Consider the following 1,026,301-nt stretch of genomic DNA (forward strand, 5'->3'; position numbering starts at 1 on the left):
TTAACTTTGTCCATCCCAGTCTAACACCAGCACCTCCACATCATTAATAATTGACCAATTGGTTTCATGATCCTTAGTCTTGCAGATTGATTGAGATTCAGTTTTAATCCCTATTTATCATGATTGAATTCCAGCATGTTTTTATATTAATTTATGGGATGTGTACATCGCCAATGAGACCAGCAATTATTGTCCATTCCTAATTGCCCAGAGGGCAGTTAAGAGTCAACTACATTACTATGGGTCTGGAGTCACATGTAGCCCAGACCAGGTAAGAATGGCAGTTTCCTTCCCTGAAGGACATGAGTGAACCAGAAAGGTTTTTCCAGACAATCAATTCTTCCAGACTCATGGTCATCATTAGACTCACTATTCCAGATTTTTATTGAATTCAAATTCCACCATGTGCCATGGCAGGATTCAAACCCTAAGTCACCAGAACATTACCTGGTCTCTGGATTAAGTCTGCTGACAATACCACCACACTGTTGCCTGCCCTTGGAAGAGAGAGTCCTCGCGGAGTCATAGTGTCACACAGCACAGAAACAGATTTCGGTCCAACCAGTCCATGCTGACTATGTTCCCAAACTCTGCTAGTCTCATTTTCCTGCATTTGGCCCATATCCCTCCAAACCTTTCCTATTCATGAACTTATCCAAATGTCTTTTAAACATCGTAACTGTACCCGCAACTAACACTTTCTCTGGCAGTTCATTCCAAACATGAACTATTCTCACTGTAAAGAAGTTGCCCCTCATGTCCTTTTAAAATCTTCCTCCTTTCACCTTAAAAATATGTAGCTTAGTGTGGAACTCTCCCACCCTAGGGAAAAAAAAACCCTTTTACTCTTTTCTATGCTTCCCATGATTTTACATACCTCAACAAAGTCAACCTCCTATGTTCCTAAGTCCCAGTCTATCCAGCCGAGGAAGCTGACTAATTTTCTGTAGAGATTGTAATCTTTAAGTGTTTGTATCAAATGCAGCTCTGTCCATACATCTCTGCTGCTCAATAATGCATATTGCATTTAGCTATCTGAAACAGCCAGCCAGTGGGTTCCAAGGAAGGTCATGAATCATTCAGATACCTCGGGAACATAGAGTCATAGAGATGTACAGCATGGAAACAGACCCTTCAGTCCAACCCGTCCATGCCGACCAGACATCCCAACTCAATCTAGTCTCACTTGCCAGCATCTGGCCCATATCCCTCCAAGCCCTTCCTATTCATACACCCATCCAAATGCCTCTTAAATGTTGCAATTGTACCAGCCTCCACCACATCCTCTGCAGTTCATTCCATACATGCACCACCCTCTGTGTGAAAAAGTTGCCCCTTAGGTCTCTTTTATATCTTTCCCCTCTCACCCTAAACCTATGCCCTTAGTTCTGGACTCCCCGACCCCAGGGATAAGACTTTGTCTATTTATCCTATCCATGCCCCTCATAATTTTGTAAACCTCTGTAAGGTCACCCCTCAGCCTCCGACACTCCAGGGAAAACAGCCCCAGCCTGTTCAGCCTCTTCCTGTAGCTCATATCCTCCAACCCTGGCAACATCCTTGTAAATCTTTTCTGAACCCTTTCAAGTTTCACAACATCTTTCCGATAGGAAGGTGACCAGAATTGCACGCAATATTCCAACAGTGGCCTAACCAATGTCCTGTACAGCTGCGACATGACCTCCCAACTCCTGTACTCAATACTCTGACCAATAAAGGAAAGCATACCAAACGCCTTCTTAACTGTCCTATCTATCTGCGATTCCACTTTCAAAATTAATCTCTCATTATTTCAAACAACATTAGTACAGTGCGATGGAAAGTTAACAGTGATTGTTAGTTACATGTCTATATGCTAGAATATATCCAATACTCATTTAAGATGTCAATATGTCTCCTATTGTGATGTGGAGGAGCCGGTGTTGGACTGGGGTGGCCAAAGTTAAAAATCACACAACGCCAACTGAAATGATATATTGAACAAACTTAACAACAATCTAGGTTTGTTCAATATATCATTTCAGTTGCATGACACTGTAATCCTTTGCTATAAATTCTGTGTCTTACGGTCCTGCTCCACAACTACCTGATGAAGGAGCAGCGCTCCGAAAGCTATGCTTTAAATAAACCTGTTGGACTATAACTTGATCTTGTGTGATTTTTAACTTTTTCCTATTGTAAACAGTTCTAAAGTAGCCTTTTCTAATGCATTATGCTTTTTGTGTGTGCCCTAAAAACATATTCCAGATAAGTTGCAAAAATCTGACAGAATAATTGTAGACTGTGGGGTAATGGAAGAAGTGGGAAATTGATGTCAGAAATTCTTCGTACGAGGATCTAAAAAATTTCCAAAGCAGTACAACAAAACAAACTGAGTAATTCCAGTGAAGAATGATCAAATCCTTGGTGGGCGGCGCGGTAGCACAGTGGTTAGCACTGCTGCCTCACAGCGCCTGAGACCCGGGTTCAATTCTCGCCTCAGGCGACTAACTGTGTGGAGTTTGCACATTCTCCCTGTGTCTGCGTGGGTTTCGTCCGGGTGTTCCGGTTTCCTCCCACAATCCAAAGATGTGCAGGTCAGGTGAATTGGCCATGCTAAATTGCCCGTAGTGTTAGGTAAGGGGTTAATGTAGGGGGATGGGTGGGTTACGCTTCGGCGGGTCGGTGTGGACTTGTTGGGCCGAAGGGCCTGTTTCCACATTGTAATGTAATCTAATCAAATATAATTTCAGAATAATTACTAAATATGCATAAGTCTTAGTCACCCCTCCTCTAGGACATGTCCTGAAGGAACTAGACCCACAACCATGTGTACATGCCTCAGGACCTTACATGCTGCATGTCCCTCAACATGACTTTTGCGCACAGTCTACAGAGCTAGTCCTTGGTAGCTTGATTGAGACAGTATTATAAGTGGAGCATCTCCTTCCTAACCTGTCGATCCTGGGTTTCTGCCTCTTTATGAATACCTTTCAGTTACACTTGACAGAAGACATGGATGTGAACCTTGCCCACATCACATGGTAGCCTCAAGGAGGGGAAGCCTTTGTGCTTCCTTCTCCAGCTAGCCCAGAAATGACTGAATGAATCCCGTGACCCGCTCATCCTCCATTGGCAGGTTGTTAAAGTGCAGACCTCAACTGATTATGGAACAGGATAAATTTCACCCACATCAGACCATGGGCCAAGCATGGCATCTGCCACGCTGAGATTGTTGAAATTCTGGGAAAGTATCCCTTTGAAATGATCCTGAATACTCCAACTGGAAGCCTCACAAAAGGTGAAGTTAATGGAGTCAGGATGGAAGGGTTGCCAAGCGTCCACCAAGTCAAAGGAATTGATCAAGTCCCACAACTTCCCCACCAAAGTGAAGCAAGGTATGATTCCTCTGTGGTCCCTCACCTTGGGATTGCAATTAAAATCCATCTGACACCTCCTCAAAAAAAAAAGGAAGTTGCAATCACCTTTGCTGATGGAGCCAAAGAGAATGGACACTTCTCCAAAAAAGTGTTTTTGGTGAGGCCCAGCCTGGGCAGCCCTCCCATCCATAAAATGAAGCACACCCCACCCCCTCCCCCACTGAAGTCTACTAGTCTAGCACTAACTCCTTGACCTCCAAGCTCCAGTTAAAAATATAGGGACTGATGGGGGCAAAAGCCAAACACATGCTTTATAAGGTCAACTATCTCAATTGGACAAAAGTTAATTAGGAAGGCAAAGCTAATTCCTGTGTGTTGTGTGATTAATGAGGTGCAGATGCATGCAGGTTGGGATCTGATGGTGACATGGCCAATTCGTCTTCTGAGGATGATGGACTTGATTGCTAAAGTTTAACTCAAAGGCATGAATCTGAATTTTGGACTCTCGCCCAATGAAGTCATCACATTGCCGTTATTCTTGCCACCCCTGGGAACAGATAATCATACCAATGGCTAGAATATGTGTAATTAACTTGAACTAAGTGGCAAAATAGGTTAGTGCTATAAGTTTTGTTTTACTGGATTCTGCTAAGGACTTCATTTCTCTAGACACTAAGCTGTTGGAGTCTTAGGTAATAATTGTTAGCCTAGACATAACTCAATAAATACAGAAATAGAAAAGGCAGACTATAGAGCTGTGATCAGGCTTTTCATTTAACTTTTATCAATTAGGATACCCACTGAAATCTAAAATTGGAATGGAGGAACTGAATAGGAGTTATTTTTGTTGACTAACATGGTTCTGTATTTTGAGAAGAAACAAGGAACTCCATTGAATGGTCATTTATTCTTAACAACATTTATGAACAGCTTCATATAAATAAAAGGTGATAGGACAGATATGGACAATGAAACCTTTAGAGGTATTTTATGGCCAGAAATAGAAAGTTAAATTGATCAAGAGAAGCATGAGATGACAGAAAGAAAGAGGGATGGAAGGGCTCAATTATTAATGGTTAGAAAGTGTGTGTGAACTTTCAAGGAGTTAATGATTGGTGTATAATATTAAATGTGGTCTTTCACTGTCTGGGTTAACCAAAGAACTAGACATGTATTAGGTAATTCATTTAAATTAAATTTTTGTAGAATAATATTCATTGGTAATAAAACATCTGGGACAATTCTTGAGAAGTAAGAGGTCATATAGTGGTAGTGACCTTACCTCTGCACCAGAAGGTCTGTATTCAAGTCCCATCTGCCCAAGATATGTTATAATGTGTCTAAGAAGGTTGAGTAAAAACTATATACAAAGTAAAAATGCAATAGATAGTGGATAAAGAAGACTTGGGCCATTGAGAAGAAAGAGAGAGAGGTTTGAACATCACACTTTCTGCCCAATTGGGACCGTCATTAGCTATCTGTCACTGATATGTCTTGTTTGCTGTATAAGTAATCCAACTGGAACTCAGCACTCACTATATTGGCTCCAGCCAATCCTGATTGATTAGATAGAGCTCACATATGCAAATTCTCAAAAGTTAAAATTATTACATCAAACAACTTTGCATAATTGTAGAATCTTATTTGTGGGTAGAGTATCTTATTCAAATTCAAATTCAAGATTCATTCAAGATAGCGGCACAGTGGGCGGCTGAGCCCAGGGCCTGTCCATTCCAATCAGCTTTCTTTCCTTTTTTTATATTTGCTTTTGCTCTTTTCCTTTGGTTTTCTTTTGGGCCTCTGGATACGCCTTAGCACAGTATTTCCCGGTGAGTGAGGATCAGATCCTGGGCTGACTCTCCTAGCTTGGACTCGCAGGCTAGGCTCAGAGTCCAAGGCCACAGCTAGGCCTGGGTGCCTGAAGGAGGAGAAGGGTGATCTCGGTCTGGTGTTACAGTGTGGTGGTCTTGTCCCCTTGTCCTGGTGTGGCAGTTTTGGCCCAGCACAGTGGTCTTCTTTGGCAGAAGCCTCCGGCCTAGTATCGAGCATCACCACATGGCAGTTTTGTCCCTGCTGCATCTTCAGGGTATTCTATCATTCCTAAATTGTCTTTCCCAGAGCCCATGAACTGTTAACTGAACTGTGATGAACTTTGTCGTAATTTTTTTTTTATTATGTATGATTTCTGTAAATGCTCTGATGGGGCAATCTATAAAAATTTTCACTGTATTTTTCTTGTAAAAGTACACAACAATAAATTTCTATTCTATTCTATTCGTAAATAAAAGAGAAAATGCTGAAACTCAAGCCATCTGGTAGCATCTATGAAGAGAGAATCAGAGTTAACTTTAAAATCATTTGCTGCCAGATTTGCTGAGTATTTCCAGCACTTTCTGATTTTATTTCAGGTTTCCAGCATTTGCAGAATGTTACTTTGCAGTAAAAGAATTCAACACTGACAATGTATCTTTTCATAGAGACTGATGTTATTACCCAGGATGAATTTAGGGTTTAGAGTAAGGGCCACGTTGAACTCCCTACTAACTTGCTACCTAATACCACAATAAGAGCAAACTAAACAGCTTATTCATCATCCTAGGCGAAGAAAGTGAGCAAACCTGTAAAGGTGTCTGATGAGAGAAACCAGTCTGCACTGTCCTAACTCTACATGATGTGGATGTGGGAGAGGGCCCTCTGATAAAACAACAACCCTACTGGATAGACCCAGAAAAGATGTCTTGGGTTCTGGAGGAGATTAACGCTGAGGGCATCTTCATCCCACAGAGCCAGAGGATTGCTGTCTCATTAGAGAGAGAGAGAACTGGCAGTGATTTAACCTGAGGGTCTCCACTTCTTAGGCAAGGGCAGAGGTTGAGACAATTACCTCCATGGTAACCTCAGCTAGTATGACCCTACACTGTCATAGTCACTTTGGATCACAAAGCATCTGTCCATCCAACTGAGCCAACTGACCCAAAGGAGGAAATTAACAACATGTGGCAGCACCAACTAATACAGCCTAGTAGCTGGAAATACCCAGTTATGCCAAGCTGGATGACTCAGCAAGGTTCTGCAGTGGCCACTGAAAAGTTGATACAACATCCAAAGCCAACTTATATCTGATACCCTGGCTAAAGATTGCATGGTTAGTGTGAGTAAAAATCAACGACACTACCAAGATAGATTTACTCAAGGGGAACAGGTAGATTCTCTTTACTGAACAAATGAAAGAAGTGTCTATTTTTGTAACTTCAGATGGTTGTATCACTGTTGAGTCATGGCATTCAAACTCTGAAATGCACCAGCCACTTTCCCAAACAGATGAACTGAATAGTGGAGGCTCATCTAATTGCGTAGTGTACCAAGATAACCCCCTAGTATACACTAACACCTGGGAAATGCACTCAGAGCAAGTGCGAGTGATCATCTGGGAAATATGGTCAGCAAATTCAAATGGTTAGTCTCACAAAGAGCAAGATTGTTAAAGCAATGTGATCTACTTAAGATCAAGGATGAGAACAGGCGGCATAGTCGCACAGTGGTTAGCACTGCTGCCTCACAGTGCCAGAGACCCAGGTTCAATTCCCGCCTCGGGCAACTGTCTGTGTGGAGTTTGCACATTTCTCCCCGTGTCTGCGTGGGTTTCCTCCAGGTGCTCCGGTTTCCTCCCAAAGTCCAAAAATGTGCAGGTTAGGTGAATTGGCCATGCTAAATTGCCTGTAGTGTTAGGTGAAGGGGTAAATGTAGGGGAATGGGTCTGGGTGGGTTGCTCTTCGGAGGGTCGGTGTGACTTTTTTTTTAGATTAGATTACTTACAGTGTGGAAACAGGCCCTTTGGCCCAACAAGTCCACACCGCCCCGCCGAAGCGTAACCCACCCATACCCCTACATCTACATTTACCCCTTACCTAACACTATGGGCAATTTAGCATGGCCAATTCACCTGGCCTGCACATCTTTGGACTGTGGGAGGAAACCGGAGCACCCGGAGGACTTGTTGGGCCGAAGGGCCTGTTTCCATGCTGGAAGTAATCTAATCTAAACTGCCCAAGGCAACAAAGGTACAGGCAGTAGCACAGTTTCCCATTCCTACAACAACATGGAAAATCATGACATTCATGGGAATGCATGGATTCTACCTAAAATATGTCCCGGTAGCCCCTGAAATACTTACTATAGAAAAGAAACGTAATATGGACTTAAAATTGCAAGGTGTTTTTGAAAAACTGAAGGCCATTTTAACAAGTGATCCTGTGCTTGCAGCTTCAAATTTTAAAAAAGAATGTGAGAGACAATGTTTTGTTTAAGTACATGAATAGGAAAGATTTGGAAGGACATGGGCCAAATGCAGGCAGGACTACTTTAGTTTGGGAACATGGTCGACATAGACTAGTGACTCAGTGACTCTATGAGAGATTGATAACTATTGTGAAGCATTTTGTATCTGTTATACGAATCACTTTCCATTCAGTTTTAAGATGAAATGTTATATTAAAATAAACCAACATTTCTTCAACTGCTGCAAACACATTTCTATATTTTTAACAAATTTTGGTTTGTAAAATCTGTCGTAGAACAGAAATCACCCAATGGACCACACGTGAGACAATTATGAACAGGAGCCAACATGCAGATAAACTCAGTTTTGACTTAATAATCTGCATTGACTGAGTTTAAAATACATTCACATCTTTTACTCACTTTGACAAGACTGTGAACTAAATAGTATTGTTTCTGTGATTTTAATAGTTAAAAAGAACACTAATAATGAAAGTACAGTTCAATTTCTTGTAAGCAAGCAGAAAGCAACTCTCACACCCAGATGTCAGAACACTCAGTGTATACAACTGAGTAATTGTGGAACACCCTGCCTATTTCACAATAATCTACAATTCCGAGTAGTTCCATAATGCCCTTTTACAATTGCACTTAGCAAGCTGAATTCTGTTACACTGTGTTCTCTATTACTAACAAATTGAATAGTATTCATAAATTGTGTATTTTTTTCTTCAATCTATTTATTCATACATGTTTTCAGAAGTCATTTAAGGTCTTGAGACTGAGCTTGACATTTCCTGCATGACCTCTATCCTGCATGGTCAGCACTTTGGGTGATTGAGGCAATGTGCACCTTTAAGTAGATTAAAGTTGCTCTGCATTATTGTTTGCACATATTTGTCAGTTAGGCTTTGCCTATGGAAGAAGATTTAGCAATATTGTTGATTATAATAATATTTTGCCTAAATAGTACAGTAATGAATTCTGGTTTGTTACAATTACATACAGGATTAAATCCAATTAATTATAAATGTGTTCTTCATTAAGCACATTTCCAAGAATACTGCAAACTTTTGTGAAACTTGAAAGTGTTCAGAAAAGATTTAGAAGGATGTTGCCAGGGTTGGAGGATTTGAACTATAGGGAGAAGGTGAACAGGTTGGGGCTGTTTCCCCTGGAGCATCGGAGGCTGAGGAGTGACTTATAGAGGTTTACAAAATTATGAGGGGCATGGATAGGGTAAATAGGCAAAGTCTTTTCCCTGGGGTCAGGGAGTCCAGAACTAGAAGGCATAGGTTTAGGGGGAGAAGGGAAAGATATAAAAGAGACCTACAGGGCAACTTTGTCACACAGAGGGTGCTACGTGTATGGAATGAGCTGCCAGAGGAAGTGGTGGAGGCTGATATAATTGCAACATTTAAGAGGCATTTGGAGGGGTATATGAATAGGAAGGGTTTGGAGGAACATAGGCTGGATGCTGGCAGGTGGGGCTAGATTGGTTGGGATATCTGGTCAGCATGGATGGGTTGGACCAAAGGGTCTGTTTCCATGCTGTACATCTCTATAAGCTGAAAATGTGTTGCTGGAAAAGCGCAGCAGGTCAGGCAGCATCCAAGGAGCAGGAGAATCGACGTTTCGGGCAGAAACGTCAATTCTCCTGCTCGTTGGATGCTGCCTGACCTGCTGCACTTTTCCAGCAACACATTTTCAGCTCTGATCTCCAGCATCTGCAGTCCTCACTTTCTCCTTGTACATCTCTATGACTCTAGGACTCCACACATTTAGATTCCTTCTTATCTATTTGGAACTTTCAAAATATTTGTGGTTCAGAAATGAATGATTGGATCTGGAGGTCAGGTAGAAAACACAAATATTATACTCCACCCCACTGAAGGATGATCACAACATCAGTGGAGTTTGCCTTCATCAGTCTGAATTGGATGTTGAGTTTCCTACCTCTAAAAAACATGGCATGACTGTACTGCATCACCGGTCTATCAGACCAATATTAGACAAGACCAGGATTAGGCTATTCAGTTCTAAGCTACACATAGGAGTAGCTTAGAACTGAGTAGCTCTTGTAGTACATCATTCAACTGAGGTATATATATGAGACTCCTTTGGTGCTTTGTGTTCAAATCCATTATCAAATTTACTGGTGTAAAATCAAGCTTTCATGTTTTTGCTGGAGTTGATTACCAATCAAAGAAAGAATGAAAGAAAACAGGAAATTTTTTTAGGTTTAGATATATAGAAGACAATGGTTTACCTCTCAAACTATTATTTTTTAAAAGCTTGCATTTGCGCAATGCCTTTAAAGACATCCCAAAGCAATTACAAGCGATTCTTTTTCAGATAGTGCACTGAGATCCTTTATGTTCATTTGGTTTACCATCTCCTTGGAAAAGCAGCATTTTAGATAGTACAACATTCCCTCAATACTGAACTCAAGTGCCAGCTTGAATTTGTACTGACATTTTTGGGGTAGGCCTAGAACCCACAATCTTCTGCTTTAGAAGTAGGAGTGCAACCCTGGGGTTACCAACCCACAATCGTAACTATGGAGCCTTCAGGAATTAACAACTAATCAACTCAGCATTCAGTAATATTATAGGAACATGAAAGCACACTTATCTTAGTGTTTTCACACAATATATTAGTTGTCAAATTATAGGAGGTAGGAGAAGAAAGCTGTTGGATTTACATTTGGGTAGCAAAGAGCTTGTCTGTGTTTCAGTTGACAAGTTATGGTGTGAGGCCACCACGGACATGGTGGGTAACTGATGGTGGAAGAATAGGATTGAAGATGTCAGCTTTATGATATAGCCTCCGGTGGCATAAATCTAATTGGAGCTGACAACCTGAACTCTCACTGACCCATACTGACAGTATCTACAAGCTATAGGTCAGGCTCACTTCCTAGGAAAGTCTCTCTTGAAAATGATTCTTTGGTCATTGTTCATTGTATTGAAAAAGTTTGTTTTACTTCAATTTGTCTTTTATCTCCTTAATGACCATGCCACTATGATTGTCCCAGTTTATATCTGTAAACCAAAAAAAATCTAATTTTGGATTAACATTAACTTTACATGTTTCCTATACTGAAAAGGCACTACACACCCACACACATCCTTGTTACCTCCTCACTTCACTACTCCCATATGCAACTGGTCAGCCTCCCAGATTCTACTTTCCTTCAACTTCAGATTTTCTAAACCTCTGCCCCTCATATCATAAGTCAGACCAAACCCCTCTCACCTCATCCGCCATACACCCCCATCCTCATGCTCACTGGATCCCCCTTAAGCATCAATGTTAAATGATAAATGTTAAATCATTCCTGTTTTCAAACCCCTCGAGAGGCCTTTCCCTTCCTATTCTGTAATCACCTCCAGCTCCATAATTCTCAGAGGCATCTGTGCTGTTTTAATTCTGGCCTCTTCAATGCGCACTGATTTTAACCAGAAGTGGCCAGACCTTCACCTGCTTAGCTCTAAATCTCTGGCATTGTCTCTTTAAACCTCTCTTTCTTTCAATCTCTCTTTTCTTTTTGCAGGCATTCTTTGACAAAGATTTTAGATACCTGCCTCATTATCCCCTCATATGGCTTTTATCAAAACTTGCTTTATAATATTCCTGTAAATATATGCTAAATAGACCCTAACTGAACATGGGAACATAGAAAATGGAAGCAAGAGTTGGCCATTCAGCCCATCAAGCTGACTCCATCATTCAATCCATGCATGATTGGATCTCAAAGCCATAATTCTGCTCCCTTTCCATCCCCTTAACACCTTTAGTGTCCAGAAATATATCTATTTATTTCCTAGATATCTCAGTGATTTGACTTCCACCATAGTATGTGTGGTAGAACATTCAATGGGGTCACTACCCTCTGAGTGAATACCGGTACATCTTTCCTCATCTTAGTCCTAAATAGGACTATTTCTCATTTTGCCCTATAACTAGCAGTGATATAAACACAAAACTTATTTGTCAAGGGTCTAAATATGGATGACATTACTGAATGCTTTGAGAATTCCCAGCTCGGTTTCATGCATTCCATTGCCTTCTGGACTTTAAGATAAAAACAAAATTGTTGATGACAAGCAATAAGTGACATCAATTTATTTTCTATAAACAGATTATTCAGAAAACAGGCCTAGTTTATGGTATTAGAAAAATTGCATCTGCACATTATTGAGAAACTGTGGCTGTAATTGAGCAATACAAGAAAAAAATTTGGTTTGTGTCATGTGGAAATGGACAGATTTGAAGCACTTGATACAAAGAGTTTCAGACTGTGACAGGGGCAGTAAGCTGGAAGTTGCTCAAGGTGAGTGGCAATTCTCACAGGGATTCTCGGGCAGAAAATCAGCAGAACCTCCAAACAAATGGGGCAATTGTTCAAACAAAAGGTCTCTCCTCCACAATTTATCATGGACTTCACACATTATGGCAGCTGATCAAGAGAATGCTAATGAAATTCAGGTTGCTACCTTATACTGTAAAGAGAATCCTACTTTGCACCAATCCTAAATATAAAGTGTGAATAACTTCAAATTATAATGAAGCAATCTCCAAGCCAGTCAGTTCACCTCAGCAGCTGATGGTTTGAAATCCCATCTGTAAAATGTAAGGTAAAATTCAGTCTTCTGTAGATCAGCTCCCAAGGGCAAGGTTTAATGGTACCTTGGTGAAAGACTTCTTCAAATGCCGAAAATCATTCCTCCAACTTGTTATCCTATATACTCCTCAACTGGATCAAGGTAAAAATAAATATATAGTTAAAAAAGATGAATAAAGTTGTATTCTATTGCATTGTGTCATCACGACATCACCCAATTGGGTTTTGCAAGTGCTTATGTGAATGCAATCTCTTAACAAGAGGAAAATTCAAAATCAATTATCCTCCAGCTACCATTGATGGAGAATGAATGCATTCCTAACACTATCATGTACCTCTGCTTTTCCTGAGATAATTTCTTGTCAAATTAATGCAATTTAATTCAATATGCCACATTATAATGGAAATAAGAGAGAAATGACCTGATATTGGGACTACTCTACCAGAAATTCATCAGATATCAAGCTCTATGGCAAGTTTTTCAGTGAGCTAGTCTATTCTCCCACAGCCTCTAGACTGTTCTGTTTCAAACATGATGTCTTCAATCTTCATGGAGGAGAAAGTGAGGACTGCAGATCTTGGAGATCAGAGTCAAAAAGTGTAGCACTGGAAAAGCACAGCAAATCAGACGGCATCTGAGGAGCAGGAGAGTCGACATTTTGGGCATAAGCCGTTCATCAGGAATATGGGGGGTCCCAAGGGGGCTGTCCACTTCAACTCCCCCTCCCACTCTGCCAAGGACATGCAAGTCCTGGTTCTCCTCCACCACTAATGCTTAGCCACCCAACGCCTGGAGGAAGAACATCTCATCTTGTGCATTGGGACCCTCCAACCACAGGAATCAGTCGATTTCACCAGTTTCCTCATCTCCCCTCCCCCATCTGATCCCAGAACCAACCCTCCAAATCGGCATTGCCCTCTTGACCTGTCCTACCTGTACAACTTCATTCCCACCTATCTGCTCCCCCCTGCGCTCCAACCTATCACCATCACCTTCATCTACCTATCGCCATCCTAGCTACCTTCCACCCAGTCCTACCCCCTCCCATTGGGAACCCCCCCCCATATTCCTAATGAAGGGATTATGCCCAAAACGTCGACTGTTCTACTCCTCGGATGCTGCCTGACCTGCTGTGCTTTTCCAGCGCCACACATTTTGACTCCATCTTCAATCTTCACATCAACTCAACTTGCCTTAACAATCCAATTCTCCATTAAGCTCCCCCTCATTTAGCCTCTCCTACTTGCAATTTGAGTCATCCCCTCAATATGACCATTTCACTTGGCCTTCTTAATCTCATCATTTCAATCTATGCCAAGACCACCTCTGATTTTCTCTCATATTTTTCACCACTTACATTCCCCCATCAAACCTTATCTTCTGCTGTCCCAGTCCCTGGAAGAAAACTTGTTGTCCAAGTCACTTACAATGACACTTTTAAACTTATGGTTTGTCATCCCAATCAACAAAATACTCCTGAAGCTATTTGATTTCTCAATCACACACTTGCCCTTATCTTTGATTTCCTTGTCCAAAGTAAAAGTTCTACTCTATATAACCCTAGTTGTATCCTCCAGTAATGTCTTGATCCTTGTTCCATTAAAGTACAATAGACACAGCCTGGAACATGTAAGATGCCCAGCTGGCTTAGTCATTCATTGTCAGAGCTGGATAGATGCAATCTGTAGTATCAGGCCTTCTTCTCAGTGTCCAAATCTCCCCCTTCTCAACAATCACGATGAAATAGAAGGATAAATCCCAACATTTTTTTTCCCAACAGCTAAATGTATCCTTAAATCCCTCTCACAGAGAAGAGGGGGAATTTCTTCTTTCAGAGGGTAGTGAATTTGTGGAATTCTTTATCTCAGAAGGCTATACTTCATTAAGTAGAGTGGACCCCCCCATACCCACTGGGGATACGCGGAAGCCCAAAACCACGGATAGGAGCGTACCCATTAATTTAAATGAGAAATTTACCTTCCCAGCAGCCCCCTCCTCCCTTCTTCTAGAAGGTTCCCTACAATATGTTCGGGCCACAGTAAAGCGCAGCTAACTGAAACCATAGAAAATGATTCCGCGGATACAGGAGTCACCCCGTATATCAAGGCTAAGATAGACAGGTTTTAAGTCAGTAAGGCAATCAAGGGCTATGCAGTAAAGGCAGGGATTGATGATAGTCGGTGTCTGCTGGAGCAGACTTGATGGGCCTTCTTTGCTTCTGTTTGTTATAGCGTTATGGTCCCCAGTCTTTTCTACCCCAACGTTCAACAATATTTGCAAAGAATACATTATTTGTCACTAAGATTGAGACCATTTAACAACTCTACTCCATCCTCCTCTTCCTCAAGCTGACCAAACAAAGGGCCAGCGCTGTCCTAGCTTAAACTTTCTCTAGTTTCTGTCCTATCTCCCCTCAGGAACTCTCTGAGTACATTTTGTTCCTGAGAACTCCCTTGGGAATTATGGTGTTCTCCCAATTATGTTACAGATTTGTAAAATGACAATGCATTCAAGAACTTTCAAAAGGAAAATGGGGCAGTGATTTTACAAGATACTGTGGTCAAGGGTGAGAGGAGATGGTGCCAGTGTTGAAAGATTTACTTTCAGCCACCTAGATTCTAATTAATTTTAAAAACCTGTTTGTCACCCCAACTCTCTTTCATCTTCATTACCCTCCTTAAAAATTAGCACTTTGACAATTTTTGGTCACTTGTTCAATTGTCACCTTTAACTTGATGTTTGTTTTAACTAATTCTGAACTGGTGATATGTCTTGGGATATTTTCCTACATTTAAGGATGTAATTGCATGTAAATTCTCACTGTAAAATGTTTCCAAGAAGCCATGTCCTTAGCACCATATCATTCTATGGGGTTTACAATGTCATTTTACTGGAAAACATTAAGATGGACGGCTTCTGAAAGGACGCAGCCAGTTTGTTTGCTTTCTTCTATTTGGTGCAATAAAACAATTTTTATGCAATAAAGTACTTGAATTTATTCCAGATGTTACTGTCATAATAGCCATAGCTATATACTGGAAATATTTTCAGGAATAGGCTGTCACATAACTAGTTATTGCTGGACAAAAAAAAAGGGAATATGTTCATATTCATTTCCAGTGAACAACGAGTGAAGTCTGAATTTGTTGAATTCTCTATATTTGTTAAAATACTCTTGCAATGAAGGGAGACTTGCATTTTCACTTCCAGGTGTACCTCTTCAAAACTGTGGCCTAATTTTCAAAACAGAAAGATTGTCCACAGTGCCTAAATGAACAACGCACCTGTGCAGGTGCTGCCCATGACATCAGCTGGACCCAACAGGATACACAGGTTTTCTGCACTTGGGCCAATGATCTCCCTGTGTCCAACACATTGACATCACCCTGTAAGCACAACTGATGAGGGGGCTTGGGAGAGGAGGTGACGTGGATGGTGGGGCCTCAGCAGGCACCGGGTCAAAGGCCAGAGGTGGAAAGGAGAGTCAGTGCTAAGAGAAGGAGCAGGGAGTGGCCTGCACTGAGAGCAGGAACAGTGAGAGGCTTGCACCAGAGTGGGGGAGGACAGCCTGCTAAAAGGAGAGGAGGCAAGGGGAGGCCTGCATTAGGACTAGGGTAAGGCCTACACTGGGAGTGGGAGCAGAGGAGCCAGCCTCTGATTGTGCATTCTGTGTATTGTTTTTTACTTCTTAAAAAATGAGAAATCTGAAGAACTTTTCCAAATGCATACTTCCTTCATCTTTGAGAGTTGCTGCTACTTTCTGCCACTTACCAATGACATTGGCTTTTTCTTTACACCTACAGGTGACATTTATATAAATTACAACATTTTCAAAAAGGATTGGGGATGAGTCAGGGCATTTCTATACTACTATTTTAATCAAAGCACACTGTTTTAATTAAAAGAAACAGAGCAAACAGGCACAAAATTGACACTTAGTAGCAGAGAACTTTTTATTTCATTTAAGAAAGCTGTAGTAAGTGATTATGAGGATCTATTAACAAGCCAGTCTCTTAACTTGCAATTTAAGAAAGTGATAGTGACTAAACCATTTTTAACGAAACTGTGATAAATAATTATTCATTCACGGGACATAGGCTTTACTAGCTAGGCTAGTATTTAATGCCCATCTCTAATTGCCCTGAGGGCAGTTACCAATCAACCATATCATTGTGAGTCTGGAGTCACATATCAGCCAGACTGGGTAAGAATGGCAGATTTCCTCCCCTGAAGGACATTAGTGAACCACATGGGTTTTCCTGACAATCTACATCAATTTCATAGACATTATTGGACTCTTAATTTCAGATTTTTAACTGCGTCCAAAAATCTACCACAATGGGATTTGAATTTGAACCTCCAGATTGTTACTAGGGTATCTGGAAAAGTAGAAGTAAATGTTCAGAGAACATTTCTGGGATACCCACACCAACAAACCCTGCCGCCCCGTGGCCGAACACTTCAACTCCCCCTCCCACGCCACCGAGAACATGCAGTCCTGGGCCTGCTCCATCTCCACTCCCTTACCACCCAACACCTGGAGGAAGAACACCTCATCTTCCACCTTGGGATCCTCCAACCCCATGGCATCAGTGTGAATTTCACCAGTTTCCTTATTTCCCCTCCCCCCACCTTATCCCAGTTCCAACCTTCCAGCTCAGCACCACCCTCATGGCCCGTCCCTCCTGTCCATCCTCCTCCTTCCCACCTATCCGCTCCACCCTCCCCTTCGACCTACCACCATTAACCCCATCTCCTTCCACCTATTGCAGTCTGACCTGCTGTGCTTTTCCAGCACCACACTCTCATCTCTGGAAAAGTAGCTTAACAACAATACCATTAGGTCATTGCCTCCCTCTCAAATTTGCCTTTTCAGAGAGCAGTAATGTATTTTCTCTTGGGTAGCATATAAAAGAGAATCCAAACACCTCCAAAGTTGTTTTTGCACTAACCCACGATTTAGAAAATAGCATCTACTAGAGGAAAAAACATAATTAAGAAGAAAAAAAATGTTTTGTGGCAGGAATTCCAATGTCATTGTTCATTCCAGATTTATGTAATGACAGGAAGTCATTAAGAAACATGGTCAAGTTTAAATTGTAGAGATAGGAAGAAGCATTTTTGGTGGCTTTAAGATAGCTGAGAAAGCCTAAACAGATATAAAGTGCCCAAATTGGGTAGAATGAAAACAGACCAAACGTCTTTTTAAATTTAGTGGTCATGCCAAATTGAAACATATGATTACTTTTCAGCAAATGATTTTTTTTTTGTTCGAGTTGCATGCTCAAAATTGTGATTATGGAAATCAGCATAATGTTATTAAACTGAGAAAATACCCTGAGTTTTGTTAGGTAATGATTTCATTCCAAGATCAAAATGAGATAGCAAATGGTTGCATATGTGAGCTCTGTAATGATAGGTATTATGAACAGTGAGAACGTTAGTGACAGATTTCAAAATGCAAACAAGCTGTTGGAATGGAGGAAACAGTGGCAGATGAAATTTAACAGAGCAATGTAAAATGATACATTTTGGTTAAGAAGAATGAGGAGAGGAATATAAACTGAAAAGTCTGATTCTAAAAAGGTGCAGGAACAGAGGAACCACAAATATATATGTCCACAAATCTTTGAAGATGGCAGGGCCGTTTGAGAAACCAGCTAAAAAGGCAAACAGGACCCCATTTATAATTGATGCATTTGGCACAAGATCAAGGAAGTTATGATGAAAATTAATAACAGGCTCAGTCTGAGATGGAGTAACGTGTCCAATTCTGGGCACCTTAATTTGGGAGAATGTGAGAGCTTTGGAAAGGGTGCAGTATAGGGCCCAAGGATGAGGGACTTCAGTCACCTGGATAGATTAGATAAGCTGAGGTTTTCTCTTTAAAGAAGAGGGGCAACAAACCATGAGGGATCTGGACAGAATAACTTAAGAGAAACTGTCCATCTTGAGAGCTAAGGGTATTGATTTTAAGGTGAATGGCAAAAGAACCAATGGAAATGTCAGGAAAACCCTTATTTGCAATGAGTGATTAGAGCTGCAAGGACTTGCCTGAGAGTAAGGTGAAGACAGGTTTCACTATAGCTTTCAAAATATCATTGCCAATTGGCATGTCCTCAATGCAGTCAATGAACTGGGCAGGGTGGAGAGGAGGTGCAAAGAGATAGTGAGAAAAGAGGATAGACCTGATTTAGAAGTGCAAGTTCTAAATTGGAATAAAGGCAATTTTGGTGGCAATGGGCAAGCACTTTCAAAAGTTGATTGGGAGAGGCTATTCGCAGCTGATGGGACAGTTAGAAAGTGGGAGGCCTTCAAAAATGAGTTATTAAAGGCAGTATGTTCCTTTTAGTTTGAAGGGCAAGGCTGTAAGGCTGGTAGCTGTGTGGAATGCTGGATGAGCAGAGAAATTGTGGGTCTGGTCAAGAAAAAAAAGGAAGCATATGGCAGGTATAAATAGCAGGGGGTCGAGTGAATCCCTTGAGAAGTATAAAGGCATTAGGTGTATACTCAAGAAGGAAATCAGGAGAGCAAAAAGGTGATACGAGATACCTTTGGCAAATAGGGTTAAGGAGAATCCAAAGAGATTCTCCAAAAACATTAAGGGTAAAAAAGTAACTAAAGAGGAAATGGGGCATGTTAAAGATCAGCAAGACTGCCTATGTGTGGAACCACAGGAAATGGGTGAGATTCTAAACAAGTATTTCACATCAGTGTGGAGAAGGATATGGAAGCTACAGGATTTGGAGAAATAAATAGTGATAACTTGAAAAGTGTCCATATTACAGAAGAGAAGGTGCTGGATGTGTTAAAATGCATAAAGATAGATAATCCATGATATCTGATCAGGTGTATCCCAGACCTCTGTGGGAAGCTAGGGAAATGATTGCTGGGCCATTTGCTGAGATGTTTGTATCATCGCTAGCCATAGGTGAGCTGTCAGAAGACTGGAGATTGGCTAATGTAGTGCCATTATGTAAGAAAGGTGGTAAGGAAAAAGCACTGGTGAGCCAGTGGTGGGTTAATTGTTGGAAGGGATTCTGATAGAAAGGAATTATTTGTATGTATTTGGAAAGGCAAAGACTGATTATGAATAGTCAATATAGCTTTGTGTGTGGGAAATCATGTTCCACTAACTTAATAGATTTTTTTTTAAGTAGAATCCCTACAGTATGGAACAGGTCCTTTGGCCCAACAAGTCCACACCGACCCTCTGAAGAGTAACCCACCCAGACCCATTCCCCTACTATCCTATATTTACCCTGACTAATGTAGCTAACCTACACATCCCTGAACATTATGGTCAATTTAGCACAGTCAATTCACCTAGACGTCACATCTTTGGATTGTGCAAACCCACGCAGACACAGGGAGAATGTGCAAAGTCCACACAGACAGTTGCCTGAGGCTGGAATTGAACCTGGATCCCAGGTGCTGTAAGGCAGCAGTGCTAACCACTGAGCCACCACTTTTGAAGAAGTGACTAAGATGGATGAAGGCAGGGCGATGGATGTTGTCTATATGGACTTCAGCAAGGCCTTCAACAAGGTTTCACATGGTAGACTGGTTAGCATGGTTAGATGGCATGGTATCCAGGGAGAGCTATCCATTTGGATACAAAATTGGCTTGAAGGTAGAAGTCAAAGGGTGCTGATAGAGAGTTGTTTTTGGATTGGAAGCCTGTGACCAGCAGTGTGCCACAAGATTCAGAGCTGCATCCACTGCTTTTTGTCATTTATGTAAATGATTTGAATGTCAATATAGGATAAATGGTTAGCAAGATGGGTTGATGGGCCATTGTGTGGCAGATGGAGATTAATTTAGATAAATGTGAGATGCTACATTTTGGAAAGGCAAATCAAGGCAGGATTTATACATTTAATGGTAGGGTCCTGGGGAGCATTGCTGAACAAACATACCTTGGGGTGCAGGTTCATAGTTCCTTGAAGGTGGAGACACAGGTAGGCAGGATAGTGAAGAAGGTGTTTGGTATACTTGCCTTCATTGGTCAGTGCATTGAGTACTGGAATTGGGATATCATGTTACAGCTGTATAGGACATTGGTTAGGCCCCTTTTGGAATGTTGTATTCAGTTCTGGTCTTTCTGCTATGGGGAAGATGTTGTGAAATTTTAAAGGTTTATAAGGATGTTGCTGGGGTTGGAGGGTTTGAGCTAGAGGGAGAGGCTGAATAGGTGGATGTCATTTTCCCTGGAGTATCGGACACTCCATGAGGGATGACCTTATAGAGGTTTATACAAACATGAAGGGAATGGATAGGGTGAAGAGCCAAAATCTTTTTCCCAGGTTTGGGGAATCCAAAACTAGAGGGCATAGGTTTAAGGTGAGAGGGGATTGATATAGAAAGTACCTAAGTGGCAACTTTTTCACACAGAGAGTGGTGGATGTACAGAGTGAGCTGCCAGAGGAAGTGGTGAAGGCTGGTACAATTCCAGCATGTAAAAGACGTTTGGATGGGTACATGAATAGGAATGGATTAGAGGGATATGGGCCAAATGTTGGCAAATGGGACTAGATTAATTTAAGAAATCTAGTCAGCATGGACAAGTTGGACCGAAGAGTATGTTTCCATCCTCTAACTCTATGACTATGATTCATAACTATGAATTCATGCATTTAACCCTCATTTAACTTATATGATTCAAGTTAAAGTAGACTATCAGTTCCACTTAAGTAGATTAATGGTTCCTTAAGAATAAAGAGTCATAGTCATAGAGTCTGAGAGTAAAACTCTTATCAATACCATGGTTAAAACAGATACAGATAAGACAGAAAATACTAGTATGTTACAAAGGGGAAAGCCATATTAAATCTCTACGGTATTCCATTTTGAGTCCATTGCTTGAGTTCCTTCTTGCTGAAACAGAAAGATTAACCCTTGAAGACAGGCTCAGCAGCTGTGGTGACTAGTTCAGTTCTTGAACAGTTGGACTCTGGAGGTTAGCAGACTTGAGAGGGAGAGACAGTTCTATGTTCCTCACTAGTTCTATGTTTACAACACTTTTATACTGTTTGACTTTCCTTCAATAGAAGATTATTTTGATCTGTACACCGTTCTCTTTGTTTTCACCAGTCAACCTTCTATTCCCCCATTCCTGGTACACACCCTCTTTCCAACTTCCACCGACACTATTTTCCTTGTGTCTTATTCCTGGGAATCTGCACCCAGGACAGCTGTACAATCAGTTTTCATATATTTTCACTTTGCAAAGGTCATCTTTCCAACTGTGAGGGCTGATTATCACTGGTCTGGAGTAGAGTCATCTATTATCTATTAGTTGAGAACTGTTCTGAAGAAGGGTCACTGGACTCGAAGCATTAACTCTACTTTCTGTCTGCAGACCTCCTGGCCCAGCATATACCCCACTTCACCATCACCATCAAGCCAGGGATCAACCCTGGTTCAATGGAGAGTGCAGGAGGGCATACCAGAAGCAGCACCAGGCATACCTAAAATTGAGGTGTCACCGTAGTGAAGCTAGGAGAAAGTAAGGACTGCAGATGCTGGAGATCAGAGTCGAGAGTGGAGTGCTGGAAAAGCACAGCAGGTTAGACAGCATCCAAGGAGCAAGAGAATCGAAATTTCATGCAAGAGCCCTTCATCAGGAATAAGGCCTCATTCCTGATGAAGGGCTCTTGCCCAGAATTTCAATTCTCCTGCTCCTCAGATGCTGCCTAACCTGCTGTGCTTTTCCAGTAGCCCACTCCCGAACCTGATGAAGCTACCAATCAAGACTGCTTGCAGGCCAAACAGCATAAGCAGTAAGTAATAGATAGAGCTAAACAATTCTACAACAAACAAATCAGATCTAAGCCCTGCATTAGTGAATGGTGGTGAACAATTAAACAACTCACCGGAGGAGGAGGTTCACAAATACCACCATCCTCAGTGAAGGAAGATCAGGGCAAAAGATAAAGCTGAAACATTCGCAATAACCTTCAGCCAGGAATGCCAAGTGGATGATCCATCTCGGCCTCTTGCAGTGGTCCCCAGCATCAAAGATCCCAGTCTTCAGCCAATTCAATTCTCTGTACATAAACAGTTGGAGGCATTGGATACTGCAAAGGCTATGGGCCCTGATGACATTTCAGCAATAGTATTGAAGACTTGTGTTCCAGTCCTTGCTGCTCTCCTAGCCAATCTATTCCAATGCAGTTACAACACTGGCATCTACCTGACAATGTGGAAAATTGCTCAGCTATGCCCTGTGCATAAGAAACAGGACCATTTACAACCCAGCAGTCTACCTAATTATCAGTAAAATGATGGAAGGTTTCATCAACAGTGCTATCAAGCAGCACTTGCTCAGCAATAACTTGCTCATTGATACCCAGTTTGGGTTGCACCATGGCTACTCAGCTCCTGAGCTCATTACAGCCTTGGTTCAAACGTGTACAAAGGAACTGAATTCCAGAGGTGAGGAGAGAGTGACAGCCCTTGGCATCAAGGCTGCATTTAACCGATTGTGGCATCACGGAGCCCTAACAAAACTGCAATTAATGGCTCTCAGGAAGCAAACTCTCCACTGGTTGGAATCTCACCTGGCACATAAGAAGATGGTTGTGATATTTGAGGTCAGTCATCTCAGCTCCATGACTCCTCTATTGGAGTTCCTCAATGTAGTGTCCTAGGCCCAATCATCTTTAACTGCTTCAACATTGATTTCCCTCCACCATAAGATCAGGAGTGGGATGTTCACCAATCATTACACAGCATTCAAGCGTCATTCATGATTCCTCAAATACTGAAGCAGTCATGTTCAAATGCAACAATATCAGGACAACATCCAGGCTTGGGCTGACAAGTAGAAAGTAATATTCAATACACACAAATGCCAGGGAATGACCTTCTCCAAAATGAGACAATCTAATCACTGTTCCTTGATGTTCAATGATATTACTATCACTGAAGCTCTCATTATTAACATTCTTAGCATTAGAATTGACCAGAAACTGAACTGGATTCACCACTTAAATACAGCAACTACAAGTGTTGGTCAGAGGCTAGGAATACTGTGGTGAGTAACTCACTTCCTCAGTCTCCAAAGCCTGTCCACCATCAAAAAGGCTCAAGTGAAGTGTATGATGGATTACTCCTCACTTACCTGGATTGGTGAAGCTCCAGCAACACTCAAGAAGCAGAATAAAGCAGCCCACTTGATTGGCACCACATCCAATCCTTCCACCACCGTCACTCAGTAGCAGCTGTGTGTACCATTCACAAGATGCACTGCAGAAATTCACCAAAAATCTTTAGACCGCAACTTCTAAACTTCTGACCACTTTCAACTAGAAGGTCAAGGGCAGCAGCTACATGGGGACAACAGCACTTGCAAGTTTACCTCCAAGCCATTTGCCGTCCTGACTTGGAAATATTTCACCATTCCTTCACAGTTGCAGGGTCAAAATCCCTCCCTAAGGGCTTTGTTGGTCTACCTGCAACATATGGAATGCAATGGTTCAAGAAAGCAGCTGACTACCACCTTCTCAAGAGGAACAAGAGATGGGCAATAAATGCTGGCCCAGCCAACGATGCACCATGGGTGAATTAGTTTTAAAAAGCTGCTCATCATGCTGAGTTTCTTCAGTAATTTCTGTTTTCATTTCAGATTTCCAGCATCCACAGTTATTTGTTTTATTTTAATCTGGGTAAATTCCAAATGTCTCCCTTTTGTGATTTGAAGCTGGGAAAAGAGACTTTAGTCGGCTTTGAAATAGTCTAATGTAACAGACATGGCCTACCAGTCTGTCTTGAAGAGATTTTTAATGAGTTTGTTTTTAATGTAAAGCAGAAATGTTCTGTAGTGATTGTAACTAGGTCAACCAAGTGGCCCTCATAGAATATGAGTTCCCTGATTGAGGCTAATAGTCTGTCCAATTAGGGAGCCCTGGCTGACAGATATAGACAGAGGTTCCACTCACTCTGAAAGCTGGCTCTGAGGAAGCCAGACTATGCATGTGCAAATATGGGGTGATTTAGTGACAGGATACCAGACCCTGTGGAGATATTTCAGTGGTGACAAGAATGGATTAATGATGTAACCATGCAAAAGAACCTACAAGCTGAAGCACAAGAGGACTCCAAACAGGCACTACAACTGGCCTTGTCATTAGAAAATGCGACAAGTGGAGCCTATGAGTTACAGGGTATGCCGATGGGAGTGGACAACCTGGCCAGGCTAACTGAACTGAGGGGACATCACTTGAGTAAAGGCAATTGCATAGCTTCATTCAGGACATATCCTGAACATAGGGACTTTAGGTCAGCCCACAGCAAAACCCCAAAACAAAGCCAAATCTTGGCTAAACTGCTAACATTTTCTTCAGCATCAGGCCAGCAAGCTATTGTAGCTGCTGACAGTATGCAGACTTGAGACAGCAAAAATGTCCCATTACGTCTGACTTGAGAAATAGAACTCACAGGCCAGTATCCAGGAGAATGCACAGCCTGGAAAGTCCACCTAAATCTAGCATGGGACAGTTAACTTGCCTTGAAACATCCAAGTCAGAATCAATCCAAATAAATATCTGGTTAAATAGTCACCTGGATCTAATGGAGATTGATACCAACGTGGATGGATCAGTGATTTCAAAACAAGTCTGTAACAAAATTTCACTCTAGACTCCAATCTTTAAGTTCACTTTAAGACCTCAGCTAGACTGAGAACCTATACTGGGCAACCTTTATAGTTGAAGAGTACAACTTTGGTTCCTGTCTCATGAGAAGCAGCTGGTTCAGGAACCATTGTTTGCAGTAAAAGGCTTGGGCCCAAGCTTGATGGGGTGAAGTTGGTTGAGAAATATTCTCCTGGATTGGCTCAGCACCTCCTGATTAGAAAATGGCTGCCTGAGTGAAGTGCTAATTAAATACTTGGAAGTTTTTCAGGAACGTCTGGGATCTATCAAAGGAGCTAAAGCCACTTTGCATGTTGGCCCACCAGGAAGCAATTCTATGATTCTGCCCAGTGCCATTTGCCTTACTTGCAAAAGAAGAGACAGAAATCAGGAGGCTGGAAAGCAAAGGAATAATCACAACCAGAATTGAAACATTTCTGGTGAGACCAGTATTTTATTAGGGGGACTAAGGTCAGTATTTTATTATGGGGACTAAGAGTGATTGTCCAAAGCAATGGTTGCCAGCAGATACTCTCTGCACTCCACCAGAGTCATCCAAAATGAGGAAGTTATGTCTGGTGGTCAGGATTGAATGCAAACATAGCTGCATTGGAGGGACAATGCCCAGAGTGCCAACAAGAACAAAACAAGCCAATAGCTCCTCCACATTTGTGGGAATGGCCGTGCAAACCCTGGACTCAGTTACATGTCGACTATGCTGGCCTTTTCATGGGCTCGATGTTCTTAGTCATTGTGGATGCCCACTCAAATAGCTGGACCTGCGTAGAGTTCGATCGTCAAACATGGGGATGATAACAAAAAAGCAGCGAGCGTCTTTAGCAATATACAAACTCCCAAAAGTGTTGGCCATCACTTACCAGTAGGGAATTCAAACGTTTCCTAAAGTTGAATGGCATTTGACACATAAGGACCACTGTGTACTATCCATCATCTAATGGTCTGGTGGAAAGAGCAGACCAAACTTTGAAGACAGGCTTAAAGAAACAGCCTACAGCTTCATTCGATACCAAACTATCCCAGTTCCTTTTTGATTATTGAACCACCCCTCATGCAACCAAGCTCCAGCAGAGTTGCTAGAGGGGAGAAGACACTGCACCAGGTTAAATCTGATCTTCCTGGACCTGGAGGGAGGATGAAACAGCATCAGGAACACCAATGCTGGATACAAGACTTCTGCAAGTGAGAGAAGCAGTTTACTAGGGGACAAAGTCTAGTGCCAAAACCATGGAAATGGCCTGCATGGGTAAGAGGCATGGTCGGCACAAGGTCCGTGACATACAATGTTTGGGTAGGTGAGATAGTCCTTCACAAGCACGTGGACCACATGAAAGCTGAAAACTCGCAAACAGGACAGGAGCAAAACATACCCGGCCCCTTAGAATATCCAGAAGGGCTGTCAAATCCCTAAGGGTTCTCCCCTCCATCTAGCATCGAAGAAACCTTGGAGTCTGAGATGGACGTGGTAGATATCAGTGCCTCAATACTTTTACCACCTGAAGAACAGGATGGATTTCTTTCAAGATGCTCCAGGCATAAGAGCTGGGCTACAGTCAGGCACTCACTGCCCTTATCCAAGGCTGAGTTGGAGGAAACAGGCCTGGTCCAAAAATGCCTCAGGACAGGCTACAAGAAAAAGAACAGGCCTACGACCCTGGACTTAGCAGGGAAGTGAGGTAAAGATTGTAACAAAGTCAGCCAGGAAGGCCTCATAGAATATGAGTTCCCTGATTGGGGATGTGAACCTCATACAATCAGGGACCCTGATTAACACACATTAACATGGAATATGATTCACTCTGAGAGCTGGCTCTGAGGAAGCCAGACCAGAGTCAAGTACAATGTGCGTGTAAATAAAGGGTCACTTGGTGATGGGATACTGGGAGTTATTTCATGTCCTTTTAATCCTATTTTTGTAAAACCATATAATATCCAAATAGCAAACCATAACAAAAGGGTTTGCATAAGTACCTGAGGGGAAAGAAATTTCAGGGCAGTGGGCTGCAAGAAATTAAATTGTCCTTGGGAGGGAAGTTCAGAAAGTCTTAACATACAAAATGGCTTCCTTTTGTGCTGTACTCATTTTTTGATGAAATGATGCTGTGGAAGTTTTGATTGTAAACAGTAATACAGGTTAGTTAGAGACAGATCTTCACCTCCAGCATAGAGTCAGCTCATTAAACGCTTGATCCTGTCTCTCATACATAAATATTCCCGAAATGTAGTTAAAATCCATGGCTAGGAAACAAAAACAATAAGCTGAAATTCATTTGTATGGAATGGACTCTCAGCAGATGGTGCTATTGCGCTGTATAAAGAATTCTCACAATTACTTAGTGTACATAGCTATCAACGTCTAGTATATAAATCGTACACCATGACTAAAATGCTTGTGCTTTCTTAAATTTGGCTTAATGTTGCCTTTCTCAATGACCAGATCATCAAGCCAAAGTTGGAACATTGAAGAAGGAATACAACACTGCTACAAAATTCTTTGTCAAAATGAGAGAACTGAATAAGTTTCAAATTTGCTAGACAATACCGAGAACACTGAGGGAATGGAATGTTATATTCTACAGCAGGAAGAACTGAGCCATTCTGATACAAAGCAGGATTTTCTGAAAATTCTTCTAAAGCTTCAAAATTAATATTTCTGAAAAATTTGATAGTGTTCTCCTGTTATGAGGACAGTTGGTGAGTATTTGTAAATGAATCTGTATGCCCTTCATATTTTCCAAACTTGACAAACCATGAAAAAATAATTGGTATCACATAATACTCGTGTTTCAATATGACATCAAGAGAATAAAGAATTTGCATTCATATAGCCCCTTTTGCAATCCGAACATGCTTTACATTAATGAAGGAATTTTGAAGTGTAGCAATTGTTGTAATATAGAAGATACCATGGAAGGGGAAGATGCTGCCTTACAATTCCTCACAAATAGATTTCCCAGGATCACCTAGACAATAAGGAACTGTTGGAAATTTCAGAGATTAGGAAAACAGGTCCTCTTGGTTCCATGCCTAAAGTTAGATTTTACGGAGAAACATAAAGGAGGAAAGAGAGGTAGAGTTAGTGGGACTTAGGAATTCCAGAGCTTTGAGGCTTGGCAGCTGAAGGTACAGTCACCATTTAGTGTCATGGACACACGAGGGACCAGAATTGGAAAAGTGCAGATATATCAAAGTCAACAGATGAACAAGACCATGAAAGGATTTGCAAGCAAAGATAGAATTTGAACAGCAACACATTGCTTAACAGGAAACTAATATAAATCAGCAAGCAGAGAAATGCACAAGATTTGATGTGGGTTAGGATATAGAAGTAGAATTCCAACAGCGTGGAAGTAGGTCCTTTGGCCCAACAAGTCCACACTGACCTTCTGAAGAGTATGCCACCTAAACCCATTCCCCATTGCTCTACATTTAGCCCTGACTAATGCACCTAACCTACACATCCCTGAACAGTATGGGCAATTTTTTTTTAGATTAGATTAGATTACTTACAGTGTGGAAACAGGCCCTTCGGCCCAACAAGTCCACACCGCCCCGCTGAAGCGCAACCCACCCATACCCCTAATTTACCCCTTACCTAACACTACGGGCAATTTAGCATGGCCAATTCACCTGACCTGCACATCTTTGGACTGTGGGAGGAAACCGGAGCACCTGGAGGAAACCCACGCAGACACGGGGAGAACGTACAAACTCCACACAGTTAGTCGCCTGAGGCGGGAATTGAACCCGGATCTCTGGCGCTGTGAGGCAGCAGTGCTAACCACTATCCCACCGTGCCGCCCACCAATTCACCTAACTGGCATATCTTTGGACTGTGGGAGGAAACCGGAGCAAAACCGCACAGACACATGGAGAACATGCAAATTCCACACAAACAGTCACCCAAGGCTGAGATTGAACCTAGGTCTCTGGTGTCATGAGGCAGCAGTGCTAACCACTGTGCCACTGTACATCCCAAATGAGGATGAATTTTAGATGACTGCAAAGTCACAAAACATGAAGGATAGAAAGTTGACCAGGGGAAAGAAAATGCACAAAATAGAAAAAAAAAGTTTCAACATTTATTTAATCCCACCAATAAAACATGTTATCAGCAACTCCTCAATAAGTGCATGCTTTCTTTAACTGAATTTGTTTATTGTCAATTTTTTGTGCAGTGGAAATCTAGACAATATGAATTAAAAATAAAGAAATTGGCTAAATCAGCTGTTTAAAATGTTTTTTTTAATTTTTAATTGACTTTAAATGAAGATACTACTTTGAATAATTTCTCTATATCAAAAATTTCTAAATTCTCTGTTAACAGAAAAATTACACTTGTCTTGAAGTGTGAACATCTGGTTTTGTGCTAGAACAGTTGTCACATGCACAGAAACAAAGGAACAGAAAGAAGCTATTTAAATCCTCAAACCTGTTTCACCAGTCAATTAGGACATGTCTGCTCGTCAAACTCCTTAAAAACCCAGAACTGCTCACAATACCCTGGGTGTGGTCTGAGCAGACCTTTTCATATTGAAACTGTAATGATGGATTAATTCCTCATTAAAAGACTGAATTTGAGTTTGCATATTTCCATTTAACAGCCAAATTGCTTTGAACCCCAAAATCACAGCTGAAAGTTATTCTGTTTCACTAAGCTCCTTTCAAAATGTCTCATAGAGCCTGCAATTCCACAGTTCTCATTTCTGTTTGCTAATTTACAGATTTCATGGAGGGCTGTTACCTGCCCATCAGAGGTTATATGGCCATAGTCAAGCAGTGGCTATGATATGTTAATAACCAACTACATCTTAAGTTAAGACCTATGACAAGTTGAGAGATGGAATTCAGTCAGAATTCTGATGGGCTTCCATGAGAAAGAAAAATCACCATAAAATTGTTGCATCAATGCAAAACTCAACTGGTAGATTAATGTCATTGAATTACACCCAACCAAAGGCTCTTCAAATAGCTTTAATTAGTAATGTCTTCTGAGGTAGCCATATAAGACATTTACATGTACAGAAAGCACTACATCTCCTGCCAATGCACTGGAACCGGAAGCTAGTGTCATTGACAATATATAGTTCCCTCCCCAGCCCTTTCCACTTTCCGTAAAGACTGTTCCCTCCGTGACTACCTGGTCAGGTCCACGCCCCCCAACACACCACCCTCCTGTCCTGGCACCTTCCCCTGCCACCACAGGAATTACAAAACCTGCGCCCACACCTCCTCCCTCACCTCCATCCAAGGCCCCAAAGGAGCCTTCCACATCCATCAAAATTTCACCTGCACATCCACCAATGTCATTTTTTGTATCCGTTGCCCTGATGCGGTCTCGTCTACATTGGGGAGACTGGACGCCTCCTCACAGAGCGCTTCAGGGAACATCGCCGGGACACCCACAACACTCAACCCCACTGCCCTGTGACCCAACATTTCAACTCCCCCTCCCACTCTGCTGAGAACATGCAGGTCCTGGGCCTCCTCCACCGCCGCTCCCTCACGACCCTACGCCTGGAGGAAGAACGCCTCATCTTCTGTCTCGGAACACTTCAACCCCAAGGCATCAATGTGGACTTCACCAGTTTCCTCATTTCCCCTCCCCCCACCACTTATCCCAATTCCAACCTTCCAACTCAGCACTGTCCTCATGAGTTGTCCTACCTGCCGATCTCCCTTCCCAACTATCCACTCCACCCTCCCTCTGACCTATCACCTCCATCCCCAACCCCATTCACCTACTGTACTCTTTGCTACCTTCCCCCACCCTTCTCTCTGACCTATCACCTCCATCCCCACCCCCATTCACCTACTGTACTCTTTGCTACCTTCTCCCCAGCCCCACTTCCTCCATTTATCTCTCCACCCTAGAGGCTTCCTGCCTCTATTCCTGATGAAGGTCTTTTGCCCAAAACGTTGATTTTCCTGTTCCTCGGATGCTGCCTGGCCTGCTGTGCTTTTCCAGCACCACTCTGATCTAAACATTGACAATATCATTGCCTATCCACACCACACTGAAATAAAGAACTAGTGGCACTGATGGCATTGTAGTGTATACATTATTGATGCCATCACCCACACTCCTTGAACAGTCTGCTCACTGATATTCAGTTTGTGTTCTACTCGGGTCACTCAGCTCCTGACGTTATCGTTGCCTTGATCTAAACATGGACAGGAGAGCTGAATTCCAGAGATAATGTGAGAGTGACTCCCCTTGACAGCAACACAACATTTGACAGAGTGTGAGATTAAAGAACTCTAGTAAAGCTAGAATAAATAGAAATTGGAGGTGAAACTCTCCACTGGTTGGAGTCATAACTTGCACAAAGGAAGGCAGTTGCCATTGTTGGAGGTCAATAATCTTCCTCCTCAACAGGAGCTCCTCAGAATAATGTCCTAAACCCACCTATCTTTGACTGCCTCATCAATACCTTCCCACCTTCACAAGGTCAAAAGAAGGGATGTTCACCAATGATTGCATAATTTCAGCACTGTTTGTAGTTCCTCAAACACTGAAGCAAACCATGTTCATTGACAACCAGGCTTGAATGATATTGAATAATACTTGGGCTGGCATCTGGCATTATTTGCACCATACAAGTGCCAGAGAATTCAACTATCACCCCTTGATGGTTGGGCATTACCATCTCCACAATCAACATCCTGGGCTTGTCATTGACCAGAAACTGAAGTGGAAATATAATCTTCCACAAGTGAAAGGTGCTTTTGGTTTGTTTGTTGGATAAAGTCAAACTCTGATGTTTGTTTATTTCATTCATATACTACTGTACAGACCGAACTGCTTTAGTGACGTTGTATGTACATTTTTTTAATGAATAAAGTATATTTTAAAATTAAAAAAAAAGAAACTAAACTGGACCAGCTATATAAAAGCTATAGCTGCAAGAGCAGGTTAGAGGCTGGGAATTCTGCACGAAGTAACACATCTCTTATTTCCCCACTCACAGTCCACCATCAACAAGACAGACAGGAATGTGATGAAATGTCCTCCACTTGCCTGGATGGGTGCAGCTCCAACAACACTAATGAAACTCGATATCATCCAAAACAAAGCAACCTGCTTGATTGGCACTATATCCAGCAGCTTTCGCATTCACTCCCTTCAACATCACCGCACACTGGCAGTGTACCATCTATAAGATGCACCACAGTAACTCACCCAGCCTCCTTGGAAGGCACCTTCTAAACCTTGGACATCTACCACCTAAAAGGACAAGGGAAGCAAATGCAGGGGACAACACCACCTGCAATTTTCCCTCCAGTTCACACACCATCCTGACTTGGAACTATATTATCGTTCCATTACTGTCACTGGGTCAAAATCCTAGAACTCCTGATAGCATTATGGGTGTTCCTACAATTGAAGGATTGCAGCAGTTCAACAAGGCAGCTCACCCCACTATCTCATGGTAAATTAGAGATGGGCAATGAATGCTGGCCCAGCCAGAAACACCCACAATCCTTAAATAATAATAATAATTTCAATATTAAATAACTGTACATTTGGTGGTTATTGCTGGCAGTGACCTCACAGGCATTGCAAATCCATGAACAATAAATGTGCTCTCTGCAGTTGCAGGGACAGCAACACAGCCTACAAGAAAAGCTACAAGTAAAAAAATCCGACAGTTCTTTCCTCATCTGTAAATTGCCTTAATTATCAAATAGGCAGGATTATGGCCTTTTCTCCACCAGAGGGGAAGTGAACTTTCCAGTCAGTACTCAATCTTAGTAATCAGTTTAGTATTTTAATAAGATTTTAATTTTAATGTTAGTGAGACCTTACCTGTGATCTATTTTCAAGCCAATCTTAAACTTAATGTTTACATGCAGTGAACTGCAGTGATACACAAACCGAAGGTGCTGTACCTTTACTGGCTCCCATGCAGAAACATAACTTAGAGAAGTAACATTCATTTATGTTTATTGACAATAGCTAGATGCAAGATCATTTTGAATCTGCATATATTACATCAACTGACAGAAAGAACAGATCAGCCAAACGTCAAATAAAAGTCATATGAAACAGCTAACATTAAAACTATTCAAACTAGATGTCTGCATTTAGATAGCACTGAGATAGCCACACAAAATTACTTAGCATTTTTGGAACTGGATTAATTTTAGACTGTAAAATTTCATTTAAAACCACAGTGTTGAGAAATTTCTAGAATACTATGTAGTTCATTTTTCGTCAAATAGAAGTTGATTGACAACAGCTGTTATGCGTTATGATATGAAATGGTTAGTCATAAGATTTTCAATAAGTTTTCATTACCAAGCATGAAAATATAAGTGTGTTCTTCTCTGAACAATGTCCTACATCTGGAGCAATACATAAAGGCAAAAAGCTTAAATCAGACCACATCCAGTTTCAGAGCTGAAAATGTGTTGCTGGAAAAGTGCAGCAGATCAGGCAGCATCCAAGGAGCAGGAGAATCGAAGTTTCAGGCATGACCCCTTCTTCAGGAAATTTTCAGGCACATGCCCGAAACGTCGATTCTCCTGCTCCTTGGATGCTGCCTGACCTGCTGCGCTTTTCCAGCAACACATTTTCAGCTCTGATCTCCAGCATCTGCAGTCCTCACTTTCTCCACATCCAGTTTCAGCCCAGTGCACTTGACCTGTATTTTTGGTTGGAGGTGGAGACATTATGTATGGAACAGAATACCAACATTAAAGAATTGGACCAGGCAGCATGTCGATTGCCATAGTAATTTCCTCCAGCACTGCTAGTCAACAGTGAGGTGTCTTGTGTGTCACTGTAAAGGTGAACTGTGAAGCTGTGTCTTAAATCCACGCAGAGGCAATCACCAACTTGGAGCATTAGTGACTGCGGGGCAAATAGCTTCACTGAATCCAGGAACTTGATTCATATTTTTCAGATGACCAGCTGGGAGGTGGCTTGAGAGTGTGTGGATTTCTTCAGTGAATGTTCTATGGGTGAGTGATAAGCAGAGTATGGGGTTAACACAATAAAGCATGCAGAGCAGTACCAGCATGTGTCAGGTTGGCGACTGCAATGTTTTACTGGAAATATAGTGAGAGCCAAACAAAACGAACGGAAAGATTGTTTTTTAAGGCGAAGCGGGGGAAGGGAGCGGAAACTGTCTTCCTGCTTTTCTGCTGTGAAAGGAATTTGGAAATTGGCAAGAAAAATCAATGTTTTTCAGAATAGCGTAAATTCGAAGCAAACTGTTCTAACTTTGAAACCTTACTTCTGGAGATTGACCTTTTCTTTTAAACTGCCCCATGTTGAAGTCCTGTAAAGTTATTCTTTACCAATTATTTGTAGCCCTTGTCACTACTAGTGCAAAGGAAACCCAGTGCCTCCTATTTAACTTTTTGATGGCATCAAAGTGGAACAGGCCCCAGGGTGCAGAAGATATGGCTAAGATCCAGATGACTAGAGCTGTGTCCCTTTGGAATTGAGTGAGATTTTGCAACCAGTTTTTTTTTAATGACAGGCCTAAGATGACCTTGTTGTAAAGGAGCCAACACTTCAATTAAAGAATACAAAGACTGAAAACTATTTCCCATCTGCTTAAACTAAAATTGAGAAAGATGCCCTCTTCATCCATCTGTGAAGGGCTTGCAAAAAGCAACATCAGCAGCCATGGATTCTCAAAGACACCAACAAATTTTAGGCTTTATTTGTTCCAGCTTGCCAGTACATCTTGGTGCTGTATTCTGTTACACGGTTCGATGAAAGATGTTTTATCTTGGATTTTGTCTGAATCACAAAGATTTATTTGTCTCTTTACAATATATTGTTGTTTACACAAAAGCTAAATTAGGTCACTGGTTTACCAGAAACTTAGCTGTTACGAGGCACTTCCTCAGAAACAGAACAACAGAAAAAACTACAGACAATGAAAAACAAACTTTAACCATGCAACAAAAGAAAAGTCCCTTCATGGTGGTTCTAAGAGAAATAAAAGGATTGATTTAACTGCCTGAAAATGGATTTGGCAGACTTACCACCACAATGGTTCCAATGGTCAACCTACTCTCATTTCTAGAAAGGTCTATCAACAGCCAGTTGAAGAGCCTGCCTATTTCAGACAGTAGATCCCTTATAAAATGCAAACTGAGGTCAGTTATTGAACAGGTTTTGAATCCCACTTTAGGTTAGATTTGATCAAAGCATCAACAGCGTGCTTCCTGACAATGTTCACATCACTTCACAAATAAATCTTGAATGAATAAGTGTTAAATTATTTCTGTGGCACCAGCATGAGCAGGGCTTCTCCTCCCAGGCCTCTAAAAATAAAAAGGATACTGCAATCCCTCCCCCTTCCCAGAGGAGTTTTCCCCTTCCAGATTTAGATTGGGTCACTTAACAGCAGTAGGCCAACAATAATGCTGGACTGGTTGTAATCCAGCTGTCCACTGCTTGTTCCATTTAAATGAAATTTCACTAGCAAAATAGATCCAGCCTCTTCAGATCCAGAAGGGACAAGCTACTGGTGTTTTCTACCTCTGGGCTGTCCTGTCAGTAAAAATGGACCCCAAGCTTTGTGAGTGAAGAGACCAGTGACAAATGAAGTTAAAATGAGTGGGATTTGTTTTAAAATGCCACAATTGCTACAGTTTATCTCCAAAATGATACAAAATTGGCTCAGTAGTATCACTCCTAACCTAGTTGGCCTTATCTGTCAGACAAGGCCAAGGCAGATGGTGAGCAGATCAACTAGAGAGGCAAACCTGTTTGATATTGTCCTCACCAGTTTGTCAATGACAGTATTGGTATGGGTAAACCTCATACAGTCCTTCTGGAGAGGAAATACCATCCTCACACCGAAGACATTAATAAGTACAGTAAAAATAACAATTATTCATAATAAAACCTAGTCCTTAATCTAACAGTAAATAACTAGTAAAGCTTCAAAACATTTTGATACAAATAGCTTTCTCTATTATAATAGAATTATATTCAATGTCCTATTTGCTTTGATTAAATTTAAAGTCAAAGCCTTCAGTGGACTTTAATGTAGATAATGAAGCTCTTGTTTGTTGGTTGGAGAACCACCGAAAGCCCTCACATTGCCTAGATTTGGGAATTAAGTGCCAATCAGGCACATAACTGGGCAGAAATAGGCCTTTCCCTGGGATCAAGGTCCCCTGCAGCAGAAATCCCTAACACTGATCCAAAAGCAGACTAATTTGAGGCTGGCAGCTATATATTATTTGGCAGTGTAGGAGGGTGGCAATCATGGGTATTGCACCCATCTGAGATCTAGATTCACCAAAGAATCCACTCCAGAGGTAAGTGATAGTGGAATGTAGGGGCCATGGGAAAGTGAGATTTGCAGCATTACCAGGCTACTCCCTAGTCACATCCTTCAATCAGGTATTGAGTGCATTTGAATGAAAGACATTCCCTGGAAGCCTGCAAGCAAATCCAACAGGTAGCATTTAAATACCCACTTTATGGCCTCAGTTTACAGTGGGGCAGGAAGGATGTTCAGGAACGTCCCTGCCCAGACTTCATTGGGACAGAGGTATGTAGGTGCTGCTTTTTCCACCACTAACCCTCTGTTAATTAAATACCCTTTCTACCTCCCAACCCCATCTTACAACAAATGATGTTGTGCATGGTGGGAGTCAAATCTCTGTCAACATCACCTGGTGTGGCTCTGGAATTTCAATCTCTGCTGCATTTGCTGCAGACGAGGAAGTAGACTGACAAGGTACGTGATTCTCTGGCCTCTGTTTTCTTTGATCATCTTCTCAGCCAGATGAGCTTTTTGTTTCCACTTGCCTCTTCAAACTGTCAAGCTGCAGAGGTCACAGCCATCAGTGACTGTCTTCCAGTTGTCAATGTCAGTAATTACCATCTCCACAGCTTACTTGTAGATGTCCTTGTAGTGAAGGATGCAAAAGGTTTGAAACCTACTGGTAATTCACAGTGCAGAAGGTCTTTGGGTAAATGGCCAATTCCCATCTGATGAGCATGGCCAAGTCAACACAGAGACCATTGGTTTAGTAATGAGTGTATGCTGCTAGAATTTGAACATTCCAGGGCCTCTGAATTGGCAACCTTGTCCTGTCAAGTGATGCCAAAGATATGTCTGAGACAATAAAGGTGCAAATTGTTCAGCATTTCCTCCTGACTAGTAACTGTTGTCCTGATTCCACTACTGTACAGATGTATGTAAAAGACACAGGTTGGTTTAGTGGTCTTTGTGGGGTTACTGTTATCCCATATTTTCTCAGTCAGATTTGAAGTAACAGCTGCAGCTTTTGTAACGCATGTGTTGATATCTAAATCAAGTGGCAGCCTGTAGGTGATTGTGGAGCCTAGATATATGAAACAATCAACAACCTCCAGCATTATATTGTCAAAGTTGACTGATGGCAACATGGTAACACCCTGGACCAGAACATTTTCTTCCCGATGCAGATGGCTAATAACCCAATCTTTTTACATGCATGTCTAGAATTTATACACCATTTCTGAACAACCGCTCCAGTCACAAGATTTTTTTTCATTCAATGTCATAAATGACTTGACTCAAAGAACTCTTTGTTCAGTCTGTTACTGCTTGTTCTCACATATAATGGCTAGTTGTAAACTCTGTTCCTTAACTCCATCACTTTCCCTGACAACTGAAGCAGACTGTAACCTCGAATCCGAAATGAGCTTCTAACTTGATATTTGCGTCATTATTAAGATCACAAATTTCCAACTCCATAAAGTTGTCTGCCTCTGTCCCCACCTCAGTTCATCCTATGCTGAAATCCCTAACTAAATGTTTTTTTATTAGCTCTAAACAAGGCTCTTCCAACATACTCTTGGCCAGCTTTCCACATTCTACCCTTCAAAAACTTGAGCACATCCAAATTTCAGCTGCTTGTGACCCTAACTCACTTCATTCACCCTTCATCCCTGCAATTATGGATGTGCACTGGCTTTCTAATAAACCAAACCTCAGTTGTAAATTCTTATCCATATTCTCAAATCCTCCATAGCTTCATCTCTCTCTATCTCTGTAATCTACTTCAGCATTACAACTCTGAGAGATAATTGCACTTATCTCCACTGGCTTGAATATCCCCAGTGTTACCTGCTCTACCATTGGTGGCCTCATCTTCAATTGCTTCAACTGTAAGCTTTGCAATACCTTTTCTACAACTGCCCAGTGCTCTCTCTTGCTCTCCTCCTTTAAGGTACTCCTTCAAACTGACCTCTTTGACCAAGCTATTGAACAACTGCTCTAATATCTCCTACATATATTAATCATCTAATTATATGAACCACTTGGATTGTTTTGTCTATAGATACAAGTTCAATTACCAATCCTAATGGCTATAAGTTGGGAAGGGCTATTGCCCTTTTAATGATGATTCCTTGAATAGCCATGATGAAGACTGCAACATCTCACTGTGGATCCAGCTAGCTGTGACACTAGGAAGGGTGGTTGAAAGACAGAGTTGTGGAAAACAGGTATATTGTTGTCCTGAGAAGGATGTGCAATACAGAATGAAAGCCATTTGTCTGGAAGTAAGATTCACACCTTCTCCAGTTCTGCGCAAGAGTGTTGTGCAAAGATGATCTGACAATCTGGAAACTCCGGTCAACACAGGACCTCAAATTCAATAAGACAGGCAACTGAGCAGTGCTAGCTGTCATGCAAGCTGGCAGAGCTGAAGCCAAGGTTCCATCATGATGACCATGTTGAACAGAATGGTATTCATTATCTACAAAAAGCTTTGCTATAAATTAAAGCTGAACACCTCCATGGCCTATATGCAAACTCATGGCAGGCTAATCATTGCATCAGGTATCATGTGATGTTTGACCACAAGCCTTCTTCAGTAACCTGGACCCTTGATGCCTGCAGCTCAGTCCTCTGCTGAAGAGCTGGTATTGTGATCATGACCTACATTTTCTCCCCATGCCCAAGCTCCTGCAAACTTACAATGTGTTCAATATGAGGTATGGCTAAGTAAAAGCTGTAACAGTGTTGGAAGTGTGAATATGAGCAGTGATGTTTAATGGGCTGAGTATAAAAGCAAGCAGGTGAGAGAAGTATTGTGGGAGTGAGATTTGAGGTAATAGAGGTGTGAGCAGGGAGTGAAATAGTAGCGTCCTTATCTTGACAATGTCGTGATGCTACCAAATTAAAGGCAATTGTGTCTATGTTGTTGGGGAAAAGCTCCTGACACTGACTTCGTCAGTGGCCTATTCCCAGTAGTAATGTTACCTGGAAGTTATTCTTCTCCTAAGGAGGGTGCAGGGGCAACAAGGTCTCTCTTCTCCTGTGTGCACTAACCTGGATCAGGGTTTTAAAAGCAGCACTGGAAAGCCTGCACGCCCATTGTACAGGCTTTGCAGCCATTGGTTTTTGTATCCAGGGTGTGCCTCTTATTTCAGAAGAGCTGACTATCTTTCAATTGAATCAGACATGCCCAATTTCACCCTACTCCCCTCAGCCCACCCAAAGGTGTGCCTCAATGAATAGAATGGATAGCACTAGGCACATGACCTTATCATTTAAAATTGTGTTAGAACTGGTCGAAGAGCACATCAATTTACTAAGATTTTCATAGGAACAGGAGTGGGCTTATCCAGCCTTTGGTGCCTGTTCTGCCATTCAATGAAATCATCGTTGAACTGTGGCCTAACTCCATCTACCTACCTTTGACCCATACCCCTTGATACCTTTTCTTAAAAATATATCTATCTCAAATGTAAAATTAACAACCGATCGAGCATCAACCATCGTGGGTGGACATGAGGTCTAAACATCTACTGTCCTTTGTGTGTAGAAGTGATTCCTAACATCTTTCCTGAACAGGCTGGTCCTAATTCTCAGACTATGATCCCTAATTCTAAAATCCCTAACCAGCTGAAACAGTTTAGCTCTACCTGAAGAAGTGTCACTGGACCAAAATGTTAACTCTGCTTTTTCTCCACAGAGCTGCTGAGTTTTTCCAGCGATTTCTGTTTTTGTTTCTGACAAGTAGCATCTGCTGTCTGTGGGTTTTTTAATCCTTTATTAATGAATTAATGTCTATTAATGAATTCCTATGCCAAACTTTTTTATTCCTTCAGCAATAAAATCGATAAATCTATTCCAACTTGATGCTGTGCAAATCACACCAATTCAGTCTCAAAACTCAAATTTAATCGCATTGAAATGTAGAAGGTACGTTGACCCAGAATGTGACTAAGAGCAAACAAAATCTTCAAACTCAAGAGTCATTCATCATTCACTAAATGAGGCTCCAAAAATTATTGGATTCAGTATTTCAAATGGACACTAAACATTAAAGCTTTCATCCAGTGGCTTTTGTAAGGTTATGTTTAACTTGCTATGTTATCAGATCAGTTGGGAAAGAACACTAGACATTTTCTAGCTGTAGACATTGCAATTATGAGTGTAATGGGATGTAATAATAAGGCTGATGATCTTTCACAACAAAATTTACAAGATGCTGCAAAACAAAAATCATAGTCATACTTCCACCATATGTAACAAATCTGGCAGTGTACTTCAGTCTGTTTTGAAGTCTTTGTTTCCTCAGGGTACAATGTTCATGTGCGTGTGAAGTTGAAATTTTTCAAATGTTTCCAGAAAATGCACATAAACCAACAAGAAAAGTAAACATGTCACTCATTCTCCATGAAAACATTTCACCATGTTCAGAATCAACTGCTGACAAAGCTGGTAATGATTAACAGTTAAAGCAGTTACAAAACCAGCTTTGGATCACTAATGGTCTTTCTTTGGAAAGGTTCATCTGATCTCCTGATTTATCCTGCAAAATAAGAGTAAAGAGGTCATCCAACACAAACTCTTCTGTTTGTGAAGCTGCTCTGACTCTCACTGTGAACTTCTGTATAATTGCATTTCAGTTCACTAAAGTAAACTAAATGAATTGTCAGATCCCATCCCATGTTCAGTTCTGAGTGCTGCTCCTCATTAAACATGTACAGATTTTGCAGATTCACCCGACTGACAGCAGGACATAAATTGTGAGGACAGAAAGCTTAAATGTAGCATTATTTCCTTGAGTATCAGAAGTTATAGGTGATCTATAAATGTATCTTGAAATGTGAAAATGGTTCAATAGATTTGCTACAAAAAATGATTTCCATTGTGAGGGGAATCCACAACAGGGCAACATACTCTTAAAGTTGAGAGTGTGGTGCTGGAAAAGCACAGCAGGTCAGGCAGCATCCAAGGAGCAGGAGAATCGACATTTCGGGCATAAGCCCTTCAACAGAAAAGGGCTAATGAAGGGTTTATGCCCAAAACGTCGATTCTCCTGCTCTTCAGATGCTGACTGACCTGCTGTGCTTTTCCAGCACCATACTCTCGACCCTGATCTCCAGCATTTGCAGTCCTCACTTTCTCCTTAAAACTAGATTTAGGCTGTTTGAATTGAATTCAGGAAGAATGTTATCACAGAAGTTATTGCTGAAGTCTGGAACCATCTCCCCAGAAAGAGTGCTGATTCTGGGTCAATTAAAATTTTCCAAAGTGGCATTGAGAGATTTTTGATTCGTAGGGAAGTGTCAGTTGAGCGAGGGTGGGTGGAGTGAGTGGTTGGCACAGTTTGTTAGAGTGTGGTCGGGAATATTGTATCAGCAAAGGCAGTAATTAATGACTTGGTTGAGGAAAGTGAACGTATTATAGCCAATTTTCCGGATGACACAAACGTAGTTGAGAAGGCAATTGGTGAGGCTGGCACGAAGTGTTTGCAGAGAGATTTACGCAAGTTAAGTGAGTGGACAAAAGTTTGGCAGAATGGAATATTATGGGGGGACATGTGAGGTTATACACTTTGGCAGGAAGAATAGGGAGCAAAGTATTATTTAAGTGGAGAAAGACTGCAGAAAGCTACAGAGCAGAAGGATTTGGGAGTCCTCATTCATGAATCACAGAAAAGTAGCATCCAAGTTCAGCAGGCAATAGGGAAGACAAATGGACTGCTAGTTTTTATTCAAAGGCAATGGAGTATAAAGGTAGGGAAGTTTTGCTAAAACTATACAGGGTTCTAGTCAGACCACAGCTGGAATCCTGTGACCAGTTTTGGACCCCGTATCTGAGGAAAGATATAGTGGCATTGGAGGCGGTCAAGAGAAGGTGTGATAGGCTGATATCTAGTATGGGGGGACTGGCTCATGAGGAGAGTTTGAGTAGATTGGAACTGTATACATTGGAATGTAGAAGAATGAGAAGGGACCTTATAGAATCATATGAGATTCTTAGAGGATTTTACACAGTAGCTAACGATAGGTTGTTTTCCTGTTTAAATGGGCTTAGGACCAGAGGGCACAATCTCAGAATAAGAAGTCACACATTTTTAAGACAGAGATGAGGATGTGGAATTCTGTACCTAAGAGGGCTGTTGAAGCTGTGTCATTAAGTTTATTCAAGTCTGAAAGAAGCAGTTTTTAATCAGTAACAGAATCAAGGGTTATTGGGAAAAGACAGGAAAATAGAGTTGAGGATTATCAGATCAGCTCATTGAATGGTGGGGCATACTTTATAGGCTGAATGGTCTACTTCTGTTGCTATGATTATGGTCTTAATTGGGTATGGGCCACGATTAGCAACTCTTGGACAATAACAAGACAAGTTACAGAGAGAGAGAGAGAAGGGTATCAAAGAATATAGAGCAAAATACAGATAAACCATGATCTAATTGAATGGCAGAACCAACACAGAAATAGGTCTCATGACCCTCTGTGAGAAACAAAACTCTCCTTATCTTGGTTTCAAATAGGTCACCCCTTACTTTTAAACACTAATGCTCTAGTTCTGAATTCTCCCACAAGAGGAAACATCCTTTCCACATCCTTTCCTGTTGAGACTTCTCAAAATCTTCTAAGTTTCAATCAAGTTGCCGCTTGCCCCCTTAAACTCTATGTCCAATCTTTCCTCATAAGACAATCTGCTCATTCCAGTTATTAGTCTGATAAACCTTCTCTGAAGGTTTCAACACATGTACCTTCTTCCTTAAATAAGTAAACCACAAATGTGCTCAGCTTTTGAGATGTGATTTCACCAATACCCTATTAAAAACTGAAGCATAACCTCTGTACTTTCGTATTCAGTTCTCCTTACAATAAACGATCATTACCTGCTGTGCCAGCATAATAATTTTTTGAATTCATGCTTGACATCCAGATATCTCCACATCTCAAAGCTCTGCAATCTTTCACCGATTGGATAATTGTTTTTATTCTTCTTGTCAAAATGGACAATTTCACATTTTTGCATGTCGTACTCCATTTGCCATATCAAGCCTATTGACTGAACCTGTTTATATTCTTTTCTAGCCTCCTTATGCCCTCTTCACAGCATATTTTCCTACCTATCTTTGTGCCATCAGAATATTTAGCAACCATGTTTGGCCCCTTCATCCATGTCAATGATATAAATTTTAAAACGTTGCGGTCCCAGCCATGATCTCCATGGCACACCACTTGTCACATCTTGCCAACTAGAAAAACATGTATTTACGCCTATTGTCTGTTTTCTGTTGGCTAGCTAATCTTCAATTCATGCTAACATGTGACACTCTACACCATGAGCTTTTATTTTCTGCAATAACCTTTGATGTGCCATTTTAACAAATGCCTTCTGGAAATTCAAGTACAATGTATCCACTGGTTCACCTTTATCCAGACCAGACATTACTTCCTCATAGAACTCCAATAAGTTGGATAAACATGACTTGCCCTTCACAAATCATGCGGCACTGCTTCATTACCTGTTCAGCTAATCTTCCTTCTCTTTATTTTCTATTAGTAATTCCTCAGTCTCACTTTCCAAAGGACCAATTCTTGTTTTCTTAACTATTTTGTTTTTTAAGTATCTATAGAAAGTCTTATTATCTGTTTTTAGTTTTCCTGGCTAGTTTTCTCTTGTGCCCTAGAGGTAAAACAATGACTGCAGATGCTGGAAACTAGATTCCGGAATAGAGACAATAGACAATAGATGCAGGAGTAGGCCATTCAGCCCTTCGAGCCTGCACCGCCATTCAATATGATCATGGCTGATCTTTCCCAATTAGTATCCTGTTCCAGCCTTATCTCCATAACCCTTGACTCCACTATCTTTAAGAGCTCTATCCAACTCTTTCTTAAATGAATCCAGAGACTGGGCCTCCACTGCCCTCTGGGGCAGAGCATTCCACACAGCCACCACTCTCTGGGTGAAGTAGTTTCTCCTCATCTCTGTCCTAAATGGTCTACCCCGTATTTTTAAGTTGTGTCCTCTGGTTCGGCACTCCCCCATCAACGGAAATATGTTTCCTCCTGCCAGAGTGTCCAATCCTTTCATAATACTATACGTTTCAATCAGATCCCCTCTCAGTCTTCTAAACTCAAGGGGATACAAGCCCAGTCGCTTCAGTCTTTCCGTGTAAGGCAATCCTGCCATTCCAGGAATTGACCTCGTGAACCTACGCTGCACTCCCTCAATAGCCAGAATGGCTTTCCTCAAATTTGGAGACCAGAACTGTACACAGTACTCCAGGTGTGGTCTCACCAGGGTCCTGTACAGCTGCAGAAGCACCTCTTTGCTTCTATACTCAATTCCTCTTGTTATGAAGGCCAGCATGCTATTAGCCTTCTTCACGACCTGCTGTACCTGCATGCTTGCCTTCATTGACTGGTGGACAAGAACACCCAGATCTCTCTGAACAGCCCCTTTACCTAATTTGATACCATTGAGGTAGTAATCTGCCTTCCTGTTCTTGCCACCAAAGTGGATAACCAGACATTTATCCACATTAAACTGCATCTGCCATGCATCTGCCCACTCACCTAACCTGTCCAGGTCACCCTGTAATCTCCTAACATCCTCATCACATTTCACCCTACCACCCAGCTTTGTATCATCAGCAAATTTGCTAATGTTATTGCTGATACCATCTTCTATATCATTTACATATATTGTAAAAAGCTGCAGTCCCAGCACAGATCCCTGCGGTACCCCACTGGTCACTGCCTGCCATTCCGAAATGGAGCCTTTTTTCACTACCCTTTGTTTCCTATCAACCAATTTTCAATCCAATCTAGTACTTTTCCCCCAATACCATGCGCCCTAATTTTACTCACTAACCTCCTGTGTGGGACTTTATCAAAAGCTTTCTGAAAGTCCAGGTACACTACATCCACTGGATCTCCCTCGTCCATCTTCCGAGTTACATCCTCAAAAAATTCAAGAAGATTAGTCAAGCATGATTTCCCCTTCATAAATCCATGCTGACTCTGTCCTATCCTGTTACTATTATCCAGATGTGCCAGATGTGCCGTAGAGTGGTGCTGGAAAAGCACAGCAGTTCTGGCAGCATCCGAGGAGCAGGGAAATCGATATTTCGGGCAAAAGCCCTTCATCAGGAATAAAGGCAGAGAGCCTGAAGAGTGGAGAGATAAATGAGAGGATGGTGGGGGTGGGGAGAAAGTAGCATAGAGTACAATAGGTGAGTGGGGGAGGGGATGAAGGTGATAGGTCACGGAGGAGGGTGGGGGAAGGTAGCAAAGAGTACAATGGGTGAATGGGGGTGGAATGAAGGTGATAAGTCAGAGAGGAGGGTGTAATGGATAGGTGGAAAGGAAGATAGGCAGGTAGGACAAGTCATGGGGACAGTGCTGAGCTGGAAGTTTGGAACTAGGGTAAGGTGGGGGAAGGGGAAATGAGGAAACTGGTGAAGTCCACATTGATGCCCTGGGGTTGAAGTGTTCCGAGGCGGAAGATGAGGCGTTCTTCCTCCAGGCATCGGGTGGTGAGGAAGCGGTGGTGAAGGAGGCCCAGGACCTCCATGTCCTCGGCTGAATGGGAGGGGGAGTTGAAATGTTCGGCCACAGGGCGGTGGGGTTGATTGGTGCGGGTGTCCCAGAGATGTTCCCTAAAGCGCTGTGCTAGGAGGCATCCAGTCTCCCCATTGTAGAGGAGACCACATCGGGAGCAACGGATACAATAAATGATATTGGTGGGAGTGCAGGTAAAACTTTGAATGATGTGGAAGGCTCCTTTGGGGCCTTGGATGGAGGTGAGGGAGGAGGTGTGGGCGCAGGTTTTGCAATTCCTGCGGTGGCAGGGGAAGGTGCCAGGATGGGAGGGTGGGTTGTTGGGGGGCGTGGACCTGACCAGGTAGTCACAGAGGGAACGGTCTTTGCAGAAGGCGGAAAGGGGTGGGGAGGGAAATATATCCCTGGTAGTGGGGTCTGTTTGGAGCTGATGGAAATGTCGGCGGATGATTTGGTTTATGCGAAGGTTGGTAGGGTGGAAGGTGAGCACCAGGGGGGTTCTGTCCTTGTTATGGTTGGAGTGGTGGGGTCTGAGGGCGGAGGTGCGGCATGTGGACGAGATGCGTTGGAGGGCATCTTTAATAATGTGGGAAGGGAAATTGCAGTCTTTAAAAAAAGGCCATCTGGTGTGTTCTGTGGTTGAACTGGTCATTCTGGGAGCAGATATGGTGGAGGCAGAGGAATTGGGAATATGGGATGGCACTTTTGCAGGAGGTAGGGTGGGAAGAGGTGTATTTCCAGGTAGCTATGGGAGTTGGTGGGTTTGTAAAAAATTTCGGTGTCAAGTCAGTTGTCATTAATGGAGATGGAGAGGTCCAGGAAGGGGAGGGAGATGTCAGAGATGGTCCAGGTAAATTTAAGGTCAGGGTGGAATGTGTTGATGAAGTTGATGAATTGCTCAACCTCCTCGCGGGAGCACGAGGTGGCACCAATGCAGTCATCAATGTAGCGGAGGAAGAGGTGGGGAGTGGTGCCGGTGTAATTACGGAAGATCAACTGCTCTACGTAGCCAACAAAGAGACAGGCATAGCTGGGGCCCGAATGGGTGCCTCTGGCTACCCCTTTGGTCTGGAGGAAGTGGGAGGATTTGAAGGAAAGATTGTTAAGGGTGAGGACCAGTTCGGCCAAACGAACGAGAGTGTTGGTGGAAGGGTACTGTTGGGGACATCTGGATAGGAATAAATGGAGGGCTTGGAGGCCCTAGTCATGGTGAATGGAGGTGTAGAGGGATTGGATATCCATGGTGAAGATGAGGCGTTGGGGGCCGGGGAAACGGAAGTCTTGGAGGAGGTGGAGGGCATGGGTGGTGTCTCAAATGTAGGTGGGGAGTTCCTGGACTAGGGGGGATAGGACAGTGTCGAGGTAGGTAGAGATGAGTTCAGTGGGGCAGGAGCATGCTGAGACAATGGGTCGGCCAGGGTGGTCAGGCTTGTGGATCTTGGGAAGGAGGTAGAACCGGGCAGTGCGGGGTTCCCGGACTATAAGGTTAGAAGCTGTGGGTGGGAGATCTCCTGAGGTGATGAGGTTCTGTATGGTCTGGGAGATGATGATTTGGTGATGGGGGGTGGGGTCATGGTTTAGGAGACAGTAGGAGAAGGTGTCCTCGAATTGGCATCTGGCTTCAGCGGTGTAGAGGTCAGTGTGCCAGACTACCACTACACCCCCTTTAGCCACTGGCTTGATGGTGAGGTCGGGATTGGAGCAGATGGAGTGGAGGGCAGCACGTTGTGAGGGTGAGAGGTTGGAGTGGGGGAGGGGAGTAGACAGGTTGAGGTGGTTAATGTCCCGGTGGCAGTTGGAAATGAAGAGGTTGAGGGCAGGTAATGGGCCTGCGCGGGGTGTCCAGGTGGATGGAGTGTGTTGGAGGTGTGCGAAGGGGTCCTCGGAAGGTGGTACCCTAACATTTTCCTTTCTTATTTGCTTTATTCATACAAACACAAGGCGCTGAATAGTTCACTGTTGTTCATTGTTTCCTGGGCTCCAAATCTCTTGTTATATAGTAAACAAAGAATTAAAAGACTGTTAATTTGTTGACATCCAAATCAAATAGAAAAATCTATGTCGTGTTTCATTGTCTTTTTCTTGTTAAAAGGTCAGATAAAAGTTGACAGACTTACAACTGCCTTCATTTATAATACTAGACAAAAGGGTTTTACCTCCACAGTGTTATGTTAATTATTTTTATGCATTAATATGGAGTAATGTAATCAACGTCTTTGTTATTTTCTAAGTGCAGTGGTTCTCATTTGTCAGGCTCCAGCTATAGTTAATACATTGCATTTTAATTTATGTTTTCTTCAATATTGGCAAAGTTGACAGCTGTGTTTGTTGTCCCACCCTGTTAGCCTGAGGTAGTATGATTCTCTAGATAATGTGGAGCTGCAATCATGTATAGAGCAGAGCAGGGAGGAATATCAGTTCCTTTCCTAAATGCACTTCATGATCTATTTTAATGGAAATCCAGCAGCTTTGAAGTAGCAGATAATAGTTTTCCAATTACCCCCAGTGGTTGAGTTTAAACTCATGCCATGAAATTGAGCTCCAATTGATGCCAGCACAGTGAAAGTGTCCCTGGCAGATTTTGGTGCAGGTCCCAAAGCTGAGAAGGTGACTATTGCGAATGTGTTGTACATGTGCCAGAAACATAAGGAGTGATCAGATCATGAGTTCAAAGAGCTGTGCTGGCTGGTTTGACACCATTTCTGAAACATGGACCATGCAGACCCAAACCTGCTAATCGCCTTTGGTTGAAAACCTCCTATTAGCTGCTTTTGGCTTCCTGCTACTGTGAGGAAATGTGTGAAAATGTTGTAGATTGTGTTTGAAGCTCTGTTGGCGAGCTGGTGCATCCGATCAGGGAGGGCGGATCCCACAACCTGGAGGGTAGCATTCTGAGCATGTCAGGAGCCTGAATCACATTTCCTCTGTCTGAGCCACCACTGCAACACTGAAACATTGGATGGCTTTTACTTGTGATGCAGTGGAAGTTGAGGCGGCAATCACTGGATGCCGTCATGAAACTGGAAATTCACATTGGAAAGAATGGACTCCGAGCTGTATTGAAGACAGATTCATCCATGTTCTTTTAAAGTGGAAGAAGGTTCTGCAGTAAGTCTGTCAACTGACCACACATCAGGGAACGTGCTAACCACCTTGCTATTCACCTATAGTGTGACACCTAACTGCAAACACTTATTTGAAGATAAATACACTTTGTTCCAGCTTTGGTGATCATTACATTAGCCATTGTCATGTTTGCAATTCTCCTGATTGGTACCTCATCAAAGTCCTCATCTCAGTCCCCTTTGGCAGAAGGCATCCACGATCTCGGCATCCGGAAAGCTGGCACAGACACTGTAGTTCTCTCCAGGGCTTGTTGCAGCCCACATGTGTCCAATGACTCACTGCATGCAGATTCCAATTGTGTTCTCACTTTTAATTTCATTCAGCGCCAGTATATTAGCTGCCTCTCTAATTGGAAACAGAGAGTCAGGATAAGTGGATCATTTTCAGACTGGCTAACTGTAACTAGTGGAGTGCCACAGGGATCAGTGCTGTGGCCTCAACTCATTACAGTCTAAATTAATGATATTTTAACAATAATAATTGATGACGGGACTGACTCTATTGAAGCCAAATTTGCTGATGATGCAAAAATATGTGAGAAAGTAAGTGGTGAAGGGGTTTTAAAGTATCCAAAAAAGGGGATTGATAGGTTAAGTGAGTGGGCTAAAATTTGGCTGCTGGAATATAATGTAGGAAAATGTGAGATTTCTGCTTTGGCAAGAAGAAAATAAAAGCAGCATGTTATTTAAATGGAGGGAGGGGAAGCAGAAAATGACATTGCAGAGGGGTCCTCATGCCCATGGTCAAGAATCACAAAATGCTAACATGCAGGTAAAATGAGTAATTAGCAAGGCAAACAGAATGGTGATTGGGTGTGGCATATAAACGTTGGGAACAATAAGTCTTTTTCATTTCTACTCCTTTCAGTTCTGAAGAAAATTTTTGATTTGAAATATTAACTCTGTTTCTCTCTTCACATTGCCAGATTTTCCAATGTTTTTTATTTCAGATTTTCAGTGGATGTATCATTTTTATATTATCAATTTAAAAGTACGGAGGTATTGTTGCAACTGTGCAGGGATCTAGTGAGATTGCACATGGATTGGTATGCAGAGTTTTGGTCTCCTTAATTAAGGAGGACCATACTTGCCTTGAAAACAGTTCAGAAAAATCATGAGGCAGATTCCCAGGATCAAGGGTTGTCTAATGAGGAAATGTTGAGCAGGTTGAGCCTAAGCTCAGTAGAGCTTAGAAGAATGAGAAGTGATGTTATTAAGAAACACATGATTATGAGGGGGACAGGAAAAGCTAGATGCTGACCTGCTGTGATCTCCACTACAGATTCCAGCATCTGCAGTAATTTTCTCCTACATTGTGTTCAATCAACTGGCACATGCTCTGATGAAGAGCCATCTTGACTCAAAACATTAGCTTGCTCTCTCTCCGTGGATGCTGCTTGACCCGTACTTTTTTTTTGTTTTCAGTAGATGCTGAGAGGATTCTTCTCCTCATGATGGAATCTAGAACTGAGGGCATAATTTAAAAATCAGAGCAGATGAGCAGCAATTTTATTTCTCAGAGGGACATTAATCTTTGATCTATAATGAAGTCAAGCGTTATGGGGGCACAGGCAGGAAAGTGGAGACACAATTAGATTAGCCATGACTTTATTGAATGTCAGAGAAAGGTCAGTGGGCCAAATTGTTGCCTCCTGCTCTCATTTCTTACGACTTTATCTTATTGTATACTTGAATGTCAGATAAATGCTGCTATGTCTCTTACTCCAGAGTTTGCTGTAGCTGGCAGGCAGGCAGCGGTTTACTGAATCATAGAATTGTTACAGTGCAGAGGGAGGCCATTCAGCTACTCTGGCTTGTTAATTGAGCATCATTACCTACAGCCAATCTCCTGCTTCATCTCTTGCACATTATCTTTATCCAAATAATTATCCAATACTCTCGTGAATGCCTCAACTGAACCTGCCTCCATCAAATTTCCAGGCCGTGCATTCCATGTCCGATGTATTGAGTGAAAAAGTTGAAATGAGGTCAGGATGGGTTAGAAAACAATAGATTCATGTTGCACATATGCATGATAAAAACAGCAATGCACCAATTAGCCTCTTCAGCTATACAATAAATTCACGGATGATCAGCACCTCAAATCTTTCTGTAACCCTTCATACCTTCACTGAACAAAATAAAACAAAATAAAACACAAGTATTTGGAAAGGCAAGGACTGATTCGGGATAGTCAACATGGCTTTGTGCGTGGGGAATCATGTCTCACAAACTTGATTGAGTTTTTTGATGAAGTAACAAAGAAGATTGATGAGGGCAGAGCAGTAGATGTGATCTATATGGACTTTAGTGCGGCGTTCGACAAGGTTCCCCATGGTAGACTGATAAGCAAGGTTAGATCTCACGGAATACAGGGAGAACTAGCCATTTGGATACAGAACTGGCTCAAAGGTAGAAGACAGAGGGTGGTAGTGGAGGGTTGTTTTTCAGACTGGAGGCCTGTGACCAGTAGAGTGCCACAAGGATCGGTGCTGGGCCCACAACTTTTTGTCATTTACATAAACGATTTGGATGCAAGCATAAGAGGTACAGTTAGTAAGTTTGCAGATGACACCAAATTCGGAGGTGTAGTAGACAGCGAAGAAGGTTACCTCAGATTACAACAGGATCTAGACCAGATGGGCCAATGGGATGAGAAGTGGCAGATGGAGTTTAATTCAGTTAAATGCGAGGTGCTGCATTTTGGGAAAGCAAATCTTAGCAGGACTTATACACTTAATGGTAAGGTCCTAGGGAGCATTGCTGAACAGACACCTTGGAGTGCAGGTTCACAGCTCCTTGAAAGTGGAGTCACAGGTAGATAGGATAGTGAAGAAGGCGTTTGGTATGCTTTCCTTTATTGGTCAGAGTACTGGGTACAGGAGTTGGGAGGTCATGTTGCAGCAGTACAAGACATTGGTTAGGCCACTGTTGGAATATTGCATGCAATTCTGGTCTCCTTCCTATCGGAAGGATGTTGTGAAACTTGAAAGGGTTCAGAAAAGATTTACAAGGATGTTGCCAGGGTTGGAGAATCTGAGCTACAGGGAGAGGCTGAACAGGCTGGGGCTGTTTTCCCTGGAGCGTCGGAGGCTGAGGGGGTGACCTTATAGAAGTTTACAAAATTATGAGGCATGGATAGGATAAATAGATAAAGTCTTTTCCCTGGGGTCGGGGAGTCCAGAACTAGAGGGCATAGGTTTAGGGTGAGAGGGGAAAGATATAATAGAGATCTAAGGGGCAACTTTTTCACGCAGAGGGTGGTACGTGTATGGACTGTGCTACCAGAGGATGTGGTGGAGGCTGGTACAATTGCAACATTTAAGAGGCATTTGGATGGGTATATGAATAGGAGGGGTTTGGAGGGATATGGGCCGGGTGCTGGCAGGTGGGACTAGATTGGGTTGGGATATCTGGCCTGCATGGACGGGTTGGACCGAAGGGTCTGTTTCCATACTGTACATCTCCATGATTCCATGACTCTAAGTAGTCTTGGTTTCAAAACTGTCAACCTAGCCGCAACAGCTTTGCTGGGGAAGAGTTCCAGATTTCTGTAAGTTGTTTTGATAACTCACGTATTTGAAAATAACTAAAATAGTTACCAGAAAGGTACAGTGTTCAGCCTCAAACCTTTGTTCAGATTGTGGATGTCCAATCAATTTTATGTGGATTACATCTTCATTTACAGAAGGATAGATGTCACACCAAAAACTAATGTCCTAATATTGTAAAAAGGAAAGCAGCAGAATCAGCTGTACGTACAAAAACAGAAATTGCTGGAAAAACTCAGCAGGACTGGCAGCATCTGTTGACAGAAAGCAGAGCTAACGCTTTGGGTCCAGTGACCCTTTTTCACAATGGTACATCGTTGTTCCTATTAGAAACATGTGAATGTATTAATGACACAGTTAGCTCTATTAGGTATGCAACTGTAAAAATTTACTGTGAGGGTGATGAAAGATTTAAACAGCAGGTACTGCAGAATTCAGATGGTGCTTTCGATTTATTGTATTATTTGCTCAGGCAGCCACTTTTCAGACTACAATTGATGCCAAAATTATATTCAATTTTGTTCCAAACAAAAGTTAACATGTTTGTTGTTTCCTACCCGCAAAATGAATTACTATGTTTTATATACGAGCAAATTCAGAATAATGAAAATACTTCAACATTTACTTGTTCAGTAATATTTAAAAAGAAACACACATTTCGGAATGTGACATAACAATAATGTTTCCCAAATAACTAGACATGTGGTAGAGCTTTCTCAAATATGTTTTTCCTGTATAATTTGCTCCAAATTTGTATAACCATGTCAATATGTATGTCGATCATCTTCCCTGCTGTAATGTATACTAAATACTAGCAATAATTCCAAAACTCAGATTTTTGAGGGAATATTCAATAGAGATCATCCATGACAATAAGTTAATTGAACATTGTGTACAGAATATCCAAAGATTAACTTAGCTGCTTTCAGGTTGAAGATTCAGGTCCAAATCCAATCTGAACAATTGCTGCTCCATCTGTAGACTGTCCACCATCAGTAAAGTGACAGAAGGTGTCATTAACTGTGCTAACAAAGGGCATTTATTCACCTATATCCAGAGTAATGATGCTCAGTTTGGGTTCTGTCAGGGCCACTTAGGTCAGACTTCATTATAGCCCTAATCCAATGAAAGGTCATTTATAAAGCAGCTGAATGTAGTGGGATCTAGGAACTAGGTTTTCTGAGGAATCAATGGAAATTTTTCCTGACTCCCAAAGATGTCCAGCTGTTTCACTGATGACCTTCCCTCCATAAAAAGATGAGAAATGAGCATGTCTGCTCCTCAGCAGTACATAAAGCAATTTATGCCTGCACATAGCAAGACCTAGACCATATTCAGATTTGGGTAGACAAATAGCAATGCATGTCACACAAGTGCAATACAGTGACCACGTCCAGCTAGAAAGCATTTAACTATCTCCTCTTGTCTTTCAACAATGATACCATCTCTGAATTGCCACAAAATCAAAGGATGGCAGCAGCGGTGGTCAGCAGTGAAGCAACAGTCGGGACTGAAGCCTTGCGAGTCATGGCGAAGCCTAGTGCCCAATGGACATCATCAGCAGCAGTTGGTGGAAAAGGCAGCTGGCAAGCAAGAGCGGGTCTTAACCCAGTGCAGGTGAAAGCATGCCCCTCTTGGGGAAAGCCCAGCTTGAAGCATCTGCAGGCCGATGGTTTCAGAAAAGACTGTATTGTTTGACTTTTAACTTTATTCTTTATTTTTTGACTTGTATACTAGAATCATAGGGATGTACGACTCAGAAACAGATTCTTTGGTCCAACCCGTCCATGCCGACTAGATATCCTAAATTAATCCAGTCCCATTTACAAGCACTTGGCTCATATCCCTCTAAACCCTTCCTATTCATATACACATCCAGATGCCTTGTAAATGCTGTAATTGTACCAGCCTCCACCACTTCCTCTAGCAGCTCATTCCATACGTGCACCACCCTCTGTGTGAAAAAAACTGTTCCTTAGGTCCCTTACTCAGAGGGCCATAGTGTTGAACTTTGCACTGCTTGACTCTTTAATTTTTTTTAACTTTTAAACTAAGAAGACTGTTATGCTGAACTGTTTAACTTATTTCTTTATTTTTCTACTTCTGTAACTAAGATTTCTAACCGAAGTACTTTGTACCTAAAATGGCACTGCGTGTGGCGAATTGTACACTCTTTGCTATACTCTTGTACCCCGTACTTGAATACATGTGACAATAAAACCTAAATAAATAAACAAAATCATCACTAACCAAAGGATCTTCCACAGAAATACTGGGGCTACAAGAGTAGACCAAGGGCTGAGAATTCTACAGTGAACTCATTCTGACTCATTAATGCCATTCTACCATTTACAAGACACAAATCAGCAGTGCAATGGAACTCTATCCACAAGCCTGGATGAGTGTGGCTCCAACAACACTGAGAAAGCTCAACTCTATCCAGGGAAAAAAAAATCAATCTGCTTTCAGCACCTTAAACGCTCACAACCCCACTCCCTGGCTCCTCCACTTGTACACACCGGTCACCCTGCTTGCCCTCACCATGAGCATCACATCACCCCATTGCCTTTTCTTGCCTACCAGATTAGCCTGTTGATTTCATGCTATTATCTGCAATTTTATTCCTCACTATCAAAAATATGGCTGATGTTTGTTATATCTGCAAACTTCTTAAACACACCCCAACCCTTAAGTCTAAGTCATTGACATAGCCCACAAAGACATCAATACAGAGTTTTGTCTACCATTACTCTTTAGTTTCCTGTCACAAGCCAAACTTGGATCCAACATGCCCTTTTCCTTGCATCCTGGAGGTTATTCCTTCTTTTGCCATTCTGCATCTGGGACCTTGTGAAAACCACAAGAAATGCAGTATCCTCATCAACCTTTCTTGTTCCCTCTGCAAAATATTCAATTCATTAATCAGACATTGTCTTTTTTTACAAATCCATGGTATGTATTTTTAATGGATTCATATCTTTTTTAATGATGATTTTTTACTGTCCCTCAGGGTTGTTTCCAATGTACCCACTACCAAGATTAGAATGACTGGTCTGTAGTCACTTAGTCCATCTCTTCCACCCACTTAAACAATTTTACATGATTAACAATTTTCCAGAACCTCCAACACAAATCCAAAGCCAGGGAGGAACAAGAAACCTCCATGATTTCTATGTAGCTTCTCTTTGGAGCCTGGAATACACTACACATAAGCCTGTTGATTTAGCCAATTTCGAGGATGATGAACCCTTGATTGATACTTCCACTCATGAGTTTCTACATTCAATATTTTACACTGCTCCATAACTAAAATATATATTGATCCCTGACTTGGCAAAAAAACAAACACAAAGTCATTAATTAAAAAGAGTCTGCATCTTACTCCTTTACACGCAAGTTGTTGTTTTATCTCTACTCAACTCTATGTTTTCTTTAGCTACCCTCCTACTGTTTGTATACTTATGAAGCATCTTTGCATTTTCCTTGATTTTACCTCATAAACTTTTTCCAATCCTGATTTTCCTTTTCTTATTTCCTTTCAAATTTCACTTCTGCACTTAGATACTCCATTACGTTTTCTGCTGTACTGAGTTCCTGGTATAAGCTTCCCTTACAAGCTTTCCCTTATGCTGCCTCACAGCACCAGAGACCCGGGTTCAATTCCCGCCTTGGGCAACTGTCTGTGTGGAGTTTGCACATTCTCCCCATGTCTGCGTGGGTTTCCTCCGTGTGCTCCGGTTTCCTCCCACAGTCCAAAAGGGTGCAGGTTAGGTGAATTGGCCATGCTAAATTTCCTGTAGTATTAGGTGCAGGGGCAAATATAGGGGAATGGGTCTGGATGGGTTGCTGTTTGGAGGGTTGGTGTGGAATAGTTAGGCCGAAGGGCCTGTTTCCACACTGTAGTGAATCTAATCTAATCTAAAGAGTCTTTAAATGTTCACCAGGTCCCACTCAACTTCTTCCCCACTGCCATTGTGAAATAAGTGCAAAAAGGATTTTCTGTGCTCTTATAAAATGAATTTGGACTGTATTTATAACAAATTGTGGTTTGTGAATGTATTCACGAGAGGAAGAATTTACATGTTAAGTAACAGTATAATTTATGAATATATGTATAGATTTGCAAAGTGAATTTTTAGTTCATTTGAACACTTATTCATAGGAGTTTACAGAATTATCATATTAATTATTATTTTGGTACAGTACTCTATATAAGTTGATATTTTTGGATTTTGCTGCCTTGTCCTATCCAAACAGTTGTGCCCTTTCCTCTAAAAAATGTTGCTCCTTAAGGTTAGTGTTAGAATTTCACACTATGAGTTTTCTAATGCTTATTGTGCTTTGCTGCAGGGCTAAATTACTTTTATTTGGAAAATCAAATGAGCAAAAATGTTTAAAGAATTTCTTGAATGCAATTACTGTGTTTTTATACATAATTACTTGATATCCTGTGGTGTTCTTGATTGTTCAAAATAAAATTGTTCTTTGACATATTTATATCTCTCCTTCTCTTTTATGAATTCTTTCTGTTCTTTGCTCTTAATTTTCTGATCAACCACATTTCTTCTTTCTCCCTTTACTTGTCCCTCCTTGTCCCACCTTGCCCCCATACTCCCAAAAGCCCAATTCCATACCCAAATACACCAACCATCTCTGTCAACCTTCCTCCCACATTTCCCCAAATCCCACTTCCATGGTTTGACATGATTGTCTTGAGCTTAGCATAGGCTGCAGAAGATGGTTTCCACTTATCATTACAAACAGAAAATGTTGGAAATACTCAGCAGCTCAATCAAGATCTGTGGATAGTGAAATAGATATAAGGTTATATAAATATAAATAAATATATAAATATAAATAACAATGCCTATTATCAGCATTGAGTGCTGATTAAAAATAATCAACCTGAAATGTTAATGCTGTTCCTCTCTCCACAGATACCACCTGACCTGCCAGTGTTTCCAAAATTTTCAGTTTTAATTTTAAATTTCAAGCATCTGCAGTATTTTCCTTTAGTAAGAAAGAACTGACCTTGTAGTTGCTGTGGTGAAACATTTGATATCATGAAGCTGCAATATACAGTAATGAGAGAGAGAGAGAGAGACTGAGAATTTCTTCTTCAGTTCCAGATAGCATAACTTAATATTGTGGCAAGTGACCAGTATGTAAGTGGGAGAGAAAATCAAAGCTGTGACTATAGGGTAAGACTCCAGGAGCACACTTTGAGATGACATATAATGAAAAAAAACTAAAGATTGGAATTGTCCACCAAAACAGGGAAAAAAGGAATTTAAAAAATGAATAAGAGAAAATCCAAGCTATTGATTCTTCTGCTCTTGCCTTGTCTTCTCCCATTCACTTTATGTCTTTCTAATTACTAAATGTATCTATCATCCTGACTTTGTTTTACCTGCTGGTTGAAAGTCCTGAAGTTCTCTCCCAAACAGCATTGGGACAGTAACTACATCACATGGACTACTGAGAGTGATGCAAAAAATGGAAATCCAATAATGTTACAATCTTAAATCGTAAAATAGATTAATATTGCAGAGGGTATCTGATATTCTGTAAAGGAGAAGCAGTCTCAAGCCCTGTTACATAGATTTTGACTGTAAATATTTAACACAGCCTAAAATGAATACTTATTTTCAAGTATCCTATTGTTATATTTGGATTATTGTCAGTTGCACAACATTGATCTAAAAACATCATTAATACAATGTCAATGATGGAACACCATCATTTTCCAGCACTGTCAGGGTCCTAAGCAGGATATTTGCTCAACTTTACCTCAAGCATGTTTAACTTTGGACAGCAAGTTTACAAGGTCTATCAAGAATTTTCTGGCTGCTATGGACAATATATTACACAATAAGCTGCCAGAGGAAGGAGTGGAGGCTGGTATAATTGCAACATTTAAAAGGGATCTGGATAGGAAGGATTTAGAGGGATATGGGCCAAGTGTTGGCAAATGGGACTAGATTACTTTAGGATATCTGGTCAGCATGGATGAGTTGACCGAAGAGTCTGTACATCTCTATGATTCAATGGTTTATCAGCAGTTTGACTCTTATATAATAAAAGACTAAAACAATAACTTTGAACCATGTTGACATGTACATCAATTAGATCCCAGCATTTTCGAAATAAGGAACTCCATGTTGAACCTTCACATTTATATGCACGTAAACGAGCTACACACATCCAATATATTACAATTTTTTAAATTAGGTAATTTTGCAGGTATACACATACTGAGTCAATATTATATAAATGTTCCTAACAGAAAAAAGCTGCACAAAATTCAAGAGATGTTTTCTCATCTATCAATAACTGACTTTCTTTCTATCTGCTAGTCTACATATAGTTACAAATATCTATTGGTTGTTATGTAATTAAGATATTGTTAACACATCGCAGTTTCGCTGGACACTCCTTTGGCTGGATAATGGTACAAATCTCTCCCGTGGTAGAAGAGATTTACACATCTTAGTTAAGAGCAATGCAGGAGCCCATAGTTTAATAAAAGCAAAATAATGTCCCTTCATGAACATCAAATAAATTCCGTTGTTGCGTGACTTCGAAATTTAACAAAAAATGGTAAAATTGTGTGGGAAGTCTCAATCCTGTCCCCCCTAATTTGTCAGTTTACCTCCAGACGCCTCCTGCTTTGGTTCACCATACATTCCGATGATGTAACAGCCCTAACCTGAGAGCCCTCTTAAAATATTTAAAAGCTCTTTATATGCAGCAGAGAATCAGCCTCATTACAACAAATTACAGCTCTTGAAATCCTTTCTCCAGCCTCAGTCATTTCCCAATCGATTTTCGCTCAAGATGCGCATGATTTGGATGCTCCTTTATGGTGTTTTGACACGAACCGCTCACGGGCTGCTGCTGGGGGCGGATTTAAGTAAGTTTGGAAATTTAGCATCAACTGCAAAATGGATCTTTGGAAAGGCAACTTTAATCGCTAAATGCAATAGCTTAATTTTTTAAAGTAAATTGAAGCATGAACTTTTATTTGACCAAAATCTTAACATCTGCAATGTGTTATTATCGAGGACTGGTTGGGAGAAAGGGTTGCAGGTATCTGAATTCTGCAAAGGTTTGTCGCTAGCCCTTTTTTCAAGAAATGACGAGTCTTTGGAGGAGTGGACGGAAGATGGGAAAAGTATTGGTAAATCTTCCTTTCAACAACCAAGTATCAATAGGGCTCCATTTATACAGCACATAGCGCTGAAGGATAGTGCCACCTTTTTAGAATTCAATATTTTAAAACCTGCAAGTTGAAAGAATACGAAAATTTGGGGAGTTGGGCAAAAGCCACTCTATGCCTTGTGTTACCATCTCGGTGTACATGCATCTCCTTCACCCTGACCAGGTGAGTCAGAGCCATTCAAGAGGACAGTACATGGTTGTATTTAACCAAAGGTGTGAGGGAGGGAAAGCAGGCGACTGACGTCAAATCACTTGAAGGTGCAGTCACGATGGGCCGAATGATCTCTTTCTGCACCGTAATTCTTCTGTGATTCTGTCAATAATTCTTCCCAAGCGGCTTTACTTTTGTATTATTTACACTTCCAGTCCAGGTTGTCCATCCCAGGTGTAACGTCTCCAGTGAGATATTCCTTCACTGCTACCTTGTCTGCAGCAAACCTGACACACAGATGTTGGCCTGGGAACAGGGTAGTGTGCTAAAGTGGCAGGCAACTTAGGTCTGCTTAGTCTCAGGCTTGCTGCAGTGTTCCAGTGAAGCTCAGTGCAAACTGGAAGAACACCTCATTTTCCACTTGGGCACTCTGCAGCCCCTCCCTACTCAATAACAAGTTCAATACCTTTAGGGTCTGAACTCCCTTGTGTCCTAGCCCTCTACGACACAAATCCAGGCTTTGTTATCACATAGTCTGCTATTACAGACTACCTATTGTTAGCGACTAACAATCCCCAAAAGCAGAGAGTATAGTGCTGGAAAAGCATCCGATGCTGCCTGACCTGCTGTGCCTTTACAGCATCACACTCTTGACTCTGAGCTCCAGCATCTGCAGTCCTCACTTTTTCCTAGTCTCCATTAGCAGCCATTCATCCTCCCAGCCAGATTGTTGTCCATTCCTTTGGCTATCCAACTGTTCTTCTCTCTCTAACCTTACCTACTGTTTTACTCCTTACCACACCCCAACCCTATCTTCTCAATATAAAACCAACATCTTCCTAACTACCACCAGTTCTGAGGAAGGGTCACCAGATCTGAAATGTTAATCTTGATTTCTTTCCACAGATGCTGTGAGATCTGCTGAGCTTTTCCAGAAACTTTTGGTTTTGTTCAGTGAGAAAAACTAGCTTTGCAAATAGGAGGTGAGGAGAAGAGTGGACAGGTTGGGGAAGGGGTGCTATTTCTGGAAAGCTTTTCCACCTGCTGTTAAAGAATTTTAAAGAAATTTGGAAATATAATACTAGCCACTTATTTGTGACTAAAGTGACAATATTAGGATTTTTAAAAAGTAGAAAACAAATAATTCAAGGTGGAATGGTCACCGTTTGTGTCCCTTTTTTAATGATGTATTTGTGTACTTGGTTCAGATGATCACAACCAGACCATTTAAGCCAGTATTTGTTGTTTCTTAAACCCTATTTAAGTCTATGAAAGTTTGGGATATTACAGTTATACAGTGGCAGTTGAATATTGAAAGACCACTTTTAAGAACATTTTGAATTTTTGACGCATCTATCTTCTTTAATACATTCCTGTGTTCTGACACTTTGTAAACTTAGTCTTTACCGTATGGGAAACTTTACAGTTTGCCTAATTTTATCTTCAACATCAACAGCCCCAGATTCTCTGGTTCTGCCACCAAATGGAGTGCATAACTTGCTTAATCTTGTTTATATAATGAATTTTATGAAAAAGATTTCAAATTCTGTCTCGTCAGTATTCATAACAGCTCACTGGTTTACTGATGATCTTGTTCCATTGCAGTGTTCTTTAGTCCAATATGTAGAAGATTAGTGAAGCACTTGTGTGATGAAGCACTTGTTTGGGCGGCATGGTGGCACAGTGGTTAGCATTGCTGCCTCACAGCACCAGAGACCCGGGTTCAATTCCCGCCTCAGGCAACTGACTGTGTGGAGTTTGCACATTCTCCCCGTGTCTGCGTGGGTTTCCTCCCACAGTCCAATGATGTGCAGATCAGGTGAATGGGCTATGCTAAATTGCCCGTAGTGTTAGGTAAGGGGTAGATGTAGGGGTATGGGTGGGTTGCGCTTCGGTGGGGCGGTGTGGACTTGTTGGGCTGAAGGGCCTGTTTCCACACTGTAAGTAATCTAATCTAATGACTTGAGTTAAAAAAAACTATTCTCCTAACTCCTGATCCACAAACATATTTATTGAAGATATGATGTACATTATGAAGCAAGTTTCAATTCTTTTAAAAATTGCTTCCTGGCTCTGAACAGGCTCTTTAAGGCTATTACCTAAAGTTTCCACAAGAAGGAAAAGGAAATTGGTTTAATTTTTAAAAGTTACTTTATTCCAATGTCCATTCCTTTCATGTAGGATTTATAATGTAAAATTACTCCAGAATTGTGCATTTTATATGTTGTCTTTAATGAAAATGTCTACAGGGTTGCAAGGAGAAAGACATCTAACTAAAAAAAGTTGGAGAGTTTGACTATCAGAAGTAACAATGTAGAGTTTATCATATAGCAGGAAAAGCAAGGGTCCCAACACTGACCCCTGCGAAACGCCACTGCAAACTTTATCCTAGCTGGAAAAACACCCATTAACCATTCCTCATTTGTCAGTATCTTATCACTCAGACAGTTTCATACTGCCCCTTTAATTCCATGAGATTTAACTTTATTCACAGGTCTGTTGTGCAATATTGTATCAAAATGCCTTTAGACATCTGTGCCCATTACATCATTACCATTGTCCTGATCAAAGCTCATCATATTACCTCATCAAAAACTTCAGTAAGTTAGTCAAACATAGCTTCCCTTAGAGATTCACACTGGCTCTCCTACACTTGCATTTTCTCCATATGACCATTCATTTTGTCCCAAGTTATTAAGATTGATGAAGGTCATAGATATCTCAGTGAGGAATAAAGGACCACTATGTGAGCCATGAAGAATATTGTTTGACACAAAAATATTAGTTCTTCTTTAAATGTTGATGCACTTATGCTAAGATTCTAATAGTGGCTATCTTTATTTGCCAGTTAATACTTTTAACTTTTTTTGATTGCTTGGCTCCAGTAGCATTGCATCTTAAATGTGATCATAACACATTAAATTACATTGTATCCTCTCCAGTCTGGAAACCTATTGTTTCCGAACATTAGATGTTTGGAATGGTTTGAACACCCCCAAGTAACTAGGGATCATGTAAGATGTAGTATTTATATAAATTAAATATTATTACTGTTTTGATAAAACATTGTATTCTTTTATGCTTCAGATAAATATTGATATCTTTGTTTTCTCGATCAAATACTAATGGGCACTCCAATATCATTCTATTATCCAGAGAATTCTGGGATCTGGAAATGACTTGGTCCCAAGCATACAGTTTGGAGAGGTGCAACAAACCTTGCCCTGAATGCAACTCCATTACAGAAAGATTCAAAATTCAGTTAAACCATGTACTATAATCCTGAATAAAATGCAAAACTGAGACAATGTTATAACTTGGCTTGATCTTGAATTTAAATGCACCCTTGTGTCCTTTCTAGACCGGTGTTCACCAAGCCTAATTGGAAATCAATGGCAGGAGCCACCATCGCTGGGTTGCAAATTTTGCCGCTGTTTACAGTTGGGGAAAGATCTCTTCCAAGAATGTGAAACGTGAGTAAATCATCATTCAGACCCTAATCAATCTTTGTCCATGAACAAATCAATTCAGATTTTTACTATGACTAAATGTTGACTTGTGCCCAACTCCTAATATCATTTAAAGGTCCCCTAAAAGCCACCACTTAACTCTCTTCTCCCCTAAACCATGCCACTTCACATTACCCAGACCACCTGTATGCACTCAAATATCCTCCATTGCCACCACTCCGTACCAGCTATGTTCAGTTCTTAGGAATCTACAAAAGCAATGGGAATTATTGTAAAATCACTAGAAAAACCATTGAACCTCTTAACAACCCAAGAAAACCTTGAATTCAAACTCCTCATCATTGACATAGATCCAAAGTCGCTCAACTAATCATTTAAATTCCTTAGGCTTGTAAACAAAAACTACATCAAAGACATAATCGGTTGTTATAGGTTCATAAGTTTCAATAGTTCTTGAAGAATATCTTCTGAGAAAATGCTTTTGAAGCCCAGCCAAACATTCATATGGGACAATTGCCACAGATGTCTCAGGCTTCACTGATAGAACAGATTTTTATTTTGATTCAAAAAAAAGCATCTGTCAATCAATTAAGTAGCACTAGGTCCATGACATAGAGTCATAGTCATAAACGTGGAAACAGATCCTTTAGTCCAACCAGTCCACAGTGATCATAATTTCAAACTAAACCAGTCTCACCTGCCTCATGTACTTACCTAAATCTCTCCAAACATTTCTTATTTGTGTACTCATCTAAATGTCCCTTAAATGTTGTAACTACTTCCTCTAAAAGTTCACAAACCACCATGTAAAAAAAAATCACCTCCATGTCTTTTTAAACTCTTTCTCCTCTCACCTTAAAAATATGCCCCCTAGTCTTGATCTATCACCTAGGTAAGACACCTGACATTCACCTGATCATTTCCTCTCATGATTTTATAAACCTCTATAATGTCACCTCCCAACCTTCTATGCTCCAGTGAAATAAGTCCCAGCCTCTCCTTATAACTCAAACCCTCTATTTGCAGCACCATCCTGGTAAATCTCTTTTGACCCTCTCCAGCTTAATAATATCCTTCCTATAACATGTACACAGTATTCCAGAAGAGACCTCACTGGCATCCTGTACAACCTCAACATAACATCTCAACTCCTATACTCAAAGGTCTGAGCAATGAAGGCAAGCATGCTAAACAACATCTTTTCTACTTAAGATACAAGAAAATTATGGCCTATATATTCACAATTCCATAATCCATAAACTTTGCCATCCAAAATAAAATGCTTTTATGTCTTCATGTGCATCAAATCATTCTCACTTATTTACCTTGATTGCTGGTCTATATTACCTTGCAGTTGCAGGCAGGCAACATACTGATCTAAAAAATTCTCATCCTGGTTTTCAAATCCCTCCTTGTCCTCACCTGTTCCTCAAACACACTTTCCCAACTCTAATCTCATCAAGCACTACATCCCTCTGGCATAACTGCATACTGACCTCTTATGCACTCCCAATCTTAATTCATTATTTCTGGCCATTTTCATGTCAATTCTGGAATATACAAATTTCTCCATCTCGCTACCTCACCTTCTTCCTTTAACATGCTCCTTTATACTTACCTTGTCACCAAACCTGAAAATTTCTTATGTAGTTGTAAAATTCTGTGGTATAACAAACTTGAAGCTCCTTGGAACATTTTATTACATCAAGCAAACATGATGAATTTTACATTGCAGTTTGACAATTGGTCTATGTGTATACTTTACACTAATTATATATTAAAATGATTAATACTATTTAAGTGGTTCAAAACTGGCACATGTAATTAAGAAATGATGTTGAGGCAGATTTTGGAATAAGCCTAGCATACTTATACAATTAAATTTAAAAAGCTATAGATATTGGAGATATAAAGTTCAGAAAATGCACAACTGACCAAAAAGTATAGATAACCAGATGAGGAACAGGAACTCAGTTAACAGCCAGCTCAAGATCTTCATCCATATCATGGATGTCAACTAGCCTGCTGTGCATTTTCTCTTTTACACCTGCAACTTACAGTAAGAATACAGTACACTATAAAGGAATAGTGCCAGAAGACTGGATGATAGCAAATGTTGTCTCCTTGTTCAAGAAGGGGAGTAGAGACAACCCTGATAATTATAAACCAGCGAGTCTTACTTCAGTTGTGGGTAAAGTGTTAGAAAAGGTTATGAGACAGGATTCATAATCATCTAGAGAGGAATAAGCTGATTATAGTCAACATTGTTTTGTGAAGGGTACGGTTGTACTTTACAAACCTTATTGAGTTCTTTGAGATGGTGACCAATCAGGAAAATGAGGGTAAAGCATTTGATGTGTTGTATGTGGATTTCAGTAAGGCGTTTGATAAGGTTCTCAACAGTAGGCCATCGCGCAAAATGTAGAGGCATGGGATTGAGGGTGATTTCACGGTGTGAAATTGGCTAGCTGGAAGAAGACAGAGGATGGCGGTTGATGGGAAATGTTCCTCCTGGAGTCTTGTTACTAGTTGTGTACCACAAAGATCTGTTTTGGGCCGCTGAAGTTTGTTATTTTTATAAATACCTAGATAAGGGCGTAGAAAGGTGGGTTAAGTAAATTTGTGGATAACACTAAGGTTGGTGGAGTTGTGGATAGTGAAGGATGTTGCAGGTTACAGAGGGACATAGATAAGCTGCAAAGCTGGGCTGAGAAGTGGCAAATGGGGATTAATGCGAAAAAGTGTGAGGGCTAATGGTAAGATTCTTGGTAGTGTAGATGAGTAGAGAGATCTTGGTGTCCATGTACATAGATTCCTGAAAGTTGCCACCCAGGTCGATAGGGTTGTAAGAAAACATATGGTGTGTTAGCTTTTACTGGAGAAATTGAGTTTCAGAGCCACAAGGGGATCTTGCAGCTGTACAGAACTCTGGTGCGGCCATACTTGGGAGTACTGCATACAGTTCTGGTCACTGCATTATAGGAAGAATGTGGAAGCTTTGGAGAAGGTTCAGAGGAGATTTACTAGGATGTTGCCTGGGATGGAGGGAAGATCTTATGAGGAAAGGCTGAGGGACTTGAGGCCGTTTTCGTTAGAGAGAAGGTTGAGAGGTGACTTAATTGAGACATACAAGATAATCAGGGGGTTAGATCGGTTGGAAAGTGAGAGCCTTTTTCCTCGGATGGCGATGACTAGCACAAGAGGATATGGCTTTAACTTGAGGGGTGATAGATAGAAGACAGATGTCAGAGCTGGTTTCTTTACTCAGAGTAGTAGGGGTTTGGAACCCACTGCCTGCAAAAGTAGTAGACTCACCAAATTCAATGGTATTCAAATGGTCTTTGGATAGACATATGGATGAAAATGGAATAGTATAGGTTAGATGGACTTCAGACATGTCTGACGCAACATCGAGGGCTGAAGGGCCTGTTCTGTGCTGTAATGTTTTATGTTCGTTATGGTCACCACCAGATCCTGCAACCAATGAATCCAATTAACATTACCACATCTGCACTGTCAAAAATGCTATATTTCTCTTACAGAATGTTCCAACCCCTCCAAAGGCTTTCCATTTTCTTAATAGACTTACAAATATTGTGTGTTTTTAATGGCCTTCCAGAGCACCAAATTAAAATGGTGTGCAGGAGGAAGTCTGATTTTCATTCCCTATTTAAAATAGGAAACCTGATCTTCCTAGAAGTGTTTTGTACATCCGCCATTCTTGAATTGCAAAAGGGCCAGAGAGTTCTGGGTTCAATACCCTCCTGTGCTACATAAAATCATTTCTGCATCATATGGTTTAAGTGTAAGTTCATGTATGTTCCCTTCTCTTCTCATTGCAAATGTTTGCACTAATGGACAATGGGATGAGATGACCTAATAGGCAGATAACAATATAATTCCAAAATTAAGCTATCTGCCTTTGATGTTTTCCAAAAAACAGTACCCTAAAGCTCACTTTGAAAATTGTCATAATCGAACCACATTAAGTTTGAAACTACTCAGCTTGCATAATTGTTTGATCAAGATAATGATAAATCAGTACTCTCTGAACAAATAAGTTTATGTAACTCTGTTTAAAAAGTCTGGTTTTACACTTTTGAGAGCTTTAGATGCCATTTTAAACAAAATTTTAAAAACATTATTCTCTTGAACATTTAATTTGCAATTTCCTCCTGAACTAATATACTAATCTGTTATTCACAACAGACCAATGAGGCCTTCAGCTTGGCCGATTGGATGTGAAAGGGTTCGTGTTGACTGTAACTACACAATAGTAAGAACAAATAGACCTGACATTCATTGTCCAGGATGGTCATACACCAGCTACAAATACCTCATCCGAGTGACTGGATTCGTTTGGGATGCAGAAACTGGAGTGATTGGCACACCGGAATTTAAACAAAGTGATTTCGCACAGCACTCGGCTCCCTCAAACATCAAACAACAGGAAGAGATCCTAAACACAGGAAGCCCAGCTCAGCTGAGCAGCATTAAGAAACAAAAAAGACGACTGAAAGCCAAATTAAATACGAAAATAAAGAGGAAGCAATCGTAGATGCTTTATTAAGCAAGCATGTGAATTGTACATAGCTTGACAATTGGTCGAGGTATATACTTTACACCACTTAATATATTAACATGGTTAATGCTATTTAACTGATTTAAAGCTGGCACATGTAATTAAGAAATGTTATTAAGACAGATTTTGGAATAAGTCAGCATACTTTTACAGATAAATTTGAAAAACTATAAACATTGGAGATGCAAGGTTCAGAAAGTGCACAGCTGACCAGAAAGTATAGATAAGTTATTGGATAAGGAGATCCAATAGAATCGGAACTCAGTTACAGCCAATTCAAGATATTTCCCCATCTCATGGATGTTGAGTGGCCTACTGTGTGTGCATTTTCACACAAGCAATTTACAATAGGAATAGAATGCTTCTAGACCACATTGGATGTACAATTTCACTTGCAGTCCCACCAAAGAACATTTCTGTAGGTTGCTTTGATTCACAATACTACCACCACTTTTTTTAGATAGCTTGAATGGTGTCCATTTATGACTAGAAGAATTACTATTGGCAAAGCTATATTCTGCTTTATTTTCTTTAATTCCGAATGAAACCAATTAAGAATATTGACTGTCCTGTGCAAATTGTTAACAATGTCTGACTGCATGAGGACCTAGACTCGACCAAACTAGTAAGTTTGTTTGGTAAAGGTAACATACAAACAGAAAAATATTTTCTAATTTCAAAAACAAAACTTCAATAAATCTCTGTTGAATCTTTTGACATAAAATATATTTTAAAAATATATATGTTTATATACAAGCACAATTAAGTTTAGAAACACTAATTTTGTTCCAGTTTGAGAGGCTCGGGTACTGCATTAACTATTATCTCGCAGTAGGGATATTTGGAGAGGACTGTTGACTGTACAGTCAACGTAATTTGTAATCTTTCTGCTGAAAATTACTGTGATCACTATACAGGTGTTACTAACATAATGACATGTAGTCATATGGTCTGTAACTGTTAATGTATGAAATTAATGACATATGTTCATCATTAAAAGTGTTCGAAATTGTGATGGACCAAAAGTTGTCTTACAAGCATTTTTAAAAAGCATTCTTATAAAATATTTTTTGCAATGTGAGAGCAGATTTTGTTCCTAATTACTCAAAGCTACTTTTGTTCCAGTGGGTTTACTTCCAGGTTCTATCATCAGAAACTTGTAAATGGCTAATGGCCCAATCATTATACTCTCATGAATATTTGCCCAATGCATTTAATTTGGAATTTCATCATTGCATATCTTTAAAAGGACTATCAGTTACATCCCTTCACACAGGAGTTGTATGAAAGAAAAATGAAAACAAAAGACATACATAACCTGAGATATCAGCAAAGTGTGAATGCAGACAATGCCAAAGACAGTCACAATATAATATACATAGCTTAAATGTACAGTTAGCGTTTACAAGTACAGTGTTTATGTAACAGCAAAGTTTGAGATTTTTCTCTGTAAATGCCCCTTTTTTTATTTTGAATGGATTTGTCCATGGGATGTTTCTGTTGGCCACTCCTAATTGCCTTCAAGGTGGAGGTGAGCTGCACTCACAAACCACTGCAGTCCATATGTTGTAGATACACCCACAGTTTGCTATTAGGGAATTCCAGAATTTTGATGCAGTGTTAATAATGAAAGACAATATCACAATGGTGTGCAACTTGGAGAGAGACTTGAAGGTGGTGAAAAAGTACATAAGAATGTGCACTCCAGTGTTGTGCTCTGGTCACAAATGGAGGTTATTAGTACGATGATGAAGAAAATATAAATAATAGATTTGCATGTGTATAAACAGAACTGTTTTCTTATGAAAGCTTACCCAGGTGCATGCTCAAAATATGGTAGGGACACTGATGGCTGGTGGAGAAAAAAAAAAATAGGGACAGGCAGGTTCCCAAATAAAGTAATTTTATCAAAAAAAGGGTACTAAAGTAACAGCACCTTATTCTGGACAAGTGCATGTGTATAAGGTCAGATATTTGGAAAGAAGTTGTAAGGGCAAATACTAGTCACATCATTATTATAAAATTCAAATTAAAGCGATCAGTTAGTTAATATGATTGATCTACATTTTTAACCATCATTATGTCACTTAACTGTATTTCAGTACTTAAACATAAATACTGAAAAAAGAAAATTGAAAAATAATTGCTGGTTTGCGATCTTGTGCCATAGCTTTTTTGGTACATTGCATACAAGAATTAATTCACTTACTAGCTTGCGCAGGTTTTGAGGGGTTGGAAATGTAAATAATACAACTCAAAATCTGTATGACAGCTCTGAGCAACTCAAAGTTTAACATCAACTCTGAGAAATCAACTAGCGGTATATCAACATAGTTCCCTAATAAGGAGTTACAAGGGATGATGTGAAGACTTCACCTAAGCCAATCTAACACCAACCATAAAAATGCAAAGAACAGTATATATGCCACAGAATGGGACAAATACAAAGACCGTCAATAGGCCACAAAGTAGTTTATAAGAGTGCCTAAAAAGCATTAGGAAAAGAAGCTTGCAAGGGACATAAAAGACAAGGAGAAATGTTACAGTTATAGAAAAGGGAAAGCAGCTATTTAAGAGCACTATTGGCTCTCTGAAGGCTGAGTGGGGATATTGTCAATGCCCACAGGGGAAATGGCTGACATGCCAAACCATTATTTTGCTTCAATATTCAGAGCAGAAAAGGAGGATGGCTCACTTAAGTCCCAAAAAATTAAGTGGATAAGGGTCAGGGTCTAAGTAAAGTCCCCAAGAGACCATTAGCCAAGGTGGATGTCCACAGAACAGAGGGCATATTACTGACATGGATAGGAAATTAGTTGAGTTAAATACAATGGATGTCCAATGAGATTGGTAGCTTCGTAAGCATAGCTCTTTAAACAGTCATTAATGGGTGCAGAAATTAGTCGAGGTGGCTAATGGAATGCCAGTCTTCATATCTAAAGGGCTAGATTACAGAGATGCAGACATTATGTTGCAGTTATATAGTTAAACCCCACTTTAGAGTACTGCAAGCAAATCTAGGCACCATGCCTTAAGGAGGATATTTTGGTCCAGAAAAAAAAAAGAGTTCAACGTAGATTTACAAGGATGACATTTTGAAGGATGAATTCAAGGGTTATTAGGAGAGACCGGACAAATTAGACCTTTATTCACTAGAATTTAGACAGTTAAGGGGCGATCTAATTGATGCTTTCAGGACATTAACAGAAAAAAAAGCGTAGATAAACCATTTCTACTGATTGAGAATTCTAGAATCAGAAGGCAATATCTAAGAATTAGGGCCAGGCCAATCAGGAGAGATGTTAGAAAGCATTTCTACTTACAAAGAGTACTGAAGGTTTGAAACACTATTTCAAATAGCGGTCATAAAGAACTGATCATTGACTTCAGAAAGGAAGGGAACATGCCCCCATTCACATAAATGGAGGGGAGATTGAGAAGGTTGAGCGCGTCAAGTTCCTGGGAATGTCGATAAGAGACAACCTATCCTGGACTTCCCACATAGATGCGATGGTCAAGGCACAATAATGCCTCTTGTTCTTCAGGTGATTCAGAAAATTTGGCATGTCCATAAAGGACACTTACCAACTTCTACAGATGCACCACTGAAAGCATACTGTCCTTGTGCATAACAGCTGGTATGACAACTGCTTTGCTCAGGACCATAAGAAACTACAGAATGTTGCGTGCACAGCCTAGACCATCACAGAAGGCAATCTCCCATCCATGGACTCTGGACACACCTCCCATCCAAGGACACACCTCATTGTTCTGGAAAAGGTGCCAACATCAAACACCCCGGTAATGCTCTCCCATCAGAAGATACAGAAGCTTGAACCCATGCACCAGCAGGTTCAAGAACAGCTTCTCCCTGGCCATTACTAGACCGATGAACAGACTCTCTAACTTCAAAATAACATTGATCTTGTTTAGTACACATGCTATATGGTGTAACCTGTATGCCTTACTCTGTTCAAGTTTTTTTGTTCACCCTATGATCCTTGCTTACTATGATCTGCCTGTACTGCTCGCAAACAAAGCTTTCCACTGTACTTAGGTACAATGTTCACCCCCACGTGACAATAAATCAAATTGTTCGATTCAAATCTGAGATAGACAGTTTTTTTATTTAGCAAGAGTATCAAGGGATATGGATCCAAAGCAGGTATATGCAGTTATGCCACGGATCAGCTATGATCTCACTGAATAGCAGAACAGGCTCAAGGGACTGAATGGCCTACTCTTCTTCCTACATCCCACTTGAAGTGTTACAATAATAGTTGTATAATTTACATTGAAATAAAAGGAAAAACATTTTAACATTTTTCTAGAACTACTGCAAACCTTCTCCACCGGGTTCAAATGAAGGCACCATTCAAATTTAAAGGACATCACAAACTTATTCTTTTCACAAAATAACATGGTTGGGATAATTTTAAAAAGTGCTGGACATAATGGCAGATAGACAATTGCTTATACAATGTGCAATATGTGGCTATATGATATGACGACATGACAATCAAAACACAAGTTTTAAAATCGTTCCACAGTTAGGAGACTCCATACTACATCAAAGGTGGTATTAATTAGCTTTTAACAACACCATCGGACTAATTTTCACGTTCTACTCTTGCTGCAGGGAAGCATATGTATGATACTGGCTCTAATTTTTGACTAATGCCACTTTGGAATAGATGGTATAAAGAGGAGGATTTTGGAATAACTTGACATTATATTTTCCAGTTAAGGATACCAGCAAGAATCTTGCATGTGTCAAATTACTAGCAGAACTCAAATCATTTTACACTGTCAAAGCTTCAGCACGCTGTGTTCATCAAGGAAGGTCCCATTTCAAAATGTGAAAAGTGACAATATTTAACTTTTTAAAAAATTTACTGGATATTCATTTACACAAATGTGCTAAGAAATGTTTGGATTGTTGGAAGGAAATGATTTCCTACTGATGCAAATGTCAAGTGGTTTCTCAATTCTCTGCAGATTAGCAGTTCCCTTTTTTACCTCAACCAGTGCTGGCCACAACCAGACCATTTTCTCTTTATTGTTTCATAGGATGTGAGCAACAGAGGCTAGGTCGACATTTGTTCCCCATCTCTAATTGCCCTGGGATTCAGTGGCTTGCTAGATCATTTCAGAGGCATGGTAAGAATCGACTATGTTCAAATAGGAACGGCAGATTTCTATTCCATAAAGGACATTTGTGAACCAGCTGGGTTCTTAAAATCACAGTTAATCATAGTTTCATTGTCACTATTACTGAGACTAGCTTTATATTACAAATTCATTAATTTCTAACAGCTGTCATGGAGGGATACAAATCCATGACCCCAAAGCATTAGCATGAGCCCCCAGATTACTAGTTCACCACCACTACATCATCTCCCCCATAGAAGTAAATTAATAACTGCTGCCTAACTTTCTCATTCCAGATAAGGAACAGAACAAATTAATTTGAATCTATATCTCATTAATGTTATAGTACTATGTAATAATATTCAAAATGCAGCTTAATCTAGTAGAAAACTATTCATTAAGTATCATAAAAATTTGATTAAAGCAAAGTACCTTTCTTAAAAAAATCCAGGACCAATAACTTTATTTCAAATTCATTATAGCAGCATGCTACACAATTGTCCATTAGATAAACATTGCACTTAATATTTCAAAAACGTACAAGCATAACATATAAGTGACCTTTATGTTCAGTTTATATTGCACAAAAGCAGGATGACTAAGTGTGTACAACTTGTTTACACTGAATTTGTAAAAAATAAACTTTAAAAGCCCTAAACATCAAAAAAAACTAGTCTGACTCCCATGATATTTACAATCCCCAAGAGTGCTGTACAAATAATTGTTAATCATCAGTACAATTTAGTTTATAGCTTATTGGTCATACTTGGCATCAACAAAATGTTAACCAGTAAGTTCAACTGGCAGTTCTCTACTGCAAAGCAGTTCCCACTGTCTAGCAAGCAATGCAATCAGCTTCTCACGACTTTCAGGACTGGCTACAAAGAGACACCACTGAACTTCACTGCTGGCATTGCACTGGTATTTTCTATTTGCAGAAGAGGCATTAAGTGGATGTTCAAAATGGTCAAGCATCATGTCACTTAAGAGGTCACGGTTCTGCACATCATCAAACACAAATGTGATGGCCTGTGGATAAGTCTGATAACCCATGAGTACGCGATCAAGATCGCGGATCCTCCTGGCATCAGTTAATTTGTACTTATCCCTTTGTGGAGGCTCCTTTGCAAATTCTGGCAATGGGTAACTGACATAATCTTCTTCAAATAGAAGCATATCGTAGCTAGTCAAAATTAAGGTTTTAGGATGTAGAGAGCTTTTGCTAGTATGAGAAGGGGTCTCCAGAAACTTTACTTGAAATGCTAAAACATACAAAAGTATGTTAGATGTCTGGAGGCTATTTGGTTCCTGTATGTTTTCTGCTACTATAAAAGTCAAGTCACCAACTTCTTCTTCACTTGGGTAAATGAATTTCACCCTGGAGTGGACAATTTCATAATTTTCCATTTGACCTGTTCAGAAAAGACACATACAGGTTACAAACAGCCCTTGCAAATTAACATATTTTACATAAACTGAATTGCAAACCAATATATTTAATTTTATTTGGTGTTGCCTCTAAAGAGAATCACCCTTTAGGAAGGGTTAAATTGGAGCTATAACAATATTCACTCAAATTAAGATCCTTTTTGTGCACAAGTAGTAGAATGGACAGTCTATTCAATAAATTGCAATCAGAATCTAATAAAACATTTAACTCCAAAATATACTGGGAATTATGTATCAATGGTGAGAACTTATTGGATGATTATCTTCAGAATTATGCACTAAATTCAATTCACACTGCTAGTCTTTATCAGCACCAATTATATGCATGGAATCTGATAGGATAATAACAATCATAAAATTTACATCAAGAATATCCAGACAGTTTGAAGGTCTTGATTACGATCCTAAACGGGCAGTATTATAAACTGCGGCAGTCATTTAATGTTCAGGTAAGAAGAATCAGTTACAGATCATGGGTTTTTTTTCTATATACCACATTCTTAAAATATTCTAGAAACTAATACATAAATAAACAAGTAGCTTCCATTGTGCAAATCACTAAAAGGGTGAGTGTAACCAAAGGACCAATTACAGATTTTAGGTAAGATTTGGTTGCACAATTTCCTTTAAATAGCTTTTCAGGGTAGACCGCCCAAAATTTTACAATCCAGTTTACATTACCTGTGCTTTTCTTTCCAAATTCTGTATAGAAATCAAGCTCTACCGGTTCTGGTGAAGGTGTCCGTTCCAACAAAGATAAAACAGCCATTAACTGCTGCACAAAGTTGTGTGTGGTATAGCTGTCCCTGGTCAGGCAAGCAACAATGTGTTCAGCAGATGGGCCTAGATCAAAAGTTATAAAAATACAGTGAACCAACAATATGTTTTAAAATGTTGAATTTGTCAGACCTAGAAATAGGAGCTATAACCACACCGACGCTCCAAAGAGTAACCCACCAAAAGCCATTCCCTGACATTTACCCCTGACTAATAGACCTAACACGATGGGCAATTTAGCATGGCCACTTCACTAGACCTGCATATCTTTGGACTGTGGGAGGAAACTGGAGCACCTGGAGGAAACCCCACAGACATGGGGAGAACATGCAAACTCAACACAGACAGTGGCCTGAGACTGGAATTGAACCTGGGACTCTGGTGCTGAGAGTCTGCAGTTCTAACCACTGAGTCATCATGCCACGCCAGAACCTGCATTGTTTGCCTAAGCTTTCTCTCATTTTGAAGAACACTTTTTCCAAAAATAAAGTCTTTAAACAGTGGAAATTTTAACTTGTTAGCTGACTGTGCTTTGTAACAAAGCACACTTATTAGAAAATAGAACAGTACAGCACAGAACAGGCCCTTCAGCCCACGATGTTGTGCCGACCACTGATCCTCACGTATGAACCCTCAAACTTCTGTGACCATATGCATGTCCAGTAGTCTCTTAAATGTCCCCAATAACCTTGCTTCCACAACTGCTGCTGGCAACGCATTCCATGCTCTCACAACTCTGTGTAAAGAACCCGCCTCTGACATCCCCTCTATACTTTCCTCCAACCAGCTTAAAACTATGATCCCCCGTGTTAGTCATTTCTGCCCTGGGAAATAGTCTCTGGCTATCGACTCTATCTATGCCTCTCATTATCTTGTATACGTCAATTAGGTCCCCTCTCCTCCTCCTTTTCTCCAATGAAAAAAGTCTGAGCTCAGTCAACCTCTCTTCATAAGATAAGCCCTCCAGTCCAGGCAGCAACCTGGTAAACCTCCTCTGAACCCTCTCCAAAGCATCCACATCTTTCCTATAATAGGGCGACCAGAACTGGACGCAGTATTCCAAGTGCGGTCTAACCAAAGTCTTATAGGCTGCATCAAGATTTCACGACTCTTGAACTCAATCCCCATTAATGAAAGCCAAAACACCATATGCTTTCTTAACAACCCTGTCCACTTGGGTGGCCATTTTAAGGGATCTATGTACCTGCACCCCAGGATCCCTCTGTTCCTCCACACTGCCAAGAATCCTATCCTTAATCCTGTACTCAGCTTTCAAATTTGACCTTCCAAGATGCATCACCTCGCATTTATCCAGGTTGAACTCCATCTGCCACCTCTCAGCCCATCTCTGCATCCTGTCAATGTCCTGCTGCAGCCTACAACAGCCCTCTATACTGTCAACGACATCATCAACCTTTGTGTCGTCTGCAAACTTGCTGACCCATCCTTCAATTCCCTCATCCAAGTCATTAATAAAAATTACAAACAGTAGAGGCCCAAGGACAGAGCCCTGTGGAACACCACTCACCACAGACTTCCAGGCACAATATTTTCCTTCTACTACCATTCGCTGTCTTCTGTTGGCCAGCCAATTCTGTATCCAGACAGCTAGGTTCCCCTGTATCCCATTCCTGCTGATGTTCTGAATGAACCTACTATGGGGAACATTATCAAATGCCTTGCTGAAGTCCATATACACCACATCCACAGCTCGACCCTCATCAACTTTTCTAGTCACATCCTCAAAGAACTCAATAAAGGTTTGTGAGGCATGACCTGCTCCTCTCAAAGCCATGTTGACTGCATTTAATCAAGCCATGTTCTTCCAGATGGTCATAAATCCTATCCCTCAGAATCCTTTCTAACTCCTTGCAGACGACAGATCTTATTAAAGATTAACTTTACACATTGCTGCAATAGTGATTTTTGAAAATTCACAAAATTCTCCACTTAAAATGAGCTTGATAATTTTATTACATTGGCCAATCTTCAAAAAGAATTTGACAAAAATATGCATTAATTAGGAATTTGAACTGTTCTACAAAAATTATAAACTAAGAATGGATATAAATATCATGAGCAGTCAACTTTGGTACCATCATATTCTGTAGTACTCAAAGGCTGCAGTAACAAATTGTAGAGGAGAGTGACCAGGGATGAGGGAGCAATTATGTGACAAGAGTAAAGTCATTTAAAGCAGAAATTTTAGTCGGAGAATTACTAGTGATGTTAAAAATTATGAAGGATTCAGATATAGAAGGAAAAAGGATAAACACTTTCCACTGGAGGAAAGATAAGTAATTAGAAGACAAATGTAAGATAATTAGCAAAATAACTAGAAGGAAGATGAAGAGAACAGGGAGACGTTTTTTGATCTGGAAGGAACTACCTGACAAAGTGATGGATTGATAGATGGGGAAGGAGCAGATGTATGGAATGACTCTGATCGCTCTCTCAAAGAGCTGGCTAAGACATGGGCTGAATTGCCTCCTGTGCTGTAAGATTAACAAGATGAAGGAAATAAATTTGAACTGCAAAGATTTCATTGTTTAAAAAAAGGACTGAACTTTATTAGACAAGGAGAAACTCCACACTTCATATCAGCATTAAAACTCCAAGAGTACTAGCTGACATCTATCAGCAATGCGTCATTTTGCCAAAATGTGTATAGATTTTTAAGCAATACATTTGAAGTTTACCACTGTCCCTTTTTATAACAATGAAACAATGTAAGATTAGATATTTTCTAGATACTAGCAAGACTGAACCACTGACTGCAAATGTGGATTGACTTACCAGTGATGCGAAAATACTGATCAAAAAGGCCTACATGCACAGACTGCAGATCATTTAGTTTTAGGACGAAGCAGAAGGAAAGCAGTAGGCAGGTATTTTCAGAGTCAAAAGATTGTTGCTCATCCCAACATCCTAATAAAAATTTATGAAAACAGGTCATTACATTTGATTGCAATCTTAATGTATTCAAATATATTTATTCACTTTATATCCCCAACTTAATCTGTATTGCCAAGACAGAGGTCCAAAAAGCAACAGTTTTACTCTCTTTAAAGGTAAAGCTGGCAAAAGATTCAGAAGGCACTAATTTATTATTTATCAATGGAGCTCTCCAATCTACTTATAATAATTACAAAACAACATTAAATGCACAACTCCTCTACTTGATATGAATACTCAAGGTATTCGTCCACACCAAGTAAGCCAAACTCAACTTCAGTATCATCAATGGTGCTAAAAATTGGTTTTAGGTTTAAAAGGAAGAAAATACCAATGTTTTTGTAACTTGCATTATTTGATCACTTCCAACCTACACAGTGCACAGATGTCAGGTGAATGGTTTAATCTCACCCTACTCTTCCCAGGTCCACTCTTGGGCACTCTCCCAAACCTTCCTGTAGTTCAGGCAGCATCCAAGTAGCTTCGAAATCGACATTTCGGGCAAAAGCCCTTCATCAGGAATAAAGCTGATGAAGGGCTTTTGCCCGAAACGTCGATTTCGAAGCTACTTGGATGCTGCCTGAACTGCTGTGCTCTTCCAGCACCACTAATCCAGAATCTGGTTTCCAGCATCTGCAGTCATTGTTTTTACCTCAAACCTTCCTGTAGTCTAGCTTTCATGCTAAAAGCTGAGAAAAGATATATTTTTACGTCAAATACTTCCATAGCTTCTCAATTCCAATTGCAATACAAATATCACAGTAGCATACATGATGGCAAAAGGTACTTTGTCCCACAATGCCCATGCCAGATCTTTGGAAGAGCTATTCAACACCTCACAGAAAATGAACTGTACTAGCCATGAAAGAATATTATGGCTACAACAGCAAGTTAGATACTTGGAATTCTGCAGCAAGTAACTCAACTCCTGACTCTTCAAAGCCTGTGCACCATCCGCAAAGCACAACTCAGGAGCGTGATGAAATATGCTCCACTTATTGGATGAGTGCGATGCAGCAACATAGGTAGATTGATAACATTCAGGACAAAGTTGCCCATTTGACCAGCATCCTATCTCACACTAAAGCACAGTGGCAGCAGTGTGCAACATCCATAAGATGCACACAATAACTCACCTAGGCTCCTCCAAAAATGCTTTCCAAATCTGCAATCTCTACCATCTAGAAGGACAAGGGCAGCAGGTACATAGGAACACCACTACCTACTAGTTCCCCTGAAAGCCAGCAACTATCCTGACTTGGAACTATCACCATTCCTTTATAATTGCTGGGTCAAAATCCTAGAGCTCCCTCTCAGCAGCACTATAGGTATACTAGACCAAATAGACTGCAGAAAATCAAGACAGCAACTTACTATCACTTTCAAGGGTTATCAGGGATGGGTAATAAATGCTGACTGAGCTAGCAATGCTCAAATCCTATGAATGAATGACAAACAACTCCTACTCTTTCTCCTAGCCTTACAAATTTTTCCTTTCCAAATTTATGCCCAATTTCCTTTTAAAATTTATTATTGGCATTACTCTCAGCATTATTTCAAGGTATCCAGATTAAATGAGCCAAGGTGATTCCATCCCATTTGTGATCAACAATATACTTAGGTGCGCATTACTTATTAAGACCCAAATGACATTTTCATGTTCTAAAATCAAACAACAAAACTCATACTTGCAATAAACAGGAATTGAAGATAATTGCTACCACATAAGGTGAGTGGTATTTCAATAAACACAATCAATTAATCCTACCAGATTGATCAGCAAGCTGAACGATGGCATCATCCAACACAAAATATAGTGCTTTGGTTGAGAGCATTATGCAGGCAGTCACTTCAAGCTCAGAACATTTATAAAATACGACCGAAGACCAAGTTAAATGCTTCAGCTCCTCATTCTCAACCTGCAACAGCATAGTAAAGAAAAATTTGTGAAATAGAGGATAAAGAAAAAAAAAGCATCTAAAAAGGTATGATAAAAAAAAACTGTTCAACCAATTCTGCTTTTAGCCATCAGTTCAGTTTGAAAATACTTTATCCTTTCATATAATAGACCTACTGTATTTTTTAATTTATTCACAAGATGGGAGTGTCACTGGCTAGGCAGCATTTATAGCCCATCTATAATTTCCCAGAGGGGAGTTAAGAGTCAACCACATTGCTGTGGCCAGATCAGGCAAGGAAGGCAATGTCCTTCCCTAAAAGACATTAGCTAACCAGATGGGTTTTTCCGAAAATCGACATGGTTTCATGGTCATCTTTCGACTCTTGATTTCTGTTTTTTTTATTGAATTCAAGTTCACCATCTACTGTGATAGGGATTCAAACCTGGGTCCCTACATCAATTGTTGGTCCAAATGACCAATCAATTCCAGACAAACAAATTTATAGTTAACTAGGATCAAATGCTTGGACATCAATGAGAGCAAAAAAAAAAACAAGACAAATTGCTGAGAGAAGGAACATTTGAGTCCTGAGCAAACAATACAAGTACATCAGCAACAAATGTACATTCACTGAAGATCATTCTAAAAATGTGACCACAAATTTGACAAAATTAACTCAGACATCAAAATGAGTCAAATAAACAAACTGGAAGCTTACTATGCAGACAGTCAAACGACAAGAAAAGCAATTCCTAGCACATCCAATTGGCACATAGAAATTAAAGTGCTTGTGAAAACGAGATGGTTGAAGTTAAGAAAGGCAACATAAACAAACCAGAGCGCCCAGAATGACCAAACAAAAAGTAAAATGAAGCAGAAAAGGGTTGCTTATGACAAACTTCAGGTTGATAAATACAATTAAGCATGAAGTTGAACATAGAACATTAGCAAAGGAAGTGAAAAAGGAAATAAGATAGACATCCATAGCTATATAAATGGTAATGGGTAGTAAGGGGTGGAATTGATTAGGGGCCAAAAAAGTACATGCCTGAGGTACTAAATTGGTACCTTGCATCTGTCTTTATGAAAGAAAGAGGATGCTGCTGAAGTCATTATGAGACAGGACATTGTTAATGTACTAAACATCGACTGAACAGAAGATATTAGAAAGGCTGGCTGTTCTCAAAATTACCAAGTCATCAGGACTAGAGAAGTTGCACCGGCAGATACTAGCTTAAGCAAGGATGGAAATTGCTGAGGCACTGGCCAACAGCATTGTAGAAACATAGAATTCCTAATGTGGAAGCACGCCATTCAGCCTATCAATTCCACACTGAACCTCTAAAGAGCAGCCCACCCAGACCCACTCCCCAATCCTATCCCTGTAACCCTACATTTCCCATGGCCAATCCACCAAACCTGCACAGCTTTAGACTATGGGAGGGAAGTGGAGCGCCCAGAAAAACCTAATGCAGACATGGGGAGAATGTGCAAATTCCATACAGTTGCCCAAGGGTGGAATCAAATCCAGGTCCCTGGCACCGTGAAGCAGCAGTGCTAACCACTGAGCCACTATGCTGCCATCAAATCATTTTCCAATAGAGAGGTGGTGCCAGAGCACTGAAGAATCTTAAATTTCGCACACTTGGTCAAAGAAGAATAAACCCATTAACAACAGATCAGTCAGGTTATCCTTGATTCAGAAAATGTAGTAATGATTATACTTTAACTGAAACCAGTCAGTTGGACAATTGTGGGTCAATTAAGGAAAGCCAGCATAGATTTATTAAAGGCAAATCATGTTTAACTAACCATTACGGTTTTCTGATGAGATAACAGTACAAGTTGTGGATAATATGGTTCAATTTGGTGATGGTAATGATTTGGATTTCCAAAATGCATTTTCTAATGCTTACCAACCAAAATAAAGCCTATGGAATAAAAGTCATAATGATAGCATGATTATAAATTTGTCAAGTGTCTGGAAATAAAGTGGTTGTGAACATGCGTTTTTCAGATTGGAGGAAGATATGCAGTGGGGATTCAATTGTTTGGTTCCATAACACTTTTACTGACCTATATTAATGATATAGACTTGGATGTACAATGCAGATGGCATATCACATAGTATTACTATAAATAATGAAGATATCAAAAGAACACAGATTCTTGGTAAAAATGGGTGTATATCTAAAAGGTGAACTTTAATATTCAGAAATATAATTTGATGGGATTAATGAGAAGCAGCAAAATAAAACAGAGTACAATTCTAAAGGGGTTACAAAAACAGAGACACCTGGGAGTACTAATCATTAAAGCAACAGGGCAGGTTGAGAAAGCAGTTAAATAGGCATAAAGGGTCTTGGAATTTCTACACAGAGATACAGAATACAAAAGCAAAACAATTGAGGAGAACCATTATAAAATGCTGGTTCATATTTAACTAGTGTTGCTAATTGAGGGCAGCAAACATATGAGATATTAGATAGAATACTGAAAAGATTTACATGGATAGTTCCAGGGATGTGGAACTTCAGCCACAAATGTATAACTTGGAGAAGCAGGGATTATTCTTTTTACAGGAGAGGAGAGAAGGTTGACAGGAGAACTGATACAGCTGTACAAAATCACAATGGACCTGTACAGAGTAGAGGAAAACTATTCCCATTGGTGGAATGGTCAAGAGCCAGAAGGCATGAAAATGAATTTCAAGAGATAGAATCAATTGTGGCTTTCATAAAGGAATTCAACAAACACCTAAACAGAAGAAGTGTTCAGGGGTATGGGGAAAGGATAGGTGAGTGAGACCCCCCACCCCGAGTTGCCTGTGTGAGCTAGTAAAAACACAAAAGGCTGAAGGATTACAGTACAGGAGAAGGACAGTCTATGATTTTATGGTATCTAACAAGTATCTACAACTCCCCTACAAGACAGTGAAGACAAATAAGATATGGGTAAGGCAATTCTGAAAATACTCATACACAGTGCTTTTTTTAAGTGGTCAAAGCCTCCCTCAAGTAAGGGATAACAAGCCATTGAAGATTAGCATTGCAGTTAAAAGGCTTGCCACCACAGTTATATCCAAATGAGCTCATCTATGATGGCTGAAGCAATGAGGATATCGACATGTATGCATCCCAACCATGTTATATGGATTACCTCAGCTACACTATTGTGAAAATATTCCACAATGGCTCTTCCTTTCAATCCTGCCAGATGCGAGAGAGACTGGGAAGCAGAAAGATAAAAGGGACACTGGTTTTCTTCACTTAGTTTTTGCAGCAGTGCCTCTGAAGGATACAGCAGAGAAAGGTTCAGCTCTGACCTGATGTTTGTTTGGTTGCTGTATAAAAACAGAAAATATGCAGACTTAAAAAGGAATACATGTTACAGGAAATGTAATTAACTGGATGATGTTATTGAGACAGGAAAAAATAATGGAAACTAAATGTCTGCATGCAACAGAATAGTAGGATCCAAACACTTGTTTTCTCAACCTACTTCCTAGCCTAAATTATTTAAACTTTTATTACCACAAAATATACCCAGTGCTCAGTGTGCTGGGTGTATTTTAAATGCTTGTGATTTGGTATGACAACACAGTTGCTTAATCCTGTGCACCCCAAATCTGTAAAATAATCTGATGAAAATGTCATTTTAAAGACTTGAGGGAATCATCAACTTATAAACCAAGTACAGAGGTATACATCAAAAATTGGGTAACCTTATGTATGATGATCTTCATAAGTCCATTTTAATGCAGAGGCAGAAATAATGTTATCATTCCTTCAAAATTGCATTTTGCATAAATACAAAAGGTAATTCAAACAGACAAGATCTTGATTAGACTATAACTGGAATATATTGAAGAGTCAATGGCCATTCTACTGTAGGGTGAACATAGAATCAATGAACAAGGTTCAGGAATAATCTCCCATGTCTTAGCAGGACTGATGAGTTTATAGTTTGACACCGAGGCGTTTCGCCACTCCTTCAACCCCAAGGCACTCACTATGAGAGTCACTGCGAGACTCTCACTGTTGAGGCAGAGAAAGCTTTAGGAAAATCTAGTCTAAAAAAAAATGATAATTATGAATTAAGCTATTTCCTATAGTCAGCAAGGTGTTAACAAATAGGCATAAGTTCAAGATAAAATTAAAATATTTCTGTGGAGATTAGGAAAAGTTTCTTCACACTAAAAAGCTGACAAATTCTGTCACAAACTGTTAATGCAGTGACTTCCTTTTTTTGTTCACAGGATGTGGGCGTCACTAGCTAAGTCAAAATTTATTGCCCAAGAGTAGGTGATTGTGAGACACCTTCTTGAACAATTGCAGTTCACTGCAGGTAGGTGCACCGAGTGCTGTTAGGAAACAATTCCAAGGATTTTGACCCGGTGAAGTAAAGAAATGAGGTAAATTCCAAATTAGGATACTGGGGAGCTTGGAAAGAGACTGAAAGGTGGCAGTGCTCTCATGCTCATGCTGCCCTTGTCCTTTGAGGTGGTACAGGTCATCAGTTTAAAACATGCAACTGAAGGATAAATTAGTTACCACCTTGTGTCAACGAAAGAGGGAGTAAGGTTTTAAAAGGCGCAAATGGGAAGGCAATCATGCAGGTTGTTTTGCCCTGCAGGGTATTGAGCTTCCAGAGAATGCTATTGGAGTTGCACTCACCAAGCAAGTGGAGGATATTCCATTTCCACTGCTTGGTGCTTTACAGATGGTGAACACGCTTTGGGAATACAGTAAGTGGATGAAGTGAATATCATTGCAGAATTCCTAAGCTCAGATCTGGTCTTGTAGCTGTGACATTTATATGTTCAATCCAGTTCAGCATCTGGTTAATGGTAACTCAATGTTGATAGTGGGAGGTTCAGCAATGACAATGTCACGGATTGTAAAAAGCGATAATTAGACGTGGTCCTGGCCTTGCATTTGATTGGCACAAATGCTATTTGCCTCTCATCACCCCAACCCCGGATGCTGTCCAGGTCTTTATTTAAAAGTGATTTACAGAGGAACCTCGATTATCCGAATATCAGATTATCTGGCAAGATCACAAGGTCCCGATGCTTGGCTAAACTATGTTATCTGGCATTCGATTAACCAAACAAAATACTCCCCATCCATGTCCTTCGGATAATCGAGGTTCCTCTGTATTTATGGGTGTGCACATCACTGACTGGGCTAGCATTTTCTGCCTTTCCCTAAGTGCCCTCAAGAAGGTGGTGGTAAGCTGCCTTGTTGAACCACTGCAGTCCATCTGCTGTAGAATCACAATGCAGCTTGGGAGGGAATTCCAGTATTTGACCCAACAACATTAAAAGGAACCTGGCAATAAATTTCCAAGTCAGAATGGTAAGCAGCTTGGTTAAAGTCTTGTTTCACATTGCAATGGACTGCTTCAGAATCAGTTATCATGAATTGTGCTGAACACTGTGCAAACATTCCTAATTCCCAAAAAAGGTCATGGACGAAGCACCTGACGATGGCTGATTCTAGAACACTATCCTGAGAATCTCCTCTAATGATGCTCCGGGAAGGAGCTGACTGACCAACAACCATATCCTTCTTTATGTCACGTGTTACTACAATCAGTGGAGAGGTTGCCCCAGTTCTGCTGCAGCTCCTGGATGCAACATTCAATCAATTGTTGTTTTACTGTCAAGGGCAGTCACTCTCATCTCATTTGAGTTTAGCTCTTTTGCCTATGTTTCAATCAGAACAAGAGGTTAGCAGTATATGATTGGCAAATTGGCCAATTTCTATGTTGCAATACTTAATCATTCTAAATTTCAATGCAAATTTTCCAGTCTGTTAAGCTTACTAGAAACCATTTTCACGAAGTGCGTGCATGCGTTGTTTATATAGTTTGCTGTGGTTATTAATCTAGAGGACCCAATTAAATTATTAATGTAAAAAAGGTACATGATGGAAGTTTTAGTGTTTTAAATACAGAGTTAAACAAGCATGAAACTAAGACAGCCTTCAGCCATCAAAAAAGATTATCTAAATTGAAGTGGTGTTATCAATCATGTTACCTCACTCAACACCAGAACAAACAAAGTCTTCAGTTACAAAAACAGAAATGGCTGGAAAATCTTAGCAAATCTGTTCTGAAGTAGTATCACTGGACCCAAAATGTTAACAATGACTTCTCTCCACAGATGCTACAAGACTGCTGAGATTTTTCAGCCATATTTGTTTTTGTTTCGTATTTTCAGCATCCACAGTTCTTTTAGTTTAAAGCTTTGGGCTAATTATGTGTACATCTGTAAACCAAATTTTCAAATCATGGAACAGCAAAAGCTTCTATAAAAGGATTCTACTCATCAATTACTTGATCAACAGCCACATAGAGATCATTCTTGGACAGCTACTTTAACACTTGCTGGCTATAAGTCAAATTTCATTTCCAACTCAGAAGTTAAAACCTTGTATAAAAGTATAATGTATGTATTAAATTTGATAGATTTTATACAAGCACCTAACATTGCTATCAAAACTCAAGTTCACCAGGCAGCGAGGGAGACATTCCACTTCCAAAGCAGAATGAGCATATTCACAATTTATCATTAACAAATCATACAAATTAATCAATATCAATCAAAAGATCCCCAGGACAACTACTCCTACCTTCCTATATGCAAAAACATGTTGGTTACAGAATGGGAAGAGGCGGAGGCAACTCTTTCAGATATTTTACTTTAGATTATCTCCCTTATGAAACTCATTTTAGATTGAACAACCAACCATATGTTGTCTTGTTATTACCTTTTGGTTTCTGGAGATTGACTCATAGTATCTGCAGAACGTTTTTCCAAACAGCTGTGATCTGGAGCTCTATATATCACAATCGACTTGACACCCTGAAGGCTTGCTCTCAGTTGACTGAACAGTCGTAAGAAGTGGAATTTCTCATGAGGCAGCACGAAAACTGCAGTTGCAAGTTGGTATCCAATCAAGAATTCAAGCACATGGCCATCCGAAAATGCAACCGTTTCAACAGCATGGGATCTCTGTTTTTGATTTAAAAGCAATGTAGCCAGTGGAACTCTGTTCAATTTAAATGGCCATCTTACAACCTCCTTTTCAGAATCAGGATTCCTTTCAGCCGCTACACAAAAATCTATCCTTACAAAATAAAGATTCTGAGCTGTCAAAAACAGCAGACACGGTATGTACAGAGGCTTGAGACTCTCTTCTTTCCCTGGAAGAATTAGTGAACAGATTTCAGAATACAGAGAGTTCTTAGACTTCGGCTTAGTGCAACTGACCACATCCATACGTGGAAGAGAAGGATTCAACACTTCAAACTGATCCTGCAGTATGAGGTGATCGCTGACCAAAACATATGCAGCAAAACTACCTTTAATTTCAGTATCATTCAATGAAAACTGCTGACGTTGCAGAAGCTGAAGAATGAAGTCTTTTAGAAGCGGTCCCTCATAATCACGCATAGGCAACTTTGAAATAGATTCGGATTGTTGATACAGAACAGTTTTTAAATACATGTAGAAATCTTTGAGATTCTGGGAATCAGAGATGAAAAAGAAACAACCATGGGACTTCATCTTCAGTAAAAGACACATTTCTGGCACTTCAAAGTCTATTTCCAAAATTTCTGAACAGGGAAAACAGGATACCATTTGCATTTGAGATAAAGCACTTTGCATATTCCCCAAGAATTCATGTTGGGGAATCTGAAGTACAGCTACAATATTGTCAGTTAACACAATGCAAGATGCATACAATCTTAATCCCTTATCTACCTGAATACAAAGTGCCCATAGTACTTTTAACACCTTACTGATCTCAGCTTCGCTATCAGCAGAAACATTAGCCAGATCATTGCCCGAGTTACATTCAAAATTAGTGTCACCTTGATCTAGTCCCATTTCAAAATATCCAGCTTCAGAACGGAAGATTGCAGAATGGTCAGCAGGGTTTCCTTGGCAATTAATTAGCGCTCTATTGCTATGTAGCTTCAATGCAGCTTGGTTAATCATTCCAGATAGATGTGTAGAAAAGTCATAATTACTGGTAGTATACGAAACGCAGGAGAAAGGGAGCACAAGTGTCATTGTAGAATCATTTAGTGACTTCAGCAGATCAGCTTGGGCAATTTCACTTGCAGGATCAAACCTTTTTGGAGGAGACAAAAGGTTGAAATCTGAGTTAGTGAAAATTAATATCACAATTATCTCAGACTATTGTAACAGTGATTAGTTGCAAAAACAAAATGTACCTGCAAAATAAAAGGAACACCGCAGTGTTGCAAAGATTCCTCCAGACTGCATATACAGATAGCTGTGAATACAAGTTTCAGTTCTGTGTCTTGAAAAGACCTTGTGTTGACAAATATACAGAAAACAGAAGATGCCACACTTTGCAAAGTTGGTGGCACTCTTCCTTCATTTGAGATGAAGGACTTGAGCACCACAGCACAAGCTGTGTTAAGCACTGCCAGTTGTGGCAATCATCCACATTAGCTGCAGAGGAAGACAATGGGCTGAGGTATACAAATTGTCAGCCTCAATTTACACAGGGCCCTCTTCTCTGCCAGCTCAGCATTCAATTTCATTTCGCCTCTTCCAATGTCCTTTCAGTCATTCTCCAGAAGTCACAACAGTAATCCAAAATAAATAAATTATATTACTCAGAAAAATATATGGTACACACTTAGCATGGTACATCAGTTATCTGTAGATCATCTACATATCTGAAATCAGGCATTGCATCCTAATTACCAATGCAGGCAAAGAACAGAAACAGGGGCTAGAAAGGCAACTACATCAGCTAAGTGCAAAGTGGACCTGTTCTTAGATGTTGAAACCAACAGGTGGCCAAATCAAATGTGTAAGAAATTTGAGAAGTTCCAAAATTATAGTCCCAGAAAAATAAACTCGCCACTTTAAACAAATGTAGGAAATGGACCTCTCAAAACCAACACAACTTGTTGGTACTACAGCAGTACCTGAATGACATACCTCATATGTGGACACATAGGACACTCTTCAAATGATTCCTTCTCATACTTCATCTCCTGATTTACAACCTTAAATAAAAATGAAACAAAGGAAAATAATCAGATTTCAAACTTTGGATTCAAATTATTTTCAACTGAAGAAACAAGAAGTTGCACACTGTTTTCTTTAGTCTGTTCTTCCTGTTTCTTTTTCACCTCTTATACAGTCAGAGTCATACAGTACGGAAACAGACACTTCTAAAGTATTTTGCGCTACTGATTAGATGAAAGGAAATGTGCAGGAGGTTCTTTCATCAATTAGCTCTCAGATTCACTTCCCCTATGGGGAAGTAGAAAGTGCAGACCCAGGCAGATATACTTCAGTGACTTACTGAGAATTGTGTCCTACATAGCAATCAATCCTACAGTCAGGTAACTGCGAAGCACATCACTGCATATATTGACAAAGGTGCTGCAAACATGGCATAACACATGGTATGAATAAGGATTACAGCAACCAGAGTAGAATTTGTAATAAAAATAATATAAATCAGAATACAGAACAAAACCAAAGGGCTAATTACTAAATTAAAACAGATCGTTGATTAGATTCCTATTAGAATGGTGCTTCAAGTTTGCATATCCTACTTGAGGGACGATGCCAAGATGATAGGGCAAATACAAAGATTCATAGTACCAGCTTGGCAAGGAGACGTTTTAGGAGAAAGTGAGGACTGCAGATGCTGGAGTACCAGAGTTGAAAAATGTGGTGCTAGAAAAACACAGCCGGCCAGGCAGCATCCGAGGAACAGGGAAAAATCGACATTTCGGGCATAAGCCCTTCTTCGGGGAAACTTGACTCTTTCTTAAAACGGACAAGTGTAAGAGGACATCTGATAAGTATTCAAAATTATGTAGCACTTTAATAAAGTAAATACAGGAAAATCAATTGCTCTATTTAGCAGCCCATAACTAAAAGGCAGCAATCAGCAGCAAATGAATGAAGGGAAAGAAAAAGAATTTACTTTTTTATACAATGACTGTTTGGTAATTAAATGCCTAATCAAATAAAATAGAAGAACAGATTTTAAAAGATAAATATTTGGAAGGGTACAAAAGTGGTTAGTTCCTCCAGGAGTCGACACAGTTACAACGGGTCAAAATTTCCTCCCTTGGACTATGAAATTTTCTGATTCTAGCCAATCAAGGAATTGCAATGATTTAAAATTAATTAAGTCCAATAGTCTTGACCTAATACCAAACTTGTATGCAATTCCTAGCCTTAACAGCCTTTTTGGTGGTGGGGGTTAGATCTGGAACTTTGTTCCAGATTTTCACCAACATTTTGTGAAGTGGTGCCTATTGTACCCAAACAGTTCAATTCTAATTTTATGGTTTCAGCTCATGATCTGAAGTGTGACATCAGAATGGATTGTTTGCTTTTATCTACCAGATTTCAAGTATTAACCACTATGGAAGGAAATATCTCTTTCCACCCTAGTGTCAATCTGGGGGATCTGCATTGTACACCAAAGGGGAATATATTCTGAGTTGTGGGATTCCATGAACAACAAACAGATGGAAGGCATTCACATAATCTGCACTATCACTAAACAAAGATATTAAAAGAGGTGCAAAATAGTTGACGCACTACTCAATTTCTACCAATCAACTTTGAAATGGACACAAGAACATTACCTTACTCATGGTATCATTCACACTTGCTATGTCACAGCATCCCTGGGTAATTGTAGAAGTCATAGGAGTCAAACTGTCATTTTGATGTAGATTGCTGATTAGGGCCGATTTAGTATCTATTTCTGCAACAGAAAAGTGAAAATATGAAATTACTCACCAACAGCAAAGTTGGAATCAAAAACTGGATTCATAACGAACAAGTGCAAAATGCTTTAATAATTTTACTGATTTTGATTGCATTATATTTTAAAAGTATATTTGCAGAATGTAATTCACGAGCTCAAGCACATTACTTTCAAGATTTACCAATACAAAGTTTATTAGTTTATGCAAAAATAGCAGTAATACTCTATAACCTTTATGTGAATGCAGGATTGTTAAGAAGCAATCAAATTACTTGAAAAAATGAATTCAAGACTGGTGATATAACCCAAAACTGGAATGGCTCCACGGGTAGTTTTACAATTGCCATTGAGTCAACAAGAATATTAAAACACTTGGAGATCCAAGTGTTCTTAATGAGCAATGTTATAAAGCAATGAATGTAGCTATCAGATATCTACAAAATGGATCTTTTGGATTCTTATAGCAGCTTTCAATGACCTCCAGACAACTCAAGTGCCTTATGATTGTAGGCATTGCTGAAACATAGGTAACACAGCAGCATATTTATGCACAGAAACCTTCCATAATCAATGGAGTACTGACTGAATAACCTGATATTTTGTGATGAATATTTGTTACGACACCAATGATAACGCCCCAGTACTTCTTCAAAATTGCATTGTGGAATCCATTGCTTCAACCTGATCTGGGGGCTGGGAAGGTGGTACATTTTACATTTAAATCTAGTCTGAATGCCAACATATTCAATAATGCAAAACTACTGCAGAGGAGTAAAAGCAAATTACTGCGGATGCTGGAATCTGAATCCAAAAGAGAAAATGCTGGAAAATCTCAGCAGGTCTGGCAGCATCTGTAAGGAGAGAAAAGAGTTGACGTTTTGAGTCTAACTGATTCTTTGTCAAAGCTTTCACAAAGGGTCACTTAGACTCTAAACGTCAGCTCTTTTCTCTCCTTATAGATGCTGCCAGACCTGCTGAGATTTTCCAGCATTTTCTCTTTTGGTTACTGCAGAGGAGTGTCAGTTTTAATTTTTGTGTACATCTTACAGTATGATTGCAACCCACAGCTACATTATTCAAGAGAGTACTAGCTACTGCCAACACCCAAACAGAAATCAGTCTCAACTGCAACACCCCTACAAATAAACAGCTCACCAATATTCACCACGCACTCAAAGGTGGTGGTCAGTCTGTCAGAGGTAGCTAATACCTGTAAAATTCCAAAATCAGTGCACAGCAAAAATAAAAATTTAAATAGGTGCTGGGACAACAAGAAACAAGAAAGAAAAATGACAAATTAGAATGCCACCCAATTCACAACACACAAAAATGAAGAAACTCATTTCTACCATTTCTCGCCTCTCTCCCTCATCAGTAGGGAACGCTTTACCCCAGTCCAAAATATAATATTTAAATGTTAAAATTCAAACTTATGCATGCTGATTCTCCAGTGGGAGAAAACAGTACAATGTGTAGAGAAGACACAAGAGAAAGTGAGGACTGCAGATACTGGAGATCAGACTTGAGAGCGGTGCTGGAAAAGCACAGGTCAGGCAGCATCAGAGGAGCAGGAGAATCGACATTTTGGGCATACATTGCTTGATGAAGGGCTTATGCTCAAAACGTTGATTCTTCTGCTCCTCAGATGCTGCCTGACCTGCTGTGCTTTTCCAGCATCACACTCTCAACGAGGAGAAGGTTCAGGAAGACATTGGTAGGTCGGAATTATACTAATAAGCCAACAGTAGTTAGATAGGAAGTACAGGAGCTCGAGACACGTACAGCATAGATTACATGCCCAAGATCAATCTTTGAAACTTCAGTTTATATTTTCCAAAATAAAATTACTAATTCGGCTTATCCTGTGAAAACATTCTTTAAAAAATGCAAACAGAATCAGGATGTTCTCATAAATAATTAGCAGTTATTTTTTCAAGCAAACTATTTTGCTATAATCTCCACTTTCCCCAAATAACAAAGTTTCAGTTGAAAGAAGTAGTATTAGAACTCAGTAGTAACACTCAAGGGAAAACTGCCCTAAACAAATCAGTACATGTGTAATATTATTTAGAAAACAAGATAAATAACTGGAACATAAGGTACAGGGAAAAAAAGATTGGTCAGAAAGTCATCGAAATTCAATTCTGTTCAAGGCTGATCTTCATATTAAGAGGGATCAATAACTCAATGTTGCAAAAATGTCACAATATATTCAAAAGTCAGTACTTTAGCGTGCTCAGAAAGTTAGAAGGCAGGAGCAATAAATGTACAGTATAATTCTGATTGTGCTGAACATGATTTATCCAAATTGCCAATTATCCAACAAAATCTCAAGGTCCCATAAATGGGCATTAGGCAACTCAGCATTGTTATCAGTTAAAGGGCATAATGGAGTGCATTGCTGGATAACAGAAATGTTCGATAATTGACACTCATAAATTACCATTTGTTTATGATCAGATCAATTATCTGGACAAAATACTCCCCCGCCAGATTATCCATTCAGATAATCGAGGTTTACTTTACATTTAATGAAAAGAAGAGGGGAAATGTTGAAAGATAAAGAATGAGAAATGTCTCTTAGGCATTAGTGTAAAGTGGTAAAAACAATGACTGCAGATGCTGAAAACCAAATACTGGATTAGTGGTGCTGGAAGAGCACAGCAGTTCAGGCAGCATCCAACGAGCAGCGAAATCGACGTTTCGGGCAAAAGCCCTTCATCACGATGTGAAGGGCTTTTGCCCGAAACGTCGATTTCGCTGCTCGTTGGATGCATTAGTGTAAAGTGGGCAGTATTGAACTGACAGCACGTAAACGTTCAGCTAATGGAATTAAATACTACACTGAGCACAGAACAAACAGTATTGAACTGACAAATATGAACTAAAATCAATTTCCAGCTTAATGTGAGGTCTACCATGCTTGTTATTTGACAACAACAACTTCTAGAAAACTTCTGGGGGAGGAGGTGCATCGAGTGGTGGGATGACGGGGAGGCAAGGGAGGGGAAATGATGGGGGAGGCAAAGGGCGGAGGGGATGATGGGAGTGCCTCCAGTCATTTTCCCTCGCCTCCCCCCACCCTCACACCCCCTCAAGGGGCAAGGGGCATGATAGAGGAGGATGGAGTGGGGTGGAAAAGGAAGGACGGAGTGTGAGGGGAGGGGAGTGGACGGGAGGAAGGGAGAGCGAGGGTGTGGAAGTGAGGGAGCGAGGGGTAGAGGAAGGGGATGTGAATGGAAGGGAGGGGTGGGGAATAGAAGAGGAGTGAAAGGGACAGAGGGGAGGGGAGGGCAGTGGAAGGGAGGGTGGAGGAGAGGAAGGGAGTGGAAGTGAGGGCAGGAGGGAGGGTGGAAGGAGAGAGGGTGAGGGGAGGGGAGTGGAAGTGAGAGAGGGAAGGAGTGGAGGGGGGCAAGAGGGGAAGGAGTGAGGAGTGGAAGGAGTGGAGGAGGAGGGAAGGAGGGAGGGAACCAAGGGGGGGGGGGGGGGGGTAGAAGGGAGGGGCAGGGGTGAGGTCGAGGGAAGGGGAGGAGGGTAGGGGTGTGGAGGAGGAGGAGGAGGAGGAGGAGGAGGAGGAGGAGGAGGAGAGGAGGAGGAGGAGGAGGAGGAGGAGGAGGAGGAGGAGAGAGGAGGAAGAAGGAGGGGGGGGAAGGAGGGGGGGGGAAGGAGGGGGGGGAAGGAGGGGGGGGGAAGAAGGAGGGGGGGAAGAGGGGGGGGAAGGAGGGGGGGGAAGAAGGAGGGGGGGGAAGGAGGGGGGGGAAGGAGGGGGGGGAAGGAGGGGGGGAGAGGAGAGGGGGGGAAGGAGGGGGGGAAGGAGGGGGGGGAAGGAGGGGGGGGAAGGAGGGGGGGGGAAGGAGGGGGGGGAAGGAGGGGGGGGAAGGAGGGGGGGGAAGGAGGGGGGGGAAGGAGGGGGGGGAAGGAGGGGGGGGAAGGAGGGGGGGGAAGGAGGGGGGGGAAGGAGGGGGGGGAAGGAGGGGGGGGAAGGAGGGGGGGGAAGGAGGGGGGGGAAGGAAGAAGGGGGGGGGAAGGAAGAAGGGGGGGGAAGGAAGAAGGGGGGGGAAGGAAGAAGGCGGGGGGAGGAAGAAGGCGGCGGGGAGGAAGAAGGCGGGGGGAGGAAGAAGGCGGGGGGAGGAAGAAGGCGGGGGGAGGAAGAAGGCGGGGGGAGGAAGAAGGCGGGGGGAGGAAGAAGGCGGGGGGGAGGAAGAAGGCGGGGGAAGGAAGAAGGCGGGGGGAAGGAAGAAGGGGGGGGGAGGAGAAGGGGGGGGGAGGAGGGGGAAGAAAGGGGGGGGAAGGAGAAGGGGGGGGAAGGAGGGGGAAGAAAGGGAGGGGGAAAGAAAGGGGGGGGGGAAGAAAGGGGGGTGGAGGGGGACGAGGAGGGAGACTGGAGGAGAGTGGAGGGGGGGGGGGAAGGGCAGGGAAGGGGCAGGAATGGAAGGGAGGGAGAGAGCAGGAGGGGTGGGAGTGCATGGCAGGACAGAGAGGGGAGGGATGGAGAAAAAATTAGGATGGGTAAGGAGGAACAGAGAGGAGAGGGGAAGGTCGTGATGGAGGGGTGGGGGAGCAGAGTCATAGATTCAGAGGTATAGAGCACAGAAATAGGCTTCCTAAACTAAACGTGTCCGTTTGCCTGTATTTAGGCCTATATCCCTCTAAACCTTTCCTATCCATGTATCTGTCAAAATGTCTTTTAAAATGTTGTAAAATGTACCTGCCTCTACCAGTTCCTCTGGCAGCTCATTCCATACATACACACTACACTTTGCATGAAAAAGTTGTTGCTCAGATGTCTTTAATCTTTCTCCTTTCATCTTAAACCTATGCCTTCTGGGGAGAAGGGGGCAGAAAGTGAAAAAGCAAGCACTCATGTGACATGCAGGCACAAAGCAAGCGCATGTACGTGTGGTAAGCACAGAGCAGAAAAGGGTGTGCGTTAGGCAAAAAATGGGAGATCATACAAGACAGGCAGAGAGCAGAGCACACACAAAACAGGCAGAGACACAAGAGCATACACACACATGCAAGACAGGCAAAGACCAGAACAGCAGGTTCTCGATCCAGGCAGACAGCAAGAGAGTACACATGCACAAGCATGACAGGCAGACAGCAAGAGAGGGAGAAAGTGCAAGTGCAAGGGACTAAGACAAGTGGAGCAGGGGACTGGGGAGGGAGAATGGAACAAAAATGGATTCCACCAGATGTGACCAGTTTCTCAGTTATTCAATTTAATATTGGGACTTCAAGATCGAAGTGCTTTTGGGAGAAAATATAGCATTATTGCTCAATACTGCAGCAGGGCCAGGACAGAAATGTTGGGAGAAGAGCAGCACAGTTTATGAAAATGGCAAGCAAGTAGGTAGTCTGGGTCACTCCTAAGAATAGAGAGAATATGATGGCTGAATGGCTTCCTTCTGTGCTGCACATTGTCTACACTTCTAGAAAAGAAAGGAGGCGACAGAACACAGCTGGTTAAATTGACAGAGGGAGAGAGAATTGATTATAGATGGAGACAATATCAGTGGCAGAATGGTCAGTAACCACAGGATACAGATACAAGATAACTGATAAGAGAACCAGAGAGGAGATGACATTCTGCTTAAATCAGCAGTGGAGAATATTTCCTGAAAGAATAACAGAAATGTATTTAAAATGTAACTTGAAAAAGGAAAATTGGACAGAACTTTGAAAAAGAAAAGCGTTGCAGGACACGGAGAAGGAAAAGTAGACCCTAAATCAACTGGATAGCTGTCAGAAGTACAGATAGACAAATGGCCTCATTCTGAACTAAGATGTTTCCATATTCATTTTTGACTAGAAATCTTGAACAGTCAACATTTAAGCAAATAGTTCACTACCACTGTATTTATCTGCCTTCAATTTTCTAGGATTTCCATTCGCTTGTTGTAGTTAGACACAAAGTTAAAGGCTGACCTTGGAAATGGAGAGCTGGTATATTGTCTAATGACTGACAAATCAAAGCACTAATTAATCTAATGAAGCTCCTCCTCTCAGCTACTCCATGCTGATCTCATGAAAGAAGCTATTCAAGATATATTAACCATTGGACTAACCTAATGACATTCAATTTCTTCAAATAATGTGATATGTGGGAAAATCATTCTGATAAACTTCAGCTGAAATCTTAACTTCTTGCTCAAACGCTGATTTAATGTCATGCATTAGTAGGATGATATTACATTCAGCTGTTCAAATATTCCCAAACTCCTGCCAAGCCAAACAATTATGATCCAAAGTACATTTAGTTTTAAAAGACAAGTAGGAACATGGAAAATGCAGCAAAATGATGATGATGCTGGAAATCTGAAACACAGTTCTTGCAAAACCCAGCAGTAACCATGAGACAAAAACAGAATTAATGATTCAAGTGTGGTATGACCCATCTTCAGAACTTAAGAGTCATAGCGGACTCAAAATGTTAATTCTTTTTGCCTCTCCACAGAAAACTACCAGACAGCTGAGTTTCTCCAGCATTCTCAGTATCTACTGCATTGAAACTTAGCTTCCTCCATTTGCAGATTTAGAGCAAAGTTGCAAGGATTGACTTATTTACCTGCTTGCCATGTAAGTTTTAAAATGAACTATGAGTTCAACTGCAGGAAAGATAGGAAATCTTCTTAAAGAAAACTATGCAGTCCATTTTAGACATTAGATATTAACAGGTGCAAGGTACTTGCCTCTCTGTTATTAAGCTTTCAAGGGCTGAATGAGAAGTAAATAAGTTGCCTGTTTCTAGATAAAATACATAAATTATGCCCACCACAAATCAAACTCAAAATTTCAAGTATCAATTAACACGCTTGGCTTTTAAAAGGAGACTGAAAGAACACCTGAAGTATTTTTGTGTAAAAGTTAAGTGGAAGTGATCTATCCCCTTTTATGCATGCACATCAATGCAGAAAACAAACAGTAGAAGAGAAATAAAACAGTCTCAAGCTCAGCCACCAGCCATTGAAAAACAACTTGGAACATCAATTAAGGGAGAACTCTGGGTCATCTGGAGTTGCATCTATGCAGAAGCAAGATAGCAGTTGGACTCAATTGCAGTCTCGCAACTTACAAACATTCAAAAATCTGTAAACTGCAACTACCTTTAACTTCCTGTCTGCATCGGATAGCACTACCCCCTTTCTTTGTAACCGCTGTTTTCTGCGCATTTGTTGCCACATTTATTATGTTTGGAGAGTAACTAACTTCCACTTTCATTCAAAGAAAGTTTGGTGAATTGCCTTCGCTTTGATTTTTGATCAGGTTAACTCTTTTTTGAAGTGTGATGACTACATGCTAAGGAAGAAGACAAAAATTGTTCTGATTGAAAGGGGTCAAAAAGGAGGCTGTGGCGCTGCTCATCTAGTCATAATAAAGAAAACACATAGGATTCCTAATAATAGAACCGTCTGGGCATTACAGAGCATATGCAAGTAAAATTAGACAAAAAAAATGCAAAACTAAATCAGATGCCAAAAAGTTCAATATTGCTGAAATAATACAGACGTATAGAAGGCCTAAGGGTGAAAGCCAAAGAGCAAGTCCAGAAACCAACGAGAGGGCATAAAAAAGTATTATGGTAAGTAAAATCAAGGAAAGCCCAACAATGTTTTATAAATACATAAACAGTAAAAGTATGACTAAGGGAAAAGAGCAGGGATAAGTAGAGACCACAGAAGGTAATCAGTATGTAGAGGGAGAAGACATTCTGACTGAATATTCTGCTGTTTTCACGAAAGGAGGAAATGAAGCAGATAATGTATTTAAGCAGAAGTGTGAAATAAACAATGTGACGTTAGTGTTTAGCAATAACTGGTACAGCATGGAAACAGACCTTTCAGTCCAATTGGTCCATGCTGACCAAGTTTTCCAAACTAAACTAGCCAGAGTTGTCTACATTGGCTTTTGAAAAGGAGCCTGGAAGAATACCTGAAGCATTTTGTGTAAAAAGTTAGAAGTGGAAGTGGTCTATCCCTCTTATGCACGCACATCAACGCAGAAAGCAAGCACTAGAACGAGAAATGGCCCACACCAGCAGCCCGATACATACATGATTACCTTGGCTGGAGCTGGCAGCATGGTGTAGCAGAGGAGAGGAAGGACAAGCAGCATTAGAAAAGCAGCTGGGATTGGACCCTGGAGCAGCGAGTCTCGATTCCTCACTGATCTAACAAAGAAATGGCACTTATTTAAGATAACACAATACCAAGTTTATTGCAGCAGAGCCAGAGTACTAACTTTAGGAATAACACACATTAGGAATAGTTAGTGAACTCTGAACAAAGATATATCCCCCATCCACCAAACATATTTCAGACAAAATCATTACTGACAGAATTACAGCTTAGATTGTAAATATGCAAATCTAATGCTGTAGACCCAATAACAAGTAGATTGTTTCCTTTATATCTCAAAGCTTAATTACAAATCCACCTAAAATATTCCATGCTGATTATTCACCAATGACGGAGAGCATCAAGGAAGGAAAGTCAAACCGTGTTGCAATTCAGAATTCTTCTGTAACAGGGATCCTAACCTTCACAGTGGATGGTATCTCAGTAGCAACCATTCAAAACACAAAACACCATCAAAAAAATGAAGTAAACATAGAAGCAAGTTTTATTACAGCATACCTACCTTTTTATCTGTGTTATTCATTCGATCTTTTGCTTCTTTTGCCTTCTGAATTGCCTTTAGCACCTCAACTGTATCGAGTTCCTTTTCCGTTGTAACAGTATTATCCAAACAAACCTAGAAGATGCACAAAAGCAAATAAGCTTTTAGGAGAACTTCACAGAGAATTTTGCAGTATCACACGTTTTGACAAATTACTGAATTTCAACAAATTTCAACTGAATTTTCGATTCAAGGAAACAAATGTACTTTCTGAAGAAAGATTAAAGACAGGAATACAAAAAATCCTGAGCCAGCTTTACTGTTTCATAAACAAGAAATATTTTGTTTAATGCATAACATTTCAAACAAATTAGCTTCTAGGACTTCAAATGTCATTAGCACAATTTTTGATCATAGATTATATTAGTTGTTATTTCATTCTATAGCTCTTAGCTTCAGAGTCTCTGAAAATTGATCAGCTCTACATCATTAAACTCCAGCATATGCAAAACACAAAGATGATTTATGGAAATTTAATTCCAAAACACAGTTACATTAGATGTCTAAAAACATTTTCTGATGTCATTATCTATAGGCACTAATGTATCTTCGATTTCGAGTAGTAGTGAAATGTCAAAATTGCAATTATTCCATGTCTTACTGTCATTTTAATAGTATAGCCCAACAATAACAAAGTCTTGTATTTTTACAAGACTCAAACTTTCTACATTCCACTCATAAAACAAAGTACTCAAACCTTACCTCTGAGGCTCGATCTCCAAACTGTGCAAGCACCTTTGTTCTATAATCAGGAATAATGCTCAAGGGGTTGTTTTCCAGACAGACCTTCTCAAGGCATGGCAAATTCCCAATGTTTCTGATTTCTTCTATCTAAAAAAGTTTAGTTACATCAGGATATTTAGCAATTTCGATAGAAATGCATACTTTTCTGAGTATACCAAGCTTATGGTAGTTAAGCATAGTACTTACAAACACCTAGCCCCATGAAGTATCTCTCAGAATATAAAGTACAAGGTATCCATGCGATGTAAACAAACATAACCTAAATATATCATTGTAAGAAATGTACAGACATCAAGAAATAAATCCTTAGGTTGGTGGATGGGTTGCAAGTGGCTGTTTAGTCTTGGTTCGTGTCAAGGTTTTAAGGCTATTAGAGCTGCACTCATCCAGACAGCGTTCAATCACATTCTTAACTCCTGCCTTGTAGATGACAGACAAGGGTTGAGGAATTAGGTGGTGAGCTACTTGTTACGGAATTCCTAGCCTCGGACCTGCTCTTGAAGGCACAGTACTTACAGTACAGGAGGTGGTCATTCAGTCCATTGTGCCTGCACAGACTGCTCAAACGAGCATCATTACCTAGTCCCAATGTTCTGCTTTTGCTCATACCCTTGAAAATTATTTTCATTTCAAATAAATCATTGCCTCTAGAATGACTCATTTGAACCTGCCTTTACACTTTTCCTTATAACTAACTATTCACTGTAAAAATGTATTTTTTTCTTGTTTCACCCTTACTTCTTGAAGTACTTTTAACCTTGTTCCTCTTTGAAGCAGAACCACTCAGCCACTCATGATTTTGAAAACCTCCATTGGATCTCCTTAGCCTTCTTCTCCAAAAGGGGTTACAAACCCAACTTCTTCAATCTATCCTCACTACTGAAGTTTCATTATGGAACCGTTTTTGTAAATCACTTCTGCACACTCTCCAACGCATTCACATCTCACCTATAAAAGGTGGCACCCAGAACTGCACACAATATTCCATGTGCGATCCAACAAATGCGTTACAGAAGTTCATCAAAATCAAATCACCTTCTTATTCTTGTGCTCTACGCCTCCTATAAATAAAACTGAAGATGCTGCATGCTTTACTTATTGCTCTCTCCACCTGTCCTGCCACCTTCAATGTTGTGTGTATATCTACACCCAGGATATTTGTACAGTTCTTCACGTACAAGACTCAATCTTTCTACATTCCACTCATTTATGACTGGATGTGCCAAGACTACAAAGTTTAGATCTGATCCACTTAGATTAGATTAGATTCCCTACAGTGTGGAAACAGGTCCTTTGACCCAACAAGTCCACACCAACCCTCCGAAGAGTAACCCACCCAAACGCATTCCCTTACATTCACCCCTGACTAATGCACCTATCACTATGGACAATTTAACATGGCCAATTCACCTAACCCGCACATCTTCAGACTGTGGGAGGAAACCGAAGCAACCGGAGGAAACCCATGCAGACACGAGGAGAATGTGCAAACTCCACACAGACAGTTGCCCGAGGCGGGAATTGAACCCGGGTTCCTGGCGCGGTGAGGCAGCAGTGCTAACCACTGAGCTACCGTGCTGCCCACTTGTTCTGAGATTACTTAGATTTGTCTCCTGCCTATTGCATCCACTGTTAAGTATGCAAGTAGTTCTGCAGCATAGCTTCAGAAGGTTGATACCTCCATTCTGGGTATGGCTGGCAATGCTCGGGCATGCCTTCGCACTCTTCCTTGATCCCTCAGTTTATTATCAGAGATATGGCACATGCCAGATTGAGATCACAGATGGTGGTTAATATCAATTCTGCTGCTGGGGGCTCAAAGAGCTTCATATTGCTAGTTGGTTCTGTTCTAAATCTATCACATGTAACAGTGGCAGTGCTTCACAACATGGGGAATACCTTCAATTGGAAGTAACTTTGCTCCCCAGAACAAGATTGGGTTCTGGATTGCTAATCCAATGACATGGTTGCTAGGTCACTACCTCCCCTATCACTATGCCTCTATACTTCTCCTCCAAAATGTCATTTCATTTGTGAATAAGATTAACTTACACTGGATGATTGCTTTAACATCAAGGCATCAGCAGAAACCAGTCTCCTCTTAATCAAGCCTTCCCATCTGGCTATAATCTTCCACCCGTTATCCCATCAAGGCTGTCACAGGGGCAGTTCCGACCACATACTTATGTCATCATTACAACCACATTTTTCCACCACTGTAACACCAGCTGACCTCTTCATTTTGTCAGTTTACAGGTTGTTCTGTTATAATGCATGCTTCATCAACACAAATTTGCTGTAACATGAATTGGTGACGCTGTTTCTACAGTGCAAACTTGTAAACCATGTGCGGATTGTAACATGATTACAGTGCCAACATAGTAAGTGCTGTTTCTAAAGCACAAATTTTCTATAACATGGGGTCGCACAAGAACACAACTATTATGTTATCAAAGAGCTTACTCTATTAGCTGCAAAAACCCTCACTTATTCCTTCTTAGTTCTAGAGTGCTCCAATACCACTACTGGCTGACCTTCCACATTCTATTTTATGTAGAAAATGTCATTCAAACACTACTTAACACATTCCATCCAGCTATCAACTCCATGCTCATTGACATACACTGGTTCCCAGTCATACAGAATCTGGATTTTGAAAATCTCACCCTTGATTTCAAATTCCTTAAAAGGGTTCACCTCCCTATGTCATTAATCTACTCCAAATCCTCCAAGACATTTTCATCCATCGAATGCTGGTCTTTTGAGCACTGATAACTCCACCACTGGTGGGGCATGCCTTAGTTGTCTAAGCCCTGTGATGATTTCCTACAACTCTTTTTATTCCTTTATCTCAATATTTCCTTATTTGGCAGCGTCACATATTTTGTTTTATAATGCTGGAGTTTGCTTTGACATATTTTCTTGCCAAAAGCACAATAAAAGCTGCTGGTGCAAGAACAATCCAGGTACTATTCCATAAATCTCTTCTGTATCTTTGCTAGTATGGTGCTCAGACTGAACAATATTCCACTGGAAATCAAATCACATTTTTAAGAACATTTAGCAAAAGAATCCAATGTTTTAAATTTACATAATGACCAAACATGCAAATTACCTGCAATACTTTATTATTGCTGAGATCTAAGTTAACTAGTGAGTACAGTTTGTTAAGACCCAACAGGCTTTCCAATTGGTTTCCAGACAAATTTAAAGTTTTGATGTTTCCAAGTTTTGTGTGAACACCTTGCAATAGTGTGATCTTGTTGAATGACAAATCCAAATGAATGAGATTATAGAGATGCTGTAAACAATGGAAAACAAAGAAAAGACAAATTAAGCATGCAAGAGGATTGTATTAATACACTGTACAGAAGAAAAATGACTTAGTGCCATTATACCTGGTTTGAGTAGCTACAATGTCAAATACCCAACAGTTCTCAATAACAATACGAAGATAACAGGCAAAAATTTGCAGTTTAACTGATTATCTCAAGTGTTTCCTGCTGGTACATGTGCAGTTAAATATCACTCACTTTCCTTGGAAGCTAAACTGTCAAAAATCGAATTCAGTTGTCGTACCCATATCCCTCATGACTTTTGCAAAAATACCAAAAGAACCACGGATGCTGGAAATCAGACACAAAACAAAAACTGCTGGAAAAACTCAGCAAGTCTGACAGCAGCTGGGAAGAGAAATCAGATTTAACATTTTGGGTGCAGTGACTCAAAGAAGGGTTGGAACAAGAGTCATTGGACCTGGAACATTAACTCTGATTTCTCCCCACTGATGCTGGCAAATCTGCTGAGATTTTCCAGCATTTTCTGTTTTTGACACTTATTTTAGTGGTGTCTAAACATTTATATATTGCACCCACTATAGCCAAGTCCACTGCATTTGTATACTTAAGATCAATAGTCTCAACATACACTCCTGGATGACGGAAATCTGAAAAACATCCATCAACCAACAATAAATGCATTACCAACTTGGCTTGACTAGTGGGGTACTGCATGGACTAATGCTTGGGTCCTAGCTGTTCATCATTATTTAGGTGTGGAGACCATATCCCTCTTATACTCCTACCTCTGAGCCAGGAGGCCTGGGTTCAAGTCCCAACTGTGCCAGAGGTTTGTAAGACCATCTCTGATCAGGTTGATTAGTAAATATCTCGATGTGGAGATCAATAAAAATACTCCCAAATTTCTAAATGATATCAAATTGGTGGTAACAAGTGCGGAGGAGAATCCTAAGAGATTTCAAGGGATTCAGACAGACAGACTGAAAGGATAAGAGCATAGCAAATTGAATATAATGTGGAGAATAGTTAAATTACCCACTTTGGTAGAAGAAATTCAGTTGCAGTCTACCTCTTTTACGGTGAGTGATTGGCAATTGTTGAGTTCCAAAGGTGCCCTAGAGTCCCTTATTCATAAGTCACTGAAAGCGAGCATTCAGATACACCCATTTTATTCTTCACGTCACTTTGGAAGATTATACTTAAGTAATGAATGGCATGAATAGTGATTATCACTGTTTCTTTTGAAGTGTCATTTTTGTCAAAGCAATTTGCTTTTTTAATAAACAGTAGAGACTGACCACAAGATAAATCCCAAAAATATTGTTTTTCTTCCTTCGCCCAAGACTATGAAATAATGAATCTTGTGGGAAGATTGTAGGTTCTACATCCTCTTACCTGTAGATTTTCCATTACTGTTATTTCATTGTAACTGAGATCTAGAAATTCTACTTTCGGAATTAATTTCTGTAAAACAAATGAAAAAATTACAAATGATACATAGTGAATTTGGACATAAAAACAATAAGGATCTACTGAATTCAAATCTAACAAAACAAGAATGATGAAAGCACTACCACTACACTCTGGTGCATTTAAACTTTTAACAAAGTTTGAAACTGAAATTCATCAATTGGATGGGGTGAAGTTAAAGCCTCTGGGGAAAAAGATTTGAGGACTAATTATATCATTTTGTTGAAGAATATCAACTAACTAGATGCGAGAACAGCAAAAGTAAATGCAAACATGAGAAATAGAAGCAAGACTAGATCATACCAAACAATGGTGACCAATCTTCTCACTCAAATCAATTTTCTCTCCCACTAATTAGCCATAAATTCCAAGGCATTAAAAATGTACCAGTCTCAACCTTAAAGACAATGGTGCATACATAATCACTAGAGAAGACAATTTCAAAAACACACAATCCTCTAATGAACAGATTTCTCACCTCTGACTAAATGATCAATCGTGAGGCTATGATCCCATGTTTCACATTCGTCAGCCAGAGAAATAACCTCTGTGTACTCTAGCAAGTAATGCCATAATATTGAACCTTTCAGTTAGTTCACCTCTCATTCTTTCAAGCCTGGAGATTATTGGCCCAGTTTACTCTGTCTCTCACCCTAAGGCAACCTTGTCCATCCAGAAAACAATCAGGTGAATCGTCACTGTTATTATCTTCAGCATAAGTACCGTATATCTTCAGATGTAGAAATCAAAATCTTGGTCAGTATTCTAGGTGTAGTCTCAACAAAACAAACATTTTATTAAGATTTCCCAACTCCAATGCTCCAGTTCCCTTGTGACAATGACCAACATGCAATTTGCCTTCATAATTGCATGCTAAATATCCAAGGGCAAATCCTCAGCCAAATGATGCTTCGAGAAGAATTCTACAACAAAAGTACTGATCTCAACTTATGAAAATGTTCAGGTTCATAAGTAAACTGGTCACCATATGAGAAATATATTAAGCAACAGGGATAAAAGGAGCTAATGACATTGGTTTAGTTTAGAGGGGGAAAAATCCCATTTCAAACTATTAAATATAAAATTTGTTGAATATTCTTGGAATTCTTCTCTAATATGAGGGGCCACAATTCTCAGAATAAGCTGTCATTATTTTCTTTTTGTTATCAAAAGTGACAACTTTTTTAATGCATACTCTTTTATTGTGTATTCTAACATGCCTATGGAGTCTGAATCCAGGCAAGCGGTGTAGACAAAGAAGTATTGTTTGATTTTGTTGGAGCTCTAAATCTTGTCTTTTATCTTTAGTTACTTGTATTCTTTGCTGGTAAATTAAACAACGCCATCACATGATTGCATTCCAGATAGCCCTTTCACGTGGACTTTTCTCAAGAGTCTGTAGCGGACAAGGCAAACTTCCTGAGGTTTGCCTCAAGGCATCTTGAATCTTAAGCTTTGTCCACCTTGCAGGCAGTGGCCAAGGTGTGATTGCAGACTACCTGAAGGATTTCATACTCAGTCATTCATACCGTAAGCCCACTCCATTGGAGTTAGGCACTGATGACGACTAATTATTGAGAGAATTATTGCCAAATGATGAGCTCCCTCATTTTCACATGATGCTATATCTAATTTCTCTCAAAGAACAGGCAAGCAGCTCACGAATAGACATCCCTTAGGAGGTCAAAATTAACTAAATTCAATTGTGAAACTTACTTCCCTGTATGTTCAACTAAGGTAGGAGAAGAGTGCAGAGTCTGGAAAAAGTTCACATATTCAATCAAGTAATGTAATTATGTCACAACAAAAAGAAAGCATATCAAAGACACTTCTCATTGCAAATGGACAAAAAAAATTATAAACTGACCCATGCCTCTGCAAGGATCAAATAGACAATTGCAACTATCAGAATGTCATACCATAGCAGTAAGCTTTACAATTATAACTTAATTCATCATAACTTTCAGATTTTCTTGCAATTCCACTATATTTTATCAAATCTATAGACAAGCATGTCGACTTGAAAGCAATAAGCAGGTTTACAGAAAGTAAAATGGCAAATATAGAACTGGTTCCAAATTTATTACATACGAAGTTCAACCTCAGTGTTTTAAAAAAAAAGGAGGGCATAGGAATTTTATACATAAAAGTCTATTTTTTTCTCACAATCCCATACTTGTATCTAAGTCATATTTTTAAGAGGCAAATAATATTTAAATTCTAGGATTTGGAGAGACTTATTTGCAATAATTTGTCTTTATACAAGACTTAAATCTGTACAGGAACACTCGCCATGGTGCTTGATGAGCTGTTATGATGGGTTGAAAGGAATTTGATGGAACACTTAGTTTTTCTGCCTCTCTCAGGAGGTGCAGGGAATTTCTGGAGAGAAAAAATAATCAATAGTTTGAAGCACAGATGTCGCCAGCTGAGATATGGGAGTCACCATAAATGGACCTAAAGAGCCTCAACTTGAATGCATAAAAATAAACCATTTTTCCTTACCACAGATTCGTCAATATTTGATATCTGGTTACGACTCATATCAAGTGTGGTCAGCATATTCCATCTTGGGACAACAGCAGCAACTGGGTGCTCAGAAGCCACCCCCTCCACTTCCCACTGTTCAAATTCAGAAGCCTCTGGTACAAGAATATCCTGATTAAAACACAAGTTTATCATCCTGATTAATACACGTTTATCAAATAACTTATAAAAGGTGGAGATTGCCATCACTTAAATCACAGAAACAATGAAGAATTTTCAATTTAAAAATTTCCTCAAAATATCAAAAAACCTTTTTCATTATGCAAAAAAGTTAACGTTTTAAATTGTCTCATTTAATTTGCAACATGGCATTTTAATTATTTCTTCTTTCAGTCTTATACATTTGGTCCTAGGTGTTTGACATCACTATTTGCAATAATGTGATTATTAAATCATTAATAAAATCATTATCAATGTTAAACAGCTGAACGAGAGTCTTGACAAGAACAAGGGCAGCAAGACATGGGAATACCATGGGGAGAAGGAGAGGACTGCAGATGCTGGAGATCAGAGTCAGAAGTGTGGTGCTGGAAAAGCACAGGGCAAGCAGCATCCAAGGAGCAGGAGAATCAACATTTCAGGCAAAAGTCCTTCATAAGGAATGAGGCTTAATGAAATCAAGTTCTGTGAGGGAGTGGAAAGATAAATTGAGGGGGGGGGGCGTGAGGTGGGGGTAATAATGATAGGTCAGAGAGGAGGGAGGAGCGGATAGGTGGGAACAAAGATGGACAGGAGGGACAGGTCACAAGGGCGTTGCAAAGTTGGAAGTTTGGATCTGGAATAAGGTAGGGGGAGGGGAAATGAGGAACCGGGTGAAATCCACATTGATCCCCTGTGGTTGTAGGATCCCAAGGTGGAAGATGAGGCGTTCTTCCTTCAGGTGTCAGGTGGTTAGGGTATGGCGATGGAGAAGGCTCAGGACCTGCATGTCCTTGGCAGAGCGGGAGGGGGACTTGAAGTGTTTGGCCAAGGACAGTGGGGTCGGTTGGTGAGGGTGTCCTGGAGATATTCTCTGAAGCGTTCTGCAAGTAAGCACCCTGTCTCCCCAATGTAGAGGGGACCGCATCGAGAGCAACAGATACAGTAAGTGACACGGGTGAAAGTGCAGGTAAACCTCTGATTGACGTGGAAGTGAGGAGGAGGGGAGGTGTGGGTGCAAGTTTTACAATTCCTGTGGTGGCAGGGGAAGGTACCGGGAGGGTAGGGTGGGTTGGTGGAGGGTGTGGGCCTAACAAGAGAGTCACGGAGGGAACTGTCTTTACAAAAGACAGATAGGTGTGGGGAGGGAAATATATCTCTGGTGGTGGAGTCCGTTTGTAGGTGGCAGAAATGGCAGAGGCTGAAACGATGTATACAGGAGGTTGGTGGGGTGGAAGGTAAGTAACCGGAGGTTCTGTCTTTGTTGCGGTTGGAGGGGTGGGGTTCGAGGGTGGAGATGTGGGCAGTGGATGAGATGCACTGGAGGGTATCATCGACCACGTGGAAGAGGAAATTGTGGCCTTTGAAGGAGGCGGTTATCTGGTGTGTTATGTGGTTGAACTGGTCATCCTGGGAGCAGGTGCAGTGGAGGTTGAGGAACTGGAATAAGAGATCGCAATTTCACAGGAGGCAGGATGGGAGGAGGTGTAGTCCAGGAAGCTGCGAGAGTCAGTGGGTTTGTAGAAGATATCCGTGTTGAGTGAGTCAACCGTTGATGGGGATGAGGAGGTCCAGGAAGGGGATGAAGGTATCAGAGAAAATTCCACCCCCACCTTAGGTTCATCTGGACCACCTTGGACACCTCATCAATGGTGATTGACTCAACACGGACATCTTCTACAAACCCACCTTCACTCAAAATGCTTCAGCCATGCCAAAACACTCCATTTGGCATTAGTCATTTAGACTTTAGTGGTTCCAGAGGATGGCTCTGCACAATGTTCCCAAGCACAATGAAGAATACAAACAAAGAAGGAGTAAATATTCATCACCTCAAGCTGCCTCAGTCATTTAATGTGATCAAGGTTGATCTAATTGTAACCTCAAATCCATCGTCTCAGGGTAAGCAGATGACCAATGTAACTCTCACATCCCAGGAGCAAATAAAATGAGTAAAAGTAGTTGTTCAGTAATTGTAGCTTTGCTTAAAATCATGCTCAATTTCACAGTTCACCTATTGCTAGAAATAATCTGCATTTGAAACGGATTTTAAAGTCACTAGGGGATGTTTGGGATATCTTGTCAAAATTTCAATATTTTATCATCATTTTTCTAGAAATACTCAGTGGTCTTTATCTAAGGAGAGCAAGTAATCTGCTGTTTTACTTAATAGAATTCAGGAAGTGCTCAATCATCAGAATGACAAATCCCACTTGTTCCAGAGAAAGAATAGGCAGAAGAATGGAGGTCAGGTAGTGCAGAAACAGCTGCTCGAGGACAGAGAAAGGAGAAGGATGGCACCTTTCACCATCCTTTGCAGAATCAAATCACTTTCACCCGAATCTTCTCCACCAGAGCCTCCAGTGATAGGGTTAAGCACCTGTGCACCCTGAACCTTATTTCTAAACCATATTGAAATATTCCATTCTATATCAGGCAAGATGCTGACACCTTCAAGTAAGTGCATGAAAACTGCTGCACCACAAAATCTCTTCTAATCTGCACAAGTGCCGAACCACATCTGTTTTATCATCAAGGTACATTTAAAACCATTGTAATCAGTCTGTTCCAAAAGTTCAGACTAAAACTAGACTTTCAAACAAGCAGACTCGGCATCTACTTCCACTCTTTCACGAAAATAAATCCTCAGCATGTTACTCATTGACTGCTAATTATTGCAACTCCACTGAAAAATAGTTTGAAACAGCACAGCCATTTTTCAATAAAATTATGTACCATCAGGCAAGGGATAAATCAAGCTAAAAGCGACTCAACATGTATATACAGATACACACAAGCATTCAAAGGCAGACAAAATGAGGGTCCATACTTTCATTGAAGCAGTGGTAAAAGCCACACTCATTGTTGCTAGTGAGTTCTTCAGTGAAGGAAGTCCAATAATTTGTTTAGCTTCACAGTTATTTATCTGTAACAATACAATACAATACAATACAAATGTTAAAAATCAAGACAGACAGGATCACAATAGAGGCTAAATCAATTATTAAACACCATTCATCCTACAACATTTTCAAATTATCAGTTTTGCCAGACAGGCAAATAAACCAAAGTTTCCATGTTTATCTTTCTATGGGCCCACCTATTTTCACATCCTTCAAACTCTTTACCCTTGATCATCTATTTTTTTAAAATTTATTTAATTATCAACCGATGCCACTTAGTACCTCAATTACTAGTTCTGCTAGCAAATATTGCAACACTAAAAAAGGGTTTTCTACTTTGTCTTAAATCTCTTACATTTAACCTTATAACATTTTAGTTAGTCCCAGTATTCAGCCCCTAGCAGTAACTGGAAACCATATTCCAACCTACTCAACCTCAACTTTTCAAAATCTCAAGTTATTCTGTAAATTCCTTTGTTTGTAATGATATCTCAAAATATCAACGTTTTCAAGAGAAACTTCATCAAGATGGCAGCATAGTAGGGTTTGCCTTTTTCCTGTCTCTTTTTCCTTTACTTACCTCTTGTCACAACTCGGCTGGCAACAGTAGCGGTGAAAGATCCCAGCACGGACTCGTGGTGGCAGTTTACGACCACAGAGCAGATTCAAAATGAACCCTTACTTACTTATCCAGGGCAAGCACAGGACCTAGCATCAGAATAGGCAGTTGCTACAGCGGCAGAAGCGACATCAGCAAGGTGAACTCAGTGGCAAAGGATCAGTGACATAGTCGTTAGTTGGGTCTGGTGCTCGCAGTGGGAGACTGGTGATGGTCAGGCATCACGGCAACATTGACAAGATGGACCCAGCAGTGAGAGATATGAATCTGAGATTGATGGGTTCGGCACAGGCGGTGAGGCAGTGGCAGAGGAGATTTGAACCAGAAGCAAAAGATGGTTCCTGAAGAGTGGCAAATTCAACGTTGGTTGGTCCAGTGTAGGCAGCAGCAAGGATGGGTGGCAATGCAGCTGTCATTGATGAGCTGGACTCTCTTTAAGCTCTATCTTTCTATTCTTTCTCTTATTCGTAAATTATTCAAAATGGCGCTGGATCATTGCAACAGTGGACATGATTTTCATTAAATTTTACTGTTTTTTTCAACCACAAAGTTCACATAATAAAAATTTGAATAAAGTTTCAAAGCTTAATTCAAATCCGCACACTTCCATATGACACTGCGCTTCACGTCTTCACTGAATTCCTTTATTGCCTCCCTAGCTTTCCTATAATCTCAAGTCTTAAAATTCACAAAGTACATAAGATCATTGCACACAGACTTACACCCAATTTAAAGTAAAAGGAATGTAGCTCAGAGATACTCATGCAATTTTTCAAAACAGACATTAAATCTGGGAACAGCCTTTCCTCTTGTAGAGGCTACTCAGCACTGTTTGAAGAGCAGGGAAGTTCTTCCTGTATCCTAAATCAGCATTTATCCTTCAACCACTGCTTCAAAAACAGATTAACTGCTCATTAATCTCTTTGCTGCTGGTAGAATTATTGTAAGGGTAATAGCCAAATAGAGATATTTAGCTACAATTTCAACAAGGCATTAGTGAGATCTCATTTGAAGTACTGTATACAGTTTCAGCCTCATTTAATAAATAATATAAATGCATTAGGAGCAGTTCACAAAAGTTAGCTCAACTGATATTGAGATCTAAGTGAAAGTGAGGACTGCAGATGCTAGAGATTAGAGTCGTGCTGGAAATGCACAGCAGGTCAGACAGCATCAGAGGAACAGGAAAATCAATGTTTTGGGCAGGAGTCGTTCATCAGGAATGAGACTGGAATTCTCGGGGTTGGAGAGATAAATGGGAGGGGATGGGGCTGGGGTGTCAGTCATTGTTGATGAAGATGGAGGGGTCTAGAAAGGTGTGGGGGAGGAGGTGTTAGAGATGGTCCAGGTGAATTTAAGGTCGGGGTGGAATGTGTTGATGAAATTGTAGCCAAACACACAGACATAGCTGGGGCCTGTGCAGGTGCCCATGGCTACCCCTTTCGTCTGGAGGAAGTGGGAGGATTCGAATGAAAATGAGCCCGAGCCTCATCCCCTCCCATTTATCTCTCCACCTCCAAGGCTTTCAGCCTCATTTCTGATGAAGGACTCCTGTCCAAAACCCGATTTTCCTGCTCCACGGATGCTGCCCTACCTGCTGTGCATTTCTAGCACCACTCTAATCTTGATATTGAGATATGGCAAGAAAGAAAGATCTAGTGAAGTTTAGAAGAATAAGAAGCATTTATGAAAGAAACAAGATCTTGAGAGGATTTGAAACTGTTGATGATGAAACTAGAAGTAGGGAATGCAGGTTAAAAATAGGCAATCTTCCAATTAAGAGAGAGAGGAGATACTCTCGGAGAACTGGGATCTTTGAAATCATCTTACTCAAAAGATGATGGAGACAATTGCAAAATATCTTTAATAGAGAGGTAGATCAACCCCCGTTGGTCAAGCAGCTCAGGTTACCAAGGGTAAACATGAAGATGGAGTTGAGGCTTCACAGTCAGATCTTACTGAATTGCACAGTGGACTGGAGGACTCAAAATGGTTTACTACTACTCTTAAATAGTACATTTGGGTAAATTGTTTGCATGCATCATACTTCAACTGAAATGGAGAAGCTGTGAACAGCAACTTGCATTTATAATAAAACAAAATACAACAAAGCTGCATAAGGTGATACACTGCTCAAGTTACACATGGAAGGAATTTCATTGATTACTGCGCATTCACTTTTGCATCCCACAACTTTTAGTAATTTGGACTGCATCCAGGGTGAGAGCAAGAAAAAAAAAATCAATTTGATTCTTTCCTCGCAAATTTAATGACACTATTTCACTCAAACCAGCTACAACACCTTACTTTTTTTTTTGAGAGACTTATCTCAAGTCATCCAGAAATTAATTTCCTTAAACCCTGTCATATTATACCTCGACTGATTTACTGTTGGCTGGAAACTAAGGAAAACATGATTTAGAGAACTTTTTAAAACACAGATTTAATATAAATTAACTCAATTACCCTCTTTTACTGACCTCAATCTGATGGACAGACTTGAAAATTGAGAGATTGAATTTAAGGAGATGTTCTTCAATATTACTGCTCCCAACAGATCCTCTGGTGCCTGTTATCTGTTACAAATGAAAATAATTTAAATGAAAAGCAGAGATATTGACAGTTTCTGCTGCATGAAAATAGAAGCTTTTCCCATGCCAAATTTTAATTTCAGCTGATTGTTTACAAAGAGACACGAAATAGAGTTAAAGATTATTTTCTAAATCAAGAAAGCAGCATTTTCAATGCCATTCTCAAAACTGCCTGATCAAAAGGACAGAAATGTAAAATGATTCATATTAATGCCAAAACTATTCTATCCAGAACACATTTAGGTGTAATAAGATTGTTTCGTTTACAGTGTATGCTTTTTGCACCACAACAAACCTCATAAGCAACTAATTAAGTTATTGAGAAAACATTAACAGATATAAATTAAAATTTGCAAGCTATTAAAAGGACAGTGTAAATTCTGCCAGTTTATATTAGATTTTACTCTTGCCTTTTTGAAATTATACATTTTTACCTTTAAATACTTAAGTCTACATGCAAAATCCAGGATGTGTCCAAGGTCAGTCTTGGCATCACCATTGGCACAGGTGGGACTGGCTAGTCTTAGCTGTTGAGTGATTGCATACAATTGTAGTGGTCGAAGACAAAAAACTTCACCTACCAAGAGCAACTGTTCACCTATAAGAATGAATTAAGAATAAAAAACATTTGGAAGTAAAATAAAGCTAGAATACAAGTATTAATGGCATGTTGATTCAGAATTGGAAAATTTGCAAAGATATTATTTATTGTTTATACCCTGGGCAACCTTTCATGCTAATTCTTGAAATTACATCTCTTTCCTTCCTTCCTGTAAACAAGAATGCCAAGATGAGCAAGCTCCTGTAAAACACTATGGCAAGTTCAAAAGCTAGATGAAGACTTATCACTAATTTTCAGCTAAAAGGTTATCAGCTAGCTCTCTTTTCTGTCTTAGCCAGTGTTATAATCCTGAACAAGACCACCTAATTACGATACAATCCCAGATGGGAGCAGTAACTTATTAAAAGTAAACAAAGTTTGATACCACAGTTACTAAGAGAATAACGCACAAGATTCCATTGTTTTGAACAAAATAAATTTGACAAAGTTCAGCAAAGCAAAACAATACAACTTGACTCACAGAGCTAATTGGTAAACATGAAACAAAACAACCAAGCATTCGCCTTGGAACTTCCTCAAAGTATTACAGACTGCCTCCATAATCATTTCTCTGTAGACTGTATTTTATTCATCCAAGAGATGAGGACATTGCTGACTAGGCCAGCATTTATTGCCCATCATAGAGTTAACCATATCGCTGTGGGTCTGGAGTCACATGTAGGCCAGACCTCGTAAGGATGGCAGTTTCCTTTCATAAAGGACATTAGTGAACCAAATAGGTTTTTCTTAAAATCAGCAATGGATTCATGATCATCACCAGACTCTAATTCCACATCTGCCCTGGTGAGATTCAAATTCAGGTCCCAGAACATTACCTGGGTCTCTGGATTAACAGTTCAGTGATAATACTACTCAGCCATCACCACCTCTAATACCTTAATATTCCAGGACTGGTCACAAGTACTAATGACCATCACAATGTTAGCCTTTTAACTAAACAGTTAAGACCAATAAAATTCTAACAGGACTAGACAGAACAAATCCAGGAAGCAAGTTCCTGATGATCAGGCAGTCCAGAATCAGGAGTCATAGTCTAAGAGTAAACAAATTAGGATTGAGATTAGGAGAAATGTCCTCACCCAGGAAATGGTAAGCCTATGTGACATCCTTGCCACAAAGTAGTTGACGCCAAAATACTGGATATTTTCAAGAACAAAGTAGATTTCATTCTTAAGGCTTAAGAGCGTACAAGGGTGTGGGAAATAAGGCACTGAGTAGGATGAGCATCCATAATCACACTGAATGATGGTGGAGATTCAAATAGCCAAATGGCCTACTCCTGTACTGATTTTCTATGACCACACTCTTAATTACTCCAAGGCCAGTTTTTCTCAGTTGCATCAAGAAAATACCTTATAAACTTCTATGCCGCAATTCTCAACTGCACTAAATTATCAATAGGTCCCAGGAATTTATTTTCACCTCAAATATTCACTACATGATATTGATAAATAGCTTGAGGCTGCAGAGCCACCTATCTGCAACTGCTCAGCTACATACAGAAAGTCTGAGATGATGGCTCTGACTAAAACTGGACTTTTGAATTGCTGTTCACTGAACTAGGAAAGGTTATGAGTGACCAATAAAACAGTCACAGAGCTGTACTACTCAGCAGAATCAAATGTAACTAGTCGTGGAATAGTCTGTGCTGAAGTTCGTGTAATCACCCACAGTGTGATAGCTTCCACAGCATGCATGGACAAAAAAATATTTTAATTACCATTCACATAAATGGCAAAATAAAAAAAAAGATCTCTTATGGTATTATCAACAATAAGATGATAATTTAGTTAAAAATATGGCTATGATGATTTAGCTGCTAAACCCGATAAAACTGTCACTCAAGTATATTTTAGGGGGAACTGGTTTAGTAAGAGAAACTTAAGTAAATGTGGTTGTTTTCTAACTCTTGATCAATCATACAGCAACTGTAATTGCTTCTAAATTTTGTTTCAGGAAAACCCACAAGTAACTTGTTTGCACTTTATCAGGCAAAACAAAAAGCCACCTTGTATCTGTAATAAAGTAATACTGAGAATGAGATTATGTTAGCCATAATGTTTTTCATATGTACTAGAATGTTAAGGTTAGTCACATTATACCATGCAGCATAAAATGTAAGGAATATTGTTGAGCTTTTATCCCTCTCAAGTTGGGAAAAAAAATTGAGGTATCAGTTACAAAATGGTGCTCCTTATCTTTTGTTTGTCATTTTGTGCAATGTTCTGATACTGGTGACAGTACTACTGGACAAATCAAATCGCAGTCTCTTTTACAACAGAATTTTATCATATAAAAGGACAAAAATCAAAAAAAATTATCTAGATATAGAATTAGGAAAAAATCTTAAGTTACCCAACAAAAAAAACTTAGTTTATCCCCAAACACCAATCAACCAAGTAACCTCGACAACCAATCTTTAATGTTAATTTAACTGACTTTGCTCCATTCTTTCCTCTGAATTTTGTGGTCTTCTTAAATGAATACTCTCAAAACCAAGAGTTCAGACTCTCTCAGCATTTTAAGAACTTCAAACTTCTGGGGAAGAAAATACAAAATCACTGCTAGTTGACAAGTTGCACAGACTAAACACTTCTTCTGAGGTAACTGTGCTTTCCCTAACCTGTTCTGTTCTTATTGTTATAATGCATCTGGCTTCAATCAGGTATCCTCTAAAGTGCCCAAAAACCTTTATACACTGGGGTTTTCCTAAGCTTATAAAATCACTGATTACTTAAACTTCAAGAAAAACCAAGCTAATGGTCCTTGATATTTTCCTCACCTGTCAGAAACCACCACAGAATTAATAATCATCCATTAACACTCCAGGAATTCCCTGTTATTAACATCTATTGAATTAGGTCACTTTTCTGGAAAGAATGTCTGACCTACATTTATTCTTTTCAGAAACACTTCAGAAAAGTAATCAAGCCATTACTTTAAAATTCTAATGTTCTGAAGGGCACAATTTCAAATCCCACCGTGGCAGATGGCGGGATTTGACATCAATAAAAATATTAAATAAAAAGTTAATCTATTGGCAACCATGTGACCATTGTCAACGGTTATAAAAACCCAGCTGGTTCACTAATGTCCAAACCTGGTCTGTACTACATATGATTCCAGTTCCACAGCAATGTGATTAATGCTTCAGAATTAGAATTACAAGTGGGGACTAAATGCTGGCCAAGCCACCACCACCCAGTTCCCAAGTCCAAATGTAAAAAAAAACTTCAATACACATGCTTCATTACTAACATAATGAAATTATTGCTGTCTTAACAACGACACCAGGCAGGAGACATTTGCAATAGCATTATGTCAAACCATTTAAAATTCAGAATCAACAAGCATACCTTTGTGAAACAGTTGTTCAGCAAGGGCAGCCGTAATGCCATTTATCTCCTATGAAAGGAAACAGAATTAAAAAGATTTATACGTTTAACCAAGTTTTACATAGGTAGATAATTATTAAGAATCATACATTTTTCCAAAGTTGATTCTTCACCTATTTCAAAATGAGAATTTTTTTTTGTCACAAACCAACTTTGTGGATGCAAAAAACATAAAAGCCTCTCTCCGGAATTTAGAGAGTATTCAGTCAGTGATTAACTACTCCTTTAGTGGCATATTTTAAAATCAATGTGATATTCTGAAAGCTGAGAAGGTCTTAGAATTATTCCTCATAAATCAGCATTGTGACACAAAGAGAGGCAACAATCATTTAGAACATTTCTTTGTAAAACCAGCATTAGTTATGCATGACTTATAAATATGCTCTGCTTCACAAATACCTAATAGATCTTATAAGATTAAGATTTCTCTTACATATTACAAATGGACTTCCAGGGAATTTTATGTCAGTCTATTGAGTAACCAATGATCGGTTGAAATGATTAACTTTTATTACATCAGATATTGATAAATGAAACTAAAATAGATTACTGGGGTAATATAATTTCAATTTGAGTGTTTGAAGTGATAATACCACAAAAAGAAAGATTGATTTCAGCCTGGAATTTATTTAATTATGGACAGAAAAGGGTTTGATCTTGAGGTATTATCATTAGACTAGTTTGACTGAGTTGTCTGACTAGCCACGATCATAATGAATGGTGCAGCATGCTCTATTTTTCTTGGCTTTCTATAATACTGACTATATCATCTACCTCCAAGGGTGAAAGCAAATTTCAGCACCTTAAGTATCTTAAAGTTGCATTTTACGTTTGGAAAATAAAGCAATCTTATAAACCGTAAAGGCATTTGGAGGACTTTTAAAGAAGGGAAATTGAAGGCAAGGATAATGTAAAGTGTAGCTTTAAAAAAAACTTTAAAAATGTCACATTGACAACCAAGGATCAGCACTCTGAAAGCTAGTGCTTCCAAATAAACCTGTTGGTCTATAACCTGGTGTTGGGTGATTTTTAAACTTTGCCCACAGGAGAATTGTGTATTCTGGATTACAGTCTCTCCTATTGGAATAAATAAAACCTAGATTGCTCCAGAGGTCTGATGGAAGTAGTGCAGATTTACCAGAGGGGTGTAGAGTTGAAAGAGTTTAGAGATAGAAAATTAGCGAGGAGTGTACTTTTTCCACAGGAAAAAAATTTGATACACATACAAAGTTACTGTATTTATACGTGTTAAGAAACTTTTCATTTCAAGTATAGAGGATAAGCAAGTTATGCAAGAAAATCTAGGACATTAGTGTCAGGTATAACACAGCTTATTGAGAATTGTATTGTTACTTGACTAATAACAAGAAGAGTGAACTAAATAACTGAAAGCATGTATAGCAAACAATTATTCACAAGTTGAGTGTCAATAAAAGGTTTTTCTTGATTTACACGAGTTTTATTATAAATCTATAATTTAACTTAGTCACATATTAGTTTTCATCTTTCCAATCTGGTCCCTTCACTTGCCAGAAGAGAACATTCTACTGAGCTCTCAAGTACAAAGTCCAATGAGTATAACTTGCTCTCAGTCAAATTAGGAACTTTCCTGACTGTCCCTTAAAAGACCTGCATTTCTACGATTGACAACCTGTATCAAATTTTACCAGAACTGTTTGGTCATTTTGTCTTTTTTAAAAAGAGTAATAATCTGAAAGAATGGCTATAAACTGTCAGATTATCACAACTGCTTTGTTGGCATCATTTTGAGAAGGAAATAAGCCATCCTTACCCTATTTAGCATATATAAATGCAGTCAGACACCAACATAGAGTTCTTAACTGCCTTCTGGATGTGACCAAGCAAGCCACTCATGCATCAAATTTCTGCATACAGCAGTTTAAGAAGAATCAAAGTCTTTTATTGTGACAAGTAAGAATGGGAAACATTACCAATGACAGTAATATCTAATGAGAGCATTTTTAAAATTTGTGATGGGTTGGGGAGGAGAAAGCTTGCACATTAATCTATTTTAAACTTAATAAATGCATTTATCAATACAAACAAACAATTAATGATGTCAAATGTGCAAAACCAAGTGCTTAAGCACCAAATAGAGAGTACAAGAAATTTACACTCAAAAACTTACATATAGATGAAAATTCAGAAAAAATGATAAGACTTTTGGTGCAGCAAATGGGAACTTTGCTATAAGCATTTGCAAATAGACTTCTAATTCTTTCTGCCTTTTTTCTACAAACGTTTTGGATTTTTTGCCAATGATCTTCTTTGGTGGAAGTAGGTTTTTGTCAATCTTCTTTTCCGCAGTCAGCTAAAACAGAATAAAGATGTTAGAGAACACATTTCTTGAAAGTGAATTGACAGTTATTTTTGGTACACTTTTTATATTTGATTGATTTATTGTCACATGCACCTAAGTACAGTGAAAAGCTTTGTTTACAAGCAGAACAGGCAGATCATAACTGTACAATTAGTAACCACAGGAAACTCCACAAAGTTATGGTGTCTTTGCATTTTTACATAAAGCAAAGAAGGCATCTGTTCCAAGTGCAAAGCATTCACTAAAGTATGAGTAAATGGGAACCAACAAGTACTTTGCAACATGATAATTATTGGTAGAGCAACTTGTTGGAGTAGTGAAGAAGAACTGATTTCACTAATTAATGGCAGGTACAGAAAACAACTCAAAATGATACAGAACCAGCGAGTGGAAGTGAGTTTTATTCCTAAAAGATAGATTATATTCCATTAATTATGGAAGGTGTGCCTCAGGGGTTGACAGATAGGGAGGGGGGGGGGGGGTCTTCTGTTCAGGAAGAGCAATCACAACTTCAGATTGAAGAAAATTCCACCCACTGCCCTTGGAAAATACTTCAATCTGTTTCACGCACTAAATTTTCCATGATTAACCTTGGAATTAAAGTATAATTTTGTCTTAAGCATTAAAAAACATTCAAGAGCAAGTGGAAATAATATAGCTTTGGAACAACTAAGTCCTAACATCCCACACTGCAACAAGACTCAATACTGACCTACCTCAGCCAGCATGAGTCGTAGTTGTTTCCTCTCAGATGGGCAATTATGCTGCACACAGATATACCACCTGACCATTAAAGCTATCAAAGGATTGGAAGCATACACATGCCTAGCCCAATATCACAGTGACTTCTCCTGGGAAGCATGAATTTGATAAGCAAGTCTCTAAGAAGAAGGGGCAGCACCACTTCTGCATATCAAGGGACAGTCAATAAATACACCCACATTCCAAGAAGAAAACAATTTTCCACTTTAACTATTAATGCAACATTTTCAAATTAAGATTTTTAAAAATTAAAATATTATGAAGAAGTCGCAGAAATAACAGGAGGAGGTCACTGTTCCCCACTTTGCTGTGCCACCTTAGAATCACATTCTGCCCAGTAGGGATTCTATTTGCACTGACACCCCAACCCCACACCAATCCCCATAACCCCGCATTTCCCATGGCTAATTCACCTCGCCTACACAGCCCTGGGCACTATGAGCAATTTAGCATGGCCAATCCATCTATCCTGGACTCTGGGAGGAAACTGGAGATTAGAAGAAACCCACACAGATACAAGGAGAGCCTTCAAACTCCACATAGACAGTACCCAAGCTGGAACCAAATCCAGGTTCTTGGTACCGTGAGACAACATTGCTCACCACTAAGCAACCAGCATTCGAAGACTCAAGGTCAATTAATTTTATATAGTACTTCAAATCAATGTTGCCTATAGCCATAAAAGATATACAGGACCAAAAAACTAGAAATATAAAGCAATGCCTCATTATTTGACTCGATAGAAATACTTGTAAAACAGTCCTCCAAATTTTATACTTTTCAGTCAGAACTCTTATAAAATTACATTTCCTTGTCGTTTTATTCAATAGTCTTCCGTTAAACAAATTAGCCAATAATTTTCAAGCATGTTGCATTTCTGCATTACAATCCACAGGAAAACACTGCAAAATCTCTATCTGTGCAAAGAACATTAACCTTAATTTATTTTTCTGAAGATAATCCAGCATTTGCCTTTTATTTCAAATTTATCAGTATTTAAAACAATCCTTTCTATCTTTGGTAATCTTCTCAACTTGTGTCTTAATCTTCACTGTTACAGTTGAAAACATTCCAATTTACTCAAACCTGTGTATAACTATTACTATGTATTCCCGATAATACTCAAAAACCTTCCATGTTTCCCCAGTGTTATACAGTTACAGAGTATACAGCACAGAAACAAATTCATTCTTTTCTTTAATTGAATGCCAGGATCTAGATATAATAATTTAGCTGTAGCTTGGCCAATATCTTGTTCAAAGTACTTTTATTTTCGATACCTCATATAAAATAAACACAGAATCCCATTCTTCTTAAACCTTTAATAAGAATTTATCTTTGCTTTCCAATCTGTGTTCCTAATGTACATTCGAAAAATGCCTTGGCATATTTATGGCAAAGACAAAAACCCAAATCTTTTGCTGCTGTGAAAATGTACTGTGCTACAGTTGCCCACGCCAAACTGTAAACACTCCACCCACTCTATCCTATCCATACCCGCTTGCAATTTCATCCAATATTCATTTACTGTAGCCCTTAATTTGATATCTGCAATTATTTGATATCTGCAACCCAAATAATATAATATAGAGGCTAAGGAAGGTAGGTAACCTCAGCAGAGGCTAATGGGGCATATCAGTATCCACACACTCCTGTACAGTTTGCTATCCATGCAAATATATTTGTCTTAGTTTATTTTTAAAGTTTCCTACTGGCACTTTACTAACCACCTTCTGAAAATCCACAAGCAAAATGACTCGCACATTCCTCTTTAGTTAATAAATTCAGATTCCCTCAAAATAAATTCAATCAAACACGATCGGTCATTTAGAAACTCATGACAACAAACCTGGATTAGGCCAAGCCTCTATGTGTACTAAATTTCATAACATTTTATATATATTTTTGAGTAAACTTCTGGAATGAAGAAAAAATAATTACTTTTTTGGTTTTACACAGATGCACCCTCTTTTCCAAGGGCATAATATCTACAACTCTCCAGGCTTTAGGCACTAACATCACCTTAAAAAAATTGTTTCCTTAAGGAGTGGAATACATATGTGGGTTTAATAACATTAATTTTTGGATGTAGGTTTGCTCTCGGAGCTGGAAAGTTCATTTCCAGACTTTTGGTCACCATACTTGGTAACATCTTCAAGAAATCCAAACATATAAATAGAAAGCAAGAATCATGTACACTGCTTCGCCTGAGGCCCACTGAAGATGTTACCTAGTATGGTGATGAAACGTCAAGAAATTAACCTCACAGCTCAGCGAGCAAACCTGTATCCAGAGCCTCAACCTGAGCTACAAATCTTCTCAAAACTCGCTAAGACATTAATTTTTAATTCCATTTGCTCAACTGAGTTAGAATCGTATCTAACTTTAGCACAGAGCTGTTATAGAGTCACAGATGTGCAGCATGGAAACAGACCCTTTAGTCCAACCCATCCATGCCGACCAGATATCCCAACCCAATCTAGTCCCATCTGCCAGCATCCGGCTCATATCCCTCCAAACCCTTCCTATTCATAGACCCATCCAAATGCCTCTTAAATGTTGCAATTGTACCAGCCTCCACCACAACCTCGGCAATTCATTCCATACACGTACCACCTTCTGTGTGAAAAAGTTGCCCCTTAGGTCTCTTTCATATCTTTCCCCTCTCACCCTAAACCTATGCCCTTAGTTCTGGACTCCCCCACCCCAGCGATAAGACTTTGCCTATTTACCATATCAATGCCCCTCATAATTTTGTAAACCTCTATAAGGTCACCTCTTAGCCTCTGACACTCCAGGGAAAACAGCCCCAGACTGTTCAGCTTCTCCATATAGCTCAAAGTCTCCAACCCTGGCAACATACTTGTAAATCTTTCCTGAACCCTTTCTAGTTTCACAACATCTTTCCAATAGGAAGGAGACCAGAATTGCACGCAATATTCCAACAGTGGCCTAACCAATGTCCTGTACAGCAGCAACATGACCTCCCAACTCCTGTACTCAATATTCTGACCAAGAAAGGAAAGCATACCAAATGCCTTCTTCACTATCCTATCTACCTGTGACTCCACTTTCAAGGAGCTATGAACGTGCACTCCAAGGTCTCTTTGTTCAGCAACACTCCCTAGGACCTTACCATTAAGTGCATGAGTCCTGCTAAGATTTGTTTTCCCAAAATGCAGCACCTCGCATTTACCGGAATTAAACTCCATCTGCCACTTCTCATCCCATTGGCCCATCTGGTCCAGATCCTGTTGTAATCTGAGGTAACCCTCTTCGCTGTCCACTCCACCTCCAAATTTTGGTGTCATCTTCAAACTTACTACTAACTGTACCTCTTATGCTTGCATCCAAATCATTTATGTAAATGACAAAAAGGAAAGGACCCAGCACTGATCCTTGTGGCACTCCACTGGTCACAAGCCTCCAGTTCTGAAAAACCACCCTCCACCACCACCTTCTGTCTTCTACCTTTGAGCCAGTTCTGTATCCAAATGGCTAGTACTCCCTGAGATCTAACCTGGCTAATCAGTCTCCCATGGGAACCTTGTTGAACGCCTTACTGAAGTCCATTTAGATCACATCTACCGCTCGGCCCTCAATCCTCTTTGTTACTTCCTCAAAAAAACTCAATCAAGTTTGTGAGACATGATTTCCCACACACAAAGCCATGTTGACTATCCCTAATCAGCCTTGCCTTTCCAAATACATGTACATCCTATCCCTCAGGATTCCCTCCAACAACTTGCCCACCACTGACATCAGGCTCACTGGTTCCCTGTTAAACATCACCTAACTTCAGTTGAGAATACTATTGCTTGCTGAGAGGCTCAAGACACACAGAACACAGCTTAAATTATCCAAAATGTGCATTCACTATAATTAGTACAACTAGCCAACATGAAATAGCAATGCCAGCCACTTTAGGAAAGTGTGGTGCAGACAAAAATGGCATATACCAAGAAAAACACATTACAGATTTTATAAATATAATTTTAACATTAAATTATGCATTCAAAATCAAACTTGACTCAGGTTAATCGTGATGCCTATTTCAAACAAACTAATAAATACACTGTAGCAGCAGTATACACTCTAGCATAAAATTATAAGCCAATAACAAGTAAAAGAACACCACAGCACATCACCGCAAATCTGTTTGAGGAAGACACAAAACCCTTACCCTAATGAGGTTTAAAAAGGAGCCCCAACATATCCACATTATCAGACCTGTGTACTTATTTGAACATTATTTTTGATAACTAGGGAGAGCACTTTGTGAAGTAATACTCTTGATTTCTTAATAAACTGACATTATTAGTATACTCCTGGTTTGCCAAAGAGAGTAAGCAAGGATTCAATATTCAACTGGTTCAGAAATTCAGGGGCTTCTGCTAGCTTTCTCAACCACAGGAGCAAGCACTGAAATCCAGTTGACAAGTTATGTGTCAATATGAAGTGCACTCCTGCAGAAAACTCACATAATAGTTGTGTTGTTGCATGCCAGATTTCCCAGCATAACCTGCTTCATAGAAAGTTTACCAGAAGGTGCCACGCAACTTGCATTTAATAACTAACAGGAATAGTGACAAAACAATAAGTGTTTTACAGTAATAAAAAAACTTGCCTTTTCATGAAGCTCATGAAAATCATTGTAGCGATGTTTAACTGTCCATTGATGATTCCCAACTTTCACTTCTATGATATATACCTAAGAAAGTTATAGGCTTTCATTAGTGGCTGTTACTAATTCGCAGCACTGAATTAAATAATTAAGGAAGGAAGAGTTACACATTTGATGCTTCTTCAACAGCAATCATGTCATGGAAAATCCTCAGTACATCAAACAAGTACCTTTAAAATATTAATTTTCTTTCAGTGCAGTAGGATAGTGAAAAGTCCTTCTGATATCAAAAACCTTGTAACTTATAACTAAATTAACCACAATAAACACCTAAGCAATCATACAGCAGCCATCCATTAGATCAAGTGTTCATTACTTACAATGCTAATACAATGCAGTTTGCAGCAAGGTACACTGCAACAACTTGCCAAGAGTTCTTCTTCAATGGCACCTTTAAAACTCACGGCTACTACCACCCACAAAAGAATGATGAGTAAGGCAATGGGAACATCAGAATTTCCAAGATGCATCTTACCTAGCTTGCAAATACACTGTGGAGAGAAATCAGTGTTAACGTTTTGTTGACCCAAAAGTTAACTCTGATTTCTCTCCACAGATGCTGCCAGACCTGCTGAGCTTTTCCAGCAATCTCTAATTTTTGTTTCTGATTTTCAGCATCTCAATTCTTTCAACTTTTATTTGGAAATATACGGTGTCAAAATCCAGAAATTCCTGACCCGGCAGCATCAAGATGCTACGTTCAACACACAGACTGCAGCAGTTCAAGTTGACAGATTACTGCCTTCTTCCCAAAGGTAATTGGGGTTAGACAATAAATTCTGGCACTGCTAGTAATATCACATTCCATAATTTTTAAAAAATATTAAAGCATTCATGATTTATGAATATCCAGATTTCAAGCATTCCATCGATGCTACCTGATGAAATAGAGGAAGATCATTTCTCACAAAAATCCTACTATTCCAGCTGAACATTAATGACCTAATTGCTTTTCCATCATGATCAATATACACATATTTAATTGAATACCTTTCCAAGACACTATATGAAAAACGTACAAAATTTGATTGAGAGGGGGAGGGTGACAGGTGACTTTTCTTACCATCTTCTATTGTAGTGCAACACGCAGAAAATATCAAAATTATTTAAGATGAAACAATGCAAGAGAAATGTTTATGCAGTTTTGGATCTATAGACAAACTTTTAAAGAATAAAGTGAGCATTAATAAATTAAGTGTTAAATTAAACCTATAAACAACAATCCAATCACATTTTCTCCATCAATTCAGTGCAGACTCTGTTCAACAAGTGATTTACTGGCTGTGTTCAAATATTTACCAAAGTTTGAGAGAAGATTTGTAGCTCGGGTGCTAGTTGTTGCAGTTCTGTTTGCCGAGCTGGGAATTTGTGTTACAGACGTTTCGTCCCTTGTCTAGGTGACATCCTCAGTGCTTGGGAGCCACCTGTGAAGCGCTGTGATGCTTCCTCTGGCATTTATACTAATTTGTATCTGCCGCTTCCAGTTGTCAGTTCCAGCTGTCCGCTGCAGTGGCTGGTATATTGGGTCCAGGTCAATGTGCTTATTGATTGAATCAGTGGATGAGTGCCATGCCTCTAGGAATTCCCTGGCTGTTCTTTGTTTGGCTTGCCCGATAATAGTGGTGCTATCCCAGTCGAACTCATGTTGCTTGTCATCTGAGTGTGTGGCTACTAAGGATAGCTGGTCATGTCGTTTCGTGGCTAGTTGGTGTTCATGGATGCGGATCATTAGCTGTCTTCCTGTTTGTCCTATGTAGTGTTTTGTGCAGTCCTTGCATGGGACTCACCCACTGATTCAATCAACAAGCACATCGACCTGGACCCAATATACCGGCCACTGCAGCGGACAGTTGGAACTGACAACCTGAAGCGGCAGATACAAATCACTATAAATGCCAGAGGAAACATCACACAAGCATTCACAGGAGGCTCCAAAGCACTAAGGATGTCACCTAGACAGGGGACAAAACGTCTGCAACACAAATTCCCAGCTCGACGAACAGAACCACAACATATTTACCAAATCCAAAGTGGGGTCATACTAGACTTGAAACATTAACTCTGTTCCATTTTCCACAATGCTGTCAGGTCTGAGTTTCTCCAGCACTTTATTTTTATTTCAAATATTTATTAACTGGTTTGTTAACATGCTTTTACCAGTGTACAGAAATCCTGATTCATCTTGTCTGAAACTTTGCCAGAGATCAACAGCAAAAAACAAATCAGAATATGCACTGAAAGAACAGGCACCCACACCTTCAGCAGCAACTCCCAAAGCTAATATGCTTCTGGCCTGCAACAGAGCATGTCAAGCATTCTACTCCACACAGACCATCAGCAAACTTGGAAGCCAGCAAGCTGCCTTCACGGAGTGGGAAAGGGAACCCCGATAAGTGAATAATTTTACAGAGCTACCCATTACAATGATTGAAAAATTAATTCAAATAAAACAGAAACCAACATATTGCAAAGAGACTACCTTCCACTGGTTTCACTCTGCAAAGTTCTTTCTAAGTATAAAAGTACAGTGAGCAATTCAGAAAATCCATGTGGACATGTTGACTTGACAACTTAGAAAGGTGACAAATTCAACTCAGGAGATTAATGTTAGGTGTCTAGTGAACTTTTGTCAGAACTGAAAGCAGCTCGGAGAAAGAAAGTATACGTGTGCAAGCACGTCTGAGGGGCAAACAAAAGAAATTGCTGATCCTAACTGAATAGTTGAAATTCTGTTACTGGCAGTAACCCATACAAAACAGGACCTTAAGACATTGGGGGATGGGTCATGAACACGGAGGAGGAAGTTTACGTGCTGAACTCGTTAAGTCCTGAAGGCTGAAAGATACTGAGGCAGAAGATGGGTGTTGTTCCTCCTGCTTATGTTGAACTTTGTTGGAGGACTACAGCAAGCCTGAGATAAATACTGGAATGGGAACTCAATGGTGCAACGTGGCAGGCAACTGGAGACTCAGTCAATTTTACAAATAGAATGTAGGTGTTTCATAAAGCTGTCACCTAGCCTACATTTCGTGTCATGTACGGAGACACTGAACAAGAAATCCTGAAGACTAAATTGAATGAAACGCAGTTAATTCACTGCTTATCTGGAAGGCGTTTCTGGGGTCATGGAAAGGAGGCAGTAAGTGGACAAATTCTGCATCTTCTGTGATTGCATGGGAAGGTGCCATGAATGGGAGGTTGTGTCGGCAGTCGAAGAGGAGGGTTAGACCAAGGTGTCCAAGAGAAAATGGTCCCTTTCGAATGCTGACAAGGGAGGGGATGGAGATGCATGTCTAGTGGTGGCATTCCGCTGGGTGTGTTGGAAATGGCGGCTTACGCTTTGGAGGGAGGAGGCTGGTCACATACAAAATAAGGACTGGGGTCCCTGCCATTGTTGTAGAAGGGAAGGGGGAGGACAGAAGAGCAGGAAATGGGATGGACGCAACCAAATCTAACTCTCAACCAAAGCACATTTCAAAGTCAATATTACAGTTTGAGCATTCAGGTACGGATTACTGAATATTTAAGCAACAAGGCAGGATTTGTCAAGAGTGATGACTTCTTTGACTCATATGAGCAGTATATAGAACAACTTTACATGTGCTAAGTAAAGTCTATTACAATTAAAATCTCCAGTACCATACTTCCCTTTCTAATAAGCATTAGAAAAACAAGCATGTTTTAATTCTTTGTCACTCAACTTCAACAAATATTCTTCACACAAACCAAAAAAGATCAGCCAGAAACTAAACTCCAAAACAGGAAACTATAATCTTATGTTCCAAACCTCAAGCTTCAGAAGCTACAAGTAAAACTGAAAGAACTGCGGATGCTGTAAATCAGGAAACTAGAAATTGCTGGAAAAGCTCTGCAAGTCTAGCAGAATCTGTGGAGAGAAGTGAGAGAATTCAGGTTCAGTCACTCCTTCAAAGAAAGGGTCACTGGACTTCAAATGTAACACTGAGTTCTCTCCACAGATGTTGCCACATCTGCTGAGCTTTTCCAGCAATTTCTATTTTTGTTGTTCAAGCTTACTAAGATGTTACCAAGGTTTGAGGGTTTGAACTATAAGAGGAGGCTGATTAGGTCGGGGCTTTTTCCCTGGAGTGCCAGAGGCTGAGGGATGACCTTATAGAGGTTTATAAAATCATGAGGGGTATGGACTGGGTGAATAGCCAAGGTCTTTTCACCAAGGTAGGGTAGACCAAAACTAGAGGGCAGAGTTTTAAGGTGAGAGGAGAAAGATTTAAAAGATACCTAAGTGGCAACTTTTTCCACATAGACTTGTGCATTATGGAATGAGCTGCTAGATGAAGTGGTGGAGGCTGGTAGGATTGCAACATCTAAAATACATTTAGATGGGTATATAAATATGAAGGGCTTAGAGGGATATGGGCAAAATGCTGGCAAATGGGACCATTTAGGATATCTAGTCAGCATGGATGAATTGATCTGTAGGGTTCGTTTCAGTGCTGTACAACCTGAAAAACTGGAAATGCAGCAAGAAAAGTACATTTCTAATTTTAGTTGAATCAGGATTAAATAAGTTTTTAAACTTCAGATCTGACTGGATTCAGTAAATATTAGGGGGCTTTAAGTTAGTAACTTACAGCTGGGCTTCTACCTATCATCTGTTCATGCATATAATTTATAATTAAGTGAGCTCTTTTCAGTTTTGACCTTAGGAGATTTTAAAAGTCAATAATAGTGGTCTTGTACTTCTATTCCTCCATTATTCTTGCAAAGTGCAGTTCCTTACCCACAGTTACGTCTCTTGCCTGTCTAATGTAGAATTGAATTACAACAATGCTTCTCACTAACTTTTCATTTGCTTTTGGCTCAAACAAGAATACATAAGGAAAAAGAGAATGATTTGATCAAACGAAAAAAAAATTACAGTCTGTCAGAAAGCAAGGAGTCTTCCTCAAAAGTTCAAGATAAGTGAACATAGTCATGATCATCATCCAGTTATAAAAGCAGTATTGGTGCAGGCCCTACTGATCTCACCAGAACATTTATTAATTTCATTAAAATCTTTTCTCATACCTATTTGTTCTGAAACTGGCTTCTTGCTTTATTAGGTTGACTGGAAACAATATGCATTATAGCGCATCTTAAATGTAGTACCAGATTCTGTGCTTCAAAAGAATAACTACACAACATCTGACATCAAGTCTAGAAAGAATATACAAAGACAGGTGACCAACAGCCTGGTGAAAGAGGCAAGTTTCAATGAAAATCATGAAGGAGGAAAGAGAGTGATGGATAAGTTTACAAAGTAAACTGTAGAAATTAAGTTCTTCATTAAGTCATCATTTGGAATGCTCAGAAGCCTAGAATTGGAGGAACACAGATTTACTAGTGGATCATAAGGTTGGAGATATTCGCATGTCACATGTGAACCTTGACAGAGTATCAACTATTCAAACACAACGAATTTTTCCCACATTCAAGCAGCAGATAGTTTTCCATCTGGGAAAATATTAAATAATAATCAGAAACTTATGCAATCGCTTTCTACTCCTCTTATGAACCCAGCAGTACATGTGACAATCATAACACGATCACCACGAGTTGAGAGCATCCAACTACAGAGATAACAATGCAATCCAATACTTTAAAGACGAGGGAAGAAACTGGACACCTCATAGGAAGGGTAAAAAGACGGATTCGGGAACTCCCCATACAATCTGCTGTACACATCAAAAAGATACTGGTAAGTCTGAAGAGAAAAATTAATCTGATCCACTTGCTGGACAAGGAAGGCAATAGGAAAAGAGGCTGTATCCCGTTTCTACCGAGCTTCATACAAGTCGCGCTCATGGGAAGGAATGTAAAAACATATTAACATTTCCACGTATAAGCGCCTAAATTCATCTTGGATCCAATGAGTAATAACCAATTGCGATATATTTTAGATTAAAACTGAAACACTGCCGCTGCCTAATGTCAGCAAACTGAGGGTAACTTGGTGACAAGCAGCAGGTGATAGAGAAGGTGCTGCCTCTCTCAACCCAATTTAAAAACCCGCTTCCTTCTCCTTGGGCCCCACATCCAGCGGTTCAGCCGAGATCCGAGCCCCAGCTGCAGCCAAATATCATCCCCCTCACCGTGTAATTTTCCACCAGCTCCGACCCGATTATACGAATTTCTTTCCCTTCGACAAGCCCCTCTGCAAACCGTCCCGCCTCCATCGTGACCCTGGTAACGTAAACAAGGAGAAGAAATTAAATAAATATCTTTCTCCCCCCTCCTCCTCTCCTCAGCCTTGGCTCCGCATAGCGGCCATTTTCACTCAGCTCCCGGCTACCGGCAGCAGCAGCAACAACAACAAACTGGGCTGACATGCGCACAACACCAGCGGCGCGGGCCTGTCACGTGCTTCTTGCTCATCCTCCTGAGCGCGACCTGTCAATCAGTGATTAGCGCTACATCTCGCAACTCATTTAGAGTCATAGAGATGGACAGCATGGAAACAGAGCTTTTTGGTGCAACTCGTCCGAGGAAGGTGTCTTGGATGCTGACTGATCTGTCGTGCTTTTCCTCTTCATATACCCATCCAGATGCCCTTTAAATGTTGTAATTGTACCAGCTTCCACCACTTCCTCTGGCAGCCCATTCCATAGTTGCACCACCCTCTATGTGAAAAAGTTGCCCCTTAGTTCTTTCTTATATCTTTCCCCTCTCACCCGAAACTTATGTCTTCTAGTTCTGGATTCCACCAACCCCAGGGAAAAGACTTTGTTTATTTATCTTATCCACACTCCTCATGATTTTACAAACCTCTATACACTTCAGGGAAAACAGCCCCAGCTTATTCAGCCTCTCCCTAAATCTTCTAACCCTGGCAACATCCTCATAAATCTTTTATCAATTCTATCCTTCTGACAGGAAGGAGACCAGAATTGCACACAATATTCCAAAAGTGGCCGAACCAATGTCCTGTACAGCTGCAACATGATCTCCCAACTCCGATGCTCTGACCAATAAAGGAAAGCATACCAAATGCTTCTTCACTATCCTATCCATCTGCGACTCTACTTTCAAGGAACTATGAACCTGCACTCCAAGGTCTCTGTGTTCAGCAACACTCCTAAGGACCGTACCATTAAGTGTATAATTCCTGCTCTCATTTCCTTTTTCAAAATGCTGCAAACCTCACATTTACCTAAAATAAACTCCATCTGCCACTCCTTGGCCCATCTGATCAAGATCCCATTGTACTCTGAGGTAACTTTCTTCGCTGCCTACTATACCTCCAATTTTGTTGTCATCTGCAAACTTACTAACTTTACCTCCTATGTCCACATCCAAATCACTTGTGTTCTTCAAATGTATTTGCAATTTTGTCACTATTGCAGTTCACAATTTTAACGGCAATCTTTAGTACCGTGCCTTACTACTATAGACAAATACATGTAAGGGTAACTATTCAGGCCATTTTTGATTTGACCATTCATTCAAACACTCTTCGTCCAGATTGCCCCATTATAGCATCAACAGCTTTCATCGCAATAAAATCTACAAAAAAAATTCAGACAAGCAAAAAAACAAGTTGCATCAGTACAGATGGCCGACAACGCAGTGGAAGAAGCTGGTTCCAAGGGGTGACATAAAGGGTAATAAGAGTCTAGCAGCTGAAAGATTCAATCCTTCCACTGCCAGCACTAAGAGGCAACAGTGTGTACTTTCTACAAGATGCACTGCAGAAATTCACTAAAGATCCTTAGACAGCACCTTCCAATATTGGTAGATGGACCATGACAACTGAGTCTTTTCCCTCCCACTCCAAATTCCTTTATAGCCCAGATGAGATATCATGAACCCAGACTCCAGGCAGGCAACACAACCTATGGGTCACAGAATACAGTGTCTATTTCCCTGACTATACTGTCCCTGATTACAATGACAGTTCTCTTCTCTGCCTATTCTTGAATGGTTCCCACACTGCTATGGTAGTTTGCCACTACTCTCATCCACACAGTGAGCAAATATCTCAAACCTATTAGACATGCTCAAGGGCTGAGGCTCCTTCAACACTACCTCCTGGATCCCTCTACCTGTCTTGTGGTCACACCCACCTATCCCTAACCACTGACTGAATTTAAGGTAGTTAAACCTTGTGAATTAGCAATCAAAATTAAACACAACACTGGAAGTGTAGTCTGATTAGAGCACTGTTTAAAAAGGTCATGCCTTCCATTTACTTATTTAATTTAGTTTTGCTTCCATAGGTCAAAATTCCATTACTTCTGATTATTGCTTTCCAATGGTTGGATATTTTAATGGATAAGTCAAGTAAGACTGCCCAACCTCTGTCAGCACATTTCAGGTTGGTTGAATGCTGGAAACTACACCCGGGGTAGACAATGGTCCAGTCGTGTTATCACTAGACTTTTAATCCAGAGACTCAGATAATGTTCTGGGACCCTGGTTTAAATCCTGCCAAGGCAAATGGTGGAATTTAAATTCACTAATGATCTGTAAATAAGAGTTTAATGACACTCATGCTAAATGTCAGGGGAAAAACCCATCAGATTCATTAATGATCTTAGGGAAGGAAATCTTCGATCCTTACCTGGTCTGATCTATGTACGACTCTAGACTGACAGAAATGTGGTTGACTCTTAACTTCTCTCTGGGCAATAAGTGCTGGTGCAGCAGTGATGAATCCTATGAATGAATTTTAAAAATGCCAATTGGCTTTTGGTGAAATTTGGTGAATATGAAGTCAGGAATTTAGTTATGGTGTCATAATGATAAAGGAGGTATGTCAGTTCCTCTGTTTTTCATTGTCTTGAATGGTACGGGTCAATATTGACATTTTTACTGATAGTTCAGTATTACCATTATTTTGAAGCTGACCATAATTTTAGGATGTTGGGCATGTGTAAATTAGCACAGATATCTTGAAGTCACAGTCCATCTGCCCATCCCACTCACGCCCACACGTCTCGGAATTGGCAATAATGAAATCTATGAGAGTTTGAACTTTACTGCTCCCATTATACCATTTGAAACTTCTTAAAATATTTACCCTTTACGGGTTTTAACAATGATGTAATTCATAAAATTTGATGACCAAAGGAACTTGACCAGTAAAAATAATTTCATTATCAGGAAGTGTTATCAACTGGTTAATAAAAAGAAATTTTGAGCCTAATTTTAAAAATAAATGTTTTGAAATAAATATTTTTTCAGCATGTTTTACCCCACACCACGTGCAATCTTTACTTGATATAATATTTTTAAGGTGTAGTTTCAGTTTCTGTTTCCTCTTACAGTGTGGAGTTGAGGTGGCTGTGAAAATCCTGTCATGTAATTAGCTATCTATACTGTCCAATAACATTGCTCTGACCACAAGTTGTCAATTCCTAGCCAAGAAACCCACTACTAACCAGTTGGAATACAGCAAGGCAGCAATAAAAAAATGGCAGTCTTCTCAGAAACATCATTGCATGTCTAAGTAAAACTTACTTTGTGGCAAGTAAAAAGTATCTTTACTCCACCTACCTATCTTTCACCCCAGCCCCTGTCACACAGGATGACCATGCCAGGTGTATTCATACACTATATCTCAATTGAAGCCAGGATTTTGCCAACCATAGACAAATCCCTTTCCTCCTTGCAACATTTACTGTAAGTAGGCAGCCGCTGGGAAGGCGAATGGAGGACACACCCCTGCCTGTATCAATGGTGCTGAGGTGACGATGGTCAAAAACTTCAAGTTCTGGGAGCAAAGATCACCAACAATCCATACTGGTCCAACCACATCTGCCCAAGACCACAAGAAATTATAAAGAGTTGTGAACAAATCTCAGTCCATCACGAAAACCTGCCTTCCTTCCACTGACTCTGTCTATGTTTCCAACTGCCTCGGGAAAGCGGCTAAAATAATCAAAGACCCCTCCCACCCCGATTATACCTCACTTTCACCCTCTTCCATCTGATAGAAGATACAAAAGGTTGAAAGCATGTACCAACAGATTCAAGAACAGCTTCTTCCTGGCTGTTATCAAACTTTTGAATAAACCTCTTGTATGTTAAAGGTGCACCTTCTCTGTAGCTGTAACACTATATTCTGCATTCTGTTCATTTACCCTGATGTACTTATGTATGGTATGATTTGTCTGGATAACATGCAAAACAATACTTTTCACTGTATATCAGTATATGTGACAGAAATAAAGTCAAATCAAATCAAGTCACATGTCGGTACATATCTTCTGCTTGGTCAAAACCTTCTGCTCTGCATATTGCCCTCCAACGTCTGCACATTGGCAGGTGAAGTTACAGAGAACACTTCTAACTTCCTATCCATTCCAGGTAGACAGTGTCCATCACTTCTCCCCCACGCCAGTCCCTTCATCAGCATAAATATCCCCTTTGCCCATCTTCTTTCAATTCTGACAAAGTGTCACTGGACTCAAAAGTATTAATCTTTCTCTCTACAAATGCTGCCAGATCTGTTGATTTTCTTCGGCGCTTTCTGTTTTTGTTCAGCTCTGGAGCTTCACAGTTATTTGTTTTATTCAAGAAACTATTTCAGTCTTGATTAAACAAATACTGGAACGAAAAGAATTTGCAACTCCAGGGCAGAGGTACACGTTGGATCACAGGGCTATAGGATCAGTCTCAAGTTCAAGTTCAGCCAGTGAACAAACTCATATTGGAGACTATGTGAGTCAAAGTAATAAAAATGCATGATTAAAAAAAGGAAACCTTAAACAGCTCAGTGACTGAGGCTGCAAGTGTGGGAATTTTTAAAAAAGTTGCAGCTCAAGTCACTGTTGCTGCCATAGCACTGATACCATGAGGCATGGCTGCAGAAAAACAATGGAACCAACAGGGCCGAGAGAGAAAATTGCATATTCTGGGACTAGAAATTTTGGGAAATCAAGAAGCTAGTCTCATAAAACAGATAAGCACTGGGGCAATTTTAAAAAGTGAGTGATTCTGGTTTGATCATGGAAAGGGAGGAAATCTTCATTACATCTGCATAAGATGGAAGATTTTTTCAAACAGAGCTACAAAAGGTTTATGTTCCCCCTTTACAACTGCAAAATATGGGATAACTTCTAAACTTGAAGTCAGGTGCAGAACAAAATAATACACTCCTGTACACAATAGGGAATATGGCAACTGATGTTATTCCTCATCAAGAGTTAAAAGAAGCTACAGACATATTTGAGCCTTTGACAGTTATTTCAACCTCAAAACTAATACAATTCTTAAAAGTGAGATTTAACAGAAGAATACACCATTCAGGATAATCCATAAATTACTTAATATTTCTACAGACGAATGGAAAAATGTAACTATGGAGACTTAAAGTCAGAGTGCATAAGTGGCCATATTGTCTTAAATGTTGCTAATGAGGCTTCACCAGATTTAATACAATCCAAAGAAGATATGGAGAAACGTCTTCAGCCAGATAGTCGTGAATCTATGGAAACTGCTGCCACAGAAGGCTGTGGAGACCAGGTCATTAAGTATATTTAACACAGAGATAGATAGGTTCCTGATTTTCAAGGGAATCAAAGGTTACAGGAAGAAAGCAGGAGAATGGGGTTGAGAAACTTATCAGCCATGATTGAATGGTTGTGCAGACTCAATGGGCTGAATGACCTAATTTTTTTAGATTAGATTAGATTACAGTGTGGAAACAGGCCCTTTAGCCTAACAAGTCCACACCGACCTACAATCGACCCAGACCCATTCCCCTACATTTACCCCTTCACCTAACACTACGGGAAATTTAGCCTGGCCAATTCACCTAACCTGCACATTTTTGGACTGTGGGAGGGAACCAGAGGAAACCCACGCAGACACGGGGAGAATGTGCAAACTCCACACAGTCAGTCGCCTGAGGCAGGAATTGAACCCAGGTCTCTGGTGCTGTGAGGCAGCAGTGCTAACCACTGTGCCATCATGCCGCCCACAATTTCTGCTCCTATGCCTTATGGTTGTATGGTCTTAAGATCTGATACACATAGAAACTAGGGAGAGACGCAGGCCATTCATCCCTTTGCACCTGCATCATCATTCGTTATGATCATGGTTAATGATCCAACACAATAAACCATTCCTACCTTTCTCCCAAATTCTTTGATTACTTTAGCCCCAAGCGCTATGTTCAACTCCTTCTTGAAAGCATACAATCTTTTGGCTTTGACAGCTTCCTGTAGTAATGAATTCCACAGACTTACCACTCCATGGGTGAAAAAAATTCTCCTCATCTCATTCTTAAATGGTTTACCCCATATGCTTACACTGTGACCCCTGGTTCTGGATTCCCCTGTCATTGGGAATACCCTTCCAACATCGACCCTGACTAGTCCTGTTAGAATTTTATATGTTTTTAGGAGAGTTCCCCCCACATTTGTCTGAACACCATTGAACATAATCCTGACCAATTCAGTCTCTCTTCATAATTAGTCCTGCCATCATAAGAATCATTCTGGTAAATCTTCACTGCACTCCCTCAATAGAACATTCTTCCTCAGATAAGGAAATCGGAAGTGCACACACAATATTCCAGGTATGGTATTGCCAAGGCTCTGTATAATTGCAGCATCCTTGCTCCTGTACTTGAATCCTCTCACTATGAAGGGCAACATACCATTTGCCTTCTTTACCACCTGCTGCGCCTGGATGTTTACCTTCAGCAACTGACATACAAGGTTTCATTGCACATCCCTCTCCCTCAAATTATAGCTATTTAGATAATAACCTGCCTCCTTGTTTTTGCTAAAATAAGTGAATAACGCTACATTTATCCACATTATACAGCATCTGCTACACATTGGCCCACTCACTCAGCTTGTCTAAATTACAATAAAGAATCACCTTCCAACAGCTCTCACTGCCATTCAGCTGTGTGGAGGTATTCCCTCATCCAGATCATTAATGTACATTGTGAATAGTTAGGGCTTCTAGAAGTGATCCCCACTTGTCACTACCTGCCATTCTGACTCTTAATTTCTTGTCTGCCAACCAGGTTTCTGTCCGTCTCAATACACTATCCCAATCCTATGCACTTTAATTTTACATATGAATTCTTAAGTGGGACTTATTTGAAAGCCTTCTGAAAGTCCAAATAAACCACACCTAATGCTCCATCCATCAATACTACTTGTTATGGTCTCAGAAAATTCCAGTAGATTTGTTAAGCAAGATTTCACTTTCATAAATCCATGCTGACTCCATCAGATTCTGCCACTATTTTCAAAATGCGAGAGAAACACTGTAAAAAGTGAAGTAGAGGTCTGGAAGTAACACGGATCAACTGATCAAAGGGGGAAGATCAAACTTGGTGCCAGGGATCATAGAAATCCATTGAATTCATAAGGTGCAAAACCACAAACCACACTTAAACCAATAAACCGATGTAGCAAATAGGACAGACACGAGATGACCTTGACAACACTAAGGAGCAAAACAACCTCATAGATGAGAGTAGTGACAAGCTATTAAAGCTAAATGTTTGTAAAATAAAAGGTCACTACAGAAAATGTGCTGAAGCTGGACATAGCCACAGAAAAGCAAAATATCAAAGAATTATTGACGCAAAGAGATACATTTGGTAAAACAGTCTCCGGTAGAAGACAAATTCAAAGTTTTCCTAAATTATGTAATTGATCCAGAACAAACATATTGGTACATTCAACCATAAGACCATAAGGCATAAGAGTGGAAGTAAGGACATTTGGCCCACCAGGTCCACTCCGTCATTTAATCATGGCTGATGGGCATTTCAACTCCACTTACCCGCACTCTCCCCGTAGCCCTTAATTTCTTACAAGATTGAGGATTTTATCAATCTCTACCTTGAATACATTTAACATCCTGGTCTCCACTGCGCTCCATGTTAATGAATTCCACAGGCCCATCACTCTCTGGCTGAAGAAATGTCTCCTCATTTCCATTCTAAATTGACCCCCTCTAATACTAAGGCTGTGCCCATGTGTCCTAGTCTCCCTGCCTAACAGAAACAGCTTCCCAGCGTCCACCCTTTCGAAGCCATGCATTATCTTGTAAGTTCTATTAAATCTCCCCTCAACATTCTAAACTCTACTGAATACATTCCCAGGATCCTCAGCCGTCCATCATATGTTAGGCCTACCATTCTAGGAATCATCCGTGTGAATCTCGGCTGGACACGCTCCAGTGCCAATATGTCCTTCCTGAGGTGTGGGGCCCAAAATTGGACACAATATTCTAAATGGGGCCTAACTAGAGCTTTATGAAGTCTCAGAAGCATATCGCTGCTTTTATACTCCAATCCTCTTGAGATAAGTGACAACAATACATTAACTTTCCTAATTGCAGCCTCAACCTGCAAGTTAACCTTTAGAGAATCCTGGACTAGCATTCCCAGATCCCTTTGTACATCAACTTTAAGAATTTTCTCACCGTTTAGAAAATAGTCCATGTATCTATTCTTTTTTCCAAAGTGCAAGACTTTGCATTTGCTCATATTGAATTTCATCAGCCATTTCCTGGACCACTCTGCTAAACTGTCTAAATCTTTCTGCAGCCTCCACAACTCCTCAGTACTACCTGTCTGTCTACCTAACTTTGTATCATCGGCAAACTTCACCAGAATGCTCCCAGTCCCTTCATCCAGATCATTAATATATAAAGTGAACAACTGCAGCCCTAACACTGAACCCTGTGGGACACCACTTGTCACTGGCTGCCATTCCAAAAAAGGACTTTTTATCCCAACTCTCTGCCTTCTGTCAGATAGCCAATCCTCAATCCATGCCAGTAGTTCACCTTGAACACCATGGGCCCTCACGTTACTTAGCAGCCTCCTGTGAGGCACCTTATTAAAGGCCTTTTGGAAGTCTAGATAGATAACATCCACTGGGTTTCCCTGGTCTAACCTACTTGTTACTTCTTCAAAGAATTCTAACAGGTTTGTTAGACGTGACTTCCCCTTACTAAATCCATGCTGACTTGTCCTAATCTGACCCTGCACTTCCAAGAATTTGGAAATCTCATCCTTAACAACGGATTCTAGAATTTTACCAACAACCAAGGTTAGGCTAATCGGCCTATACTTTTACTTTTTTCTTGATCCTTTCTTGAACAAAGGAGTTACAACAGTGAATTTTCAATCATCTGGGACTTTCCCTGACTGCAGAGATTTTGAAAGATCACAACCAATGCCTCCGCCATTTCCTCAGCAACCTCTCTCAAAATGCTAGGATGTAGCCCAGGACCAAGAAATTTATCAATTTTTAGACCTTTTAGCTTTTCTAGCACTTTTTGTTTTGGAATGGCTACCATACTCAACTCTGCCCCTGACTCTCCCACAATTGTTGACATTTACGTCAATTTCAAGTTAGATGTAGGAGCAAGTGTCACAAATATTATCAGATAGCATACTCTGCTGGATAACATATTGCTTACAGCTAACAGAAGTTCATTTACATTGTTCAGGGGTATCACAGTACAAGCAAGCCTCCAACACAGGCGACACCTAATACCACACATATACACACAACTTGGAGATCTCACACCTAAGTGAAAAAGTGCTTTGGTCTCAATCTCATTGAAAAGATGGAGAAACTTAAATGACACAAGCTAAAGAGTTCCTTTGAAGGTGAATTTCCCCATTTTTTTCAAAAAGTTCGGAAGGTTAAAAATCAAAGAAAGCATTATACTACAAAACTTGTTTATTTAACAGCAAAAACTGCATCCATAAATGAAATAATTTGAGAACCAATTTGCAGAAATGACAAGAATGAGTATTATTTTTCTGATCGCAAAACCAGTAGAGTGGTGTTCAAAAGTTAATGTAGAAATGACTGCAGAAACTCAACAAGCCTGGCAACACCTGTGAGGACTGCAGATGCTGGAGGTCAGAGTCGGAAGAGTGTGGTGCTGGAAAAGCACAGCAGGTCAGGCAGCATCCAAAGAGCAGGAGAATCGACATTTCAGGGATAAGCCCTTCGAGAAACAGAGTCTATCTCAAGTCCGGTATGACTTCTTCTGAACAGTGGAACGGTGTTTGAGTATGGTTAGAGTACCCAAGACTAATAGTAATGTTCAAATTTGTGTTGGCCTTACACAATTCGTCAAGGCAATAGTGACAGAAATTCACTCTCTGCCCACCGTTGACATGACTCGAGGAAATCTATATAAAAACAGAGTTTTCACTAAATTCAGTGCAAACAGCAATTCTGCCAAGGTTGCTTACCATGTTTATAACTTTCTTTGGAAGATTCTGTTTTAACAGATTACCACCTAAAGTTGTACCTGCCCCTAACATTTTTCAATGAACTTTGTATTACGTTTTTCATGGCTGTTGCAGAGGCAAATGCTATGTGGGTGACATACTGATCCATGATCAGAGAGAACATGATGTTGTTAAAGTTTTTACAAGAAGAGGGCATCCCACTTAATAACATGAGTGACCTCTCTACAGAATCCATTCTTTTTTTGAGATACATTGTCCATAATGAAGACATAATTGCTAATCGACAAAGGAATAAAGCCATTATGAATTTCCCCACTCCAAGCTCAGTTCAGACCAGGATCTTCAAAGATACTTGAGCATGATGAAACAGTTGGCAAAACTTTTACTTAACCCAGCAACCATTACTGGCATTCTTGACCCTTTCAGGCAAGTCCTTAAGAAGGTGCAAGGATGGTGTTGGAATCCTCATGAAATACATTTTTCAGAAGATTAAGCAGTATGCACATCTATAAATATCTTGTCTCTTTATAATCTTTTATTTCCAATGATAATATGTGTATAATAATAAAAGGGAAAAAACTGTACTGCTTTGGAGAAACAGCAGGATGGGGAGACTAATTAGAGAGTGTTTACAAGCCAACACCAAATGGGTCGAATTGCCTGCTGTATGGAACTGTGATTATACGAATTGCTTTCCTGTACTAAAAAGATCTGCTGATCAATTTGTTTGTTAGATAATATAATTCCACAAAAGTGATGAGCATGGTCACTGTTGCCTTGATGCTTTGGTCTATTGACATGCTGCAGTCAAGTAAACAGCTAAATGTCAGCGTCGAGACTGTGGTGCTGGAAAAGCACAGTAGATCAGGCAGCATCTGAGCAGCAGGAGGATCAATGTTTTGGGCAAGAGCCCTTCATCAGGAAGGGTATACCTATTCCCTGTGCTCTACCTGTAATAGTGTGCAATTCACTCATTAATGCACTTATCCCAAAAGTTTTCCTTAAAAATAAAAAATGATATATATTCCCTGTGTTCTATCTATAATAGCTTTTTTCTCCACCTCATCTCCTCTACGTCATGACTTATGGATACACAAATGCCCTGTAGGTATTCGCAACCACTTGATATTTATCCCATGTGGCCATTCTTCATGTGAGTCTAATTTACCAATAGCCAGCAAGCTACCATGAAGCTGCACAGTCATGTTCCATTTCATTATTCCTGATGAAAGGCTTATTCCTGAAATGTCGACTCTCCTGCTCCTCAGATGCTGCCTGACCTGCTGTGCGTTTCTAGCACCACACTCTCAACTCTGATCTCCAGGATCTGCATTTTAACCCATTTTATCTTTTGTTACACTGATTGCTAATTTCTTCCCTCCTTTCCTCTCAGTGGGTGAGGGAAAACTTCACAACCAACTGAAATCCTGTCCTCAAATGCAATTTTTTTTGTTACCTACCCTCAGCAAAAATTAATGAAGAGTAGCAAAAAACAACAACTTTCCGATTTCTTCCCTTAACACATGAGCATATTAATGTTAGTTATGGTGGCCCAATGACTAATCTGGTTAAAATTGCCTAAAGTAGTACTGGTAAAGGAGGAAACCTGTGATTTTCTTGAGATGTATATATGCCTTTAGTATTCACCGCTTCAACTACTGAATCTCAGGATTGTTAATTTGCAGAAGGTTTTTCAGCCCATTGTGTCTGAAAAAGCACAGCAGTTCAGGCAGCATCTGAGGAGCAGTTACTGCTCCTCGGATGCTGCCTGAACTGCTGTGCTTTTCCGGCACCACTAATCCAGATCAGGTAAAGACAGACACTATCTTCACTAAAGGACAATAGTGAATCAAATGGATTTTTATGACAATCACCATATAGTCACCATTAGACTAGCTTCTTTTACACAGCCATATCTATTGACACCACACACATACACATTACGCACTGCTTCAAAATCCATGCATGTGTGTTTACCGGAACCAATGGACACACATTTAAACAGGTTCATCACCAATGTGCGAAATTGTGGAAATCAAATAGGCACAATATTGAATAAGATGAAGGGATTTTGCCCGAAATGTTGATTTCCCTGCTCCTCGGATGCTGCCTGACCTGCTGTGCTTTTCCAGCTCCACTCTAATCTAGACTCTGGTTTCCAGCATCTGCAGTCATTGTTTTTACTCGCAATATTGAACAATACAAGGGATTGCACCCCGAGGTTTGGTGTGGTTATGTGTGAGATCTTGACTATAATGGTGGGAGGGAGGGGATTTGTGAGGGGGTGGGGGTGTGGTGGGGAAGAAGGGAGAGGGGTGGGGGTGCTGAGAGAGAAGAAGTGGTCCTTTCTCCTCACTTCACTGTCCCCTCATCTGCTCTTCCCATCTGCCCCCTCTACCCGGTCCTTTTTCTCTCCCACGCCAGTCCTTCTCCCCTTACATTCCCTGCTTCTGAGACCTCACTCCATTTCAGTACCCCCATCCTCATTTCCCCATCCCTCTCCATCACTGCCCCTGCTGAACTCCATTTCAATAGTGTGCTCCTTTTCTGCACATACATCGTTCCTTTGCATATGACGCTATCGAGATTCTCCATGATGACACAGGGTTTGACCATGCATGCACGGATTTGATATGGACAAAATCCTCGTGTGTGCTTGTTTCTGGAATCCTGCGCTGTGCAACTGCAAGTGATGCTAGGTGTTAGCACACACGTTTATTTTAGATTTCCACCATCTGCCATGGTGGGAATTGAACATATATGCACCAAACATTACAAAGAAATACAAAAATAGCTGGAGAAATTCAGCATGCTTGGCAGCATCTGTGGAGAGAAGGCAGAGTCAATGTTTCAACGGGACACAAAACGTTGACTCTGTCTTCCTTCCACAGATGCTGTCAGACCTGTTGAGTTGCTCCATCAATTTTTGTTCCAGAGTTCCAACATCTGTAGCTCTCTGTGCTTTTTCCCCACCAAAATTACTCTGAACCTCTCGATTACTCCAATATATTAGCACTATACCACTATCTCTCCTAGTTAAAGGGTAAAGGAATGGGCTTCTGGACTTGTAGAAGTTAGTTGTCATTGTTGTGGAGGTTGCATTGTATTCAATTAATATTTATCCTACTTTTTGTAAAGGGTAAGCCAGACAGTGAGATACTATTCCCAGGAAGCTTATGGCAGAGCACAAACACTAAATGTCATTCATCCCAATATTATTTTGGTCTATGAGGTACCCATATTTTGTTTGCTGGCAATACTACAGTTCAACACCAGGTGGTGCTAGAGAGTGGGCTTTCCCAATGCTATTCAGTACATTTACTGTGTATCCTAATTAGAGGCGGTTTTGTTGTGTGCAGTTTACATTCACACTTGTGTAAGATAATTATTTTAAAAAATCAATTTAAAAATGAGAATGCCAGGTTATTGCTAAGTTTTCTTTTCTCGTTCAGGAAAATAATAAGTGGTGAGGCGGGGAGTGAAAATCAGGAGTTGGAAAATAAAATATCTGGGAAGGCATCTTCTGAGTTGATCATTGTAGAATTCACACAAAAGTGGTCTTTGGAATCTGGTTGCTCTTAGACTGCAATTATTTCATTTCCAACTTGTTTGTGGATAGTTTTCTGAGGAAGGAGGCGGATAAGATAACTGCCTGCATGTCTCGCACCCTCATTCATCCAAGCAGCCAGACATCTCCTCACTCACTCACTCACTTCCTTACTCAGCCACCCAGCCATTTACTTATACAACCAGCCACTCATTCACCACCCAGCCATTCATACGGTTGCTTGCTCACTTACTCACTCACTCGCTCACTCACACACCAACCAGCTATCCTTAGCTGTGCAATTGCTGTAAGTGCATCTCCCTATCACCTCCCTGTCTCTTGCCCCTGGTCATCACTGGGACTGTGGAGTCTGCCTTCCCTTGCCAGTGGTCTCCTTTTTGAATACAAGAAACATCATCCACATCCTGTTGGTGGAAGACTGCTCCGCCCAATGGAGGTTTCTTTGAAAATTAGCAAAATGCCAAAGGTCTGGGAAAATGACAAGTTAATTGAGCAATAGAGTATTTTACTTGACTTCCTTATGGCAGGAAGTATATCTGAAGCTGATTTCAACATTGGTAAAATTCCCTCATGTGGGCCAGCAAACATTCTCCTCATCGCTCACTGCTTGGGAAGATGGATAAACGAATACTGCTCAAACACCTACTAATGTTGCCTTGCTGAGACACAGGCCTGCCCCTCTTTCACACCCTCCCCTTTAATGTTGACTTGAAGCTTAAACCATACAACTCTCATTCTCCACAAACTCCTTGGTGGCACCCTTATCTCCAGCCTGCTAGCCTGGTTATCATTCTAACCAGCTGCTCTACCAACAGCTGGTCCAAATTTCATTCCCCTCCTCCCAAGCCAGTATCTCCATGTCACTATGCTGAAGGCTCACCAGCATAGCTCCAAGTCTCAGGGTGAGTAAAATTGCATTGCTCATCTAGTTACAGACTGCTGTTCTCTCACATTTGCTACTTAAAGGTTTACCAATAAGCCTTCAGCATGGACGAGCAACTCCCTTCACAATCTTTCAGTTACCCTTATAGATTTTGAACAAATCATAGAATCCCTACAGTGTGGAAATAGGCCCTTCAGCCCAACAAGTCTACACCAACCTTGCGACAAGTAACCCACCCAGACTCATTCCTTTATATTTACCCCTGACTAATGCACCTAACCAACATATCCATGAATGCTATGGACACTTTAACACAGCCAATTCACCTAACCTGCACATTTTTGGATTGTGGGACAAAACCAGAACACCAGAAGAAACCCACGCAGACACAGGGAGAATGTGCAAACTCCACACAGACAGTTGTCAGAGGCTGGAATTGAACCCAGGTCCCTGGTGCTCTGAGATAGTAGTGCTAACCACTGAGCCACCATGCCAGCCCAACCAGCCTGCCAAATATTTTGGCAGACTCCATGTTGACCTGCAGACAAGCCTGTTTAGACAATAGGAGTCACAGATTTCGAAGGACCCTCAATAAGTTGCTGCCATGCATATTATGGATGGTATGCACTACTGCAATAGCGTATCAAGGATGGAGGAAATGAATGTTAAAGATGATGGATGGGATGCTAGTCAAGGGAGCTGCTTTGTCCTGAATAACCTCAAGCCTTTTGAGTGTCATTGGAGCTGAATCTATGCAGGCAAATGAGAAGGATTCCTTGCCCAAGTTTGACCTGGTGCCATGAGTCTTCATGTGGAATTACTGCTGGAATCTGAGCTGAAACAAAAAATAAATGTTGGAGATCGCAGCAGATCAGGCTGCATCCAGAGATAGAGAGCAAATCTAGATGACCCTTCATCAGAGCTGAAGTGAGGTGTGGAGGGACAGCATTTATGCGATAGTTTGGGAGGGGTGTGTGTGTGGGTGGGTGAGTGTAGGATGCTGGTGGAGAAAAGATTTGATAGTTCAGATTAAGTGAGCGGAATGTGAGAATGTCAGAACAATGGTGTGTCTACCTGCCAGACTGGAAAGAACAGGCAGTCCCATTGGGGTGTGTGGGGGGGGGGGGACGTGGGGAGGTGGGGGGGGGGGAGGTGGGGGGAGGTGATGTGCAGAGAAAGGACATGATAACAAGAGAATGTAACAAGTAAAGCATAAAGAAAGGTAAGAAATGGGAGTCAATTCACAATCTGAAAGTGTTGAACTCAATATTAAGTCCATAAGGCTGGAAAGTGCTAATCTGAAGATAAGATGTTGTTCCTCCAGTTTGCACTGGTGATTCACTGGAACACTGCAGCATGCCGAGGACAGACAAATGGGCATGCGAGCAAGATACTGTGTTCAAATGACTGGCTACAGGAAGGTCAGGGTTGTGCTTACGCACAGACCAGAGATGTTCTGCAAAGCAGTCACCCAGTCTGTGTTTAGTTTCTCCAATGTAGAGTAGTCCACACTGGATATAGTGAATACAATACACAAGATTGGAGGAGGTACAATTGAAATGCTGCTTCACCTGGAGAGACCATTTAGGCCTTGGATGGTGGCAGGGAGGAGATGAAGGGGCAGGAATTGCACCTTCTGCAGTTACATGGGAAGGTGCTGTGGAGAGGTGGTAGTTGTGAAATGGACTAGAGTGTCCTAGAGGGAGCAATCCCTGCCAAATGCAGATGAAGGAGTGAAGGGAAAATGTGTTTGGTGGTGGTGTTCTGCTGGAGTTGTCTGAAATGGAAGAGAATGATCCTTTGAATTGGGAGGTCGGTGGAATGAAAAGTGATAACAAGGGGAAACCAAACACACTGTTGTGGGTAATGGGGAGGGTCAAAGGTGGAAGCAAGGGTGATAAATCAGATGTGTTTGAGGGCCCTGCCAATCACAGTGGGTGAGAAACCACGGTTATGGAAGAAGCAAGCCATGTCACCAGCACTGTTTTGGAAGGTGGCATAATCTGATCAGAGGTGACATAGGCGAAGGAACTCAGAGAATGGGATGGAATCCTTGCAGGACTTGGGGTGTGATGAGCTGTAGTGAGAGTAGCTATGGGAGTCAGTGGTTTTGGAGTGGATAGCAGTGGATAGCTTATTCCCCAAAAGGAAAGGAAGTTAAGTGTTGGAAATGGACAGTGAAGTTGTCAGGTGGTGGAAATTGGAGGCAAAATGAACAAATTTTTCAAGATCCTGGTGGGAGCATGAAGCAGCACCGAAGCAGTCATCGATGTACCAATAAAAAGGTTGTGGGAAGGGGCCAATGTAGGACTGGAATGAGGATTATTCCACATACCCCATAAAGAGGCATGCATAACTGGGACACATGTGGATGGCCATAGCCACTTCTTTGATTTGGTAGAAGTGAGTTTTGCTTGTTATATTCTCTGCTATCATGTCCTCCCTCCCCTCCCACACCCCAATGGCACAATCTGTTCTTTCCAGTCTAGCAGGTAGATACCCTATTGTTCTGCCATTCTCACATTCCAATCACTTAATCTGAACAAACAGAATGAGGACCTATGCAGGTACTGAACCTTCAACTTCAATCAAAAGCACACAGTCGGTCAATGTGGCATTTTCTAAATTCCTACTTTGGAAATAAAACCAGTCTGATTTCAGGTTAAGATACGGACAGATTCTAAACAAGACTTTACACCTAAAATGCATTGTCTGACCTGAGTGTCACCTCTCTTATACTGATAAAACCTTAAGTTATCTCAGTGCAACAGCTTGAAATAAATTCTTGGATTGAACAGAGAAAGAGGGGGAGGTGTGGCATTGTTGGTCAAGGACAGTATTACAGTTGCAGAAAGGATGTTTGGGTACTTGTCAACAGAGGTAATATGGGCTGAGGTTAGAAACAGGAAAGGAGAGGTCACCCTGTTGGGAGTTTTCGATAGGCCTCCGAATAGTTCCAGAGGTGTAGAGAAAAGGATAGCAAAGATGATTTTTGATAGGAGTGAGGGAGACAGGGTAGTTGTCATGGGGGTCTTCAACTTTCCAAATATTGACTGGGAACACTATAGTATTAGTACAATAGAAAGGTCAGTTTTTGTCCAGTGTGTGCAGGAGGTCTTCCTGACACAGTACGTAGACAGGCAAACAAGGGGCAAAGCCACTTTAGGTTTGGTACTGTGTAATGAGCCCGGCCAGGTGTTAGACTTGGAAGTAGGTGAGCACTTTGGTGATAGCGATCACAATTCTGTTATGTTTACTTTAGTGATGGAAAGGGATAGGTGTATACCACTGGGCAAGAGTTACAGCTGGGGGAAAGGCAATTACGATGCGATTAGGCAAGATTTAGGAAGCATAGGATGGGGAAGGAAACTGCAGGGATTGGGCGCTTTAGGAATGTGGAGCTTATTCAAGGAAAAGCTCCTGAGTGTCCTAGATAAGTATGTACCTGTCAGGCAGGGTGGAAGCTGTAGAGCGCGGGAGCCGTGGTTTACGAAGGAAGTGGAATCTCTGGTCAAGAGGAAGAAGAAGGCTTATGTTAGGATGAGATGTGAAGGCTCAGTTAGGGCGCTTGAGGGTTACAAGGTAGCCAGAAAAGACCTAAAGAGAGAGCTCAGAAAAGCTAGGAGGAGACATGAGAAGTTGTTGGCGGATAGGATCAGGGATAACCCTAAGGCTTTCTATAGGTATTTAAGGAATAAAAGAATGACGAGAGTAAGATTAGGGCCAATCAAGGATAGTAGTGGGAAGTTGTGTGTGGAGTCCAGAGGAGATAGGGGAAGCACTAAATGAATATTTTTTGACAGTATTCACTCTAGAAAATGACAATGTTGTCGAGGAGAATACTGAGATACAGGCTACTAGACTGGGTGGGATTGAGGTTCACAAGGAAGAGGTATTAGAAATCCTGCAGAGTGTGAAAATAGATGAGTCCCCTGGGCCGGATTTATCCTCGGATCCTCTGGGAAGCCAGGGAGGAGGTTGCTGAGCCATTGGCATTGATCTTTAAATTGTCATTGTCTACAGGAATAATGCCAGAAGACTGGAGGATAGCAAATGTGGTTCCCCTGTTCAAGAAGGGGAGTAGAGACAACCCTAGTAATTATAGACCAGTGAGCCTAACTTCAGTTGTTGTTAAAGTTCTGGAAAAGGTTATAAGAGATAGGATTTATAATCATCTAGAAAAGAATAATTTGATTAGGGACAGTCAGCACGGTTTTGTGAAGGGTAGGTCATGCCTCACAAACCTTATTGAGTTCTTTGAGAAGGTGACTAAACAGGTAGATGAGAGTAAACTGGTTTATGTGGTGTATATGGATTTCAGCAAGGCGTTCGATAAGGTTCCCCACAGTAGGCTATTATACAAAATGTGGAGGAATGGGATTGTGGGCGATATAGCAGTTTGGATCAGTAATTGATTAGATTAGATTATTTAGATTACTTACAGTGTGGAAACAGGCCCTACGGCCCAACAAGTCCACACCGCCCCGCCGAAGCGTAACCCACCCATACCCCTACATCTACATCTACCCCTTACCTAACACTACGGGCAATTTAGAATGGCCAATTCACCTGACCTGCACATCTTTGGACTGTGGGAGGAAACTGGAGCACCCGGAGGAAACCCACGCGGACTTGGGGAGAACGTGCAAACTCCACACAGTCTTGGCTTGCTGAAAGAAGACAGAGGGTGGTGGTTGATGGGAAATATCCATCCTGGAGTCCAGTTACTAGTGGTGTACTGCAAGGGTTGGTGTTTGGTCCACTGCTGTTCATCATTTTTATAAATGACCTGGATGAGTGCGTAGAAGGGTGGGTTAATAAATTTGCTAATGACACTAGGTTGGTGGAGTTGTGGATCGTGACAAATGATGTTGTAGGTTACAGAGAGGCATAGGTAAGCTGCAGAGCTGGGCTGAGAGGTGGCAAATGGAGTTTAATGTGGACAAGTGTGAGGTGATTCACTTTGGTCAGAGTAACCAGATGCAAAGTACTGGGCTAATGGTAAGATTCTTGGTAGTGTAGATGAGCAGAGAGATCTCGGTGTCCAGGTACACAGATCCTTGAAAGTTGCCGCCCAGGTTGACAGGGTTGTTAAGAAGGCATACAGTGTTTCAGCTTTTATTAATAGAGGGATCCAGTTCTGGAACCATGAGGTTATGCTACAACTGTACAAAACTCTGGTGCGGCCGCACCTGGAGTATTGTGTACAGTTCTGGTCACTGCATTATAAGAAGGATGTGGAAGCTTTGGAAAGGGTGCAGAGGAGATTTACTAGGATGTTGCCTAGTATGGAGGGAAGGTCTTATGAGGAAAGGCTGAGGGACTTGAGGCTGTTTTCATTAAAGAGAAGAAGGTTGAGAGTTGACTTGATAGAGACATATAAGATAATCAGAGGGTTAGATAGGGTGGACAGGGAGAGCCTTTTTCCAAGTATGGTGACGGCAAGCACGAGGGGCATAGCTTTAAATTGAGGGGTGATAGATATAGGACAGATGTCAGAGGTAGTTTCTTTACTCAGAGAGTAGTAAGGGTCTGGAATGCTTTGCCTGCAACGGTAGTAGGTTCGCCAACTTTAAGTACATTTAAGTCGTCATTGGACAAGCATATGGATGTACATGGAATAGTGAAGGTGGGATGGGGAAGGTGGTATGACAGATCGGCGCAACATCGAGGCAACTGGATGCACATTAAGACTGTTTTCCTCAGTGGGGAGTGTAAACTTCTGAGACCCCAAAGTTTCTGATTTTGGGGTCGAACCTAGCTAGCCGGGAGGGGAAGGTGGGGGTAGTAACCGTGCAGGAACCCCAGGGGCAGGAATGTTCTATGTTCTATTTGCATATTAATTAATTAAAACCTGCAACTCCATCCTAACTGATTAAAACTTTAACAACCATCTTAGATTTGTTCAATTCATTTGCATCAGTTATATGACACTTTGAACTTTTACTTATAAATTCTGTGTCTGAGGTCTCCCTCTCTCAATAGTACCTGAAGAAGGAGCAAGGCTCCAAAAGCTTGTGTTTTCAAATAAACCCATTGGACTCTAATCTGGTGTTGTGTGATTTTTGACCTTGTCCAACCCAGTCCAACCCTGGCACCTTCATATCAATCAAAATCCATTTACACATACTCTTAACTATTGGGAAGGCAATTGACTCCAGAAAGAAACACCAGGAACACAATAGTGGGTACATCATCTGTATAACTGCTAGCCCTGATCTGACCTGAGGGAAGAGCTTTTTCAACAATAAGCTTCTGCACAAATAAGTTCCCCACAGGCTTCCAGCCCCACCAAGCAGCTTCAGAACCAAGATCCACAGAAGCCAAACGGAGAAGCTGAATTGTGAAGCTAAACCAAGGACATCATCACAAGAAAGAACATCCAAGAGGAGAAAGCCAATCAAGTGTATCCAAACAAGACCTTCCAGACACAGGCCTGTCCTGAAACAAGAAAACAGACAGCAAGAGCCTCAGCAACTGGATGCACATTAAGACTGTTTTCCTCAGTGGTGAGCGTAAACTTTTGAGACCCCAAAGTTTCTGATTTTGGGGTCGAACCTAGCTAGCCGGGAGGGGAAGGTGGGGGTAGTAACTGTGCAGGGACCCCAGGGGTAGGAATCCTGATTAAAGTTCCTGTGATTAAAACTGTTGTTTTAGGTCTAATAATGTATAATCTGTATTTTATTTAATAGAGTTATTGTATTATTTTCAGTTCTTTCATTACTGTACTCTGTATAATTGATAGTGTAAGATTCCCTGTTTATTGCATTTGCCTGTAATCCTTGTATTATATTTACCATTTTGAATTGTAAATAAAAGCAGAGATTCTTTTGTCTATTGCCTTCTTCATTTCACATTCCCTAAATAAGTCTGTTGTCAAGAACAAGGGATCTGGGGGTGATTTGAACCACACAAAATCAGCAAATTAATAAATGTAAACCAGAACCCTACAGGCCAAAGCACTGAATGCTATCAAGAAGGTATTCTCGTTATTAGGGCTGAAGGGACCATAGAGGCAAAGCGGGAACAGGATACTGAGTTAGATGATCAACCTATCAACCAAGGGCTGAATTACCTATTCCTGTTCCTATTTTCTATATTTCTATTTAGTCCTTTGTGCCTGTTCTGTCATTCAATAGGATCATAGTTGATCATCCAATTCAATATCCTGATTCCATTTTGTCTCCATGGTCCCTTTGGCTCTACCAACTACATCTAACTCCTTCTTGATAACATTCAATGTTTTACCTCGTACCCTTTCTCTGACAGAGGATTCCACAGGCTCACCAGTTGCTGGGTCAAGAAATTTCTCATCGTCTCAGTCCTAGGCCACCTATCCCATACCCTTAGACTGTGACCCTGTGCATGGCCTACTCCTGTCCCTTTTTCTATGTTTCTGAGTTTTCTCCCTTCAACCTTCTCTTCTCCAAGGAGAACAATCCTTTCTTCTCCAAACTATCCATGTAGCTTAAGTTCCTCATTTCACTCACCATTCTCTTGAATCTATCCCTTAATGATTATTAAAATTAATTAATTTTATGCTGCGAATATATTCATTGTCTGATATATTTCTGAATTTGATTTAAGCTTTCTTTTTCATTGTACAGTTTTTCTGTTTCTTCCTGGTTCTATTTTTAGACATACTAGAAAATGGTGAGGTATCTTTTGTAAAACAAATGGGATGTTTTAGCTGCTACAATGCCATAATGAGGTAAATGTGGAAGCTAAAGTCTGCAAGAATAGTTGGGGAATATAAATAATATTTTCAGCAATAATCTTGTAATTATATGTTAACTCTTTTATTCTTAGATTTCCCAATTCAATGAGTAACTTTCTTCTAAACGCTTGTCCACTTTGCTCTTAAAGTGGCCAATATCTAACATGTATGAGCAGCTTGAGCAGTCCAATTTGCCCTCATCTCGTGAAAGCCTGTGTGTTCCACTCAGCACCTCTACAGCCAAGAGTGTACACAAATGAGCAATCTGGCTTCCTTCTGGACTGTAGCTTCTTATGTTGGAAACAGGTCTTCTGAGCTACCATCTCTTGAATCTATGGAAGGCAGTGTGCAATAAAAAGCAAGACATTATTACAAGTTACACAGAGTATAGCAAGCTTTAAGGACATTACTGCAGTGGTTGACACTGCATCATTAATCATGCATTTGCTGAAGTCATAAGAGTAGAGACAAAAAAAATGCAGATGCTGAATTCCAAGGTAGACTGGAGGAGCTGGAAGAACACAGCAAGCCAGGTGGCATCAAGAGGTGGAGAAGTTAACATTTCGGGTGTAAACCTACTTCAGGACTGGGGTTGGGTGTAAAGGGAGCTGCTGATAAATGGGGTGGGTGTGTGGGAATAGGGTAGTGATGTGGTGCAGATAAAGAGTAACCCTTCAAGTCTTCTCATTGACCCTTCCTTCTAGCTACCAACTGGATTCATTCCTCCCATTGACCAACTAGGTTGCACCCTCTACCTGTTTTCACCTATTCCCACCTCACCAACCTGCCGCCCTCCTTTATCTGCAGCTTCTTTTATACCCAGCCCCAATCCTGAAGAAGGGTTACACCCAAAATGTTGACTTCTCCACTTCCTGATGCTGCCTGGCTTGCTGTGTTCTTCCAGTCTCCTGCTTGCCTACCTTGAAATCATGAGATTGCAAGAAATCATGGTAATCTTCTATTATCTATATAGTTGTAGGGTGTCTTCCCCCCAGTGAAGCAGTGAAGCAGTGGAGCAGTGTGATAAGTGGTGTGGAAAATCCACAAATACATTATGACATTCTCACTGAGAATTGTGGTGTAATCACAGGTTTATAAGCATATAACTATAACTGACATTTATATATCACATCTAACATAGAAAACATGCCAAATCTTTAAAATTTATGAAGAAACTAAACACCAAGCTATAAAGATGGCTTTTGTGAATTGGCTTAATGAGGTGAGGAAGATGGAAAGGCAGAAGGATTAAAGAAGGGAATTCCACAGTGTGGAATCTAAACAGCTGAACTCACAGCCACCAACAGCAGAACGAAGGAAAGGCCAGTTTCAGGGGATTGGAAATACAGGGTGGAGGCCTCTTTGCTGACAATCAGCTCTCTGCCAACATTTGAAAAGATTAAAATGGGTTTAAAAGTCCCAAGGTGATCTGCTGCACCTGGGAACTTTCCACATTGATGAAAAGTGAGGTTAAGCCATGAAAGGTGATATGCTTGAAGTGGCCTTGCATCACTGGTTGAGGTTTGATTGCGGTGATTTCGTATCCGAATTATACAGCAGGGATGGCACTGATGCAAAGTACAAGCAACAATGTACCACAGCTAGTCCATTCAATGTTAAACCAAATGTGACCATTTCCACAATAATTAATCAACATTAACAGTAAACTCTCACGTTTTGATGACAGGCGAACTACAGCGAGCGACATAAAGAACTAAACAAAAACTAAACAGTATTTATCACAGTTCAATTTAATGTTTATCTACTTTCGTGGTTACTTTTAAGGTACATCAATGTTTTGTTTGAAAAATCTGATTATCTCCAACTGAACCATAGCAGAAAAATAATGTCAACCCTTGAACTGTAACTGTTCCCCTTGTGTATGTGAATATCCGATCACCTGCTGTCTCTTGCATTGAGTCATCAGTAACATTTTAACAGGACTTCCAAGGCTGGGAGACCTTGTATTATCCCCAGCGACATATCAAAGACAAGAAGGTGAAAGGCCAAGATGCCAGTTTAATTATGTCAAGACGATAATATTGCAACCCTTCCCCACCCCACCCCCAAGGGTATTCTTATCTGACACGTTGTCAGTGATTTACGGCTGTTCGGCTTGAATGGATAGCCTAGCATGTGTTTAACGTCCTGGTGGAAATCTGACCTCTATAAAAGATGTTGCAGGACCACTGATTGCAACAGCGTTGCATCCATCGTCAACCATGGAAGACATTTACAAAGCAGCGGTGAGTACAGTTCCTGAAGGAAGACACCAAGTTTCGCAGTTTATCTCCATTTTGCTTGGTTCTGAAACATGCAAATTAATTGGAGCGACCTTATAGGGAAGTTGGGCACGTGTAATGACTAGCTTTCCAAGTATCTTAAGACCGAATTTAGATTTCTTTGTAGATCTGATGTATACAAATATTCATACAACAATATCATTGAATAACATTTTGTTATAACTTTACCAAGATATTGTCACAAATTTAAAAATGATTAGTATTCTTTCATTCATATTAAAGCTGTTTATGGACAGATATTTAGAAGTAGCTGTCGATTTTTGTAAAGTTAAACAGGTAACCAGATGTCTAAGCGGAAAATGCATTTGCTACAAATGATATTGAAAGAGCGAGACCAGTTTAACTCACTTTGTTTTTATTGAACTGAATGCAAGTCCAGTCGTTGAAACTAGCAGATGAAAAAAAAAGTTAGTCTTCCTTAGCCGATAAAATACAATCGACAAGCGTTACTTGTGCTCCGGTTTCCTTTCACAGTCCAAAGATGTGCAGGCGAGGTGAATTGGTGATGTTAAATTGCCCCTAGTGTTCAGGGATGTGTAGATTACGTGCGTTCGGCGGGGTAAATGTAGAGTAATAGGGTCGGGGAATGGGTCTGGTGGGTTACCCTTCGAAGGGTCGGTATGGACTTGTTGGGCCGAAGGGCCTGTTTCCATACGGTAGGGATTCTGTGATTAAAGTAACATTTCCATTTTAAGCGAGCCTTAAAGACTCTTTATGATTCCAAATTCTGACCTATTTTTGTTGCAATACAACCTATAGACGTTTCCCAATGGAGATCAAACAACCCACATGGGATTTTACCATGGGTCCGAGAATTCAATTTCTTGTCGATTCAAACCTGTCGCCCTGATTTACTTTTAGTTCCTGTGGCCTATTTTGTTCAAGGTAACGTGTCACTACGACTTGGGTTTTATGAACCAAAACAGATTCCAATGTTAGTCCGAACCATAAAAGTACATTTCGTACAAATTCATCTGTCTAAATTTGAAGTATAATTAAGAGAAGCCTGCATTATTCCAATTCCTTTTAACACAGGAATTTTTACACGCGGTCTTCAAAGAATGCGACCAAGTGTTGCTCCCTCTAGTTGAAGTTAATTTTGGCAGTGAGGAACCGGCTATCTTGGTGATAAGCTCCCACCATCAGGGACCGAAATGCTCCGCTAAAAATTTCAAGGATGCATGTCTATGTCAATCACGGATACAAAAGCAAACCATGCGTGGTATTTGTCTTAGCTCTCCTCCACAGTTGTCTTGTCGTTTATCTTGTTAAAAATAACAAGGAGTCGTGTTACCAAGGCCACAGTGAACAACACTATAAAAGAGCTTGCTTTTGTTGGGTACCTATTCATGTCCAAACCATCCTGGCCTCGATGTGATGCCAGAACAATGACAGCAGCTGACTCTTTTTCATCACAGCTCTTTCAATAAAATCCTTCAGAAGACGTTTGAAAAGGTTAGGAAGAAATCTGGATGTAATTAGTTTGGTGGTAGGACCAGCCATCATCTAATAGGTATAACTAAACTCTCAAACTTGTAATGAGATATATGGAATCATGGAATCACTACAGAGCAGAAAGAGGCCATTTGGCCCATTGAGTCTACACCAGCTCTCTGAAGTGTATCCCACCCTGACCCGCCTCTCCATCTCATCTCCATAAACCATTTTTACAATGGCCAATACACCTAGCCTTCACATCCTAGACACTATGAGGCAGTTAAGTATGGTAAATCCATCTAACCTGCATATCTTTGGACTGTGGGAGGAAACCAGAGCATCCAGATGAAACCCAGGCAGACACAGGGGAAATGCACAAACTCTACATGAACAGTCATCGAAGCTGGAATCAATATAGTTACTTGATCTTCACTACAAACTTAAGGTTTCACAACAAGTTACTAATTGAAGATAGAAATAAGTCTTCGGCTTATTGTATCCTAATAGAACTTTCATGCAATGTGCTGATGAATTTATTGCTTCATTCTTCACTAATGTTGGCTATACTACCATCTAAGACTGATTGTTCACTATCTGGAATATTTGCGTGCAAAACTGACCAATATTTGATCTCTTAGAATTGATAGGCAAAACCAAAGTAGAGCTTAGATTATTTGATGGTTCGAGACCAGTTGTAACATTTGATGTAAGAGTGAAGTTTTGGCTCATACCAAATAGTTCTGAAGCTGTGTAACAGTTGGGAACTTGCAATAATAATCACAATGTATATTTATTTCTTATTTAACATAAGGCTTAAAGAGAAAATGGAAACAAAACCAAAAGACAGAACTAAAAAATGACTAATTGCAAGTAAGGAAAAGATAATAAGAAAAGCAATGGCACGTCATAAATTGATGAGAAAAACTGAAGAGAGTCAGTAGGCAGAGTTTGGATAAAGAAGCAAAAAGAAAGAACCAGAGATCCCAACCATTAGTAACAAAATCAGACAGTGCTGGAAAAACTCAACATGTCTGGCAGCATCTGTGCAGAGAAAGCAGAACTAACATGGTCCAGTGACCCTTCTTCAGAACAATTTGTAAAACTGCCAAGGAAACTCTTGTCAACGCATCCTTGAATTTTATTTACACATGCAAGTGAATGAGCAAGTAAAACAATTAATTATATCCAGCCCACATTCTAATAATGTTTGGTGCACTGATGTATCCATTATTGTCACTTCTTCAAACATATCTGAACTCAATCAGAATATGAAGTAATCTCAGAGTGAAGTATTTTCAATGCTTTTTAAACAAATCCTTCATGTTTGAGTTTGTCCGTCCCATTAAATTAAACTATCTAATGAATAAGTTAAAAAAATATAAAATTGATAAATTCCACAAAATAAATAACAGGTTAGAAAATTAAACAGAATATGAAGTACTGTAAAAAATGATGAAAAGGTAAATATGGAGGGAGAAATTAGAGTATGAAAGAAGTCGAACTAGAAATATAAAGTCAGACAGTTAGAGTTTCTAGTTTTTTTTAAAAAGGATTATGTGAGTAAAATGAGTGTTAGTCCTCTAGGGATTGAGTCTCAGGGGAATTGACAATGGAAACAAGGAGATGGAAAATGAACTGAATTCATATTTTGCATCTGTCTGCTATGCAGAAGATAAATAAAATTAACACCCCAGAAATAATTGTGAATCTATGAAGATGCAAGAGAGGAACAGGGCAGTATGGTGGTTCACTGGTTAGCACTGGTGCCTCAAGTGCCAGGGACCCAGGTTCAATTCCTACCACGGCGACTGTCTGTGTGGAGTTTGCACCTTCTCCCTATGTCTGTGTGGATTTCCTCCAGGTGCTCTGGTTTCCTCTCACATTCCAAAAGATGTGCAGGTTAGGTGAACTGGCCATGCTAAATTGCCCATATTGTGAGGTGCATTAGTCAGGGGTAAATGTAGGGAAATGGGTCTGGGTGGATTACTCTTCAGAGGGTCAGTGTGGACTTGTTGGGTCAAAGGGCCTCTTTCCACACTGTTAGGAGTCTAATCTAATCAGGAAGTAAATTAAAACAATTACAACCACTAGGAAAAAGACATTGAGAAAATTATTAGAATTAAACTAAAAGAGTCCCCAGTGCTGATGGACTTCATTCTGCTCTGAAACAAAGTCACTGCAGAGACAGTAAATGCATTGGTTTCAATTTTCCAAAATTTTTGGGAAGGTCCTATCAGATTGGAAAATAGTGAATGTGACTCCTCTATTCAAGAATAGAACCAGAAAACAGGAGACTACAGGTTTGTTACCTTAACATCTGTCACAAGGAAAATGCTGAAACGTATTATTGAACAGATACAGCATGGCACTGAGAAAATCTTAAAGCAATCAGGCAGAGTCAACATGTTGTGAAAGTGAGTCATGTTTGACTAATATATTGGAGTCCCTTGAGGAAATACCAAACCTTGTGGATGAAAGGGAACTTGTGGGTTTGCTGTAGGGTTAGATTTCTAGAAGGCACTTTACAAAAAGGTTACCATGCAAAATACAATCTCATGGTATAGATAGTAACAAATTAGCATGTTTAGAATATCTAACAGAAAACAAAGTAGGCATAAATGGGTAATTTGTAGATTAGAAACATGTGACAAATCGTGTGCCACTGGTTCAGTGTGGCACCACAAATTGTATGAATGACATGAATGGAGGGACTGAATGTGTGGTTACTAAATTTGCTGATGACACAAAGTTAGACAGGGAAGTAAGTTGGATATAAGGAGTCACCAAAAGGATATAGATAAATTAGGTGACTGGGAAAAATTGACAAATGAAGTATAATGTGGGGAAAATGAGAACATACCCACTTTGACTAGAAGAATAGAAAGAGAATGTTCTTTGAACAGAGAGAGATTGCAAAATTCAGAGAGACGCTGGTGTCTAGGTGTCCTGGAAGGTTGGCATGCAAGTGCACCAAGTGATTAGGAAGACAAGTGGAATGTAATTTTTTTGCTAAGAGAAGGGAACAAAAAAGTAAGGCTATTTTACTGTAGTTGTATAGGGATTGGTGAGACCGGATTCAGGAGTACTGAGCTCCTTATTTAAGAAAGGATGTAAATACATTACAGGCATTTCAGAGAATATCCACTCAACTGATACATGGAGTGAGGTGGTTGTCTCATGAGGGAAAGTTGACAAATTGGGCCTGTACCCAATGGAAACTGAGAGATGATTTTTCTAAAACATATAAGATGCTGATAGGACTTGATGGTGAACATTGAAAGTCGAGAATGTGATGCTGGAAAAGCACAGCAGGTCAGGCACCATCTGAGGAGCAGGAGAATTGATGCTTCGGGCAAAAGCCCTTCATCAGGAAACGTCAATTCTCCTGCTGCTGAGATGCTGCCTGACCTGCTGTGCTTTTCCAGCACCACACTCTCGACTCTAATCTCCAGCATCTGCAGTCCTCACTTTTGCTTAGGTGAATGTTGAAAGGATACTTCGCATTATGGGACAGATAAGAAGAAGGGGACACAGTTTAAAAATAAAGGATGACCCATTTAAGGCAAGAGATGAGAATATTTTTCTTTCAGATAGTTGAGAGTGTTTGGAACTCTCTCCTCCAGAGACCAATGGAGTTTGGGTCATGAATATTTTCATGGTAGTGGTAGAGGGAGCCTTGAGTAACAAGATGGTTGAATGGTATTAAGGGTCAGCAGGAGAACAGAAATGAGGCCAAACTCAGATCAGCCATGATCTTATTAAACGGCAGAGCAGACTCCAAGGGGCTAAGTGGCCTATTTTCTGCTTCTAATTTGTATATTCCTATGTCACATTCCATTCACAGAAGGTTACAACGGCCCAACCAAATAATACTAACATGTGCAGTCTGGTGTCGAGAGTGTGGTGCTGGAAGAGCACAGCAGGTCAGACAGCATTCCGAGGAGCAGGAAAATCAATGTTTCAGGCAAATGCCCTTCATCAGGAATATTACGGTGCTCTTCCAGCACCACACTTCTGATTTGGAATCTCCAGCATCTGCAATCCTCACTTTCGCCTATGTGCAGTCTGGTGTCAATTACCTTCCAAACAGCATGTACTGAGCAAATGACTGAATATGTAATTGGAACCACAGCAACAAATACAGTAGAATAAAATAAACGATTGTAATCATGGTTAAAACTGAAAGAACTGTGGATGCTAATTAGAAACAAAAACAGAAGTTGCTGGAAAAGCTCAGGAAGTCTGGCAGCATCTGTGAAGAGAAATCAGAGTTAACGTTTCGGTTCCAGTGACCCTTCCTCAGAACTGATGGTAGCTAGGAAAATGTGAGTTTTTTGCAGAAGATAGGGTATGGGAGGGGCTAAGAAGTTAATGCTAGTTGGGGATAGAGCCCGAAGAGAGATAAATACAGTTGGACAGACAAAGGAGTAACAATCTAGCTAGTATGATGAATAGCTGTTAATGGAGACTGTGAGTGGCTAACAATGGGTTGTGTGTAATAACAGACTATGTGATAAGAAGGCCTGATGTGTGGCAGTGGGGACTAGGACATGGGGGAGTTCAGACCCTAAGATTATTGAAATCGATATTATATCCAGGAGGCTGCAGAGTCCCCAAGCAGAAAATGAGGTGTTGTTCATCCAGCTTACAATGAGCTTCACTGGAGCACTGCAGCAAGCCTGAGACAGAGATATTGGCCAGGTGGCAGAGTGGTGTGTTGAAGTGGCAGGCGACTGGAAGCTCAGGATCATTTTTGCAGGCAGAACGTAGGTGCTCTGCAAAGCAGTCGCCCTAAGTATGCTTCATTTTCTCAGTTTTGGGAAGAGCACATTGTGATCAGTGAATGCAGGAGACAAGGTTGTATGAATGGCAGGTAGAGCGCTGCTTCACCTGGAAGGTATGTTTGCGCCCTGGGATACTGAGGAGGGTGAGCGTAATTGGGCAAGTGTTACATCTTTGTAGGGGAAGGTGCCTTGGGGGTGTGGGGGCATTGAAAGTGAAGGAAGAGTGGACCAGGGTATCCCAGAGGGAACAGTACCTGCGGAAGACTGACAAGGGAGGGGAGGGGAGGTGCTTCAGTCCATGTGATGTGGATACAGTCACAGTACTGTTAGAGAGGAATTTCTGTGACGTTTAACCCAGGGATATTGAAGACAATGGCAATATGTTGTGGTTCTGTTCGACGAGCTGGGAATTTGTGTTGCAGACGTTTCGTCCCCTGTCTAGGTAACATCCTTAGTGCTTGGGAGCCTCCTGTGAAGCGCTTCTGTGATGTTTCCTCCGGCATTTATAGCTTCACAGGAGGCTCCAAAGCACTGAGGATGTCACCTAGACAGGGGACGAAACGTCTGCAACACAAATTCCCAGATCGGCGAGTAGGAACACAACAACGAGCACTCGAGCTACAAATCTTCTTACAAACTTTGAAGAATGGCAATATAGTTTTTAATTCAAAATGTGAAAAGCCTTAGAGGGAAAAGTAGAGGAATGAAACATAAAGAACTGCGGGTGCTGTAAATCAGAAACAGCAACAGAAATTGCTGAAATAACTCAACAGGTCTGGCAGCATCTGTGGAGAGAAATGTTCTGAGCAAGGGTCACTCGACCTGAGACATTAAGTCTGATTTCTCTGCACAGATGCTGCCAGACCTGCTGAGCTTTTTCAGCAATTTCTGTTTTGTAAATTAGAAATATATTACAGGAATGCCTTCATATATTTAATTCACAGAGAGAGGTAAGTTCCTGTATTTTTGTCCATTTGGAGGGACATAGCTGCAAAAAAGATCATGACTTCAGCACCATGATGTCCAAGATATTGGGCCATATATGAGTGAACAGATGTCCAGCAAAAACAATTGGCATCAAGCTCTCAGGCTAAATCTTGAATCTATTAATATTATATGTGACGACATTTGAAATGGAATTAATCGCCTATAAAGTGCTTTGGGACAATCTGAGGTCATGAAAGATTTTTAGAAATGCAAGCCTTTCTTTCAACCTTAATTTGTTTTACCAAATTCCAGAAACAATGCTATCATCTGGAGTTGCTATATTTCTCCCTGATTCTGTCAGTCCTTTTGTGTAAGGACAGTATGATGTTATTACAGGATCTTGTTACTACATGCATCCGGCTGGGGTGTATGTGTCTGGTGGTGGGCACCTCGCTGGAGGTGGCAGAAATGGTGAAAATGATTTTCAGGATGTGGTTGCTGATGGGATGATACGTAAGAACAAGGGGAACCCTATCGCTGTTGTGGGAGGGAAGAGAAGGAGTCAGGGCTGAAGTGCTGGAGATAGATCAGACCCAATTGAGGGCCATGTCAACAACAGTGCTGGGGAATCCTCGATTGAGGAAGAAAGTGGACATTTCGGAGGTTCTCTTATCTTCAGAATATATGTGACGGAGATGGAGGAACTGGGAGAATGGACTAGAGTCTTTACAGGAAACAGGGTGAAAGGATGTGTAGTCCATGTGTTGGTGGATTTATAATGGATATTAGTGGCAAATGTATCCCCAGAAGTAGAAACAGATTTCGAGGAAGGGAAGGGAAGAGTCAGAAATAGATCAAGTGAAAGTGAGGGCAGGGTGGAAATTGTAAGAGAAATTGATAAACCTTTCTGGGTGAGAGAGGGAAGCAGCTTGTACTGTATTAGTAATGATGACCAAAGAGAATACATCGACATCTGCTTGGAAGAGAACAAGCAGAAGGGGAAATTCAGAATGGTGTCTGTGTGTGGGGGCAAGTAGTAATTCTTAAATTTCACTTATGAGATTGGGGTAAGAATGATTGACATTCCTTAATGATCTGTTACTCAGCTAGTTCTCCTACTTATGTGACGTGCACAGGAAAGATGCAGTCCCTTGTGGCTTGATAATAAAAACAAAGCCATTTCAATGATCTTTTCTTCATTCATTCATGGGATGAGTATATCTGGCAATGCCAATACTTTTTTTGTAAAATATTTTTATTGAGAAAATGATTTAGAATTTTTTACAAAATTATAAAATTACTACAAAATAGTATAACAATCTTATAATGTAACAACAATAACAGTAAACAAATGACTACTGTATTCCACAAACAGTTTAAAAGAAAAGAAAAAAAGAAAAACAAAAAACACATACTACAATTCAGTAAATAAATTTAATAAAAAACGAAATTAAATCAAATTCAACCAAGGCAAATTAAACTAAATTAAGTTATAACACAACCCCACCAAAGCTCCCTATCATCGAAAGTATAAACTGGCATACCCCTTTATTTGAAATTCTTCCTCCCAGGGGCCCCCGGCCCACCAGACACAACCCCTGCGGCTACACGAAGGCCCTGACCAATATAGCTGACAAGTCTGCATCTGTATAGTTCAAAAAGAGCTGCCATGTCCCATAAAAAAGTTCCATTTTCTGGTACACCATACTTGTAAAGAAGTCTGGGGGATGTGCTCCATAACTAATCTGAACCATCCCAAGATCCCTGGGGGATTCTCCAACACCCAGCTCATTAGAATGTTCTTCATCTCACAATATGAAAGGCTATTAAACAATTTCTTCCCATGTGCATCCAAAGAGGGGAGATTCGGCAAACCCAAGAGGAGGGACACCTCTCTACCTTGACCTCGGTTCCCAAGACCTCTTCCAAAACACCCACTAGAGCACCCCAACACCTACGAAGCTTGTGGCATGACCATAAGCAATGAGTAAGAATACCAATATCTGTTTTACATTTGGGGTATATTGGAAACGCTCCTGTCTTGAATTTCACAGGCCGCTCCAGTACCAGATAAGCCCTGTGGAGTACCTTCAGCCTGCGTCCTATTGTAAATCAAAATCTTCCTTCCATTCTCCCAAATATCCTCCCATGCCTCTGACAAGACCTCCACCCCCAATTCCTGAGTCCAGATCCTGCACAGCTGCTAAATGTCCTTTGAGACACTACTTCCTAATAAATGACAGAGGGTGCTGACCGAGAGAGTGCCCATGGACCGAAGCCCTCTCCTCTCCACCTTAGACTTATAGGTTTTCTGTATAAATTTCCTAATCTGAAAATAACGATAGAGTTCCCTCCTATATTTCTGGCTCAACTGTTCAAAAGACATCAGGACCTCCCCGTCAAATAAATCTCCCAAACAGGAAACTCCTCTAGACTCCCAGAGCCTAAAGCCGGAATCCTGACATTCCAACTATGGGAGTAAAAAGGGAAGTTTTTGTAAATTGCCTTCACTTTTTCTCATCACTTTCCATGCTTTAACCGTATTAAGGACAGTGAGATTTCTGCAATACTCCATAACAGTCCTCATTTTGTCCACAAACAACAAATTAATGAGGGGGTATTTTGCCTTGGAGGCCTCAGTGTTCAGCCAAATTGACCTTGGCTCCTGGCAAGCCCAATCAGCCACACAGGATAGTAGGGAACTCAGTTGATATTTCTTAAAATCTGGAAAATCTACACCTCCCATCCCCTGCGGAAACTGCAATTTGTCCAGCTTAATAAGAGGCTGCCAATGATGCCAGATGAAAGATCCGAGCCAACTGTAAAGCCTCCGTAGTGCTTGCCTCGGCAGCATCAGAGGGAGCACCAGCATGGGATATAATAAACGCGGAAGAACATTCATTTTGACCAGAGCTCTTCTACCCAACCAAGATCCTCCCAGCACAGAAGGTCCTGCCTTATCTTCTCTTGCAACTGCACAAAATTAGCTTTATATAAGTGATCAAAGGCTGGAGTGATAAAAATGTCTAAATACAGAAAACCTCCCTGTGACTACCTGAAAGGGAATTGGATTCCACCCCCAAGATCGAGTACTCTGACAAGACCCCCACAGACATGGCGTCCAATTTCATAAAATTGATTTTATACCCCAAGAAACAACCAAATAAATTAATCACTTGCATTCAACAGGGCATAGATATTGTCAGATTAATTAGAAAAAAAGAACATTATCTGCATAAAGGGTGATCTTATGCCCTCTTGATCCTACCTCTGGGGCAATTATATTGGGGTCCCTCTGGAAAGTCTCTGCCAACGGCTCAATCACTAATGAAAATAGCAATGGTGAAAGCAGGCACCCTTGTCAGCTGCCTCTACCGATACTAAAATTGTCAGACCTTATACCATTAGTGAGATTGCTGTCTTAGGGTCACAATATAACACTGCCACCCACCTGGCAAAGACCAAACTGTTCCAGGACATAAGAGGTACGGCCATTCCTTCTGGTCAAATGCTTTCTCTACATCCAGGGAGACTACCAAGCCTAGAATCGACCCTTACTGGCATACCTGAACAATATTCAGTATTCTTCTAATGTTGTTGGAAGACCTGTATCCCCTAATAAACCTATCTGGTCCTCCTTTATGATGGAGGGCAAGACCTTCTCCAACCTCAACACCAGAATTTTTGACAAAATTTTAAAATCCATATTTAATAGCGATATGGGCCTGTACGAAGTACAATCCTCCAGGACTTTCCCTCTCTTGAGAATAAGGGAGATATTTGCTTCTCACAGAGTGGATGGGAGGCAGTCCTAACTGTATGAATAACTGTACATATCCAACATTGGCCTGGCCAGCATATTTATAAACTCTTTATAAAACACACTCTAAATCCTTCTGGACCAGGCGCTTTACCTGAGGAGCTGCCTCACTGCCCTCCTGTATTTCTTGGATAGTTAGAGGTGCATTCAAAATAGACATCTACTCTGAAGTTACACCTGGAAGGTCTAAGGTCTTAAAAAAGGACTCCCTCTTCACCAATCTGTTCTCACAGCTCTCCGACAGGTACAACTCAGAGTAGAATTTCCTGAATGCCACATTAATCTTTTTGGAGTTGCAAATGAGAGTACCAGCACACTCTCTGATAGATGTGATAGATCTTCTTACTGGCCAGATATCTACCTGGTTTATCACCATACTCGAATAACTCTGTTTCACAAAGGAAATCTCCCCTGTTTGCTGTCTGGGTGAGCACAGCATTCAGAGCAGCACTGAAGGCTGTAATCCACTGCAACTTGGACACAGATGGCCTGTCAAAGTAGGCTATCTTGGCGGCCTACAGCCAGTAACACCCCCCCCCCCCCCCCCCCCACCCTGCCGCCTAGCTGAAGCTGCGTCCCAAACCTATGCAAAACAAAATTTTTAAAATTACATGCATCTTACAACAAGAAAATTAAAAGTGGGCATTCAGCATGTCCACCCATACTTTGATGCTAGGCAATCCTGGTAGATAAAAAAAACTCCCCTCCCCTCCCCCACCATCCCATACAAGAGAGAGAAAAGTAAAAGGAAGGATTAAGAAAAAGGATAATGGGAGGGGAGAAAGAAGGGAGAAGAGAGAGAAAAAGAAAAAGGGGACCTCCACATATTAAAAGAACAAAAGCATGTAAAGCAGGCAAACCTGCAAACGGAGAAAATAAAACAAAGAAAACACTATTGTCCATATTATTTGAGCCAGTCAGTCTATATTAATGTGTTCAGGAAGCCTTTTCTGATGAGTCAAAATTAAACACGGGCCCTCAATGGCTGAAACGTGATATTGACGGATATCTTAAAGAGTACTGAATATTCAAGTCACTCAGCCTCCTCTTTACCTCATCAAAGGCCTTCCTCTTGTGGATCATGGCCACAGAAAAGTCTTGGAAGAACATAATTCTTGATTCCTTGTATATCAGAGCCTGTGGATCCTTCCCCAGTGCTCTGGAAGCTTCCAACACCATTTGCTATCTCTATAGTGTTAGAGTCGCACTGGGACCGAGAGGGAGCACTGGTCCGAACCAGGCCTGCACAGTGCAATCCAGTGGGCTCACTCGACCCGCACCCAGCCTGCTCCAACTTCCAGCCTCAAAAACTGTGGGAGTCATTGCTCCAAGAAGCTGACAAGCTGGGCTTCTTCCTCCCATTCCGGCAGCCCGACCAGGCGGATGCTCTTCCGAAGGCCTCGATTTTCAAGGTTGTCGACCAGCTCTACCAAGGCCTGTACCTGCTGTTCCAGGGCCTGGACCCGACCCACCGAGGATTCTGTCGTGGTATTGGAAGCTGTGGTCCGCTGCTCCACCTCCACGATGTGCTGCCTGAGACGCTGGATCTCCTGGTCATGCTTCTGCAGCATGGCCGAGATCACTTCCAGCCTGGTCCAGGTCTCCTCCATCGCTGAATCAATCTTCTCTCAGAGTTTGCAAAACTCTGCTCCACAGGTAAGTCCCCAGAAGCGGTCGGGGAAGCTGACGCCGTGGCCGTAGATGTATCCGTTGCTGCAGGAGAGGGCCCTGCTTGGTGTAATCCTTACTGTCCTTTTCCCTTGGTCATCTTCCTTAATCAACAAAACTGACACACAGCAAATCTGGGGATCTAAAACAGCCAATTTTTATCACAATAACTAAGATCTGGGCAGCACGGTGGCACAGTGGTTAGCACTGCTGCCTCACAGTGCCAGAGACCCGGGTTCAATTCCTGCCTCAGTCGACTGTGCGGAGTTTACACATTCTCCCTGTGTCTGCGTGGGTTTCCTCTGGGTGTTCCGGTTTCCTCCCACAGTCCAAAAATGTGCAGGTTAGGTGAATTGGCCATGCTAAATTGACTGTAGTGTTAGGTGCAGGGGTAAATGTAGGGGAATGGGACTGGGTGGGTTGCGCTTCAGCGGGTCGGTGTGGATTTGTTGGGCCGAAGGGCCTGTTTCCACACTGTAAGTAATCTAAAAAAAAAGGAGGGTATTGTGCAGAGTTCAGTTGGGCAGACGTACTGGATTGCTGCATCTTGGATCTCAAGGCCAACATTTTTAACTTGAAATCCATTACAGAAAATCCATTTCCTTCTCTATCCTTTTACTTTATTAGCAATCCAAAAAAGTTAAAGAATTGAGAAGGAATTGGAACATTAGCACATTTTGTATAAAGCTGAATGAATGATATTTGCTAATTTCTTACCTTTTTCCAGTCTTTGACGTGGTTGGCCACACTATCTTCCATCTAAGGTTTCTCCACCATCATCTCACTGAGTGGGACAGAGTGCATTCACTTGGTTCCATTTTTAACTATCCAAGCACATTTTAGAGAGTCAATTGCAATGGCTTCTCCACCCACTCCCATACTGTTACATCTGGTGTGCCCCTCCCTGCCCAGGATCCATCTTTCACCCTCTCTTATTTTTCATCTGATTGCTGCCCCTCAACAACATCACCCAAAAACACAGCAAATTTCTATGTGTGCACTGAGGGTACCCAACCTGTTTTTCTGTTTGCTGGTGGGATGTGGGCATCATTGGCTGGCCACAACCCAAACTGTGGTTTTTGCCCGACCCTTCAGAAGGTGCTTCTTGAATGTTTCTATTGTGTCTGCAGTGCATCCCAGGCGCTCACCACCCTTTGTATGAAAAACCTGCCTCATACATCTCTTTTAAAGTAACCCCCCCACCCCACCCCAGCACCTTGTACCTGTGTCCCCTAGTAACTGACCCCTCCACCTTGGGAAAAAGCCTCATACTTACCACTCTATCAAAGTCATTCATAATCTTATAAACTTCTATCAGATCGCGCCTCTACTCTTGCATTACAGTGAAAACATAGCCAGTCTGTCTAAACTTTCTTCATCATTAAAATCCCCGATACCAGGTAACATCTTGGTAAACCTTTAGAATACAACAGGAGTGAAGAGAATTGAGGGAATTCCAGAGCTTTGAGATTAAGCAACATTGGTGGAGTGATTAAAATCTTCTTTGCTCAGAAGCCAGAATTATAGAAACACAAAGATCTCAAAAGGTGTGGTGCTGGAGAAAGTTACAGAGAGGGGCAAGATCATTGAGAAATTGAAAAGCAAGGAGGAATATTTAAAAATGGAGTCACTGTTGGATCAGAACCCACTGCCAATAAGCAGGGAGGTGAGATGTGGAGTGATTAGGAAACAGAATTTTTAATGATCTCAAGTTTATGTAACATTTCATTATCATGGCTTGTAAATCTTTTGAAAATGTCTGCTGGTTTGTGGCCATCTAAAATGTGGTCAGTCATACACAAAAAAAAATACACCTTCAACAATGTTTAGTTTCAATTGTCTCTCAGTGAGCATCAAGGGTATTCTTATACAGTTCTCAGTGTTAGACCATTTGTTTGCAAGCATGCACTTAGTCTTTCTCACTTATCCTGTAGTTTTCAAATTTAATATTCACTTTCAAACAGTACCTGTGTATTGTGTTTGCAGAACCTAATTATTGTGTTTTTGTGATACAGGTTGAGCAGCTGACTGAGGAGCAGAAGAATGGTAAGGAGTCACTAAATACAATAAGAACATTAAAAGCAATGCTTAAAATATATTAAATATGCTGGTGCTGAAATATTTCTTTCTTTCAGAATTCAGGGCAGCTTTTGATATTTTCGTGCAGGATGCTGAAGATGGTTGCATTAGTACAAAGGAGCTGGGTAAAGTGATGCGTATGTTGGGTCAGAATCCAACCCCTGAGGAATTACAAGAGATGATTGATGAAGTGGATGAAGATGGTACAGATATAACTTATAACATATTCTGACATTATTTATCACTCTGTTACAATAATGAGCTGACGTGTATGTTATGGGGTCATAGAAGATTTTAAAATGAGATAACACCAAAGTTCCCAGATCCTAATACTTGGCCATAACCTTTTTATAACATTTTTACACTAAGCACTAAATTATATTCTTTAAGCATTATAATGGAATTTATTTTCCTTTAAGAACCATAACCACAATGCCCTAATGTCCAATGGCACTGAGTGATGCCACACAGGTTCAATATTTACTTTAGAAAGTTTCTCATATCAGTTTTCTCACCACAAAGACTTACTCAATATATCTGAAAAATCAAATAGAGAACGCTGCCTCAAATGAGCTCAGAAAAATATTAAAACTCATCAGAACTGTTGTGGCACTGGTCCGAAATCAAGTCACCTGCCCACATTTCCATCAAATTTGATGAGTAATCTGGGGAGATTAGAAAAGAAAAAAATTATGAGAAAAGTATGAAGACCTGTCCCCTCTGTAAAATTTTATATGTATTCCTGCAATTTTCTACTGTAAAATGGCTGACTGAGATCATTGGCAGCTAAGCTCTAGGGGATCTTGTGATGCAGTGATAGTGTTCTTATCTCTGGGCCAGTTGCTCTGGGTTCAAGTCCTGTGTCAAAACTCAAAAGCTGTGGAGGTGTGTCATAAAACAACCAAGCAAATTGATTATTGAACTGTAAATCTATGTAAGAACAGGTGAGATTCCTGATCAGCCAGCATTGTGAATAGCTGCAGCATTACATTCTCCCCATGTCAAAATTCTCTGGGTACAGCCTCTTGCCAAAAACATCATCCTTGTTCCGAGGTGAAATTGAAAAACGGTGGCAAAGGAAGATACGAGTTGTTGACAAGTATTACCTAGTTCTTCATTTCAAAACAGAGATCTATTCACTGTATTCTATATTTTTAGTGTGCTTCATTTTAAAAAATAATGTTTTATCACAAGTTTTGAAATATCAGCATGTTTCCCTCCAAACACTGGTAAAACACTGGTGATAACGAATGCGTGAATGTAGTAACATATGTGAACTGGCGGATAATTCACATACTCTACAATAATCCATTGTTTGTTCATGAATAGAAGTAAAATTGTTCAGCACAAGTTTTAACATTATAGTAATCAACTGGTCTTCTCGTCAAAATTTTACCATTGTTAAATCAGTAAGAATTGAAACGTAAAGGTAGCTGTGTATGTAAATAGATGCTCCTCTTTCTTCAGATTACAGGCCAACATGTTTAAGTGAGGAATAAAGTATCACATTCAGAGACTTGTCACAGCACCAGATACAGTTCATTCAGGAAAAGCAACATAGTTAGTGTGAGTTTGGATTTCCACTGAGCCAATTATAGGGTTGCAGGAAAATACCAGTCAATGTTATAATGCTGGTAGGTTGGAAGATTCATATCCATAGCATCAGAGGGAATATCAATCATTTATTTCACAGCATAAAAAGTCTGCGGAAGTGGTTATATTTAAATTTATTCCAGATTGCAACAGGCACTAAGTTTCCAGGCCCATGATAACTATATAAGTCAAGTTCTAAGAGTAAATTGTAAGACCTATGCTTTTGTTATGAAACTGCATTCAATAATTCCAATAATGTTTCAATGAACATAATGAAAGTATCGCCTTGTACGTTATCAGTGATAGTTGACTGTTACATTGTGGTATTGTGTTTGATGTATCAGTCTCCTATTTTCAGTTATCATACAAATTTGCAAGGCAAGAAATCAAAAAGCATAAATATGCAATTCACTCATTAATATATTTATCCCATACTCCTTTTTAAAAATAAAAAATTATATCTATTCGCTGTGCTCTACCTGTAATAATGTGCAATTCATTCATTAATGCACTTATCCCATACTTTTCCTTAAAAATAAAAAATGATATATATTCCCTGTGTTCTATCTATAATAGCTTTTTTTATCCACCTCATCTCCTATACGTAATGACTTATGTATACACAAAAGCCCTGTAGGTACTCGCAACCACTTGATATTTATCCCACGTGGCCATTCTTCATGTGAGTCTAATTTACCAATAGCCAGCAAGCTACCATGAAGCTGCACAGTCATGTTCCATTTCATTATTCCTGATGAAAGGCTTATGCCTGAAATGTCGACTCTCCTGCTCCTCAGATGCTGCCTGACCTGCTGTGCTTTTCCAGCACCATGCTCTCGACTCTGATCTCCAGCATCTACAGTCCTGTGACAGCACTGTGGCTCAGTCGTTAGCACTGCTTCCTCACAGCACCAGAGACCTGGGTTTAATTCCAGTCTTGGGTGACTGTCTGTGTGGAGTTTGCACATTCCCCCTGTGCCTGTGCGGATTTCCTCTGGGTACTCAGGTTTCCTCCCATGATCCAAAAATTTCCAGGCCATGCTAAATTGCCCACTGTGTTAGGTACATAAGTCAGAGGGAACTGGGTCAGAGTGGGTTACTCTTCGGAGGGTTAGTGTGGACTTGTTGGGCCAAATGACTTGTTTCCACACGAGAGGGAATCTAATCTAATCTCACTTTCTCCATTCCATTATGACTTGATGCAGGTAAAATCTCACTTATAACCAGATTCATTCCATAATGTAGGTGTTTCAACTGAGCCATATAGCCTTCTAAAATATGCTTTAATTTTTTTCAACCATGTGCAGTTCAATAGTTAATAGGAGTAATGAAAAATTTGTAATCGTATGTGCCATTGATGAAACTCCTTAACTAATTCATTAATGATCTTTCACTTGCAATGCATTGTATTATTAGAAATTTATTTTTGCACAGTACAATTACATACTGGAATTCATCAGTAAGAATCTGTACATGGAAAATCAACAGCAATGTTTACTTCATGAAAATTAGATGTTAAACACAAAGCAGCAGCACAACATTGTTATGTCATTCTCTGCTGTGGTGTCTTACTTTCACAGCATCCCACCAAACTTTGCTTTTCTATTTCAATGTAAACTGGATAAATAATAATAAGTAGTAACTGAATAAGTAAACTGAATAAATAATAATGAACTGAATAAACTGTTAAGTTCTCTTGAAAATCTCACTTAGTTGAATTATTTTATAAGATGCATTACTGTTACAATTGTGCATGCAAAGTGGTAAAGACAATGGGAGGAGGACATTTGTGAAATGCTACTGGGTTATGAAAATAACACAATCATACTGTTCCTTATTTAGTTACACATTACAGTTTTCCAGAGGTGAGGTAAACAAAGCTTTTTTTTGTGATTTTGTATTGTTCATTAATTTGTGATCAATGTAAATATCTTTAGTTCTTCATTTCATTCAGGCAGTGGAACTGTTGACTTTGATGAGTTCTTGGTGATGATGGTGAGATGTATGAAAGATGATAGCAAAGGAAAATCAGAAGAAGAACTGGCAGAATTATTTCGAATGTTTGATAAGTGAGTATTTGTTGTTTAAAATACATTTATAAACTCTCATATCTAGTCCTGTGCATCGATATACAAAGTCAGAAGTCACACAACACTAGGTTATTTGAAATCACAAGCTTTATGAGCACTGATCCTTCATCAGGTGCAGTAAAAAGCAGCACACAGACATTAATTTATAGGCAGAGAGTCCAAAAGATTGTGCAAATAGTGTGGGTGGAGTGTTGACAAGGTGAATAATAAGTCTCTGCAGGTGATCAAAAGTGTCAGACGGTGTGAGTAAAATGTCAAAATGTGTGGTGCTGGAAAAGCAGAGCTGGTCAGGCAGCATCCGAGGAGCAGGAGAGTCGACGTTTCAAGCATAAGCTCTTCATCAGGAATATGCATGAAACCTCGACTTTCCTGCTCCTCAGATGCTGCCTGACTAGCTGTGCTTTTCCAGCGCCACACAATTTGACTCTGATCTCCAACATTTGCAGTCCTCACTTTCTCCTAGTGAGTAAAGTGTCAACAGCTGAATAGCAAGTGAAGGGATGACCTGTAATCATATTGAGGCAGAGGATAGTTATGAAAAATTAAAAATTAAGTGGTGCTGGAAACAAACCAAATGGCTGCAATAACCTAATAGGTGTAAAAGTTGAATACCCAGGGTCTGAACTGAAGTTATCCAAAACTGTGCAAACTAAGATAGAGAAATCATAACAAGTTATCGAGATGATGGTTTCAAAACAGGAGAGTAAGGAAGATATTACAGATTATAGAACAGTATGATGGGGTTACATGCAGTGCGACATTAACCCAAGATAACAGTTGAGGCCATCTTCATGGGTATAGAGCTGGGCTGTCAGTTCCTGCTCAATAATTCTACATTGTTGTGTATCTCGAAGGCTGCCTTGGAGGACGCTTACCCAAAGATTGGAGGCTGAATGCCCTTGACCACTGGAGTGTACCCTGAGGTAACATTCCTGTCTGATGATTGTTGCACGATGTACATTCATCCACTGCCATAGTGTGTGCATGGTCTCGCCAATATATGATGCCTCGGGGTGTCCTTGCCTGTAGTGTATGAGGTAGATAACATTGGCTGAGAGACATGAGTATCTGCTGTGCACATGGTGGGTGGTTTTCCAACATGTGATGGTAGTATCCATGTTGATGATCTGACATATCTTGCAGAGGTTGCCATGGTAGGGTTGTGTGGTGTTGTTGTCAATATTGTCCTGAAGGTTGGGCAGTTTGCTGTGAACAATGGGCTGTTTAAGATTTAACAGCTGTTTGAAAACTTGAAATGGAGGCATAGGGATGATCTTAGCGAGATATTTGTCATTATCAATAACATGCTGGAGGCTGTGAAGAACATGGCATAGTTTCTGTGCTCTGGGGAAGTACTGGACGACAAAGAGTATTCTATTGGTCCTGTCCTGTGTCTGTCTTCTGAGGAGGTCTTTGTGGTTTTTCGCTGTGGCACATCAGAACTAGCAATTGATGAATTGAGCATTGTATCCCGTTATCAGGGAGTCTTTCAGCATCTCTAGGTGTCCTTGTGTTCCTCCTCACCTGAACAGAACCTGTGTATACATGGAGCTTGACCGTAGAGGATGGCTTCTTTAACATGTTCAGGGTGGAAACTGGAGAAGTGCAGCATAGTGAGGTTTTCCATGGGCTTGCAGTAGAGTGAGGTGTCCATCCTTGATGGAAATGAGACTGGTTCTGTATAGTAGTCCACAGCAAGTCTGATTTGGATGAAACTTGTTGATATTGTTGCTTAGTCATTTCAGTGATTCATCACCAGGAATCCAAAGGAAGAAAATGTCACTGATATATCTGGTATATAGCATTGGTTGGAGGTCCTATATAAGAAAAAGGTCTTGCTCAAACTTGTGCATAACTATGTTGGTGTATTGGTGTGCACATTTGGTCCCCATGGTTGTTCTGTGTGTGTGGATGAAGAGCTGCTTGTCAGGATACACTTGAGCGGTCAAGGACATTCAGTCTCCAATCTTTGAGTAAGTGTCTAACAAGATGGCCATAGAGATACACAACAAAGTAGAATCACTGAGCAGAAACTGATAGCCAAGTTCCAATAGCCAATAAAGTATCACTTTATTTTTAATTTTTTTGTAATCTCTCTGCCTTAGTTAATCAGATTACACATCATCCCCTCACCTGCTATTCAGCTGCTGACACTTTACTCACACTGTCTGACACTTTTGATCGCCTGCAGAAACTTATTATTCAGCCTGTCGACACTCCACTCACACCATTTGTTTGACCTTTTGATCTCTCTGCCTATGAATTACGTGCCTTCACTCCAACTGGCAAAGGAGCAGTGTTCTGAAAGCTTGTAATTTCAAATAAACCTGTTAGACTATAACCTGGTGTCATGTGACTTCTGACCCTGTCCACCCAAATCCAACACCAGCACCTCCACATCTATGCACAAAGGCCCAAACTATATGCAATTATTGAATTGCCAAACTGGTTTATGTACATTTTTGTCACCAGAAAGAAAGCTGTAGATCTTCATTGTTCTGAACATTGAGCTACAGATAATTACACAAAGAAGAGCAAGATATGTTACATTTTTGTTTTGGAGAGAAATGACAGAGCTCACTATTAAAAGTTTGTTCCTGATTTAGACACTTAAGAGACAGGACATGTGCAGATAAAGGTGCAAATCAAAGATGAAGTTTGCACCTTCTCTCCGTATCAGCATGGGTTTCTGCCGGTGCTCCGGTTTCCTCCCACAGTCCATAGATGTGCAGGTTAAGTGAATTGGCTATGCTAAATTGCCCATAGCGTTCAGTGATATGTTAGTTTGGGGCAAATGCAGAGCAATAGAGTAGGGGAATAGGTTTGGATACTCTTCGGAGGGTTGGCGTGGACTTGTTGGGCCAAAGGGTCTGTTTCCACACTGTAGGGATTCTATTCTATAAGATGATCCATCCTCCAAAAGGAGTGCCTCACTAAGAGATTTGCCAATCTAATATATGAAACAGCATGAAGTTTCTATATGTAACCAATATATATATGCATTTTATTCACTGGAACAACTCAGGTCTTGTGTATTCCAATGTAAAGAAAATTTTATCTATCCACTTAAGCCGTATCAAACAATATTGCTGACATGTAAAGTTAAAGGTTGAATGGATTGTTTAAAATTTATCTGTCCATTATTTTAACTCTCTTAATCTCTTAACTCAAGTTTACTTACCTCTTTCATTCTGATTTCTGTATCAGATTTGACATTGAATTATGTTGTATAACTGGTTCAGACATTGCACTGTTAAGTTCTTCACTCTGGGCAAATAGCCAGTTGAGATACTCTGCAGAGAGCCCTGATTTGTTGTTGTTAGCTGACTGGAGCTTTCAGTGCAAAAGCTGATTAAAAATCTCTGGGCAAGTGTAATGAATATCTGGTAGCCTCAGATTATTCTGGGGAATAACTCAGGTGCTGAAATACTCATATGATTGAAACCATATGAGTTTCTCACCATTTCAGTTGTGAGAAATAAATTTGCACAGAATATATTTAACAAAATGTCTTAAAAGTCTCACCATGTAGAAATTGTCAAAATCTTCCACATAATTCTAAGAATTATGCTTTATTAACATTTCTGCTTGCATTTTTGCAATGTTACTTGTACCAACGATTTAACCTCCTGTGTGGTAAAAGAGGCAATCCAAGAAGCAAAGAGATTTTTTTTCTGAGCCACAGGATTCAGCAGTGCCACTGTCGCTATCTCTAGAAATGTTACCAGTGGTGACTATTTTGCCTCCAGTCATATTGTAGTTTCTAATTTACAATATAGGCTCACAATATGACAATATCACAGTATTTGATTTTTAGAATCTGACAATGATATAGCACAGAAAGAGGTCATTTAATACAATGTGGTTGGGCCAGCTCTTGAACGAGAAATCTAATTATTTTCAGACCCCTGACATTTCCCCATAGCCTTGGAAATTTCCAATTAAGTATTTATTCAACTCCCCTTTGAAAGCTATTACTAAATATTATTTTATCACACTTCGTCAGTGCATTCTGGGTCATACTTGCTCACTACATTAAAAATTCTTGTCAATTTATCTCTGATTATTTTGCTAACTGCCTTAAATTTGTGTTTCTCACTCGTTTTTTTTTTCTGCCACTGACAATAGTTTCGCTTTACACTATCAAACCCCTTTCTGATTTTGGAAAACCGTATTAAACATGATAAAGTTAAATCTTAAAAATAACTCAGCGATAGTTTCCTACACCCTCCGTGGAGACAATATGTATGGTGACTTGAATATTATCAGTAATCCTTTCCACATCTTAATGAGTGAAGAAACATACAAATAAAACTCAGTTTAGCTTAATCCAGGGCAATGGACGCTCAATATTCAATCCCTTGATAAAAAAATATTGGAAGTAAAAATGGATATACAGTGAAAGAGGCTCAAATTGATTTCATTGACATTTTAAATTCTAATATTGATGGTGAAGGCTAGTGTTTAGGGTGTAACTGTATTGTTGGTTTGAGAAATCAATTATGGTGTTAGAGAATTCACCATAAATAATATAAATTGGTATTAAGGAACAAGCTGTACAAGCTCATGATAATATTAAACCATAATGCTTGATCAATCTCACATTGTCGTCATTTTGATTTCTATAATCACCTGCATGGTAACAGAAATGCTGATGGTTACATTGACCTCAATGAATTAAGAGCAATGCTGGAAGAAACAGGTGAATGTATCACTGATGATGACGTTGAAGAGCTTATGAGAGATGGTGACAAAAATAGTGATGGAAAAATCGATTATGATGGTGAGTTAGATAATCACTACATGTGTTTTGCAATTTAGAATCTTCTGTTTATTTTGCGATCCTTACACCAATTTTGACAGTTCCTGAGTTTTTGAAGTACAGTAGCAGCAAAATCTATTGATCTGGTTTTCATTTCTCTTTCTTCACAGCATCCTGAGATGCTCCATGCCTCTGATTTTATACCAGATGTAAACAATAGTTAAATTAGAACATAATAAGAAGCCATTTGGGACTCCCTTGACACAAGTGGTAATGTCACTGCCTCTGAGCCAGGAGGCCTGCATTCAAATCCCACCTGCTCCAGAGATGCATAATAATGTCTCTGAACAGACTGATTAAAAAATATTTATACTAAGGGGGCTGGTTAGTTCAGTTGGCCAGACAGCATTTTTGAAATGCAGAGTGATGCCAACAGCATGGATTCAATCCCTGCACTGACTGAGGTTACCATGAAGGACTGTCCTTCTCAACCTCTCCCCTCATCTGAGGCATGGTGACCCTCCGATTAAACCAGCACCAGTCATCCGAGTGAGCAGCCCAGTGGTTCAATAGAACTCTGGCAATTTTATCTTTACCATACTAAAAAGCCACATGAATCCTAACATTGCACTTTTTTTGGGGAAGGTCCTATAATTTTTGTGGTCTTCTATCTCTTTTGTATGGATACACCTAATGCATTCATATGTAATATTGTCCCCATTTTGTAACCGTCTGTCTTTCATTGTTTTACAATGAAATCCCAAAATCAATTCCATGATAACCTACAGTCTTCCTCAATTTTCTTACTCCACATATTTCTTTCTCTGCTTACATTTTATTTTCCAATTACTCCCCTTCCACACTCACTACCCCATCTCTATTGTACACCCACCAAAGGGCCAAAGCACATACTTCTCAGGTATCTAGTGACATCCCAAAGATTGCCTTTCTTGGCAGGCCACTATGGGAGAGTGTGGGGAAGTGAAGCATTACAGATAGCCCTCTTGGTGGATAAACATAAAAGTAATGATAGAAGACTGGAGTTTAAAATCAGCCTCCACAAATCCAATTCCTGAAGTCAGCAAACAACAGTATTTAATATATGGAATATATCAGCTAAAAGAAAGTCTGAGCATGTTATTTGGTATGCCCCAAATTTTCTTTCAGGAAAAATAGTGCACCATCTCCAATTAGCAACTCTCAATAGAAGTATCTTTTCAATATATTGTTGAAAACTTGAATTTAATATATTGTGATCTGTTCTATTTCAGAGTTCTTGGAATTCATGAAAGGTGTTGAATAAATGTCATAAGACCGATACTAAGAGTCCAGTTATTTACTTGTTGTGACACTTCTTTGGTCTGTTATGGATTTGTAGAAATAGTCAGCTGGCTTAGGAACAATTGATTTAAAACTACGGTCAAGTCCAAGATTCCATGTTATTCAAATACTTGTGGATTTCTATCAATGAATGTATATAATTGGATATTGAATGTAATCTTTTAAAATAAGAAAATTGTAACAGCTGTTGAAGGTCAATAAAGTTTTAACTAACATTGCAGCGAGTATGCATTTGATAAACTAGGTCTACTCATAATAACCTCAGTCTACGATCCTGACTGTTTGCAGTAATACAAAATCTGAACCAACTAAAACTGTTCGAAATTTTACTCAAAACATTACCAATTAGTCTGCTTTATTAATAGTTTATGGGATCTGTGGGATTTCATTTGTAAAAGTTTGAGATTTTTTTTCTAATTTACTTATGGGATGCAAGAGATGCCTGCTCATCTCTTACTACCACTGAGAAGGTAGTAGTGAACTATCTTCTTGAACTGTTGTAATACATTTGGTGTATGCATACACACAATGGCAATTAGGGAGGAATTTCCAAGATTTTGATCCAGCAACACCAAAGGAATGGTGATATGTTTCCCAGGCAGGATGGCGAGTGGCTCAACAGGATTAATTGCCTGCCAAACAGCAAAAGCAACAAGTGATAGACAGAGCTAAGTGAGAACACAACCAAAAGATCAGTTCTAAGCTCTGCAGTTCTTCCACATCCAATTGTGAATGGTGGTAGTCAATTAAACAACTGACTGGAGGAGGTAGCTCCAAAAATATTATACTCAAGATAATGGTGCTGGAAAAGCACAGCAGGTCAGGCAGTATCTGAGGAGCAGGCAAATCGACGTTTCAGGCAAAAGCCCTTCATCAGGCTGCCTGACCTGCTGTGCTTTTCCAGTACCACATTCTTACCTCTAATCTCCAGTACCTGCAGCACTCACTTTCGCCTCCAAAAACATTATAGTCATCAGAGAATCCCACCAGTGCAGATAGAGGCCATTTGGCCCACTGAGTTTGCACCAACCTTCCACACAGTGTCCTGTCTGGAATCATCCCCCGAATACTGTAATCCCGCATTTCCCACAGCAAATCAACCTAACATCTTTGGACTGTGGGAGGGAACTGAAACACCCAGCGGAAACCCATGCAGCCATGGGGAGAATGTGCAAACACCAGACAGACACCCAGGCTGAAATTGAACCTGGGTCCCTGGCATTGTGAAGCAACAATGCTAACCATCATGCCCCATTGTCAATATCCCCATGGTCAAAAATAGATGGACCAACACATACATATAAGAGACAAAGCTGAAGAATTTGCTGCAATCTTCAGCCTGAAGTGTCACATGGATCATATCAAGAAATGATTGGAGACAGTGGATGCTGCAGATGCTATGGGACCTGACAATATTCCAGCAATAGTATTAAAGACTTGTGCTCCAGAACATGCTGCATCCAAACCCAAGCTGTACACATACAATACTGGCATCTACCCGACAATATGGAAAATGGCTCATGCATGCTGATATACAAAAGTCAGAATAAATCGAAACCAGCCAATACTGCCCTATCAGTCTCCTATAAATCATCAGTAAAGTGAAGGAAGGTGCAATCAATAGTACTGTTCTCTGATGCTTGTGTGGGACTTGACAGGAGCATTCAGCTCCTGATCTCATTACAGCCTTAGTTCAAACACAGGCAAAAGAACTGAATTCCAAAGGTAAAAAGTGAGAGTGACAGCCCTTGATATTACGGCCATATCTGACTGTGTGGCATCAAGGAGCCCTATCAAAACTAGAATCAATTGGAATGATGGGCAGACTCTCCACTGATTGGAGTCAAACCTGGCACAAAGATAGATTCTTGTTTTTTTTTGGAGGTCAGTTATTTCAACTCCAGGACAGCTCTGCAGTAGTTCATCAGGATAGCATCCTAAGCCCAAGCATTTTCATTTCCTTCATCATTACCTCCTGTCCATCATATGAGGATGTTCACCAATATCTGCAACTCCTCAGAGCAAATTTCTTTTCCCTAAAAGTGGGGGAGTTCAAAACTAGGGGGCATATTAAAAAGGTGAGAGGAGAACATTTTTAAAAAGACATGAGATGCAACTTTTTTTTTTAACAGAGAATGGTTCGATGAACTACCAGAAGTAGTGGTGGAAGCAGGTACAGTTACCATGTTTAAAAAGACATTTAAGCAATTACTTCAATAGGGAAGATTTGGAGGGATCTGGGCAGGCAGGTGGGACTAATTAAATTTGGGAACATATTCTGATGGATTAGTTGGATTGAAGGATCTGTTTGACTATGTTCAAATACAACAAGATCTGGACAATATCCAGGCTTGAGAGTGTGGTGTTGGAAAATAGTATTAGCATCATTGAATCCCCCATCATCAACACACTGGGTGTTACCATTGACCAGAAACTTAAATGGACTCACTGTGGCTACAAGAGCAGTTAGGGGCTCGAAATACTGTGACGAGTACATCACCTCCCGACTCCCCAAAACCAGTCCACCATGCATAATTCTGGATTAGTGATGCTGGAAGAGCACAGCAGTTCAGGCAGCATCCAAGTAGCTTCGAAATTGACGTTTCGGGCAAAAGCCCTTCATCAGGAATAAAGGCAGTGAGCCTGAAGCGTGGAGAAATAAGATAGAGGAGGGTGGGCGTGGGGAGAAAGTAGCACAGAGTACAATGGGTGAGTGGGGGAGGGAATGAAGGTGATAGGTCAAGGAGGAGAGGGTGGAGTGGATAGGTGGAAAAGAAGATAGGCAGGTAGGACAAGTCTGGACAAGTCATGGGGACAGTTACTGAGCTGGAGGTTTAGAACTAGGGTGAGGTGGGGGAAGGGGAAATGAGGAAACTATTGAAGTCCACATTGATGCCTTGCGGTTGAAGTGTTCCGAGGCGGAAGATGAGGCATTCTTCCTCCAGGCGTCTGGTGGTGAGGAAGCGGTGGTGAAGGAGGCCCAGGGCCTCTATGTCCTCGGCAGAGTGGGAGGGGGAGTTGAAATGTTGGGCCATGGGGCGGTGTGGTTGATTGGTGTGGGTGTCCCGGAGATGTTCCCTAAAGCGCTCTGCTAGGAGGCGCCCAGTCTCCCCAATGTAGAGGAGACCGCATCGGGAGCAACAGATACAATAAATGATATTAGTGGGTGTGCAAGTAAAACTTTGATGGATGTGGAAGGCTCCTTTAGGGCCTTGGATAGAGGTGAGGGAGGAGGTGTGGGCGCAGGTTTTACAGTTCCTGCAGTGGCAGGGGAAAGTGCCAGGATTGGAGGGTGGGTTGTTTGGGGGCGTGGACCTGACCAGGTAGTCGCGGAGGGAACGGTCTTTGTGGAAGGCGGAAAGGGGTGGGGAGGGAAATATATCCCTGGTAGTGGGGTCTGTTTGGAGGTGGCGGAAATGTCGGTGAATGATTTGGTTTATGCGAAGGTTGGTAGGGTGGAAGGTGAGCACCAGGGGCGTTCTGTCCTTGTTACGGTTGGAGGCTTTTGCCCGAAACATCGATTTCGAAGCTACTTGGATGCTGCCTGAACTGCTGTGCTCTTCCAGCACCACTAATCCAGAATCTGGGTTCCAGCATCTGCAGTCATTGTTTTTACCATCCTTAATACACAAGTCAGGAGTGTGATGGACTACTCCACACTTGCCCCACTCCAACAACACAAGAAGCAGGAGTCCATCCAGAACACAGCAGCTTGCTCAACCGGCACCACATCCACAAGCATCCACTCCGTTCATCACTGATGCGCAGTAGCCACGGTGTGCACAACCTACAAGATGCACATAGAAATTCACCAAAGATCCTCAGATTGCATCTTTCAAACCCACAACAATCTCCATCTAGAAGGACGAGGTCAGAAGACACTCGGAACACCACTACTTTCAAGTTCCCCTCCAAACTGGAAATATATTGACATTCCTTCACTGTCGCTGGGTCAAAGTCTTGGAATTCCCACTCTAGTGGCATTGTGGGTCAACCCACAGCAGGTGGACTGCAGTGTTTCAAGAAGGCAGCTCACCACCACCTTCTCAAGGGCAACGAAGGATGGGCAATAAATACTAGCCAGCCAGTGATGCCCACATCCCAGAAATAAATCAAAAGAAAAGCATACTGAAGAATTAGTCTCAGCCTGTTTAAGTTTGATTTAAGAGAGTTGATAGTGGATTTAGTAGGATTTAGGACAATACATAGGCAATAGAGTGGGATGAAATTATTTTATCAGAAGTAATGGCCTCACCATCCTTGATACAAACGTCATATCTGCCTATGGCTCAAGTCCTTCCCAACTCCAAGTTGTTAAGTAATTGCTATTATCTGATTAAAAGCAAAAGATGACCATGAATGCTGAAGTTTCAGTGTATCAGCAGCAACAAAGACTGGGGTGATCAGAATGATATTGAAGTGAGGAACACAAGAATGAGACTTAGGGCACTAGAGCTAATGTGGTCAATAATAGAGATGATAGTTTTATAGGTGGTGGACTAGCCTTTCTCACACAAAAAGAACTGTCACTTGGATGAACATACTTCCTGACAGAAATCAGAGAATTCAGAACAGTTAGTAGCAACAGAATTGGATGTGGGAAATTAAGATGGGATAGGAATTGTAGAATGGCTTTCTGCGCTGAAGTAGTAAGAATGCAAAAAATATAAGAGATTGGTCAATATTTTAAGTGAAATAATTAATTACACTTCCAGAGAACTTTTAAAGTACAATCAATTATGGACACAAATCTATAACAAGTTTTTGTTAAAGCTGTTATTGACAAGGAAATTTGATAACATAACATTTACAGTTTATAAAAATCAGTTTACTTTAAACTTAAGGAAACAATTACTGGGGAACAGATGCAATATCTTCTCATGATTCAGCTGCACTGTGGAAAATGGTATCCTGATACAATTACAAAAGGAATTCAATAATTGAAGTGTTACGGTAAGCCATGGTTAGTACATGCATATTTAGCTTTTCTACAGCAGTCAGGTTAAGAATTCTAACACACTGCTTTTGCTTTGGGAGGATTGTTTTACCGCAGAATTTTCACCACCCTTTAAACTTTGGAGACTAACCGAGAATAATATGAGTTTGCTAATTATACAGAACAGAAACAGATTATTAAGCCATACAGTTTACATCCAATTCCCTATATTGAACTATGGCCACAATATCAGGACACTTAAAACTAATGATCTGCTAAAAATCACCTTCTGTATTATCATCTACGTACAGGAGTTTAAAAAAAGTTTGCTGTTGAGAGTTGCAAAGTTTTAGGTCACTTCATATCAGTGTTATTACACTCCATATTTTTGCTGTGTAATCTAATGACTATAATTATCTGGTCTTGGCCGATTCCACTGATAGCTTTCAACTTGTCAACTCACACTCTTTCTGCAGTGAGGGGACATGAAAACCCTATTTTTCACACTCTGCAATGAGAATATTTTGTCACATTCTCTCAATCTAAAGCTGGGACACAGAACCGGCCATTCAGTTCAACTGGACTATGCCAGTCTTCATCTTCCACGTGAGCCTCCCCCCACCTTACAATATATCAATACAAGAAATTGAGGGTTTGGTTAAGAAAATGAAGGAAGCATATGTAAGATATTGACAGGATAGATCAAATGAATTCTTAGAAGAGTATAAAGGCAGTAGGAGTATACTTAAGAGGGAAATCAGAAGGGCAAAAAGAGGATATGAGATATCTTCGGCAAATAAAATTAAGGAGAATCCAAAGGGTGTTTACAAATACATTAAGGACAAAAGGGTAAATTAGGGAGAGTATAGGGCCCCTCAAAGATCAGCAAGGCAACCTTCTGTGTGGAGCCACAGAAAATGGGAGAGATACTAAACGAGTATTTTGCATCAGTATTTACTGTGGAAAAGGACATAGAAGATATAGAATGTAGGGGAAATAGATGGTGACATCTTGCAAAATGTCCATATTACAGAGGAGGAAGTGCTGGATGTCTTGAAACACAAATGTGGATAAATCCCCAGGACCTGATCAGGTGTACCCTAGAACTCTGTGGGAAGCTACAGAAGTGATTGCTGGGCCTCTTGCTGAGATATTTGTATCATCAATAGTCACAGGTGAGGTGCTGGAAGCCTGGAGGTTGGCTAACATGGTGCCACTGTTTAAGAAGGGTGGTAAGGACAAGACCAGTGAGCCTGACGTTGGTGGTGGGCAAGTTGTTGGAGGGAATCCTGAGGGACAGGATGTACATGTACTTGGAAAGGCAAGGACTGATTAGGAATAGTCAACATGGCTTTGTGTGTGCAAAATCATGTCTCACAAATTTGACTGAGGTTTTTGAAGAAGTAACAAAGAGGATTGATGAGGGCAGAGCAGTAGATGTGATCTATATGGATTTTTGTAAGGCGCTCGACAAGATTCCCCATGGGAGACTGATGAGCAAGGTTAGATCTCACGGAATACAGGGAGGATGAGCCATTTGGACACAGAACTGGCTCAAAGATGGAAGACAGAGGGTGTTGGTGGAGGGTTGTTTTTCAGACTGGAGGCCTGTGACCAATGGAGTGCCACAAGGATCGGTGCTGGGTCCTCTACTTTTTGTCATTTACATAAATGATTTGGATGGGAGCATTAGAGGTACAGTTCGTAAGTTTGCAGATGACACCAAAATTGGAGGGGTAATGGAACGAAGAGGGTTACCTCCGATTACAACAGGATCTGGACCAGATGGGCCAGTGGGCTGAGAAGTGGCAGATGGAGTTTAATTCAGATAAATGCGAGGTGCTGCATTTTGGGAAAGCAAATCTTAGCAGGACTTGTACACTGAATGGTAAGGCCCTAGGGAGTGTTACGGAACAAAGAGACCTTGGAGTGCAGGTTCATAGCTCCTTGAAAGTGGAATCACAGGTACATAGGATAGTGAAGGCAGCATTTAGTATGCTTTCCTTTATTGGTCAGAGTATTGAGTACAGGAATTGGGAGGTCATGTTGCAGCTGTACAGGACATTGGTTAAGCCACTGTCGGAATATTGCATGCAATACTGGTTTCCTTCCTATCAGAAAGATGTTGTGAAACTTGAAAGGGTTCAGAAAAGATTTACAAGGATGTTGCCAGGTTTGGAGGATTTGAGCTATAGGGAGAGGCTGAACAGGTTGGGGCTGTTTTCCCTGGAGCATTGGAGGTTGAGGGGTGACCTTATAGAGGTTTACAAAATCATGAGGGGCATGGATAGGATAAATAGACAAAGTCTTTTCCCTGGGGTCGGGGAGTCCAGAACTAGAGAGCATAGGTTTAGGGTGAGAGGGGAAAGATATAAGAGAGACCCATGGAATGAGCTGCCAGAGGAAGTGGTGGCTGGTACAATTGCAACATTTAAGAGGCATTTGGATGGGTATATGAATAGGAAGGATTTGGAGGGTTATGGGCCGGGTGATGGCAGGTGGGAGTAGATTGGGTTGGGATAACTGGTCAGCATGGATGGGTTGGACCAAAGGGTCTGTTTTCCATGTTGTACATTTCTACGGCGCTATAAATATACCTTTTACTCCCTCGTGACCTATTGTCGCTATCTTTAATGCTCTTTACCGTAGTTCCTACATGTTGTAGGGAGATCTAAACTGCACCATGCTGTGTGTAAAGATATTTCTCCTGAATTCCTTACAAAATGTGTTAATGATTGCCTTTTATTAATTCCACTACTTTTGAAATTCCCCAAAGGCAGATGCATCATCTTTATATTTACTCTTCCAAGGCTGTTTCTTGGTCTTCTTTTCCAAGGAGAAAGTGCTCAAACCTTCCCCTAATTGATGACACTAGAACTTCCAGAATATAACAATGTAATTTTTGAAATATTCTTCATAGTCATACAGCACAGAAAGTGACCCATCCATGCTGAACATAATCCCAAACTAAATTAGTCCCACCTGTCTGCTCCTGGCCCATATTCCTTCAAATCTTTCTTATTCATTTAAATGAATGTTTAATGTCGTTTAAACGTTGTAATTGTGCCCACATATATCACTTCCTCAGGAAGTTCATTACATACCTGAATCACCCTATGTGTAAAAGGTTTGTCCTTCACCTCTCTCCCTCACTTTAAAAATGTGCCCCCTTGTCTTGAAATCCCCCATCCTAGGGAAAAGACACCTAACATTAACCCTAACTATACCCCTCATGATTTTATAAACTTCTGTAAGGTCACCGAAGTCTGGAGATCTAAACCACATACCATAATCAAGGTATGGTGCAACGAAAGCAAACTTTTAACTTAACAAGTTTGTTATTGATTTCTATTCCTCTAAGAACAAGGTTTCTTGCTGACCACTGTAACACATTTACTGGTTTGTAAATCTGTACCTCTAGAAGACATAAGAGTCCAGATAAAGGTCCATCTTTGTGCCTCTACCCTACTTGGATTTTTTATTTTGCAAGAATTAAAAGTCCTCCTTTTTGCTCCTACCAAAATGCAACATTTCACGCTTAGCTATTTTGAAAGCAAATTGTCATTTACACACCTGTTTGACTAGTTTGTTTAAAAATGCAACTTTGGAGGAGCAAAGGATGAAACAATGCACAATTTATCAATGCAAATATACCAAATGTTTGATGAAAAAAATTAATAAATGTAACATTTGTCAGACTGGATTGAGTTTTAATAAATCTTCTTACCATACATTTAGCTTCGTTGAGAAGCTTATGAATTTACCATCTTCAGCACAAACGTATTGTTAGCAAATCAGAAATTATGTTGTTTTTGGACAAGATTTAAAAAGAGGCTCAAGACCAAAAAGTAACAACATAACTATTAAAAAGCAATAGTGCAAATATCCTTTTAAGACATAACTGCATAGCCAAATGGATGCAGAATCTCAATCAATTCACAATGAAGTTATTTTATTATTTATACTAATAGTAACAGAGTAAATAGTTTAACATCAACTTTGTTTTCCTTTCCAAGTCAAAGAACTTGAATTAGGTTATATTACTTAGCCTGTACTGTGTCACAGCAACTATTTTTGTACATACATTGCAGTTGTTGCCTTTTATGGGAAACTATGTCTTTGTAAGCACAGAAGCATCCTTTGATAAGATGCCTTCTAAGGTTGGTGCTTAGACTGAAAAGCACTTTGGAACATAAAGAGGAAAATAGTACCAGTAGCTGCAATTCACAACCTAACTAATCACAGAATATAAAATTTCAAAATAAGTAAATTTGAACATATTCATTCTCCCTAATATATCTTAAACCTTTCCATTGGATTACTTAAAAAACATCATAGAACAAACCTAGTGACTACTTCAATAAACGTTCCATTGGAAACGTTGTGGACGTTATGTACGTTGTGTCCATAAGGAAAAGCATTAATTTATAATAAACATATTCCCATCCCCAAATTTATAATCAGAGTGAATCATCATTATCAAAACATCAAAGTTCAAAAGGCATTCACAAATGAACATGAATTTTGCTGTTAGTTTGATTTCTGAACTTCTGACACCCTCAATTCACCTTCGCTCCAATACAGCTTTTCTGTACTGCCTTGAACACACTTAGTGAACCCTTCTTGCAGATTAATATCACATTTTGTAATTAACAAATCCACATAGTTAGATTACATCAGATTTCATAACTGAAAAATTATTTTAATGAACAATAGCGTGACTTGACCATTGGTTATCAAATAGTTCACAAACACTCCTAAGCTTGGCAAACAAAATGGAAACTCCCATAATCCAGCTCCATTTCAATAATTTGTACTATGCATTTTATATACATAGCTGGCATTTCATGTTCATCCTAATTTTCATGTTTGTCTGCCCCATGCCACCGACATTGGGTAGATAATAATTCCTTATTAAACCTATCTTGGAGATACTCCTATTAATTATTTTCTTCAAAGTAATGAATGGACTGTATTCTCCACATCTTCCAATATGAAATATCAGATTGACTATTTAACAGAACAGACATTCAACACAATTATGTCAAATTTTGGTGTCCTCCAAGTTCAATACAAATTTTTTCTTGTAATATTGCTGACTGGATGCAGACCAGACGCAGACCTTATATACAGGGTGGATACAAGGTTTGTGAAGAGTAATGATAGGAAACAATAATCCAAAAAACTACAAACATTTATCATGAAAGTGTTAGTCAGGGTAGGAGAAATTAGTAAAAGAGTTTCGGAGCAGTCTACAACAAATATACAATTTTCAACAACAGTTTTGTAGCACACCCAAACCAAGTCTAACGGCTTTAGCAGTCCAACTACCTCTTGTACATGTAATCCACTGCATTATTAAGTGATTACTTCATTATCAAAGATGATGTCCTTAGAAGGAGGCATTAAACAACGACCTATTACTGCAGTTCAGGTAAATTGTATCGATCCCACAGCACAGGAAATAGGTGTAGACCATTCTGCCCTTTGAGCCTGCTCCATCCTTAGTTAACGATCACGGCTGATTATCCAACTCAGTACCCTGTTCTTGCTTTCTCCCCATAACCCTTCGTCCTTTAGCCCAAAAAACTATATCTAACTCCTTCCAGAAAACATTCAATGTTTTGATCTCAAATACTTTCCACAGCAGAGAATTCCACATGCTCACCACTTCCTTATACTGTGACCCTTGGTTCTGGACTCCCCAATCATTGGGAACATTCTTCTTGCATTTATTCTTTCTAGTCCTGTTAATATTTTCTAGGTCCTGTGCAATTCCCTCTTATTCTTGTAAACTCCAGAGAACATAGTCCTAACCAATTTAGTCTCTTATGTCAGTCCTGCCACTCCAGCAGTATTTAAAAATTCAAGGAAGAAGCAGGGAGTGCTCATTTCATCCTGTTGGGACATGGAAGTGTTTAGGGATTGGATATCCACATTGAAAAGGAGACAATAAAGGACAGGAATACAGAAAATTAAAGTGATAAAGGAAATTGGAAGAGTTGTGCATTTGGAGAAAAGGGAAGTGATTAGACCAGGGGAAAAAAGCTGACACAGGAAGACATCAGATCTGTGAAGAAAGAACAGGCTGCAATGTCATTTAAGCTTTCCTGAAAATGTCTGCTTAATTTTAAAATCACCATTAAATTACATTTCTTACATAAGACTGCCAAAATTAGTTTCTTAAATTACAGTAAACATACCAATTCAGAGATGATTAAATCACCTATTTTAAGCTGATCTGAGCAACAGAAATACTAAAGGAAGATCCTGTATCAATTTTTAATTTGCAGTAATTACTTTGCAAGTATTTACATTTTCCCATAAATACGTTATTGATCTATCCAAATCAAGTAGGCTTTGTAAACCTTCAGTGCTGCATTTAATACTGAATGCTGAAACAGTGGTTAGCACTGCTGCCTCACAGCACCAGGGACCCAGATTTGATTCCAGGCTTGGGCGACTGTCATGTGGAGGTTACACCTTCTCTCCAGGTCTGTATTTCCTCCCACAATCCAAAGATGTGCAGGTTAGGCAAACTGGCCAAGCTAAATTGTCCATATTGTTCAGGGATGTGTAGATTAGGCACATTAGTAAGGGTAAATGTAGAGTAATAGGATAGGGGAATGGGTCTGGGGGCTTGCTCTTCAGAGGGTTGGCGTGGACTTGTTGGGCTGAAGGGCCTGTTTCCACATTGTAGGAATTCTATGATTTGCCGTGGCTGCTTTCAAAACTCGCTTTGAGCTAACTGCAGAAAGAGCTTTTTATCGATGCAACAAGTTATGATCTGAAATGTATTGTCTGAGAAACTAAGATGATACAATGGTTAACTTTCTAAAGCAATTAATATATACTTTTTAAAAGGGGCAAAAAAAGAGTATCTGGGGGAACAACAGGGGAGTAGGACCAAATGGTAGCTGTCGCAGAGAATCAGCACAGGCACAATAAGGTGAATTATTTCTTTCTGCGCCACATTAATCGGTGGTTAAAAGACGTTTGGAGCTATTTAAATTCTTGCCATGTGGAATACCATTAAGATTAACTGGACCAAATTAACACAACCAATGACAAATTTGACTGCATTTATTTAAAAATAATTTTAAAATCACACTGAACAATTATTCCTATTATTGAAATGACCTTATTGCTATACTTTGTAACCTCCAAGTTTCCTTTTTAATTTTCTCTACTGCAGAATGTAACACTGGCTAAAAGCGAAACTTGTGTTATTGAACTATTTATTGTAGTTAAGGACAGCAAAACTACACTTATGTCGAAAGGGAATTTCAAAATACAGACTCAGTAGATAATGTTAATGATTTTAGATTTATTTAAAGAAAACAAAGCTGCACGAAGACCTCAGAAAATATTGTAGTTTAAATCTGTGAAGTTGCAGTGATCCCCCACATTTTGGTCGCACAAAAATATTAACTCAGTTATCAAGCTGCTCAGTCTTTCAAATTAAACATTTTTATTCTACAAGGATAGGCATTCTGTTAATAATATTTCATCTTTAAACTTCTCTGGACAAGTTATCCAAGTCTTTGTTGAAGGTGGCATAACTCGTGACATTCACTCAACACAAGGACACAAAAAAACAATTTTAAAAAGGAAAACAAAATGCAGGAAGCATACAGATCAGGAAATAACTATGGAGACAGCAAAGAAGGTAAATCTTTCAAAGAGTTGGAACACTACCTTATTTCCTTTCTCCACAGATGTTAGAAAACCCACAGTGTTTTTGAACATTTTCCATTTTATACGCTGTTAAATATTCTGAACTTGTCCTCCAGAGCACTGCATCACGGAATCTGAAAATACTGCACCCTCATACCTGTTTCTGTGTTAATAAAGTAAAACAAAAATCATATACCTGTGCAAATTTTTAAACAAGGTTTAAAAAAATGCATATAAGCCAGACTGAGGTGCAACTGTTTATCAAAAACAGCGTTGAAGCTACTTCCCTTGTTGCACTCATGGGTTACAATGCCCACTGCTAATAAACAAACAAATTCCACTGTAAGGTCAGTGATAGCTGAGAGATTCGCAAATGCAGTTACTAGCCACTAAATATTTCATTGTCGTTTGAATGTGAAAGATAGACACTTGTCGTTTAAAAACAATTCATTATCATTTTTCAGACTTCTGCAGTGAAAATAACCCTGAAAAAGATCAGCTCAGTTAATTGGAACACAAATAGGTATTCAAGCATGAAGCTCTCAGTGTATACACAAATGCACTGCAATTGAAGCATCTTCAGTCCTGTGTATGGTGCCTCAAGGTGTCAGTTTCTAGTTCTTGATAGTCGGCTTCCGGATCATGGGAACAAAGTTCTTCCAAAGCCAACTCTGAAATACAATTTGTTATAATTAAGTATGCAAAGCAAAAGTTCTTTTTTTTTCTTAGATGTCACATCAGAAAGTGAGAAAGGAGGGTGTGGAAAAAGGATGTAGGAGTTTTGAGCAGTTCAGAACTTGGTGATAGCCAAACATGAGTTTGGGCAGCCGATGAAACAACTTATGAAGTCGTAGAGAAGCAACATGATGATCAATTAATTCTGTTTCTATCATTAAGCTATGTATTCTATACAGAATGCCTGATACAATATTGGAATGACTGTTACTGGCAAATAATTAATGTGCTTGGATGAGAGCTTGAATCTTATATTGGTTGCTTGAGAACGTGAATTCATTTTTTTAAAATTAAAAATTGGCAATAGGTAAGATGAAGCTGTTGGACTATAGCAAAAACTCAACAGCTAATCTACAATTATGTATTTTGGACTGAAAAAGGATACATCAGCATACTTTTCTGTTCTTATGTTGCTATAACAAAGGGGCATAATTTTAAGGAGTTTTAGAGAGGACTTGAGGAATAATCTTTTCTTTGAGATGGTGAGAATCTGGAGTGCACTACCTTGGAGGATAGAGATAAGAAATGTATGTGGATGACCACTTGAATGTCATAACTTTCAAAGCCACAGGCCAAGTACTGAAAATTAGGACTACTGCAGATTTAGAGTAGCATTTTGTTGGTTTAGAATCTGAGCCAGAGCCTTTTCTATACTGCATGATTCCATGATTCTAATATTTTTTGGGGTAAGAAACCAGTCAACTTTACCCAGTTTGGCCTAAATGAATCATTCCAGTCTCTCAGCAATATGGTCAACTCTCAGCAGTTCAGTTACGGACAAACAAGCCACTCAGTGGCTTGGCCTCAAACTGCTACTGCAGTGAATCAAGATAATCTCAGGACAATTAAGATAGCAATAAATATAACAGTCACAGTCTGACTGACATTTTTATTAGAAAACAAATTTAAATAGCTAAAAAGGGTCGAAATCTGAAGAATGCATAACTATAACATGGCATTCTCTATCTGTTCATATATTCTTTGTCAAGCTCAATGAAGACAAAGGAAATAACCCTTGGTGTAAAAGACTCTCACTAAATTAACTCACTAAATGAACAAATAATTCAACACTGGCAAGTGATATCTTTGGAAAATGGAGCTGGCTGACATCAAACTGAAATAAAACCTGCAAATGAAAGTCAAACATTAGTTCAGGATAAGGCCCTACACAGGAGGTCCAGTACTTAAACCATCAACAATCAGTGGTGACAATTTCACAGCAAGACATAGGACAAAGAACACAAACAGGAGCAATTAAAATTGATGGAAGTAGTAATACAATTAAGCAACATTACGATGTATTAGTGGTTGAGAAAAATAGGACAGTGGTTGCAGAGTCCTCAACTGTCACTTAGATAAGGGGAGTTTTGTTTTAAGGTTTAAAACCACATCACAGGACCACTGACCATTTCTACACTGAATGTGGATCCAAAGGAGAAAAGGCAGCAGGAAGATCTACATGATCAATGAATGAGGTTGAAAAATCTATTAAGAAACTGTGGTCTGATCTCTGAATTATCAGTGACAAGAGAAACACTTGAGCGAGAATTTCATTCAACAACTTACATGATATAGCACCTTTAATATAGTAAAATGTCCCAAGGCACAAAGAAGTTGTAATGTAAACTTAGGAGACATACAAAGTGATACAAGGGCAAATATATAAAAGCTTGGTCTAAGAAGTAGCTTTTAAGGAGTGCTTTAATGACATAAAGCAAGTTACAAATTCAGAAAAGACTGGGAGGGAATTTCAGAGATTTAAACCAAAACAGCTGAAGGCTCCATCATGAATGGTGCAGCAATTAAATATGGGAATATTCAAGAAGCTTTTTTGGTTAATTGTTGAAAAGTTGCAAGTATATTATTTCACTTCCAATAGTATAACAGTGATAAAGTACCGCCTATGTGACACAATTTAATTTCTTCAGCTATACAAGTCAATGCAACTTACTAATATCCTTTCAGCATGTAGTGCTTTCAAAAACATTGGCTGTACTTGTCCTTCCAGATGGTAGGATTTGCAGGTTTGGCAGATGTGTCCAAGGAGCCTGGGAGGCTCACTGCAGGGCATCTTGTCAGTGGAGCATATTGGTGCTACCATGTGTCCATGGTGGAAGGAATAAATGTTTATGGTGGTACACAGGGTGCCCATTGAGCTTTACTCTGGATTGTGTCAAGATTTTTGACTTTTGTTTCGGTTGCTGCACTTCCTAAATGGAAAAAAGCTGCACCAAATATTTCCTGAAAAGAGATGGGTTATTACAGGAATCTTGGGATTAGGTGAACAGTTTGGTCCACGAGTAAAAGATAGATTTATTATGGCACAACGGCACTTTTCTGTTCCTGAAACTACGTTGGTGCTGAGACACTTCCTTAATCAAATGAACATCAGTTTATACAACAAACCTCTTACCTTCACATTCTTCTAGATCTGGTACGTTTTTTAAAATAGCTTTGATTCCATGCATAACTTGATCATAGAGGTGTAACACATCCAAACAATGCTCTGTAAAACTTTTATCTCTCTGTGAAAGACAGTGCAGCAGTAAAACAGTTTCTCTTAGGAACTGCACCACAGCCTGATTATACACTGAAGAATGATTTTCTTGGCATGTGCGAACAGTAAGCCACTGTCGATGTAACATGACTATTAAGGTCTTCAAGACCTGTAAAATAACAAAAATAGAAATAAAATTAATTATACTCAGTTTGTTCTTGTTTACTCAGAATGATTGCAACATTACAAGAGACCCTACAATTCCCTAGGGCTTACCAACTAAATGTTCACTCTCAAAGTATACATTCTGCAGCATTGAAGGATGTTGTAGACAGTAGTTTTTTTTCTGTCAATGTCATCTTTCACAGGAAGCCGAGATTACTCAAGGTTGACACGAGAACAAAATATTTGAACTTAATTCCCCAATATTTAGAACAATAATAAATAAATACAGTCACTTGCTACCAAATATTGCAGGAAAAAAAGATACTTTGTTGAAGCTTTTTATCCTGCACTCATCAAGACATATTGCAAGAGTACAAATTGAAAAGGGTAAACAACATTTGATACTGCGTGGAAGCAGGTAGTACAGATATGTAGGCAAGTAGACTGGCTGGTCAAGGTGTTGTCATGGAAAATGTATCTATTAATGTTGACAGTTAATAGCCAGGCTTCAATAAATTTTATACCAGGCAGCTTGACTCCGAATGACCAACGCATTGCTTTGAGAAATGAACAAGTGAAGGTCACCTGCTTTGTTGAATTGAAACAGTTTCAATGCCCAAATACATGATGTTGCAATGGGATCTCCATAAGGCCCAATGTTCACAAATCTTGGTTGGATTTCATGAGAAACGAAACTACATCTCATTGTCCAATTAGATGAAAGCTCATATTAATGGGTTCCCTCCTGCACCAAATTCACCTTGTAATAGAATAATCAAATCACGTCAATTTCATCCACGTCCTAGCTCAGAAAATTGGGCTGAGAGTTCCTCACTACTGTCTACCTCAAAACTACCCTAACTGGTCAGTACACGTGTTGGGATACCAATAGGACCATGTGCTATATGATTGGCCTTACTGAAAACCTCATACAGGTCGTTCTGCTATCAAGCGAAAGTTGCATTCCCCTGCTACGGAAAATCATTGTAGGAAATCACACTGTAGGAGATTGCTATACCCATTCAGCAGAAAGTTTGTGTTACCCAAACAGCGTCCGCAATTCATCAATCGTGTTATAGCCAATTCACACGTTAAATCAAAATGACCTGTACAGTAAATAGGGTCAGAGTCATTTTTCACTGTGCAAACATGATACTGAAATACAGGTCCTGCAGGATATTGGCTACTCTGATTAGATCTTTTCTCATTGTATGTCGCACAAACTCACAAAAAGGCCCAAAGGCAGTCACGCTTGGTCCCAAACTGTGCCCATTCTGGAAGGGTGGGATATCATAAATGTTTGAGCGTTTTTTAAAAAATCTTTTAAAATTTAAAATGGATGGTAAGGAAAGGGTAGACTTTTTAAAAAGCTTCTTCACATAGGACTTGTAATGTAAGACATAAACAGTATGTTCCTCCAGCACAAAGTGCCAGCAGCAATAATCTGCAAACACTGGAGTTTGAGCAAAGTCTACATTAGCAAACTTTTTAAGGGACAAAGATGGCAGCCAGTGGAGTGGTATGCTCCTCCTGTTGAATGTGGGAGATTAGGGAACAGTTGACTGTTTCTGGCCACTATCTCTGCAGGAAGCGTGTTTGGATGTGTCTCATATCAGACCATTTGGATCAGCTGGAGAGGCAGTTGGAGTCACTGAGGAGCATACAGGAGGCACACAGTGTTAGTAGTTTTAGAGAGATGGTCACATGGCAGGTAGTCAGGGAGATGAATGACTGTCAGAACAAGTAGGAAGGTAGTGCAGGAGTCTCCTGTGGCTATCCCTCTCTCAAACAAATACAGGTATACCATTTTGGATACTATGAGGGGGATAGCAGAGAGGAAAATAGCAGAAGCAGCCAAGTCTTGGGCAATAAGAGTAAATCTTCTATTAAGCAGGGCTTGTCAAAGTTCAAGTGAGCAATTGTTACAGGGTACTCTCCAGTCAGGGGCACAAACAGGCCATGCTGCGGCAGTGAGCATGAATTCAGCATGGTATGTTGCCTTCCTGGCGCAAGGGTCAAGGATATGTCGGAGCGGTTGCAGCAAATTTTCAAAAAGGGAGAGAGAGCAGCGAGATGTTTTTGTACACATTTGTATGAATGACATGGGTAGAGAAAGAGTTGAGGTAGACTGAGTATAGGAAGTTAGGTAGCAGGTTAAAAAGCAGAACTTCAAAAGGTAGCAAGGTCTGGATTAGTTCTGGTGCCATGTGTTAGTGAGAGTAGGAATAGGAAGATAGAGCAAATAAATCAGTGGTTGATAAGGTGGTGCAGAGGGCAAGCATTCAGATTTTTGGATCACTAACATGTCTTCTCAGGCAGAAGGGGCCTGTTCAAAAGGTATGGGTTTCACCTGAGCTGGAGGGGGACCACTACTCTGGTAGGGAGATTTGCTAGTGCTACTCGGAAGCCTTTGAACTAGTATGGGGGCATAGGGGCCCAGATGGTAGCAAGAATACACAGAGAGAGAGAGAGAGAGAGAGAGAGAGAGAGACAGGTGAGGATGGTTCGGGAGTTAGAGAGAGCAAGTTCTTCAGACAAGGAAGGCAATTGCACAGAGAACAAGGTAACTGAAGAACTAAACTGCATTTACTTCAATGTAAGAGGTCTGACATGCAAGGCGGATGAACTCAGGGCACATATGGGAACATGGAACAGAGATATCATAACTATGACAGAAACACTGTTGAGGGAGAGACAGAATGGCAGCTTAATGTTCCAGGGTTTAGATGTTTTAGGAAGGATAGAAAGGGAGGTGAGAGAGGAGGGGAAGTGGCAATTTTAATTAGAGACAATATTACTACTGTACTTAGGGATTGTACTATAATCTCCCCATTTATCAGCGGGGAACTGAGGAGCAAGACTGAGCAGCTCTCGCAAATCTCCCTGCCAGTATATCAGTCCCCTTCCAATTCAGGTGCAATTTGTCCTTCTTGTACAGGTCACTTCTACCCCAGAAGAGATTCCAATGGTCCAAACAGGTGAATTCTTGTTCTCTGCGCCAGCTCCTCAGCCACGCATTCATCTGCTTTATCCACCTTTGTAGCACCGGGAGAATGACAGATATTACTACTCTCGAGGACCTCCTTTTTAAATTCCTGCCTTACTTTCTATATTCTCCCTCCATCCTTTCCCCTTTTTATGTCATTAGTTCCAATGTATACAATGACCTCCTGCTGGTCCCTCTCCCCTTTGAGAGCATTTTGCACCCTCTGAGACATGCTTGATCCTGGCACCCAGACAACACACCATTCTGATTTTTCACTGCTGGCCGCAGAAAAGTCTGTCTGTGCCTGTGACTGCAGAGTCCCCTACTACAATTGATCACTCGGAAAGAGACATAGCCTTCATTACATTAGAGCCAGTCTCGATACCGGAAACTTAGCTGTTCATGCTACATTTCCCTGCAAGGGAAAAAAACGATTAAGACTAAAATTGGGCCCTTGAAGACAGAAACAGGGGAATATATTAGAGGGAACAAAGAAATGGCAGAAGAGTTGAATTGGTACTTCAGATCTGTGTTCAGTGGGGAAGACACAAGCAATCTCCCAGAGTTGGCAGTGGCTGAAGGACCTGAACTGAAGGGAATTTATATTTGCCAGAATTGGTGCTGGAGAGACTGTTAGATCTGAAGGTTGATAAGTCCCCGGGGCCTGATGGTCTACATCCTAGGGTACTGAAGCAGGTGGCTCGAGAAATTGTAGATGCGTTGGTGATTATTTTCCAGAGTTCAATAGATTCAGGAATCAGTTCCTGCGGATTGGAGGGTGGCTAATGTTGTACCATTTTTTAAGAAAGGAGCGAGATAGAAAGCAGGAAATTATAGACCAGTTAGTCTGACCTCAGTGGTGGGAAAGATGCTGGAGTCAATTATAAAGGATGAAATGATGACACATCTGGATAGCAGAAACAGGATAGGTCAGAGTCAGCATGGATTTATGAAGGGAAAATCATGCTTGACTAATCTTCTGGAATTTTTTGAGGATGTAACTCTGAAGATGGACAAGGGAGATCCAGTGGATGTAGTGTACCTGGACTTTCAGAAAGCTTTTGATAAAGTCCCACATAGGAGGTTAGTCAGCAAAATTAGGGCGCATGGTATTGAGGGCAAAGTACTGACTTGGATTGAAAATTGGTTGGTTGACAGGAAACAAAGAGTAGTGATAAACGGCTCCATTTTGGAATGGCAGGCGGTGACCAGTGGGGTACCGCAGGGATCAGTGCCGGGATTGCAGCTTTTTACAATATATATTAATGATATAGAAGATGGTATTAATAGTAACACTAGCAAATTTGCTGATGATACAAAGCTGGGTGGCAGGGTGAAATGTGAGGAGGATGTTAGGAAATTACAGGGTGACCTGGACAGGTTAGGTGAGTGGACAGATGCACGGCAGATGCAGTTTAATGTGGATAAATGTATGGTTATCCATTTTAGTGGCAAGAACGCAGATTACTACCTAAATGGAGTCAAGTTAGGTAAAGGGGCAGTACAAAGAGATCTGGGTGTTCTTGTACACCAGTCAATGAAGACAAGCATGCAGGTACAGCAGGTAGTGAAGAAAGCAAATAGCATGCTGGCCTTCATAACAAGAGGGATTGAGTATAGAAGCAAAGAGGTTCTTCTGCAGCTGTACAGGGCCCTGGTGAGACCGCACCTACAATAGTGTATGCAGTTCTAGTCTCCAAATTTGAGGAAAGACATTCTGGCTATTGAGGGAGCGCAGCATAGGTTCACGAGGTCAATTTCCTGGAATGGCGGGACTATCTTAAGATGAAAGATTGGAGCGACTGGGCTTCTATACCCTTGAGTTTAGAAGACTGAGAGGGGATCGGATTGAGACATATAAGATTATTAAAGGATTGGACACTCTGGAGGCAGGAAACATGTATCTGCAGATGGGTGAGTCCTGAACCAGAGGACACAGCTTAAAAATAAGGGGTAGGCCATTTAGGACAGAGATGAGGAGAAACTTCTTCACCTAAAGTGTAGTGGGTATGTGGAATGCTCTGCCCCAGAAGGCAGTGGAGGCCCAATCTCTGGATTCGTTTAAGAGAGTTGGATAGTGCTCTCAAGGATAGTGGAATCAAGGGTTATGGAGATAAGGCAGGAACAGGATACTGATTGAGGATGATCAGCCATAATCATGGTGAATGGTGGTGCAGGCTCGAGGGGCCTACTCCTGCACCTATTGTCTATTGTCACTCCCTACATTTTCCAAAACAGCATACATGTTTGAGATGGGGATGGCTACAGGAGACTCCTGCACTACCTGCCTGCGCGTCCTACCTTTCCTGGAGTTAACCCATATACCTGACTGTATCGGAGATAATTCTGTGAGGCAAAGACTGATTAGGGATAATCAGTACGGTTTTGAGCATGGAAACCGTGTTTTTGAGGATGTGGCCAAGACAGACAGATGAGGGCAGAGTAGTTGACGTTGTCTACATGGAGTTTAGTAAACCTTTGACAAGGTTCCATGTGATAGACTGGTTATTAAAAAGTTAGATCACATTGGATTCAGGACAGCTTACTAATTAGATACAAAATTGGTTTGACAGTAGGACACAGAGCAATGTGGTGGGAGGGTTGTTTTTTGGACTGAAAACTTCACAGGAATTGGTGCTGGGTCCAGCACTGGTTGTCATTTTTATAAATGATTTGGACGAGAACTCAGGTAGCATAATTAGCAAGTTTGCAGATGACACTAAAATTCATTGTATAGATTATGAAGGGATCATCATCAACTGGGCCAATGGATCAAGTGGCAAATGTCGCACTTTAGTAAGACAAGCAAGGGCAGGAGTTACAAAATTAACAGTAGTGCCTGGGAAGCGTTGTTGAATAGAGTGACTTAGGGGTTCAGGTATATAGTTCTTTGAAAATTGAATTACAGACACAGAGTGATAAAGGTAGCATTTGGCACATGTGCCTCCACTGCTCAGACCACTGACTATAAAGGGTTGGGACATCATGCTGCGGTTGTACTGGACACTGGTGAGGCCACTTTTGGGTTTCTGTGTATTGTTCTGGTTGCTCTGCTGTAGGACGATTCTTATTAGAGTAGAGAAGGTTCAAAAACAATTTACTAGGATGTTACCAGGACAGGAGTGTTTGAATTATAAGGAGACGGTGGATAGGTTGAGACATTTTTCACTGGAGCATAAAAGGTTGAGAGGGTGACCTAAAGGAGATGCATAAATCATGAGGGGTATGGATAGGGTGAAGGGCCAAGGTCTCTTCTTCAGGGTAGGGAAATCCAGAACTAGAAGGAGCAAACATTTTAAAAATCACCTGAGAGTCAACTTTTTTCACATAGAGGGTGATTTGTATATGGAATGCATTGCCAGAGACAAGGGTATATGCAGGTACAGTTACAACATTTAAAATACATTTACACATGTATATGAATAGGAAAGGTTTAGAAGGGTATGGGCTAAAGGCAGGTAAATGGGACTAGTTTACTTTGGAAAACCTGGCCAGCATAGACAAGTTGGACTGAAGGGTCTGTTTCCATGCCGTTTCATTTTTTATCAAGTGAAGCATACTTCATTTTATTATTCAGCCCAGTCCAAGCAATTACTCATTTGATTTTTCTGCTACTTTTTCATTTATTTGTTAGCGATTCCAATTGTACCCCAGGTTGAACAGTTTGCAGAATTCCTGTTGCAGCACTATCATCGTTTTCATCTTTAGCCAGGCCACCTTCACACTGTATTACCACCAAAATGCATCCAATTACTGAATAATTTCGTGCCAAGGGAAGAAGTCGATTGTGCAACACAGTCATTGGCTTCAACCTGACCCAGGCCACCAACATGTCTGTCTGCACCTTCTGGTCCACCATGTTTTTTGTCACAGGGATTATGATGAATTCCTGATTTCATGCACCCAGTAGTATGTTTGTGCTTTGGGCAACATTAAAATCCACATTTTCCTGTTTCATATTGCTAATTTCCTCTCAGAATGCTGCCATGGATCCAAAACAGAGTTCTGCTATGACAAGTGAGAAGATGGTATATGAATTTCAATGCCAGTGTGATGTCATATACATAGGAGAGGCTGTATGCCCCAGAAACTGACAACACATATCAAACAGCATGTCCCTTCAGCTGTTTACAATAAACAGTGCAACTGACCGTGTCCAAACAGCTCGTGCTGAAAATTCACAACTCTACTATTAGTCATAATTCTGCAATTGGACACATTTGCTAGATAAACCTGAAAATGCAAAGAATTACAGAGACAACCAATTTAGGACAGTCAGTCATGCTTGAGGTGTAGCATACTTGCATGTACTGAAAACTAACTATTATAGTATCCTGTTCTTAGCAGACAGAAAGAACACAGACACACACTGTGCCTGCTTCAATACAACAAAATAGCTAACAGCCTACTCACTGGTGCATTTCTCAAGGCAATGCACTGACCAGAACCTGCCTGGTTTAAAATTTTTACAAAGACTGGCTGTTTACTGTTAATCAGCATTATAATTGCATTCTCCAGGACAACGTGTTTGCCAGAGTCCACTTGCCAACTATCAGTACTCTCTTCTCGTGACTTATAAATAGTGGTTTTCCCCTCGAACTGGTAATTGTTGTGAAATGTGTTGAGAATAAAATAAGTTGTCAAAATATCTGTAACACAATGCATAAGTAATTCAAATATGGAAAACAGATGCAAAGGTAAGTCTGTATGACTGGCAACCCTGAAAACATAATTGACAAATGTCTTATTGGACAGTCAGGATGCCTGACGGCATGAGAAACCAAGCTACCTCAAAATTGCTTAGATATTTTGATTACATTTTTATATCTACAAAAATAAAAACTTCAATAACATTTGCTTAAATTGAAGAACAAAGATAAAGTTAATATTGCAAATATAACATCTAAATGACATGTTGTCTTTTCACATTGACAAATAAAGGTAGCCTAAATCCTGAGTTCAGGATCTGACACCAGATAGTCTAACCACAATGTCAAATTAGGCTAGAACTATATGCTTATATAACAAATCCAAATTGGACAGATGCTGCTTGTCACCCTGACAATAAACACATACTGGAGGAGAAAGTGAGGACTGCAGATGCTGGAGATCAGAGCTGAAAATGTGTTGCTGGAAAAGCGCAACAGGTCAGGCAGCATCCAAGGAACAGGAGAATCGACGTTTCGGGCATCAGCCCTTCTTCAGGAATGAGGAAAGTGTGTCCAGCAGGCTAAGATAAAAGGTAGGGAGGAGGAACTTGGGGAAGGGGCATTGGGAATGCGATAGGTGGAGGGAGGTCAAGGTGAGGGTGATAGGCTGGAGTGGGGTGGGGGCGGAGAGGTCAGGAAGATGATTGCAGGTTAGGAAGGCGGTGCGGAGTTCGAGGGGATTTGACTGAGACAAGGTGGGAGGAGGGGAAATGAGGAAACTGGAGAAATCCGAGTTCATCCCTTGTGGTTGGAGGGTTCCCAGGCGGAAGATGAGGCGCTCTTCCTCCAACCGTCGTGTTGCCATGGTCTGGCGATGAAGGAGTCCAAGGACCTGCATGTCCTTGGTGGATTGGGAGGGGGAGTTGAAATGTTGGGCTACGGGGTGGTTGGGTTGACTACCTGCTAAACGAGCTTTAAATAAAAAATATAATCAAAGCTCGATTCTGATTAAGTCCTTTGGTTCAGGCTGGACAAATGATGCATCTCTATCATAAAATTCCAAGTCTTTTTTTATACATTAAGTTCCTTTGGTTACCTCAGTGTTGCATGGACAGTCAGACTCTACCAATATAGCGCTGGCACCAGAATGGGACAATCCAAATTTGGTGAGGAATCGAATAACCTAATAACATTGAAAAGTCACAAAAAAGTTTGTTTCAAATGATACGATTTTTTGTTAATAATGGCGTATTTTCTCTCAGGTACAAACTTGATCAGACCATTCAAACAATTCACCAATAGTACCAACATAATTGTAGCCTGATACAAAGATGAAAACTTGTATAATTATTAGCATGTATTTTCCTCCACCTTGTAGGATTTACTGCTTAAAATCAACTTATTCATTGATCATACGTTACTTGTGACTCAAAATATTAAAATTAAATTTCAAACAAGATTCTAAAATTATCTGGAGTCAATATGATATTAAATAAATAATGAAATAAAACAATGTAATGTCACATTTGATAAAAGCTATGCCATAATCATGTTAAACTATAGATCTGTATTATTTTCAGTTGAAGCAAGTGTTAAAGATTTTACAACTTATGCGGTCACTCAAAATGCTAAAGTTGAAAGAACTGACATAATGCATGTGAATCATTAAAAATGGTCTGTTCATTTGCAGTATAACTTTCTAATTATTGTATCCTTACATCAGTGTGGCTAAGTTGTTGGAAGTGTTTCTGAGGGACAGAATTTGCATGCACTGGAAAAACAAGAACTCAGTGGGGATAGTCTACATGGCTTTGCAGATGGTAAATGGTGTCTCATAACTTGGGAGTTTTTTTTGAAGATGTGACAAAGAAAATTGATAGAGGCAGTGCATTAGATGTTCTTTATAAGGACTTCAACAAAGCATTCAGCAAAGTTCCGCATGATAGTTTGATTACCAAGTTTAAATCACATGGTCTCCAGGGGACGCTAGTAGGACTAGAGGGTTTGAGTTATAGGGAGAGGCTGAATAGGCTGTAACCTTGTTTCTCTGGAGCAGAGGCTGAGGGGTGACCCAACAGAAACTTATAAAATCATGAGGGGCACGGACAGGTTGCCTTCCCAAGGTGGGCAAGTCCAAAGATAGAGGGCATAGGTTTAAGGTGAGAGAGGAAAGATTTTAAAAAAAGGACCTGAGGGATAACCTTTTCATGTGAAGGGGGTATGAAACAAACTGCCAGAGGACATGGTGGAGGCAGGTACAGTTACAACATTCAAAGGGCATCTGCATAGGTAAATAAATAGGAAGGGTTAGAAAAATATGGGCCAAATGCTTGCAAATGGGAGTAAGTCAGATTGAGATGTCTGGTTAGCGCGTAGGACGTTTCGTGCTATGTAACTCTCTGACTCTATGTCTGTAACATACCTCTTGTTCAAGCTGGAGCCATAGCCTGTCTGCAGCAGTACTATCAGGTCTGGAGGAAATATATGTATATAGATTGAAAAACAAACACGATGCTGGAAGGAGAAAGTAGTATTTATTAACTTAACAAAATACTAAAACAATCATCGTGAAGTACCAAGTTACTTTTATATTATCGCCAGATTGTGTGAAGCGTAAAACTGAAGAATTCTGTTTTTATACACAAATTGAAAATTAGCACTTTTAGGATAAAGCAAATTGATTGCAATGATGCACTGTTTCCTTGTACTGTGCATTTATTACTCAATGCACTCAGTCACAGAATCCAGGTGTGATTTTCATTGTACAATTCAGTCACTAATGCTACAGTATACTGGAACTCCAATACGATGTATTATGAAGTACTAAAATCCATGACTGCAATGTCCAATTTTAAAAATTCAGTGATGTGCCCTATGTTGCAGAAGTCACAAACTCTCACAGGAAAGACATTTTGGGTGATTGAGAGCCAGAATGCTGGAAACCAGGAATCAACATTCAGGTATTAGCTTAAGCTTAAGCAAGCGATAACTTGCTTTTAACACAAAAAGCTTCCAGAACACAACATGATGGTGTTAAGGAGGAAAATAAATCCAGATTCATTGTTCCTGTCTCATGGACTGTCAAGGTTTTGGAAGTCAACACTAAAGGTAGCACAGTTTTGCAAATAAGATTTTATAAAAGATCAAAGTCACTTGCTAAAGAAACTCGGTGATGCTAAGTATAGACGTGTGCACATTACTGTGTATCTGGAGACAAGAATACTTTGAATTCAGCCAGTGCTGAATTCTGAATTGTGAAAGGTTAACAAGATTGAATTGTGAAAGCAGGAAGGAACCCGCAACACCTGCTCAAAATAAATGGCAGCTGGACACTGACCCATGTCAGGCATCCCTCAACAGTACTCTTCAGCTGTCACCAGGCACACATTTAATGCATTCTTTCTTGTGTTAATTTGGCAATATTGTTTAATTTTGAAGATCCTCCTCTCCCACAAATAGCCTTCGTGTTGAATATACAAATAAGGGCAAACAAATATATTTCAACAGAGCACCAAAGTCAAAGATAATTCAGTTCTGACAAGTGCCACTACTACAGTTCCCAGTGATAGAATTAACTAATAAGACCATAGATGCACAAACTAATCAATGAGACCATGACTGATCTAATAATGCTCAACTCCAGTTTCTTGTCTTTTCCCCATAATCCTGAATTCTCTTACGAATTACTAATCTGTCTATCTCAGCCTTGAATATTCTTACAAAACAGCCTCAAAAGCCCTTTGCAGGAAAGAATTCCACAGATTCACCATCCTGAGAAAATTCCTTTTCAGGCACGGTGGCACAGTGGTTAGCACTGCTGCCTCACAGCGCCAGAGACCCGGGTTCAATTCCCACCTTAGGCAACTGTCTGTGTGGAGTTTGCACATGCTCCCAGTGTCAGCGTGGGTTTCCTCCGGGTGCTCCGGTTTCCTCCCACAGTCCAAAAATGTGCAGGTTAGGTGAACTGGCCATGCTAAATTGCCCGTAGTGTTACGTGAAGGGGTAAATGTAGGGGAATGGGTCTGCGTGGGTTGCTCTTTGGAGGGTCAGTGTGGACTTGTTGGGCCGAAGGGCCTGTTTCCACACTGTAAGTAATCTAATCTAAATCTAATCTGTCCTAAATGGACCATTTCGTATTGTCAGATTATGCCCTCTGTTCCTTTCCTATCCCTCAATGGGAAACAGCCTCTGCATCTACCCTGTCAGGTCCCCCAGGGATGTTTCAATGTAGCCTCTCTTCATTTTTCTAAACTCCAATGAGTACAAACCCAACCCACTGAACCTTCAAGAAAATTCCTCCATCAATCCATTATCAACTGTTAAAACCTTCTCTGGACTACCTCCAATGTCAGTACCTCTTTTTAGATAAGATCACCAAAACTGTTCACTGAATTTCAGGTGTGATGCGGGTAGTGTCTGTATTTTTTAAGCAAAAAACACCCTATTTTTATAGTTCGTTCCCTTTGAATTAAAGGCCAACTATCTGGTTATCTTCCCTATGAATTTGGAAGCTTTTGTTTTGGTAATTCATGGACAAGAATTCCCTAATTCATGGGTGCGGCAGGTTTTTGCAATCTTTTTCCATTTCAATAAATATTTAGCTCTTCTACTCTTCTTGCCTCAGTACAGAACCTCACATTACATGCCATCTGCTAAGTTCCTGTCTGTTAACTTAGCCTGTCCATACACCTCTACAAACATGGTCATCTGCACCTCTTATCTTGCCACTTATTTTTGTGTCATCCACAACCTTGGTGACTGTCATCTAAATTATGACTATACATTCTAAATAACTGTAGGTGCAGCACAGATCTGTGGTACTCCATTTGTTATGGGTTGCCATCCTAAAATTGCCCCCTAATGTAACAGTCTATGAATTAGCCAGTCCCCTATCCATATGAATACTCTAAATATTGCAGACTTTTAGGAGATAGTTTTATATGCATTATAGTGAATGCTTTTTTTTGAAATTCATGAAATTTACTTTACTAATCAACATCCAGTCCTTTTAACTACTTTTAAAATGTAGCTGGTCTAGAATCACTTCAATTTTATTTATCCAACAAATGCTCTGCATTGAGCTTACAAACCTAATCCAGTATTGAAAGGAAAACGCAAAAACAAGTTGATGAACTAATAAGGAATTTTCTCTCACCCGACTGTGAGCAGAACTTCGAGGCCAGTTCCACATGATCTGTCAGGTTTGCCAGGAGCTGGACGACAAGGAGGACAATAGAGCATGAAGAATCTAGTGACAGGCACCGCAGCAGCACTTCACTGCTTAATAATTGGTGGAACCTGACAAAATCCAAACAAATTTAGCCTAAGCAATTAACTGCATAATGACAGTTTGCAATTTTTTTTTTGCCTAATGACCATTTCTTTCGCACGTGATTGCATTTTAAAAGCATTTGCATCAAGAGCTACGTCTCTGACTCAAAAGCAATTTGAAAAATAACAAACCAAAATGAGCTTTTACCAGTGTTTTATTTAATTTCTATCTCCTAGGTAGCTCACTTACGTACAAGTCACCATTATGTACTCTAAGTTACCATCTTTGTTACAAATGCAATACTACATCAATGTGAAAACGTTCAACAGTTTTGTCTGATAACTGTGCTGAGGAGAAGGGTGGAGGAAATGAAAATAATTGGTGTGGTGTCTAAAGTGCAGGGGGACAAAAGGGACCAAAGAGGGAAACAGCAAAGCAAGTAGGTAATTTTAATTCACCTAATAATTGATGGAATCAGAATGGCAATGGTCTTAAAATAAATTGCACTGCATTATCTAACATCTGCCCACTCAAATTTTAGATAACAGATTTACTACAGCTTTCCCACATAAATTGGGATCACCAACCTACATAGAACACACCTTCAGGATCATGCACCGTGCAGTGAAGTGGAAAATGTATATTTTGATGATTTAGAAAAGCAGGAAGGCTCCTGCAGACTTCCCATAATGTCATAAGTGGCATAAGTTACACTTACAGCACAGGATCAATAACTAGACCCTGCATCGGGCCTAGCTTTTTGAATACTCTCTTGGGAACTGGACCATCGTTTGTTGCCTGCCCCTAGTTGTCCTCATGAAGCTGGTGGTAAGCTTCCTTGATCAACTGTTGTAGTCCACGTGCTGTAGGTAAACTCACCATGCCCTTAGGGAGAGATTTCCAGGAATTAACTCAAGGCTACTAAAAGAAAAGGGATATGCTTCCAAGTCAGGACAATAAGTAGTTTGGAGGGGAACTGATAATGGGAACACAACCAGCACAATTTCTGCCCTTACTCCTCTACATGGAAGTGGCTGTGGATTTGGAAGTGGCTGTCTAAGGAGCCCTGGTGAATTGCTGCAGTGAAATTAGATTCCCTACAGTATAGAAACAGGCATTTCAGCCCAACAAATCCACACCAGCCCTCCGAATAGTAACTCACCCAGACCCATTTCCCTACCTTATATTTTATGCCTGACTAACACACCTAACACGATGGGCAATTTAGCATGGCCAATTCACCTAACTTGCACATCTTTGGATTGTGGGAGGAAACCGGAGAACCTGGAGGAAACCCACGCAGATACGGGGAGAATGTGCAAACTTTACACAGACAGTCGCCTAAGGTGGGACTTGAACCTGGGTCCCTGGCGCTGTAAGGCAGCAGTGCTAACCACTGAGCCACCGTGCTGCCCAATGCATCTTGCATGGGATGATACTGCTGCTATTAAACACTGGAGGTGTGTGGATAATCACGAGGGTTGCTTTTTCCAAGTGTCATTGGAATGCACTCAGCCAAACAAGTGAGAAGTACTGCATCACATTCTGGACTTTTGCTTTATTGTGGTTGGGCAGGCTTTGAGGATATAGGAGGGAGTGAATTGAGGCAGGATTCCTCACGTCTGACCAGTTCTTGCAGCCACTGTCTTTATATGGCTGGTCTAATTCAGTTTTGGGTCAATATTAACTCTCCAAGATATTGATAGTGGGGAATTCAAGTGATGGCAATGCCACTGAATGTCAAGGAGCAATGGTTCGATGCTCTTTTGTTGGAAATGGTCATTGTCTGGCATTTGTACAAATATTACCTATTATTTTCAACACAAACCTGGACGGTGATCAACTTTGCTGCATTTGAGTATGAAATGCTTCACAATATTCAGTATCTGAAAAGAGTCTCAAGTAGTTTTGAATTTGGTGGCATCATCAGCAAACAAACCCATTTTTGACCTTATGATGCAGGGAAGGTCATTTATGAAGCAGCTGAAGATGGCTCAGCACAGGGCACTATCCTAAGGAATTCCTGCAAAGATATCCTAGAGCTGAGAAGACTAACCTCCAAAAACAAAGACACAAAGATCATCCCTTGCACCAGGGTATAACTTCAACGAGTAGACAGTTTTCCTTAATTCCCATGAACTCTAGTTTTGCTAGGACTCCTTGATGCCACATGAGGCCTAATACTGTAGCTGAACTCAAAAAGCTTTGTGTTTATTCACTCAGGGGATGCGTGTGTCTCATTGACTGGGCCAGCATTTATTACCCATCCCTAGTTACCCTTGAGAAGGTGGCGCTGAGCTGTCTTCTTGAACCTCTACAGTCTATGTGCTATAGGTAGACCCACAATGGCTTTAGAGAATTCCAATAGTTTGATCCAGTGACAGAGAAGGGCTAGTGAGTGGCGTTCCCATCTATTTTCAGTATTATTGTCTGATTGCTCTCAGTATCAAGTGCCTGCAACCATGTCTTGATGTCACATGGAGTGAACTGAAAAGACTGAAGATTGGTTTCTGCAATACTGTGAACCTCCAGAGGAGGCTGCGTCTACCAGCAGAGCTCTCGAGGATTACAAAGTAACTAATTTCATGATTAATTGAAAATCCATCAATGTGAGGAAATCCATCAACAATTCTGATGAGACACTCCAGTTATCAAATCCACAGAACCCTCACACCAGCAGCGAGAACACCAACCTTTGCAAACCTGCAAGCAATATATGCTTTTGCTTAGACAAGCCAAATATGTAAACAAAAGAATAGCTTGTAATTTACGACTTATAAAAATTCACTATTGTTTTGAACTATGCTTGGATGAGAACCAGGGCAGACACAAAGTATGAGTGTTACAAATGCATAATGTATCCTCTATTTCAAAAACTTGCTGCTGGTTATTCAAATTGATCACAGACACTAAGGAGTCAAGAAACACATTTTCGACTTCAAAAAATATTATGGACTGTAAAGTATGGAAACTGGGTTTCAATTTTCTTTCATCCCTGTCCAGTACAATATTTTTAAAAAGACCTCATTATAATGAGTCTATTATATATCAAGACTTAAAACCCAAATACCTTTAATCTTTTTATAGCCAGAGGAGAAACAAACACAAAAATGTAAAGATTCCCATCACTTTTGGCACAAAGTGAAAAATACGTTTTAAGACCAATCACCCTAAGAGGGAATTATGTAAGTGACAGCCAATATCAAACATTTTATATGTTGCATGTTCAAAAATTCAATTCTAAAATCACTAATTGCGAGCTAAAGGCCCACACAGCAACAAATGATTCGAATTACCAATTCCAGTTAATACTCAAATGTTGCTTGTGATTTTGATGAACCAATCACAGCTATTTTAAGTTTTCTCACAACATGCATGCAACCTACCTGAATGCTCAAGGAACTCACTGTCTTTCTTTCTCAAATGTTTTTCAAAAGGCAATGGAAGCAGGATTCCTGCAGAATAGCTAAATAAAAACTGATCATAGAAGTAGCAGTTTAATGATAGCCTTTTCCCTCCCTCTGTCTTTCAAGCCAATTTGAGTGCTATTATTTGGGTAATTCTGCCATTTATCAGATTGGAATGATCATGAACCATCGCCCTTGAGAAAAAAAAAGGCAAATAAATAGTCTAGGCACAATCAAGAATATGACTGTGCTTTCAAACAGCCAGCGTGCTTACAATAGGTTGAATGCCCTCCTTTTGAGCTACAAGATTCTATGATTCTAAGGTAGTTTGACCACAGAATATTCAGCCTCAAAAGACTTCTCATGAGCCTACAACCCATTCATTGCATGCATTCTAAATTCATACAAGCATGCATTAATTTGAAAAATAAGGGCAAGCTCAACAAGTAGCACGCCTGACACTTCAAAGAACTGCTTCCTGGCAAAAAAAAAGCAAGAACAAAAGATCAATTGCATTTGCAAAACACATGATCACATTCTGGATTAAAGTCTGAATGGCTCAACTATTGTCCATGTAAGCAACAGATCACAATGTAATTTAACATTTGAAAGCCTGTGCAACATCAGACTAACAGTCTAATCAGAATGATCCACAGATTGGATAAAAAATTTTGCTGAACACAATAATAGTTGCATTGTTTTGAAATTTTTACATTGATTTGAACGGATAAAGCTTCTACCAAATGCTGTCACAAACATTTTAATTACAAAAGTATCAATCGTCATGACTAAATTAAACAAACAGTTCAATACATTTTTAAAAGTATCCTGGTTGCATTTATTTCAGATTAGAAAATTAAATCAGAAGATTTCTGGATGGTTGAAGTTGCCAGACTTGTCTGCCACTATTACTTGGACTGTATTTTTTTCCGACATGGTGGCACAGTGGTTAGCACTGCTGCCTCACAGCGCCAGAGACCCGGGTTCAATTCCCGCCTCAGGTGACTCTCTGTGTGGAGTTTGCACATTCTCCCAGTGTCTGCGTGGGTTTCCTCCGGGTGCTCCGGTTTCCTCCCACAATCCAAAAAAATGTGCAGGTTAGGTGAATTGGCCAGGCTAAATTGCCCATAGTGTTAGGTGAAGGGGTAAATGTAAGGGAATGGGTCTGGGTGTTGCGCTTTGGCGGGTCGGTGTGGACTTGTTGAGCCGAAGGACCTGTTTCCACACTAAGTAATCTAATCTAAAAAAAAAGAAAAACTTAGATATTGTAAAGACAAATCAATCCCAGTTGGGCTTTAAAACACAGATAAGGCCTTCTAAAATTATTCGAAATGCCCAGATGGCAAATCCAATAACTAGAAAGGATGTAAACCTATGACAGTTAGAGCTGACCTGTGGCACTACCTGGAAGGGATACTGGATAAGGATCAGGAATAGCAATCAAAACTCGTTTTATATAACCAAGGGGAGCAGAGGGCAATCACCGTACATTTGCTGTCAACCCAGTTACCACCAGCAAACTCAGAGCACAAGGGTGATTTAACCTGGGACTTCACAGGATTCATAGTGATACTTGTTGATAAAATTTTATTAGTGAGAGAGAGATCTTATTCTGTTTTACTTTACCTGCAGAGGAGTTCAGTAGTAGTGCTTTCTGCGACCTTCCCCAGAACTCTCAGGCTTAGATTCTGCAGATTTTCTCTTCGATGAGAGACACTTATAACCACAGGATCAGAAAGTTGCAGCAATTTGTTGAACAAATGATGCCGAGGTTGTTCTAAACCAACCAATCCCTGTCGTTGAACATGTTCCTCTTGAAGTTCAGATGCTCCTGCTTCATCTTCGTTTCCATGCCTACTCAGTGTTGCATTCGTATGTGATTGCGTCGTGATGATAGTGCTACCTCCAATACTTTGACTGCAGGTAGGGACTAACAAAGATTTTCCAGCCTTTTGACTATGTGATACAAGATGATATAAAACACCAAGTGCTGAAAGTGCAAAATCTTCCAAATTATTAAAACAATCATCCACATTTAAGGCAGTAGACTCTACAGAACTGGAGGAGCAGCAATTTCTGCTTCCTGCAGGATTTCTTCCTACTTTTTCAGTCTGCAAAGCTTGACAATAAGTCCCAAGGTAATAATCAATTAATGGCAAAAGGTGAACTGCACTAGACAGGTCATTTTGAGTACTCAGTCCATGAGTAGCTTTTGTGGTGTCCAATTTTTCTTCCGATGATTCTTGGTCAAAGATGAGCATATTAATGCCACACATAGCTAAACGCTGAAGCTCACTTAGACCGGAAAGTGTTTCTTTTTTTTCAACTTCAGAAGATTTCTCAGCTAATGAAGTCCCGCTACAAAATAAAATATGTTATTTTAAAACATTATTATCTGGATTTTTAAATTTTGGACATATTCTGGATAGTCTAATCAAGTTTACTATAGAACTATTGATCTGCATCCGGACTGGCTGAGTGAACTTGGTATGCTGGATTGAACCTAAGAAACATAAGCCAACTGAAATATCACATAACCAGAAGTGAAATCCAGCCCTTGAGTAAACAAACCCATGAGAGTTACTGAATACTACAACAAATGTTTTGTTTTAAACAATATAATATTCTGTATATTTGTTATCGACCCGCTTTGAAAAAAAAATTGAGCAGGTTTGTAAAAATTAATTGGGAGCAGGAGTAAGTCACTCAGTCTCCCAAGTTTGCTCTATCATTAAGATCGCGGCTAACCTGATTGTTCTACATTTCTGCCTACCCCTCATAATTTTCACCACTACACTCACCAAGGGTATATCTCTGACTGAGAAATATTCAGGGACAATGCTGCCAATGTCTTTTGAGTAAGACAAAGTTCCAAAGACTCCCAACCCTCTATGAGAGAAAGAAAAACTCCTTGCCTCTGTCTTAAATGTAACTTTAAGGAAGGCTAAATGTTGTGACAGTTAGATACATATTGGAACAATGACCTCTTAAACATCATAACAATGATAATCCAAACAAGACAAATTGTTGTAATGTTTTGTTTTAGCTGCTGCCGGAAATAAAAAGGAACGGAGGTTAAAAATAATAAAAATATAATAAATGCAGCAGTCAGGGCACAAAGTTTATGATTTTGACGATTGTAAACAGACTGTTTTTTTTAATTCATTCGTGGGATGTGGGCGCCACTAGCCAGACCAGCATTAATGACCCATTCCTGATTGCTCAAAAGGCACATAAGAGTCAACCACGTTGCTGTGAGTCTGCAGTCACATGTAGGCCAAACCTGGGTAAGGATGGCACCTTCCTTTCCATTAGTGAACCAGATGGGGTTTTCTGACAATTGACAATGGATCCATGATCATTATTAGACTCTTAATTTCACCATCTGCCAAGGCAGGATTTGAACCTGGGTCTCTGGATGAACAGAGCTGAAAATGTGTTGCTGGAAAAGCGCAGCAGGTCAGGCAGCATCCAAGGAACAGGAGAATCGACGTTTCGGGCATAAGCCTGACCTGCTGCGCTTTTCCAGCAACACATTTTTAGCTCTGATCCCCAGCATCTGCAGTCCTCACTTTCTTCTCTGGATGAACATTCCAATGAGAATACCACTAGGCCATCGCCTTCCCCAGTCATGCAGAGATTTAGAAATAAATTGATGATACTTGAAACAGAATATGGCATTTTTAAGACGCAAAATAGGCACATAATATAATCATTGTTCAAAGATTGAAGGAATGCGCTGCAAGTGAGAAAGTAGTAGTCAAGACCAAGAAGAGACAACAAAAAGAGAAAGTGTGTCCTGTAGGGGGATGGGGGTCTCAGAATTAGAGAGAGTTCAAATTCTGAGAATTTAAGTGCCATCCTGGAAGCTAACTTATTTGTCTATCTAAACATAGCAAGATTTTACTTTATACTTGGGACATAATTTGGTGTTTTAAAAATATTGCTCAATTTCCAAAAGAAAAGCTGGCTGAATGCATTTTAAACACAAAACAGTTGTCAGGAATGAATTATTTACCGAAAGAAACTTCAGCAAAGCAGGATGAACACTCAAAACATCCTTTATTGCCTTGCTGGAATTTAAGAGATTAAAATTAAAAATGCTAAAGCTACAAACATCCATATAATTTCAAAACAAGGAATAAGTTTCATTTTAGAGAAGACACAATGTGTTACTGCATATTCCTCAAATGTGCTTAGACATTGTAAACTGCTGCAATTTATTCACCCATATCACCATTCCATCCATATAGGAAATCATTAATAGATTTTTGTCATCAGTATTATGCTGGGAAATACTGCAATTCACTGGCAAAATGATCCACTGAAACAAGAACTCGTTCCAACTTTGGAACTAAATAAGATCATTTCTTTATTCAGAAAGATTTCTTTGCACTATCCGCCAACAATTACAGCAAATTCTCCAATTCTTTTGAAAAATGTAAGATTAGGGCTGTTTAATTTTTTGCATTGGTGATATGGAACTTTATTACATTTACTGTTTTCACTAGCAATAAGTTATACTTACTTGCCAGTGGAACTATGCTGTTGGATCAAACCATAAAATGTTTCAGGACTGCTGTTGAGAAGGTGGCTCAATCCCAAAGTTCCAGGTCCAACTGGTTGGCTCAGCAACACAGTCATCAGTACAGCACCTTAAGAAGCACACATTCCACAATAAAAAGAGATCACTACGTTGCTGAAGCCAACAACTAATGCCTAAGAAAAACAGAAGTTAAACAATTTCTAGCCTGCACAACAACATCAGCTCTTTCCCACCATGATGTCCAACTTCGAAACAAGACCTATTCTAATGACAAAAATTACAAAATTGGCCCATTTACTCATAGTATTACATTTGCTAACAGGTGGTTTGGAGCAATGGAGCAGTCTTGATAGCAATCTAGGAACATTTAACCTGCGAAATATTTGCAATAGTTATTCTTAAGTCATCCCACCTCAGACACTTCTCTTCAAAATCAACATACTGGTTCATCCAAAAGATCAAATTTGTGCAAGGGCCTTAGGACTGGTCATAGTTATAGGAGTGGCTTACAAATACAAGTAGTTTAAATTTACCTCAGTAATAAATAGGATATTTAGTCGGAGATAATAAACAAAGGCATTGAAAGTCTGAGAAGCCTCACCTTTGACTGCTTCTCTGCCCGTTCTATTAGCCATTTGAAGATCAGCATTGGACCAAGTTGCCTGCCTCTCCTCACCTATATAGATGAAAATACACCTCCAACTAAATAACGCAAACTGAAAACAAATGTCAAAACTGTACCTTTAACTCAATTAAAATTGAATCAAAATGTTATTTTCATATTTCTAATACACACAAACAAGCAAATAAAAATGTAAACTTTCCTCTGTTTATCATTTGACTGACTTTCATCCCTAATCCACCTCTGAAAAAATTCACACATTAGGGTGAAGTCACAAACCCAATAATTCACACCTATGGCAACTGGCTGAGCACATAAATTTCAGATATATCATAACCTACAGCCTCAAGGAGGGAGGATGGGGGATTAAAAATGCTGTCAGTGAGAAGGAATTCAGTTCCACTAAGGAATGTTAAAAGGTATGAACACGAGAAAGTATCTAAGAAATGAAGATTTTAGTGAACTCATGCCAGTGAAGAAGTGCTTTGACAATTCTTAGGTTCTCTGTACAATGACATAGTTCAGATCATTAACATTTCATGTACAGAATTCTAAGTATTCATCATGATTTGACATTAACACCTCCCTACATTTTGAAAATTTCTTCCCTCATTCTTCCAAAATCCTAGGCTACTCCAGGATGGCACCTGAGAGTGAGATGAATATAGGCAGAATATATGCTCATCTTCAAGAGATCATGAAGAAGTGAGATTCTAGGAATAGAATAGCCAATACATCATATACGAACTTCTCACAATCCCCATAAAAGATCAAATTTACAATTTACAATGCTACTCAAGAAACCACAGGAACTTAGTATGTGCAATTTTAAGAGGTTTCGTCAGAGACTAATGGAGGTGCTCCCATTCTCTCAGAGATTGCAATATGCCTACAAAATTATATAAGAGTCTGATTGTCACCTAAGAATTCTATCCAACACTTGAAGATTGAAAACATTTGAATAGTGCAATACTTTTATAACAGTCATCTGTTTGTTAATGCAGTAATCATCACCTAATTGCCAAGTATTGATACAAAGTTGTTCACAAAAATTTGAATTGTAAATTAATAATTGTAGCCCAGTTATAAGAAACACTACTTGAATTTTACTACACTAAAATAAACACTGCCTGACTCATAACAAAAGAATATCCATTTTTCACTACTGAATATAGATTTCTCTTTAATGCAGAATCAACACTTGAGTAAATCAATGTGTCATGTCTGGAATAAAAGCCATTATAGATCGAGTGTCCAGGGCATATTACCAGGTGACACCAATATTTTTAAAGGCATGGAAACTGCATCACCAAACCCATAACCTACAGCATCAGGAATTAATTGGCATGGGCTCATATTCTGCCAAATTGCACCTATGCATTAATATCATAATTACTTACTTGCAGGTTGTCTGCTATGAGACAATCTTCCCTGAAAGGAATTAAGTGAGGGACACTTTTTCGACATTTTCCTCTTGGTAATTTGCAACTCTTTCAAATCCTGAGTGTCTGTAAGTGTTAAAAGTTATAATTTGAATTCTTAATTAACAGTTCCATAACATCATCCATTTACACCCTGGTTCATCCAATATTACACTGAAACACAGATTAATGCCTTACATTACCTCTAGACAATGCTAATACACTGCTCTCCTGGGTAGCTTCCCATTCTACACCCAGTGTAAACTGCAAATTAAAAAAGCCAGCTGCCATACTCAAATAAGCATCAAGTCTCACTCACTGCATCATCTCTGTGCATATGGACCCATATTTGTTTCCAGTTTGGCACAGAGACAAACACTTAAGCTTATGTTCAAATCCCTCATGACCTTAAAGCTCCAATAATTCTCTCTATATCAAATATTCCATGATCTTACTACTCGAATATCTTCCTCCTGATGTTATATTGTTATCAATAAAAGTATCGTGATCCAACAAACAGCATACGCTCCAGCAACAATACCTGCTGTGCTTCACTCAATTCAGTTCCTCGGCCTGGCATCAATTTAGTACATCAGAGCAGTTATTTATTTTTCATCAAAATTATTTTTTGTTTATTTCTAGGTTACCTACTGTTTAGCAGTAATGTCACAAACAGTGTTAAATATCTGACACAAACTGAAGACAATAGGTAATATGAAAGTTTGTTATTTGGTTTATAAGATGGTAAAGAGTGCCTGTAAAAGGGTGCAGCAATGGCATGCAAATCCAATTACATCCAGGCCTTTAATCTTGTTCTCCTTAATTAAGAGTCGCATTCCTCTGTTGATGCCCAGAGTCATGTAAGGGAGCAAGTAGCAACAACCCAATACAGCTGGTTCTGTACCAATAATCATGATGAAAATAAGGGGAATATGAAAACTAGCTAGTATGATTATCCTGCGTACTTTTGATTTTGGAACATGTTTTAACAATCCATAAATTTAAACACAGCCTTTCTTTTTGACTTCTTTGCTTTTTTAAGTTGTCAAAAAAATTGGTGGGAATCCATAGATGCAGCCCCTACTCAAGAGTAGCTCCAAGACGACTGATCTGAAGCAAGCAGGAAAGGCATGCTTTTAGAAACAAAATACTGTTGATGCTGCAAATCGGAAAGAAACACAGAAAATGGTGGAAAATCTGAGTCGATCTGGCAGCAACTATGGAGACAGAACTGGTTGTCATATTGGACTTGAAATATCAACACTGTTTCTCTCTCTACCAGACCTGATGTAACAAAAGCTGTTTTTTTTTTAAAATTCATTTGTTTCTTAATATTGTGATGACTGTTGTTTCTGTTCTGCACCAAACTCAGCTAAAAGTCAGTTATTTACATTGATTTTTTTTTAAACTAATATATTTCAATGTCTGATGACTAACAGTGGCATTTTAAAAGCTCAAGCCCAATGAATACCATGGAATTTGGATCAGTGACACATTTATTTTCAGAAAATGTAGTTCCTGAAAATGAATTCTGCAGCTCCAGATTGCATTCCATCAATTTTTTTGACAACTTAAAAAAGCAAAGAAGTCAAAAAGAAAGGCTGTGTTTAGATTTATGGATGGTTAAAACATGTTTCAAGATCAAAAGTACGCGGGATAATCATACTAGCTAGTTGTAGATCATGAATAAAACATATTCATCCTCATAAAGGGTGACCAAGACCGGGAACTCAATATTCAAGGAAATTTGACATACTGAAAAATTAGATAGTGTAGGGTAGCCATGTTGACAAAGAAATGTATCATGCAATAGTGAATAGCTATTCAGGTGTAATGGCTTGTGAGATGGAACTGTTTGGGTGGTAATAAAGAACAGCAAGGGAACAATGTCAAGGGTGTAAGTCATCTACAGACCTCTGATGAGGTGTATCACTGTAGGACAAAATATAAATCAGGAAATAACGCAAGGGCATTATAACTGTTATTGCGATTTAAATTGACTCAACTATGACACAGTTACAGAATAACGGATGCTCATTTTAAACTGAGGTGTGAAGGAATTTTTTTTCTCTCAGAAGGTAGTGAATGCCTGGAATTGCCGACTTCAAAGATCTGTGATGGCTGATCGCTGAAAGTATTTAAAAATGCAGAAGTAGAAGGGTGATATTTTAACCCAGGAATTGAAGGCTATAAAGAGCTGGGATTAAAAAAAATGGAGGCCAAAAGCAGGTCAGCCATGATAGAATTGAGGAGCTGAATGACTACTGCTCCTATTGCTTAGGTTCTTATATATACAAAATTAAATAGATAAAGACATGCTAACCAATGATTCAAATACTCTTCACAGAGAAATTTCATATCTTGATGATAAAAATTCAAAAAATACCTTTGACAAGTTCATAACACTTGCAGTTTATCAAACCAACAAAATAAATGTCATGAGAAAAAAAAAAATCACCTTCCTGATCAGCCAAGATCCGGTTCGCTGCTGGAGCAGAACAAATCGAACGCACAGGAGACATCTCGGCAGCAAATGCTTTTTTATCAGGAAAATAATTCCTTGCAATCTGAAAAGGACTACTTTCAGGTTTAATGGATCCAGATGAGTTTTTCCTAGGGCTAAACAGACATTTTGATCACAGCTATTTTTGATATCAAGGCAAATATTAAAAATTAATATTTGAATGTGTATCAATACTCCAATAATTTGAATTTAGCACAATAATCCACTAAGGAATCAGTGTCATTTTGTTTATGTTTTTCAACTAAAAGAATTAATTGTAATCGGTTCGTAGGATTTGGTCATAGCTGGCCAGCATTTGCCTCTGGAGGTGGTGATAATGAGCTGCTTTCAATAATTTGATACACGAATTTGGTAATTCTTTGAAAATAAACTTTTAGGTAGATCAGTATAAGTAAGGTCAAATTCACTCTCAAATTCACATTGTTTTCTCTTCTAGTTCAATAGCCCTCTGAATGAGCCAACTAAATTCAATAATTAAGAGACTAAATATCAGGCATGAGAATTTAACATTTTCTTCTATGAAGAGCAAAGATTTTAAAATAAAATGTCCATAGTACAGTATTCATTATGAGAATACCCAAGCCAAAACACAAATCTGAGCAAATAAATGTAAGAACATTCAAGTTGAGTTTCCCAACACCCATACGGATGAAATAATGCTGAAGATTTATGTATTAAGTCCAAGAATCTCAATTACCATTTTGTTGCAGTGTACAATCTTCAATGCCTAGTTGCAAGTAACATAGTACAAATTGAAAAACAGTTGAGTGAAATTGATGTTTACAATTAAAAATTAAATAATTGTGGTATTTAGCTAGCTAAGCTGATGAGAGAAAGAAGGCAAACTACCAGCAGCTCATTACATGCCTCTCACCTGTGCAATGCATATAAGCAATATAGTAAAACTGACATTTTCAGGTGACTGGGAAAAAAAATCTGTATCTCTTGCCTAAAACAACTATCACACACAAACTGATCTGTTGCCCAAGAATCAAGGTTTTCAAACTGCACACAAACCATAAATGTTGTGCAATATATTATCCTTAACAATCAACTTGAAAATTTTAGAATAATTTTCCTGGTTTTGAAAGAAAGCATTTTATTAGCCATTCTGATTGGATGAAACAAACTACATAGTCCAGCTAGCCTGTTAAACCAGTTAATTGTAATGCTCACCTTTTCACACAGGACAGGATTTATGGATGTTACACGAACAAGTTTATTGCAAATGTGGCACAGCTAATGCCTTCACAGAATAAATAAAAAAACAGAAGAGGAACAAATACAGACTTGAAAGAAGTCTTTCACTCTCAAAAGCCAAATATAAAACATTCATTTAGTTTGCCTCAAGTACCTGATTTTTGCAACACTTGGGACTGCAGATTTGGTTAGTCTTTCACAACTTTTGAGTTTTGCACGCAATTCATTCATCTCTGCTTCTTTGAAGTGTAGTTCAGACTGCAATGATTGTACCTAAATTTTAAAAAAAACACACCATTAAAAATATATTTATCCAGACAAAAGACTAAGCTAACATCAATATGTAGTGAATTAAATTGAAAAGGAACGTAGCAGCATGGGCTTTTAGCAAAAAATTGCCATTGTAAAATTTAAGTAGCAACAATCTTAAAAGGGGCATTTTGTTATAATTCATTCATGGGATTTGGTTGTCACAATCTTAACCAGCATTTATTGCTCATCCCTAGTTGCCCTTGAGAAGATGATGAGCCATCTTCTTGAACAACTGCAATCCAAGTGCCTAAATTAATCCCAAAATGCCAAGAGGCAGAGAATTCCATAGTGGCACTGTTACTATTAACTTCAAGATTCCACATGTTGGGGAACTAAAGTCAAGGTGGGCTGGGGAGTATAAAAGGTAGGAGCTCCATTTCAATATCTTGGTGCATATACTGATGTTTGGATGGGCAAAAACCAATGTCTCCATTGTCAACAAACTTAATGATTTTCTTTGCCTTAGCTTGAACCTGAAGAGTGCCCTCAATCAGAGATCTACTTCCAAAACATCATGGAGTGCAGATAAGGGACAAAAGGAAAATTAGACACTAAAACTGTCCTTTCTAACATTTCAATGCACTCAACTTATTCTTCAAATACATACAATATTAACTAAGCAGCAACGAAGCAGCACACATCAATAATAGCAAACAAAAAACAAGAGATGTGAGGAGGTTTGTGCAAAATATAAAAATCAATATGTATCTGTTGAACCAAATAGTCAGTTACTGTGCAGGCCCAATATAATTCAATGCAAATTCCCAAGTCAAACAACCAATGAAGGACAGACACTGAATGAAACAGAACCTCTGGCCCATTGAAAAGACGAAACTGAGATAACTCAGGAGTTACAGAATAGCCGAACACAAGGTCAGTGCATATTTACATGCAACTTTTCACAGGAAATCTAAACAAAGTAGTCTGTGCATGCTTTTGAAGGCACTGGCTTAGTAAGCAATGTAGTCTTTATTCGAAGTTAGAGGTCATACAAATTGAAATAGGAAATGATCTTTCCTGCTCTATTTGTTTCATACCTTTTTGGAGAGCTCCTTTTCTCTTTGGCTTTGAACTTCTGCTTTCTCCTTCTCACCAAGTATGTACATTGTTTTTTGCTGGTCAAATTCAGATTCCACACGGCGTAAAGAGTCTCGTAGAACTCGAATTTCACCATTTTTCACCTGCAGTTTCCCTTCTAGTTCATTAAACTGATGAATTAATAAATGTCACTTTAAACTATTATTTAAATACATACAGAAACTCAAAGATTAACTTGAACAATCTCAAACATTTAACTGTCATTTACAAACATTATTGTCAAGATTCTAAAATTAGGATGTGACAGAAAAAGGAGAATTTTTAACAAATTCAAGACGTTCACAGAACTGAGCATAACCTTAACTTATAAAAAAGTTACATACAGATTTGTTAAAGTAGATTAATTTTTGAATACATCTAATTATTTTATCTCTAACCTCAAATTAGACATTCTAATGGTGCTTTGCATGTTATCAATTTAGCTAATTTAACTAACATAAGATTAAAGTACCCATCATGAGCAGTGGAGGTTACAAATATTATGTTCTAAAATGTCTGCTTGAGTTCAGATAGAACATTCTGAAAAGGATAATCAGCTTGGAAACATGCCCATGTGATCTGGCTGCCACATAGACAGAAACTATTGAAATGTTAAGTGACAGCTTTAACACCTTTGCAAAGCATCTCACAGAAAAGCACAGTTTTTTTGAGAAGCAGAGAGGGATTTTTTTTCTGTTAACAATTAAACAGGATGCGGTGAGAGTTCGTTTTCTGTTGGAAAGGACAGGAACACAACGGTAAAGGCTCTGTGGATTTAATGAATGCCTTAATGTGGAGGTGAATCTTGTTGATGAAAACTGGATCTAGAAGACCCAGGCTAGGCGAAATAACTTTCAAAGGATACTGGATGTTTTTACCGAGGGCAGCGGGGAGAAACAAGACTGGAGTGCTGGGGAATACTTTGGAATTTTTTGTAATGTTACTTATCAGCCAGAGATGTGGTGCACAGCAAAAAAAAAAGAGTGTTGATTCAAAAGTACCTTTGATTTCAATAGGCAACAATAAATTAAGTAGTGTTGAAATTTTGTTCTTCAGTTATTTCTGGTCACTGAGAAAATGTGTTCCTTTTCAAAAAAGGCTTACTCTCCACTGGGATTGTACATACAAACACATGAATTAGGAACAGAAGTAGGTCACTCAGTCCCTTCAACCCACTCTGTCATTCAATAAGATTTATTACTCCACATTCCCACCTACCCTGATAACCTTTCATCTGCTTATCAAAAACACTCTCTGATTCCCCCATTTCTCAAGAGAAAGAGACACCCCCCAAAAACATTCTCCCTTTTTCTGTGTAAATGGGGATGGACCCTTATTTTTATAAAGGAACTCTTCGTTCCAGATTCTCTCAAGTGGAAACGTCCGTTCCTCATCCTCCCTGTCAAGGTCAGCCAGGATCTCATAGGTTTTAATCAAATCACCTCCTACTCTTCTCAACTCCAGCAGTTACACCACTGTAACACCTGAAGATATAGCAACATTTAATGTGCTATTGCTGATATAAAGAAACCAAGAGTGTATTCCAGGCTGAGCAAGGCTCAGTCAGCATGTCTGGAGATGTTAAAACAAGATTTGGAAATGTTCAGATTCCAAGTTTGAGTTTCACTCAGCGCAGTCAACAATTAACAAAAGTATCCTGTAAAGACAATACATTCATTCTCCAATAGAAGATATATTGATTTTCCCTTCTCAGAGAAGTAATCCAGGAGGAGGCCAAACAAAGATTTGATGCATCCCTTTAAGGCAGAAGGAAAAATAAATCAACATGCCAGTCAACTGGATATCCCAACAAATTGGTGAAGATTATGGATATTCATAAAATGCAGGACAAATCCAACCCAGCCAATTACTGCCCCAGTCTACTCTTGATCATCAGTATCATGATGGAAGGTGTCATCAGTGCTATCCAGCAGCACAGGTTCAGCAATAACATCCTCAGTGACACCCAGTTTGAGTTCTGCCAGGGTCACTCAGCTCCTGACCTCATTATGGCCCTTGTTCAAAAATGGACAAAAGAGCTGAATTCCAGAGGTGATGTGAGAGTGACAACCCTTCACCTCATGGTTGCATTCAACCAAATGTGGCATCAAGGAGCTCTAACAAAGCAGGAATCAATAGGTATAGGGGCAAAATCTCTGCTGGTTGGAGTCACATCTAGCAGATAGGAAAATGGTTGTGCTTGAGGGTCAGTCATCTCAGCTCCAGGAGTTCCTCAGGGTAGTGTCCTAGGCCCAATCATCTTCAGCTCCTTCATCACTGACCTTCCCTTCCTCATAAAGGTCAGAAGTGGGGATGTTTGCTGTTGATTACACAACGTTCAGCACTATTCTGACTCATCAGATACTGAAGCAGTCCAGATTTGGAGATGCCGGTGTTGGACTGGGGTGTACAAAGTTAAAAATCACAACACCAGGTTATAGTCCAACAGGTTTAATTGGAAGCACTAGCGTTTGGAGTGCTGCTCCTTCATCAGGTGGTCATTCACGTCACACAAATGCCAGGCTATGACTATGTCCAAAAAGAGACAACTTAACCACTGCCCCTTGACATTCAATGGTGTTACCATTACTCAATCCCTCACCATTAACATTTTGTCTAGTCTGTGGTAACTCCCAATTAACTGAACTCACCACTTAAACACAATGGCAGCAAGAGCAGGTCAGAGGCTAGGAATACTGTTGCAATTAACTCCCCTCCTGACTCCCCAAAACCATTACTGGAGATAGTCATAGCCTGGCGTTTGTGTGACGTGATGAAGGAGCAGCACTCCAAATACACTTGCTTGGATGAATGCAATCCCAACAACACTCAAAAAGCTTAACACCATCCAGGATAAAGCAGCCCTTTTGACTGGCACTACATCCACAAGTATCCACTTCCGCCACCACCAATGCTCAGTAGCAATGTGTCCTATCTACAGGATGCACTGCCGAAATTCACCAAAGATCTTCAGACAGCATCTTCCAAACCCATGACTACTTCCATCTAGAAGGACAAGAACAGCAGGTACATGGGAACACCACCACCCGCAAGTTCCCCTCCAAGCCACTCACCCCCATGACTTGGAAATACACTGTCACTCCTTTACTGTTGCTGGGCTAAAATCCTGTAATTCCTTCCTTAATGGCATTTTGAGTCAACCTGCAGCATATGGACTACAACAGCTCATCACCACCTTCTCAACTGCAAGTCGGGAAAGGCAATAAATGCTGGCTAGCCAGCAATGCCCACATGCCACAAATCAATAATAAAAATATTGACAGTATGGAGGAACAAACACATATACAAATAAATCATACATCAAAAAGAGCACTAACAAAACTTAATACTCAAATAATGGCAATCTTAAGATTCACATGACAATTTTTTTTAGTACATAGATTTCTCATCACCTGTACCAAATAGCCAAAAGGTGAAGCTACTGCCAAATATCACACTCACAAGAAAACAGACAAAATAAAGGCCATAATTTAGATGGTAATCATAGCTCATTTTTTCAAAAGAAGTGGACATCATCAGCAGATATCTTGGTCTTATCAAAGTCAAATACTGAAATTCAGAGCCAAGCAAGATACAAGTCCAATTAATAATTTTGTATTGCCTCAAATAGTTTTATATATATTCGTTGACAATTAAAGGCCTCCAAAGATAATATGGAACAAAAACATATTCTACAATACTATTCTCAACCTTTCCAGTCAATGAGGTGCAGGCTTTTCTATTTGATGCTCTCATCATTGAGGGACAAAACAATCATTGTTATCAGAAACTCAAGACCAACCAACAAATTGTTAAACTAAGTTAATGCTGTTTTCTTCTCTACAATACTAAACAAAAGCCTTCTGGAGGTTAAAAAAAGCTTTGTTGTTAAATGAGATTTTGGAGAAGACTTGTAGCTCGGGTTGTGGATCAGGTTTAAGCTTCCTTGCTGAGCTGGTAGATTTGCTCTCGGACGTTTTGTCACCAAGCTAGGTAACATCATCAGTGAAACGTTGGTGTTCTGTCCCACTGGCTAGTTATCTGTCTCCGTTTGTTGTGGTAGGTGATATCATTTCCACTTCTGTTTCTGACAGGTTGGTAAATGGGGTCAAAATCTGTGTCTGTTAATGGAGTTCCAGTTCGAATGCCAGGTCTCTTGGAATTCCCTAGCCACCAGGATACAGGAGCACCAACTAGCCACCAAAAGACATGACCAACTATCACTGGTATCCATACAAACAGATGAAGAGGGACACCAGTTCGACCAGGACAATATATCCATCCTGGGACAGGCTAAATAAAGACACGCACAGGAATTCCTAGAGGCCTGGCATTCAAACTGGAACTCCACTAACACACAAAGATTTGGACCCCATTTATCAAGCTCTCAGAAACAGAAGTGGAAATGATATCACCCACCACAAAAACAGAGACAGATAAATAGCAAGCGGAACGGAACAGAACACAGATGCTTCACCGGACGCCCACTGGTGTTATTACCTACCTTGGTGACAAAACGTCTGAGAACAAATCTACCATCTCAGCAAGCAAACTTACAATCTTTGTTGTTAAATACATGACAAAAGACCAGAAATCTAATACAATTATATGTGGCTCACAGCATCATCCAGTGTGATGAAATATAAAGAAAGGAAGTTTCAGATTGCAATTTGGATTAGTCATTCAACTGACTTAAAGAATCAGTGCAGATGCACAAAGTTTCACACAAATCTAAAAACTGCACAACAAAAGGCTGAATAGCTGGGGCAGTTTTACCTGGAGCTTTGGAGGCTGAGGGGTGACCTTTTCTGAGGTTTATAAAATTATGAGGGGCATGGATAGGGTAAACAGATGAGGTCTTTGTCCTGGGGTGAAAGAGTCCAAAACTAGAGTGCATTTGCAGAGGATGGTACATATATGGAATTGGCGGTTAAAGGAAGTGGTGAAGGCGCAACATTTAAAAATCACCTGGATAGGTATATGAATAGGAAAAGTTAAGAGGAAAATGGGCCATGTGCTGGTAAATGGGACTAGATGTATCTAGGATATCTGGTTGACATGGATGAATTGAACCGAAGGGTCTGTTTCCGTGCTGTCTATCTCTATGACTCTGTCTAGACTGTCTGTACAGCATGTCTGATATTTTGGTACCACAAGGTTGCAACTGATTCAAGAAATACATAAAGAACTTAAAATTTACAATATCTGTTGTGTCACAATGTGAAACTGCATTGATACTTCAAAGTTTACTGCACCGACAACCAATACAATACAACCTTGATACAAAAGGTCTCCAGCAAATCAAATGATATAAATATTGTCAGGAATTACCCAACTGCAAGTGTAATTTTGTTGATAATGGACTTCTAAGAAGGACAGTTAATATGCAAATGACATGCAAAGACTCGAGCCAGCAGTGGGAACTATCAGCTTGATTCAGTCACGGTTATTTCAGTACAAAAGAATTTACATCACCTGTTGCCTCAGCTTCTCATGTTGTTCTTGAAGAACCTCAAATCCAAATGAATCAGTATCATTACTTTGAATGAGACCATTCCCTTTGGGCAAACATAGAACAGGAAAGTCAGTGATTAAATTGGAATTTACAAACTTGTATTGCTTACAATCAACCTTGCATAACCATCCTGTAAATAGTGCACTTTTGTGCTGTGCGCGCAACATGTACAACATTTTTCTGACTCTCCTTCTTGTGAAAACCAAAAAAAATACTGTCCTTTCCTTCCTATATGTAAAAATAAAGTGGCTCTAATTAAAAATAAGTTGTGGTATACAATCCTAATAATATGGGTGAAATATGTGAACCCATGTACCAAAGGCGGAATATGACTTATTTGGTCAACACTAAACACTAGCCACACCATCAACATCCAACTCTACTTCTTCAATGTTGCTATTACAAGGCTGTTGGCATATTAGTGTATTTCTTGCCCAACATAGACCTGAGCAAGTTGAAAATTGTCCATTAAATCTTAAGCCATTCAGGTTAATGGTTGAAACTGGTTGAAAATTCATGACTTTGCTTGGTGCTACACACAACCTCAAGTATAAAAGAGTCTCTCTTCAACATATAAATTTGTCTTCTTTGTCCTTGCGTCCCAAACTTCCATTCACTGCGGAGACACTTTTCTACAAACGGATCACTTCATTCACAAACTGATTTCAGAATCACTAAGCTAGTTCTCAAAATTCACCACCATTTAATTCACCCAGCTGCCAGAGGATTAATCTTCTGTTCTACAGATTCTGAAATATGGTTTCACCCCATCAATCTCATAGGGCAAGAAATCCTATACTTCTGGAAAGCTTTCCAATCACAATGTTTAGTTACCTCTCTCCCTGCCTTTGAGCACTTTTTCTTGAAACAAGATTCTAGTTTCCAGCCTGCATCATCTTTGACATCCTTAAGACCACATGAGACTGAAACAAAATTAGGTCAGTCAGCCCAAGGAGTTTGCCCCACCGTTCAGTGAGATAGTGGCTGATCTGTTCATCTTAAAATCCATTTCCTTGCCTTTTCCCAATAACCCTACTGATTAAAAAGCTATATACTTAATGACCCAGCCTCAACAGTCCTCTATGGAATGAATTTCACAGATTCACAATAGTCATAAAACATGTGATCCCTTATTCGGAGGTTGTGCCCTCTGGTCCGAAACAACCTTTCCATATCGAAACTCAGCATCTACTGCAATTCTGGTAGAGGAAGGAAGAAAGCTTCTTCAAGGAAGACATCCTTGCAAGAGGATTTGCAGTAGGTTAAAATCAACTAGGAGAAAGTGAGGACTGTAAATGCTGGAGATCAGAGCTGAAAAATGTGTTGCTGGAAAAGCGCAGCAGGTCAGGCAGCATCCAAGGAGCAGGAGAATCGACGTTTCCGGAATAAGCCTGAAGAAAGGCTTATGCCCAAAACGTCGATTCTCCTGCTCCTTGGATGCTGCCTGACCTGCTGCGCTTTTCCAGCAACACATTTTTCAGCTCTGATCTCCAGCATCTGCAGTCTTCACTTTCATCTACTGTAACTCAACAAGATGGCCTCTCATTTTACAATGTTCCAAAGAATACAGGCCCGATCTACTGAACCTCTCCTCATAAGAGAGTCCCTCCATGCTGAGTGAATTTTCTCTGGACTACCGCCAATGCCAGTATAGCTTTCTTTAGGTAAGGGCCCAAAGTTGCTCAGCTGTGGTCTGCTAAGGATTCCTTATGAAGTCCTCCAAAACACTATTTTCTGAGGTGCACAACACAAATAACCTATTGTTGTATCTAATTTGACTGTATATCGGTGCGCTATAAAATTGTACCAATTTAAAAGTCATTGCATATTAATTACTTCATGACTGTAGCATGCCTTTTTAAAAAAAAATACATTTTAATGATTTCCATTTAAATTAATTTATAAAGTTAAGAACAAACCAGTGAGGATATTAGCCAGGGTACGATGGCCATAAATGTTCGACATTCAATCCTGATCCCTAATAAGAAACTAAGTTTGAAAACTATGGTCATAAAAGTTAGCCTCAGCACCACTTCATCAACGCAACAAATGTCATGAACTGGAGAACACGTGCATGTGAATGCTGGCTAGTGAGCAGATCAATTTCGGCTGTGGTACTAACTGCCATTCCTAAATCACTCCTCTTCTGTCAAAGGGTTTGCCACGACAATTTGGGAATGTTACATGTAAATAATGCCCACTTGGAACTGGTGCTCATGTCACTGCAACATGACAAAGGAAAAAAGAGAAAACTAAGCAAATAATATTTCTAAAACTTTACAATTTACTGCACAATATTAAAAATCCTGCAAATGAAAACCTGCACATTACCATGAGGTTCCTTTACTGCATTTACATTTCTTAACGATCCAGTTGCTAAAGTAGCAACATTTGTACTTGTATCATTTGTTAGTCCTAATGCTTCTCTGTTATTAATATTGCTCACTGATGCTTTCGTAGCATTGGAGACAGGCATCGCATTCTGACTTAAAACTTGCGAAGCTAGAATATCAAGTTCCTCCAAATCATCTGCAGTGAAATCTTCATTATCTCCAAAAGGATCTTCATTTGATCTAATGTCCTTTTCCGCTTTGTGCCGTTTGTTTGGTGGAAATCCTTCACAGTCACTATTTATGTTCTTCTTCCCTCGGTTGGAAAGTCCTGCAAGGTTTGAAACTGATATTTCTGATGACATCCTTTCCACGCTATAAATAATAGAGGTGTTTCGTTTCTTTGCCGAGTTTGTGAAAAGGATGTTTGATGACATGGTTCCAGCAGTTGACCCTGCAGGACAGAACAGCCAACAGATAAATCATTTACAAACAATATTCACACCTGAATTAACATTTGCTTTGTTTATCAAAAGGCAGAATGACAGAAAGCTGATACCTGCACAAAGAAGACTCTCTTAATCCAAAATTGAAGATATTCATGGCAGGTATTTATCAAAATCAGGGGGAAAAAAAGTCAATATTTCTAAAATATGGCCAATTATAAAATAAAAGGGCTGCAAAAGATAATCTGATCAGAGCCTAAAACAAGAATGCCACTCGTATGTCAGTATATAAAGAATTCTCCCCCTCCTGCTACCAAAGACAGTCTATTTCACACTTTCACCAGTACCAAGAGTGTCCATTTGTATACTATCTTTACCATAGAAAAATGTTAAAAGTGCCTCACAAGGCTTTTAATCAAAAGAAAATTCAAACAAAGAGTCACAAAGGAGATAGCAAAACAAATGCACCAAACAGATCTTAAGGAGTATCTTAAAAGATGACAGGAAAGAGCCCAAAATCAGAGAAGTTAAGGAAAGAATTCCAGATTTTAGAGCTTCAACAGCTAAAGGCACAATCAACAACAGGGGGACGATTAAAACTCAGAATGCATCAGAGGCCACAATTGCAGCAGCACAGAGCACTGTTGGTGGTAGGACTGGAGGAAGTCAGAAAGATAGGGAACAGCAAAGCCCTGTATATATAAATGATGTGCCCTTTTATTCTTCTAAGTTTGAGTCCATGTAACTTGTGTGTAAAGGTTGTTGGAATATTAAACAGATCAGGGCTTAAAATATTCGACTTTCTTTGGAAGTTATATACTTTCAAACATCGTTGAACTAGAATTATGGTATGTCATGTATTAAACGGCAAGCAGTTAACAAGACAGAATGCATTTCATATTATGCTCACTTGAAACATTCACATCTCACCTGAAATCAACAATCCAGTGCTGATTTAAAAATATCTGTTACACACATTCAATTATTTTATACTTGGCAACTTCTTGATCTGCTAACCAAAGGGAGATTCTATTTTCCTACACAGACGAAAGAGAGAAAACATTTCAGACTAGAAGCTGGTTAGAAGAATACAGGCAAAAACCTGCAAACAAATTACCTGCATATTGTATCAATTGATGTGTGGTATTCAGGAAGAAACAGGGGGATGGGAGATCTTTGAAACTCTCAAGTTACTGAGTTGGATCGAAGGGTCTGTTTCCGTGCTGTACATCTCTATGACTCTAAGTAAGCTTATTTATACAGAACTGGTAAAAGAAAATCATTCCAATGTAAGTTAAATTAGAGTTAAAAGCTCAATTATGACAAAGATTTTAACTTAAAACAAAATGCAAATCCTGGGATGTCCTGATAATAACCATAAATATGTTTAAATGAACTTTGACAAATAAGCACTTCATATCTTTAGTATGTTTGCCCATAACATATCCAAGCAAACTTAAACCCCAAATGTCCTGCTACAAATAGTCATACAGCATGGAAACAGGCCTATCAACCCAACATGTCGATGCCAACCAGGTTTCCTAACCTGAACTAGTTCCATTTGCTTGCACTGGACCTATATCTGACTAAACCTTTCCTATCCATGTGGGTAAAAACAATGACTGCAGATGCTGGAAACCAGATTCTGGATTAGTGGTGCTGGAAGAGCGCAGCAGTTCAGGCAGCATCTGAGAGGAGCATGTACTTGTCCAAATGTCCTTTACATATTATAATTGTACCCACCTCTATCACTTCCTCTGGCAGTTCATTCCATATACACACCACTCTCTATGTTGGAAAAGTTGCCCCTTGGGTCCCTTTTAATTCTTTCCCCTCTCATTTTAAATCTATGCCCTCTAGTTCTGGACTCCCTACCCTGGGGAAAAGAACTTGGCTATTCACATTATCTATGCCCCTCATGATTTTACAAAACCTCTATAAAGGTCACACTCAGCTTTTTATGTTCCAGGGGTAAAAAAAACAGTCCAAGCTCTCCTTATAACATCCATGATGGCGACCATATGCATTAGTACTCTTCTTATTTCAGTTATAAATCACAAGATTTGAACCTTAGCAAAATTAATTTCAGAAAATCATTGGCATCAACAACCCTTCAATTCACTTGCGACATACAATATTCTTTACCTAGATTATCTGAGAACCCAATACATGCATGTGAACATGATTCTAAATTATGTTACAAAAGCCAAAGGGTTTAATATTGTTAAAAAACAGACCAAAGGTTGTTCTGATTAGTTGTGAGTTCTCAATTTGCAGCTCTTCAATAAAGATCAAAGCTAACAAGTCAGAAATTGAAAAGTCAAAAATTAAATGTGTGAATGCAAGAAATCTGAAACCTGAGCATACCTTGTCAAATCAACATGAATATGTTCAACAGGTCTGGCAGTGCATGCAAAGATAAAAACAGAATTAAGATTGATGAGTTTTGATCAGAACTGGAACATGGTATCAACCTTACCTTTTAAGTTTCATTCAACAAACCTGCTGTGGCACAGTAGTGGTGTCCCACCTCTGAGCCAGGAGACCTGGGTTCAAGTCCCACTTGCTCCAGAAGTGTGTGTCTGAACGGGTTGATTAGAAAGTATCTAAAACCTCTCAATATTACATCTCTAACAGACCCAGTTTTGATGAAAGGTCAGGAAGTTGAAACGTTAACTCCATTTGTCTCTTCAGACATTACTACTAACATGCTGCTTATCTCCACCATTTGCAATGCATAAAAATCAGACAACCGTCCTCTTCCCCGAACAGACTTTATTTTTTATATATATAACTGAACAGCTGCAAACCACACAGGTTCTCCTCGTAAACAACTCAATCCATCAGGATAGCGATTAAAAACCTGCAATTCAGAAACTCACATCTCTTCATACGACAGGTACTGGCCCCTAGCGGCCATATTGTCCACCTGAAAACGCGTGCCCCCCGTCTCTGACCAATCAACTCGCTGCTTCTCACTGTACACAGCCTCGCGCACATCCCCGCATCCAGATTTCCGATTGGCGATGCAGACAACTACGGTATCGTGAAGGTTCATATTGCATTCGGATAATGCATCTCGAATCGTAGAACTGGTGAAAACGTCGTCATATTTACCTCGTCAAAACGAATTCCTCAGAGTTTTACTGAGGTTCTGAATTTGCTATCAGCAATGGATTACTCTGGAATGATGCTTGAGTACCGGCTTTCTTCCCGCTGCTGAGGCTCTCAGGGAAGATTTGTATTTGAAAATGTTCCCCATGGCGGCCTCTATCATCACACACCCGAGAAGTCAATTACAATAGAGCAAGATCATTAGAAATAGGAGAATAGGCCATTCGACCCATTGAACCTATTGCATGCCCTATGTATAAACTCATAGCTATCTGATTGTGGCCTTAACTTCATTTGTCTGTCTGTCTGTTATCACCCTTGAGCCCCTTGTCAATCAAGACACTCAATATTGAATATACCCCAAGTCTCAACTTTTGCTCATGGAATTTCAAAGATTAACAAAAATCCAAAAGAATTAAGAAATTCCTCCTCCTCTGCATCTCAAATGGGAGACCTCTTATTTTTAAGCTGTTCCCCGATTCTATATTCCCCTATGAATAGAAGTGTTTCCCCAGTATCCACTCTGTCAAAGTTAGAATTTTATCATTTTTCTAAGTGTTAAGAGTACTTCAACAAGTAAAGGCACAGTAAGCTCAACCTTAGTTGTATAAGGGTCTAGGAGTAAGTGAGGATAGTAGATGCTGGAGATCAGAGTCAAAAAGTACAGCGCTGGAAAAGTTCAGCCTGTAAGGCAGCAGAAAGGAGCAGGAGAGTGGACATTTCAAGCATAAGTTCTTCATCAGGAATGTGGGGGAGGCCCAATTGAGCTGAGAGATAAATAGGAGGGGATGGGTGGTGGGGCTGGGGACATGGTAGCTGGGAATGCAATAGGTAGATGAATGTGGAGGGTGATGTTGATAGTGGGAACGGAGGGTGGAGTGGATTTGTATGAAAGAAGATAGGCAGGTAGGACAGTTCAAGAGAGCGGTGCCAAAGTGGAGGGTTGGATCTGGGATAAGATAGGGTAGTAGAAATGAGGAAACTGGTGAAATCAACATTGATCCCGTGTGGTTAGAGGGTCCCATGCAGAAGATGGTGCGTTCTTCTGTCAGGTGGCTAGTATCTGGCAGTGGAGGAGGCCCAAGATGTGCATGTCTTGAGAGTTGAAGTGTTCAGCCACAGGGCAGTGGGGTTGTTTAGTGCATGTGTCCCAGAGATATTATCTGAAATGTTCTGCAAGTTGGCATCCTGTCCCTCCAGTATAGAGGAGACCACACTTTCTGTGCCCAAATCGCCCCCCCCCCCACCTCCTTCCAAAGGATCCTTCCACATCCGGCAGAGATTTTTCTGCACCTCCACAAAACCCATCTACTGTGTCCATTGCTCCCGATGTGGTCTACTCTACACTGGGGAGACAGGACACCAACTTGTAGATCGTTTCTTCTTGCCCATCTATCCACTCCACCATCCGCTCCGACCTATCACCATCACCCCCACCTTCATCTAACTATCACATTCCCAGCTACAAACCCACTAGCCCCACCCCATCCTGTTTATCTCAGCTCCCTCTGGCCTCCCCCTTCATTCCTGATGAAGAGCTTATGCTCAAAACATCAACTCTCCTGCTCTTCAAATGCTGCCTGACTGGCTGTGCTTTTCTAGCACCACACTTTTTGACTCTTGTGTAGGGGTCTGTAAAGGTTAATACTGAGGAGTGGCATAAGCACCATCCATAAACCAGAGAAAAGAAAGGTTTAAATGAAAAATATTACTGGAGCTCTATTTCGAGGTGTACAAAAATAGTATGTGTCATTTGTATGTTTTACTGATTTTGTTCCTTCTGTGTATGATGACATGGACTTGTGGAAACAACAGATTAGGATCTCAAAAGAGTAAGAGTTAATATCTGGCCCTCCTTGAAGTTGCTGAATCAATGTGTACCATATCAAGGGAAACTAACTCATTGGAAACATACATTAAACTATGTCTTGTCAACTACAAGAGATTCTTCTAGTTAGAAGAGGAAGTGCTGTCCGTTGCCACACAAGACCAAACAGGCCCAGTAACTATCTACCTTTAAAGAGGATGTTGGCAGCAAACTTAATTGTGAGGAGTGGCTCGTACAATGTAATTAACTGGCGTGTTGGTACAACACTTTCTTCATCAGACAATTACTTAATTCCAAGCATCAGCCTGATGAACTCTCTCTGAATTAATTCCAATGCAAATACATATATATTGTACTAAAATTAAAATTAGGTTTGTTGTCACATGCACCTAAATACAGAGGTACATGAGTACAGTGAATTGTGTACAATGTCACCGTTTCCAGCACCATCTTAAGTATAAGGATACCTGGGTACTAAATCTTAAGTATGAATTTAAAAAATGAAAACATAAGGTTAAAAGATCAGCATTACAGTGCTAATGAAGCTAGGTTCAAAGATACCTAGGTAATAAAATCTTCGGTATAAATTAGAAGAATAAAGAAATAAAGGTAGAAGTCCAAAATGTAGTAATCCAAAGCTATTACCTCTATATTGCTGCTCCTGTCATCTCTTTTTTTATGAAATCTGTATGTTTGTGTTGGTTGAGTCTGATATCACCATGTATTGCTGCTTACCATCTCATATGATCAGCTGCAAGGCTTTCCCAGCTGACAACCCTGATGTTTAAAAAGCTTGCACAAAAAAATGTAAACATGGGAAGCCTGAAACAAAAATCTAAAACTGATGAATATATTCAACAGATCAGTTTGAATCTATGAAGGAAAAGATATCTAAATGTTGCTGCTGTGAACAGTTTGTTAGCTCTATGTTGCTGGAGGTCATATTTGAATGCATGAAGTAATGAGAAAATAGGCCTCAAGGTTGCTCTGCAAAGATAAAATGCTGCATTAGAAAATGAAGAATTGTTCAAACTATTATAATCTTGTATTGTAATCATGAACTTGAAAAAAAAGAATGTGGGTTGTGATTGTAAGAGTGCAAGTGAGATTGTTACAAGGACAAGAGTGAGAGTACATTTGTGCTAACTATTGAAATAATGAACTGTGAAAGCATTCAAACCAAATGGCCCATGAGTATGGTTCAAAATAAGACAGGGAAGAAATCAGATTATAAATACTTTACGTTTAGTTGCAGGCAATGTAGTTGTTGTCTATTGGTAATTTCCGTACTTTGCAATTTATATTAAGAAAGTTACTAAAGTATTGTGAAATTGATTGGAGCATGCAAGAGTGTCAGCCATCTGTTTTAGGGAAAGTGCCACACAGAAATGTGACAGACTAATGGCAGGACTTGCTCAGGAAAAGGATTATGATGGTGTAGATATCATCATTTGAAAACTTACAGCATTCAGCAAGCTTCTTGAACTGCCACTGTCCATTTGGTGTTGGTACACCCGTGATGCCATTAATGAGGGAATTGCAGAGTTTTCACCAACTGACCCTGAAGGAACAGTGATATATTTTCAAGTCAGGATGGGGATTCTAAATGCATTGTACTTCAGACCATGTGTTGTTTATTTGTGTAAGTATGGTACACTTTAACAGTCTGATCATGTGATCTCGTCAGTCATTTTAGACAGGAAATAGCACAGTCCTTACGTAAACATATTCTACTTCAGACAAGTAGATATGACTCCAGTGCCAGCAGGACAAATTAATTAGATTAGATTACATTACAGAGTGGAAACAGGCCCTTCGGCCCAACAAGTCCACACTGACCCGCCGAAGCACAACCCACCCATACCCCTACATTTACCCCTTACCTAACACTATGGGCAATTCACCTGACCTGCACATCTTTGGACTGTGGGAGGAAACCGGAGCACCCGGAGGAAACCCACACAGACACGGGGAGAACGTGCAAACTCCACACAGTCAGTCTCCTGAGGCAGGAATTGAACCTGGGTCTCTGGCGCTGTGAGGCAGCAGTGCTAACCACTGTGCCACCGTGCCGCCCACAAAGAAATACACTAGAAATGATCTGCTACTATCAAAAGTGATAGACCTGATACTTTGCGACAAGATCACAGAAATGACCCTAGAACTGAAACCAAATGTTGCATGAAGCTCGAAATAACCACACAAGCAGGTTGAATCCTATGGAGAATAATGGTCATCATTCTACCAGAGCTAAGGAAATAAGTGTTAAATCAAAGACATGAAGATCACTCTGACATTGTCTGGATGAAAGAGATAACTATTTTTGGTTGCCAGGCCTCAAAACCAAGACAGGAATTTGTGCAACTTGCATGAGAATTCATAATCTACCTTTGTTAGCACCATTACACCATGGAAAAGACCACAAAGGCCATAGCAAAGAATCTATAAAGACTACTTTTTGAAAGGTTTCATAGGTTTTTGAGGTCGGCATGGTGGCACAGTGGTTAGCACTGCTACCTCATAGCGCCAGAGACCTGGGTTCAATTCCCGCCTTGGGCAACTGTCTGTGTGGAGTTTACACATTCTCCCTGTGTCTGCGTGGGTTTCCTCCCACAGTACAAAGATGTGCAGGTTAGGTGAATTGGCCATGCTAAATTGCCCGTACTGTTAGGTGAAGGGGTAAATGTAGGGGAATGGGTCTGGGTGGGTTGCTCTTTGGATTGGTGTGGACTTGTTGGGCCGAAGGGCCTGTTTCCACACTGTAAGTAATCTAATCATAGTGGTTGACTACTAAAAGGCCTGAAGTTGCCATCATGAAGATGACACCTTTGGAGAAAATCATTGAAAAATTGGGGGAGGTCTTTGCGAGGTTTGGTTGTTCAGAACAACTTGCTCGTGGTCCACAAATTGATAATGGTTCACAGTTTACATCATTAGAGTTTATAGATTATTTAAAGAGCAACTGGATTCAACATTCTGATCGGCTCCTTTTCACCCTTCTACAAAAGGTTTGTTCACACAGTGTAACATTTCTCAAACATAACTCAAGAAGAGGGATCACTATCCATAAGCCAACATACCAGAACACAATCCACTTGACGACTCTTAAGTCCTCCAGCATTGCTCATGATAAAGCATCAATTGTGTGCAGCATTTGATTTGCTGAAAATATCTATGACAAGAAACAACAGGATCATGTTTTCTAACAAGAGAACAAGGCCAAAAGTGACTTTTTCCAAAAAGGTCATGAAGTGTTGGCAAGGAACTACACTACTGGCAAGAAGTGGGTATCAGCCATCATTGCAGCACAGGCTGAACACTGTACAGATGGGCACTTTGGGCCGAAAACAGTTTAGTCCAACCTTGCTACCTGGAGAATAAATAACTCCATGATAAAGCTCCTGCTGATTTACCCCTTGGCCTCCTGGTCCTTCTTGGAACATAACACCATGAATAGCCACAAATCCACAATAAACCTATGATCTCTTTAGTTTGTATTTGCTTTCCATCTGGAAGTATGTCAAACTAGGCTTTTTCTTTAAGTTTGAAGAACACATCCATCATATCCTATTACAGTTACAATGCTTTCACCAATAATGTAACCATAGGAAAGAATGGTATTGAAATCTGAGCCACTTTTTCCAAACTGCATTCATTTAGAAGACAAGTTCAAAGGGCAGATTTTCTAGATCTGTGCATCGGGCAAGGTATCTGACATTTTGTGATCATGAATCAGGAAATCATGGACCAATTATGATAATCCACCAATTGAAATTATTGTATTTTACGCTATGAGAAATCAGCAAATCTAGTCTCAAATTCTAATGAAAGGATAACTGCAAAATGGATGGATGTAGCTGTCTAAGATGGTGGAGGAGCAGGACTCCTGGGCTGGAGCTCATGCGCTCTATCCATTTCTTAATCTCTCTTTTCACATTTTTCATTCCTTCTCTTATTACCTTCTGTCCTCAGGTAGCATCAGCAATCTCCAGGGTGAAAACCAGCGCGGACACCCGGCCTCAATGTGGACTTGAATCCCTGGCCTCGGCATGAACTTGATTTGCGGCCTCAGCGTAGACTCGACCTATCACCTTCTGCATGGATCTAACTCCCCAGCCTCTTCTGTACTGCATAATCCAATGGTTTTATGAAAAAGAGGGCAATCACATTTCGAGGAGTGTATTAAAGACCCCTACTCAGGGAGAGATAGATAGGTTGGAGGCAAATTCAGAGAAGTGTAAAAATAATAAACTAATTATAAGGAAATTTCAAATTCTTCAATATTGACTAGAATAGACAAAATGTGAAAGGCTTAGAGGGAGCAGAATTCTTAAAATGTATTCAGGAGAGCTTTCTCAGGCAGCACACAGTCTGATAAGAGAGCGAGTGGTGCTGGATCTAATTTTAGGAAGAAAGGCTGGAAATTGGTAAAGGTGTCAGCAGGGGTGGGGTGGGGAATTATAGGTAACCATAATTTAGTAAGGTTAAATATAATTATGGGAACAGACAAAGAAGCAGAAAATACATAACTATCACTTAAGAAAAAGTGCTAGGAAAACTAATGAGACTAAAGACCTATAAGTTCCCTGCACCTGATGAGATACTTTCTAGGAAAATAAAGGAAGTAGCTACTGAGCTAGTGGATGCACTGATAATAACCTTCCAGGAATCTTTCGATTCTGGAAAAGTCTTGGAGGATTGGAATACTGCCAATGTAAACCTTTATTTGAAAAGAGACAAAAAAACAGGTAAAATTAAAATAGGCCAGTTAACATCTTATTGGGAAATTGTCAACATCTGTTATACAGGATGTAATAGCAGAGCATTAAAAAATGCATAATATGATCGAGGAGTGTCAATATGGCTTCATGAAGGGAAAATTGTACCTGACAAATTTACTAGAATTATTTCAAGAGGTAACAAACCAAATTGATAAAGGGGGAGCTGTGGATGTATTATTTAATTTATGTTCAGAAGGAGTATGATAAGGTACCATACATTAGTCTATTTATTAAGTAAAAGCTCATGGTGTTAGAGGTCATTATTAACATGGATAGAAAATTGGCTAACTAATAGAAGACAGAAATTTGGGATGAAGGAGGCATTTTAGTACAGCAACCTGGAAATTGTGATGTGTCACAGGGATCAGCGCCGGTGCCACAATTATTGACAATAATGTTTTGGATGAGAAAGTGAATATACTATAGCCAAGTTTGCAGAAGATACAAAAATGGGTGGGAAGGCATGTGGTGAGGATGGCACAGAGTCTGAAGAAACATACAGAAAGCTTAAGTGAGTAGACAAAAACTTAGAAAATTGAATACAATGTGGGGAAATATGATGTTATGCACCGGAAGGAAGAGTAGAGGAGATGATTGCTTAACTGGGGCAAGACTGTAGAAAGCTACAGAAGAGAATGATCAGGATTTCTTGTCCATGAATAACAAATAAGATAGCATCCAAGTTCAGTAGTAATAGGGAAGGCAAATGGAATGTTGGCCTATATTTCAAAAGAATGGAGTATAAAAGTGATGAGGTTTAATTAAAACTATGCAAGACCCATGTCAGACCACAACAGGAATACTATAAACAGTTTTTGGATCCTTAAGTAAGGAAAGATATGCAGGCATTGGAGACAGTCCGGAGGAGAATCATTAGCTGATTATAAGGTACGGAGGGAATGTCTTAGGAGGAGAGGTTGGATAGATTTGGCCTGTACTCTTTGGAATGTGGAAGATTGCTGAGGTCACCTTATTGAAACTGAAATAACGTCACAGAGGTTGGTATCCTTTCACCAAGTCACCCTTCATTTATACATGGAAAGTCCTTAACACTGGTCCAGCTCCCTTAGAGCCAGCTCTCAGAGTGTCTGACACTCATTTTATGTAGGCAAACGTGAGGACTGCAGATGCTGGAAACCAGAGTTTAGGTCAGAGTGGTGCTGAAAAAGCACAGCAGGTCAGACAGCATCCGAGGAGCAGGAAAATCAACGTTTCGGGCAAAAGCCCTTCATCATTTTATGTGCCATCTGGGGCTCTCTGATTGTACCAGATTAACAGGCCAAATCAGGGAACTCCTACTCTATCCTGTCCTCCTGGCTGACCTTATTATAATCACGACAGAAATACTCAAGATTCTTAGGGGACATGACAAGGTAATTGCAGAAAGGTTGCTTATCCCTGTGCAGAGTATAACAACGGACGGTATAATCTCGGTATAAGTGGTCACACGTTTATGACAGAGTTGAAGAGGAATTTCTTCTCACAGAGGCTATCATAGAACATAGAACAGTACAGCACAGAACAGACCTTTCAGCCCACGATGTTGTGCTGACCACTGATCCTCATGTATGCACCCTCAAATTTCTGTGACCATATGCATGTCCATTAGTCTCTTAAATGTCCCCAATGACCTTGCTTCCACAACTGCTGCTGGCAATGCATTCCAAGCTCTCACAACTCTCTGTGTAAAGAACCCGTCCCTGACATCCCCTCTATACTTTCCTCCAACCAGCTTAAAATATAACCCCTCGTGTTAGTCATTTCTGCCCTGGGAAATAGTCTCTGGCTATTGACTTTATCTATGCCCCTCATTATCTTGTATACGTTAATTAGGTCCCCTCTCCTCCTCCTTTTCTCCAATGAAAAAAGTCCGAGCTCAGTCAACCTCTCTTCAAAAGATAAGCCCTCCAGTCCAGGCAGCATCCTGGTAAACCTCCTCTGAACCCTCTCCAAAGCATCCACATCTTTCCTATAATAGGGCGACCAGAACTGGACGCAGTATTCCAAGTGCGGTCTAACCGAAGTTTTATAGAGCTGCAACAAGATCTCACGACTCTTAAACTCAATCCCCCTGTTAATGAAAGCCAAAACACCATATGCTTTCTTAACAATCCTGTCCATTTGGGTGGCCATTTTAAGGGATCTATGTACCTGCACACCAAGATGCCTCTGTTCCTCCACACTGCCAAGAATCCTATCCTTAATCCTGTACTCAGCTTTCAAATTCGACCTTCCAAAATGCATCACCTCGCATTTAACCAGGTTGAACTCCATCTGCCACCTCTCAGCCTATCTCTGCATCCTGTCAATGTTCCGCTGCAGCCTACAACAGCCCTCTATACTGTCAACGACACCTCCAACCTTTGTGTCATCTGCAAACTTGCTGACCCATCCTTCAATCCCCTCATCCAAGTTATTAATAAAAATTACAAACAGTAGAGGCCCAAGGACAGAGCCCTGTGGAACACCACTCACCACAGACTTCCAGGCAGAATATTTTCCTTCTAGTACCACTCACTGTCTTCTGTTGGCCAGCCAATTCTGTATCCAGACAGCTAAGTTCCCCTGTATCCCATTCCTCCTGACCTTCTGAAAGAGCCTACCATGGGGAACATTATCAAATGCCTTGCTGAAGTCCATATACATCACATCCACAGCTCGACCCTCATCAACTTTTCTAGTCACATCCTCAAAGAACTTGATCAGGTTTGTGAGGCATGATCTGCCCCTCACAAAGCCGTGTTGACTGCATTTAATCAAGCCATGCTCATCCAGATGGTCATAAATCCTATCCCTCAGAATCCTTTCTAACACCTTGCAGACGATAGACGTGAGACTTACTGGTCTGTAATTGCTGGGATTACCCTATTTCCTTTCTTGAAGAAAGGAATTACATTTGCCTCTCTCCAGTCCTCAGGTACGACTCCAGCGGAGAGCGAGGATGCAAAGATCTTCGCAAGTTGCAAAGCAATTGCATTTCTCGTTTCCCAAAGCAGCCAAGGACAAATCTGGTCCGGGCCTGGCGATTTGTCAATCTTAATGTTTGACAAAGTTTTCAGCACATCAGCTTCCTCTATCTCTATCCATTCCAGCATGCACACCTGCTCTTCAAAGGTTTCATTCACTACAAAGTTTGTTTCTTTCGTAAAGACAGAAGCAAAAAAATCATTTAGGGCTTCCCCTACCTCCTCAGACTCCACACACAAGTTCCCTATGCTATCCCTGATTGGCCCTACTCTTTCTTTGACCATTGTCTTATTCCTCACATAAGTGTAAAATGCCTTTGTGTTCTCCCTCATCCGTTCTGCCAAGCCTTTCTCGTGCCCCCTCCTGGCTCTCCTCAAACCATTTTTGAGCTCCTTCCTCGCCTGCCTATAATCCTCTAGAGCTGAGCTTGACCCTAGCTTCCTCCACCTTATGTAAGCTACCTTTTTCCTTTTGACGAGAAGCTCCACCGCTCTCGTCATCCAAGGTTCCTTTATCTTACCACTTCTTGCCTGTCTCAGAGGGACATATTTATTCACTTGCAACAACCATTCCTTAAACAGTCTCCACATGTCTATAGTGCCTTTACCATGGAACAATTGCTCCCAATCCATGCTTCCTAACTCATGTCTAATTGCATCATAGTTTCCTCATCCCCAATTAAATATCCTCCCATTTTGCCTAATCCTCTCCTTCTCCATAGCTATGTAGAATGTGTGGCAGTTGTGGTCACTATCACCAAAATGCTCTCCCACCACAGATACCTGCCCCGGCTCGTTTCCGAGCACCAAGTCTAGAATGGCCTCTCCCCTCGTCAGCCTGTCAATGTACTGAGTTAGGAAACCTTCCTGAACACACCTTACAAAAACAGCTCCATTCAAATCTTCTGCTTGAAGGAGGTTCCAATCAATATTGGGAAAGTTAAAATCGCCCATTACAACACCCTACTACGTCCACACTTTTCCAAAATCTGCCGACCTATGCTTTCTTCCATCTCCCTGCTGCTATTGGGGGGCCTGTAGTAAACCCCTAACGAGGTCACTGCTTCCTTGCTGTGCCTAATTTCCACCCCTACTGACTCGGTAGGCAGATCTTCCTCGACAATAGAAGCTTCTGTAGCTGTGATACCCTCTCTGATTAGTAGTTCTACACCCTTTTTTTCACCCCTCCCTATTCTTTTTAAATGCTCTAAACCCTGGAACATCCAGCAACCATTCCTGCCCCTAAGAAACCCATGTGTCTGTTACGGCCACAATATCATAGCACCAGGTACTGATCCATGCTCTAAGTTCATCACTTTTATACCTGATACTCCTTGCGTTAAAGCAAACACACTTTAACTGATCCCTTGGTTCCTTCCCAGGAAAATCCTTTCCACTAGCTGGTCTACCTCTTGCTATTGCCTCATCTGCATCAACTCTCACCTCTGGTATACAGCTCAGGTTCCCACCCCCCTGCCATACTAGTTTAAACCCTCTCGAACTACTCGAGCAAACCTTCCACCCAGGACATTGGTCCCCTTCCAGTTCAGATGCAACCCATCCTTCTTGTACAGGTTCCACCTTCCCCACAAGGCATCCCAATTATCTACACATCTGAAGCCCTCCCTCCTACACCAGCTGCGCAGCCATGTGTTAAGCTGCGCCCGTTCCCTGTTCCTTGCCTCGCTAGCTTGTGGCACCGGCAGTAAACTAGAGAACACTACTCCATTCGTCCTGCTTTGCAGCTTCCATCCTAACTCCCTGAAATCACTTTTTATATCCTTGATCCTTTTCCTAGCTATATCATTAGTGCCAATATGTGACACGATTTCTGGCTGTTCGCCCTCTCCTTTTAGAACCTTATACACCCGATCAAATCTGTGAAATTCTTTGCCTTATAGGCCTGTTGAGGTTGGATCATTAAGTGTATTTGAGGCTGAGGAAGATTTTCAATCAGTAAGGAAATCAAGATGTTATGGGGGAAAGGCAGGAAAGTGAAGTTGAGGATTATCAGACCAGCCATGATCTCTTTGAATGGTGGAACGAACCCAGAGCTTTAAATGGACTACTTCTGTTCCTATATCCTATCGTCTTATGCAAGTAAAGATCCCGAATTTAGAGAAGGCCGATTTTAAGAGAGGAATATGGAATCTGGCCAAAGCGAACTGGATGTAGCTGCTTGGAGTGATGTAGCTATAAAGCTGTAGAATTAAAGCTCTATGACTTTATAAGTCTCTAACTGTAAGAAAATGTAAAATGGCAGCAACATTGGTAAAAATGAGATAACTAATCATCATTCTGTACAATAAGTGGGTGGCACAGTGGTTAGCGCTGCTGCCTCACAGCACCAGAGACCTGGGTTCAATTCACACCTTGGGCGACTGTCTGTGTGGAATTTGCACATTCTCCCCGTGTCTGTGTGGGTATCCTCCGGGTGCTCCGGTTTCCTCCCACAGTCCAAAAGATGTGCAGGTTAGGTGAATTGGCCATGCTAAATTGCCCTTAGTGTTAGGTGTAGGGGAATGGGTCTGGGTGGGTTGCCCTTCGGAGGGTCGGTGTGGACTTGTTGGGCTGAAGGGCCTGTTTCCACACTGTAAGTAATCTAATCTAATCCCATATGTATGCCTTAAAATACAATGATTTCTTCTGACATTTTTGCTGGTCATTATCATTATTAATATTGCTTTTACTATTTAAATTTATTCATTACATAAAGCCCCACTCAGTGGAAATTTGAAAACTTGAAAATTTGAAATTGCAAAGACTTGTTTTGATTTCTCTTGTTATTTTTCTCCTCAGAAAATGAGCAGACTCACTCGAAGTATTGTATTTACAATGTAATCTATCATCTTTTAGCAAAGCCCTGTTGCAAGACATAAAATACTAATTAATAAAATTGGTATTTCAAAATTTCAATTTGTCAATTAATAAATATATTGTACCTTAATCTTTAGGTTCTATTGGTGAACAGCTTAAAGGTATGAAAAAAAATCGAAGTGTTGTGATCATTACTTCAAGAAAGGGTTCAAATATTTGTTAATTCCAAGTTTTGTCCTGGAGATTTTTTTGCTTCTCTTGAAATCAGTAACTTATAATTTCATAAGTGCTGACTATCCACACAAATAGTATCATGCTTGGGTGGTGTTTTACATTTGCAAACCTCAAGTGTAAGAATCAGCAGATTGTTTGACAGTGGGAGCCCAATCACAGTATAACCTTGTACTTGGCTGGTACCCACACATATGTTTAAAGTATGGTTTAATTAATAGAAATTAGAGATACCAACCCTGATTGATTTTGTCCTTATGTTACTACCATGTTGTCTAAGCAGAGATCAGCTAACTCATTGTTACAACCTGGTAAGGAGAGATAATTCCCCTCTCTTTAACCCCTTTTTGTCAGTTGCAACAAATATTTTATTTGTTTTAGCATGCAGTTTTCACACTTCAATTAAACGTTAAACTCATCAAAATTAAGGTGCCAACTAGACGACTTTCTTGAGTGAAACAAGGAAGAGTTTTACTACCGAGCAATCCCAAGGAAAATAATAAAACGCAACAAACATACATGTACAATCACAGGTGAAAAGTTTCAAATAGGGAATTTATTTAATCTACACAGGATGAATAAAGGTTACACAGTTTAAAAGTCCTAGGTAACCTCAAGACATTCGATTTTTCATCTTATACTACAGATGTTAAATTGTTGACCCATACCCCAGCAGTGGTGAAATTTGTAGATATCTTTGCATTTTCAATGAATGAGTATTTCTCCAATTTGTTTTGTCATGCTGTCCACTGAGATGATAACAGAAACTGAGAGAAAGGAAGACTTCTAGCTCTTGTTACAAAATTGTTTTCCTGCTCTTTGCTGCTTACAAGCAGCAACGGATTGCGAACAGGTTTCATTCTGCAACACATTCACAAGTCAATTTGTAAGCAAGTTGCAACACAATGTAGGACAATATAAATGAGCCATTTGTAAGTACAAGAAATATACATAAAATATAGAACTTTAAAATTACACCCATGTATGAAATTCCGTTCATAAGGAGCATTCATAAGTTAGAGGTTCATAAGTCAGGGACCTCCTATACTGTAATATGCTTTGTATATTCTCATGTCTGATTAACTCTCCATGCCGAATAGTCACCAGCAACCTTTCATATTCAAATTGTACACGTATGCAAGTGTGAATTACAATAGGATATGATTTTGTGACGCTGATTTTGACGGTTTCAGTGGACAAAACCTTACAGGGCCAAAAGGACATGGATTATGGTAAACCTTGTGGAAAAATTGTGTGAGAAGTCCAATGTGGCCTAACTTGACATCAGGGGCCACTTACTGCATTTTCTATAAAATTTCCAGATGTTGAGGCACATTTCTTGTTTGGCAGCAGTCGGCTGTCTATGAACTGGGATTATTGTTTCTTAAGTGGCTTACACTGTATTACAAACATACAGATAAGGAAGTCAATCCTTCGAGCTTACTCCACCATTTAATAAGATCATGGTTGATCTGATTTTAACCTCAACTGTATATTCTTGCATATCCCCGATAATCTTCCATCCCCTTGGTAATCAAGAATCTATCTACTTAAGTTTTAAAAGTATTTAAAGATTCTGCCTTTAGAGGAAGGGAATTCTAAAGACCTGAAACCCTCTGAGAAAAAAAATCTACATCTGTCTTAAATGGGTGACTCCTTATTTTTAAACAATGACATAGAACATAGAACATAGAACATAGAACAATACAGCACAGAACAGGCCCTTCGGCCCACGATGTTGTGCCGAACTTCTAACCTAGATTAAGCACCCATCCATGTACCTATCCAAATGCCGCTTAAAGGTCGCCAATGATTCTGACTCGACCACTCCCACGGGCAGCGCATTCCATGCCCCCACCACTCTCTGGGTAAAGAACCCACCCCTGACATCTCCCCTATACCTTCCACCCTTCACCTTAAATTTATGTCCCCTTGTAACACTCTGTTGTACCCGGGGAAAAAGTTTCTGACTGTCTACTCTATCTATTCCTCTGATCATCTTATAAACCTCTATCAAGTCACCCCTCATCCTTCGCCGTTCCAACGAGAAAAGGCCGAGAACTCTCAACCTATCCTCGTACGACCTACTCTCCATTCCAGGCAACATCCTGGTAAATCTTCTCTGCACCCTCTCCAAAACTTCCACATCTTTCCTAAAGTGAGGCGACCAGAACTGCACACAGTACTCCAACTGTGGCCTAACCAAAGTCCTGTACAGCTGCAACATCACTTCACGACTCTTGAATTCAATCCCTCTGCTAATGAACGATAATACTCCATAGGCCTTCTTACAAACTCTATCCACCTGAGTGGCAACCTTCAAAGATCTATGTACATAGACCCCAAGATCCCTCTGTTCCTCCACCTGACTAAGAACCCTACCATTAACCCTGTATTCCGCATTCTTATTTGTTCTTCCAAAATGGACAACCTCACACTTGGCAGGGTTGAACTCCATCTGCCACTCCTCAGCCCAGCTCTGCATCATATCTAAGTCCCTCTGCATCCGACAACAGCCCTCCTCACTGTCCACAACTCCACCTATCTTCGTATCATCTGCAAATTTACTGACCCACCCTTCGACTCCCTCATCTAAGTCATTAATAAAAATTACAAACAGCAGAGGACCCAGAACTGAACCCTGCGGAACTCCACTTGTAACTGGGCTCCAGGCTGAATATTTACCATCTACCACCACTCTCTGCCTTCGACCGGTTAGCCAGTTTTCTATCCAATTGGCCAAATTTCCCTCTATCCCATGCCTCCTGACTTTCCGCATAAGCCTACCATGGGGAACCTTATCAAATGCCTTACTAAAATCCATGTACACTACATCCACTGCTCTACCCTCATCCACATGCTTGGTCACCTCCTCGAAGAATTCAATAAGACTTGTAAGGCAAGACCTACCCTTCACAAATCCGTGCTGGCTGTCCCTAATCAAGCAGTGTCTTTCCAGATACTCGTAAATCCTATCCCTCAGTACCCTTTCCATTACTTTGCCTACCACAGAAGTAAGACTAACTGGCCTGTAATTCCCGGGGTTATCCCTATTCCCTTTTTTGAACAGGGGCATAACATTCGCTACTCTCCAGTCCCCTGGTACCACCCCCGTTGCCAGTGAAGACGAGAAGATCATTGCCAACGGTACTGCAATTTCCTCTCTTGCTTCCCACATAATCCTAGGATATATCCCGTCAGGCCCGGGGGACTTGTCTATCCTCAAGTTGTTCAAAATGTCCAACACATCTTCCTTCCTAACAGGTATCTCTTCTCGCTTATCAGTCTGTTTCACACTCTCCTCTTCAACAATACGGTCCCTCTCGTTCATAAATACTGAAGAGAAGTACTTGTTCAAGACCTCTCCTATCTCTTCCGACTCAATACACAGTCTCCCACTACTGTCCTTGATCGGACCTACCCTCGTTCTCGTCATTCTCAGGTTTCTCACATACGCACAGAATGCCTTGGGGTTATCCTTGACCCTATCCGCCAAGAATTTTTCATGCCCTCTCTTAGCTCTCCTAATCCCTTTCTTCAGGTCCCTTCTGGCTATCCTGTATCCCTCCACTGCTCTGTCTGAACCCTGTTTCCTCAACCTTATGTAAGCCTCCTTCTTCCTCTTTACTAGACATTCAACCTCCCTCGTCAACCAAGGCTCCCTCACACGACCATTTCTTTCCTGCCTGATAGGTACATACATATCAAGGACATGTCGTATCTGCTCCTTGAAAAAGTTCCACATTTCCACCACATCCTTCCCTGACAGCCTATGCTCCCAACGTATGCTCCTCAAATCCTGTCTTACAGCATCGTAATTTCCCTTCCCCCAATTGTAAAATCTTCCTTGTTGTGCGCACCTATCTCTCTCCATAACCAAGGTGAAAGTCACAGAATTGTGGTCACCATCACCAAAATGTTCACCCACTAACAAGCCCACCACTTGTCCCGGTTCATTACCGAGTACCAAATCCAATATGGCCTCCCCTCTGGTTGGACACTCTACATACTGCGTTAGAAAAGCTTCCTGGACACACTGCACAAACACCGCCCCATCCAATCTACTTGATCTAAAGAGCTTCCAATCAATATTTGGGAAGTTGAAGTCACCCATGACTACGACCCTGTGGCTTCTGCACCTTTCCAAAATCTGTTTCCCAATCTGTTTCTCCACATCTCTGCTGCTATTGGGGGGCCTATAATAAACACCCAACAAGGTGACTGCACCTTTCCTATTTCTGACTTCAGCCCATACTACCTCCAGAGGCAGATCCCCTCAAACTTCCTTTCTGCAGCCGTTATACCATTTCTAATTAGCAATGCCACCCCCCCTCCTTTTTTACCACCCTCCCTAATCTTACTGAAACATCTGTAACCAGGAACCTCCAACAGCCATTCCTGTTCCTCATCTATCCATGTTTCCGTGATGGCCACAACATCGTAGTCCCAGGTACCGATCCACGCCTTAAGTTCACCCACCTTATTTCTGATACTCCTTGCATTGAAGTATACGCACTTGAGCCCATCTCTGTGTCCGCAAGTAGTCCCTGTCAGTGCTACCTTCTCCACAGCCTCCCTACAGTCTTGGGCATCCTGACACACAGCTAGCTTACTTGCTGGACTACAAGTCCGGATCCCATCCCCCTGCCAAATTAGTTTAAACCCCCCCGAAGAGTGCTAGCAAACCTACCCCCCAGGATATTGGTGCCCTTCTGGTTCAGGTGCAACCCGTCCTGTTTGTACAGGTCCCACCTTCCCCAGAATGCAGTCCAATTGTCCAAATATCTGAAGCCCTCCCTCCTACACCATCCTTGCAGCCACGTGTTCAACTGCACTCTCTCCCTATTCTTTGCCTCACTGTCACGTGGCACTGGCAACAACCCAGAGATGACGACTCTGTCTGTCCTAGCTTTTAGCTTCCAGCCTAACTCCTTGAGCTCTTGAATGACCTCCCCACCCCTCTTCCTACCTATGTCGTTGGTGCCAATGTGTACCACGACTTCTGGCTGCACATCCTCCCCCTTAAGGATTCTGAAGACATGGTCCGAGATGTCTCGGACCCTAGCACCCGGGAGGCAACAAACCATCCGAGAGTCTCGCCCATGTCCACAGAACCGCCTGTCCGTCCCTTTAACTAGAGAGTCCCCTATAACTAGCGCTCTCCTCCTCTCCCCCTTTCCCTTCTGAGTCTCAGAGCCACAGACCCCTTCACTGCAGCTTACACCTGCAAGGCTGTCCCCCCCAACAGTTTCCAATGCTGTATACTTATTTTTTAGGGGAAAGACCACAGAGGAACCCTGCACTGCCTGCTTCTTCCCCTTCCCACCTCTAACTGTTACCCAGCTACCTCTGTTCTCCGGCGTAACTATGTCCCTGTAGCTTCTATCGATCACCCTCTCAGCCTCTCGAATAATCCTCAGCTCATCCAGCTCCAGTTCCAGTTCCCTAACTCGTTCGGTGAGGATCAGGATCTGACTGCATTTCCTGCAGACGAAGTCGGCAGGAGTATCGGTGGTCACCCCTACCTCAAACATCCTGCAGGAGGAACATTCCACCGCCTGCGCTGACATGACTGTACACTTTGTCTCCAAAAACAAGAACACTGAGTCAATAACCTGTAGACTTTAAAGTTAGGTTAGAGGAGGCCCTACGAAAGTAGGACCTGGGGTCTAGAACACACCCACTCAAATACTAATCACTTACCTTCCCGCCCAGCTATGCGCTCCAACCTCACTTCCGCTGCCCGCTACAGGTAAGTAATTTTGAAACAAACTGTCTTACCTTAGCTGTAGTCTCCCGGGTTCGCTTTTCCTCGGCCGCTGCTCCCACTCAAAAACTCTGAGTTCTAATTCTCACGAGATGAAACATCCAACATCCACCTGGCCAAGTTTTCTCAGAATCTTACATGTTTCAACTACATCACTTCTGACTCTTCTAAACTCCAGAGGGTACAGGCTTAATCTATCTAGCCTTTCACGTATGGAAATCAACTCATTCCAGATGATTGTCTAGTAAACTTGCTCTGAACTCCTTCCAATGCATTAACGTTCATAAATACAGTGATCAGTACTGTACATAATACTTCAGATGCAGTCTCCACCAATGCTCTGTATAACTGAAGCATAATCTCCCTACTCTTGCATTCGATTCCCTTTGCAATAAAACATAGCATGTTATTAGCTTTCCTGACTACTTGCTGTACCTGCACACTAACGTTCTGTGATTCATGCACGAGGACCCCCAGATCTCTCTGCATCACAGAGATATGTGACCTCTTACCATATTGTGCATTTTTTTTCTTTCTGCCAAAATAGAGAATTTCACACTTTCCACCATTGCACTTCATTTGCCAGATCTTTGTCCACTAAGTTAACCTATCTAAAAACTGAAAGAACTGCAGATGCTGTAAATCAGAGGCAAAAAGTCAAATTGCTGGAAAAGCTCAGCATCTGTGGAGAGAAATCAGAGGTAACTGTTCTGAGGAAGAGTCACTCGATTTGAAACATTAACTCTGATTTCTTACCACAGATACTGCCAGAGCTGTGAGCTTTTCCAATAATGTCTATTTTTGCCTCAAGATAACCTATCTATAATCGCCTTATAGGCTCCTTACATTCTCTTCACAACTCACTTTCCTACTTATTCTTATGTCATCAGCAAATTCAGTGACCATAACTTCATCCTTTCATCCAAATTTTAAAGATGTGAAGGAGGACAGTTGGAGGCAAAGATTGAAGTAGTGGGCTCCACATGGAGTAATGGGTGGAAATGGGCTATTGGGACAACGTGAGATAAAATGGGCTTCTTCAGTGTATTTAGTGACCAGGCGGAGCCCAGTCTAACAGTATCCATTCATTCTCTAGATGATAACTGCAATGACAAAAATGGCTAGCCAATGTCCAAGGTGGACAGAGTCAGTACCAGAAGGGGCAATTACGTGAGGTATGCATTGGCAAACTGCAGCTACCTTTAATTTCCAATAATTTATTTATCCATTTGCAATGCATGAGAGTGAACATGCTTTGGGTTCAAATACTGGTCAAAGGTGATTTGCACCATTGCAATTTTAAGATTGGCATCTCAATGATTAAGAAGTTAGCAGCAATGAATTAAAATGAGGTGAATGCTTGCTAAAAGAATTCTATCACTTAGGAAACTTCCAAGGATACAGTGGGAGGAAATGAACATCACTTGAAGGTCTTTTCCCTGGGGTGGGGGAGTCCAGGACGAGAGGCCATAGGTTTAGGATGAAAAGGGGAAAGATTTAAAAGGGACCTAAGGGGTAACTTTTTCATGCAGAGGATGGTGTGTGTATGGAATGAGCTGGCAGAGGAAGTGGTCGAGGCTGGTACAACTACAACATTTAAAAGGCATCTGGATGGGTATATGAATAGGAAGGGATTAGAGGGATATAGGCCAGGTGCTGGCAAATGGAACCCAAGTAGTTTGGATGTCCAGTTGGCATGGATGAGTTGGAGCGAAGGGTCTGTTTCCATGCTGTACATCTCTATGACTGTGTCATGTAAGTGTTACTACAGATGCTATGGAATTAAATGATAAACTGAATTGTTGATTTGAGTCTGTATTGAAGTTGGAGTGCAAGAGGCACTCCTTATTGTTGGAATGTATTGGTCATTCAGACGATGTAACACCTTTGCCAAGTTGGTGCACGTGCTGCAAACAGGACCATAGTGGAGGAGATGAAAGAATAACGAAAGATGCAGTTCTATTGCTCGGACCTGGGGACCAGGATAGTCTGGATAGAATGTGCTGCATCATTCAGTGGCATGATGTGCTCTGCAGAAAATTGGGACACACAACAAGGTGATGTGCTGGATCCTGAGAAGCTTGGAGCAAATTTCCAAGGAGAAGATGGAGGACTTTGGGGAAGAGGAAAGTCTCCTTGCATATGACAGAGCTCATTTGTATCAGGTGCTGCAACTAGACAGTAGCTGACTGACACCTGGTCCCAATAGATGGGAATATCATGAAATGTATGATTGTCATTGGACATAATACTAGCATTTGGTTTGCAGCATGGGGGTGAACTGCAGCTTTTCTTAATTCTCTTCTGTACACTCACTGGCATAAATAGAAGTTCATGTTTGGAATTGTATGTGATTTTCCCCTCCTTGACAATGGCAGGCTGTGGGTCTTTGGGTACAGAGTGGTGGTGACTTAGAGAAGGTGTTTAGATGGGATATAGCTATGGACAGGTAAACTGTATGGCCTGGTGATTAAACAGCTTCAAGGGTGAGAGAGTGGAGCCGTGTGTATGAGGGAGTGTCAACCATGATGCTACATGCCAGGAGCAGCATGGTTTTGTGGTTGCTGTGCCATTATGTTACCAATAAGAGGGAATGCCAGATTACCAATGCTGTCCAGGTGCACAGTGACCTTTTAAGGATGATGGTGACTCTTCAAAAAACTCGATTCAACTTATTAAACAAAAGTTAGTTTCTGTAAAATGGCTTCAGACAAAGTAACAATTTCAGTGCAGATAGTTTCATTTGTTCCACATTAGTCCCTTGGATGTACCTCACTCTGCACAAGTGATTACATCAACCATTTTAATTCAGAGTTTGTTCTTTCTTCCAAGTCATTTTCTTCGACGAAAGGTCTCAGGGAATACAAACAGATGACAGAAGTTAAAATTTTATAGTTCATATTTACTATTATAATTTAACACCATGCTGATAAATTGAACTTTTTTCTTCCTTATCAGAATGTCTTAGTACTATGATAGAGGCTCTGTGCATTCAATCAGCAATCTTTTTTTCAATTGCCTTCCCTTTCATCCTGAAGGCACTAAATCTTTCTGTGGTTAGATTCAATAGACTAATTTTGCTCAGGCACAAGATTCATAGACTCATAGAATAGTTTCAGCACAGAAGGAGGAAGACCTTTCACATAGCGATAACTGTGCTTGGTGAGGACCAATTCTAGTGCCATTTCCTTGTTCAGTAGTCCTTTAAATATTTCCCTTTCACATAATAATTCAATTCCCTTTTGAAAATCATAGTTAATATCACTACCACCATAGTGTCAGGCAAATCACAAATTCTAGCCACTTGCTAAGTAAGAAAGATTTTCCTCATGTCATTGCTTCATTTTATAACTACTTTAAATCTGTGTTCACATGATCTTGATCCTTCCATCAATGGTAACAGTTCTCCCTAACTATTCTGTCTAAACCCTTCAGGATTTTGAATACCTCTATAAAACATAGAGGGTGGCATAGTGGCTCAGTGGTTAGCATTGCTGCCTCACACTCCAGGGACCTGGGTTTGATTCCAGCCTCAGGCGACTGTCTATGTGGTGTTTGCACATTCTCCCCATGTCTGCGTGGGTTTCCTCCCATAATCTAAAGATGTATAGGGTAGGTGATTGGCGGTGCTAAGTTGTCCATCGTGTACACGGATGTATAGGTTAAGTGCATGAGTCACGGGGGTGTAGGGGAATGTGTCTGGGTGGGATACTCTTTGGAGGGTCGGTGTGAACTTATTGGGCTGAAGGGCCTGTTTCCACACAATAGGAATTCTAATTCTAAATCTCTTTGCAAGCTCCTCTTCTTAAAGGAAAATAGTCCCAACTCTTCTAATCTTTCCATGTAACTGAAGTTCCTGATCCCTGGAACCATTCTCATAAACATTTTCTACAATCTTTCTAATGCCTTTATTTACTGCTTAAATTGCAATACCCAAACTGGATGCTGAGACCAAACAAATGTTTTCTACAGGCTTAATATAACTTCCCTGCTTTTGTATTCTACTCCCCTATTGACAGAACTCAAGATGCTGAATATCTTAATAATTGCTATCTCAGCCTGTCTTGCAACCTTCAATAATTTGTACACACACACATTTAGGTCCCTTTGATCCTGCACACCATTTAGAATTGACTGATCTGAAAATTCTCAACTCCACTTTCCTGCCCTTTTGGAATAACGCTTGATTCCCTTCCTGTTTTAAAATCTGGCTATTTCAGCCTTGAATATATTTAATGACCCAGCCTCAATAACCTTCTGTGATAAAGAATTCAATAGATTCACTAGATTAGATTACCTGTTTAGATTAGATTACTTACAGTGTGGAAACAGGCCCTTTGGCCCAACAAGTCCACACCGGCCCTCTGAAGAGCAACCCACCCAGACCCATTCCCCTACATTTAACCCTTCACCTAACACTACGGGCAATGTAGCATGACAGAGCACAACATTCTGAGACAAAATTACTCCTCATCTCGATCTGAAATGTTTCAAAGCCATCATCTCTCATTATTCTATATTCCAACGAGTACAGGACCACTCAACCTCTTCTCAAACGGCAGTCCCTCCATACCTGATATTACCTTAATGGTACTTCTCTGACTTCTCCAATACAAGTATATCTTTCCTTGTATAAGGGGCATAAAACTGTTTACAGTGTTCCAGCTGTGGCCTGACTAGCACCTTGTATACATTTAGCAAAACCTCCTTACTTTTATATTCCACTCCCTTTGAAATTAAATTCAATATGACTTCCCTGAACATAGATATTCACTTTCTATGATTCATGGATCAGGCGCCTCAAATTCACCTGTTTTGTATCTTTCTGCAGTCTTCAATTTGAATAACATTCAGTTCCTTTATTCTTCAGGGTGGCACGGTGGCTCAGTGGTCAGCACGGCTGCCTCACAGCACCAGGGAACTCGGTTCAATTCCAGCCTCGGGTGACTGACTGTGTGGAGTTAGCACATTCTCCCCATGTCTGCATGACTTTCCTCCCACAATCCAAAGATGTGCAGGTTAGGCGAATTGGCCATGCTAAATTGCCCATAGTATTCAGGGCTATGTAGGTTAGGTGCATTAGGTAAATATAGAGTAGTCGGGGTGGGTTACTCTTTGGAGGGTTAATATGGACTTGTTGGGCTGAAGGGCCTGTTTCCACACTGCAGGGATTCTATGATTCTTCCTTCCAAAGTGCATAAGCTCACAATTCCCACATTATATTCCTTCTCTTATGTGTTTTTATTCCCACTCACTTAACCTATCTATGTCACTCTGCAAATCTTTTGTGTCATCCTCACCACTTGCCTTCCACCTATTTTTGTGAGACCTGCAAACTTATGCAAAATTAATAATTACTTCACCAAATACAGATTAATTCAAGAAATGAATTTTTTAAAGGCAAATATGTTTAACAATGAACTTAATTTTTTTTTGTATGTTAACAGAGTGTTCATGAAAGTAATGCTGTTGATCTTAATGAAAATTACAAGTTACAACATTGAAAAGACATTTGGACAGATACATGAACAGGAACAGTTTAGAGGGATATGAGCCAAACACAGGCAAGTGGGATGGCTTGTTTCTGTGCTGTATGACTCTTTGTGGTGTACATGGACTTTCATAATGTATTTGATAAAGTGTAATACAAAACCTTTATGAAAAAGTTGAATTTCTTGGAATAAAAGAGACAGTAGCAGTATGGATACAAAGTTGGCTGACCTAAATTGCAGTGAAAACAAAGAGTTGTGGGGAATGGCATTTTTTGAACTGTAGGTATACTTAAGAGGGAAATCAGGAGGGCAAAAAGGGGACATGAGATAGCTTTAGCAAATAGAGTTAAGGGGAATCCAAAGGATTTTTACAAGTATATTAAGGACAGAAGGGTAACTAGGGAGACAAAGAGCCCCTCAAAGATCAGCGAAGCGACCTTTGTGTGGAGCCGCAGAAAATAGAGGAGACACTAAACAAGTATTTTGCATCAGAATTTACTGTGGAAAAAGACATGGAAGATATAGAATGTAGGGAAATAGATGGAGACATCTTGAAAAATGTTCACATTACACAGGAGGAAGTGCTGGATGTCTTGAAACACAAAAAGTTGATAAATCCCCAGACCTGATCAGGTGTACCTTAGAACTCAGTGGGAGGTTAGGGAAGTGATTGTTGGGCCTCTTACTGAGATATTTGTATCACTGATCGTCATAGGTGAGGTGCCGGAAGATTGGAGGTTGGCTAACGTGGTGTCACTGTTTAAGAAAGGTGGTAAGGACTTTATTGGTCAGAGTATTGAGTACAGGACTTGGGAGGTCATGTTGCAGCTGTACAGCACATTGGTTAGGCCACTTTTGGAATATTGTGTGCAATTCTGGTCTCCTTCCTATCGGAAAGATGTTGTGAAACATGAAAGGGTTCAAAAAAGATTTACAAGAATGTTACCAGGGTTGAAGGATTTGAGCTATTAGGGAGAGGCTGAACAGTTTGGGGCTGTTTTCCCTGGAATGTCAGAGGCTGAGGGGTGACCTTATAGAGGTTTATAAAACCATGAGGGGCATGGATAGGATAAATAGACAAAATCTTTTCCCTAGGATGGGGGAGTCCAGAAGTAGAGGGCATAGGTTTAGGGTGAGAGGGGAAAGATGTAAAAGGAGCAACCTTTTCATGCAGAGGGTGGTACGTGTATGGAATGAGCTGTCAAGAGGAAGTGGTGGAAGCTAATACGATTGCAACATTTAAAAGGCATTTAGATGGATATATGAATAGGAAGGGTTTGGAGGGATATGGGCTGGGTGCTGGTAGGTGGGACCAGATTGGGTTGGGATATGTGGTTGGCCTGGACAAGTTGGAGTGAAGGTAAAAACAATGAGTGCAGATGCTGGAAACCAGATTCTGGATTAGTGTGCTGGAAGAGCACAGCAGTTCAGGCAGCATCCAAGAAGCTCATTGGATGCTGCCTGAACTGCTGTGCTCTTCCAGCACCACTAATCCAGAAGTTGGAGTGAAGGGTCTGTTTCTGTGCTGTACATCTCTTTGACTCTAATAGATTGTGTTGGAGTTCCTGACAAATTGGCACTGAAATTCCTGCTCTTCCTGATATTTATTAACGACCTTTGTACCCTGGTGTACAAAGTTTTGAGATGATTCAAAACTTGGAAGTGTTGTAAACGATGAGGAAGATAGTGTAGAGTTTGAAAAGGAGAAAGACAAATTGATAGAATGGGCTGACAATGGCATATAGAGTGTCAGAGAGCATGGAAACAGACCCTTCGGTCCAAATCATCCATATTGACCAGATATCCTAAATTAATCTCGTCCCATTTGCCAGCAATTGGCCCATATCCCTCTAAACTCTTCCTATTCATAGATGCATCCAAATGTCTTTTAAATGTCGCAATTGTCCCAGCTTCCACCACTTCATTCCATATACACACCACCCTCTGTGAAAACATTGCCCCTTAGGTGCCTTTTATATCATTCCTCTCTAACCTTAAATCTATGCTGGACACCTCCACCTCAGGAAAAAGACCTTGTACCTTATCCATGCCACTCATGGGTTTATAAATCTCTATAAGGTCACCTCTCAGCCTCCGACACTCCAGGGAAAACAGCCACAGCCTTTTCAGACTCTTGTACAGTAATTTAAAGTAGAGAAATGATTCATTTCAGTACTAAGAATGCAGAGAGACAAATAAAGTAAGCAGTACAATTTTAAATGGTGTGCAGGAGCAGAAGGACCAGAATGTATATGTGTACAAATCATTGATGGTTGCAAGACAGGCTGAGATAGTGATTATTAAAATATTCAGCATCTTGCGTTTTGTCATTAAAGGTACTCTTGTCTCTCAGCCTTTACATCACTACTACCCATTCTCTATTCAAATATGTGCTGGCAAATGGGACTAGATTAAAGTTCCCCATTACAATTACCCTATAATCTCCAGGTATGCTTAATTCCCACCACTTCTTTGAGCAAGGACTCCACTGTTACTGCAACATTATAGTTCAATGTGGCTATCTATGTCTGCAACTAACCAATCTTAGGTCCATGTGAATGTCACATATTCACACCTTAATTCCTATTTTGTTATTTTCCCTATTGTGCTGACCATACCTAATACCATACTATTTCCTACTTTAGTATTATCAGCCTCAACCAATACTCTTTGCACCTTGGCATTCCTCTCTCGGAGCAGCTGCTGGTTCCCATACTCTTGCCAAGTTAGTTTAAATCCTTCTCAACAGTACTAACACGTCATCCAACAAGGAAATAATTCCCAGCTTTATTTTAGTGTAACCCATCCAGTCTGTACAGGAACCTCCAAGAATCTAAAACCATTCATTGTGCATGATCTTCCCATTCACATATTAATCACTCTATCATCCTATTCTACGTGATATCCTGCTTGCTAATTTCTTATGAAGCTTCTCAATGTCTGACTGCAGCATATATCTCTCATTCTATCCACCTTGTTGATACAAATGAGCACCAGATCCTCTGGGTCTTCACTTCTTTGCTTAAAGTGCTCTGCCGACATTTGGATACATCCTTGACCCGAACACCAGAGAGGCAACAAATAGCTCTGGATTCATATTTTCAGCTGCCTGTCTGTTTTATCATTATTCATAATCACTATATAGCTCAGCCAATTGTGGTTCCATGCATATATCTCTAGTTGTACTCCTTGTCTGAATGAACACTTAGATCTCCATCCAGATTCGGATACTTGTTCTGAGGGGACAAATGCACCATCTTCACTGTCAGTTGACCATCTAGTGGTCCCTCCCTCCCTCCTTTGCATGTATTTCAGTTATGAGGTGACTGCATTTGTGCTAGCCAGAAAGCTCTTAACCTCACAAATGTGCCCCAGTGATGCCTGCTACTTCTCATGTACTAAAACTTAATTGTTGAAGCTTGCGATACTACAGACCTTTTCTTTAAAAGTGCTGAGTAAATCAAGAATGAAATTAAACTTTGGATGAAGACAACCTTGAGATAGATTGAGATGGTGCTGTTTAAGTGTGGGATCGAGGGAGTGCACATGCATGGGACATGTCCAAAAGGACCCTCCGATGCAATGAGAGTAGTTGTTCAAGGAATTGTTGACCTCTAAGGGATCTTTGTAATCTTGACAGATCCAAGACGTCAGGAGTGGAATTTCAAGTGAATGTTTGCTTGAAGACTCCCCAAAATTTCTAAAGCTAAATGCACATTAAGACAAACATGAAACTTTGAACGTTTCGTTTCTGGAAAAACGTCAAATTTTGTTTTAAAATGTTGCAATAGATTCTGGAAGTAATCCTCTTTTCGAGATAAATACAATGTTTTGGGGGGAAAACTGGAAGTTGGGCTGTGAAGCTGGAAAGAATTTGGGGTATCTTTCACTTTCGCACTGTAGAAAGGGGCGGGGATTCTGGAGGAGGGGCGGAGACAGCGATGGGGTGGGGCAAATAAACGCGGCGCCGTTAATTATATGCAAATGATCCATTTTGACGTTAGTAAACCTGGTGATTCGATTGGCTGTGAGGCGTCGTGTGTGAGGTCACAGAGGGGCGGTGCTGGCGATGTTTACAGCTCTTGGTGCGAGGGGTTTGTGTCGCTGAGGATTGGCCGCGGGTCGCGTCTTGTTTGATGTCTCTTCATCTCTTCACAGCCTTCGTCGACCTGGTTAAAAAAACAATGTTTTTCCTTTAGCCAAATCCTATCATAACAAAACAAAAGTGAAAACAACAAAAAAAAACCACCGAAGAGACTCCCCGCATGCCTTTGTGATCAGAGAAGAAGAAAAAAAATCAGAAAAGTCGAATTCGTCGCCTTGAACGGAACAAAAGAAAAGAAAAAGACCTTAGGGTTTTGTTTTGGGCCCAGGATCTGGTGAACTGTAAACAAAACACGTTCAAAAAAATTCCTTTTGTACTTTTTCTTGAAAGTTTCCAACGTCGAGATTTTTGTTTCGATCTTTTTTTCCCCCTAAAATAAATAACCTTGGTTCAGAAATAAAAGCGGAAACATCGTTTTATCTTGTGGGTCAGCCGATGAGTCCTGGAGTAGAGTTGATCAAAATGAAAACTGAAATCACAACTGCCGTGGGTTTTATTACCAGATTGTTGAGGACGACAGGGCTTATTTCTGATGAGCAGCTCCAACATTTCAGCGAGTCGTTGGAGAAATCTTTAGCAGGTGAGAGTGAAAGCAGGTATTAAAATGGGAAGCATTCAAATTTTTTTTTATTTCTGGGCTAGCGCCACATGAAACAGGTCAATGGCGAAAAAAAAAATTCTTAAACGCCAAAGGAATGTGCAGAGAATCGAAATTTTTCCCATCGTGGAAAAGAATATTTTTGAAGTTGTGTTTTCTCCCCCTTATTTATTTCCCTCCCCTCCCCCATCTAACAGAGGAAAAGAGAAAGCGCAGTTGGGTGAATTCAGATTCACAAACAGCAACGCTGTGAAAGAAAAGCAAAGCGAATTTTGCAGGTCATTTGAATTTAACGTTTGTTGTCTTTGTTTGACAGAACACTACAGACACCATTGGTTCCCCCACATGCCTTGCAAAGGGTCAGGATACAGATGCATTAGGATCAACCACAAAATGGATCCTCTGATAGCAAGGGCGTCCAACATCATCGGACTCAGCAGTCAACAACTTTTTCAACTTTTGCCAAGTGAATTGACTCTGTGGGTCGACCCGTTCGAGGTGTCCTACCGAATAGGTGAAGATGGATCAATTTGCGTTCTTTACGAAAACGTTCCCAGCAGCGGTATCTCCCCCTTGGATAGTATGATAAGTTGCAAGGATGAATTTAGAATTGGCAGATCAAGTCCCTCTAAGAGTTACATGATGACTGTTTCAAGTTAATAATTCATTTACACATACAACTGTTATTGTACAATATGCAGGCCCCTTTGATAATGTAGTGAAATGTTAATCCCTAGTTAACTTTTAGTAGTGCGACTGCCAAAACCTTTGTTTGATGTGGCCAGTGGCTATATGCAAAACTGTTTTTGCACCACATTAAATTCCTGGATTGTATATTGTAAAAACATGTACAGTCAGTGGATAATTGTGTTTTACAGATTTATATTTTAAGAATAAGCCATGGCTGTTTGTAATAAAACATCAAAATGAATCCATATGATGTGTTCAGGATGTCTTTTAATGACTATGAACTGATTTTGTAAAACATCCACACAGTCTTTGAATTGGTACTGAAAGACTTTTTTTTAAACTGGTCATCATAAATGTGACCTCTGAATTTAGAGGAAATATATGTTGACCACTGAGCAATTGTACGGTACAGTTTACTGAATTTGACGTTCCTTTTGTTTCTCATTTAGGTATGTTACAGGAACAGTACTGTACATTTTTTTCCTAAATAATAAAAGTACTTTGTTCCACCTAATGTCCCATTTTTAAAAAGTGTTTTTTTTTCAAACTCTCGAATAGTGAAACCATAAAAATATCAATTATGATAATCTAATATTAGCTGCAAGTAAAAAGTGTCAAATCACATTGTTAGTTTTTCTGTTTGATAATCACATGTATCACGTAATAGATGAATTACAACAGTAGAATCAAGAAGACACAAAAGCAATGGATGCATTCAAGATAGTAAGCCTATCAAGGGAGAAAAATATTTCCTTCACTTTATTCTGATGTACAAGGTAATGGAGGAAAGGTTAAGTTTGTGTTTTTGATAGAAACTTCGCAGCAGATGTTTTTGCTGATGGGATGTATTTGGTAAGAAATATTTATACATCTATTTACACAAGTCTTGAATTACATGCTAAATTTTACTTTGGTTAATTTTCTTTCCATCTCATGGAGTCAGGGATGTCCAGTATGGAAACAGACCCTTTGGTCCAACTCGTCCATGTCGACCAGATATCCTAACTTAATCTAGTCCCATTTGTCAGCACTTGGCCCATAACCTTCTAAACCTTTCATAATATACCCATCCAGATGCCTTTTAAATGCTGTAATTGTACCAGCCTCCACCACTTCCTCTGACAGCTCATTCCAAACATGCATCACTCTCTATGTGAAAAAGTTGCCCCTTAGATCCCTTATTTATCCTTCTGCTCTCATTCTACACCTATGCCTTCTAGTTCGGGACTCCCCCACCCCAGGGAAAAGACCTTGTAAATTTATCCTATCCATGCCCCTCATAATTTTATAAACCTCTGTAAGGTGAACACTCAGCCTCCAATGCTCCAGGGAATACAGCCCCAGCCTATTCAGCCTCTCCCTATAGCTCAAACCCTCCAACCCTAGCAACATCCTTGTGAATCTTTTATGAACTTTTCACGTTTCACAACATCCTTCCGTTAGGAGGACAACCAGAATTGCACATAATATTTCAAAAGCACCTCAACAATTTTCTATATAGCTGTAGCATGACCTCTCAACTTCTATGCTCAATGCTCTGACCAATAAAGGAAAGCATACCAAACACCTTCACTATCCTATCTACCTGTGACTCTACTTTCAAGCAACAATGAACGTACACACCAAGGTCTCTGTTCAGCAACATTCCCTAGGACCTTACCATTAAATGTATAAGTCCTGCTCTGATTTGCTTTTCCAAAGTGCAGCACCTCGCATTCATCCAAATTAAATTCTATCTGCCACTCAGCCCATTGCCCCAACAGATCAAGATCCCATTGTAATCTGAGGTAACCTTCTCTGCTGTCCAGTATTAATTTTGGTGTCTTCTGTAAATTAACTAACTATACCTATGTTCATATCCTAATCACTTATATAAATAACGAAAAGTAGTGGACCCAGCATTGCTCCTTGTGGCACATCACAGGTCACAGGCCTCCAGTCTGAAGAACAATCCTCCACCAACACCCTTTGTCTTCTACCTTTGAGCCAGTTCTGTATCCAAATGACTAGTTCTCCCTGTATTCCATTAGATCTAACCTTGCTAACCAGTCTCCCATGAGGAACCTTGTCGAACACCTTATAGATCATGTCGACTGCTCTGCCCTCATCAATCTTCTTTGAGTATTTTGAAATAACAATCAAGTTCGTGAGATATGATTTCCCATGCACAAAGCCACGCTGACTATCCCTCATCAGTTCTTGCCTTTCCAAATGCATGTAAATCCTGTCCCTCAGAATTCCCTCCAACAGCTGGCTCACCATCAATGTCAGGCACTCTGGTCTATAGTTTCCTGGCTTTTCCTTACCACCATTCTTAAATAGTGGCACCATGTTAGCTAACCTACAGTCTTCTGGCACCTCACCTGTGACTGTCAATGATACAAATATCTCAGCAAGGGGCCCAGCAATCACTTCCCTAGCTTCCCACAGAGTTCTAGGCTACACCTGATCAAATTCTGGGGATTTATCCACTTTCAAGACATCTAGCACATCCTCCTCTGAAACATGAACATTTTCAAGATGTCACCATCTATTTCCCCACATTCTATATCTTCCCATCTCAATGTACAACTAAAGGTTAGTTTCTTCCAGGTGCCATTTTGAATATGAACTATGCCCATCATATGTGAATGTTCATAAACTTACACAGTACACTTCATTTTAGTTTGTTAATAAGTGCAACAAAAATACCTCAGAGGATAATGTGCAGACTGATTGCTCATATTACTTGAGTTGGCTTATTTCAAAATATATATTTTCTTTCGTTTTCTCCCTTTGAAAAGGAGCATATAGTATTTACAGATGAAGGTTATTCAACTCATCTCAGTTCATCATCGTTAGGAATAGGTTTTGCATATTCAGCCTCTCAAGTCCTTCCATCTTTTCAACTAAACTATAGCTAAGTGGTAATTAATTCATCTTATCAGCCTTGCTTCAATAATTCTTAACACCCTTATTCAACAAAAATCTATTAATCTCAATTTTGAACTGTGCATCCAGAGAAACAAAGAACTGCCGATATTGGAGACCTGAAAGCAAAACAGAAATTGCTGGAGAAACTCAAGTCTGGCAGCATCTTAGATTAGATTACTTACATGTGGGAAGGAAGCAGAATTTACATTTTGAGTCCAGTGACTCATCATTAGGACTAGAAATTTGACAGATTATTCACTTAATCCAATTTGTTAAATTAATCAATAGCTTTTGCCTTTGACCACATTTTAGACTCCATATACATAGCAGTATGTGAAGAAGAACTGCCTGATAATTGCCAAATATAGTTTTAAGAGTCAGTGTTTTTATAGCATGGAAAGAGGCCCCCTCAGCTAGTGTTTGCACCGACCTCAAGCACTCATCTATTCGAATACAATTTTCCAGCAATTGACCTGTAGCCTTGTATGTTGTGGTTGTTCAAGCGTTCGTCTAAATAGGTATGAGATGTCTTGAGAGATTCACCTCTACCACCCTTTTAGGCAGTGAGTTCCAGAGGTCCACAATCCTCTGGGGTTTCTCCCAGTCTATAACCCTCAAGATCTTTTCAACTCCAAACCATCTTCATCCACCCCATGCACATACAGCCTTCTCTAGTCTAAAGGAAACAACCCCAACTGATTTGGTCTCCATAGCTGAATCACTCCAGCTCAGGCAACATCCCAGTGAATTTCTTCTGCACTCTCTAGTGCAATCACATCTTCTATTGTGTGGTGACCAGAATTGCAGGCAGTACTCCAGCTGTGGCTTAACTGATTAATAAATGCATGAATCCCATATGCCTTCTGAAGCACCAATATTTTGCTGTCTTCAAAGATCTATGTACATATGGCCCCTCTGAGCCTCTATATCCTTGGGTCCTACCATTCGGTGTGTACTGCCTTGCCTTGTTAGTACTCTGAAAATGCATCACCTAATTTTCAGGATTAAATTCCATTTTTAGGTCATCTGACCAGCCAGTCTTATCATCGTGTAGTTTAAGGCTTTACTTGCTGTTAATCACAACACCAATTTTCATGTCATCTACAAACTAACTGATGATCATATTTCCTATGCTCATATCTAGATTATTGGTATGTACAAAAAATAGCAAGGGACTCAGCACTGAATCCTGTGGACATCGGCTTCTAGTCACAAAATTTCTGTCATCAGCCTCTGTTTCCTGCCACTAAGAAAATTTTGGGAATCCAATCTTCCAAATCGCTATAAATCCCATGGGTTCTGAGGAACCACTCTGTGATGTGAGGCAATGTCAAAAACTCTACTTAAATTTTATTACTGTCTTGATTAACTTCTGCATTGGCTGCATATACTAAGTGACCTATCTGTGCAGACACCAAACTCTCTTTCCATCTCTCTATTTCAGACCCATACATGAAGTGCGTATTGTGTACTTTTACAATGTCTCACTTTTTTTGCATTAAATTTTATCTGCAACTTCTCTGAACATTATATATTCAGCTCACTGAAATTTCTGATGCTTCTACCTTTTCCTAAATGTGCATTGCATTTGCATTGAATTCCTAAATCAAAGCCATAGATATGAATTATAGAGACCATTGACCTGAAAACGGCCCCTAATTGGGTCAGCTGCTGAGCATTTATTCCCACAATTTCTTTCATCTTCAAAAATATTTTCAGCTTGATTAATACCTTTCATGTATTAACCTTACCTGTATTAACAGTTCAAATTAACATATACTGATAATTGTTTGCTGTGTAAACATGCTTGAGGTGCAAGCCTGGATAATGATGCAAACGATCTCTATAGCCACTGTACTTCCAGTTGCTGGATAATGAGCAAGAGAACAAAGCCTGGCTCCTTTTTTCATCTTTCATATGAAGTACATGGGTGTATTTTTTGCAATGAGAGCACGTTTTGCTGATTTTTGTCGAAGTTGAATTCCAGGGTTTTATCGAGTCAGTCCTGTTGACAATTTGGAGGTGTCGGTGTTGGTAAAGTGTTGGAAAAGTTAATAAGAGATAGGATTTATAATCATCTGGAAAAGAATGATTTGATTATGGATAGTCAGCATGATTTTGTGAAGGATAGGTCGTGCCTCACAAACCTTATTGAGTTCTTTGAGAAGGTGACCAAACAGGTAGATGAGAGTAAATCGGTTGATGTGGTGTATATGGATTTCAGCAAGGCGTTCGATAAAGTTCCCAACAGTAGGCTATTGTACAAAATGCGGAGGAATAGGAATGTGGGAGATATAGCAGTTTGGATCAGTAATTGGCTTGCTGAAAGAAGACAGGTGGTGGTGGTGGTTGATGGGAAATGTTCATCCTGGAGTCCAGTTACCAGTGGTGTACCGCAAGGATCAGTGTTGGGTCCATTGCTGTTTGTCATTTTTATAAACGACCTGGATGAGTGTGTAGAAGGGTGGGTTAGTAAATTTGCAGATGACACTAGGTTGGTGGAGTTGTGGATAGTGACGAAGGATGTTGTAGGTTACAGAGAGACATAGATAAGCTGCAGAGCTGGGCTGAGAGGTGGCAAATGGAGTTTAATGAGGACAAGTGTGAGGTGATTCATTTTGACCGGAGTAACCGGAATGCAAAGTACTGGGCTAATGGTAAGATTTTTGGTAGTGTAGATGAGCAGAGAGATCTCGGTGTCCAGGTACACAGATCCTTGAAAGTTGCTGCCCAGGTTGACAGGGTTGTTAAGAAAGCATACAGTGTTTTAGCTTTTATTAATAGAAGGATCGAGTTCCGGAACCATGAGGTTATGCTACAGCTGTATAAAACTCTAGTGTGGCTGCATTTGGGAGTATTGTGTACAGTTCTGGTCACCGCATTATAAGAAGGATGTGGAAGCTTTGGAAAGGGTGCAGAGGAGATTTACTAGGATGTTGCCTAGTATGGAGGGAAGGTCTTACGAGGAAAGGCTGAGAGACTTGAGGCTGTTTTCATTAGAGAGAAGAAGGTTGAGAGGTGACTTGATAGAGACATATAAGATAATCAAAGGGTTAGATAGGGTGGACAGGGAGAGCCTTTTTTCCAAGAATGGTGACGGCGAGCACGAGGGAGCATAGCTTTAAATTGAGGGGTGATAGATATAGGACAGATGTCAGAGGTAGTTTCTTTACTCAGAGATAGTTTCTTTACTTAGAGAGTAGTAAGGGTATGAATGCTTTGCATGCAACGGTAGTAGATTCGCCAACTTTAAGTACATTTCAGTCATCACTGGATAAGCATATGGACGTACATGGAATAGTGTAGGTTGGATGGGCATCAGATTGGTATGACAGGTCGGCGCAACATCAAAGGCCGAAGGGCCTGTACTGCACTGTAATGTTCTATGTTCTATGTTGGACTGAGGTGTACAAAGTTAAAAATCACACAACACCAGGTTATAGTCCAACAGGTTTAATTGGAACCTCAAGCTTTCGGAGCGCTACTCCTTCATCAGGTGGTTGTGGAGTACATAATTGTAAGACACAGAATTTATAGTAAAAGTTTACAGTGTGATGTAACTGAAATTATACCTTGAAAAATACCTCGATTGTTTAAGTCTCTCATCTGTTAGAATGACCATGATAGTTTCACTTCTTTCATATGTAAATCACAAAGCTTGTTTTAGAAGTTACATTCTCAGGTTAACTGTAACAATTGGTGTCAGCTTAGATAAAATGTTGAAGGTGTTGAAGGAAAATAACAAAAGTCATGAGCCTGAAATAGGTCATAACCAATGTCTAACATGACTTGTATCTCCGCATAGACAGAGACTAAAAAAAGTAACAGCTTTGTGAAAAGATGAAAATGAGCTATGTGAGCATTCTACGAACAAAACATGCCCTTTTGAAAATCTAAATTAACATACAAATTTGGTCCTAATTATTGATTTTCATAATTTTGAACTTGCCTAGAAGTGCTAAAACTAGCAACTTCAGGTTTACCACTTAAGTACAGACGAAAGACAATATTAATTGATTGGAATATGTGAACTGCACTAAAATATACTGGCTGACACATGGTGACATGTTTCAGGATGATTCAAGGACTAAGTAAGAGTGCAACAAATTCATATGTGACCCATTAGGTTCAAAAGTGGAGGTATGCCCTTTACCTGAAGAAGTCAATTTCACTTTTCCCTTCCTCACATCAGCAGCAAGTTCAGTTCTACTGTCTCTCAGTATTCTTGCAGGCCAAGGACAACCCTCTGCAATATTTCTCTTGATGACAACTGTTCAGTGTCCTATTACATGAAGTCCTCAGAGAAGTTATGAAATAAATGCTTATAATCCTAATTAAGTATCCGAGGATGTCACCCAATGAGAAATCCTCTTCAAACCTCCAATGGCAAGACAACCATAAAAGGTCATGGGCCTTTAAATAGTAATCAAAATTACATGAAATCATTTGTTTACTCCCAGGTAGCTGGTTGCCTTTTGGAGAGGACGTATTTTGTGGGATGTAGTGAAACTTGAAAGGGTTCAGAAAAGATTTACGAGGATGTTGCCAGGATTGGAGGATTTGAGCTATAGGGAGAGGCTGAACAGGCTGGGGCTGTTTTCCCTGAAGCGTTGGAGGCTGAGGGGTGACCTTATAGAGGTTTACAAAATTATGAGGGGCATGGATAAGATAAATAGGCAAAGTCTTTTCCCTGGGGTCGGAGAGTCCAGAACTAGAGGGCACAGGTTTAAGGTGAGAGGGGAAAGATATAAAAGAGACCTTAAGCGGCAACTTTTTCACGCAGAGGGTGGTATGTGTATTGAATGAACTGCCAGAGGAAGTGGTGGAGGCTGGTACAATTGCAACATTTAAAAGGCATTTGGATGGGTATATGAATAGGAAGGGTTTGGAGGCTGGGTGCTGGCAGGTGGGAGTAGATTGGGTTGGGATATCTGGTCGGCATGGATGGGTTAGACCGAAGGGTCTGTTTCCATGCTGTACATCTCTATGACTCTATGTGTAGTGTGCTGTATGACATTTGGCTCCTTATCCCTTATGACAGGCCTGACTGACCACCATGAGCAGCTGATTGACTGCATCCAAATCCCTGGAATGGTGTTGAGGCTGCCCCTTGACATACTGTGCCAGCAGCCTTGAATAAAAGCTATATCCCTTGAGGAATGCTGATAACTATGACAAACATCCTGGTTTAGTATTGGTGCGAAATGGTAGGTCAATGTAACAACATTTTGTGAACCTGGTATCTCTGGCTAATGGGTAAAAGCACAAAAAGATGAGATAAGGCAATGCAAGGTAGGAATGTCATGAGCATCCAGGTAAGCTTAGAGTAACTCAGTGTGATTTTATGATGGCAAATGAAAAAGCTGGGCCCGACATGTACTGGGTCAATATCCTTGACTGCTCAATGTCCTTGCAGCCCGCTACAATGATAGTTGCCAAAGCAGTCCAAGCTGCAACACTGAAATGATGAAGCATCCTGTGAGTGGATCGGTATTGTAGTCTGAGGGTTCTTAGGGGCCAGCATATGCTGGATGCCAAGGTCCATGGGTGTGTTGTGTTCTGGCCTCAACCAGGACCTTGGGTTCATGTCACACTACAGGTGACCCCACTACACTATACACTTGCGAGGTTTGAGAAGATTTGTAGCTCAGGTTGAGGTTTTGGATGTAGGTTTGCTCGCTGAGTTGCAAGGTTCATTTCCAGATGTTCAGTGATCCCAGTGAGCCCACTGAGGAACCGGAACAGTCGTCACAGGGATCCGTAGAGGAGTGATCAAAGGAGTCGTCAATTTGGACCCCAGGATACATGAACATCAACTAGCCACAAAAAGACGTGACCCTCTCTCACTGGCATCATTACATACAGAGGAGGAAGGACACCACTTCGACTGGGACAACACATTCATCCTAGGACAAGCTAAACAAAGACACGCACAAGAATTCCTAGAAGCATAGCATTCCAACCGGAACTCTATCAACAAACACATTGAGGTAGACCCCATCTACTACAACATGAGAGAAGGAACAGGAAGTGACTTCACAAAAGGAAATAACATCACTAACTGAAAAAAAACCCAAACATATAAATAGAAAGCAGGAATTTTCAACATTGCTTCACCTGAGGCCCACTGAAGATATTATCTAGTAGGGTAACAAAACGTCTCAGTGAGCAAACCTACATCCAAACCACTATACTCTCTCTCTCTCTCTCTCTCTCTCTCTCTCTCTCTCTCACACACACACACACATACATACACGCAAACTCACGGAGACCCTTGCTCATAAACATGCTCTCTCTCATACACACATACATGCACCTCTCACAGACTTATCACACGTTACCAAGTGTGCACACATACAACACACTCTCTCTCACACATGCGCGTGCACACACACACCCACTCTCTCTCTCTCTCTCTCACACACACACGCACGCGCGCACATATATATAAGCCTATGGGGTGAATTTGGACTTGCAGAGTCATATTGCAGATACATTCTATTTTGCTCAAAATATACACAATCTGTAGGCAGTCAATGCAGATAGTAAATCCATATAACACTTTGCAAATTGAATTTGGAAACAGAACAAGTCTGACTCAAGATTGGGATACAGACACACTCTGACCTCACACCTTTAATGCATTGTCTAAGCTGAGATGTCACCTTTTTTGTTATATAAAACATTAAGTTATCTTGAGAATGTGACTTAAAAGAAGTTCTGGTATTTACATATTAATTAACTGAAATCTGTAACCCATTCTAAAAGTTGAAAGACTTGACAACAATTTAGGTTTGTTAAATATATCATTTCATTTGCATGACACTGTAATCTTTTGCAACAAATTCTGCTTCACAACCACTGAAGAAGGAGCAGTGCTCCGAAAGCCAATGCTTCCAAATAAACCTGTTGGACTATAGCTTGGTGTTGTGATTTTTGACCTTGTCCTTCTATGAAGGAAGCTAATTACTCCAGCTTACAGTTTAACTTCAAACAACAGTTTATGGAAGCTGCTGTTTTAGCTAAAACTTTTGCTCAGCCATTCTATGTGAACTGAGGATCACTTTTAGTCAATTTATACTGCTTCAGCTATGTGCATCCCTTACACCCCATAACCCTGGATTCCCCTACTCATTAAGAATCTATATATCTCAGCCTTCAATGTACATGAGGTCTCTGCTTCCACAGCTCTTTGTGACAAAAAGTTCCAAAGACTCACAATCCTCTTGCCAAGAAATTCCTCCACATTTCAATCTCAAACTGACACCCCTTTATTCTGAATCCATGCCCTCTGGTTCTAGGATATCCTATGAGGGTAAACATCGTTTTCAGCATTTGCCTGTCAAGTCCCTTGGGAATAACATATGTTTCAATCACTCTCATTCTTCTAAATGCCATTAAGTATGAAGATCTCGACCCCCGTGGAGGTATTTCTTGGTTCTGCGACTGGTCAAATAATCAACAGGAATACGATCTGCTTCAGCAAGATTTCACAGTTTATTATGATGTTGGGCACAGGTTTATCCAGCAACACAGAGGTTAAAAGCTTCTCTGTTCCTTGGAGAAAGCACACAATTTCACTTGGAATAAAGGCAATTTTTATATGTTTCTTAAGAAACAGTATAGCCTTAATTGCAAATTAAATCCAATAAAATGTAATAAAATGACATAATGGACAGCAGGTTAACCCAATGATATTTCCTGGGAAACAAAGTTGTTTACCACCCATTATCATTTCACACTTGCGTTTCAAATTTTTCCTGAATGTTTTGTAATGTCCTAACTAGCTTAGTTAATTCCATGCTGTGAAGGGTCCATTGTTCTGCGTTATCTTTAATTCAGTTTGCTCGGCAAGGTAGGAATGCAGCCTTTAGCAGGGTGAGAGGCCATTTTAAACACAGTGTTAATTTGCAGCCTGTAGCCATTTTGTTATGTTACTTTGTAATAAAGAAGCCATTTTGTTGTTAATAAAACATGCATAAAAATGGTTACTCCTGACAACAGTCTAATTCCAGATTTTAGATCCTCAAGGAGAGTCCCAGCCTTTTTAGCCTTTGCACATAAGACAATCTCTCCATACGAAGGATCATCTTAATGAACCTTCCCTGAACTGCTTTCAAATAAATGATATCTCTCCTTAAATAAGGGATCAAAACCCTCTTTGGGAGGGTTTAAACTAATTCAGCAGGAGGATGGGAACCTAAATTGTAGTTCCAGTTCCAGGAGGTTGAGAGTAATGACATCCGAAATATGGCTTCAAGGTTGTAAGAGTTCACTGGCAAGCAGGGGGGTAGTTTGAAGTGTGTCTACTTCAACACCCAGGAGCATCTGGAATAAGGTGGGTGAACTTGTAGCATGGGTTGGTTCCTGGGACTTAAGATGTTATGGCCATTTTGGAGACATGGATAGAGCAGGGGCAGGAATGGTTTTGCAGGTTCCGGGATCCATATGTTTCAGGAAGAACAGGGAAGATGGTAAAAGGGGAGCTGTTAGTCATTGTTACTCAAGGACAGTATTACAGTTGCAGAAAAGACATTTGGAGACTTGTCTACTGATGCAGTATGGGCTGAGGTTAGAAGAAAAGAGATTCCCCCTGTTGGGAGTTTTCGAAAGGCCTCTGAATTGTTTCAGAGATGTAGAGGAAAGGATAGCAAAGATAATTCTGGATAGGAGCGAGAGTAACAGGGTAATTGTTATGGGGGCCTTTAACTTTCTAAATATTGACTGGAAACACTATAGTTTGAGGACTTGAGATGTGTCAGTTTTTGTCCAATGTGTGAAAGATGGTTTTCTGACACAGTATATAGACAAGCCAACAAGGGGCGAGGTCACACTGGATTTGGTACTGGGTAATGAACCTGGCCAGGTGTTAGATTTGGAGGTAGGTGAGCACTTTGGTGATAGTGACCATAATTCAGTTATGTTTACTTTAGCGGTGGAAAGGGATAGGTATATAACCCAGGGCAAGAGCTATTGCTGGGAGAAAGGCAATTATGATGTGATTAGGCAAGATTTAGGATGGATAGGATGGGGAAGGAAACTGCAGGGGATGAGCACAATTGAAACGTGGAGCTTATTCAAGGAATAGCTACTGCGTGTCCTTGATAAGTACATATGTGTCAGGCAAGTAGGAAATAGTCGAGTGAGGAAGCTGTGGTTTACTAAAGAAGTTGAATCTCTTGTCAAGAGGAAAAAGGTGGCTTAAGTTAGAATGAGATGTGAAGGCTCAGTTAGGGTGCTTGAGAGTTACAAGTTGGCCAGGAAAAGACTTAAAGAGAGCTAAGAAGAGCCAGGAGGGGACATGAGAAGTTGTTGGCAGATCGGATCAAGGAAAACCCTAATGCTTTCTACAGATGTATCAGGAATAAAAGAATGACTTATGAAAAATTAGGGCCAATCAAGGATAATGGTGGAAAGTTGTGTGTGGAGTCCGTAGAGATAGCAGAAGTGCCAATTAAGTGTTTTTTTGTCAGTATTCACACTGGAAAAAGTCAATGTTGTGGAGGAGAACACTGAGGTACAGGCTACTAGACTAGACTCGATTGAAGTTTACAAGTAGCAAGTGTTAGCAATTTTGGAAAGTACGAAAATTGATAAGTCCCTGGGCCAGATGGGATTTATCCTAGGATTCTCTGGGAAGCGAGGGAGAAGATTGCAGAGCCTTTGGCTTTGATCTTTATATTATCATTGCCTACAGGAATAGTGCCAGAAGACTGGACAATGCAAAATGTCCCCTTATTCAAGAAGGGGAGGACAGACAACCTGGTAATTATAGACCAGTGAGCCATCCTTTGGTTGTGGGTAAAGTATTGGTCAAGGTCATAAGAGACAGGACTTATAATCATCTAGAAAGGAATAAGTTATTTAGGGATAGTTAACAGGTTTTTGAAGGTTGGGTCGTGCCTCAGAAACCTTGTTGAGTTCTTTGCGATGGTGACCAAACAGGTCACTAAGGGTAAAGTGGTTGATGTGCTATATATGGATTTCAGTAAGGCATTTGATAAGGTTGCCCATGGTAGGCTATAGCACAAAATACAGAGGCTTGGGATTGAAGGTAATTTAGTGGTTTGGATCAGAAATTAGCTAGCTGAAAGAAAACAGAAGTGGAAATATCTGTCCTGGAATTCAGTTGCTAATGGTGTACCGCAAGGATCTATTTTGAGGCCACTGTTGTTTGTAATTTTTATAAATGACCTAGATGAGGGCGTAGAAGGATGGGTTCATAAATTTGCAGATGACACTAAGGTCGGTGGAGTTGTGGACAGTGCCAAAGGATGTTGCAGTTACAGAGGTACATAGGTAAGCTGCAGAGCTGGGCTGAGAGGTGGCAAAGGGAGCTTAATGTGCAAACGTGTGAGGTGATTCACTTTGGAAGGAGAAACAGGAATAGAGAGTACTGGGCTAATGGTAAAATTCTTGGTAGTGTAGATGAGCAAAGAGATCTTGGTGTCCATGTACATAGATCCCTGAAAGTTGCCATCTAGGTTGATAGGCTAAGGTTAAGAAGGCATACAGTGTGTTAGCTTTTATTGGTAGAGGGATTGAGTTTCGGAGCTATGCAGTCATGCTGCAGCTGTACAAAACTCTGATGCGGCTGCACTTGGAGTATTGTGTACAGTTCTGGACACTGCATTATCAGAAGGACGTGGAAGCTTTGGAAAGGGTTCAAAGAAGATTTACTTGGATGTTGCCTGGTATGGAGGGAAGGTCTTATGAGGAAAGGCTGAGAGACTTGAGGCTGTTATCGTTAAAGAAAAGAAGGTTGAGAGGTGACTTAATTGAGACACATAAGATAATCAGAGAGTTAGATGGGGTGGACAGTGAGAGCCTTTTTCCTCATATGGTGATGGCTAGCACAATAGGTCATAGCTTTAAATTGAGTGGTGATAGTTATAGGACAGATACCAGAGGAATTTTCTTTACACAGAGTAGTGGGGGTGTGGAACACACTGCCTGCAACAGTGGTCGACTCGCCAACTCTAAGGGCATTGAAAGAGTAATTGGATAAACATATGGATGAAAATGGAATAGTGTAGGATAGATGGGCTGTAGATTGGTTCCACAGGTCAGCACAACATCAAGAACCGAAGGGTCTGTATTATGTTGTAATGTTCTATATTAGCAGTTTTCCAATCCTTTATCATTTTCCAGAATCCAACGAGTTTTGGAAAATTACAACAAATGAATCCAGTTTCTCTACAGCTATCTCTTTTAGCATTCTAGAATGCAAGCCATCAGGGCCAGGGAACTTATCTGTCCTCAGTCCCATTACTTTGTCTGATATTATTTCTTTCGTGATGGAGATAGTACTTAACTTGTCCCCTGTATTCTTTTGTATTAATCAGATGTTCAAAGCATCTTCCATCATAAAGATGACAGCTGGACTCTGAGTTTATCCCAGTCTTTGGGGCAATCACTAACTTTGGCCTCCTCATATATTTTTTCTTTTAACGTAATTCTCTCCTTCATTTGCTTCATTAGCCATGGTTGGTTTATCCCGCTATTGGAATCTTCCCTTATTACTGGGATATATTTTTTGCTGAGAGTCATAAATTACTTCCTCTGTCATTCAGTGCTTACTGTCATTCTTGCTAATCTATCTGCCCAGACATCATTTGAGCTAACTCTACCTCATTTCATTGCAACTCACGTCATTTAATTTAAACACGATCGTTCCTGATCCACGCTTCTCACTTGAATTTAAAAATAAATTCTATCATATTATGATGACTACTTCCTGGGGGGATCATTTACTCTGAAGTTAATTATTAAGCCTGCCACATTACCAGATCCAAGTTGGCTTGCACCCTAATTGGCTCCATGACATACTGCTCTTGGAAACTATCCCCAATGCACTCTACGAATTTGTTATCGTTGTGACCCTTTCCAGTTTTATTTATTCAATCAACATGAAGATTGAAGCTATACATAATTATTGCCCTATTCTTTTAACATACTCCTATTATTTGTTGATTTATAACCTTTCTGACAGATTGGCTACTGATGTCTTCTTTCCCTTGCTATTTTCATCACTGCCCAAATGGACTCTACATCATCCGAGCCTTAATCATCTCTCACAAATGCCCTCATCATTTGTTATTAACAGTACTAGCCCACCACCTTTTCCATCCCTCCTGTCTCTCCAAAATATCAAAAATCCCTAAAAGTTAAGTTTCCAGTTTTTGATATCCTTGTAACCATATTTCTGTACAGGACTCGAAGATTATACTTATTTACCACAATCTGCACTGCCAGTTCATTGACCTTATTCAGAATGCTCTGTCATTAAGATACAAAGTTTGTTTCCAGAAATCTTTGTCTTTGTCATCAGCTTAACAGTTCAGCAATCTATACTTTAAGAACAGTTCCCAACTTTTTCAGTAACAAAGCACACTTCAATGAGACAAACAATTCCATGGCACGCACACTTTTTCAGCTGAATTGATCGCTCATAAATGTCCCAATTACTTATATTTATTATGGTTCTGGACTTTAACTAGAGAAATTTGCAACATAGTGTATTTTTTTCCAAAGGATTTGAAGCATCAGTGCTTTTAATCCTTCCTTTGTAAGTTGAATACACTATCTCCCACTGCGAACACAGATACATTTTTAAAATCTCAACTATTTATGAACTTTTCTCTGCAGATGAGACATTCAAGGGGCTAGCGGCATCTACTGCCCATGAAAATCCAAGGGCCAAATAGTTCTCATGCTGTTCAGTTCTTATCTTTCCTTCTTTGGATTAACATGTTTCATCAAATGAGTTTGCAAAGAAATCACCTCTTTTTAGAAGAAACTTGACAATTTATTCTTAGAAATCAATTCCAAGCCTTAGATCAGTCACTTAACTGAAACAAAATTAAAATGTATTCACTTAAAAATCCATGCCAATATGGAAACATGTCCAGGTATCCAGGCTAGTTCAACATAATATAAAACAAAGAACTGTGGATGCTGGAAATCTGAAAGAAAACACTGCTATCCGCTCATCCACCTACATCCCTCAACCCTCCACTTACTCGCTTTCTCAACCTCCTTGCCCATCTACCATTCATTTACCTATCCATTCATCGAGTCACCCACAATCATTGATTTACTGACATTTAAATTAAACCTATATTTATCTACATTACAGCAGCTAGTACTGCAAAAAAGGATGTCCTGTTTGCCCTGACTCTACTGTGCTTCAACAGATTCCCAGCGAGCAAAGCGTACTTCTGCAAAAGTTGGATTTGATGACCCTAGATTACATGTGTAGCAGATGAAGCTGTGAACATTTATTAGTGCTGTGGCATTCTAATAATCATTGCGACAGCCCAAAAATTCATGCTGTTAAATTTGTTTTTCTCTGCAGCTGCTGCTTGACCTGCTGAGTACATCTTGCATTTCCTGGTTTTATTTCAAATTTCCAGAATCCACAGAATTTTGCATATCTATTAGAATGGATACGTGCCTATCTTTCCATTTGGAAACACCAATTTTACTCCTGGTTACCAGGCATAACACAAGAAAATTCAATCCAAAATCAAAATTTGCAGACACTGGAAATCTAAAATGATGATAGGAATCAGCTTGGCAGAGGACTCACTTTTAGGAGGGATAGGCCTTGAGAAATCACAGCTTTCTCTCAATTACTTGAGAAATTAACCCCTACCTCTGCTTACAAATATGACATTACAGGGACCAATGTCTATCCCTCAATAAAAGGTAATTCCTCTATAATTCTTACTTATTCTGCCAGCGGTTATCTTATTTATATTTCACTACCAAGCAGAATGTGGCAATCTAGAGATTCTGGAGGATTTGCCTTGCAAAGGTGGATAGGAGAAATGATCAGAGAGGATATTTTCCAGTTGGGAAAGAAAGCAGTTTCTGCTTCTGATATGCTATCAACCCAGCGCTTAATATCATTGCTGGACGCCAGGTAGCACGAGTTGATGCTGGAAAAAGATTATGGGATGACAGTCATGGGACAGAGTGGCATTGACAGGAAGGATAGGGCATTAACCTCAGCAATAACTGTCCACAAAGGCCTGTAGTGTTGGGCTTAAATAGGATATTTTCAGACAATGGTTAAGGATTAATTGGACATGATAATAAGCAACTGAAGTAAACAGCAAAGTACATGAATAATAATCCCAATGCAAAACCATTCTGCTTTGACTAGATGGAAGTTGCCTGACCTTGAGGGTTGGTGGGAACTGTCTGTTTGTGCAGTCTAAGTAGGGCCAGCTGGACTTGTTTTTCCATCTCCTTTTGAGGGTTGGGGAAGTATTGAAGTACGATGAAATGGTGATACAGTATCTAACCAGAACAGTATTAATATCAGGGACGCTGTCCACTCTTTGGTCTTTCTCAATCAGACCAGTTCATGAGACTGGGGCCATGACTTTTCACCACTGGGATGGTGCCATGGAATTTGAGATTGGAGTTCTGAGTGCCAGCTGTAACTCAGGAGTGTCCAACAGGCAGAAGGGAGTGACACTTGCTTGTTGAATATGTCTAAAATAGTTGAAGCTAATAGCTTGCATATTTCTAAAGTAGATTAAGGTAATAAACTTGCTTTATATCAAAGTGGACCTGGCTTCTTGTATTAATTTTGATCAGACCTTAAAGACCCTGTGAAGAACTTTCAGCCTAATGATTTACGCCCTCAACTGATGACAAGCCAGGAACGCCATGCATTACCCTACCAGCCACGGAACTAATTTGGGTGGAAGTGGAAAGGCAGCTGGGACCCACCACCTTTCCATCTGATTCACTATTTCCCTGCCCCACCATCTAACCCATAGGGTATTTTGTGTGAGTTCCTTCAGACCAAAAGTGACCTTTCTTGTCAAAAGAAGAGTCTAGTTGAGCAAACAATATGATGTTTATTGCAACTATTTACAGATCACATGAATATGACATATTACTACAGAGAGTGTTAGGACTACATTCGTCCTAAGTATGTTTCCTATAAGCTCCTTCTTTATTGCATTATCATCACAGTGAGGAGTGTTTACTGCACTCAACTAATTATCCATTCAGTCCCATATATGAAGGGGTGGTGCAGTGGTAGTTTCCCCACCTCTGGGCTAGGAGAACTATGTTCATGTCCCACCTATTGCAAAGGTGTGTCATTGACAGGTCAATTGAAAACATCTACAATTGTGGAGGTCATTAAATGCAACCCTTTCTTACATTAAAAGCCGAAAAAATGAGATCATGTTATGAGTTTTTTTTTCAAGTATTATCATAACAGTTTGCTTGTCTCCACCATTTAACTTTTTGTTCTCCAAGGAATGTTAAACTCCCTTTGCCTGTCAAAATGGACCACCTTTGTTATGTTGATTTCAATTTGCCATTTATCTGCTTTTCAAGCTTGCTTTCCTGTGCCTGGTGGACACATCTGCATTATCATCTATCTCTGCTAATTTGGTGTCATTCCTTGTAGAACAGGTAAAGTATAGTTATTTTGAGCTGGACCTGAAACATCATTCTGCCCAAAGAGAAGGCTATAATAAAGTTACAAAGCAAATTAAGTTATCAATTGCAGTCGTTGGGGGATCCAGGATGAGTAGAACTTGGCCTGATTCCCAAAATAGGACATGTACAAATCACATCCCGTGGGAAATTTATTTTGCACGAAATCTTTCCAGGAGAGAGTTCAATTAAATTTCTTCATTAAGAATGTATGGAAATGTAGTCCTGGTCAAGCTGTTGACTCACAGATAACTATTCTGAAAATTCAGAGTTTTCAGTGTAAAAGAAATTGTTAATCTCAAACCAACGTTTTGGTTTCAAATTCTATTCAATAAACATTGCAAAGGTCTTTTCCCCACTTCGACTTTGGTTGACTGAATGGTCCCTGATCCCAAAGGTAATCAATTAGATTTTCCTAAATGTTTACCTGTTCCTGTGTCTTCATTGTTGGTTCATTGATTACTGTTCACTCCAGATCATCTCCCAGCAGACTTAGAACCATTCTGTCAACCAAAGTCTAAGTAGGGAAAAGACCTTTGCTATTTACCTTAACTATGCCTCTCTGGATTTTATAAACCTCGAAAATGGTACCTCCTAAGTCCCAGTGTCTCCTAATAACTCAACCCTTCCAGTCCCAGTAACATCCTTGTAGATCTATTTTGTTTCCTTTCCAATTTAATAATATCCTTCCTATAGCAGGGCAACCAGAACTGGACATAGTATTCCAGATGTGAGTTAGGAGAAGATGGCTGTGAGCTCTCTCCACCTCAAAGATTTGAGGCGGAGGTGAGAAGAAAGGAAGATCTTTGCAGAACGTGCACGATCACAAACATCAAGGGGTTGAGAATAGCCAATTCTGAGTTGCCAGATAAGACAACATTGTTCCTCCTTATGAATTTAGACACAATGGCATGGTGGCTCAGTGGTGAGCACTGCTGCCTCACTGTACCAGGCACCCAGATTCAATTCCAACCTTGGATGATTGTCAGTGTGGAGTTTGTACGTTCTCCCCCTCTCTGTGCCAGTTTCTGCTGGGTGTTCTGGTTTCCTCCCATAGTCAAAGATGTATAGGTGAATTGGCTGTGCTAAATTGCTCTGTAGGGTCTAGGAATATGCAGACAAAGTGGATTAGCCATGAAAAATGTGGTGATAGGTTGGGGGGGTGGGGTTGGAGGATGGAATGCTCTTCAGAGAGTGGGTGCATGATTTCATGGGCCGAATTACCTCTTTCTAAACTGTAGGGATTCTATGATTTTATGTGTTCAGGTGTTTTTGGAAAAATCAGTCTCCTCAATTCATTTCTCCCATGTGCTAATTTAATTGAAGAGACACTTTTAAGCAATCAAACTGGCCTATGTAATTCCTTTTCATAAAGTCAGACTGTCAAAGTTTAGATTTTATAAACAATAAAAGGACCTCATATTTTTCAATTTTGTGGTGATAAACAAAAATAGAACTTGGATTGCTGTAACTGGTTTAACTGGAAAATATACTGCATACTGTACATTGTTAAGCTATGTGATACAATGATGCTTTATGAAGCAGTAAGAGGGAGATAATTTGAGACTGGGCTGTACACAAGACCAGTCAACAGACTGTTTGCAAAAAAGGTAACTAACTCAACTGATGTGGAATCATGGTTACATCCCAGAATGCTAACGAATGGGATATATCACCAGTGATGCCTCTTGAAGTCCAGACAGACTTGGAAATCAGAGCAAGCCAGCATGATTCTAAGAATGCTTTCTCCTATCTAACTCTGCATATAGTAGATATACTTATTAAAACATTCCTGTTCACTGGCATGAATGCAGTTACTTCTTTCTATGCAACCTCACAATTCTGAATGTACTCCTCCACGACATCTTGACTCCACAATTATCCATTCCCTACTTATTTGCCAATATTCTTGACTCCCCATCCTGGTTAGCTTCCTCTTCTGACCACTAGGTTAGCCCCTACCAAGCTTTTCTCCTTAACCTAATCCTGCCGTTGCCCTCCTTGCTCCTGAATATTGATTCGTTAGCCTCGCATTTTTGCCAGTTTTGTGATCACAGCCTCAGGATTTTATGTGATCCTGATCTCTAGTCATTCCCAAAGCTTGATTCCTGGCTCAATCGCAACAACTAGACCTCACAACAGAAAGTCAAAAACAATCTGATTTTGCAGACATCTTCACTAATGGGCTGCAATTTAATAACACCTCTATTATAATAAACTCAAACAGCAATATCTTGGTTGCAGTGAATGTACTCTGTATTCCAAACACTTCTCTGCATTAAAAACAATTTGTTTATGTTTCTGGAAAAGCATTTTCATGCTGCTGCAGTGGAATGTTTAAGTTAATGCTATCAAATTTTATTTGTACATATTTTTGTTTGTCATTCATTATATCTACACTGTTAAGGGCTGTACGCCACTTTGTTTGGTATACATTAAACATCTCATTTTAAATTCTTAGTTTAAATTATTAAGCTAATTTTTAATTATATGATTCAACTAATTGTCCGTGATAAGTTAGCAACCAGCATGTCAGTAAATTAATGGATTAAGGTTGATAACTACTTAAAGTGATGTAGATCTTAAATATATGGCTTAATAGTTCACAATTCAAAATATCAGACATACGACAATTTTCAACTCTTATCTATCATGACATTCACTGGTCATTCATTTATAATAATTTTATTGCAGTTATAAATATACCACAATGAAAAATATATATTGGTGCTTGTAACATTAAGACTTCAATGATTGCATATCTATAGATATATTTGGTATGCAGATTGAAATTTGCTGAAATCTTTATCTCTTGTAACCAACAAAACAGCAAACAATGCAGCAATATAAAATAGGAAGGAAAATGCTGCCAATTTTTATCCCTAAAAAGAAAACAGTAGTAACGCCTATTCCTTCTTGGCCACCTTCCAAATTTCACGCTGTGGGGAGACATCTTACCAGTGGAAAGCAGCCAGTGAGGTGAGGACCCCAAAACAGGCAGTTAGTATCACCAGGAGAAGCAGTCATAAAGAAGACATTGTGGCAGATAGTCAGAAACAATGCGAGATTCATTTGAGCTGTTTGGAATTGGGTTCTTGCTATAGTACAGAAAAAGAAGCTACTCGTTTTGTGAGTTCTTGCTAAGTGTTTAAGTTATTTTCTATTCTTAAGTTTTAACATAGTATACACATTGGTGGGAAAGCTAATAAAATATACAAAATGCAACAAAAGTAAGTGAATAATAAATTTAAATAACTAAAACTCATTAACAATAGCAGTTCAGGTGATGTGTTAAAGCTGCAACATGTGGAACTGCTGGAAACCATTATCGTCCAGGGTAAACACATTTGTTGCAAGGGCTTGAAGTTTAAGGAACTTTAGTTCTGAGTTTATGAACTGCAAGTTCACCAGGAAACAGTGACACTACTTTGGACTGGGATTCTGACTCAGTCAGTGGTCATACAGGACAGTGTGACTATGACTGAGACACATAATGTGACCAAAGGGCAGGAGCGCAGAAGCTGGATTGTCATTAAGATTTGAGATTACTTCAGCCTGTTTAGAAAATAGCAGAGGCTGCAGGATGGATGTGCAAACTGATCGTGGCACTGTGGTACAGGAAGCCATTCAGTTGAGTGGAGGAACAAGAAATATAGTAGTAGTAGTGGTAATAGTAGCAGTAGTAGTAGGTGAAGAGGGAGATTGACATCATTCTTTGCAGGAAAGAGCAAGTATCCAAGCTTCCTGCCTAGTACCAGGTTTCAGAACATCCGCTTAAGGAATTTGTCGTGCGAAGGGAAAGGTCGAGCAGAGTCATATAGTCAAAGAGTCATAGATTCATACAGCATGGAAACAAGATATTCAATCCAATAAATCAATATCGACTATAATCCCAAATTAAACTAGCCCCGCCTTCTTGCGCTTGGTTTCATATCCCTCCAAACATTTCTTATTCATGTACTTATTTAAATGTCTTTTAAACATTGTAATTGTACCCACATCTATCACTTCCTCTGGAAGTACATTCCATACATGAACCACTCACTGTGTAAAAGAATCTTTGTAGATTAGATTAGATTAGTTACAGTGTGGAAACAGGCCATTCGGCCCAACAAGTCCATACCGACCTTCTGAAGAGCAACCCACCCAGACCCATTCCTCTACATTTACTCCTTCACCGAACACTACGGGCAATTTAGCCCGTAACCTAACCTGCACATTTTTTGCACTGTGGGAGGTAACCAGAGCACCTGGAGTAAAGGCATGCAAACACGGGGAGAATGTGCAAACTCTACACAGACAGTTGCCTGAGGTGGGAATTGAACCCGGGTCTCTGGCGCTGTGAGGCAGCAGGGCTAACTACTGTGCCGCCCATGTAGTAATGGGTTCATGTAGATACTAACTGGTAGAACTAGAAAGGTGCTTCTGCACAATATGGGAAGCTAGGCATTAAAGTGAAAAGCAGAACTTCAAAGGTTATTATCACTGGACTATTCCTTAGCTGTGTGTAAGTTGGCATAAGGTACATAAAATTTGATAAATATATAAGCTGAAAAATGTGTTGCTGGAAAAGCGCAGCAGGTCAGGCAGCATCCAAGGAGCAGGAGAATTGACGTTTCGGGCATAAACCCTTCTTCAGGAATGAGGAAGTTGTGCCAAGCAGGCTAAGATAAAAGGTTTTCATCCAAGAGGGACTTGGGGGAGGGGCGTTGGGAATGCGATAGGTGGAGGGAGGTTAAGGTGAGGGTGATAGACCGGAGAGAGGGTGGGGGCGGAGAGGTTGGGAAGAAGATTGCAGGTCAAGAAGGCGGTGCTGAGTCCGAGGGTTGGGACTGAGATAAGGTGGGGGGAGGGGAAATGAGGAAGCTGGAGAAATCTGCATTCATCCCTTGTGGTTGGAGGGTTCCTAGGCGGAAGATGAGGTGCTCTTCCTCCAGGCGTCATGTTGCCATGGACCTGCATGTCCTTGGCGGAGTGGAAGGGGAGTTAAAGTGTTCAGCCACGGGGCGGTTGGGTTGGTTGGTGCGGGTGTCCGAGAGGTGTTCTCTGAAACATTCCGCAAGTAGGCGGCCTGTCTCCCCAATGTATAGGAGGCCACATCGGGTGCAGCGGATGCAGTAAATGATGTGTGTGGAGGTGCAGGTGAATTTGTGAGGGATATGGAAGGATCCCTTGGGGCCTTTGAGGGAAATGAGGGGGGAGGTGTGGGCGCAAGTTTTGTATTTCTTGCGGTTGCAGTGGAAGGTGCCGGGAGTGGAGGTTGGGTTGTTGGGGGGTGTGGACCTGATGAGGGTGTCGCGGAGGGAGTGGTCTTTCCGGAACGCTGATAGGGGAGGGAACGATATCCTTGGTGGTGGGGTCTGTCTGGAGGTGGCAGAAATGACAAAGGATGATACGATATATCTGGAGGTTGGTGCGGTGGTAGGTGAGGACCAGTGGGGTACTGTCCTGGTGGCGATTGGAGGGGCAGGGTTCAAGGGCGGAGGAGATGTGGTGGAGAGCATCATCAACCACGTCTGAGGGGAAATTGCGGTCTTTGAAGGAGGCGGCGATCTGTGTTGTTCGGTATTGGAATTGGTCCTCCTGGGAGCAGATGTGGCGGAGGCGAAGGAATTGGGAATATGGGATGGCGTTTTTACAGGCGGCAGGGTGGGAGGAGGTGTAATCTAGGTAGCTGTGGGAGTCGGTTGGTTTATAGTAAATGTCCGTGTTGAGTTGGTCACCTGAGATAGAAATGGAGAAGTCTAGGAAGGGGAAGGAGGAGTCTGAGATGGTCCAGGCAAATTTGAGGTCGGGTGAAAGGTATTAGTAAAGTGGATAAACTGTTCAACCTCCTCGTGGGAGCACGTGGTAGTGCCAATACAGTCATCGATGTAGCGGAGGAAAAGGTGGGGGGGGTGGTGCCAGTGTAGCTGCGGAAGATGGTCTGTTCCACATATCCGACGAAGAGGCAGGCATAGATGGGGCCCATGCGGGTGCCCATGGCTACTCTTTTGGTTTGGAGGAAGTGGGAGGATTGGAAAGAGAAGTTGCTCAGAGTGAGGACCAGTTCAGTCAGTCGAAGTAGGGTGTCAGTGGAAGGGTACTGGTTGGGTCGGCAGGAAAGGAAGAAGCGGAGGGCTTTGAGGCCTTCGTGATGGGAGATGGAGGTGTATAGGTACTGGATGTCCATGGTGAAGATAAGGCGTTGGGGGCCAGGGAAGCGAAAATCATGGAGGAGGTGGAGGGTGTGGGTGGTGTCCCGAACGTAGGTGGGGTGTTCTTGGACTAAGGGGGACAGGACCGTGTCGAAGTATGCAGAGATGAGTTCGGTGGGACAGGAGCAGGTTGAGACAATGGGTTGGCCGTGGCAGTCAGGTTTGTGGATTTTGAGCAGGAGGTAGAAACGGGCGGTGCGGGGTTGTGGGACTATGAGGTTGGAGGCGGTGGATGGGAGATCCCCTGAGGTGATGAGGTTATGGATGGTCTGGGAGATGATGGTTTGGTGGTGGGAGGTGGGGTCATGGTCAAGGGGGCAGTAGGAGGAAGTGTCTGCGAGCTGGCGTTTAGCCTCAGCAATGTAAAGATTGGTGCGCCAAACTACCACCGCGCCTCACTTGTCTGCCAGTTTGAGGTTGGTGTTGGAGCGGAGGGAGTGGAGGGCTGCACGTTGCGTGTATGAGAGGTTGGAGTGGATGAGAGGGGTGGACAGGTTGAGGCGGTCAATGTCGCGGCAGCAGTTGGCTATGAAGAGATCGTGGGCGGGTAAGAGGCCAGCACGGGGTGTCCAGGTGGATGGGGTGTGTTGGAGGCGGGAGAAGGGGTCGTCAGAGGGTGGGCGAGAATCCCGAATGAAGAAGTAGGTGTGGAGGCGAAGGCGGCAGAAGAAATGCTCAATGTCTAGCCGCGTGTTGAACTCGTTAATCCGGGAGCGTAGGGGGATGAAGGTGAGGCCTCTCTGAGGACTGATCGTTCATCCTCAGAGAGGGGGAGGTTTGGAGGGATGGGAGCTGGAGCTGGGAGGGTGGGGCTGGAGCTGGGAGTGGGGGCAGGGTTAGGCATGTGCGTGGAGTTGGGCGTGGGGGCGGGGTTGGGCGTGGGGGCGGAGATTGGCACAGGGGCAGAGATCCCCTATCAGCGTTCCGGAAAGACCACTCCCTCCGCGACACCCTCGTCAGGTCCACACCCTCCAACAACCCAACCTCCACTCCCGGCACCTTCCCCTGCAACCGCAAGAAATGCAAAACTTGCGCCCACACCCCTCCCCCTCCTCACTTCCCTCCAAGGCCCCAAGGGATCCTTCCATATCCCTCACAAATTCACCTGCACCTCCACACACATCATTTACTGCATCCGCTGCACCCGATGTGGCCTCCTCTACATTGGAGAGACAGGCCGCCTACTTGCAGAATGTTTCAGAGGACACCTCTGGGACACCCGCACCAACCAACCCAACCGCCCTGTGGCTGAACACTTTAACTCCCCCTCCCACTCCGCCAAGGACATGCAGGTCCTTGGCCTCCTCCATCGCCAGACCATGGCAACACGATGCCTGGAGGAAGAGCACCTCATCTTCCGCCTAGGAACCCTCCAACCACAAGGGATGAATGCAGATTTCTCCAGCTTCCTCATTTCCCCTCCTCCCACCTTATCTCAGTCCCAATCCTCGGACCCAGCACCGCCTTCTTGACCTGCAATCTTCTTCCTGACCTCTCCGCCCCCACCCCCTCGCCTATCACCCTCACCTTAACCTCCTTCCAGCTATCGCATTCCCAAATCCCCTCCCCCAAGTCCCTCCTCCCTACCTTTTATCTTAGCCTGCTTGGCACACCTTCCTCATTCCTGAAGAAGGGCTTATGCCTGAAACGTCGATTCTCCTGCTCCTTGGATGCTGCCTGACCTGCTGCGCTTTTCCAGCAACACATTTTTCAGCTCTGATCTCCAGCATCTGCAGTCCTCACTTTCTCCTAGATAAATATATAATTCAAAGAATCAAATGCATGAGAGAAGTGGGTTCTGGTTCATGTGCCACTGGCACCAGTATTGGGACGAGTGAGGCTATACTGTTAGAATAGTCTACACCTAAACCAAGTTGGGGTTAGTATTCTTGCAAACCACACAACCAGGGAGACAGAAATGGTTTTAAACTAAGTAGTGGAGAAAAGGGATCAAATGCAAAATGATATGGCAAATAAGTGTGGAGACACGTTAAAAGAAGAAAATAGTAATATGGGAAATGTGAGCCAGAAAGGGCAGAGAGAATAAAACCTAGCAATACATCAACAATCAAGACCAAATCTTACAAAAATAACATAAAGACAAAATTAAAGGTTCTGGGGATATCTTCCCATGCCGTAAAAGACATGGGCTATGGTAGAGAAACTTGGGAGAGTCGTATGAAATGTGGAGCAAGGCCTTTCTTGATTTAAAGAAACAAGATGCGTTTTCCAACTAAGATATGGATGTCAAGATTAGATTCTTGCTAGCGAGCAGAGAGAGGCCCATTAATGAAATTTATCACTTATTATCACCTTGAATTAAACTCACTTCATTAATATCCACTCTCTAATTCTTTCACCCACCTGATGGAAATGAGAAACTGAGCATTCTTAATATGAAAGTCAGAAAAGGTATGTGATAACTCCAGCCCATCCCTTGCTCCTCTGGCCTTCATCTTGGACACCAGTCACCAATGTCTCAGGCATACTCTATGGTAAGCCGATGTAAGCACCCTTGTCCACAGACGCTAGCATCAGATGTATGCCAGCTTCTGTACCATCATGATATAACTTTAAACCGCTTATGGTTCTGCGCTTTAATGCTGTACTTTGTAGTGCAATGGCAACAATAAATAGAATGAAGATACAAGGGCACTTCACGCACAGGGTCAAGGACTCATCTCACAGATTGGACCAGGTTACACTGACCTTCTCCTTACAATGTTGAACATTCCTCCAGATGACACTGACCCCACAGGCAACCTTAGACCAGACTGGTAGGTCTGTTTTCATGGCGTACTCTGCCAGCCCTGTGAGAAAAGGCTGTCCCTCTACACTATCATATCTATCAGGACCTGCAGGCCCCTGGCAGCAAAGCAGGTGCCAATTTCCCCTTTTCTGCCAGGAATGGGGCAATGGCTTTTTAAAGATGGCGCTGGCACTGGGGCTTCTGGTGTATCCCAGTGGTGATGAGTAATTCCATGTACAGAGAGTGGTAGAATTCTGCCAGCATCAAATGAGAAGGGTACCATAGAGGTGAAGTAGATAGTTAATAAGGTGAGTTTGTATTGATAGTACGAGAAAACCCATTAGACTTCATGGACAGAAGCCTCCATGGAATTCAATAAAAGTGATGGTTTTCCAAAATATGATAAAAATCAGCTCTCTATATCTGAATGCATGGAGCATTCATAACAAAGCAAACAATTTTTTCACATTGTAAAATAAACTTTCATAGCCATTACAGAGACATGGCTTCAGGATGACAAGGACCAAGTATTGAATATTGAGAGATTTATGTCATTCAGGATGAATAGGAAGCTCAGTAAAGATGAAGGGCTAATTATTTAACTGTTAATTAAAGATGGCACCAATGCCATAAAGATGACTTTTGTTCAGAGATAAAAATGTAGAATTGGTTAGAGTGGAGATGAGAAATAGTTGAGGAAAGAAGTCACTCATGGGACTGGTCTATATGCCCCCTAACAGTAACCACCATATGGGACACAGTATGCAAGAAAAATATTGGGTGCTTCTAATATAGAGACAGCAGTAAGTATAGGTGACTTCAATCTACATATCAACTGGAAAATCAGATGAGCATTAAAAAAAAAGAAAACAAAGACTTGTGAATGCTAGAAATCTGAAACAAAACCAGAAATTTCTGGAGAAACTCGCAAGTTCTGAAAAGGGTCACTGGACCCGAAATGCTGACTCTGCTTCCTCTGCACAGATGCTGCCAGCCTGCTCAGTTTCTTCAGCAATTTCTCTCCTTTCTGTCAGTTCAATTCCTCTTGTGATAACTCCCATTAGCCATCTTGATTAAAGTCATTCCTGCATGTCTGTGAGGGTTCCATTCCTGAGAACCCCCACGAAGGATGACATTTCTGAGTGCAGAGCTGGTTAAAAATCAGGGATAGACAGGTTTTGCCCATGGATGTTGATTTTTATTGTTACATTTTTTTGACACAGATAGGCAAATTCTTGATTTCCTGGATACAGCAGATTAATATCTATTATACCTGCATCGTAATGTTTTGTGACTGATATACAAGAAACTTAAATCCCTCTGAATCTTGGAATTCAATGACAATTCACCTTTTAAATAATATTCTGCTTTTTTTACTCTTCCTGCCAAAGTGAACAACCTCACAATTTCCCAAGTTATATTCCACCTACCAGATGTTTGCCCACATGCTCAACTATACATATTAGTGTACAATTTCCTTGTGTCTTTTATCTTTGGTATCATCTATGAATTTAGCTACCATGCCTTTGGTTCATTGACCCTTCATCATTTCTATCCACAGATGCTGCCAGAGATGCTGAGTTTCTCCAGCAATTTCTGTTATTGTTTCAGATCTTCAGCATGCATGTTCTTTGTATAAATTAAGCATATTGTCATTATCTTTAGAAATAAAACAGGATATTTGTGAGTCTGTATCTCAAATTAATGTGTGAACTTCCCCGTGTCTCCAGCAAAAAAACTGAAAGAATCTGGAAATGAGGAAATTAGATATCAGAAGGTATCTTTATAAGCGAAATGGACACTTCATTGAATCCACGAGGTAAAAACAATGACTGCAGATGCTGGAAACCAGATTCTGGATTAGTGGTGCTGGAAGAGCACAGCAGTTCAGGCAGCATCCAAGGAGCACCGAAATCAACATTTCGGGCAATTAATTTATATAAAGAACTGTGGATGCTGAATCATCAGGAATAAAGGCAGAGAGCCTGAAGCGTGGCGTGATAAGCTATAAGAGGGTGGGGGTGGGGAGAAAGTAGCACAGAGTACAACAGGTGAGTGGTGGAGGGGATGAAGGTGATAGGTGGGGGAGGAGAGGGTAGAGTGGATGGGTGGAAAAGGAGATAGGCAGGTAGGACAAGTCCAGACAAGTCATGGGGACAGTGCTGAGCTGGAAGTTTGGAACTAGGGTGAGGTGGGGGAAGGGAAAATGTTGAAGTCCACATTGATGCCCTGGGGTTGAAGTGTTCCGAGGCGGAAGATGAGGCGTTCTTCCTCCAGGCATCTGGTGGTGAGGGAGCAGCGGTGAAGGAGGCCCAGGACCTCCATGTCCTCGGCAGAGTGGGAGGGGGAGTTGAAATGTTGGGCCACTGGGCGGTGTGGTTGATTGGTGTGGGTGTCCCGAAGATGTTCCCTGAAGCGCTCTGCTAGGAGGTGCCCAGTCTCCCCAATGTAGAGGAGAACGCATCGGGAGCAACGGATACAATAAATGATATTAGTGGATGTGCAGGTAAAACCTTGATGAATGTGGAAGGCTCCTTTAGGGCCTTGGATAGAAGTGAGTGAGGAGGTGTGGGCGCAGGTTTTACAGTTCCTGCGGTGGCAGAGGAAGGTGCCAGGATGGGAGGGTGGGTTGTAGGGGGGCATGGACCTGATCAGGTAGTCACGGAGGGAACAGTCTTTGCGGAAGGCGGAAAGGGGTGGGGTCTTTTTGGAGGTGATGGAAATTCGGCGGATGATTTGGTTTATGCGAAGGTTGGTAGGGTGGAAGGTGAGCACCAGGGGCATTCTGTCCTTGTTACGGTTGGAGGGGTGGGATCTGAGGGCAGCCAACAGACTGGAGCTATTGTATTGTGCTTCCCAGTATTTTTTCTCCACTCACAATATTGAAGTTTGTTTGTCTGTATATGTGTGTGAGGGTTTGAGTTTCAACTGGTACAGTTGTATGTTGGTAATTCAAAGTTCTGTTTGCCTGTGGTTAAAATGGATTTCTTTGCAATAATTAATACTTTTTGGTTAGGTGTAGAAACCTGGACAGTTTTTTCTGTGAAACTGACTGAATCAGGCAGGAAAATTGGGGACTATGAGTAATTTAACTTTTCTATTGACTCCGGGGAATAATGGGTCTAAAGTATCAACACATTTTCCCAAATGGTTTGTAATATAAATTATCAATTTGTTCTGTTTAATATTTTTTGATAGAAACCAGAAGGTACTAGTGACAGTCTTACTTGAACCAGTTTGGAGCTGGACACAAGTTACAGAGTCACAGACACAGAAAGAAAGAAAGACACAGAAGTGTGTGTGCTGTTGCTCAGCGAAAGCTATCTGTTCGCTGCTGCAGTAAAAAACTCAGATTAAACTTGAAGAAAACCAGTTAGCCATCCTGCAGCAGCTGCTATGAATTGTTACTCAATTGATAAACCAGAGACATTTTCCAAGTGAATGAGTTGCTCTGTACTTCTTACAAACCAATGAAAGTTTCCAGAGAAAGACAACCGAACACCAAAGGTCTGGCCAGCCAAATTAGGTCATTTCAACATCAGAATCATGAAGCAAAGACCACCGAACTAATGCCCTGACGATGGGTCATCTAGACTTGAAATATTAGCTTGCTCTTTCTCCATGGGTGCTATCTAACCTGCTGTGATTCCCAGCATTTTTTATTTTCAGTACAGATTCCAGCATCTGCAGTAATTTGCTTCTGATTTCCCAGTTTTGTTTCTACCTCTACTAATAATCTATTTAAACACCAGGGTAGCAAGCCCTAACTACTTTTATCTGGCCTTGGCTTCCTTCCATTAGGTTTACCAGCTTGGCTTAAATTGGAAATGAAAATGAATCTGAGGCATGAAGTCTCTTTAAATATTTTAACTTAACCTCTCCTGCCTCCTTCAAGTTTTAACAGACAGGTTGGTGTGTGGTTTCAAGAGTTTTTAAATTCTTACATCCCATTTCAGTTAAACGCACGCATTTTCGGATTTAAGATTTAAGCCCAGGTTCAATCTTATCATCATGATGCTTCATTAATGAAATATTAACGCGAAAAAGAGGAAAGGAAAATACAGGATGGCTAAGAAACAGACTGCAACAGAATAAGTATAGCAGAATCAGAAATTTGTAGGAAGAATGAAAAGCATAATTGTTAAAGTGTACATTTGCAGATAAAATTCAATCCTAAAAACAGTATGAAGATTGGATAATAAGATTTGATAATTCCATAATATTATACCTGCAAATAAACTATTTACAATCAGAATAAAAGTAAGGGGAGACAGAGAGGTAAAATTCCTTCCCTGTAAAATTGTTTTCTCATCATGCTGGGAGCAAGATTATGTGGTGATTAAAATATGCATAATTTACTTGTTTTCACTGCACAATTCCAACACAAGTCTTTGAGAGACTTATTCGTAAATTAGTAGATTTTCTTCAAATGATGTTTAGTGCTGTATAACAACCTTGACACTTCTGACATTCTCTGGATGTACCTGTTCAAAGATGTGACTATTTGATCCCCAGCAGCTAACTGATCTCTCATGCAATGATTGTGCTCCAAATGTCCTGAGTACCCCTGAACAAGAAAGGAAAGAAAATTGACTGGTATTCTAGATCACAATCATAATGTAATAAACATTAGAAACTATTCTGATACCATTTAGATTTAAAGGATTATAAGAATATAATGAAGGGGTGAAATGTTATGCTCCTTTGAGTGGTGTGGCCAGTAGTGAGGAAGTTAGGAAAATATGATGAAAACTGAAAAATCAAATTCTTGATGTCAAGAAAACTTTCTGATTTTTCGCTTTAAGGTTTGAAGGGAATCTTGTTAGTGAATGGCAACTTTGTTATTTCCATGCTTTTGCCTCTCATTAATAGCTTGTCTCATTTCAGAGCAGTTCCTGATTCTCGTCTCCTTCCCCAAGACACTAGACAGAGGGTAGACAGTGGCTCACTGGTTGTTTCTACATACCTTCAGACAAATGTCTTTACCACAACATCCCTGCATGCTTCATGGAACAGGACATCATTCATTCATGTGGGCACTCATCATAGAGGCATTCAGATCAATCGATTTACCACTTCAGCCCTTCCCTTTGGAGCTGAGGGCACTTATGACTTGCATCCCTCTGCCAGGTTACTGCATGCAGGATCACAAAAGCATCTTATACATCAACACAGGATACATCTAATGACACTAAGCTTACTTTCTTAAAGCTCATTTTGCACTTACTTGGAAGCTGTCAGCTTTCATGGCTTGCATTATTTTAGCAAATAGGCTCTTCAGAGCTAACTCACAGGCCTTTTAAAACAATGCAGTTTGGACCAAGTAAAGACAGCAAATTGGTTTCCCAAAAGGGCATTAGAGAACCAGATGGGTTTTTAAATCAATCAGTAGTGGTTACATGGCCTCCTTTCGGCTTTTTGTATTCCAGAATTCACCATCTACCATGTTGGAATTCAAACCCATATCTGCAGAAGTTTTTTTTCCAGATTACAAGGCCTAGTGACCATTATGACTATGCAACCACCACCTCCAGAGGCTATCAGCCTCTTGGGTTTGAATTGTTTGAGAATGCAAATGGTGAGGCAGACAGCTCATCACAGTTCAGAGCACTGAATAGTCAAATGGCTAGAGATGTTGCCATATTGCAGTGTGCCATATAAATGTTACACCTACAATATGTGCCAGCTGCTTAATTGGTGCAAACACTGCATGTGCTTCAACGAAATGACTATCTGCAAGTTACAAAGCACCGATCCTTACAGAAGTTGGGGTGCTGCCACAGTTAAGCTGTTGGTCCACCAGATTCTAAGATCCATGTCATTGCAGTCTAGAATTTGAACTGCAGTCAGTCCTACAAGTGTGACCAGTCAGGTGCTTTATTGTTCGATGTGTTGTGGAGACATCTGACTGGGTATGGGCCATGCATATGATAAAGTATTCCAGAGTGTGGATCACAGTCATGTCTAGTGCCATTTGGGCATTAATGGTCAGGAGCTTATCACGTGGCAGTCTGTGAAGTTGTGGGAAATGTGGGAAGCTCAAGTGTGACGTTGGGGTTTACTGGGATGGGTTGCTGAGGGAATGATTACAGTGAAAGGTAGCAAGATGAGATTGAAGAGAGGGATCTCAAACAGCATTGGATGGGATGGGAAGCTCTGTGGGGGGAGGTAGGTTCACAAGTCACAATGATTCTGGCTTCTACATGGGAAATTTGCAAAGTCTTGGAATCAAGGGGCACATTGGGATTATAATTATTACATAAAGGGTATGGATGGAAATGAGGAGAGACTGAAAGGTCATCTGGGATACAGGGACAGCAGCTCAAAACTGAATATGAAGGATGAGGTGACCATTCTGCTTTAAGGCGGAGCCTGCAAGTTACTTAGGAGAACATAAAGTTAAAACCTTGCAGTCTGCGATTCAAAGTCAGCTGCACAATAAGAATACAAAATGGCACCACAGCACACTGAGCGGGTGAAGTACGTTACTGTTTTTCTCTTCTTGGAGTGAATATAATTCTTTGAAAGCCCTGCCAGTGCACTAATCATACATCCACTGATTCAGTAATGCCATCCATCCAGCATAAAACTGCAATTCATTAGTAAAATGTTTTGAACAAAAAGCCTTAAAAATTATGGCATCATGCAATCATATCCGTTGCATAGTTTGCACTGACTGCTTTTGGATCAAGTCAGAAAAGCAAATCTATTGAGATGCTAAAGTAAATTGAGTTCACAACTTCTGAATTCACATTTCATAACTGTCACTGGAAGGCAATACTTTGCAACGGCCACATTCATACACAGAACTCTAAGTATGCAATTACATGGTCTGTGAAGTTCAAAGGTAGCTTTCTTTTTCAGGAAAGGTTTCTCTGATGGTGAATAATGCTAGAATTTCACTCCCCTGCAATGTAAAATTAGCACTTTGGTTCTGTAACAAACATCTGGATCATCTACTCAACCTCTCTTCATACCTACTGAAGTAATAGCTTTGTGAAGCCTTCATGGCATTACTGGCCCAGGTCATAAAGCAATGCTTCACTTTGACTGATGTGGCGGCTCAAGATTAGCATTATTGAAATGCTGCTCTATTTACAACATTTCCCACAAATTATTGGCTCACTAATATGCACATCACAGATGATGGATTTCTTATAGCATTATTGCACAGGCAAAGAAAGTGTTGTTGGAGAAAATAATTACAATGTTGTCTGTGAGCCCAGCAACAACAGTCATCTCTTTCCTCTCTCGTGAGAAGCAGCTGGTAAATTCTGCCAATGAGATGGAGAATGACCAGACATCGCATGAACTCATTGTTATTTGAACTCATTCACATTGTCACTTTCTACAGCTCTCAAAAACACAGTGCAGCATCAGATTGACGATGCCTCCGGTCACCAACGCTGAACTGTGTAATCTGCTAGAACAGGGAAGGAATGGGTGGCCACCCTATCTCAGTGGCCAGCAAAGTTACAGCTGTAATTCATACTTTTCTTCTTTTCAAGGATCAAGTGGTGACTTATGTAGTATATCTCAATCCTCGATTCACAAATGCATATGAGATGTCATTGATGCCATTTTCTCCAGATCATAGCTGTCCATATCCATCCCTCGTGATGCAGCCCAGGTAGTGGGATTCTCTATCTTGCCGGTTTCCTTGCAAGTACAAGGCAATATAAGACCATAAGACAGAGAAGCAGAAAATTAGGCCATTCAGTCCATAGAGTCTGCTCCGTCATTCAATCATGATGCTGGAAAAATACAGCAAGCCAGGCAGCATTAGGAGGTGGAGAAGTTGACCTTTTGGATGTAACCCTTCTTCAGGACCTGAAGAAGGGTTACACATGAAACATCGACTTCCTCACCTCCTGACGCTGCCTGGCTTGCTGTATTCCTCCAGTCTTCTGTTTGTCTAACTTGGATTCCAGCATCTGCTTTTTTTTTGCCCCCTGCCATTCAATCATGGCTGATAAGTTTCTCAATCCCATTCTTCTGCTTTCTCCATGTAACCCTTGATCCCCTTGACACTCAAGAACTTATTATCTCGGTCTTAAATATACTCAATGACCTGGCCTCCATAGCCTTCTGTGGTAATGAATTTCATAGACTCACCACTCTCTGGTAGAAGAAGTTTCTCCTTATTACGGTTCTAAAAAGTTTTCCTTTACTCTAAGGCTGTGCCCTCAGGTCCTATTCTTTCCTACCAGTGCAAACATCTTCCCAACTTCTAATCTGTCCAGGCCATTCAGTATTCTGTATGTTTCAATTAGATTCCCCTTCATACTTCTAAACAAGGAGAATAGACCCAGAGTCGCCAAACGTTTCTCACCTGTTAAGCTTTTCATTCCTGGGATCATTCTCTTAAACCTCCTCTGAACATGCCCAACGGCAAGTAAATCCTTCCTGAGATCAAGGGTCCAAAATGTGCACAGTACTCCAAATGTATAAAGAGATCTGGGTGTTCAGGTCCATTGTACCTTGAAGGTGGCAACGCAGGTCAATAGAATGGTCAAGAATACATACGGCATGCTTTCCTTCATTGGATGGGATATTGAGTATAAGAGTCAGCAGGTCATGTTGCAGTTGTATAGGATTTTGGTTTGGCCACATTTAGAATACCATGTACAGTTCTGGTTGCCACATTTCAAAAGGATGTGGATGCTTTGGAGAGGGTGCAGAGGAGATTCACCGGGATGTTGCCTGGTCTGGAGGGTACTAGCTGTGAAGAAAGGTTGAGTAAATTAGGATTATTTTCATTAGAAAGACAGAGGTTGAGGGGAGACCTGATTGAGGTCCACAAAATCATGAGAGGTATAGACAGGTTGAATAGCAAGAAGCTTTTTTCCCCCAGAGTAGGGGACTCAATTACTAGGGGTCACAAATTCAAGGTGAGAGGGGAAAAGTTTAAGGGAGATATGTGTGGAATGTTCTTTGCACAAAGGGTGGTGGTACCTGGAATGTGTTGCTAGCGAAGGTGGTTTAGGTGGGCACGATAGCCTCATTTAAGATGTATCCAGACAGATTCATGAATGGTCAGGGAGCAGAGGAATACAGATCCTCAGAAAGTAGGTGAGAAGTTTTGATAGAGGATCTGGATCGGCACAGGCTTGGAGGATTGAAGGGACTGTTCCTGTGCTGTAATTGTCTTTGTTCTATGTGGTATGACCAGAGCCTTATAGAGCACAGAAGTACATCCCTGCTTTTATAGAACATAGAACATAGAACCTAGAACAGTACAGCACAGAACAGGCCCTTCAGCCCACGATGTTGTGCCGACCACTGATCCTCATGTGTGCACCCTTAAATTTCTGTGACCATATGCATGTCCAGGAGTCTCTTAAATGTCCCCAATGACCCTGCCTCCACAACTGCTGCTGGCAACGCATTCCATGCTCTCACAACTCTCTGTGTAAAGAACCCGCCTCTGACATCCCCTCTATAGTTTCCTCCAACCAGCTTAAAACTATGACCCCTCGTGTTAGTCATTTCTGCCCTGGGAAATAGTCTCTGGCTATCGACTCTATCTATGCCTCTCATTATCTTGTATACCTCAATTAGGTCCCCTCTTCTCCTCCTTTTCTCCAATGAAAAAAGTCCGAGCTCAGTCAACCTCTCCTCATAAGATAAGCCCTCCAGTCCAGGCAGCATCCTGGTAAACCTCCTCTGAACCCTCTCCAAAGCATCTACATCTTTCCTACAATAGGGCGACCACAACTGGACGCTGTATTCCAAGTGCAGTCTAACCAAAGTTTTATAGAGCTGCAACCAGATCTCACGAATCTTAAACTCAATCCCCCTGTTAATGAAAGCCAAAACACCATATGCTTTCTTAACAACCCTGTCCACTTGGGTGGCCATTTTAAGGGATCTATGTACCTGCACCCCAAGATCCCTCTGTTCCTCCACACTGCCAAGAATCCTATCCTTAATCCTGTACTCAGCTTTCAAATTCCACCTTCCAAAATGCATCACCTCGCATTTATCCAGGTTGAACTCCATCTGCCACCTCTCAGCCCATCTCTGCATCCTGTCAATGTCCCGCTGCAGCCTACAACAGCCCTCTAAACACCTCCAACCTTTGTGTCATCTGAAAACTTGCTGACCCTCCTTCAATCCCCTCATCCAAGTCATTTATAAAGTCATTTTATATTCAAGTCCTATAAAAATAAATGCCATCATTGTATTTGCCTTCTGAACTACTGACTCAACCTGCAAGTTTACCTTGCAAGAATCTTGAACTAGAACTCACAAATCTCTTTGCACTTCAGACTTCTGAATTTTTTCTCCATTTAGAAAGTAGTCCATGCCTGTATCCTTCCCACCAAAGTGTATGACCTCACACTTTGCTGCAGTGTACTTCATCTGCCACTTCTTTGCTCACTCTCCTAACCTGTCCAAATCTTTCCACAGCTTCCCCACTCCTCAATGCTACCTGTCCCTCTAGTATCTTTGTATCATCTGCAATCCTAGCCAGAATGCCTTCAATTCTTTCATCTAGATCATTAATGCATAAAGTGCAAAGTTGTGGTCTTCACACTGAGCCTTGTGGAACACCACTTGTCACCGGCTGTCACCTTGAGAAGGACTCTTTTATCCCCATTCTCTGCTTTCTGCCAGACAGCCAAGTTTCTATCCATGCTAGCACCTGGTCTCTGACACCATGGGCCCTTAGCTTAATCAGTAGCCTCCTGTGTGGCACCTTATCAAAGGCCTTATTGAAGTCCAGATAGATAACATCCATTGGCTCTCCTTGGTCTAACCTGCTCATTACTTTCTCAAAGAATTCCAGAAGATTTGTCAGGCATGATCTCCCCTTGATCACACCATGTTGACTTTTGCCCTATTTTACCGTACACTTCCAAGTATTCAGAAATCTCATCCTTCACAGTGGACTCCAGGATCGTACCATGACCGAGGTTAGGTTAATCAGTATTTTGCCTTACTCCCTTTTTAAACAGGAATGTCATGTTAGTGATTTTCCAGTCCTCTGGGACAATTCCTAGTTCTAGCAATTCCTGAAAGATCCCACTAATGCCTCCACTATCTCTTTAGCTATCTCCCTTTGTCTTTAGCTATCTTTAGCTATAGATTGTATCCACATTGCTTTGAGAGGGACTATCACCACAGCTTGTTTGCAGAAATGAGGAAATTCAATGAAAGTGCATTTTAAAAACTGGTTTTTACGCATTAGATTTCAAAAAACAACGGCAAGTCACTGAATCAATGGGTTGAATCATACTACAAATCGACAAAGTACAACCTTTGGTAACTTTCTCTCCATGAGGCCAAGTGAGTTTTCTTGTGCTTTCATCTCAAACTCATCTCATGAACTAGACATCACTCTTTATGCCACCCTGTTTGTTCCATTCTCTGGTTTGCCAAAGGTAAAAGGTACTTGCCCCTGCAGGGACATTCAGGATTCCTGGCACTAGTCAGTTGCTCAGTCTGAACTGCCCTGAATAGTTTGATTTATTTGTCCCAGCTATAGAATATAAGGGAAAATTGGCACCCGGTTATGGGCATAGGGACATACAGGTCTTGGGGGAGGAGGTGGAGTACAGGACAGCCATCCACTTCCCCAGGGCCGCTAGAGGAGGACATGACACCAGACCCTGCCAGCCCGGTTTGAAATTACAACCCGGATCAGTGAGGTCTCAATGACCTAGAACATAGAACATAGAAGAATACAACGCAATTCAGGCCCTTTGGCCCTCGATGTTGCGCCGATCCAAGCCCACCTAACCTACACTAGCCCACTGTCCTCCATATGCCTATCCAATGCCCGTTTAAATGCCCATAAAGAGGGAGAGTCCACCACTGCTACTGGCAGGGCATTCCATGAACTCACGACTTGCTGAGTAAAGAAGCTACCCTTAACATCTGTCCTATACCTACCACCCCTTAATTTAAACCTATGCCCCCTCGTAATAGTTGACTCCATACGTGGAAAAAGGTTCTCATGGTCAACCCTATCTAAACCCCTAATCATCTTGTACACCTCTATCAAGTCACCCCTAAACCTTCTTTTCTCCAATGAAAACAGCCCCAAGTGCCTCAGCCTTTCCTCATACGATCTTCCTACCATACCAGGCAACATCCTGGTAAACCTTCTCTGCACCCGTTCCAGTGCCTCCACATCCTTCCTATAGTATGGCGACCAAAACTGCACACAATACTCCAGATGCGGCTGCACCCGAGTCTTCTACAACTGCAACATGACCTCAGGACTCTGGAACTCAATTCCTCTACCAATAAAGCCCAGTACGCCATATGCCTTCTTCTCAGCACTATTTACCTGGGTGGCAACTTTCAGAGATCTGTGTACATGGACACCAAGATCTCTCTGCTCATCCACACTACCAAGTATCTGACCATTAGCCCAGTACCCCATATTTTTGTTACTCTTACCAAAGTGAATCACCTCACACTTAGCTACATTGAACTCCATTTGCCACCTTTCTGCCCAGCTCTGCAGCTTATCTATATCCCGCTGTAACCTGCCACATCCTTCCTCACTGTCAACAACTCCACCGACTTTCGTATCATCCGCAAACTTGCTCACCCAACCTTCTAGCCCCTCCTCCAGGTCATTTATAAAAATGACAAACAGCAATGGTCCCAAAACAGATCCTTGCGGAACACTGCTAGTAACTGCACTCCAAGATGAACCTTTACCATCAACTGTTACCCTCTGTCTTCTTACAGCCAGCCAATTCCTAATCCAAACCTCCAACTCACCCTCAATGCCATACCTCCGTATTTTTTGCAGTAGCCTACCATGGGGAACCTTATCAAACGCCTTAATAAAATCCATATACACCACATCTATCACTTTCCCCTCGTCCACCTTCTTAGTCACCTTCTCAAAGAATTCAATAAGGTTTGTGAGGCACGACCTGCCCTTCACAAAACCATGCTGACTATCCTTGATCACATTATTCCTATCCAGATGTTCATAAACCCTATCCCTTACAATTCTCTCTAAGACTTTGCCCACAACAGATGTGAGACGCACCGGCCTATAGTTACTAGGGTTATCCCTACTCCCCTTCTTGAACAAGGGAACCACATTTGCTATCCTCCAGTCTTCTGGCACTATTCCTGTAGACAACGAAGACATAAAAATCAAGGCCAATGGCTCCGCAATCTCCTCCCTTGCTTCCCAGAGAATCCTAGGATAAATGCCATCAGGCCCAGGGGACCTATCTATTTTCACCCTTTCCAGAATTTCCAACACCTCTTCCCTACATACCTCAAAGCCGTGTAGGAGGAAGGTTAATAACTTTCTCTGCTCCATCAGGATAAGTGCCACCATCTTCTCTTTGCACACTGTGTAAGAATCCTTAACAAGCCAGAACCCCTTGTTTGCAACATATTCTCTCTTTTGTTTCCTGCAAGCATCAATACTTGGTCTTGGTGGCCTAGAGATTGGCCCCATAAAACATCTCCTCCTCCATCCCTGAGGGAGAAGCCCAGATCACTTACAGGATGTACCAGTCTGGTAGCCTTCTGCATCCTCCACCAGCTCAGTTACTGACACTTCAGTGGATATTTGAGTGGGAGTCAACAGCACCTTAGGGTTAACACATTACTGTCACATCTCTAGAGCTTGCTGAGGGAGAATCATCCCAGGTCATCAGCACTCAGAAGACTGCCGCAGATCAGACATCTGCTCAGCCTGGGCAGGAGAGGATTAAGTTGTGGTGCATCATAGCCATTAGTGGGATTGATTCATAATGTTGTACAATATAATCAAGAGTGCTTGGAGCCATGATGTGTAATCTGCACAGTATACTAACGCCTAAGATTCAGATAGCACATAGAGCTTAATGTGTTTTATCTGTAACATTTGGATGACTATGTAATGCTGTCCTTGTTAGAAGGGTCTCAGATCACTTGAGAGTGAAGAACAAAACGCTTACTCCACCCATTCCCAGTGAAGTAGCAGTCATTTTTAGTTCAATTTGCACTTGTTATTTAGAGCATGACATTAAAAGAAATTGGTTGCACATCTTACAGAGAGTTTCAAGTCCAGCCTCTTAACCTTGGTGAACCCCAAAATGCATGATTTCCCTTTATGGTTACCCCTCTTGTCAACCCCATGTTTCGACCCAATCCATCTATTTAAATCTTCATCTCCTCACTTTACCACTCTCGGCAAAATGCTAGACACAGGCATTTACTGTTCCCTTATTAAAGTGAGGGTGTTGCTGCTTGTCATTGACCTTTGCACCCATATATTACCACTTTCTCTTCAATGGTCTATAGTCTCCCTTCCCTTATATATTGCACACTCCTCTCTCTTCACAACAAATCATCGGATACAAATCTGTTCTTAGGCAGAACAGGCATCATTTGCTTAATTCTTCCATAAATTCAATTTTTTGTTAACCATTCACAAAATAAGAACTCATGCTTTCTCATTAATAGTTGCATAATCAAATTATTATACACCAGCATGGTGTAAACTATCATAATTGACTAGGAACGATAATGTTGTTCCTTCATCATCTCTGATTAATATTCTGAAACTCTTTTTCTAACAACAATGAGTGTACTTTTGACACCCAGACTGCAGTAGTTCAAGAAGTTGGGTCACAATTAGGGATGGGCAATAGATATCTGTTTAGCCAGCAACTCCCACATCCTATGAATGATTGAGCAAAATCTGAAACCAATTATGCAAAATGTGCTTGCACTGAAGTGAGCAGTCATGTATGGGTGACAGTAGTTAAAAGGAGCCAAAACAAGCAAATTTTTAAAAAATACATATTGAACTAGTTCAGTTTTGTTTTTCAATTCTTTATGTGTGCTTAACTTCTTTAAAGATGTTTTGATATTCCGTTGAACACAGTTCTTTTGGTGAACCAACCAAAGCAATAAATAGCAAAAATGATTTTCAAATAAGGGAGAAATGAAGAATTGGTAGAACAGTTAACAATTGGGAACATTTCTGAGTATGGTTGAACTTCCTGATTATGATTATTGTAACCTCAACATTTGAGGAACTGCTGAACAACTGCCTATCTTGAGAACTGGATTACATTACAGTTGCAGACGCCAGAATCTTATTATTTTGCTCCATTTTTCTTATATTAGAAGAATTGAAATACATCTTTTTTTAAAAAAAATCATTCATTGGATGTGGGTGTCACTCGCTCGGCCAGTAAGAGTCAACCACATTGCTGTAGGTCTGGAGTCACATGTAGGCCAGATTGGGTAGGGTAAGGATTGTAAAATTCCTTCATTAAGTGAACTAGATAGGTTTTGCTGATAATAGGCAACAGTTTCATAGGCAGCATTAGACACTTAATCCCAGACTTTCTAAAAACTGAATTCAAACACGTGACATGGTCACACAGTGGTTAAACTGCTACCTCACAATGTCAGGGACCTGGGTGCAATTTCAGCCTTGGGTGGAGTTTGCATGTTCTCCCTGTGTCTGCATGGGGTTTCTGACAAATGCTCTGGTTTCCTTTTGTCAGATTAGGTGGACTGGCCATGCTAAATTGCCTTACAATGTGCATGGTAAATGTGGGGATAGGATAGGTGGCTGGGTCTAGGTGGGATGCTCTTCAGAGGATTGGCGCAAACCTGATGGGGCAAATGGCCTCTTCCTGCACTGTAGGGATTCTGTGATTCAAATTCACCATCTGCTATGTGGGATTGGAACCCGTGTCCCCAGAACATTATCTGGGTCTCTGGATAAGTCGCCTAGTCATAATAACACTAGGCAATCAATGTCTTTTCGCACATCATTTGAAGATATTTCTGTCAATGTTGAAAGCAATTGTGGAAAAAAAATGTTAGATTAAGGTTAAGTTTTAAAGCAAAACACATTCTAAAAATCATAAGCATAACTGTACAGAAGGACTCTATTTGGTTCATCAAGACCATTCTGGCTCTTCACAGAGTAACCTGGTCAGTCCCTTACCTCAAGTGATCTTTTAAAAAGGCAAAAGTAGAAACCAAAACCTGTATTAAACTAGGTTTATTGATTGTAAATCATAAAGATTATTAGTTTGGTATTTGTAACTGATAAATTTTCACAGCCATTATGTTGAGAGTTTCTTGTCTGGTTCTTGTCCTTCGGCAAAGGTTACCTAAAATGGGTCCTCTATGTGGGCATGCAGACCAACTTCTTTATCACTGAACATGACTGAACATGATCTTTCAAAATGCGGTCTCTTTAAATTCTGTCTGTAGGGTGAGGCATGAAATTTTATGACTACCATTCTTTTCATCCTTAAACATGGATCACCAAGTTTACCTCCTCTACTTCCTAAAATTCCATACCATCTTTGTAAAGCCCAAAATCAACTTGTGCCAAAATCATCTTGCCACAGCTTTGTTTTCCTGTAATATTTCAAGTTGCCCTGACAAGTCTAAGAATTCACCTTAATCCCTTGATGCGAGAAGCCCAAGATTTTATTGAACTCTAAAGACAAGTTGCACAATTTCAATAAAGGTTGACCTGTGCTGTACATTCCAGAACTTTTCTACATCATAGTTACAACACCGCTTTCCATTCAAACTGTCTATTAATCACCTCTAAAATAAAAATAACTGAAGTCAGCTGTTAAAATTTGAAATGCATGTTCATTTGTCAGAGTTATTATGAGACAAGCAAATTTAAACCTGCACTGATCTTACTGTTAAACAGCTGTTTGTCTTGGGAGTATGGTTGCTTGCTGACCAAACAAATACTGGAGTACATTGTCAATTTTAGTGAATTGCTGCTTTGTCTGTATTTGGATCAGACCACGCCTTACTTTTACATAGCTTACAAGGAGATATAGTTGTTGGTTTCGTCAGTTAATACAATGCAGAAGGCTGAGCAAATAAAACCTAATTCCTAATATGCAATCCACTCCTGCATTAACAATGAGATTAGCAAAAACAGGACATTTCCCCAGAGCAGCCTTGTCTTTGGTAGAGGGCTTGATTTTAACACAATGAAAATCCATATACTTAAACGTACAATTGGGTCCTTTGATTTCTTTTACAACTTAGGTTATGGCCCTGAAAAGTATCACCTTCAACAGTGCAGCAGACCATAAAGACTAATCAGCTCTCGATATTTTGTGTTTAAACGTCTGGGTTGGGACTTGAAGCCACAACTTCCTCACTTAGAGAATGCTGAGAAAAGCTAATACTTTACTTTCAATATCATGTTGAAGTACTGTAAAACAGGAGCTGACAAACAGTATGAGAATATAAAACTGCATGCTGCGGTAAATGCACGTTTTGAATTCATTTTACTTGAATGTACTGTGGAAAATTATTGCTCTAAATATACAAACTTCTGAATGTTTATACTGAATACAGAATCAGTGTTTTCTTTGTAAATACACACCTGGATGTCTAAATTGTGTCTGAAGGTAACCTGTTCACTGCTGAGACTGTCTGGAAACAATAAAACTTGTCTTTTTCTCTAAGTTGCACAAATTGGCTAGATGCTGTAATAAGCATACAAGACTTGCATCTTATTACTATACAGTTACAACCACTGAGTTCAAAAGAGATATTTTCCAACAACGTCTGCATATCCAATGCAGATACAATAGCAATGTTTAAGAGGCATTTATATGGACACATGAACAGGCAGGGATAGCGAGATACAGACCATGTGCAGGTAGTCAAGATTAGTTTAGAATGGCATCATGGTTGGCACAGTTATGGTGTGCTGAAGGGCATATTCCTGTATTGTACTGTTCTATGTTTTATATTCTATTAGGCATCAGAAGTAAATTAGGCCAGACTTTTACCAGAAGCTAGCAAGTCCTGCCACTGGGAATGAAAGCAAGTGCTGTGCCTAAGTTGGTGGGTAGGGCAGAGTTGCAAACATCACTTCAGCTGAAAAGTAGTTGAGGCAGAAGTTTATGTAGCATGTGTGGGGGCTAATAACAGTGGGTAGCACCTGTAAAAGGCTGTCATTGGACTTCTTGATGTAGCAATCCAGAAGGAACCAGTGAGGGAGCTCTGGCGAATGCACTAATTGTTTGCACGGTGGAAGGAAGACCAAGGTTGCTCCAAGATTTACTGATAAGGTACTTTACTGATGGAGATACTTCTTTAGGTTGTAAAGTCACAGAGGTAAGTGAGCTTTGTGAAGCATGGCTGGGTGGGCAGGAGATGAGAAGCCTGGATTCAAAAATCTAGTCTTTAGATGTTTCAAAAGAGCAGGTCAGGAGTGTACTCCCCTCCCCCCTCACCCACTCCAACATCCAACCCTCACAACGCGTAGCCCTCCTTTCCATCTGCTCCAACCTTAACATTGCCATCAAACCAGCAGACAAGGCTTTTGGGGGTGGGGGAGGTTGGAAGAGAGAGAGAGTTGTAGTAGTTTGGCACACCAAACTCTACACCTCTGAAGCCAGGCGCCAACTCACAGACACCTCCACCTACTGCCCCCTGGACTATGACATCACCACCCATCACCAAACCATCATCTCCCAGGCCATCCACAACCTCATCACCTCTGGGGATCTTCCATCCACAGCCTCCAACCTCACTGACTGCGAATCCTGCACCGCCCAATTCGACCTCCAGCTGTACATTCACAAAACTGACTTCCCTGGTCAACCAATTTCTCAGCCTACTCCTGTCCCACTGGACACATCTCTGCATACCTTGACACCATCCTGTCCCCTTTAGTAGTTCAGGAACTCCCCACCTACGTTTGGGATGCCACCCACACCCTTCACTTCCTCCAAGCTTTTTGTTGCCCCGGCCCCCTATGCCTGAACTTCACATGGACATCCAGTCCCTATACACATCTATCCGCCATGACGAAGGCCTCCAAGCCCTCCATTTCTTCCTCTCATACTAAACCAACCAGTACCCTTCCGCTGACTTCCTCATCCATCTGGCTGAACTGGTCCTCACACTTAACAACTTCTCCTTCCAATCCGCTCACTTCCTCCAAACCAAAGGGGTAGCCATGTGCACTCGCATGAGTCCAACTATGCCTGTCTCTTTGTCAGGTACATGGAACAATCCATCTTCCGCAACTACATTGCACCACCCCCCATCTTTTCCTCCCCTACATCGATGACTGTGTCAGCACTACCTTGTGCTCCCACAGGGTGGTTGAACAATTCGTCAACTTCACAAACACCTTTCACCCAACTTCAAATTCACCTGAGTTAAAAACAATGACTGTAGATGCTGGAAATCAGATTCTGGATTAGTGGTGCTGGAAGAGCACAGCAGTTCAGGCAGCACCCAAGTAGCTTCGAAATCGACGTTTCGGACAAAAGCGGAGGGCTACGCGTTGTGAGGATTGGATGTTGGAGTGGGTGAGGGGGGAGGGGAGTACACTCCTGACCTGCTCTTTTGAAACATCTAAAGACTAGATTTTTGAATCCAGGCTTCTCATCTCCTGCCCACCTAGCCATGCTTCACAAAGCTCACTTACCTCTGTGACTTTACAACCTAAAGTCCTGATTATTCCTGATGAAGGGCTTTTGCCCAAAACGTTGATTTCGAAGCTACTTGGATGCTGCCTGAACTGCTGTGCTCTTCCAGCACCACTAATCCAGAATTCAAATTCACCTGGACCATCCCAGACATCTCCCTCCCCTTCCTGGACTTCTCCATCTCCGGTGACCAACTAACCACAGACATCTACTACAAACCCATGGTCTCCCATAGCTACCTGGACTATACCTCCTCCCATCCTGCCTCCTGTAAAATGTCATCTCTCATACCCAATTCCTCTGCCTCCGCTGCATCTGTTCCCAGGATGATCAATTCCACCGTAAAAAATCCCAGATGGCCTCCTTCTTCAAAAACCGCAATTTCCCTCCCACGTGGTCTTGATGCCATCCAGCACATCTCTGCCCTTGAACCCCACCCCTCCCAACACAACAAGGACAGAGCCCCCCCTCGGTCTTCACCTTCCACCCCACCAACCTCTATATATATCATATCACCCTCCACCACTTCCATCACCTACAAACAGACCCCACCATTCGGGATATAATTTCCTCCCCACCCCAATCAGTGTTTTGAAGAGACCATTCCCTCCACGACTCCCCTGTCAGATCCATGCCCCCACCAGCCCTCACCCGATTTCCGGCACCTTCCCCAGCCATTCGCAGGGAGTGCAAAACCTGCGCCCACCCCTCTGTCCAAGGCCCCAAAGGATCCTTCCACATCCGACCTAAATTTACTTGTACCTCGACTATTGTCATCCGCCGCATCCATTGCACACGATGTGGTCTCCTCTACATTGAGTAGGCAAGATGTGAACTCTTGGTTCATTTCAGAGAACATCTCTGGCACACCCGGACCAACCAATCCCACTGATCCATGGCTGAACACTTCAACTCCCCCTCCCACTCCACCAAGGCCATGCAGGTCCTGGGCCTCCTCCATTGCCAAACCCTAACCACCTAACACCTGGAGGAAGAATGCCTCATATTCTACCTTGGGACCGTGCAACCACATGGAATTAATGTGGATTTCACCAGTTTCCTTATCTCCCCTCCCTGCACCTTATCCCAGTCCCAAGCCTCCAACTTGACCTATCCATCGTCTTTCTCATCTATCCGCTCCACCCTCCTCTCTGACCAATCACTTTCCCACCCACCATCATCTACTTATTGCATTCTCAACTACCTTCCCCCAGCCCCCCAATTCCCCATTTATCTCTCAGCCCTCTGGCCGACAAGCCTCATTCCTGATGAAGGGCTCTTGCCTGAAATGTTGATAATCTGCTCCTCAGATGTTGCCTGACCTGCTGTGCTTTTCCAGCACCACACTCTCAACTGCAAATGTGCCTTGGCTAGAAAGAGGCACGCCTGCCTACAACATCTTGGGCTACTTCTTAAGCCACCCTCGACATGGACAGTCATTCCTCAACCCCACTAACTGTGACACCAGTGCCTCAAACATTTGTGAAAACAGAGAAGCCTCTTGTATCTGAGCAAAAGGCCCACAGTATACTGGGGTCTCCAGACCTTGGGCAGCCAGAGGACAAACACTTGGATAATCGAGTAGAAAGAGTCAGCGGTTCAGCTCTATTTCATCTGATAGCACAGGAGCAGTGCCACATCGGAGCACATTTAAGCATATGAAAAGGTCCATCCAGCTGCATTTGGATTTCATTGGTTTATTTATTAAGGTAACCCTGTTGTGTCTGTGTCTTAAATGAACTCTGAAATGATGACCCACTAAAACAGCCCTTTACATAGTTAACTTTTTTTCAAAACTCTTGGGTTATTAAAAGTTCACTAGCTCTTGCAAAAGGTGTGATTGGAAGAACCATACCAAGTGAGGTCAGTTGCCTTATGTGATGATGGGTTAAAAGAAATGGCAATGGCATTCAAGGAAATGGCAATCAGGGCAGTCAAAGGTGAAGGATTTATTCAACTGAGTATGTAAATAAGCAAAAGGCTCTGTTGAAATGTGCCTGCATTTGTGAGGTGTGGAACACTTGTATGTAACCCATTGTACTTTGCCTCCTGTTGGCCAGAATATTCCTCCTGCTGCACCATCCACCTCCAGATCCTCACAGGAGTCAACATGATCCAGGATGTTCCGATTATCCAAAGGTTTCCCTACTAGTAGTGCCAGATTAGGCAGAGTGAGAACACAAACCACAGTTCATTGACCCATGCCATATTGAAGAACCCCTCAGATTAATCCAGGCTTCAGAATGACATTTTCAGGTAGCCTATGCCTGGCAGCTTCCTGATAGTCATGCACAGTTCCCAAGGATCCATTTGAGATGGTTGCAGACCAATTGTACCTTGAGCAAAGAGAAATCAGGATTGAGCTACACTGTTGACTATAAATCTTGGCCATGAATTACCTTAACCATGTCATTGAACATCAGGAAGTAACCTTATTAATAGCTGTGAAGCACACTGGAGCTGTTCACTTCCTACGTGGAACTATAAAATGTCTTGCTGTTGAGTAGGGAATCATCAGCTCCTTGTCATAGGAGATCATAAACTAGACTATATTTTGACTTGCCACTTCCCCCTTTGAAGGGTTGTTGTGTGAAGTTCCTTTCACATCTTTAGGTATAACACTTCATGAGTCTCACTCTCTTTTTCTCAACAACCCTTGTATACATCCACAGCAATTTTTTGCTGTAAGGGCTCTTTTTGAAAACACGCTTTAGAATTACGAATTAAAAATGTCCAAAGTATTTTGGGGTTCTGATCCATAGGCACGACAAGAGGTCAATCCTGAGTATTAATGGTTTGTGTATTATGTTGTTAGAGATACATGAGTGATGAGCATTTTAAGATTAAGAACTGGATCACATACAAAGAAGAGACTTAGGACACTGGGGAATTATTTAGAAGATAGGGTGCATCCTGTGAAGAAACTTAATATCAAGGAAAGTAATTGTGTCTTGTTTTGTACTTCACCAGCTTGCTTGGATTGGGTTAACAAAGAGCTCCTGATTGGATTTACTAGATACTATTTTATGTTTATGACCTCCAATTTTGCACATCTCCATTTCTTTCTTTTCATTTTGACTTCTTTTGATTTGTTCATTATGAAAGACCCATTTGAAAATCCAATAAATCACATTGCCGCAATCTACTTCAAATAATTCCAGATTATGTGACAATGGTCAAATACATTGCCTTTTGAAATCTGTACTGATTACCCTTTACACAACCTGATTTGTTGATTTTTCAATTACATCTTTGATTAAAAAATTCCATTGTCAATTTTGACTTTCCATATTGAGAAACTGATCACTCTACATCTGATATGCTTTCTCTAACTTTGTTAATATGAATGTGTGAAATTTTCGAAGTTTGATTATTTATCAATTAGCTTCTGTATTTTCTATCTTAAATGTCTATATATCTTTTTGTTCTGAAATGTTTTAATTTTTTTTGTCTTTTCATATCCTTTCTTCTTGCAAAGAATGGTGGTTGATTGGTCAGAATGTTCAGAAAATTCTTCAGAAACTGTTGCAAATGCTCTTCTGTAGACTGGAACTATTATTTTTCGGCAGAGGAACAAGTGAATATCTGTGATGTATGTATTTATGCTTACTTCAGGGGAGATACTGAATGAGTATTTTGCATCAGTGTTTACTGTGGAAAAGCGAATGGAAGGTCCAGAATGGAGGGAAATAAATGGTGAAAAATGTCCATATTACAGAGAAGGAAGTGCTGGATGTCTTGAAATGCAGAAAGGTGGATAAATCCCCAGTACCTGATCAGGTGTACCCTGAACTCTGTGGGAAGCTAGTGAAGTGATTGCTGGGTCCCTTGCTGAGATATTTGTATCATCAATAGTCACAGGTGAGGTGCCGGAACTGGAGGTTGGCTAATGTGGTGCCACGGTTTAAGAAAGGTTGCAAGGACAAGGCAGGGAACTATAGAGTAGTAAGCCTGACATCGGTGGTGGGAAAGTTGTTGGAGGGAATCCTGAGGATCAGGATGTACATGTATTTGAAAAGGCAAGGACTGATTAGGAACAGTCAATAAGGCTTTGTGCGTGGGAAATCATGTCTCACAAACTTGATTGAGTTTTTTGAAGGAACAAAGAGGATTGATGAGGGCAGAACGGTGGACATGACCTATATGGATTTAAGTAAGGCATTCGACAAGGTTCCCCATGGGAGACTGGTAAGCAAGGTTAGATCTCATGGAATACAGATAGAACTTGCCATTTGGATACAGAATTGGCTCAAAGGTAGAAGATAGAGGGTGATGGTGGAGGGTTTTTTTTCCCCAGAGTGGAGGGCTGTGACCAGTGGAGTGCCACAAGGATCGGTGCTGGGTCTACTACTTTTTGTCATTTACATAAATGATTTGGTTGCGAGCATAAGATATATAGTTAGCAAGTTTGCAGATTACACCTAAATTGGAGGTGTAGTGGACAGCAAAGAAGGTTACCTCAGATTAAAACATAATCTTGATCAGATGGGTCAATGGGCTGAGAAGTGGCAGATGGAGTTTAAATTAGATAAATGTGAGGTGCTGCATTTTGGGGAAGCAAATCTTAGCAGGACAATGGTAAGGTCCTGGGGAGTGTTGCTGAACAAAGAGACCTTGGAGTGCAGGTTCATAGCTCCTTGAAAGTGGAGTCGCAGGTAGATAGGATAATGAAGGCGGTGTTTGGTATGCTTTCCTTTATTGGTCAGAGTATTGAGTACAGGAGTTGTTGCGGGTTGAGTACAGGTCATTTTGTGGCTGTACAAGACACTGGTTATGCCACTTTTGGAATATTGCGTGCAGTTCTGGCCTCCTTCCTATCGGATGGATATTATCAAACTTGAAAGGGTTCAGAAAAGATTTACAAGAATGTTGCCAGGGTTGGAGGATTTGAGCTATATGGAGAGATTGAACAGGCTAGGGCTGTTTTCCTTAGAGCGTTGGAGGCTGACGGGTGACATTATAAAGGTTTATAAAATCATGAGGGGCATGGATAGAATAAAAAGACAAAGTCTCTTCCCTGGAGTGGGGAAGTCCAGAACTAGAGGGCATAGACTTAGGTTGAGAGGGGAAAGATATAAAAGGGGCCTAAGGGGCAATTTTTTCATGCAGAGGATAGTACACGTATGGTATGAGCTGCCAGAGGAAGTCATAGAGCTGTATAGCATGGAAACAGACCCTTCGGTCCAACTCATCCATGCCGACCAGATATCCCAAACCAATCTAGTCCCATCTGCCAGCACCCATCCCATATCCCTCCAAACCCTTCCTATTCTTATACTCATCCAAATGCTGCTTAAATGTTGCAATTGTACCAGCCTCCACCACTTCTTCTATTGCAACATTTAAAAGGCATTTAGATGGGTATATGAATAGGAAGGGTTTAGAGGGATATGGTCTGGGTACTGGCAGGTGGGTATAGATTTGTTTGGGATATCTGGATGGCATGGACGAGTTGGACCAAAGGGCCTGTTTCTGTGCTGTACATCTCTGACTTGAGAAGTGGCGTGAATTGTCCAACCCAAAACATGTAGATTGTGTATTAGGGTATGAGTGAAAGCCCCCTTTTATCAGAATAAGAACAATTTGATTATTTTCTAACTTATTCCATGCAAACACACAGTTCAGTGAATACCGTAATGAGATCTCATATGAAACATGTTTGATTCAAATCAATTTTTATGTTTAATTGTAGAGTGCCACCAACTTTAATTTCAGTACCTATACACACTAACCCTCATAGCTGCAAGAAAGACCGATGAATTTGGGGGTCAGGTTTGTTTTGTGAATATAGTAATCAATTGGGGGCAACGGAATAGCTCGGTGCAGAAATCGGCATACTTGAAAAGTTTAAGAATTGAAAACGGAACGCAGCTCTTTCGGAACGATATGCCACCTATCACATTGTACGGTCAGAAGAAGTTTGCTGTCAATATTTTAGGAGAAACGTGTCGAAAAAATACAAGCTGTGCCGGGAATCAGACATCATTACGGTACTCACTCTGGTGAATATCTATTGATATAAATAATAATAGAATAAGACTGTGACTTAATTTCACATTTTAACACCTAAAACGTGAATTGCTCTCGCTCCACAGAAGCTGCCAGACCTGTCGAACATTTCCAGCATCTTGTTTTTATTTCCATTTTGTTTTCATGTTTCGCTCTTGTACCTTGATTGCAAAACGACGATGTTTATGTTTAAGACGTATTACTTACGCACAGATGACCTGCATCAGTAATCCCGAAGCAGCGTGCACTTTGCGAAAAGGAGCTGATACCAAGAACTGCCAAAGGGACGTTTGAACGACCTTTGCATCAACCGAACTCGGCGATGCACGAGAACGGAGGGGGCGGGGGGAAGGGCGGGAAGGGGAGGACGACCAATCACCTCGCACCGCCGTGCGGCGAGTTCACCAATCAGAAACCGCTCGGGACAGCTCACCCAATCAGTGCAGCGATAGCGGCGCAAGAGGCGGGGCTTGGCTAGAGCGCGCACTTCCGTTAGTCGGGGGGCGGGCAGCCGCTTCTCTTCCTGAGCGCGGTGCCCGCGGATGTCAGATACTGGGCACCTTCAGTCGATGTGAGGGGAGACAGGGAGGAGGTTGAGGAGCTGGAGGCGTGGAAGGGGGTTTAGAAGCAACACTAAGGACCTGGAGAGAAATGGGAACGGTGATGGAAGTAAAGTATCTCGATGCAAATGAATGGAAGTACCACGGAGAAGGCAACCGGAGTTTGGTGGTTTCTCACGTTCAGGTTGGTCTGTTAACAACGCCGCTAGGAGACAATAATAACTGCAGATGCTGTGGAAGCCTGCATTAATAGATGTGAAGCTGGAAGAGCACAGCCGGTCAGGCAGCCTCTGAGGAGCAGGAAACTCAACGCTTTAGGCCAAAACCCTTAATGAGGACTGGGGGAGGGGGAGAGGAGCCCAGAAGTAAATGGAGGGGCGGGGGGGAAAATGTAAATGGGATGGTGATAGGTGGGTGCAGATAGGGAGTTATTATGATTGGCAAGTGGAAGGATTCAGCGGACAGGTGTGTGGGAAGATGGCTCGGTGGCGCTCAGTGGTTAGCACTGCTGCCTTACAGCGCCAGGGATCCCCTCGGGCGACTATCTGTGTGGAGTTTGCACATTCTCCCTGTGTCGTAGGTTTTCCTCCGGGTACTCCGGTTTCCACCCACAATCCAAACATGAATAGTCATACTAAATTGTGTTCAGGGGTGTGTAGGCTACGTGCATTAGTCAGGGGGTAAATATAGGGTAGGGGAATGGGTCTGGATGGATTACTCTTTGGAGGGTTGTTGTGGATTTGGGCTGTAACACCTGTTCCCACACTAGGGATTCTATGATTCTAAGATAGACAGGTTAGGTGAGGTCAAGGAGTAAGGGCTAGATATGGGATAAACCTAGGGGGAGGATGGACTTTGGAACTGATGAAGTCGATGTTAGAGGGCATTGGGCTGTAAGCTTCCCAGGTGAAATATAAGGTGTTGTTCCTCCAGTTTCTGTTTGGCCTCACTCTGATAGTAGAGGAGGCCAAGGTGGACATGTCATCTGGGGAGTGGGAGGGGAAAGTAAAGCGGATGGCCACTGGAAGGTTGGGTTGGTTAGTGCATACAGAATGAAATTGTCCCTGCGATAACGTTTGGGCTCCCTGATATAGAAGAGACCACATTGGGAGCAACAGATGCAATCGATGAGGTTAGATGACATGCTGGTGAATCACTGTCAGATCTGGAAGGATTGTTTAGGGCCTTGGATGGAGGTGAAAGGGGTGGTGTAAGGGCAGGTGTTGCACCTCTTGCGGTTGCAGAGAAAGGTACTGGGTATGGTGGAGAAGTTGGTGGGGAGAACGGAATTGATAAGGGAGTTGTGGAGTGAGAGGTCCCTGCGGAAAGCAGATGGGTTGGGAAAGTGGTGGGATCTGATTGTGGGTGATAGAAATGTCAGAGGATTGATGAATTGGATTTGGAGGTTGGAGGGGTGGTAATGAAAAAGTGTATAAAGTATGAGCAGTTAAGTTTTTAGGGTTACTTGACAAAGGCTCAGCATGATTTTGACCAGATAAGAATTTGTAGTAAACAATGAGGTGCTGGAGGCAAGTGTAGTGGTTTAAAGAGGTAAAGAACATCCATTGTGTAATGCCAGATGGCTTAATCTTTACTGTTGATGCTGGCTGATTGTAACAGTTACCCAATCAATACAGATGTTGCCTTATTCAGATGCTGCTCCCTGTAAGTGACTATTTAATTTTTTAAGAGTCTGCTGTTTGAGAGAAGACCGAGAATTCATGTCTTTGTCTTTGTGTACATGGGCGATTGCTGTCTCTCCATGGCTTGGAATAAAGGCAAAGAAGGTAGAGCCATACTGCGTCTCTGAGTCTTTGCTTCGACTGGTAGAGGGATATGGAAACAGGATGACAGTATTTGAGGACTATGGGGACTCTCCACTTGTTGGGGAGGCGTTTGATGCAGTAATGTGGGAGATGGAGGAGATGTGGTTGAGGGCATCTTTAATTACAATATCAAACCCAGATAAGTTGAGTTCTATTGACTTGTTAGCTGTGCAGAAGGTTTGAAATGCCTAATCACCAGTGAAAGAATCAGCTGATGAAGAGAAAGAGGCCAACAGAGAAGAAAATGGCCCAACTGTATTAAAGATTGGCTTAACCAGAACTCCCAACAATGAGGTAATCCAACAATGGAGTAGTGAAAGTTTGTAAAATGTGGTTGCCCATGATAGTTGGCATCAGCACTTGGTCCGTGGTGGTTCTGTGACTCTGTAAATATAAACATAGGTTTAGGACTGAACCAGGGTTTATTATGATAACAATATTACTGCCTGTGAACGCTCATTTGGATAAAAACTGTAGGAAACCTATATCTGTGGGACAAGCAAAGATTCGATGCCTTCAGAGGATGGAAGGTGAGAGAACTGAATCAAGATGTAGGATAGATGGCAAGAGCAGAGAAGCTATTGTTGTCGGTTCATTTTATTTCTGCATTACATTTGGTCCAAACAACTTATACCAAAGCATTTCCAATCAATCACACATTATAACCTTTTGTGACTGTTTACCCCTGGTGTCCTCAAAGTATCTATCCTTGGTCTTGTCCTATTCGTATATTTCATTAATTTCAATTTTTATTGATGTAACTGTGCACAAACTTTCTGTAGCTTCTGTAAATGGGCTCCTAAATCTTTGTTGTGGTTCCTACTTTATCATGATCTCTTTATCTAGATGTCCCATGGATAGCTTCAGTTTCTCTACTGCCACTCAAAATTTGAATAATTTTTGCTACCTCGCTTAATGTCTTTTGAACCTCTCTGCTCCCATTTGCACTATTTACAACATCCAAAACTTTTGTGATCAGCAAACTTGGCTATAGTTTTATTTTCCTTTAGTCATTTATAAATACAGTGAAAATGATCAATGCCATTAGTCAATGCTTCCCAACTTTTAAGTCAGCCAAAAAAAAGGGACAATGGCTATGATAACAGCTTGCTTTGATTTTGTGTTTTTTAAATGTTTTGTGGAACTTCATAAATAGCGTCTATAAACATAATTTATCTACAGCTTTAGTGATGACCTCTCAAAATTAAGCTTTCTTCACTAGATATGACATGCCTGATCCCAATCCAAGATGACCAATCAGCTCATGATTTGCCCAAATGCTCACTTAGTCTGTCTATAATAGAGTTTAAGTAATTATTGAAAAGTAAATGTGAAACTAACAGGTCTAAAAGTTAGTAGTTTATTATCTCCTGCACCTGTCATAATTGATGGAATAACTGGCTTATTCCTAACAGAAATCATGTGATATCAGGTTATAGTCCAACAGGTTTATTTTAAATCTATAAGCTTTGAGAGCGCTGCTCCTTTGTCAGGTGATGCGGAGGGAAGCATTCAAGCACACACGTTGTCGGTGTATGCTCACCAGGCGAATGACACTCTGGGAATTCTTCCACAAACTCCAAGATGTCAGCAGTGAGCCTCATGAGATAACTAACAGGCCAGAACAGTCAGCAAAGAAATCTCCGTGCAGTAGCCAAAGAAGAAAGAGTTGATTTGGACCTCTCTGGAAGGTTGTTTGGAGATTGTCAGGAGATGCATGCTCATCATCTCTATGCCTATATATTCTGTGCCTGTATGCTTCTCTCTACTTCATCTGATGAAGGAGCAGTGATCTGAAAGCTTGTGATTTCAAATAAACCTGTTAGACTACAATCCAGTGCCATGTGACTTTATCCATCCCAGTCCAACACTGGCATCTCTGCAACATTTTTTAATCCAAAGAAATGATTCCTGAATTGTGTGTTTGGAATATTGGCGGGTGTACCACTTCCTTTGCTTATATATCAAATTGTGGAAGCTATTGCATCCAAGAGATTTACTTATCTCTTTTAGTTGGAGTTGTATTAAATCTACTGAATTACTCCTTGAGCTTTTAGAGAATCTCTGGTCCTTTGCTGCAATCCACTCTACACGTACCAATGTCACTCTGCTCCTGCACTCTTTACTGTTTGTTTATTAATTTTTTGTTTTTACTTCCAGAAACACTGCTTGATATTTTTGTGAATTAAGCTACTAACGATTGCTTGGTAGTACAAAAGTTGAGGATTGTCTAAAACAAAATTGTTGCTGAAGATTTTCATCTTGCACTCATCAGGATGCATGAAAGAATACCAAATTTCAAAAGGAGCAATTTATAATTGACAAAGCATAGGGGTTGATTTACTAAAAATTGACGATGATCAAGGCATTGCCATGGATAATGTATCAGGAATCAATGCTTCTCTGTCCTTTTGTTAATTTAAAAAAAGATGCAATGCATGGACATGTTCCTTTTATCTGCAGAGGACAGATCCCTTGAAATATATGTTGCTCTTAGCAAGCAAAATTATGATTTGGAGATGCAGAATTAAGCCATGTTGCAAATTTGACTGATCTAAATTGTTTGTTAGCATAATTTTTAGTACATGCTGGATTGTTCAGTAAATGTTTTCGATTGCAGAATTATCTAAAATCAGTTAATTTTCTAATATTTGTAGAATAGGCAGTTTGTGTACAATCAATGCTTTTGGCTATTGTGAGCAGCTGAACAGGGTCTGCCAATCATTGAGAACTGTCAGTGTCATACCCGCTTTTATGATTTCATTTTAGAAATTAATTTGTTTTGTGGTTCATTAAATAGGTTTTGAAATAAGAGCAGAAATTGCTGGAAATAATTAGCATAATTTGAGGATAGCAACTTTAATGTTTTAGGTCATGTTTCATCAGAGCTGTGAAAGAGAAGTGTAACAGAGTTTCAGCAGGGACAAAGTCTTGGTAGTAAGGATTGGGAAGCAAAAGAGAAGGTTTATAATAGTACTTAAAGTAATCACAATACTCTGTGATGCATATTAGTTCAGTGATGTGAGTGCATTGAATTGGAGTTACGATGAAAAGTCATAGATCTAAAATTTGACTCTCTCTGCTTCCACAAATACTGCTAGGCCTGAGGTATTTCCAGTGCTTGCTGTTTTTATTGCAGATTTCCAAGATCTGCATTATTATAGGCCTTTGTTATTTGGCTACCATGTCACCTTGTTTTACCAAGTTGCTCGGTACTCAAGATTAAGGAAGTTAAATATATTTCTTCTTTGAATTGGTGACGTCAACATCTTGAAGTCATAAAGAAGAGTTAAAATTCCATGTGAGATAACCAGGGTATGTCATTTTATAAGCACTGTTTATCGTCTCTCTAATGTAACACCTATAATGTTAAGTAAGCACTTGATATAAAAGGTTACAGATGAAATGACATAGCGCATGATAAGGAAATTATTTTTGAAAAGTCAATAGATCTATTGTTTGTTTTTCTCATTTACTCACTTGTGGGAGGTGAATGTTGCTTGGGATTGCCCATCCCTACTTGCCCTTGAGAAACTGGTGATGAGCTGGTTGATAGGGGATTTAGTAATGATAACACTATTAAATATCAAGGACCTATAAATTGTTTCTTATTGGAGATGCTCTTAGTTTGGCATTTGCATTGGGTCAGTGTTAGTTGCCACTTGTCAGGCCAAGTTTGGACCCTGTTCAGGTATTGTTACGTTTGAGCATGGACTGTTTCAGTATCTGAGGAGTCGAAAATGATACTGAATATTGTGTAATCATTGGCAAACATCTCCACTTTTGTCCTATGATGGAGTGATGAAGCATCTGAAGGTGGCTGGAACTAGACCACTATCCTGAGGAACTCCTGCAGAGATAATCTGGAGTTGGTCACTAACCTATATCAACCATAACCATCTTTCTATGTGTCAGGTTTGACAAGAACCAATAGAGGGTTTTCCCCTGATTTTTGTGGAGTCCAGTTTGTTTGGTAACTCTGATGCTACATTCTGTTAAATGTGGCATTGATATCAAGGGCTGGCACTCTCACCTCACCTCTGGCATTCAGCTCTTTCTCTTTGTCCATGTTTAAACCAAGGCTGTAATGATATCAGAAGTTCTGTGAGAAAGTTGTTGCTGAGAGGTGCTGCTTGATAGCATTGTTGATGACACCTTCCATCACCTTTACTGATGATCAAGAGTTGGCTGATGGTGCAGTAATTGTCTAGGTTGGATTTCTCCTCTTTTGAACAGGACATAATTAGGTGATTTTCACACTGTTGGGTAGATGACCGTATTGTACTTATACTGGAGCAGCTTGACTTGGTGTGGCAAGTTCTGGAGCACAAGTCTTCAGTACTCTTGCTGGAATGTTGTTAGGGCCCATAGGCTTTGCAGGATCCGATGCTTTCGTATGTTTCTGGATAACACACGAAGTGAATCAAATTGGTTGTAGCTGGGCATCTGTGATGCTCAGAAATACTGGAGGAGGCTAAGATAGATTATCCACTTGTCATTTCTGGCTGAAGATTGCCTTGAATGCTTCAGCCTAGTCCTTACACTGGTGGATTAGGCTCTTTTATCATTGAGGATAAGAATATTTGTTGAGCCACTTCCCCCAGTGAGTTGTGTAATGGTCCACTATCATTCATGACTGCAGAGCTTAGATATGATCTGATGGCTGTGTGATTGCTTAGCTCTATCACTTGCTGCTTGTACTGTTTGCCATGCAAGATGTCCTCTTTGGTAGCTTCACCTTGGATTACACCTAATGTTTAGATAATCCTGGTGCTGCTCCTGGTATGCCCACCAGCACTCTCCATTGAGTGACTGTTGTTCCCCTAGCTTGATGACAATGGTAGGAAGGGAGTTATGCTAGGCCATGAGGTTGCAAGTTGTGTTGGAGTATGATTCTGCTGCTGTTGATAGCCAACAGCTGACAGTTGCTAGATCTGTTCAAAATCTGTTCCATTTTGCATGATGAAGGGTATTCACACTGTCAAGGTCGGACTTCGTCTTCCTGACAATAGTGATGGTTGTCACTCTTTACTGATATTGTCATGGACCGATGCTTTTCCAGAAGGCAGGTGGGGTTGAATATGTGTTTTCCTCTTATTTGTTCCCAAATCACGTGTTGGTGATGCAATTGAGCAGCCATGTCATTTAGAACCTGACCAACTTGATCAGTAATGTTGCTGCCAAGCCACCTCTTGGTGGTGGGTACTGAAATCCCCTACTCAGAGTACATTCTGTACCCTTGGTGTTTTCTCCAAATATTGCTCAACATGGAGGAATACTGATTCGTTAGGTCAGGGAGGACACTACCTGGTAATCAGAAGGTGCTTTCTTTTCCCTTGTTTAACATGATGCCATGATACTTTGTGTGGTCCAGAATCAATGTTGAGAACCCCTAGGGCATCTCTAACCCAACTGTATTTTATTGTGCGGCCACCTCTGCTGGGTCTGACCTGCCTGTGGTACAGGATACACCCAAAGGTAGTGATGATGATGATGATGCCTGGGGTTTTGTCTGTAAGTATGACTGTGTCAAGCTAGTATTTGACTATTCTGTATGAAGTGTGGTGCTGGAAAAGCACAGCAGGTCAGGCAGCATCCGAGGAGCAGGAGATTGCCGTTTCGGACAAGAGCCCATCATCAGGAATGAGGCTTGTGAGCCGAGGGGGTGGAGAGATAAATGAGAGGTAGTGCCTTAGAGAACATCTCTGGGACACCCGCACCAACCAACCCACTGTATCCTGCCTCAGCACTTCAACTCCTCCTCCCACTCCGCCAAGGGCATGCACGTCCTGGGCTGCCTCCATCGCCACACCCTAACCACCCAACGCCTGGAGGAAGAATGCCTCATTTTCCGCCTTGGGACCCTCCAACCACACTGCATCAATGTGACTTCAGCAGTTTCCTCATTTCCCCTCCACCCCCACCTTCTCCTATTCCCAACCTTCTACCTCTGCACTGCTCTCATGAGCTGTCCTACCTATCTAACATCCTTCCCACCTATCTGCTCCACCCTCCTCTCTGACCTATCACCTTTACCCTCACCTCCATCTACCTATCACACTCTCAGCTGCCCCTCCCCCTCCACAAGCCTAATTCCTGATGAAGGGCTTATGCCCGAAACGTCAATTCATCTGCTCCTAGGCTGCTGCCTGACTTGCTGTGCTTTTTCAGCACCACACACTCAACTCTGATCTCCAGCATCTGCAGTCCTCACTTTCTTTTACTCTGTATGTAGACAAGCAGGAGGCTGGAAGAATGCAGCAAGCCAGGCAGCATCAGGAGGTGGAGAAGTTGACATTTTGGGTGTAACCCTTCTTTGGGTGTGGGGGGAGCTGTAGATAATGGTGGTGTAGTGGGGATAGGTGAAGATAGGTAGAGGGTACGACCTGGTTGGGAGGAGTGAATCCGGTTTGTGGCAGGGAGAGAGATGGGAGGGAGGTAATTTGAAAATTGGAGAACTGGATGTTGAGTCCTTTGGCCTGTAGGTTGCCCAGGCAGAAGATAAGATGTTGTTCCTCCAATAGGTGCTGTGGTTTGATTTGGCAATGGAGGAGTCCAAGGATGGTCATGTCAGAAAGGTGGTTCTTGGGGAATTGAAATGGGCAGTGACTGGGATGTCTGGTCGGCCCCTGCGGATCCGGCTGCTTGGTGAGCCGCTCCCTAACTTTACATTTGATTTCCCCGTGGAGAGATGACCACATCGGGGGTACCTGCTGTGGTAAACTAGGTTGAAAGGGAGGCAGGTGAACCTGGAAGGACTGTTTGAGGCCCTGGATGGAGGTGAGGAGGATGGCAAGTATTGCATTTTTTCTGGTTGCAGTGGAAGATAGATGGTGATTCAGTGGAAGGGGTGGCATGAACCAAAGACTGTTGGAGGGAATGGTCCTTGTGGAAGACTGAGAGGGGTGGGGAAGGGAAGATGTTCTTGGTGGGGTCTATTTGGAGTTGGTGGAATGATGCGTTGGATGTGGACACTGGTGGGGTGATAGGTGAGGACAAGGGGAACTCTGAACTTATTGCGTTGTGGGGGAGGGGGTGGTTTTGAACACCTGTTGGACCTTGTCTTCCGTATGGGAACCCTACAGCCCAGAGGACTTAACATTAGCATCTCCAATTTCAATTAACCTCCTTCCCCATTTCCTGACTGACTCCCTTCCCAGCCCCTCTCCCTTCTGGTCACTGCTCCCTGCCATCACCCGGATTAATTCCTTCCATCGACCAACAAAGTCATACCCTCAACCTGTCATCACATATCCCCACTTCACCACCCTGCCCCTACTTCCCCCTTTATCTACAGATTTCGCCCCCCCCCCCCCCCCCCTACATCCACCACCAGTCCTGAAGAAGTGTTACACTGGAAATGTCAACTTCTCCACCTCCTGATGCCGTCTGGCTTGCTATGTTCTTTAGCCTCCTTCCTTTCTACTTTGGATTCCAGTATCTGCAGTTTTTTTTGTCTTTGACTATTCTGTATATCAGCTAACTTTGACACAATGCTCCAGATTTAGTAACAAGCACTTGGGCTAATCAGAAATTTGGCTTATAAGGGAATATAATGTTTGTTATTTGTACCTTTTTAAGTATTGAGGGGATTGAATGATCAGAGCTAAACTAATTGTCTTAGCAGTTACAGTGGTAATGTGTTTATACTGCTTGTTAATGTCAGAAGTTGCATGACACTAGATTATAGTATAACCGGTTTATTTGAAATCACAAACTTTCGGACGACTGCCCCTTCCTCAGGTGAAGACTTCAAAAGCTTGTGACTTCAAATCAACTTTTTTTGGACTATAATCTGATGGCATGTGACTTATGACTTTGTCCACCCTTGACCAACACTGGCACCTCCACATCATGGCTGCTTGTTAATGGTTAAAAGAAGTAGTTGTGTTAAAGCCAATAGAGGTGAGAGCTGCATTTTCTCAGGATAATAGTGGATGTTGCCAAAATCCTATTTCATGCCTCTCATTTGCTCATCCTCTCTGCAGTCCTGACTCAAATAAACACAGCTTGCAAGAACTTTGATTTTGATGGATAGTTACAAGGGCTGAGCCGCCTCCATTTCTACCTTCAACAATCCCCTACATCTGGTTTGTTGACAGTCACACTCTCCTGTGCCTGACCATAAATCCAATCTGAAATACTCACCTCTGTACAGACCAGTTAGGGGCAGGAGTCCGCCATTTGGCCTCTTCTGCTGACACTTAATGTAGATATGGTTGCAGTGGATCACAAATGTGTCCACCAACTTCCACATGCTGCAGTTGCAACATAATCTTCATTCCTGCCATTTTTTTGTGCTTAATTTAGAATATATTTCAGTTCTGCCCAAGACCTTATTGCAGGACAAGCTCAAGGCTAAACTAGGCCCAGCAATTTTTCAGCTGCTTAATCTACGACCTTGTGTACACGATATGGTCAGAAGTGAAGATATTTACCGATTGTACACTGTTCAGCACCAGTTGAGTGTCTTTGGATTTTGAAATGTTCACATGTAGCAATATCTGGATGAAGTACAGGCATTGGCTGACAAGTGACCAGTAAAATTTGCACAACCTAAGTGCTAGGCAATGACCAGTCCTTCGAAGGAATAGTTTAGCTGTCACTGCTTAATGTTCAAGAATGTGTTCATTATTGAATTCTCTCCTCTTCTCCATGCCCATCCTGTTTATCTCTCAGCCCCCTTGGCCCACAAGCCTCATCCCTGATGAAGGGCTTATGCCTGAAACATTGACTCTACTGCTCCTCCGATACTGTCTGACCTGTGCTTTTCCAGCATATGAATAGCAACGATTTAGAGCCATATGGGCCAAGTGCTGACAAATGGGAGTAAATTAATTTAGGATATCTGGTCTGCATGGACACGTTGGGCCGAGAGGTCTGTTTGAAGCATATTGCTGAAGAGGAGAGTGAGAAATGGAATATTGTACACTTTGGTAGGAATTACATAGTTATGGAAGAGATAAGGCTTTACAGAGGGAATATAAGAGATTAGGTATAAGATTATAGAACAACCTCAGAAGTAATCTCTGGTTTACTCCTGGTGCACAGCTCAAATGAGGGAAAGAATAAAAGGGTAAAGGAGATAAATCAGTTGCTGAAAAGGTGGTGTAATGTTCATGGATTCAGGTTTTTGGATCATTGGGATCTCTTCTAGGTCAGAAAAGACCTGTTCAGAAAGGGAACAAATTAGTGCAGATGCTGGAATCTGCATTGAAAATAGCAAATGCTGGAGATCACAGTGGGTTGGGCAGCATCCAGAGAAAGAGAGAAAGCTAATGTTTCGAATCTAGATGACTTTTCATCAGAGATGGGTTTCACTTGTGCTGCAAAAGGGTCCAATATTCTAGTGGGAAGATTTGCTAATTCTATTAATGGAAATGTAAATTATTAAGGGGTTGAGAGGCAGGATTAAATAGTCAAAGTGTGGCATTGGAAAAGCACAGCAGGTTAGGCAGCATCCGAGGAGCAGGAGAATTGACGTTATGGGCATATGCGTTTATTTGGGGAAGGGGCTGAGAGAGAAACTAGGGAGGTGGGGGTGAGGTACCTGGGGAGGTGATGGGTCAGTAGGCTAAGTGGATCAGACATGTGGCAGGGAAGGTGGACAAAAAGGAGAACGTGTGTTGCTGGAAAAGCGCAGCAGGTCAGGCAGCATCCGAGGCGCAGGAGCAACGATGTTTCGGGCTGGAGTCCTTCATCAGGAATGAAGCTGCTGCTTGGATGCTGCTTGACCTGCTGTGCTTTTCCAGCAACACACTCTCGACTCTGATCTCCAGCATCTGTAGACCTCACTTTCTCTTAGATGGACAGAGAGGACAGTTCAAGACAGCGGTGCTGAATCGAGGGTTTGGTCTGGGATAATGTGCGGGGAAGGGGAGATGAGGAAACTGGTGAAATTGATGTTGATGCCATGTGGTTGGAGGGTCCCAAGGTGGAAGATGAGGAATTCTTCCTCTGGGCATTGGGTGGCTTGGATTTGGTCGTGGAGGAGGCCCAGGACTTTTATGTTCTTGGCGGAGTGAGAGGGGGTGTTGATGTGGTCAGTGGGGTTGTTTGCCGCATGCATCCCAGAAATGTTCCCTGAAACGTTCTGTGAATTGGTGTTCTATCTCCCCAAGGCAGAGGAGACCACATCAAGAGCAACAGACACAGTAGATGAGGTGTTTGGATGTGCAGGAAAGTCTCTGTTGCATGTGGAAGAATCCTTTAGGGTCTTGGATGGAGGTGAGGGGGGAGGTGTGAGCGCATGTGTGGTGGCAAGGGAAGGTGCTGGGAGTGGAGGCTGTGATGGTGGGGTGGGGGGGAGAGACATGGACCGAATGTGGGAGTTGTGGAGGGAATGGTCTCTGCAGAATTCTAAATAGCCGAGTAAATAGCAAGATAACTGAGAATGGTTTTGAATCTGAAAATAACAAGTAAATTAGAAAAGACAGAGCAAGCCAAAGAACCAAGTAACTCCGAAGAATTAAACTGCATTTATTTCAATGCAAGGGGCCTTACAGCTAAGGCTGGTGAACTCACCATGTTTTGGAACATGGGATTGGAACATCATAACCATTTACAGAAGGTTGGCTGAGAGATTGAGCTACCAGTCATGTCCATATTCTGAGTTTTAGATGCAATAGGAAAGGTAGAAAGAAAACAACAGAGGAAGAGACCGGCTTTATTGATTAAGGAAAACATTACTGATGTAACAAGAGAAGATAGTTCTGAAAAATCATTCAGTGAAAATGTATGGGTTGAAATTATAAAGTAAAAAGGAATGATCACTTTGGGATTGTACTATAGACCCCGCAATAGTTAGAGAAATTGAGGAGCAAACAAGTAGAGAGATCTCAGATATATGTAAGAATAATGTCATGGGTGATTTTAATTATTTAAACATGGGCTCAGACTACCATAGTTTTAAAGGTTTGGATGGTGAAGAATTTGTTAAACGTGTTCAAGCAAATGTTCTTGATCAACATGAGTGTTTGTATGAGAGAAGTGCAAAACTTGACCTCTTGCATAATAAGACAGGGCAAGTGGTGAACTGATAAGGCAACATTTTGGAGCTCATGACCCTAATTCTGTTTGCTTTAAAATAGTTATAGAAAAGGCTAAGCCTCCCATAAAAGTTAGAGTTTTCATTGGAGTAAGGCAAATTTTAATGGTATGAGACAAAAATTCTCAAAAGTTGGTTGAAGTTGACTTTTACATGATATCGGCTTTTATTTGAGTACATATGGTATGTATATTTGGAGAGCCAAGGAATGATTAGGGATATTCAACATGGTTTTGTGCGAGGAAAATAGTGTCTCAAACTTGACTGAGTTTTTTGAGGAACGAACCAAAAAAACGGATGGGGGCAGAGTGGTAGACATTATTTACTTGGCCTTTAGTGTTGAGTGTGTGTTGCTGGGAAAGTGCAGCAGGTCAGGCAACATCTGAGGAGCAGGAGAATCGATTTTTCAGGCATAAGCCAGTACCCTTCCACCGACACCCTCGTCTGCCTGGCTGAACTTTGCCAGCAACACACTCTTGATTCTGTTCTCCAGCATCTGTAGTCCTCACTTTCTCCTTACTTGGAATTTAGTGAAGCTTTTGACAAGGTTTCACATGGTAAAGGAATTAGTAAAGTTAGATCACATGGGATTCAGAGTGAGCTTGCCACTTGGATATAAAATTAGCTTATCGACAGGAGATAGTAATGATGGGGGATTGTATTTTGGACTGGAGGCCTGTGACCAGCAGTGTTCTGAAGGGGTTGGTTCTGGATCCACGTGTTTGTCATTCATGTAAATGATTTACATGAGAATATAGGAGGCATGGTTAATAAGTTTGTGGATGCCACCAAAATTGGTGATGTAGTGGACAATGGATATCTAAGATTACAAAGAGTTCTGGATCAGCTGGGTCAATGGGCTGAAGAGTGGCGATTGAAGTTTAATTTGGATGAGTTTGAGGTATTGTATTCTGCTAAAACGAACAAGGGAAGGGCTTACACAATTAAAGGTAGGGCCTAGAGTAGTGTTAGAAAACATAGGACATTAGAGTGCAGTACAGGCTCTTCGACACTCTATGGTTCCATGGGTGAGTGCAGCAAGCTGAAGCCTATCTATCCTACACTATTCCATTTTCACCCATATGTTTATCCAATGACCATTTAAATGCCGTTAAGATGAATGATTCTACCACTGTTGGAGACAGGGTGTTCTATGTTCCAACTACTGAGTAAAGAAACTATCTCTGATATCTATCCAATATCTATCACCTTAAAGCTATGTCTCTTCATGCTAGCCATCTCCATCTGAGGAAAAAGGCTTTTACTGTCCACCCTGTCTAACCTTCTGATTATCTTATATGTCTCTATTAAGTCACCTCTCAACCTTCTTCTCGCTAACAAAAACAGCCTCAAGTCCCTCAGCCTTTTCTCATAAGACCTTCCACAGTAAGTTGTCTCTGAACCCCTCTCCAATGCTTCCACATATTTCCTATAATGTGGTGACCAGAACTGTGTACAATATTCCAAGTGCGGCCACATCAGAGCTTTGTACAGCTGCAACATGACCTCGTGGTTCTGAAACTCAATCCTTCTACCAACACACTGTATGCTTTCTTAACAATCCTATCAATCTGGATGGCAACTTTTCAGGTATCTATGTACATGGACACTGAGATCTCTCTGCTCATCTACTCTGCCAAGAATCTTACCATTTGCCCAGTACTCCTTTATTCCTGTTGCTCTTTCCAAAGTGAATCACCTCACACTTTTCCACATTAAGCTCCATTTGCTACCACTCAGCTTAACTCTGCAGCTTATCTATGCCCCTCTGTCACCTGCAGCATCCTTTGGGACTGTCCACAACTGATCTTGGTATCAAATTTATTAACCCATTCTCCTATGCCCTCATCCAGGAGAAATTGAGGACTGCAGATACTGGAGGTTGGAGTTGAGTGTTGCTGGAAAAGTACAGCACGTCAGGCAGCATCCTAGAAGCAGGAGAGTCAACATTTTGGGCAAAAGCCCTTAATCAGGAATGAGGCTTGTGGGCCGGTGGCATTTGGGGGTGGTTAGAGATAAATGGGAGGGGGTGGCGGGCTAAGGGGGAAGGTAGCTGAGAACAGAAAGACCTTGGGTTCAGTTACATAATTCTTTGAAGTTTGTGTCACAGGGTGATTTAAGAAGACATTTAGCATGTTTGCCTTCATTGCTCAGATCTTTGAGTTAAGGAGTTGGGATGTTATATTGAGGTTGTACAGGAACCTGGTGAGGCCTCTGGAGTACTGTATCCAGTTCTGGTCACCCTGTTAAGGAAAGATGTTATTAAGCTAGAAAGGAGATTTACCAGGATATTACTGGGAATGGAGGGTTTGAGTTATAAGTAGAGGCTGGATAGGTTGGGATTTTTTTTCTCTGGAGCATCGGGGGTAGAGGGGTGACCTTATAGAGGTTTATAAAATAATGAAGGGTGTACATAAGGTGAATGGCAATGTCTTTTCCCTAGGGTAGGGATTTCAAGACTCTGGAACATAGCTGTCAGTTGAGAGGAGAAAGATTTTAAAGAAAAGATGAGGGGCAATTTACCTTTACACAGTAGATTTGTGTTTGAAGTGAACTTCTAAAAGATGTGGTAGATATGGGAAGAGACAAAGTTTAAAAGACATTCAAATAAGCGCATGAAGAAAAAATGTTTGAAGGGACATGGGCCAAGCACAGGCAGATTGTTAGGTTCTTTTCCGAGGTTTCTCACACGAGATGCAATTTGCAAACACCAACTTCTGTAAACAGTTGAAGTTTATTAAAGCCTGTACAAGCTAGCTGACCCCCTTTGACACACTTCGCAGGCGTGCAAAGTCGAGTCAGAAGAGTCCCCAAACAAAGGAAACACATCCCCTTTATACATATCAGTTGGTAATGCCCACAGGTACTACTGCCATTCCAAACCCCTCCCACTACCTGAATAGCCACATGTTGCGCCAAGCACAATGGTAGGATGAGGTCATCTCCTGGGATAATTAAATGCCCTAATCCTGGGGGATTGTTATGCAAATGATTTCCTGACTCCGTGATTCTTAAAAATGATGTAAGTGTGATATGCCCTAGCTTTGGGGCAACCCTGCAAACTGGTTCTGACTCTGTTACTTCCCCGGACAATGCAGGTGTGATATACTTTAGTATCGGGGATGATCACAGAAATGAACTTGATTGGCTGGGAATGGCCATGAAAGCATCCCTGAATGAAAGGGACTGAATGCAAGTTTAATTTGATTAAAGCAGTAGCGTAATAATAGCTGCTCAAATGAGGTGTAGATTACAATGGATAGACATCTAAATTCCTGCATGCTGTCTGTGAGATAGAATGTCACCCCCTAATTTAGTTTGAGATGATGGTTGGCGTGGATTGGTTGGACCAAACAGTGTTTCCATGCTGTATGACACTATGAATTTGTTGACTCCATGGAACTGAATGGTTGCATGTGTTCTGGAATAAGACTCATGACCATCTGAAATTTAAGTGTGAACACAGGTATAATGGCTTAATATTTGGCGTAGTGGCCAAATGAAACATGGAAATTTTTTGGCAATACACCGATTCATCTTTTTAACAAACATCTACTTCCACTGTGATAGAAAAAATAAGGGTAAATTTACAAATAACCTTGATTATATTAGAGTAACTGCATTCTGTCTAAAACTTTCATTTTAATTTATTTTCACTGCAATTCAGCCTTAACAATACATTCATTTTATCATTGCTAAATTGACGTGTGCACTAATCTCTGAAATTATTCATCCATGAGCTTTTAAGCCCTCTGCAGATTCAGAGGCGCATTGTTTTGTCACACAATGAAGCATGTGATTTTTTTCAAATCTGTCCTGTTCTATGCAGTCAAAGAAAAAGTGGTAAGACCAATATTGTTTATGACATCAGCTGTTTTTAAAGTAGAGATATACTTCATTGTGATTTTGGATGGTATTTGCAAAAAAAAGAAAATTCTGGTTCAGTGACTGGCAATATTCCTTTTTAGGCAGAAAGCTGTGACCGTTTGCTGCATTTGAGTTTAGATGTGTATCAGCTGAATGGATCAAGAGTGCATCATTCATGTGTTGCACCCCATGGATAGTTTGAGTCTGGTTGTAATGCTTATTTTTAAGATGAGGACCATAGGATTTTTTTGACAATTGAAAACTTCATTTGTTCTTAGTTATACCTACTGAAAGTGTGAATTACGCTTGCAGCACAGTGTTGTGTCCCTACCTTGAGCGAGATGACCTGGGTTCAAGTCTTATCTGCTCCGAGGTGTGCAATGCCATCTTTAAATAGATTGATTAGAAAATATGTTCACCATCAACGGAAGAGTTACATGGCAGGACTCCTATTGCACAGTTGTTTTGTCCCTACCTATAAACTGAGAAGCCTATGTTGAAATACCACTAACTCCAGAGGTGTATAATAACATCTCTTAATTTTATGAGAAAATATCTTGAGTACATTCAACACAATGCTTACATCTGTTGGCACCTGGCTTTTACTAGGTGGTGGTTAATATGTGGAAAAAATACCAAAGTGATTTAGTGATGCGGAAAGAAAATTCAATCGTGTGAAAGAGCACTTGTGTGAAAGAGCAGTTTACTATTTCTCATAATATATCTATTTCTCATAATATATGGGTGTGGTCAAATCTTTTGCCAGTTTCCTTCCTTCCTTAGAGTTATTCTCTTCACCGAATGAGGTTCCAATATCTTGCCCAAGTGAGTATTATCATGGTGATTCTTCCAATAATGACAGGAGACATGATGTGACGACAAATACTGATGATCTGCTGCTATCGTGCTATACTTGTGTTAGCCCCTGTAACACAAGGATGAGACATGAGTCAAGTAGTGCTGAAGAATTTGAACTTGTATTATAGTTATGGCTATTTATAATTAAAGACAGTCTTGCTTCTAGTGTCAAGCAATTCAGGTACACTGTAGCAAGCTTTCCTGGGTGTGTCATGCTGCAACAATTCTCAGTAAGATGGAGACTAAGAACTTTGATATTTCTCATGAATCTGTTCAGATGCATTATGACATATGAAACAGGTGGGACTTCATTCCAGGCCTCCTAGTCCAGAAACAGGGACATTATCACTGCACCACAAGAGCCCCTCACTGAGACCTTTATACCATTTGGTCTCAGGTCATATGTGATGACATCATGAGCATTTTCATTAAAGACTTAAGGCATATCTGCTGTGACATAAAACAACATCCATCCAATGTTCCCTTTACCTTTGTTCCCTGTACTTTTTTTGTTTTTGTGCAGACTTCCAAGGTTTTTGTTTGTCAGCAACTTCCAGAACTGAAAGTCAATGCTGCAGGCCATATTGACGTGCTATTGCCATATAAAAAACAAAGAAAATTTATAGCCTAGGAATAGGCCTTTTGGCCCTCCAAGCCTGAGTCGATCCAAATCCATTGCCTAAACCTGTTGTCTGATTCATAGCGATCTGTATCCCTCTGCTACCCACCTACTCATGCATTTGTTCAGATGCACCTTAAATTAATCCACCGTGCCTGCCTCTACTATGTCTGCTGGCAATGCCTTCCAGGCTCCTACCACCTTTTGTGTAAAGTAATCATCGCGTGCATCCCCCTTAAACTTTTCATCTCTCGCCTTGAAAGCCTGACTTCTCATTATTGCATCCCTCCTTCTGGGGAAAAAAACTTATCTCTATTGACTGTGTCAATACCTTTTCATGATTTTGTAGACCTCAATCAGGTCCCCCCTCAATCTCCTTTTTTCTAATGAAAACTATCCTAACCTACTCAACCTTTCTTCATAGCTAGCACCTTCCATACCAGCCAACATCCTCGTAAGCCACCTCTGCACCCTCTCCAAAGTGTCCATATCCTTTTGGTAATTTGGTGACCAGAACTGTACACAGTATTCTAAATGCGGCCGAACTAAAGTCTTGTACAATTTTAACATGACCCGCCAGCTCTTATGGTCAATACCCCATCCAATGAAGGCAAGCATGCCATATGCCCCTTGATGGTTCTATCCACTTGTGCAGCCACCTTCAGGGTACAATGGACCTGTACTCCAAGATCTCCCTGCTCATCAACTTTTCCCAAAGCTCTTCCGTTTATAGTATAGTTGGCTCTGGAATTAGACTTCCCAAAATGCATCACCTCACATTTGTCTGGATTGAACTCCATCTGCCACTTCTCTGCCCAACCCTCCAGTCTACCTTTATTTCTCCTGTATTCTTTGACAGTTCCTTATGCTTTCTGCTACTCCTCCAATCATGTCATCTGCAAACTTGCTGATAATACCAACAGTGCCCTCTTCCAGATCATTTATGTTTATCGCAAACAGTGGCCCCAACACTGACCCCTGTGGAACACCACTGGTCACCTTTCTCCATTTTGAGTAACTCCCTTCAACTACTTCTCTCTGTCTCCTGTTGCTCAACCAGTTCTTTATCCACCTTGCTAGAACACCCTGCACAACATGTGACTTCACTTTCTCCGTTAGCTTACTATGGGGAACCTTATCAAACGCCTTACTAAAATCCATGTATATGGCATTTACAGCCCTTCCTTCATCTATCAATTTGGTCACCTCCTCCAAGAACTCTAAGTCGATAAGGCATGATCTCCCCTGCACAAAGCCATGTTGCCTATCACTGATAAAATCTATTTATATTTTAGAAAAGATTATCCCTCAGTACCTTCTCCAACAACTTTCCCATCACTGATGTCAGGCTCACTGGAATATCCCTACTACCCTTCTTGTACAGAGGGACAACATTAGCAACCCTCCAGTCCTCCAGCACTTCACTTGTGTTGAAGTATGTTACAAAGATATCTGTCAGGGCCCCAGCTATTTCCTCTCTCCCCTCCCTCAACAACCTGCGATAGATCCTATCCGGTCCTGGGGATTTGTCCACCTTAATATCCTTTTAGCCTACCCAACACATCTTCCCTCCTTACGTCAAGTGTTCCTGAGTAAACAAACGTCTATCTCTCATCTCAACACTCATCATGTACTTCTCCTCAGTGAACACTGATGCAAAGTAACCATGGAGAATCTCACCTGTTTCTCAGGTTCAACAGACAACCTTCCTTCCTTATCTTTTAGTAGACCAACCCTTTTTTTAGTTACCCTCTTGCTGCTTATACGAATAAAATGCCTTGGGTTCTCCTTCATTCTGTTCACTGAAGTTATTTCATGATCCCTTTCAGCCCGCTTGATTTAGTCTGCTCTCTTCTGATGTCGTCTTCAGTGTCATGTAAATGGATCTGTGGTGAATTTTGATTCTTTGCAATGCAGCACCATGATCGGTAATGGCTTCAAATGGTGTGGGCTGATTGCACTCGTATGAAGGTTTTTGTGACTGGATTTCTGATATGTGCACTCTGCTTAATGCATCTTTGTTGTAGTTGTCTGCCTGTTTGCTGATGAAACTGTTTCATTCTTCTCTTTTGAAGAAGGGAAAGTCCTGTGTTTTCCTTCTCAGTACTTTGGGTGTGGTTTTAATCTCTTGGATGGTTATGATGCTGGAACTGCACATTATGTTCGTATGCCACTGCTGGACCATTAGTATCTTCCGGGGAAAAGATTTGGATATTTAAGCTGAACTTGCATTTGGGCAGTGTAGTGATTCTACACCTACAACTACATGAAATTTAATAATGTCATAAAATAAGAGGCAGGATTAGAGTGGTGCTGGAAAAGCACAGCAGGTCAAGCAGCATCCAAGGAGCAGGAAAATTGATGTTTCGGGCAAAAGCCCTTCATCAGGAATAGAGACAGGGAGCCTGCAGGGTAGAGAGATAAAGGAGAGGGGGGTGGGAGTGGGGAGAAAGTAACATTGAGTACAGTAGGTGAATGGGGGTGGGGATGGAGGTGACAGGTCAGAGAGGAGGGTGGAGTGGATAGGTGGGAAGGAAGATAGGCAGGTAGGACAGGTCATGAGAGTGGTGCTGAGCTGGAAGGTGGGGGGAGGGGAAATGAGGAAACTGGGAAGTCCACATTGATGCCCTGGGGTTGAAGTGTTCCGAGGCAGAAGATGAGGTGTTCTTCCTCCAGGCATCTGGTGGTGAGGGAGCGGCGGTGAAGGAGGCCCAGGACCTGCATGTCCTCAGCAGAGGGGGGTGGGGTGGGGAGTTGAAATGTTGGGCCACAGCAGAAATAAGAGACAGTCTTTTGTAGGCTCTACCATTGAGTGGCCCTTATTGAGATGTGTGTCTTTTAGGATGCATAGTTTTAGTATGTTGGTACTAGTTCTTGTAACAGTTTTGGCACTTCAGGTTAGATTAGATTCCCTACAGTGTGGAAACAGGCCCTTCGGCCCAACCAGTCCACACTGACCATCCGAAGCGTAACCCATCCAAACCCATTTCCCTCTGAATAATGCACCTAACACTATGGGCAATTTAGCAAGGCCAGTTCACCTAACCTGCACATCTTTGGACTGTGGGAGGAAACTGGAGCACCCGGATGAAACCCATGCAGACACTGGGAGAAAGTCACCTGAGGCTGGAATCAAACCTGGGACCCTGGTGTTGTGAGGCAGCAGTGCTAACCACTGAGCTGGGTGCCACCCCTGAAGTATGTTGACCTGTCATTTGGGTGCATATCATACAAATTAGGTCAGTTTTAATTTGAGGAGCTGGTGTTGGACTGGGGTGAACAAACTTAAATATCACACAAGACCAGGTTATCGTCCTAACAGGTTTACATGGAAGCACTAGCTTTCAAGGCACTGCTGCTTAATCAGTTGGTGTGGAGCAGGATCATAAGACTCAGAATTTATAGCAAAACGTTAGTGTCATGTGGCTGAAATATATTAAACAAACTTAAATTAAATCCTTCATCTTTTCGAATGGTTTAGCTAGTTTTGGTTCATTAATATGTAAATCCCAGAACTCTATTCAAGTCACATTCTCAAGATAACTTAAGGTTTTCTAACAAAATGTGTCATCTCCACTCAGACAATGCATTAAAGGTGAGAGGTTAAAGTCTGTCTGTATCCCAATCTTGAGTCAGACTGATTCTATTTCTAAAGTGGAATTTACAGAATCTTACATGGATAGACTGTAGGTTATGCATTTTTTTTGAGCAAAATAAAACATAATTCTGCAAATATAGATTCATTCCATAAACATGTGTGTCCGGGTGTGAGTGCATGTGAGGGTGTGGGTAAGCTTGGTAAAGTCTGTGTTTAAGTGAGATAGGGTACAAGCCGGAGAGAGAGAGTGGCTCTCCACATAGTGGAGTGGGGTCACCCTGTAGTGTAACATAAACCCAAGGTCCTGTTTGAGGCCATCCTCATAGGTTTTGAACTTGGCTATCAGCTTCTGCTTAGCTGCCTTGCGTTGTTGTTTGTTTGCCCCGTAGTCGGCTTTGGAGGGCGGTCAGGTGAATGTCCCAGACCAGTTGAAGTACTTGGAGGGAACACTCTTATCTGGTGATTGTTGTGCGGTGTCGATTCATCTGTCCATATACCTGCTGCATACATGGTGGGACATGTCCGTGTTGCACGTGGGAACGCCTGCCACCATGTATGCGGCAGGTACTCGTGTGACTCGGCAAATGTGGTCTCTCCTACACTGCAGGCAAGGCTGCCCTGAGGCATGCTATGTTGGCAAGACTGAGCAGACGCTATGACAACGGATGAATGGACACCGCATATCAGTAGGCAAGGGTGTTTCCTCCCAGTTGGAGAACACCTCAGCAGTGTGGGACATTTGGCCTCAGGCCTTGGGGTGTGTGTCCTCCGAGGCAGACTTCGGCACAAGCAGCAACACAAAGTAGCCAAACAGAGGCTGATAACCAAATTCGGTACCCATGGAGATGGCCTCAATTGGGACCTTGGATTCGTATCACACGACAGGTGATCCCACTGCACTATATACTCCCTCTCCCATTCTCTCTCTCACTCCAACATACTCTCACACTAACATAGGTGTGTATGAGAGAGGGTCTATCTCATATGTACACACACCCCGCATTCTCACAGGCTTATACTCCATCACTACACTTGACTAAACGTACACACTCAAATACACACACTCTCTCTCTCAGGCACTTATATACACACCTCTGTTTCTCCTGCAAGCGCGCACATATCAGCTTATGAGATGAATCTGTATTTGCAGAATTATGTTTTTTTTTGCTCAAAAAAATGCATAACCTACAGTCAGTCTATGTAAGATTCTGTAAATTCCACTTTAGAAATAGAACCAGTCTGGCTCAAGCTTGGGATCCAGACAGACTCTGACCTCACACCTTCAATGCATTGTCTGAGCTGAGATGACAACTTCATGTTTTCTAACAAAATGTATCTTGAGAATGTGATTTGAAAGGAGTTTTGGGATTTACATATTAATGAACCAAAACTCGCAAAACTATTCCAAAAGATGAAAGATTTAATCTAAGTTTGTTTAATTTATTTCAGCCGCATGACTTGTAATCCTTTGCTATCAATTCTGTGCCTTATGGTCTTGCTCCCCAACCACCTGATAAAGAAGCAGCACTTCGAATGCTTCTTCAAAGCTTGCTTCCAAATAAACTTGTTGGGACATTAATCTAATGTTGTGATCTTTAATTCAGATTTAATTTAGTTGTTTCCTTGTTTTGTTTTTAAGATGGTTTGGATTTGCTAGAATAGGAAAATCACCATTGAGTCCATAAAGTGTTGATACAATCAATAAATGGCAGATCTGTGTGTGACTGATTATTGTGATTTGTTATAATATTCAAGCTGTACTGGTAAATGTTTTGAAAACACTGACCTTTTTAGGCTTGACATTTAAAAATGCAGAAAGCTTCTGTTGAAGCTACAGATGTACCAGGCAGTCTGTGCAAGATATTTTGTGGGCGGTACGGTGGCAGTGGTTAGCACTGCTGCCTCACAGCGCCAGAGACCCGGGTTCAATTCCCGACTCAGGCGACTGACTGTGTGGAGTTTGCACATTCTCCCTGTGCCTGCGTGGGTTTCCACCGGGTACTCCGGTTTCCTCCCACAGTCCAAAGATGTGCAGGTCAGGTGAATTGGCCATGTTAAATTGCCCATAGTGTTAGGTAAAGGGGTAAATGTAGGGGAATGGGTGGGTTGCGCTTCGGTGGGTCGGTGTGGACTTGTTGGGCCGAAGGGCCTGTTTCCACACTAAGTAATCTAATCTAATATAAAATTTTAAGCTGAAGTGGGGCCAATTAGATTTGCAATAGCATATACTTTTGAGTATAATTGAATGGGGGTGGGAGGGGGGATGCAATAGCAAATGATTTGGACAAAGTTGTATGTACTGGGACTCTGGCTATATTTAACACATAATATGATCTGATATTTTTGGGCTAGTCAAATCTGTGGAGAGAAATTTTTAAAGTTTTACCAGGAAGAATTTATGACTTTGTTCTTGGGAGTCTGACAATGCAAGGGAAACGGAGGGATTCACGTGTGGAAAATTAAGACTTGCGGTCCTTAGCATAAGCCTAATTAGTATTGCAGAACTGGCTGTGGGTGATACTTTCACAAGACCGCATGTAAATTTTGAAAGTTGGGGGCAAAGGTATATCCTTGGCAGATTATGAAAGAAATGAAGCAGGGAGAGATGTAATTACTGGAGGTATTTCAAACAATCACTATCTTCTGCTGTTGTGCTTGAACAGGAAAAAGATGTCACAAACATCATTCTGTACCTGCACCACACTGGAACAGGAAGTTGATGCTGATGCAATTGTGTGCTCATTGTCCCTCCATTCTCTAGTTCAGTTGCTGCTTCCTCCTCTGCTCCTTTGCTAGTCTTGTTGCATTATTTGCTACTCATTTGGTTCCTAACCAGACTTTTGAATAGCCAAATCCTGACTTTGCAAATGATAAGATACAAAACTGGTGTCTAGAATTAAAGCAAAAAACGTAAAGTTATGGCATATTTAATAAATTAACAGGAAGTAATTAAGCAACATGGTAATCCAATTAATGTCTACGTTTAAACCCAAAACACTTGTTTTCAGCCCTCATTCACAAAAAAAGGGAGAAATAAAAGAAAAAACACAATTGGCCAGATCATTTAAACAGTTTTAATTATGTGTTGTTTCACAGGCGTAGATATGGCCTCCTTGGATGATTTTTTGTGGACATGTTGATCAGGGTCAGGTTTTCAGTTCATTCAGGTCAAGGAAGTCATAATCCCAACTCTGCTTTCTGCTCTTTGGACATCTGGAAGCTTGTGTGGTAGGTTAGGAAGAGAGCTTTCAAATCTTAATTGTGTGTGTCATCACCTCTGCTCCACAGAAAACATAGTTCTAACAATAAACTACAACTATGGTACTCTCTGGATAGACTGATAATCTTTTCCTGATGCCTCAATTACCATTCAACACCTGTCATCTGATTGAATATAAGGTTTCTTCCAGACATGTCAGAACCGATTCCCAGGTATTGACCTAGTTAATAGGTGTCCTGGTGTCCTGTGTCTGAAGGAGTCCTATTTAATCAAGAATCAGCCAGCATTTAACCACCATGCCTGGACTCATAATTAACAAAAGCTTGTTTGGTCGATTGTTTTCCTCTTAGAACAAATTGTTTCCACAAGTCGATTTCCAGTTCAAAGTTCAAAACCAAAATTGATAATAGACTAAAAAGAATGAAAAATCGGTGAGGGTTCTAATACTCTTGCATTTGCTCAGAAGGCAGTTAAGAGTCAACCACATTGTTGTGCCAGATGAGAGTGGCAGATTTCCATCCTGAAAGGACAGTAGTGAACCAGATGAGCTTTTTCTGACAGTCGGCAATGGCTTCTAAGTGATCAGTGGACTCCTATTTCCTGAATTTCCAAATTGCTTTATCTGCCTTGGTGGAATTGAAGTTGGATGCCTTGACAAATGTTGACTCAGCATTATTTTGCTTTAATGTTAATAAAATGATGGCAGTATTTAAAATAAATATTTGAGAGTTTGTTTAATTTTGTTCACAGACGTTCAGTCCTGTGGCATGCCTGTTTTTGAGATTTTTATCCACACCTCCACCCCTGCACTGCCCTGAAATGCCTTTCTCTGGTTCCTGCGTCTGTCATCAGTCGCACTTCACACTTCCCTTCCTATTCCCACCCTCTGTTTTTATCCAGAAAGTCTTTCTCCTGGCTTCAATTCTGAATTGTCATAAAACTCCTTGGATTACCTAGTGGCAAGAGCTGATCAGTTCAGTAGTTTTGTCAACTCTAATCAAGTTCTACCACAAGATCGAATATAATCAATTACAGTATAACTTCAATCAGTTTAAAAACCAGACAATACTAGGTTATAGGCTAACAGGTTTATTTGGAAGTACAAGCTTTCGGAGCATTGCTCCTTTGTCAGGTAGCTAGTGGGGCAGGACCATTGACCACAGAATTTATAATAAAAAAATCCAAGTGTAATGCAATAAATGTGATGTATTGAACAAATCTAGATTACTGTTAAGTCTTCAATCACTTAGAATGGAGATGAAGGTTTCGATTGATTCATATGTAAATCCATGACCTTTCAAGACATATTCTTGAGAAGGCTGATCTACTAAACAAATCTAATTCCATTTGCTATTTGGCCCACATCCCTCTAAGCCCTTCCTATTCATATACCCATCCAAGTGGCTTTTGAATATTGTAATTGTACCAGCCTCCACCACTTCCTCTGGCCACTTGTTCTATACATGCACCATTCTCTGCGTAAAAAAGTTGCCCCTTAGGTCTCTTAGGTTTAAGGCGAGAGGGGGAAAACATATGCCCTCTAGGTTTGGACTCCCTTACCTGAAGAAAAGATCCGATATATCTAACCTCGAGGACCTACATTTTAACCACCTGCCTAATTTCCTATATTTTCTCCTCAGAACCTTGTTCTCTTCTCTTTCAATCTTGTTGGAATCAGTGTGTACAGCAACCTCCTGCTGGTTCCTCTCCCCCTTTGAGAATATTCTGCACCCTCTGAGTCATCCTTGACTGTGGCAGCAGGGAGGTAACATACCAGTCTGGTGTCTCCCTGTCAGCTGCAGAGATGTCTGATGAGAGGCCCCATCATCATTTTGGAATCTAATGTCACCCTCATTACAGTAGACACAGTCTTGCTTCTAGAAACCTGGCTGTCAGTGCTACATTTCCCCCGAGAGTCGATCACCACCTTCATTTTCCAAAACACCATACTTGATTTATTGTTGTTACATGTACCTAGGTACACTGAAAAGTTTTGTTTGTGTGCAGTACAGGCAGATTGTAACATTTGCGATTGGGGATCACTGCAGGAGACTCCTGCACTACTTGCCTACCTCTCCTAGAAATAACCATTCTACCCGGCCTCCTTCACCGCTGCTCCCTCACCACCAGATGCCTGGAAGAAAAACGCCTCATCTTCCACCTCAGAACACTTCAACCCCAGGGCATCAATGTGGTCTTCAACAGTTTTCTCATTTCCCCTTCCCCCACCTCACCCTAGTTCCAAACTTCCAGCTCAGCACTGTCCCCATGACTTGTCCGGACTTGTCCTACCTGCCTATCTCCTTTTCTACCTATCCACTCCACCCTCTCCTCCCTGACCTATCACCTTCATCCCCGCCCCTACTATCATTTTAGTGTGAATCACACAGCCTTATATCCTTGAGAGTCTGCTTTTTCATCTTGGAACTAAATGGACAGTTTACATTGTAAATATTTACAATCTGACTTTGTTAACACGTTGGGTGGGACTTTTCAAACTCAGTCTGTACATCAGAGCTACCTTTACCATAGTAATAAAGTGTTAATACTTCGCACCTTCTTCCCAGAGTAATAAACGTTTCCTTTAATCTTTAACCCCATTTCCTTGATCAGTTGTCAGTCAGACTTCAGTTCAGGTCACCACCTTCATTTTATTTGAATTGTAAAGACAATCCCAAAACACAATCTTATCCAAATAACTAACAATATTTTTTAATAAAAGTAGCTTGCTTACTGTTGAACTGTAAATTAAGTAGAAATTACAGTACAGGACTAGGCAATCAACTCATGCTGGCACTTGTGATTCACTTGAGCTTCCGCCTTCTTTAACTCTATGAACATTAACCCTCTATGTTAGCCTCTGAACAGGATTATTTAGCCTCTTAATTCATTTTGTTATTTGCCTCATCTACTATCTGGCACTGCCTTCCACATTATCACTGTTCCCTCTTTGACATTTTGCTGACCATTTTAACCTGATTAATGGCCTCTAGCTTTGTTCTTCCCATTTTTCTCTCTCTCTACTTCAATGAAATCTTTTGTAATTTTAACTACCTTTTTAAGAGGTCTGTCAAGAGAAGAGAAACCAGCTTGTTCGTTTATTTTTGACATTATCTTTGTGCCTTCTCCGGACCCTCTGTCCTTTGTATTCTTTGTTTGTCATATTATAAAAAGAATTGAATGGTGTCTTGAATCCAGCTCTCTGAAACCAGCAAAGTTTGAAAAGTAAACTTCTACTTAAAGAAAAATGCATGGTGACTTTAAAAAGTAGATGAGTAAAATAAATCATTAAGCCATTTGGTGCAACAGTCTGATCACACAGTTACCGAAAGCGGGTTGGCCCTATTGGCAAGATGTAAAATTTGGCATGTTCTCTGTCCTGAAATTTCTGTCTAACTAGGATTGGAAGCAAGTTTGCACGTTGTCTGTAATAAAACAGGAAAATATGAGACATGATAGGTAATAAGGAACAAAACATGGTTGTGATTGCTGAGATATGGAGACAGGAAAAATCATGACTGGGAATGATCATAACCTATTTATGAAAAGAGAAAGAGCATGGAAAAAAGAGTTGGTGTCGCTGTATTTGCTAGGAAAAAGAAAATACATTAGTCTAATACCTGTGTTAAACCCAAGTGCCTATTTACCTGGATGTACATTTGCTCGGTGAGCTGGAAGGTTCGCTTTCAGACGTTTCATCACCATACTAGGTAACATCAGTGAGCCTTCGGATGAAGCACTCATGGTATGGCCTACTTTCTATGTGTGTTTAGCATTCCTTGGGGTGGTGATGTCATTTCTTGTTCTTTTTCTCAGTGGGATGGTGAATGGGGTCCAAGTTGATGTGTTTGTTGATGAGTTCTGGTTACAATGCCATGCTTCCAGGAATTCTCATGCATGTCTCTATTTGGCTTATCTGAGGATGGATGTGTTGTCCCAGTTGACTGGGACAACACATCCATCCAGAATGAATTAATGACTTGTCACTTCATGTCTAACTGGTTTAAACTAATAATTTATGCTGAAAATGCATTAAGCAGATTCAAATGCCATCTTGTATCACTGATTTCATTATTGTGCGAATAATCTAAATAAGCTCACTGAATATCTGCATTTTATCATATTTGGTTTGCTTAGATTCAGATTTTTCTTGTTGAAAGAATTCAGTATGGGATGTATAGCTGTTAATCAATTATTCTGGATGGAAAAGCACCATTGAGCCCATCAAGTCTATGCAAGCTGTCTGTACCAGTTATCCACTTGACCTCTTGTCTCAGGCTGTCCCTGTAATGCTGTAAAGTTTATAATCTTTGCTGCTTCTCTTCTATGTTGCGGGTAAGTATAATAAACTACTTGGGGCGCCAGTCTTTCCAATGAAATATGATTGCAAGTGACTTTGCAAATCTATACAAATGCAAATTCATTGCTGGCTAAGTGGATGCATGAATGTAATATGGTGGGTTGAGAAGTGCAAAAGCACTTTCAGTATACCTGGAATCGTTGTATTGGTATGGAACTAACAAGAATATTGTATTTGCTGAGTTTTTTTTCCCCGACTTATGCTGGGAGGGATCGTATTCAGGTCTAATCTTATTCTGAGATTAAATATATGCAGAGGTTGTCAGATAATAATCAGAAGGCCAGGCTGGATTTCCCCTTTATGTTTTCGTTCTGAGGACATGTGTTTGAGGCCAAATGGAGCACTAAGCGATTATCTGACAGAGACTATCGAACTCATAGTTGCAAAGTTTCATGAAGTCAAACAACATGAAAACAGTACAACCAGTTCACGCCGACCACAATCCCAAACTCGTGTCACCTGCCTGTACATGGTCCATATCCATCCAAATATTTCTTATTCATGCACTTATTTAGATAACTTTTAAATGTTGTAACTGTACTCGCATCTGCCACTTCCTCTGGAAGCTCATTCTGTGCATGAGCCACTGAGTGGAAAAAAAACCTGACCCACGTGTTCTTTTTAAATCTTTCTCCTCACACCTGAGGAAGGAGGTGTGGGCGCAGGTTTTACAGTTCCTGTGGTGGCAGGGGAAAGTGCCAGGATGGGAGGGTGGGTTGTAGGGGGGAGTGCACCTGACCAGGTAGTCACGGAGGGAACGGTCTTTGCGGAAGGCAGAAAGGGGTGAGGAGGGAAATATATTCCTGGTGGTGGGGTCTGTTTGGAGGTGGCGGAAATGTTTTGGTTTATGCGAAGGTTGGTAGGGTGGAAGGTGAGCACCAGGGGCGTTCTGTCCTTGTTACGGTTGGAGGGGTGGGGTCTGAGGGCAGAGGTGACTACCTCCATGACTACCTGGTCAGGTCCACGCCCCCCCTACAAACCACCCTTCCAGCCTGGCACTTTCCCCTGCCACCGCAGGAACTGTAATACCTGTGCCCACACCTCCTTCCTCCCCTCTATCCAAGGTCCTAAAGGAGCCTTCCAGATACGTCAAAGTTTTACCTGCACATCCACTAATATCATTTATTGTATCCGTTGCTCCCGATGCGGTCTCCTCTACATTGGGGAGACTGGGCGCCTCCTAGCAGAGCGCTTTAGGGAACAGCTCCGGGACACCCGCACCAATCAATCACACCCCCACCTCATCCTAGTTTCAAACTTCCAGCTCAGTTCCTGTCTCCTTGACTTGTCCTACCTGCCTATCTCCTTTTCTACCTATCCACTCCACCCTCTCCTCCTTGACCTATCACCTTCATCTCCTCCCCCACTCACCCATTGTACTCTATGCTACTTTCTCCCCACCCCCACCCTCCTCTAGCTTATCTCTCGACGCTTCAGGCTCACTGCCTTTATTCCTGATGAAGGGCTTTTGTCTGAAACATCGATTTCGAAGCTCCTTGGATGCTGCCTGAACTGCTGTGCTCTTCTAGCACCACTAATCCAGAGCACATCATTTAATATATTTATTAATTGTATATTTAGTTGAATAAGTATGTAGAAGGATGAATATAAATAGTTATTTGAGATTTTTGTTTTGGCAGCATTGTCAAGTACTGCGTTTTCTGAAATTTCCCAATGAACGTTCGCAGCCAAATCAGGTAATATAATTTCTGTTACTACTAAAGTAGTTTGCGTGCGACTAAAAAACCTGACTTTGCTAATGGTAGTCAGCGTAAAACAATGTAATGCCAACATTTCATGGCAATGATGAAAGTTAAAATTGTCATAATTCTCTCAAGACCTTTCTGAAATTGAGTGAATCTAATGTGGTCTGCACCTGCATTATTAAAATTGAGAAGTTAACTTTTTTAATTGTACTCTTCCAGTCAAATGCATTGTTGAAGTCCCAGACTGCAATTGAGTAGATTTCACTGTTAAAATATCTTGGAAAAAGTTTTATCATCTTGAATGAAATGTGACTAGATTTTTCGTTTAACAGCACACTGGTTAAATTGCTGTTGGAAAAAACACTTTTGTTGCTGGAAAACTAATTTTGTTTGTGGGCTGACAGATCTCCCACAGTCCAAAAATGTGCAGGTTAGGTGAATTGGCCATGTTAAATTGCCCATAGTGTTAGGGGTAAATGTAGGGGAATGGGTCTGGGTGGGTTGCACTTCGGCGGGTTGGTGTGGACTTGTTGGGCCGAAGGGCCTGTTTCCACACTGTAAATAATCTAAGAATCTCCCCATTACAATAAATTTCAGATCTCTTGGGTAGTTTTAAAATTTTGGATCTATCTGTTTCTACCTTTAATCCCAAGTACGTACCCCAACCACTTGCTTGTTAAAATTTAAATAAAAGTTGAAGGTCATCGCTGCATTTTGCTTGGTTGTTTGCTATCTTTGAAATACTTGATTGCAATTACTTGTGTACTGTGCTTGACAACATTACTGCTGGAAGCCTTGGTATCCTCTTGACTAGGTGCCAAATGCAAGTGTGATCAGGGTAGGGAAGTTCTGTGTCACAACTTGCCAGATCCATTGAGGTGAGGAGTGAGTTCCATTGAGATTGAGATTTAATGCAGAATAATAAAATCTGGAGTAATGTAGTTCATGTTTTCAATGCTTTTTTAAAATCCTTTCCCACCATACTCTGCTTCCATTAAATTCTTGTGCATCTGTTCTCTACAGTTTTCATTTTTGATGCTGTAAATCATAGCTGGTGATATTGATTTTCTTTATGTTTAAAAATTTTGAAAGGTTCCATATTTATTGATTATTCTAACCAATTCTCTCTTTTGGCATTCTATATATGGTGTGAATTGAAGCTAGGCCTCTCCCTCAGAGGGAGGGATACTACCCCTGTGCTACAACAGCCCCCTTAAACCTGTCCCATTTATGACTCATTGATATCACACTTTGTGCAGAGTCCTTTGAAATGCAAACCATGTCTGTTTTGGGTAAGATGAAACAGCTTCTTGTCCACAGTATTTAGTCCTTTTGTAATCTTGCAAGAAGCAAAAGAGAATAGATACGATTACAGTAAGAATTTTCAGTTTACGTAATGAATACAGATTTTCAATACACAAATACAATAGGTTAACTAACAAGTACAGTTAAAATTAGTATTTTTATCCATGTTCCAGATTCAAGTTGTAGGTTAATTGATTTAACCTCCTTATTGTACACTGCCACAAATCTGGTCCTGTCTTGAAATGGCAAGCTACATAACAACTGCAGAACTAGAGATTTGTTGGCTATCATCAACTATGAAAGGAGTAAATGGTAGGAAAAATCGAATCAAGAGTGAATTGCAAAGCAAATTAACAAATTGTGAAAGCAGGTTTAATTATGTGATTTTTCTTGTGCCATACTGATGTAATGTGATGACTATATCTAGCAAAATATTCATTGTTGATCTGTAATCATGCGTTTCTTATTTCGGCATCAAAATGGAACTTGCATTTTAAATATGCGAAGTACTGAAAGAAAACTGATTAACAACTGCAGAGAATATATGATTTTGTTTGCTTGTTATTAGAATCAAATGTTAAATAGGAGTATTATGACTATACATAGACTGTTTCACATTGCTGCGATAACCAGGTTGAAATATAAACTGAGTCCAAAACATGCCACTTTTGTACAACTTCATTTTGAAGTGTTAATGTATGATTTAATTTTGCAGGCATTGGAAGAAGCTCCCCGTCGACTAAGGAACATTGTTGACTTCAGTAAACATGTGATGAAGCTTTTACTGGGTGATACCTTTGTCCAGCCAGGGGTATGGAAACTTCAGTCTTTTTTTGATGTTTGCTTTCATTCACTGATTACAATTTGGAATAATCTTACTCAGCTGACACTGATTTCTTTTAATGCAGTGTGGTGAAGATAACATTAGTTGCAGGTTATTGTGGAAGCACACACAAGCTGTCTGTAATGCAAGATATGTGGATGTGCGCATAGTCTTTGAACATCAGTCAAATTAAGAGGATAAAGTTGAGCAAACTGAGAATCTATAAGCCATAGTCAAAAAGTGTAGTGCTGGAAATACACAGCCAGTCAGGCAGCATCCGATCAACAGGAGAGTTGATGTTTCAAGGATAAGCTCTTCACCGGGAATGCTCAAAACATTGATTGTTCTGCTCTTCTGATGCTGCCTGACTGGCTGTGCTTTTCCAGCACCACACTCTTTGACTCTGATCTTCAGTATCTGCAGTTCTCACTCTCTCCTAATCTATAAGCCATAATTCTGCTCACTTTGTGCTATGCATGCAAAATTTAAACTGTGTGCTAACATGCCAAGAAAATCAACCAGTTTCAGTTCTGCTGCCTTTAGGGGTTAGAATTCAAGTGACAGGACAAAATACAGGCCAACCATAGATGGAGATTCTCACCTGAGCTGGCATGTCAAGCACCTTCATTAGTTTGAAGTGTCCACACCCACTTAGTGAAGTGAAGTAAATAAGATTAGATTCTTTCTAGATGGTACAATGATTATTATCGTGGATATCCAGAGATTTTGGGGTTCAGGACCATAGATCTTCAAAATGGCATGAAAAGGGGCAAAAAACAATCAAGAAAGCTAATGGAATTCTGGACTTGACATCTACAGGATTGGAATATGAGGATAGAGTTATATTGTAGCTCTACAAAACCTTAATTAGACCCCACTTGGAATAGTGTAAGTAGATCTGGGCATTGAACCTGAGGAAGAATATATAGATAACTGATAGCCTAGTGGTATTATCACTGGACTATTAATCCAGAGACCCAGATAATGTTCTGGGGGACCCAGGTTCAAATCCCACCATGACAGATGGTGGAATTTGAATTCAGTTTTTAAAATCTGGAATTAAGAATCTACTGATAACCAGGAAATCTTTGTCGATTGTCGGGAAAAAGAAACATCTGGTTCACTAATGTTCTTACCTGGTCTGGCCTACATGTGACTCCAGGCCAGGTTGACTCTCAATTGTCTCTGAAATGGCCAAGGAAGCCATGCAGTTGTACCAATTGCTACAAAATCTCAAAAAAACATGAAAACTGATGGATCACCCGGCATCGACCTAGGCACCAGAAAAGACGACGACAGAAACAGCCTCGTTGACCATGCAAGTCGTCTTCACTAACATCTGGGGGCTAGTGCCAAAGTTGGGAGAGCTGTCTTATAGACTAGTCAAGCAATAGCCTGACATTGTCTGTAAGCTTTGATTCCATGATTATGATTGTCCCAGACAGCACCTTCAGCATCCCTGGATATGTTCTGTCTCACTGAAGATCTAGATCCCAAGGAGGGACTGCTCGGTATTGCGATTGGTCAAAAGAATCAATGGACAATGGAATGTGATCTGTATAAATTGAAAAGCCATTTTGTGGTTAATAAAAGCCTACATGTGTTTGTTGCTTCTGACAACAGCCTAAATTCAAATTTTAAATCCTTATCACCAGCAAAGGTGGTGGCGCAGTGGAATGTAGTTGGGAAGGAGTTGCCCTGGGAGTCCTCAATATTGACTCCGGATCCCATGAGGTCTCATGGCTTCAGGTTAAACATGGGCAGGGAAACCACCTGGTGATTACCACATAATGCCCTCCCTCAGCTGATGAATCAGTACTCCTCCGTGTTGAATAACACTTAGAGGAAGCACTGAGGATGGTAAGACCTAAAATATACTCTAGGTGAGGGATCTCAAAATCCACGAAGAGTGGCTCATCAGCAGCACTTCTGATCGAGCTGGTTGACTCCGAAAGGATAGCTGCTAGATTGCATCTCCAACAGATGATTAGGACATAAACAAAAGGAAAAAAACATACTTGACCTCATCCTTGCCAATCTGCTAGCTGCAGATGCATCTATTCATGACAGTATTTCTAAGATTGACAATCTCACAGACCTTGTGGAGACAATGTCCCACCTTCACACTGAGAATAACTTCCAATGTGTTGTGTGGCACTATCACTGTGCTAAATGGGACAGACTTCAGCAGATGTAACAACTGAAGAGTGGGCATCCATGAGGACCTTTGGACCATCAACAGCAACAGAACTGTACTTCTGCACAATCTGTAACCTCATGGCCTGGCATATCCCCCGCTCAACCATTACCATCAAGTTAGGGGATCAACCCTGGTTCAGTGCAGGAGGGCATACCAGGAGCAGCACCAGGCAGATCTGAAGATGAGGTGTCAACCTGGTGAAGCCACCAAAAAGGATGACTTGCACACCAAACAGCATAAGCAGCGAGGGATAGACAGAACTGACCAATCCCACAACCAACAGATCAGATGTAAGCTCTGCAGTCCTGCCACGTTCATTTGTGAATGGTGGTGGATGATAAAACAACTCGTTGGAGAAGAAGCCCCCACAAATATCCCCATCCTCAATGATGGAAGAGCCCAGCATATTAGTGCAAAAGATCAGGCTGAAGCTTTCGCAGTAATCTTCAGCCTGTAGTGCTGAGTGGATGATCTATCTCTATCTCCTCCAGTGGTGCCCAGCATTACAGATACCAGTCTTCAGCCAATTCCATTCACTTCACGTAATATCAAGAAAAGATTGGAGGCAGTGGATACTGCAAAGACTATGGGCCCCTAACAACATGCCAACTATAGTCCTGAAGACTTATGCTCCACAACTTGCTGCTCTCCTAGCCAAGCTCTTTCAGTGCAGTTACAACACTAATATCTACCCGACAATGTGGAAAATAGTCCAAGTATGTCCTGTACATTAAAAAGCAGGACAAATCCAACCTGGCCAATTACTGCCCCATCAGCCTACTGTTTATCATCATTAAAGTATGGAAGCTGTCACCAACGGCACCTGCTCAGCAATAACCTGCTCAATGGTGCCCAGTTTGGGTTCCATCAGGGCCACTCGGCCTCTGTTCAAACATGGACAAAACAGCTGAATTCCAGAGGTGAGGCTGCATTATGTGAGAAAATTTAACAAGTCTGTGTGTTATAACTGATAACTCAGTGTCCTAGCTAACTTGATCTATATTTTCTGTGTTGGCGTCAGGGAGAGAGAGATTGTGTGCTTGTCCCTTCCAATTTCCTGGATGGAATTATGGCAATACAGGATATTCCACCAGACAGAATGGAAAGGGACAGAGGTTCTGCAGAGCCGGTCAAATGTAAATCATGGGGTATGGATTTCTATCAGGAGGTTTTGAAGCTTGTGGCCAATGTGAAATTCCATCAAGATGATAGCTGCATGTTTGAGCCACCTCAACATCAATTTTGAGGCAATGGTTGGCATTGACTGCATTCTGGGTGGTGATAGACTTTGAATAGTGGCTTTTTGTCGAATAATCCAGCCTCCCATCTGAGTTTGGTCACTATGGAATCCAAGTCCTCTCCTTCACCTCCTTACTGATTTAAAAAAAAAATCTGTGGCAATTGAGACTTTGATTTGGACTTTCTGGCTCTGAGATGGAGACACTACTGCTGTGTTACAGGACCCGATCTGTAATCCCAGTCCTCAATTAAACAATGACTATCTTCTGCATGTCTTTAACAACATAACTTCAAAAAGACTTTTGAGAGTTTTGAGAGTTTAGTTAACACTTACCCCATATCTTAGTACATACGTCCAGGTGCATGAGCTTTAGGAAGGAAAAGTCTACAGAAGTCATTGTGTTAATGGGTGCAGGTTTCTTAAGATTTCTCATGAACTGCTCAGATGGGTTAGTTTACAAGAATCAAAAGAGCATGCAGAGAGAAGGTCAGCTAGTCTTTGTCCACTGTGCAGAAAACAGGTGGGAGTTTATGGTTTTATTGAAACTAACTTCATGTGGATTTAAATGAGGCTGGAAGTTTTGTCTAGTGCGGCTCAAAGGAAGGATTTCTGGTGAAATATACAGTGAAAGTCAATTTGAGGATTAGAAATAACCTGTCTGTAAAAGGGGAAAAGTAAATGAGTGATCAAGATAAGAGTTCAACTAAGTCTAGTTTCTGGAGAAGAGACTGATATCCACCTCAGGGACAGAGTAAAGTATAACCATGCAAAGGAGATTTTTAGTTCAAATGTAATAAGTGGTGTTTAGTTAATGTAGCCTTGTTTGGTATAGTAAAAGTACTAAAGTTTGAAATCATGTGCTGTGATTCTTCAAGTCAGGTTCTACAATTTTGAATACTTTTCTAAATATCTGTTTCTGTGGGAGTCATAACACTTTTTGGAGGGCTTGAGTCAGTGCTGTGTTTTCATGACAGCCAATAAAAGCCACACAAGGACCTCACGAAAATGAATGCTTCACTCGGGAATCTCGTTATCGACTTAAGACCTCGAAGAAGCTTGCCAGGATTAATGAACCTGGCAGACTCAATTTTCTTTGGCTTAAAAAAAACAAGCGCATATCAGGGTGGCTCAGTGGTTAGCACTGCTGCCTCTCAGCGCCAGGGACCCAAGTTAGATTCCAACCTGGGGCGACTGTCTGTCTGAGTGGAGTTTATACGTTCTCCCAGTGTTTCCATAGGTTTTCTCCATGTTCTCCAGTTTGGTCCCACAGTCCAAGGATGTACAGGTTAGCTGGATTAGCTATACTAAATTGCCCATAGTGTCCAAGGGTTGGGGGTGGGTCTGGGTGGGCTGATCTTCAGAGAGTTGATGTGGACTGGATGGGCTGAGTGGCCTATTTCCATGCTGCAGGCATGCTATGATCAGATAAAGAAAACGAGTAGTGGAAATCTCACGTCAGTAACTTGCCCAAAGTCTGATTGTCTGCAGCATTCTCCCTGACCTGTAGTAGACTTTATCAGGTGCACGTGGGCTCTAGCAGTCTGTTATGTCTGTTGCACTACTCCTGTGCTTCTACTGTAGAAAATCATAATGCACAGAAAAATGCTTCCTGTTTTAAAATTTTCAAAATTTGTTTCTGTAGTTGGATTTGCCAGATGTTTTGTTATGGATGGAAAGTTGCACTTAGATTAGATTCTTACAGTCTACTGTTTGTCATTATTCACACTGTTTGCTTGTATTATTTAAGAAGCATTTTCTGTTGTCAAATATAGGTTAGGACCAAACAAGTGGAAAGAAACTCTGACCAAAGCTGACTACGTATTTTCTAAGGTTGATTTTTGGAAAAATTGTAATGAATTAAATATTTGATTTTAGTATTGAAACTTATTTCACATATTTGGTAATCTTAACACTTAGCCGAGAAATTCCACCTGCTCCAGATGTGTGTAATAACCTCTGTCTAAGCATATTTATTAGGAACATATCTGACCTACCTATTGTTGGTTAAACTGATTATGGTACCCTGTTTGTTTATGCCTGCAGTTCATTCAAGATCTTATTCAACAGTATAAAGAACTGGTGAAAATAAATATTACATTCAGGAGAGTTCCGCTTCCGGGGGAGCTTAACATGGGAAATAATATTAGGAATGGGCCATTTGGCCTGTTGCCTACTCCATCATATGTCCATAACATGATGCATGAGATAATGTGACTGAGGAGCAGAAGTTGGCCATTTTGATCCATTTGAGTCCACTCTGCCACTCAGTGGCCTGGCTAATCTGATAATCCTCAACTCCACTTTCCTGCCTTTTTCTGATAATCAATATAGTTTTAGCAAGACTTCCCTAACCTCCCAGGCTGACCTTTTACTCATTCATTTTACTGGTCAACTGGTCTCTCACTTTGGGCTCCATCTTCACCTGTTATTTACTACTTCCATCACCCCCTCACCCCATTTTCAACAGGTATACCAAATGTTTCCAAGCTACAATCAGTTCTGAAGGTCACTGCACCCAAAAGGTTAGCTCTGCTTTCTCTCTACAGATGCTGCAAGACCTACTGAGCTTTACCAGCAATTTCTGTTCTTGTCCTGATTTCCAGCATCCACAGTTCTTTGTTTTTTTTTTCTTATTGTTAAACTGCGTTCCCATTGAAATAAGTAACATAGAATGAAGTTTATTTGCCATTCACATTACCCATTGAACTCCTATATTAGCCTTTTATTGTGGATGCATTAAAGACCACCCCCCAAATCCATCCGTGCTGCAGCTTTCTGCAGTCTTCCTCCTTTTAAATAACAATCAGCTTCTTTATTTTCAATAGTGCATAATGTCCCATTTTCCCACATTGTATTCCATGTGCCACGTTTTTGCCCCACTCACTTTATCTGTCCATATTCCTCTGTAGACTCCTTGTGTCATCCTCACCACTTGTCCTTTTGCCTGCTTGTCATATGTAAACTTGGTGATAGTACATTCACTTCCAACATCCAAATCACTGGTATATATTGTAAATAACTGTGCCACAGTACTGATTCCTGTCCCATTCCACAGTCTGCCATCCTGAGGATGCCACCCTCATCCCAACCATGTCTTGTATCAGGAGAAAGTAAGCACTGCAGATTCTGGAGATCAAAGTCGAGAGTGTGGTGCTGGTAAAGTACAGCAGACCAGGCAACATTCGAGGCGTAGAAGAATCAACATTTCGTGTATAAGTCCTTCATCGGGAAAAAGCCAATTCTCGACGTTGATCCTCAATACTGGGCTCTTAGGTGGCCTTGTGTGCAGTAGCCTATTAAATGCCTTTGAAAATCTAAATATAGTGCTTTTACTATTTACCTTTTGCCCAACCAACTTGCTGTCAGACATGATTTCCCCTTCTTGAAGCCATGCTGACTCTGCTTTATATTATGTATGTCTAAATGGATGAATTGAGTTTGGGAACATAATGAGTGTAAACTGACTCTCTAAATACTTTGCTATTTCACCCTTTTTTAATAGACTAACATTTTCCCAATGACAGCTGTTAAGCTAACTGGTCTATTGTTGCCTGTTTTCGTCTCATAGCCCTTTTGAATAAGGATGTTAGACAGGAAGTTCCCGGGTTAGGAACACCCTAATTATGAATGTCCCGTCCTTACGAACCGACCTCTGGCTTCTCAGTTTTGAAAATTATTTTAAAAGTCTGAATTACAAACAATGTTTTGTCCTAACAAACGGGCGGACTAATTAGCCCATATCTGTTCTGACTTGCATCAGCATTCTTCTTTTGAACAGCGGAAAAAAGGAACTCATTCTTAACCTTGGAACTTCCTGTATTTGCAATTTTCCAATCCTCTGAGAGTTTTCCAGAATCTAATGAATCTTGGAAGCATCCACTATCTCTGCAGCTTTAATATCTAAGGATGCAATCAATCATGGGAAGATTGGGCCTTTATCCCCATTAGTTTCTTTATTTCTGTTTCAACATTCAAAGCTTATGGCCTTTTAGTTTTTTGATTGTTATTTGTTGGCTTTTTAAATGTTCCCATCGTATGGTTTATCACTAATCTATGCCATGTTAGATGACTTTTCTTTCAACTTAGTACTATCCTTAACTTCCTTCATTAACCATAGATGGTGTTTTCCTGATTTAGAATTTTTCTTACTTGCTGAAATGTATGTTTGCTGTGAGTCATGACCTGTTTTCTTAAATATTTGTCGTTGTTCTTCATTTTTGTTGCTAAACTCCTTTCCTCGTCCACTCCAGTGAGCTTTGATGTCATTCCTTTGTGATCTGTCTTAAGTTTAGCGCAATTGTTTCTTACCCAAATTTCTTCTGTCACACAGTGTGTTAAGTTCGCCCATTTTTTTTGTCACTGTGTCTTAGATAATCTTTTAAATTCATCACTTATTAAACCTGCCTCATGATACATTACAGGTCCAAAACTGATTTTCACAATCTGCAAGAAGATTCAAGTCACCAAAGTAATGCATTAACCTCTTACATGTCCTCATTATCTCCTGATTTATTCTCTACTCTACATTATAGCTACAGTTAGGGGGTCTATACATCCCATCAGTGTCTTCCTCCCTGTTATTTCTTGCCTCATTATGGATTCTACGTTTTTTTAAACAAAGAGCATCTAAGATGCATTTGCTGCATCTCATACTATGAAAGCTAGTTACTAACAGCATCCTTTCTTGCCTGCATGCCCTTCTGAAAAGTAACATACCCCTGAATATTTAATTCCCAGCTTTGTTTTTTTGTAACCATGTCTCTGAAACAGCTATATGATCATACATGTAACCTCCTATTTGTGCCAGTAATTCATTTGTGTTTCAACTACTGCATGTGCTGAAATGAAGATTCATTAATTTTGCCTTTTTTACCATTTTTCCCCCCTTTGAATCTGAAATGCTGCTGTTTTTCTATGTCTGTCCCTTTCTGGTATACTCTGGATATCCTTACATATGCAGCTTTCTTACAATGTTGTCATATCATTTTGCTTTGTAAGTCTGCATTTGTTTCCTTTTCCTGCCCCCAACCACCACATACCACGCACTCATGTTTATTTTAAAGTCCTCTTACAGCGAAGGCCAACATGCCATTTGTTTTCCGATTTGCTTGGTGGCCCTGCATACTAGCTTTTAGTGAGTTGATGAACAAGGACGTAGATTTTCCTTTCAAATATCAACATTTGTTAACCCCCACCCATTATTTGGTGAAAGAATAGACTCTGCAAGTAAGCAGGAAATTCAATAAAAACTCAGTACTGCCTGTCATTTTCTTGCCCTTTCATTGAGCTTATCCAAATTTCTTGAAGTGTTCTTGCATCCATTTAACTCTCATTCCAGCCTAGTTCTGTGACATCAGCAAAACTTGAAAATATTGTGTGGGCCCCACATCCAAATCTTTAATTTAGATTGTGAATTTTTTTATTAAACAGTAGCTAGTATGTAATGAGCTAAAGTACATTCAAACTTTTTGTAAATTTTGACTTTTTCCTACTGGTCCTTGACTGAAATGTTATTAATGAGCCCTTTCTAATGATTTTCTACTAAGTCTAAAATAGCCCAATCCCTAGTTAGTTTTTCAGTGTACTGCTTCAGAAGCCCATCTCCTCTACAACTGCAGGAATTCATCCCCCACAGCGTTGGTGCTAATTAGATTTACCCAATCTGTATATTAGTTGAAGGTGGCCAGTATTACACTTATTGCCCTTACTACATGTATGTCTGATTTCCTGATTTATACCATGCACAACTTTTAGGCCACCAAACTATAATAATAAACAATTCCCACCAATGTTTGCTGCATCTTGCTGTTTCCTAGCTCCGACCCAAACTAATTCTGTATCTTTATCTTAATGCACTGATCTTATTCCTTGAGAGTGCTGTGCCATCTACCTTTCATCTGCCCATGTCCTTCGGAAATGAGACCTATTCCTGTTCAATTGTGTTCTCTGTACTCGTTACCCTGTAACCATGCCTTTATTACAGCAATGGAATCATGCTCCTTCTTTTCCATTTATACCTTTAAATCACCTGTTTCATCAGGAATGCTGCGTGCAGTAATGTGGGATGCCCTTAACTTTGTCTTTTTAATTTATTCTGCATTTTGGTCTTGTTAAACACTGGTCTTTCTTTAATTTTCCTGCTCATTTTGAAAATACTTTTCTAGTTTCTTTTACTAGTTTACCTTTGCCACCCCACAAACAGTATGAGCCAATATGCTTGAGGATGTTTGTCCCAGTCCTGCTCAGGCACAACCCTTTCTTCTTTTGTAGGTCATACCTGCCTCAGAACTCAAGAGCAGTAATCTCAGGATTACCTAAATGTTACATGTTCATGAACATAAGAGGAAGTTTGAATAAATTGGCCAGAAATCGAATGTCCTCCATGACTAATTCGTTCAATTGTTCTGATTTCCTATTGCTACGTTCATGAGCATGTAACATTTGGGTAATCCTGAGATTACTGCTCTTGAGTTCCTGTTTTTAAATTTCCTAGCTCGCTGAAATCTGGTTTCAGGATCTTATCCCTCTGCCTTCCCATGTTATTGTTACTGATGTAGACCAAGATCACTGGCTTTTCAATCTCCCAGAAGGAAGTTGTTCAGCTGTTGTTTAAAATTCCTGATCCTGGCACCAAGATGATACATGACTCAAGTGTAATTGCATTGAAGAGTGCAGAAATTCATGTCTGTTCTTCTGTTTATGAAATCACCTATCACTGTTGCCCTTGCATATTTCTTTCACCCCTGCTAAGCAACTGAGTTACTGTGTTCTATGGACTTGGCTGATGGTGCACTCCTCTGAGAAATCTTTGACCTTGCTATTATCCAAAATGGAAAGCTGGTTAGCAATCTAGATCAACTCTGAGGACTTCTACACTATTTGCGTTTTTCTTTTGGATAGCCTTTTGGTCACCTGTTTTCTTTCTGCATTTATGCTCCTAACCTGAAGTGTGACAGTCTCCCTAGAGTTCTCTGCTGTGTTGATTCACCACAGTGACTCCTGCTGTTGCTTGGATCCTGAAACTCAGAACTCAAAAGTTTTGCAGCTGGTGACACATCCTGTAGTTTTATTTTGTCATAAACATATGGTGCATCCACTGCTTCCTACACATCACAAGAGGCACCTTGCCTTGCCTGAATTGCCCTCGCCTGCCTTATGTTGAAAGTATATTTATTATATGTAATTTAACTTACCAGTTAATCATTGATCAGCATCTTCTCCTGTAATAAATGTTGGAGGATGGAAAATGTAGAAGAAAGGACACAGCCTCACTGAACTGCCTCATTTGACAAATGCCCGTCTTCCCTCTAGTTAGCTGCACTGTTATTCTTAGTTACATCAAGTGGTGACCAGATGTAAAAATGTGCTAGCTTGAAATGAAGTGTCTTTAAGAAACCTAGAAATAACTTTGACTGCTTCTTTTTAGGAGGTTATACAGCTACCACTGGACTTTGTAAGACAATTGGCAATGAAGATCCAACCAGAACGGCCAGGTATGATGGAAAAGTGATTAAAAATTCTCTTGTGTCTTATCCATAAAGGAGTTGAATATCTATTCTTTCAATATTATAAGCTTGTTGAGGCTGGATTAAAAGGAATGGAAGTCTTCAAGTCTGAATGTTGCCCAGGCTGTGCTGAAAATAGGCACAGACAGGTAGCTTCAGTATCTGAGGAGTTGCAAATATTGGTCAAAACTGTACAATCATCAGCAAACATCCCCATTTCTGACCTTATGATGGAGGGAAGTTCATAGAGGAATCGGCTGAAGATGGATGGGTGTAGGATACTATCCTAAGAACCCCTACCATAATACTCGTGAACTGAGAATGTGTTAGGAATATTCAACAATATCAGAAGCCTCTGGTTACCGTTGAAGAGAAGCCAAATTTGGTGAGCCATATAAATATAGTGGTTACAGGAGGAGGCAAGGAATTTTTGCTGCTTCCACCACTGGAACAAAGTGAACAACATACACAGAAGCAGCTCCATGTGGCTAACTCCATAACATCTTCCACTACCTAAAAGAACCAGGACAGCAAATGCACAGAAATCTAATCACCCAGGAAGTTCAGTTCAAGCCATCATGACTCAATTTCTAGATGCACTACAGAAATTCACCAAGGCTCTGCAGACATCAGTTTCCAAGCCCATGACCACTACATTGTAGAAGTTTAAGAGCGGTAGTTACATAGGTATGCCACCGCGTACCTGTTTCCTTCCAATCCACACTCCATTCTGACTTGGAAATATATCATCATTCCTTCATTGTTGCAAGATTGAAACCTTGGAACATCCTCTCTTAGTGTTATGTGGCATACCTAGACCAAATGGACTTCAGTGTTTCAAAACCCGGTGGCTCATAACCACCATTTTAAGGTAAATTAGAAATGAGCAATAAATTATAGCCTTGGGCCAGTGATGTTCATGTCACAAAAATAAAAACAGAAGTTGAGAGTGAAGCTTTTTATATAATCACTGACCTGTTGATATTTGAAGTGCTTGCTCGTCTTGGGAATATTTGGTTAATTAAAGACATGCCAAGTTATCACATCTTACATGATTTTCTTTTACCTTTATTTTGTCACAGAGGAATCTGGGTATGATTTACACAACTTTGTATACTTAAATTATATTCAAAGGTTTTTAATTTTTTGACCTTGTGTACAGTGAAAAGGTGTTGCGTTTAAATCAGCCACACTGAGGTTTATTGTCTATCTTTGAACCAGACAATGGGATATCCAGACCCATTGTCTTTTGTTTTGAAACAGCTATGGCTAGATTTTATAGCGCTCAACAGAAGGGACTGGGGACAAACTCAGCTGGTAACTTAGTTGAATAGTGACTACTAGGACAGTATCAAACTACCAACTTGCTATCTAATCAGAGGAGAAAGGAACACTTGGGAGGAATACGTGTCAAATATATGACAGTCAGATCATAAGATGTGGGAGCAGAAGTATGCCATGAATAACTACTATTTAACAAGATCATTGCTCAGCTGATCATGCTGAATTCCACTTTTCTACTTTTTCCCCATAATCCTTAATTCCCTTCCAGTAGAAAAATCTGTCTATCTCCGCTTTGGGTATACTTAACAACTTGACTACGACAGCCCCTACAGAAAAGAATTTGCGGCTTCACTTTGCTCTGAGAGAAGAAATTCCTCCTCATCTCTACCTTTTAAATGCGTGACCACGAACTCTGTGCCCTCTGGTCCTAGGTTCTCCCACAGAGGGAAATTACCTCACTCCATATAATCTTTCAAACACCACCTCCTCCCTTAACGTTGTTTCAATGTGATCTCTCGTTCGTCAAACCTCCCAGTGAAAATAAGCCCAACCTACTCAACTTGTCCTTGTAAAATTCCTCCATGCCCACAGTCAATCTTGTGAAGCTTTTCTGAACTGTCTGCAATGTCAGTATATCTTTCCTTAGATAAGGTGCCCAAAGCAGTTCACACCATTTCAGGACTGGTTTGGTGAGTGCTTCCTTGTGTCATCCTTAAACTTGCATTCCCATTTATTTTTGTAACATTCACGAACTTGACATGGTGTATTCACTTCCATCATGCAAGTCATTAATATAGATTGTAAATAATTCTGACCCCAGCATTGATCCCTGAAGCATTCCACTAGTTGTATCCTGAAAATGCCCCCTTTTTCCAACTGTGTTGTATTAGTTAGCCAATCCTCTGTCTATGTTAATAAACTATTGCCAAACAAAGAAGCCTTATGTAGTAACTTATCAAGTGCCTTTTAAAATTCCAGATATCTCCTGGTTCCAATGACCTAACCTGCTTGTTAATTTCTCAAAGAACTATAAGAAGTTTTGTCAGGTACCACTTCCCCTTTGTGAAACCATGTTTCATTAAATTGTGTTTTTAAAGCTGTATGACATCTTTTATAACAGATTCTGACATTTTCTCAATAGAAGTTCAGCTAATATGCCTGTAGTTAGAGTATTGTAAAACATCTAGGTCTTTTCCTGAGTCTAAAGATACTACCAGTAAATCCACCATCTCTCCATCTACTTCCTTTGAAAACTTAGGATGCAGCCTATCTAGTCCATGAGAACTCTTGATCTTTTGGTCCCGTTAGTCTTCCAAGTACCTTTTAGTTTCTGTGATTGTTATTGTATTTACTTCCTTAACCCCTCCTTTAGCTCCTTGACTGCTCAAACCTTCCTTCCTGCTGTATGGGCATCCTGTTTGCTGTGCATGGAATGTTGAAGGAGTGTTGGCGAACTTTACTTTTCTGTAAAGACTAATGCAAAGTTCTTACTGTGCTTTTCTGCAGCTTCATGGCACTCAGTTATTATTTTCCCAGCTTAATTCTCTAATGGCTCTATGTTCACTTACATCTTTTTAAAAAATATGTTTAAAAAAGTTCTTATTGTCTCTTTTTACATTACTTGCTATGTTACCCTCAGTTTGTTTTCTCCTTCTTTGTTCTTGTTTGGTCACCTTTTGTTGGCTTCTAAAGCTTCTATGATCCTCTGAATCAGAGCTGTTGATGTCTAATGTTGATTTCCATGGAAGTGCTGGTTATGGCGCACAGTGAGCTAGTAAATTTAAAAAAAAACTGTTGTCTTACTGAAATGTTCCTCCATTCACCTGATAATTAGAAAAATCTCTGCTTTTACATTCGGCCTTTTTAGAATTGTAGTATCCTTACAGTGTGGAAAAAATCTCTTTGGCCCATCAAGTCTGTACCAATCCTCTGAAGAGCACCCTCCCAGATCCAAACCCCCATTTTATTCCTGTAACCTGGCAGTTTGCCATTGCCAATCCAACTAACTTGCCACCTAGCTTGTGTATCCCTGGACACTATGGACAATTTACCATGGCCAATCCAACTAACCAGCGCATCTTTGGACTGTGGGAGACAACCGGTGCATCCGGAGGAAACCCACACACAGTCATCCAGGGCTGGAATCGAACCTGGGCCTCTGGCATTAAGGCAGCAATGCCAATCACTGAGTCATCGTGCTGCCCTCTTCAAGCATGTGTCATGTTGCCTTTTGGAAAATTGACAAAAGTCTAAGAAATCTAGCTGATAAAATAAAGGGATTTCCTTCTTTCATGCTTGGTTCACATTATTGTGCAAATTAGGTACTGGACTGTTGAGATGAAGTCCCAATTGCAAATCATGCATAAAAACTATTGTTGCTGCATGTATGAATATTATTGTTATCCCCAACCGTATTCATGTTCAAAGTAGTCCAGGTTCTTTAATTGCTTAAGAGTCATAAGAGCTATGCAACACAGAAACAAGCCAGTCGACCAACATGTCCATGCTGATTAGATTTCCTAAATCAAACTGGCCCCATTTGCCTGCATTTCACCCATAGCCCTCTAGATCTTTCCTATCCATTTACCGATCTTCTAAATGTTGTAATTCTACACATCTTTGCTACTTCCTATGGCGGCTTATTCCATATGTGCACCACTCTGTGGAAAAAGTTGTCCCTCTGGTCCCTTTTTAAATCTTTCCTTTCTGACCTTAAACCGATGCACTCTAGTTCTTGGACTCCCCTACCCTTGGCTATTCATCTTATATGTGCCCCTTGTGATCTTGCCTCACTAACCAGTCTACCCAAGTGGTACCTTGTCAACAAGTACCTAGACACCATCCAAAGCACTGCCCTCATATATCTACATCGTCACCTCTTCAAAATACTCAATGAAATTTGAGAGACACTATTTCCCATGCAAAAGCTATGCTGGCTAACTCTTGTCAATCCTTGCCTTTGTAAATGTTGGTCAGTGTGGTCTCTCAGAATCCCCTCCAGCAATATATCCACCACTGACATCAGGCTCACCAATCTGTAATTCCCTGGCCTTTTCTTGCAGCCTTTCTTAAATAATGGCACAATATTCGCCATCCTGCAGTCTTCTGGCACCTCACTCATGACTGTTGATGATACAAATATCTCTGCTTGGTGCTCCGCATTTCTTCCCTAGCTTCCCACAATTTCTTGGGATACTCTTGATCAGGTCCTGGTATTTATCTATCTTTATGCATTTCAAGAGCTTCAGCACCTCCTTTCTGTAATGTGCACTCTTTTCAAGTTTGTTAACCTTTAAGGAGCCCTATCCTCTCTCTAGTTACTCTTTTGCTCTTAATATAATTGTAGAATCTCTTTGGATTCTCCTTTACCTTATCTGCCAAAACTATCTCATTTCTTGTTTTTGCCCTCCTGATTGCCGTCTTAAGTATATTTGTACACCTTCATACGACTCAGGGGATTCACTTGATCTCAGCTGCCTGTATATGATACATGCTTCCTTTTTCTTGACCAGAGCCTCAATATCACTGAATGTTCCCTACTCCTGGCAGCTCTATCCATTAGATTAACAGGAGCATTCTGGCCCTGACTTCTCTTTACATTGTTTTTGAAAGCTTCCCACTAGCCAGATGTTCCTTCATCTGCAAACAACCTTGCCCAATCAACGTTTGAAAGTTCCTGTCTAATATTATCAGAATTGACCTTACTCCAATTTAGAACTTCAACTTGTGGACTGACCTATCCTTTACATAACTTCTAAAACTAATTATGGTCACTGGTCCCAAAGTGCTTCCCGACTAACACCTTAGGCACTAGCCCTGCCTTTTTCCCAAGAGGAGGTCAAGTTTTTCCCATTGTTTTGTAGGACCATCTACAGATTGATTAAGAAAGTTTTCCTGAAAACACTTAAATTCCTCCCCATCCAAGCCCTTAACACGATGGCAGTTCCAGTCTATATTTGGGGATGTAAAATCCCCTACTAATACCAACCTATTATACTTACAGTTAACTATGATCTTCTTGCTCCTCAGTTTCCCACTGACTATTGGCAGAGCCTGTAGTACAATCCCATCACAGTGATCATTTCCTCTTATTTGTCAGTTCCACTCGTACAGCCTCACTGGACAATCCCTCAGAAATATCCTCTAAGTACCATCATGTTTTCCCTAATCAAAACTGCCACTCCCCCCTCCTTGCCTCCCCTGCTATCCTTCCTTTTAACATCTGTACCCAGTATAGTGATCTGCCAGTCCTTTCCTCAGTCATGCTTCCCAGTCCCATGTACCCATTCATGCCCGGAGTTCATTTGCCTTGCCTGTCAGGCCCCTCACATTGAAAAAGAATGCAGTTTAATTCGTCAGTCTTCCCTCGTTCCCTGCCATGACCTTGTTTCCCTTGTCTATCTAACTTGCTCTCTTTAACTTCTGTACTAACCTCAACTATCTCTCTTTGTCTCACTGCTATTTAGAATCCATCACCTGTCAGTCTTAACCCTCCCGGGTAGATCTCGCAAATCTCTGCACTTGGATATTAGTTCCCCTCTATTTAAGGTGCAACCTTTTCCTCTTATACAGATCACCTGTACCCCAGAAGACATTCCAATGGTGAAAAACGGAAACCCTGCCCTCAGCACAGCTCCTCAGTCACTTATTCATCTCCCTATCCTCATTATACCTACTCTTACTAGTACTTGACACCAGGAGTAATCCAGAGATTACTACCCTTGAGGTCCTGCTTTTTAACCTCTTGCCTAACTCTGCAACTATCATACCTGCCCATGTTACTGCTGGACATAATTCCCAGGTACATCTTACAGCAGTTCCAGATGTTTTTTCCCCATTTTTGATGTGTACGTAAATCAGCTTTCCATGCAAACATCACTGCAACATTGATTAATGTAATGGAATGCTGAGGTGGATGAAGCACGTATACCGGTGTCTTATTGTATTCCAAATATTTAAGCATCTGAATGTTACTTTTTGTGGTTGCAGGATAAAATTAGCTGCAGTAGATGGGAAGAAAACTATACAGGAGAACTGACTAGTAGCTTCAAGTCCTTCAATACCTTGGATGTGAACCAATAGAATAAACTTAAATATCTGTTGTAGGAACAATGCTTGAACTTAATTATAAGATGATTGAGCACTTAGAGAAACTTAGTGATTAGAGAGAACCAATATGACTTTATAAAGGGTAGGTCATGTCTCATGAATTTAACTTGATTCTTTGAAAAGTAGCTGAAGTATTGTATGGGGAATATGTATGGATGTTCTTTACATAAAATTTGCATCGAATACATAGATTCCATGAACTGGAAAAGTTGAGTAGAGAGATGGTTAGTTAAGATTAAGTGGTTTTAATGGTCAAGCTTAGAGTTTTCATTTATTGGTAATTACATGACTGCTGCCAGACTCAACAGCTAACTAATTGAGATGATATTGTTTTAATAGTATTTGTTTTTATGTCATCTGACCTCTTGTCGATGACTATTTCATGCCAATAAAAGTCTGTTGTGTTGCTCTATTACAGTAGTTGAGTTTCCAGTGTTGGTTCTGTAAAATAGGCCCTGGTATACCATTTCAATCTGTTCCTTTTCAAGTTCATGCTCTTCAGCTAGATGAAGAAACTATCAACTTTTCTACTGCCTGAGTTGCATGGTGAGAAATGTGAAGAATCATTTTGCTTTGGAATTAGCTGTTTTGCCATCAGCTTTAAAAATAAAATCTAGGATGGTCTCTGTATCATATGCCCCTGACTTTCTGTGGGCTGTAAACTTGAGTTAAAAATTGATATTTCACCCATCAAGCAGGAGAAATTATGGACTTTGAGAGGTACAAGACTTTATTTCACAAAAATTAAAATAACTTGAGTGAGTCGAATACAAATGAAAGATATTGCAAGTTCAAAGAATAGATCTTGAATAGAAATAGCACACGAGTTTAAATATAAAGTCATGCTGTTGACAAGCAACTGGAATAAGCTTGCAACTGTAAAATATTTTGAAGGAATATATTGAAATACGTTTTAAATTTTACAGCATTTGTCTTGTTACAAATTTAAAATTATAACTTGATTCTACTTGGGAAGCAGAAGTATATCTGAATTTTATTTTACAGGATCACGTTGCAATAAAGTAATGGATGCCTTCAGTGGGTATGCTTTATGCCTCCCAGATCTCACCAAATTTCAAACCTGTCATCGAATTGAAAAACGACCACCCCTCTGTATAGAAATCAAGGTAATTGGATGAACACTGAACAATTTTCGCTTTCTTATACTTTGATAATATTGGCCACAATATTATCTAATCATTTGTCATGGTCTTGAGATTGGTAATTTTCTCCACCCGTGGGAAGAACACCCCATTTGGAAGCATTTTACCCCATTTTACTTTGATCCATCATATGATTTGTTTTGTTTAAGTAGAGTATAATCCTAATCATTTTATTCGTGAACTGTTCAGGGTATTTAACACAAATTAATGACCATTGTTCTCAAACAGTAACTATTTTAATTTGAGTATATAGGTAAAGACATTTTTTTAAAAAAACTTAGCTACTTTTAAATTCTTGTGTGTTGTTCAATCCCACAACAATTAGTTGAATCTTGATTAGCCTTTATGGATTGGCATTCCCAGCTACTCAGTTGAGTTAAACTTATCAAATGATTGCAAATGTGTACTTTGTGATTTGTTGTGCGATTTTAAGTTTGAGAAATTTACATTTCACTCTTGAAAATAGAATGCAACTGAAGCACCGTGATGTATAGAGCATACAAGAAGTTAGGGTCATGTAACTTTGAGGTTAACAGTTAAGGATTAAAATGATGGGTTTGAGTGGTTTCAAGAAAACCTGAAACAAATTGCAATTCAGAGGTTTACCCGATTTGCTTAGTAGAATAAAAGTAGAAGAAATGGAACTTTGAAAACAGCAGGTGGTGTACTTAGCTGGAGATGTGAGGTCTGTAAAACTTGCAGTAATGGTAATCTGAAAAAATGGCATTTAGAGTTAAGTTAACTTGAGAGAATCCATAAACGTTACAATTTAAGAGCAGCCCAATGCTGGCTATGTTATGGATATGGGTGGTGGTTTAAAATATGCTGTGATTACATCTTAACTGGGTGTGTATTTGCTGAGAGAGGTAACTTGCAATTTGGAGCTGAGTGCTGAAACAGAAGCTAGTGACTCCAGGCTGCAAGTGCTGGTGTCAACAGTCTTCAGGGAATGAGGTCTGGAGATGTCCATTGAACTCATCCACAGTTCAGTGCAACAGAGAATGGAGTGAAGGAAGCTTCAAGCAGTATTTGTTTGATACAGTTAAGAAAAAAGGTATTGAGAGAAATTGAACAGTAGCTGTGTAAACTAACCATTTTATGAAAGCTAAAATTATACTGGTCACTACACTCTTTGGAACAGTCTTGAGTCCTGGCCAGCATCGTCTCAGGAGAAGAGACTGAACTACCAACATAAGCAGCACTTGAAGATAGAGAGACTTTTTGAAGGAGTTTTAAAACCAAATCTTTGAAAGCGGACATTTAGAACCCCAAGTAAAAGAGACAAAGTATTCACGTTTTGTGTCACAGGGTTACTAATATTTGGGTAGGATCTGTGTTGATCATTTTGACCATTTAAAGTGAAGATCGTGGGATGTTCAATCACAATTTTTCTGTTAACTCATTCATCTTATTACTTCTGGATGTTAAAGTACCAGTTGCATATGTTGTTACCATCAGATGAATAGGGGTTCATGGCTAACCCTTTTATTTATTGAATCTTCGTCTTTGTCATGTCAAATATGTCAAAATATGTTTTTGCACATTGCTATCACATTTTGGTTAAACTTCATGAATCAGATTGAAAATGGAGAGTCACTTCCAACATTTCCTTGAGTGAAGGAGAGTGGAGTTCTATAACTTCAAAGTATAATAAAACTTAATAATCATACAAAACAAATGGTCATTTCAAAGGAAATGGAGTGGAGGAGTATCTGGTGCAGACAGGAGAATAAGAATATAAGAAATATGGTCAGGAGTAGACCATTCTACCTCTCAATCCTGCCCCTCCTTTTTATATATGTAAAGAAGCTCTTACTGTCAACCTCCACATTCTTTTAGTTTTTCCTTGTAGCATTTTCTCTGTCTTTGTCCTTTTAGTTGGTGTATCATAGAGTGGCTGCTGTTTCGTACCCCGCCCAAATGGACTCCATACCATCTGAGCTTAGATCTTTCAACTCTCCTTTTCTGCCTATAACGTTGGTACCTATGTGGACTGCAACAACTGAGCTTCCCCTCCTGTTTCAAATTCCTCTGCAGCTCAGATGAGAGATCCTGAACCTACACTCTAGAAGGCAACTGAACTTTTGGACCTCTGTATCCTGGCCACAGAACAATGTTTATTCCCTTGACTATACTATCCCTGATAATGACATTTTGCTTTTCCTATACCACGATGCTATGGTCAATTTGCTTTTCCTCTCTACAGCCCCTGCTCTTGTCTACACAGGAAGCAAGAGTCTCAAACCTGTTATATAGCCGCAATGCAGAGGCTTCTCCAGCACTACCTCCTGGATCCCTCTGCGTGTCTTGCTTGTAGTCACACCCTCCTGTCTCTGACCACACCTCAAATTTGACAAGGTTAAGTTAAAGGGTATGACTGCCTCCTGAAACACAGCATCTTGGTATCTCTTCCCCCTCCCTGATGTGTTGCAGTGTTAGAAGTTCAGACTATAGTGCATGAGCTCTGAGTTGGAGTTCCTTAAATCATGAGCATTTGCTACAGATGTATTTACTATGAATTACAATGGCCCTAGGGTTGATCCTCGTGGCTCTCACTAGTTGCCTCTCCAGCCTGAAAAGACCCATTATTCCCAACTCTAATTAATAGTTAAATGGCAATCTTTGATCCATGTTCAAATTATCCCAGTGCTGTGAGAATATCTTGCATACTAAACTTTTATGTGGTGTCTTATTGATGCTTTCCTGAAATCCAAATATAATACTTTTGGTACCCCTTTTCCACCTTTGCTTGTTCTATGCTCAAAGAACTCTAGTAAACAATGAGTTCCCTTTCAAAAAACCTTGCTGACTTTGATTGTGTTAAACTTTTCTAAATGTCCTACTTCGTTGTAAATAGATGCCAATCAACTGGCCTATCATTTTCCACACTCTGTCTCCCTTGTTGAACAGGGAATGCCACGTTAATAGTTCTCCAATTCCTGAAATCCAGTAAGCTCTAGAATATTTTGACCAATGAATTCACCATTTGTGTGTAGACAGGAAGGAGGCTGGAAGAACCTAGCAGGCCAGGCAGTGTCAGGATGTACTGCTTGTCTACTATGGACTCCAGCATTTGCAGTTTTTTTGACTTTCACCATTTCTGCAGCTACCATCTTTAAAACCCTAGGATGAAGGCCATCAGGTCCTGGCCACTTGTCTGCCTTTAGTTGCATTAGTTTGTCAATTACTTTGTCCCTTGTGATAGAGACTTGCATCATCTTTCCTCCTATTAGCATCATGTTTATCTTTTATATTTTGGGATGTTTATAGTTGTCTTCATTGTGAAGACCAATGCAAAATATTGGTTGAAATTATCTGCCATTTGCTTTTCCACGCATCTTAGTTCCCCAACAACAACCTTCAAGGGTCCCACTCTTATTTCAGCTATTCTTTTTATATCCCCATGGAAGCTCTTCCTGTTTGTTTTTATACTACTGATTACTTTTCTCCTTTTTATTAATTTTTTAGTCATCCATTCCTAATTTGTAAAATATTCTTAATCCTCAGTTTACCAGTGAGCTCTGCCTTTCAGTGCCTCTGTTTTTGATGGGACACTCTCCTTGACTACCATTGTTAACCACAGGTGGTTCTTTTTTCTCATTGAGTCCTTCTTTTGACTGGAATAAGGTTTTGCTGAGTGTTAAAATTTGCTTAAATGAAGAGCCTTGAGCTTTGACTCCCTACCATTATTACATGTCCTAGTTTTAATTACTGCTGTACTCTTTTATATTTATTTCCCACCTGTCATACTTAGGCAGCTACAGTACAGATTTTGTTTTTAATATACAGACATTTATTTGTGAAAGTGAAACCTGAATCTAACTAATAAGCTGCTACTCAGCTCCCAGGGTTTTGGGAAATTCTGTAGGAGTATTAGTGAAAGCATTTGGTGAAGATCAACAAAACTTTACAGCAGAATTTATGTATACAGGAAGAATTTCTTGCAATTTAAAAAAAAACTGTCAGTGAAATATTCTGTCCTTTTGTTTACTTACAGCCTAAATGTGGATTTATCCCTTTCTCAACTCACATTACCAAGGATGTTAAGCATCGTGTGTGTCGCTATTGCATGCACCAACATCTGAAGGTATTGAATTCAGTTAGCTACAAATCTCTTTATTTCCATGGAAAAAAAAACTTGATGCGTCCAAAATTAATTTTTTAGTTTCTTGCAACTATCAAGCTTTTGTGAAGTGTTTTTTAATTCATAAATAAATTCATTTATTTTGTGTACATTTGCCATTTGCAAAGCCAAATAGTAATATGTAGTTTTATGTTTGTAAATTTGAGTTAATTATAAAAGCTCATTCTTGAGTCTGAATGTCTGCTTTGTCCAAATTTATGTTTCTACTCAATGCTGGGGATATACCCTTTATCAGAAATTTGGATGATCATAAATGGAATGTAGGGAATGCCTTCAAACTGTGATTAAAATAATTTTATTAGGTTATGACTTGGATGTAGGGGAAAGTAGGAATGCATGAAGGACTGATGCCCAAAATGTTGACTGTCCTGCTCTACGGATGTTGCCCGACCTGCTGTGCTTTTCCAGCGCCACACTTTTTGACTATGACTTGGATCTGTAAACTACAGAACAAATGTTTTGGTGTGATTCAATAAAAACCAACATGGTCAATAGATTTTCAGTTTTTTTTTTATGACTTTCAGGTGGAATTGGAAAACCTATAATTTATGGTACATACAGGACTTGTCACCGTCTCTGGATTGAAGCATGCCAACCCAAATAAGCTAGCAAAATTATTGAAAGATTTTTGAACAATATGTTTTGAACACCAGTAATGTTCCCATAGAAAATTTTTGTATTTGATTTGTACCTTGCGTCTGCACCAGACCTTTTTTTTTGTTTGGTGGAGCTGTTTATATTAAGTTAGTTACTTTTTGTTTTATACAGGTTAATCTGCTTTTAGAATACAGCAACGTAATTGTAATTGATCAAATACATTTGACACATTTTAACTTTCCCATTTCGATTAGTCACAACCATTCCTCTATCCTCTCTGATCCAACCTCCCCTCCTTGCGACTCCCGGAGCGTCACTCCCGTCTGTCACACATGATGGATGAAAATGCTTAGATTTTGTCATGTATTTCATTTGTAACTTTAAAAGTTTGTAATTTAGGCTTCTTTGTTGTACACCTGTACGTTTTTCGAACATGAATAATTTTCTGGTTTAAATTACACATATTTATCTTATTTAAGGAACTGACTTCTATCTACTATTTGACTTGAGATGCTTGGTCTAACTAGGATGTTTCTTTTGCATTAGGTGGCTAATGGAAAATGGAAGAGGATAAGCAAATACTGTCCCCTTGATCTTTTCTCAGGGTGAGGTACAAATTTGAATAGTGAATGTTATAAACCTTGGCATCATGATCATGTATCTTTTATGGAAAAAATAATGCATTAATCTGTGGCAAAATTGACAGCACTATGAATGTTATTTAAAAATTGGGAATCAACCTAGTTGTAAACTACAAAAATGTTAATTCTTTTTTTGAAATTTTCATGAGATTTCTAATGTACCACTGAATATTGTGTAGCTATTTACACACTTTTTTAAACTATGTACATAGGATGTCTAAGTTACTTTTGCTCTCATCTAATTAATGACACAAGAAATATATCAATGAGTGCCAGTTCCTATCAACCATGAGGAGTGGATTGGCTTTTGGCTTCCTGCTTCTTCTCTTTTCCACCAGAGGAGCATGTATCTTTATTGTCCCAAGTGCCACACACAGTTCATTTCAATCTTAGAGGCATTTAATGTTGGTTTATTAGGTGCAGTTTGTCTATCTATGACATTTACATCAACTGTTAGATGGACAGTAAAGAATTTTTTGATTTCTTGGTTGAGGTACTTTGTTCAATCAGCATAACTATGATGACTAGTGAATAGTTTAGGCAAGGTATGTGTTGTGATACTGAAGTATTTAATCTTTGCAGTTTGTAAATAATTCATGCTGGTTATTCAAACTGCCAGCAAACTTGAGTTTTGCCTTGAATATTATTTAAATGGGGGAAAAAAACACATAAGCTACCAAACAGAGGGATTTGGGAGTTCTGAACAAGTTCATTGCATAACAGGGAAGGCAAGTAGAATGTTGGCCTTTGTTTCCAAGAAAATGGAATATAAAAGGGAGGTCTTGCTGAAACTGTACAAGGCAAGAGTTGGACCAGAGTTGGAATATTGGGAACAGTTTTGTGCACTTTGTGTAAAGAAAGATATACTGGCATTTGAGGCAGCCCGAGAAAAGATTCTCCAGGCGGTTTGAGGAGAGGTTGCGAAGAATGTGAGGCAACCTGATTGAAACATACAAGGTTCTTCGGAGACTTGAAGGTACATACGCAAAGGTTGCAGAAAAAAATGGCAATCTATTCATTGCTCACACATCTGTGAGGATTTCTTCACTTCCTCGTCAGAGCTCCAATTTAAACATCATAACGCTGTATAACTCCTTCAGCTTTAGTGTGAGTTGTTGGTGCCAACTTAGTTAACTCAATCTGTTTTCTGTGCCTAAATTAATGTAGACCTACAAAGCACTTCTTTTGAATTATCGTCATTCTTAAATAGTTTTAGCTACCCTATTAATGTTACTGTGACCTACGGTAATGGACTTTGTTTTGTCATTGCTGTGGTCACTATGCATGATGGAAAATACCCACAACTTGAACTCTCAACTATTCTGTCTCTTTAGCCTCACTTGGATTTTGTGATTCTAAGCAAAGCTATAACTTTCACTCTCTGCCAAATCATTCCCAAGAAGTTCAGCAACTCCATCCAAAGGTAATTTCTTTATTGCCCTGACAATCAGTAGTCCAAACAGTGAGTCACACTCCATTTGAAATTTATACAATGGAGTCAGGAAAAAGTCTCCACCTATCCTGTTTACCAACATTTTAGCTGACAAAGAACAGTATAGCACAGGAACAGGCCTTTCAGCCTCACCAGGCCTGTGCTGATGCATATTGCTTTTCTAAACTAAATTTTTTTGCTTCTGCATAGTCTCTATCCTTCTAATCCCTTGCTATTTATGCATCTGTCAAGATGCCTTGTAAATATTATTTGTGTACCTGCTACCACCACATTTAGCAGCGCATTCCAGGCACTTAGCACCTTCTGTGTTTAGAAAGAAATAACTTGCTTCTCACATCTCGTTTAAGCTCCCCCTTTTACCTTAAATCTTTGTCCCCAGGCATTGACATTTCTACCCTGGGAAAAAGATTCAAACTATCCATACCATTCATAATTTTGTATCAGAAATCGTTTTAGCTCAATTGGTTGGATTTTTGGTTTACAGAGCAGTGTGATACCAACAGCATGGGTTCAATTCCTATCACCAGTTTGAGATTACCATTAAGGACACTCCTTCTCAACCTCGTTCCTCGCTGAGGTCTGGTGGCCCTCAGGTTAAATCACCATCAGTCGCTTCTCTCTGAGAGCAGTTTATATGGTCTGGTAAGACTATGGTGACACAACAAAAAAACCCCTCTATTCATCAGGTCTGCCCTCAGTCTCCTAACCTTCAAGAGAAAACGAACCAAAGTTTTTCAGTCTGCCCTCATAGCTCAGACTCTCCAGACCAGGTGATATCCTAGTAAATATTTTCTGTACCCTCTGTAGAGCCTCCACATCCTTCTGGTAATATGGTGACCAGAACACTATGCAATATTCTAAATGTGACCTTACTAAAGTTCTCTGCAGCTGTAACATGACGACAGTTTTTATATTCTATACTCTGACTGATAAAAGCAAGCATGCCACTTGTGTTGCCACTTTCAAGGAATTGTGGACTTGTACACCTGAGGATCCCTCTCTATGTAAATACATCTCATGGTTCTGCTATTTGCTGCATACTTGCCTCCTGAATTAGACCTTCCAAAATGCATCACCTTGTGTCAGGATTAAACTCCCATCTACCATTTCTCCACCCAAGTCTCTAACCTATCTATATCTATTGCTATATCCTCCGGCCATCCTCCTCACTATCTGCAGATCCCCCAACTTTTGTGTCATTCACAAATTTACTAAATCACTTATACGTATAGTACAAGCAACAAGAGTCACAGCACTGATCCCTGCGAATACCACTGATCACAGATCTCCAGAAAAGCTCTGTTCCACCACTGCTTTTTGATTTCTGTGATCAAGCCAGTTATGTACCTTTTATAGGTTTGCCACAGATCCCACATGATTGCACCCTGCGATCTTGTCAAAGGCCTTGCTAAGGTCTATGTCGACCTCATCCACTGTTCTACTGTTATCAATCATCATTGTTATTTCCTTAAAAGACTCGATCAAATTTGTGAGGCATACACCTCGCCCCATACAAAGCCAAGCTGTTTGTTGCTAATAAGTTCATATTTTTCCCAAACGTGAAAACATTTTGTCCCGAAGAATCTCCTCTAACTTTGCCAGCAATGATGTAAGGGCCTTCCAGAATTATCCTTGTTTTCCTAAAACAAAGGAGCAATATTCTCCAGTTCTGTGGGCCTTGTCTGTGAATAAAGAAGCAACAAAAAGTTTTGTACAGGGCCACAGCAAATTCCTTCCTTGATATTTTGGGATGTATCCCATCGGGTTCTGGGAACTTACCTTTGTTAAAACTTTTCATATTGGCCAATACCAACTCCTTTCATTCAACTACTTAGAGGGAAAAACAAATAATATATTAAAGCAGAAGCATGAGAGTTGTTCCTCTATACCCTTAGTATTGATATGGGCTTCATTCGATGAAAAAGGGGTTATCTTCCCTCCAGCCGAAAGCCCCTTCATAATCCAGTTTACCGTATGTATTTCTGCAGCATTTACCTCTAGTCTTTCAGTTGCAGTTAAAGCTGCAATTTGACCTGTTGCATTTTTGTTTTGTGTTCCCTTTTGCATTCTTTCTCCTGAGTTAAAATAAGTTCCTATAGGTTTTCCTTCCAACTTTTGTTACAAAAGTAGCAGCTCGGATTTTGATTTTTGTTGCTACTCTCAGTACTTTCATTTTGATCTCAGGAAGAGAACATGAGTCATTCCCAGCTATACATTCATTACTCTTGATTTTGCTTTCCTGGCACACTCTCTTATTTTCTATCCATTACAAATTTATGTTGGAAAATGTTAGGCTTTATGGATCAGTGCTGATTATCAGTCATTATTGGTGCCTGTCTACCAGTTGCAAATCTTTTCCTCAACATGGATTCTTATTATGGAAGTTAGTGAAGTTTTTAATTCCTCGAAGGGGATAATTTCTTGAACAGCTCCACTTGTGGTTTCAGCTTCTCCTGCTCATATCCACCAATAATTTTGTTAACCCTTTGAAATTCAGTGTAGGTTTGGATTAAATTCTGTTTCCTTACATTCTCGAGCCTTTGCCTGTGGTGCATCAGGCACTAAGTCATATTTAACTACTTAATAATCTCAACACCCTTTGACAACGAAACATAAATTTACCTGCTAAGTTGCATAGGCAAAAGTGAGGACTGCAGATGCTGGAAACCAGAGTTTAGATCAGAGTGGTGCTGGAAAAGCACAGCAGGTCCCGCAACATCCGAGGAGCAAGATCTAAACTCTGGTTTCCAGCATCTGCAGTCCTCACTTTTGCCTAGCTGATTTTTTTTTTCCCTGTTCCTCGGATGCTGCCGGGCCTCCTCTGCTAAGTTGCGTGTCTAGTTGTCTTTTGCCCAATTCATTTGTACTGCCATTTTCTCAAGTGACATGAAGAATGCCTCTGCATCCTTTTTCTCAACGTTTGGTAGGATCTGTACAATGTAAATATTTTTGCTGGACTGTGGATTACAACTCTTATTCTTCTCTCACCAGCACCTGGATCAGCACTTGATGTTTCCTGTGTGAACTGCAGCACTTTTATATATTCATGTACTCTGTCCCTCCGTCTGCTCTCTGTTCCCCTCTCATTTGATTGCGGGTATCCTTTTGTATCCCAAATCCTTGATTAATCTGAGCTTTTCCTTTGAGTTCTTTCACTTCACAGCAGGCACAGAAACTGGTTCACAAATAATAAAGTATTTGACTTATGTGTTAAAAGCAGCAGCTTGCAGCAACTTTCTTTAGTCTCACGTTTTACTGATGAGAGAGTGACCCACATACCATCTCACTTCCAGAAGTCCCAGGGTTTCTCTCTGTATTGTTCACACCCATTGGTTTTCAGTTGCCAGTCAGAAAGTTGTTGTCAAGCTGATGATCTTTGGCATCTGCAACAAATCATATTTACACCAGCTAATTGAAATTTGGCCAGCAGTGTGTAGCCAATCTACATGCATTCCTAGGTATACAAACAATCTTGCATACTGCTTGAAGATATTCCTTCCACAATCCATGGTTTTAAAATGGTCATTCTTCTATTTTAGTGCATAAACAAAAATAAAATAACAGTTGTCACACATCAGCGATTGCAAGTTTAATGTCGTTGATTGTAGTGATTTTCAACATGCTGTCGCTTCTAAGTTTTGTAAACACTGTGAATAAATCCAGTGGGTCACTTCAATCAAGAAGATGTTGAGTATGACCGATATTAAGTGACAGTGTAATATATCCATTTATTGTGTTGGGGTTAGAGAAAAGGTTATGTTTCACATGTGACTGACAAAGGTAAACTTTCAGTGCAGTTTGTTTGCAGCCTTTGACAAGGCTGAGCATGCTTTCCTCCTTCAATACTTCTGTACTGTCATTCAGCAGCATGGGATTGCTCATATCTATCAAATTGTAGCCTGGGAATTAGCTGTAACAGTTGTGGATCCTACTTGCGCACCAATATATCTGGCTTCCTCCATGGATCTATTCATGGCACATCCTGTTTCTTCCGTATGTGCTGTCACTTGACAACCTATTGAAAGTCAGTGTTATTTCATCCATTTGCTGGCAACATCAAGGTGTGCTTCACTACTTATCTGACATTCAGTATAAATGAGCAGATATTTTTCTCAACTTCAGTATTGGGAAAACTGAAGTCGTTGCTTTTGATCCCTACTCCAAACTCCATTCTCTAATTAGAAAATCAGTCCACCTTCCAAGCAATAGTTTGAGATTGTCTGTCAGTCTGTTGGTAATCTTGATTTGATCCCAGAATGAACTTTAGTCTCTTTTGTGCCATTACTAAAACTGCCTACTCGCACCTCCACAACATTCCTTGATTTTTACCTCTGTTACAGCTCATTTGCAGCTGAGGTCTGTCATAACCTCTATCAATGAATATTCCAATGTTTTCTTGGCCAGGCCCTTCTATTTGGTGACCTTGCATGTCTGCATCTCTGTTATGCCTCCAGCCCCAGAGCCCACCAAGGTATTTATGCTTCTGGAATTGTAGTGCCTCGTGCATTTCCAATCATAATTGCTCCACCATTGATGACAATGCTTTCAATAGCCAAGCCTCAAACTCAGTAACTGCTTTCCTATGCTTGTCTTCTTTTGCAACTCACTTTCCTCCTTTTTAAGACTTTTCTTTTGAGCCTATGTCTTTGACCTTGTGGTCATCTGACCTAATTTTTACTTAAGTGACTTATACTTTGTTTTATAATGTACCTTGGGGTGTTGCATTACACGGAAGGAGCAAAATAAATAAATCCTTGGTCATCCTGTCAAGTTCTTTTTTGCATTTACATCTTGTTTTGCTTTTTTACAAGCTTAGGCTCACCTAAGGGAAGCTACAGTTATCAGACAAAAAATATCTAGAAAAGTTCAGTAGTCCACTTTCTAAAATACCTCTGTTTTACAGGAATAAACAACGTATGTACATTGCCTTGAAAAGTTTGTTACAGGAGCCTCAGAACAACCTAAAAATTTTTAAGGTAATTACAGTCTCTTTGTTTTGCTTAATGCTACTGAAAAGTGAATGAAAACTCTATATAATTCGTTAAACATTAATAGAGCAGAATTTACTATTATCACCAAACTAATGCCCCTTATTGGTTGTTTAAATCTGCCTTTGTCCTGTTAGATTCAGGACAAAGTTTGTATAGCAGCTGTTCCAAAACTTTGGGTCACTTGAACCCTATGTGAGCAATTGTATGTTTATTAATAATTCTTGGTCTTACGAGCAGTGTTGAGTCAGAGTGAGAGTGTCAATCTTAATCAGTTGCAGAAAGCAAAATCTAGAAGAGGGTGGGATTTAAATAGGCAACGTGTTTTAAAACTGCAATGCTAAGAAAAGCTCCAACGATAATTAATTAAATCTGAAGGATTTGGACTTCCTTTTTGTAAGTTAATTTTCATTGGCTGAGGTTGTTTGTCAGTAATTAGGATGACTTGTGTTCTCAATGTACTTAAACTGAAATGGCCCCAATTTTTTCTACTTAAATGTATTCTTATATTCAGTTTTGTCAATCATCTCCTACAGCATTTTATCGTGAGAAGCATTCCTAATGTTTCCTTCATTGAGCATAATATCTGCTTCCTTAATTGAGTATGTTATGTATGACCTGTTTTCCCTGAAATGCAACATGGCAAGACTTTAATCTCATTAAATTTCTGAATCAATAGAAACAGTCTGTCTTTTTCATTTCAGGAAAATTATAAAATTATACCATTTACATATAAGGCTATGAGCCACATAGTGGAAAATAGGTTTCGAATAGTGGTTGTTTTGACCAACGTATACTCATTGGCCACAGGGCCTTTATCTGTGCTGCAGGCCTCTGTGAGTCTAAGCCTTTTAGTATCTAGTGCAAACTGCTGTTATTGTCTCTATGTAACTGTTTGCAATTACGGGGTGTCCACACTGTTTGTCAAACTATTGCAAAGGTGCTTATTTGGTTGTTCTTGCGTTTTAAAAAAACGACAGCTTTGAACAACATATTCATCTAAAAGAAAAAGATTGTTTCAAGTTTAGCTGTTGAAAATGTTTACAATTCACTAAAATAAATATTGGGGCACTTGTTTGCATGATTTTTCTCTTGAGAAACTTGTTTTCAATATTTTCTAATTCAAGTTTCATTGGCTATAACTTGAACATGTTGTCTTATTCTACACCAAAGCATGCAATGCATGTAAAATGCAATTGCTCTTATTCAGGAAGTGAAACCTAACATGTCTCAAATGTGATGTCCTGGAAATTGTTTGATCATTTAACATTATTTTGGTAGCTGTTGATGTATTAACCACTGTTACTATTACCATTATTGGCATTGACCTTCTCGGGCTCTTGTGGTGCAGTGGTAGTGTCCCTACCCCTGAATAGCCCGGGTTCAAGTCCCATCTGCTCCAGAGGTGTGTAATAACATCTCTGAACACTATGATTAGAAAAATGTTGTCTGTTCGAAATGTGGCTTAATTTCTGCAGAGTAATTCAATCTTTTTTTTTTCTCTCTTCTTCCTCCTTCCTCCTTCCTCCACACTCATCCCCAACCCAAACCCTCTTCCCTTACTTTAATACATGAAGAATGGAGAGTTAATATTTGGCTGTAAGGATGACCAGGACTGCTTAATGGATCTGAATGAACTAGCTAATCATTTGAAAGCTTACTTTTTCCCTGCTAATGGTGTGGTTAGTGGACCACAATGCACAAGAACTGTTATCAGTGAACTGATTCATGTGATAACAATAGCTTTGGTGAGCAACATAAACAATTGCAAGCCTGGTGATATGAAGAGAATAATCGTCTCAGAGGAAAGGAGCCACTGTGAAGCAAGTCATTTTTGCAAGGAAGTTTTAAGAAATGGTAAGTGTTATTTTTGTCAGCTTTTTACCCCAATGTATATCTGTGGATATTGTACGTATCCAGGATATATAATAACAAGCCAGTGTGATTGGGCCAAATTTTATAAGACATCACAATCGGCAGGGGACTGAAGGAAAGTAGCTGCTTTGACTTTTTATCTGGGCATATCCCTATTTTCATTCCATAGGTAAGGGTGTCTCCCCCATGTGTCAAATTTGCTTCATTGTTTGCTGAAGAAATTAATTTGTTTCTTGCCCTGTGAAAACTTGAGGTTTTGTTCAGGTTAGCCGTCAACAGTTGTGTTTAATTTCAAATATGCTTGCACTGTTAGTGAGTGAGTTAAGCATTGAGTCTTTCTTGAGAGATTTTGATCTTGAACTGATTTGAAAGTATAACCCTGCATCTTACCAATCAGTCACAAAATTTACCTGAACAGTAAACAGTACTGAATTTGATTTTAGTAACCTCTTGGGTCCATCTTTGGTTACACTTTGTGAAGACTGGTTTGTGCAGCTAGCAGTGTTGTTAGAAGTTGTATTTTAATAGATTTGAAAATCAAGTTCTCTTGGTGCCAAAAAAGCCTTGATGTATTGACAGAGCTCTATATTTTCACAAAATATTATTTGAACATTATGGAGCATGTTGATTGCTTCCAACAAAGTATCATCAAACGGGTCAGTTAGATTCATTCTTCGTTCTCATTATGGTGAAGTCATTGATTACTTCACTTAATTCGATTTTTATATCATTAGATTAACTAAGAAAATCACCCCTGATTTTATTCTGCAGTATACTATCAGCTGCTTGGATTAATATTCATACTTCCACTAGTATGATTTTGTTTCATTCTGCTTCTACTTGCACTAAATTTAAGCTTTGGCTTCGTATTTGAAAGTGACCATTTTCCATAGGAACAGGAAATGTTTCTGACTTATTAAATTGTGGAAAGAAAGCTTTTGGCCACGAAAGTGCTGTTAGTTCATGTTGGAGGCCATGTACTCTTGGGCATCACAGCATATTTTTTTTCTGGTTCTTTGTCACAAAGGCACCCCCTATTCAGTTTGTGCTTGGGTCCTGACTGAAATCTGTCATAATTGGGAGAGTTGTCTCACAAACCTGTTGAACAACATTCCCAACAAATCATTGTCTTTAACGCCAATGTCTCAGACTCCAACATCACCATTCCTGAATATGTCCTGCTGGCAGGACAGACTCACCAGAATTGATGGTGGCACAATATCATACAGGCAGAACTGCTAAAGTTAAATCTTGACCCTTAATGTCTTGTGGCCTCAGGTCAGATGTGGACAAGGAAATCTTCTGGTGATTACCACTTTTTGCCTTCCCTCCACTGATGAATTTGTACTCTTCCATATTGTACACTACTTAGATGAAACATTGAGGGTAGTAAGGCCACAAAATATACTTGATGAAGGTCATCGTCTTTGTGAGAACTGACTTGGTATGACCACCGCTGATTGGGCTGGATAGGCCCTGAAGAATGGACCGTCAGAAAGTGATGGGAGAACAAAATGGAGGGAAAATTGCTTGATCTCATCCCCAAAAACTTCTCTGTTGTAAAGTTCTGTGTGCATGACTGTATTGGTAGGTGTAACCATTGCGCAGTTTTGGTGGCGATGGACCTGCTTCACAGTAATGAGGCCTTGCATGATTTGTGGCACTGCCACCATTCTAAAAAGGATAGTTTTACAACAGATCTGGCATCTTAAAACTGGACATTTATGACTCTTAGTAACAGCAGTTTGTAACCTCATAATCCGGCAGGTGGAGTGAGCTGACTGAAAGAGGATTGTAAGAGAGCATGCCAGCATAAGTTGTCACCATTGTTGATAATGACAAGATTCTGTGTCACTGATCATGGGCTGTGTGGGTTCCTGAAATGGTGGCTGAGCTCAATCTTAGACCACACGTTTGGCAGATGTTCCCGGGAAATGGAATTGGTCCTTTGCCTCAATCGCTGGCATTGCTTTCTCATGCCTTTCTCAGTACATCCTTAAAGATACAGTGCTAGTTTGGTGAAGCTACAACACAGGATCACATGCTAAACTTTGGAAACACTGTACAAAACTATCCCATAATCAAATGATCATATCAGAGTTCTGCAGTCCTGCCACCAGTCTTGAGTTATAATAAGCAATGAGAAAATAGCTTACAATCATATGAATTGAGGACAGGAGTAGGACATTTGGCCCCACGAGTGTGCTCAAACATTCAGTAAGATTATGGCCAATCAAATTTCAACCTCCCATTCACAATCTTGCGTACCCCTGATGAGTTTTCAGCACCTAGTTTTAGATTCTCCCATAAGAGGCAACATTGTTTCCAAATCTATCCTGTCAATATCCTTCAGAATTTTTTCTGAAGAAAATCCACCACTTACTCTTCTAACTTCACGAGATACAAGCCCAGCCTATTTAGCCTTCTCTTATAAGACAAACTGCATGTTTCCAGGTATTAGTCTAGTAAAACCTTCATTGAATTGCATCTTATACATTTGCATATTTTCTTAAATAAGGGTGACCAATACTGTGCATTATACACTCAATGATGTCACACAGGTGCACTGTATAATTGATGCATAATCTTGCTACTTATGTACTTGATTCTCTTCATGATTAATAATATCGATTTCCTAATTGCTGGTTATGAAGAAGGGTCACTCAACCCAAAACATGAACTGATTTCTCTCCACAGATGCTGAGCTTTTCCAGCAATTTCTGGTTTTGTTTCCTAATTACTTGCTTTACCTTCATACTAATATTTTGTAATTTATATGTGAAGACACCCAGATCCCTCTGCATCTCAGAGCTCAGCAAGATTTCACCTTTTCACGTGCTACTTTTTTCATTCCTCCTGCCAAATGGAGGCCTTCACATTTTCCCACATTACGCTTCATTTCCAACATCCATGTCCGCTTAACTAGTATCTTTTGCAACCACCTTGTGCCATCTTTGCAACTTTTCTACCTATCTTTGTGTTGTCAACAAATGTTGCTATCATAGCACCTGTTGCTCCTTTAAGCCTATAATTTGTAATCAGTTGAGGTCACAACATTGATCCCTGTTGCATATCATTCATTTTATCTTGCCAACCTGCAAAATACCTATTCCACATCCCCTCTGATTCTTGATAGCCAGGCAATCTTCTATACAATACAGTGCCTCCGACACAGTATATTTTGATGTAGCACCATATCAAATGCTTGCAGGTAGTGTTGCCATGTGTCTACTGGCTTTGTCCTTCTAGATGCAAATGGTTGTGGGCTTGGAAGATGCTGTTTAAGGATCTTTGTTGAATTTCTGCAGTGCATCTTGTAGATGATACACACTGCTACGACTAAGCGTTGGTGCTGGAAGGGGTGAATGTTAGACATGTAGTGCCTATTAAACAGGCTGCTTTGTCCTGGATTGTGTTAAAGTTCTTGAGCATTTGAATTAAATAGAAGAGTTACTGTCATAGTGAATAGAGTATGGCGATGGAAAAAGCACAGCAGGTTAGGGAGGAGCTGATGAAGAATCCTTCCCAAAACATTGAACTATCCTACTCCTCAGATGAAATTCAGATGAAAGTTTTCATCTAAGATCGTATACTGTATCAAATCTCCATGACACTGGACTCCTTTTGGCTATAAATTCTGTGAGCATGATCTTAACCTCCACAGCCACCTGATGCAGGAGCGGTACTCCAAAAGCTAGTGCTTCCAAATAAACCTGTTGGGCTACAACCTGGCGTTGTGATTTTTTTTTAACTTTGTGTGATTCTGATTTTTTTTTTCTCTTCTTCGTTTATTCGTGGGTAATGGGCACTGCTGGCTGGACCAGCATTCAATACCCATCCTTCTAATTGCCCTTTGAGAAAGTGGTAGTGAACTGCTTTCGTACACAGTTGCAATTCAATTGAAATTAGACCCACAATGTTGTTAGGACGTTTCAAGATTTTGACTCAGCGACAGCAAAGGCATGGCAATGTGTTTCCAAGTCAGGATGATTAGCAGCTTGGAGGAGAGCTTGCAGGTAGTGGTTTTTTTCCACGTAGCTGCTGTCCTTGTCCTTCTAGGTGGAAGTAGTTGTGAGTTTGGAAGGTGCTGTCTGAGGATATTTGGTAAATCTTGTAGATTAAAAATACATTGGGCGGCACGGTGGCACAGTGGTTAGCACTGCTGCCTCACAGCGCCGGAGACCCGGGTTCAATTCCCGCCTCAGGCGACTGACTGTGTGGAGTTTGCACATTCTCCCCGTGTCTGCGTGGGTTTCCTCCGGGTGCTTCGGTTTCCTCCCACAGTCCAAAGATGTGCAGGTCAGGTGAATTGGCCATGCTAAATTACCCGCAGTGTTAGGTAAGGGGTAGATGTAGATGTAGATGTAGGGGTATGGGTGGGTTATGCTTCGGCGGGGCGGTGTGGACTTGTTGGGCCGAAGGGCCTGTTTTCACACTGTAAGTAATCTAATCTAATCTAATCTAATCTACTGAGCACAGGTAGTGAACGTTTGTGAATAAAGCGCCCAATAAAAGATTTGCTTTGTCCTGGATGATGTCAAGATTCTGGAGTGTTTGAGCTGAACAGGAGAGTATTCCACTGAATTCCTAATTTGTGCCTTGTAGATGGTGGACAGACTTTAGGGAGTCAGGAGATGAACTGTTCACTGTAGGATACCTCAACTCTGACCTATTCTTGAAGACAGTTTGTCCCAGCTTGTCTAGTTCTATTTTGTCATTGGTTACCATCAGGATGCTGGTTGCAGGGGTTTCAGTGATGATCATGCCATTGAATGTCAAGGGGTGGAAGGTGTTTTTCTCTCCTGTTGAAGATGTTATTTGCTTGCACTTGTGTGGCCTAAATATTCCATTTTCCTGAGATCCTCCCTCCTTTCCATTTCCCGATTTTTATCGATGCTTCTGGAATGTTGATTGCATCCTCTAGCATGGAGGCAACAATATACCTTTTCAAGTCCTCTGCTATTTCCTTATTTTTCATTATTAATTCTTCATCTGTTCTTAAAAGAACCAAGTCTCGATTTGTGAGCTCTTTCCTTTAAATATTCATTGCAAGTCTGATCAGTTGTTTTTATAGTCTGGATAGCTTTCTTTGCATTCTAACCTTTCAGTGTGTATTAACTTTTTTTGGTTGTTCTATGCCGTTTTTATATGCTAACTTTCTGACTTGCCTATTTTGTACAATTTGTTTTCTGCATATATGTTACGAATGGTATTGGAAGCACAGTGGCTTAGTGGTCAACATGAATGTCTGTCAGTGCCAGGGACCCAGGTTCGAGTCCAACCTTTGGACGGACTGGAGTTTGCACATTCACCCTGTGTCTACGTGGATTTCCTCTGGGTGTTCTAGTTTCCTCCCATAATCCAAGGCTAAGCGAGTTAGGTGGACTGGGCCTGCTAAATTGTCCATCGTGACCAAGGATGTGAAGGTTAGATGGATTGGCCGTGGGAAATGTAGGGTTATTGTGATAGGGTAGGGGGCATTTCTGAGTGGAATGTTCTTCAGAGGGTTGGTGTTGACTTAATGGGCTGAATGGCCTGTTCTCTCACTGTCAGGATTCTATGATTGATAGGACTAGAAAGGAGACTTTGCTGGAAGATTTTGAATGGTTAAGAGCTAAATTAAGAAGCAGAATCTCCAAGGTGGTAATCTCTGGATTACTACCTGATCTATGGACAAACTAGCATAGGACAAATCAGGTCAAGGAGAGAAATGCATTGCTCAAAGATTGGTATGGATGGAATGGCTTTTAATTTGTGGGGCGCTGGCATCATTACTGGGGTAAAAGGGAACTGTTCAGGAGAGATGTGTTTGAATTGGACCATACTGGGATTAGTCCTGATGAAGGGCTTTTGCCCGAAACATCGATTTTCCTGCTCCTCTGATGCTGTCTGACCTGCTGTGCTTTTCCAGCATCACTCTAATCTAAACACTGTGATTCGTCCAGAGTCAGACCTACAGCACAGAACACCGGCGTTTGACCTATTGTGTCCATGTCATTCAAAAGCAGCTGCCTAACTATTTAAATTCAATTTTCCAGCACTTAGTCCATAGCTTTTATGCCTTGGCATCCGAAGTGCACATGTAAATACTATTTAAATGTTATGAGGGTTTTTGCCTGTACTGCCATTCAGTTTCAGATACAGACCACCCTCTGAATAAAACATGTTTTCCTCATTACTGTCCTGGTGAATCAAATAACTAGGGCTGCAGAGAGGGCTTGTACCTAATTTTGGGGAAGGGCACGATTTGGGAGCAATGTTACACCTGTGGCAATCGAGCTTCTCATTGTTGTTACCCCAAGAAGGGTAGCGGGATCAATCCAGGAAATTACAGGCCTGTGAGCCTCACGTCGGTGGTCGGGAAATTATGGGATAAGATTCTGAGGGACAAGCTCTATACACATTTTGAAGCAAATTGACTTATTTGTGATAGACAGTGTGGTTTTGTGTGAGGAAGGTCATGCTTTACCAACTTGAGTTTTTAATGAGGTGACAAAGATGATTGAGGGAAAAGCAGTTGATGTTGTTCACATGGTACAGCCTTGTGGCAGACTGGTACAAAAGCTGAAGTCATGTGGTATTGGGTGAGCTGTCAAGATGGATACAGAACTGATTTAGTCATAGGAGGCAGAGGGTAGTAGTGGAAGGATGCTACGTTCTACCTTACTTGACCTTCCAAATGCATCACCTCACATTGTTTGAATATTGAAGGGGGTGAATGTGTCAGTGTAGATTTGAAGAGTTGAAAAGCTTGTTCCTGTGCTGTATTTTCCTTTGATAATTAGGGATGGGCAATACATTTAGCCTTTGTCACTGATAAGGATTTGGATTGAATATAGGGTGAAAATTTGCAGATGACACCAAAGTTGGTGGGTGTAGTGGACAGTGAAAAAGGTTACCTTAGAGTATAACGAAACCTTGATCAGATGGGCTGATGGATCCAGGAGTGGCAGATGGAATTTAATTTAGATAAATATGACACAAATCAGGGCAGGACTTGTACAGCTAATGGCAGGGCACTGGGGAGTGTTGCTGAACAAAGAGACTTTGGGGTGCAGGTTTGTAGTTCCTTGAAGGTGGAGTTGCAGGTAGACAGGATAGTGAGGAAGGTATTTGTTGTGCTTGTCCTTATTGGTTAGTGCACTGAGTATAGGAGTTGAGATGTCGTGCTGCACACTGTACTGGACCGTATAGTACTGGCTGTACTGGACATTGATTAGGCTAGTTTATGAATTCTGCATATAATTCTAGTCTCCCTGCTATAGGAAGGTTGTTGTCAAACATGAAAGAGTTCAGAAAAGATTCACAAAGATGTTGCCAGGGTTGAAATGTTTTAACTATAGGGAGAGGCTGAATAAGCTAGGACTGTTTTACCTGGAGCATCGGAGGCTGAGGGTTGATTTTCTAGACGTTTCTAAATCATGATGGGAATGGATAGGGTGAATAGTCAAGGGCTTTTTTCCCCCAGGGTAGAGGGCATAAACTTATGGTGAGAGAGGAAAGATTTAAATGGTACGTAAGGGACAACTTTTTCATGCAGAGGGTGGTGCATGTATGGATGAGCTGCCAGAGGAAGTGGTGGAGGCTAGTACAATTGCAACATTTAAAAGGCATCTGTATATGTTTATGAATAGAAAGGGTTTAGAGGGATAAGGACCAAATTCTGGCAAATGGGACTAGATTAATTTAGTTTATCTGGTCGACATGGGCGAGTTGGACTGAAGGGTCTGTTTCCATGCTGTACAACTGTATTACACTATAATGTTCACACTCCATGAACAAATGAAAAAAGATTGAATCCAGTAGTAGCTAAATCAGTATTAAATGATTTATCAATTTGTTCTTACACTGTTACTATATTCTTGGTCAGGTGTTCCCAAAACGGTGGTTGTGAACCTCCGGGATCGTATAGTGAGCAGTTGGGTTTGTGAACTATGTGACAGGTTTGGAGCAGAGACATGGATGCAAGAGCCTGTGAATTGATTGTAAGGCCCCCCTTAAATATGTGCCTTATTTTTGGCACTGGGTTGGGCCAAATTCAATGAGGGTGGCACAGTGGGCTCAGTGATTAGCACTGCTGCCTCTCAGCACCAGGATCTGGATTTGATTCCAGTTTGCACATTCTCCCTGTGTCTGTGTGGGTTTCCTCTGGGTGCTCCAATTTCTTCCCACAGTCCGAGATATGCAAGTTCGGTGAATTGGCCATGCTAAATTGCCCGTAGTGTTCAGGGATGTGTCGGTTATGTGCATTAGTCAGAGAACGTGTAGAGTAATAGGGTAGGGGAATGTGTCTGGGTAGGATATTCTATATGACTGAGTCCCACTCACTGACACAAACAGTCTGCAAAATATTTGATGTTTGTGTTTTTCTTTCCTATAGTGTAGCTATGAAATGAAGGTTGTCCATTTTCCACTTAGAGTTACAAACTTTCAGTTAAATTATTAGGATGAATGATTAGATGTAAAATGCACATAACATTTGATGCAAGACCATTAAAATCTAACTCCAACTTGAAAACCGATTTCAGATATTTTTATTGAATATATATTATGGATAACAATGTATTTTTCAGTAATACAGAAATGATTCCTTGTTTCCAGGTATTCATGTTGTGGAAAATTCTGGCTTGCCGAGAGGTTGTGTTCTTTCTCGGATCCTTCAAGTACAGATGCTTGATATGATGGACATTGACGGAATCTATCCTTTGTACCTGAGAGTTCAACAGCATATAGAAGAATTTCCAACAGACAGGTTAACTGGACTTATGTGATGTAATTCTAGAAGTATATGAAAATAGGGATGGGACAATATGTACCATGAACGTAACCAATGTATCAGTTCAACAACACTTTACAACATCAGTTATTTCAGTTAACTCTGCAGTGTAGATTGACTTCAACAACAGGGTTCAATTCCCACCCCGGCAGAGGTTTTCTTCCTTGCCTGAGACTTTGTGACCCACCAGTCATCTCTCTGTCTCTAGTGTGAAAGTGTCATATGCTCTGGTGGTGACTATGATGACTTTGTCTTTAATTCATCAAATGTTCTAAAAGTAACTGGAGATTTGTTATCTTACAATACCAGAAAATGTTTGCTGGAGGAGAAATCCTTTCTGTGTGGAATGGGAGTTGACACTCTCTCTCTTTCTGCCTCTCTCTGTCTGTCTCTCTCTCTCTCTGTCTGTCTCTGTCTCTCTCTATCGACCAGGTGTTTTTATCTGCTTTACAGATCTAGCTTATGTTGTCAGAAAATCTAATGTTATTCCAAAAGCAACCTTTTCCATATTGTGGCAAAGATTTCAAGTGATATTGCTTCCATCAAAATCTTTGGAAAATTACTGGTTATTTTATTCAAAAGGCATTTTATACTAGTCGCTGTCCTCTTCTGTTATAAAGCCATTGTGACAAATTAACTCCTGAAATATCATAGAAACAGAATTCAGAAACCCTATGCTATTTTAATATTGTGTATTTAGTAATCTAGTTTAATAGCAGTAATATCTGTCCAATGCTGATTAAACCTCAATGTTACTGGTCATTGTTTGCTCTGTTGTAAACTTTAGTTGCTCAAAGTTTGTGAGAAGATTTGTAGCTCGGGTGCTCGTTGTTGTGCTTCTGTTCGTCGAGCTGGGAATTTGTGTTGCAGACGTTTCGTTCCCTGTCTAGGTGACATCCTCAGTGCTTCACAGGAGGCTCCCAAGCACTGAGGATGTCACCTAGACAGGGAACGAAACGTCTGCAACACAAATTCCCAGCTAGGCAAACAGAACCACAATAAACTTTAGTTGATTACATGTCATATGGCCACTTGAGGGTGCTGTAGGATAATAAATCTTAAATTATTAATCTTGTTACAATTTTGTCAAGTTAAATAATAGGCTTTCAAACAGGCTTATTTTAGTATCTCTAAGTTACAATTAACATTTCAAAGTTTTGAGAATAATGTACTCAAGATTACACTCAAAGTTCAGAGAAAAGTAAGTGAATCATTATTATATTGGAAATTTTCACAGTTTGTAATCTAAAATATGGACAGGAGCTAGGGAAGCTTATACAAAATCATTTGCCATGTTAATGATTAATACCTTTGTTTGCATGATTGCTTTTTTTAAAAATTGACTAAACGGCATTTGAAAATTGTAAAACAATGATTCTGCTACATCAAAATAAAATTATTTCTTATTTCTCTCCGCCAATATTATCATTAACTAGGGAAATGGAATGGCTTGGGTATAAAGGCATTTTTCAAGTCTACCTATTAAGTGTCCCTTGTTTTGACTGATCAGATCTGTTTAACAAGATTTGGATGTCCTGCTGAGGAAAGCCCAAACAATACCCAGTCAAAATCGGGATTCTGATTTTGGTCAGAATTAATTGTACGGTATTGGTTTGCATGTGGGTACTGACCATGAACAGAAATGTGGCTGTCCAGCCTCTTTAAGGTCAAGATCATAACATCCCACCTAAGATTAACATCACAGCTTTCCAGTCATGGATACCAATGTCAACAAGATATTATGGAAAGCTCCATTCTGTGCAGTTAGTTGTTTTTTGAGAGATTGAAAACATGAATTATGATTTAATATAAATCTTTTGTTTAGTCACAGTTTTGGTTTAAATAATTGTTATTGCATTCTTTCCCATGCAGGACTAGGTTGCATTTAGATGGCCCTTACAATGAAAGTTTTTATGAAAGTCTATCAGATTCTCATTCTCAAGATGACGAAACAGTGGACTATGCAGCCCAAAAGGTAAAATTGGTTATTGCATTATTTTTTCATGAACACGTTGATGGAATGCAAATTGCATCAACAAAAGATGAATTTCTGTTATTGTTCAGATATTGATGTTGAACTATCCGAGTCAGTTTAATTGTTTTAGTCAAAATATTTTTAAATGTCAGTGAAGATTGAAACAAAAAGGCAAAAAAGTCAGCAGTGGCACCTTTTCTGTAAATGTGTGATTGCCATCAAATCAACTGTTAAATCTTAATCGAAGCTTAAGTGCGTAAGCACTCAGCAATCTATCCTGATAAACGTATGCAAAGTTAAACTGTATCAACCTAACATTTGAGTCTTGTATCACACCAACTTAAACATCAGAAATAAAATCAGGAGAAACTTGGTGGGCCAGACTGTATCTACATGAAACAAATAACATTTCAAGTAATCTGACCTGAGTTGTTTTTTATTTTTAGTTCACTTTTCTCGTATGTAAAGTAGTTTCCTTTTGATAATTTTAAATTAAAGCTTTCCCATAACCTTTACGTTTTTTGTTTAACCCTTGGGCAGCATTTAGAGAGCTCCAGAGCAAGGAGGTTAATGATAAATAATCCATGCCTACAGTGAGGCTGTCCTGTGCTTAAAAAAAATTGTTAGGTTGTCCATATGTTATTCTACTGCTGTGCTATACATTTCAATTGAACATTCATATTATTGTTACTTTGGAATGTGGGATGTAAATGTAATTTTCAAAATGAAGAATGTCTAAGACTGTTGTCTTAACACCTTTTACGAAGTAAATGAGTTGGTTTTGTCTACAAGATATTGCATCTGTGTTTTATAACAAAGTTCTTGTCTCAAGGTTGACCAAAGCAAGATCATAAATTAAGTAGATATGTCAAGAAACAGCCTAAGAATTGGGGTGGGGTGAAAAGAGTCCTAGTAGGCATATTAAAATTGTGGAAGGATTTGATGAGTAGATCCAAAGAATGATTGTGAGCAAAACCAGAGGCTAATGTAAATATCCATATATAATGGTCATCAAGAAACCAGTAAAGAATTCAGAAGAAACGTCTTCACCCCTTGAATGGTGTGAATGGGGAATTCATTGCCACAGGTTGTATTTTAAGCAAATATATGATGAAATAGGACAATGGGCTGAAAAAATGACAGATGGAGTTCAATCTGAATAAATGCAACAAAGTTTACACAGTTAATGGTAGGGCTTTGGGTTGGAGAACAGAGGGACCTAGGGGTTCAGGCACACAATCTTTTGAAGTTTGCATCACATGTAGACCGGATGGTTAAAAAGGTATTTGGCTCACTTGCCTTCACTGCTCAATCCTTTTGAGTATAGGAGTTGGGAAGTCATGCTGAGATTGTACAAGATATTGATGAGACCTCTTCTAGAATACTGTGTCCAGTTCTGGTTACCCAGTATAGGAAGGATATTACTACGCTGGAGAGGGTTCAGAAGAGATTTATTAGGTGTTCCTGGGTATAAAGAAAGGCTGAGACTTTTTTCATTGGAGAGTAGGAAGTTGAGATGTGATCTTTATAGAAGTTTATCAAATAATGAGGGTTATAAATAGAGTTAACGGTAGTTGTCTTTACCTTCACCTGGGAGATTTCAAGACGAGAGGGCACTTTTTAGGGTGAGAGGAGAGATTTAAAGAAGACTTGGGAAGTTTTGTTTACACAAGGTGGTTTATGTGTGAATGAACTTCCTGAAGAAGTGATGGACGTGGCTACAATTACAATGTTTAAAGACATTTGGATAAGTACATGAATAGGAAGGTTTTGGAGCGATGTGGGCAGGAGCATGCAGGTCGAACTAGTTGAGTTTGGAATTGTTCAGCGTGGACTGGTTGGACTGAAGGATATATTTCTGTGCTGCATGACTCTGACTCTATTTCCAGTACTTTTGAAGGAAAGTAGATAAATTTTTGAGTGTCAGGGAAAAGGAAGAGGGAATTAGGCTCAACTGAATTGCAGTTAATAATGGACTGATTGCACCAAATGGCTCGATTCTGAGCTGAAGAATATCCTATATAATATTTACCTGTAATTGGCCTTTCTTTGAGAATATAGAGTACATTTGGTTTGTTGCAACTGCATGCAAGTAGATTACATAAAATGGAAGAGATGACCAGAACTGACATCAATTACCTCTGAATAATGCAACATGGTGTTTTCATTTTCTGCCTCTCTGAATTTGGCTCTGTACTAAATCATGAGCTATTCTACAATTTCCCATATAGTTTTAAATTAATTTTTGTCTGAAGAACAACAAAATGATAAATTATTTATTTGGCTTTCGTGAGCCATATGATTTGGCATTCGTACTCACAAATTTGTTTACTTGTTTGACCTGAGGTATGTTTTTGCAGTTGTTTTCTTTCAGCTAAAGTTGTAAAACTTGGTGCCTTTTAACATGTGGATTTAGTATCAGTTGTGACCAGAACTTGTGATTTTTTTTTTGTACATACAGATTCATCAGTACAGGGTTGCCACAACAGCCAAGGACTGCTCCGTCATGATTGCGCTTTCCCCTTGTCCTTTGGAAGAATGGTAAGGAATCTGTCTTTGGAAACATAGCAAAAACAGTGCTTTTAAACCAAAGCTATAAATACTGGAATAAATTAAAGTCCATGACAATCTACAGAATTTTTTTAAAAGTATCATTTTATCAAGCCCTATGCTCAGAACACTAACCTTTCCACCACACTCAGCAGTTCATATATTGGTAGTAAGCATTTACATTATCCTTTCACCTGCTTAAACGTCAGTATTTCTGTTTTTCCCAGTTTCAAAATTGTCACCAGCATTATGATGTCAGAATACTGGTCAATTTAAATTTCAGTGCATTAGAATCATACTTTGAATGGGAGGATGAGATCTGTTCTAGTCAGAGCATGGAATAGATGTAGAATCCTCTGTAACACATGATTGTATAAGACTTATGTCTTCTATTTTCTTAAAGACCTTACAGTATCCAGCTAGTTCTTGAATGTTCCTGGGGTTGAATTCCAATTGCTAATGTTTTCCTTTGAGCAGTCATTCTATTTCTTGCAGTTGAGCACTGTACTCTAATCTCATTTCCTATTCTTAGGTCTATCTACTTGTGTGTTCTCTGCTTAATTTTTCTTGTAATTTGATGTAGCCTCTGCATCAATAGTTAATTTGTGATAAGGCATTCCACTTTCTTATGACCCTGAATATTTTATTGGTTTGAGTAGTAGTTCTGATCATCTGCTTCCTTGTTGCAGCTTCACCCAAATATTAAAGTTTTAACTATATGCTGAAGACTTTTAAGAAATTAGAAGCTCTTTACAAGAAATTCTGCCTTTTTTGCAAAGGAAAATAAATCCAAGACCTTTTTCTGAAACCATAATCTCATGTGTAATTTTAGTTATATTTAGTTTTATTATATATATATATATATATATCCATAATCTCATGTGTAATTTTAGTTATATTTAGTTTTATTATATATATATAATATAGTTATATGGTGGCTCAGTGGTTAGCACTGCTGCCTCTCAGCACCAGGGTCCCAGGTTCGATTCCAGCCTCTGGTGACTGCATGGAGTTTGCACATTCTCCACGTGTCTGCGCGGGTTTCCTCCCACAGTCCAAAAATTTGCAGGTCAGGTGAATTGGCCATGCTAAATTGTCCATAGTTATGCATTAGTCAGAGGGAAATGGGACTGGGTGAGTTTCTCTTCGGAGGGTCGAAGTGCCTGTTTCCACACTGTAGGGAACCTAATCTAACCTAACATTTTTGTCGTTCTAATGTTCTTACCATAAGGGGCTGCTGTGAACTGGAAATAATACTCAGGTTGTGGTGTAATAGTAAATATCTTGTACACATGGAAGAATTGCATTTCAGTCACCCAGGATCTGGTTAATGACATTGTGAAATACTCAGGTGGCCAAAATTGAAAAGCTTGTAGTTAACTTTAATTGCCCTTAGAATGTGATGGTATGGTATATTATCAAAGTTAAAAATCAGACAACACCAGGTTTCCTGTACTTTAATTCTGATAATACAGAATATATCTTCACTACACATCTTTTTCTTTACAGGCCTGAACCAAGTCCCATAATTCAGACATCACGGGCTTGCTTTGTATATTCTGTCTCTATTCTAGACTTGGATCCCAAACCATATGAGAACATTGCACACCAGTACAAACTTGATGGGAAGATAATAAACTTTTACTTGCAGAACACGAGAGCCAAAAAGGATCTTGCTACTCAAAAATTCTACAAGGAAAATGAAGAATGCACACTGTTTTTTCATTCAGTGTGAATTTTTGTGGGGCCTTGCTATTCTCTAATCACAGATAAAGGACTGCACTGACTCAGAGGCCATAAATATGAGGGAGAAGTTTCCAAAATGTTTATCTAGTAAATTTGAATATTGACATAGTCATAATTTAATACTTTTGCTGGTCACTCACTAAACTTGCTCAAGTGGATGACTATTTTAAAAGCATGTCATTCACCAATTTTAAAAACAAAAGCACTAAATAGTTTTTGCTAAGAAATTGATTAATCTTCATCTTGAAACTCCAGATTGTAAATACTAAAGCACAATAATTTAAAGGTATCTGTAGAGTCAGTTGAACAGCGTTTCAAAACACCTGTCTTGGAGAGTAGGAGATGTTCTTTAAAAGCAGCTACATAAAAAAAAACCTTTATTTAGACAGCATTGAAAAGTGCAAGGAAAACATGATGTTACTTAACAAGATTTTTAGCATTCTCATTGCAATTTTATTTGAGTTTAAATGGATGGGTTAAGGCCATGGTCATGCACTTGATTAAAAATTGCCTGCTTTCTGGACGTTTGCTCATCACCGGAATTGCTGCTGGGAGTGGCATTTGTTTTTCCACTGATTTAGTTTGTGCCAGTTTTGCCAGTTAGTAAATATTGCCAGTTAGTGCACATAACTGTTATAATTTCTTGTTGTATGTTTGATCTAACCACTTGAATGGTGCTGTTGAAATCTGGGTTTTGTAACCCTCAACTTCTCACAATAGCTTTTCATAAATTGGGCAAAGAATGACAAATAGAATTAGTATTTCTTTTGGATGCATAAATATGAAGCATTATTACCTCAATTTCTTTTGGATCTTTTGGATCCATAAATATGAAGCATTATTACCTCAAAGTTGTAATAATGTCTTGATGCTAAATTAATTTTCAGGATTATAAATTTTTAAAAAATGCAACGTCATTGTTTAACTGACTTCTGAACTTCAAGATTAGAATTAAATTGGGAGAAGTTCCCTAGGACATTGCTTTTAAAACTACTTTGTGCTGTGCTGGTATTTACCTTCAGCAATGAATGTCAGCATAGCATACCCTGGAGTAATTCATTTTAGAGCCGTAAACATTCTGACAGTAACTTGTTAAGGACTACCTATGGACAGGTGAGGTCTGTGATTCTAGCAATCCTGCAGATGCAGTTTTGACACACTGAACCACCAGTTTACTCTCTTGTGTATTTTCAGTCAGATTTTCAATCCACTGTGTCTTGGTCATTTTACAAGTTACATTTTTAGTGAGAGCTAGATTGGGAATTCCCTTCCAGTTAACATTTTCTGAAATATCAGAATTAAAATTTATTCTTGAGGTTTTTTCACTCCCAACCTTAGTAAATAACTGATTTAGTAGCACACACTCAAAAACATCAGTGTTCACTGAACCAGAACAAAAACCACCTAGTGAGTGGATGTTTCTAAATGTGATGAAGGTAAATTTCAAGTCTGCATCACTTATCTTCCTTTTTGGCATCAGAACATTAGAATTGGAGACACTCCAAATAGTGTTAGTGTGCCAAAGGCCCTGGATGGGGATGGGAAATCATTGAGCACAAATGCATTTTTTGAGATTGGCATATTGGGAAACATGTATATGGAGTAAAGGCTCCTTGTCAACTGAGCAGAATGAAAGTAGCACAAAGATTTTAGGAGTGTAATATTGGGGTTGCTATTTTGCCAGTTAGACTTTAATTTTATTAAATGTAATTTTAAATGGAGAGAGAATAGAATGAGCAAGTTGCAAGTAAACTATATTTTTTCAAAACTCCGCAAAAGGTTTTGCAAAACATCTTAAACAAATGAGTGCTATTTAATTTTCTTTAAATGTCCTTTTGAAATTTTACTTGGGTTATGCAAAACTGCATTCTTTGTACACTTAACCCAATGGACAGATCCAAAATTTCTGCATTCACCTCAATTTTGCAAAATTGATAAATGTGAACTTTTTAGGTGAAAAATTACATGAAAAACCTGTCCTTTTTAGATTGTATTGGTTAGATCTTGTGACTTCAGTTGTTATTATTGAATTAAAACATCCTTATTGTTCCCCTACTTAGATATCTACCATTTTGTGAACTAATCTACCCGTGAATGAGATTGCATGCAAAAAACCTATGGCGTGATTTCCCATGTCTATGACTGACAGTCTGTTTGTTAACCCTTGGCTTTCAACAAAACAAGGCAAACTAGGGATGCCAATAAAATAAAACTATTCATAGCCCTTTACCTCTGAAGAGAGCTGCCTAAGTACTTTTTTTATTAAGGTGGTTTCGTAGGAGTGTGGCTACATTCATGTTGTATTCTAGATCCAAAAATACTAGTGATAGAGGTTCCAATTTTCTTTTCATCAAATGGCTGACCAGAAATCTCTCTCATTCTTACCACCTTCCATCACTGTAATTTGGAAAGATTTGCAAGTTGCTGTCTGTTTAGCTGCATTATGATTGCAAGTCCCACTGCTCTCTCAAACTGAAAGCGTATACTTCACTACCTGGTAGTAGGACTGGAAATCTCTAATAAAATGGCTGAGTAGAGGAGAAACCATGATTTTGGTTAATTTTGTTGAAAAATTCTGTAGATAACCTGAAGGGAAAATACTGAAATAATTGCCTCCATATTTTAGCTAAGAAGCACGGGCAGATTATCACTCTTGCTGGAAATCTATACTAAATAACTGTAAATAATCATGCTTCTGTTCTTCACTGCCATGGGCAGTGAGCTATTGAACAAGCAACTCTATGAATGGGAATGCTGAATCAGTTAAGTATAATTTCTGTTTCATTGCATTCCCATCTATAATATAGTTTTTAGAGGTTGAATTATATTCTTGACCTGAATTATTGTGATGATACAATTTAAGAATGCATTAGGGATTGATAATGTTTTGTTTGTAAATCCTGTCATAATCAATTATGCTTTCTGCTCATGTTAAATTTGTTGCATTTTGCTTTTTTACCTTGCAAAAAAAAAGTTCTTTAGTAAATCATATCATCTGATCAGAAGAATATTCCTCCCCGTAGACATCCCGAACTTCCAATTGTTTACCACTTCCCACTCTGAAAACCACCAGTCCTACACAAATGGCCTTTATATCAGCTCATAGAATGAAACTCGAGTGACTCTTTGAATGTTGACAATGAGGCATTGTCCAGTGGAAACAGATCAAACAAAAACTGAAATTGCTGGTTTATTTCTCTTCTAGCAGCTGAAGACAGCATGTCCAACTGTAGCAGTGCTTTGTTCCTAAGTGCCATAATTTACCTCAGGAGTTCACATTGAATTTGGTCTGTATAGCCTGATTCCATTTCTGCACTTGATTACCAAAAATAACTACTGTTTCTAACCATGATCTAAAAGGTACAGGTTGAATACTTTTATGTGGTATATCTTGTGTCACTTTATTTCCAGAAATGACACACTCATTGCAAAATCAGCAATCTTTCTGGAATTAGCACTCTTTCAAATTTAAGTTCAAACTAAGCTAAAGATGTGCGGTTTGTAAATGGAAACAAATTCGAGAGTGCCGTTTTTATGACTGGCATACAAAAAGCAAAACGTTAAAAATGATCCATTTTTTCTTCATGGCTAAAATATGACGCTATTAGCTGAGAACAATTGCAAAAAGCAAGATTTCAGGAAAATTTGTTTAAATTTAATCTTGCATAGTTTGTCCAAAATAAAGTAGTTGCATTTGAGAATTTGTCACCATTTAAATCCTTCCTATTTAAGTATAAATAGATAATCCTAATGTGGTTTGTCTCAGAGGTCATTCCTCGAGAATGTTTCTGTGGATGCATTTTCGATCAATCCCTTAAGACTAAGTCAAACAAAGCATTTGTTTAATGTTGACTGCACCATCTGGTGCTGATGTATTGTGAATGATGTGTGATACAGTGAATGGGTTTTTGAATATGATCAACTAACTTGTTGACTGTCAGCAAGATTGAACATTGGGTATTTGGAAATATTATTAAAGATACAAAAACAACTAGAGCTTAGTAAAGAATTGATTTGCAATCACTTTAAACAACAATATTGTGCCCTATGGTGCACAAATGGCCTTATAAAGAGATATAAACTTCAGACAATTCCATCTAGTTGTAGTAATATTATCTAAGTACTGAGATTTCATTTGTTCTTTGGTTTATCAATAAAACACCCTTCTATTTATGATTTACAGATGTACCAATGTATGAGAATTTTTAATTTTGAATCTTTGGTTCTCTGTTACAATACATTTTTACAAAATAAAATAAAACTAGCACTGTTTCTGACCATTGGCTACACTCACCCTATCATATTTAATGGATTTTTATAGTTGAAATAGACTGTGAATTAACTAAAAATGGTTTACACTGAAGAAAAACACACTTAAAAGGTTATTTCAACAAACTGCTGTGGTATAGATGACTTGTCTTGTGTATAATTGCAATAGAACTTGCCTTGTATCTGTAAATACTCTGGCCATTTGTATTTAAATGCTATATATTTATTTTTCATGTGACAGTGCCATAGGAGAAATGGAAATGTATTTGTGGCATGTCCTGTTGTATAAAATATTTCAAAATGGTACATGTAAATTAATAAAATCGATCATGACTGTAGTAACGAAAGCAGATTTTATTGACAGAATAAAAAATCTTTTGTTTCTGGATTGTAAATCACTGTTTTCCTGTGAAAAACAAAGATTAAGTTTCCTTTCACATAAGTTTAATTAAGTGATCTATAGCAGCCTCAATTCCAAACAAGCGTATAAGATTTCTAAAACTGTTGGGTGTGTTGTCCACAACTTTCTCTGTGTCGAAGTCCAGTGCTGTAGGGAAAACATTAGAATTTGTTACTCAAATAGTCACAGAATTTGAGAGAAGTAAAGAAAAATCTAACTGATATTCCATTTCGTGCAAGGAGATCCATCACTGGAGGGTTGATGTCTGTTTAGTTAAAAGGATGACTATGCTACTGATGTGAAGAATAAATATGAACCTCATTTTTTTTTAAAAAAGAGAGATTGTATTAGTAACACATGTGCTGATGTGGAAGTTGAATATATGCCATTAAACATCAGCTGCTGAATCCCACCAACTCAAACTGACACTGTGCCAAGGTTTGAAGGGGGAGGGGAAAAACACATTTACCAGACATCACAAAGGACATATCCTGTCTGGTCAACTGGGACCCACCCTTCATTTGAAAGTAGATTTTAAACATCTGTGTACGATGGCAAGGGAATGGAAAAATGGTGCAGTATTGTTCCTATCTCTTTAACATCTTCCTTGTATGGTTTTTATTTTGTCAGTACTGGCAATTAATAATAGCACAACACATCTTCCTTAATAAATTACAAATAGTTTTATATTTATACTAGCTGCAGGACTGTTTCTTCTAGTATGATTCTACAATTAAACCTGAGGTTTTGGATAGATGGGCTTTAGCCACAGCTGAATTCACGCAAAACTGCAATCCAAAGGCGTAGCCCTAAGGTATCTCTTGGCTGGTCTTTGAACATTAATTACCAGATGACAATAAATGAACTTTTTTTTTACGTTTGTCTCTTTCTCCAATCTCCACCCCGCCTGATTAGATATTTTAGTGAGATGAAAAGCTGTTACTCTACCCTAAAGATGAGAGGGAAGAAACTGGTGGGAAATTTAAAAATATTAAATATTCTAAATTGCATGTCAACTCTTAGCCAATAATTCATCACTGCTCTTTACACAGCTTTCACTGCGAGTGTTGCACTATTGCATTTGAGCATTGATTAATATTCTGCTTTGGTGGCATGCAGTATTTTAACTTGCATTTGTATAACCGCTTCAATGCAGAGCTATATAACCAGTGATAGTTCATGCTTGGATAGAGTCACAGATGTACAGCACTGAAACAGACCCTTCGGTCCAAGCCGTCCATGTTGATTAGATATCCCAACCCCATCCCACCTGTGAGTATATGGCCCATATCCCTCCAAACCCTTCCTATTCATACACCCATCCAAATGCCTTTTAAATGTTGCAATTGTACTTAGCCTCTGCCACTTCCTCTAGCAGTTCATTCCATACACGTACCACCCTCTGCATGAAAAAGTTGCCCCTTAGGTCACTTTTATATCTTGCCCCTCTCACCCTATGCCCTCTAGTTCTGGACTCCCCAACCCCAGGGAAAAGACTTTGTCTATTAACCCTATCCATGCCCCTCAATTTTGTAAACCTCTATAAGGTCACCCCTCAGCTTCTGCCATTCCAGGGAAAACAGCCCCAGCCTATTCAACCTCTCCCTATAGCTCAAATCCTCCAACCCTGGCATCATCTTTGTAAATCTTTACTGAACCTTTTCAAGTTTCACAACATCTTTCTGACAGGAAGGAGACCAGAATTCACTATCGTATCTACCTGCGACTCCACTTTCAAGGAGCTATGAACGTACACTCCAAGGTGTCTTTGTTCAGCAACATTCCTGAGGACGTTACCATTAAGTGTATAAGTCCTGCTAAGATTTGCTTTCCCAAATTGCAGCATCTCACATTTACCGAAATTAAACTCTATCTGCCACTTCTCAGCCCATTGGCCAATCTGATCAATATCCTGTTGTAATCTGAGATAACCTCCTTTGCTGCCAACTACAATTCTAATTTTGGTGTCATCTGTAAACTTACTGACTATACCACTTAGACTCACATCCAAATCATTTATATAAATGATGAAAAGTAGTGGACCCAGCACAGATCCTTGTGGCACTCCACTGGTCACTGGCCTCCAGTCTGAAAAATAACCCTCCACCCTCTGTCTTCTACCTTTGAGCCAGTTCTGTGTCCAAATGGCTAGTTCTCCCTGTATTCCAGGAGATCTCACCTTGCTAATGAGTCTTCCATGGTGAACCTTGTTGAATGCCTTACTGGCATCCATATGGATCACGTCCACCGGTCTGCCCTCATCAATCCGTTTTGTTACTTCTTCAAAAAACTCAATCAAGTTTGTGAGACATGATTTCCCACGCACAAAGCCAAATTGACTATCCCTAATCAGTCCTTGCCTTTCCAAATACATTTTCATCCTGTCCCTCAGGATTCCCTCCAACAACTTACCCACCACCGACATCAGGATCACTGGTCTATAGTTCCCTGGCTTGTTCTTACCACCTTTTTAAAACAGTTGCACCATGTTTGCCAACCTCCAGTCTTCTGGCACCTCACCTGTGACTAACGATGATACAAATATCTCAGCAAGGGGCCCAGCAATCACTTCCCTTGCTTTTCACAGAGTTCTAGGGTACACCCGATCAGGTCCTGGGGATTTATCCACCTTTTTGCATGTCAAGACATCCAGCACTTCCTCCTCTATAATATGGACACTTTTCAAGATGTCACCATCTATTTCCCTACAGTCTATATCTTCCATGTCCTTTTCCATGTCAGTAAAGGCTGATGCAAAATACTTGTTTAGTATCTCCCCTATCTCCTGCGGTTCCACACAAAGACCACCTTGCTGATCTTTGAGGGACCCTATTCTCTCCCTAGTTACCCTTTTGTCCTAATGTATTTGTAAAAACCCTTTGGATTCTCCTTAACTCTATTTGCCAAAACTATCTCATGTCCCCTTTTTGCCCTCCTGATTTTTCTCTTAAGTATACTCCTACTGCCTTTAATCTCTTCTAAGGATTCACTCAATCTATCCTGTCCATACCTGACATATGCTTCCTTCTTTTTCTTAACCAAAATCTCAATTTCTTTAGTCATCCAGCATTCCCTATACCTTTCCTTTCATCCTTACAAGAATATACTTTCTCTGGACTCTTATTATCTCAATTCTGAAGGCTTCCCATTTTCCAGCCATCCCTTTACCTGCGAACATCTACCCCAATCAGCTTTTGAAAGTAGTTGCCTGAAAACCTTCAAAATTAGCCTTCCTCCAATTTCGAACTTCAACTTTTAGATCTGGTGTGCTTACCCTCTACAGGTATTTTTGGTAAGAGATCCAGCACTGGAATAACAACTCCTTCTTCACTTACAAATATTTTCCAGAAAATCTTTAGCTCGATCCTGTAAGAGACATGTGTCTGACAATTAAAACATGTTTTTATTGGTTTCACAGAACAAAATCAATTATGAATGGTAGATTCTGGCTTGTTGGAAATGTGCATGGTGTCAGCATTTATAAAAGATACAACATTTTGGATTGGAAGCTTTCTCGACGTCCTTTTTTTTAATGAGACTTTTCAAAATGAAGAAGGGACATTAGGAATAGTTTATTGTATTTATTAGGCTGTTTATTTCAGTCTATGATAGAATTAAACATGGGCACAACTAATATATAATTTGTAGAAAAGAGAGTTAGGGAGCTACTCAAACTACTGTAAATAATTATCATAAAAGAATCAATAAATAATGAACTTGGAGAAAAGCAAGTAGCCACAACTGAAGTTTCAGATCACTGTTAGAATGGGTTTTTGTACTTCCATTTGGGTAAAATATAAGGACCAATGTCAAAAGATGATACGTAACATAACTTGTAATAGGGCAAAAACCATAAGGTAAACCCAATGGGTGAACTGCAATGGACAGTGCCTTGGGATGATCAGAAAAAAATAAGATTACTTTGAAATTTTGTGTTGATTTTATAGGAGTAAAGAACATTTTAAGATAGTCATTCACAATCTAAACCAGAAGAACCACCTTAAATAATGAAACTGAGTTTTTAGGATAAGGCTTCTAAACAATAAATGCAAGCTACTAAACTTAACATAAATGTTAAAATCATTGACAGAGCTCAAAAGGTATTACAAACAACAAACATTTAATATAGTCTCACCCAGGAACTTTGGAGCATTCCAGTACCATATATTCAGAGTTTGGTCCCTCTGGAAGTCTGACTACCTTTGGGTACTGCTCCTGGAAAAAGAGAGTTGCACAATGAAAATGTATTCAACCCTCCTACTTTGTGTTATATAATTAAGTTATCCTTGCATCAATAAAAAGGCTAAACTGGATTACTGGTAGTAGTGTGACTAGATTGACTAACTAACCTGTAATTTAATTGTCGAAGTGGGAGAATGGCCTGATGCTAATATCAAGGCCAACTTGAGTTTTACTCACACAACACCAGGTTATAGTCCAACAGGTTTAACTGGAAACACTGGCTTTCAGAGCACTGCTCCTTCATCAAGTGGTTATGGAGTACACAATTGTAAGACACACAATTTATAGTAAAAGTTTACAGTGTGATATAACTGAAATTATACATTGAAATTATACTTTGATTGTTTGTTAAGTCTTTCATCTGTTAGAATGACCATGTTAATTTCACTTCTTTCATATGTAAATCATAAAACTTTTTTTTAAAGTTACATTCTCAGGTTAACTTTAACAATTGGTGTCAGCCCAGATAATGTGTTGAAGGTGTTAGCCCCCAAGCGTGCTGCTGTCTGTGCCATAATGATTCTAATCTAAAAAAATGAATTAACAGAATCCTACGTGGATTCTTGCAGTTTTTGAGCAGAGTACAATGTACAAATTCACTCCACAAACATGTATAAAAGGGACTGACGTAAGGGGCAACTTTTTCACGCAGAGGGTGGTGCATGTATGGAATGAGCTGCCAGAGGAAGTGGTGGAGGCTAGTACAATTGCAACATTTAAAAGGCATTTTGATGAGTATATCAATAGGAAGGGGTTAGAAGGATATGGGCCAAGTGCTGGCAAATGGGACTAGATTAAGTTGGGATTTCTCAGCATGGACAAGTTGGATCAAAAGGTGCTGTACATCTCTATGACTCTATTTCACACTTCCCCATGTCAGCAAACCATCTTGAGATTATCTCCAAACTGAGCTGCTACCTTGGCTTTCTATGCCTATTAAAATCTTGCCTTTGGAGCTTTCTCTTTGCAAACCTGGTGGATTGGGTGCTGACTCCTTCACCTTGATCAGACCAATGGCATCCCATTGCATTAAAACAAGATGTTCAAAATTGAGATAAGAAATAATGTGAGTAGACAACTGTAGGGAACATCAAAGTGTATTCAATTCTGAAGAGATGCTGTTCAACCTGAGTTTCTCCAGCATTCTCTGTATTTGTGTCAGATTTCCTGCATCCATCCATAGTACTTTGATTTTATCAAACCTTATTCATAGTTTAACAGCTTTTAATCAATGTTTGAAATTCCCCAAATCCTTTGCCCTTCCTCCCCTCTCTTCACAAGTAAAAGCTACTTGTCTAATGTTTCAATTAGGCCCCATAATTTCTCATTTCCTGGTTCTGCTTCATTCCTCCCCATACATATTAATGAAAGATGTGGGATATTTCTTACTTAAAAAAACTATACAAATGCAAGTTGTTGTTTCAGATACTTACATAAACTTTACAATTAGCTGCCCAGAGTTCTTTCCGATGGTACATACTACTGTGATTATTGCTCGAGCATTTGGCATGCGATCATGAGAAACTGGAGAATTTGCTAAAACTGGAACACAAGTTTTGTAGTTCCTTTTTATGAGCTAATCTCCAGTGTCATCAATGATGGACAACTTGTTGTCTCTTACTTGCACAAAGGAATTTGCTCCTGTAAATTAGCTAGTAGAATCTATAAGCTGTTTATTGGTACAAATTTTGTGAAGCTCTTTGGCTATTCAGGGCAAAGTGACTTTATGGCCAATGAATCATGGGATGAGAGAGACAAAAAGGTCAAAAGTGTCAGAATATTTGTGAAGCCATGGTGCAAGTTATGACCATAGCTTAAGAAAGCTGACATATAAATGAATTAGGTGAAAGTGAGGACTGCAGATACTGGATATCAGAGTCAAGAGTGTGGTTCTGGAAAAAGCATTGCAGGTCAGACAGCAACCGAGGAGCAGGAGAGTCGACATTTTGGGCAAAAGCCCTTCATCAGCCCTTTTGCCTGAAACGTCAACTCTCCATATAAATGAATTATTTGTGGTTGGAAAAATATGAAATATTTGAGTAAAGACAAAGCTGTAGTTAGTCAAATTTTCCAAAAGTGTTAAACCTATAACAACAACTGATGCATCAAGGATATATAAAATACCACACCACAATGCAATAATACATAACTATGCAAGGGCTGGACTTACTTACTTTGTTGAAAATTAAGAGCATTAATAAGACCATAAGACATAGCAGCAGAAGTTAGGCCATTTAGCCCATCGGGTCTGCTCCATCATTCAATCATGGCTGAGAAGTTTCTCAACCCCATTGTTCTGCCTTCTCCCTGTAACCCTTGATCCACTTGACAATCAAGAACCTATCTATCTCCATCTTAAATATACTCAATGACCTGGCCTCCACAGCCTTCTGTGCAATGAATTCCATAGATTCCCCACTCTCTGGCTGAAGAAGTTTCTCCTTATCTCCATTCTAAAGGTTCTTCCCTTTACTCTAAGGCTATACCCTTGGATCCTAATCTTTCCTACTAATGGAAATATTTTCCTAATATCTACACTGTCCAGGTCATTTAGTGTTCTGTAAAAGCCATTCAGTATTCTATAGATTGAGATTCTGTAACTTGAGAATACAGACTAATGCAAATGAAAACTGCAACTAAAATAAGGAAGAAACAAATCAATAGATGTCAGTACCATAAGTCATGCCTTGTAGTAAGGCCTACTTGTATTGTAGTGATCCTGTGGAAAGAAAAATTGTGTATATACAAATCTTGACGTATAATGGCCAGCTATTGTAACTGAATACAAAACCAGCATTCTTACAAAAAAGGAAAATCCATTTGAACTGAAGGAAAGTTTTGGATTTTTGAAAGGGCCTAGGCAAAATTAGTTTAAATATCTCTGATATTCCTATCCAGTTTATGATTACACTCATTTGAGGGGGTGATATTGGTCAGTGGGAAGAATCTGTTTATATCAGTGGTTAGCACTGGTGCCTCACAGCGCCAGGGACCCAGGTTCAATTTCAGCCTCAAGCGACTGTGTGGAGTTTGCACATTCTCCCCATGTCTGCATGGGCTTACTCTGGGCACTCTGGCTTCCTCCCACAACCCAAAGATGTGCAGGTTAGGTGAATTAGTCAAGGTTAAACACAGTAGAACCTTGATTATCGTAAGACACAAGCAAGAAGTATTTTGTTTGGCTAATTGATCGTTCAGATAACTGGAAGTAAGTGGTAATTTATGAGTGCCAGTTATCCAAACACTTTTTTTTAGATTTAGATTACTTCCAGTGTGGAAACAGGCCCTTCGGCCCAACAAGTCCACACCAACCCGCCGAAGCGCAACCCACCCAGACCCATTCCCCTACATTTACCCCTGCCCCTAACACTATGGGTAATTTAGCATGGCCAATTCACCTAACCTGCATATTTTTGGACTGTGGGAGGAAACCGGAGCACCCGGAGGAAACCCACGCAGACACGGGGAGAATGTGCAAACTCCACACAGTCAGTCGCCTGAGGCGGGAAATGAACCCGGGTCTCTGGCACTGTGAGGCAGCAGTGCTAACCACTGTGCCACCGTGCCACCCACTGTGCCACCATGCTGTCCACACTTCTCGGTTATCTGGCAATGCACGCCATAATGTCGTTTAACCAACAACTGATTTATCATAAACAAGCGGTAATTTGAGTGCCAGTTATTGAGCATTTCTTGGTTATCTGGCAATGCGTGCCATAATAACGTTTAACTGATAACTGAATGCTGAGTTGTCTAATACTGGACCTTTTACGGGACCTTGAGATCTTGTTCAGATAATCCAAAATTCTGATAATTTATGTTTGGATAATTGAGGTTCTATTGTATAGGGTTGGGGAATGGGTCTGGGTGGGTTACTCTTAGGAGGGTTGGTGTGGACTTGTTGGGCCAAAGGGCCTGTTTCCACACTGTCGGGATTCTAATCTAAAATCAGGATTACCATCTTCCACTACATCAGACATGCCTAAGTCTTTTACCTTCAAGAGCCACTTTGGTCTGTATTATGCAGCCTTGTATAAAATTTAAACTATTTTTCCCCTTATTTTCCCAATATGTAGCTTGTCTTCTTTCCCTGAAAGCGTTTCCTAAGAAAATATAATTTTAAAATCTTAGCATCTTTCTAAAAATTTTGAAAATGTTGAATCCTATTTGTTCTCCCAAAATATAGCCTTTTGCTTGGGCTGTGGAAACTAGAACCATATGTTTCAATGTCAGTTTGTCTAATTTATAAGCAGGAAGTACCAATCACACAGCATCTGGGTTTGCAAAATATTACATCAAACAGGCAACATGTTAAGTTTCATTTGGAGTTTATCACATTTTAAATAATATTGCATGCCATATTTAAGAAGTGAGCTTCTATATGATAAAGATATCTATATGTTCTAATAAAATTAAACCAGATGGCTTTGGGAGACTGTGGTAAATATAATTAACTGTGGAGCTGTAAACTGAATTCTCAGGCTCAATACTAACATTAAATGTAATTGTAAGCCAAATTCTGACTAAAATTCATGCCATACGGTTTGCATTTGCAAGCAATTCCTCAATATAAAACTGTATTCTTTATTTCATGGCTGTTAAGCACTAAGTCAATAGACTTGACTGCCTTACATAAATTATTATTACTGGCAGACTTCTCTCTTGTGAAAGATGTTTCTGAAATTCATCTGTAATATGGTTTTCAAGATTACTCAAATATGTTGATTAATAAAGCTTGTAGCTTGTTACTTCTATCTAATGCATTTCTAAGTAAAATATTTATTGGTAAATCAGCTGCAGATTATCTCAAGAAAGTACATGGATGATGTCACAACCTTTTACTGCTACAGATTTACCTCTTTACTTAACAAGCAATAACATTTGATTTGTTTTATTATTGTCACATGTACTGAGATATATGTTGAGAGCATGCAGCTGATATTGTTACCCTGTGTCTACTGACCTTGGTAATCTGAGTGGTAACAGTAGCAGGTTTTTGAAGGTGCTATCAAAGAAGTTTCGGTGAGTTAACGGATTGCATTTTGTAGATAGTATATGATACAATCACTGTGTCCCTGTGATCATGGGAGTAAATTGTTGAGGTAGTGGATTGGGTTCCAAAAAACAGACTGATTTGTCTGAAGGAAGTCAACCTTCTTGAATCTTGTTGGAGTTGCACTCATCCAGGCAAGTGCCAAGCATTCTATCACATTTCCAATCAGCGTCATTCCAACTGATGGACAGGCTTTGGGTACCATGTGGCAAGATACTCTATATAAAATTTCCAACCTCTTGCAGCCCTGTATTTATATGGTTAATATTACAGTCAGTGATGACCCTCAGGATTTGATTGTGGGGATTTCAGCAATGTTAGTATTGTGAAATGTAAAGGGGAGATGAACTAACTTCAATATTTACAATGATTTGTTTAGGTTTGGTCTTAGTAAGCATAGAGCCTACTGAGGAATGCAGTTTTTTTTAAAAAACAATAGAAATGTCAAAGCACTTCTGCACTCTTGGCTCCCACCCCATCCTCTGCAGTTCTAGCTCTGTAAACCCACCAATGCCAGCAAATAGTTGTGAATGTGAAATGTGTGGAGCAGTAATTGGAGCAAGTAGGAGGGGCACTACAAGTGCCTTGGGAAGAGCCACAGAAAGAACTAAAAGGGCACATACATTCATTGCAATGGTGCCATGCTGCTAGGCCTCCATACTTATTTCACCGATGAATCCAGACCACAACACAGAGAGCAAGTTCTCACCACAGAATACGAGAAAGGTAAGAATGTAGTTTTAAATGGACTGATTGGCATATGCCTCTACTTTGCTACTAAACACAAGGTCTGGATCACAATTTTAAATCTGTTTCCTTTCGATCAACAATAGACATACTGGGTCTGCATAAGAGGCATTGGCCCATTGATCTATCTTGACTTAGGGAACATCTTGCTGTATCTTTAATGCAGTTGCTGAGTGATGAGGCTGGTTTCTCGCTAAGCAATGGCAATTTGTCAGTTAAGAAGGACTATGCTTGCTAAATATTTTAAGAGTCCAACTCGCCTTCATTAATATTCAGCTTTCTATCTTACCAAAGGTGCTGAACAAGCTAAAGATCAAGAATTCTCAAATGACAAGCAGAGCGAATACCTGGTGACTTCAGCTTACAATTTGATTTGAGGGACCCCCCTCTAGGACACAGGGCCCCAAGCTCTCAGGCGACACTCCATGGGCACTAGTTGCTCGTAACCCATGTCCACGAATATTAACATCCACCGTGCGCCAGCTTTTCTAAACCCTTATGGTAGATCTTCAATCCGACTGTGCACTTCAATGCAGCACTTCAGAACACACCAGTAAATATAATTGTAATGCTGTAGCAAGGACACCGTGCTCAGGGACACACACCCAGCTCATGGACTCGATCAGGCTATATCTCTGGCCTGTTGCTGTCGTAGGCTCAGTGAGTTTTACTTTAATTCATTCACGGAATGAGGGTGTTGCTGGCTAGGCAGCATTTATTGCCCAGCCCTAATTGGCCAGAGGGCAGTTAAGAGTGAACCCCATTGCTGTGAGTCTGGAGTCACATGTAGGCCAGACCACGTAAGGGTGGCAGTTTCCTTCCCTAAAGGGCATTAGTGAACCAGATGGGTTTTTCCAACAATCGAATCATGGTCATCATTAGATTCTTAATTCCAGATATTTATTGAATTGAAGTTCCACCATCTGCCGTGGCAGGATTCAAACCCAGGTCCACAGAATGTTATCCGGATCTCTGGATTAACAGTCCAGTGATAATACCACTAGGACATTGTATTATCTGGATGCTCACAGCATCTCTGCCATTAAGCATAAATTGCATTTCCCTCGTCTTGATGCCAAAATTGCCTCACTTCACATTTCTCAGTGTTAAATTTCATCAGGCATATATTTGTCCATTATTTTAGCCTCTCACATCTCACCCTACATCTTTTGTGCAAAATGTTAAATCAGTGTCCCTTGGTCTTTGTACCATTGGATTATGGGAACAACTCTTCTTTCTCTACCTTATGTAAACCTTTCATCATCTTGTGTGGAGACCTCTTTGAAATGTCACATTATCCCCTTTGCTCTAAAACAGACAAAAAACTTCTCAAAATTCCTATGCAACGTTGCAGTTAACTGATTCATCCTGCTTTGTTTGCCACAGCTCCAAGTTTTGTCTCATTGGGAAATTTTGAAACTTTAGCCTCTATTGTAATATACACAGGACCCGAGTTGCAAACGGGTTCCACTCTCAAGTCTAGTCAGAAGTGGAACACAAACAGGACAATATAAAATAGCCATTCAGAAGTGTGGAAAGTGTTCATATGTTGGACAGCATTCCTAAGTCAGACATTTGTAAATGAGGGACCCCTATATTATCAATATAGACAACAGTTTGAGCAATGAACTTTGAGGACATCCAATGTTTACCAATCTCCAGCCTGTAAAACAACCATTTCCTATGATCGCTGTTTTCTGTTCTTATGTCAGTCTTTTACCCAAGTGGATGTGATCTTCCTGTTCCATGAACTTCAGTTTTGTTCACTAGTCTTTTCGGTGGCACTTTGCTGAATGCTTTCTTAAAATCCATAAAGAAAATATCTATTCTATTCCCTTCATCAACATTCTTTGTTACTTCATCAAATATTTCAATTTGATTAATTATGCACAATCCACCATTAACAAGTCTGTACATGTTCTTAACTTAAACTTCTTTCAAGTGCCTCTGAAATTGTTCCCTGATTATTAAACCGACTGGCCAGAGTTATTGGTTCCTGCTTGCTTTGTTGAAAACATTTGTCACATATGCCATTTTCGAATTATCTGGCACCTCCCTGTATTTCGGGAAGACTGGAAATTATGGCAAGCTCACACCAACAACTTTTTTGGGAGTATTTTGAAGTAGGTTTACTTTTCAGATGATTCCCCTTACTTAAGTTTGAGAAAGGCATACTCATAGACACTTGAGTAGGTCTGAAGAATTAATGTAACTCTGTCTTAAGGAGAGGATCCAGCTGAGAGTATTACCTTCCTTCAGAAATCTTTGCAAACAAGTCTTAGCCATTTAATTATAACAACTTATATATCATATAGATCTGGGCAACTCATCTCAATAAAGTACCCCCACCTAAATGGGATCTTGAGTTTGGAAACAGACAACATCATCACCTTGGATCAGAAGATATAGCACCCAAATGGGTGGAGGTTAGAAACAAAAATGGGAGACACTGGTAGGAACAGTCTATAGCCTCCCTAAAAAGAGCTATTTGGTAGGACAGATAATAAATCAGAAGATAATGAGGTCGAAAAAAGAAGTGGTAATGGATGACTTTTATCTTCAAGTAGATTGGGATATTCAGATTGATAATGGAATGCAGAGAATATTCAGGACAGTTTCCAAGAACAAAATGTTGTGGATCCTAATCAGGGATTTAGTTATTTTGGATCTAGTGATGTGCAATGAGACAGATTTAATAAATGATCTTACAGTAAAAAGATTCCTGAAGAAACAGTGACCACAACATGGTAGAACTCAGCAACTGGTTTGAGAGGGAGAAAAGTGGGTCGGAACCAACAATGCTAAACGAAAATAAGGATAAATACAAAGGAACAAGGGTAGAGCTAGCTGAAAGGACTGGGAAAGGAGTTGAGCAGCAAAGGCAGTTGAGGAACAATGGCATATGTTTAAGAAAATAGTTTATGAGTCACAATTAGGCATAAACCACAATAAGCCATGGGAGGCCATGACCTCGTGGTATTATCGCTGGATGATTAATCCAGAGACCCCAGTAATGTTTTGGGGATCTGGATTCAAATCCTACTATGACAGATGGTAGAATTTAATAGATTAGATAAATTAACTAAATCGAAGGAAGGAAACTGACATGCTTACCTGGTCTGGCCTACATCTGAGTCCAGACCCACAGCAATGTGGTTGATTCTCAACTGCTCTAGGCAATTGGGGATGGGCAATAAATGCTGGTCTAGCCAGCAAAACCCATGTCCTATGAAGGAATAAAAAAAGATGCATTCCAAGTGATAAAGAAGAATTCCAGGCGGCAGATAAGCCAACCATAGAACATTTTAGAACATAGAACATTACAGTGCAGTACAGGCCTTTCGGCCCTAGATGTTGTGCTGACCTGTCATACCAATCTGAAGCCCATCTAACCTACACTATTCCATGTACGTCCATATGCTTGTCCAATGACAACTTAAATGCACTTAAAGTTGGCGAATCTACTACCAGGTAAAGCATTCCATACCCTTACTACTCTCTGAGTAAAGAAACTACCTGTGTCATACCTATCACCCCTCAATTTAAAGCAATGCCCCCTCATGCTTGCCGTCACCATACTTGGAAAAAGGCTCTCCCTGTCCACCGTATCTAACCCTCTGATTATCTTATATGTCTCTATTAAGTCACTTCTCAACCTTCTTCTCTCCAGAGTTAACCATGGTTAACCAGAGAAGTTAAGGAAATATACAGTGTGGCAAAGAAGAATAGGAAAGCAGAGGATTGGAAAACCTTTTTAAAAAGGTACAATAACAATGGCTAACTAAATAACAATGATAAACTTTGAGGGTAAATCTGCAAACAATATCAAGGTGAACAAGAACCTTCTAAAATATATAGAACGGAAGAGAAAGGCCAAAGTTAATGTAGGCCCCTTAAAGACTGAAACTGGGGAAAGAATAGTGCGGAACCAGGAAGTCGAAGAGACAATGAAGTAATCCTTCAACCTTCACAGTAGAAGACACTATAAGCATTCCATTTGCAAGGGACAAAAGGAGGAAATAAATACAACTATTTCTAGAAATAAAGAATTCGGGAAACTAAGGGGGTAAAGACTGACAAGTCCCCTAAATCTGATGAGATACACTGAGATACACCCTGAAACATGTCTTCCTTAAAGACTATCAATTATTCTGTTACAGTTTTTCCTGCCAAACTTTGACTATATTTTATCTTGGATAGATACATAAATATCCCATGAAATTTAACCGTTTTTCAATTTAGAAGTTCTACTTTAAATTGTTACTTTTCTTCCTCATTACTAATCTAAACCTTGTGATATGTTGATTGCACTCACCATGTCTTCTCCAACAGATACTTAGTTTACCTGGCCCACCTCATTCTCCAGCACCTTATTAAGCAATACCTATTTCCTAATTGGACCAAGAACATACTGGTTAAGGAAGTTTGTTTGAAAACATTTCAGAAAGTTTTCATTGAAATACCTTGAAAACATTTTCTCCTTTTGCTTTACTTTAATCTTATTTCAATCTATTTATTTAGAGAACTAAAGTCCCCAGTATTGCCTACTCTTTATTTCTTGCACATTTCAATGACTTCCCTCCAGTTTTTCTTTATTTGGAGGCCTATAGAATATTTCCAGGAGTGTGCTCATCTGCCTTGTGCTTCTCAACTCCAACCCAAATGGATGGTTTCCCCCTCAGAGACATTCGCTTCTTTCAACTACAATGCCTCTGCTCTTCAGTAGTGCCACCCCAACTTCCTTTCTTCTTTCCTTGTTTTTGTATCTTTGAACATTAAACCTTTGGTCCTCACTTTTAAGCCACATTTCTATTATAAGCACATTCTCAATGAAGCTATTTGAATTTGTAGCTCATCAACCTCATTCATGCACATGAATTCTAAACCTGTTCTTGCAGTTCTTGGTTGCCTTCTAGTGAATATGGTACCAGTTCCTTTTCCATTACTATCCAACATGCCTTTGTGCACTCTTTTCTACTTCTTTTCCATGGTGTATAAGCCTCTGCCAATTTAGATCAAATTCTGTCCAACTACTTGGGTGAACTGTCCCAAGAAGACATTGCTCCCAATCCTGTCGTGGTACAACCCATCCATTTTGAATAGATGTCTCATGCACCAGAATTGGTCTCAAGTTCTCAGGAATCTGTAGCTCTCCCTCTTGTATTATGTTTCAAGTCGCATATTGATTCTCCTGATCTTCCTACAGGCTATTCTGCTATAATGCATGCTTGTTAATGCAAATTTGCAATAACACGATTGACAAATTGGGTACACTGTTTCTAAAGTGCAAACTTTTACAGCGTGTATTGGTTATAACATGATTCCAGATGCATTAGTTTAAATGGTGCTGCTATTATACGATTTTCTTATAACATGAGGTTGCACGAGAATGGAACTGCCATGGTATAGCAGAACCGACTGTATTTCTATTCCCATTTGCATCCTTCAAGGTATCTTCACTCTTTGCTGTCTCCAATGCTGAGTACCAGCCGAAGAATGGAAATACCTTGAAATCTCCAACTTTTCCTGTCTGTTCACTCTCTTTCAGATGGTCACCCATCTTCTATCCAGAATTGGACCTGGGCACTTCCTGGAGTGTATGATCTAGGAAACACTCAACCTCTGTAGTGCTTGGCAGAGTACTTGGAAACCCAGCTACCTGAGTTCAAACTGGGACTTAAAAAATGTCACAGACAAATTTATCAACAAACACAGTGCTTATTCCCTCCTTGTTGCTTTCACTGGACCTTCCACATGATAGGTATTAAGGACTGACGTTTGTCATTATCTACCCCTTTGATCAAGCTTTTAGCCACCCAGTGTTTCATTTCTTGACTCAGCACTGACTTCATCTCTGTGAAGAACAGCTGGAACCAATGTTCCCACTAAGCTAAGTTGCATATGCACATGACTGCTCCATAAAATTTAAAGGCACTGCACTGAAAGGTCTGTGTGCGTGAGACAACCGAATTATAAAAGTCACATTGCTTTGGGTGTTTTTCTTACCTTATGGATGCTATGTAAATAAAATTGTTGCTGTTTGAAATATTTTTGAGTAAAATTTTCAACTCTTGGATTGTGAAAGCAGCAATGTTTACATGGCTTATTGTAAATTTAAAATTTCCCACACAAATGCGAATATGTTTGCTTCAACTGGTCTTGGGGAATAATGCAAAATAAACAAAAGTGAATTATGAAAAGCTGAGTGAGTTCTGAAGCAAGTTGCTTAATGACTACCCATTTGCTTAGTGTGACTGCACAGAACCAATTTCAATACCAACCATAAGATTTTTAAGAACGGATATCAATTGCTCTATTTTTAAATCCAAGATGGAACAATTTCCTTTTGGTTTATTTGAACCGTTCAAATAAGTACAGAAATTGACCAACCAAGGCACATTATTTTCACTAATTCGTTTTGGCTCAAATGTACCCTTTCAACTCGGAATCAACCACCCAAGTAAGGCTAGAAAGATTCTTCTGACTCTAAATTAGTCAGCTTTTATTTTGCTTTAAATTGCCAAATTGGATCAAAGCACATTTCAGAACTGAACTCTGCTAATTTCAGGTAATCGGTTGTATATATTTATATAACTTGGTAGATCCATGGATCAGCTTCAGCTACTAACTCACTGGATGAATATATTTAAATTTAATTGAACCAAATAAGAAAACATCAAATTTACTGGAACTTTTAGTCTTTAACCATGTAAGGGAATGTTTTAAAAACAGTAATTGCTGGAGAATCCCAGCAGGACTAGCAGAATCTGTGGAGAAAGGGGCAGTTTTGATTTATGTGATCACCATCCCAGACTTATTATTTTAGTACACTTCAATTAAAGGTGAATAACGTTGTTTAACACAGGTAGCGGCATTTTAGTAGCTGTGTTCCAGATGTTCAATGCCTAATAATTAAGCAGTAATTGCATTCTTGTACTTCCCCACAAACATTGCTAGACATTGTCTCGAAAGTTACTATTAAGGAAAAACAAATTTAAAGTTACTTGGGCAATCCTCGCTTTAAAAATATGCAGCCCATCTGCTGTTAGCATTTGTAACTGCTGAAAAATTTCAGATGTTTATTCATTCCTGGTTGTGATAAGGCTAAAGATAACAAAGACTGCAAGAAGTACTTGGCTTCACAAAAGAACTAGAGTGTTGTGGTAATGTATTTCTTTTGTGTCTAAAATGCTTTATTCTTTCTGTAAACTGTCTTTTGTTCAAAATTCCCAAACTACTTATAGTATCAAGTTTCATGAAGTAAATAAGTGGAGCAATGTCTCTTTTGTTCGGTTTTTACACCATGGTCCAATTTTAGTACTTGCAAAAAGACATTTAAAACTAAAGCAATCAAGTTTCTACTTCAAGAGTTGTGGCTTTTGTTTGATTTCCCTTAAGTTTCACATAGTTCCATTTCATCATTTTTTCTGCTGGACCAGGACTACAAAAAAACTTCAAAAGGATAACTTTAAAAAACACAGTTGGATTTATAAACATTTTCTAAAAGGCTTTTTCCCAAACCACGATAAAATCACGTCAGCTGACAATTAAATATGCTTTGTATTAGCTCTGCTGTATAATGTAGCATAATTAACTACTTTTTATTCTAATGAGGTAAGTAATGTTTACAATAACTGTTGCATTTTTAGGAGTTTCCCAGCTGAGCCTTGATATCCCAAGGACCACTGAATCATAACTTTCCATTCTCCAAGCAAGCTTTTTGTTTCTTCAGGAGGTCTGTCTGATACTTTATTACAACCAACACTCTTTTACCCGAGGGACCCAGGCTGTTATATACTCAGAGAGTAAGCCAGACTATTTTGAAAAAAAAATTCTTAAAATACACTTCAAGTGAGTGTCCAAAGAATGTGCCTGACTGGTGGGAGGGGGAGCTGGTAAGTTCACTCCTCTTGTTTTTCGATCTTTTTTTGCAATGGCTGTTTTAAACATTAATGTTTAAATCAATAGTTGCAAACTAGAAGTAGTTATTCAGTTACTAATGGGAGTACTAGCTGGAAATAGAAGGACAACTCAGCTGAATTATATCACCAGACATTTTCCTCTAGAAATCAAACAATACCTCTGCCTCCCACTTAAAACGGCCAATCTAGGATTGTCTGTTGGTCATGGTGGAAGAGTTTGAGGAGCAGAATGGGAGGGGATTTCAGGCCCAAATAGTCTGGAATATTTTATTGCCCTGCCTAAACAACAGCCTATTGTGTTGGAACTTGTTGATAATACCTACCACATTGAGGAAGAACCCAAGTAGCCGGACTAACCAACAAACCCACTGCAGTGGTTAAGAAGGATCAACTTCTCCCTGACAATACAGGGCTACAGGGAACAAAAATCGATGTAGGAAATGCTGATGTCTCTTCAACAAGCTGTTGAAGTGGGTTCACTCATTGTTCTGGGAGGAGGAAATGAACCTATTGTACTCAGGGATGGCACAATTTTGAAGTATGATTGTCAAAATGACTCTTTAAAAGTCATCATTTCTGTGGGAATTGGGCCAAATCAATCAAATAAATATATTTGTTACTATTAATTATGCACATTAACAACAACAGACCTTTGTCACAATAACTTTGTGTTCCTGATTGCTAAGAGTTAGTTTGTCCTGGATGTGAGAAGGAAAATAAATGAAGGCCTTGGCATACCAGTGATCATGTCAGTTGTCGTCTCTGCACCATATGACCAGTGAGTAGGTTGCTGAAATGAATCGGAAGGCAACCTGTGCTGATTGGAATTATGTCACATCCCTGTGGGCATGTCCAACAGATATTAAATTGTGTTCTCCAGCATCAAAAGATCAGTACAGTCCCTCATCATCACTCAGCCTGCCATCCATAATGGTCAGACATGGACAACTGACCAGACACATTTAATATGCTCCATTTGTCCTTCATAATGTACATAGGATTGAAACCCATAAATCCCATGTGGGGCATAATATTTAAAATGTATAATTCACATTAGCTAGAATACATCCAACTGCAGATGGCAATTCTAACGATTTTTTGTTATTCCTCAAAGGATATTTTATCTCCTAGGTCCCATCTAACCTTGGCAGTGAAGGTGAGTACATCCACTGGACACAAAAAAATGTAAATAAGAGTTCTATGGAAGTGGCCTATGCCAAAGCCAGAGAAGCACTGGGAGGGTTTGTGGACAGTTCTTCATTAGCAATAACTATAGCATTGAATGCTGGAAGACTCTAAATCCTCTGACTAGTTGATACTGAAGTAAGCTGAACAGCACTGGAATGTGCAGAAATTAATAATGCCTTCCTTGGAGCAGAAATAAGATCATATCTTATTTTGCATAATCTTGTATTATTTCTATAGCCACTTTCAGGTAACAAAGCCCGGGGGAATACTTATGCAAAGAAACCTCTTTTTGAGTAAGAATATTAGATTCTTTATATTTTATGTACACATGGATGAAAGCTTATTTTGCTACAGGCATCTTCAGATTTCTTCATGGGGAATGGGTGCCACTTGCCCATCCATAATTACTCTTAGAAAGGGACAGTGAAAAGCTTTGTCTTGCAAGCAATACAGGCAGATCACATAGTTAAGTAGCGTAGATAAGTAAATAATAGGTAAACAGCGGCAAAAACAAAATCACAGGTGCAGGCAAATGTTAAGAGTTCGTAAGTCCATTCAGTATCCGAACAACAGTAGGGTGGAAACTGTTACAAAATTGGCTGGTCCATGTGTTCAGGCTTCTGTACCTTCTCCCTGATGTTAGAGGTTGTAGAAAAACATTGCCAGGGTGGGATGGATCTTTGAGAATGCAGGCAGCCTTTCCTTGACAGTGGGCCTGGTAGATGGATTCTATAGATGGGAGGTTGGCCTTTGTGATTGTCCGGGCCAAGTTCACCACTCTCTGTAACCGTCTCCGATCTTGAATGGTACAGTTGCCAAACCAGGTAGTGATACGTCCAGAGAGAATGTGGAATCACATGTAGGCCAGACTGGTAATGATTCGGAAGGCAAAAGTGAGGACTGCAGATGCTGGAAACCAGAGTTTAGATTAGAGTAGTGCTGGAAACACACAGCAGGTCAGACAGCATCCGAGGAGCAGGAAAATCAACATTCCTTTTGCCCGAAACATTGAATTTCCTGCTCCTTGGATGCTGCCTGGCCTGCTGTGTGTTTCCAGCACCACTCTAATCTAAACTCTGGTCATGATTCAGTAATGCTGGGATGCTGGGCACTCATAGCGAAAACCCCTTGCATAGAAATGAAGTCAGCACATTTGGAAACTATGCTATCACAATGTGAAAATCACACAACATCAGGTTATAGTCCAACAGGTTTACGTGGAAGCACTAGCTTTCGAGGCACTGAGCACCTGATGAAGAGGCAGCTCATTGAAAGCTAGTGCTTCCAAATAAACCTGTTGGACTATAACCTTATGTAGAGTGATTTTTAATTTTGTGCACTCCAGTTCAATACCAGCACCTCCAAATCATCACAAAGTGAGATCTATTTAAGATTGAGATAGAAAAAATCCATTTACAAGTAAGATAGGGATGAAAATATGAAAACAGCCTTCACTTTTTGGTGTCTCAATGGGGCTGAGGCTTCTCCAGATGAAAAGAATGAACACAGGACTCTGCCAGTATTCCTCTGATATATGTGCAGTATAACACAAAGTACTAGCGTGAAGTCATCTGGTCAAGTAATGTTGCTATTCTCTTACCAGACCATAGAATCACAGAATCCCTACAGTGTGGAAGCAGACCATTCAGCCCATTGAGTTAATACCGACCCTCCAAATAACATCCATACCAGACACACCTATCCTCTCCCTGTAACCCTGCATTTCCCATGGTTAGTCCACCTAGCTTGCACATCCCTAGACCCTCTTGACAATTTAGCATGACCAATATACCTAATCTGCACATCTTTGGACTGTGGTAGGAAATTGGAGCATCTAGAGAAAACCCATGCAGATACAGGGAGAATGTAAAAACTTCACACAGACAGATGCCCGAGGGTGGAATTGAACCCAGGTCTCCGGTGCTGTAAGGCAGCAGTGCTAACCAGTGAGCTGCTCTTCCATGAGAAAGATGACTGGTAGTTTAATCGAGGACGGTCACCTTGCCTCAAGCGAGGGTAGAAGTTGAGAAAGGGAATCCTTATGATAACCTCAGCCAGTGTTGGAATTGAAGGAGCAAATCACTCCAGATGCTGGAATCTATACTGAAATCAATTAATGCTGGAGATCACAGCAGGTCAGACAGCATCCATGGAGGGACAGCAAGCTAATGTTTCGATTCTAGATGACGTTTCTTCAGAGTTGAAGTGAAGTGTGGAGGGACAGTATTTATGTTATAGTTGGGGGGGTTGTTTGGGGAAGAGTTGGGGTGTGGTGGTGGGTGTAGACTGCTAGTGGAAAAAAGATGTTGACAGTTCAGATTACATGATTGTAATACAAGAATGGCAGAACAATGGTGTGTCTAACTGCTGGGCTTGAAAGACAGTCCCACTGGCATGGGGGAGGGGAAAGAGGATGTGACGGAGAATGTAACAAATAAATTTATAAGAAATGGAATAAATAGGACAATGTAACAAGTAAAGTTAAAAGAAGGGGAAGAAATGGAAGCTGGTTCACAGTTTGAAGGTGTTGAACTCAATATTAAGTCCAGAAGGCTGTAAAGTGCCCAGTCTGGAGATGAGATGTTGTTACTCCAGTTTGCGCTGTGATTCAGTGGAACACTGCAGCATGCCGAGGACAGACAAGTGAGCATGACAGTAGGACAATGTGTTAAAATGACCTGCTACAGGAAGCTCAGGGTTGTGCTTTCGCAAACTGGAGGTGTTCTGCAAAGCGGTCACCCAATCTGCGTTTAGTTTCTCTAATATCGAGTAAGCCACATTTGGTGCAGTGAATACAATACACAAGATTGGAGATGGTACAGTTGAAACGTTCCCTCATGTGGAGAGACCGTTTAGGCCTTGGATGGTGAGCAGGGAGGAGATGAAGGGGCAAGATGTTGCACTTTCTACAGTTAGTGGGAAAGAGGGGTGGGGGTTGGTGTCAGTGGTCATGGAATGGACTAGGGTGACCGAGAGGGAAGGATCCCTGTAAAATGCAATTGATGGAGTGAGGAGAAGATGTGTTTGTGGTGGCATTCTGCTGGAGTTGTCTGAAATGGCGGAGAATGATCCTTTGAACACGGAGGCTGGTGGGAGGAAAAGTGAGAAAAGGGGATCCGATCATGACACTGAGGGATGGGAAGGGGCAAGGGCGGAAGCACGGGTGATAACTTGGATGCAGTTGAGGGCCCTGTCAACCACAGTGGCTGGGAAACCACGGTTATGGAATAGGCAAGCCATGTCAGCAGCACTGTTTGGCATCATCTGAACAGAGGCGATGTAGGCAAAGGAACTGGGAGAATGCAGGACGTGGGGTGTGACGAGTTGTAGTGAAGGTACATATTGGATTCAGTGGCTTTGTAGTGGATGGTAGTGGACAGATTATTCCCCACAATGGTTCAGGTCAAGGAAAGGAAGTGAAGTGTCAGAAATTGATGATGTGAAAGTTATAGCAGCGTGGAAATTGGTGGCAAAATGCTTAAAGTATTCAAGGTCCTGGTGGGAGCACAGAGTGGCATCAGTCATCTATGAACCGGATGAAGAGTTGTGGGAGGGGGCCAGTGTAGGATGGGAACAAAGATTAATCCACATGCCGTATAAAGAGTCAGGCATAACTGAGGCTTGCGTGGGTGCCCATAGCCATTCCTTTGACTTGGCAGAAGTGAGATGAATTAAAGGAGAAATGATTTAGTGAGAGACCAAGTTCAGGTGGAGGAGCATGGTGATGGCTGGGGAGTGAAGATTAGAGTGGTGCTGGAAAAGCACAGCAGGTCGGACAACATCCAAAGAGCAGGGAAATTGATGTTTCAGGCAAAAGCCCTTCAACAGGAATTGTTCAGGCCTCTTCTTGAGAAGAAGCTGACAGTTCACAAACGTCCTGGTGAAGGATAGAAGTTTAGATTAGATTACTTACAGTGCGGAAACAGGCCCTTTGGCCCAACAAGTCCACACTGACCCTCTGAAGAGCAACCCACCCAGACCGATTCCCCTACATTTACCCCTTCACCTAACACTATGGGCAATTTAGCATGGCCAGTTCACCTAACCTGCACATTTTGTGACTGTGGCAGGAAGCCAGAGCACCCGGAGGAAACCCATGCAGACACGGGGAGAATGTGCAAACTCTACACAGACAGTTGCCTGACGCGGGAATTGAACCTGAGTCTCTGGCGCTGTGAGGCAGCAGTGCTAACCAGGTGTAGAGGGATTGGACATCCATGGTGAACAGGAAGTAGTTAGGGCCAAGGAACTGGAAATTGTCAATCTGGTAGAGCGCACCAGAGGAATCGCGGATGTAGGTGGGCCCATGCTGTTGGCATCACTCTACATCGCAAACCAGTTGTCCAACCTGTGGTATTTACTGTTCTGCGTCACCACTGTGTGTGGAGGAGACTGCTATGCTGTCAGTTCTATTTCAATTTAAAGTTTACCAATGATTTCTGGTAGATTGTATTGCTCAAATGTATGAGCAGTATTTAGTTGTTGGCTCAAGACTTGCTGATAGTTAACTCTGAGGACTCTTCAGTGGTACCAGGGATGAAAGACCTTTTTTATAGCTTTGAAATAATCTGTGGTCTTCTTCCATAATGACAGTGTGAAATAAATCTCTGATTCAAATATGTGATTTCTCTTGGTTGAATCTTTTTCTTAGGTTCATTCATTGATCTTGCAAGGTCGATCTTCCACTGGTTGTGTTTTCCTGGATTGGCCAATGCTAGCTTTCTAATGAAGTGGTTGAACTACATCAATGAATTGCAGGAGTATGAGGGCAAAATGCTTATTTTTATTTAAGAATGAGCTTTGTTGGCTCTAGATGACATCATCATCATCAGTCCCTCAGAATCACGTTTGACGTTTATCAGGTTAGATGAGTCCTCAGATGGTAAGAAGTCAAAATGTGGATCTACATTTTTTTTCATAGTGAGGTCATATTGTTTAATGAGCAAATGAAACTTAAAATTCTAATTTGACTTTTCTCACCTTCCTCTGCCATCATTGTTTCAACTTGCTGAACCTCAAAATGGCTGTGTCTTGATAAGCAGTCAGCAGTTTTCTCCTCCCTGTCAGTGATGTTAATGCCTCTGTACTTTAGACTGATCTTGGGTGAATCTTTATACATTTTCCTTTGGCCACCCGAATGAGTATTGGCCATGGGAGATGAGAACATATTGAGGGAGGCAATTTTTGTGCTTTGAGATGCAATAGTCTGTCTAAAGGATTTGGTTCTTCGGGAGCAGGACTATAATTCTAGTACCTACAACTTCATGGACAATGCTTGTCTTGGTCTGGTGGTCCTACAGTTTGATTCCCAGAATTCAGAGTAGGTTCCACTGTTGAAAGCTCTCAAGGACCTTACTGGGATGTCAGTCGATGGTCCAGGTTTTGCTGCAGTACAGGAGGGTTGTCAATACAACAGACTTACAGACCAGGACCACTGGTGCCTTCCAAACATCTCTTTAGTCAAAGACACACTATTGCAGTATTAAGAAGCCAGAACTGATACAATTGTCTCAGCAATAAACTTCATGCTTGATAGTTTGAGGGACCTGGGTTCAAATCCCACCAGGGAGATAGTGGAATAGGTAATCAACAAAAATTTGGAATTTAAGGTCTAATGATGACTGTTAAATTGAAGCTGACTGTCATAAAATCCCACCTGGTTAATTAATGTCCTTTGAGAAAGGAAACTGCCACCTTACTTGGTGTGGCCTAAATGCAACAGCAATGTGCTTGATTCTTAACTGCCTTTGAAATGACCCAGCAAACCATCCAGTTGTATCAGTCACAATAAAGTAAGCCCTTCTCACTAACATAGGGTTGGGGAATGAGTCTAGGTGGGTTACTCTTCGGAGGGTCGGTGTCGACTTGTTAGGCCAAAGTGCCTGTTTCATATTGGAGGGAAGGTCATCTGATCTAAACACCTGGAATCTAGTGCCAGATGAGTCAAGCAACAGCCTGGTATAGTTATGATCTCTGAATCATAACTTATGCACTACATCCAAGACAACACCATCATCATCCCTGGGTATATCTTATGCAACAGCAGGACAGATCCAGCAGAAGTCATGGCACGGTGTTATGCACCAAGGTAGGAATTGCTCTAGGAATCCTCAACATTGACTTTGAACTCCATGACGTATCATAGCATCAGGTCAAACACAGGAATGGAAGCCTCCAGCTGATTCTAATGAACCAACCTCTAGATTCCTCAATATTGAATAGCATCTGGATTAAGTACAGAAAGAGTGGAAAGAACACAGAATGTACTGAGAGAAGGACTTCAATTAGTGATTTGGCAGCACCACGACTGACCTAAATCCTAAAGCCTGGGACTGCAACAGATGGTGAGAGAACAAATAAGAGGAAAAAAAACATACTTGACTTCATCCTCACCAAACTGCCACAGATGCACCTGTCTATGACAGTATAGTAACAATTGCATAGTCCTTGTAGAGATGACGTTCATCATCACATTGAGAATACCTTTCATCATGGTCAGTTCACTATCACTGTGCCAAGTAGAATAGACTTCAAACAGATCTACCAACTCAAGACTCGGCATCCATGAGGTGCTGTGGAACAGTAGCCACAGTCGTCCAACAAATCTTCAACCAGGGGAGCAATCCTGGTTCCATGAAAAGTGTAGCAGGGCATCCTAGGAGCATCGAGGAGAAAGTGAGGACTGCAGATGCTGGAGATCAGAGCTGAAAATGTGTTGCTGGAAAAGCATCACCAACCTGGTATCTCAGGACTATTTGCATGCCAAACAGCTAGGCAGCAAGTGACAGACAGAGCTAGTGATTCCACATGAAATGAATCAGATCTAAGCTCTGCAGATCTGCCATATACAGTCATGAATGATGATGGACAATTAAACAACTCATCATCTTCAACAAAAGTGACCACTGCACAGCACATCAGTGCAAGAGATAAGGCTGAAACATTTGCAGCAATTGTCAGTTTTTTGTTTTATTAAATAAAAAGTGAGATCCTTTGGGAGGAGTGGATACTGAGATATGGGAGATGCTATGCATTGTCCAGAACTACTCCATTCATGTCAAAGACCTTTATAGGTGTGAACAAGCTACCCTACACTTGCTGCCAGCAAATGGAAGTATCTGAAGGAGGAATAACATGGAGCAACATACCCTGACAAGCCAAAAGAACCATCTCAGTGGACTCTGCAAACAAGGACTATTGAACTGCCTTCCCAATTTTTTACTTCCACCCATAACACCCATGTCTCTTTCCTCTTCTCTGTGTCAGTCCATATATGCATCTAGAGGGGGAGTTTAAAAGGGAGTTAGAGTTATAACTAGCACAGTGATATATTGATGGCTCATAATTGTTTACCTGTAGCTAGAATCTATGAATTTGTAATAACTAGTAATTTTAGCTAAGTGGAGAAACAGGATCTATTATTTCTGTTAACCTGGTGTAAAAGACATTTTTGTAAACCTTTAAAAAGCTTTAACTTTTGTGATGACTTGGGGAATAGCAGGCCTTGATTTCCAGTGCATAATGCAAGTGAAGGGTAACACTGTGCACAAGTTACATTCAACTGATGGTGGCATGAAGAATAGGAGACTACAGCTGACTAGAATGCCCAAGACTCCTTAACACTCCCCATGACTGCTTGAGGTTCCATCCAGTAGCTGTATTATATATCAGAGTGGACAGTACTTCAGCTTTGGTCATAGATTAACCTTTTTACATCATTACCTTACACATTATATTCTCAAAATTTGAACTTTTGAGAAAAAAAATTACTACTGAATTTTTCGGTCACCAGTGCTCTAGACATTCAATACCATCTATACGAAGGACATGGGCATAAATATTTCCCAACACCAGGTTATAGTCCAACGGGTTTATTTGGAAGCACGAGCTCTCAGAGCACTGCTCCTTTCATGAGGTGGTTGTGGAGTATAAGATCATAGGATACAGAATTTATCACAAAGGTTTACAGTGTGATGTAACTGAAATTATATATTGAAAAAGACCACCAAAACAACCACCAAACCTTAAAAAGATCGTTGTTCGCAGCAAACTGCCCGGCTTTCAGGACAACACATACAACCTTGTCATGGTAGACACTGCAAGACGTGTCTGTGTTGACATGGATACCACCATGATACGTGGGAAGACCTCCCATCATGTAGGACTCACGTGACTCGGCCAATGTTGTCTATCTCATACGCTGCAGGTAAGGATGCCCTGAGGCATGGTACGTTGGTGAGACTGAGCAGAGGTTACAGCAACAGATAAATGGACACCACATAACAATCAACAGACAGGAGTGTTTCCTCTCACTTGGAGAACACTTCAGCGGATTGGGACGTTCGACCTTGGACCTTCGGGTGACCATCGTCTAAGGCGAACTTTGGGACAGGCAACAAAGCAAAGTGGTGAAAGTGAGTACTGCAGATGCTGGCGATCAGAGTCTAGATTAGAGTGGTGCTGGAAAAGCATAGCAGGTCAGGCAGCATCCAAGGAGCAGGAAAATCAACGTTTCGGGCAAAGGCCCTTCATCAGGCATCAGAACAATGCAAAGTGGCCAAGCAGAGGCTGATAGCCAAGTTTGGTACCCATGAGGATGATCTCAACTGGGACCTTGGATTCATGTCACACGATAGGTGACCCCACTGCACCACACACACATATCCACACACACACACAAACGCTCTCTCAGAGACACTCCTACAAACTCATACACTCATGCAGACCCTCTCTCACGTGCTCACACATACACACCCACACTCTCACAAACTTATACCCCTTTACACTCACACACATTATCTCACAGACACTAATATGCCACACGTACACGTACACACACACACACACGGTTGTGGGGTGAATTTGTACTTGTAGAATTACATTCTATTTTGCTCAAAAACTGCATGAATCCATTAAGATTATGTAAGTCCCTTTTTTAGATTAGAATCAGTCAGAACATTGGGGCACAGACAGCCTCACTCAGGGCACCTCACACCTTCAATGCATTATCTGGGCCAACATGGCATTTATTGTTAAAGTTCACTTGAGAATGTAACTTTAAGAAAGTTCTGGAATTTAAAAAAGAACTGTAAAAGAACTGGCACCAACATGCCATTCTAAAAAATGACAGACTTAACAAACAATCCAAGTCTTTTTCAATATATAATTTGAGTTAAATCACACTGTAAAATTTTGCTATACATTCTGTGTCCTACAATTTTATATTCCACAACCACCTGATCAAGCAGCAGCGCTCCGAAAGCTAGTGTTTCCAAATAAACCTATTGAACTGGTTTTAACTTTGTACAATCCAGTCCAACACTGGCACGTCCAAATCATAAATATTTCCTGTTACGGACTTGAGATCATGCCGTCTGGCAAGGGTTTATAATTACTGGATTTAAGTTTAACCGTGTTCTTTCGAATGTTCAAAACTTCAGTATAATCTCACACAGTCATTTTTTTCTCTTGTGTAAACTGGCCCAGTATTAGGCTTATTACAGCCTTATTAGGCTTTTTAGATCAACTACATAATGCCTAATACAAGACCATAAGATATAGGAGCAGAATTAACTCATTCAAACCATTGAGTCTGCTCCATTGTTCGATCATGGCTGATGCGTTTCTCAACCCATTCTCCTGCCTTCTCCCTATAATCCTTGATCCCCTAACCAATCAAGAACCGATCTATCTCTGTCTTAAATACACTCAATGACCTGGTCTCCGCAATCCTCTGTGGCAATCAGTTCGACTGATTAACCATTCTCTGGCTAAAGAAATTCCTCCTTATCTGAGTTCTAAAGGATCTTCACTTCACTTTGAATTTGCACCCTTGGGTTCTACTAGTAGAAATATCTGCTCCACGACCACTCCATCTAGGTCTCTCAGTATCCTACAAGTTTCAATCAGATAAACTCCTCAACTTTCTAAATTCCATGGAGTGCAGACCCAGACTCCTTAATTGCTCCTCATATGACAAGCCATTCATCCCTGGGATCATTCTTCTGACTCCCTCTCATATCTGATTTGTTGACTTCCTTTGTATCTTTTCCAATATCCCATTATGGTGCAGGGACTGGAACTGTACTCAGGTATTTAGCCAGTGCTGAATCAGTGCTCTGTCAAACCGTCAATGCATTAATTTTATTTACTTTGCCTCCAGTAAAATGAAAAATTTATTTGCTTTTTATTTTCAAGATTGCAAACTGAACTGATGATTTTAATACCCATGTCAACAATTTCCTCATGATATACTGTACTATAGTCTACCATCATTCATTTAATATTGCTACACTAATTTTGAAATATTTTTAAATAGAAGAAATATGGCAATTAATTTGCATGAAGTACCAAAAGCAGAATTGTAATAATGATCAGATAGATTTTTTGTGATGTTGACTGAGAGATAAATGTTGCCAAGCTAACTATTACATCAGGAGAAAATGAGGACTACAGATGCTGGAGATCAGAGTCAAAAAATGTGGTGCTGGAAAAGCACAGCAGGTTAGGCAGCATCCAATGAGCAGGAGAGTCGATGTTTTGGGCACAAGCCCTTCATCAGGAATTCGGAGGGAGGGGGGGAAATACCAAGAGTGCTGAGAGATAAATGGGTGGGGGCTGGGGCTGGGGGAAAGATTACTTGGAAGGCAATAGGTAGATGAAGGTGGGTGTGTTGTGATAGGTCAGAGGTAAAAACAATGACTGCAGATGCTGGAAAGCAGATTCTGGATTAGAGTGGTGCTGGAAAAGCACAGCAGTTCAGACAGCATCCAAGGAGCAGGAAAATCGATGTTTCGGGCAAAAGCCCTTCATCAGGAATACAGGCAGAGTGCCGGATCTCTCCACCCTTCAGGCACTCTGCCTGTATTCCTGATGAAGGGTTTTTGCCCGAAACGTCGATTTTCCTGCTCCTTGAATGCTGTCTGAACTCCTGTGATAGGAGGTCGGAGCAGAGGGTGGAGTGGATAGGTGGGAAGGAAAATGGACAGGTGGGAAGGAAGATGGACAGGTAGGACAATTCAAGAGGGTGGTGCTGAGTTGGAGGGTTGGATCTTGGATAAGGTGGGGGAGGGAAGATGAGGAAACTGGTAACATCGACATTGATACCATGTGGTTGGAGGGTCCCAAGGCGGAAGATGAGGCGTTCTTCCTCCAGGCATCCGGTGGCTTGGATTTGGCGGTGGAAGCAGCCCATGACTATCATATAAACTTGCTTCGTAAGCTGCCATTTTTTTGAGTAAAACTCAAAGAGCATATTGATATTAAAATTTCTACTGGTTACAGGAAGTGGTTATATTTTTCAGTTTAAACTAGCAGGCAGTTCCATGACAAATACTCCATAGTTCTCCCCATGTCTGCATGGGTTTCCTCCCGGTGCTCTGGTTTCCTCTCATAATCTAAAGATGTGCAGTCTAGGTGAATTGGCCATTCTAAATTGCCCATAGTGTTTAGGGATGTTTGGGTTAGGTGCATTAATCAGGGGTAAACATGGGATAATAGGGTAGGGGAATGAGTCTGGGTGGGTTACTCTTTGGAGGTATGGTGTGGACCCTTTGGACAAAGGGTCTGTTTCCACACTGCAGGGATTCTAAATAACATGTAAACTGCTAGTTAAATGAACATGCAAATTAAATGATCATTTTGAAGCATTTTAGATGGAAAAAAAATTCTGTATTAATATTAATGATTAATATTAATATATGTATTAATATCATTAACTGTAGAAACCTGGGGAATAAAATTCGTGAAACTTATGTTTATGTTTTCACTTTGCTTCTTACAGGTGATACCTAAAGAAAAATAATGAAAGTAAACAATTTTGGTTTGTTCTTCGTACTTCTCAACTTCTGTGTTATTATTGGTAAGAGGGATATTAAGGCAACCAATGGGAGTCAGTGGAGGCAGCTCCACCCTCAAGGACAACAAGTTGGCATTGTGAATCGCAATCCAGCCAGACAATCCAAACCTAGACGTCCACTCTCCCCTGCAAAAGTTCCAAACATGAATGCAGATGAAGGCACTGCAACCTTCCTTGATTCGTATATAGGTATTGATGAAACTGAAACCAGCTACAATATATTACCAGGTTAGTAACAAAAAGATAACAAGTAACTTCTCAACCACAGTCATACCCATTTAAATAAACTTCATCACCATTCAATACTCAATAGACAATAGGTGCAGATATAGGATATTTTGCCCTTCGAGCCTGCACCACCATTCATTATGATCATGGCTGATCATCCTTAATCAGTATCCTGTTCCTGCCTTATCTCCATAACCCTTGATTCCACTATCCTTGACAGCTCTATCCAACTCTTTCTTAAATGAATCCAGAGACTGAGCCTCCACTGCCCTCTGGGGCAGAGCATTCCACACAGCCACCACTCTCTGGGTGAAGAAGTTTCTCCTCATCTCTGTCCTAAATGGTCTACCCCGTATTTTTAAACTGTGTCCTTTGGTTCGGCACTCACCCATCAGCGGAAACATGTTTCCTGCCTCCAGAGTGTCCAATCCTTTAATAATCTTGTATGTCTCAATCAGATCCCCTCTCAGTCTTCTAAACTCAAGGGGATACATGCCCAGTCGCTCCAGTCTTTCAGCGTAAGGTAGTCCCGCCATTCCAGGGATTGATCTCGTGAACCTATGCTGCACTCCCTCAATAGCCAGAATGCCTTTCCTCAAATTTGGAGACCAGAACTGCACACAATACTCCAGGTGTGATCTCACCAGGGCCCTGTACAGCTGCAGAAGAACCTCTTTGCTTCTATACTCAATCCCTCTTGTTATGAAGGCCAGCATGCTATTAGCCTTCTTCACTACCTGCTGTACCTGCATGCTTACCTTCATTGACTGGTGTACAAGAACACCCAGATCTCTTTGTACTGCCCCTTTACCTAACTTGACTCCATTTAGGTAGTAATCTGCCTTCCTGTTCTTGTAACCATACATTTATCCACATTAAACTGCATCTGCCATGCATCTGACCACTCATCTAACCTGTCCAGGTCACCCTGTAATCTCCTAACATCCTCCTCACATTTCACCCTGCCATCCAGCTTTGTATCATCAGCAAATTTGCTAATGTTATTACTAATACCATCTTCTATATCATTAATATATATTGTAAAAAGCTGCGGTCCCAGCACTGATCCCTGCGGTACCCCACTGGTCACCGCCTGCCATTCCGAAATGGAACCGTTTATCACTGCTTTTTGTTTCCTGTCAGCCAACCAACTTTCAATCCAAGTTAGTACTTTGCTCCCAATACCATGTGCCCTAATTTTGTTCACTAACCTCCTATGTGGGACTTTATCAAAAGCTTTCTGAAAGTCCAGGTACACTACATCCACTGGATCTTCCTCGTCCATCTTCAGAGTTACATCCTCAAAAAATTCCAGAAGATTACTCAAGTATGATTTCCCCGTCATAAATCCATGCTGACTCTGACCTATCCTATTACTACTATCCAGATGTGTCGTAATTTCATCCTTTATAATAGACTCCAGCATCTTTCCCACCACTGAGGTCAGACTAACTGGTCTATAATTTTCTGCTTTCTCTCTCCCACCTTTCTTAAAAAGTGGTACAACATCAGCCACCCTCCAATCCGCAGGAACTGATCCTGAATCTATCGAACTCTGGAAAATAATCAAAAACGCATCCACGATTTCAAGAAACATAAATTGTTAACATTAACCATTTGATTGTTTTGTTTTGGAAATATTGTAAACTGAGACTATCCCATCAGAATTATTCCAATGGCAGTGGTTGACACATGTAAAGACAAATACTAAATACAAATCATAAACATACACCATTCAGAAAATCTGAATATATCACATGGAAAACTGTAATTCTGCCTCTGGTGAAAATACATCAGATCTATTCAAAAATATATTATGAGCTATTGAAAAGGATAGGTCACTAAAGCTGTAAATTTACCCAACTGCAGCAGATTAATAGTGATCTCATGTTTTTATGTAGACATATATTTGACATTTTTATATATATGCTATGTCAGATTGCTGTTGGTACACTACAACCACACTTTGTTGTTATAAAACCTTTAGTGACTATTTGGGTTGAAAATAAAATCTTGCAGAAACAGATGGCAGTCTCTCCAGCAACTATTTCCTGATCAGGTCACCGTAACTCCACCGGGAGAGCAGTAATACTGTACAGTAAATGAGAACTGTAAATGGATTTGTTTCCCTTTTCAACAGTATAAGCTGATCTATTCACCACACACCATTGCTCCAATGACATGCAGTCAGTCAACATCATGACTTTGTATAATCCTTCATTTCTGCAATCATAAGAATGAAAGTTAGAAACCACACAATGGAAAAACATGCAACCCCTATCCCCAAAGTGTTAATGAACTATGTCATTTAAAAAAAAGTTACACATAAAAAAAAGTTCTTATGATATCCACAAAGAACTTTTACAAAGGGATTGGAATTTCTAGTAATTGATGGAAAGGACTGCATTACAAGATTTCAGGTTTTAACACCTTTATTGTCACAAACTAAAAACAACATTGATTAAATACTACTGTTGGCAAATTACACTTCAATAGAAACTCTTGACTTTTAGCATAGCTTAAGATCTCCTTTTATGATGATACATTGCACTGTCCCCAAGTAAACACTTTATTCTCCCAAAACCTATCCAAAGTAAACTTCTGCTCCCAAATACCTGTTTACGTTTACTTTTTTCAGAGCTGATTTTACTGTGAAGATTATACTGGAGATCTTGCATCTGCTTTGAATTTCTCACAAACTTGGCCTCTTCATTCTGAGCATGAACTCCCACCTGTGTTCTACAGTGAACAATAGGCAAGCCCATAAAGTGATAACTGGTAACTCCACACCAACCAAAAACACCTGACCAATCTTTAATGACCAAAATCTACTAGCAGTGTTAAATCTTGAAAATGAGGATTTGTACTGAAGGTGCTGGAAATCTACAGCAATAGTAGATTTTGAATTTATTGAAGAGAAACGAGTCTTAAAGACATGATAGAACTTGGCAACATCTAAAATTTTGACATTGCATTTGATGACAATTTGGAAGTCACTGTCATTTTACCTTTCAAGTCAAAATATAATTTCATCAGGTAGATGTAAGCACTTGACAATATTACTGCATTGATCAATCTTTTAAATTGTGAACTAAAGGCTTTTATAACAAATAACTACAATAATCCCAAGAAGTATTCCATTCATAAAATAACTGGCTCACTATTTCATATGTCCCTATCTCCAATACCTTGGTAATCCACAGGGAAACATATTGATACACCTATGTAAAAAAAAAGTACTTATATAATATATGCAACATAATAAAATGTACCAAGGCACTTCACAGGAGCATTACCAGGTAACACCTGACATTATACTACAAAAAATCAGAACAGGTGGTCAAGGATTTAGTCAAAGTGGTAACTTCTAAGAAGTATTTTAAAAGGATAGTGAGAGGGAGGGAGAAATTAGATGGAATTGGGAAGGAAATTTGAGCATCAGGCTTAGAAAGTGAAAACAAAGGCATTAGTGGTGAGGCAAAAAAAGGTCAAGGATGTTCGAAAGGCTAGAGTTTTTGAAGGATCATAGCATTGAAGGAGACAAATGACAAAAGCAGCAACAAGGCCAAAGAGGAATTTGAACATCATGCTGAAAATTTTAAATTTGCAAGATTATTGTACTAGAAGTCAATATTCTTTGATATTTATAACACTGAAACAAGCACCTGCAATTTACTAATTTAAATCTCTATCAACAGCACTATTCATTATGTTCACTAGCCCTACACGAGTTTAAATGCATTCTATCCTCGTGGTGCAGCTCCTTCCTGTCAGGCAATGTTCCCATACCAGTTTTTCAACCAAGCATGCACCTTCCCAATCCTTATGCCAATTGTATACAGCTTCGATGGTAATCTCAAGATTGGGTACTTAGTCACCCTTCCCTTTTTAAACTTTCGTTCAGTTATGCTAAGATGTTGTTTAAATAAGCGGCAGAACCTTCTATTTCTTGGTCATGATTACAACGAAAGGAAAGAAAGCAAAGCTCATCTATCTCCTTAATTATCAAATTTCCTAAGACTCCAGTGTTTCTGTTCTGCTCTCCCACACCATCTCCTTGGAATCCCACCTTTCCTCAAAGGTATCAATACCATGAACCATTTAAATTTCTCCATTTAATTAACATTCAGCTCTTCTATTCTTCCTGCCAAAATATATAACCTCACATTTCCCCACATTATATTCCATCTGCTAAGTTTTTGTCCTCTTACTTATCTCTCTGCACACTGCGTATCATTCTCACCAATTGCTTTCCTACCTATTTTTGTGCCATCCTCAAACCTGGCTATAGTACATTCACCTTCTTCATCCAAGTAATATATATTGTAAATAATTGTGTTCCCAGCAATGATCCCTGTAGCACACTTCTAGTTAGAGGTTACCACCTCGAAAATGCACCAAACTCTTTGTCTTCTATTAGTTAGTAAATTTTCTATCCACTTCATATACTACCTCCAACACCCATGGCTGTTATCTCATGAAGTCACCTAATATATGGCACCTTATCGAACACTCTTTCCCTTTGTGAAACCATGCTGATTCTACTTGATTATATTATTTTTAATTTTTTTTATTCATTCATAGGATATGGGCATCACTGGCAAGGCCAACATTTAATACTCATTCTTAAATTGCCCAAGGACACCTAAGAGACAACCACATTGCTGTGGGTCTGGAGTCAAATGTACAACAGATCTCCTTCCCTGAGGGACAGTAGTGAACCAGATTTTTTTTTAACCATTTTAGTAGATTCTAATATTTTCACAATGGCAGTAACTGGCTTATAATTAGCAGTTCATTTGTCTCCCTTTTTGAATGAGGGTGTAACATTGTCAGTTTATCAATCCTCTGGGACTTTTTCAGAATCTTAGATTCTTAGAAGATTATGAGGCAGTGCATCTACTATCTCCATAGCTACTTCTTTAAAAATCTGAGGATGCAATCAATCACATTTGGAGGACTTTTGTCCTTTCGTCCCATTACTTGCCCTAGTTCTTTATCTTTTGCAATTTTTAAAATGCATTTCCTCTCCTCCTTTTGCCTCTTGATTTAGTATTTCTGGAATGATATCAATGTCCCCTGTCCCTTGTACCTTCTCCCCAGCAACCATCCCCCCACCCTCTCCCCAGCCCTCCCACACTTATCTCTCCACCCACACTTATCTTTCCACCCTGGAGGCTCCCTGCTTCCTGATGAAGGGCTTTTGCCTGAAACATCGATTTTCCTGCTCCTCGGATGCTGCCTCACCTGCTGTGCTTTTCCAGCACCACTCTAATCTAAACTCTGGTTTCCAGCATCTGCAGTCCTCACTTTTGCCAGTTTATCTCAGAGTACAATGGGGCCTTGATCAGATTGCGCCTTGGGTCAGGGAGTGGCAGATGGAGTTTAATTTTGATAAATTTGAGGTTATTGTATTTTTGTAAGGCAACCCAGGGCAGGACTTATACAATTAATGGTCAGGCCCTGGGGTGTATTGCTAAATGAAGCAACCTAGGGATGCAAGTGAATCTACCTTGAAGGTAGAGTTACAGGTAGTCAGGATAGTGAGGATGGCATTTGGTATGCTTGCTTTCATTGGTCAGTGCACTGAGTACAGGAGTCAAAAAGTGTGGCGCTGAAGAAGCACAGCAGGTCAGGCAGCATCCAAAGAGCAGGACAGTCGATGTTTCAGGCATAGGCTCTTCATCAGGAAGGAGGGAAGAGTCTCAGGGGGCTGAGAGATAAATAGGAGGAGGGTGGTACTGGGGAGAAGGTAGCTTGGAAGGTCATAAGTAGATGAAGGTGAGGAGGTGACAGTGATAGGGTAGAGCAGAGGGTGAAGCGGATAGGTAGAAAGGAAGGTGGAGAGGTAGGACAGTTCAAGAGGGCGGTGCCAAGTTGGAGGGTTGGATCTGGGATAAGGTGTGTTGACGGGAGATGAGGAAACTGGTGAGATTGACATTAATCCCATGTGGTTGGAGGGTCCCAAAGCAGAAGATGAGGCGTTCTTCCTCCAAGCATCGGGTGGCTTTGAGTATTGGAGTTATGACTTCATGTTGTGGCTGTACAGGACATTGGTGAGGCTAATATTAGAATACTGTGTTCAGTTCAAGTCTCCTTGCTATAGGAAAGATGTTGTTAAACTTGAAAGGGTTCAGAAAAATTTACAAGGATCTTGCCAGGATTGGAAGACTTGGGTTATAGGGAGAGATTGAGTAGGCTGGAGTTATTTTCTCTGAAGCATAGGAGGCTGAGGGGTAAACTTATGGAGATTTATAAAATCACGAGGAGCAAGAACAGGGTGAATAGCCAATATCTTTTTCCCAGGTTAGGGGAGTCCAATACTAGAGGGCACAGGTTTAAGGTGAGATGGAAAAGATTTAAAAAGGACCGAAGGGCAGCTTTTCATGCAGAGGGTACCGTGTATGGAATGAGCTACCAGACAAAGTGATGGAACAAGCACGTGGATAGGAAGGGTTCAGAGGGATATGGGCCAAATGCTGGCAAATGGGACTAAATCAGTTTAGGATATCTGGTTGGCATGAGTAGAAGTTGGACTAGAAGAGTAGAAGTTGGAGTAGAAGTTTCGTTTCCGTACTCTACAATTCTAAGCACTTCCTGTCCATTTTTATGTTACTTATTAGTTTATTTTCTTGCTCTTCATTACCTTCTTGGTAATCTTTATTGGTTTTTAAAACTTTCCTAATCCTCTGCTTTACCATGAATTATTGCCAAATTGTATGCTTTTGCTTTTTAATTGATACCATTCTTAATTTCCTTGGTTAACCATGATTGGTTTACACCCTTGATAGAATCTTCATTCCTCACTACGATATATCTTTGTTGTGGGTCATGAACTATTTTCTTAAACGTATGCCATTATTCATCAACCGCTTTTTCTCCTAAATTCTGTTTCCATTCCACTCCAGGCAACTCTGCTTTCATTCCTTTGTCATTATCCTCAGTTAAGTTTAGCAGACTTTTTTCGCTGCACTCACCTTCAAGCTCAATGCTAAATTATATCATGTTTTGATTACTATTTTCTCGGAAATCTTTTACTCTTAGATTTTTTATGAAACCTGCCTGATTAAATATTATCAGATCCTGGAATTTTGATCAATGTATTTAAGAAAGGATGTATTGGCATTAGAAGAGTTTAGATAGCTCATTCCTGGAATGAAAGGGTTAACTTAACAAGAATGGCTAATCAATTTTGGCCTTGATTTAATGGAGTTGAGAAGAATAAGGGATGATCTTACTGAACAAGCAAGGTCCTGGGAGGAGTAAGTGTAGTGTGGAAAAAGCACAGCAGGTCAGGCAGCACCTGAGGAGCAGGAGAATCGACATTTCAGGCATCAGCATCTGCAGTCCTCACTTCCTCCAAAGTCCTGAGAGGGCTTGACAGATAGATGTTTTCACTAGTGCAGGAATCTCAGACTAAGGTTCATAGTTACAGAATAAGAAGACATTCACTTAACACTGAGATGTGAAGGAATTTCTTCTCCTATATGGTAGTGAGTGCCTGGAATTCTCTATCCAAAGGAGTTGTGGAGGCAAGATCACAGAAAGCATTTTAAGTGTATATAGGTTTTTGACATGTTGAGGATTTGAGAGCAAAGGAGCTGGATCTAAAGAGCAATTAAGACTTGGCACAGACTAGCATGAGCTTGAGGGGAATCAATGCCCTACCCTATTGTATATTTTCATACCTAACAAGTTATTTTTAAGAAAAAGAGAAACAAAAGACTGGAGACATAAACACAAACTAAAGACCTTACTTTTGAAGATTAGAAATAATCACTAGTCTGTTTGATGTAAGCATTTGAGTAGCTTTAGGAGAGACTGTTTTTGAAATAAAACCTCAGAACTATGTTCTGATGAAAGATCAAACTCCCACATTAACCTTTTTTAAAATCAGTTGCTGATCATTTTGCATATTTTCTAATAAAAAGCAAAATCTGAAGTCACAGAACACCAGGTTATAGTCCAACAGGTTTTTTGGAATCACAAGCTTTTGGAGCACTGCTCCTTTGTCGAGTTTCACCTGATGAAGGTGTAGCACTCCGAAAGCTTGCGATTTCAAATAAACCTGTTGGACTATAACTTGGTGTCGTGTGACATCTGATTTAGTCCACCCCAATCCAACACTGGCACCTCCACATCAATAAAAAGCAACAAAAGGTTATTGAGACACAAATTATCATTCCATTTAACCTCATTCAGATTGTTATAGTATACTACTAAAACCAAAACTACCATTTTAAGACATTCTCAATGCAGGTTACATTATATTCTTGCCAATATATGTATTAACTGGGATAATTGTCAATTCCAGGGATCACTGAGTTATTAAGTGTTGCTATGCTTAAGTGTTTAAGAATTATGTGGCATTTTATAGTTTTGAACAATGCATTACTTTTACTCATTGTTTAACTTGACAATAGACGAATACTAATTACACTCATTTTAAAATTGATGTCATTAGGTAGACAAGGACGCTGCAAAGCAAATGGAATGATCATGTATGACAAGGCAGTCTGGTCTCCAAAACCTTGTCTGACCTGTCTGTGTTCAAATGGAAAAGTGATCTGTGATGAAATGAGCTGCCCGATCCTAAAATGTGCAAGGACCAGAATACCAACAGGAGAATGCTGTCCAATTTGCACTTCAATTGGTATTTTCTCATTCTTTTATTCAGCTGATTTTATTCAGTTATTTAAAAGGTCAAAATCAAAAATAGCTATTAAATTGTTTATTAACACAGGGTAGTTTTAGGTATGCGCTCATACACACAAAATGCTTTGAGTAAAGGTACTTACCATTGAAACATAATATACTTACAAACAAAATGCTTGGAGATAAAAACTTACCATTTAAACATAATATTAATGAACTATTTAATATGGCTATTTCAAAGATTATTGTGCAATAATTGAGGACAATTTAAATATTTGTTCAGAAAAGGACTATTATTTGAATGGTAAAAAGTTGCAGCATACTTCGTTGCAGAGGACTCTGAGTGTCCTTGTGCTTGAATCACAGAAGGTCTGATAGTATAACAGGTAATTAAGAAGGCAAATGGAATTTTGTCCTTCATTGCTACAAGATTGAGCTTAAAAGCAGGGAGGTTATATTGCAGCTGTATAGGGTGGTGATGAGGCCAAACCTGGAGTACTGCGTGCAGTTTTGGTCTCCTTACTTGAGAAAGGATAACTGGCACTGAAGGGGGTGCAGAGGAGATTCACCTGGTTGATTTTGGAGTTGAGAGAGTTAGCTTATGAGGACAGACTGAGTAGACTGGGGTTATATTCATTGGAATTTAGAAGAATGAGGGGGGAACGTATAGAAACACATACAATTATGAAGGAATAGATAAGATAGAAACAGAGAGGTTGTTTCCACTGGCAAGTGAAACTAGAACAAGAGGGCATTACCTAAAATTTAAGGGGAATACATTTAGAACTGAATTGAGGAGGAACTTCTTCACCCAAAGGGTTGTGAATCTGTGGAATTTCCTGCCCGGTGAAGTAGTAGAGACTTCCTCATTGAATGTTTTTAAAGCTAAGATAGATAATTTTTTTTGAACAGTAAAGGAATTAAGGGTTATGGTGGCTAAGTGGAGCTAAGGCCACGAAAAGATCATCCTGATCTTACTGAATGGCAGAGAGGACTCAAAGGGCCAGGTAACCTATTCCTGTTTCTGCTTCTTATGACCTTATTAAAAATTAACACATGAAACAATGAATTAAATGCACTCTGCAAAATATAAAGAACCATATTTGTATCTCTAAAGCTCAATTGAGTATCTGCAACTGAACCTTAGAACATAGAACCTGTTGCACCGACCTGTGGAACCAATCTGAAGCCTAGCTATCCTACACTATTCCATTTTCATCCATATGTTTATCTAATGATCATTTAAATGCCCTTAAAGTTGGCAAGATTACTACTGTTGTAGGCTGTGCGTTGCACACCCCTGCTACTGAGTAAAGAAACTGCCTCGGATATCTGTCCTGTATCTATCACTCCTCAATTTAAAGCTATGCGCCCTCGTGCTAGCCATCACCATCTGAGGAAAAAGGCTCTCACTGTCCACTACAGAACCTTCTGCAGCTACATTCAATATTTGCCAAATATAATGTTATTGTTATTTAAAAAAAACGGAACACTAAACGCCATACATGCTCTTAATAGCTTTGTAGCTATTATATTCTTTTAATTAGGTTATAATTTGATTTCCTGTTCAATACACTGGCTATTATTTTATTATAGATAGAAATCGATATAAGACGAATAATACAGTTAAGCATTGAAAATGGTGCACATTCGTTATTCATTTTATTATTAAACCCAAAAAAAACTTCAAGCATGAATCTACTGAAACAGTTTCACAAAGTTTCCTTTGTTATTCATTTTGATTTATTCATTTTCATTTATTAATTACTGGAATTTTATGAATTATGACTAGACCACCATTCCCCCTTTCCTATTTCATCATTGATTTTGATCTCCATAGTTGATTATTAAATGTTCAGTTAACAGTCTTAAATTTTATGTTGATTCTACAGAGCTAAACGATCCTAGTGAAACTTATCATCCAGTGATCCCAGGTAATCAAGATACACAAATAATACAAGAAGAACTAAGGAGAGATAACAACAAATTGGAAGAAGAGTTCCACAGAAAAGATGAGGTAAAGAAAAGAAAGCTTGAAGAGAAAAAGCATAATGATGAAGAAGAACAAATGGAACTAGGGAGATCCTATCATCGGGAAAAAACTATAGAAGAGGAAGATCTTCAAAAGCTACAGGCAGAGGACCAGGAACATTTACATGAAGTAGTCCAGGGGAGTAAAGAAAATGGAGAAAATCAGCAACTCGAAAATGAAATGACAAATCACTCAAAAACTATTCAAGAGAAAGAAGAGGAGGATAACAATTATGATGGGTATGTTGAGTATGTTGAATATACTGATCTTTATGATGAGGAAAAGGAGCAGCAAGTGAAGGAACAAGAGGAGCAGCAAGTGAAGGAACAAGAAGAGCAGCAAGTGAAGGAACAAGAAGAGGAGGACCTGCAAGTGAAGGTACAAGAGGAGGAGGAGGAGGAGAAGGGTGAGAAGGAGAAAAAAGAGATGGAGGAGCAATTTGAGGTACACAAGGGAGAGGAGGTAATGGAGAAGGAGAAAGTGATGGAGGAGGTGGCGGAAGAGGAAGTGGATGAAGCAGAGAAGCAAAATGAGAAACAGGAGGAAACGCAAGAGGAGGCAGAAGAGAAGGAGATTGCGGAAGACGAAGAAAATGGCTCTGCAGATGTTTTTGAGTTGTCATTATTTCCTTCCATATTTGAATCAATATTAGTTCAATCTGGTGAAGAACCCCCTAGATTTTCTCTTCCAGTTGGCTGTGAGACCACAGATATCACAATAAATTGCAATAATGCCAAGTTGACTCAAATACCTCCACTCAGTGATCTGGAGCTTACAAATCTTTATCTTGCAGGTAATCAACAGTTTCTTACCTTTACAGCATTTTACATTTTAACAATAATAATTTTATTTGAGAAAACTGAATTGCTTAAATCATTTTTAAAACATGTCAAAAAAGGAAAGAAGTAGAATGATAAGTATTCATTAAAAATTTTTTATGTCAATCAAGTTTATAACTATGGTTATTAGGTCTGGCATTAACGCTGTTATACTTAGGGATACCTTCCAGAAACTGAGAATACTTTGACAAAGAAACATAAGATGCATTTGGAAAGGCAAGGACTGATTTGGGATAGTCAACATGGCTTTGTGCGTGGGAAATCATATCTCACAAACTTGATTGAGATTTTTGAAGAAGAAACAAAGAGGATTGATGAGGGTAGAGCAGTAGATGTAATCTATATGGACTTCAGTAAGGCGTTCGACAAGGTTCCCCATGGAAGACTGATTAGCAAGGTTAGATCTCATGGAATATAGGGAGAACTAGCCATTTGGATACAGAACTGGCTCAAAGGTAGAAGACAGAGGGTAGTGGTGGAGGGTTGTTTTTCAGACTGGAGGCCTGTGACCAGTGGAGTGCCACAAGGATCGGTGCTGGGCCCTCTACTTTTTGTCATTTATGTAAATGATTTGGATGCGAGCATAAGAGGTACAGTTAGTAAGTTTGCAGATGACACCAAAATTGGAGGTGTAGTGGACAGCGAAGAGGATTATCTCAGATTACAACAGGATCTTGACCAGATGGGCCAATGGGATGAGAAGTGGCAGATGGAGTTTAATTCAGATAAATGCGAGATGCTGCATTTTGGGAAAGCAAATCTTAGCAGGACTTATACACTTAATGGTAAGGTCCTAGGGAGTGTTGCTGAACAAAGAGACCTTGGAGTGCAGTTTCATAGCTCCTTGAAAGTGGAGTTGCAAGTAGATAGGATAGTGATGAAGGCGTTTGGTATGCTTTCCTTTATTGGTCAGAGTATTGAGTACTGGAGTTGGGAGGTCGTGTTGCGGCTGTACAGGGCATTGGTTAGGCCACTGTTGGAATACTGCGTGCAATTCTGGTCTCCCTCCTATCGGAAAGATGTTGTAAAATTTGAAAGGGTTCAGAAAAGATTTACAAGGATGTTGCCAGGGTTGGAGGATCTGAGCTACAGGAAGGGGCTGAACAGGATCGGGCTGTTTTTCCTGGAGCGTTGAAGGCTGAGGGGTGACCTTATAGAGGTTTACAAAATTATGAGGGCATGCATAGGATAAATAGACAAAGTCCTTTTCCTGGGGTCAGGGAATCCAGAACGAGAGGGCATAGGTTTAGGGTGAGAGGGGAAGGATATAAAAGAGACCTAAGGGGCAACATTTTCACGCAGAGGGTGGTACGTTTATGGAATGAGCTGCCAGAGGATTCAGTGGAGGCTGGTACAATTGCACCATTTAAGAGGCATTTGGATGGGTATATGAATAGGAAGGGTTTGGAGGGATATGGGCCGGGTGCTGGCAGGTGGGACTAGATTGGGTTGGGATATCTGGTCGGCATGGACAGGTTGGACCGAAGGGTCTATTTCCATGCTGTACATCTCTGTGACTCTATATCTGGGAACATTAATTTTGACTGGTACAGGTTTTACCAGGTTCTCATACAAGTGCATTTGGAAAATTGTGTTAACTTATTAACACCTTTATTAAAAAGAGAACTCCTGTACAGTTATTATCATTAAATGTTGTATTCTTGTGTGGAGTTTCACTCAACTTTGCATCTGACTTTGGCAGATTAGGTATCATTGACAGTATTATTATGATAATTCCATGTCATTGCACTGTAGTAAAAAATAAGTTACATATAATTTGGAGTAAGCAAGGTGATTAGAGTAACAAACTAAGAATTTGGTGCTAAAGCATTAAATTGCCAGTTCAATGAATTATGCCATTTTGAAAAACAATGCACTCTATTTCTTACTGCAAGATGTACTGAGGCTGATATGAATAAACAACAAGTAGTTGGAAGGTACTGCCACCTGCATTAGTTGTTGTTTAAAATAACTGATTGATAAAACTGGAGAAACCAGCAGATTTCTTTACGTCTTTTCTTATAAACAGTAATATTGAAATAATCGACTCGGAGTAGAATGTAGATTCATGCCTATGATTCTTCACACAGGAAAGCCTTCATCTTAAACCTGCTATCAGACAAATGCCTTTAGAATTAACAAATATAAAAGCTGCCTATTTGGCTGTCTGTCACTCTACCTCCTACTGGAAGATGCATGGGAGCATATCTGTTTGCAATGCTATCAGATGAGGAATGATTTGAGAATGGACAAAATAGAGTCAGAGTCCTGCAGCATGGAGACAGGCCCTTCAGCCCAAATTGGTCCATGCTGAACAAAATGTCCATCCACGCTAACTCCATTTCCCTGCACTTGGCCCATATCCCTCTAAACCTTTCCTATCCACGCATTTGTCTAAATGCCGTTTAAATGGTGTTATGTACCCATCTCATCCACTTCCGTGGCAGTTCATTCCATATGCGTACCATCCTATGTAAAAAGTTGCCCCAGGTCTCCTTTAATTCTTTCCCCTCTAACCTTAGTCAAGGTCCTCTCGTCCCCGATTCCCCCACACTGAGAAAAAGACTGAGTGCATTCATCCTATCCATGTCTCCCATGACCTTCAATACTTCTAAAAAATTCCCTCCTCAGTCTCCTATGCTCTAAAGGAAAAAATCCTAGCTTGTCCAACCTCTCCCTTAACTCAGATCCTTGTGTCCTGGCAATATCCATGTAAATTACTTCTGCACTCTTTCCAGTTTAATAACATCCATCCTACAGCAAGGAGATCAAAACTGAACACAAAATTCCAAGTGTGGCCTCACCAACATCCTGTACAACTGCAACTTAACTTCCCAACTTCGATGCTCAATGCCCCGACTAATGAAGTCCAGTGTGCCAAAAACCTTCTTCACTGGCCAGTCTAGCTGTGACTCCACTTTCAGAGGACTGTGCACCTGAACTCCAAGGTCCCTCTGTTCCAATATGCTCCCTCAGGCCCTTCCATTCACCATGAAACTTCTCCCTTGATTTGACTTCCCAAAATGTAAGACCTCACACTTATCTATATTAAACTCCATTTGCCAATTCTCGACTCACTTCCCCAACTAATCAAGGTCGTGCTGCAATTTCTGATGACCACCTTCATTGTCCACAACACTGCCTATTTTAGCATCATCTGCAAACTTACTAATCGTGCCTTAACCATTCTCATCCAAATCATTGATATAAATAACAAATTGCAATGGGCCCAGCACTGACCCCTGAGGTCCACCACTAGTCACAGACCTCCAGTTCGACAAGCATCCTTCCACTATTATTCGCTACTTCCTACCATGAAGCCAATTGTGTATCCAATTTGCTAGCTCCCCTGGACTCCAAATGATCTAACCTTCCAGAGCAGCCTCCCATGTGGAACCCTATCAAAAGCCTTTCTGAAATCCATGTAGACTATGTCTACCGCCCTGCCCTCATCAACCTTCCTGGTCACTTCATCAAAGAACTCGAACAAATTTGTGAGGCATGATCTATCATGCACAAAGCCATGCTGACTACTCCTAATCAAACCCTGTCTTTCCAAGTGCATGTACAGAGGAAACTCGATCAACCGAATGACACGGGCAGGGAGTATTTTGTTCGGATAATCAAATGTTTGGATAATTGAATGCCGGATAACACCGTTTAGCGAAGCATCAGGACCTTGAGATCTTGTCTGGATAATCTGAAATTTGGATAATTGAATGCCGATTAATCGATGTTCCTCTGTATATCTTATCTTAGTATGTGGGGAGAAAATGCAAAATCAGGTGGGAAAAGTGATTGAAAAATATTGAAGAAAGCCATAGTGTAAAATTACAAGTGTAACATTAGATATGGGCCCATGGTGTTGGAGATGATATATTGGTATAGATAGAGAACTAGGTCATGGTGCAAGAAATGGCAAGTGAGGATAAGGGGTTCTTTTTCAGGTTGGTAACTTGTAACCAGTGGGGTTCCACAGGGATCATTACTGGATTGCTCACACCGTGCATCTGGAGAAGTAATTGCTATTTACAATATATATTAATGACTTGGAGGAAGGAAATAAATATACTGTCGCCAAGTTTTCAGATGGCACGAAAATAAATGGAAAGGCAAGTTGCGCGAAGGATACAAAAGTTTACAGAGGGATATTGATAAATTAAGTAAATGGGCACAACACTGATGTGAATACTGAGGTGAAATAAAATTTCTTCTATTAGATTGCTGGGAATCTTTGTAATTTCTAGCCACAGAGAGCTGTTGGGGGCAGAGATCTTGTGTTTATTTAAGACTGAGATAGACTTTTGATCAGTAGGGGAATCAAGGGTTATGAGGAAAGGGCAGGAAAGTGGACATGTGGAATGTCAGATCAGCCACGATGCTATTGAATGTTGGAGCGGGCTCAAGAGATCGAACAGCCTACTGTTGTTCCTATTTCTTATGAGCTTACATCTTCTGCATTTGCCATGACAGGTGCCATTGGAAAAGGATGGGGTGTTGAGAATGATTGAGTTATTAATGGTGGTATCATTGAGGTAAATGGGCTTTTCCATGCAAACACATAAGTATCACCTGCCCCTTTAACTCCGTTTCCTCATTAACCAAGGTTCCAAAATGTTCTTTCAGATGAAGCAGTAATTAATGTGTATCTTTTTCAAATTAATCTACTGTACTTGCTGTTTACAATATGGCTTCCTCTGCACTGAGCTGTTTGGGTCATTGCTTTGTGGAGCACCTCTATGCTGTCTGCAAGCATAACTCTGAATTGCATATGCTATGATCCTTTTATTACTCAATCTCACCTCATTTATATGCAGGTTATTACTCTCTCAGGTGCCAGTGAGAAACTAGATGGCACCAATTCCTGACTTGAAAGTCAGAACGATAACCTGGCCCTTGCAGTTCTCCAGCATCTTCTCTGGGACTCCATGTTTGTTAACATTCCCCAATAACTCACACCGTGCATCTGGAGAAGTAATTGCTTGCCCTCTATCAATGAAAATTGCCGTTGGCAAAGCATCAGCCTCACCACATCATCACGCTGTGTTTTGAAATGACTTATAATACAGTTCAGCACTTCACTACTGCACTTTGGAGTTCAGTGAAACCTCACGTAGCAATGACTGCGACCAGGTCACTTTATGTACAGGGACAGAGTTCATCTCAGGGCTGTTATCATGTTTTCTTAGTGCTCACTAATTTTGTGCTTACTTACTTTAAGTAAACTTTGAGGGTATGAGGCACAGATTGGCAATGGTAGCTTTGGGAACTACTAAGGTGTTGATAGTGGGTAGGCAATGGATCATACTTAAGAATGTGTGTATGAATGATAGCAATTATTCATTTCTATCTGGCACAAAAATAAAAGAGGAAAGGTAACTCAACTATGGTTTCAAAATAAAGTAGGAATAGCATTAGATCCAAATAAAATTGTCAAAAAAAGCAGCAAGCCTGGCCTCATGCAAGATCAATCATGAGGATATAACTAGTTGATTAGAGAAGGGAGATCCAAAGGATGTGGTGCATTTGGAGTTTTAAGAAGGCTTTTGATGAGGTCCCTCATAAGAGGTTAGTGTGCAATCCTAAAGCATTGGGATAGTGAATAATATATTAGCACAGATCAAGAATTGGAAACAGACAGTGGGATGAAATAGCTTGTTTTCTTAATAACAGAAAGTAACTAATGGATTACTGCAAGAATCAAGGCATGGGCCCTGATTACACTACATGTAAATTATCTGGATGAGAGAACAAAATACAGGATTGGGAATTTTGGGGAGGCACCAAGGAGACTTCAGATGATTTTGATGAGTTGAGTGGCAAGCACAGAGCTGAGGCAGTACAGTGTGGCTAAATGTGAACTTACACATCTTTGGTTTAAAAATGGAAAAGCAGTATATATTATTTAAATTGGGAAAAGTAAATGTCCAAAGGGATCTGGGTGTTCTTGCATATTAGTCAATGAAATCAGACAGGCAGGTGTAGCAAGCAATTTGGATAGTGAATGGAACAATAGTCTTCACTGCAAGATGATTGGAGTTCACAAGTCGAATACTGTACTTATTCAGTGTGAAACCATGACTGGAGTACTGCATGCGATTTTGATCTTCCAAATCAAAAAAGAATGTATTTGGTATTCAGGTAGTGACTGTCCTCCAAGGACAGGTCAATTAGATTGGGCCCATATTTACTAGAGTTTAGAAGGATTAAAGTGGATCTGATTGAAATGTATAAAATTCTAACAGGGCTGGACAGATTAGATGCAGGGAAGATTTTTCCCCCACTTGGGGAGCCGAGAATCAAAGGATGCAGTCTCAGGATACAGCGTAGACCATTCAGGACTAGGATGAAGAAACATTTGTTTATTCAAAGGGTAGTGAAACTGTAGAAATCTCTACAACAGAAGGCTTTGAAAGCTAAATCACTGAATGTATTCAAGCAAAAGACAGACAAATTTCTAAATTTTAAAGGCCCCAAGAGGAGAAAATGGGAATATAACATTGAGATAGAGGATCAGCCATAGTTCTCCTGCATTGGGAGGGGCTGAGTGACCTCTTCCTGCTCCTAGTTTCTATGTTTGTTTGGATGCTCGCAGCATTTCTGCTTTGCCGTGTCTCTTAGCAGCCAGAAAACCAGGCAGCTAGCTGTGTTTGTCAGCATTGAACAGTCCAGTGGATGAACATGTGTGTACGTACATACAGACACACACACACACACACACCATGTGCGTCAAGAAATCACTAATGTCTGAAATTATAAGGGAAGTACCCCTTAGTCCAGTCAAGGGGGACAATGGTGAGCCAGGAGGTGCTGCTGCACTCAGTCAGCAGCATCATCCAATTTCAGTCCAGAGTGTTGGTCATAATCATTCAAGTGCTTGGTGCATTCAGGATCTGGAGATTCATGGATGATGTGAGGCCCTTCAAAAGCCAATTGCATTAATCAGGTGCTTACAGATTCAAAATTATAAACATCTACCATCACAAAATTCTTTATGTGCACTAACAATATATATTGGAAATCCTGACAACAAGCAATTACTGATCACTACAAATTAATTTGACTAACTTCTGAAGCAAAAAGTGAGCATATGCAACCTTTCAAATTGTCATGTCTCGTTGATCATTTCCAAACATCCAGTGGTCTCATAATCTGCACAGTGCATTCCTCTGACATTGAACTGTAAATTTGTGAGAATGCACTTTCTATGAAATGTTGCATTTCTTAGCTAAGCAGGGAATGTGGGAGGGGAAACAAGACTTCCATCATCCTAGTGCAATTGTGCAATACAACATATGTTGCATATATGTGAATAAGACCTAATACGTTAGTGGACCATGTAGAGACATCCTCCTTATTGGTACCTCCAAGTCCTACTGTATTGAGGCTGATGGTAAAGTTACATTCGGTTGCTGCAACTGCTGACAGGTTGCATTATTAAGGAGCTGTTTTGTTCCTGATATTCCCTATTCATTAGAACCATCCCAATGGATTCATCCACAGTAGATGTTAACCTGCAAGCCAAGAGTATACTGACTTTGTTGTAATTTCCTCCAGATGAGCAAAGCACACTGCTGCTATTGAATAAGGTGGTTCTGAGACACCCTCACAGAACTGTGGCATCTGTTGGAGCAGGTTTGCAATCTGAAAAGTGGGTCGCTATCATATCTGGTGGCTGTCAAAATGACAGCAGTGTCAAATTTCCATGTAGCTGGTTGATTCTAAGAATCCACTGAAGACCTTTCAACTCTGAATCACATCAGGGTTGTATCGATGCAATTTGTGCAAGATCATACTATTTTGTCTCATTTTCCTGTGACAAGATCAGCTCAGACACTCAGCTTTACCAAGACATCTGGTGCAAGGCAATTTGATCTTACACATTGAGATTTATCATAATGTAGTTGAATTCATGAATAGAAAAGGTTTCCATTCAGTCAATGTCCAAGGCAGCTGTGAGCATTGCTACCATGTCTTAGCAGTCTGCGCCAGGATTGCTGGAAGCTACCACAATGCCTACATCATTGATAATCTTTCAGTTGCCTGCTTCAGTCCTAGGGCTGGATGTCTCACAGGTGTGGCAGCTAGGAGACGACAGCTAATCACTTCAACCATGGATGTTGACTCCATTTTCCAACTCCCTGACTTGGAGCGAGTATCGATAAAATATAGCTCACTGTCCCTTTCGGGCCATTGTAGAGCAGGTGATAAGTGTCCTCAAGATGATGATCAGATGCTTGGATCAATCGGATTGGGAGGGGCGTGGTTTTCCAGCACACTCCTTGCATAATCCTAGCATGCTGTGATGTGCACAACTGGAGCAGCCAAGCTACAGTTGCTGCAAACATCTTACTCTTTATGCACAAGTCATTGAAAACCTTGGCAGTATAATTCCTAACTGGCTTTAAGCAGCTTTTAAAGAATATCTTCTATGTTAAATCAATGTACTGTTGTGATTAATTTACAATGGTCTGTAATAATCTCATATGGTCAATCATTTTTCAGCAAATGTCGAATTTTTTTGTGTTTGCAGGAAATAGAATCACTACTATTCCAGCAGGGGCATTCAATGGATTTCCTAATCTCAAATTGATTGACCTCAGTAGAAATAAGATTCTTTCTTCCAATATAGATCCAACAGCATTCAAAGTAAGTTTTACAAATTATTTTAAAATAATGGTTATTAAGTATTTTAAATTAACTACATGAAAGAATTTATGCAGCTTTCTTTTAACTTCTTTTGAAACAAGGTTCATTATATCTAGGTACAGACGTGGGGGAGATACAGGGTGAAAAATGGCATAGAAAAGGACAGATGTTTTCCATGCAGTAAAATTGAAATATAATGCAATTTTGCCAAGAAAAGTTACAATATTTATATATTTTTAAATAGATTACAAGTAGGTCAACTGACTTGTCTTTCATTTGATAATCCACATTGATGTAAAAGTTTATAGATATAGTTTCGTTCAGCCATGATTATATAAAATAGCCAAGTAGCAGGCTGAATGGTCTACTTCTTTTCCTACATTCTATATTAAATAGAGCAAATTCTCAGTAGGTAAACAACACACTTTGCGGAGCACCAAGGAAAATCTTACCCTTTTTTCAATTGCTTTTCATTAACATCATAGGTTAAAATAATCACATGTCCATTATCACCCACCTTCTTAAACCACTCTTCCCAAAATCCTCTAACCTAAATTTCAACAAGCTCGAGAAACTCACAGATTGTTTTACCATAAAGATTAAACTCACTCAGTTAATTGTTTAGCTGCTTGTGCTCTTTGGCACCGTACTCAACTTTCAAAGAGATTCCCACTGGTTTTGCTGTGAGTCTTATTAATCTGTCAATCTGTTATTCCTCGTGTTCTTTCTGAACCCTCTTGCCCATGAGGTTAACTTCCTGCTGTCTTGACACCATTCCCAGCAAAATGTTGACCAGTTAACCTCATTGTTTAGTACCATTTTAAATAACATTAGAAATTTTTTTTCTTATCTGAGGTACTGTTCTTCTTGATACTGATTGGCTATCATCACTTGCTCTTGAGAAGACACACACCTGACTTCCCTATAAGTCCAATTTAATTCCATTCTCTCCCAAGAACTTGAAGATGTTATTTCCCAAATCCATGTCTACTTGTCCCACAACCCCATATGTGGATGTCTCCAATGGTTTTCTTTTCCAACCACAGATGCAAAATAGCTTTAAATAAACTCACAAATTGTATCTTTGGTGAATGTGGAATATTATTTTACATTTTTATTCATTCAAGGCTCTTGCTGGCTGGCCCAATACTTATTACAAATTGCCCTTTTAAAGGTGGTGGTGAGCTGCCCTCTCGAACTGCTGCAGTTCAAGGGTTGCATGCATACCCATGGACAAGTTTGGGTGGAAGCCCTGGGATTTCGACCCAGCAACAGGGAAAGAATAACAATATAGTTCCATGTTAGGATGACCCATGGTTTGAAGGGGAACCTGCAGTTGGTGGTAAACTCTGCCTTTGTTAGCCGGTTCAGTAATATTATTCTCACTTGCTTTCACTCTTACCTGAGCTATTTTACCCAGAATGTCAACAGTAGTGGCTTCCGTTCACAGACAAAACCATTACCCTTTGGAGTCGTTTAAGTGTCTTCTTCCTCAGCCTCATTTTGTTCCTTGGTAGCTTCATCCAAACCACATGAAGACTGACATTCAACATTTCATCACCTTTCTTGATCACTCTACTGCCTCTATATATTGGTCTGAACTCCAGTGTTGGAAGAGCTACAGGTTTTTCCAGTTAAAACGTAGAAAGACCAAAACAATCACCTCTGCGTCACGTATGCTGGAAAATATGCACCCTTACAAGGGAGGGGATGACCTAGTGCTATTATCACTAGACTATTAATCCAGAAAGGAAAAAGTGGGGACTGCAGATGCTGGAGATCAGAATTGAGAGTGTAGTGCTGGAAAAGCACAGCAGGTCAGGCAGCATTCGAGGAGCAGGAGAATTGGCGTTTCAGGCATAAGCCCTTCATCCTCTCGGACTGTTGCGCTTTTCCAGCACCACACTCTTGATTATTAATCCAGAAACTCAGCCAATGTTCTGGGTTTGAATCCCACCATTGTAGATGATGGAATTTGATAACAAAAAAAATCTGAAATTAAGAATCTGCTGAAGACCGTGAAATCATTGTCGATTATCAGAAAACCCATCTAGCTCACTAATGTCCTTCAGGGAAGGAAATCTACTATCCCCACCTGGTCTGTCCTACATGCCCAAATCTGCAGCAATGTGGTTGACTCTCAACTGCCCTCTGAAATGGTCGTGCAAGCCACTTGGTAGTATCAGTTGTTATGAAGTCTCAAGAAAGAGAAGAAACCTGATGGACTGCCTGATATCGACAAGGCAACGGAACAGACAACAGTAGAAACAGAGCTGTCAACCCTACAAATCCTCCTTACTAACATCTGCGGGGTTAGTGCCAAAACTGGGAGAGCAGTGTCACAGCCTAGTTAAACACTAGCCTGAAACCTCCTACTGATGACCATGTACCATCTACCTTTGCCTGATGAATCAGTATTGCTCCATGTTGATCAACACTTGGAAGCACTGAGGATGGCAAAAGTACAAAATATATACATTCCAATGTCCACTACCAAGAGTGGCTCGACAACAATACTACTGATTGAACTGGTTGGGTCATAAAGGACATAGCTGCTAGGTTGGGTCTGCGTCAAGTGGTGAGGGAACCAACAAAAGGGAATGACATACTTGACCTCATTCTCACCCAGCTGCTGGCTGCAGGTGCATCTTTCCATGACAATATCGGTAAGAGTGACCACTGCATAGTCCATGTCGAGATGAAGTCCTGCCTTCATTTTGAGAATACCCTCTGTTGTGTTGTGTGGCATTATCATGATGCTAAATGGAACAGATTTCAACACATTTGGCAACTCAAGATTGGGCATCCATGAGCTGCCATTGGTCGTCAACAGTAGCAGAATTGTAATCCAGAAAAATGTCCACCCTCATAACATGCATATCCCCCACTCAACCACGATCATCAAGCCAGGAGATCAACTCTGGTTCAGGGAGTGTGCAGCAGGGCCTACCTGAAAATGAGGTACAAACCTGGTGAAACTATCAAACAGCATATGCAGCAAGTGATAGACAGAGATAAGCGATCCCACATAAAACAGATCAAATCTAAGCTTTGCAGTCCTGCCACATCCGGTTGTGAATGATGTGGACAATTAAACAACTCACTGGAGGAGACTCCACAAATATTCCTATCTTCAATGATGGAAGAGCCCAACCCATCAGTGCAAAAGGTAAGGCTGGTGCTTTCGTACTAATCTTCAGTCAGAAGTGTAAAGTAAATGATCCATTTCTGCCTGTCCGGTGGTCCCCAGCATTACAGATATCTGTCTTCAGCTAATTCGATTCATTCCATGTGATATCAAGAAACAGTTCGAGATACTGGATACTATGGGCCCTGACAACATTCCAGCAATAGTACTGAAGACGTGTGCTCCAGAATTTACTGCTTACCTAGCCAAGATGTTCTAATACAGTTACAACACTGGCATCTACTTGACACTGTGGAAAATTGCCCAGGTATATCTTGTACATAAAGAAGCAGGACAAATCCAACCCGGTCAATCACCACCCCATCAGCCTACTCTTGATTATTAATAATGTGATGGAACCTGTCATCAATAGTGCTATCAAGCAGCACCTGCTCAGCAATACCTGTTCATGCTCACGTGCTCTGTGATGCCATTTTGGGTTCTGCCAGGCCACTCAGCCCTCCTGACCTCATTACAGACTTGATTCAAACATTGTCAAATGAATGTCTATAATTCTAGAAGTGAGGTGAGACTGACAGCATTTGACATTAAGGCTACATTCGACTGAGTGTGGCATTGGGCTTATGCCCGAAACGTCGATTCTCCTGTTCCTTGGATGCTGCCTCACCTGCTGCGCTTTTCCAGCAACACACTTTCAGCTGTGGCATTTAGGTGCCAGACCAAAACTAAAATCAATGGACATTAGGAGTCAAACTCTCCACTGATTAGAGTCATACCTGGCACATAGGAAGATGATTGTGGTTATTGGAGGTCAGTCATCTCAGCTCCAGGACACCTCTGCAGAAACTCCTCAGGATAGTGTCCTAGGCGCAAGCATCTTCAGCTGCTTCATCAATTAGCTCCATCATAAGTGGGGAGCAGTGGGGATGTGTGCCAATTACTGCATGAAGTTCAGCACCATTTGTGATTCCTCAAAAATGAATTAATCCGTGTTCAAGTGCAATAAGATGTGGACAATATCCATGTTTGGGCTGACAAGACACAAGTAACATTCACACCACATAAATGCCAGGCAATGACCATCTCCAATGAGAGACAATCTGATCATCACCCCTTGACAGTCAATGGGTGTTACCATCACTGAATCCTTCATTATCAACATCCTCAGGGTTACCATTGACCAGAAATTCAAACTGGACTTCTTATATAAATACAGTGGCTACAAGAGCAGGCCAGAGGCTAGGAATACTGCAGCAAGTAACTCACCTCCTGACTCCCCAACACCTGTCCACCATCTGCAAGGCACAAGTAAGGGGTGTGATAGAATACTCATTTGCCTGAATGGGTGCAGTTCCAACAACATTCAAGAAGCTTGACACCTTCCAAGACAAAGCTGCTCACTGATTGACACCACATCCACTCCCTCCACTCTGACATTCAGTAGTGGCAGTGTACACTATTGACAAGATGCATTACAGAAATTCACCAAAGACGGCACCTTCCAAACACATGACCATTTCCATACAGAAGGTCAAGGGCAGCAGATAAATGGGAACACCACCACATGCTAGTTTCCCTCCAAGCCACTCACCATCCTGACTTGGAAACATATCGCTGTTCTTTCACTGGTGCTAGGTCAAAATCTTGGAATTCCCTCCCTGAGGGCATTGTGGATTGACTCATAGCATGTAGACTGCAGCGGTTTAAGAAGGCAGCTCACCACCACCTTCTCAAGGGCAGTAGTGATGAGCAATAAATGCTGGACAGCCAGTGATGTCCACGTACCATGGGTGAATAAAAAAAAGCTAAAACCTGCATTTGTCCACTATATGGCAAAATATTTGAAGCAATTCATGATGAACTTAGAGTCTAGTTTTTCAAAGCATCATGGTTGATTATGTAAATTTTAGTTGAAACACCAACAATTGTTTTAATGTCAAAATATAGCATGTGTATTGACAATATCCAAGTTTTATTTAAATTGTAAAAAGTTGTTCATTTCAAAATACTTGGCATGCTTCCTTCTCAGGGGTTAAAAAAACTGGAACGCCTATACATGGATCAAAATTTGTTGATCCACATCCCTCCTCAACTCCCTCGAAAACTTGTTGAACTAAAAGTAAATGACAACCTACTTCAACGATTGGATGAAGAAGCTTTCCAGGGTATGTTTTGTTTTAAATATTTATGGGTAAAGATTCTGCTTTTGTGATGTTTAATTAATACAATCAAAAACATGGTTGCCACATAAAAAACCTCAGTTAAAATCAGAGCCACGAGAACATAGAACATGATAGCAGAGTACAGGCCTTTTGGCCCTTGATGTAGCGCCAACCTGTGGAATCAATCTGAAGCCAATCTATCCTACACTACTCCATTTTTATCCATACATTTATCCAACGATCATTGAAATGCTTTTAAAGTTCGTGAGTCTACTACTCTAGCAGGCTGGGCATTACACGCTCCAACTACTATCTCTGACATCTGAATGATATTTATCACTCCTCAATTTAAAGCTATATCTCATTGTAGTAGCCATCACCATCTGATGAAAAAGGCTGTCATTGTCCACCTGATCTAACCCTCTGATTATCTTATATGTTTCAATTAAGTCACCTCAACCTTCTTCTCTCTAACGAAAACAGCCTCAAGTCCCTCAGCCTTTCCTTATAAGACCTTTCCTCCATACCAGGCAACATCCTAATAATTCAACTCTGAACTCTTTCCAAAGCTTCCACATCCTTCCTATAATGCGGTGAACTCCAAGTGTGGCTCGACCAGAGGTTTGTACAGCTGCAACGTGATCTTATGGCTCTGAAACTCAATCCTTCTACCAATAAAAGCTAACACACTGTATGCCTTCTTAACAACCCTATCAACCTGGGTGGCAACTTTCAAGGATCTATGTACATGGACACCGAAATCTCTCTGCTCGCCTACATTGCCAAGAACCTTACCATTAGCCTAATACTCTATTCCTATTGCTACTACCAAAGTAAATCACCTCACACTTTTCCACAATAAACTCCATTTTCCATCTCTCAGCCCAGATCTGCAGCTTACCTATGTCCCTCTGTAACCTGCAACACCCTTCGGCACTGTCCACACCTCCACCGACGTTAGTGTCATCTGCAAATTTACTAACTCATCTTCTACACCCTCATCCAGGTCATTTATAAAAATGACAAACGGCAATGGACCCAAAACAGATCCTTGCGGTACACAACTAGTAAGTGAACTCCAGGATGAATATTTCCCATCAATCACCACTCTATGTCCTCTTTCAGCGAGCCAATGTCTGATCTAAACTGCTAAATCACCCTTAATCCCATGCCTCCGTATTTTGTGCAAGTATCTAATTAACACAGTGTGAATAATTTAATTGTACGTAAGTGAAAATTACTTTCCTTTTATGAATTATATTTGTGTACAGTAGCTTTTAAAACATGCCTACTTAGTCTCTGCATCTTCTACAAATGTACATAATTAGCAGAAACACCCAATAGATTAATTTTTGTCAAGAGGCTTGCTCAGATTGTCGTGCAATTTTTTTTTAAACTAGCGCTCAAGATCTTACAACCACAATTTGCTCTGGACATAATTTGCATTTAAAATTCCATTTATTTGTATTGGTTTGACTGATTTCAGACAAATGTTTGCTGAACAAAAGATGTGTATCTGGGCGAAATGAGAGGCTTGGTGCAGCTAGCATCATGGAAATATTTTAAATGTAATGATATACTTTACACCCACTGCAACAAAATTAAAGCTAAAGGATTCTACAACACAATAATTTTTACATTTCAAAACAAAATGCAGAAGATAAGCTGCTTTTTTGTTTCAGATTTTGTGCAAGTTCCATTGAAGGATATTTTAAGTTATGTTAAATACGTTTCTGTTAAGGACAGAACTGTGTTGGTTGTACTTCCATTCTGACTGTTCTGCTGTCAGGCACAACTGTCAGGAGAAGGCAAACTATGTTCACTTTTCACAGTTGCCAGCTGCTGTATTTTTAAGTTTGAAGATGCACAGTCACAGACAATAGAGTCTTTGACAACTGTTTTCAAGCAGTAAATACATAAGGTAAGTGTGAGGTTAGATTGCTTGGTGCCAGTTGAATAGGCAAATACATTGTTGGGTGGTGCAAGTTGGCCAGGGAGCCTGGTAAGTGATGCAGCTGGCATGTTGTACAGAAGGTTAAAGCAAGGTCAGGAGAAATCGGACATTAATTGTCACTGTCATGCTTAGGACTTGGAGGCTTGCACAGCCTGTAAGAAAATTATAGGGAACACTGGTCCTGAATGAGGTAAGGAGGAGCATAGACTGATTGGAACTACAGCAGGGGCAAGAGTTTTCTGGATCCATAGTGGGTAAAGGAAGTGCTTGGCTAAGCGTGGGTGAATGGCCATCAGCTCTTTGGGGCTGAAAGGGAAGTGGTCAGGTCTGGAATGGATGAAGGGATGGTTTGGGGCTGGAGTGCAGGGAGAGGGTGGGTTGGATGTGGTGGTATGGGTCCTGGAGTGAAAGGGGTTCAAGTTTGGAGCAGCTGAAGGGTGAATACATCTGAATGGAGGAATAGTAGTTGGGCTCAGAGCAGGTGAAGGGGGTAGGCTTTGGATCCCGAGTGGAGGAAAGGTGTTGGCTGAAGCGGGGAAATGGGTGCGGGGTATGGGGTCAGTTGATTAGTACTTCATTGTCTAACTTTTCCAGAATAACTATTTACTTAATTTCATCAGATCTGAATTCTCTGATTTAAGTGGAGAATTTCAGAGGGTTTTAGGCATAGAGGAATTGCCCAAGTGGAATCTTCAATTTCTTGGGCATTTTATTTGGAGTCTGCTAATAATAGGACTCTCAAGGTACTGAACATCTACGCTAGAATAACAACTGTTTATCAGAAAATTTGGGCCAATAGTTTAAAACCAAAATTTCCATTATAATTTAGACTATTGTCACATGTTATATTCAATGTTATTGAAAACATATAAATGACCATAGAGAATTCCAACATAACACTGTAAATATATGTGATCAATCTTCTTCAACAGGTCTAAGTAAATTGGTCAATCTGGAACTGGAAGGTAATAAACTCAGTGAAAGCAATGTTCAACCTTTGGTCTTCAGACCTCTTAAGCGACTCGCTTACTTACGGATGGGAAATAATAAATTTAGAACCTTACCACAAGGTCTTCCTACTTCCATAGAGGTAAAGATAAACTTTTATTTTTGTCACTGTCAACTGATCATTGAACTCGTTTCAGATTCTATATATAGAAACATGCCTTTGTGTATTATGTGCCTGTTTACCTGATTCACAGATAGAGAATTAAAATGTAAGAATTAGCCACTAAGATTGCCAACCATGCTACTGAAGACCCAGATTTTAAGATCAATTTGAGACAGAAACAAGACTTTAGTAAATTTCAATGTGCATAGCCATAAGTGCAGGATTTGCTTGGCAGAAATTAATAAATTTGTACCACCTGGATATTGCCACATGCTTGTCCAAGAATATTTTTCATTTACATTGAATTATTTAAACCATTTAAAATATATTTGACCTATCTAGACCCAAGTGCAATAATGTTCTATCTATAATCCAAAGACCTTTTTTGTGACAGCTCAAATACATTATTCTTACATTAGAGTCAGATGAATCATGAAACATTTTTATTCATTCAGAGAATGGGCATATCTCTGGCTGGACCAACACTTATTGCCCATCCCTATAACTTATAAGAAGGCTGTGGTGAGTTGCCTTCTTGAAACTTTGCAGTCCATTTGATGGAGCTATTCTCATAGAGGTATAAGAGAGGAAATTCCAGGATTTTGACTCAGCAGCACTAAAGGAATGCTGATATATTGCTTGGAGAAAAATGTGCATCTATTTCTGTTGTCCTCATTCCAAATGGTAGTGGCTGTGGGTTTGAACCTGGCTGACCGAAGAGCCATGGTGAGTTCCTGGAGGGTATGTTGCAGATGGTATATGCTGCTTCTGTTTAGTGAATAGTTATTACATAGAAGAAGCTAGTCCAACCATTGTTTCATACTAACTTTATGTAACCTTTGAGATCTAGCAGAGGAAGCAGTGCAGCATTGATCTGGGGTAATGGAAGGGTTTCTATGGGACTCTACGGGAGTCAGTGAAGTGGTCCATATTCAAGAACTCAGCAGCCAGCCTAAATGAGTATGCCAAAAAAGTTAATCCAAATGTTCCCAAATGAAAACCGTGGATGAAGTGGGTGATCCACTCCCTACTGAATTCCAGGTCTGAGGCACTCAAGTTGAGCAACCCTGACCAATGCAGGAAATCTAGTTATTGTGTGAAACAAAACTCACTCACAAATCAGCCTGAGACAAAGCCTTGGAAACAAGAACATTTTATTCTTTATGGCCTTGCAAGAATGGGCGTTTGCTCAAGCAATCAGGCTAGCAAAAGTGTGCTACAAAGCATGTAAGCATTCTTTATTCAGTTTGCAAGTTGCGGAATCACGCCTCCCTTTTCCCATCCTATCATAAGCCGATTACCTCACTTCTTTTTCTCTAATTTTCCTTATCTGACTACCCTGCTGTCCTTGGCCATTACAGCCTGTCTGTTATTTTATCCAGTTCCCCTTATCATACTATAAGTTTATTGTGAAATGCCCCTACAGCTTCTTTTGTGGTCAGCTACAACACTTTAAAGTTATTTCTTAGTTTAAAACTATTTCTTAAACAAAAACCTCTATATTCGTTAAAATCTTAGCCTTAAGTATGCTGTAAGAATCCCACGACCGTTTGTATAATGTTCCCCTTCCCCTCCCCCCACAACACCCCCTCACCCATCTGCAAAAACAACATCTCTAACTACCACCCACCTGCAGAAACTACATTTCTAATCTCCCACATTATGACCTTTGCAAGACCATTAGACACCAAGAGGTAATACCAAACTAAGCTTGGAACCAAGACTAACCACATGGACACCCGTCGTTTGTGGCAAGGTTTACACAATGTAATGGGCTACAAAGGAAGTTAAACAGAATCGCAGGCAACAGTACATCCCTACCCGAGGAGTTCAATGCCTTCCAAGCTCACTTTCAACAGAAGATCAATGAATCTTGGATGCACTTGTACCCACGATCACTGCCACAGATGTTAGATCGGCCTTCTTGAGAGCGAACCCATCGAATGTAACTGGCCCAGATGGAGTCTCCGGCTATGCATCAGATTCTGTGCGGACCAGCTGGCAGGAGTATTCACTGACATCTTTAACTCCTTTTGACTATAACCTGAAGTTCCTCTCTGCTTCAAGAAGACTACCATCATCCCAGAGCCAAAGAAAAATCATGCAGAGTTTCTCAATGACTGCTGCCGGTGGCTCTGGCCTCCATAATGAGGGAGTGCTTTAAGAGGTTAGTCATGGCTCACATCAACTCCAGCCTATCAGATTGACTTGATTCTTTGCAATTTGCTGACAACACCACCATGTATGTGAGATCTCAAACAATGAAGAGACAGAGTACAAGAGATTGAGTCTTTAGCAGCATGGTGTAAAGACAACAATCACTCCATCAATCTCAGCAAACTGAAGGAAATGGACATGGACTTCAGGAAGCAGAGTGGAGGGCATGCCCCTACCTGCATCAATGGTGACAATGGTTGAGAGCATCAAATTCCTGGTAGTGATGATCACCAACAATCTGTCACCAACAATCAAGAAAGCACAACGGCGTTTCTACTTCCTCAGGAAGCTAAGGAAATGCTGCATGTCCACAAAGACTTTTACCAATTTTTATAGATTCACTATAAAAAGCATCCTATTTGTATGCATCATGGCTTGATATGGCAACGGCTCTTCCCAAGACCACAAGAATTTACAAAGAGTTGTGAATACAGTCCAGTCCATCATGCAAACCAGCCTTCCATTACTGATTCCATCTGTACTTCCTGCTGTCTCAGTAAAGCAACCAACATAATAAAGCAGAAGATTAAAAGTTTGAATATACATAACGACCAGATTCAAGAACAACTTCTTCCCTGCTGTTATCAGACTTTTGAATGGACATCTCAAATGCGAATATTGATCACTCTCTCTGCTTCTCTGCAGTTATAACCCTGTATTCTGCACTCTGTTCTGCCACCCTGATGTACTTTGTATGGTACGACCTGTCTGTATAGCACACAAAGCAACACTTTTGCTGCAACATGTGACAACAATAAATCAAACTCAAAAACAAATTCAAGTCCACACCAGGCCTTGAGCACATAGTACAAATAAATGTTTCTCTGAACTTTTACAAAGAGCTATTATTTGAACAAAGTGTTAGGCGGAGGTCCTAGTTGCCCTCTTCACTGAATGTAAAAGATCGTATGGTAGTAGAGCAGGGAAATTTCCCTGGCTAAGAGAAAGTGAGGACTGCAGGTGCTGGAGATCAGAGTCAAAAAGTGTGGTACTGGAAAAGCACAGCTGGTCAGGCAGCATCTGAGGAACAGGAGATCGACGTCTTGAGTTCTTCATCAGGAATTCCCCTGGTTGCCTTGGAAGTCCAAACACAATATGCAAAGTAGTGCTGTTGCTATAAATCTGGAATGTAAAATGCAGGAAATACGTAGCAAGTGAGACAGTTTCAGAGAAGAAGTAAAATTAACACTTCAATTCATTTACTTTAATCAGAATGAGAAATAACTTGGTTGTAAAACAAAGACAAGACAAAACAGCATAGGGCAGAAGTGTTTAAACATAAAAGGAATGATGGGGAAAGGAAAAGGTAGGTGGCAGTGATGAAAGGAATTACGGGTCAAAAAGAAGTCTAAGTGGCATTAAGAGAATCATTATCAGTCTCTGTAGTTGCAAATAAAATGGAATCACTGTTATAATTTGAAATGGTTGAACTTAATGTTGAATGATAGGTTGCAAAATATAGTCAAAAAGATGAAATATGAGGTGCTGTTCCTTGAGCTTTCATCAAGCTTCATTGCAGGTGTAGGAAGCCGAACAGGGAGTTAAGGTAACTAAAACAAGCACCGTGTTGATAGAGCCTTCAATCACGTACACCCCATTTCCTGCACCCGTGTCCTCACTCTCCTTCCCAAGACTAGGGCAGTGTTCCCCATGTTCTAATGTTCCTCACCAATAGCCTCCATATTCAATGGATCCTCCTTTGTTTCTATTACTTCCAGCAAGATGTCACCCCAAACCCATTTTCCCCATTCACCGCATTTTAGTAATCTGAAAGGGCAATCTGGAATAGTCTGTTCTCCCCTTACATCAACTACAACAACTGCTCTCATTCCCGCTTTACCCACCTATGTAAGTATAGCCTTTTACTCAATTTGACATTCAATAAGTAATCTCTGGATACCACTTGCTAGTGAGAATAGGAATAGGAGGACAGAGCAGATGAATATGTTGCTGAGGAGCTGGGAGCAGGGATTCAGAATTCTGGATCATTGGAATCTCATCAGGAGCAGAAGTGACCTGTAGAATAAGACAAGTTGCACCTCAACTGCAGGGGAACCAAGAACCTGGTGGGGAGATTTGCAAGAACTACTCAGGAGGATTTAAACTAGTCTGATAGAGGGGTGAAACAATAAATAGTAGTGAGACAAGAGAGAAGGTTGAGGTTAGTACAGAAATTAAAGACAGAGTTAAATGAACAAAGCAAACAAGAGCATAGCAGAGAATGAGGGAAGACTGATTAATTAAACTGAATTTATTTCAATGCAAGAGGCCCGACAGTAGGGCAGATGAACTCAAGGCATAAATGGGCACATGGGACTAGGAATATCATAGCTATTATAGAAACACAGCTGAGGGATGGACAGGACCGGCAGCTCAGTGTTCAAGGCTACAGAAGCTGAAGAAAGGATTTGTGGGGGGGTGGGGGGCAAGATAGGAGGAGGAGTGGCAATTTTGATTAGAGAAAATATAATTACGGCACTTAGAGAGCATATTCCTGGGGGATCATCTAGTGAAACTATCTGGATAGAACTTAGAAGTAAGAAGGGGTGATCACTTTGATAGGACTGTACTATAAGATTCCCAATAGTCAGCCAGAAATTGAGGAGCAAATATGTTGCTGTAAAAATAATTGGGTTGTAATATTAAGGCATTTTAACTTTCTAAACATAGATTGGGACTGCCAAAATATTAAGGGCTGGATAGGGAAGAATTTGTGAATTCTATTCAAGAAAACTTTCTCAATCAATATGTAGATAGCCTTACTAGAGAAGGGGCAAAACTCAACCTCCTCTTCAGAAGTAAGGCAGGGCAAGTGACTGAGATGTTAGTTGGGGAGCACTTTGGGATCAGTGACCATAATTCTGTTAGATTTAAACTAGTTATGGAAAATGATAGGACTGGTCCACAAGTTAAATTGGGGCAAGGCCAATTTTGATGGTATTAAACAGGAACTTTCAAAGGTTGATGGGGGGGAGGCTGTTCGCAAGTAAAGGAATGTCTGACAAGTGGGAGCCTTTTAAAAGTGAGATAATGAGAGTTCAGGGACAGCATATTCCTGTTAGTATGAAGGGATGTTAGGAATAGGGGACATAAGATGACTAGAGACATTGAAGCGCCGGTCAAGTAAAAGGAGGCATATGTCAGGTATAGACAGCTGGGATCAAGCGAATCCCTTCAAGAGTATAGGAGGTGCAGGAGTCCACTTAAGACCGAAATCAGGAGGGAAGAAAGGAGACAAGAGATAACTATAGCAGATCAGGTTAAGGAAAATTAAAAGAGATTGTACAAGTATATTAATGGCAAAAGAGTAACTATGGACAGCATATGGTCCCTTAAAGAGCAAAGAGACCATCAATTCTGGTTACCCTGCAACAGGAAGGACATTATTAAACTGGGAAGGGTGTGATAAAGATTTACAAGAAGAGACCATCAATGTGTGGAACCATACACCTATGGGCGAGATCCTAAATTGATATTTGGTGTCAGCATTTAATGTGGAGAGATATACAAATGGGAAATTGGGGAAATAAATAGCAATGTATTTAAAAATTCCATAAAATGCATAAAGGTAGTTAAATCTCCAGGACCTGATCAAGTGTATTCCAGGACATTTTGGGAAGTTAAAGAAGAAATTATGGGATCCCGAGCAGAGGTATTTGTATCATGGACAGCCATGGGTAAGGCGTCAGAAGAAAGTACGTAGTGCCATTATTTAAGAAAGGCTGCAAGGAAAAGCCAGGAAATCACAAACTGGTGAACCTGAATTTAATTACCTTAGTTGTTGGAGAGGGTTCCGAGAGACAGGATCTACATGCATTGCTTCACAGAGCTTATCCTGCTCCTCAGATGCTGCCTGACTGGCTGTGCTTTTCCAGCACCACACTTTTTGACTCTGATCTCCAGCATCTGCAGTCCTCACATTCACTCCTGATTAGGGATAGTCTGTATGGCTCTGTGTATGGGAAATTGTATTTCACAAACTTGATGAGTTTTTTTTGAAGAGGTGACCTAGATGATTGATGAAGGCAGAGTGATAGATGTTGTCTATGTGAATTTTAGCAAGGTCTTCAAAAAGCTTCTGCATGGTAAACTGGTTAGCAAGGTTAGATCACATGGGATCCTGGGAGAGCTAGCTAATTGGATACAAAATTGGTTTGATAGTAGGATATAGAGGATAGTGGCAGAAGGTTGTTATTCAGACTGGAGGCCTGTGACCGGTGGTGTGTCGCAAGGATCAGTGCTGGGTCCACTGTTGTTCGTCATTTATATAAACTATTTGGATAAGAATATAGGAGACACGGTTGTAAGTTTGTAGATGACACTAAAATTGATGGTATAGTGTACAGTTAAAAAAAAGGTTTTCTAAGAATATAATGGGGTCTTGATCAACTGGGCGAGCGGGCTGAGGAATGGCAGATGGAGTTAAATGAGATTGAGCAAATTGAGATAAATGCAAGGTTTGCATTTTGGAAGAAAAATCAGAGCAGGACTTACACAGTTGGCAGTAGAGCCCTGGGGAAAGTTGTCAAACAGAGAGACCTACGAGTGTAGGTACATAGTTCTTTGAAAGTGGCGTCATAGATCGACAGATGGTGAAGATGATATTTCGGACACTTGTCTTCGTCAGTCAGAGCACTGAGTACAAGAGTTGGGGTATCATTTTTATGGCTGTACAGACATTGGAAAAGTCACATTTGGAGTACTGCGTACAATTCTGGTTACCCTGCAACAGGAAGGACATTATTAAACTGGGAAGGGTGTGATAAAGATTTACAAGGATGCTATCGAGACTGGAAGGTTTGAGTTTTAAAGAGAGGCTGGACAGGCTGGTACTTTTTCCCCAGGAGCATAGAAGGCCGAGGGGTGACCTTATAAAGGTTTATAAAATCATGAAAGGTAGTGGATGCAGCACTGATCCTTGTGCCACTGGTCACAGCCCTTCAGACTGAACAACAACCTTCTTTCAACGTCATAGACCCATCACATCCTGGTAATGATCTCCCACAATTTCTCTCGTCACGCAGAAGATACAGAAGCCTGGACACATGCACCAGCAGATTCAGGAACAGCTTCTCCCCGCCCGTTATTAGATTGATGAATGGATTCTTGAGCCTCAAATTATGCTGATCTTGCCTAGTGCACACCATGTGCAATGTAATCTCTATGCCTCTACGTCTTCTTGATCCGTGCTTCCTTGCTTACTATGATGTGCCTGTACTGCTCATAAAGCTCTTCACTGTATTTCAGTACATGTGACAATCAATCAGTCTTTTCCCCAGGGTAGTGCAGTCCAAAGGCATAGATTTAAGGTGAGAAGGGCAGGTTTTTCAGACATTTGGGTAGTACGTACATGGAATAAGCTGCCAGAAGAAGTGATAGAGGCGATTACAGCATTTAAAAGACATTTGGACAGGTATGTGGACAGGGAAGGTTTAGATGGACAGGAGCCAAATGCAGGCAAATGGGACTAGATCAGTTTAGAAAACATGGTTGACATGAACGAGTTGGTTTGAAGGGTCTGTTTCCATACTGTATGGTTCTATGACTCTAATTTTAGTGGATAATCATTATAACCTTTTTTGCAGACAACATATACTGCTAACCTTGCCACTTACAGTTCTACCAGATCCACCTTTTGTTTCTTAAGAAAATTGGATTTTATTCTGGTCTTGTCATTTACAAATCCTCAAGACACTTTATCTCCTTATTTGTCTCGCTATTATTGTTTTGTTTACCTTGCATCATCATCCCCTTTTGCCATTAAATCTCTTTTGCTTTCCATCCTGACAGATTTATCCTTTTGCTCTTTCCCTCCTCTTATCCACAACTCCTTTACTGTGCTTCAGTGTTTTTTAAAAAATCTTATTATATCGCTCATGTTTTTCAGTCCTGATGACAAGTCCCACCCTGAAATGCTGGGTAGAATTTTACTGTCCTTCTGGGAGCTGGGTGGCAAATGGTGGTGGGGGGGGGGGGGGGGGAAACTTGAGTCTATAAAGGCCCTATGAACCCAGAAGTGAAGCATGGCATGATCTAGAGTCAAGGCGTGGATGGGTGGCTAGGTGTCAGCATGGACTGCGTTGGAAGACTGTTGTATGACATTTTTTTCTCCATTTTATAATTTATTCCTAAAATCTGCAATGCTGGACTTTTTACTTCTCTATTTTCCTCAGAACAGTAACTGATTAACCTGTTGCTCGGGACCTTGTACCGAACATGGTGCCATAAGCAGCAACTTGAACAGTTTTCACTGTACTAATTTGAGTGCGTGACAATAAATTTAATTCTAGTTCTGAGTTCTAAACTAGATGCCATGACAGCAATGCTGTGTCTGCTGCCTATGTGTCTCCACTGGTATTTTAGCAGCAGGATGCAAGGAGTTGGGTGGACTGCTTGGATCAGTTGAGGGCCTTCCCTGGTCAGATATGGGAACTTAAGGTACCCCTCCTATTGCCACTGGACTTTACCAGTGGACCAAAGTGTAGATGGCACATGACAAATCCTTTACAAACAAACATGTCTTTTCCAGGACCCTGTGCTACTCCTGCCCCATCTTACTTCAGCCCCAAGGTGTTCCCCATACAGTGGTCCTCAATTTCTTCTCTTCTCCCACCATCAGGATAGGGTGTGCAGGTTGGGTGGTTGAATAAGGCCACCACCTACACATAAAATTTCATTGATAAGTCAATTTCCCTCTCAGTTTCTATCCAACTTGCTGAATATTTTCAGCATTTTCTATTTATAATATGATGTAATTGGAGTACTGTAGAATTTAAAACACAAACAGATCAGCCATGAACTTATTAAATGCCAGACAAAGCTTGAGATGTTCTGAATAAGGATCACTGGACCTGAAACTTTGCTTTCTCCCCATTGAAATTGCTGAAACGAAGGCACTTCACTTTCTGAGACTCATTGATAATTTAATCAGGTAATGGAAAAGTATTCAAGGTACCATGGGGAATAGGTCTGTTTTTCATTGGTAAACTAAAATGTAGACAATGAAAAATATACCTCAGTCAGAAGGTTGTAGTTAAAGCCCTGTCCCAGAAAATGACCATGTAATCTAGCAAATGCCAAAGGCCAGTTGGAAGGGTGGAGCTTCAAGCAAGTCATTGAATAGTCAGGCCATTGATGTGTTTGTCAAAAATCCTATGGTATCTTTTGAAGAAGAGCAGGCTAATGTTGTGTGTGCTGACAAACGCTCCTTCCTTAACCAACATTTTGTTTCTGATTTCGAGCAACTGAAGTTCTTTAGTTGTTTAAAAATCTTTAAATGAGTACTATTGATGCACTATGCAGATAGACCTTATATGGTACCAAGTGATTTTTGTTTTAATTAAAACACAGGAACTTTATCTTGAAGACAATGAAATTGAAGAGATATCTGACGTTAGTTTAAATAAGACCACCAATTTGAATGTGATGGTTCTCAGGAATAATAAGCTTGATGAAACCAGGATCGCCCCATTTGCTTGGATAAAACTCAAGTGAGTAATTTGGTAATAATTAAATGTTTTCAACTATTAACTGATGTCATAATGTACATATTATAAGCTAACTGTTTCTAACTGTCAAATCTAAAGAACTTAATTGATTATAGTTAATATTCAATTATGAACTTGTAATTCTTTTTTAAACTAAGTAAAATAAGTGATACATTCATCTGAAATAAAATCAAGAAATCATATTAATTCTATATAAATGCCAACATGCCTTTCATATTGACATAGTGAAAGACAATTGATCTATGATCAGCGCATTCTAATTTAGTTTTTGATTTGAACAAGTTATAATTTTCTGCATTTTGTAGAAGGGTGTAATGTTTCACAAATTGTACTTAATGTGAATAAAAATTCCTGTTTATCATCTAGGAACCTAGAATATCTGGATCTCTCACACAACAAGATAATTCACGTTCCATCATTGCTACCCAAAGGTCTACTGTATCTTATACTTGTTCATAACCAGATTGAGCGAATTCCAGGCTTTGTATTTGCTCACATGGAACCAGGATTAGAAATTTTGTACCTATCTTTCAACAAATTAACGAGCGATGGAATTGACCCAGTTTCTTTCTTTGGCACCTACAATACTATGAGAGAATTGTTTTTGGATCATAATATGTTGAAAAAAATTCCCATTGGAATTGCTGAAATGAAGGCGCTTCACTTTCTGAGACTCAATGATAACTTAATCAGGTAATGGAAAAGTATTTAAGACATCATTGGTAACAGGTCTGTTTTTCTTGGGTAAACGAAAATGTAGATAATGAAAAATATATCTCAGTCAGAAGATTTCAGTTTAAGCCCTGTCCCAGGAAGTGACCATGTAATTTAGCAAAGACCAAAGACCAGTTAGAAAGGTGGAACTTCAAGCAAGTCACAGAATAGTCAGGCCGTTGATGTGTTTGTTAAAGATCCTATGATAACTTTTCAAGAATAGCAGGTTAATATTGTGTGTGCTGTCAAACACTCCCTCCTTGACCAACATCAACAAATTTGAACTTACTTATTTGCCATTTATGTCAGTGCTGCTTTCAGGATCTTATTCTGGCCAAAATATTTGCCATGTCTACCGTTATAAGAACAATTATGGCTGTTCAAATTAATTGCATATTGCTGAAAAGAGAGTCTTGTGGTTGAAACTTTTGACATTGCACTTAAGACCACAGGACATAAGAGCACAAGCAGGCCACTGAGACCATTATGTCTGCTCTGCTATTCAATAAGATCTTGAATGATCTGAAAATTCTCAACACAACTTTCCTGCTATTGCTCCATAACCCTTGATTCCTTTACTGATTAAAAATCCCTTTATACTTGAATATACTTGATGACCCAGCTTCAACAGGCCACTGGTGAAGACTTTCACAGATTCTTTACATTTAGAGAAGAAATGTCTCTCACCTCTGGCTTAAATGTGTGACCCCTTATTCTGAGATTACACCCTCTGATTGTGACTGTTTCAAAAGGGGAAGCAAGCTTTCTGCATCTATACTGTTAAGAACCTTAAGAATCTTGTACGTTCCAGTAAGGTCACCTCTCATTCTTCTGAGTAGAAGCTCAATCTACTCAACCTCACCTCATAAGACAGTCCCGTCATACTCAGTATCAGCCTAGTGAACCTTCTTTGAACTGCCTCCAATGCCAGTAAGTCTTTTCTTCGTTAATTAGCCCAAAATTGTTCACAGTATTCCAGTTGTGATCTGACTAGTGCCTTGAATGATTTTAGTAAAACTTTCTTCCTTTCATATTTCGTTCCCGTTGAAATAAAAGCCAACATTCCATTTGCCTTCCCTATTTCCTGCTGAATTAGAATCCTCGTCTTGTGATTCATGGATGAAGACTCCCAAGACCCTCTTTTCCATTGCTTTCGGCAGTTTTTCTTCACTTAAATAATATTCAGTAACTCTATATCTTCTGCCAAAATGCATAATCTCAGTTTCTCACATCATATTCCATCTGCCAAGTTTTTTTCACACTTCCTTAAATTAGACCAGACATTTTCCAGGCCCAGACGTGGTGGCCATAAGCCCATTCATGAGTAAATATAATACAGTGAACAACGGTCTGATTGGGATCGTCATTATCCTACAGGATAGATTTGATGTGCCCCATTTTGACCTGAGTTTGCATGGTGAGCTAAATTACAAGATAACCGATTCAGCTGGTCTTATAGAGCTATAAGAATCCAACATGTAACTGATTTGTAAAGGTACACTTCAGCATGCCAGAAGTAGAGAACACATTTGCAGATTTCTCAACCAGTACATTGACAAAATAGAGCTCTTAAGAGTATTCCATTTCAAAGTTGAATTTGAGCATGGGTTGCATTGCATTAAGTGCTTAAGAAAAATTCCGATGTGCACGTGTAGCTTCAATTATTGTATACATATCATCTATACATCAGAAATATGGTGGAAATAGAAGGATCAGGGTAATTCATCAAAGGTAACTTTCTCATGGAAACTGAGAAAAATGTTCGTGACAGCTGGGCCGAGACAGCATTCCTTGCAACAGTATGTATTTGTGCATGAATGGCATCTGTGCAAGTTGCTAAGTTCTTAATTTTAACAAATGAATCCATAAATTGAGAGCATGAAAAAATTGCCATGATGCATTACTGTAGCATAAATATCTACAGGTTCCTTGAGAAGCACGTTCATGAAAATGCAATGTTGAACAAGGATATTGATGTAGCTCAAAACAATCAACAGATGTGAAGTTATTTTGGTCACATGAGAGAAATGTGGTCTTACTGGATTTCAAGACTGCACCATCCCCCTTTCCCCCTTATGTCATGTTAAAGCATCTATATTAATATATCTTTACAATATATTCCAACATGTAATAGCAATCAAGTTTCAGAAAATGTATACATAGGTATTTTGGACAGGGCATACATTAGTTGAGTTGCATTATTCTAAGACTTAGGTCTTCTCTTTGTATTGTTTTATTTTGCTTCCAATAAGAACGGATCTCTGGAAGTCTTGAACTGGATTTCTGAACAGTCTCTGTGCTTGCCTTTTGAGATGGCACAACAGAATCATAGAGTCATACAGCACAGAAACAGACTCTTCAGTGACAGAGTCCCAAACCAACTCACATCTGATCACAAGATAATTTAAATCCAAAAAATGAGTTGTGTATTAAAATGTTGATTGAACTAAAGGAGATTTTTGAAAATATACTCTAATGCAATTTTTTTTAAACTAGAAATGTTCCACCGGAATCCATCTGCATAATGGATGATCAAGATGACTCAAAAATTCGAACACTTCATCTCGATAACAATTATATAAACACACGGAGAATCCCACCAACTGCCTTTTGTTGTATAGAAAAATACTCAAGTGTGATCTTGACACCACAAAAGGTCAAAAAATAACTATTCTAGGTGTGAAAGTCATTTTTATCCATATATGTTTTGAAGCAAACATTGTGTATGACATGCGGCTTAAATGTTCTTGTTTAACTGCACTTCTGTCAAAGCAGAATAATGAGTCCCCATCGAGCGATAAGAAATGGACACTAAACCTATACCTAGTTCATGGTTTTTATGTCAATAATTGCCTATGCATCTATCATAAGCAAAGGATAGGTGGACATGTAATAAATCACTTTTGTTAGTCATTAAATGTAATAATTTATTGGATATTACTTGGAAGTTAAAAGATGTTGCTGACTCTGTCTTGTATGGCCACATTAAACTACCCATTCAACAAATATTTACAAGTTTTATAAACAAGTCGAGTAGAATGCCATTAATTTAAATAAGTCAGGAACAAACATGTTTAGAATTAATAATTTGTTTGGTCTGGAAAATCATTACTTAGATTTGAATTACCAAATACGAATGGGTTAAAAGTATCATGGTGGAATCCATTTAAGGTCTGAGAATTGATTTTTACATAAAGTAGCGTCGTAGTGCAAAAGAACAACAGCATATATGTCAAACACTAAAATGAAACAAAGAACTGCAGATTCCAGAAACCTGAAACAAATATACAGGTTGCTGAAGAAGGCTATGTTTTACAAAGAAAGGCTGAGCAAGTCATGTAACTATAATTTAGAAAAATGAGAAGTGACAACAGGGAAGATTCTGAGCAGAATTGACCAGGTAGATGCTAAAAGGATGTTTACTCATGTGGGGTGTCTAAAATTAAGGAGTACAGTTTGAGGATAAAGAGTATCCCATTTAAAAAAAGATATGGACTAGAATTTTCCACTTTGCAGTTGAAGTATGGAGATAGGCATCATTATGAGTGGGACATTACCACAAATGAGAAGGCCTGTTTGATCCAGTGCCTAAATAGTCCAGCACTTAAATAGTCACCTGAAAAGCCTTTTGGTGCATTCCCTCCTGTGACAAAGATATCCTGCCTGCTTCAGGCTGTCAGCCAAAAAGCAGCCACTTTTAGCAGCATCATTGTTTTGGAGGCCAAGAGTGCAGCAATACTGAAGCCTTGGAACAGTGGAAAAGATAGTGACATTTTCAGGGGGAGAATCGAGGGGTGGGAGTCATGTGGAGCGGATGTTCAGGGAGAAAAACAAGGGCAAGGTTGGACAATCAGCATCACTTCTCTACCCCTCCATCTCTGCTTCTGATCACCATGATAACAAAATGAAAACCTGCAGTTGTTGGAAATCTGAAAGAAAAACAAATTGCTGTAGAAACTCAGCAGGTCCAGCAGCATTTGTGGAGAGAAGACAGACTTAACATTTTGGATCCAGGGACCCTTAGAGAGTCATAGAGACATAGAGATGTACAGCACAGAAACAGACTCTCCCGTCCAATTTGTCCATGCCGACCAGATACCACAACCCAATCTAATCCCACCTGCCAGCGCATGGCCCATATCCCTCTAAACCCTTCCTATTCATATACCCACCCAGATCCCTTTTAAAAGTTGCAATTGTACGAGCCTCCACCATTCTCTCTGGCAGCTCATTCTATATACGTACCACTCTCTACTCGAAAAAGTTGACCCTTAGGTCTCTTTTATATCTTTCCCCTCTCACCCCAAACCTATGCCCTCTAGTTCTGGATTCCCCTACCCCAGGGGCAGACTTTGTCTATTTATCCTATCCCTGCTCCTCATGATTTTATAAACCTCTCTGAGGTCACCCCTCAGCCTCCGATGCTCCAGGGAAAACAGCCCTAGGCTATTCAACCTCTCCTGATAGCTCAAATCCTCCAAACCTGGCAACATTCTTGTAAGTCTTTTCTGAACCCTTTCAAGTTTCACAACATCATTCCAATAGGAAGGAGACCAGAACTGCACACAATATTCCAAAAGTACAGCTGCAACATGACCTCCCAACAAATATTGTCAATGCTCTGACCAAAAAAGGAAAGCATACCAAAAGCTGCCTTCACTATCCTATTTAGCTGTGACACTACTTTCAAGGAGCTATGAATCTGCACTCCAAGGTCTCTTTGTTCAGCAACACTCCCTTGGCCCTTACCATTAATTGTATAAGTCCTGCTAAGATTTGCTTTCCCAAAATCCAACGCCTTTCATTTATCTAAATTAAACTTCACTCAGCCCATTGGCCATCTGATCAAGTTCTCATTGTAATCTGAGGGAACCTTTTTTGTTGTCCACTACACCTGCAATTTTGGTGTCATCTGCAAACTTACTAATTATACCTCTTACGCTCACATCAAAATCATTTATATAAATGACGAAAAGTAGTGGACCCAGCACCGATCTTTGTGGCACTCCATGGGTCACAGGCCTCCAATCTGAAAAACATCCCTTCAGCACCATCCTCTGTCTTCTACCTTTAAGCCAGTTCTGTATCCAACTGGCTAGTTCTCCCTGTCCCTGTATTCCATGAGATCCAACCTTGCTAACTAGTCTCCCATAGGGAACCTTGTCGAACGCCTTACTGAAGCCCATTTGATCACATCTACTGCTCTGCCCTCATCAATCCTCTTTGTTACTTCCTCAAAAAACTCAATCAAGTTTGTGAGACATGATTTCCCATGCACAAAGCCATCCCTAATCAGTCCTTGCCTTTCCAAATACGTGTACATCCTGTCCCTCAGGATTCCCTCCAACAACTTGCCCACCACCAACGTTAGGCTCACTGGTCTATAGTTCCCTGGCTTGTCCTTACCAACTTTCTTAAACAGTGGCACCACGTTAGTCAACCTCCAGTCTTCCAGCACCTCACCTGTGACTACTGATGATACAAATATCTCAGCAATAGGCCCAGCAATCACTTCTCTAGCTTCCCACAGAGTTCTCGGGTACATCTAATCAGGGAGCAGAAAGTGAGGACTGCAGATGCTGGATATCAGAGCTTAAAAATGTGTTGCTGGAAAAGCACAGCAGGTCAGGCAGCATCAAAGGAACAGGATTCCTGAAGAAGGGCTTATGCCCGAAAAGCTGATTCTCATATTCCTTTGATGCTGCCTGACCTGCTGCACTTTTCCAGCAACACATTTTTAAGCTCTACGTCTGATCAGATCCTGGGGATTAATCCACTTTTATGCATTTCAAGACATCCAGCACTTCCTCCTCTGTAATATGGACATTTTCAAGATGTCACCATCTACTTCTCTACATTCCACATCTGACATGTCCTTCTCCACAGTAAACACTGTTGTAAAATACTCGTTTAGTATCTCCCCTATCTCCTTTGGCTCCACACAAAGGCTGCCTTGCTGATCTTTGAGAGGCCCTATTCTCTCCCTAGTTATCCTTTTCTCCTTAATATAGTTGTAAAAGCCCTTTGGATTCTCCTTAACCCTATTTGCCAAAGCTCTCTCATGTCCCCTTTTCACCCTCCTGATTTCCCTCTTCAGTATACTGCCTTTATACTCTTCTAAGGATCCACTCGATCTCTCCTGTCTATACCTGACATATGCTTCCTTCTCTTTCAATTTCTTTAGTCATCCAGCATTCCCTACACCGACCAGCCTTTCCCTTCACCCTAACAGAAAGTTTTGTCTCTGGACTATTGTTAACTCATTTCTGAAGGCTTCCCATTTTCCAGCCATCCCTTTACCTGCGAACAATCAGCTTTTGAAAGTTCTTGCCTAATACCGTCAAAATTGGCCTTCTTCCAATTTAGAACTTCAACTTTTAGATCTCGTCTATCCTTTTCCATCATTATTTTAAAACTAATAGAATTATGGTCGCTGGCCCCAAAGTGGGGGCACTGACACCTCAGTCACCTGCCCTGCCTTATTTCCCAATAGTAGGTCAAGTTTTACATCTTCTTTTGGTGGTACATCCACCTACTGAATTAGAAAATTTTTTTTTACACACTTAACAAATTCCTCTCCATCTAAACCCTTAAAACTATGGCAGTCCCAGTCTATTATTCTTACAGATAACTGAGATCTCCTTACAAATTTGTTTCTCAATTTCCCGCTGACTATTAGGGGGTCTATAATGCAATCCCAAGAAAGTGATCATCCCTTTCTTATTTCTCAGTTCCACCCAAATAACTTCCCAGAATATCCTCCTTCAGTACAGCTGTAATGCTATCCCTTATCAAAAGCACCACTCCCCTTCCTCTCTTGCCTCCTTTTCTGTCCTTCATATAGCATTTATATCCTGGAAAATCAAGCTGCCAGACCTGTCCATCCCTGAGCCACGTTTCTGTAATTGCTATGATATCCCAGTCCCATGTTCCTAACCATGCCATGAGTTCATCTGCCTTCCCTGTTAGACCCCTTGCAGTGAAATAAATGCAATTTAATTTATCAGTCCTACCTTGTTCTCTGCTTTGTCCCTGCCTGCCCTGACTGTTTGACTCGTTTCTTTTCTCAACTGTATCAGTCTCAGATTGATCTCTTTCCTCACTATCTCCATGGGTTCCCCCCCCCCACCTTACAAGTTTAAATTCTCCTGAGCAACTTGAGCAAATCTCCTGTATATTAGTCCCCTTCCAATTCAGGTGCAATCCATCCTTCTTGTATAGGTCACTTCTTCCCCAGAAGAGATTCCAACGGTCCAAAAATGCGAATCCTTCTCCCATACATCAGCTCCTTAGCCATGCATTCATCTGCTCTCTCCTCCTATTCCTCCCCTCACTAGCTCATAGCATCGGGAGTAATCCAGATATTACTACCCTCGAGGACCTCGTTTAAAATTCCCGCCTAACTTTCGATATTCTCCCTTTAGAATCTCATCCTTTTCCCTTCCTATGTTGTTAGTTCCAATGTGTACAACGACCTCCTGTTGGTCTCTCTGCTTCCTTTGAGAATATTCTTCACCTTCTCTAAGACATCCTTGAACTTGGCACCAGGGAAGCAACACACCATTCTGATTTTTCGCTGCTGGCCACAGAAACATCTTTCTGTACTTCGGACTAGAGAGTTCCCTAACACAATCAATCTCTTGGAACTCGACGTATCCCTCATTGCATTAGAGCCAGTCCCGGTACCAGAAACTTGGCTGTTCATGCTACATACCCCTGAGAATCCACCAACCCCTACATTTTCCAAAACAGCATACCTTTTTGAAATGGGGATAGTCACAAAAGACTCCTGCACTACCTGATAGGATTCGCAACCAGTGTCATTTATTGCAGATATAATTCTCAGTAACACATAACCTCGCCCTAAACTCCCACACCTGACAAGAAGAGCAAGGCCCCCCCCGCCCTCCCATTTATCTCTCCACCCTGGAGGCTCCCTGCCTCCATTCCTGATGAAGGGTTTTTGCCCAAAACATCGATTTTCCTGCTCCTTGGATGCTGCCTGGCCTGCTGTGCTTTTTCAGCACCACTATAATCTAGACTCTGGTTTCCAGCATCTGCAGTCCTCACTTTTGCCAAGAAGAGTATATCAACCTACTAAAGGCCATTTTTGCTTCTTCCAATCTACACACCTAGAAAATAGCACCATCTTATTGCTCTACAAAACACTGTTCCAAGCTAACTTAATACTTATGGCTTATATTTTTAAGTTTAATCAAGAAGCATATCTCAATAAAGCACATAATCAAGAAAGAATACACTCTACTCACTAGTGTGGATCTACAGCAAGGCTATACTTAAAACTACTCACTTACCTGTTTCTATGCTGTGACCTCTCCCAAACAGGTTCCTCCAAGATTAGTTGTGAAGTTCACTGTTTGTTAATTTTCCTAGAAGCACTACAATGTCCAGCGATAAATTAATTAAACAGCAAATGCATAACTGCACTGGTTCACTGCTGTGTCAGTTAGCAGTGTAGGTTTCTTTCTCTCTCTCTCTCCCCCCTGCATTGACCTGACCATGTGCTGCCTTTGTCTGTCCCTCTCCCTTTGAAAAGTGCCGTTATTTTGAATCTTTTTTATCTTTTTTTCTCCTAAGTTTCAAAACAATGCAACAGCATATAAAACAGTAACTGTTGCTCCTGGAATTCGAGGAAATCAACTCCAACACCGGGCGGCACGGTGGCACAGTGGTTAGCACTGCTGCCTCACAGCGCCAGAGACCCGGGTTCAGTTCCCGCCTCAGGCGACTCTCTGTGTGGAGTTTGCACGTTCTCCCCGTGTCTGCGTGGATTTCCTCCGGGTGCTCTGGTTTCCTCCCACAGTCCAAAGATGTGCAGGTCAGGTGAATTGGCCATGCTAAATTGCCCCTAGTGTTAGGTAAGGGGTAAATATAGGGGTATGGGTGGGTTGTGCTTCGGCGGGTCGGTGTGGACTTGTTGGGCCGAAGGGCCTGTTTCTGATGGAGCTTGAGTGCAAGCAATTGCACAGCCTCATTCAGTCCCTATTCAGCCATAATAGCTGTTGCCAGTATGCGGATTCGAAACAGCAAAAGAGTCCTACTAGACCTAAATTAAGTGAGATAACTCATAGGCCAATATCTAGGAGGGTTCATACCCTGGGAAGTTCACCTACATCTGGTTTGGAACAGTTAAATTGCTGAGCAACAGTAAAATCAATATCAATCAAGGTAAGCTTCTGGTTAAATGGTCATCTGGTTCTAATGGAGGTTGATACTGATGCAGCCATATCAGTGATTGCAGAATCAGTTTTTAATAAAATTTGCATTGCACTCCAGCCTTTAAATTTGTGCAAGACCTCAGCTAAGCTAAGAACCTATACCATGTAAGTATTACAGATTATGGGTACAATGTCTTCTAGTCTCTTGAAAAGCAGCTGGTTCAGTTACCAGTGATTGTGGTAAAAGGCTTAGGCCAAAGTTAATAGGGGCAAAACTGTTTGCAGAGGTTGACCTAGCTTGACTCAACATGTCTGAATTAGAAAATGGCTGCTTGAGTGAAATCCTAATTAAATACCCAGAAGTCTTCCAGGAGGGTCTAGGGACTATCAGAGCAGCTAGGGCCACCTTGCATGTTGAATAGGAAGCCATTAGACCTGCCCAATTCCTTTTGCCTTACTGGCAAAAGTACAGGTAGAAATAAGAAGTTTGGAAAGTGAAGGAATCATCAAACCCAGTCCAATCTGCAGAATGGATAGCACCAGTTGTAACGATTTTGAAGCCCAATGGGTCAGATAGCCTTTGTGGGGATTTCAAACAAATGGTAAACCATTTTTGAAGCTGAATAAATATCCAATCCAATGGATAGAAGATTTATACGCAAAGCTGGCCCTTGCTTCACAAAAGTGGACATTAGCCACACTTGCAATTGCATTTAGTCCAGGATTCCCAGAAGTCTGCTATAATTAATACTCATTACGGCTTGTATGAGACTACCATTCAGGGTATCGTCAGCCTGTTCGATTTTTCAGTGGACAATGAAGAACAAATGTGAGGGCATTTTAGAAAGGCAAATCAAGGCAGGACTTAATGGTAAGGTTCGAGGAAGTGTTGCTGAACAGAGACCTTGGAGTGCAGGTTCATAGTTCCTTGAAAGTGGAGTCTCAGATAGTTAGGACAGTGAAGAAGGTGTTTAGTACATTTTCTTTTATTAGGGTCATAACATTGAATATAGGAGTTGGGACATCATATTGGGGCTGTATGGGACATATGGTTAGCAACCTTTGGAACATTGTGTGCAATTCTGAGCTCCCTCCTTTTGGAAGAATGTTGTCAGAAAAGATCTACAAGGATCTTGCCAGGGCTGGCGGACTTGAGCTATAGGGAGAGGCTGAATAGGCTGAGGACGTTTTCCCTGGAGCGTCAGAAGCTGAGGTTATAGAGGTGTATCAAGTCATGAGGGGCATGGATAGGATAAACAGACAAGGTCTTTTTCCTGGGGTGGGGGAGTCCAGAACTAGAGGGCATATCTTTAGGGTGAGAGGGGAAAGATGTAAAAGGGACTGAAAGGGCAACTTTTTCACACAGAGGTTGGTATGTGCATGGAATGAGCTGTCAGAGGAAGTGGTGGAGTCTGATGCAATTGCAACATTAAAAAGGCATCTGGATGAGTATATAAATAGAAAGGGTTAGAGGGATAAGGGCCAAATGTTGGTAAATGGGACTAGATTAACTTAGTTTATCTGGTTGGTATGGACGGGTTTGACTGAAGGGTCTGTTTTTGTGCTGTACATCTCTCTGACTCTATGTCACTACTTACCGAGTGAAAAATCACACAACACTAGGTTATAGTCCAACATGTTTGTTTGGAAGCATTAGCTTTTGGAGTGCTGCTCCTTCACCACAACCACTTGTTGAAGGAGCAGTGCTCTAAAAGCTAGTGCTTCCAAATAAACCTATTGGACTATAACCTGGTGTTGTGTGATTTTTAACTTTCTACACCCCAGTTCAACACCAGCACCTCCAAATCATGACAATTCACTTAGATGACATTGTAATAACAGGGAAAACTAATAAGGAGCACTTAGAGAACTTGGATATCATCCTCAGACATTTTTCCAAGGCAGATGTATGCCTAAGAAGGGAAACATTCCAGGCCACCCCCCCTCCCTCCCACCACCCCCCAACAAGGTGATCAACTTGGGCTATAAAGGTAACAAGATTGGGCTACACACACACACACGTCCCAGAAGCTTAGGTCATTTCTTGGACTGGTAAATTTTTCTGTAAGTTCATATACAACCTGGTACTTTTTTTTCATTTATAGGAGTGTGTGCTTAATGAATGGCCCATCTGTTACTGCCAGCTTCCCATCCTATCAAAATTGAAACGATCTCCTAAAGCACCCGTATTATGTATTAATTTCTTCCAGACATTAACATGACATAAATAATTATAAATTAATATTTCAGTTCATCTTTCCTATTCCTACAGAACCCATGATGGGACTCCAGTAAGAAACCTGACTGTCCTCTTGTAGAGTGACTGCAAGACTTCTCAATTACATGTTTCTGAAGCATCTTTGCATCTACCAAGATCCCAGAGACAAGTGTCGTAGAGGTGCCTGCCTACATGTGTCAGAACCAAACGGGCAGCCATCAGAACCTTTGTCTTTCAACGACAAACAATTCTTGGCCAAAATGTTTTTTCTCAAAATGAACCTCTGCCTGATATGTGTACATACACATGTGTGTATAGGCACTTGTGTCTGCGTGATTTGGTTTATTTGGAGAGGGTGGACATTTATATTTCCGTACTAAAATTTGCGTGCATCAATCAGCATTTTATCTTCATGGAGCAAGTTCTAGTTTATAGTAAACCAATAATTTTGTGCAAATAAAGAAACACAGTTAATGGATCTTTTTAAGACCATAAGACATAGGAGAGGAAGTACAGCCATTCAGCCCATCGAGTCCATTCCTCCATTTAATCATGGCTGATGGGTATTTCAACTACACTTACCCACACTCTCCCCGTAGCCCTTAATTCCTTGCAAGATCAAGAATTTATCAATCTCTGCCCTGAAGATATTTAACGTCCCGCCCTCCACTGCACTCCGTGGCAGACCCACAGGCCCACCACTCTCTGGCTGAGAAAATGTCTCCTCACTTCCGTTCTAAATTGACCCCTCTAATTCTAAGGCTGTGCCTACGGGTCCTAGTCTCCCCGCCTAACGGAAACAACTTCCCGGCGTCCACTCTTTCTAAGCCATGCATTCTTTCGTAAGTTTCTATTAGATCTCCCCTAACCTTCTAAACTCTAATTAATACAATACCAGGATCCTCAGCCGTTCATTGTATGCTAGGCCTACCATTCCAGGGATCATCCGTGTAAATCTCCACTGGACATGTTCCAGTGCCAGTATGTCCTTCCTGAGGTGTGGGGCCCAAAATTGGACACTGTATTCTAAATGGAGCCTAACTAGAACTTCTATAAAGTCTCTGAAGCACATCGCTGTTCTTATATTCCAACCCTCTTGAGACAAATGACAACATTACATTCGCTTTCTTAATCATGGACTGAGCCTGCAAGTCAACCTTTAGAGAATCCTGGACGAGCACTCCCAGATCCCTTTGTACTTCGGTTTAATGAATTTTCTCACCGTTTAGAAAATAGTCCATGCCTGTATTCTTTGTTCCAAAATGCAAGACCTCGCATTTGCTCATGTTGAATTTCATCAGCAATTTCCTGGACCACTCTCCAAAACTGTCTAAATCTTTCTGCAGCCTCACCACCTCCTCAGTACTACCTGCCTAGAAGTGGGTACTGCAGATGCTGGAAATTAGAGTCAAGATTAGATAGTACGACCTGCCTATCCACCTAACTTTGCAGCATCCACAAACTTCGCCAGAATGCCCCCAGTCCCTACATCCAGATTATTAACATATAAAGTGAACAGCTGCAGCCCAACACTGAACCCTGCGACACACCACGGCTGCCATTCTGAAAACTAACCTTTTATCCCAACTCTCTGCCTTCTGTCAGGCAGCCAATCCTCAATCCATGCCAGGAGCTCACCTCAAACACCATTGGTTCTCACCTTATTCAGCACCCTCCCATGAGGCACCTTATCAAAAGCTTTTTGGAAGTCTAGATAGATACCATCCACTGGGTTTCCTGGTCTAACCTACTTGTTACCTCTTCAAAGAATTCTAACAGACTTGTCAGGCTCGACTTTCCCTTACTAAATCCACGCTGACTTGTTCAAATCTGACCCTGCACTTTCAAGAACTTAGAAATCTCATCCTTAATGGTGGATTCTAGAATTTTACCTACAACCGAGGTTAGGCTAATCGGCCTAGAATTTTACATCTATTGTCTTGATACTTTCTTGAACAAGGGGTTTACAAAAGCAATTTTCCAAACATCTGGGATTTTCCCTGACTCCAGTGACTTTTGAAAGACCACAACCAACACCTCTGCTATTTCCTCAGCCACCTCCATCAGAACTCTAGGATGTAGCCCATCGGGGCCAAGAGATTTATCAATATTTAGACCTTTTAGCACTTTCTCTTTTGTAATGGCTACCATCATCAACTCTGCCCCTGACTCTCCTTAATTATTGGGATATTACTCATGCCTTCCACTGTGAAGACTGATGCAAAGTACTTATGAAGTTCTTCAGCTATTTCCTTATCTCCCATCATTAGCCTTTCTGCATCAATTTGGGGCAGTCCAATGTCTACTTTTGCCTCTTGTTTGTTTCTTATGTATTGAAAGAAACTTTTACTACCATTTCTATTATTACTGGCTGGCTTACCTTCATATTTGATCCTCTCCTTCCTCATTTCTCTCTGTGTTATATTCTGTTTTTGTAGTCTTCCAAATCTTCTGATTTCCCACTTTATAGGCTCTCTCTTTTTCTTTGATACATTTCCTGACTTTCTTTGTCAGTCATGGCTGTCTAATTCCCCCCACCCCTGGATAATCTTTCTTTTATTTGGGATTAACGTCTATACTGTGTCCTCAATTACACCCAGAAATTCCTGCCATTGTTGCTCTACTGTCTTCCCCACTAGGCTCTGCTTCCTGTCAATTTTCATCAGTTCTTCTCTCACATCCCTGTAATTACCTTTGTTTCACTGTAACACCATTATAACCCATTTTGCCTTCTCTCTTTCAAACTGCAGACTGACCTCTACCACATTATGTTTGCTGCGTCCTAAGTGTTCCCTTACTTTAAGATCTTTTATAAAGTCTGTGTCGATATAAAGTCTGGCTCATTACATAGCACTAAGTCCAGAATAGCCTGCTCCCTTGTGGGCTCCATCACAAGCTGTTCCAACAAGCCATCCTGTAAGCATTCCACGAGTTCCCTTTCTTTGGATACCCCGGCAACATTATTCACCCAATCCACCTGTATATTGAAGACCCCATGATCACGGTGAATTTGCCTTATTGACATGCCTTATCTATTTCCCGGTACATCTTGCGCCCCTGGTCCTGACCACTGTTAGGACGTCTGTATGTAACTCCCATTATGGTTTTTTTGCTTTTGTGGTTCTGTAACTCCTCCCACACAGACTCCACATCATCTAACTCTCTGTCATTCAGTGCCATAGATTTAATTTCATTCTTAACCTAACAAGGCAATTCTGTCCCTCTGCCCACCTCCTTGTCTTTTCGAGAAGTTGTAAATCCTTGAATGTTTAACTGCCAGTCCTGAACCCCCTGCAACCACATCTCTGTGATGCCTACCACATCATAATCATTCACAATTTGTGCCGTTAATTCATCTACTTTGTTGTGAGTACTATGAGCATTCACGTAAAGCTCCTTAATGCTAATTTTCTCATCCTCATGACTTCCAACATCTCTAGTAATATGTCCTCAGTTATCCTTCCTTTTTGCTTCATTCCTAGTCTGCCTTGAACTTAAATCCTGCACACACGCTAACCTGCTGCTTATCTTTCTACTTGACTCCATACTCCCTGTTGCTTTCCCTTTCCTTCCCCCCGCCTCACAAGTTTAAAATCCTAGTGGCCACCCTGTTTAACCCTTTGATTAGAACACTGGTTCCAGATCGGTTCAGGTGGAGACGGTCCCATCGGTACAGATCACCCCGGTTCCAAAACTGATTCCAATGTCCCATGAAATGGAATCCCTTTTTCCTACACCAATCTCTAAGCCATGTGTGTACTTCCATAATTTTCTTATCCCTCTGCCAATTAGCATGTAATTCGCATAGGGATAAGAAATCAGTAATCCAGCGATTATGACTCTTGAGGACCTGTTCTTCAATTTCCTTCCCAGTGCTTGATAATTCCCAAATGATCCTCCTTCCTAGTCTTGCATATGTTGTTAGTGCCAACGTTAACCACAACAACTGGATCTTCTCACTCCTGCTCCAATATTTTTTCAAGCTGGTCGGAGATGTCCTGCACTGGGCAGGCAACACATCATGTGGGATTTCTGATCCAGCTCACAAAGGAGCTGTCCCCCTAATTATAGAATCCCCTATAACAATTACTTGTCTTTTTGCTCCCCACTCTTGAATGGCCTTCTGCATCATGGTGCCGTGGTCAGCTGGCTCATCCTGTCCATAACCCTTTTCCTCATCCACATAGGGAGCAAAAATCTTATACCTGTTGGACAAGGTCAAGAGCTGAAGCTCCTCCATGTCTGAACTCAGAATACCCCTACCTGCCTCACTTACTGAATTTGAATTTGAATTATTTAATCTACCAAGTGTGACTGCCTCCTGAAACAAAGTGTCCAGGTAACTCTCCCCCTCTTGGATGTGCCACAGAGTTTGAAGCTCAGATTTCACATCATCAATTTTGATCCGGAGTTCTTCCAGCAACCAACACTTGCAGCAGATGTGGTCACTGCCGTTCACAATGAGATCAGCCAGCTCCAACATTTTTAATCTATATTATAAAGTATACTATTAGCCATATCAGGAACTGGGTAAAATAAGTGAATTTATTTTGTGATTGATGGAATTGTGAAAGTAACGAAAGAGTTTGCTCTTCTACCATCTCTGTTGTAATGTTCAAACAGTTTCAAAAGACTATGAGTTACTATGATAACAATTTCAATAAGTGTTTATTTTTGTTTAACACTGTGTGAAAGTTTCAAATCAATTTTCCAAAATACAATTTATTTTGTCTCAACTTTATTGAAAGACAACAGAGTTTTTAGACAAACAGGGAAATCACTAAGTTTGATGATCTTCTTGTGGTGGTAAGTTCAATATAATTACTAGAATTTATATCAGTTTTATGTCATGCTCTGACGGTATTTTCCACTTCCATATCTTATTTATTTTATTTTTATTTAGATTCCCTACAGTGTGGAAACAGGCCCTTTGGCCCGACAAGTCCACAGCGACCCTCCATACAGCAACCCACCCAGACCCATTCCCCTACATTCATCTCTGACTAATACAGCTAACTCTACAGGCAATTTAACATGGATAATTCACCTCATCTGAACATCTTTGGACTGTGGGAGGAAACCGGAGCACTTGGAGGAAACCCATGCAGACACGGGGAGAATGTGCAAACTCCACGCGGACAGTTGCCCAAGGCTGGAATCACACCTGTGTCCCTGGCACTGTGAGGCAGCAGTGCTAACCACTGAGCCACCGTACCACCCCTGGAATCAATGTGTGGCTTTGATGTACAGAGTAAAATATTACATTTTTCTGTTTTCTCAAATGTCATTAAAAATGTACCAAAACAATATGCAGCTTAGAAACAGCTGTTCAATAATTTTCATGATTTACACTGTGTCCATCATACTCAGCAAGAACTTGGTTTGTGGTTGGCAACTGTGATCAGAAGCAAATAGATCAATCATGTGGTGTTGACTACAAGTCTACTGAATTCTTTAGGGTATGTTACCATTGGGAATACAAAATAAGTGATTACAGGACAATAAAAACAGATGCAGTCTCAAGTTCATGGAGTCCTTTAGTTGTGAGATTGAATCCAGTGTCTACATTTGTTTAGTTGTTGTCTTGTATCGGCATGAGTAGTGAAACTTGTACAACTCAGTGAAATGACATTTTCCTCAGTTGCTATTTCACTGAGCAATTCTTTTGATAGGATATAAGTTATGAGAGAGCGAGAAAGATCCTTTTTTTTTCTTCTCTTTGCGTTGGGCTCAAATGTAGCCAATGAAATAGTGTCCATTTGTGTTTTCCTGAGCATGCTTTCATTTTCTTTTCCAAGTTGAGTACTCGTCAGAATGGTCCCTGGATAAGGGTCTCCAATTCTTTATGATATGGAATGAGATACCCCAAATTGTTATGTTCCTGGGTGAGGAGGTACGAAGCTCTGCTTCTTTACTCAATCACTCGGTTGCAGGCAGGTTAATTTGAAAAGAGGCCTGATACCAAACAATGACTAGTCAGAATACGGGAAGGAGATAGAATACTTGGTGTCGTGGTACAACGATAACAATCTCTTCCTCAATGTCAATAAAACTAAAGAACTGATCACTGACTTCAGGAAGAAAGGAGGACACACCCCTATCCACAACAATGGAGACGAGGTGGAGAGGATGGATAACCAATAATCTGGGAGAAAGTGAGGACTGCAGATGCTGGAGATCAGAGCTGAAAAATGTGTTGCTGGAAAAGCGCAGCAGGTCAGGCAGCATCAAAGGAGCAGGAGAATCGACGTTTCGGGCATAAGCCCTTCTTCAGGAATGAGGAGGGTGTTCCAAGCAGGCTAAGATAAAAGGTAGGGAGGAAGGACTTGGGGGAGGGGCGTTGGGAATGTGATAGGTGGAAGGAAGTTAAGGTGAGGGTGATAGGCCGGAGAGGGGGTGGGGGCGCGGAGAGGTCGGGAAGAAGATTGCAGGTCAAGAAGGCGGTGCTGAGTCCGAAGGTTGGGACTGAGATAAGGTGGGGGGAGGGGAAATGAGGAAGCTGGAGAAATCTGCATTCATCCCTTGTGGTTGGAGGATTCCTAGGTGGAAGATGAGGCGCTCTTTCTCCAGGCGTCGTGTTGCCATAGTCTGGCGATGGAGGAGGCCAAGGACCTACATTTCTTTGGCAGAGTGGGAGGGGGAGTTAAAGTGTTCAGCCACAGGGCGGTTGGGTTAGTTGGTGTGGGTGTCCCAGAGGTGTTCGCTGAAACATTCCGCAAATAGGCGGCCTGTCTCCCCAATGTAGTGGAGGCCACATCGGGTGCAGCGGATGCAGTAAATGATGTGTGTGGAGGTGCAGGTGAATTTGTGACAGATATGGAAGGATCTCTTGGGGCCTTGGAGGGAAGTGAGGGGGGAGGTGTGGGCACAAGTTTTGCATTTCTTGCGGTTGCAGGGGAAGGTGCCGGGAGTGGAGGTTGGTGGGGGATGTGGACTGACGAGGGAGTCGCGGAGAGAGTGGTCTTTCTGGAACGCTGATAGGGGAGGGGAGGGAAATATATCCTTGGTGGTGGGGTCTGTTTGGAGGTGGCGGAAATGACGAAGGATGATACGATGTATCTGGAAGTTAGTGGGGTGGTAGGTAAGGACCAGTGGGGTTCTGTCCTGGTGGCGATTGGAGGGGCGGGATTCAAGGACGGAGGAGCGGGAAGTGGAGGAGATGCAGTGGAGAGCATCGTCAACCACGTCTGAGGGGAAATTGCGGTCTTTGAAGAAGGAGGCCACCTGGGTTGTTCGGTATTGGAATTGGTCCTCCTGGGAGCAGATGCGGCAGAGGCGAAGGAATTGGGAATATGGGATGGTCCTCTCAAATGTATGTGATGATCAAGAAGGCACAACAACGCTGTTTCTTCCTCATAAGGCTTAGGAAATTCAACATGTCCATAAGGACCCTCACCGACTTTTACAGATGTACCATAGAAAGCATTCTATCTGGGTGCATCATGGCTTGGTACAGCAACTGGTATGCCCCAATGTAAAAGAAGTTGTGAACACAACCCAGACCACCACACAAGTCAACCTCCCATCTATGGATTCCATCTATATTTCTCGTTGCTGAGGTAAGGCAGCTAACATCATCAAAGACCTCTCCCACCCAGGTTACACTCACTTCCAACCTCTTCCGTCAGACAGAGATACAGAAGCTTAAACACACATACCAACAGGTTCAAGAACGGCTTCTTCCCCACTATTACCTGATTGCTGAATGGACCTCTCTAATTTCAAATCTAATGTTGATCTTGCTTTTGTGCACCTCCTGTGTAGCTGTAAACTTGTATGCCTTGCTCTGTCTAAACACTCTATGTTCTGTATGTTCTTGTACAATATGATCTGCCTGTAATGTATGCAAAACAAAACGTTTCACTCTACATGTAACAACTATAAATCAAATCAAAAGGAAACCTTTCCCTCATGGATTTTTTCATAGCTACTTATGTTTTAAAATGAGCCATTTAACATGAAGTTTAAAAAGAGAGTTTAACTCTTCAGCATGAGTTACTGTAGCCGAAAACACAGATTAAGCCAACTACCAAGATAGAAAGTTGAGCTCTCAAATTGGCCCATTACAAGTGTAGGTTTTCAAGTTAGTTTCTGATGGAGTTATGAAGATCGAACGAGAAACTGCCAAACTTCATTCTGTACATGTATTAACAGTAGTTGACAAATGTTTTTCATTGCAACAGTCAGTAATTTTCCAGCTATAATCAGATTAGGCACTGTCTTCAGTTCAATGTACGATGAAAATACAGCTGCTTTTATTTCCATATGTTAATGGAAGATCAATTGAAAAGACAACGAATCATTTCTTTGCTGACTTTTCCATAGTGAATTGTAATAACAATTACCAGTGGGCTTTGCACTCAGTCAATCAGCAGGCACTATTTGTAAACACGTTTATTCCCTATGAAACAAGAGGTCTTCTGTGTCACAAAAGGGTTTAATATAAATATGTGAAAACTAAGATTAATATACAGTTATGACATGGAGACAGACCGCCAAACCAAATCAACCTTTCAATCTCTGTGTTATTGCTGAGCAAATGCCGATTATGCTTTCCGCAAGGGAAAGTAGAACTGATGGGGTGGTAATTGGCCGTGTTGGATTTGTTGCTTTTTTTGGTGTACAGGAGGTATGTAGGCATTTTCCACATGCTGGGTAGACGCCAGTGTTGTACCGGCACTGGAATAGCTATGCTCGGAGCTCAGCAGGTCCTGGACAGGTCTTCAGTACTATTGCCAGAATGTTGTCAGGGCCCATAGCCTTTGCAATATCCACCACCTCCAACTGTTTCTTAAAATCAATATATCAAGAGTGGAGTGGAGTGAACTGAGTTGGCTATGATGCTGGGAGGCCAAGATGGATCATCCATCCAGTGAAGCATTCCACTGTGAATGCTTCAGTCTTATCTGTTCCAATGATGTGCTGGGTATTATGTATATAAGGGCTTCCTCATTAGTGAAGTGTTCTTCCAGTGAGTTATTTAAATGTTCACCACCATTCATGACTTGATGTGACAGGACTGCACAGTTTAAATCTAATAAGCTGTCTGTGGAATTGTTTGCTGCATATACTTTGGCATGCAAGTAGATCTGTTTTGTAACTTTACCGATGACACCTCATTTGCAGGCATGCCTTGTGTTACTATTGGTATGCTGGGGCAATACTACTGCTTTAAGAGGTATGTTTTTCCTTTTTATTTCATGAAGGGAGGTTGAGGCTGATCAGTCTGTTCCAAGCCAATAAAGTAAACAGCTTGCGAAGTCTTGGGTTTTTTCAAAAAGGTTGGAACGATAGAAGTGGCACGAGTGGGTCAAGTCATGCTTCCACAGAACCTGGGTTTAGCTTTTGGCAGTGGGGGTTTTGAAACTGCCATACATCTCTCCCTTCTCCAGCAATTCACGAATTCTCTTTCTCTTTGCCAGAATTTTCTCTTGATGCTCTTTCCTCCTGAACTCTCATTGCATGCGAGGCAATCTATTTTGCTGAATTTGCCTTAGCCAAGGGTTTGTTTATGAGATAACACTATAATGTAACAGTTGCTGTTTAGCAGTTAAATAATCTATAATTCTGTGAAGTTTTCCAATAGAGTTAAAGTTAGACCAATTCCTGTTTCTTTTGTTCATATTTTAACTGTGGTGTAAGAATAAAGTGAGTTTTGCCAAAAGCCAATTGTGTGACCAATTAAATTATAGCTGGAATACAGCACAATATACTTGTCTTTAAACAAAAGTTAGGGTCGAGGCTATCTCCTCAATACAACTGAAAGGGATTTGGTCTGGTTCATAACAACACTCTTCTGCAGGGTTGATTCCGTGGTATGATGGTAATGATAGAGTGGGGAATAAGCTGGGCAATTAGATTACAGATTGGCTTTATGTTTAATTTTGATGGCCCATACTGCTTCATGGATCTACAGCCTTGAGATGCTAGATCTGTTCAAAGTTTATTTCATTCAGCATGGTGATAGTGTCAAACAAAATTGTGGAGGGTATTTTCAATGTCAAGATGGTACTTCTCTCATCAAGGACTGTGTGGCCATTTCTCTTGCTGATACTGCTAAGAGACAGATGCACCTGTGGCAGACAGATGAATAATTATTCTCAAAGTCAAATATAGTCTTCCCTCCTTTTGGTTCCCTTACTACCTTGTGTAGAGCCAGCCTACCAGCTATGTCCTTGGTCAATAATGATGCTGCCGAGCCACTCTTGGTGGTGGAAGTCCTCCACTCAGAGTAACATCCTCATTGCTGTTCAATATAAAGCCATACACGGTCATATGCGGGAGGTTTCCTTGCCCATATTTGATTTGATGCCATGCGAAGTCAGGGGGTCCAGAGTCAATATTGAGTACACCTAGACCACCTCCCTCCTGACTGTATACTCCTGTGCTGCTATCTCTGCTGAGACTTAATTGAAAAATAATATCCTGAGGGATGTGACATGATGGATATTAAAACGATCCTCCATCCTGTAAGAAAATCTATAATTTGATGTGATTGTTTTAAAACAAAGGTTCACCCACTTAAAAAGGAAATGCAGAGAAATGTTTACTTGACACTCTTTGGGACTCTCTTCCTCAAAAGGAAGTAGAATATTTTTGAATCTTTTTAAGATAGGAGTATGTGAATTCTTGATAAGCAAAGGGGTGAAAGGGTATTGGGGACAGGCAGGAATATAGAATATAGAATAATCAGAATAGTCATGATTTTCCAGTGAGGTGGACAAAGCTCAAGACAACAATGGTCTAGTTTGTACAGGTCATTCAGCACAAAATTCCCAGCCTCTGACCAGCTCTTGTAAGCTACTGTATTTATTTGGCTAGCCCTGTCATGGTCTGGCCACCAAGACATCCATGCAACCTGGTTAGTAATCATGTATAAACAAACTTTTTTTTTGATAGCAGTGATAGAAAGAGAAAACTGAGGAAGGACATGAGAGACAGCATGATCAGATTAGATTAGATTACTTTACATTGTGGAAACAGGCCCTTCGGTCCAACAAGTATACACCAACCTGAAGCACAAACCACCCATACCCCTACATTTACTCCTTACCTAACACTACGGACAATTTAGCATGGCCAATTCACCTGACCTGCACATCTTTGGACTGTGGGAGGAAACCGGAGCATCCGGAGGAAACCGGAGCATCCGGAGGAAACCCACGCAGACACGGGGAGAATGTGCAAACTCCACACAGTCAGTCGCCTGAGGCGGGAATTGAACCGGGTCTCTGGCGCTGTGAGGCAGCAGTGCTAACCACTGTGCCGCCCACATGCTATTCCAGTAATGTCTTGAGGCCCCTCAATTTCCACCTCAATAAGTATTACAGGCAGACATGGCTTTAGCTTAAGATCTCCTCTCAAACACACGTCCAAATACATAGCTTGCATGAGGAATTGAAGTGGAATGACAGTTCAGATTATGAAATTAAACTTGCAGCTTTCTGCCAGAATAGGGTAAAACAGAGAGATCAGTCAAAAGAAAACCCATCCCATCAAATGTGGGTAGCACTGCATGTAGTAATTTCTATAGGAATACAAAATAACAATGTTCACGTTAAGTCAACCAATTTAGATTCGACCACAGTGTGGAATACAGTAGTTCGCGAGTGAAACCAAAATTAACCTAACTAATATTAAGGGGAGAAAGTGAGGACTGCAGATGCTGGAGATCTGAGCTGAAAATGTGTTGCTGGAAAAGTGCAGCAGATCAGGCAGCATCCAAGGAACAGGAGAATCGACGTTTCGGGCATAAGCCCTTCTTCAGGAATGACGAAAGTGTGTCCAGCAGGCTAAGATAAAAGGTAGGGAGGAGGGACTTGGGGGAGGGGCGTTGGAAATGTGACGTTGGACCGCCTCAACTTCTCCACTCCTCTCACCCACTCCAACCTCTCACCCTCGGAACGTGCAGCCCTCCACTCTCTCCGTTCCAACCCCAACCTCACTATCAAACCGGCAGACAAGGGAGGCGCGGTAGTAGTTTGGCGCACCGACCTTTACACCGCTGAGGCTAAACGCCAGCTCACGGACACCTCCTCCTACTGCCCCCTTGACCATGACCCCACCCTCCCACCACCAAACCATCATCTCCCAGACCATCCATAACCTCATCACCTCAGGGGATCTCCCATCCACCGCCTCCAACCTCATAGTCCCACAACCCCGCACCGCCTGTTTCTACCTCCTGCCCAAAATCCACAAACCTGACTGCCCCGGCCGACCCATTGTCTCAGCCTGCTCCTGCCCCACCGAACTCATCTGTGCAAGGTTTGAACAACAAGATTAGATTCTAACAAGTGAGTCGCATTAGCTCTATTTGCATGCTTTTACATTTCATTAGTTCATACCCTTGCCTCATTTACTATGTTTTCTGTTCTGTCATGCAAGAAACTTACATTCCCCATTTCCATGTTGGAGTTGGTACCTAGTGCCTTCAGCTCACTGCTCTGAGCTTCCAACTTGGCTAGCAGTCGCCAACACGGGGTATGCTCCACAGGCAGTGACAGCTGGCACACTGAATAATACAGGAAGGAAATAAACCCTTTGGTCCAATACATCTGGGTGGACCAGGCATCCCATCTGATCTAGTCCCATTTTCTAGCATTTGGCCCATATTCCTCTAACCTCTTCCTATTCATACACCCATTCAGATGCCTTTTCAATGTTGTAATTATACTGTCTCCACCAATGACTCTGTTAGCACATTCCATGTATGCAGCACCCTCTGCGTGAAAAGGTTGCCCCTCAGGTCCTTTTTTAATCTTTCCCCTCTCACCTTAAACCTATGCCCTCTAGTTTTGGACTCCCATTCCCTGGGGAAAAAGATCTTGGCTATTCACCCTATCCATGCTCCACCTGATTTTATAAACTTCTATAAGGTGACCTCACATTCCAGGGAAAAAGCTCGAGTCTATTCTGTTTCTCCCTATAATTCAAACCATCCAGTCTTGGCAACTCCCTGATAAATCATTTCTGCACCCTCTCAAGTTTAACATCCTTCCAGAATTGTACACAATATTCTAAAAACAGTCTCACCAATGTCCTGTACAGCCGCAACATGATATCACAACTCCTATACTCAGTGTTATGGCCAATGAAGGCAAGTGTGCCAAATGCCTTCTTTACCACTCTGTATACTAGCAACTCTACTTTCAAGGAACTATGCACCTGCACCCCAGGTCTCTTTTCTTGGCAACACTCCCCAGGGTCTGACCATTAACTGTATAAGTCCTGCCTTGATTTGCCTTACCGAAATGCAATACCTCACATTTATCTAAATTAAACTTTATCTGCTACTCCCTGGCGCACCTGATCAAGGTCCCATTGCACTCTAAGATAACCTTCACTGTCCACTATACCATCTAATTTGGTGTAATCTACAACATTCCTATATTCACATTCAAATCATTCATACAGATGAAAAGCATTGGACCCACCACCGAATCCTGTGACATGGGCCTCCAGTCTGAAAAGCAACTCTTTATCACCATTCTCATCACCTGTCTTCTGACCAATTTTGTATCCAATTTACTAGGTCCCCTGGACCCCATGTGATCTAACCTTTCTAACCAGTCTACCATCTGGAATCTTGTCAAACACTTTGTTGAAGTCCATTTTGACAACATCTACTGCTCAGCCTTCTTCAACCTTTGTAACGTCTTTGAAAAACTCAAGTTAATGAGACACCACTTCCCACGCACAAAACCATGCTGACCTTGCTTTCCTTGCCTTTCCAAATGCATGTAAATCTTATCCCTCAGAAACCCCTCCAACAAATTATCCACCATTGACTTAAGGCTCACCAGTTTATAGTTCCTTGGCTTTTCTTTAGAGCCTTTTTTAAATAATGGCACCAAATTAGCCAACCTCCAATCTTCCAGCACCTCACCCATTAATGTCAATGATACAAATACCATAATTTTTCCATAATTACAATTTCTTACTGTATTTCTGTGGCATGGCTTGTGCTTCGTACATGGGAATAAGGACCACTCTATTAAAGATCAATGTAAAGCTATTCCAATATTCTCTTAGAGTGCTCCAAGACCCACTCTTTTTATTAGAAATAAACTACAGACTATCTGTAGATAGCAATGTAGATGACATTCTTCTTACACCCATTTACCTCATTTACTTAACAAGTTTTATCCAGTATTTAAGGCTTCAAAAAATTATTTTTAATGTTTTGTGCTTTCATCGTGTTTATTGCATATACTTGGGTAAAACAAAAGTTGGACGGTTACAGCAAAGAAATACAGTGACTCCAAAACAGTAAACATGCAAACAAATTGCATGACAGTTACATTAACATGGAAATCTTTTCCATAGATAATTATGAAATGTATAAAGTGCATGTGCATCAAGACATGGAACTGATAAAGTAAACAGGTACAGCAAATACTTAAGACTTCTGTCCTAACTGCAACTGGTCAGAAGGATTTGTACCTATAACAATAATATTTAGAATGGCTGGATGCCATCTTTTTTTAAAAATCACCAACACTGAACCACAGGATTTTATAGTTCTTATAGAAACCATCCAGAAATCCACAGAAATGTTTTGGCTCAGTTTCAAAAACAGATGGGAAACACATGAGCAGTTAAATTGCATTTTTGATGTTTGGTTGGGAGTTGCATGAAGTGACGATCCATGAGCACTTCTGTTTGAACATTATCTGACTGCTGGAAAGGATCCTTCTTTTATATAAAGGAACATTTCTTTCTCAATTATAAGTACCATTTAATTTCCACAGATTTCTTTGCATAACTGATGTTGAAATAAAAATCTACGTGAAACTGCAAGATTTTTTACCAACAGCAGTATCATCTAAGCTTGCCTCAGGTATGTACAATTTTCAAAAACATTTACCATTAAATTTTTTTTAATGTATATCTAAAATTTATTAAAAATATTGATTAGTAAAGTTGAATTCAGATACTCAAGCTATGCTTTGCGATTTTTCATTCATTTCTTGAATATATATTAATAATTGTTTGTGAAACTCAGTCGAATTTCCTGAAAGAGCGTTTGAACATCCAGACATACCAAATATGCATATTGTGAAAATCTTCTTCATTCGCAAAAACATTGCGAGTCAAATGGATCCTAAACTTTATTTATTATTTGTGAGAAACTACTTGATCGTGGTTAAGCAAGTTATTTTAGATGTATTTTACGTTCAAAACTCTGCTAAATTTTGAAATGACTTCCAACTAGTTGAACTAGTTAAATATAAATATTGAAACAGTTACCCAGTGCAAAATAGTGTCCATATTTACACTTGAATGATTCTCAGAAGGTAATGCCACTTACTGCACAAAACACATGGAGAGAGTGAGGACTGCAGATACTGGAGATCAGAGTCGAGAGTGTGGTGTGGATACATGACCACATTAGGGTGGCATGGTGGTTCAGTGGTTAGCACTGCTGCCTCACGGGACCAGGGTTCGCTTCCATCCTCAGGCGACGATCGGTGTGGAGTTTGCACATTCTCCCTGTGACTACATGGGGTTCCTCTGGTTTCTTCCCACAGTCCACAGATGTGCGGGTTAGATGAACTGACAATGGTAAATTGCCTACAGTGTCCAAAGATGTGTAGGTTAGGTGCATTCGTTGGGGATTATGGGGATAGACTAAGGGTTGGGTGCAATGCTCTTTGGAGGGTCAGTGTGGACTTGATGATGGGCCTACTGGCTGGCTTCTGCACTATAGGGATTCTATTACTTCTGAGCTTCTCTTGGAAGTTATACCTAAAAAGATCTTAGTAAAAAGACATCAACTAAAACCGCTTTCTTGACAAGTGATAATGAAATTTCATATTTTATTATTGCTTAAAGTACATTTTTGAATATTCTATAAGATAATTTGTAGAAGAGCGAGGGTGTGAGCCAGACAGAATGAGGACTTTTTTAAAGTGAGTTGTTACAGTTTAAATTACAATGCCCAATTGGGTGATACCAGTTTCTACATGAGTTTTCAAAACGGGAAAAGTGTAAACTGTGCTTTTCAACTATAAGTACTATCTGGAAACAATTGGAGCAAGATATTTCTAATTGCAGAAGCATTAATGTATTAGGATCGGTCAAGTGTATAATCAACATGATAATATTCTCACAGATAGGAAGTTAGATTAATCAAAAATGTATTTGAGACAACAAATATTCATAACTGCTTTGAAATATTCTGTTAATATTCTGCAATGTGCCAACATCTTAAAATGAAAGAGACATCTAACTGTTACTGCAATAGAAGGTTAACAGATTGAAACTAATTTAGTTAACATTTGCACTGAATATATTCATACATCAACACAATCCTCAGTGAATGCTTACGTTTTTGCCAACAAAGTTAAACTAATTCAGTTAGAATTTATAACCTCTTATGAAATACTTGGCATCTATTTATTTTATATTGTCATACTTTGTTATGACATAACGTATTGATTACCCAAGTAACACCAATTTTTACAATGTTAACACCTCTGTCTTAAATTTCAGTCCAATAGTTGTTATTTTCTCTATCTTGCATACTCCAGAGCTGAGCATTCTCTCACTAAACTTTCAGTAGCAATCATATGCTTTTAATTCAAAGAAAAATGGTCAAACCTCCATTGACAAACCTTTCAAACAAATGTTCTAATAAGTAAACTTAATTTTGTATTTACTGTCCAACATCCTCAATAAATAGTCATTGATTTCCAGGTTCTTCCTTGAGGAGTTCTAAAATTGAGAAGGATGACTTTCAACTTTAGGAGGGTTGTAAGGCTCACCCGATTATCAGATCCTGATTATATAGGATACCTGATTTCTACTCCATTGACTTTTAGGAAAGAAAGATCAGGCAGAGTGCATAAAACATAATTTAATATGGTTCATTTCGGAACTCCTGCTGAAGTAAAATGTTACCCCTGAGTGTTAGTGCACTCAGCAAATAACTTGCTCTCCCATCCAAAGGAAAACAGCATCTGACTACAGTGGGCCCCCAGGTACCAGAGCAGTCCTCTTACTTAACAAGAAACAAAGAACTGACGGTGCTTGAAATCTGAAACAAAACTGGGCCCAAAATGACTCTGCTTTCTTTCCACAGATGCTGTCAGATCTGCTGAGCAATTTCTGTTTTTGTTTCGGCTCCTTTCCTTGTTATCCATTAAAAACTGAATGCATGTCAAAGACATCAGCTTTCCCATGTTACACAAAGTCACATAAAGTGCTGGTTGATCATCTTATAATCAACTAATACGTTTAGATTTGGCTGATGATTTGATAAGACAGATATCTTTCCTGCTACTAACCCGATCCACTTCTTCAGGTTGGGGATTGGCACCAATACACTCTGGCTCACCTGCAATAGTGGCTGGGCTCTTTCAAGCTAACAAGCTGAATGCTGGGTCTTCCAGCTCATAGACAGGAGAGCTCCCAACCAGCTGCTTTCGCTAGACAGAGCCAACTAATTTCTTAAAAGGGAACGGCTATTCTCCCCTTCCTTAAAGGAGACCTTTCTAAAACAGAAAAAAGCATTTTCAATGCAAAATTGTTAGAAAAAATGTTACTTTTCAAATTTATACACGATGCTCTGAAATAGGAACACTGTCCGTCAGTACCAGCTTCTTCAGTAAACAGCTCCTCAAAAAGGCAGTGATTAATTTCCATTTTTTCGCACTGAATTTAGTTAACACTAACCAGCTTTATCTTGTGTTCCAAGTCAATCATCAGTCAAACTGGGAATTATTTTATCTGGAAGCAAAACCATGATATAAATAAGGTTTCTTCTAAACCACGAAACCACTTCTGAAAAACTATTCCTTACGGAACAAATTTAGTGGATGTATTTCCCAAATAACTTTGAGATGACAGAACAGTAATTAAAGAGTTAACAGTCACGTAAACATTAAGATTAATAAAAGAGAGACAGTATGGCAAATGCCTTTTTGCAAAAGCAACTCCAACCCTGAATCAAAGGCATGACCGCAAAGCAACATTACCTCATACCTTTTATGATTACCTTTCATACTTCTTACACGCAAGAAGTCATGCACTCTACTGCGCATTAGATGATATTGTTTTCTTTAATGAAAATACAATAGAGCATTATTAACATATTCTAAAAGTAAATAATTGCAGAGACTGAAAATGTGGAAGCAAAACTGAAAATGTTGAGCACTCAGCTTTTAAGTCAGCATTTTTGAAAAGAACAGAAAAGTTGATGCTTCAGATACAAACTCATCATTGAAAGTGGAGGTACTACAGGTGCACAATGTTAAAAGTAAAGGGAGTATCAGACACTAAGACATTTACAAGATACAGAGAATGGGTGACAAAATAGAAGCTCCAGGTTGCAGATATTAAATCATGGATAAGCAACAAATCAGAAGACGCTCCAATGAGCCAAAAATATGGAAGGACAAAACATTTTTTGTCTTTGAAGATGCACACCGTCCTGACCCCACAATGAATTGATGTAGCGCTCATTTTAAGTTTTTCCTGCACCACCCTGAAATATGTTGACACAATCATACCACATTGCCAGGATTGCCTGCCAAATAGAAAATGAACGCTCCAATTAAAATCTGAAAGTAATTAAGGTGAGACGGCTTTAAAGTGCTTAACACAGAAATCACAGAAAATGCGTTGAGTAACATTGTAAGTGCATATGACCAAAGACAGAGAGCTCAGATCGTACATGGAAAAGGGATTTGAGATGGCAAGTGACAGGGATCTGAGGGTTCCTGCTTAAGGGCAGAATGGAACTACATGTCAATGTTGTCATTTCATCCAAATTAATTACATTTTTCTTCATTTGTGGGATGTATGCTCAGTGGTTAGATCAGCAATATTTCCCCATCCTTAGTTGCCTTGGAGAAAATGGTGGTGAACTGCCTTCTTGAACCACTGCAGTTTATTTGATGTCAGTACCTCCACAATGTTTTTAGAAAGGGAGTTCAAATTTTTTGACCCAAAGACATTGAAGGAATGGCGATATATTTCTAAGTCAGGATGGTAAGTTGCTTGGAGGAGAACTTGCAGGTTCTGGTACTCCTATTTATTTACTTCCCTTGTCCTACTAGATGGAAGTGTTTGAGAGTTTGGAACATGCTATCTAAGGAGCCTTAGTGAATTTATGCAGTGCGTCTTATAGATCGTACACTTTGCTGCCACCAATTGATGGTGATGAAGTGAGTGTGTGTCTGTCAACATGGTACCAATCTAGTAGGTTGCACTGACCCTGGATGGTGTCAGGCATCTCAAGTATTGTTAAAGCTAAAGTCATACAGGCAATTGGAGGATATTTTAACATGCTCCTAACTTGTGCCTTGTAGGTAGTTGGCAGGATTGAGAAGGTGAGTTACACTCGAACAGGATTCCAAGCCTCTGATCTGCTCTTGAAACTACAGTATTTTAGTAGGAAGTCTAGTTCAGTTTCTGGTTAGTGATAACCCACAGGATGTTGATCGTATGAGACACAATGATTATAATGTCACAGGGTGATGGTTAGATTCCTTCTTGTTGGAAATGGTTAGTGCCTGGTATTTGTATGCTATAAATCTCACTTGCCACTTGTTAGCCCAAATCTGGATATTGTCCAGGTTTTGCTCCATTTGGACATGATCTCCTTCAGTATCTGAGGAGTCACAAATGGTGTTCAACATTGTTCAATTATGAGTGAACATCCTCACTTCTGATCTTATGGCCAATGAAGGTCACTGACAAAGCTCACAACTCTGAGGAACTCCTCCTGTGAGATATCCTGGAGCTGAAGTGACTCATCTCCAAAATCCACAACCATCTTCCTTTGCTCCACGTATGACTCCAACAGAGACATTTCCTAAATTCCTGTAAGATATAGATTTGCTATGGTTCCTTCATACGACACTCGCTCAAATTAGCATTGATGTCAAGTGCAGTCACTCTCATCTCATCTCTTAATTCAGCTCTTTTATTAATGTTTGAACTCAAGCTGTAATGAGGTCATAAGCTGAGTGGCCCTAGCAAGACACAAAACTTAGTGTCAGGGAGCAGGTAATTGAAAAGCAAATGCTGCTTGATAGCATTGTGATGACCTCTTCCCATCACTTCACTGATGACTAAATAGACTGATGGTCTGGTAATTAGCTGATTAGATTTGTCCTGCTTTTTGATCACAGGGTATAGCTGGATTATTTCCCCTCATTGTCGATTGTTGTCACTATACTGAAACAGCTTGGCTGGCAGTGCAGCAAATTCACCAGCATACATCTTCAGTTCTATTTGTAGAATCTGCAATATCTAGCATGCAATTTTGCCCTCTTCATTGAATCATGATTGATCCCCTGGCTTGATGTCAAAGGTAGAGTAGGTAGAGAGGGGAATATGCCTGGCCCTGAGGTTTCAGGTTGTGTCTGAGTACAATTCTGCTCCTGTTGATGGCCTGCAGTGCTTCAAGGTACTCAACTTTAAGTTGTTAGATCTGTTAGAAGGCTATCTAATTTGCATGGTTTTACTGCTGCATAACACAATGCAGGATATCCTCAACGACCATGGTCACTCCCACTATCATGGACAGATGCATCTGTGATAGGCACACTGGTGAGGATGAGGTCAAAAATATCTTTTTCTTGGTTGTTTGTTCCTTTGCCTTCTTCCACCTATGTTCTTTGTCTGTAGTAGTACTGTCAAGCTACTCTTGGTGATGGATATTGAAATCGTTTGCCATCCCCAGTGCTTCCTTCAACTGGTGTTCAATCTGAAGAAGTGTGAATATATGAGCTGTGAGGAATCTCTTTGCAGTAAGCAGCAGCATATTTCCATGTTCATGTTTTAATTGATGCCATAGGACTTCATTAGGTCTGGAGTGACTGTTGAGGGTTCCCAGTACAACACCAACCTGACTATATACGAGTGATGTAGTGCAGCATCTTTAGACTTTGCCATTGTCATTTCCAGGTTAATGTCATGTGGTCCATTCAGTTTCATTCCTTTTTTGAAACATTTTAGTGGTTTAATACAAATGAATGGCTTGCTAAGCTATTTCATGGTGCAAGTGAGGACTGCAGATGCTGGAGATCAGAGCTGAAAATGTGTTGCTGGAAAAGCGCAGCAGGTCAGCCAGCATCCAAGGAACAGGAGAATCGACGTTTCGGGCATAAGCCCTTCTTCAGGAATGAGGGATTGACCTGAAGAAGGGCTTATGCCCTAAACGTCGATTCTCCTGTTCCTTGGATGCTGCCTGATCTGCTGCGCTTTTCCAGCAACACATTTTCAGCTATTTCATGGGGCAGTCTAGAATCATATTTAGGCCATAACAGGAAAATTTGGCAGTTATTCTTCAAAGAAAGCATTAGTGAACCAGGAGGGTTTTTATAATCAACAATGGTTTCATGATAATGATTTGACTTTTAATCCCGCCGCCTGCTGTGGTAGGATTCAAACCTGCATTCCTAAGACATTACCTCAATCTCTACATTTCTAATTCAGTGACAATACTACGTGGACAACATCTCTGCATCTCTACAAAGTTAGCAACAAATACAATACACTGGGATGGGACACAGAACATGTACATTACTTTCTTATCAAAGCATAAGTTTGCACTCTGGGCAGTTGTCTGAGAGATAATAAGAAAGTGCAACATTTCCAGCATTTAATGAAAAAGTTACAAGAAAAAATGCTCAATGGAAGAATGAACTAGAGAAACGAAGTTCGACTGAAGGCAGAAAATGGATAGGAAGGGAACATGCATTTGCTGGTAGGTCATTGCAGAAGTTTAGGAAGGTTAGCTGTTAAATTCTGAGGTTGGTGGGTTGAAAGATCAAGAAAAGGTGATGCATGGGATTGATCATCATTTTAAGTTGCTTAATTTGCACTGATTATGTGGAACACTCACTGAATCGGATTTAAATCTTGAACTATTAAATGTAAGCACTACTTTTCAGGAATAGCTACAAAATAACAAACCATGTTTTAATATGGGCAATATTCTAATATTGTTTTGTTATTTGTCATCTTCTTGTTGTTGAACTAAAATCTTACCATCTAGGATTCAATATGAGATCATTTCTATTTCTATCCATTGTGGCTCTGAGTTCAGCTAAACCATCACGTCGGAATGAATTTCTTCACTTCCTGGCTGATCACGATTTTATGCTACAGGATCCTCCCCAAAACACAACTGACATCATTCAACCACAGCAAACACCAACCCCACAAACCACTTTCGATGACTTATTTTTCACATGCCCTTCAAAATGTGTGTGCCAAATACGGGTAGTCCAATGCTCTGATGCTGGTAAGTTAATTTACAGTTTAGCCCTTGTTAAAAAAAATGGTATTTCCTGAACCTAATGAAGGGTTTATGCCCAAAAAGTCGATTCTCCTGCTCCTTGGATGCTGCCTGACCTGCTATGCTTTTCTAGCATCACACTCTCAACTCTGATCTCAAGCATCTGCAGTCCTCACTTTCTCCTAGTATTCTATGAACTCTCAAGCTTAATGTTTTTTAGGTTGAACAAAAATTGGATGGCTGTTTTCATTTGTAACAAGTTTCAATGATCTTTTATTTAATAAAGAGAAAGTGACAACTGCAGATGTTGGAGATCAGAATCGCCCAAAATGTCAATTCTCCTGCTCCTCAGATGCTCCCTGACCGGCTGTGCTTTTCCAGCGCCACACTCTTTGATCCTTTATTTAATCCCTACATTTTCCTATAATTAATATTTTGACTTTTATTCAATACATTTTATGGATATCTGGTACTCTCGAGTAGAATGAATTGTTTGTCATACAGAGACACTAATATTAGAGAAATATATAACTGCAGTGGATAAAGCATCATTGTTATGTTAACTCAAGAAAAATCCACAGTGTTAGAAATTGTAATGTCCTATCAAGTTGACAATACTTTCTGGTGTCCTCAAACCACAGACTTCTTGCAAATCATCCATTCATAAAAAATACTGATAAATTCCCAATTCTTGTTATATCGTTGGTGAAGATTCTGATGGAGACTAAAATGCTAGGAACTGAAACTGTATGTGTAAACATGGAAGGAATAATTGACAATCTAGTTATCCATCAGGGAACAGTGTCCACAATAGGGCAGAATTCTTCAATATTATAGAGTAGTTTCTGAGATATGTGTTGTATAACTCTACAATGAGGGTCTTGATGTCAAATAAAGGAAATTATCATGGTATAAGGGGCAAGCTAACTATGATAAATTTAAAGGGATATTTAAAGGGATAATAGTAGACAGGTAATAGCAATCATTTACACAGCGTATGGATGAATTGCAAAAGTTATTCATCCCATTCTGGCATATATAAAATAAACAGGAACTGTGGTCAGACCATGGCTAACAAGGGAAATTAGTATTAAATCCATGGAAGAGGGATTCAAATTAGTTTAAAAAAACAACCGACCTAAGGTTGGGAACAGTTTAGACTCCAGCAAAAGGGCTAGTTGAGAATGAAAATCAACTATGAGAGCAAGCTCACAGGTAACTAACTTTTCAAAGCTTCTATAGGTATGTGAAGAGAAAAATATTAGTAAAGATGAATATAGGCCCCCTACAGTCAGAAACAGGGAATTCATAATGGGGAACAAAGAGATGGAAGACCAATTGAGTTCATACTTTAGTTCTGCCTTCACAAAGGAAGACACAAATAACATGCCAAAAATATGGGGGGAAGGCATGACCTACTGGGAAGGGGGAAAAAAGAAATTAATATTAGTAGGAAAATGGTATTAGAGAAACTAAGAGCATCAAAGATAGAAAAAAATCACCACAGCTTGATGAACTTCATTCCAGAGTAAGAAAGTATCTTCAGCATTTATTGCCCATCCCTAATTTCCCAGAGGGCAGTTAAGTGTCAACCACATAGCTGTGGGGTCTGGAGGCCAGGCCAAATAAGGACAGCAGATTTCCTTCCCTAAAAGGCATCAATGTCATCGAATCTTAAGAGTCACTCAGCATGGAATCTAACCCTTCAGCCCACTCATCCACGCCTACCAGGTTTCCTAAATTGATCTCATCCATTTGACTGCTTTTGGTCGATATCCCTCTAAACTTTTCATATCTGGATACACTCCTTAATGATCGAATCTAACATCTTCTCAAGCAAACTGGCCTACAGTCTTCTTTTCTGCCTTGATCTTTTCTTAAATTATTTGCTACTTTCCATTCTGGAGAACATTTCCAAAATCTAACAACTTTCATAAAATTAACACCAATGACTCATTAACCACCTCTTTTAAACCCTTGGATGAAATCCATTTGATCTGGGGTACTAGTCAGTAGCTTGATAAGTTTGCTCAACACTGTTTCTCTAGAATTTCATCAAGTTCTTCTATTCCAGTAACCTCCTGATTTGCAAGTATTATTGGAATGCTTTGTGTATACTCTGAAGTGAAGACAAAAATGAAATATTTATTCATAGAAGCATCATTTCTTTATTATATATTGTAAACTCTCGGTTTTCAATCTCAGTAGGGCCATGGAAACATAGAATATAGGAGGAGTAGTCCATTTGGCCTCTTCAGCCTATTCTGCTATTCAATATGATCATGGCTAAACATCAACACAGTATTCTGTTCCACTTTCTCCACAAATCCTTTCACCTTGAAGTCCTTTCTGAACACAGCTTATTTGAATGTCTTTAATTTTTTTGCCTCAACAGTTTCCTGTGGCACAGAATTCCACAGGCTCACCACTCCCTGGTGAAGAAATTCCTCATCTCTGCCCTAAAAGACTGACCCCTTATCCTGAGACTGTGACCTCTGGTTCTGGACAACCCAGTCATCGAAAACATCCTTCCTGCACCTATGTTGTCTAAACTTGTCAGAATTTTATAGGTTTCTATCAGGTTTATACGTTTCTCCTCATTTTTCTAAATTCCAGTGAATATAGTCCTACCCAGTCTAGTCTCTCCCCCATATGTCAGTCTTGCTGTTCCAGGAATCAGTTTAATAAATCTTCTCGTACTCCCTCAACAGCCAGAACATCCTTCCTCAGATGACTGAAATTGTACAAATACTTCAGGCATACTCTTACCAATACCCTATACAGCTACAGCAAGATACTTCTGTTCCTATACACAAATCCTCTCACTATGAACGCCATATACCATTTGCCTTCTTCACCACATGCTTATTTTCAGCGACTGGAGTTCAAGGACACTACATCTCATTGTACTTCTCCTATGTCCTAATCTATCACCATTTAGCTAATATAAAAACAGAAATTGCTGCCAAAACCCAGTAGGTCTGGCAGCAGCTATGGTGAGAATGCAGAGTTAATGCTTCAAATCTGATGACTCCTTATTCGAATTGATAGCAGCTAGGAAAAAAAAAATGGTCATTGTACTGAAGAAAACATTGGCATTATTCAACCTGACATAGAGAGGCTGCAGAATCCCCAGGTGGAAAATGCAATGCTGTTCTTCAAGTTTGCGCCTGCAGTAGGCCTGAGACAGAAATATTGGCATGGGAACATGGTGGCACGTTGAAGTGGCAGGCAACTGGAAGCTTGAGATCATTGTTACAGAATCTATATGTTCTGCAAAGTGGTCACTCAGTCTGCATTTTATCTCCAAGTATAGAGGAACCACACTGTGAACAGCAAAGGCAGAATACATTGAATCAAGAGTGGGTAAATTGCTGCTTCACCTGCAAGGTATGACTGGGGCCTGGTGAGGGGGGAGGAAGTAAAGGGATAGGCCTTCTGGGAAGATGCCATCAGAATGTGGTGAGGTGTTAGGAATAGAGGAGGAGTGGACCAGAGTGTCCAGGAGGGAATGATCCCTGTGGAAAAAGAGGGAAGGGGAATTTGTCTCTGGTTGCAGCCTTCCGCTGGAGGTGACAGAAATGGTAGCTTATAATCCTTTCGATGCAGAAGCTAGTGAGGTGGTGATGATCAAGGGAACTGTGGGTAAGACGACAAGGGGTGAGGACATGAGTGCAGTTAAGGCTCGTCAACCAAGGCAGTGGGGAATGTACAGTTGAGGAAAATAGTAGGCATTTCCGAGGCAGAAGGTGGTATCATCAGGACAGATGTGACGAGATGGAGAAACTAAGAGAATGAAATGGAGTCTTTACAGGGAGCATGTATCATCGAGATAACTGTAGGAATTGGTGGGTTTTTACTGGATACTGATGGCCAGCTGATCCCCAGAAACGGAAACAGAAATGTCGAAGGGAGGACAGTAGTCAGAGATGGATCATGTGGAGGTAAGAACATTGGAAGCAAAATTAATTACATTTTTCCAATTCTGAACGAGAGGGAGAAGCAGCACCAATGACAGCATCAATATACCTGAGAAAGAGTTATGAGTGGGGGGTCCGAGTAGGACTGGAACAAGGCATATTACACACATCTCAAAAAGAGACAGGCATATAGCTGGGGCCCATGCAGGTACTCACAGCTATACCTTTGATCTGAAGAAAGTGAGAGGAATTAAATTAGAGGTTGCACAAAGTGAAGATGAACTTTGCCAGGCAGAGGACCACGGTGGTGGGTAGGGACAGTTCCGGCCTTCTTTCCAGGAAGAATGGAGAGTCCAAAGACCATCCCGATGGGGGATGGACATGTAGAGAGACTGCACGTCCCTGGTAAAGAGGAAGTGGCTGGTGCTCTTACTGTCAGTTTTTATATTTCTTGCTAGTTTGCCCTTACAGTTTAATTTTTATCTTAAATACCTTTAAAGTCTTTTCTTTGCTGGATTCTGAATTTATCCCAGTCTTCAAGCTATTGCTGACATCTGTCTCCTTATATGCTGTTTATTTCAATTTAATACTCTTGTTAACTTCCTTGGTAGCCATTGTTGGTTTATCTCTCACTTAGAATCTTTGCTACTTCTTATTACATTGAGGTTATTCCCACCAATGGCTTTTCTATTCTACTCCTTCTCGGTGAAAATACATCTCATACAGCAAAACATTATGGCTTATTCTGAAGTACAGTGCTTGGTGCCCAGCATTTGAGTTTTGCCTTTAGTAAAATGCATTGCTTTTCTCTCTCTATTTTATGAAGTCTGTCTTGAGGAATACTTGATAATTTCTACAATCCAAACGGGGTTCCTCAGCTGGTCCCAGATTGGGATTGGCAGGTGTTATGCCACATGTTCTGGGTTCACTTTCTCTGACTGGTATAGCATCAATTCCAGCATGAACCAGACTTTAAGTAGTCAATAACTTCAGGACCTCAACTATTCCAATGATGCGTGTGCTGCTCAACTCCTTCTCAATGCTACTGGTAAAATGCCAGTGGAGAAAGTAGACAAAGATCATGACTATGCCTACCATGCCACTCAATTTTAAAACTCTCCGACTTGCCAACCCAATTCTGGAGATGGTGTAAAATTTACCCCTTTCTCGACTTATAAATTCAATCATATTTATGTACAATTATATCAGAATAACAATTACTGATTACTTATATGTAGCAAGATTTAGGATTAGAATTATGATAGAGATGTTAAAATGTTAGTTACATTTGCTCAGCTATTACACTTCATTTTCTTTGGCAGTAAGAATATAGTGGACATAACAGGTCTAGCACTAACCATCATAAGAACTTTTGCTCAGCATGCATGATACTCAAATATTTTGTTCAAGTAAGATCCAAAATCATCTCTGTATATAATGTGACTCTAGCAACAATGAGTTTGTCCAGTGTATTGTCAAGTTTACATTAAAAGTAAGATGGTACTCTTAATAAGTCAGACAAAAGGTATTCCCAAAATATCTTGCGAATTCTCTCCAAATGGATGCCATTTGAACATTTGAATTATTTTGCAGTCGCTTATTCCTGCATGAACATCTCAGGTTAAGTCTAACATTTTTTTCAATTAATGAGCTAGGTCTGAAGTCAGTGCCAGCAAAAATTCCGAAAGACACAGTAATGCTTGATCTGCAAAACAACAGAATAACTGAAATAAAAGAAACTGATTTAAAGAACCTGCGTTTGCTCTATGTAAGTCAGTGCTTTTAATTATTCTTTCAGATATGGAATATATCAATATTCATATGTTTATTATATTGTACAGTTTGTTTAACAGAGTAATGGGAAATGTATGAATGATGGGGAGCATTATTCACCTTGTTGATAGTAGTTTAGCTAACAGAACATAGACTTCCTAACTTTTTGAAGACACAGGAGTAATTTTAACCATAAGTATGACCTTGGATCAGGTAAGAAGGTAAAATTCAAATATTTCAAACCTGATCCCAACCTTGCCACTTCCAGTTTTAATGAAGGTGGGAGTGTGGATGAGGGAGTTTGTCAACCAATTTTATCTTAGAAAACAGTTTTGCAGTAAGAGATGTAAAATATATTGAGTACCTTTCTTTTGACAATTTTTTTTAAAGATCATTTTGGCTTGAGAAATCCAGACAAAAAGACCAGAAAACTTAAATGGATCTCAGTGAATCAGTAACTAAGGCGCAGAACTTGCCTCAACAGAAACTTTATTCTCACATCTACATTCTTACAGATCCACAGCCCAAGGTCCAAACTGTCTATTGATATTTTTAATCAATCTTATCAGATTCGTTGTGACACATCTCCGGAGCAGTTGGAGCTTGAACCAGAGCCTTCTAGCCCAGAGTTAGGGACACTACCATTGTATCTTAAAAGCCATTCCACCATATATAACGTTTTGAATAACCTAAAAAGAACCAATGACCTCATTAATTAGCTCATTGACAGGCTCTTAAAAGGGGCATGTGAATGAATAAACACTAAACAAAAATTACAAAATTAAATTAAAATTTGGTTTTGTGGGAGATAATGGACTGTAGTACCCACAAACTGCAGATGACCACTCAAGGGTGCCAACAGATATTAAGTCCTGCCTTCCCAATGATACCAGGGCTTAAGTGTAATTTTGGAAGACAGTCACACGGTTGGATTTAATGGCATCCTCACAGTACATTGTTTTGAACTGTGAATGAACACCTTGGCTAGGCTCAGGAACAGGTCCCTGAGGAGGTCCTCTAATCTGTCTGCCACTCTCTACAATATGTGGCCAAAGATCAGGAGAGGGAGTATGCTGTGGTGGAGACTGAAGCAAGGCCAGAAGTTTAGGAACAGCTCGTTCAGTGAACAAAAAAGGGGCTGTAACATTCAGCAACCCAAAACCATGTGGAAAACCAATTTTGCAGGGCTGAAAATAATACAGATGATGTGGGAGCTTACATGCAATACCCTCTATGTCAAGCACCTAATGATGAAAGGGAGGCTCTTATGGACAGAATCTCCTTTTGAGGGCCCTCACATCTGACCAGCAAGAAAGAATACCATGGTTGAAAAGGGTGAGGAAGTGGACGGTGTGCAACAGCCCCACAATACAGACTGAAATGGCATGAAAATAATTTCTGCAAAATTATTCATATTGTGGAGGAGTTCCTAGGTAAGTATCAGGTCATGAGATCAACATGAGATAAGCCGGGGAAGAGGAGATCCACTGCATGCTTGAGCCTTCTCTATAACCACAGACACCATTGGGTCTGAGCACCTTGGTTTTAAGTCTCTGTATGGCTTTAGCTGCGACAGCTATTATCACACATGAGCAAGTTCCATTGACAACATCCTGTCGACTCCTCCAATACCCAACATATCCCCAATTTTAATTATTCCAGCAGACCAGGCCCTTTTTAAGACTGACCACATGAATCCTGAGAAGTATCCATTTTTTATAATATCTGATTTAACCAATGAAAACAAATAACCATGTTAACTGATTAATTCAAGACACTGCCCTTAGGGAGGTGCTGGACCAAAAATCAAATTTTCAAAGTCAACTTAGAAAACTAAAATTGAAATGCAATTTGCAATATATTTTAGCCGTGGCCTCTTCTGGCGCAGTATTAGTGTCCCTATATTTGGGTGAGAAGACCAGCTCACAACAGTCTCAGAACAGATTCATTAAAGCTATGTACTTCAGTTCCCGCAGTGCTTATCAGCCATGGAAGGTCTCAAGTGTATTTGTGGACATCACATTTTCTCTCTCCAAAGTCACACATGTGTGGACACAACAGTGGAAGAGAGGCAAGAAGTCAGGTCTAATACCCCCATCACTCCTCCTTAGCTAGACCAGTTATGGCTATGAGGTGGTATGACTTGCCTACAACCCCGTTGCAATGGGTGACCAAAGATCAGGAGCATGGAGCTTAAGTGAAAATTAAATTTAAGTAGCACCCCAACAAACAAAGAAAAAAGGCTTGTAACCTAAGGCACCGTTTGTGCATTCATGGAACATGGACTCCTCAAGGCCACAGAAGATACAGACAGCCGGGAAGTCGGCAAAGCATCTTACATCTGTAAAGCATCGGTAAAGTTATAAAGCAACAGAAAATTATGTGCAACTGAATTTTAAATCCTTAATGGAAAAGGGGAGTACTCTGCTGTAGAAAGCCGCCACTAGCCATCTCCAGTAATGGACTGGAGGATGAAATGTCACAACTTATCCAGATGATTGACGGTGGCGAGGGAGTGGAGAGAGTTCATCAGCTGCCATATGGGAAATACCTCCACACAGAATGAAAGTTAATAGGGAATTTCTGTAAAATGGTTCAAACTGTGGGGTTGGGGTTCCCAGAGATTTGAGAGCCAGCGATAATGTGAAATTCTGTCCTAATGGGTATCAGGTCAAACAGGGCTCCACAGGATACTTGAACCATGTGGACGTCATTGATTACCAAAGGCTGAGTACCACATTTCTAAGACGGCAGATGGCTCTGGCCACGAGCTGGGCATCCACAGATGCACATCATGAAACTTCAAATGGTATCATTCATCACACTCCACTGTCATCTAGCATGTTCCCTATTCTGGTCACCTGAGCAACCCGAGTCTTGCTTTCCACCAGCCACTTGAATTCATATTGATGAAGGTGTGGACTCTTGAGCAATGCCCCATTTTTATGCCTCACCTTCAACTGACCGATTGAGTCAATTAATATCTATATTAACCAATTAAACCAAATTGATGAGCAATCGTCTCTTAATAAGGAATTGAAATATAAATAAAATCATCAAATTAATTTCCTGAATTTAAATTGGGAGAGGGGGAGACAATGCACACCAGCTGCTGTGGTACTCACCCATCATAGAATGCCGAGGTGTGGCAGCAGTCACCGCATGCTCCCTCTCCTGGGTACCATGCATGAACATAACCCAAGTAGAGAGCCAGGCTGTAAGGTTATGAATATAGGAGGAAAGGTCAGTAAGTTTGCACATGACACCAAAATTGGTGGTCTGTTTCCATGCTGGACAAACCTATGACTCTGCATGACCACTGGCTGGACCTGTTAATAGCTACTTTGGCAAGACCCAATTGTTTTCAGAATTTTCCCTTTCATAGCAAGAAAGCTTGTTGTCAGGTATGAAACTGCATAAGAAAATTAAAACACAACTTCTGGGTTTCCCGCCCAGAGGTTCCAATTCTCTATTACTTACCACATCCCTACCAATCCCCAGTTCACCTCACATAAATATCAGCGCCATTATCTCCACATGGGGATTATAATTAATTATCATGCATTAAGGAAGGAAGTGCTTCACAGTCAGAGTAAATTCACAGAACAACCACTTGCAATAACTAAATAAAATATGAAGTACCAATGCAGTTGGCAGCAAATACAACCTTATTATAAGTTGACAATGCCAAACCCCCACCACCTTGGTAAAGGCAACAAAAAAAAAAGTCCAGTAGCTTGGACCTATCCTCTCAACAGACATTTGGCAGGGGCATCTTAGATTAGATTAGATTAGATTCCCGACAGTATGGAAACAGGCCATTCAGCCCAACAAGTCCACACCGATACTCCAAACAGCAACCCACCCAGACCCATTCCCCTCCATTTACTCTTGAATAATACAGCTAACATTATGGGGAGTTTAAGACAGCCAATTCATCTAGCCAGCACGTCTTTGGACTGTGGGAGGAAACTGGAGCATCCGGAGGAAACCCACGCAGACATGTGGAGAATGCGCAAACTCCACACAGACAGTCGCCCAAGGCTGGAACCAAACACTGGTTCCTGGCGCTGTGAGGCAGCAGGGCTAACCACTAAGCCACCGTGCCGCCCTTGAATATTATATTATTCTCATTCTTTCTCTAGTGAGCAGGTAGTAAAACCTGATTTTGTTGCCTATTCTGAGAACAGATTATTTTAGCCACCATTATTTAATTTTAGTTTGGAAAGGGTTCTCTGACTTTTTATGAACTCCTAATGGTTATGTTGTGGTCCTTCTGTTTTTCCATACACTTAAAATTGTAAAGATAGCATGAGTATCAGCAATCATCAATCACTTGAGAGCCATATAAAAACAAAATATTGCATATAATGTAAATCTGAAACAATTGAAATAATTGAGATTATTGGTCTTTCAATCACTTTGGGAAATTTGTCACCAAATTAAGTACTTCTATATATGTCTTTATTTATAAAAGTTAGAAGATGTTATGGATTTAACCCAAGACTGAGACAGTAAGCTTTTTATCTTATCCAGTAAGGAGTGATTCAAATGTTGGTGTGCAGCCAAAATGTTAATTCATTGCATTGTTATATAAAGACATGAGGGGCATAGATAAGGTGAATAGTGAGGGTCTTTTCCCCAAGGTGGGGGAGTTCAAAACTAGAGGGCATATTTTTAAGGTAAAAGGAGAAACTTTTACAAAGGACATCGGGGCAACATTTTTTTTTTCACATAGAGAGTGGTTCCTATGTGGAATAAACTGCCAGAGGAAGTGGTGGATGCAGGTACAGTTATAACATTTGAAAGACATTTGGATAAGTACATGAATAGGAAAGGTTTGGAGGGATATAGGCCAAACACAGGCAGGTGGGACGAGCTGAGCTTGGGAAACTTCGTCAACATAGACTAGTTGGTCTGAAGGATCTGTTTCTGTGCTGCTGAAAACTACTGAAATAATATTAAGTCTACATTTGTTTCGAAGTTGTTCATCCTGTTGATATAGCACTGTTTTAGCACAATATTTTCAAGTAGCTAACAATAAAATGAATCTTATTGTGTATGAAGACTATTTATCTTTTATCCCACCTAGGCACTTTTTCTGATTAACAATCAGATAACCAAAATCCATCCAAAGGCATTCCAGTCCATGAAACATTTGAAATTGCTTCACCTTTCCTGGAACTTGCTACCTCAGATTCCAACTCATTTACCAAAATCTCTTGTGGAACTAAGAATTGATGATAACAAAATTAAGAAAATACAAAAGCAAGCTTTTAAAGGAATGAAGTTTTTACACGTTTTAGGTAAGTTTGTTTGTGTAAACAGAAACTCTAGTAAAACTAATCCATTCTCGTGATCTCTTTAAATTGGCTTTGACTACATTTAAATACATGAATGCCAGCTTTACCTCAGTTGTTTTTGCTGTTAGAATGTACATTTACAGATCACAAATTTTCAAATGGGGCCTATACATCATTTGGCCATGAGGGAATCTCATGCAGTTCTGTGGTTATCAAATACAGTACCTTTCATCTGGAAACACTGGACTAAATTAGCTCTTCATGCATGGAAAATGGACTTAAAATTAAGACTAGTAATTTAAGGTTTACATATGTATTTTCTGTAAAAGTGCTGCACAAGCTAGGAATCAAATAAAAACACAAATGTAAGAAGACTCAACAAGTTTGTCAGGTTAACCCTTGCTGTTTGTGTTATATAGTAATGATCCAGACCTCAGTATGCATGGAACCTGACTGGAAGCCTGTGACCAGTGGTGTGCCACAAGTATTGGTGCTGGGTCCACTGCTTTTCATCATTTATATAAATGATCTGGATGTGAACATGGGAGGTATAGTTAGTATATTTTGCAGATGAAACCAAAATTAGAGGTGTCATGAACAGCGAAGAAGGTTACCTCAGAGTACAACGGGATCTTGATGAGATGGGCCAATGGGTTGAGGAGTGGCAGTTGGAGTTTAATTTAGCTAAATGTGAGGTGCTGAATTTTGGAAAAGCAAATTACAGCAGGACTTTTACACTTATTGGTAAGGTCCTGGGAACTGTTGCTGAACAAAAAGACTGTGGAGTGCAGGTTCATAGTTCCTTGAAAGTGGAGTCGCAGGTAGATAGGATAGTGGAGAAGGCGTTTGGTATGCTTTCCGTTATTGGTCAGAGTATTGAGTACAGGAGTTGGGAGGTCATGTTGCAGATGTACAGGACATTGGTTAGACCACTGTTGGAATATTGCATGCAATTCTGGTCTCCTTCCTATCAGAAAGATGCTGTGAAACTTGAATGGTTTCAGAAAAGATTTATAAGGATGTTGCCAGGGTTGGAGGATCTGAGCTACAGGGAGAGGCTGAACAGGCTGGGGCTGTTTTCCCTGGAGGGCCGAAGGCTGAGGGGTGACCTTCTAGAGGTTTACAAAATTATGAGGGACATGGATAGGATAAATAGACAAAGACTTCCCTGGGGTCGGGGAGTCCAGAACTTGAGTGCATAGGTTTAGGGTGAGAGGGGAAAGATATAAAAGAGACCTAAGGGGCAACTTTTTCACGCAGAGGGTGTTACGTGTATGGAATGAGCTGCCAGAGGAAGTGGTAGAGGCTAGTACAATTGCAACATTTAAGAGACATTTGGATGGGTATATGAATAGGAAGGGTTTGGAGGGATATGGGCCGGGTGCTGGCAGGTGGGACTAGATTAGGTTGGGATATCTGGTCAGCGTGGACAGGTTGGACTGAAGGGTCTGTTTCCATGCTGTACATCTCTATGACTCTATGAAGCCAATTTGATAATTAATTTTTGAGTTAAATATTATTTCAGCTGATACAGGGACTAAATAAAAATTGAATAATGGGGGAGAGTATAACTAAAGAGATCTTTCATTTTAGCTGATATGTTTAGACTGTTAGAGTTAAGCAACAACATTTCAGTCACCCTTCCTCCAGAACAGTTTCCAATTGAACACCTAGCCAGCGACAGGAGAATTAGCTGATTGACAAGTAAATCTAATCCTTTGACAAACAGAGGGATGACAAAGCAAATGGAGTAAAACAATGGGTACACATTCTGTTCCACATGGAAACCAGGTGGTTCACATGTCCTGCACAACCACATACGTTAGATATTGTTAGCTCAAGATCCAGATTTTGGAACTTCATTTTTATCAATGGCAAAAATTTATAGTTGTGGCTTCCTCTGCAGTTTATGGGTATGCAAGAAGAGAGAGAATTAGTGACTGCCAGACAGTGGCGATAGACAGGTCAGGTCATGCAAGAATCATTTGAGTTTGTCTCATTCTCCAAGTTTCGTGTCGTCTGCACACTATGATATAGAGTCATAGAGATGTACAGCTTGGAAACAGACCCTTCATCCAATTCGTCCATGCCCACGAGATAGCCCAACCTAATCTCGTCCCATTTGCTACCATTTGATCCATATCCCTCCAAACTCTTCCTATTTATATATCCATCCAGATGCATTTTAAATGTTTTAATTGTACCAGCCTCCACCACTTTCTCTTCAAGCTCATTCCATTTACATACCACCCTCTGCATGAAAATGTTGCCCCTTTGGTTCTTTTTAAATTTTGCCTCTCTCACCCTAAACCTATTCCTTTAATTCTGAACTATCCACCCTAGGGAAATGACCTTGTCTATTTACCCTATCCATGTCCCTCATGATTTTAAAAACCTCTATAAGGTCATCCCTCAGCATCCAATACTCCAGGGAAAACAGCCCCAGCCTATTCAGCCTCTCCCCATAGGTTAAATCCTTCAACTCTGTAAATGTTGTCTGAACCCTTTCAAGTTTCACAACATCATTCTGATAGGAAGGAGACCAGATTTGGATGCAATATTCCAAAAGTAGCCTAACTAATGTCCTGTAAAGCCGCAACATGACCTCCCAACTCCTATACTCAATGCTCTGACCAACACCCACTCATAGCCTGCTATGCAACAGCCCCGCGCCCAGTCTGCCACACAGCAGCCTCACTCCCAGCGTGCCATGCAGCACACTGTTCCCAGCCTGCCGCACAGTGCCCAGCTCCCAAGTTACCATGCAGCAGCCCTGTTCTCAGTCTGTTGTGCAGCATCCCATTCTCAGCTTTCACAGAGTCCAGCTCACACCATTTCTGTTTTCCTGCTGCTTGTAGTGAAATGCCTGTTGATTGCATGATTTACTACAATAAAATTTCAAGGATCCTAATTGTGATACAGTGGGTTCAAGACAAGAACTAGAGTTTATAAATTCTAGCCCATCTCATGTATATTCTCATTAGGGATCCTGATATTCAGTCTTGGGGTTAAAATCCTGACCTTAGTAGAGAAGCAGTATAAATCTTAAGTAGGACTGCATACCTTAAAGGAACTTTTGCTTATAAATTAGGCCTCCAGTTCTCAGAGGCTCATAAGACTTAAAAACAGGAGAAGGCATTTGGTTCTTTATGACTGTTGTATCATTCAGCCAGTTCACTGTTGACCTGGTTGTGGTTTTGGTTCCAGTTTCCTGCTTGCACTCAAAACCCTTGACTGTCACAGTCCAGAATAAATTTCAAGACCCAGTCTCCACTCCCTTCTGGGGATAAATATTCCATATGCTAAAGATCTTTTGAAAGAAAAGGTTTCCCTTCATCTCCGTTCTTAAAACGGTGATGTCCTGTCCTTAACCTATGTTCTCTTGTTTTAGATTCCCCCAGAAGAGAAAACATGCTCTAGTTATCTCCTCTATCTCGTTCCCTCAAGATCTTATATGTTTAATAAGGCCACCTCTTTCTTCTAAACTTCAATGGGTATAGTCCTAACCTGTTTCCCTTTGTTTCATAAGATAAACTGTTTTTCACAGGAAAAAGTTGAGTGAATCTTCTCTTAACTGCTCCGAAAGTAATTATATATTTGTTTCAAATAAGGAGACCAAAACTGAAAATCGTACTTTAGATGCAGATTCACCAAGGACCTTTAGGGCAACAGTAAACTTCCCTACCTTTGTATCCCACTTCCCTACCTTTGTATCCCACTTCCCTTTCAGTAAATGACAATGTTCCATTTCCCTTCCTAATCAATTGTTGTACCTGCATATCAATTTTGTGATCCATGTACAGGACACCTATATCCCTCTGTACCAGCTTGTTCAACAATCTCTCTCCATTTAAACAGCACATCTTTTTTTCTATTCTTCCTACCAAAATGGATAAGTTTGCTCATGTTATATTTCATCTGATAAATTTTGCCTCCTCACTCAACCTGTCTATATCTGGTTGGGTAACTAATCAATGTAATATCTATCCAAGAAATGTTCCTTTTTACAAATAATGTATTTGTTTTACTTTATAATTACATTTCTGTAGAGAGGATATTTTTCTATCTCTAAGCCTTGCTAAATTTCACCTATCAGCAGAAATGATGAAAATGAACACATAAAAAGAGAAAAATACTTAATGTCCTAATTATATTTTCACATGCTACCCAGAACTAAAGGTGGATTCAGCTCATGCTTCTTTCTAAGTTCAGTGGTAGGTTGCTGTTTTTTGTATTCATTCACGGTACAAATGTATCACTGGCTAAGCCAACATTTCTTGCTCATTCTTAACCACCCATAGGTCAGTTAAGAGTCAACCATATTTCTGTAGGACTGAGGTCACAATGTAGGCCAGACTAGGTAAGGATAGCAGTTTCATTTCCTAAAGAACATTAGTGGGCAAGATGGGCTTTTCTGACAATCGACAAAGGATACGTGGTCATCTTAATTTCAGATATTTATTGAATCTAAATTCCACCATTCAAACCCTGATCCCCTGAACATTACCTGGATGTCTGGAGTAACAGTCCAGCGATAATACCACTAGGCTATTGCTTCCTGTCAGGATACCATTTATTGAGTTCACTAAGTTCATATGATACTTTTTTAAATTGGATTTGAACTCAGAATTTTTTTTCTATGATATTATATCTGTCTTAACTTTCTCCAAAGGAACTCTCTTAAGTTAACTTGCTTAAATCTTCCCATTATCTCATTATGTTGCCTTTGACGATTTCCCATTATTTAAACACAGGATGATTGACAACACAGAAGGAGACCATGCACCCCTCATATTCATTATAGCCCATTTAATTATTTGTCCATTTTAATGTTCCGTATTGATTGCAAATAACTCTTGTGTTAGTACCATCTGCTGAACAGTTAGTAATAAAACAATCTCACTGACTTCATTATAGTCTGTAAGATTCCACCATTCTAACATACTGAAATGCCTCTGAAAGAGTTATGCCTGTTACTCCCAAATCTCTGGCTGTTTCCTCATGTCTGTGGCACGGTTTCCTTTAAAGTATATATCTAACTCAGTTTTAAAAATTTCAATCGAGAATCGGTGTTCAGGTAATATATTTGAGGTCATATCAACTCGGAATCGCAGAACTATTTCTCTCCATCTCCCCTTTGTTTCTTTTGCCAATTCCCTGACTTCTGTGCCTTTTGGTTAACAATCTTCTTGCCAGTGGAAACAATTTCCACCAATCGATTTTATCATAACGTTTCACAATTCTTTGGAAAACCATTATGAAATTTTCTTGTGAGGCATTTTTATGTGTAATAAAGTGTTAACCCTTACCTCCAAACTCATCTCTAGCTAGGGTGATTAAATTCCACTTCTTAACAAAGTACAGAGTGTTAGAAACATACAAAAGGGAGCCATTTGTTCTTCAGCTCTTTTAAAAGAGCTATCCAATTCATTGCATTCCCCTTCCACTTTGGCACTGCTCTGCAATTCTTTCATCTTCAAGTATTTATTCAATTTCCTTTGAAAATGATCATTAATTCTGCATATATCATTTATCAGGCATTGCATTCCAGATCACAGTGACTTATAGAGGAAACAGACCCTTCCATCCAACTTGTCCTTGGCAACCAGATACCCTAAATTAATCAAGTCCCATTTACCAGTACTTGCTCCATATCCCTCTAAACCTTTCCTATTCATATATCCATCCAGATGCCTTTTAAATGTCATCATTGTATCAGTCTCCACCACTTCCTTGGGTAGCTCATTCTATACACGCACTACGCTCTGCATGAAAAAGTTGCCCTTTAGGTCCCTTTAAAATCTTTCCACTCACCCTAAACCTATTCTCTCTAGTTCTAGACTCCCCCAGCCCGAGGAAAATACCTTGTTTATTTACCCTATCCATGCCCCTTATGATTTTATAAACCTCGATAAAGTTACCAAAGCTTTTGAAAGAAAGTATTAATCGCATTTAGTTCTTTTTGAAATTACCTTTCACCTGTATTCCCTGATTTTGCTACTTCTCCTTAAATATTCTACAAAACCATTAATAATGTTCAATACCTCTACCAAATCGCTCCTTAACTCCATCTTCCTCTCAGCTATCATGTAACTGAAGTATTTAATCCCTGCTTTGGTTATCGTAAATGTTTTCTGCATCCTACCAAATTCCTGTTATCCCCCTTCATCGTGTGGCAGCTATGGAAATTAAGCTGTTAAGAGTAGAGTCATAGAGCATCATAACAAACCCTTTGGTCTAACTTGTCCATGCTGACCAGATATCCTAAACTAATCTAGTCCCATTTGCCAAAATTGAATAAATTGGGGCTATGTTCTCTGGAGCGTCGGAGGCTGAGGGGTGACATTGCAGAGGTTTACAAAATAAAGAGGGACATGGATAAGGTGAACAGCCAAGGTCTTTTCCCCAGGCTTGGGGAGTTCAAAATTAGAGGGGATAGGGTTCAGGTGAGAGGGAAAGACTTAGAAGGAACCTGAGGCGCAACCTTTTCACACACTGCGTGGTGCGTGTATGGAACAAGCTGCCAAAGGAAATAATGGGTGCTGGTACAATTACAACATTTGGAAGGCATCTGGATGGGCATATGAATCAGAGGATTTAGAGGGATATGAGAATCTTTCAAATATATCATGAAAAGCAATGATTATGTATGAAGGCACAAACTGTTAATAACAAATACTTTGAATTGCAGAAATGAGTGGAAATCCACTTGATACAACTGGCATGGAACCTGATGCTTTTGATGGGCTATTGAGACTGATTTATGTACGAATTTCACAGGCAAATTTAACTTCGGTTCCCAAGAGTAAGTTGATTTGATTATTTTATTTAGTATTTGTATATTTTATGCAGCAATGTGTATGTAGGGTTTCAAAGGGTTAAATCAAGTTTCTTTTAAAAGTAAAGGTAAAGGTCTTATCAGACCAAAGGGCTGCTCTCTCATTAGATGGGGGTTAGATGCTCTCTCATTAGATGAAGATCAGCACACCTCAGGCAAGGTTGAGAAGGAGGGTCCTCCAAAGTAACCTCAGCCAACTGAGGTCTTTTTTTAACTAACACCACAAGCCAAAAGGACAAAGTTTCAGCTGTTTCTAAATGGCTTTCTGTATCCAGAAACTGTACCTTTGTCTTGTGACGATCTCCAAAATTATGTATTTCAGTAATTTGCAAATATTAACAAAGAGACTTTCATGAGGTTTGATCAATTCATTGCAACAGAGAGTAATCCAGCAACTAAAATTACACATATCACCAATAAATCACTTAAAATGATGCAACAGTGGAAAGTGGATCGTAGGGAAAAAGTTAGGCAAATCAGACAATGCAAGTCTTCAAAAAACAGAGAATGCTGGCAAAACTGAAAATGTCTGGCAGCATTTGTTGGGAGAGAAACTTAATTATTGTTTTGAGGCTGGTAGTACTTCTTCAGAACTGAAGGAGTTGATAACACACTGAAACGAAAATGCGAGAGATCTTCAACTCTAACGAAGAGTCATGTAGTCTCGAAACATTTGCTTGTTTACTTTCCATGAATGCTGCCTGACCGCCTGGGAGCCCTACAACCTGGAGGACTCCAATTTCAAATAACCTCCTTCCCCATCCCCCGACTCCCTTGCTAGCCTCTCCCCTTCCTTTTCATTGCTCCCTGCCACCTACCAGATTCATTCCTCCCACTGACCCACCAGGTTGTACCCTCTACCTGTCTTCACCTATCCCCACTTCACCACCCTGTCCCGCCTACCCTCTTTATCTGCAGCTCCTCCCACACTCATCCCCTGTCCTGAAGAAGGGTTACACCCAGAACGTCGACTTCTGCACCTCCTGATGCTGAGTTCTTCCAGCCTCCTGCCTGGCTATTTTGGAATCCAGCATCTGCAGTATTTTTTTGTCTGCTGTGATCTCCAACGTTTTTGTAACCTTTCTTGTTACCTTTCCAGCATCTGCAGTAATTTGCTTCTACTAAGTGCTGGATAAAGATGTAAAATAGGTGTAAATTCTAATGTGAAAGGGAAAAAATCCAAGTGCTTCAGTCTTACACGCAGATGAGGCTGATATGGATGGTACATTCTATCAACTGTCGCTCAGTTGGCTACATACTCCCCTCTCAAGTTGTGAGTGAGTTTAAATTTCAATGCAGGGTGAAAGCAGCGGAAACTAATTTAACACCTAATGCAGTATTTAGGAAGGTGCCATCTTTGGGATGAACCATAAAATGGAGGCCCTCTCTGCCTGATCAAATGGTGTAAAAGGTCTGGGCATAATTTCATAAAAGAGTAGAGGTGTTATCACTGTATCGTGGGCAATTATCACTCCATCAACATGATAAAAATGCAGACGATTAGATCATTTGCACATTGCTGCTTGAGGGATTTTGCTGCCACATTTCCTACATTACAATGGTGACTATACTTTAAAACAACTACATTGGCTGCAAAGTACTTTGAGACATCTGGTGGCAGCGAAAAGCGCTACAAAAATGTAAATACTTTTTTCTTTATGAAGTCTTGAGAAAACTATTTATTTAATTGCAGAAGTCTGGCAGCTTAACTTGCGGCTAGTTTACAAATTAACAAATTAATTAAATTTATAACATTTGATAGCTCATCTAACACCTTAGCCAGTCAAAGAAAACCCAACATCCATTTCAGGAACTCTATGCCAAAGAGGCAAAAGCAAAACATTTTTTGGCTATGAAACAGCAAATTATATATTCTTCTCCAATGGGATTTTAAAAAAAATAGGTTTGTTCACACGAAATATCCCAGTTTGAGTTAATGTACAATTACTTCATAACAGATGTTATATCTGTGACAAGTATCCAAGAAAGGTATGTAATCCCAATAGTAGAACATGAATATATATTCCTCCATCCTCTTCAACCACAAAGATGTTACTTGTTTCCCTCCAAGTATCAATTTTAAATATAGTTTACTTGGCGTGACCTCAAACTAGGCTAGTTCTCTACTAATTTCATTACAGAAGTCACCCAAAGCCCTTAGAGAGTTTTTACATCTAGAGTCATAGAATCAGAGGTAGAGGTTGAATAGGCTAGGGCTGTCTTCCCTGGAGCATCGGAGGCTGAAGGGTGACCTGATAGAGGTTCACAAAATCATGAGGGGCATGGATAGGATAAATAGACAAAGTCTTTTCCCTGGGGTGGGGGAATCCAGAACTAGAGGGCATAGGTTTAAGGTGAGAGGGGAACGATAGAAAAGAGACCTAAGGGGCAACCTTTTTACATAGAGGGTGGTACATGTATGGAATGAGCTGCCAAAGGAAATGGTGGAGGCTGGTACAATTGCAACATTTAAAAAGCATCTGGATGGATATATGAATAGGAGAGGTTTGGAGGGATATGAGAAGAATAAAACTCTTTCTTGAATTATGTTCAAAGTATTTTCATCTGCATACTCTTAACAATCTGTACTTCACTCTCTTTCACTGAGCATTAGATAATTAATGGTGAGACACAAACATTATGACACAGAAATATTTATTTTGTACTTCAACTCCTAAAAAAATCACAGGCTGGCATATAACTTACTTCACTTTGGAAGCCTGACTGAATATCTTGAAAATTGAGAGCTCTATATTTTTTATTCTATCAAGTTGTTTTTACTTAATGAGAATTGGAGAATGATCAATAAACAGTCTAACATGAATGTATATTTCTCCATCCTCTTCAACTGTATAAAGATGTCACTTGTTTTCCTCCAAGTACAAACTTTAAACAAAGTTTACTTGGTGTCATCTCAAACTAGTCTAGTTTTCTGCTAATTCCATCACAGAACCTTTTAAAACACAGATTGTACTTTAGGTATGGTATCCAACAGTGACATACTTTTCAATACAAGTAGCTCATCAGAGAACTTGAGCTATTGAATGACCATGCACCCTTTCAAAAATCTCTGATGAAGACACATTTCAATGCTTCCATTTCAAAGTTATGCCTTACCTCAGTTTGATGTCAAAAGTGTTATGAAATTATTTACACTTGACCAACTATATTTGAGATTATTCATACTAATTATCCTTAATTTATCCTCTCAGATTTACCATCCAAATTGCATGAGCTGTACCTTGATCACAATAAGATTGTATCACTGGAATTAGAGGATTTTAGGCGATACAAAGATTTGCGCAGGTAATGGGTTTTCTTTTAAATAAAATTAAATGTGATGCCAATTCATTAGAGATGTCATTTTGAATGTATTTGCAATCTGAGAAATGAAAAAGAAAACCAGACAACCAACTTAACTGGAGAAGGAAGAGAATGGAAAGCAGTATGGATTAAGCACAATGGCCCAGAAATTGCAGTCAGCAGTGAACAAACTATACCTGCAGTTCATCATGCTTAAACTTGTCTACATACTTCCGGTAAGCTTTTGCAGTGCAATTTGTGGTAATTAAAAGATTAGAACATGATTCAGGGTCTATGAACAAATTACTGCAGATGCTGGAATTTGTATTGAAAACAATAAATGCTGGAGATCACAGCGGGCCAGACAGCATCCATGGAGAAAGCAAGCTAATGTTTTGAGTCTAGATGACTCTTCATCAGAGCTAAAGTAAAGTGCAGAGGGAACAGGGGATACTGATTATCATTATCTTTTCTTCATTGGTGCCTTCACCCACTATCTCCCAGTGTTTCCCCACTCCCAAACTATAACATAAATACTGTCCCCTCCACACTTCAATTCAGCTCTGATGAAGAGTCATCGAGGCTCAAAATGTTAGCTTGCTCTCTCTCCATGGATGCTGTTTGACCAGTTGCAATCTCCATGATTCAGTGTCTGTGAGAACAGGGAAAATAATAGTATATTGTTTAATGAGATTAAATAATCTTTAATGAGGTACAAACCATGCTGCTCAACCAGGGAGTGCAAGTAGTATGGTTTGGACCACATTAAGGATTCTTTAATCTCATTAATTGACACAATCTTGTTTTCGCTGTTCCCACAGACCCTGATCATGTTCTAACCTTTTAATTACCACAAATTGCAGTGCAAAAGCTTAGCAGAAGTATGTAGGCAAGTTTAAGCATGATGAACTCTAGGTGTAATTTGTAATTCAATTCAAAATCATGTACAGGAAGCAAAGAAGGGTTCAAGAGATAAAACAGCTCGGAAGAAATTTTTTTAGAAGAAATTTTTTTAGAAGTCTTAAAAACACTGGCCAGATGGGATATAAACAAGGTTATTACACGAAGTGAGGAAAGACATTGCTGCACCTTTGGCGATGGTCTTTGTGTCCTCACTGTTCACTGGGATTGGCACTAGATGATTGGGGTGTGGCAAATGTTATTCCTTTGTTCAAGAAAGGGAATAGGAATAACCCTGGGAATTACAGATCGGTGATGGGCAAATTATTGGACAGGATTCTGAGAGACGGGATTGATGATTATTTGGAAAAGCATAGTTTGATTGGAGATAGTCAGCATGGCTTTGTGAGGGGCAGGTCATGCCTCACAAGCCTTAGTGAATTATTTGAGGATATGACAAAACGCGCTGATGAAGGTAGAGCACTGGATGTGGTGTATAGGGATTTTAGCAAGGGGTTTGATAAGGTTCCCCATGGTAGGCTCATTCACAAAATAAGGAGGCATGGGATACTGGGAAATTTGGCTGTCTGGATACAGAATTGACTGACTCATAGAAGACAGAGGGTGGCAGTAGACGGAAAGTATTCAGCCTGAAGCTTGGTGTTCTGAAAGGAGCTATTCTGGAACCTCTGCTCTTTGTGAATTTTAAAAATGACTTGGATGAGGAAGTAGAAGGGTGGATGAGTAAGTTTGCTGATGATACAAAGATTGGTGGTGTTGTGGATAGTGTGAAATGATTCATTTTGGAAGGTCAAATTTGAATGCAGATTACAGGGTTAAAGGCAGGATTCTTGGCAGTGTGGAGGAACAGAGGGATTTTGGGGTCCATGTCCATAGTTTCCTCAGAGTCTTTCATCCAAGTTGATATGGTTGTTAAGACATATGGTGGGTTGGCTTTCATTAGCTGGGGGATTGAGTTTAAGAATTGTGAGGTTATGCTGCAGTTCTATAAAGCCCTGGTTGGACTACACTTGGAATAATGTGTTCAGTTCTGGTCGCCTCATTATAGGAAGGATGTGGAAGCTTTAGAGAGGGTGCTGATGAGATATACCAGGATGCTGCCTGGACTGGAGGGCCTGTCTTATGAAGAAATTTTGAGGAAGCTAGGGGCTTTTCTCATAGGAGAGAAGAAGGATGAGAGGTGACTTCACAGAAGTATACAAGATGATGAGAGGTATTGATAGAGTGGATAGCCAGAGATTTTCTTTACCAGGGTAGAAATGGCTATCACGAGGGGGCATGATTTTAAGGTGATTGGAGGAAGTTTCGGGGTGATGTCAGAAGTGGGTTCTTTACTCAGAGAATGATGGCTGGGTGGAATGCACTGCCGGCAGTGGTAGTGGAGTCAGATATATAGCGACTCTTTGATAGGCACATGGATGATAGTAAAGCGAAGGTTATGTAGGTTAGTTTCATCTTAAAGTTGGTTAAATTTCAGCACAACATCAAGGGCCAAAGGGCCAGTACTGTTCTATGTTTATAATTAATTAAATCCACATTATTTTAAACCTGAAAGGATAAGACTCCATATTTGTATAGTGTTTCAATGGTTCAAGGTTGTATGGCAGCTATTAAGGCGGAACACACCATTTAAAATGAAGTAATTTCCAATTGAATGGTAAGCCTAACATTTTCTGGGGTTTCTGATATTTGGGGGCTATATAATATATACATATATCAGCTTTATACAAGAGCTCCTCAGTGAATGCCAAATAATTTTATATCAGTTCCACAAAGCTTACAGAGGAAAATGTTCCTAACTTTCAAATGTAACTGCATGCGTGTGGACGAAGTTACAAATGCTATAATTGGGATGAATTGAAGAAATTAATATTGAATTCTTAAGCTTATAAAACAAAATTGTCCACAAAATACAACACAAAAGAAATTTGCCAGTTTGGAAAATGGAAAATTGAAATAAGCACAAATAACTCTAATGAAGTGAGACAAACACAAGAAATGCTGAGGAAAGTCAGCAGATGTGGCAGCAACTGTGGAGACAGAAAGACTGCTTTTGTTTAGCATTTCCAACATCTGCAATATTTTGCTTTTATCTAAAATATTGAGTATTGTGCAAAAGAACATTCACTTCTCAGGTCTGACATTTCTAGCCTTAACGGGCACAAAACATCTCTAAATATTTTAACTGGAAAATAAATTACATACAAGACTGAAAAAGATGAATACAAATTAATTTGTCTCACTTCATAGTTCATAAAAAGGTAAGTGGTGTTTCACAAATTCAACACTGCTTATGCAGTGAATGGATAGATAAAAGTAGAGAGATAAACTGTCGAATGAAGAGAGATTGATCAGTTGAGGCCTGTAACCCTAGCGTTTAGAAGAATGATAGGAGATCTAAATTTATTGGCAATGTTGACATCGAGAGGCTGTTTTCTATTATGGGGTAATTTATACTGAAGGGTCAAGGTTTCAGGATAAAGGATAGCAAATTTAGAATAGAGATAAGAAGAAACGACTAATCTCAAAGGGGTGTGAATCAGCGTAATTCACTCCCCCAGAGTGTGGTGGATTCCAGAGCATTGAGGAGGAAATGGACAGATTTTTAATTAGTAATATTGAAGAGTTCTGAAGAGCAGGCAGGAAAGTGGAGTTGAAGCCAAGAGGTTGGCCATGATTGTAGTGAATGGTGGATCAGGCTTGAGGGACTGAATTTCCAGCTTCCACTTCCAGTTCTTATGTTCTTATGTAATTCGTAGATGTATCATGTAAGAGTTTTCAGGAGGCACAGTAAGATAGCCCACAAAAATCTGGTTGAAAAGAGATGATGTGGGAAAATATGAAGCTGTTCAGTTTGGAAGGAAGAACAAAAGAACAGAATATTATTTAAATTGAGTAAAACTGCAGAAAGCTGCAACACAAAGGAATTTGTGGTACTTGGGTATGCAACAGAGAAAGCTAGCACACAGGTACTGCTTATAATCAGGAAGGCTAATGGAATGTTGGCCAGTTTTTCAATGAGTTTGGAGTGTAACAGTGGGGAAGTCTCTCTGCAAATCTACAAGATTTTAGTGAGACTATATCTGGAGTGCTGTGAACAGTTTTGGTCCCCTTGTTTAAGGAAAGATATTTTTTATCTTTCCAAGAAGGTTCACTAGTAAAGGGGAATTGTCTTCAGCAAAGGCTAAACATGTTGGGACTCTACCCACTGTTTAGAAGAATGAGAGGTGATCTCATTGAAACCTGCATGATTCTTAAGAGGCTTGGACAGGGGAGGTGATGGACTAGTGGTATTATTGCTGGACTATTAATTGTGAGACCCCGGCAATGTTCTGGGAATCAGGATTGATGGAATTCCAGTAAATGTCTGGAATTAAGAATCCAATGATAACCATGAAACCATTGCTGATTGGTGGAAAAACCCACCTGGTTCGCTAATTTCCTGAAGAAAGGAAACTGCCATCTTTACCTGGTCTGGCTTACAACAAACCAGGCAGCATCCGAGGAGCAGGAGAATCGACGTTTCGGGCATAAGTCCTTCTTCAGGAAAGGCTTATGCCCGAAACGTTGATTGTCCTGCTTCTCGGATGCTGCCTGGCCTGCTGTGTTTATCCAGCACCACATTTTTCAACTCTGGTCTCCAGCATCTGCAGTCCTCACTTTCTCCTGGTTTACAACAATGTGGTTAACTCTAAAACTATCCTCTGGGCATTGAGGGATGGGCAGTAAATGCTAGTGTGGCCAGTGACACTCATATCCTGTGAAAGATGCTAAGAGATGTTTACCTTCAATGGAGAATATAAGACAACAGTCTCAGAATGAAGAAGCACCAATTTAAGCCTGAGTGGAAGAGGAATTTCTTCTCACAGAGAGCTCTGAGAACAGAATCGTTATATATGTTTAAGGATAAAATAGATTTTTGGTCAGTAGGGGCTACAGGGAAAATGCATATTAGTGAATATTAGGAGTAATGATTCAGCCATGATCATATTGAATGGGAAAGCAGGATGGAGGGGCCAAATGGCCAAAAAAGCTGCTGTTCCAATTTCTTATGTTCTTATTACATTGTAACAGTGCCACCGAGAGGGTGAAGGCTGAAATCAATAAATAAAATAGTTTACTTCTGTCAGACACCAGGCTGAGTTTGTGAAAGGTTAAGTAATGACACCTTTGAAATTAAAATTTTCTGATACAGCATCACCAAAAGGCTTAAACTAGCTACAGAAGTATAAAGTGTATGACTCAGTAATAAGGCAATGAATAAAACACTTTATGAAATGCATGTCCCATGTACTGAATATAGAGTCACTTCCTTTTCATGTTACAGATTGGACTTGTCCTACAACCAAATTAAAGAGATTGAAAATGGAAGTTTATCATTTCTTCCTAAATTAAGACAGCTTCATTTGGAAAACAATGAAGTTAAGTATGTTCCTGCTGATATAAAGGAACTGATGCATTTGCAGGTAAATAACAAATTGTTCCTTTGATTTATTACTTTAATTCTCTTTACCTGCTTTTGTGCAACAACTGAAGCATTTTGTAAAAAAACAGAATAAACAGCAAATGAAACAACCAATAATCTCAGTCATAGAGTCATATTCATTTAGTTATACAGCATGGAAACAGACCCTTTGGTCCAACTCAGCCATGCTGACTTGATATTCTGAACTGATCTTGTCCCATTTGCCAGCATTTGGCCCATATCACCCAATAACTCTTTCTGTTCACATACTCATTCAGATGTCTTATAAACATTGTAATCGTATCTACCTCGATCACCTCCTCTGGTGGTTCATTCCACAAACGCACCACCCTCTGCATGAAAAAGTTGCCCCTCAGGTCCCTTTTAAATCTTTTCCCTCTCACCTTAAACCTATGCCTTCCAGTTTTATCCACCACGACTATTGGAAAATGACCTTGGATATTCACTAATGCCCCTCATTGTTTTTTAGACCTCTACATGGTCACCCTCAGCCTCATACTTCAGGGAAAAAGCCCCAGCCTATTCAGCCTCTTCCAATAGCTCAAATCCTGCAGCATCCTTGTAGATCTTTTTTTGAATCCTTCAAGTTTAATAACATCTTTCCTATAGCAGGGAGACCAGAACTGAATGCAGTATTCTAAAAGTAGCCTCACCAAAGTCCTCATCCAACATGGTGAGATACTAGCGAGTTCATAAGTATCTGCAGATTATCTTTTGTTGTTGTTAATCTCATTCAAGACTGACTTGAGTCCATTTTGAGAGATGATGTTTCTTTCTGCTGATCTAAGTATATGGACTACAGTTTAGTATTCTGGTTATGTGTTAAATCAGTTTTTTGAAGCATCTCATATGTTCATGTCCTTGATGCTTCTGTCACCTGAGATGTTTGGAAACAGAGGACACAGAAATGAGAAACTCAAAGTAAGCATCAAGAACACAATATAGCACAGGAACAGATCCTTTGGTCCACTAAGCCTGCACTGATTGTAATTCTTATTTAGACCTGCTACTTATTGCCTATGTGTGGTTTCTAACCCTCTGTTCGCTTCCTAATCACGTGTCTATCACGATATGCCTTAAATGTGCGAACATGCCACCTCCATCAGCAGTATGTTCCAGGCATCCACTACCCTCTAGGTGAAGAACTTTCCCCTTCTCACAGTGAATCTGTGGCCTCTTGTAGTTGACCTTTCCACCCAGGGAAAAAGCCTCTCGCTATCCTATCTATGTCATTCATAATTTTGCGATTCAGCCTCTGCCTTTCCAGTGAAAACAATCTGAGTTTACTCAACTCCTTCAAACTAGGCAACATCCTGGTAAACCTTGTCTGCACCCTCTCCAAAGCATCCACGTCCTTCTGATAATGTGACAATCAGAACTGCATGCAATATTCCAAATGTGGCCTAACTAAAGATTTGCACAGCTGTAACATAACTTGCCGACTTTTATATTTGATGCCCCGGCCAATGAAGGTAAGCACGTTGTATGCTTTTTTGACCACATTATCCACATGTATTGCCATTTTCAGGGATCTGTAAGACCCAGATCCTTCTGCATGTCAATGCTTCTAAGGGTTCTGCCACTTATTGTATAATTCACACCTGATCTGATCTTCCAAAAAGGTATCATCTGTCATTTATCTGGACTGCACTCAGTTTCTCTGTCCAAAACTGCAATCTATCTATACCCTGCTATATCCTTTGGCAATCCTCCTCATTATCTGCAACTCCACCAAGTTTGGTGTCATCCACAAATTTACTAATCAGACTACCTAAATATTCCTTCAGATTGTATATTTTATATATATATATATATATTATAAACAACAATCCAGCAGAACATCACTACTTACTGATTTCCATTCCATAGAAACACCCTTCAACCTCTATTCTCTGTCTTCTATGACTAAGCCAGTTTTGAATCCATCTAGTCAGCTCACCCTGGATCTCACGAGACTCTACCTTCTGCACCAGCCTGCCATGAGATACCTTATCAGAAGTTTTAATAAAGTCCATATTAAAAAAAAATCGACTGTGCTTCCCTCATGACTTTCCGTGCACAAACTCATGCTGCCTATTACTAACAAGTCAAGTTTTTCCAAATGTAAATAAATCCTATGTCAAAGAGTGTGGTGCTAGAAAAGCACAGCTGATCAGGCAGCAGCTGAGGAGCAGGAGAGTCGATGTTTTGAGCATAAGCTCTTCATCAGGAATGAGGGGTGGCTCAAGGGGGCTCAGAGATAAATGGGAGGGGGCTGGGGGGAAGGTAGCTGGGAATGAGTTAGATAGATGAAGGTGGGGATGAAGGTGATATGTTGGAAAGGAGGTGGATCGGATAGGTAGGAAGGAAGAAGGGCAGGTAGGACAGTTCAAGAGGGTGATGCCCAATCGGAAAGTTAGATCTGGGATAAGGTGGGGGGGAGGGCAAATGAGGAAACTGGTGACATCCTCATATATCTCGTGTGGTTGGAGGGTCCCAAGGTGGAAGATGAGGTATTCTTCCTCCAGGCATCGGGTGGCTAGTGTTTGTAGTGGAGGAGGCCCAGGACTTGCATGTCCTTGTCAGAGTGGGAGGGGGAGTTAAAGTGTATGGCCACAGGGTATTAAGGTTGTTGAGTGCATGTGTCCCAGAAATGTTCTCTGAAATGTTCCACAAATTGGCATCCTGTCTCCCCAATGTCGAGGAGCCCACATCGAGAGCAACGGACACAGTAGATGATGTGTGTGGAGGTACAGGTAAATTTCTGTCGGATGTGGAAGGATCCTTTGAGGCCTTTGTGGATGGAGGTGAGGGAGGAGGTGTGGGTGCAAGTTTTGCACTACATGCAGTGGCAGGGGAAGGTGTCGAGAATGTAGAGTGGGTTGGTGGGGGGGCGTGGACCTAACAAAGGGAGTTGCAGAGGGAATAGTCTCTCCAGAAAGCAGATAGGGTTGGGGAAGGAAATATATCCATGGTGGTGGGGTCTCTATGTAGGTGCAGGAATTGGCGGAGAATGATGTGATGTATCTGGAGGTTGGTGGGGTGGCAGTTTCTGTCCTTGTTGAGATTGGAGGTTCAAAGGAGGAAGTGCAGGAAGTGGAGGAGATACGCTGGAGGCCTATCACTTTCACCCCCACCTTCATCTACCATTCCAGCCAGCTTTCGCCCAGCTCCAAACCCCCTCACATTTATCTCTCAGATCTCTTGGGCCACCCCTCATTCCTAATGAAGGGCTTATGTTTGAAATGTCGACTCTCCTGCTCCTGCTCCTCGAATTCCAGCACCACACTCTTTGACTCTGATCTCCAGCACCTGCAGTCCTCACTTTCTCCTAGTGAATAAACCCTATCTCTCATTACCTTCTTCAACAGCTTCCCACCACTGACGTCAGGCTCACTGGTCTGTAATTACCCGGAATAACTCCTCTTCAACAAAGGAACAACATGGGCCATTCTCCAGTCCTCTAGAACCTCACCTGAGGCTAAAAGGAATGCAATGATATCTAATAAGGATCCACGTATTTCCCCCCTTGCCTCCCACACTATGCAGGAATAGATTCCATCTGACCATATGGACTTGTCGACCTTGATGTATTTCAAGCCACCCAACACTTCTTTCTTCAATATGTTGACCGACCCAAGAATATTCACACACCTTTTGCAAACCTCAAAATCCCTCATGTCCCTCTCTTTGGTGAATACCAATGTAATACACATTAAGGATCTCACCCATTTCCTCTGGCTCCACATGTAACCTCCCTCCCATATCCTTTAGTGGGCTTACCCTTTCCTTAGCCATCCTCATACTCTTAATATATGTATAAAATGAAACCCAAAAGAACTGCTGAAATCAGAAACAAAAACAGAAACTGCTGGAGAAGCTCAGCAGGTCTGGCAGCATCTATGGATAGAAATCAGAGTTAACGTGTCAGTTCCAGTGACTCTTCCTCAAGAGTCACTGGATCCAAAACATTAATTTGATTTCTTTTCACAGATACTGACAGACCTGCTGAACTTTTCCAGCAATGTATGTTCGTGTTTCTGGTATGTATAAAATATCATGGAATTCTCCTTATCCTGCTAGCCAAGGACATTTCATAGCCCCTTTCAGCCTTCCAAATTCCCCATGTGAGCTCCTTCCTACTTTTTCTATATTCTTCAAGGATTTCGTCTGTTTTTAGTTGCTTACACCTTAGGTATGTTTCCTTTTATTTTGACTGAGCTGATAATTACCCCTGTCATCCAAGGTTCCCAAATTCTGCCATTCCTGTCTTTCATTTTCACAGAAACATGCCTGTCATGCACCCTAACCAACTGGTCCTTAAAAGAATCCCACATGTCGGATGTAGATTTCCCCTCAAACATCCCCTCTCAAACCATATTCTCTATTTCGGTTGTAGCTAGCCTTCCCCCAGTTTAACAGCTTCATCCAAGGTCCAGTCTTGTCCTTATCCATAAGTATCTGAAAATTTACAGAATTATGATCACTATTCTCAATATGCTCCCCCACTGAAGCTTGGATCACCTGTCTGGGCTCATTTCTAAATACCAGGTCCATAGTGGCTCCCTCCATCACTGCACTGTCCAAATATTATTTCAAAAAACTCTCCTGGACACATCTAACAAAATGCTCCCCATCCAAACTCCCAGCACGAAAGGGATCCCAGTCATTATGGGGAAAATTAAAATCATTCACCTCAACAAACCTGTTATTTTCATGTCTTTCAATAATCTGATTACATATCTCTTCTTCTATCTCCCACTAGCAGCTCGGAGGTTTGTAGTACAATCCCAGCATTGTGATTGCATCCTTCCTATTCCTGAGCTTCATCCATAATGCCTTGAGGCAAATCCCTCCAGGGTGTCCTCTCTCAAAATCGCTGTAATATGCTTCCTAATCAGTAGTGCCAGTCCCCACTTCTTTTGCTTCCTCCTCTGTCTCATCAAAAAACATTGATATCCCTGAACGTTAAGCTGCGAATGCTGTTCCTCTTTCAAACTTGACTATGTAATAACAACAACATAATTGCATGCATTAATCCAGGTTCTAAGTTCATTCTTCTTATCTGTTACATTTCTTGCATCAAAGCAAACACAGTTCAAGCATCCTGTTCCGCTGCACTCAGCAACCTCTTCCGGGTTGCTCTTCCTCTTAGCTATATTTGCCTTTGAATCAAGAGCTTCCCTAATCTCCATACTTACTGACCTGCTGCTCTGGATCCCAACCCCCTGCCACACTAGTTAAACCCTCCCAAGTGGCACTATAGAATCTCCCTGCCAGGATACTGGTGCCCCTCCAGTTTAGATACAACCTGTCCTTCGTGTACAGGTCCCACCTTCCCTGGAAGACATCCCAATGATCTATATATCTGCGGCCCTCCCCCTACATCAAATCTTTAGCCACGTGTTCAATTGTACTTTGCCTCTGTTCCTAGCCTCAGTAGCACGTGACACAGGGAGTAATCCTGAAATTACTACTCTAGAAGTCTGGCTTTTTAGTTTATTGTTTAGTTAATTGTCATTGCAGGACCTTGTCACTCCTCCTACCTGTGTCATTTGTGTCAGTATGGACAATAGATTCTGTCTGCAGACCCTCTCACTTCAGGTTGCCCTGTACCTACTTAGAGACATCCATGACCCTGGTACCAGGGAGGCAACATACCATCCTGAAGTCCCTCTTGTGGCCACAGGAGTGCCTATCTGTGCCTTGAGTACTGAATCTCCTATTACTATTGCTCTTCTATCTTGTGCCTTTCCCCTCTATACAGCAGAGCCAAGCCCAGGTGCCCCTGCACAGATTGCTGCTGCTGCTGTCACCTGATGGGCCATTCCCCTCATCTGTATCCAAAACAGAATACTTCTTTGACAGGAAGGCAGCTGCAGAGGACTCCTGCACTGACTGCCTGCTGAGCTAAGATTAGTCATGGATTAGTAGTGCTGGAAGACCACAGCAGTTCAGGTAGTCATGATCATGTTAAAAGGTGGAACAAGCTTGAGAGGCTGAATTGCCTACTCCTACTTTTTGTGTTATGAGAAAGATGTATGAGAAGGAAACAGATAAAAATAGTCTTTGATAGGCTTGAGATTAACCCAGAAAGTTCACAAGTGCAATATTGATACAAAAGACTTCTGCTCAGATTAGATTCCCTACAGAATGGAAACAGGCCTTTTGGCCCAACAAGTCCACACCGATCCTCCAAAGAGCAATCCACCCAGACCCATTCCCTTACCCTTACATTTACCCCTGACTAATGTACCTAACACTATGGGCAATTTAGCATGGCCAATTCACCTGACCTGCACATCTTTGGACTGTGGGAGGAAACCGGAGCACCCGGAGGAAACCCACGCAGACGCAGGGAGAATGTGCAAACTCCACACAGATAGTTGCCCAAGGTGGGAATCGAACCTGGGTGACTAGTGCTGTGAGGCAGCAGTGCTAGCCACAGAGCCACCATACTGCCCTGAAGGTTCTAAGTTGTAACCTTGTTCTTTCATCTAAGAATATATTTTCCTTGCTAGTAATCAACCAAGACTGCACTTTATGAAAATCATCCCAAACTAAACAAATGTGAAATACCAATGTCAACATTTTCACAATATTCAATTACAGAATTTTCAGCTTTTTATTTTTTTTTAAACAGGTACTTTATCTTCATAATAATAATATTAGCAAAATTGACGTGGATGATTTCTGCCCAAAGGAATCAAGCAATAAGATGACGTTCTATAGTGGAATCAGCCTTTTTGGCAATCCAGTGAAGCACTGGGAAATTCAGCCAGCTTCTTTTCGATGTGTCTCTGGTACTTTTGGCGTGCAGTTTGGAAAATAATAGATGAATAATAAATAACAATAGATGTGTACAAGTATTGTTCCCATAAGGTTAAATAACATGAAGCATGAAATTCCTTTTGACAAAAACAGGAAAAAATTGCTTTCTTCAACAATTAACCACTTGCAAAATCTTGGAAATCCACAAAATCAAAATTGTGATTTCAAGAGTCAAAATGTGTTAGCAGTTGTCAAAAGAGGAATTTCATTTCAACTACCCATTCTGAGAAAATGCTTCACTTGGTGCCTTCTATATGACTCGGAATGGTCACTAATTGCACAACTCTGATAGGTTTCAAAGAAATAAAAGTCAATTAAATACAATGCAGTGTTGCCGTTTAGTTCTTATGAGGTTCTACCTTCTGATTGTATAAGCAACTGTTGCCTTGCCACCTCCAATCCAAACTGAAACAACTCCAGTGAGTCAATAAAATAATTCATTTCATTTCAATACACAGTGCAGTATGGTATCTCAGAAAATGATGATGCAATTCGTGATTTGAATTAACCAGTATGCAAGTGGTCTGCTTAACAAGGTTTAGTTTACTAAGTCAAGTAGGTAAGTATCATTTGAATTGTACCACAGTCTCCACTTGTTAAATTCAAAGATCTGACACTCCTTTTTTTTAGCATTAAATGAATATTTTTCTGTCCAATTCACATCAATTTTTCACAGAAAAAAATCACAACTTTATCAGGAAAGATTTACATTATCTTAGTTTCAAATTATACTTTAATCTTTGGTTTGCTTGTCAGTGATTGAAGGATCTTTTAAGTTTACATATAAGCATAATTTTCACCTTCATTGCTTTTTTAAAAGGAGATCCATTCTAACATTATTCAAGTAAACCCGAGACCTACAGCCATATTATGGCACAAAGAGATACATGAAATAATTTCACATTAATGATACAAGAATGGGGCAAACAAATTTTTAGAGAATCTAGGAACTTCTACAAAACAATGCAGCAGGAAAACAGTATATTGGCATTGAACTGTAGCAGTCAATGTCTTTGCCAATCAATATGTTTTTGAACCATCTTGCTAATTCGAATAATAGTTATAATTTATCTGCAAGAACACAGAAGTTACTTTAGCGTTAGACTTAGCCTCCTAACAGTATTTCTACTTTGCTTTTATTCATTCATGAGGCATAGACATCGCTGGCTGCATTTATTGCCCATTCCTAAGTGTCCCTGACAAGGTCATGTTGAGTAGCTTCTTGAACTGCTGCAGTCCATCTGATGTAGTTAGACCCAAATGCCATTACGAAGGGAGTTCCAGGATTTTCACTTGGTGAAATTGAAGTAACAGTGATACAGTTCCAAGTTAGAATGGTGAGGAACTTAGAGGGGAACTTGCAGGTGGTAGTGCTTCCATGAAACTATAGATGCCTTTGTCCTTCTAGACAGTTGCCGGTGGGAAGATGCTGTTGGAACCTTGATTAATTTATCACTGCATGTTTTGATGTTGTACACTGCTACTACTGAGCAGTAGTGGAGGGTATGAATATTTGTGGATTGTTGCCAAACAAGTGTGTTGCTTTGTTCTGGATGGTGTCAAACTTCTCAAGTGTTGCATAAGCTGCTTGCATCCAGGTAAGTAGAAAATATTTCATCATGGATGTAAGTTTGCTCGCTGATCTGGAAGGCTCATTTTCAGACATTTCATCACTATACTAGGTAACATCATCAGTAAGCCTCTGGTGAAGCACTGGTGTTACGGCCTGCTTTATATTTATGTGTTTAGGTTTCCTTGGGTTGGTGATGTAATTTCCTGTGATGCCATTTCCTGTTCTTTTTCTCAGAGAGTAATAGATGGGGTCCAGATCGATGTATTTGTTAATAGAGTCCCGGTTGGAATGTCATGCTTCTACGAATTCTTGTCCTTTTCTCTGGCTTGTCCTCAGATGGATATGTTATCCCAGTCAAAGTGGTGTCCTTCCTCATCTATAATTAAGATGCCAATAATAGTGGGTCATGTCTTTTTGTGGCTAGTTGATGTTCACGTATCCTGGCAGCTAGTTGTCCAATGTAGTGTTTGTTGCAGTTCTTGCAAGGTATTTTGTAAATGGCATTAATTTTGCTTGTTGTCTGTATAGAGTCTTTTAAGCTCATCAGCTGCTTTTTTAGTATGTTGGTGGGCTAACGTGATGCCAAGGCATCTGAGTAGGCTGGCTGTAATTTCTGAAATGTCTTTGATGTAGGAGAGACTGGCTAGGGTATCTGGGTATGTTTTGTCTGCTTGTTTGGGTTTGTTACTGAGAAATCGATGGAGGCTCACTGATGATGTTACCAAGTATGGTGATGAAAAATCCGAAAATGACCCTTCCACCTCAGCGAGCAAACTTAGATCCAGAACCTCAACCTGAGCTACAAATCTTCTCCAAATTCGCTAATATTTCATCATACTTGTGACTTATAGCTTGTAGATAGTGCACACACTTTTGGGAATCAGAAGGCGAGGTATTTGTTGCAGAATCTGCTCTTGCATCCACTATTTATATGGCTAATCTATTAAGTTTCTGGTCAATGGTAACCTCCAGGGGGTTGATAGGGGATTAAGTTATAATAACGCCACTAAATGTCAAGGGGCAATGGTTAGATTCTCTCCCTGGAGACAATCACTGCTGGGCATTTGTGTGACATGAATGTTATTTGCCAATTGTCAGCTAAAGCATGAATATTGTCCAGATCTTGCTGCATTTGAACATGGATTGCCATAGTACTGAGGAGTTACACATTGTGCTGAATATTAAGCAATCATTGGTGAACATCCCCACTTCTTAACTTGCGATTGAGGGAAGGTCATTGATGAAGCAGCTAAAGATTGTTGGCCCAAGACACAACCCAGACAAACTCCTGGGGTTGAGATGACTGGCTTCCAATGACTACAACCATCTTTCTTTGTTCTTAGTATTAACTCAACCAACAGAGAGGTTACCCTGGATTTCCACTGACTCCAGTTTTGCTAGGGCTCACTGATACTACACTCAGTCAAAAGTGACCTTGACATCAGAGGTGGTCACTCTCATCTCTGGAATTCAGCTCATTTGTCCAAGTTTGAACTAATGTTTTAATGAGGTAAGTAAGCGAGAGACCATGGTGCAGTCCAAATTGGGCCAAAATGTGCAGTTTATTGCTGTGCAAGTACTGTTTGATAGCTGTGTTGATGACATCTTCCATCACGTACAGATGATTAAGAGTACAAACCCTTGGATACTAATTGTCTGGGTTGGATTTGTCCTTTTTTTGTTCTCAGGACGTAGTTGGGCAATTTTGGACTATGTCAGTTGGATGCCAGTATTGTTACCACATTGGAACAGCTTGGCTAGGAGCAGAGAAAGTTATGGAGTGCAAGTCTTCAGTACTATTTCTGGAAAGTATTCTATCACACTCTTGGTTTTATGCTGCATAAATAATGTACATGCTTTGAGGAATGATGAGGAGAGTTTTTCATCTCAAATTCCCAGTCTCTAAGCTGCTTTCATAGGAATGGTGTTTATATGTCTGGCCAAGTTCAGTTTCCAGTCAATGGTAAACTTTAGGGACTTAATATTGGGGGATTAACAATGGTAATATGCCAGTACTACCACTCTATAGTGCTTGCACATTTCTAGTGATTTTTCCACAGACTTAGTCCCCCATTTCTCTTAGCATTAGGGGAGGTGATGGTCCACTGATATTATCGTTAGAGTATTAATCTAGAAACTGAGCTAATGTTTGGGGTCCTGGGTTAAACTCCCACTACAGCAGACGGTGGAATTTGAATTCAACGTAAATATCTTAATTAAGAATCTGCTGATGACTATGAAGCCATCATCGATTATCAGAAAACCCATCTGGCTCAGGGAATGTCTTCTTGGGAAGGAAATCTGCCAGCCTCACCTGGTCTGGCCTATGTGTGACTCCAACCAGAGCAATGTGGTTGAGTCTCAACTGCCCTCTGAAATGGCTTAAAAGTCAACTCAGTTGTATCAATCATTACAAAATCTCAAAAAGAAAATGAAACCAGACGTACTACCCAGCATGAATTTAGCACCAAGAAATCACAATGGTAAAAACAGCCCTGTCGACTGTGCACAAAATCAGAAGTTGCTGCAAAAGCTCAGCAGGTCTGGCAGCAACTGTCAAGAGAAATCATAGTTAACGTTTTGGATCCGGTGACCCTTCCTCAGAACTGGTATACAGACTGAAGAGGATTTAATCTAGATGTCTGCAGGGTTGGTAATAGTGTAAAGAAGTAGAAAAAGGAATAAGGTGCATAAAGGAGTAAGTATTGGTAGGTATGAGAGAAGGTAATACTGGAGTGGGAGGGTTGACCCTAATGCTAGCCCTATTTTAAATAGAAAATCGTGAAGCACTGCAAAGAATACAAAGGCAGGTTTTGAATGTAACTTCTGTCGATTATGCAGTTCTCCCTTCTATCATCTGGGGGCTAGTACCAAAACTGGGAGAGCTGACTAGTCAAGTAATAGTCGAGAGTGTGGTGCTGGAAAAGCACAGCAGGTCAGGCAGCATCAGAGGAGCAGGAGAATCTATGTTTCGGGCAAAAGCCCACAGTCATATTCATGGAAAAATATAGACAATATCCCAGGCACACTATCAGTATCTCTGAATATGTCCTGTCCCACCTGCAGGACAGACCTGGCACAGTGGTATACATTTGGGAGGGAATTGCCCTGGCTTCAGGTTAAACATGAATAAGGAAGCCCCCTTCTAGGACCCACGTACTGTCCCCCACTCAGCTGAGGAACTGGCACTCCTGCATGTTTAATATCAATTAGACAACACCTTCCAAATGCACGATCATTTCCATCTGGAAGAGCAGTAGATACATGGGAAGATCACCACCTGGTGTGAGTTTCCCTCCAAGCCTCTCACCATCCTGACTTAGAAATATATTGCTTCACTGTCACCAAGTCAGAATCCTGGAATTCCTTCCCTTAAGGTATTGTGGGTCTACTGACAGCACATGAGCTCCAGAGTACAGGAGATATACGTACTCCTTTATGCATCTTATTTCTTTTTCTATTTCTTCACACTATTATCAACCCCATAGATATTTAGATTAAGCTCTCTTCAATCTGTAAACCAGGAACAATAAACAATAATGAACTCTGAAGAAAACTATTTGTGCACAGGCATATCAAACACTCTCCAGATCTGTTGTAGCTGGTACAATAAAGTAGAAACAGTGTTCCTCAGGCTCATTAACACCACTATGTTCAATGTTCAATACAAGTAAATTTTTAATGATTTCTATGTAACACCACCAATTAGTGGAAAGTGGATTTTCAATGTTCTGAATTCATGGTCACAACTGGTTTCAAGCTCAATTTTCTTCAGTGCACTATACCAGTGACATGTGAGAGCTTTCACCCTGAAATTTATACCTCACTAATGTTAGCTTAATGGGCTGAGTAAGACTGTTAATTAGTGACTATTATGTATTGTGAATTCATGCTCAGCACAAGGTTGCCAAATTGTTAAAGGTAATTGGAACAGCTTCAGCGATTGCTTCTCTCTGACATTCTTGACTGAATTCTATCCTACCCCCTTGGAAGAAAATGCATTGTTCTAACTCTTAGGTTTACATTATCCATGAATGATTTGTTTCAAAATATCCCAGCATTAAATGAGAATGATTAATTTTTTTTTATGTTGAAAAACTTCAACAAAGTTTTGAAAACGGTCAAACCAGGATGGGAAGAAAAACCTACCAAACATTTAAAAATTGAAAATAAACCAACAAAATCATGCATTGAAAACATTTTGAGCATAGGCGATAAGAATGGTCTTCAGGAATTTCTTCAGCCAGAGGGTGGTGACTCTGTGGAACTCATTGCCTCAATGATTGAAAGGCAGAACAAGCTCGATACATTGAAAGGTCTAATTCTGCTCCTATGGTCTAAGATCATAAGATGGAGAAGCATAATTCAGCTATCAAATGCTTTGCCATTTTATAATGACTGATATATTTCTCAAACCTATTTTTTTGATTCCCATACCAATCAAAAACTATCTTTCCCTTTCTCTGTCTTAGAAACACTCAATGACTTGACCTCCACAGGCCTCTAAAGTAATAAATTCCACAGATTAACCATCCTCTGGCTGAAGGAAGTTCTCTTCATCCCAGTTCTATAGGGTGTCCCTTCAGTCTGAGGCTGTGTACTCGGGTCCTAGTCTCTCCGGCTAGTGGAAACATCTTCTCCATGTTCACTTTATCTATGTCTCTCAGTATTCTAAATTCCAATCAGATCCCTCCTCACCCTTCTAAACTCCACTGAGTATAGAATCAGAGTCTTCAACTGCTCCTTGTATGATAAGCCCTTCATCCCCAGGATCATTCTTGTAAACCTCTGGATCCTCTCCAATCCCACACATCCTTCCTTAGATACATGGCCCGAACTGATCACTAGATTCCAAATGTGATCTAACCAGAGCCTTATACAGCCTCAGCAGTACATCTCTGCTTTTGTATTCTAGTCCTCTTGAAATGAATATTAACACTGCATTTGTCTTCCTAAATGCCAATGTAACCTGCAAGTTAACTTTAAGAAAATCCTGAACTAGGACTCCAAATCTCTTTGTGCTTCACATTTCTGAAGCCTTTCCCCATTTAGAAAATAAGCTATGCCTCCATTCTTCCAACCAAAGTGCATAATCTCATACATTCTCATACAAAGTGCATAATCTCATACATTCTCATATGAAGTGCATAATCTCATACGTTCCCACACGGTGTTTCATCTGTCACTTCTTTGTCGACGCTCCTAACCTGCAACCTCCATGCTTCCTCATCACTACTGTTCCTTTCACCTGTCTTTGTTTCATCTGCAAACTTAGCAACAACATTCTCAGTTCCTTTGACAAGATCATTAATGCATAATATGAAAAGTTGTGGTCCCAAAACAAACTTATGCAGAATTCCTCCCCCCCAGGATCTCTGGACTGCCAAACCCAGCCCTCACGGCTATATAAAGGCCTTGGTCAATATGGCTGACAGGTCCATGTGAAATAATTTAAAAACGGCTGCCACGTCTTATGAAAAGCTCCGTTTTCGGGTGTACCACATTCGTAAAATAATCTTGGGGGGCGTGTCCATCACCCATCTGCCATTCCATGAGATCTGAGGGGTTTTCTGAGATCCAGTTCATTAAAATGCTCTTCCTTGCACAATATGTGAGAATGTTGAATAATCTCTTCCTGTGTTCATCTAGTGAAGGCAGATTTGGCAGTCCCAAAAGAAGAGATGCTGGATCCGTCCTAACTTCAATTCTCAGGATTCCCTCTAATTCACTCGCTACGGCACCCCAGTACCTAAGGATCTTATGACACGACCATCGACAACGAGTCAGGGTGCCTGTGCTTATTTTACACTGAGGGCACTCTGGACTTGTTCCTTTCTTGAACTTTGCTAATTGCTCTGGGACCATATGGGTTCTGTGAAGAATCTTCAACTGCATAGCCTGCGCTTCATTGCATATTGAGATTTTGTTCACATTCCTCCCAGGTTTCAAACAAAATTTCTACTCCTAGATCCTGATTCCAGACTCCATAGAGTCTTTTGATATCTTTCAAGGTGCCCCCTCTCTGTCAATGATATAGAGTACTGACAAAGAGCGTGCCCGCGCAACGAAGCACTCTTCTCTCCATGTCAGACTTACAGGGCTGAGTAGTTAGTATGGTCCTTCTCTGTATATAATCCCTAATCTGAAAATAACGGTTCCTACTGGGTAACTCATATTTGTGACTTAGCTTATCGAAAGACATCAGGACCTCTCCATCAAATAAGCCTCCCAAACAGGAGACTCCCATGATCCCAATGCTTTAAAGCCAGAATCCACTGACCCTGGCCTAAATCCTGGGGATCCAATTAAGGGGGTGAACAGTGAGGTCTTATGTAAATTGCCCTCACCTTGCTGCATCATTCTCCCCACTTTGACCGTGTTTGAAATGATTGGGCTTTTATAATGCTCAGCAACAGATTTCATCCTGTCCATAAACTGTAAGTTAAGAAGGGGGCACCTTGCCAAAGCGGCCTCGATATCAAGCCATATCGACCTCGGATCCTCACTCACATAGGACAATAGGACATTTATTTGGTATCACTTAAGAAGTTTGGGAGATTCAGCCCCATATCTTGTAGGAGTTGCAACTTGGTAAATTTAATAAGAGGACGCCTATAACACCAAATGAAGGACCCAAATCAGCCACTGAGCTTCCACAGCACTTTTCTGGGCCACAAGAATGGGAGTATTCTCATAGGATATAGTAGCCGAGGAAGAACATTCATTTTAATCAAGACTATTCGGCCTAACCATGATATTGGTAACCCTTCCCAATGTTGCACATCCTATTTATCCTATCAAACAACTGCACAAAGTTAGCTCTGTACAGCTGGTGGAAGTGGTTGGGGGAGGGGGGGCAGGATTATAAAAATACCCAAGTAGAGAAAACCTTCTTGTCACCATTGGAAAGAAAATTGAGTTCCATCCTCCGCGTCAGGCACTCCCACCAAGCCCTCCACGGGCATGGCTTCCGAATTTGTCAAATTTTATTTTATATCCCGAGAAAATGCCGAATAACTTAATCTTTTGAATTAACCACGGTACAGACGTTTCCAGGTTAGCCAAAAAGAGAACACAGTCAGCATAGAGAGTAATTTTGTGCTCTCCCATTCCTACCTTTGGCGCCACAATTTCAGAGTTCTTCCGTGTAGCTTTCTCCAACGGCTGTCTCTCCTGATGCTGAAATTGTCTGATTTTAGGCTGCTCGTAAGGACCACTGCCTTGGAGTCATTATATAGCACTGCCACTCACCTCGCGAAGGTCCCCCCCAAGACCAAGACCAAAGCATTCCAGGACACCAAAACAATACAGCCATTCCACTTGACCAAATGCCTTTTCCACATCCAAGGAGACCATCAGGCCCAAAGTTGCTCTCTGCTGGCATACGTGCACTATATTCAACTCCCTCCTGATATTTTTGAAAGAGCTACGACCCTAGATAAAAACCATCTGGACTTCCTTTATGATAGTGGGCACTACTGTCTCCAGTCTCAGAGCTAGTGTTTTAAACAGGATTTTAAAATCTACATTCAGCAGTGAGAAAAGTCTATGCAAGGTACAGTCCTCAGGATCTTTCTCTTTTTTCGAATAAGAGAGATATTGGCCTCCATAAGAGAGTGCGAAAGTGAATGATTGTACTTTCCCAATATTGGCTTGGCCAACATGTTTATGAACTCCTTGTAGAACTCACTCAGGAACCTGTCCAGGCCAGGTGCTTTGCCACTTTGAGGCTGCCTTACAGCCTCTTGTATTGTTAAGGGTGCATTCAAAAGGGAGGCTTGTTCTACATTTATACCCGGGGGGGGGGGGGGGGGGGGGGTCCAGATTCTCAAACAAGGATTCCATTTTTGCTACTCCATCCTCACATCCCTCTGTCCGGTATAACTCTGTGTAGAATTTCCTGAATATGGCATTGATCTTTTTCGACTCACGAGTGATAGTACCAGTTCTCTCCCTAAGAGACACAATGGACTGCAGGGCACTTATATTCCTAGCCAGATATCTACCTGGCTTATCCCCATGCTTGAATAACCTTTGCCTTGCAAAGAAGACCTCCCTCTTTGTTGCCTGGGTAAGTACTGACTTCAGAGAAGTCTGGAGAGCTGTGACCCGCTATAGCTTAACCACAGATGGTTGATCATAATATGCTGATTTGGCTGCTTTCTGCCGGGCCTCCACCAACCGTTGCCGCTCTTCTCTCTGCCATTTCCTGGTTTCTGAGTATGAAATAATAAAACCCCTTAAATACACCTTGGTGGTCTCCCAAAGCACCAATGGGTGACTTGCCATACCCGAGTTGATGTCCCAGAAAGTCCTAAACTCCCTTGTGAAGTAGTCTATAAATTTGTTATCCTTCAAAAGAAATGGATCCATGCGCCAGCACCGTGTGTCTATTCCACTATGCCCAAGTACACTACCACATGGTCTGAAATGGCTATGTTCTCAATCCTGCAGGATAACATCGAATCCAGACAGGTTGATGGAACAAAGAACATATCTTCTGTGGCACTTGTGCGCGTTAGAGTAAAACGTAAAATCTCTACCATTAGGTGGAGACATATCCACACATCCACCAGCCCCAACTCCCCACACAAGCCCACGAGCTGTCTAGATTGGAGGGAGATACCGAGAGACCTTTTGCCATACTGTCTACCTCGGGGTCCATGAGACGGTTAAAGTCTTCTCCTCTAGTCGTATGCTGCACCCCAAGAGCCAGTCATTTGGAGACTGCGTCAATCAAGAATTTAAGGGGTGCATCGGGGGGGAGGGCAACAGACATTCAGAATGCTATACACTTCCCCATGTATTAGGGCCTTGAGGATGATGAACCTCCTAAGCTCATCCTTAATTTGTTCTATTATCTGGGATGGGAGATTCGTCTGTACTAGTATAGCCACTCCTTGGCTTTTAGAATTGAAAGAAGAGACGAATACCCTACCAAATCCTCCCTGCTGTAACTTCAAATGTTCCTTGTCATTCAAGTGTGTTTCCTGTAACAGGGCAATGTCAATCCTTTCCTTTCTGAGGTTTGAGAGCACCTTCTTTCTTTTGATCTGTGAATGGTTCTCTTTTATGCTCCAGGTGCACTATCTAAAGGAACCACTAATCGTGACCACCCAGAGCCCTCTGAGAGGAAGAAGCTTACTCATGGTGCGCCAATTGGAGAAAACACAAAATTTATAAAATCTAAAAACTAACATGACAGATATTACCAAAACTAAAAAAAACCCTCTACTCTCAAATTAAACAAACATATAAACAACAAATCACTGTAGATTTTCCCCCTTGCCCATGGGAGGCACTTGTCCCAAACCTGAACAACCATCCTGGTTCCTTCCTCCGGCCACCCCAAACCCAAGCAATACAGAAACAAAGAAAACTTATTACTTACACACCAGAGTTAAAAGTGGATGTCCCCCATCCCCTCCATACGTCAACCCCATTTGTCTTCAATAAAAGAAATAACCACCCTTCACCCAGATGAAACAAAGAAATAACAAAAATTATAAGAGAAAAACAAAGGGAATTTTACATCAAAGCAATGCCAGGCCTGTAGGACCAACAACCATGAAAGGAAAGGATATGCCATTGTCCATAATTTTTTTTTCCCCGACCCAGACCATTTATTTCAAAGAGTGCAAATAAAAACCTCGCTTTCTCTGCTGATCAAAATTGTAAAGAGACCCTCCATGGTTGAAGAGCAGTACTGCTGGATACTTCACAGAATATTGGATATTGAAGTCTCTCAATCTCTTCCTGACTTCATCAAAAGATTTCCTCTTCTTGATTAGAGCCCCAGAGAAGTCTTGATAAATCAAAATTTTCGAACCTTTGTACTCCAGAGCCTGTAAGTCTTTTCCCAGCTTATACTGGCTTCCATATGAGTTGTTTCTCTTTATAACACTAGAGTCACGCTAGGACTAGGCAGGGTCGCTCATCCAACCCAGGCCTGAGTATCGCAATCCAGTGGGCCTACTCCACACATATCCAGCCCAACTCTACTCCTAACCCCAGAAGCTGCGGAAGCCACTGCTCCAGGAAGTTAGCCAGACTCTCACCTTCTTCATGCCCTGGGAGCCTGATTATCCATAAGTTCTTGAGGTTGTTGACTTGGTCCAGCAGGGCCCGAACCTGGTGTTCCAGTGTTTGGATCCGACCCTCCGAATTCTCTGCTGTGGTCTCCGAAACTGCGGTCCTTTGTTTGACCGCCTCAATACGTTGATCCAGCGTTTGGATCTCGTGCTCATGGCAGAGATCGGTTCCAGCGCCAAATCGATTTTCTCTTAGAGTTTAGCAAACTCCGAGACTAGATTCTGCTGCTCCAATGGGTTCAAAAGCACCGCCACAGGAGTCAGGGCAGTGACTGCGGGTGCATTCGGCACTGTAGGGGAGTGTCCTGCTTGCTGCGATCCTCTCACTTCCTTTCCTTTGTTCATCTTCATTTTGTTCACAGAACATTAGAATCAGAATATAAAAAGTTCTCAATATTTTATATTACTTTCTCTTCTTGAATTTTCTTGTGCATGACTAGTAGAGGAGGGGGGTGGTGGGTGAAGGCCCACCTTTACTTGGGTTTTGATGCAGAGCTCAGTAGCGCAGACTTATCAGATTGCTGCCATCTTGGATCCCCCTTAGCATCTTCTCTTAAGTGATGGCCACTACATTCTCCTCTAACTCCTGATCCTCTTGAAGTTCTGGTGTGCTGCTGGTGTCTTCCACTGTGAAACCTGCTGTCAAGTACCTATTCAGTTCCTCCATTTCTTTGTTCCCTATTTAAATGTCTCCAGCCACATTTTCAAGTGGTCCAATGTCCACTCTTGCCTCTCTCTTCGATTTCTGAAAAAAAACTCTGACAATCTTTTTTTATATTACTAGTTAGGTTACTCTCCAATTTCGCCTCATTGCTGATGAAGGGCTTTTGCCCGAAACTTTGATTCTCCTGCTCCTTGGATGCTGCCTGACATGCTGTGCTTTTCTGGCACCACACTCTCGACTCGAATGCCCCCTTATTGCTTTTTTGGTTATCCTCTGCTAGTTTTTAAAGGCTTCCACTAATCTTTACCACGTTGTATGCTTGTTCTTTTGCTTTTATGCTCTCCCTAACTTCCCTTCTCAGCCATAGTTACTGTATCCTCCCCTTCGTATATTTCTTTTTCCTTGGATTTATTTCTGCCGTGCCTCCTGAATTAACCCTCGAAGCTCCTGCATTGTTGTTCTACCATCTTCTCTGCTATCGCTGCCACCCCGCCCCCCCCTTCCAATCAACTCTGGCCAGCTCCTCCTCATGTCCTGGTAGTTACCTTTACTCAATTATAATACCATTACATCTGATTCCAGTTTCTCTTTCTCATAGTGCGGGGTGAATTATATCATATTATGATCAGCACCCTCAGGGGTTCCCTCACTTAAACATCCTAATCAAGTGTGTCTCATTACATATTACCAATCCAGAATTGCCTGTCCTCCAGTGAGCTCTCCCACAAGCTGCTCCATCTTGGAGCTCTTCCATGAATTTCTTTTCTTAAGATCTGTTCCCAACCTGCTTTTCCCTGTCAACCTGCACATTGAAGACCCCAATGATTATTGTAATAGTCCCTTTCTTACATGCTTTTTCTATCTCCTGATTTATTTTTCCCCCCACATCCCAATGCTGCTTGAAAGCCTGTTTTTCCTGAGGTTCCTCAGCTCTACCAACACAGATTATTCGGCTTCTGACTCTCTATCACTTCTTGCTCTCAATTTAACTTTTAACTAACAAAGAATCCTGCCCCCTCTGCCCATCTACGAGTCCATTGAATAGGATGGATATCCTTAGATATTTACAACCCACCCCTGAATCCCTTGCAGCCAAGTCCCCGTGATATCTACAACATTGTATCTGCCAATTTAAATAGGTGCTACAAACTCGTTTCCCTTGTTTTGAATACAGCATGCACTTAAGTACAACATTCTCAGTCTTGCATTGACCATCAGCCTTCTCATAGTTGTCTCCTCATCTGTGACAAATCCAGTCATACCCCCAACAATCACCCCATCTCTCTCCAGTTGTACTTCATAGAGTAATGTAATTCAGTTTATATCGTTGTATAAGGGAATGAAATTGGAATATGTGATACGCTTACAATAGATCAAAAAGTTATGCAATCTGACATAATCTTGTTGTCATGTGGACTCATGGCAAATGAAGCTGTGGTAAATAGAGTTTGTTACCTCAGCTGATTCAGGAAATATTCTTCAGCAGCAGAATATTTCACAGCGCCAGAGACCTGGGTTCAATTCCCGACTCAGACGACTGACTGTGTGGAGTTTGCACATTCTCCCCGTGTCTGCGTGGGTTTCCTCCGGGTGCTCCGGTTTCCTCCCACAGTCCAAAGATGTGCAGGGTCAGGTGAATTGGCCACGCTAAATTGCCCGTAGTGTTAGGTAAGGGGTAAATGTAGGGGTATGGTTGGGTTGCGCTTCGGCGGGGCGGTGTGGACTTGTTGGGCCGAAGGGCCTGTTTCCACACTGTAAGTAATCTAATCTAAAAAAAAATATGATGAAAATTTTACAATCACATTCTTCCATATCTCAAGTTCAAGTATATTGAAACCTCTCAGTGGTGCTCCTGGGCAGCAAAGATCCTCCCTCCTAGTGTTCCTAGAACCTGGCTCTCTCTTAAAACCCCATTTCAGTAAATTTCTCCCTACAAATGTAGCACCTATTTTACCAAGCTTTGTTGCATGGATGTACAAGGTAAGCTTCCAAATATTATTTTCAATTCTTTTTGTTGGGCGATTTTTCACTTTTTAATCAGGGGCCAATTTCATGAATGGAAGAGATATTATGACATGACATTTGGATCATTAGCTTCTTGCTTCTAATCTTCTTAATTGTTAGAAATGGTAGACATATCAAAAGCCCTCTTCACATATGCCAAAGAGTCATAGAGCTGTTCATCATGGAATCAGACCCTTTGGTCCAACTCGCCCATGGCAACCAGACATCCTAAATTAATCTAGTCCCATTTGCCAATATTTGGCCCATATCCCTTCAAACCCTTCCTATTCATATACCCATCCAGATGATGCCTTTTAAATGTTGTAATTGTACCATCAGCCTCTAACAGCTTCCTCTAACAGCTCAATCCATACACGCACTACCCTCTGCTTGAAAAAATTGCCCCTTAGGTTCCTTTTAAATATTTTCCCTTTCATCTTAAATCTACGTCCTCTCGTTTTGCAGTCCAATACCCTGGGGAAAAGAACTTGGCATTCATCCTATCCATGCCCCTCATGATTTTATAAACTTCAATAAGTCACCCCTCAGCCTCCAACGCTGGGAAAATAGCCCTAACCCATTCAGCTTCTCCCTACAGCATTTCATGGAAGAAAATGAGCCAGGAGCTTATAGTCTAACAGGTTTAATTGGAAGCACTGGCTTTCAGAGAGCTGCTCCTTCACCATCTGATGAAGGAGCAGCGCTCTGAAAGCTAGTGCTTCCGATTAAACCTGTTGGATTATAACCTGGTGTTGTGTGATTTTTAACTTTGTACACTCCAGTTCAACACTGGCATCTCCAAATAAAGACTCTTTCTGCCTTCTTAACATACTTCATGAATTTATTTGACAGAGGACTGAGGCATTTACAGCACACAAGGCGGCAATTTTTCCCAATCATGACAATATTAGTCAATGAAGGTCTGACTACACAAATTACAATTCCTAGCCTTTTGTCCTCAAGCCGTGGAGGCTATGGCAAGGCAGCCGAATATCTAAATGCTGCTTCAATATTACAAGAGTTTCTAACTCAATCAGCTTTTAAGCAGTAAGCTCCATACTCCCACCAATATCTGAGATAAAAAAAAAGTATTCTCAACTCTCCTCTTGGCTTTATATCTCTTACTTAAAATCTGTGCCACTACTGCTTACTGTTTCTCTACTCATGGAAAAAAATACTTTCCTATCTACTCTATCTGTGCTGCTCATAATCTTATACAACTCTGTCAGTTTCTCTCCCAACCTCTGCTGCTCCAAAGAAAATAGATCCAACCTACCCAATCATTCCTCAAAGCTCAGACCCTGCAGCCCAGGCAGCTTCCTCGTAGATCTCCTCAGCACCCTCTCCACAGCAATTACATCCTTCCTAAAATGTGGCGACCAGAATTTCATACAGTACTCCAGTTGTGGCCAAATCTATATTTTAGGCAGAAGCGCTGGAGATCAGAGTCAAGATCAGAGTGGTGCAGTTGAGGAGGAGAATCGACATTTCGGGCAAAAGCCCTTCACCAGGATTCCTGGTGTTCAATGCCTTGACTAATATTGAGAAGTATCCCATATACCTGCTTAACCACCTTATTTACCTGTCCTGCTACCTTCAGCAATCCTTCTGATCTTCAGTACTTCCCAGGGTTCTACTATTCATGGCTTAATTCTTTGCCTTACAGCCCTTACCAAGTGCATGACCTCATACAACTGCAATTCCATTTGCCACAGCTCTGTCAAGCTGAATAATCCATTGATATTCTTCTGTAGTTTACGGTTATCCTCAATATTTACCACGCTACCAATTCTCCTGTTATCCACAAACTTCTTGGTCATACCACTTACATCTAAGACTAAATCATTCAGGTATACCACAAACAGCAAGGACCCAGCGTCAAGGCCTGTGAAAATTCACTGGAAACAGACTTCCAATTGCAGAAAACTTCCTATCATCACCTTCTGCTTCCTGCCCCTCAACTAATTTTAGGTGCAGTGTGCAATTTACCTTGAATCCCAAGGGCTTTGACTTTCTTGATCAGTCTACCAACAGGGTCCTTGCTAAAATCTATGCATATGAAATCAAATGCAGCACTTTCATCATTTCCTAGTTATCTTCTCAGAAAATACAAAAAATTTGTCAAGCACAAGCTTTCTTTGACAAATCTATGCTATCTCAGATTAATTCATACCTCTCCATGTACAGATGTATTCTGTCCCTCAAAATTCTTTCTAATAAGTTCCCTGTCACTTAAGTAATTCTGACTGGTCTGTAACTTCTTGGTTTATCCCTTACTCCCTTTTAAAATATTGAGATAATGTTAATAGCGCTTCAGCCGTCTGATACCTCACCTGCAACCAGAAAGGATGTGAAATTCTTGCCAAGGCCTCTGATACATCTTCCCATCTCTCTCTCTCAACAGCCTGGGATAAATATCATCCACTTTTAAATCTGCTAAAACCAGCTGGTACCTCCTCTCTGACTACGCTATTTTTTAAAAAAATATTTCACAGGCCTCAACCCAAATGTGTAAATTTATATTATCCTTTTTCATTGTGAAGATCAATGCAAAGTATTCAATGACATCTGTGCCCTTGACTTCTAGGGTCACAAATAGAATACCTCTATAATCCCTACTGGGCTCTTCCCTTTCCAGAGTTGTTCCCTTCCCTTTTACGTAGATTCATTGAGATGTACAGCATGGAAACAGACCCTTCAGTCAAACCCGTCCATGCCGGCCAGATATCCCAACCCAATCTAGTCCCAGCTGCCAGCACCCAACCCACATCCCTCCAAACACTTCCTATTCATATAACCATCCAAATGCCTCTTAAATGTTGCAATTGTACCAGCCTCCACCACTTCGCCTGGCAGCTCATTCCATACTCGTACCACCCTCTGTGTGAAAAAGCCCCTTCAGTCTCTTTTATACCTCTTCCCTCTCACCCTAAACCTATGCCCTCTAGTTCTGGACTCCCCAACCCCAGGGACATCTAAAAAAAATTTGTGCCATTATTCTGTCTACCAATGCTTTCTCTTTGTATTCCTAATTTCATTTTTAACTCCCCCTCCCCCACTGATTGTATTCCTCTATGGATTGCTCTAGAGGACAGAATGGCATAAAAGTACTAGAACTTGGAATGGAGAACATGAGGAAACCATAGAGGAGGGGGTTAACGGAGCTTGGCATGAGAGGCATAAGTAAGTCCTTTTGAGCTTCCCTTTCAAAAGGTTCCCTCAGTTGGACTATGGTTCACAACACCTCGAACGTATCATGAACTATGAGTTCTTTAAAAGTTGTCCCAACTCTATGAAAAGTGCAGAGATCTAGGCCATGTCTATCTCTGTGATGATACAGGCCATGTTATGAATGAAGGAATGTGTTCACGGCCAAAATGCAGCTGTAAATAGCACTGGAAACCTAGGAATGGGGTCAGGAATTCTGGCAGTACCTATGGGATGTGGGTAAACTTTGATTCTAAAACTGACCTATAAAATATATTGCTTTAGTTTTCCTTGGGCTGCGTAAATAATTAACAAATTTCTTGAACAAGAGTAGTAGTTACTAACAATTTAAACATATAGATGTCTTATCGACACAGGTTAAAGTTAGGGATGGATCATAGCTGCCTCATTTTCTGACCTGTACTTTCTGCAATACATGGTATAATAAAAGAACGTTTTTGAAGTATGTAAAGAAAATCTTTTGTTTATTTTTGTTCATGTATACTTGTGCTTACTGTAGGTTGTGTTTCCAAGTTCTCTGTCAGGTTCTAGTTTTTTTCTTTTCTCTGTTCTTCACATTATTGTGCCCTATTCCACTTGGCCCTCCTCCTGTTATTTCAGAGAAGATTTGCTCGTTGTTTCGCACCCCCTTCCAATATAACTTCCACTCAATGGCCCCTCCTTTTTGAATCTCTGAATCTGATGCTACTCCACACTCTCCACACTATGACATCCTGCACTTGAACAAGACTTGGTTCACATTGAACTTTTTTTGTTCCTACAATTCCAACATCCTGTTAAAAAGCCTTCCCTATCCTCCAAAATCATTGCTGTAATGGTTTGCTGTTCGTCACAATAAATTATCATGGATTGTTTATCTCCTTTAATCATCTCAATCATAGGCTCATAAAGCAACATACCTTCAAAAAAGGTTGCGGCACAATTTAAAAAAAATCACTGTTTGTTTTGGTTACTCATTGAAGTCTGGTCGGTTTTATTATGTGCCAAATAATGAATGGCACCTGCTATAAAATCCAATGGAATTAGTTTGTTAACTTAATAGTGATCATTTGGAACAATCATAATAGTTTGCTCTTATCTACACGTAAACCTTTGAGAGAGAGTGTTATGGGCACTTGCAACATACAAGACTTAACAATACATTGCATTACATTTGCAGTAAAGGTTAGCACTGCTGCCTCACAGTGCAAGAGACCCGGGTTCAATTCCCACCTCAGGCAACTGTCTGTGGGGAGTTTGCACATTCTCCCCATGACTGCATGGGTTTCCTCCGGGTGCTCCAGTTTTCTTCCACAGTCCAAAAAAAATGTGCAGGTTAGGTGAATTGGCCATGCTAAATTGCCAGTAGTGTTAGGTGAAGGGGTAAATGTAGGGGAATGCGTATGGGTGGGTTGCTCTTCAGAGGGTCAATGTGGACTTGTTGGGCCGAAGGACCTGTTTCCATACTGTAAGTAATCTAATCTAATCTTCTGATTCACCATAGTTGCACTAAAGAAGAACCAATGGTAATGTCACAAAATAGAGCTTGGCAAAATTTCTAGCAATGTTTGACAGAAAAGAAAGATATTTTTGGCAATGACTATTCCAAAATATCTACATTAGGATATTTAGTACATGTAAGAGGGGTTTGACAAGGAATATGTCAAAGTCTTCAAAGAGTCAAAACATTTTCCATTTGTTGACTTCATTCAGCAACATAATCTGATATCTTTCAGCTTTGTAGGTGAGTCTGCATGGTCAGTCTGTTGTCAGATTTGAAAAGACTGCTGGAATGTAAAACATGGCATGTACTACATCACACAGTCTGCCTTCTTCCACATGTTTTATCTCAGTAGCTCAGCTTTGAAGAAATAATCAGAAAAAATATTAACTGTACACACAGAACATTAACTATTTTGCCAAAGGCTCTCAAATTATAAATCCTTTCATTAAAAGAAATAGAATATTTTAAAATATAGAAAAATGATGCCTTTGAAAGTACAAGTAATTCAGAAGCAGTTGTGACCACTGATAAAGTTGAATATGCTGAATTTTAAATGCTGCTTTAACTGGTTATTTTCAGAAATCTGACTTTGCGATAAACAGCCCAATTACTTTCTTTTCTTATCATGTTTTACCACACATTTCTATAAAAGTAACTTGTTGTAAAGCTATGGGCAAAATTTTCTCATATGTTGGCAAAGCATTAAATTTTAGGATTTAATGTATGCGATTCCCTCTGTCAGACCAGACAACTTTTCTCATGCAATTACCTGCTATTCACCCCATTAATTATGCATCCAGTTTCCATGGTGTTGCACTTACACAATCATGTGCTCAACAGAGGTGGAATACATTGCCAAGACTTAAGGAGTTTTCCAGGATTGAGAGAGGAGGCCACTAGCTTAATTAGAATGATCCCTCATACAAAGCAATTGTTTTATGAGAACAGATTAACCCCCAAATGACTCAAGTCTTCTTTGTCTGGATTAAGCACTTAGACTTTCAGGTCTGGCCATTTGGTTGAAGCAGAAGTTCAATATCTGTATTTAGCTTGTATTTAATATCGAATTATTATTTTTTCATGATAGTAGGTAATTACATTTCTCTCCCTTTTCAGTTAAGGAAGCCTTTGAATTGACTCCCTCATTTTGATCCCATTAACTCAGGTTTAATTGAAGCTACATGTTAAAAAAAATTGTGATCAACTGAAAGGAGGTTAAAAAGATAGAACCCAATTCACTACATCTCGCGCAGTAACAATGATTGGGGAAGTATAAGCTGAAACTTTCTCAATGAATTTCATGTCTTCCAGTCTTGGGCAGTTAGTACCCATTCTCTGGTATGTTAGTAGTAGTTTGATGTTTCTGCATTCATATTTGGTGATGTCATTGCATTGGATTAGCTTCAACTTAAATTGTTGGATCCTAATAGCATCTGAGTGATTTGCTTACTAATTAACAAGTTTATGAATGGCTTATGATCAGTTTCAGTATTAAACCATAAGTTTAATGACTTAAGCTAAGTATGTGAGAAATACAGCCACTTCATTCACCATTCCCATAAACCTCTGTAATTTGATCACATTCCTGTGGGATTGGTATGTCTTTTTTGACTTTTTGTTTTTGTGGATCTTTCATGATTCTAGTTCCTTGCATTATCTAGTTTAAACATATTATTATGGGTTTTGAGAACTCACACTTTTCATCAAGTGTTAAGCCTGCAAGTTTTGAGCATTGGCCATGTTCCACTTTTGTCAAGCCATGGATTAAAACATTGTTCATATGGCATATCATGCCTTCCTATTCCTTTCAAAGTGTTTGACATTGTCCTCTGGAATGTCTTTGTATTGACAGGATCCCAAAGAGTTAAAATTGCAATGTTAAAATAGTAATGCTGAATTTGTGTAATGAAGGACATTTTCAAATTTGACCCTTCATGTCATGGTCACTGCCAGGATCCACTACTTGCATCCAGTTTTGTGGAGATAGTACTCAACACAAGTTTCACCAAGCTTTTAGCTACTGATGCTAAATAATTGCATTGCATGTTTGACAGCATTGTCCAACTTAATTAGGCTGACTCAAATTCCAATAGCTCCAATAATTTTAGAACAGGCACCATACCAGAATACCAGGTAGGTCTGGTAACTGGCAAAATAATCTCTGCTGAACACTGCCTTTATTTAATCTCTGACTTGTTTTCAAGCATCAATGTGGGACTTTCCTGGGTATAATCAGAAAGATGGGTTTTGCAATTGTTTTGAGTGCAATCTGAGATGTGCTCCTTTCAGTTTGCCCAATCCTTTAAACAATTTTGGGAACTCTAGACTGAAATCACTGTTTTTGTATCTTTCCTTAATTTCTCCTAATATCTAAGTCTCAGATCCATCCATGCCTTTCCACTTAACAATGAGCATTCTTAGTTCTGGACCATACCTAGTGTTTCAATGATTTCTGTCTTTGTATTTTGAGCTTTGCTGTTACCAGGCAACCTCTCCTGTACCTTGTAATAGGACTTAGTCATTCTCTGGTGATGCAGAGAATTCTACTCCTGTTTAAATTTGAAATGACCTTGACCTTGAAAGTAGTACTCCAGTATTTACTTCTTTCTTCCTTAATTTATCGAGTGAAGATAATTTCTTCATCTTCTGACTCTTTGATTTAAAGTCATACAGCATGGAAACAGACCCTTTAGTCAATTTCATCCACTCTGACCAGACTTCCCATCTGACTTTGTCCTGTTTGCCAGCATTTGGTCCATATCTCTCTGAATCCTTCCTATTCATAGAACCATCCAAATGCTTTTTAAATGTTGTAATTGTACCTGCCTCCACCACTTCCTTGAGTAACTCGTTCCATACACATACCACTCTATGCATGAAAAAGTTATGTCTCAGGTCCTTTTTAAATCTTTCCGCTGTCACCTTAAATCTATGCCTTCTAGTTTTGGACACCCTCACCCAAAGGATGGTAAGCCACCATTTTTGCTGCTCCAGCAGGATGTCACCACCAGGCACGTAATCCCTTCTCTTTCCTTGTCGGCATTTTGCATGGGCCGGTTCCTCAGGAACTATCTGATCCACTCCTCTTCTACTCCCAATACTCCCCTACCTTCTCATGTAATCGCAGAAGATGCAACACTTGCCCATTTACCTTCCTCCTCACTATGCAAAGCTCATGTCATACCTTCCAAGTGAAGCAATGCAACCGCTTTGAGGAACATCTAGATCAAAACAAAGGAGCCAATTCAAAGACTTCCTTGACTGAAAAGGGAGAGAAATGTTACGATCTGCTAGTTTCTGATAATTTCAGAAACTGAACACCTTCTCTGTCTTTTACCCCTTTCACAACCCAGACCCTGTCATGTCATGGCTACTTTTAGCACAGCTAACATATTTTCCCCTATTTAAGCCCCATTAATTGTTTTTCTTACTCCCTGGCATATAATAATCCATATCTTAGGCTGCTTAACTGTTGTTCCCTCTCTCTCTTTGGGCTTCATCTCCATCCATCTCACTCCTTTAACACAGACCCCTTCACCAAACCCACTATTCCTGTCTTCAGCCTTCCAACTCTTTCTCGCTCCTCAGTGCTCAAGAAGGGTCACTGGACTGAAACTGTTAACTCTACAGATGCCTGCTGAGTTTCTTCAGCAATTTTTGTGTTTGCATTATGCTGACTCTGCCTGACCATTTTGAAATTTTCTATGTTCGAAATTCTTTGAAAGTAGCTTCCCACATCTTCCATGAGATACATGTTAAGATATCCAGCCTGTAATTTCCTACATTCAGTCTGACTCTTTTTTCATTTAGGCATTATATTTGCTATTTTCTAATTTGATAGAACATTTTCCAAATCTAAGGAATTTTCAAAAATTAAAACTGATACTTCAACCATCATCCTAGCCACTTCTTCCAAGACACCAGGATAAAGTTCATCAGGTATAGAAACTCATTTGACCATGGCTGCAAATATTTGCTGGACATTTACCTGATCGTCCCTAGTTTCTACTTCCTGATTTACTGATATTTCTGGGATGTTACTTGTATCATTTACAGTGAAAACCAGATCATTTTACACCTCCTTATTTTTTATTATCCAATGGATTCTGGGTAATTCAAGATGGAGGATGGGAAAAATTTGTAACTGTAACAGCTGCTCCTTTTTTGAGGTATTTTAGGTGTTGGAGATGATTTCCTCAAAATCCAGGAGCAATTACTGTTTATATGCTGTTCCAATGTTTTGGAACTTTGGAGAAAAGAAAAAGGCTTTAAAAGGGAGAAATACAGACAAAGTCAGCAAGCACATGGTCTGTCAGATAGAGAGAAAGAAACTTACATAGCTAACTGACACAGCAGTGAATCTGCGCAGTTACAGCCTTTGCTCTTTGAATTCATCTATCACTGGCCATCGCAGTGTGTCTAGGAAAACTTAAACAGCGAAATTCACAACTGATCTTGGAGGAACTTGTTTGGGAGAGGTCACAGCACAGAAACAGATAAGTGAATAGTTTGAAGTAGAGCCTTGCTTTAAATCTACAATAATGAGTAGAGTGGGTTCTTTCTTGATTATATGTTTTTATTGAGATATGCCGCTTGATTAAACTTAAAAGTATAAGCCATAAGTATTGAGTTAGCCTGGAACAGTGTTTTGTAGAGAATAAGACGGTATTATATTATGGGTCTGTAGATTGGAAGGAGAAAAGAGACCTTTAGAAGAGTGATATGCTCTTCTTGTAGGATATGGGGGTTTCAAGAGAATTTACAGGTTACTGAGGATTATATCTACAATAAGTGTTTTTGATTGCAAATCCTGTCAGATTGAATTGATTGGTTAGAGGCAGTGAGGAATTTACAAGAGTGAGGGCTTGCAATAAGTAAGTTATAGGAAGGGAGAAAAGCCACAGATACTGTCAGGTAGATGGGTTAACTCCAAAAAAGGTAGAAGTATGAAAATAGTGCAGGAGTTTTCTGTGGCTATCCCTTTTCAAACAAGTATGGTGTTTTGTAAAATGTAGGGGGGTGATGGACTTTCAGAGGGATGTAGCATGAACAATCAAGTTTCTGGTATCAAGACAGGCTCTAATGTAATGAGGGGTACATTGGGTTCCAAGAGATTGATTGTGTCAAGGGATTCTCTAGTCCCTTGTGGCCAGCAGTGAAAAGTCAGAGTGGTGTGTTGCCTCCCTGGTCCCAGGATCAAGGATGTCTCAGAGCGGGTGCAGAATGTTCTCAAAGGAGAGAGAGACCAGCAGGAGGTCATTGTATACTTTGGTACCAATGACATAGGAAGAGAAAAGGATGAGATTCTAAAGGGAGAATATAGAAATTTAGGTAGGAATTTAAAAAGGAAGTCCTTGAGGGTCGTAATATCTGCATTACTCCCAGTGGTCCAAGGTAGTGAGGGTAGGAATAGGACGATAGACCAAATGAATGTGTGACTGAGGAGGCTGGTGTACGGGAGAAGGGTTCACATTTTTGGTTCATTGAAATCTCTTCTGGGTAGAAGTAACCTGTAGAAGAAGGACGGATTACACCTGAATTGGAAGGGGACTAATATACTGGCAGGGCGATTTGCAGGAGCTGCTCAGGAGGATTTAAACTAGTATTCCCTCTGGGGAGGGGGAGATACTGAGGAAAGAGATCAATCTGAGACTGATATAGTTGAGAAAAGAAGCGAGCCAACAGTCAGGGAAGTCAGGAACACAGCAGAGAACAAGGTAGGACTGATAAATTAAACTGCATTTACTTCCCTAACAGGGAAGGCAGACGAACTCAGGGCATGGTTAGGAACATGGGACTGAACTATCATAGCAATTACAGAAACGTGGCTCAGGTAAGGACAGGACTTGCAGCTTAATGTTCCAGGATACAAATGCTTTAGGAAGGACAGAAAGGGAGGCAAGAGAGGAGTGGGAGCAGCATATTTGAAAAGGGGTGGCATTACAGCTGTACTTCAGGAGGATATTCCCGGAAATTCATCCAGGGAAGTTATTTGGGTGCAAGTGAGAAATAAGAAAGAGTTGATCACATTATTGGTATTATATTATAGACCCCCTAAAGGTCTAGCGGGAAATTGAGAAACAAATTTATAAGGAGATTTCAGTTATCTTTCAGAATACTAGGGTGGTTATGGTAGGGGATTCTAACTTTTCAAACATAGACTGGGAATGCCATAGTTTTAAGGGTTTAGATGGAGAGGAATTTAAGAGTGTACAAGAAAATTTTCTGAGTCAGTATGTACCTATTAGAGACATTGTAAAACTTGACCTACTCTTGGGAAATAAGGCAGGGCATGTAACTGAGGTGTCAGTGGGGGAGCACTTTGGGGCTAGTGATCATAATTCTTTTAGTTTTAAAATAGTGATGGAAAAGGATAGACCAGATCTAACAGTTGAAGTTCTGAATTGGAGGAAGGCCAATTTTGACAGTATTAGGCAAGAATTTTCAAAAGCTGACTGAGGGCACAGGTAATGGGCTGGCTGGAAGATGGGAAGCCTTCAGAAATGAGGCAACAAGAGTCTAGAGAAAGTATATTCCTGTTGGGGTGAAAGGAAAGGTTGGTAGATGTAGAGAATGTTGGATGACTAAAGAAATTGAGGGTTTGGTTCAGAAAAAGAAGGAGGCATATGTCAGGTATAGACATGAGAGATCGAGTGAATCCTTAGAAGAGTACAAAGACAATAGGAGTATACTTCAGAGGGAAATCATGAGGGCAAAATGGAAACATGAGATAGCTTTGGCAAATAGATTAAGGAGAATACAAAGGGTTTTTACAAATACATTAAGGCCAAAAGGGTAATGAGTGAGCAAATAGGGCCCCTCAAAGATCAGCAAAGCAGCCTTTGTGCAGAGCCGCAGGAAATGGGGGAGGTACTAAAAGAGTATTTTGCATCAGTGTTTACTTTTGAGAAGGACATGGAAGATGGAGAATGTCCCCTTGCTGAGATATTTGTATCATCGATAGTCACAGGTAAGGTGCCAGAAGACTGGAAGTTGGCTAACGTGGTACCATTATTTAAGAAAGGTGGTAAGGACAAGCCAGGGAACTATAGACCGGTGAGCCTGACGTTGGTGGTGGGCAAGTTGTTGGAGGGAAACCTGACGGACAGGATTTACATGTATTTGGAAAGGCAATGACTAAATAGAATGCTGGAAATAGATGGTGACATCTTGAAAAATGTCCATATTCCAGAGGAGGAAGTGCTGGATGTCTTGAAGCGCATAAAAGTGAATAAATCCCCAGGACCTGATCAGGTATACTGAGAATTCTGTGGGAAGTGAGGGAAGTGATTGCTGGGCCCCTTGCTGAGATATTTATATCATCAATAGTCACAGGTGAGGTACCAGAAGACTGGAGGTTGGCTAACGTGATACCATTATTTAAGAAAGGTGGTAAAGACATGCCAGGGAACTATAGACCAGTGAATCTGATGTCGATGGAGGGCAAGTTGTTGGAGAGAATCCTGATGGATAGGATTTACACGTATTTGGAAAGGCAAGGACTGATTAGGAATAGTCAACATGGCTTTGTGCGTGGAAAATCATGTCTCATGAACTTAAAGATTGAGTTTTTTTGAAAAAGCAACAAAGAGAATTGATCAGGGCAGAGTGGTAGATGTGATCTATATGGAGGTCAGTAAGGTGTTCGAAAAGGTTCCTCATGGGAGTCTGATTAGCAAGGTTAGATCTCATGAAATACAAGGAAACCTAGCCATTTGGATACAGAACTTGCTCAAAGGTAGAAGACAGAGGGTGGTGGTGGAGGGTTGTTTTTCAGACTGGAAGCCTCTGACTAGTGGAGTGCCACAAGGATTGGTGCTTGTTCCACTACTTTTCGTCATTTATATAAATGATTTGGATGTGAGCATAAGAGGTAGAGTTAGTAAGTTTGCAGATGACACCAAAATTGGAAATGTAGTGGACAGCGAAGAAGGTTAGAAAGTGTGGTGCTGGAAAAGGGCTTATGCCCAAAACGTCGATTCTCCTGCTCCTGGCCTGCTGCGTTTTTCCAGCACCACATTTTTCAACTCTGGTCTCCAGCATCTGCAGTCCTCACTTTCTCCCAGCGAAGAAGGTTACCTCAGATTACAAAGGGATCTTGATCAGATGGGCCAATGGGCTGAGGAGTGGCAGATGGAGCTTAATTTAGATAAATACAAGGTGTTGCATTTTGGGAAAGCATCTCTTAGCAGGACTTATACACTAAATGGTAAGGTCCTAGGGAGTGTTGCTGAACAAAGAGACCTTGGAGTGCAGGTTCATAGCTCCTTGAAAGCAGACTCACAGGTGTATAGAATAGTGAAGAAGGCGTTTGGTATGCTTTATTGGTCAGAGCATTGGGTATAGGAGTTAGGAGGCCATGTTGCGGCTGTACAGGACATTGGTTAGGCCACTTTTTGAATACTGTGTGTAAGTCTGGTCTCCTTCCTATCAGAAGGATGTTGCAAAACTTGAAAGGTTTCAGAAAAGATTTACAAGGATGTTGTCAGGGTTGGAGGATTTGAGCTATAGGGAGAGACTGAATAGGCTGTTTTCCCCGGAGCATCAAAGGCTGGGGGGGTGACCTTATAGAGGTTTATAAAATCATGAGGGGCATGAATAGGATAAACAGAGGAAGCCTTTTCCCTGGGGTGCGGGGAGTCCAGAACTAGAGGGCATAGGTTTAGGGTGAGAGGGGAAAGATATAAAAGAGAACTAAAAAGCAACCTTTTCACGCAGAAGGTGGTGTGTGTATGGAATGAGTTGCCAGAGGAAGTGGTGGAGGCTGGTACAATTGCAACATTTGAAAGGCATCTGGATGGGTGTAGAATAGGAAGAATTTAGAGGTATATGGGCCAAATGCTGGCAAATGGGACTAGTTTAGGTGGGATATTTAGTCGGCATGGATGTGTTGGACCAAAGGGTCTGTTTTGGTGCTGTACATCTCTATGACTAATTCCCCACACTCACTTTCTATTGGACTAACTTGCTTCTTTCTAAATGTCTATAGAAACTATGTTTCCGGCTAGCTTTCCTTCATGCACTGATTATCCCCTCCTCATTTTTTTCATCCTTCTTTACAGTTTTAAACCTAATCAATCTTCTAGTTGGTCACACATCTTTACCTAATAACATATTTTTTCTTCAAGTTTGACACTATCTTTAACTTCTTTAAGCTCATCACAGATGGTGGGTCATCTGTTCAGAATTTTTCTTTCCCACTGCGATGCAGTAGTCAGTGTACTCTGAAATATTCCATTAAATGCCTGAGACTGCATTTCCATTGATTTAACATTTAACCAAGCTTGCTTGTTCACGTTAGCTAGCTCTGCTATCATGCCCCATAACTGTCCTTATTTAAACTGATTTTGTTAGCCCTGGATTCACTCTTCTCACCTCAAGTTGAAAGTGAAAATCAATCATTTCATGTTAACTGCTGTAGAAGGGCATCTTCACTATGAGGACATTAACTACTCCTATCTCATAGCACAATGCTGGGTTAAGTATCGCTTTGGTTGGCTCCAAAATGTGCTATTCTTAGATATTATTCTGAAAACAATATGCAAACTTCTCATCCAAGCTAACTTGCCCATCTGATGCTAGTGACAGGAGTGGGGAAGAGAGGAAGAGACTCAGAATCTGCCCTGCAGAATTAAACACACAATCAATAAAGTGCATTTTAAAAATATATTACTAATCATGCCTCACTCTCATACCTACTTTCAGCTGATTCTTGTGGTTGCAGTGGCAGCAAACAACCACACGGAAAGAACCACTCCTCCAAGGCTGGAGACTGTCAAGGTGATCACGAATGAGGGCTGCAAAGCCCAATGCGTTGGTCATGCATGCAGCATGTTCCCTGAGCATCAATGTGGACAATGTTGGGATCTATCTACAGCAGGTTGCAGATTGCCATTAGGTGGCGAAGGAGGTGTTTGCCCAAGCCAGGATTGAGCAGCAGGGGAAGAGTCAGTGGGAACATTGGAAGCACTCCTCCAGACTGGAAACACTGTGGCAACGAGCAGCAGATTGAGACTCGCAAAAAGAGTCTTCTCACAGTAAAAGTCCTCTTGAACAAGGCTGAAATGTTTGGAATTTTTCAGTCATCTGGCACTTCTCCAGAGTCTATGGAAAACAAAGATTGTGGGTGGTGCTCCTACAGTTCCTACATTCCGTTGCTTCAAAACACATCTCATTGGGTTTTGGTGCCTTGTCAATTCTAAATACCAAGTCTTTCCAACACTTCGGCTCTAAACATTTTTAACCCTTCAAATACCTGACTTCCCTCCTGTGTCATCCTGGCTGCGGTAACATCTCTCTCTTTTGGAAAGACAGATATGAAGTATTCATTTTACACCTCAGCCATACCTCCTGTCTCCAGGCATAAATCCCCTTTTCGATCTCCAATTGGACCTACTCCTCATTTACTACCTTTTACCTATTAATTTGACTATAAAAGACTTTGTGACACCTCATTATGTTGGCAGTCATTCATTTCTCATAATTCTTCTTTGTTCTTTTATTTTGCTTCATCACCTACCCCTCTGCACCTTTGCTTTTTTTTTGGTTCACAACTTTTGTTTTCTATCTGATTCTTGTCATAAATACACTTTTTCTTCTTTACCTTAATTTCTATCTCCTTTGTCATCCAAGGAGCTCAAGATTTGTTTGTTCTACTTTTTTCATTTGAGGGACTGCACCTTGACTGTATCCCAACCATCTCTTCATTAAAGTTAGCCCATTGTTCAATTACTTTTGTGTTCCTGCTTTTAGTTAATGGCTTCTTGCAAAAAACACACATTTAAAATTACAAACCAATCAACCAACCATTTCCCTATATCGCTGTTTGATTCTTTTCCGATCAGCAGCCCCCCTCAAGCTGCAGTTGTTATTCTATGCCCTCTCTCTCGCTGCTGTGTTGAAGCTGAAATACTGGGTTTCAATACATCCTCTTCCTGCCTCCTCTCTTGCTGCTTTGCTTGAGCTGAGGTCAAAGTGCTGGGCACTGGAAACTTGATCCTCATGTCTGCATTCTTACATGTCTACAGCCCAAGATCCATGCTGTTCAGTTCATGCATGTTTTTAATCAATGTGTTCAGACATTCTAATATACAGCTCTTGAACAGATGGTATTTGAAGTTGGCCTTCTGAACAGGAGGTAGAGACACTATCACCACCACACAGAGCTTAGAAAACATTAAAACAACATTTCAACCTGTTTCCCAACATTACCAGTTAGAGACTTAAATCCAGATAAATTAAACTCTTATTTCAAATCATTAAGTTTCTACTTAACCAATACCTTCTGCTTTAATTCTTACCGACTGTAGAGATAATTTTATGATTTTTCTCTGCAGCTTTCACAAGTCCGATGGCCTAAACCTAAAGATACCTTTATGAGACTCCAATTTTTAACTTTAGCTCCACCTTCAACACCATAATTGCAACAAAACTCATCTCCAAAATCCGAAGTCGAGATCTCTACTCTCCTTTATGCAACTGGATCCTCGACTTATAACATAGAACGTTAATGCACAGTAGAGGCCCTTCAGCCCTAATGTTGTGCTGACCTGTGGAAAAAATCTGAAGCCCAACTATCCTACACAATTCCATTTTCATCCATTTGCTTATCCAATGACCATTTAAGTGCCCTTAAAGTTGGTGAGTCTACTACTGTTACAGGCAGTGCGTTCCACACCCCCTACTACTCTCTGAGGAAAGAAACTGCCTCTGACACCTGTCCAATTCCTATCACCCCTCAATTTAAAGCTATGCCCCCTTGGAGTAACCATCACCATCTGAGAAAAAAGGCTCTCAATGTCCACCCCATCTAACCCTCTGTTTATCTTATATGTTTCAATTGAGTCACCTCTCAACCTTCTTCTCTCTACTGAAAACAGCCTCAAGTCTCTCAGCCTTTCCTAGTAAGACCTTCCCTCCATACCAGGCAATATCCCAGTCATTTTCCACTGATCCCTCTCTGAAGCTTCCACATCCTTCCTATAGCACGATGACCAGAACTGTTGCTGTGTCGCCATAGTCTTACCAGATCATATGGGCTTACCAGATCATCAGAGAGAGAAGTGACTGGTAGTGACTTAACCTGAGGGCCACCAGACCTCAGGCGAAGGAAGAGGTTGAGAATGAGAGTTCTTCACGGTAACCTCAAACTGGTGATGGGAATTGAACCAATGCTGTTGGCATCACACTGCTCTGCAAACTGACAATCCAGCCAACTGAGCTAAATCTCTCAGTGCAGCAGCACCAGAGTTTTGTACAGCTGCTCATGGCTTCGAAACTCAATCCCTCTACCAATAAAAGCTAACACACTATATGCCTTCTCAACAACCCTATCAACCTGGGTGGCAACTTTCAGGGATCGATGTACATGGACACCAAGACTTCTCTGCTCATCTACACGACCAAGAATCTTATCAATAGCCCAATACACTATATTCCTGTTGTTCCTTCCAAACTGAATCACCTCACACCGTTTCACAGTAAGCTCCATATGCCACCTCTCAACCCAGCTCTGCAGCTTATCTCTATCCCTCTGTAACCTGCAAAATCCTTCAGCACTGTCCACAACTTCACCTACCTGTCATCCGCAAATTTACTAACCCACCCTTCTATGCTCTCATTCAGGTCATTGATAAAAATGACAAACAGCAGTGGACCCAAAACAGATCCTTGCGGTACACTACTAGTAACTGAACTCCAGGATGAACATTTCCCATCATCTCCCACTTGTCTTCTTTCAGTTCGCTAATTTCTGATCCAAACTGTTAAATCACTCTCAATCCCAGGCCTCAATATTTTCTGCAATAGCCTACTCTGGTGTACCTTACTGAAATCCATATACCCATCAACTGCTTTACCCTCAACCACCTGTTTGGTCACAGTAAGGTTTGTGAGGCACGACCTACCCTTCACAAAACTGTGTTGACTATCCCTAATCAACTAACTCTTTTCTAGATAATTATAAATCCTATCTCTTATAACCTTTTCTAACACTTTATCCACAACCGAAGTAAGGCTTACAGGTCTATAATTACTCGGGCTATCTCTACTCCCTTTCTTGAACAAGGGGACATTTGCTATCTGTCAGTCTTCTGGCACCACTTCTGTAGACAATAATGACATAAAGATCAAAGTCAAAGGCTCTATAATCTCCTCCCTGGCTTCTGAGAGAATTCTAGGATAAATCCCATCTGGCCCAGAGGACTTACCTATTTTCACACTTTCGTGCTTCTTCTATCTCCTTGGACTCCACGTACAATTTCCCACGACTGTCCTTGATTAGCCTTCATCTTAATCTAGTCATTCTTCTATTCCTGATATACCCGTAGAAAGCTTTAAGGTTTTCCTTGATCCTATCTTACAACAACTTCTCACATCCTCACCTGGCTCTTCTTAGTTCTCTCTTTTGGTCTTTCCTGACGAACTTGTTACTCTCAATTACCCGAACTGAACCTTCATGTCTCATCTTAACATAAGCCTTTTTCTTCCTCTTGACAAGAGATTCAACTTCTTTAGTAAACCACAGCTCTCTCACTTGACCACTTCCTCCCTGCCTGACAGGTACATACTAATCAAGGACATGCAGTAGTGTTCCTTGAATAAGCTCTACATTTGAATTGGGTCCATCCCCTGCAGTTTCCTTCCCTATCCTATGCATCCTAAATCTTGCCTAATCAGTTATAACTTTTGCTCTGCGGTATATGCCTATCCATTTCCATCGTAAAGTAAACATAACCGAATTGTGGTCACTATCACCAAAGTGCTCACCTACCTCCAAATCTAACACTTGGCCAGGTTCACTACCCAGTACCAAATCCAATGTGGCCTTGCCCCTTGTTGGCCTGTCCACATATTGTGTTAGGAAACCCTCCTGCACACATTGGACAAAAACTGACCCATCTAAAGTACTCTAACTATAGCATTTCCACTCAATACTGGGAAAGTTGAAGACCCCAAACAACTACTGTGTTGCTCTCGCTCCTATCCAGAATCATCTTTGCTATCCTTTCCTCTACATCTCTGGACTATTTGGAGGCTGTTAGAAAACTCCCAAGTGGGTGACCTCTCCTTTCCGGTTTCTAATCTCAGCCCATACTACCTCAGAAGACAAGTCCTCAAATGTCCTTTCTGCAACCTTAATACTGTCCTTGACAAACAATGCCACACCTCCCCCTCTTTTACCATCTTCTCTGTTTTTACGAAAACATCTAAATCCTAGAACCTGCAACAACCATTCCTGTCCTTGCCCTATCCATATCTCCAAAATGGCCACAACATCGAAGTCCCAGGGACTAACCCATGTTGCAAGTTCACCTGCCTTTTTCTGGATGCTCCTGGCATTGAAGTAGACACACTTCAAACCACCCACTGTTTGCCAGTGAACTCTTGCGAACTTGAAACCTCATATTAGACCTCACTAATCTCAGCCTCCTGGACACTGGAACGACAATTTAGGTTCCCATCTCCTGCTGAATAGTTTAAACCCTCCCAAAGAGCATATCCCCCCCAAAATATTGGTACCCCTCTGGTTCAGGTGTAGACCATCCTGCTTGGAAAGGTCCCACCTGCCACAGAATGAGCCCCAATTATCCAAGTATCCGAAACCCTCTCACTTGCACCATCCCTGGAGCCATGGGTACAACTTCTCTCTCTCTATCTATTCTTTGCCTCGCTAGCATGTGGCATGGGTAACAAACCAGAGATAACAACTCTCTTTGCTAACAACTCTCTCTAGCTCCAAGTTCCACCCTAGCTCCCTGAATTTCTGCCTTAAATCCCCATGCCTTTTCCGACCTATATTGTTAGTGCCTATGGGGACCAAGACGTGGGGCTGCCCCCCCCTCCCCCTCAAGGATCCGAAAACACAATCAGAGACATCACAAATCCTGGCACCTGGGAGGCAACATCAACTGTGAGTCACTCTCGTTCCCACTGAACCTCCTATCTGTCCCCCTAACTGTGGAGTCCCAATGACTAATTCTCTGTTCCTCTCTCCCCTTCCCTTCTGAGCAACAGGGCCAGACTGTGTGCTAGAGACCTGTGCCCCACTGCTTACCCCTGGTAAGTCATCCTACCCCAACAGTATCCAAATAGTATACTTGTTGTTGAGGGGAACAGCCACAGGGGATCACTGCACTCTCTGCTGGTTCCCTTTCCGTCCCCTGACTAGAACTCATCTGCCTTTTTCTTGTACCTGAGTGTGACTACCTCCCTGTAATAACTCTAAAAAGCCCCCTCTGCCTCCCGAATGACCTGAAGTTCATCCAGCTTCATCTTCAGTTCACTAACAATTCGATGATCTGCAGTTGGGTGCACTTCACGCAGATGAAGTCAGCAAGGACAGTAGTGGTGACCCTGACCTCCCAAATTCTGCATGAGGAACATTCAACTGCCTAACCTCCATTCCTACTATTCTAAATTCCCAAAGAGACTTCCTGACCAGGAGACCACAATTAGTAAAGATAGGCGATAACACCTCTGCCACAACAATCCTCAGCACCAGTGCCCTGCAAGGCTGTGTACTCAACCCCTTACTATACTCATTATACACACATGCCAAATCCAGCTCTAGCTCCTTTAACAAATTTGCTGAAGACTTCACCGTCATGGGTCAGATTTGAAACAACAATTAGACAAAATGCAACAAATAAATGGAGAGCTTAGTGGCTTGATGTAAAGACAACAATCTCTCCCTCAACATCAGTAAAATGAAGGAGCTGGTCACTGGCTTTAGAAAGCAGAATAGAGGACATGTCCTATCTGTATCAATGGTGCTAAGGCAGAGGTGATTGAGAGCCTCAAGTTTCAAAGAATAAATATCACCAAAGATCTGTCCTGGTCAATCCACTTCGATGCTACAGTCAAGAAAGCACACCATCACCTTTACTTCCTCAGAGGCTATGGAAATTCATTATGTCCACAATGACTTTAACCCATTTTTATAAATATACCAGAGAAAGCATCCTATCAGATGCCTTCCACCCTAGTTATACGTTCTTCCACCCTCTTCGATTGGGCAGAAGATACAAAAGTTTCAAAACACATACCACCATATTTAAGAACAACTTCTTCTCTGTTGTTATCAGCCTTATGGATGGACCTCTCATGTGTTAAAACTCATCTTTCTCCGCAACCTCTCTGTAGCTGTACCACTATATTCTACATTCTGTTCCACCACCCTAATGTAATTATGTAAGGTGTGATTTGTCTAGTTAGAAAACAAAAAAAAATTCTAATTCACTGTACCTCCGTACTTAGGAAAATAATAAATCAAATCAAATCAAGATTTCTGTCCGAAATGTTTTTGGTTTGTAAATTTCACAAACTAGGAAAACCTGATTCCTTTGAACTGAACAGAATAAACTTTAACTGAAAGAGAAACTAAAATTTGCTTCTGAACTCAATTGTTGATTATTAACTCTGGTGTTTTCTGTGTAAAATTATTAACATCTTATTTTATTCAGTGGTTGTTCTTGATCACAGTCATGTCTTCTTGAAACTGCTCATTTACATCACTATTTCAGAATGGCTTTCTGACCTTGCCTAAAATAAACTTCACTGCACAACACATATCCATATCTCACTCTTTTTAAACAATATAAACCTTGAAGTAATAATATATTTTACATATTGTTCATCACAGGAGTTGTGAATGGTACTGAACACTGTGCAATCATCAAATAACACCCCCAAAATGCATGACCTTCTGATGCAAAGAAGGTCATTGATAAAGCACATCAAGGTAGTTGGCCCTAAGACACTACAACAACAAATTTTTACTGTGGTATGCAGAAACTAAGATTTCGTGGACTCTTCATGTGGAAGCACTGGTTACAAAGGCCCAACGTCTCTTCTTCCTCAGGCAACTGAGGAAATTTGGCATGACGGCGAATACACTTGCCAACTTTTATAAGTGCGGCATCGAGAGCATTCTGTCTGGATGTATCACTACCTGGTATGGCAACTGTACCATTCAAGATCAGAGACAGTTATAGAGAGTGGTGAACTCGGCCCGGACAATCACAAAGGCCAACCTCCCATCTACAGAATCCATCCACCAGGCCGGCTGTCAAGGAAAGGTCACCAACATTCTCAAAGATCCATCTCACCCTGGCAATGTTTTTCTCCAACCTCTACCACTGGGGAGAAGGTACAGAAGCCTGAGCACACGCACCAGTCAGTTTCGTAAAAGTTTCTACCTTACTGTTGTTAGAATACTGAATGGACTCTTAAACTCCTAACATTCGCCTGTACCTATGTTTTTGTTTTTACCGCTGTTTACCTATTATTTACTTATCTGTGCTGCTTAACTATGTGATCTGCCTGTATTGCTTGCAAAACAAATCTTTTCACTGTGCTCGGTAAACGTGACAATAAATTTAATTCAATTCAGCTCAGATGGTTGACTTTAAACGAATAAAACTATTTTCTTTTGTGCTAATTATGTCTCTTCCGTGGAGAGTTTTCCAAATTCCTACTGACTTCAAATTTACTAGGGTTCCTTGATAACATATTTGGTCAAAGTCATCTCATCTCACCTCATCAGTTCAGCTATATTGTTCACATTGGGACAAAAATTGAAAAATAGTCAGGAGCTCAGTGGCAGAACTGCAAGAAGATATTGATGGAATACTCAGATCAATTGAACATTGATAAATGGGGTTCAATCTGGAGAAATGAGAGATAATACAGTTAGTGAAAGCTATTCAGGTAAAAGCATAGGTACTCAACGGCAGCATTTTGAAAGGTCTTGTGGAATAAACAACTTGATGTCCTTCGAATCCCTTAAGGTGGCTGAACAGGTGGATACATTGTCCAAGAAGGTTGACACTTGCCTTTATTAGCTGAGGTACAGAAAATGAGAAGTGGAAGCTTGTGCTAGAACTGTTGAAAAAAGTAGTTAACTGTAGTACTGTGTGCAGTTTTGGAACATATTGCCTTAAACGGTGGTGAATATGTACTTGAAGTGCAATATTCTGCATAGCTACACACCAAGAGCTGGCAAGTGACATTAATCATTAATTTGTTGGTTAGCAGTAACCCAATGGACCAAATGACGGGTCTAACTGTGGGAGGTGAAGTGTGTGCATATGAGAGAAAGCGTGTGTGCATGTGTGCGTGTGTGAGAGAGAGAGAGAGAGTGAGAGTTTGAGTGTGTGTGAGAGTGTATAGTGCAATGGGGTCACCTGTAGAGTCTTAGAGATGTACAGCATGGAAACAGACCCTTCAGTCCAACCCGTCCATGCCGACCAGATATCCCAACCCAATCTAGTCCCACCTCCCAGCAACCAGCCCATATCCCTCCAAACCCTTCCTATTCACATATCCATCCAAATGCCTCTTAAATGTTGCAATTGTACCAGCCTCCACTACTCCCTCTGGCAGCCCATTCCATACACGTATCACCCTCTGTGTGAAAAAGTTGCCCATTAGGTCTCTTTTATATCTTTCCCCTCTCACCCTAAACCTATGCCCTTGAGTTCTGGACTCCCCGACCCCAGGGAAAAGACCTTGTCTATTTATCCTATCCATGCCCCTCATAATTTTGTAAACCTCTAGAAAGTCACCCCTCAGACTCCGACCCTCCAGGGAAAACAGCCCCAGCCTGTTCAGCCTCTCCCTGTAGCTCAGATCCTCCAACCCTGGCAACATCCTTGTAAATCTTTTCTGAATTCTTTCAAGTTTCACAACATCTTTCTGATAGGAAGGAGACCAGAATTACACACAATATTCCAACAGTGGTCTAACCAATGTCCTGTACAGCCGCAACATGACCTCCCAACTCCTGTACTCAATACTCTGACCAATAGAGGAAAGCATACCAAACACCTTCTTCACTATCCTATCTACTTGCGACTCCACTTTCATCGAGCTGTGAACCTGCACTCCAAGGTCTCTTTGTTCAGCAACACTTCCTAGCACCTTACCATTAAGTGTATAAGTCCTGCTAAGCTTTGCACCTCACATTTATCTGAATTAAACTCCATCTGCTACTTCTCAGCCATTGGCCCATCTGGTCAAGATCCTGTTGTAATCTGAGATAACCCTCTTCGCTGTCCACTACACCTCCAATTTTGGTGTCATCTGCAAACTTACTGACTGTACCTCTTATGCTCGCATCTAAATCATTTATGCAAATGACAAAAAGTAGAGGGCTCAGCACCGATCCTTATGGCACTCCACTGGTCACAGGCCTCCAGTCTGAAAAACAACCCTCCACCACCACCCTTTGTCTTCTACCTTTGAGCCAGTTCTGTATCCAAATGGCTAGTTCTCCCTCTATTCCATGAGATCTAACCTTGCTAATCAGTCTCTCATGGGGAACCTTGTTGAACGCCTTATTGAATTCCAGATAGACCACATCTACTGCTCTGCCCTCATTAATCTTCTTTGTTACTTTTTCAAATAACTCAATCAAGTTTGTGAGACATGATTGTGAGACATGGCACAAAGCCATGTTGACTATCCCGAATCAGTCCTTGCCTTTCCAAATACATGTACATCCTGTCCCTCAGGATGCCCTCCAACAACTTGCCCACCACCGAGGTCAGGCTCACCGGTCTATAGTTCCCTGGCTTGTCTTTACCGCCCTTCTTAAACAGTGGCACCACATAGTGTGACATGAGCCCTAAGGTCCCAGTTGAGGCCATCCCCATGGGTACCGAACTTGGCTATCAGCCTCTGCTCTGCCATTTTGCATTGTTGCCTGTCCCGAAGTCTGCCTTAGAGGATGGTCACCTGAAGGTCTGAGGCCAAATGTCCTGGACCGCTGAAATGTTCCCCGACTGGGAAGGAACCATCCCTGCCTGGTGATTGTTGTGCAGTGTCCGTTGTCTTATGGTCCTGCTTCACAACCACTTGACAAAGAAGCAGAGCTTCAAAAGCTAGTGCTTCCAAATGAACTTGTTAGACTATAACCTGGTGTGGTGTGATTTTTAACCCAGTCCAACACCGACTCCTCTAAATCGAGAATAACTCACTAAATTTTCAGAATTACATATGCAGGCTAACTTGAGGTACTGGAGAGGGCCAGGTGACTCTTTCTACTATTCCCACAAAGCTTTTTAACTCTATTTTTCTTCTTCCATTTCTCTTTATTAACTTGATACAGTTCTGCAACACAAAGGTTTTCTTGCACATTTCTGACTTTCTAAAAACATTTAAAAGCTGTTTACATGGCAGATTAAAACCAGATGAGGGGGAAAGAATCTTGTGTTTTGAACTAAGTTCTCCAAAAGTCCTGTGTTGTCAAATATATCTTCATAAATACTGATACAAGACAAATCTCCCATCTAAAAAGTAACAGCATCAGCAAAACTGTGATGTTTTAAATGATTTTAAAGCTATTTGACTGCCCTTCCTTTTGCCGTATTCCAGACTCTTCCTCACCAGGTTTCTTGAACCACAGAAAAATTGCAGCACAGGCAGAGACAATTCAGCTCATAATGTATGTGCTGGCTGAATATTTTAATTGCCTGTACTGATTCCACTTTGCAGCAACAGGTCCGTAGCCTTGCAAATCAAGCGTTTCAGGCATAAATCCAGGTTTCTAAATGAGCTCATGGCTTGTATCTCAACCACCAAAATTAGGAGTGAATTGTAGATATCAGTCATAATTTTTTCTCATGTCCCTCTAATAGTTAGTCACCTTAAATCTGTGTCCCCTGGTAACTAGCTTGTTCCTGAGGTCTTTCCTGTCCACTACGTCCAAGTCTCTTCTTATTCTGTCCACATTATGTCATCCATCAGCCTATTTTTCTGACAGTTGCTTGCTCTGCACCTTGTCTGGAACTGTAACACTATATTTTGTATCCTGTGCAATTACCCTGATCTACTAATGTAAAGCATGATTTGTCTGGATAGCACACAAAACAGTACTTTTCACTGTATCACTGTGCATATGACAGTAATAAATCAAATCAATGAAATAGACTAAGGAAAACAACCTTAGCCTATCTAATCTTTCCTCAAAGCTGTTATTTTAAAGTTTTGGCAGCATTCTGACAACAAAGAAACATGTAAAATTCTAATAAGACTGGAAAGACTAGATTGCAGCTAGGATGTTTTTCTTCATTGGAGAATCTAGGGCCAGGGAACACAGTCACAAGATTCTGGGCAGACAATTAAGGACTCAGATGAGGAAACATTTCTTCACTCAAAGAGAAATGAACCTGTGGAAGTCTTTACCACAGAAGATTGTGGAGGCCATCACTGAATATATTCTCGAAATGTACAAATATATTTTTAGATTTTAAAGGCATTAAGGGATATGGGGAGAAATCAGGAGTATGACCCTGAGTTAGAGGATCAAACACAATCATATTGAATGGGTAGAACAGACTCAAAGGGTTGAATGGCAATCTCCGGTTCCTAGTTTCTACGTTTCTTGTCAATTTTCTCTGTACTGCCCTGTAATGCGGTGACTAGAACAGTGTAAAAAAAACTCCAAAGGTGGTCTAAACACTGTTCTATATAGTTCAGAAGGAAAGCATCTCATATGCCTTCTTCAACAACTTAGCGACCTGTCCTGCCACCGTTCTTGACCTGTGGACATATACTCCAAGCTCTCTCACTTCCTCTACCCCATTTGTTACCCTTCCATTTAGTCCATATTCTCTTGCTTTCTTTATCCTCCCCAAATGCTTAACGTCACACTCTCTGGACTGAATTCTATTTGTCATGTTTTCACCGACTCAACTAAACCACTGATAACATACTGCAATTGGCAGTCATCTCCTTAACGTTTACTACCGTGCCTTCATTTGGATTCAACTCACCATATTCCCCTGTATCTCATAGACTTCAATTTTTCTGAAGAGATCCATTTTCAAAAAGGGAAAGAAACAAAAGTAACTATAAGCCAATTCGCCTAACATCTATTGTTGGAAGAATATTGGAATCAAGAAAGTAATATTAGAACTGTTGGAAAATTTCTTTTTTTCCCTCACTTGCAGGATGTCGGCATCGCTGGCTGGTCAGCGTTTGTTGCCTGTTCCTGGTGATGAGCTGCCTTCTTGAACTGCTGCAGTTCACCTGCTGTGGGTTGATGACCTGCAATGTCATTAGGGAGGGAATTCCAGGATCTTGACTGAGCGACAGTAAAGAAAGGGTGATGTATTTCCAACTCACGATAGTGAGTGCCTTAGGGTGGGAACTGCAAACTACTATTGCTTGGAGTTAGAGCTGCAACCATCCAGGCAACTGGGGAGTATTTCATCACACTTTTGACTTGTGTTTTGTAGATGATGGGCAGGCTTTGGGGAAACAGGAGATGAGTTACTTGCTGCTGTAGCCACTGTGATGAGTCCAGTTGAGTTTCTGATCAATGCTACCTCCTAGGATGTTGACAGTGGGAGATTCAGTGATGGTAACACCATTGAATGGCAATGGGTGGTGGTTAGATTGTCTCTTATTGGTGATGTGTGGCATTTGTGTGGTGCGAATGTTACTTGCCAGTTATGAGCTCAAGCCTGGATACTGTCCAGATCTTGTTGCTTTGAACATAGACTGCTTCAGTATCTGCGGAGTCGTGAATGGTGCTGAACACTGTGCAATCATCAGCAAACTTTCATTCTTACATCACCTGGGGAATTCAGCTCATAACTCCATGTTTGAACCAAGGATGCAATGAGGTCTGGAGCAGAGTGGCCTCAGCAAAGCCCAAACTGAGTGTCAGTGAGCAGGTTACTGCTCAGCAGGTGCTGCTTGATAGCACTGTTGATGACATCTTCCACCACTTTAATGGCGATTGAGAGTAAACTGATTGAGAGGTAAGTGGACAGATTGGATTTGTCCTGCAGTTAATGTACAGAACATAACCTGGGCAATTTTCCATATTGTTGGGCAGATTCTAATATTGTAACTGTCCTGAGTGTAGTGCTGGAAAAGCACAGCAGTCAGGCAGCATCTGAGGAGCAAGAGAATTGACGTTTCGGCCATAAGCCCGTCATCAGGGCAACTTCTGTTTTGTTTCTGGTTTCTTGCATCTGCAGTTCTTCGGCTTTTAGTTTACAGAAAGATATTGATGTGTTAAGTAAGTGAATGAAAACTTGGCAAATTCAGTATAATGTAAAAATGTGCATTTAGGAAGGAGGGAGGCAATGACCTAGTGGTATTATCATTGGACTCTTAACTGAGACACCCAGGTAATGTTCTGGGGACCCACGTTCAAATCCTGCCACGGCAGATGGTGGAATTTGAATTCAATAGATATCTGGAATTAAGAGTCTAGTGATGACCATGAATCTATTGCTGATTGATGGAAATCCATCTGGTTCAATGTTCTTCACAGAAGGAAAATGCCAACCTTACCTGGCTTACATGGGTTTGTCTTTGGGCAATTCGGGATGGGCAATAAATGCTGCCAAGCCAGCTACACTCTCATCCAGCGAATGAATAAAGAAAAAAAACAGAATGTTATTTAAACTGAAACTGGAACACAGAGGGACTTGGGTGCACAGAACACGAAGTTATCACACAGGCACAGCAAGTAATCAAGAAGGCTAATGGATATTGTCCTTTATTTCAAACGGTTTGGAATAAAGGAATAGGGAGTCTTACTACAGCTGTGCAAAGTGCAGGTGAAAATGCATCTGAAGTACTGAATAATTGTGGTTCCCTTAATTTAAAAAATATATTATTTCACTGGAGGCACTCAAGAGAAGGTTCACAAGTATGATTGTCTTATTGGATAAGGTTAAACAGGTTGGGCTGGCGCAGTGGCTTAGTGGTCAGCATTACTGCCTCACAGCACCAGGGATACAGGTTCAATTCCAGCCTTGAGTGACTGCACTGGGGTTTGCACATTCTGTTTGTGTTTGTGTATGTTTCTGTCAGGTGCGCTGGTTTCCTTGCACAGTCCAACAGTGTGCAGGTTAGGTGGATTAGCCATGCTAAATTGCTCTTTGGTGTCCAGGAATGTGAAAATTAGGTGGATTAGCCATAGTAAATGCGGAGTTACTGAGATAGGGTGGACTTCCAGGTGGAATGCTCTTCAGAGGCTCAATACGCCAAATGTCCTTGTTCCACACTATAATGATTCTATGATTTTATAGGTTTGAACTCTATTTGGAATATAGAAGAATGGAGATGGTCTCACTGAATCATACAGGATTTTTAAGGGACTTAACAGGGTCAATACTGACAGAGTGATTTCCTTCAGGACAGAATCTAAGACCTGACAGCAGGAAAAGAAAAACAAATATAAACATCTGGAAAAGGAAATAATGGACCTTACAAAAGGAACAAGAGTATCCTTTTATGGATTTGTGATGGGATCCCGAGGAAAATGGTTCGAGAAGATCAATGAACTAATGAAAGACCTCAGGATTGAGAAATTTAAATCTTTTGCTCAGAACATCACAAATCTTGTGTTATCTTTGACTCTCGAGCTTTTAAGGATTTTTATGGACTCATAGGATTCTCCAATTGACAGAATTTAATAACTTTTTAACTTTTGATTGTTCTTAATAAGGTTTTAAGTTAGTTTTAAATTTGTATTGATTTTAAACTAGTATTTTATAATTTTTAATGTTTTATTAATAAAAGTAGAGTATTTTAAGTCACATAGTAAAGGTGGTGGGTAATAATGGTGTTAAAGAATTAAAGTGCACGCAAAATACGACAGATGATGAGTGGTAATGTAACCGAACGGTTGAAAAATCCAGCACATCCCTTACTTTGTCGATATTCTGGTTCACGTTATTTTATCCCGTTCCCTTGAGATCATCTGGCTGTGGTTCACTAGATAGGGGTATACATTCGTCGACGAGCGATGATAAAACTCGAAAAGGACATGATCCATTCGTATGGTGAGTGCATGAATTTAAGACAAATGAGGGAAAATATCTCCTCTCAGAGGATTCAGTCTTTGGAACCCTTTCCCACAGCAAAGGGAGCAGTGTCCTTGTGTATATTAAGCTGAGCTGGATTCTTGACAATTCATTAAGGCAATCAAGGGTTATGGGGAAATGACAGGCAAATGAACGTGAGAAGTGTTGGATCGAACATGATTCTATTGAATAGCAGAACAGGCTTGAGGGGCCCAACAGCTTACTCTTGTTCCCATTTCTTATCGTCTTATTGTGTATGGTTAGCCATGTGGGACCTTATCAAATGCCCTGCTAAAATCCACACAGACAGCATCACTGTACTAGCCACATCAATTCTCCTTGCTTCTTGCTCAAAGAATGCAACTATGTAAGTCAGACACAGACGTCTCTTAACAAAACCATGCTGGATTAATCAATACCTTTCCAAATAACATTTAATTCTATCTCTCGAAAGAATTTTAATAATTTACTCAACTTCGAGGTCAGGTTAATCAGCCTAAGATTATTTGGACTATCTCCTGCACCCTTTTTGAATAATTGTACAATATTTGCTGACATTCAATCCTCTGGTACATCACCTGCATCTACTGAGGATTGGAAAATAATCTCCAGACCATCTGGTATTTTCTTCCTGGCTTCCTTGGATAGCCTAGGATACAAATAATTTGGCTCTGGTGATTTAGACAGCACCAAAGAAGTCAGTCCCTCCAGTATTTCCCTTCTTATTATGCTAATTTTGTCTAATATTTAACATTCCTCTAACTGGAACCGCTGTATCAATCCTCTCCTCTGTGAAGACAGAAGCAAGGTACTCATTAAGAAGTAGGAACAAATTACTGGAATCTGTACTGAAGACACCAAATGCTGGAGGCCACAGCGGGTCAAGCAGTATCCATGAAGAGACAGAAAGCTAATGTATTGAGTCTAGATGACTCTTCTTCTCTCTGTCTCCATGGATGAACATAGAACATTAAACCCTTTGGCCCTCGATGTAGCACTGACCTATGAAACCAATCTGAAGCCCATCTAACCTACACTATTCCATTTTTGTCTATATGACTATCCAATGACCATTTAAATGCCCTTAAAGTCGGTGAGCCGACTACTGTTGCAGGCAGTGCATTCCATGCCCCTAGTACTCTCTGAATAAAGAAACTACCTCAGATATCTGCCCTATATTTATCACCCCTCAATTTAAAGCTATATCCCCTTGTGCTAGCCATCACCATCTGAGAAAAAAGGCTCTCGCTGTCCACCGCATCTAATCCTCTGATTATATGTCTCAATTAAGTCACCTCTGAACCTTCTTCTCTCAAGTGAAAACAGCCTCAAGTCTCTTAGGCTTTCCTAGTAATCTCCAGACCTTGGCCTCCATATCAGCCAATATCCTGGCAAATCTCCTCTGAACCCTTTCCAAAGCTTAAACATGCGACTGCACCAAAGTTTTGTACAGCTGCAGCATGACCTCATGGCTCAACAACTCAATCCATCTACTAATAAAAACTAACACTCTGTATGCCTTCTTAACAACCCTATCAACCTGGCAACTTTCATGGATCTATGTACTTGGACACCGAGATCTCTCTGCTCATCTACACTACCAAGAATCTTACCGTTAGCCCAGTACCCTACTTTCCTGTTGCTCCTTCCAAAGTGAATCACCTCACACTTTTCAGCATTAAACTCCATTTGCTACCTCTCAGCCCAGCTCTGCAGCTTATCTATGTCCCTCTGTAACCTAAAACCTTCTGCACTTTCCACAACTCTACCGACCTTAGTGTCATCCACAAATATACTGATCCATCCTTCTACGTCCTCATCCAGGTCGTTTTTAAAAATAACAAACATCAATGGACCCAAAACAGATCCTTGTGGTACACCACTAGTAACTGAACTCCATTGCAAAAGTTGCAATTGGAACTTCCAATTATAACTCTATGTGTCCACATTTTTCTTTTATCCCTTTCTCTACCCTATCTGAAAACTCTATATCCAGGGATGCTGAACTACCATTCCTGTCTCTCGTTAAGTTAAGTTTCTGTTATAGCAATTATTTCATGTTGCCACATATGTATCTTTGCCCTCAGTCCTTTGGCTTTATTTGCTATACTCATTGTGTTTACACACACACTTTTCAGTAGTGCCAAATCCTTGGCTGTACACTTTGTAACCGCTGCTCCCTCTGTCCTTCAGAGTCACGAGGTTTCTGTCTCCCATTTGTCCTAATATTCCCATTCATTTGCCAATATAAATTAAACCCTCCCCAACAGCACTTATAAATCTCCATGCAAAGATATTAACTTGGTCACACTCAGGTACAGATCACCCAGCTTGTCCATGTCCCATTTTCAGCAGAATTGGTCCAATAACCCAGAAATATGATGCTAGACCAAATTTGCAGCTACATGCTCAATCACTCAATTCTCCTATTTCATGCCCACTGTGACGTAAGGTGACTAGTTTACATATACTTAAATACCATTTATTCCAGAGATTGGATTTGAGCTAGTGGTTTGTGGGATTTGGTCTGTGATGGGGTTTAATGACTTGTAAGTTTTTCTGTAGCCATGGTAATTTATTTTATAAAATACTATGAGAGAATACCTAGTATGTAATGGGGCTTTGTTCATATTAGAAGGATTTACCCAATGAACAAAGTAAACAGATTTCTATTTCCTCCTTAATTTCTCTTGTGCAATGAACGTTTGTTTTACTGTTAAAACTAAAACTGCTGCCTTCACTTTTGTGCTTCAGTGAAAGTCAACCTCATTAAAACAAACCAAAATTTGATCTATCAGATCAGATTTCAATCTGGGATCTGACTGGTTCCGTAATAAAATCAGCTGCAGTCATAACATCACGAACATGTAAGATTGGGAGTAATCCTGAGATGACGGCTTCAGAAATTCTTCTTTTAAATTTTCTTCACTCCCCAAAGTTTTTTTCAGGGCTTCGTCTTCACTTCTACTCACGTTAATAGTAGCAATATGGTTCACGTGTTATGAAAGATCACTCTCCCTCAGAAAAATGTTCTGCAGCTACTCTGAAACATCCTTTACTCTTGCACCAAGGCGGCAACATACCATCCTGGAGTCACATAGATGACTGTAGAAATGCCTGTCTAACCCACTAAGGAATTTCCTATTCTTATTGCTCCTCCCTTTTTCTTCTTCCCAACTCTGCAGCTGAGCTGCACATGATACCACATGGTCTGGCTATATTCTCCTGGTGAATTAACAGCCTTACCAATATCCAAAATGGAATACTAATTAGCAAACAAGATAGACTCAGGGGATTCTTGCAATACGTGCCTGGATGTCTGAGGGTACTTGGAGGCCATCTATTCTCCCTCTTCTGTATAGTTCTAACCTACAGTGTGACCTTCTCCAACAACATGCAGGGAAATGTTGCTGAAAATAGCATGACAGGTGTTTTGAAATGCATGTGTTTCAATGTGAGAAGTATAATAGGCAAGGTAAATGAACTTAAGAGCTTTGGTTAGCACTGGGAACTATGACATTGTTGCAATTACAGCGACTCGGCTGAAAGAGGGAAAGGACTGGCAGTTGAATGTCCCAGAATTTCAATGTTTCAACTGTGATAGAAGGGTATGTAAAAGGGTGGGGGAATTGCATTATGGTAAAGGAGTATCTCACAGCTGTAGAGAGGGAAGGTACCTCAGAGAACTTGTGCAGTGAGGCAATATGGGTAGAACTCAGGAAAGATGAAATCACAATGCAGGACATTGAGAAAACAATATGTAGATAGATTTTGGTAAGATGCAAAAACAACAGCGTTACTGTGGTGAACGATTTTAACTTCCCCTCTATTGACTGGGACTCACTTTGTCCTTGGGGCTTGGATATGGCAGAATTTGTTAGGACCATTCAGTATGGTTTCTTAACACAGTATGCAAACAGTCCACCAGGGAAGGGTTATACTGGACCTGTTTTTGGGAAATGAGCCCAAACAGGCAAGTGAAGTTTGATTGGGGGAGCATTTTGGGACGAGTGACCATAATACTGAGTGTTTTAAGATATTCACGAATAGGAACAACAGTAGTCCTCAGGTGAAGGTGTTAAAGTGGAGGAAGGCAAACCACAACAATATTAGGCAGGAACAGGCAAATTTTGATTGGAGGAGGCTGTTTGAGGGTAAATCAACATAGCACATGTGGAAGTATTTCAAATGGGAGTTGATAGGTGCTCAGGAGCAGGACATTCCTGCAAGAATGAAGGATAGGTATGGCACGTTACATGAACCTTGGATGGCTAGGGATGTCATGACCTTGGTCAAAAGGAAGAAGTAAACATATGTAAGGTCTAGGAGGATGGAAAATGACAAAGCTCTTTAAGTATATAAGGAACCTGCTGATTTTTAGATGGTTCAAATCACCCCAGATCTCTGGTTCTTATCCAGGGAATGTGAAATGAAGAAGCCAGTAGACAGGTCTTTCAGTGCAAAAGAATCTCTGTGTTTATTTAACTACAAAAAGTTAAGTATAAAAGGCAAATACAATAAAACAGTGAAATAGACAAAATTATACAGAGGACAGTAATTGGATGTACTATTAAATTGAACACAGGTTAAACACTATTAGAACTAAACAGCAGGTTTTTAGTCACAGAAACTATTATTCGACTTCCTACCCTTGAGGTTCCCTGCACTGTAACCACCCACCTATTCCTACCTGCTAGCTATGTAGAAAACTTTGGGACCTCAGGATCTAAGCTCACTACTGGGAAGAATTTGAGATTTTGAAGTCCTGTTATCACTCGTCATACCCAATGCTTCGATAAAGGCTTCGGACAGTGTAGACCTTCAGTCTGGGTTTAGTCTGCTGAATTGGTGGGATGCATTTTGGATTTATTGGGTGTTACTTGGTTCTCCTTGCTTTCTGGTGGGTTTTGCGAGCCGGTTTTCACCTGAGGATGTGCCCTGAGGTCTTTTGATGCCAGTTGGGTAGGTAGCATTCAGAGATTGTCAGTTCTCAGGTTTGTAGGTCGTGGTCGGTCACCACTGGTTCCTTTGCTAAGGAACAGGTTGGTGTCAGTCGGTCACGGAACTGACTTCAGGATCCCCTTTTCAGAGAAGGCTGTACAGATTGGTCTCGGGACAGTAGCTATCTGGGATCCTTCTCTGGGTGATATCTGTGGGGAATAGCTCACAAGTTAAATGAAGGCCTACAAGTATATAAAATTGCAGGCCTCTTATCACCCCACCAAATTTGATTTCCCACAATAGTCCCTTTGTTGTATCTTTCAAGATGTATCTATCCAAGTAGGTGCAAATGTCTTTTCCATCAGGGGTGAATAGGCTTTCTGATTGTAATGGAATGTCCTGTGTTCATGTGACTGATTATCCATTGAAGTTGAAGGTCTTGGAATTTGTGCAGACTCCATGTTATCGAAATACAGTTTGTCATAAAAGTTAATTAATGTTCTCGTAGGGCTGAGATGTGAACAGGTTTCCCCCAGCTTCCAGACAAACTGTCCCTGGGACTGTACATTCCAGCATTGCTCAGTTGTTGGGGTTTTCTTTTGTTAAGTTTGATTTTTTAAAAATTCCAAGATTTTGGTAGAAGTGTAGTAATTTTTGAAAGTAGGGAATCTTCTCAAAAGGATTGATATTTTTGCTCAACTCTACAAAATACAAACCATCACACTTTCCCACATTGTATTCCATCTGCTACTTCTTTGCCCACTTTCCTAGCCTGTCCAGATCCATCTGCAAGGTAAAAACAATAACTGCAGATGTGGAAACCAAATACTGGATTAGTGGTGCTGGAAGAGCCCAGTAGTTCAGGCAACATCCAACGAGCAGCGAAATCGACATTTTGGGCAAAAGCCCTTCGTCAGGAATCTGCAGCCTCCCGACTTCTGACCCTTCCTTCTATCTTTGTGTCATCTACGAACCTAACAACAATGCTATTAATTCTTTCATTCAGATTGTTAATCACTGATCTTGAAGATGATACACGTTCAAAATGTTTCAAGGAATCAGTGACAAATTCAAGGTAATTACAAATAAATCCAATCAAGAATTCAGGAGAAACTTCTGTGACCAGAGAACAATGAGAATGTATGACCCGGAACAACAAGAAGTAGTTAAGGCAAATAGTATGAATTCATTTCAGGAGAAATCAGATTAGTACAGGAGGGAGGAAAAAAAAGGTTGTTAGCAGGATGGATGAATTAGGGGGGAAAGAGATTTGTGGTGCATAATCTGCAAACTGTTGGGCCTGATGAAGGGCTCCTGCCCAAAATGTCGATTTTTCTGCTCCTCAGATGCTGCCTAGCCTGCTGTGCTTTTCCAGCACCACTCTAATCTTGACTCTGATCTCCAACATCTGAAGTCCTCACTTTTGCCTAGCACATTTCTGTGCTGTACATTCTACACATCATATTCATATTTGAGCAGTGGCAGCTGTGCAGAAAAATAATGGTGAATTTTCTGGGAGTACATAGTGGTAAATTGGAAACATGCCATTAAACAATTGAGTTTACATTTCAATAACTCATCCATCCTCTTTTGAGTACATAAAACTAAGAGGAACAGTGTTTCAAATAACTAAGCATGAGGTTAAATTGAGGAATTGGTATACTTCCTGGGACTAAATAACAACTTCAGCTGAAAAAGCCAGAGACTGGGAATGAGGTTAACTGCATTCTTTTGAGGTAACAGCCAAAACAATCACTCAAATATTTGCTTCATCTGAGAGGTAGATTTATTGTGTGCAAAATCGTTAAATAATAGAGCACAGAATTAAGGCAGAGTTTGTGCTGACTTTTTCAAAGAGTAACTTAATTAGTTCCAATTCCAATTCTTTCTTCATATCCCTTCAATATATTTTTCTCCTTGAAGTAGTTATTTAATTCCCTTTTAAAAGCTACAATCAAAGCTGTTTTCACTGCTATAATCAGGCAGAACATTCTAAATCCTAACCAGTCAACATGTAAAAACTAAATTCTCTTATCACCCCTCTTGCTAATCACCTTAAATCTTTACCTGTTGGTGGCGGACCTTCAGCTATCAGAAATATTCTCTCTGTATCTACTGTAACTAAACTTTTTGTGAATGAATTATCTCTATCACAATTTTCTCTCATAATTGTCGTTCTAACGAGAATAATGTAACCATCACCAGTCCATTTAAGCAAACGCAAACCCTTGTCCCTGAAACTATTTTAATCATTCTCTTGTGAACCCACTCTAAACCCCATACATAATCTATATTTATTTAAAATTTGAATGGAAACCTATTTTTCCTCAATATGAATATTGTGTAAATCTCCAAGTCTCTGTGACTCTTGCACCTTTTTTTTCTTCTTATTGTTCTCGGGTTAAGTTTAAGAACTGTCAATTTTTTCCATCTCACTGAAAAGGTTACAGGTTTAAACTTCATCTTACTTCATGAACAACTTAATACAAACAGCAGTCAAATAAACTTGGCATGGATAGAGACAAAAATAAAATCCAACACACACTGTTTCAGTTTAGCCCTTTATTGATTCCATATGCTAAGTCTCAAAGGAAATATGCAAGATTCCTCTTTCACATAAGCTGACAGAAGCGTTTAACCATAAAACTCAGCCACAGTCAGTGAGCAAATGGTTTTTAGTTTCCAGATTAATTTATACAATGAAGACACCCACAGCTGAGTGTTGCTGATGAGGTGAGGTGAAAGTTAGCAAACGAAACCAATATTAAAACTGTGTTTTACGACAACCATATTGCAGTTTTGTTCTGTGAAACATCTCGCCTGAGAATCTGGGAACAATTTAAGGACTAGAGTGCCCCAAAACCCAAAAGGCAACCAAAGAAATTCGTCAGGTATGAAGTTACAATTTTATTCAGAAGCTAAAAATTACAATTAATTTAATCTTACACTTGTTACGCTTCAAAGTGTGTTGAATGCAATTTGAATGAATTTCAATTGTGTTTCCATGAAAGAAGATTCCAAAGGACATGTTTAAATTGCATTATCCCCAGAAAAGAAAATGCTGCAATTTTCACTCAACATCATAACGCCAACTGTATAAACTGGTCATTATGTAAAAACGTTTCATTTCATAGAATGACCAAGTATCAAAATCACAATGATTTAATTATTGTTAATTTAATGATATTTTAGCCTTATTATTTTAAAATCAGCAAAACTGCCTCAATATTCCAAGAAAACAATACAGCTTGAAACAACAATAATGAATCAAATTACTCAAAATCTAATGTATTTCTCAATGACTGGGTGACTGGCTTCCAGGAAAGAACTTATATTGCAGTAATGTTCGGCTCCATTTCCTTTGTCCTCTACTTTACAAAAATACTGCTTTTAATCAAACTAAATTATCTTCTGGAAATTCAAATGTTATCATGCTAAGAGTATAATACTTCCTGAAGTAATAATTAATGTGTTTATATAGATGCAACTAAGAAGTATGTTTAGTTACAACTGTAATATGTTCAGCAATACTTCTGTTCACTTAAAATGGCAAACATTACTTGTAATAGGTAGTTTCTCTGCAAATATGTCAGTTCATTCTTAATTTGAATAAAAATTGTTATATAAAATTTATAACTCAAATAACTTATTCTTGCAGAAGAATGTTCATGTTCTGCATTAGAACTTTTAACATGATTTATTTTTTAAAACCTCAATATAATCTGAAACAGTATAATATGGAAGCAGACAGGAAGAGGTGAGTTAAGTTTAATAATAAATCTTAAAATTAAACACAAATCTGAGGTCCACAACTAAGATATCAAACATTTTGCTAATAGTTATATGAAAGATTTCTTTTGCCTTGTGAAGACTTCTTTTCAACTCAATAAAACAGAATTAACATTTTAGAAGTTGTTTTGCCTGATGATAAATCAACACAGATACAATTAAAACAAATCAATATGAAGCGAGTCCGATCAGCATGACCAAACAGACCACGGTGCTTTACTGTTAATAATTCAAAACAAAATAAAAGCAGCAGTGCTAAAATGAACTGTCAATTTAATGCAGCATTATGAAAACAATTATTTGGTACAGAACTTTAAGGTGAAGCATGCATTTTTAAAGAAAACATTTGGAATGTCAAGAAAAGAATTGCTTTAAAGAGAAAAAAACAAATTAAGTGTTCATTTTCACTCTCAGCTTGGAAATTGTATACTCCACAAAGCCTGATCCCACACAAACAATTTTTCCTTACTCTTGATTGAAATACAAATTTGGCAAGCATATGAAAATGCAACATGGGCCACATTATTCAGACCCTCTGCACCAAACCTCTCTCCTGATGATGGTGATGCAGCATAGTGTAGAATTCCATTGATACCAGTACATTGCATTCTTCATACTTAAAACCTGATGGCAAGTTATCACAAGTCACAGAGATGTACAGCACAGAACCAGACCCTTCAGTCTAACTCATCCATGCCATGCAGATACTCTGCATAAATCTCACCCCATTGCCAACAGTTGGCCTATATCCCTCTAAACTCTTTCTATTCACGCACCCATCCAGATGCCTTTTAAATGCTGAACTTCTACCAGCCTCCACCACATCCTCTGGCAGCTCATTCCGTATACATACCACCTTCTTGCCCCTTAGGTCCCTTTTAAATCTTTTCTTTCTCACCCTAAACCTATGCTCTCTAGTTTTGAACTGCTGGGGAAAAGATCTTGACTATTCACCTGATCCATGTCCCCTCATGATTTTATAAACTTGTATAAGGTCATTCCACAACCTCCGATGCTGCAGGGAAAATAGCCTCAGCCTATTCAGCCTTTCCAACCTTGGCAGCATCTCTGTAAGTCTTTTCTAAACCCTTTTAAGTTTTGTAACATCTTTCCTATAGCAGAGAGACCAGAATTGAATACAGTATTTCAAAAGCAGCCGAACCAATGTTCGTACAGCCACAACATGACCTCTCAACTCCTATTCACAATTCACTGACCAATAAAGGCAAGCATACCAAATGCCTTCTTCACGACTGTCTACCAGCCACTCCACTTTTAAGAAACTATGAATCTGCACTGAAAGTCTTTTTGTTAGGCAACACTCCTCAGGAGCTTACCATTAGGTGTATAAGCCTTGATTTGTCTCACCAAAATGCAGTATCTCACATTTATCTAAATTAAACTCCAATTGCCACTCTTTGGCCTATGTGCCGATCTGATCAAGGTCCCATTGTACTCTGAGCTAACCCTCTTCGCTGTCCATTTCACCAACAATTTTGGTTTCATCTGCAAACCTACTTGCAGTACTTCCTATAATCACATCCAAATTATTTATATAAATGACAAAAGAAGTAGAGCCAGCATTGAACTTTGTGGCACACTGCTGGTCACAGGCCTCCAATCTCCTACTTTGTATTTTGTATCCAATTGGCTAGCTTTCCTGTATTCCATGTAATCCAGCCTTGCTTACCAGTCTATCATGTGGAACCTTGTTGAATGCCTTGCTGAAGTCCATACAAAAAATGCCCACTGCTCTGCCTTCATCAATCATCATCACTTTTTCAAAAAACTCAATCAAATGAATGAGATACAATTTCCCATGCACAAAACCATGTTGATTCTCCCAAATCAGTCCTTGCCTTTTCAAATACATGTAAATCCTGTCCCTTAGAATCTCCTCCACCAACTTACCCACCATTAACATCAGGCTCACCAGTCAATAGTTCCCTGGCTTTTCCTTAGCAGCTTTCTTAAATAATGTCATCATGTTAGCCAACCTCCTGTCTTCTGGCACGTCACCCGTAGTTATCGATGAGACAAATATCTCAGTAAGGATCTGAGTGATCAGTTCCCTAGCTTCTACAAAGTTCTGGAATACACCTGATCAGGTCCCAGGGATTTGTCCACCTTTAAGCGTTTCAAGATATCCAGCATCTCCTCCTCTGTAAGATGGACACTTGTCAAGATATCACAATTTATTTCTCCAAGTTTTCTAGCTTCCGTTTCCTTCTGCACAGTAAACACTGACACAAAATACATTTAGTATTTCACCTATCTCGTGTGATTCCAAACTCAAGCAACCCTGTTTTCTTTAATGGGGATCGAGAGTGTGTTGCTGGGAAAGCACAGCAGGTCAGGCAGCATCCGAGGAGCAGGAGAATTGACGTTCCGGCCATAAGTCCTTCCCCAGCATCTGCAATTCTCATTTTCTCCCTGTTCTTAATGGGTCCTATTGTCTCCCTAGTTACTCTTTTTCTGCTAATTTATTTGTAGAATCTCTTTGGATTCTTCTTAACCTTATTTGCCAAAGTGATCTTATGTTTCCTTTGTGGCCCCCTGACTTTCCTCTTCAGAATACTCTGACTGCCCTTCTACTCTTCTAATGATTCACACGATCCCTGCTATCTATATCTGACTTATGCTTCCTTCTTTTCCTTGACTAGAGCCTCAATTTCTCTCGTCATCCAACATTTCCTGCACCTACCAGACTTGCCTTTCACACTAAGAGGAACATACTGTCTCTGGACTCTCATTATCTCATTTTTGATGGCCTCTCACTTACCAGCCATCCCTTTAACTGTGATTAGCTAACCTCAATCAACTTTTGAAAGTTCCTGCCTAATCCCACCAAAATTGGCCTTCCTTAGATCTGTCAGGAGCAGAAGGGGTTTAATCAGTGGTAAATCCATTAGGATTCAGCACTACTATATGACCTCCTTAACTACTTTACAATCGAATTTTATTTGATTCATTCAATTTTTTTTTGTAAATTAATCACTGTAGGGATTCTTTCTAAAATGGCCATACATTAAAAGGAACCCCATAATACCATGCTCCAATGCATCCAGAAAAATAGAAATTATGTTTACATCAGAATTATGCTTAAAATACATTAACATTTTCAGAGCAGGGACAATGTGATCAGATCATATTGGTTCAATATGAAATAATGGAACAGAGTCGTTTCAGCATGAAATTGTTATATGCCAAGACAGAGGACAGGTCCTCTATCCACATGGTGGAAGGGTTCCTTCCTTCATGTGTTGTGAAGGCAACAGGAAAAGCTAAGAGTGGTAATTGATGCAAGCAGTCCAGTCTCAAGTATCTCATCCAATTTGTACCATGACTTCATATTCCAATCATTACTACACCAACAATTTCCACCAATTGTGATTCATATTTACTATTCATAGCTTCGTCAGAACAAAACACTGCAAATGCTAAATAAAAAACTAAACTGCTGGACATAGCAAGTCAGGCAATTCTATTTATGTCTTCACAGATGTTAATGTTTGAGGTCAGTGTTCCTTTGTTGGAATTGGAACTGCTGAGGGATGCAACACATTTAAAACCAGACACAGAAAAGTTTCAGGAGGAAAGAACAAACAGAAAAATCTGTGATAAAGTGGAAGGCAAGAATGCAAATACGATTTCATCTTTGCAGGCTTCTGTTCTCAATATCAAGTTCAATGACTGCTAATCATAATCTTTGCCCCCATTTCTTTGAATGATAGCTGCTGAATGTAATTCTGCTCACCCATTCTCACATCCTGGATACATATTTTGTTCCTTTCCTTGATCTATCACCATCACTTTTAAATAAAATACCTTTTTGTTAATAATTGCTGGACATACTCAGCAATTTAGGCAGCATCTGTAGAGATGAAAACAAGCAATAACATTCCAGGTCAACGATCATTCATCAGACATGTGAATATTTACAGTATTTTCTATTTATTTTAGACTCTGTACTTTTGTATCATCGTCCCACACCCCCATTTCAATCATCGTTTTCCCTTTTAACTATGACCTGACCTGAAGCATTAACTTCTTTTTCTGCACATCCTGCCTGTTGGGCTGAGTCTTACCGGCATTTTCTAGCTTTACCTCACCCTTTCGCAGAAATCACTGCTGCAACTTCATACACACATCTCTCAGCTTCTACACACTATTAACTAGCAGTCATGACAAGCACATCATACTGCCCTAAAATACTTTTCTTTCTGGTCGGACAAATTGGCACACAATTGCGGGCAGCAGCACTTAATTGGCAGGGCTGACATAGCTATAAACTCTCATTCTGCTAAAATACAGAATGCTTACCAACATGGTAACAACTGACACCATTGTTAACAGAAATCTATTCCTCCTTTTCACCATCTGCTGCTACTCACTCCTGAATAGTTTCTGATTTCCAAGCTGCAGATGGTGTAAGCTTGCAACTCATACTTTAACCCCTCTGCCATACTACCCTCACCATAATCACACTGTTTTGCCTTTCTCCAGTCAGATGATCAAGAATTGCACCTTGGTGAGGCAATATTGCAGGAGCAAGAAGAGGAGGAAAAGACTTGGCAGAAGAAACCCTGTCACTTTCTCACAGTTTCAGTAACCAGATCAGATATTTGCATGACACGATGGAAACTTGAATAGAGGAGGATCTGCACATGGTGAAACACTCCAGTATAAATGGGCTGTAGCCAAGAGAAAGGGAAGGGTAATGAAAATGCAACTTGCCAGAGGGTAAAAGGACAAAAGGGTTCAGTTGCACAGGACATATTCAGTTGAGGAATATGATGAGAAAACATGCAAAAAGAGCTAGCGAATATGCATACATAAAATTCTAGGTGCATAGCAGTCTGCTGAAAAGCCTGTAGTCATCATCAAGAATAATGAAGGCATCCAGCAACAACCATGAACATAGTGTCACACAGAGTCTGCAGCCTGTCCTTCCCAGTGCAGATGTGGTGGGCAATCACACAAATACAATTGTGGACCCAACCACAATGCAATGCCTGATAGATGTCTCAGCTTTCGTTGTAGCACAAGCTGAAGCCACCTGAATGTTGCAAATTTGGATTTCAGAGCAGCCGAATAAATGAAGCAAAGTGTGTTGTTGAACATTAACTGAATGGGGGAAATTAGATGTGCATTCACTGGTATTGCAGTCAGATAAGATGATCATACAGCCCAGCTAAAAAACAGTTTTGAGGCCCTGCTTTCCATATACTCAGGGCAAAGGGTGCGCTCTCACTATGAGGAGCATGTGCAAAATGCAGCAGATCACAAGGAAGGGAGACATGGACTTTGGAGAGCTTGCTTTTCTTCAGCACCCAAGTGGTCTGCTCTATCAAATTTCAAAAGGTACTATGCCTTTCGTCACACGTGTTGTCTATGTTTGCATGCATTGTGAACCAGTATTAAATCATGGATAGTCCTTGTCATCCTGTAGCAACCATCTGGTTTCTTATGGATGCTGAAATGTAGATAAGTCCTTCAGAATAAAGATGTCATTGCTGTTGCCAAGATACTCGGATCTGACCTCCATAAAGCATTGTCTCCATAAAGCGTTGCCTCTGCATATTGTACCGCTTATGATGCAAGCCGTCTACAGCACAATGATTGAAAACAAGTGAAAGAGGCTTTTGCAGCTTGCAATCTCCTTTTTAATTGTTTTTATGGAATAAAGCTGGTAAGGGCAAGATATTTTGCCTATTGCAAATTATCCTCAAGATGGTGGCAGTGAGCTGTCTAGTTGAACCAAGTTTGGGCCTGTGGGTGTGGGAGCTGTGATAGTCCTCCCTGCTCCTATGCACGTTTCACCGTGCAAAGTTTAGAGAGGGTGATAACTGAAATGCTGGAATCAAAAATGGCATCAATGGGGTTGAATCATTAGAGTCTGACTGATACCATAACCTGCCTATTCTGCCTGCTTCAATGATGCTTAAAACCTACCCAAAATCGAGTCTGAAGCAGTCAGCACTCGAGGTGTACACCAGGAGTGCAAACGCCATTTTGAACATGAACAGCACCAAAAGTGCTTACAATATCTCCATGACAAAATGGATTTTGTATGCTTCTCAACTTGGCTTCATCACAGCTAAAGCAAATTAAGTTAAACTTCTCAAAAATTTGAAACCTGATCTACATCAAGAGTTTCTCAAACATAAGACCATAAGACATAAGAGCAGAAATTAGGCCATTTGGCCCATCGAGTCTGCTCTTCCATTCCATCATGGCCGACAAGTTTTTCAACCCTATTCTTCTGCTTTTTCCCTCTGACCTTTGATCGTCTTAATAATCAAGAACCTATCTATCTCAGTCTTAAATATACTCGATAACCTGGTCTCCACAGTCTTCTGTGGCAATGAATTCCATAGGTCCAACAGACTTATTTCAGCAATGTATGTTCTTAAAAATATTACAGAAACCCAAGATTTATCAATACCATCAACACTGGCTTGCTAATAGAGAAGTAGAGAATAGGAATACGTCAGTGTTTTCTAGGCTGGCAAGATGTCATGAGTGGTGTGCCATAGGGGTTGGTATTGGGGTTTCAACTCTTTAAAATGTATTTAAATTATTTGGATGAAGAGAAAAAGATAGGTTATGCCACAAAGATAGGTAGGAAAGGGAGTTGTGAAGAGGACATAAGGAACCTACAAAGGGATATAGATAGGTTAAGTGAATGGGCAAAGATATGACGAATGGGGTACTATGTGAGAAAGTGTGAAATTGTCCATTTTGGCAGAAAGAATAAAAAGGAACCATAAATAGTGACAGGATGCAGAACCCTGAGATGCAGAGAAATCTGGAGTCCTCATGCATGAATCAGAGAAGCTTAATATGCAGGTATAGCAAGTAATCAGGAAAGCCAATGGATTGTTTACTGACACGGGAATTGCATGCAACAGTAGGGAGGTTATGCTTCCGTTATACAGGACATTGGTGAGATCACATCTGGAGTACTGTGTACAGTACTCATCATCATATGGTAGGATGTTAATGGGTTGGAAGCTGTTCAGACGAGTAGCTGGAATGTGCAGATTGTTGTGAAGAAAGGCTAGATTGGCTAGGACTGTAACCTCTGGAGTTTAGAGGTGACTTAACTGGAATACATAAGATCCTGAGGGCAAGTGACCAGCTGAGTGTTTACAGGATGTTCCCCTTCTGAGAAAATCTAGAACTGGGTAAGGTTGGTTGAAAAAAGGGTTGCACATTTAGAACATTGGTAACAAAACAGAGGCAAGGAAACATTTTATTTTTTCTCAAACGGCTGAGTGTCTTTCAAACTCACTTCCTCAGAAAGCATTGAGTGAATGCAGAATCTTTAAACATTTTTAACACAAACATAGACAGATTCTTGATTACAAGGAATAAAAGAAGATCAAATATTTGCAGGAATGTAGGGTTGAGTTTAAAATCAGACCAGCTATGAGCGTATTGAATGTCAGAACAGTTTTGAAGGGCTGAGTGGTCTACTCTTGTTCCTTGTTCATAAGTATCTAATACTCTTAGTCCTCTTACACACAGTCGACCAAAAATTATAATGTGATAATTTTAGCTTTGAAATATACAATGCTTTCATTTAAGCTTCAATTATTTAGAGACCTTTAGTCAAGAGGGTATTTCATCAAAAGCATAACTTTTACTCAAGGCAAAAAGGAGTTTTCACAAAAGTATGATGATTATATTCTATAGAATAACTAAATGCTGTACAAAGACTTCAGGTAGCATTGGCATTATAAAATTCTCAAAATGAAGTGACCTATTCTACTAAAAAAGAATGCATACCTGTGAATGTGTATGGTGTTCCAATGAATATTCTCCATACACTGCTAGGTCAAAAAAAAGCACTGCACTCAATCGTGAGCTGAAATCATGTGCTGATATTCTGGGCTAACTCATAAACAAAGACAATAATGTGACACCTGAGCCAAGCTGACATTCAAAGATCCGATAAGATTATCTGAAGATTGCTTATCTTGGCAGTTCAAAGTTCTTCTCTCAGTCACCAAAAATTAACAAAATTTAACTGGTCCTGATCTAATATTTTCTTGTTTAAATTTGCTCCAAACAAAAATTTGATGAGGTAAAGCAAAGTTGTACTAACTTGCCATATGTAACATTAGATGTTGTATAAACCTGAATGTTTTATTTCTTCTACATTCAAGATACATTCTGATTTCCATCAACACGGCTGCATTCCGACGTGATTTAAAATACATTGTTTAATCTGGCTATCTTTAAGATGAGAGATCTAAAAGTGAAAGTTCTAAATTGAAGTAACGCCAAGTTTGAGGGTACCAGGCAAGAACTTTCAAAAGTTGATTGAAAGAGTTGTTCATTGGTAAAGGGACATTTGGAAAGTGGAGGGCCTTAGAAAATGAGATAACCAGAGTACAGAGACAGTATGTTCCTGTTAGTATGAAAGGCAAGTCTGGTTGGTGTAGGGAATGCTGGATGACTAGAGAAATTGAGATTGTGGTCAAGGAAAAGAAGGAGACATACGACAGGTATGGACAGCTGGTTGAGTGAAACCTTAGAGCAGTAGAAGGGCAGCAGGAGTATAACGAAGAAGAAAACCAGGAAGGCAAAAAGGGGGCATAATATATCTTTGAAAATAGAGTTAAGAAGAATCCAAAGAGATTCTACAAATACATTAATGGAAAAAGAATAACTAGGGAGAGAATAAGGGCCCCTTAAAGATCAACAAGACCGCCTGTGTATAGAATCGCAGGAGATTGGTGAGACACTAACGAGTAGTTTGTGTCAGTATTTACTGTAGAGAAGGATACAAAAGCGAAAGAACTTGGGGAAAAAGATATCTTGAAAAGTAGGTAAAAACAGTGACTGCAGATGCTGGAAACCAGATTCTGGATTAGTGGTGCTGGAACAGCACAGCAGTTCAGGCAACATCCGAGGAGCAGTAAAATCGATGTTTCGGCCAAAAGCTCTTCATCAGGAATAAAGGCAGAGAGCCTGAAGCGTGGAGAGATAAGCTAGAGGAGGGTGGTGGTGGGGTGAAAGGAGCATAGAGTACAATAGGTGAGTGGGGGAGGGGATGAAGGTGATAGGCCAGGGGCGGGGGGAGGGCGGAGTGGATAGGTGGAAAAGAAGATAGGCAGGTAGGACAAGTCAGGGGACAGTGCTGAGCTGGAAGTTGAGAACTAGGGTGAGGTGGGGAAGGGGAAATGAGGAAACTGTTGAAGTCCACATTGATGCCCTGGGGTTGAAGTGTTCCGAGGCGGAAGATGGGGCGTTCTTCCTCCAGGCGTCTAGTGGTGAGGGAGTGGCAGTGAAGGAGGCCCAGGACCTCCATGTCTTCGGCAGAGTGGGAGGGGGAGTTGAAATGTTGGGCCACAGGGCGGTGTGGTTGATTGGTGTGGGTGTCCTGGAGATGTTTCCTAAAGCGCTCTGCTCAGAGGCGTCCAGTCTCCAGTAGAGGAGACCGCATCGGGAGCAACGGATACAATAAATTATATTAGTGGATGTGCGGGTAAAACTTTGATGGATGTGGAAGGCTCCTTTAGGGCCTTGGATGGAGGTGAGGGAGGAGGTGTGGGCACAGGTTTTGCAGTTCCTGTGGTGGCAGGGGAAGGTGCCAGGATGGGAGGGTGGGTTGTAGGGGGGTGTGGACCTGACCAGGTGGTCACGGAGGGAACGGTCTTTGAGGAAGGCGGAAAGGGGTGGGGAGGGAAATATATCCCTTGTGGTGGGGTCTTTTTGGAGGTGGCAGAAATGTCGGCGGATGATTTGGTTTATGCAAAGATTGGTAGGGTGGAAGGTGAGCACCAGGGGCGTTCTATCCTTGTTATGGTTGGAGGGGTGGAGTCTGAGGACGGAGGTGCGGGATGTGGACAAGATGCGTTGGAGTGCATCTTTAACTACGTGGGAAGGGGAATTGCGGTCTCTAAAGGAGGAGGCCATCTGGTGTTCTATGGTGGAACTGGTCTTCCTGGGAGCAGATACGGTGGAGGCGGAGGAATTGGGAATACGGGATGGCATTTTTGCAAGAGGTAGGGTGGGAAGAGCTGTAATCCAGGTAGCCGTGGGAGTCGGTGGGTTTGTAAAAAATGTCAGTTTCAAGTTGGTCATCGTTAATGGAGATGGAGAGGTCCAGGAAGAGGAGGGAGGTGTCAAGAGATGGTCCAGGTAAATTTAAGGTCAGGATGGAATGTGTTGGTGAAGTTGATGAATTGCTCAACCTCCTCGTGGGAGCACGAGATGGCGCCAATGCAGTCATCAAAGTGTCCATATTACACAGGAGGAGATGATGCATATCTTAAAATGCATAAAGGTGGATAAATCCCTGAGACCTGATCAGGTATATTACAGAACTGCATTGGAAGCTATAGGGGAGATTACCGGGCCCCTTGCTGAGATAGTTGATTAGATTAGATTACATTACATTACAGTGTGGAAACAGGCCCTTCGGCCCAACAAGTCCACACCGCCCCGCCGAAGTACAACCCACCCATACCCCTACATCTACCCCTTACCTAACACTACAGGCAATTTAGCATGACCAATTCACCTGATCTGCACATCTTTGGACTGTGGGAGGAAACCGGAGCACCCGGAGGAAACCCACGCAGACACAGGGAGAATGTGCAAACTCCACACAGTCAGTCGCCTGAGGCGGGAATTGAACCCGGGTCTCTGGCGCTGTGAGGCAGCAGTGCTAACCACTGTGCCACCGTGCCGCCCACTATCATTGATCATTGATAGCCACAGGTGAAGTGCCAGAAGACTGGAGATTGACTAATGTGGTGCCATTAAATAAAGGTGCTAAGGAAAAGCCAGGAAACTACAGTCCAGTGAGCCTGACATCAGTGATGGGAAAGTTGTTGGAGGGGATTCTGCGAGACAGGATCTGCATGTATTTGGAAAGGCAAGGACTGATTAGGGAGAGTCAACATGGCTTTGCGTGTGGGAAATATTGTCGCACTAACTTGACTGAAGAAGTGTCAAAGAAGATTGATGAAGGCAGAGCGGTAGACATTGTCTGCATGAACTTCAACAAGGTTCGACAAGGTTCCACATGGTAGACTAGTTAGCAAAATTAGATTACATGGAATCCAGGGAGAGCTAGCCTTTTGGCTACAAAATTGATTGAGATGTAGGAGATGAATGGGTATTGGTGCAGGATTGCTTTTTGGACTGCAGACCTGTGAACAGCAGCGTGCTGCAAGGATTGGTGCTGGCTCCATTGCTTTTTGTCATTGAGATAAATGATTTGCATGTGAATATAGGAGGTATAGTTGGTAACTTTGCAGATGACATTAAAATTGGTGGTGTAATTGATAGTGTAGAAGGTTCTCTCAAGAGTACAAATGGATCTTGATCAGATGGTCAATGAGCTGAGGAGTGGCAGATGAAGTTTAATTTAGCTAAATGTGAAGTGTTGCATTTTGGTAAGTCAAATCAGGGCAGGGCTTATACAGTTAATTGTCGAATCTTATGGAATGATAGACTCCCTACAGTGTGGAAGCAGGCATTTGATCCATCGAGTCCACATCGCCGCTCCAAAGAGCATCCCACTCGCATCTGCCCACCCAACCCTATAATGTACCACTGCATTTCCCATGGCTAATCCACTTCGTCTGCAAATCCCTGGATACTATGCACAATTTAGCATGGCCAATCCACCTAACCTGCACATCACTGAACTGTGGGAGGAAATCCACACAGTTGTGCAAACTCCACACAGACAGCCGCCAGAGGGTGAAAGCGAACCTGGGTCGTTGGCATTGTGAGGTAACAGTGCTATTCACTGAGCCACCACGCCACCCATAAGAGTAGGCCCTCAAGGAGTGAAGAAGGGTTCTGAAGAGCCCTGAAGAAGGGCTCATGCCCGAAACGTCGATTCTCCTGCTCCTTAGATGCTGCCTGACCTGCTGCGCTTTTCCAGCAACACATTTTCACCTCAAGGAGTGTTGCCAAACAAAGGGACTTAGCGGTACAGTTGCATAGCTCCTTGAAAGGAGAGTCACAAGTAGACAGGGTGGTAAAGAAATAGTTTGGCACACTTGCCTTCATTGGTCAGTGCAGTGGTTTGGGATATCATATTATGGCTGAACAGGACATTGGTGAGGCCACTTTTAGAATACTGTACAGGCCCCCAAACAGTAGTCTGGATGTCGGATGTAAGTTGAATCAGGAGCTGAAATTGGCTTGTCGCAAAGATGTTACTACAGTTGTTATGGGGGATTTTAACATGCAGGTAGACTGGGAGAATCAGGATGGTATCGGGCCTCAAGAAAGAGACTTTGTGGAGTGCCTCAGAGATGGATTTTTAGAGCAGCTGGTGCTGGAGCCGACCAGGGATAAGGCGATTCTGGATCTGGTATTGTGTAACGAACCTGAATTGGTCAGTGACCTCGAAGTGAAGGAGCCATTGGGAAGTAGTGACCATAATACAATAAGCTTCAATCTGCAATTTGAGAGGGAGTGGGTACAATCGGAAGTGACAATATTTCAGTTGAATAAAGGGAAATATGGAGCTATGAGGGAGCAACTGGCCAAAGTTCAATGGTGCAATACCTTAACAGGGAAGACCGTGGAGGAACAATGGCGGATATTTCTGTGTATAATGCAGAACTTGCAGGATCAGTTCATTCCTAAAAGGAAGAAAGATCCCAGGAGGAGACATGGGTGGGCGTGGCTGACGAGGGAAGTAAAGAAACATATAAAGTTAAAAGAGAAAAAGTATAACTTAGCGAAGATAAGTGGGAAAACTGAGGACTGGGAAGCTTTTAAAGAACAACAGAGGATTAGTAAGAAGGAAATACGCAGAGAAAAAATGAGGTACGAAGGTAAACTGGCCAAGAATATGAAGGAGGATAGTAAAAGCTTTTTTAGGTATGTCCAAGGCAAAAAAATGGTTAGGACAAAAATTGGGCCCTTGAAGACAGAAACAGGGGAATATATTACTGGGAACAAAGAAATGGCAGAGGAATTAAATGGGTACTTCAGATCTGTGTTCACTGGGGAAGACACAAGCAATCTCCCTGAGGTAACAGTGGCTGAAGGACCTGAACTTAAGGGAATTTATACTTGCCAGGAATTGGTGTTGGAGAGACTGTTAGGTCTGAAGGTTGATAAGTCTCCGGGACCTGATGGCCTGCATCCCAGGGTACTGAAGGAGGTGGCTCGGGAAATCGTGGATGCGCTGGTGATTATCTTCCAGAGTTCAATAGAATCGGGGTCGGTTCCTGAGGATTGGAGGGCGGCTAATGTTATGCCACTTTTTAAGAAGGGTGGGCGGGAGAAAGCAGGAAATTATAGACCAGTTAGTCTGACCTCAGTGGTGGGAAAGATGCTGGAGTCTATTATAAAGGATGAAATTACGGCACATCTGGATAATAGTAACAGGATAGGACAGAGTCAGCATGGATTTATGAAGGGGAAATCATGCTTGACTAATCTTCTTGAATTTTTTGAGGATGTAACTCTGAAGATGGACGAGGGAGATCCAGTGGATGTAGTGTACCTGGACTTTCAGAAAGCTTTTGATAAAGTCCCACACAAGAGGTTAGTGAGTAAAATTAGGGCGCACGGTATTGGGGGCAAAGTACTAGATTGGATAGAGAATTGGTTGGCTAATAGGAAACAAAGGGTAGTGATTAACAGCTCCATTTCGGAATGGCAGGCAGTGACCAGTGGGGTACCGCAGGGATCCGTGCTGGGACTGCAGCTTTTTACAATATATGTAAATGATATAGAAGATGGTATCAGCAATAACATTAGCAAATTTGCTGATGATACAAAGCTGGGTGGTAGGGTGAAATGTGATGAGGATGTTAGGAGATTACAGGGTGACCTGGACAAGTTGGGTGAGTGGGCAGATGCATGGCAGATGCAGTTTAATGTGGATAAATGTCTGGTTATCCACTTTGGTGGCAAGAACAGGAAGGCAGATTACTACCTCAATGGTATCAAATTAGGTAAAGGGGCTGTTCAGAGAGATCTGGGTGTTCTTGTCCACCAGTCAATGAAGGCAAGCATGCAGGTACAGCAGGTCGTGAAGAAGGCTAATAGCATGCTGGCCTTCATAACAAGAGGGATTGAGTATAGAAGCAAAGAGGTGCTTCTGCAGCTGTACAGGGCCCTGGTGAGACCACACCTGGAGTACTGTGTACAGTTCTGGTCTCCAAATTTGAGGAAAGACATTCTGGCTATTGAGGGAGTGCAGTGTAGGTTCACGAGGTCAATTCCTGGAATGGCAGGATTGCCTTACACGGAAAGACTGAAGCGACTGGGCTTGTATACCCTTGAGTTTAGAAGACTGAGAGGGGATCTGATTGAAACGTATAGGATTATGAAAGGATTGGACACTCTGGCAGGAGGAAACATATTTCCGCTGATGGGGGAGTGCCGAACCAGAGGACACAACTTAAAAATACGGGGTAGACCACTTAGGACAGAGATGAGGAGAAACTACTTCACCCAGAGAGTGGTGGCTGTGTGGAATGCTCTGCCCCAGAGGGCAGTGGAGGCCCAGTCTCTGGATTCATTTAAGAAAGAATTGGATAGAGCTCTTAAGGATAGTGGAGTCAAGGGTTATGGAGATAAGGCTGGAACAGGATACTGATTGGGAATGATCAGCCATGATCATATTGAATGGCGGTGCAGGCTCGAAGGGCTGAATGGCCTACTCCTGCATCTATTGTCTATAATTCTGGTCTCCCTGCTATAGGAAAATGTTGTTCAACTTGAAAGGGTTCAGAAAAGATTTACAAGCATGTTGGTGGGATTGAAGAAGTTGAACTATAGGGAGAGGCTGAAAAGGCTGAGGCTTTGTTCCTTGGAGCGTTGGAGATTGAGGGGTGACCTTATAGAAGTTTATAAAATCATGAGCTGTATGGATAAAGTGAAAAGCAAAGGACTTTCTCAGGATGGAGGAGTTTTCTTCGTGGAAGGTATAGGTTTAAGGTGAGAGGGGAAAGATTTAAAAGAAACCTGACAAACAACTTTTTCACGCAGAGGGTGCTGTGTGTTTGGAACAAGCTGCCACAGGAAGTGAAGGAGGAGGGTAGAATTACAATATTTAAAAGGCATCTGAATGGATACACAAAAATAAAGGGTTTAGAGTGATATGGGCCAAATGGTGGCAAAGGGGACTCGATCAGTTTAAGATAACTGGTTGGCATGGACGAGTTAGATCAAAGGGTTGTTTCTGTGCTGTATAACTTTATGACTCAATAAGAGAAGAAACACACTTCCTCATGATAGAATTACCCTGTTTCAGCTCATAAGCCAAACTGTCTGCCCATCAATTGCGAGCCAAAGGGAAACAAACCCTTTGGTCCAACTCATCCATGCCAACCAAGTTTCCCAAACAAAACTAGCCCCATTTGCCTGCATTTGGCCTATATCCCTCTAAACTATCCTATTCATGTACCTAGCCAAATGTGTTTTAAATCTTGTAACTGTACCTGCATCTACCACTTCCTCTGGCAGTTCATTCCACACACGAACTATCCTCTATATGTGTGCAGCTTGACTTCAAATATAATGCAGGACTTGTGAAATCTGCAAGGTCCGAGTCGTGGTGAGTGCCTCAACCTCACCGATAGCACAATTCCCTGTGAAAGGTGCCACATCAGCTCAGTTGCCTAATTAGTTCTTCAGAGTTCTGTGGATTTGCTTGCTTTATCAAGTCTGTCATGTAGGGTTGTTAGCATTCTAATCTTCCATTACAAAGAATGTCATTTTAAGTCAATTTTACTTCCAAGAGACATAGCTTGTCTCTCACAAAAGACATTCTAATGTCCTCCTCACTCCATTTCTGTGTTTCTGATGTTTGCTTTTCAACAATAACTTTATCCAACTGCTTGTGAGGGATCTTACAATTAGGTATGCGTGTAAACCAATGCCTGCCCCAGCATGTCAATGTAGTCACCCAGTTGGTCACTATGCACCTGGCAAGAGCACACCTGCTCAATTGACAGCAAATTCAGAATCATGGCTGAAATACTGTGCAAAACAATTCATCACAAAATGCAAGTGTATTGCCATTATTCTTCTGTTTGTATTACAGTGATATGTACTGTTCATGACACAGTAGTTTCACAAGTTAGATTCTCAATTAACATAAGTGCCCAACAGCAGCTATGTAAGTACTATTTCCAGTCAGCATGTTCCGAAGTTGTTATATTCCACCAGTTTCCTTATGTGTTATAAAATGAAAATTTGCCTTCACCAAAGTTCAACTTGTTTTATTGAAAAGTATTCCAAGATAATTCACAGATGCATTATCAGATAAAATCTGATATCAAGCCACAAGAGATATTTGGGTAGATAACAAAAATAAACTTGATTAAAAAGGCAGGGTTTAAGGCGTGCATTAAAGGAAGACAGAGGTGCAAACGTTCCAGGAAAGAATTCTAGTGTTTAGACATTTAGTTAATTGAAGGCATGGCTATCAACAGTGGAGCAACTAAAAAAAAATCAGATTTCTCAAGGACCCAGAATTAGAGAACCTTACATAGCCAAGTGGGTAGTGGGGAAATTACACATACATTCAAATTTTAAAAAAAGGGTGAGAATGATAAAACTGAGGCAGTGCTGATCAAGAAATAATACTGGTTGAGAAATAAGCACAAGGATGAAGGGTCAACAGAAATTTAGATACAGCCAACAGTACGAAGCTTATGAAGATTTGCAACGGTTTAATCTGATCATGGCTGCTTTTGAATAATCAAATCAAAGGTAACAAAGATAATATCAAGGGCCTAACGAAGGATGACCTGCAAAATTCAAAACCTTTGATGTTCAAAATGTTCTTGCTTGGCACCTGATTTACTTTTCTACAAATGCTTAATTCAGATGATTGTATAAAAGACATGGCAAAGAGACATGCCTAAAATGAGATTATTTCCCCCTCCAATGTGTGTTTGAAATTGGTGAAACTATGAGTAACCTTGGTGTTCTCTTCACTGTCCTTACAGCGTTGATGACTTATTTTGCAATATATACAGCACTCCTGTAACAAGTTGAGAAAGAGACTCCATCTTTAGCAGGATCCACTTTCAACACTATGTGAAAGTGAGGACTGCAGATGCTGGAGGTTAGAGTCACGATTAGAGTGGTGCTGAAAAAGCACAGCAGGTCAGGCAGCATCTGAGGAGCAGGAAAATTGACATTTCCTGATGAAGGGCTCCTGCCCGAAACGTCGATTTTCCTGTTCCTCGGATGATGCCTGACCTGCTCTGCTTTTCCAAACCACTCTAATCTCTTTTTCTATCAATACAATGTCCTACGTTGACTTGAGAGAACACTTCTTATTGTTGACAATGATGTTTTTGGGTTGTCTGTTTGCTCACTGAGCTGGTGGGTTTTTTTGTCAGAAATTCTGTCACCATGCGAGATAATATCATCAGTGAGCCTCCGTTGAAGTATGTGTGTTCTGTCCCGCTTGCTATTTGTGTGCCTTGGCTTGTTTTGGTGGGAGATATCATTTCTGGTTCTGTTTCTGAGAAGTTGGTAAATGGGGTCCAAATGTATATGCTCATAAATGGAGTTCCGGTTTGAATGCCAGGTGTGTAGAAATTCCGTGCGTGTCTTTGTTTGGCCTGTCCTAGGATGGATGCATTTTCCCAGTCGAATTAGTGTCCCTTTTCGTCTTTGTATCTGGATACTGGTGATAGTTGGTCATGACTTTTATTGGCTAGTTCATGCTCATCTATACTTGTGGCTAATTTCCTGCTGGCTTGTCCAATATAATGTTTGTTGTAATCCTAGCAGGGTATCTGTATATTATATTTGTTCTGCTGGCTGTGGGTATGGGGTCCTTTAAATTCATCAGTAGTCGTTTTCGTGTGGCAGTAGGTTCCTGGGTTACCATGATGCTCAGGGCCAGAGCAGTCTGGTGGTCATCTCTGAAAATGCCTTTGATGTATAGTAGGGTGACTAGAGTCTCCAGGCCTGTTGTGTCTTCCTGTTTTGGTCTGTTGTGCAGGAAACAGCAGACTGTGTTTATCGGGTAACCATTGTTCCTGAATACGTTTATATAGGTGCTTCTCTTCGACTTCCCGTAGTTCCAAGATGCAACAGTGTGTTGTGGCTCATTTAAACAGTGTACTGATGCATGTCCCGTTGCAGGTGTTGGAATGGCTGCTTCTGTAGTTGAGTATCTGGTTTGTAGTATGGCTTTCCTGTAATCGCTGGTCTGCAATTCTCCATTGGCTTTTTGTTCTACCATGATGTCCAAGAAGGGGAGTTGGTTATGGTTCTCTTCCCTTTTGGTGAATTTTGTACCGGTGAGAATGTTATTTATGTGTTCATGAGTTTCTTCTAGTTTGCCATAATTAATGATGACAAAGTTGTCATCCACATAGCGAACCCAAAGCGGAGGTTGGATTGTGGGAAGAGCTATTCGTTCTAACCTCTGTATAACTGCTCCTGCGATAAGTCCTGATATTGATGATCCCATAGGCATCTCATTGATTTGTTTGTACATCTTGTCGTTGAAAATGAAGAGGGTATGAGGCACAAGTCCAGTGGTTTGAGGATGCTGTCCTTGCCAATGGAGTTGGGACTGACAGGTGATTGTGTCTCTAGTTTATCTAGCAGTGAGGCCAGTGTTTCTTTGGCTAGAGTGATATTTTCTCCAAAATCTCAATGATCTTTTTGTTTATGATGGATTATGTTAAGTGTCTAGTATTGGTTTGGATAGACAAAGAAATGCAGTGCAATAACAAATCAATATTTTATGAAGATCCTGGAAGCAAAGAAAGGGCCGATCTACGATACCTTCTACTAGTACTCGTAATCCTGAAAACAAAACCAGCAATATCACTGATAACATGACTAAATCGTGGCATGACCGTAAGAAATAAAGTGCAGCTACTTAATTACCTCGATGCAACCTGAATAATTTCAAACCTTAGAATTGTAAAACTTTTTGTTGAAGAGCAGATTCTGAAGAAGATTTTTAGTGCATTTAGTAACTATTCAACTTGCTGTCTTAATTTTTTTTCCATCAAATGTCATACTGATCAATTATTGCTGCATCTTTTGAGGGATCCCTGCAAATCAACAATACTTGAATGACTATGGCATTGATTGTAGCTGCATTAAAAGATCTGAATAGGTTTACCATCAACAGTGGATACTAGTTCTTTTTTAGATCAGTAAGTCAGTCATTGCCAGAGTGTGCCATTTCTGCCGCCTCCGGCGAGATACTATCACCAGACATGTACTGTTCTTCCCTCTCTTGTCAGCTTTCTGCAATGACTATTTCTTCCAGGATCCTCTTATCCACTCCTCGTCCACTTCAAGCACCTCCCTACAACCCCATAGGGACCTTTCCATGCAACTGCAAAAGGTGTAAAATCTGCCCATTTACTTCCTTCCTCCTCACAACCTAAGGCCCCAAACACACCTTCCAGCAGAAGCAGTGATTTATCTGCATTTCATACAATGTAGCCAACTGTATTCACTGCTCACAATATGGTCTTCTCTACCTTGGAGAGACAAAGCACAGATGGGCAACTGTTTTTCAGAACGTTTACTTCTGTCAGCAAAAATGACCCTGAGTTTCCAGTTACCTGCCATTTCAACACATCATCGTGTTCCCTGGCCAACATCTGTCTCAGACTTACTACAGTACTCCAGCGAAGTTCAGTGCAAGTTGGACAAGCAACACCTCATTTTCCACTTGGGAACTCAATAGCCTTCTGGATCCAATAATGGATTTTAGGGCCTGTGCACCTTCTCTCATGTCCTTACCCCAACCGCCAAAATCCAGGCCTTGTCATCACATGGGCTTCTACCACAAACAACCCACTGTCAGTCTTCATTAGCAGTTATTGATTTTCTCAGGCTGACCTGTGCGTTTTCCTTTGACTGCCCAACTGTTTTATCTCTCTGTGGATTCCAAATCCACCTATCGTTTATTCATCCCCTTCCCCCCCACCTCTTCTTCAGCAAATATATCAACTTTTTCCGAGCTACAATCAGTTCAGAAGAAAGGTCATTAGACCCAAAATGTTAACTCTGCTTCCTCTCCACAGATGCTGTCATATTTGCTAAGTTTTTCCAGCAATTTCTGATTTTATTGCCAGACTGTGTCGTTTAAATACCACAAGTTGAGAAAACCAGTTCAGTGAATTTACTAACATGCTTGTAAGTATTTTGAAAAACCTGTTTGGGTATGTTATCACTGGAGCAGGTGGGTCTCAAACCTGGAGCTTCTGGTATTGAGGCAGGGATACTACACTACAATGGAAGCATTCAACTGTCTGATCTGTGCAGCAAATTACAGGATTTAATTAATAGGCTTTTGCTATGACTTACGAACACTTAAAACATTGTCAAGTCAGCAATTAATTAAATATCTAATAGTGCTACAATGGAATTTGCATTGCTGGCTTGTTTTCCCTATAATTGGAAGTTAACTATATGTCTATTTTCTAACTTCATGGGATGCTGTGTGATTATGAATTACTTGGTCAGTTAAACTAGCATGTCATTATCATTTTCCTTTTCTTTTAATTGGTCAAATCCAGACTCCAAATTGTCTTCTGAGAGAGCTGGTTTGGTAGGTGGGCACTCACAGAAGGTTGTGTACGAAGCTTCCAGACAGTACAAACAATGCAGAATCCACCAGCTCAACAAACAGTTTTTTGGTTTCATATCTGACATCGAAAATTTGAAATTCAGTCCCTAAGATAATAATAAATTGAGAAAGTGGTTTTGAGACAGTGGTTTTTGCCACTTTTGAGACAGTGGTTTCTGCCATTCAAAGAGAGTGCCAGCTGTATAGTATTAATCTAATAAGTGCCTGAAAACTATGAAGATTACAGTCATCAACACAGGAATGAACTAAGGGGTTTTTAGCAACATTAAGGGGGAGACTATTCAGCCTTTAATTTTGAATAATCCTGCTGAAGTGTCAAATATTCACCTTTTACTGGGTAAAAGCAAAATGTGTTATGCATTTTACATGTGAGAGATACTACATCATTTGTCATAAAACATCTTCAAAGGAGGTTCTCAAAATTGTTCAAGAATTAATCTAGCCGTCATTTCACTTAAGGGGTACATAATTGCTTTTGCTCATTTTGTTATATCACCTGAATGTTCTCATTTGATTTATGGTTTATTTTCTAACATTCATTTTGTTTTATTAGAGACAAAACCATCACAATAAGAATGACCTTCATCACAGGGCTGCCAATATTAATACTTGTCTTCAGCGTAAACATTCATTGTCAAGAAAACTATGATGATCCATTTGCTCCACCTCCACGACAACGACATATTCGTACACCTATAGAGACTGATCTATATAGATTCTTTCCCAGAGTGTGTGCTCAAGAATGCAGATGCACACCATCATTTCCTTTGGCTATGTACTGTGACAATCGAAAACTCAAATATGTGCCCAATATCCCAGCACATGTGCGATATCTTTATCTTCAGATCAACGAAATTGAAAGTGTACCAGAAAATGCTTTTGTTAATGCAACATTGCTTCAAGAAATTAATCTTAGCCACAATAAATTGAAGTCTTCTAAGATACCCAAGGGTGTGTTTGGAAAGCTCCAAAATCTGATTGGCCTTAACCTGGAACACAACAAACTTGAAGAAGTTCCAGTTCCACTTCCTAAATCTCTTCAAAGACTTACTTTGGGTTTCAACAAGATTACTAAACTGCCTGCTGACAATTTTCGTACACTAATTAATGTAACAATGCTGGACCTGAGCAATAATAAACTTCCTGATGGCGCTGTCAAGGGAAATTATCTCGGAAAAATGAAGGGTCTCCTACAATTAAACTTGCACAGCAACAAGCTGAAATCCATGCCAGGAGATCTTCCATCTTCTCTGCTGCAACTTTCAGTTGAAAACAACTCAATATCATCTATCCCAGAAAATTACTTCAGAAAAACTCCAAACCTCATCTCATTAAGGATGACATACAATAAGCTGAAACAAGTCCCATACAGTGTGTTCAATCTCTCAAATTTATTGGAACTGAATCTAGGACACAACCAACTGTCTGAAACCTTCTACGTTTCAAAGCAACTAGAGCACCTGTACCTCAACAATAACAACTTTACAAGTATGGGAAATGTTACATTGCATTTTCAGTAATTAAAAGTCACAATTAACTTTTGAAAATAAGACAGATTTATTCTTAGTAAGTTGCTTGATAACATAGTGATTAAGATATTATCCTTAAATTGCTATGGCAGTGGTTGAAGTCAAAGTAAGGACTGGGATTCTGTCTTGTTTACCAGTTCTGAACATTCATTCACAGCCACTTCTTACAAAGAATAAGTTAAATGCATCTTTCTATGCGATAACTTCACTTCCCTTCAATTCAGGTGCAAACTCTCAATGTCAGACTGCATCCTATTTGCCTTCAATGTAGAATACTCCCAGTTCTGCCCTGTGTTCTTTATTGTGTTCACCTCCTGCCATGCACAGCAACCAGTCCCATACCACATCACAATCCTATGATGTTACCCTTCCTGCTGCTATGCTCTGAGTGCAGACCCCTTTTCTCATCCCAACCAAACATTCTGAATTGATGGGGATTGTTCACAACTGTGGCATTCTACCAATGGGTAATCCACTTGCTCGACAGCAAGCGGCCTTTCAATCTTGCGGGCTGCTGCATAGAAATCAGTGTTTTAAAAACTGACAATGAGACTTGCCCACAAACTCAGCTGCATTTTAATAATCTGAGGACACTCGGTACAGTATGAGGCCATTCCCTCCCTGACACATCATATGTATTGTGATCATAATGTCTGATACGCAGTAAGGTGGTAAGTAGGATGAGCGTAGGCCATTTGTCGTGTCTAGCCTGCTCTGTTAATCAACAAAATCTTGGCTGATCTGACTGGCTTTAACACCTTTTCCCTGTCCGTACCCTATGACACTTGACTCAAGGAACAAAAAGAAAACAAAGAGCAGTACAGCACATGAACAGGTCCTTCCATCCACCAAGACTGTGCCGATACATGGTGCCTTTCTAAAGTAAAAACCCTTTGCCTCAACACTGTCTGTATCCCTCTATTCCTTGACTATTCGTTTATCAGTCACAATGTCCTTTTTATGGTTGCTATTGTATCCATCTCCACACATCATGTGGTGGTGCATTCCAGGAATTTACCACCACCTGTGTAAACAACAAGATTTTCACAGAAAGTTAAGGAGTAATACAGTACGGAAACAGACCCTTCAGTCCAACTCCTCCATGCCAACCTGATTTGATAAAGTCCCATTTACCTGTATTTGGTCCAGATCTGTCTAACCCTTTCCTATCAATGAAGCTATCCAAATGTCTTTTAAATGTTGCAATTGTGCTCACCCCTACCACTTCCTCTGGCAGCTCGTTCCATACACACACCGCCTCTGTGTGAAAAGTGTGCCCCTCAGGTCGCTTCTAAATCTTTCTCCTCTCACCTTAAACCTATGCCCTTTAGTTTTGGACTCCCCTACCCTGGGGAAAGGACCTCTCACCATATCTGTGCCCCTCATGATTTTATAAACCTCTGTCAGGTCACCCCTTAGTCTCCTATGCTCCAGGAAAAACATCCAAGCCCATCCAGCCTCTCCTTATAACTCTTGGTAACATCCTTGTAAATCTTATTTGCACTCTTTCCAGTTTAATGATACCCTTCGCCTTAGGGCAGCAAGGTGGCACAGTGGTTAGCACTGCTGCCTCACAGCGCCAGAGACCCGGGTTCAATTCCCGCCTCAGGCGACTGTGTGGAGTTTGCACGTTCTCCCCGTGTCTGCGTGGGTTTCCTCCAGGTGCTCCGGTTTCCTCTCACAGTCCAAAGATGTGCAGGTCAGGTGAATTGGTCATGCTAAATTGCCCGTAGTGTTAGGTAAGGGGTAAATGTAGGGGTATGGGTGGGTTGCGCTTCGGCGGGTCAGTGTGGACTTGTTTCCACACTGTAATGTAATCTAATCTAAGCTTCCTATAGCAGGGTGACCAAACTGTATGCACTACTCCAAATGTGGCCTCACCAATGTTTTGTGAAACCATAACATGACATCCCAACTCCTGTAATCAATGCTCTGACAGATGAAGGCAAGGGTACCAAATACTCTGTCTACCTGTGATGCCATTTTTAACTCCCTTAAACTTACTTCTTTTACCTTAGACCTTTGTGCCCTTGTAATTGACTTTTCTACACTAGTAAAATGATTCTGACTACCCATTCTATTTATGCCTCTCATAATTTTATAACTTCTATCAGGTCGTCATTAACCTTTCAGCATTTGTCCAATCTCTCCTCATTGCTAATACCATCCAAACTAGGCAACATACTGGTAAACCATTCCTTTACCCTTGCCAGAGCCTCCACATCCTTCTGATACTGTAGCAACCAAAACTTTACACCTTATTCCAAATTTGGAATATTTGGTGGAATACACCATATTCCACCAAATAGCCTCATTCAAGTCCTATAAAGTTGCAACGTGACTTGTCAATTTTTACACTCTGCCCTGAACGATGAAGGCTAGCATCCTTCAGGGAACTATGGTGCCGTATACCTAGATCCCTCTGTATGTTGAAGCTATTAAGGATTCAGCCATTTATTGTATACTTCCGTTCTGTATTAGATCTCCCAAAATACACCACCTCGCATTTGTCTCGATTAAGTTCAATCTGCTATTTCTCCACCGAGGTTTCTAGTATGTCTATATCCTGCTTTATCTATTGGTAAATCTCCTTACTATCTGCAACTCCCCCAATCTTTGTGTCATCCACAAAGTTTTTAATCAGACCACCTAAAGTCACCACCAAATCATTTATATGTACTACAAATAACAGGGGTCTCAGCACTGATCCATACAGAATGTCACATGTCATAGATCTGCAATCTGTAAAGTACCTTTCCACTGCTACTCTCCATCCTCTATGACTAAGCTAGATCTGTGTTCATCCTCTCACATCACCACAGAACCCATGTGACTTCATTTTTTGAAACAGTTTGCCACGTGGGACCTTGTCAAATGTCTTGCAAAAGTCCACTGAAGCAAGATCTATGGTCCTGTCCTTAACAATCAATTTTGACACATGCTCAAAAAACTCAATCAAGTTTGTGGGACATAACCTTCTCCAAACAGAGCCATGCTGTTTATCACTAATAAGTCCATATCTTTCCAAATATGAATAAATCCTAAGCCTAAGAATCTTCTTCAATAATTTCCATACCAGTGGCATAAGGTTCACCAGCCTGTAATTTCCTCGGTTATCCCTGTTGCCCTTCTTAAACAAAGGAACAACATTGGCTATTCTCTAGTTCTCTGGGATCTCTCCTGTGACTAAAGAAACAAGAAATAGTTTGTTAAAAAATCCCAACAATTTCTCACCTGACTCCCTCAGCACTCTAGAATAGACCTATCAGGTCCTGGGATTTGTCTACCTAATGCTTTTCAAAACACCTGACACAACCTCCTTATTTATAAGGACATGCCTTAGAATATTAACATACCTCTCAAGACACACTCTTCACCGTGTTCTTTTCCCTTCTGAATACTGATGCAAAGTATTTCTTTAAGGACCTCACTCCCTTCCCTCTGGCTCCACGCATAAATTCTCTCCTTTGTCCTTGAGTGGACCTACCCTTTCCCTGGCAATCTCTTGCTCCTTATATATGTATAAAATACCTTGGGATTTTCCTTAATCCGGTTTGCTAGACATTTCATGCCCTTTTTGGCCCTCCTAACTCCTTGTTTGAGTTCTTTCCTGCTGACTTTGTATTCTTTGAGAGCTTTGTTTGTCTTCATTTCCTAAGACTTACATATGCCTCCTTTTTCTTTCTGACTAATCTCTCAATTTCTCTTCATCCAAGATTGCTGAATCTTACCATCTATATCCTTCATTTTCACAGGAAATGCTCGTCCTGAATTATAACAAACTTGCCTTTAACAGATTCCCACAGACCAAATGTGGATTTACTCTCGAAAAGCTTCCCCCAAGCTACAAACCCCAGTTCCTGCCGACTATGGTTGTAGTTAACCTTCCACCAATTTAATACTTTTAACCAAGGCCTACTCTTGTCCTGATCCATAACTAACTTAAAACTTACAGGATTATGGTCACTGATCCCAAAATGCTCCCCCCCTGACTTGGCCAGGCTTGTTCCCCAATCCCAGGTCTAGTATGACCTCTTCCCTAATTGAAAGAAGGTGAGGACTGCTGATCCTGGAGACTCAGAGTCGAAAAGTGTGGCGCTGGAAAAGCACACCAGGTCAGGCAGCATCCAAGTAGAGAGAGAGTCAACATTTTGGTCATAATCCCTTCATCAGGAATCCTTTGCATTTTATCAGGCAAAGAAGCAGGCCTCCATGAGCTATCACAAGTCATTAATTATAAATAGTTGAGAGACTATAGTACTCATTGGGACACTTCACTATTTACAGAATGCCAACCTGAAAATTCTCTTGACTCTGTTTCCAGCTAATTAGCCAATTCCCTATCCATATTAACCTAACCAACTCAAACTCCAAGAATATGAACTCTTCTTCTATGGTAATCTTTTGTGTAACACCACATTAAATGTCTCTTGGAAGTCCAACTACACAACAACTAATGACTTTTCATCAATTTTTAAAGAACAGCAATAAAACTGTAAATCATGATCTCCATTTCACAAAACCATGCTGACTCTGCTTGATTGCATTGATTTTCTAAAGGTCGTGTTATTATTGTACTTAATAATGAATTTTCTCAATGACAGATAATAACTGTCTGAACAGTTTCCTGATCTGAATAGCGATGTTATACTAGTGAAGCCCTTATCTGCTGGGACTTTTCAGAATCTATAGGCTTTTCAAAGATTCTGACCATCCTCCATCTCTGCAGCTAATTCCTTAAAGACCGTTTTAGTCAGCTTTTGGTCTCATTAGATTTCTTAGCACCTTTTCACTAGAGATCGAGATTGTTTAAAGTTACTTTCTCCCTTTTGTTCTCAGATTTTCTATAATCCTCCTCAAAATGCTATTTATGTCTTCTATTTTGAAGACCAACCTAAAATAGTTGACATTGTTCTCCCAAAATTACTTACATTTCAATTTTTTATTAAGCCTGTGTCATAAAACACCAGATCTAAAATAGTCTATTCCTTCGTTGGTGTTACATTTTACTCTGAGAAACTGTTTCAAATATACTCAAAAGTTATCTTTCAAACTATTTTTGCCTAATTTGTTCGCTCTAAATGGACATTAAAAATCTCCTAAGAGTACTGAAGTACTTTCCTTACAAGGCCCCATTATTTCCTGATCTAGATTCTGTTCTATTATATAGCTGCTGTCAAGGGACCTGGGAATAATTACCACCAGCGACTTCTTTACTTTGCAATTTCGCATCTCCATTTAAACTAACTCAGCATTTTGATATAACTCTGCACCAAGATCATTTCTAATTACAATACCAATCTCATCTTTTATGAACAAAGCAACTGGACCATCTTTATCCTTCTTCCCTCTTCCCATCTTTCAGAAATGTCAAATACTTTTCAATGTACAGGACGAAGCCATGGTCTTTTTACAACCATTGCTCTGTGATGGTTATCATAGCATAATAATTTACCTCTATTTGTGCTATCTATTCATCCACCTTGTTTCAAATGCTGTGTAAATTTAGATAAAGAGCCTTTAATTCTATATTTAATCACTTTCCCTGAGCTACCCTACGTGCTGGTATGTTCTGTCTCTTTCTATCACACTCTGGTTATCCCTACCCACATCATTACCCTGCACTATTGCCTTCCGCTTTAAATTTCCAAATGTCTTTTCATCTGAAAGCTGGCACCCACCATTTAGCTTAAATTATCTCAACAGCATTAGATGCATGAATCCACAGCTTACCTAATCACAGTTCAAGTGAACTTTGCCTTTCTCCGTTAATAGTGCCAGCATCCCAGGAATCAAAACCCAAATCTCCTATGCACTCAACTCTCTGATACTACTTATTCAAGGTCAATTTGCTCATGGCTAAGGTAGCAATCCAGAGATTGTTATTTTTGTGTTGCTGTCCATTAATTTAGTCCCAAGCTGCTCTTACTATTTCTAACAACCACTTTCTTAGTCCTACTTATACTGTTGGTACCGAGCTGCGCCATGAAAACTGATTCCAAATTTCTTTGCAATCCTAAAGAGATGTCCTTAATCTTGGAACTGGAAAGGCAACACAGCTTTCAGAACTCATGCTCTCAGCTGCAGGGAACAGTAAATGAACTCTGCAACTACTCTGTCTTCAAACACATGCACTTTTGCTCCACTTTCACCTGAATGACATCTTATATCAGGGTGTCATGAACAGAGGCACAGGCATGATCATCATGGATGGTTGTTATCTAGTTCATGGATTATCTAGTTCACTAACATTCTTTAGCGAAGAAAATCTAACATGCTTAACTGACCTGGCCAGATGTGAAACCACACCAACAATGATGTGGTGAACTCTTAAATGCCCTTTAAAATGGCCTAACAAATCACTCAGCTCCAGGGTAAATAGGGTTGGACAACAAATGGTGGCCTTGCTCCGACATTTTATAAAAGATATTTGAAAAATCCATAATTAATATATATTATTAAATTAAACCTGTTACATTCAAAATTCAACAGTAATACCTGCTAGTTCTTATTTTCACATTGGTGTGCAGGTTAAATGGAGAAAACAAATTTGTTGGTTTCTGAAGAAAGGATTTTGACATTGCCAATGGTGCAAATTACAGCAAAATGCTTATTGAAATTGAAGCCAATATATGAGCTGAAAATATTTACAAACCATAAAAGCAGTAACCCGATGCCATTTTTTGGGCAACATCACCTATCAATAGTTCGCAAGTCTTCATAACATACCGGCACATAGGGTAAATCAGGAAAAGTGGGAAAATATAGATTTAAAAGCTCCTTACCTGAATTCACATGTCATTTTTAACAAGGTGGATGAATTGCTAGCACAAATAGAGGTAAGCTAGCATGATATGAAAACTATCACAGAGCAATTATTGGAAAATGACCATGGCCTAATCCTGTATATTCAACAGCATTTGACAGTATTTGACAGTTCTGAAGGATGGGAAGGTGAATAAAGATGGTACAGTTCGATATATAAAATTTAGAAGGGAATTGAAAAGAAAATCTGAGGGGCGAAGACTATTAGAAAGGACAGTTAAGATAAAAGAAAATCCAAAAGTCTTATCCAACAGTAAAATTATATCTGAAGTATAAATCTGCTAGTTGCATGAGAAATGCTAACTTGGAGAAGACACTCAGATAGACAGGCAGAGTTTGAGAAAGATTGTCTTGGAATATTGCGTTGTAGGAGAACTACTGCAAGCATTGTATGATTTGGAATACGCTATCTGAAGGATACACAGACAAGTTTCTGTGTTGGTTTCTGAAGAAAAGAATCTGACATTGCCCATAGTGCAAAGGACTGTAAAATGTTTGTTGAAATTAAAGCCAATATATCAGTTGAAAATATTTCCAAACCCTAAAAGCAGCAACTTCCAAGGGCAACATCAAAGAAAAATAATAAGCAAGTCATCAACTCAACAGGCTGAATATATAAAATTGAAAAGGGAATTTGAAAAGAAAATAAGAGGGCAAAGACTTTGAGAAAGGGCAACTTAACGTAAAATGTTCTACAGCAGTTAAATAGCAAAAAGGGTAAGCTGATTCAGAACCAAAGAGGATACTCATGTATGGAAGCATTTCGTCAAAATGAGCACTTAGCCATCTTTACCATCAATCATGATGCTATCTGCAGCTTTGTGAAGAAAAGATCAGTTGAGAGAATACACAGCCTAAAAATTATAATGAAGGTCTATTACAAAAGCTGGCAGCAGTTAAAGTTGAAAAATCATCAAGACCAACTGATGTCGATTGAAGAATATGTGGGGTGTGAAATTGTGGAAGGAACTGGCAGATGTTTATCATTTGCCAGTAGGATTGGTAGTAACATTGAAGACCATCGAAAAGTGAGTGGCAGCATGAATACAAAGTTGTTTAAGTGACATGTGAAAAAAGTGGAAGTGAAAGATTATTTTTCAGATTGTGAAAAGATACATAATTGTACGCTTTGAGATCACCACTAAGGGACCCCTGCTTCTCATGACATATATTAATGACTTGGACTTAAGTGTACAGGGCAAAACTTCAAAACTTGGAAGGGTAGTGAGCAGTAATAGATCTCAAGAAGACAGGAGTGCTAGGCACAATAGATGAAGTTTAGTGCAGCAGAGTGCAAAGTGATCTATTTTGGTAGGGTAAACAATGCAAGGCAGCACAAAATAAAGGTTGCAATTCTAAAGGCCATAACAGAGGGACCTGGTGGCAGCTGAGATGGTTAATAAACTGTTTAAAGAAACATATTGAACTCTGGGCTTTCAATCTTTAGAAACCAATGGTCTCAATTTGCATATTGTATTTAATTTTAGGCACTACATTCGAAGAAAAATGCAAAGGCTTCAACATCAGTGCCGAAAGATTTACGAGAAAGATTCCAGGGAAGGATTTCAGCCATGTGTATACACTGGAGAAGCTAGGATACTTCTGAGAGAATAAGTTGACAGGAGATTTGATAGAGGTGTTGAAAATTACGAGTAGTCTAAATTAATTAAACGCAAAATACTTTTCACATTCAAAAGTTAATGAGAACTAATGGAGACAGATTTAAAGTACAGTAATCTCCTGAGCATCCGGCATGGACGGAGAGTTGGGAGGTGTGGTTTCGCAGTTACATGAGAAGTACGAGTTTGGAGAAGATACATAGATAGACAGATCGACTAGATAGAGATCAAGAGAGAATATCTCAGACTATTGCACTGTGGGTTAACTACTGTGGTTGGAGGCACCCTTCTACTGCCAGTTATATGTTTGGGTGTCAGGGAACAGGGACTTTAGGGTGGTTTGATTAAGAACCAAAATGACAACTGTTTTTTAGATTTGAAATAAGCAATCTGAAGGGTCGAGGCAAAACTGTCACAGTTGGCTGAAATGCATTATCCTTTCCTGTAAGCATTCTAATAAATATTAACAATATTTGATTAATTTCTTAAAAGGATTTCACAAAGATGTAAAAATCAAATTTAGTTTTAAATTCCATTTCTATTATTTATTCGTTGTTTCTCCTCCCAATTCCACTTCAGATCCACTTTTAACCTGCCTTGGCTGAGACTGGTAAGAAAGGCCAACAGCAGAGGCCAAGTTTCCAGTCAATTGGCAAATCAGTGCAGGATTTCTCTATTATTCATTTGTTTGCAAATTATTATTCCTCTGCAAACCTGTTCAGCGATTGTCAGTTGACTATTACATCACGAGAAATGTATCAAAACCAAACACAAGTCATACAAATGCATACCCAGCCAAGTTGTTTTTTAAATATTTGTTCATGGGGGATGTGAGTGTTACTGGTTAGATCAATATTTTCCATTCCTTCATGCCCTTGAGACACAGCTGCATAATATAGGAAATAGGCACTCCCACCAAGCCGCTAGATAGTGGTTTGCAGCAACAATGAAAGAACAATGATATATTTCCAAGCTCTTGGTTAATTGTTTTCACTTTAAGCCAAAAACAGCAATACAACTTGCATTTTTTAGCACATTTAACTCAGTAAAAAGTCCCAAGATACTTCACACTGATATCAGGACACAAAGTTAGCTATCGAAACACAAAAGGAAATATTATGAATGATAATCAAAGGCTTGGGCAGAAGGAAAGATTTTAAACTGCCTCTTAAAGGAAGACAGTTAGGAAGGGAGGTAAGGAAACTTTCAGCAGGAAATTCTCATGCTGATAGCAAGATTGCAATTGATGGAGTGTTCAAACTTGGGGATGTGCAACTGCCCAAAACTGGAGGAGCACAGATATCCTGGAGACTGTGGGACATTAAGAAAGATAGAAGCAATGAGAGTATGAATGAATTTGAAAACATCAATGAAAATTTTAAAATTGAGGTGTTATTTACATAGAAACATCGAAAACGGGAGCTTGAGAAGGCCATTTGGCCCTTTGGGCACATTCCATCATTCATTATGCTCATGGCTGATCATCCAACTCAACAAACTGTTCCCATTTTCCTCCCATACCTTTTGATTTCTTCAGGCTCAACTGTTTTATCCAACTTCTTATTCAAATCATACAATGCTTTTGCCTCAATTGCTTTCCCTGGCAGCAAATTCCACAGGCCCATCACTCTGGGTGAAGAAATATTTCCACATCTTAGTCCTCAGTAGTTCACTTCATATCCTCAGACCATTACCCCAATTCTGGATTCCCTTGCCATTGGGAACACCCTTTCAACATCTACCCTGTATAGTTCTGTTAGAATTTTATAGGTTTCCATGAAATCCTCCCCTCATTTTTCTGAACTGCAGCAAATATAATTCTGACCTATTCAACTTTTCCTCATACATCAGTCCTGCTATCTCAGCAATAGTCTGGCAAATCTTTTCTTCACTGTCTCTGTACTAAAGCATTCTCCTTCAGACAAAGAGTTCAAAACTGCACACAATATTCCAGGTGTGATCTCACCAAGGCCTGGTATAACTGCAGCAAGACAATGCTGCCCCTGTATTTGAATCTTCTCATTATGAAGACCAACATATAGTTTGCCTCTTTTACTGTCTGCTGCACCTGCATGCTTACTTCCAGCAACTGGTATGCAAAGACATTCAGATCCCGTTGCACATTCCCCTGTCTCAAATTATAGCTATTTAGATAATAATCTGTTTTTCTATTTTTGCTACCAGTGTGGATATTACACAGCATCTGTCATGCATTTGCCCATTACTCTGCCTGTCCAAATACCACTGCAGCATCTCTGCCTCCTCCTCACGGCTCAGCCTCTCACCCAGCTTTGTGTCACTTACAAATTTTGAGCTATTACATTTAGTTTCCTCATTCAAATCATTAACATATGGTGTGCAATGTTATGGACCAGGCCAGATCCCCCACAAAACAATTTAAGAAGATATCCCAGAACCAAAACTTTCCTAGTTGTTTTAAATAGATATAAGGTGAATATTCCAGGAGAGACAGAGCTGGTCAAACCACATATTTTACACAAAACAGAATTTATTTACACACAAACAAAATAAAACTGAATTGAGAATAATATAACTGTTTGAAAACCCAACTGACATTAAAACACGACTTAACAAAGAGCTGTTAATTTCCTGCAACATCTCATAACACGCCCATTGGCAAAAAGATAAATTCAAACACAGGTTCTTACAGAAGAGAGATTGCGTAGAGAGAGAGGATCAGTGTGGAGCTGGTTTTTTGGATCTCCAGCTAAAACCTAATCCAAACAGAAAAAAAACCTGAACTGGGAAAAACGGTCACTTCCTTTTCATTGTATAAGTGTTTAAAAAAACTTAAAAGCTTTTTCAAGTAGACATTTCCAGACATATCAGAATCTCTGCCTTTACGACACCTCTTAAAAAAAAGAAAATAACCTTGTTAAAGGAGCTGCATCATTTAGAAATAGACCTATTTATTCCCACTCTTTGTTTCCCATCTGCCAATAGGTTTTCCATCCATCTCAATGCACCTCCCCTAATCCCATATGCTTCAATTTAATTTTACACACTGATCTCTTATGTGGGACATGGATGAAAGCCTTCCAGATGTCCAAATACACCACATCCACTGGTTTCCCCTGATCAACAACACTGCTAGTTACATCCTCAAATAATTCCAGTAGATTTAACCAGGAAAAAAATGTATGTCAAATAGCACAGCAGTGTGGGTGAACAGGACTTAGTGTGAGTAACAAAACAGCAGCAGAGTTTCAAAAGACTTTCCACAAAGGAAACCACCGACAAAGGTTGCAGCAGATGAACTCAGTCAGGGTGGTCAGGTAATATTGCAGAGCTGGAAATAGGTAGTTTTAGCATTAGTAGGATTAAATGATAGGAAATGCATTTCCCAGTCAAATGTAAGACTAAGGTTGTAATCAATAAAGCTTAGTCATTTGGAAATTGATGTTTTGCTTTAGTGATTACAGTACTGAGAAACAGCGTTTAGTATGAGCATGAGAAGTATGAGACGGCCAAGGATATATCCTTATGAATACCAGAAGAAACTATTCTGAAGCAAAAAAATAGCCTTTACCGGTTATTATCTGGCTATAGCTGGGTAGATAAAAATATATCCACCTGCATACTGCCTTTTGTGGTCAATCATGTCAAAGACTACAGGCAGATTAAGAAAATCAAGGTGGGATAGTTCATCTTGATCATAATCACATTTATACCTTAAGACATTTTGGCAAGGTGGCAGACATAGAAACCAGGTAACTAATTAAGTCAAGGAAATTGAGGCAAATTACAATGCCTAAACCAATACATCAGCTAATTTCCCAGATAAAAAAGCATCAAATCTTGGATCTGCTTGGTGTGCAAAGTCAAACAACTGATTAAACAAATGCAATATTTATAAACTTCTACTATACATGGAGGCAAAGAATCTGAATAATTCAACGGTACTCAAATAATTAAGTAGCTTATCCACTGCTGTCCTATTTAAAAATTACACTAATGAGGTTCCTCTCAAGTTTTGACTTATAGTCCAAAAATACGGAATAGGAATGCAAAAAATAATCAATATGCAAACATTTATTAATTTGAATATTTCATCATTAAATGTTTAGGAAATATTTTATTGGGTTAGTAATCATATTTTTTTCCTTTCACAGCACTTAATATTACCTTGATGTGCCCAGCAATTGATATCATAAACCCAAACCATCTGACATATATACGGCTTGAGAAAAATATGCTGAGACGCCCTTTCAGCATGTATATCTATGTCTGCTTCCCTCGTCTCCGAAATTTAGATTTTGGTGAACAGAATCCCGCACCAATTGTTGAAACCCAAGGAGCCCCTGGACTGTTTGGAATACCAATGTCACCACCTGATGGAGAACCAGAAAGTCTCATCAATTACTAGCTATTATCCATGTAACGAATTAATAATAGCTTCAAAAGTATAAAATAATTATGCATCTCATCTACCTATTGCATAATTTGTCTAAACCACAAAAGCAAACAAATGTCATGTTGTTTTCACTCGACTGTCAATTTCTTCATCAAAATCTGCCTACAAAAAGATGGTACATTCTGAGATTGGAAGTCAAAATGAATTTTATTTTTAATTTCGACTAACTTTTTAAAACAAGTATTTGGAAAATGCATTTATACAGGGACAAAGAGAAACAATTGGTTTTATCAGTTTGAATTAAATGAATGAATTAGCTTTATCACCACTTGTGACAATAACGGAAAAAGACATTGTTTTAAAGCTAGTTAGCATTTCATTGCAAGACTAATGCAAAACAATGTAAATTTTTGAACAGAACCATGAAATGGATCATTCCATAATAAAGGACCCCCTTACATGGGGCATGCCAAATTGACAGCCATAGGGATGGGCACATGAGCCAATTGCATATATTACAACTTTTCCGTTGTAATTTGATAAGTGTTGATAACACCTAGATTACAAAAATACTCATGATGTACACTTATATTTGAGAAATGACTGACTTCAGGCAGAAGTGAGCACAGGAATCCTCTTGTACATAAAGGAGAATGGAGTAGCATCACAGCATAGTATGGAGAAGATCCAGTTGCAAAGAATGAATGTTGAAAATCATACTTGCGTGCTTCCAGTAAAAACATAAGTTCAAAGTTAAAAATCTAATTTCAGCCTCCATTTATTTAATCATATGTTCTACATTAATTATGCCACATTTGTCCTTTAGTCTAGCTATTGTCAAGTCTCCTTTCACTTTATGCATGCAAAAATTCTGACTATCACATACCTCTAAGACTGTACAGTCAAGATTGAGTTACAATCAATATATATGTAATAATGTTATGTAATGCACATGTTTTAAAAGAAAATCACATTATTAAACTGATGTAGAAGAAAATGAGCAAATATCAAAAACAAAACATTAAGTTCTCACAGAAGTATTCTATGAAACATAGGAAATTAAATGTATTTAGACTCATTCTTCCTATACTGCACGTTTCTACCTAACATGTTCAAAAATTTTCAGAAAACTCATTCCTCAAATTGTCATACTTCACAGTTACGACTGGGTTGGGATATCTGATCGGCATGGACAAGTTGGACTGAAGGGTCTATTTCGTGCTGTACATCTCTATGACTATGACTGAGAACTCACAATAAAAATTCCACCCAAACCATCTAAGTCAGCAGTAACTTTCCATGAAATTGTATACTTATGCTGCTCAGACTTTTATTCACAATAACTTTGCGTAACTTTTTATTAAGCTTACTTTTGCAAATGCTGTATTTAAGTAGCAGAATGTTAAGGTCGTGCTGAAGTTGACATTTTGTTTGTCCACAAATAGTAACAATATTGTACAATTTACATATCCCTGTTTTCATGTACAAAGGTTTGTTTAACTTTTCTAATGTTACACACCATATATTATCAATTACGTAGCAGTATGTTGTCTTCTCTAAGATGGAAAATTAAATCTTACCTTTCTTCAAGCATTCTTATTTCACTAAATAAAATATCATTTATGGCAGAGATGTTAATATTTCAAGATTAATTGTCATCATAACTGGGTGAAATTACATTGGTTGAAAATGCATCAGGAATCTAATGCTAGGTCAAGAAATATTTCATACATCATCTGAATAATCCATTGGTGGAATAATCCAATAGTATCTTTTGAAAAAAAATTAAGATTTCTTGGCAACAGCCTTCAAAATACAGATCTTGTTCTTTCAGATTCAACGGAAAGGAAATCCTTTGTTTCTAGTCCAAGGGAGCCTTCTGTTTCCCACTTCCCTTTAAACTTTTGCACATTAAGATATGGGAGGTTAGTGCCAGTAGATGGTCTACTAGAAAACCCAACTGGCACAGCGTACATTGCCACTTCAGGGACCAAGAACTAGTAGAAAGCATTTAAAGCTTAGGTATGGTCCAGCCATATGCAGAATAAAACTTTCTCTTCGACTACTTCAAATTCTGCCATTATCCCATCTGCAGAACAAATGACTCCTTAGTGAACTTGCAACTTTCCCTATTTTCGTCAGAAGGCTGTGGCTTCTCAGTTTGCCAATCTGTGCTGAAATATTTTCTGCTTTAGGGGCATATCCATGAAGAACTGGATTAAGTCTGCCAGTTCACACCGCCTTGTAATCAGCAAGCTCAAAGATTTTCAGCAATGGATAAGAATTCAGATACCAGAGATGAAAGACGAATGTCTATTCCTAGCATTCCTATTTGAATTATCTGTACTGTAAGATCAAAGTAGTCTTTCCAAATTTAATGCCCAATACTTATTGATGAGGCCTACTGAATAGCTTGGAAACTAGCACACTCATCTTTAGGTCAGAATGTTGCTGTTTTGGACTCCAAACCAGGCCTTCTGCCGATACTCAAGGCTGGTAGAGTGGCTGGGATTTCCCAATTTTTCCACAATGTTGGGGTTGCAGTATGACACACACGACACACCCGACTAACAATAACTCGCAAGCTTGCCAGATCTTGAGGAGGTAAGTCACTAGCAGCAGGATTCTTAGCCTCTGATCTGCGGTTGTAACCACACTAAGTTCAGCTTTTCATTAATGGTAAGCCCAGGATAATAGTGGTTGATTCAGCAAAAGTAATGCCATCAATGTCAAGGAGGAGAGGCAAGATTCTTTCTTAGAGACAGCCACTGCCTGACACTGTTAGGCACGAATGTTACTTACCACTTGTCAGTCTAAACCTGGGTATTGTCCAAGTCTTGTAGAACTTGAATGTCTGCTGCTTCAATATTCAAGGAGTCGTGAATGGTGCTGGACATTCTGCAATTATCAGTGGAGGTCCCGACTTCTGATCTTATGATGGAAGGAAACTGAATATAGTTGGGCCGAGAACTCGACCCTGAGGAACCCTTGCATTATTGCCAGGAGCTGTGATAAGTGACTGACCAATGACCACAACTACGTTCCTTCATGCGAGGTATGACTCCATCCAGTGAGGAGAATTCCTCAATTCCCATTGACTGTAAAATTGCTAGGGCTCCTTGATGCTACATTCATACAAACAGCTTTGATATCATGGGCAATCACTCTCAAATCCCTCTAGAGTTCAGTTCTTTTATCCACATTTACAATAAGACTGCAGTGAGGTCAGGAGGTGAAAGCTCCAACTGAACATCAATGTGCAAGTTATCATTGAGTAAATGCTGCTAGATAGTAGTGTTGTACTCCTTCCATCATTTTACCACTGATCAAGAGTACACTGATGGGACAGTAATTGGCCAGGTTATTTGTATCTTCTTTTTGTGCACAGGACACACCTAGTCAACTTTCCTCATTGTTGGGTAAATGCCTGAGTCACAGCTATCCAGGAACAGATTGGCTAGCGGTGCAGCAAGTTCTGGAGCACAAGTAATCAGTACTATTTCTGGAATGTTGTCGGGGCCCATACACATTGCAGTCTCTTAAGTAGTTTCTTGGTATCACAGGGAGTGAAATGAATTGGCTGCAAACTAGCATGTGTGATGCTGGTGGGCTCTGGAGGAGGCTGAGTTAGATCATCCACTTGGCACTTTTGGCTGAAATTTATGACAAATTCTTCAGCCTTATCTTTTTGCACTGATGTGCTGGGCACTCCCATCAGTGAAGATGGCAGTAACTGTGAAACCACATTCTCCATCAAATTGATTAATTGTCCATCAACTTTCTCGACGAGATGTGGCATAACTGCAGAGTTTAGATATGTGCTTGGCCCACCTATCACTTGTTGCGGACATTGTTTGGCATGCAACTAGCCCTGTGTTGTAGCTTCACCAGTTTGACATCTCATTTTTAGGTACTTTGAGTTCTATTCCTGGAATGCCCTCCTGTACTTTACATTGAACCAGGACTGATCCTCTGATTTGATGCTAATAGTACGGGAGGGAATATGCAAGGCCATGAGGTTGCAGATTGTGTTCAAGTACAATTCTGCTACTGCTGAGGCTCTTAGTGCCTCATGGATGTGAAGATTTAAGTTGCTAGATTTGTTTAAAGTCTATCCCATTTAGCATGGTGGAAGTCAATATGAAGACAATAATATGTCTCCAAAAGGACTGTGGTCATCACCTCTCTCAATGCAGTCATGGACTGATGTACCTGTAGCGTACAGATTCGCAAGGATGAGATCAAGCATATTTTTCCAATTTGTTGGTTCCTTCATCACCCGCTGCAGACCAGATCGAGTAGCTATGCCCTCTAGGACTAGACCAGCTTGATCAATAGTGGTGCAGCCTAGCCTCTCTTGATTCCTCCCACCCAGTGTTTAACATGGAGGAGCATTGTTTCATCAGCTCTGGGGGGAGTAGTATGTGATAATCTGTAGGAGGTTGCCTTGTTCATTTTTGACTTGAAGACCCCCCAGAGCAAGCCTTTCCTCTCTCTCATTACCTCTCCTGAATCTGTCCTGCAGTACAATAAGACATATCCGGGGTGGTAATGGTGCTGTTTGGAACAGTGTGTGTAAGTTATGGTTCTGTAAAAATGACCATGTCAGGTTGTTAATTGACTAATCTGTGATCTAGCTCTCCAAATGTTAGCACTCTCCCTTAGGTATTAGTGAAGAAGGCTTTAAAAGATCAACGAAGTTGAGTTTGCCATTGTTGTTTCTGATGCCTGGGTCGATGTCAGGTAGACCGTCCAGTTTTGTTCCTTCTTCAAAATGTTTTAGTAGTTTGCTACAATTGGATTGCTTGCTCAGCCACTTTAAGGAGCAGTAATAAGTCAACCACATTTCTGTGGGTAGAGTCACGTCACCCACACCAGGGAAGGACATCAGGTTTCTTTCTCACAGGAACATTAATGACACTGATGGATTTTTACAACAACGTTTTCATGGTCATCGTCAACTTTAATTTCAGATTTTTAAATTTGATTTTCTCCATCTGATGTGTTGGGAATTCAAACCTAGCTCTCCAGAGTAATACCTGGATTGCTAAATTACCAAACAAATGACAATATCATTACAATTTTGGTTCCCAATCTTGAGCTGACAGCCACTGAAGTGAAGACGCTGAAACTGCTGGTGACACAACAACATCTAAGCAAGTGGGCAGGGAGATGACATTTAGACATTGGGAATTAGGAGGTTGGACCTGCAAGGAGAGAAGTCAGAGGTTGAGGTAAAGTTATAGCTTGCAGTGGTCACTCTCTCTCTTGCATCATGCCACAATCATCCTCAGATTGGAGTTGCTTGAAGCCCCCTCTTTACTGGAGTCTGGCAAAAAGTCTGCACTATTTTACCATCAGAAGGCTACTGTTCTCACCTGCCAGAGTTGGACCGAAGGATCTGTTTCCATGCTGTACATCTCTATGACTCTAAGAATCGATGGAGAAGGCACAGAACATTCCGGAAGACACATAACCTGGCTATAATTTCAAGAGACTAAACTGTTTTTTTTAATTTATGAGTAGTCCTTATAACTACTGGAATAGCATACCATTAGAATCTTGCTTTATTTGAGAACAGTTAGTTACAGGGTGACCCCCATATCTGTGGAATCATTTCCACAGTTTCAATTACCCACAGTTTACCATGGCCCGAACATATTATAGGAACATTCCAGAACCAGGGACCAGCAGACTGCTGGGAAGGTACATTTCCAATTTAAATGAATGGGCTTGCTCCTATCTGCAGTTTCCGGCTTCCACAATAAATCTTGGATCATATCCCCCGCAGGTGCAGGGGGGACTACTGTAGGTAGAAGTGAATTATTTGGTTTGTTAATAGTTTAGTTTAGTTAATTTGTTCACTGTTACAGTGAGATAAATAAATTATTACTTGTTGATTTTAAAGTGAGTGTCAGGCATTTATTTTATTTAACCACTAGAAGTTGCTTTAGTTACACCACTTTTCACACTCAGTTTAGAGATTATAGGGTGAGGTGTTCCTCTTTGGGTATTTCAGTTTTAGTTCTCAGAGGGGAGTCAACCTCCACTTTACAACACATATCAGATACTTTGGGGTTACTGAGAAATCTGTTAAGGCACTATAGACATGTTAATTCAATTCTGTCACTCATTCTAATTAAGACAAGTCAAGTGATTTGCCATATGAAAAGGGGCACACATTTCTATACACATTTCAAAATTTCACATTTCACACTGTTATAAGCTTCATTTTCCTGGCAGAGTAGATGGCACAGAGTTCCAAGAAAGCACATGTTGATCAAGTTGTAGAAATTATATCATCATAGTTACTCTTTTCATATCCATGTCATCAAACACTAAAATGTAATAACAGCCCATGTTCATAAAGTTAGTCATCAGCAAACACCAAAGGGTCACGAAAGAGGAAAAAAACCACTAAGCACTGCAAATATACAAAATCATGCATATGCAGAAGTTGCAATCTCTTTGTATTACACTATCATATTTTGATATTTTGACATAATTGTTTTTCCATAGGATGGATTTGGTAATGAGTTTGGTAATGGCAATGAGAATTTACAGGGATTCACAATGCCACGTCACCTACAGCAGATGTCTCCACACTGACAGCAGCTTTAAGCAATTCATCATGTTGTTTTAATTGGTCAATAAAATTTCACAATGATTATGGTAAAGCCTACTTTATGCATGACCATGATCCCTAACCTCCCCAATATCACAGTGAGCTTTGAAACAAGAATACTTTCTAATCTGCAGGTGAAGCTAAAATACAGGTGGAATCGAATTTAGGATAAAAGGGGTAAAGGGCTAAGCAAATTAGACTATAAAATGGAAATGCTCCTTTTTATTATCACTTCACTCCAATTCTCTAGAGGAGAAGAATATGACTGAATTTACTTTTACTGCTACTCTATTTTCCTTACTGGCTAATTAAGATGGCGACAAAGTAGGGCTTCTAAGCCCCAGGCTCATCCGCTCTGTCCACTTGTCTATTTTTTTCTCTTTTCTCATTATTTTTATTCTTTTTCCTTACTTCTTGTAAAGAGCTCACTTGCATTGAAGGCATCAGCAGCCATTTTGGATTTCTGGCAGTTTCTGCATCACTGTGGTGAGCCCAGCTCCTACTCATGTCTGCTGCAGGGGAGGTGAATTCGGCTCCCAACGGTACCTGAACTGAAAACAGATCCATGCAGGTGGTGGCAAAGAGTGAATCTGGACCCAAAACAAGGCCCAATCGAATTGCTGGTGGCTGCACAGCGAGATGAATCCCGAATGGACTCCTGGTGGCAGTGAAGTAGACTTTGAGCCAGTGTGGGACCTGATAGCATCGTCAAAGGTTGCATGAGCAAAATCCAACGAGGATGCACGGTGGCGGCAGCATCAGTGGAGGTGAGATGGCCCCAGAGGGTGGTGACTTTTGTTCCAGTGGCACAGCAAGCGGACTTATGGCTGGTAGCTCCAGGCCCATGACTGAGCACTTAATAAAAAGGGTTGTAAAGTTGAACATTATTCTTCATTTTTCTACCTTTATATTCTATGTTTTGGTTTATTTTTCTGTGTTTTAAGGTGGCCCTGGACAGTAGAGACACGATGCAAAACTTTTCACTGCATTTTGTAACAAAAATACCCATGACAATAAATAAATCAATAACTGCCGATATCAAATGAACATACAAAGTTGCTACAAAAACAAAAGTTGCTGGAAAAGCAAAGCAAGTCTGGCAGCATCTATGAAGAGAGATCAAATATTTTGGTTCCACTGACCCTTCCTCAGAACTGATAGTAGCTCGGAAAATGTAGGTTTATATGCAGAAAATAGGGTGTGGGGAGGGAATAAAGAATGACAATGGGTCTGGATAGATCCCAAAAGGACAGAAGAACAGTTGGACAGGCAAAGGAGTCGATAATGATCTGGCTGGGAGGGTGAATAGCTGTTAGGTAAAGTAACACAGGAAAAATTAGATTAATGAAAATCTAGTTTAACTTTTGGGCAACTATTACATTGAACTCACATCTTACTATAACATTTCCCATCTCAACAACTATACTTTCCACAGACCCTTCGGGTTAGATGGGTGTGGCTCTGTATTCACAAAACCCCTTCCCATACTGACAAGAAAGTCCACAGGATTATGCACCCTTTCATTTAATAAGAGCTGACTGGTGAGCTTTGATGAGCTTTTCAGCCTTTTGCAGGTCTCAAAATTGACATCCTAGCTCTCCATAGAAATAGAAGCCAATGAGGTGAAAATGAGGACTGCAGATGCTGGAGGTTAGAGTCAAGGGGATGGTGCTGGAAAAGCACAGCAGGTCAGGCAGTATCCGAGGAGGAGAGATGACGTTTCGGGCAAAAGTCCTTCATCAGGAATGAGGATGTAAGCCAAGGGGATGGTGAGGGGATGGGGCTGGGGGGGAAGATAGCTGAGAGTGTGATAGGTAGATGGAGGTGGGGGTAGTGTGATAGGTCGGAGAGAAGGGTGGGGAGGATAGATGGGAAGGAAGATGGTCAGGCAGGACAGGTCATGAGGGCGGTGCTGAGTTGGAAGGCTGGAACTGGGAGGGGAAATGAGGAGACTGGTGAAATCCACATTGATGCCGTGGGCTTGGAAGGTCCCGAGGCAGGAGATGAGGCGTTCGTCCTCCAGGTGTCAGGTGGTGAAGGAGTGGCGATGGAGGAGGCCCAGGACCTATATGTCCTTGGGGGAGTGGGAGAGGGAGTTGAAGTATTTGTCCATGGAGTGGTAGGGTTGGTTGGTGTGGGTGTCCTGGAGATGTCCTCTGAAGTGCTCTGCAAGTAGGCGTCCTGGCTCCCCAATGTAGACTGCATTGGGAGCAACAAATACAATAAATGAAATGTGTAGAAGTGCGGATAAAACACTGATGAATGTGGAAGGCTCCTTTGCGGCCTTGGCCGGAGGTGAGAGGGTGGTGTAGGCGCAAGTTTTACAATTCCTGCGGTGGCAGGGAAGGTGCCGGTAGAGGAGGATGGGTTGGTGGGGGGCATGAACGTGACAAGGGAGTCGCGGAGGGAATGGTCTTTACGGAAAGCGGATAGGGAGGGAAATATATCTCTGCTGGTGGGGTCCGTTTGTAGATGGCGGAAATGGCGGAGGATGATATGATGTACATAGTGGTTGGTGGGGGAAAAGGTGAGGACCAGGGAGGTTCTGTTCTTGTTAAGGTTGGAGGGATGGGATTCAAGGGCAGAGGTGAGGGAAGTGGATGAGATGCACTGTGGGCATCATCAAACACGTGGGAGGGGAAATTGCGGTCTTTAAAGAAGGAGGCCATCTGGTGTGTTCCGTGGTGGATTGGTCCTCCTGGGAGCAGATGCGGTGGAGGCCAAGGAATTGGGAATAAGGGATAGCGTTTTTACTGAAGGCAGTGTAGGAGGAGCTGAAGTCCAGGTAGCTGTGTGGGTTGGGGATTTGTAGAAGATGTCAGTATTGAGTCGGTCACCATTGATGGAGATGGAGAGGTCCAGGAAGGGAGGGAGGTGTCAGAGATTTTAAGGTGAATTTAAGGTCGGGATGGAATGTGTTGGTGAAGTTGATGAACTGTTCAATCTCCTCATGGGAGCACAAGCACCAATCCAGTCATCAATGTAACAGAGGAAAAGGTGGGGAATCGTGCCAGTGTAGCTACAGAAGATGGACTGCTCCACGTAACCGACAAAGAGACAGGCATAGCTGGGGCCCATGGCTACCCCTTTCATCTGGAGGAAATGGGAGGATGCAAAGGAGAAATTATTGATTGTGAGGACCAGTTCAGCCAAACAAATGAGAGTGTCAGTGGAAGGGTACTAGTGGGGATGTCGGGAGAGGAAGAAATGGCCATGGCAGATGGAGGTGTATAGGAACTGGATGTCCACGGTGAAGATGAGGCATTGGGGGCCAGGGAAATGAAAGTCTTGGAGAAGGTGGAGGCTGTGGGTGGTGTCCCAAACGTATGTAGGGAGTTCCTGGACCGGGGGGGGATAGGACAGTACATGGAGATGAATTCGGTGGAGCAGGATCAGGCTGAGACAATGGGTCAGCAGGGTCAGTCAGGCTTGTGGAACTTCAGTAGGAGGTAGAACTAGGCAGTGTGGGGTTCCCGAACTTTGAGGCTGGAGGTTATGGGTGGGAGATTGCATGAGGTGATGAGGGTGTGTACAGTCTGGGAGATGGTTTGGTGATGGGAAGTGAGGTGGTTGAGGGGGCAGTAGGAGGAGGTGTCTTCGAGTTGACGCCTGGCTTCAGCGGTGTAGAGGTCAGTGCGCCAAACTACCACTGCGCCCCTCCCCCGTCCGCTTGTTTGATGGTGAGGTTGGGGTTGGAACGAAGGGAATGGAGGGCTGCGCATTGTGGGGGTGAGAAGCTAGAGTGTGTGAGGGTGTTGGACAGGTTGAGGTGGTCAATGCCCTGGCAACAGTTGGAAATAAAGAGATCGAGGACCAGTACAGGGTGTCCAGGTGGATGGGGTGTGTTGGAGGTAGAAGGGATCCTCGGAAGGTAGGCGAGAGACTTGGTGGAAAAAGTAAGCCCGGAGGTGGAGGCCATGGAAGAAGTGTTCGATGTCACAACGCGCATTGAATTCGTTGATCCAGGAGCAGAGGGGGATGAAGGTAAGGCCTTTGCTGAGATCTGAGGACAATGAGCAGAGTACAAGAGGAAGGCAGTTATGTTGGACTTCCATAAGTCACCAAGTTTGGCCTCAGCTGTAATAATGCATCTACTTCTGTGCATCACACTACAGCAAAAATGTGAAGACATTGGCGAAAGTCAGAAAAGGTTCACAATGTTGGTTCTGGATGAGGACCTCCAGTTACAAAGAAGTCAAAACTGCTACAATCTGTTTTTCTTGGAGAAAAGAAGGTTGACAGGAGATTTGATAGAGGTGTTAAAATCATAAAGGGTTTGGACAGAGTAGAAAGGAACAAACGGTCCCCATTCATGAAAGGATTAAGAAGAAGAAGGGACATATTGCCAGCAGTTGGCAAAAATAAGGTAAAGCAAACTGTCTCCGCTTGCCCCAAGACTTGAGTCCACGTCGCACTGGCTCTGAGCTGCTCCAAGGTGGGTTTTCTCTGGGACTAACTTCCCCACTGTGGCCTCCGCTCCAAGATTTTCTTCCCTCCCACCAGCCACTGTTCCGGAACTCACTTCCATGTGCTGCCTTCTGCGTTAGGGCTCGCTACTCCCCACGTCAGCCTTTGCTTTGGGGATCGCTTTCCCCCAACGCTGGCCTCTGCTCTGGGCCTCACTTTTCCTCTGTGACAGCCTCTGCTCCAGGACTTACTTTCCCTCTGCACCGACCTCTGCTCCGGTACTTGCTTGCCCTGCGCCTGTCTCTGCTCCGGCAATTTCTTCCCCCACACTGGTCTCTGCTCCAGGAATCGCTTTCCCTCCGTGCCATCCTCCGCTCTGGGGCTCACTTCCTTGCACTGGTCTCCAGCCTAGAAAGTCTGAAGCAGGTTCGATAGATTGGAGGATGGCAAACATAGGCCAACCATTTAAAAAGGTGAGAGAAAGAAAGAATTACAGGCCAGTTAGCCTAACATCCTTAGTGGGGAAATATTGAAGCCTGTTATAAATGATAACAGAACACTGTTTTACTGGGATGTGGGTGGCACTGATGGGCCAGCATTTATTGCCCATCTCCAGTTGCGCTTGAGAAGGTGGTGGCGAGCTGCTTTCTTGACCCACTGCAGACCCACAATGCTATTAGGGCGGGAATTCTAGGATTTTGACCCAGTGAAAGCAAAGGATTAGACAAAGTCAGCATGGGTTTATGAAGGAGGAATGATGCTTAACTAATCCACTAGAGTTTAGAAGATGTAATTAGTAAAGTCGATAAGGGAAAACCAGCGGACTTGGTATATTTGGATTTCAAAAAGACTTCTAGATCAGATCGCTCGTGGGAGGCTAGTGGGCACCAAGTTAAAACACACAGTTTGGGGGTAAGATACCAGCACGGACTGAGAATTGGTTGACAGACCAGAAAAAGAAAGAGGGATAAATTGGATGATTTTCCAGGTGAAAGTGAGGATTGCAGATGCTGGAGATCAGAGCTGAAAATGTGTTGCTGGAAAAGCGCAGCAGGTCAGGCAGCATCCAAGGAGAATCGACGTTTCGGGCATAAGCCCTTCTTCAGGGCTGATTTTTCAGGTGCCATGCAGTGACTAGTGGTGCATCGCAGGGATCATTACTTGGGTCTCAAGTATTCATGATACGAGTAAACAATTTGGATGAGGGAACCAATACAAAATTCCAAGCGTATGGTTGACACAAATGAGAAGAATGAAGTGAGATCTAAAATTCTAAAAGCATTACAAAGACTAGAACAAATCACAAAGAAACTTACAGTACAGGAACAGGCCCTTCAGCCCTCCAAGCCGGTGCTGATCCACCACCTCTGTCAAAACCTAATGTGGCGACTAGAACTGTATGCGTGGTATTCCAAATATGGCTGAAACAAGTCCTATGCAACTGTAACATGATCTGTCAACTTTTATACTCAGAATCCAGTCCGATGAAAGAAAGCATGCCCTATGCGTTCTTGACCATTCTATCAACCTGCATTGCCATTTTCAGGGTGCAATGAACCTGAACACCGAGATCTCTCTGTATATCAAGCTTCCCCAGGGCTTTTCCATTTACTGTAAAGTTTGATTTTGAATTGGATCTTCCAAAACAGACACATTTGGACAGTGGTTAAACCCAGGACATGACACATGTAATGTCTCCCACCAGCTCGCCTCCTTGAACCAAAAAAAAGACTCCAGTGTGTTGGTAAGGTAAGATTTTTGTTTTTCTTTTTTATCGTGTGCTGGAAAGAAGTGTGATTGGTAAAAAAAAATTTATTTTTACATTTATCTACATTTTGGTATTATAGTTGGACTAAGTTAAGCTTAATAGTAAAAATGGCAGGAGACCCCACACCAGGATTATGCTGCTCTTGCTCAACGTGGGAGCTCAGGGAAGCGGCCGATGTCCCTGACTCGCTCACGTGCAGGAAATGTGTCCAGCTGCAGCTCACATTAGGCTGTATGACAGCTCTGGATCTGCGGATGGACTCACTTTAGAGCATCCATGATGCTGAGGAGGTTGTGGATAACATGATCACACTGCAGATTAGGATTGCTGAGGGAGATGGGGAATAGGTGACCAAAAGATAGACAAAGAGAAGGAAGGCAGTGCAGGTGTCCTTTGCAGTCATCTCCCTCCAAAACAGATAAACAGTTTTGGATGTTGTTAAGCAAGATGGCTCACCAGGGGTAGGCAGCAGTAGCCAGGTTCATCACATCTTGGCTGGCTCTGCTGTAGAAGGGTGGGAAAAAAAGAGTGGAAGGGCTATGGACATAGGGGATTCAATTGTAAGGAGAGTAGATAGGGGTTCGGTGGTCAAAATGAAACTCGCGAGTGATATGTTGCCTCCCAGGTGCATGGGTCAGGGATGTCTCAGATCAGCTGCAGGACATTCTAAAGGGGGAGGGTGAACAGTGAGCTGTCATGGTCCGTATAGGCACCAATGATATAGATTTGTCATTTCCTCAAAGAATTCTATTAATTACCTGGATTATCCTTGCTACCCTTCTTAAACATGGTGCAACATCAGCAATTCTCCAGTCCTCCGGGACTTCACCGTGTTCTGGTCTGAGGATTTGTCCACCTTAATGCCTTTTAGAATACCTAACACTTCCTCCCTTCTTATGCCAATTTGATCTAGAGTAATCAAGCATCAATCTCTAACCTCAACATCCATCAAGTCCCTCTCCTCGGTGAATATCAACGCAAAGTAATCATTAAGAATCTTACCCATTTTCTCTGACACCACACATCATTTTCCTTCTCTGTCCTTGAGTGGGCTAATCTTTCTCTATTAATCCTCTTGCTCCTTATAAACAAATAAAACACTTTGGGATTTTCCTTAACCCTATTTGCGAAAGATATTTCATGACCCCTTTAAGCTCTCTTAATTCCTCATTCCAGGTTGGTCCTACTTTCCCGATATTCTTCCAAAGCTTTATCAGTTTTCAGTCGCCTAGACCTTATGTATGCTTCCTTTTTCCTCTTAGCTAGTCTCACAATTTCACCTGTCATCTATAGTTCCCTTATCCTGCCTTTCTTATCCCTCATTTTCACAAGGACATGTCTGTCCTGCACTCAATTCACCTCTCTTTAAATGGCTCCCAAATGCTAAATGTGGATTTACCCTCAAACAGCTGCTCCCAATCCACATTCCCAAGCTTCTGCCGAATTTTGCTCTTGATGGCTTATGCCCGAAATGTCGATTCTCCTGCTCCTCAGATACTGCCTGACCTGCTGAGTTTTTCCACCACCACACTCTCGACTCTGATCTGCAGCATCTACAGTCCTCATTTTCTCCTTCCCCCATATTAGCACTCTTCCTTCAGGCCTGCCCAGGTGTACACCATCTGATTTGTAATAGTTCCACCTACTCCGGAACTGGTCCAATGTTCCAAAAATGTGAATCCCTCTCTCTTGCACCATCCCTCAAGCCACTTACTCATCCTGCCGATCCTACTCAGACTAGAATGTGGCACTGGTAGCAATCCTGACATTACTATCTCTGCAGTGTGACCAATTCGCTAAACGTGCTAACCACGACCTCCTCAGTATCACAGATGCTCCAAGGAGAGTCCACCTGCAGCTCCGGAGCCATCATGCGGTTTAACAAGCGCTGCTGCTGGACACACTTCCTGCACGTCAAGGAGTCAGGCACATGTTGTGTCCCTGAGCTCCCACATTGAGCAACAGAAGCATAACATGGGTCTGGAAACTCCTGCCAATTTTACTTATAAATTTAACTTAATCGATATTATTTGATAATCTATATTATCAAATCATAGATAAATGAAAAAAGAAAAAAAATGAAAAAAGTTTTACCAATCACATGACAAAAACAAAAGAAAAGCCTTACCTTATCAACACACCAGTCTTTTGTTTTGGTTAGAGGAGGAGAGCGGGTGGGAAACACTACACATGTAGTGTAGACTAGATGCAGGGAGGATATTTTCCCCTTGTTGAGGGTTTAGAGCCAAGGTTTACAGTCTCAGATATGGGGTAGGCCAGCTAAGATGAGGAAATAGTTCTTCACTCCAGTGTGGCCAACCTGTAAAATTTGTGACCAAAGAAGGCTCTAGAGGCCAGGTCACTGAGCACGTTCAGGAAAGAGATTGATGCATTTTTATATATTAGAGACATCAAGGGGTTTGGAGAGAAATACCACATTGAGATCGACAATTAAACATGATCATAATGAATGCATAGCAGTTTGAAGGGCTAAATGGCCTACTGCTGCTGCTATTTTCTATGTTTAGAGAATGATGCAATTGCATTGCATTTTAGACGATTGACATCAGAAATTAATAAATAGTGAGGAAAGGTTGGAGAGATAGGGCTTGTTTTGATCAGAGATTGGAAGAGGGAGAAGTAACTTATTTGAAATTTGGAAGGGTCTTATGGGTATCTGTGAGGAGAATAGTGTGAAACTCCAAAAGGACGTAGATAAATTGGTGCAGTGCTTGAACAGGTGGAAAATGAAGCTCAGAGCATAGAAAATATTTTTACACAAGTTGTTTGGGTGTGGAAAACACTACCAGGAAGTTTAATTGAGGCATTCAAGAGGAATTTAGATGATTATTTAAATAGAATAAATGTGCAAAGGTACGAAGAAAAGGCAAGAGAATGGCATGAAACATGATGTTCATTTGGTTCAGATGGGCTGAAGAGCCTCCTCTGTGCTTTAACACTTCTGTGATTGTGTGTTCTAAGATCCTGAAAGATCTTGACAAGGAGTATGTAGAAAGCATGTTTCCTCTTGTGAGCCAAAGGTACTGTTTTAAAGTTCAGAGGACACAGATGAGCAAAGACTTGGGAACACAGGAATAGAGTCAGAGAGTCATACAGCACGGAAACAGATCCTTTAGTCTAACCTGTCCCTGCCAACCAGGTTTTCCAAACTAAAACAAATACTTGCTTGCGTTAGGCCCATTTCTCTCCAAATTTTTCCTGTTCATGTACCTGGGAGAAAGTGAAGACTGCAGATGCTGGAGATCAGAGCTGAAAAATGTGTTGCTGGAAAAGCACAGCAGGTTAGGCAGCATCCAAGGAGTCTCCTGCTCCTTGGATGCTGCCTGACCTGCTGCGCTTTTCCAGCTCTGTTCATGTACCTGTGCAAATATTACAACTGTATCTGCATCAATCACTTCCTCTGGCAGTTCATTCCACAAACACACCAGCCTGTGTGAAAAAGCCCCTCAGGTCTCTCTCAACTCTTTCGCCTCTCACCTTAAAAATATGCTCACTAGTTTTGAACTTCCCCACCCCAGGGAAAAGACCAGCATAGAAAAGGCCATTCAGTCCATCAAGGCTGCTCCAAGCTTTATAACAATCATGGCTGATTGAACAATTCAACTCCTTTTTCCCATACTATCCACATAACCCTGTATGTCATCTGTAATCAGAAACATATCAATCCCTATTTAAATATGTTCAAAGTCAGAGTTTCCACAGCTCTCTGTGGAAGAGAACTCCAAAGATTCAAACAACCTATTAAAAATATTTCTCCTCATCTCAATCCAAAATGGCATCCCCTTTATTTCCATACACTCCTCAACCAAGGGAAATATCTTACCTACATCTGCCTTGAATAACCCTTTTAAGGATTTTATATATTTCCCTCACATTGTCTTTCATTCTATAAAACTCGAGAGAATATGGGCCTAGATTACCCAATCTCTCTTGCTGAACAGTCCTGCCATCCAAGGATCAAGTCTGGTGAACCTTCACTGCACTCTCTCAATGGCAAAAAATATGCATTCTGAGATCAGGAAAGCAAAATACATCATACTCCAGGTGTTGTGTAACCAAACTCATAAAATTGAAGGAAGACTTTACTACTCCTAAACTCAAATCCTCTTGTGATAAATGCTAACATGCCATTTGCCATTCTAATGGCTTTGTGTACTCGCATGTGAGCCTTCAGTTACTTATTGACAAGGACCCAAAATCCCTTTGATTTTGTAACACTCTGCTTCAGAAGGCAGTGGAGACAGGATATTTGATTTTTTTTAGGTCAAATGGCCTACTTAATTACCATGTTAGTTTGCAAAGGATACATTAAGAAGCATTAATATACAGTTTATACCAAATATAGATTCCTTTGAATCACAGAAAAAGCGGTCCAACTGGGACTAACAGGAGACATCAAAGATTTTATTATATTAAAAGAAGGAGGATTGCCAAAGGATTGAAGATTGGGGTCATTTTAAAATTCGGTAAAGGAGACTGATAAAGGAAGGGAATATAGAATATGAAAGTCAATTAGTGAGAAACATTTTTAAAAAGACTGTAAAAGCTTCTGTAGACATGTAAATATGAAAAGATTAGCAATAGTGAATGTTGGCCCACTTCTTGTAGAGACAGGGAGAGTTTATAATGGGGAATAAGGAGGTGACAGAGAAACTAAATATATACTTTGCATTTGTCTTCATAAAGGAAGATAACAAGTCTCCCAGAAAAACTGGAGAACCAGCAACACTAACTCAATCCAGTGTTAATAAGGAGCTGAAAGAAATTAGAATTAAGAAACAAATGTGGAGAAATTAATGAGACTAAATCTTGATGAATCACCTGGGTGGATTATCCACACCCCAGAATGTTGTAGAGACAGTAAATACATTGATGGTCATCATTCAAAATTTCGAGTCTGGAATAGTTTCTGCAGTAAATGTCACCTTACTACTTCTAAGATGGGGCAAAGAAAATGGAGAATTTGCTAGCCTGACATTAGAAGTAGGGAAAATTCTAGAATCAACAAAAAGAATTTGATAACTCAACAGTTAGAAAACAATGATATTATTAGACAGAGTTAACATGAATGTAGAAAGGGAAATCATGTTAGACAATCATGTTTGAATTCAAGGATGTGATTAACAGAATAGGTAAGGGGGAGCAAACGCTGTGGCATTTTTGACTTTTCAGAAGGTTTTCAACAGGACCCTGTTGGAGATTAGTGTCTTGTTGCATAAATTGCATAACCAATTTCTAAACAAAAAGGAAAATGACAATAAATATTACTAAGCTTGAGCATAGATTGCCAGCCCTCATAAAATAGGTACATCAACAAGTGATCGGAGTCAGAGGATAATTCTCTCAGATTGTAGAGTTCATTAATCATCTACCTCCTTTAGATGGAAGATGGGCTAGGAAGGGAGGAAGAAAACCCAAAGAGGTTTTCAGCTCCCTCTCCACTTCAATCTGTTTCAGATCTTATACTTTTTTCTATTTAACTAATGTATCATATCTAAACTGCTGCTAAATAAACTGTCTAAAAATTTCTTGTGAATGGTTGGCTGCCTATATTAGGTAACTGCAGTAATAAACCCCAAAAATCTAACAGTTCCACATAGGAATTTAGAGAACATGAGATTGTGGTCATTCTCAGGGGTACTGCAAGCTCAGCGCTTGGGCCTCAACTCCTCACAATCTAAATCAACTATTTAAATGTGGATACCAAATCTGTGAATAGTTTGTCGAAACCTTTGTAATTTCTGCTGGAACAATATTTGATAAATATACAAATAAGTTCTTTTATCATAAATTTAACATAATCCCTTGGTCTTTTCTAAAACCCTAAACATGTGAATAGTAAAAATAAAAAGCATGCAAATACTTACTTAATTACACATAGTACTTATCTATCTTTAGAAAGATATCAGAAATCTCTACCTCTGCCAGTTGTACAGTTAAACATTTGTTCAAGCACTTGTCTTCGGCCCTCACTTTGTTCTATAATACCACAACACTACTGAAAATCTACAAGGAAATTGAACTGACTTTAGCTGTTCATCTGTAATGTACTTATACAGTGCCAATCAGTACCCATAGGAAATCTAAACGCACTTCACAGCCAATGAATTATATTTTGAAATATAGTCACTGTTTTGTTAGCAAACAGAACAGCCAGCTCGCACACAGCAAGGTCCCACAGCTACAACTAGATTACCTTATTGATTTAGATGTCTGCGACATAAGGAGAACTAACCAGTTTCCATCAAAAAAGGATAACCGAACATCCAAGTGAGGCACTAGTCACCGTATCATCTCAAATTCTACACCCTACAATGCACTAAAATGAATGCTTGAGCACTGAAGTGTGACTTGAATCTACAACCCAAAGCCTCAGATGAGAAATCACCAACTCAAGCTGATAATAGTTCATGATAAAATAAACTTGGCCTTTAAAATATTACAACAAAATGCCTATAACCCAGTGCTTAAAAGGAACACATATTGCTCCATAAACAAGCATTATTTTCTAGAATTTTAGACCTCTGAGTGAGAATGCCAATTGTAGACAATGCAGCTAAATTCCTTCCTTACACATACAACTTCAAAGTAAAAATCAACTGTATTTTATTAGCCAAAATATTTGAGTTGGGAAACATACTAGAATACCATTTGGCTGTGTTTTGTATTTCTCTTGCATTCAACATTATGAAAATCTAAATTAAAACAATTTCAAGTCAATACAATTGTATTTCAAATTTATAAGCTGGCTTAGACTTTCCCAACTAAAAATGCAACAAGATTCTTCCTCATCTTATTACATTTCTTACGTACTTGATGTAAAAGACATATGCCAGCCTGCCTGACTCTACTTAATTTAAAAAACAGAAAACCCAGAGGCCCAAAGCATTCACAGAATGAGAGGATAATTTATAGCTGTGTGTGTTATTTTAATCATAACTTTTCCAATACACTAAAACTGTACAAGTAAAATTCTTTGAGTATGCTTTGAATCCTTAGATATTAGAGAAAAATACGACATTCTGTTTCAATTATTAACGAGGTATAATGCTTCAGTACACAGTAGTCTGGAAAAGCAGGTATGATACAATATGGAACCAATTTATTATTAAGACAGACCCCTTCTTTTGCCAGTTTGAACTTGGCAAAAATATAATAGAGGAATTTCTGTACCTTTCATTGCCAAAACCATTTCACAATCTTTTCCAGCTAATCCAGGACTTCAATTTAAAATATGAGCATATGTAATAAATATAATTCCCAAAATGAAATATTGCATACTGGTTAACAAAAGGTTGACAGCACACAGCCTACTAAACATCTCAAAATTACAATTTTTAATGGTTTACTCCATTTCAGATACTTTGAACTTTAAACATTTTACTATCAGGTGACCAATGTGTCTGAGTCGGACAATCAGTCACCCTCTTTCCTTTACAAACAAAGATTCTAGTGAAGAGCATACTTTACAGGGATTCCAAACAGGAAATGGACAGACAAATTTGAAAAATATATATGTTGGGGGGTGCAGAGATACAGAAGTCACAGAAGAGTTCCTCCTGCCTTTACTGACGGGCTGTCCTGGCCTCAATCTGCTCTATTGAAATAGTATTCATCTACTACTTTCAAAGCTTACTTGTGGGCCTCAGCTGGCATTCCAGACAGCCAACAGTTTGGATGTCAACATGTAGTGAAATGCACTTAGTGTCTGCTTGGCCCAGTTTACTCTATAAACTCAAACATAGTGGGATCTCAAAATTGCAGGTATTAAACACTTTTTGCATGTTGGTTGTCCTCAAAGTGAAAACAGCTCAAGTATTACTCAAGTTATGTGATCAAAAGATATGTACTAACTGATTTAAATTAAATACTGTGAAAATGGAATAATTAAAAAGTACAACATATCCAATAGTACTGAAACATTAAATACAGGAATTTTTTTTAGCTAGGATCACAATAAACATTTTGCATTAAGAATTTGCCTACGAGCTTTAGGAACTGTAACAGTAATTCCAACTGCAATTATAAAGGACTTCAGGGGTTAAGGCACATCACGCAGTCTCATTCTTCTGAAACTTCTGGCAACAGCTGGTGAAAGCTTTAAATACCAATTTGACAGTTCTACGCCTAGGCAGCAAGGCACTGTTCTATCCAGTATTCGAGCTTTTGAATTTTTCTCAGAACTTATTTTTCTTGGTCTTCAGTCCAAAATGAATTGTGTTTGCCCTATATTTTTTGTATTCATATTTGGAGAACTAGTATTTACAGCACCAACTAACAATGAAGATAAATTTCTTATACATGATTTGGAAGTGGAATCATTTGGTGCAGACACAAGTTACGAATATGAAGATGAGCCACAAGAAATAAAACAAGCAAAGGTAATGTGGTTTAACATTCTTTACCCTATAAAATTTAATCCTATTTTAGAAGAAACTCTCATTTAAATTTGAAATTCATATGAAGATAACACTTGAAACCGACAATAATAACATTAATGTTATCATGCAGTTAATCATATCAAATGCAATAGGGCATTTTATAGAATCTTAAGATGCTGATAAAGTATTTATAAATGATTAACTGAGTTTGAGTTGCAAACTTAAGTACTGTTGCTTTGAAAATGTTCAATAATTTCATGAATAACAAGCTGCTTGGAAGACTGAATGATTGAAACTACAACATAAAATCTGCTCTTCAAAAAGGAATTACCAAAGACAGCAAAACAGAAAAGCTATAAACGGGTCCATAGTAATAATAATGATATGTTTACAAATTAATTTGATAGTGTGGCTCCGTGAGAAAGATCTGGAAATCAGCCAACTCATCAATGACCGATCATTCATTGGAAGAAATACACATCAAATTATACTGTACTTAATGCCTTGTTGTAGTAATTGAATGAATTAAATGAGTACCAATAGCTAATAATCTTTTTTAACGCGACATATTGTGGGCCTTGCATGCAATAGGGGCTAAATTTGCTTATGAACATAAACAAGGTATTGCAATAATTTATGACCTTTGCCGAAAATTATAAAGAATTTATGTACTAAAACTTTGATCTCCTTACTTGAGAATGGATGTACTGGCACTGGGGAGGGTGTAGAGGAGGTTCACGAGGTTGATTCTGGAGTTGAGGGAGTTGGCTTCTGAGGAGACACTGAGTAAACTGGGATTATATTCATTAGAATTCAGAAAAATGAGGGGGATCTTATAGAAAGATATAACATGATGAAGGGAATAGAAAGATAGAAGTAGAGAGGATGTTTCCACTGGCAGGTGACACTAGGTCAAGAGGCCATAGCCTCAAGATTACAGGGAGCAGATTTAGGACTGAATTGAGAAGGAACCTCTTCACCCAGACGGTTATAAATCTGTGGAATTCCTTGCCAGTGGTGAGTGGTGTCCCGCAGGGCTCTGTTCTTGGGCCTCTGCTCTTTGTAGTTTTTATAAATGACTTGGATGAGGAGTTTGAGGGGTGGGTTAGTAAATTTGCTGATGACACAAAGGTTGGAGGTGCTGTTGATAGTATTGAGGGCTGTTGCAGGCTGCAGCGTGACATAGACAGGATGCAGAGTTGGGCTGAGAAATGGCAGATGGAGTTCAACCTGGACAAATGCGAAGTGATGCATTTTGGAAGGTCAAACTTGAATGCTGAATATAGGATTAAAGACAGGATTCTTGGCAGTGTGGAGGAACAGAGGGATCTTGGTGTTCAAGTTCATAGATCCCTCAAAGTTGCCACCCAAGTGGATAGGGTTGTTAAGAAAGCATATGGTGTTTTGGCTTTCATTAACAAGGGGGTCAGGTTTAACAACCACAAGGTTTTGCTGCAGCTCTACAAGACCCTGGTGAGACCACACTTGGAATATTGTGTCCAGTTCTGGTTGCCTTAATATCGTAAAGATACAGAGGCTCTAGAGAGGGTGCAAAGAAGGTTTACCAGGATACTGCCTGGACTGGAGGGCTTGTCTTACGAAGAGGGGTTGACTAAGCTCGGACTTTTCTCTCTGGAGAAAAGGAGGAAGAGAGGTGACCTGATCAAAGTATACAAGGTAATGAGAGACATGGATAGAGTCAATAGCCAGAGACCTTTCCCAAGGACAGGATTGACTGGCATGAGGGGTCATCATTTTAAGATAGTAGGAGGAAGGTATAGAGGAGAGATCAGAGGTAGGTTTTTTATGCAGAGAGTTGTGAATGCTTGGAATGCGTTGCCAGCAGTGGTGCTGGAAGCAGAGTCATTAGGGGCATTTAAGCAACTGCTGGACATGCACTTGGACAGCAGTGAATTGAGGAGGCGTAGATTAGGTTATTTTATTTTAGATTAGGAATAATCCTCGGCACAACATCATGGGCCAAAGGGTATGTTCTGTGCTGTACTTCTTTATGTTCTATGTTCTAAGTGGATCTGAGTCCACGAAAAGATCAGCCATGATCTTACTGAATGGTGGAGCAGGCTCGAAGGGCCAGATGGCATACTTTTGCTCCTAGTTCTTATGTTCTTATAAATATAAAGCCAAATGAATTTTGTTTCAATATTGTTAGGTGAATTATATCCATCCCCAACTGATTCATTAACATTTAAAGCAGAAAATATAAAAATGCAATAACGGACAGATAATAAATATTAAAAATCCTAAAAATATACTTGATTCTCTTAAAAAGATTAGAACAGAAGGCACAGAGCTCAGACGATTATGTAAATACTTTAATATTCTACTCAGTAATCTTACCTTTAGCCACAAAGCCAATTTAACTAGACATTCAGCTGCAGGTGATGAAGTAGCTACATATGGCTTCAATATAATGTACTGAGTGAAAGAACAAAACCATTCTGCTTTCTGGGTACCTCGTAAAGGCAACATCCTCAAGGAGAGATGGCATAGATGCAATGACCTCAAGCAGGATTGGTGACTTTCTGAATTATGATACCCATTGATAAATGCTATGTTATCTCCTTCAAAACAAAAAAATGCAGTTCATATAATGAATTTATGGTAATAGGATGAGGGATTTAATGGAGATTCACCAGAGTCTTGTGAATCCCATTGAAGGCTTATTAAATGTCAATTTAATTACTTGTAATAATGCACTCAAGCTAAATTTAACAACTCAATGTTAATATTTCCATTGTTCATTATTTTTCATGCTTCAATAAACAGGTTATGTCACTCATTTTGGGAATGAAAATCAATTCAATTGGTTCCAAGACCCAAACTTCAGAATCACATATAATTTGTATCACAAAAACTGTTCTATAGTGTTCTTTAAGTATGACCCAACTTCATTTATCCAGTTAGCATGTTTCTTTATTCCTCTCTCCCTTGTGCACTTTTCCAGCTATCTCTTAAACTGTACTTAGTATGCGATCTTGACATATGTGGTTGAATCCTGAGAGTTTGGACAAATAACATTGTGTGTGCACCTAACTATTTCATGTAATAGCAAATTCAACATTTTGAACATTTTCTGCGTGAAGAAGTTTTACTTTAAATTCTTCATGGACTCATTATCTACATCTGAATTAATCTGCCTTTTCTGTTTTATGTTTAGCCTTCTATGAACCCCTTGACATGAGGGATAGAGATAGAATTAATGGTAATTTCCATTAATTTCCAATGCACTGACGCCTACCTAACCTTTCAGATTGGCTTAATGTTCTGCAGACATCACTCCAATAGTCACAAACCATTTATCACCTCTGGACATGACATTGCCAACCTGTCGCATGATGAAGAGCTATTTATTTGAATTATCAGTTGCCATCTCACCTACAGCTATCTTTATAGGATCATTTTTGTATTTTCTAGCTTAACACTTGTGTGCGCGGTGATTTAATTTCTTACAGTAAGAGAACTTCTTTCCATGTGCTGGACATGCTTTCTTTTATTTTATGTGGTGTTCTCCACAATATTTAGATCATGTACCCTGGTCTTGATCTCTCCACTGATCTTCTTGCAAAAAAAATCTCTTTTTCCCCAGTATGTTATTTCCATTCAGTTTAGACTATGTCTAATCATAGTCCAAACCTCATTGGTTCACCTATTAATATGCTCTCGCTGATGAATGACACTTCAGAGCTTCTCCACATGTAATAACTTTCTTGAAAGTAAGTTGTTCCTCTCTCGACAGATGTGCTTTCACAACAGGATCTCTTATATCTAAAACAATCCTACCTACAATGAGAATATTTTTTATTTTTCCAGACTCTCAGGATTCAACGAGATGTGTCAGTATTGCAAACTGAACAACACTCTTTGACTCTCTTGAACTCTGATATTGAATACATATTATAGGGTTCAAATTGTGTCTTTAAAGTTTTTAATTTATTTCCTATCACAGTTTTCTGCTCACCAGTGAGATCCAAGTAGCAAAACAACTTACACTTCATCTGGCATTGATAACAAGCATGTTATTTGTATTTGTGCAATGCTTTATTTGATCTTGTAGCTAATTTATATTACAAGCACGCATTCTACATCATGCTTACACTGTTTTGACCTATTTTAATAATGGGCATAATGTGGCCTAATCTACACAGTTCTGCACTCAGATGCTGTGCATCGCTGGAATCATTACAGTTGGTAGAACTTTTGCACTGGCCTAGCAAGTTCAGCAGCTGTCTTAGAAATGTTAACACTGCCAAAAGAAACAATCTTCAAATTCTGTGGTGTTTCCAGATCTAATCTCTGGAGATTATTTTTCACTACTATGTCTAACACCCTCAAAAGGATGATTCAAATTATCTCACATTAATCAATGCATTTTGTTGCCTTATCTGCCCCACAATGATCGAGGCAGCATTCAGGCATTGAGACAGGGAAGTCAGAAGCAAACTAAGGTGCAATCTAAGCCTCAGTGAATGGCATTATGAAAGTCACTATGATATTATAGTCCAGGACAGTCCATGTTGAACATAATCCCAAACCAAATCAGGCCCACCTGCCTGCTCCTGGCCCATATCCCTCCAAAGCTTTCCTACTCATGTATTTTTCCAAATGTCTTTTAAATCTTATAATTGTACCCACATCCACCACTTCCTCAGGAAGTTCATTCCACACTCGGACCACTCTGTGTGTAAAAGATTTACCCCTCGTATCTGATTTCAATCTCTCTCCTCTCACCCTAAAAATGTACCCCCAGTCTTGAAATAGAAATTACCATTAACTCTATCTATACCCCATTTCATAAACCTCTTTCAGTTTGCCTCTCAATCTCCAATGAAAGAACTCCCAGCCTATCCAGCCTTTCTTTATAACTCAAACCTTCCATGCCCGGCAACCTCCTTGTAAATCTTTTCTGAACCCTCTCTAGCTTAACAATATTCTTCCTCTAACTGGATGCCAGAAATGGACATGGTATTCAAGAACCGGCCTCAACAATATCCTGTACAACCTCAACATGACTTCCCAACTCATATACTCAAAGGACTGATGGAAAGAAGAATGATTATAGCCTGAGACTGAAAACAATTACATGATTAGGTAATTATTAGTAAGAAAATGAGAACAAAGAAGATAGTTATGCAGAATGGACTGTGGCATCACAGGACTTAGTTTATAATCTCTGTGACAGCGGTACAGATAAACAGTAACAAAATGCAAAATGAATTTCTAGAAGGAACTTGCTATGGTGTTTAAGGTATAATCTGCATGCAGCCTGTTAATGGTGTTACTGGATGCATAGGCAAACCAAAATTGCAAATTTTCAATCAAAAACAAACGAAAGTAATTCTTTTTATTGAAAGCTAGAAGAAAAGGCAATTCCCACATTTGTTGATGCCGACATAAACCATGAAATAGGACATTTACGGGCTATCAGGTCCCCAAAAGAAGAACTAGAAGCAGAAGCAGAGAGTCCACCCATTGGTTCGTACAAACTTATTTTCTCTCCCTTACTCCATGTATGGCTATTTCATTTCAATAATACTTTTTTCAGAAAGCAGTATAATTGTATGTAAGAAAAGGTAGACAATTAGATGACACTGTTTACACTCTCAGTTGATTATATTGAGAGTTAAAGAACTTATTTCTTTACATTTCAAAAATTATGAGACTTCTAATGTGAACTTTTCTGGTGGACAAAATTGCTAACTGCACAACTTGTATTTTCCAATTCTACTTGCATGAACGCAAAATAACATTTTCTAATTGTTGGTTAGAATGAAAAATCAATTTCTACAGTTGCCTCAAAAGCTTGTGGCACAGTTGGAATTCTTCTTCCCTTTACACTCTGTTTTTTGTCCAGATTTGTTTTCTGCAAAACAGCATACTTTCTAACATGACATTAAGAATGGAGGGAACCAATGTGTGAAATACATTATTCCATGCACCCAGTGTGGAACTGAATTTGGCACATCGCCAATACACAATTTCCTTGTCAGAATCTTTTGGAAAGTGGATTTTCTTTTTGTTATGCCAACAATAACAAAAATATCATAATTTAGCAAATCTCAATCTTGCAGATTCATTTGCCCAACTTTATAACAGTCTTCATTAGACCCTTTGATCCTCTATAGACCTGAGGAAGTGGCTGTGGATCTAATGAAAGAATTCATCAAAGGACATATGATCAGAAAGAACCTAAAAGTAGATACAGATCTCACAGATAAAGTGTCAAAGTGACTACTTAAATGAATTATTACACATTCATGTGATCAAAGTCCTACTAATATAAATGTTATATATTTCAGACATGCCAACTTGCCTTTTGTGTGTTTGCCTAACTGGTTCTGTGTATTGTGACGAGACCGACATTGATGCCATTCCAATGTTGCCAAAAGAGACATCATATCTTTATGCACGCTATAATCAGATTAAAAAGGTCACTGTAAAAGACTTCGCTGATTTCCGTGAGTACAGTGTGGTCTTTTGCTTTGATTGCACCGTAATCAACACCATTGAAGATAATGATTTTGTCATTTAGGAAATCTTACAATGTTGATAGAAAAGGAAAATATAATTCTTTGATTTTATAACAATTTTCTGAAAACTTACTGCCTTTGACAAATAGTCATAAATAAACAAACAAAAATAATAAGAAAGGCATTCTGGTGGGACCAAAAGCCAGAATAAATTCATTTGTTAGTGTGCTCTTAAGGCATGACTTGGGATTCCTATAGCATAAATTTTGGGCACGAGACTCTTTGATCCTCTATTAACCTGCGGAAGTGGCTGTGGATCTGATTTGTCAAAGGCAGTAAATGTTGAGTAGAGTATAATCGACAGATACTAATAAACAATTTAACTGTCTGTTCAATCCTAAATAAAGCAACTTTGAGGAGGATCGATCTGAGTGGAAACCTGATTACTGAAATAGAAGATAAAGCCTTCTCACAGCTGCCAAATCTGGAGCACCTGACACTTTCTGAAAATAAACTGCTCCGTCTGCCAGCCTTACCTCCAAAACTCAGATTTCTTGCTGCACAACACAACCGTATTAAAAGCAATGGAATTAAACGCAATGCTTTTAAGGTAATCCTTTAATTACACTTTTTAATCCAGTTTTATTATGCATTAGGAAAGCAATGTTTGGACAATATCTTATCGATGTTGCAGCACAGCAAGTCATTCAGTCTATCATGTCCATGCCAGCGCTCTGTGCAGCAATCCAATCACTCTAGTTCCATTATTATATCCTTGTTGCCCTGAAGATTTATTTCTCTCATATCCAATTTCCATTTAGGACACTATTCACTTATACTTCCCTCAACCTCCCAAATAGTGACTTTAAAGTTATGACAATTTATGTAAAAAAAATTATTCTGCACCATTCCTCTGCATTTCATGTCTCTTCGCTAGAAACTGTAAGGAGAATCATAAAGTCATACAGCAGAGAAACAGACCCTTTGGTCCAACCAGTCCATGCCGATCATAATCCCAAACTAAACTAGTCCCGCCTGCCTGCACTTGGCCCAAATCCCTCCAAACACTTCTTATTCAAGTACTTATCCAAATGTCCTTTAAATGTTGTAATTGTACCCGCATCTGCCACTTCCTCTGGAAGTTCATCCCACCCACAATCAGTCTCTGTGTAAAAATATTGTTCTCATGTCTTTTTTAAACCTTTCTTTTCTCAACTTAGAAATATGCCACCTGTTTGTGAAATCCCTAACTCTCGGAAAAAGTTACCTGCCATTCACCTTATCTATGTCCCTTAAGATTTTATGAATCTCTATAAGGTGACCCCTCAATATCCTATGCTCCAGTGGAAAAATGTCCCTGTCTATCCAGCCTCTGCTTATAATTCAAACCCTCCATTTCTGGCAGCATCTTGTTAAATCTCTTCTGAACCCTGTCCCGTTTAATAATATCCTGCCTAAACAGGTTGACCAGAACCAGGTGGGCACAGTACTTTGGAAGAGTGCTCACTAACATACTGTACAACCTCAACATGACATCCCAACTTGTGTATTCAAAGGTCTGAGCAATGAAAGCAAACATGCTAGACACCTTCGTGACCAATCTGTCTTTATGTGATGCAAACTTCAAAGAATTATGTACCTGAACCCCGAGGTCTCTCTATTCTATACACTACCCAGGCCATACTTTTAATTGTATAAGTCCTGCCCTTGTTACCTTATCAAAATGCAATACATCACATTTATCCAAATGAAACTCCATCCACACTGTTCAGTCCATCAATCCAATTGACCCAGATCTCTTTGTAATTTTAGAAATCCTTCTTCATTGTCCACTATATCACTAATTTTGGTGTCATCCATAAGCTCACTAACCATGCCCTCTATATTGTCATCTAACTCATTTATACAAATGACAAACACCACTGGTAACAAACCTTCAGTCTGAAAAACAAGCCTGCATCTTCGCTTTCTGTCTCCTGCCGTTAAGCCAATTTGTTTCCAATTGGCAAGCTTACCCTCAATTCCATGGAATCTAGTATCCAATCTCATTGTCTTTAACTCATCAACTAAAAGGGACAGCTTTTCTACCTCACCTAAAACTGTCATAATCATGTGTACCTCAATCAAATCTCTTTTAAATCATCTTTGCTCCACAAAAACAACCCAGTTTCTCTAATCTAGCTTTACAGCGCAAAACATCCTCATCCTTGAAATAATACTGAACATCATCTTTATTGCCTCAAATCCTTCCTAAACGTGTGGTGACCAGAACTGGGTTCAATACTGTAATTGTGGTTCTAATCAAAGCTTTACATTGGTTCAGTACGAAAGCCCATTTTTAATCTCTGCACCTCTATTTATGAACCTGAAGATCTCAGACTCTTTGCTAGTGACTCTCTCAATTCTTTAAGCATATGCATATATGGACCCTAATGGTCTACCACTGTACACCCCTTACAGCTGTGCCATAAAAGTCTATATTGCTTTGTCTAATTCCTTCTGTCAAAATATATCTGTAGATGGCACGGTGGCACAGTGGTTAGCACTGCTGCCTCACAGCGCCAGAGACACGGGTTCAATTCCCGCCTCAGGCGACTGACTGTGTGGAGTTTGCACATTCTCCCCATGTCAATGTGGGTTTCCTCCGGGTGCCTCGGTTTCCTCCCACAGTTCAAACATGTGCAGGTCAGGTGAATTGGCCATGCTAAGTTGCCCGTAGTGTTAGGTGAAGTGGCAAATGTAGGGGAATGGGTCTGAGTGGGTTGCGCTTCGGCGGGGTCGGTGTGAACTTGTTGGGCCGAAGGGCCTGTTTCCACACTGTAAATAATCTAATCTAATCTCCTCATAATTATGTGTATTGAATTCCAAAGTCACTTGTCTGCCTATTCTGTTAACCTATGTTCTGTTGCAGGCAAATGGTTTTTTCCTTCAAGTTTGCCACTCCTTTGAATGTAATATTATCATCAAAATTTAAAAATTCACTCTGTACTCCAATATCCACATAATGCATGTGTACCAAAACAAATGCACTTCCATCAATGAACCTTAGAATTCACTATTGTTCAACATCCTCCAATCTGAAGAACAACCATTTACACCGACCTGCTGGTATCTGTCCTGAACCGAGCATTATAATTTGAGATACATTATCTCTTTGTTTTTAGGAAAGCATTCAACAATGTTCATTACATTCATCAATCCGCTCTGTCACTTCATCACTAAATTCAAACAGGTTAGGCAAGAAAGACATTACAAATCTGTGCAAGCTCCCCTAAATTGATCTGTCCAACAGCCTGATGATTATTTTCTATTATTCCAGTTTATAGAACATTACCCTTCACTAATACTCAATGTGTAATCACTAAGTGTTATGATTTACACAATTTCATAAGTGAGGGTGCCACAATCGCCATTTTCCAATTTTCTGGAACACTCCCCAATTGTCGAGAAAATTACACATATATGAACGTGAGTAAAGTACTCGGCCCTATGAGCTTGTTCCACTTTTGAATAAATTTATGGCTGATCTAATTTTAACTTCAATTCTACATTCCAGCATAGCCCTGACAATCTTTCTCTTGGTAATTAAGAATCTATCGACCTCTGCCTTTAAAATATTGCAAGACTGCCTTTTAAGGAAGGGAATCCTAAAGTCCCACAAACCCTGTGAAAAATGTATCCTCACCTCTGTTTTAAATGGATTTTTAAAGAATGGATATTTTAAAACTATGACCCCTGGTTCTCAATCCACCCATAAGGTGAACCATCTTTTCAATATCCACAGTCAAGCCCACTTAGGAACTTGCATGTTTCAATTAAGTCACCTCTGATTCTTCTACAATCCAATGATACAGCCCTAACTGTCCATGCTTCTCTCATAAGGTAACTCACTCATTCCAAGTATCGGTCTGGTAAACCTTTTCTGAGCAGCTTTCAACATATTAATATCTGTTCATAAGTATCATAACCAATACTGTACACAGTGCTCCAGATGCAGTCCCACCAATCTCTCCAGTGCACAGTTTTCCCTAATTCTAACTGAATCCAGTTTTGCTAGATCCTTGATGTCATACTTTGTCAAAAGGCTGCCCTGATATCAAGGGCAGTCACGTTTACTTCTGGAATTCAGTTTTCTTGTCCATGTTTGGACCCTAGACCAAAGCATTAAAGAGGTCAGAAGCAGAGTGGCCTGGCAGAACCTAAATTGAGCAGGTTAATTTTTTGCAAGTGCAATCTAATAGCACAGTCATTAATTTCTTCTATCACTTTTCTGATCATCAAGAGGACTGATAGGGCAGTAATTAGCTGAGCTGGATGTGTCTTTTTTTTTATGTGCAGAAGACATTCATGTGCATTCTCCACATTGTCAGGTAATACCAGCACTGCAACCTAATTGGAACAGTTTGCTGAAGGGCACTGCTAGTTATGGAGCACAAGTCCTCAGCACTATTGCTGGAATGTTGTCAGTGTCTCCAGCCTTTGCAGTATTCAGTGCCTTCAGCTGTCTCTTGATATCACATAGAGTGAATTGAATTGATCGAAGACTGTGCACCATGACGCTGTTAATGTCAAGAGGAGGCCAAGATGGGTCATTAAGTCAACATTTCTTGGCGAAGATAGATGCAGATACTTTAGTCTTGTCTTTTGTACCAATGTGCTGGGTTCACTCATCAGTGAGGATAACTTTAGAGTCTTCACCCCAGGGAGCTTTTTTTAAAAATTAATTCATAGGATGTGGCATCGCTGGCTAAGCTGACATTTAGTGCCCATCTGTAGTTGCCCTTGAGAAGGTGGTGGTGAGCTGCAAACGTGAACTGCTGCAATCCATTTGGTGTAGGTAGACCCAAAAAGTAGTTAGGGAGGGAGTTCCAGGACCTAGTGACACTGAAACAATGCTGATATACTTCCAAGTCTGGATAGTGTGTAGCTTGGAGGGCAAATTGCTGGTGGTGTTATTCCCATATATCTGCTGCCCTTGAGTTGTGGTTGTGATAAAACTGCACAGAGTAGGTCTGATCCATTGGTGATAGGTTCACTTACCTGTCTATTACATGCTTCTTCTCATGTTTGGCATGCAAGTAGTCCTGTGTAGCTTCACTGTTTTTAGGAATATCTAATTCCACTCCAGGTAAGTTGTCCTGCACTCTTCATTGTACCAAGGTTGATGACCCAGCTTGATGGTAGACATAGAAGAGATGATATGAGGTTGCAGGTTGTAACTGAATAAAATTCTAATGACACACACCACCTCATAAATACAGAATTTCAAGTTGTTATTTCTATTCAAAGTTCGTACCAGTTAGAATGGTAGCACTGCTATGCAATGAAAGGTGTCCATAGACCAGTATAGCAACTATGCCCTTTAGGATTCGACAAGATCACTTAGTGGTGTCACTGTTGAACTACTCTGGAGATGGATATTGAGGTCTCCCACCTAAACTTACATGTTGTGCTCTTGCCTCCTGCAGTGCTTCTTCTAAGTGCTATTCAGCATACTGATTTATCAGCTGACTGAGGGCTGGGGGATTGATGGTAATCAGCAGGAGACTTGCCTTGCCCATTACTTAATGCCATGAGATTTCATGGGATTCAGTCAACATTGAGTACTCTCCATCCAATTCCTTCCCAAATGTACACCATTGTGCCATCACCTCTCATGGATCTGTCCAGGGTGGTGATAGTGGTGGCTGGGACATTGTCTTTAATCAATGATTCCACGAGTATGATGATTGATGCTTGACTAATCTATGGGGCGACTTGCTAAATTTTGGCACAAGCCCCAAATATCAGTAAGGAGGAATTTGCAGGCTTGGTGAGCTATGTTTGTCATTGTCATTTTCTGTGCCTTGTTTGATGCCAGTTGGTCTGTCTAGTTTCATTATTTTCTTTTGACTTTGTAGTGGTTTGTTACAACTGACCGGCTTGCAATGCCAAATCAGAGGCTATTACTCCGAGTAGGGGATCACACATAAGCTATATTAAGCATAGCATTGTGCACAGTAAGGAAGTCTATTTCCAAGTTATAGCCATTCTTCAAGCAAGATGAAGACTACATAGGAGAAAGTGAGGACTGCAGATGCTGGAGATCAGAGTTGAGTGTGCGTTGCTGGAAAAGCACAGCAGGTCAGGCAGCTTCCAAGGAGCAAAAGAATCAACGTTTCGGGCATTAGTCTGATGAAGGGCCCGAAATGTTGATTCTTCTTCTCCTCAGATGCTGCCTGACCTGCTGTGCTTTTCCAGCACAACACTCTCAACACCTGAGGTCTGCATGGACTAAATATAGATGTGAAAGCATGAAGGGGAAGTCAAACATGCTAAAACCATGCTTGAGTCTCTCTAACTTCCATTGTTGATGTTACTGGTGTTGCCATATAAAAGGTAATGGTTAAATAACCCGACTAGACCTTTGGGCTGTTCTTATTAGAGAGAGGCAACTGGTGGAAGACCATGCCTAGACCAAGGGGTCAGATTGAGAAGAGAAGTCCTTCTGGGTAACTTCAGTTGTTGTGGCAATTAAAAGCATGCTGTTGGCATCACTGTGCTTTGCAATCCAGCTGTCCAGATAACTGAGCTAACTGACCCTCCTGTGGATCATAAAGTATATTAGCTGCATTTCTTTTGGCACCTTCTCCACTATTGCTTTAAAGAATTTTATTAGATGCATCAAGCACAATCAGTTACTTTCTAAATCTAGCCTAACCAATATTTCTTAACTCCGTTCTCCTCATACTTAGAAATTCTAACACGTTACCATCCATAGAAGCAAGACTAACTAACCCAAAATTCTTTCTTTATTGAATTTCCTTTTTTGCCAGTCTTTGAGCTTCTGTTTACTACAGCAAAAGGGAAAAAAAACAATTATCAAAAAGCTCATGGAACCTTGCTTAGCTTGTAGAATTAAAATATTTTACCATTTCCTGAAACTAGTGTTTACTATAATTGATATTTCGTTCAAGTCACTATTTGGTCGAACACAAAGTGCTTGTGTATTTTGTACAAGGTATTACAAGAAAGGCTCAAGCTTTCTTAAAATGCTGTTGCAAAATCAAATAATTGACTCACAAAAACATTGTTCAAACAGCTAGTGCAGTGGCAGTACATGCTTCGGGATCAATATGCCCAATCAGAAAGATACAGAATGCACGTTCAATTCACAATCTACAGACTTTCCAAAGTAGGCATTGTTCTTGCTGAGAGTAGCTAAGCAAACACCATGTTTCACCCATAACTAAAGCAATGAATGGGAACAGTTAATCACAAACTTCCAGCAGCAAAGGACAGCATTATGAACACTTTGGTAATTTTCACTGATTCCACCCTCTTAAACTCAGAACACTCTTAAAAAGCATCATGACAAGAAAGCATTTGATTTCACAGTTCAGATATGTGTGGAAACAAAGCTAACAAGAGCACTGATTTTGTTCCAGAACTTGGCTAGGCTTGAATTTGTCTACCTCGGATACAATCGGCTGGACAAAGTACCCGCCAACCTGCCTGAAACCATCCGTGTACTTCATTTACAGGTCAGTTGTAAGATAAATAATTAATAGCAAAATCTTATCATAAGTGCAGCTATCCCTATAGCTATCTTGATTTTGAGAACTTTAAATCCAAATGTAAACAAATGAAAGAAAAATGAAAAAGAATTATTGAAATTTTAACTATAACTTCCTTATTCTGTTTACTTCCATACAATCTCCCATCATATATTTTTTCCCCTCACTGCTTATTTTGTTACAATCAAGGGACAAAGGATTTTGGGGAGGCACAGTGGTTAGTACTGCTGCTCACAGCACCAGGGACCTGCGTTCGATTCCAGCATCGGGCAACTGTCTGTGTGGAGTGTGCGCATTCTCCCTGTGTTTGTGTGGGTTTTCTCTGGGTGCTCTGGTTTCCTCTCACAATCCAAAGATGTGCCATGCTAAATTGCCCATAGTATTCAGGAATGTGTAGGTTAGGTGCGTTAGTCAGGGGTAAATGTAGAGTAATAGCATAGAGAAATGGTTTTGGGTAGGATACTCTTCAGAAAGTTGGTGTGCAGTTGTTTGGCCGAAGAGCCTTTTTCTATCTGTAGGGATTCTAAGACAGATATGTTTACTCTAAATTGAAATAGGCCACATAGATTTTGAAAGTATATAGCAGCTTGCAGCTGCATAGAGCCAATTTAGAGGATGCAGTATGAGTAAATATGCAATATTAATTTAGATTAAACAATTCCATAATTAAGCAATTATTTCCTGTGATAAATACAAATCATTATCATATTACAAGGAGAAAATGACAAACTCACAATCTATAATTATATTCATCAAGCAAGACTGCACATTATTTCATGCTAATTATAGTTCATTTAGCTTTCATAATGAGTGTGAGCTACTAGAGTCAGGAGAAAATTTCTCGCTTTGGAAAATAAATTCTTGTCAGTCCCTTCTGCAAACAGTATTTTGTCGATTGTTTGCAGTGTCTATGGGCTTTCTGTACTATTAATTAATTACTTGGCAGCTTCACCTGTTGTAGTTAATGGATTAGTCTCATCTGAATGTTTCCACTTTATTTTCAGCTGCATTTCTCAGTTTGTTAATAGATAGAAAAAGAGATTATACTCAAATATATATGAAACAATATATATATACATATGAAAAATGTTTTATAAACAAATAGATATGGAATGGTTTTAAATTGTGTAACTTTTAAAATATGCAATTGGATAAAGTTGATCTATACACCCTCAAAGAAAGGAACTGTAAAAATGAACGTTTATGCTGAAAAATCAATCTAAATGTAGAAGGTACATACAGCAAAAGATACAGATTAAGTGACAATTTAGTATTAATAAACAAATTTAATTATTTGCACTAGTTGTCAGGAGAGCAGAATACCGAATAAATCAACCAGTAAGCCATGTAACATTTTTGACATCTGTCGGAGCCATGTAACATTTTTGACATCTGTCGGTTTGGCTTGGATCTCCAATCAAGGAATTGAAGGGTTTGAAGTTAATCAAACATAACAGCCTACTGTAAGGGAAGAAGCTTCAGACTGAGAGACAGAGTTACAACAAAGTCATACCAAAGGAAAATATCAACGATTGACTAGAACAGTCTTGTTTATGGAAACTAAAGCTGAAGGCTGGGCTTCGGTTTGACAGGGCCAGACACAGGAATCACTGTCAAGTTTTGATTGCTCTGTCAGAGATAATTCCAGGTTAGCTTGAGGTCTGGTCTCCAGCCAGTCTCCACTGCCATAAAGGTACAGGATGAAACAAAACATGATCAAAACTGGGCCGCAGGAACGAATCTGAAGCAAATGTGTTAACTCAGATTACAGTCAGGAAGTTGTTAGTTACCGACAGAATCATATCAGGTGGTTCAGATTAAACATATCAACACTGGCCTGACATAGCATACTATTAAATGGCTTGAAAGAATAATGAGTGAAGATGCGAGAAGTCTGAAATTATTCAAAGGTAAGAGATTCATAATTTTGAACTTATATTGAGATGTATTTAGGACACAATATCAGCAATTATAATCTATATAAAACCATGTCAAAAGCGTTTACTTCACTGTTTTTTTCGATTGGAGGGAGAGCAGTAGGAGAAGAATTGGGCTTTGAGACCAACAGTCCATCTTTGCACGATGATCAACTTGAATATTGTGATTTTAACTCATGGCAAAATGTCTTACAGAGAATGATACAAATTTGTCATAAGTAAAGGATCATGCAATTAATACAATTGCAGAATACTAGATCATCTCAAATAACATTTATTTAACATTTACTGTAATCCTTTTCCACCTTCCAGCATAATAATATATCTACTATTACGGATAGTACGTTTTGCAAGCCGCAAGACTCCAGTTTTATCCGCGAGCGTCTGACTGAGATTCGGCTTGAAGAAAATCCTGTCAATTTGGCAGAATACCCAAACAGTTACATCTGCTTGAGAAGACTGCCCATTGGAAAACCATATTTTGGGAGAATATATTAATCCAAAAATAGTTATGCCTCAATCAGAAATAATTCAGTGATTATGACAGAAAATTGCATTCTAAAGCATATTCTCATTCGTTATTATATCATCATACTCATGAGCTTTTTTATGATACTTGTGTCATACCAATACTTTTATATTTAACAACATATTGCTTTTTTTCAACACAGCATCATCCCAAAGTAATACCACGTTTCATTTCATGCCAAAAATTCAACTAATTTGTTGCAGAAACAGCTTCTGACATATTACACACTAAGTTGTCACCTATGTTTATTTTCATATAATTAAAGTTGCACACATTACTGTTTGACTTTCTATGTAATATTTTGTAATATATTGTTGAATTACATCTGACTCACGTGCGACTGCATGTAGTTTTACATACTGTGCTTCTCCTTAACATGATTATTTCACAGTAATGCAACAACACTAAAAACATTAGCTTTTCTGACATGAGGCCATTTAAACAAAAACAACTTTGCAAAAGTATGATTTGCAATCCAATAATTTTAATGCAATTAATTTAAGTGAAACATCAGAAATCAATTATGCATCTCAAAAGATAGAATTCTACTAAACCATAATTACAACCTTTACAACCTACTATTCATTTGTCACCTTGCCAACACACCTACATCCATTCTCATTCCATGGCCTGCATTACGTTAACTTTATGCATCAGGAATATTTCATGACAGAAATTACAATCTTGTCAGTATATGGATAAGGAGAAAGTGAGCACTGCAAACGCTGGAGATCAGAGTCGAGAAAATGGTGCTGGAAAAGCACAGCAGGTCAGGCAGCATCTGAGAAGTAGGAGAATCAATGTTTCGAGCATAAGCCCTCATCAGGAAAGGGGCTTGTGGGTCGGGGGGCTGAGATAAATGGGAGGGGGCTGGGGTCGGGGGAAGGTAGATAAGAATGTGATTGGTAGATGATGGTGGGGGAGAAGGTGATAAGTCAGAGAGGAGGGTGGAGCGGATACATGGGTACGGTGATGTACAGGTCAAGAGATTGGTGCAGAGTTGGAGTCTTGGGATTGGGACAACGTGGGGGTTGGGGAAATGAGGAAACTGGTGAAATCCACATTGATCCCTGATAGTTGCATATATGGATAAATTGAGCTAAAATCATTCATTTTAATTCTGCATTAATGCTCAAAATACAGAGTAAAATTCTCACTGCCAGCACATATTCTGATGCTGTTCTTTCAGAAAATAAAGAAATAAAATTGAATCTATTTTTTGAAGTAAAGCAGTTTCATAACTAATCTCCCAAGAATTCCACGTAAGTGTGCGCTGGGATTATGCTAAGGTCGATTCTCTACTTTCAAGCTTTTAATGCTTTTTGGATTGTAGCATCTTATAACCATTTACTTATTTAGCACTTTCAACTTAAAATGTTCCAGCAATATTTTAAAACAAACATGACAAGGATCCCCTCAAGGGTATATCAGATTAAATTACTAAAGGTATGTCTTAAAGGAGGAAAGTGAGGTAAGGGATCAATGTATTCCAGAACTTCGAACCAACTGGAAATGACAATGGCAAAGTAATTAAAATCAAACATGTTCAAATTAAAGGTGTACTGATAACTTGATGAGTTACAGTCTAAAAGCAGTTAGAGATAACAAGAAGCACGGTGATAGAGTCGTTTGAAAACAAGCGTGGAAGGTGAAGAGCCAGATGGTCTGACAAGATACTCATCATGTTACATTAAATGCACTTCTATTGTGTACCTGTGCACACCTAAAACTAAACAAATCTTCTGAATGAATGCACTACTGGAGAAAGAATTTCCACCTGATAATGCAGTAGAGACCTTCAGCCCATCAAGTCTGTCCTGCCTAAGCTATACTAAACCCAGCTTCCAGCACAAGGCCCATAGCCTTGAATGTTATCATAATTGAGAAAATGATTGTTCTTTTTCCTGACACCCTATTTGGTCTTAAACCAGAAGTAAAAGTGCTTAAAAGTCTGAACGAAACATTTTTTAAACGATACAATTTTACCGGTGAGGAGAACATAATGCTTGGTCCTACCTTGAAATGTTTGAAAGTAATTTGGCGGAACTCATACCATTTTGCAAAGGTTGAAAGAGTTCTGAAAAATAGGAGGAGGCTCTTCTTTTCTTCTGCTCTGGAAAGATATCATACAAACTAAATGTATTTTGAACATAAGGACAAATTTGACTCCATGCTAATATCCACTGCCCATCTCACAAGTCACTGGAACATAAGTTCTAATTTCATACACATTTTAAACTCTACAGAATTGAAAGCTGTGGTCCAAGTTATTATTATTAAAACAGCTTTCATTCAGAAAAAATTATAATGTCCTTCAGAAATTCAATTCATAATCAAAAATGCAGTGATGCAGAAATTAAACAAGGAACAAAGGACAGTAAAGCACCTTCAGTCAACCAAGACTGCGCCAACACACGATGCCTTTCTAAACTAAAATCTTTTGCTTCTGCACAGTCCGTATGCCTCTCCTCCCTGCCTATTCATATCTGTTGTGATTGTAAGCTCCTCCACCACCTCCTTTGGTAGTGCATTTCAGGCACTTAGAACCTTCCCCTCTAAACAACCTGTTTTATCTTAAACGTATATCTCCTTGTAATTGACATTTCTACCTTGTGAAAAAGATTTCAACTATCCATCCTGTTCATACCTCTCATAATTTTGTAAACTTCTGTCAGGTGGTCCCTCATCTTTGATGTTCAGTTGAAAACAATCCACGTTTGTCCAATCTCTCCTCAAAGCTAAGACCCTCCAAATCAGGCAACATCCTGGTAAACCTTTTCTCTACCCTATTCAAAACCTTCATTCCTTTTGGTGGTGTGGTGACCAGAACTGTACACAATATTTCAAATGTGGCCTGACTAAAGCTCCATGTAGCTGAGACACGACTCGAAATTTTTATACTCTGTGCCACAACTGATAAAGGCAATATGCTATGTGCCTTCTTGATCACCTTATCCACCTGTGGTGCTACTTTCAGGGAACCATGGAGTTATATGCCTAGATCCCTTTCTATGTTGATGGCACTAAAGGTTCTGCAATTTTCTGTATACTTCCTTCTTGCATTAGATCTCCCAAAATCCACTACTTTGCATTTCTCCCGATTAAACTCCATCTGCCATTTCTCTGCCCATGTCTCCAGTCCGTCCCCAAAACATTGTACTCAGACCCACCTCCCTACCCTATCCCTATAACCCTGCATTTCCCATAGCGAATCCATATGGGGAGAATGCGCAAACTCAAAAAGACAGTCACCAGTGAGTGAAATTGAATCCAGGTCTTTGGCACTATACCGCAAACATTGATTTATGAGCATTAAATTTATTCATTCATTTACAAAAACCACAGATTCAAATTTATCCAATTGCACTCATTTTTAAGATGAGAGGAGAAAAATTTAAAAGGGACCTGAGGGGCAATCTCTTCACCCAGAGGGTGGTTTGTGTGTGGAATGTAGTAGATGCAGGTACAGTTACACCATTTAAAAGACATTTTGACAGCTACATGAATAAGAAAGGTTGGGAGGGAGATAGGACAAATACAGGCAAGTGGGAGAATTTTGTTCAGGAAACTTGGTCAGCATGAACAAGTTGGACTGAAGGGTCTGTTTCTGTGCTGTATGACTCTATGACTTGATAAGAACTGAAAGTATGCTGTGGCAGCAACAGTGGAAGGATGTCCAAAAGGTGCTCATTGCCATTCTATAATGTCCTGTGGTGGCAGGAAGGAAGGCAGCCCCTGCCTAAGTAGCAAAAAGCCACTGATCCAGTGATTCCAGATGCTTTTTAAAAGGGTGGGTCACTCAAAAAAACACAAGACACAAGCCTTTAATGGAAGGCCTGCACAAGAAATTGCAGAGATGAGAACCAACACTGGAGTGCTAACTTTGAAGTCAATGGACATCAAATAGACTTTATATTAGCCACAGGAGTTGAACTCACTATCCTGTCTAATGGACATAAATGGCTACAATATATTAGCTTGATGAATTTAAGAGGATATTTCAAAAATGCTTCAGGGGTCTGAAAAAACTGAACACTGCATCCCACATCACACTAAAAGCAAATGTCAATCCCATTGCATCTTTAAAACCCAGGAAGGTCCCACATCCACTTTAAAAATAAGAACGGAGATTGAGGTGATGCTTCAAGAGTGGTTATTTTGTCAGTGACGGCACAGGCCTTGTGTGTTCTGTTTTGGTAGCAGTTCACAAATTTGGTGTAGTCATGGCCGAGTAGTTAAGGTGAGAGATTAGAAATCTATTGGGGTTCCCCCATGCAGGTTTGGATCCTGCTGACTACGTTGTGAATGACTTCCTACAGGGTGACTTTTACGGGCGGCACGGTGGTACAGTGGTTAGCACTGCTGCCTCACAGCGCCAGAGACACGGGTTCAATTCCGGCCTCAGGCGACTGTCTGTGTGGAGTTTGCACATTCTCCCCGAGTCTGCATGGGTTTCCTCCGGGTGCTCCGGTTCCCTCCCACAGTCCAAAGATGTGCAGGTTAGGTGAATTGGCCAGGTCTAAATTGCCTGTTGTGTTAGGTGAAGGGGAAAATGTAGGGGAATGGGTCTGGGTGGGTTGCGTTTCGGCAGGTTGGTGTGGACTTGTTGGGCCAAAGGGCCTGTTTTCACACTGTAAGTAATCTTAAAAAAAATTGAATGGATTCAATAAAATTTGTCTAACCTTAACAGATTTGAACAAAGCAATACAACAAAAAGTACCCGCATAATATCTGTGGACAATAGTCTAATTAAAATTGTGAACAGCACAAGTTTCACAAACATGAATGTGAACAGCGGATTCAGGCAATAACTACTAGATCAGGGTCGAAACATCAAACCTACCCATAGCAATCACCTAATTATAGGCATCAGTACATCAATCTTTTGAAATTATGTCTTCAACTTCAGATTTTCAATATCTGACATACTAGAAATATGGAAGGCATCATATGCCATATAGATGTTTTAATCCATGACAAAAAAGCACATTGAGTCTTGAAAATATTACAAAAGCTGGGCAAACACTTGATGAGAAGTGTGAATTTTCAAAATCCATAACAACATGTTTGGTCCATAATGTCCAAACAATGGAATCACAGTGAACCCACAGAACATGAAAGACACCAGGAAGTTCTCACTATCTACTGTCACAGATATCTAACAGTTTACGGGTTCAGTGAGCCAAGCAGGGAAAATGTCTAATCCACTTAGCCCAAGAAGGGAAACTTCTAAGATGACCCTTGAAACAACCATTCAAGCAAAATGATACTGATTATCTTCAGATGATCGAACATACAATGAAACCAATCTTCCAACTATTCCAACACCAATACATCTGGGAGTAATATTATTCCAGATTCAGCATGCTGGGATAAGAATACCTGTCTATAAGAATAGCTGAAACCAAATTGATGTTTATTCACTTATAGATTTGTGAGATATGGGCATTACCAGAAAAATAAGGCTTTGTTGCACATCCCTAATTGTACCTTGAACATAATGACCACTGTGCCATTTCAGAGGGCAGTTATGAGTCAAATACATTGTCATGATTCTGGAGTCACATGTCGGTCAGATCAGCTGTGGGTGGCAGATTTTCTTCTCTGAAAAGCCATAAGCTGGGTTCTTACAACAATCAATGACTGTTAAACAATCACTATTACTGAGACTAGTTTTGAATTCTATAATTATAGAGTCATAGAGATGTACAGCATGGAAACATCCTTCGGTCCAACTCATCCATGCTGACCAGATATCCCAACCCAATCTAGTCCCACCTGCCAGCACCCGGCCCATATCCCTCCAAACCCTTCCTATCCATATACCCATCCAGATGCCTTTTAATTTATGCAATCGTACATTAACTGAATTTAAATTCCACCAGCTGTCATGGTGGGATTTGAACCCACATCCCCCAGATCATTAACCTGGGTTTCAGAGTTACTTGTCCACCAAGTTACCATCTTCCCCTAAATATTCCATCATACAGAAATAAACACATAGCAACTTGGGTGTGCAATAAATTTTCCAGCAACACTTTAGGCCCACTATTTAACATTGAAACTGACTACCAACAGTTGGTAACTTTACTGACTTTGAAAGAAATTGTATGCACACCATCCCAAATCCAAAGATTTCTATTGCAGGTGATGTGGTATGATACTACAACTGTATATGTACAAGGAAAATACCAGACAACCTCTGACACTCTTATCATAGATGCCATTAGCCACCCAAGGTTAAAAGATGAAAATTTTCTTCAGGAAATCATAGCCTTCAAGGCCTTAACTTCTCAATATTTGCCAGAAAGGGTGAGTAAGTATTTTGAAAGAATTTTGAAAGAACCAATTGCACGATGAAAAATGGGTGCAGATTCACATATACTACTTTGATGGCTGGTCAAAGTATGATCCCTGAAACCCTACTACAGATCTTTAACCAAAATTGCCTCATCAACTTCTTTGTCAGTTACAAGCTTTCAATGTGGACATGTTCCAGAAAATTTACCACCGACATCTTGGTATTTACAAGTGTTCATCCAAGGCACAGCAATTCAAATGGTAGTCAAGTATGTCATGCTATTTTGAGGACATTTTTTCCTACTGCTCCACCTAAGTAATTTACAGACAGGAGGAGAAATGACCCTTCTGCCCTCCTTCTTTCAAACCAGGCCATGAAAACACTTTAGCTTTGATTTAGTTGAATTTAGGGAAACGATCTTTCTCATCCACTTGCATTATCCCTCAAGAGACAAGTTGACAAATCTACCACGAGGTTTTCTATTATTATCCACTGTAAAACTATGGTCAACAATGGGATATTGGGATTCCTACTGTTCCATGTATGACAAGATTAACTGAAGCAACAACTTTGTGAATTGTCACCATGTGAGCTTGGGATCAAAGACACATCAAACTATTCTACTGGATAATTGCTACACTGATCAAATTATTGTTCACTGTGTAACACATAAACTCATTGAAGGAATTGCATGAGTTACATGCTTAGTTCAGTTGTAACACGGAAACAAATGTATTTTTGAATATGTATTTTCTGTATGATGTTCTTGGTCCATTTGTGCTTGTACCATTTGAATGCCAACATTTTACCCAGCCCACTTTGTAAATGTTCAAGATTGATATCCATTTGTGTTACACACACATAAGGATTTTTAATTACTATTCACTATGTAAGCCTCTGTATTAAAGTGATATCACTTTAAAGTTATATATTTGCAATCTACTTTTAAAAGTAAAATAGCCATTCTAAACATAATAGACACAATACAACCTAGCAGGAGGCTTTCTAAAAGTACCATCATTTAAAAGTGGCTAATCTAATCAACAACAAATACACCAAGAGAAGTCTGATAAAATTAGAAATTCACATTAAATAAGCAAATCTGAAAAAAAATGAGCTAATCATGTCTCCTAAACTGAAAGAATGATGGTGACAAGGCACTGTGTGTGCTTCAGTTGAAGGTCAGAGTTGAAGAGTGTGGTACTGGAACGGCACAGCTGGTCAGACAATATCCGAGAAGCAGGAGAATCAACATTTCGAGCACATTCATGGTGAAGGGCCTCTCCCACAGAATCAAATGATGTACTGCCTGGACCAGAGTTCAGGGATATCATCTATCAGGCTACGTTGCGATTTAGAAAGGGTTAATGAGGCCTATGTTTCAATGGTACAGTGCGCAGAAAGAAGAATTTCAGAAGAAACAGCACACCAGCAACTGAGGACAGGTATCCCACTGTGAATCAGCTGTGTCCAGTGCTTTGTTCACTGTCATTTCTTTTGCACTCGATTTGATACCTAAACAAATTTATATATTTTGTTTAAACATGCTAGTACTTGGAGTGATTCAGTATTTGGACCCTGAACTTTACAAATTAATGTTAAATTGAATTTCTTCCGAATCACTTTTGACCCTGAAAGTAGGCCTAATCTACCCCAGATTACATTGGAAGTTCTCAAAAACTTAAGCAACAGGTGAAACAAGCTGCATCAGATTGCTAATGTGCAGTAAACATTTTCATTGATTTATTTTGCAACTTTATTTTCTAACAAGGGTCCAACATTGGGTTTTCCTCAGCAAATTTATTCTCAGGCATATTCCTAAACATATCGAGTTTCCTCCAATTTCTGCCATTCTTCTTAGATACCTTCAATTTTGTAGATGATGCACAATTATAATTACTTGTAATCTCAGTGATTTTGAGATTGAATTGATTGTGGATTTACCTTCCTTCTTGACACATGCTGCCACATCAGAATGCAGGGTTGGTGAGATTGCAGCTCATTGGTGAGGTAAAAGCCTTGACCTCAAATATTGACAAAAGACCATAAGACACAGGAGCGAAATTAGGCCATTTAGCCCATCCAACCTGCTTTGCCATTCAATCATAATTGAGTTCTTTCTCAATCCATTTTCCTGCCTCTCCCTGTAATCCTACATCCCCATATCAATCAAGATCCTCTCTCTTTCTTAGATACACTCAATGACTTGGCCTCTGCTACCTTCTGCAGGAATGAGTTCTACAATTTCACCAACCTCTGACTAAATAAATTCCTCCTCATCTTAATTACTAAAGGGTCATCCATTCACTCCGTGCCCTTGGGTCCTAGTCTCTCCTATAAGAAGATACAATCTTCTCCATGTGCATTGCATTGAGGCCTCTCAGTATTGTGAGTTTCAATCAGATTCTCCCCCTGATCCAACTCCATCAAGTACAGATCCAGAGTGCTTAACCACTCCTCATATAGCAAACCCTTCATTACAGGATCATTCTTGTGGGTCTCTTCCGGACCCTCTCCAATGCCAACAGACATAAGCAGCTTAACAGTGCCTTCAATTTTTGCAGAGAGGCGATGGCCTAGTGGTATTGTCACTGGGCTGTAGACCCAGATAATGTTCTGGAAACCTGGATTCAAATCCTATCCTAGTAGATGGTGAAATTTTAAAATCAATTTTTAAAAATCTGGAATTAGGAGTCTAATGATGATCATGAATCCATTGTCGATTGTCAGAAAAACCTGTCTGGTTCACTGATATCCTTTAGAGAAGGAAAACTGCCATTCCTCCCTGGTCTGCCCTATATGTGACTCCAGACCCACAGCAATGTGGTTGATTCTAAACTGCCCTCTGATCAATTAGTAATGGGCAATAAATGCTAATTAGTCAGTGATGCCCTCAACCAGTGAATGAATTTTTTAAAAAGTAGATTTCTAACAGGGCAAGTTTGACTTCAGTGGATGGTAAATAAAAAGAGTTTGGACCTTTCGGCTAAAAGTCAGGGATGACCTATACACAGGTTTCAGCTATTTGGGTCCTAAACTCTATGAATCTTGCCCAAATTCTCTCAATCTCTCTTGCTCCTTTACATCATTTCTTCATACATTCCACATTGCCCAATCATTCAGTCACCTATCTTAATATCTCATTATGGGGCTTGGACCAAACCTAATTTGATATTGCAACTATAAAATGTCCTGCGACATTTCAAAACTCTAAACAATGCTATATAAATGCAATTTACTATTGTTGGTGATGGTGGTGGTTCCTCCTTTTTCGGGGTAAATGTTTAAACTTGGTATCGTAAAAAAGCACTTCACATCAGTTTTATTAATAAGGGCAAAGAGTACAAGAACAAGGAAATAATGTTGAATTATTTTACCTCAATTGTGTGCAGTTGTGTGAGACATATTACAGGAAGCATGTGAAAGTATTGTACAGAGTGCAGAAATGGTTTCAAAGAATATGTGGGGTGGCACGTGGTTAGCACTGTTGCCTCTCAGTGCCAGGAACCTGGGTTCAATTCCAGCCTCAGGTGACTGTCTGTGTGGAGTTTGCACATTCTCCCGTGTTTGCGTGGGTTTCCTCCGAATGCTCTAGTTTCCTTCTACAGTCCAAAGATGTGCAGGTTAGGTGAATTGGCCATGCTAAATTGCCCATAGTGTTCAGGGATGTGGAGGTTAGGTATATTAGTTAGGGGTAGGGGGAATAGGTCTGAGTGGGTTATTCTTCAGTGGGTCCATGTGGATGTGTTGGCTGAAGGGCCTGTTTCCACACTGCAGAGATTCTAGATTTGAGAAAAAAATTCCATTATGAGGACAAGTTGAAGAAGCTGGGACTGTTCCCCTTAGAGAGAAGGTAGATCAGAGGAGATCTGATAGAAATTGACAAATTATGAATGAACTGGATAGGGTATATCGAGAGAAGCTATTCTTTGTCAAAAAAGGTACAAGAAGATGGCATAGATTTAAAGTGAGCAAAGGAAGCAACTGTGAAGTGATGTAATCTTTTTCAAAGAGTGGGTAGTTAGGGTATGGAGTAACTGCCTGGAAGTGTGGTGGTGGTAGGTTCAAATGGAGCATTCAAGGAATTAGATAATTACTTGGATAAAAATATGTAAATGCGCAAAGACATGGGATAGAAGCAAGACATTAGTAATAGGTAATGGTACTCACTTAACAAGTTGGTGCAAGCACAATGTGTCAAATGGCCTCCTTCTGTGCCCTAACACTTTGGTTCTGTGGCAAGTAGCCAAATAAACAAAAATTTGACCCGCAAACCTTAGAATAGGCTGACTAACCATAATTTATATGAATTTCCTGTATATGTTTTTTTTCCTCTCAAATGTTTCAGCCAATGGTCAATGAACATATGAAGTATTAAAGCTTATGTTGAGAAAGTTTCATAGACATGGCAAAAGGCATGGCTAAAATATTAAATGAATGCCACACTAAAATAGGTAAGGGAATCTTTAAAAAGGATAGCAGTAAACAGAAAAAAAATTTAAACATTAGCTTTAACGAAAGTTGGTATGCACTCAAAATTAATATAAAGAAGCAAGCCAAGGATAAGTTTGGTCCATTTCTGTTTTTGATTTTTATAAATGACCAAGACCCAAGCTGAGGAGTAGCCTGTAAACTTTGGAAATGGTATGAAACTGGGCAAAGTGCTGGACAATGGTGAGGATAGCTCTGAACTTTAGCATTCTAGGCAAGGTGGTGAAATGGAAAGAAGCATGGCAGATCGAGTTCAAAACATAGGAATGAGAAGCAATGAACTTTGGGAAGATCAATAAATAAGGACAGCATACTATTAATGGGGTGATGCAGAGGCTCAATGGCATCACAGCACCAGGGACTTTGGTTCAATTCCACCCTTGGACAATTGTCCGTGTGGAGTTGCACATTCCCCCAGTGTCTGTGTGGTTTTGCTCAGGTGCTCCAGTTTCCTCCCACAGTCCAAAAATGTGCAGGCTATGTGGATTGGTCATGTTAAATTGACCAGTGTCCAAGGATGTTCGGGCTAAGCAGACTAGCTATGGCAAATGCAGGGTTGCAGGGATAGGGTCGGGGGGTTAATCTGGGTGAGATACTCTTTGGAAGGTCAGTGAGGACTCAATGGGCTGAATGGCTTGCTTCCACACTGTAGCGATTCTATGATTAATGGCAGAATGCGAATAAATGTGTTGAGAACTTGAGAGTTCAAATTCAGAACCCCCTAAAAGGTGAAAGGATAAGTTCATAAAGTGGTTGCAAAGTGTGTAGTTTTCATGGATTTATAAATAAAGGAACAAACGTTAAAGGGAGATGATGCAAAACTTGGAAATCACATAATCAATAAGATAGTCTGTACTATCAAATTCTATTCATCCAGATTTGCTCCTTCTTCAATGGACAGAGCAGAACTAGTAGGAAAAGATCCCATAGGAAACTTAATTACATGGATATGAAAATCATATTTGAATGAAGCAGTGTGCTTTGAAGAAATTTTATACTCTTAGGAAAATTTTAAAAATCCCAAGTATACTGACACCTAAATCTTGGCTAAGATCTACCAATGTAATTTTCCTTCACAGTTTTTGCCAACGTAAAGTCCTCATTCAGCTTAACATTTTCCAGATGGGTCTAAATGTTGCCATGTTACATAACTGTTTGGCACACTATAAATGCAAAGTAACTTCTTTTAGACACACAGTAATCAGTACACAACACTTTCCACATTTTCATGTGACTCTGATTGCAAAGAAATTATTAAAGAAAGGAATTCCAAGGGTAACATGATTTATACAGAAATCATCTCTTCCATACTGCAAAAACCACTAAAATATTTTAAATTTGGACAGAATTTACCATATAATTCAGCCACCATTACATCGAAACAACTGTTTTCCTTCCCCAAAACAAAGCTACAGACATGAAACAAGTGATTAGCAGCTGCCATAATAAAAGTACAGATGTTTACAACACTTTTTGCTGGTTCTGGACTTTTCTTTCAGCAAATCTGTATGAACCTGGACTGCAAATTGCTAATCCATAATCTTATAGTTATACTTTCTGAAAGGAATGTCTGTTTTACTTTGAAAAATAATTTGCATTTATATGACAACTTCAATGAAGAAACTGTCTTTAAAGTTCTTCACAGAATTCTGATTGAATGAAAATAGATTGCACGATTAAGTAAATATTTAAAAGGGGTGAAAGGAAAGGGATTTCAGGAACATTTTGAGCGGGGTGAAGTAGATGGTTTGAAGAACAGAACTTCAGTGTCTTGAGGCAATATGATTCCAGTGCAGAACCTATTAACTCCTAGATCATCGCATCTTCCAGAGATTGTAATAATGACCCTCAAGACAAGTGGAATTCTGTCTCATGATAACTATTGCAATCACATTCTGGTCCTAGCAAAGTACAGACATGGCTCCACAGAAGAAAGCATTGTAGACTAGTTATTAATCTACAATGTCTGTGTTACAGGACTTATGTGATAGCTCTCAAGAATCAATCTCTGCCTCAAGACAATATCCACTTGGGCAACAAAGTTAGCATGCCATGTTCTTCATTGTTTTCATAAGCAGCATGTCATCAACAGAGTTGCATGAATTTGCAGATGAAGTTGCTCTGGCAATGTCACCTCCAAAACACAGAGTTCATCTTGAATGGAGACCAAAACATCAGGGAGGAATATTTCCAGAAATGAAGGTTCATAAGAAGAAACAATAGTAATTTAATTACGACTCAACAACACTGAACACAATATGAAAGCAACCTTTTTTTAGAAATTCCTTCATGGAATATGGCTGTTACTAGGTGGATGAGCATAATTGTCTATTAATAGTTGCCTTTGACAAGGTGGTGGTGAGCTGCCTTCTTAACTGTTGCAGTCCATTTGACATTAGTAGACTCACTGTACCATTAAGGAGGGAGTTTCAGGATTCTGACTTAACGACACAAAAGGGATAGTGATACACTTCCAAAAAAGGCTGGTGACATGCTTAGAGGGGATCTTGCAGGTGATGTTGCTCCCATGTATCTGCTGCTCTTGTCTTTATCGATGGCTATGGTTTGGAGCTGCTGTCAAAAGGCACTTTTTTTTCCAGTTCTAATTACCTTGCCTTCTTTTGAGTTCTAATTGCCTAGAAATATCTTTCTACTTTCAACAGCTTGAAAGTTTCTACACAACCATCCCTACTGCTTGGGTGAAACTGTTCTTCTGTTCTAAGCTGAACTTGAATCGCTATTGACTATGACAATATGAATGGTTTTAAGAGGTTTGGTTTTTTTCGGAAATGAAGCAAGGTTGAGACAGAGGTGCCAAGCAGTCTGCTCCAAAGCCAGTAAAGTAAATATCTTCTGAGGCACTGGGGTTTTAAAAAAAAAGTTGGCGTCAAGCTTCCACAGAACCAGGATTGTTATTTTAAATTTTAGTCTTCAGTAGCAGTTGATGGGATCATGAAGCATAATGTAGAAGCTCTCATTCCTCTCCTTGTTAAACAAAAAGCTGGGGTTTCTCTTCCTGCTACTAGAATCGTACAAGAGGCAGTCTATTTTACTGAACTTGCTTTGGCCAAGAGTGTTTATGGGACTTTATGATACTGGAACAGTTCACTAATATTGGCTAATATTTATATATATATATAATTTTACCAAGCATTTCAACAGAGTTATGGGAAGTGAGGTATTTGCATCACTATTTGAGGAGATATTTGGGGAGTATAGTAAGGTGAAGAGAGCCATCTTAAGTGCAGACAAGCTAGTACCAAAAGCCGACAAACAACATTTTAAGAATCTAAGCAGGGTACTTGGTCAAATGTACATCAAGTGTGAAAGGATCAAATAAAGCAATTTTCAGGCGGATAAGGGCAATGAAAATAGATCAAACATTTGATCATCTCATATGAACACTTTGGAGGAGTTAAAAATTCATTTCCTGAAAGAGTATGAACTAATGTGGAATGGCTAAGAGTTAAGACAGAGATTAGTAGTTGAAATGGCATAGGCTTATGAGTTGGTTCATCAATCAAAGTTTGGCTTCCAACATAAATTTCAATCTGTGAGGTACAGACATTGGGAAGACAGAAATCCTTGTGTGCAAGGCAAAAGGAGATCTCATTGAAGATAGTAAAGATAGCTTACCACAGGATAAAAAGCAGACCCATGGGGAGGGGCGAGTAAAAAAGCTTGTGTTTTCCCGTAAGAAATCAGGCCTCATAAAGTAACAGTGTTAGGAAAAGCATTGGGAAAAATGCGAAAAAAACAGGATAAGCCAATAAATTTTGAACAAGTGACAAAGGAATGCACAGTGGAAGCTAAAAACACTGCAAAAAATTCTACAACCATGTCATGGATTGGTTGAAAAGAACATGCCACATCTCCTTATTTACTTGTATGGGTAAGATTTATTCTTTGTGTGCCAGGAGGAGTAGGTTAAGAAATTAAGATTTTATGAGATACTGGAGCAAGTCAATCTTTGATCATGAGAAATGAGAAAATATATAATTCAAAAGGAGTTTTGGTAGAAAAAGTGGTAATATGTGGAATTCATGGTGAAAAGAGAAGTGTTTCATTATATGTAGTGAGGTTGGAGAGTCCGTTGAAAAGTGGTGGTGGTGATAGGAGTAACAGAGAAAACTCTGATCCAGAGATACAGTTTATCCTCAGGAATGACAGAGATGGATCACAGATGAAAATGATGGCTACTATTGTTTAAAAACCAGTGGAAAATCAGGCAATTGAGGTGTTACAGCAAGTATATCCTGGGTTTCTTCCTGACTTTGTGGTAATAAGGTTACAAAGCCACAGTTTGAAGCAGGAGGAGAAATCAAGGAGTAAAGGTAAGGATATTGAAATTCAGTTATCAGAAACTAGGTTTGCTCAAATGGTTGAGAAAAAACAAGAACAAGTGAAGGACAAAGTAGATATTTTTGGTTCAGAGAATTTAGCTGAATTACAACAGTAAGAGGAAAACCTAAAGCAATTGTATTAAAAATCATACAGAGAAGAAGGAATTTAATTTAGATAAATGTGAGGTGCTGCATTTTGGGAGGTCATGTTGAGGCTGTACAGGAGGTTGGTTAGGCCACTTTTAGAATATTGCACGCAATTCTAGTCTCCTTCCTATCAGAAAAATATTGTGAAACTTAAAAGAGTTCAGAAAAGATTTACAAAGATGTTGCCAGTGTTGGAAGATTAGAGTTATAGGGAGAGGCTGAATAGGCTGCGGCAGAGACTGAAAGGTGACCTTCTCGAGGTTTATAAAATCGTGAGGAGCATGGTTCGAACAAATAGATAACTCCTTTTCCCTGGTGTGGGGGAGTCCAGAACTAGAGGGCATAGATTTAGGCTGAGAGGGAAAGATATAAAAGAGACCTAACGGACAACTTTTTCACACAGAGGGTGGTTCATGTATGGAATGAGCTGCCAGAGGAAGTGGTGGAGGCTAGGACAATTGCATTATTTAAAAGACATCTAGATGGGAATATGAAAAGGAAGGGTTTAGAGGGATATAGATTGGGTGCTGGCAAGTGGGACTAGGTTAGGCTGGGATATCTGGTTGGCATGGATGAGTTGGACCGAAGAGTCTGTTTCCGTGCTGTACATCTTTATGACTTGAAGAATCAGTATCCTAGAATGTTACTACCTTTAAAATGAAGTCATGATAGGGAAATGGAGAGCATCACATATTCAGGTGGATGAGAAATAGGCAGAATTTCATAAAGTTGTATTATTGGCAGGTCACTGAAAGGAGGTAATGTGGGTGGCATACAAATTACCAGTAGAAGGTCATTTGGGAGGAAGGAAAATTCAAGACAAAATGCAAAAACATTTTTATTGGTCTGGACTGCAGAAGGATGTGGTTGAATTTTACCAGACATGTCACATGCGTCAAGTAATTGGAAAACTTCAGGCAATGATAAAACTAGCACACTTAAAACACATTTCCTCATTTCAGCATTCTTTTACAAGGATCTTAATTGATTCTGTTGGACCCTTACTTAAAACAAAAAGTGGGAATCAGTATCTGTTGACCATAATGGATGTGTCTGTTCAATTTCCAGAGGTCATTTCATTACACAGCATCACAGCTAAAAGGATTGTATCAGAGTTATTGAATACTTATGGACTACTCACAGAAGTACAGTCAGATCAAGGGTTAAATTTTACATCTAAATTATTCAAGGAAGAAATGGAGAGCTTTGGAGTAAAACAATTCAAATCCACCATGCACCATCCAGAATCGCAAGAAGCCTCAGAACAGTGGCATCACACTTTGAGGGTTTATAGTTAAAATTATCCAGAGGATTGGAATAAAGGAATTCCATTTGTAGCTTTTGTAACTAGGGATGCATCTGATGAATCTGCCAAATTCAGTACATTTGAATCACTTTTTGGGCATGAGGTGAGAGGACCACTGTAATTTAAAAGAAATTGTTGAGTCAGAGTTCAGAAGCTATTTGAAGCTTGTGTCAAATTTTAGGGAAAGATTAAGTAGAATGGGTGAGTTGGCTCATCGACATTTAAAAGTAGTACAGCATGAGATGAAGCAGGAAATATACCAGAATTTATGTAAAAATCATAATTCTGTTGGAGGAGACAAAGTGTTAGTATTACTACCAGTGGTATGTGAACCTTTAAAGGCAATGTTTTGTGGGCCTCATCAAATCGAAAGGAAATTGAGTGAGGTAAATTATTTTATCAGAGTGCCAGATAGAAAGAAACGGCAAAGCATGTCATGTGATTATGCTCAAAAGATATCTTGACAGGGAAGGAATGCAAAAAGAAAATGTGTTACTGGTTACATCACAGTGTGGAGAACCAATGTCAGAGAATTCTGAATTGACATTCTTCAAATTAAATTGGACAATGAGGAAGTTCTGAAAATTTGTGATAAATTATTGAGTTACCTTCCAGAGGAAAATTGGAATAATCTGAAAGAGTTATTTCTATAGCATGGGGAAATATGTGGGAATAAGCTGGGAAGTACTAATCTAATTATGCACGTGGAAAATTTAGGAAATGCTGTTCCAAATTAGCAACATCTTAGAGTCATAGAGATGTACAGCATGGAAACAGACCCTTCGGTCCAACCCGTCCATGTAGGCCAGATATCCCAACCCAATCTAGTCCCACCTGCCAGCACCCGGCCCATATCCCTCCAAACCCTTCCTATTCAAATACCCATCCAAATGCCTCTTAAATGTTGCAATTGTACCAGCTTCCACCACATCCTCTGGCAGCTCATTCCATACACGTACCACCCTCTGCGTGAAAAAGTTGCCCCTTACGTCTCTTTTATATCTTTCCCCTCTCACCCTAAACCTATGTGCTCCAGTTCTGGACTCCCCGACCCCAGGGAAAAGACTTCGTCTATTTATCCTATCCACACCCCTCATAATTTTGCAAACCTCTATAAAGTCACCCCTCAGCCTCCGACGCTCCAGGGAAAACAGCCCCAGCCTGTTCAGCCTCTCCCTGTAGCTCAGATCCTCCAATCCTGGCAACACCCTTGTAAATCTTTTCTGAACCCTTTCAGGTTTCACAACATCTTTCCAATAGGAAGGAGACCAGAATTGCATGCAATATTCCAACAGTGGCCTCACCAATGTCCTGTACAGCTGCAACATGACCTCCCAACTCCTGTACTCAATACTCTAACCAAGAAAGGAAAGCGTACCAAACGCTTCCTTCACTATCCTATCTACCTGCGACTCCACTTTCAAGGAGCTATGAACCTGCACTCCAAGGTCTCTTTGTTCAGCAACACTCCCTAGCACCTTACCATTAAGTGTATAAGTCCTGTTAAGATTTGCTTTCCCAAAATGCAGCACCTCACATTTATCTGAATTAAACTCCAGCTGCCACTTCTCAGCCCATTGGCCCATCTGGTCTAGATCCTGTTGTAATCTGAGGTAACCCTCTTCGCTGTCCACTACACCTCCAAATTTGGTGTTGTGAAGGTGTAGAAGTGTACTGTAGCTTTAAGAGAGTGAAGAACTGAGCAAGCTAGAGAATTTACAATGTAACATTTGGTTCAGAACAGATAGCACTGGCTGAGTTGCTGGAAGACATGCCACAAGTGCTTCACCCGGAGGCTCACCGATGATGTTACCTCGTATGGTGACAAAACGTCTGAAAACGAACCTTCCAGCTCAGTGAGCAAACCGACATCTACAAATGCCAACCAAGTTTGAATTTAGTATATTGACAATCTTAAAAGTCAATGACACAATCTAATGCTTTGGGGGTTTTAAGACGAAGGAAAATTGAACAGTTTGGAAGAGAACTGCCAAGCCACCAGTATGTAAAGACAGCCCATAAAATAGCTCTCTTAAAGGTACCTTTATTAATCACTAACCTGTGAAGTAGGATCGCCAAGAAGAAAAGAAGACCGGAATACAGAGAAGAACCGAAAGCTGACTGGTTTTGACATAAGAAGTTTAGTTTCATAAATCTTAATTGAGGATGTAATTGGACTAGTATTGTAGAAGGGGAAGGTTTAAGATAGGTTAGAGGAAGGAGTTGTAAATAGTTGTGAGTTAATTATTCTCTGTTATACTTTAAGAAATAAAGTTGTTAATTTTTACTTTAAATAATTATTGCCCTCTTGAATTTTCACAGATTATTGCACGGGATCAATCTTTTCTGTGTTGTTGGTGTCAATTAAGCAAGGGGGTCTACCCCGTACCATAACAAAACAGGTAAAGCTTTGGAAGAATGTTGGGAAAGTAGGACCAATCTGAAAAGGGAATTAAAAGGGCTAAAAGATCATGAGATATCTTTAGCAAAGAGGGTTTAGGAAAATCCCAAAGTTTTTTATTTGTATATAAGGTACAAGAGGATAAATAGAGAAAGAGTTGGCCTACTCAAGGACAAAGGAGGAAAGTTATACATGGAGTCAGAGAAAATTGGTGGGATTCTTAATAGGTACTTTACGTCTGTATTCACTGAGGTGAGGGACATGATAAATGTTGACGTTAGGGATAGATATTTGATTACTCTAAGGCATAAGGAGGGAAAAAGTGTTGGGTATTCTAAAAGGCATTAAGGTGGACAAGTCCCCAGATCCAGATGGGATCTGTCCCAGGTTACTGAGGGGAGCGAAGAGGAAATAGCTAAGGCTTTAACAGATATCTTTGCAACATCCTTGAATACGGGTGAGGTCCCAGAGAACTGGAGAATTGCTAATACTGTCCCCTTGTTTAAGAAGAGTAGCAAGGACAATCCAGGTAATTATAGACTGGTGAGTCTGATCCCAGTCGGAGGGAAACTGCTGGAGAAGATACTGAGGGATAGGATCTATTTACGTTTGGAAGAAAATGGACTTATCAGTGATAAGCAGCATGGTTTTGTGCAGGGAAGGTCACATCTTACCAACTTAATAGAATTCTCTGAGGAAGTGAAAAGTTGATTGATGAAGAAACTGCTGTAGATGTCATATACATGGACTTCAGTAAGACATTTGGTAGGTTTCCCCAGGCAGGCTGACGGAGAAACTGATGTCGCATGGGGTCCAGGGTATACTAGCTAGATAGACAGAGAACTGGCTGGCAATAGGAGACAGAGAGTAGTAGTGGAAAGGAGTTTCTCAATAATGGAGAACTGTGACCACTGGTGTTCCACAGATCCGCTGGGATCACTGTTGTTTCTGATATATATAAATGATCCGGAGGAAGGTAGGCGGTCTGATTAGCAAGTTTGCAGATGAATCAAAGCTTGATGGAGTAGCAGATAGTGATGGGGACCATCAGAGAATGCAGCAGAATATAGATAGATTGGAGAGTTGGGCAGATAAATGGCAGATGGAGTTTCAGTCCGGGCAAATGCAAGGTGATGCATTTTGGAAGATCCAATTCAAGTCTGAACAATACGGTAAATGGAAAAGCCCTGGGGAAAATTGATGTACAGACAGATCTGAGTGTTGAGGTCCATTGTACCCTGAAGGTGGCAATGTGGGTCGTTAAGAGTGGTCAAGAAGGCATACGGCATGCTTTCCTTCATTGGACAGGGTATTGAGTACAAGAGTTCGCGGGTCATGTTACAATTATGTAAGACTTTGGTTTGGCCACATTTGGAATACGGCGTACAGTTCTGGTCGTCATATTACAAAAAGGCTATGGATGCTTTGGAGAGGGTGCAGAGGAGGTTCACCAGGATGTTGAACCAGGGCGCTAGCTATGAAGAAAGGTTGAGTAGATTTGGATTATTTTCATTAGAAAAACTAAGGTTGAGGGGGGAGCTAACTGAGGTCTACAAAATCATGAGAGACATAAATAGGGTGAACAGCAAGACACTTCCCCCCAGAGTGGGGTTTCAATTACTAGAGGTCACGAGTTCAAGCTGAGAGGGGAAAGGTTTAAGGGGGATATGTGTGGATAGTTCTTCATACAGACGAAAATGGTGGATGGCTGAAACACGTTGCCAGTGGAAGTAGTAGAGGTGGGCACAATAGCATCATTTAAAATGTATCTAGACAGATACGTGAATGGGATCACAGGGATACAGGTCCTTGGAAAATAGATGACAGGTTTACATAGAGGATCTGGATTGGGGCAGGCTTAGAGGGCATATGGGCCTGTTCCTGTGCTATAATTTTATGTTCTTTGCTGCTTGATGGCACTGATGATGACCAGTTCCATCTCTTTGTGAATGCTCGAGAGTTGACTGATAGAATGGTAATTGGTTGCATTAGATTTGTTTGTTTTTCATGAACAAGATATACCTGGTCAATTTTCTACATTGTTGGTTAGATGCGAATGTTCTAAGACCATAAGACATAGGAATAGCCCATCAAGCCTGCCATTCAACGAGATTATAGCTGAGCTGTTAATCACAACTTCATTTTCCTACCTTTTCCCCATAACCCTTTATTCTCCAATTAAACACCTTTCTATCTTTAAATACAGTTAACATTCCACCCTCAACAGCAATCTAAGGTAAAGAATTTTAGAAATTCATGACCTTCTGAGAGAAGAGATTCCTCATCTCTGACCTAAATTAGTGACTTCTCATACTGATAGTATGCTAGATTCTTCCACAAGGGAAAACAACCTCTCTGCATCTATCTTGTCAAGTCCCCTATGATTCTGGTATGTTTCAATACGGTTACCTCTCATTCTTCTAAAATGCAATGAGTGCTGGCCTAATCCATTCACCTTCTCCTCATAATAAAATCTCTCCATATCTGAAAGTAATCTAATGAAATGTCTCTGGACTGCTTCCAGTATATTTCTTTAGTCATAGGGACAAAAACTCAACAGGTCTAGCAGCATCTCAGAGTCATAGAGATGTACAGCACGGAAACAGACCCCTCACTGCAACTCGTCTATGCTGACCAGATATCCTAAATTATCTAGTCCCATTTGCCAGCACTTGGCCTGTATTCCTCTAAACCTTCCCTATTCGTTTACCAATCCAGATGCATTTTAAATATTGTAATTGTCCCAGCCTTCACCATTTCCTCTAGCAGCTGGTCCTCTAGACCATCCATAAAAAAACACCAACCTCTGCGTGAAACTATTGCCCCTAGGTCCCTTTTAAATCATTCCCCTCTCACCTAAACCTCAGGTAAGAGGGGAAGGATATAAAAGGGACTAGCATTTGGATGGGTATTTGAATAGGAAGGGTTTAGAGGGATATGGGCCAAGTGCTGGCAAATGGGACTAGATTAGGTTCGGATATCTGGTCGGCATGGATGAGTTTGACCAAAGAGTCTGTTTCCATGCTGCACATCTCTATGACTCTGTGAAGTCTCGTTCTGAACTCTGCCATCCCGGGTGTCTATTCACCCTATTCATGCCCCTCATGATTTTATAAATCTCTGTAATGTCACCCCTCAACCTCCAACATCCTTTGAAAACTGCCCCAGCCTATTCAGCCTCTCCCTATAGCTCAAAGCCTCCAACCCTGGTAAGATCTTTGCAAATCTTTTCTGAACACTTTCAAGTTTCACAACATCCCTTCCTGTCGGAGGTTTAGTTAGTTTAGTTTGCAGATGTCACCAAAATTGGAGGTGTAGTGGACAGCAAAGAGGGCTACCTCACAGTACAATGGGATCTTGATTAGATGGGCCAATGGGCTGAGGAATGACAAATGGAGTTTAATTTAGACAAATGTAAGGTTCTGCATTTTGGAAAGCCAAATCAGGGCAGACTTATACACTTAATGGTAAGGTCCTGAGGAGTGTTGCTGAACAAAGAGAACTTGGAGTGAAGGTTCATAGTTCCCTGAAAGTGGAGTCACCGGTAGATAGGATAGTGAAGAAGGCATTTGGTATGCTTTCCTTTATTGGTCAGAGCACTGTGCATAGGAGTTGGCAGGACATGTTGCGGCTTTACAGGACATTGGTCCAACCATTTCACTGCGTTCTAGGTCTGATCTGACAAGTGCCTTGTATAATGTTGGCAACAATTCCTTATTCTTATATCCCATTCCCTTTGAAATAAAATCCAGAGGGCAATAGTCCTCTTTGCTCCTCTATTATCTAATTAACTTTTGCTCGCTATTTTCTGGCTCATATAGCCAGATGCCCAAATCCCTCTGTGTTGCAGCTTTTGGTTATCTGTCCATTTAAATAATATTTAGTTCTTCCCTTCTTCCTGTCAAAGTGCATAACCTCACATTTTCCAACATTATATTTCATCTGCCAAATTATTGACAACTCGTTTAACCTGCCTATATCCCTCCACAGTCTCCTAATGTCATCCTCACTACCTGCCTTCCCTCCTATTCTTTATATCAGCCACAAACTTGGCATCAGTACAGTCACTTTTCTCATTCAAGTCAATTATATAGATAGCAAATAATTCTGGCTCTAGCTCTGATCCTGGCGGAATATCCCTTATGAAGTATCCATATGTTTGGGACTCTTATTGAATGCCTTTTAGAAATCTAAATATATTACATCAATTGGTTCCCCTTTAACAATTCTGCTTGTTACAGGAATAACGGCACAGTTTGACCACAGGGCACGGCTAGTTCTAGCAAGCCTATTCAGATTGATGGATGCCCAGTTTTGAATTGCCCGACCTGTTCAAAGTCTGTTCTTTTTAGTACAGTGATAGGACCGCAGAAAACAATGAGGCTATCCTCAATATGAAGACAGGACATCATCTCAACAATGACTGTGCAACAGTCATGCCTACCAACACTGTCATGGTTGGTGGGTACATTTGGTGAGAATAAAGTTAAGGATCATTTTCACTCTTGTTGGTTCCCTCGCCACATGACAGAGACCCACTCTCCCTGTTATACTATTTCAGCCTTGGCCTGCTCGATCAGTAGTACTGTTATGGAGCCTCTATGTGTGATGGTCTTTGATGCCCTGACCCAGAGCAGATTCTGTGCACTTCCCACCCTCCATGTTCTTCCAATGGGGTACCAGGTCTGATCTGGAACACTGATATGGTATAGTTCAAAATGGAGTAATACTTAATAATAATTGATCACCCAGAGGTGGGTAGGAAGGATGGATGTGGTGAGTGTGTAATAGGAAGGAGGTATCCTCGTCCATGTTTGACCTGATGCCATGCAATCACATGAGTTTGGAGTCAATGTTGAGGACTCCTATGGGAATTTCTTCTCAACTATACGTCACTCTACTTCCATTTCTGATGCGTGTATCCTGCAAGTGGGACAGGACTAGTGAGTGGTATCTAAGGCATTGTCTATTTGTATGCAGAATTGATATTGTAAAATCTAATTAACATTTACTAAAAAAAAGTGACAAATTGTGGTCAAATATAGAGTACATCAAATGGCCACTGCAGTCAAGGCAAATCACATAGAATTCTCAGTATGTCTCCTATGACTGCCCCCAAGTGAACCATCGGATCTCATTAGACTTTACAAGTGATTCCAATTGTTCACTGTTGAAACCCTAGCTTTGGAACTACCTCAAATTCCACTCAATCACAGTCTGTCTTAATATTTCCTCACGTTCTGATAGTTTACATTCCCAATCGGGACTACACTTTCCCGATTCTTGAAAATGCACTCAAGCCCATATTCATAAATCAAATTCAACTTTTCACTGAAAGTTGGCTCTACCAAACTGGTCTTACTGTGTTTCTCCAAGCACTAAAGCTGCATAAAGCAAAAATGACTTTTGGGGTCCTCTGATCCTCACTTTCAGATGCACTGAACTATTATTGGTAGTTTCGAATCTCCCAGAGCTCCTGAGCCCGAGACACAAAATTTGGCTGCACCATCAAGCATCTGATTCTTCACACTAGTTTTAATGGCTCGAACCTCCTACAGCAGCACATTTTCAGGAGGGATCCTCTTCTACCTGCACATAAGCACTTAACTGACCCACAGTTGTCCCCTCTAACTGCCCCTGCTCAACTTCCTAATATTGACTGTTCAGTAACTATTGAACTATTCTGAGTGACCTGCTGAAAGCTTCACAAAATACCCCAACTCCATTGCCACACAGAATCAAATATAATGATTTGGAAGTGATACTTAACAACTTCTTGGAACTTTCTGTTTGCTGGCTTACATAATATAAAATGGATACAAAAAAGATTTTATCAAAACTTGCACTCTTGAAGCATCTGCACAAACTTCTCAGTCTCTGCTAAAGGGAAGGAATATTACTCCAGTATATGAGTGGGGCAAGACTGTTTCAAGGACAATAATAGTAACTGCAAAAACTGTAGCAGAATCTATCTGCTTGGCATTGTGGAAAAAATATTTACCCATCCTCCCCTATCTGACTACATAGCCTAGTTGAATGCATCTACCATAAATTCCAGTCTGTTTTCAGAACTGAAAGGTCTACAATGGACATGATCTTCTCAGTCGAGCCGTTGCAGTAGGAATGTGCACCCAAAGCAGTCATGAAATATTGCCTTCATTGATACAAGATAGCAGAAACAAAGCCAAGCACTGAGTATGCTCAAAATGTAGAATGCTGTCAAGAAGTCAAAGTTAAAAGCATTGGATCTGAATGCATGAAGCATTTTCAACAGGGTGGATGATCTCAAGGTACAAATGGAGATATATGGTTGCCATTACAGAATCATAGCTGCATGCTCATGCAGGACCGAGGACAGAATATATAAGGATATTCAATGTTTAGGAAGGACAGACAAGAAGGAGAAAGGTGGTGGAGTTGTTCTAATAATAAGGTTTGGGATCAGCACATTAATAAAGAAGGGTTTCAGATTGGAAGTACAATGTGTGAAATCTATGTGGTTGAAGCTACAAATTAGCAAACGACAACAGACATTGGTTGGAATTATTCATGTTAATGGATAAAGCCAGCAATAATAAGGTAACGTCAGGCCACCAAATAGTGGTGGTTATGTGGGTTATAATATTAGTCAGGAGTTAAGAGAAGCATAGACTGTGTTAAACAATTGAACACTAAAGCCTTGCTGGATGTGTTTCTTGATAATGTTAGTTAGAGGTGACTCTCTCAAGCAGGATGTTGAGAGGTCAACTAGAGGACAAGATGTTTAAGACTAGTATTATATAATGAAAAAGGACGAATTAATGAACTTGAAAAATAACCTTTACAGGCAAATGATCACAAGTGAGACAGTTCAATCTTAAAGCAAGGGTGTTAAATATGGACAAGTGAAATTATGAAAACATGAGGCACAAATATGGTTTAGGTGGATTGAGTTGAGGAGCAGAAGGTACAATTTAAAAATAAGGAATTCCACTTAGCACTGAGATGATGAAAATTATTTTTCCTCAGAGACTTGTGAATCTTTGAAATTCTGTACTCCACAGCGGATTGTGAAAGCTTGAGTTTTGAGTGTATTTAAAGAAGAGATTGATGTTTTTGCGATTACCACTGGAGCAAAAATTTGATGCGATAGTATAAATAAAAAGCATTGAAATGTTCATACAGCCATGATGATATAAGAAGGCGGGCAGGCCAATTAGCTGAATGGCCTACTCCTGTTCCTATGATCTTTTCAAGACATGCGACCATGTAAGAAGCGATAGTGTATTTAACCTCAGGACAGGAGAAAACTGGCGGCCCACTGAAGCTGCTAAATGTGATCCTTCATTCCATGAGGACACAATGGATAAAGCCAGCAATAATAAGGTAACGTCAGAACCCTTTAAGATCTGGAGTAGGATCAAATGAGTCTCTCAAGTGTTCTGCTCTCAACACCCTTTAGGATATCCTTTTCTTAGCTCCTTTCATGTGTTTTCAAGTCATCCACATAGGGTGTCTACTTCCATACTTGCAGTCATAGAATGCAGTTCAAGTTTACCCAATTGATATCCATTGCATCAAGGTGGATTAAGTCATTATCAGAAAGTCACTTTTCACTGACAATACTGTAATATCTTTCTACACAGGAATATCTTCAATCGCAATTGGACTGATTTTTCCATACCAACAAGAAGTGTTTGATTTGACTATTAACATCAAGACAACAAATCTCACACTTTGGGGTGTCAGCATACCATCAGTTATCAGCATTGACAATGTGGCACTGGTAGTGTCTAGCTTCCACAATCACCAGCAATTGGTCATACAAACGAAATAACTGTGGATGCTGTAAATCAGAAACAAAAATAGAACTGGATCACCGGACCCGAAACGTTAACTCCAGTTTCTCTTCACAGATGCTGCCAGACCTGCTGAGCTTTTCCAGTAATTTTTGTTTTTGATTTACAGCATCCACAGTTCTTCCAGTTTTTATTCTGTATTTAACTTACTGCCATATCTTTTCTAGGCATGCCAGGTTCACTGGACCTGAAACATTAACTATGATTTCTCTTCAAAGATGCTGCCAGACCTACTGAGCTTTTCCAGGAACTGCTGCTTTTGTTTCTAATTTACAGCATTTGCAGTTCTTTTGGTTTTTATTTAGTATCTAACTTACTGCCACAACTCTTCTAGGCATGCCAACCCTGAAGAAGGTCTGCTCCTCTCTCCAACAAAATTTCCACTAGCAATTTGTCACCTGACTGAAATCAAACATGCACTGCCAGAGCTGGAGCTGTTATATTGAAGTGACGTACAAGGCTGTTGGGCAATAGCAGCCTGACACAGAATATTAAACTCTAAATCAGTCAAGTTTGCTTCCTCAGAACACACATTTACAGTAATGGGACAAGTTTTGTTGGGCAGAACAAAAGTTTGAACAGTTTCCACTTCCACCAAATCAGACATATCCTCATTTTTAGCATAGCAAAGTCAGCAGGTAGATTTTTGTTTGGTGAAGGAATCGAAAGTTATCAGAAGTAGATGGGAATTTGAAACTCAAACTGATTAATCATGATTTTATGAATGGTTAGGCAACTTGGAGGAGCCAAATGGTCTACCTCTGCTCCTAGCTCATGCTATTATAGAGTCACTGAGGTATAAAATTGTACAGCATGGAAACAGAACCTTTAGCTCAACTCATCTATCACACACTGAGTAGTCCTACTTGCCTGCATTTGGTCCATATCCATCTAAACCTTTCCTATTCATGTACCTGTCCAAATGTCTTTAAATATTGTAATTGTACTAGTCTCCACTACTTCCTCTAGCAGCACATTCCATACACATGCCACCCTCTAAGTGATAAAGTTGCCCTCAGGTCCTTTTCAAATCTTTCCCTTCTCACCTCAAAACTCTGCCTTCTAGTTTTGGACTCCCCTACCCTTGGAAAAAGGCCTTGGCTAGTCCTTCATTATGAATGCACTGAGACTCAAAAGCAAGGTATCTTGAATATGTAGACATGACAATGATTTCTTCAAAGAGGAGGAGGAGAAGGAAGTGAATATTGGAATAGCTATTGTTAAAGACATAAGTAAATATGGACCACTAACATGAACATATCTTTATCTCTGACAAAACAAATTCATTGAAATCTTACCGAGATATGAACCGGCTCAAATCACAAAACTCATTCGATTCCAAAATAATGTTCAGTTCTGTAACAGTGGTAATGACATTTTCTTTAGCCTGAAAGGGAAAATACTCATTTAACAAAATCAGAAACTGCTAGAAAAACTCAGCTGGTCTGACAACATCTGTGGAAAAAGCACAGAGTCAATGATTTAGATCTTCTTCGACCCTTCTTCAAAAAATATTTTGTCAGTTTCTCAATTTCCCAAAGAACAAATTTAAGAACTTAGGTACAGGCATTTTAAACACTACCAAAGCACAATCTATTCTCACTGCAGTATAGGAGTGTTGTGACAATAACTACTCTGTTCACCAGAACTTTTCTTGATTTACAGAAGTCTTTGTTGTTCACATGGCTATAGCTTGTCGAAAGTTGAGCTGGTCTGGCTGACCTGTGTTTAGGTCTATTCCATTATCATTGAGTCTCATTGTCAATTATACCCTTTTGATACAGGTGGCATCCAATGTATGGAAAATGCTCAACATATCCTAGATTTTCTCCTTCAACATATAAAGGTGATGAAATATTTAACTGACTAGGGCTGGGTTGATATAGAAGTTTTGTTTTGGCAACATTCAGAACAGCATGAATTCCTTATCTCCACACACAGCAACAGCTCGGCAATCCTGTGCATACTGCAGGTCTATAATAATTGGTTTAGTCTGGGTACAGAAATGATTGAGTTTAAAGAATCATCAATTTGGGTAGTATTTAATTCTCATGCGACAGGGCAATTGATCTTTGGTGAGGTGAATAAACAATATCAGACAGATTGTAAAGAGTATGGGGGCTAACAGATAGCATGATTTGATAGCAAACTACATTTAGACGGCATCTGTTTCATGTTTTCCATATCAAACATTGGCAGTCAAACCAACATGAAGTACTTGCAAGATTATGGTAAGATTCCTTGGATTTTCTTTGGACTTTTTTCACGAACAGTTTTTGCTCTCATATCCAATTTCACTTTGCCTACACCAACAGCCCCTCAGTTCTTCCTTGCCATCACATCATCCTGCATATCCATGCCCTTCATTCAAATGCTGACAAACTAGATATAAAAATTAACACCATGTTTCTGATCATGACGCAAGAGAACCTCTGTACTCATATTTTAGGCGCTATGATCCCATTATGTATTCCCAAATCAGGTCAGAGGCTCAGAATATTGCAGCAAATACCTCACCTTCTGATTCCTGACTCCCCAAAATCTGTCCTTCATCTATAAGGTATAATTCAAGAGTTTGATGGAATAATCCCCATCTGCCTGAATGAGTGCAGCATGTGTTTTCATGTCATGTTTCATGTGTTTTCAAGTCATCCACACAGGGTGTCTACTTACATACTTGCAGTAATAGAATGCTGTTTAGTTTTACCCAATTAACATCCATTTCATCAAGGCATTATCAGAAACTCACTTTTCACCAACAACACTGTAATATCTTTCTACAGGGTTGTTGTTATGGGTGACTTCAACTCCCTGATATTGACTGGAACCTCCTTAGTGCAACACTCAAAAACTTAACATCATCCAAGATCAAGCAGTCCACTTGATTGGCACCAAGCATCTACAAGCATTCACCACCACCATCATCAACGGTCAGTAGCAGCGTATGATCTCCAAGAAGCACTGCAGAAATTCATCCAAGAGCCTTAGATAGAGCCTTCCAAACCCATAACCACCTCGATTTAGAAGGACAACGGAGCTGATACAGGGAAGCACCACCACCACCAAGCCACTCACCATCTGACTTGAAAACATAATGCCATTCCTAAAATACTGGAATTCCTGTCCTAATGGCACTGCAGGTCTACCTACCACACATCGATTGCAGTTGTTCAAGAAGGCAGCTCACACCATCTTCTTAAGGGTAACTAGAGATGGCCAGTGATGCCCACGGCCCATGAGGGAATACATTTTAAAAATCCATACAAAACCTGGACATCAAATCACAATTCAAACCTAATATTCCATAAGGTTCGATACTATATTCGATTAACATTATACAGAAAACAATTTCAACTATACAATAACCTGGAAGGTTTAATCCTAATGACTGCTATATAGCACATCACTGACTTCATGAGCAATATACAAAAATGTCATGAACAGGGTCAGGGATAAAAGTACAGCCTGGATCAGTACTTGGAACGACAATATTGTGGCCATTACAGAGACTTGGATATCACAGGGGCAGGAATGGTTGCGAGATGATCCGGGGTTTTAGTGTTTCAAAAGGAATAGGGAGGGAGGTAAGAGATGGGGGAGTGGCATTGCTAAACAGGGATAGTATCAAAGTTGCAAAAAGGGAGGTCGTCAAGTAGCTTGTATCCTGAGTCAGTACGAGTGGAAGTCAGAAACAGGAAAGAAGCAATCACTTTATTGGGAGCTTTCCATAGAGCACTGATAGCAACAGAGACACGGAAGAGCAGATTGGGAGGCAGATTTTGAAAAGGTGTAGAAGTAACAAGGTTGTTGTCATGGGTGAATTCAACTTCCCTGATATTGATTGGGACCTCCTTAGTGCTAATAGTTTGGATGGCGCAGATTTTGTCAGGTGTGCCCAGGAAGGATTCCTGACTCAATATCTAGATAGGCCGGCTATAGGCCATATTGGATTTGGAGCTTGGCAACAAACCAGGTCAGGTGTCAGATCCCTCGGTGGGAGAGCATTTCAATGACAGTGATCACAACTTCCTGCCCTTTAATACAGTCGTGGAGAGAGATAGGAGCAGATGGTATGGAAATTATTTTATGGGGGAGGGGGAGTTACAATGCCCTTAGGCAGGAACTGTGGAGTATAAATTGGGAACAGATATTCTCAGAGAACTGCATGAGAGAAGTGTGGAGGTTGTTGAGGAAGCACTTGCTGTGAGTGTTGGATAAGTTTGTCCCACTGAGGCAAGGAAGGGACGGTAGGGTGAAGGAACCTTGGATGACAGGAGATGTCAAACATCTGGTCAACAGGATGAAGGAAGCTGACTAAAGATTGAGGAAGCAAGGATCAAACAGGGCTCTAGAGGATTACAAGGTAGCCAGGAAGGAACTGGAAGAATGGACTTAGGAGAGCTAGAAAGGAGCATGAAAAAGCCTTGGCAGGTTGGGTTAAGAAAATCCCAAGGCATTCTACACTTATGAGAGGAACAAGAGGATGGTCAAAGTGAGGGTAGGGCCAATTAGGGATAGTAGAGGGAACTTGTGCCTCAAGTCGGAGGAGGTAGGGAAGGTCCTTAATAAATACTTTGCTTCAGTATTCACTACTGAGAGGGACCTTGTCATTTGTGAGGACAGCGTAAAACAGGCTGATTTGCTCGAACAGGTTGATGTCAAAAAGGAGCATGTGCTGGAAATTTTGAAAAATGTGAGGAGAGATAAGTCCCCTGGGCCAGACAGGATATACCCAAGGTTACTACCGGAAGTGAGGGAAGAGATTGCTGTGCCTTTGGCGATGATCTTTGCATCCTCACTGTCCACTAGAGTAGTACTAGACGATTGGAGGGTGGAAAATATTAGGCCCTTTTTCAAGAAAAGGAACAGGGACAACCATGAGAATTACAGATCAGTCAGTCTTATGTCAGTGGCGGGCAAATTATTGGAGAAGATTCTGAGAGACAGGATTTATGATCATTTGGAAAAGCACAGTTTGATTAAGAGATAGTCAGCATGGTTTTGTGAGGGACATGTCACGTCTCACAAGTCTTACTGAATTCTTTGAGGATGTGACAAAACACATTGATGAAGATAGAGCAGTGGATCTAGTGTACATGGATTTTAGCATGGTGTTTGATAAGACTCCCCATGGTAGGCTCATTCAGAAAATAAGGCGACATGGGATACTGGGAAATTTGGCTTTTTAGATACAGAATTGGCTGGCCCATAGAAGTCAGAGGGTGGTAGATGGAAAATATTTAGCCTGGAGCTCGGGGACCAGTGGTGTTCCGCAGGGACTGTTCTGGGACCTCTGCTCTTTGTGAATCATATAAATGACTTGGATGAGGAAGTGGAAGGTTGGGGGTTAGTAAGTTTTCTGATGACACCAAGGCTGGTGGAGTTTTGGAGAGTGTGGAGGGCTGTTGTAGGTTGCAATGGGACACTGACAAGTTGCAGAGCTGGGCTGATAAGTAGCAGATGGATTTCAATCTGGAAAAATGTGAAATGATTCATTTTGGAAGGTTGAATTTGAATGCAGATTATAGAGTTAAAGGCAGGATGCTTGGCAGTGTGGAGGAACAGAGGAATCTTAGGTCCACATCCATAGAACCTTCAAAGTTGATAGGGTTGTTAAGAAGGCATTTGGCATGTTGGCTTTCATTAGCAGGAAGACTGAGTTTAAGAGCCATGAGGTTATGCTCCAAGCTCTGTAAAGCCCTGGTTAGACCACACTTGGAATATTGCATTCAGTTCTGGTAGCCTCATTATAGGAAGGATGTGGAAGTTTTAGAGAGGGTGCAGAGGAGATTTACCAGGATGCTGCCTGGACTGCAGGTTATGTCTTATGAAGAAAGATTGAGGGAGCTAGGGTTTTTCTCACTGGAGCAAAGAAGGATGAGAGTTGACTTGACAGAGGTGTACAAGATGATGACAGGCATAGATAGAGTGGATAGCCAGAGACTTTTTTTCCATGGCAGAAATGGCTATCACGAGGGGGTATAATTTTCAGGTGATTGGAGAAAGGTTTAGAGAAGATGTCAGATGCCAGTTCTTTACACAGAGAATGGTGGGTGCATGGAATGCACTGCCATCAGTGTTAGTGGAGTCAGATACATTAGGGACATTTAGGTGACTCTTGGAAAGGCACATGGATGACAGTAAAATGAAGGGTATGTAGGTTAGTTTGATCTTAAGAGTAGGATAAAAAGTTGGCACACCGAGGGCCGAAGGGCCTGTACTGTGCTATACTGTTCTATGTTCTATTTGAAAGTATAGATGTATATGTAAGTAAACAGTGCCATCTGCTGCAAGTTACTTTTGGAAAATTCATTGAAATCACAGCATATTAAATATAGCATTAAATGCATATTATATAATGCCAGAATGCTTTTACAACTTGTAAGAATTTGTCACAATCCAATCTTCAGCTGCGAGGGGTCAGCAAGTTTAAATTCTCATTCAGTGGATAACTAGTCTGGAAGGGGGTTCGACATTGATTTCTACAATTAAAATTATATGAGGTGACATAGCAAAATTTAATTGTTGCATGTGTTCAATACCATTAAAAATTCTAGCTAACCTTATCTATTTAGTATCATTCCTGTTTGTGAAAGTGTAGATGGCAAAATGTAAATCATCATGGATACACAGTGGCTCCTGTGTTTAAATTGAGTTGGTAGCATATTCCAAATTGTTTGCTTCTGAAAATCAAATGGCAATTTTTGTACATCAGATTCCCTACATTACATTTGATTCCCTACAGTGTGGAAATTGGCCCTTCAGTCCAACAAGTCCACAACAACTCTCTGAAGAGTAACCCACCCAGACCCATTTCCCTCTGACTAATGCCCTTAACACTATGGGCAATTTAGTATGGCCAATCCACCTGATCTGAAAATCTCTGGACTGGGGGAGAAAACCAGAGCACCCGGAAGAACCCCACACAGACACGGGGAGAATGTGCAAACTCCACACAGACAGTCGCCCAAGGCTGGAATCGAACCCAAGTCCCTGGCGCTGTGAGGAAGCAGTGCTAACCACTGAGCCACTGTGCTGCCCTAATTCAAGGGAAAAATCATAGACTTGGATTTTTTTTTCATCTATCCTGATGGTTATGTCATACAGTGTAATACTTAGAAGCAAACCTGAAGATTTGGAATAGAATCAGGCCATTCAGCCATCACATCTGCTCTGCCACTCGATCAGGGCTGATATGTTCATAGAACCTCTACAGAGTGGAAATATGCCATTCAGCACATTGAGTCTATGCCGACCCTTGGAACAGCGTCTCTTCCACACCCACCCCCTTACCCTATCCTCTGTAACTCTGCATATCCTATGGCTCAACCAACTAGCCTGATACTATGGCCAATCCACTTAACCTGCACATCTTTGAACTGTGAGAGGAAATTGAACAGCTCAGGAAACCCACACAGACAGGGGGAGAACGTGCAAACACGAGGGTGGAATCGAACCTAGGTCTCTGGTGTTGTGAGGCAGCAGTGTTAACCACTGAGCCACCATGCCGCCCCATATTTTCCGTTTCTCAACCACATTCTCCTGCCTTCTCCCTATAATCCTTGATCCTCTTACAAATCAAGAATTAATCTGTCTTAAATACATTGAAAGATTTGGCCCCCACAGTCCGCGAAGGCAATGAGCTTCACGGATTAAACGCCTTCTGGCTAAAGAAATCCATTCTTATTTCAGTTCAAAAGATTCGTCCTTCACTGAAGTTGTACCTTGGGTCCGAGTCTCTCTTACTCGTGGAATCATCTTCTCTATGTCCGCTCTATCCAGGCCTCCCAGTATTCTGTCAATGTCAATCAGAATCCACCCCCCACCCCCATTCTTCTAAACTCCATCGAGTAAAGATGAAGAATCCTCATTATGACAAATCCTTCATCCCAGGATATTCTTGCAAACCTCCTCTATACACCTTCCAAGGATAGCAAATCCTTCCTTATATACAGGGTCCACAATTGATCACAAAATTCTAAATTTAGTCTGACCCGAGCCTCATATAGCTTCAGCAGTGCATCTCTGTTCTTGTCTTCTAACCCTCCTGAAATGAGTGCTAACTTGCATTTGCCTTCATACCTGCCTACATGTTAACCTTAAGACAGTCCTGCACTTGGACTCCACAGTCTCTTTGTACTTCAAATTCCCAAAGCCTTTCCCCATTTATAAAATCGACTATGCCTTCATTCTTCCGACTGAAGTGCGTAATCTCACACTTGGCTACATTGTGTTACGTTGTGTTTTATCCTCCACTTCATTGGCCTCTCATCAAGCATGGCCACATCTTTCAATAGCCTTTCCACCTCCTCAACACAACCTGTCCCTCCACATGTCTTTGTGTCATCGGCCAACTTAGCAATAACGCCATCAGTTACTTCTTCCAGATCTTTAATATATAACGTGAATAGTTGTGGTCCCAACAATAACTTCTGTGGTTACAATAACCACAGAAAAGCATGCTTTAACCCTGCTTTCTGCCAGTCAACCAATCCTCTATCCATTGCAATACTTTGTCCCCAACACCATGGACTCATTTCATTTAACAGTCTCTAGATTAGAGTGGTGCTAGAAAAGCACAGCAAGTCAGGCAGCATCCGAGGAGCAGGAACATCGACGTTTCAGACAAAAGCCCTTCCTGATGAAGGGCTTTTGCTCGAAACATCAATTTTCCTGCTCGACCTGCTGTGCTTTTCCAGCACCACTCTAATCTAGACTCTGATCTCCAGCATCTGCAGTTCTTACTTTTGCCTCATCTTATTTAACGGCCGACCTTATTCAACGTCTTCAGGAAATCCTAACTGATCACATCCATGGGCTCTCCTTGTTCTATCTTGCTTATTATCTCCTCAATGAATTCTAACAGATTCGTCAGGCATGACTTCCACTTGTCAAAGCTGTGCTAACTCAGCAATATTTTACCATGCACTTCCAAGTACTCCACAATCTCACCCTTCGTAATGGATTCTAAAATCTGACTAACAGCCGGCATCAGGTTGACCAGCCTATAATTTCCTGTTGTTTACTTCCCTCCCCTCTTAAACAGGGGTGTTACATTTGCAGTTTTCCAGTTCTTTTGGACCCTCCCTGACTCTAGAGATTCCAAAAAGATCACCATCAATACCTCCACAATTTCCTCAGCTACCTTCTGTTGAACTCTGGGGAGTATCCCATCTGGTCCAGGTAATTTCAGACCTTTCAGCCTCTCCAACACCTTTTCCTAATAATGAATACTACACTCATCCCTGCCCCCAACTCTATTAAAGTTCCGGAATGCTGCTAGCATCTTCCACTGTGAAAACTAATGTCAGTTCCTCTGCCATTTCATTGTTTCCTATCACTACTTCTCTAGTCCCAATTTCCAACTGTCCAATATCCATTCTTGCCTCTCTCTTTCCTTTTTAAACAACTAAAAACTCTTGCCACCTTCTTTCATATTATTAGCTAACTTACTCACATATTTCATCTTCACAGCCCTTATTGATTTTTAAGTTATTGTCTGGTGGTTTTTAAAGGCTTCCCATTAATCTTGACTACACTGTATGCCTTTTCTTTTGCTTTAATGCTGACCCTCACTTCCCTTCTCAGCCATGGTTGCCTCATCTTCGCCCATTCCTGATGAAGGGCTAATGCTTGAAATGTCGATTGTCCTGCTCCTCGGATGCTGCCTGACCTGCTTTACTTTTCCAGCACCAAACTCTTGACTCTGATCTCCAGCATCTGCAGTCCTCACTCTCTCTCCTCGTCTTCCCCTGCGTATGCTTCTTCTTTGGGATGAATTTCTGCTCTGCCTCCCAAATTAGCCCCAGAAACACCTGCCAGTGCTGCTGCACTATCTTCTATGCTAGACTCCCCTTCCAATCAAATCTGGCCAGCTTCTCTCCCAGTCTTTGTAATTACCTTTACTCAATTGAAATAACGTTGTATCTGATTCCAGCTTCACCTTCTCAAATAGGAAGGTAAATCCTGTTCTATTATGGTCACTGTCCCAAAGGGGTTCATTTATCTTAAAGCTCCTAATCACGTCTGCCTCATTACACATCGCCAAACCTGTACCCTAGTGGGCTCTACCACACACTACTCCAAAAATAACATCTCGTAAGTATTCTGCTCAACGGCCAAACTGATTTTTCCAGTTCACCTGCACATTGAAGTCTCCCATGATTATTATAAAAGTGTCTTTCTTACATTCCTTTTTCTCAGATTTATGCTTTTCCCCACATCCTGACTACTGTTGCAAGGCCTGTACATGATTCCCATCAGGGTCTTTATTCCTTTGCATTTCCTGAAATCTACCCACATAGATTCGATGCTTTCCAATTATATCACTTCTTGTTGTCAATTTAATTTCATTTCTTACTAGCACAGCAACCCCAAATCCTCTGCCCTGCTGTCTGTCCTCTCAATAGGACAAGTATACTTGGATAGTTAATTCCCATTTTAATCCCCGTGAATAATATACATACCTGAACCTCCATTAGTTCAAATTCAAGGTCAAACTGCAGTGAATGACTGTAGCCTGACAGTCTGTATTGTTTTCTTTTGTCATTACCTGAAAATAAATTTAATAGGATGAAAACACTTCATTAAAAATGTCAAGCAAATTTTTAGTACCAAACTGTGAATGACAACTTTTATTCCAATATTTTGGGACGTGAACTTGAAACTTCAAAACAGACTTGGCATGAAGGTGACTGAATCTGAGGCCACGCTCTGCCCACAAGTGCCGAGTCCTGCCAAAAAGTAGCTAACCTGCTGATGTGACAATGAAACAGTTCTACTTCTCACCATCACACACATCTTAGCTTGTTAAGATTAAAAGCTTATGCTGATTCATATCAGATTATGAAATGTTTTTCTGCTGCGTATCTCCATTCACAAGGGTCAAAGTTGACAATATCATTTTACACAGAGCTCTTATTGCTGTTCTGAGAGGAGTTGTTAGTGTCAAACAGAGCTGGCCCCAACATGTGGTTCACTATGGTTCCTCTACCAAAGTTCAACTGCCAACCAATCAGCACTCTCCTCTCATACAATATGAATGCTGGCTTTCCCCTTGAATTTATGTATATTTTCCAATCAACCTGTTCAGTGACATTAGTACAAACCTCTGGAGAAGGCAGGACTTGTACCAACGCCAACTGGGCCAGAGGTATGGACAATACCCCTTCACTGCATGTGTACTTCCTCTTCAACTTATATTCTTGTGAAATGATCCAATAATTGTCAAATGAAAAATTAACATTTTTCAGAAAGACCCAAGTTCCGTGCAATAAAATATGAATTTAGAAGTCCTTATTTCATCTCTCATTATTCTGACTTATTTGTTCTTAAATAGATATTCATCTCCGAGGGAATGTCAAAACTTTTACTTGAAACAGATGTCTTTAATCCTCCAACAGGTTGACTACATAAATGTCGATATAGAATCCTTGAGTCATAGAGCTGTACAGCATGGAAACAGTCTCTTCAGTCCAACTCAGCCATGCCAACCAAATATTATAAATTAATCTAGTCCCATTTGCCAGGGTTTGGCCCATATCCCTCTAAACGTACAACCTGAACCTCAACCTGAGCTACAAATCTTCTCAAAAATCACCCTTCCTATTCATTGACCCAACCAGATGCCTATTAAATGTTGGAATTGTAACCTCCTCCACCATTTCCTCTGGCAGCTCATTCCATACATACTCGACCCTCTGCATGAAAAAGTTGCCCCTTAGGTTCTTTTAAATTTTTCCCCTCTCACCTCAAGCCTATGTCCTCTAGTTTTGGACTCCCTCATCCAAGGAAAAGACCTTGTCTATTTACTCTACCCATGTCCCTCATGATTTTATAAACCTCTATAAGGTTACCCTCAGCTTCCAACACTCCAGGAAAAATAGCCCCAGCCTATTCAGCCTCTGCCCATAGCTCAAAGTCTCCAACCCTGACCACATCCTTATAAATCCTTTCTGAATCCTTTCAAGTTTCACAACATTCTTCCTGAACTGCATGCAGTGTTCCAAAAGTGGCCTAACCAATGTCCTGTACAGCCACAACATGACCTTCCAACTCTTATACTCTAAGCATTGGCCAATAAAGGCAAGCAAACCAAATGCCTTATTCACATCCTGTCAACCTGGACTCCACGTGCAAGAAACTAAAAACTTGCATTCCAAGGTCTTTCTTCAGCAGAACTCCCCAGGACCTTATCATTAAGTGTCTAAGTCCTGTCCCTGATTTGCCTTTCCAAAATGCAGCACCTCTTATTTATCTAAAGATCGAACTATTTTTCTTCCTTTCTAAAAGTTTATTTACTTGCCCATTTATGTTCCTCAGTATGGTATGTGGGAGGCACACACCATTTGAGAGCTCTAGATGAAGCTACCTTCATGTTTCTCCAGAATCATAAGAGCTGAACCATGTGTTTTGCTGGAGCATGTGACTCTCCCTCCATCACCGCAGGCAATGGCATATCCTTCCAAAGATTTTCTTCCAAAGCTATCAGCTTTCCTCCCGAACATCTCCGATGTGTCCTCAGTTTTGTCAAGAATTGTATCTCTTACATAAATTGAGACTTGCAGAATTTTCCTTTACAGTGCCTCCCACTTCCCTACTCTCTGCATGCAACACTTTCTTATTATTAAAACCTTGCTCCACCTTACGTTGGAGCTCATAATCGTAAATTGTAAATCATAATTTTGACATCTATCTTCTGGGAACCACATACATGCAATGCAATTTACCTTTTCCCACTGTTGTCATGACGCATTTGGTGAAGCCAATGCCAGTTAACTGAGTTAGCAATGCAATCTGAGATTCTGCCTGATCAATTTGTGCTTCTAAATCAGTATTTGAGCATTTCCATGATTCATGATTTCGCACACTGAACTGTTCTCGTTGCATTTCGCTAAAAAGAAAAGAAAATAAATCAAATTCATAGAAGTCAATGGTCCAACTTTAGCCATTGGGACCAATGTTATCCGTGATCTACACATACACTGTAATTTGGCTGCACTTTGGATATCGTAGTTTGGCTCTGATAATTCTTGCAAGTTTTTACTGGGGCTGTGGAAAAGAGCTGGGGGCAGTATGGGTCAGGGTGTAACAAGCAGTGAAGTAGGGACTGGGGACAGCAAGGAAAGGGAAGAATAAGAGTGCATTGGGCCCAGGGCATAGAGAGCTGAGGACACAAGGAAGAGAGTGAAATGAATGCAAAGAGGGGAGGGCAGAGGGGAGTGAGGAGATAGGGAATGTAAGGGGAGGAGGGTGAAATGCTAGTGAATAAGGAGGTGCATATAATGAGCTTTCGGGAATCAGGAGAGCAGATGGGTCAGGAAATGCTGTGAGAGAAAGATGATATGAGAGTATTTATTGATGGTCAGGTGGAGGGACTGAGAGATGGCAGGATTGGGAAGCAGACAGAAAGTGGCTAAGGTGGTCAAGGAAGGGACCCTTTTGCAGAGATGGGAGACTGAGAATGAGGAAAGAGATGGATCAAAGAAGGGAGAGGCAGTGACAAAAGGACAGAGAGCCAGGAAATGGAGGGCCAAAGGCTCAGAGCAGAGGATTGATGGGACAGTGGGTGGATAGTGTGGGGTGGTGGGTGAGTAATTTGGACAATGTGAATGTGGGCAAGCAGAGAGACAATGGCGAGGGGTGCAAAAAAGGGAAAAGGGGTGGGAGTAGAGTGGAAAAACTGGGAGATTTATGAAGGGTTGTCAGGGTGCAGACAGGGACTGACAGAAAAAAAAAAAGAGTGCAGGGACTTGCCATGTTATGTTCTGTCAATAAAACATCATGGCAACAACTTCAGCAATTGGTTGGTATTATTCCAATGGATTGTTGAGGCCATGCCCTGTGTATTTGTCAAAATCGTGCACTCAGTATATTAATCAGAAAATATCTGCAAATATTTCCATTTCATTGACATCCTGAATATGACAGGTATTTCCATGTGTCTATTTTCCCCTTCCTATTTTTATTTGGTCTCCCATTATTATTTTCTAATTAAGACAAATCTTCTTCCCAGAATCCCATTAACCATGTTCTTTTCATTACTTATATTTGTAAAAGTGAATCAAGTTAATTGTAAAAGCTCTAAATTTAAAAATTAATCCAACAAAATAAACTAAAGGTATCATCTTGACAAATTAAGAAAAGTTTTGAAATTTTATGTCTTTTAACTTACATTGTTTTCAGAAACGATCCCATATAACTTTGACTGTTTTGAGACTGTTGCTCTAGTAGTCTAATTTCTTCTTGTAAAGAATGAATCTCATCTTGATAAGTCTGATGCTGCAACTTGTCCATGAGGTTTTCTGTACTAAAGTAATAAATTATTACATTATTCATAATAATTTCTTTCAAAGTGATAAGCTCTTTAAATGTAAACTAAGTAGTACTGGAAAAATATGCATGGGTGTCTGCATTGGTTCATTGGTTACACTCTCAGAATCTAAATCAGAGGTTCAGGAATCCTTCCAGCAGCTTGAGCACATAATGCAACCTAATACAGGTAGACAATCCTTTATCTAAAATCCGAAAAGCTCCAAAGTCTGAAGGTTTTTTTGTGAATTTTTTTTCTCATTAACAACGTTGTTTGGTGTGCAAACAGCAGGACTGGCAGCTTAATGTTCCAGGATACAAATGCTACAGGAAGGATAGAAAGGGAGGCAAGAGAGGAGGGGTAATAGCATTTTTGATAAGGGATTACCGCTGTGCAGAGGGACGATATTTCTGGAAATATATCCGGGGAAGTTATTTGGATGGAACTGAGAAATAAGAGAGGGGTGATCACCTTATTGGGATCACCTAATACTCAGAGGGAAATTGAAAAAAAAACTTGTAAGGAGATCTCAGCTATCTGGAAAAATAATAGGGTGGTTATGGTAGGGGATTCTAACTTTCCAAACATAGACGAGGACTGCCATAGTGTTAAGGGGTTAGATGGAGAGTAATTTGTTAAGTGTGTACAAGAAAGTTTTCTGATTCAGTATGTGGATATACCGACTACAGAAGGTGCAAAACTTGACCTACTCTTGGGAAATAAGGCAGGGCAGGTGCCTGAGGTGTCAGTGGGGAAGCACTTTGGGGCCAGCAACCTTACTTCTATTAGATTTAAAATAGTGATGGACCAGATCCAACAGTTGAAGTTCTAAATTGAAGAAAGGCCAATTTTGACGGTATTAGGCAAGAATTTTCGAAAGCTGATAGGGGGTAGATGTTTGCAGGTAAAGGGACAGCTGGAAAATGGGAAGCCTTCAGAAATGAGATAACGAGAATCCAGAGAAAGTATATTCCTGTTAGGGTGAAAGGAAAAGCTGGTAGGTATAGGAAATGCTGAATGACTAAAGAAATTGAGGGTTTGGTTAAGAAAAAGAAGGGGGTATATGTAGGGTATAGGCAGGATAGATCGAGTGAATCCTTAGAAGAGTATAAAGGATGTAGGAGTATACTTAAGAGGGAAATCAGGAGGCCAAAAAGGGGACATGAGATAGCTTTGGCAAATAGAATTAAGGAGAATCCAAAAGGTTATTACAAATACATTGAGGTCAAAAGGGTAACTAGGGAGAGAATAGGGCTCCTCAAAGATCACCAAGGCAGCCTTTGTGTGTAGCCGCAGAAAATGAGTGAGATAATAAACGAGTATTTCGCATCAGTATTTACTGTGGGAAAGGATATGGAAGATATAGACTGTAGGGAAATAGATGGGGACATCTTGCATAATGTCCATATTACAGAGGAGGAAGTGCTGGATGTCTTGAAAGGGGTAAAGGTGAATAAATCCCCAGGACCTGATCAGGAGTACCCTAGAACTCCGTGGGAAGCTAGAGAAGTGATTGCTGGGCCTCTTACTGAGATATTTGTAGCATTGATAGTCACAGTGAGGTGCCAGAAGACTGGAGGTTGGCTAACGTAGTGCCACTGTTTAAGTGGGGCGGTAAGGACAAGCAGGAAACTATCGACTGGTGAGCCTGACCTCGGTGGTGGGCAAGTTGTTGGAGGGAATCCTGAGGGACAGGATGTACGTGTATTTGGAAAGGCAAGGACTGATTAGGGATAGTCAACATGGCTTTGTGCATGGGAAATCATGATTGAATTTTTTGAAGAAGTAACAAAGAGGATTGATGAGGGCAGAGCAGTAGATGTGATCTATATGGACTTCAGTAAGGCATTCGACAAGGTTCCCCATGGGAGACTGGTTTGCAAGGTTACATCTCACAGAATACAGGGAGAACTAGCCATTTGGATACAGGACTGGCTCAAAGGTAGAAGACAGAGGGTGGTGATGGAGGGTTGTTTTTCAGACTGGAGGCCTATGACCAGTGGAGTGCCACAAGGATCGGTGCTGGGTCCACAACTTTTGTCATTTACATAAATGATTTGGATGCGAGCATAACAGGTACAGCTAGTAAGTTTGCAGATGACACCAAATTTGGAGGTGTAGTGGAAAGCGAAGAAGGTTACCTCAGATTACAACAAGATCTGGACCAGATGGGCCAATGGGATGAGAAGTGGCAGATGGAGTTTAATTCCGGTAAATGCGAGATTCTGCATTTTGGGAAAGCAAATCTTAGCAGGACTTATACACTTAATGGTAAGGTCCTCGGGAGTGTTGCTGAACAAAGAGACCTTGGAGTGTAGGTTCATAGTGGAGTCGCAGGTAGATAGGATAGTGAAGAAGGCATTTGGTATGCTTTCCTTTCTTGGTCAGAGTATTGAGTACAGGAATTGGGAGGACATGTTACAGCTGTACAGGACATTGGTTAGGCCACTGTTGGAATATTGCGTGCAATTCTGGTCTCCTTCCTATCGGAAAAATGTTGTGAAACTTGAAAGGGTTCAGAAAGGATTGACAAGGATGTTGCCAGGATTGGAGGATTTGAGCTATAGGGAGAGGCTGAACAGGCTGGGGCTGTTTTCCCTGGAGCATTGGAGGCTGAGGGGTGACTTTCTAGAGGTTTACAAAATTATGAGGGGCATGGATAGGGTAAATGGACAAAGTCTTTTCCCTAGGGTCGGGGAGTCCAGAACTGGAGCGCATAGGGTTAGGGTGAGAGGCGAAAGATATGAAAGAGACCAAAGGGGCAACGCTTTCACACAGAGGGTGGTATGTGTATGGAATGAGCTGCCAGAGGAAGTCGTGGAGGCTGGTACAATTGCAACATTTAAGAAGGATTTGGATGGGTATATGAATAGGAAAGGTTTGGAGGGATATGAGCCAGGTGCTGGCAGGTGGAACTAAATGGGGTTGGGATATTTAGTCGGCATGGACGGGTTGGACCAAAGGGTCTGTTTCTATGCTGTACATCTCTATGACTCTATGAGTTAACGCAAGTTCTCAATGTGTGTCACTCAGATGTGATGTGTAAGGAGATGGCCCAACACGGGCAGGCCTCAATTCACCATGATCCTCGTGATTTTCGAAACCTCTATTTGGTCACCCCTCACCCTCTGAACCTTCAGAGAAAATAGCCTCAGTATATTCAGCCTCTCCCTCTTGCTCAAAACTGGTCAAATTCTTGTAAATATTTTCTGAACCCTTTCAAGTTCAACACTATCCTTCCTACAGCACGGAGATCAGAAATGCACACAATATTTCAAAAGTGGCCTCAATAACGTCCTGTACAGCTGCAACATAACCTCCCAACTCCTATACTAAATGCTCTGACAAATAAATGAAAGCGTACCAAATACCTTCTTCAATATCCTATTTACCTGGGACTCCACTTTCAAAGAACCTGCACTCCACGGTCTCTTTGTTCAGCAACACTCCCTAGGACCTTAACATTTAGTGTATAAGCCCTGCCCTGATCTGTCTTTCCAAATTGCAGCACCTCACATTTATCTAAATTAAACTCCATCTGTCACTGCTCGGCCCATTGGCCCATCTGATCAACATCTTTGTCACTGAGGTAACTTTCTCCGCTGTTCATGACACCTCAAATTTTAATATCATCTGCAAACTTACAATGTTCACATCCAAATCATTGATATAAATGACAAAAAGCAGTGGGGCCAACACCGATCCTTGTGGTACACCATTTCTTACAGGGCTCCAGTCTGAAAAGCAACCATTCACCACAACCCTCTGTCTTCTACCTCTGAGCCAGTTCTGTATCCAAATGGCTAGTTCTCCCTGTATTCCATGAGATCAAATCTTGCTCACCAGATGATCATGAGGAACTTGAAGAACGCTATACTGCAGTCCATATAGATCATGACCTTCACTCCTGCCCTCATCAATCCTCTTCATTACCTCTTCAAAAAACTCAATCAAGTTCGTGAGACATGACTTCCCACTCACAAAGCCATGATGACACTCCCGAATCAGTCCTTGCCTTTCCAAATACATGTACATCCTGTCTCTCAGGATTCTCTCCAACAACTTGCCCAGCAATACTGTCAGGCTCACTGGTATATAGTTCCCGGGCTTCTCTTCATCACCTTTCTTAAATAGTGGCACCATGTTAGCCAACCTCCAATCTTCTGGCACCTCACCTGTGGCTATCAATGGTACAAATATCTCAGCAAGGAGCCAAGTAATCACTTCCCCAGTTTCCCCGCAGAGTTCTCTAGGGGAAGAGAAATCAGTTAACATTTCAGGTCCAGTGATCCTTCTCTAGAACTTATGGTAGCTAGGAAAAGGTTGCTTTTTTATGCAAAAGATAGGGTATGGGGAGGGGTTAAGGTATGAACAATTAGTGGAGTTAGAGCCCAAACAGACAGAAGGACAGTTGGACTGACGAAGGATTGTTTAACAGACAGCTTAGGAGAATGAATGGTTGCTAATAGGAACAATTAGTGGCTAACAATGGGTCAGTATGTAAAAGCAGATCATGGAATAACAAGGCCTGATGTGTGGAGATTGGGGTAAAGATGTGGGAGAAGGTGCCTCAAGCCCCAAATTAATGAACTAGATATTGAGTCCAGAAGGCTTTAGAGTTCCCAAGCAGAAAATGAGGTGCTGTCCTTCCAACTTGCGCTGAGTTTCACTGAAGCACTGCAGCAAGCTGGAGTTAGGGATTAGCCAGGGAACTCAGTGGGTGTATTGAAGTGACAGGAAACTGGAAGCTCAGTCTTTTTTGCAGACAGAACGTAGCTGCTGTGCAAAGCAGTCAACCAGTCTCCGCTTCATTTCCCCAATGTAGAGGAGATCACATTCTGAGCAGCCAATGCATTAGACTACATTAGACTAGATTGTGTGAAGTGTAGGTAAAGCGCTGCTTCACCTGGAAGGTGTGTTTGGGCCCTTGGATACTGAGGAGGGAAGAAATAACTGGAATGAAGGAGGAGTATACCAGAGTGTCCTGGAGGGAATAGTCCTTGCGTAAGGTTACGAATATGTGTCTGATGGTGGCATCCTGCTGGAGATTGCAGAAATTATGGCTAATAATCCTTTGGATGTTGGTGCTAGTGCAATGGTAAATGAGGACAAGGAGGATCTTTTAGCTGTTGTGGGAACGAAGCGAGGGGGTGAGGTCTAAAATGCAATCATGAGTGAGATGAAGTTGAGGGTCCTGTGAACTACAGACATTTCAGAGGCCCCTTATCAAAACTGGCATCATAAGAACAGATGTGATGGAAATGAGGGAACTGAGAGAATGGAATAGCAAAATCCAAGTGAAAAGATCAAAGTTTCAATCTATTTTCTCATTCCTCAGAATAAGCCTACCTTCCAGAAGATACTGGTCAGAAATTGTCCTGAATACTCTCCTGAATACTGCCACACTAGCAAGAGTGTACCATGTACAAGAAGGAATGAAGCAATTCTTCATGGATGCTTTGACGGCATTTTCAAAACATTGGATTCCTACCACCTCAAAGGACAAAGATTTCATGCAGCCACTCAACTCCCTTCTGGAGTTCAGTACTCTTGTTCCTGTTTTTGCTGAAGCTGTAAAGGTTGTCTGGCAAAATCCAGGCTATTGCAGAATAAATATGAGAAAGCTTGCAGCCTTATATTGACATATTGCTACAGCAGATGCGGGAAAGTGTTTGACTACGGCGGAGGGGGTGTATTTGTTCAGAAGAATTGAGGACATCTGTTCTTAGTATCAATGGATCAGTGTAAATAAGGTGATAACATTAGTTCACTTGTGGAATGTGTGACAGTACTTCCTTCTCATGCCGGGGGCTAGAAGATTGCGCATATTTCACAATAGAGTGTCGGGTAACTAAATTTCAGTTTATATCGAAGACTCTTAACAAAACTCATACTCAATAGGAAAAGAACTTGTAACTTAATAAGCTGAGTGGAATATGCATGTAATAGGACAATGCTGATAGATTTTCATGTATATCACACTGAGCAGATTTGAATTTATGAAGCTCAATTCCCTCATATTGACTATTCTGAAATGTGAATGTCTCATTACCCTTACAGGCTAGGAAAAAGCAAAGGCTGAAACTGACATAGTAAGGAAGTTGGAAGATGTTCATTTGTGTGTGTGCGTGTGTGAGAGAGAGAGAGAGAAAAAAAAAACATTCCTCTTTAAATGTTTTCACTGACTGAAGGGTTCAAGGGAGAGAGAGAAAGAGAGAGACAGAGAGACAGAGACAGAGAGAAACAGATGGACAGACAGGCAAGATGGAAACTGGTGGAAAGATTAACTCTTTTTGATCTGATTTGAGTGAACACAGGCTTGTCATAGATTGAATGTATGTGTGTTGTTCCCTGGAGCTTGAGATGATTTTTAAAACAAGTCATTTTGCAGGACAATGAGCTAGGTTACCTCATGACCTTTCCCACACAGTTTAGACTAGTCCCTCATTATGGTGTACTGTTAAAAGGGAAGGTTATCTAGCCAAAGCAATCGGCCATTTGGGCCTGGCTTGATCAAGGTTTGCCACTTTGATGTGCATGTAGCTTAATTAGTCAAGCCTACTCAGTCCTGTCAATGAGTTTCTCTTCCTCTGTAAACTCTTGTCATTTTACTGCTGTATATCTGATTAAGGACATGTGGCATTTTTGTAATTTTAATACCAAATTCTGTATAAAGATAGCTTATTTGCAGTAAGGAGAGTAGCCTGAGAGAGCTCTTAGGGGTAAGAGCTGGTGCCAATACTCTGCTGATGGCTTTAGAACCTTAGCTCAAGCCTGGCTTGTCAGTATCTATGTTATAGTGTAACATAGATGCCATTGGTACATGAAGGTAATAATTTAAACTAAACTGTCTGTAAGGGTTTTATATTCCAGGCTACCACAGAGTACGATCTCCAGGATGAACCAAGAGAGGCTTACTGGTTGAGTCCATCGGGGATTTCCTGAGCAGTCTCAAATAGGTACTTTAACAAATACACGTCCCTTGATTGCCCTATCGATGACATCTTCCCCTACTTAGTTAATGACTGATACTACTGGAGTGCCATTAAAGCACAGGAACATCATCATCTATAAGTTCCCCTCCATTTCACAATTATAATGTTATTTCTTCACTGTCTCAGGATCAAAATCTAGGAATTATTTCCAAAACATATTATGGACAGCAACAGTTTAAAAAGATGGCACATTCACTATCTTCTCATAGGCAATTAGGTATGGGCAAAAATTTCAGGTTGGCTAACAATGCTGACATTCCATAAAATTGAATATTTAAAAAAAATCTTTCCCCTCAGTTAAATGTAAAAGATTCTATCACAGTATTCAAAGAACAGCCAGGAATAATGAATTTTTGAAATACTAGCCTCCCTTTTCCCTTAGGTTTTGTAAGCATCTACATGCATCGCTCCAACAAGCCACTTTAAATTCCATCAGTCTACTGACCATCCATCTCATCACAGATTATCCAAGATTAATAAACTGTGACAGAAATCTACTGTGATTGTGGTGTACTACTCTACTTTCTTCCACTATAGTATTAGGAACGACTGACTCACTCATTTTCCTAAACCACTCTTCTCCATTATCTCTAACTGGCAATGTCCTTCTATTTCATTCTAATCAATCTAGCTGAAATCCATCTCCAGGTATAGCAACTCCTCCCTCCCCCACCATATCAACTAAAGATTCAATCCCTAATCACAATCTCATGGTTATCACTTTGTTTTCTCAATAAATAACACATACATGCAATTCATGTGGTGCATGTTAATGACAGCTGACTATATATCACTATCACTTCTCTCAAGCCACCAACACATACAGAGTATGAGAACAAAATACCAGAGCAGATGTAAACCTGAAGTTTTTTTTGAAAATGAGAAATGCTGAAATACTCAAACAAAATACTGAGGGAGAGAATCAACAGCAATGTTTCAGTTCAATGATATTTGATTAGAATTGCAGGAAGGTAGAGAAGGAAGAGATTTTAATGAAGTTCAGACCTTTTCAGTTCTTTCCTTCCTTTCCACCATTGCCTGTCTCTCTGACAGTCACAGGAAAACTCATTCATGACATCAGTTTTTGACAATATTTGTGTGGACAATGGACTGATGGAATTTGAAGGGTGGTATGCAAAATAAACTCTTGCCCCTTAGTTCTTAACTCACCTCTCTCTTTCTCTTCCTCTGTACTTGCTCATTACCGGTTGCATCTCTTATATTTTCTAGTTTTATTGAAAATTCATTGACCTGAAACTTTAACTGTTTGTCTCTTTGCAGATGCTGCCAGACTTGGAGTTTTATGCTTTTTTATGTCACATCCACATTGTTGAGGTTTCCATCTGACGATAATTTCAAACATGGATCACAAAAACCACTAACATTAGTTTTAGTGCAAACTAAATGTTCCACTTGTTGCTAATGATATCATCCTTCTGTCCAAGATAGAATTTGTTTGGATAGAATTGTCCGCTACTTGCTATTGTTTTCAATGCTGTAATAAGCTTCACATTTCGTTTCTTCTGCAGCATCATGTCCAATTAATACCTCTAAATTTCTTACCTTACTCCAATTGCTGTAACTGTATCCACATTATTATGACATGCAGAATTAATTATTCCAATGTCAGCTTTGATGGCATCCCAGTTATCCACTTCCACAAGCTCAGACTTGGTCAAAATACATTCTAAGCTAAGTTTCACAATCCCATCAGCTTGTTTTCATGAACATTTTTTGGCTCCTCATCCTCCAAAACAGCCAATTCAATTTTCTTCTCTTTACCTTCAAATTTCCCCAGAGCTTTGTGCTCATCTCTGCAAATTCAACTATTTGCAATTCCAGCAGCCTGGTTTGATAGAATACAGACATTTTGCAGTTATCGCTGCTAAAAAACAAAAAGTAATTTCCTCAGACTCAGAACAACGCACTACAGCAGAAAACAGTAAGTTAATGTAGCATAACAATGGGTTATGGTAGGTTTTCTGAATTATTGGACTTGTACTCTGACAAGTTTTTTTCCTGAAATCTTTACAAATCAATACAAAACTCACTAAAATTAGTTTTCAGTACTCTTCTCAAGGGGCTGTGCCTGTATGTTTAACTGTACAGAGCATGAATACCAGTGCAATAGCACCACTTGCTGAACAAAATACAGCATTACAAGAATAATTTCAACAATTTATTTGTAGTTCAAAGTGAATCAGCATCCCCAGTAAAAATTAGTGATTAAAAGCTATGAGTTTCTATCTAATGTGGTCACCATAGGACCCATTCAAGGGGCATGTGTGTAGCAGTGGTATTGTCCCTGCCTCTGAGTCAGAAGGTCAGGGTTCACATCTGACCTAGGCTAAAGGTATGCCATAACATGCTCAAACATATATAAAAAAAAACCTAATACTTCTTGATTAATTTCTTTTGATCATCCTCTTTTTACCGCTAAATGCAATTAAACATTTCTGGCCATTCATAAATTAAGTGCATATATTTTGCAGCTAATTAACTTGAAATTTATATCTATTAAATTGTACTGGACAGCAAAGAAGATTACCTCAGAGTACAACAAGATGTTGATCAGATGGGCCAATGGGCTGAGGACTGGCAAATGGAGTTGCATATGGAGTTTAATTTAGATAAATATGAGGTTCTGCATTTTGGAGCAGGTTTTATACACTTAATGGTATGGTTCTAAGGAGTGTGGCTAAACAAAGAGACCTTGGAGTTTCAGGCTGTCTGTTTACATGCTAGGTGATGGCGGTTCTCCTCTCAACTGTTCAATTTTCCCTGGTCTTTTAGTCCAGCACATTGGATTGTGTCATTGGTCCTCAAGATTGTCAATATACTCAATTCAAACTTGATTGGAGTTTGATATGTTTCAGGTATAATTTAAACTGATTTGGCCAAATTCAAACTAGTTTTTGTCTCTAAGCAACAAACTAATCGAATTGTTCAACCTAGTGTTACATGGTTACCTTTTTGAGTACATTTGGTGCTGTGTCCAGTAGTTCTGCTGCTTTTAACTCTCTTAAAGGTATACCCACATCTTCATAACATCTCCCCACTTAAGAAAAAAATGAACCATCATAATGATAAGATGGCTTTATTTTTTTCTACCTGAAAAGACATTACCCTAACATACCAAAGACATTTATATAAGTTCACCTTAATTTCTTCCCATATGCCAATTTTTATACATAAAACATTAAATAAAGACAAATCTCATCTGAACTCTATCAGTTAAATCAGTGATAAAGCGTCTCAAATTATATTCTTCCGACCTGCAAATTGCATGATTTTTAAATTAAAAGTCTGTAACATAAGATTCCAACGAAATAGGGTCATATTCTTATTTTCAAAATGTTCTAAGAATGTAAGCAGATAGTGGTCAGTGCACACAATTGTCTCCGACACACTGTTTGTGACATATACATTAAAATGCTTTAAGGCCAGTACCAAATTCAATAGTTCATTTTCAATTGTGGAGTATTTCTTCTGGTGAATGTTGATTTTCTTTAAAAAGTAACCAACTGGTAGTTCAATCCCATCCTCATTTTCCTGTTGGAGTACAGCTCCAACATTCAAGGTTTTGAAAAGTTTGGCGTCGCTAAAACTGGTTTGGTGGTTAATAGTGATTTCATATGGTCAAGCGCCTCCTGGCATGATTCAGTTCACCGAAACTTTGAGTTCTTCATCAACAAATCTGTCAATGGTGCCACTACACTGCTGAAGTTTGGAACAAACTTCCGATAGAATCCGCTGAGTCCTAAGAATCAGAGAACTTCTTTCTTGGAGATATGTCGTGGAAATTCCTCGGTAGCTTTCATCTTTGCGTTTCGTGGGGTCAACCTTCCATGACCAATGTTATGTCCCAATAACGTCACCTCTGTTTTCGTGAATTCCATTTTATTTAAGTTTATCACCAGTTTTGCTTCTCGTATACATTCAAAGAGCTCTGCCAACTGTACCACGTGATCCTTCCAGGACTTACAAAAGATCACATCATTCAAATAGACTGCATAGTTTGTTAACCCAGCCACAACACTGTTCATGAGTCTTTGGAATGTGGTAGGCACGTTCTTCATTCCAAAGGGCATCACTTTAAACTGATATAGCGCATTTGGGGTTACAAATCCAGAAATTTCTTTCGCAGTCTCTGATAAAGGTACCTGTCACTAACCATGCATTAAGTCCAACTTGGTGATGGTAACTGGCTTGTCCGACTTTCTCGATACAGTCCTCTAATCAAGGAATTGGAAACGAGTCCGATTTTGTAATGGCATTGACCTTCCGATCATCCACGCAGAATTGTTAAGTCCCGTCCGGATTGGGAACGAAGACTATCGGTGAACTCCACACGCTCTGGCTTGGTTCAATGATATCTTCCTTGAGCATAGCCTCCACCACCATCTGGACCTGTCTGGCTTTGAGAGGATTAAGCTGACAGGGGTGTTGTTTTATCAGAGTGGTATTCCCTATATCTGCTTCATGTCCAATAGCATTAGTCCTCCGCACCTGATTCTTACATATGTCCTTATACTTTAGTAACAAATCTTTCAACTCTGTTCTATGCTCCTGAGACAGATAACTTACTAATCTATCCCACTCCTCAACAACTTCTTCATTTTTTGATCTATTTTGAGGCATCTCAAAATCCATATCCTCTGGATCTGATTCCTCACTCTGCGGGGCAGTAACTAACACCTATTTCTTCCAATCTTTCTCTCTAGTGTAATTTCAACATGTTCAGATGACATACCAGATACCTTTTTCTCCTATCTGGCATCTTTATTAAATAGTTCACCTGACTCAACTTTTTCTCAATTTGATAGGGACCACCAAACCTGGCTTTGAAGGGATTTCCTATCATTGGTAACAGTACAAGCAAGTTATCCCCTTGTGAAAACATCCAAGTCTTAGAGTTTTTATCTGCCACCTGCTTCATTCTACACTGTGTCCTCTCTAGGTGGTGTTTAGCTAACTCACCTACTCAATTTAATCTTTCCCTCATTTCTGGTATGTAATCAAATTGTGAGATCGCCGACTTTGGTCCTGTCAATTTTTCTTTAATTAACTTCAAAGGGCTTCTCATTTAATATTAACTCAAAGGGAGTAAACGGGGTAGATTCATTTCAAGCATCTCTAATGGCAAACAATACAAATGGGATATCTTTATCCCAATCATTTTGGTAATCCTGACAATATGCTCTCAACATGGTCTTCAAGGTCTGATGCCACCTTTCTAAAGCTCCTTGGGATTCAGGATGATACGCACTGGATTTGAAGTGCTGTATACCTAAGCTGTCCATAACCTCCTCAAACAGCTTAGCAGTAAAAGTTGACCCTTGGACTGAATCACTCTGGGTAGCCCATACCGTGTGAAGAAAGCTACTAACTTCTCTAACACCTTTTTTGCCTTGGTATGCCCGTAATGGAATTGCCTCCAGAAATCTGGTAGACCCATCCATTATGGTTAACAAGTACTGATTCTGACTTTTCGTTCTCAGGAGGGGACCTACACAATCAATTATAACCCGCATGAAAGGTTCTTCAAATGTGGGAATTGGCAACAAAGGTACTGGTTTTATTACCATCTGTGCCTTACCTACCATTTGGCATGTATGACATGTATGGCAAAAGTTAACCACATCCTTGTGCACTCCAGGCCAACAAAAATGTTTTTGTACCTCAGCTTGAGTCTTTCGTACCCCTAGGTCACCTCCTACAGGTGAGATCTGGTTACCACACAGTCTGGGAAAATACCAGGATATTTCTGTTTTAACTCCTCAGTTTCTTGGCCTTCCTTGGGCTTCTCCACAACAAGGAGTGTCACTCCCATCTTGGATCCTGCCAAATCATTCCCAAGAACAAAGTGAATTCCAGAACTGACACTCTGTCAATCACTCCCACTGTAACTTCCCCAGTCTTGAGTTAGCACTCCGACCTGATCTTACATAGGGGAACGCTAAATTTCAGTCCATCTATCCCACAAATTACCACACTCTCGGGTAACAGATCAGAAAGAGCGCATATTCACTCATCCCTTAGTTTCTGAGACTGGTTAGATCCTGGATCTCTCAAAATTATAACTTCTTGTACTTCTCCCCCTGTTCTTTCTGAGTAAACTTTACCCACAGAGGTAAATGCTTTGTCGAGATCAGATACTAACTCCATTCCCAGCCTCTGCCTAGGCTGTGCACTCTCATGCAGCTCGTTGGCTCTTCTTGGGGTCTCCTTTACTACCTTTACTTATGCCATTGGCTTTGCTTCTTTTCCCACAGTGCCTTTCTTTAACGAGCAGCACTGTGTCTTTATGTGTTCCACTTTCTGGCAGTGAAAACACCTTTTCCCAGTGCCCTTCTGAAACCACCGGCACTGTAATTTCCTGTGTCCCACTCCATTACAGTGAAAACACCCGAGGCCTTTCATTTCCTTTCCACCCTCTTGGTCTTCTTCAACCTGTGGTAAAATCTTACCAGTGCGCTCAACTCTTGGTTTCAGTGTCGGATTTCCCCTTCTCCCAATTTCTAACACTCAAAGGATGTAATTCTGGCTAGAAGCTTGTCTTATGCACCAACATGTACTCATGTGCTAATTCTGCTGCCTTTCTCGCTTCCTGAACTTTCTGTTTCTCCATATGAATTCTTACCATCTCTGGAAGTGAGTTTTTAAACTCCTCCAGCAGAATAATCTCTCTTACAGCCTCAAATGTATTTTCAAAGCACGCACCCATCAATCAAAGTGACTATGTTTAATTCTTTCGAACTCAACATAAGTCTGACCTGGTTCCTTCTTTGTGTTTCCGAACCACTATCTATATGATTCTGGTACTAATTAATAAGCACTTAAAATAGCCTATTTAACCTCTTGACACCTCATCTGACAATGTGGCAAATACATCACTAGCTCTGCCGGCCAATTTAGAACTAAAAGAGCATTACCCATAAATCCTCGGACCACTCCATCTGCCGAGCCAATTTTTCGAATGAAATGAAGAAAGCTTCAACATCTTTCTCATTAAAACGGTGCAGAGATTGGACATATTTATCCATATCACTATCTTCTCTTTCAATTTTCATCCTGTTAACTTGACTTTGCTGACTAAGTTGCAACTTCTCAAGTTCAAATTCTCTCTCTCTTTCTCTCTCCCTTTCTTCTCTTTCTCTTTGTTCAACCAAGAACCTTCTCTCTCTCTCTTTTTCCTCTCCCTCTTTCTCTTCTCCCTCTTTCCCTTTCTCTCTTCTACTCTTCTCTCTCTCTCCCTCTCTTTCTCTTTCCCTTTCTCTCCCTCTGTTTATCTTCTAACTACATTTTCCTCAATTGTAAATTAAGTTTTTCTACTTCTACTGCACTTGTCTGTTGCTCTGATACACCTAAATGTTTGAGTAACCCCTCCACAATTGAGCTTTACTTTTGTCTTTGGTTAAAGCCAAATCGAACTTACTTGCTAATTCGAAAAGTATGTCCTTTTTCTTTCCTTCTAAACTTTCTTGGCAGAATCCAGAACCTCTTTTGCAATTTTGAGAGCCATATCTCTCACTTTTAATTTAATCAACCACAAGTCACCAAAATTAAACAAATTGTCTCATTCGTGTTTTATTTAAAGATCTAGGACACTAACCTGAAAGTGTTTAAATCTGCTGGGATTTTTCAAACCCCCAAATCTATTCAAATCTGTCTAAACAAGTTCAAGTCCCGGACGAGCTCCCAAACTGTTACAACACAGGGTAAACTCTCCTGCTTAGTTCAAAAGTAGCAACAGAGAAAAGATTTATCTCGTGCAGTAATCTGTAAAAATTGGAGTGGTCAAGAACTAAAGTAAAAAATTAACAATGCTATTTCTTAAAGTATAACAGAGAATAATTAACTAACCATTATTTACAATTTCTTCCTCTAACCTACCTTTTACCTTCCCTTCTATAATACTAGTCCAATGAAACTCCCAATTAAGATTTACAAAATCTCAAAACCAGACAGGTTTCAGTTCTTATAGTCAGATCTTCCTGTGTCTTCTTTTCTTCTGGTTAGGGATTTCTGCTTTACAGGTTACTGACCAAAAAGGTGCCTTTTAAAGAGAGCTATTTTTCAGGCAGTCTGTTTACATGCTGATAGTGGCAGTTCTCCTCTCAAACGTTCAATTTTCCCTGGTCTTACACTGAGATTGTGACATTAGCCCTCAAGATTGTCAATATACTCAATTCAAACTTGGTTGGAGTTTGATATGTTTCGGGTATAAAATTAACTGATTGGCCGAATTTGAATTTGTTTTTGTCTCGAAGCAATGAGCCAATCGAATTGTTCAACCCAGTGTTACATGGTTACCTTTTTGAGTACACTTGGTGCTGTGTCTGGTAGTTCTGCTGCTTTTAACTCTCTTAAAGGTATACCCACATCTTCATAACAGAGTGCATACTTACTTCAAAATGTCGTAAGTAGATAGATAGTGAAGAAAGCATTTGGTATGCTTCCTTACTTGGTTAGAGCATTGCATGTAGGAGCTTGCAGGTCATATTGCGGCTGTATAGGGCATTGCTTAAGTCACTTTTGGAATATTGCATGCAATTCTGGTCTCCCTGCAGTAGGAAGGACATTGTGAAACTTCAGAATGCAACCTGGGTTGGAAGGTTTGAGCAAAAGGGAGAGGCTGAATTGATTGGGGCTATTTTCTCAAGAGCGTCAGAGGCTGAGGGGTGACCTTGTACAGTTTATAAAATCATGAGGAGCATGGATCGGATAAATAGACAAGGTTGTTTACCTTGGGAGCGGTGGGAAGTCCAGAAGTAGACAGTGTAGTTTTAAGGTTGGGTGGGGGCAGGGCCGTTTAAAAAGGACCTAAGAGGGCAACCTTTTCATGCAGTCTGCCATGTGTACGGAATGAGCTGACAGATGAAGTGGTGGAGGCTGGTACAATTACAACATTTAGACTCATACAATCAGAGAGATGTACAGCACAGAAACAGACCCTTCAGTCCAACTCATCCATGCCGACCAGGTATCCCAATCCAATCTAGTCCCACCTGCCAGCACAAAGCCCATATCCCTCCAAACACTTCCTATTCATATATCTATCCAAATGCCTTTTAAATGTTGCAATCATACTAGCCTCCACCACTTCCTCTGGCAGTTCATTCCATACACGTACCACCCTCTGCATGAAAAAGTTGCCCCTTAGGTCTCTTTTATATCATTCCCCTCTCACTCTAAACCTATGTCCCCTAGTTCTGGACTCCCCGACCCCAGGGAATAGACTTTGTCAATTTATCCTATCCATGCCCCTCATGATTTTATAAACCTCTATAAGGTCACCTCTTAGCCTCCGACACTCCAGGGAAAAAAGCCCCAGCCGATGCAACCTCTCCCAAAGCTGAAATCCTCCAAATCTCACAAAATCCTTGTAAATCTTTCCTGAACTCTTTCAAGTTTCACAATATCCTTCTGATAGGAAGGAGACCAGAATTGCACGCAATATTCCAACAGTGGCCTAACCAATGTCCTGTACAGCTGCAATATGACCTCCCAACTCCTGTACTCAATACTCTGACCAATAAAGGAAAGCATACCAAACGCCTTCTTCACTATCCTATCAACCTGCGACTACACTTTCAACGAGCCATGAATCAGCACTCCAAGGTCTCTTTGTTCAGCAACACTCCCTAGGACCTGACCATTTACTTTTTCCTGCTAAGATTTGCTTCCTCAAAATGCAGCACCTCGCATTTATCTAAATTAAACTCCACCTGCCACTCCTCAGTCTATTGGCCCAGCTGGTCAAGATCCTGTTGTAATCTGAGGTAACCTTCTTCGCTGTCCACTACATCTCCAATTTTGGTGTCATCTGCAAACTTACTAACTGTACCTCTTACGCTCACATCTAAATCATTTAGATGGTACAATCACATCTTGATAGTGATTAATTCAGTGTTGGTAATGCCACTAATTGTCGATGGGTATTGGTAAGATTCTCTCTTGTTGGAAGATCATCACTGCCTGGCATTTGTGTGACACAAGTTACTTGCCACTTTTCCGCCACAATCCTAGATATTGTCCTTGTCTTTATGCATTTTGACATGGATTGCTTCAGCATTCAAGTCGTGAATGGCACTGAACATGAAGCAGTGATCCGCAAATATCCCCACTTCTGACCTTATGACGGAGGAAAGGTCAGTGATGAAGCATCTGAAGATAAAGCTGTTCTGAAGCTCTTGCAGAAGTATCCTGGAGTGGAGGTAACTCTACGCCTGGTATGACTCCAACTAATGGAGAGTTTTCTCCCAATTCCAATTTTTCCAGGGCTCTTTGTTGGGGACTCAATCAAAAACAGCGTTGATATCAAAAGCAGTCACTCTCACCTCACCTCTGGAATTCAGCTCTTTTAGCTATGTTTGAACCAAGGTTGTAACGAGGTCAGGCACTGAGAGGCCCTGGCAGAACCAAAACTGGTCATAGTGAGCAAATTATTGCTTAGCAAGTGCTGCTTGATGGCTCTATCAATAATATCTTCCATCTCTTTACTGATGATCAAGAACAGACTGATGGGGGAGTCATTTGGCTGGGTTGGATTGTTCTGCCAGTGCTGTGCTGAAACAGATTGGTTTGAGATGTGGCAAGTTCTAGTGCTCATGTCTTCATTGCCGTTGTTGGGATGTTGTCAAAGCCGAATCTTTGTAGTATCCAGCACCTTTTAACATAACAGAGTGAATTGAATTGGCTGAAAAACTAGCACCTGTGATGCCAGGGACCTCTAAAGAAAGCTGGATGGATCATCTACCGCACTTTTGGATAGGGATGGGGATATTTGTGGACCCTGACAGGATTTAGCAGGGCATCAGAGCTTAGAAAGCTAAGCGATTCACAACAAGTAGATCAGATCTAAGCTCTGACATCCTGCCACATCTAGTCATGAATCATGGTGGATAATTTAAAAACGCAATACAGAGGCTCCATAAATACGTCCATCCTTCATGATGAGGAGCCCAGAACATGTGAGCAAAAATAAAGCTGAAGCATTCCTAGTCTTTAGCCAGAAGTGCCAAGTGAATGATCCAGCTCAGCCTCCTCCAGAGGTGCACAAGCATCACAGATGCCAGTTTTTCTTACAGTCCTGTCTTGTACCTTCACAAGTTGACATCTTGTTTCCATGAATGTCTGGTACTGCTCTTGGCATACCTCCAGCACTCTTTATTGAGCCAGGTTTGATCCCCCCTGTTTTGCCAACAATGGTCGAGCAGGAGATATTCCAAACCATAAGATTGCACATTGTTTTTAAGTATGATTCTGCTGCTGCCCACTTTTGAGTTGCTAGATCTGTTCGAAATCTGTCCCGGTTAAACCAGTTTCATTTATTTTTTGAGACCTTCTAGCGATTTTTACAACTGAATGGCTTTCTCAGCTATTTTAGAGGGCAGTTAAGGATTTGGTGATGGTGTCACACAACCTGATGCAAATACCTTCAAAGTGAAATTGGTCTTCAACTCCACAAGGATTGCAATGGTATCTCTTACTGATAATGTCATGAACAGATAAGTGATAATTAATCCAAGTATGTTTTCTCCTCTCATTGGTTCCCTCACCACATACCGCAGATCCAGTCGAGCAGCAATGTCCTTTAGGACTTGACCAACTTGATCAGTAGTGCTTACTGCTGAGCCATTCTTGTCCCCATTCAGTGTATATTCTCCACTTTCACCAACCTCGGTGCTTCCTCCAGGCTGGTGAGTGGTGATCCAAAGGAGGTTCCCTTGCATTTTGTTTCCATGTTTGACATGGAGCCATAGTACTGTTGCTTGACTGGTCTGTGAGACAGTTCTCCCTATTCTGGCACTAGCCAGAGAACTTTACATGTTGACAAGGCTATGTGTGCTGAAGTCATTTCTGGAGTCTCGGTCCAGTATAATTCAATTTTAGAGACCTTCTTGTGATTCATCGACCATTTCAGAGGGTAGTTAAACATCAACATCAACCACAATGTCGAGAGTGTGATGCTGGAAAAACACAGCTGGTCAGACAGCATCTAAGGAGCAGGAGAATCGACGTTTCAGTCATGAGCCCTTCATCAGGATTGAAGGTTGTGGGCAAAGGGGGTTGGGATGGGGTGGGGCTGGGGGAAGGTAGCTGAGAGTACGATAGGTAGATAAAGGTGGGGGTGATGGTGATAGGTCGGAGAGGAGGGTGGATCGGAGAGGTAGAAAGAAAGATGGACAGGTCAAGAAGGCGGTGCCGAGTTGGAAGGTTGGATTTGGGAAAAGGTGGGGAAGAGGGGAAATGAGGAAACTGGTGAAATCCACATTGATCCCATGTGGTTGGAGGGTCCCAAGGTAGAAGATGAGGCATTTTTCCTCTAGATGGCAGGGGGTAAGGGTTTGTCGATGGAGGTGGCCCAGGCCCTGCATATCCTTGGGGGAGTGGGAGGGGCAGTTAAAGTTTTCGACCATAGAGCAATGGGTTTACTTTGTGCCTGTGTCCCAGAAATGTTCTTTGAAATGTTCTGTAAATAGGCCTCCTGTTTGCCCACATGGAGGAGACTGCATCAGAAGCAACAAATACAATAAATGATGTGTGTGGAAGTGCAGGTAAATCTCTGATGGATAAGGAAGACTTCTTTGGTGACTTGGATGGAGGTGAGTGGTGAGATGTGGATGCAGGTTTTACAATTATTGCGGTGGCAGGGGAAGATGTGGGAGAGGAGGGGAGGGGTGTGGACCTGACAAGAGAGTCGTGGAGGGACTGGTCTTTACAGAATGCAGATAGGGGTGGGGAGGAAAATATATCACTAGTGGTGGGGTTTGTTTGTAGGTGGCAGAAATGGCAAAGGATGATGTAATGTATCCAGAGGCTGGTGGAGTTGAAGGTGAGGACCGGGGGAGAAAGGTGAGGACCTAACCCAGATTCAACCTTCCAACTTGGCACTGCCCTCTTGACATGTCTTACCTGTCCATCTTCCTTTCCACCTATCCAATTAACCCTCCTCTCAAGTCTACCACCATCACACCCACCTACATCTACCTATCGCACTCTCAGCTACCTTCAGCCCAGCCCCACCTCTCTCTCATTTATCTCTCAACCCCCTTTACCCACAAGTCTCATTCCTGATGAAGGGCCCATGCCCGAAACATCAATTCTCCTGCTCCTCGGATGCTGCCTGACCTGCTGTACTTTTCCAGAACCACACTCTTGACTCTGATCTCCAGCATCTGCAGTCCTCACTTACTCCTGGTTGATATCAACCACAATGTGTCTAGAGTCACGTAAAGGACATTAGTATTAATGGCTCAGATGAGTTTTTCTGACAATTGACAATGGTTTCATATTGATGTTTTAACTTCTTGACTTTTAACTGGAGAATTTTATTGAATTCAAATTGCACTATTCTCATTGTCAGAACATCACCTGTGTTTCTGGATTAATTGTCCAGCAATAAGACCACGAGGGCACCACTTTCCAAACTTCAGTCATAGAGATCTACAGCACAGAAAAAAGTTCAATGACCCATCACATTCATGCTAGTCAAAACTGACTACCATTCTAATCTCAATTTCCAGCACTTGGCCCAGAGTCTACCATGTCTTGGCCTTGCAAGTGTTCAGAGTTTACATAAAGATTTGTAGCCTGGGTACTGGTTGCAGTTGTTGTTGCCAAGCTGGGAATTTGGTTTGCAGATGTTTCGTCCCCTTTCTAGGTGAAATCCTCAATACTGTGAGCCTCCTGTGAAGCACTGTTGTACTGTATCAGTTGGAATTCATTTGATTTCGCTCCCACTGCTTCCAGTTGCCAATTCCAGTTATTCGTTGCAGTGGTCAGTATATTGGGTCTCGGTCAACGTGTTTATTGATGGAGTCCATGGATGAGTGTGAAGCTTCTCAAAATTCTCTGGCTGTCCTTTGTTTGAGGATATTGAGCTCAATGGTCAGCCATGATCATACTGAATGGCAAGGCAGGCTTGCAACATCGAATGACCTACTTCTGCTCCTTCCTTGTGTTTTTTCCAATTTATTCTTGAACATAAAATCCCACATGCCTAAAAATGTTCTGAAAAATTTCTTCTGCACCCTCGAAATAACTCTCACATCCTTCCAAAAACATGGTGACCAGAACTGTGGCCTAACATAAAGGCTCGGCATAACTTATTTGCTTTACTTCTCAATACCTTTTTTTAAATGAAGCTCAAAGCCTCACATATTACTAACTACACTCGCAAAGTCCACACTGCTCACCAAAACTCTCAGCTCTGATATTCTTGCCATTGACAAAACAGTAGAGTGAGAGATGTGATCAAAAGCAGTGGATAGAGAGATAACATCAGTAAAAGATTCTCAGCTCAAGATCTGAAATCTTCAAGTATTAGTTTGCAAAGTACTGGTGGGTTCACAAAGAGAGAATTGACAATTTCTTATTATGTACTTTCAGAGCCCAGGACCAATGTCCCACTACTGCCACACATGGATTTATATTGCCCAACTTTGCTGGATACAAATACCATAAAACCTGGACAGCCACACTCCCCAACTTTTAAACGAGGCTAAATGTTCCAGTGCTCTGTCACCCTTTTGAAAATCATGTGAACTTATCAAATAACATCATTCCCCAATAATAAGCAAAATCTCCCAGTTGTTAAAACCAGTGTGTCTCACTATAGTGCTGTAAAAAACAATAAACCTCTCTCAAGCAGTAACCTCTTCCAGTAAGAGTTGAGGTAGTGAAGTGCAGGTTCACACCTGTGACAGAGAAGAGGTGCTTCATAAGAACTGTGATTTCATCAGCATTTAGTTTCATCATCCTTTTCCTAGATTAATAGGATGCTTGTTTTGGGGGCTGGATAGATAAGATAGGGAAAAACTGTTATCACACCTAAGAAGATCAAAAATGTGAGGGTACAGACTTAAAATGGTTTGGAAATGAAGCAAATGTGATATGAGAATTAAATAAATTCTCACAATTAGTGGTTCTGGTAAGAATGCACTGCCCATAAGATGCAGGGGTAGAATCTGTCCATTCAGCTCATTGAGACTGCTCTGCCATTCAATGAGATCATGGCTGGCCTGAATCCTCAACCCCAATGCCTTTGCCCAATAACCCTTACTGATTAAAATCTTTCTATCTTAACTTTGAATACACTTAATAGCCCAGCCTCAACAGCCCGCTGTAATAAATAACTCTACAGATTGACTACCCTGAGAGAAGAAATAGTTCCTCCTCTTTGTCTCAAATATGAAACCCCTTATTCTGAGATTATGCTCTCTGTTTTTAGATTCCAAAACAAGGGGAAACAATATTTCCACATCTACCCTATCAAGTCTCCTAAGAATCTTGTATGTTTCAAAGAGATCACGCCTTATCCTTCTAAATTCAAATGGACATAAGGCACAGTCCAGTAAACAATTATTGTTTACAAGAACAATCCCGCGATGAAAGTCCTGTCATATACGAAGCAGTTGAGGACACTGGGGCTGTACTCAGTTTAGAAGGTTGAGGGGGGATCAAATTGAAACTTGCAGAAGACTGAGAGGTCTGGACACAGTGAGCGTGCTATAGCCTTGGAGTGAAAGGATGGCCTTTTCGAACTGAAATGAGGAGGAATTTCTTCAGTCAGAGGGTGATAAATCTGTGAAACTGATTGCTGCAGAAAGCTATGGAGGCCAAGTCACTGAATGTATTGAAGACAGAAATAGATAGGTTCTTGATTAGTAAGAAGATCAAGGGTTATAGGGAGAAGGCAGGTGAATGGAGTTGATAAATATATCAACTGTGATCAAATGGCAGAGCAGACTCCATGTGCCAAATGCCCTAATCCTGCTCCAACCTATTTTTCTAAACAATCTGTTCAGAGATGTTATTACACATATCTGGAGCAGGTGGGACTTGAATGTGGGCCTCCCTCATCCAGGGCAAGGATACTACCACTGCACCACAAGACAGCAGTGAATCTGCTCCAATATCTTGAGTGGCCTAATCTAGTCAACTTCTCCTTGTAAGGCAATCCCTCCAAACCTGCTATCAACCTAATGCGCTGAAGCTGACGTGAGGCAAGTTCAACTGAAGCATTCAACATGACATTGGATGATTTTTTAAAAACATGTTTAAATGTGTGGGGAGAAAGGCAAGAGAATGGCATTATGCCATGATTTTGGATGTAGGTTTGCTCTCTGAGCTGAAAGGTTCATTTCCAGATGTTTTGTTACCTTACTCGGTAACATCTTCAGTGGACCTCAGGCGAAGCAATGCTGAAAGTTCCTGCTTTCTATTTATATGATTGGGTTGCTTTGGGTTGGTGATGTCATTTCCTGTGGTGAAGTCACTTCCTGTTCCTTTTCTCAGGGGATGGGAGATGGGATCTAACTCGATGTGTTTGTTGATAGAGTTCCAGTTGGAATGCCATGCTTCTAGGAATTCTCATGTGTGTCTTTGTTTGGCTGGTCTAAGGATGGATGTATTGTCCCAGTCAAAGTGGTGTCCTTCCTCATCCACATGTGAAGATAATAGTGAGAGAGGGTCATGGTTTTTGTGGCTAGTTGGTGTTCCTGGTGGCTAGTTTTCTGCCTGTTTGTCCAATGTGGTGTTTGTTACAGTCCTTGCACAATATTTTGATAGTTTTGCTCAATGTCTGTATAGGGTCTTTCAAGTTCATTAGTTGCTGTTTTCGTGTGTTGGTGGGTTTTTGGGCGACCATGATACCAGGGATCTGAGTAATCTGGCAGTCATTTCTGAGACGTCTCTGATGTAGGGGAGAGTGGCTCGGGTTTCTGGACGGGTTTTGTCTGCTTGTTGCGGACTGCGTTCATTGGGTACCCATTCTTTTTGAATACACGATATAGGTGATTTTCCTCTGGTCTGCATAGTTCCTCTGTGCTGTAGTGTGTGTTGGCTCATTGAAATAATGTTCTGATGGAGCTTCATTTGTGGGTGTTGGGATGATTGCTTCTGTAGTTCAATATTTGGTCTGTATGTGTTGTTTTTCTGTGCTCGCTGGTTTGAAGTTCCCCAATGACTCTTCGTTCTACTGTGACATCTAGGAATGGCAGTTTGTTGTTGTTATACTCCTCTTTCGTGAATTTAATGCCAGTAAGGGTATTATTGATGGTCTTGAAGGTTTCCTCTAACTTGTTTTGTTTAATGATGACAAAGTCCACGCAGCGGACCCAGAGTTTGGGTTGGGTGGTTGGCAGAGCTGTTTGCTCAAGTCTCTGCATTACTGCCTCTGCTAAGGACCAAACAAAGACACGCATGGGAATTCCTAGAAGCATGACATTCCAACTGGAACTCTGTCAACAAACACATTGAGTTAGACCCCATCTACCACCCCCTGAGAAAAGGAACAGGAAGTGACTTCACCACAGAAAGTAACATCACCACAGGAAATGACATCACCAACCCAAAGATATAAATAGAAAGCAGGAATTTTCAGCATTGTTTTGCATGAGGTCCACTGAAGATGTTACCTAGTAAGGTAATGAAACGTCTGGAAATGAACCTTTCAGGTCAGCGAGCAAACCTACATCCAAAACCTCAACCTGAGCTACAAATCTTCTCAAAATTTGCTATTATGTCATGATGCTCATGTGGAGAGTTGGTGTAGACATTGATGGACCCAATTGGCCTCCTTCTGCATCATAACCCTTCTGTGATGTTTAGCAGTTCTAATGATCTCTTAAACTTGATCTACTAATCTTCACAGATGATTAATTTCACCAGCAAAGGAGTCAAAATTGGAGAATGATCACACTACAGCACAGAGGAACTATGCAGACCAGAGGAAAATCACCTATACCGTGTATTCAAAAAGAATGGGTACCCAATGAACGCAGTCCGCAACAAACCCAAACAAGCAGACAAAACCCGTCCAGAAACCCGAGCCACTCTCCCCTACATCAGAGGGTCTTGTTCTTGGACACTGTGGTTTTCATAATAACATAAGAAATTGGAGCAGGAATAAGCCATCTGGCCCCTCAAGCCTGATCTGCCATTCAATAAGAACGTGGCTGATCTTTTCATGGACTGAGCTCCACTGACCTGCCCACTCTCCATAACCCTTAATTCCTTTACTGTTTAAAAGTCTATCTATCTTTGTCTTTAAAAAGTTCAATGAGGTAGCCTCAATGACTTCACTAGACAGGGAATTCCAGATTCACAACTCTTTGGGTGAAAAAGTTCCTCCTCAACTCAGTCCTAAATCTGTTTCCCCTTATTTTGAAGCTATGCCTCCAGTTCTAGTTTCACTTTCCCTGCTTCTATCTATTTCCCTCATAATTTTTTATACTTCTATAAGATCTCCTCTCATTCTTCTAAATTACAATAAGTATAGTCCCAGTCTACTCAATTTCTCCTCATAAGCCAACCATCTCATCTCTGGAATCGACTTAGTGAGCCTCCTCTGCAATCCCTTCAATGCCAATACGTATACTTTCAAGTAAGGACTATACACACTATTCCAATGTCACTCGCAGGACCCAGTACAGCTGCAGAATGGCATCCCTATTTTTAAACTCCATCCATGTAACATTGAAGGAGAATATTCCATTTGCCTTCTTAATTACCTGTTGCACATGTAAACCAACTTTTTGTGAGTCATGCACAAGGACACTCAGATCCCTCTGCACAGTAGCATGCTGCAAATTTTCACTAGTTAAGTAACAATCCATTTTGCTGTTAATCCTACCAAAGTGGATGACCTCACATTTACCAACATTGTAATCCATCTACCAGACCCTTGCTCACTCACTTAACCGAACTATATCCCTCTGCGACTTTGCTCTACCACTCATCTGGGTATCATCTGTGAACTTCGACATATGACATTTGATCCCCAATTCTAAATCATTTATGTAAATTATAAACAATTGCAGTCCCAATACTGATCCCTGAGCCACACCACTGGTCACTGATCGCCAACCAGAAAAACATTCATTTACCCCACTCTGTTTTCTGTTAGTTAGCAGATCTTCTATCTTTGCTAACACATGACCAGTAACGCCTTGCACCTTTATCTTATGCGGCAGACTTTTGTGCAGCACCTTGTTGAAAGCCTTCTGGAAACCCAGGTGTACCACTTGCACCAGTTCCCTGTGAACCACCCCACTCGTAATATCCTCAAACAATTCCAGTAAATTAGTTAAACATTATCTGTCTTTCATGAGTGGCTGCTACATCTGCCCAATGGGACAATTTCTATCCAGATGTCTCGCTATTTCTGCCTTGATTGCAGATACAAGAATTTTCCCCAAGTTAAGCCTCCTTGTTATCAATTGCTAGCATTTTATTTGTGCCTTCCACTGTGAAAATCAACACAAAATAACTGTCCAACGCCTCAGCCGTTTCCGGATTTCCTATTGTTAAATCCTCCTTCTCCTCCTCGAAAGGACCAATGTTTTACCTTAGCCACTCTTATTCATTTCATATATTTCAACAAAACTTCGGTACGACTTCTTCAGATTCTGTTTCCCAGACAAACAATTTTGCAGTTATATGCATTTTTAACAGAGTAACATTTCCCAGTTCGACCCCTGGATTGTTTTTTTACAACCACCACAAACGTGGCTAGTACCTCGTCTCGAACAGCGGAGCAAAACAGGGGTGTTTTGGATGTACTAGCCATTATACATAGCGCCTGACGTGAAACAATAATGATTGCAGTCAATGGAGTTCCCCATTCCTTGCTGGCGATGTAAAGGCGGTTAATCCAAAAACTCGCGTTTTGCACCGGCCGGCCACCCGAAGGAGTCCTATCCCGAGATTGTATAAATCAGTGGGTGACAAAATGATAATTCTAAAATAAAACTTTTCAAAAAAAAATACACCTCCCAACCTTCAACGCCGAGAGAATTTTTTTTAACCTTGGTCAAAGTGGAAATTTCAAGGTTGCAGTCACCAACAGAAGTCGCGCGTTACACCATTCAAACCCACAGCGCGAGAGCAGCGCGCGGGCTCGTGCAACTGCCAGTCAACCAGAGGTGAACCCTGTCGTCAGAACAAAATAGCTCGGCTGCAAAATTTCACCACAACTGTAAGATCACAGCATTTCACTTTTAGACATTTACACTGTCCGTTTTGCTTTCCGGGAGCACTTTAAATTTTGGCGACATTCTATTGATATTATTTCTAATTTGATACTCGCACCCCTTTCTCGGAAACAATGTTAGCATGGAGCGTTTCCGTTTCTTTTCTGTGTGACACCCTTAAATGACTCCACATTGACATGATGTGTTTTTGTTAACACAAACAGATATCTGCGTTTTGTTAATCTCGTGCGTGCCGTTACTAATGATAACGTGAACGACGCCTGCTGATTGTCCCCTCGATGAATATTTTTCACAGCCCGAGTCCCGCTCCTTCCTTTTTACTTCTTTTAACTGGTGGAACTGAAGAAAGAGGTTGAGCAGGACCGTAAGGAAGAATAACCTGGGTGGACCATGAACTGGCAACGTGAGTGACAATGTGTACAAATTGAGATTCTCAGGAAATTCCTTCTTATCGCATCTGAATTTCCATATTTTCCCTCACGTAAAAGAAGCTGAAGATCTTAAATTCATAAAAGTCGTTCTAATATTTTTTTAAGGGCGTGGTTAAAAGTATGGGATCGAAGTAAAAAACAGCTAAAGAAAGATCACTGAAGCCGAAATGTTGAATCTGCTTTCTCTCCGCGAATGCCATCAGGCCAGTTGAGTTTCTCCAGCAGTTTCTGTTTTTTTGTTTCAGATTTCTAGTTTCGAATTTTTTTTTTAGGTTTGTATTTAAATGGTTGAAGTATACGCTGAAGGACTAAAATCAGGAACGCGTCGCCTTTTCAGTTTCAACCTGGTCTGTGACTTGAATGTTTGTAACCAAATTTTTTTGCGTTCAGAGAGAGGAAGGGAATCTCAGTGAGGCTGGTTAGTTATGGCACAGTGATCTGTGCTGGATGCTTTGAATGCAATAGACTGAGCCTTACAAATTAAGCTTTCGGTGTACAAGAATGAAATCAGGGCAATACAAATACGGTTGTTAAATGATCACATGAGATGTCGGTACCAAAACAGCTGAAGGTGAATTTGCAGGATGCAATCGAGTGTTTGGCTAAGTATGATCAGTACTGAATCTAGGCGAAGTCACGACTGTGATTTTAAAAACAAAATAAATTAATGTTAATAGCAAAATATTGTGCATGTTAGAAGTCCTACTGAGCTGCTGAAAATTCTCTAGGTCGGAGAAAGACTTGACATTTTTACTCAAGTTGAAGGATGGCTGAACATGCAAGGAGTTTGTTGAATACCACTGTTCATTCTATAAGCAAGACCTGAGCTTCAGGTTGCATGTCATTTTAATTCACCATCTTGAGTTGATGTTTTTTTTTATCTCTGCTTACTGCAGAACTTAAGATGAGGAGGTGCTGGTGTTGGATTGGAGTGGACAAAGGTAAAGACTATATGTTATAGTCCAAGAGATTTATTTGGAATTGATGAAGGAGCAGTGTCCCAAAAGCTAGTACTTCCAAATAAACCTGTTGAACTGTAATCTGGTATTGTGTGATTTTTAACTTTACAGTACTTGAGGAATAGCATGACATTTTACAGCCCTCTGGACTCAACATTGAGTTCAAGACTTTTAGACCATATACTCATCCTCAATTTTGATTTTGTTTTTTGTTATTACCAGTTTAAATCCTGGTTCTCATGTTGCTTTTGCACACAGTTCCTCTTTATTCTGGCACTTACTCTCATTCCAGATAAGCATTTCTTATTTTAACTCCAACTACTCCATTGCTTTTTGTTCTGCAGAAATTTACCAAGGCTCCTTAGAAGGCACTTTCTAAACTCTCGGACAATGGTATTTAGAAGGTCAAGGGTGGCAAATAGACAAGAATATCACCACCTGTTTCCCCTTCTCGGTACATCAACAAGTTTTATATGTATGCTAACATTACCCAGTGCTACCTTCCCACTACTCATCTGAACTGGCTCTGGTGTTACTTATCCCACAGTCAGTACTGCACCTTATTCCTCCAAATAAATATTGCGAAAACCAAACCAGTATCTTTGATCCCCACCACAAAATCCGATCCCTAGCTACTAATTCCTTCCACCATTTGCAGTTGTGTATGGCCCAAAGATGAGCTTCTGACCACCTGTACCAAAACTTCTTATTTCAGCCTTGTTTGCATTGCCCAACTTGGTCTCTTCCTTAACTCATCTGCAGCTGAAACCCTGATCCATTTGTCAGTTACCTGAAGACGTGATGATTCTGGTACCCTCCTGACTGTTTGCAAGCAAATCTTTAGTAAATCCACAATTTTGCTCCCTGCATTTTGATTCACATAAACACTCATTCACCCATCATATGTTAACAGTATTGTAGGTGCTCCTGGTCAGGCAATAACTCATGTTTTAAAATTCTCATCCAAGTTTCCAAATCCTGCCTTGGCAATGCCCTATCTCTAATCTCCCCCCAATCCTGTAAACTTCCTTGATCTAGGTGGTCCTCCAATTATGGCCTTTTGCAGATGTCACATTTTCTTTCAAGCTGTGTCTTCTGCTGTTTAATTTCTAAACTGTAAAATTTTTCTCACTGAACTTACCTTCCTTTCAACCTCTCCCATCGTTTTTAGACCTTCCTTAAAATAAACCTTTCTAATCACTTTAGGCTACCTGCCCTAAAACATGGCAAAGTATCATATTTTGTTTGAAAACTCATCTTTGAAAGAGCCTTAGAACATTTTAGAAAAGTAAAAGTGATACATCAATGCAAATTATTGTCAGTTTTTTTTTGTTCATATACATTTTACTGTTCAAGTTTCGGGTCAAGAGACCCTACCTCAAAACTGAGGACTCGGAACTCTGAAGGGTCACTCGATCTGAAACGTTAACTTTTATTTCACTCCAAGATGCTGCCAGACCTGCTGAGCTTTTCCAGAAATTTCTGTTTATGTTTCTGTTTTCCAGAATCCGTAGTTCATTCAGTTTTTAACCCTGTTGTTGGTTCATGGATCTTTATCCAAAAATGTTGCTATTCAGTCCTTTTTACCTCTCCCATGATATTTATTATGCACTTCATGGCCTAAAATTGCAAAAGCAAAACAGACAGGGTGATCAGTTACAGCGAGTGATTGAATAGGCTGGGGCTTTTTTTTTCCTGATGTGATGAGAGTTATAAAATCATGAGGGACATGGATAGAGTGAATAGTCAAGGTATCTTTCCTAGGTGGGTAGTCCAAATCTAGCGGTTTAAGGTGAGAGGGGAAATATTTAAAAAGGAACTGAAGATTAATTTTTTTCGTGCAGACAGTGGTGCATGTGTGGAATGAGTTGCCAGAGGAATTGGTGGAGGTTGGTAAAATTACAACATTTTATAACGCATCTGGATGGGTTTATGAATAGGAAGAGTTTAGAGGGGTATGGACCAAATGCTGACAAATGGCACGAGGTCAGATTGGGATGTCCCATCCGCGCGGATGGGACTGTTTCAGTGTGGTATGACTCTACAATTGAATATTTGCAATGCAGAGAGATAAACAGAAGTTCTTTTTTAAATATACTTGTTCTCTTTTTTTAACATTGTGTTATCAATAAAAGTTGTGTGACATTAATATGTGTATCTTCATTTTGTTATTTTATTGCTCCTTAGAATACTTTTGGCCTTGGGTGCTTTTGACATTCTCCAATTAAAATGATACAACAATCCAAAAAATGGAAATGACCAAACATTTGAAACGTTTATTTGTTGGGGGATTACATCACACGGTCTCTGAAAATGAAATTAAAGAAAGGTTTAGCACATTTGGTGCTGTGACAGATGTGGATCTTGTATTCAGGAAAGACAATGAAGGTAATGTTAATGTTCATGGTTTAGTTTAGTGTAATTGAACTTCAGCTATGTTTCATTTGTTCAGGTACTATCTACTTGTTTAATCTATAATTGCACAATTTAATCTCTAGGATCTGGACTTTCAGTGATGCCATGTGCCTCCATAGAGTGTGAGATAAAGTCCTTGAAGTGACAATTTTAAAAAATCATTTAATTGATGTGAATTTTTCCTGTTATACTGTAGCATTCAAAAAACAAAACCCCAAAAGAGCCTTATAATGTGACATAACAGGGTTTTAATGGTCTAATAAATGACATGCATAATCCAAAAAGCTATCTTACTCAGTAAAAATGTTTTGGATTTGTGTTATATCAATTTTTTTTCTATTATAAAAATAGAAACCGGAGTAGACCATTCAGCCTTTCAAGCCTGTTTCACCATTTAATGGCTAATTTGTGGCACGGTTCTATATACCTGACTTTGACCTTCCCTTACAATATCTTCACTTAACAAATTTCTAACTATCTCAGATTTTAAACTAACAACTGATTATGCACCACTGCCATTTGTGGATGAGAGTTCCAAAATCTATCACCCTTTGTGTATAAAAATGCTTCCTAACATCGCTCCCTAAACAAAGCGGCCCAAATTTTCAGTCTTTGCCCCTTAGTTCTAGAATCCCCAACCAGTGGAAATACTTTATCTACCCTGTCGTTTCCTGTTAATATCCTGAAGACTTCAATCAGATCACCCAGTAACCTTCTAAATCCAAGAGAAAACAGGCCTAATTTGTGTAATCTGTCCTCATAACTTAACCCCTGAAGTCCAAGTATTATTCATGTAAACCTATGTTGTATTCCCTCCAAAGCCAATATATTCTTCTTAGTGTGCTGCCTAGATCTGCTCACAGAACTCCAAAAGGTGTTTAACCATGGTTTTATATAGCTGCAGCATAACTGCAGCATCCTTATAATCCAGTCCTCTAGATTTTTAAAAATTATTTTCTGATTCTAACTTTTTTTATTTTTCACATACTGAGATTATTTAATGACTTGGATTTGTGTTTGTGAGAAGTCATCAGTGTGATTGGCTGCTAGCCCTGCCTGATGACATCACTGCTGTGGTCACCTGAAGATAGTTGGTCAGTTCAACTTTGTGTTGCTAAAAGTGAAGCCCATGCTTTGTGGACAATTTTCTTCAGCAATGAACATATCCTCAGAATCTAGGATGTTGGTTAATTTTTTTACATCCTCACAGATTTTTATTTCTTCCTTTCTTCCCCTTCATCTTTACTGGATCAGATATGAATTTCCTAAATTGGTAACCTAGTCAAAACGAAAAGAGATCCAGACCCCAGAGAAGTCCAAAACCCAACATCCTATTTGAGAACATATACTTCAGTCATGTATCTGTCACATCGTTTAGTAAAAAGGCTTTTTATTAAGGTTTCAAAGGGTATCTTATTTTCAAATTGAAATCAGTGATTGTCACAACTGCTGAGCATGCCCACCATGTGGCCTGTGCACTACAGATCTATATAGCTTTTGTAGCTCCCTTTTTAATTTTGGATTAATTCATGTTAAAGCATACCAGGAATCTAGCTTTTCTTTAACAAATTAAAGGTGAGTTTACTGTGAAGGTGGATGTCCTAGACATAGACTTTGAGTTCTGCACCCTGTGCAGCCAGGTTTTTTTTTGACAGCAAATGGTAGTATTGCTAATTTTGAGGAATCAAGAAAGCAATAAAGCAAATATGCTGAGTTCCTTTGAAGTTCTTCCTCCTGTTTGTTGTTTCGCTCTGAAGGTTGAATTCTTATCCCTTCTTTGTTTGTAATGTCCTTCAAGTATTTCAGGAGAGTTTACATGTCTAAGCATACCTTTCTCCATATGTCATGCAGGGCTTGCAGTTGTCAAGGCAAATGATTTGCAGCAGCTTTTTTGCAGCAGGATTTTTTAGTCCAGTTAGTCAGAGTCATCTCATAAAAATCTCATTAAAAATAAAAATATAATGTCATAACTCCTTTGATCATGACTGATTAGAATCTCTTCTCTAGGTAATCCTATTAAGACGTTTGGTTACATTAATATCAATGCTTCAGAAAGAGATTTAAAACAATGTAAGTATATAGTTTTGTTCAATTTTCTTTAAATATTGTAACACAATTTACCCTTTATATAGATTCCCGTTACAATTTTTGTTCGCCATTCTGTTTTAGAAAAGGTACCAAATTGTAAATAAAATTTTTTACTGTTGTTTTAGTTCATTCGTGGGATGTGAGTATCACTGGCTAGCCCAGATTTATTGTTCAGTCCTAATTATCCAGAGGGTATTTAACAATCAGGCACATGCTGAGAGTCTGGAGTCCCATCTACTCAACTCCGGTCAGGATAGTAGAATGCCTTCCTCAAAGTACATTAGTGAACCAGATGGGTTTTTACAACAATTGTTAGTGGTTTCATGGTCATCGTCTGGCTAGTTTTTGAAAATCTGTAGTGTTGTAACTCTATAACGCATTGGATGAATGTATAGTCTATGGACAGATACTTCTGTCGCGAGCTCAGCAAAGTGTCTGAAGAGAATGAACTGATTGTCTATATGTATATTCTTCAAATTCACTGGAAGCAGTCAGTCAGAAAACAAACAAATTAAGTCTTTTGGGGAACAGAAAGGGAAGGATTATTTTTCATAGCTGCTTTATCTCTACTGTTAATTCTCTTAGGGAACTCCTATTCAACTATTGTATTTATTTTTTATGATTTCTAGGTATTTCGGTTCTGAATAAATCAAAGTGGAAAGGTGAAACACTGCAAGTTGAATTAGCCAAAGAATGTTTTTTACATAAGTGAGTTCTGTTCGTTAATCACCTTGCAGATTGTTAATTTTTGATTGTCTTTATTGGTTTGCAAAGTTCAAATATTTTGACATTCTAAAATAGTTGAGAATTTATTCTTTCACAATTTTCCAATGGTATATTTTCTTTGAACAGAAGTATGTCCAGCATATATTTTTTGCATCAATATAACTATTAGTTTGATGTTTGGAAAATGTCAGTCTGTACATATTGTATTGGAGATGATGGTATCAGTTTAGTTCAATTGGTTGGATGGCTGGTAATAATGCAGAGTGATGCCATTGTGGTGAGTTCAGTTCGCACGTTGGCTGAGGTTACCACAAAGGACCCTCCTTCTCAACCTTGCACCTCTCCAGAGGGGTACTGACTATTGCCAGTTTTTCTCTCTGTCACTCTTTTTCTCTCTTCTTTTTCTCTCACTTTCTTGCTTTTTCTCTTGCTTTTTCTTTCTCTCTCTGCCTCTTCTTTCCCCCCCCCCCCCACTTCAACCGTCTCTGTCTCTCCCTCTTCTCCCCACCCCCCATGAATGTATGGTTGGGGAGATAGTGTTGGAGGAAGGACTTTGGATTCCTGTAACTCTGAGAGCTGATGATGGTGCTCAAAACTGTAGAGGTGTTGAATCAGTGCAGAAAAAGAGTGTTCAGTGGCAGAAAGCTTGGTAAACAGGGAACAGAGATTCATGGTGGTTGACAAAAATGAGGTAACCTGAGGGGGAAAAAAAAAATCTGCTAGAAGCAATCACCAGCAATATTCGAGGGAATTAGCTGAATACATGAAACTGTGCAAACTTTGCACAATGTGGAAAGAACAAAGATGCCAGACTAGTTCTTCCAAAGAACAACAGGCATGATAGCCCCTTTCTGTGTTTGTATAATTCTACAATTCTATTATTAGGTATTTCAGGAACAAATTGAGTTCGACTTTTGTACTTGTTTTAAAGAAATGCATGTTTTACATTAAAACTCACTTTTGTATACATTCTGTAGGCTTGCTCAAGAACGACAGGTTGTAGCTGAAAATCAGTTCAAACAACAAGTTAACAACACAACCAAAGTGGTAGAATCTCTAAAGAAAGCTGGTGTTGAAAACTTCAATATCAGGTCAGCTGTACCAGGAACAGAAATACCTGACCACAAGGCAAGTGATGATTTTCTTAAATTGTCTTCATGTGAAACTGAATTTTGCATCAGTTAATTTCTTAATTTTTCTTGCCTAAATTGAAATGCACACAAAATAATATGTTTGAGAAATCTAATAATAAGAAGCATTAATAAGTATTGAGTCCACCTCACCTACTTATAATTCGCCCAACACGGCTTACAATAATTTTTTAAATAGTTCCAAGAATTTTGCCCTCCCTACCTTACCTGGAAGTGTGTTCTGATAATTGATTATCACCTGAAAAATTTGTTGACAGTGGTCCTGAATTTTCTTTTCCTTGTTGACTCCAGATAAACAATGAAAATGATGCAAAATTGAAGAAATAGATGAGTGCTAGAGAAGTTAGAGTCGAAAAGGGTGGCGCTGGAAAAGCACAGCAGGTCAGGCAGCATCAGAGGATCAGGAGAGTCGATGTTTCGGGCTGATGACAGGCTTATGCCCAAAACATCGACTCTCCTGCTCCTCTGATGCTGCCTGACCTGCTGTGCTTTTCCAGCACCACCCTTTTCAACTCTGACTTCTCCAGCATCTGTAGTCCTCACTTTCTCCTACTTCTGGAAAAGATAGTCGCTTTTTTTTTAAATTACTTTTGAGTTCTTTGAGCAATAATTTCAAAGCTAATGATTACCCATTTCTCTTAACTTTCCTATCATTCTGTACTTTGTTAAGGATCCGGTTCATGTGTGGCTCTACCCTGCATTTTCTTTTTGCACATGCTTGTTTTGTTTGTGCAGCACTAGCCAAAATTGGACATTGTTCAAAGAGAACTTTACTTTTGTGCATATACAAGTGGCTTACTGATTTGTTTTACTCTTTAGATATGGAGGTTGTTGGCATCCCCATTTTGTATACCCCAAAAAATGTGATGTTGAAGCATCCCAGCAGTACAGTTCTTCTAGTCTATATTGGGACTAGCGCCCCTTGACTATGGTACTATTTTGGTAAATCTTGGACAGCTCCCTAAGTCCTTGGCATTCCTGTTGAAATGCGGGACCAATAGTTGGATACAATATTTGAGGTGAAATCTGAGAATTAAATTTTTAAAATATGCCATCATTTCCTTGTTTTTGTGCATACCATGTATTGGCAATGACTGATGCTGTATTCCTGAAGCTCGTAACATAAATCACATACTGGGGGAGCTACCACAATAAAAGAAAGCGTGCTGTTAATTGTTATCCTATTTGTGTAACAAATCAAATACATTTTTTTAATCCCTCAGGATTGGGTTGTGAGTAAATTTGGACGAGTGCTACCCATCCTTCATCTGCGGAAAAACGGTCAAAAGAAAATATCCTTTTTAATAATAAAGTTGTAACAAAGGTTGTTGGAGAAATACTTTAAAAGTTCATGTTGGAAAGAACGAGAAATCGTGAGAAAATTGTCATGAAGTTCTGGAGTTGAATGTCTTCAATGTTGTTAAGACATCTCTACAATGAAGCACTCAAATTTGAGTACAGGTAGAAGATCCTTTATCCGAAATGCTTGAGATCAGCTGTCTTTCGGAATTTTTCAGTTTTCAGAATGTGACAGTTTAATGGTGAAATTTTTAAAAATCTTACCGGAGAAGCAGACTTCTAACTAAGAGCGTGCTTGGCCACGTTCCCCTCCCCACATCGCATCTAAGTGACAGATGTCGAGTGAGTTTTTTGGGGGCTTTCATGGAGAAACGCCTGGCCTGTTAGTGCTTGGCCACGCCCCCACCCCGCCATGTCACATTAGAGTGACACGCATCGAGTGGGTGTCAACTTGGGTAAGCTGTTTGCTCGCCAAACAACCTTGTTAATGAGAAAAAAACTTCACAGAAAAACTTTTGGATTTCAGAGCTTTTCAGTTTTTGGATGTTTGCATAAAGGATCTTGTATCTGTATTTACTTTTCCTCTTGCAGGAGGTGTTCTATGGTTTAGTGTAAAAGGGTTAACTGTGTTTCTCTCACCAATTACGCGAACCTTTCCATTAAGAAAGAGAATGCCTGGACCAGTCATACGTTACCTTGTACAGAGATTTGTATTTGTGAAGGAATGTTCATTACCTGAGACGTTTGCAACCAATGAATTACTTATGATCTGTAGTTTCTCTACTTGTTGTCGCCTATGACTTTGGAACAAAGTGCAGTGGATGCTGAGACAATGAGTAAATTTAAGGAGGAGTCAGACAGATTTTTAATTGGTAATGGGTTGAAGGGTTACGGGGAGAAAGTAGGTAAATGGGAGTGAGGAGCATATCATCCGTGATCGAATGACGGAGCAGACCTAATGGGCTAAATCTTATGAACTTATGAGAGAATCTAACCATCTTCCCTTGACATTTAAACAGTATTACTACCACTGGTTCTCTTGCAACCAACGTCCTGAGGGTTATTCTTGACCAGAAATGAATTGAACCAGCCATACAAATACTGTGGCTACTGGTGCAGGTCAGCAACTCTGTGGCATCGCCTTAAAAATACTTCATGATACTGCCTTCATCACCTTCTTAGGCAGAGAGTTCTAAAACCACACCTTTTGAGAGAAAAAAAATTCTGCTCATCTCTATCCAAAAAATTATTCTCTATTTTTAAAATTACACCCCTAGTTTTGGTCTCACTTGAAAGTGGAAACATCATTCCACATCAACATTGTCAAGATTGTTTAGAATCTTGTATACTTAGTTAAGTTAGCCTTCAATCTTCATGCACTCCAGTGAAAACCTTTTATACTCTTGAATAACAGGATCAAAACTGCATGAATAAATGTGTTGTCTCCCGTTGTCCTGTAAACTGAAGAATAGCATCTTTACTTTTATTTTCAATTTCTCCTGTAATAAAAGGTAACATTCTATTAGTCTTCTTAATTATTTGTTTTGTGCCCTTTGTCTTCCTATGTTGACAGCGAAAATGCTCCCAATTCCCAGTCTGTTGCTTTCTTTTGGTCAACTTTATGCCCCTTCTCTGGATCAAATACTATCCCTAATTTCCATAAGGTCTGAAGTGACTGTTGAGGATTCCAAGGAAATCCCTTGCCTGAGTCTGTACCACTGTGCTGCTGCCTCTGCTGAAGCTGTTCAGCCTGTGAGACAGGATATTCCCTGATGATAGGACATTGACTGTAAAATATGTTACGACACGGGGTAAACCCCTCTGCTAATTTAAGCCTGCTACACAGAAAAGATTCACCTCATGCTGTAGTCTCTTAAAATTTGAGAGGCAAAGAACTATCCCAAAAGTCATTATTTAAAGTAAAAATTAACTTTATTCTTTAAGTCTCACAGAGAATATTAACTAACAACTATTTACAACTTCTTTCTCTTAAACCTATCTTTTACTTTCCACTCTATAATACCAGTCTGATTAAAAAATAAGATTAACAAAAAAAAAATCACGTTTCAGAACCAGTTAAGTTTGCCAAATCTCCTTCGTAGATTCTCTCCATGTCGGTTTCTATGTTCTGCTGTGCAACTTCTTCCACAGAACAGGTACCTCTCAGAGAGCTCTTAAAATTAGCAGCCTATGTTTGTTGGTCTTTTGGCAGTTCTCAACTGTTCAAAACTGTCCGGTTTTATACCCCAAAACATTGGATTATTTCATTGGTTTTAATATTATCAAAATACTAAATTCAAACTCAAGTGGAGATTGGTATCTTGGGGCATAATTTTAAACTGGCTGAATTTGAATTTTTTCTGTCTCATGGCAACCCAGCTACTGCTAGCTGTTTCGAGCAAATGTTACATTGTTACCTTGTTCAGAACACTGTGCTGTGTCAGGCAGTTTTACTAGCTTTTCAACTCTCTTAAAGGTACAGTACCTCTACATCTTCATAACAAATATGATGCAGTTAATGTATGCATATCAAAGCTCTATGGACAGCAATAAAGTAATGATCAGTTAATCTGGTTTATGGGTCAGAACACTGAGACAAATTCCCTGCTTTTGTAGAAATTAATGCCATTTGATTTGATCCAGTTCAGAATAATATCCCTCTGAAAATACCACTTCTGATCATACTATGTTGAAGTATCAGTACCCTTAGACTTGCACTAGAGTGTCAACCTAGGTTTTTGTGCTCCAGTGTCGAGAGTGGAACTTGAGTCCTTAACATTGCTCTCACTGAGTCAAATGGTCATCAAGTTTGATGCTTTTGAGTACAGTTCCAGCACCAAGAAATAAATATGCATTCTAGCTCCAAAGGCATCAAATACGGGTGCATTAAAATTCTTTTGAAAATAAAAGCAGTGAGGACACTGCAAAAGCAAAATACTACAGTTACTAGAATCTGAAACAAATTGCTTGAAAGCTCAGCAGGTCAAGAAGCATCTATGAAGTGAAAGAAACAAACTTTGAATGTTCTCGGTAACGATCCTTGGTTAGAACTGCTAAAAGATCATTGACCATAAACTTTCACTTTGTTTCTCTTTGAAAGTGCTGTCTGACTTGTTAAGTATTTATAATGTTTTCAGGAGAAACTGCCTGATTATATTTTGTTAATAGTTCACTTAGAAATACTCTGCTGGATGTTTCTTAACTTAATTTCACATAATAAAATATGATCCTTCGAAATATTGTCATAACATCAAGAAACTTGATCATGTGACAAATTTTGAAGTCAAAACCCCAGTAACCAACCTAACATGGCATCTCGAAGAAACAGATGATGAGGAAATAAGGAAGAAAAAACGGGGGGACTTCCCTGCTCCAACACAACCTGCGAAGAGAAAGAAGCTGTCTGTCAGCAAATACAATGTGGTGGATTCCAATGGTTCTGACAACAATTTCACAGCAAACATGTCTTCATATGCAGTAGAAGATAATGGCAAAAGTGGATCTAATAAGGATAGATTTATTGCTGCGACAGAGAACAAGTTTGCTTTCTCAAAATTACCTTGTTCTAAAAATCGAAATCTTGATAGACAAGAAACTAATGCCTCGAGCAAAAGTAATACTTGGTCAAAAGCTCAAATCGCATGTCATCGCTCTGGCTTTGAAGAACAGGAATTGATCAGTGAAAGAGAGAATAATAAAACTGAAGAACTTAGTCAGGCAGAACATAAACTACAAGACATGCCTTTGGAGGTAGTTGGTGAGGATTACGTTTTAAGACATCAGACACATTGGGCACTCAATGACTTGAGGAAAGGAATGTTGGAAGACGTTAATATTAATCACATATCAAATGACAGTGGTAGTGAGTATGATTCTGCTGATACTGATGAAATTATCTCTGGGAAAACGATTTCTCACAAACGTTTGCCAAGAACAAAATTTAGCGAAAAACGAAATCCTTTGATTTCTAACACTGAAGGGGATCCTAAGAAAAAGGAGTATAATTCCAACAGTAATAGCAGTAATAAAGATTCCGAGGCAGAGGGTTCTGAATCCAATTTGGATTCTGATTATGAAGAAATGATGAATAGCTGTTTCCGAATAGACTTATCGCTAACTGATCTTGAACAATTGGCAAACAGTTCTTCCAAAGCCAAGAAAGAAAATAACAAATTGCAAAGCAATTTGAAGTTAGTTAAAAATATTTCATTACAGCCTTCCCCAGTAAACCCATTGCCATCAGCTTCAGGAACAAAGATTTCTCAGAGCATGCCTGCCTGGAAGAAAAACACCATACCTAAAAAAATTGCATCAGCTATTCACGATGAGGACAGCAGTGACTGTGAAATAACACCAAATAAACAGCTGATTAACCCATCTCCTTCAAAAAAGACAATGTCCCTGTTCAAATCAAAGGAAGAAAATAGCAAAGGAAATAAATTAATTAATGACCAATTATTTTTGAAAGTGAAGAGGAAGATGTATAAAGAATCAGATAGTGATTCTGAAACCTCAGCTGTTGACAAAAAGCAGAAAGTTAATCAAAGTAAGAATGTGGTACCCTCTGATTCTGACAGTGACGAGAAAAGTAATTTCAAACCACCACCATTTAAAGGAACAAAATTTCTTCAATTCAACACACCCACCATGACCATTCCTAGCCACAAACCTAACTTTGGTATTTCTGAAAATAAAACTGAAAAGTTGAAATCTGAAATACAAAACTTGTGTAACTCTGAATTACTAAATGGAGAAAGATGTGGTGATTGTGGAGATGCCAATGAGGCAGTAAATGCTGTGAAACAAAAGATGGTGCATTTTAAGCAAACTGAATGTCCAAAATTTGAAGCCTCAACTTTACTTGTTGTTGAAACCAGCCATGTGAAGGAAGAGAGAGAATGTAAAGATGGAATTGATAAAGATGTTAGGAACACTGCTCGTAGTTTAGCTGCAGGGACTCCTCAAAATTCAGAGAAACATTTATTGGACAATCAAAAGAGGTTGGCTGCATTACATGAGAGACAGAAAGAAACAGAGATGCAGAAGAAACTCATTCAAGGAGCCCTGACAAATTTGGTATGTTAGAAATGTTCAATTTTCTTATTAATTTATAAGATATTAATTTCCTAAATTCTTCACACTGTTTCCTCTTTCAAATTGTTTGTATGCCTAAATACCTTTTATTTGATTATTAATTGCTAACTACTGTAAATCCATTACCAGTCATTTCAGTGGTTTCTTGCACAGTGTCACAGATGTAACTGAAACGGACCTTTTGGTCCAACCTGTCCAGGCCGACCAGATATCCCAACCCAATCTAGTCCCACCTGCCAACACCCGGCCTATATCCCTCCAAACCCTTCCTATTCATATACCCATCCAAATGCCTCTTAAATGTTGCAATTGTACCAGCCTCCACCAAATCCTCTGGCAGCCCATTCCATGCACGTACCACCCTCTGCATGAAAAAGTTGCCCTTTAGGTCTCTTTTATATCTTTCCCCTCTCACCCTAAACCAATGCCCTCTAGTTTTGGACTCCCCGACCGCAATGAAAAGACTTTGCCTATTTACCCTATCCATGCCCCTCATAATTTTGTAAACCTCTATAAGGTCACCCCTCAGCCTCCGACGCTCCAGGGAAAACAGCCCCAGCCTGTTCAGCCTCTCCCTATAGCTCAAATCCTCCAATCCTGGCAACACCCTTGTAAATCTTTTCTGAACCATTTCAATTTTAACAACATCTTTCAGATAGGAAGGAGACCAGAACTGCATGCAATATTCCAACAGTGGCCTAACCAATGTCCTGTACAGCTGCAACATGACCTCCCAACTCCTGTACTCAATACTCTGACCAAGAAAAGAAAGCATACCAAATGCTGCCTTCACTATCCTATCGACCTGCGACTCCACTTTCAAGGAGCTATGAACCTGCAGTCCAAGGTCTCTTTGTTCAGCAACACTCCCTAGCACCTTACCATTAAGTGTATAAGTCCTGTTAAGATTTGCTTTCCCAAAATGCAGCACCTCGCATTTATCTGAATGCCTCTCCATCTGCCACTTCTCAACCCATTGGCCCAGCTGGTCTAGATCCTGTTGTAATCTGAGATAACCCTCTTCACTGTCCACTACACCTCCAATTTTGGTGTCATCTGCAAACTTACTAAATGTACCTCTTATGCTCGTATCCAGATCATTTATGTAAATGACAAAAAGTAGAGGACCAAGCACTGATCCTTGTTGCACTCCACTGGTTACAGGCCTCCAGTCTGAAAAACAACCCTCCACCACCACCCTCTGTCTTCTACCTTTGAGCCAGTTCTGTATCCAAATGGCTAGTTCTCCTTGTATTCCATGAGACCTAACCTTGCTAATCAGTCTCCCATGGGGAACCTTGTTGAATGCCTTACTGAAGTCCATATAGATCACATCTACTGCTCTGCCCTCATCAATCCTCTTTGTTACTTCTTCAAAAAACTCAATCAAACTTGTGAGACATGATTTCCCAGGCACAAAGCCATGTTAACACTCCGGAATCAGGCCTTGCCTTTCCAAATGTCCCTCAGGATTCCCTCCAACAACTTGCCCATCACCGAGGTCAGGCTCACTGGTCTATAGTTCCCTTGCTTTCTCCTTACCACCCTTCTTAAACAGTGGCACCTCACCTGTGACTATTGATGATACAAATATCTGAGCAAGAGGCCCAGCAAACACTTCTCTAGCTTCCCAAAGAGTTCTAGGATACACCTGATGAGGTCCTGGGGTTTTATCCACCTGTATGCATTCCAAGTGATCCAGCACTTCCTCCTCTGTAATATAGATATTTTTCAAGATGCCACCATCTATTCTCCTACAATCTATATCTTGCATGTCCTTTTCCACAGTAAATACTGATGCAAAATACTCGTTTAGTATCTCCCCCATTTTCTGCCACTCCACACAGTGGCTGCCTTGCTGATCTTTGAGGGGCCCTATTCTCTCCCTAGTTACCCATTTGTCCTTAATGTATTTGTAAAAACCCTTTAGATATTTACAATCGGAGCATACATTTTTAAACGTAATTTTTAAAACTAGCACAAGCTGTGATTTATGTCATACATTTTGCTGTATACCCATATATGTGCAAAACATGTCCCAGGCGACAGCATGATGTGATCTTCATAAATGTGATGGCTCAGGATAAAGAAATAGACATTTGTGAATTTCTCCCATTGGTTTCACATGTACTGGTTACTTGATCACAACCAAGCCATCTTAAGAGGTGTCAAGCAGCTTGAAGGAAACAAGGAACAAGTTAATGTGTGTCTTGGATTGTTACCTCCTTGCCTTCATTAGTTTACATCTGAAACGTGCTAAACTGGCTTAGATAGGAAGATTAAGAGTACTGTTAGGATTAGTAGAAAAATGTATGTCCTTATAAAAGACAGAATGGTTCTTTGAAATTGTTACAATTTTTATGCCGCAATTGATTTAATGAAAATTTCATAGTTATATTTTACTAATTAAAATTAATGCTTCATACTTTAGTAACTTGATATCTTTTTGGGGAGAGGTGGGGTTTGTAATTATTCAAGTGCAGAAATAATTTCAAGGTGAAGAGTGAATCCATTGCCCTCAGTTGAACTCTAAAAGCTTTTTAAATATTTGAAAATCCTTTAGATAGTGCCTTCAAACTGTCTGTAAGCTGCAAGGGGCCCAATTGTTTATATTTGTGATTACTATATGATTCTTTTATAATATTGTTTCAAATCCTTTTAAAATCATTGTAAGTTTTATCTTAGTTGTTCAATGTAATATTTAAAATAGAAAGGTAGTTGAATGTAGTGTGTCTTGCACTAAAAGATGGATTATTTTTAATGTTTGCTTTTACAATAGGACCAAGATGCTGTATTTTGCTACATATTCTCAGTCTAATGACTGATTTATACAGTTTTCTGGATGAGAAAGGGTACATAGCAGTAAATGTCATGCAAAGGGAGGAAATTAAATTAAAAGGATTAACTTAAGCACTTAAGAAAAATCAACAAAATGTGAGAATTGAAAATAATAGCCCGCATGTTTAAAAATATATTTATGCATTACTTGTTTTCCCCTCCTTCAAGATGGATCTGGTATAATCTTAGAGATTTTGTAGAGTTAATAATTGCTAATTTTCTTCATTTTTTTTAAACTTAGCTTTTTCTTTAATATACATATGTTGCTATAGGACAATCAGAAACCTGACAAAGGGAAACACATTGTCTTTGATTTTGAAGAAGAGAGTGAAAACAATGCACTATTTAAAGATGTTGGAGAAAATCTTAAAGAAGAAGACACAAAAAGTCAAGAAAAATTGCATGTTGAAAAAGTAAGCCTTTGTGTTTAATTTATATTTTTGCTAATTTATATTTTTACTGAAAGTCATCAGTAATTCTCAGCATCCAGTTGCCATTGTTCAGATGTGACTTTGTGAAATAGTCTAATGCATTTTGTAATAACAGTGTACTTTATACGTCAAAATTATTCCCATTGTGGCATATTTGATACCATTACCATTTCTTACAAAAGCTATTTTTTAGTCACGAGTCTGCCAGTTATATTGCATTGTAAAGCATTATGGGGTGCAGAGCCAAAGAACTGCATTGACACTTTCCAGTCATTCAACTGAGACCCTTTAATTCAAGTTAAGATGCATTGGATTGATTTGTCAAGGAATTATTTTCACCTTTCTCTTCTCTCAACAAGCTAATTGGTCATTTGCTAAGGTACAACAACAAAAGTGAAAATTAAAACATACCTTCAACAAAGACAAATATTGTAATAACCTACAGAGGACATTCAGACAGAAATGGAGGCAAGGCAAAATGTGGGACTGTCAAAAGAGCGAGCCTAAAGCTTAGGTCAAAAGATTGACTGAGAGTTACAATTGGATAGCTGAGAGTGAAACCAAGTGAAGTCAGTTACACTGAGCTGGACAATAGAACACAGGGCAGTGTGGCTAAAAACAGAAGAAAGGTTAAGAAGAGTCAATGCAGCAGAATCACAGAATATGACTTGTGTATTTTGGCATGGGTTTATTTTAGTGCTGTGCCACGACCGGAAACTGCAGAGAATCAAATGTGGAATTGCAAGAATGATGGAGACAACATTTTCAGGAACTTTGGATAGAAAAGAGAGGGAAAGTTATGGTAAATTCTCAAGAACACAAGAGCAAAGGATGGTTTGCTTTATGGAGAAGATGATTATGACCCTTTTTTTTTAAAGCAAGAGAGATAGAAACAGAGGAAAAATCACTGGATTTGATGATGGAAGCTAAACAAATTTCTGATACGTTGGTTGAATATCGCACCCTTTGGAATTAAAAGAACAGAATATGGGGCACCATAACTGAAGCCAAGTGTGAAAGGTGAAAAAGAGGTATATTGTGGTTGTAGGCCATAACAAATGGACAAGAGAAGTAATTCAGAAGTCAAGCCCTCTTGGAAATATTTTGAAAAAAATGTTGAGCGAGGGCACAATAGTTGGTATTGAGGAAGTTGCAAGTGACTTTTTTTTCAGGAATGAAGGTATAATGTTATGCTAAAAAGAGTCAGGAAAGTTCAGTAGTAAAAGTTAGGAGATGGCCTTATGAGTTTTCGTGACCTTGGGAAGAGAGAAATCAGCTCTAAAATACATCAAATAACAAACAAAGGTCAGGTAAGAGTGATTGACCTTAATATTAAATCAACATTTGACTGAGTGTGGCATAATGGAGCCATGGCAAAACGGGGGTCAGTTAGAATTGAGAGAAATTCTCCATGGGTTGGAGTTACTACCTAGTACAAAGGATGATGGATGTGTGTCTTGGAGTTCAACCATCTCAGCCCCAGGACATCACTACAAGAGTTTCTCAGGATAGTGACCTAGCTTCAGCTATCTTCAGTTACTTCATTAGTAACCTTCTATCCATCATTATGTAGATATTTGCTGATGATCAAACCATATTCCTCGCCATTTGGACATCTCTAATGTTGAAGCAGTCATTGTCCACATGCAGCATGACTTGGATAATACCCAGGCTTGGGCCGATAAGTGGCAAGTAACATTCCCATCACACAAGTGCAAGACCATCTCTAAGAGACAATGTAATCATCACGTCTTGATATTCAATGAAATTTACCATACTGAATTCGTCACAATGAACATCCTGAGAGTTGCTATTGACCAGGATTTGAATTGGACCAATTGCAAAACTACTGGTAACCATGACTGTGGTTAGAAGAGCTGGCCAGTGGCTATGAAATCTGCAGAGAGTCACATTACATCTTCCCAAAGCCTGTTCACCATCTAAAGGGCACAGTCAAGAGTGAGATGGAACACTCCACCTCGTTTGAATATAGTTGCAACAATACTCAAGAAACTTGACACTATCCAGCGCACTTAATTGGCTACCAGTTCACCACTTTCAATGTTCATTTTGCTCACCACCATTGCACAATACAGTAATGTGTACTATCTACGGAGTGCATTGCATAAAGACTCATGAGGGCTCCTTTGTCACCTTATAACTTGCAGTCCCTATCATCTAAGAAGAATAGGAACAGCATATTGGCGAGCATTTATTGCCTATTCCTAGTTGCCCTTGAGAAGGTGGTGGTGCATTGCCTTCTTGAACCACTACTGTCCACATGCTGTAGATTGACCCACAATGCCCTTAGGCAAGGAATTGCAGGATTTTGACGTAGCAACAGTAAAAGATTAGCATAGATTTCCAAGTCAGAATGGTGAATGGCATGGAAAGGAATTTGCAGATGGAGGTATTCCTATGTATCAAATGTCTTTGTCCTTCCAGATGGAAGTGTTTGTGGATGTGGAAGCTGCTTTCTGAGGATTTTTGGTGAATTTCTTCAGTGTATCTTGTAGATAGTACACACTGCTGCTACTGAGCAGGAATCAGTTTAGCTCAGTTGGCTGGATCGTTGGTTTGTAGAGCAGTATGATGCCAACAGCATGGTTTCAATTCCTGTTACCAGTTTGAGGTTTCCATGAAGGACTCTCATTCTCAACCTTGTGCCTCGCCTGAGGTCTGGTGGCCCTCAGGTTAAATCACCACCAGTCACTTCTCTCTAATGAGAACAGCCCCTATGGTCTGGTAAGATTATGGCGACACAACAACAAAAGCTACTGAGTATCAGTGATGGTGGGAATGGATGCTTGTAGATGTGGTGCTCATGTGGGCTTTGGCCTGGATGGTATCAAGCATCTTGAATATTGTTGGAACATTTGTCCAGGTCAGTGGAGTGTGTTCTATCACACTCCAGACATGTCTTGTTGATGATGGATAGGCTTTGGGCAGTAAGGTGGTGAGTTCCTTGCTGCAGTATTCCTAACCACTGACCTGCTGTTGTAGGGACTCTGTTTATGTGGCAAGTCCAATTGAATTTCTGGTCAATGGTAACCTCAGGCTGTTGATAGTGGGGGATGGTAACAACACTGAATTGTTGGCAACACTTGCCACCCAGGTAAATAGTGCTGTGAAGAAGGCATATGGTGTACTGGGCTTTATTGGTAGAGGAATTGAGTTCCGGAGTCCTGAGGTCATGTTGCAGTTGTATAAGACTCTGGTGCGGCCTCATCTGGAGTATTGTGTGCAGTTTTGGTCGCCAAATTATAGGAAGGATGTGGAGGCATTGGAACGAGTGCAGAGGAGGTTTACCAGGATGTTGCCTGGCATGGTAGGAAGATCGTATGAGGAAAGGCTGAGGCACTTGGGACTTTTCTCATTGGAGAAAAGAAGGTTTAGGGGAGATTTGATAGAGGTGTACAAGATGATTAGGGGTTTAGATAGGGTTGACAGTGAGAACCTTTTTCCGCTAATGAAGTCAGCTGTTACTAGGGGACACAGCTTTAAATTAAGGGATGGTAGGTATAGGACAGATGTTAGGGGTAGATATTTTACTCAGCGGGTTGTGAGTTCATGGAATGCCCTGCCAGTATCAGTGGTGGACTCTCCCTCTTTATGGTCATTTAAGCGGGCATTGGACAAGCATATGAAGGTTATTGGGCTAGTGTAGGTTAGGTAGGCTTCGGTCGGCGCAACATCGAGGGCCGAAGGGCCTGTACTGCGCTGTATTTTTCTATGTTCTATGTTCTATGAATGTCCAGGGGCAGTGATTAGATTGTCTCTTATTAGAGATGGTCATTCCTTGGCATTTATGTGACATGAATGTTACTTACCACTTGTCAGACCAAGCATGGATATTGTCCATTTCTTGATGCATTTGACCATCGATTGAGGAGTCACTAATAGTATTTAACATTGTGCAATCATTGGTGAACATCCCACTTCAGATAAAGCAGCTGGTTGAGCTGAGGGCATTATCCTCAGGAACTCTGACAAAAATGCCCTGCTCACTAAGATGACTAGCAGGGCATCTTAGTGCTGCCCTGTGATTGCTGCACAATCACAGCCACCTTCCTTTATGCCAAGTTTGACTCCTACCAGTGGAGAGTTTGCCTCCTGATATCCGTTGATTGCTAGGGCTTCTTGATACCACACTGGATTGAGTGTGGCCTTGATCTCAAGGTCTATAACTCTCACCTCACTCTGGAATTCAGGTCTTCTGTCAATGTTTACACCAAGGCTTTAATGAGGTCAGGAGCTGAGCGGCCCTGCAGAACCCAAACTGGATGTCAGTGAGTGGATTGTTGCTGAGCAGGTGTTGCTTGATAGCACTGTTGATGACGCCTGCTGTCACTTTACTGTTCATTGAGAGCAGACTTGATGGAAAGGGAATTGATTGGTTGGATTTGCATACTGCGTGACATTTTCATTTTTGTATTATTTTGATGCTTTTCAAAGCCTTAAAGTCGTGTGAAGGTTCTGTGTCCTTACTACTAGCCCTGTAAACAAAATGATATGTTCCAGAACTTCTAATTCAGCATTCCTAAAAATCAACTCTTCGATTTTCAATTTTGCCTTTCCTAATGTTACTAGAACAAACTTTTTAAGTGTCTATCTCTTCCAGCTCACCTGCAGCAGGATAGTGCATTGCATTCATACAAGCTAACAGAATTTAAAATTCTTCTAAATTTACCTTAGGCTTTTGAAAATAGAACCATTGGGAAACTGTTTGATAGTGAGGAGGATAATGAAGATGACAGTGATGAAGATTACAATGGAAGATTCAAACTTAAACCTCAATTTGAAGGAAAAGCTGGTCATAAGGTAAGGATATTGAATGTAAGGAATTTTGCCTAAGTATATTTCTTGTACGTCGCTGTGGAGATGGATTGAAAATTTGAATTAGTAAATGTTATCAACTTATGCCAAAATGAGTGCCTCACAAAGTAATAAAGTTATTATTACTTTGACTTCAGGACATATTTCTGACTCAAATTAACCATAACAACATTTTTGTTCTCTGCCCTGAAATGTAATTAAGATTCAGTTTATTTATGCTTACAAGTACGTACCTTGCAAATAAGTGCAACCACATTTTCTTTCTTGCTTTTGGTATTCAAAGGCTTGAAGTACATTTTCTTCCTCTTGCTGGTTTAGCTGAGTGGCCATTGTTCTGTGCCTGTTCATTCTAGGGGAATAGCAACATGGCTGAAATCAAGGGCATTTCAAGCAATTCAGTTTGCACACATTAATGAAACAGTTGAAAGCATAATTATTTTTGGTTGCATCCCACCATAATTTAGAGTCATAGAGATGAACAGCACGGAAACAGACCCTTCGGTCCAACCTGTCCACACTGACCGGATATCCCAACCCAATCTAGTCCCACCCTCCAGCACCTAGCCCATATCCCTCCAAACCCTTCCTATTCATATATCCATCCAAATGCCTCTTAAATGTTGCAATTGTACCAGCCTCTACCACATCCTCTGGCAGTTCATTCCATACATGTACCACCCTCTGTGTGAAACCATATTTTTGACTACCGTCTACAGGAAATCCATTTGGACAAATCATGTAATATGTTTTTTAAAAAATTAACCACATCAATGAGATAGACTCTAGCTGTAACATTCTCCCAAGGCATTTGCCTGATTTGTCTAAAAGGGTACAAACTGAATTGAAGTGGAGCAGAATTGTAGAGTGCTCTTGTGTACCTTTTTAATTTTAGAAACTTGAAAATGACAATGTGTTCTATATTTTCAAAGTTATTTATGCTCTCTTTTCTAGCTGTTTGACTTACAATCACGATTTGGAACTGATGAAAGATTTCGCATGGATGAACGATTTTTGGAAAGTGAAGATGAAAATACTGGTGATTACAATGAAGTTTTATGAAATACAAGTTTTTGACCAGTTTACTAATGACTGAGTTTAAGTATATTCCTCAAAGTGCCTTGCCAAAAAATGTAGGTGCAGTGCTGCTTGAGAAATTCAGTCCTGAAACTCAAGATTTGTGATGCCTGTTGTGGAAAATCTTGGAAAGAATATCTGAAACGGATTCTTGCAATGGAAAGAAGTGTCCCACAGCATGAAGTTGTGATGCCATATAGAGTCATAGAGATATACAACGCGGAAACCGATCCTTCAGTCCAACTTGCCATCCAACCAGATATCCCAAATAAGGATTTCCCTCTCACCTTAAACCTGTGCCCTTTATTTTTGGACTCCCCTATCATGGTGAAAAGACATTGGCTATTTACCCTATTTATGACCCTTGTGATCTTATAAACCTGTATAAGGTCATCTCTCAGCCTCCAACACTCCAGGGAAAATAACTCCAGTCTACACAGCCTCTCTGCCCACCCTGGCAACATTCTTATAAATCTTTTCTGAACCCTTTCAAGTTTCACAACATCCTTCTTCTAGCAGGGAGACCTGAATTGCATACAGTATTCCAATAGTGGCCTCACCAATGTCCTATACGGATGCAACATGACCTCACAACTCATATACTGAATACACTGACCTATATTGGCAAGCATACAAAACATCATCTTCGCTATACTGTCTACCTGTGACTCCATTTCAAGGAACTATGAACTTTATCTTCTTTCCAGTCTTCTGGGGGGAGCACCTGATATATCAGATGCTCTGCACTGCAAACTTTGTAGATGACAATAAGAAAATGACACTTTTATGAGTGCCAGCAATTTAATTTCTTGTCCGGGAACAGGCAACAGTTAGTCAGGGCACATAGTTATCACTGAATTTCGCAATTTCATATACTGCAAATTTTGGAGACATGGATTTATGGAAATCTATGATCATCAAAGACCGGCAGTATTATGTTTGGGTGGTAATGGGAAGTACAGGACCTCAGTCAGGAAATGAGGGAATACTGAGTGAAAATGAGAACCAACATCCAGCCAGGGGTGAAACTCCTAATGTCGGTCCTCTAATGCTTGCTATGTGTTTGAATGCCAGGTGACTACCACTTTATTTTTAATAGTATCTTCTAGAAGGTTTCTTTTTTTTTTTTTGCAGAAGAATCTGTTATGGATAAAGGCCAAAGTCCTGAAGATGAAGAGTTTGCTGATGAAAAAAAGAGGGCACTGAACATTTTACAGAGTGTTATCCAATTTGATGATGAAAAGTCTGATCTCAGGAAAGAACAAACACGATTCAAAAAATTCAAGTTCGTACTCATTTAATGAGTGTAATTCTTATGTACTTGTAGAATTGGTCACTTACTAATATGATTTATTTCATTAAAATAAATCACAGCTTTTCCTTTCTGACTGATTTCTGATTATCTTTTAAATGATAATTCTGTTAGTCAGTGACCAATATCTCATAATTTCTCTCTCAACCCACTAGTTAAAATTTAGTAGTAAAGCAAGTGCAAAATGTGAGGTATTTTCATCAAAATCTGTCCAGTTTTGCAGGCAATGAATTGCAATCTGGCAAACAGAGAATCTTGTCCCTCAACTTGTTCGGAAAACATGAAACATTAAAAATTGCAATAGATTTATAAAGTGGTTCAGTGATCCATTGTGTATTGGGCATTTTTCAACTCAGCTTCATTTCCAATGAAGTTAGTTCCACAGTGTATCTCAATTATGTGAGAGCTTTATATCAACATGAAAATGCAGTTCTGCACTTTACATCTTTGTATTCACAACAGCATTTTCCCTTTGGAGTCCCCTATCCTGGGGAAAAGACCTTGGCTATTCACCCTATTCATGCCCCTCAAGATTTTATAAACCTGTATAGGGTCACCCCTCAGCCTCCAATGCTCCAGGGAAAATAGCCCCAGTCTATTCAGCCTCTGTGTAGCTATATTTTATCGTTCTGTGCAAGTTTTACTAAAGTTATGCATTTAACTCTCATTTTATAACTTGCTAGTATTAGAATTACAAGTGCTTTAAATCTCACATTGTTAAAATATCTGCTGTATTTTTAAATTGGGAGGCTATCAATACTTTGCCCCAAAATGTTTTCTTTCAGAGATGTTTCTGCTCTACGATACGATCCTACAAAGGAAGATCACATAGGCTTTGAAAGCAAGCTAGATGATTCCACAAAGAAAAGGTATTTTTTTTACTGAAACTGTTTGATGCAATTCATGCTAATATATAATTATATACTGATTAGCCATCCATTTTATTTTCTAATATATAAATGTAACTTTGTATTTCTGGAGTTTGCATTTTTGTCAGTTCAGAACATTTAACAATGTTGTCAGTTAATTGTGATATTTGAAAAATGCATCATTTCATGATAACATCCAGCCTTGATGCACTGGTACAACATTATGGAGCCAGCCTTTCTGACTGAAATTGAATAAAAATTGTGTGAATGTCAACGCATTGCGGATCCATTGTGCTATAGAATAGTAACATATGGGAAGCTTTGTGGTTGTGAGTTGGATTTGAGCAAATCGAATTCTTAATATTTTCATCCCTCCCAGTTAATCTATACAAGAGCTTCACAAGTATCTTTAAAGTATCTTTAACTAATCGTTGCATTACCATTAATATCCACCTGAAGGAAAAACTGCAGCAGGACAAGTAGAAATCTGAGAATGCTTTCAATAGAAGAATTGTTTTTACTTGATTCTGTATTTAACAATATTTTGCATTTCAAAGTCAATAAATACAAGTCCGTGATTTGCTATTGCTATGATTTTTGGACTTGCACATTTTTGTTTGTTTATAAAGAATAATTCAATTCAAATTAATGGATTGAACACAATGTAAAAAATGCAGTGTGCCCGCATATTAAAGTTGTAATAAGTTACATCACTCTTTGAAATCTCAACTAGATTTTCTACTATTTCTTGTAGCATCAATAGATCCAGTATTCTTCTGGTTGACTTTGCATTTTATGTCCTCTTTAAATTTGTACTAATTTGAACCATTGTTACATACAAAGTACCAGTCATCCGTGATTTTAAAACTTGTACAAGTCCTCTCATTTACTTGTCCCTTCCTTTCTCTGTAAACTCCTTTATGAACAAAACCCTAAAATCTCTGCGCCTCTTTGCTTCCTTGATTATCATAGTTTCACCACGAACAAAAATGCCTTCAAATTTCCCCTCATTTTTAAATACATACAGTTATTATTGTATATCAGTTTATGAAATGTCTGATATGCTCATTCAAGCAATTTGCAACGGTTTGCTGTGGTGTGACAAGTGTATTTGCTTTTATTAGTGAAAAATGAAAGGAATGTGGATGCTGTAAATCAAAAACAAAATCAGAAGTTGCTGGAAAAGCTCAGCACGTGTGGCAGCATCCGTGAAGAGAAATCAGAGTTAAAACTTTGGGTCAGTTTCTGAGGAAGGGTTACCAGACCTGAAAATTAACTCTATTTCTCTTCACAGCTGCTGCCAGACCCGATGAGTTTTCTGGCAACTTCGGTTTTTGCTTTTATTTATGGCTTTATTAAAATGCCATGTTTACACCTCCATCACCCCTGAGATAAGGCTAACAGATGTTTTGAGTATACTCATTTTGGACAACTAATGTAATCACTCAGTATTACATTTTCAGAAAACAATGAGAAATAGGAAAGAAATTAAGGTTGAAACTAGATAGAAACTTTATCAGAAAAAAAATGAGATAACATCTTTCATAAGTAGATAAAGAAGAAGACAAATATTCAGAATACAACTACCTTCAAGATTCTGTTTTCAGAACTTAATTTTTTCTGTTAGAAATAATACTTCTTATAGGTGCCTTCTCACATTGAAATGTTGAAAAACAAGCAAAAGTGTCACTTACAGAAACAGTAAACACTGAAAATACTCAGCAGATCAGTCAGTAGCTGTGAAGCAGGAAATTGTTAATTTCTCCTGTTAGTCATTTTTTTGTCAAAATGTAGTCAGTTATTTTTCGAGCACTTGATATGGGAAACCATAAGTACAATCTGTCATAATCTAAGTTAACAACTTGCCGAGAAAAATCTTTTACATTTTGTGCTATTTTTCATGTTCCTCCTCAAGGCAAGCAATCATTATAGCCAAAGAGAGTCAAGTCTGCTAAATATGTGGAAAGTACCTCAGCGGCCCCATTGAGGTTAATCGTGTTTTTATTTCATGGTTCAATTCAGCATGTTAGAAACTCAACATGAGTACTCATTAACTCTAAATATCTGATTTGAAACTTGCATATTATGAATAAGTATCTTGGACAAATTCATTAAATTTATGTGCTAACTTATTACATAAACGTTGCAGCAAAAAAGAAAAAAGAAAAGCAAAAGAAGAAGCTGAGAAGCTTCCGGAAGTATCAACAGAAATCTATTATGATGTTAATGTGGACTTGAAAGAAATGTTCGATTCTGGGACCAAAGCGAACGAAGTCAAATGGGACATGAAAGATGATAGTCAGGTTCAAGATCAACCTGTTGAATCTCCTGAGACTGTTGATTGCCTTTTTAATGGTAATTCGAAAGAAGATTCGGCTGGTTTTACATTTTCATTCTTTGATGATGCAACTTCTAACACTCAAAAACCAGGTAAAATTGTTTCTTATGACCACTGTTGAAACAATAGACAAAAAATGTTTGTGCCTACTTTGCAACTGGCCTGTAGTTTGCTTCTTTCTGTCTCTCTCCCTTTTTGAATTTCTTGATTTTGCTATTTTCCATCTTGAACTGGATCTTTCTAGAATCTTGAGAATTTCATGGAGGATAACCGTATCGACAAAACTTTACTAAAACATGGACAGTTTGCTTGAGGAATCAGTGCACATTAACTTGAAGCCATTTTTTTCTTTCATATGGAATAACACACCCCAAAACACTTGATACAGACTTGGTAGTGGAGAGAAAATAGAAGGTAGGAGAGCAGATTGAAGATATGACAAGACGCTTAGCCAAGCTTTGCTTAATTTTAAGAATGCAAAGCAAAATAAATTCCAGATGTAAGAGAAAACAATGAATACTGACTTTAATTGATAATGGATTAGGGGAAGGTATACCAAGCAGTGAACCAGAGGTGTAAGTTCAAGAACGTTTGCAGGGTACGATGGAGTAAATTCCAGGAGAGGATGTAGAATTGGTATGTTAGTTAAGAAATATTTTTTACAACTGTCAGACTATGGATTGAATAGAACATCAAACACATATACAACATTACAGTGCAGTAATGGCCATTCGGCCCTCAATGCTCCCCCACCTGTGGAACCAATCTGAAGCCTATCTATCCTACACTATTCCATTTTCATCCATATGTTTATCCAATGACCATTTAAATGCCCTTAAAGTTGGCAGGTCTACTACAGTTGCAGGCAGGGTGTTCTACGCCCTTGCTACTCTCTGAGTAAAGAAACTACCTCTGACATCTGTCCTATATCTATCACCCTCAATTTAAAGCTATGTCCCCTCTTGTTAGCCATCACCATCTGAGAAAAAAAGGCTCTCACTGTCCACCCTGTCTAACCCTCTGATAATCTTATATGTCTCAATTAAGTTACCCCTCAACCTTCTTCTCTCCAACGAAAACAGCCTCAATTCCCTCATAAGACCTTCCTTGCATACCAAGCAACATCCTAGTAAATTCCCTCTGAACCCTTTCCATAGCTTCCACATCCTTCCTACAATGTGGTGACCAGAACTGTATGAAATACTCCCAAGTGCAGCCAGACCAGAGTTTTGTACAGCTGTACCATGACCTCATGGCTCCAAAACTCAATTGATCAACCAATAAAAGCAAAGAGACCACATGCCTTCTTAACAACCCTATCAACCTGGGTGGCAACTTTCAGGGATCTATGTATATAGACACCAAGATCTCTCTACTCATCTACACTGCCAAAAATCTTACCATTAGCCCAGTACTCTGTATTCCTGTTGCTCCTTCCAACGTGATTCACCTCACACTTTTACACATTAAACTCCATTTGCCACCTCTCAGCCCAGTTATACAGCTTATCTGTGCCCCCCTGTAATCTGCAACATCCTTTGGCACTATCCACAACTCCATCGACCTCAGTGTCATCCACAAATTGACTAACCCATCCTTCTACGCCTTCATCCAGGTCATTTATAAAAATGACAAACAGCAGTGGACCCAAAACATCTTTGTGGTACACCACTAGTAACTGAACTCCAGGATGAACATTTCCCATCAATTACCACTCTCTGTCTTCTTTCAGCTAGCCAATTTCTGATCCAAACCACTAAATCTAGCAGCATGTATCTCAGTGTTCTCCTTGATAACGTTGTCTTTTTCCAGTGTGAATACCAACAAAAAATATTCATTTCACACCTCTCCTGTCTCCTCTGACTCTACACACAACATCCCACGACTGTTCTTGATTGGCCCTAGTCTTATTCTAGTCATTCTTTTATTCCTGATATACCTATAGAAAGTGTTAGGGTTTTTCTTGATCCTATCTGCCAACTAATTCTCATGTCCTGTCCTTGCTCTTCTTCTTTCTCTCTTTACGTTTTTACTGGCTAGTTTGTAACTCTCAATTGCCTTAACTAAGCCTTCACGTTTCATCCGAACATAAGTCTTCTTCTTCCTCTTGACAAGAGATTCAACTTCTTCAATAAACCATGTCTCCCTCATTCGACCACTTCTTCCCTGCCTGATAGGTACATAATGATCAAGGATACGCAATAGCTGTTCCTTGATAAGCTCTACATTTCAATAGTGCCTATCGCCTGCAGTTTCCTTCCCCATCCTATGCATTCTAAATTTTGCCTAATCTTATCATAATTGCCTTTCCCCAGATATAACTCTTGCCCTGTGGTATATACCACTCCATTTCCATCACTAAAGTAAACATAACTGAATTGTGGTCACTGTCAACAAATTGCTTACCTACCTCCAAATATAACACCTGGCTGGGTTCATTACGCAGTACCAAATCCAGTGTAGCCTCTCCTCTTTTTGGCCTGTCTACATACGGTGTCAGGAAACAGTCCTTCACACATTGGACAAAAACTGACCCATCTAAAGTACTCGACCTACAGTATTTCCAGTCAATATTTGGAAAGTTGAAGTCCTCCAAAACAACTATCATGTTACTCTCACTTCTATCCGGAATCATCTTTGCAACCTTTTCCTCTAATTCTCTGGAACAATTCAGAGGCCTATAGCAAATTCCCAACAGGGTGAGCTCTCCTTTCCTGTTTCTAACCTCAACCCCTACTACCTCAGACGACAAGTCCTCAAAAGTCCTTTCTGCCACCATAATACTGTCCTTGACTAACAATGCCACACCTCCCCTTTTTTGACCATCTTTTCTGTTCTTTCGAAAACATCAGTATCCCAGAACCTGCAATAACCACATCTGTCCCTGCTCTCTCCATGTCTCTGAAATGGCCACAACATCAAAGTCCCAGGTACCAACCCATGCTGCAAGTTCACCCACCTTATTCCAGCTGTTCCTGGTGTTGAAGTAGACAAACTTCAAACCACCTTCCTGTTTACCGGTAAACTCTTGCGACCTTGAAACCATATTTCTGACCTCCCTACTCTGAAACTCTCAACTTTTTGGACACTGGAGCTACAATGTAGATTGCCATCTCCCTGCTCAATTAGTTTAAACCCTCCCAAAGAGCATGATCAAATTCCCCCCCCCCACCAGGATATTGGTACCCCTCTGGTTCAGGTGCAGACCATCCTGTTTGTAGAGGTCCCACCTACCCCAGAATGAGCCCCAGTTATCCATCTCTCTCTGTCTCTTCCTCGACTCGTTAGCACATGGCACAGGTAACAAACCAGAGATAACAACTCTGTTTGTTTTGGCTCCAAGCTTCCACCCTAGCTCCCTGAATTTCTGCCTTAAATCCCCATCCCTTTTCCTACCGATGTCATTGTCATTGGTGCCTGTGTGGATCACGACTTGGGGTTGGTTCCCCCTCCCGTTAAGGGTCCTGAGAACATGATCCGAGACATCATGAATCCTCGCACCTGGGAGGCAACTGTGAGTCTCTCTTGTTCCCACAGAACCTTCTATCTGTCCCCCTAACTATGGAGTTCCCAATAACTAATGCTCAGCTTCTCTCTCCCCTTCCCTTCTGAGCAACAGGGCCAGACACTGTGCCAGAAACGTGCAGCCCTGGCTTACCTCTGGTAAGTCTCCCCTTCTCCCCCCCCCCCCCAATGCTCTTTAAGAATTATCGCATAGAAGAAATAAGGAAGTAAAAGCATAGTTTATCCTTTACTTAATCATTAAACAAAATAGTGGCATGCTCTTATCATGGGGTTTAAAGAAGAAGATGAAATGTGGAAAATGCTTTATACTATTTTCCAAATTGGGCATAATAATGAGATTTTAAAATCCACATATACGAATTAAGTTCTCCAGAGCCAAAAATAATTAATAATTATTAATTAATGCTCATTAATAATTATGATGTTTCCAAGCAGTTTTACAACAAGACCAGCATAAAGTTAAACCTCATGATTTCTAAAGATTTTCTTCCAGTGCAACTTCAATGGCACACAGTGGAGGGGCAAGGAATCAGCAACAGCATCAACTGATTTTCTAAGTTTAATTGTCTGCATAACGACAAAAATGTTTTTTTCAGTTTTATGGTTGTCATTATAGCTACAAAGTCTGGGCTGTTGAAAATAATTTCTGTCATTTGAAACACTAACATGCTCATATCACAGCATTACAAAATTGCTACGAAGGAGAATGAGGCCATTAAACCCATTATGTCAGCACTAGTTCTTAAGCATTTTAACTTTCTGCCAACCACCGTCCTTTGCTCTGTGACTCTGTACATTGGATCATCATAACCTGCTTTTGTACTGTATGTCTCTATTAATAATGCCTAGGATACATTATGCTTTGTTAACAGCTGTCTATCTCTCCTGCGACCTTTAATGACTTATGTATATGTACTCCCAGGCCTCGCTGTGCCTGTGCACCCTTTAGAATATTACCCTTTGTTTCATACATTCTCTCGATGTTCTTTGTGACACTTCATCCTTCTCCACACTGAACTTCATCTGTCAGCTATCAGCCCACTCCAACAGTGCATCAGTTTTCTTTTGAAGTTCCATTCTATCGTCCTCACAATTTACAGTTCTTCCAAGTTTTGTGTTGCTTAAAAAGTTTGCAATTGTCTCATCAAATTTTCATTTATATGTATATAAGAACGTAGAACAGTACAGCACAGGCTCTTTGGCCCTTGGTGTTGTGCCGACTTTTATCCTGCTGTAAGATCAAACTAACCTTTTATACCCTTCATTTTACTATCATCTATGTGCCTATCCAAGAGTTGCTTCAATGTCCCTGATGTATCTTCCATTTATCTAGCCCTGTCCATGAAAATACCTGATTCAGGAAAATGCTGTAGTGAAAATTCTTACACAAAATGTTAGAGTTATGTGTTGCTGCATAGTGAATATTTTGAATTCAGAAATGGCAATTCTTTGTTTCAATATTTACTGTTTTAGAACTCGGGTATCAGATTGAATCAAGGCCAATGCCAGCATTTCCATGGCAAGAGGATCCTCGATTTCAAGATAGCTCCTCTGAAGATGATAATGATGAAGAGAAAGATTTGGAAAGTTGTGGAAATAGCACAGAAAAAACGTAAAGCTAACCTAATGCCACTTAAATTGGAATTTCATTGAACCTTTTCTTCTAACACTTGTAACATTGTAAAATGGTGCTCAGTCCAAGACCCATTTCCAATTTGAGTCAGCATTGTTAGGTTCTTGATATTAAGGAACGTGATTAGTGTTAGTTATTTGGCATTGAATAATGTTTCAGAATTTATCTGAAATTAATCTCCACATTGAATCCAATCCAACACATAATTTAAGATGGGTTAGAAATTGCACACAAAACTACTTTATTTTTGCGCAATCTTGATTTTTATTTGCCTCAATGCAACTCACCAAAACCCAGACTTGATTTGTTCTGTAGCTTAATTGTTTCAATGTGATTCTTGGATTATATCACTAATAACAATGAAAGACTAAATTTTCAAACAAAACATTAAAAGGTACTATTCTGTAATACATTGAAAATACTGCAACAACTTTTATATTAAAAAGCATTAAGCATAAATGAAATAGCTTTGCATCTTAGACAACAGTGCTTTTAATCTGACCATATGGAACAAAAACTAATCTCCATTGGAAAGAAAATAATCAACAGTAAACATTAACAAATTAAGCTTGGTGATTAACATAGACAACCATTACTGTTTTTAACCACTTAACCTAAATAAAAGTGACGGGACTAGGAGTTTAACTCACATATATAGATAACCCAAGTCCAGAAGGAATTGTGCATTTCTTCTGATAGTTGCAAAACAACATTTGACTGTTTGCAAAATGAATGATGATGTGTCCACCTTTCCAGAATTGGTCATATTTGACTCAGTTTTAATTACGTCTTTGATAATTATTAAAATTATATTTTGACATTTCTATTTTTATTCAGAGTTTCTGCTGATCATGTTTAACTAAAATTAGGAAATCTCATTTAAGGAGTTATTTGGTAGAATGAGTACTGCTGAGAAAAGACACTTGCAAGATGAAAAGTTTCAACAATGCTCAGCGGGATGTTGGCAAGAATATCAATGTAATTTTAATACTGTACACAAATAGTGTTCTAATTGTTTAACAGTAGATCTTGGTAGACACCCTGCCTTGAGAATGAACCAACTGAATGATAATTGACAGTCATTTAAATCATATTTAAATGCTTGCATCTATCAATTACTTTTATTTTGTACTCTTCGTTTTCAGGGAAGTAATATTTTCTAAGAAGAATGCGAATCTATTTTTCTTCTTCAAAGATGATCAAAGGCTGAAAGGTAAAACGTGATATAAAATAGACTGTTATCCTGATGTTAGCGGCTTAAGATACAGCATTATTTTCATTCATTTTCCTCTTCTATATCTTTGGAATTCAACTATCAATATTATAAGTATAATTATGACTCAGTGAATTTTATTTTACTTTGTTGTTCTTAGATGGCCCAAAACTATTTTGTCGAACTACAGATCTTGAAGAAGAAAAACATAATTGGGAAGAAAAGCGAACTCTGCTGATTGAGGTAAATTATTTCATGATTAACTTGTTCTACATGCATAACAAATAGCTGACTGACTGGAAATCGTTATGGCAGTTAAAATCTCGCGTAAATTTAAAGTTGTAATAATGTTTAAATCAATTTGGGTTTGAAAAATGTTTTTTAAAATATACATTACTATTAACATTCAATTACTGCTGTACTTCAAGGAATACAGAAATAGGAGTAAGCTATCAAACCAGTTGAGTTTGAGCCTCAAGTCTAGCTTGCAATTCAATTAAGTCATAGCTGGTCTTTTTCTCAGCTTTATCTTCCTACATTTGATTCACAACCATTAATACTCTGGCCACACAAAATGTATCCATCTGTATTTGAGCTTAATAACTGCCCCAGCTTCAACAACATTTTGGTGAGAGTTTACAAATTCCACCAAACTTTCTGTAGAGAAGTCCTTTCTTGTGTCAGCCCTGGATAAGCTAGCTGTATTTTTATATTTTCTAATCAACCTAAGCAGAGTGATTCACTACACTCCAGAGCAAATAGGATTGAAACCTGGGCAAGCTAGCTCAGACGTATGGACACTAGACACGACCACAGCTGTTTTTTTCACTCCTGTTCTGAATTCTCCACCAGGAAAATAATTTCTCTTTCTCTCCAAGTTTTTAATCATGAACACTCAAAACAATTTAAAATAATTTTTATATTCAATGAAAAAGATGGTTTGTCTCCAAAAGCTTTACCTATAAGTTAACCTTTTTAAATCCGATATCATTCTGGTGAGTATGTTTTGCACTCTCTCCAAGGTCAATATATACCTCCAGAAAAGCAATGCTGAGATAAGAATGTAGATTCCAGGTGGCCAGTGATTACTGATATTGGCAACTGCGGACAACTCTGCATGCGCACACATTCGGAACATGCAGGTGCACATTGCCAAACACCGATGTCACATAGTCTTTATATTTTTCACCATGCACAAATGCAGTACCGACCAGACCAGGGATGTTCATGTGATTTTTGAACTGTATGTTCAGTGGTGGGGAGAGAGTTTGCAGGACATGCCTAAGACTGAGATCAGAAGAGAACTCAGGAGCTTCACTGGATCAGTGAAGGAATGCCTATGAGCCAGAATGCCCTCTTTCCCTCCTCCCCCCCCCCCCCCCCCCCCCCCCCAAGTCCCCATCTCTTGACCACCACATTCTCCACCCCCCCACCTCATCTGCACAATATCTATGTACATGCATTTAAATTGATGTGTAGCGAGGGGATCCATGATGGTGGTGACCTAGGAGTACAGCATCTGCTGGGCTCTGCGCCACAACATCGGCAGGAAACCCATCCCATCCATGTTACTGTGTGGAAAAAAAAAGTAAAAGAGCTATTGAAACTGAAAATTTTACTTACCTACATTTTTGCTGTGGGAGAATGCTGAAGAAAGGAAGAAGTTCACTCGGAGCTGAGGCTGCCGCTCAACCCACCAAGGCGGTGGGCTTGCTTACTCACTAAGCCTTGGTTGAAGAGCTTGCCAAATCTCACCAGGTCTTGGGGAAGCAGATTGAAGAAAAAATTGAGAAAAAGCTGGCCCCAGTCTCTGCTATGCTGCAAGACCTGGGAAAAAGACTGATGAGCTTGAGCGCAGAGCCACAACATTGGAGACAGAGGCTGATTCATCCAAGAGTCAAATTGAATGCCTGGAAACACAGGTCCATGATTTGCTGGATCTGGTGGATGATCTTGAGGACAGGGGCAGAAGAAAGAACCTTCATGTTGTTGGCATGCCAGAGGGGACAGAAGGTGAGCGGCCAGTGGAATTCTTTGGGACGTGGTTCCTGGGATTCCTTAGTTTGGAGGCTGAAAAGGGAAGGATAAAGATTGAGAGAGCCCACTGGGTCGCAGCACAAAAGCCATTAATGGACCAGTGCCCTCGTCCTGTCCTGGTACGGTTCCATCATTATAAAGACAAACGGAGAGTCGTGGAAGCTTCCAGAGCTCAAGGGAAGGATCCGAGCCCTTTGGTGTGTGATGACTTCAGGGTGATGATCCAAAAAAGGAAATCCTGTGAACCTCAAGAAGCGATTGAGAGAGCTTGGGATCTAGTACTCCGAAGACTAAGACATCCAGCAGTGCTTCAGAATCATAGAACCCTACAGTGTGGAAACAGGCCCTTCGGCCCAACAATTCCACACTGACCCTGCGATGAATAACCCACCCAGACCCATTCCCTTATATTTACCCTAATGAATGCATCTAACCTACACATCCCTGAACACAGATTTACATGGCCAATTCACCTAACCTGCACATCTTTGGATTCTGGGAGGAAACCAGAGTAAACCTACACAGACACAGGAGAATGTGGAAACTCCACACAGACAGTTGCTGGAGGCTGGAATCAAACCTGGGTCCCTGGCACTGTGAGGCAGCAGTGCTAACCACTGAGCCACTGTGCCACCCCAATAGATCTGTGTATATATTTATTTGACTTGCCTGAGAAAGCAAGCTACTTTGTAGACACGCTGACTTAAGCCAGATGATTAAATAGACACAGATAACAGAGTTGGTTGAGTTTGTCCTCCTTTAGAGAGGACTTGGTGGAGTCTCCTTTTATTGGTAATAAGTTGCATTAAATTATGCTCAGGATAGATAGATTATTTATCATTAATTTCTAAGTTAAGTTATACCATTGGATGGGTGACGTATTTACTTTTAACTTAATTATGTATAATGCTAATCTTGTTTTTTCCTACTGGGTTGCCTGAGTTTGTGGCAAGACCCTAGCTGCTAGGAGTAAAGAGGGTGGTTGAGGTGTTTAGTAGCGTTTTGGGATGTAGGTGCCCCATTTGAATGGGGGGTAAATTCCTCTAATCAGTGCCTTTTGGCACTTATTTGTTTTTTCTGTTTTTGGTGTACATAGTTTTTACAAGGTTTTTAGGTTTGCTGGTTGGAGCTGTTTTAGTTTATGTAGTTTTTGTGTTTTCTGGACCTTCTTGTACTGAAGCTCAGCGATTCGTAGTTCAAATTCTCCCTGTCTAGAATCTCAGTGGTGCTGTAGAACATTATAGCTAAGGATATGTTCAAGTGGTGTACCTGAAACACTTAGGAGAGATCAAGAAGAAAAAGGTGTTTTTTCCAGTCTTAAAAAAAAAGAAGGTGGATGTTGCCTTATTACAAGAAACATACCTAGTGAAGCAGAGCATCTGAAACTGCAACAGATTGGGTATGACTAGGTTTATTTCTCATTTTTCAATACTAGGAGTAGGGCTCTGCCATACTTCGGAAGAATCTCCCATTTAAGTTGTTAGAATGTATAAAGACACACATGGGAGATTTGTAATCCTTAAAGCTTTGATTAATGGTGAAGAATATGGGATTTTAAATGTTTATTGTCCCCTGGCGCATCCCCTCAAGTTCTCGATAGGCACACTTTGTAAACTGGTTAACCTTGCATCCCAGCATATTATTGTAAAAAGGGATTTTAATTGTCTAATAGACCCCATGGTGGACAGTTTGCCCAAAGGCTCCCGCTATCTTTTTCACAATCTGAGCAATTAAGAGATTTATGTGTTGAACTAGGATTGGTAGATGTTTGGAGGCACATTCACCCTACTGGCGGAGATTTGACATTTTTCTCAAATCTGCACAAATGCCATACCAGGATTGATCTCTTTTTGATTCCCACAGCGCATTTGGACTCAATGGTGTCATGTACAGTTGGCAATATCACTATTTCTGATCACAGTCCAGAATATTTAATGGTCAAGAGTAAGGATACTATGGTAGGTTCAAGGCATCAGCAACTTGATCCCTTCATCTTTAAGGTTAGCAAGTTTACTGAATTCTTTGCTACAGAATTCAGCGCTTTTTCAGGCTCGGCCAGTAATCCATCCATTCTCTGGGAAACTGCTAAAGCCTAAGCTAGGGGGTTAGTTATTTCCTTCTGCCAGTAAGAAACAAAAGAAGCGTGAGCAGCAACGCATGCTCGAGATATGTCTGAAGGCAGCTTAAAAGGCATTCTTTGATAGGTCCGGGTTGGCTAAACTGCAGAGGATCACAGCACTTCAGTCCGCACTGAACTCCACACTTAGCTCACAGGCAGCTAAGAGGGAGCTTACATTTGCAAACCAAAGGTTGTTTGAGCATGGGGATAAGCCGGGCAAGTACTTAGTGTACCTTGCCAGGAAAAGGAGTGCTCCTCAAGCCATTACCTTAATCAAGGAACATACTGGAAATTTAATCCATGATTCAAACGCAGCGTTTCAGAAATTTTACTCCAAACTATACCAGTCTGAAAGTTGTGAGGATGGGCGGGTTAGGATGGAGTCTTTTTTAAGAATTTGGACTACCTGGAAGTGACCATTGAACAAGAGTTTCTCCTTAATGCCCCATTGACAGTGAAAGAGGTGCAGGAGGCTGTGAGGCAGCTACAGAATTAAAAGGTGCCTGATTCTGATAGACTTCCCAGTGAGTTTTACAAGGAATTTAAAAGGACCGATGCTTAGTATATTTCACAATTCACATAGTCGTGGCCTCCTCCTGCCATCTTTAAGAGAAGCAAACATCTCTCTTATCCTTAAAAAAGGGAATGCCCCGGAGGATTGTGCTTCCTATAGGCCCATCTCACTCGTGAATGTTGATTTCAAAATCCTATCTAAGACGCTCGCACTCACATTAGAAACGGAGATTCCCTCCATCTTTAAGGAGGATCAGATGGGTTTTATAAAAGGTCGCAGATCATCGAATAATGTTAGGAGGTTACTTAATATGATCCAAATATGTCAACAACAATCGGTACAGGGATTAATGATCTCTTTGGACGCGGATAAGGCATTTGACCGGGTCGAATGGCCATATCTTTTTATACTTTAAAGTGGTTTGGCTTGGGTGAGGCCTTTATCAAATCGATAAAGGTTTTATATAGTGACCCTCTTGCCATGGTCAAGCAATTTCAGTTTCCTTAGGAGCAATCAATAGGGCGGTCCCTTGTCACCGTTACTTTTTACATTGGTGATTGAACTGCTGGCAGAGGCAATATGTAGGAATCCCAATATATCTGCTCCAAAAGTGGGGACAAAGTCGCATAAGATTGCATTGTATGTAGATTAATTCTGTCTGTTTTTATCAAACCCAACAGTTTCAGTGCCTCATCTGATACAAAGTTAAAAATCACACAACACCAGGTTATAGTCCAACAGGTTTATTTGGAAGCACTATTTTTTGGAGCGATGCTTCTTCATCAGGTGGTTGTGGAGTACACAATTCTAAGACACAGAATTTACAGCAAAAGTTTACAGTGTGATGTAACTGAAATTATACATTGAAAAATATCTTTATCTGATACAATGCATTAATTCGTTTGGCAGCTTTTCGGGTTACAAGATCAACTTTGCGAAATTATAGGCCATTCCCATGGGTGGTCTCCTGAAAATGCCTGGTCCTGAGAATGAATCTCGATTTCTTTTCAGGTGGTCGCAGGAGGGCTTTCTTTACTTCGTTACACTCATCACCCCTGTCTTTGGCTATTTAAAACCAATTTTGCCCATTTATTTGACAGAATCAAGCAAGACCTCTGAAGATGGGAGGTGCGTCTGATCTCTTGGTGAGGTCAGATAGCCCTCATTAAAGTAAACATTCTCCCCCATCCGCTGTATCCTATGCGAATGCTACCTCTACTTTTTACTCAGCACACATTTAAAAGACTGAACAGCTGGTTCAGTTCCTTTATCCAGTATCGCAAGCGACTCCTTATTAAACTGACTAAACTGCAGCTACCCCACAGACTGGGAGGAGTTGACCTGCCAGATATCAAAAACTATCAATTAAGCTCATTGCTATCTTGTGTGAATGACTGAGCCTGGGAGAGGGGACCCTCACTCACTACGGTTGGACAGTGAAGCATCTCAGGCAAGATGCCCCCTTACTAGCTTGATGTTCTAGGACAAAATGAGAACAGTTAAAGAATATTGCCAAAGCCCAGTAGTTATTAATACTGTTAAAGCGTGGGGGCAATGCATCAGAGTGAGGGCAATATTGCCAAAACATCATTTTTTACACCCATAGTTGGTATGCTACTGATCCAAAAGTATTGAGTACAGGAGTTGGGAGGTCATGTTGTGGCTGTACAGGACATTGGTTAGGCCACTGTTGAAATATTGCGTGCAATTCTGGTCTCCTTCCTATCGGAAAGATGTTGTGAAACCTGAAAGGGTTCAGAAAAGATTTACAAGGATGTTGCCAGGGTTGGAGGATTTGAGCTATAGGGAGAGGCTGAGTAGGCTGTGGCTGTTTTCCCTGGAGCGTCGGAGGCTGAGGGGTGACCTTATAGAGGTTTACAAAATTATGAAGGGCATGGATAGGATAACTAGACAAAGTCTTTTCCCTGGGGTTGGGGGGTCCAGAACTAGAGGGCATAGGTTTAGGGTGAGAGGGGAAAGATATAAAAGAGACCTAAGAGGCAACTTTTTCATGCAGAGGGTGGTACATGTATGGAATGAGCTGCCAGAGGATGTGGTGGAGGCTGGTAAAATTGCAACATTTAAGAGGCATTTGGACGGGTATATGAATAGGAAGGGTTTGGAGGGATATGGGCCAGGTGCTGGCAGGTGGGACTAGATTGGGTTGGGATATCTGGTCGGCATGGACAGGTTGGATCGAAGGGTCTGTTTCCATGCTGTACATCTCTATAACTCTAATTACAGAAATAAATAATAATTTTTAATTTAATTTAATTTATAATTATTTTTCCCCAGCACCCATGATGTGTGCGTGTGTGTGAGATACAGTGAAAGACACAAGGTGTACAAATCATTATTCAATTTCCACCACCAGGAAGAAAGGAAACAACTAAGTGGCCAGTGACAAGCAGTGCCCTTCACATCAAAGGGCAATGCTGTGTGATCAAACAGTGAAGGGGAGGGCAGGGATTAAATCAAAATTGAGTTGGACGGGGAAACAATACACTCCACTGCCTGCGGTTCCCACCTCTCCCTGAACAGCTCAAGGGTGTTGGTGGACACCCCGTGCTCCTTTTCCAGGGACACCTGGGCTCTAACAACATAGCAGCGGAAGAGGGGCAGGCGGTCGGCCCTAACAACCCCCTGCATGGACCTGTTAACGGAAATGTTTTGTAGAACATAGCGGCCCTTTCAAATTACATATCTGGAGACTTATTGGTGGGATTGATCAGGGCCTTTGAGTAGTCATGAGGGCTATGTCTGGCAGTCCGGAAGCCCCTGGGGGGGAAGAATCCTGAATAAATATGGGTTTGCCTATTTATGCTCCCAATGGTGGGAGTTTTGGTGGGAATGCACTGAGTGTAGTAACTTAACTGTATATAACTTAATTTACCTTGTTTGACTTGGTTTAATATTTTTTTCTCTTAATTATTTATTGAAGTGTAGTTTTTGTAGGGTTTCTTTCTCTCTCCTCAGTCATTTGTCGAGGAGAGTAGTAGTTTGTTTTCTGTTATTGTCATTATATTGTAAGGTTGTTACACTATTTTGTGGTGATTTTGTAATTCTGTAAAAAATTTAAATCTTTTTTCTCAATTAAAAAAAAATTGGCCTTTCAACACAATACCCCACCCCCTGCAATGCCCAAATCCTCAAACCCCATGGTAGCAGAAAATTGTTTGAATAAACTTCATATGACTTCTAGAAGATAAGTGAATAGATATTTGATTTTCTTCATGAAAAGAAAGAGAAGGTCAATACATCAAGGATTGTTATATCAGAGAGCCAATGAAGATGCAGTTACTACAGAAATTGCATCTCTTGTTAAGCAGAAGAAAGAGGCTTATGTTTTGATGAGACAAGATGGTTCCAATGAGGCGATGGAGAGTTACAGATCAGCTAGGAAGGATTTAAAGAGAGAGTTAAGAGCAAAAAGAGGGCATGAGCAGTCTTCAGCAAATAGAATAAAGGAGAACCCGAAGGCATTCTACAGGTATGTGAGGAATAAAAGGATGACGAGGGTCAGAATAGGGCCAGTCAAAGACAGAAGTAGGAAGTTGAGTGTGGACCTCGTGGAGATCGGAGAGGGACTAAACGAACATTTCTCATCGGTTTTCACTCAGGAAAAAGAGAATATTGTAGAAGAGTAGAAAGAGATACGAGAGATTAGACTAGAAAGGATCGAGGTTAGTTACGAAGTGGTGTTATCAGTTCTAGAAAGAGTGAAAGTAGACAAATCCCCTGGGCTGGATGGGATTTATCCGAGGATTCTCTGGGAAGCTAGGGACGAGATAGCAGAGCCTTTGGTTTTGATATTTGAGTTGTCATTGTCTACAGGTTTGGTACCAGAGGACTGGAGGATTGCAAATGTTGTGCCCTTGTTCAAGAAGGGCAGTAGAGATGACCCAGGTAATTATAGAGCAGTGAGCCTTACTTCTGTTGTAGGAAAGGTTTTGGAAAGGATTTTAAGAGATAAGATTTATAATTATCTAGCAAACAACAATTTGATTTCAGATAGTCAACATGGTTTCGTCAAGGGCAGGTGTGTGTCTCAAACCTCATTGAGTTTTTTGAGAAGGTGACCAAGCATATAGAAGAAGGTAGGGCAGTTGACATGGTATACATGGACTTCAGTAAAACCTTTGAATAGGTTCCACATGGTAGGCTATTGGAGAAAATGCAGAGGCATGGGATTGAGGTTGATTTAGCAGTTTGGATGAGAAACTGGCTTTCTGAAAGAAGGTAGCGAGTGGTGGTTGATGGAAAATATTCAGCCTGGTATCCAATTACTAGTGGTGTGCCACAAGGATCTGTTTTGGGACCACTGCTGTTTGTCATTTTCAAAAATTACTTAAACATCGGGATAGGTGGATAGATTAGTAAATTTGCAGATGACACTAAAGTCGGTGGAATGTGGATAGTGTGGAAGAATGTTGCAGGTCTCAGGGGGACTTGGATAAACTGCAGAATTGGGCTGAGAGATGGCAAATGGAGTTCAATGCAGATAAATGTGAGGTGATTCTCTTTGGGAAGAATAAAAAGAAGGCAGAATATTGGGTCAATGGAAAGATTCTTGGTGGTGTGGATGTGCAGAGGGCTGTCAGTGTCCATGTACATAGATCCCTGAAAGTTGCCATCCAGGTTGATAGTACTGTTAAGAAGGCACATAGTGTGTGAGGTTTTATTGGTAGAGGGATTGAGTTTTGGAGCCATGATGCCATGCTAGAACTGTACAAAATACTAATGCAGCCTCACTTGGAATATTGTGTACAGTTCTGGTCGCCATATTTCGGGAAGGATGTGGAAGCATTGGAAAAGATGCAGAGGAGATTTACCAGGATGTTGCCTGGTCTGGAGGGAAGGTCTTATGAGGAAAGACTGAGAGACTTGGGTCTGTTCTCATTGGACAGAAGAAGGCTAAGAGAGGATTTGATAGAGATGTACAAGATGATCAGAGGATTAGATAGGGTAGACAGTGAAAGTCTTTTTCCTAGGGTGATGCCGTCAGCTTGTACAAGGGGGCATAACTACAAATTGAGGGGTGATAGATTTAAGACAGATGTCAGAGGCAGGTTCTTTCCTCAGAGTGGTAACAGTGTGGAATGCCCTGCCTGCCAATGTAGTTAACTCGGCCACATTAGGGAGATTTAAACAATCCTTGGATAAGCACATGGATGATGATGGGATAGTGTACAGGGATAAGCTGAGAATAGTTCATAGGTTCAGTGCAACATTGAAGGTTGAAGGGCCTGTTCTGCCCTGTATTGTTCTATGTTCTGTTATACAATTGTGAGTTAATATTATATGATTGGGTCATTGATTTGCCATTTATGTGTGGAGCTAAATGAAAGTGAAAATCTAACACTTCATATAATATTTCAAAGGGATTGTATATTTTATCTCTTTTTTTTATTTTAGGAATATCGAAAGAAGCACAGAGAAGCAAAAAGGAAAATAAAAGCCAAGCAGTAGATCTGTATTCAGATGACGGATTCCAGTTCAGGAGCAAAATGCTGTCAATTCAGGCAAAACTGCTTTTCACTATGAATGTCTGAAAATTTGTGCTTGTATATTTTGGAAAACTATTGTTGTTTTAGCTCTTGAAATCATACCTATTATACTCGCCATACATTGGTGAGACACACTGGTTCATATCATATTGTGATTCTGCACAAATGGCTATTGATCTTAACTGAACTGAGATGAGACAAAGCTCTTCCCCATGAGGCAGAAAAGATCAGCTGGTTACTTTTGTACATTTCTAAGTTGTTGACCAGGATGCGAAAGGAATTAAAATAGCTCTCTTCTCCATATCTCTTCACACAATTAGTGTCGGAATGAAAACTGCTGCAAGATTATTGAAAATTACAGATTCTTTGGAAAAGGATTTAAGGCTAGTCATTTTTGGATGATGATGCACTGCATTTTTTTGTAAACCAGGAAATAAATAAATAAATAAATAACTATTTTGTCTGATATATGAAGCAATCTTTTATTACAGTCTTGAGTGAATCTGTTTACTTTAGAAAAGCTTTTGGTTTGAGTTCCCAATCCTCCAATATGACTGTGAGAAAAGTGGAAACTTTCTCCTACAACATGTTATTCTCCAGGACATGAAAACAGAAAACGTTGGAGAAATTTTAGCACATCTGACACAATCTATTTCAAAGCATCATATTGAACTTGAAACATTTGAGTCTGATTTCTGACTCCACAGATATTGAATTTCTGCAGCACTTTGTTTTATTCAGACCTCAAGCATATGCTGTATTTTGCTTTTCTAATTCTCTAGGATGACTACCCAGACCAAAAGTATATTCGGTCATCTCAATTCAAACAGCGAACATACTTGGAGGAGGTAGGAAGGACGGTTTTGAAAATAGGTAATATAAGCGTATGTAAGCATCCCTCTTAAGGTATTGATTTGTCTTCTCTCCAATCCAAATAACTAACTAACACTACCCATGTTGTGAAAGCTGGTGCACATGGAAATAATGTTGATGACTTGGTATAGATAAGTTTACTTTGATATATCACTATATATGATGAAATATCTGGAAAATCGAGTTCTTGCGGGATGTTGTGGACAACGCGAGGATTTCTGGATTCGTCTGATAATATTTCAGCCATGTTTGTGGTTCATTCAGCACAACCTGCTTTATTCTATTCTTGGTCCTGAAAAGTGCCAGTTTTATCCCGCCTTAATAAGCATTGTAACATTAATTTATATCTAACTGTTTCTCTCAGCAATAAGGATATCAGCCCCAAGGGGATACTAAAAATATTCTGTGCAGTTGTCTCAATGTTGCACAGGGTATTTTCACCCAGATAACAAGAACCATAATTTTGGTTCTTCTTAATTTTTGGGAAGAGTGTCACTGTCACTGGCAAAGCCAGCATTGTCCACTGCTAATTGCCCTGATGAATGTGATGGTTAAACATACTGTGCTGCTGTAGTCCACCTGGATGTAGATCCACACATGGTGCTGTCAGGAAAATCCAGGATTTTAACCCAGTGACCATGCAGGACCAGCAAGACAGTTTTAAAAGGGAATTTGCAGGTGATATTGTTTCCATGCATCTGCTGCCCTTGCTCTTAAAGGTGGTAAATTCCCATCTATGATTTGGAACGACCTCTGATTGGAATTTTCATGAGCTGCAGCAGTACATCTGTTTTTTTCATTTTTTTTGGTGGCAGTTGAACTGGGATGGGTCCGTTTTGTCCAATATGTACAGAAGGGTTTCCTGACACAGTATGTAGACAGGCCAACAAGGGGTGAGGCTACATTGGATTTAGTACTGGGTAATGAACCCTGCCAGGTGTTAGATTTGGAGGTAGGTGAGCACTTTGGTGATAGTGACCACAAGTCGGTCATGTTACTTTAGTGATGGAAACAGATAGGTTTATTCCAGAGGGCAAGAGTTATATCTGGGGGAAAGGCAATTATGATGCAATTAGGCAGGATTTAGGATGCATAAGATGGGGAAGGAAACTGCAGGGGTTGGGCACATCATAAATGTGGAGCTTATTCAAGGAACAGCTACTCAGGATCCTTGATAAGTATGTACCTGTCAGGCAGGGAGGAAGTGGTCAAGCGAGGGAGCCGTGGTTTACTAAGGAAGTTGAATCTCCTTGTCAAGTGGAAGAAGAAGGCTTATGTTAGGATGAGATATGAAGGCTCTTAGGGCACTTGAAAGTTACAGGTTAGCCAGGAATGACCGAAAGAAAGAGTTAAGAAGAGCCAGGAGGGGACATGAGAAGCCGTTGGCAGATAGGATCAAGGAAAACACTAACATTTTCTATCGGTATATCAGGAATAAAAGAATGACGAGAGTAAGATTAGGGCCAATTAAGGATAGCAGTGAGACATTTGTGTGTGGAGTCAGAAGAGATAGAGGAAGTGCTAAATGAATATTTTTCAACAGTATTCACACTAGAAAAAAGCAATTTTGGTGCAGAGAATACTGAGATATAGGCTACTAGACTAGATGGGATTAAGGTTCACAAGGAGCAAGTGTTAGCAGTTCTAGAAAGTGTCAAAGTAGATAAGTCTCATCGGCCGGATGGGATTTATCCTAGGACGTTCTGGGAAGCCAAGGAGGAGATTACCGAGCCTTTGGCTTTGATCTTTATGTCGTCATTGTCCACAGGAATAGTGCCAGAAGACTGGAAGTTAGCAAGTGTTGTCCCCTTGTTCAAGAAGGGGCGTAAAGACAACCCTAGTAATCATCGACCAGTGAGCCTTACTTTGGTTGTGTGTAAAGTGTTGGAAAACGTTATAAGAGATAAGATTTATAATCCTCTAGAAAGGAATAAGTTGATTATGGATAATCCAACACAATTTTGTGAAGAGTAGGTCATGCCTCACAAACCTTATTGAGTTCTTTTGAGAAGGTGACCAAACAGGTGGATGAGAGTAAAGCGGTTGATGTGGTGGATATGGATTTCAGTAAGGCATATGATAAGGTTCCCCACGTTAGGCTATTGCACAAAATACAGAGGCATGGGATTGAGAGTGATATAGCAGTTTGGATCAGAAATTGGCTAGCTGAAAGAAGACTGAGGGTGGTGGTTGAAATGAAATGTTCATACTGGAGTTCTGTTATTAGTGGTGTATAGCAAGGATCTGTTTTGGATCCACTGCTGTTTGTCATTTTTATAAACTACCTGGATGAGGGCATAGAAGGATGGGTGAGTAATATTGCGGATGACCATAAGGTCGGTAGAGTTGTGAGTAGCGCAGAAGGATGTTGTAGGTTACAGAGGGACATGGGTAAACTGCAGAGCTGGGCTGAGAGGTAGCAAATGGAGTTTAATGTGGAAAATGTGAGGTGATTCACTTTGGAAAGAGCAACAGGAATGCAGAGTACTGGGCTAATGGTAAGGATTCTTGATAGTGTAGATGAGCAGAGGGATCTCTGCGTCCATTTAAATAGATCCCTGAAGGTTGCCACCCAGGTTGATAGGGTTGTTAAGAAGGCTTGCAGTGTGTTAGCTTTTATCAGTAGAGGGATCGAGTTTCAGAACCATGATGTCATGCTGCAGCTGTACAAAACTGTGGTGCGGCTGCACTTGGGAGTATTGCATACAGTTCTGGTCGTGGCATTATAGGAAGGATATGGAAGCTTTGGAAAGGGTTCAGAGGACATTTCCTAGGATGTTGCCTGATATGGAGGGAAGGTCTTATGAGGAAAGGCTGAGGGACTTCTCTCTATTTTTTTTAGAAGAAAGTTGAGAGGTGACTTAATTGAGATTTATAAGATGTTCAGAGGGTGGACAGCAAGAGCCTTTTTCCTTGGATAGTGATGGCTAGCATGAGGGGGCATAGCTTTAAATTAAGGGGTGATAGATATAGGACAGATGTCGCCAGAGATAGTTTCTTTACTCAGAGTAGTAGGGGTCTGGAACGCACTGCCAGCAACAGTGGTAGACTTGCCAACTTTAAGGGTATTTAAATGGTCATTAGGTAAACATATGGATGAAAATGGAATAGTGTCGGTTAGATGGGTTTCAGAATGGCTCTACAGGTCAGCGCAACATCGAGGGCTGAAGGGTCTGTGCTGCACTATAATGTTCTATCCACTGCATAGTGTAGACTGGCAGCAGTGTGCAGGAATGCTGAAGGAAATTATTGATGGGACTGAGAAGTGTGTCATCATTAGGTTGTGTTGAAGGAAAAACCATTGATAAAGCAGCTGAAGATGCTGGGACTTAAGACACTACTGTCAAGAATTTCTGCAGCAGTGGGCAGGAGGTGAGATGATTGGCTTAAAACAACCACACCAACCTGTCTTTGTGCTGGTATGACTCCAGCCAATGCTTGTACTGGATTCCCTTTGATTAATTTTATTTGGGATCCTTGATGCAACTCCATTAGAAGCTATGTTGTTGTCAAGAGCAGTCACTAATTTTTGACTCTGCTCATGTCTGGTCCAAGGCTGCAACAAAGTCTGGACTAGAACTGGGGGAACGCAAACTAAGAATAGGTGAGCAGGCTATTGCTGAGTGAGTTTTGCTGATTAAGATTTCAAAGAAGTCCTATTGGTCTTGGAACATTAACTCTCTTTTTCCACAGATATTGCCAAACCTGCTAAGTTTCTCCAGTACTTTCTACTGTTATTGCTAAGTGCCACTTGATGGTACTATTAATGACACCTTCCATCTCTATTATAATCACAAGTAGATTGATCAGGATTTGATTTTTTCCTATTTTTTGTTAGTGGATATACCCAGGCAATTTTGCACATCACTGGTTGTTGATGACTGAAACAGCCTGGCTAGGGGTTTGTCTAGTTCTGGAGCACAAGTCTTAAGTATTACCACTGGGTGATGTCTTGCTTTCAACTTTTTCTCATGTATAATGAACCAAATTGTCTTAAGACTAGTACCTATAATGTTGGCATCCACAGGAGAGAACTGAGATGGATTGTCCAAATGCAATTTCTGGCCAAAAATGGTTGAAAATGCTTCAGCCTTTTTACTTGTTCTGATATGTTAGGACTCCCTAATGTTAAAGATGCTTCTGGAATCATTTCATTGGGTTAAACATAGCCTATCCTCAACTCTAGTTTTTTCTTCCTTGTACCCCTTAACCTTTGATTGTGATAGGCAGGTTTTGGAATATAGGAAAGTCAAGGAATCTTGCCCTGCAAAGAATAGTAACTCCTCTTAATCTGTGTAATAAATGGGTTTATTCTGAAAGTGCCCTTTTGTTTCAGATTCCCCCACAAGATGATATATTCTTTCTATTATGTCCAAGACGGAGTTCAATGCGGTCAAATAGTATTGACACAGAAGATCAACCACAATATCATTGAATGGAAGAGTGGTCTCAAAGGGCTGAATAGGCTACCCCTGTTCCTTTTTCATATGTTCATTTGCCTACCCTAAAAAATTTATATCTCTCCTTGAAGGAGACCAAAACTATATGCATGCTCGACAAGTGATTATTGCCAACACCCTGTATCATTGTTCAAAGACATCTGTACTCCGTCTGCCTGTCAATAAAGACCAACATTTCATTTACCTCATTACTTGCTAATTTTTTACGTACAGGAGTTTATAGAGTCATACTGCATGAAAACTGACCCTTTAGTTCAACTCGTCTGCGCCACCCAGACATCCCATTCTGACTTTAGGGCAGCATGGTGGCTCAGTGGTTAGCACTATTATCTCACGGTGGCAGGGATCTGGGTTTGATACCACCCTCGGGTGATTGTCTGTGTTTGCACATTCTCCCAGTGTCCGCATGAGTTTCCTCTGAGTGATCTGGTTTCCTCCCAAAGTCCAAAGATGTGCAGGTTTGGTGGATTGGCCATTCTGACTTGCCTACAGTGTCTATGGATGTGCAGGCTAGGTGGATTAGCCATGGGAAATACAGGAGTAAAGGGAAAGGGAAGTGGGGTTGGGTCTGGGTGGGATGCACTTTGGATGGTCTATGTGGACTTGATGAGCCGAATGGCCTGCTGCCATATTGTACGTATTTTATGGTTCAATGACCTAGCTCCATTTGCCAAAATTTGACCCCAATCCCTCTAAACCCATCATACATATGTACCCATCCAGATGCCTTTTTAAATGTTCTAATTGTACCTGACTCCATTACTTCCTCTGGCAGCTCTTTTTTTTTCAAGTACCACCCTCTGCATGAAAAGGTTACCCCTCAGGTCCTTTTTAAATCTTTCTCCTCTCACCTTAAACCCATGCCCTCTAGTTTTGTATACCTTCCCCACCACCCCCCATCCCCACCCCCAGTCTCAGCAAAGAATCTTGGCTATTCACCCTATCCATGCGACTCATGACTTTATCATCTTCTCTAAGGTCACCTCACACTCCAAGGCTCCAGGGAAATATGTCCCAGCCTATTCAGCCTCTCTCAAATCCCTGTTCTCTGTAACATTGTACAGTATTCATTAATGATATTTTACTTTTGGCGTCTTCCATTTTCACACATCCTCTTCTATGTGACAAATTTTGGCCTCCTCACTTAGGCTATTTTAAATCCCTTTTCACAACTTGCTTTCTCAGCTATCTTTGCATCATCAGCAATTTCACTCTAGTTACAAAACACTCAGTCTCTCCGTATAACTTATTGATATAGATTGTTAATAGTTGAGGCTGTAGCATTTATCCATGTGACAGTCTGAGTTAGCATTTTCCAAAGTGAAAATGGGTCATTTGTCCTAACTCTCTTGATGTCAGTTAACTGATCCTTTATCCCTAATATATCACTGCCATTTTATGGTGTAACCCTTTATGTAGCACCAAATCAAATCCCATTTTAGAAATCTGAACTAGTTCCCTTTTATCCTAATGTCCTGCTACTGCTCAAACACGGATTCCAGCATTTTCTCAACAACTGATGTTAGGCTAACAAGCCAATTAGTTTTCCCACTTTCTTGAAACTGGGTATCACATTTGCAGTTTCCCAATCCCCTTGAACTTTTTTGTAACCTGGGACGTTTTGTAATATTGCAATAAGTGAATACACACTATTTGTAGGCACATTTTTAAAACTTTAAGATACAAGTCATCAGGTCCAGAGGAAATCAGCCTTTAATTTGCTGAATACTTTTTCTCCTTTATTATTGATTCTTTAAAGTTCCTTCTTTCCTGTTGCTTTCAGATTTTTCACTAGTGTTTGCTCAAAAAAATATTGAAGGTTAATTGTGCAATTGAAATGTTTTGATTGGGCTATATGAGAGTGGAGGTTGAGGGTAGGTGGAGTGCATGTGAGTGGGCTGGCAGAAAAGAAAAAGGCAATTTCAAGATGGTGGCAATGGGTTCAGCAGCATTTGGCTCCTGGTTCCAAGATTCAGCTGCTCATTGGCACCATGGAATGGAGTCAGCTGTGTCCAAATCATTTTGCAAATCTTTATCGTTTGATATCATGGCGGCTTCATTGTCTTTCTGTAGTTTTCTTCTGAGGGGAAGTCGGTTGCGTTCAGGCCCCGTGCAGCTTCAGATCCATGACCAGTTCGGGTTCCAGTGTTGAAGTCACAGAGAATTCATTATTGGCAGTGGAGGAGCCCAGAGCTAGGACATATATATAGTGACAATGAATCTAAATCTGAAGAGTTCTGAGAACAAGGTGAGTGGAGAAACAGGCTGAAGTGGACACTTGAGTGCCAGATATATAAGCAACCACAGAGGGTGGTGGGGGTTTGGAATGCATTGCCAACAGAGGTAGTAGAGGCAGGCACGGTAGATTCATTTAAGATGCGTCTGGACAGATGCATGGATACAAATGCTTAGGAATTGACCGACAGGTTAAGATAGTATATTTGGAAGGGTCGAAGGGCCTGTTCTTGGGCTGTAAATTGTCTTTGTTCTTTGTTCATGCCTTTTGCCACAGTGTTCTGGCACTGGGAACATGGACAGCATTTTCTTAGTACTCTCCAAACAATGACCAGAAAACAATGCATGGCCATGGAGAAGTATCATATTTGCCTTTGAAGAGGAAGAAATTGCGACTCTAATCAAAATATGGTTAAACAAGTAGCCCAATGAAATGTAGTAATGGTGAAGGAGAAAGCTGTGTAGGTGCAAATGGTCTGCAGGCCACAGAATGAATTCTGTACAAGTTTTAGGGTCCAATATTTACCTTAGTACTCACATGCTTTTACATATTCTTGTAGAAGTTCTTGTGTCAGACTTCATTTTTCTTGCTTGTTTACTCACATCTATTTTTCCCTTTCTTTAAAAATACATTTTTATTGAAAAATAGATTTTTGATTTTACAACACATACAAAACAATACAATGCAAAACAGTACAAAGAAAGAACAAAAAAAAACAAACTGTACTCATGCACAAATGTATAAGCCTATATATAAAAATAACTTAAATAATAACTAATATATAATAATACAGCTCAGCGAGACTAGACACTAGCTCTCGACGATCGAGAGCATTAATTTACACCTATTCATACATTCGTAGTTCCCCCTCTCTGGGTATTAGACTCGTAAAACACAATCGTTCTGTCTATATAAAGCCCTTATCAGTGTGGCAGACAGATCTGTGTCTAGGTAGTCCAAAAAGGGCCACCATGTCTTATAAAAATTCTCAGTTTTATGGTGCACCATACTTGGGTCCAAAGGGATATGCTTCATAATAATCTTATGCCAATCTGACAAACTCGGAGGATTTTCAGACACCCAACCTACTGGCATATTCCTTCTTGCGCAAAAAGTAAGGATGTTGAAAAGTTTTTTCTTATGCACATCTACAGGGAATACACTGGGCAAGCTAAGAAGAAGAGAAATCGGGACCATCTCCACCCTTCCTCAAGATCTTCTCTATTGCTCCTGCCACAGCGCTCCAGTATATTCGGAGCCTGCAGCAGGACCAAAGGCAATGACTAAGAGTGCCCATACTCGCTTTGCACTTGGGATATATTGAAGATAGTCCTGGTTTCAATTTTGATAAATGATCTGGAGCCAAGTGGACCCAATGGAGAATCTTCAACTGTAAAGCATAGGTCCTATTGCAAATCGAGATCTTTCTCATGTTTTCCCAATATCTTCCCTTGTCTCTGAAGAGATCTCAAGGCCTAACTCTCTCTCCCATACACTGCAAATCCGTTCGATCTCATCTGAGAGGCAGCATCCCCAATAGGTGACAAAGCATATTGACAGAAAGTGTGTTCTTCGCACTGAGCACCCTCTTCCCTAAGTCAGATGTGTAGGGATCGATTAAAAGTGTAGACCTTTTTTGAATGAAATTCCGAATTTAAAAAAATCAATAAAAGAGGTCCCTGCTAGATAGCTCGTATTTCTGAGCTAACTGGTCAAAAGACATCATTGTGTCCCCCTCAAACAAATCACCCATGCAAGACACATCCCGAGCTGCCCAAATTTAAATCCTGAGTCCATCATCCCTGGTTGAAAACCCGGTATACTGGATGGAGCCGCTTTATTGGGATCTCTACGAATGGCCTCCGCCAGCAGCTCGATCACCAATCTAAAAAGCAATGGCAAAAGCGGACAGCCCTATCGGCTGCCTCTAAAGATACTAAATTGCTTGATTGCTTACCATTGGTTTGAACCGCAGCAAGAGGGTCATTATCGAGAACCTTTACCCATCTTACAAATGTTTCGCTCAAGCCAAACCACTCTAGAGTATAAAAAAGGTACAGCCATTCAATCTGGTCAAATGCCTTCTCTGCATCGAGAGAGATCAGCAATCCCTGTACAGATTGTTGTTGACACGCTTGAGTTACATTAAGTAACCTGCTAACAGTATTGGAAGATCTGCGGCCTTTTATAAAGCCTGTCTCGTCCTCTTTACTAATAGAGGTCAACACAGTTTTAGTCTTAACGCAAGAGTCTTAGAAAGGATTTTAAAATCAACTTTTAAGTCAACATTTAAAAGTCAAATGGGCCTATAAGAAGCACAGTCCTCTGGGGCTTCCCTTTTTTAAGAATATAAATTTAAAATATTGGTCTCTCTTCGAGAGGGTAGGAGGCGATCATGACTGTACGGGTCATTAAACATGTTGAGCATCAGGCCTGACAATATGTTTATAAATTCCTTATAAAATGCACTGGTAAGTCCATCTAGAACGGGTGTCTTTCCATTCTGAAGCTGCTTCACAGCCTCCTGCACCTCTTGCTCTGATAAAGGGGCATTGAGAAAAGACACTTGTTCGGGATCACATCTGGAAGCTCCAGATTCTTGAAAAAAGATTCCATCCTGGCCCGCCCATCCTGACAACCCTCAGATTGGTATAATTCAGAGTGAAATCTCCAAAATGCCACATTAATCTTTTTAGAAACACAGGTTAGGTTTCCAGCACCTTCCATGATCGACATAATGGATTGAGGGGCACTCTTTTTCCAGGCAAGATACACTAAGAAAGTTGCCCAGTTTGTCACCATGCTCAAACAGCCTTTGCTTTGAAAAGGTAAGCTCCTTTGCTGCCTGCGTGAGCATGGAGTTGAATGCAGACCAAAGCACTATGATCCTCTGTAGCTTAACCAACGAGCACCCTTCTCGGCTACCTTCAGCCATGCTTTGAGCAGACATTGCTGCTCACCCTTCTGCCACCTACTAATGGACTAGGAAATAACTAAACCTCTGGCATAACCTTTAGCAGTTTCCCAAAGAACAGATGGGCTACTAGCCGAATCTGAATTAATGTCTAGGAATGTCCTGAATTCATTAGAGAAATACTCCACAAACTTCCTATCTTTAAGGAAAAAAGGATCCATTTACCAGTGCCTTGAACCCACTCCAGAATCCTTAATCTTAACCAACAAGTACACTGGAGCGTGATCAGAGATGGCAATATTATCAATCGCACAAGATACCACCAAGTCCATGATTGCCACAGGGTTAAAAAGAAATCAATCCTAGTGTGGCACCTGTGCAGATTGGAGAAAAACTTAAAATCCCTGCATGCAGAGTGATCCATAAGACAATTAAAATCTCTCCCTATAAAGATAAATTGTTTGAACAACCTTTTCAACCAGTTTTTCTTTGAAGCATCTCACGTAAGTTCTTCAGAACATAAAAAGTACATGGTCGTAAAGGGATAACGATAATTTGTGTATGACTGATGCTAATATAGGATAAGATGTGGAAAACAATGGTTTTCTGGTCAGAGAGCTGTCCCTATGGTTAGTATTTGGACCGTTGCTTTTCATAATTCATAAATCATCTGGACTTGGAACATAGTTTTGAATTTTGCAAATGATACAACATGGTAGTTCTGGAGTGAGCATGACAGTAGCACAGATTAGGAGGACCTAGCGAGACTGGTAAAATAGTCATTTGCAATAAAATTTAGATCAATATCAAGAGATATGCAGCGATTTAGAAGGAAGAATGTGAAAGAATGATGTTTTACTGTGTCAGAAAGTTCACAAAGATCTTTCAGCCATACTAGGGTTACAAACTGTAGAACCCTTTGGGCTAGCAAGTTTTGAGAAGATTTGTAATGTTCTGGGTGTAGGTTTGCTCACTAAGCTGGAAGGTTCATTTTCAGACATTTCGTCATGATACTAGGTAACATCGTCAGTGAGCCTCTGGATGAAGCACTGTGGTACGGGCTACTTTCTATTTTTGTGTTTAGTTATGTCCTAACCATGTAAATAGAAAGCGGGCCATACCACCAATGCTTCATCCGGAGGCTCATTGATGATGTTACCTAGTATGGTGATGAAACGTCTGAAAACAAACTTTCCAGCTCAGCAAGCAAACCTATATCCAGACCCTTTGGGCAAAAATAAAATTGTTATCAAGTGCACTGGCATTGTGTTGGGACATCTCAGTGGAAAGTAATACTTTTTTTTGAAAAAATCCTAATTCTGTTGCACTTTGAGTAATGACCAATTTTAAGTGTGTGGACCTTTGATAGTATACCTAGCGTGGAATGTAAATATTAAAACTATTGCAGTCATATTGAGTAGAATATGTTTAAAGACTAATTGCAAATTCTATATTATTAAAGCTGAAATATTTTGTAATTTTTTTTGTTTTACTCTTACAGGAGTTGTGGGCAGCACTAGCATAATCAGCAATTGTTAGCTATCTGTAAATACCTTTGAAGTGGATACCTTGCCTGGTCATTTCAGATTGAGTGATGCTGCCAATGGGTCTGGGGTCACGTATAGGCTAGAGCAGTTAAAAGTGGCAGATGTGCTTTCCTGAAAGGTCTTTTCGAAAATCAACTGGGTTTTTACAATAGCTTTTGAGCTCACGGTCACAATTCGTTACAATCGCTTTCAAATTTATTAAATAAAGTCACATTCAGCTGCTATAATGGCATTTGTGCTAAGTTTCAAAAGTAAGCACCTGAGCTCCTGAACTACTAATTCCAATGACATTAGCACTAACCAGCATCTTCTATTTGTTTAACAAAGTTCATATACTGCGATTGTTGTGCAGACTTGTTTGAAAATTAATGCACAACTCGCTAGCAAAGGTTTCAGTGACTGCAGTTTCATTTTTAATGGTTTCTATTTGAAATAAATACATAGCATTTATTTCCCAGCTCTGTATACCTCACTGTATAAAGTACAATAACATTCTGCACCCTGAGCCTTGTCACCGTTTGAAAGGATAGAGCACTGAAACACAAACCCTGAAATGGAGCCGTCATGCAAAATGTCTGTCAGATGAAATGGAAGGCGCTCCTGTCTACGCTCACTTCCTCCCCTTTACTCCAACAACAAACGCGTCACTGGAGGTTTATCCGAAAACTACGAATTAAAAAATACATTTCGCCATTTTAAAACTAATTCCAATATTCAGCCAGCAAACGTTCGATTTAAGAGCATATTTATGTCCCATTACAGCGTGTCACGTACAACCCTGTATATAGTTTATGATCGTATCACCACTCAAACCCCAAAGTTCAAAAGCTAAACTATAGATTTTATGCCCGAAATAATATTTTAAGTATATCCGTATTCGATTTAAAATAACGACTCGTTGAAACATTAAAAGTAAATGAAACACGTTTATTGGCAAAGTATCTGTGGCTCATAGAAACGACAACTCGGGGGTTACCCTTACAGGCAAATCAGATGGTTGTCATTTACAAAACGTTTTCGCACCATATTCTCCCTAACCCGAGAGAATAGTTCGTCTCAAAACTGTAATAACATTGTAATTACTCTATATTAAATGTACTGCAGAATGCAGCAAAGTCCTGTCGCATAAAACGTTCGCTTTTCACTACGTCGTCCTCCGACGGAAAATACTGCCAACTCTGATCGTGATCTATTTGCTCAAAGAAGCTGAAGCGTAACAGGTTATCATCAGACAGGGGAGACATGGTGCAGTCCAGAGCGCCTCGAGCGTTCTCTAACACACCCAGATACGAGTCTATGTCCATGTCCACCTCCATCTCCGAACCACTGTCACTCCCAGTCGAGTCGGATCTCATATGCATCAGTTGGTATTTTTCGTGCATCAGGAACTGGTTGGTATTTCTAGGTGCCCTCATACCTGGTGCCCGATTACCACGGACATTTACTGGACGCAGTCTCACCTCTTGGAGTTCGGTCGACTGGTGTTGGTGGCCACGACCAAAATACCTGCCTGTTCTGCCACACTCTGCCCTTACACGTCTGTGCCAGCGATGTCCGACCCGTTTCGAAACAAATCTACTCTTCGAACAATCTTTGCAATCGGATCTCTCTTTCCTGGCTTCCCAGTGGACAACGCCTCTTTTACTGTTAGACATTGTGAATCTTCTGGGCGTGCTTACCCTTTCACATATTCTCGGCTTCACTACTGTTCGATGTGAAGGACTATTATCGTTCCTTACGTGCCCGCAAGCACCTTTTCCCGTCTACCTTTTCACTATTCTCTTTAACTTTTTCTTTCCCCAACGCTTATTACAGTGCATGCCCGGGTTTGGGTGTACCGGGATCAGCTGTGGGCTTTCACGCCGTCAGATTATTTTTTTTGTCACTCAGAGGTTCTAGAAGCAAACTTAAAATTATATTTTGTCAAAGACTGAGTTCCAAACTGAGCTGAAAGCGAGAAGTGGGTAGAATCATTAAAGATAACACCACTCCTCTCCCCCAGTACTTTATACAAAATGATTCTATTCCTAGTGCTGTTATGTATCAACATTCCAGATTCGAATGCGAGGCTCCGCGTCACATGACCCACCACAACCAATCCCAATTAACAACATTGCACTAGCCCCTAACTATACCTTGGTAGAGAGTTGAAGCTAAGGGTGGTGAGAGTGAAGATATAAAGTGTTTTGTTTAAATGAACATCTAATATATATTTAATTGTACAGTATTTAGATCAAATCTGCCAGATTATTATATTTATTAGGCAACTTTGATCAGCTGACTTGCAGTTTTAAAGCAATTTTACAGTGTTGATTTATTATTACACTGCAAAGTTAACCTTGGTCAATTTTAGTTCTTGTCCTTTCTTAAGTACCAGTTTTATTAATCTGGTGTTGTCAACACAACATGACGGAATTTATCACAAAACGACCGTGTTTTGTTAGCAGTTTATGATGGTTCTGTCTTATACTGTGTGGGTTGATCATAGTCTACGTGACTCGCAGCCGTTTTTCATTGTTTACAACATGGTTACAGCGCATGCGCAAAAGAGAAGGTATGAGGGAGGGTCTTCAAGACCTAAAGTCCTGTCTTGCGCGAGTACAATACAACAGCAAACAACTCAGTTGTCACGTTTCTCACGTTTTATCTTCTGACCATTTCACTAACAGAGTTTGATTTGAAGTCTTCCAAGTAATCAAATACATATATTTGCAACAACACTTAGTTTATTTCAAATAATAATAAACAAGAATTAACCAAAAAGCATGTAATTAAATGTGTCATTTTGTTTTGCCAGTTAACCTAAACTTGTTCCAAAAAGCTGACAAAGCCCCAAAAGCTCACGAATGGACTCTCTACCAACCACAGAGTCTGATTACAAGTTCCAACATGTTTCTCATTAAGGGAAATGGAGTATATATGATATTTGACAACGTAGAGAATGCATTTAATAAAATTTTTCACAAGAGGTTAGCTTGTGCAGCAAGTTCAGCTGTGATACGAGAAAGTGTGCTCCCAGTAGGATAAATTGATGATAAAATTTAAGTTCAGAGAGTAAAATAAAAAAAATTGGTGGATACTGGAGATGTGAAGTACAAACAGAAGGTGCTGAAGAAAACTAAGGTGAGGTGCTGCCTCACAATGCCAGAGACGCGGGTTCAATTCCCGCCTCAGGCGACTGCCTGTGTGGAGTTTGCACATTCTCCCCGTGTCTGCATGGGTGTGCTCCGATTTCTTCCCACAGTCCAAAGATGTGCAGGTCAGGTAAATTGGCTTTGCTAAATTGCCCGTAGTGTTAGGTGCAGGGGAATGGGTCTGGGTGGGTTGCGGGTCAGTGTGGACTTGTTGGGCCGAAGGGCCTGTTTCCACATTTTAAGTAATCTACTCTTAAAAAAAAGGTCTGGCCACACCTGTAGAGAGAAAAACAGAGCTATTATTTTATTAATAATAATAATGTGGAATAATCGCTGGACTGTTAATCCAGAGACTCAGGTAATGCTCTCAAATCCTGCCATGGTGGAATTTCAATTCAATGAAACAAAATATGAAATTAAGAGTGTAATGATAATCTGGATGACATGTGACTCCACACCACAACAATATGGCTGACTCCCAAACTGCTGTCTGGGAATGGCAATAAATGCTGGCCTAACCAGTGATGCCCTCATCCCATGAATGATTTAAGAAGAAGTACTGAATAGTTCTGCCTAACGAGAACTGGACTTGAAATGTTAACTCTATTTTTCTCTCCACATTCAGCTAGGTGCTGCTAGACCAGTTGAGTTTCTCCAGCACCCTCTGTTTTTGTTTTAGGTTCAGAATGGAGAACAATAGAGATATAAGAAAGCTTCAGAAGGGATTTTCAGGCCTCAACAGCTGAAGGCACAGCCATCAGTGTGGGTGGGGGGGGGGAGGGGGGGGAGGGGGGCGGTGAAAATCTGTATGTCATAGAGTCATAGAGATGTGCAGCAGGGAAATAACTTGTCCATGCCAACCGGATATCCCACCTGCCCTCACCCGGCCCATAACCCTCCAAACCCTTCCTATTCATATACCCATCCAGATGCCTTTTAAATGTTGCAATTGTACTAGCCTCCACCACTTCCTCTGGCAGCTCATTCCATACACGTACCACCCTCTGCGTGAAAAAGTTGCCCCTAAACTCTCTTTTTTATCTTTTCCCCTCGCCCTAAACCTATGCCCTCTAGTTCTGGATTCCCCGAACCCAAGGAAAAGATCTTTATATCCTCTCCATGCCCCTCATGATTTATAAACCTCTATAAGGTCACCCCTCAGCCTCTGACGCTCCAGGGGAAAAATGTCCTAGCCTATTCAACTCTCCCGATAGCTCAAATCCTCCAACCCTGGCAACATCCATTTAAATCTTTTCTGAACCCTTTCAAGTTTCACAACATCTTTCCAATAGGAAGGAGACCAGAATTGCACGCAATATTCCAAAAGTGGCCTAACCAATGTCCAGTACAGCTGCAACATGACCTCCCACCTCAAGTATTCCATACTGTGACCAATAAAGGAAAGCATACCAAATGCCTTCTTCACTATGCTATCTACTTGTGACTCCACTTTCAAGGAGCTATGAACTTGCTCTCCAAGGTCTCTTTGTTCAGGAATACTCCCTAGGACCTTACCATTATGTGTGTAAGCCCTGCTAAGATTTGCTTTCCCTAAATGCAGCACCTCACATTTATCTAAATTAAACTCCATCTGCCACTTCTCAGCCCATTGGCCCATCTGGTCAAGATCCTGTTGTAATCTGAGGTAATCTTCTTCACTGTCCACTACACCTCCAATTTTGGTGTCATCTGCAAATTTAATACCTATACGTCATATGGTCACAATCAAATCATTTATATAAATGATGAAAAGTACTAGACCCAACACTGATCCTTGTGGCACTCCCCTGGTCATAGGCCCAGTCTGAAAAACAACCCTCCACCACCACCCCCGACTTTAAGCCAGTTCTGTATCCAAATGATGAATTCTCCCTGTATTCCATGAGATCTAACCTTGTTCACCAGTCTCCCATGGGGAACCTTGTCAAACGCCTCACTGAAGTCCATATAGATCACACCTACCGCTCTGCCCTCATCAATCCTCTTTGTTACTTCTTCAAAAAACTCAATCAAGTTTGTGAGACATGATTTCCCACACGTAAAGCCATGTTGACTATCCCTAATCAGTCTTTTCCTTTCCAAATACATGTACATCCTGTCTCTCAGGATTTCCTCCAACAACTTGCCCCCCACCGATGTCAGGCTCACAATAGTTCCCTGGCTTATCTACCACCTTTCTTAAACAGTAGCACCACATTATCCAACCTTCAGTCTTCCGGCACCTCACCTGTGACTATCAATGATACAAATATCTCAGTAAGAGGCCCAGCAATCACTTCCATGTCCATGGAAGAATGTAATTACTATTGCAATTACTGAGTTCATGGTTCATGCCAATATTTTAACAGTTTAGTTCTGGGAAGATTATTGCTGTGAAGGTGAGGTAATTAAAATTGTTGGGCTTTTGTGATTGCCAGGACACCAATAGCAGTTGATAAGGTCACCAATGTTTGTTTGATACAGTCAACATGGAAGACAGCAGGTGGACCTACTAAACTCGAGATCTGACAAAATAAGATCAATACTACTTGCCAAGAAATAAAGTCCAAGTTGTTTTGTTGAGGATTTAAAGTTAAATTAGTTTAGAGGCATTCAGTAAACCATAAAGTCAGATTAAAGGCAGCCCAAAGGAGACTATATGGTCATTAGGATTGGTGGAACTGAAGAAGGTTCTCTGGTTTCAGTTTATTTGGATATTTGTTGGGGTAGATGGTTGGTTGCAATTTGGAGGAGGGGTTATACTGAAATAGACAAAATGGCTCCATGTAGCACATGTCCAAGTGTTAGCAGATTCTAGGGAGTTAGGGCTCATGAAAAATTCCATGCTGTGAAAAAAGATTAAGGCTAACAAGATGTCCGAAGAGTCATTGAAAATTCCATGCAGCTGAGGTGAGGGAAGGAAGAACACAAGCAATATTTGCTTTACTGGAACTGAGAAATTCAGTAGCAAGTCAGGAAAGCTAGCTTTTAAAATAAATGTTGAAACTGTGTCTGTGTTTAGATACTTTTGAGCAAACTCAGGAGTCATAGAGTCATAGGGATGTACAGCACAGAAACAGACCCTTTCGTCCAACCTGTCCATGCCGTCCAGATATCCGAAATTAATCCCGTTCCATTTGCCAGCACTTGGTCCATATCCCTCTAAACCCTTCCTATTCATGTACCCATCCAGATGTCTTTCAAATGTTGTAATTGTTCCAGCCTCCACCACTTTCTCTGGCATCTCATTCCATGCACACACCACACTTTGCGTGAAAAAGTTGCCCCTTAGGTCCCTTTTAAATCTTTACCCTCTCATCCTAAACCTATGCCTTCTGGTTCTGGACTCCCCCACCCCAGGGATAAGGCATTGTCCATTTACCCTATTCAGGCCCTTCATGATTTTATAAACCTCTATAAGGTCGCCTGTCAGCCTCCGATGCCGGGGAGGCTCAGTCCTAAGAAACAAAGATTAAACCTGCAAGGTGCAAGTCAGAAATGTGAAGGGATACTTCTCACTTGCTTTGATGAGCGCAACTCCAACAACACTCAAGAAAGTGAACACCGTCCAGGACAAAACAGCCCACTTGATTGGCAACACAGGAGAACATGGTCCCATTTACATCAATGGAGCTGAGGCTGAGAGGATGGAGAACATCAAGTTTCTAGGAGTGATGGTAACTGATGACCTGTCCTGGACCTCCCACATAGATGCAACAGTCAAAAAGGCACAACACCTCTTCTTCTCAGCCGACTCAAGAAATTTGGCCTGTCCATAAGGACCCTCACCAACTTTCACAGATGCACTGTTGAAAACATACTGTCTGGGTGCATAATGGCCTGGTCTGGCAACTGCTCTGTCCAAGGCTGTAAGAAATTACAGAAGGTTGTGTGCACAGCTCAGACCATCACCTTCCATCCATGGACTCCATTTATTATGGCTCATTTGTATATGCTTAGGTACAATAAATAAATCAAATTAAATCAAATCATTAAACATCCACAAACATCCATTCCTTCCACCAACAATACTCACTAGCATCTCCAAGATACACTGCAAAAGCTCTCCAAAGATTCTCAGACAGCACCTTTCAAACCCATAACCACTTCCATCTAGAAGGCTGAGGGCAGCAGATATATGGAAACATCACCACTTACAAAGCTTCCCTCTAAGACACTCATCATCCTAACCTGGAAATATATCACCATTCCTTCCCTGTTGCTGAATTGTGTGTCTACAGCATATAGACTGCAGCGGTTCAAGAAGGCACCGCAGCATTACCTTCTCAAGGGCAACTAGTCACAGCCAATAAATGCTGACCAGGCAGCAATACTTATATCTGAGAGAATTTTTTAAAAATAGGAAGTTTGAGAAGTTTTGAGGGAATTTGAAAGTGAAGAATTGTAATCCCTTGCAAAGGACACAGTTTTATTTAAAATTGGTAACCTACAATATCACTAATATCTGGGCAGCATCTGTCTGAACCACATTGGCTTATTAAAATGCTGTCTGTGGAGTGTGCAACCATAGTTTGTTTCTTTACACATACTAAAACCATGTTAATCCTCAATGTTAGACTCTGAGCTATGTGTGCAGTGTATATGGTTTAGAACCATAGTATTACCTATTCAGTATACTTAGTCATGATTACTTATGTTTGTTTCTTAAGGTGTTTCACACACTTGCCTTTAATGCTCAGTCCTTTAAGTATAGGAATTGGGAAGTCATGTTGAGGTTGTACAGGACATTGGTGAGGCCTCTTCTGGAATACTGCGTCCACTTCTGGTCACCCAGTTGTCGGGAGGATATTATCAAGCTGGAGAGGGTTCAGAAGAGGTTTACCAGAATGTTGCCAGGTATGGAAGGTTTGAGTTATAAAAAAAAGGCTGGATAGGCTGGGACTTTTTTGACTGGATCGTAGGAGGTTGAGAGGTGACCTTATAGAAGTTTATCAAATGATGAAGGATATAGATAGAATTAGTGATAGTTGCCTTTTCTGTGATTGAGGATTTCAAGACTTGGAGTAGAAAGATTTAAAAAAGACACGTGGAACAATTTTTTACACACAGGGTGGTTCATGCGTGGAATGAAAATCTTGAGGAAGTGGTGAATGTGGGTACATTTATAATGTTTAAAAGAAATCTGGATAAATACATGAATAGGAAAGATCTGGAGAGATATCGGCCAGGAACAAGCAAGTGGCACTAGTTTAGCTTGAGATTATGTTCGGCATGGACTGGTTGGACCGAAGGGTCTGTTTCTGTGCTGAATAACTCTATGACTCTAAACGTTTGTATGATAAAGATAATTGTTAATGGCTTTGCAATTCAACCCTGAAATCCTGCCATGTTCGTACCCTTTACACATCCACACATTCTACTGTTTAAGAGATTATGTGGTCTACTTAGCTAGATCTGAAGAAAGATTTGCCTTATCAAGTATTCTTATAACTGAGATCAAAACCAAGAAAAGGATTCAACATTTAAATATGACAAAGATAGTAAAAATATGGACAGACAAAGGTGGATACAGTTTTGGCTGGATAAATGTGAGTACAACACTTTGAGACAAAGACAAGCAGTGAATCTTGACTTTAATGGAAAACCACTGAAAACAACCAAAGAATATAAGAAATAGAAACAATGTCCTTTGTGTGGACATTTTTCAAGATGTCACCACCTATTTCCCTACATTCTATGTCTTCCATGTCCTTTTCCACAGTAAATACTGATGCAAAATACTCGTTTGGTATCTGCCCCATCTCCTGCGGCTCCACACAAAGGCCGCCTTGCTGATCTTTGAGGGGCCCTATTCTTTCCCTAGTTACCCTTTTGTCTTTAATGCATTTGTAAAGACCCTTTGGATTCTCCTTAACCCTATTTACCAAAGCTATCTCATGCCCCCTTTCTCTTAAGTATGAGGGACAGGATGTACATGTAAGGCATTTGGACGGGTATATGAATAGGAAGGGTTTGGAGGGATATGGGCTGGTTGCTGGCAGGTGGGACTAGATTGGGGTGAGATATCTGGTCGGCATGGACGGGTTGGACCGAAGGGTCTGTTTCCATGCCGTACATCTCTATGACTTTACGACTCTAAGTATACTTGTACTGCCTTTATACTCTTCTAAGGATTCACTCGATCTTTTCTGTCTGTACCTGACATATACGTCTTTCTTTTTCTTCACCAAACCCTCAATTTCTTTAGTCATCCAGCATTCCCTTTAACTACCAGCCTTTCCTTTCACCCTAGCAAGAATATACTTTCTCTGGACTTTTGTTACCTCATTTCTAAAGGCTTCCCATTTTCCAGCCGTCCCTTTACCTGCAAACATCTGCACCCAATCAGCTGTCTTTTATGCCACATTAATTCAACCTAATCATGTTCTAATTTTTTGAGATAGTAAGTAAATGTGGATCGATGTGTGGAGTAACAAAAAGGAACAAAATCAGTAACCAATACAGCAGGAAGTCAATGAAAATTGTGGAAGCATCAAATAATAGTTGTGATGTAAACTTTGAATATATATGCATATATGTAAGTTGCTTGTAACTGTTGGGTTTTCTGTGTATCTTAAGTTAACAATTAACGTGTGAGTATTTCTGTAAATATGGTGACTTCTTTTAAAAGGGTTTTGAAGCCTGGCTGTAAAATGAATGGCTTTTTGTACTAATTGACTTCTGTTTGTTTTTAGGTTGTTTTGTGACTTCGCATGGTAAATAGTGAAGCCTCACAACTTTGCTAGTGTTTTGGAATTTTCATTTTCACTCGGGGAAATGCCCTTGGCTAAAAGAGATAAACTTTTAGTTTCACTTTTAAAATTGGGTAGTTTAAAAACTGTAATCTAAAGTGAGTTAAATCTACTGACATATTACATGCATGGGGATACAGTCATTTATTCTGTAACATGATAGTTCTCTTCCTGTTCAACCTCATGTTATACAAAAATGACGCAATAAAAATTACATTTACAGTGTTGGCAATCTAATCATGTTAAAGCCAACACACATTTTATAAGTTTGCATTTTAAAAACAGCATTCGCAATTCACCAGTCGCATTACAGTAGATTTGATAAGATTCCCTACAATATGGAAACAGGCCGTTTGGCACAACAAGCCCACACTGACCCTCCAAAGAGTAACCCACCCAGACCCATTCCCCTACCCTATATTTACCCCTGGCTAATGCACCTAACACTACGGGCAATTTAGCATAGCCAATTCATCTGGCCTGCATATCTTTGGATTGTGAGAGGAAACCGGAGCACCAGGAGGAAACCCATCTAGACATGGGGAGAACATGCAAACTACACACAGACAGTCGCCCTAGGCTAGAATCAAACCCAGGTCCCTGGCGCGGAGGGGCACTAACCATTGAGCCACCGTGCCCTTTGTATTACTCTGCTCTTTGTTACATATTGCCTAGTTTTCAGCATTTTTACAATCCAGGAGCTCAGATCTGCTACCAAGTGGTGAGTACATTTTAGGATTATGACTATTCCTCAGTTCCACCCCCATAGGGGTGGAATACTTTCCCCTCATTATATCCTCCCTCATCATTGAAAGAATTTTATTTCTAATCACTGAGGCTACTCCACCACCTCTGCCATTTTCCATATCTGTCCTATACCACTATCTTATAACCCCGGTCTTCGCAATTATCCTTCTGGAGACTACCTTTTGCTTTCCTCAATTTGCAGCACACTCTCCACGGTCAATATCTCACACCATAATGCTCCACCATTCAAACTGATTATGATCGATCCACCTCAACTGCACCTCCCTTTCAGAATTCCCTGAGATATTAAAACTCCAGCCATTGACACTTAAGTATCCTCAACAATAAAACACACACCACTCTCTGAAGCCAATTAGCGTTAATAAAAGACGTGTTATAGCAGAAATGATTGTAGCGGTATGAGTATTGTATGAGTGGTGTTTTGAGTACCGTGCTAAGAGAGATGTTATGGATACCATACAAAATCTGTTTTGTTTTTTTTTTCATTTTTGGGATTAATGGGAAGACATATTTACTGTGGGTTTAGAACTTTGAATATGATTTATAAGTAGATAGTTTAGATTATTCCATTTAATTATTGTTCCTTTTGTAATAAGCTTCTATATTGTTATTAAAGCAAATATCAGCAGCATTGCATGTTTATGGTTCTGTGAGAGACCACTTTGTTCTATACAAAACATTTGTTTGAACCCAGCTGTACTATCACATCCTATTTCCCTCTCCAGCCCAGAGATATGTACGGTGTGTCTGTCTGTCTGTCTCTGTCTCTCTTTCTCACCCCTCCCCCACTCCACCGCACACAGACATTCACTTTATGAAAGACTATGAATGGGAAATGCACAATAAAATATGGAGACTGTTTAAGGAACACTTGTTGTGAGTACTGGACAACTTTGTCCCACAGAGTCATGGCAAGGAATGGTAGGTGAAGGAGCTTTGAATGACAAGAGCAGAGGAGCTTCTTGTCAAAAGGAAGAAGGAAGCTTACTTAAAGTTGAGGAAGCAAGCTTCTGGCACAGTTTTAGAGGATTACAGGGGTAGCTAGGAAAGAACTCAAAAACGGACTCAGGACAGCTAAGAGGGGGCACGAAAAAACCTTGACAGGAATGATTAGGGAAAATCCAAAGGCTTTCTACATGTTCATGAGGAATAAAAGAATGATCAGAGAAAGAGTAAGGCCAATCAGGGATAGTGGAGGAAACTTGTGCTTGGAGTCTGAAGAGGTAGGGGAGGCCCTAAGTGAGTTTTTTGTTTCAGTATTCTCTAGCGAGAGGGACCTTGTTGATAGTGAGAACACTGTGGACCAGGTTAATAGACTTGAACAGATTGATATTAAGGAAGTGGGTGTACTGGAAATTCTGGGAAGTATCATGATAGATAAGTCCCAGGGCTGGAGCAGATATATCCAAGGTTACTACAGGAAGCAAGGAATGAGTTTTCTGCACCTCTGGCGATGATCTCTGCCTCCTCAGTCTCCATGGGAGTAGTACCAGCTAATTAGAGGGAGGCGAATGTTATTCCTCTGTTCAAGAAACGGAATAGGGAAATCCCTGGGAACTGCAGACCAGTCAGAGTTACATCTGTGGTAAGCAAGGTACTGGAAAGGATTCTGAGAGATATGATTTATGACTGTTTGGAAAAACATAGTTTAATTAAAGACAGTCAGCATGGCTTTATGAGGGGCAGGTCACGCCTCGCAAGACTTATTGAGTTCTTTGAGGATGTGATGAGACAAGTTGATGAAGGTCAAGCAGTGAATGAGGTGCATATGGATTTTTAATAAGGCATTTGATAAGGTTTCCCACAGTAGGCTCATTCAGAAAGTTAGAAGGTATGCGATACAGGGAAATTTGGCAGTCTGGATACAGAATTGGCTGGCTGAAAGAAGACAGCGAGTGATGGTGGATGGAAAATATTCCATCTGGAGGTCGATGACCAGGGTATCCCACAGTGATCTGTTCTTGGGCTTCTGCTTTTTGTAGTTTTATAAATGACTTCGATGAAGAAGTGGAAAGGTGGGTTAGTATGTTTGCTGATGACACAAAGGTCGGTGATGTTGCAGATAGTGTCGAGGGCTATTGCAGGCTACAACAAGACATTGACGGGATGCAGAGCTGGGCTGAGAAATGGCAGATGGAGTTCAACTTGAATAAATGTGAAGTGATTCATTTTGGAAGGTTGCATTTGAATGCTGAATACAGGGTCAGACAGGATTCTTGGCAGTGTGGAGGAACAGCAGGATCTTGGGATCCACGTACATAGATCCCTCAAAATTGTTACCCGAGTTGATAGGGTTGTTGAGAAGGCATATGGTGTTTTGGCTTTCATTAACAGAGGGAGTGAAATTTAAGAGCTGTGGGGTATTGCTGCAGCTCTATTAAAACCCTGGTTAGACCACACTTGGAATATTGTGTCCAGTTCTAGTCGCCTCATTATAGGAAGGATGTAAGTGCTTTAGAGAGGGTGCAGAGATTTACCAGGATACTACCTGGATTGGAGGGTTTGTCTTATGAAGAGAGGTTGAGTGAGCTTGGGCTTTTCACTCTGGAGAGAAGGAAGAGAGGAGACTTGTTAGAAGTGCATGAGGTAATGAGAGGCATAGATAGATAGCCAGCGATGTTTCCCCAGGGCAGAAATGGCTGTCAGGAGGAGTCATAACTTTCAGGTAATTGGAGGAAGGTACAGGGGAGATGTCAAAGGTAGATTCTTTATGCAGTGAGTGGTAGATGTGTGGAATGCCCTGCCAGCAGTGGTAGTGGAGTCAGATACATTAGGGACATTTAAGCGACACATGGATGGCAGTAAATTGAGGGATGTGTAGGTTAGGTTGGCCTTAGATTAAGACAAATGCTCGACACAACATTGTGTGCTGTACTGTCCTTTGTTCTATGTAAACTTTGGAGAAGGTACAGAAGAGATTTAGATGGATCCAATGACTAGGAGTTTGCAGTTTGTTTGCTTCAGGAAAGTCTGAGAAGACATTTGATGTTGAAAATGATCAAGGATTCAGTTGAAATGACTAAAGACGAAGAGTTCATATTCAGGCAACAGTTTTAGGTGAGTGACCACAGAACCAGAGAACACGAGGAGAAACGTTTTCCCACAAAGAATAGTTATAATTTGAATAGTCTATATTACTATGCACTTATGGATCCCCTTTCCCTTCATATGTGTGGTCCTGCAATTCTGCTCTTGCACAGTGACTGGGAGTCAGCAGACTTTGTTTGCAAACAGGGGATTGTTTAACTAAGGCTGCTCTGCAGTGACACTTGGTGGCCAAGACCTATAATGTTACGCACAATAAACATTTTCAATGTTCTCTCTCAAAATGGAATGCAAGAGCTGCAGTTTTAGCATCTCCCTTTACAAATCTCCCACTGTTGAAAAGTTATATTACAGCACTACTGCTAATGGAATGGGTGCTGCTGGTAAAATCGGATACTTGTAGGTTTTCCGATTGGTGAAGTTTGACAGGACTTTCCAATGTCTCCTGAAGCGGAATGTTATGCATCACTTGTGAATTTTAATGTGTAGCAGATATGAATCTTAATACGGTGCACAAATTGTGTTCAAAGTTGTTTCAGATGGGCCAACTATTTAAATTGTGCCTTTGCCTAAAGCCTGATAAATGAATATTTCCAACCCTTAGTTAATGATTGGAAATGAAAAGACTGGTTTAATTGTGTTTTGATGGTCAGTGTGTAGTTGTAAAACGCAGAGAGTGATAAAGGTACCATTTGTAATCTCCAAGATGTCTCTACCAATCAGAGCCCACTTATAGACTGTTCTGATGAGCGCAAGAACGAAAAGCTTAATCAAAATGTGTCTTTTGTCAGTGGCAAAAACTGCAGTTAGGAAATCTAGAATCTTCCTTCTCAGAAAATAAATCACACTATTGCATGTAAATTGAAATATTTAACATTGCTACATTCCTGTACTGGCAAATGAAAAAGCTTTTTAAAATAAATGAATTTTGAAATGTAAATTAAAGAGGTGATAACTTTATACTTACCTCCCACTTGGGTAACATGGTGGCTCAGTGGTTAGCACTTCTGCCCCACAGTGCTAGGGACCTGGGTTTGATTCCACCCTTGGGCAACTGTCTTATATGGAGACACATTCGCCCACATCTGCGTGGGTTTCTATCTGGTATTCCGGTTTCCTCCCACAGTCCAAAAATGTACTGGTTAGGTAGATTGGCCATGCCAAATTGCCCATAGTGTCCTGGGATGTGCAAGGTAGGGGATTAGCCATAGGAGGGGGGGGGGGGGGGGGGGTCTGGGTTGGATGATCTTTGGAGGGTTGGTGGAAACTCAATAGACTGTATGGCCTGCTTCCACTCTGTAGGGACTCTAAATGAAATTATTATTTATCTGGTATCTGTCTTGTCTGACACATCAGTTGAGATCATTACATAGCCAGGAAGATATTAAGATGGGATGGTAATCTATTGTGGAAAGAGAGATGAAATATTGAAAGATGAATGATAGAGATGGAAACACCCAGAAGGAGAAAAGGAAGACCTTAGACCAGATGGAAAGATGCAGTATTGGGAGAGTTAAATGTAATGGGATTGGAAAAGCAATAGTGACTGTCAGGAGAAGATAAAGAAAGGTGATCAATTAGTATTCTGGTAACCTGAAGTTAACAGGAAAAACCAAAAGAAGAGCTGTGTTATTACTTTATTAGTAATTGATTCCAGCATTTCATTGTGACTGAAGGTTGGGTTAACTGACATAGTTTCATTTATTTGTGTGTCTCCTTTTCATGAGTATCAATGTTACATTTACTACATTCCATTTTACTGATTTTTTTCAGATTCTAAGGAATTTTGGAAGGTCACACCAACACATCCACTCTCCCTGTAGTTACCTGCTTAAAACTTTAGAATAAGAACCATTGGGTCCAGGAGATTTTTCTGCTTGTAAACTCATTAATGTTTCTATTTCTTTGTCTTTACACATATTAATAACTAAATCATTCTTGTCAAACCTTTGGCTCCTCACAATTTCTGATATCTTTTTTGTGACGACTACCACAAATGCAAATACAAGATTATTGTTGATGTCTCAACCATTCCCTTATTCCAATCATAACTTCTCTTTTCCCTAAGTCACCCGTATTTACTTTAAATACTCTCTTCATTTTTATGTTTATTTGGAGGACTTTCAATTTATTTTTATATTTCTCATTACTGTCATACTGTAATTTCTTACTCTTGACCAATTTTTTTGAATATCCTTTGCTGGTTTCTAAAATTCTTTCAACCCTCAGACTTACTACTGTTCTTGGCTACATTACAAGCCTCCTCTATTAATCTAATAATATATTAGTTTATGGATCATTTTTCGTATGGGGTTTTTATTTTTCAATGGAAAAATACTTCCTGAGAATTATGGATTTGTTTATGATCACTGTCACTTTTCGACCATCAAATCTTTAAGTCCAATTTTTCAGTCCAGCTGATTTAACTTGTCTCTGATACCTATGCAACTGATTCATTTTATTTAAACTTAAGACTAGCGTTTATAAGGCTTTATTTAAATTGTTATGTTTAAACTGTCTCCCTTATTTCAAGGTAAAATGGAGTAGTGGGGAGAGTTCAGCATAGTGACAAACCCATGATCTGTTTGCCATTGGGACAAAGGGCTCAGGTTAATCCAAATTGAAACTCAAATGTTGGTTTTCACACCTGAACATAAAGGCAGAAGTAGCTGGCCTTGCTTTGGCCACACAGATTCTGTTAGTCAGACTCAGATATCCTAGCGACAGCATAAGAGATGCTACAGAGAAACTACTGAAAGCAAAATACTGGTGAGAACAGATTCTTCATTTGAAAAGATGTCTTTGATAGAGAATTAAAGTGCAAGAAGTAGCTAGCCAGTCAAATTTGATATGCACAGGAAGTCTCTAGAAGTCTGAATAGAGATTCCCACTGCAGAATTCCTAGCCTCTGGTCTGCTCTTGAAGCCACAGTTTTTATATGATTAGATCAATTTAGGCTCTTGTAGTTTAGATTTTGTAGTTCTGTATGTAAGTTGCCTCTAAATAATGTCAATAAATGTTGATTTTAGTATGTCTTTCACAGAAGAAATCTTAAAATGTAAAATCTTATATGATCTTTGTTGGAAATTTAAATCTTCTTTTAAAAATACATCACTCAACCTCAACATGAAATTCAAAAATGTTATGGTGACTTTTTCCTGGAAAACCCCTTCCAATCAGATGTCCTGTTTTCGTGACACAAGACAAGATTTGAGTAATCAATTCTCTGCACTGTTCAAGAACATTGCCACAATTAGAATCTATGATCTGTCCTACAAACTACACTGACAATTTGATTTGTCTATTTGTACAGTCTATGTGAAAATCAAGTTTCCCCATGATTGCTGCATTATCTTTGTTACAAGCTCCTCTTAATTCTTGATGACAGGGTCAGAACCCATTCTCTGAGAAAATCATCTAAAAATGCTATGCAGCTGTGAGGCAGCAGTGCTAACCACCGAGCTGCCAACAGTTGTATTTAGTGAGTGGCATGGTGGCTCAGTGGTTAACACTACTGTCTCACAGCACCAGGGTCCCAAGTTCAATTCCAGCCTCGGGTGACTGTGTGGAGTTTGCAAATTCTCCCTGTGTCTGGGTGGGTTTTCTCCGGGTTCCTCCCACAGTCCAAAGATGTGCTAGCCAGGTGAATTGGGTGTGCTAAATTGTCCATCGTGTTCGGTGCCTTAGTCAGTGGGTGTGGGTGGGTTACCCGTTGGTTGGGCCGAAGGGCCTGTTTCCACACTGTAGGTAATCTAACCTAAACCTTATGGTCCAAAGGTTAGCTCCACTCACAGTTTATTAGCACATGTTCTGAAGCGATCAGTTATCAGTTTGTGATTGTTTAAAAATAAAATCTACAATTACCATCTAATTAAGGAATCATCTCGTAAGACATAGGAGCAGAACTAGGCCATTTGGCCTGTCGAGTCTTCTCTCCTATTTGATCTTGGCTGATATGTTTCTCAATCCCATTCTCCTGTCTTTTTCCCATAACCCCTGAATGTCTCACCAATCAAGAACCCTGATTCAATGAAGAGTGCAGGAGGGTACGCAATCAGCAGCACAATGCATATCAAAAAAAGTGTCAACACAATGAAGCTATAAAACAGTACTTGCATGGCAAAGATCATTCGCATCAAGAGGCAGACAGGACTAAGTGATTCCACAAATAGTAGGTCAGTTCTAAGCTGTGCACATCCTAACCAGTTCTGAATGGTGGTGGATAATTAATCAACCCACTGGAGGAGGAGCTCCATAAATCTTTCCATTCTCAATGATGGGAAAGGCAACCCAACAGTGCAAAAGATAAGGCAGAAACATTTATAAAACTCTTCAGTCAGAAATAACAAATGGGTGATCCATCTCAGCCTCATCCAGAGGTCCCTAGTGGCACAGATACCATTCTTCAGTTAATCTGATTCATTCCACATGATATCCCGAAACTGCTGAAAGCACAAAACACTCAAAGGCTATGGGTCCTAACAACATTCGAGTAATAGAACTGAGAAAATGTGATCCCAAGCATGATGTGCATCTATTAGTTTGAAATAGCTAAGCCATTCCAACTGGCAGCCATACAATTTCAATACAAGACTGACATTCATCCAAAATGTGGAATATTTTCCAGGTATATCCTGTGATCAAAAAGCAGGAAAAATCTAATCTGGCCAATTATTGGCCAATCAACCCACTTCTGATCATCAATAAAGTGGTAGAAAGGGTCATCAACAGTGCTATCAAGAGCACTTACTTCAAATTAATCTGCTCCCTGATGCCCAATGTGGGTTCTGCCAAGGCCACTCAGGGCCTGACCTCATTACAGCCTTCATTCAAACTTGGACAAAAAAGCTGAATTCCAGAGCTGAAGTGACAGTGACTGCCTGTGACATCACGGCTACATTTGACCAAGGATGGCATCAAGAAGTTCGAACATGAGTCAATGGGAAATGGGGGAAAAACTCTCCACTGGTTGTAGTCATTCCGAGCACAAGGCAAAATGGTTGTGTTCATTGGGGGGTCAGTCATCTGAGCTCCAGGACATCTCTCCTGGAGTTCCTCAAGATAGATGTCTAGGCCCAGCCAACTTCAGCTGCTTCACCAGTCATAAGGTCAGAAGTTGGGATGTTCATTGGACAACATTCATCACCAATGCAATTCCTGAAATATTGAAGCAGTCCATGTCCAAATGCAGTAAGTCCCAGACAATATCCAGATTTGAGTTGATAAGTGGGAAGCAACATTAGCTCATCTTAAGCGCCAGGAAATGACCATCTACAACAAGAAAGTATCTGACCACTGCCATTTGACATCTAATAGCATTATCATTGCTAAATCTCCCATCAACTTCTTTGTGGTTACCATCTACCAGAACCTAAAAAAATCCCATTTGCCCATACTTGGCCCATATCCCTCTAAACCTTTCCTATTCAGAAGTCCATCCAGATGCCTTTTAAAACATTATAATTTTATCAGCCTCCACTACTTCCCCTAGCAGCTCATTCCCTACATGAAAAAGTTACCCCTCAGGTCATTTTAAAATCTTTCCACTCTCACCTTAACCTATGCCCTCTAGTATTGGACTCCCCGACTCTGGGAAAAATACCTTGGATATTCACCTAATCTATGCCCATCATGATTTTATCAACATCTATAAGCTTCAGCTCCAGGATGAATAGCCCTAGCCTATTCAGCCTCTCCCAATAGTTCAAACCCTCCAAGCATGGCAACATGCTTGCAAATTTTTTTGAACCCTTTCAAGCTTAATAAAGCAGGGAGACAAGAATTAAATACAGTATTCCAAAAATGGTTTAGCCTGTACAGTCACAACGTGACATTGAAACTTCTATACTCAATGCACTGACCAATAAAGGCAAGTGTACCAAACACTTTCTTCACTACCCTGTCTACTTGTGACTCCACTTTCAAGAAAATATGAATCTGACCCCAAGGTCTCTTTGTTTGGCAACACTCCTCAGGACCTTACTATTGAGTGTATAAGTCCTGCCCTGATTTGCCTTACCAAAATGCAACACCTCACATTAATTCTTCCATCTTCACCAGTGATTTATTTGCCTTATCTGTGTGTACGTGTGTGTCTGTATTAAAGAGAATGTTAATAAGGAGATTGTTTTGGTTTATGAATAGGAAAGGTTTGGAGGGCTATGGGCCGGGTGCTGGCAAATGGGACTAGATTAGATTGGGATATCTAGTCGACATGGACGAGTTAGATCAAAGAGTCTGTTTCCATGCTGTAGATCTCGATGACTGTTTTAGAGTTTTAGTTAGTAGTGCTATATATCAATGGTTTAAATCTGCTTATGTTTAGCTATAATGCAATTACATAGAGTAAATAATCATTCTTGCCTAGTATAGAAATCTGGTCGAGTGCTTTCTTTCAAGCTTTGTTTGAAAAACAGGTAAGATGAGATAACTTTAAGAAATATTTAATATTTGGTATGACCCCAGGACTAGTGGGCTCGATTTATGGCATGCTACTCCAGGGAGTTGCAGCATCACCCAGGAGAAAGGTGCCTGCTTGATTGGAATTACATTCATAGACATTCACATCCTTCACCAGCAGAGTGTGTACCATTTACAAGATACACAGGAGAAGTTCACCAATGCTCCTTTGAAAATATCTTCCAAACCCATAATCACTTCCATATAGAAGGGCAAGGGCAGCAGCTACATGGGAATGATTAGATTAGATTACTTACAGTGTGGAAACAGGCCCTTTGGCCCAACAGGTCCACACCGACCCACCAAAGTGCAACCCACCCATACCCACTCCCCTACATTTTCCCCTTCACCTAACACTAGGGGCAATTTAGCATGGCCAATTCACCTGACCTACACATCTTTGGACTGTGGGAGGAAACCAGAGTACCTGGAGGAAACCCACGCAGACACAGGGAGAATGTGCAAACTCCACACAGTCAGTCACCTGAGGCGGGAATTGAACCTGGGTCTCTGGCGCTGTGAAGCAGCAGTGCTAACTGCTGTGCCACCGTCCACAAATGTGACCAGCAAGTTCTCCTTCAAGCTACTTACCATCCTGAAGTGGAATACTGTTGTTCCTTCAGTGCCACTGGGACAAAATCTTGGAAATTCTTCATTAACAGCATTGTGGGGTATACTTACCCAAATGGACTGCAGCGGTTCAAGAGGCAGCTCATGAATGCTCTCTCAAGGATAACTCGGGATTGGAAATAAACACCCTCCCAGCCAGTAATCTCTATATTCAATAATCGAATAAAAAGAAAGTGACAAAGGTTTTCTTAGAATACAACTCAAACCAAATATGGTCAGGGAGAAGGAGTAGGCAATTCAGCACCTCAAACCTGCTCCACCATTTGATATGATGCCAAACAGTATGAAAATAGAACTGTTGAAAAATATTTTGATTCTCTTCTAGCTGATAAAATATCACAGGAATGGAAGGAAGAACTAATGAAAATAGAAAACAGCAAGCACACTTAATGATAGGTTGTTGATTGCAGTGCTGTGATGTTGTGTGAATATTGTCTATCTATATGCACTATTTTTTTTCCTAACTATTTCCTTGTAAATTCCTGGTGCATCTTATCGTCCAGTAAATACAGTAATACTCAATAATCCAAAAGTATAGTTAATGATCGGGGCTTATAATTACTCACCAGTACTTCTCTCTATCGCTTCTAATTTCTTATCTCTCCACATACTAACTCTGTTTCCTGATCTACTGAGCCAAGATCTTACCTCATTAATGACCTTATGCCAACATTTAATATCAGGACTGACCTTTCCTTTTCCATTTTGTGTCTTTTAGAAATCTCAAATACTCTGGAATATTACATTCCCTAACTTGGTCACCATCTAATCATATCTCTGTACTGGCTCATACCTTCAGTCTTTTAACATTTTTCTCTAGTTTTATCTTACTCACTGGTACAAAATTATTATTAAACTCTTTGTCTCTTCCTGTCAAACTCTGTTTATCTTTAATTAAATTTCTACCCTGTTAATTAAACACAAAAGCAAAGTACTTTGGATTTGAGACATTTGAAACAAGAACAAAAATAATTGGAACAATTCATCTGTGAAGAGAAGCACAGTTAACATTTTAGGTCATGCCACATAGGCCACTAGACATATTGGGTTTTCCAGCTCTTTCTATTCTTATTCTTACATTGCTCCAGTCCTTGACTTTACTTTATGGATTGATACATTTTTTCTTGCCTGAACCCTCCCATCAGTTTTCTGTTTAAACACCTGTCTCCAGCCTTTGTTACAAATTACCAGGAAACTGGTCCCAGCCTGGTCACAACTGAGCAACTCTATCTCTCCGTATTACCAAGTGCCAGAGTCCAAAGGATCAAAAACTATTTCCCAAAACACTTTTTGATTCATTCATCAACCAATCTGCATGTGGCTCAAGTAGTTTTCCAGAGATCATTACCTTTAAAGTTTAACCTATTAATTTGGGCCATAAATGCTCAACCCCCCCTCATCAGAACCTGATACTGTACCTGATATATGTTGGTTCCTACATATACCATGACAACTGCATTATCCCTTTCATTCTTCACAATCTTTCCCAGATATGAGCAGATATGCAGCTGGTACCCATTGCAGCCTTTGGGACACCTAGTCTCACCTCCAAAAAAGTTATCCATTCTCCTTTTACTGTACTATCCTCTACCATTACCACATCGCTTTCCATTCCCAGAAAGTTGGGTGGCCTCCTGTATCACAGTACCACAGTCTGTGAATGCCTTGAGAAACAGAGATTCAAGATTTGAAAATAGGGAGAAACTCAAGAAAATTACAATTGCCAGAGAAGTAGGATTGAGTAAATCGTTGGAACTGCAAGTTGTCAAGTCCCCAGATCCTGATGGATTTCATCCTAGTCTTAAAAGGGGCTACTGACTGAAGTTATGCATTAGTTTTAATTTTCCAAACTCATTAGATTTGGGGAAGGTTCCTTGGAAAAAATCTAATGCAATTCCTTCATAAAGGAAGGAGGCAGAAAACAGTTAGCTTAACATCCGGCAGAGGGAAAATGTTAGAAGTTATTATTAAAGTTGAATAAGTTGGAGGTAATCAGGCAGAGCCACCATGGCTTTGTCACAGGAAACAGTGTTTAACAAATTTATTGAAGTGCTTTGAAGAAGTAACTTCTGTTGTGGATAAAGAACAACCAGTGAATGTGCTGTACTTAGACTTCGAAAAGGTATTTCCATCAGGTGCCATATCAAAGGTTATTACAGAAAATAAAAATTCATGGTGCAGGGGTAACATACTGACATGCATAGATGATTAACTGGCTAACAGGGACAGAGAGGAGGAATGAGTGGGTCTTTTTCAGGCTGGGAGGATTTTATGAGTGGTATGCCACAGGAGTCAGGGCTGGGGCTTCAACTTTTTATTATTTACATAAATGATTTGGCTGAAGAGATAGAAGATATGGCAGCTAAATATGCTAATTTGGATGTCCTACTTCATATCTGGAGTACCATGTACAGTACTGGCTACCAGATTTATGGATATTAATGCATTGGAAGCAGTTCAGAGGTTTACTAAACTAATACCTGGAATGACTGGATTACCTGATGAGGGAAGGCTGGACAGGCCAACATCCTTGAGTCAGAGGTGACTTAATTGAAATGTAAAAGCTCTTGAGTGGACTTGACAGGAACAAAAAAAAGGATGTTTCTTCTTCTGGGAGAATCTCGAAGTACAGAATCAGTTCACCCTCCAATCTTTTTTGTAACAGTACCAACGTTGCTGGATGCTCGCGCAATACTCAGTAGACCTGGAAAACTTGACCAGCTGATCGAAAATTATGAATTGAGATTAGATTAGATCCCCTACAGTGTGGAAACAGGCTCTTTGGCCCAATAAATCCACACCGACCCTCCGAAGAGTAACCCATCCAGATCCATTTCCCATTGACTGATGCACTAATGAATTATTAGCTGAAATGTAACAGTTCCAATGACCTGCCTATAACTCAACAGATTCAATGCAAGCACCTGCTAAACTGCCATGAAGTGGTAGCTAAAGTGATTTTCCAACTGGCGATTCCTAACAAGTTCTTGCTTGTTTCACAGCTAACTACTGTTAATTGGGCAACAGACTGAGAATTAAATAAAAAGTCCAGGAGGAAGGGCAAATGTAGATCCAAGTATATTTCAGTTCGTCACTAATAAAGGTACAGAGGAATGTGCTAACAGAAATACAGTTAGGTGTAAGGAAACATATGTGGACTGTAAAGTATAAACACGAAAGCATTCTCCTCACCCCCACCCTCCTCTAGCTTATCTCTCCACTCTTCAGATTCTCTGCCTTTATTCCTGATGAAGGGCTTTTGCCCGGAACGTCGATGTTGCTGCTCCTCGGATGCTGCCTGAACTGTTGTGCTCTTCCAGCATCTGCAGTCATTGTTTTTACCCACTGACAGGAAAAGACCAGGTGACACGGGGAAACCCAACAATCAGCCTCTGAACTGGCAGACTAACCAATAGGAAAAGGGTATACTGGGAAGCCGGCGCACCCGTGTCGATCAATGGGAGAAGGTTTTACTGCCGGCGCGTTGCCGATTGGTCGCCGGCGGGGAGTCGGCTTCTGCCCCTCTGGATGACAGCAGAAAAGCCGGTGAGTGAGGCTGGGCCTATGGGCGGGTGAGGGAATGTAATGACTGAGCGATGATGGTCCCCTTGGTTGGGTTGGGAAGCTTGTCGCTGACTGGTGATCAGGGGACGTGGTGTGTGTATGTGGCGGTTGGGGGTTAGTGAGGAGCTACCGTTCTCCTGTCACAACCTTCCTCTGTGCACGTGCGGGATCCCGGGCACGGCGCTGATTCCCGCCCCAGATGGGAGCTCCTCCCCTGGTAAACTGTTCACTTCGTATTGTCTGCTGTGTCTGTCCAGGAAAGAAGAAGCTCCAAGCACGTCTTCTGGACAGAGCCTCTAGTTTGGGAGTGGGCTTCAATCCCTTTTCCATCGCTGATGAGTCTTCTGTGTATCTCGAGCATTTATTTCTAATTTACCCGATGTTTACATCTACAGCCTTTTTTCAGAGTGGACCTTTCCAGCCATGACTCGAATATTGCATCAGAAAGCACTGCTGCTGGATGCTCGCGCAATACTCAGCAGACCTGTAAAACTTGACCAGCTGATTGAAAATTTTGAATTGAGATTCGATTAGATTAGATCCCCTACAGTGTGAAAACAGGCTCTTCGGCCCAATAAATCCACACCGACCCTCCGAAGAGTAACCCATCCAGACCCATTTCCCATTGTCTGATGCACTAATGAATTATTAGCTTAAATGTATATGGTGCAATTCATGAGCACACTTTTATACTTCTTAAATGATTAATATAAATTCAGTGCTGCTTTAGGTGACAACATTCTGCATAGAATATAAATTTAATTCGTTTGAAAGACCAGTTTGGCTGCATACTTTCATATATTCTTGACCTTTATTTAGCTTGATAAGCTTGTATGGGAGTGGCTGGCAAACATGGTATTTAAAATCCAGCTGCAAATGTACCTGAGACTGCAGTGAGCTGCTTCCGGATTGCATTCAACCTGTATGGTGTCAGTGTGCACAGGGTGTTGAGAATGAAAGATACAGAAGAGTGAAAGATAAGGACTCTGCAATGTGAAAGAAACACCTCTCTTTCCAATTTAAGTTCGTGTAGGCCTTGGAAGGGAGCTTGGGGTTGCTGATATTACCATGTTATTGCAGCTCTTGTAAGTGATGGAAATAGGTGAAAGTGAGGACTGTAGATGCTGGAGAGTCAGAGCAGGAGAGTCAATGTTTTGGGCATAAGCTCTTCATCAGGAATGGTAGGGGTGTGGGGAGATGGGGCTGGGGTAAAGGTAAGTGGGAAGGCACTAGGTGGCTGTAGGTGGGAGGTAATTGTGATATGTCAGTGGGGAGGGTGGAGTGGATAGGTGGGAAGGCAGATGGACAAGTTAAAAAGGTGGTGCTGAGTTTGAGGGTTGGATATGGGATGAGGTAGGGAGAGGGGAGATTTGGAAACTAAAGAAGTCGATGTTGGTGCTATGCGGTTGAAGGGTCCCAAGGCATTCTTCTTTCTCCAGTAAGCAGGTATCCAGATTCCCCTGGCCCTCACCTCCCACCCCACTAATCTCTGGATACAGTATGTTTTTATCTGATATTTCCACCACTTACAGAGCATTCGTTGCGCTCAATGTGGTCTCCTCTGTCGGGGAGACAGGATGCCAACTAGCAGTGTTTCAAGGAACATCTCTGGGACATATGCGCTAAACAGCCCCACTGCCCTGTGGCTGACCATTTCAACACTCCTTCTCACTCTGCCAAGGACAAGCAAGGTAAAAACAATGACTGCAGATGCTGGAAACCAGATTCTGGATTAGTGGTGCTGGAAGAGCACAGCAGTTCAGGCAGCATCCAAGGAGCTTTGAAATCGACATTTCGGGCAAAAGCCCTTCATCAGGAATAAAGGCAGTGAGCCTGAAGCGTGGAGAGATAAGCTAGAGGAGGGTGGGTTGGAGAGAAAGTAGCATAGAGTACAATGGGTGAATGGGGGAGGGGATAAAGGTGATAGGTCAGGGAGGAGAGGGTGGAGTGGATAGATGGAGAAGGAGATAGGCAGGTAAGATCAGTCCAGACAAGTCATGGGGACAGTGCTGAGCTGGAAGTTTAGAACTAGGGTGAGGTAGGGGAAGGGGAAGTGAGGAAACGGTTGAAGTGTTCCGAGGTGGAATATGAGGCTTTCTTCCTCCAGGCGTCTGGTGGTGAGGGAGTGGTGGTAAAGGAGGCCCAGGACCTCCAGGTCCTCGGCAGAGTGGGACGGGGAGTTGAAATGTTGGGCCACGGGGCGGTGTGGTTGATTGGTGCGGGTGTCCCGGAGATGTTCCCTAAAGCGCTGTGCAAGGAGGCGCCCAGTCTCCCCAATGTAGAGGAGACTGCATCGGGAGCAACAGATACAATAAATGATATTAGTGGATGTGCAAGTAAAACTTTGGATGTGGAAGGCTCCTTTAGGGCCTTGGATAGAGGTGAGGGAGGAGGTGTGGGTGCAGGTTTTACAGTTCCTGTGGTGGCAGGGGAAAGTGCCAGAATGGGAGGGTGGGTTGTAGGGGGGGTGTGGACCTGACCAGGTAGTCACGGAGGGAACGGTCTTTGTGGAAGGTGGAAAGGGGTGGGGAGGGAAATATATCCCTGGTGGTGGGGTCCTTTTGGAGGTGGCGGAAATGTCAGCAGATGATTTGGTTTATGCGAAGATTGGTAGGGTGGAAGGTGAGCACCAGGGGGCGTTCTGTCCTTGTTACGGTTGGAGGGGTGGGGTCTGAGGGCAGAGGTGCGGGATGTGGACAAGATGCATTGGAGGGCATCTTTAACCACGTGGGTAGGGAAATTGCGGTCTTTAAAGAAGGAGGCCATCTGGTGTGTTCTGTGGTGGAACTGGTCCTCCTGTGAGCAGATCCGGCGGAGGCGGAGGCATTGGGAATACGGGATGGCATTTTTGAAAGAGGTAGGGTGGGAAGAAGTATAATCCAGGTAGCTGTGGGAGTTGGTGGGTTTGTAAAAAATGTCAGTGTCAAGTCGGTCGTCATTAATGGAGATGGAGAGGTCCAGGAAGGGGAGGGAGGTGTCAGATGGTCCAGATAAATTTAAGGTCAGGGTGGAATGTGTTGGTGAAGTTGATGAATTGCTCAACCTCCTCACGGGAGCACGAGGTGGCGCCAATGCAGTCATCAATGTAGCGGAGGAAGAGATGGGGAGTGATGCCGGTGTAATTTCGGAAGATCAACTACTCTCCGTAACCAACAAAGAGACAGGCATAGCTGAGGCCCATATGTGTGCCCATGGCTACCCTAGGTCTGGAGGAAGTGGGAGGATTCAAAGGAGAAATTGTTAAGGGTGAGGACCAGTTCGGCCAAACGAATGAGAGTGTCAGTGGAAGGGTCCTGTTGGGGATGTCTGGAGAGGAAAAAACGGAGGGCTTGGAGGCCCTGGTCATGGCGGATGTAGGTGTAGAGGGATTGGATGTCCATGGTGAAGGTGAGGCATCGGGGGCCGGGGAAACGGAAGTCTTGGAGGAGGTGGAGGGCGTGGGTGGTGTCTCGAACGTATGTGGGGAGTTCCTGGACTAGGGAGGATAGGACAGTGTCGAGGTAGGTAGAGATGAGTTCAGTGGGGCAGGAGCATGCTGAGACAATGGGTCGGCCAGGGTGGTCAGGCTTGTGGATCTTGGGAAGGAGGTAGAACCGGGCAGTGCTGTGGGTGGGAGATCTCCTGAGGTAATGAGGTTCTGTATGGTCGGGAGATGATGGTTTGGTGATGGGGGGTGGGGTCATGGTCAAGGGGGCAGTAGGAAGAGGTGTCCTCGAGTTGACGTTTGGCTTCAGCGGTGTAGAGGCCAGTGCACCAGACTACCACTGCGCCCCCTTTATCCGCTGGCTTGATGGTGAGGTTGGGATTGGAGCAGAGGGATTGGAGGGCTGCGCGTTGTGCGGGTGAGAGGTTGGAGTGGGGGAGGGAGGTAGACAGGTCGAGGCGGTTAATGTCCCAGCGGCAGTTGGAAATGAAGAGGTCGAGGGTAGGTAATAAGACAGCGAAGGGTGTCCAGGTGGATGCAGTGTGTTGGAGGTGGGCGAGGGGTCTTCAGAAGGTGGGCGGGATTCCTGATTGTGAAAGTAAGCTCGGAGGCGGAGGCGACGGAAGAATTGTTCGTCGTCATGGCGTGTATTAAATTCATTGCGTGGACAGAGGGGGATGAAGGTGAGTCCTTTGCTGAGGACTGATCGTTCGTCCTCAGTGAGGGGGAGGTTTGGGGGGATGGTGAAAACTCAGCAGGGCTGGGAGCTGGGATCTGGTATGGGTGTAGAGCTGGGAGTGGGGGCGGAACCTGTTACTGGAGTGGATGTGATGGTGGGGCGAATGGGGGTGGAGTCATGAGTAGTGGTAGTGTTCCCCTCGGGGTTCTGGGGGTGGGGATAGTGACAGTGGGGTCTGTGGGGGGCAAATCAGCAGAATGCAGGTGAGTGGCGCTGGTGGGAGCGGAAGTGGTGGTGACCATGGCAGTAGATGTGGCGGAAGTCACTGAGCATGTGGCATCAGCGATGATGTGAAGGGTGGAAGTGATGTCATGTGTGATGCATGAGGAATTGAGGGGTGGAAGTGGTTGTGGGACTGGCCATGATGGGGGTGGAAGTGACATCATTCAGCATGGGGGTGGCAGCTGCATGGCTAATGGCGGAATAGATTCTGAGGCCAGGGGAATCTTCTGCAATGTTTGAGGAGCGCTGATTGTGGAGATGGGTAGAAAAAAGTTTGTTGTACTTAGAGTTTTTGATGTTTGAGATGGAATTGAAATACTGTTTGTTGAGAGTATGAATTCTCCTGAGGATGTAGTACAGAGTGGGTCCTTTGTAATTCTGAGAGAGTGTGGCCCTCAGCTGAGGCAGGGCTGACTGTAGAGAGGTTAGGTGCCGGCGCATTGCTGACCTATCACCTTCATCCCCTCCCCCACTCACCCATTGTACTCTATGCTACTTTCTCCCCACCCCCACCCCCACCCCCACCCTCCTCTAGCTTATCACTCCACACTTCAGGCTCATACTGCCTTTATTCCTGATGAAGAGCTTTTGCCCAAAATGTCGATTTTCGAAGCTTCTTGGATGCTGCCTGAACTACTGTGTTCTTCCAGCACCACTAATCCATCAAGGACAAGCAAGTTCTGGGCTACCTCCACTGCTAACAGGAGGAAGAACGTCTCATCTTCTGTTTTGGGACTGTTCAATCATGTGGCATCAACATTGATTTCCGTAGTTTCCAAATCCCTCTTTTTTTTCTCTCTCTCTCTCTTTGCCCCCTCCCTCCCTCCCCAAACCTTATCCCAGATCCAACCCTTGAACTCGTCACCGCCCTCATGACCTGTCCAACCTGTCCACTCGATGAATGGCCCGAAATGTCAGTTCTCCTCCTCGGATGCTGCCTGGCCTGCTGTGCTTTTGCAGTGCCACACGTTTCAACCAACAAGTCATGGGTTCACAAGGTATTGCTGAACAAGCCTTGGTTACTGCAGTGCATCTTGTAATTGGGATGTACTGCATCTCCTATAGTGGGAAGATTGAATACTTAAGGTGTTGATCAGACTGCTTTGTACTTTAATGGTATCCACTTGCTTCACTGTTGAAACTGCACTCTTCCAAGCAGGTCAAGAGTATTCCATTGTTTTCTCCAATTTGTCTTGGAGATGGTAGAAGGGTTATGGAAGGTCACATGAGCTGTTTGCTGAAGAATGCCTGCCCTACACTGGTTTTTAGAGCCACTGTATCCATCTGGCTTCTCCTGGTAGGCTTGTTTTTGGTGCTTATCAGGATTGTGCTGAGTTTGATGATAGAATTGTTGGAAGCTGGGGAAGTGATTTGCTGGGCCCTGTGCTGAGATATTTTACCATCAGTAGCCACAGTGCAGTGCTGGAAGGCTGGAGGTTGGCTAACGTGGTGCCACTATTTCAGAATTGAGGTCAGGAAATGTCAGAGAACTATAGACTGGTGAGCCTGACATCAGTGGTGGGCAAGTTGTTGGAGGGAATCCTGAGAAACAGGATTGAAACGCACTTCGAAAAGCAAGGACTGATTTGGGATAGTCATCATGGCTTTGTGCATGGGATATCATGTCTCACTGAGTTGATTGAGTTTTAAAAAGGAGTAATGAAAATGATTGAGGGAAGAGCAATGGATATGGTCTATATGGTGAAAGTGCAGACTGCAGGTACTGGAGATCAGAGTCGGGAGTACGGTGCTGGAATAGCACAGCAGGTCAGGCAGCATCTGAGGAGCAGGAGAATCAACGTTCAGACAAGAGCCCTTCATCAGGAATTCTTCCTGCCCTTCCTGATGAGACTCTTGTCCAAAATATTGATTCTCCTGCTCAGTGGATGCTGTCTGACCTGCTGTGCTTTTCCAGCATATCTATATGGATTTCAGGAAAGGTTTGACAAGGTTCCTCATGGTAGACTGGTCAGCAAAGTCAGCTTACATGGAATATAGGCGAACTAGCTATTTGGATACGGAACTGGCTCGAAGGTAGAAGACAGAGGGTTGTTTTTCAGAGTGGAGGCCTGTGACCAATGGTAACCAATGATGTGCCACAAGGATTGGTGCTGAGTCCACTGCTTTTTGTTATTCATATAAATGATTTGGATGTGAATATGATATGGTAGGTAAGTTTGCGGATGGTACCAAAATTGGAGGTGTAATAGACGGTAAAAAGGTTACCTCAGAATGCAATGATATCTTGATCCAATGGGCTGAGGGGTGGCAGATGAAGTTTAATTTAGATAAATGTAAGCTGCTGCAAATCAAGTCAGGACTTATAGACTTAATGGTAAGGTCCTGGGGAGAGTTGTTGAACAGAGACCTTAGAATGCAGGTTTGTAGTTCCTTGAAAGTGGACTTGCAGGTAGATAGGACACTGAAGAAGGCATTTTGTATGCTTTCCTTTATTGGTCAGAGCATTGAGTGGAGGAGTTGGGAGGTCATGTTGAGGCTGTACAGGATATTGGTTAGGCCATTATTGAAATACTGCATGCAATTCTGGTCTCTGTGCTGTCGAAAGGATGTTGTGAAACTTGAAAGCGTTTCCCTGTGGGAGGCTGAAGGGTGACCTTAGAGGTTTATAAAATCATGAGGGGCATAAATAGGCAAGGGCTTTCCCCTTGGGTAAGGGAGCCCAGAACTAGTGGTGAGAAGTTTAAGGTCAGGCGGACCTCAGGAGTAACTACTTCATGCAGAGGGTGGTGTGTGTATGGAATCAGCTGCCAGAGGAAGTGGTGGAGGCTGGTGCAATTACAACATTTAAAAGGCAACTGTTTAGGTATATAAATAGGAATGGTTTGAAGGGATGTGGGCCAAATGCTGGCAAATGGGACTAGATTAATTAAAGAGATCTGGTTGACATGGATGGGCTGGACCGAAGGTATATCTGCATACCTATGATTCAATGTGGATGGAAATAGAGAGCCAGCAAGAAAAAGGCAATTAACGATAACTCAAAGCTAGATTGAAGAGCTGGGATTTGAGGGAATTTGTCTTTTTAGAATTGCAGGCATTGAGAAAGGACATTTCAGACATCAAGTTTGCATCTGTTCAGCGAGGATAAGGGTGGATATTTTTCGGTGGCATTAGGTACTTGCAATGGCTTAATTTCCTGCTCCTGTATTATTACCACTGGTATCTTCCAAGGAACGATCCTTGGACCCACTCTTTCTTATATTGACCTCTTGGAAATTTCACCCCAGTCAATTCTACAAAGTCCTCACATCTCCTGGAAACTTCTGCCTAAATTACAGCTGTAAGACAGACTGATCAAGTAACGTAATGTTCACCAAATCTTTCTTTACATCCAACATCCCACACTCCCCTATCAATATTCTCGGGTATGACCTGTTCTGACAGCACAGTTGGAACGGTTCTGGGAGTCCTCAAAATTTACTATGAACTCTATAAAGTTGTATGGCATCCAGTTAAGACCACCTTCAACTGATATTCTTTCTCAATTGATAAATTGACAATATTACTTGAAAGAACCACTGAGGGTAATGAGGGTACAGAATGTGCTGCAGGTGGGGATCTTCAGAGTCCATTGCTGTGAATTGGTTTGTAACACTCCTGACTGAGCCCTGAAGGACATCTTCAGACTTTGTTGAAGGGATGAAGGCATCACTTGCTGGGCCACTACTTACTGCTCGTCCCTAATAATTATTGAAAGTGATATGTCCTGCCATCTTGAACTGCTGCAGGAAGTTTGACAGACTTGTGTGGGCAAGAATAGAATGACAATGAAATGTGGAAAATTGTGATGTTATTCTCTGTGGTCGGAAGATCTGATGTGCAAAATATTCCAATGATGAAAGATTGTAAAGTGTAGATGTACAAGTTGACCTGTGTATGCTTTCAATAATTTGCTGAAGGCTAACCTGCAGATGCAGCAAGCAATGAGGAAGGCTAATGGTATGTTATCTTTACTGCAAGAGACTTTTGAGTACAAGAGTAGTGAAATATTGCTTCAGCAATATAGAACCTTGGTTAATATGCAGGTTCACTTGGTAGTTAGGACTGCAGATGCTGGAGATCAGAGCTGAAAAATGTATTGCTGGAAAAGCGCAGCAGGTCAGGCAGCATCCAAGGAGCAGGAGAATTGATGTTTTGGGCATAAGCCCTTCAGGAAGCCATTCCTGAAGAAGGGCTTATGCCCGAAACGTCGATTCACTTGGTAGTTAGGAAAGCAGATGTAATGTTAACCTTCATTTCATGAGGGATAGAGCAGGAATGCACTGCTGAAGCTGTATAAGGTTCTGCCACATTGCATGGAATATTGTGAACAGTCTTGTGCTCTGTGTCTAAGGAAGGATGTGTTGATTTTTGGAGGGGGCCCAGAAGAGGTTTACAAGAATGATCCTGGGGATGAAGGCCTTGTCATATGAGGAGTGAACGAGAACTTTGGGTCTGTACTGTATGGAGGTTAGAAAGTTGAGAGGTGATCTGTTTGGAAATTACAGAATACTGAGAGGCCTGGGGAGATGTTTCCACTGGTGGGACTCATGGGCACAATCTCAGGCTGAAGGATGACCCTTTAGAAACATGATGAGGAGGAATTTCTTCAGCCCAAAGGTGGTGAATCTGTGAAGCCCTGCCACAGAACGTTTTGGTGGTCAAATCCTTGAGTATATTTAAGACCGGTGTTTTGATGAGCAAGGGATTAAAGGTTACGGGGAGAAGGTCGGAGAATGTGATCATGAAACATATTGATCATGATTGAATGGTGGAGCAGACTCGATTGGTCAAATGGTCCAATTGTGCTCCTTTATCATTTGGTATTACATCAGGACATGGAGGCTCCATAAATATCCCCATCCTCAACAACAGGGTAGCCTAGCACACCACTGCAAAAGGTCAGGCTGAAGCATTTCCAAATACCTTCGGCTAGAAGTGATGAGTGGATGATTCATTTCTATCTTCTCCGAGGTCCCGAGCATCACAGGTCCCAGTCCTGAACCAATTCAACTCACTCCATAATATGAAGAAACAGCTGAAGACATTCAAAACTGCAAAAGGAACATTCTGGCAAGAGCATTGAAGATATGCTTCTGTATAGCTGTGCCTGTATCTAAACTGTTCCAGTCTAGTAGAAAACAAAATATTTTTCCCATTGTGAAGATGACCAGTTCAGTAGTTTATTTCAGGTTTTCAGCCAGGTTTCTTAATAAACACCATTTTCAGCAAAACAAAACTTATTCAGCTAATGTGCAATAATTGGTTAACATTTGTCAGCAATATGGAAGTATAAATGCTTATCTCTCTGAATATTTCAAAACAGAGAGGCACGTGCAGAAGCACATAAGTTTATAGGAAAAATGGAAAGCAAACATATTTCTCTGCAGAGATTGGATTTCTGAAAAAAAAGTGGATTAGTCCTGACGGCAAGAGGATAAAACCGAGGATATTCCAGATTATGTTTCTCTGATGACCACACATGCCAGAACAAGTCATGGACAGTTACCTCTGAAGTTATGCAGACACAGCTTGCTCACAAATACAATCTTGACCTCGTCCTTCAATCAAGAGAAAGTGAGGACCGCAGATGCTGGAGATCAGAGTTGAGAGCGCGGTGCTGGAAAAACACAGCAGGTCAGGCAGCATCCAAGGAGCAGGAGAATCGACATTTCGGGCATAAGCCCTTCGTCACTATTCTTTCAATCACTCTTGAAAGAATACAGATTTCACCCTGAACTTAACAGAAGACTTTCTTGACAGAAATGGGAGAAACCAGCTGCGCTGTGTTTTTTCTTTTCGGCTTTTATTTGACATTGCTGGTTCTTAGGCTTTTTTCCAACTCAGCTCGTTCTTTTGATTGTTCTCCAACTGAATGAGATAAATAAGAACAAGCCAGTTACTATACAAAATAGCTTGAACAGGGTCTATATCAAAGCAAGTGGTAATCACCAGATTTCTTGGAAACATTATTTTTTAAAAATACTCATGTCCATAGCCAGTTTTGAGTGATCTGTTTTCAAGAAAACACTCCTGGTATATTGACAGCACTGGAAATAAATTCCTTCTAGCGAGTTTTGAGAAGATTTATAGCTCAGGTTGAGGTACTGGATGTAAGTTGGCTCTCTGCGCTGGAAGGTTCATTTTTGTGTGTTTCATCGTGATGTGAGATAACATCATCAGTAAGCCTCCAATGAAGTGCTGATGTTATGTCTCGCTTTCTATTTGTGTTTTGGTTTCCTTGGGTTGTTGATGTCGTTTCCTGTTCTTTTTCTCAGAGGGTGGTAGACTGGGTCAAAATCAATGTATTTATTGAGAGAGTTCCAGTTGGAATGCCATGCTTCTAGGATCCCCGCTATCACGGTTCTTAGCAGAGGCAGTAATGCAGAGACTGAAACAAACAGCTGTGCCAGCCATCAAACCGAGACTTTGGGTCCACATAGTGGAGGACACTTTTGTCACGACTAAACAAAACAAATTAGAGGAAACCTTCAAGACCATCAATAATATCCTTCCTGGCATAAAATTCCTAAGAGGAGGGAAGCAACACCAAACTGCCATTCCTTGATGTCACAGGAGAGCAAATAGTTAATGGGGAGCTCCAAACTAGCATTTACAGGAAAACAACACATGCGGACTAAACACTGAAGTTCAGAAACAATCATCCCAACACCTACAAACGAAGCTGCATTCGAACATTATTGAACGAGCCACAACACTGTAGTACAGAGGAACTATGAAGAGCAGAAGAAAATCACCTTTACAGTATATAGACAGGTGCCTAATGAACACAGTCTGCAGATTTCTCAGCAATAAACCCAAACAAGCAGACAAAACACGCCAGAAACCCGAGTCACTCTCCCCTACATCAAAAACATCTCTGAAATGACTGCCAGACTACTCCGACCTCTTGGCATCATTGTAGCCCACAAACCCACCAACACACAAAACACACTAAAACAGCAGCTAATGAACTTAAAAGACCCTATAAGGATAATAAACAAAATGAACGCCATTTACAAAATAGCTCGCAAGAACAAACAGTACATTGGACAAACGGGCAGAAAACTAGCCACCAGGATGCATGAATCTCAATTAGCCACAAAAAGATATGACCCACTATCACTGGTATCCTTACATATAGATGAGGAAGGACAACACTTTGACTGAGCCAACATATCCTAGGACAAGCCAAACAGAGACCCTCTCAAGGATTCCAAGACGCATAGCGTTCCAACCAGAACACACTCAACAAACAGTGATCTGGACCCTGGGTCGAGATTAGAGTGATTCTGGAAAAGCACAGCAGGTTAGGCAGCATCCGAGGAACAGGAAAATCGACATTTCGGGCAAAAGCCCTTCATCAGGAATAGAGGCAGAGTGGAGAGATAAATGGGAGTGGGGTTGGGGAGAAAGTAGCATAGAGTACCATAGGTGAATGGGAGTGGGGATGAAGGTGATCGGTCAGAGAGGAGGGTGGAGTGGATAGGTGGGAAGGAAGATAGGCAGGTCGGACAGGTCATGAAGGCGGTGCTGACCTGGAAGGTTGGAGCTGGGGTGAGGTGGGGGAAGAGGAAATAAGGAAACTGGTGAAATCCACATTGATGCCTTGGGGTTGAAGTGTTCCAAGGCAGAAGATGAGGCGTTCTTCCTCCAGGCATCGGGTGGTGAGGGAGCGGCGGTGGAGGAGGCCAAGGACCTGCATGTACTCGGCAGAGTGGGGTGGGGGAGTTGAAATGCGGGGGTTGATTGGTGCGGGTGTCCCAGAGATGTTCCCTAAAGTGGTCAAACCCCACTCCTCCAACCGTAACAAGGACAAAACCCCCTCCGGTGCTCACCTTCCACCCAACCAACCTTTGCATAAACCGTATCATCCAAAGACATTTCCATCACTTCCAAACAGACCCCACCACCAGGGATATATTTCCCTCCTCACCCATTTCCGCCTTCTGCAAAGACCGTTCCCTCCGTGACTACCTGGTCAGGTCCACGCCCCCCCCAACAACCCACCTTCCCTTCCTGGCACCCTCCCCTGCCACTGCAGGAATTGCAAAACCTGCGTCCGCAAAACCTGCGTCCACACCACCTCCCTCACCTCCATCCAAGGCCCCAAGGGAGCCTTCCACATCCACCAAAGGTTTACCTGCACATCCACCAATATTATTTATTGTATCCGTCGCTCCCAATGCAGTCTCCTCTACACTGGGGAGACTAGACGCCTCCTAGCAGACCGCTTTAGGGAACAACTCCGGAAACCCCCACCAATCAACCTCACCGCTCTGTGGCCCAACATTTCAACTCCCCCCTCCTACTCGGCCGAGGACATGCAGGTCCCTCACCACCTGACGCCTGGAGGAAGAACGCCTCATGATCTGTCCTACCTGCCTATCTTCCTTTCCACCTATCCATTCCACCCTCCTCTCGGCCCTAACAACTCTATCTCCACCCCCATTCACCTAGTGTACTCTATGCTACTTTCTCCCCACTCTTTTCCCCCCCCCCCCTCCCCATTTATCTCTCCACTCTGCAGGCACCCTGCCTCTATTCCTGATGAAGTGCTTTTGCCTGAAACGTCGATTTTGCTGTTCCTCGGATGCTGCCTGACCTGCTGTGATTTTTCCAGCACCACTCTAATCTAGACTCTGGTTTCCAGCATCTGCAGTCTTTGTTTTTACCTCCTGAATTGGACCCTATCTATCACTGAGAAAAAGAACAGGAAATGACATCACTCACCCAAGGAAACCTAAGTACATGAATAGAAAGTGGGATATAACCTGAGCACTTCACTCGAGGCTCACTGATGGATGTTACCTTGTCTGGTGACAAAATGTCTGAAAACGAACCTGCCAGCTCAGGGAGCAAACTTGCATCTATAAATTCCTTCTCCATGACATTCAACACTTAGATTGCCCCAAACAGTTTTAAATTTAAAATAAAATAATAGAATCACTACAGTGTGGAAAAAGGTTGTTTGGCACAGACTCTCTGAAGACCATCTCACACAGACACAGTAACCCTGTATTTACCATGGCTAATCTACCTGGCCTTTACATATCTGGACACTATAGGGCAATTTATCATAGCCAATCTACCTAACCGGCCTATCATTGGACTGTGGGCGGAAACTGGAGCACCCAGAGGAAACCCAAGAAGGCGCAGAGAGCTTTCAAATTCCACGCACACAGTCACCCAAGACTGGAATCAGACCTGGGTTGTTGGCACTGTGAGGCAGCAGTGCTAACCATTGTGCTGGTGTACCACCCATAAAATGTTGTCTTAAAAATATCATTCGATAATATTGGTGACCAGAGTTTAAATGTGGTCAAACCACAGAATGATATGGGTTTAGCCTGACTTTTCTACTTTTTAATCTATCCCTCTAGGAATAAAATCAAAAGAGCAGTTTTTTTATTATATAAAGGGACCAAATTATGAATGGGCTGGACAGGATAGATATGGGAAGAATGCTTCCACGTGTGGATGAATCTAAAACTCAAATTCATAATCTAATTATTGATGATAAATCTAACAGGGAAATAATGAAAAGTGTCTTTATCAGCAAGTGGTAAAAATATGGAATTCAACACTGCATAATTTATTGAGGCAAATAATTTGGATGTTTTCAGGAGATAAGAAAAGGTAAGTTGAGATGAGAGAGGTGAACTAGCAAAGGGATCTTGGAGCTTAAGAATCCAGTGTATTTCTGCACTGTACTATATAAACTAATTTCTGTGTAACTAAATGCAATTTATGTGTGGAACAAGAATGTTTTATGGGTGAATATAAAATAATGGTGAACTACACGGCTAATACTTTATTGATCCTGGTCTGCAGAACAAGGCATTCAACCAGAGGGAGTTGATAATTCTCTTCTTTTTTAATACTTGGGGGGAAATTTAAGTGTTGAAGGATCATGACTATACAGGACCTCTTTCTTTAAAAGAGGTCATTGAAAATTGGCTATGGACATCAGAAACTTTTAAAAATAATGCTTCCAAGAAATCTGGTGAAAGGTGGGTATTCGGCAGGACAGCATTAGTCTTCATCTATCTTACTTGCCAAATGAAGCCCTCTGCAGACCTTTGCGAGCCTGTCAATAGACAAAGAAGGGGCACCATGGTGAAGAACTAGAGGAGGGCAGGAAAAGAGATTACGGTTATGGAAGATTGAAAAATCTGAGCTATGTTTTCATCTATTCAAACTACTTAATGATTTGTAATTTCAAATTTAAAAGGTAAAAAATGTGTAATTCTCTAATGTCCTTAAAAATGCTGTGTGATCAATGAGCTATTCTGAAACTTTAAGACAAAATATTTTGGGCTTTTTCGATTACAAGTTGCCACTGTATTTTGATAGCATAATGATTTGTATGTGAGTAATTTCCTCATGATCCTGAGGAAGATTAGTTAGAGTCAGTATAAAGCATGTTTTTCATCAGTGTTCCTCTCTGAATGTTACATATCTGGCCATAGTTTCCTTGCTGATAGACAAGCTCACAGCTGTCTGACTTGAAGCCTTTTGCCACTTTAGTCTGATTTTATAATGATTAGTTTGTCTTAATTCTTGGGAAAAATGCTCTGTAAATTACCTGAAATCTGTTGTGGATAATATATAAGATCATTATTGTTTTTGATCAATTGATGAAATGTAGTAATTTTCTCAGTGCTTAATTGAACATTTTGTCGCCTAAAATTAGTTGCTTCTCTTTTAAATTTAGGTTGTAAAGAATGGTTCAACCCGTGCCAGAAACGATTAACTTCCCTGCAGAAGAAGAGCAGATACTAAAGATCTGGAAGCAGTATGATTGTTTTCAAAAAAGTCTTGAACAGTCTAAAAATCGACCCAGGTGAGACCATCTTCTGGTTACACTTTTTGAAAATAATTCAAAGTAATCTATATTTTGAACTTTTTATGTAGCTTTCCTTAAGCGTTAGTGAGTTTTGAGAAGATTTGTTGCTCAGGTTGAGGTTCTGGATGTAGATTTGCTCGTTGAGCTGGAAGGTTCGTTTTCAGAAGTTTGTCACCATACCAGGTAACGTCATCGCTGAGCCTCTGGATGAAGCTAAAATGTACACTAAATGTATACATGTAAAATGGCATTTCATTTGTTTATTTATCAAATGGTACAGCAATCCGTTGTAAAACTTTGTTTAGTTGGAGGGTTTCTTCTATATTTACTGATGTGCAATAAATGTATTCTTTGAAGCTGTTTTGCTCTGAGGTGGATTAAAGTTTTATTTCTTGTGCACTGTAACTATAAAGTGTACAATTCCTATGTTTCTACCTCCATCCTTATTTTACCTATGCTTTTTATCATTGCTGTTGATGTTTTGAATACCCAATTTGCTATTTTCTTACCCTCTCCCCATCATAAAGTCTCAATGTTTTCAAATTCAGCAACATATTTCTGCCCCTCGGGGATTCTTTTGTACATTGATGAATCCTTATGAATCTACAGGAGCTATGTCTTCCTTTACATTCAGTTTGTGTCTGTATTTGAATCCAGCATCCAACTTTGCATCCAGATATTGATGACTGAGTCATTAGCCAGGTTTGAGTTCCATTTTCAAATTTCTGCCTAAAGCCACTTTGCTGTCAACCTTTTAAAAATGCGAAGGTTTGATTATGTCACCATGGCTTATTGTTCTTTATATCCTATTTTAGTTTGTCTTTCCTTTTATCGAAGGACTTGAGATGTGTAGACATTGGACAAACTTTTAAAGTCTAATTGTACTCGGGTCTTGGTTGGCATCTGGAAGGTTTTCGTGCTTTGAGTATATCTGTATTTTTAGTCAGGTATGTGTAATTCGATATGTAATTGTTGAACTTGACAGATACACTTTTTATGATGGACCTCCCTTTGCCACTGGTCTTCCACACTATGGCCATATACTTGCGGGAACAATAAAGGATATAGTGACCAGGTTTGCACATCAGAGTGGATTCAATGTTGAAAGAAGATTTGGATGGGATTGCCATGGCTTGCCTGTGGTAGGTTTGTAGAAACTGGTAGTATTTCTCAGATTCTATTGCTCAAATCTGGGGTTGAGACATGGAGAAATACAAAGTAATACTTGCACCTCCAATGTCCAGTCCCTAATGAGCGAAGAACCCATTGCCATACACAAGTGTTACCAGAGCTGAAAACTTCACTGTCAACATTCCTAGTGTTCCTTTTGACCAGAAACCGAACTAGATTAGCTGGATAAATACTATGGCTGCAATAGTAGGTCAGAGGCTAACCTTGCACCAAGTAACTCACCTCCTAGCACTCTGTCCCCATCTACAAGGCACAAGTCAAGAGTGTAATGGAATGCTTCCCACATAGCTGGGTGTGTGCAGCTCCAACAACGCTTCAAGCTTGATACTATCCAGGACAAAGCAGCTTCTTGATTGGCAGAACTGCCAGAAAGATTGACTCTCTCCATTACTGACATTCAGTGGCAGCAGTGTGCACCATTACAAGGTGCAGTGCAACAGTTCACAAAGGCATCTTCGATAACACCTTTCAAATTGATGATCACAACCATCGAGATGGACAGAGGCAACACCATCTGTAGATTTCTCTCCAAGCCACTCACCATTCTGACTTGGAAATGCTTGCTGTTGACAACTGACTCAACACGGGCGTTTACTGTAAACCGACTGACTCCCACAGCTACCTAGATTACACCTCCTCCCACCCTGCCCCCTGTAAAAACGCCATCCCATATTCCCAATTCCTTCGCCTTCGCCGCATCTGCTCCCAGGAGGACCAATTCCAATACCGAACAACCCAGGTGGCCGCCTCCTTCAAAGACCGCAATTTCCCCACAGATGTGGTTGACGATGCTCTCCACCGCATCTCCTCCACTTCCCGTTCCTCCGCCCCTGAACCTCGCCCCTCCAATCGCCACCAGGACAGAACCCCACTGGTCCTCACCTACCACCCCACCAACCTCCAGATACATTGTATCATCCTTCGTCATTTCCGCTACCTCCAAACAGACCCCATCACCAAGGATATATTTCCCTCCCCTCCCCTATCAGCGTTCCGGAAAGACCACTACCTCCGCGACTCCCTCGTCAGATCCACACCCCCCACCAACCCAACCTCCACTCCCGGCACCTTCCCCTGCAACCGCAAGAAATGCAAAACTTGCGCCCACACCTCCCTCCTCATTTCCCTCCAAGGCCCCAAGGGATCCTTCCATATCCATCAGAAATTCACCTGCACCTCCACACACATCATTGACTGCATCCGCTGCACCCGATGTGGCCTCCTATACATTGGGGAGACAGGCCGCCTACTTGCGGAATGTTTCAGAGAACACCTCTGGGACACCCGCACCAACTAACCCAACCACCCCGTGGCTGAACACTTTAACTCCCCCTCCCACTCTACCAAGGACATGCAGGTCCTTGGCCTCCTCCATCACCGGACCATGGCAACACCACGACTGGAGGAAGAGCGCCTCATCTTCTGCCTGGGAACCCTCCAACCACAAGGGATGAATGCAGAATTCTCCAGCTTTCTCATTTCCCTCCCCCCACCTTTTCTCAGTCCCAACCCTCAGACTCAGCACAGCCTTCTTGACCTGCAATCTTCTTCCCGACCTCTCCGCCCCCCACCCCCTCTCCGGCCTGTCACCCTCACCTTGACCTCATTCCACCTATCGTATTCCCAACGCCCCTCCCCCAAATCCCTCCTCCCTATCTGTTATCTTAGCCTGCTTAGCACACCCTTCTCATTCCTGAAGAAGGGCTTATGCCCGAAACGTCGATTCTCCTGTTCCTTTGATGCTGCCTGACCTGTTGCGCTTTTCCAGCAACACATTTTTAAGCTTTGATCTCCAGCATCTGCAGTCCTCACTTTCTCCCTGTTATTATCACTTGGACAAAATCCTGGAACCCCCCTCCCTAACAGCACTGAGGGTGTACTTGCAGCAAATGGGGCTGCAGTGGCACAAGAAGGTAGCTCATCCATGATTTTTCAAGGGTGCAGTGTAGCGATTGCACATGTAGAGCTCTTGCCCTTTAGGATATTTACAAGTCCTGTATTCTAACAAATACATCTTTAAATTGCTCTCTTAATTTTTTCATAGTTCTGCCATTTGGTGGTTCTGCTCAGTTAATTGTGAGCCTTGCCTAAATTTAAATCTTGAGTATAAATTAGTCTTCTCACTCCAACAAAGTATTTAAATTTTATTGTCACTGTTTTATAAGTGCTCTGATACTATTAGATTATTTTTCTAGTCAATCCTAATAGTCATTATTATGGACACCTATGTAGCTTTGGTATTTTAAATCTTATTTCAAGTTTTAATTACTTTTAGCAAAGACTTGAAAAAAACAGGCACTTAAAATTTAAGTTCCTTTTCACCAGATCTTCAAGTTTGAAACTTTGTATAATATTACAGGAATATGAAATTGATAAGACATTGGGGATAAAAGGACCTGAAGACGTAGCAGCAATGGGCATTGCTGAATACAACAGACACTGCCGAGGAATAGTGATGAGATACTCAAATGAATGGGAGGTAGGTACAATTGACGTAATACAGTCGTAAACTCTCATGACAGAGGACTGAGTTGGAACTGTTAAAGGAGGTTAGAACTTCAAGTAGTCTTTGAAAGATAGTGCTGGGCTGACTGATTTTTAATACATGATGCCCATGTGCATATTCGTGATGTTTGAAAATGAGTATATATATTTGACTCAGAATTTCAATTTTGAAACCTTTTGGTGTTTCTTAATTACATTTCAGTACAGTACGTATTTGTGACGTTTTGTTTTGTAATGCTGTGTTCCCTATATTTGATAATGTCATAAAACTTTCCAAATTAGTTATGTTTGTCTTTCACTCCTCAAAGTGTTGCTGTGCTTCGACTTTTGTGCTCTGCTCATCGTTTTCTCAGCTTCTTAATTTTACAGCTCTCCTCATTTCTTCGTTAGTAGCCCTGAGCTTCATCTCATTTTCCTCATTTCAGCAAAGTTTAGCATTTCTTATTTTAAAATGGAGTTGATGTTGCTTGTAGTACATAGAAGGACGTTGCCAAAAAATAGTTCCTGCTTTATTCTTGACAAACACCACCTCTCTGCACAATCCAAATAATTGGCTGCTTTCTAATTCCTCTGTTTTCGCAATATAAGATACTCTGTGCTGCTGTACATTTAGGACTTTCTGATGAAGGGCTTATGCCCAAAAGGCCGAATCTCCTGCTCCTCGGATGCTGTCTGACCTGCTGTGCTTTTCCAGCACCACACTCTTGACTCTGATCTCCAGCAATGCAGTCCTCACTTTCTTCCGTTTAAGACTTTGTCTATTAGCCTTGTATGATTCTGATTTCGGTTTGCTTCCCATCCTTAACCTTGCGGCGTCATGCAAGGCTGCAGGGAATGATCTTTTGAAGATGCAAAAGGGGAAAGATCTTTGTAAAACGAACTTGATGTGGACATGGGTGTTCTCATGTAAAAGGAGAATGGGGCAAGTTATATAAAAGTATCTGAGCAGAAGAGAAAAGAACATAGGTGAAAATAGATTGTGACAGGTATGAGGATTGAGAAATAAAGGAGACAGGAAATGTCAGTTAAATGATTATCATTTTGACAAGAGGGCAGAGCACATCATTTTGGACATTGTGGCAGAGAAAGGTCAGCATGGAGAAAATGAGGCCTCAAATTCATGAGACCTGTTTCCTACAAAGGCAAGCAATAACAGATAGTTGGATAATTAAAAGGCATGCTACACATTGTAGGGCTGGAACTTGCTAGTCTTCAGTGTAATATATTACATTGCTCTAAATTGTTTAGTACTGAAAGCCAAAAGCATAGAATTTAAACTCAGTATAATAACTGGCCTTCACATTGTATTTCCCTCTGGTAGTACCATGAACATTAACTGAAATTTGAAATGATTGAGAACACCCACAGTTCTAGCTTTAATATATTAACATTAATTAAAATACAATCAATACCTTTCTTCTCTAGTAAACTAGTAGCTGCCCCTATTAATACTTTTTGATTTTAAAAAAGAATAACAAAGGAATAACTTCAAGATCTGTCTTCTGGTCTCTCTGATTCTGTAACAGTGATGCATTGGTAAATGGAATTAAAATGTTTGTTATTTAAAACTTACTTTCACAATTTTAATTGTAAGTTTTTTTTGTGCAGTTAACTTATTCAACATGCTGCTATATTCCAAGATGTTAAAATTTTGAGCCTTTAACTTTCACTATTTATGCAACGACAGCATTTTTAAAATTATTTATGATGCTTGGTTTTCATCAACAGTCTGCTGTTACCAGATTGGGACGCTGGATTGATTTTAAGAATGATTATAAAACCCTGTATCCTTCATTCATGGAATCTGTTTGGTAAGTATTGCTTTAAAATTAAACCTACAAGTTCAGTATCTTAAACATGCAAGAATTTATGTCAGAGGAACAAAGAAAAGCTGTTCATGTTAACTGATGGTACAATTAATTGAGGATACGATTTAAAGTCTTGGGCAAGAAATGCAGAGTGGGTGGTCACAGATCTTTTTTATGCAATGAGTACAATAGCTCGGGGTTGGTTGCCATCTGGGGTGATGATAGAGGAGACAATTAATGTTTTCACAAAGAAATTGGATGGACATTGTGAGAAAAATAATCCAGTAAGGCTATAGGATTGCAATGAGTGAGTTACACTGATAGCTTTCTGTAGAGCAATTCAATCAAGGCTTTGATGTTAAAAATCACACAACACCAGGTTATAGTCCAACAGGTTTAATTGGAAGTGCACTAGCTTTCGGAGCGACGCTCCTTCATCAGGTGATTGTGGAGGGCTCGATCGTAACACAGAATTTATAGCAAAAATTTGCAGTGTGATGTAACTGAAATTATACATTGAAAAATTGATTGTCTGTTAAGCCTTTCATCTGTTAGAATACAGTGATAGTTTCACTTCTTTCATGTGTAAATCACAAAACCCTTTTTTTTAAAGTTGCATTCTCGGGTTAGCTGTTAACAATGGTGAAAGCTAGACAATATGTTGAAGGTGTTAGCCCCCTGTGTTCTCTGTCTATGACCTGATGTTTAGATTGATTCCAATCTAAAAAGTGAGATAACAGAGTTTTACATAAATTCATGCAGTTTTTGAGCTCAGATTTCTACATGAATGTATGCAGTTTTTGAGCAAAGTGCAGTGTAGCTCTGCAAGTACAAATTCACCACATAAAATATATGTGTGCATGTGGGTCTTTGTCTGTCTGTGGTGTGTGTCTGTCTGGAGTGGGGGTTGAGAGTGTGAGAAAGAGTGCGTGTCTGTGTGTGTAGTGAGTGCAGAGTGTCTTAAACAAATGAAAGGCTTAACAGACAATCAAATTTTTAACTTTGTACACTCCAGTCCAACACCGGCATCTCCAAATCATGACTACTAAGGATTTGATGGGTTGAATGGCTTCCTGTGTGTTGCAGCTTCACCGAGTTCTGCCAGTTTTTAAAAAAATCTTACACTCAGGAAAATTTATGAGCTTGTGGTCTGCAGACATCTATTTATTTGAGGTTCTTCTGTAATATAATAGCCAATGTTTTACCCTTATGCACAATAGCTTTTGAAATAAAAATCAGGCCTGAGGCGGTTGAAGGTGGTGGGTAAGATGGCCTGATGCACTATTGTGATACTAGCAGCTGTTTAAAGGTGGTATCTTCACATCTGACGATGATGTAGCTACTGCCTCCTGCCCAGTTCCAGTTGTCAGATTGTCCACCTCCAGCCTGCTGGGCAACAACTAGTCAAGTTATGTGAGATTCTGCCAAGAACAGAGATTGGAGAGAGAGGGTCACCACCACCGCCTGCCCCTTTGCTAGATTGTGTAAAATCCTGGCCATTGGATTAATTGCTCTGCCTGACTTTGATGATAAGCAAATGTGTGTGAGGATGGATTTATAGAGTCAGTCATAAAACACGGAAACAGACCCTTTGATCCAACTCGTCCAGCCGACCAATTTCCCAAACTAAACTGGTCCCACTTGCCTGTTTGCCCATATTTCTTTAAACTTTTCCTATTCATGTACCTGTCCAAATCGCTTTTAAATATTATAGAAAGAAAGATGGGAGAGAACTAATAATTCAGAACCCTAGCCTAGTGTTTTTCTTTGAGTGAGTGCATACAATTGCTGGGTTAGCAAGTGTTAAATCCTCAGTTTGTGTAAACCTTACTTAAGTTGTAATGTGTAGTTTGCCCAAAGAGCAATCAACAGTTGTTAAATTCAATACATTGAGAAAGCAGCCAAGAGCCACCCGAAACTGGAGCCTCATTTGCTAAGTGAGCTAGGTCCTTTTTATTTGGAACTTATTAAAGTATTCAACTAGTGGGACTTAGAACAGAATGCAGGAGTTCAGCACCTCCAGGAGTGTGACTTCAAGCAGTTTGCAGGATTTGAACGTCTCAAGGATTTCAGTGGAGTAAGGGGAGGGATGTTTGGTTTTTGCCTCAACAGCTGAGCAGCTGAGTATTTCTAGCCTTATTGAAAATAAGTTCTTGATGAATCAAATAGCTCAGGTTATATGCAGGGCTTTAACTTTGTACCTGTCAGGCAGGGAGGAAAGGGTCGCGTGAAGGAGCCGTGGTTTAAAAAGGAATTGGAATCCCTTATTAAAGGGAAGAGGGCGGCCTATGTAAAGATGAGGCGTGAAGGTTCGATTGGGGCGATTGAGAGTTATAAGGTAACCAGGAAGGATCGAAAGAGAGAGCTAAGAGCAGCAAGGCGGGGACATGAAAAGTCCTTGGTTGGTAGGATTAGGGAAAATCCAAAGGCTTTCTATAGGTATGTCAGGAATAAAATAATAACTAGGATAGGAATAGGTCCAGTCAAGGATAGTAGTGGGAGGTTGCGAGTGGAGGCTCAAGAGATTGGGAAGACACTGAATGAATACTTTTCGTCAGTATTCACTCAGGAACAGGACATTGTTGCCGATGGGAATCTTGAGTCACAATTAATTAGAATGGATGGCTTTGAGGTATGTAGGGAAGAGGTGTTGGAAATTCTGGAAAGGGTGAAAATAGATAAGTCCCCTGGGCCTGATGGCATTTATCCTAGGATTCTCTGGGAAGCAAGGGAGGAGACGCAGAGCCATTGGCCTTGATTTTTTTGTCCTCGTCTACAGGAATAGTGCCAGAAGACTGGAGAATAGCAAATGTGGTTCCCTTGTTCAAGAAGGGGAGTAGGGATAACCCTAGTAACTATAGGCCGGTGAGCCTCACTTCTGTTGTGGGCAAAGTCTTAGAGAGAATTGTAAGGGTTAGGATTTATGAGCATCTGGATAGGAATAATGTGATCAAGGATAGTCAGCATGGTTTTGTGAAGGGCAGGTCATGCCTCACAAACCTTATTGAATTCTTTGAGAAGGTGACTAAGGAGGTGGACAAGGGTAAAGCGGTAGATGTGGTGTATATGGATTTTAGTAAGGCGTTTGATAAGGTTCCCCATGGTAGGCTGCTGCAAAAAATATGGAGGTATGGCATTAAGGGTGAGTTGGAGGTTTGGATTAGGAATTGGCTGGCTGGAAGAAGACAGAGGGTAGTAGTTGATGGTAAAGGTTCATCTTAGAGTGCAGTTACTAGCGTTGTTCGGCAAGGATCTGTTTTGGGACCATTGCTGTTTGTCATTTTTATAAATGACCTGGAGGAGGGGCTAGAAGGTTGGGTGAGCAAGTTTGCGGATGATACGAAGGTCAGTGGAGTTGTTGACAGTGAGGAAGGATGTGGCAGGTTACAGCGGGATGTAGATAAGCTGCAGAGCTGGGCAGAAAGGTGGCAAATGGAGTTCAATGTAGGTAAGTGTGAAGTGATTCACTTTGGTAAGAGTAACAAAAAGATGGGGTACTGGGCTAATGGTCGGATACTTGGTAGTGTGGATGAGCAGAGGGATCTTTGTGTCCACGTACACCGATCTCTGAAAGTTGCCACCCAGGTAAATAGTGCTGTGAAGAAGGCATATGGCGTACTGGCTTTTATTGGTAGAGGAATTGAGTTCCGGAGTCCTGAGGTCATGTTGCAGTTGTATAAGACTCTGGTGCGGCCACATCTGGAGTATTGTGTGCAGTTTTGGTTGCCATAGTATAGGAAGGATGTGGAGGCATTAGAACGAGTGCAGAGGAGGTTTACCAGGATATTGCCTGAAATGGTAGGAAGATCGTATGAGGAAAGGCTGAGGCACTTGGGGCAGTTTTCATTGGAGAAAAGAAGGTTTAGGGGTGACTTGATAGAGGTGTCCAAGATGATTAGGGGTTTAGATAGGGTTGACCATGAGAACCTTTTTCCATGAATGGAGTCAGCTATTACGAGGGGGCATAGCTTTAAATTAAGGGGTGGTCGGTATAGGACAGATGTTAGGGGTAGATTCTTTACTTAGCGAGTTGTGAGTTTATGGAATGCCCTACTAGTAGCAGTGGTGGACTCTCCCTCTTTATGGGCATTTAAACGGGCATTGGATAGACATATGGAGGATAGTGGGCTAGTGTAAGTTAGATGGACTTGGATTGGCGCAACATCAAGGTCCAAAGGGCCTGTACTGCGCTGTATTTTTCTATATTCTTTGTTAACTAATTAGCAAGGGGAGGAGGGAAGTGAAGGCTTGCACATCAAAGGGTATGATGGCATTCCATTGCAACTATTTTGACAATCATACCCCGAGTGAGGCAGGAAGGGACAGAGTGCAATAGCATGAAAAATAAAGCAGCAGATGGATACTAAGGGGAAGAAAATGTAATCAGAAAAATTAATGTCTCTAGAAAGCACATAATATCCTGAATAAAATAAATGCATGAATGGCGCACTTAATGGTTGAGGGTCTGTATTATATCCACTCCAGAGGAATGATCACAGCTGTAACTGAATATTAAGGGATATGTGACCTTTTGAAAGGATGGGGGTCATGGGATTCAAGATACCAGCAATCCAACAGGTCTGCCTTGCTGAACTCAGCAAGATGGTGCTTTTCCCCTCACAAGCTGCTTTGGTAAAAACTGGCAGTTTTAAGTTACTAGAATCTTTTATAGATTCTTCTTAGCGATTAGAGAAGATGACTTAAGGTAAAGGACAGCGTGGATCGCAACAAGCAGGACACTCCCTGCAGCAACGGACACACCCGCGGCTACAGCGTCAACCTCCATGGAAGCCCTGCTGCTCTTACCTACTCAGCAGAGTCTGGCTTCGAACTTCATCAAACGTCGAGTCAGCGATGGAGTAGACCCAGACCAGGCTGGAACTGATCTCAGCCGTGCTGCTAAAGGGCAGCATCTTGGGCGGCATATGGAGGCAGTCGATTGGTGGACTGCGGCCGACTCCTCGGCAGGATAGATTCAGGCCCTGGAGAAGCAGGGACTGGCCTTAGTAGAGTAGGTTGGCCACCTCAAAAATAGAGGTCGGAGGAAGAATAACCGTGTTATTGGGATGCCAGAGTGGGAAGAAGGGGATCAGCCAGTCAGCTTTTGGGATCTGAAGCGGAGATGGGTCGAGTGCAGATCAAGCGAGCTCACTGGGTCATGGTGCACAGGCCCAGGTTAGAACAGTGCCCCCGCCCGGTCTGAGTGTGATTCCAGCCCTACAGAGACAAGCAAAGGTATTGGAAGCTTTCAGAATACCAAGGAAGGATCCACAGGCCCTGATTTACAAGGGAATCAAAGATTATGTTTCTTCGGGACTTTTCCGCGGATGTGGTCCGTAAGAGGAAGACTTTTGATGAAGTAAAGTAGAGGTTGAGGTATCTGGAAGTTTAGTACTCTGTAAGGTACCCGGCAGTGTCCATGTATGTCTTTGATTCATTGGAAAAGGCAAAGGACTTTTTGGACACTTCAAAATCAACTGACTGGTTCAAGCAATATAGACAACAATGGTTACTTTTTTTTCTGTTGTTTGCTTCATTCGTCTGGTTTTGACCCTTTAATATGTTTATTTTTCTCTTCCCTTCTTGCTTTTCTGAGATTTGGGAAGCGTTGTCGGAATTTTTTTTTGGTTTGATTGACACCAAATGTATGGGTGGGTGGGTGAAATGTCCATTTTTAACTTTTGTTTGAAAAATTTATGTACTATTTACTTTTTGTTTGCCTGGGTTTGAGATGCAGCTTCAGCTGGAAGGAGCCATCAAGGAGTGCTCCCTATGGGCAAGGGGACAAGTCTCCTATTATGTGTTTTTTGTATTGGTTTATTGTTGGTGTAGTTTTTAGAAGTTTTGTTTTTGTCGTTTCTGTAGTTGTGTTTTTTGGACTCGATCAGTCTTTCAATGTTTCCACTCATCGCATTGAGTTGGGTTCTTCCTCTCGGGGGTTCATGGGCTGTTTCAGATGGCTATGGCTAGTTGCTCATTGAAGCGGTGCACCTGGACTATTAAAGGGAGTCACTCGATCATTATGAGAAAGAAAGTACTTTCAAGTCTTAGAAAGGAGAGGGCTGATGTCGTTCTGATGCAAGAAGCCCACCTTGATGACAAGGAGCATCTGAAGTTGCAGCAGGGAGGGTTCGTCTGTGTGTTATTTTCGTCTTTTAACTCTTAAAAACAGGGGAATGACGATATTCGTTCAGAAGCATCTCCCATTTCAGTTGTTAGATCAAATTAAGGATGAATATGGGTGGTTTGCGATCCTCACAGCTTTAATACAGGGTGAGGCGTATGATATTCTGAATATTTATTGCCCTTCAGCACACCCCCTTAAATTTTTAACGGATACGCTTTCTAAGCTGGTGGCCCTTGGAGCGCACTGTGCGATTATAGGGGGAGACTTTAATTGTCTTATGGGTCCCACAGTGGACATGATGACCTGGCATCTCCTGGGCACCTCCCTGCGATCTAAACAACTGGTGGGCTTGAGGGGAGTTAGGATTGGTGGATGTATGGAGATGCTTTTATCCAGGTAGGGACTTTACCTTTTTCTCCAATCCGCACAAAGATTGATCTGTTTCTTGCTCTATCTGTTATTTTTGATTCGGTGTTGTCATGTAAAATTGGGAACATAGCCGTTTCATGCAGCAGTGTACAGGGGAACCTCAATTATCCGAACAAGATGGGCGGGCACTATTTTGTTTGGATAATGATTATTCGGTTAATCGATTAAATGCCTTTCCTCTGGGGCTTGGAGTTTTTAAATTCTGCTCCCTGTTCAGGAAACTGCAAAAGCCCACAGCGTACGAGCCCTTGCTCCTGGCCAACACCACCACCACCCCCGCCTCCCCAAAAATGCCCACCACCCCACCGCCAACTATACAACACCACTCTCCCCGGCCAACTATGCCTCCCACCCGCCCCCGCACTCCCGGCCAACACTGCCCCACTCCTGCTCCATCTCCTAACCAACCCCTTCTAACACTGCTTCCCACCCCCCACCGCCCCCCCCCCCCCCCCCACCAGCTCCACCCCATCCAACGCTGCCCCCCCGCCTGCCACCCCATTGTGGTCCAAAACTGCTCCCGCCCCCTCTCTGGGGCAGCCAGACTGGGCACCAACAGTAAGACTGCTGCTGCTGTCTTTGTGGGGTAAGTCTCCAAATAGCGCACGCACACACACACAGCCACACACAATTTAACTGTAACTTTTTGACAAGTTCCAGCTCTGCCCTGTACAGGACAATATTGGTTAGATTATCTGGGTGGGAGGTTAGGGTACACCCCTCTATAGAGCTCCAGGGAAAGTGTGGGGAAAGAGGGGGCAGGAGGTCAGTCATTTGGAGACTGTGCCTGTTTAGTCACTAAACAAAAAACACGATTACTATTGGAAACATGTCTTTGATGTAGTGTTTCCATCGGGACCTTGATCTCCTTCGCATAATTGGTATTCTGACAATCGAGGTTCCTCTGTATTTGAAGGTTAATGCCAGGGTAATAAGGTAGGTTTGCTGCATTGGCATATGCACCCTTTTCTCCTGAAGCACAGTGAGCTTCGTACAAGCCCATCTTGCTGCTAAACTCAGGTTTTAAAATTCTGTCTAAGACACGCACTGAGGTTGGAGAAGGTGTTGCGCTCTATTGTAAAGGAGGATCAGACAGGTTTTAAAGGCTGTAGAGTACTGAACATGGTCTAGGTGTGCCAACAAAGGTCGGTTTTGGGCTTGGTGGTCTCCCTGGATGTGGCGAAGGCATTTAACCGGTAGAATGGCCATACCATTTTTATGTTCTGCACCGGTTTGGTCTTGGTGGGAACTTTGCCTGATGGGTGGAAGTGCTATATCGTGATCCTATGGCAACGGTCCTTACTCATGTCATAAGATCTGATAATTTCAGTATTGGTAGAGGCAGCCAACAAGGTTGTCTCCTCTCACCATCGTTGTTTACGTTGGTGTTTGAGCTGCTGGTTGAGACTATCCGGAGGGACCCCAATATACTCGTCCCAGAGGTGGGGGCAGGGTGCATAAGATCACCCTTCATGCAGATGATGTTCTCCTTTTCCTTTCAAACCCAAAAATGTCTGTGCCTTGTTTAATACAATGTATTAATTTATTTGGTTTTTTCTCGGGGTATAAGATTAATTACATGAAGTCGGAGGCCATGCCTGTGGGGGTCTTGGGGGAGTATCCAATCTCGAAGGTGAAATCTGATGCCCTTTCAGCTGGTGGTAGGGAGGAGGTTTTTTGTATCTCGGCAATTTCATTACTTTGACCAATTATACAAGGCTAATTTTGTGCAATTGCTTGAGAAAATAAGGCAGAGCCTTCAGCGTTGGGAGGTTCTTCCAATATCTTGGTTGGGTTGAAAAGCTCTTATGAAAATGAATGTTCTTGCTCTCTTAAATCCTGCGCGAATGCTCCCACTGATGTTGCCTCGACAAAAGTTGCAGAGATGTAACAGTTGGCTCAGTTCTTTTATTTTGCGTCACAGGTGGCCTCTCATTAAGCTTGCCAAATTACGTCTTCAGGGAATTGTGGGGGGGGGTAAACTTGCCAGATGTTTAGAGATATCAAATAAGCTCCCTGTTATCCTTTGTGAATGATTGAACTTGTGAGGATTCGAGGTCAATATGGCTGGATATTAAAGTCTCCCAGGCAAAATGTCCCCTTATTAATTTGTTATTTATGGATAAGATGAGGACAGTCACGGTGTGTTATCGGAGCCCAATTGTCGTCAATACAGTTAAAACGTAGAGAATTATGCGACAAAGGGAGGGCAAATTATGTAAAACCTCTTTTTTCAGCCCCATCGTAGGAACACCAGGATTTCAGCCAGGATTGATGGATTCTGGTTTTCGGCTGTGGGCATCCAGGGGAGTCTCTTGTTTGGGAGACGTATTTGAGGGGGAAGTCATGATGTCTTTTGATCAGTAGAGTCGCAAATATGAACTACCCAGCATGGACCTCTTCCATTATTTTCAGTTCACAGACTTTATCCCAAAAAAGACCACGCTGTTGATTGATCATAATAGGTCTGACTTAGAAAGGAGAATGCTTCAGACGACAGGTCCTCTCTCGATTACCACCCTTTACCATTGACTGGGAGGTGGCGCCTTGAAAGATATTGAATGGTTCTGTGGTTTCTGGGCGCAAGAATTGGGAGTGGAGATCTCTTCAGAGGTATGGGAGGACATTTAGGTGAATCTGAGAAAGATCTCGATTTGTAATAGAACACAGCTTATGCAGTTGAATGTTCTTCACAGGGTCTATTTGGCCCCAGAGCGGCTTGCAAAATCTTAAAAAAAAGGAACATCTTCAAAGTGCCCCAAGTGCAAAATAGATATTGGCACTCTTACCCATTGTTTGTGGTCATGCCACAAGCTTTGCAAGTACTGGTGCGCAAGTCAAGGTAGATCCAGTATCTCTTCTCTTGGGCCTGCCAAACCTGCCTGCTTTAGATGAGCATGGGAAGAAGCTGTTTAATATTCTTACTTATTGTGTGAAGAAGAACATTCTGATGAGTTAGATCTCTATTGGGATGGCATAGGTTAGTTATGGGACATATCCCCCTAGATTTCCTTGCAAGTATGGTGCACCAGAAAACTGAACTTTTTTATAAGATGCAGCAGCCCTTTCTGAACTATATTGAAGCAGACTTGTCGGCTATATTAACTATGGCCTTTGTTTAGCCACAAGACCTGGTCTGATGAGCTGGGTGCCCTGAGAGGAAGAATCCCAAATAAATATGGGTATTGTACCTGATGCCCCCGCTGATGGGGAGCTCTGGTGGGTTGTGCTGCATGGTATAATTAATTTAGTTTAATTTAATTTGTTTAGTTACTAATTGAATTGTGGTATGGGCAGTTTTTAAAATTTGTTTTGTAAAGTAGAGTAGTAGTTAGTTTATCGTTGTTGTTGTTACACTCATTGTTTTCTTTATGATTTTATTTTTGTAAAGAATAAAAATATTTCTCAATGTAAAAACAAAAAGGGCAGACAGGAAACGAAGGTATTGTAGCAACTTTGTTAGTACATTAGTAAAAAATGATGTTGAATTGGATAATGTAGAATCTGTGGATGGAAGTAAGAAATAACGAAAGGAAGATGATGTGAGTGGAGTAGTCTCTTGACAGTGCCTGTTCTGGAGGACAGAAGGTAATGAGAGAGTTAAAAAGGTAGTACATTTAGTCAGGCGTAAATTTAATCTTCACTTTGTCATACAGCACGGAAACAGATAATTCAGTCCAACCAGTTCATGCTGAGCAGAATCCCAAACTAAACTAGTCCCACCTGTCTGCTCCGAGCCCTTGTCCCTCTGTCCCTTTCCTATTCACATATCTATGCAAATGTCTTTTAAATGTTGTAATAGTACCTGCATCCACCTCTTCCTCAAGAAGTTCATTCTACACATAAACCGCCCTGTGTGTAAAACATTTACCTCTTGTCTTTTTTTAAATCTCTCTCCTCTCCCCTTAAAAATGTGCCCCCTACTTTTGAAATTCCACATCTTGGGGAAAAGGTAACTTCTGTCAACTCATCTTTTATTTTATAAGCATTTATCAGGTCACCTCTTCACCTCCTACGCTCCAGTGAAAAAAGTTTCAACCTATAATTTCCTTATAACTCACACCTTCCATACCTGGCAACTTCCTGGTAGATCTCTTCTGAACACTCTCCAGCTTGATAATATCCTTCCTTTCACTGGGTGACCAGAACTGGACACAGTTTTCCAGAAGAGCCTTCACATCTCTCATTCAAACTCTTCTCCCTCCTGCCATCTGGAAGATACTGGAGCATTCAGCCTCTCAATGCCAGACTGTGCAACAGTTTCTTCCCCCAAGCCATCAGGCTCCTATGATTGGACTCTTTTTTTTCATTTGAAATTCTTTGCGTGACTTCGAATTGCTGCTAGAACAATGTCTATTAATTATCATTCTTTGATTACACTGTAATTTGCGTGCTTTGCAGTTCTTAGGCACTTTATGCTTCCCTTTATATGATCGTGTGGTTTGTGCTGTCCATGGTCCTGGAGGAACGCTGTCTAGTTTATTTTACTGTATCAGCTGTATATGGTAGAAGAGACAAATAAAATTTACTCTGCTCTAAGAGACCTCACCAACGTCCTATACTACCTCAATATAATATCCCAACTCTTATACTCAAAGGTATGAGCAATGAAAGCAAGCATGCCAAATGCCTTTTTAACCACCCTGTTTATATGTGATGCAAACGTTAAAGAATTATGTATTTGCACCCCTAGATCCCTCTGTTCCACATAAATTGTGAAAATCAAATTTGCAGAGGTAGGCAAAAGGAAGTACTCATGAAGTGGATTGAGGATAACTTCCTAAAGCAATATGTTGTAGATCCAACAAGGGATCAGGCTATTTGGATCTGGTAATGTGTAATAAAGCACATGTCCTCAGGATACAAGATTCCTTTATGAACAATGACCATAACATAGAAGAGTTTAGCACTTAGTTTGAGAGTGAGAAATTTGGGTTAAAAGGAACAATGCTAAAATTAGGTGAGGATAATTACATCAGAATGGGAGCCCAGTTTGCTAGAATGGTCTGAGGAAGGGGTTTAGCAGAGAAGGCGGTTGAGAAATAATGACTGACATGTTTTTTTTTAAATCACTGGATTGAGAAAGCTAAAAGTCGCCAAATGATTAAAACAATAATAGAAAACTAATGCAACTTGAAAAAAGACAGTATGAACATCTAGCAAGAATCATAAAAACAGACAGTAAGAACATCGTTAAATATATAAAAAGGAAGGGAGAGACAACATTATCAGCCCCATAAAGAATGAAGCTGTGGAAATAATAACAGGGACCTGGGAAATGGTGGAGGAATTTAACAAATATTTTACGTACGTCTACATCATAGAAGATACTAATAATATTAAACAAACATTGAAATAGTCAAGGGGCCAAAGTGGGGCAGGAAATAAATGCAATAACCATTGCAAAAAATGTAGTGGGGAACTAGTGGTGCTAAAGGACAAGCGGTCCCTTGGATCTCATGGGATGCTACCTCGGATTTTAGAGGTAGTGAATGTAGTGGTGGTATTCCTCCAAGAATACTTTGATTATGCGAAAGTACTGGAGGATCAGCAAACTGCCCTTGTAACACTTTTATTCAAAAAGGGAAGACAAAAAGAAACATAACTTCAAACTGATTAGCTTAACATCAATTACTGGGAAAATGTCAGAGTCTATTATAAAGGATATAATAGCAGAGCATTGACAAAAACACAATAATCAGGCAGAGTCATCATGACTAATTTATTACAGACATTTGAGGATGCAACAAGCAGGGTAGATAATGGGGAACCTATATTTTGACTTCCTAAAGGCATTTATAAGGTACCACACATAGCTATTAAGGTAAGAGTCTGTGGTATTGAAGGTAGACTGTTATAATGGATAGAGGATTGGCTAACTAATAGTGTGTTGGGGCTATTTTCAGGGTGGCAACTTGTAATTCGTGAAATGTCACAGGGATCAATGCTTGGCCTGCAATTATTTCCAATATGTATTAGTAACTTAGTTGAGGAAAGTGAGTGTAGTGTAGTCAAGTTTGCAGATGACACAAAAATAGCTGAGAAGGTAAGTAGTGAGGATGGCATAAGATGTCTTCAGAGGGATATAGTCAGTGGGCCATAACTTGGCAAATAAAATGTAATGTGGAAAAATGTGAAGTTATGCACTTGGACAGGAGGAACAGTATTTAAATGGAGAAAGACTACAGAAAGCTGTAGCACAAAGGGATTTGGGGGGGGTGATCTTGCATGAATCCCCCCCAAAAAAGTAGCATATATGTTCAGCAGGTTTTAGCAATGCCAAATGGAAAGTTAGCCTTTATTTAAAGAATTATGTGGAGTTTGCACATTCTCCCGGTGTCTGCGTGGGTTTCCTCCAGGTGCTCCGATTTCCTCCCACAATCCAAAGATGTACATGTTCGGTGAATTGGCCATGCTAAATTACCCAGTGTTCAGAGATGTTTAGGTTAGGTGCATTCGTCGTGGTAATTATCGGGTAGGGTAAAGGATCTGGGTGGCTTATTGTTCGGAGGGTCGGTGTGGACTTCTTGGGCCGAAGGGTCTGTTTCCACACTTTAGGGATTCTATGAAAAAAGGGAGATTTTGCTACAACTCTGCAGTGCACTGATGAGACCAGAACAGGAGTACTGTAAACGGTTTTTGTTGCCTTATCTGAGGAAAGATAAATTGGCATTGGAGGCAGTCCAGGGAAGGTTCATTCGGTCAATCCCATAAGTGGAGGACTTTCTTTTGAGGAGACGTTGAATAAGTTGGACTTGTACTCATTAGAGTTTGGGAGGAGAACTTATTGAAACATACAAGATTTTTAAGGGACTTGGCAAGGGGATGTAGAGAAGTTATTTCCATTTGTGAAAGAGTTTACGACCAGAGGACGTAATCTCAAAGTAAGGGACATCCAGTTAGAACAGAGATGAAAAGTTTATTGTCTGCGGTTAATGCATGGAATACTTAACAATTCAGCCTCAAGAGCCCTCTATGGTAAAGTATGTTCAGGACTGAGATTGACAGATCTTTGATCATTACAAGAATCAATAGTATGCAGATAAAGCAGGAAAGTGAAATTGAGGACTATCAGATCAGTCATTGTCTCATAAAATGGCAGAGCAGATCTGATTGGCTGAATGGCCTAGTTATGGTCCTCTTCTTTGGGTAATAATGAGTTTATTATTAAGCGTATACCTACATATACATGCAAGAAAATCCGCTTCACTGTTGAATAGTGGGATTCTTGTTTTGCCATTCAAACCTTGTTACAAAATTGGACTTCATTTTTCTCAACATCAAGAATTTGTTTTCAGATCTTGCCATCTTTTCCCAATTGACTTGCCATTGCCCAAATTGGTCAGAGACAGGGAGAATTACAACCTTGGGGTGCACTGTTGGAACAAGTTGTATTCTACGGGTAAAGCAAAGCACCCCCTGATCAATGGATCCACTCAAAACTTTGCAACTGTATGTGTCCATTTGTGAATAATGGTGGACAATTAAACCAACTAAGCTGGAGGATGGTGAATGTGCCCATCCTTAATGACGGGTGAAAAAATTTAGCTTGAAGAATTTTTAAGCATCTTCAGGTTGAAATTACAAGTGAGGAATCCAATTCTTCCTCTTGGCTGAGGACTCCATTATATTAACAATAAAACAGATAATATAATGGTGAAAGTTTTCAGCAAAACTGGCAGCACTTCTAGTGAGAGAAACACAGTGGACATTTTCAGGTTGATGACATAAGCATGAATCTGGCATAGGCTAGTTGAACCAATATCCCATTTCTATGACATAGATTTGATGTAACTTTTGTCAGAGCAGTTTTGACAACTTGTAAATAAAAATTGAGCAGTATCTTTCACATTTTTGCTGGGCTTTGAGCTGTCGTACAGAATCACCCCAACTGCTTGTGATTTTCACAAACCAATTTCAAGTAATGTTTCTGGCATGGAGGGGAAAAATAACAGATTACTGGTGAGTAGGGTAAATGATGTTGTTAATGAAGAATGGACAAGACCCCCCCACCATTCCCATTCACTGCCGAATGTGATTATTGAATTTTTTTTGGGGGCATTAGGTAGAAAAGGCTGAATTTTATTTTATTCACTTGTGGGATGCGGGTGTCATTAGCTGGTCAACTTTTGTTGCCTGTCCCTAATATTGTTTTCAAAACACTGATCCTTTGCCTCAAACACAGCTCTGGCTTCACATTATCACAAGTGAGAACTATAGAGTGAATGATAACGTTCCTGCAAAATCAAAATCTGTTCTTCTTCGGAGAGTTCATGAATGTAGGCATTCACAGAAGCAGAACAGCATAAGATGAGAGAATAATAGAAACCTTGGAACATTTACAAAGCTGAGGAATCCATTCAAAGCTTGATATGAACTCCTAAATCCAATGATGAAACTCATGTACTTCAAAAAACATTTTCAGAAGCTTGAATTTTTCTACTATCCACTTACCGCCTATCTGTATAGATTCAATTTTACAAGTTTGTTTTCACCTTCAGTTTTGCATATCTGTTCCAGCAGTCACTCTTAGCAATGGAAATTTTCAGCTTGTTCTAGGTTTATGTGATGACCTTCAATCAAAAGCTGATTGATCAAAATGTCACCAAAGGACACAAAACCTACTGGAGCAGGAAAAGGACACAATTCCACACAAGACTGTTCCTTTCTGATAAATCAGATATAGTTAACAACACTTAGCCCATTTTGTCCAGAAATGCCATGGCATGGTCACTTGAACCATTTTGTCGCCTGTGGCAAGGTCTACACAACATAACAAAACAAAGTAGAACCATATAGCAGACAAAAGCACATGCACCCTCTGATGTGCTCAATGCTTTCTGTGCTTGGTTCAAGCAGAATGCCAGTGTCACCTATCCCCACGGCCCTGGACATTTCCTGTCACCGCTTCAGACGTCGGTTCAGTGTTCCTGAAAGTCAATCCAAGGAAAGCAACTGGCCCAGATGAAGTCCCTGGCCATGCACTTAAATCCTGTGTGGACCAGCTGGTGGAAGTATTTGCTGACATCTTCAACCTCTCCTTGCTACAATCAGAAGTCCCCACCTGTTTCAAGAAGTCTGTCATCATTCCAGTACTAAAGAAAATATGTGCAATGTGCCTCAATGATGACCACCCAATGTCTCTGACCTCCCATAATCATGAAGTGCTTTGAGAGGCTGGTAATGGCCCATATTAACTCTAAAGAGAAAGTGAGGACTGCAGATGCTCAAGGGTCAAAGTTGAAAAGTATGGTGCTGGAAAAAACCAGGTCAGGTGGCACGGTGGCTCGGTGGTTAGCAAAGCTGCCTCACGGCTCCAGGGACCTGTGTTCGATTCCAGCCTCACGTGACTGTCTGCGTGCAGTTTGCACATTCTCATGGGTTTCCTCTGGGTGCTCCAGTTTCCTCCCACAGTCCAAAGATGTGTATTGGCCAAGTTAAATTGTCCACAGTGTTCAGGGATGTGTAGGTTGGATGCATTAGTCGGGGGTTAAATGAAGGGGAATGGGTCTGGGTGGGTTACTCTTCAGAGGGTCAGTGTGGACTTGTTGGGCCAAAAGGCCTGTCCCCGCACAGGGGATTCTGTGATTCTATGAGCATCCTAGGAGCAGGAGAGTCAACATTTCGGGTATAAGTCCTTTCTAGCCTCCTAGCCTGCATCTATCCACTGCAATTTGTCTACTGGTGAAACAGGTCCACAGTGGATGCCACTTCCCTAGCCCTATGCTCCTTCCTGGAATATCTGGATAACAAGGACACCCCTACATCAGGCTCCTACTCATTGACTACAGCTCCACCTTCAACACCCATAATCCCGACCAGACTAATTTCAAAGCTCCATGACCTTGGTCTCAGCTCCACCCACTGCAACTGGATCCTTAGCTTCCTGACCCACAAATTACAATCAGTGAAGATAGACAATAGCATCTCCTTCCTGATAATCCTCAACACTGGCACCTCACGAAGATGCATTGTCAGCTTCTTACTGTACTCCTTGCACACTCACGACCGTGTGGCCAAATTCCATATGAACACCTTCTACAAGTTTGACGATGACCCCACTATTGTAGGCTGATATCAAATGTTGAGTCGGAATACAGGAAGGAGATAGTGGTTTGGTGTCATGGTGCAGTGACAACAATCTCTCTCTCTCTCTCTGTGTCAGCAAAGCGAAAGAACTGATCATTGATTTTTGTAAGGAAGGAGGACACGTCCCTATTGACATCAGTAGAGCTGAGGTGAAGAGGCTTGAGAGCTTCAAGACCCTAGGAGTGACAATAACCAACAAACTGCCCTGGACTTCCCATATAGATAATAGACAATAGACAATAGATGCAGGAGTAGGCCATTCAGCCCTTCGAGCCTGCACCGCCATTCAATATGATCATGGCTGATCTTTCCCAATCAGTATCCTGTTCCAGCCTTATCTCCATAACCCTTGACTCCACTATCTTTAAGAGCTCTATCCAATTCTTTCTTAAAAGAATCCAGAGACTGGGCCTCCACTGCCTTCTGGGGCAGAGCATTCCACACAGCCACCACTCTCTGGGTGAAGTAGTTTCTCCTCATCTCTGTCCTAAATGGTCTACCCCGTATTTTTAAGTTGTGTCCTCTGGTTCGGCACTCCCCCATCAACGGAAATATGTTCCCTCCTGCCAGAATGTCCAGTCCTTTCATAAGCCTATACGTTTCAAACAGATCCCCTCTCAGTCTTCTAAACTCAAGGGTATACAAGCCCAGTCGCTTCAGTCTTTCCGTGTAAGGCAATCCTGCCATTCCAGGAATTGACCTCGTGAACCTACGCTGCACTCCCTCAATAGCCAGAATGTCTTTCCTCAAATTTGGAGACCAGAACTGTACACAGTACTCCAGGTGTGGTCTCACCAGGGCCCTGTACAGCTGCAGAAGCACCTCTTTGCTTCTATACTCAATCCCTCTTGTTATGAAGGCCAGCATGCTATTAGCCTTCTTCACGACCTGCTGTACCTGCATGCTTGCCTTCATTGACTGGTGGACAAGAACACCCAGATCTCTCTGAACAGCCCCTTTACCTACTTTGATACCATTGAGGTAGTAATCTGCCTTCCTGTTCTTGCCACCAAAGTGGATAACCAGACATTTATCCACATTAAACTGCATCTGCCATGCATCTGCCCACTCACCTAACTTGTCCAGGTCACCCTGTAATCCCCTAACATCCTCATCACATTTCACCCTACCACCTAGCTTTGTGTCATCAGCAAATTTGCTAATGTTATTGCTGATACCATCTTCTATATCATTTACATATATTGTAAAAAGCTGCGGTCCCAGCACGGATCCCTGCGGTACCCCACTGGTCACTGCCTGCCATTTCGAAATGGAGCCGTTAATCACTACCCTTTGTTTCCTATTAGCCAACCAATTCTCTATCCAATCTAGTACTTTGCCCCCAATCCCGTGCGCCCTAATTTTACTCACTAACCTCTTGTGTGGGACTTTATCAAAAGCTTTCTGAAAGTCCAGGTACACTACATCCACTGGATCTCCCTCGTCCATCTTCCGAGTTACATCCTCAAAAAATTCAAGAAGATTAGTCAAGCATGATTTCCCCTTCATAAATCCATGCTGACTCTGTCCTATCCTGTTACTATTATCCAGATGTGCCGTAATTTCATCCTTTATAATAGACTCCAGCATCTTTCCCACCACTGAGGTCAGACTAACTGGTCTATAATTTCCTGCTTTCTCCCGCCCACCCTTCTTAAAAAGTGGCACAACATTAGCCGCCCTCCAATCCTCAGGAACCAACCCCGATTCTATTGAACTCTGGAAAATAATCACCAGCGCATCCACGATTTCCCGAGCCACCTCCTTCAGTACCCTGGGGTGCAGGCCATCAGGTCCCGGAGACTTATCAACCTTCAGACCTAACAGTCTCTCCAACACCAAATCCTGGCAAATAGAAATTCCCTTAAGTTCAGGTCCTTCAGCCACTGTTACCTCAGGGAGATTGCTTGTGTCTTCCCCAGTGAACACAGATCTGAAGTACCCATTTAATTCCTCTGCCATTTCTTCGTTCCCAGTAATATATTCCCCTGCTTCTGTCTTCAAGGGCCCAATTTTTGTCCTAACCATTTTTTTGCCTTGGACATACCTAAAAAAGCTTTTACTATCCTCCTTCATATTCTTGGCCAGTTTACCTTCGTACCTCATTTTTTCTCTGCGTATTTCCTTCTTACTAATCCTCTGTTGTTCTTTAAAAGCTTCCCAGTCCTCCGTTTTCCCGCTTATCTTCGCTAAGTTATACTTTTTCTCTTTTAACCTTATATGTTTCTTTACTTCCCTTGTCAGCCACGGCCGCCCATGTCTCCTCCTGGGATCTTTCTTCCTTTTAGGAATGAACTGATCCTGCATCTTCTGCATTATACACAGAAATATCCGCCATTGTTCCTCCACGGTCTTCCCTGTTAAGGTATTAAACCATTGAACTTTGGCCAGTTGCTCCCTCATAGCTCCATATTTCCCTTTATTCAACTGAAATATTGTCACTTCAGATTGTACCCACTCCCTCTCAAATTGCAGATTGAAGCTTATTGTATTATGGTCACTACTTCCCAATGGCTCCTTCACTTCGAGGTCACTGACCAATTCTGGTTCGTTACACAATACCAGATCCAGAATCGCCTTATCCCTGGTCGGCTCCAGCACCAGCTGCTCTAAAAGTCCATCTCTGAGGCACTCCACAAAGTCTCTTTCTTGAGGCCCGATATCATCCTGATTCACCCAGTCTACCTGCATGTTAAAATCCCCCATAACAACTGTAGTAACATCTTTGCGACAAGCCAATTTCAGCTCCTGATTCAACTTACCTCCAACATCCAGACTACTGTTTGGGGGCCTGTAGATGACTCCCATGAGGGTCTTTTTACCCTTAGTGTTTCGAAGCTCTATCCACACTGACTCTACATCCCCTGACTCTAGGTCCGCCCGCGCAAGGGACTGAATATCCTCCCTTACCAACAAGGCCACCCCACCCCCTCTGCCCGTCAGTCTATCCTTACGATAACACGTGTAGCCTTGAATATTCATTTCCCAGGCCCTGTCCCCATGAAGCCACGTCTCAGTTATCCCCACAATATCGTATCTGCCAATTTCCAAAAGAGCCTCAAGCTCATCCACCTTGTGTCTAATGCTTCGTGCATTCATATATAGAATTTTTAATTTGTTACTGCTCTCACTCTTCCCCTCAACCCTTATTTCACTCAACTTTACAGCATGATGCCTTTTCCAGTTTTCTGCCTCCTTGATACAGTTGTCTTTCTTGACTTCTCTTGTTCTAACTACCCCTTCAATTTCCTTTTTAAACATCCAGCTTGTCCCCTCCCCCCCGCTACTTAGTTTAAATGTAGCGGTGTTGCAGCAGAAAACCTGCCTGCCAGTATGCCGATCCCTGTTCTATTAAGGTGCAAGCCATCTCTCTTGTAGAATTTATGGTTACCATAAAATATACCCCAGTGATCCAAGAACTTGAAACCTTGCTTCCTGCACCAGTTCCCCAACCACACGTTCAAGTCCATTATCTCCCGGTTTCTGGCCACACTAGCCCGAGGAACTGGAAGCAAACTGGAGATAACCACCTTGGACGTCCTGCTTTTTAGCCTTCTTCCTAGTTCTGCGAAGTCTCGCTGTAGTATGTTCCTCCTCTTCTTCCCGACATCATTTGTGCCGACGTGTACCACCACCTCGGGCTCTTCACCCTCGTCCTTGAGGATGTCCTGCACTCTGTCCGCGATGTCTTTCACTCTAGCACCAGGAAAGCAACACACCATCCTTAAATCCCGTCTGCTGCCACAAAAACCCCGGTCAGTTCCTCTCACGATGGAGTCCCCTATTACCACGGCTCTATGTGATGTCCGACTCTTCCGCTCTGCTTCTGCGGCAACTTTTGATTGACAAACATGGCCGCCTTGCGAACTGGTAGTGTCATCAGACTCTACTGTTTCCAAAAGCTTCAACTTGTTCCTGACAGGTACTTCTCCCGGCGTCTCTTGCACCTGTCTCCTCTCTGCCTTCCTCATCGTCTGCACTCTTCTGCTCTCTTCTGGCATGATTGGTGTAATAACATCACTGAAGGTCTTGTCCAGAAAGATCTCGTTCTCTCGGATGAGCCTAAGGTCTTCGAGTTCTTTCGTCAGTGCTGCAATATGCTCGGTCAATTGCTGAATGTGCGCACACTTTCCACACATATACGAGCCAGACACACCAGAGTCGTTGACTTGCCACATCAAACACGTAGCGCACTGAACCAGCTGAGCAGTCATGTCTTCACCCTCTTCAACTGTGGCGTAATCTCTTTACTCAACCTCTTTATCAAGATTCCTGAGCTGAAGCCTCACTCTTCGATCTAAACTTCCTTAGACCCTCTTCCTATGGCAACTCTGTGGACTCTTAATTAAGGTTAGAGGAGGAGGGAGGGAGGGAGACCCTACTTTGTAGGACCTGTGGTTTAGAACACACCCACTTTAATAACAATCACTTACCTACCCGACCAGCTTTGCGCTCCGTCTGAACTTCCGCCCAGCTCCCGCCGCTCTCTGCTGCGAAACGACCGTTGGCGTCGAGGTAAGTTCTTTATATAACAATCACTTACCTACCCGACCAGCTTTGCGCTCCGTCTGAACTTCCGCCCAGCTCCCGCCGCTCTCTGCTGCCAGAGTGTCCAATCCTTTCATAATCCTATACGTTTCAATCAGATCCCCTCTCAGTCTTCTAAACTCAAGGGTATACAAGCCCAGTCGCTTCAGTCTTTCCGTGTAAGGCAATCCTGCCATTCCAGGAATTGACCTCGTGAACCTACGCTGCACTCCCTCAATAGCCAGAATGTCTTTCCTCAAATTTGGAGACCAGAACTGTACACAGTACTCCAGGTGTGGTCTCACCAGGGCCCTGTACAGCTGCAGAAGCACCTCTTTGCTTCTATACTCAATCCCTCTTGTTATGAAGGCCAGCATGCTATTAGCCTTCTTCACGACCTGCTGTACCTGCATGCTTGCCTTCATTGACTGGTGGACAAGAACACCCAGATCTCTCTGAACAGCCCCTTTACCTAATTTGATACCATTGAGGTAGTAATCTGCCTTCCTGTTCTTGCCACCAAAGTGGATAACCAGACATTTATCCACATTAAACTGCATCTGCCATGCATCTGCCCACTCACCTAACTTGTCCAGGTCACCCTGTAATCTCCTAACATCCTGATCACATTTCACCCTACCACCCAGCTTTGTATCATCAGCAAATTTGCTAATGTTATTGCTGATACCATCTTCTATATCATTTACATATATTGTAAAAAGCTGCGGTCCCAGCACGGATCCCTGCGGTACCCCACTGGTCACTGCCTGCCATTCTGAAATGGAGCCGTTAATCACTACCCTTTGTTTCCTATTAGCCAACCAATTCTCTATCCAATCTCGTACTTTGCCCCCAATACCGTGCGCCCTAATTTTACTCACTAACCTCTTGTGTGGGACTTTATCAAAAGCTTTCTGAAAGTCCAGGTACAAAAACAATCAGGCTGGCTTTGATCTGAGATTATCCCAGAACTTGTGTGACACAGTGGTGGCATCCCTACCTTTGAGCCAGGAAGTCTGGAGATGGTCAAGAGGCGCAACAACACCTCTACTTCCTCAGCTGGCTTAAGAAATTCAGCATGTCCATAAGGACCTTCGCCAACTGTTACGTATGCACCATGGAAAGTATTCTATCTGGGTCAATAATGGCTTGGTGCAGCAACCGCTCTGCCCAGGACTGTAACAAACTACACAAAGTTGTGTGCATTGCCCAGAACATGGCAGAAGCCAACCTTCTATGTGTAGACTTCATTTACATTTGTCCTTGCCGTGGAAAGGCTGCCAACATCATCAAAGATCCTTCCCATCCTGATCATGCTCTCTTCCAACCTCTTTTGCCAGGCAGAAAATAGAGAAACTTGAACACATGCACAAATGGTTTCAAGAACAGCTTCTTTCCTGCTATTATTAGACTGTTGAATGAACCTTTCGAATTTCAAATAATGTTGATCTTGCTTTATGCACCTCCTATGAAGCCGTAACCTTGCACACCCCACTCTATCTAAGCATCCTGTAATCTATTTGGCCTTGTTTGCTGTGATCTGCCTGTACTGCACGGAAAGCAAAGTTATTTACTGTACTTAGGTACATGTGACTACAATAAGTCAAATCGTCAAGCACTGTGTGCTTGAGTGAATTTTTTTTTCCATTTGGTGACCCTGAGAAAAAAAGGTGCATGTGACTAGAAAACCTTTTCTTTCAGCCTTCTTTACCCTAGTCTGTATTTGATCTCTCTGAGCATTGTGAACAACTTGCCTGGATCAGCTTTAGCTAGTTTTTTCCTTCATTGAGTTAATTTTGAAATCTTGAGTGACTTGTCTAAATAATTCTGCAGGGTTAACTCAGCAGTATGTGACCTATGCAGATTAATGTTCAATCCTAATGTAATCGAGCATTCTCGATCAATTATGGTTAGTGGGTGGAAAATTAGTACTGTGTCATCATTTTCATTGCATTTTAGCAGCAGGCACTGAAGTGTATATATGTGGGCATCTAGTGAAGACCAGATTTAAGTTCAGTTCAGTTTTTGTAAAGGCATATAGATAGCCAACACACATGTTCTTTCTATTGTGTATCGAATGTAGGAGGTATCAGTGGGCCTCTAGCAATTATGGGTCCCAGTTATGGGCTCAACAAGACATTGATCCTTTGAGGTGAAGATGAAGAAAGGGAAAAAAATGCTTTAAGAAACAATCCATATATTTTCAACTTGTGCCTAATACCCACAAAAATTTTGATTCACATATTGAAAGAGTCATAATAATTGACTAATCATGTATAAAGCAAACAGCTAGTTCGGCTTAATGTGCACATGTAATGCACCAATAAATTTCAAGTTTCTGTCTCAAGGAAGTGTGCTTTCACCAGAGACCAGCAGGCGGAGCTATGTCTCAAGTAAAACTAAAATTGTCATTTTGGCTGGACTTGATGGAAACAAACTTGCACTTTTCACAACCATCAGAAATTACAAAACGCTTCGCAACCAATAAGATACTTTTCAAAACAGTGCCACAATTGTAATAAAAGAAGCATAGCACACAACAAATCCCCCAAAACAATACTTTTTCTTGTGTTGCTGACGGATGGATATATATTGGACAGAATGTGTAGGACTTAAGTCCACAGCTATTTTAAATAACAAGGGGATGTGATGCTTCTGCCTCAGCAGACAAATGAGACCTTGGTTTGACGTCTTACCTGGAAAACACACATTTGACATTGCAGCACTCCTTCAGTGCGTTGTCAACCTTGATGTTTCTCATGCATCGCATCTGGAATGACTGAGGACAAAAGCCCTTTTTTCTCACATATCTATGTTGTTCTTGTGATATATAAAAAGAATTTTTATTTAAAATTATAACACTGAAAGTCAATGAACAGTGTCTACGTTAATGGCTTACAGGAATATGATTAGATTAGATTAGATTAGATTACTTACAGTGTGGAAGCAGGCCCTTGGGCCCAACAAGTCCACACCGACCCTCCAAAGATCAACCCACCCAGATCCATTCCCCTACATTTACCCCTTCACCTAACACTATGGGCAATTTAGCATGGCCAATTCACCTAACCTGCACATGTTTGGACTGGGAGGAAACCGGAGCACCCAGAGGAAATCGGAGCATCCAGAGGAAACCCAAGCAGACACGGGGGGAATGTGCAAACTCCACGCAGACAATTGCTTGAGGCAGGAATTGAACCTGAGTCTCTGGCGCTATATCAAGGTTGACAACGCACTATCAAATGTGTGTTTTTCCGGTAAGACGTCAATATGCAGTTTATTCAAAGAGAAAAGCAATGTAAAACTAGCAAAGTGAATAAGTTGAAGTGAATAAATTATTGCTGGAAAATGTTGTGACTCACATGCAAATATGATCAATTAAGTTAAAAATCACACAACACCAGGTTATAGTCCAACAGGTTTAATTGGAAGCACACTAGCTTTCGGAGCGACGCTCCTTCATCAGGTGATTGTGGAGGGATCGATCGTAACACAGAATTTATAGCAAAAATTTGCAGTGTGATGTTACTGAAATTATACATTGAAAAATTGATTGTCTGCTAAGCCTTTCATCTGTTAGAATGCAGTGATAGTTTCACTTTCATGTGTAAATCACATACCCTTTTTTTTTAAAGTTGCATTCTCGGGTTAGCTGTTAACAATGGTGATAGCTAGACAATATGTTGAAGGTGTTAGCCCCCTGTGTTCTCTGTCTATGACCTGATGTTTAGATTGATTCCAATCAAAAAAGTGAGATAACAGAGTTTTACATAAATTCATGCAGTTTTTGAGCTCAGATTTCTACATGAATGTATGTGGTTTTTGAGCAAAGCGCAATGTAACTCTGCAAGTACAAAAAAATTCACCACACAAAATATATGTGTGCATGTGGGTCTTTGTCTGACTGTGTGTGTGTCTGTCTGGGGTGGGGGTTGTGTGTGTGTGTGTGTGTGTGTGTGTGTGTGTGTGTGTGTGTGTGTAGTGAGTGCAGAGTGTCTTATGTCTGTGAGGGGGTGCATGTGTGGGAGTGTGTGTGTCTATAAGACTGTGTGGGTGTCTGTTTGTGTGTGTGTGTGTGTGTGTGTGTGTGTGTAGTGCAATGGTGATCGCCTGTGATGTGACATGAACCCATGGTCCCGGTTGAGGCCCTCCCTATGGGTACCGAACTTAACTTTCAGCCTCTGCTCGGCCACTTTCCTCTGCTACCCGTCCCGAAGTCCACCTTGGAGGATGGTCACCCGAAGGTCCGAGGCTGAATATCCTGGACCAATGAAGTGTTCCCCAACTGGGAGGGAACCCTCCTGTCTGTTGATTGTTGTGTGGTGCCCATTCATCCGTTGTCGTAGCCTTTGCTCGGTTTCCCCAATGTACCATGCCTCCAGGCATCCTTGCCTGCAACTTATAAGATAGACAATGTTGGCTGAGTCAGTTACCTGCCATGGAGGTGTGGGGAAGGTCTTCCACTACTTGCCTTTAAACAACCGCCAAACCTCAGACAGATCATTGTTCATAGCAAACTGCCCGTCTCTCAGGACAACTCCATACAACCCTGTCACGGTGGACGCTGCAAGACGTGTCAGATTGTGGACATAGATACCACTATTACGCGTGGGAACACCTCCCACCTTGTACATGTCACATTACAGGTGATCACCATTGCACTACACACACACACACACACACACACACACACACACACACACACAGACAAAGACCCACATGCACACATATATTTTGTGTGGTGAATTTTTTTGTACTTGCAGAGTTACATTGCACTTTGCTCCAAAACCACATACATTCATGTTGAACTCTGAGCTCAAAAACTGCATGAATTTATGTAAAACTCTGATTCCAATCTAAAAAGTGAGCTAACAATCTAAACATCAGGTCATAGACAGAGAACACAGGGGGCTAACACCTTCAACATGAAAGAAGTGAAACTATCACTGTAGTCTAACTGATGAAAGGCTTAACAGACAATCAATTCTTCAATGTATAATTTCAGTTACATCACACTGTAAATTTTTGCTATAAATTCTGTGTTACGATCGAGCCCTCCACTATCGCCTGATGAAGGAGCGTCGCTCTGAAAGCTAGTGTGCTTCTAATTACACAATCTGGTGTTGTGTGATTTTTAACTTTGTACACCCCAGTCCAACACCGGCATCTCCGAATCACGATCAATTAAGCCATGGTTGACACACAATGTGGCTAAATAATTAACTTTTTAGCAGATACAATCCACAAGAAACCGACTTCAGAAAGAAACAATCTTAACAGGCTTCTGCATGGCTCTTGAGAAAGAGGGCAATAAATGAATATACTTTGCATATGTGCATTTAACAAATGCAAACAGTGCAGTGGAGATACCAAAAATGCAAAAGGATTGATGAAGGCAGCATACCTAGGATTACTTTTTAAAAGGCAGCAGTAAAGGGTCTTTTTAAGCAAAATAGCACAGTACAAAAGTAGAAACAGACGAAGACAATCAGAACGAAAGTTGCCCATTCGCCCTACATATCTACTCCATCATTCAATATAATAATGGCTGAGTATCCACCTCAGTACCCTCTTTCCACTTTCTCCTCAAACCCTTTGATTCCCCACCAGGACATCACTGATATGTGTGTGGTTGAAGCAGTTAGGGTGGCAATTAGGGTAACTATATTGAATTACTTCCTGAAAACATTCAATGTTTTGTCATCAACTGAATTCTGGGGCAGAGAATTCCATAGGCCACCACACTCTGGATGAAGAAATTTCTCCTAATCTCAGTTGTAAGTGGCCTTCCCTGTGCCCTTAGACTGTGACCCCTCATTCTGGGCTTCAACATTTACTGCCAAAAATGTGACAAGTGCCTTAACTGGATACTAGTTCATGTTAAATGTTAATGAAAATGTAGTTCTGTATTTCTTGATATCTGTTTTCTTCTTAGGTGGGTGTTCAAACAGCTATATGACAAGGGACTGGTCTACAGAGGAGTGAAAGTTATGCCATTTTCTACTGCATGCAACACCCCTCTCTCTAATTTTGAATCACATCAAAATTATAAGGTAACAGTTAATTTCCTAATTGCTTTTAAAGATGGCTAGCATTATTGCAGCAGTGTTACTTCTCATGTGGGTTTTACAGGCTGCTTTAGGTGGTTATTTGTGGACTATCATTCTATTTCTAACAGTTTAACTCTTGTCAGAAATGGTTCTTAATGAAACTTGGAATTGGTGAAACATTCAGTGATTCAAAAATAATTCTCAATCCCTACAATCAAGTAATTTATTTTTGCTATACAAGCAAGAGCGATCCATTGCAATCCTCTTTGGCTGAGGAGTAAATCCAAATAATAGGACACAATTGCCTCAGTTGTTGCAGATAAACCCATCTAGGCAAAAGCTGTTTTCTGAGTTAATCTATCTACTCAGACATGACAGCATTAGAGCCAAGTAGTAATGCTGCCCTAATTGCCTCAACCGCTTCCCCCCCCTCCCCCCGGGCTGTCTTGATGGGGAAATTGATGCAATAAAAGTCACCAAAGGCGCTCTGAACATTTCTAAAGGGACCATAAACATAGTATCAATTTACATATGAACAAAACATTTGAAGTTAATACATGGGTAAATGTCCATCTTGCATAAATTTATCTATATGAAGAGTCAAGGACCAATAATTCATTGAAGGAAATTGTCAATTTCTTCCTCTTCAGTTGGGACTAATCTGATATATTGCAGTGTTTGTACCTCTGCAGGTGACCCTTCTACAGAAGACAGTTGACTATGTAATGCTTGCATTTGTGGGGTGCAAACTTATTTAGTCAAGTGTTTATTCACAAAGTAGTGGTTGACTAAATTTTCCTTGTCCATTGAAACTAATAACCACTTTAAAAGAAAAATGGCGAAATTGTGATGTTTTTCAATAGGAAGACTACTGAGAGATAACATGAAATATAGTTTGCAATTCTAAAGTGTGCAGGAGCTGTGTGCCTTTGGGTTATATGTGCAGCATTAGTTGATAGGATGATCAGGTTAAAGAAGTGGTTAACAAAACATATGGGCTACTAATCCTTATAAATAAAAATTAACACTAAAGTGGGCATTGTCTTACCAGACCATAGAAATATTACTGTCATTAGCGAGTTGATTTAACTTGATGGTCACCAGGTGTCAGGCGAGGGAAAGGTTGAAAAGAAAAATTCTTCACAGTAATCTCTGCTGATGTGGGAATTGACATCACGCTGTTGCCATCACTCTGCATCACCAGCTGTCGAACCAACTGAGCTAGCTAGCTAAATAAATGTATGGGATTGAAAAGCACTGAGGTTCTGATTAACATTAATGAAGCACTGAATTCAGGCTCATTTGGAATATTGTGACTCCTCTGAGATCATCACTTCATAATAGTATGAAAGTTTAGAAGTGTGCAGAAAAGAGGCGAATGGTTGTGGGGATGGTGAACTTTGGTTACTTGAAATGATTGGATGAACTGGTGGTGTGTTTCTTGAAGAGCATTTGATGGAAAGATTCAAAATGGAAGGATGATCTAATCAGGGACATAAAGAGAAACTTCCCTTGAGCCAGATGGTGGAGAAAGGATGATAGGTATAAAGTAAATTACAAAAGAAATGAGGAAAACATTACGACAGAATGAGTGATTAGGCACTGGAACGCACTCACAGTCTGGTGATGTCAAATTCCGTTGTGGCTTTCAAAAGAAATTTGGATACGCACCTGAAGAGAGAAATTTTGCAGGGCTACAGGAAAATGCTAGGAATCAAATAGCCTCCTATGCTCTGCCATTTTATGATTCCAAATGCATGCTCGAGCTTACCAAGTACACAATTCTGACAAAAGGTCACTGCACTCAAAGTATTAACTCTGTTTTTCTCTTCACAAATGTTGCAAGACTGAGTTTCTCCAGCACTTTGTTTTTGTTTCGGATCACCAGCATCAGCAGTTCTTTGCTCTATTTTAACTTAGTCTTTTGAATTTTTTCTTTAACTTTTTAGCCAGACCCAACTTGAATGTCATTAATTGTTTGGAATAAGTAATCAAATTTTCTTATTAATCCTTGATCTAGGTAATTTTAAGCATGTTTTCAATTATAGTGTCAGAGTTCAACTTTTACAGGAAGCATATGTGTAAGAAGTAGTTGAACAGAATTGTCCCTAGTTGTAATTTTTAATACAAATTATGCTTTATATTTCATTGTATGTAGGATGTTCAAGATCCTTCTGTTATTGTGACTTTTCCACTGGAGGAAGATGAAAGTGTTTCCCTGGTTGCTTGGACAACAACACCCTGGACCTTACCTAGCAACCTTGCTGTTTGTGTCAGTCCAGAATATCAATATGTAAAAATCAAAGGTAAAATTTGTTCTAAATCAAATTATGGCCTGTTTAAAATCTCAGCTATATATTTCAAGTTGTTTATTGTTCTAGGAGATTAAAATTGCAGATCACCCATGGCATTGCTTACCAGTGAGTCAGAGGTTATTTTTTGGTAAAGAATGATGTGCACTGTACAGTGGAAGAGATTTGGCTCAGTTGGCTGAACGGTGAGTTTGCGGAGCAGTGTGATGCCAACAATGTATGTTCAATCCCCAAATTGGCTGAGCTCACCATGAAGAGCTGTCCTTCTCAACCTCTCCTGTTGCCTGAGGTATGGTGCCCTGCACATTAAATCACCACCAATTGTCTCTTTCTGATGAGAGAACAGTCCCATGGTCTGGTAAGACGATGGTAACTTGACAGTTGAAGATTTTCAGACATTCTAAGAGATCTTGGAGACTGTGAAAATAAATGGTCCTTGAAATATAAATAGTTTCCTCCTGACTTCCTAGGTCCATTACAAATTGCTTGACTAAGTCAGCTTGCTCATTTTGAATGAGTTTTAAGTCAGTGATGTTAGTGAAATTCTGTTACCAGCAAATGCCTTGCCGTATTCAGCATTAACGTTAAAAATCATCAAATATCCTTTTAGGCAATTTTGTGCATTGTTGCATCATTCAGAATAGTGATCATTCATCACCCAGAAGAAGAGAGTGTGGAATTCTAACACTGATGACTGCAACTTCTCTATCTCCCACAAATCATGACTCTTTGTCTGCCATCCAGGAAAACATAATCATTGCATATTTTTTGCTCATGAATCCTTTCTGAAACTGACTGGCTCTGTGTACCTTCGGTCTCTGATTGTATGCCATCAATTGCATCCCTTTTAGTCCCCATTTTGTATAAGCCAATTCCGCTTGATTTTTAATAGCTGTTCCTCACCAGCCCTCTGCCTTAGCTGGGTTAATATGCTGCAACCAGCCACAGTTTCAGAGAACTAATTTTCCTTCTCCTGACACTTCTCTGCTGCCTAAATGTCATACTTCACCTTTTCTTCACCAATACTGAATAAATTTCAGTGTCCATCAAACTGCACTGTCTCGTGTTCTTAGATTAGATTAGATTAGATTACTTACAGTGTGGAAACAGGCCCTTCGGCCCAACAAGTCCACACCGCACCCGCTGAAGCACAACCCACCCATACCCCTTACCTAACACTACGGACAATTTAGCATCTTTGGAGTGTGGGAGGAAACCGGAGCACCCGGAGGAAACCCACGCAGACACGGGAGAACGTGCAAACTCCACACAGAGAGTCGCCTGAGGCGGGAATTGAACCCGGATCTCTGGCGCTGTGAGGCAGCAGTGCTAACCACTGTGCCACCGTGCCGCCCACTTCCCATCCTCTTTCTTCCTCTAGACCTACTTAACTGAATACAGACCTTGTTCTTAATTTTCTGTGATCAACTCTCCCTCTACTTTAAAGATTCACATCCTAAACTTGTACTCATTCACAGGATGTAGCCATCGCTAGCTCACTCACTATTGCCCATCTCTAATTGTCCTTTACATGGTTGTGTTGAGCTGCTTTCTTAAACTGTTGCAGCTCATGTGGTGTAGGAATACCCACACTGCAGCACAAATTTGGCCCTAGTTCCAAGTCAGAATCACGTAAGGGAAGCTTACCATTTTTGATATCTTGCAAAGATGAAAGAACGGTTTACTGTTTTACATGAAAAAGACAAGAAATAGTCAAATTTAGGAGAGATTAAACTACTTTGCCTCAAATAAGCATATATAGGTTCAGCAGGTTTATCCGGGGTGTTCCTGCAAAGTTGAAATTGTGTAATCTTTCCAATCTGATTCTTTCATGTTCGTGTTTTGTTTCCTGGTTGTTTTGAAGGTTTTAAGGAAAGTTAATTGGTATGACAGTTTTAAATATTTTTCAAAACATCTGTAACCTATTCTGAGATGCCTAGATTACTTGAGCTCTTCCCCGCTTTTTGGTTTTCTCTTGTGTACATGAGTTCAGTTGTCTTAAAGTATTTATAGAATCACTACAATGTGGCAGCAGGCCATTCAGCCCATTGAGTTCACATCAACCCTCCAAAGAGCATCCCACCCAGACCCATTCCCCGACCCTACATTTCCCATGACCAGTCCACCTAACCTGCACATCCTTGGACACTGTGGGCAATTTAGCATGACCACTCCACCTCGCCTGCACATCTTTAGGTTGTGGAAGGAAACCCATGTAAACACAGGGAGACTATGCAAACTTCACACTGACAATCGCCCGAGGTTGGAATTGAACCTGGCTCTCTTGTGCTGTGAGTTGACTTCTTTTTCTTAACCAAGGTCAGAAAGATCCCTTGGCCAAGAATGCACAATAAAGTTAAATGATTCAAATTAATGAAGCATTTACAAAGTTGAACTTCTTTGTTATACAGAGAATCAGATGGCCTGGGACCACTTGTAGGTTAAGTTCAGGAGACAACCTGTCATAGTCAAAGGGCAGTTTTTATTTCATTTTGTAGAAGTCTCCAGGTTTTGAGTTGGAAAGGAATCTCCATCTGTTCAGAGCTGAAAAAAGGTGTCTTAAACTGCTTCTACTGTTCAAGGACACAGGATAGAAAGAGTTATTTTGAGTAAGAAACTAGAGTTAAGTTAGGATTGACAATTTACTTGATCTATCAAGTCAAATTTCACTCACATCTGCTTGCTATCAGCTGTGATAATAATAAAATATCAAAGACCTATCACATTTAACTGACTTTCTTTCTCTATGTGTGCTGCTGGACTGCTGTTTTTCCAGTATTTTCTGTTTTTTTGAAATTCTCTATCATCCTGTCTCGGTGACTGTCTTGGATGGTCTGTCATCCATGCTTGGTTGTTATCACCTGTGACTCTTTAAGATTCAAGCTCCATTTCCAGCTTATGAACAAAAAATTCAAGATATTTCAATGCAGTATTCAATGAACATTGCACAGCAGTGCCACTTTTTGGTTGAGAGGGCAAACCAAAGTCTCCTCTGCCTGCTTGGATATAAAAGATCCTGTATTCAGGAAGAACAAGAGAGTTATCCCAGGTATCCTGGCCAATGTTATCCCTTTGTCAATGTCACCAAAGTAGATTATCTTGTAATTATCCCATTACACTATGTGAATATTAACTCCATAAAATGTACGAGCAGAAATATGCCATTCAGCCCGTTAGGTCAGCTCCACCATTCAATGAAATCATGGCTGATTTGATAATCCTCAACTCTACTTTGCTGCCTTTTCCCTATAACTCTTGATTTCCTGACTGATTAGAAAATGTGTCCATCTGACTATGCCTTGTGGTCCTGGACTTTGCTATAAGGGGAAACAACTCTCTGCATTTACCCTTTCAAGTCCCCTAAGAAGTTTGCCTGTTTCAAGAAATTTGCCTCATTTTTCTAAATTCCAATGAGTACAGGCTCAGTCTCCTGAACTTCTCCTTGTTAGACAGTTGCCCCATACCTGATATCATGGTAGCGAACCTTCTCTGGACTGCCTCTAGCACCAAACTATCTTACCTTAAATAAGGAGTTCAAAACCATTTACAGTATTTCATCTGCGGTCTGACTAGTATCGTGTATAATTTTAGCAAAACATCCTCCCGTTTATATTCCATTCCCTTTGAAATAAGACCAACATTCCATTGAACTGAGATGTTGGCTTTTCTGAATTATGCACAAGGAGTCAACTTGTTAATGTTTAATTAATCACTTTGTCTGTAGTTTTCTAAATATTTCTTTTAATAATATTCAGCTCCTCTATTCATAAACTTGGTGAGAGAACATTTAGTTTTCTCATCCAAGTCATTAATGTATATTGTAAATAATTGTGGCCCCAGCAGTGATCCCTCGCTGCTAGTTACAGGTTGCCAACCTGAAAATGCCCCCTCATCCTAACTCTCTGTCTTGTATTAATGAGGCAGCCCTTGATGTATTGCAAGTATTCTATCCTCGCCACAGAACTCTTCTCATTAAGTAATATGCAGATGAAATACTGTAAATGGTTTTGAACTCCTTATTTAAAATAAGATAGTTTGGCACTAGAGGCAGTCCAAAGAAGGTTCACTAGCCTGATATCAGGTATGTGGCAACTGTCTAAATGTCTTCTAAAATTCAGCATCTACTGTTGCTTCTTTATCCTGCTTGTTACTTCTGCAAAGAATTCTAGCAAATTCACCAGGCATGATTTCATCGACATTAAGTTATGCTAGCCCTGTTTAATCGAACTATGAAATGCTTGTTTCCTACATTACAACAGTTGGTATTTCAATCCTTCGGTTGGTATTTCATTTGTTATAAAGTGCTTTGAGTCCTTCGATGATCATGAAAAGCACCGTATAACACTTTGTTTTTCTTTTAAAATGTTACCACTTTTGTTGTCTTCGTAGGCATTGAACTATTTCCAACTTCATATCCTCTCCATCAGAAAGACAAACTATCCTCCTGTTGCACTCTGTCCCTGACCCAGCGAATCTGCTACTGGAACTATTCAGTACTGAAGATCATTCTATTGTTTTCCTGGGTGGCCCTCACCTTCCATCATCTGAAAGCTTCAGCACATCTATAATTTGACTGTTCTTAGCCTCCAGTTGACCTTTCACTCCTGTTCTTCTAATCCACTCAACTGGCTCTTCATTTCCCCTGTAATTTCTCTCTCAAATCTCCAGTTTAAAAATTCTCACTCATTTTACTCAGAATATGGAGTAGATGTGGCCAGTATTGATGATCTTCTGAAAAACTTCAAAAATCTTATTGGCTACCATAGTTCCAGAATGGAACATAAACAACTGTTAGGATTAAGATTTCAACATGGCCTGCAAGGCAGATGAAATGTGCTGGAAAATTTATTTTAGTATTTCGGGGAATTATTGAATGACACCTTATTAAGTTGATACTCGGACTTGTATTGTTTAAATTTACATGACCAAACTAAATTTTAATTGCTTGAATTTGCTGAAAACAAAATAAAGTTGTAAACATGAAGGAGAATGATTTAGAATAGTTGTGAAATCAAGATGTTATGTAGTGCATTTTCATATTTACTCACTTAAAAGGTGAGATGGAATAAATGTCAAACTAATTTCAGTAATATCAATTTTATTGGAAAGACACAGCAATGCTAAATTGAATTGAATTTATTGTCACATGTACTGAGGCACAGTGAAAAGCTTTGTCTTGCGAGCAATACAGGCAGATCACCGAGTTAAGTCACATAGGTAAGTAAATAATAGGTAAACAACAGCAAAAAACAAAAACACAGGTGCAGGCAAATGTTAAGAGTTTGTGAGTCCATTCAGTATCCGAACAACAGTAGGGTAGAAACGTTACAAAACTGGCTGGTGCATGTGCTAGGCTTCTGTACCTTCTCCCTGATGGTTGAGGTTGTAGAAAAACATTGTCAGGGTGATTGTCCTGGCCGAGTTCCCCACACTCTGTAAGCGTCTCTGATCTTGCCATACCAGGTAATGATACATACAGACAAAATGCTTTCGATGGCGCACCTATAAGAGTTGGCAAGGATATTTGCCGTCATGCCAAATTTCCTCAGCTGCCTGAGGAAGAAATGACGTTGTTGGGCCTTTGTAACCAGTGCATCCACATGAAGAGTCCAGGAAAGCTTGTTGTGAATGATCACTCCCAGGAGCTTGACACTCTCCACTCGGACCACCTCTGTGCTGTTAATGTGTAAGGGGTGGCATGAGTAACATCCTGTTGAAAGTCAATAATGAGTTCCTTGGTTTTGCCGGCATTGAGAGCTAGGTTGTTCTCAGTGCACCATTTTCCAGGTCTTCCACCTCCTGTCTGTAGTCTGTTTCGTCGCCATCTGCGATTTGTTATCAAAGAATTAGACGGAAATTCATTGAGCTTAAAGGTTTTACGTTAATCACAGCTTAGATACTTTGTTCAGTTTTGATCATGCTACAAAAGCATGTTTTAATTAAAATAGAGAAAACTGGAAAACAGATCCTGCACATACTGATGAAATTTGGAAAGCTTAGAAAATTAATTCTCTAATTCAATATTTTGATCCAGTCAATTTCAAAACATTACATATGATCTCTAAAGCAGAGCAATTATTTGCAAAAACAAGACTCAGTGAAACTGTTAAAACTTAAAATTTACATAGAAAGTTTCTCATCATCTCTGATTTAAGAAGCAAAAGAAAGAGGATGGGAAAAATTGTGGCTGTAAGAGTTACTCCTTTTTTGAGGAATTTTAGGTGTTCAACGTTATTTCCTCGAATTCCAGGAGCAGCAATTACTGTTTTATATGCTGTTGCATTGTTTTGGAACTTTGGGGGAAAAAAGCTCAAAGCAACAACACTTTTAAAAGGATAAAGACAGACAAAAGGCAGCGAGCACATGGTCAGTGAGGGAGACAGAGAAAGAAACCTACGCTGCTAACTGACATAGCAGCAAATCTTCACAGTTACTGCCTTCACTGTTTGAGGTCATGTATCTCTGGATATCAGAGTGCACCAAGGAAAAATGAATAAACAGCGAAATTCACAGCTGACCTTGGAGGAACCTGTGTGGGAGAGCTCACAGCACAGAAACAGATAAGTGCATAAGTTTTTAACAAGCAACCTTAATGTAAGTCTACAGTAGTAAGTAGAGTAGATCATTTCAGACAGAAAAAGATAGAGCAGATCTAAAAGTTGAAGTTCTAAATTGGAGGAAGACTAATTTTGACAGTTTCAGGCAAGAACTTTCAAAAGCTGATTGGGGTAGATGTTTGCAGGTAAAGGGATGGCTGGAAAATGGGAAGCCTTCGGAAATGAGATGACAAGAGTCCAGAGACAGTATATTCCTGTTAGGGTGAAAGAAAAGGCTGGTAGATGAAGAGAAAGCTGGATGATGACAGAAATTAAGGGTTTGGTTAAGAAAAAGAAGGAAACGTATGCCAAGTATAGACAGGAGAGAGAAAATGAATGCTTATAAGAGTGTAAAGGCAGTAGGAGTATTCTTCAGAGAGAAATCAGGAGGGCAAAAAGTAGTTAAGGAGAATCCAAAGGGATTTTATAAATAAATTAAGGACAAAAGGGTAACGAGGGAGAGAATAGGACCCTCAAAGTTCAGCAACGCAGCCTGTGTGTGGAGCTGCAAGAGATTAGGGATATACTAAATGAGTATTTTGCATCAGTGTTGACTGTGGAGAAGGACATGGAAGATATAGAATGTGGGGAAATAGATCTTGAAAAATGTCCATATTACAGAGGAGGAAGTGCTGGATGTCTTGAAACCTATAAAAGTGGATGCATCCTTAGGACCTGATCAGGTGTACCCTAGATCTCTATGGGAAGCTGGGGAAGTGATTGCTGGGCCTCTTACTGAGATATTTATATCATTAATATTCACAGGTGAGGTGCCAGAAGACTGGAGTTTGGCTAATGTGCCACAGTTTAAGAAAGGTGATAAAGACAAGCCAGGGAACTATAGACCAGTGAGCCTGACATTGGTGGGCAAGTTGTTGGAGGGAATCCTGAGCAACAGGATTTACATGTATTTGGAAAGGCAAGGACTGGTTGTAAGTTTGCTTGCTGAGCTGGAAGGTTATCAGAAGTTTCGTCTCCATGCTAGATAACATCATTGGTGAGCCTCTGGTGAAGCACTGGTGTTATGACCCGCTTTCTATTTGTGTGTTTAGGTTTCTTTAGGTTGGTGGTGTCATTTCCAGGTTTTTTTTCTGAAAGGGTGGCAAATGGGGTCCAAGTCGATGTGTTTGTTGATAGAGTGCCGATTGGAATGCCATGCTTCCAGGAATTCTTGTGCACGTCTCTGGCTTGTCCTAAGATGGATGTTTTGTCCAAGTTGAAGTAGTGTCCTTATTCGTTTGTAGGTAAGGATACTAGTGATGTCTTTTTGTGGCTAGTTGATGTTCATGTATCCTGGTGGCTAATTTTCAGCCTATCTGTCCAATTAAGTGTTTGTTATAGATCTTGCAAGGTATCTTGTAAATGATGTTCGTTTTGCTTGTTGTTTGTATAGGGTCTTTTAAATTCATTAGCTGCTGTTTTAGTATGTTGGTGGGTTTGTGGAATACCATGGTGCCAAGAGGTCTCACTAGTGTGGCAGTCATTTCTGAGATGCCTTTGATGTTGGAGAGAGTGGCTAGGGTTTCTGGGCACGTTTTGTCTGTTTGTTTGGAACTGTAACAAATACTATGAACAAACACATCGACTTGGACACCTTTTACCACCCCCTGAGAAATAGAACAGGAAGTGTCATCACCAACCTTAGGAAACTTAAATATGAAAATAGAAAGCGGGTCATAATGCTAGTGCTTCACTGGAGGCTTACCCATGATGTTACCTAGTATGGTGACGAAACGTCTGAAAACAAACTTTTCAGCTCAGCAAGCAAACTTACATCCAGAACCTCAACTTGAGCTGCATATCTTCTCAAAAGATGCTGAGGCAAGGACTGATTAGGGGCAGTCAGCATGGATTTTTGCGTGGGAAATCTTGTCTCATGAACTTGATTGAGTTTTTCATAGAAGTAATAAAGAGGGTTGATGAGGGCAGAATGGTAGACGTGATCTATGTGGACTTCCGGAAGGCGTTTGACAAGGTTCCCCAATGGAGACTGGTTAGCAAGGTCAGATCTCCAGTGATAGAAGGAAAACTAGTCATTTGGATCCAGAACTGGCTTGAAGTTGAAGACAGAGGGTTGCTTTCAGACTGGAGACCTGTTACCAGTGGTGTGCCACAAGGATTGGTGCTGGGTCCACTACTTTTTGTCATATAAATGTTCACATCCAAATCATATAATATAAAATGATTTGGATGTGAACTTTGGAGGTATGGTTAGTAAGTTTGCAGATGACACCAAAATTGGAGGTGTAGTGGACAACAAAGAAGGTTATCTCAGAGTACAACAAAAACTTGATCAGATGGGCCTATGGGCTGAGGAGTGGCAGATGAAGTTTAATTTAGATAAATGCAAGGTGCTGCATTTTGGAAATGCAAATCACAGTGAGACGTATACACTTATTGGTAAGGTCCTAGGAAGTGTTACTGAACAAAGAGACCTTGGAGTGCAGCTTCCTAGTTGCTTGCAAGTAAATTTGAAGATAGATAGGATAGTAAAGAAGGCATATGGTATGCTTTTCTTAGTTGGTCAGAACATTGAGTGCAGGAATTGGAAGGTTATGTTGTGGCTGTACAGGACGTTGGTTAGGCCACTTTTGGAATATTGCGTGCAGTTCTGGTTTCCTTCCTGTCAGAAGGATGTGAAACTTGAAAGGGTTCAAAGATTTACAAGGATGTTGCTAGGGTTGGAGGGTTTCAGCTAAAGGGAGAGGCTGAATAGGCTGAGGCTATTTTTCCTGGCGCATCGGAGGCTGAGGGGTGACATTATAGAGGTTTATAAAATCATGAGGGGCATGGATAGGACAAATAAACAAGATCTTTTCCCTGGGGTGGGGAGAGTCCAGAACTAGAGGGCACAGGTTTGGGGTGAGAAGAGAAAGATATAAAAGAGACCTAAGGGACTACTTTTTCCACACAAAGGGTGATGCATGGATGGAATGATCTGCCAGAGGAAGTGGTGGAGACTGGTACAATTACAGCAGTTAATAGGCATCTGGAGGGGTATGCAAATAAGAAGTGTTTAGAGAGATATGGACCAAGTATTGGCAAATGGGACTAGATTTGTTTAGGATGTCTGTTCAGCATGAGCGAGTTGGACTGAAGTGTCTGTTTCCATGCTATACATCTCTATGGCTCTTATGAATCCTATGGGTCTTGCTTCATTCTGATTTTGTAAACCACTCCAGATGTGTTGACCACCTTCTAATAATCTTCGTTTGATTCAGATGTCTCATACTTCATTCCTTCTTTTACCTTCATTAAGTACGTCCTAGTTTGACAGAAGCAGATCCCCAAGCTGCTGCTTCTCTCCTGTCTCCCTTTATGACCTCATACATATCTCATTCCTGAAGAAGGGCTCATGCCCAAAACGTCGATTCTCCTGTTCCTTGGATGCTGCCTGACCTGCTGCGCTTTTCCAGCAAAACATTTTCAGCTCTGATCTCCAGCATCTGCAGTCCTCACTTTGACCTCATATTCACTACTTGGGAGGGTAGTCGAGGTAGGAAAACTTTCCAACCTTGAAAAAATACGGGGATGTTGTTGACTTCTGCTGTAAAATGGGAATATTTATTTTGTATTCCAATGTGGAAAATTCTATAAATAGCCTGTGGACAGTTGTTAGTAGGCTTGTATGTGGGTAGTAGCCATTTGGGCAAAGGGCCAAGAGTTCTGCCAGAATTCTGGAATTTCATTTCAGTACAGTTTCTGTATTTTTTAAAGAATAGGGGAAGAGGGGTGCAAATTGATATGTTTAACACTTACTGCCTCACAGCTGTGGTGCCTCATGTGATGATTCCTGAAACAACAGGATTGATGATTGATTCAATTGACTGACCGCTTCACAGAATGAAACGGCAATTCATTCTCCAGTTATGCACCACTGTACTTTTAACCAGGGCATTTAAATAGCAACATACGTTGTTTTAAAACAAAGATATTCAATCTTTTTACCATGGTAGGACCTGATGATCTAAAAGAGGCATGCTATATCGTTTTGAAATCTGCATATTATGACTTTGAGAGCTGAAACTGGAAATCATTTGAAAAGCAAACCCTCTTTCATTTTTATCAGGATTTCTTTGGCTGACCCGGATAGTATGTGATAAACAAAAATACAGATCACAGCACTTGCAGATTATAGATTTACACTTGTGTTGTTCAACTGCTAACATAAAACAGCTCAGCTTCTGGGCATTTAAAATCAATTTATGTGCTGTTCTTGCTGTGCTAAAATGGCTTACAGATTGTTGCTTTTTAGGTTTAATGATAGTGCAATAGAGGAGTTGTTTGTGGAAAACAAAATTGTGATTGGGGCACTTCATGATTTGCTTCTTAGAAAGTATTGCTGGCATAACACAGTTTTGTAGTAATTTAAGTAACAGTGCAATCCTTTCTGAATCGGAAGTAAGTTGAACAATGAATACGTTGTATTTTTGCTTATCTGCAGTCTCTAAGATCTCATAATACTGGCAAAAGAAAGCATCTGTTTGTGAGAAATTAACATGTAACTTTTTCGAACAAATTTTATGACATACTATTGAAAAAAATCTTAATGTGTGCTCTAACTAATTTATAGTTATGATTCTGTCTTGCTTTAAAATTCAGTAACTCCAATTGCAATGCATATCTTAATGTTTTGTTAAATGTCTTACTGATTTAATTTTTTTCTGTACTTGCAGACAACACCACTGGAAACGTATACATCATTATGGAAGCCAGGCTGGAAGCACTGTTTAAATCTGACAGTGAATATGCTGTTCTTGATAGGTTAGTGTGTGGTAATGTAGATACGTCTGTAATATATTAAAGGATTTGCCACTTTACTCCAAACAAGCTCTGAAATTGATATTTTAATATTGTGTTTTATTGGATAGAAAACAGTAACCGGTGGCTCAGTGGTTAGCTCTGCTGCCTTACAGCACCAGGGTCCCAGGTTTGATTCCAGCCTCGCGCAACTATCTGTGTGGAGTTTGCACATTCTCCCTGTGTCTGCGTGGGTTTCCTCCGGGTGCTTCGGTTTCTTCCCACAGTCCAAAGATGTGCAGGTTAGGTGAATTGACCATGCTAAATTGCCCATAGTGTCAAAGGGAAATGGGTCTGGGTGGGTTACTCTTCGGAGGGTCGGTGTGGACTGGTTGGGCCAAAGGGCCTCTTTCCACACTGTAGGGAATCTAATCTAATCTAATTGTGAAACAACTGTGATTATCATGTGGTTGCATACAAAAATACTCATTCCAGAAAGTTTTTATGTTTGTCTTCCATTCTTATCTCTACTATCCGCCTTTTGTTCACGATAAATTTCATGTTGTCTCTGGCTCTCATAGATTTATGGAAAATATTCAGAGAATGTTCCGAGAAGAGAAATGTTGGAACAGGCTCAAGGAGCTAGATGGTCTACCCCTTTTCCTATGTAAAAACTTTAGAAAGGGTTTACAAGAGGTTGATCAGGAATGAATGACTTCAGGTAGATGGAGATATTGGGAAAGTTATGACTCCCATTTATCTTGGGCACATAGAAGTTTTAAGAAGTGACCTAATTTAGGTTTTGGCAATGTTATTGGAAACAAAACCCAATATTGTCTTGGAATTATGTTTATAAGGAGAGGTCATAGATTTCAAATCATGTCCATAGATCCATCTAGATGTGATAAGTAGGATTTATTTTATTATCTGATCTAGAAAGCTCCTATTATGTTCAAGCTAAGAACATAATTCTATCATCAGTTAAATTATTTTTTTTAAATGAAGGTTCAAGGGTGCTGCTCTCAAAGGCAAGAAATACAGACCATTGTTTGATTATTTCTCAAAGGTAAGATGGTTACTACCAACTGCTCTTACTGTCCGTGGTGAGTATTGAACAACGCACAGTACATGAACTACCTTTGTCAGTAAAGTTATAGATTGCATATTCAGCATCAGTCGTGGAGTATTTCCAAACAAAAAGTCACACTTGCCTGACCAAATTACAGCCAAATGAATTAAATGCCATGACATAAACCACAAGTTGAGAGGAATAATTGACAATGTACAGATATTAATCATAGGAGTTTTAAAAATTCATTCATGGTGTGTAACTTTTGCTGGCTCGGCCAGGATTTATTGAAAAGGAGGTGATGAGCTGCTTTCTTGAACTGCTGAGTTCATGGATGGATAGTGCAACTATCGTGTTGATCAGAAAGAAGTTCCAGGATTTTAACTCAGTGACACTGAAAGAATGACAGTATCGTTTTAAAGCAGAATGGCGTGTTGCTTGGAGGGGAACCTGCATGCAATGGTAGTTGGTGCAGCTACTGTCCTTGTCCTTCTAGGTGGTAGAGGTCATAGGTTTGGAAGCTGAAAAGTAATCTTGTAAACGGTGCACACCTCTGCTATTGTATGTTGGTCGTGAATGGAGTGAATGTTGGAAGTGCTGTATGAGTTGGCAACCAAGTAGGCTGCTTTGTCCTGGATGTCATTGAGCTTTTTGAATGTTGCAGTGTAGCCATCCAGGTGAGTGGAAAGTATTCCATCATGTTCCTGGCTTGGGCATTGGTGGAGAAGCTTTTGGGATTCAGAATGAGAGTTACTTGTTGCAGAATTCCTTGGATTTGACCTGCTTTTGTGGTTCAGTTCAATTTCTGATCAATGGTAATCCCCAGGATGTTGACAGTGGAGGATTCAGTGATGATTATATTGTCACTTGTTAGAAATGATCATTGCCACATGTCAGCCCAAAGTTGGATGTTGCTGCATGTGGGCATCAACTGCTTCTGTATCTGAAGACCTACCTGTTGTGCTGAGATTTGTCAGACATCTGCAATCATTCCCACTTTTGATCTCTTAATGAAAATGGTCCTAGGATACTACCCTCTGTTATTCTTGCAGTTTTTCTCAGAACTGTGATTGATTTCTGATTATCGCAAACATCTTCCATTGTGATCAGTATGATTCCAACATTGGAAAGATTCACCTGGTTCCCATTGACTGCAGTTTTTATCGGGCTGCTTTATGCCATACTCACTTATGGGATTCACATAGTTCTGTCCATTGATTTTTGCTGTCTGCATGCAAGTAGTCCTGATGCAAAATCACTGGGTTTGATACTTCATTTTTAGGAATGTTGATTTTGCACTTGACATGTTGTCCTGCTCTCTTCATTGAACCAGAGTTCTTGCACTGGCTTGATGGTGATGGTAATGTGGTGAATATGCTGAATCATTCGTTGCAAATTGTGGTTGAATACACAATTGTGCATGACCCACAGCACCTCATGGATGCATAGTTTTTTGATTTTATCGATATTTTCTGAAGGTATCTCCTTTGGCGCATTTGTAATCCTACACAAATATGATGGAGTGTATCCTCATTGTGAATATGGGGCTTCATCTCCACAAGGACTATGTGGGTCAGTCCTGATACAGTCGTGAATGTATCTGGGATAAGAAGATAGATTTATTAAGATGAGGACAAATACCTTTTTTTTTTGCTCACTTGGGCATTGGGTGCAACTGCACCATTCTTGTTGATGGATATTGAGGTTCTTCCTGAAAGGACATTTTGTGCTCTCGCCATCCTCCAATAATGAATGAGGGTAGAGGGTACATTATAAGCAGCATTTAGCGAAAGCTTTCCTTAATTGTGTTTGACCTGCGATTTCAAGATGTCATGAGGTCTGTTATTAATACTGAGGAATCCAAGATAACTTCCTCCCAACTGGATATGCTGTGCCTCTGATGGGGGTTTGTCTTGCCAGAGAGGTGGCACATACCTCGGCATGAAGATTGTGGTGTCTGAAAATTATGGTTTGGTGTTTGTGGCTCCTGTAACTCAGGCTGTTGCTTGGCTCCCAGATGATGATAAAGGGGACTTTGCAGGCAAAGTAGGGCTGTGTGCCATTGTTATTTCTGATCCCTCAGTCGATATTGGGTGGTCTGTCCCATTTCATTGCTTTCTGTTGACTTTATAGATCTTAGACTGAGTGGCTTGCTCAGGAATTTCAGTGGGAATTTAAGTTACTACATTATCAAGGGTTTGGAGTCATGATGGACCACATCAGGTAAGGACGACACATTTCCTAAGCTAAAGAATCTGGAGAATTGTCACAAATTTATTTTTGGATGAGAGGATTGCGCTGGAGAGGAGACTCATCATTGCCTGGGTAGGAGTGCTTCAGCAATTAAGAGAGACTAGATGTGCTGGAGTTGTTTTCCAAAGAGCAGAAAAGAACATAAGAACTAGGAGCAGGAGTAGGCCACCTGTCCCTTCGAGCCTGCTCCGCCATTCAATATGAACATGACTGATCTTTAAGTGGCCTCAGCTCCACTTACCCACCCTCTCACCGTAACCCTCAATTCCTTTATTGTTGAAAAAAAAATCTATTTAGGTTTAAAAACTTCTACTGAAGTAGAATCAATTACTTCACTGGGCAGGGAATTCCATAGGTTCACAGCCCTCTGGATCAATAAGTTCCTTCTCAATTCAGTCTTAAATCAGCTCCCCCTAATTTTGAGGATATTCCCTCTTGTCTCACTTTCACCTACTAGTAGAAACGTCCTCTCTATGTCTATCTTAACAATTCCCTTCATAATTTCATATGCTTCTATAAGTCTTGCCCCCCGCCCCCCCCCACCCCCCAACCCCCAAACTCCCCAACTCATTCTTCTAAATTCCAAAGAATATAATCCCAGCCTACTCAGTCTCTCCTCATAACCCAACCCCCTCTACTCCGAAATCAACCCAGTAAGCCGCCTCTGCACCCCCTGTAGTGCCAGTACATGCTTTCTCAAGTAAAGAGACCAAAACTACAAGCAGTACTCCAGATGTGACTTCACCAGCAACCTATACAGCTGCAACATAACCTCAAACCATTCAGCAATGAAGGGCAAAATTCTATTTGCCTTAATTGCCTATTGTACCTGCAGACCAACCTTCAGTGATTCATGGACAGTGGCACCAAGGTCCCTCTGCACAGCAGCATGCTACAATTTTTTACCATTCAAGAAATAGTCCTTCTTTCTGTTATTTCTACCAAAATGGATGACTTCGCATTTATTAACATTGTATTCCAACTGCCAAGACCTTTGCCCACTCACTTAAAGTATCTCTGTTACTCTGCAAAGTTTCACAGTCGTCTGCACACTTTGCTCTGCCACTCATCTAGTGTTATCTACAAACTTTGACATATTACAAGTGGTCCCCAATGCCAAATCACCTGTATAAATTGTGAATAATCGTGGTCTCAATTACTGATTCCTGTGGCACACCGCAAGTCACTGATTGCCGACCAGAAAAGCACTCATTTATCCCCACTCTTTGCTTCCTGTTAGTCAACCAATCCTCTCTCCATGCTAATACTTTATCCACAATGCCATTCATCTTTATCTTCTGTAGCAGCCTCCTCTATGGCACTTTGTTGACAGCCTTTTGGAAACCTAGGTACACCAAATCTACTGGGTCCCCATTGTCCACTTTGTTCATAATGTCTTCATAGAATTCCAAAGTTAAAAATCACACAACACCACGTTATAGTCCAACAGGTTTATTTGATAGCACACTAGCTTTCGGAGCGACGCTTCTTCATCAGGTGATAGTGGAGGGCTCAATCCTAACACAGAATTTATAGCAAAAATTTACAGTGTGATGTAACTGAAATTATACATTGAAACATTAATTGTCTGTTAAGCCTTTTATCTGTTAGAATACAGTGATAGTTTCACCTCTTTCATTTGTAAATCACAAAACCTTTTTTTTAAAAAGTTGCATTCTTGGGTTAGCAGTTAACAATGGTGATAGCTAGACAATATGTTGAAGGTGTTAGCCCCCTGTGTTCTCTGTCTATGCCATGATTTTAGATGTAAAACTCCGTTATCTCACCTTTTCGATTAGAATCGATCTTAACATCATGGCATAGACAGAGAACACAGGGGGCTAACACCTTCAACATATTGTCTAGCTATCACCATTGTTAACAGCTAACCCGAGAATGCAACTTTTTTAAAAAAAAGGTTTTGTGATTTACAAATGAAAGAACTGAAACTATCACTGTATTCTAACAGATAAAAGGCTGAACAGACAATCAATTTTTCAATGTATAATTTCAGTTCCATCACACTGTAAATTTTTGCTATAAATTCTGTGTTAGGATTGAGCCCTCCACTATGGTATAGGTTCATCTTGGAGCGCAGTTACTAGCGGTGTTCCACAAGGATCTGTTTTGGGACCATTGCTGTTTGTCATTTTTATAAATGACCTGGAGGAGGGGCTTGAAGGCTGGGTGAGCAAGCTTGCGGATGACACGAAAGTCAGTGGAGTTGTGGACAGCGAAGAAGGATGTGGCAGGTTACAGCGCGATATAGATAAGTTGCAGAGTTGGGCAGTAAGGTGGCAAATGGAATTCAATGTAGCTAAGTGTGAAGTCATTCATTTTGGTAGGAGTAACAAGAAGATGGATTACTGGACTAATGGTAGACTACTTGGTAGTGTGGATGAGCAGAGGGATCTTGGTGCCCATGTACACAGATCTTTGAAAGTTGCCACCCAGGTAAATAGTGCTGTGAAGAAGGCATATGGTGTACTGGGCTTTATTGGTAGAGGAATTGAGTTCCGGAGTCCTGAGGACATGTTGCAGTTGTATAAGACTCTGGTGCGGCCTCATCTGGAGTATTGTGTGCAGTTTTGGTCGCCATAGTATAGGAAGGATGTGGAGGCATTGGAACGAGTGCAGAGGAGGTTTACCAGGATGTTGCCTGATATGGTAGGAAGATCGTATGAGGAAAGGCTGAGGCACTTGGGGCTTTTCTCATTGGAGAAAAGAAAGTTTAGGGGAGATTTGATAGAGGTGTACAAGATGATTAGGGGTTTAGATAGGGTTGACAGTGAGAACCTTTTTCCGCGTATGGAGTCAGCTGTTACTAGGGGACACAGCTTTAAATTAAGGGGTGGTAGGTATAGGACAGATGTTAGGGGTAGATTTTTTTACTCAGCGGGCTGTGAGTTCATGGAATGCCCTGCCTGTAGCAGTGGTGGACTCTCCCTCTTTATGGTCATTTAAGCGGGCATTGGACAAGCATATGGAGGTTATTGGGCTAGTGTAGGTTAGGTAGGCTTTGGTCGGCGCAACATCGAGAGCCGAAGGTCCTGTACTGCGCTGTATTTTTCTATGTTCTATGTTCTATCACCTGATGAAGGAGCGTTGCTCCGAAAGCTAGTGTGCTTTCAAATAAACCTGTTGGACTATAACCTGGTGTTGTGTGATTTTTAACTTAGAATTCCAAAAGATCAGTTAAACATGACCTGCCCTTCATGAACCCATGCTGCGTCTGCCCAAGAGGACAATTTCTATCTACAGGCAAATGGGATGGATACTGTTTCGTTCGGATAATCGATTATTTGGTTAATCGATTAAATGCCTTTCCTCTGTGGCTTGATGTTCTTAAAGTCTGTTCCCTGTTCAGGAGACTGCAGCAGCACACCGCACACGAGACCCTGCCGCCGCCTGCCCCACAAACACCTTATAACAACGCCTGCTGCCCCCCCCCAGCACAAAACACACGAGCCCCTGCTCCCAGAATCCCGTCCAACACTGCACCCCTGCCTGCCCTCACCTCTAGAACCCCATCCAACCCCGCCCCCTGCTCCCCAACCCCATTCAATCCCGCCCCCTACCCCAACCCTGTCCAACACCGACCTCCGCGCCCCCAACCCTGTCCAACACTGCCCTCTGCCCACCCCACTATGTGGGCTTCTATTCACCCCCCAACCCCTCTCCAGGGCAGCCGGACTGTACGCCAACAACAAGGCTCCTGCTGTTGGAGCTGCCTTTTTGGAGTAAGTCTCCAAACAACGCATGCACGCAACTTTTTACTGCAACGTTTTGATAGCTTCCACTTTTGCCCTGTACAAGACAATGTTCAAGAGATTATCTGGGGAAGGGAGAGTGGTGGGGGTTAGGGTACATGCCTTTGTAGGACTCCAGGGAAAGTGTGGGGAGAGAGAGAGAGGGTAGGAGGTCAGTCATTTGATTTGACGCGATCACTGCTGGAAGCACATCTTTGATGTAATGTTTCTATCAGGACTTTGAGATCTCCTTCAGATAATCGAGGTTACTCTATAGATGCCTTGCTATTCCTTCTCTGATAATAGACTAATGCACCTTCTCCACTACAGAAGTTAGCCAACTTTAGTTCCCTATCTTTTGTGTACCACCCTTTTTTAAACAGTGGCATCACATTTGCTGTTTTCCAATCTGTTGGAACTGCCCCAGCGTCTAGTGAATTTTCAAAAAGTACCACAAGTGCACAATATTTCTCCCACCATCTCTTTTAGTACCCTGAGATGCATTCCATCAGAGCCAGGAAGCTTGTCTATCCTTAGCTCCATTATCTTGTCCAACACTACCTCTTCTGTAATAATGATTGTTCCCAGGTCCTCATCTACCTTCGTCTCTTTGTCAATTACTGGCATGTTATTTGTGTCCTCCACTTTCAGTACCTTGGCCATTTCATCATATCCCATGACTAAATGGGATGAGCATTTGAAATGCCCATAGCATTGAACGCGATGTGTCAAATGCTAGAAAATTGGATTAGAATAGATTGATGTTTGATGACCAAGGGGCCAAATGGCCCTGTTCCATTCTGTAAAAACTCTGCCTCAGGGATATGTCACGAGATTGTTTCAGTGATGAAGAATTTTGAAATGGTCCTCCCATCACTTTGGGGGAATGTTGACATAACGGTCACGTCACTCAACTCGCAATGCAGCGGCCCTGACCAATGTTAGAGGGGCATACGTTTGAATCCCACCATGGTGAAATTTGAATTCCCTTAAAAGCTAGTCTGATGGCAATCATGTAACCACTGGTGACCATCATTAAAAACTCATCTGGCTCACTGATGCCTATTAGGGAAGGAAATTTGCCATCCTTACCCAATCTGGACTATCTGTGACTCACAGAAAATAGGAATAGGAGAAGGCTATTCGGCCGTTCAGATCTCCTTCACTATTCAATATCATTGTGACTGAGCACACCTGCAGTCATGTAGTTGACTTTTAACTGCCAAAATGTTGGTCTAGCCAGTGAATAGCTGCATCTCATGAATGAGTATGAAGAAAGTCATGAAGATGCACATTGATCACTGAAATTAGAATGGAATTAGAATAACGTATGTGTTGTCAACTTGTTGATGTCTCGTGTGATCCTCCATAAATCAAATTGTGTGCACAGATTCTTGGGCATTGACTTTTGCTTGTAGTTCTTGTTTAGTACTGTGTTCATTCAACAAGGATCAATATCCAAATTGCTAAATGTATCTGTTATTTTTTTTAGATATGTTTCCTACAAATCATATAATTGAACTTCATAACTGATACAGAATTACAACAAACTTGTTATTGGATGAGGAATGTGCGAGTTGATCAAAAGGTCCACATAATCAATGTAAAAGCACACACTAATAGAAATGTAATGCGGATGTGTGCACATCACTATTATACTTTATTTACAGCATAAATCACTTAAATATTAATGTAACTTGGCCTTAAGTGAAGCTTAGTGGCAGACAGTCTTCTCACTCACCACCTCAACTGAGTAGTAAGACATTGTATAGATCGCGATAATACAGTAAACTTCCAGACTTTGAGGTATATAACTTTTGCTGGTTTAGCAAGGGTGCAAGTTCATAAGGTGCTAGTTAAGTTAACGATTGTAATTTATATGTAATTTTAGTAAAATTGTAAAGGCAAGTTTTTCTGTGTGTATAAAAAACACAATTGCTGGAAAATTTCAGCAGGTCTGGCTGCATCTGTGGAGGAAGAGCAGAGTTAATTTGCCTGTTAATTTGCTTTTAAAGTCCAAACTCAGTACAGAATAAACTATTCGTCAACGAATGCTAAACTCATACTGGCTATTAGAAACCAAACAACAAATGAAAATAATTAACATAATTAATTGCAAAGTTGCTTTTGCTATATTTTGCAAAATTTAATGACTGTGAGCTGCTTTAATTATCTGTAATCATAATTTTATTGCAAAGAGAATTGGTTAATTTTGTACTTTATGAATTCTATACAGAATATATGGATGATCTCAGTAATAATACTGTCTTTCAGTGCAAAGAAACCGGAGCCTTCACTGTTCTTGTGGACAACTATGTTAAAGAGGAAGAGGGTACAGGTGTTGTACATCAGGCACCATACTTTGGTGCAGTAAGTACAATTTTCTTCATTAAAATGAGATGACGTATTTAAGTTAATTTGGAATGATTGTACTGCTCATGTTTATGGTCCAGTTCTTCTTCCTTATCATCTCTATCAGGGTATACCACGCTAAAATGTGCATGGAAATGCATCGTTTGTGTTCACATGATCAATTGTCCTTAACTGGGGAGGTGAAGACATCTATGTTGCTTTTTCTAAGTGGCACAGATCTACATATGCTCTTTCCAATTCCACCGTGCCATTTGTTATTGGCAGCAGTATGATTTGACATCTTTCCCAATCATGAATGTTGATAAAGTATTGGCACTGGAATGTAAATGTAATATTTATGACTAATATGGCATTTATGTAGTTTTGTGTGCTTGTGCTTTTCCATTTGCATGCTTATCTAGTCGAGTTCCTGTTGGCATTTTAAGTTGAGTTACATGTCGAATCTTGGTGTGGATGTCAGGATATCTTTGTCTAAACATGGAGCCCTGAACTTATGGAATTTTGGAAAGATAACATTGCCAGATAAAATAAAATCTCTACCAGGTTTTTATTTCTTTGTAATTGTTTTGAATTATGTCATTGAAAATACCTGACATTTGGTTCTTGAGTATGAGATGTCATGCCTTTGGATTTTTAAAATATCAACTTTTAAAATTTTGGATAGATTCCTTAATGGTCCTGTTTTATTTTTAAGACTGGTGTAAATCTATATGTATCCTGGATTAGTGGTGCTGGAAGAACACAGCAGTTCAGACAGCATCCAAGTAGCTTCGAAATCAACGTTTCGGGCAAAAGCCCTTCATCAGGAATCAGCCTTATTCCTGATGAAGGGCTTTTGCCCAAAACGTCGATTTCGAAGCTACTTGAATGCTGCCTGAACTGCTGTGCTCTTCCAGCACCACTAATCCAGAATCTGGTTTCCAGCATCTGCAGTCATTGTTTTTACCTCCTAAATCTATATGTACTTCAGCTATTGTGAATTGTGCATCCTTTTGTGTTCTTGGGATGTATAATGTTGACATTTCAGTGAAATTCACACCAGCATGAATGGTTAATTGGGGAAGATTGACCTTAAAGATGGGATGTTTTCTTTTGAGTTGGAATAGTGTTATTTTTCTTGTTTCTGCACTTGAAATAGGCCTTAACAATGATGGGATCTAGTGGAAAAAAAATTACTTCCACATTTATTTAGAACAGTTTTCCAGATGTCCAAATTGCGATCACTTTTGAATAACAAGTTAGTATAATCATTCGTTTTCAGTTGTTTCCTTGGAAATTGTATTGAATGTTTGATGTTGTAGGATACAGTGCATAACTTTTGATTCTGCTGTAACCTGCACTGTTAATCATTGAATATTGAATCTGAGTGAGAAAGGTAAATGGGGAGCAAAGAGGTAAGGAGTATGTGTGGAGTTTGTGCATTCTCCTTGTATCTGTGTAGATTTCCTCCACGTCCTCCTGTTTCCTGCTGCATTACAAAGATGTGCAAGTTGGCCATACTAAATTGCTCATAACATGAAGGGATATGGAGATTAGGTGGATTAGACCTGAGAAATGTGGGGTTACAGGGATAGGATGAAGGGAGTGGGTCTGGGTGGAATTCTGTTCAGAGGGTCAGTGTGGACTTGATGGGCCAAATAGCTAGCTTCTGCACTGTAGGGATTGTATGATTCTCTGACCCTGTGGAGAAGAGCAAGTCCATGAAACAAAGTGTGGCTGTTAGAATATCTTATGGACTGTGAAGTAGACTTCAAATTGCTGAAGGAGAACACAGCAAAGAGTAAATAGCAATTTGGTGTCAAAATAGATCTTAAAATGAATACAGGGATGAAGCAGGAGTCTACTTAGGGTGAAGTAAGGCTGGAGACTGATTTTTAAATGAGGACTAGATCTCCTTACAGCTAAAAATAAAAAAATGCTGGAGGTACTCAGCAGTTCAGGCTGCATCTATGGGGAGAAACAGTTTTAAAGTGTCAGGCTTATGGTCCTTTTTCAGAACTGAAGCTTCATGTGTGAATTTTACTCATTCAGTGAGACAAGTATTGAAGTGGAACTTGGCAATGTAGCAACTATTTTTGTTTGGGCCATGGAACATGTGCTTTGGTTCTCAATAAGTTTGGAGTTTGTGAGCACTAATTGAGACCAGGAAAAATATTAATTGATGTAGTAGAAGGAGAGGTAGACGTTGCTACTCTGGTGGGTAAAAGAGTGGACTTCTGAATGGGCTAGATGTCGAGTTTGAAACTCAGCTTGGGTGAAGCAAATGTCAATGATTTGCGTCTCTTGAATTGATGTGAGGGTGCAATTTGAGGATTTGAATGTTGATCCATTGGTTGCGTGGTTATTAAGACTGCTGCACTTTTGGAAACCTTAGGTATACAGATGGAGGATGGCTCTCTGCTGGTGAGTGAGACAAAAAATTGCAGATGCAGGAATCCAAGGCGGCTGGAAGAACACAGCAAGCCAGGCAGCATCAGGTGGTGGTGAAGTCAACGTTTTGGCTGTGAGAAAGGTGCTGAAGAAGGGCTACTCCTGAAACTTTGACTTCTCCTTCTCCTGATGCTGCCTGGCTTGCTGTGTTCTTTCAACCTCCCATTTGTCTACCTGTGCTGGTGAATTACAGCGCCAGTCACTAGCTTGAGAGGACAAAAGAGACTCTGGGATGGACCATCCAAAAAACAGACTCTGCCTAAAAATAATATGTCGATTGAATAGATAAAGCTAGTATGAAATAGTTACTCAAAGAAGAGACAACCAGGATGAATAACAACCAAAGGTTATTGATGAATTTTTTGTTTCATTTTCTGTTTGGAGCAGAATAGTTTCACTGTTCTGATGGATGTACAATAATGTACCTGTTGTCTAAATCTTTTTAATTTTGGCAGTATTTAATAAAATATGTGAATTTTCCAAGAAAACAATGTAAGAATGGCTTTTGGTAAATTGCTCATCATGTAGAAATACGTGCATTTTTGACAATTTTGAATATGATTTGAACTTTACCTGTAAAAACTGCAACAGGCTGTTTTCACATTTCATGGAATACAAAATTGATGTTGATGTATTACCTGAATTTATTGTATTAACCATGATTAAAAATTCCCTTTTAAGGCTAACCTCAAAGTGTGTAAGACCTTTTGCTTTAGTTTTCCAAACATGATGTTTTTCGGTTTTTTTCCTGTTGGAGTGCAGTGGCCTGGATTTTCCAGTAGCCAGTCATTATTCTAGCATGGATGGGATTGAACATGGGACCAACATTCCCTCTAAGCTAGAGAATGTGCACAGCTACTCTAAGGTTCTGAGCACAGGTCTAAGAGGCTTGTACAATCAGGAAGAAAATTCAAGAGAATGCTATTGGGGACCCTGTGGACTCCAAATGAATTGCCTGTGAAATTGAAGATTCCACTGGGCAATTCCTGTATGTCTGGAACCCTCCGGAAGTCCACATTTAAACGTGAGAACTCGGAAGATTCCAATGAAATGTAACAGTTATTCAGGAAATGTGAGACTGTTAAAAACATAGACTAACTCCTGAGTAGCTATTGAACTGACAATCTCCTGGTGCCCTAACCTCACACTTATGTCCTCAACATTTGAGAACAAAGTGGCTGTCTGTGATGCCGGACTTTTGATAGCTGGTGTCAGTGATTTCCGATCTTTTTGTTTCAGATTATAGCAGCTGACTGCAGTGCAGAGTTTGCAAGACATTTCTGGATTATGAAAGGACTGTCAGAACAGAAGTATGACTTCACATTTCTGGAGAAGCCATGATGCATATATCCTCTCAGAAATGCAGCACAGTCTAATTTTGTTATGAAAAAGACAAGCGTGTCAATCTGTGTGAAATGTCCCACTTTGGAAAATCCGTCCCCATATATTTTTGGCCTTTCTTCATAGAAAAGCCGGTGGATATAGTATGATAGTCTTGGACTTTAAAAATATAAAGACTTTTTAAAAAATTACACCTTCAAACAGTTTTGTCCAACCTAACTGCCAATCCTGAAAAATGTGCCTTTTCCTAGTACCACTGTTGGGGTGAATGTTGCGACAGATGCTTCGCCACAAAGGATTTTCTGAAATCTGATTATTTTTAGGACTTTTCCAAGCACTGATCCTTCAACTGTAGGCATTTCTTATTGCATTCTAGATGTAAAGGGAAAATAGTTTTCAGAGAAGTAAAGTTGGTCATTTACTCTGCCAAAACAATGCTGTCTGTATTCTTGAGTACACTAGTTTTGTCATTTTGCTTTTCCTCCAAAATCCATGTTTCATGAGGCTTCATTCAATTTGGTCCTGTAGGATGATTTCCGCGTGTGTGTGGATTATGGCATAATCCAGAAAGATTCAACACCAGTGTGTCCAGTGGATGCATCTGGCTGTTTCACAGCTGAAGTGAAGGACTTTGCTGGATTGTATGTTAAGGTTAGTGGATGGTTGTTATATGTTGCAGTTTTGGAAGAATGACAAGGGAGATGTAACATTTTTGTAGTATTGCTGTTTAGCTGTGCAAAGATTTGTAGTTAATTACCGTAAACCAAAATGTTCTAATATGCAAGGTCTGAAATTGTTTGTTTTCGCTTCATTTAATTCAATACGTACGAATTTGTTAAAATAATTAGTTTTAAAAACTAGTATTGCTTTTTTTCTATTCAAGTTTATGGTCAAGAAATTTGGATATTTATTATTGTAAAAAATGTTTTACATTCTGACATTTGACATAAAATAGTGAAAATCGGTTTTTGCAGTTGCCTGAATTCTGATGTTATTCTTTTAGGATGCAGACAAGCATATCCTTAAATACCTGAAAGATAAGGGCCGAGTGGTACACAGTGGTACTTACAAGCACAATTATCCATTTTGTTGGAGGTAAGTGCTATAGGAAATGAAAGTTGTCTTCATAAGTGTCATTAGAAAGTGATTTAGAATCTTGCATGCCAGCAGTTATATTTTAAAAAAAGGTCTAAGTTATCTTTGATTACATACGTTGATCAACACAAAAAAATGGTTTTCCAGGTTTTCAAGAAAAACCTAAATTCTTAAGGACACGATGTAGTCTCTTTTTCATCTGTACTGGTGTGGGAGAAATGGGTTTTTTGCTCATGGGGTACTGGTATTGTTACTGGTGAAACCATGCTCGAACCAAGTGTCCTTCCATGTCATATAACTAGGACTGTGACAAGGCCTTTAAACCAAATTGCTCGAGCTTGTGGTTGGGAGTGGAGACTAAGAAATTTAAAAGAAAAAGACCATAGTGCAGCGTAATTGTGACACAAGTATGATAGAAAGGGACAGAACATGCAAACATAAAAAGATACCAGTTAAAGAGGAATATCTTTTAACTAATAGGGGTGGATTTGAAGCAATTTTCCTTTAAGCTGCGCATGTGTGCAGCTGCTGCAAGGTTCCACTTAAAGAAATTGAGGTAACACAGAAGGTTAATTAGGGGAAGGCTGTTAATGTGTATGTAGACTTCCAAAAGATGTTTCATATGGTGCCAGACAATAGATTTGTGATGAAAGTGATATGTCATGGAATGAAAGGAACAGTAGCAACTTGGATGCAAAATTGGCTGAGGGATAGGAAAAAGAGAGGAATAGTTAATGGATATTTTAAGGGCTGGAGGAACTTTTTTTTTATTGTCAGGTTTCTCCTGGAGTCAGTATTGGGATCCTTGCTTATCCTGATATGAATAAATGCATCTTGGTGAGCAGGAGACACTTTCAAAATTTGTAGATGACACAACTTGGGAGGATTGTAAACTGAGGAGAATAGTGTAGACCTTCAAGGGTCATTAATATATTCGTGGGATAGGTAGATATTTGGCAGATAAAGTTCACTGTGGATATGTGTGAGAAACAGTGTACAACAAAGAGTACTATTGTAAATCATGTAGAAGCAGAAAAAACCTGGGTGTTTATCTACGTAAGTCATTTAAAATGACTTTAATGATTAGAAAGGGATGGTAATGAAGCATACAATATCCTTGGCTTCATAAAGAACAAAGAACAGCACAGGCACAGTCTCTTCGGCCCTCCAAGTTTGCGCCAATCCGTATCATCTATCTAAATCTGCCATCTATTTTCTAAGAATCTGTATCCCTTTGCTCCCTGCCCATTCATGTATCTGTATAGATACATCTGAAATGATGCTAACATTCCAGCCCCAACCACCTCCAATGGCAACACATTCCAGGCACCCACCACCCTCTGCGTAAAGAACTTGCCACGTATATTTCCGATAAACTTTTCCCCTCTCACTTTGAACTAGTGACCCCTAGTAATTGAGTCCTTCACTCTGGGAAAAATTTTCTTGCTCTCCACCTTGTCTGTACCTCTCCTGATTTTGTAGGCCTCTATCAAGTCCACCCTCAACCACCCTCTTTCCAATGAAAATAATCCTAATCTATTCAACTTCTCATAGCTAGCACCCTCCATGCCAGGCAACATACTGGTGAGCCTCCTCTGCACCCGTTCCAAAGCATCCACATCCTTATTGTAATGTGACAACCAAAATTATATTCCGTATTCAAAATGTGGCCAAACCAAAGTCTTATGTAATTGTAACATGACCTGTCAACTCTGGTACTCCGTACCCCATCAGATGACAAAAAGCATGCCATATGCTTACTTGACAACTCAAGTACTGGCCACGTTGCCACCTTTAAGGAAAAATGGACCTGAACACCCAGATTTCTCTGTACATCAATTTTCCCAGGTACTTTTCCATTTGCTGTATAGTTGGCTGTGGAATTGCATCTTCCAAAATACATCACCTTGCATTTGTCTGGATTGAACTCCATCTGCCCAACTCTCCAATCTATCTATATTCTGCTGTACTGTCTGACAGTCCCCTTCACTATCTGCTACTGCACCAATATTAGTGTCATCTGCAACTCCACCAATCTTAGTGTTGTCTGCAAACTTGCTAATGAGGCAAGCTACACCTTCCTCCAAATCATTTATGTATATCACAAACAACAGTGGGCCCAGCACGGATTCCTGTGAGACACCACTGGCCACAGGTCTCCATTTTGAGAAGCTCCCTTCCACTACTACTCTCTATCTCCTCTTGCCCAACCAGCTGTCTATCCATCTCGCTTGAACACCCTGGACCTCATGCAACTTCACCTTCTTCATCAGCCTACCATGGGGAACCTTATCAAACACCTTACTAAAATCCATATATATGACATCTGCATCCCTTCACTCATCCCTAATGAGGGGTCATAGAGTATGAGAGCAGTGAGGTTATGATGAAATTATTCAGAGAATGGTTAGATGTTTCTGGAGTATTGTATACAGTTCTGGGTAACATGCTATGGAAAGGATAGCAAATGTACTGGAGAGAGGGCAGAAGAGGTTGATGAGAATAGTTCCAGGAATAAGATATGCAGTTATGAAGGGAGACTGGAGAAGTTCAGACTGTTTATTTTGGAGAAGAGAAGACATGAGAAAAATGGTAGTTTTTAAAATCATAAGGGGTCTGGGCAGATTGGTAGGGAGAAACTGTATCCACTTGTAAATGGATTAGGAACCAGAAGACACAGTTTTAAACAGTTTTACATATGAAGCAAATGCAACGCGAGAAAAACATTTTCTCAGAGTAGCTATGGTATGAAGTGTACTGCCTGGAAGTATGGTGAAGATTAATTCAATTCAGGTATTTAAGAAGGCACTGGATAATTATTTAAGTATTAACAGTGTGCAGAATTATGGGGAAAAGGCAGGAAAATTGTACAGTGTTAAAATACTCAGAGACCCAGTGCAGACTTGATGGGCCTTTATTATTAATAGCTTTTATTCTGCACCACACCAATTCTGAGCCCCTTTGTGAGGAAAATGCATCAAAGTGAAATCTTGGGCCATGTGTGCAAGTGGATGAGCTTTGACAAGTTTAAACTTGTTCACTTTGTTTCTCTTTGCACAAATGTTGACAGACTTTTTGACTATCTCCACATTTTGTTTTTCACAAGTTTGACATTTTGTGGCCTTTGACTGATGGGAGATTGTTATTGAAAGTTTTTGTTTGTTCCATTCCAATTCTGTAAGTGTACCAAGAATTGTTTTAATATGTCATTTAAGTATTTGTTTCTGGTTTTTATTTAATATTGGCAAGCAGCTCCTTTGTTTTTTCACCAACATTTTTAACTTTTAATGCTTTGAGGAGTGACATTATGTAAGCTTGAATGGGATTGCTCTGGGAGCTCTTGAAAATAACTTTTTATATTGCTTCAGAGATGAATTGAGCAAGTGCCTTACATTGATGGTTTGTTCTTCAATTATTTAAAAAAAGCTGCACAAAAGCCTAAAATGGAAAAAAAAATTGAATGGAAGAGTTGGGGTGGAGAAATTTCATTTTACATACATTTTAGCATACTTTTCTAGTCTTCATCTTGGATTCTGAAATATAGAACTCATGAGCAAATACTGAAAGAAATGGAAGGGAAATTTGAAAAAAATTGAACCATAAACTACTTTTACTCATAAGTTTGCCAGTAGATTTTCATGATAAATTGTAATAACTGAATTTCAGTGACGTTTGATTAAATTAATTGTTAAGTAGTATTGACTTGAGCATCATTTCATCTTAGAATCACTTGAATAGATGTGTTTTGGTCAAGGCTAACACTGCATATACTTCATCTAAAATTTGTCATTTTTGCTTTTCCAATTCTTGTATATTTTAGACAAATGACTGAGTTTTTAATAAAATTATCTCCAGCCTCCAATGCTGTTTTCACTAATGATGACATTGGCTTTTCACTTCTCTCATACAGTGCTACAGAAGAGTGAATAAACTAAAATTAACACCAAATTTTCTGAATTGATGCCATCCATGTCTTTCCCCTTGAAATTACAGCTTTTGGTGCTCTCCTCTTCCCAATGTGAAACATCTTCACAATTTATATGCAGCAAAGATATATCTCAAAGAGGAAGAAAAATTCTAGGAAGGGGCTAAACTGGCACGGTTGACCAAGGAAGTTGATCAAGGATAATATCAAATTAAAATACAGTGTGGCAAAGAGGATGGGAAAAATTTAAAGCCAATAATTGATAACCGAAAATTAATAAGAGGAGAAAATAGACTGTGGAAATAAAATAAGGGCTTGACAGGTTATATGTGGAGAAGTTGTTTCTCCTTGTTGGAGAATCTACAACCAGAGGGCATAGAAGTCAGGTTAGAAGTTGCTCATTGAAGGCAGTCATTAGAAGGATTTTTTTGAGTGTTGTGAAGTGGTAGAGTTCTTTATTGCAGAGGAATGCTGAAGCTGGGTTGTGAAATATATTCAAGGCTGAGGGACTGATTTCTAATCAGTAAGGGAATTGAGGATTATGAAGATAAGAAAAGCAAATGGAGTTGAGGAATATCAGACTAGACATGATTTTATTGATTGGCACAGCTGAATCAATGGGCCAAAAGGCCGACTTCTGCTCCTTCATTTTATGGTCTTATTGAAAAAGTAATTTGAATATGCGGCATGATAATGATAAATCAAGGATCTGATAAGTTTTAGAGTCAATACCGTAACCCATCTACATCAATTAAGCAGATCAATATTGTTGTGACTTGAGGTGCACAATTCTGAATTTCAAATCCTTTCTCTTGTAGAAAACTGCTTTGAGTTGTGGACATACTCAGCTGTTGCATTCAGTTTGGAATGATATTCCATTATAGGTTTAGGAGCTACCCAAGAATTGTCAAACGTAACGGATGAATTTGGATCTTGTTTCACCCATTTCTTGGATGTGCCATGATGGCAAAAATGTTGTACGTCACAAAACACAACAAATATGTTTCTAACCATATTTGGCGGGTTGCTTGAATATTGCATATGTAAGAGTTGCGCATATGCTGATAAGGGAACCTGATGGATTACTTAAGAATGCTGTTTAAAATTTCCCCAAAATTGAGTGTGCTTTGCTAGGTTTGCTCAGATTTCATGATTATTTTAGCAATCTATCCATTCCTTGAAGGTATTTGCATGAGGTCACTAACCTTAAGATGTGTTTTTTTTTAAAAAGTCCAAGTTATTACAGGTGAACCTGGGAACCTGACAAGTACCCACATATCCCTCATAAGGGCCAGTCCCAAATTAACCTAGAACCCAGCTTATTGTGAACTTGGCAACATGTCTGGTTCAAAAATGAACCTAAATAAATTCCTCCGCAAGCTGCCATTCATCAATTATAGATGAACAGATAACTGTATGACGCCATGCAGGCAATGGTCATTAAATCTAACGCAACGTTTGTGTTTTGTTGTGCTGCAAAACAGCACAGATTTTATTTTGCTTCAGTCAACTATATTGTACTACTTAAATATTTAAGTGTGCTATTTATATGTTTCTACGAGACTTACTAATAACCCTTGTATTTTTTTCATTCTTATTAACTTTGCTGGGGGAAAAGATGGAGTTATGATTTTGTTTGGAGCATTCCAGTGAAGGATTAATGAAGTGGATGAGAAGTTTCAGAATGATATTGTATGGTATGAGCATTGGTGTTGTGTATGTAATTAGTTTTGAGCTTTTACCATGTAAAATAAATCTATGAATTATTAATGTACCCTTTTGGTGGACAAATTGAAAAGAAACTATTGCCCACTAGTTTCTGTGTTTTGTCTAGGTTAGTGGATAATGTGTGTCTGTGATCTGATTTCTTAGTTGATGCCTTGTTTCTTAGATTTTCAATGTTAAAATGGGAGTGTTGCTGAACAAAGAGACCTTGGAGTGCAGTTCATAGCTCCTTGAAAGTGGAGTCGCAGGTAGATAGGATAGTGAAGAAGGCGTTTGGTCAGAGTATTGAGTACAGGAGTTGGGAGGTCATGTTGCGGCTGTACAGGACATTGATCAGTCCACTGTTGGAATATTGCGTGCAATTCTGGTCTCCTTCCTATCAGAAAGATGTTGTGAAACTTGAAAGGGTTCAGAAAAGATTTACAAAGATGTTGCCAGGATTGGAGGATTTGAGCTATAGGGAGCGGCTGAACAGGCTAGAGCGTCGGAGGCTGAGGGGTGACCTTCTAGAGGTTTACAAAATTATGAGGGGCATGGATAGGATAAATAGACAAAGTCTTTTCCCTGGGGTCGGGGAGTCCATAACTAGAGGTATAGGGTGAGAGGGGAAAGATATAAAAGAGACCTAAGGGGCAACTTTTTCACGCAGAGGGTGTTACGTGTATGGAATGAGCTGCCAGAGGATGTGGTGGAGGCTGGTACAATTGCAACATTTAAGAGGCATTTGGATGGGTATATGAATAGGAAGGATTTGGAGGGATATGGGCCGGGTGCTAGCAGGTGGGACTAGATTGGGTTGGGATATCTGGTCGGCGTGGACGAGTTGGACCGAAGGGTCTGTTACATCTCTATAACTCTATGACGATATGTACTTATTTAGCTTGGAGCACACAGTCTCAATGTGAAAATACAGGCTGTTGTATTTCCATCCATCTCTCAACTGACTTAACTCCTGGTGCCAAACCTAATGCAATGAGTGTGATGCTTTACTGATCTACCTCCATCCCAAACTATTTTAAATAAAAACAAATCAATTTGTTATCAATAATATGCACATGGTATACAATTGGGAAAAAGTGAGATTATGCATTTTGTTCGGAAGAATAGAGGCATAGACTATTTTCTAAATGAGAAAAGGGTTTGGAAATATGAAGCACGGAGGGACTTGGGAGTCCTAGTTTAGGATTATATGAACGTTAGCACACAGTTGCAGTTAGCAGTTCGGAAGGCAAATGCAATGTTCACATTAATTTTAAGAGGGCTAGAATCACGAGCAGGTATGTACTGCTGAGGCTGTATAGGCTCTGATCAGATGGCATTTGGAGTATGGTGAGCAATATTGGGCCCCATATCAAAGGAAGGATGTGTTGGCATTCGAGGGGACCCAGAGGATGTTCACAAGAATGATAGGGGAATGAAGGACTTGACAGATGAGGAGTGGTTGAAGACTTGGTCTATACTTGATGGAGTTTAGAAGGATAAGGGGGAACTTATTGAAACTGACAGAATACTGAAAGGCCTGGATAGAATGGATGTGCAAAGATGTTTCCAATAGTAAAAGAGACTATGGCTTGTGGGCACAGCCTCAGAGTGAAGGGATGACCCTTTAGAACTGAGATGAGGAGGAATTTCTTCAATTAGAGCATGATGACTCTGTGGGACTTATTACTGCAGAGATCGATAGCTTCTTGATTTATAAGGGGGACAAGTGTTATGGGGAGAAGGCAAGAGAATGGTGTTGAGAAACATATTCGCCATGATTGAATGCAGAACAGACTCAATGGGCTGAATGGCTTAATTCTGCTCATAGCCTATGCTCTCACACTGCTTATATTTTATGCTCTCACAAACTTCATTTGTGGTTTGAAAATCTGTTCATATCCAATTGTTGTACATCTGTTTTGAACTGCTTCATTGGCTCCCTTCTGCCCATTCAACAGAGGAGTCCATCTTAATGTTTTGGGCATTAATCCTTTAACTGTTTTGCTTTGTATTTAGTTTCAATGATGTTTGACAATCTAATCACTTTCTGAACTGTTCATTTATAAGTTTACATGTAAGCAGGGAGTTGGATCTTAAATAGTGACACAAAATACTGAAACCTCCAGAGTGCAAGGAGCAAGCTATTTATTTCCTTAATTTATCAATGATCAACTGGAATTTCTTTAATTAGTACTGCAACTAAAATGGAAGCCTGTTTTTGTTATTACTCACTGATGGCATGCATGATTAGAAAACTTCCTCTTTTGATTTAGCCTCTTTTAGAGAATAGAAGCAGATTAATAGTAAACACAAGGAAGGCAATACCTGAATATATTCACTACTTTCTTGAAATCAAGCAAAAAACTGAGCTGGTACTTTGAAGGCTTAGTGTGTACTATTGAGAAAGAAATTTGGTGGAGAGGTTGAAATACTTAAGGTAGTAAATAGCAAAATTCAATGCCCTTTCTCTGGCTTGTGCTGATATAACTCAAGTGCTGATAAAGTTAGAATCATAGAATCCCTGCAGTGTGGAAACAGGCCATTCAGCCCAACAAATCCACACTGACCTTCCAAAGAGTATCCCACCCAGACCCATATCCTACCCTATTACTCTACATTTCCCCTGACTAATGCCCCTAACCTACACATCCCTGAACACTATGGGCAATTTAGCATGGCCAATTCACCTAATTTGTACATGTTTGGATTGCGGGAGGAAACTGGAGCACCCGGAGGAAACCCACATAGACACAGGGAGAATGTGCAAACTCCACACAGACAGTCACCTGAAACTGGAATTGAACCCGGGTTCCTAGCGTTGTAAAGCAACAGTGCTAATGCTAACTTTTTATTCTTGGATTGGAGGTAGCAAAATATTCAGTTAGCCAGCTGGTGGTTAGGGATGTAAAAGTATGATTTGGTGAGGATGGAATTGGGCTTTCTGGGATGTTCCTCATGAGTGAAGTCGAGAAGGTCATATTCGTGAATCTTGCAGAATACATATGGAATTGTAAACTCACAAGTAGCCAATGCTTCAATGCCACGTAAAAGCATTGTACACAGAATTTTTTTGTGTTTTTTTTCTATTGGTATAAGTATTTTCTCCAATTTCACGGGTTAATATCTCTCCATAGGTCAGACACCCCACTAATTTATAAAGCTGTCCCGAGTTGGTTTGTGCGAGTGGAACATATGGTGGATAAACTGCTGGAGAACAATGACAAATGCTACTGGTAATGTATTGACCAACTGAATAAAAATGAACATTGTTAAATTAAGACTCACGGCCCAATTCCTCTACCCTGCTTCAATCTGTCTCATTTTTATTAAGGTTTATTTGTCCACTAAAAGAGAACAGTAAAAGGAGATTCATAAGTGCCCTTTGTTCTACTGTTAGTGCTGTGCATTGTAGTATTTTATTAGAAATAATTCTCCTTGTTAACTTTTACAAAAATAAATTTACAGCAATATTGTTCCATCTGCAGCATTTCTAAACTTGAAGAATCTATAACTGAAGCCTTTTCTGTAAACTAATGCAATATATTCTGACATAAATAACTTCAAGTTCATAAATCAAGTGCACGATAGAAAGTGAAAGTGGAAATTATAGAGGTACCAGTCACAATTTCACAGTTTTCCTTAGATTTGAGAGTGGTCCCAGAGGGCAGTGAATTATAAATAGTATACCTTTACGTAAAAAGGATGTAAACATAAGCTCTGAAACTCCAGGTCAATCAGTGTAACTTTGGTGGTTGGGAAGGTTTCAGAAGTAATAATTCAGATCCAAGTTAATAGTCACTTGAACGATTGTGAATGCATTAAGGAAAGCTAGTCTGGATTTAAGAGCCAATCATATTTAACTAAGTTTCTTTGCCTAACTTGAGTTTTCTGATGAAGTATCAGAAAGGGCTGATGAAGGTAATGCTTTAGATATGGTGTGGATGGACTCCCAAAAAGAATATGAAAGATTGCTGCACAATAGACTTGTCTGCAAAGTTAGAGCTCATAGAATAATAGGAACAATAGAAGCATGTTTATAAAAGGTTGAGTGATGGAAAACAACATGTCATAATGAACTAATGTTCAAACAGGTGGAAGGTTTATTGTGGAATTCCCCAGTGATTGGTGGTAAGAGCCTTGCTGTTCCTGATATATAATAATGACTGTAACCTGGCAAAACTTAGCAAAATATTGTGAACCATAAGGGGAATAATGTAGAACTTATGACCAGTTGGTGGAATGGACAGACAAGTCACAGGTGAAACTTAATGCATAGAAGTATTAAATTATTAATTTTATGAAGAACACTGAGGCAAATAAAATTAAAACTATATTTGTAAATAAAGTGCATGAAGAGAAGGATGTATATATGCATAAATCACTGAAAGTGACAGAAAAGGTTGAGAGCACCTTCAGTAAAGTATATGTTACCCTTACCATTATCAATAGTGGCAAAGAGAAAAAAACAAGGAAATTACATTGAACTTGTAGAAAACACTGGTTCAGCCTGAACTGGAGCATGAGGTTCTGGGCACCTCACTGAATGTGTTAGAGTGCACAAAAAATTCACTTGTCTGTCTAATGCCAAAGAGTACCCTTAACTTTCAACCAGAAGTGTTCTGAGTGACATTTTAAGTCATTTTGTAAAAGCTATATCCAAGCATGTTGGCATTAGTCACTAACCTCTGTGAAAAATGCATTCAATTTCAATATTACTTGATTTTAAATCACACAAGAGTTTTAATAAATTCTAATTCTGTTATGATTTTAATTAAATTTTGTTTCCAGCTCCCGCTTCCATACAATTTACGTAGTGCACCTGCTAAATCTCTCGGATTTATGTTATTTGAGTTTTCCATGAGCTGAGTCAGCTTCTGCTGTCTAGAGAACCAGCTCAAACTAGTCACACAATTTACCCGACTCTATCTCTAACTAGTGTAAGTTTTGGTAGTCTTATAATTTAAACTCAAAGTCAAGTATTAGTTTGTTCATTTGAGACTTTAACCAAAAGGCAACAGGAGACAGTCTCATGCAGTAACTTTACTTGGGTTATAAATAATACATATTAAAGCAGGGCTGCAACTTTACGCAGGTTTGCTATGGCTCTTGCTTCTCGATTCAGTTTTGGGCACAGACTGACCTTGTTTCTTTCCAATGCTTCGAGGGCCTTCCATGTCTAACTGGAAGCAGGAAATCTTCAAATTTATTACGCACCTTGGTCGCCAAAATCTATTGCTCGTTAACTCTTTCGAAGCCGCAACATACAACGTGATCAACTATGTCATTGCATTCTGGTTGGCCGAGGCTAGCCAACACTTACTGCTAATTGATTTAAGAGGTCCATGATCAAACTCTAATGGGCTCTTAAGGGTGATGGGCATTTACTGATATCACCATCCACTATCTCCTGAATGGTTCCTCAGTTGTCAATTACCCATGAGTCCACCCTCTTCATTACTTTTGTTTTTGTCACATTATGATTTACTAAAATGGAGTGGACAGTTTGAAATATCCCTTATCACTTTATGTTAAAGAGAAAGGGAGGCATTTGTAGTCGGTGCCCAAAAATCGGTATCCCAAAGCTTATGTCTCATCCTCATGTTACTTTGCAAAGTTCCCATTAAATCAAATACTAAGTTATCATTGACCATTTACTTTTTACTTGGAGTAAGCTGATGTTTCTTTTTAAACTGTGTTTGAATGCTTGCAAGTAGTTCATATTACCCTTTATATTTGAGAGTGAAAGTTATAGTATCAAACCTATGTAAAGACTAATAGAGAAAATCAGAAAATAGTATCTAATGCAAATGCAAAATTTATACAGGATATAAAAAGAGAGAAATAGTGAAATATGTTTTACTCTGGAGTAATGAGCAATGAATGTCTACATAGGTATTCAAATTATACAAGATTTAGAAATAGATCATTCCATAAAACTCCCTCACTTATCACAATCCCAGATTCAGGCACTTGGTCTCATTGCATTCAGTTTCCAATTGTCACCTTTGTGGGATTTCTGCCACCTTGAAGGAGAAGGACAGCAGATGCCTAGGAAGATCCATATTGGCAAGTTCCCCTCCAAATCACTCGCTGTCCTAATATGGAATTAGATTATAGTTAAAATCCTGAAACTCCCTCCCTAATCAGTACTGTGGATGAAACTATGTGCAGTGAAGCAGAATGATTAAATAAGACAAAATAAGATGTTAATGAGGAATAAATATTAGTTTTACTACTGACTCTCATTTCCTATGAAAATGGTTGAAAATTTCCAACCAATATTGATTGGCCACAAAACAAAGCCAGGTGAAGAAACGCAAAGCTAGAAACTGTAACCTCTAACTCATTTCCTGAGGTTTTTATTTCCCTGTCTTTCTTTGTATTTACCCTTTGCTTATACTGGCTCAATACTGTCAGGTTTACTTATACTTTCCAGCTCTCTTTTGAGTTTGTATACCAATTTACTTTGACATCAAAAGCAATAAATTGCTTTAATTGCCTCCAACCTGACATATGTCTGTGTCCAGTTTGGGGCTCCTGAGAATCCCCACTTATTGAATCTACATTAAACTGAAGTTTTGAAGAAGAGTCACCAGACCTAAAATATGAACTCTGTTTTTGTGTATTTCAGATCTCCAACATCTGCAGTTCTTTATTTTATTATTGTGTGACTTGATGTTTGACAAAGTTTCTGTGAAGCACGTAGTGACGTTTTTCTATATTTAAGGTCCCATATAAATGCCAGTTGTTGTGAAGTAAGTTGGTATACAAATTTAGGGAAGAAAAAGAAACACTTGTATTTATGTAGTGCTTTTCATTGCCACTTCACAGTTCTTTTAAAGTGTTATAATACAAATTGGATCTGAAAACTATCTGTAAAAAAATCCGAGGACAAGAATATGAAGTGAATAGTAAATATAGAGTTAGGCAGGAAAATGGTCAGGATCAGATCTGTGTTTGTTTCCAATGTGAACGTTGGTAATCACAATTTTAGGTCGCCATTTTTAAAAGAAGCTCAAAAAGCACTCTGAAACTTTCTGATCTGCACCAGATCAGCCCACCAAATAAAACTTATGTAATACTTTTGAAAATATTAAGCATGGCTATCTTTCATTCTCCCCTGACAATGGCTTTCTCAAATGTTTCTTCCCTGCCATCCCTCCACACTTAATTTCAGCATTGTATGAGGGATTTGTGGATGTCTGTACCCACAAGGTAGAACAAAACATCACCTGTTCACAACTCAATGCCATCCAGGCTCTCAAAACCAATCACAACATTGTCATCAAACCAGCAGATAAAGGAGGAGCCATTGTCATTCAGAATAGAACAGATTACTGCAAGGAAGTGTACCGACAACTGAACAACCAGGAACACTACAGGCAACTATCAGCTGATCTGACCAAAGAACACACCTGAGAATTAAACACACTGATCAGAACTTTGGATCCAGTCCTTCAGAGTTCCCTACGCACCCTCATCCCATGTACTTCTCATTGTAGGCGACTTCTACTGCCTTCCAAAGGTACACAAAGCCAACACACCGGGATGTCTCATCGTGTCGGGCAGTGGGACCCTATGTGAGAATCTCTCCGGCTATGTGGAAGGCATCTTGAAACCTATTGTACAGGGGATCTCCAGCTTCTATCACGACACTACGGATTTCTTACTGAAACTCAGCACCCACGGACCAGTCAAACCAGGAACATTCCTTGTCACAATGGACGTTTCCGCACTCTACTCCAGTATCCCCCACAAGGATGGCATCGCGGCAACAGCCTCAGTACTCAACACCAACTACCAGTCTCCAAACACATCCTACAACTCATCCGCTTTATCCTCGGTCACAACGTCTTCACCATTGACAACCAGTTCTTCATCCAGTCACACGGAACAGCCATGGGAACCAAATTTGCACCCCAATATGCCAACATTTTTATGCACAGGTTCGAACAAGACTTATTCTCTCTGCAAGATCTCCAACCAGCATTGTAGACCAGGTACATTGATGACATTTTCTTCCTCTGGACCCATGGCGAGGAGTCACTGATAAAACTATACAGTGACATCAACAAGTTTAATCCCACCATCAAACTCACCATGGATTAGTCTCGACTATCTGTCTCATTCTTGGACACATGCGTCTCCATCAAGGACGGACACCTCAGCACCACACTGTACCGCAAACCCACAGACAACCTCACAATGCTACACTTCTCCAGCTTCCACCCAAAACATAGTAAATCAGCCATTCCCTATGGACAATCCCCATGCATACACCGGATCTGCTCAGATGAGGAGGAATGTGACGGACACCTGGAAGTACTCAAGGATGCCCTCACAAGAACGGGGTACAATGCTCAACTCATCGACCGCCAGTTCCGACATGCCACAGCAAGGAGCCATAATGACCTCCTCAGGAGACAGACACGTGCTGCAACTGACAGGGTACCCTTTGTTGTTCAGTACTTCCCAGGGGCTGAAAAATTACGCCATGTTCTTCGTGACCTGCAACGCATTATCACTGAGGATGAGCACCTCATCAAGACCTTCCCCACACCTCCACTACTTGCCTTGAAACAAACCTCAACAGATCATTGTTTGTAGCAAACTGCCCAGCTCTCAGGACAACTCCATACAACCCTGTCACAGTGGACACTGCAAGATGTGTCAGATTGTGGACATAGATACCACTATTACGCGTGGGAACACCTCCCACCTTGTACATGGCAGGTACTCATGTGACTCAGCCAACGTTGTCTATCTTATACGTTGCAGGTAAGGATGCCTGGAGGCATGGTACATTGGGGAAACTGAGCAAAGGTTACGACAACAGATGAATGGGCACCGCACAACAATCCACAGACAGGAGGGTTCCCTCCCAGTTGGGGAACACTTCAGTGGTCCAGGACATTCAGCCTCGGACCTTCGGGTGACCATCCTTCAAGGTGGACATCAGGTCATAGACAGAGAACACAGGGGGCTAACACCTTCAACATATTGTCTAGCTTTCACCATTGTTAACAGCTAACCCGAGAATGCAACTTTTTAAAAAAATGGGTTTTGTGATTTTCACATGAAAGAAGTGAAACTATCACTGTATTCTAAAGATGAAAGGCTTAACAGACAATCAATTTTTCAATGTATAATTTCAGTTACATCACACTAAATCTTTGGTATAAATTCTGTGTTATGATCGAGCCCTCCACTATCACCTGATGAAGGAGTGTCGCTCCGAAAGCTAGTGTGCTTCCAATTAAACCTGTTGGACTATAACCTGGTGTGGTGATTTTTAACTTTGTACACCCCAGTCCAACACCGGCATCTCCAAATCATGGATATCTGTAACAGTAAGCTCAAAATTATATCTCTCTCTTTTCCCATTGTCGCCCATCTTTTCCTTTACCCACCAAACTTACCTCTAAAACCCCAGAAACATATATGTTGCAATTTGTTCTGCAATTCTTACTGTAGCAAGTGTCGGGGGAAAGTGAGAACTGCAGATGCTGGAGATCAGAGTCGAGAGTGTAGTGTTGGAAAAGCACAGCTGGACAGGCAGCATCAGAGGAGCAGGAGAATTAATGTTTCAGGCATAAGCCCATCATCAGGGTAGTCGCAAGTTTACATGGCAGTTTGTTTTTGCCATTTTGGATGAATTCATTGTATAGTTTGTATATTAAATAAGTCATAAATATTGATTTGTGCTCTTCTTTGCAAGTTTGAGAGAACTTTGGTGAAAAATTATTAAAACACTTTTAATAGTTTAAAATGGTTTAAGTGGAGACTCATGGGTATCTGCCTAAAAACATAATGTACTTTTTGTATATTATTAAATTCTGTGTTAGAATTTTGTATTACCTTGATGACAGATTTTGAATTGAAAAGAGCCTTAGTTTCAAGGAAATTTCTCCGGTCATTTGTAAGAAGCATTACATTTGAAGCTGTAGTATTCTGTAACATTTCAATTACTAAGAAATTATTTTAAAAATTCTTTATGGAATGCTCTAGTAAAGTATTCTTTAACCTTGACTCCTGAGGGATCTTTGATTGCTCAATCCCTATCTCACAACAGTTCAAGCTGGAGATGACTAGGTTTTTACCCATGGCAAGTCCAACTACTTTGTGGGTTCAGATTTTGTCAATGTCTCCAGAACTGGCCTTGACATCTGTTAATCTTGATGAATTTAATGTTTTTTTTCCTCCATGTATTCATGGAAATTCTGAATCAACAGGCACCTTGCAGCCTTTTGGTAACCTTGGCATAACCACTAAAAATGGTTTTGCTATATTTTCCTTTGTCATAATAACCTGCTGCAATTAAGTCTGCAAATAGAGTTGTGTGTTTTGGTACTGGTTTGAAGGAATTCTCCAGGGTGAGATCTTACTATCCCCTTGTACAGGCTTATTCGCCACATGGAGAAAGTTGCTCCTTCTCCTTTATTAAAGAAATAGTATTTGCTTTGAATTGAACTTTATGCAGGTATTTGCTTGATTAGACAACCAATTTTGGAGCACTCTATTTTGACAGATAAGCTTTTTTTTTTCTGTTTTACCCTGAATATGCAATATTTTCCAGATTCGCTATGGAAGGTGGGTAAGAGTTTCTCGTTCCAACATTCCACTTACAAACTGTGAATTGAGGTGAAGATCCCCTGTAATGATCAAAATATCTTTCTCCTATCTCATTTTTTTTTAAACAAAGAAAAGTCCTTACTGTAATGAGAGGATAACACACCTGTGGAATTCTCCACTCCTTAAGATTGTAGAGACCAAGTTGCTGAATATATTTGTAGACACTAAAGTCATCAAAGATATTGAATATGGCACTGAAATAGAGGAACAGCCATGATCAAATTGAAACTTGGATCCTACTCCACTCATCTTTTCTAATTTTCTGTGGTATTGCATCTCTATGCTCAATGTGTTATGAGGTGTGTATTATACTGCACTTGAATTTTGGAATTGATATGATGTGGCTGAATAGAATGTATTTTGTTGATTCTCCTGTTTATAGCAAAATTTCATTTTTATTTAATTTATTATACTTGACTCCTTTTTAGACCCACATTCCTTATTCTTATCTCCATGTTTTGAAGACTAATTGAAGCTGCAGGTGGAGGGAGCATAAAAGCAATTTCCTTTTTATCCCACATTCAAAATAGTAGCTTAAATTGGAATGCAAAATATGTTTACAGTTGTTTAATATTAATAGAAGTGAAATAAGAATAAAAGTTCTGCAGAAGTTGCTCATATGGATCTGAAGCAGATTTGATTTTGATTTATGGAGTTCTTAATGATATATTGATATTCATGTCTAATATTAGAAGGCTGAAAAGATTTGAGTCACAATCCCAGAATTCTCGTAAAGTACCATAAAACCCTCTTAATTCTGCAAGAACAGTCTTGTTATTTTGACCAGATTAAGTTCACCACAATATTCATTGTGTATCGAAAATTCTTTGCAAGTTAAGCAAGACATATTGAAAACATTATAATCAGCTGCTTTTATTTAGTTGAAGATAATCTTGGTCCAGATTTCTTCCAACTGACAATTTTCCTCCTTTTTTCTATCAGCATGGGGGCATTCACATGATCTGCAGCACCCAGGATTGCATTCAGATGGTCATTTTTCAGATTAGGCTGCAAATGTTTCTAGACTCTGTTATGGAAGGATGTCATCATGACTTGAGTAGATCTTGCTTGATCCACACATGCTCTTTTCTCTGTGCATCAACAAAGAGCAGGGAAGAGGACAAAAATATTTTTTCAAGTTTAGGATTTGTCGTGGTTGCACACTTGGCCAATTGGAATACATTAATGTTAGATTCCATTTCCACCAATTACTTTGCCAGAAGTCACATTGAATGCCTTATCTCCAAACATATCCCTATTTAAGAAAATAAGCAACAGACTTTCATAGCATCTCATGGGTATTTATATTTGCTTGCAGGTACCTTGGTATAATGGATATTTGTGTAAATGAATTAGTGTCCTTCATTAATTTGAATTAGTTATAACTGGGTAACCTTGGAAATGGTGCAAATAAGATTAATTGGCTTTTGACTGGTCATTTCAGTTTGTGGTGAGGAAAAAATTACTTCACTCAAAGTTGTAAATCCATGGAATTCTGTGTCCCAGAAATTTGTAGATGCTCCATTATTGAATACATTTGAAAACTTGTCTCTGAGGGAATCAGAATATTGGCAGCAGCCAAGAAGGTGGAATTGAAGCTCAAGTTCAGACATAACCATAGTGGTGGAAGGAGTTTGTCAGGCCAGCATGGTCTATTTCTAATTTTAATTTTTAAAATCCAAGACCTCTCAAGCTGTTTACTTGATTGGCTTTAAGCAGTCTGCTCGTTGCATCTGATTCAATCTTCTTAAAAAAAAAAATCCGCACAAAATACACATCTTAAAGCCATAATATTATCACAGCTTTGTGATCGAAAGTTACCCACAACTCAACATGAATCATAACATGTCTTCATTATTTTAATGGAAGAAAACCAAATTGCCAGACCAGCATAATTTTACTGCCTTTGTATTTGGGTTATTGGCTGTACAATTAATCCACCCATAATCGGGTAGAGATGGTATGCAAGTACAAAAGAAATTACGCAAGTTAGCAGTTTAATTTTATTTTAGACTTTTAGTTCAGTGCAATATGTATTTATACCACTAGGTGGAACCGTTTAATCTGACTTGTTCTCAACTTTTTGTAGAAGGTGTATTGAGCAAGACTTAATTTTAATAGTCCTTTGCTAAAAGGGTCTACTGCGTACCTCTGGTTACATCTCACTTCGTGGCATGTTATTGGAACCTGATTAAATATGGAAGTACATTAAATTCTTCACCGCTGCAAGACCTAGAAACGCATAATGATGGGAATGTGAAGCTGGAAGTTGCCTTCTGAAAAAAAATGTTAGTCTGCTGAATTTTACCTATGCTCTGGAGACAGGTTGGATGGTAGAAAGGGGTCAGATGGCATGTCTGACATCTTTCTGTTGCTTTGCCAGCAGGCGCTAAGATGGCAGATAAGCAACCTAACTGGAGCCTAACTTGAAGCACATAACTTGACGAACTATTGATGTTCTTGTTTATGTCAGGCATTGCGCCTGTGCCAGGCAGAGGAAGGGGGAGTATATTGTATGGGGAGACTGTATAGAAAAACAAATAGACCAGGCTCTTTGGGTGTCTGTGGAGAGTGAACTCCTCTTATTGGCATTTTCTGGCCATGGAGGGGCTTCCATAGCAGCAATAGCCTCCTCCCTCTTCAGTGCAGCCTGGTCATCAGAAGAGGAGTTTCAGTGGACAAGACAACTCAAACAACTACAAATCTCCTCCGCCCTCACCACAGGTACTGGTTATCAAAGTATCTGCAACCTCCGGGCTCAGTCCCAGCAATGCCCGTTATTTGTAGTGGCATTGCTGAACAACTGTTTTTCAGTTGGCTTGATAGCTCTTGAGTCAGGGCCACTGCCCTTTATGGAGACAGCATTCTCATCTATGGAGATAGAAGGCCAATGGCAGGAACTTAGATACTTGCCACCAGCAAAAGATTGTCCAAAATCCCATTGTCTGCTGATGCCTCAGTTGTAATAGTCAGCAGATATTTAAGGTGTAGAACTGAAAGTTGGAAGGTGAGGAAGCTCCTTTTAGTACACAAAAAGGATATTGAAAACAAAAGGGAAACTGGCATTTCCTTTGTAAAACAATCCCTCAGCATTCTTAATGAAATTTCTGTTTCTGCTGTAGAGAACTTAGTTGAAATCTATTTCAATATTCAGTGTAAATCAGTAGATACTATTTGATGTCACTTTTGACAACTCCTTCCATTGCTTTGCCGATAATTGGGAATAACCTGATAGGCAGTAAATGGCCAGGTTGAATCTGCCTTATGATTCATGGAATGAAATTTTGGTAAAAACTTTTGTATCCCTCCCCTCCGTTTGATTTGATTTTTGGAACTGAGTCCTGAGGGAGTGGTATATAATTTGACTTTAGGAACTTGACTTCATGTTTTATCATAAACGAATTATGTGTTTCTTGTCCTCAACTTGGGATTTAAGAGGAGAATTGCAATGAAGTTGTAGGTAATGCAGTTGGTAGGAAAGAGTGAAAGATGAATACTATATGATGTGTGAGCAGAAGCAAGCGATTCATCCCATTGAGTCTGCTCTTTCATTTAATAATATCTTGGCTGATCTGCAGTGGCCGGTATATTGGGTCCAAGTCGATGTGTTTGCAGCGGACAGCTGGAACTGACAACCGGAAGCGGCAGAGACAAACCACTATAAATGTCAGAGGAAACATCACAGGAGCGCTTTACAAGAGGCTCCCAAGCACTGAGGATGTCACCTAGACAGAGGACGAAACGTCTGCAACACAAATTTCCAGCTCGGCGAACGGAACCACAACAACGAGCACCAAGCTACAAATCTTCTCACAAACTCTTTCCCTTTTTGAATAACAGTGTTGCATTGGCACTTTCCAATCCGTCAGTATCGAAGGAGTTCTGAATTTTACTGGACTACAATGCAACGTTCTTGTTCAGGGGACCTATCAGAATTTTAGTCCTGTTAGTTTTCCTACTACTTTTTCCCATGCAGGGGCACAGTTGAACAATTGAAGGGAATTCACAAGTCTTGAACTATCTCATCTATCCAATCTTTGAAGCACCACCTGCCCTACATGTGACAGACTCTGTAAATTACATATTGGACTCACTTTACTGTCCTAGCACAGCATACAGGCTTGGACTAGTGTGGCAAGAAAGAGCTTTAAATTGAGGGGTGATAGATATAGGACAGATGTCAGAGGTAGTTTCTCTTCTCAGAGGGTAGTAGGGGCGTGGAGTGCCCTGCCTGCAACAGTGGTAGACTCCCAACTTTAAGGGCATTTAAATGGTCATTGGATAAACATATGGATGAAAATGGAATAGTGTAGGATAGATAGGCTTTACATTGGTTCCATAGGTCAGCGCAACATCAAGGCCTTTACTGCGCTGTAATGTTGTATGTTCTATGAACCTGAGTGAAACAAGTAGTCATCGATCTTGAAGGACTGCTTCAGAATAAGGAAAAAGATTTTTCAAATACAAAGATTAATTGGCATAGTTCTGACAGTGCCTCGAGTCATGGATTTACAAATTGGAAAGTGACAGAAATGAACTGTTACATGCAATTGCCTTAAACAACCAACAACGACTTATTTTTGTCAAATCATTGAACCATTGTGTTCTGAATCTGGTGCTTAGTGGTCACAATGTGTCTGTTGACACCATGTTCAAATCCAATGGTAATTCAGAACTAGAATTGAGTTACAAAATAGTCAAAAACCAAAAACATTTGGCTTCTATGTTAGTTCATAAAATCTCTGTCCAAAGAGAATGGTGCTGTTCCCTGAGGAATTGAGTTTTGGATTCAAATTCTTATTGCTTATCCGCTATTGTGTAGACTTGACTATCTGCTTGACTTTGTGCTTGTTTCTCCCCATCAGTTTAATCTTCAAATTTCTATTTTAAACAGGTTGAAACCCAAGTAATACCACGTTGCCATGAGTTTTTACTTCAGTTATGTTCACTGCAGTCTGTTATTTTTCAAAAAACAGTGGTACAATTTACCGTTGGAGAAGTGGGAATATAATCTTGCTTATAATGTGTTCATCACCAAAAATCATCATTGCACTGAGTTCAAACAATTATGGCTCAGGGCTATAGAAAGTATTCAACTTCAATTGATTTAACTGAGAAATGCTTCTATTACCCTAATTGAATCATTTAATCTGCTTTCACCATTTCTTCGTATAGGGTACCAGAATTTGTCAGAGAAAAGAGGTTTGGAAATTGGTTGAAGGATGCACGTGATTGGGCGATTTCTCGGAATAGGTACTGGGGAACTCCCATCCCTTTATGGGTTAGTGAAGACTTTGAGGAGGTGAGTAATTAAGTGAACCACCATAATCATATACCTGAAGAAAACAAAAAAATAAGTTCCCAGTGATCTTAACATGTTTCTAAGGTACTTTAAAATAAATGAATTGTAACTGCAAATTTCCTGATGATCATGTCAATTTGACCAAGCTGAAGTCTGATTTTGATAGCAGTATGCATAAGTGTTGTATGCAAGTAACCCTTCTTTTCTCTTTACCCCATCTTCAGTTTCTAATTTAGGTGACCCTGTGTAGCTATATAGCAGCATCTTTTTTTTTTATAAAGGGGAGGGAAGTAAGTAGGGGAATCCTCATTGTGCAATTTTCAGGCAGCTGCTGATGTTATATTATTAAAGGCTAAGTGGACCTGTCTGTCCTGTTGGAAACTAGTAACGTCTGACTTGGCAATACCAACATTGAAAATAAAAATGGGGATAGATTTGATGCAAATTATCCCAAAAGAATACCCTGCTGCAACCATGTAATCTCCTGAATGATGTAAAATATTCAGACAGGTTACCGTAAGACCATTAAAAAATAGGAAAAAGAGCAGGCTATTCAGCCTCTCAAGCCTGCTCCATCATTCAATGTGATCATGGCTGATCCAATGACTTTGTTCAAGTCCACTTCCCTGTCCTTTCCACATTATCTTTGATTCTCTTATTCTTTAAGAATCTATCTAACTCAGCTTTAAAATGCACAAAGAACTTGTCCAACAGCTCTCTGTGTCAAGACGTTCCATAGACTCTCGACCTTTTGAGCGAAGAAATTCCTCCTCATCTTGATCTTAAATTGGTGCCTCTTTATTCTGAGACCATGCACTCTGGACCTAGATTCTCCTTTGAGTGGAAACATCCTCTCAGCATTTACCCTGTGAAGACCCTTATGATTCTGATATGTTTCAATCAGATCAGCTCTCATTCTTCTAAACTCTCGAGACGAGAGTTCCAACCTATTCAGCCTTTGCTCGTAAAATGGTGCTTCCATACCAGGGCAGCTCACACCTTAAATGCATTATTTAGGCCGACATGACACCAAGTTCACTTGGGAATGTAATTTTTTTTAAAAGAGAAGTTCTGCAATTTACATATGAAAGAACTGAAACCAACATGTTCATTCTAAAAGATGAGAGACTTAACAAACAATCCAGGTCTTTTTCAATATATAATTTCAGTTACATCACACTGTAAATTTTTGCTATAAATTCTGTGTCTTATGATCTTATACTCCACAACTATCTGATGAAGGAGCAGTGCTCCGAAAGCCGGTGCTTCCAAATAAACCTGGTGTTGTGTGATTTTTAACTCCTTACCAGAAATTATCCGAAGGAGCCTTCTTTAAACTGCTGCCAGTGAAATGATGTCTTCAACAAAGGGAATCATAATTGCTCACCATACACTAGATGGAGTCACACCAGCACCTTGTACAGTTGCAGTAAGACTTCCCTAATCTTACACTCCAACTCTCTTGAAATAAGGCCAGCATTGCATTAGCCTTGCTCGTTGCCTGCTGCACCTATGTGTTAGCTTTCTGTATTTTGTGCACAAGTATCCTTAAGTCCCTTTGTGTTTGCAGCTTCCTGCATTTTTTCTTCATTTAAATAATATTCTGTCCTTTTGTTCTCCTTTCCAAAATAAGCAACTTCACATTTTCCCACATTATAATCCATTTGCCAACTTTTTGCCCACTTATCTAACCTATCACACTGTGAACTGTATCCCCCTCTCTCATAATCTACCTTTCCTCCTATTTTTGGTTGTCTGCAAATTTGGCGATAGAGTATTCACTTCCTTCCTCCAAGTCATTAATACTAACAGAACACTTGAAAAATCTTGAGGTCAATTAGAGTCATGATGATTTTGTAAATAGCAAATCATGTTTAAGTAATTTATTAGACTTGTTTGAGTATGTAACAAACAGCGTAGATAAAGGAGACCCAGTAGGGATTGCCAGAAGGTACTTGACAAGGTACCACATCAAGGTTTTTACAACCTAAGTGTTTGTGATATTGGTGTAATCTGTCAGCAAGGATAAAAGGTTGGTTCGCTAATAGAAAGTTGAGGATTGGTATAAATAGGTCATGTTCAGGATGGCAGGAGCCATGATTGTACATGATAACAGTGTAGGCAAAAGAGGTCAATTGGCTTTCTTCTGCACCTAATTTGTGTAATAATCATCTGTTGTTATTTTTGTATACTTCTCGATGTGGGTTGAAATGGGACAGGGAATGTATTTTTTTAAAAAAACAAGGATTGTTTAAGCAATCACAGCACTTGCAGGTTACTGACACTTAATGGAAGTGTTGTTTACATTGCTGTTCATGCAAGCAGTGGGTTGAAGGCTAATGCAAGCAAGTTGCAGCTGTGGAATTTATACGATGGGAGATTTGGCCAACAGCAGGTAGTTGTTTAAGTTTGATTTATTTTTGTCGCATAGACTGAGATACAGTGAAAACTGTTGTTTTGTGTGCGATATAGGCAGATCATAGCATACAAAGTGCATCACAGAACAGAATACAGAGTATTGTGTTACAGCTGCAGAGAAGGGGCAGAGAGAGAACAAAATTAATATTTGAGAAGCCTATTCAAAAGTCTGATAACAGTGGGCAAGAAGCTGTTCTTGAATCTGCTTGTACATGTATTCAAACTTGTTTGGCTTCTGCCTGATGGTAGAGGGTGGAAGAGAGTATAACCAAGGTGGGACGGGTCTTTGATTGTGTTGGTTGCTTTCCCAAGGCAGCAGGAAGTGTAGATGGAGTCAGTGGATGGAAAGCTGGTTGGCATGATGACTTGGCTGCATTCACAACTCTGTAGTTTCTTACGGTCTTGGGAAGAACAGTTGGCCTACCATTCTGTGATGCATCCAGGTATGATGCCTTCTATGATGCAACTATAAAAATTAGTAAGAGATTTTGTGGGCATGCTGAATTTCTTAGCCTCCCGAGGAAGTAGAGGCATTATTGCGCCTTCCTGACTGTCACGTGGACAAGGACAAATTGTTAGCGATCATCCCTCCCAGGAACTTGATGCTCTTGACCATCTCAACCTCTGTTCTATTGATGCAGACAGGGCATGTGCTCCAATCTGCTTCCTGAAGTCTCGTCCTTGTTTGAGATCCAACCTACAATAGTGGTGCCATCAGCAAGCTTGTAAATGGAGTTGGGGTGGAATTTGGCAACTCATTTGTGAGTATAAGGAGTATAGTTGGGTGCTAAGTATGTAGGTTTGTGGGCACTGGTCTTGAGGATTATCATGGAGGAGGTGTTGTCACCAATTCTTACTGATTGCAGCCTATGGATCAGGAAGCCAAGGATCCAGTGACAGGCGGGAGAATTTGGAGATAAGTTGTTTGTAATTATGGTGTTGAAGGCAGGGCTGTAGTCAATAAGTAGGAGCCTGATAGAAGTATGCTTGATATCTAGATGTTCCAGAGATGAGTGAAGGGCCAGGGAGATGGTACCTGCCATGGACCTGATTGGAGTATGGAAGGATGTTTAGTTGTTGATGACAAAGACCTTCTGCCTGTCAATAATGATGTAATTGACTCTCAGATAGCTGGACAGCTTGTGGAAATGAGCAATATAACCAAAAGCCTTAAGACCTCCAGAAGAAGGTTCTTCTCTCTGGAGTAAAAACCACCAAATCCTTGAGGGATGTTGAGTCAACCTTTCCTCATCAGTTGCTGTAAGCTGTGGCTTTTAACCAATAAGTCAGCGACTTTAGAAGTTATGAACCTGTTGCTCTGTGCTTCCTGCAAATGGGAAATGCCTAGAGAAGAGAGATTGAAGAGTAGAAAGCCTGGTGACTGGAAAAAATTGTCTCAGTGAACCCCGTGGATAGAGACAATTAAACTGTCATCTCAGTTTTCCCTGCCACTCAGGATATCTTTTTTTTCCGTCTGACTGTGTATGTGTAGGGGAAGATTTTCAAGGGGTTTAGAGTTTTAACCAGTAGAGTTCTATGCTGTCAGTTTTACCAGCAGCTGAAATTGATTTATTTTTAATAAATGGTCATTCTTGTTAAGAACAAAAACCTGGTCTATGCTTTCATTTAAAAAGAACTGGGTCAAAATTACAAGTAAATTGAGGAATTTTGCATAATTTGATAACATTTTTGACTTTTGCGATGACTCCGAAATAGCTGAGCTTGATTTGTAGTGCACTACCCAGTGAGGCGTGATATTTGCATGTGTGTTCTTTACATGAACTGCACTAGAATCCTGACTGTTTACTGTTGAATCTGAATTGCAATCTAGCTCAAGGTGATATCATGAAATTCTCGATGTAATCTGTGAAAAAAACTCCCAAAATAAAACCTTGAGCAGCCTGAAGCTAAATCCCGACAGTCAGAGGGCCACAACTGAAAAAAATCTTTCATGCCCACTGCAGAGTGGAACATTTACAGAAACTGCTCTGCTTGCCATATTTTTCTGATTTAGCTGGTGAAATTGTCTTTTGTAATTTTGCCTTTTCACTTTGTTTCTCCCTACGCCTGTCTCCACACCCAGAACAGAGAATATATCAAAATTCTGATTAAAACTTTAATCTGGTGCTAATCAACAAATCAAGATGCTAGATTTATGCTTCAAATTTGAAAATTATTTTTAATTTGCAGAGGGACATATTTCACTGGGGACTAAACTAAAGCATATTTTTAATTAATTACAGCCACTATTCAACACAATGTGTAACGATGCAATAATTTAGAGCTGCAAGATTGGAACAAAATCATTCTTTTGTCGTAGATTCAGTAATTTGGAGCCATAGAAGTCTATGGTATTCCAAAGCAATGTTTCTGATTGACCACCGAGCTGAGTTTCCTTGTTGAGATGAAAGGAGTGTAGATGTCATTGGGCGCCTTGCCAATATGCCATAATAATAAGTTTTATAATTTTACCCAGTTGGTTGTATTTCAACAGTATGTCTATATATATTTTGAACATTGGCTATTGCTAGCACCCAAGTGAGTTCTCTATTCAAGTCAAAGATTGTTGTGCACTCACCATAATAAAGCAAAGAGAATATAAAGATGAATGATTCATTTACATATTCCTGCATATGATAGTTTCTGAGGTAAGAAAAAACAAATTGATGAATGTCGTTTGTATTATATTGATGCATCTTACCATAAAGTTTATATCTGGATTATATGCCAACTGGGTTTCCCTGCTTGTTGCCATTCTGTGCGATTATACTTAGTCAGAATTGCTTCATTCAAATTGCTTCTGTTGATTATTGTCATAATATTTTTGGTGTACAGGAATGCTCTGTCAAGAAAAATATTATTCTTTTGTCAGGTGGTATGTGTGGGATCAGTGGCAGAATTGGAGGAGCTGAGTGGAATTAAAGTTGAAGACCTTCATCGTGAAAGGTGACGCTTCTTTTTAAATGTGTATATTATAGATGTTTGTTAATTTTGTTATGCTTTTTTTCATTTGCCTAATCAGATGGTTAACTTGGACTCCAAAACATAAATGTGTTGAGGTGAACTTTGGTTAGTAGTATCAAATTGTAATTGGATTAGTATGACGTGTTGTCTGACCAGATTGAATGCACTCTTGGCTCAGTCAAAAGTTGAGAATTGAAGTCCCAGTCCAGAGTCAGGAGCACAAGTCATGTTCTCCATGATTGAGCTTGTAGCACTGTCGCTGCTGAGTCAGAGATTTGTAGGTTTAAGATACACTCAGAGGTTTGAAGGCTTGTGGAACAGAAAATAAGCAGGAGCTTGAGGATCTGCTGATGTATCGGTCATAGCATTGTTTGGAACAGGCTTCAAACAGTTATCCTCACCATAATCCTTACCCTCAAATGAAAGCAAGATATCCCATGGCACTATTTTGATGATGAGCAGGGCAGTGATCCCTCGTGTTGTACAAATAATTATTCCTCCAGCAACATCAAAAGGATAAACTGTTTAATTGTTATTACATTGCTTCTTGTTGTTCCTTGTGTGCTAATTGACTGCCATATTTCCCTGTAGTGACTGAATTTCAAAGTAATTTCTGAATTGTAAATTACACTGGAAAGTTGATGAAAAGAACTGTCTAAGTGCAATATTGTCTTCAGTTCACAAATTACCATGTATCATCTGAAGAAGTTCGTACTTTATACATTGATTTTGGCTTTCTAATTTGATTAGACCTCAAACTATGTGCTGTAAATAGAATAGCCAGCAACAGCAATTTTATATCAAACTTTGAATATATCAAATGTTAGGGCATAAGCAATTGTCCAATAATCATTATATCTACTACTGGATGTTACTTGGGTTGTGCACCATATCTTTGCTTGAAACAGAAAATTGCAATCTTGTTTTGCACAGATTAATGTAAATAGATTTATTTGCAGATAAAACAATCCACTTGAACTGTTAGATATAGCAAAATACTGGTGTGAAGATAGAATCCATCAAACCATGGTGTAAATTGCCCTTTCAGAATGCCAAGATCATAAGAATAGTAGTAGGCCATTGGCACATTGATCTGCTCTGCCATTTATGAAAATCATGACGGATTTGATGGTGGCCTTAATTTTATTTTCCTATCTTGCCTTATAACATTGCTTCTCCTTCATTTCTATCTCCAAATCACTCCTTTTTTTTTTACTTGAAATTTCATCTTGCCATATCATCCTACACCCACAGAACAACCTCTTCATGGTTATTCATAGTATTTTTACATAGGCATTTTCTACTGTACTTGTGAATGTAGGTAATCACGCTAGATATGTACAAACAAGGAGAGAAGCATGTCTGGAAAATTGGAACTAAATCACATCAGTTCTCCCTGCCATTACAAAATCTGTGGCCTTCATTTCAAATGTATGATGTTGTGCAAGATTGAGTGGTAACAAAACACGTTGTGGCACTCACCTGTTTGAGTCATGTCTTGCTCATACAATAATTAGGTGGTGATATACATTAGACTATCATAACAAACAGACAAAATAATATAAACTCAACATGTATCTGTGGAGAAACAAGCTATCATAACTTTCTCTTCCATGTCCAACATTTTCTCTGGATAAAAATGCAAGTTGGAAAAATGTGCAAAATACAATTTTATGTGTAAGCTGCAGATTAAAAATCGTTGTCGCATCAGCATTATTTGTGAATCTAAGTAAAATTACTCTATTGCCTAATTGTTGAGTGATAATATTGAAGGAGAAATTACAGACATGTTACATTATTGTTGCTGAACCATGCAGATCATGAGGATTCTGTCTTCAATACCCAGACGAGATGGTAACTGCCAACCCCATAATTTGAGGATCGTAACGTATATCCAAGCTCTTGGAACAGGAAGCAGGAATAGCATTGCATATTAATTGTTTTGAAACATATTTAAAAAACACTCCGTAAGCTTCGCCTTTGGCTTTGCTATATTACTGTAGTTGGTGAAATAGCTTATTGAATGTTCTATGTATATTCTGTGTCCATGTATTCAGAGTGAATGCTTGGGCTCAGATAATGAAGGTATGCTACCACTTGTAGAACCATACCTTAGTATATTTTCTATATCTTTCAAAACACGGAAAATTATTTGTAATGCAGAAATGATATGTTTTATTTGTATCGCCTTTCTTTTGCCTCAGGATATCCCACAGTACGTTACAGCTAATGAAGCACTTTAAATGAACAGTCATTGTTGGGATACAGAAAATGTATGGTGTTTATGGTCATAAATGTGCTTCCTGCAGAGTGCAACACTTGCTTATTGTTAATTGCCTTTTCAAACTTTTCATTGATACATTGATCATTATACTTTATGTTCCAGTGTGGATAACATCACAATCCCATCACACTGTGGAAAAGGTGTTCTGAAACGGGTTTCTGAGGTCTTTGATTGCTGGTTTGAAAGTGGAAGTATGCCATATGCTCAGGTCCACTACCCTTTCGAAAACAGAAGAGAGTTTGAAGACACCTTTCCAGCAGACTTCATTGCTGAAGGAATTGACCAAACAAGAGGATGGTAAAGAAATAATTGCTACAGTAGCAATTCAGTTGTTGTTTTGTGATTAATTCCATAAATTTACACCATTCAAATGGATACAGTACGATTGAAACTAACAGTTACCTCAAATTTGAAATTTCATGACCTTTGGTGAATTGTCCAAGGGCGAGAATAGACCATTTTTCTCCTCTTGTGACCAGTTACTGTAAATCACATTTCCAGGCCATGTAAGCCTGGGTTAAGTTTTTTCTGCACTACCATGAAAGTACTGTTCACGGAGCTGGGAATTTGTCTTGCAAACGTTTCGTCCCCTGTCTAGGTGACATCCTCAGTGCTTGGGAGCCTCCTGTGAAGCACCTCTGTGCTGTTTCCTCTGGCATTTATAGTGGCCTGTCTCTGCCGCTTCTGGTTGTCAGCTCGAGCTGTCCGCTGTAGTGGCCGGTATATTGGGTCCAGGTCGATGTGTTTGTTGATAGAATCTGTGGATGAGTGCCATGCCTCTAGGAATTCCCTGGCTGTTCTCTGTTTGGCTTGCCCTATAATGGTAGTGTTGTCCCAGTCGAATTCATGTTGCTTGTCGTCTGTGTGTGTGGCTACTAAGGATAGCTGGTCGTGTCGTTTCGTGGCGAGTTGGTGTTCGTGTATACGGATCGTTAACTGTCTTCCTGTTTGCCCGATGTAGTGTTTTGTGCAGTCCTTGCATGGGATTTTGTACACTACATTAGTTTTGCTCATGTTGGGTATCGGGTCCTTTGTCCTGGTGAGTTGTTGTCTGAGCGTGGCTGTTGGTTTGTCTGCTGTTATGAGTCCTAGTGGTCGCAGTAGTCTGGCTGTCAGTTCAGAAATGCTATATATATCATCAATGCCACACTCACAGGAATCCGATTCACTAGGGAGGAAGAAAGGGACAACCAACTCCCATTCCTAGACGTGATGGAACAGAGAACACCAAACGGAGAATTCACCACAAAGGTTTACAGGAAAGCCACACACACAGACCAAGTCCTAAACTATGAAAGCAACCACCCCAACACACACAAACGAAGTTGCATCAGGACACTATTCAAAAGGGCCACAACACACTGCAGCACACCAGAACTACAAAAAGAGGAAGAGGAACACCTGTACAAGGTATTCGCCAAAAACGGATACCCTCGCAATTTCATCAACAGATGCCTAAGGGAGGGACAACGGAACGAGGACATGCCGCAACCCAAAGGACTAGCCACACTACCATACATCAGGAGCATTTCTGAACTGACAAAGGAACAAAGAGGATTGATGAGGGCAGAGTGGTAGATGTGATCTATATGGACTTCAGTAAGGCATTCAACAAGGTTCCCCATGGGAGACTGATTAGCAAGGTTAGGTCTCATGGACTGCAGGGAGAACTAGCCATTTGGATACAGAACTGGCTCAAAGGTAGAACCCAGAGGGTGGTGATGGAGGGTTGTTTTTCAGACTGGAGGCCTGTGACCAGTGGAGTGCAACAAGGATCTGTGCTGGGCCCTCTACTTTTTGTCATTTACATAAATGATTTGGATGCGAGCATAAGAAGTACAGTTAGTAAGTTTGCAGATGACACCAAAATTGGAAGTGTAGTGGACAGTAAAGAGGGTTACCTCAGGTTACAACAGGATCTTGACCAGATGGGCCAATGGGTTGAGAAGTGGCAGATGGAGAGGCATTCAGATAAATGCGAGGTGCTGCATTTTGGGAAAGTAAATCTTAGCAGGACGTATAAACCAAATCATCCGCCTACATTTCCGCCACCTTCAAACAGACCCCACCACCAGGGATATATTTCCCTCCCCACCCCTTTCCGCCTTCTGCAAAGACCGTTCCCTCCGTGACTACCTGGTCAGGTCCATGCCCCCCCCCTACAACCCACCTTTCCATCCTGGCACTTTCCCCTGCCACCACAGGAACTGTAAAACCTGTGCTCACACCTCCTCGCTCACCTCTATCCAAGGCCCTAAAGGAGCCTTTCATATCCATCAAAGTTTCACTTGCACATCCACTAATATCAATTATTGTATCCGTTGCTCCCGATGCAGTCTCCTCTACATTGGGGAGACTGGGCGCCTCCTAGCAGAGCGCTTTAGGGAACATCTCCGGGACACCCGCACCAATCAACCACACCGCCCCATGGCCCAACATTTCAACTCCCCCTCCCACTCTGCCGAGGAAATGAAGGTACTGGGCCTCCTTCACCGCCGCTCCCTCACCACCAGACGCCTGGAGGAAGAACGCCTCATCTTCCGCCTCGGAACACTTCAACCCCAGGGCATCAATGTGGACTTCAACAGTTTCCTCATTTCCCCTTCCCCCCACCTCACCCTAGTTCTAAACTTCCAGCTCAGCACTGTCCCCATGACTTGTCCGGACTTGACCTACCTGCCTATCTTCTTTTCCACCTATCCACTCCTCCCTGACCTATCGCCTTCATCCCCTCCTCCACTCCTCCATTGTACTCTATGCTAATTTCTCCCCACCCCACCCTCCTCTAGCTTATCTCTCCACGCTTCAGGCTCACTGCCTTTATTCCTGATGTGAAACGTTGATTTCGAAGCTCCTTGGATGCTGCCTGAACTGCAGCTCTTCCAACACCACTCATCCAGAATCTGGTTTCCAGCATCTGCAGTCATTGTTTTTACCTGTATGCACTCAATGGTAAGGTCCTAGGGAGTGTTGCTGAACAAACAGACCTTGGAGTGCAGGTTCATAGCTCCTTGAAACTGGAGTCGCAGGTAGATCGGATAACGAAGGCAGCGTTTGGTATGCTTTCTTTTATTGGTCAGGGTATTGAGTACAGGAGTTGGGAGGTCATGTTGCGGCTGTACACGACATTGGTTGGGCCACTGTTGGCATATTGCGTGCAGTTCTGGTCTCCTTCCTATTGGAAAGATGTTGTGAAACTTGAAAGGGTTCAGAAAAGACTTACAAGGATGTTGCCAGGGTTGGAGGATTTGAGCTATAGGGAGAGGCTGAACAGGCTGGGGCTGTTTTCCCTGGAGCGTCGGAGGCTGAGGGGGAGCTTATGGAGGTTTACAAAATTATGAGGTGCATGGATAGGGTAAATAGACAAAGTCTTTTCCCTGGGGTGGGGAAGTCCAGAACTAGGGTGAGAGGGGAAAGATATAAAAGAGACCTAAGGGGCAACTATTTCACACAGAGGGTGGTATGTGTATGGAATGAGCTGCCAGAGGAAGTGGTGGAGGCTGGTACAATTGCAACATTTAAGAGGCATTTGGATGGGTATATAAATAGGAAGGGTTTGGAGGGATATGGGCCGGGTGCTGGCAGGTGGGACTAGATTGGGTTGGGGTATCTGGTCGGCATGGACAGGTTGGACCGAAGGTTCTGTTTCCATGCTGTACATCTCTGTGACTCTATGACTGAAATTACATGCAATTTCTTAAATTATCGCAGATTTTTTTTTCTTCTCAAATGGCTGTTGAGTATATTCTGTTCAGAGATTAATAGATCTTTGACAAATAAGGGGATTAAAATAATAGTGTGGGTAAGAAATGACCCATGAATTTATTGATTGTGAGGGGCTCAAAGGTCAAACAGTCTTCTTCTGCTTCTCTTATATCAAAGAAGAAATGTAGTTCATTTAGTGAAATATTGTATTGTAGGATATGACTGTAAGACACTGATGTTCTTTTAATCAGAAACCAATAATGTAACAGAAAAAAATGCTCAGACCTTCTAACTGCATAAATCATTTCTCTAGGTTTTATACCCTACTGGTACTGTCTACTGCTCTGTTTGGCAAGCCACCTTTCAGGAATGTAATAGTCAATGGTCTAGTACTGGCAAGGTATGACCTTGTTTAACTTCTTTCCATGTCAATAACCATTAAAATTATAGTATAATTAGATGTTATAATATGGGTTAGCAGCATAATTATCTCTTATAATTGAAACACTTTTCTCTTAAGTATCCATGTTCTGGTTAATGTTTTGGATGTATAAACAGTAATTACTCATCACTAAATGATCAAACTGTTAGCATTAACTTGACTGTAACCAGTGTAAACTATGTCTCATTTTCCTAAGCAGCTGTTCTCGTCTAGGTGGCGTATTACTGTAATTTTACCCCATTTCTGTGCTTGGTCAGCTGACTTCGCACTTGGAGGTACTTGGAGGTTTGGAATGGCAGGTGTGGCTGGTGGAGGATGATATGAGGCAAAAGGCTGAAAAATCTTTGGGCTCATTCAGTTCCAAACATTATCCTCATATTAACTGTTCAAATATTTGTGGCAGGCTATGGGAAGTATTGATCTTGCACTGTGGCACAGTTAGAGACTGTTGAAACAAATGATAATATGAGAGAGGGATAGAATCTGTTCAGAGTTGTCAAAAAGTAATGCTGAAAATTTGTTTAAGTTTCTCTGCATTTTAATGATTCTGGAAGTCAAAAGCAATTGGCCTTGATCACATCAAATTAATTTCACTTCCTGCAATGGAATTAACTGGGTCATATTCTCAAGGCTTTCATGAATATTTGTTTTCTGATGAAATGGAGGAAATTATAATACAGTGAATGGTAGCCTTTCTGTAAAGTTTTTAAAAAATATTTGCAATGCCTAAATGCCATGTCTATAGAGAGTGTTTTTTTAAAGTAATTTAATCTGTAGAATTGAGGGTAGACTTAATGGAAGTGAAAACTGGGCTTGAAGAGAATCAATATAATACTTAAGTCCTCAGGGAAGAATTTTGCCAAAAAAAAGTTAATTTTACAAAGAAAAAAATACCTCTGAAACTAACTTCACCATTGACATTATCTCATCAGAATTGGAATTGGGAATTATATTAGATTATTTTCAGTGTGGAAACAGGCCCTTCGGCCCAACAAGTCCACACTGACCTGCCGAAGCGCAACCACCCAGACTCATTCCTCTACATTTACCCCATCACCTAACACTATGGGCAATTTAGCATGGCCAATTCACCTAACCTGCACATTTTTGGACTGTGGGAGGAATCCGGAGTACCCGGAGGAAACCCACGCAGACACGGGGAGAATGTGCAGACTCCACACAGTCAGTCGCCTGAGGTGGGAATTGAACCCGGGTCTCTGGTGCTGTGAGACAGCAGTGCTAACCACTGTGCCACCGTGCTGCCCTATAGAAGATATAGCTGCCTTGATTTAAAAAAATCTTGAAATAAATTTTGTGTAATTATAATGTTTCTTTATTTTCAATTCAGATATGCATGAAATTAATAAAATGTGATTAGTGAATCATGTTTCTGTTCTCCCATTTAGCGATGGTCAGAAAATGAGTAAACGCAAAAAGAACTACCCTGATCCAATGCATATTGTCAACAGTTATGGCGCAGATGCACTGAGGTAAAATGTACATCATCTAGTGACAGTGTACATGGTGTTTTAAGCCTTTTTCTGAGCAATATTGACCTACTAACTTCAGCATGAGAGATTCCCATTAGTCAACAACTCTACTGCATTGTATCATGTGACTATCACGACTTTTTTTTTCTCTCATTTCGCAATTCAGATGATAAATTGGGTGTGCTGAAGGCAAAACTGAAGCATTAATACATCACTTTGAGTAATCAAGTGTAATGAGGGAGGTTCAGATTATCAGTTTGTCAAGATAATCTGTCAATTTTATCACATCCTTAGCACTTCTATTTCTCCTCATCCATTAAAATATTTCAAAATAGCACTCAAACTTTGGAGTCAATCCTAATTTACCATAACTTAAGTATGCCTGTGTTTTAACAGATTGTGGTTTATACAGAAATTCCTTATTCCTTCTTGAGTTTTCAAATGTTTCTTCCTTTTCTATCCCATGACTGTTTGACAGATCAATACCTATTCAACAGTATTCCATCTTTCTAGGCCTATCAACTAGTATTCTAATGTATTTTGCTAATGTTCACATTATAAGATATAACTTGAGGCTATGACCATGAGCAGAATCCAAACTTACTTTTTTTTTGTTTTCGATTGTTATTTAATGCACTTCTGGTTGCACCTTGCTTCACAATAAATCATATACACTGCATGATGTGGACAGTTTATGCTGAAACCAACTGCAGAGCTGCTGCTTTCTGCATTATGACTAAGTACTTAGGTTGAATAAGTCACTTTATTTAAATACTCCTAAAAAATCTTCTGGTCAATTTGAAATGTCACATCATCATACTATGACTTAGAATATTCATGAATGTAAGTTATTATTAACTTTGTGCATATATATGTTTCAAAGTTTTTTTTTCTTTTACGCACTGATTTGATCCTTTTGACACATGGTTTTTGAAAAGATGATTGTAAAGATAATAGTTGTAGGAAACTAATGTCAGCAAATTTCCTATTGAAAATATTGGACTTTCTAATAAATACTGCAAAATTATAAGTAATACATTTTACATGGAAATAATCTGTCACATTATGTTAAAGTTTCAACTGACCCAGAAGGTAAAGTCTGTTAAACATCATTAAACTGCCAATTTGTGATTGAAATCCTAATGTAACATGACATCATCTGCCTCAAAATAAAATACACTTTGATTGAGTATTTTCTGTAAATTGTGAATTCTGTCAAATAGGTGAGATGTAGTAACATTATTTAACTGAATGTTTATTTTAATTGTTTAACAATTTATATTTAATCTATTTTAATGATGTGAAAAGCAATATAATTACTACCAGACTATTTTGAAGAAAGGCACACCTTTGAAGATAAGTTAATTTATCATGAGTTTCTCATTATTTTAATTTGTATATGGTGCTATTGCAGATTACTCATTGATGTTACTTTTAAAAGCAGGATAGCCTGCAATAATAATTGTGTTAACATTTGAAAACTTTTTACTGTTTACAGTGTTTTGCAGAAGTTTAGTATAGACCCAGTTTTAACTCTGGGTTTGACTAGATGTGCCATTTTTCATGAACTGTGTAAATGTTCTTTTTGTAGGCTGTACCTTATTAATTCCCCAGTTGTAAGAGCAGAAAACTTACGCTTTAAAGAGGAAGGAGTGAGAGATGTTCTGAAGGATGTTTTCTTGCCTTGGTACAATGCATACAGATTCCTTGTTCAGAACGTTCAGAGATTGCACAAGGTAAAGGGGAACATTTCCATGCAATTTGTTACGACACATGGTAAACTTTTCTGCTAATTTTAACTAGACCCACTGAAAAGCTCACCTCACCTCATAATCTGTTAAAGTATGAGTGACAAAGAGCTACAAAAATCCCTCTATGTCAAAACAATTTAACAATTTATTCTTCAACTCCGAGAAACACAAGAACATTAAACAACAACAGTCTACAGAGTAGTCCTCCTTTGTCTGATCAATTTATCTACTTCCCATTCTACAACAATATACTGATCCAATAAAACCTCCCAATTAAGTTTAACGAAAAAAAATCAAATTTCAATACCAGCCAGTTGTCGCTTTTCCCTTGATATCTTCATCTGTACTTTCCTGGGTCTTTTCTTTGGTCTTCTGTTTCATAAATTTCATACGGAAAGGTATCTTTCAGAGAGAAGCTCAGCTGGCCATGTATCATTGGTGCTCTTTGCCACTCTGGCTAACTGTTCAAAATGTCCAATTTTATGAACCCCAAAACATCAGACTGTCTCATTGGTTTGTTGTCATCCAAAGCGGTAACATTCAAATTCAATTGCATTTTGATATCTTGGGGCATAATTTAAATTGATTGGCCAAATTTGAATTTGCACCATGGCACCATTGCAATGCAGCTCCAATTAATTGTTTCACAACCGAATGTTACATGTTTAAATATTTCAGCACACTCTGTGCCTCTCTCAGTCTATGCCAATTTCCACTCTCTCTTAAAGGGTGCACCTTCATAACAAATTACACACATCTATAACAATATTTACATTTGCACGATTTATTTTTCAGTGTGCTTCTACCCACGTATATAGAAATGTATAGATTGGAATATTAGCTTAATGTCATAATTAAATCTTTAAATGTGAAGTTGTTAAATTGGAGTTTGCTGTAGATTGCTCAGTTATTTTTAAACTGTTTGTAAATTTCTCATTCCAGGAAGAAGGTATTCAATTTCTTTTCAACGAAAGTACCATTGAGGACAGTGATAACATTATGGATAAATGGATACTTTCGTTTACACAATCACTCATTCGGTTTTTAAAGGCAGAAATGGAAGGTAATCCTAAAAATAGAGGCATTATTTAGAGAAAAACTTAAAATTCCCTTAACTATCTTTCAGTCATGTTTAATATATTCCTTTCCATGATATTTTGTGCAAGGTTAATAATTCCTTTTTATTTTTGCAGTATACACTCAGTAATTTGAACATCCTAATGAAGGTGCGAAAAAAAAAGTCCAGCTCATTCAACTCTCACCATCGTCCAGGTCTATGTCTCCTTTTTAAAAACAATTCATAAATTCCCATCTAAATTCATATCTCTCTAAATTGTGCAAAATCCTGTTTCTTTTTCCTTTATGATTCTAAATGCCAGTCAAAGCTCAGCTGATAATACCCTTGTTCTGAATCAGGATAATGTGGATTTGAGCCCCAATCCAGGAATTTGAGCAAATAAATTTACTTTCCATTGCAATACTAAAGAAATGCCACATTTTTTGGCGATGCTATTTTTCGGATGAAACAATATAACATTGAACCATGATAATGTCTGTTCTCTCAAATTAAGATCTCATGGCATAATTTTGTAAAAGAGCAGGGGAATCCTTCCATGTTTTCAGGTCCAACTCGTCAATGCGGACCAGATACCCACCCTCATCTAGTCCCATTTGCCAGCATTTGTCCCAATTCTCTCTCAACCCTTCCTATTAATATACCGAAGAACGCCTTTTAAATGTAGTAATTGTACCAGCCTCCACCACCACTTCTGGCAGTTCATTCCATTCACGCACCACCTACTGCATGTAAAAGTTGCCCCTTAGGTCCCTTTTCAATTTTTCCCTTCTCACCCTAAACCTATGCCCTCTAGTTCTGGACTTCCCCACCCTAGGGAAAAGATGATATCTGTTTACCCTATCCATGCCCCTAATGATTTTATAAACCTCTATAAAATCACCCCTCAGCCTGCAACGCTCCTGGCAATATCCTTGTCAATCTTTTCTGAACCCTTTCAAGTTTCACAACATCCTTCCTTTAGGAGGGAGACCAGAATTGCATGCAATATTCCAAAAGTGGCCAAACTAATGTCCTGTACAGCCGCAACATGTCCTCCCATCCTGGAATCAATGTGATAAAAAACAGGTTGTTGTCACGTTGCAGTTTGTCGCATCTTGCTGTGTGGAAAATTGACTGCTGCATTGCCCGCCTTACAACAGTGACTTCAATTTAAAAGTGCATCATTAGCTGTAAAATGTTTTGGACTGTAACCTGAGGTCGCAAAAAATGCTACACTGAAGGAAAGCTTGCTGAAGGAAATAAAGTGCCATGAAATATCTCTGTTTCTAATGGAACTGTTGAGTTTGCCTATGCCTATTCAGTTCCATCATTTAACTAAATTAAACCAGAAATTTGATTGATTTGTCTCTTTGAATTGGTGCTTTAATACCTCCTGAATCATCTCCCTCCCAATCCAACAGCTTCTATCTCTCTTTTTTTCATATTCAACCCAATGTTTTGTGCCCTTGGTTCCTTGACTTGAAAGGAGCGTTGATCCTTCTGTGCAATCCGCCAGGAAAACTATTTCCATTTCGTGATCATTTTATGTCATTGTACCTACTTGATCTTCTGTGCTATTGATACTTACATTGTATTCTTGTTACTGTCTGCATCTCCTGTCCGCTACCATGGATAAACATGTCACCCAGAACTTGCCTTCATTGCCTAAACATTATCCAACTGAAAGTCATTGCAATACCTAATACATCAAATTTGAAACCATCTCCATCCTCTTCAGTTTCCTTTTTGATTTCACCCCTCTAACATCAACCAGCCTAACATCCATGAATACTCCCTGAGATTCACTCTCAAATATTCCAACTGTTCTGCATGGGATAGTTTGCTCTCTTCCTGTATCCATGCTGTACCATCAGTGGCAGAGTTTTTCCAGTCTTGTCCCATATCCTGAAATTCCCAACCTGAATCCCTGCAATATGCTGCAATCTTGCCTAAATTCGTAATCCTTTTAGGGAAAATAACACTTGGTTGCCTCTGACCACTTCTCTAAGACCTCAGCTTGAAGCATAAACTGCTTTGGGCATTATGCTTTGTTAGTATCTGTAAACTGTACCTTTTCAGTTGGAAGTTAACTTGATATTTAGGAAAAGAATGTTAAAAATGCACTTTCGTGCCCATTCATTATTTATATGTGACCTAATCACATTAAAATGTGAAACCTTCAAATTTGCATTCATATTGTCAACTAGTTTTCAAAAAGAAACCCTTTCCATTACAGCATACAGGCTTTACACTGTGGTGCCAAGACTAGTCAAATTTGTGGACTTACTGACAAATTGGTATGTTCGCATGAACCGCAGAAGGTTAAAGGTAGGAAACTTTTAATTTCCTTGAGTGGAAATCATCTTTATTAACTTTCTTATGATTTAAATAAAAGAGAAGTGGCTCCCCTTGATTTTGTGTGTAGTTTCTTTACCATAGGTGATTGAGACTTGGTCATGAACTGGAATTTCAGTATCAGTGGGGTAATTTACAGATTAAATTTAGGTTTTTGTTAGTGACGGGATTTAATAGTTATTAGTATTGAATGGGGCATAGAACATCTTTCTTCAAACTGCTGTTAGATAGCCCAACTTTTAAAAAGGAACTAATGTTTAACAATCATTGCTTTCTCATTTCAGAGAGAATTTATTTAGTAATTCTGCTTACGATTCCTCTTTGGTAGGGTGAAAATGGTGTTGAAGATTGCCGAAAGACTTTGGAGACCCTGTTCAGTGTTTTGTTCTGCATGTGTCGGCTGATGGTATGAAAACTTAACAGTAATCTTACTTTTATGATGATTGCATCTGAAATTTGTATAACTGTCAAACAATTGCTCACTTTTGCCTGTTTTCCTTGCCTTTCCCTCAGATAAGACGCTACTGTAGTTGTTTAATGTCTCCTTTTTTTAAACTCTTTCCACATATAAACTTCTCGTTATGCACATGCAACACATTGCATCAGTTCAACAATTGCCTTTTAAATCATGTTTTTTTCTGATTACAAGTAACATAATAGTTATGTGGTTAAAATTCCACTGTTATTGATCCTCATCTATTTGATGTATTTTCTACTTGAGCTCTTGAGAGATCTTTTCAAAGAAGCCTTTTGCTTGTTTTAAGATTGTTAGCTCTTTTGTGATTAAATTTATTTTAGCTCACCGAATTTTGTTAACTAAATATGCATGTGTACGGTCTTACAATTACTTAGGACCATGGATGTCTGAGATTTGGATAATTTTTTCACTTAGGTTGTAGTAGATCCTCTTGACCCAGGTAAAGTATTATAATAACAAGCGTATCATAACTTTCACATACAATGAAACTGTTACATGTCAGAGTTTTTAAACATGATTTAATTGAGCTTGGCCACCAGGAGCTCAAATTGTTTTCAGCTATTGACTGTAAATTAGGCTTTTTACTTTGCTCATTAATAGTTGTAATTGTGGTCTCGATATGTTGTTGAATAGTTACACGGACATCCATTATATTTCATTTTAGTCCCAGTTTTTAGAGAAAAAGGATATAAAGGAGAAACCTGTCCTCAAATTTCTTAAAGTCTTGTGTGTTTGGAATATTTGAGAGTGACAGTTTTCTATTTTACACTGAAATTGTTTGGCAAAAACTGATCATTTATAACCATTGGAAGCTAATTCCAGTATTAAGTTCAGCTAGTACAGTTTTCACACACTTGCGAATAGTGAGCAAGATTGCCAGAGGATGCAGCAGGATTTGGATAAATGGTAGATGGAATTTAATCTGGATAAATGTGAGGTGATGCATTTTGGAATGGTCTAGTACAGGAGGGAAATATGCAATAAATGGCACAACCCTTAGAAACTTTCACATACAAAGGTATCTGAAAGTGGTAACGGAAGTGGATAAGGTGGTCAGGATGGCATATGGCATGCTTGCCTTTGTCATTCAGGGTATAAAAATTATCAAGTTATATTGTAGCTGTATAAAACTTTAGTCAGGCCACATTTGGAATAATATGTATAGTTTTGGTCACCACAGTATTAAAAGGATTTGGAGGCTTTGAAGAGGGTACAGAAATGGTTTCTCAGAATATTGCTTGGTTTGAAGGGTATTTAGCCATGAGAAGAGATTGGACAAACTTGATTTGTTTTCACTTGAACATTGCAGACAGGTATGATCTGATAGAAGTTTACAAAATTATGAGAGGCATGGATAGATTGGATTTGTTGGAGTGTTTTTCCCAATGTAGAAATATCAATTTTTGGGGACATAAATTTTAGATAAAAGTAGGGAAGTTTAAAGGAGATGTGAGACAAGACTTTTTTAACAGAGGGTGTTAAGTTCCTGGAATGTGCTGCGAAAGGAGGTGGTAGAAGCAGATGTTAAAAAACCATCTTGACCGATACATGACTAAGCATGGAATTGAGGGATAAGGATCATGTTGAGGCAAAAGGCTTTAACTTAGAAAGGTACATGCATCGCTGCAGGCTTGATGGGCTGAACAGCCTGTTCCTGTGGTAAAAACAATGAGTGCAGATGCTGGAAACCAGATTCTGGATTAGTGGTGCTGGAAGAGCACAGCAGTTCAGATTTTGAAGCTCCTTGGGTGCTGCCTGAACTGCTGTGCTCTTCCAGCACCACTAATCCAGCCTGTTCCTGTGCTGTACTGCTCTCTGTTTAGATCAGAAATTGAATTGGACCAGTCATATAAATACTGTGTTTATAGGCACTGACTCCCCAAAGCCTGCCTAACATCTACAAGGCACCAGCCAGGAATGTGACACAATACACCCCACTTACCTGGATTAATGAAGCTCCAACAACGTTTGAGAAACTTGACACTATCCAAGACAAGGCAGCCTGCTTGATATGCACCACATCCACAAACATTCTCACGAGCAGCACTGCACCATTTACAAGATATACCATAGAAATTCACAATGATTCCATAGACAGTACTATCCAAACACATGATCACTCCCATCTTGAAAGACAGCAGCAGCAGATAATGAGAACACCACCACTTCTACATTCCTCTGTAAGCCACCCTGACTTGGAAGTACATTGTTTCCTTCAGTGTCATTTGGTCAAAATCATGTAGTGCTCTCCCTAACAGCATTATGTACCTACACCAAATGGATTGTAGTGGTTCATTATCACCTTCACAAAAGCAACTTGGGATAGACATCAAATATTCATCCAGCCATGAATGAATCAAAAATGACATGGAATTATAAAAGAAAAGAAAAAGTGGACAAAAAAGTTTAACTTTGTTCAAATATCCCAGTAGGAAAACCATTGTAAAATGCCATTTTCAGGACAGTGGAGTTATTCCTAGGTACTTGTCTACTGTTTTTTAACAGATAAAATCAGTACTCCTGAATGCAGCAGATCTATTGTCTTCTGGTGTCATTAGTTGGTAATGGGAAAAATACCATAATTTCATATCAATGTTGATTTTAGTCTGATTCTGTCAGTGAGGATCTGTCAGATCATAGCATGTCCAGGTTATATTCAACAGAGATTTCTGAATTTCCACATTTATGTGTGGTCAGACGCTGGGCATTTTTATCCAATTATCAAATTTTACTTAGTCATAGCAATACTCACTGCTAGTGTTAGGATCCTAGGGGATCTGTAAACCAGAAAAGACAAATTTACCAAATGACCCAGCATCATGATGTCAAATGAGATTTCACCTTTTGTATCTTTTCAACATGAAACATCATAAATGCAAATTAAACATGAATTGACAGTAAGTCACATCAGTCTGATCACATCAAAAAAATAGCAGATGCAACAAAGACTGCCTGTCATTGATGGCGTCAGACCATAAAACAGAAATTAGCCCATTCAATCAACCCCATTCTTCCACTTTCTCCCCGTAACCCTTGATCCCTTTGATAGTCAAGAACCTATCTATCTTAGTCTTAAATATACTCAATGACCTGGCCTATAGTGGATTCACCATTCTCTGGCTGAAGAAATTTTTCCTTATCTCCATTCTAAAAGGTCTTCCCTTTACTGAAGACTATGCCCTCATTTCCTAGTCTCTCCTGCCTCTGGAAACATCTTCCCAACATCTACTTTGTCCAGGCTATAAAATTGAAATTGTAAGTTTCAATTAGATGCCCTGTCATCCTTGAGACTCAGAGTCCTCAAACGTTCCTCATCTGTTAAGCTTTTCATTCCTGAAGCCATTCTCGTAACCGTCCTCTGAACATGCTGCAAGGCAAGTATATCTTTCCTGAAATAAGGGGCCCAAAACTGCGCACAATACTCCAAATGTGGTCTGACCAGAGCTTTACCAAACCTCACAGGTACATGCCTGCTTTTATATTGGGTGGCACGGTGGCACAGTGGTTAGCACTGCTGCCTCACAGCGCCTGAGACCCGGGTTCAATTCCCGCCTCAGGCGACTGACTGTGTGGAGTTTGCACGTTCTCCCCGTGTCTGCGTGGGTTTCCTCCGGGTGCTCCGGTTTCCTCCCACAGTCCAAAGATGTGCAGGTCAGGTGAATTGGCCATGCTAAATTGCACCGTAGTGTTAGGTAAGGGGTAGATGTAGATGTACATGTACATGTACATGTAGGGGTATGGGTGGGTTACGCTTCGGCGGGGCGGTGTGGACTTGTTGGGCCGAAGGGCCTGTTTCCACACTGTAAGTAATCTAATCTAATCTAATCTAATCTAATATTCAAGTCATATAAAAATAAACGCCATTGTTGCATTTGCCTTTTTAACTACTGGAAATTTACCTTGAGAGAATCCTGGACTAGAACTCCCTGGACTAGAATCCTGGACTAGACTTCTGAATTTTCTTCCCATTTTTGAAAATAGTCCATGCACTTCGGTAGGAAGAATAGAGGCATAACATCACAGTTGCCCATGCTGTACTCCATCTGCCATTTCTTTGCCCACTCTCAACCTGTCCCGATCTTTTTGCAGCCTTCCCACCTCCTCAATGCCACCTGTCCTTCTACCTAACTTTGTATCATCTGCAAACTTAGCCAGAATGCCTTCAGTTCCTTCATTTAGTTCATTGATGTAGCAATCTATTCTGTCTATCTCGTCCCAGTTTCAGTCTCTCCGTTCTCCCAAACAGAATACCAGACCCTATTCATCAAGGATTTAGTTAATTTTCTGTAGGCAGCACCTACCACAAAAGCAGTATTCTGCCTGTATAGATTTGCATACAGTGCCGTTTTAGAACATAGAACATAGAAGAATACAGCGCAGTACAGGCCCTTCGGCCCTCGATGTTGCGCCGATCAAAGCCCACCTAACCTACACTAACCCACTATCCTCCATATACCTATCCAATGCCCGCTTAAATACCCATAAAGAGGGAGAGTCCACCACTGCTACTGGCAGGGCATTCTATGAACTTACGACTCGCTGAGTGAAGAACCTACCCCTAACATCAGTCCTATATCTACCCCCCTTAATTTAAAGCTATGCCCCCTTGTAATAGCTGACTCCATAAGTGGAAAAAGGGTCTCACTGTCAACCCTATCTAACCCCCTAATCATCTTGTACACCTCTATCAATTCACCCCTAAACCTTCTTTTCTCTAATGAAAACAACCCCAAGTGCCTCAGCCTTTCCTCATACGATCTTCCTACCATACCAGGCAACATCCTGGTAAACTTCCTCTGCACCCGTTCCAGTGCCTCCACATCCTTCCTATAGTATGGCGACCAAAACTGCACACAATATTCCAGATGCGGCCGCACCAGAGTCTTATACAACTGCAGCATGATCTCAGGACTCCAGAACTCAAATCCTCTACCAATAAAAGCCAGTACGCCATATGCCTTCTTCACTGCACTATTTACCTGGGTGGCAACTTTCAGAGATCGGTGTACGTGGACACCAAGATCCCTCTGCTCTTCCACACTACCAAGTATCCGACCATTAGCCCAGTACCCCATCTTTTTGTTACTCTTACCAAAGTGAATCACCTCACACTTAGCTACATTGAACTCCATTTGCCACCTTTCTGCCCAGCTCTGCAGCTTCTCTATATCCCGCTGTAACCTGCCACATCCTTCCTCACTGTCTACAACTCCTCCGACTTTCGTATCATCCGCAAACTTGCTCACCCAACCTTCTAACCCTTCCTCCAGGTCATTTATAAAAATAACAAACAGCAATGGTCCCAAAACAGATCCTTGCGGAACACCGCTAGTGACGGCACTCCAAGATGAACCTTTGCCATCAACTACTACCCTCTGTCTTCTTCCAGAGAGCCAATTCCTAATCCAAACCTCCAACTCACCCTCAATGCCATATCTCTGTATTTTCTGCAGTAGCCTACCATGGAGGACCTTATCAAACGCCTTACTAAAATCCATATATACCATATCTACCACTTTCCCCTCATCTACCTCCTTAGTCACCTTCTCAAAGAATTCAATAAGGTTTGTGAGGCACGACCTGCCCTTCACAAAACCATGCTGACTATCCTTGATCACATTATTCTTATCCAGATGTGCATAAATCCTATCCCTTACAATTCTCTCTAAGACTTTGCCCACAACAGAAGTGAGACTCACTGGCCTATAGTTACTAGGATTATCCCTACTCCCCTTCTTGAACAAGGAAACCACGTTTGCTAGCCTCCAGTCCTCTGGCACTACTCCTGTAGACAAAGAGGACACAAAAATCAAGGCCAATGGCTCTGCAATCTCCTCCCTTGCTTCCCAGAGAATCCTAGGATAAATGCCATCAGGCCCAGGGGACTTATCGATTTTCACCCTTGCCAGAATTTCCAACACCTCCTCTCTACATATCTCAAAGCCATCCATTCTACTTATTTGTGCCCCAGTATTCATATCGACAACAATGTCCTGTTCCTGAGTGAATACTGATGAAAAGTATTCATTCAGTGCCTCCCCAATCTCTTCAGCCTCCACACGCAACTTCCCATTACTATCCTTGATTGGACCTATTCCTACCCTAGTCATTCTTTTATTCCTAACATACCGATAGAAAGCCTTAGGGTTTTCCTTAATCCTACCAACTAAGGACCTTTCATGTCCCCTCCTTGCTGCTCTTAGCTCTCTCTTCAGGTCCTTCCGGGCCTTATAACTCTCAATCGCCCCTATTGAACCTTCACGCCTCATCTTTACAAAGGCCGCCCTCTTCCATTTAACAAGGGATTCCAATTCCTTATTAAACCACGGCTCCCTCACACGACCCTTTCCTCCCTGCCTGATAGGTACGTACTTATCAAGGACACTCAATAGTTGCTCCTTGAACAAGTTCCACATATCAATTACGCTCTTGCCTTGGAATCTACTTTTCCAATCCACACATCCTAAGTCATGCCTCACCGCATCATAATTTCCCTGCCCCCAGGGAACTCTTGCCCTGTAGTACACACTTATCCCTCTCCATCACTAGAGTAAAAATCACCGAATTGTGGTCACTGTCCCCAAAGTGCTCACCTACCTCTAGTTCTAATACCTGGCCTGGTTCGTTACCCAGAACCAAATCCAGTATGGCCTCACCTCTTGTTGGCTTATCTACATATTGTGTCAGGAAACTCTCCTGCACACATTGGACAAACACTGACCCATCTAACGAACTTGAGCTATAGCTTTCCCAATCAATATCAGGAAAGTTAAAGTCCCCCATAACAACCACCCTATTACTGTCACTCTTCTCCTGAATCATCTTCGCAATCCTTTCTTCAACGATTCTAGGACTATTAGGAGGCCTGTAAAAGACTCCTAACAGGGTGACCTCACCTCTCCTATTCCTAACCTCAACCCAAACTACCTCAGATGGCAAATCTTCGTCCATCTTCCTTTCCACTGCTGTAATACTATCTTTGACAAGCAAAGTCACACACCCCCCTCTTTTACCCCCACCTCTGACCCTACTAAAACATTTAAACCCTGGAACCTGCAACAGCCAATCCTGTCCCTGATCTAGCTATGTCTCCGTAATAGCCACAACATCGAAGTCCCAGGTACCAACCCACGCTGCAAGTTCACCTACCTTATTTCGTATACTTCTGGCATTAAAGTATACACACTTCAAGCCACTCTTCTGTTTACAGGCACCCTCCTTTAAGATTGATGCCATATTCCTAACCTCCCTATACTCCAGGTCCTGCACCCTAAAGCTACAGTCTGGGTTCCCATGCCCCTGCAGAGTTAGTTTAAACCCCCCCCCCCAAGAGCACTAGCAAACCTCCCCCCAAGGATACTGGTGCCCCTCAGGTTCAGGTGCAGACCATCCTGTTTATAGAGGTCCCACCTTCCCCAGAAAGAACCCCAGTTATCCAAGTACTGAAATCTCTCCCTCCTGCACCATCCCTGTAGCCACGCATTTAACTGTTCTCTCTCCCTATTCTTCGACACTCTATCACGTGGCACGGGTAACAAACCAGAGACAACAACTCTGTTCGTTCTAACTCTGAGCTTCCAACCTAGCTCCCTAAAAGCCTGTCTTACATCCTCAGCACTCCTCCTACCTATGTCATTGGTGCCAATATGGACCACGGCTTCAGGCTGCTCCCCCTCCCCCTTAAGGACCCGGAAAACACGATCAGAGACATCACGTACCCTTGCACCTGGGAGGCAACATACCAAACGTGAGTCTCTCTCGTTCCCACAAAACCGCCTATCTGTGCCCCGAACTATCGAGTCCCCAATTTTTATTGCTCTGCTCTTCTCCACCCTTCCCTTCTGAGTAGCGGGGACAGGCTCCGTGCCAGAGGCCTGAGCCCCGTCACTTACCCCTGGTAAGTCGTCCCCCCCACAAGTATCCAAAACGGTATACTTGTTCTTGAGGGGAATGGCCGCAGGGGGTCCCTGCACTGGCTGCTTCCTCCCAGTCCCCCTCACTGTCACCCATCTATCTGCCATCTTTGGAGTTACTACTTCCCTATAGCTCCGATCTATGACCCCCTCTGCCTCCCGAATGATCCGAAGTTCATCCAACTCCAGCTCCAGTTCCCTAACACGGTCTTGGAGGAGCTGGAGATGGAACCCTCTTAGCTCCTTTCTTATCTTGGTCTTTATTCTTCGATGTGCTACACAGCCTTCAAGTTTGATTGGTAATAGTTGATGCCGTTTCCAGGTCCAGGATCAAAAAGATCACTTGAAGGAGGTTTTTGTACTTAGACAAATTTGGTCCCTTTGGTCCTTTTTTTAGCATTATTAAAACAATTAAAAATTCCCAAATGTTTTACTTACTAAATGACCATATTATTACTACTTCTACATCAAAGGATATTACTGTTATGTTTAGCATTATTATTTATGTAAATCTTATTTCAATATTGGTAATCATCCTTTGTCAGTTTTTCTTAATGTAATGATAGTCTCTTGAATTAATATTGCACACTGACAGCTGCATTTCATTTAAGTCATGAGTACAAACAATAAAATAAAATAATTCCTAGTTGTGTTTTGATAAATTGTAGGCAAACCTGTTAGGTTATTCCAATGAATGTTTAGATTGTTTTTGTGGTAACTTACAAATATTAACATTATGATGTTACAGGCACCCTTCACACCATTCATCACTGAACTGATGTACCAGAATTTAAGGCACTTGGTAGACTTATCCTCTGTTCCAGACAAAGATACACATAGTATTCACTATCTTATGCTGCCACAAGTGAGGTATGATACTTTCTCATTGGACAATGTATTTATTTTATATATCATAACATGTTTGTTTTCAGAATTTTGAAAGAAGATGCAATGAAATGGAGTATTAAACTTAATTTGTTAATTAAGCTTACAGTTTTGCTGAATAAACGATAAAAATGAGTGTAATTGACATTGTTGTCAACAATAATTTTGCAAAATTACCTTGAACATTGTTTGACTACAGGCAAATATCAACCCCAAAACATTTTAATGTTCTTGCTTATGTCATTTTAATTTCTACTTTTAATTTATTGTCTCAAAGCAAAATGCCCTTTTAAAAACAACTGTTTCAATATCACCATATAATTGAAAGGATAAATGTTATGACTTTGAACCCTTTGTAAATATTGTTAGCAATTATATTTACTGACTAGCTGCTTCAAAAGGTGACTCTTTAAAACTGTTAAAGCTATTTCAGAGAAGACTTTGCAAATTTTCAACTTGCTTAAATACCAATACTATGGAAATTTTTTAAAATATTAGTGGTTTCGTTTGTGTGAAAGTACCAAAAAAATGGAATCCTTTAGTGTCTATTGCAGGTTCCTCTTTTGTAACTTTTACCTGTATATATTTTCCACTTGTATTTGTCTTGCTGATATTGAAATTTAGTTTTACCTTCTTATTCCAATGTCTTTTATATATAATTTATACAAAAGTAAATTTTATACTTGTTTTTCTTGGTCTGGATTTTCACTGTTAATTTAGAAATACATGGTAGTTTTTATTTTACATACATGGCACTTTTTAAGCCATCATAAAATATGTTAAGTAGTTTAACTGTCTCAGACATAAAATTCTACCATCTGAGAAATGTCGAACCTCACTCAGGTAGTGCACTGGAAATCAAACCCTATTTTTCCCGAAATCTTCACAAAAGTTAAAAGCTTTAAAAATTAAATTACACAAAGATTCATGAACTTACCTACTTTCAGACCCTGACTGAATGAAAGCATGGATCAGATTTCTGTTCTTAACCAAAATTACTATCTATTACAAGTAGTTATACTCTAGCTGTAGGAAAACAATTATAAGCCATTGCTATATAATGCTTCTAATTAAAACATTAATGTCCTTATTAACACCCATCTCCAGATCTATAAACTATCAGAAAAACCAAGTGTAGTTTTTATGGATGGAAGGGAAGACTGCAAAGTAGTTTGGTTCCTGTTCACAAGTGTTGCTGTGATTATTGTTGTGATTCTTGTGATGGTCAGAACACTGCTGCTTAGTCATCCTTCTCCAGATGTTACAAGTGGTTTACAAGTGGTCCAGGGTGGCTGGTTCACTTATGAAAGGTCTCTGCCTTATTAATTACAAGTCACAATTTAGAACAACAGTTCAAAGAAAGATAAGCTGCTTTGTTTTTGCTGGCTTAAAGTTGCTTTTACTGCACATAACAGATTTCCTGGAGTTCTGATGAAGTTATATTTCTCTGTGTTGTGTTCACAGCCCCAAGCTGTTTACTTAGTCAAGAAATTGTCACATAGTTGATACCAAACAGAAGACTTTTGCCATCAATAACTGGTCACCGTCCATAGACCAATCAGCTACTTGTCCCAAACAAAGTTTCATTTCCACACACCCTCTTGGTTCCAGTTTGTCAGCAATTATGTTTTAACCACTGTTTGAACATTAACGATGCTGACAATACGTCTCAGGTTATTTGATTTCAAATTGTTCGCCAATAGTCCCAGCCATCCTTTTTTAAAATAGTTATTTTCTACTTTCAGTTTACAATGAGAGATGCAAGAAAAATAAAGACAGATCTTTAGAGATAACTGATCTGTGACTCTAAAATTATGAACAGATGTGAAATCATTGTAAAGAAAATCAGAGAAATGTGTAGAAAAACATATTGGTGATCTCACCATACGTTCTGAGCAATGGTTAGATGTGCAATGGGATAGCACTTATACATGTTCTCCTACAATAAATTAAGATGGGGTATGTTTGTCAGCATAATTTGTGTTTCTACTGATGAATAATAAAAAAAACTTAAAGCCTAATTGAAGTATCCTTTTCTCATATAATAATCAGCAGCTTGCATTTGCCTTAAAAAAGGCTTTAATAATTTTATTTTTAATTTATTGAATCACCCTGGCATTTAGAATTCATTCCTCAAATTGCATTAAATGTGGCGGTGATTCAAAATAACAATTATGATGGAGGATTTCAGTTATATTAAACTTAAGTGACATTGGATGCAATCAGTTGATATATTTCTTTGTGATGGCAATTAATTTTCATTTGTGTGTTAACCACTTTTCAGTTTCCCTTTCTCATTGGCAAGTACAAATCTAAATGAGGTACAGGAGCAAATGGATCTCGAGGTACAATTGCACAAATCACTAAGTAGTAGTGTAGCTTAATAAAGACAACAAACATCGCCACTGACCTTGGCCCCTCTGATTGAAGAGATACCGATACAATAGGGCCCGGTGACACTGATATAGCAGTTTCTTGAGGTGTGTATGATAAAAGCACCTACCTAAACCGCTTAGACAAGTGTGCAGACTGCCTCCACCTCATCTGATACCAGGTAGAAATAACTGAGAACAGAAATCACTGCATTGGGCAGAGCATTGCATGAATTGCTGGAGTGTCTTCCACATATGTGGACATTGAGACATCTTTCTGTACTATAATCGTTCTGTGAATCTAGAATGTGACTATTCGCCTTTTAAGCTTATGAAGCCAGCTATTCGCACCTCCTTTTATTAATGGCCGTATAGGAAAAGGAAGGCAAAATATCAAGGGATGAAGGGCCCATAAATGATGTCAGTGAAACCCCTGAGCAGATGAGCATCCTTCTTTGACAGTCAGAGATGAGGTGATTCATGTTGCATCATCAGTGTTCTCACAGGCATCCCCTAAGTTAGAGGAGTTTAGCTGAAACGTGGCAGTATCAGACAACCCTGAATGTTGGCAACATGCTGAGAACCTTGAGATCCTTCCACATTTTGCTACCTCTGTGCATTGAAGGCACCTTAGGTTCTGCACCTTCCTTCTCGTCTTGCTCCTGTTCTTCATCTTCCTTCAGCAAGGAAGGGAAGCAATCTCCTGGGAGGTGACAAGTAACTGATTTGTTTTTGCATACCATGCAAAAATTATGATTTAATTTTTATGTGGATTCTCTGGTTGCCTGTGTCTGTTCTTCCATCATAATGTTGATCAATGCCTCCCAGAACTTGTGTCTTTGACTACATTTGGGATGAATAGAATGTAACTCTGATTTGTTTTATGCCCTTGTATACTTACAAGATAATACATGGCTTGGAAAGGGTGGACGCTAGGAAATTGTTTCCATTAGGCGAGGAGACTAGGACCCGTGGACACAGCCTTAAAATTAGAGGGGGTAAATTCAGGACAGAAATGCGGAGACATTTCTTCAGCCAGAAAGTGGTGGGCCTGTGGAATTCAGTGTCGCAGAGTGCAGCGGAGGCTGGGACGCTAAATGTCTTCAAGGCAGAGACTGATAAATCCTTGATGTCACAAGGAATTAAGGGCTACGGGGAGAATGTGGGTAAGTGGAGTTGAAATGCCCATCAGACATGATTGAATGGCGGAGTGGACTCGATGGGCCGAATGGCCTTACTTCCGCTCCTATGTCTTATGGTCTCTTATGGTCTCTTGTCCTTGGCTTGCATCCTCCTCTAACAATTTCCTGAAATTTGCTTTGTTAAGTGTAGTCAAAGTATGTTTCTCATCCCTTCCTTTGTGAATGTTGTTTGATTTATTTACTTTAGGGAGTCTGTCATTGACCAACGTATCGAAGGTGCGGTTGCTCAAATGCAGTTAGTCATTGAACTTGGAAGAGTGATCCGAGACAGGAAGACTCTCCCAGTTAAGGTTTGTACACACCATCTGAAATTTAAAGTAATGCTGCAGCTTTTTTTTTGATTCTTGGTCTTTATAGAGACTAAACTCTGCCTCTCTGTGCTCAGCATACTCCACTGAAACAGGATAATCACAATGGACCAACGTATTGTCAGTTAACACCTTTCATTTCTTCATATCAATTACTTGGAATTTCTACAAAACAAAACCAAAGTTTTTTTTAAAAAACAATTAAATACTGTGCTGCCCTGGCAAAGTTAGCACTACTGTCTCAGTGTCAGGGACCTGGGTTCGATTACAGCCTCAGGCGACTGTCTGTGTGAAGTTTGTACATTCTACCTATGTGTTTCCTCTGGTTACCGCAGTATCCTCCTGCAGACCAAAGATATGCAGTTTAGGTCGATTTGTCATGGAAAATGCAGGGTTACAGGAGCGGGTCTGGGTAGGATGCTCTTCAGAAGACCAGTGTGGACTCAATGGCCTGCTTCCAGAGTAGGGATGCTATGATAAATATAGTTCTGGAACACTTATAAGAAAGAATATTTCAACTTTTATTACTAGAGAGAATTTATTTCCCACCCATACAGATCACGTACTTGCAGTTACGGCTTTCAATCAATTTAGGTTCACAGAAAATGATTTTCCTCATCCTTCATTTGTCAATTTGCTGTTCAAGGGCAGCAAATTAAACATACCATACCATTAATCATGCGCATAAGGATTCTGTAAGTATTGAAGAAGTCTTGTTAGTGTTTCACAATATGTGCAACATTATAGTTAACCTAACATGTCAGTAAAAGTATGCTGTATTAAGCAGCCTGAAACTATGCACGTTTTTAATTATTTGATTATTTTCCATGCTTTGTTTCTAGCTCAAAGTCTGGCTTTATGATCTGTTTTCAGATTTTGTTTCTTTTCTTTTTTTTTGTTTTCTTTACTGGCTATATGTTTTAGCATGTAAATGTAGCCTTACAAACAATGCTGAAAGGTTTGTTCAATTTATTTTTCAGTATCCTTTAAAAGAGGTCGTGGTCATTCACCAGGATTCAGAAGCACTTAATGATATTAGAGCCTTAGAGAAATACATTCTGGAGGTAACTTAATTTGCATTCGTTTTATCAATCCAAGTATAACTTTTTAAGTTGAGCCTTTATATATAATTCATTAGCCTGTAACGTCAAGTAAAATATTGTTAACCAAACTGAAAAATTGATACTTTAAATGCAGTAATATGTTGTGAAGTTCACCGATTTTAATGTTTTAAATAACAGTTATTGCTTTCTTTATTATTCATCTTCCCATAAAATCTGAAGTTACTTTACTAATAGTAAAATAACATAATGGGCTGGGATTTGCTGTTTGCATAAAGTTATTGTGTGTAAGTTGGCCTACAATATTTGGTGGGCAAAAGATACCCCTGATCTGCAGATTGTCATAAATTGTGATTTGCATTACTTGCTACTGGGTCCCTGGAAACAGCACTTTCATTTTTAACATGCCTGTAAGTTTTGTGAGCTTATCGCAATAGCTGTTAAATTCAAAGAAAATGTTAATTATCACAATTAATATACTGCACTGTGGCTCTGATCTCCTTTTGTGCTGACTGAAATGTTTTAGAAGGAATATATTTTTACAGAAATGATAGACTAGAAGTTATTTTGAGGAAGGGTTTTGGAATCCAATTTTTTACCACAGCTAAAATGCTTTAAGGTTATCAATAGCAATGTATCATTTAATATAGAAGATAGAATGCCTAATCTGATGATACTATCATACTGTTTTTCATTTGTTCAACTCATTTTAACATTTATTTGTTTGGAATTTTCACCTGACTGAATTGATGTGGGTTTGTTTCAAACTTTCTGCAGTCATATTTTCTACTCTGCTTTTCCTTGCCAATTTGTGGCCCTTTACGCTAGTAAAGGAGGCACTGAGAATGAATATGAGCGACTGCGTATAAAAATGTAATCTTTGTGCTGCTTTCCTTCAGTTTGTGTTTGTGACCAAATACTTGTACTTTGAAGGCTGGCTTTCACAATAGTTTAAAAGCAAATAGTTTAAAGCAGAACACCACCAACAAGCCATATCAGGCTGATGAAGAAAAGATTAAAACAATGCAGAAGATCTCTCTGAAGGCTAATACCTGGAATTTTGCTCTGACCATATTTACTAGGTAATTTCCTAAGCATCATAAATTACATTGGTAAACCATTGTGCTCAGATAGGAGCATTAGATTAGATTACTTACGTGTGGAAACAGGCCCTTCAGCCCAACAAGTCCACACCGCCCCGCCGAAGCATAACCAACCCATACCCCTACATCTACATTTACCCCTTACCTAACACTATGGGCAATTTAGCATGGCCAATTCACCTGGCCTGCACATCTTTGGACTGTGGGAGGAAACCGGAGCACCCGGAGGAAACCCACGCAGACACGGGGAGAACGTGCAAAATCCACACAGTCAGTCGCCTGAGGCGGGAATTGAACCCGGGTCTCAGGCGCTGTGAGGCAGCAGTGCTAACCACTGTGCCACCGTGCCGCCCACAAAGCATTACAAAGGAATTTCCAGGACAAAACATTGACATGACCATTCTCAATTGATTGTACGCACTCAGCAAAGTCTGCAACTACATCTCATGGTGCTGCAGTAATTTTACATAAAATTGATCTGTTAATGTTAATCTGGCCTATTTGTTAGGAAATACTTCAAAGTTATTAAGTTCACACCAGATTGTATTCCACATTTTTGAATTATAAAGTTTTATATGCACTTAAGATATTATTTATTTTTGAGATGTTGTAGTCTCGGGCACTGCACTTATGCACTAAGTGTTTATAGTGCATTTCACCACTTAAGAAAATTTCAGTTTTGACTTTTCTTATGTTAAAACAAATTCAGTCTATTTCTTGATCTGGCCTTGACGGAAGGTAGATCTTTTCATTAAACATACCCAAGAAAATCATTTTGATAGTCTATTCACTAAGGTAAGCTGGCAAAGTTCTGTATTTATGGGTTGATTATTTTGAATAAAGTATTTTGTTAAAAGCCATATGATTCATCTTTGTAGTTGCACTGTATGTTCTTTTCAAATTCACAACACTCTGGAATTGTCTCTACAAGGCTTAGAATGTATGACTAGTTCAGCGATTCTCAATGGTTATCATGTAAACTTGATGTGCTACAAATGTCTTCAAAAGGAATCTTTATCACTTGTATTACTGGATGCTTTGCCAGATAATGACAAATAAAATGACAGTATTTCATTTTCACCTTGTCTTCTTGGAAATATAGTGGCCAAGTATTACATTATTTTAAGTGGTTCTGACATCTGCAGAATATAAAATGTCAAAAGCTGGGTGAAATATTACAAAGAGGCTAAATTACATTTAGAATATTTTTAACATACTTTTCATGGGTCTTCGCTGCTTCAAACATGGACAAAAAATACTTCAGTTTTCTTATGCTGCATGGAATATAGTTTAGTGCACTGTGCCATAGGGTACATTTGTATGTATTTGCATGAAATGGTTGACTTTACAAATAGATTTTATTAACATTTTTTTCAGGCAGTACATGCAAAAAAATGAGGAAGTATTACATGCACGACTACTCGACTACTTGGGTTTAATTTGGAACGTGAAGTGGATTTAGTTTTATGGCCTTTAAAATTCAATGTTTTACACTCCTCCCCAGTAGCACTGAAAGTAAAGCAAGTGCATCATTAATTTGGGATTTGAGATTGAAAATTCTAAGGGGATCTTGGACCAAAATACTAAACACTGTGTCTTGATAACCTAATATAATTTTATTTATTTGTTTCACTTATCAAAAAGTTGTTTACAAATAAAATACTCTACAATTAATTCACTGCTTTGGTAGCTAACCTTTGGAAATTAGGTATTGTGTATTTACAGGGATTTCCCACTTAAATTTCAGGAGGAGAATTAGTCATTTTTTTAATGTTTGAAACTGTTATGAGATGTCAGGAATTAGTTTCAGTTCTTCTCAATTACAGTTCCTAAGATATTTTACCAATGAAAATTGAGAAATTCCTGTTAAATTTTGCTGGTGAAAATAATGCAAGTGTGTGAAGATATTGACTGTCTCACAAGTTGAGATTCCTGGTTTAGATTCTTTGCTAACAATTGGTGCCTCTGATAGACATTTAACCTGACACCCTAGCTATACTCTTGGATGAAGTTAATTGATCCTATGGCACTATTATCTGTCAACAGCATATGTGAAATTATTATCTGGTCATTCACATCATTGCAGTTTAGGGGACTTTGCTCCATGAAAATCCACTTTTGTAACTGTACTTCAAATAACTTAATTGGTTGTAAAGTATATTTGAGATATCCTGAGCTGTGAAAGAAGCTCTATACATTGAATCTTTCTTGTCTAATATTTTGTTTCAATTGTATTTTCCAGTTTCCCCCTCCTGATTGATTTGTACATTTTCTCAGCTTTTTCTATCTGGCATTAAAATTTCTCCTACATCTGATCTTTTTGACTTTGTCTGACCCTGTTTACGATATCATCACAGATTATTCAACTTCACTGCTGAAAGGCAGATGCAGCCAACAACATCTCAATATGTAGTGCATCCCTTTACATCAGTCAAACCATCCTTGAGCATCCGACTCATAAGTGAATGTAACTCTCCACTACTAAGATTGTTTCATATTATTTGACGTTGACTGACGATTGAGGGAAAGTGGGGTTGAAAATACTGATGTAAAGTATTTTCAAGGGCAAATTTTTGTTCTTTCAATTTGACTGAATTGTGTTACTGAAAAAATTATTTGTTCATTCAGTGCTGCCTGAACTTTGCTTTTCAGGTCAATTTACATCAGCATGGCTTGATGAGGCTCAGGTGGTAGACTCTCAGTAGGAATTGCTACAGCAGGGTGTTAGAATCAATCAACTCTTTCTCCATCCAATTTTCTCTCCTGTGGAGGTTGACTCAGGCTGCCATACAGTTTCAGTACTGCATCAGAATAGATTTTAAAGTGCTGCAGTTTTGTAACAGAATAATTATTTTTTTGGTCAAATTTCTATGGCAACATCTCCACTTTGGGTAAACTGGCAGAGTGAGGATATTTGTAATCGACCTGTTTATGGCACATCTCTGGAGCAGGTAGGACTTTTGAACGCATACTTCTTTGTTCAAAGATAGGGACATTGCTGCTGTGCGACAAGTGCCCTGTTGACAGAGTAGAGATATTTTGTAATCAAACTGTTCAGAGATGTTACTGCACATCTCTGCAGTAGGTGGGGCTTGAAATTAGGCCTCCTGGTTCAGAGATAGAGACACTACAGCTGCATCTCAAATTTTGAAACTGACATAAAGCATCAGAGGGATCATGGAAGCTCATAGTCGCCCAACCCTGTAACGCACGATTCTACCTCCTTCCCAAAATCCAGAAACAGGTCTGCCCAGGCAGCCCCATTGTTTCAGCCTGCCCTACAGAACTCTTCTCTTCCTACCTCGACTTGGATTTTTTTCTCCCCTTGTCGAGTTCCTTCCCACTTACATCTGTGATTCCTCCGACGCTTTACGTCAGTTTCAGACTTTTCGGTTTGTGGGCTCCGGCTTCTTGTTTACCATAGACTTGTAATCTGTTTACGTGTTCATCCCCTGTCAGGATGCTGTCAGACCGACTGCTTCATCCTGGAAAAAAGACCAGAACTGCCCCCATTCACCACCAGCACCCTCCTCCACCTGGCTGAGCTCCTCATTACTCTCAACAACTTCTCTTTTGACTCTTCTTGCTTTATTCAGGTAAAAGGGATGGCCATGGGTATCCAAGGGCCCACGTTATGCCTGTCTCTTTGTGAGGGGCATGGAACATTTCTTGTTCCAGTTCTATTTTGGCTCCCACCCACAACCTTTTCTCTGGTGTTTTGATGATATCAGTGCTGCTTCCCCCTCTCATCCAGAATTGGAAAAGTTTACCAATTTTGCTTCCAGTTTCTGCCTCTGTCTCACCCTCACCAGGACAATCTCTGACTTCACCCTTCCCTTCTTTGATATCCCTGTTTCCATTTCTGGGAAGAGAATGTCCACCAATATTCACTACAATCCCACAGTAACTTTGACTATACATTGTCACACCATGTTTTCTGCAGAGACTCTGATCTTAGAGTAGGATAAAAGGTCGATACAACATGAGGGGCACAAGGACCTGTACTGTACTGTTCTGTATTCTTTATGACATTGCATTTTCTCAATTCTTCCATCTCATCACATCTATTCTGATTATGCCACCTTCATCAGGGAGCCTCCGAAATGTCCACCTTCTTCATCAACTAAGGATTTCTCAGCACTGTCATTCACTCAGCCCTCAGCCGGGTCCGACATATCTCCCATACTTGAGTCCTCACCCCTTCTCTTGCCTCCAGCGACAACAATAGGATCCCACCAGCATCCACAGCCAGAGGATCATTAGCTGCCATTTCCTCCACCTCCACTGAGATACCACCTCCATGTACATATTCCCTATCCTCAGTTGTCAGCCTTCCGCATGGACTGTTCCTTCCAGGACACCTTGGTCCACTCCTACACTCTCAAAGTGGCCCTCACCCACAGTCCTGCAGCACCTCATCCGCAACTGCATAAGGTATGACACTTGCCCATTTACTTCCTCCCTCCTCAGTATCCAAGGGCCCAAACACTCCTTCCAGGTAAAGCAGCACTTTACCTACACTTCACTCAATCTAGTCTACTGCATTTGCTGCTCACAGTGTAGTCTCTTCTACATTGGGGAAACAAAGTATAGACTGGGTGACTGCTTTGGAGAAAAACTACGCTCTATCTGCAAAAAATACCCTGAACTTCCAGTTGCCTGCCACTTCAACACATCGCATTGTTTTCTGGCTCTGTCTCAGGCTTGCTGCAAGGCTCCAGCAAAGCTGAGCACAAACTGGCAGAACAGCACCTTGTTTTCCACTTTGAGCCCTCCAGACTCAATGTTGCGTGAAATAAGTTTTGTGCCTGAACTCTCCAGTGTCCTAGCCCCAACCCCACACACTAGGCCTTTTATCACATGGTCTGCTATTACACAATCCATTGTTAGCCACAAATAGTTCCCATTAGCAGCCATTCATTCTCCTAGGTTGGCTGTTGTCCACTTCTTTGTCCAATTGTCCTCCTCTCTCTTTGGGCTCTATCTCTATGAGGCAGCACAGTGGCTCAGTGGTTAGCATTGCTGCCATGCAGTGCCAAGGACCCGGGTTCAATTCCAACCTCGGGCGACTGTCTGAGTGGAGTTTGCACATTCTCCCTTTGTCTGCATGGGTTTCCCCCGGGTGCTCCAGTTTCCGCCCACATCACAAAGATGTATGGGTCAGGTGAATTGGCCATGCTAAATTGCCCATAGTGATAAGTGCACTAGTAGGGAGTAGTTCAGTGGGTCTGGGTGGGTTACTCTTCGGAGGGTCGGTGTCGATTTGTTGGGCCAAAGGGCCTATTTCTGCACTGTAGGTAATCTAATCTAATCTCCACTCATTGTTTACTCCTTACTCACTACATCCTAAGTTCTGCATAATAACGCAACGTTTTCTTAGCTGCCATCAGTGTGAAGAAGAGTCACTGAATCTGAAATGTTAACTCTGATTTCTCTCCACAGATGCTACCAGACCAGTTGGTTTTTCCCAACAATTTCTATTTTTGTTTTTGATTATACAATACCTTTGAGTCTTGTGGCTTTTAAGTATTCGATTTTTGGTTCTCAGAAGAAATGTAAAATGCAGCTAGCCAAGTTTAAAGTTGAATTACTACCTCTATTGTATTGCCAAATGCTTACTTTTATGGGAAAGTATAAAATGTCTTTATCTGGTTTTGCCATTTTTGAAAATTGTTGAATATTTCTTATGACATGCACAGATTTTGAACACTTGATAATTTGGGCTTGATATGAATCTATTAGGAACCTACTGGAGTTTTAACAATGTTTTGGATTATGAAGTGTAATTTTGTTTCTCCAATCTAGTGGTTGTGAGTACAGTAATTTTCTACCTGCTGTTCATCAGGCTAAGTGCTGTCTCTGAGTAATAAAACCAGCCGAGAGATGTTTCTGTGTGCTGTTTAAGAGAGTGTTTTAGAGAAAACTAGTTGCAGTTAAGGATGTCAAAAAGCACTTTGCCATTTATTATAAAAATGTTTTAAAGTGCATGTGGAAGAAAGAAAACTGCATTAATTGGCTTTGGAGTGTCAATAAGATCAGAATATATGCTGGCTCAGTTGTTGGTTTTAACAGTGATGGCATATCAGTTCAATTTTACCTTTGGCTTCTCTTATTTGGTGACAGTTACAGCTCTGTAATTAGCAGATTAGAAATTTGGAAGAGATTGGATTTTGACTGGTCAGATCTATTTTTTGGTAGCTATTGGGAAAACTCACCACTTGTCCATGTATGGCTACAGTACACTTATTGCAGATTAAGGATTCTTTATGAACTTTTTCATGTTTTCCTGTCAGCAGAAAGATAATAACTCTCTTTCTTCTTAATTTCCATTCAGTTTTTGAGTTTACTCTGTCATCTCAAATTTCAAAATGTGGAAGTTCAGAAATTTCAACTGTCAGTTTGGTCAGATGATCTTTTATGTTCTTTTCTATATAAGCTCATTATGTACGGTGTTCATAATTCTTTTCCTGCTCTTTTATTGTCAGGTCTCAAGTATTTTCCCTATTCTCTTTAGAGAAACAGCACTGGTGATATGTATGTAATAATCTGTTAAATATTTTGCTTTATGTTAGGTCTCTGAAGAGCAAGTGCAAGTTCAACTGTAGCTAGCATTTTATTCTAATCTTTGCCTTACTTCAGTGTAGACTAATTATGCTTGTCTTGCTAATTAATTCTCATTAAATCAATACCCTTGATTTCTAGCTAATGCTAACACATGTGCTTTATCAGTACCTGAATGCATTACCCCAATAGTCACTTGCTTGCATGGCAAGTATCTGATATGAAGGGAAGAAGGAATGTTGTGCCCTTGGAGGTGGGTAGGGACCCTGCTTCCACCCCAGTTGTCAGTGGCAGGAAAGTCCTCTTACTGCAAGACACTTGATACCCACTTAATACCTCATCCCACCAGTTCTGGTGTTAACCCAATGGCAGGCAGAAGGCTTGCCATGTGGGGATCATAGTAAGCAAACCTTTTTCGTATTATTGCATGTACCTGCTGGTTTGGGAAGATGAGTGAGTGGGAAAATCCCTCTGTCAAAAACATTCAGTGCCTGTTCAAAGCCCCTGGTGTTGGGATGTGGTTGGGGGACCACCACTAAAAGATAGCATCTTCTCTTCCGATCAATATCCCAAACATCAGGCTGGTGATTGTGACAGCAGCAACCACCAATTCCACTGTTTACAGTGTTGTCCCATAGATCTGCCTCATACTGACCTGCCAAGTGCTGGAATGGACAAAGATGGGGCATTCACGGTTCTCTGAGCAGTGGCTGAGGTCCCTGTTGCCTCCACAAGAGTGCACCCTTTGTTCTCCAAACGCTTCTACTGTCACTGAACTTCCATATTTCCATGCTGCTGTTTCCACTTGTGTATTTCTTTTCTTAGCAATTTGTAAGCTGGTTGTTTTCTGTGATTCAAAGTTAGGTTACTTTACTTTTTCAGCATAAAGGATTAGTGACACAGTGGGTTGGCTGAATTGGGTTTAGGTCCATAGATAATTAAAATGTCATGTCCTAGTACTGACCCCCATCAAAAAGGTTCTTAAAGTGCTGACCTTATAGGCAATTAGAATACAAGTGGTATAAATAATTCTTCATCTGTACAAAGCCCTAGTTAAACCGTGTGAGGAATACTTTAAGCAATTGGGTGCACCACTCCTTAGGAAGCATACATTGACTATCAAAGGACTGCACATAAATTTATCAGAATAGCACCTGGAATCCCATGAATTAAATCATGCAGAATGATCACACAACCTATTGTGGAATCACCTGAATTTGGCAGTCTGAGTTGATTTGATTGAAGTTCTACAGATGTGGAAGAAAGGATAATTAGCAACTACTTATGCTGTTGGGACAGTGAAAAAAACTAGGGAACATAGCCTAAAAATTTAAAACCAGATCTGTAATGGAACACTTGTATGTGCACAGGATGGTAGTGCTTGAATCTACTTTTCACAGGAAGCACTAGTTTTGGAATGAATAGGCAATTTTAAATCTTTGATTAATGAAACAGGCAAAGGCAGATAAATGAAGTTTCGTCACTGGTCAACCATGATCTTATGAAATGGAGTAACAAGCTCTTGGGGTAATTATAAATAGCTTCCTTCTGTTCCTATTGTTCTCTGATAGTAAACAGCTGAAAGCATCTTTTAAAACTGAAAGGACTGCGGATACTCGGGTCTGATGGCATCACTTCTGACGAAGGTCCACTGCATCTGTAAAGTTAACTCTGATTTCTCTCCACAGATGCTGCCAGACCTGCTGAGATTTTCCAACAATTCCTGTTTTTGCGCTGCCAAGTCTGGCAGCATCTGTGGAGAGAAATCAGAGTTAATTTTTCAGATCCAGTGAACCTTCGTCAGAAGTGATGCCATCAGACCTGAGATTTTCCAATAATTTGTTTTTGTTTGTGACAGTGTCTTTTACTTTATTTGTTGCTGGCACATGGGGATCCTGGCAAGCCATCATTTCTTGTCCGTTCTATTTGACTTTGACACTCTACTCGGATGGTTATTGGATTCCATTAACATCTTCTTGCTAGAAACCCTATCTTAGCTCATTTCTCTGAAGTGATCATCCTTTTAACCAGAATTATGCAGTAATGAATAGATAGGTCCAAAGATTTAGATTTTTGTTTACATTTGTAATTTGCTACTTTGGTGAGAGGCCTGGAGATGAAGTGTGTTTGAGCAATTGTTTCCTAAATTTGATTCATGCATCATTATCATGACACCTGATTCATGATTCATGACACCTGATTAATCATATGATTAATTTCAAAGTATGCTTATAATCTGGACAGCAATTAATTAAAAAATGAGTATTGTACTAACTTTTGTCTAGAACATCTTGTTTCCATCACTTGAGGATGTGCCAAAGGCATATAAAATGTTATGCATAAAAGGAAAATGTTGCAAGTTACAAGCAACTTCATATTAGAGATAGTACATTTATTAAAATAACCCTTGACAGGATCTCTTGAAAATCGCAAAATGATATTAATCCAAGCACAATACTGAGTCCCAGCTGACTGGCAAAGGGATGAATCTTCAAAAGTTAATACAATGTCTTCAATAAAATGTTTTTTTTTGTGTTCCTACACAAAAAAGAGTGAAATATTAAGATTTAACCACAGAACGTGTAGCACAGTGGTTCAGTGGTTAGCACTGCTACCTCAGTAACAGGTTTGATTCCAGCCTTAGGCGACTGTCTGTATGGAGTTTGTACGTTATTCCTGTCTCTGTGTTGGTTTCATCCAGGTGCTCTGGCTTTCTCCCACAGTCCGAAGAATTGGACGTGAGGTGGATTGGCCATGCTATGTTGTCCATTGAAGCTGTAATATTCTATCACATCTGTAAAACATGAAACCTCTGTATCCAGATGATAATATAAATAATATAATTCTTTCAAATTAAACAATTTATGCATGGGTTGGCATGTATGAATCTGATCCTCAGAAGATTAATTAAGCAACTGGCCTTGTTTCCCAACTATATAATGGAACTATTCCCAACTATATCTCCTGCATAGTGAAGGCACAGAGTGCTTTAGCACAGGGGAGTTCTTTTCTTCTTGGGTATATTCCAGGACTCCTAACGTTAATGACAGTACTGGGAATAAAAGTATAACAAGGTGTCATTGTTCCTAGTATGATATTGGCCGGAATGCTGGCAGTTGGTTTAAATAACAATTCCTCAAGATTTAACTTAACCGATTGAAGCATGCTTGTTTTATGAATATTTGTTCATAAATTAATTTTAGAATTAAAATAATATACAATTTATTTGGGTACAATAAGCAACCTACTTTGTGTTGATTGTGAACATTCCATGATGCAAAATTTAGTGATATTTGTTGCTTATCATTTGACTGATGTATTCTAACAATGCAAATTGCTAGTGGATTTCATTAATACTTCATATTAGTGATGGATAACATTTGGAAGGTTTTGCATTCTTTGAACTTCTGTAAAATCCTGTCAAGACCCTCCTGAACTTCTGTGTTGAAGTTCCCAATAGATAAACGCAATGAATCTAATCTATTGTAGTTTAAGAAATTTTCTTAGTTTAGGATCTAGATTTATTATCACTGACTGATTAGTGGTGTTCGGGATTGGATGTTTGTTTTTATAAATCAATGGGATTTAAAGGCATTTATTGACTTCAAAAGGAATTGAACATACAATTGTTACAATTAGTAATTACATACCTAATGCATGTGTGGTACAAGTCAATGGAGAGTTTCCACATTAGAGTCCTTGAACTTGATGGCTTAATCACTCATCAGGCCTTGTTGAATTCTGAAAGTTCTGTTCTAACATCCATCTTTATATCTATTTTCTCTACTATCAATTCATGTGTTCTCAAAGAATCAGTTCATCCCATTATTCACTGAATGAATTTCAGTTTTATTCAGGCTTCCCATGTATCTTTTATCAAGGCTTTACCTTGTCTGTATTATTAATCAAGTGACCCAACTGATACACATACAGAGGTGTAATATTTTAAGTTATCCTTGACCATATTCCTGATAAATGTTTGCAAGGGAGTTGGCCATCCTTGCTACAATTTCTCAAATGGATGCAACTGTCAACTGTTCACAGTTGCTTTTCCTATGGTAGTTGATGTAAATATCTAACAAAAAAAATCTGTTTGCCTTTGCTGAGCAATTATCAGCTAGTCCCTGTTCTTTTGATTTCACGAGAAACAAAATGGACATAGATATTTCCAACCTGTCAAGAAAAACTAATTTTGCACACAAAGGCCAGGAATTAATATGAGCTGAATCAAAATTAATGCATTGCTAACAATCCTATAGCAGTTGATAGACTACATGTTTGAGAAGGGCAAGCATTTCAAACAAAATGGTCTTAATACTCAATGACTAATGACAATATTGATAGCTTACCCAGATCAGTAGAGAGATGACTTCTTTTGCAGTCCTCATGAGATACTGCAGCTGAGCAGACTTTAGTTTTTGTGATGTGTCTACCTGATACTGAATCAATGAAGCGTCCTTACTTATAAAGTTTCATTCTGTCTTTCAGTAAAGAGCTAAAACTGAACTGCATTTCAAATGCATCAATGAGCAACTATATACTTCACTTTGAGTTCAAAGTATTTGAGTGTGTGTGTACTGTCCTGTACATAGTAATGATCATGTCAGTGAAAATGTTTTGAAATGTCAGTGATTTTGTTTTGTTTGAAATGTCCAATCAACTGTCAGTATTCATATGTATATATGAATAAAAATAATGTGTGTGTACAAAATACTGAACATTGAAGTGACCTAATTTAAGTACTACAAAAGATTTTAAATCTTGCGTTTCAATTACTCTGAGGTCTACATTTTGGACTTGAAGAGTTAATGTTTTAATCTTTTAATTTTACAGTATTTGAGATAAATTACAATATTCTTTTAAATGGATGTAAAAGAGATTTACAATATTAGAAATCCCCTATATAATTTTCATGCAACACACTTTTGATGATATGATTAAATTTGAACAAAGTAGGGATGCTTAAATGAGAATAAAGTGAAGAAATAATTTCTATATATTAGCTCATTGAATGCCAACTTGACTCACTTAGGAGAAACTGAGGACTGCAGATGCTGGAGATGAGAGTGAAAAGGTATGGTGCTGGAAAAGCACAGCCAGTCAGACAGCATCTGAGGAGCAGGAAAGTTGATGTTTTGAGCATAAGGTCTTCATCAGGAATGACTCATTTGCCTCTGCAGGTTCAAGGCTCAGTTTAGGTCTGGAGTGACTAATCTAGGTAGACATTTTAGTACTGAATTTTGGGGAATTATTGCAAAACTGTTGGCGGTGGCTTGTCGCATGGGACATTAAATTATGTGGTCCCACTTGTATGTAGTCAATGCTATTGCAGTGTGTACTTAAATCTGAGATGAAGATCTGAGTCACATTTTAAAAGATAGTAACTGTGGCTAAAATTTCCGAACTTTGTGCGTTTTTGATAGAATTGCATTCATTGTGATCTCACCGGTATATGGAAAGTATTTTAAGAATTACTTTTTTTGTGTGTCTAGAAGTGTATGTCAGTTATTTTGGGGAATAAAAAAAAAACTTGTGTTAGGTCTGTTGTTCTGTGCCAACTTAAATATAGTTGTGTCCAAGAAGGTAATGTTTTCCTGTGAATTGTGGCTTTAAATTTAATAGTGTGTTGATGATTATTGAGGATATTGATGGATTGTTCTTTTAATTCTGTGACAGTCCAAATATTCCACATGCAAACAAAAATACAGTTGGTATTGTTACTATGTGAATACATAATCTAATAAATAAGTTGGTGGGAATGGAAAAGTATTCCCTGAAAACCAAACAGCAGATTTTAAAATTAAAAAAAACTAGCCCTCAAGAAGATTGCAAGAGAACTCTTTGGGGCAGACAATAACAAAAATGTATTTTGACTCTTGGTTCAGAATGTAGCACCAGCAACTTAACAAGTGTTAAAGCCAGGATGCAAATCTGAATTAGTTTTGAATAAGAGTTGATCCATATGTTCTGCTGGTACATTGAAACTTGGAGAATAGGAGCAGGAGTAGACCATTTAACCCTTCGAGTTTGCTCTGACATTCAGTATGATCATAGCCGATGATTGAACGCAATCCTCAATCCCATGTTCCCATCATATTCTTTGATCCCTTTAGCCACAAATCCAACATTGACCTACTTATTGAAAACACACAATGTTTTGAACCTAATGACATTATATGGTAGTGAATTGCACAAGCTCATCACTCTCTGGGTGAAGAAATTTGTTCTCATCTCAGTCTGCAAGATTCCCCCTTATCCTTAAATTATGATCCCTGGTTCTAGGCTTCTACATCATCGGGAGCATCCTTTCTGCATCTAACCTGTTCAAATTTAATTGGCTTCGATGAGATTCCTCCACCGCTATCCTTCTAAATTCCAGTGAATATAATCCTAACTGGCTCATTCTCTCCTTATATGAAAATCTGCCATTTCAGGAATCAATTTAGTAAAGATCCGTTACATTTGCTGTGGAGCAAGAACCTCCTTCCTCAGAAAAGGAGACCAAAACTGCACACAATATTTCAGGTGGGACTTCACTGATGCCCTGTATAATTGCAACAAATCATTGATGTTCAGTACTCTAATGCTGATCAGATGTTCATAAATCCTCCTCCTTCCTCTCCTCCCTCTCAGTGCCCCCACCCCTCCCCCACCTCAGCCACCACAGTGCATTGCTTAGGTCTGGAGTCACATGTAGACTGGACCAGAATGGCATGTTTCCTTCGCTAAAGGACATTAGTGAATAAAAGCTTTATTTTGTCAAGCGGCAGTGGTTTTGTGGTCATCATTCGTCTTCTAATATTTCATTTTTCTTGGATTCAAATCCTGCTGTATATTTGTTGGATTTGAGCTATAGTTCCTGGAATGCTTCCTGGGTTTCAGAGTTATCAGTCTAACGAAGACTACCACCTATGCCATCACCTCTACTGTATAGTTACAGATACGCAGGTTTTAACTGACTGCAAGTGGTCAATGTAAGTTGATATACAAGGGATATTATCCACTTGCAAATAGATCTGAGATGAGTTATGTACATGAATTTTCTGCTCAGGAATGAATTGTTTCAAATTACATCTGAGTTTTCCCTCCAAGATTAATAATTGATAATGCAAATAAAGTGTTTTTCCTAACATCTGACTGTTTTGCAGTTTGCAAAAGACTATGGGGTTGCTATAATAGAACCAATTCTTTTATCCAATAGAAATAGAACTTCACTATTGCCAGATTACATAAAAGTTTGCATGAGTTTCAGAAGTTAACTGCACGAATCTGGTGTGTAATTGTTTGTGTATTCAAGTTATAGTTTGTTTAATTCCTGCAGGTTTCACTTCACGAATTAATTCAGTTGTAATTAAACTGCGGTATTGGGCTTTGGTGTAGAATAAGCACATTAATGTTACTTATGCCTTTTGACGCTTTAATTTACTGGTTGCATAGATACATTTTCTTCCTTTGGCATTGTTGTCTCCTGATTGAATGAGGGGAAGGGGAAGTGAATAAGCAAAAATAATTGTGTCTCTTTGAATCAAAAATAGCAACTGTAATCATTCTTCGTGGTAATGTGCTTACTGATATCCCCATTGTGTCATCTGTTTGTGGCTTAATGGTGAAACATTGAACTCTAGTGAAAACAAAAATATATAGAATATTGAAATCATGACCAGGTCACGAATTATTGTCTTGTTGGGTTCCAACCTTCACTTGGAGTCCCCACGTCAGTAAGTTCCCATATGATGTCCAAATCGAAATTGCAAAATTTTCATATCGGGTTCTTCACAGATGTGGGAACAGTTGAAACTGAATTGATTGAAAATGAAAATGCTCAGTTGTCATGGATGCCAATATAAATTGTATAAATTTATAGGAAAAGCAAATTGTGATGCAAGAGTTGGAATATGAGTTCCCTTAAAAAAAACTGCAGTTAAAAAGCCTCTGCTGTGATATTCTTAGGTGAAGAAGTCTTTACTTACCCACTGAGTTTTATTTATTTTATATAATTCCCAATAGGAACTAAATGTCCGTCAGCTGACATTATCCACAGACAAAGGCAAGTATGGCATTCAACTAAGGGCAGAACCAGATCACATGGTTCTTGGAAAACGCCTGAAGGGTGCATTCAAATCTGTTACAGCAGCTATCAAGGCACTCCAGAGTACACAGTTGGAGGAGTTCCAAAAGACAGGTGTGTAACAGCAAACTGTTAGTTCTTTGCTGTGGAAAGAACAGTCATTTCTTGCTCAAAATATATACAGCATAATTAGCCATTTTAAACTGCATAGCTGAATGTTAATGCTATCAAATTGTAATCTGATAAATTAAACATAATGTATAAATGTAGCGTCTCGGAACAACTGAAAGCTGCAAAATTGTTTCCAGACTCCAGTTCTTATTTTTTCTATATAAACTTTAACATCAAAACCACCTGTTTCCTATAATATCTGGAAATATCTGGAAATAATAAGCATTTTTATAATTGTTTAGAGCTGCAGTTATTCTTTAAGTGGCAGTGCAGCTTTCCATTCTTCGTCTAATGTAATGAAGGAATATGTTTTGAAATGCAAACATTTGTCCTAACATATTTAAAATTAACAAAAATTTGAAATGGTCAGTTGGTGTGTAGGTCTTGCATTTTATAAATAGTAACTTGTGTTACTATAAAACCTTCACAGTCTCAGAGCATTGAGGAGTTTTAGAGCCATTTGAGCTTTTGAACTGAGGTCACTGTTGTAGGGTAGAGAAGAAAAAATAAATTCTCATGCCAACATTTAAAAATAAATATTTTAGCCTTCCTCTGACTAAATTTAGAAAATGCTGCAAATTGAATAATACCAGCATTTGATCCAAGTAAATCTTTTTTAGCCTCAGCTGAAATTGAAAGAATTTCATTGCCTCCATCTTTTATGCTAAATGCCCTGAAAAAAAACCCATCAATCTGCAATGAAGATCATCAATTTCACAGTTAATAAAACAAAACATACTGGAGAAACTCTGCAGGTCTGCAGTATCTGTGAAGAGAGAAAAGAGTTAACATTTTGAGTCCAACATGACTTGCTTTCCTTGAAATGTTGAGATTCTAATGGAGAGCAATAAATTTGAAACATAAACTATGTTCCTATCTGCACAACTGCTAACAGAACTGCTCCAACATCTTTCTCCATCACTTCCTATTGATAGGTCATATCGCCAGAATCTACGGCGTTTGCTTGAAGTAAGTTTAATTCTTGCCATGAATTGCATTCCTAATACCTAACATTTAATGAACAGGAACCATAGTTGTTGAAGGACATGAGCTTCATGAGGAAGACTTGCGTCTTATGCATAAGTTTGATCCAAATACAGGAATAAGTGCTCAGTATGAAGCCCATTCTGACGCTCAAGTAAGTTTTTAATTTAATGCAAAGAAAAATTATTTGCAGAAATTAATTGTATAGTAAAACTTAGCAATGTATCTAATATATTAATGTAAGTGTTAAAAGCAACTTTTGAAACTTTTTTGGAGTCGAGAGCATGGTGCTGGAAAAGTACAGCAGGTCAGGCAGCATCTGAGGAGCAGGGGAACCAACGTTTCGAGCATAACCGTTCAGATTTTGAAACTTTTTGCTTGGCTTTGCTTTCCACTTGATTTTGAAGTGAATGCTCATGAGCTATGAAATTGTTTTGCTTGTACTCCCCTTTAACCGTCTCTCATTGTACTTGATATAATGAGTAACTTGCTGGTTCATTTCAGAAGATTGTTAAAAGTCAATCACACTGCTGTTGCTCCAGCATTACACTTCTGCCAAATGGGGAAGGATGGCAGATATTTGACACTTGTGAAAGATTTTAACACTTAGGATAGTTCAGTGGTCATCTTTTACCGATACTTTTCCATGCAGATTTATTAAATTAATCGTACCAATCCTATGTTTTCAGAAATTATATGTTTGCATCACTAAATGTGTAAATATAGCTGGTAATGCAGAATTTAGAGCAGTTTTGTCATTTCAGTTGTTTTAATTTGTTTCTTTCCCCATTTAGACTTTATGAATCATATTATTAATTTATTTAGTTAATTGAACTTTAGTTCTGAAGTTGCTGTTGTAGGATTTGAACTTGTCTCCAGATCATTTTTCTATGCCCCTCCAATGTTACTCCAGTAGCATTCTCAGTATGTTACATTGTCTGACGTGCCCAGTACCCACTATTTAATAAATTGTTGTGTGAATAATTAATTACTATAAGTGTAGTTGATAATACAGAATAGTTCAATGACTTGGCTACTTTCGCAGTATTAATTCTGCTCCCTTAAACTTTTAGATTTCAGTATTAAATCCAAATAGTGTACAGAGGAACCTCGATTATCCGAACGAGATGGGTGGGCAGTATTTTGTTTGGATAATTGATTATTTGGTTTATTGATTCAATGCTTCTTCTCTGGGGCTCGGAGTTTTCTGAAGTTCCCTTTTCCTCACACTGCCTGCCTTGCTGCCTCTCTGTGTCTTAGGGTTTATTTCTGAGTTGACACACAGTTGTGTGTAAGGGACCTGCAGCATCCCTAACCCAACCCCCCATCCCCAAAAATCAGTTCAATGGGATCGACACAGCAAGCACCTGTTAAGACTGCTCCCCCGAGACACATCCCCCCCCCCCAATCCTGTCCTGCCCACACCCACTGACGGCGCCCTGTCTGACCTGGCCATGGCCCCATCTCCCCACCTCTCTGGGGCAGCCAGACTGGACACCAACAGTAAGACTGCTGCTGTCTTTGGGGGATGATTCTCAAAATAGCACACAAACACACACACACACACACACACACACACACAGCCAAACACACAACTTTTTAACAGATTCCACCTTTGCCCTGTACAGGATAATGTTGGAGAAAATGTCTGGGGCAGGGGGTTTTAGGGTATATCCCTGTGTCAAACTCCAGGGAAAGTGTGGGGAGAGAGAGAGCGCATGGGCGGTCAGTCATTTAGAGATGGTGCCTAGGCTCCCATCGATGTCCAGGATTCTTCTCAGCAACATTTCAGTAAGCCAGGTTCTTTTTTAATCATTGTACACAAAACACGCAAGCAGTGTTGAAACACCTCTTTGATGTAACGTTTCTATCGGGACCTTGAGATCTTCTTCGGGTAATGCAAAATTCGGATAATTGAGGTTCCTCTGTATTTAACCCACCAGCTGAGAAATATCTTGGATCTGTTTCTGCTGCATGTCTGATGAGAGGTCATCAGTTTAAACGTTTCTTTCTCCATGAGCACTCCGTGATCTGCTGAATATTCTAGCACTTTTCTATTTTCATTAACATTGGTCTGGATGTCTTTTGCTTTTTATCATTGCTACAAGACATTTGCTGCTTTCTTCAGTTTAGTTTGTAAAGGTACACCCTAAATGTATGACTTGTTGTTTAATTGCATTTTTGGTCATTTTCTTACATTAAGCTTCCCTTGTCCGTGTCTCCTTTGCTCACTATTGGCAACTGGACCAACACGCACCTAGGCCCCACACTCGAGTCTGTCTTCTTGTAAGCACCCACTGCCTGCCTTTTCTCTCAACCCTTTCAAAAGAAGGATCTCTTTAAAGCCATTTATTTTGATCAAACTTTAGATCCTCTGCTAAATATTTAATCCCTCAATTAACATACTGAAAAAAGGTAACTTGCTTATAGTCCCTGTACAATCTATGGAACCTTCCCTGCAAATTGGTTGCTGCCCTCAGTTGACTGCAGTTTACTTTGAGATTCTCTGAGGTCATAAGTTGTAATTTCTTTCTTCTAAACATCTTCCATTTCTTCCTAATTGTGCCTCTGTGGTGTGCTCTCTTTGTTTTATCATGAAATTATGTAAGTGCAAGATAATGCTGATGTAGTTGCTCAATATTGTTGAGACATGGTGAGTAATAGCATGAGTCCATTCAGCCCAATGTGTCTGCACCACTCTTTTAAAGAATTTTCCAGTTCATTGCCTCGATCTTTCTGCGACTTTTATTCACTTCCCTTTTGAAGGCTTTGGGACTTTATCCACCACCCATCAGGTAGTTCATTCCAACTTCAAAGCACTTACTTTAAAAAATGTTTTCCCTCATCTTGCTTCTGATGCTACAGTCATTTTATATTTAGGCCCTCAGGGTATTCTCCTTGAAACATCAGAAACAGTTTCTTTGAATTTACTGTGTCTAGATTGTTCTTGATTTTAAACAACACTGACAAATCTCTTCTTCACCTTCTGTTCAGACTCAACCAATATGACACTATTCAAAGGAAATTCTCCCAGCATTCTGGCGAACATTCATCCCATAACCAATCGATATCTTAGGAGAATATGCTGATTCTGAAATTTCAGATGATGTGATGCAGTTTTTGATTTTTGTAGAACAAAAGCAGCAAGTGCTTTTTCTTCAGCTTATGAACAGGTTGGACCGTAGGGTCTGTTTCCATGCTGTACATCTCTATGACTCTTAAGTACTCAACAGATCTGGTGGCATTTATCAAGAAACAGGGTTAATGTTTCAGTTCACGGTTTTTTTTACTTTTCATTTACTGTCTCTAGATCAATTTGATTTTGTTTCTTCACTTGCATCATTATTAATCTCTTTGATTTTCCATAATTACCCTCTGTCATTCAACCTCTTCCACTTTCCACCCTTACCTTTTGTTCTCCTCCTCTAATCCCACCCCCTCTCCTCTATCATCCCCTTGTTTACATTTCTAACTTCTTCCATTGCTCATGAAATATCATTGACGTGAAATGTGTTTTCTTTGTAAACCATCTGTGGTGCATATTCAGCATTTTTCAGTTCAAACTTTTAACATATGTAGTATTTTAAAGTTTTTTTTATATGTTTGGTTTGATAGTTAGAGAGCCCTAATTTGTTGAACCATTGTCCTGATAAGTGTGTGCACATTTTGTTATCTTATGAAATGTTGCTCTTTTCTTTTAGGTTTTGGTTCTTTTAGATGTTACACCTGACCAGCCGATGGTGGATGAAGGAGTTGCACGAGAAGTTATAAATCGTATCCAGAAACTTCGAAAGAAGGCAAGTTTTTTTTCTCCCCTGTTCTTTATCCATTTATACTAAGCAACTGAACTAACACACTCAACTAGCTGTTTTTCTGATGTGAGCTAAAGCAGTTAATGTTGGCAGACTGTCTGGCAGTGGCAGCACCATGTCACAATCCTGTGCCCACCTGCAAACTTGAGCAGGGATTGATAGACAGTGAACCCAGGCCCAAATATTTCCCCCATTCCCAACCTCAACTCAACCTGGAGCTGCTGTCATTTTTCACATATTGACCATAGAGTTCAGCACAGAATTTTAAACAAGAGTCACCAGCCTAAACAGATGATTGACAGAGAGAGCATCAAAGATACATTCATAAAGTGTACTTACTAGTAAACAATTTGTGTTATTGAAAGGATTGGAGACACATCCTTATACTGATTTACTCAATTTGTGATGAATCCCCCTTTCATAAGCATTCTTTATACTGCAGGAGCCAGCATTCTGAGAGACATTTGGGGACATTCAGTTCCGAGGGATTATTATAGTTCACTGTTCCAAACTGTTAGGTGCATGCAATTCTGCCTAAAAATAGATGTAGATGAATTGAAAGGCTTTCAATAGGTCACTTGTGACAGTTAAAGGTTCACTGAAGAAGAGTTCAAAGGGTACGAACAGGTAGCGAGAGAGATAAGGGGAGACCTTGGAAAAGAGGGAAATGACCAGAATGGGAGCAGTGGCTGAGGTAGTCCATGACAGATAGCTCTTGGAAGGGAGTTTCAAGTCCAGATTAGCAACAAGTGACAAATTTGAATGTCTTGTAAAATTTAATAAGATGAGATGACCAGCCAGTAAGTCTCCTGTTGTTTGTTTAAAACCGTGAAATCTTGTGGTTTTATTATGTGACTTGGATCTCATGTTCTGTCTTTTTTTTTAAAGCCCTAGCCAGCTCATTACATAGTTTGGCAGTCTGGTAAATAGAAGAGATGTATCATATTTACAAGCAATAATAGTAACAAATTTCATTTGGTTGACTAAATGTCAGCATGGAGAAGAAATTGTTTGATATTCCCCATTCCTCACCCAATTTCCACCCCAGGGAGTTGAGAAGACTGAGATTGGTGGATTATTGGGGTCCAATAAAACATGGCGTTAGGGTGAGAAAGTGGAAGTTCATGTGGGAGTTCAACCATGATCTTCTTGCCAACTGGAAGCTGGCAGAACAGCTTCCACTTGGTAAAGTAGGAGACCAGAAGTCAATCTTTTCTCTGTTTCAGATTTACTCACAAAAGGAACTTTACAAGTTTATACCTTTTTAATTCTGAAACCCAACACTAGTGTAAATAAGTATCTCTTTATCAGTGCTCAAGTAATTATCTAATGAATGTCCTTTGTTTATGTATCTTTCATCTTAAATTATGCAACAATATCATTTTGTAAATGTTATTGAGCAGCACAATCTACAGTGTGGTTACATCAACTGCAAAATGCCTTAGTACTTCATAACCTACTCCAAATAGTTAACAGGTGCATATGTTGCTTAAACTCCTCAGATATTTTGATTTTACCTCAAAGCAATTCAATTCAAATAGTATATGCTGATTTTTGTTTTTTAATCGTCATGATGCTAGATTGCCGAATTAGTAGATTGATGTTCTTGAAGTAAAGTTGAAAAGAAATACACTTAAACAAAAAAATTAGAAGAACTGCAGATGTTGAAAATCAGAAACAAAAACACAAATTGAAGGAAAAACTCAGCAGGTTTGGTGGCATTTGTGGAGAGAAATCAGTTAATATTTTGGGTCCAGTGACCCAAAGAAGCATTCTGAAGAAGAGTCGCTGGACCCAAAACATTAACTCTGATGTCTCTCCTCAGATGCTGGGAGACTTCAATATGCAGGTGGACTGGGTAAATAATGTTGCTAGTGGATCTAAAGAAAGGGAATTCATGGAATGCTTACAGGATGGCTTTTTGGAACAGCTTGTCATGGAGCCCACAAGAGAGCAGGCTATTCTGGACCTAGTGCTTTGCAATGAACCAGACTCTATAAAAGATCTTAAAGTAACTGAACCCTTAGGAAGTAGCGACCATAATATGGTAGAGTTCAGTCTGGAGTTTGAAAGGGAGAAGGCAAAATCGGATGTAATGGTGTTACAGTTAAATAAAGGTAATTATGAGGGCATGAGAGAGGAACTGACTAAAATAGACTGGAAGCAGAGGCTAACCGGGAAGACAGTAGAGCAAAAATGGCAGGAGTTTGTAGGTATAATTGAGGACACTGTACAGAGGTTCATTCCCAAGAAAAGAAAGATTAACCGGGGAGGGATTAGACAACCTTGGCTGACAAAGGAAGTCAGGAAATGTATTAAAGAAAAAGAGAGATCCTATAAAGTGGCTAAGAACAGTGGGAAATCAGAAGATTGGGAAGGATACAAAAGCAAACAGAGGATAACAAAGAGTGTAATAAGAAATGAGAGGATCAAATATGAAGGTAGGCGAGCCAGTAATATTAGAAATAATAGTAAAAGTTTCTTTCAGTACATAAGAAACAAACGACAGGCAAAAGTAGACATTGGGCCACTTCAAACTGATGCAGGGAGCCTAGTGATGGGAGATAAGGAAATAGCAGGAGAACTTAACAAGTACTTTGCGTCAGTTTTCACAGTGGAAGACATGAGTAATATCCCAAAAATTAAAGGGTGTCATGCGGCTGAGTTGAGTATGGTTGCCATTACGAAAGAGATAGTGCTAGAAAAGTTTAAAAAGTCTTAAAATTGATAAATCTCCTGGCCCCGATGGGATACACCCTAGAGTTCTGAGAGAGGTTGCTGAGGAAATAGCAGAGGCATTGGTTGAGATCTTTCAAGAGTCACTGGAGTCAGGAAAGGTCCCGGATGATTGGAAGATGGCTATTGTAACCCCCTTGTTCAAGAAAGGATCAAGGCAAAAGATGGAAAATTATAGGCCAATCAGCTTAACCTCGGTTGTTGGTAAAATTCTAGAATCCATCATTAAGGATGAGGTTTCTAAATTCTTGGAAGAGCAGAGTCTGATTAGAACAAGTCAACATGGATTTAGTAAAGGGAGGTCATGCCTGACAAACCTGTTGGAATTTTTTGAAGAGGTAACAAGTAGCTTAGACCAGGGAAACCCAGTGGATGTGGTCTATCTGGACTTTCAAAAGGCCTTTGATAAGGTGCCACACGGGAGGCTGCTGGGCCCATGGGAGGTGAGGGCCCATGGTGTTCGAGGTGAGCTGCTGGGATGGATTGAGGATTGGCTGTCTAACAGAAGGCAGAGAGTTGGGATAAAAGGTTCTTTTTCAGAATGGCAGCCGGTGACGAGCGGTGTCCCGCAGGGTTCGGTGCTGGGGCCACAGCTGTTCGCATTATATATTAATGATTTGGATGAGGGAACCGGGGGCATTCTAGCCAAGTTTGCCGATGATACGAAGTTAGGTGGACAGGCAGGTAGTACTGAGGAAGTGGGGAGGCTACAGAAGGATCTAGACAGGTTGGGAGAGTGGTCCAGGAAATGGCTGATGGAATTTAACGTGAGCAAGTGCGAGGTCTTGCACTTTGGCAAAAAGAATAAAAGCATGGACTACTTTCTAAATGGTGAGAAACTTAATAAAGCCAAAGCACAAAGGGATCTGGGAGTGCTAGTCGAGGATTCTCTAAAGGTAAACATGCAGGTTGAGTCCGTGATTAAGAAAGCGAATGCAATGTTGTCTCTTATCTCAAGAGGGTTGGAATATAAAAGCAGAGATGTACTACTAAGACTTTATAAAGCTCTGGTTAGGCCCCATTTGGAGTACTGTGTCCAGTTTTGGTCCCCACACCTCAGGAAGGACATACTGGCACTGGAACGTGTCCAGCGGAGATTCACACGGATGATCCCTGGAATGACAGGTCTAGCATATGAGGAACGGCTGAGGATACTGGGATTGTATTCGTTGGAGTTTAGAAGATTAAGGGGAGATCTAATAGAGACGTACAAAATAATACATGGCTTTGAAAAGGTGGATGCTAGGAAATTGTTTCTGTTAGGCGAGGAGACGAGGACCCGTGGACACAGCCTTAGAATTAGAGGGGGTCATTTCAGAACAGAAATGCGGAGACATTTCTTCAGCCAGAGAGTGGTGGGCCTGTGGAATTCATTGCCACGGAGTGCAGTGGAAGCCGGGATGCTAAATGTCTTCAAGGCCGAGATTGATAGGTTCTTGTTGTCTAGAGGAATTAAGGGCTACGTGGAGAATGCTGGTAAGTGGAGCTGAAATGCGCATCAGCCATGATTGAATGGCGGAGTGGACTCGATGGGCCGAATGGCCTTACTTCCACTCCTATGTCTTATGGTCTTATGCTGCCAGACCAGCTGCATTTTTCCAGCAATTTGTGATTTTATCACTTAAATGTTTTTGATGCTTTTGTTGAATAGGTTTTAGCTTTTTTTAACATACAACTTTTTGTTAAGAGTAAATACTGGAGAGGTTATTAGCCTTCCAGAATCAACCTGCATTCAGATGAAATTTTCTGTCAATTCAGTTTTGTTTTCTGCAGGACACAAAATGATTGTGACTAAACTAATGAAAGTAGCTTGTATTTGTTCACATTTGTCAAATTTTGGGCCAGGTCGCATATTCTATGTAAATCCCCATTGGTTCAATCATCATGAAGGCAACTTTGTTTTAAAGTGGATGAAACAATCATCAATGCATACTGAATGTTATAATTATGAATTTGGCCACTTTCATCCTATGTGCAAGCTTTTGGCAACTACTTTTTGAGGCTACTATATTAAAATCAATATATTTACATTTCATTTCATAGCGATGATTATTGACATTTGGTTATGTGCCATAAAGCTATTATAGTTTTCCTTGTGGTTGACTTTCTGTAACTAACTTGTAACTATGTGTTATTTAGAAGACAAAAATATTTTCTAACTACAGGAGAATAAGGTTTCCAAGAAATACTTAATTTTGAGATTTTTTCCTATATACATTTTATTCAGACATATCTGTTCATATTTACATTATGCTTTTCAAAATATTCAATTGCTGCATTGTTAATATAGCAAGTACAATGCATTTTGAGATTTGTCTCAACACCTAAATTATATTGTTGATTATGTGCCATAGCATTATTCATCTGAAGTGATTTTTTACACAAAATTAGAATGAGTAAATACTTTTATCATTCAATTTTCACAATGCTCTGTTTTTTGGTGTTAATGGCTTTTGAAAGTAATAAATATTTCTTGTTAGTATTTGATATTCCATTTATAATCAAGTTTGAATTAGTTTTTTGTGTGCACTTCAGCTCTGCGGAATATTGATAATTCCACAAAGGTGGTAAATTATTATCTGCTCTTCATAATGTACAAGTATTCTTGATTTTTTTTATCCCTCTTAAAATCCATATATATGCTGAAGTGCACACCAAAAAACTAATTCAAACTTGATTATAAATGGAATATCAAATAAGTCTTAATTTAAAAAGAAGGGTAACTTTCCCATGATGTGTGCTATCTGCTTATTTGCAAAGCAAGCATTCAGTTTGCTTCATGTCTTCCAGCATTGACAGATTGGAACATTTTTGATACTTTACAGTGCAACATCTTGGTAGTCAACTTGTACCACCTTGTCAGTGTGCTCAATAGCAAACTTGGTCCAGGAATGATGACAAGATTTTACAAAATTTTTACTTACAGGCCCATCTGGTGCCGTCAGATGAGATCACTGTTTACTACAGCTCCGAGCCAAAAGGAGAGTATTTGGACAATGTAATTCAGGGTCACATTGACTTTATCTTAGGAACTATCAAAGCCTCATTGAAGCCTTACCCTGTACCGATTACTGCTGGCATTATAATACAGGAAAAAACGCAGGTAAAGCTTCTAACATTTTTATCTGCTGTCTTACGCGTTCTTAGTCTGAGTTTCATGGCATTTTCAAATGTATGTGGTTACGGATGTGCTCTCAAATCTCAAAACTCGCTAGTATGTGGTTGCATTTGATACAAAGTTGAGATGTAGCTTTATTTGGTGTTGAGTATCATAGAATCCATACAGTGTAGAAAGAGGCCATTTGGCCCGTTGAGTCTGTACAGACCTTCCAAAGAGCATCCTAGATACTTTATCTCCATAACTCCATATTTACCATGGTTAATCCACCTAGCTTACACATCCTGTGTCAGTACAGACAGTTTAGAGTGACCAATCCATCTAACCTTCACATCTTTGGACTGTGGGAGGATACCAGAGCAGCCAGTAAATACCCACACAGACATGGAGAATGTGCAGACTCCATACAGACAGTCACCCAGGGTTGGAATTGAACTTGGGTCCTTGATGCTGTGAGACAGCAGTACGAACCACTGAGCCACCATGCTACCCACCATATCCCTCTGGGTTTTTAAATCAGTGATGTTAGGCCAATCCGTTTTCCTACTGAAATACTGAGCAAGTCAGAGGCTAGGAATATTGCAGTGAGTAACTCACTGACTCCCTAAGACAAAAGTCAGGAGTGTGGTGAAATATTCCCCTTGCCTGGATAAGTGCAGCTCCAACAACACTCAAGAAGCTTGACGTTATACAGGACAAAACAACCACGATTGGAACCACATCCACAAACATCACTCCACCACCATAGCTCAGCCACAACAGTGTGTATGATTCACAAAATGCACTGCAGAAATTCACCAAGGCTCTTTAGGCAGTAACTTCCAAATGAACGACCACTGTCACCTAGAAAGACAAACATAGAAGATACATGGGAACACCATTGCCTGCAAGTTTCCCTCCAAGCCAGTCACCATTCCTGACTTGGAAATATATCTCCATTCCCTCAGTATTTTCGGATCAAAATCTGGAACTGCCTCTCTTATGGCATTATGGGTGCACCTATGGCACAGGGATTATAGCCGTTCAAGAAGGCAGCTCAACACCACCTTCTCAAGGGCCAACAGGGGTGAGCAATAAATGCTGGCCCAGCCACAATGCCCACATCCCAAAAGTGAATAAAGAAAAAGAACAAAAAGACCAATTATGCATTTCTGATGTAAAATGTGGAAGCTTTGTTCCATTCACGTATTTCCATGTAATTGTTAAATGTGGGGCAGTTGTAGTTTTTAGTAAGGTATGATAGAATTGATTTTTTAAGAATTATTAGAAGATGTGATTAGGTCCTTCCTGCAGGTGAGCTTACTACATGACTGATCACCAAAGAAGTGTCCTGGTGTATTCAGTCAATCTAAATTATGCATAGGATATCAACTATGATGCAAGGACGAAAAAAGCGATTATTTTTAACATTTTATAATGTGAATTTTATTCGTTAGAAACCTAGAAATTCCTCCAGTCTATTCCAGTGAAATGTTCAAATGCTTCTTGGAACAGCTGATTTTTCTTTATCGAGGACAGCAGCTTTGAATCATCCTGGGTGGGTGGATGGGATGCCAAACATGCATGCACAGCTGGTTTCTGTTCTTAAAGAAAGACAAAATGATTATTTTTTAATTGCTGTGTTTGTAGCAAATATTTTTCATCTTTGGTGTGTGACTTGTAACAATATGCCCTTTTTATAAGGGAGTGCTAATGTAATGTTTGGAGAAAAATACGCAGCGGGTCAGAACAAGAGGCATTACCTTTTTATTCTCTTATTGGTAGTTGAAGGGCTCAAATCTCGATTTGACACTTGTGAAAGGAGCGTCAACCATCGATGCTCCAGTTTTGGGCCCTGCCTGTGCATACATCAATCTCAAGGTTTGTGTCGATGGACAAAAGCAAGGTAAGAATCAGAAACATTGGATTTTTATATATTTATTAAAAAGACATTGACTTATTTTAGTGCTGTTTAAAATTGACCTAAAACCAGTATTTTCAAAGATTGCTGGATGACTGATCCTCATTGCAAGTATTGTGCAAACAGCTGCTTGAACAAGCTGTAATTGAAATGGTTGCAGACAAATTGGAGCCAAGGGCAGTGTTGATTTTCACCAGACAAATCAAAGGACTGCATTTGAAGGAGTAGGTGTAAGATATTAGGAGTCTTCCATCGAGACTCTGGGTAATCCTGCAAGCCAATACTATCATGGATAGTAGACAGAATTTGTAAGCACATTTACAAGTCCTAAAACTTGTACTCTTTTCAGACTACAACTGAATTGTGTCATCTTAAATGAGATAAGGTCCGGGGGGATCCAAGATGGCGGCGACCCAGCAAGTCTTAGTCTATAGTGCTCCTCCCAAGACTTGGGTAAAGTGGGCCACCCGCCTCCACCCACTCACCAAATAATTTAAAATAGTTTTTACTTAATGTAATTAGTTGCTCAGTACTGAATTTAAACAACCTAATCTCCTGTAAAAATGGCTAAAGGGAAAGGAGCCCGCAGTTCCCAGCAGGCAGGAACACCTCCCCCACCCTCCTCAGCTGCAGCAGAGGCATCCGCAGCCACCCTGGGGGACTTATCTACGGTGGCGAGTCTCGTGGAAATAATCTCTAAACTCAATGCAAAGATCGACGCCTTCATCGAAGAGTCCCGGAGCCGATGGGATTCACTCTCGGCCATGTTACAAAAGCACAACCGAGACGTCAAGCAATTTGAGCGCCGAGTCGGAGGGGCGGAGCTGAAGGCCTCGACCTCCGAGACTATCGCAGAATCGGCCGTAGATCGGGTCTAGACTCTTGAAAATATTCGTTTGCTGGGCCTTCCCGAACGGGAAGAGGAAGGCCAGCTTACAGCATTTCTCGAACAGTGGCTTCCACAGCTTTTAAATCTGGAGGCTGGATCAGGCCAGGTAAGGGTGGAATGGGCCTACCGGATTTCAATACGCAGGCCCGGCACGAACCAGCGCCCTCGCCCAGTCCTGTTCCAGCTGCAGAGCTATAAGGAGAGGCAGATGCTCTTAGAAGCTTCCAGAAATCTTGGGAAAGATCCCCAAGCCATGATTTATAAAGGATCCAAGATTATGTTATTCCAGGACTTTTCCCCAGCTCTGGTCCGAAAGGGGAAGGCGTTTGATGAAGTGAAGAAGTGTTTAAGGGACTTAAGTATTCAGTACTCCTTGCGCTACCTAGCAACGCTCCGCTTTAACCATGAAGGGCCGGTGTATAACTTCGGACTGCCAGAAAAGGCCAAGGAATTTTTGGACTCTCTTAGATAAATTATAAGAATTATAAGTTTACACCCCAACCTTTTTTTTATATTAATCACTTTCTTTACCTTACTGTTTAATATTATCTTCGGGGGGTGGGGGGTGGGGAGAGGGGTTTATTTATTTGTTCTCTACTTAGCGATTTTCTCCCCTCACCCTTTTTTTATATGTATAGGCCGGGTTTCTGTCTTTAGCGGCGGGTTGTTTTTCCCTGTTATTTTACTACTATATTAAATTATTACTTGTTGAGGTTGTAATTTTATAGTTATATATGGTTAAACATGGTATTAACATTACCAAATGTATCCAGGTGTTGGTGTGGGGCGGGGGGGCGTTAGGGGTAGGGTGCTCACTGTTAACTCTAGCTCTGTAGTATATTTGAATTTTCTTCATCCTATCGAGGGGTGCCTGAATCAAGGGTGGGCCACTGGTTGGGAGAGGATATGATGGACTTTTGGAAAGGAAGTATTGCCCCTGGGAACAAGGAGGAAAATGCCTATTAAAAAACAAAAAAAATGTTTTTTGTTTATTTAGAAATAGTTTTTTATGATATTGATGGGAGTGTATTAAAGAGCCTTTATTTTTGTGAATTTTATATGCTCTGTGCTCGGGATGTTCTGGATAGGGTTTACCCTCCCGAGGGGTCTCAGGTTTGCCCGGACGATTATGGTTGATCAGTCGGTTAAGTGGTGCACCTGGAATGTCAAGGGGAGTAATTCACAGTCAAAAGGAAGAAAATATTATCAAACCTCAAGAAAGAAAGGGTTTATATATCTCTCCTACAGGAGACCCATTTATTCGATAAAGAACACGGTGGCACAGTGGTTAGCACTGCTGCCTCACAGCGCCAGACGCCTGGGTTCAATTCCCGCCTCAGGCGACTGACTGTGTGGAGTTTGCACATTCTCCCTGTGTCTGCGTGGGTTTCCTCCGGGTGCTCCGGTTTCCTCCCACACTCCAAAGATGTGCAGGTCAGGTGGATTGGCCACGCTAAATTGCCCGTAGTGTTAGGTAAGGGGTTGATGTAGAGGTATGGGTGGTTTGCGCTTCGGCGGGGCGGTGTGGACTTGTTGGGCCGAAGGGCCTGTTTCCACGCTGAAAGTAATCTAATCTAATCTAAACACTTAAAATTACGACTGGGTGGATTTGATCAGGCCTTCTTTTCTTCCATCAGCTCGAAAAGTAGGGGGTTGTTATTCTTATTTGGAAGAACTTCCCTTTCAAAATCCTAAATCAGATAAAAGACAAATCTAGACGATATATTCTGATTAAAGCCCTTATAAATGGAGAGGAATATGGGATCTTAAAGCTTATGCGCGAGATTTGATCATTTCATACTCAGCGACCCAGAAAAAATTAAAGGGCAGAACAACAGCATCTGCTCGCTTAAAAGCGGCTGAAACAGCATACGCTGACGGACCTTCTATTATCAAATTACAAAGGATTACAGCCCTTAGGACAGCTTTAAACACCACGCTCACCCAAATAGCTAAGAGGGAAATATTATTTACAAAAGAAAGATTATATGAATTTGGCGATAAACCTGGTAGATACTTAGCATCTCTCGCAAAGAAAAGAAAGGCCCCTCAAACTATCATGTCTATCAAGGAAAGTACGGATATTCTGACTCATGATCATAAAAGGATTAACGCAATCTTTAGAGAATTTTATTCTGATTTATATAAATCGCAGGATTGCGAAGACAGAACTAGGAGGATGCAGTCATTTTTTAAAAACCTGACCTTTCCGGACCTAACTCCGGAACAGGTATCAGTCCTGAATGTTCTCCTTACAATCCAAGGAATACTTGACGCAATCAGGCAACTTCAGAGCGGTAAGATGCCTGGCCCAGATGGCTTTCAAGCTGAATTCTATAAAGAATTTACAGGAATATTGGCTGGTCCGTTTATGGACATGTATAACTATGCATATAGTCAGGGCTCTCTCCTGCCTTCGCTGAAAGAGGTGAATATCTCTCTTATCCTCAAAAAAGGAAAGGACCCAGAAGATTGTGCGTCATACAGACCAATATCCTTCCTAACTGTAGATTTTAAAATCCTCTCTAAAACTTTAGCATTGAGGTTAGAAAGGGTATTGCCACACATCATAAAGGAGGATCAGATGGGGTTTGTTAAGGGCCGTAGATCATCCAGTAATGTTAGAAGCATTTTGAGTGTGATTCAAGCCTGCCATCAGGGAAAGACACCAGGAGTAGTAGTCTCATTAGATGCAGAAAAGGCATTCGACAGGGTTTGAATGGTCATATTTGTTTTACACATTGGAAAGGTTTGGCACTGGAAAGGTGTTTACCAAATGGGTCTCAACACTGTATAGTGATCCTAAAGCAGTTGTGATTACCAATGGATTATGCTCGGATAGCTTCAGTGTGGATAGGGGCTGCCGTCAGGAATGTCCTCTTTAGCTATTGCTATTTACGCTAATAATTGAGCCACTAGCAGAAGCTGTACGGGCTGACCCTAATATTACGGCCCCGAGGATTGGTACAGGTAAACGTAAAATTACCCTTATGCAGAAGATGTTCTTCTATTTCTCAGTAATCCTTTAATGTCCGTACCTCGCTTAATCCAAGTTATTAATACATTTAGTGTATTTTCAGGCTCTAAGATTAATTTCTCAAAGTCAGAGGCTATGCCAATGGGTGGCCGTGCTAGTATATCCCACTTATCGTACGGATCCCACTTTCCCTTTCGGTGGTCCCTGGAGGATTTCTTATGTTTAGGCATTTTTATTACCCCAGTATTTGGTCAGTTATACAAGGCTAACTTTGTGCATTTACTAGAAAGGATAAGGCAGGACCTCCAGCGATGGGGAGACCTTCCAATTTCCTGGCTGGGTAGAATAGCACTAATTAAAATGAATGTCTTGCCCCGTCTCCTATACCCTATGAGAATGCACCCAGTGATGCTGCCGAGGCTGGCACGACATAAATTATATGGCTGGTTGGGTTCCTTTATCTGGAATCATAGACGGCCCTTCATTAAGCTGAAGAAGCTACAGCTTGCACAGGCAAGGGGAGGATTGGATTTCCTAGATTTTAGGAACTATCAGTTAAGTTCCCTATTAAGCTACATAGCCGGTGGGAGTTCTCTGACCCGCAATCGATCTGGCTGGACATCGAGGCTTCTCGAGTAAAATGCCCACTTATTAACCTCTTATTTTCAGATAAGAGGAAAATCATCACGGATCAATGTAAAACCTCTATAATACTAAACACAATTAAAGCTTGGAATATAATGCGGCAAAATGAGGGCAACTCACATAAAACATCCCTTTATGCTCCGATAGTGGGAGCATGGAGAGTTCAACCAGGGCTTTCAGATGCCACTTTCAAACTCTGGAGATTCAGGGGTATCTCCTGTTTAGGGGATCTGTTTAAAGAAGGGGTCCTGATGTCTTTTGAACAGCTGCATCAGAAATTTGGATTTCCTAATGGAGACCTCTTTCAATACTTCCAAATTCGAGATTACATACAGAAGAAGACTACGTTATTAGGTAGTCTTTATAAATCAGATAGAGAATGTAGAGTGTTAGGTTCAATGGGGGTATCTTCCGTCAGCACTATTTATCATGTATTACATGATGAAGTATCGGGAGATATGGACAATCTGCTTAAGACACAGGATCAGGATTTGGGACTGGAAATTTCTGTAGAAATGTAGAATGACATTTGGGGAAAATGCCAGAAGAATCACCATCTGCAACAGAACTCAGGTCATTCAGTTGAAGATACTTCATAGGGCCCATATAGCACCGGACCGATTGGCAAAATGTAAGGCAGGAGCATCTCCAATGTGTCCCAAATGTAAAATAGAGGTGGGCACTCTTGTATGTTGCTTATGGACCTGTCATAAGATCCGTAGATATTGGACTAAAGTAGCAAGTGCTCTGACAGAAATCTTAGGAACGGAAATTAGAGTGGACCCTGTATCTTTCCTTTTGGGCTTTTCGAACTTACCCTCCCTGGATATGCACAGGAAGAGATTATTTTCTATTTTCTCTTTCTGTGCAAGGAAAAATATTTTGGTAAACTGGGTGGCTGAGAGCCCCCCTGGACTTTCGAATTGGCACAGAAATATCGTGCACCAGAAGACCACATTATTCCATAAAATATGGCAGCCCTTCTTGAATTACCCAAATACAGATATTTCGGCCATCCTAACAAGGGCTTTTATTTAATTGAGGTGGCGAACCTGGCTGGTCCTGGGTCCCTTGGGAGAGGAATCCCGCACAAATAAGGGTTTTGTTCCAATTTGATGTTAACACATTCCGAGCATGTATCTCACTACTCAATTTCTGTGTTATCCATCGGGTTTTTTTTTTCTCTTCTTTGAATAATGTAAGAGACTTAATTATACACTCTGGTTAGTTGTAGGTTAGATTAGTAGTTAGTTGAGTTTTGTTTTTTTCTCTCAGTATCTTTTTTTTCTGTTTGATAAATTTTGGTTATTATTTATTTAAGATTTAATTGTCTATCAATGTTTATACTTGGTTTTTTTTTATTTGTAAACTTGTAAAAATATGTTAAATTTTCAATAAAAATATCTATTAAAAAAAATGAAATAATGTCCATGTGAATCTAGTATGTTGATTCCACATCAATTAACTAAATTATCAGATATACATAACATTTCTCTGTGGATTTCTAGATGAATTTGTCGATATATGCTGATGTATTTATGTAACTGTAAGAAATGAGCTGACCATAAAAAGTTGAGGCAATGTGGTAATCTAGAGGACGAATTATTTTAATTGAATCCTCGTATCTGCATGTGTTTCTGTGTAGCTTGCATAACCATCTAGAATATGTCTGCTAATTTGACTTTAGTAATAATTCCACTCTTAATACACAATTAGAGTCAACACAAAAAGGCAAATGCCGTGTTTAAAGAAAAATAAATTTATTCTAAGGCAGTATTATTGAATCATCAAAACTCTGTTCTCATTATTGAAATAAATATATTGATTCATTTTTCAGATGGTGTGGTACTACTGGAAAATCCAAAAGGAGATAATGTTCTGGACTTTGTCAAGCTGAAAAATGTGATCATCAACATATTTAGACTGCAGACAACCAAGATAGCTATCTATCATGATAAAAGTGGTAAATATGTACTTAGCTTTCGAAATGTTCCATCATGTGATTCTTCTCTAGTTTCTTTTGTTATTGGACCACGGGTTTGCTTGGAAAAGGAGCAACTTTGCAACACATATCGCTTTTAACATGCAAATTATCCATTAAGTTCAGATGAGAAAGATACATGATGTAAGTTGTGAATGCCATAAGTTTCTGGTTGATTTATGGCACTGCAGCCCTACAACATCCAGTTGTAAATGGTGGTGAAGAATTAAATAACTCAGTAGAGGAGGAGGCTCCACAAAAGAAAAACCCATACTCAAAGATTGGGGGGCCCTGAACATCAATGCAAAAGATAAGGCTGAAGCATTTACCTTAATCTTCACCCAGAAGTACCTGTGGATGAACTCTCTCAGCTACTTCCAGAGATCCCCAGCATCACAGGTGCCAGTCCTCTGCAATTCATTTCATTTCATTCCACACGATATCAAAAAACAGTAGTAGACATTAGATACTGCAAAGGCTGAGGGACCTGAAAGAGTACTGGAGACTTGTGCTGCAGACTTCACATACCCTTAACTAAGCTGTTCCAGTACACAGTGGCTCAGTGGCACAGTGGTTAGCACTGCTGCCTCCTAGCACCAGGGTCCCAGGTTCAATTCCAGCCTCGGGTAACTGTCTGTGTGGAGTTTGGACACATTCTCCCTATATCTGCATGGGTTTCCTCCGGGTGGTCCGGTTTCCTCCCACAGTCCAAAGATGTGCAGGTCAGGTGAATTGGCTATGCTAAATTGCCCATTTTGTTAGGTGCATTAGTCAGAGGGAAATGCGTCTGGGTGGGTTACTCTTCGGAGGGTTGGCGTGGACTTGTTAGGCCGAAGGGCCCGTTTCCACACTGTAGGGAATCTAGAAAAGCTAGTATTTCCCCAACAATGAAAATTATCTAGGTATGTCCTGTTCACAAAAAGCATGACAGATCCAACCCAGTCAATTACTGCCTAACAGTCTACTCTCAATCACCAGTAAAATGATGGAAGGTGACACCAACATTGCTACCAAGCAGCAATGACTTGCTTGTTGACTCCCAGTTTGGTTTCCACTAGGACCACTCCGCTTCGGATTACACCTCATTACACCTTGGTTCAAACATGGACAAAGGAGCTGAAGTCCAGAGGTGAAATATCAGTGCTTGTCCTTACCACCAATGCTGCATTTGACTGATTATGACGTCAAGGAGTTCAAGCAAAACTGGAATCAATAGGAATAGGGGGGGATTTCTCTGCAGGTTGAAGTCATACCTGACACAAGAGAAGAGAGTTACAGTTGTGAGAGGTCAGTCATCTCAGCTGCAGGACATCTCTGCAGGACCTCCTTAGTGTAGTATCCTAGGCCCAGCAATCTTCACCTGGTTCATCAATGACTTTCCCTCCATCTTAAGGTCAAAGGCGAGGGGGTGGAGGGGTGGATGTTCGTTGATGATTGCATGATGTTCAGCACCATTCACTTTGACTCATACTGAAGCAGTTCATTTATGGGCATGCAAAGTTTACGTAGCTTTCTAAAGAAGTAGAGGCACTAGTTTGCTTTCTTGACTGTAATATTAGTGTGGATGGACCAGAATAGATTGTTGGTGATATTAACTCCTAGGAATTTGAAGCTTTTGACCACTTGCACCTCAGCACCATTGTTACAGGGGCGTGTCCTCCATTTTGCTTCCTGAAGCTGATGACAAACTCTTTCATTTTGCTGACATTGAAGGAAAGATTGTTGTCTTTACACGATGCCGCTAAGCTGTCTGTCTCTTTCCTGTGCTCATTGTTTGAGATCAGACCGACTATGGTAGTGTCATCCGCAAATTTATAAATGGAGTTAGAACTGAGTTTGTCCACACAGTCATGAATGTATAAAGAGTATAGTAAAGGGCTGAGTGCGCAGCTTTGTGGGGCATCGGTGTTGAGGATTATTGTAGTGGAGGTGTCATCACCTATCCTTATTAATCGCAGTCTGCTGGTCAGTGGCAAAAGTGCCAAGGTTTCCCTGCCATAGCAATGTGCTACAGGCTCCCTACTGATTCTTCAGACGATTCTTCAAAACCCCTGTTGTCCACATTAAATCTTCACCTTTTGTCTCGTTATCTTTCCAGAATCCATTTTGTGTCTAGGCATTCATGGAAGCATTGAGATTCATTTGACAAGGCATAACAAGTATTTGGGTCAAGGCAATCTAAGAATATTGTCACTTAATACACTAAATTTAAAATTAGGAACAGCTAGAAACAGCACCAAAGCTTACACAATACGCCCATGGAAACTGTTTCAAAGATTGCAAACCTACTTGTTTCTTGTTGAATATTCTCTGTATAAAATTTCAAAGTAGTTGGGAAGTGTTGGTCTTTCCAAAGGCCATTAGGATTTTGCTGTCCAGTAGTTTATAAATGTGAATCCATGTTGAGTTGATCCTTTGTTGCTGACAGGTTATTTGCAATACAAGCTTAATTACCACAAGGTGATACTGTAGACAAGGTGTGATTATTGAGTCTCTGATGAATGTTTTTGGTTCACAGGATCGCCAAGACATGCTGTGATTTTTATTTTGTGGAATTATTTTGGCAGTACACAAGTGCTGCCGATGTTCGAAGATTTGTTGTGCCAGCAATGAGAGATCAATTCCAGAAATTCACCATAATGACTAAAATTAAAGTCTTGATCACTGTGCTGGCTGGCTGTGGATGAGTTTTTAGTTTATATCCATTTTGTTGCAATATTACTTCAAGAGAATAGCATATATTGTAACAAAGCATCACAAAACTAGGATGTAAAGCAGCATGTATCAAACAGGATGTGTGTCCATTGGTGAATCATTCGAGCTGACTGTTGGTTGAGCTTTCCTGTAAAGGGAAAACAGCCATAGTGCCAGAGGGCAGCTCTCATGAGGGAGGACTGTTAGTGAGTTTAACCTGCCTCAAAAGGGACGAAGTTGAGAAGGTGGGACCTTCACATATATCTATACGTAACATAAATTAATTCTCGATCTCTATTGAAGAGAACCTACCAATATTTGTGAATTCTGTACTTGATGACTTTTGTCAAGAAGCCAGAAATGAAACACATTTCACTGAAAATATTTGGCAGCATAAGACTGACACAATATTTTTAGTCTTTCAGGTGCAACCTTTATCCTGACGAGCAAATAACTATAAGCATCGCATTGTGCCTGCTTAGCATGGACAATCTTGGGAATAGCCATCAGCCTTCAAGCTGTCTGTTAATTCGCACGGCATCTTGAGGTTTGGGTATACATACCTTTCCTTCTCAGTTAAAATTTGAATTCATTATCTCTGAACATTAGCAGAGTGCCATGCCCGTAACAAGTGCGGCATTTTCAGATACAGCTCCCATCATCTCAGTATATCTGTAGTAAATACGCTCTGTAATGTCGCCTTTATACAGAAATCTGGATTAGTGGTGCTGGAAAAGCACAGCAGTTCAGGCAGTACTGCTCCTCGGATGCTGCCTGAACTGCTGTGCTTTTCCAGTACCACTAATCCAGAATCTGGTTTCCAGCATCTGCAGTCATTGTTTTTATCCGCCCTTATACAGAAACACATATATTTTGAAAATCCAATGTTTGACAGTTGTAGTTTTGATACATGTGAAGTATAAAATTAAATATTTGTGACATCAAAATTGTAGAACCCAGCATGTCCTAGCTATGAATGAAGAATAGTTTGTAGTATGACTGAGTGGAGATGTGAAATTGAACTAATCTCAATTTCTGCAACTGAAACAATAAGTATAAAAAAGCATAAGTAAATTGAAATATTGAAAAGATTCTGCCCTGGTACACTGTGCATCGATTACCAAGGACAGGCAGTGCTACAGACCTTTAACTGCAGAGTCCATGTTGTATGCTTCAGGAACACTGAACTCAAAAGGTCAAATATATCTCTTGCTATTGTGATTTCACCCAGTTGTCAAATGCTGCCAAAGTTATGCCCTTTTTTTAGCAACAGCCAGCAATGAGGTTTACAAACATATATCATTTCATCCTTCAAAATAATTGGTGTCTATATAGTTTTTCTGTGTCAGAAAGAGATGCTGGAAAACTGTTATTTAAACTGCATTGCACTGTTGCAATTCCCATCAGTTTCAGAACACCATTTCCTTGTTGGTGTGCAATAATAGCAAACATTTGCCTCTTCTTTGCAGTAATAGATGCTAAATGATTACTGCAGCTAACCTTGCTGAAAATGCGAATACAGTGAACATTATATTATATCTATTTATAATTGAGTTGTTTAAATCAATTCCTCTGTTCCTGTTTGCACTGCTACTTATAATACTTTCTTTCTATTCTATACAACTGGTCACCTTTTTGTAAGGAGGGTAGGAAAGAAATTGCTGTGCACTCAGATGGTTGTGTTGTAATACAGATTGGTAAAATGGAGCTTTGAATTTAGATAGAAAGATGAGAGTTTTTCGTGGGTATTCTGTTCAATAGTGCCCTTAACAGGCTGATCCAAAAAATGTATTTGTAATTTAAATACCTACGAAGATACATATCATATTTTATTGATGACTTAATTCAAATACCTGTATGCTTAAATGCTTGTATCCATTGCTGTGGTTTGAATAGAATTTAATGCCCCTTGGTGATGAGTTTGGAATCTGGCACCTTCCTGCCTCCAAACGTTCTGGACAACTTCTGAAGTTGGTTGCCATTGTAGTATTTTAATCAATATCAGCCGTGGAATGAGTCACATAAAGTAAATTGTGGTCTCCCGTTCTTGTCCATCATTCAAATGCACTCAATGTCTGATTGGGAAGTGGAAGGCACGCTAAGAACCAGCCCGTCTTCCACTCCCAATTCCTCCTAATGTAAGTCCCCCCTCAGTGAAACGCTCCTCCTCAAGTCCTCACTTACCTGGTGTCTGGGCCCTTCATCAATCCATGTGGTGACAGCATTACCAGCAACCAATCGACTTCTGGTCTCAGCGAGGCGAGATGTCAACATGGGCTTGTTTGGAAGACCATTTCTCTGCACTTCTTTCTCCATTGTATAATTTATTCCTAAATCTGCAGTGTCCATGAATGTTAACTGAAAAAGCTGTACCTAGAGACTTTATAAATGGCAGCTTACACACTCTTCACTGTGTGTCAATAAAGCTAATTCTAATTCTAACTGCAGGTGATACTCCCAGGCAGTGAAGAGCAGATGGTCCATCATTTGCCTATAATTCTTGTCGGGCTAGTTTTCACCCCAGAGTCCTAAATCCTGAGGAAGGCCCAACAGTGACCAGTTAAGTGTCTAGAGGATGCTTAATTCTGGTGAACAGTACCCAACAGAAGAGACATGGGACTCTTGCCAATTCTTCAGTGATTGTCAAGAGCCCTGATGCCAACATTAATTTCTTCTTTACAGAAGTCTTTTAATTAAGGATGGATAATAAGTATTAGCCAGCCAGTGATGGTCACATCCTGCAAGTGAATAAAAAAACTAAGTTATTAAGTCTTTTAAGTACGTACAAAAAATTGCACTGTATGCAGAATTATGGAATGCCACATGCTGTATTTTAATAAGCTTTAAAGGTAATTTAAATTATCATAACTTCTGGTTAAATCATGGTTTTCAGTTTATATATAATATATATATATATGTGTTCCTATTATCTGTTAGTGTTTTATTATATGTTAGTATTCCTCGTCATATTATCTGTAATTTTAAATAATCATTTATGTTCCTCAGGTGTAACTGCCCCTTTTTACATTAAACACTTTTTCAATCAATTTATTTAAAATTTGGCTCTTTTGCCTCAAAGTTTTTAACACCACCTTAAAATCAAATATTATTTCGCAGTTGAAAGAATAGGTGCATTACCATTCACCAAACTGGTGACCATGCACATTAGTTATACTCCAAAAACAGTAAGAGGGTAAATACAGGAAATGCAGAATCTTTTGGCCATGTACTTCTGTTACTATCGCTCTGTTCTGTTTTGATATCTTCAGCACGTTGACTGTTGACCTAAGGGTCAAACTTCAGTGTTCATTTTAGGTGTTTCTACATGGAATCTGGTGAATTTCACTTATATATTGCTGTTGACAGACTATCTTCGATACCAAGATTATAGCACTGCAGTGATTCAAAAAGACAACTCGCCACTGTGATGTCAAGGGCAACTCTGGATGAGCAATAAAAGCTGGCCCAGTCAGCAATGCCCACATTGCTTAAGTGAATAAATACTCTTGTTTGCAACCTTAGATAATGGGCTAAATAGTGGGTTGTGGTCTTAATGCACAAAGCTCAGCCCTATAGATTTGCATAGCCTTAAGTGGTGTTAAATGGACTAACTAACTTGTCGTGTTTCCAAATTGTGATTGCAATAGCCCATGAAAGTTCGATGGATACAATTTTAATGTGGACATTGATTTTTGGAACTGCATCAAGAAAGATGAATGGCGTTTGGCTTTTAATAACGACCTTTTGCACCACAAGTTTGTTTGTAATTTGTAAATGTCATTGCGTTGTTCAAGGGCAGCAGGGAGAGGCCAGATAATTATAGACCAGTTAGTCTGACATCAATGATGGGGAAATTATTGGAAAAAGTTCTGAGGAGTGGATTAACCGACTTGGAAAGGCAGGCATTGATCAGGATGATGGCATGAATTTGTTGGAGGGAGATCCTGTCTGACTAATTTTTGCAAAGTTGAACAAATGTATTAGTGTGGTTTATATGGATTTCAGTAAGACCTTTGACAAAGAGGGCTTGTCCAAAAGGTGAGAACCAATGAAATTCAAGGCAAGTTGGCAAACAGGATCCAAAATTGGCTTGCAAATAAGAGGCAGATAGTGATGGTAGAGGGTTGTTTTTGTGATTGAAAGCCTGTGACCATTGGTATTTCACAGAGATTGGTGCATGGACACCTGTTTGTTATGTACATTAACAGCTTGGACCTGAATGTAGGTCATGTAAGTTTGCAGAATTCATGAAAATTGGTGGTGTTGATTGTGAAGAGACTACAGTCTGATCTTGATCAGCTGGTAAATTGGGTAGAGCAATGGCAGATGGAATTTAATCCTGAGAAGTGAGCAATTTGGGAGGTCTAACAAGTAAATGATTTACATAATGAATGATAGGTCCCAAGAGAGTTCTGAGGAGCAAAGGGACCTTGGTGTACAAGTTCATTGATCCCTGAAGGTATCCGTACAGGTGAATAGGGTGATGAAGAAGTCATATGGAATGCTTGACAACATTAGCTAAGGTGTAGAATATAGGAACAGAGAAATCTTGTTGTCGCTTTAAAAAACGTTGGTTAAGCCATTGGTGGAATGCTCAATTCTTGTTTCCATGTTATCGGAGGAATGTGATTATATTAGAATGAGTGGCAGAGGAGACCCACCTGAATGCTGCATGGAATGGAAAGTCTCAGTTATGAGGAGAGACTGGATAGGCTGGAACAGAGAAGACTGAGGAGAGGTCTGACTGAGAGTTATAAAATTGTGAGGCATAGATAGGATAGGTCATGAGATTCTTTTCCCCATGAAACATGGTTAAGACCAGAGGGCATAAGGTTAAGGTGAGGAGTAAGTGGATGAGAGAGGATCTGAGGAAAACAAAATTTACCGAAAGGGTGGTAGAAACATGAAATGTGCTGTCTGAGATGGTGGTGGAGGCAGGTATTCTCTCAACGTTTAAGAAGCATCTGCATGAGCACTTAAAATGTCAGGGCACATACAGGTAAATGGAATTAAGAATAGTTTGGTGTCTGTTGTTTGGCATAAACACGGTGGGCTAAAAGGCCTGTTTCTATGCTGTATGACTCTAAAGAAAATATGTTGAAACATTTCCAAATGGTTCAATTTAGGTTGTTATATTGGAAAAAAGATACGAAATCTGCATTCTTAACAAAAAACATGACCATGGCAACTGTGCTAAAGATTGGTGGATTATCAGGTTATTAAAGTGGTTATACGTTACATGGTCTGTTTGATTCCAGGTAAAATAGGGCTTTATGGATGAGAGCTGGAGAGTGTTTTAATGGAATCTGTACTTCAAAGCTTGAATTTATTTTAAGACAGATCTAAACTCTAAAGGGAAACTAAGAACGGAAACATAGCTATGTAGTTTCTAAGGATACAAAGACTTAAACTGCAATTGAAGATTGAAGCTGGGTGAATCCATTTGAAAGGGGACAGACACACACACTCAGATGATGATCTCAGTGGTATAGTACATGCAGGTTGAAAGAATATGAAGGCTAGATCCAGAAAAAGCAAGTATGTAATTGATATGGCTTCTTCTGTTACTTGAAGATAACATTGCAAGATTTATGTCATTCAGACTCTTAAAGCATAATTGAGGACGTTCTGCAGAAATATTGCATTTTGATGAAGTCTGACCATCTGCACCGCTGTCAGGCTAAATCCTAGAAGATGAGGAGCTAAAATTCTTTCTGAGGAAGACTGAGTTTTGAAAGATGTTGTCACTGAATTCAACACATGTAATGAATGCTCGTCCAGGCAAGCTTCTACAATTTGTCTTATTTGTATCTGCCATTAAAGTGTAATTTATAATTCATAATCAACTAAATTGCCTGCTAATATTTAACTTTTGACCCTGGCTTTTAGAGGATATATAATTATCCTAATTGCAGTTAGTATTTGTTTTGTTTGAGACTTGTAATGTTAAAACTTCCATTGCTTACACCATGAAAACTCATGGCTTCACTCTTTTAGTAATTAGGGATTTCAAACTTTTACTTTAAACTGAGATCCAGGCTATGAGACCAGATGGGATTGAGTTTCACAAGGAGGAGGTGTTAGCAATTCTGGAAAGTGTGAAAATAAAAAAGTCCCCTGGGCTGGATGGGAATTATCCTAGGATTCTCTGGGAAGCCAGGGAGGGGATTGCAGAGCCTTTGGCTTTGATCATTATGTTGTCATTGTCTACAGGAATAGTACCAGAAGATTGGAGGATAGCAAATGTTATCCGTTTGTTCATGAAGGAGAGTAGAGACAACCCTAGTAATTATAGACCAGTGAGCCTTACTTCAGTTGTGGGTAAAGTGTTGGAAAAGGTTATGAGAGATAGGATTTATAATCATCTAGAAAGGGATAAATTAATTAGGGATAGCCAGCATGGTTTTGTGGAAGGGTAGGTTGTGCCTAACAAACCTTATTGAGTTCTTTGAGATGGTGACCAAACAGGTGGATGAGGGTAAAATGATTGATGTGGTGTGTATGGATTTCAGTATGGCATTTGATAAGGTGCCCCACAGTATGTGTGAGGCCCTTTCGGTCATGGCTGACCATGGGAGGCATTCTCTTGTTCGGAGTTTCTGCTTCCCTGAAACAACTTCGCTTGTGACTGAGGAGACCAATGCTGGAGTGACAGACCCAGTCGCAGAGGTCACATCTGTAGGTGGTTGTTGATCTGCTAGAACTGCTGCACTCCATCCTTCATGCCTGCTTGTCTGTTGCAGTGTTCATCAGCTTCTTTTTCCCTGTTTTGAGGTGCTGGTTCAGGATGCTTCTCCATCTCATGTGGTCAGCTGCAGGCCGTTCCCAGGACTCTGTTACAATATCAAGCATCTTCATGTCCCTCACACAGACATCCTTGTAGCACAGTTGGGAACGCCCATTGGGTCTCTTACTGGATGCAAACTCTCCATAAAGGATATCCTTTGGAGTGTGGCCATCCTCCATGCGGTGGACATGGCCCAGCTCGTGCAGACTCTGCTGCCTGAGCAGAGTGTACATGCTGGGAAGACCAGCATAAGATATGACCGCTGCGTTGGACACTCTGTCTTGCCAGGATATGGAGGACACTCCTCAAGTGGAAGGTGGTTAGTCTTCTCTCTTGTCTGACGTATGTAGTCCATGTTTCACTGCCATGCAGCAGTGTGGTTATGGCACAGGCATTGTAGACTGACATTTTTGTCTTCACTGTCAGCTTGGGATTTATCCATACTCAAGTTGTGAGGTGAGCAAGAGTTGAGGCTGCTTTTCCAATCCTTTTGTTGATCTCCGTGTCCAACGAGAGGTTATCAGTGATGATAGAGTCAAGGAAAGTAAACTGATGGATGACATTGAGTTCATAGTCGTCGATATGTTGACTGACAGTGCCACTGTGATCTGTCACAGGACACTCATCTTCTTCAGACTGATAGTCAGCCCATAATCCCTGCAAGTGAAAGAGGTTGGCTATTGCAGAAAATATGGAGGCATGGGATTGAGGGTGATTTAGCGGTTTTGATCAGGAATTGGCTAGGTAAAAGAACACAGAGTGGCAGTTGATAGGAAATGTTCATCCTGGAGTTCAGTTACTAGTGGTGTACCACAAGGATCTGTTTTGGGGCCACTGCTGTTTGTCATTTTTAATAAATGACCTGGATTATGGCATAGAAGGATGGGTGAGTAAATTTGCGGATGCCACCAAGGCTGGTGGAGTTGTGGACCGTGCTGAAGGATGTTGCAGGCTACAGAGGGACATAGATAAGCTGCAGAGCTGGGCTGAGAGGCAGCGAATAGAATTTAATATGGAAACGTGTGAGGTGATTCACTTTAGAAGGAGTAACAGGAATACAGAGTACTGGGCTAATGGTAACATTCTTGGTGGTGTAGATGAGCAGAGAGGTCTCAGTGTCCATGTATATAGATCCCTGAAAGATGCCACCCAGGTTGATAGGGTTGTTAAGAAGGCATATGATATGTTAGCTTTCATTGGTAGAGGGATTGAGTTTCAGAGCCACGAGGTCATGCTGCAGTTGTACAAAACTCTGGTGCAGCCGCACTTGGAGTATTCCATACAGTTGTGGTTACCGCATTATAGGAAGGATGTGGAAGCTTCGGAGAAGGTTCAGAGGAGATTTACTAGGATATTGCCTGTTATGGATGGGCGGTCTTTTGAGGAAAGGCTGAGGGGCTTGAGGCTGTTTTCGTTAGAGAGAAGAAGGTTGAGAGGTGACTTAATTGAGACATGCAATTAGAGGGTTAGATAGGGTGGATAGTAAGAGCCTTTTTCCTCGGATGGTGATGGCTGGCATGAGGGGACATAGCTTTAAATTGAGGGGTGATAGATATAGGACGGATATCTGAGGTAGTCTCTTTACTCAGAGTAGTTGGGCATGGACTGTGCTGCCTACAATAGTAGTAGACTCACCAACTTTAAGGGCATTTAAATGGTCATTGGCTAAACATGTGGATGAAAATGGAATAGTGTATGATTGATAGGCTTCAGATTGGTTCCACAGGTTGGCACAACATTGAGGGTGGAAGGGTCTGTTCTGCACTGTAATGTTCTATGTAAGAATCCTGGTCTCAATCAAGAGCATGACAATAGCTAATTTCATTTTCTAACCAATACAAGGCCTGTGTGATTCACATTTGCCCTGGAGATCTTAATAAAGAGTGAAGCCATTGTAGTGTTGCATGTTTTCACAGGATCAGCTATCAAGAATCTGCGAGGGAGAGAACAAGGAAAAAGAGGCAGCAAGTTAAAACTTGGGTTCTGTTTGATAAGACCAAGTTTGTGAGGGTTTAATCAGAGCTAAACTATTCAGCTCCCTTTACTTAGAGGGAGGGATTTTCACTTTTCCTCTCAGTGTGAAAGTCAGTTCGGTGAGAAGTTTATTCAGTTAGAAGAGAGATAAAGGAGCTGTGAATAAATTTGGACTGGTTCCAGAGAGTGAAATATTCACCGAAGAGACAAATGAAGTACATCTATGGTGGAAGTTTTTGATCATTGAACCAAAGAAAAGATCCCTCATTTAACTTTTAGAGAGTATAAGTTGACAACTGAAATAGTGTTTACTCAATGGTGGTTTTGTTTGAGTAAAACGTGTAAAATTTGAAATTTTGTCATTTGATTCATTCACTAGACATTTGATTTTTTTAAAGAAGTTATTGGTCTCAATGGGGGTCCTGACAATGAAGAAATTCTGTATGTATACAAGAGCCACATTACTAGTATAGATTTATTATGTGCACAAAAATAAATTTAACGTTTTCAAATTGTCACTAAATTAGTATAATGGACCAAGACAATATTATGACATTGGTTTGTTCCATAATACATTTGAGCTTATACTGTCAATCATGTTTAGCAAGTGAAGCAAGTAGTTTACCCAAAAATGACACTCAAATATTGAGTTATCCTGGAATATGTTCATGAATTTCCAGCTGGCATCTCAACTGATACACTTATCTGTTCAGACTTTTGCATTACAGGTAAGTACAGCATAGGGAATGACATAATTGCTTGTCAATCTGAGGTGGTTCACCTTAAAATTTGAGATCTTGTTTCACAAATGAGTTGTCATTTTTGTTTTGCTCCTCAATGTAACTCTTCTGGATATAATGTCACACGTTTCTCCATTTCAAAACATATCATTTCTGCAACATTTTAGCATCAATTTGGAATTGAGGTTCAACATGAGTAATTGAATTGTCATGGTTGGAAATACTACTTGGCAAAATTCTTTATATTTTGGGATAATTTTGGTTTTGGGAAATGAGCAAGTCATGTATAATCTGAAAATAATGCTGCTGAGATTACAGGGGAGCAGATCACCCCCCTCCAAACCACTACCACCAAAGGAAAACTGGCAGTAAGCCATCAGACTTGAAAGAAATCCATGCTGCAGCCAAAACACCATGCACGGCAGGTTTCATTGCCTAACTTTGGGACTTCAACCCTTCACTGAGGAGAGGGTCCTGCCCTCAAGAACGGCTTACCAATCTAATTCTGCTCTGACTCTCACATATGAGAAGATAGCACCCCCTCCCCTTTCTACCACTTATGAACCTCTTTAAAAAGTGACCTGTTAGCTACCCATATCAACTATATTTTGGCTTAAACAGTATTATCAGGGTCAATAGACCATTATCATTATTTATTTAAATTGTTGCCACGCTGCCGACTTCAACATCCTTACACCCTCTGTTATGGAGATGAGCTCAGAGCTGAGTGGGAAGGTAGTGAGCTAACCTATATTATGTGCGTATCTGCTGAAAATACATCCTGGAGCATGTAGGATCCAATTCTTTAACTTCAGTTATGTCAAATACTGGGGATTTTTTTAAAGTTGTATACAAATGAATTAATATATTGTGGATGTAATTAATAATAGACTACATGTTGAAAAGCCACTGATCATCTACACTGGTGTGTGTTGCAGAAATGAAAAGAAAGCAGTTCTCCTGAAAACTGCCATTTTTCAAGTGAAGTCTGACTGTGTGTTTATCTCTTCCAGAACTAACAAATGGGACTGACCTGATGACTTTGAATGGAAAGACTCTGCATGTGACATCTGGGGTTACACCAGCAGAAACTGTTATGCAGACAGATACCCTGCTTTTCCAGTATGTCAACTTACAGCTGGTGAATGCCAAGCCTCAAGGTATGCGATTAGGCAACATAGTTGTTTTATTTGAAATTGCTTGAAAAACTTCACTTCTACTATAATGAGAATTTGTTCAACACAGCACTTACTGCTGGACGTTAACTTGTACATTGGTTTCCAGTATGACAAAACCATCACAGCTGTGTGCCAGGATGCTGCAGTATGAGCATGTGCAGCACGTCCTTGCTTTGTTTAAGATTTTGGTAAGTTTTCAGTATTTAATGTGTGCATATATACTCCCATATGAGGCACAATTTCAGAGTTTGCAGATGATACAAAAACATTGTGAACTTGACTGGGAAAGCTTTGAACCTTGAAAGGACATTCGTGTTGCTGATATGTCTGAACAGGTGGATGAAGAAGTGGAGACCATGAAATGATTCACCTTCGTAGATAGAAAGGAGAGACAATATTAAAATAAAGGGCAAATTCTGAAAGGAACACAGGAGCAGAGAAACCTAGCTGTAAGATTTCACTAGAATGGGTTGAGAGGAGATTCACTAGATGTTGCCGACCGGAGCATTTCAGCTATGAAGAGAGCCTTGATAGGCTGGTCTTACCTTCCTTTGAAAGAGAAGTCAGGGACCCTAATTGAGGTGTATAAAATAATGAGATGAAATCTGGGATAGATATGAAAAAAACTTGTCCCTTTAATAGAGGGGTCAATAACCAGGGTTTAGATCTCCGGAAAAAGGCATGAGATTCAGTTTTTTTCACCCAGAGGGCGGTGGTTATCTGACATTCTCTACCTGAAAGGTTGGTAGAAACAGGAGCAATCACAACATTTAAAAAGATTTAGATAATCACTTGAAACGCATAGCATACATGGCTATGGGCCATGTGCTGGAAAATGGGACTAGAGTATATAGATGCTTGATGACTGGAGCAAACATGATGGACCTCTTTCTGTGCTGTATGACTCTGACTGTACATTGGAGTATGGGCATGACAGTTTGAAAGAGTGGTCATTAAAGGAACCTTCAGGAAGGATATGGGGAAGTTTTGTAAAGATGCAGAAAATATTCATGAGATTGGTTCCAAGGTTAAGGAATTAAATTGGAGAATTAAGACTGAATTCCTTAGAAAAGAAGGCTGAGAGGAGATTTTATAAAGGTATCTAAAATCATGAGAGGTTGAGACAGAATAGAAAGGGAGAAGCTGTTCCCATTGATGAAACAATAGAGAATGAGATGGCATAAAGTGATTAGAAACAGGAGTGAAAGTGATAGAGGAAAGATGTTTTAACGCTGTATGTGTTTAAGGTCTGGAATGCAGTACCTGATAGTGTGATGGATGCAGGGTGAGCAGAAATACTCAGAAGCATTAATCATCAAACAGCCAATGCAAACATGATGAACCAAATAGCTGCTCCTGCACTGTGACAATTCTGAGATTCTGTAAAAGACATACCTCACTTGTTATAAGTTTGAAAATTTACTTGCATCTGCGTAACATCATTTGACTCCACATTAGCTCATCTACTGGAACCCTCATCCATGCCTTTGTTTTCTCTAAACTTCCCTATTCCAGACCATCATCCCATCATTAACCTTCAAAAACTCAAACTTATCCAAACCTCTACTGCTTTTATCCTAACTCACTCAGAGTCCCATTCACTTGTCATCCCTGTCCCTGATGATCAAACTGGCTCATGCTTAAAGATTATTCACTTTTGAAATTTTCATCATTTTTAAATCTCCCCATGATCTTGCCCCTCCCTATAATCTTCTCTAACCCTAAGTCCCTCTTAGATATCTGCATTTCTCCAATTATGGCTTCCTGTACATCCCCCACTTTAATCCACTGATGACTGCGCCATTAGCTTTCCAGCCTCAACATTCTGGAAGCTGTTCTAACTTCTCTGCTTATCTCCTCTTAAGATGCTCCAACCTGTTTTTCTAAACTTTTGATCATATCTTTTAATGTCCTTTGATGTGGCTTGACATCAAATTTTGTTTGATATTTCTGTGAAGGAGCTTGGATCATTTTAACTTTTCGAAAGTACTGTACAAATGTAGTTTGTTACAATTTTGGAAACTTAGCAAAGTATAAGTAAGGCTAATGTGGTATATATAATTTCTGTGGATTTGTACAAAGCCTTCAGTTGGCTGTGACATAATAGATTTGTGATTACGGTCAGAACATTTGGAGTTAATGGACTAGAATGAGTAGCAAGCTGTCTGCAAAACTGGAAACTGAGAGTAGTTAAAAGATATTTATTTAGATTGCCAAATGTTGGAATGTGGTATTTCAGAAGAAGGAATGCAGGAATCATTGTTGTTTATGACTTACATAAATTATTTGGATTTGGAATTGGAAGTATAATTTCAAAGTTGCAGGTGACATTGAATTAGAGAATCCATTTAGTGGAGGAGTACTGTGACAAACTGCAAGATATTTGGCAAATGAACTTCAGATAAGTATGGCATACATTTCATGTAAGAATAAACGTCCAGAATCGGGGGTCTAAACCCAATGGACAAATAATAGGATTAGAATGTACACAGCTTTTAAAAAATAACAACGTAGGTTGTAAAGACCAATGAATTTTTAAAAAGTGATCTCTGGAGCTTATTTGTTTTTAAAAAAAGTGAAATTGAAAGGCCAAAAAATTATGTTGATTGCATATATAGAATTTTGGTTTTATCACAGAGTCTCCGACAGTTGATCACATCAGCCATTGACATTCTCTTGCCAAGCCCGTCTCTGACAGTTGATCTCACTACCCACCTGCGATTCCACACTATGCACGTGTGATCACATGACTACTGTTTCCAGAAGCTGTATGGCTAGAGAAAATGCATGCTCTTTCCAGGCTTTACTAGCTTGTTGCATCGTGTTTCAGGTTGGTACAGATGGACTATGATTGCCAGGTGAAGTAAGCTTTGTGGTGACAATGCGCAAACAAATGAAAGCAAATATACTAGAAACTGATATGCAAAGCCAGTATATTTCAGTACTCCAAATATAGAGGGCTACTTCGCCCATCATGTCCATCTGGATTTCTGCAAGAGAGTCTTCCATTCCTCTGCCTATTCTCTGTAGATCTGCACTTTTTGTCCTTCAGCTGCTAATCCAATAGGTCTATTCAGAACAAAGAAAAATTATGGAAATGTTGCTGCACTCCGCATCTTGTGTCTCCATATGATAGATAATAGTGGAGGTTGTGGCCTAGTGGTATTATTGCTGGATTGTTAACCCAGAGATCCAGCTTCAAACCGTGCTGCAACGGATTAAAATTCCACCAAAAATAATGTGGAATTAAGAATCTCATGATGACCATGAATCAATTTATCGCTTGTTGGAAAAACCCATTTGGTCCTCTGGTCTGCCCTAGCCAGCAATGCCCTCATCCTATGCCTGAATTAAAAAAAACAAAAGAAATCAGTGGGACGGTGGTAATATCCTAATCTCTGGACTGTGTAGGCCTGGGTTCAAGTCCCACCTGCTCTAGAGGTGTGGGATAGCATCTCTGAACAAGTTAAGTAAGAAAGAAAAAAAGATAAGGCAATACAGTCCAGGCCAGGAGGTCTGAATCAAGTTGTACTTGTTTGCAGGGGTGAGTAGCAAAGTTTAAACAGGTTGATTAGAAAATAGAATAAAGCAGGTGCAGAAGGGTCTGTGGCACAGTGGTACTTTCCTTACCTTTGGGCTTTTGAGGCCTGGGTTCAAGTCACATCTGCTTCAGAGGTGTGTAATCGCAAAACTGAACAGGCTGAATTAAAAAAACGAGTAGACATACGGTTCTTGTGACACATTGGTAGAGATATGGACTATGTTCCAGTTCCACCTATTCTAGAGCATCTTTAAGCAGTTTGATTAGAAAATCTCAATAAAGCAGACACGATTCAAAAAGGCAGACCCAGGGATGGATCTGCAACATTGTCTGTCCCTGGCTGGGACTTGCATTGTATGCCATGAGTAGTAGCTCTATTTTGGTGTTCAACAATAAACAATGTTCCTTTCTAGTCAGGTTGTCTGAATTATTACAGAAAAGATTGAGCAGGCTGATACTATATTTTTCAAGTTGAAAAGTAAAATCTGAGTATGACCTAATTGGAAGTTTCAAGATTATGAAGGATGAATAATTTCTCCGGCTGCTGTAAGTGAATGCATGTGTAGTATCTGCTGTGTTATATCATGCATTTTTCGAAATCAAGTGCAAACTTTAGGAATAATCTATTGATGCTCAGTAACACTTGCTGGAAGAGTAATTTATTCATAGTTTTTAGGAAAAATAAGTAGGTTAAGAAAATATCTAAGAATGCCTGGAGGAATATGTACAGTATGATGGAGTCCCTAATGGAGTTCTAGATATAGATGCAGTTGCTAATGAAGGGCTGTTGTTTCACATTAAATGTCTGTGGGAAGAGAATAATGTATGGATCTAAGCTAAATTCTGTTACTTTGAAATGATATATAATTCTGAGATGAGGTTTGTCGTTGAAGTGCCATCAAGAGTTCTGATTTTGTGTCATATACTCAGCTTTGTTTGTGGACTTGGTACAATAATTAGTCTAGATTTTGATTTGTGCAACCACTATACAGGGCTGAATCTTATGTTTCTTAGCTATGGCCAAGTTGCATGAGTGTTCTCATCCAAATCACTGACATACATAACGAACAGTAATGGGCCCAGCACTGACCCCTCAAGCACTCTACTAGTCATAGGTCTCCAGTCCAACAAGCATCCTTCTACTAATAACCTCTACTTCTTACCATCAAGCCAAATGTGTATCCAATCTTCCAGCTCCCTCTGGATTCTGTGCAATTTAACCTTCCAGAGCAGCCTACCACATAGAACCTTATCAAAGGCCTTACTGAAATCCATATAGACTACGTCTACCGCCCTGCCCTCATCAACTTTCCTGGTCACTTCATCAAAGAATTCTATCAAAGTTGTGAGGCATGATCAAGCCTTACCTTTCCAAATGCATGGATATCTTATTTCTCAGAATCTTCTCAAGTAACTTGCCTATCACAGATGTTAGGCTTACTGATCCATAGCTCCTAGATTTTTCTTTGCAGCTCTTCTTGAATAAAAACATGAGCCTGAATGTGGATGGATTAAGGGGAAATGCCTCTTGTTATCCAGTTGCAGCATGTCTCATGATATGGGAAAGTGTGTTCAGATCTCAGCTGCAAAATATACTAGATAATGACTGTTCTGTTCCCAATTTAGCTACATTTCACAGAGAGAGGCAGGCCTTACTTTTGGTAGCATGTTGCTCACCTTCACAGGAAGGGGAAGATGGAGGCTACAGCTGATGGCAAGGAATGCCAATCTCTCAGATGTCCAGTGAGTGGCGAATTGTTCTGGGAACAGCATATGGTAGAATGGGTGGAAATCAAATGAGACAGACATCCTAGAAGCAGGTTGATGCAACAAGTTTAGTAAGATTCAAGAGAATTCATTGTGCAAGGCGTGATTAGTGAGTTTGCAGATGACACTAAAATAGGGGTATCATGTATTGTGAGAAGGACTATTAGAAATTGCAGTAGGACCTTGTTCAGCTGGGGATGTAGGCTGAGAAATGGCAAATGGAGTTTAATATCAATAAATGATGTCTTGCATTTTGGAAAGTCAATTCAAAATAAGAGTTTCATGGTGAATGATAGGGCCTTAAGGAGTATAGTGGAATCAGAAGGACCTGGGAATTCAGGTGCATGCTTCTCTGAAAGTGGAGTCGCAGTTGACAGGACATTGAAGAAGGCTTTTGGAACACTGGCCTTCTTCAGTCAGGGCATTGGGTATTAAAGTTGGGAAATTATGTTGCAGTTGTACAGGATGTTGGTGAGGCCACACTTGGAGTATTGTGTTCAGTTTTGGTCACCTTGCTATCGGAAGGATGTTATTAGACTAGAAAGAGTGCAGAAGAAATTTACAAGTACATTGGTAGGACTCACGGTCTGAGTTATAGGGAGAGGTTGGACAAGCTAGGACCTTTTTCTTCAGATCATGAGAAGCATGGATAACATGAATGGACTCAGCCTTTTTCCCAGGGTTGGGAATCAAGGACTAGTGGGCATTAGTTTAAGGTTAGAAGAGAAAGAATAACAGGGAACCTGAGTGGCAAATTTTTTACACAGAGGGTGGTACATATGTGAAATGCAACTCTTCTTGAATAAAAACATGAGCCTGAATGTGGATGGATTAAGGGGAAATGCCTCTTGTTATCCAGTTGCAGCATGTCTCATGATATGGGAAAGTGTGTTCAGATCTCAGCTGCGAAATATACTAGATAATGACTGTTCTGTTCATTGTGCTTTGTGGCGAAAACCCTCCCAACTGAAGACACCGGATTCTCCTCCTGATGCACACCTTAAAGGACTGACTGCTGCTTACTCTCTGGGCCGTAATCAGACAGTTCCCCTAACTTTGAGCATCCTAAGCAGATGCCTAACTGTGGTGCAGACCCTGGATTGTATATGGACTGTATCCATGACTGCTATTTCCAGGACTCCCTGACTGAGAGTGGCCCCCTCTTGACTGGATCAATATCTGTCATGGCCATTTGGTGTGTTTGCAGTTGGCACCTGCTGTAAGTGTTAAATTGACATCTGTCTACTGTTCATCACGATATCCCCACCTCTAAACAGATCACTATTGACAAACAGGCTGCCTGTCAATGCATATAAAGTCTCCATGCAACGGCCTGTCTGTGCTCTTAGCTGGTGTGCCTCATGATGCAAGTCTATGCTTCATTTGCAACCTACCATGAATTGGAGGGGTGTTACGATGACTGTGGTGGGTGGTAGGTGCCATTGTCTGTGGATGTCAGTACATACAGCTAGTGCTCATAAATCATTCCCTGGGACACAACTTGATTGGAGGTAAAGATTGATCAGAGAAACAGGTGAACTAAATCAGTCAAGTACACACTCTGATTTCCACGTTGAGTTTTCCCAACATCTAGTTTGGATGGCGATCTTTTTAAGATAAAAAGCTGAATATTAAGCTGAGGCAAGTAAGGCATTTAACAAGCAATAATCCCCATATTTGGTAATTTGCCACTGCCTAGCAAGAAATGTGTCACACTGCTCATGAAAAACATAAAGCATGGAACCAGTTGCTCCCACCGACAAGAGGGGCATAGCTGAACATCCTGGCTGATTCTTCTACAAATTGCTGAGACTCATGTGAGATTCCACCCACTGTTCTTGTGAAACAACCTCTTATTTAAGAAGTTAAAACATTTCCCATTGTCTATTCTTGAGATAAGCTTCTTTGGCAAAACTTCTGCAGTAGTCAATGGCAACCCCTCGCCCAATACTTTTGATCAGAGGTGGGACTTAATCTGTTAGCCATCAGATAACTAACCCACTACTATCCTAACCACCTCTGACTCAGTCACCATGAAAAGCTAGGTAGGGGTTGGTACTGAAATCAAGAACTCACCTGTTTTATTGGAAAATTGATCTCTATTACACAGCCCATGCAAAAGTACAATTGGCATGGCAGTCAGGTGAAATTTGGCAGGTTATTTCTTTTGATGGTGGGGTTAGAGAGGAAGTGGCTATCAAGTGGTAACCATGTGAACATACCATGGTCTCTTATGTTTACAGAGCTCTGTTAGCTTTAGATTAGACCTGGATAATGACTGAACCAAGTAAAGATTCCAGAATCAGTCTGGGCAGATAACTCCACTGTTTCCATGAGCATAATCCTGCTCAGAATGAATTTATTAGTGGAGGCCTCAGTAGACTACTTGCCTACCATATGGTTTGGGTGTCATATCGGACGGAGACTTTAGAATGAGAAGAGAAAATTGAAAACTAGCTGAAAGAAACAAGATCTGTCCACTGTAATTTTATAAAATAAGACTTGTTATAGTGAGATGGATCCTCAAATTAAAATTTTTCAACAGCAAGTAGAAAGATGTGGGTGTGTTGGGAACATGGAGCTGCTCTGTTTTAGGATAAAATATTTCTATACATGTGCTTTCACTTAAATTTTAATAAGATCAAGGCTCTTGGGAATTGGTTATTTAACTTGGAGATAGTGCTGATATTTTCCATTTAGTTTTCATTTGTGTCTATGATAGTTCTATTGTGCAAAAGAAAGTGAGTTCATAGAATCATTTGATAGAAATCCCAGAATAATGACACAGATGGAGATTATTTGGTTGATCAAGGCTGTACTGACTCTCTCCAGGAGCAGTTTAGGTAGTCCCACTTCACCAGGCTTTCCCCTCAGCCCTACATTTTTTTTTCTCTCTTTATGGATCCATTTATCTTTCACACTTCATGATTATGCATGTCTCCTCCAAACTGACTGGCAGTATATTATATACCCTAGTATAAAAGAATGTTTTCTCCTCATGCCACCTTTAATTCCTTTGCCAACTAACTGAAACTTATGTCCAAATAAAAGCACAATATTGCTGGAAATCTGAAATAAAGACAGAAGGCTGGAGAAACGCAGGTCTGACAGTTCTGAAGGAGGGTCTTGTTAAACTCGAAACGTGAACTCTGTTTCTCTCTCCACAGACTCTGCTAGACTTGTTAATGTTCTCTGGTTCTTCATCTTTCTGCCAACAGGAATAACTTACTCTTTATCTACTTTGTTTAGACTCCTCATAATTTTGAATACGTTTAACAAATCTCCTCTCTCTCTTCTCTTGAAAGGAGGTCAACCTAGAATTCTGCAATTTATCCACATAATCAAAGTCCTTTGTCCCTGGAATCATTCTTGTAAATCCTTCCTGTAATTTGTTTCTGTAAGGTTATCCATTTAAAGATTTGTCATATGAAGTTTTACAGAACAGTGCAACAAGTGACCCTTTGTAATATTTTTCATTATGTTGAAATGATTTATTATGTGGCATAAACCTTAAAGTGCATTATATGAATTGATTTTAAAATGTTCCTTTGCATTCAAAATGAATTGGATGTGAAACAGCTGAATGGACTGTTTATAGTGTGTGTGATGATTTAAATTAAAAGAAAGTACTTTATCACATTACTGAATTTGCAAACCAAAAGACTGTGTTATTCAAGCTGAATTTCTTTGCATCATTCTGAATTTGCAGCATCAGGCAAATACAATTGGCATCAACAGTCAGTTGTCTTAGTGTCATAACAATATTTAAGCAAAGTACCGTTCAAAGTCTGTGAGAAGATTTGTAGCTCAGGTGCTCGATGTTGTGGTTCTGTTCGCTGAGCTGGGAATTTGTGTTGCAGACGTTTCGTCCCCAGTCTAGGTGACATCCTCAGTGCTTGGGAACCTCCTGTGAAGCGCTTCTGTGATGTTTCCTCCGACATTTATAGTGGTTTGAATCTGCCGCTTCTGGTTGTCAGTTCCAGCTGTCCGCTGCACTGGTCGGTATATTGGGTCCAGGTCGATGTGCAACATGAATTCGACTGGGACAACACTACTATTATAGGACAAGCCAAACAGAGAACAGCCAGGGAATTCCTAGAGGCATGGCACTCATCCACAGATTCAATCAATAAGCACATCAACCTGGACCCAATATACTGACCACTGCAACGGACAGCTGGAACTGACAACCGGAAGCGGCAGATTCAAACCACTATAAATGCCGGAGGAAACATCAAAGAAGCGCTTCACAGGAGGCTCCCAAGCACTGAGGATGTCACCGAGACAGGGGACGAAACGTCTGCAACATAAATTCCCAGCTCGGCATACAGAACCACAACAAAGTACCGTTCACTTATAAACAAAGAACCATTCACTTATAAACAAAGCATGTTTTAATTTCAGCTATTGAATTTGCTGTTTTGTATTTGCTGCACAGAGATTAGATATTGTATTATGTCACATCCAGATAGCAATTCTTAATGACTGATTCTGCCATGAATTTTAAGGTGCAGTCCAATCCTGTATCCTTTATTCAACATTATATACAGCACGTTTGTTTTCCATGGATAATTGGCTAACAAAACGAGAAATGGCAACCTGAAATAAAAATGTGGGAGAAACTCAGCAGGTCTTGCAGAATCATAGAGGAACAATGTCATCGTTTCAAGTCCAGTGTGACTCTTATTTGAAACAGACAGGTAATCCTGCCTGATAGGAACCAGGGCTAAATCTATCACGTCTGTTGAATTCCTAGGTGAGATTGGCATCTATTACGTCTTTCAAGGAAACTATAATTTTGTGTGAATAAAGTTACATTTCATTTATTAGACCTTAGCTTGCAGCGAATATCTGTGCTCCATATTCATACAATGCCTGCTGATGTGCAGTTAAATTTTCAAGTAAATATTCTGTCTAATTTCATGTAAGTTTTCATAATTTTATTTATTTTTATTCATTCATACGTGTGATGTAGCTTGGCCAGCATATATTGCTAAACCCTACTTTATAGAGAATTTAGTTTTAGTTTTATTAATTGCAAAGTGAAAGTGGTGTGAGGTGGAATACACAATTTCATCATTATGAGAAAGAAATTTGAATTCAGTTCCTTTGGTACACTTTGCATGGCAAAAGTGTCTACTTGCCATCGAATCAGCACTTTTTAAATAACATGAAAATATTGTTCCACTTTACATTGATATTTGTGTGAGTCCACTTGAGTACAAGACAAAAAGTTGAAATTCAACCTTAACTTTTGGTTGTAATCTTCCCCGCCACTCAAATTGTTGGGTTTAAGTATAGCAATGATTGATATTTGGTAATGAATTGACAGGCATGAATGGAAATGAACAGTTTTGATGGTGTAAACCATGAGAAAAAAATCCAAGATGTTTGAGTGTTAGGACATCTGATCAATTGAAATTGTTTCATGAACTGACTTCCTAAAATATTTCAACAGTAATAAACTTGCAATTTTAAATTTTTTGGATCCAGAACTTCATGTAGGAATCATGGAGATCAAGAATTTGGACACAGTGATCAGCATTCCTGATTTGAATCCTATGCAGTTTCCTAAATGTCTTGTGTGCATGCATTCCTGCTTAAAAGTTTTGCAATGAGTGTTCTTGACTTTAGAATTGAACTCATAGTACCTGATCACATAGTCTGCTTCCCTTTTGTATAGTCTTTGGTAAAAACACCTATGTTGCTGAAAACATTAGGCTACAGTATATCTATATCTGGAGCTCTGACAATTAGTAATTAGAACAGTCGTTTGAGCTTCTTCGTAATTAATGTATTCGGGAATAAGCTGGAGAATGTTTTTTGCATACTGGAACAGTTCTCAAATATTCAGTACTTAAAATACTGTGATGTTGAAAACTTAAATTTAGTGGGCGGCACAGTGGTTAGCACTGCTGCCTCACAGCGCCTGAGACCCGGGTTCAATTCCTGCCTCAGGCGTCTGACTGTGTGGAGTTTGCACGTTCTCCCCATGTCTGCATAGGTTTCCTCCGGGTGCTCCGGTTTCCTCCCACAGTCCAAAGATGTGCAGATCAGATGAATTGGCCATGCTAAATTGCCTGTAGTGTTAGGTAAGGGGTAAATGTAGGGGTATGGGTGGGTTGCGCTTCGGCGGGTCGGTGTGGACTTGTTGGGCCGAAGAGCCTGTTTCCACACTGTAATGTAATGTAATCTAATCTAATCTAAATAAAAACAAAATGCCAGAGAAACTTGGTAGCTCTGATAGCATTTGTGAGAGAGTAAGACAGAGTTAACATTTGAAACTTGAAACATTTACTGCTCTGTTCTTTCCAAAGAAGTTGCCAGACCTGAATTTCTCCAGCTTTTAATTTCTAGATCTCAAGTATTCTTTTCCCAATGAGAGACTAATCTGTAGATCCACCTGCCCAGACTACTGAACTGCTGTAGATCACAGAATAGTAGTCAGGTCCCATGCTGCAAATTATCTTAAATCATGTCACAGTATTCTTTACATCGTCTGTTGCAGTTTAATAAGCTAATCATAAATTATTGTTTAAGTTTTCATTTCTGGACATCTTAATGTATGTATATATTTTTAAAACAGGGACCTGGAAATTAGTATAGACTTCATTTGAATTCCATTTTATTGATTACTTTCAAAGGTTCTGATTTCATTTGTGCCACTTAATGAGATCATTGGTTTGTAACTCGCCAGATGATGCCTGTCAGCCATTCAATCTATTAGTGGTTAACTGTATGCTACTTTATTGTTGGGGTGGGGTAAGGAGGAGTTGTGACAGAGAGTTACTGATATTTATACCAGAATGTTGCCACTCTTCATAATCTTTTGTGAGAGACCTGTTTCTTTCATTTTGCTCTGGCCAACTTTTGTAAGCTAGCATGAAATAAATAAGTAAATAAATCATGTTATTAATCCTAGATCACCTGTTTAAACAGTTTGTATTGTTATCATTGAAAATATATGATGCAGAAATTGACTTAAGAGTAACCTTCTGTTCTGGAAACTATGGAATGTCTCACCTTTATGCTAGATGCTATAGCATTCACTTGTTTAACGTACAGTTCGTGTGGCCATCATCATTCTGGCAGTGTTGAAGTGTACAACATATTTGGACAATTGCTCACCATTCCCAAATATGCCATATTTTAAAGCCATTGTGACTATGAAACAGTCTTTGTTTTGGTGTTGAATGCCTTTATACAGTTTGGAGTATATACTGATTGTCAACGTGAACTTGCTGTAGTCTATATCTTATTGGGGTCCTTTGTGTTACACTACCCAAAAGGTGATCTCTTATACCAACTTTTCCATAGGCCAGTGCAATAGTATAATTCAGACTATTTGGCCCATTAAGCCATACTCCACCATTCAGCAATACCTTGGCTAAGCTAGTTGTAACTAAGCTGGTAACCTTCCTGCTTGCTTGTCCTTCATAACCAATTATTCTCTTGACAATCAAAAACCTGTCAAACTTAATTTTAAATATTTTCAACATCTCAGTCTCTACTAATCTCTGGGATAGAGAATTGCCAAGTTTAATGACTTTTTGAAAGAAGCAATGTCTCTTCATAACTGTCTTGAAAAGTATCCTCTTTGTTTTCAAACTGTCTGAGTTCTAGATCCTCCCATGAGGAAAACATATTCGCAGGATTTTCCCTGTCAGACCACCTCAGAATATTGTGTATTTCAATAAGCTTAACTCCCATTTTTCTAAACTCTGATGGTTAAAGGCCTAATTTTCTCTAACTTTGTTCATAAGACAACCCCTTAATTGCAGGAATCAGTTTAGTGAGCTTTCTCTGAACTGTTCCTATGTAAGGAGACCTGATGGTCCTACCAGTGTGATCTCACCTACTCCCTTTGCAGGTGTAGCAAGACGTTCCTACTTTGTTGTGGTTCTGTTCGCCGAGCTGGGAATTTGTCTTGCAAACGTTTCGTCCCCTGTGTAGGTGACATCCTAGGTGCTTGGGAGCCTCCTGTGAAGCGCTTCAGTGATGTTTCCTCCGGCATTTATAGTGGCCTGTCTCTACCGCTTCCGGTTGTCAGTTCCAGCTGTCCGCTGTAGTGGTCGGTATATTGGGTCCAGGTCGGTGTGTTTGTTGATAGAGTTTGTGGATGAGTGCCACTAGGAATTCCCTGGCTGTTCTCTGTTTGGCTTGCCTTATAATGGTAGCTTGTTCCAGTTGAAACGTTTGCAAGACAAATTCCCAGCTCGGCGAACAGAACCACAACAACGAGCACCCGAGCTACAAATCTTCTCCCAAACTTTGAATTTCCTACTTTTGTCTCCTACTCCTATGTCATGCTACATTACTGTCTTTTGCACATGGTTCACATTTTTAATTTTAATAGGACTGAAGTTGAGAGGAGTTACAGATTTTGACAGTTAAATCACATTCCTATGAGGTATATATCATGTAGCTTTCCTGAATTAACTGAGTGGAACTAAACTCTGATGCCAGTATCTGGTTTCCATAACTGACTTTTAATTTTTCAAACACTGTATGTTGTTAGGTCCTTTTTAAATACTGTTATAATGAAGCAGAGATCACTTAACTGTGGAAACCTTACCAAAGGATGCTTTGCTAATTGCCTTTACAGAGAAATTATAAGTCTATGTTAGATAACAAAGCATTTGCCTTCAATGTAAACATCATCATATATTTTCAGTCTATTAATGGTGAATGAAATTAAAAGCAAGAGGACTGTATTAAATATAAAATGTTAAATGTATTGCACTCCCAAAGAGCCTGATTTAAATCAGAATCTGTTTGGGGTTTTGAAACATATGATTGGTATCAATCAATTCCTTGTTTGTAAAATAATTCATTACTCTTTCCCCCGAGAGGTAATGTATTATAGAGCATTATCAGCAATTCTGTTATGGAAGTTTCAAGTATTGAAATAACTTTCATCTCTAACATGTTACGTGGGTTGACAAATCGCTTCTTTAATTTGAGTCAGATCCAGTAAAATAATTTGTTTATGAAAGCACTTGAACTGTTCCTAAAACAAAAAGACTGTGAGAAAAATGTAGTCTTTTGTTTGACCTGCTAGCATTGTTATCTCTCGACGTATTCTGTCTCCTTTTCAACTTCTTTGATCTGGGTTTGGTCACATTTGTACCCCCAAAAAAAAGGTATTTGTCAGAACTCACTGGACTTGAAACATGACCTCTGTGTTTCTCTCCACAGATGCTGCCAGACCTGCTGGATTTTTTCTAGCATTTACTATTTTTGATCCAGAAAGTAAAGGCCCAATTTAGTCAGCCTCCTATTACTGGACAAAACTGTCAGTCTAGGAATCAGTGTAGTGGACTTTTGCCTCCCATCCAACTTTATCATTTTATACAAAATGGAGACCAAAACTCTGCTCAGCACTCTACATGTGGTCTTACCAAAGCCTTGTACAATTTTAACATCAACTATTTTTTTCCCATGTGCTCCAGTCCCCTTGTAATAAAGTAATAAAATGTGGCAGTTGCCTTCCTGATCACTCACCCTACCTGCATGCTAGGTTTGAGTTCCATGTGGGATGCAAACAAGTCTGTCTGAACATTAACATTTAGATGTTTCATGAATTTCAAATATTCTGCTATTCTGTTCTTACTACAGAAATGAATAACTTCACACTGCCCCATATTGTGTTCCATCTGCCACCTCTCTGCCCACTCACTTACTCTGTTTATAATGTCTTTTCAGCCTCTTTCTGTGTTCCTCACAGCTTAATTTCATACCTAACTTTATATTGTTAGCAAAATTAAATGCATCACTCTCTCTGTTGATTCAAGTTATAAATATAGATTGCAAATAGCTGGGACCCAGCACTGATTCTTGTGGTATTCTACTAGTTACAGCCTACTTAGTTGACAATGTCCCTTTGTCATTACTCTTTGCTTTTTGTCTCTTAACCTTCCCGCAAGCCATGCCACTATATTGCCCCAACTCCGTGAATCTTGTCATTGCATATTAATATATCACGTTTTTGAATGCCTTTTGTAACTTCAAGTAAACTGCATTCATTGGGTTCCTTTTATTTACCCTCCTGGTTACATCCTCAAAAAAGTCCAACAACTTTGTCATCCAAATTTTCCTTTCATAAAGCCAATCTTATCATCCTATGATTTTCTAAGTATATTTTTAATGTCTAAAGTCAGAATTTCAATTCTCTTTCCAAAACAATCAAATTATTCTGTGGTCCAAGTTGTGGATGATCTGCTTCACTGGATACCTGAACTAAAAATGCAAATTAATAGATGAAAATTTGCATTATAAATAAAGCAGGATCAATTTAGACACAATACAACATGCGGTCCTACTGATTTGTTGGGTTTAAGGTTGTTTTATGCCGGTCTGTCTTTATGAGATGTATGAGTTATAATTTAGCAACTACAAAAAATAGCTCCAGACTGAAAATTGCTGGTGTCCTCACTCACTTTACTTGCATGACCTGTTCTTGTATTATAGAATGCCTCAATGGCACAGTTGGAGCTCTTTTACTGGAAAACCCAGCTGGTCAGAATGGGCTGACGTATGCTGATCTTTATCATGAGGCAGCCAAAGTATTTGGCCTCAGAAGCAAGAAACTAAGATTGTGCCTAGGTGATACCAAAGCAGAAGGTATGTCTTGTTGATGATATAAGCACTGGCTAGGAGAGCTAAGTAGCAACTTAATTTTGAGATTTCAGTGCTCTAGAAGTGTAGAGACCTTTAAATTGTGACAATTGGTTTTGGCCATGTATATCTCAAATTTAGTATCTACAGCTCCAGTTCTCCTTTTGAATATACCTCTGGTGTGTGTTCCAAATATACATTCTTCTCCCTTTCTCATGAAGGACCGTTTTTGGGTTTGTGATGCGTGTTGAGTATTGGAAGATTAAATTCGAGTGCATTAAATGTTTTACCACGTTTTCTTTTGTATGTGTTGCATACTTCCACCTCTGCTAGCTGTTTGCTTTGGTAACCTTTCTTTAGATACTATAAGTAACTATCAATGGTACTTGCATGCTGAGTTCTTGTGGTGCTCTCATTTGTAAATCAACCCTACAACACTGAACTTAGAGTTGTATTGGGGACTTTAACTTTTTTTCTTTAATGACATTTGTCACTTGAGTTTAACCACAGCACCAGTATTCCATACAAAAATTGCTCAAGGCAATGAAGGTGATTTTAAAACAAGTTGTTTATTTCTGTGGCAGTAACAGAGGAAAAAAAGATATTCTTGCACAATCGTTTATATGCTCCATAATCTGTTTGTTTCCTCAATGGATCAGTTCTTAAATATAATCATGAAGACTATTTTTATTAATTACATACTCAATTATAAAAATAAGTCTCTGTGCACTTTGACTATTTTAAACTTGCTATTGTATTTGTTCGCAACTACTGTTTGCGTGATCTTATTAAGGACAAGAATGTGAAAGGTCAAAGTGAGCTTATTTCATATAAATCAAAGTAAAGGAAATTCTGGAATGCAGATTTTATCCAAATATTGTGCAACTTAGTTATGATGTGTCATTTCAAATATTCCTAAATAATTCAGTATCCACAATAATTAACATTTTCTGAAGCTAGCCACAAAAATGCAGAAAGTTTTAGCTTTTGATGTTGACTTCAGTTTCAAACCTAAGTGGTTTGCAACAAAAATATAAGTAATCCTTTGGCTCCTGTACAGACTGTGAGAAAGAGAAAATGTAATGCAAATTCCGATACATTTTTTAATGGAAGAAAAGTGATTAGATATTTCTAGAATACCACTTCCCATGTGGTGTCAAAGTAGCACTCTCAAAAATTCTAATTTAGTTTGCAATTTTCGAACTAATTTAATTTGCAGTGGTCCCAGTATGTAAATACTTAAAATGATTTGAACAACAGAATACCAAGCTAGTGACCAAGAGTACAGTTATTCAAATTCAGCATGTGCTGCAATATTATTTAGAAGTCAGTAAAGAAGAAAGAATGTTCAGTGCCATTACTCTTAACTTTTCCCAAATAATAGAGGCTTTTGTTACATTGCTGCACATCGTTTTTAAGTGTGTTCAATGTATGTTTAATATTATTTTGATACATTGTTATAATATAATTTAAGCAAAATGTCATTTCAACTGAAATGTTTACTAATTTACATGTATTAACTAATTACCAGCGCCATAAGTCCATTACTGTGTCTATTATGATGTCTGGTTACTAACTGTACTAACATTGATGCTCTGACTTCCACAAATGGAATAACTTTTGATCCACTGATGCTGAAGAAAAGCATGAAATTTAACTGTTTCTGTGCTAATTTGGTCAGTTAAGAAGTGGAATAACTGTAGAATGGAAACCTATTTTCTCCTGTGTCCCAATAATCCTGTCGAAGGCTTACAGCTTCTAACTGGAGCTTCATCTTATCCCTGTTTAACATTCTAGTTCCCTTACACAGCCACCATGATTGTTATTGTTCATGAACTATCTCAGCTAATAAATGATATATGCTTCAGGGCTTAGCACTGGCATTTTCACACCTTTTGAAAATGTCAAAAAATTAAACTAAATTTGATTCTTACTTAATACTCCCTCAGTGGCTTCAAAAATAACTTAATGCACAAAATGTCTTAAGAATACACTAAATACTTCTTTGAACGTTGCTATGTCTAAAGTGCCATGTGTATATTATTAGCTTAAAAATGCATTTTTGAATTTTATTTCTACTTTTATTCCATTTGAGCAGCATGTGCTCATTCTGAATTAATATTTGACCTGTGTTGCAAGATGAATTTTCAAGTGCAGTGTAGGTAGGCCAATAAAATGGGCTGCTGCATCTGTGCTACCGTTTTTAACTTTAAAATGGGTCATGGTCTATTGTAGGATCCTCAGGAGGATAGACACAATTTAGAGAAGAATAAAATTTGGTATGAAAAGATTTTGTCTCTTGGATTAATTTTGTTCCATTTGGCTTGTAAGCAGTTTTTTTATTAAGTATTGAGCAGTGAAGACCATAATCTAGTGCAATGACAACACAAGTCAGGATGAGAAGTGGTAATGTATCATACAGTCGCTTGTGAAATTTTATTTCAAAGTAATTTGAAAAATAGAGAGCAATTGGAAGAAGACATGAAATATCCTTCAATCTCTTACAAAATACAATAATGCCCAAAATTTGATCGGTCAAACATATGGTGCAAAATGAATATCTATTTTGGCTCTTCCTTTATCAAAATATTGAAGGGGTGCAAAAGATTTGACATATTTTGCACAACAGTGTTGGTTTCCAAGACAAAGCTAATTGATCTGGAAGGACTGAAGTTCACCAAAAGTTATAAGTAAGCCCACTAATGTAAGGCTACCCTTTTCATACATTTCTATAAAGTCTGTTTTTATTTGAAGAGTCCTCTTGCAAGATTCCTAAAACGCTTTGTTTTTAGAAGATTTGAATACATTTCAACAATGGTTGAATTGATACTGAACATTTACCATGGAATCAAGCTTACTTCTTAAGGTGCCTCTGTTTGGTTAATTTTGCTGTGCCTTTGCTCCTAAATAAATAAACAAATGCACATTTACAAGTTTACTGCGTATGCATATGGTCATTGTACATGAATCAAACTACAAATTTTGTTGCATTACATTGGATGGAATTAATTTGACAAACCATTGTCACATCTGTGCATTTTGACTTTGAGATTGTGTAGTCCAGTTTCAAACTTTTCAGTATTCCATATTGGATTGAGGGAAGTTAGTAAATCACTAATATTTGGGAAGGTTATTTGGAATAGAGTCTTAAGCTTTAGGCTTTATATATATCCTATTCAATTTTAGTTCAGATGTTAGATTGTTTCCATGAGCAGCAGTTGTGTCATTCTTGTAATCTTGGGGAAAAAAGTGTGAATTTGTAATTTTTTACATACAATAATAGTGTTTTTTTAAAATGTTACTATCTTTTTTCAGAAATTACAGATGACTCTTCAATGAAAATGTTGAATATGAAGACTATTTATATTCATGTTTTGCCGACAACAGCTGAGGCCTAAGATCTGTACAGATATTTAGTCCTTATGAATGCTGCGTTATGACCATGTTGTACTGCTAATGGATTATCCATACCTGGATTTAATTTAGAAAATTTGAAAATGTTGTTTGACTGTACACTTGACACATTACTGAAGAAGATTAAATGCTATTTCATAAAATTACACTTTATGTGATGTCATACATATATTGATTAATTTTCCTCTTGAACCTCGGCAAGAGTAATCTACAGTTGGACATTATAATAACATCGGTGCAAAGGAGACTACAGGTGGGAGAGCACAGGTGCTAAGTCAGTTTGTTCTTTCTTATGCGTATCTGATCACCTCTGTGTTGTTGTGCTGAGCAAGAGGCCAGGCATTTCCCCATTGAGGGAGGGGAATTCATTTTAAGGTTGATATTGATACTTTTTATAGCTTCATCAGCATAACATTAATAGAGACGTGGAAGTCATCCTCTGCTTCAGGTGCTTTGTGGGAGTCATTGGCACAAAGGATACTAATCGAGAGACTGAAACATTCATCATCACAAAAATAAATAGTTGGGTAGATAACAAGGTACATCACGAACAAGAATAAAGAATAAATCTGAAGCAGCAAAGTTCCCACAATCTTGTTAATCTTTTCTAAAATCCTCAGTTTGTATGCTGGTTGTACCACAAAATTATGGAAAAGAATAAAAGTTATTTTTTCCTAAATCTTTGTGGTAGTAGGTCAGATCTTTACAGCATCTGAGTGAAAAATTGCCTTCTAACATTTTAGATTGAACTACCATGCTGTTTGGAATTTTTCTTCCAAAACAATTAAGTGTTGGTTCTTTGTCCCCTTTTTTCTGGGCACTATGTCTAACAGTTAAACTGAGATTGTAGGTTTTTAAATGATGCCACCAGGTTTTGTGGCATCTTGCAGAGAAAAAGTTACCATGATGTTCACTGTATCTTAATCATCCAAAAGATAATATGGTTCAGACCTCATGGGCTGTTGAAGAATGCTTTTTGGATACAATATTTGCATGCAGATCAGTGAGTAGATTTGTGAATGCATGTGAATCAAATTACATATTTTGCTGCATTACATTGGATGAAATTGGTTTGACAAACCATTGTGAAATTTGGTGCATTCTGATTTTGAGATTATGTAGTCCATTTCAAACATTTCAACTTTGGTTTGGGGGTAGAAAGTAAACCACTGATTTTGGGAAGGTTTATTTGGAACGGAGTCTTTAGGCTTTGGGTTTCATGTATGTTCTATTCAATTTTAGTTTTAGTCAGATTGTTTTTATGATCAACAATTAAGCAGACACAACATAAGACCCAACTTTGAGAATAAAATTCTGCTTAGTAAATGTGGTGTGAAAAGCAAATACATTGGACACTTATTCAATGTAATTGTCAAATAAGCAGTTTCGCTCTCATCATATGCTTGAACTACATTATTTGGACAGACTCTCTATTTTTATTCACATTGTGTTAACTCCATTATACATCCTTTGTCCCATGAATTTTAACATCATATTTGTGGTAACCTATCACTAATATTTTCACAATGGTATATTGGAGGAATTAACATGTTGCTTGTAATTTAATTTCAGTAACTTTAAAAAGGCCGCTGCAGAAAATGCCTTCTTGAAACTATGCAATGCAATTCCCCACAAATGGGCAAAAAAGGTTTGGATAACTAGCAACTTACAGCTGCTATAGTACATTTTGGAAACTCTTGATTTCTTATATAGTTATACATGTACCTAGGAATTGTATTTTCAAAGTGTTAGGCCTTCCTCTTGCTTCTGTACTAATTGCATTAATCCTAAAGATTGATTGGGAATGCAAATTATTTTGGGCTCATATTCAGTTGTAAAATTCAGGTTGAGGTTGTTCGTTTCTCAATGCGTGAACTAACTTTAAATAAATATAACAATGTAATGTAGTGCACTTTGTTTTTTTATTATTGGAGCTTCTTAATCAATGCTTTTTGTAACCAGTAGCTAAACTGATTTGTAGTCCAACTGGTGTGGTTAGTGTCGAAAACATCTACCCCTCAACCATATGATACACCATTTTTTAAAAACATATACTGAGAAAAAGGGCTTCATCAAAGCCACAATGAACAACAAGATTGGTTGAAATAAAAAGATATGGATATTAGGAAGGATGATAGTACTTAAAATTGATAATTGATCTTGTCTGGATGGGATACATCCTAAATTACTGAGAAAAGCAAGTGTAGAAATTGCAGAACTGCTCGTCACAGTCTTCAAAATGTCCTTGGAAACAGGGGTATTGCCAAATAACTGGAGAATTGCAAATGTTACACCCTTGTTTAGAAGAAAGAAGAATTGCAAATGTATGATTACAGATAAACCAGTTTAATGTCAGTTGTCTGGATGCAAGAAACATCTAGAAAGGATAATCCCGGGATAAAATTTAGCGCCACTTGGTAGACTGTCATGAATTAATAATGGAAAACCAGCAGGGATTTTTTTGAAGATACGTCATATTTACCTAACTTAATTGAGTTCTTCAGAGAAGTACCAAAGGGTCAGTATTAACAGTGCATTGCATATGTATATTAGCTTTAACAAAGTGTTGATAACATACCATATGTTAGGCTTATTGGCAAAATTGAAGCCCATGGGATAAAAATGGCAGTGGCCGTTTCAATACAACATTGGCTAAGGGATAGAAAACAGATTTGTGGTGAATGGCTGTTTTCAGACTGGTGGAAGGCATAATGTGGATTTCCCCAAAGTTCACTGGAACCACTACTGTTTTGTTTTGGATATGTGTTAATGACATGAACTTTAGGTTACGGGGTGCACTTTGGAAATTTGCCAACATGAAACCCGGAAGTATAGTCAACACTGAGGGACTAACAGACTCAAATGTGGGACATATACAGGCTGATGAAATGGATTATCACATGGCAGAGAAAATTCAATGTAAAAAAAATACCTTTTGTAAAAAGGAGAGAGAGAAAGAGACGATATATACTAAATGGTGACTTTGGAAGGTTCAAGAAAAGTGTATATCAATTTTTGGAGGTGCTGAGGATTATCCTAGCTTGTTACATTGAAGTGAAAATCAAAGGTGATATTTTGTTTGTCTCTCGACTGATAGAAGGTTTGATTTTTTTTCCAAATGTTAAACCTCGGGTTTCAGTTTTAAGATTTTTTTTCTGTCTTGTTCCAGCTATAGTTAAGTGCCAGTTGCCATTTATTTATTGGTTGATGATCTGATTTATTTAATGGGTTGGACAGCTGAAACAAATATTGCAGAGCAACTGAAATCAGCAGTGTAACTTGATGTGTCAGAAACATCAATAACAATCAGTCAAACAAAACATGATCTGGGAGTTACAAGATACAGAGAAAATGCTTCCACTCACAGGGAAGACAAATTAGAAATTATCAAATTAAGGTAGTTACCAATAAATACAATAAGGAATTCAGAAGAAACTTCTTTACCCACAGTCGTAAGAAAGTGGAATTTGCTCCAGTAATGAGTGATTGGATCAAATAGTATATATCCATTTCAGCATGTGCTTGACAATCATATGATGCAGAAGGAAGTAGAGAGTTATGATAAATTTAGTTGAGGAAGGATGAAAGGACATTCCAGTGAAACATAAATGTTGGTTAGTTGTGCCAATGTCCTGTGTTTATGTCACATGCCCAATGTAATTATTAATAGAGAAGGAAAGAAATCTTTGCAACTAAAAGTAGAGAATTTATAACATACTTAAATTCATTAAACTGTTTACATTCAATAATCAAATGATAAATCAACATTTTCATTAGTTGTAGTTAAATCATTTCTGCTTTCTTAGCAATCACTCACTTTGTATTTCCTGAGAATCTGCAAGTCACAGTCTCTGTTGCTTCCTTATTCAACAGGGTTAAAAATCTCACAACACCAGGTTGTAGTCCAACAGATTTAATTGGAAGCTTCAAGCCTCAAGCTTGCATTGCTTTTTAATGCAGAGGAATCTTGTCAAAGTGGGGAGCACTGAAAATCCAAGTGGCAGACATGGACCACACTATTTTCAATGTCATACCAGCACCAATATTTTAGCAGTCTACACAGCAAACCACTGCATTGTCTTTGAGCAAATGACTGTGCATGCAAGTCAAAAAGGAGCAATCACTAGTGTGCACCAAGAAGCACTACAGACTTTCAGGGGCTGCCTCCATAACCAGTCAAACAGATCATCTGATTATACTACCGAGGTTAGCCATGGTTATTCAGGCACTTGATCCAACCAGAGTCTGCAGCTCCATGTCTTTGAGTCACAACCAGTCTGAGGATTGTAGCTAGGTCAGTTGGGGTGCTGTGGAATCATAAATCCAGCAGTTAGCTGTTGTCAATGTGAATGGGTGAGGACTGTCAATTCCAGAATTTAGGGCTTTGCATAGATACCGGCTTCTACATGGGGAGAGTGTTGAGCCAACAAAGGTAAATGAATTTCTTAATACATTGATGCTGGTAAATTTGGGAGAATTGATAGTTACATAATGGTTCAAGGAGAAGAAGAGATGGTGATAATTGAAACGGCAACAGGGACAACAACACAAGAGAACATGAAGGATGGGTGGAAGTCTGTATGTTGCAGGTGGAAGCTGCAGCTGTTATTAATTTGGAATGTTGCCTTATTGGATCAAAAGTTAACTGCATAATTGCACAAAATGGCTGACACTACATGCAGTTTGATGGAATAAGTTACAATATTTTTACTTCAGCGACAGCACATAAATCAATTTTGGGGATTGGGTGGGGAGAGAATAAATCCATGGGAGGACTCCGGCAATGGTTATTTTCAAATAAATTGCAATATTCCTAATATCAGTTTTAAACTTTGCACAGTAATTTAAATTTATGATTCCCCATGGAGGTCTCATGTTTCAAAAAAAGAAAGTATGAACATCCAGCCAATAGCAAGAGATATGCAAGAATTTTTCATTTTTGAGACTTACTATAATAAGCAAGCCAGGAACAATAATAACAACCATTATTTAGGGTTTAGACAATCTGTGTTTTGAACTACTGATTCTTAATTTTAAATCATTTATTTAAATATGACTGAAACTGGCATTCCAGTTCTCCTCGAACCAGTTATAAGTAATTCGTAGCTCCTGAGAGTTTGCTTGCAAATTTATCCTTTCCCAGCCTGGTAATTGGCAACCCCAGAATTTTATTTCATCGTGTGAGATTTTCATGGTGATTCTCTCTCTAGTGCAAGCTAGGCGAATCTTCCAGTATTATCTCAAATTCTCGTTAAGTTAATCTTTCCAATCTGAAGGCAAAATCCCAACTGCATTCCTGTGCATTGGACCATTTAAGGCTTCAGCCTCCACCTTTTCCTTGTCTCCAGTATCCACTGCAAACACAGAGCGCTGACATTGCCTCCAAGTGTGAACACCTTTTGCCTTTCTTCCAGCAAACAACACAGGTCTCCCCATAATCTGGAACACACTCAAAACCAGATCACATGTTGGGTAGATGGAAGACATGTCACATGATCCTCTTCATTTTCTTCGAAATTAAAAAACTGTTCCAAAACACAACAATCTTGGTTTTTTTTTGCATATTTATTCACCAAAAAAAGGTTCTAGATGGTTTAGAACTCTGTAATCAAAGCTCATATTCAGTGTGCTGTGCTGCATGAATGTGGAGACTGAATGGTCCAGTGTCCTTTAAATAATGTTAACACTTAGCACAAATAATGCCTGTGCAATTTTGTGAGGTTCAAAATAACCCCTATTATCATTGCTATAAAATTTGCAAATTTTATTCTTTCAATAAGTCATCAAATCAGAATTCTAATGTTCTGCAATTGTCAGATTGCCATGGAGCGAGAAGCATATAGTAACAATGTGAACAAGTTGTACATTAACTGGCTTAGTTTTCAACAATAAGTAGGATTATTAATTCTCATGCTGCAGCAGTGGTCTGCAAGTATTTTGGTATAGGAACCCATTTCAAATGGATGATAAATTACCAAACCCCATAACATAAACTCTGTGAATTTACTTTTCTGAATGAAAACTTCATCATTGGCTCCTATGTTAAAGGGACTTGCATGAAATCCAATTCAAATTCTGATATATTGAACATTGATGTGATTAGTGATGTCGAAAACTTTTACCTTGCCTTCACCTGAAAGGTTATCTTCCAGGTTCAACAAAAATTCCTGTAAAATATTTCACGACATCGTATGCTATGCTCTTTAGGATGTGACATTGGTTTCATGGTTTATTTTCAGAATACTAGCACTTTTTAATATATAATCTCTCACTATCCATTCACTTAGATGTAGGTTATTGCATGATGTTTCCTTTTTATCCCTCAGCTTTTGCTATGCAGAAACCTGACCATGCAGGAAAGTCTTGACACATTGATCCATAACATTCCTGGTGTTAGGACATTCCCAGAAACTGGAGCATAATTTAGACTTTGTCCAAACACACCCAGTACCGTAGTCAGTCAAAACAATTAGGTTTGATTATAATTCCACACTTAAGAACAAGTTGGATGTGGTAGTTCTTTCTAGCTCTCCCTAGGCTCCAGCCGTGAAAACCTATGCCTGTTTCTTTGCAATTGGTTTTGAAATCTATTCCTGGACATTTTGTCACATGATTTGCCCCATGCTCCAGCAAATGGTTAATCATGTCCATCCTTCCGACACCAACCTGAGACAAAAAGACTGATTACTCAATTGTATGATGCTTGATAGTCAAGTGAGCAACCATTTTTACCCATTTTAAACATTTTAACATCTTTTATTAAAATTTACAAAAAAAACTTGTTTTAATTTCCCTGTGATTTTTTTTTTTGTTTTCCCCTGGATTGAACACAAGCAGTGTCACAGAGGTTGATGTCCAATGTCCAGGTCAAGCCTGGAGGAATGGCAATGACACTATAGCTTTTTGTCTCCCAGACCTCACAATGATACACCTTCATTTGGTGTTCTAGCTCTAGGCTGTGCTGCTTAAGGGAATGAAGGAAAGCAGAATAGTGACCACCAATGAATGCGATTATATCAATGGGTCCTATTCACATTATTTGCTTGAACCCTTTTAAACCATTTATAGAATTTCTGTCTTAGATTATCCCAATAAAATTTGATATTTGTTGTCCCCCATTTTTCTATATGTTAGTTCCAAGCTAATTTTATTCTGCTACTTCAATTTGCAATAACTATTAATTTTTAAACTACGTTTGCAATATTACAAATTTTTTGTATTTCTTTGCAATCTTTCCTGAACTATTGTTGGTTGATTGTTTGAAATATTATTTCAATCATGCAGCTGATCAGGTTTTGCTCAGGAATTTGCTGAAATTGCAATGGTACTTGTACCATAGCAATAGCTGGACTGAAAATGTTTATATATTTTGTATAGTTGGAGTTTTTACGCAATCAAAAAAAATGTCAATTTCCAGATGAAACTAATGACGACCATGGACCTAGAAGTCAGTAATTAAATAATCCACAACAGTGAATATGTTAAAAGTAGCTCAAGCAAGTCCAACACACTGAAATGGCAGAAAATGTCCTTGGTTTTCAAACCGCTTGAGTGCAAGCAACAGTGAATATTTGAAAACCTTGCAATAAATGGATTAAAATTAGGTCCACCTACCTTAAAGTGGAGACACTATTATCATTTAAAGCCTTATGACAAGAGTAGATGTATTTTTAAACACTGAACAAAATAACCTTAACTTGGCCTACTTACGAGAAGTCATATCACTTGATAGAGCATATGCAGCTACACATGAAATCTTAACTAAAGTTTTAACTTCATTTTATAATTGATGGCACAAAGAAGGCAATCTGACATCTTCCCAATAGAGTTCAACCCAGCTGTCTTCAGTTGAAAATTCACATCCTGACTACTCAATACCAAAACTTTCCTGCAGCATTTTTAGTTGAGTAGGTCAGACTAATCATGTGCCTTTGTATCATTAATGAAACAAATAGACTGGACAAAATATCCAGCACTCCATTATTATTAAGAATGTTGATAGAGTTTCTCAGCATTAGCAACAGAATATATCCCCAAATCAATCAGAATAATAATTTAACAGTACTTCAAATCTTGTTACATCTATTTAGATTTATATCCATTCATAGCCATATTCTCTCATGAAAAAGATAGTGCCTAGCATGTGTTGACCTAGATAGATTAATTTAAACCCTTTCATTATTCCAGAACCCAGGAACTCATTGATTATTGGCAGGCTGTTACACCTGTATCCCTACACATTAACAGCACAGAGGTGGAACAAGTGGAGAGTGTCAAGCTCCTGGGAGTGGTCATCCACAACAAGCTTTCTTCGACTCTTCATGTGAATGCACTGGTTACAAAGGCCCAACAATGTCTCTTCTTCCTCAAGCAGCTGAGGAAATTTGGCATGATGGTGAATATCCTTGCCAACTTTTATTGGTGCGCCATCGAGAGCATTCCATCTGAATATATCACTACCTGGCATGGAAACTGTACCATTTAAGATCAGAGACGGTTACAGAGAGTGGTGAGCTCTGCCTGGACAATCACAAAGGCCAACCTTCCAACTACCAGGCCTGCTGTCAGAGAAAGACTGCCAGCATTCTCAAAAGATCCGTCCCACCCTGTTGGAGAGAAGGTACAATGCCTGAACACACGCACCAGCCAGTTTCGGAACATTTTCTACTCTACAGTTGTTAGAATACTGATTGGACTCACAAACCCTTAACATTCGCCTGTACCTGTTTTTTTTTGCTGCTGCTTACCAATTATTTATTTAACTATGCTACTTAACTATGATCTGCCTGTATTGCTCACAAGACAAAGCTTTTCACTGTGCTTCAGTACATGTGACAATAAATTCAATTCAATTCCGATAAATAAGCAAAAGTCTGAATACCTGGAATTATCAAGAAGTTGTAATCCCTCTCAAGTCCTCTGATGTCGTTCATTAGACAAGAGGAAAAGGAATGAACTGGTTATCAACTACTTTAACTTAGAAAGGAGAGGCTGAATTGGCAGCTCAATATCCCTAGATGTAGAGATTTTAGGCAAGTTAGAGTGGGTGATAAAAAAGGAGGGGGTGGCTGTATTGGTTAAAGATTCAATTACAGTTGTGAGAAGGGATGTGAAACTAAATGAGAAACAAATGAGGGTATATGGGTTGAGCTTGGATACAAAAGGGGCAGCTATACTACTAAGAGTATACAACAGACCCTCCAAATAGTGGGAGGGGGATAGAAGAACATATATACAGACAAATTTCTGCCTGGACATATAATAGAGCAATAATAGCGGGAGACTTGAATTATCCCAATATCAACAGGTTTCAAACAATATAAGGGGCTTTGAGGGTGAAAATTTCATGTATTGTGTGCAGAAAAATTCTCTTAAATAAGATGTGACAAGCACAATAAGAGATGGAAATCTGGATTTAGTTTTTGGAAATGCAGATGGGCAAGTGGGTGAAGTGGTAGTGGATGACCATGTCTGGAATAGTGAGCACAATTCAGTTAGATTTAATAGTATGGAAGGGACTTGACAAGATGGCGGCGATTCTCTCGAACTGCTGTGGACAACTCTGCCTAACAACCAAGGCATACTGGTGATTTTTTACCATCCCTGGCCAACTTATGTGGTGGAATTATAAGTTTAAAGCATTACAGAACACATATTTTTTAATATTTGGGAGTGGGAAGGATGCAAAAAGGAAAAGGAACAAGCAAACAGCAGCAGGGAGGACACTCCCCTGCAACACCTACCACACCAGAGACTGCAGCAGCAGCCTCTCCTGAACCCCCCCACCCCGGGGACCTGACAGACTCTCAGGAATTGGCTGCGGCGATGGAGAGACTTACCTTGAAAGTTGGGGCTGCAATTGAGATCCGTGGGGAGATTCGTGCCCAGGTCCAACCTATTGCATCCATGCTGCAGAAGCATGAGCAGGAGATCCAGGGCCTCGGGGAGAGGGTGGAGGAGGTGGAGGGTCGAACTAAGGCCTCGGAAGCTGCAATGGAGTCCTCATCCAGTCGGATCCAGGTGCTGGAGCGGGAGGCGCGGACCTTGTGAGACCATATTGACGACCTCGAAAATCGAGGTCGGAGGATAAATCTCTGAATTGTTGGGCTCCCTGAGGCAAGGAAGGTGTGCAGCCAATGAGGTTCTTTGAAAACTGACTACCGAAGTTTTTGGGCCTTACCTCGAGTCCAGCAGGCTACGAATTGAAAGGGCTTATAGGGTTACAGTGCACAGGTCAGGCCCAGTGCAGCACCCCCGCTAGGTCCTAGTGCGCTTCCACTCATATAAGGAGAAGCAAAATGTCATAGAAGCTTCAAGATCCCTGCAAAAAGATCCGCAGGCACTGCTGTACAAGGGTTCAAAAATCATGTTTTTCCAGGATTTCTCTGCAGCTGTAATTTGAAAGAGGAAGTCCTTCGATGAAGTTAAAAAGAGGCTGAGGAACCTGAGTATCCAGTATTCCATGAGATACCCCACAGTGCTCCATTTCAGCCATGAGGACTCAGTTTATACACTTGACTCAGCAGATAAAGCTAAAAACTTTGGAGACACTTTAAAATAGATGGATTGGCCTGAAGAATACAGTTAATGTTTGTTCTATTTTCTATCTTTCCCCATGTTTTCCCTTCCTTTTTTTAAAAAATTCCTTTCTTTCTCCCTAATAATTTCCTTTTTGGAAAGGGGGAAAAAGACCTTGGAATAAGTTGTTCCCTTTTTTCAATAACTGGATTTTCTGATGGAAAATTTGTGGATATTCTTTGTTGTCTCTCCCCTTTTTTTGATTCTTCTATTTCTCTTTTAGTCACAGGTAGGGGTGACATGAAACCAGGGATGGGTAGAGTGCTCATCCTGACTTGATCTTTTTTCTGTTGATTTAAGGATCATCTCCTTGTTTTTTTTCTGGCCTAAGGCTGGGGCACAGTCTGGGTTTGAAGGAGCTGTGAAGGAGAGGATGGGTAGGGTGAATGTCCCCTATGGGCAGGGGGAAGAGTCTTCTATTCAAGGTTTTATAGTTTTTTTTTAGCTTTTTGGTAGTAATAGTTGTTTCTAATTATGATAGAGTAGTTTTTGTATATATAGTTCTTCGACTCTATGAGTCTTTATTTACTTATGCTCAGTGCTTTGGAAGCAGGGTTCTCCCTCCCAAGGGTTCAAGGGTCTCTGAAAGGGGATATGGCTAAGTGTCTTATTAAATGGTGCACCCGGAACGTTAAGGGAAGTCATTCGCCTGTTAAAAGGAAAAAAGTGCTTTCTAGTCTTAAGAGGGAAATGGGTGTTATTTGATGCAGGAAACCCATCTTGATGATGGGAAAACACCCGAAATTACAACAGGGGGGTTATTACCGGGTAATCTTTTCGTTCTTTACTACTAAAAGTTGGGGAGCGGCAGTACTCATCCAGAAGAATCTTCTGTTCACATTATTAGAGCAGCTGAAAGATGAGCAGGGATGGTTTGTGATACTTAAAGCCCTGGTGCATGGGGAGGAATATGGCATTTTAAATGTCTACTGTCCTCCGGCGCATCCCCTCAAATTTTTGATAAGTACTTCCTCTAAGTTGAGTTCTTTTGGAACACGGCACATTATTATAGGGGGAGGATTTTAATTGTCTTTTGGATCCGACAGTGGACAGGATGCCAACTATTTCTTCATAGGCCAAGCAAGTGGTTGACTTATGTGAGAAGTTAGGGCTGGTGGATATTTGGAGATGTCTTCACCCTACCAGCAGGGACTTCACCTTTTTCTCAAACCCACATAAATGTCACATGAGGATTGACCTCTTTCTGGTTCCCTTGGCCCTTCTGGATTCGATTATGGGTTGTAAAATTCGGAATATAGCTATCTCTGATCACACAGCAGTATATTTGGAGGCTAAGGCCAAGAGTGAAGGGCTGGGTTGGGGCACTGGCATTTGGACCCTTTTCTCCTGAAGGATTCCAAATTTGTAGAATATATTTTGAAGGAGTTCAGGAATTCTTGGCTATCAACTCAGGCACGGCTAGTAGTCCATCTATGCTATGGGAGACTGCTAAGGCCTTTCCTAGGGGACTAGCTATTTCCTATTTGGCTAGCTGGAAACGACACAAGGCGGAGCAGCAGAGTCTACTTGAGACACGGTTGAAAGTTGCTGAGGCAGCATATTTTGCGCGGCCTTGGGTGACGAAGCTATAGCGGATCTCGGCCCTTCGCGCTGCCTTGAATTCAATACCGACACAAGACACAAAGAAAGAACTTGCCCTTGCTAGACAAATTTCTGTTCAAATATGGGGATAGGCCAGGGAAGTATTTAGCGTACCTGACTAGGAAAAAGCATGCTCCCCAATCCATTACTGCAATCAGAGACAGCGCCGGGGTCCTTACATACGATACTGAAAATATTAATGAGGCTTTTCAGAGCTTTTACTCAATTGTATCAGTCTGAAGGTTGCAAGGACAGGAGGGCTAAAATGGAGACCTTTTTTAAGAACCTGGACCTCCCGGGGTAACCTTGGAACAGATTTCTCTCCTTAATGCCCCCTTGACAGTTCAGGAAATACAGGAGGCAGCTAGGCAACCTCAGAGTGGGAAAGCACCTGGCCCTGATGGTCTTCCAGGTGAGTTTTATAAAGAGTTTATAGGGATTCTGTCAGGGCTGATGTTGGAGATGTACAATCACTCCTACATGCATGAATGTCTGTCACCATCTTTGAGAGAAGCTAATATTCCCCTAATTCTTAAGAAGGGGAAGGTTCCTGAGGATTGTGCCTCATACAGGCCCATCTCTCTATTAAATTCAGATTTCAAGATTCTGTCCAAGATCCTGACGCTGAGATTGGAAAGGGTGTTGCCCCATATTATGAAAGAGGACCAGACAGGCTTTATAAGGTGCCGTAGGTCCTCTAATAATATTAGAAGGTTGCTGAATGTGGTCCAAGTTTGTCAGCAACGATTGCTTCAGGGGTTGGTGATTTCCTTAGATGCAGAGAAAGCATTTGACTGGGTGGAATGGCTATATCTTTTTTATGTCTTAGAACAGTTCGGGTTGGGTGGAGTTGGGTAGAGTTTTATATCGCCACCCTCTGGCCGTGGTCATCACAAACAGGGTGAAGTCTGGGAATT

The 1,026,301-nt window shown here is 40.4% G+C and overlaps 11 protein-coding genes and 1 long non-coding RNA gene across 48 annotated transcripts; 8 read left to right on the forward strand and 4 right to left on the reverse strand.

Annotated features, from left to right (window-relative positions):
* Positions 1-73,402: 73,402 nt before the first annotated feature.
* Positions 73,403-131,948, reverse strand: nisch (nischarin). Of its 4 annotated transcripts, XM_072582084.1 has the most exons (21): positions 131,749-131,946; positions 125,582-125,665; positions 120,001-120,183; positions 117,813-117,861; positions 114,269-114,432; positions 113,724-113,819; positions 110,552-110,647; positions 107,542-107,694; positions 104,962-105,030; positions 103,383-103,568; positions 100,226-100,354; positions 99,485-99,598; positions 98,906-99,014; positions 90,720-90,841; positions 89,044-89,111; positions 86,828-88,198; positions 83,211-83,394; positions 79,919-80,069; positions 77,992-78,123; positions 75,100-75,261; positions 73,403-74,381 (listed from the first exon to the last, which is right to left on the reverse strand). In XM_072582084.1, the coding sequence occupies exons 1-21, from the start codon at positions 131,830-131,832 to the stop codon at positions 73,753-73,755; spliced, it is 4,335 nt and encodes a 1,444-aa protein (XP_072438185.1). In that variant the 5' UTR covers positions 131,833-131,946; the 3' UTR covers positions 73,403-73,752. The 4 variants fall into 4 exon arrangements, with proteins under 4 accessions (XP_072438185.1, XP_072438186.1, XP_072438188.1 ...); XM_072582085.1 differs by lacking the exons at positions 73,403-74,381; positions 75,100-75,261; positions 77,992-78,123; positions 79,919-80,069 and having other exon boundaries at positions 83,215-83,394; positions 87,936-88,198; positions 131,749-131,948; XM_072582087.1 differs by lacking the exons at positions 73,403-74,381; positions 75,100-75,261; positions 77,992-78,123; ... (2 more) ...; positions 86,828-88,198; positions 89,044-89,111 and having other exon boundaries at positions 98,898-99,014; positions 131,749-131,948.
* Positions 131,949-156,149: 24,201 nt separating this feature from the next.
* LOC140483695 (troponin C, slow skeletal and cardiac muscles) lies at positions 156,150-181,035 on the forward strand. The gene is made up of 6 exons (XM_072582089.1): positions 156,150-156,262; positions 170,971-171,001; positions 171,091-171,237; positions 174,582-174,696; positions 179,364-179,500; positions 180,751-181,035. Exons 1-6 carry the CDS (start codon positions 156,239-156,241, stop codon positions 180,780-180,782), a joined length of 486 nt encoding a protein of 161 aa, XP_072438190.1. The 5' UTR covers positions 156,150-156,238; the 3' UTR covers positions 180,783-181,035.
* A 12,028-nt stretch (positions 181,036-193,063) lies between these two features.
* Positions 193,064-318,620, reverse strand: atrip (ATR interacting protein). Of its 11 annotated transcripts, XM_072582094.1 has the most exons (23): positions 297,820-297,937; positions 297,338-297,420; positions 264,143-264,302; positions 249,543-249,735; positions 242,039-242,206; positions 241,160-241,251; positions 239,543-239,640; positions 235,505-235,537; positions 234,068-234,174; positions 232,693-233,145; positions 230,322-230,404; positions 224,807-224,977; positions 223,612-223,730; positions 222,192-222,352; positions 219,713-219,820; positions 218,292-218,366; positions 217,673-217,799; positions 214,771-215,502; positions 209,621-209,763; positions 206,888-206,979; positions 205,562-205,648; positions 196,582-196,834; positions 193,064-194,104 (listed from the first exon to the last, which is right to left on the reverse strand). In XM_072582094.1, the coding sequence occupies exons 10-23, from the start codon at positions 233,126-233,128 to the stop codon at positions 194,013-194,015; spliced, it is 2,679 nt and encodes an 892-aa protein (XP_072438195.1). In that variant the 5' UTR covers positions 233,129-233,145; positions 234,068-234,174; positions 235,505-235,537; positions 239,543-239,640; positions 241,160-241,251; positions 242,039-242,206; positions 249,543-249,735; positions 264,143-264,302; positions 297,338-297,420; positions 297,820-297,937; the 3' UTR covers positions 193,064-194,012. The 11 variants fall into 11 exon arrangements, with proteins under 11 accessions (XP_072438195.1, XP_072438191.1, XP_072438192.1 ...); XM_072582090.1 differs by lacking the exons at positions 297,338-297,420; positions 297,820-297,937 and adding an exon at positions 318,494-318,620; XM_072582091.1 differs by lacking the exons at positions 242,039-242,206; positions 297,338-297,420; positions 297,820-297,937 and adding an exon at positions 318,494-318,620.
* Positions 264,665-265,771, forward strand: LOC140483698 (protein BTG1). Its single transcript, XM_072582102.1, has 2 exons — positions 264,665-264,818; positions 265,153-265,771. The coding sequence occupies exons 1-2, from the start codon at positions 264,674-264,676 to the stop codon at positions 265,494-265,496; spliced, it is 489 nt and encodes a 162-aa protein (XP_072438203.1). The 5' UTR covers positions 264,665-264,673; the 3' UTR covers positions 265,497-265,771.
* Positions 318,621-318,798: 178 nt separating the features above from the next.
* On the forward strand, positions 318,799-403,985 carry ippk (inositol 1,3,4,5,6-pentakisphosphate 2-kinase). Its single transcript, XM_072582116.1, has 13 exons — positions 318,799-319,030; positions 349,882-349,938; positions 351,968-352,063; positions 362,942-363,008; positions 370,419-370,540; positions 374,574-374,663; positions 375,864-375,922; positions 382,315-382,387; positions 383,977-384,256; positions 392,876-393,026; positions 394,923-395,025; positions 397,487-397,566; positions 399,085-403,985. The coding sequence occupies exons 1-13, from the start codon at positions 318,938-318,940 to the stop codon at positions 399,308-399,310; spliced, it is 1,497 nt and encodes a 498-aa protein (XP_072438217.1). The 5' UTR covers positions 318,799-318,937; the 3' UTR covers positions 399,311-403,985.
* On the reverse strand, positions 392,786-398,379 carry LOC140483706 (uncharacterized). The gene is made up of 2 exons (XR_011962018.1): positions 397,485-398,379; positions 392,786-392,985 (listed from the first exon to the last, which is right to left on the reverse strand). It is a non-coding gene; the product is annotated as an uncharacterized lncRNA (long non-coding RNA).
* Positions 403,925-757,221, reverse strand: cenpp (centromere protein P). 7 transcript variants are annotated; one of them, XM_072582119.1, is made up of 9 exons: positions 757,110-757,221; positions 707,473-707,602; positions 706,028-706,191; positions 703,766-703,851; positions 694,598-694,686; positions 668,489-668,585; positions 408,126-408,205; positions 407,265-407,356; positions 403,925-404,137 (listed from the first exon to the last, which is right to left on the reverse strand). In XM_072582119.1, exons 1-9 carry the CDS (start codon positions 757,204-757,206, stop codon positions 404,025-404,027), a joined length of 948 nt encoding a protein of 315 aa, XP_072438220.1. In that variant the 5' UTR covers positions 757,207-757,221; the 3' UTR covers positions 403,925-404,024. The 7 variants fall into 7 exon arrangements, with proteins under 7 accessions (XP_072438220.1, XP_072438222.1, XP_072438221.1 ...); XM_072582121.1 differs by lacking the exon at positions 757,110-757,221 and adding an exon at positions 734,423-734,548 and having other exon boundaries at positions 707,473-707,607; XM_072582120.1 differs by lacking the exon at positions 757,110-757,221 and adding an exon at positions 734,395-734,539 and having other exon boundaries at positions 707,473-707,607.
* Positions 413,908-491,904, forward strand: ecm2 (extracellular matrix protein 2, female organ and adipocyte specific). Of its 7 annotated transcripts, XR_011962013.1 has the most exons (13): positions 421,006-421,195; positions 421,682-421,927; positions 434,925-435,227; positions 443,692-443,880; positions 445,775-446,707; positions 455,287-455,402; positions 460,580-460,715; positions 463,599-463,756; positions 473,345-473,484; positions 473,869-474,195; positions 476,713-476,893; positions 485,668-490,419; positions 490,517-491,902. XR_011962013.1 is itself a non-coding variant. In XM_072582114.1 (12 exons), the coding sequence occupies exons 3-11, from the start codon at positions 434,945-434,947 to the stop codon at positions 476,882-476,884; spliced, it is 2,454 nt and encodes an 817-aa protein (XP_072438215.1). In that variant the 5' UTR covers positions 421,006-421,195; positions 421,682-421,927; positions 434,925-434,944; the 3' UTR covers positions 476,885-476,893; positions 485,668-491,902. The 7 variants fall into 7 exon arrangements, 2 of the variants coding, with proteins under 2 accessions (XP_072438215.1, XP_072438216.1); XR_011962015.1 differs by lacking the exons at positions 421,006-421,195; positions 421,682-421,927 and adding an exon at positions 413,908-414,011; XR_011962017.1 differs by lacking the exon at positions 443,692-443,880 and having other exon boundaries at positions 421,003-421,195; positions 490,517-491,904.
* On the forward strand, positions 500,261-541,553 carry aspn (asporin (LRR class 1)). Its single transcript, XM_072582118.1, has 8 exons — positions 500,261-500,455; positions 507,626-507,874; positions 513,444-513,556; positions 518,654-518,867; positions 525,556-525,669; positions 528,915-529,008; positions 534,254-534,392; positions 541,035-541,553. The coding sequence occupies exons 2-8, from the start codon at positions 507,634-507,636 to the stop codon at positions 541,221-541,223; spliced, it is 1,104 nt and encodes a 367-aa protein (XP_072438219.1). The 5' UTR covers positions 500,261-500,455; positions 507,626-507,633; the 3' UTR covers positions 541,224-541,553.
* Positions 649,668-666,749, forward strand: ogna (osteoglycin, paralog a). The gene is made up of 6 exons (XM_072582127.1): positions 649,668-649,962; positions 655,335-655,455; positions 656,280-656,438; positions 656,858-657,060; positions 663,878-663,973; positions 666,256-666,749. Exons 1-6 carry the CDS (start codon positions 649,792-649,794, stop codon positions 666,439-666,441), a joined length of 936 nt encoding a protein of 311 aa, XP_072438228.1. The 5' UTR covers positions 649,668-649,791; the 3' UTR covers positions 666,442-666,749.
* nol8 (nucleolar protein 8) lies at positions 734,493-779,483 on the forward strand. Of its 10 annotated transcripts, none has more exons than XM_072582103.1 (19): positions 734,493-734,592; positions 734,812-735,011; positions 735,936-735,980; positions 738,186-738,386; positions 740,421-740,483; positions 741,131-741,209; positions 742,205-742,355; positions 743,602-743,670; positions 746,891-748,753; positions 751,882-752,022; positions 756,736-756,861; positions 757,828-757,912; positions 759,085-759,235; positions 760,048-760,131; positions 762,281-762,561; positions 767,468-767,606; positions 768,773-768,840; positions 769,001-769,083; positions 778,926-779,483. In XM_072582103.1, exons 4-19 carry the CDS (start codon positions 738,248-738,250, stop codon positions 778,977-778,979), a joined length of 3,576 nt encoding a protein of 1,191 aa, XP_072438204.1. In that variant the 5' UTR covers positions 734,493-734,592; positions 734,812-735,011; positions 735,936-735,980; positions 738,186-738,247; the 3' UTR covers positions 778,980-779,483. The 10 variants fall into 10 exon arrangements, with proteins under 10 accessions (XP_072438204.1, XP_072438206.1, XP_072438207.1 ...); XM_072582106.1 differs by having other exon boundaries at positions 734,499-734,592; positions 734,904-735,011; XM_072582105.1 differs by lacking the exon at positions 735,936-735,980.
* A 35,775-nt stretch (positions 779,484-815,258) lies between these two features.
* iars1 (isoleucyl-tRNA synthetase 1) lies at positions 815,259-1,021,956 on the forward strand. Of its 3 annotated transcripts, none has more exons than XM_072582128.1 (34): positions 815,259-815,360; positions 830,481-830,609; positions 831,598-831,754; positions 834,163-834,282; positions 836,037-836,119; positions 863,224-863,341; positions 865,497-865,644; positions 876,923-877,010; positions 877,992-878,052; positions 886,332-886,427; positions 890,730-890,852; positions 891,205-891,296; positions 900,063-900,161; positions 912,736-912,862; positions 918,153-918,226; positions 920,631-920,825; positions 924,547-924,633; positions 926,082-926,165; positions 927,757-927,901; positions 928,859-928,979; positions 931,210-931,301; positions 931,657-931,734; positions 940,468-940,589; positions 944,366-944,468; positions 945,467-945,550; positions 961,219-961,393; positions 962,476-962,588; positions 966,136-966,231; positions 971,909-972,085; positions 973,865-973,985; positions 980,349-980,474; positions 993,701-993,847; positions 1,009,644-1,009,796; positions 1,021,392-1,021,956. In XM_072582128.1, the coding sequence occupies exons 2-34, from the start codon at positions 830,491-830,493 to the stop codon at positions 1,021,529-1,021,531; spliced, it is 3,864 nt and encodes a 1,287-aa protein (XP_072438229.1). In that variant the 5' UTR covers positions 815,259-815,360; positions 830,481-830,490; the 3' UTR covers positions 1,021,532-1,021,956. The 3 variants fall into 3 exon arrangements, with proteins under 3 accessions (XP_072438229.1, XP_072438231.1, XP_072438230.1); XM_072582130.1 differs by lacking the exon at positions 1,021,392-1,021,956 and adding an exon at positions 1,013,106-1,013,883; XM_072582129.1 differs by lacking the exon at positions 815,259-815,360 and adding an exon at positions 816,923-817,069.
* Positions 1,021,957-1,026,301: the final 4,345 nt, after the last annotated feature.

Source organism: Chiloscyllium punctatum, chromosome 12 (genome assembly GCF_047496795.1).
Source record: "Chiloscyllium punctatum isolate Juve2018m chromosome 12, sChiPun1.3, whole genome shotgun sequence".
In the NCBI taxonomy this organism is placed as follows: domain Eukaryota; kingdom Metazoa; phylum Chordata; class Chondrichthyes; order Orectolobiformes; family Hemiscylliidae; genus Chiloscyllium; species Chiloscyllium punctatum.

Excerpts from the sequence above, each read along its gene's own strand:
- nisch (XM_072582084.1), bottom strand. The coding sequence starts at position 131,832 with ATGGAGGCGGGACGGTTTGCAGAGGGGCTTGTCGAAGGGAAAGAAATT. Across the intron at positions 100,355-103,382 it reads GCAATAATAAAGTATTGCAG|ATAGAAGAAATCAGAAACAT; the intron begins GTAATTTGCATG and ends AAACTTTTTTAG. Across the intron at positions 74,382-75,099 it reads ATTTGGAAAGAAAAGCACAG|GTCAAATGGAAAATTATGAA; the intron begins GTAATGTAAACT and ends TTTTCTGAACAG.
- LOC140483695 (XM_072582089.1), top strand. The coding sequence starts at position 156,239 with ATGGAAGACATTTACAAAGCAGCG. Across the intron at positions 171,002-171,090 it reads GACTGAGGAGCAGAAGAATG|AATTCAGGGCAGCTTTTGAT; the intron begins GTAAGGAGTCAC and ends TCTTTCTTTCAG. Across the intron at positions 179,501-180,750 it reads TGGAAAAATCGATTATGATG|AGTTCTTGGAATTCATGAAA; the intron begins GTGAGTTAGATA and ends GTTCTATTTCAG.
- atrip (XM_072582093.1), bottom strand. The coding sequence starts at position 233,128 with ATGTCATCAAACATCCTTTTCACAAACTCGGCAAAGAAACGAAACACC. Across the intron at positions 209,764-214,770 it reads ACTACTGAACTCCTCTGCAG|GTTCCACCAATTATTAAGCA; the intron begins GTAAAGTAAAAC and ends GGATTTTGTCAG. Across the intron at positions 194,105-196,581 it reads AGATCTAGAAGAATGTGAAG|AGTTGGCTTTGGAAGAACTT; the intron begins GTAAGAGGTTTG and ends ATTGTATTTCAG.
- LOC140483698 (XM_072582102.1), top strand. The coding sequence starts at position 264,674 with ATGAGTCCTGGAGTAGAGTTGATCAAAATGAAAACTGAAATCACAACT. Across the intron at positions 264,819-265,152 it reads GTTGGAGAAATCTTTAGCAG|AACACTACAGACACCATTGG; the intron begins GTGAGAGTGAAA and ends TTTGTTTGACAG.
- ippk (XM_072582116.1), top strand. The coding sequence starts at position 318,938 with ATGGGAACGGTGATGGAAGTAAAGTATCTCGATGCAAATGAATGGAAG. Across the intron at positions 363,009-370,418 it reads GATCCAACCAGAACGGCCAG|GATCACGTTGCAATAAAGTA; the intron begins GTATGATGGAAA and ends TTTATTTTACAG. Across the intron at positions 370,541-374,573 it reads CCCTCTGTATAGAAATCAAG|CCTAAATGTGGATTTATCCC; the intron begins GTAATTGGATGA and ends GTTTACTTACAG.
- ecm2 (XM_072582114.1), top strand. The coding sequence starts at position 434,945 with ATGAAAGTAAACAATTTTGGTTTGTTCTTCGTACTTCTCAACTTCTGT. Across the intron at positions 460,716-463,598 it reads GGATGAAGAAGCTTTCCAGG|GTCTAAGTAAATTGGTCAAT; the intron begins GTATGTTTTGTT and ends CTTCTTCAACAG. Across the intron at positions 473,485-473,868 it reads TTTGCTTGGATAAAACTCAA|GAACCTAGAATATCTGGATC; the intron begins GTGAGTAATTTG and ends TTTATCATCTAG.
- aspn (XM_072582118.1), top strand. The coding sequence starts at position 507,634 with ATGAGATCATTTCTATTTCTATCCATTGTGGCTCTGAGTTCAGCTAAA. Across the intron at positions 513,557-518,653 it reads AGAACCTGCGTTTGCTCTAT|GCACTTTTTCTGATTAACAA; the intron begins GTAAGTCAGTGC and ends TATCCCACCTAG. Across the intron at positions 534,393-541,034 it reads AGGAACTGATGCATTTGCAG|GTACTTTATCTTCATAATAA; the intron begins GTAAATAACAAA and ends TTTTTTAAACAG.
- ogna (XM_072582127.1), top strand. The coding sequence starts at position 649,792 with ATGAATTGTGTTTGCCCTATATTTTTTGTATTCATATTTGGAGAACTA. Across the intron at positions 649,963-655,334 it reads AAGAAATAAAACAAGCAAAG|CTAGAAGAAAAGGCAATTCC; the intron begins GTAATGTGGTTT and ends TTTTATTGAAAG. Across the intron at positions 655,456-656,279 it reads AGCAGAGAGTCCACCCATTG|ACATGCCAACTTGCCTTTTG; the intron begins GTTCGTACAAAC and ends TATATATTTCAG.
- nol8 (XM_072582103.1), top strand. The coding sequence starts at position 738,248 with ATGGAAATGACCAAACATTTGAAACGTTTATTTGTTGGGGGATTACAT. Across the intron at positions 741,210-742,204 it reads AAAGAATGTTTTTTACATAA|GCTTGCTCAAGAACGACAGG; the intron begins GTGAGTTCTGTT and ends TACATTCTGTAG. Across the intron at positions 756,862-757,827 it reads AAGGAAAAGCTGGTCATAAG|CTGTTTGACTTACAATCACG; the intron begins GTAAGGATATTG and ends TCTCTTTTCTAG.
- cenpp (XM_072582119.1), bottom strand. The coding sequence starts at position 757,206 with ATGGCCACTCAGCTAAACCAGCAAGAGGAAGAAAATGTACTTCAAGCC. Across the intron at positions 668,586-694,597 it reads TTGAGCCGGTTCATATCTCG|AGCAGAAGAAAAGAAGAGCC; the intron begins GTAAGATTTCAA and ends ATATCTTTCCAG. Across the intron at positions 404,138-407,264 it reads ACCAAAAATACCTGTAGAGG|CACTGGACTTCGACACAGAG; the intron begins GTAAGCACACCA and ends TTTTCCCTACAG.
- iars1 (XM_072582128.1), top strand. The coding sequence starts at position 830,491 with ATGGTTCAACCCGTGCCAGAAACGATTAACTTCCCTGCAGAAGAAGAG. Across the intron at positions 931,735-940,467 it reads TCTGCATGTGTCGGCTGATG|GCACCCTTCACACCATTCAT; the intron begins GTATGAAAACTT and ends ATGATGTTACAG. Across the intron at positions 966,232-971,908 it reads TCCAGAAACTTCGAAAGAAG|GCCCATCTGGTGCCGTCAGA; the intron begins GCAAGTTTTTTT and ends TTTTACTTACAG.